Below are 1,153,433 nucleotides of genomic sequence, written 5' to 3' on the forward strand. Positions count from 1 at the left end.
ATTCTTACAGCAAGAGACTGGCTAAAACATGTGATTGCGAAAATTCATCAGTGGATTTGCATTCAAAGATGAAGAAGAAGACGTCTTGCTAGTGTAGTATATACAAATTTCTCATTACAAAGAATTCATATTTATTACTTTTTAAATCAAGCCCAAAGTCTGTTTAGATTAACTGATGCTATGTCTAAAATAAAAAATGACAAATTATATATTACTAGTTTTAGTAAAATGTTTTTTAGATATTGCATCTTACAGATCACTACATTAAATATTCAACCATTTAAGTAAATAAAATAAAATGAGTGGTTGTTTACTCTTAACTTGTTTTTATTTTTTAATATGTATAAACTGTGACACTACAGTAATTGGTGAAATTTACTATTTATTGTTATTCACCTTCAATTTAACTGGACTGTATTACATGTTAGAAAATACAAAAATCATAAGATCCCTACTAGGATCTCATCAGATCCCCTTTACTAGACATGACTGTGTCATGTCTAGTAAATAGTTTTAATTATTAGGTACCTGGATAGTTCATAATTACATATATGAAAATAATTCTTAATGTAAAATATAAATTTATTTTAAGAAGCAACATGGTAATATAAAATTCCATTAATAGTTCATTAAATTTTGAAGAGATCAAGGAAAATAGTTGTTCCACTCTTGTAACCAAGGCAGCAGTTTACAGAAAAAGACTGGATATATGGTTTACACTTTCTAAAGAAGAAAGATTTTGATTTCCTAGTGAATGAAAAATAAAATATTTCAAATGTACTTTTCTTTATACTCAAGGAGTTTGAATACTTAATTATTTTTTTCAATCAGGTCATTCAAAAAGATATGTGCATTTATTAAAAACTAGTGGCTTGTAATTTATTAAGGTTGCATATATGAAAATAAAAGGATATTATCTGCATATAAGGACATTTCAGTGAAGTGTACAGTAATTAATACTGATTCATATTTTCTATAACCAGATTGGTATCAGTGATTCTCTAAGTCACTGGAATTATGCTCTGGAAATACTAAAAAATTTAAGGGAAGCACTAATAATGAACAAGTAGTGGCTGAATTTGCTACAGGGATTGCAAAACATTTGATTAAAAGATAAAATGGATTGCTATATAAGACCTCTCTTTTTCAGAATGTGCTATTGCTTTAGAAACAAGTAAAAAGCTTAATGGAGTTGAAGGTGTTAAGGCTGCATGCTTCCCCAGGTTCTCTAACCCTTCAATTCACAAAAAATTAAATATGCAATATTCGAATCATTCTTTTTTAAAACAGTACTACACATACATCTATGGCAGATAAAAAACAAAATGGTACCACAGATTTAGACCCATTGACTCCCACTCCTCAAATGAAGAAACATTGAACTATTGCAATATTTGAACCATTAATTTTATTGGACATTGTAATTTCAAGTTGAAATAAAAGGCCATCTTTAACACTAAAGAGTTTAAAGAACCCATTATCATTATGTGTTCTAGCTCCTCCTAATTGATTTGTTTGAATTCACCCAAGTACTGTCCTTATACAAAGTAAAGTGGAAAACGTGTATATCAAATTTACATAATAATGGAAAAAAGTTTTCAAAATTTCATATTGGCTTCTGCTTCTCTTTAGCAAAAAGATTTGTGATTACTTGCTCAGGATTTACTTTACCTAAAGTTTAAATTGAAAAAAAAATGTTTGTAATTAGCGTAATAAACAGTAACTTATTTAATGAGGCAATGCACATTATTGTACAAAATAAAATATGAAATGAGAATAATATTAAAAAAAAACAAAAAACGTTAGCTGTAGAAGAGAAGATTGATCATCTAAGAAACAATGTTTTACAGCTAGCAGATTAAATTGTATGAAAAGTAATCTGTTACAATTGCACAAGAAAGATGCCAAATTCAGAATTTCACTGACAGATCAGGATTTTAATGTTAACTTAGCGTTATTTTTAAAAATAGTTAATAAAGAAGTTTACCTGCAAAAAAGTGTAAAGATTTTTTTTTTCTTAAAAACAAAACCACATTTTTGAAAGCACACTATCTCAAAATTTCCAGTCCAAAATTCTGAAAAAAATTCACAAGGGGCTTTTTGGATCTCTGAATTCAAGTATAAAAATGTAGAATTAAAATTTTTTTAATTCAAAATAATAGATTGAATACAGTTGAGTAAGAATCCAAAGACATTGAGTAAATGTGTAGTGTACGTCCCATTATAACATAAAGGTTTTTAATATTATTTGGTCAGTCATCAGTTTTATTTATGCTTTATAAAATATTATTATTAAAAACTTTTATAAGTCCTGTCATAATTATCCACATCTGTATAAATGATAGGCAACATGCAATTGCCTTTCAGATGGTCACATAAAAGATTAGAGATAGCTGCCTTTTGTATTTCGGTTACTGTCATCATATTTTGTATATTTTGACTTCTTAAAATCGTATTTTTAAGTTTTTACAAAAAATGTCAAAAATTAGATGATAGCAAGCAGTTTGTGCTTGTAAAAATCGATGATTTTTACACATATAATTAAATTTTATGGATAAAAACATGACTTGAAAAATATAAAATTTTAAAAACAGTCTTGTTTTCCAGTTTATTTGGGGCAGTGACCAGCATGTTAATACCTTAATGTTAATTCTTTCATCATTACTGGATTTGATTTCAAATAAGTGCAGAATTTTTTCACCTATCATTTCATTTTCCACATTAAAATACATGTAGAAGCTTGTCTGAGATTGTAAAGAAAGGAAAATAAATGCAAAATCACAATTTTTAAAACATTACAATAATTATGATTAGATTAAATTAATATATTAAAAAGCACATTTAGTGAAATTAAAATTAAGCTACTTTATATATAAATATATATACATATTTGTGTATTGTCGCCAAATGGCTTTGACAGCTTGTAATTTATAATCTTATGGTAGCCCTGAAAAGGGCCGTTTTTTGCATTAGCTCTGAGAAGAGCTGTTGGGTCCAGAAGCTGGTCTTCGGTGAAGTCGGGGAGTTGCAACTCGTCCATTGATCAGTTTGGGCTTCCCGTCAGCGGCAGTTGGGTCCCCACTACAGCGTGGCAATGGTGGTCCCCAGAGCCTCATGTGGCATTCTTAACACCATTAGGAAATGGGGAATCAATGGCAATATGCTTGCTTTTATCCGGGGATTCTTAAATCACCGAACGTTTCGTGTTCGTGTAGACGATTCACTTTCAGACAGTGTCGTCTCGGAAAATGGAGTACCTCAAGGTAGTGTATTAAGTGCCACCTTGTTTTCTGTGGCCATAAACAGCATTACCAATTGTGTATAGGCTCCTGTCTCTTGTTCTCTATTTGTTGATGATTTTGTTATTTACGTTGCGAGCCGCTCTGCACCCACTGCAGAGCGACTGATACAGAACACTATATTTCGCCTTGAGGCTTGGTCAAGAACTACTGGTTTCACATTTTCACCCAACAAAAGGAAATGTGTAGTCTTTTCTCAGCTACGGAACCCTTCTAATCCACGGGTTTTTCTGAACAGAGAGCTTATTGCTGTCTCTCCTTACGTCAAGTTTCTAGGTTTGCTTTTTGATAGCCGTCTTACTTGGATCAAACATATAACAGAATTGAGGACAAAATGTTCCAAACTTTTAGATATGATGCGGGTCCTTAGTAACACCAATTGGGGAGCCGATCGGTCCTGTATGTTACGTTTTTACTATTCCCTTGTTCGTTCCCGTTTAGATTATGGTTGTATCGCCTATTCTTCAGCTCGTTAAACCGTGCTTAAAATGCTGGACGGTATACATCATGCTTTTCTTCGGTTTGCCACAGGTGCGTTTAGATCAAGCCCTATCGCAAGCTTACTTGTTGACAGTGGCGAGCCATCACTTTGGGATAGACAAGACCAGCTTTTGTTATCTTATTTTGCCCGTCTCAAAGGACAGCCAAATCACCCAGCTTTTGACCCAGTTCATAAGAATCCTAATTTAAGGAAGTATGAGGACCATCCACGTTGTACTGCACCTGTGGGTGTCCGTACACGACGTCTGCTGCAGCGTATAAATGTTGAAACTCCCTCGTTCTTTCCATCATGTCCGTGCTCATATCCTCCGTGGAGAATAAACCTTGTAAATTTTACATTTGACCTTAAAACATACGATAAACAATCAACACCACCTACTGTTTTCCGACAGATGTTTCAGTTTATTCTCACCAAGTCGAACCCAGACGCGGTGATATACACTCATGGGTCAAAACAAGAAGGTACCGTTGGTTGTGCTTTTGTTATCATTGAAAAGACTTGTATGTTTGGCCTCCCCAGTATTACGAGTGTGTTCACCGCAGAACTACTCGCTATAAATAGGGCTCTAAGTATCGTTAGCCCTAAATATAGGAGCATTCTTATTTGCAGTGCTCTCCAGGCGTTAGAAAACTTTTATTCCAAACATCCTGTCGTCATTGACGTTTATGATACAATCGTTGAATTAGATAAACGCCACACAGAGATAAGTTTATGCTGGATCCCTAGCCACGTAGGGATTCTAGGTAACGAAAGAGCAGATTCTGCTGCCAAAGAAACGTGTATTCAACCTCCTTTCACCACCCGAGTTACTACCTTTGATTTTATCAATCGTATAAAACAATCACTGTGAGCAAGGTGGCAAAGTGACTGGGCGACTACCGTCGATAATAAACTACGACGGATTAAAGATTCTGTGTTGCCATGGGGCTCCTCTTGCAGAAACTCTCGTCGTGAGGAAGTGGTCCTCTGCCGGTTACGGTTAGGAAATACGAGAATTATACACAAATACCTAATGTCAGGAGAATCCCCACCCCTATGCACACGATGCAACTGCCACATGACTGTGCACCACATTCTCGTGGACTGCATATGTTATGCGGCGTTGGGTCGTCAGTTTAATCTACCTAGAAACATCCGTGATATCTTGTACAATAATAACGGAATTTTGGACCGGATGTTTCTCTTTTTGCATAGTACCAGGTTACTGCAAAAAGTTGAATATTATCATATATATTTATGGCGTTTTTCGCCCACAAATAACAAAAAAAAAGAGCCTTGCAGTGTCGGGTCATCGTCGGTCGTCTTTCACTGGTGCAGCCAAGGCGGTTTTCCTTGAGCGATCCCATGCTGGGTCGGTTCTTGCTGCTGAATCTGCCGGCCAGGGCAATTGAAGCCCAGTGAGCTGCTCTGGTGGGGATGTTGGCATCTGCCAGTAGGTCCCACATTGAGGTGGCCAAGGAACTTCTTCTGACTTCTCCCATCTTCTTGGTCTTCTCCAGGTGGTGATCAACAATGAATTAAAAATTCACTCTCATGCACGCTCTTTTATTGAAGCCTGAGTGTGGTGGGGCCACAGCATCACTATGGTGGGAGAACTGTGTGGTCATCTGCACGACGGGAGTGACACTTGTACCAGCATGTACGTATACTGTGCTCCCACTGACGTCTGAGCTGCTACCGTTTTTGTCCGCTGATATTAAATTAGGCAAATATGTGATAACAGTATTGACCATTGTGCTAATAAATTTAATATTAAATGGAATTTAAAGCACCAAAACACAGTAAATAGATAAGTTAAATTTACTGTAAAATTCCAAGCATCAATTTTCATGGGATCCTGCATCTTCAGTTGGTATTTAATTCTATAATTACGTTAAAACGAATTGTTTTCATAATTTGTGAATTTTGAACCTGTCGAAAATGTTACTGTTTCATAAATTTTGAAGTTATTATGGACAAATACTCAAATTCTGCTGTCCAATACTGGATTGATCTAATATTTGCAAAAAAATTATAAAATTAACATTTTCAACAAATTATAAAATCAATTTGTTTTAATATAATTATAGAATTAAATACAAACTGAAGATGCAGGATACTGCTAAAATTGATTCTTGGAATTACTATGGTAAGTTTAACTTATCTATTTACTACGTTTGGTGGTTTAAATTTCATTATATATATATATTACTTTACTTTCTTTCTTTTTCCTGTTTAGCCTCCAGTAATTACCTTTCAGATAATACTTCTGAGGATGATATGTATGAGTGTAAATGAAGTATAGTCTTGTACAGTCTCAGTTCGACCATTCCTGAGATGTGTGTTAATTGAAACCCAACCACCATAGAACACCGGTATCCACGATCTAATATTCAAGCCCGTGTAAAAATGACTGACTTTACTAGGACTTGTACGCTGGAACTCTTAACTTCCCAATCAGCTGATTTGGGAAGATACATTCACCACTAGACCAACCCGGTGGGTTATATATTATTTTATTGAAATTAGAAATTAGAAATTTCAATCCTTCAAAATCCATCTGGTGTAACAACTTAATGAAGATGACTACAATTGAAGACTTCAGTTCTGCAAAATTACGATGAAAAATATTTGTGCAGATCCTAATTTATTAAATAACAGTTTTTAGGGATGAGGCCACATTTTTTTAAAATGACAATGTAAATAACCATATAATAATGTATGTAACCGTACAATGTAATAACCGTATTGTCAATACCAGACTGCTGATATTAATCAACACTGGTACTGTAAGGCACAAAGACAGCATCTAGTCAAGGTAAATAATGTATGGGCAGGTAGAGTGGATGATTGATAGGTCCTATATTTATTGCTAGAAATATCATGATGTCCCAGCAGGTCAGGCAATCTCTGGCCATGAAAAGATACACTGAGGTAAGCAAACCCAAGCAGAAGAGAAAGCCGGCGTCAGTGCCTTTGACTTCTTTAAAATGGCCCCTGAAATTGATTGTATCACAATGGAACTCCTTGTTCACATATTGCCAGTAATTCTTGGTCTCCTGACTAGGGTTTTTAGTAGGATGCTTTTTACTGGGCATTTCCCAGCTTGTTGGAAATGTGGTGAGTTGAAACTACTATTCAAAGGTGGCGACAAGGACCCCACTGTAAGTTATTACCAGCCTCTGACGCCCTTGCCCGTAGTAGGTAAGGTTTTGTACCTCCGCATCAACAGCAGGCTAACTTTAAATCGTATGCTGCCACGGCAAGGGCACAGAGGACGCTATTTTTGTAATGGATTTGGCTTCGATCAGCGAGTGCAAGTATGTACTCAGCGTCTTTCTGGACATATCCGGGGCCCTCTGCCTTTTTCAATTGCAATAGCGTGGTTGCACGCAAAATGAGATTAAGACTCGAACTATTTCAGCGACAGAACCGTCGTCCTTCGTAACGACGGCTCGGTAATAGGAAAGACCCTGTCAAAAGGTTGTCCACACGGCAGCGTTGTAGGTCCACTCGTCTGTGTCATTGAGTTCGACTCTCTAATGCGGTTGCGGATGCCCAGTGGCTGTCGCATCGTGGCGTATGCCGACGATAGGTTGCTGCTGGTCGAGGGTAACTCGCGTGTTGGAGTAGAACACAGCGACATAAGCATGTAAGGTACTAAGGTTGTGGAGTCTTCAACATAAGATGGTTTTCAGTGCGGAGAAAACCACTATGATGCTTCTTAAAGGCCGTCCATCTGCGACCCGTCACCCGCAGGTCGTGATGGACGGCCTTCCGATTAGGTATGTCACCTTCAGAAATATCTGGATGTCATCCTTGATAAGAGGCTTCAATTCAAACAACACTTTCAGTTAGTCGCAAGGAAAGCTATTGATGCCTTCTTTGGTGTTCGTAGAATCATCCATCCCGATTGGGGGTTGAATTACCGTACCATGCGTATTCTTTACAAAGGTGTCTGTGAGGCCATAATGTTGTACGCTGTGCCCGTCTGGGCTCATCGTTTACAATTCCAATGTTATAGGGACATTTTATTGTGAGCCCAGCGTCTTCTATTGTTAGCTGTTGTCGGGGGCTTCAGAACTGTCAGAGAGGTAGTCTCTGTAATCACTGGCATAAAATCCATTGACATTCTAGCTACGGAATGTAGCAAGCGGTATGTTTCTAAGAAGGAAGGCTTTCTTACTTCTGGGCGTATGCGAGAAATTGAAAACCAAGGTTTTGGCTCTAGGCAAGTTATTTGGCTCTGTAAAATGTATAACTGGGCTCGGGATTTGTGCTTCCGCGAACTCGGTCAGTTAGTTCAGAGGGAAACAATGTAGGACATTCAAGATTGGTGGTTTGCTTGGCATTTCTCCCGCCACCACACCATTCGGTCAGCCTAAAGCATAAGACCGAATGTCTTTGCCACAAACGACTACTGAGCCTCGAAACAGTTTAGCGACCAGTATCCTAACTAGATCCTAGAGCTAACCTAGAAGCGTGAACGGAATAAGCGTGGTACCATACACCACTCACTTGCGTGTCCCACCACCTACTTGTTATATCTCTCTAAAATGGGTAGGCGCACCCCGTCAACTACTAAAACATATATCACTATCAATAATTAAATCTATTTCGTCAAGGACATCAATTCGCTGCCACGTCTAGGCCGCTGAATGCCAACAAGTACCTGCCCACCATTAAAGGGCTTGGAGCCTTAATTTGGCTGGTAGCCAGCCATATCTCTCGGCTTGCTTCCTGAAGCAGCGCGGCAGGAGTCTTTCCCTTAGGTAAACTACTGATGTCGGTTGAACAAAGCAACCGCATCAAGGAACTCCCACACGGTCCAACAATGTGGCTGTCGCCACATTGACTTGCCGCTTGTGAGTGCCAATTTTCCTCTTGACCTCTAAGTTCCAGGGTGGCCTGAGTTTTGGCCCCCCAAGATCTGGGCAGTCGAACATCATATGTTCGTTCGACTGAACCTCCCCGCAGACGTACAGCTCATCAGCTACCAAGCGGAACTGAAACAAATATTGGTTTATGTTAATATTCTATTGCCTCGATTATTATAAGACATTACGAAATTGGCTCTGTAAAATGTAGAACTAGGCGCAGGGTTCGTGCTTCCGCGAACTCGGTTAGCTAGTTCAGAGGAAAACGATGTAGAACATTTAAATGTAAATGTAGACATTTACATCGGTGGCATCCCAACGAGGCCTGGCTTATTACTATGAGATGTAAAATGTTAGAGGGCGAAAGACGACTCTCCGTTAAAGCCCATCTATGAACGGGGTGGTGGGGTGTGGAGACCGGAAGCTTCGCGACACAAGGCGGGCGTCTTCCCCTCTGGGGTTGGGGACATTTCGAATATTTATTAAAATTAAGTAAATAAGCAAAGGTATGCTTAAATATTTTTTTAAAGTAAATTTATTTTATAATATCCATTTAATCTAATTTTGCGATAACAATTCTTTAAATTATCAATGTAATTTTTTTCCAAAATCCAAACTTTACCTGCTGTCATTTTGGGTACAGACATTGTACCAACTTTTTATTTATACCACTTTTTTTTTGTCTTAAGAAACCTTTAAAATTATGTAGCACACAAAGTGTGTTACCATTTAAAATATTTGAGTAACACCCTTGGGCCATCCCTCAAGAAGAGGTTGAAATTCTACTTCTCGTCAAAAGGTAGAGTAGTTAACCGATACCTTATGCTGAGAGTTATAGTATTCTATCTGTGGAATGGTTTTAATGTTGTTGAGGGGTTTCCATACTTTGGCTCTCTCTGTATATATATATATATATATATATATATATATAATATGAGTGTGTAGGAAATATAAAAGTACACAATTTGTGGTTGATTTTTACCGAGAATACATAATTACATCTTCGTGATATAGCCACACCGCTATAATTATATTAATAATAACAATATTTAAAATTAATTTGATCAAAGTTATATTAAGCTGTAGGATGAAATCTATTTTATCTTAAATTCAATATCTTAAATCCAAGGTTGAACATATTACTTTCATAAACATCAGATGTGAGTATTGGTTAAAAGTTCTGCAAGTTCCAACGGAGAAAAAGCAAGGATAGTCAAGATTTGGTAAAAGAGACGGAACATTTAGATTTTTAAAAAAAATTAGTTGTTTTAATTTTTAGCCATTAATACCTAGGCAGTTCTTTTCCAAAATACTTACTCTATAACACTATAGCTCCAGATCCATTTTTGCATTTAAACAATTATTTAAATTTTGAACCATTCCTTCCATTTCATCGATATTTTGAAACGCTTACGCGAAGTAATTATTTAAATCATATAAATTTAATATAGGCCCATTTTCTTTTACAATCTGGTGTCTTTAAACCTCATTAACTAATGAATGTTTATATTATGTTTCGAAAGAAGTTCAGTAACCTTCAAATATTTTTAAAACGTTCCAATTATTTAAGGCCCTGTGACGCAAATAGTCCTTCCATAACGATGAGGAGGGGAAAGTCTAAAGCGCAAGCGCTACCTTCTGACGTCATTCCAGTTAGCTGAGCGCGTACTACGGGCGCATCGATTATTTGTCTTGCTCGGGTCTGCCAAATGTAAGGAATACCAACCGTGTAATTGAATATACACTAGATGATATTACAACCCCATCGTGTCTTTCCACCCGCGTTGTAGCCATGCATTGTTTCTTTTCTTGCAAACGTTTTCACAGGACACTTAAGGATAAAGCTCGCGTCCTGCTTATCTTGCAGATATTATTCCTCAGAAATTGTTATTAAGAATTACCGTTGTTTTTAGCGAACAAGTAGCCCCTAACACAGTACGTTTTTACGTTCTAAGCGCTTCAATTAATTTTGGTAATAATAAATTAAAACGTCTGGAAAACTACTGTCGTTCAGATTTTACAAGTAATTAAATTATCTCAGGTATTTATTTTAAAAAAATTATATGCGTAAAAATATCCCATTTACGGTAGATATATTCTTTCGTTTAACCCTAGATCGGCTAACGAATCATTTACAAACAAAATACTCACTCGAGCAAACTTAGGGAGTAGCGTGTAACTTATACTCAAAATAACTTAACGGAATAATATTACGGTTATATTTCTATACTATGTCTTTCGTCTTTCCGAACGGTAACATTATGAGACGGTCTCACTGGGGTCTGTTTTGACTTCGACATTGCTAAGAGATTTATTAAAAGTAAACTTGCTTCGATTAGAAATTTTATTATTTTCGTATATCTACCGTAAACTTCGTACAAATCCAGCCCGATATCGACATTTCATATTTAGTCAGTTCGGAGTCATACATAGACCTCAAAAATGTCATTCTGCAGTCCGAAATTAACGGCTGTCGGCGCGGGTCATCCATGCTTCAGTTAGTACGGTAACATAGGCACCGCAACGACCATCATTCTTAATACCGTTTCACTTCTTACTTTACATCGCAATTTCTAAATACTGATGCGCAGATCTGTCTGAAATTTAGGATTATTTTTTGTAGTAAAGGTAAAGCAGTTTAATGTTAGTTTTCCATAAATATCTTTTTTATCCTCATTTTGCTCAATATTTAATAACCTACGGAACATCAACCGACTTATAAATTTTCTTTTTTGATCTTTAATTCTCAAGAGTGACCTTACACTAAAAGCTCTAAACCTTTATATTACCCTGATTAACACTGTAGCGGGTCTGAAATTACATACGACAAAAAAATTTACACATAAAACAATTCGGTTGAGCAGCTGAAAAGTAATGAGAGCAGATCGTCATCAAAACTTCACACATTTGATTTAAACTGCCACCAAATTTTTATTTAAATTTGACTAGAATTTCACATTTTGGTTACCACTTATTGGATTCTTGTTTGTTATATAAGTGCTTGCGGTAGAGATGCTGCGTCCTCAAATTAACTTTTTAACTTCATCTTGTTCAGTAGCAAGAATATCGATCTATTAGTTTTCGTCTAAAAAAATAAATTAATGAAGAGTACATTAAAGAAAAAAAGAGTAATGGGTCTGGTGTTTCTTACGTAAGTTAGATGTTTATAGTAGACTCAAATTAATTTATGTACTTGTTGCTGCAGTCTAGCTTAGAAGTTTATTTAATGAATGATTATTTTGTGTCCAGAAAGACACGGGGATCGTGTTCCGCGATACGGTTAAATAGTTAAGAAGGCGAACAAAAATTTGTGAAAGAAATCTACAGCAAAGGAGATAGCAAAGTTTGAATTAAAACAACGATGGAAATGTCTACCGCGGCATTTGCATCGGTGTCATCCTGACGGAAGCCAACTGATAACTGCGATATCTATCAGATTTACAGGGTCAACAGACGATTTTCGGTAAACCCCATCATGGCTAGGAAAGGTAGGGGTGGGTGGAGACATGAATCATCACAAGGTGGATGTCTTCATTAGGAGGATTTGCAGGAGGTCAGGATTTATTACGTACGTATGTTGATGTTATCCATTCAAAGAGCAGTTTGATCATACCAATATTACCTCGAGCTATTATACAAAGCTTAGACAACTCTGGTGAAGAGTGTAATCAAGAATAAAAAATCGTACGGTTAGTTCCGTTGCTTCTCAGAAAAAACATCACGTGCGGATGATTATAATTTATAATACCGATAAATAATACCAACACTAATAATTACGTTGATAATGTTATACCATCACTTATTCTGATTCTTTGGACATCCAGAAGTATATATTTTAATCTTACTTCATTTACATGTCATACATATCCTCATCTCATTGGGTATTGGGGGGGAGTTGCTTATTGTTCACTATTTGAAGTAATTGCAATGTACACATTAGGAAAATAAAATATAATAAATGAATGAGTAATCGTATATTATGGTAATTAATTGTTACAATCAAAACATTACCGTAAAATTTCTAAGAAAATTTTTATTAAAGTAAAACAAAAAAATTGATCATTTTATTTTTTCAGGTAGTTCATCGGTTGAAGTATTTCATTTCCACTGATATTCTAATTTATATCCGTACATAAGATTTAATTTATTCCCTACTTTAAAATTCATGGAATGAAACGTTGAAAATATTTCACAGATTTAAATTTTTGTCGTAAAAAAATGTTCAAACCGCAAAATTAAAGTTTCAGGAAAAATTATTTATACTTTTTTCTAAGAAAAAAGCTTATATGCATATCTGCGTGAAAATTTTACGAAAACCTTCCCCAAAAAATGAATTTGTTATACAGATCTGGCACAATTCAATAAAACATTTTAAATTATATTTACGGATTTATTCGTTGATAATGAATGAATTAAACGAAACCGTTTATTATCATTAAATACCAACTGATTAAACATTTTCCCGAGAAAATATTGCTGAATATTTTCGCAGTAGTTGGTACATAAAAAATAGATACATTGCGCGCGTTAGAAAATAATTTTATCGACATTTTAAACAGACAAATTATTCTGTTTATTTATAATAGATCTGCAAATCAAGCGTTTTTATTTAATTTGACGTTAATACAGAATGTAACGGCGTTACAGTTGCAGTGATTCAAATATTCCCGTAACTGATTCGTAAATATTCTATTTTAACGGAAATGAAACGTCAATACCATACTTAAAATACTATCGGTTGTTAAAAAATTCAAAACAATTGATTTTTAAGCTATAATGTTTCCATCCTTAGTCGCTGACGCGGTCGCACGACCGCACTCGGTCCTAATCTCGCTCATAATCAGCCGCTTTCCTTCGGTCCAATGTCTGCTTCTATCTCTTTTACTTAGTGTTTCTAGATTTTATTTCGGTTCTCGCTCTTTCTAAATCTAAGAAGTGCTACGGTCTCGGAGTGTCGATCTCGCCTTTAGTCACCGATTAAATAATTACATAATGTTTCTTCCTTGCGACTCCCCCCTCGGTATCGCTATCTGCTTAACTTTTGAGTGCAGCTGTAGTATATGGTTCTTTATACAACGACCTAATAAAACTAATCACCTACTTTCCTTATCTAGCTTTTTCTTTACTCTTTCTTATTCTTCATTTTCCTTTCCGATCCTAAAATTAAACGAGCAGAAGACAGAACTGATGACGTCAGTTTAGTCTCATAGGTATGACTCGCAATTTTTAATTTATCAGGATTCCTGTTTAAGGACATTCTTTAAAAGGAGGAGTATATAGACTAATTAATGAATTTTGTAATTGCTGTTGTGATAGTAGTCACCGTTAGTTCGTCCTCGCCTGGGGCAGAGTTTTCCCTTAGTCATCTTACAATATTTTTTATTAGTTTTCTGTGATCTTATTTAAATAAAGTGAGGCTAGCGTTCCATTTTTTCCTTATCCTATACCTTATTATACATATTAATTTCATTTTCCTTGTTCTTCCTTACTTAGGTTCGTTCTAATTATGCTTCGTTATCTCCGTAGGTTTGTCCTCTACACGTAAAATTTTGTTCTTACCGTTATTTTGTTTTCGTGTATGTATTGCGTTATCTTCACAATTGTTTGATGTCTTCTCGAGTTGAAAGGCTGTTTAAAAAAAAGGAAATTAATTTTCACCAATCATTAATTAGGCATTTAAAATAGTTATTTACATTACACTAGAAGTAAACTATGGATGAATAATCTGAAATATTCACACAAATGGAGCATCAGTATTCTTTATTTTAATTTTCCTTCTTAAAGGACGAAGTATATACTAAGGATACATAAATAAAAAAAAAGCATGAATATCAGGAACAACAATTATAATAATACAATAGCAACAGCATTTATAGGATATGTTTCATCATGAGAGTAAATGTCATTTATAGAAACAACAATAATTACAAGCTTAATTTCAGTTATCCCTTGTGCAGGATAAATAATTGTTCGATGAATATGAGGAGGATTTTCAGTCGAAAACCCAACATTAAATCGACATATAAAGAAAAGTAGTTAAAAATAACATTTATTTTGCAAATAAAAAGTATTGAAATGAAATTAATCTTTCTTAACTGCTCTTTTCTTGTGGAATGCGACACTTGTCCTAATTTTTCTTTTGTTTTTAATGACTTAATCCCATGGTCCCATGTCTCTATTATCTATGGTTTTAATGATTTAAATTTTTGTTTAACTATTTTTCGGTAAGCTCGATGAAATTTGTACGCGATATCGTTTTGACAGTAGTTAAATATGGTTTATGTTATACGTATCAAATTTCGTGTTCCGTATATCGCCCATTTTAAATTGCCGTGTTAACTTTTGATAATAAATATTTGGAGTTTTTATACAGTAGTTTCGTTAGTATTTCTTCTTTGTTACCGAACGTACTGTTAATCTTAAGAATAAATTATAAACACCAAAATATATCTATACTGCAGTTATTAAATAAGGGGTTTTCTAATGAAAGTAGTTTCAATCGATTTCCGTGTAAGAATTCGTTCCATAAATCATATTGTTAACGTCCATTAAAATGTTAGTTAGGTTTTGCCTGTTCATGTCCGTTTACAGAATTCAGTTAAATATATATGCTAACAGAAATCTGTAAATGCGAATAAAATAATAAAAATTTTAAATAACAACTGAAATTGTTTGATTTCAAACAACTACTTGAGTATTTTTGTTGATGGATTAGCATTATACCTCTTATCTGTACCCAAACAGTGGAAACTTCTGGTATTACGAATATTAGAAGTAAAGATTTGTCGGTCTTAAGGAAATTTCTACTATCTTAAAAGAAATCGTAGAACCTATTATTATCCTTAAAAATTTAATTATTTTTACGAAGGAGTTCTTACCAGTCGCTATAAAAGTCCCTTCGTAATTCCTCTCCATACGGAAGCTCTTAGCTTGGTTTAAAAATTTAAAGTACTTTATTTTGTATAGTATATTAATTTTTAAAAAAATTATCCGAAATAGACTTAAGAGTTCTTTGAGAGCACGACAAATTGACAAATTTTCAGTTTGGTTTTAGGAAAAATATCTTTGTTGAAAAAGTGTTTTCCATTTTTTACAGAATTTGTTTTATATTACAATATAGGTTATTACTATACATATATATCCTACACAAATATATTTTGGAAAATATGGAATAAAAAAATCTTTTTCCGTTTTTATTTTTTTGATTTTAGTAAAAAAGCGTTCGACTTAGTTCCGCACTAATTAAAAATGTAGTACAGTAGCAGAATAGCTTCCTTCAGTTGACTAAAGTCATACCTTACTGATCGTAAACGAAAGTTAGTTGAATTCACACTTTTAGATAAAACATCCATACAAAATGTAGAATACACTCCATGTTGGACAACAGGGGTTTCCCCCGTTCACCAAAGAGTGTCCTTTGTCCCTTAATTTTCTAATTATTATTTATTAATTATGGTAAAACAAAAAGAAATTATTTAAAAGGACTAAAAAACTTTACCGTATCACTTCAAAAAATCATTTACTGGATTTATTAACTACGAGTATTCAACTTTATATATGAATAAAAAATCTGACTTGTAATACGCATCTTAGATAGATTTAACATTGGCGATTGCACGGTTAGCATTTATATTAATAACGAAAGTAGTGATTTTTCCCTTGCTACGAAATTTCTGAATATCTTGTTTAGTAAATTCTCGTGGAACGAAAAAATGTATTTTGTCAGCCACCAAGCCATACCGTTTCGCTTTGAAATGTCTTAAGATGTTAAAATTATTAAATATTTATTATGCTTATATATAATCTCGTCTGAAAATAATATTATTCCCTTCAAAAAGCGAGAACGAGTTTCAAGAGTCAAAAATGGTTATCAGATCGTTGACGCTCTTAAACGTGAATTCTGTAGATCAACATTTAATAAATTAAAAATTGTAACTTATACATTTACGAATGACCTATCTTCGCCAAAAAATTACTTATTCCTAAAAAATAACGCTATCCACCTTTATAAAACCTGACAGCAGAACTATTTTTTCGTAACTCTTACAATACTTCGACGTATGAAAAAGGGGCTTATTATGGTTTGTCATTTTTTCTTGATTCCGGCCTACTTAAAAAATCGTGTCATTAACTTACTTAAAATAGAAGCATCTACTTACAAAATCAATATTATTCTATCGAAGCATTTTCAAATAATTCTAAAAAAATCAATTTTCTGCATTTTCGTTTAACGTGTAGAAATAATATAAGCTCAAATAATTTCCATTAACTCCTTTTTCGTACAAGTTTTATCTATTTACTGCCTTTACATAGTTGCTTTAACGTTTTACGATGTGTAAGTAAATTACACACCACTATAAATGTAATGCTTTTTTTCTCTTTTTTTTTGTAACCAGTGATTATTACCGTATTCCAGCTGAAAGTTTACTTATAGATTTTAAATCTTTATAAACAGCTGTTGACCATTTTTATTGAGTTATACTCTTATCAAAGAAAGGTAGTAAACTATGTTTAAATAACGGTATATTATTCATTGACCGTTCGTTATGTAGATTAACGAACGGTTGCAATAATAACTAATGTTTTCAGTTCATTGTCATTTTAGAAAAATAAGGGAATATTAAAAATTTAATGAGTAAATAAATTTGAATGTTTGCAAGAGAAGTTTACAGCGATGAAAATATTTTTTTCAATATCTAAATAAGTAAATGATTCATTCACTCATTGTCATATCTCTAAAATCACCTGTCCTAACAGGCTGTAATTTGGTAAACATGTTACATATAGGCCCTAGGTCCTTTCTAAAACTACCGAAAAGGTTAAATCCTTTCAATTAAATTTCTGCCTCTAAAAGTATTAATTCAGAAATATCAATTTTTATTGGAACAATGTTAAAAATATAACTACTAAATGTTAAATTATTTCATACAAAAGTGAAACTACAGTTTCACTTTACAATGAAAAGTAAATAAATACAGATGGAACCATGATTTTTCTTTAAGGTTGCTGACTAAGATCAGCCTAATACCAGATTTTCATGAAAATCTGAGATAACCTTTTAGCAGATCTGTACTGACAAAAAATATGAAATTTGTTTTCGGGATGAATAAGAAAAGATTTGTCTGGATTTGTCAGGATGAATAAGATTTGTCTTTCAAATTTTTCAACTGTTTATTCCTTTCAAAAATATTATGGTATTTCAAGAAATTTTAAATTTTCTGAAATTTGATAAACTTGTGGCTTATGATTACTTATGCAATTAAAACTTATTTTCCATGGTTCATTGCTATACGTCTATAAAAAGAGTTCAAAAGACGGTTTTTGCTACTGATTATATTCACTTGAAAAACAAAACATCTTTTTTTTGTCTTCAGTCATTTGACTGGTTTGATGCAGCTCTCCAAGATTCCCTATCTAGTGCTAGTCGTTTCATTTCAGTATACCCTCTACATCCTACATCCCTAACAATTTGTTTTACATATTCCAAACGTAGCCTGCCTACACAATTTTTTCCTTCTACCTGTCACAAAACATCTAATAGCATAAAAAATATTTGTTAGCTAAATGCAGTTATTAAAAAACAGTTTAATTACAGTTTTTTTTAAAAAAAATTGCCGTCAAAAAGAAAATTTAGCTTAAATAATGTTTATTGTACCTTTATTATTAAGTGATCTTTGACATAAAGTAATAGAAATCATGCAGTTTCAATACAAGCTTCACGTCTCTCAGTTTTTTTTACAGTGACTGGAATTCCGCTGTCTTTTACAATAAATTTTTTTTGTTGCAGTTTTCATACTTTCAACCCATTTTTCTGTAACTAAGAGTTAAGTCAAAAAATTTGTTTTCTTCTTTTTAAGGGCTCTTAGAGTTTCTTCTCGTTATGATTTGAGGGTAAACTACTTTACTAGTCTTTCCCTCTTTTTGTAATTGATTGGGGTTTATATTCTCCTCATACGGAAATCTTTCTCTTGAATATAAAACTTTGGGGTGAATTAGGGAAGTTCTGTTAAAGAATTTTATAGTAAAATTCCACTACTATGATGGTTTAACTGCAGCTCTCTAAATTTATCCAGGTACCGGCCAGCTAGAGTATTAACCGTATTCTGGCTTCTAGATTATCTGGTATCGGGTTCAATTTCCGTTAAGAGTAGCATTTTTTCACGTATCATTTTATTCTCTCATCTTCCTCGTAATAAATATGCTTAAAGCATGTCCGAGGCCGTGGTAATAAAAGTAAAATCTTTAAATCCAGATTTATACTGACTACAACCAGCCTTTACATAAACCCATTGTTTAATAACAATGAAGGTCCTACTTCTGTGGTTGTGAACAGTTTCTTTCGTTCTTAATCTACCTTTCAGTTATCGTAATAATTCTATCGGCAGGTAAAAACTGTACTAGGTGATAGATATTTTGATTTTTTCTACGAAACCTGGGTTGAATTTTTATAAGCCTTTAAGCTATTTTTTGTGAGTCAAAATTGCCTAAGATCTTGATATTACGTACATTAAATCAGAGCCAAATAGCAAACCGGTGGTTCGATGAACCTAAATCTGTTTCTATGAATCTGACGACACTAGTACAGTAACTTCTAACGATAAGTAGACCGCTACAGAATTATTTTAAGCGATTTCTTTCAGTACTTTCTAATTTAACTATTTATTGCCCAATATTATATATATATATATATATATATATATATATATATATATATATATATTTTATTTATGGTTAATTTCAGATATACTATGTATTGACTATATACATTACGTATAATTTGATTTATTATTTTTTTAAAGCAGCCAATTTATTATCGTATTGTTTTAAATTGTTCTATAAGATATAACTTGTACTGTTATTATAAATAATGCTGTTATTTTATTTATTTATTTTAAGATAACAAAGGATTTTTTTTACGTGCTACTGTTTTTGTGAAATATTAACAGCAAGTTAAAATTTGTTAATTAAACAGTTAACTAAATAAAAAACTTGTTAATATGCATACTTCGATACACATGTCAAATAAAAATTAATCTATTGAAATAATTGTGGTAGTCAATGAGATAAACTAATTATTAAATATAGTAATCGAATCGGATATAGATCCAATAAAAGCGTTTATATACCTTGTACAAGCCAAACTGGCATGACCGGATATGACATATATAATATTATAATAATGCAGGGTACACAAAAGAAAATAACGGGGTTTTAAAGCTATTAATATCTCTTAACTTTTACTGATATTAGTGAAACTCAAATAAAATGAAAGAATAACTCTTTCTTTAACCAGCATGTCTAGAGTAATGGAAGCGACATCTCCTTCAATCCAATTCCTAAAATCGACTAGGTAGTGAAGGCGCATACCCAAAATTCTTTATAAAACCCCCAAAGAAAAAAATCACGTGGGATCAGATCGGGTAACCTTGGAGGTCACCGCAAGCAAACTCCGTCATCGGGTACATGCCGACCGACCAGCGGTTGAGGCTTGCAGTCGAAGAAAGAGCCACGTACGCAGCTTATCGAAATAAACAACTCCTGTTACGCTTGCTTCAGCGAAAAAGAACGGCCCGTAAACTTGCCGTCCGGATATTGTACAGAAAACATTTAATTTTGGGGAGTCCCTTCGCGTTGAAAAAGTTCGTAGGGATTTTATGAGATTTTCAGGTAGAGGTATTACGCATGTTAATTTTTCCACAAAGATAAAAGTCGATTCATTACTAAACATAATACATCAAGAAAGTCGTTAGCTTTATGCTGCACCATTCAAAGCCTGTAACAGCTGTAAATGGTGCAGCCGCATACGTAAGCTTTGCTTAAAATATTCCACACTGTCATTACCGCATTGCTAGTTCACGGCTGGTCTTCCAAGCAGTTTGTTTAGGATTACAGAGGATGATCTTCCTGACACATTCAACATTTTCTTCAGACATCCTTGGTCGTACCCTTCTCTTTCCTTTACACAAACATCAGATCGTTTCAAACCGATATGACATCTACGAATGTTATTGGCACTTGAAGAATTGCAATTAAATTTTATACGGAGCTCATGTTGAACTGTAACTAGAGATTCGTATTTAATGAAGTGCAAGACAAAGAAGGCCTTCTGTTCAGGAGAGCCCAACTTTGCTAGTGGCACTGTCAAGCTGGAGGTAGGGAATTAATTTATGACCATGTGCGCAAATAAAACTGTCTTTTGTGTTCTCTGATACTAGCCTTAAATCAAAACTTTACCTTATCCAAAAGATGTAACATATTAATACCTTGATATTCATTTTTGCACACGCTTTATAATAATTCAAGAAATAAAATGTCTTTTTATAATAACTACAATGTCTTATTTTTATAATTTCTTTTTATAAGGACATTATAAATGTCCTAGTAAAACTGTCTTTATTAGGATTTGAACCTTAGAACTCTCGACTTCGAAATCAGCTGATTTACGATGACGAGTTTAACCACTAGACCAACCCGGTGGGTTCTTTTATACCTACAATAATAGTAATTTATATGTGGCAGTAGGATAATTTACAATAATACACGGTCACTAATACAGACAGTATAAAAAAAAATATCACAGCACAGTAACTCTTAATTTGTCATAAATAAATGTTTGCCGAACACGGCTTGTATCTTTTGTACTACATGATTTTAGGATATCAGTTGAATCTTCAAAGAGTAGTAAGCAGACAATTTCGTTAGTTTTTTTTTTTTAGTTTTTTTTTCTTATGGAAATTGCCAGGCTCCAAAGTATAGAGATGTATCAAACAGAAGATTTGTTAATCGTAAGATATTTTTAGATGTCTTTCATCATTTTCGATCTAACGGATCATTTTACCTGTTTTTTTAAACCTCCTGTAGGTAAACTTATTGCTGAACAGGAAAATATTATTAAAATAATACTTAAAACTCTGTAATAGAAAGATTACATTTCAAATAATTATAGCAGGAAATAAATTATGGACATGGGTGTATAAGAAATTGTCGTCATAAATAAGTATGTACTCGTAGTTTTAGAAAAATATTTCAAATTCTATTTTGGTTTTGTTTCATTACATTCGGACAATACGATGAAGTGATATTGTAGATTGAAGCTATCCGGCGGCAAGTCTTTGCATTTGCTTCTGAGCCCCTTTTTCTAACTCCCTCCTCTGCCACCCGGGAAATTTTCGAAAATTTTGAGCTTTCAAGGATTATTAAGCGTATGAACTTTCCTAACATCGTGTTTGAAGTTTCTAGATGCCTTGAAGTCCTTCGAGAAATTTTTAAAAATAGCGTGGCGCTTTTTCTTGACGCTTTTTAATAGAATATCCTCTGCAATAACGTATTCTATGTTAAAAATTAGAATAGAAGTGTAGTAGAAAAAGTTAATGTAAGATCAGTAGCTAGTCAAACACAAATATACATTTCCAGCTCCACTGTAAAGGATATTGTTTATAAGCAAATTTCGGAACTCAGGAGGCTGGATGAGCCGAAAACTGGACCCTCTTTGTACTGAAAGAAAACAATGTATGTTTCAAGATATGAAAATGAATGTTAAAGCCAGTAATAACCCACTAATTTAAATACAGTGTTTTAAATTATGAACTTTATAAATTAGATTTTAATTGTTTTAAAATATTATGCACAATGAAATACTACAGATTCGCGCAAAAATTGCACGTCCTTTCCCAGCAGAACAGGAAAGATCAGTGGACCAACGTTAGAACAATACGAAGTAATATTCGAAGGTGTTAAAATTTTTTACTATCAAATAAATCTATCTGAAGCTTTACATAAAGTATCTTGAGAATTCTTTTTTAGATAACAAAGCCATACGCACATAAAACATCATTACGAAAAAGGCACCATAATCTTATTTTACATTCATTTTAAGTTGAGTAAATTTCTCCTTCCGATCTTCGTTCAAAAGCTGCAACGCAATCGTAATTAATATAATAATTTTTTTAAAAATACGAAGAAATAATTGTGGCTTTTTGTATACTGAAATTTTGCCAGGAAGTGAAGAAAATTCAATTATTTAGGAGAAGAAAGGTAATATTATTTTTAAAATATCTTATGTAAAAAATGTATGTTTAAAAGTTATCGATAAAACAGGCCAGCAGGAATAGAAAAACTGTACAAAACATATAACGGATACTATTGAATCAAATTATTGGGAATCGGATAATATAATACAAAAAAAATTGAGCCTCCCGTTGTATCTTTTAATACTGACAGCACTACGGATTTCTCGCAATCGGATGACGAAAACTGAATTGAATTTATTATTTGTTTATTATCATAGAAATTGAATCTAAGGTATTAGTGAAATTTTACTGTTTGTGGACAATTGACAGTTTCATAACCCTAAAAAACTCAAATAATATGTCTTAATTTATTTAAATTTAAAATATAATAGCGCTTGGTTATTTAATATTAACATCACGTAGTTTCTTTCATATGAATCAGGATTTACAGGAGATGCTTGTGAATCGGCCGCCTGAACACATAGTACGTGCAGTTTGTTTACAATTCAACTAATAAACTAACTGAATGAGATATAAACACAGTAGAATATTAACAGTGATCACTCTGTATAACCGCATACCTTCTGGTAACGGCAAAGACATTATCAATGATTTGCTGATTCATTTTTGTATTTTTTTAAAAATAATCAGAATTGGAGAATTGATATATTCTGAGTAAATTTTGAGATATTTATTAACAAAATAAAAGATTCAATAACTAAGAATTTCATGAAATCGTTTTATACGCGTATATTAGATATCTTGATGAGGAAATGAGCAGTTGGCTATATTTTTTCTTCTTTGGATCTTTATTTAAAAGAGTTTATTTTTTAATAATATTTATTACTCTTCTGAAATATTTTAACAGGTCGCTTTCTTCAAAGATTCGATATCCCGCACGTAGACTTTTAGAGTTCTTTTGGTTTTTCGTTCGACTTAAGTGATCGTTGCGTTATCATTTATTATTAAACTTGCATTTCCAGTTTCATTTTGTGAAAGATCGATTAATGAAAAATATCTATGTACTAATCATCTAACCTCATCTGTAATCTCTAATGTTTATTTTTTTTTTTGTAATTAGCTTAAATTAGCACACTAAACGAACTTTTACGGGTTTTGATTGTTTATTTTGGCTGTCGATAATGGATTGTTAAAAGTTTAAAAAATATGGCTTCAAGAAAGAAAAGTAATCTTGCTTATTATTCAAAGTCTGCTAAAGAGAGTATCTCGGTCCTCTGAAACAGCTGAAGAGCGTGATTCTCGGTTAGCTGCTGACCGAGAGCGCTACGCCCAGGCTTGAGTTGTAGCTTCCGTCTACAGCAGAAACGTATAAGAACGAGGAAAAGGTTTGAGGAAAGAGAGCTTTCAGGCTTTAATTGTTATTTATCAGTATCATTCTCACAACCATGAGGATAACGAGCTCATCGGGAGTGCAGGGGCGGAGCCCATGGTTGGCGGGAAGAGCAAGTGAAACGGTCCTTACCGGCTACTTAATAATAATTTAAAATTCTTGTAATTATGTAAAGTAAGAGAATCTTTTTTTTTTTTTGTTTAATACTGAATAATTTAAGTTTTCTTCTGATTTTACTAATCTTGTCTGATGTTTTTTCTTGTAATTTGTAGGCTAATTTTAAATTACATTGATTTGCTTACATCCGCTAACTGTTTGTAATAAATTTTATTAATTGTAAAATGTTAAAAATTTGAATAATACTTTTGTGTGATGTATAAACAAGCATTAAAAAAATAATGATAAATGAAACAAAATAATGTAAATAAAGAGAAGGTATAAATAAAATTACTTACAAGATTGGAAGAAATATTTAAACACACTCTAAACTCACGCGCGCGCTTGAACACACACGTCCAAGGTCTAACATATATTTTTCAGATTTACCTTGTTCCTGTTTCTTGGAGAACGAACCGTCTTGGTGTTTGAAGAGTGTTAGTCTGATCGTTCAAAACATATTTTCTTCTTCTTTAATTAGTTACCCACCTTAAAGACATATTTCGGAAAACTAGTGATAAAGAGTGTCCTTTATATTATAACATATTATTGGTAAATGACCCCTAAAATTTTTAAAATGTGACTTATCCTTAGGGAAACTGTTATTTATCAGTAATGGAAAATCTACAATCGTGAAATTTGATGGAATAAATTTCACAGTGGGAGAAGTGATTAGCGACTAGAAATAATTCCATTGAAAATTTGTTTATAAAAATTTAATTAATATAAATTAGCCCCTCTCTTTAATGCATTTTTCTAACCTTTTACTTGTTCAACCCATCGAAATTTTAAAATAAGTTTTTATTAAATGAATTTTTATTATGGAAGAAGTAGTTTACACCTTACACCGTATTACTCAGTGATAAAGAGTAATAAACTCCGCAACTGAGTTTTTTTAACCCTGGTTTTTTGAATCTTTACTTGTGTAACAAATTAATTAGAAATATTTTATTTATTTAAGGTCTTCAAAATTATTTGAAAAATAATTTTCAAATTTTTCACTGTGGGAAATAGTTAAATTTTTAGCACTATGCAAGTGATAGGAACGATCAGCAATATCGTTTCCAGTTCTTATTTTTTAAGTTTCTAATTGTTTCTATTTATTTTAACCAGCCTATTTTGTTTAATTGATCTTTCTTTTTACGATAAAGTACCTGTCATATACAGAATTAAGGGACCTAAAGAGTTTTAGGACAATATCAATCTATCATTTTGCAACTATAACTTTCACTAACCTGGGAAAATTTATCCAACTTTCATTCATAAAGTTTCTATAAATTTATCCCCTGCAAAAAAAAAACTGTTATACGTCTAAGTTATAGCAATATGTTAAGGATATAAATTGCACTCGATCAACAATGAACTTTTTCTCTTAAGATTCATCTCTTTGCCCTAGTAAAGATGTTGTATACATTTACTGATTCTTCTAGCGTTTCTAAAAATGCCAGTAAAATTTGTTTTGATACTTTCTATTGTTTGATACTTTAGGAAGAAATTTTCGTTTTTCATACGGCAAAAAAGCGAAATATACACGAGCATGGAAACAAGCAATGATGAAAGTAAATACGAATAGACGTCAGAATGAGAGTAGAATATAATAAAATATTTTAGTCATTTTTGTAATGTGTGGAATGCATTTTAATTATTATTGATTGTTTTTTTTTCCATTTTCATAGTTATATTTCGTTAAGTTAATTAACGCCTAAACTGACTTTCTCACTACTTTGCAAAGAAAAAAATTATATTAAAATAAATCATATTCATTGCAGAATAAAGAATTCCGTCCGCAATTACCTTTTTAAATACGGGTGTTTTAATTTTCATGATTACATTTGATTCATAGAAACGAAAAACCAACCGACCCGTTGCTTATGTAATACAATTTATTTTGTTTTTAATTATAATGTTCATTATTTGAGTTATATTACGCAACTTCAGTAGAAGAAACGAAAATAATAACTTTAAAAGCGACTTATTGTTAGTTCATAAATTCTACTCACGTACCATTACTGTAGGTAACGTTTTAAGAATGATGGAGATTTGATCGATTGAAGTTGATACTCGATAAATTAATATCGACCGATACACGTTAAAACGAACTAAAACAACACTATTATTTTTAGATGTACCGTTTCTTGTTATTATGATCAGGCTACAATGGAATTATTTTCTTTCGACGAAAATTCTTTCCATAAAATTTAATAGTCTGTTATTAGTTAGAAGTAGAAAAAAATAAAAATTGTAATAACAATAAGTGGAATAAGCTTACACTTACTAATTCGTAACGTTACCAGTATTCTGTTATTTTATACGTATAAGCGTATATACTCTCTCATTTATACCATGAATAGGTGTAATCTTTTACAAGATATTGTCAGAACCTGATAAACTTATCCCAATAATATACGAAAATATTACTAGCAGAATTTATCGATGATGTAAAACCATTTAAAATACGCGTACTTATGAAATGTATTAAAATATATTCTGTTTCATTAAAAAATAATTTTTCTTAGCTGCATCAGTATTTTCGAATCGGTTCGCAGCAATTATAATTTCTTGTGATTCCAGAATATCTCAGTTTAGAAAAAGGTAACATCTTGCGCTGTAGTTTTTATTGGGAACTAGGTGCGAAACAGATATAATTCTCTTGTGATCATAACTTACTTTCTACATGCCTAGAATATTTCTTGCTGAATACCCAAGAAGAGAACTAAAAACAGTTCTTGCCCCTTTACCAGCAACCTTGATTAAAGACAAACGCCTGATTTTTCAACTAACAGTGTATGTAACTGTAAAAATAAATAATTCTGAAAAGCATTAGTTAAAAAGCATTAGTGAAAAGCTACTTAATCATTAAAAAAGCATTAGTTACTTAATTTTTTTTTTCAAATTTAAGTTAATAATCCTTTATTCTAGAACGTACGTATTGCGGCCATCTTTTCGAATTGGAAATAAATGGGGGTTTCTCTATGTGTTATGTATCGGATCGAGCAACGGCCTTCATAAAATAATGACCCACGAATTATTCAAAAATAAATTAAAATGAGCACGCATTTCATGAATTTAATGCGGAAAGATGACGTAGACAAGATTTTGCACCTATTTGTTGGAATTAATGTCAAGTTCGGCTACATTTAAAGAACTGTACATTTTTCTATTTTGTTAAAGATTCTTCCATTATTCTATAAAACAATGAATTTCATGGATTTTAAAGTAACACGTACTATACATACATAATCTAAAAAAAATAATAGGCGTTAAGTAGATCAGGCATTAAGGTAAGCAGAAGTTAACTATGATCATGACAAAAATTGCTTCTTTTCCTGTCAGACTTCTTTTTTTTACGGAAGTTCACATTCATCAACAAGTTAAAATATCCTAATAAAATTTGGTGACTTGTACTTATTTAACGCGACTTTCGTACGACATAAATAAATCTCATGTTTTTACGTGCTCGTAGTTCAAAATTTCAACCGTTTCAATTATTTTAATCGTTAATTCTCTGTAACAATCAGTTCAGTCAATTTATATTTTTTTAAGAAAAACAAGAAATGAATCACTTAAATAATTGCTTTAAATTTTAATGTTTCTGTAGCTGTATGAAAGTAAAAGAAATTTCAAGGAGTTCGTAAAATCACGCAATTTATTACATCAGCTTTTCTTCTTCGTTTTAGTCTCTCTAGTGATGTTCTCATCCGATTTTATTTCCTGATTAAGAAATTATTATTATTCCTGTATGATTTGTTAAAGTGAGGGCTTTTGTTAACTTTTCTTTTTGTAAAAATTATTTTAATATAATTTTCTACCTTCATCTTGTTAATTTTTAATGTATAAACTCACAAAAATAAATATATCAAATTAAAAAGTATAATAATCAAAAGTTACACAGAAAAACAAAAGTATTTACAAATTAAACAAAAAATAAATTTATGAGTTTGCTATTTCTGAATTCCATCATCAAATTAAAAATATAAAAATAAATGAAATTCATACATGGGTTACAAGCAGGTGATTCTCTACTATTTCAAGAGAGGTGAATGTTATTTCAGGGATTTGGCGACCAATCATTCAGGGATCTTGTGACCAATGTAAATGCTAGACTTCATCATTACAGACCAGGGAATCATTTTTTACCCCTTCCTTTCATTCTACGTGAATTGGTTTCCTATTATTATAGTAGAAGCTGACTAATAGTTGCAAAGTGATAAAGGATGAAGTTCCTGATGGTAGAGAGGGTGTAAAACCTAGAGAATTAATCCCCAGAGAATCCTGCTGGCATGAAGGCAGTAAAGTAGTGAGTGACCTTACCATCAAACTATACTTACACAACTCCAATAATGCAGCTATAGGAGAACTTAATCACTTGTAAGCATAAAAAAAAAAAACAGACCAGATCCCATAAAAATTGGAAACTCTACAAAGAAAACAAGTTGGAATATCAGAATATTTATAAAAAGCTATATGGAGGAAAGTTAGAAGATTAGCTGCAAAGAAGGAAGAACTAATAAAAGACCAGAAACCACATAAGATTGATTTTGCCTTGGTATCAATATTGGAAACAAAAATGAAGTTCATAAGAAGAGGAAGTTTAGATCCATACAATCTTGTATATAGTGGAGAGAGGAGTACTCCAGCAAGAGATGCATTGCTGATAAATGATCATCCGAGAAAAATATTAAAGTCTAATTTTGGTCTAGGTAAAGGATATTAATTTATAGGTTATTGATAATTGAATCCCAAATGAGTCATAATGATCTTATAAACTGTTACAACAGGTGATATATAAGTTAGACATAAGTAACTATGAACTAATTGGGAACCAGATATTCCACAATGTTAGAGATTTTATAGAAGCAACCGTAGGACTGACCCACTAAAAGTATGATCTGGTATGTAAAGTGGTTGCTTTGAAAAAGTAATAGTTTAAAATAAAACCATGTAAACAAAACCAAAAATACAGAAATGGAAGAAAATCTTCTAATTGATTTATCAATAAGAAATCATACCAAACTGAGTGTATGAATATAGTGGTAAAAGAATAATTTGTGATAACACCAAATAAGAATAGATCATCTAAAAATAGATCTAAAAAGGATCAATAAGACCGTATCACATAAAACTGTATTTAAAGCTTTGGTATTGAGAAATAAATCGCAATGTAGAAATTCTGAATTCAATTCGGAGAATGAAAATAACAAGAAAAGACAATTTTTAATATCAGTTCTTGAGTAGCTCAAGACTGAGTTGGCATAGAAGAAAAGCAGTATCACGCCAAAAATACAAAAACCTTACTTTGAAATATTAAAAGGGATCCTTGAAGTAGTTATGTTTTAAATACAGAGTGTGATATTTGTGGAAGACAAAATCTGACAGGTGATGAAGCACCATAATGCAAAAGTAAAAGGTATAGTGAAGCCTCATTCTGTAGACTGTAAATAATGGTAAGAATATCATCCACAATATTAGTAGAATAAAATGTCAACACCAGTTGACAGCAGTGTACCAGTTAGTTGTTTTCTCCAACCAGTTTTCCAGCTACTGCTAGGTCTGGGTGAATGTATCGCCAAATGCAATTACCGCTACCAGTTTGCCAGGCCTAACGTAGCTGCAGCCATAGTACAAAGTAAGTGTAAATGTACCAGTCAAAATGTATCTGGAACAGACTCAGGTTGACCATTTCTGAGTCATGTGTTTACTTGAAACCCAACCAACAAAGAACACCGGTATCCATGGTCTAGCAATGAAATCCATATAAAAGCAACTGCCTTTGCAAGGACTCTAACCTTAGAATTCTCCTTTGAAAATCTGCTGATTTTGCAATGATGATTTTAAACGCTAGACTAATCTGGCAGGTTAAGTGTACTAGTTATAAGCAGAAAATATATTTTCAAAATTATAGAAACTCTCAATGACAATCAGAAGAAGAAGAAGAAAGCTTCAGCAACAAATAATTTGAATATAAAACTGAAATAAACTTGAACTGAATATAAAACTTGCTGTTAGGTCTAGCATAAACTGACTAAGTTCTACTATTTATGTTGGAAACAGAGAACAACATCTCTAGAATATATTGACAAAAAGAGCATAATAAATAGTTGGTGTTAATAATATTTATATTAATGCCTATGTTAAAAAGAAGTAATAGAAAAATTTTAGTACACATAATTATAGCCTAATTATTATTAACCTATTTAATTAATTAGTTATTATTCTATTTAATTATTAACCTATAAATATTTTGAATGAAGAGTAGGATATTAGTAATTTTTTAAGATTTTAATTATTTGACACTAAGCAGATCTATTAGAGCAAGCAGATTTAGAAGGGTAAGGAACAATCAAGTACTGATGAGAATTTTGTTAAAATAAATTATTGAAAAAAAAAGGATTTGCAAGTAAGTGTTGTAAATATAGAGTTGAGTTAATTATTAAAAAAAATAATAATAAATATAATTTTTCTAATAACAAAACAAACTAAATCTTATAATAAAACACCTTTGGTACACTTTCATTTATTTTTGTGATCATCTTCAGCTATTGATGCTGCTGTTTTTACCCTTGAGTCACCTAATGTTAATGTCACCTTGAGCTTTTTCTTAATTTGGTTATCAAATATTTTGAATAGAGTCAAAAAGTGTGTTGGATTTAAATCAAGTCTGTTTATTTAGTATATTTGTGAATTTTTATATGTGTTTCGTGATGTTCAATTGTGCTAAGATGTAATTCGTTTTTATGCAAGTGTAGAATATCAAAAATACCATTGATGCTGGGGAGTTGTAATTTGTTTTTATGGGGTGATTGGCAAGTATTGACTTCGTGTTGCTATGCAGGGGCGGCTTTCAAGTGTTCTTTGAGTCTCTCCTACAAAAGCCTATTGATGGTTACAATGAATAATTATAATTTTTTATGAAACTGTGCCCCGTTTGACTAACTGGTAAATAGACTAGTAAATATTAGAGACCAGTTAACTCAGGAAGTAAATCAAAAGAGTAGAATATCACTAATATTGCTTGTTACATACTTGGATGAAACTATAATAAAAAAATAAATTGAAAATTTTAGGAATTAACTGTAATAAATAAATATTTATCTGAATAATTTTTTGGGAAACAGAATCATGTCATTGAGCTGATATCAGGTAATATTTAATGTTAAAGCCAATTTACAATGTATGTTTAAGCTAAGCAAAAAAATAACAGTTGATGAATATAATTTATTCTTTAAATTTTCAATTCAGAAGAAAAACTGAAAAGTTTAATAAAATGGGAAGGTTATTAGTATAATTTATTATTATTAGTATAATTTTATAAAATAAGATGAGAAAGGAAATTATAAGATTACATTAAACTATACTGAGCAAGTTTGTGTGTAAGTAAAAGTTGGATTTTTATGACTGCTGCTGTTAGTTTAATACAGGTAGCAGATAAAAGTTGTTTTCATTCTGTCATCAAGAAAAGACAGAATACCACAATGAAGAAGTACATCTGGAGTTAAACACATGTAATTTAAATGTAAAACTTTAAACTAATTTTTGCTACAGTAAAAGTTGGAAATGTCATAAAATAATAATAATAATAATAATAATAATAATAATAATAATAATAATTAACTGACTTTCTTGAAAAATATTGCTGAGAATTGAGAGGATGTAGAAAGACCTTAGAGAGGATGTAACAAATTGCTGATTCAATCATCACAAAATTTAAGCTTACATAAGGTCATTAGATTTAAAGCTTAGATGCAGTAGAAAAAGAACATGTTTTAGTGGAACTGCATGAAGTCACTTAGTTTAAAAGAAACATAAATCAGTTAAAATAAAAATAATCTGACATGCACAAATAAACAAAGCAATATATAGTCAAATACTTTAGGAGTGTATTAAAAATTATGATTATTAACAGAAATTTACGCTTATACAAGATAATTAATAAAAATCATTAGTGAATTTTTAATTTCATTCACTGAACCTATAATTTTTTGTATGTAATATTTTTCCCAAGAATTCAAAGTATTACCACTAATTATTCATTTTATTCTTCTTACAGATGACTACTCTTTAATAAATAAAGATTTTGGATACTTCTAATGAATTTATAAAAATGTTTAAATAATAATAATACTGTGAATTTTTGGAAAAATACAAGTATTATCTGCTATTAAAATAATTTAAAATTTATTAATATTTCAATGTGTCTTCAATTTTTTTTTATAGATTTTAACTTTTTAATTTAAATCAATTGTTTTTTTTCTTGAAAATTCCAAGGATCCTTAAAAAAGGAGAACCAGCAGTAAAATTGTACAAGTTAAATTGTTTTTTCAGTTTAAAGAATTCTTTTCAAATTAAAGAATTTTTGAGTTTTCTGAATTGGAAAGGAAGTTTAAATTTTCTTTCCAATTCAGAAAATTAATGTGTTCGTTCATTTTTCTTGTATAATATCTACTTAGATATAAAATAATCTAATTAATTAGTAATTATAATATATACTTTAACTGATATTAAAAAATATTTAATAATAATATTACTGCTAAAGATTTAATTTTAAACTTTTTGGATATTTTCAAAATTAAGAATAATTTTCATTAAGTTATGTATACTACTCTAATACGAGGGTTATTTTTTTCAAGGTCCGATCGATCACGAAATTAAAACCAGTCAAAATAAAAAATTGTTTATTTGTAACAAGTACTTAACATAGTTACGCTATTTCTTTACATAGTCGCCACTCCGATTTAGTCATTTGTCGTAGCGTGGTACCAACTTTCCAATACCCTCGTCATAAAACGGAGCCGTCTGTGTTTTCAGCCATGTTTCTACGCTGGTCTGCAGGTTGATGTCTGTGCCAAAATGTTGTCCTCCTAGCCAGCGTTTCACGTGAACAAAGAGGTGAAAATCAGGGTGAGCCAAGTCCGGACTGTATGGTGGGTGATCAAACACTTCCCATCGAAAACGCTGCAGGAGCTTCTTTGTTACAGCTGCAGTGTGCGGCCGAGCATTGTCATGGAGAAAGACAATGCCTGATGATAACATTCCTCTCCGCTTATTCTGAATTGCCCTTCGTAGACATTGAAGAGTCACGCAGTTTTAGGCTGCAGTGATGGTCGTGCCACGTTCCATGAATTCCACCAAGAGAACTCCATTCCGGTCCTAGAACACAGTAGCCATACACTTTCTGTTGGAGAAGGTTCGCTTGAACTTCTTTGGTTTACTGGGAGAATGAGAATGCATCCACTGTTTGGGTTGTTCTTTTGTTTCTTCAGTTTCGAAATGGACCGATGTCTCATCCCCTTTGACAATTTTGTTCAAAATTCTTCTCCTTCATTGTGGTAGTGCTGGAGAAACGTTAGGGAGGCGTCCATTCTCATTGCTTTGTGATCGTCGGACAGCATCTTGGGAACCCACCTCGCACACAGTTTGCGGTACTGAAGTCTCTCACTCTCAATGGTGTAGAGAGCTGACCTTGAAATTTCAGGAAACGAATCACTCAATACAGAAATTGTGAACCGACGATTTTTTCGAATTACCTCATCCACTCGCTCAACGAGATCATCGGTTGATACTCGCTTCATTTCCTGGCCGCCTGCATCTGAACATCTGCACGTCCTGCTTTAAAGTTCCTACATCATTATCGCTCTTTGCTGCCCTCATTGAAGTTTCACCGTACACATTACTTATTCGTCGATGAATTTCAGCTGCATTACACCCCTCAGCCTGAAGAAATCGAATTACCGCATGCACTTCACACTTGCCGGGAGATGCTATTGTTGTAGATATGTTTACGTGCTAACTGCGTGTTCAGAACTAAACGAAGTGACGCGGCGTGATGAAGGCCATACTAGAGACGCTACGCATTACATATGCGCAAAGGTTCATCCGATTTTTGCGCGGGTTATTATTTCGCGACCGATCGGACCTTGAAAAAAAATAACCCTCGTAATATTAAATCAAAGCTAACATTACTAATGGATCTAGCAATCACGCAATCACTTCTGCCAAACGATTTTCTGCTGTATCAACAATATTTATTTTAATAACTTTCTTTAAAGTTTCCGAATTGCAGTTTATAAATAGAGCTGATTGCATAATTATAAGTGTCTAGCAATAAGCAATAGATAATATAAAGAAGTAAGTAAGAAGTTCATAGATCAGCATGGTGGAATGAATTTTATTATATAATAAAATAACAGAAATCAAAATTCATTTTCTAATTATATAGCTATATCGCTTCCAGAACTATCTCCACTTATTTAAAAAGCGAATCATGATTTTATATTATTTTTTAATAGTAGAAATGATAATTATTCCTTGATATAAAGAATTTCAGTTAAATTATACTTTTATCATATGTCAATTTTCAGTAGTTCATAAGTTAAGAAATCACAATATGCAGAATCAAATGCTTTACATCTGTAGCTGTTTATGGATGTGTATCATATATTTAAACTGCAGTATTTTAATGTATCACTTTTGTTTTGCAAAAGATGTATGTAAGATTTGTGCAATTTTGGTTATTTCTACATTAGTTTTGCTAATTTGTATTTGAGTGGAGTACGTGCTGTATGTCAATCTCTGAAAATATTCCTTGATTCCATGCATTTTAAGTTTTTTAGATAACAGAATTCTTTTGCCATTCATCCCTTATTGTTATCGTTAAGTCCATTAATATTTTTTCAATAGACATAAAATTATTATCTTTGACATATTTATATTCTAAAAAGAATTACATTCTGTGAACTATAACTCAGTAATTATTGAGATACCACTTGTTGATCTCTGTGATGGAGTGATCTCGGTCTTTTATCCAGAAGTCCTGGGTTCAAATCCTGGTCAGGCATGGCATTTTTTATTTCCTGCAAAATTCCATATTTTGTATATACACAAACAAACTTCTTTTTTCAAGCGTCTGTATAATTCATCAACGAAAAATAAATTAGGGTAAACAATGACCTTTAATTTGCAAATTGTACTTCTATCTTAATTTCCATTGTTTGAGATTCAGAATGATCCTACATAGTAGAGTCTTCTTTGCAGGTCTATACACAAGTTATTGAACTATATTTCAGAGAGAAATAGTTGTAATTGTATATTCAGTCATTTTAGTGATTATATTTTAATCTATAATTTTTTTTCTTTTTTCCCCCAGTCACCCAGGACTAAACCTGCAATCAAGCATCATTTGGTTCTGGGAGGTGCTTCACCTCTAACCACTCAGGACCCTCGGCGCGCCTGGCTATGCCGTCCATGCCAGAGCAACCCAAGTGGCCGGGACTTGGTCTTCTACACCTCGCCTCAAGTGAGGGAATCCCAAAAGGGGCCCATCCAATGGTACTATGGTCTGCCATTGCCGTGTCTCTAACACGAGATCCCTATCAGGACTATGGTCTTTATGCCTTGCCTCAAGTGGTGAATCCCCAAAGGGATCCACGACCGGGACAATTAATCTATAATATGACTTTCTCTTAATCACTCCCAACTTTGAGAGTTGCATTTATTTCTTCATAATTACTTTTGTATATTTATTTTTTAATAATCTCCTAATTTCAGTAATTTATATTAAATTCTAACAAGAATTTAACACAGTTAAATAACTAGTATTTAGTAAATTCTAAATTATCCATTTTCCAGTATGAGGCCACCCTATCCCCAAGACGTAAGAGAGCCTCCTTAAGGAGTACCTTAAAAATTATAAATAAAAATGGTAGAGTTGTGACAATTATTTTAAAGTGCAATGGAAATAAATATTAACCCAAAAAATCATGCTGTGACAATCCTAAGAAAAATGGCAGCCATCTAATGCTTTTCACAGCTAGTTTCAAGTGTCTGTAGCACTTCTTAAATAACTGATCAACAGTGAAATATTAAAGACGTAATCCATGGCAAACGGTTCTACCTCAAAACAATTTATTTTTTGGTATGAGACCACCACTTGGAGTGTAAAGTGGGTAAAGTAGACCAGTTTTGAAACTAGCAGTGAAAAATTAAACCCTTAAAACCCATTAAATGGCTGCCATTTTGGTTAGAGTTGAAGCTTGAAGTATTTTACGCTTCAAAATTTATTTTTTTCAGTGTACTTTTAAAATCAGTGTACGAATTTTAAAATCATTTTCATACTCTTAACCTTTCCAGTGTTACACGTTTGAGTTGCCAACTATGGTGGCTGGGATGTTGTGTCCTTATAGTGAAAAGTAGATAGTGGAGGCAGAAGCAATTTGCTAAATTTCATTTTTCAATGTTTATCTAATAAAAAGTTATTTAAGGATTCACATACGTTTTTAAGATTATGTGTGTGATTATGTGCGCGCGCGCGTGTGTGTATGTGTGTATGTGTGTGTGTGTGTGTTCAGCTTGGGAGAAAGGGCCTTTGCTGTACTCCCATTGCCATTTTTAATAAATTACCGACTTGCTTTAAAGATCTTCCCATCAATTTTTTAAAGTTGAATAAAAGATTTTTTCTCAAAGGTAATAAATATTATGCCTAGTGATGACTTATTAATAACATTAAAAATCTTCTAAATTTCTGCATTCCATTAATTGAGTAAAAATAAATATATTTAAATAATTTCACTTTACACATTGGAAATTTTTTTTATACTTATTGAATTTATTTACTATTTTTACAAATTTGATGAACTATTATTAGTTTCATATTACTGAATTATTATTTCATATGTATTAAATATATATATGTATATATATGATTTTTAATTCTGTCTATTTATTAATAATTTTGTGATGCTGGTTTGATCAAGGTTTTACGAGTTTATTATAATTAATTCAGGGAAATGTTGCGTATGTTCTTTCATTACCGTGAAGTAGATTGTCATACTCGTTTTTTATTATCTACTCGTTTCTAATAATCTATCTATACATTATATATTCTAAGATATTTTGCCGACCCGATATTTTTTTTCTCCGTGATTTTAGGAAGGTAGTACTACAGAGTTTTTGGTGAAAGAATTACTACGCTTGAAAAATGTCAAAACTAGCTTTCTTAAAAAAAGTTCACACATTACGTTCTATTGCTGTGCAGAATTTTGCTGTGTTTTTCACACATTTTCATACAAGCCAATCTTTTTTTAAACTGAAAATAAATCAATTTATTCAGTTAAAAGGCCTTACCATTATCTATTTTAAGGGTTTTTCTTTTTTTTATACAATTCAGGTCGAGGAATTTCACATTTATCTGATTTAATCTTATTAAAAAGTTACTCTTTTCTTCAAATCTGATAATTCTTCAAAGAATGATTTTGGTTTCGATCATCCAAAATTACCATTTCTTTAATAGTAAACAATTTTCAAAAAGTTTCTAATTTTGGTGATTGTAAGATTGTGAGCTACTAATAAATAGTCTGTTGTAATCGATGTTAAATATCCGGAATGACCCCAGAGACAGACAGTGTACGGTCTACTGATTTAGTAACACAAGGGTTTAAAATATTTGTAACGTGCTAATATAACGTAAGTTTTTAACAATACAGATTGATTTACATAATTACAATTCTATGAATGTCATTATTTAAAATGAAAATTACATTAAAAAACTTTGTCTCAAAAACTTAACTCCATAAATCAATGGAGTAATTTGCCTTAATGTCAGTTCCTTTAACACGAACATTAACATGTTTTATTTAATATTAGTCATAAGTAGATGAAGCGCGACTGAGTTTATTTAAGTCATGTATTCATTTCTAAAAATCCTGCTGAATGTTTCCTGTCTAAGCCCGTAAAAGTAGTCATTAAAGAAAAAACTTTACTTGGCTTCAGTGCGTTTAAAATTTAATTGTTGGCTCACAGATAGCCACGTAGTTGTGAATTTATTTTCTCCTTCTCTATTGTATTAGAGAACACAAAGATGCGTAATACAAATAATCATTATTGTGCGGGGGAGATATCAAAGTCAATATGGATATGATGTGCAAGTAAAAAATACCCAGACTTGACCCATGCATGGAACAAGATCTTAAAAGATGGCTTACATTACATGGGGAAAATGGAAAAAAATCAGATATGCAGATGAATTAAAAAATAATCGTAATTAAATAAGCGATAATTTTGTACAATTAAACAGGAAAGTAGCGAATCATTTTTTTATAAAAATCGCATCTGTTCATTAAGACTCTTGCCTTATTTTTTAAAATATGACTTTATAAAATTAAATCACATAATTGGAAAAAATATAACGCTTTAACAGTAAATGTTAACAATAATTTAATTATTATAGGTGAAATTTCGATTCCATTCTTATAATTTCCTATTTTAATGTTAATTACCTAATTCATTTATCAGATCAGAATAACTTGATGTGTAGGAATAAATCAGCCATAACTAAATTTTAATCTGAAAAATTTATCACTGTTATAATTTATATATACTTATAATTTATCACTGTTATATTAACAGTGATAAATTAAAAAACGATGACTATTTTCCCTGACCATTTCAGTTAAGAAGTTTGGTTATAAAATTAATTTTGGAATATTCTTCTGCATTATAATTTTTAACGTAATAAAAATCAGTTTGTTATAGGCTTTGAAACTATGACATATATATATATATATATATATATATATATATATATATATATATATGTCATAGTATATATATAGTTATATAGTTTTTATATATATATATATATATATATATAATAAAAACCATATATTTACAATATTAAAGTAGCCTTTTTATGATTCGGGTCACGTACTTTAAACACGTATTCTATTTCAACTGATCGATATGAATATTTAGAAAGTTAATTTGGATATACAATAACAAACTAGTTTCTCGATTATTTTTGCGTAGAGTTCGAGTAAAGGAACATTATCGTAGTTCAATGAAGCATATAGGGATGCAGTTACTAGTGTATATTTTATGCAGTTGGTAAAACTGCACAGGTGGATGTGCGGGTGTCATGCCGCTGCTAGAGTTGGCGGGAGCGAGCGGCTAGCGCGACGGCTGCTGGGCTGGCTCGCAGCAGGGCTGTCTGTTTCAGGGTAAAAATATCCCACCGTAGGCGGTGTGGGATATTCCACGGACCAAAGACTGGGACCTAGCCGCGCAAACGAGACCGGATCTATCGTGCTGAAGTTTTAATTATAATTGTGTCGTTTATTAATTATAATAAAATTAAGTCGTATTATTTTAGAAGCTTTAGATTAGGAGTGATGAGAAAATTTTGTTGACCTGGTAGCATGTTAATTTGTATGTGAACTCGGTGATATTGTTTCTTTGCTATCGAAGCATACTAATTAATCTTTATCTCTGGCTCATCGATAACGTGTAATTATCAACATCCGTCACATCGACATAATCATATAATCAGCAATAGTTATTAATTATGAAACGACTGTTTTATTTTTACGGTAAGTCATATTCTGAATACTTTGGATACCCTAATTTTTACCGATATGCTTTGAAAAAAAGATATAGAATTTATTATTCGTAATTACTACTTAATGACTTAAAATATAAATATATGTGTTTTAAAGTGTTTCAAATAAATAATATATAAACAAATAAGTAATTTTTTTTAATGAAAAATTATGTTTAACTATATCTTACACATTTTGTGTTACACGGAACGACATTCAATGTTGAATTATGCATTTATCGAATTTACTGCATGCTTATTATAATAATTTTTTCCCGAAATTAATGTTAGGTATTTGAGTATCACAAATTTAAGTAATAAATGACACAATTTACAAAAACATATAAGCTAATACGTCTAGTGATTGCAGAGCAATTACTTATATCTGTTAAGAATCCTTTTATAAAAAGAATTTTCTTTTATTTTAGATGTTTGAATTTAAATCTGCTTTAAGACAATTTATACCATAATTGTAATTGAGTATGTTTACATTATACATATATATTTTTTTTTCCCCGCTGTTATAAGACGTATCAGGAAAAGTATAAAGTAAAAGAAAAAACATAACGCCTTCAGACTTTTAGACCGTTATACATGTTCTTGGGTTAATCACGCGTTGAAAAAAATAAAAATACAAAATTCACGGTTATAGAATTTGCATCTATAAATATGTAATGTTGTTTATTTAGCTATATATTAGGAACGGTTTAATCTATAATTATAAAATATGTCATGGTAGCTTGTATGTTAGGAAAGATTGATCTTTGAAAATATAAGGTTTAAAGGTGGAGTGAGAAGTACTGATGTTGGAAGTGATGGGACTTAATGAAACATTTACTGGTAAGGTTATATTTTTTTAAGGTAACAAAAAAGTACTACCAAAATATTACTGAAAACAAAATCACTGAAATTCAAAAATAACCCGTCAGCAGAAAATTGGATTTTATAAATTTTTGTAATTTTTTTACTGCACCGTCTCATCGGAATATCCTTTCTTTTTTATTGTTTTCCTGTAAATGTTTATTTATATAATTTATATAGCGGTTAAAATATCCTCTATCATAAAGATAAGAATAATGACACCCTTACTCCTAAAAATTGTACTCATAGTCATTTTTTTGAAACATTTCACCCTTTCAATCTGTTTAAAGATTCTTTTAGTTTACCAAAATATTGTAGTGTAAGGTTAGTTAAACTATATTTTATGAATATTAATAGAATAGAATAACCTAAGCAAAATGAATTGTTGAATTTGGTGGTTTAACAAGTCAGTCTAAAATATATTTTTCTTTGGATTTAAAAATATATAGGGTGGTAAAGGTAGAGTATATATATATATTGCTACTACTTAAAAAAAAAACAAAAAAAACAGTAAAATGTTTTATTGTTGAACCGACTTAATTTTTATATAAATTATCATTACATGGATTCTTCTAAAACGGTTTCAAAAATCCAAATTATCTCAATTCTTTTTTGCATTTATCGTTCATATCAAAATAATAACTTCTGTTATGATTCTTCTATTTAGATATCTTCCTCTTTCAATAAATAATCATCTTTCTCCAGAAGACATCGTGAGTCAGAGGATATTTTGGTTTTATTAGGTACGATTTTCACGATCGAAACTAATTTACTGCGATTACGCAACTTCGATCGGTGCTGTTGTTAATAAATTAATCTATGTATTTTTATGTTTTTTTTCTAAAACACTGATCTTAACGCTTTATTAAAACTTTGATATTTTTATTTTAATAATTTTTATCACTTAATCTGAATTTTGTGCAGTCTTACTTTCATTGAAGAATGAGAAAATTTTCTCGCGGTGGAAATAAATTGAGATATGCTACAGAAAAGAAAAGCTTGTTTTTTCAAGTTTATTTCTTGAAACCTGTTATGAAACGACTAGCAATTATATTCAAATACTTGAAATTTTTAAGAATTAATAATATTTCCTCATAATACTTATAATGTTATTCATACATAATATAAATAATATTTAATAGTAACATATTATATTTTTATATCGATAAGAATCCGGCCGACATGATATTTTCGTATCGTTGAAAAAAATATAAACGGGCTACTTTAACTAGTTTCTGTAAATATTAGTTACAAAATTTTGACTTTGTAGAATTTAAAATTTTTTTACTATTCGAATTCTATTCTGTTCTAGTCATGATATCTCTACCTTGATTTAATTCATTCACGATTTGGGGGACACAGGAGTACGTCCATTCCCGTTCATTCTCATGAATTTCAAATAAAATTTGCCGTTTAGAATTATTCAGCCTTCGAATCCGTAAGACATACATTAATAGAAACTAATTAATTAATCGAAACTTGGTTAATAGATGTAAAATGTCAGTTAAGAGATTGCTCTCTCCTTACTGACAATATTTAACTGTCTAATTGAAGTTTGAACGATTCATTCTAGCAGTCAAGACACGATTATAAGCGGTAAGAAGGGTAATTATGAATAAAGTATTTCAACATGAAGGACTCTAGTTAGAGTATAAAAATAAAGAGCAGCGTTTAATACTTTAGTTTGTGAACAAAGAGGAGACAAAACCTTACGAAGACCGATAAGACTATCGCGTCATGATTATGATTTTTTTTTTAATACAGAAATAAATTGAAGTGTTTAACACTACTATAAGGCAAAAAGTAAATTATTCATTTAGTAATTTCTCAGAAATATGTGTAAAGAAAAATGGACTAATTATTTTACGTCAGGTAACATAACTATTACACATTTATAATGCGTTCTCAAAATTAGTTTAATGTAAGCGTGACTCCATGTTTAAGCGAACTATATTATTTATGTCCCCTGTACTTATAATTAGAAAATTTGTCACAAGTTTTTTTTTTTTTGTTTAGATAGTTTAAATTTAAAAGCATGTTTAACTATACAAGTTATCGTGTTAATAAGTACACAATTTAAATAATTGAATGGCGATTCCATTTAAAAATTTGACATGAATGTTATTCATACTACAGTGTTCTAATAAATCTTATTACATTTTAACAGCCCGTATAATTTTAGTAATTGTTTAACGATTATAGTACATATAGCAGCTTTATAGTGTCAAGTTTTTCTCTAAAAAACATAATAATAATTTTATTTATGATAATATTGGCTTTTATTTAACTAAACTACATGTTAATCTGTTGATTAGAACGGTTGAATTTATCGTTGCAGCCTGTAATAATAATAATTAATAATGTACGAGTAAGTAGTCACCTGTTGTTTCTTAAGCCGAAATATCTACATGCAGATATCTGTAAAAAAATTAAATATATTTTCGGATTAAAATTTTCTGCTTTACCTAGCAGAACTTTCACTCCTTTACGAGCTTCAACGTTTGAGACCGTCTCAATTTGTTCAATTCTCAAGATACGACAAAAGAGACACCAGAACATAACTAAGATCAATAAAAAGCAAATCGGTCATCTGACTGAAAAGAAAAAATTACACATTGAGCATTCGCCAAATATAATTAGTAACTCGATGATTTGTGCTTAAATAACTCGGCTATTTTTTCATTCAATGAAGTAGAAATTAGTTCGTCAAACGTCTTGCTATAACCAGATTCCACCGTAATCAGCTACGACCACCGTAGGCAGCTGGATTCAATATCAAGAAATAATCCACTGTCACTGAAGCCGAACACAAACATTAACAAGTTTAACAAGAAACATTTATTGTACGGATTCTAGACGACTACTATCAATGTAATAAAAAAAATCAAATAATAAAAAGAGAATTCCTTGCCAAATTTAGATTAACTAAGGACAACTTAGCCGGGAAAACAACTTCTCAGAAAAAATAAACGTTCATTTACAGCGAGGAATCTTTTATACAAAACAAATTCCAGAAACGATATCAAATCTTTTGTAAACCCGCTCAATCATTATGTTGAAAAATACCATTATTCGTAATTCACACTATAAAACAAAAAGCAAAGGATTAGGTTTACTAGCAAGTAGATATAGGTTAGCTAGATATGCTGATATACAATTTTAGACGTGTTTTAATTATTATTCAAGAAGGCAATGACGGTGAAAATGAAACTATTTCAGTCCTCATTTTCAACATTATACCTGGCCAGGGATCTTGTTTTTTTTTTTTTTTTTGTTATCATCCGTTCAGTCGTGTCCGACTTCGGCGATTCTATGGACAAGTTTTCTTCATCCGTTTCTGTCAGTGACTGCTCCCTTCAGTCCTTTCAGTTATGCCTGTGTCAGCTGTTCATGGTGATTATTGATGTTTTCATCTTTCTTGGATCCATGATCACTCGAAATGGTGAGTGCAGCCCAGAGGTCAGACGGCTAATAACACTGGCCCGGAAGGCAATGTTAAGCACGAACCGAATCTGGAAAAGTAAATATACTAGCCTTGGCAATAAGTATCGGCTACTATGTCATTTTCGAGTATAATTTAATAATACAGCAACAGGAATATAAATGTTCCATTCCCGGTTTGGATTTGATATTTTTCATGAAATTTCATCTGTACTTAATAAGTTTTAGTTTCACTACCGCTCAAGTTCTTTGGAAATAAGAAAATTCGTCTCATAAATAAAATAAAATATTAGTTACTTGTTCCGAAATAGTCCAAATTTAGGTATGTTTTTTTTTGGGTCATACCTTAAATTTAAATTCGGAAAAAGAAAAGTAAATAAAATTATTAACTCGATGATTTTTGTTTAAATACCTCAGATATTTTCTCATTCAATGAAATAGAGATTAGTTCATTTGGTATTTCTTATTAAAAGAAAAAAAAGAATCTCTTGTAAGATAAGAAGAAATATCCTTGTTGCGAAAGATATATTTTAGAAAGTATGGAAGAGTTTAATAACATTTTTAAAAATCGTTGTACAATATAAGGAGATGCACATTAAATCAGCTGATTTCGAAGTCGAGAGTTTTCAGGTTCGAATTCTAATAAAGGTAGTTGTTTTTTTTTCAGATGTGAATGCTAGATCCTGGATACCAATGTTCTTTGGTGGTTGGGTTTCAATTAACCGTACTTCTCAGGTTTGGTCGACCTGAGTCTGTACAAGACTAAACGTCATGAACAAGGAACGCGACTGCCTATCGACCTCAAATCCAGAAAACTGCAAGGGATTTCTGGAGACTTCCGGAATATTCATATTAAAAAAGAAACAATATTTAATTAATTTTTACTAGATGGAAAAAATAATTTTACGTAAGAAAGTATTCAAATACTTTGTATTCGAGTCCCACTCGTGTATATAGTAGTAACGATAGCATTTCTTTCATAGAGAAAAACTAACGTAGTCTTAACAAATCCTAGAGTTGCTAATTGAGGGGAAAAAATTCTGTAAAGGATACATGATTTTATTATTTTTATTATTGTTTAAAAAAAATATGTTTATTAGAATGAACTGTGCCGAGAAAAAAATCAGATTATATAGTAATTGTAAAAATAATTTCAATGTTTTTTGTGTATATACTACCACCAGCCAGTTATTTCTTATCCGCTAGGCAAATTACTCGTCTGAAAGCCCTCATACGGCTGAAGGCTACTTACGAAAATTTATTTCAGCTTTATTTTTTAAGGCCGATATCAAAGTTTGTCTAAACCTTAAACCTTTCATCATAAGAAAGGTCTCTTAAAAAAACGTTTTTATTGTTTTTCTTTAATTTTTTATCATATTTTACATAGTGAACTAAACGTTTCTATTTGTATCTCAAATTTATTATCTGTATTATTGTATTATTATTATTTGTATCTCAAATTTATTATCTGTATTATTGTATTATTATTATTTGTATCTCAAATTTTTTGAGATAAAAAATTTGTAAACGTTTCGCGCTAAGATTAAACAAATAACAATCACTAAAAAATTCCCTGTGTTTCAAAGAGGTGAATTTGATTATGATGAAAATTAAAATTTCTTTCTTCTGAATTTCGTTCGAGAACATCGTACAACCCTGTAGAGGTCAATAATTTTATGAGGCATTTAATTCGCCGCAAAATGTGCTGCGAAGTTTAGATTTCAGCTAACAAAATCTAAAATTGCTGACTAAACGTCCAATTAACTGTTAGCAAATGAATGACACTGCATGAAGTTTGAAGAAATAAAATTAATTCATTCGTGAAGCGATGACTTTACTTTAGATATAAGTTCAGAATTTAATACTTACCGTCAAGTCACCTTAAATCGAAATAGAATTTCTTTTACTTTGATGAAATTAAAGGCGGTTTTGTAAAATGAGAACGGTAAGTTACAATCAACAGAGATTTTAGTTAACACAAATAGAATTAAAAAGACAGTGTACGAAAGCTGGCCGAATAAAAACTTCTTTGACGGCTAAATCGGCTGATTATTTACCCGTCATTTCTGTACGGTCAGGAAATATTTTCACGCCCGAATATATTCTATAAATATGTTCACTATGTTCACGGGCAGAAAACAGCGATTTATTTATATCTTCCAAATGATACAAATAAATTAATAATTTCTTCTTACTTTCTAGTATTAAGGTAGACTATTTTTTCTCAGAGTATTGTATTGATCGTCTCTCCAGTTCATAGAAATTCGGTCGACAAATCTGTTTGATGGTTCGAATACGAGAAAAAAAATTAATTATACGAGAAAAAAATTTAGTCGTAGGCTGTAAATATCTCAGCGCCACGCATAAGGCGTGCAACTAGACCATATAACTAATCATATAGTGACCGTATTAATTCTTTAACTTTGTTACCAAAATGATCATTTACTTTTCAGTTTGTTTCATTCAACTATAAGAAGTACATCAAGTACGCTAAAAATTCTTCCAGATTTTTTTATGTTGCTCTCCTGTGTAAGTTTTTCAGCGATTTTTCTCTACGTGTCTCGGAAATGCAAATATCTATTTTTTAAGCTGCTGCAACTCGTGGACCTTTTGTATTAGAAGGCTGAAACTTTGATAGTACTAAAAAATATTTTAAAATATCTCCGGAGAAGAGAAATTTGTTACATTGAAATCGAACCGGATAAAAGGTCTCAGATACCTATTTGGAAAATGTAGTAAAATTAAGAATTTTTTCTTTTAGTAACAGTTTTTAAATTCCAAATAAACCTTTTAAAAGTTTACTGTACACGAATAAGTTCAGAAAAGAACAACTTTAAATCGAACCGTGTATCAATTTTTTTTTAGTTCTCTCTGGACGAACGACATCGTTCTAAAGCCGAGGATGTTATTTCTTTTTACGAACTGATATTTACTTTTGTAGTCGGTAAAATATATGTTAAAAAATAATAATAATTAGTATATTACTTTATCGACTACATCGATCGGAAAACTTAATTATTTAAGTGATAATATGCATTACATTCAGAAGAAACGTGTAATGTTTTTAATTGCACACGAATATATGTGATAAGCGATAAGATAATATAAATATATATTTATCAATTTTTTTGTAATAATTTTCAGCAATGAAAATAGAGAAAAATTTTCACGAGTTACAGTACAACGATAGATCGCGGCTTGATAATAACTTAGTAATGTACAATTTACATCATTTTAAAAATAAGTATATTATTGGTTTTCTATTTTTTTTGTTTCCGTTAAATATAGGCATATTCTGTACTTTGTATTATAATTGAATAATATTAAATTTATCGTTAAGTAGATAATTTACTATTTTTAAGTGCATTTATGTTCATTCACAAATCCAAGGACTACTGTATTTAAATTAAACGCAAAAGATATGGATTATTAAAAATAAACCGACTGGGATCGTCAGATTAATTTGTTTTACGATCATTTATATAGGTTGCGATCTAAAATATTTCGAGGACTCGTAGAAATGGTGGGGTTATATTTTCGTCATTTACATTTTTTTACGAAAACGATGCGTAGAATCTTTCTATGTTTTATACATATATATTTTTTTTATTAGTGTCATCTTGGCGAGCTAGGCGTTTTATAACGTCTAGAATGCTGTAAACGCTAGTCTACTATTAAAAATTTGCGAATGATTTCTACTGGTAATGTTCTGAATACGAACCAGGCGGGCGGACGTGGGAACATGTGTTCTCACTTTAAAAATCATATTACATTTACTTTTCTTTTTCTTTAATAACTTTCTTTTGGGGAACGAATTTCGGTAAAAAGTTTTAGTATTATTTCTGGATATTAGAATGAAGACGATTGGAGAGATAGTCTCGTTGAAAATGTGCCACCGTACCTCTTATTCGATTTATTATTTTTCCCAAATAATTTTTCTTGTTAATTATTTTCTGACGTTTCGATCTTTTGCCATATTCTCGTAATTTTCCATTTTTCTGTGAAGAAAAAATGGGATTCATATCCGATTAAAAGAAATGCTGCTTAGCTTTGCTTAGAATATGTGATTATAAAAATACATATTTATTTTTATAACCCGAATATATGTATTTTAATAAACTGCACGCTTTGCTCATAGGATCTGTAGTTCAAAGCAGATTATTAAGTAAATCTTGAGTAACAATTAACAACATTCCCTATCCACCCTCTAACCTCTTTTTTTTTATAAAAAAATATCTCTTGACTTCCTCGAACAGGTTTTACGTGGTTATAATCATATTATCATTGTATTAGATAGACTTAAAACCAATCGGTATATGATTTTCTCTTTTACGCCCGTTTACCCCGGGTTATATAAGTTAAATGATCTTTATTTTTACCGTTAACAGGATTAAGTTCTACGCGAAACCGGGGAATTGTTATAAGATCGTTGTTTTTAAATAAATTCTATCCGCCTGTCTTCTAAAATTAAGATTAGAAAAATGGTAAAGCCGGCCTCAACAAGATAGAGGTGAACTCCGATCAGTTTTGAATAAATAAAACGATTAAAATTAATTTAATAAAAAAAAATCTCATCGTAAACAGTAAGAGATTGACAAAGCAGTAGACTCATAAAATATTAGTGAAATTATACGCAAGGAATCTCGAAGCAAACGAATACGGAGGAAAATTAGGAAAAGGAAATGAAGATAGAGTAGATGTCGGAGTAGATTTTTACCTACTTAGACTATTCATTTCTTTTATTATTATTGCTTTGACAACCTTGCCCACACTCGATAAGAGAGCGTCTGTTAAAAGTGAATTTCCTCCGAGTGAGAAGTGGAGCGATCATCATAATTTCAAAGTATGATTTAGACAAAAGTAAACTTTCTGGGAGTTTAATTTTCTTCTTGGCAGTTTTTTCAAGCTGCATTATGTGTAAAAATAATATTCTAACAAAATACTTCTAGAAAAGATTGGGAAAAAGGAGAATCCGGAAAAAATTTTAAGCTGAGGTAGTGTTTAAGAGGTTACGATCGGTTGAAATCGTTCATCAATTTTTAAATTTGATTCGGAACACAGCATCAAATATTTTTAAATAATGAAAATCAAGTCTTCGTCTCGAAAACGTCTAAAAATAAAAAATAAAAACCATAAAAAGTCGTTGCATATTAAATTCTCTTAAAAGTAATTTAATTTAATTTTTCGAGAAAAAGTAACGTTTTAAAATATGTCTTCTTTATGGTGTATGTATGTTTTGCTTACAAATAATCTATTTTTGTTTAAATTATGTTTCCTGTTTGATTATTTAAAATCTTTTAACAACTTGTTATAACATTTAAAAAATATCTCTTTTAATTTTATTAATATTAATATTACACGTTACTTTTATTTACGTGTTATTATTTAAATAATTGCGCATGTTCTTGTCCCTTGCAAATGCAGGGGATGAACGGCGATAATCAAAAAATAGATTTAATAACGTATATGAATTTTTGATTAAAAAATCTGTCCCAGTCTTTAGCACACTGGCACTTATTATTAATTGTCATTTTAAAAAGACATTATTATTTTTCTTCAGTGCTTTAACGCATGTTATGTGTGTATTTTGCAATCTGCTCAACTAGTGAAAAATAAGAAACCCCCTCCCCATGGCTGAATGAGATAAGGATGATACGTGTAACGTGTAAATGCGGTGTAGTTTTGTACAGATCAGGCCGACCATTCCTGAGAAGTGAGTTTAATTGAACCCCAACCACAAAAGTACATCGATATCCACTGCCTAGTATTCAAATCCGTAAAAAAGCAACTAACATTTACTAGGATTTGTACCTCAGAACCTTCGGCTTCGAAAATCAGCAGTTAAACAACTGATTTGCGACGACGAGTTTAACTACCAGCCAGTCCGGTAGGCGTATCATTCTTAAACATAAGAGTTTAAAGAAAGAACAATAACAGTTGCCACGTCGATGAAAGCAAGAAGAGATAAATTTCAGAACTAGTTTACTCTAACATCTTTTTCTTTTCTGTTTAGCCTCCGGAACCACCGTAAGCTATTACTTCAGCGGATGAATGAGGACGATATGTCTGAATGTAAATGAGGTGTAGTCTTGTACAGTCTCAGGTCGACCATTCCTGAGATGTGTGATTAATTGAAGATACCCAACCACCAAAGAACACCGGTATCCACGATCTAGTATTCAAATCCGCGTAAAAGTAACTGCCTTTACTAGAATTTGAACCTTAGAACTCTTGACTTGTAAAACTGCTGATTTGCGATGACGAGTTCTCCACTAGACCAACCCGGTGGGTTAAACATCGATGAAAGCAAGTACAGATAAATTTTAGAACTACCTTACTTTAACTCAAACATCCCCTGCATAAAATTAAGATTACTGCCAAAAGTACGTTAAATGGATTGTATATAACCATCCATCGTTGTATGGGTTGTAGATCGTTCATTTTCAAAGACCGTGGATCAAGAAAAGCCGTTATGCCTATCCCATTATTTTCTGAAAGCAGACCGAAGAAGAAAAAAAAAAAATAGGAGTAGTAAATTTCAAAAAATATAATGTAAAATGGAGTAAAATGATAAAACGTTTTAGAAAATTCAAATTAAGATAAATAAAATAGAAAGTAAAAAAAAACAAAAAAAAAACCATTATTTACAGAAATTGGGTATCAGTGAGTTAAAGTCGAATAATGGCAATCCAGTGTGGATCGAAAGAAGAGTCCCTTCTATTTGCTTTCCAACTCATACGTAAAGGTGCAAGGGCAACTGCACGCGTTGACGAATGTTTTAGCATCTTTTATTGTCGTTTCCTTTAAATTACGGTGATTTGAGAAGTCTTTTATTATTGTTAACTAAGGTTGCTATACCTTTAAGGAATTTTAATAAACAACATAAAAACTAGCAAAAGTAGAATATAAAATCTATTAGATAACGAAAATTTGGATTGTTAACGAAAAAAAAATCGGAAACTAAAACTTACATCCTAATGTAAATGAGGAGAATTGATTTACTGTTTTTTAGGGAACCAAGAATGAATATTTAATAAAATATAAAATACTAATATAATTAACTAAAAGTAGTTACGTAGGTACTACATTTAACAAATACATTTTAAGATTGGCAAATATCGAATCCAGGACGGTGTAGGAAAAATCGGTAGCATGGAAATGTGTATAAAATATTTTACATTTACGGTATGAAGGAAAATTATATTCCATAATAGTAAGCATTTTTGATTTTTATTCTATAATGTAATAATTAACCATTATTAAAATAATACTTTACTATTTAAAAAGTTTACTTTAATTTTTTGAAGCTCCTTGAATTAGGTAGATTTTATAAGAAAGCTACCTATTTTAATAAGTACCATGATTCGACTTCCGGAAAATTTCGATATATCTTCGCGTTTCACATCCCCCAGACTCCAAAACTACCGTTAGTTCAAAAGTTTATGTATATGTATATTTCACTTACTTGTGGAAACGATAACTGTCGTAATTTTGCGCCAATCACTTTCAAATTGATACATAAAATATAACGACCCAAAATCTCGGTTGTGTTCGTTAACGGGAAAAATCGGATGGAAATGAGGGGGGCTTTTACGAAAAAAAAACAAAAATCGCTATAAATTTTTTATTAGGTAAAATATCGAAATCGTTTATCATACTGTTCTTTGGATAAGAGCATAAAATTTATCTACGTGAAGTTTTTTGATATCACCAACCGTTGACCCAGGAAAAAAAATTGGGTTTCTTAGACAAAAAAAATCATACCTCCCTTAATAGGCACAGTATTGAATCTGTTTAAAGTGGTCGTTAGTCCTCTAAACATTACCTAAAACTTTTTGTTTGAAACAATTTTTTATATGACCAACCCTTACGGCAAGGGATGATGCTGGAATTGTGAGAAGATCGGGCTTGTCGTATGCTAAACATGTGAAATTTTTTTCACATGCAACCGTTGTATTAAGTAAATTTGAAGTTTTTCTTAACTTTAAGGTAGAAATCTTTTTATCTCATACTTAGCACCGGTGAAATGTATTTCCACCTTCTGGCGTGCCGAAAGGGATTTTTTTTGTTGAAAAGATTGTATTTGGTGAATTAAAGTATAAAAAACAATTATAATTAAAATATAAAAGGATGATCGAGCAGGCAAAACGGAAGTTTTAAAGTTGAAGAAGCTAAATCTGAATATCATTTTCTCTGATATGCAGAGAAAGAGTGCCTCTACTGTCTACTTTTTTATAAACGTCTGTGGAACATTTATCCATATATTCGCAGGAGCTTCTCGCATAGGTATTTAAATTAAATAAATAGTGTTCGCTACCGCAAAATTTGATAAATGTGTAGATAGCATATTTATAAGAATGTGGGATTTCAAAAGTGCGCATACAAAACTTGTTATGATTTAATTTTTTTTAGGAATCTTTTGCAATGTAGTAAGAGTTTTAGCAATCTTTATTATTTTTTTTATTTAATCCATTTTGTTAAATTTTAGTACGAGATGTCTCAAAAACTACTGAATCGAATTCCAAGATATTGGCGTATACCTATATCAGTCTAAACAAGTATATTTTCGACTAAAATTAAAAATGTAGCTTAAATTTTCACTCGGAATTGTCTTGGATAAAAATGAGTATTTTACCAGTAAAATGCAACTGATTGAGGTCAAAATGGACACGCGCGGGAAAAGAATTTAAGGCTAGTAAACACCTTCACAAATTTTAACCTATCCGAAGTTTACCGACCTTACTCTTAATTCTCATATGTGTATGTGTGCCTTGGACTACTTGCGTGCCGTTCACTAGACCTTTTCTTATCTGTTATCATTGATTTTGATAATTATTTACGTAATCTTTTTACTTCCTTGTTCGAAGTAAAGGAAGTATTGTGATCACGAAAAATTTCGGTTTCGGATTTCAACGGAAATATTCGTATTGACTAGTTTCGGTATGACGTCTGTACGTACGTATGTATGAATGTGCGTACGTGTCTTGCATAACTCAAAAACGATAAGCCGTAGAATGTTGAAATTTTGGATTTAGCACTGTTGTAACATCTAGTTGTGCACCTCCCTTTTTGATTGCAATCGAAATTAAAATTAAAATTTTAATTAATTAACTGTTTGGATCTTAAAGGGAAGGCATATCGGTTCGAGTCAGAACTTCATCTCCTTTTGTATTTTTTTACTTTTTTTAATTTATTTTTTTAACTTTTTTTTATTTACATATATTGGATTTATTAATAATTATTAACCCATGATTGTAAAAAGATTTTTACGATAAATAATTCCGTAAAAATAAAAAAAAGTAAAAAAAAATGAGAAGCTATTTGTGAAATAAAATTTTATGTACTTTTAAAAATGTGTATAAGTAATTTAATAGGCGTTATTAAATATGTGTGTATTTAATAGATTTGGTGAAACATCTGATTATTTAGTATTAATTGAAAATCATGATTTAGAATCGCATTATTTTTGGATTTTCTCGTTTAATTTCTGTTTAATTTTATTTAATTATTCAGGAATTTCTGTTTAATTTTATCTACATTAAATTTAACTACAGAATAACTGAAAAACAAGAACATATACGCTGAGGCATACATGCCCGATCTTTAATAAATTGCAAAAAATTCTTATCTTTTGGTTCATTACTCCTCTGATATTGTGGGACAATATTCTCCCTAAGTCGGAGTTGATCATCATTTCGTTTATTTGTTTTTTTGTTGCCAATCATTTAATCGTTCTTTGGTTTGTTATAATTCTTCTGTTCTTAATTTGAGTACACGTTCTCTAGTTTTCAAATTTTCTCTCTCTTTATATTGATCATCCTCTTCATCTTTTTATTCTTTCCTTGGTTTTAACGTCTTCTTCCTCTTTACATCTATCACTTTCTCTTAATTTTTTTATTCTTCCCTTGTTCTTAAGATTTTCCTCCCCTTCATAATCATCTTCTTGTCGTTTTTTGAGATATATTTCTTCATGTTATATTTATTTTTCCTGTATTTCTTTTTTATTTTTGATTGAATATTATAAAACCGTATTATATTTTACACAGTTAGGTCGAAATTAACATTTGTAACCAGTATACAGGAATCCACTAAACGGAATAGTTTAATTATTATTAACTTTTGTTTATACGACACACCAGAAATCTAAAACTTTTGTTAATCAGCAACACACAAAGATAAGAATAATACTGATTTAGTAATACGAGTTATAACGGGACTTTTACTCTACCCTAATATTTCATGTAAGATTGTAGAATTAATAATTATATAAATATTTGATGTTAATAAAAACTAATATTTCAGCAATTGTGTAACTGTCCACTTTATTAAATAACTGGAGGATCGTATCTCACTTTCAAATGAAATAAATTTAAATGATGAGCAGCAAACAAATGTGTATATGTAACTTAATAGGCGTGGACGCATGTGGTGTCCACGTCAGATTTTTTTATTAAAAATCAGATATATTTGAAGTTCTCGATCGTTCAAATTCCCACTGCGATCGTAATGTTAGTTCACTGAATTCTAAAATTAGCTTACGGGAACATTCAATACAGAAGGAAGTAATAAAATTATTTTTCAGAGTAAATTTACTTCTTGTACCAAATGGTTCAGACACTGAATATTAGTAACCGTTTTCCACTGTATTAACGTAGGAAATAAAAAGTTACTGAAGTCTTTTATAGTAGTATACTTTTATGTTTAAAATATTCCAGATTATAAATACTGTTAAATTTCTACTTTTCATATTCAGAGAAAATATAAGAAAAGATACAATTATTGAAAAAAATAATATTGAAGATTAATGGCTGTATTGGAGAGGTTTAAAAGTCATATTTTGCACCTAAATCAGTCCTTGACATCGACTAGTTTAAAAAAAATTCAATCTCGGAAGAATTTAATAGTATGTGAAGTGGCTGACTAATGCTAATTACTTCGTTACCTAAATAACTAGGATCTAGAAATTGTGTTGGGGGGGGGGGGGGTTAAAATACTTATACTTTCTAAAAATAAAATTGTTAATTTTTTCGTTGTTAAAAGATAAAATTTGATATAGATACAAAAGGTTATAAGGGAAATTATAACCTTAGAAATTTTGTAAGAGTTTAGAAGGGATTCAACCGCCGAAAATCAATTTATATGTTTTTTCGTTAGCAAATTGAAGTTAATCTTTTTCATCAATAAAGTTACAGACAGTAGACGCACTTATATCAAAATCATCATGTGTATGTACAATCACCTGTGGATTAATTTTAATTTTGAAAAGTTCCGAACGATCATATTTGAAAACCACCCTCTCCCTTTTATCACTTTGTAAAAAATTGCGTACTAATTTGCAACATCTATTAAAAATTGTGTTAAAAAGAAAATATAAAATCTATCTATTAAAAATGAGTTAAAAGAAAAAAAGAAGTTCTTAAGAAAAGAGAAAGAATTTTCTTGAGTACCATTTATGTAGGATTTTGTGGCGTAAATTTTGTGTACTTCCAGTGAGAAACAAATAGTATTTATGTTATCTGCATATATAGGCTGCAACCCGGGAAATGTATGTTTCCTATAAAGTGCCAATTTATCTTACCGAACTTTATATATTTGATTTGACAGCTTACTTAATTTTGTAACAATTATTTTTAATGTTATTCCCTGCAAAATTGTTAAAGAATAACCTAGTTCAAACGATTTAGAAGATAATTCGAAAATAAACAGCTCTGTGTCATCTTTTATAGATATTTTCGGATTTAGAAAAGCTGCCTTCAACAAAGGGTAAACCATTTATTTAACTTTTATGATTTACAAATTTCAGCTCTTTATAGTTTCTGATTAATTTGACAGTTATAATACTCATGTAAGCCATATAATATATAAATGATGACTGATATATAAAATGTATATTTTCTATAAAACTGCTCAATAAAAAATAAGGTAGTTATAAAATATTTATTAAAAATAAACTAAATTACTCCAAAGCATAATAAATATATTTAAAGAAACTTTGTAAAAACAAACATTTTTTTATTAAAGTATGTTGCTTTAAAGTTGCAAACCGAATAGATAATGTATCAGCTGACACACCTCCTCCATGCAAAAGTTTGAAATACTGAAACCCCTTCCAAAGAGCGCTTGCTATTCTATGTTTTTATAAATAAATACCTTATTCAGATCGGTAATAATTAATTATGCATACATATAAACCATTTCAGGAACGGGTAGATGTGCTTCCCTGCATGCAAATACAAAAATCCCTTTCAGCACACCGGAAAGCGGAGGTAGATTTCACCGGTGCTAAGTAGCGGATAAAAAAGATTCCACTTTAAAGTTAAGAAAAACATCAAATTTACTTAATTCCGCAATGGTTGCACGTGAAAAAAGTTTCACATGTTTAACATACAACAAGCCCAATCTTGCAATTCCAACAACATTTTGGACATTCCTTACCGTAAGTCATATCTAAAATTGTTTCAAACAAAGGTTTTCGGTAATGTTTAGAAGACTAACTACCACTTTAAACCGATTCGATACTGTGCCTATTAAGGGAGGTATGATTCTTTTTTGTCTTCAAAACCTCATTTTTTCCATCCCCTGGGCCAATGGTTGGCGAAATCAAAAAACTTTACCTAGATAAGTTTTAGGCCCTTATCGAAAGAATAGTAGGAACTTTAAACGAATTCGATATTTTATTTAATAAGAAAGTTATAGCGATATTTTTTTTTTCGAAAAGGCCCCCATTTCCACCCCCATGGTCCGATTTTGACCGTTAACAAACTCGACCGAGATTTTGAGACGAGTTATTTTTAAGTAACAATTTGAAAGTGATTGGTGCAAAATTACGGCAGTTATCGTGTCCAGAAGAAAGTGAAATATATATATATATATATATATAAACCTTTGAGGTGACGGTGGTTTTGGGATCTGGGGAATGTGAAACGCGACCATAAGTCGAAATTTTCCGGAAGTCGAACCAGACCATGGTACCCATTACAATAGGTAGCTTTCTTATGAGATCTATCTAAAAAATAACAATCGCCTCAGTATTTTCCTGGTAAATTGCAGCCAAAATCCTAACCGTAGCAGCGATAGAAAACACATAATTTAATTATTTACTAAAAAGAAAAATAAATAAATAAATAAAAGTGATAGTTAAATCCGTACAAAACACAAAAATAATAAATATATGAATTAAACCAGTAAAGCGAGTACGAAGACATTAAATAAATAAGGCTGGTACAAAAAGAAATCTAAAGGCGTAAATAGAAGTTATTTGAGTACATTCATTGAGAGTTTTTGGAATCCTATTTCGAATCTGTTGTTTTTAGTTTAGGGCTTTGTTATGGAAATTCAAAGAAGTTGAATGTTTTGTGCATTTCGTTTATGTATGGTGAAAGTTAGATTACGGTTGAGTGATTAACATAATTTAGGGAATTGTGTTCGTCGTTTGTTTCTATTGTATTACGCTGTTGTACTGTAAACTACGTACTTGTAAGAGTGTATAGACTCATTTTGCACATATGATGGCTGCTGCGTATGAATAAGTAATTGTATTCTCAATTGTTCAATGTTCTAACGTAATACCTGAAGTATTAGCTATTAGAAACCAATAGGTAAGCTAACAGTAATATAAAACTTGTTTATGCTAATAAACAATAATTTGTACGAAGTACTTTTATGAGCGATCACTGATCAAAAATTCCTTATGAAAATGTGTGTTGGAGGTATAATACTAACTGACAACAACCATATGAACATAAAAAAAGAGAAAAAAAAATAGTTCCACTGCTCAGGAAATACCCGCATCAGTCAATCACATTGGTAGCACAAAATATGTTATTGGTGATCTGTTTCGAACAAATGTAATATAAAGCCGATTACGGCTTCGAATAACTTTCATACTCGCATCTCATTTTATTTAAGAATCTATAGGGTCCTTCGCCATAAAGAAAAAACACAAAAAGAATAGTTACCCTTGGTAAACTAGAGTGCGGAAAGATTGTGTTTTACTGTTACATGTTTATAGAGTAATTCTTTAGAGGTATAGTTATATTAATCATCAAGCCATTTTTTTCGAGAGTTGGCTGAAAAGTTAGACGTGAAAGAGGAAGAATCTCCAAAAATCAATAATAAATAATTACAACGGTCGACAAAAATCTATTTTTTCTGGTTACCATAACAAAATAGTTGCTTACGTTTCTTAAATTTCTTACTTTACGTTTGTTTAATATTGCTTACTAACACAATAAATTTCCCTCGCTTATTGTCATTATGATAACGACAATAAGCATACGACGGAAATTTGTATTTAAAAATTGTTTACGGCGAGAAAAGAATCTTCGTTACTTGACAATAATGAAGTTACGCTTAAACTAATTTATTTAATGCGATACTGTAGATCGGCACACAAATATATTTTTTAAACTGACGACCTCAATCCCACCATTTATATCGTTCTTACGGTATAGGCCAGCGATCGGTTTGAAAGCACATCTCTCCTGCAGAAAGCTTCTGCTCAATCCTTTGAGACGTCATCATGACGTCATAGCTAAGGGTGTCTAGTGTAGAGAGTTGAGAAAATGACAGCCTATCCGATCCCTTCAGACGTCACAATCGTGGGACTAATGCAGATCGTGTTTTGAGTACAGGTTTCTTCTATCCTATCTTTACTTTTTACTTTTTCTTTGTATATATTGTCGATATGCTAACACACTTAACAAAAATGAATCGATCGATCGCATACCGTTTCTATATTTATAGAATATAACGTTTTTCTAAAGCCCTCAACTATCGATAGGGTAGTACAGAAGAATTATGACGAATATTTTAGTAAAAGTTAGTAAAATTAACCAGTATGTTTGTGTTTTCCCATTTTTAGAAATTTTAAAATTCTTGGTAACATTATTTACAAGGTTAAACAAGTCTACAGTATGAATCACAATTGACACATCTAATATTATTAGCTTTTATTTAATACCATTTTAGTATTTTACCTATTTTCATTATATATTTTATACCAATTAAGGCTTTTTCATTAAAGGCTCACTTATAGAATTTCCCATAAGAATTTCGAAAAATTCGTTTGTGAAAAATATTATCTGAAGTTATTTTTCCTTCGATTTTAAAAATTTATATTATGTACCACGAAGTCAAAATATTTTTTTCAGACGTCATAAAGTCCTTGTTAAAAATGTGCGTTCAATTAAGTTATTGATTTTATAGAGATAAATGTTATTGAAATCATTCGTTTTCAATTTGGTGTAACCAATTGAAATTCTTTTTAAATCCTTAAATCCCTAACTGTCATTCAGTTCGTTTTGTATTATCGGCCGAGTACATCAGTAATAACCCCCCACCCTTGGTAATCTATATTGTTGTATTGTGATGCCTGTTAATATACACAAATTTCTATGCGATTTTGTAAATGCCGAATAAATAACGCGTAAATTATATTGTAAAATAATGAGCGGCTTGTTTATATTTAGGAACTGCAGTTTAGTTTTACTTAGGATAATTTTGAAAAATGAAAGTTCTGGAAGTTAACGTTGTTTTTGGGTTTACGAACATTAGATCTTAAGAATTTTCTTTCGTGGGTTAGTTGTAAAGCTAAAGTAAATAAGGCTGCACTTTAAACATTCGATTCTAAACAAACATATTTGGTGGCCAGTTTACTCTTAACATGACTCCACTAGATTACTACGAGTTTTATTAACATTAAACTGATATAAGTATTAGTATAATCAATAAAAGTAATATTATATTAGTGTATTTTTTTACTAAAAACATTCTATACTATTAATCTGTACTACAACAAATCATGATTCATTTCCATTACCTTAGTATTAATTAAGTATGACAAATGATTAAAATAAGTATGACAAAAAGAGTAGTCGGCTAGAATCCTGTACATTCCCTACAATGTCTATGTAACTTCTTTCTGACGTCACAAGGTTGTCCCAGGGGAATCGACTGAAAACTTTCTACAAACGACCGTTAGCTCATAGCTTTCAATCCAACCCCTCATTTGTTCTCGGCTGAGATCAGTCGGAAGGCTTTGTACCTTTACTATCCGGTGAAAGTACATTGTATCGTGCTTTCCAGTTACTTTATTGAATTAGTAATATTTCTCCTACTGCATGAAAAACAAAGAGGATTATATCCAGTGTGTATAATTAGACTTTTTTCTTTTGTTTCTCAGAAATAGAACATCAGTTACCTACCTGATGGTCAGAACAATGTTTTTTTACTTTAAAATATACGATATAAATATACATGCTGGATAAATGAAGACAGCAAAGATGATATCTACCCCTTTTGGTTTTTCGTAGGTAAACGCATGTGACATACTGTTGAAATAGTGTTCAAATAAAGTGAAAATGTACAAATTTGGCTTTATTTTTTAAATAGATTTGAAGTAGGTGGTTTTCTTGTAGGTACATAATTGAAACTGATTTTTGTTGCGTTATTTTTCAGGTATAATTAAAGGAGGTATTCATTAAAATAATCTTATTTCATTTCATTCATGAAAAACGTTTTATTTCATTTAAACAGATATAATGAACTTTCATTTATTATGATAAAATTCAACCGGTTTTTGAGAAGAAAATACACTATCTTTTCAATACTAATAAAAACTATTTTAAAAAATTACTGAAGAATTATAAACGTAAGTTTTATTATTATCAAACTATACACACAACAAGATCTCTGGAGGTTATTTTTTGAGTACTTGTTATGAATACTTGTTTATTCGTTAAGTGAAACCGCATCAAGTATTTGTAATAACTTTAAACTGTTTTTGTTACAAAATTACCAGGAAATTATGTTAAACTGTGACATATAAATGTTATCTCCTAACTTATATGACAGCTTGTTTTGAATTTTATCATTTACTTTGAGAAATAGAATATCGTTAGATAAAAGTTTTTTTTCACGGCTTATTTTTTTAAAAGCTGTAACCTGAAGAACCGTACATGTACTTCTATTCTGCTTTCCCAGTAATATCGAAAAATTAGATTGTAAATAGTTCAATGTAAATACAGGAAAACGACTTCAGTTTATTTTTTATATTTTTTTCAATTCCATTCATTTTCAAATTTGCTTGTCCTCTCCAAATTGATCTCTCCCTCTCTCTCTCTTTCTCTATTCCTGACACCTAGAATAATTTAAAGCATAATAATTTTAATAAACATACTCATTTCTGCATACTTATCCAAATCTTAAAAGAAAAAATCGGCCACCGCATTACTAAACTTCCCCGGTAAATAATGTTTCTTTTCCGTAGAAACTTTCAACCTCTTAATCCGTACATTTTGACTCGCGTTTTTTATTTTGATGGAGATTTTAGGTTCAGCAAATTCAATCAGTCAAATTACTCTGATGTCTATCGTAAAATATAAATTAATATTTTTTTTAATTCAAATAATTCTTAAGTTTGGCTCTAAATATTTACCGAGTTCATGACACCTGTTCTTATAGGAGCTTCGGTAAGTAAATTGAGTACGGATACCAGACGCTTAAGTCTTTTTTACTTTCTTGAAGTAAAGGAAATATTGTGATCGCGAAAAATTTCAGTTTTCAGATTTCAACGGAAATATCCATTTTGACCATCCCTGAATCCATTTTGACCCAGTTACGGAGTGACGTCTATACGTACGTACGTATGTGCGTATGTATCTCGTATAACTCAAAGACGATTAGCCGTAAGATGTTGAAATTTTTTATTTAGGACTGTTGTCACATCTAGTTGTGCACCTTCACTTTTGATTGCAATCAATTTGAACAAAAATTGTCCAAAAAGCCCGAAATCCAAAACATTTGAATTTTGGATTTTTTCTTAACTTTAGTAATAAGCCCTCATTGAGAGCTTTTCAACGATATATCATAAGTAGTACTTATTTTCATGGTTCCAGAGTTGTAGCCAAATGAAATTTTAATTAATGAAATATTTGGATCTTACAAGGGGAAGGCACATCGGTTCGCATCAGACTTCATCTCCTTTTTTTGTAACTTTTTTTTATTTAAATATATTGATTTATTAATAATTATTAACCTTTGATTGTAAAAAGAAAATTACGGTAAATAATAATTCATTCAATAATTACAATAAAAAAATACAAAAATGAAAAATATCAATAGTTATTAATGAAATAAAATTTTATGTATTTTTCAATTAAAAAAAAAAAAAAATGGTATGTGTAATTTAATAGGCGTACAAGGAAGAAACGTGGTCTCTACATCAGAATTTTTTTATATTACTTTATTGGTTAATGTTAATAATATGAAACGTCTTATCTGATTTCAAACTACTCAAAAGTATATCTAATCCCTACAGATATTATAACCAGCAGTTCGCAATTAAATAATTATAAAATTTAGTATAACCAACAGTTTTATTGGGGTTATAATATCACAGTCGCAATCTTGCATCGGAACATTTGGTACCCGATGAAGCAAGCCCATATGAGGCCATGTGCGAGCAGAGTGGAACAAAAGTTTAATATAATGGATAAAAATACAATACAAGAACATGACCAAAATTCAATCCCTCTTCTGCTTTTTTTTTATTTATTTTTTTTATTTCATGCCCCCACTGTAAGAAAATATCTTTAACAATTAAGATATGAATTTCTTGATGTAACCAACGTATAGTTCTGAGAATGGTGAATTATTTAGAGATAAGCAGGCTACTTTGTAAAAAAAAAAATCCCTTTCGGCACGGCGGAAGGCGGAGGTAGATTTCACCGGTGATAATTAGGGGATGAAAAAGATTTCCACCTTAAAGTTAAGAAAAACTTCAAATTTAATCAATACGATAATGGTTGCATGTGATAAAAGTTTCATACGTTTAGCATACGACAAGCTCCATCTTCTTATAATTCCAGCAATATTTTGGTCATCCCTTACCGTAAGGGTTGGTCATATCAAAAATTGTTACAGACAAAAGTTTTAGGTAATGTTTAGGCGACTAACGAAGATTTTAAACCGATTCGATTCCGTACCTATTAAGGGAGGTATGATTCTTTTTCTCTTCGAAACCCATTTTTTTCCACTCCCTGGGTCAATGGTTGGTGATATCAAAAAACTTTATTTGATAAGTTTTAGGGGCTCTTATCGAAAGAATAGTAGGAATTTTAAACGAATTCGATATTTTGCTTAATAAGAAAGTTACAGCGATATTTTGTTTTTTCGAAAAAACGCCCATTTCCACTCTCATGGTCCGATTTTTCCAATTAACGAACTCAACCGAGATTTTGGGTCGTTATATTTTATGTATCAATTTGAAAGTAATTGGCGCAAAATACGGCAGTTATCGTGTCTACAAGAAAGTGAAATATATATATATAAATAAACTGACGGTTGTTTTGGGGTCTGGGAGACGTGAAAAGCGAAGATTTTTCGAAATTTTCCGGAAGTCGAATCATGGTACCCATTAAAATAGGTTCTTATGAAATCTGTCTAAAATCTTAACAAGAAAAACAAAATATAAGCTCTGTATGTAATCTTTAAGTTTGCCAAGGAACGCTGGCTAAACCTGTAAACGGATTGTTTACAGTGCAACGGATTGCTCCGTCTGTGCAAAATGGTTCATTGTGCATACTTAACGATATAATCAGTAAGAGAGCCGGGTAAACCGCGCGATCGATGTTTAACATTTTTTATATTTTTCTCACTCGATTGACCGTGATGATTTCGTCAGTATCCTCTCTTACAGTAACAACAATAAAATTCCTTTATCTTTCTCCTACATTGAAATATAAATTTATTCTGCATAAATTTAATCAAACTTCGCGTAAAACTTCAAGGGATCAAATTAAAATAATTCGTCCTATATACTCGTTTACTGCAAGTATTGTGACACATATTTCGTCGTTGTGAAGCAGACCATTCTTAATCGGGTGCTTCACCTGCTTCGGGGTACTAGAAGACTCGAGGAGCACCGGATGGCACGGGAAGAGATGCGAGCCTTGTCTGAGATTTCGTAGATCTACTCGAGATTCAAATGCATGAAGTATTTTAATGGGCTTTACAGTCGTGTTCGCTTCTACGTCCCCGATCTTTAACTCATCCTTAATTGATGTTAAAATTCTTCTTGAATTTCTCCCCGTCATGGCTTCCATTACACCATTTATCAACATTCTTCTAGGACGTTCTCTTCTCCTTCTCTTTGGCGGTATCCATTACGATTTCCTGTCTAGCCACCTACCCTCTTCCACCCCTTTCTTACGACCAAACTGAGTTTTTAGAAGTCTCCTCTAATTCTTCGTTTAATGTTCTTTCGATATTCATTAATTTACAAATTTCTTTGTTCATCAGTCTCTCAATCTTTGGCTTTCTGTAGCCGCTTTGTTAATTCAATTTTATTTTACTCGGTTTGTACGTATTAGCGTTATTTACCTTCCGCATTTCCGATCCGTAAAGCATGACGCTCTTTACGAGGCTCTAATAATTCGTTATTTTAATACATTTTTTTTCACAAAATACAATCTAATTTCAGTGATTTTTCTTCCTTAACATATTCTCTCCAGAATCTCATTATTTATTTTTAATTTTTAGAAATTATTTCTACGTCTTACCTACAGCAAATTTCATTTTCGAAAGATAGGTGCTGATTATCGTTTTCTACTGTGTGGAATACTATGGCAAGATATATAAACATGTAAGAGTAGTCTGGTATGCTCATTTATAGCTTTCTGGTATCCTTTTTTATTCTGTCTTAAAAAAAAGCAGCTGAAGCATGTTTATTGCAGGATATTTGGATATTGCAGAATACTTAACCTTAACGGAATGTATGAACTGGGCTTTATCTTGTGTTAAAAGTCTCTTTGAGGAGAAACTCTGTATCTCTTTCTCTGTTAAAAGTGATTTAACACTCTTTTCTTCGAACAACTACTTTTATTTAGAAAATACCTATGTTAATATTTTCACAAGTTTTTTCTACTCGTACTTCATTATCTACTCTAAAATTTCAATCTACGTTAAACAAATATTAAAAGTTAAGCTTAAGAAAATACGTAATATTAGCGATTAGGTTAATTTATCTAATTAATAATTTGAACTTTAGAATATTGGTTAGTCAAAGAAAAACGTATCTTGGTTTTGGGCTCATCACACTGATTTAACTCGGCTATTCTGGTTCACCTTAATAAAGGCACGGTACTTAACGTGCATGTTGTCAGATCTAAATAAAGAGTGTTTGGTATTAAACTAAAAAATTTTCGGCAATATTTTCTAATTTTGGTAAACCCCTTAGTCAATGGATTACTACTGAATCGCTCTTCAAAATTCTATTGTTATAACTACTTTATTTGCACATATATTTATACATTTATTACCTATAGCAGCTTAAAATATTAATTTTTACTGATTTCCATCTTTCTGTGCATTGGTACGGTAAGATATAATATTTCCATACATAATAATTGTGCATCTCGGACTGGAATTCTCGCAAGTAAAAAACTTTATCATAATCTACAAGGATCAATTTTTAAATTAGGATATTTTTATTGTAAACTTATAAAAAGGTTTATTGTAACTTAGAATATTTCATTTATTTTTTTTTTTTTGTGATTAATTCATCTTGAAGCTTGTGCATGGGAATATGAAATAGACTTTTTGTGGCGTATGAAAAATGCCAAGCGTAACCTGGATTCGAACCCGGGAACTCCGGATGAAAGGCCGAGACACTACCACTCCGCCGGTGATCAGGGGGTGAATATATGTCTAGTTATTTCTCTTACATAATTTTTGTCGATATTCAAGTATTTTTGTGATCGAGAGATGGCTTGACGATCCCCTTGTTGAAGACTATGCCACCTGTTCTTTGAACCAGTCGGTGTCGATTTAGCTGGTGACTTCTGTTCTGCTGGGTAGCGTTTGCCGCTCAAAATTTCCTTTAATTTCAGAAGACTAAAGTCACACAGATCCAGATTCCGATTATGTGAAGGACGCTCCAATACCTTCCATCGAAACCTTTGCTACTGTTCTAAGCGAAGTGAGGATGAGCGTTATCGTGCAGCAGGTACAATCCCTTAGCGAGTAGGCCATACCGACAGGAGAATGCCTTTCGGTTCCAGAAAACCATCGCCAAAACTTTCATAATTAAAAATGCCTGTTTGATCTTTTGGGTTCGGTCGGAAAGCATGCAGGTATCATTTAAGAGTTCAGTCTCAAATTTGCAAACAGACATCCATCCGTATCTTTTTTCTCGTCACTATGCGAGCCTTGAAGTCATTCTTTTCTGTACAGTAAAAAACAAATTACACCTCGATGGAACTGAAGATCGATACAGTCGATGAAATACTTCTGAAAAATAACGTTTGATGCACTCTTGAAGGTAATTGACATCAACACAAGTTAACATACGTTCCCTATTGAATTGTATTCCAAATCGTCAACTTGTGTTGTTCGATATATACGCTAACGATTCTTACTTTAAAAATGACACTCATATTAAGCCGTAAAATAAGAAGTGGTCGCCTCAAAAAATGTAAATAACTGCAAAGAGTAAAAAATATTTTCATTCGTAATCTACATATCATATCTATAGAAATCTGCAGGGGTTGTGCTGGACTAAACTCTTTCTGTGAAGAAGGTCGACTAACTGTTCAGTTAAATTTGAAAGATACCGGTTGTTCAGTTCTATTTCCGAGTCGCAATTTATTTGTTAGGTCTAATTTCATCCTGGCCTGGCGAACAAATCTCCCGATTGCCATACGAATCTCTCATTCGTGATTAGAGTACAGTAAAAAAGGATGTATAATCATTCTTGAGGATTGATACAATTCTAAAAGATCGTTTACCCTCTAATAAGGGTTTCAATTCTTTTCAGTGATAAAGAATCGAATGTTGATCGTTCTTGACGTATTTTGTTTAATATTTACAAATTTTTAAAAATTAATATTATTTAGAAGATTTTTAACATAACTTTTAATTTTCTTCAATATTTTTTCTAGTCGGAAAATATTTTAACATTATTTTCGTTTTTATAAAAGTTTTAATAATTAATCTAACGAATATTTTTATTAATTAATCTAATCTTTTATATTGGATTTTTTTGCTTATTATCATAATTGATGACTTTTAAGGTGAATATACGGTAGTTTAGTCATACGTTTTCAGATGTAAATATATTTAAAATGTTTATTAAATTGTAAGATTTCCATTCTTTGAAAATATTGTACTTTCTGCCGACTAAAATATTCATTATTAACAGTTAGTAAAGATTAATAAATATTATTTATTAACGATTAATTAATATTATTAGTGAACAATGAACCTTCTTCGATAATCTGTTTCTTCTGTTATCATAATTGAACATATTAACGAGAAGAGAAATTGTGAGCGATATACAGATTAATAAATACTTTAGATTTGCTGTAACTAATTTGTAAACGTTATTCTTGTCGTCGTAACGAATAGTTTTAGTTCCTTCATTGTCTTACAGTGGGATGGCGTACACCTGTTCACCTGTTGAACGTCATGCGATATTAAGTTTTGTTCTCTCTCATTCTCTGCGTGTATTTCTGTTATGTACATTTCTACCTTCAATTTTAACGATAATTATTATTGTGTTTTACTCGTGAAACTATTTATTTAATTTAAAGCCCTATTTATCACTGTAGTGTAACCTTGAAATTTTTACCCAGGTTTTTTTTCAGTTAATCATTGCTATTAAGAATTACTTGTAAGCATTTATCTTTCTCTTAATACTTTTAAAATTAGCTATAAATTTTTAATGACCAAAGAGATTCTTAAGCTGTCAGTTACAATGATAATACTTAAACATTAGTGTCTGAATTGAAAATATTACCGTGTTGATGGTATGTACTGAAGAAAGTCCAGGCTTTTAATTCTTGCGTTTCGATACTACAGATCGGTGGGAATATCAACAGCAATATTGATCGAGTACATTCCGTATTAATATTGTATCATTATAGATTCTATAGTCGTGAATGTAATACTATGCAGTCGTTCTAAATGAATTTATAAAAATAACCGAATTTATTGATAATTTCGAAGTATAGCGACATTTTAGAGCAACCTATGAGTTATAAGATAATATTTGTCTAACCTAAGGAAAAAGCAAAATCAGATATGTATTATCATTTTAACTAATAGCTTAATTTTTTTTATTTATATAGAAATGCCTTAATATGTGCTATTCATATTTATAACGCGCCTTTCCTTAATTAATAAAATTTTAACATAAATCTAATATAACTATTGAACATTTACTTTGGAAATGTAAAAAAAAAGAAAAAACTATTTGTTAAAAGTATTTATTAAAAGCATTTAATAAAAGTAGGTATTTCGTTTTCTTGCGATTGCTGCGACCATCGAAAAACTGTGAAATTTATTAAATACGTTCTTGATATTACAAAAAAAAAACCTTAATAAATTTGGACTTTTTACCCATTTGAAGTAACAGAGGTGATTCTTTTTTTCGCAATATTCTGATTAATATTCGGACTATTGCAGAAGTAACGCGATATCGGACGATCATGTTTAGCACTACACTGCTGCAGCATTTTGTGTAATCATGATTTCATTTTATACTTTTAAGTTTGCCTTTTTTCATTTCAAAGGCGATGTAGAATCGGGAAATAATATTCATGAAATATATATGATGATACTTATCATCATGTATGTGATAAATACATTTGCGATGGCGGAAATATAGTTTGAAATAAGGACGTTCATAAAATTACAACAAATCTGTCATCGTTTATTCTGATGATTTACAATAAATAGTCTTTCAAATTGCCGACTTTCTCATTTGAAGTAAATTCGAGTAAAAGAACTGTTCTGAATTTTTGAGATGGATTGTTTAGTCTTACGGATTTCCTTGACGAGTGACAGTGAGGTTAAGTTTCAAAAGTGAACATCGATAAACGCTTAAAAATATTTTGTATAACAGTGAACCCTATTGTTATTTAAGGAGTTGATTAATTTGAGTTGAGTAACAGAATTTTTTGTGTGAAGCGGGAAAGTGACGAAAACATGAAAATTGTTAAAACGCACTGTTAAAACGTTGTATTCGCGAGAAATACGGTACGTATTTTCATATTATTCTTATTCATATGTTTTCATATAATATTTACATATAACTTGTTTCGAGATTATAATCGGTCCTATTGGACAAGTAGTTTTGTCGGTGGACAAATATACTAAAACGCTACTTTTTTCAAGCGGATACTAATTACTAAAAAAAAAAAAACTGAAGCATAAGAACATTTTAAAAATAAATGCTTATTTAATTTTAAGTCTTAAAATTTTATTATTTGAAAATTTACTCATTTTTCAAAAATAGGAAAAATTTTCGAAAAAACTGGAAATTTTCAAAAACAGTTTTCGTGTGTTTATTATTGTCTAATGTATACCGATTTTAATTAAATTAATTATATTTTAATATAATGCATTGCAAATAATTGTATATTTATTTTAATATAAGTTAGCTTCGACCAGAATAAATAAAATTCTAAAATTCGAACACCCTGTTCGAAAAGTTCTTCCACTATTTCCTCTTCAGTGCAGTTTAATAAGTCTCTGCACACGACTACTCCCTTAGAGGTATTCAAAGTGCCATGAGATGAAACCTCAACATCCATTACGCCGATCTTCTTAGCTTTAAGAACCGCGAAGACTGTAAATCATTGACAGTTTCGACGAACAGTCCAACGGATGTGTTTCTAACCTCCATGAATGGTCCTCCGGCGGCATCCGTGATTCCACGCGAAATCACGAAAGGACTGACTTTTGTGAAATTCCTTCACTTCTTCGTACAACCAAATACTTCGGTATGACTGACTGATTCTTCGGCGGAAATTTAGTTCTATCCGACTTTTCCTTATCACTAACATCGAAACTCTTCCTTCGCTTCGGGTCTGAAGCCAAAGTTTCTCTAAGACGAGGGTTTTTGTGTGGACTCTCTGCCACAGATAATGTGGAAGTAGATTGTTCCATAAAAAGAGGTTTTTTGCCAGTCAATATGTCGTAAGGTGCGGGCGGAGAGCTGTTGGACGTGCTCCAGATCATTTATCCTGCCTGGGTTCCCCAGTCAATCGCTTCTCACAAATTTAACCCGGGCCGGGGAGTCAGGTACTGCCTGACCCACAATACCGACATCCCAGAGCTCGCACATAGCATTAAGGGTTCCGATACCCTTACCCAATGGATAATCCCTGCCAAGGGCCGAAGTAACTGACACTCGCTATACGGCGCAAGACTTCGGCAGAGCAAGCTCACAGCAGCCCACCCTCAACCCGGCTCCACAACCGAGAAGAGGGATGAGTACTCCCCGTTCGCACTCCGCCCAATGTCGGCAAAACAGATCATGGTCGTGTCCACCACCGATCACGGTCACCGCTGCAAACAGCGAAACCGAGAAGCACAACCGCAACCAGTTCGAATAGTTCGGAACCGCCAATCACGTACTCCACAGGGAGCTCCTGAGCAAAACTATTTCCCTGTTGGCCGACCTAAGTGAAAGTACCGAAGTACAAAGTCGTTGCCCGCCTCGGACGTGTGCGTAGATGTTATGCACGGTCGTGGGGTTGGAATTATCCGGGGCATTATTATTATTATTTATACCGGGACGTGGAGCCTCAGCCGAGCTATGCACAGAGTCAGTGCCTGGCTGGACGACCATGGGTTGTCTCTAGCCCTCAGCAAAACGGAGATCGTGGTTCTAACGAAGAAGTGTATCGACACCTTCTCTCCTTGCGGGTCGGGGTGGAGGTTGTCAACACCAAGCCGGCCGCAAAGTACCTCGGTATGATGATTGACCGGAACTCAGCTTTGCTGAGCAGCTTCGGAGAGCCGCCGACAAAGCTGCGAGAGCCATAACTGCTCTCAGCCGGCTCATGACAAATTTCGGCGGACCGAAGGCCAGCAGACGACGATTGATGATGTCCACGATGCATTCCGTCCTTTTAGAGGGTGAAAGTGTGGGCCCAGACATTAAGAGTTGAAAGAAACCGGAAGCGGCTTGCACAGGTGCAACGCACCGCGGCCTTGCTTCAAAACGATTTCCGACCCTGCAGTACTGGTGGTCACCGGCATCATACCCATTGCTATTTTGGCAAGGAAGCGCCAGGCGACCTACAGAAGGCGACGGGCAGACCACTGCCAACGAGGAACGCACTCGCACGTTTCTCGCATGACAAGAGACCTGGGACCACGAGACCAGAGGACGATGGACAGTAAGGTTTATCCCTCTGGTCAGACCGTGGACGGAGCGGCGGCACGGAGAGGTGGAGTAGTACATGACCCAGTTTTTAACGGGTCACGGGTACTTCCGCGCTTACTTCCATGTCATAGGGAAAGCGTCGTCTCCCGACTGCCACTATTGCCCCGGCGTATAGGACGACGCCGAGCTACCTTTTTCAAATGTGCTCGGTGGATGGCAGATCGAGGGACACTAAAGACGGATCTCGGAGCACTGAGCCTCCAAAACGTGGTTGCGATGATGCTCTGTAATCTGAGCAGCTGGGAGAGTGTAACTCGATTCGTCGGCATTATTCTCAGGACCAAGAAGGTTGACCTGGATAGTCCCGAAAATTAGGTAGCGGCCTTCTCAGGCTAGTATAGGAGGACTCGGCCAGAAGTAATATGTTAAAGGGTTCCGGGTTGAGTGCTGGTAGAAAGGAGGGTGGTTTTAGTGGGTAGTCTGCTGATGGTAATTGGATAATGCCATCAGTGGGAGCCCGACACTTCATGTGTAAATGCACTTCCACCTTCCACTGCAAAAAAAGTTATTGTTATTAATTGTATATTTTTTAAAATCAATTTATTTTATTTCATGTTTTAATTATGTATATTGTCTATTAATTTTTTGAAATGAAAATTTTAAATATGTGTTGTATTTTTTGATATTATTATTTTTTTAAATGGTTTTACTTTTTAAAAATACCTCCAAAAATTATGTTACAAAATAATCATATGTAAAGGGTGGTGAAAAAGCTGGATCGGGGCCTGACAATAAACGATAAAAAAATATGTAGGACTAAAACAAAGGATTGAATACTAAACTTATATTTTTGCTTTTTAGAACAAAAATTAATCAAATTTTAATTTTTATTAAAATATTCAATTTCTATTATTTGTTCCTCCAACTGCGAGGCTGTAATTGAAAGTTTTGAACATGTCAATAGTCTTCGCTTAGGGGTGGAAATAATCCCAACAGTAAACAGTTTACATTTTTAGAGCACTAAGAAGAGGCTAACATGCACTGATGAGTGGTTTTGAAAAAATGGAGTAGTCTTAGGAGAGCTAATAAAATAGGAAATAAGAATTTCTGAAGAGCTAAAAGTTTAAGAGTTATTTTCTTATTCTGAAGAACTTTTGGTTTCATTTTCTCTGTTTTTCCATATTTACTAAGACTTATTTTTTTATATTTACTCAAAAAAAATAAAAGGTTTTCGAACTGTAATTTAGCATTGTAATACTTTGAGAATTTTTTATATTGCGGTTTAATTATCAGAACTTTTAATGTGATTATAAAGAAAATCCTTCCACTATTTTAATTATTTTCATTTAAGTTCCTGTGATAACTATTTTGTTTTCTTATTTACTCATTTATTTATTTTATTTTTTTAGTACAAAAGACGGTGTGAAAGTATTAAAAAAGGTTAAGAACTCAAAATAAACTATTTTAGAATAAATATCTTGTGCACGCCTTAAGGGAGGGTCAGACATTGGAATTTTTTATTGCCTGGAATGGGAATGTCAACATAGTCGGAGAAATCTCACAAACTTGTTGGAACTTTTATTTGAGAGTTAGAAAAATTTTGCAAAAAGAAGAAAAGTTTTAAGAATTCAACAAATTCAACAAACTCGTATTAGTTATTCTTGGGAGGCTAACTATTTACAATTACATTAGGCAAACTGATAATGAAATCAACTTGCTTACTTCAAGAGAGGTGATATTATACATATTAATATTGAAATTTTCTGAACTAATTATTAATTACTTCAGAAAATTAATAAATTAGTTTATTAATTAATTAGTTACTCTCACTTTTGTATTACACCTCAAGAAGAGATGCAAACTTATTTAGGAAATAAATATTCTTGTCCTTTTTAGATTCTAGTTGCACAATTCTGTTTAGTTAACATATAAATAGCATCAAGTAAATTTTAAATAATAATTAAATTTATAAATAATTTTTCAATAATTCCCAGTTGAATTTTTGTAGATTTTTATGTACACTAATACTTCTATATTCTTTAGTTACAAATGAAATTCTTAGAGGAATTATCATTTTACTCCATCATACTGCCATTTCATATCATCATAAACCAGTTGGTTCAAATAGAGTAACTCTAAGCTTTATTGTTTTTAACACAGTAATATAGTTTAATATACATAATATAGTTTTTGGACAGTCGGTAAGGGTATTTTGGATTTTTTGGTATTTTTGCAACACCAGAGTGGGATGAAACATACATATGCATTCGTTTGAGTATATGAGTGTGTGTATTTTTCTTCAGGCAGCAGAAGCCTGTGTAATTGACCTCCCACATCCATCATACTCCACTACACCCATCTTTGATTTAGAGAATAGCTTAATTATGAATTTTGTTTAATATAATATTGTTTAGTTAATACCTACTTTGGTTGACTATTTTATTTTACTGTTTTGCGGATAAAATTAATCATACTCACATATATATATATATATGTGTGTGTGTGTGTGTGTGTGTGTGTGTGTGTGTGTGTGTGTGTGTGTGTGTGTATACAGAGTGATTTCAAATTGCATAACAATCTCTCAGGAGATGACTTGATAGGCAAAATAAAAAAAAGTTACATAAACCTAGGCCAGAAAACGGTTCGTTACCGAGTTTCGGCTTACGAAACATTTAGCCCTGCTTTCTGCTGCCTCTGAGAAATTAAGCTGTACTAAAATTCTTCAAGTACAAATCAATGGGTAAATTTGGTGCTTCCAAATATGGTTTTTGATCTAAGAAAATGAACAAAAGTGGTCCCAGATTTCTATCTCACCTAGGTTTTAAGAAAAACGGGATAAAACACGAAAACGTTTTGTAGGAAAATACACTTTTTTATGTTTGGAATAGAATAATTTTGTTAATTTACCAATAAAAAGATAAAAATGTGTAGTTCCTTTGTAGAGAATTAAATTCTAAAAAAATTGATCTAAATAACGTCTATTAAAATTAAACTCAAATTTGAGAAGTTCAACTTTAATTAGAAACAAAACACAAAAACTAGATCGGAAAAGTGATACGATTTTAAACAGAAAAATTTTCATCAACGTTTGAACAATATAATGCAAATGAAAACAAATGGAAAACTTATAAAAAACAGAAAAAAATGAATAAATAATAGATTTATAAAAATAGAAATCGCATACTTTTTGGTTTTTTCTAAACATTATTAAATATCAAATTGGTTACTTGATAAAGCTGCAAACATTTCTTCAAAGCAGTTGGTCAGTGTGGCCGCCATTCTGTTTAATAAATAGTTCAGCTCGGGGAATCCACGCTAACCGGGCACGTCTAATAGTATCATTATTATTACCAATAAGCTTATTCCCACTTCTATTATACGATGTCTCAATTTTTCTTGCGTGCCAATACGAGCGGAGTATACTAACGACTTCATCCAACCCCAAACGAAAACGTCCGCTGCCGTGAGATCGGGAGATTGCCATTTTACTGGTCCATTTCGATCAATCCATTACTTAATAAAATGTGTTACTTAAATATTTCATCACATCATGACAGTAGTGAGCAGGTGCGTCATCATTGAAAAACCACATCTCCCCTCTTTATCGGCAAGTGAAATATCTTTCGAGAGTTCAATCACATTTGTTGCAAAAAAATGCAAGTATCGCTCTCCATTGGGCCTTGGCGGTAAGAAAAAAGGGGTTATGAGATTATCACCAAGAAGACCACACCACACGTTAAACGAAAAGGTGCTTGGAAATGACCTGTATCAGTCTCATGGGGATTTTCTTCTGCCCAAATGTCAGTGTTTCGATAATTTACAATACCATTTCTTGTAAAACAGAATTCATCAGTAATTAGAATATTACTTAGGAAATCGGAATAATGTTCACATTTTTTAATTAACAGTCGACAAATTTTCATCCATTTATCAAAATCAAGTGGTTAATAGCTTTTGTACACGTGTTGTATGGAATGGGTATAATTTTGCTCCTGTAACGTTCTCATACACTTCATTGCGAGACATGAAAGCGATGTTATAATCTTTAGCATGTGTATGTAAACTGTTCCGTTTAAAATCGTATCACTTTTTTGATCTAGTTTGTGTGTTTTGTTTTAATAGATGTTATTTGGATCAATTTTCTCGGAATTAAATTTTATACAAAGTTAACTAGAAATTGTAGTTATTTGTTTATTAACAAAGTTATTTTATTCCTAAAAAAGTACCTAAAAAAGTATATTCTCCTCCAAAACATTTTCGTGTTTTACTCCGGTTTCTTAAAACCTAATTGAGATAGAAGTTACAAACTTCTTTTCTTATTTTTGTCTATAAAATCATCTCTCGATTGACTGTTGTGCAATTTGGAATCACTCTGTATATACCATAATTTAATGGCAAAATTTACATTAAAAATTAAATTATAATATATTTCTTGTAAGCTTATTTGTAATCTAGGGTATTTATTATCAATTGTGTTTTGTTACTTTAAATTACTGATTTTCTATGTATTAATTTATTCTTTGTAATTTCAGGATTAGAATAGTACATTGTGTTGGGAGGAATAATCTATAACCGAGCAGTGTAAAGCATTAACAACATTCTTCAAAACTGATTCTATTAGAATATTTTTGTCAATTTAAAAAAGAAAAAAATTGTGGATAATTGATATTAAGGTAAAATTAATTTTTTAAAATCATGTGGTAATTATTTTATTGTTTTAGTAATACTGAATTAGTACATCAGTACATTTATATTTATCTTTATATGAACTTTCATAATTAACTATTGTGATTTTATTCTTATGGTACATAAGGAGTGATAATTTTTTAAATATTAACACTCTGATATAATCATATTATTTAATATAAATGTATTGCAACAATTATAAATACAGTAAACAAAGTTGACACTAAATAATAACAATATGAATGGATAGGCTATATTAGCAATAACCAAGTCTTAATTAAATTAGTTAAAAAAATTAATAAATTTTTAGTTCATCTATATTCTCTGCAGCAGTTTCCTAAATGTTTATAAAATTACAATAATTCACAGTTCCATTATAATACCTACATCCAAGTAAATATGAAAAGAATGCAGTAGAAGGTGTTCAGATTAAAGCCCTTAACAATTTTTTTTTTTATTACTTTTGATATATTTATAATCCTATTAATAATATATTTATAAGCCATAATAGTTATAATATATTTATAAGCCATTAATACTTGATAATGAAAATTTTCTTGATTCTGTCTTTAATTTTTCCCTACAATAAAGCTTTTACTTTAAAATAAGCATCTGAAATATCTTATAGTTTACCATTATATTTCTAATACATATTTCTTTGTTGAAAAATAATGTTACAGCTGAATCCTAGTTAAGTTTATGAAACATCTTCAGTAAGTCATATTAAAAATACTTACAAAGGGAAGTATGAAAATATTCAGTTTTCACTAATAAAACCTAGCTGTTTCTTGAATCATAAAATTTTTAAAGAGGGCCTTGGAAAGCAACTGAAATGACACTAAAAATATGCTTATTCCTGAGGAAAAAATGAAATACTACTTTATACAATAGGAAAGCTGTATTGACAGTAGTGGATGTTGTGAGAATTTAGGTTACCTAGATGAAACCCACCGGGTTGGTCTAGTGGTGAACGCGTCTTCCCAAATCAGCTGATTTGGGAAGCCGAGAGTTCCAGCATTCAAGTCCTAGTAAAGCCAGTTATTTTTACGCGGACTTGAATACTAGATCATGGATATCAGTGTTCTTTGGTGGTTGGGTTTCAATTAACCACACATCTCAGAAATGGTCGAACTGAGAATGTACAAGACTGCACTTCATTTACACTCATACATATCATCCTCATTCATCCTCTGAAGTATTATCTGAACGGTAGTTACCGGAGGCTAAACAGGAAAAAGAAAAAAGGTAACCTAGATGAACACAAAATTTTTGATCGTACAAGAGGACGTTAGAAAACAAGGTTTTCCTATTTAATTTGGAATGGGGGTAGCAGTGAGATGTTTGTAGATTGACTTGATAGTGATGGTTTTAACGATGTGATATGATTATATGTTATGAGAGAGCTCTTTACCAACAAATAATTCAGCCTTTGATGGAAGTGCAGTTCACTACTTTTCTAAACTAAGCATTTCAGGTATTGCTATTTCACTCCCTGAATGAACACAAGAAGTGGTATGACCAATTATGTGGTTTTTTTTTTGTAAAAAAAAGCTGTTAATTAAAAAATCACTATTAATTGTGAAGTTGTTTATGCCTTAAATGTTGTAACTACACAGCATGTGAGGAAATGATATCATGAATTTAGCAGCCAATGGCGGCAACAAATGAGCCAATATCCTTCAATGCTTTAAATTTTGCTCCTGTATCTACCGGCAGATTGATTTCCTTTTAAAAACATTTAAAAGTAAACAATTTAAAAACTTTTAAAGGGTCAAAATTTTTAAAAGTGTTTCAATGTGAAGCAATCCCATTTTATTAGTTTGGTTGATTTATGGTGTGAAAAATAATGATGGCAAAGTTTTTTTTTTTGTTTTTAAAAATACTCTAGAAATAAAATTAATATTTAAAAAAAGCTATTATAAGGAAAATGTTTTATGCAAAAGATATCTTCCATGTTCTCATAAATGGAGTTAGAAATATAAATTTCTATCAAATTGTTTATAAAAAAAATTATTAATTAATTGTTTATTAACAAAAATTATTTTGAATAATAATGTAGGATGTATAAATTTCTATCAAATTGTTTATAAAAAAAATTATTAATTAATTGTTTATTAACAAAAATTATTTTGAATAATAATGTAGGATGTTTATTTTTTGTTTTGTTATAAATAAGTAATTGATTGTTTTCAGTCTAAAAAAAGTGAAGTTCTTAATTTGGCTCATATATCATTTTTTTAATGTCAAATACCATGATACCATCTGAACAAATTTCAATGATTCATTTTTTTTATTTCCTGTGGTTGACCCATTGTAAGTTGTTTTAAGATAATTTAAACTAAAGATTTCTTAATGAAAAACTACATTGTGTATGTAAATAATTTGAAGCTGCTTTTCATACATTTTTATCTACTTAGTATTGAATTGTTACAGCATAATGAGAAGTAGCCTGTTTCATTCTAATTCTCAAAGTATTTTCACAGAAAAAATCAAGAAAAACTGAAAACTTAGAGTTAATTTTTTTTTATGTATATTATTACTTAAAGACTCAGGATTTGTTTGACTTTAATAATTTTAAGACTAATGAGTTGATATCAGAGATTTCTACTCTGTTTTCAAACTTATTTCTTCTCAATTAAAATTAGATGTTAAAATTTTTCTTTTTCAAAATGCACATCAACTTTAAAAAAGTTCTTTGCAAGAAAAGAGGTTTACACTGGAGGGGATAGTAGGCCTCTACTGCTTAAACTTCTTAATTAAAAAACATTAAGTATTTGAACACTAGAGTATTTGAAATTTAGATATAATGATAATCAAACATTTTTTTTTCATGTGTTGTACTATAAGGAAAGCTTAAATGCATAATGTCGAAGAGGTTGGGCTCTCTTGCTGCCACTCTGTAGGTCGTTACTCTTCAGCCCTCTAAATTAATAAAAATGAAGTGTTGTGATATTCAAGATATTATTTTCAAGTTGTATACTACCTTTTAAAAATGTTTTAAATCACATAAAAAAGAAGAGCTTCATGCCTTTTTCTTTCAAATAAGCTCATCATGTCTCTATCATTTTTAATTAATAAAAATTTAAATATTACAATATTGGAACCGTTTTTAAGAATGAGTTCTTTCTACCTTCTGAAAAATTAAAAAAACATAAGTTAAAACATAAAATATTGGCCAATATTCAGTTCCATCTTTTTCAGCGTAATGTTTTATGGTGGCCAGTAAAAACTTATAACATCAGAATTTTCAGATGTGCTGCACAATCTGGTATTCTTAATTTCCTTAAATCCTTTCATTAGCAAAAGGAAATATTGTGATATTCAAACTTTATTTTCAACGTATATAATTTTTCTAGTAGTTATAAAAAATCAATAATGTCAAATAGGTCAGGGACTCTTTGCTGACCCAAACCTTCAGTTAAATAAAATTGAAATCATTTATTTCCTGCCCTCAAATTATCCTTAAAATCAAAGTAGTTTGGTATTCTAACTATTCTTTTTCATATCTTCTACTCTTGGAGCAAGTTAAAACTTAATAATATAGAACAGGTCCAATCCTCCTTGGTGCACAGTCTCTGCATTTGCAAAACTCTGATGGAACTAATACCTAGAATAAAATTTGAGAAAATGAGTAATTGTTGAAATCTACAAATTAAAATTTAACTTAATTCAGATTCATATCCATGTAGTCTTTGCATACTTAGTTTTAAAAAAAACTTAATCAAACAATTTATTAATATCCCATTTTGTAGAATTTATATCAGTTACCAGTAATTTTTTTCATCATCCACACAACTGAAACGAGATACCTAATAGAAACACATTTTTCTCTAACTTCAGAGAGCAATAGTATCTTTATATAATTTTTCTGTAATCCTTTTCTTATTATTATCATCAAGTTTTCAAGGCTCAGGTTTTCTTGCCATTGTGTTTATTGTGGACAATTTTTTTACACAGAGAATACTTTTTGTAGACCTATCCATATTTTAAATACAACTAAAAAATGTAAAATTAAATAAATCTAAAACAAAAAAATCGTGCTAAAAAGTAAAGTAAATACTTTTCAAATTCTTCAAATTTCCCCAAATTAATAGTTATTAAGTTGTAAATACTAGTAGTTATTTATGATCTGATGTAGACTTAGCAATTCAGCTGATTTATTTCAAAGTTGATAGTTCTATGGTTCAAATCCTAGTAAAAGCAGTTACTTTTATACGGATTTGGATACTAGATCGTGGTGGATACCAGTGTTCTTTGGTGGTTGGGTTTCACTTAACTACACACCTAAGAAATAGTCAACCTGTTACTGCACAAGACTACACTTCATTTACATTCATACATATCATCCTCATCCATCTTCTGACGTAATACCTTACAGTGGTTTTGGAGGCTAAACAGAAAAAGAGAAAGACTTCAAAAAGCAAGATTTAAAGAATTGAAAAATACATTAATTTAAAAGTATATTACATTATAATGATTTTTTTTAAGTCAGATTAATTAATCTTTGAAATTTTTATTGTTTTTTGTTTGTTTGTTTGTTTTATGCAGCAGCACAGAGAGGAATTTCAGCACTAAAGAAAAATTTTGTTCCTATTTAAAGCAAATATAATACTAATAATTTTATGCTATTTAACATAATCAAAGTACTTATTAAATTTATGTAATTTGTATTGAATATAAACTAATAGCAACATAACAGTTTTAAAAAAAAATTATTAAAAAGTCATTGAAAATGTTGATTCATTGACAATGAATAGCCATCGTGATATAAATATCATAACGAAGAAATATATTGATAGTCTATATTTTCATACTATTATTGTTATTAAAACAATTTCAGTGATTGATTAGATACAAGTATAACACATACTTCATCTTGGCTATAATATGACTGTTAATCTGATTTATATGCATTATTTGCTGTAGCAGTTGTTGAAGTGATTAACGATCCGACAAATGGTGGATATTCTATATAGGAAACCGATTGATTTGTAGTTTAGTGTTAGTGCTGAAAAGAATGTGCGTACAGTGTTGTTTGTACAGTGGAGTAGTAATGGCTGTAATAAAAAATTATTGTCAATCACTCGGGACTTGAATAAACAATCCAAGCAAAAGCTAAATAAAGAGAGATTAAAGGACAGTATGGGCAGTTCTTGTTCTTCAAGACAAGCACATAAAGATAAAGATTCAGCGTCACAGAGATCTGAAGAGTACGTATTAATTTTTCTTCACTAAAGTAATTAGCTATAAAACTAAAACTTAATTTATGATATCTATCTATTATATATTATGTTAATAATTTGTATGATGCAATTTATTTAGTATTATGTGTGTTATTAATGAAGTTATATAATGTAGAGCACCTTCTTACTGAGGTTTATGTTCATAAAATTAGATTAAAAAAAATAATTTTTGTTAATTAAAATGATTGAAACCTGCAAAAAGCTCTGAAGTTTTAAAATTACTAAAGTTTTCAAATTTAAATGAATTTGGAAAAAATATACTTTACTGGCAGGAAAATATTTTTTTGCAAGACAAAGGAAACAAGGAGAATGACATTTTTCTTGACATCATGGGTTGCAATGATACTATACCTAATAATCTTATTATTTTTTTATCTTAAACTAAATCTTATCTTAATGCACTTAATATATTGCTATTTTTTATCTTAGCTAATCTTATCTTACCTAATATCTTACCTTAATTTCATAGAAGAAAAAAGATTGCTACACTATGGTATGCCATAGTATGCAATGCATTGCTGTATTGTTATTTAGCTTACATACTTTGGGTGTAAAACATGCTGTGTACAGTAATATGTTGCTTTACTTCAAACCAGAAAGCTTTAACTCAGATAAAGTTAACAATTTATTTATGTAATATTACCATTAACTGGGCTTGAAATGGTAAAATATGATATTGTATAAATACAAACTTTGAAATATACACTGTTCGTTTTTTACTTTAAAAGTTTTACTTCAGCGTACATGTGGGTTATTATGTGGCATTTCAAATATTAACAATAATTTATTTTATACATTTTACTATCAATACAGTCTAGATCCGTTATTAATTACTTTTCAATGTTGTTCCTGTTGATTGTAGTTTCCTTGTTTCTTGTGAATATTTTTTTAAAATCCAGCTTTTCCCTCCCTAAAAATCTGTATAGTGATCCGAATAAGTGATAATTGGATAGAGTTATACAAAGAAGCGAATATGCAGCAGGGCTGTATGTTAAATGAGAAGTTGACTTTATTAAAGGCAGAAATGTGAGAGCACAATCTTGAAAGACATTCATTGTTGTGATAAAACTTTGCACTACATATTTATATTTACTCTCCTTGACACAGGAGTAAAACATTGAAGCTAATTCATCACAGATCACTTAAGAGCTCAAAAACTTAATTTCTTTTATTTTGAATTGTTGAAGTGTCATGGATGCTAAATATTTTCACTTGCACTCTGGTAGATACACAAGCATTACATATATAGTTATAATTTTATGTGAAATATTAATTTAATATGAATATTCCCAAACAAATTCCTTTTTTTTGACAATTATGGTTGTTCACTAATTGACGAGAACTGTCTTATCAATTTTCAGTACATGTAATTGAATTGCAGAGGTTCATTTTCCACACTTTTTTCAGGAAATTATTTTGTCCAGGCATCTGCTTTAGCCTGTGATAAACATTAATTCAACTGAAAGGTTTACCTCATATTGCAGACATGATATTTTTCATGCATTGTTATTGTCCTACATGAAATTCCCTTTTAAAAGCTTAAAATTTCCCTTTTACTTTAATGTTGTGAATTATGTATTAAAAAACTAAACAGATTACTTTTTCAAAACGTTTTGTTATTTTACCAAGCACAAAAAATCTGTAAGATATTTAACTAAACCATTTCTCTTATACAGATGAAAGTGTATTGGTAAAACAGATCAAATTACCATTTTTATTATTTATATGTTTCTTGTAATTTAAATGTCAACCAATAAAAAAGCACGTTGCATTTTAATGTTACTGTATCATTAATTGAATGTTACTCTATCATAATTTAATATTTTCATTATGTCCTAGTCACCAAATCTGCAGTTAGTGGTGAGGGTAATGGAATGTTCCCTTTGTCTGTGATTACTTCCAGTAAAGACAGCCTGTGTTCATTGTGGTTGTGTATGTTTTTATGTCCATTTACTTTCAAAATGCTACGTTTTCACCATAGACCTTGTCAAGATTACCACATAAATTTTCTACTTTTTTGTACTATTTTATATTAAAACCACAAGATACAAAATCATAACAAATATTTATAACAAAAGGAATGAAAAAAATGTAATTTTTTTATTTTGATTATAAAATTTGGATCAACTTAAAAAGTGGGCTCCTCATGTTTTTGCTAAGCTGTAATGTGATTCTAGTTCAGTGAATGAAAGGCAACAAAATCTCTATGCTATTTGCTATCTCTGTAGTATGGGGTATGTTTACCATCAGTTTAATGATACTATATTGATGTATTAATGATTGAGCTGGTAGTAGACCATATACCTACAGAATGGCACCTTTTTATTGATTCAACTAAATATAGCTTAAAATCAGTTTTAATTCACAATGAAAATAAGAAGTAATTTCTATACCAGTAATTTATTCAGTTTCAGTGAAAGAAATACATACAAGATTAATGTAGTTGTAATTCTGAATGAAATAAAGTATTACCAGTTTAGGAAGTACAATCAGAATGTTTGTGGGGATTGAAGGTCAACATTAACAAGCCTTCAAGATGAGTTCATAAAATATTGCTGTTTTTTATATTTATGGGATAGCAGAGCAACAGAAAAGCATTTTTTTTTTAAAGTCTGGGCAAAGAGAAATTCTTTTGAACTAGGTAATAAAAATGTCTCATATGACCTTCTCTTTTCTCTACTTCATATCAAATTAATTTTTTACACAATTAAGTAAAGCCAAACTTAAAAAAAATATATTTGCTGGACTTCATATTTGAATAGTGATTTACAGTACCACTTTTAAAGGAAGTCTTAACCAAAACAAATTAGCAGAGTGAAAATCTTCATAAAGGTGGTAAAATTTTTTTAGGCCTCAAAAAAGAAGAAAACATAGTACAAGAAATTCGTAAGTCCTATTGAGCTGTGGAATGTTGAATGTTGCTTAAAATACATTTTCTACATTTGCATATTAATTTCTTCCCAAGAAATCTTGGCACAATTAGCAATGAACAAGGAGAGAGACTCCACCAGGACACTAGGATTATGGATCTGGGGTAGTAAGTAGTACCTATGTTCAGAAAATCAACAATCTGGTGCATACAAATCCCCAGTTGACTGTCAGGGAACTTGCAGAAGAGGTTAGCAGCTCGATTGGATTATGCCATGACATTTTGATTGAAAAATTGAACATGCATCTTGTTGCAGCAAAATTAGTTCCTTGTTTGATGACCGAATAGTATAAATAACATTGAGTGGAAGTATGTCGACAATTTCTTGAACAAGCCGATGACAAAGAAACATTCATGCAAAGGATTATAACAGAAGAAGTCGTAGCAGGGTCTATGGCTATGACATTGAAACAAAAGTTCAATCATCATAATGATTGGCAAAGGATGAAGAAGCCCTAAGAAAGCACATCAGTCTCGATCTGATGTCAAAGTGATGCTCTCTCTTCATTCGACTTTAATGGAATTGTACATACTGAATTCTTGTCTCAAGGTCAAACCTTGAGGAAAGGATTTTGATAGTAAAACATCTATGCTATAAAGGTGCATACTATAAAGGAGTTTTACAACAATTATGTGAAAAAATCCGTAAAAAGGGGTAAGAGTTCCCTTGAATCCCATGAGGTGGTGATATACTCCTGGTTTCTTCACCAAGACAATGCGCCCACACATTCAATTTTGTCAATTCATCAGTTTTGTGCAAAAATTCAAATGACAGTCCTCCCTGAGCCTCCCTACACGCCAGACCTGGTTCCTTGCGATTTTTTTTTATTTCCGATATTAAAATCAGTGATGAAAGGATACTGTTTTGAGACTATTGATGATATTAAAGCAAATTCGTCATGGACCTTAAAGGCCATTTGAAATGAAGCTATCCAAGAATGCTTCGTGAAGTGGAAATCTGTGTGAATGGAGGAGGGGAATACTTTGAAAGGGACAAGGACCAGTAACACTGATAAACATAATTTTTGCTTGCTAACATGTGATACATGATTTTAATCTGTTTTTTGATGCTAAAACTGAATATAAACTCAGAATCTTTCTATCATCCACCATTTTTGAAAAAATTTTAAATTTTAACTAAAGGACATGTAACATATTAAGCTCCTATATGCATGTAAGCATTTTAAGCTCCTATATTGTATTTTGTTAGGTCATTTTTTATTGTTTAACTTTGTTAACATAATTTGTAAGCTATAAATAAACAATACTAGACAAAAAATTAAATCATACCATAGTCACATATTATGATATCATATCTAATACTGAACAGTGAGCCTTCATGGACAAGATTAATCATGTCTGTGCAGATCAAAACAACTGAAAACACAACTACGTTTGTTTCTATTAAGCACTGGATTTAGGAATGAATTAATTTTGTTCAGTCTTATTGCTGTCTTAAGTTTGTTAACAGTGCAGTGTCATAATGCCTTGAAATTGTCTAAATGATGTGGATGCCTTTTATTATGTATGTGGCAAGTTTACCATAAAATCAAGTAGAAAAGACATTACATCTTTAATTAAAAAATCATATCATTTGTACTTTCAGTGTAAAATTGGTGATCAAGATAAAACATGGGCTGCTCATATAGTATACACTAATTTTTCTGTATATTTAAGAGGATGGCTGAAAGGTGCACGGAAGGCTTTGCCATTTGATGTACCTATGTCTTGGCATGAACCAAAGGATCATGTAACCAATTGTTACTTTTGTTTAACAAGCATGTCTGGAAATTATAAAAAATCTAAACATACTGTAAAATATCCTTCATTGTAATCTGGAATCAGGCCTGTACCTTACAGTGAAATTATTGCAGCACCTGACCCACCTCTGAATGTATGTTTGGAAAGCAGCGATGAAGAATCGGGCAGTATTGAAGAAGACAACAATGATTTTGATTTTGAATTATCTTCCAATAAGCCACATCTTATATCATAAGATGAATTAAATGACTTGGTTAGGAATTTAAATTTATCAAAAAAATCATGCTGAACTGTTAGACTGCAAGGTTGGAATTTACTTCAAAAAATACAAAAATTTCAGTCTTTCAAAGCCGACAAAAAGAACTTTCTCAGTACTTTATTGATGAATATAATTTGGTTTATTGCACAAACATTGATGAGCTTTTGTTGCACTTAGGACAAGTTCATAAACTTGAGGACTGACGCCTTTTCATAGATTCATCCAAGTATAGTTTAAAAGTGGTTCTACTACACAATGGTAACAAATGTCCTTCAATACCAATTGCTTATGGTATTAATTTGAAAGAGACATACAATGTGATGAAAGACGTTCTTGAAAAAATGAATTATAAAAAACATATGTGGTGATTTGAAAGTTATAGCTATTTTGTTAGGCATGCAGCTGGCTATACTAAGTACATGTGTTTTCTTTGCGAATGGGAAAGCCGAGCTAGGGATAAACATTATGTTACCAAAGAGTGAAAGAAACAAGACAACTTAACTCCAAATGGGAAAAATATTATTCATGAGCCCTTAATTGAAGCCAAAAAAATATTTTTATCTCCTTTTCATATCAAGCTAGGACTAATGAAACATTTTGTAAAAGCAATGAAGAAGGACAGTCCTGGATTTTTGTACATCAGGCAGAAATTTTCGAATATAAGTGAAGGAAAAATTAAAGAAGGAATTTGTTGGTTCTCAAACAAGGGAGTTGGTCAAAGATGATTTATTTAACTCAATGTTAAACAATGTAGAAAGTTCAGCTTGGGCTTCATTTAAAGATGTTTGTAAAAATTTTCTCGGTAAACAAAAATCCAACAAGTATCACGATATTGTTAATCAACTTCTTACTTCACACAGAGCTATGGGCTGTAATATGTCTTTGAAAATATATCTCCTCCACTCGCATCTGGATTTTTTCAACCTCAGAGATGTAAGTGACGAATACGGTGAACATTTCCACTAAGACATTTTGGTGATGGAAAGCTGCTATAAAGGAAAATGGAATACTAACATGCTAGCCGATTATGTTGGACATTCATTCAGGATGTGCCTGAAGCTATTTATAAAAGAAAAGCAACAGCAAAATCATTCTAACACAGGAATGGCCATGAAAAATTATAAATTTTACAGATTTTAACTATATTTTCCCTTAATTTTTTTTGAAGCATAATTTGTTTAAAACTAAGGGTGATAAAAAAGTTGTATTTACAGATTTGTAATGTACGTGAAAAAGCAATTCAAGAAATGGTATCACATTTAGAGAAACATTAAAAAAAATTATTTTTGTCTATTACATGTAAAATTAATAATAAAGATTAAAAAAAATAAAGTTCAATTATTTTCTGAACAGACCTTGTATTATAACATTTTCTAGTTTTTCCCTTTTATGTAGAACCATACCTTCTTTTTTTACAAAGTCTGTAGACACCCAGCCGTTTTGGTATCAGGCCACGGTCCTAATGTTCTGGTTACCTTGTTACCAACTGCTACCTCAACCTTACTACCTGGTACCCCGTCCTTACTACCAACTGAATGTTATTTAAAAAGGATGGAAGGAACTTTTGAAATCTGCAAGTTACATCTCACCATTTTTAACATTAGCTACCCTTTAATTTAGTTTTACTATTCTTCCCCTTATTATCCATAGTATTTAGCAAATATTTCCAATAAAGTTAATGTCAAAGTTTAATAATTATAAGTATGAAAAGTAAGAAAACCTTAATGATTTAAAAATTATGAATTATCTATTATGATGGAATAAATAACTAAAATAACAAAAACAATGTAATTGGTAAGATTTGTGTTATGTTAATGATATAATTTTTGATCAAACTACAATCAATTTTTATTCTCAGCATACATTTTTAATTAAAAATTGTTTACTATAATCTTTGGTTAATACTTATATAATAAAAATGTGATATTTTAAACAGATCACCCAGTTATCAGGTAACCAAAGGGACCAAAATAGATGGTGCTGAACCAAGCACAGCAAGTACAGGAGTTGCATCAGGTATTGTACTCAAAGTTGAACAGAGTGGAAGCCAACCCATAGTACCAGTAAATACTATCGGTAGTTCAAGCACAACTGGAACAAGTAGTTCAAGCACAACAGCTACAACAGTTACCACTAGCAGACATGTTCCGAATCCACCACATAGAGGTGTTGCTGTTTCCAGCTTCTCAAGTATGCTTACTGCAAAATCAACATTTTTCATTATATCAGTAACAAATATAATTCATAAAGTTGCTCAATTTTGTCAGATTAATTTTTTCTTAAATAATATAAGAGCATTTTTTCTCATTTTTTGTTGTTGAGATTTCGAAAGTAGGAAGAACTTTCATTTTAAAACTGATTGTATTATCTATCTAATCAAAATTCGGCAAAAGTATGATACGATTAGTTACTTTTATTTGTTTTAAAATATAGCAGTTTTATAAAGTGGTGAGGCAGTGTTCTGAGTATTAAAAAAATGATAGAGATTAAGAATACTTTTTCACAGCTGCAAATAAATCTCTATAATAGATATATTTAAATAATAATGTGGTAAGGTTACATCTAAAATGTGTTTTATTTATTATGAGTTACATATTTCAATAAATTTCCTGAGGAAAGTTGGTCAATTTATTACTGCTTTATTATTTTTTTTTTTATTGTTTAAGCCATTCATGTTTTAAAGTCTTTTACAGAGTTTTTGCATTAAAGAAGGTAATTAAATTTCAAATATATAGATTGCTTTTAGATAATCTTAAAAATGATTAATATCAATTTTTTTCCAAAGGAAATGAGTAATTGTTTCATTCTGATTTCATGTTATATTTCACTTAATATTTTTTACTTTGATAAAATTTAAATTAATAAAATAACATCTGAAAGATCAAATCATTTTATAATTATCACTTTCAGATAATCAATGTGTGGCTGTTATCAGCATCACTACAATGGAAAAACTGTATTACTACAATGGAATTGTAAAGTCAAGAAAGTTTGAAATTGTTAATATGTTTATAATGTATATGTATTAAGTACATTAGCTCAATTAATTCATTAGAAGTACCAAATTGGATTGACCACATCCTGTCTTTGATGACACTTCATAACTACTGCTGACAATGTATAGAGATATTTTATTCCAATGATTACATTTTCAGAAAGAAATATTTCAAAATATAATACATTATAAGATTCTTATGATTTCATACAGGCAAACTATGATTCTTTATAAACCATTTAGTTAAAGAATTTCCATTCTAGCAATTGTGAAGCTGTCATGGAGTTATGGACTAAGAAAATATTTGTATGAACTTAAAGCTAAGGCTTTAGAAAGCAAAGAATTAGTATAACTCTTTTTGAAAATTTTATTTGTATCAGAAGTCTGACAAGAATTATCAAATGGAGCCAAAGCTCAACTAATACCAAGTAAAAGTTTAAAGATATATGTTTATGACTGTGAATTATTTTGATATAAAACAGTAAGAAGTCAATCTCTTGATTTTAGGACTAACAAGAATGTTGATCATAATCAAATATTAACGACATGTTATTCTTTTGTAGCAGACAGTGTATCACCTGGATCCCCTCCTCCTGGTAGTATACTTAGCCCAAAGGAAATTGATAAATCATTGCTACCACCCACTGTGAAAAAACTGAACAGTAACATTCAACATCTTCTAGTTGGAGCAATTGCTGCTGCAAAAACAAATGTTAAAACTAGGAAGATAGTACTTTATGTATCTGCAGCAGATTCGCAAGGTATTTCAGTTAAATTTGTTTTTATTTCTGTATTTTTTTAAGACTGGTTTTATTTGAAACACTGTATATCATTTGTCCTTAGATTAAATAAAAATTTGATAGAAAAAAATTTTAAAGCTTATATGCTTTACTGAATTTGACAGAATATGAATATTTCACAGTCACCATAAAAATTATTTGTGTAATTTTCTGTTATAAATAAAAATTAAAAGTAAAAGTTTTTTATAAATTTGAAACTACAAAATGCTCAAAAAACACCTACAAAAAAAATTATTTAAAATCTAAACATAAAGTCATTTCAGTTGTTAAGCACTCATCATACTGAGGAAATAACATTTGAAAAACTAAATTTTTTTGTAAAAATAAAAAAAAGAGAATGATATTACTACATTACAAAATATAAACATTAGAGCATAAGTGATAAATTAAAGCATTACAACACATAAGTGATAATTTAGACAATCATTTGCTAAATCTATTATCCTGTGTGCAATCTATTTGGTATTTCAACATAACAATTTTTGCATTGTGCAAAAGAGTTTATACCAGTTGATAATATACTTAAACCAATATTAAGTTTTTTAATGGATTTTGTAACTTTTTTGTTTATCAATATATGTTTTTGAAAGATTTTTTTCTCTAAATAAACTTGCTATCACAGGAAGTATCATGTAAATTCTCTTCTTGGAATCAAATTTAACCTGAATACAAACTGAACTATATATTACAATACAATTTTCTAAATTATTATCTACTGTTATATTAATTTTCTTATTCTTAACTTGACCTGTTTTATTTCTACCTGGTGAATAATACATTTTTTGTGTTGTTAATCAGGTAGAAACAGTGATCAGTGTGTCAAAACAAATGTTTGTTCAGTAATTTTTATTATTAATATTTTATAACTGTGTGTGTGTGTGTGTGTGTGTGTGTGTGTGTGTGTTTGTGTGTCTTGTGTGTATATTACTGGTATTATTTTTATTACATTTTTGTATTATATATTACATATACATAGTATTTACTCAGTACCTATTGATGATGACAGTTTAATTTGATACAAATAACGTTAAAAAAATACATATTTATAAAGCAATTGGATATTCTTGGAATATTAATATGAATATTGTACCTTAATGTTCTCAAAAAGGAATATTATTTTCTCTATTATACAATTCTGTATACAAATATTTATCGCTAGTATTTACATTCATTGTATATATTTGAGGAGGCTATAGTGTGCTCAGTAAATCTGTATCTCCTATATAGCCTATTTTTTGTTAGTTCAATTCTTTGTTGTGTATAAATGATACAATCACCTTTTTACATTCATTGTATTTATTTCAATAGACTATTGTGTGTGATTAGTGAAATTGTATGCATGCATGTGAGAAATTTTCAATTTCTTTTTCTGCTTAATTTTGTTATTTATTTACATAATGTTTTTAAATCTGTTAATTAATGTAAAAAAAAAATACTTTACATAAAGAGAAAAAAAAAGTAATAATGATAATTTAAGTGATAAATTAGTTATACTAATCATTATAGCCAAAATAGTTGTAATGGGTTATAATCCAGTTATCATTTAATTGTATATAACTCGCATTACATGGAATAATAGCCTCGCAAAACTTTGCTGTAGATTTTTAATGAATCCAATGTTAGAACATATTACTAGCATGCAGTTTGTTAACTTACCAACTAAAATTCTGGTTGATCTCCATCGTGATGCATTATGTATGAAGTTATACAACTTTACATGAACAGTTGCCATCAACATTGTGTCTATAATGATATACTTCATGGATATATATATATATATATCCTCAAACCATATACTTGTTCATTATAATGATCTGAAATTTAGTGAAATTAATGGTTCTTTTTTAAATCTATCAGTATTTAGATATTCACAGGCAGAGTTTATATACAAATACATAAACTATGTAGTTAGATTTTCTAACTACATGTCCTAGTCTGAATACCAAGACTTTTTCTAAATGTTTGGAATTTGATTGTAACAATAGTCTTCAGAAATATTTAAAGGTAATCATTAATTGTAAATTGCTTTGAATGGTAACTGCCTTTTTTATACCTACTTGATAGATAAAACCTTAATAATTTACTTTTCCTTTCCGTGGTAGGAGGAAAAATCTGCTGTAGGAGACCCAGCACTCCGTTCTACTGGGTGTGTGAGGTTTCCCGCCAAAAAATCAAGTGGGGACTCACTAAAAAACCTTCCCCCAAAAACAAGATGCCCGGGTACCCTCCATGAAGGTATTACCCGGAACATGCTGCTATCATCACGGAACACAGTAATGGGCCCGCAGAAGGGCCGGGTAAGCGCAGGCCTCATCACCGAATGAACGATAACCCGCAAGTGTGGAATGCCGCCGGCTCTGCGTACGGGCGGTCCACCAACCTACGTCCCCGACGCCTTGCGACGGATAATTTTACCCACAAGGCGGGAGATGACGTTCCATGTTCTCTCATTCATTCCCTAGCATCCTCGAAATGAGGATGCTTGCTAGTTCGCAAGCGTCAAAAGGCAGAACTGAGCGTAGTCCCTCCGCATTTCCTACCATCTGTGGCAGTGGAACACCACATGCTCTACGTAATCCAGCTCCCCGCAGTATGGGCACAAGCCGTCGTCCGCTCTTCTGCGGCGAACCAAGTACTACAATTTCGTAGTTGAGCTCGCCAAACCTCCTGGTGATGCAAGGGCCCACTTCCGGAATCAATCGTCGAGTCCAAGTACTCGTCGTAGCGGTATTCCATCGTGCCTGTCACCTCTCCAATAGAACATAATATGCAACCTGCCTGTCTGTTCCTGCATATATTTCACATCTCATCTGCGCTAGCAACCCTAGCAGGTATTTCACATCTCATCTGCGGCCTTCCTTGTATCTTCCCAGCGACAAGGAAGGCCGCTTCAGTGGAGACGGTCCTGTACGCAGCGCAGATTCTCAACGCCATCCACCTCTGCACACCCTCTAACAAGCAACGATTTCTCGCTCCACATCGATTTTGCACCACACCGGCACTCCGTACAATAGGATAGAGAACACGACCTGGAAGTATATCCTACGCTTAGAGGATCTGGGGCCTGCGACATTGCCAAGTAGTTCTCTCAGACTCCGAACAGTCCTTTCAGCCCGCTTGCCAAGCTGACGGACATGCGCGTAGAAAGAGCGCAGCCGGTCCAGACAGATGCCCAGGTATTTCGTTTCAGCGTCCGGAACGATGCCATAACCGTGAAGCGGATCGGTGCAAAATGCCTTCTCCCAGCCAATATTAACGCCTTGGCCTTTTGATGGGCCAAACATAGACCCTGCTTAGAGAGCCAGGCGTCAACCAGGGCGATCGACCGGTTGACCCACAGCACGAGTCCGCCTCTATCTTGGCAACGACAAGAAGCTCTATCATATCAACGAAGGTGACGGACGAAATCCCTATAGGTTACTGTAATCTTAGTACCCCATCGTACGCAAGGTTCCACAGGAAAGGGCCAACAACGGAACCCTATGGAACCCCACACCAAGCGTCGAAGAGCCGTCTGAAACCATCCAGCTCGTAGACGATCTTCCTGTCCTGTAAATACCTGTGTATCATCCTCTTGAGGTATGGCGAGATACCCCCTTTCATCGAGTGCTCTTAAAATAGATGACCAACTCACAGTGTTAAATGCATTTTTAACATCAAGCAGTACCACAGCAGAGATACTCCTGGAACGCCAAGTTCTGTTAGCTGCTCTTTTCGCCAAACGCATCACGTAGTCGACGCGTTAATCGTAGAGTGATCCGGTCGAAACCCAAACTGTCGGTCACTCAAGCCGCCTCCAGCATCCAACTCACGTTGTAGTTGCTGCATCAGCAACTACAACGTGTAGCCTTTCGAAGTTATTCGAAAGGCTATTGATGCAGTAGCCTTTCGAATAACTTCCAAAAGTTGTTTGTCAGACACAGCGGGCAGTACGCAAGAGCATCTCCAGGGGCTCCAGGCTTCTGCATATAAATAAGCCTTCCAGCCTGCAGGGATGTAATCGTGCGAGAGCATAAAGTTTATCGCACGGAGAACAGCCAGCTTGACGGAACGAGCTTGACAACAATCTTGACAACCTCAACCGGATCCCATCCGGTCCGGGCTTTTGTGCAGCTTCATCCTACGTACTAGTAGTTCACCTACCTCAAAGAAAGAAAGGTTATCCTTAACAATTTCCGTACGTGGGGAGTCAGCCGCCCTTGGGAACAGAGTAGTGACGAGATCCTCAACTTGAGCGGCGGTGAGAGCGGGGGACGACGCCTTGACAGCTTGTTCATCTGTCATTGCATGAATGTCACTGACATGAACCACGGTCCACCGATCAGCTTTGGACCATAGACCCACCGTGAAATCGTCAGCCCTGATCTGCAGAACAGTTTTGAAGGCTTCAGCCGCTCGTATATCCTTGACCCTGATCCTTAATTCTCCGTCACTGCCCTTACGAAGTGACAATACATCATTTGCTTCAGAGGCCGACACCCGGTCTTTCATGTCCTTTAACAGATCTGCGTATGTCTTTCCGGGAGCCCGTATAACCAAGTCTTGGTGTCAGGAGGTCCAGGTCTAGAAGTTGAAGAAATCTTGTCACGCGTGGTCCGGCCATTTAACTTCAGGAGGGCTACCCGGATGGGTTGTTCTCTACCCCGCCCAAATAGGCCAAAAGCCTTCTTGAAGAATGTCCAGTCTTATTATTTGGGAGATAAAACACTGGACTGCTAGACTCACCAACAATGAGCCGGAACGCCAGAAGAAAATCGAATAGAACTTTGCAATCTCCGCAGCCGGAGTCATAAAAAGCAGTATAGGAGGTACCACCAACCACAGGTGAGTCCTCGCCGAGAAGGACGGCTCCCTCCATCCTATCTCGGACGACTTCACTCCCCCTGGCTCTGCCCTTACGCAACAGGGAAGAGGCCAGGCAAGACCCAGAGGCGCACCGATCCGTCAGCCCCCCAGAGTCAAGTGGAGGCTCACAAACAACTTCCGTAGTCGACAAGTAGTCCACGGGCCAGCACTGGGCCGCCGCAGCTAAGGTTCGTCATCTGTAACTTTGCCATCCCATTTCTCTCTAATTCCATAATTGAGAATGGTCGTGGTCTGCGTGATCACCGAGGTCCTGGTAGCCGGCGGAGAGGTCTTCTCAAAATCTGTAAACTCGCCTGTTAGGGTAGAAAGCTCCGCCGTGATTCGTTTAATTCCCCGCTTCGATTGCGGTTGATATTTCGGTCCAGGTTTCTGAACAGTTCTTCCAGCCTGAATGCAAGCGCACTTACCGTGTCAACTGGTCGAGGCTCAACCCGTTCCTGGGTAGACGTGTGAAGGCCACCTTTATCCATCGAGGCCGAGAAACCCGAGGCACTCACCCGGGACTTCATTCCGCTGGATTCCCGGTTGTATGCTTTAGACTTCTTCTCACTTCCTCCATCCGGAGGGGGATAGCCGCCGTTTGATCTTCTATCTGGTTGAAGATTGTATTTCACCTCCATCCATATCCTCCTCCACCGGGGACGCTAAAACAGCTGGAATTGAGCAAAGGTCCTCAACCATTGCATCCTCAACCTCACCTTCCTCTGGCAAAGAGTCATTGGATAGTAGCTGCCTACAATGTAAAAGCACTGCATATTTTTCTTTCGCCCTTCTAGCCTGCAGATGATACATCTCCATCAGTTTGAATGCAGGGTCTAATGTCGGAAGTTCACCCGACTGGTCACTCCCATCGCCACCAGAATCAACATCCCTGGTTGACCAGGCAGGTGCATCGTGCCAATCAGAGCTTAATTTCTCCTTCAGCGTGAGAAACTGGCTACCCTCAGACAGGGGTACACTATTGATGGACATCTCTTTACACTTAGGTGAAAAAAGTGAAAAGAAAATTCTTAGTCCAACATAAACAAACAAACAGCTGTGAAGATGTAAAGAAACCACCACAGCCAAATGTCAATTAATTTATTATATAGGTACAATAATCATTCCGCAACGAGAAACTTGATAACTTCCTGTGAAATAAATCACCGTATAAGTCTACAAGAATAGAAAAAACAAAAAGTTACAAGAAATATTGCAAATAAAATACTTAACATACCATTGCTAACCCTAACCTAAATAATCCTTAGCAACGAGAACATCAATGTTAAAAAAGTAAAATAAACTAAAAAAATGTAATAAAACCAGAAAAACTATAACACGGAATGAAAATAACAACTAATAAATGGTAATAGCAACAAAAATAACAAAACAACAATGACAGAAACACGCAAGTTGATCCTGAATACAGAGCACCACAAAAGACACCCACCATCAATCATAGCTCTAAATCAACTTGAGACCTTAATACTTGTCTAGAAATAAGTTAACATAAAATTTCTGTTCTTTTCTTTTTAGATTGCTGTGTGGAAAAAGGGATTTTGCATAATAATGTGTATCCTGTTCTAAGGCAAGAATCACTAGAGCGAGGTTATGAATTACATATTATAGATCTTCATTGGAGGACTTCATTGGAGAAGCAACAAGATCATGAATTTCCTGAACTATGCATTGAACAACTAAATCGTTAGTAAATATAATTTAAGTGGTAAAAAGATACACAGGGTTGTGCATTTGATATGTTTTTAAGAATAAAGATATATAGTAGCCTAAAATAAATAATGACTGATATTTTATGGTAATGGAGTTATGTATGAGATATGTGTACCGAGTCCTTGAGGAAGTTTAGGCATATTCCTCCCATCAAAGTAATAAAAAAGAGTTATATAAACATAGGTCTGAAAATGGTTTGTTCTTGCCGAAAGATAAAAAGAAATGAGATGCCAGAACTGTACCTCTAGTGGGTTTTGAGGAAATTGGTAGGTTCTCAGTAAATTCTTTTAAAAGAAAATGGCTGAAACCTTAATGCCTCAAGACCAATGAGACCTGGATCCTAACTACTGAAGTCTATTTGATCTCAAAACAAACTTATTGCTTACATCCATCAATCTGGTTTGATGTTAATGTAAAACACACTTTTCAGCTTCATACTTTACCAGAGTATAGACAATACCAGCAGCAGACAATACCACTTAACAATGGTTTATTAGACCTAACAGTTTGTAGTCTCCCCACTCTTATTACTTGCCAGCAACAAGAGAATTTGTAATTCAGGAAACTACTAGTCACTGGTCAGCAGCTTCTCAAGGCAGTGGCAGATCATCTAGATTTTATCTACTGCTTCTTCAGCAAGCATCTTGATTGTTTCCTGGTAATGAGAGAAAATGTGGACTTTTTAAAGCCCCATAATTAATATCAATAACTTTTCAATTACTGCAAGGCTCTTGGTTTAGAAGTCAAATGTGTATCTGTCCAAAGGGATGGAAGTCTCCGTCCTCAGATCAACCCTAATCAGCATGCACTAACAGCCTCTGCTTATTCTAGATTCATCCATGACTACAAACATTATGAAATGAAACTATAAAAAATACTACATACAAGTACCAATGAATACTTCAAAAAAGAGTCAACATTACAATTTTTTTAGTTTTACAGAAAAATACTTGTTAAATACTTCCTTATTGAAGATTATTTGTTAGTTAAGAAAAGGTTTTATATTATATGTTTTTCTAGTTTTAGTATTAAATTCAGTGTAAAATTATTATCTTATCTTAGAGAAATATATTATCTAATGCCACTCAAAATAAATAAATGTATTTAAAAACTATATAAACTGTAGATCAGTAATTTTATTGATTTAAATGTCTGATACATTGATGATTTTTCAGTCTTCTTAATCATCAATTCATCATGAATTTCTTTTTAGGACAGTCAGAAGTTGCTTACACTGTACCAGTTTTGTTCTTGAGCAATTCTCTTGGAACGCCACTTCTTCCTAAGACAGTTGAGACCCAAGACTTTGAAATGGTTCTTAGCCAGGCTGGCAATCGAAGCTTGTTGGAGCAGTGGTACCATCATGACAGTCATGCACAACCTCCTTGCTATAGACTTCAACCCATAACAAGGAACATACCTGGTTTCAAGGTAGAATATAAAACTGTTTAATTTAAAATTAATCATTGCTTGTATCATTAAAGCTTACAATTTTATTTCTTCAACATTTTATTTTGAAAATATTGCTGTTTAATTCATTAAAATATTTTAAAACAGTAATAGCTTGATTTAAAAAAATCTTATTTATTTATTATATTTATCTTATACATATATTTCTTCCTTTTTTACATGTTAAAGTCTTTTGATAATGAACTAAATACCACAGCAAAAGAAATATTATAGATAGAATTCCCTGTAAAATTTAATGTAGAATTTAAAAATTAAATCTGTTATGACTGAAAATGAGGCTACTTTAGTGTATTCATAAGTTTATATTGCATTTATTTTTAAAAATGGGTCATACCACAAATTTCTTATTTAATTTGTTTGCTTGCTTTTATTAGTTTGTTTAAACTAATAAAATTTTTAGTAAAAAAAAATGTTATGAATTTTATGTCCAAAAATATTGTTTTTAGGTATCATTATTATGAGTATTATTTTTTTCTTTGGAGTTATTGGCATTGACTACTTTGTTCATTAGCCATTTTTTTACCATCTTCCTAATGGCTCCTCTGATGACATGGTGTCTGGGGCCACAGAGATGGTATCTTCATCCAGTTCTGTTATTGGAGAGGATCAGCAGCCAGCATCAAGTGATACCGACCTAGATTAACTTTTGGTGAAGAAGGGGCAGCAGCTGCTTCTGCATAAGTCGTTGTTGGTCAAGGTGTTCACTGCTGACAATTTTCTTTGCTTCAAGATAACTTACTTTTGGCAGGGGTTTTACCTCCTGGATTGCTATTTCCATCTTGTAAACTGGACAGTTTGTTGAACACAGTTGTGGTGTCCCTTGTTACAAACTGGAGGATCTTTGCATGGGTTGCCTCCATGACTATCTTTCTCATGCATGCAGAATCTCACCATCTCTCCTAATGGTCAATCTGCGGCATTGATTTACTCTTTAACTTGACAATTCCTCCACTATTTCATCTTTCATGCAATCCTTCTATTTCTTCTTCTGTGCAATAAAGAAAATTGCGGCATACAACAATCCCTTTGAATGAGTTAAGATCGGAACTGAGATGGACAAATCTCAGTAGACATCCACTCTCTGCCTCTCTGCACTGATTCCAGGCCCCTACTCACTGAAGCTTTTAGGGCTCCCATGCACTGACATACATGGACACCTCACTACATGCTTGCCATGGCAGGAGAGCCAATGTGAGCAATGGAAAGGTTTGTGTTACACTTGCAATCACATCATCCCTTTCCTCCACAAAATTGGTGTAAGTTCACATCCAAAATCATTTAGTAATAAACATGATCTGTAGCTGACCATAGAGTCCAGATCTAGTTACCTGAAGTTGCAAACAGGTCGAGATTATTGATATTAACAATGATCACTAATCTGAAAAATACTTAGAGCTGTGTTAGCCAGCTATATGTACTGTATTTATGTACAGTCTAAGGTAGTTGTTTTTTTTTGTTGGTTGAATTGGATCTTGTCTTTACTTTATCCAGTGATCTATGTAGCCTAAATTATTTGTTTTTTTTTTTTTTAAGAAATAAAAATCATACAGTTTTTTGTTCATAGAAAAAATTCAGTGAAACAATAAAAAGAAAAAAAATAGCGCTTATTTAAATCTAATGTGATTTACTGTAAATTAGAATATATTGCCTGTTTTTTTTTTACAAAGTAAAAAAAATACTCGATGAAAAAGCAAAAATGTCTTTTTTATATAATTACAATTGGTCTGACCTACTTTTGTTAGTATATTCAAACATTTCTTTCAAATTACAGTGTACGAAATAATCAGCTTTGAAACTTATTGTCATATACATTATGAATATTTGACAAGAAATTATGTATCATCATAAAGGCACTTATTCATTATAGTTGCATATATATTTTTTTGAAGACTACTTTTTGAAAAATAATTAAATATTCTCATTTCATTCTACCTAACTGTTAACTAATGTTAGTTACAGTATGGGCCAATTAATCTGAATATCAATAATCCTAAGGTTGGTGGTTTATTCACACTGATGTGGAATAGTTATATGAAATTTTCAGTAACAGTTTACCAGAAAAAATAAAAATATAAGCATATGATTAACTTTCTACTTTGTGTAGTACACTTATTTGGTGTTTATTTAGTTTTGGCATGTCATAATAAGTTATTGAAGACTTAACTTCTGGTTAATGTGATAAAGCGCAGTCCCATTAGGTCTGTATTGTCTGGTCTGTTGCACTTGACTAGCAGTTTCATTATGCACATATATGCACAAATAAATCAGACACAAATGAGTTTATCATACGTTTTTACCCCATTTGCTTTATTAATTTGATGCCTGTGTGTAATATTTTTCTAAGAATGTAGAATTCATGATTAGGACCTCCCTGCTGTAGTTATTAATATTATTTGCTTGAATCAAATTGATAACATGTTGTGATGTTTAACTCCATTCTACACTGATAGAGAAGTGCAGGAGGTGACTGACTTAAAATAATGGCTGACTTATCGATATAGAAGATGTTGCTCTTATTATTAATAGCATTTTAAAGTTTGATAAAATGATTTTTTGAATCTTTTAAGTATGTATGTTTTGAACTTTTTTAAAAAATAATTACATTTTTTTAATGATTTACAATATAAAATATTCATAGTGAAAGAACACTTTGAATTTAGCGTGATTGATTAGGTTTTTATACTTCTGCTTACTATTGTTTTCTCTTCTAATAATGCTGGTTTTTAAATATATTACATAGATTAAAACTAACTTTCACTGTTAGTAATATCTGAAATTAGCTGGCTTTTCAGAAACTAAATACTATTTCAGATTGAAACAGCTTTTTAAATAGCCTTTAAAATATTTCAGATTTAAATACCTTTTTTAGAAAGTAATATTCTTATGTCTGTCCTTAAGATCAGAACACCTTCCCTCAACATTTGAGGAATAAAATTAATGTTAAATATTTCATAACGTCCCTAGAATTAATATTAATTAAGGGTTATCCATGATCAATTGATGAGCTCTTCAACTTTTTGTTAACTGTTTTATGAAACTGAACATTTTTTTAAATAATTTTTTTATATTTGCTTTTTGTTAATGACTAAATATTGTTGGCTACTATGTTTTATATTAATAATTTAAAATTGTAAATTTTACCCTATGTTAATTGTAATATTTGACATACCATACAATAATATAGCTATTATCCTAATTTGTGTGATTTTTATTACAAATACAAGTAATATTATTGTTACTTTTACATTTTCTCTGTCAAACAAATGTAATTTCTCTTAATCATTAACTGTTCATGGTAATTCAGATCTGTTAAATTTCTAAATACTGCTTAATATTGTTTTGCTTGATAATTAACATCTTTTACTATTTTCAGGAGGGACAGCCTGAAGAAAGAGAAAAAGCACTGGGAATATGGCGTTCTGAAATTGACAGGCTTCTTTCTGTATTACTAGCTGCTTTTTCTGAAGAGTTACGTGATTCATATCTTACCACTGTTGTAGAGCAGGTGAGAGCTTGTCTTCTGTTTCTTTATAAGTAGCCTATTTTTTGACAACTTATGTTCATATTAGTATTTCTAAGATATCATTCTATTTGCTTACTATAAATTTTTTGGTTCATTTATAGTTGTAAAATCTAACTGTGATTTATGTTGCAATTAAAAAATTATTTTATAAATTTCCAATATAGACAGATCTAATGCATCTAAATACTTCATATAAACATATATTTGTTTGATTTTTAGTGATGAATTTCAGAAATTCTATTCTGATTAATGGAATTAAAAATTATTATTATTATTAATTAAATTTTTTAAAATTAACTACAAAGGGACGGTAACATGTTTTAGAATTTGGATGTATGTTTATATCTTTTTAAAACTGTAACTCCAAAGCCATTGAACTGATTTTTATGAACAACATATTTAACTTTCGATTTCAATCCAATGAATGAAAAATGAATAAATTCTTATTTGAAAAGACTTAAAAATATATTTAGTATTTATGAAGCATATATATATATATATATATATATATATAGGAAACTATAGGAAAACTATGTAATTCCTTTTAGGAATTACATAGTTTTCATTCTTTCTTAATCAATATTTAATTTTTCTTTCTGTTGCTTATTTTACATAATTTAGTAAACATGATTTTCTCTTGACCACTTTTTTGTTTATTTTAATATTCTCTTTATATGATTGTTTTACTTCCACTAGTTAGTTATTTTATTGAAGTATGAAAATAAATTTATCAGTAATGAATGTCTATAAGCTACATAATCATTCTCACTATTATATGAAGCTTTTTCAGAATTTTCTTTTTAACAATTATGGCAGCAAAAACACAACTTGGTGATTGTGAGGTGATGCACTTGACAATTATGAGGTGGAAGGGATTACAATTGTAATGCTGGAGGAAAGAGAACAGATCTATACTGTTGCAGAACACACATTGCATTCATTTATAATTGAGATATTGATGTATAAAATTAAGTTCTTATTCCATATCTTACACAACTACATGAACATTGTTTCACTGTCATTATATATAGTTTTTTGTAAATGATTTATAAGAGAATTTCTTTACTCTATACCAAAAAAGAAGTTTCAATAGTTTAGACTGTTTTTGCCTAATTTTATGCTTTAAAGTGTAACTGCCATAAATCTTACTTTATAATTTTTGTCAACATTAATTCTTGTTTTATAAACACAGGCAAAAGTATTTGTTTTGCAATTTTTCATAAGTTTTGTTTATTTAGTTTTTAACATTTTTTCTTTTACCTATTTTTTTAAAGTATTTAATTTTTTTATGTACTAATTCTTCAGCATAGTAATGATAAATGTTTAAAAATTATAGGAATTTCAATTTGCTATAATTTGTTTTGTGCAGATAATGCTATTTGAGTTGCTGCACAACATGATGATCTTGTATGGTTGTTTATGCTTGATTTCATTTTCAGTCAATTTAATAGTGCTGAATATTATTTTGCTGTGCTGGCTTTCTCTTCTTTGAGATAATCAATAAATTAATATTATATCTTGTGCATCCTAAAAATATGATTGCCACAGACTTTCTAGCAAATGCAAATGACTTTTGCCTACTCTGGAGCATTTTCACTAGCTTCTACCCGTTGTATCTGTTTTTTCCTGTTATGTAGTGATGAATTTATATTTCACTGATGGTTTTAAATCGATGCTGAAATTCATTTAAATTTAAACAGTTTTAAATGATATTTAAAACTAAATAAATGCATTTTTAATTGACTGTGAACAGTCATCATCTTGCCGACAGCTTTTTATTTCCAAATAGTCATGTAAGATGTTGTACAGACCTTAGGTGAAATGATTACTATGTCAGCAATCTGACAATCTTAGAATACAATTTCACTTGATGATCTTTCGAAACAGGATCATGAATTTTTTTCAATAATTTCTGATTTTTTTTTTGGGCATCCAACAAATGATTTATCATTTGTGCAAGGATGACTGTTTGATTTTGATGGTATAGAGTTGCTAGCAACTTTATTGAGTTCTGGTGATATCTTGAAACATCAGGCCTTTTAAAAAAAAGATTAATCTTTGATCAGTTCTCACATTTTTCATTGTTTAATAAAAATCCAAGTTGATTATACAAAATAATAACTGCAACAAATGAATAGACTGAATATGAATAAGTTTTGACAGGTATCATATAAATGTTGATACTTTTCAACTATAATATTAGTTAATCATTTGTGCTGCCACGTGTTACTATTCCAGGTAATTATTAAATATCATTTGCAGAAAAAATGCAATGTATATATATATATATATATAAACAAAAAAAATAAATATACATATATATAATAATAATTATCCTTAAATTGCTACATTTTTCCTTTCAGGTGTACTTTCATAACAGTTTATTAAGATTTTTTCCACATTGTATCTTGGACATCTTCGATTTTCATAAGCTTTTCTTGTTAAAAATTCTTATTCTTTCTTTTCATATCAAAATTTAAGAAGTGTTTGAATTTTTGTAATTTTTCTGCACCTTATTTTTTTAAAAATGGATGGTTTTACGTGTTATTAATTTGTAAATCTATTACCAAATGCCAGTTGTAGAGTCAAAGAAATTTTACAATTATTTTTTTGTCAGCTCTAGTTTCAAAGTAAACTTGCAAAAAAGAAATGTTTTTTTGTATATCAGACTTTGCTATTATGAGCCATCCTAAATGGTTTGTAAGTAATTTTTTTCTTTTTCATATAGTTTATAGGTTCACCAGTTTTTAGCATTTTTCAAATTATCTGTATAACCATCAATTGTTTTCAAAGTTACTTTTTATCATTTTTTTATATGTATAGGAAGTTCATAATACTGTAATGATGAGCCAGGAACTAGCTAGAAGGTGTTTGTGGTTAAACCGAGTGTATACACATCAGACAGAAGATAATCGAACTCCACTATCACCTGGAGATGCTGAATTAAAACGCAGGCTGGAATTGTTACAGAAAGATCTGAGGGTAATTATATTTCATCAATATGATTTACTTTGAACTGAAGATTCTATTATTTAAAGTGAAACATAGTAACTGGTGAGTTACTATTAAATTAGTTGTCATATACTATTCAGGTCTTACCTTATCCTTCAAAAGGGATGGTATTTTTCTGATGAAACTCAGTTGAAGTTTAAATTAAGTCCAAAGAACTCACTAGCATCAATTAAAATTCAATAAACTATTTATAAATGTTGTGAATGTGAAGAGACAAACTGACTGATAGATAACTTAGCAGGAAGATTAAACATTCAGTTTTTAAACATTTATTTAAAGTTTTACACATTTTCTTCCGCAGATTTTGCTGATTGAAAAAATAACTTTTCTCTCACTATCAATTTTGCTAGTATATTACAAAGAGGACACTCTCAATTAAGTGAAATCAAATTTCTCTCCCAGTAATGATATCTATCAGCTCAGGCTAGGTTTGAAGGTGATCTTCCTTTACAAATTTCGCTTTCTGATTTCTTTGTTAATTCCATTCTCTTTGTCATATTGATTTTATACAGAGATATACATTTTTTTAAATTACTAAGTAGTTTGTTGCCAGTACTTGTTGGCAAAGTGATATTGCTGGTAATGATTGTAATTATACTAACGGCAGAAAGAATAGTGTTAAAACAAAAAGTAATACTGATTAGTTAAAAAAACAAAAATGTTATGATATGGTAACTTTGTACTTGTAATTAAAACAATGAATGTTCAGAGTTCTCTATAAACTTTGTTCAAGGATATATCAATAAAAGAAAAGATAATATGTGAATGTTAAATTTTAATTACTACCATGTTACATTGGTAACGTATAACATAGTTTTTGTTTTTTTTGTAGATTAGTTAGTAATGCTTTATAATTACATTAGTAAGATACATATTTTCCACTGGCTTCCTGATTATCATCCACTCTTTTAGGACAGAAAAGTAGTTAGTGTTCAATAAGGTCTATTTTCCATTTCATGCAATAAAAAGTAGCTGGAATATTCCCCTTAAAGGTGAACTGAGAATAGCATCGTCACATTCGATAATCATCAGTCACTCAATAAATCCCTGAGAACAACCACAAAGTTTTTATCTCAGATCATATTAGGAGATGTATGGCAATTTAAAAATTTCAAAGAGCTTTGCTTTCTTCCTCTGAATTCCTCTATTTCCTGTATCCTTACAGAAATCCTTTTTGTTGCATAGAACTCATATGCATAATCACACACAATTATGCCTACAGAATAATATACTGGCATAACTAATTTGATAACATTTTGCTAAACCAACACTAGACAATGTGAACAATTCTTAAAAACAAACAAAATACAGGGGAAAACTATAAACTATAATAAATTTTTTAAAAAAACAAATTTTCTTGATCTCAACATAAAAATAATTACAACAAATGAAAAATTTCAAATTATACAGAAAGACAATAACGATGATAATTGCAGTGCCGTACAACACCTGACTTCATGTGTATATATTCTCAGTTATTAAAATTATAATCTACAGACTACTTAACAGCCATGCCAGTGTTATTTCATATAAAAGACTTCTATACACAAAATATCTAGCTTTCAAAAACATCCCCCTAATGAGGAGTCTTAACCTTTAAGACTTTGAGGGTTGGCATCCCTACAGCCCTAGCCTATGCAGCCTTTCTTCCTACTACACACTGAGCTGATAAACAATTTATATAATACATATACACCTTACTACAAACACTACACAAATTATGATATACACAACACAACAACACAGAAACATTTTACACTTACACTTGGTGGTGTTGTGACACCTTATGAAAGGCAACCGTTACACAAGGTGGAAACCACTGTGTCGATGGGTGAATGGCTCTACATAGTGAGTCTCAAACAATGTCCTCAGGGCACCAGGATGAACCCAGTTGTGTTAAGCCCTGGCTCCAGTATGCACCCACTCTGCTGGAGTGGTCTGTTATACTGCTGGTACTCATGGAAACCGTATGTCAGTTCCAATCTATAATCCTTCAGTGGTTGTTGGACCACTTGAAAAATGGACAAACCTGGGAGTTTAAAAAGGCTTTGACCAACCTTGTCAGCCAAAGATGTGATGAATGATAAAGAAATAAGAGATGTTACAGAAAGAGGTAAAATATCTAATGTGCATTTTCTTTTAGTTAGGAATAAAGAGAAAGGTAATTAAATGCTTTACTAAAGTTTCTTCATTTCTTATAAATAAGTGCATCATAGCAGCTTGTAGCTTACCAAAATCCATTAAAAAGCTTAAGAGTGGCACCTTCTGATTGAGGTTAGTAATAATGAACAGAGGTGAAAACTCCTATCCCTTAGATATATAGGAAAGGATACCGTGGAGTTCCATAATACACTGTGGATACCGTAGATAAATTACCGTGGAGTCCCATAATACCCTGAATTCCCAGCAAGGGAGTTATCTTCTGCCATGACTTGGCTGTTAGTGAACTATCAGAAATATCTGAAGAGCTATCACTGTAGTCTGTTTCATCTGTGCAGAGGATCATGAGAAAGGAGAATGATGTTGATGTGCCAACAGTCTCACTTATTCTAATCTTTTCAACTCCAACTGTTCCTGAGTGAGTAAGAATTGGTTACCTATCTGTCCATGTGTGATCATATATACCAAATCCAAGATGTTGCTTTCTGTGCCAGGGATTTGGTCACAGCAGAGATGGTTCCATGAAGGAACAAGTTGTGTTGCAGCTGGACGGGGCATGATGATAGCAGATGCACTGAAATAGAAAAATGTGTTAATTGTCCACACTCTGCAACGTCTCGAGACTGTCCCCCCTACAAGGAACGAAAGGCTATATTAAAAATCCACACCGAGCAGAAAGTGTCCTTTCCTGTGGCTTGTTGGGAATACAGAAAATTCCTCAGCATGAGGAATCCAGTACAACCCAGAGTTAGTTTTGTCCAAAATCTCCCTAACAAAGTACAAAAAGAGAATGAATGCACATAGAATTAACCAAAATAGTAGAGACCTTGTCAGACCAAATAAAATCACTTGCATCTGTTACTACAGCACTGAATACAAACAATAAGGTAACTTCTGCTAGAAAGTTTGAAATTGGTTTACTGAAAACCACTTCAATCAATCCACTACCAAATAAAATTCTCGCTGCACCAACAACGAAGCAAACTACCAAGATCCCTATGAAGGGATCTACTAAAAACTCATCGCCAGGTACAATATCTCCGGCATCCCAGGCTTCCAAGTTCCGACCACCATCTCAAGGATATGGATGTTGATGAAGTGCCTGAAGAAGCAGAGCACTTCCTAAAAGTTATCAATAGCTAAAAGAAAAACTGGATTGTATTTGACAAATAATCTGCACGGAGAGTTTGTATAAAAGATTTATATCTTTTGAATAAAAGAAGCTTTAAGAGAACCTTTTTTTTAGATTGAACCTTTTGTATAAAAGAATATTTTTATGGGTACCAATATTATTCATTATAATGTTTGTGGTCTCCGTTCTCGCCATGAGAATATTGAAATCCTACTAAAGGAAGAAATCCTTTAATACTATGTCTGCAGGAGATTCATCTTCAGCCCTAGGTTGACGTGTTCTTTCATAGGTATGTCTATGAAAGATGCGACCATCAAAGTGAGGCAGAGGACGTGAAGGTGTGACTGTTTTCCTGAAGGAAATCACAATACCTGCTTGTATTCCACTAGCGACTACCAGTCTCACTGAAGATATTGGTGCCATTCACAATGAATATCTGCAACTTATACCTTCTTCCAAATTCCGATATCAGTAAAGATGATCTGTGCAGTCTGTTTTCCCAGATTCCTTTACCTTGCCTAATAATTGGCGATTTCAAGTCCCATCACTATTCATGGGACTCATCATGATGTTCTTCCCAAGGCACTAGTTGATCGACTGAAACAGAACTTAGATCTCTAATTATTGAACTATAGATAGTACACGTTTGTATCATCTTTATCAGGTACATTTTCATGCATCAATCTGTCCTTATGTTCAGCAACCCTACTCCCACGTCTTACCTGGCATGTCTCCAAAAATGTCTTTGGAAGCGATCATAGACTGGTTGTTATCTCAGTCGGTAATAGTTATTTATCTCGAATCAGCCACACAGATGGGTGGTTCAGAAAGCGGATTGGATTGGAAACAAAGATTCCTTTGGCCAATATGACAAAAGTGGTAGCACGATCCAACAACTAGATAAATTTACACACCAAATTCTCAATAGCGTGAATGAAGTGTTATCCCTTTCACATCTGGCGAACCAAGGCGGTCTGCTGTTCCTTGGAGGGAAGAAGACTGCAGGCATGTACTAAGGGATGGGCACAGGGCTTTATGTAATTACAATCGATGACCTACAACTGAATTGTTCTGTGCCTTCTTCAATGTGAAGGCTGTTTGCCGTTGATTGTTTCAGTGTGCTAAACAAAAATTGTGGCTGAATTATGTTGATTCCATTCCTCAGACAACACCGTCATCTGTTGTATGGACAAAAGTTTGGACTATATGTAGACACGACAATCTCCGCATATTTATGGCAGTTTTACTTACATCATCATATTGTTATGAGTGTATCAGATATAAGTTGCAGGTAAAATATATTTCATTTGTTATCGGAGCTTTGCAAAATGAATTAAACATTCCTTTTCTTTTAGATGAGCTTAGGTATGCGTTGAATAATTTCCATGACACTTCCCCTGTAAATGATAATATCTGGCTGAGTATGTTATCTCACTTCCCGGATACTGCATTACGACATCTTTTGTGTATCTATAATAGAATATTTTCTGATCAGATTTTTCCAAATTCTTGGTGAGAAGCATTGGTGATTCCCATCCTGAAATCTTGTAAAGATAAATCATGCCCCTAAGTTCCTATCTCCTTGGACCAATACCCTGTGTAAGCTGATGGAACGTATGGTAAACCATCGTCTAGTGTGGGACCTTCAGAGAAACGCCCTAATTGCTCCCGAACAATGTGGTTTTTGCCAAAGTAGATCGTCTGTTGATCATGTAGTTTCCCTTGAATCTATCATTCAAAACATCTGTCTACTCTGCCAATGCTTTGTTGCTGTATTTTTCAATATGCAAAAGGCATATGATACAGCTTGAAGGAGAGGAATCCTAAATAAACTGCATGAATAGGGTATAGAAGAGAATCTCCTTGCATTTATCAGGGGTTTCCTCAGTAGTTGGAATGACAGTATCTGAAAATTTTAGACTAGAAAACAGAATACTATAGTGAAATGTCCTAAACCTTAGCTTATTGGCCATATCCATACATAGTATAGAAAACTGCATGTAAAACCCGATTTTATGTTCTTTATTTGTGGATGATTTTTCAATTTATATTGCCTCTAGAACTTCAGATATTGGCGAGAGGCTGCTCCAAAACAGAATCATCAATCTGAAAACATGATATAAAACAACTGGTTTCACGTTTTCCCTTCAGAAGACAAAATGCATTTGCTTTTCACACTGAGGGAGCATGTTGACCCTCAACCTTTTTTTACATGGTGAACTAGTTGAACCATGCACACGGGTTAGATTTCTTGGATTGTGGTTAGACCAACAACTAACATGGGTAACACATTTAAAAGATCTGAAGGTAAAATGTCTAAAAATGCTAGACATGCTGACTGTTCTATCAAATACTCGGGAGTGATCATGTATGCATGTTGCGCTTCTACCGAGCTCTGGTCAGGTCCATTCCCGCTTAAACTAAGGCTGTATGGCAAATTCATCGGCATGTGCCACCGCTTTAAAGATGCTCGATACAGTCCATCATTCATTCATCCGTCTTGCCATGAGTGCTTTGTAATGGACAAAAGCAAATAATATGTTCCTATGAGGCTCGCATTAAAACGCAACCAAATCATCCTACCTTTGATGTGATGTTCTCCATCCACCATCTTAATCAATGTGAGGAATGGTCAAGATCTTCTGCTCTGCTAGCCATCAGAGCACATCGCATTTTCTTATCTCTAAATATTCAGTTACCTCCAGTACCACAGGTTACTCAACGTTATTACACTCTTGGCACCCTTCACTCATGAATTATTGCTTTAGTCTCTTGGTCACTATCAAACAAAGAACAAAATTTTATGAAAATAGTTTTTGAATATTGTGAATAGTGTGAATCCAGATGTTACAGTTTATCACAGACAGCTTTAGACATGATAATTTCTGTTTGTTGTGCTTTTGTGGTTGGGGATAGGACATCATGTTGGGCCTTCCCAGTATCGTTGTTTTCATCATGGAGCTGTTTGTGATTACCAAGGCCTTATTTAGCCCAACATTTTGACATGTACTTGTATGCTCAAATTCCATGAGTGCCTTGCAAGCTATTAGTGATATGCACTCCAAACACCCTGTTGTCTGTGATGTATCGTGTCTATCATCTCTGAAATGACTCAACATAATAAAACTGTAAGCTTCTGCTGGATCCTCAGCCATATTGGAATTTCAGGCAATGAGAGCACTGATCATGCGGCAAAAGAGGCCTGTTTGCCACTTCCTTTCACTAATTGCATTGTTTTGAATGATCTTGATTGTTTTCTGAAGAGTGTGGTTTGTAATGAGTGGCAGAGTAAATGGAATGCTACAACTAATAATAAACTTTGACCAGTTAAGGGGACTGACTATTTCACCCTCAGCTTTTCATTCCCCCAGCTTTATTTTATTTTTCCCTCAGCTTTTCATGTAGGAATAACTGTTGTGAGAAGGTTATTATTTGCTATTTGCGAATAGGCTCACTGATGAATATCTGATGACTCAGAGTGCACCCGTTTGTGTTTACTGTGACTACCAACTGATGGTACACCACATACTTGTGGACTCTGTCTGTTATCCAGCATTTCATCGGAAGTTTAAACTAGGGGCTAATATAGAATACCTTAGGCAACAATGCATCAATGTTTTCTAACGTCTTAAGATTTCTTAAGGCTCTACATCCAAATTCAAAAATTTGATTAAAATTATATTGTCTTTGCCTTTGGCAATTTTATTGTTTTATGTTAGATTTTTATTTTGTTTTTATTTCCTACTTAACATATCGCATAGGTATTTTACAACATTTTAATTTTTAAATTAAAAATTAAAATGAAAATTAAATTAAATTAGATTAAAATTAAAATTAAAATTAAATTAATTTACCTGTTAAGGTAAATTTTAATTGTTAATTTTTAATCATTTACTATACTAATTTTGTGCTGATAACAAAACCTCATTTTGCACGAAAAAAAAATTAAAACCATACATAGCAATAAACACATTAACTCACTTCTACAGAAATAAATAAAAGTAAAAGCGTAGATAAAGTCATACGTCATCCTGACATAAATAAGCAAAGGCTTAAACAATAGTTCATAATTTATAAAACTTGAATCAATTAAAGCTCCAGAACAAAAAAAATACATCCCATTTATCAGACAAACATTATTTCCCTGGAATATATGTAATTCAATAAGTTGTCATAATTTTTATGACAATTAAATCAATATTTTAAAAATTTGTTTTGTTAGTAGTTTATAACTGTTGGTTTTCTTTTTTTGTGGATATCTAAACATCATTATGATCAAATGCAAAGATGGAAAATATATTTATTTTTTTTACATTGAATATAATTATTGCTGCATTAATACTAATAACTAAAAATCAGACTACTTTTTAAATGTTTTAGCATAAATTATAATTAAAAATCAAGGCTGCAGATTGTCTAAGGATCAAAAGATGTCTTTCAATGGCAAATATTTAATTACTCTTTTTATCTTGATGATGGATAATGAGATTCGTTTATATGATGACTAATGGAAACTGATTTGAACACTAAATAAATTAGAAGATTAATGTGAAGATGTGATTCACACTTAATTTACAATGAATATCTAGGAACGATTCTTTTAGCTAAATTCTTTAAATTCTAAATTCTTTTACCAGTTCAGAATTGACCTGAAACACTGTTTTTGTGTCAACAAAAAATATCAATAATCATTTGATTGTTGACAAAAAACTGATGATGGTCTTTTATATCTCCTTCCATTTACACCAGTCTCTTAGCTTTAGCATAAATCTGACATTTTCAATTATCTGTTTCATATATCTATTTTTGTATTCTTTTATTCTTTTTACCTTCTATATTTCCATCTAGAACCAATGATATTAATTCTGATGATACTAATTCTGGATGACTTTATTAGGTGTGCTTTCAATATTCTCTTATTCAGTCTATCCTTAGTAATATTACTGCCTAAATAACAGAATTCTGCAACTTTTAACATATTGTATCAGATGATGAAGAGTTGAGGAGTTAAACCACCCAATTTCTGTCACATTTCATTACAGATTATTAACTGCTATCAGTATTTATTTTTATTCTTTTACTTTAGATTTTCTCTGCTAACAATGAGTTCACATTAGTCCAATAACTCACTCATAGGTTCAATCCAAATAATAATATTATCAACAAATTGTAACATTTTAATTTTTTTTATATGAACCGAGATTTTTGTTTTAGTTCTTTTACTGCTTCTCAAATAAATTAGAAAGTAAAGGAAACTGGCTACTTACTTGTCTCACACCTTTCTATATTGCAGATTGAATTTTCTACTCTTTGCTACAACTGTGAGTGTCTAGCTCTTTTTTAAATTATAAAGAACTCTCTTTTTATATAGTTTTCTACTACTTTTCTTAAGATCTTAAATATTTTATATTATCAAACACTTTTTTTAAGATTTACAAATGCTAGTATGAATATAGCTTTGTTTTAGTATTTTAATTTGCCTTCTGATATTAATCTGAGGGCTAAGATTTTCATATTTCTGTACTTTTCTGAATCTGGACTGATTATTATTAATGTAACTTCTTCCTCTATACAATCATGCTATTCTTTTGAAAAACATTACTAAAATTTAAAATAAATAAATATGTTGAAAGAAAATACTGTTTTTATGAAATATTAATATTAGATTTTCTTAAATCAGAAACTGACCTTTTGGTTCAGTCATTTGAATGACTTTTAAGAAAGAGGAAAAATAATGTTTTGATTATGAGGAGAAAATGCTGCAAACATACTTCTGAAACTATATGTAGCTTAATTATAATTAGGCTCTCAACCAAGTTAACGTAAAAACCTTTACTTTTAACAGTGGTTTTTTTGTATAAACATTAGTCTGGGTTAGATTAAGGAATTTTCTTTAATTGTAGTCACTCTTTGTACATTTTATAAAATTATAACTTCTCCAGAATTAAATGTATTTCAAATGAAAATGAAGCATTTAAAGTACATGATAAAAATACTGTTTGTTGGATATTTGTGTATAACACAAAATGTCAAAGTATCCAGCTGAATCTATCCTACAAAGCGTATCATCATTATGTCTGAATTTCCCATTTAGTTTTTTAGAGTTGTCCAATGTAATATGACATTCATTACAAAGTTAATAAGACAATAAGACTGGTTAAATATAATAAAGGAATTTAATATTTTAGGAAATGTTTTCCATTACATTTAGTATGTCACCTAAACATTGCAAAATGTTAAGGTAATCCTAGCATTCTAATTTTTCCTGAACCATGAATCTGTAGCTTTACCTTGCCTTTGCCAAGCATTCAGAAAAATTATCGTGAGATACTAAAATATTCTGTTTTTGTATAAAATATAAAGTTTTCAGTGTTTTCTGGTAGCATCTGCAACATTTTGAACCTCTGATGAACCGTTGGTCAACTTGGTTAAAATCTGTTAGATTTTATATTCTGTTACTGTTTAATTATGTTCATCACTTGCTCTGTACAGAGAATTGTGGAATATGTTAATTACACTCAAAACTAATTTACAGACTATTTAGTTTAACAGACTAATTTACATTTAATGCTACATTATTACATATTTTTTTAAACATATAATTTTTTATTTCTTGAGTTTAATTATTTATTAGCCTAATTAATGTGATAACTAAATCATTAACTAATAGTTGCTTTAGCAGGAGAATATTCTTGTAGACATCATAATGGTTTATATGCGTAATATTACACTTTACTTGTTGCTTCATAGACTATAAAATTCCAAACCATTTACTACACATCCATCATAATTCTTTTTTTTATTTTTAATATCCATTTTCCATTTCTAAAATATATTATCATAAGTGTAGAATACAAATATTTTTATATCTGTATACATAAAATTATTTTAAGGTATACTTTTTGTTAAAATAAATAATGTATGTTTCATACAAATTTTCATTTGCCTATAATGTTAAAATTCATTCTTGTATTTTTAGGCTCAGTTAAATGAACAACATATTCTTCGAATGCCAGTGCAGTGGGTTGAGGGTGGATTGGATTCCAATATTCCAGAACATGCTCAATATATGGCTGAGGTTCAGTCTCAACTGACAGAATCATTGTCTGCAATTATAAATACGATTATTGAGGAGGACCAGGCTAAAGTTAGTATTGTATTAGCCAAGTATTATTATTTATGTACATCACACTTAATGAATCAATTGAATCCTAACTATCTCATCATTAACTGTTATAAATCATACATTCTGTGTTAAGTAATACTTTTAGAAAAAAAATTTGATTATGTTCACAAGGACAGTTCAGTATGCCATGCCTGCCAATCCAGTGAATGGGGAAATCCTTTCAAATAATCTCATACAGAGTTATGCTATTGAGGAGGTTTGTCACATTATTGCCAAACAAAATTGTTTGTTCCATCTTGCTCCACCAGTTAAAACCCATGTAAACAGCATATCCAATTAAACTACTACTGTTATGCTTGCTTTAGTGAAAAAGAATGATCCATGAACTTGCTGTTGGGATATTGCAAAGAAAAATTTTAATTTTGGGGAGTGTTTACGCCAATGCGTAAAGCAGTTTTAAGTTAATTCAACTGGTTTGGTATTTGACGTATTTTCATCTAAAATTTAACAGTATTTCGATGTAATGAATATTTTAATTATAAATAAGAAATTTTTTCATACACTGAAATTTATGCTTTCCATTCAACATACATAATATATGCTCAGCTGATTTTTGTATTGATTATTTATTAAGATTTATCTCTGTATTATTTCATGTTTATAATGTTTAAAACAAAAATAATAATAATAAAAAAAGAAGAACAAAACGTAAACATGTTGCATTCACTCGGCTCCTTTCTGATGCACTCAGCTCCTGACAATTTAGCAGCTCTTCACAGTTCACACAGCTCCTTTCAGATGCACTCGGCTTCTATCGACATCACTCGGCTCTTTACAGTTCACTCGGCTCCATCTACACTATATAAGCCGGCTCCCCACTAGAACCAGACCAGAGTGTGTGTGTCTTCTCTCTCGCAGTCTCTTGTAGTGTCATCTGGCAGTCTCTCGTCAGTGTCTCTCTCAGTCTGTCTCTGACCATCAGTCTCTCTCAGCCTCTCTCTGATCACAGTCACTCTCATCTCGTCTAGTCTATTCTCAATCTATCATTGGAAGACTTATATTGTTCAGTTAAGATTTACACATCATACAGTATACAAGTACATACATTAAATTATATATATTTTTCAACAATTTGTTAAGCTGTCTTTGTGAACATTTCGTTTGTAAGGTACATTTAATTTTTTTGTTTCGAACGTTTTAAAGATTTTATAAGTTTTCTTGTTAAAAGGTGTATGTTTCAATTAACTCTGAAAGTATCTTTTTTTATGTTATAATGCCTATGAATCTTTGTTGTGTGAACTCGGTGAACATTCTTTATGTTTAATAGTTATGAATCTATGTTGTATGTCAAAAATCCTTTAAACATTATGTTTGTGATTTTTCTTCTCTATAATTGTATGATAAAATATTAAACTCAAAGGAATTTATGTAGATATATATAAAATCCACGATTGTAAGATTATATTTTGTGCAAGTGAATATCAAGATATTAATGTTTTTCGTCCGTTAAACTCTGTTATTGTAATCCAGATTATGTTCTGTGCCAGTGAGTATCAAGATATTGTTTTTCATTAACAAAAAACGGTAATCGTCTACTAAATATTAAGGTAATCCTCTGTTAAACAATAAGATACTATTACTATACTCTGTATTATTATTATACACTATGTTTATGTAAAAGAAATATTTAAGGTAATAAATTTACCTATACTTTACTTAAGGATTGTTGTATATAAATATCGCACAAGGAGATTTTGTGCAAAGCATTTGTATTAACAAAACAATAATATGTAACAATGTATTTATGCATTTTTTTTTTTTGTTTTTATGAACATGGTTATATAATTCTGATTTTCATTCTGTTAAAATAAAGTCCAATTTTCTTTTGGCAAAAACGAGCTATTTGTAATTTTATTTTTGTAACTTTCCCCAACAGGGAGTCCCTTTCACATTGTAAGAGTTCATGGAATTTTCTAACCTGACTCATCACTAAACAGAACAAAAAAAAGTATATTTTTTTAAGATAACTTAACTTAAATATCTGAAAATAATGACTAAGCCCATTATCTCGACTTGTGTGTCTATTTGTCATTCAATTACACATGAAAGACAAAAGCTATTCCAATGAGATTTTTTAAAATAAAAATATTGATATATCAATATCCATAAATATAAAAGTGAAAGTTTGTCTGTCTGTTGGTTAGTTTGTTTGTAAGAGCATCATGCAAGAGCCGACAGCTGGATTGCTTTCAAATTTTCAGGATAAATTCGTGTTATCCCAGGGAAGGTTTTAAGCCAGAGATCGAGGCCCTTAGATTCTCACAACCATGAAGATAACAAATTCATTGAGGGTCATAAATCTCTGGGCTAGATGGTTGGGCAAGCGAAGCAAGGCCAATAAAAAAAATATATATATATATAATGAATACATTAATTATAATGAACAAGAAGATAGGGAAGAGAGTAGAGTATTTCAAAACGCATAGCGATAGAATCATTGTAATAAGGATAAAATCAAAACCTAAACCGACAACGATTGTTAACGTCTATATGCCTACAAGCGCCCATGATGATGATGAGGTAAGTGTGTATACGAAGAGATTGATGAAGCAATTAAGCACGTAAAAGGAGATGAAAATTTAATAATAGTTGGAGATTGGAATGCAAGCATTGGAAAAGGCAAGGAAGGAAATATAGTGGGTGAATACGGGCTGGGCAAAAGGAATGAAAGAGGGGACCGACTTATAGAGTTTTGCACAAAGTATAATTTAGTAATTGCCAACACCCAATTTAAAAATCCTAATAGAAGAATATACACTTAGAAAAAGCCAGGCGATACTGCAAGGTATCAGATAGATTATATCATGGTTAAGGAAAGATTTAGAAATCAACTCGTTGACTGCAAAACTTAACCTGGAGCAGACATTGATAGCGACCATAATTTGGTGATAATGAAATGTAGATTGGGGTTTAAAAACCAGAAGAAAAGGTGTCAGATGAATCGGTGGAATTTAGAGAAGCTTGAGGAAGAGGAGGTAAAGAAGATTTTTGAGGAGGACATCGCAAGAGGTCTGAGTAAAAAAGATAAGGTAGAAAATGTAGAAGAAGAATGGGAGAATGTTAAAAAGGAAATTCTTAAATCAGCAGAAGCAAACTTAGGCGGAATAAAGAGAACTGGTAGAAAACCTTGGGTTTCAGACGATATATTGCAGCTGATGGATGAACGTAGAAAATATAAGAATGCTAGTGATGAAGAAAGTAAAAGGAACTATCAGCAATTAAGAAATGCTATAAACAGGAAGTGCAAACTGGCGAAAGAAGAGTGGATTAAAGAAAAGTGTTCAGAAGTGGAAAGAGAAATGAACATTGGTAAAATAGACTGAGCATACAGGAAAGTTAAGGAAAATTTTGGGGTACATAAATTAAAATCTAATAATGTGTTAAACAAAGATGGTACACCAATATATAATACTAAAGGTAAAGTCGATAGATGGGTGGAATATATTGAAGAGTTATACGGAGGAAATGAATTAGAAAATGGTGTTATAGATGAAGAAGAGGAAGTTGAGGAGGATGAAATGGGAGAAACAATACTGAGATCTGAATTTAAGAGAGCATTAAAAGATTTAAATGGCAGAAAGGCTCCTGGAATAGATGGAATACCTGTAGAATTACTGCGCAGTACTGGTGAGGAAGCGATTGATAGATTATACAAACTGGTGTGTAATATTTATGAAAAAGGGGAATTTCCGTCAGACTTCAAAAAAAGTGTTATAGTCATGATACCAAAGAAAGCAGGGGCAGATAAATGTGAAGAATACAGAACAATTAGTTTAACTAGTCATGCATCAAAAATCTTAACTAGAATTCTATACAGAAGAATTGAGAGGAGAGTGGAAGAAGTGTTAGAAGAAGACCAATTTGGTTTCAGGAAAAGTATAGGGACAAGGGAAGCAATATTAGGCCTCAGATTAATAGTAGAAGGAAGATTAAAGAAAAACAAACCAACATACTTGGCGTTTATAGACCTAGAAAAGGCATTTGATAACGTAGACTGGAATAAAATGTTCAGCATTTAAAAAAAATTAGGGTTCAAATACAGAGACAGAAGAACAATTGCTAACATGTACAGGAACCAAACAGCAACAGTAACAATTGAAGAACATAAGAAAGAAGCCGTAATAAGAAAGGGAGTCCGACAAGGATGTTCCCTATCTCCGTTACTTTTTAATCTTTACATGGAACTAGCAGTTAATGATGTTAAAGAACAATTTAGATTCGGAGTAACAGTACAAGGTGAAAAGGTAAAGATGGTACGATTTGCTGATGATATAGTAATTCTAGCCGAGAGTAAAAAGGATTTAGAAGAAACAATGAACGGCATAGATGAAGTCCTACGCAAGAACTATCGCATGAAAATAAACAAGAACAAAACAAACGTTATGAAATGTAGTAGAAATAACAAAGATAGACCACTGAATGTGAAAATAGGAGGAGAAAAGATTATGGAGGTAGAAGAATTTTGTTATTTGGGGAGTAGAATTACTGAAGATGGACGAAGCAGGAGCGATATAAAATGCCGAATAGCACAAACTAAACGAGCCTTCAGTAAGAAATATAATTTGTTTACATCAAAAATTAATTTAAATGTCAGGTAAAGATTTTTGAAAGTGTATGTTTGGAGTTTCGCTTTATATGGAAGTGAAACTTGGACAATCGGAGTATCTGAGAAGAAAAGATTAGAAGCTTTTGAAATGGGGTGCTATAGGAGAATGTTAAAAATCAGATGGGTGGATAAAGTGACAAATGAAGAGGTATTGCGGCAAATAGATGAAGAAAGAAGCATTTGGAAAAATATAGTTAAAAGAAGAGACAGACTTACAGGCCACATACTAAGGCATCCTGGAATAGTCGCTTTAATATTGGAAGGACAGGTAGAAGGAAAAAATTGTGTAGGCAGGCCTCGTTTGGAATATGTAAAACAAATTGTTAGGGATGTAGGATGTAGAGGGTATACTGAAATGAAACGACTAGCACTAGATAGGGAATCTTGGAGAGCTGCATCAAATCAGTCAAATGACTGAAGACAAAAAAAAAAGAATACATTAAATATTGTTTTGAAATCTAAATTACTGAAAGATGTTAACTCTCCTGAAAACTAATATATTCTGGAGCTTCAATAATTCTATTGTATTGATTTGTATTTTAATGTTTATGGGTTTATATCTTGAAGAATCATATCAGTTATATGAAAAAAGATTATAAAGAATACAATCATAGATTTTAAATGATACAATCAGATTGCGCAATGTAGTTTGTAAAAATTCCTTCGATCATTTACTTCAATACAGACCAGAATGCAAAACTTGTAAACAGAGTTATCAACATAGTATTGAGCAACTTTGCTCGCATGAAGATTGCAGTGTATGTAGGCAAACTGTTCAACTAAGTGCCATGATGCAAGTCTGTACATAATTTCAAAATCTTCAAACAAAGTTATGCAAGATGTTACAGAACTGTGTTGCATGTTACATGTTGGTTGCAATATATGTTTGTACACAGTTTAAATAAAGCAGATTATAATAGCCAGGTTAGCCAAGACAGTTATTATAATACTAAATACTTTTAGTATTTAAAACATTTTTGATGAAATAAGTTTTTCAAACTTGGAAAGCTTAAAACGAATTAATTATGAAGGAGAAAAAAAAGTCTTTAGAATTAACTTACTATCATACCAAAGCTATTTCATTTTGAAGGTACGAAAACAAGAAAAGTAAATTTCTTTTGGAATCAGATTGCATGAAAAGTAATATAACACAAGAATCCAAATGCAAATTCATTCCACCATTGTACATTAGAGTGAGACAACTTATCTTATTTTTAAAAGACATGCTATTACACAGAATGATCATGAAATCTCCAAAAAGTTTTCCATAGTAAATTAGGTTTGAAAACTAATCCTAATGATAAAAATGTATATTTATTTAGGTACTGTAATAATTGAGTGTAAATTGATTTGTTTACTCTGCAGCCCAGTCTTTCTTATGGTTGTGAGATATTTGAAGCACAATTCAAGAGGCACAAATCAGAATTGCTTTCTTTGAGGAAATGATGTTTCCTATGCAGCCAATCTTAGAGATGCGGCAAAGTCATTTTTAGAGTGGATTGTTATCTGAATCTCCATGGCTTTAAAGATCTAATATTCAAATTATATCTGGCTCAGAAATGTAACTGCAAACTGCTTTCTTTACTTTTTACCTTTCCTAGTATGTCTAATACAAAATCATAGTTTTTGGATCACTACACTGTTTTCAAAAACAACCTCATTTTGGTTAATCCAATATGGATGTAACAATTAGCAAGCAGTTAAGGTCACATGCATGCTATTGCAGTAATAAAAATTATGAACAAAAATATCTTTAATTAAACATAGTAAATTATTAGACTAGATGCTTTTGCTAAAATTGTCTTTTTATGAAATTTTTTTTCAAATATTAGGTGAAAAAAGATACTAAAATTTTGTTACTAATGTGTATGACTTGGTGAAATATTTATTCTGAATTATTTTTTTAATTATAGGTTGTAATGAAATCAAGCTATGGAGTCGAAAGTTCACTGCTTCTTGAGTTAGTTCAGCAAACACATTTCACGCAGCGTGCAGCACAATGCAGTGTCAATAGAGATGGGGTACTTAACAAAATAAAAAGGTATGTTTATAAGCTAAATTTGTAGATAAATGTGTAAAAAATATTTATTGCGAAGAAAAATAGTCACTTTTCTGAATGAAAATTTTTTTTATTGAATGTTACAAGAAATTGTTACAATTCATGAAATAAAATGGTTTTGTGAGAGTGGTCATACAATTTAAATTTTTATCCTTGTTATCCAGATATTTAGAACACTCATTCTTACTAATAAGGTAAGGCTAACATGTATTAACATTTCTGTAATACTAATGTATTCAGATAATTAAGAATAATAACATAAACATATTCTATGATATCATTCATTGTGATATTTTAGTCCATGATATATTTCATTGCACCATTCATGATGTGATTAAAATTCTGGATTTTCACTCCACTGTTGGGAGTGATCCAATGTCATAGGTGTTCCAATGGTCAACTATCATTGGTAAAGTGGTTGCACAATTTTGGAATAATAAGTAAGAATTAAAGTAAAATTTTAATATAACAACATAACACATATTATTTATTAATTTAAACAGACTTTTATTATTGTATTTTCATATACTGGGCTATTTTCTTTTATGCTGAGTAATTCAGGAGGAAAGAGAAATCATTTGGGAACTGATTCTAGAGCTTGAAATAAGGAAAAACATACAAAAATAAGGAAAAATAAATAAATAAAATAAGGAATTATGTCCATAAATGATTTGTCATTGAGTTACTGCTAACGAAAAATTTCACCTGGATTTTAGTTACCCCAGTGAAATGAAGTCATACTGAAATTTTTAAGGCATTATATAAGAAGTAAACTTGATGGTTTATTATATTCTTTGACCTGAAAAATCGAAAAAAATAGGTTCCAGAACTGTAATTTCCTGTAGTTTTCAAGATATAAACTGTAAAACAGAAAAATTTGTGATGATAAACATATTTTTTACTTTTGAAGTACAATAAATTTCTTAAATGACAAATATATCCATAAATCTTATTATCAAAACTTGTGGAGAATTAATTCAGAAAAAATTGCTGTTATAATTAAAATAACTTTCGTTATTAAAAACAAAACTTAACAAAAAAATGGTATGAGTTTGTAAAAATTAAAAACAGCTGTTTTTAGTACGATAATTTTTTTAAAAATGTATATGTTGCAATCTGTTCAACTAGTGAACAATAAGTCACACCCCCAAGGCCCAGTGAGATGAGCATTATACGTATGATTTGTAAATGGAATGTAGTCTTGTACAGACTCAGGCCAAATATTCCCAAATCCCAACCACCAAAGTATTATACTGGTATCCACTGTCTAGCATTCAAATCCAAGTAAAAGCAACTGAATATTACTAGGATTTGAACCTCAAAACCTTAACCTTTGAAAATTAGTTGTTAAACAACTGATTTGCGATGACAAGTTAACCACTAGACCAGTCCGGTGGGCTACAATAAATTTAGACCTTCGAAAAATCAGGTTGGGAACTCTTAACTGTATGCTTTGAAATTAATTTGTGTACTACTCACTGTTGTCATAAAACTGTGGTTATGTGTTAATAATAAATATTAGGCAGTTTAGTTGTTTTTTACATAATAGTTGTTTGAATTCTGTACTCTTGTGGATTAATAATATAAATATTCTAGTTAGTGTAGAGGTTAACTATGATTTCTGATAGAATCAAAATAATAATGTTAAGCTTATTATTTTATCACAAAAAAAACACATCATACTATTTTACAATTCCTTAAGATATGCTCATGATTGCTTTTGCAATGATTGCTGCTTAATCAGATCTGTTTGTTAAGAATACAAATTAAAAACTTTAAAACTAAGGAAGGAAACATCTTTACCTGTTCCATTGCCTTACTTTATCTTAAGGCTTTTAATTTTAATATATTAATTTGTTTAAGTTGCAATTACTATAAGAACACTATGCATGAAATTGAAAAACAGTAAGGTGAGCTTTTTTTAATTAAAACAATTGTAAAGAACTGTATGTATAACATGTGAGGTAAAAGTTTTTTTCTGCAGTTACTAATAAGAAAACAGTAAGAATGAAAGTTTTTTAATTTTATATATGCAATACAAATTGACAGAATGTCTTTCAAATCTTATTCTGCACTTATGCCTTGTGACAGTGTTTAACTATTGAATTACAGATTTTTCCCAATAAAGATTTCTCCCACTTTATAAAATTAACTGAATTCTCATTCAATTCTGTGAGGCAGTTCAAGTCATTTGGGTTTCAAGAAAATACCACATCTTTGATAATTCCCCAGAACAAAACATTGCATCAGAACATATAAACATGAACTGTTCATCTATTCCTGGCCATCCTACCCACTCAGTGTAGTTTGATTGAGGTAAACTCTAACTTCAAGAGTATAATGAGGAGGTATCTGATTATGCTGCCAAACACAGCAAAATGACATTGTTATTTTACATTGGATTGCCAATGCCAAATTCAGGATTTTTTGTGTCCCTATTGTTGTTATTATTCTAGTTATTTTTCCACCATGTTGCTTAAAAATTTGTTCTAGTTTTTAGTTCTTAAATCTGAAGTAATTAGATATTTATTTCATAATCAGCTGATATAATTACAGCTTTTAAAGATATTACTGATTTTAATTTTTAAATTACTATTTTAAGTAGTTTTTTTGAGTATAAACATTAAATTTCTAAAAATTATATAGGCATGAAAACAAGAATTCTTTAAGTATGATTAATTCTTTTCCAACTGCAAAACCAAAACTTTCCACTGTTAGAAAATTTAAATCTGTGAATACAGGGAGAAACTGATTTTTAACCTGCATATATATATATAAAATTATATATCAGGTTGTCTAAAAAGTATCGAGCGTTTAGAGGCCAAAATTGAGATTACATTTATTGTTATTGGAAAATAATATTATGAGAACACATATGTACCATTTTTTTCGATGACCTTCTGCCATTTTTTCTGGCAACACCATAATCCCATTGCTATAGAACTTCTGTGGTTTCTGATCAAGATATTGTGACAAGTGGTTTTCACAGGCCTCTTTTGAAACTAATGTAACACCTTTCAGGGAGTTCAGAGACCAAAACAAATGATAGTCTGACACTGGCAGGTCCAGGCTAAACGATGAATGCATTAAAGTCTTTCAGTCAAGTTCTCTCAATTTCTGACATGTCGTTATAGGTGTATATGGTCTGGCATTGTCAGCATGGTATGTGACACCCTTTCTGTTGACCAGTTCAATCTGTTTCTTTTGAATTGCTAGGTGCAGTCCTGCTAATTGTCAATGGTACAGGTCTGAGTTTATTATTCTGCCTGGCAACAGCAGCTTGTGATGCACAGTGCCCTTCCAATCCCACCAAACGCACAGCATAACCTTCTTGGGCATCGGTGTGTGCTTTGCCACAGATTATGGAGCTTCTCCTCACTTCGACCACAATCTTTTTCACACATTGTTGTCATAGGTTATCCACTTTTCATAATTTGTGGTCAACCAGTTCAGAAATGGCTCAGTTTCATTATATTTCACTAGAGATTCATAGATAGAAATTCGATTGAGTAAATCTTTTTGAGTCAGGTCATGTGGCACCCAAACATTGAACTTCTCTTTGTAGTCAGCTTTCTCCAAATAATTTAACACTGTTTGGTGATGGATGATTAGGTCATTGGTGATGTCATGACTGCTTATGTGCTGGTCTTCCTCAATTTTTGCCAGAATATCATTCACTTTTTCTGTGACTAGTTGCCCACTGCAAGGAGATCTTGGACATCAAAATTTTCAAAATGGAAGTGATTGAACCATTGTTTGGCTGTTTTTGATAATGAACCTTGCCCATAAACAGCACAAATTTTTTTGTGGGCTTAGCAGCATTTGCACCTTTATCAAAATAAAGTTGTAAATTGTAGCGCAGTTTTGCAGAAAGTTCGTTCATGGCGCAATACCTTACAAAGTATAAGAATTCCAACACTTTTTGCACATCTACTAGCTTCAACTGCCAGCTGTCAAATGATATTCTGCCCGACCCACTACGACTCATATACCCTGAGATTTGAGACAGTAATGCTACCTTGTCTGCAGAACGCTCACTAATTTTTAGACTACCTATTTTATATTTTCATAATTTGTGATCAAATGATGAAAATATATGTCAAACGATACAGTAAGTATCGTTTATAGTGACATCGGATATAATGACATCGGATATAGTGACCAAAAACTTGTCTCTTGGTTGGTTTGGTATGCTGTTAATACCAGTAACTATCGTTTATAGTGACATTGGGTATAGTAACCAAAAACTTGTCTCATGGTTTGTTTGATATGCTGTTAATACATAAATACAGTATGTGTGTTTTTTATAATTACATTGATTGTAGTGACATATCGGTTATTATGATTTATTTTTCCTACTGCAATGCAACATTTTATCGCTTATGATGATGGACAGAAGTGACTCACAGTAATGTAGTCGAATACATTGACATATATGTCAATCATGGCTTTGTCGAATACCATCTCCTAGCCGATGAAGAACAGTTATGTAGTACTCTTTATTGACAGTTTATCCTTGGGGAGCTTACTAGTGATGAATCATGCCTTGATAATCAAAACTACTCTGAGAATGACCTCCACATTGCTTTGTGATTGCCTGGCTTTCTTTTGTCATGGAGAACTTCCAGTTTCCAATGGGATGCATTTGCCTCAGGGTCATACCCAATGACCCATGTTTCATTTTCAGTTATTATTTTTTTTTTATATAAAAACAGGATCAATATTAGCACATTAGGAATGAGATAATGAATAACTTGCAGTTGGTTTTCCTTTTGTTCATGAGAGAAATTTTGGGACAGATTTTGCTGCTATGAACCACATCTTGAGATCTTCCATTAAGATTGATTGCACTGATCCAAATGAAATTCCTGCTTCATCTTTAAGCTCTGTAATTGTTATTTAAAGATCATTCATCACCATTTATCAACTTGCTTAAGATTTTGGGGATTTTTGCTAGTGAAAGGTCTGCCACAGCATTCATTACTTTCAATAGGCCATCCAATAGGTGATACCAATCTTTAAATCTGTTTAACCCCCATATCTTGATCACCAAAGACAGTCTGAATCCTTCTTATTGTCTCTACTTGCATGTCACCAAATTTCTGACAAAATTTAATGCAGATCCTCTGCTCAACCCTGTTCAGTAATTTTGAACAGAAACAAAAACACGACAAACACTATTTATGTGTTTTACTTTTACCAATTAAAAAAATAAGGCTGAATATTTTATGATCAGGCCTTGTACTGTACTGATTCCTAATAAGATGATTTTTTCAAATTGAATATCTCTGTTATAAATAATAAAAACAACAACAAATCTCCAGTCAGAAGATCTCCTTGTCTAACAATATATCAGATATATTTTACATCATTACTCATTTTGATGCTGTTTTTCATGATCTTGAATTGTAGTTTTCTTATCCAATTAAGTTATCTGACACATGGAAGCATAATATAATCATTTACAGATATTTAATTCTTACTGCATCCCTACCATGTTTATGAAATATCATTGGTTATGTGAGCTCAATGAGAGAGTTGTATTTATTTTTTATTTGTAATTTCTATATAATTTTGAAAGATACAATCTGTTATCTAATGGTCTCAGTTGGTTATGTCAGAGGTAAAAAGGTAAATAGTAGATCAATGTTGACATTTTATTTAGAGATCAAGAATATTTTGGAAAAAATAATATCTCTTTTACTTTAACTTCATCATTTAAATAACAGTGAAACAGGAAGAAAAACATTTTGAAAAACTTTGGCATTTGAAAGTGAAAAGGTGGAGATTAAGATGGAGTAGGACTAACAACAAACAAGTGCTAAAAATGTTTTAAAAGAAGTTTGGTGTTTGACAGTTGTTGAAAAAAAGAAAGTTAACAGAATAGATTACACTTTCCTCTCACACATAGATTACACACCTCTCCTGCACATGAGTTTGTAATTACAGTCACTGTGATGTAGCCTTGAAGTAAGGGATTGCCTGCAGAAGATGGATAAAAAGGAAAAGAATAAGAGAACAAAAATATTAACAAATATAAAGTCAAAATGTGTTCACAAGAAAATGAAAAAAATTAAAACATGGATAATCATGGAGACAAAATTTCTTATACTTTTCTTAATTAAAATACATTCTGATGATTACAATGAGAATAATTTAGGAAAAACAATATATAATATTTATATAGAAATAACTCTTAATTTACTTGGAAATATTTTTTATGCTAATGTTTTCAGCAGTATGAGCATACAATTTTTTTTCATAAATTACACTTAAGCATAAGGTTCTCACAGATATTTTCAGTTAGCAGAAAAAATACTCAGGTTGACAAGAGTCAGTTTTGGTTTGTAGAAAAGTTGCAACAACTTATAAAAACTTAAAAATATATTTATATAATGAATTTATCATCACACATAACATTGGCTTTGTGTGTTGTGGAACAATTACTTTATATCTTACCACACATTCTTTATGGTAGCATTATATAGTAAAATTTATAAAAAAATTAAAATCAGTTTCTTTAGTAAACACAAAATTTGTCAAAATTGTACAGAAATGAGAATTAAACTTTTAAAATTAAAAGTTCTACCGTATATCATGTTGAAAGTCATCTATCATGTTTTATCTGAGTTTCAGAGTCTTAGAATTTTGAATAATAAAGATCATTAGAGGATTTAATATCACATATATGAAAATTTTTCTTAATATAACTTTTAAATAAGTAATTCATTTATGTTATTATTTTCTTGTCTTAGTTATATTATGGGTGAAGCAGCATCTGGTCAAGTATTGGTACTACATGGAAGTCATGGATGTGGTAAGACTACTCTTTTATCGAGAGCTGCACAGTGTTGTCACAATTGGTTGCCTGACAGTGTTGTAGCAGTTCGATTCACCGGTATCTCACAACAGAGCATGACAATTGAGCAAATATTGCGCACAATAATTACACAATGTTCAATTGTAAGCGATGGCCACACTCCATTTCTCAGACATGTAAGTTCAATTGATGTTACATAAACACATACACCATACATTAAGGCTGTCTGTTCTCTAGCGCAGCTGGTTCCATAAGGTTGCTCAGGTATGATTGTTTCATGAAAATTATCATCCTGTTCTCTGTACACTGATACTAAGCTGCATATATGGTAATATATATGGTATGCATATATTTGATTTTAACCAAATATTCTGAACCAAGGGTCATGACTCCTGAAGCAGTTAGTATGATACATTCCTAGGTGGTAACACTAGCATGTGCTGTGTGTCACTGTATTGAATGGTATAGATAGAGTTAGACTGATTCTGAAATACTGGCAAAAATGTTTTCCCATTATGCATGCATCATCAAGTGAATTTTAGAGACATAAAAAAGAAAGAACTGGTATGCATAAGATTTTGTAAAAATGCAACAATAAACTTTCAAACATTCAGTAAGTATTTGGTAAGCAATTATCTATCAGTAATATGTACTGCTAAATGTAAAAAAAAGTTATGTTACCCTCAAAATTCTCTCTATCTTATATTCTTATTGTATGAAATTGTGGTCAGGTAACATAAATACAAATACATACAATAATACTGATGTAGTACATAACAGTTATTAGCATGTATGTTATTTGCCACCATTAATACAAAATTTGTGTATATGGACTTATTTATTAAAATAGGTATCAATCTTTATTTTAGCAGAATTTTGTAAAATTCTGCAAATTTTGTAAAATTATGACAAAAAAAAATTATTTATCAGATAATTTGCTAACTATTTAATTCCATAACAATATAGAGATTTGAGTTTTGAAAATAAGCAGCCAAGTTTTAGACAGTTGGTAATGTCAAATCCACTACAGTTTGACATATTAAAGAAGTAATATAAATATATATATTGGTGCATAGAAATTAAATTCATAAAAGTCACATGACATGATTTCAAACAAATTTCTGATAAACATTTCAGTAGTTCCCAAATACAAGCAAGATTTTTTATTAAAAGGGTACTTAATTTTAAAAATTTGAAACAAAGCTATAACTCAGTTATCTGAGATATTTTTATAAAGCTCCATAAATCACTGTCAGAAAATAATTTTTTTATATTTTGAGTAAATAAACTTTGATAAATTTCCATTAAAAAAAAAAAAACATTAGCTACTGTGGAGATTTTAATTTTGAACAAATTAATATAAATAAAGTGAATAAAAAAACAACTTTCATTGAAGAAGAAATATCACACGAGGTAATAGAAATTGTAATTATAAAGGATCTATCTGGTTATCTATCAAGAAATGAATTATTTTACTTTGTATTTTTACATATTAAAACTTGTTATTTTTAAAATTTATTTCACAATGTGATCAAAATTAAACAAATCTTTTTCACCTTATCTGTTAAAACACTCCTTGTTCTCTTTACAAATGCTCAAACATTATAATCATGACAACAACAATAAAGATAAGAAATGGAATAAAAATATATTGTAAAAAAATTAATTTCATGTCAAATCTGGATAGATCCAAAAAGAAACTATAATTATTAGTGTAATACACAGTTTCAAAGGAGGTCCTTAAGAATCTCTGATGCATTCAAAATTCTGTTGACAATTCTTAGCTGGAATTAACCTTTATTTTGTAATTTACTTCTTCATGTTCCCCACAGAAAGTAAACAAGGAGATTTAAATTGTAGAACTTTGGAGGCCAGTTAATTGAGTCTCCTTGTCCATTTCTTCTATTTGAATAGTATGGGGAGATATCTTTTGAAGCTACATCATCTTCAATCTTGATTTTTAATTATAACTTATAAAAATGTTGTATTAATGCAGTAATAGTAACAATATTTATTATAAAAAATAATTTCTCATTCTATCTACAGATCCAACTTTTTTCTTGCTATAATTAAAATTTGGATTGAAAGAGACCTAAAAATTGTGTGACTAAAAAGTGTCTCATCTGGTGAGTTTTGTTCAATTGCTGTATTTGGCACTTCATATATGTATACAATGTATATTTCTTTTTTTTTTACAAACAATTGAACATAGGTAATCTATATGTTTATTCACGAGTGATCAATTCATTTCATCAGTCACAGTCTCAATAATCAGGGAACGTCTTAGATAAGTGTTTGCAATTACTGATTTGGTTGCATGAAACTGATAAAAAAAAAATATTGCACCATACAACAGTTGACATCCTCATTTAACACCATAGTCTTTAGCATAGTTTATCACATTTTATTAAAAATCATTCTCCAGTTACTGTTTGTTAGTTCTATTATAAATTTATTCATAAAGATTGGTTTTGTTCCAACTAAACAAAAATTCATAACTACCTTACAACATGTAACAATATGCAATGAGTAATGTTTAAAAAAAAAAATTCTCTTTCATTCACCCAAAAGTTTGTGTTAACAAGTATAGTTAGTTATGTGGAAATTTTTTCTGTATTTTATACATTATTTAGTATAGTTTTTTCTTTAAGTTTATGATTAGTTGTATCATTAATTATTTTTACTTTATTTGAAGTATGAAGGCGAGTCAATAATACAAAATACAGTTATAAACTTTATTTCAACAAAAATAAAATTTTATGATAAAATTATTCTTCAACATAACCCTCATTCTTATCAACACCCTTCTATCATTCTTGCACAAATTTTCCCCCTCAAAAGAAATTTTTTCCATTGAGTAACAAGTTGCACATGCATCAATTCATTCAGTTCTTGCTTGAAGATGAATCAATGACCTCTTTGAGTTAACCAAATAGGTGATAATTTGAGAGTGAGATCAGGTCTATATTGAAGGTGAGCCAATACCACAGACTTGATTTTCTGGAGGATTTCAACTGTGCAGGCAATATTATTGCTGCAGCCAACAAATCAATGCCACTTGATACTTTTTCTCAGCACTTGGTTCCCATTGTAGGCTTTATCTTCTTAACAAGAATATCAAAGAATATTTCTGATAATGTTCCAGACTGAGTCTTGAGATTCACAAAAGATTTTATAATTAATTTTCATGCTGATGGTTGACTTTTGAAATTTTCTTCTTGTTAGCTTTCAGTTGTGGATATTTTCATTCTATTTTTGCAGTTTTCCTTCAAGCTCAAGAAGGTAGACTCATATTTCATTACTGAAGGTAATTAATTCTGTTCAAGAAACTGTCACCATCATTAATGCAGGGGCCAAATTTTGCTGGCAGATATCCAAGTGCATCATTTGTTTTTGCAATATTGTGAGTTGTTTTGATGCCCACTGTGCAAAACTTTATGAAAGTTAAGTATATGGGGGTGATTTTATAGGCAGAACCATGACTAATTTGATGACAATTCATCAGGGCTCACTTCTTCTTTATTTTTCAGAATTATGATGCTTATGTATCAATGTTGTCGTTAGTTGTAACTGTATACGGGTGGGTGTCTAGCTCTATCTTCATGTGTAATACTTGTGCAATCATTTTTAAATCTTTCAATCAGTCATAGATATTCTGTTGTGGTAATTAAAAATTTTAAATATTAAATTTGGTTTGGTTTGTCATTTCAAAAATGTTTAGTTTTACCAAAACATTTAAATGTAAGTAGACTTATGAAATGCTGGATAGTGTTCATTTACATTTTTTTTGTGATGTGATGTTTATTATTTGCAGAATTTGGAAACATACTCGGAAGTATTAAGCTCAACACTTGCAACTGCTGCATTACAAAGGACAGTCATTGTTATTATTGATGGACTGGACCAGGTATCAATTTTTTTCAACATAACTGTCCTAAAACAAGTGCTTGCTATTTTCAGTATTATTCAGTCCTCCTAATTCATATGTTTATAACTTCATAATTCCATAATGTCCCTGAATTGACAATTTTTCTCATTCACCTTCCTCTTTTCCCATTTATTTTCCTTCATTTAACTTTTTTGTTACATTGTTCCAAGTTCATACTATTCATGCTGTTTTCTTTTTTGATTATATAAAGTACTATTGATCTCTTCAATATTAATGGGAATTAATACACTTCTACATATTATATTCTTTCTAAGTCAGCCATTATAATTAAATAATTATTTCACAAAAGAGTACTATATTTTCTATCATTACTGTTTAATTATAAAACATAGAAAAAAAAATATTGTAATGATTTTTATAGCTTCCTTTATTTAGTCGTAATAAACTAGTAGAACCCTTGATTTCAAATTGGGTCTGATCCAGCTTGATTTTTTCTGTACCTTCTTCCTCTGTCATCAGCAAAAGGTCAACATATCAGTAAAAAATTATGTTACAACATACTAATGTCTGCAATGGCATGTGCTTCGGTAGAGGCCTGGTTTTTTGACACTGAATATCAAATGAGCAAAGTATTTGCCTTCCCTCATTAGTTTTGTCCACTATTTATCACTAAAAGCTTAGATGCTTATGAAAATATAGTAATTAATTATCCTAATTACACCAATGATTTTGTTTGCCAAAATTTAATAATTATAATAAATATGAATTAACATAAAATATATAAAATAATAAGTGTACTCTACATCACAAAACATAATGCAAAGTTCCAGTAACTGATATCTTTGTTTAGGTCAGTGAGATAAATATTAGAAAAAGTTTCACTAAGTAGGTCTAGTAAGATAAGAAAACAGATCTTTTAATTTTTTTTTTAAAGAGATAAGAGATTTTTTAAATCTCTTTTGTGCATCTGAATTAGTATTAAGAAAATATTTTACAGGAATATAAAATACAGTGAAAATAAAATCATTAAACGTGCGTCAAAATGCATTCAGCTGGAAGAAAGAAGCAAATTTTGGGTCAAAATTTTTCTTTGTCAACCTGTCAATCCCTTATTCTATTAAATAATATGGTATGAGAAGGTTGCTGTAACAAGAGGTCATGAACTAAGGGTGCTGTATTTAATTAAATTTGATTGTGATACTCCATTACATTCTCTTGTCTTGTATTTATTTGCTCGTATCACTAAATTATCACTCTATACTTTCCTAAATCAATTTTTGCAGCATTAAATTAAAAATTAAAATTATTAGGTTAGTTATTACCTTTTCTTACTCCAAACCACATCTAAAAAATCTTGTTACATGTACTCTTGTTCCTAGTTTTGTACTAAACATTTCAAACAACCTCTTGGATATTCTTAAATGTTTACATCTGAACAGAAACAACATGTGTAACTTATTGTTTTCTGCAAGAAGGAATTCATTAATTTGTCATTTTACACAATCTTATATATTAGGTGCAGGTAATACACCAGAGATTCAAGCTGCCTCAGTCATAATCCCTTTCTTAGAGAGTAATGATATTCATTGTACAGCACTTCCCTGTGATGACTAAATTGAGTTTACTTGATTAACAACTAGTTATTGATTCAGTCGACTTGATTGTCAGTTGTAGATATAAAATATAACTTGCATTTTGGCCCACGTGGAATATGTAACACTATTTAGATCAGGAAAGAACAAAATTTCTAAGAATTGAAATATACTGATAGTCTATGCAAGAAATTAACTGAATATAATCTTTCCAGTTTACAATTCCTTGATAAAAAATTATTATCAATAAATTTTTATTTTATGGTAAAATTTATTTTTATAATAGTTTATTTTTATTCTGTAAATAACTAGAACTTTCCAAAATTATAAATAATGAAACCAAAAATGAATTTCATAAATAAATAGATCAGGTAGGTGAGTGTTATAACTGTAATGGTTGTAGGTGACCTGACATGAGTCAGCACTCATTTCTGAAAATGGCATAATCATCCTTCAGAAAAAAAAAGATCCTGTGCCAGAATTAAGAAGGGGAAATGAGGAATGAAATAGTTTCCCATTTGCCTTCTTCACTGAGTCAAGTATACAGTTGTATATCACCATGCCAATGTCACCAAATGCAAGTGATATTCACCTCTACAAGTGACATATTCACCCTGTTCACCATAAGGATTGACAGTGTAGTAAACACTATTCTCAGAGAAAGCAACTCGGATAGGTGTCTGTTATACATCATATGCTCTACATGCATCACAGCCATAGAAAATAAAGTGAAAAATAGATTAAACCACAGATTTAATGTACTACCCTTTTCTGTAGAAAAACAGTGTTATTATACTGGTTTAACTTAGTAGAGGAAGAAAGACCATATGTAACACATATTGCATACTTGTTCGTTTCTGTATGAATAAAAAACATTGTTACACAATTAAAAAATACTGACTTAAAAATTGATTTAAAAAAATGAGTATATTTGAACTTACAAATTCTTTTCTTCAAAATTCTTATAGAAAAAGGGGATGTAAAAAGTTAAAAAATGCAGAGTGCTAGAACAGTTTACTTACCTGTATGTACTGGCGCAATAATTTTCTGCTTAATTCAAAGGGATTCACTTTTTCTAGAGGAATTTAATTTGTTACATAAGCAGTATAAGTTTTATTGAAATACACACATTTTTTGCAAAGATCATCATAATTTTTATACTGAGTAAATTTACCTACCTTTCTTAGCTTCATCATAACTAAATCAACTGTTGCCGTGTTTCAGATATATTCCATTTTCAAAACTCACTGTTCTGGCACTTCTCCTTGTAAGGCTTTATATATTGTTAGGTCAGGACCCCTTATCCCACTCAAACCACAATATTATCTGGCTAGTATTTCTTACTGTTTTTTTTTGTTATCTATCGGTTATACTCCATCTGTTTATTTTATAATTATCTATTTCCATGTTCTGAACAAATTAAGATTCTTAAATAATTTGCTTAGAACAGGGGATAGGAATTATAAAATAAATAGATGGAGTGTAACCAATAGATAACAAAGAAGAGGAAGAAAGATTAGCTAGATAATGTGTGTAATTTGAGTGGGGTAAAGAGTATGACTTATTCCTATATAAAGCCTTACAAAGGAGAAGTGCCAGTACATCAAGTTTTGAAAATGGATTATATCCAAAATGCTTCAAAAGGTGATTTAGTCATGAAGAAGCTAAGAAAGGTAGATGATAAATGTATTCAATACAAAAAAATATAGTTTCTTTTAATCTCCATATTGATTGGAAATCATTTGTATAAGTATTAGTATTTTTTTATGTTATGAGTATTTTATGTATTATGTAACATATCTAAAGCAGCCTCACTTAAAATTAAGTGTTTAAAAAGTGCTTGAAAATATTGATTTATAAAATTTATTTGGTTTATTAAGTATGATTCACAAAGAGTGGTTATCCCTGAATTAATTCAGTAAAGAAAACGCTTTTAATTAAGACGGCCACTAAAAGTAGTGTTTAAGATATGATCATTACAAAATACCTGATTTAATCAAATCTGTTTTCATTGTTGTACATTTCAGATACGAGAATTTGGCTCAACAAGTTTTGATTGGCTGCCAGTCCCTGTTCCTAATAATGTACGATTAATAATTTCTGTAAATGATGATGATAGTAGTGCAACTTCTACTTTCTCTAAGATCAAGGTCGGGTTGGGTGCTGCTGGCAGCTACCTTGTACAGGTACAGGTCCATTTTTAATTCATCTTTGTTAATATTTTAAAAATTAAATTTATTAGACAATTTACAACACATAGCATTGTAGTTTTGATATTTAAATCTCATTTGAAATAACATTAACCATGTGATAAGTGGTTCATACAACAATGCTTTAATTATTAGATGTGAAATACATACATCATTGGTTCTAGTGTATTATATTCTATTTATTTCCTGCTAGCAAATACCAACAGCATACAGTCAAGCAGCACCTAACATTATGTAACTTCAGTGATTTACAAGAATTATTGGCATTTTCTAACATTTCTTCCTTCATACACTTCAGGTTCCAGGATGCTACTCCCTAATATTTACCAATACTTATTAATCCTCAATATCTTAACATAATTAACCATTCTGCTGATCTTAATGGTGGAGTGCTAGTGTCTCTGCCTTTCATAAAGAGGTTTCTGGATCAAGTCCCAGTCAGGGAAATGGCATTTTTCACATACTACAAAAGTTCATTATCAACTACCACATCGCTTCTCGGCCTTTGGCTCCGTACTGTAAACTTGCAATTTGCATTACCGGGAGCGATTTTCTGCAAGGACAGTGTTCTATGTACACGCCGTCGGGGCTGTACAACGATCGGTGGCAGTTAGTCAACCTGCGTTGCTGCAAAGTGTTTCACGGAACAGCGGCGTAGTGTGTTGTAGGAGAGACAGCGTCGGCTAAATAAGGGCGTTTTCTTTGTGTGTCGGTGTCCCCAATTCGTAGTTAACCAATAGACTTTCTAGATCCTCTGGCAGGTTCGGGAAGCGATTTCGCTCCGACCTCGCCGGTGGTCTGACTTAGGAGCTTTTAGCTTTTGGCGTTTCGAGCGGGGTTACGTGAGAACAAGTGCCCTTGCTTGTTAAACGCTCACCTTGCCTTGAGTTAGGTGTTAGTTTCTTTCAGGCTGTGGACGTAGTGCCTGGCGTCCCAGTCGGTATTATTTGCTTAAGCTGCGATGAAGCAATCCGGGAGAGATTGCTTGGAGGACTTGGTTGGTTTTGCCCCTTCCAGCTGAGAAGGTCAATCGGCAGGTCTCCACAGAAGCCCCGGTCCTTCGCAAAAGAGATCTTTGAGGTTACCACCGGGAAGGTGCTGTGCCCTCGTGAAGCGGTTTGCACAAAAAAAAGCCGAAACCTTTGTCACGAATTGTGCGGGGAAGGTTGCGACCGGACCGCACAAGGAGTGCGCGGCTAGGAGGGGCGAGCCAAGCCCGAAGGGCGGCTCCCCTCGAAGTCAAGGGAAGTGGAGGATGGCGGTGCAGTGATCGGCCCTAGGCGGTAGGTCTTGGGAGGTAAGCCTGCTGAGAAGCAGATGAACTCCGGATCCAAAGGTTTAGGGCGGATCGAGAAGATACGGTTCAGAGTGGACCAAAATTTCCTCAAAAAAGGAATCGAGAGTGTCCTTGGAGATTCGGCAGCTTGTCTATTCTTATTTGAGTCAATGTGCATTGTTGGTCTCGGGTATGGCATTAAAATGTGAGGGAATCCAAGGTGCCAACCTTGCGTTGGACTCGGTTGTTTCACGACTGTCCGGCAAGGTGGACCTGATTGTGGAGGGAGTCAGAAGCTTCAAGCCGGTAACGGATGAAGTTCTGAGTGAACTCCACAAGTCTATGAAACGGGTGAAGGTTAAAAAGCCTGTCTACTTCGCCGCAGTGGCTGCCGCCCTGTGCCTAAGCGGATTAGTCCACCGCTGCCAGTTCAGGCGCCGGCAGCTAAAATTAAGCGGGCTACCGTTAAGGTGGTTCCGCTAAAACCTGGTCCGGGGGCTTCGTCGTTAGCGACGAAAATAACCCTGAAGAAGGTCCTGGACCCGCGGAGGGAAAAGATCCAAGTCTCCCAGGTCACTAAAACAAGAGACCATGGTGTCATCTTGGAAGTCATAAGTGAGTGAAGCAGCTGCTGGAGGCCGAGTTCTGACAAGGAACGGGCTGAAGGCTCAGTTGCTGGCCGAGATGAGGCCGCAGATATTGGTATACGATTTGCCAAGGGCGACAAGGTTGGAAGAGCTCGAAATCCTCAGGGCCGTGCAGGGGCAAAATCCTACATTGGATATATTCGTCGAGGATTTCCTTCGAGAAACCAAGGTGGTCAGGCATCTGGGGAGAAAAGAAGCGAGGGTGTTAGAGACCTCGCCAAATGGCGAGGTCTCTAACACCCTTTTCTCGGCCAATGGACGGACCCTTAGGTAGTGACCAGTCCGCTGGTCGGGAACTGCCTGGAGCCGTCATGACCGCTGCTTCCGGGGAGCCGTCTGTTAAACGCAGGTGGAAACCCGGGGAAAAGTGTGGTCCTCTGACCTTAGCATGCTGTGCGCAAGAGTTAGGTCCGCTAGGAGAAGATACCAGCGTCGCCCCCTAACGGAGATTATCGTTAATGATGTGCGCGTTGAGCTTCTGCGGATCTACCGGCGCGCACGTAATGAGTATGTTTATGCCATTAAGGAAGCCAGACTCAAGTTATGGCAAGACTCCATGCGCGAGTTGCAGCACAGCCCCTGGCAACTAGCAAAATCATGTTACCGGCCAAATCCACTGCACGTGCTGTCCAGTGGTCGTGACCACACTTTAACATCTGCGGCAACTTACCAGGCGTTCCTGGATACTCTGTTTCCAGATGCTCCGGAGAGTGAAGCAGAGGTCGGCGTTAGAGCGGGGGCTACGGTCTTTCCTGGCGTACGAGCTGTGGATCCCGTAGATATAGACCGAGCGGTTTCTCGAATGGCACTGAGAAAGGCACCGGGATTGACCAACTTGACCCGGATATATTCTACCATCGGCTGCCTGTCATAACAGAGCCTCTTGGCAGGCTGTTCACGGGGTGCCGAAGCTGTGACTGTTTCCCGACTTGTTGGAAAGTGGCTTTGGTGAGGGTGCTCTTAAAATCAGGAAAGTATCCTATTGAGGTCGGCAGTTATCGGCCCATCAGCCTCTTGTCGGTAATCGGCAAGTTGCTTGAAAGACTGGTTGTGGAGCGGCTCTGGAAAAGCATTGAGGTGAACTGTTTTCTAAATCCAAGCCAGTATGGCTTCACGAAAGGGGACGGCACTGAGGATTGCATCTTAAATGCTCTTGCCGAGGTGGAAAGCACCGACTGTAAATATGTTTTGGCAATTTTTATAGACATAGAGGCAGCATTTTCTTCCTTGTGTTGGAGTTCTGTCCTCTATGAGTTGGAACGCCGCAATGTTCCCGTAGCCTGCAGGCTGTAGTACGTGACTATTTGTCTAATCGTACGGCTCTGTTTAAAGATGCGCACCTAGCTGTTGAAAAATCCGTCACCAGGGGAAGCCCGTAGGGTTCCGTTCTCGGTCCCCTGCTGTGAAACCTGGTATTTGACGGGTTTCTGGGATTGACATTCCCAGAAGGGATCATCGCACATGCTTTCGTAGATGACTGTCTCCTTTTAGTTCGTGGTAATTCACGACCGCAGCTGGAAGATCGAGCGCAAGCTGTCTTGTCGACCACGGAGGGCTGGATGGACATTCAAAATTTAAAGATTTCTGTGCCCAAAATGAAGTTTTTGCTTCTCAAGGGTGCAGACAAATTATCGTACAGTCGAATTCCCTACATTAAGTACGAGGTGCGACAATAAAGTAATGAAACTGATGTGAAAAAAAAAGTTGCTTACCGTTTTAGTCATGTTTAGTGTTGTCTCCTTCAAAGTAGTTCCTCTCTGATTGCACACACTTATTCCAGCGCTTCTGCCATTTATGGTAACATTTCTGGAACTCATCTTCTGTAATATCCTCCAAGACCCTCGTCACAGCTTTTTGGACATCTTGTATTGTTTGAAAATGGAGTCCGTTGACCACGATTTTGACTCTTGGAAATAGAAAAAAGTAGCACGGAGTGATATCTGGTGAATAAGGTGGCTGTGGTAGTACTGAAATTTGTTTGAGATTAAAAATTGCTGTACTGACAGAGCAGTATGGGATGGCGCATTATCGTGATGCAGAATCCAATTATCAACAATGTTGGCACGGACACGAAGAACTCGTTTACGAAGTCTTTCTAAAATTTCTTTGTAGAAATATTGGTTAACTATTTGTCCAGGAGGCACCCACTTTTTATGAACAATTCCCTTGGAATCGAAGAAGCACACAAGCATGCATTTCACTTTTGACTTTGACATGCGAGCTTTTTTTGGTCTGGATGTTACCGTTGAGTACCATTGCGAACTTTGGCGTTTGTCTCTGGATCGTAATAAAAAAAAACAACCTTCATCACCAGTGATAACACGGCTCAACTCTGAATCTGGATTGATTTCCGTTTGCTCTAACAGATCGGCTGTCACATTTTTCCGTGTTTCTCGCTGTTGTTGTGTGAGATTTTTGGGGACCATTTTTGCACAAATCTTTCTCATACGAAGATCTTCAGTTAATATTAGACGAACCGTTTCTCGATTGATGTTGAGTTCTTCTGCAATCACTTTCACGGATAATATTCGATCAGATCGTACGATTTCACGCACCCTGGTCAAGTTGACATCTGTCCGTCAGGTTGATGGTCATCCACTGCGGTCTTCATCTTCAACATTCGTTCTGCCTTCACTAAAAATTTTATGCCACCGAAAAACTTGAGCTCTTGACATAACCTCCTCTCCAAAAGCCTTCTGAAGCTTACCATAAGTTGTCGTCGCGTTTTCACCCAATTTAACGCAAAAAGAAATGGCATACCGTTGCGCAATATTTTGCGGTTTCATTTTTGTGACGAGAGACACAAACACGTGTTCACTTATTACAGCACAACTCACGACTGAGCAGTTGCATCAATGTGCCGCTTGGACTAGAAGTAGCTTATAGACCAAGGTCAAAGATGGTGTGCCTACGCAAGCTACAGGGTTGCCACATCTTGCAAAGAAAAATCAGTCTCATTTCTTTATTGTCACACCTCGTATAAAGGCTGTGTTATCAGCCGAGTGAGAGTTCATAAGTACCTAGGTATTTCGTTTGTTGAGAAGTTGCTGTTTAGCAACCACATTAGGCAAGTAGCGGCGGACGCCGTCTCAGTGATACACAAACTTAGGAGGATTGCTCGGAAGGACTATGGGTTGTCTGCCCGTCAAATGCGCATGATGTACGAGGTGTCTTCGAAAGCATGATCTCTTACGCGGCGCCTGTTTGGGTGCATAGGTTGGATATGAATAGAGCACTTGTTCAAAATTTAAGGAGTGTCTAGTACAGAGCCTTAATTGTATGCACTGGTGTTTTTAAAACAACGTTTTAACAACGTGTTTTACAACAACTACGAGGCTACCACCGTATTGGGAAAAGCTCTCCCAATCGATTTAGTGGTGAAAGTTCGGGCAGCCATGTGGAGATTGCAAAGAGGCAGGGAGGCCGAGATATTTGGGATGCGGTTTCGGGCCGGGCCAGTAACGGAATGGAACGGTGATCACAATGCACTAGATCTAAATTTCGTTCAGTTGCCTATCTCCCGTCTGCGGAAGAGCCTCGCGATGGAAGCATGACAGCTGTAATGAGACAACACAACTAAGGGAAGATCCCTGTACAAGTTTATACGGGATCTGGGGGAATGTTATGCCTTGAGTTCGTTTTTAAGGGCAACGGGTGCTCAAATGCTCACCAGCCATATTAATTTGAACCAATATCTGTCTTGGTTCCACCTGGCAGCAGCTGATGAGCTGTGCATCTGCAGGGAGATCCAGTCAAATGAACACCTGATGTTTGATTGCCCTGCTCTTTGGGAGGAGGGGGCAGAGACCAGACCACACTGAAATTTAGAGGTCAAGGGGAAAATTGGCCACTCACAAGCAGCGAGTCAGTGAGAGTCATGTGGTGAGAGCCGCATTGTCGGACCGTGTGGGAGTTCCTTGATGCAGTTGCTATGTTCAACCGACATCAGTAGTTTACTTAATGAAAAGACTCCTAATGCACTGCTGTGGGAAGCTAATCTTGAGATATATGGCTAACCACCAGCCAATTAGGGCTCCAAGCGCTTTATTATGGTGAACAGGTACTTGCTGGCATTCAGTAATGAAATGCTTCAGAAGATAAATGATAACGAAGAGTTTGTTCACGAACTGTGGATGTCAGACGAAGCACATTTCCAACTCGTGGATTTGTTAACAAGCAAAATTTCAGATACTAGGCACAAGAAAATCCTATGCAGCTACACCAGCGTCCGTTGCACAGCCAGAAAGTGACCGTGTGGTGTGCTATGTCATCTTACGGTGTTATAGGCCCTTATTTGTTTGAGGATGACAACGGTCTTGCGATTACAGTGACGTCGGCTCGTTACGTAGCCATGCTTGAAACCTTTGTTGTGGAACAACAAAAGAGATTTCCACCGATTCTTAACACAGCCTGGTTTCAACAAGACGGAGCAACGTCACATACTGCACGAATATCGATGGCAGCTGTACGCCGATTGTTTGGACAACGTGTCATTTCACAAAATGGTGACATTAGATGGCCTCCCAGATCGCCTGATCTCTCAGCTTGCGATTACTTTTTGTGGGTCACCTTAAAAGCAAAGCATTCCACAGTAGACCTGCTACAACGGAAGAACTGAAGGCAAAGATCCGAGAAGCAATTGCGGAAATTCCAGTTGAGATGTTATGTCAAACCATGATCAATTTAACGAAGAGACTTCGTGAGTGTTTACCTAGAAGAAGAGGTCACCTGGAAGATGTCATCTTTAAAAAATAAACTAAAATGTATGTATCCTAAAATGGCAACATTTGTACAATTACATGAAATAAAATTCATTTTCTAAAAAAAATTTTCATTAACGTTATTTAATTTTTTTAATTTCCCGTTTCTTTGAATCACCTGTATTACTGTAAATAGAATATAAAGAATTACATTTTCACTGACTGAATGTTTGACTCTCTGCAGCTGGCATCCTCACTTCACTGCCTTAAATGAAAGTAAGAATTAATATTGTCTAATAAAATTACATTTGAGTCACTCTTTCTCTCTTTTTTGTTAAAGTTCTGTGAATAGAATATAAGATCTAGTAACTAGATGTTTCACAGTTTTAATACTTAATACAAAATTTCACCTCTTCTAACACTGATCATGAACATAAGATCAATTTAACAATGGATGTCATCACACCTTTTTTTTTTAATGAAATATCCATCCCAAAATCCTTTGCTAACTTGATCTAATTTATAAATTATATAAGTTTATTGTAATTTATATCTACTACCTTGAAATGTAACAGACAGCAACTCCTGTAAAAAAAACTGAGTTAACTATATTATAAAAATTTTAAATATCTGAATCCATTTTTCCATTTCAAATTATCATTAGTTTATTACTATAATGGTCAAAATATTCACTTTTCCAAATAATGGCTTGAATTTGATATATCCCAAGTAACTTCTTGACTTGTTAACAAATGCCTTTTCCCAGTCTGTGTAACGTAAGTTTCATATCTAAATTTTCAACGTTCTTCCACAATTTGTTTCAAAGTAAGCTATGTGTCAGTAGAATGACCTTGCTTGAAATCCATTTGTGAATTGATTAAATTTTCTGCTACTGCTAGCAGCAGTCTAATGTATAAATTGGATATATAAATATTACGTAGAAGCTATATCACGATAATTATTGAGATATGTCAACATTCCTTTCTTATGTCAAAGAAATTATTTTGAAAATTACCCATGGATGAAGAACTAATGAATTTCCAGCATAAAAATATATAAGCATAGTCTAAAATGCTCATTCCAATACTTGAATGAGGATACATTTACTTGAATATACATTATAATCGATTCATATACATTTCCAATATTAACCCATTTTTCCAAAATTGAATTCCATTCTAACCGTTTAGTTTCTTATCTTAGATTTAGTATCTATACATATTTGTATGCTTATTTCACTGTGATTTCATTGATTTGACAGCCTCTGGTATCAACAGTGGTGACATGTTGCATCTTGTCATATAACCAAACAGTTCTGTAATATTTTACACAATTTTTTTTTATCTGTAATTTAACATTACCTTTTCCTTATTTTATGAATTGAAGACTTGTCATCTTTGATACTAATCAGTTCCTCTCGTAGCTTGATTAGTCTGCCTAACAGTTTTTATAACAATATTTCTATTTCTTGTAAGCTGCTGTATTCAGCCAAAATTTAAAAGATCTTTGCTGCTCATTAACAACCTATTTAACAGTTCCTTCGTTTTAATAAGCCATCTTTATCTAAATATTCTTCAGAAGAGTCATATTTTGTTTATAGTGTTTAGTTTTTTTACTGAGTATAATGTACATGTCTCCAAATAATGAACATTTTTAAATCTGTTTTCTGAACTATTAGCTTCATATAATGTTTAATGAATGATGTACCATTGTAATATGTGTCACTGACCAAATGTTTAATACAAACATTAACATTACCATTTATTATTTTTTACTATTGTATATCACAGTTAATTATTTACATGATTAATTATCACTAAGTATAGCTAGATACATTCATATTTATAATTAATACAACCTGCCTGACTTACAGCTTTCTTTTTTCAATAGATGCCAACCTTGGAAAAGAGTGAAGCAGAGAGTTTACTGCTTTCATCTGTTATGGAGTACAATCACAGTGTCAACAGCCAAGTGCAGGACTGTGTTCTAGCATCTGTAAAAGAATGTACACTTCCATTATATGTGAAGGTCAACACTGCTTTTGTTTAATTCATTTTAAATTTTTTGCAAACATTTAAATATCAGTTCTTTTTTATTTTAATTATAAAGACAGTTCAGTATAATTAACTTAAATAATCTATATAACAATCTAATTGCCAAAATAAATTTGCCAATTTATGAGGTGAAGTGGTAGTATCTCGGCCTTTCATCTGGAAACCCCAAGTTTGAATCCCGATCAGGCATGGCATTTTTCATGCCTTACAAAATTTCCATTTCATATTTCCAAGCACAAGTTTTTAGCTTATACATCCGACTTAAATCAACCCACGACGACTTAATCATCCCCAAAAAAAAACATTAATATTTAGCTAAAATATAAATTTACCTAAAAGTAACTACAACAAACAGAATGCTTAGTCGGTGTTCATTTAAAAATGGCTATTAATAACATACAAAAAGATGAAAAAATCTTAATTATGAGGGAAATTATAATTTTTCATTAATAACCAAGACCCAAAGGAACAAAAGCTCAGCATAATACACTGAGTTTTTAGAAGTAAAGATATATTGAACATTATTATCACATAACAGTGGTGTTCATTAAGACACTCAGCTCATTTGTAAAACAAATTATATTTATTTATAAGAAAACTAATTTAGTTATATGATACAAAAATTAAGTTTTAAACATTTTTTCCACTTGCATATCGCAATAAATTTTCAAAATCTCTACCTTGAGTGATGATGCAAGGTATCAACTCGTTTCTTCCTTTTCAGTGCAACTTTCCTTTAAGTTAGAAATGTTAGAGATGCTGTCTTTGATATTTTCTTTCAATTCATTTAAAGTGGGTGGGTTGTCCTTGAAAGCCGTACCCTTCACATAACTCCATAAATAAAAATTTGATAGTGAAAGATCTAAGAATCATGGAGGCCATAATCTAAATGAAATTAAGTCATTAAAAAAGTCACATAACAACTCCATAATCACACTGGTAGTGTGGCATGTAGCCTCATTTTGCTCTAATCAGCAGTTTCATTCATCATTTTTGAGCAGGGCTACAAAATTTATTATAATTTCTGAATAATGTTCTGCAGTTAATGTTTCTGTGAAATGGACAGGTCTGTTTATCGCAAAATGACACAAAACAATTTTTCAAGAATGTAATACCCTTTATGCTAAATTTGATGATTCTCAGAATTCCATACATTATTGTTTTGACCATTAATGTATACAAAAAGATGAAAAATCTCACTTCATGTGAATAAAAAACATTATTTAAATTTCTCACACCATCTTAAATGAAACATTTGAAGTACAGTACTGAAGTTTGTCTGTTATAGTCAGGTTCTCTAAGTTCTTGCACACTCAAATATGGTATGAGCATAACTAGAGTTTATTGTAGCCTTGTAAACAATCCTTACCAAAACTCCAGGCTATGGAGAAAAGTTCCTGAGTGACTTTCAGAAGAATATAAAAATGATTAATGAATATCATCATGTAACATTGAGGATGACCGCTTCATTCACAACCAACTATGTTTCCTATTTAACAAACTCTAGACACCAAACAAAAAATAGTTAATCTATTTGGTACTGCACTATCAGGAAAATTAGTTGTAAAAATATTTTGGTATCATAGTAAATGTTCCACAATAAATATATGCTGGGCTTGTGAAAATGTCATGCTTGTTGTACAGCGGTGAAACTACTGACATAGACAGAAGGACAATGAGTCATGTAATCTATGCATTATGCATTTTGACCTCTGTAAAATACATATCTCACCAGGAATCCTGTAACAACAAGTGTAGGATAAACATCTGTTTTGAGTTGCATGATTTTATGAACACACTGCATAACACAATATTACTACATTATAATAACTATTATTTATCAATTATTATCATTATTATTTTTCTTTTTAACTACTTATTAAACATTTTTAAGAATATGAAGTATGAGTGCATCTTTTTATCTGGTATGATAAGATATGTAACAGGTTTTTAATGTTTGAATATTGTTTTAAGTATATGTACGTTTGTGTTTTGATAATATTATTTTTCTGTGTACACACAACATTAAACAACTGACTAAACAAAAACCAATCATATCCATAACATCTCTTTCTCATGAAAAAATGATAACCAAAATGAACCTTCTTTTCCCCAAAAAAATGATAAATTTTTGATTGATTTTTTTTTTTTTTTTTTTTTTTTTTTTTTTTTTTTTTTTTGTTAAATGACATGCAACGAAAAATTACCTAAAAAAATTTATGAATTTTTGTTGATTTTTTTTAATTATGTGGCAACAAAAATAACATAAAGGGATAACTTCTGCTAGAGATTATCTCTTTTTTTTATTCTTTTTTCCTTCAACCCTTCAGACTGTGGGAATGATAGCTTCCAACTTGGCTCCATACGTAGCACCTCTTTCTCCCAAAATCATTTTTTTTTTATCTAAGCTCAAAAAGTGAGTTTATTGCTATCAGCTGTAACCAATAGACTAAAAACTGATGAAGATTTTTTTAATCATCTAAATGATGAGAAGTTTATCAAAACAATTCTTTAATCTTTCCTTAGCTCTGTTGGTTTTAATTTGTTAAATGATGCTATTTCAGGTTCTAGCATGGCATACATCATGGTGCTGTGATACAGAAAATGAGGTTCTTCCAAGAGGTGATGTAGAAAAACAACTAACCCTAATGTTTGATGAGCTAGAAACACTACTGGGAAAAGAACAAGTTGGTTTAATTTATCTATTTACATTATATATAAAGTCACAAAAAATTAAAATATAAGTACAGATATAATATAAATACAAATCAAAATCATAAAACTCTCATTCAGTTAATGAAATGTAGTCCACTCTAAAGACTTATCTATAAAACCTTTCTATACGTCAAAAATATCCAGGACAACTGCATATTTATTACACAATCTTCTCTGGAGATTGGGGAAACATTATGTTCAAAAAAAATAATAAATGCATAGGAACTGAAAATAAAAACTTGTTTAGTTTTGTTGAAGAAAACATTAGAGTATTCAAATTTTAACTGAACAGTAAAATGTTATAATTAATTATAACTTTTAACTGAACAGTAAAAAGTTATAATTATAACTAATTAACCTAGAAATAAAAATTATGAGGGTATAAAATTCACGTGGAATCATATGAATTTATTTCAAATGGATTCTATAATTACTTGTAAGGGAAATTCCATGAGGATATCATATCAAAAAACTTAAAAAATTACATCCTTAGAAATTCATTCAGAATATTTTCTCTCTTAAAGTATCCCCTATGTTATGAAAACCAGGACTCAAGAGTTGATCTAACACTTGTGAAATAACGTACAGTAAGAGCTTTATGGTCTGAAAAATCTGAACTGGTCTGGTAAATGGAACCATGAGCTGATGTGATCTGCTTGTGATGAATTCAGTGTGCTGATTAAAAGTAAAAGAACAATTGGAAAGCATCCCATGATTCTTAAACTTACTCACTCTTTCTAAAATTAAGTTATTAATTTTTAGAAGTTGCAAGTTCAATTTCTTAGCCTAATGTATGTCACATGACTGTACATAATTAAACTCATCAAAAAAAGCTCATCATATGAAAAACCTCATCAGCATTGGTAAAGTTTGTATAAATAATGTTGGCTCTACTGTGCATTTCCATAACAAATGGAACATCATTGGTAAACTCAGTTAGATCGGTCAGAGTTGATTTCACAGGGAATAAGATCAGACTCAGAATTAGAAATTATGTTAGATTAGTTCTTATATTAGTTGTAGAAGAAATATAAAGAATGTTGTTTTCAAATATTTTTGCAAAAACATTCAAACTGTCTTGTTAGTATTCTAAGATTTGTTTACTTCTATCTGAATTAATTCAGTTGAAATCCAGTTGAAACTGGATTTCTACATCCAGTTGAAATCCGGTTTTCTAAAAACTGGATTCCAACATCAAGTTTTTATTAAATACAAAATAAATGAATTCCAATATAAATATATTCCAAATATCTCAGGTGCAACAAAATTATTTCATCTGTAACCTTTTTCTAAACTTAGTTTCTTTCTTTTCATTTAAAATCATTTTAGAAAAAAAGATTGAATTTTGCATGTAGTTTTAATATATAATAACAATTGCATTCTTTAAATTAGTTGTAACACATCTAAACTCATATTGATATAATGTGTGGAGAACCCCCTCTCTTAAACATTTATTTCTCTTTTCAAGACCACTATGGACTGCCCTTTAAATGTCTTTCTAAGTTAAGTCTACTTGTTGAAATAAACTTATCCCAAGCAAGAGTTTTGGCAAAAATGAAAATAATTAAGAGCAATCATAAAAAGTAACATGCAAACTGCTTATTCCTTGTTTAGTTGTACTTTTTTTATTTTTGTTTATGTCAATGAATGTGCCAAACACTAGTTTTTTCTTTTTTTTTAAGTTATTGAGGTAAGTGTAGATGTCCAAAAAGTTAGATTACATATGAAGCACATTGAAGCAGCTTTACTCATTATGTCTAGCTAACAATGTTTGATGGTTAGAAAGTTGATCTCTGAAGTACAAAAAAGTTCTATCATGTTAAAAAATAATGTTAATCCCTTAATTATCCTTGAACTTGGCGAGAAACAGTTGAGATATATTATTCAAATTGTATATACAGATGATTCCAAATTGCACTGCAATCTCTCAGAAGATGATTCTATAGCCAAAAATAAGAAAAAAAGTTCATATAAACATAGGTCAGAAAACGGTACATTACCGGTTTCAGCTCATGAAACATTTAGCTCTGCTTTATGCTCCCTCCATGAAATTAAACCGTACTAAAATTCTTAGAATACAAATTGACTGGTAAATTTGTAGCTTCCTTAAGGTTTTTGATCTAAGAGATTGAATAGAAGTGGTCCCAGACCCCTACCTCACTTAGGTTTTAAGAAAAACGGGATAAAGCACGAAAAGGTTTAGTCAGAAAATACACTATTTTAATTTGAAATAAAATAATTTTGTTAATTTATCAATAACAATTTTTAGTTTATGTTGTGGAGAATTTTATGCTGAGAAAATGGATGTAAATAATGTATATTAAAATTAAACACAAATTTGAGAAGTTCAACTTTAATTAGAACCAAAATACATAAACTTTGGATTGGAAAATTAATATGAATTTAAACGGAACAGTTTACAAAATGCTAAAGTTTATAAAAATAAATTAGAAAAACATCCTTTTAAAACGTATTAAAATTTTCTATTTTTTCATAGATTGTCAATAACAGCTGATCAACAATTAAGTTTAAATTTGAATTTTCATTTGAGTGGTGTTTATGTTGTTGTTCACAATGTGTATTACCTGAAAATTTGGTTTTATTTGGAGAGTTGAAGAACATGTTTTTAATTTATAGTAAAGTAAATAAAAATGGATTGGCTGCTGTGCATAAATGCCAGGAAAAATGATCCAGATTGAAATTATCCAGTAAAACATTTGAGGCTTTGGAGAGGCGAGTTCAAGAAACAGGTATGCTTAGACCACAATGATTCGATGCTGATCGTGAACATTTTCTGAGAAATAACAATGCTGAAGAAGCAATACTGAATGTGGTACAAGTATCTTCCACCTGAAAGCATCAGAAGGTTGTCACACATCTTTCAAGTTATTTTTCTAACTTTTCTTTGTATTATTGAACTTATCTTACATCATTTTGTTCAAAATTAAATTCTCTTCAAGTTTTCTTTAAAAGTTTTATATGTTTCTTACCAGTTTAGGTTATTGTACATCAAACATAAAAAACGGGGTATTTTACCACAATTTATTGGTTTCCACCCCAGATTTCTCAAAAACTACTGCAGATTTGGTTCTGGAACCTATATTATTCAATTTTTCAGGTAAAAAACAGAAATGACTAATACTGTCCCTTAATTAACGTCCTAAAAATTTCAGTATGACCTCATTCCACTGGGTTAGCTGAAATCCAAGCAAAATCTTTTACTAGCCATAACTCGCATATGAAGAATTTTAGGATATATGTTTATATAAACTTTCCCTATTATTTCCACAAGTAGAATAGGGTGTGGAAGTCCCAGGAGAACTTTGTGATACACTCTGTGTGTGTATATATATATAAATATCTAATTCAGTAAAATCAATTCTTCCTTTATTGTTGTCCCTATCTTCCTCTGTACTAATTATATTAAAGACAAAAAGTAAAACTCAGCAATCCACCAAAGTACAGAATCTATATAATAATATTTCTTACCTTATTTATTACTTCTTCATTTGTACACCAAAAGCATTTTCAAAGATTTTTCCTCATTGTCAGTTGATCAAAAAATTAAAAACTTTAAAATTACACATTAAAAAATTAAAATTATCACATATATAATGTAAAATATGCAGTCAAAAATTAAAATTATAATGTTAATTTCTGAGTAGTCTGGGAAGCAAGGTTTAGTTTAGGAAGTTTACTTTGTCTTGTTGTTTGAGACACTTCCCCACAAATTCTTTGACCTCCTCGTTGTTGCTGAACTTTTTTCTATGTAATGCCCCCTTGAGTGGACCAAACAAATGAAAATCCAAGGTAGCCAAACCTGGAATGTAGGGAAGATGTGATAGTATCTCCCAACCCATTTTTCCAGTGGTTTTTTGGGTCAGCTGGGCGTTGTGAGAACGAGCACTGTTGTGTGGCAATATCACGCTTTTTTTTTGAGATCTGTGATGTTTTTCTCTCATTGCTGGCTTTACGTTTTTCATCAGCATGTCTGAGTAATAGACACTGTTTATTGTACACTGATTTTCCAAATAATTACAAAAGACGACACCTTAGACATCCCAAAAAACAGTCAACATGACTTTTCCCACTTATGCTTGGGTTTTGAATTTCTTTTGGACAGGTGAGCTGGTGTGTTTCCATTCCATGCTTCACCCTTCCGTGCTTTGTCTTTGGGACTCTGGTTTAAAATGGTAAACCCAAGTTTCATCACATGTTAAAATCTTGTTTAGAAAAACCTTCCCTTTCATAGCGTTCTTTCAAGTCTGTACATACTTTGAGTCTTGTTTCCTTGCGTTGTCACTCTTTCAGAACTCACCTTGCATTTGTTTTGATGTACCAACTGTAATACGTTGGTCTTCACATATAATGTTGTCAATGCAGATTTCAAGTGAAGGAATTGACACTTTAACTGGCCGGCCAGGACATTGCTCATCAGTCACTGAAGTTTGACCGTTTTTGAAATGTTCTTTCTATACACTTATAAAAATTTCTGTGGTTCGTACAACTTTCACCATACTGTAAAATCATTTGAGAAAAAATTTTAACCAGTTTTTTACCTTCAGAAAGCAAAAATGTATCCCTGAACGTTGTTCAACTAATGTGGAAACTTCAAGCGGACACGCCATCATTAAATGCAATATTGGGGTTATAAACAAAACAATTTTTATCCATCAGCTGTTCTCAGTTCATCCCAGTAATGCCAACCTAAAGTCATGAAAGTACAAAACTCCTACAAACTATTTCATTTCTACATCAATTTGTCTCTTTAATTGTTGAATGTCTCCTGCATATATATATATATATATATATATATATATATATATATATATATAATATATATGTGTGTGTGTATATATTATTCCTGTTATTCTTCTGTAATGTTAAATTACATTTAAATTCTACTAATAAACCAACTAATACAGAATGTTGAGATTAGACATACCTTAATTTTTCATAAAAGTACTTTTGTGGGATTCCATATCCTCAGTCACAATTAAAACAATTCCATTACTGCATAAAAAAGTCTAAAAATAATGAAAATTGCATATTAGTTTAAACAATTTCTGCTGTCTATTGCAGTTTTTATAAGACCATCTCCATCTAACACTGATGGTTTATGAAACTGAGATTTAATTGTATTTATATATGTAATATTTGTCTAATAACATTTAATTTTATATCATCTTTATTAATTTCTAATGTATCTAAAAAAAGAGTTAATATCAGAAATGCAATGTTTCTTGTTTATTAGATTGTCTGCCGTATTAGATAAACCTAATTTATTATTTTTGTATTTTCTAAAATGTCCAAGAAATTAGTTTTAAAGGATTTATTTCTGTTTCCTATATAAATACCATCACAGTCATTACATTGAATTTTATAAATTCCACACAGGTTGTTTACTTTTTTATTATTCATTTATTAAATAACAGGATTAGTTTTGTTTTTTTAATATTTAATTATGTGGTTATTAGGTTTGTATGCTGGTTTAAATATTTCTTTATTGTAAGTTCTAGTAATGTTTTCAATGATATTATTAATGTATAAATACTTTATGTACGTTTTTCCATTTCTTTGTTCTTATTATGGATTGGTTGTAAGGTAGTTAATTTGTTACTTTGTCTTGATAGTTGTTTTTTATAAATATTATTAATTGAAGTATTATCATATCCATATTCAACTGCATGTTTTATGATGTTTATTTCATTATTCAATTGTTCTTTGTTATTATCTAATATAATGTAAAGCAGTGTTTGAGAGAGACGATCTTATAAAAAGTGCAACAGATAGCAGCAGTCATTTAAATTAATACACAGTTTTCATTATTTAGGTATTTTTATTTATAGATTTTTACTATACAATAATGGAATTATTTCAATTATGAATGAGGATGTGGGATCCCACGAAAGTAGTTTAATGAAAGGTTAAGGTAAGATAACTTACCTCAATATTCTTTAATAGGTAGTTTATGTAATAGAATTTAAATATATATATATATTTTTATTTTTTTTCAGCGTTTATATATATATATCTACTAAAGTACTTTGTTCTCAAGATCTTATTCAGAATATATTTTAAATATTTATGTTGAATATGTAAAACTGAATGCAGGATGCTTCTCCAAAAATAAAAATTTCTTATTAGAATTTCAACTTTTTAAAAACTTATGTAATAGACATATTGAATTCTTAGACACATAACATACAGTGATAACTTCTCATAAATTTAATCTTGTCTAATGTTGATTTTCAGGAAAAATTAACTTGCTTTAAATGAAAGAAATTATATGTGTCAAATTTATGGTGTGAAATTGCATAAAATTTCTGTCGTTGAATTAATCAAGGCAAAGATCATTCGTCTAAATAAAATGAGCAAGTTAAATTTAAATAAGATTTATATGATATTTTTATATTTTAAGGTTCATTTTAGTTTAATGAAATATCTCTGGTTGTTGAATGAGAATAGAATGAAAGATATAAATAAAAAATAAACGAGTGAAGTAATTGTAAGAGACAACCTTCACAACCTTGGAGAGTCAACCGTAGTTTTGATTTTATATTAATAATTCTTGGTGCTCTTATTTTTTGAGCACTGGAGATTTGGATACATATAACTTAGACATGTGTCACATTCAACAAATAACTGTTCTTAAACAACACCAACTACCTGCTAATAAGAATTTTAAATGCTGTCTTACTGAAACAAATTGTTAGTATCCAAATTTGTAAGATGGGTAAAGTATTAATCTTATATTTCAATAGAAAATTATTTTTACCATTCCGAAGAAAATAGGAGCCAATTAATGTAATATTTTTTATTATTATTATTACACATTTAGGATCTTATGCTTTCAAATTACTAGGTAAAAAAATTTGTGAAACAAAATAAAAGGAGGCATATGCATTAGATAAAAACCTTTCTCAAAAAGCATGAAAACACTAAAAGCAATTTTAGCCATCAGATAAAATTTAGAAGACAGATTCAAGAAAAATACTTAAATACCAATTGTAGATTCTGTAAAAAACATTTGATAAAGTAGAATTGAATAGAATTTTTAAGATGAGCAGGACTGAAATATGGAGAAAGAAGAATTATTTATGACCTGTACAAGAGTCTGATGGCTATAGTAAGAATAGAAAATGAGAAAAGACTAGCTACATGACATAAAATAAAGTTTTAACCTTAGTCTTTTCTCATGTCATGTAGCTAGTCTACTTCCTTTTACAATTGCTTTTAATTTGAATTTGAAAGAAAAACAGAAACCGAAAGAAATATTATTGGGCTGATTATGTCTAGGTACAAAAATGAAAAAACTGCCATATTTCTTTTGCACTAAACTGATTATGCTATTGTTATTTTGGATAAAATTAGTAGTCAATGATATGAATACATTGCTTGAAGAGAAATTCAATTTAAAAATAAACTGCAGTAAAAGAGAGAATGAAATTCACGAGAAAGCAAGGTAATGAGGAATTATTAGAAAACATTAAAATAAGAGAACACAATGAACCAAACATTTTAGCATTCTTTAATTAGGTAGGAAAATTATGGAGCATGGATATGGAGAAAAAATCAGTATAGCAAATTTACACAAGCCAGGAGATTTTTATTTTTTTTTAAGTTTGTGTTTGTCATTCCTATGCAAAATGTTTTACCATTTTACTCTTCAATATATTTTATGGATTGATTTATTTTTAATATTAGAATTACATTTATTGTTGTTAATAATTTAATATTTGTTATTTTATTTTTAAATGCAATAAGTTTTCAATATTTATTTTTTTGTACTTTAAAAACTATTTTAAAGTTAGATGTTCTTTTTAAAAAATTGTTGCCATTCTATTTTAAAGAAATTAAAATATAGTTTTTTCTCTTTTAATGTTATTAATTTATTTATATGGCTAGCAAAAAAACATTTTCAGATATATTTATTAGAATACAGCTACTATAAACAAAAATCAAATTTCGTTGATCACATTAGGAAATATAAATACATATTTTCAGGTATAGAAAACATAACCCACTGGGTTGGTCTAGTGGTAAACGCGTCTTCCCAAATCAGCTGATTTGGAAGTCGAGAGTTCCAGCGTTCAAGTCCTAGTAAAGCCAGCTATTTTTACATGGACTTGAATACTAGATCGTGGATACCGGGTTCTTTGGTGGTTGGGTTTCAATTAACCACACATCTCAGGTATGGTCGAACTGAGAATGTACAGACTACACTTCATTCACACTCACTCATACATATCATCCTCATTCATCCTCTGAAGTATTATCTAAACGGTAGTTACCGGAGGCTAAACAGGAAAAGAAAGAAAGGTATAGAAAACATGACAATTTTAGAAATCAATAGTAATAAATCTAAATCATTCACACCTAATAAATATATTTAATAAGACAACCATGAAAATATAATTAATAAATAAGTAAAAACTTGAACTTGAACTTGAGTAGCTCGAGGAAATAATAAATTTAAATTATTTAAAAATGCAAAATTTAAGTTTGAAAATATTTAAATATGGCACCAAAATTAATCATTAATTTTAATGTATTTTAAATAACTCCTTAACACATATTTTAACACTACCCCTTTTAAGATATATTTCTTCAGCAACTAACATCAATTTTATGCCCATCCAAACAGATAACATTAACCTCTTCTATTTTAGACCATTCTGTTATTCCATGGTTTAGACCATTCTGTTACTACAAAAATTATTCAAGGGATATAATTTTGACGAACTTCTACACCCACTTTGTGACGTTACCGGTCGCCACACCACCCCCTTCGTTCCAAGCCCTGGGGGGCTTTACCGGAGGTCGTCTTTAGACCCTCTAACTGATTACAACTCACAGTTAACCAGGCCTCGGTCGGGATCATACCAATCAAAATTATGTTTTACGCAACACACAAATTCAGATCTACACCCAATTAAGGCGACCAATTTAGGTCAGGTAATAAGGAAAACGCAACATCATTGCGGTCCACGCAGGAGCCGGGGACAAACCCCGCATCCCCACCCGGTCCCATCATGGTGTCTCGCGTGGCATTACCAAGTCACGATCACGACCGCCACCGGCGGAGGGAAGCCACGCCCCGGTCACACGGGTAAACATACTCGGCGACGCGGCCACCCCTACCAGCAAAAGCCCCAAAGCGAATCACAAACAATACCAATATATCCGTGGCACAATGCCAATGCGCCTGCCTTCAACCAATCCAATGCCTAAGCCGGAACCCTTACCACCCGAGATCCTACCACGATCGAGGTTACCTCTATTAAACCCCCTCTGCAGACCTACACACCGCAAGGGCGCGAAGAAAACCAGCCACTATAGACCACTCCTGGCGGATCATCCAGTTAATACGGAGATCCACAAAGGAATATATTCTCTCAAGTTCTGTAACAGCTTGTGATCGTTCGACCTCGTATCGAGGACAGACGTAGATGACGTGGTCCACTGTATCATCATATCATCATTCACACAATCCGGGCATTGACTCGAACCCACCAAACGAAACCTAGCCAAACTCGCCCGAAAGGCACCATGCCCGGAGAGAAACTGTGTGATTTACCGATTGAGGGAGACCCATCCAATCACACCTAAATCAGATACTATAGGAAATATACCATGCATGTAGAAACCTGTGGGGGATTCGTCCCACCTGACCTGCCAAGACGCAAGCTACCGGTCTTCAATCTCCTGCTTTCATTCTGGCGTCAATAGGTTATTTACCTTGGAAATGTAGCGTTCCTTACGCTCATTAGCCAAGATATCTATTGGTTTGACTCCGGCTATAACACTAACTGCCTCCCGCGAGACTGCTCTATAACCGCCTATAACAGCCAGCAAGAGGAGTCGCTGGGCCCGCAGAAAAATGTCCGCGCAATACCTAAAAGCCATGCGGTGAGCCCAGACAGGCGCAGCATACAGCATATTAGCTTCGCTGACACCTTTGTAAAGGATACGCATGGTACGGTAATTCAACCCCCAATTGGGATGAATGACCCTACGGATTCCACAAAAAGCATCAGCGGTCTTTTTTGCTGCATACTGTTGATGTTCCTTGAACCGAAAAGATAAACAAGTGTAACACCCAGGTATCTTTGAGTCGTAACGTTCCGAATGGGGAGAGCAGCCATTCGGACCCGGATTCGTCGGGTAGCAGTCAACCGGCCCTTAAGCAACATCATTGTGGTTTTCTCTGGGCTGAAAATCATCTTATGTTGGAGACTCCACTGTCGGAGTGTCTTACAAGCACGATCAGCTCAGACCTCTACCTCGTTACGTGAATCCCCTTCAATCAGTAGCAGCGCGTCGTTAGCATAAGCGACGACGTGACAACCAACCACATGGCAACCTTAAACGCAACATCAAATCGAATTCTATGATCCAAAGAAGGGGTTTCAGAACACTGCCCTGAAGGCATATTGTAGTTAAGGTCTTGCAAACCTTCGAGCCGCCGTGACGCAGGGAAACTGTCCGATAGCTGAAATAACTTGAGAGCACTTTTAGTTCATTTTGTGTACACTTACGCTTCTGCATCTGAAACAGGGCAGAGGGCCACCTTAAGTTGTTAAATGCCCCGGATATGTCCAGAAAAATCCCTAATACATATTTACATGATCTAGAAGATGCTATATCCATCACCTTTAGTATGGCATCCTCAGTGCTCTTGCCCAGACAGAAACAATACTGGTTGTTCATTAGCAAATGATCAGTGGCCAATCTAACATTAATACGCATATATAGCACCTTCTTAAAAACCTTGCCAATCACGGGCAAGAGCGTTAGTGGAAGGTAAGAACTAACAGTAGAATCTTTGTCGCCACCTTTGAACAACAACGCCAAGTCTCCACGCTTCCAACACGCCGGAAATTGGCCAGCGAAGAGCAATCTATTGTATATTATAGTTAGGGGACCAAGAACTACTGGAAACGCTCGGACGAGGAGCTCCACTGTGATACAATCATATCCGGGAGCCTTGTGCCGTGCCGTACTATAGATACTACAGATCACTTGGCGCACTTCCGCCTCAGTGATCTCAGAAGATTGTAAGTCGCTCTCGAAAGCCGCGACTTCTCGCCTGACACACCGGTAGTATGAAACCTCACCCGCCATAGTGTCATCCGGGAGCAAATCATGAAGCAAAATGTTAAGGACACGGTCCTTATCAATTACCACACTCTCGCGGGTTGACAAGGCTAACAAGAAGACATCTTTCCTGCGCTTATGTCCAAGGGCTCTATACACAACGCCCAAAGGATCTCTGTTCCCTTGCTTCTGAACGAAGGAGCGCTAGGAATTACGCTTGGAGGACCTATGAAAGTACCTAGACCTCGCTCGGCGGTAATCTGCAGTTAGGGTCGCACGCCGATCGGGATCATCCTCTCGTAGCACAGTCCTTCTGAGTCGGTTCACAGACAGCTTCATTGCTGTCAGATTCCGAGACCACCAACTAGATATTCGTTCCCGGCCAGTGTCACTAGGAATGGCGGCTTCAGCCGCCGCCACTACCGCAGAAGTGAAATTTTCTGCCAGGACATCTAATGGCAGGCCGTCAAGGTCTCGAGAAAAAATCTGTCTGGATTTTTTCTCGAGAAACCACCAATAAGAATTGGACCATTACCCACAACAAGAAGGATCCTATCCCATAGGTATTCCTCAGTGGGATCCCTGTATTGGAAATATGAACTAACAACTGTAAGGCTCTGTCCGCAAATGGCAAGTCTAACTACAACATGATGCGCGTCAGAATCTTACCGTATAAAGACATTATCAAGCGACTTCCTGCATAGAATAGTAGACATATAGGTTTGCCCTACACAATACTTTTTCCAGCTCTGAAAGCCTGGCAGATCACCCATAATTACAGATGGGTGCTGCAGAAGGACAACATCGAGGCTCCGTCTCTCTACAATCTCACCTAACTCAACCTGAACTACATAAGCACCCTGGGCATTTAGTTGATCGAACCTAACTGGCTAAGGAATTAACGGCCCTTACGTAACAGCCACACCCCCTACTAACAACTGGGTGCTCATGATTCTTGTGCAACCTCTTACAGTACAACCTCGGACCTATACGAACAATCGTCACGCTTGTGGCCCTCTTCGCCACAATGGGCACACACTAGGGCAAACTTACAAAATTTAGCCCTGTGACCATATCTACAGCCCATGTCCAAAGATGTAGACAAGACCCTAAATAGTCTGCCTGCGACTTTAAGTCTGCCGTAAATTTTTAAAGAGATCAGAACTTACCTCAAAGACTCCGTGATATTTCTGGGTATCACACCTACCCGTTTTAAAGACCAAACTGCAGTCCCACTGGAAGGCGGCTTCATCCAAATCAATGTTGTGTTCCCTAATGAGGGACAAGACATCTTCGTTGGTCAGATTACGGTCAATATCATAGACTGTAATCCGGAGCCTACACATTCTCTTTGGGTCTATTTTCACATTCAGTCGCTTAACAGCCGTGGAATCTCTAATTGCCTGACTGGTCTCCGTATCAACCGCTACCACAACTAATCCCTTGCTGGTCTCTTTAATGTTCCTGATTTTAAGACCTTTTCAGTCACCCTGAAGGGCACCTGGAGGTCTTTGCTTGTAACAGTAATAAGATTGTCTTTATAAACCATTTCTAATGCAGATGATAATGTATAAGTTGAAAATCAATTTTGTTTTCAGGTAAAAACAATTTTAGCTGTAAACAAAAGCCATTATTATTAGAACTTACTGCATACAAATAAATGTACAGATAAAGAAAGTTTCATATTATCGTTAATGATGACTGAATAAAATAAACAAGCTGACATACAGATTACAACGACTAAGTAATGTTTATTTTGACTCAGTTTTATTTGTTTGTTACTTTCAGTTACTTATTGGTTTCATTATGGAATAATTTAGTTATTTTTTTCTTATTTCTTTAAGGTTGCTTCAGCTATGGCTTTGATGGTGTCTGCAAAATTTGGTCTCATGGATTCAGAAATGTTGGATTTGTTAGCTCATGAGCCGCAGTTCCACAGTCAAACAACATATGGTAATTTATTCATACTGCTAATCACTTGTGTTCCTTTATCAATACATTTAGATTAGAAATATACAATATACTGACAAAATACTATTAACATATTGACTGCCATGTGACACATTTGGCGGGTTAGTCACATAACTGTAACCATGGTGTGACAGGGTGAGGCGCTGGCCCTCTCTGGCTCATTTAGTCAAACAAAAAATTATAGGTCAATGTCAATAGATTATAAAAACATTGCACGGCAAGAAAGCAAACTTGAATCGTGGTGGGAACACTCTCTGGTGAACAAGTGGGTAACTGGTGGTTCAAGGTTTGCATGGTCTGTAGTAAAACTTGAAGATTATAGAAAGTTTGAGGTTGGATTTAGTGGGAAAATTCTAGTACCTTCTGTTCCCTGTTTAAGCACTGCAATCAGTGCGAGTGAGTCAGTTGAGTTAGTTGACGCATTTCAGCTAGTTCAGACCGCAATCCCATAACAACAGCAATCTAAAATGCATATTAGAAACTTTTTTAGAACAAAAAGTTATGTATCTATATTATTTTCCTTTGAGTCGATGGGTTTGCAAAACCATCTAATTAAAGCAACCTAAAATATTCAGGAAATTCAAAGACTGTTTTTTTGTTTGTAATAATAGTGATTTTGTTTAATGTTTCCTTTATTACTGAAATGTCAAGAAAAATCATACAATACTAAATAAGCAGATAATAGCAATATACCACACTCCAATAATTTTAAATAATGATTGAAAATTTTAATTAGCTACTTTTGCATAATTAGATGGTTTTCAATCTTGAAATGGTTGATTTTGCAACTAGCTACTTCTTCTAGTTGCAAATAATAAAACAAATCTGCACAAAATATTAAAGGTTTATTGTAAAATACAATTATTCAATATTAAAAAAAAAAGTTCTATAGCTAATAAATAGTGAATGGTTAAAAATTCATTATAGTTTAGTTTTTGTTGTGATCAAGTTCAATCGTTACAAAAGTTATGTTAAAACAACACACTCTTCACACAAAAATTTCTAACCTTAAATCAAAACCATGTTGGTTCAGATTGCTGCAGGAAAAACCATTGCATAACTTTGGAATCGGCAAAAAGTTGTGCTGAAAAGAACTGTAGTGTGACCCATTATTGGATCAAACAACTTGTGGGGTAGTGAGCTGGTCTTGTGGCCTATTCAGGAATGTTTGTGTGATCCATTGCTGAGTCATATGACTGGCATCAAGGAATGCCAATCCTGTGTCATTATCTCTATGGTTATCAGCATGTTAACCTAAATACAAATTGCTGAGGACTCTAGGTTTAATGCTATTAGAATCTTCATTATGTAAATCAGCTATCGGATCCCATGTGCTATTTGCAGGATAGTAGTATTTTAAGTTATAAATATAAAAACTAATTATAAGTAAACAACAGATATATTTAAAGTCCACCTTAATTATTTAATTACAGACATATAAAATAATGTTAAGATAAATACATTAAATATAAAACATTCCTACAAAATAATTCACTATTGAGAAACCGTTATTGAAAATTATTTGCAACAGTTATTTATGTACACATTAAATGGGATGGGATAAATCATGTATTTTTTTGTTTTTAATTAGTATTATTTAAAACTTCATCAATAGCGTAATATTGTTTCCGTGAAAGAAAATCTTTTAATTGTATTTTAAATAGATTGGAGGGAAGATTTTTTAAATGGTTCAACAATTTATTAAAAGTGGCAACTTATGAGGCCCGTTCTCAAAAGTTGAATTATTGTGTTGTGTTATATGAAAGTTATAACACATTAACTATAACATTATAACCATTGTGGATAACAATTTTTCAATTTCTGTAAGGTTTAAATACCTTTTCTTCATGACTTTTTAACGTCATACTGATTGTATGTAATTATAATATTAATTCATTACATAGTTGACAATTTTGATCTGTAGAAGGTAATAAAATCTTGAAAATAATGACTGATTTATTCCTTTCTGCAGATATAGTTATAATTTCACATATATTGTTACATATATGTTGTTACATTATGTTGTTTTTACAGTGGTTTGGGCACCAGCTTGTCTGTTTTGGGCACAGTTTGTGAAACAGCTTGTACCATTCTTGATTTGGTTTAATGTTGGTAACAGCTGTGCATTACAGTGGCGTGATGTTATGGTTCGTTCCTTGGTGAGGGAGCGCTACAAAAGTCACATAAATTGGGCACATCAGACACTGTTCAAATATTTTAAGGCAAGTAAAATATTTCTAAATTTCATTGGCCATAATTCTGAAGCAAAGTTAAATGCTTATTACTGTCATAAAAATCATTATTTCAAAAAACTTAATTTGTTTTAGTTTTTAAATTGTAAACTAATTATTAGGTAATAGTTTACAATCAAGCAATGAAATAAATTAGCATTTTTCTGTCAAATAGATTATACTTTTCTTCTTTGCTACTTTATAACATCTTCATTATTGAGTCATGTTGTATTATAAAATGAGTTTTACAAAGTTTATTGTAGTGTTTTTATACTGCATAGCAATTTTGCCCGTGTTAAATGAAATATATAATACTCAGTTCACAAATAAATTCAATGAATTAGTTTATCTGTATGCCTACCACATGCATGCATGCATGCATGTATGTGTGTGTGTGTGTGTGTGTGTGTGTGTGTGTGTGTGTGTGTGTGTGTGTGTGTGTGTGTGTGTGTGTGTGTGTGTGTGTGTGTGTGTGTGTGTGTGTGTGTGTGTGTGTGTGTGTGTGTGTGTGTGTGTGTGTGTGTGTGTGTGTGTGTGTGTGTGTGTGTGTGTGTGTGTGTGTATGTATGTATGCACACACAGACACACACACACACATGCTCGCGCACGCGCAAAGGAATGTAATATCATAATTAATTAATGCTGTGAGACTTATATTAACCCTCCAATATTTAACCATACCCACTGTAAAAGTTTCTGAAAATAAATTAGTTTTATTAAAATAATTTGTGTACTCAATGTGTGAAAAATTGAAATTATTTCTGTTTTATTGAATTTGTTTTTTAGCATTTTCTTGCATTAATACAGCAAATTTTTGAGATAAGTTATTGGTCATTTTTATTGTTGAGAATAAAATTTAAATAACTTTTGGCTGATAACTTCTGTTTTAATCATGAATAAGAAACTGGTGGCTAAAGAAAGAAAAGAAAATGAGAAAAGGCAAGTTACATTATAGAAAGTAATCATACAAAGATTTGTACTGTGCCCATTGCTTTTTAATTTGAATTTGAAAGAACCAAAAAAGTAACTAAAAGAAAGACTCCATAAATTTTTTCCCTACAATCTTCACTTTTTTTGTTATTATTGTTTTCTATTATTATTTTCAATTATTGTTAGTAACAATAATTCACTACAGCAAATTCACTACCAACCTAAATCTGTTATATTAAACTAATTAATGCAGATAATTATATAGTGAGTAGTTGCTGTGATGTAGGAAATTTTTTTGTTCATAGTTCATAACAATCATCAGTAAAACAGTGTCTCATACAATAACTTTCAAATGACCCATATTACATTTTATTCATTTTTATTAAATATTTTGTCCTAGAACATATACATACTATTTATAAAATGATCAGTGAAAATTCTTAGACCTTGTTGGGAATCAAACTTGAGACCAGCCAAGCTAGAAGTCATCACAATAAGTACTACAATAATTAGCTACCCATTTGGATATGATATGCATATAAAAAAATTACAGTTGTCTTATTGTAGTTTCTTTTCTCTTAGCAATAGATTTTAGTGAACTGATACTGATTTTATACTTAGTTGTATTTAGTAAATAAAATAAAATTGGTTCATCACTTAAATTTTTCAGTCACAAGTTAAATTATATAACACTTTTTTAAGTTAAATACATAATGTCTATATTGCTTATAAGAAATTTTTAGTTAACTTTCGATCATTAGTGATTGCATATTATTCAATTCTATGATTGATGAAATTTACATCAATTATTTTGTTCAAGAATTGACATAAACCTTCAATAAACAAAGAAATAAAATGTGCTCATGTAATTAACAGAGAAATAACAATACAACAAAATTTCAAAAACTGGCAAATAATAATTGTATAGTAATTTTTAAATTATTTTCTCCTATAATTTGCAAATTGTCTATACATCTGAAGGTAGATTTCTTCTACCTTCTAACTATTCAAAAATTTTGGTAGAGAAAAAATATTTTATAAATTTTGAAAAATAACTTATCTTATTTAATCTTCGTTTAAACTATTAAGAAAAAATACCATTGCTCCATTCCATGTACACACACACACACACACACACACACACACACACACACACACACACACACACACACACACACACACACACACACACACACACACACACACACACACACACACACACACACACACACACACACACACACACACACACACACATATATATATATATAAAAGTTTTTTGAAAGGTGGCTTTCGACGTTTGGGTGCCACATGATTGACTCAGATAAATGTACTGTATTGAATTTTTATCTATGAATCTCAACTGAAACGTAATCAAATCAAGCCATTTCTGAAGTGGTTGATCATGAGTGATGAAAAGCGGATAACTTTCAACAATAATGAGTGAAAAAGATCGTGGTCAAAACAAGGAGAACCTCCACAGGCTATGGCAAAACCCACAATGATGTTCATCAATTAGTGTGATTGCACCTAACAATACAAAAGAAATGGCCTGAACTAGTCAACAGAAAGGGTGTCATAAACCAGACTGACAACGCCAGACTGTATACAACTTTGACAACCTGTCAGAAATTGAGAGAACTTAATATTTTCTGTAGAAAATAATACAAATATAGAACTAAAATAAGTGTGTTTGTGAGAATACATTAGTGTATTTGATTTTTAATGTATATGGTTGCCTGTATAACATATTAACTATCACTAGTGATAAAATTGAGCACTAGTATTAAAATTAAATTTAATTTAATTTATTAGGTTATATTTCTCCATTACTGGTCCACTATTGATATTATATACAGATTAAATTAGCCTCACCCTCATAATACTTGTTAAATTACATTGGCATCACTTCTGATACCTGTTTGTTAACAGTTGGTCATAATGTATAATATCATTCATCCTAAAGAAATCTAATTAAATACAACCACTAATGACCACATGACCTTTCATTTAGTGCTAAATTTACAAGTTGAAATGAATCTACAAGTAGATGAATGGTTGTTTGTCACTGGTTAACCCTTATTATTCTTTACCAGAAATTCAATAATGACAACAGCAATATTCCTTTTATTGCTTTATTTTTTAGTATTTTTATAACCCCAGCTAATCTAAAGCAATAATAACTTAACAATTTTTGAAAAATTTATTGCTATTTATTCATTATTAATTATTAATTTTTTTTTTTATATAAATAAGTGAGTTTATTTGTGTTTGAAATAAATTTATTGTAATCAAAGTTGCAGTTGCATTCAGGTTTTATTTTACTAGATGTTTTCATCAATAAGCAAAAATTTAAACATACAGATTTCTTGTATTTGAATGTTGATATAAGTGAGTACCTGAAGAATCACTAATTTAATCAATATTAAAATAATTAAATGAGGGCGATAAACTATTATTTTACTGAGTAAGAAGCAAGGGCCAGTGTACACCATGCATATGCACAAATACAATTGTTTTCTAGACATCCAAAGAAATTGCAAATCTAAATATTAAAATACTACATTTGTCTAATGTATTTTATTAATTTTTTGTTTTTTTATTTACTATATAAATCAGAATAGAATAAACAAATTATTGACAAATAATAGAGAGCAAACAACAACTTCTTTATCGATCATTTAAATAACAAAAAACTAAAATTAAGCAAAAAACCCACATACACAAGGATATTGTCAATTCTTGTGATATTACAAAAAATTAAATAATTTGCCCATGCAAGTCAAGTCAAATTAAGTAAAACTAATGTTACATCTGTAGGCCCAAAAACAGAACACAAAGTGTGTGTGAAAATACTATAAAAAGTAGTATCAAAGATGTTCTGCAATTGATTTGATTTTTTAATGAATGATCTATTCTACAGTTATAGTTAATTTTAGAATCTTATTATACTTTCAGATTTTAGATACAGTCCACCCAATCCTAAAATTGCAATCTATTAGAAATTCCTGTGCAGAGCTAAATTACACAAAGAGCCTCTATTTTAATGTTTTTTTTTGGTTTTTTGTTTTTTTTTTTAAATGTACAATTTATTCTTTTACGAGCGTAAAGCAATATGGATATTCATTTGTTCCCTACCTTTTTAGTCACTTTATTTTTGTAATTGACTGAAGTAATAACACTAATTATAAAATAAATTAGTTTAAAATATTAAAAATTTGTTATTTTTTTGCCATTTTAGGGTGGACTAAAATTACCCAATATGGATAGTGTCTCTGCCCGTCATTTAGTTCAGTCAAATAAGACTGGGAGAAGGTTAGTATTTTTTGTTTATAATTAGTTAATTCTATATAAACATTTAACATTGTTAATGCCTTTTTGAAAATCTAAAAATTCAAGTTAACTATGTTCAAGTTCATCTGACATGCATAATGAAAAATAATAACTTACTCTAAAACAAAACAAAATTAAACATATTTTACATAGTGCTATTTATTGATTTATAAATAAATGTTTATTTATTAGATGAATAATAAACATATCCTCTTCTGAGGGTCTAACTGTGCTCACATCAAAGATTTTGCTGATGCATGATGGGACCAAGCTAAATACTTTAGTTATAATTTGGCTTGTTTAGAATCAGTATTAAGTCAACTAGTCACAAATAAATTGTGTCCTATATAGCACATAGGCCTTATAATGCATAGCAGTACCTTTACTTGAAACTGCCAACGAATGAATACAATCATTTTTTTATGCATGAGAATTTTTTTTTTATATCACTAACAATTAACTTTGTTATATATATATATATATATATATATATCAAAGTTTTTTTTTTTTTTTGTCTTCAGTCATTTGACTGGTTTGATGCAGCTCTCCAAGATTCCCTATCTAGTGCTAGTCGTTTCATTTCAGTATACCCTCTACATCCTACATCCCCAACAATTTGTTTTACATACTCCAAACGTGGCCTGCCTACACAATTTTTCCCTTCTACCTGTCCTTCCAATATTAAAGCGACTATTCCAGGATGCCTTAGTATGTGGCCTATAAGTCTGTCTCTTCTTTTAGCTATATTTTTCCAAATGCTACTTTCTTCACCTATTTGCCGCAATACCTCTTCATTTGTCACTTTATCCACCCATCTGATTTTTAACATTCTCCTATAGCACCACATTTCAAAAGCTTCTAATCTTTTCTTCTCAGATACTCCGATTGTCCAAGTTTCACTTCCATATAAAGCGACACTCCAAACATACACTTTCAAAAATCTTTTCCTGACATTTAAATTCATTTTTGATGTAAACAAATTATATTTCTTACTGAAGGCTCGTTTAGCTTGTGCTATTCGGCATTTTATATCGCTCCTGCTTCGTCCATCTTTAGTAATTTTACTTCCCAAATAACAAAATTCTTCTACCTCCGTAATCTTTTCTCCTCCTATTTTCACATTCAGTGGTCCATCTTTGTTATTTCTACTACATTTCATTACTTTTGTTTTGTTCTTGTTTATTTTCATGCGATAGTTTTTGCGTAGGACTTCATCTATACCGTTCATTGTTTCTTCTAAATCCTTTTTACTCTCGGCTAGAATTACTATATCATCAGCAAATCGTAGCATCTTTATCTTTTCACCTTGTACTGTTACTCCGAATCTAAATTGTTCTTTAACATCATTAACTGCTAGTTCCATGTAAAGATTAAAAAGTAACGGCGATAGGGAACATCCTTGTCGGACTCCCTTTCTTATTAGGGCTTCTTTCTTATGTTCTTCAATTGTTATTGTTGCTGTTTGGTTCCTGTACATGTTAGCAATTGTTCTTCTATCTCTGTATTTGAACCCTAATTTTTTTAAAATGCTGAACATTTTATTCCAGTCTACGTTATCGAAAGCCTTTTCTAGGTCTATAAACGCCAAGTATGTTGGTTTGTTTTTCTTTAATCTTCCTTCTACTATTAATCTGAGGCCTAAAATTGCTTCCCTTGTCCCTATACTTTTCCTGAAACCAAATTGGTCTTCTCCTAACACTTCTTCCACTCTCCTCTCAATTCTTCTGTATAAAATTCTAGTTAAGATTTTTGATGCATGACTAGTTAAACTAATTGTTCTGTATTCTTCACATTTATCTGCCCCTGCTTTCTTTGGTATCATAACTATAACACTTTTTTTGAAGTCTGATGGAAATTCCCCATTTTCATAAATATTACACACCAGTTTGTATAATCTATCAATCGCTTCCTCACCTGCACTGCGCAGTAATTCTACAGGTATTCCGTCTATTCCAGGAGCTTTTCTGCCATTTAAATCTTTTAATGCTCTCTTAAATTCAGATCTCAGTATTGTTTCTCCCATTTCATCCTCCTCAACTTCCTCTTCTTCCTCTATAACACCATTTTCTAATTCATTTCCTCCGTATAACTCTTCAATATATTCCACCCATCTATCGACTTTACCTTTCGTATTATATATTGGTGTACCATCTTTGTTTAACACATTATTAGATTTTAATTTATGTACCCCAAAATTTTCCTTAACTTTCCTGTATGCTCCGTCTACTTTACCAATGTTCATTTCTCTTTCCACTTCTGAACACTTTTCTTTAATCCACTCTTCTTTCGCCAGTTTGCACTTCCTGTTTATAGCATTTCTTAATTGCCGATAGTTCCTTTTACTTTCTTCATCACTAGCATTCTTATATTTTCTACGTTCATCCATCAGCTGCAATATATCGTCTGAAACCCAAGGTTTTCTACCAGTTCTCTTTATTCTGCCTAAGTTTGCTTCTGCTGATTTAAGAATTTCCTTTTTAACATTCTCCCATTCTTCTTCTACATTTTCTACCTTATCTTTTTTACTCAGACCTCTTGCGATGTCCTCCTCAAAAATCTTCTTTACCTCCTCTTCCTCAAGCTTCTCTAAATTCCACCGATTCATCTGACACCTTTTCTTCAGGTTTTTAAACCCCAATCTACATTTCATTATCACCAAATTATGGTCGCTATCAATGTCTGCTCCAGGGTAAGTTTTGCAGTCAACGAGTTGATTTCTAAATCTTTGCTTAACCATGATATAATCTATCTGATACCTTGCAGTATCGCCTGGCTTTTTCCAAGTGTATATTCTTCTATTATGATTTTTAAATTGGGTGTTGGCAATTACTAAATTATACTTCGTGCAAAACTCTATAAGTCGGTCCCCTCTTTCATTCCTTTTGCCCAGCCCGTATTCACCCACTATATTTCCTTCCTTGCATTCTCCAATGCTTGCATTCCAATCACCAACTATTATTAAATTTTCATCTCCTTTTACGTGTTTAATTGCTTCATCAATCTCTTCGTATACACACTCTACCTCATCATCATCATGGGCGCTTGTAGGCATATAGACGTTAACAATCGTTGTCGGTTTAGGTTTTGATTTTATCCTTATTACAATGATTCTATCGCTATGCGTTTTGAAATACTCCACTCTCCTCCCTATCTTCTTGTTCATCACGAAACCTACTCCTGCCTGCCCATTATTTGACGCTGAGTTAATTACTCTAAAATCACCTGACCAAAAGTCGCCTTCCTCTTCCCACCGAACCTCACTAATTCCTACTATATCCACATTTGTCCTACCCATTTCCTTTTTTAAATTTTCTAGCCTACCAACCTTTTTTAAGCTTCTTACATTCCACGCTCCGACTCGTAGAATGTTATTTTTTAATTTTCTGGTGACCCCTTCCTTAGTAGTCCCCACCCGGAGATCCGAACGGGGGACTATTTTACCTCCGGAATATTTTACCAAGGAAGGCGCCTCCATTATTGGTATGTGAAAATGCAGAGAGCCACATTTTCTTGGAAAAAAAGCAGCTGTAGTTTTCCATTGCTTTCAGCTGCGCAGTACACAGAGGACTGAGTGATGTTGATACGGCCGTTTAAGTCGTCCTGACTCACGCCCCTAACAACTACTGAAAGAGCTGCTGCCCTCTTTCAGGAATCATTCCTTAGTCTGGCTCTCAACAGATACCTCTCCGATATGGTTGCACCTTCGGTCCAGCTACTCTGTATCCCTGAGCACTCAAGCCCCCTCACCAACGGCAAGGTCTCATGATTCATAGAGGAGGATATCAAAGTTAACCATTAAAATATATGAAATAAATCTTAAAACTTAATAATAAAAATTCAACATAAAACAATAAATAATCTAGTTTTCAGTTCATCTTTAAATTTTGACTTTTGAAATTCAAAAGTATGACTTCAAAAAGTTACACTTTAAATTAAAAAATTAAAACATATTAATTTTAGTGCATTTTTTAAAAGTATACTTTGTTGTATAATTTTTAATTTAATTTTTATTTAAAATGATGAGTAACTTAAAAAACATTTTCGAAAGGACTAAGAAAAAATATTATACATTTTTTTTGTTCATTCACTCTCTTCTGTATTTCACTCCAACTTCCTTCTGCAAATCATCAATCCTAATTAGTATCTCTGTAATTTGATAGTAATTGATTCAAAAAAATATTGTTAGTAATTAAAAAATAAATAGTTCTTGAACATAAAGTAACTTATGCCCATTTAATTACATGAACAGGAAAACAGTGTTATGCATCGAAAGTGATGTCTAATCTGTATGTCATAATATTCTACTATTGACCTTGGAAGATGACCTGCTGTAAATTTGTAAGATTATTAAATTTATTTTTAAATGTTAAATGTAATAACTACACGATGTTCAACTTAAAGTGAGGCCCATTACTTAATTTAGTCTCTAAGTAACAGTTTATTGGCAACACTTATGTAATAATTTACAGAAAGTGTTGAAAATGATGTCCATCCACTTCTGTACACTAGTCAACATTTTTGTCCATGTTCGTGGCTATTCTTGTTAGCTGTATCCTGTCTATTTCCTGGATGGCATTGGTAATGTTTGTTTCCAATTCCTGCAGGATATGTGGATTCCTCCTATAAACAATTTCTTTTAAGTAAGCCCATGAAAGAAGTCTGGATTACTCAGATCAGGGGATCTTGGTGGCCACAACTCTTTAAAAATAATTCTTCCATTGAAAAAATCCTGTAGCATCTCAATAATAAAGCAAGTTGTAAGATGAGCATAACTGCTGTTTGCAACAAAACAGCGGCAAGTGCCGCTGTTTTGTTGCAAACAGCAGTTATGCTCATCTTGTAGTAAGGCTCTGAACTGTTAAAAAATTTCTTGATAGATGGCAGCATCTGAAATTTAAAAAAAAAAACAAGGGTGCTATTATTCATCACCTTGAAACGTGCACAACATATGCTATATTTTTTGTGGGTGCAGAGGAGATTAAAAAAAATGTGTGGATTTTCAGTACCCCAGGTTCGGTGGTTCTGTTAATATATCCATCAACCAAGGTGAAACCACGCTTCATCTGTGAAAAACACTTGATCTAAGATGCCAATGTTGCCTCTGGTGTAGTTCTTGAACTGTTGACAGTAAGTGAACTCTTTAGCATAATCAGCATTAGTTAGCTCATGGAAAACCTGCACTTGATATGGATAACATTTCAGCATTCGCCTCATTGCAGTGTGGGCTGAACCTAGTGAAATATTCTTTTCCCAGCTTAGTCTCCGTAAAAATTTATGAGGAGATCTTGTAACTGCCACTTTAATGTCCTGAAGTATTAGCTGTTATAACTGACTTGTGTCAAACACTTTTCTGGTCTAACATCAAACCTGTTTCACAAATGTTTTGAACTATCTTCTGAATATTACTTTTCACTGGAGCTTCCTTTTCAAATTCCTCTCTGAACCTTTGCTGATACATACATAACATGAAATTTCTTCTTTAAATAAGTTCCCATCACGAATGAACATTATTGAATAGTTAACTGCATTTTTTTTTGTCTTCAGTCATTTGACTGGTTTGATGCAGCTCTTCCAAGATTCCCTATTTAGTGCCAGTCGTTTCATTTCAGTATAACCCCTACATCCTATATCCCTAAAAATTTGTTTTACGTATTCCAAATGTTGCCTGCCTGCACAGTTTATTTCCCATCTACCTGTCCCTGCAATATCAAAGCGACTATTTCAGGATGCCTTATTAAGTGGCCATGTTTGCATCTTTCTTTATCAATTTGCCACAACACCTCTTCATTTGTCACTTTATTCACTCATCTGATGTTTAACATTCTCCTATAGCACCACATTTCAAAAGCTTCTAATCTTTTCTTCTCAGGTACTTCAATGGTCCAAGTTTCACTTCCATATAAAGCTACGTTCCAAACATATTCTTTCAAAAATGTTTTATTGACATTTAAATAATTTTTTGATGTAAGCAAATTAAATTTCTGACTGAAAGCTCATTTTGCCTATGCTATTCGGCATTTTATATCGTCCCTGCTTTGTCCATCTTTAGTAATTCTATTTCCCAAATAACAAAATTCTTCTACCTCCATAGTCTTTTCTCTTCCTATTTTTGTATTCAATGGTCCATCTACACTATTACTACATTACTACATTTCATTACTTTCATTTTTTTGTTCTTATTTATTTTCATGCCGTATTTCTTGCATAGGACTCCACATTGTTTTATCCACCTCACACTAATATATGAATTTAAAAAAAAATGCATTTAATATAAACTACTGAGAGATGGGGTCTCTTTTAAGTTGAACATTCTGTTTAATATTGTAGTTATTATTGTAATATTTTTGTTTGAACATTTATTACAGTTGTTACAACTGCAGGCGGTTGGAAGAACTACCATACCAGGCTTATCAACAAAAACAAAATTTTATTAGTGATTATCTCTTTGATCAAAATTGGATATATGATAAACTCTGTGGTTCTACTGTTTATCAGGTAACTAATAAAATGAAGTAAATAATGTCATTCTGTAATATTTCTATTGATTTATCATGAGTTTTCTTAATTTTATTTAATACTATGACCTTGAACATTCTACTCTTATATTTAAATAAGAAATATAATAATGATGAAATAAAAAATCAAACAACGTCAGACCCTTGCCAGAGTCAAACCGAGCAATGTCTTAATTGTATTTTTCTTACAGTAAGGGATTCTATGCTACCAGATTCTTAATCTCTTAGTGATGAATTAATTTAGTTAGCGTTTTGATAATATTCCAGTGAATAACAATGATATGTAATGATCTACTGATTATTGTAATGATTCAATTCCATTTTGTTTGTAAGTTTACCATGTTGGCTAAGTTTATTGTGTTTTAACATCCTCTATGAATTAAAAAAACTAATTCGTTATTCTTTTCATTGTAATTGATTATTCAGAATATAACTTTCCCAGTTTTATTATTATCTTTGTATTACCTTACTTTGACCTCGCACATATATCTACATCAAAAAAATTAAATTTTTTATCTCTCTTAGCAAGACAAATACTTCTGCACAATTATTTTTGGATTATCTGAAAATATATTTACTAATCATTTTCACTGACTTCATGCTTGCTTATCCATTACAATGTAGGTCAGTAGATGATGAATTCTTAGGTGGTCAATTATGCATTTTACAAAGGAAACAGAATGTTTTTAGATTAAATCATGAAAAAATTGTATAAGAAAACTAGACAATTATTATTTTGCTGAATGCAAAATATTTGCCGTGTAATAATATGTTTATTTGCATGTATTAATATGTTTTGAGCAGTATGTATACAAGTAGGTATACGTTAGAGATAGCACATTAGGCATGTGCTCAAATAATACTTTTGAATGAAATTGCTCACTAACTTGTGAAAAGAAGTAATCATTAGAATTCATTTGGTAGTTTGTGTTTTGATCATATTAAAAATATGATGAACATAAGTTTAAAAAAATTACTAAGCAAACAATATAAAAAATAAATAAATATACACATTCACAAATAATATATACAAATAAATATGTCTGCTGTAAAGATATCTGTACTAAATTACCCTCCCCTGGTGAAATTAGGTCATACTGAAATTTTTAAGGCGTTGTATAAGGAGTAAACTTGATGTTTTCTTATGATTTTGACTTGAATAATCGAATAAAATCGATCCAAGAATTGTATCTCCTATAATCTTCATGATATCAAACATAAAACAAAAACATTCAGTGAGAAAAAACTCATTTTTTTTAGGTTTGAAGTACAATAACTGTGTTAAATAACTAATAAATACATAAATTTTATTATCAAATAAAGTAGAGAATTTAAGTCTGAGAAAATTGATGTAATAAAGTCTACAAAAAAACAAAAAAGTGTCAACTTTTATTATTAAAAACAAAACTTAAATGAAGAATATTATGAATTTGTAAAAATTAAAAATGACAGTTTTAGTACAATAAATTGACCTTTGAAAAATTTCAATACTTGTAATTTACTTTTTAAAAAAATAATGACTGTGGTCTATACTTTATTAATTTACCATTAATGTTCAAAATTCCACCTCTGACATCATTGCACTTTTCAAACTGTTTTCTTACATTGTCTGTTACCACCTTAATGATATCTTTGCGTTCCTTGATGAGGGCAGCAGCACGGAGAATGCGAGCAATCAGTTCATCATGTATATCTACTTTTTGCTTGTATACTTCTCATTTCATCCATCCCAATAAACAGTAATCTAAGGTAATAAGGTCTGGTGATCTAAATAGCCAATTTACCTGCCCTCTACATCCAAACCATTTATTTACCAGTAAATTTTTCATCCAAGAATTGCCTTTCTTCATTTGTAAAATATGTTGATGCCCCATAAAGTTAATAGTACATTTCAATTCATTTCATCAATGAGAAATCTTCAAATACTAAAAGAAATTCATTGTTTAAAAATGTCAGATAATTTCTCCCTGTGACTCATTAGTATGAAAGCTATTAATTGGTTGTTGATCTTGCCATACCATACATTCACCTAAAATTGTTGCTGGAAATTTGATTTTACTACAGCATGTGGGTTTTTTTAGACACATTTAGATGAGAATTCCACGTGCTGTTTATGTCATTACAGGTAAAAGTAGCTTTGTCCGAAAACAGAGTGAATAGAATTAAGTGATAATTATTATTAACCCACTGACAAAACTCCAGCCCTAGAATGGTCATCAAGCTGGAGGTTTTGAACATGATAATGATGCAGTCTGCAAGCACGTAATGTCCTCCATACTGTACTTTGTGGAATATTGTCTTGTAGAAATTCTTTATGTGCTTGTTATAGGACTAAACATACCACTTGAAGAATGTTTTCCCTTTCATCACCATGTACTGGTTGACATTCAGATGAAACATGAGCGCTGGGAAGTGTACCATTCTCATGAAAATTATTAAAAATACTACAAAATACTTTACGGTTTGGAACTACTCGTCAGGGATACCTACGTCGGTATTCTTCCACCTCAGCTGGAACACTTCCATTGTAAAAGCCACACATAAAAATCATATCAGCATATTCTGTACGAGTGAACAGATGTGATATGTTTCAAAACAAAGAATACAAAATGGAATTTCACTTCTTTAGATCTCAAAAATAATTAAACACAATCTAAACTATGTCAAAAACAACTAGACAGCCTAACGTTTATTATTAACATGTAACAACAATTTTATGACAACCATGAGTAGCTTTCAATTTTGAAGCAAACAGTTATGCTGCCAACTTAATTTTTCAAACAAATTCGTAACATTTTTCTGTTAAGTTTTGTTTTTAATAATAAAAGTTGTTTTTTCACACTTTTTATTACCTCAGTTTTTTCAGAATTTAATTCTCTACAAGTTTTAATAATAAGATTTATGCATTTATTAGTCATTTAACAAAATTATTGTACTTAAAACTTTAAACATGTATTTTGTAATCAAATTTTTCTATTTTATATTGGATATCATGAAAGCTATAGAAGATACAGTTCTGGGACCTTTATTATTTGGTAAAAATCAAAAGAAACCATCAAGTTTACTCCTTATATAACTGCTTAAAAATTTCAGCATGATCTTATTTTGCTATTTTATAGCAAAGATTTTTCACTAGTCATAATTCGATAACAAAGCGTTTTTGGACATATGTCTATATGCACTTTTTCCTTATTTCAAGCTCTACAGTCAGTTCCGAAGTTATTTCCCTTTCTTCCTGAATCATTCTTTATTTATATATATATATATGTATGTATATTTTATGTATATACATATACTAATTAATTTAACTTAATTTGTTGCTTTCAGAATTACATCTAGATATATTGCATATCACTACTGTTTATTTATTGAAATTTTTGATAGTTCTGCTGTGAGTGTTATGATTATACTTGTTTAAGTTGCAGTCTCTAGCTGTCCCAGGTTTACCCATTTTGTTTAGGTATTAGAAGATGTACATTTAGCATCATCGAGTCAGACAGTTGCTGCTGATATCTCTTGGCTGCAAGAGTTTCTAGAAAATTATAGTCCAGCTCTGGCATATGATGGACGTCAGCTCTACACATTGCTCAGTGCTCCATCTATTCATAAGTCTACTAGTAGTCAACTCTGCATGCGCTGGACACAGACTGCCAATAATCCACCTGTTGCATGTCTAACAGTAGTACCTTCACCTATTACTGCTGACTCTGACAAAGTTGAAAGTAATTAATTTTCAATATTTTATATTTATTTTAATGTAAAACATAACCTATAGGTATCTCACATATCTGTTACTGTTTAATGTATACCAATACAATCTGTACATGACATATAGCGATGTAACTAATATGATGTGGAACCAGCACTTACCAATATTTTACAAAAGTAAATTATTTAGACATTCATTGCAATGTGGAATATATTCTACCTAAGCTGTGGTCTACCAAAGATTTAATTCATATTACTGCAGTGAATGCAAATTTTTGTGCAATTCATCCACTTTTCATTTTTAAATGGAATTTAACAAATTTTTACTATAATTTCAGTTAATTTGCAATTATTATATTTAACAGAATAGTTTTATTGCTAAAACCCTGACCAGTTTAAATGAAAAGCTGTTTAAAATATAATTTCATGGATTAAATTATACAACTGGTTTTGGTTACATTTAATCTAAATTTTCACTTTCAACTTGGGATGTCTAAAATAATAAAAATTCTGTTACCAACTTCTACCTTTATTTATTTTAATAAATACTGGTAGAAACACTATATTCCAGTATTTTTTTCTTTTTATCCAATTTTTGTTTTTTAATTTTTGCTTACTCCTCTGTAGCTACTGATTATGTTTGTTTAACAATACAAATGAAAATTACTTTTATATTTTTATTTTTTGTAAACAAGTTTTTTCTGTAAATTTTTTTATCAGTTTACTTGTTTTTCCATTATTTGTCATATTTAAAAAAAAAAACTTGGGCAATGATAAAATCTACAAGTACTACAAAAGACTTAGCAAGTATATTCTTTATTACCCAAAATTATTATTTTTAATGACAATGAAAAAAGAGTGAGTTCAGGAGCGATTGATGTAATCTGTGTAATTTTTTGGATGTATAATATATAAAAAAAGGGACCCTGTTTGATACCAGTTTTTATTTCAGTATCTGTAGCCTAACTTTCTCTTACTGAAGTACACCAATATATATATGTCATTAGAAGATTATATATGAAATATATAATTTATGATAATATTTACAAGTACTACAAAATGTTTTGCTAATGACATAATATATTTCTGTCATTAGCTGATACATTTTAGACAACTGTAGTCAAACTACAATAGTATTTGAACTACATCTTTTGATGGTACTTTTTCAAAATTATCCTGGAAATGTTTATAGGGCAAAAAATTTCTGCCAAGTGCGCACTGACCTCTGTTAACACTTTGTACATCTTTCATTTGGAAGATTCACAGTACAAATTAGCAGCTGGTATTTACATTTTCCATATCCTAGAAAAATTAAACATCGTATTATTATGACCAGGCTTTGAGCTTACGCAGTAATTAAATCACTAAAAGATACTTTCTTCTATGCATTTTTCTTGAGTGCTTCATGGTTTTTGCAACTACTAAAAAAAAATTGATAATCTGGATGCAATGTGGCAACTAATAGAATTGCCATTGTAATACAAAGTATATTTTAAGTATTTCTTAACTTGAAGGTTTATAAATGCATTAAAGCTAAATAATAATTTATATTTGAATAATTCAGGGCACTTTCTTCCAACTTTCCAATTTTGAGGGTCAATATTTTCCAGTTCATTGAATGATAGGATAAAATAATGAATTTATAATTTAATAAATTTAATTACAGGATATATAGAATAAATTCATTAAATTGCGGTTATAATAATTTAATTTTGTTATAAACAGAAAATATATTTTAATATTAAAAAAAAATTAACCTCTGTCAAATAACAAAAAATCAGTCTTTAGCCCAGAACCGCAAAAGAATTTTGTTTGTATTATTTGCCTGCAACATAGCTTACATCTGTCTAATACCATTTGAACTGTTTTTTGGGTTATTTCCTTTGTACAATCACAGCAAATGTTTTAAATCCTGGGGATGTTTTCACGTTGCACTGACTTGTAGGTATATCATGCCTGTGCACTTCATAGAAATAAGATTTTGGAAATCTTGAAGAAACTTTGTACAAGGGACGATCAAAAAAGTAAGTTACACCCCCTCTATGAAACAAACACATGTTTATAAGACAATTTTTTTTTTATTGAAGAAATACTACATATTTTTATCTATTTTTCTACATAATTGCCAAGCTTTTCTAAACACTTTTCATACCTTGTGACAAGTTTTTCAATTCCACTCTCGTAGAAATTTCGTCCAATTTCCTTCAACCATTTAAGGATCACGTCTTTCAGTTCATTATTAGCGAAACACTCCCCTCCCAGGTCTCACTTGAGAGGACCAAACAGGTAGTAGATGCAGGGTGCTAGATCAGTGCTGTAAGGCGAATGAGTCCACACTTCCTACTTGAATTTTTGCAGTAACTTCTTTATCACACGAGCTGAATGAGGAGTAGCACTGTCGTGAAGAAAAACGATCCCATCGCTCAATCTTCCGGGTCTTCGATCTTTAATGGCTTTACACAAATTTTTGAAGTCTCACAGTAAGATGCAGCATTGATTGTTGCTCCTTGGGGCATAAATTCACTGTAAACAACTCCCTCAGGATTGAAAAAGACTGTCAGCATAATCTTTTGAACATTTGTAGATGTTTTCATTTTTTTGACTGCGGTGAGTTTTTTTGCCTAAGGCTAAACGAGCATCACATGTGATGCTCGTTTAGCCTTAGAAGTCTAATGAAGCACTCAGCTCTCATTCACTGTGATGATTTGTTTCAAAAACTGTGGACCAATCCTTGAATAACGTTGAAGAAAAGAAAGAGCAGACACAAAACATTGATGTTTGTGGTTGTTGGTCAACAGATGTCGCAACCATTGTGCATACATCTTACGGTAACCAAGCTGTTCGTGAATAATCGCAAACACATGCCAAAACTGATGTTAAATTCACTTGAAATCTCTGTAATTTTAATGCATCAGTTTCTCAAAATTATTTCATTTACGCATTCCACATTACCCATCGTGTTTGCAGTTGAAGGATGTCCAGCACGCAGCTCAACACTCACATTTGTTCTTTTGTTTCTGAACATTTGGCACAATTTTGTGATCATAGAGATTCTCATTCTATACCTCAACAATTTGGCAATGAATTTCACAACAACTGTAATTTTTTGCCCACAAAAATTGGACTACTGAACGCACTTCTATGCTGGACGAAACCTCTAGAGGACACACCACATTGACAACACTACACTCTTACTGAATGTCGTACAAAATTGCTGCTGGGGGAGTGTGAAGACAACAACACAACCAGTGTCGCCACCACAAGACATTAATATATCCCTTTCAGTTCAAGAACACAGCAAAGATGTAACTTATTTTTTGATCCACCTCTTGTATATCATGTAATCAGTGTGTTATAAACTTCTGATGCTTATTTTTAAATAACATGAAAATTCTATTTTTAAATTTGAATACATCTGGTGTTTCTTTTTTTTTAACAAGTGAGGTTAGAATGCATTTATCAACAAATGTTAATATTTCTAAGTTAATGTGTAGCATTTGCATTAAAATTGGATATGTGTATTTGATTTTTATCACCGGTAGAAAAAATGATTTAATACTAGTAGTTTATTCACTTAACTGTTGGCTGACAGCAATTTTATTGATTTCTGGTAGTATGGATCTGTGGAGGACTTGCCTTAAAAACTGAATAGTTTGAATTACAAAAATGAAACAAATATATTTTTAGCTTTCTGATTTTAATATTTAACCTTCAGCCTGAATACTAAAATATCAACCCATTTGCATACTAAACCTCTCCTCTCTATCTACTAATTAGTGTATTATAAAATTTTGGGTGATTGTATTGAAACTTATTCTCTTCTTTCCCTCATTATCGGATCGATTCATCATGTTTTAAAGTGTGGGAATTGTCGTTGCACACAACAGTCATGATGTAATAGATCTAATTAGCTTATGGTAATATATAACTTTAAAATAAGAATATTATATTTATTTTTATTATATATAAAAAAATATTCCTATACTACATCATATATGAAGACATATCATATAATTTATTCCTTATAAGCTAATTAAGCTCTGCTGTATTATATGACAGTTGTACAGACCCAGATCATAGTAGTCTAATTGGTGTAGTCACCATTTCCTTAGGCCTGTAGAGTATTTAGAAGGTTTATATTTTAGTTTCTATTTTCAGAATTTTTTTGCATATTTAATTTTACTTAGTTTTTATTAGAATGGTAGAGAAAGGTGGAAGGCTCTCTCTTATATCTCTGTCACTTAAACTACATGAATGAGAAATCGTTACAAGTATCAACATGTGCAGAATTGTTAATATGCACAATTATTGCATAACCAAGCTCTGCTTACAAAATATAATTAATAAAATCCACACAACAGGAAGAAACAAAATAATTTTTAGTAATTGTAACCTTCCCCTTTTTCTTTTGTTTTTTTGACTATTATAAACACATTCAGTTATGCTCAGAAAAATTTATTTATTTAATTTACTGTGTACACAATAGTTGCTACTGTAAATGATCTCATAATAAAAAAGAATGATTGGTGTGTCAACGGGAATTATTCATCCATTTAATTTAAAGGTTTATACATTTTAAAAATAATTTTTTATTAGTAACAATTTGTTATTTCTCTGTTTTATGTCATCATATATAATTTGAATTATCATGAATTAATTAAATTTAAAATTGAGAAGTCTATTTTTACAGGACCATTAAAATTTAAAATATGATTATTATTTATTCAGATAGTTACATAAAACAAGTAAATTACACACTTATTTTTTCAAAATAGTCTCCCTCCTTTTCAAAACACAGGCACCAGCTTTAGAGAGTAGCTTCTATATTCCTTCAGAAAAAATTCCTGTGGCTGCTGATAGATGTAATCTCTAACACCTTCAATGACTACTTCAGTAGAACAACACTTTTTACCTCCTAGAGCTTCTAAGGGTCCAAACATATGTAAATCAGAAGATGTGAGATCCAGACTATACGGGATGTTGCAAAATAGTCCATTTTAATTCATGGATTGTAGCCATCATATGAGCAGCCACATGAGGGCGCCACTCTGTTTGAAAAAACAGACTGAATGTTGACTTTTTTCTGATTGTTTTAGATGGCTTTTTTGTGGACCTTCAGTAAATTAGTGAATAATTTAGTAGAGTAATTTAGTATTAGTAAGAGTAATATTCAGTGTTTATAATGTGTTACTCTGTTAGGCAATCGATGTGTAGAATAACTGCATATCCTAAAAGAATGGAGCCATAATTTTTCTGCTGATATAGTGGATTTTGTTTTGTTTTTTTTGTTTCGAAGATGAAGGATGTCACCATTGCGTCAGTGTTCATTCTGGGATAGAATACCCAAGTTTCATCAGTAGTGACAATAGACTGTAAAATTCATCACCCTTTTCTTCATATTGAGTTAAAAATACCTGAGCCACTTCATGTCTGTCTGCTTGTTCTGTCCATTAGCATTCGTGAAAGCCAACGTGCTCAAACCTTCCAGTAATTCCTCATAAATTGATTCTTGTTGCAGCTACCCACACTGCTGACACTGATATTGGGTGTAAAAGCGATATTCTGCACTTTAATTCAATGATCGTTTTGAGTAAGTAATCCTCTCAACCATTTCTTCTGTCGTCAATGTTTGCAGACAGCAAAAGTATAGTAGTTCACTCTCTACATGTTCTTGACTGTCTTAAAAATTTTTCTTCTTTTATAGATGATTACGTTTGTCAAAGTTTCCTCACCAAACCCTCTTTCACAAATTTCTAATGGTTTCACATTTTCTTTTATAATAATATATTGTTCCATGCTTTGATGCACTTCTTTTTCACTCATACTAACAACATTTAACATATAAACATAAAAATAATAGCATATAAAGCTGTGTGCTGAATGAATGGAATAAGTTAGGACTTTATTCCACCCATCAGACAGTGGTACCAATTTTGGCTTTTGTTTGTTTTATTCGGCACCAAACAGTTCAAATTATAATTTAAATTTAAGCACTCCTTGTATGTCATAGCAGTATAAAAAATTAAATAAAAGTTTTAAATAAAAATGTTTTATACAAAACATTATAAACTTAATAGATTTTAAATAAAACCTTTACTAGGGTAAATTTTTCAGCGGGAGAAAAGTCAATCATTCTTATATTTTTTATTCAACATTATCTACTCTTTTCAAACATACTGTATTTATAATAAATGTTTGGATGAAATCAGGAGAGATAAGGATGTTAATGAGTTAATTTCAGTTAAATGAAGTTTTACAGATTTCATCCTATATGCAGTGCTCTGATAACAGACATTTCATACTTGATTTTTTAAACAGTTGTTAAGGATTCAGATAAAACAATTAAAAGAGCAAAACTGAAGCACATAAAACTTTCAGCAACTGCAAAAGAAAACATTTGTACTCAAATATTGCTCATCCTCCTCTACTACTTTTAAGAATATCATTTTTTTTTTTTTGTTATTTATTTGTCTAGTGTTCATTTTAGTAAAATTTCTCAAAAATTTAAAAGAAAGTCAAGGTAGCTAGAATTTAAACATTGTGCAGAAATTAAAATTGCAATTTTATTTTTTATTTTAAAAATTAGTAAATTTATTTTAACATTTAATTTCAATTTTATCTACCTTACGTTCATTGTTTAATTAATAAATTAAGAAATTAATCTTGTTTCAGTTGAATATATCAACTGTGATTTGTTAATAATATAAGAATATTTCCAAGTTATTGTAACTAACAATTTATTTTATTATAGTCTTATAAGGTATTTTATGAAAATTATTTCATTTATGTGGCTCTCTGTTGTTAGTATTGATTTGTTTTATTAATTTCAGAGGAAACAAACAATGAAAGTGCCAGAGTTTTTAATAGTATATCAAGATTACCAGAGAGTCCTCATTATGTTGTAACTATCTCCACTGAAAAGGAAGAAATATCTGTATGGGACATTCACAAGTAAGCATATTAGAATTAAATTATTATTTCTGCACCATACTGAGTAAATATATTTACTTATTCCATGTAAAGAAATTCAGTCATCAACATTCTTCATCATCAGAAGGTATATTATCGAAAGGCAGCTCCCTAACAAGAATGTTTCCATACAGTTGTTTCCTTGCCATTTATATAAGAACAAATGAATATAAAAATAAATTTGTAATAAATCATGTGGTAGTTCGAACAAATAATGAAATCACAAATTAATAAAAGAAGATTTAACTCATAATGACAAAAATGAATGGTACTTGACATCATTCTGATAAATACATACATTAATCTTTTTATTTCATTGTTATAAACTGAAGAGTAAACAGTGTAAATAGATTACATTTATTCTACATGGGTTTTACACTTCAGTTATTTAAAAATGTTTATCATAAGAATAACATAAAATTTTCTCAAATTAATTCATAAAACATAAAAATTAAAATAATAATGAATGATTAATAATAAAAATGATAACGAATAATAATTCATAAAACATAAAAATGAATTAACATAAAATTTTCTCAAATGAATTCTGTTAACAGTTAAATAGTTATTTGTAGTAACGGTGTAGTAATAATAGATCCAGGTCACCAGTGTATCCTCTCTTCATGACAACTTCCAAGGCATTATAATAGATATATTTATTGCCAAATTCTGGATTGTTTTGAATTTCTGAAAATTTTGGTTTTACTGACTTTAATTTAATAAAGTTAAGTTACTGTAACCTTTTTTTTTTTCTTTCGTTTAACCTCCGAGTCCACAGTTAAGCATTACTTCAGAGGATGAGATGAATGATTTTTAGCGTGTGTTTAAATGCCATGCCTGACCGGGATTCGAACCTGGAAGTGTGAATCAGGATTGGAAGTGTGTGTCAGGTGATGGCACAACTGAACATTGATCGCTCAATTAAGTTACTGTAACCTAGAAAGCATATTCTTTACTCCAATTTTTTTGAGTTTCGCAACAATTTTTTCAGAAACTGTTGAAGGTACAGTTCTGGGACCTTTTTAAATTCAGATGACAAAGCAGATTTGGGTGAAATCCTATTGTTGGAAATTCTGTGGGGTTTTTTATAAATGAGGAGGGATAATTTTTCTCTGATTTAAATTTTTGTCTTTCTCTGATCCTCCTCCTCAAAAAAACGTTTAACTATGGTAGCATTAAGATTACTGAATGTACACCCTTTCAATTTAATCTAAAAATTATCTTGATAATTTATAAATCTTCTGGTTTTTTTTTTAAACCTTTCAACACAACTATCAGAAACTCTTTTTTTGACATTAATTCCCTAATAAATTCAATGTCTCACAGCTGATTTTATTGTTATCTTTCAAAACGATTGTCATGACAACTGAACTATTAACTTATCTGAGTTAGCTGAATCAATTGTTTCAATCTCTCAACCAACTAGAATTACAAGGACCTCAGCCTTGTAAATTGTATGCACAATTTATTTTTACAAATTTACCTAAAGATAACATTGATAAACATAATGTTTGTTTCCTAACATGTGATACATGATTTTAATTTTTGATGCTGAAAACGAATATGTCAAAATCTTTCTATCACCCATCATTTTTGATAAACTTTTAAATTTTAATTAAAGGATTTTTTTCATTTTTCAACATACAGTTAGCATTTTAAGCATTTAGCACTTTATATTGTATTTTGTTAGCTCATTTTTTATTGTTTAACCCGTTAACATAATTTTTAAGGTATAAATAAACAATACTAGACCAAGAATTAAATCATATCATAGTCACATATTATGACATCATATCTAAAACTGAAGAGTGAGCCTTGATGGACAAGATTAATCATGTCTGTGCAAGTCAAAACATGTAGCTGAAAACACGGCTATGTTGTTTATATTAAGCATTGGATTTAGGAATGAATAAATTTTGTTCAGTCTTATTGCTGTCTTAAGTTTGTTAACAGTGCAGTGTCATAATGCCTCAAAATTGTGTAAATGTGCCTTTTGTTATGTATGTGGTGAGTTTACCATAAAATCAAATAGAAAAAACATTACACCTTTAATTAAAAAGGCATATCATTTGTACTTTCAGTGTAAAATTGATGATCAGGATAAGACGTGGAGTTCTCATATAGTATGCATTAATTGTTCTGTATATTTAAGAGGATGGCTGAAAGGTACGTGGAAGACTTTGCCATTGGTGTACCTATGGTTTGGCATGAACCAAAGGATCATATAACCGATTGTTACTTTTGTTTAACAAGTGTGTCTGGAATTTCTAAAAAATTTAAACATAATGTAGAACAGCCTTCATTACAATCTGCAATCAGGCCTGTACCTCACAGTGAAATTATTCCAGTTCCTGAGCCATCTGTGAATGTATGTTTTGAAAGCAGCGATGAAAAATCAGGCAGTACTGAAGAAGACAACAATAATTTGATTTTGAATTATCTTCCAATAAGCCACATCTTATATCACAAGGTAAATTAAATGACTTGTTTAGGGATTTATATTTATCAAAAATCAAGCTGAACTGTTAGGATCAAGTCTGCATAGTTGGTATTTACTTTAAAAAAATACAAAATTTGGACTTTCGAAGCCAAAAAAAAAACTGTCTCAGTACTTTATTGATGAAAATAATTTGGTTTATTGCACAAATAATGATGAGTTTATGTTGCACTTAGGCCAAGTTCATAAACCTGAAGACTAGTGCCTTTTCATAGATTAATTATAGATTTTATTTCATAGAAATTATAGATTTTACAGATTTTAACTGTATTTTCCCTTAATTTTTTTTGTAAGCGTAGTTTATTTATAACTAAGGATGATAGAAAAATTGTATTTGCAGATCTGTAATATACACAAAAAAGCAACTCAAGAAATGGTATCACACTTAGAGAAACATTAAAAATTTTTTTTTTTTCTATCAGTGTAATTCTTGATAATTTTGTACAGATTATGGTGTCAGAGCACAATTGTCACATCATTTATTAATGAAAGTATGTGACAAGACATTGTTATTATTCTTTTAAAAGGTTGTTCATTAAAGAAACATTACTAACAAATTTGTGCTTAAATTATTTGTAATGCTAAAAAAAGATTATATTACAATAATTTAACTCAAACAATTAATCTTTTTGGACAGTTATCAAAAGTCAAAGCAGATTTTGGAATAAAACAGGTCAATTAACTTCATCAAAAATACATATGGACTCAACTTCATTTATCTCATCCCCTATCCAGGTAGCAGAGGAATAATATTGATCTATTTCAGAGCTTGAATAGACTTTTAGATGAATCACTGTTTTTATTTCCCAGGAACAGCAATAGTATTGAAGAATTTTAATTGGTTCTCTTTTTATGGGTAATTCTTCGGTGTTCTATGAATAGTCATATATAAAATTTAATTTTGCGTTTTTTTAAGTAAATCAAAATCATCTTAATTGGACACATTAAAACCAACATACTTATAATGACCAACCACTCTGAAATATCCCCCTAAGGCTGTAAGATGGTCTTTTATCTTACAGTTTTCTTGTAAAATCTATCACTTTTGTCTTACTCAAAGACAGTGAAACTCTATCCTTCATTTTCTTTGAGAGAAAAAAAGAACTCTTTAAAAGTCACCTTCACCATCCTGGATAATGACCAAGTCATCAGAATATAAAATCACATTAAGATAGTTACCAAGTCTTATTTGTAGATCAAATTCCTCTTTCCACCTGCTAAAAATGTATATAAATTGAAAGAGTAGGTTATATAGGGGAGTACAGTAGGTGACATATAAGCCTTGATTGATAAGTAACCAGTCTGTCAAAATTTCTATAATGCTTACAGTATTTTTGTTTTGGTAAAAAGTTCTAATAACAATTATCAAATGTAAAGAAATTCCTCTTTTCTGTAAGACTTCCCACAATAAATCAAAATCCACATTATGGGGAACTTTTTCAATATCTATGAATACAGTGTATCACAAACACCGTTAAATTAAAACATAACTATAATTGCTATTGCAAGTTAACCATAATTAATTAAATGCCAGTTAATCAGTTTAATTGCCAGTTAACCATAATTGCTATTTCTTCACCTTCTTAAATTAATTCCTACATCAAAATAAAACAGCATTACTACCAACATAATTTGTTCCTATACTTTTCATTTTTGTTCTGTTAACAACTGCTATGTCAGTTCCCTTTCGTTTATGTTTTTCCTTCAGTTCTAACTCTTTATTAAATATTACTCTTACATTCTTCATGGAGTAGTATGTTACCTTGTTGTATTTTTGCATAATTTATTTCTTCCTAACTTTATTCATTCTATAATTTAAACTTTTATTTCAATCGTTCCTAGAGTACTACTTGGGCAGGAAGTCCCCTTTACACTGCAATAAATTCAATTTAATTGGGCTATGCTGCTGCCAGTTCTTACCCCTGATATTAATCCCTGCTTCTGGAAGGATAAGCTGTGGTGGGGATTACCCAGGATGTGTCCATTTGTGTTGGGATGACCTTAGTTGTAGTTGAGTGTGAAACAACGCTGGATACAAGTGCGTTCACTGTCAAAGAGCATTTATTAACTTGTTTGCTGGTTCATGAACATCCACACACTGGTAAAACATTGGAGAATATTATGAATGGCTTCGTTGTGTGTTTTGGAAAATTGTCACCAACACGACAAATGTTATAACGTGGAAGAAAATGGCTTTTACAACAGAAAGTATTCTTGATGCCATGCAGTGGGAGGCTGAACACTCAAGCTGAGATGTGTGCTGCTGGAGGCATCGATTCTACATCACCGATGAAATCAACAAACAAACATTTTGCAGAATAAGGCTTCCAAGATCAACAATGCAAAAAACTTGAAAGTTAAATATTTTCATCCAGCCTCAGTTGATGAGTTGAATGACAATGACCTTGATCATTGACCTTGTCAAGGTGTGTTTATGCATGTCAATTACTGCTTGAACACCTTTCAAAATCAAATGATAAAAAGAACATTATGTGCGATTTATCAAAGCTCTCGTAACCAAAATTTTTTTTCTGGGTGAAACATAATCCTTACTTTTTTGAGAAACCAAACACCATCCACCTCATGTTTGATTTGGGCTGGAATGACAGCTGAACATCTACTTAGTCCTTATTTTTTCAATGGCGCAGTTAATCAACACAGTTATTTGAGAATGAGTAGTTGCTTCCAAAATTAATAGCAAAAGAGATCATTGACATCATTACGTTTCAGCAAGACAGTGCTCCAGCAAATCTTGCTATGAATGTCCACAGACTCTTCAATGAAATTTTTCTGAATCGTTGGATCGAACTTGGGTCAGAAGAGTTACCAGCGCCATTGCCTTGGCCAGCATGAAGCCCTGACTTCACCACACCTGACAATGCACTCCGGGGTTTTGTAAAATAAGAGATCCAAAAACATAGATACATCAACAACCAGCAGCTCCAACAAGTTGTTCGGTTAGCATTTGAAATGATCATCCCTGATTCCCTTGATTGTAAAGGGACTTCCTGTCCACCCCGTACTTTAGGTGTTGTGAGTAACTTACAACTCCCCAAAAGATACTAAAAGTATCTTATTGAGTAGTCTAGTGGTGGGACTACCAACTTAAAGTCTCTGCACTTTCCCAAAATTCCTTTTGAAGTTCCACTTTGTAGGCTCCTCTGCTATTGAAACTGTTTACCATTGTTTATTGGCAGCGCTTACTGAATGGTGACACTTATTCACCATGACACCATTGTCAGAGGACATTGTGGTATTTAAACAGAGCAACCCTACCAGAGTTATCCTACCATATCCTGATAATACTGTCACCTTAGGCTGGGACTGCTTACTTGGTAAATTCTTATTTTGTCTTTAATCCATTGAGATTATTTGTCATTAATATCTGAGGTTGCTCACTATTCACTACCTGTACCCATCCAATATCTGGAACTCACCCTTGACAAGCCCATTTCGCATCATACTTCTAAATGTAGATTCTTTATGTGATGTTGGCTACTTTGAGGTGTTGTGAATAAGTATCTATAGTTTTTTGACTTCTAAACATTCTGATAGTGTGTTTTTTTTGGTTGCTGTTTTGTGATTGTGGGATCAAAAGATCAAACTAACCATTTCATATAAAACATTTCCAGCTGAATATAAACAGAATAAACAAATTTTCTTTATCTTTTGAATACTGGTAGCTTTTAACTGGTTTCATGACTCATGACTCGGTGTTAACAATAGCACAGTCATACATTCCAATTTGAAATTCACCAATTTCAGTGCAATAGTATTAGTACTGGAAATTGTCAAGGAGTTGGGTTTGTTAGTAGTGAAATGTTGTAAAAATAGAAACTGTGAAATCTTGAACAGTATTTTATAATAATATTTTGGATAAAATTAATTATGATGCTACAGAAATTTAAAAAAGATTTTTTTGTAAGCTCATTAGCATTTTTCTGTTTGCGGGCTTTTACGGTATGAAGCAAATTTAATGGCTACAAGAGAGAGGAAGATGAACCTCTCGAGAGACCTTATGTTACAGAAATGGATGAAAATACCACAATAATGAAGAGATCTCATGAAAGATCTGATTGCTGTTCTACAATGGAATGATTGGTAGTGGGTTAAACTTTAATCATACAATATCCACATTGTATGATTGGATATTCATAAACTTTGTTTAAAGCCAGTTTTAAAAAGCCTTATCAGTGAACAAAAGAACCATCTAAAGAAATGTCTTCAGATCTAAAAGAAAAACATAGTGGTATTGTGTTACACACAATTACACCCTCCTAAAGAAACCAAGAATAAAGAAATCAAAGATCATTTCAATTTGCATATGCTTTTTCATTGTTTATTTGCAATTCCTGCCTCAAGGACAGTCAAACAACACTATAATGAAATCTGTCTACAAAATTTCATACCATCAGATATACACCATTCCTCTGCTTGTGTTAAGTTAATAATTTCTATATAGAAATTATGCAATGAATAATTCTTTCACAATGGGATGAGATAATTCAACCAGATCAAGTCTGATGTTATATAAATCAACTTTTGGAAATGACTGCATGCAAACCTGATATACACATTAACTACAGTTTGCAAATTTTATACATAGTACATTTTAAAAAAACATTGAAGTTTTTTAAAACTTTAAGATAAGTGCCATTAACAACAGCACTATCTACAACACGACCGTGAAAAAACTTTGTGGACAAGAAGTGAATGAAGAAGCTTATTCTTGAAAAAAATCTTCTGGATGGATATTCCAGATATTTAGAAAATTAATCAGAATTTACAATATTCTTTAGTAACATCTTTCATTATGTCGATTGTGAAGTACATATTTTCCACTGACATTTCTAAGACCCCCAAGGGTCTGTTCAGACCTGGTGGTCTCTGAGGCTCAAAAGGAATTCTCCAAGAATTCTTCATTAATCCTCAGTGTTTTGATTAATCTTTTCTTATGTTCTTGATATCAATATCTTATGTTCTTAATCTTTATTTATGTTCTTGCTCATAGGAAAAAGTTCTTACATAAAGTAATTAATTCTCTAGATTATTTTAGAATTGCAGACAGACTCATTAATATTAATTATTACACAAAGTAAATGCATTTAATGGGAGACCGGTAATAACTAGTTGTTTGATGAGGCAGAATGCTGCTATGTTTCAAGATGCCATTGGCCTGTTCATTATTGTGAAACGTTAAGAGATAATAAGTTTATTGCAAGGAAAGATTTGTCCAGTTTAGATTCCAAAGAGAAAAGATTAACTTTTTTATGGTTTGAACAGTTATTTGCTGTTTAATCTCAGGGGGTTACTGGAACTCTTCTGGAAATTTGCAGCCATGGTTAAATTGGCCACATGATCATGTATAATTTTAATACCACAAAACATTTTGAAGGTAGATTGTCATTTCTCTATTCATATAATTTTTAATATACTATTACATAATTTATTTTTTTAAGGTGTATGCGGGTTCGTACTCTTCGTGGTATTATGCAGCCGATTTCATTACAGATGATTGATGATCATCGTTGTGTTGTTCTTTGTAAACGTGAACTGAGAACATATGATCTTGATACAGGGACTCTATTAACAAGACTGAAAGGTAAATCATTATCACATTTATGTAAAAACGTAAGCCTTTTCTTTGATCTTTTTCTTCTTAAATTGTTTTCTGCATTATTTAATATGCTGTAAGGATGGAGAACATTCAAAATTGATTGGATATTTTTTTCTAATTTACTCTTACTAATAAAAATAATTTACAAGTGTAATTTTATGACTTAACTCTTACAAAATTATTTTAAATATTCACTGATTTAAATAAATATAGATTTAGCATTTTAATATTTCCAAAAAAAGTGAATTAGCCTCAATAACACTCTTCATTATTAGTTTACTCTCAGAGTTTAAGTGAATAAAAACCACCACACTAAAATATAAGTGTATTTTTATGTGTAAAATATATTTTTATTAAAAAATATATGTATACCATACGATAAAAAATGCTGCTCAAAAAGTTAATGTCTATATATTATTTTATATATATATAAAATAATCAAATATTTAAAAAGAAAATTTTAAAATTTCTTTACTTGAGAAGATTCTTTTCAAGATTTAGTTAGGCTCCTTTATTTGACAGTTTTTATTAGGGAATGTAAATAATTCAGCTAGAATATTTTACCTTTGTCTAGTAATATTAAAATAGTAATACACACAAAACACTGATTGATTATCTATTAATACTTGTACATATTAAATACCTTGCATTATGAATTACTTTAATGTATTATTTTACTGAAGGAATAAACAATTTGATAGAAAATAGTTTTAAATTATGATAGTAAATATTAATATAAATAATATTAATTATTATAATATTAATATTATAATATTAATTATTATAATATTAATTATAAAATTAAGAGTTCAGTGCAGTTCATTTCTTGTAACATTAAAATATGAATTTTTACTGGAGTATGTCTAAAGTTTGATAGCACTTTGTGGACATACCATATGAAGTGACTCACAAAACTATGATCAGCTATATATTTAAAGGTTATTGATAGTCCAGTATTATTTGTCTGAAAGATGTAATATTATAACCTGGATTGTAATTAGGTTTTCTCCATCCCCATAACAGTAATACTTGTGATTTAGAAATATTTAACCAAAAGAATCAGAATGTTCAAGCTGGATGAAGCATTTAAATTGGTTAGTGAGAAGTGAAATAATTAAGAAAAGAGCTTGTGAATGTATAATTCAAGAAAAGGATGAATAGGTAAAAAATAGGCATGAGATAACAGTAAGTGAAAATTTGATAACTGACCTGGCTGACTTAAGAAATGGAGAATGAAAATAGAGCTGAACAAGATGATAAAATGGTAGTCAATAGACTTCAGTTTCAGGTGCATACGTAAATATTGGAATATTTCAATATCCTATGGAGGATAGGTTTCAGGCATTGTTACTCTGAGAAAAGCTAGCCTCTGAGCTTGTGTTACAATCTAGAGTTTTCCACCATTATGATATTTTGCCATCCCTATGGCCTATAAGCAATTTCCTTTTATGATCACTGTCAAAAATTTCCAATAACTTAATATGGTTCCAGAATAAATTCTGTCATCAGCTAATATATTAGCTCTAGTCATCAGAGCTAATACCATTCTTATTTCTGCTGATTTGAGGACAGTGAATGCAAAAGGCCATCTGATTCTTTACAGAAGGAACCAGGTTTCTGGTTGGGAAAATCTACCAGTATCTCTTGGCCATTGATAAGATATGGTTCTATCAAGAAAGTAGGTAATTTCATATGGTTTCTGTTTACTAAAGGGATTCAAATCTTCCTCATTAGGCAAAACAGGTAGGTACATTCTGCTTTCTTTTACTGCTCAACTCCTAGGTGACCTAGACCCAGTGCAGTTCAGCAACACAAGAATTGCATTCATAGAAACAAGAGTGAATGTTAACACTCATAAAAAAAAAAAAACATTCTTCAACCATCTGAGCTCAGATTTCTTTAACCCTGTTATCTCTACAAGGGATTTTAACTATAAATAGATGTATTAACAAAGTTTCAGTCACAGTCATCACATACTCTAACATTTATAAACTCCTTTAGCGTTATGTATTGTTTGATTTGTATTCCTCTCTAGCAACCCATCTCAATCATTCTGAGCATTATTAATCTGCTAGTGGTTCTCTCATTACATAGACATCTAGAGGTAGCAAAGTAAAATGTTCAGACAGTGCTGTAGTATGGGGTGTTTCTCAAAGCAACAAAACATAGGCTTAGCTAGCCTTTGCAAACTCAACCTACCCTACCCTAACTGAAATTTACAGTCTTCGTTCACCAAACATGGAATACCTCATCTTAATTTCAGAAACAGTAAAAGGAATTATACTATTTTAGGATCTGATTCTGAGAACATTTTTCCTGCACCACTCATTTTCATTATACATTAAATAATAATACTATTCAATTACTTCTAATGTAGTTCTGAAAATTTTCCCAGAATATTTTAAATTCATATTAGAAGAGAATATAGTTAAAAGAAGAGACAGACTTATAGGCCACATACTAAGGCATCCTGGAATAGTCGCTTTAATATTGGAAGGACAGGTAGAAGGGAAAAATTGTGTAGGCAGACCACGTTTGGAGTATGTAAAACAAATTGTTGGGGATGTAGGATGTAGAGGGTATACTGAAATGAAACAACTAGCACTAGATAGGGAATCTTGGAGAGCTGCATCAAACCAGTCAAATGACTGAGACAAAAAAAAAAAAAAAAAAAAAAAATTAGAAGAGAGCAATGAACAAAATAATCTTAAGCATAACAAATTTCAAATTTGATACAAGGTTGATACAAATTAGCTTCATGCCACTTTCACTTCTATAAATTCTCAGATATCGGCTCTAATCCTTTAGCTTGTAAGCATACATTTGATCCATCTACATGATTTTGTATCAAATCCTTTTCTTGAATAGTTTCAGTAATTGATAACAAAGAAAAGTCATCGACGTATTTATTTTAAAGTTATTATCTTTTCAGCTACCAGAACCTTCATTCAGATGACTAGAGGGTGAAATGATACCTCAGTATTTTTTGGGTCCTAATTACTGTGAATAGGATCTCCAAGAAAACCTTGGATGGTTTTCCATATGTGAATGGTTCTCCATTAATATCTATGTTTTTACAAAGAAACAAGTAGGAATGACAGATTTGAGAATTGTATCATTAAGTAATTTAAATAATTTATCTGTAGTCTAACTTAAGAGATAATCACCAAGTTAGCTCCCACAGTTCCTTAGCTGCTCTAGTCCACTGACTTCTAACAGTTACACTACATCATGAGTTACACTAGTGACTAGTACAAGTATTTTGAGTTGCCAATTAAGATGCTAACTTTTTCTTATATGGTTATTTTCCAATTTGATATTTTGCAGACTAAATTTTGTAATTTTTAAATTTTATCACATCATCATAATACCATAAGCCATTTTTTTTTTTTGCAGTAATTATAAATAAGTCACTAGTAACATCTTACACTGGAAATATGATTTTTCTAAGTACCACAATATAGTTTTGCTACAGAAGTCATTAGTTGTGGTTTTCAAGTCAAAATTTGTTGTGGTTTTCTCACGGACTTGTTTTCACCACCATTGTGCTAATGGATAGATGATAATTAGCACATTAAGCAGAAATGTAGAATTAATAATGAAAATTTTACTTGCAATTTCCAATTTATTGATAACTTATTATCAAGAACATCATTATGAATTAAAGAATTTTTTTAAAATGATTTTTACTCCATGTAGCATTATTAATTCTTGTAGTATTGTATGTGGATAAATTTTGGCTATATTATCAGAATTTAAACATTTCAATTAAAATTTCATTGATTATACTGTTAGCCTAAAATTTTTTTAATTTTCAAACAAATAAACTATTGGTTTTCTTTTAGAGATTTAATTTATTGAATTAAAAAAAGGCATTTCAATTAAAATTCTTATAATCTGTTTGCTTGTAAGATTGGACTATCCTCTAATGCTATTTATGTGATTGCAGGTGTTATGAACCAGAAGATGCCATATTATGGCCTACATGATTCAGATCACCTTGTTGCATTATCAAGAAATAGAATGTATGTTAACTTGATGAATCTAACTACAGGTGACCTAGTAACAACATTTAAGGCCGGAGAAGACAGATTTCTTAACTCATTACTTGTTTCTGGCAATGGCAGGTTAGTTACTTAAACAAAGTCAGGTGACTGTGTATGTGTGAAAAAATTTTTTATTTTCTTTTACTAAAATTTTTATAATCTCTGACACTCAGGGAAGTATTGAAAAATTTACTATTAGTTAAACGTTGCAGTTTTAAAGTGATTTTGACAGTTGAGAAGTTTATGCTTCAAATCAGAACCAGTGTTCTGATTTGAACGGCGAAGGCCAGGTATTTTAATACTGTTAGAAAACCTGTTACTTTTGGGTTAAGAGTTAAAGTATGATTAAGACTTTCATATTAACAGTAAAATCCTTTTTCCTGTATTGACAGCACTGCATAATCTCTATCATTGTTATCCGTTAACCAGATTAATTTTCTACAAAAGACTTTACACATACGACAATAATTGTATGTGTAAATAACAATTGGTTTTTATACACATCATTTCACCATCTACTCTCTCAAAGCTTCACTCAAATAAGTGTTTGTAATAACAATAAAATCCAACATTCTTTGTGCAGTTCTTTATCAACAGAACTAACGAAAGTTTTAATTGATCTCATAAAGTGGATCATATATAACTATTTCTGGGTTTTACTTTAAAATTAGTTATATGTAGTACAGTATGTCAGTGAAATATTTATTATTAGTGAAATGTAAGAAGATGTGGATTGAAGGTTGAGGGTGGTGTAAATGAAATTTTGGTGATGATGTAGTAAGGACACTTGAGTGATGAAGAATGTTGAGGTGAGGAAGAAAATAAATGTTCAAAGTAGTGTTGTAAAAGACATTGAATAGAAGTAAATGAATGTTTGGTATGAAGAGTAAGTTTGGAGGAAGAGAGAGGACTGCCCAGATATATGCACTTCACTTATATGATAGCAGATATATGCTACAATCACTTACCTCAAATTAAATTACATACCTATATTCATCCAACAAATCTCTTTCAGCTAATTGTGTTATTCTTTATAAAAATGTTTATCCACGAAGGGTTTACTCACAACCTTCTTAATACCATTCACAGCTTATACAGTGATGCATTATCGTAAACTCTCACTCCAGTGTTTATAAATAACCTACAAACAAAGGATTGCTACATTCTTCCCCTTTCCAAGAGTAAAATAAAAAAAAGTATACCTATCATAAATATCTACCTGTTTGAAAACCACTTTACTGTTTAACTGATTTTTAATACATAATATCTGTCAGTCTTCTCTTTCTCTCTCTTTCTGTTTGTATATATATGTATCATTGCAAGTCTGTTCCATTCTACCCAGACTTCCTTATCCATAAACATTTGTAAAATTTTGTAATAGCATACTTAAAAATATAGCAGTAATTGGTACTTACAAAAATTTGATTTGTGTTCTTCCTGAACCCAGACTTTATTCTTTTTTGTCATATCTATCACTTTCCTAGCTTCTCTCATAGTGATTTTTTCAAACTTATTTCTACTACCCTTCTGTTCCAGAACATAATTCACAGAATATAGCACATCACCAAGCTCAACAAAGTAAACAGTCACTAATTCTTAATAATCTTCTCTACTTTTAATACCATCTTCATCTGAAACCAGAATGTTTTCTTATAATGTATATTGTTAATGGTTTTTCATTCTTATTTTGATCATGTTATGAGTATTTTCATCATACTTATTTCATTCCATGTATGCTTTCAGCTTTTTTCTCACTTTTTAAAATTTTTGTTTTTTCCTACTTTTATTCATAGTCTCATAATCCTTTTGTATCATCTGCTGTTGTTGTTGGTATTATCATAACAATTAACAATACTATTTTTTAATAATTATATTACCATTGTTATGTTTTCCTACACTCTACATTACAGCAGCCAACCACTTACCAAACAGTACAAATTTTTCTTTTACGATTCTAAATAATCACTCACTAGTATAACTTTCTGACCAAGCTTTACCGATTTCCTTCTGTTTCTCTTAAACCTTCAACAGTATTCAGTATTCCAGGGACATATCCCCAGTTCAAAACAGAAGGGGGAGCAGCTTTCTGAATTTTTATTTCTTTCATGGGAGAAGGTAGTTCATTGGGGAGGGTGCTATAAAATAATACACAATAACAAAAGGAAGAATAAAATATTTATTAAAAAAAACTAATTCTGTAATAATAGTTTGCGAGGGTTAGATGCAAATTGTCTAATTACAGCTTCAATTATACTCCTTGTTAGTGAAAACCCATTGTCAGTGAATGCTTACCCATTTAGCCTGTTTTCACCAATGGTGCTTCTTAGTGCATGTTTTAATTCGACGAAGAGAGCTAAATGAAAGCTTGATAATACTTGTGCATGGCTGCAAAAACAATATCAGCAGAACGTTTCTAATAGTCAGGAAAAACGATTCACTCTTTTTTCAAACCTCACTTATGTCTGGTGCTTCCTGTACCTCATTCCACATATTGAACTACAATTCCCTTTCTCCTTCAATGCTTTCTAAATTGAGAAAGTTGCACACGATGAAGTACTTTCATTCTATTTCCCCAGTACATTCACTCTTTTCCTCCAGTAAAACATCTCTCATGTTACTCAGATGGAAATTTACCAATAAAAATGCAGACAATTTGTCTATAAAAAAATCTGACTTCTAAAGATGATATGATGGAATCCAAGTTAAGAAATTATTCTCCAAAATTCGGATGGATTTTTGGCTGAATGGTTGCTTCTATGCTTCTTTCAGCCAGCAATGCAAGTGGTGGTTATATCAACATTCAAATGCATTGCAATGTCACCTGCTTCTTTTAAAATTGCAGTTGTGATGTTCTTCGCATCTTCCTGATGAACTCATAGCATGTCAAGAATAGTTTAAATGTGCTGGTTGGCTTTGACATGTCAAGTGTCTTCAATTGAAAGGCCTAACAATTTGCCTAACAAAAACAAGCTTCTGCCTATTCGAGAGATGGCTTATCACTGTCCACCAGCAGAATTACCAAGGGGCTTGAGAGAAAAGCACCCATGGCAAGACGGATGAATAAACAATGGATTGCATCAAGCATTCATACAGCGGTAGTCCGTACCAACGAATAAGCTACAAGCCATAGTCTAAGCAGGAACAGACCAAAGTTGGGGATGCATCGGATCTCCAACAGGTATTAGATAAAACCCTCAGCATATCTTAACATTGTTAGACATTTTACCTTCAGCTCCTTCAAATGAGTTACCCATGTTATTTGGTCTAATTACATTCCTAGAAATCTAACCATGCATACTTCAACTGGTCTTGCATGTAAATACAGTTGAGGGTCAACATGTTCCCTCAACCAAGGAAGGCACATGTACTTCATGTTTTCCAGGGAAAAGTGAATCCAGTAGATTTACACCACGATTCTAAATGGGTTATTGTGTTTTGAAGCAGCCTTTCACCATAAGCTAAATTTCTACATGCTACGTAAATCAAACAATCATCTACAAATGAAGAACACAGTTTGTTATAATATTTATGGCTACGGCAAACAAAGTAACACTAAGGACACTTCCCTGTGGTACTGCGTTTTCCAGCGTGAAACTTTCAGATACCATCGTACGCGGAAGGACTGACTACTGAGGAAAGCCTTGATAAATGCGAATAGATTTCCTTGTACATCCCATTCATTAAGTGTATTAGGATTACTCTCCTCCATGCCGTATCATATGCCTTTTGCAAATCGAAAAATACAGCAACCAAACATTGGCAAAATAAAAAGGCATTTTGAATAGCAGCTTCCAGGGCAACTGCATGATGAATAGACGATCTACCCTGGCAGAAACCTGTTATTCTGGGGCAATTAAGGTGTTTCTCTCAATGTACCACACTAGATGTGGTTTACCATTCGTTCCATCACCTTGCACAGGGTACTGGCAACAAGGAGATAGGGTGATAACTTCTAGGACATGACTTATCCTTTCTAGGTTTTTAGTATGGGGATTACCAGTGCTTCTGACCAAGAATCTGGAAACACCTGGTCAGAGAATATCCTATAATACATACATAAAAGATGTCGTAGTGCACCATCTGGAAGGTGTGATAACATGCTGAACCTGATATCATTCCTGGGGGAAGTGTCACAAGAATTATTCAAGGCTTAGCTCATTATAAACGGTATTTTAAATTCATTTTGCAAGTCTCCAGTCACAAACGGGATATTTTCTACCTACAACTTATATCTCACAAACTCAGGACAGTACGATGATGTAAATGATACTGCCTTGAACAACCTTCTGAATGTGTTCATCACATCAACTATCGCCATAACAAGGTCTGTCACTTTGCAGTCCAATCGGCTACGATGAATTTATCGATCCACACATGGTTCGAACCTTTCTCCATACAATAGATGATGGTATTGCCTGAGAAATGGATTAGACGTAATTCAGCCAAAATTTTCATTTAGCACACCAAAACACTCTACGGAAAACAATCCTCACATTGTGGAAGGCATAAAACAATTCATTCATCAGTCTTTGAAATTACGTAAAGCCCTACGCTGTTCTCTTAGTGCATGCCTGCAGACTTCATCCCACCAAGGAACGCCTTGGATTTCCCGATGTTAAAGGGATGAATTCATTCGCTCTATCAAGACTCTGGTGTGTAAACTTGGCAAGTTGGTAGTTCACGCTACCCCCCTTGTCATACTGGCCAAAGAATCCTTGTACCTGATCCAGTCCACTTTCTGAACCACCCATCTGCGCGACTGACTCTGAGGCAAATCAGTATTACCGACTGAGATTACAAACAGTCTACGATCGCATCCAAAGAAGTTTTTAGAAACATACCAAGTAAGACATGGGAGTAAGATTGTTGAGCACAAGGATAGATTGATGCATGAAAATGTACGTGATGAAGATGACAAATGTGCACGATCCATTGTTCAATAAGTAGAAATCTAAGTATTGTTTCAGTTGATCAACTAAATCTTCACAAATGCTGTGCTATTAAATTTATTCATTGTTTTTATTACTTTAATATTTTATTCTTCTTTGTTATAATAAGCCTATTGGTGTGTCAGCATTTCATAGTGGTACTAATGCATTTATAAATTGCTGTTTTATTAAAGACAAATAAATATTGTCTTTTTTTATTTTTTAGAGTTCTTGTTTGTGGTGATGAAACACAGAAACCATTTCCACTCCTAGTTTGGAATTTAGCTTCAAGGAAACTGTTGTATGATCTCCGTATACCTCATCATGACTTTTTGACTCACCTAGCTGCCATTACATACGAGGGCCATTATGTATGTTGTGTCACAAAGGTCAGAAATAGGTCAATTTATTTTCAATATCAGTTAATTTTTATTTTTACTTATTTTCATCATCAGATTTAGTTAATATATAAATATGAATAGTGTACTTAGTTTATTTTACTCAAATGTAAAGAATATGTTTAAATAAATTTGATGTTGAAAAAATGGTGCAGTACATTAACAGAGAATTGTTTTCATTTCGCTAAAAATCTTGTAGAGATATTTTCATCAAATTAGCTTTTAGAAAACTGAAGAACATGAAGTCATTATACTTTCTTCCTTTTAACATTATACTTCAAAAGATCTTAAAGATTTTCTAAAATTGTTTCAAAATCTGTAGTAAGAAACATTTCCTGTTTAACTTTAATTTTATTTGCCATTCTTCTGGTTATCATGTTTTTTAAGAAACCATCTTAGTTTAGTAGCATTCCACAACCTGAAGGTCGTGGTGATAGGAAAGGGAGTCACGAAATTAGCCCACAACTTTACACGTAAACAATAATGAAATCATTTTATGAGAAAAAAAAATCATTTATTATTAACATTTTACTCACATTTTTGAGTGCACATGTAAAGAAAATAACAATGAGATGGTTGTGTTTGTTTTTCACTTAAAAGTTTCCCCATAATTGGATCTATGTTAGAAACACACAAAAGCAAATTGTTTTCAAGTGATAAAAGATGATTCCTTTATTTAGTCTTTAGTGCAACCATAGATGAAAAACCCTTTTCACAGAGATAAGATATTGAAAGGGATTATTATTTTCAGTGCTGACATTTCTATGGGCTGGTTATGAATCTCAACTGATAACTTAGCAGCTGCAACAATGTTTTCATTAAATGGATTCAGTACCCATTTCTTCAGGTTATTATCAAATAAATATGAAATCAAAACAAATATACAAATCAAGTAAAAAACAAGTACTCTAAAAAATGTGAATAGTAATTTCCAAGGATTACTGCTGAAAATATTTATCATGAAAGAAATATGTTCACAAGTTCTTGAGTTACATAATAAAGTAATAAATATCTGGTATATATGCTTTATAAAAAATCTGTAGGTTAAAGAATAAAAATTAAATGCAGTAGTTTATTTTAAATTCATTATATCACATATTTTATATGAAATTGTTTTGTTGGATTCCATATCAAGTTCTAATCTACAAAGGATTTTTAGAATTCAGAAGAGTGCCATGAAAACCATTGTTTAATTTAAAACAAACGTTCATATCAGCAAGCTTTTGTATCACTAGATTATCTGACTTCCAGATTTTAATGACACTGTTATGAATGTAAAAGTTTTGACTTTAAAAAAGCCATATATTGTGACAAAAGATAGAGGGATGTAAAATTTAAGTATTACAGTATTATCTACTGTAAGTATTACAGCAGTAGATTGATATAAGATATCTTGTAAAATGATATTGAAGATCATAATGTAAAGTAATGAAAACTAAATCAATATTAAAAAACCTCCCAAATCGATTGAGTAAAAGATTGTGGAGAGGAAAAATTATATTTAAAAGATCATTGAATGCAGTTCTACTTTATGTTTCTACTTGAATAAGTTATTTTTTCACAAGATTACATTAGCTGTATCAATTTATATTATATATTTATTGTGTATCACTAGTATAATATTTGTAGTAGCATTATCCATTTAAGTTTGTTAGTAATACTGCATATTAAGTGCAAGACTTTAATTCTTCCTATGCTTCTTTGAAATCCTTAAAATGTGCTTCTAAATGAAAATTATAAATAAAAAATGTGAATAAATAGAAATTATGGTACTTACGTATTAACACCACCGCAGCTATAGCTTTATTTAAAAACAAAGTATTCAATCGGATTTCGGGGGAAAATTAACAGTCTCTATTAATTTTAATAAATGGTTATTTATATTTATTTAATAAATATAATTTAACCAAACTTAACCTACGCTCGTTAACTTTGAGTAATTAACACAGCAATTTTTTGAGTATTTATTTAATAAATTCAGTAATTATTGCAATTATTTATTATTTAAATAATCAAAACACTCCTGTTAATAAGTCAAGGTTAGCGAGCGAAGTGAGCGTAAGTTGTTTGGTTAAATTATATTTATAAAATAAATAAATATAAGTAACCATTTATTCAAATTAATAAAGAGACTGTTTTGAATCTATGTTAAACACTATATCGGCCCATTTTCCACCGAAATCCGATTGACTACTTTGTTTTTAAATAAAGCTGTAGCTGCGGTGGCGTTAATACTTAAGTACCGAAATTATTTGGTGCAATTACGTTAAGTTTTAATGTAGATTAGAGTCAATTTTATTACATCTCGCTCAAATTAATGGAATTTTAACTCCCAAAAGTGGGTTCTCAAAAGTAGAAACCAATCTGGGTTTCCTAATCTTTTTAAGATAACCACCACTATAAACAGTACTAGTGGTTATTCTGGTGAAGAAGACAATAATTAGTTTCATAAGGAAATAAAGATATATAAAAATATATTAATTTCATAAAGAAATGTTCCATTAATTTGAAAGGATCTCATTTAATATTAATAATTATTTACACTTTATTACGCTGTTTATTGAGTTTATTTTTTGTTAGTTTCTTTGTGAATCTGAATGAAAAAGTATTCAAATCATTATAGAAAATGTCAATGATAGTGTAAAGTTAAAGCAAGTTTCCATACTTACACGTTTAGGTAAAAACCTTTTTTGTAGCTCTAACGTTAATAATAAATGTTTTAAAAAACTCTTAAACAAAATAGACTAAATCTAGAACATTTATATATTTTAGAAAATATATCAGAGTACAATAGGAAATTCTGATAAAAAGTATTTCAAGAAGAATGATAAATTTTAAATGGCAGGTTTAAATTAGGGTAAAAGAAACAACCGTGATCAATAACCAAAATAAAAAAAAAGATGTAGACATCATATGACTTCCTTGTTTGCCTACTAAATTACATGTATACATTTTTTTTAAAATGAGAAGTACATAAAATTTTATTTGGTAACTGTGAGCCTAACATCCTCAACCTTTTTCAAATTGAAGTATGTTGAAAAATATGTTATATAATTAATAAAAATAGAAGTATCAGAAGTCAGAAGAGTGAAGTTACCTTTATATACTTCCTCAGGTCTGTAATGCCAGTAGCTTGTTATCAGGTGTTTTGGGCCATCATATAGTCAGGATACAATGAAGCTTTTCTTTTTCCTGTTTAGCCTCTGGTAATTACCATTCAGATAATACTTCACAGGATGATAAGTATGACTGTAAATGAAGTGGTCTTGTACGGTCTCAGTATGACCATTTCTGAAATGTATGGTTAATTGAAACCCAACCACCAAAGAACACCGGTATCCACGATCTAGTATTCAAATCCGTGTAAAAATAACTGACTATACTAGGGCTTGAACGTTGGAACTCTCGACTTCCAAATTAGCTGATTTAGGAAGACGCGTTCACCACTAGACCAACCCAATGGGTTAAGATACAATGAAGCTGTCGACTGGCCACCTAAATAGGTAATGTATTAAGGTTAATTAGACAAAGTTAGCGAGCGTAGGTTATGTTTGGTTAGTTTATATTGATAAAGTGTGCAATACATCATTACACCAGTGCATTACACGTAATCAACATATTCTCTCTTTTCCTGTTTAGCCTCTGGCAACTATCGTTCAGATAATTCTTCAGAGGATGATATGTAATGAGTGTAAATGAAGTGTAGTCTTGTACATTCTCAGTTCGACCATTCCTGAGATGTGTGGTTAATTGAAACCCAACCACCAAAGAACACCGGTATCCACGATCTAGTATTCAAATACGTGTAAAAATATCTGGCTTTACTAGGATTTGAACGCAACATATACTAATCAAACATAACCTGCGGTCGCTAACCTCATCCGATTAATGTTAAAAATAAAAATTATATACAAGAAGTTAAACGTATAGGTGATTTTATTTTTATATACGCAAACAAGTGCATTTCAGTAGGGGTCCGGTATAACCGATAAGTAAAGAAAAAGTAGGTATTCTTTTTTTATACACATGTAAAACCAAATTACTGTTTCAGATCTTTTTTCCCAAATCAGTTTTAATGATTTTTACGTTTTAACAATACAACCTTGTAGCGTTAGCTACACCAGCTATCACACACGCCACCTTATTACCATCATACAAGTATATTCTTCCCGGTACAATTATTGTTAGCGATTGCTGGAAGACGTATAATTGTTTGCAGCACGAGGACTACCAACATTTAGCAATGAACCACAAATATTTCAAACATCCGGACACAGGAGGTCATTTTTTTTTTGCCTTCAGTCATTTGATTGGTTTGATGCAGATCTCCAAGATTCCCTATCTAGTGCTAGCCGTTTCATTTCAGTATACCCCGTACATCCTACATCCCTAACAATTTGTTTTACATAGTCCAAACGTTGCCTGTCTACACAATTTTTTCCTTCTACCCGTCCTTCCAATGTTAAAGCGACTATTCCAGGATGCCTTAATATGTGGCCTATAAGTCTGTCTCTTCTTTTAGTTATATTTTTCCAAATGCTTGTTTCTTCATCTATTTGCTGCAATACCTCTTCATTTGTCATTTTATCCACCCATCTGATTTTTAACATTCTCCTATACCACAACATTTCAAAAGCTTCTAATCTTTTCTTCTGAGATACTCTGATCGTCCAAGTTTCACAATATACTCCAAACATATACTTTCAAAAATCTTTTCCTGACATTTAAATTAATTTTTGATGTAAACAAATTATATTTCTGAATGAAGGCTCGTTTCGCCTGTGCTATTCAGCATTTTATATCGCTCCTGCTTCGTCCATCTTTAGTAATTCTACTTCCCAAATAACAAAATTCTTCTACCTCCATAATCTTTTCTCCTCCTATTTTCACATTCATTGGTACATCTTTGTTATTTCTAATACATTTCATTACTTTTGTTTTGTATTTGTTTATTTTCATGCGATAGTTCTTGCATAGGACTTCACATATGCCATTCATTGTTTCTTCTAAATCCTTTTTACTCTCGGCTAGAATTACTATATCATCAGCAAATCGTAGCATCTTTATCTTTTTACCTTGTTCTGTTACTCCGAATCTAAATTGTTCTTTAACATCACTAACTGCTAGTTCCATGTAAAGATTAAAAAGTAACGGAGATAGGGAACATCCTTGTCGGACTCCCTTTCTTATTAGGGCTTCTTTCTTATGTTCTTCAATTGTTATTGTTGCTGTTTGGTTCCTGTACATGTTAGCAATTGTTCTTCTATCTCTGTATTTGAACCCTAATTTTTTTTAAATGCTGAACATTTTATTGCAGTCTACATTATCGAATGCCTTTTCTGGGTCTATAAACGCCAAGTATGTTGGTTTGTTTTCCTTTAATCTTCCTTCTACTATTAATCTGAGGCCTAAAATTGCTTCCCTTGCCCCTACACTTTTACTGAAACCAAACTGGTCTTTTCCTAACACTTCTTCCAATCTCCTCTCAATTTTTCTGTTTAGAATTATAGTTAAGATTTTTGATGTATGACTAGTTAAGCTAATTGTTCTGTATTCTTCACATTTATCCGCTCCTGCTTCCTTTGGTATCATGATTATAACACTTTTTTTGAAGTTTGATGGAACTTTTCCTTTTCCATAAATATTACACACCAGTGTGTATAATCTATCAATTGCTTCCTCACCTGCACTGCGCAGTAATTCTACAGGTATTCTGTTTATTCCAGGAGCCTTCTTGCCATTCAAATCATTTAATGCTCTCTTAAATTCAGATCTCCCATGTCTATTGTTTCTCCCATTTCATCCTCTTCTTCCTCTATAACACCATTTTCTAATTCATTTCCTCCGTATTACTCTTCAATATATTCCACCCACCTATCGACTTTTTCCTTTCGTATTATAAATCTGTGTACCATCTTTGTTTAACACATTATTGGATTTTAATTTATGTACCCAAAAATTTTCCTTACTTTCCTGTATGCTCCGTCTATTTCACCAATGTTCATTTCTTTCCACTTCTGAACACTTTTCTTTAATCCACTCTTCTTTCGCTAGTTTGCACTTCCTGTTTATAGTATTTCTTAATTGTCTATAATTTTCTACGTTCATCCATCAGCTGCAATATATCATCTGAAATCCAAGGTTTTCTACCAGTTCTCTTTGTTCCACCTAGGTTCGCTTCTGCTGATTTAAGAATTTCCTTTTTAACATTCTCCCATTCTTCTTCTACATTTTCTACCTTATCTTTTTTACTCAGACCTCTTGCGATGTCCTCCTCAAAAATCTTCTTTAACTCCTCTTCCTCAAGCTTCTCTAAATTCCACCGATTCATATGACACCTTTTCTTCAGTTTTTTAAACCCAATCTACATTTCATTATCACTAAATTATGGTCGCTATCAATGTCTGCCCAAGGGAAAGTTTTGTAGTCAACGGGTTGATTTCTAAATCTTTGCTTAACCATGATATAATATGTCTGATATCTTGCAGTATTGCCTGGCTTTTTCCAAGTGTATATTCTTCTATTATGATTTTTAAACTGGGTGTTGGCAATTACTAAATTATACTTCGTGCAAAACTATAAGTCAGTCCCCTCTTTCATTCCTTTTGCCCAGCCTGTATTCACCCACTATATTTCCTTCCTTGTCTTTTCCAATGCTTGCATTCCAATCTCCAACTGTTATTAAATTTTCATCTCCTTTTATGTGTTTAATTGCTTCATCAATTTCTTCACACACCACCTCATCATTATCATCGGCGCTTGTTGGCATATAGACATTAACAATCGTTGTCGGTTTAGGTTTTGATTTTATCCTTATTACAATGATTCTATCGGTATGCATTTTGAAATAATCTACTCTCTTCCCTATTTTCTTGTTCATTACAAAACCTACTCCTGCCTGCCCATTATTTGAAGCTGAGTTAATTATTCTAAAATCACATGACCAAAAGTCATTTTCCTCTTCCCACTGAACCTCACTAATTCCTACTACATCTGCATTTATCCTATCCATTTCCCTCTTTAAATTTTCTAACCTACCAATCTTTTTTAAACTTCTAACATTCCACGCTCTGACTCGTAGAATGTTATTTTTTAGTTTTCTGGTGACCCCCTTCCTTAGTAGTCCCCACCCAGAGATCCAAATGGAGACTAGTTTACCTCCGGAATATTTTACCAAGGAAGGTGCCTCCATCATTGCTATATGAAAATTCAGAGAGCTACATTTTCTTGGAAAAAAAAGCAGCTGTAGTTTTCCATTGCTTTCAGCTCCGCAGTACTCAAGAGGACTGAGTGATATTGATATGGCTGTTTAAGTCGTCAACTTACGCCCTTAACAACTACTGAAAGAGCTGCTGCCCTCTTTCAGGAATCATTCCTTAGTCTGGCTCTCAACAGATACCTGTCCAATATGGTTGCACCTTCGGTCCAGCTACTCTGTATCACTGAGCACTCAAGCCCCCTCACCAACAGCAAGGTCTCATAATTCATAGAGGGAGACGGGAGCTCATACACATGCAATACTAGATCGTGGATACCAGTGTTTTTTGATGATTGGGTTTCAGTTAACCACACATCTCAGGAATGGTCGAACTGAGACTGTACAAGACTACACTTCATTTACACTCATACGTATCATACTCTGAAGTATTATCTGAATGGTAATTAACAGAGACTAAACAGGAAAAAGAAAAGCAAGGAGACAATCGAGCGTGCGTGGCAAGAAGTGCATTCAAACATTCCTCGGTAGGAAATTGTAAGCACCACTTGCACGGGCATCTCACAGAGTTCTTTTTCAAAAGAAAATACAGGAACTACACAACCCGAGTACATCATATATGGTGCAGTCTTGCTTCGCTGTATCCTCACTATATAATGGAGTTGTCCAAAACAGCTGATAACAACGCTACTGCCATTACAGATTCTGAGGAAAAATAATGAAGTGATTTCATTCTTCCAACATTTGAAACTTGTATTTGTATTAATTATAGAACATATTTTTCAATATTCTTCAATTTGAAAAAGATTAAGGTTGAGGACGATCAAGCTCACTATTACTTTTTATTTTATCAGTAACTAATGATATTTACTCATTATTTTTTTTATTGTTATTGAATTATTATTTATCATATTTTTTTTTTACGATCAGGGGTTAATAATTATTTTTAATAAATCAATATATTTAAATTTTAAAAAAAGTAGATGAAGTCTGATTTGAACCGATGTGCCTTACCCTTGTAAGATCCAAATATTTCATTAATTAAAATTTTATTTGGCTATAATTCTGGAACCAATGAAAATAAGTACCACTAATGATATATTGTAGAAAATCTCTCAATGAGGGCTTATTACTACAATTAAGCAAAAGTCAAAAATGCAAACTTTTTTTTATTTTTGGCTTTTTGGACACTTATGGTTAAATCGATTGCAATCAAAAGGATAGGTACACAAATAGATGTTACAGCAGTCCTAAATCCAAAATTTCAACATCCTATGGCTAATCATTTTTGAGTTATGTACAGATGTCCTGCCGAAACTAGTCAGAATGGATTCAGGGATGATCAAAATGCATATTTCCGTTGAAATCTGAAAACTGAAATGTTTCATGATCACAATATTGCTTTACTTCAAACAAGCAAGTAAAAACGAACCTCCAGTTGAAAATTTTCCCTCTAAAACTGCAATAAGTCCTAAATTAACAGCCAGAGACTGAAGCAGGTAATTTATAAAAGTATTACTTGCTGTTCAATGGGTTCATATTTTTTTTGTTTTGGTTATAATCTTATTTTATTCATGTAATTAATGGTATATCCTCATATTTTTTAATTAATTAATAAATTAACTTTTATAAATAATTATTTTCTGCAGATAGGATGTAATTTGTTAGATTTTTTATTAATTAGAATTTATATTTACAGTTTGCAATGTTTTTTTCTTGTTGTTAGGAAGTGGATGAACCAGCACCAAATTTTATTGTAGTGTATGACCTACAGTCAGGCACTCTGTTCAAAAAATGGAAACCTGGTACAAACTGTGTGGCTCTCGATATATCTTCTAAAGATGGCTGTATACTAAGTGGTCATGAAGATGGCCGTATTTTGCTTTGGGATCTTGTAACAGGTAAGCATTCCTAAAAGAATCATTTAATCCTGCATAAAAAAGTATAGTATTAACTTCAAAGTAACTAAATTTCACATTCTTTTAAGTTTCTTAAAAATTATTCTGTTCGAAATTTTTTTAATTTTTGCAAAGGTTTAATCTGGGCAAACTCTCAGGAATAAGCAGTTTGACAAATTCCTCACTGTTTTAACCCTTAATTATAAATCTAATTATTTTTACAGATATAATTTTTTCCTACTATTTCTCCATTAGATCATAATAACACATGCCTCTTCTAGCTACATTTTCCTCAAATAATTTTTGTTTAAAGAAACAATGAAGATCAGATGTTATGTCTTTGTTGTGTTTTTGTCAGCTAAATAACAAGGCAGTTCTGCTACGTAACTTTTGCAAGTGGTTAGCATTAATTGTGATGCAATTGCTTATGTGTAATATTTACGCATGATTAATATTATGTTTTATATCTTTACTCCACATTTAATTTGATTAGACATTTAAACACTTACATATGGTTAAATAAATGTTCAAGTTTAATCAAATTATCTTTGTCCATTGTTTCAGTCTTTTTTGTTTTGAATATATAAGTTAAACTACAAGTATTTTTTTTTTTTGTTATTTTGCTTTAATTATTTGTTTTTGTATTTATTTGTTCAGAATTAAGATGAAGAGAATAAGATTAGAGATGACATCTGGAAGAAGTTGTGTGTGATAAAGATGTAAATAATGAAGATAATCTAGAAGAAGAAAAAATGGATGGTACTGATGGAAATAACAATGTACTTAAGGAGCTGAAAGAAAATCCAGAAGAAAAGATTGTAGAAGAAATAAGAAGAGCAGAAATTGTCACACAGCAGAGTAGAAGAAAAATATGTACAACAAAAACGGAGAGAAACACATGATAAACCTAACAGAACAACATTTCATTTATTTTTATTCAAAATTTAGCTGAGATTAAAAGAAAAATATTCATTTGGAAAACTGTAATGCCTCATTCAACAGAAAAAATACCATCTAAGAATATTGTTCACATTTAACTGAATAGAGTGAGGAAGCTTGTAATAGCAAAGACCCAATGCAATGGTTTAAAACTTTTTCACAGATGATTTCATCCTCCATAAAAAAAAAGAAAATACAAAATTCAGAATAAATCTACTCTTATCAGACATTTCAATGAATAAACAGAGATATATTTTCTATTTGGTTTGTTACTTCTAGCAGCCGCAACCAAAAATAATCACCTGACTGCAAAATTTCTCTTTGTTGAGAAATATTCAGGGTCAAGATATTCACCCAGTTATTGTGAAACAAAAATTTAATTTTCTGCTGGAAGTGTTGATAGGAAAACTAGAAAAGAAAGACTGATGATGAATAAACTTGCTCTTCCTTCAGAAACCTGGGGAAAGTTACTTGAAAATTGTAAAACATATAACAAACCTTTGGCATATTTAACAGTAGTTGTACAATTAGTAGCATTTGAAGCACCTGTTTATTTAAAACCTTCTAAAGCAGATCAGTATGGAATCAAAATTGTAATGCAATGAAATGTATAATTGAAACAAACCATATTTGGGTAAAGGTAATGTACTTAACAAACCCCGTCGATGATTATTTTGTCAAAGCTGATCGCGTATATGAAGGAAACTAAGAGGAACCTAATAATGATAACTGGCTCATGAGCATTCCCTTAAAACAAAAATTTTTATGTAAAGACAAATTCACTGTTATCAGAAAGATTAAAAAAATCTTAATCTCCTTCAGAGTATTCGTCCAAAATTTAATCAAAGAAAAAAATCAACTAATTTTTTGTTCCAAAAAAATTTTATCACTATCTTACTTATGCTGCGGCAAAACAAAGTAAAAGAGGGATTGATGCTCTCAGCCAAGTGTGCTGCAGCACTAACTGTGAAGGAAAAAGCTGAAGTTGGACATCATCTACTTTTTCAGTATTTCAATATCATATAAATAAAGAAATGTCTTTGTGTTTATATTCACAATTATTTTCACAGAAATAACACAAAACTTGATTCTGGATTAGAATTTTTGCATTCTTTATATGGATAGTTGTTTTTCATAGCAAAGAGAACAGATAATTTTTTCAACTCTTTCACGTTGTTTATGATTTATGATCTGGGAAATTATAGAAGAGCAAAGAATTAAGTCAGACAGTATCCAGGAACAGGTTGTGGCTACTTCAGAAGAAATAACTTAAAAAGTGACAGGAAGTATTGTACACATTGCAGGTGCTAATGGAAAAAAATCAAGCTTTTAAAAATCTATGTTTACTTTTTAAGATAATTAAAAAAAAAAAAAAACAGTAACATTTTCAATTTTAATAATAAATGTAAATAATAAATATCAAACATTAAAAAAAAAAAAAAATAGCTATTTTAATGGAAGTAAATTTCATCTCAAGAGTGTGTGAGTAAATTGTGTGCATGATTATAGTAAAAAATAATTTGAGAAAGTTAATAATTAAGGGTTAAAGCTTTCTTCTTCCCAATCAACACAAGCTGAGTTTTTCCATCAACTCGCTTATCATTCCTAATTTCCCTTACCTATTTTAGCCATTCATAATAATTTTATCAATAATTATTTATCTGGGGAGACCCTTTCTACCTATTTCAAATAATGAAAATATATTCAAAACTTTTAAGATAAGTAGAAAAACTCAGTAGGATGATCACCAGGCCTCTTCAATTTCAGAAATTTTATGGAACCCTACAAATAAAGTAAAATTAATCTATAAAAATTAAAAAATTTTAAATTGTGTATATTTCTCACATATGATCTTTTCCTGTTAAAAAATGTATACAATTCCCCATTTATATCCCTTGTACCATTTGTGTTTTTTTCCTCGTCACAGCAAAAGCAGAACTCATTTTAATGAAAATTGTAGAAGATAATTTCAACTACGATCAAATTATCTTTCACTTACAAAAAGGGCATTCCCCCATTTAATAGTCTTCGTTTAATTTAATTATTCATTCATTAAAATAATTATTAATTATTCATACATTTAAATAAAACACAAACTGCAAAAACAAATCATGTGCAGTTTGCAATAACTTATCACTGCTTGGTATGGATTATTTTAGCTTAATGGTACAGCCTAATCTCTTTCTTACATTCAAAGTATTTTCACACAAAAATGAATAACATTATTTGATAAACTAAAGATAAAAAAAAAAATACTTATCACTATATTTCAGAGAGCCTTTCCATACACTCAGTAGCAGTCATTTCTCTGTATTACCTTTATAGAGAAGCTATAAAACTAATAAACATCCAAGCATTCCAGACAGCCTTAGTTCATCCTAAGTAACAGTCAGTTTAAGTCTTCCTTGTGTTTCTTTATTATTTTCAATATAAAGTTTATCATACTGTGGTAGCGTTTTTGTAGACCAAATAAAAATAAAATCTTTTTAAAAGATTTTAATAAAAAAACTACACTAAACAATAATAAGTAATGCTTTTCAATTCTTTAATTTTGACTTTTTGAAGTCAGCCTTGAATTAAGTGCTAGTATGGTCATTGTTAGTGGTTGTTTATAATGTGGCATTGTCTTCTAGAAGCCAAAATTTGAGAAAGTTTTTATATTTTATTTATTTATTTATTTTTTTTGTTTAACCTTCAGGACCACATTAAGTATTACTTCAGAGGATGAGATGAATGTTTTATGGCATGTGAAAATGGCATCCCTGTCTAGGATTCAAACCCAGGACCTCCGGATGAAAGGCCGAGATGCTACTACTCGTGCCACAGAGGCCAGCTTTTAAATTTTACATATTAGGCAGCTTTTACATCACTTTTTATACTTTTAAACATTTATTAGTTATTAATTTTGAATAAATGATTCCTATAGTACAAAAATAAAACTTAATAAAAATCGTATTTTTAATTTATTTAACATTATTTTTTTTATGTGAATAATAATTTTCTTCTACATCACTACCACCGATAGTTGTGTATTTAAATTACACCTTATTTTACTTACTTTAAGTGGGGTTCCTACAGATTGTTCTGCATCAAACATATTAACACTTAGTTTGACACTGATTTCAAAAAGTCAAAATTAAAGAATTGAAAATCGTTAATTTTTATTGTTTAGTGTAACTTTTAAATTAAATATTTTTAAAAAAGATTTTAAACATTAAGTAAACTTTACTAACAAACATTAGGGTTTAACGTTATACTTCAAACTTTATTGGTACTCTTAAACTGTTAAACAGTAAGGGTTTTCACCCTTTTTGGCTACCTCTCCTCACTTATCTGTTGAACATGTCCATACCAAATTAATTGTCTTTCTTCAATTATTATAATTATGGAAGTTGTCCTTTTTGCCCTGTTTCTAATTATCTTATTCCTTATTCAGTCAGTTTTGAAAGACAGCATGCTCTACATAAAAAATCCATTTCCAAAGTCTCCAAATGCTCCCTATTCCTTCTGCTTACCTGTCAGCACTCTGAGCCATAAATGACAATAGATTCAACTACCACATTATACAACATCTGTTTAGTTTTGACTGTTATGTAAATTAATGTCTCCTAAAAATCCGTAATATTAATTAAAAGGATGAAATGTGTAAAGTTTCATCATATTTTTTCCTTTTTTACAGGAAATTGTCGTTGTAAACTTACTGGCCACTCTGGGCCAGTTTCATGTCTTCGTCTTGATCCTGCTGGTGGATCATTTCTATCCTATGATGCTGAATGTTGTGATCGCTCCATCAGACTCTGGAATCTTTCTACATGTTAGTTCATAATATATTTTTTAAAGAGTTTTGTTTTCACAAAATTTAATATTGATAGTAATTGAATATAATCTAGTTGAATTTATTTTCTTAAAATGATGGAAAAAGGATTATCAAGGTGTAAATATACACTTTGGTCTACTTGTTCCTCTTTTTTTCTGCACTATATTATTCTTCATTGTTACACACAGTGTCTAACAAAAAAATAAAAAGCATTTCAGGACATATTCTACAAGTGAAAATAAAGGAAAAAGTTAATCCCTATTAGGCTCAGTTGTTGGCAATACAACAATCAGAATATCAATATAATGCTGAGTGTGAACAGTATCCAAAATTTGTGAGGATGACTACTAGCTTACTGATAAATTTTATGAAGTATAATATAGATAGATGTATTTTTAACATTGTTTTTATTTTTTTTGTGTTTGTGTGTGTGTATGCACCCAATTAAACTTAGTAGCCAATCTATTTTATTAATATATTAATTCACAAACCAGCTACTAGAGTAATAATACAAAGCTCACCAACAAAATCAACTGTTCTTCATTTCTAATTTAATAAAAAGATAAGATATTAAAATAAATAAAATATTTGTAATCATATTGTAAATGAGCCAACCAGGGCTGGTCTAGTGGTTAACTCATCATTATAAATCAGTTGTTTAACAGCTGATTTACAAAGTTGAAGATTCTGGGGTTCAAATCCTTGTTAAAGTTAGATGCTTTTATACAGATTTAAATACTAGAAGTTGGATGCAGGTGTACTTTGGTGGTTGGGATTCAATTAATCACACATCTTGGGAATGATCACCCAGAGTCTGTACAAGACTACACCTCATTTATATGTCATATATACCATTCTCATCTCATTGGGCCATGGGACGGTTGCTTATTGTTCAGTAGTTGATTAGATTGCAACATAGGAGTACATAGTAGGAAAATAAAAAATATTGTAAATGAACAATTAAAATAAACTGTGATATGTATATAAACAAAAGAAATTTAAATAAAAAAAAAAACTATACACTGAAATAATCACAGAAATTCCAATATTTATGATAAGAACAAATTCAATGCATTACATAAACAAATAATTCAATAGAAATCAAATGGATTTGATGATTGGTTTATATGGAATCTTTAAAATTAAATGTAATGATATTAATAATAATTATGTTGGAAAAATCCCCAGTTCCTTCAGGAAAAGTTTTCAGAACATTATATTTAAAAATTTGGAAGAAACAAATTCATATCAAATCAACATTATATGAATATTGTACACATGTATTCATACTACCATTTATTATTTAGACCTTCAAGTAGAATAATTGAGTAGAATTCACCAGCAGAGGTTCTCTTCATTCCAAAAATAAAAAATATATTCTTTGGTTTAAAAATTTGGCATAGTTAATAATTTAGAAAAAATAAAAGAACTTACTTTAGAAGGATGTGGGGTACTTCATCCACTGGACTTCTGTAGGAATGAGATGACTACATAATTTAAAATAAGAAGAAATAAATTGTTTTTAAATTTAAAAAAAACTGATTTGCTTCATTTTTGCTTTCTTTATTGTTACACTACTACTAACTTATGAACAATTATTACTTTGTTCAGTCCAAAACATTTAAAGCATGAGAGAAAATTTTGATCTATTTTTGCTTGAAATGAGTAAATTTAAAAATAAAAACCAACCTATATGTATTGTGTTAACTAAGACTTGGATTTATAGTGACAAGAAGAAGCTACTGAGAACTATAACTGCTATTCTGACTGCATGATGATGTGCATCATATCTTATATGTATGTCCCAGATTTGGTGCTGAACATACCTAAATAGTTAAAGAGCTTATAAGGGTTTATTCTGGTTTTGATTTGCTAGTTAATTGGAAAACCGAAAGAGAATAGAACATTGTTGCTGGCTTCCTGCGATTCTTAGTCTAGCAGAGGATGGCTGAAGAATCTGATGCTATTATGGATGTATAGATAGAAGAGTAACCGGGGTGGCTAGGGGGCTGGCTGAGTATTTACTTCACCAAGACAGGTGTTTTGGCATCAAGCCCTGGTTAACTGAGGTATTTGCTGTTAGGATGAGAATGGATGTATTGAGAACTCTGATGGAACGCAATGAGGGAGGGTGCAGGCATTGACCTCACTCTCAAAAGCAGACTACAGCAGAGAGAAATAGGGTATGTTTTCATTTGAAGTTTATTAAATTTCTTTCTTGATTTTTGAGTAAATTGAATTATAGAGCCAAATTGTCATTGCAGTCAACACTTGTGTTTTTGGTATGAGAATAGTATTTTTGGTGTATAAAAGACTCAAATCAAGTAATGATCTTAGTTAATAGTCTAATTGAAGTTAGGTATGAGAATAGATTTTGTGTGAAACCTACAGTATTAAAAGAAGGTGCGAGGATCACAGAAGCGTGATCCCCGCACCATTAATTTGATAGTTTAGGTTTGTAAGTTAGTAGGTAGTCGTGGTTGGAAGAAGCCATACAAAATCGATAGTAAGTTGTGTAGATACACTGATGGAAATGTCTACTGAGACTTTGCATCCTAACAGAGGTCAAACTATTCACTGTGATGTGTTATCAGGTTTAGAGGGCCTAAATGATAACCACCTCTGGTAAAGCTAATCAGGGCTAGGAACAGAAGGGGTGGTGTGGTAACAGAACCGTCAAGGCAGGTGTCTTCCCCTATGGGGGTCAGGCTGCAGGGATAGGGTGGACTACCATATTTCTAATACTAAATAAAATTGGGATCAGCTTATACCTATCTGAGACTACAACCACTTGAGTCTTCTTGGGCAAAAGCTGAACCTCAATCTCCTGCAAGCACCAGATGATAATATTTATCGTGATATTCCCAGTCACAATGAAGTTCTCTTCAGGTAGCTCATGAAGTCACTATTTCTATAAAATGCTTTTACTGAAAAAGCATGGTGCACTTCTAACCATTATTCCATTTCAACAAAATGGCATTTACTAGGAAACAAAATGAAATCATAATAGTCCTGTTAATCTGTATTATAGCTGGGTAATGAATGATTTAAAATTACCTGCTCTTGCACACCACCATATTTTATCTGAAATGTTTTTTCTCATAGTAATTTGATTTGCTATAAATTTAGTTGTATTTTTTAACCTTTAATCATTTTGTTTAATTGGTTGTGTTTTTATCATATGTTTATGATAAACACCAGTTTAAGTGTAATTTTTGTTACGCATAATTTTGACATCCAAAAAGTCATATATGAATTATAATTTTACAGTTACATAAATTCAATATATAAATTATAATTACATAAATTCGATGTCCTTAAGGTAATTTATATTCATAATTGATTTTAATGTTATATATTACAAGTATACTAACTGCATTGTCTCACACTAACCATGCTTTAAGTAATCATTACTGAAAGTGTCATGTTTTATGCGCATGTGTTATTGCTTTATAATGCATGTATGTGTACACATTATCAATTCACTCAAAACTCACGCTAAGAGAAAGAAGTTATAGTAAACCAAATCCTACTAAAATGAGTGGGAAGAAACCTCATTTTAGTAATGCCAAAAATCTCTACTTTGAACACAGATATCACCATGATAGAACACCAAATTGTTCTCATAACACTGCTTAAATCATTTCCACTGAATGCTGTTTAAATATGTCAAAATGTTGCAATGTAATCATTGTTGATATTCCAACTGTTAAGAATGAATTTATGGTGTACAACCTCATTTATCTGGCAAATAAACAAAGGATCATTCTGATCTATCATTGTGCTTTATTGAAGTTCTACTATTCTTGAACAATGACTCCCAAACATCTTGTCCAGTGTTAGTTCATTGTCACCAGCCTACTAACCGCTTTGAATGTCTCTGTAACTCTTTTCCAAAATTTTATGTTTTATTCTCTGTTTGAATTTAAAATTACCTACAAGTCATAGAAATGTATACAATTCAGGTATTTAGGCAGTGCAATGATATTCCATTGACTAAAGAGGTAACAGCTCATCCTTAATGCAAACACACTACTGTTATGATTTCCACCATTTATAACTGTAAATCTTAGAATTTTTTATATCACTTTATATAAACATAGACTATGCATTCAAGTTTGTAAATTGTCTAGAAAATTAATCAGCAGTAAATTTAATTTCTGTGATTTTATTTGCATTTTATATCTTTAGGTGAACAAAGTGCTGTATTCACTCCTAATAAAGCAGTTACTGCATGTGAAATCACTGCCGGCGGTGAATTTGTCATTCTTGCAACTGAACATGCTACTCAACTCATCACACTGCAACTTGTTGGCCCTAACATAACAAGTAAAACTGAGAAGGGCTCAGTAAGTACCTCCTGTTTAATTAAATGCATTATATGATTATTTTAAGAAATCTAATTTAATGACTTAGAGTGAGTGACCTGCAAATCAAATTTTTATGAAATACTCTAATGCAGCATTAAAGTCATTAATTCTTACAGCTGATACGGGCAGTTTTAGAGATTAAGTTTTATCTCTATTAGTGCTGTTAGGTTAAAAGCATTCTTCATGTGATCTGTGTGCTGTTCACATTATTCTAGTTTGCAGTATTACATATAAATAAAGAACATTAATCAATTCAAACTAGTTTTATTAAAATAACAATTAAAAAAAAAGTTATTATTTATTTAAGTAAAGACTATCATATTTTTAATGTTACATGAGTATTTTTCTGGGAATATTTTATTTTGACTATACTGGTTCTTAAGGCAATAGGCCTGATAAAAGTTTGATAATTAGCCTTGTCTGGCCTCAGAATATTCATTTGATAACCCACTAAGTAAACTCCATTGACTGAAATACATTTGTAACAGGCATTCAAGTTACGTTAAATGGAATTACTCATTTAACTAGACTTATCAGAGTCCTGCAACATCATGGAACTTCTGTAATAGTTGTTCAGTAAAGATTCTAACCTCCAAATTGACATTGTCATGCTCTCTTTGATCAACATTTTGGATAAATCTACCTCATTTATTTCCAAAAATTGTATAGTTTAGCAGTGAAGAGATAGAAAAAAGTATCAATATGTATATGTAGTGTATTATATGTTTATGATAAACACCAGTTTAAGTGTAATTCTTGTTAAGCATAGTTTTGACATCCAAAAAGTCACATATGAATAGTAATTTTAGATTACATAAACTTAATGTTCTTAATGTAATTTAATATTCATAATTGATACTATTGTTATATATTACAAATATACTGATTGCATTGTCTCACACTAACCATGCTTTAAGTAATCAATGCTATAATGTTTTACGTGTATGTGCATGTATGTGTACACATTATTAATGCACTCAAAACTCACACCACGAGAAATAAATTATAGTAATTATAAAACAAGTGTATGCTCCACAGACAGACAGGTTATAAACAAAATGATAACATAGCACAAAAATGTATAGAACTATTTTTTACTAATTGTATGACAGTAAGTTTGTAAGTATGTATTCTCCATTAAAACAAAATTTAATTACTGTGTTTTAAAAAATTAATTTTTTGAACTAATTTTTTAAGTGTAAGCAGTGGTTCCATATGAAAGACATTACATAGATAGAGCACATAAAGGAACATTATTTAGACTGTCAATTGAAACTCCCAAACCTAGCTAGACGAAACAATCACTTCACATCACTTCCCATTCACTGGATTGATATTCCATATTCATTCCTCAACAGATAATTGATAATATTTTATGTTAATTAAATCTGATTACTCATAAACTAACAGAGAAATATGCTGGCAGTCTGCAGAAACATGTTTTGCACCTCTATAACCTGTCAAAAAAATAAATTAGTGTAGTGATGAATGTTCATATTATGTAGATTGAGAAGCCAAATTTCTAAATTTCTGTTTTTCTTTTGCTCTTTGCTAGGTTGCTAGCTACGGCCTACCTGAGAAGACTGGAAAGGTATTTGATCTTCAGGAAAGGTGACGGGTTTGACGATGTAACCGTGCCATAATGATAATGAGTTTTCTTCTCTCCCTCACTACCTTCAGTGTCTTTTATTGGACTATAATATGCAGTGCTACCAGTAGAATTTTATATAACAAATATAATGTATATTTGCCTCCATTTATGAGCGATGAGGAAAAATGGGAACAAAACTGTTTATTACTTGCTGCTAGCTTTGTGTAGGTTTTTTATTAAAAAATTAATTTAACATTATCAGTTACATTTATTAAGTTCTTCCCTCAGTAACTATTTTTATTATTTTATTTATTGTTTGAAAAGATTTCTGGCTCAATGTGAAAAATTACTAGTTGTGATAGATTATGAATCCATGCAAAAAATTACTGTGAAGAAACTCCAATGCAGTAGGATGGGGACATCTAAAACAATACAATATTAAAAACATAATTTCTTTATTTAAAAGTTTATTGGTGCAATAACTTAAATCAAAAATGTTGTCCATAGGCAGAAACACAATATTTGCTAAAACTTTTATTTTTTATACTGTTTATTTTGCTTCCTTTTTTGTTTTATAGAAACCTTATTATCAGAGGAGGAGATATTTGCTTGATGAAAAATAGCATGTTTATTGATTTGAATCCCAAGACAAGGGACCATATAGATCATAATACTTTGTACTGATTATAGGACCAACAGTTCTGACATTGCAAATGTCAGTCTGGGGGAAAGTCAGAAAAATATTAATTGGAAAATAATTTAAAATACTCTATAGTTAAATATAATTACTCAAAAAGTCATAAGTTACAAAACAATAAAAGGTAGGTTAAATAAATTGTTCAGTAAAATGAATTAATTAAAGTGAAAAATCACAATACAGAAATGACTCTTGGAGGTTTTACATTACATACATGTAGAAAATATGTTTTTTTTTTATATGAAAAACAAATGTTTTCCACGTTTTTTTTTATTCCCAGAGGAGAAAGAGACTGCTATTTTTTATGTAAACATTTTCAAAGTCAACTGTTTTTTTTTTTTTATTTGTGAATTCATATTCAACAAAAAATAAAAATCTTTCATCATTCACTTTTCGCAAAACGTTTTTTTACATTTACAAACATCACATTTCAGAAAAAAATATAAACATTTGATTTTCATACATTAAGACGCTAGTAAAATGATTATTTTGTTAAAATATACATTATTAAATTAATAAGTTAAATTATTTATAAATAAATTAATTTATTTAATTTATTCATTAAATAAAAGGTATTTTTTGAACAATTGTATTTCTAGAAATTAATGTAATTTCTTTGACTTTCTTTGACAAATTTTAGAACCAAAGTTGTTTTTTTTCTTGTTTAGAATAAAAAACTACTATTCTTTTCACATAATATTTAATTTTAGAGTGAAGTTAAATATCACTCAAATTTCACCCTGAGTAATTGATCATATTTCATTATTATACCACATTATTTTGGTTGTTCGCTTGTTATGTTTGTTTCTTGATACTAATATACATTAGTAATTTTTGTCTCTGTAACCAGATATTCTTGGAATGTTGATATCTCATTTAGTTTTTGTGTTGTTGTTTGAGTATAACATATTTTAGTGTTAGAAGCGATTTTTGTAATGTGTGATTTTTTTATGATTTAACTTTTGTCTTAATGTTGTAGCCATAAGCCCAATTTTCGTTTCCCGTTACGATTCTTTGCATAAATGTTTCATCGTCATCGGCTTGTTCAAGAAGTTGCCGACAAGTTTCCACTAGATATGTTTAGTTGAAGTCGAAGGCCTTCTTGGTCGAGGGTCATCTTCAATTTACTGACGACTACTTTTAAATCCTGAAAACCATTCGCAGAATTGCACACGACCCAGAGCGTTATCCCCGTAAGCTTGTTTCAAAACTTGAAAAGTTTCTGTGAAATTTTTCCCTAGTTTCGCGGAAAATTTTACGTTGTATCGTTGCTCCCGAAAAACGCATTATACAAAAATCGCTACTAACACTTAAGCACGATGCACTCAAATAACAGTAACATGAAAACTAAACGAGATGTCAACATTCCAAGAACATCTGGTTACAGTGCGGGACAATGCTGCCAACCGCACGTCACTAATATCTCTGTTGGCGCGAATTAAAAAAGTTCGGTTATTTTTTGAACAGACCTCGTATATGTTCTGTAGTTATATTTTACATTCATATATTTTATAATCGGTTGTGTACTATATTCTGGGACACAGTAGGTAAAAATCTATTTCATAACAAACTTAAGAATTTTATATGTATCATCCTGTGGAAAATTTTACCCTTTGCAGGTTATCAGAAGTTATTCTAAAACTTTTATTGAGCAGGGGTAAATATTCTTTAAAGATAAAAAACATTTGTGCTTTTTTCTGATATCCCATGTTCTAATGTAAATGAAGTAATTTATTCATGAATTTTAATTAAAGTTATTCTATGGATTTTCACAAACCTATTTCTTCCTGTTCTTGGATTTAATTATAATTTCCTAAATTTACTTTCTAGATTAATCATTGCTTAATAAAATAAAAACCTGTCATTTGTTACTTTCAAATTTTTTTGAAATTGCATATTTTTTAGTTTTTAGTGCACTTTATATAATTTTACATCCTACTGCAGTTTTGAAAGGAAAATTGTTTTATAAATTTGTGAAGAAAGTTTGTTTACATATATAAACAGCTTTCATATTTATTGCCTCTGTCGACTTTTTTTGCTCAATCATTAATAAAAAAGAAATTACTATTAAAATGTTTAATATGAAAACGTACAGCCATCAAGCACAATTGTACTAAACAGTATCTGGTTTCTCTTCAGTATTTTCTGCTATTTAATCTATTTTTAAAGAGGTCAACTACCCTTAGCTCTGATAATAACTGCAAAAACAATTCTGGAAGCACATTTTCATCTACAGCAGTGTTTCTCAACCTGTGGGGCATGCTTCTCTAAGGGGGCATAATATCATTAAATGAGTGGCGTGAGCATATCAAAAAGAAAATATTATTAAACAATTTATCAATTTAAGGAAAGGAAAGGAAAGCAAAACAAAATACGTTCTAACACAACAGATAATAAAATACACATTTATATTGATGTATAATACACTTATAAATAGAACTGTATCAGTACTGCACAATGTATTTGATAATTTACTTATCAATACTAAATTAACAAGTTTAATAATTATTAATGACTCCCTTGGACTTATCTTGCAGAGCAAAGTTTTTGAAGGAAGGTTTAATATTAGAAATATTTTATATTTAGCTGAGATCTATATTTTCTCTTCAAAGCAGCCACCGCAAAAAATCTGGTTTCACAAAGATAGGATGTTGAAAATGGTAGTAGAATACGAAATGCTCTTGTTTTCAGTGCAGAAAACTCATCATCCACCCCTGCTTAAAATTCGAAGACTGATTATTCCTAAATTGTCTTAATTTTGCCACTTACCATGAAGTCAGAAGATTTCTTCTTCAGCAATTGAGAGCCCTTCTGGAGTATTTTGAAATGGATTCCTAACCCATAACTACCATAGTTGTTGTCAGCAAGAAAATGCTTTTTAAAATTCTTTTCCTGCATTGCTAAATGGTTTTCAATGGTTATAAAAACAATTTTCACATGTTCTTCAGCCTTGTAAATTTTAACACATTCACAATTCCAATTTTATACAAAAAGCTTTAACTTTATCAGTCGTATCCAAAATATGTGTATTTGTTCCGTGGAGGTGAAGATTCAAGGTATTAAATTCTCAGATATGTTGACTAAGTAGCTCAGTTCCATCACAAATAAACCATCTCAAAACGTCTTGGCTTCCAGTCGGTTTTCCTCTTCTAGAAAAATGGCGATTTCATCTCTTAAATCATAAACACATTGCAAAAATTTTCCTCATGATAACCATCTTGCCTCGCAATAAAATAGTAGCACTGAATGTATTGCACCCATGTCTTTACAAAGTGCAGAAAAGATTCTTGATTTTAGGGGTCTCATTTTTATATAATTTACTATGGTTACAATCATTGTTAGCACAATATTCGAACCAGAACTCACTTCTTTGGAAGCCAGAGCTTTTCTGTGGATCATGCAATGTGTCCAGACACACTGTGGAGATTTTTGTTTCACAAGTGCTTGTATACTTTGGAATCTTCCAGACAATGAACAAGCACTATCAGTGTATATTACAACACAATTTTTCCACTCTATGTTTGCCTTGTTTATAAAATCATTTAAAATAGCAAATGATGCGAGTGGTGTTGCTTTCAAAAAGTCACCAAGCAGCTATATCACCAATTCAATGGGCAACAGCATATCATTTGATAGAAGTATGGACTGCAATTGTTTAGCAAAATTATCTCTAATCATAGTTTCTACAATCTCAATTACAGCTGGCAAAATAAACTCTTCACCATTGGTGTGAGTCTTTTTACATCTGGCAATTTTATATGAAACTTTGTAAAAGGTAAGTGAAGCTTTTTCATTCACAAAGTTTTTTTTAAAAATGATGTTTGCTTTTGATATGATTTTAATTTTAATTTTAATTCAAAGAATTCTCGGGGTTACTCACTATGAAGCATTTACAAATGTCATTTAATTTTATTAGGTTTCATGCTACCTGCTACCAAACGTTTTGAGCAAATGACACACAGGGGCCTTTCTTCTTTATTTTCTTCACTGCTGGTAAACCCAAAATTTAAGTATTCTTGAGAATATTTTCTTGATTTTATTTTTGATACTATGCTCGTCTGTGTACTTGTTGATGCTTCACTATCATCTAATGCTTGCTTACACCCACTAAAAAATTTATCCATGATTTTGTATAAATCTACTGCCGGGAATATTTAATACCATGAATTGCAATTAACACCCAAATTACAACTTACACATTCACGACATTCGATAGTAACAGAAGGATCGACTCAACTGAGACTAGCTGGAATTTATACATGTTTGTGTAACATACCAGAACAATCAAGACAAACTGGAACTTCTCACAAAGCCTCGAAAATATCCAATATGGTGGACACAATAAAGTCATCGATTCTGGTTTTGTCAGTGTAGTAGATTGGTGTTGCCAAATATCAATAAATTTTCTTATTCTTGGTAATTTGTAAGGGTTTGTAATTAAGGTTGTAGTGTAGCTTTAGCATAAAAATACTCAAAATACATTATTATTTTTGTATGCATTGTTATTTTATGAGAGGAGATGCGATGAAAATTATGATTGACAATTGGGTTGCAAATAGAGAAAGGTTGAGAAACACTGATGTATAGTATTTAAAATGTGAGCTTTTTAAAAAATTAAACCACATTTTATCTGGCATTTTAATCTTTATTATTATAATTAATATTGTCAGGTAATGTTCAACTTTCCTCTGCAACTATTTAGAAAATACTACAGAGCATTATATAATCACCTTAACTTTTAATAAAAGTTGTAAAATTTTACCTGAATCATGTTTTTAGTTTGAATAACGTTGAATAATTTCTTGTTCTGATAATACTATATAATACATTTTACAACTAAAAACTTTAGTTTTAAACTTCCTACTTATTTACCTCTGTTTTATACTGACTCTTCAGCTAAGTATTACACTCTTAAAAATAAAGAAAGATTTTAAAAAATACACATGAATATCTGTTTACAAAGAGTAAAAGCAGATAAATTACCTGTCACTCTAGAGTACTGATCAGCCATTTTTTACCATTTAATTGAACTGTTAATCAATGAAAACACAGGATATTTGGTATTCACCTGAAAGTTATAAATAAAACACATCTACAATATTTACTAAATGTAGTGAGTGAAATACAGCTCTTAAATTTTTTTTTACTGAGTTCTAAAAACTTTTTATTATCTAATGTTATATGAAATTTATACTCCTAATGGAAAACAGTTCTGATAGTGTATACACATAATAAATAAATGTATATCATTCTCAACTTATGTAATTACCATTTATTTTTTATTTATTTTTAAATTAATACATCTTTAATCCTTTTTTTTTAAAAACAGTCTAGTGTGAAAAAATAAGTTTAAAGATATTTCATTTATGTGGCCTCTTTTATAATATGAGAAGTATAAAGAATACGTTTCGGTTTCATTCAATGACTTTTTATTTTTTTCAAACATTTTCAAGAATTAAAGTGAGAAGATCTTATTAAATTATTCAGTTTAAATTGTTTAATATAAATAATTTTTCAGGTAGAATAATAATGATTCTTAGCCATGATAATCTAATGGCATACTTGAAATGCTATTGAACTCTCCAAATGCATATTATGACCATTATTTGTTTGATTTTTTACTTGTTTTGCCAACATACACTAGATTTGGTGATATAATAGTTATAAGCTTCAACTAATACTGAAATGTTGAGTACACTTTATGTTGATTATCTCTAGACTGCTCTTACTCTGCTGATAATTTGCATTAACAATTATTAATTAAAGATTGGTTGTAAGCCAAGAAAAAATGTGGCTGTCATTGATTTCCACTATTTATTTATGTTAAATATATAAAATTTGAGTTAAATATATACTGTGTTTTTTTTTTGTGATGATAATAATCGCTTAACTCAATAAATAAAATAATTAATGTCTTATTATTGTGATTACATATCATACTAGTAAAAAATTAACAAATAAATGATTAGTCAGTAGAAACAACTTTATGATAAAACTGTGTAGCACTGCATTGTTATATTTGTTATTGTGAATTAAATGATAATGTCACAAATATAATACCGTTATATGACAAAAATCATTTAATTGAGACTTTACTTAATACTGTAACTTACTGTTCAATTGTTTCTTTACGAAAAAATGTTTAAAACTTGCTGGATTTTTGTTTTTAAAACACTGCAGGTACTATTTTCCAAATTATAATTTTATGGAAAATTGTATTATAATGAGTACAGAATATTTTTCTGGAGTATTGGTATGTAAAGCATATTTACTTTTTTCTGCCACAACTGAATTAACTGCTTAATTTTCATCAAAATGTGTTCAGTTATTTCCAGTTGCCTAACACCACACTACTTCATTCATTAACTTGTAAATTCAAAAAGGAATGACTGTGGTACAACAAAAATTATGCTGTGACAGACCATAATAAAATATACAAACTTTCTTATTGTACACAAAATTAAATATTCCTTCACTTAAACATCCAGTTGTTTTAAACAAAATTAAATTTATAAATAATTTTTTTTCAAAAATCAAGAAGTTACTGTTTCTAGTATATTAAAAGATATATTTATTTAAAACAATAAGAAATCTGACTGCTACTGCAACAGTAATTAATATACACATATGCACAGTCATTTGTTTTTCTAATAAGCAAGAATGAAAATGATTCAAATATTTTCTTTTAAGTAAATTGTTCAAAAAAAATTATTACTTTAAAAACAAAAATATAGTTAGTTTACATTGTTTCAAGCTTTGAATGTGACAAATATAAATCTAATAAATAAAAATTGAGGTGTAACTAAGATTTATTCAGGTTAACTTTGTTGTTGATTTATTTTTAATTTTCCAACTGATTTATTTTTTTTATGATCTATATATGTTCATTTAATTTAAGTTATAAAAAATAAACTGAGTAACTAAATGTAATAACTTTCTTAGTTATTACTCAAAGCATGGTTTGTTCAAATAATCCTCACTATGTTAAATGACTTACAAGTTTTAATTTTTACAGTCATGTAATTATTAGTGTGAAAACCAATTTAAAAAGCTCTGGGTCATTCAGAATACTCTAGCAAATATTTAGCTTAATATTGTGGTAAATGTATATCTTTTTTTGTATCACCAGAGAAAAATAAAAAAATATATATTTATCAAAAAAATACTATTAATCAAGAAGAATTGATTAATAAAAGGTAATCATTATGATAGGTAATATAAATTCCACTTCAATTTTTTTTCATATGTTTAGCAAAAAATATAATAACGAAAAATAAAAGTAATTTTTTTCGTACAATATTGTTAGAACACATATTTCAATATTTTATCAGCTTGTTATTCTTTTTTACTATGAATGAAGATTTGAAAATAAATATAATGCCATGAAGTGATAGTAGAAATGTACCTGCAGTATATTACATAATCCATTTTCAGGTAATCATAAATAACTTTTCAAATGAATTGCTGTGAAAACTTGGACATATTTAAAAAAAAAAATCTTTCAAATCCTGTTTATCTTTCAATCACCTGTTTTCATATGATATATTTGAACGATCTAAATTATAAATCATGAAACCAAAATATATTACTACTGGTATCATTTACTTCATTTCAACTATGTAAGGAAACAGGAAACTATTCTTAACCACTATGATTTTCTGCTCCCATTTTAAACAAAATGTTGTTGAAATACTTAATTATTTGGCTTCTTTATTGTTAATATTCATTGTATTTACTTTTTAAGTGATTAAATAACAATGTACAGTACTTGATGAATTCATGTTTTTCTTTAGGACTCTAGAATATTAAATTTAACCCAGCTGAGTTGAATATTGTGACTAACCTGTTCCTGATTAATAGAAATAAGTTTATTAAATATTTATTATTTAACAGTTATCATAATATTTCTTTACGTATCAGACCAAGTTAAGAAGTTTGCAGTGCTGGTGCTGTTGTTAAAATTGGAGCACCCACATTACACCAATAGTGAATTCTTTTTTTGATAATATGATAATTTGTAACATCACACATCCTTGAAATAAGTAATAATTGTGCACTAATTGGAACTACCAAATATTACAGTTCTGATGATGAAAAGAAATGTACTTTATAAGTGCACCGATAATAAACATGATCCAAGAGATCCAATACTCACCTAGGCAGATAATCTAAATCAGTCACCTGCATTATGCAAGATGCTGTAATACTGTCACTCTGAAATACCGAATTCCTGCATTATATAAATGAGAAAACTATTAGAAAAATACCTACTGCATTAAATATAACAAGCAACATATAAAGCATAAAAAAAAAGTTGAGCAAGGCAAGTTATTGATTTGTTTTTATTGTTACAAGAAATTTGATAGATTATACAAGTTATTCCTTGTATAATAACATAAATGTTTGTTATTTTTATTGAAGAAGTCAAAAAAATAAAAAAAGAATAGTAGATTCTACTAAAAAATTTAGCTTTATATCAGCTGACTGTATACTTTGATTCTACTACTCCCTAACTAAGTAAAAAAATAAGGCTGATAATCTCATAAGGAATAAAAACTTCCATCTCACTTATTTTTATTTTTTAATAAAAAAACTGATTTGAAATCCTGCATATTGACAATGCTGAACTAAGGAACAATAAAAAAATTTTAGTAAAAGAATAAATGTAAAACCTCCTTGTTTTCTAATTCTATAGAAATATGCTTACAAAAGACCCAGTAAGCAGTATCTTTGATGATCCAACCTACCTTCCTGAGTGGTATTGCAGATGAGTGGTTATGAAACCCATTTAATTTACGGCGCGATAGTGTTATTGATCTGTTTTCTGTTTGTGTTAATACATTCTTTTTGTAAAATTTATTATGTTTGTAAATTTATAGCATGCACCAATTTTATCACATTAATGTAATCTTACACAGGAGAGAAAAAAATTTTAATCTCTACTGTATAAACAGATTATAAACTACATCCATGAGAGGTACCTACACTCGTAACACTTCATCTTCACACTTCTTCCCAAAAACCTTTGTCTTCATACCTTAGTACTGATAAATTAAAAGATTAAATTTCTTTTAATTTTGATTAAAATTTAATCAAATTAAAAAATTAAATTTTAATTTGTACAAAATTTTACACTTATTAATGAATTACTTGAAAATGTTTGATTTCACAAGATTTTCAACTTGAAGTCAGCAGTAAGTCACTTCCTTGTTTTTCCATTGTGTACCATATTTACATGTACCTTAGATTTTATTTTTCAGAAAAATAATTATCAAAATTAAAAAAGGTACATTACATAATAAATGTTATATATTTTTATGTACAGAAAATCAAGAAAAATACATATAAAATCTTAGTTTTTTTGTTGATATATTTTTATATACACAAAAAATACATACACCTACACAAAAAAGGACTTGACCATTATGAAACATGTAAATATTTAAAAAAATAATACACTAAATAAACAGGTACAATTCAGTTCGCGCACCCTTTTGACCACATTCTTAAAATAATTGGCTAATTTACAAAACTACCATCATAACATTGGCTGAAATCCATGTTAAAACAGCAAAATCAGTCACTAAAGATGGTCGCAGGATATTAGTCTACTGCAGCCTTATTCAACCCATGACCATAAGCGGCTCAGCAAGGTATTGATAATACCTTGACAATGCATCCCAATTGCATTGTTATGAACTTTTTAAAAATTTGAAATTGGCAGTAGTCATCAGTTGATGGGTAAACAGACAGGGGAGTCACTTGGCTGCTTGTATAGAACTGGAGGGTAGACACTTTCTTCACCAGTTCTCTCTAGTAACAGTAACAAGGGCAGTATTTCTACTTTTGCATGTAGCTATACTCACCTAAATAGGTGAGTAACAATTTATTATTTTATGTTGTTAAATTTTGTTGACTATTAATAATATATTAAGAAAAATTTTGTTTGGTATGAATTATTTTTAAAACAAAACTATAATTTAACAACAAACAATGAATTCCAAAAACAAATGAAACATTTCTGAGGAAAGTAAAGGATTTCAAAGGGATGAGGAATATTTTGTCATTTTTAACAAAAAAGGTTCAGCAACAACATGTTTGATTTGTGGGAAGATTATCATTTTAAAAAAGTATAATTTGATTGTCATTATAATACAAAACACAAATTGTTAAATGACACTTTTCCTCATGGGTCTGCAATGAGGTGTGAAAAATTAGCTCCCTTCAAAAAATTATTACAAGGACAACAAAGCTTAATATCAATGATGATCTCACAAGAAGTAGCAGTGACAAGAGCATCATATGAAATTTTTTACATTCTTGGCAAAAATATGAAACCATTTACAGATACAGTGGTTGTGAAGGAATGTTTTATAAATGTTTCCAGCATATTATTTGATAAATTTAACAACAAAATTCATAAGCTATTAGAAATTAACTACAACTCTCAGATCTGACCTGCATGAGACGAACTGAACAAATTGTGAAACATATATCTGATCATGTCATAAAAATTTTTAAATATTTTAGCTTGGCTGTTGATTCTAGCATTTCAACATCACAATGTTCCATATTTGTCGGATGTTATACTCAACAAAATTTAATTCAGGAAAATTTTTAAAAATTTCTTCCGATCAAACCAGAGGTAGCGATTTTCTATAAAATATTAGTATATTTCTGGAGAAGAATAATAATGAAATAAAAGATTGGTTTCTGTATGTACTAATGGATGCCCTTCAATGGTGAGACCTAAAAAAGGATTTTTTCCCCAATTAGAAAAGAAATAAATTTAACAAATTTTTTTATCATTTCACTGTTTAATTCATAAAGAAAACTTGGCAGTTGTAATAATATCTACTAAAAAAGTAGATGACATGATGAAAACTGTCATTAACATAGTAAATTATATTCAAGCCAGAGAATTAAACCATAGAACATTTTTTAGAAGAAATTAACAGTAGTAATTATGGCGACATACTTCGGTATGATGGTAAAGTAGAGGAAAAGTTCTGAATCAATTTCATGAAATTATCTTATTCTTACAAGTAAATAAAGTTTACAGTGAACTTGACAACAAAGGGTGGTGACTTCTTGTAGCCTTTCTGTAATGACATACAGAAAATCTTTGTGATCTAAATCTTGGTTTGCATGGTGAAAATACAATTGTTTCGCTAATGGTGGATAAAGAATTCACCTTTGAAGAGATACTTAAAAATCTGTTATGAAGAAATACAAAGCCAAATAGTAATCATTTTCCATCCTTAACAAATCTAAGATGCTATTACCATTTCTTCAGATACCTACAGGATCAAGTTCTGCCTTATTGAAGTAATTTAAAAGCAGATTTCATCAGCAAGAACTGTCTCTTGCTGACAGAAAATCCCAGATCTTAGAAACAGCAACTATTACAAAACTAGCTACATTTGGATTTGATTATGTAAAGCTGTTTAACAAATTCATTTAGTTCAGAAATGATATGAATCTGCAGTTCATTTTTTTTTTTTTTTTAATGTAGGGAAAGGAATATGTAGAATTTTGGAAGTTAGTGCCTGAGAAATGCAAGACTACAAAAATTTGCACAAATGCTGCTCATATTAATATATCTCTGGGAAACATCCCATCCTAAAATGAAATATACGAAGAACGTTTATAAAAACCTACTTATCGATTCACATTTTGATGATGTATTAAGAGTAGCATGTAGCAATAATAAACCTGATTCATTTAAAATTGTTAAAAGTTTGTCTCAGTGTCAAAAAATTGCATTAATATTTAAATAAATAAATGTTTGGAATACTTAAGTTTATTCTATTAGTTAATTAAGTTGAAGTTTATTCTTAAGTTAATTCTATTACATTATAAATTTGATTAAAGTTGCTGGCAGTCTTAACTTAACTGATCATTTTGTACATAAACCAGTTGTGTCTTGCACACATAGCAGACAAATGTAACTGGCCCAAAAGAAAAAAAGAGTTGAGTAATGGCTGGTCTACCAAAAACTGTTGTGAAGTAAGTGTTTTAGAAGATTTTGTTTTATTTAATTCAGTGTATAATTATAAAAGCTTAAATTTCAAATTCCTATGTTATGAACTTTATATCTTGAAATGTGTCTCACTACTAATAATGCATCTAAACACTCGGGACATTTTTAAAATGACAGTGTTCGATTAATCCTAAGACTTGACTTCTTATACCTGTTCTAAAACTCCTTCTTTCTACCCAATGTTAGATATTTACAGTTTGTAATAATAATAATAACTTGTATCTAAAAGAGAACTTTGATTTACATTTTCTTTATATCAGAAGTGGGAAAATTTGCCTAAACCAAATCCCCCCAGTAGCGTGTACATACTGACACCCAGTATGTACCTGCGGTGTGCAGGTAGGACCTGCACACCGCAGGTACACCATCTACTGCAGTGGGACCCACTAACAAACCACTCTTTCAAGCAACGTGGTGCTGGAACTGACGTAAAGACACAACCTCAGCACCATGTGCGTCATAGGCACACCTCACATTCATACAAATATTTACACATCACATTCACACCATATTTTTAACTCAATATATACACTATACACATGGATTCTTATTAACCCCGCACAGCTATGCTGGCCGGAATGCGTCCTGCGGCAGCCATTAGTGACGACAATGCCAAGGCAACCCTGCCACCTGCCCTTGAAGGCTGGAGCCCAGCGCTCCCCTCAACTGACATTCTTACTGTCCTCCTCACATTCTTCCTCCAGCAGCTTCTGGTGGGGCTCTCTTCTAAACCACTGAGCACACATGGTCCAACCCTCACTGGACAAGAGCATCAACTGCATGACTCTCCCTCCTAGCAAGTCCAAACCATCTTTGGCAGTTCTAATACACAAAAAAGGTGCTTCATCGTGTTCATTTCTTCACAATACTGACATTGATCCATAAGACTCCTTCCAAACCTGTGGAGGTAGACCCCAAACGACCTGTGACCAGTTAGCCACTGAGCTGTCCAGAAGTCCACCTCCCCATGTGTTCTTTGAGCTACCTCTAGAATGAAAATATAGCTCCAATGCCTTTCTCTTTCATTCCTCCAACTCTCTTGCCATTCAGTAAACATGCAGCTCCTTGCCTCCTCTTTGCCTTCTTTGGTCCTGTCCCTTCTTTCCTTGGCCACAAAATCCAACGATGGCATTCCCCCTACCACTAGTGAAGTACCCAGGGCGACTGTCCTGTATAGTTGGGCCACTCTGACTACCAACTTCCTGTTTAGCCAACAGGCATTTCTCCCTATCCTGAAGGCCTCCCACCAAACCGGCGCCGCATACAATATGGCCGACACCACCGTAGACACTAACATCCTGCATTTAGATACCCGGGACCCCCGACATTGGAATCAGCGTCACAGTGTTGAGGACATTCCCTCCGCCTTCAGGGCCACCTGCAGGGCCGAAGTCTCACCAACGACGGTTGGTGAGACTTCAACTGCACCTTATGCAGTTCCTTTGCCGTCACCACCACGCCAAATCGTCGGCGTATGCCACCAACTTCTCTTCAGGAGGCCACTCCTTCTGAAGGAGGTCGTCATACATCACGTTCCACAAAATAGGACCCAGGATTGATCCCTGGTTCATCCCACGCTGCATGGGTACGACGACCTCCTGCCCTTCTTCGGACAAGTTGGATTCACTTTGGTTTAACTGGTAATTCACACTTAACGATAAATTCATATCTTAACATATGATAAAAATGTCCTCAGAATTGTTTCCGTTAAAAAATCTGCAATAAAATACCGTAAGTGAAATTTCATAACTAATGAGTACCTTTCCTTTAAAATATATTATCTATTATATGTAAAATGGGCAATATGTAAGTTAGTGAACGGGATTATTTGTTCATTGAATTTGTTCTAAAGGTGATATCTTTTGACCGCACTCGTTGTATGTGAATAACTATTTGTAAATCTTCATTGTTTTGCTTGGTTTAATTTTTTGTCACCTTGGCCGTTGCCAGCTGTTCGGACTCCCAAATATGATGAATGGGTAAGACAAGCGATTCTTTTAACCTCAAAGATCAGCAAGATGGCATAGAACTAATCAGATTTAATATATGACATATTCTCCATCCCGACCTTTATTTTCGCATGTAAAAAGTTCAAACTGAAATCTCTAGTAAGTGATTTTCCGAGTTGTTTTGACTTTTGTTTATTAAAGTGTTAGGTCTGACAAAGCACTCGAGGTTTACACTTTTTAATTAAATCACAAAAACTCATCTTTGTTTGGCAGGTAAGATAAATTAGTTAACAAACATCAAATACTGAATTTCTGAACAACTATAAACAACCGTTTGCATTTAAGAAAAGTTTTGAAAATCGTTAGGTTTAGTGTTAATTTTTAGTTTCACTGGTTCTTAAAGTAAATAAATTAAGTAGTTTTTTAAGTAAATAACGAACACGGATGGTTACACCTCAGCAATATTTTAACTGTTGAATAAAGACTTCAATGTGAGTGGCAAAATAAGATTCCAGCACTATGGTGCTAGATCACATATCGACAGAAATTAAATAAGTATACTTTTCGAACAATTCTTCCTGGCCTTTTGATTTCTCGAAGTGGAAACATTAATTGGCCACAAATCTCTAAGTCTGATTTATTTTTGTAGGATTATTTAAAGCAAACTTTTATGAAAAGAAATCATCACCGATTGAAGAATTGATAAACATCTCTGAAAATATCAAAACCTTGAATAAACGACAAAGAATATTTTTTAAAGTAAGTTAAATAAAATTATTGGGATTAACTATTATAGATTTTTTGATCGTATAATTTATGCAGGTGAATCGAAAAGATTTCTCTTTTTCTAGTACCAGCGCCATGCGTTGTGACACTCACTTGTTGACTATGATGATCTCTGTGGGACAATGAATATTTTGTTTTCGCATTACTTAATAAAAAAAATATGACAGAAATCACCTTGTTAAATCAAAAGATATTTTTAAAAGTTTAAAAATCATAACAAAAATCTTAATCCTGTGCGAAATACTACCTTAAAAAACGAAAATGGTCGATATAACGGAGGCGTATAGCAAATGATTCAAAAATGGTAAAATTGTGGGAAACAATGAGAGTATGAAAATTCTGATGACAGTTACAAATAAATGAACAAGGAACTCGAAAAAAAATTAAAAATACAAACTATTTTCAAATAAAAACTTATTTTTAGTGAAAGATTAGTCTTTAATCGAAAGATTACTCTACAAATATTCGTCTTTCTATTTTCTTCAAAGTTTAAACAACCCCAATAATACAAGCTACATAAAAACATAATTTTACTATAAACAAGTTTTTTATATGTAGAGACGTTGAAGTGTACATAAGTTATTTTGTTAATGTGGATTATAAAGTAAAATTGTCGTACTAAATTTAAAAGCTGGTAGGTAGCCTACATTTTTATTTGATTCTGTCTTTCTTTTTCTGTTTAGTCTCCGGAACCACCAATGGTATTACTTCAGAGGATGATATAATGAATGTAAGTGAGTGTAGTCTTGGGCAGTCTCCTGAGAATAGTCAACCTACCAAAGGTAGGTTGACTGGTTAATTGAAACCCAACCACCAAAGAATACCGGTATCCACTCTCTAGTATTCAATCCGTATAAAAGTAACTGACTTTACTAGGATTTGAATCGTAGAACTCTGACTAATTTTATTCTATCTGCATTAATTTAATATATGATAATTTATTCACTTATTTACTGGTTTATTAATGTTTTTTTTTTTTAGTTATTTTCTGTAATTATAATAAATTATTTCGCATTAAATTAACATAATCACAGAAAATTCTAATTATTTTAAAGGATCACAGAGCAGCAGTTTAGGATAAAATGTCGATTAAAAAAGCTATTTTCCAGGTTTTGGAAAATATACAAGGTGCACATATAAAGTAATTCCTCCTCTATTTTTTCTATAATTTTTAATTTGGAGAATCCTGACGAATACCATATTTGTTTTGTACATAAATACAATTACTTAATTTTAAAATTTTAGCCACCGTAATGGATTCAATTTCAGTTTTTTAATGTCGTAATGATGCTGTTCAAAGTCGTCATACGACTTTGAACGTCATATGACGTTTCAACGAACATTTAATGAAAAAATCGATGGCGAAAACCGCGGATCAAAATATCTATCCTTTTTCAAGATATTATCCATTAAAAAACTTACTAGGAAAGCTTCTTTGATCATTGTGATCTTTATTTTTCCTGTTTAGCCTCCGGGAATAACTATTCAGGTATTACTTCAGAGGATGAATGAGGATGTTATGTATGAGTGTAAGTGAAGTCTTGTACAGTCTCAGTTCGACCATTCCTGAGATGTGTGGTTAATTGAAACTACCAAAGAACACCGGTATCCACGATCTAATATTCAAATCCGTATAAAAGTAGTAACTGCCTTTACTAGGACTTGAACGCTGGAACTCTCGACTTCCAAATCAGCTGATTTTGGAAGATGCTTCACCACTAGGCCAACCCGGTGGATATCATTGTGATCTAAAAAAAACCGAAAAACAATCCATCCATTCGATGCATATCTTTGTCACAGGTTGATGACATAAGACGTTGCAGCATCATCTACTAATTTCTTCCATTGGGTTCTGTTTTGGCAGAGGTTTGCAGTAAGTGTTAGTCGTCGTATTGCTTGTGTTTCATCTCTTCTTGGTTGTTGTCTGACTATCTTACATAAGGGTATTTGATTCAAAAACCTGGTCAATATTATTTTTTGATACAAAGCATCATAAGAGAGACTAATTAACTATTTCTTAGTTAAAAGTGTTGCGAAACACACTAGGTTTGAAAATAGTATCAAATAGGTACTTTAATTATTTTACAAGGATGTCAATACTAGATTGTGGTTACCGGTGTTCTTTGGTGGTTGGGTTTCAATTAACCACACATCTCAGGAATGGTCGAACTGAGACTGTGCAAGACCTTCATTTACTCATACATATCATTCTCATTCATCGTATTATCCGAAAGGTAATTACCGGAGGCTAAACAGGAAATAAGAAAAGGTACTTTAATTATAAATGAAATTTATTACATATTAAATAAACCAAAAATGGCATTAATCCTATGATGACATCCATGGTTCATCTGAAGATTCTTATGCCCCTTCTGTAAGGTCGTCATCATCAGATGAATCTGATTGTTTCAGCGGAAAGAAGCATTTCGACAGTTTCTTTGAGGAACGGTTTTCTCTTTTTTTTCGGAGTAGGTCGAATGCCTACGGGATCCGAGCTAAGCAACAATCTATTTATAATGTCTAGATTGCAGAGAACTCTCTGCTCAACTTTCGAGCAAAATTTTGACGGTACGAGAGAGTGTTTGTTTCGAGCTTCATCTGACATCATTCCTATGGGTCATAAAGCCTTTTCAATAGATAGATCCATGGATTAATATTTGATGAAGAGTAGGTGTAACTAAATGACTTGAATATAATTCCACATACAGTCTCACCTTGTCTAAACAAAAGACTGAATTTATCAGTGTCTATTTTATGGCCACTAGATATAGCCTCTAAAATTACTTTTTGACGATATATTAGTCTACAATCTATGCCAGTTATTGCCGGTGATAGCTCACAATACATAAAAAGTCTTCTACTCGTGTTTCCGTCATTGGCATTTCCAGATCCTGCTTTAGGAACATCTACTACTGTGTTTTAAATTCCTCTTGTCTTTCAATTTTTCTTTGTTGAACGATTTGCTTATCACTTTTTACTGGCATTTTTTTTTTTTTTTACTGGCAATGTATATGAAAGATGAAGCCACCCTTCAAACAATCTTATTCTGTCATGCAGTATCGATAAGCAATTTAAAAGAATCTTCATTTATCTGCTTCGTCATAGTTAAATCGTTAAAATCCTTGGACGAAGCTCCACAGATGTAGCATTTCATCGTTGATTTAGTGTTCGTCTCGGCATTGCATATTTTAGCGTCAACCATTGTCAGCATCATGACATGTTTTACCATAAACATTTAGTCTATTATTGTAATTCCAGTTGCTTTCAATGAACTTATTTTATTTTCTACATAACTAATTTCTTCTTTCGTGATATCTGCTGTTTCTTTTACAAATCTTATTCGAATTGGTTTGCAAAATCGTGGAGATTATGACAATAGATTGCGCCACATTATCTTATTTTCTTCGCCGCAAGAAAATTGCAATGAGACAAATGAACTTTGAAAAATGTTGGCATCTGAATTGTTTTAAATTTTTGCTTAAATGTTGCTTTCTGGGACCCGTCACATCCTCACTTGTGCACTAAAGTTAAGGAGGTCCTTTATTCAATATTCAAATTTTGAACAACTTTAAAATAGAACAAAAGCCGCGCAGCATTGTGATTTAAAAAGATCTTGGAGATTGACTTCAGTACAAGTATCTGTAATTCTAAATGATTCTTGCACAGGATAACAGTCTTTTCCGCCTTTTGAAGAATTGCATAGCATGGACAGAATTTTTTATTGGAGTTCCTTATAATTTCATACAGTTTCCTTGATAGCCCAGCTTCAACGAACATGAACAATGCTTCTAACGATGTTGATCGCTGCTTTTGTTCCTTCTTTTTTGAAGATTCAATGAACGATTTTCAATATTTTTTTGCGCGCGTTGGAGATTGTGTTAAATCTTTTATCACGTTTGAAGCATCCGTCTTGCCCTCATAGCGTAACTTCATATAAGTGGTCATAGTTAACTCTGCAGAGCTCACCATTTCGAACAGCTTCTGTTTTTTCTTCTTTTGCTTCGTTCACTGGTATCACTAAAAGACTTCTGCGGACTCCCTGTTCGAGTTCTAGTTTGTGGTATTTCAAATGTCCCTTGAAGCCAACTATCATTTCTTAAGAAAAATACCTTCTCTGTAATGTGAAGCGATCTATCTACATTTTATTTCTAATTTTGTGTGTGATAATTTGAGCTTCATTTCTTTTAGTTGGTCCTTTGCGTAATCCTGGGAATCCAACAAAGAAGATTCATCATGATCCAAATTTTTGTTTATATCTTCACTCGGGTGTTCTCTCATTTTGTCGTAAAAACGTTTCCGAGTCATAATTTTGACTCCGGAGGGACCTACTAAGAAGAAGGTTATATGCTGTAAAATTATTTTCTTTTAATTTTGCTGAGTATGTACTAGTTAGGGCGATTACTTTGAAAGTTGCATAAAGTTCGAAACATTTTTAAGTAGGATGATTAGAGAATGGACACCTCTTTCTACATAATGAGATATAAATTATGACCAGGACATATCCAGAAGAATAATAAAACCTTTTAAGTTTAAAAAGTAAAAGTCAGACAAAAATATTAGAAACTATTTTTTTTAAAATTACATCTTTCACAATACATTATGATGATGTATTACTACCAAAATTAGTAAAATATGTTGTACATACCTCCTGCCTATGATACATCCATAGTCAATAACTGGTTAACACTTCATTAAAATTTCAAAATTCACTTTGCGACATATATTTGCTATTGCGACAAACGCCGAGAACAGATACGTATACAATGACTAATGATCGAATTCCGACTGAGAGCGCTACGAAATAGTGAGGCGAGGGTACGAAAAAGGGTCGGTCTTTGTTTACCATCTATTCAAGTATCTCGGGTATAAGGTTATTTTATGATACGGGCAATTCTGTGAAATCGACTTTTGGCCAGGTTTTTGAATCAAATATCCCTATGTGCATTGTTTCCGTTATCGCCCTCTTTCCAGAGGAATAGTATCTGCTGATACTATTGCCTAACAGTTCCGTTATTCGTTCTTGAACCAACGAAGACGGCTACAAGAACTAGTGCAGTAGATTGCACCTCATTGACTTTTATCCACACATCTTTGTTTCTATAATACTGCAACCGTTCTGTTTCATTATTTTTCGTAAGCACAGTGTGGCAAAACTGTCGCGCTTTCTTTGTTTTAGTTTTTTTGAGGATCCAGGTTTCAGATCCGTACAGTAGTGTTGGTAGAGTGACTGATTTGAATACTTTCATTTTATTTTTCAGTGAAGATGCTTGTTTGCCATATTGTTTTCTTTAAGTTTGCAAATGATGTTGCTGGCCCCATTCTTCAATTTATTTCTTTGTCACAAGAAACATCATTTACTATCAAGCTTCCAAGAAAAGCAAAATGTTTTATTCTTTTGATTGGGGTACCTTCGATTTTGACACTGCAATTTATCTCAACCAATGTTTGATTTTGTCTTTTCACTACATAGCCACAGTTTTCTCCACGGTAATTCTCAAACCAAGAGGCTGGAGGCAAATTCAAAACTTATTTATTCATTCATTGTGTTAATCCAATTAGATCATCCCGCGTTTTCCATCTGAAACCCGCACTCTTTTATGAAACCCTTCTTATTGAAAGTCGTTTAAGTACATTCTGCCTGTAAATCAGTAAATATTGTTTCCTTTCTTTTCGTTATTAAAAATACCAATAATCTTTTCTTATTTTGTTGTAAAATACTCATAAGATTATTGTGTAATCAATCCTCTTGTTTAATTCACACTTTCATACATCTCTTTTCATTCTTAAACTAATTATTTTATCTTGTCACGCGTGAAGGAATTTTGTACTAAAATTTTGGGTAGTATGATTTCGTATACCAACAAATTGGTATCGGCTAACAGCAATTCCAAATTTCCCCTTTCATGCATTGATAAAAACAGCTAGTAATGATGTTGGCACAACTAATTTGCTGATTTTTAATATCCTGAAACATAAAATTACGAATATTCACTTCAAAAATTTTTTTTTAATACACACTTTCATTATTATACGAAAAGTATCTAGTGATGAATTTATGGTTCTTTACTCTGTATGCAAACCCTATAAGCTTCTACATCTTTTTTAATTCACATTCAGCCATTTCTATTTTAAAATATTTAAAAATATAATCCATAAGTCATCTGGATTGTTGAACTCAAATGTATTTTTTAAAAATTAGAGTGTTTCATGTGCAATTTTAAATTTAAATAATGAATTATGTAACCTGTTTAATTGTCAAATGCTGGAACACTTTCTCAATAGATGCATGTTTTTCACTTCTAAAATGATTATTTCATTCATAATCAATTTTTTCCTGCGCTTGAGGAAATCATATACATTTTCAGGGTATTCTGCAATAACTTTCATTAATATCCCGTTTTGGCATCGTCTTCTAAAAACTTAATTATTTTTCTATAAACATGTTATTTCACCATCAGTCAACCGTTTCAAATATTTATGCAGACTGTTCCTTTTCTATATAAATCTACACCAGTGCAGTATTCATCCAGGTTTATAGGTTCTCCTTCAGCGAAGTGTTCGTTAGGAATAACTTTTAGAGTATTTATGGCATCATAGCCATATCTCTTTTAATACTTTTTATAAACAAATGCATATCTATATTTGTTAATAATTCCTATTGGACTCGGGTTCTTTTCAAACAAACGTACCAAGTCAATTGATGTAGAGAAAAAAATGGTAGGCATTCAAGAGTATGACAAATCATTCATCACAAAAGTTGTAGAATGATATTGTTACATGATCTGCATTTATAAAATATCAAATATAAAGGTGACAGAAATCCAGTTTTTAAATTATAAAGGTGTTTATTGATATTTTCAACTTTTACATCTAGCTACGGACATATAATTTGAATTAATATTTTCTAACAATTTCACCAACAATTAATTCATTCTGCACATTTTTGTTTCGTCCTCATTAAGAAACTACACGAGTACAATATTTTAAAATATTTGTCGTTTATACAAAATGGAAAATGGATACTTTACCGGGTGAAGTGAATATGAGATTTTCATTTCCCGAACAATCATTTACATCCTTACTACGAAATAAATCCTAGCTTGCTGGAATGCAATGTGAAAATGTTCACTACTTAAAATTTATTACAATACACTGTAAGAGTCATTGAAGCCCACTGTTATTTAAATCCTACTTAGTCAGTTGAAAATTTAATTTTTATTTTCGAAAATGAATTATGTATATTTTACTTGTAAAAATGAATTTTCTAATTTATAAAGCATGCTTTTAGCACAGATTCAAGGGAGAAGAATGAATTTGTATAACAAAAGGAAAAAACAACATCGTGCTTGTATCTGTGAGTAAGTGAGTAAGTAATATGATAACTCCAGTCCACTGTTAGAAAATGTGCTAGTTATCTGTTCATATTTAAGATTCAACTTATTTTAGCTTATTTTTAGCATAGGCAGATATTGAGATATTATGCTGCTCTTACTTATGTGATTATCCATTCAGTCAAATGCAAAGTATTGATTATATTTGAATTCAGAGAAATTTGTAAGTTTCACACTGAAAACTTAAAAGTAAAACAAGACCTGAAACATTGCATATAGTTCGATCAAGAGTATTTTTGAATTTCCCATTATAAAAATCTTTTACCTAAGGGCGGCCAATCAGGTCAATCATAAGGTTGGGTAGGCCCAGATGTGGTTACAGAGGAAACTGTTGAAAAGTTCCATGACATAATTCTACTGATTGTCAAACAAAAGCCTGCAAAGTAGCAGAGGCTGTAAGTGTGTTGTACGTAACGGCAATAAATATTTTAGATGGTAATTTAAGAATGAGAAAGCTGTCAGCCTGATGAGTGTCACGATTGTTCACTTCAGAGAACAAGCGAATATGGCTGACAACTTTGAAGCAGTGTTTGGACCTCTTTAAGCAAAATCTGCAAGACCGTTTTTCAGCATCTTGTTTTACACAAATTCAGCAGATTGTTTATTTCCAAATTCTGGTTAGTTTCATTATTTTAGGCAAATGAATCCTATACAAAACATGTGACATTTTTCTGGTTTTATTGACAATTCATTAAGTTATTGATCGTTTCCTGTACACACTAGTTCTTACTACTTAGTTAATTGACTGTATTTAATGAAGTAACTAATAACAACAAAAACTTCTACAAAGAAAAGCTTCAAAATCTTGAGTTGTGATTTTTTAACACAGCTCTGATCTCAATGTTTTCCTTTTTTATCCCCATACAGTTTTAGATAAATTGTTCCTATCAAGAAGTATAAATCGTTCGTGTGCTGTGTGCAGCGGTCTGGTATGACACCATTGGTGCACTCTGCACCAATAGCAGCTAGAATATAAATGTGAGCAAACAAACAAGCCCACGCACCACCCTTTTTTATATTAATATTTATTTAATCTGTTTTTTATAACATGATTGTTAAATACCAAAATATCATCTACATAGCAATGATTAAAGTAACCCGTAATAAAATGTTATGTGTGTTCTAACAATACTGTCATTGTTTTTAATATTTTGCACACATAAATAGACAATAAAGGTGAAATTGAAGAAGTGAAGGATAAACCATCAGATTGTATATATTATTTATTTTAATACTGTTTAATGTATTTTCATGCAAGTTAATTCAGTTACATGTAAACTTTCTGATAAATTAACAGGGTCATTAAAAATATTTCTTACATGACTCAAGCAGTTTTAAATATTTAATATTTTTTCCTGAACACCTAAAGATGGATACCTTTGAAAATGTGACAAATTTTAATTTATACTACTAGTAAGTGGATTCATTAATATTATTAATTTAAAGGCAGTGCATTCATAAAAAAAAGTTTAAAATTCATTTTAATTTAATCTAAGCAGTGGATAAATTCAGATACTATTATCACTTGAAACATGAATAATTCTACTATTGGGATACAATGTTGATTTTCATTTACAAAACTATTTTAATTGTACGGTTGAAAGTTTAATGCTATTAAATTATTACAGAAAAATTTATTTAATTTCTAATTCAGTTCTTATAAAATAAATCATATATTCACACAAAAACTGCTACATTCAAACAAAAAATACTATGTATTCTCAATTAATAATATTAATAAAATAATAATCAAGGCTGTTTAAATATTAGTTAGAAAAGGTTTAATGACACACACACACACATAATTATTTGTGAAAAGATTTATTTGTCTATACTTAACATAAGTAGTAAACAGGATCAGTCAGTACGGGTGACTTACATATTAATAAAAAAAAAAAGTTATTTTAATTAACTGTTAATATTTCTTGGACATTATATTACATTAATTGATTAGTTAATTATGCAGCATTATATAGATAAATTTAAATAACATAAATAACTACTACTGTAAGTAAAACATTGATGCGTGGCAAATATAAGAGAGAAGCCGACATACTTTTACTTACGAAAGCAGCAAAAACACTGTTACTGTTTCAATAGTTAGAAAGAAAAAAATATTGTCTAATTTTATCTGATTCAAAAATCAATAACAAATAAAAATTGCATAAATTAAATCGTATTAGCTATAGAAAAATATGAGCTTTTTAATAACAATGAATCTGATTGCACCATTTAAAGAAAAAAAATGTTGCATTTAATTTAATATTGCATAAATATCTTACTAAACACAAACATACATAAAATATATATATAAAAGTTAATTAATAAATGAATAGAAGATACTGAATTCACAGTCCAAGGTCAGTTGTTCATGGTATTCACATAAGTTGCATATTAACCGATATAAATATATATATTAATGACTCAGAATAAAAAGTAACTCAATAAACACATTTATATATATATTTAATAATTACTTAAGATATTGAAGTATAAATTTGTACAACAAATACTTTAAGAAACGATTATCATATTATATTAATTTTAAAGTCTGTTTTAATATGCATAATAATATTACTTATCAAATACAACACTTTACATTACAAATTTTGATTAAATTATTTAAATATTGATACACCTATTACTAGTCATTACAACTGTACAAATAGTTCATTCTGCATATAAATTCATACAAAATTACACTACATAGTATACATATATATTTTTACAATTAAACAAAACCAGGAGGGATTATCAAACATTATTTTAGCAAATAATTATCACTTTAATAATTTTCCCAATACATCCTAATCATCAATCATGACAAATTGTATCAATGTTGAACACATCACAAATGAGGCTTGAATAAATAAAAAAATAACAATTGTGATATGATAATGAAGTCATCAGTTAAATAGCCATTAAACTTTTAACATAATTTAAAAGTATATATAATAAAAGTAAACTGGAGTAATGACATCGTATGGTAACTTAAACCATGACTTAATAGACTAATCTTCTCACTTGATTAGAGAAATACAACCACAAAGGACACCTTTGTTGTTTAAACAACAAATAACATAAAAGTGACAACTAACTGAGCCACAACACTACATTTTAATTATAAAGAAAAAAGTAATAATAGTAATAAAACATTATTCTAATTTCAATCGATTAGAACAAGTGAATTGACATGCACCAATCTTTTAAACTTAACTCTTTTTTTGTTTTAAAAAGTATGGTTGTTGTACCCCAAAAAAATGGCACACTAAAAAAGTAATTTTCAATACATTCACATAATTATTAAATAAACGTTTAATTAATAAATATTGCATCACTCCACTGTGCACATGCTTCATTAACATGAAAACATGTGTAATTAACATGTTAAAATAAATATAGAAAAAATGTGTACATGTATTTTAAAATAAAAATGATTAGAACATAAAAATTACATTAAAAAAAAACTAATGTAAAAAATCTAATAAACCGATATTATTATATAATTACCTATTCCTAAATGTTTATCAGCACAGTTGTAAATTAATACTAACACTGCAGTTAAGTTAAGTTGTATTAATTATTAGTGGAATTAATAAATATATATTTTTATAAGAAATTAAAAGTGTGGCACGATTTGTACCGATATTAATTACCTGGAATTGCCAAAGGCTGTCTTTTATTGTTCACAAGCGTTTCTCTGTTACATTTTACTTCCTTACTATTAATATTTATTTTATCAATTAATTTATTAAATTCAAACTATCACTTTCAGTGAAAAATTAAGCAATGAAAAAAGTAAAAATAATTATAATCGGAATGGAGCAGGTGTTGTTTTAGAATCTGTAGGTGACTGTTTTCGTGAGGCACTTTCAGATGCAGTTGAAGGTTTACGAACAAGTTTTGATGAAGTGGTTGACATTCCTGCAGGAACTGGTGTTGATGATCCTGAAGGTGTTCTTGTCCTAAAAAATTTAGTGATTCATTAGCTAAGAGTAAAATAAAAAACATATTAAGTACTATGGAAAAGTTTTTAACAATCAACTATGAGATACTTTATTTTAAAGTATATTGAGTTATAAAAATGTAAGTAGAAATTTCTAATTCTACTCAGAACTGTTAGTATTTGTATAGGACTACTCTGAACTATCTGAGAATTATAGGCTCACAACAACAGGTTTATCATAAACATAGTCAAATTTGGTTATATATATGAACTATTAACAGCACAATTTGTAATAACCAAACAAGTTACCTCCCTAATCTACCTTGTATTCTCGTGTATATACATATACCATCTCATGATGCTTTCAACTGTTAATGTGACAAACACATTAATTTTCTCCAAAACAAATTACTTCATTGGTTTTTTTTTTAATAAATTAGGATTAGGATTTTTAATATTTAAACAGCCAAATAAATTTCCTGATACTAGAGCTACTATTAAGTCATTGACAATCCACATAACTGTGCATACCATAAACCTGTTTTCATAAACTTCATTTGAATCATTTGCTCCTATATTTTGTGACTTAATTATAATATTATACTGAATTCATAGCCTAAGGAAATTTTTGACAAAAATGCACAAAAAGGTACAATTTTACTTATTGAACTGTAATTAAGCCATACTTATGCAGAATTTATTTTAGAATATTCATGTATGAAGTTAAATATCTTATAGAGAATTTAAAACGTTATTAACTTCATAGATAAAAGATTTGTTTTCTTTTAATTAAAAAAATTAAAATACCTAGGTTTCATAAGACATCGCAGAAAATTACACAAAAATAAGTTGAATACTTACATTATTCTGTATTATAAAGCAGAAAAAGTCAAAGAATTATATTTTACAATAAATTTAATGAAGTTTTTTTAAAGACAATGAATTTATAATATGGTAATACTAAAGAAGCTTTAAGATGTGACTAACAATAAAACATTTTCTGTGTTGTAGAGAACAAAATGGGGTGAACGATACAAAAATATGGAAGTAGAAAAATACATGGATACAAACAATTTTTTTATTTAAGAAAATTTCATAACAATATTAAAAAAAACCACTTGTTTCTATGTAATCTATTCACATATATACACAACTGCAAATGTAAGATATATACACAATAAGTTACCAAAATTGTAAATGCATTCTGCTGATTATTATAAAGCTAATGATAAATAAAGTCAAAAATACCAATAAATACAATTCAATAAAAATTCACACAATTTTATAACATGGAATAATTTTTGGGATAGTCATACATGTGGCATGCAGTTTAAAGGACTTCAATAAGTTCCAGTTTCTTCTAAAATAAACTATATCATTATTTTCAAATGATTAGATTAAAGGTAAAAAGGAAAGCAGTTTTATTGAAATGAAATTTTAGTAAAAATTAAGCATTTTAATTAAGCATTTTGGACATTCTTCAAATACAATATATTTTTTTCATTTAAGATAGCTCATAGCTCAATCACACACACACACAAAATATAACAAAATGCATGTATAAGTTTCTTATTCTACAAGCTACAAGATAACACAATGAAAGTAGAAACACAATGTGTTTCTACTAACATACTACTTTAAATGATGAAGTTCAGCAAAATTTCTCATGTTACAAACATATCTTTTGTTAAGTTGGATAAAGTTTCTTAAACAGAAACTTTCCTTACTTTATTTCCTATTCAACCGTATTTTATTAAAAATAACTAGAAAAGCTGAATAAAGTAAAAATAGTACAAAGTATGAAAAAGAAACATTTTTTTTTTAAAACAATGAAATATAACAAACTTATTTTAAAGACAATGTATTTAATACGATAATACTAAAGAAGTTTCAAGATAAGACTAACAATAAAAAATTTTCTGTGCTGTAGAGAACAAAATGACGTGAAAGATATAAAAATATGGGAGTAGAAAAATATATGGATATAAGATTATTTCAATTTTTCTGAGAACTGGAACATAAATAACTTGTAGTGAGAATTAAGTCATTTTCTGAAGTAATAATTATTACATATACTTTTTTTAACTGTAATATATCCTTTTTCAGTACAGATTAAACTATATAACAGCTCCTGAGACATTACATCTGCCTGGTGAACTAAGCTTTGCTAAATAGCTAAAGATGTGGCATTATTCAGCTTTGAATCAGCCTTCCAAATCACAGCAGCACTGTAAATACTTTGTGTATAAAAGAATGTAAAACATAGAATCTGTGATGGTTTAAGACAACAAAATTCGTATGTTTTCTTTTCATTCTATAAAACTGAACCTTGTGATTCAAGTGAAATAAGAAACGCTATGGGAGACATAAACAAAGGCCACATTATACTACCAAAAATACTACTAAATCAACTGCTAATAAAAACAAATAATACTGTGCAACTGAAATGATCAATTAACTAAGCGAATACAAATTTACATAAATAACAGATGATCAGTTGATTGAAAGATAATACAATTTCCTAACACCTATAATTTACATCATAACTAATAGAGCCATAATTCTGATCAAACCACACGCAAGAATTTTTTTTTTTTAGTGACAAATTAAGTATGTAACAAACTAATTGATACAGAATAATCAATATATACCTGATCAGTCTTGGTATATTTGATGATGGTGTAGTAGGTATCCCAGACGTCCAGCTGCATGTAAACAATACAATAATATAATATTTATTGAAAAACTTAGGTATCGAGTGCTTAACAAATACCAGCAACCATACAAAAACTAGGTATAGCTACCTCCAGATAAAACAAATTGAAAAACACCAAAAAAAGAAGCAATTAAAGACAAAACAGCATCCACAAACAAAGAAAAGCAGCAAACATAAAATAACCAGCAACAACAAAACATGCATTCAATAATTAACCTACACGTAAGACCATAATTGTCTTCAATGCTCCAAAACAAAAATATGAACGATACGAAAAATATTATGTGGAATCTTAAGAAAATCAAAAAGTAAAGCTTCAGTAACAATTTCAAGTGCAATTCAAGACAAATAAATTTTTAAGGTGTACAAGTGCTAGGCTTACCATACATACAGGATTAGCCCGGACAGTCCTGGTTTTTTAGTGCTGTCCGGGGTTTGAGAATTTTTTTTAATTTTAGACCTACATTTTTACATCACGTTTTTAAACATTCTCTTATGGCCATGCATCTTTCAGCTGACCTTGGAGCAAGTGCTGATGTTGATTTTGACAGAGGTGTGGCTACTGGTCTCAGCACAACTTTTTATTTAATCATTTGGCAACACAACAGGGGCAATGTGTTTATGTTGTTTTCATGTGTGAAGTAACTTGTCTCCATGTTTTTGATCATTTTATCTCTATTCGTTTTCTGTCTCATCGTTTAGCAAGGGGAAAAAGAAAATGTTTGTTTAATTTTAGTCTGAAACAGGAAAACAAATTTTTGAAATTGTATAATGACTATAACAATGAATGTGTTTATTGCACATATGTACTGGAGAATTCTGTGTTGCACATAAAGGAAAGGGTGATATTGAAGACCATGTGAAAATAGCTAAACATAGGAGTGCTATTAATGCTACTGCAACAGCAAACATAGATTTTTTTAAAGCCAAAGATGGGAATAACTATAACAGTCTGGAGTGTGCTGCTAAAGAAGCTACATTTTCATATCACACTGCTAGACATGAACTTGGTTTTAAAAGACCAGACTGCACATCTGAACTGGTTAAAAAGTTATATAACCCAAAATTTTCATTTGTTAGAACCAAAGCCGAGGCAATTATTTGTAACGTTATTTCGCCATTTATATTTGATAATGTGTTGCGTTTTTTAGAAAACATTAATTATGTAACAATATTAATGGATAGCTCAAACAGAAGTGAAATAAAACTTGTTCCGATTGTTGTAAGGTATTTCAGTCTGGAGGTGGGAATTCAAGTTAAACTTTTAAATTTCGATGAAGTGTCAGATGAAACTGTTCAAATTTTGAGCAGTTCTGTTTCTGTTTCTTTTGTAGTGTGTGAAAAGATACAAACTTGAAGAAAAGTTGGTTTATTATACTGCTGATAACATTAACAGTAACTTTAATGGTGTGAAGAAAAAGGAGAATGAAAATGTGTTCAGAAAAGTTCAAAATGATTTAGATAGACCTATTTTAGGAATTTTTTTCAGCCCACATTGTACACAATTCAGTACCAACAGCAAGTGATTCTCTACCCCTGGACATAGAAGTTATTGTTACAAAAATGTATAAGTATTTTGACATATATACAATAAGAGTAAGAAAACTTAAAGAGTTCTGTGAATTTGTACAAACAAATTACAAAAAAGTATTACCCCATAGCAACACAAGGCTCCTTAGCTTGTTACCTACAACAGAAAGAATCTTTCCATTTTTGATGGCCTTAACATCATACTTCTTATCTTGTGACAAATGCCCAAAATTATTATTTGATTTTTTTTGAAAATCTAGAAAGTGAACTGTTATTTACTCTACAGTTATTTAATAATGTAATTATGAAATTGGAAGCTAATTCTATCACAGCAACAGAAGCATTTCAAACAAATTCTGAATTAATTTGTCAACTTCAGGAAAGAAAAACCCAAAAATTTATACCATCTTCTGCCAAAGAATTGCTATGTAATCTAAAAGAAAATAATGATGTTCAGGAACAAAAATTCTTCTCAAGCGTAGACAATTTTTATAATTCTAGTATCCAATACTTAGAGTTTTGGAGAAGCAGTTTTGATAAAATAAGTTTCAGTGGATAAATTTACAAACTGAAATTGCCTGGTATGATTTAGAAGAGAGTGCACAAGCTGTTAATGAAATTATAAGAAATTCCATAAATATAGATGAACTATTTGATGAATGTAAATTGTTGAACCAGGTAATTCAAAACCAAAGGGTAGTTGTGGTTCAAGTTCTGATACTAAGTTCTGTGGTTCAAGTAACAAATACTATTGAACAGAAGTGAAAAGCAATTTTAAGGTGTTTCAAAAGACTGATATTTTATGTTGCAATATTTCTAAAATGTTTGTGATGCCTTTGCCTGGGACATCTGCTCCAGTTGAGTTTTTTTCAATTATGGGGAACATTTGGTCTGCAGAAAGAAGTAGACTTTCAGTATCTATTGTTTAACATCTGCTAAATGTTAAAATTAATTCAGAACTTTCTTGTTGTGAATTTTATGAAGTAATTAAAACAAACAAACCATTTCTGAAAAATTTCATGTATACTGAAAAATACAACTGAATAAATAAAGTTTAATGTTTCAGTAAACTGTTAAGACTTTTAAGCAATTTCAAAAATATGTGCTGGGTTGGACCCAAAAAAAATACGGTAAGTCTAACAATTGCATATTTATAAAAGTTTACACAAGTAAATTAAAAATGTATGCCAATAGTTCAAAACTGTTTACTAGTAATGTAAAAAAAGATTAACTAATAATCTTAAGTCAAAGTATTCAGAGTATTTTTCGCTAAAAAATTAAAAACAATTCAACCATAACAGAGAGGAATTTCTCTACCGACAATTTTAAATATCATACTAAATTAGAGCAAGAAAAATAAATGTCCTTATAACAAATTTTAATATGCAGTTTAAAATTAAGAAAATTTAACAAAATACTTAAAAATATAATAAATAATAGTTCGATGAAAGATCAACACATCAAATTAATTATCCATTTTTTTTCTAATGTGTAAACAACTTTAATGTTACAACTGGTCATTTTCATATTTCTTATGTTTTTCTCACAAATTTCTGATCTTAAAATGAAAGAAAATAAGAATATATGAATGCATTTAAAAATGGAAAACTATTTGTCAATATTTCATGATGAAGAGATGAATGCAAATTAACAAAAGGGCTTCAAAACATATTTGATAAAAAGTATTTGAAAAATTTTGAAATCCTTACATACTATTTTTATTAATTAATGACTGCCAAAAAGAGCAACTTTCTAGAGGGGGAAAAGCCTTCAAAATTGCTGGAACAAAAATACTTTTAAACAATATTCAGTTTTGGCAAATAAGAACAATGAAATACAGCCTTTATTAAAATGGATCATGCATACGGTGTAGACACACATGTCTGTAAGCTAAACTTAACCAACTACTTTTGAGTTTAATGAAAGGGATAACTGATAATGGTGGATGAAATTTTCTTTGAAAGATATTTCAAAATTGTTTCAATTGTTAGCTTCTAAAATCTCATTAACAATAATAAATTCCATAACATTTAAAAAAAATATGTAATTTACAATAGGATGCTAATATCAATAACAAAAGAATAACGGAAAAACCTACATTGTAGTCATTCTTTACACATTTACATCAAGCTAACAGACTTAAGAATAAATAATATATAACATAATTAAAGATATCATTTAGAATAACAGACAAGAGGCAAAAAATAAAAAAAAAATATTGCAATTCACTAATGATGTTATTTTGGCTGAAACTAGGCCCTAATTATAAGGAAGAAGAGATTAATGGTATCTATTCATTCTTGGGGAAAAATTTCATTTTGAAAATAAACAATTATAAAGGAAAAATAATGAAATGCAACATAAAAGAAGATTTTGAATAAGCCAAAAATTTAAATCCAGATAACAGAGACATTAATTTTACAATCTACTTTTATGTGATATGATTAGAGAAGATTCTATTAAACAATCAATTCTTAATTTGACACAGCAGATAAACAAGAATTAAATTAAAAGATTTAAAGCATAAAAAATCTAAAGAGAATAATGTAATAAGACACCAGTGAGTTTTAGAACCAAGAGTTTATAATAAGACCAGTCAATTTTGCCTAGGCAAAATAGTAAGATGGATGGAACTACCTCCATCACAGGCAGCCCTTTTTTGAGTTGATAATCTGCTTTCTTTACCTTTCTCTTTATCTTATCTTTCACCTCTTTTTATATTGGATCGCCTTAGCTTCATCTGTGGGAACACACTGGCTCCCTCTTAGTAAGAGTAAGGACAACTGGTTATTTATTAAGGTTAGTGAAGTGGCAAGTTTGCCTTGGGAACTGTCTAAGGGTTTAGTTACCTACCCCAGGACTGCAGAAAAAATCAAACTGATAGTTGAATTAACTAATAGGTAAAAATTCAGACTTCCTAATCATCTTAAAATCTAAGACAACATTTCAAACTTAAGAAAAGTGTAATGTAACAGTCACCAACAAACAAATAGGGAATTCTTTGTAGTATATTTATTTTTACTCTCAATTTCCAATTTTTCTGTTATTAATCATATTTTTTATTTCTCATGGCAATTAATAATTAATTACTTATACTACATCTAACTTTACTTTTATTCTTTTGTAAATTAATGTAACGGTAAATTTGATTTCATTTTAATTATTGTGATAATCAAATTTATTGGTAAATTAACCCAGATTTGACTAAACTACCCACTTCTGCAATATTAGCAACATTAAAACTGCGCACATAAAAGAAAGATTAAAGTCAAATCATCCTTGTTTTGTAAAACCTACATTCATATGCAAATGTTATGATTTTTTTGTCATGCAAATAATAAAATGAGATATGAAATCTTAGCATAAAAAAAATTTCACATATGCTAGTAAATAAAAACTATAAGTTCCCATCCCAGCTGGAAATGCTAAAGCAAAACCAAATCATAGCTGAACAAAAATTTGCACTTTTATCAATTTTGTAATCATAATTGCTTGCAAAAGTACTTTTCATGATACAAGTTATATAACTGAATCCATGCTTTTTAACCTTCATTCGTTAACTAAGTGTGTTTAATCAGTTATCAAAGTAAAACAACAAAACAATTTTCACACATGACAAATCATTACTAACTAGACAAGTATTCCATACAAAATTATATATATTTTTTTAATCTAAACAGAAATTTAACTAATTTTAATCATAAAATGTTAAAAAACATCACAATGTTACAAATTGTCTGATGTAACAAAATCAACAAATTTTTTTACGCAACATCACAATATATTTATTCCTCTTTTTACTATTCGTTCTATCCTGATGAAAACTGAGTAACATCATGAAACATTTTCAAATTTGCTCATCAAATAGTAAGAGCATGCACAAACCAATGTGTCAAATTAATTGAATCTACAGCTCATTTGTGTGTTAAACTTGGTGCTAATTTATGTATTATTTTTTTTAATTAGCAAAATTGATGGAAATAGCCACTGCTAAAAAGTAAGTAAGAAAAGTAATAGTTCTTAATATTTTTTTAATCCTTGTTCAAGAATGCATCAATTTTTACAAAACAAATTGACAAAATGACCAGAGTTCATTAGTATTTCATAATTTACTATATACACAGATCAGAAATATAATGAAAGAGTTGGAGAAATTAACCATACCCTATAAGGAAAGAGAATGTGATGGATTTTGTAAAGATCTAATTTAATTAAAGGTATATTAATGATGAACCACCAATATTGAACAAAGTGTTAGTGGTATAAATAAAATCCAGATTAAACAGATCCAGAATAAGTGTAACAAAATTATAATATCACTGGGTTTTGATTTTTTCTCCAGATCTCAGAAAAATATCATCACTGACAAAAAAGATTTCTTGTTAGGGCAAATCCTAGGCTAACAAGAGCCACATAATTAAAAATGCTTGGTATGATACAACAATAAAATCAGCCATGAACATAATGGACTCGCACTAAATTAAAATCTGATTCTGGTAAAGGCAGGTGACTATAATGGAAGTGATATATCTTGAAAATATATTTTTTTTTTAATTTTTGAGGCAAAGATGGCAAAATTGATTTTAAAAAGTAAACAACTATTACTAAAAAAAAAGTGTATTTCATCATATCCCAGTGTCCAAATGAAATGTATTCCAAATATTTCATTGTCCAAAAGTGATGTTACAAGGGTTATTCAATAATTAAACAGACAAATAGCTGTACAGTAAAAATGGTTTATTAAATAAATTCAATTTTTTTTGTCTACTTTTTCACATATCCCAACCAACTTCTCTGCACTTGTCCAATCTTTCTACGAGTCTTCTTATCCCCTCAGCAAAGAATTCCTTACCTTGATCTCAAAGCCAGTTTTGTATTTTTTTCTTTCTCTTCATTGTCACTAAACTTGATGACACACAAAGTTCTTCCATCAGACCAAACAGATAAAAATCTGAAGGGGCAAAGTCAGGGCTGTAAGGAGGATGAGGTAGGAGCTCTCAACCCACTTTGTCAGCCAATAGTTTCCAGCATCAGTTGTGCTGTATGAGGTCGAGCCTTGTCTTGAAGAAAAAGCATGCCTTTCCTCTACCATACCGGACATTTCCTCTTCAACGCAGGCTTGACTTTGTTTTCAATTATGGCTGAGTAGTATAGGCTGTTGATAATGTGTTGCTTCTCCAAATAATCACAAAGTCAGACCACAGGCACTCCAAAAGATGCTTAACAAGACTTTACCAATCGATGGTTGCATTTTGAATTTCTTAGACAGGCGATTCAGGGTGTTTCTACTGCATGCTTTGACACTTGGACTCTGGCTTAAAATGATGCGTCCAAGTTTCACCACAGGTTAAAATCCTGTCCAAATATCACCTTTGTCACTGAAACAATTTTTGAGTTCAGTGCAAATGCAAAATATCTTGGCTTTGTGATGAACAGTAAGCTCTCTGGGAACCCATCTTGCACAACTCTTACAATAGTTCAGTTTGTTTTGAATGATGGAATGTGTTGTGCTGACACTTACTTGACATTTTTCAGCAATTTATTCAGCTGTAAGTCGTCAGTCTTCTTGGATAAGTGAATCAAAATACAAGAATCTAACACTCAGGTAGACACGGTTACCAGACACCTGGAGTGGTGCTCATCGGTAACGCTTTTGCAGCCACTTTTAAACTTTTCCACCCATGCATAAAAACTTGCATGGTTCATGCAACTACTGTCATATTGTTTGTTCATCCGAGAGAACATTTTCGACAGTTGTACACTTTTCAAAAGTAGAATCTGGATCACAGAACGCTGTTCTTCAAAAGTACTCTCTTCTCAAGTGGACATGCCATCAAGGCTTTAGAGGTTATGTTTGTGTAAATATTAATTGAACAGCTGACTAACACTCTTTGCAAAGATGCCAACTAACACTTACAAAAGTTTCAATTGCCAGCATTACGCATTTCCTTCACTAAAAATGTTTATCTAATTATTGAATGATCCTTGTATTTCCTGGGTTAATATTAAATGTATTACTTAATGCAATATGTATAGTCAGAATTGATACAAATTGTAAGATAACATTAGTACAAATATAAAAAAATTATGATTAATAGCAAATAAATATGGGTGTTATATTCTATGGCTTCCACTATACCGTTGTACTTCTAACTTTAGTAGGTTATCTGGAGTCAGGTCTTTGGTGGTTGGGTTTCAATTAACCACACATTTCAGGAATAGTTGACCTAAGACTGTGCAAGACTATACTTCATTTACATTCATACATATCGTCCTCATTCATCCTCTGAAGTAATACCCTTATGGTGGTTCTGGAAGCTACATGGATAAAGGGAGGGAGATTTCAGTGTAAATGGCCACAAACAATAAAAATTTTTATTAAAAATTTCAGCATCTACTTTAAGAAGGGATCACCAAATAGTGTCCATAAATAGGAAAAATTGTGCCCACCATATCTGCAAGAAAAAGATATATGTGGGAAATGGACAGCATTGCTGATATAGACCAAACAATAGTAAATACTTTGAAAACAATGATGAATAGCAATTTGCACATGTACAGCAGAAAATCAAACAGTCAAAAGACAATAATTAAATTTTAAACTTATAATTCCATAATAAAATTTATACATATAATAATGTACTTTAAAAATAATATATTTCAGAAATGCAGCTTATACGTACGTAATTTTAGCAAGTAAGCAAAATAAAGAATTTGTGACAATAAATAAAATGAGGTTAACATAACATTCAAAATATTTACATTAAAATCTTAAAACTACGAGTATATAAATAAAAATACTAATATAATAAACAATTTACAATGCATGATTAAATTGGTTGTAGCATAATGTGCATATTGTATATAAGTAGGAATGAATCATTTTCAATATTATTATTCTATACCTCGATGAATTCAGTTTATTTACAAGACAACAGAATTAAGAAAAAAAACATACATAATAATCATAACTGAAGATTGGTGTTTCATGAAGTCAAATATTATAAACATACCTATATTATTTAATAACTGAATGTACATCCATTTAATTCACATCAGTACAAAAATTATAAAAAAATATTCTGTGTAGATTCAGTATGCATTATTAAAAATAAAATATCTTCAGTTGGTGCTAATAATTGATGTTTTGAAAATTCCATGTAATCTAATTCATAGATTTAACATTTTGTGTAAGACAATACTGGTTTAATGTGCATTTACATAATTACATTCTACACATTAATGATATATATATATATATATGTAATAGTATTGTTAATTATAAAGGTATGTATAAAATATAATGTATGTATAATGCATTATATGAAAATGGAGAATACAGAACTAATGTACTGTTTTTAAATACCTACAGAGATATATTTAAAAAATTAATTTTTTATATACTTTCTACGTAGTGAATAAATCCAGTGTAACAATTTACAAAGATTCAAAACATTAAAAAAAATAGAATAAATTATGCATAAATTCTAATTTGCAGTCTAAATCCTGATAATTCAAATAATGTTAAGCTTATAAAATTATGTTTAAGGAATATTTAATGGTAGGAGAACTAACTAACTGCAACTAATAAGCAGAATAAAAAAGGAAGATGATTTTTAGATTTGGCAAACAATGGACACTAGAAGGATAATGCAAGTTTTATCTCATTAAAGTTCCAATGTTATCGACAACCAAGCAGATGTTGCTGTTAAAAAATACTATGTCATAGTAGTAAAAGTTGTGATAAATTTTTGTTTAAAAGAAAGTTTTTTTTTAATAAGTTTACAGTCAAAAGAAGAAAAATATTATTTTTTATGATGTCTATTTGATTTGTCTCCAAACCCTTAAAAAATATATATTTAATTTTGTTATAAGCTGTCTATGACAAACATGGCTCTCACAACTATGAGCTGCTGCAGTATTATTTTTTCCAATCTATTTTGTATCTTTCTTGACATTCATTCAACATTTATTATTATATCGGTCTTCGTTGTCTAAATTAAATTATAATTAATATTGTTTGTAGTAATGCTATTAAAGTTATAATTACAGACTTTAACAAGCATTATTTTTACTAGAAAACAAGCATTCTTTTTACTAGAAAGACTTTTATTTTATTTTATTGTAACAGCTACAAATTAAAAAGAATGCATAATACTGCAATCAATGGTTATACAGTAGTGGTAAACCAAAGATTATGCTGTATAATCATTAAATAACGAATTTCTAGATTTCCATTAATGAAGTAGCTGTTGTACAATAACAATATCATGGAGTTTATTTAATTCAAATTTGAAACTTTTAAATTTGTTTATATAATGTAAACAAAATTGTAATGGACAAAAGTGACTGGAATGGACAAAAGTAGATTACACTGAAATTATGAATAAAAATGATTAGAAATTTCTAAGTTTAAAAGGCAGATCTTTTCTGATAAGACAATATTTATGCTAAATGGGATAACAACCAGTCTAATGAAAGTTCTTGATAGATGATAAGTCATCTGTAAAAAATAAATTTTTGGGCTGGTCTGATATATTGTAAATTAAATTCCATTGCATGTAAAAAAAAATGCAATGCAATGTCTGTGAATTACCTTGCGATTCTATAACATAAAATTTTGTCTAACATTAGAAATGTTGGACAGGTATTTGAAAACAAATGGTTCCAACATGACAATATACATCCTTGTTATGGCTCTGGCAGTATGAATAATTCTGCATGAGGTGTTACTCTAAAATTGAATTTGAAGAAGGGGTCCAACAGAACGGTTCACTAGAGTTCCAGATTTATCACTCTTGATTATTCTTTTCTAGTGGATTCATAAAAAGTAAGATTTATGCAATAGAACTGCAGACATAAATGAATTAATTGCACAAGTTTATGACTAAGGTTAAACAGAATCACAAATGATGGTTCAGTACAAGATAAATGTGATGAATAATGTAATGACAAATGCCTTCGAATGTAGACTTGGTAATTGAATAACGGAAACATTTTGAGTACTTACGTTAGGTATTGTATGATTTCTGTTCCAAGGGTTTTATAAAGTTACGTATTCTTAAAATTTTTATTAATTCAATTATTTTATATTTGTAATCACTTATTTAATTTTTATCATGATTTATATTATCTTTTATCTATATATCTTTCTTCATTTAAATGAGATTAGCCAACTCTGCCAGCTATTTTCAATCTCTGATCGCTGAATTTATTGTTAAATTCAGCTGAAAATAAGGCATCATAACAATCTCTTTGCATTTTAAAAATGAAACCTAATATAACAGAATGATTTTTTATTATTTTTTACAAATTCAACAAACTATAAAAAGCATTTGCAATCAGATTTCACCACTGAATTTACAGTTTAAATTCACTTTATCTTTTTTTTTGTGGTCAAACAATCTAAGAGGTTATCACCAAAAAACTAAAAAGAAAACACAATACATCACAGTTAAATAGAAAACAATTGTAATTCTGAAGAAAAGCTGAGATACAATAGTCATAAACTAAATAAAGAAAAATTTTCAAGAAGTAGCAGAAAAACAACAATAAAAAATAAGAGATCTTAGAGAAGAAAAAAATCAAATTCAGATGGGTTAAAATTCTTTTATTTAATAAAACAATATAATGTAGATGTAAAAAAGAGCATAACACTTTTTAATTTTGTGCATATACATCCACAAAAATAGACAATGATGAGGTTATCACATAAGCCCCTTTCCACTTGAAAGGTTAAATCACATTCAAGATGACAAGGAGAAATTTGATACATGTCTTTTAATAAGTTCTATTACAATAATGAATTTCAGTTTAGATTGAAATAATATTGTATCTAAAAAAAAATATTTTATGAGATAGTAAGTACATATATACTATAAAAAGCACTTCTGAATCTTTTGCAATTTCTTTTAAGGCACAAAAAAGAGATCTGAAAGAAAACTAAATCAGATCTGAAAATCAAGTCAGATACTTCACAATAGATTGTAGACTGGAATTCTCAACAATGACCAAAATGTTCATAGCAAAAACTGTCAAGGTAATATATATATATTTTATTCCCACACATTTGATATACAATAAAAAAATATGTTTCCTTTATTAAATAAAAACATGTAGTGTGCATGTAGAGATTGTCAAAATATAACAATACAGATAATTTTAGTAAAATTATTATAACATTAATCATATTTGATGTAACTTTTAAAACAGTTCATAATATATAACTATTAATAATTGATATCAGCTTTGGATTAACAAATATTTCTCAAATGGTTTTTATAATTTTTCCATGCATATAAAAACAAACAAAAAAGTAAAACGTATGCATGCATGTATATTCTTTAAGCCCAACATATAAAAAAAAAACTGACATGCAAAAAACAGAAAAAATTTAAATGAAAACACCGAACACCAATCATTATTATTACCCGGATGAAGAAGATGCAGAATGTGAAGGGGGATAGTAATAATGTGAAGAAGATTCTGAATTAGTCAACCCAATATATACAGGTATCCTTGATCGGCTATTACCAACATAACACAAGCATATTCATTATCTATGATGAATTTATTGATAAATATAATAATAATTCAGCATACATTTCATACTATTGAACTGCACAATTATGCAATATGTTCATTAGAAGAAACAAGTAAAGATCATTGAAAAATTTAAAACAAATACAGTATCAACTCATTTATTTACATTTTCTGTAACATATTTTTTGACACATCACGAAGTGAAATTTAAACTGATTACAACTGCAGTAAATATTAGTTTAAAGTTTATAAGTGATAATTCAACTTCAAAACTATAAACTAACTTACCTATAGTCATATAATCTTTTCCTATAGAATTATTACATCTATTTTAACAAATTTCTTCTACTGAATAAAAGCGTATACTAAAAGCATATACTATACTTTTCTGTGATTGAAACAGGTAGATAACTTAAATGTTTCAATTTTTTTATGCAGTGACACACATTTACAGCAGCTAACGTATAAGAGGCACAGATGATTGGTTTTTTCTCAAAGATTAATGGTATTTTTTATAAATCCATTTGATACTCCAGATTACTTATACCTCTTTCTTATATAGGGGTCCATAAGCAGTTATAATTTTCAATTGAATAATATGTATATATGTAACTTGTCACATCACTGGATCAAAGGACAAGATGAGTTGTTAATCAGAAGCTGATAACAGAATATTGTATATTCCAGTATATTCCAGTCAATGATGTAGGCTATACGAAAAAATTTCACTTCTCCTTTCCCCAAGTATACCTGGTATTGGATATTGTTCTAGAGTAATCTATTTTGTCACATTAGGCCACATTCCATTGTCACACTAAAAAGTATCTCCATTAACTTTCAACAATGAAAAATGTAAATAATTTAAGAGAAAAAAATAATACATAAATCAACTTATTTATTCTTGAATTAAAATGCACCTTGAATTTTAAAACAGGAAGAATGAATAGCGTAATGACACAGTATGATCAGAAAAATTGTCTTCTAGATCTATACCATTTCTCTTCCACTCTCACTAGGTTCCATCCATATTACAGTAAAATAACATATACTTTTTAATGAAATTCATAGAACTAGGATGTATTTTGTTGTTTGAGATTGCTAAATCCCGATTTCTTTGTCAAAATATTTTTGTAAATGAGTCACTAGTTATACAGGGCGTTTCATAATTTTCTTAGGAGTTACAAAAATTCAGTACAAAAAAAGTATTTCACTTACCTAAATGAATGTTGTATGAGGTGATGCAGGGACTCAAATAGTTTTTGTTAAAATCTATAAATGTTCAATATGTGCTCCTCTGGTGACACGGCACACATCAACACGAAAATCTGGCTCTTGCCAAACTCGTTCTAACATGTCATTTTCGATGGAGTTGATTGCATTGATTATGTGATCCTTTAGCTCAGCGATATCATGTGCATTGGTGGGATAAACACCTTATCTTTCACGTAACCCCAGAGAAAGAAATCACATGGCATGAAGTCTGGTGGTCACAGCATAATGTGTTGGTCTTCTTCAGACGCACGTCCTATCCAGCGCCGAGGTAATGTTGTGTTAAGGTACTGTCGAACCTTGTTATGAAAGTGGGCAGGACAACTATCTTGCTGGAAAATGAAGTCGTTGAGTAGCTGCGGCATAAGCCATAATTGTAACACATCCAGGTACATCATGCCGGTTACTGTCATTTCCATAAAAAAGAACGGCCCATACACTGCCTCATGAGAGATCGCACAAAAAATGTTTACTTTCTAAGAATCCCGAATGTGTTCCACAAAAGCATGTGGGTATTCAGTTCCCCAAATTTGCATGTTATGACAGTTTACTTTGCTGTTAATATGGAAAGAAGCTTCATCGCTGAAAATTATCTTGTTTACAAAACCTTCATCTAAAAACATCTTTTCCTGTAACTGTAAACAAAAATCGAGCCTACGTGTTTTATCTCCATCACAAAGACGCTGGATTAATTGAAGATGGTACAGTTTGCATAATAAACGTTTACAGAGAACTCTCCATACTGCTGTTTTCGGAATTCCTAATTCTCTGCCTGCAGCCGCAGTCGATTTTGACGGGCTGCAAATGAAACTTGCACGCACACTTTCGACATTGACTTCTGAGGTTGATGGACGACCAGTTGATTTTCGCTTGCACAAGCAACCAGTTTCACTGAATTTTTTATACCATGGACAAATTGAATTGTCACTTGGTGGCTCCTTATGAAATTTCAACTGAAACGCACATTGCACAGAAATTACTGACTTTGACAAGTGAAATTCTAACACGCAAGATGACTTCTCGCTTCCTGTGGCAGCCATTTTCTCTACTGTCGACGCCTAGCGAGCAAATGGTTTACTAACTGCTTAGTATATGTAGAAAAAAACTATTTGAAGTACTCTTTCGGACAGTACTTGGCTTATTCGTATGAGTGAAATAGTTTATTGTTAATGAATTTTCAAAACTCCGAAGAACATTATGAAACGCCCTGTACTTTAAGACAGGGTGATTGTAATTATTTGTTCTTCAAAAAGAAAAACCATATTATGACTTTCTTCTATGATCTAATGTAGATAATTTTTCCCCAATACTACCTTACAAGTTTCTAAAACAATAGTATTATATAACTAGAACAATAGCAGCAGTTTTTTTCATGGCCTACAGATGCTGATTTTTCTTACGCATTGCAGAAGCCAATGTGTTAATTTCTGCTTATTTTATGTAATTAATATATTTTTTAAATGAATGTATTTTATAAAATAATTTATATGGACAAGCACACTTTACATAAATTATAAAAAAACAGTTTTATATATTCACAAGAAGAAGTTTAAAACCTATATGCAGATACTCAAGTAATGGTACACCAAACAACTTTTTAAACTTTACGATTTAGTAAACATTATCCAGAGATCAGTAAACATTAACAAGTTCATTAGGAAACTATAAGCAACAGCTAAATTTGTTTAACTTATTTTAGATATTACATCAACAACTATGTGCATGTGTCGACACATACACACATTGTTATATTACATTTTCTTTTACAAAACATAATATGTAGAATATTTACATGATAAATCATGTGTCATTTTATTTCAGGTAGATTAATTTTTTATCTACTTTGCTATCTAATTTTTTTTTGGGTATGCCAGAGCATTCAAGAAATCCTTTCCTTGCAATTGGATGTTTGTAAGTCTATGGATTAAACATGTTACTTTAATATTAATAAATAACCCAAGTGCCAAGTCATTGAAACAGCCTTTTCTATGGTTATACTTCAGCCAAAGTTATATACAGCGAGTTACAAACTATAAATGATCATTATTTCCTTTTCATATGACATATTCAGCTAAATTTCACTCCACTTATAAATGCTTTGAGAGTGTGTTATATCAGTGTATCATAATAATAAAGAAAATACTACTAATGTTAATAAATTCATGCGATTACCTAGAGCCAACACCAGAAAGTGTTGGAATGCTGGAAGCACGGTGAATATTTGTTGATGATGATGACGATGATGTCCTAAAAATGAATCAAAATTAGTAATAACAGTAATGATGGTAATGAGATTAATCATGAAATTATATTAATAGATAGATGATTAAACTGTTACTTTTATTATTTTTTTCCATCAAGATGGTTTGTACATCCAAAAATTAAGAAGGTATTCGTGCTATCTACTTAAAAATTAGTAATAATATTACTATTATTATTATTATTATTATTATTATTATTAATTATATCTGATGATTAATGAAGAATATGAAGCATTAAAAAATCAGAAGAAAGTATTAGTTTGTTCTAAAAAGTACATAAAAAAGAAAATTTACAAGACAAACCAAAAAAGCTTAAGAGATAAAAAACATCAGTATAATAAAAGACAAGCCCTAAATTTTAATAAGAACATTCTCTGTGAATGTAAATTCAATATTCTAATATCAAGTCAATATATCATGTGATGAACAACACTGAACCTAATATTAAATTTGGATTTACTTTCTGCTCCCTATCCACATAATTACAATTATGAGAAATCTGCTAGTTCTTATTCAAGAAATTATTACAATATAATAATTATACATGATCAAAAGATTTTCGGACCTTAAGACAGATTTTTCAAAATTTGTTAGTCAGATTTATCATTTCCTTTTCTGTCAGTGCAATTCACTTGCACTAATCAACAATAAACAATTTTACAAAAGTTAGAAAAAATTTCATGTTCTCTTATTATAACATACAATGATCTTAATCAAATTTACATAATAAAAATATGGTAATCATATTCTCAGGATATTTTGTTAATAAACAAATAATTAGGGTTATCTTTCGTCTCTTCGTTTTAAAATTTATTTGAATACAGTGCTAAAAGATTTAGATTAGGAAACTAATTCATTTCAAGTTAATTTGGATAAAAGCCGGTGTAAGATAGATGGCAGAGCTGGGGAGGATATTATTTTTTAACGAAGATTATCAAAAAAGTTAAATATTTAGGTATCACTCTTACTTCAGAAGCATTACGTGACATATATCTTGAATAAAATTGGGAATGGAAGGTAAGCAACACAATGAATGTTTCTTGAGCAAGTCCTCTCTCTTTAAATCTTTCACTGATAATAGTTTGCTATATACAATTATCTAGGTCATGGATTTCAGGTAGGAGACAGAAAAGAGGAACACCCTAAAGAGGAAGGTGGACAGATGGGGTTTGAATGTCATCACACAATGAGGGAAGAGGCTGTATTCAATCAAAATAGTGTTTTGGAGTGTAATAGATGGTGAAAGCAATAAATGTATAAATAATAATATAGAACAAGCAATTCAAGTCCAAAAGACTTCTTTTTTTTTTGTCTTCAGTCATTTGACTGGTTTGATGCAGCTCTCCAAGATTCCCTATCTAGTGCTAGTCGTTTCATTTCAGTATACCCCCTACATCCTACATCCCTAACAATTTGTTTTACATATTCCAAACGTGGCCTGCCTACACAATTTTTTCCTTCTACCTGTCCTTCCAATATTAAAGCGACTATTCCAGGATGCCTTAGTATGTGGCCTATAAGTCTGTCTCTTCTTTTAACTATATTTTTCCAAATGCTTCTTTCTTCATCTATTTGCCACAATACCTCTTCATTTGTCACTTTATCCACCCATCTGATTTTTAACATTCTCCTATAGCACCACATTTCAAAAGCTTCTAATCTTTTCTTCTCAGATACTCCGATTGTCCAAGCTTCAGTTCCATATAAAGCGACACTCCAAACATATACTTTCAAAAAATTTTTCCTGACATTTAAATTAATTTTTGATGTTAACAAATTATATTTCTGACTGAAGGCTCGTTTCGCTTGTGCTATTTGGCATTTTATATCGCTTCTGCTTCGTCCATCTTTAGTAATTCTACTTCCCAAATAACAAAATTCTTCTACTTCCATAATCTTTTCTCCTTCTATTTTCACATTCATTGGTACATCTTTGTTATTTCTAATACATTTCATTACTTTTGTTTTGTATTTGTTTATTTTCATGCGATAGTTCTTGCATAGGACTTCACATATGCCATTCATTGTTTCTTCTAAATCCTTTTTACTCTCGGCTAGAATTACTATATCATTAGCAAATCGTAGCATCTTTATCTTTTCACCTTGTACTGTTACTCCGAATCTAAATTGTTCTTTAACATCATTAACTGCTAGTTCCATGTAAAGATTAAAAAGTAATGGGCATAGGGAACATCCTTGTCGGACTCCCTTTCTTATTACGGCTTCTTTCTTATGTTCTTCGATTATTACTGTTGCTGTTTGGTTCCTGTACATGTTAGCAATTGTTCTTCTATCTCTGTATTTGAACCCTAATTTTTTTTAAATTAGCGAAAGACTTCAGAGCAGAATAATTATCCAAGGAGAAAAATATTAATGTTGAATAGAAAAAAAATGTTAGGATTCACTAACGGCATTGTTCTTTTCGTAGAAACCAAAAATGAGTCAGACAATATTCTGACTAGCATGGATTTAGTTAAGAGAAAATTTCAGTTTGAAAATAAATAGTAATGAAACAGAGGTAACCAAGTGTGACAGAAAGGATGATAATGAGTAATTAAATATTGATACATAATTATAATCTAATAACCCAGAAGTTGCAGAGTTTTGCTATTTATTTAGTAAGTAAAATACAATGTATTGAAGGAATAAGATAGAAATCAAAAGTATACAGGCACAAGCAGAACAAGCTTTTGTGCTTTAATTAATAATCAATTATAGATAAAGAATTAAAAAGATTTTTAAAAATATTTATATGCAGTGAAGTGCTTTATGGAAGTGAAACATGGAAAATATGCAAAGTAGAAAGGAAAAGAATAGAGATATTATACAGAAAGATATTGATATTAAAAGTTAGGTTGTTTGACATAATACAAAATGGAAAGGTCTTACGAGAAACATGAGAGGAGAGATATTTGCAGTGGAATTTTATAAGAAATGAACTAAGTTGATTGGTCATATTTTAAAACACCCAGGTTCAAATAATTTAGTAATAAAGGGATGTGGAGGAATGAAAATTGAAGAGGAAGTCAAAAATAACTGAAGACATAGGATGTGGTAACTATGTTTAGGTTAAAATATTAGAACAGAATATTCTGCATTATAAAATGTACTTTGAAAGTTATCTTTCTGTCTCTGATACTAATTTGCCAAAAGTTAAAATGTTTGAGATTATTATCTTGTGAATTTTTCACTAACAGAATTACTAGTAAAAATTTAATGCTATCATATTTAAATGATAATTTTTGAACTCAGCACTTGATAAAATAATCAATACTTTGACGTAAGTATAATAACAGTGGATATAAATGTCTAATTACATAAATTTATGGATATGGATTCATATCAAATTAAAATCAAATTTAGACATATAGTTGATTAGAGGTCTGTAAGCAAACTATTTTCGCTGATCGTTGGGCGGAATAGTAATGTCTCAGCCTTTCATCTGGAGGTTTAAATCCTGGGCAAGCATGGCAATTTTCAAATGATATAAAATTTCAATTTCATATTCCCATGCATAAGCTTCAAAGCTCACTTAATCATAAAAAATACACCACACTCAAATTTTTGTGTATGTTTAAACAAATTTGGAAAAATGTAAAACCATTATTAGTTGTACCAGGAGTCGGATAGTCAGCATCTGTCTAAATGGTATTCATTAAAATTAGACAAATTTATTGGTAATTTCCCAACAACTAACAGAAATATCCACATACATGGGCGGTTCAAAAAGTAACCTTCACTTGGCTATAATAAAACACCTGGATATATAAAAACATTTTATTATATACAACTTAAAACTACAGCTTTTAACGATTTTTCAACATAGTTGCCATTTAAATTCAAGCATTAGTCATTGAGTTTTGCTAATTTAAAAATACCTTCATAAAATACAGCCAGCTGGGTACCTAGCCAACCTTTTACAGCATTTTGAAGTTTGTCGTCATTTAAGTGCTGCGGAGTCATTCCACATCAAATCAACGAAAATAAATGTACTTCTCAGATGCATGGCCAGTAATTCAAATAAAATTTACAGGTTTGACTTTACCCATGAAGTGATGCAAAAAAAATACTTTTTTCAGACTTTTCAGTCACTCAGTTTTTTGTGTAGGATCCCGTAAAAAAGTAAAAATTTGCAAAAAACAAGGTTTGGGTTATTACAAAAGAATAATTTCTCAGCTTCTGTAAGAGACAGAGAGCTCAGTTTGGTGTCATTTTAAAGTTCTTGGAATGGGCTTTTATATGATAAGTCACTTGGCAAGGTTTAGTGATATTAATAGTTAAAGGTTAACAAAAAACATTTTTTTGGTTATTTTTTAAATTTGAAAAAAAACTTTTTGCTACCTAATGTGTTGTACATGTTGTAAACATTTCATAATGGGATGTTAAAAAATAATTTTGTAATAATTAGGTATAGCAGAATATATCAATTGTTCCCCCTATGTGGCAATTGCTAATTGAGATTCAATCAATGAAAACCCTCCCCCTTCCAGTCTTGGTCACTTGATGGGGCAGAAGAGTACCATGTCATATGACATGCACTCTTACTGCCAGAAAAAGAATGTATATGTTTCATCCTGTTGAGACTAGTACAGTAATATTCAGTCTGGATCATCTCTTGGAACAGAAGGTTCAGTGGTATACTCCTCAAGAGGATTGAGCATATCTATAAGTGATGAAAAAAAACATTTTTTCAGATTTTTGTCGCTCTTTATTAACAGAGCTTGCCTTTCTCTATAGGTTTGGAGTTTTATGATTAATTCATCACAGTCTAGGACCAGAACACAGTGACCAACATGGAACCATCAACTTCTACAGCTTCAAGTAAAATGTACTGTTGCAATCCATTTGAAAAGTCAAACTTGACTTTTCTTGTACAAAAAACCTGAGAAGTGTATGCAAATTGGTGCAAACATTTAATTTTCTTAAACAAGATTACAAAATTTGTGATACTTGCCAACCGTTAGAAGCATCTGCTAAAAATGATGTTGAAGAATCTACTTCTGATGAAGAATTTCAATAATTAGAACCTTTGTGTTTCTCAAAAAAGTTGAAGCTATAAATACTCTGAACAAAAATTTGATTGTTTTAAATGAATCACCTACTTAGAAAAAACAACTATGTAAGAGAAAATACCCTCATGAAAAACTTAAGAAAGCAGCAGTAATGTTCAAAAGAAAAATATTGAACATGAATTCAGATTCTGAACAAGATGCTATATTCCTTTCTCCTCTGCTCATGAGATTATCAACCAATTGAAGGAAAAATTTAATACTACACATGATAAGAGCATCAGGATGCAAATATTGACAATGCTCCCTAAAAGTTGAACTTTAAAAGACATTCAAGATAAATTTTAAGTATCAGACCCCTTTACATTTTGACAAATTATGTTCACCGCTTTATTAATTAATTGACAAGATATTATGCAACTATTACTAGTAATTTTTTTTTTTTAATACAAGGTTTTTTACAGCTTTTTTGTTTAGAAATAATTACATTAGTGAAGCATTCAATTTCATACTGTTATGCTAATAGTTTTAGCAGCCAATGTCTATAAAAAAAAAAACAAAAAAAAACATGAAGTATAATAATACAACATAGTTGAAAATTCATTGGAATTGTATTAAATATATGTAACTGGCATGTGCATTATGAATGTTACTTCATTACATCAATATTAGTATACCCACTTCTTTTAAGCAATCACTTGGTGAACACCCACCTTTTTCAAGGAATCAATGGTGGACACCTAAAATAGGGTTTTAAATACAAACATGCTGTGTAATCAATAATTATGTAGTCTGCTAGTAGTTATGCTAGTCTTGCTTAATAATAATCACCAAAGAAAGTAAATTTTTAATTTTGATCACGTCATATCACTCACCTTCCACCAATACTAGTATTTCTAACCCCAGAAGGTGATCTTGTTCGATTAGTACTACCATTCATTGCCGGAACAGTTAACTTTCTTGCCCCACTAGTTGGTGTTGTAGTACCGCTTGACCTTGATGCTGGAACTGAACGTCTAGGTATCCTGCTTGGGGTGCCATCATCTGAAATGATGAGTCAATAAACTTAAAAAATAAACTAACAGTATGAAGATACACATTAATTCATTGCTTACGAAACTATCTAAAAGCATAGATATGAACTACCTTTAAAGTAATCAGTACTGCAAGAGTAAACAAGAGTATATGAGTATACTTGAAAAGTGGTAATTAAAAATTATGTAAATTATTTTTAAAATTACAGATTATCAGTTGCATCATCACCTAATATAAGTTTTACTGAAAACAAGTACTTTAGTTCAACTCTGGTAACATTAACAAATTTCTTATTTAAAAAAGCCTGTAAATTTATGCAGAAAGTAATCAAAATTCAAAACTATCTGAATCAACTAATAATATTTAAAATATTATATTTGAAAAAGTATGAGTAAAAGTCTAAATATTGCAAGATTTAACCATTTCAATACTTTTTACAGAATAGAGCGATTAAAACATCATATTAAAACTTTGTAGGAAGAATAAATTACATTAAGAAATATGTAAATTTCTTTAAATTTTACAATACACTATGATGAAAAAAATAAATTGTCAAATAGTAGATTAAACAAATCTCCATGTCATCAATAGGACATTCGTCTACCTTATGTACAGCAAGACAAGTTAAAAAAATGATTTATACAGCTATATTTGCATGCTAAAAATATCATCCGAGAAAATAACAATACCTTTAAGTGCTTCTGACTGTTTTGCTACTATGAAAGTATTCTCTAAGTATTTTCTTCTAATTATAACCAAAGTGATTATTATTCATGTCCATTTTAAGTTTTGATATAGAACAATGTTCAATAAAATAGACTTAAGAAAAAAGAGAAGTCAGAAGAAAGATTTAAAAAGAAATTCCATTAATGAAAGAAGCATAAGCTTGTTGCATTATACTGATAAATTTATACATCTATTTCATTTAATTATATATAGAGTATTAAAAAAACACTAACCTGAGCTGGCTAATGATAAGTTTGAGCCATGTCTACTCGGTGGTTTACTTCCTTGCCTTGAACTAGGGCGAGAACCAGGTAAACTACCTCCTAAGAAAAAACAAATTATTATTGTTATTATGATGAATATCAATAACGAATATAACAATTACTAGCATCATTATTTTATCTATGATTGCTATTACTATCCAATCAATACAAATTTCTGGGAAAAATAAACTGACTGCTATCCTAAACCTAATTTCTCAGCCAAGTATAATAATATTTTACATTTACATCTGTAATATGCTCCTGAAAACCCCCACACAATATCACAGTTAAATAAAAAGTTTTTGTGTTTGATCCTGAAATCTTAATCTTGAATGTATGAAAATGAAGTAGGTATTCTTTTATATTCACATTAAACAGTAAATATTCAAAAAGGAAAGGGTGTTTTGATTCAAACATCAAAGATGAAATTTTTAAGAACTACGAAGGGTTGCACCAGATTGGATAGATTCAAGAGTAATGACATATGTAAGGAGTTGGGGGATTTCAACATTGACAGAATAAGGGAGAATAACAAGAGGTGGAGTATAAATCTTAAAGAATGACAGAAGATAGGTTTGCCAGTGGCAGTGTTTAGGTACTGATCACTGGGAAGGAGTGGAGGCAGACAGATTGAGATAGGTGTTGGAACAACTTAAGACCTAATCCTTGTAAGAAGAAGGAACCTGTAGGAATTTGAGTAAAATTAAATTACCTTCAGACATCAGCATAAACTTTTAACACACACCATACAACAATTCACTCTATTAGTCATAAACTACATACCTGGAGTTAGAGACGATCTCCTTGCAGAAAGAGAAGCAGATGAAGAACCTTTTCTGGTTGGAGTACGAGTATAAAGGGGTGAACCCTCATTATCAGACAAAGAATCTGGTGTTCCAGATGTTCTACCTGTAACAGCCTTACCCATTGGCACACTTCTGGCACTCCTTTCACGTACCTGAAAACATAAACAAAAAATATTAAATTGAGAACTTATCTTAATAATTATTATCATATTTAACAAAGAATAACACATACATAGTAAAACATATGAAAAGGCAACCCATAATAAATAGAAACAATACTTCAAATAATTATTTTGGCAAAAGTAATACTGTCATTACCATACACTAATTAAAATAAAATATAATTCACTGTCATTTAATTTATTTATATATATATATAAACAGTATATTCTGAAGTATGTTTCAATGTTGGAGAAACACCCAAAGTAAAAAAGCTCATCAAAGAAATAACTGGAATAATAAACAACTATGTAATAAGTAATGACCATAACACATTGAAAGAGCTGATTAGAATATAATTAAAATAACTAATCAATTTAAAGAATTAGGTAATTTTTTAAACACTGAGCAAACAATTTGTATATGCCAATACATATAACCTGAATTTACAACAAATATTAAAAGTGAAAATATTGTAAACAAAAATGCGCATTTGTAATAATTATAAGTATAAACTTGTGAATATAGTACACAGTAAAATATTCAGAGAATGATAAGGGGCTTCCTACCAGAATAGACATTCTCAATATAAAAAGTAGACTCAACACTGGCAAAAGTTATAATCTTTTTAAGAGCTTATGTCCTTTCAGCAATAAAAAGACATAGTATCTTTGGATTAGAAAAATACAAATGATGTGAAAGGTCAAGGGCTATTCCAAAATGACTTCTGATTAGCTGTTGAAAATAAACTAATTGATGCAGCAGAACAGTTATGCACAATAGTCACCAACAATCTGTATTACTTACCCATTTCCTTCCATCCTGTTCAGTACTGATAAAACAGTGGTAAATTAAACATGGAACCTGTCTACAACATACTATATGTTTACAACTAAGTATGCAGTGTGAGCAATGATTAGTTGTTTGCCAATGTAAGGATATCGGTCTTGTGTTTATCATATCATTATAATGGTTAATTGAAAAAATGGAGTACTTGTCACCTAACAAACAAACAAAAATTCAAGAAGCTACAGAAAAAACTAAAAAGGGATGGCTGCAGTGTTTTAGAACCACAAGAGAATTCATAGAGTATATGAATTATATATGAGGGATATCTCTAAAGTAGAGATCGCTGAAAAAATTTCTCTCTTTAAGGATGGTAAAACTGTGTTGTTCATGGCCACACTAGAAATGTACACACTGCATTGTTGTCTGTAAGTTGTTTGTTGTAGTATCTTTGATTAAATGTGAGTAATTACATTATAAAATGAGCAGGAAAATCAATGTTGCCGCCGATTGTGAAATACATGGAGTCATACTTTTTAAGCCATCAAAACGTTAAGCCGGCTGAAATTCATAGGCAGTTGATTGCTGCTGTGTATGGTGATAATGTAATGAATGAAAGAAATGTCCAAAAATGGTGTGAAAGGTTTAGAAATAACAGAATTGATGTCATGATGAAGAACGTTCAGGGAGGCCTCGATAATCACTGAGGACTTGAAACGCGTGAATGTTGAAATCAGAAAAGATCATCGCTCAATGATTTCTGACCTGGCTCATCTTTTTCCTGATGTTTCAAGAGATGACCATTTAAGCTTCAGAAAATTTTGTGCAGGTTGGGTGCATGTCTTAACGGAATGTCACAAAAAATTCAAAAGGGATCTGCTTTGTAATTTCTGATGCGCTATACAGAAAAAGGTGATGAGTTGCTTAATTCAATTGTTATCGGCAACGAAACACGGATTTTGTATTACATGCCACAGAGAAAACGCCAGTCAAGTGAATGGCATGATCGTCAATCACCAATAAAGGTCAAGCCACAGCCATTTGGACACAAACTAATGGCCACAGTCTTTTGGGATCGGTTTAGCATACTGCTGATTGATTTCACGCCACATAGAACGACTATAAATACAGAAGCCTACTGCAAAACTCTTTGTAAGTTACAGTGCGCCATTCAACATCAGTAATGTGGGCGGATGACTGACAGCGTTATCCTGCTGCACAATAATGCATATCCACATGCTGCGGGTCCGGCACATGATTTACTGAGAACATTTGGATGAGAAATTTACGATTACCCATCATATAGTCCGAACTTAGCTCCTTCTGATTACCATTTGCTTCGGAAATTCAAAGAATTTTTTGTAAGCAATTTACAGGTGATGATGACCTTAAAAATGCTGTTAATCAGTGGCTAAAGAACGGACTGGCAGCAGAAGAATATGACAAAAGAATATTGAAGCTGGTGTATCACTACGATAAATGTCTTATTTCATGTGTCAATTATATAGAGAAGTAGTATAAGATATGTAGTTTAAAAGAAATAAAAAATATTTATAAGGTTTTCAGAATAAATTTTTTGCAATGAAATGGTCTTTACTTTAGAGATAACCTCTTGTAGATTAGGATTTGCAATAAGGGAACTTGCTTTACAAAGTAGACATTTCAGCCACTAATTTGACTTTCAGTGTAACCCCAGACAAGAAAGAGTCCTTCGACAGTTCCATAGACACATATTCAGGTTGATCAGCACCTCAACAAAAATGTCAAGTAGAAAGGTAAACAAAAAATAAAGGAAAGGAGTGAGAATGATCAAACCACAGAAGGATTGCCTCTAATCTGAGTTGGTATAGTTTACCTCCTTGTCTAAGATCAGAATTCATGGAATTTGGGACCATAATGTCAGAAGACTACTTTTCCAACACTGAAGAACTATCTAAGCCAGTCAAAAGCAAATGATGCAATATGCTTACATAAAGTGTTGCTCTGCATGACAATGAACAGTTCTATTACTAATGCTCACAAAAAGTCTTTACTTCCTGTTGAAACAGAGATTTTTTACCATTCACAAATAACATGAACTTATATCAAATGACTATTTGTTCACTAAGATAAAGACCTGGCTGGCTCTACAGTGCTTTGAGATCATTGTGAAGAGCTCAAGGAAGAGGTTAATTAACTGGATACCCTCATACAGTAGTTCTTTAATTAGATTTGGGAAGGCTTGTATCACAATATGGTAACTGTATGGATACAATGAAGAGATGTAATGTAATATAAATATATAGGAAACCTAAACATAAATTATATGCCACAACAATAATAATTCTATGTGTACTGTCATGAATAACTCTGAAAATAATAAACCCACCCTCATGAATAACAGCATATCATACCAGGCGTACTAAGGAGAGTGAGGTAGGGAAGTTGTATGTAATAATATTGTTTTTTAACAGCCATTCAAAGTTAATTATGGAATAACCCTCACATTTATTTGAAGAAAAAGTCAAATATTACATTATAAAACTGAATTAAAAAAAAAAAATAACTGAACACCTAATCTGTCCACAATTATTCTGTAACTTCCTACAGATTTTAATTTTATTCACATCAATTAATAATTTCATTAAAACTATCTTCTAATAATCGAAATAACACATGAGAGAGCAGCAATATTATAAAAAAATATTAATTAATCTGCTCTATCTTATCCCTTCTTTTTTCTACTGGTAAAGGTCATAAATAAACACTACATGTAAACCCTATAAATACATCATTACATATTATTGTAAACTTACAGTAACACTGTAAAAGTGTTAAAAGCACAGAACACTATTTGTTGCCTCAGGGGATATTATGTTGTATGCATACAGAATAATTCACAAGGTTTTATTGCAACTCCTGGAATGCACTCCTAAATAATTTTAAGTAACTTTTATGTAAACATGATTGCAGAAATGCATTTTTTTTTATTTAAGGTAGAAAATGATTTCTGCTTCAATATAAATTAAAAATTCTTGAAAAACAAAATCATAAAATAAAAATAATGAGAGTTTTTGTGAATAAAGAAAAATGATTTACATCACTTCTGAATTTACCACTATTAAGGGCTTATCAAATCATTAATAACTGAACTTTTTTTCATTCTGCTCCTTTTACTTCTCCTGAATGATTACTGTATCCTTTTATTTCTATTCAGTATTATATGTGTGTGCGCTTGCTGGCTTTGCCTCATTTGGCCCTATAGAATCAGGTACTAAATCATCATAGCCAGCATTTAAATCCAGCCACACTGAGCAACTAACTTTCAGTCTTTTTATCTTTTACCTTATTTTTTTTAGTTGTATAGTACTTATAAATTTAAGTAACACATTCTGTAACGCATATTTTTTCATAATTAAATTTTTAAATAATCTTGTTCATTACTAGATATACTATAAAAATTGATTTAAAATTTTCATAAATAACTTTAGCCTACCAGGCTGGTCTAATGGTTAACTTGTCACAAATCAGTTGCTTTCAAAGTTGGAGGTTCTGAGGTTCAAATCGTAGTAAATGTTAGTTGCTTTTATAGACAGTGGATACAGGTGTTCTTTGGTAGTTGGGTTCAATTAACCAAAGTCTCAGGAATGGTCAGCCTGAGTCTGTACAAAACTACATCTCATTTACATGTCATCCTCATTTCATTGTGCTGCAGGGAGGTTGGTAAATGATCACTAGTTAAACAGATTGCAACATATACATAGGAAGATAAAATAAAAATAAAAAAATAATAATTTTGACTGATAGAAAAAAGCTTAAGCTATAACTAAATCTTTTATCTTGTAGGTGTTTTATAAGGAATACATGTCAATGAAAAGTAGACAAATCAACTGAATTAATTAAAGTTTCAGGGCCTCTTAAATTTTTAATTTATTCTATTTATTATTATTTCTTCTAGCTCCCATGCTAACAGGGAGCTGAAGAAAAAATAAAGTGTGCTATCATATTACTTTTAATTTCATTTTATTTAAAATTTTAAAAGAATTTATTTAGATATTTTCCAATCAGAAAATAGTCTATATACATACACCTTCCTTCATACAATGAAAGGGACCAAGAATCCTTCACTGGGCATGTGAATAGTATACAAGAGAAGAAATTTTATCAAAGAAAAATGTTACTGATAAAATCAATACTGTAGCTAGTAGGCAAGTTTCAGTCTTCTTGCAAAGAATATTGAATAAAAGAAATAAGAGAAATTTGTGAAATATAAGAAATTATTTTTTTTTTTTGAATACAAAACTTTAAAAATTTTTTATGAAATCCCAAAAAACTATATGATTCATTTACCTTTTTAAGCAGCTATTAATTTAACTCCAAGCAAGATAAAATATATTTTATTATTTTAAAACACTAACGAGTTACAATACATTTATTTATTGTATCTAATTAAGTAAAAGACTCATTGCTTTCGGATCAAATAATAAATTAACCACCATAAAATGATTTTGAATTAATTAAATAAGAATATACATTTTTGTGAAATGACTGCTGTAAAGTGAATAAATGCATACTACACGTAAATAAATCAATAAGTCAACCTCATTAGTTGTATAAATTTTTCTAAAGTATTTTTAAAAAAATGCAGCACAATGAACTTTATTTAAAATGAAAGTAACATTACAGTTATTTCTATATATTTAACAGTTTATGTGATAGAATAAAACTTAATATATATTATTACATCTTATAAGATGACACACAGAACTAATTTTGTAAATGTTACCGGATGACAAGTAAGAGGTCCAGGTTTGCCATGCTAAATAAATCAATAAGTCAAAGTCAACCTAATTAGTTGTATAAATTTTTCTAAAGTATTTATATAAAAAATGCAGCACAATGAACTTTATTTAAAATGAAAGTAACATTACAGTTATTTCTATGTATTTAACAGTTTCTGCGATAGAATAAAACTTAATATATATTATTACATCTTATAAGATGACACACAGAACTAATTTTGTAAATGTTACCGGATGACAAGTAAGAGGTCCAGGTTGCCGAGCTCCCATTGCCAGTGGATATGAGCACGGTAGAGACTCCCTCTGACGTAAGTTCTCAAATATTGGCATCAAAACACTCAAGAATTCTTCCGCTACCAAAACAACAATTTTATTCAACGACAAACCCTCCCGATACATCAGCAATTACACAACACCAGACCATCCTGGGTTCACCAGGTATGGCAGAAAGTAGCCAAAATATGCAGCACAATAAATCACAACAGTGATACTGAGCAAAAGGTTAATTAACATTTTTTTTCATTGCTGAAAAAATCTTTACGAAAAAGGAAATCATTTATATAAAATTCACATCTTGATAAATTACATATTATAATGCACAGGTATATTTATCTCTTTATTCTGCAGTAATCAGCAGGCTTCAACAACAGTTAATTCATTTTTGGAGGAATAATAATGATAATTAAAAGTGAAGGCAAATCTCTGTCAGGAATCAAGCTCTGGACCAGTACATTCAGAGGCCAACAAAAAGGCCAGTTGAAATGCAGTAACAAATTTGGTACAAATTGGGTAACAAATATAGATTCTACTAAATTTTAATTTTGGGAAATTCTGTAAGGTTAGCCCCTTTTAATAACCTTTTCTTGCCCATTTGATCACTCTTAAAATTGACACGTAAATTTTTACGGCCAGATATATTTAATAGTTAAAAGTGGAGTAAATTTTAAATCAAAGATTAAGAGAGAATTTAATATTTTAATTAGAATGCTTTGTAAACATCAAGAGTACAGTGACACTGTTATCTACAAAGTACTGTAAACGTAAAACTTAATGTTAGTGGCTCAGATATTATCACTAAAATACTTTATTTAGGAAAATCCAAACACATTAGTTAATCTGAATTTAGTATCATTTGTTATTTAAAAACTGTAATATCTAACAATTTGTCATTTCTTACATTATAAACTAATATCTTACATTTCGTCTTTTAACAGCTTCTGAACAGACAATTTTGTTACTTAATTGATTAAAAGTCACTGGTATCCAAATCTTTTAACTAAAGAATTAAGTGATAACAAACATGATAAAATTTTGGTTAGCCATTTTGTCAGCATTCTGATAAAATACTTTCAAAATATATTCCTTATTTTCATGTAAATAAATTTATAATTATATATTTTTTAGGTCCACCATACTGCCTTAAATCATAATTTAACAAGGATATAATCAGGCTATACAGTTGAAGAATTGTTTTCCACACTACTAATCCTGACTTCAAAAACACTTCATAGAGTTATAAAAACAATTCATACACTTATATGAACAGTGAATATAAACTACAAGTATTTAAAGATATCAGAATGATTGTACCTCATATTAAAACAAATCAGTATTATATTACAGTTCATTACATATTAAATTAACTGTATTAACAGAAAATGTATTCATTCACTCCCTTTTCTTTTTGCTACTTCATTAATTCATACTGTCAATATATACATTTAGACAAGGATCAATTAAATATAAACTAGACTTTTTTAATGGCTCATGAATAGGCTGATGTGAAAAATTATCAATGCGGAGCTGCAGGGAGGGGATTGACAGTTCAGCTGCCTTGGCATTCACGTCTCTCTGATTGGTAATGCTATCAGAATAAGAGGTTCCATCACTGGCAAGAAATTTCTCATGAATGGGGATGTCAAACTCTCCTCTGAAATTTTGACGAGACTGTGCCCAAATTGGGCATATGATGCTGTATACTTACATCTAAAGCTGGACTAGTAAATTTAAAGGAGGGCATAAAGCTGTAGAAAATAGGAGTCACAATAGGTGTTCAGGGACAAGTGTGATGGATGATAGTATTCAGTTGATCTGTGACCTCATTGAAGACAATCAGCACCTTATGATTAATGAAACTGCTTCAGAAGCAGGTATCAGTCATGGAAATGCCTATTCCATTATCAAAGAGCACGTTGGGTTCCAAAACATCTGTTCAGATGGATTCCTAGACTTTTGATTCAATATCAGAAAGAGGCCAGACAAACAGGAAATTTGACAAAGGCTCCTGAATCGATTTTGATGAGGGAAATAATTTTTTGCATTGAAAAACCACATGCAATGAGATATGGGTCCATCACTACACTCCTAAGTTGAAATCAATGAGTATAGAAGGAAGTAGAAGTGGAGAGCCTCTTTCCCTGTAAAGGTGAAAATGCATCTGTCAGCTAGAAAACTCCTTGCAACAGTCTTTTGGGACTAGAAAGGTATAATGCTCATCAATCTTCTCCACAAAAATCGCACTGTGAATGTTGCACATTACTACCAACCTTTGGAGAGATTAAAACCCAACTACAGGAACAAAATGCACCACAAGCTAATCAGAGATGTGATTCTCCTTTACAACATCAGGCCTCGCACAGCCATTGGCACTTCGGATAAACTCAACAAAATTTACTGAGAAATCTAAGAACATCTATTGTATAGGCCAGATTTAACTCCCTGTCAATTCTTTTTGTTCAAGCCATTGAAAGAGGCACTGAGAGGGCATTAATTCTAGTGCAACAATGAAGTATTGGAATTCATGAATAATTGGGTGACAATCCTTAAACTTTTTATGAAGAAAGGATCCAGAAGCTGGCCATACATTGGGAAAAATATGTAGAACTTTAGGGAGACTATCCAGAAAAGTAATAAATGTTTTGCATTTTTATGCTGTGCTAATAAATGTTAACAACAAAAATCTCATTTATGACTGACCCTTGAATATATTAGTTTTAGTGAACATTTAAAGAATGATGAAAACTGGAATTGTTTTTTGGCTTAAAATTCAGGAAGAGCAACTCCTATACACCTTATTCTTTTAAGTACAATTCTGAGATATCATTAATCAGTGATGTAGCTTCTCCTTTTTTTATCTTTAAAAGGGAATTTAAATCTGAATTGTATGAATTCAATTCAATAAACTCCTGAAAAAAAAGAAATTTATTTAAGGCGTACCACTGAGCACAGCCAATTAAGAAAAATCTAAACAGAATGAAATGCAAAAATGTGTTAATAGGAAGAGAATTGAAGAATTTATTACGTTTCACAAGGTTTAACTGAAATAACTGTGAATAAAAAAAAATTAACACGTTTAAAACTTTTCTTTTGGAATTAAAACACTTTTAAATTAATTCTTAATATAATCATGGCATTGCAAGCACACCAGTTTTGAAAACAACAAAGGCAGCTAAATTGGCAAGATACTTATTTATTGGCTACTACCAGGTCCAAATCGCCACTTTTCATGACAATGGTGATTGATGAAGCGTTGAAAATGCCAGACTCTTGCTGGAATTAAACCCACCTTTATATATTATAACCTACTTTATATATAGATTAGAATGTTATTAAAATAAAACAAGAAAGACATTTTTTAACAATTGAAAATGGATTAACAGTTTATAAACAGAAACTAAAAATAACACAGAAATTTAAAAAGCCATGCTTTTCAAAAAATATTTAACTAAATAAATGGGTAATTAATTTAATGTTAACATTTTCTGTTATACATTTTGATACTTTAGAAATATTATGTATGTTACCTTACAAATATTATTGTACGATGGTAAATATAAACACATACAGATCTGAATAGGTTTTAAATTAAAGCATTGTGATTGTTACATCAATTATAATTAGCAAATCAAAAGAAAGGAAAAATTAATTCCTGACAAACACAAAAAAATCTAAGAATTTCAATACAACGTAACTAATCACTAACAACAATATGGATAGATTACTACTACATGTCTTAACAAAATGCTCTAGTTTAACTGTTGGTCTCCAAGTACAATTACTCACTTTTGCACTTCAATATAATGACTTTTTGTAAAGTAATATTTAAAATTTTCTTAAATTACTTTTAAAGTTATTTATTGCTCTTTTTTCACAAATGGGATGTATTGTGCTGCTGGCTAAAACCTACCCCAAAACAGTTCTTTTAATTTTAACAAAGAAAAGCCTGTGCCTTGAGATAGAATACAAACTCCGATCACTGGGGTAAGGTATATCTAATTTGAGCAGAAAAACAAAACAGATTTTTTTTCAAAATAAACATGAAATAACTATGATAAAGTTACCCGCATTAATAATTTTAAACATATAAATAACTTTAACCTTAAAAATAAAAGTAAAAGTCATCATAAAATTTTTATCATATTTTAAAGTTATTAATCCGTATTAAAATGAACTCAAACCAAGGCATAAGAAAAAACCATAAATAACAAAAGAAGTGCCAGTTTGCAGCATTTTTCATGAATTTTTATTTTAAATTTAATATTTTGTGAAGGCTTCATATGCAAAAAGTATTACAATAATCAACTAATTATTATAATTATTTTTGTATGTATTGTATAAGCAAACACTGGGTGCAGTATAACCGAAGACAATTTAAAAAAGTAAACCAATAAAAACAAATCCTTTTCCGTCAGCTCAGTTAGCAAAAGGGAAGAAATCACAAACACAACACCAAAATAATAAATGATAATAAAAGCAGAAACTGATAAATTGACCAATCAAGAGTCAAGTGAAGATAGGTCAACACGCAATGAAAAATATCAAAATGAAAGTCCATAATACTGCTTGAAACACAAACCAAACAAAACCACTTACCTTAAACACCTGGAGATTAGATGGAAAGAGGCTTTTTACTACATACATATAAAAAATATAAACAAGTGCAAAACAAACCACCAATCACTATAAAACCATGCTATGCTACTATAAAATATGTTACAAGCTAATAAATAACTGTATTTGTGTACCTGTATATCTGATATTTTACACTAAAGAAGTACATACAATATGTACACATAAAAAAATTTGAAAATATATAACTGATTTATAACATAGTAATGAACAATGAATACCAAAATTTGTAAAAATAATTTTTTTCTTTACTTAAATAATACAGTCCACTGTAACACAAAATTATCATTCCATCGATAATAAAATTATATTATATATGCATTATTTTAATAGTATTAAACACTAATACATTACTTCAATTAATAATAATTAATCTATGCTATCTATTAAACTGTTAAAAATAGCTAAAATCTATTTAGAATGGCAAGCACTTAACAGTAGCTTACTTGACCTATCAGAATCAATAAATATTGAAATATCTAGTGAAAAAAACAGTTCATCGTGAAAATGTTGTAATAAGTATTTAAACAATGAAATTTTTATAACATATTTATATTCTAAAAAAAAAAAAATTTGTTACAGGCAGTGAAAGACTGGAGAGATTAGAGACTAATGCTTCTGGAAAATCTAATCAATACTCTAATACAAATAAACATTAATTGTAAATTAATAAAAATTTTAACTATTTGTTTACAAAAAGAACACTTTGTAAACAAAACCAAAGACAGTTTCAAAGATTGAGATAGTTACAAGATAAAGTAAATATCACCCGCTACATTTTACTGCATATTCTGGGATTCACTGTTCTTAACTGAAGAGTTGTATTCTTCAACAATACTTATATCGTTACCTTTGTGATCGGCCCTGCATTGGACGACAGAGAGAGTGATCGCTGTGCTGATGAAGGACTGGGCTTAGGCTTGAATGCTGACATGCTCTGAGATACACCTTCTGCCAGGATGAATTGCTCACGCAGCTCAATGTTGGTGCGGCCCTTGGCTGAATGGGAAGAGGTTAGGACAAACAAATGCATCAATTATGACATAGGAGGGGAATAATGACTGGTCAGCTACCACTATAGAGTAACAACCAATGCCACATTAATTATTTCATAAATTAAATGCAATTAATTGTAGTATATTAATCGTTAAGTTATTTTACGATATAGAGTATCTAAAAGACAAAAAAATAAAATTACAATTTTATTCCGACAGTACTGGCTGTACACACACTTGAAAATAGATTTATTATTTATTCATTTAGAAAATAAAGGGAAATTTATTATTATATTTATTATTTATATTTATTTTTTTTAGACATTTAATTTAGACACCTTAAAAAATCTGGACAGCTTTTTTAAGGTGAAAAATAATTTTTTAGTTTATACAAATGTTATGCTTCACTGAGATTAAAAATCATAATCTTCAATGTAAAAAGGAGAAATATCATCGGTCTACAATGATGGAATGATATTAATGAAAGATTAGTTTGGTTTTTAAATTTTTTTATATTATGTTCTTTTATATTATTTGTATCTTCTTCTGGTCATGGTTCCTTCCATCACAGTTTTGTAAAGTAGGGCCCTCCTATTGTTTAACTGATGTGAGCTTATTTAAAACTAGAATTACCAGAAATGCCATTAACAAAAAAAATATTTTAAAAAACACATTAAAAATTAATTATTAAATTAATTTGGTATTACTGTCAGACAGTAAAAACTAATAAATTATATTTTAAATAACAATTAAAGAATACAATTGTTCTTGTCTCAATCGGTTTCATTAAGTTTATATTGTGTAATTTATTAATATATCTGAAGTTATTAAATGATTTAATTCAAGAGATTTTCTCAAAAACAGTAATTTAAAAAATGTAATGTATGAAATTACCAAAATTTCTGATTCCTTCTGATTGTTTTTAATCATACTAATACTTTAAAACAATAAAGCTTATTTTCTATCCATTTTATTTATTTATTCTTTTTTTGAATAACATTAAAAGTGTAATGAAATTATACTTGGATCAACTGAAATTAAATAACTGACGAACTGAAACTTACTTCCGATTACACTAATTCAAATATCTATATTATTAATAAATAATGAGACCAGAAAAATACAAAAGTAAATAAATAATAAACAAGATGTGCAGAGACTAATAAAATTTATCTTTTTACTTGATCTGAAACATTAGGCTTAACAAAAAGAATGTGTTTGTACAAAAAAAAAAAATTAATTTCCAGCAATCAGAAATTCTTATTACATTAAAACCAATTTAAAAACTTTGATTGCTCAGTCAAATATACCAATATTTTTTCTGAAATGTAGCATGTAAAATATTATATCAATACTTTTGCACTTTCTCTTACATTCTCTCTGACATAACAACAATTGTATGATGTGTGTAGATATCATCTGAGTAAAAATTACAGAGTAATTATTAAAAATCCCTTAATTTTGATTATCTAATTACATTCTTAATTATGAGTACGTCGATATTATGTATGCTAAATAATAATAATCACAATCTTCACTTGATGATGATCAAATATATTTGAAATAAAATATATCACAATAATAAAATTCAAGAGTGCATGGAATAACTATGAAATAAAAACTACTTCCGATGTATTTTTTCATTTACTGTAATTATGATTTCAGTGGATTAACATTTTAACACGATACAATCAATTCACTGTACAACAGTAAAATACAGTTTTTATTAATTGTTATCCAGATACTTGCACACCAATAAATATTATGAATTGCATATGCAATATTTTACCGTTTTTTTATTTAATTCAGATGCTCCAGATACAAAAGATGAACAGTTTTTTTTTAAACTGAATTTTACCACCAAAATATTTTCAATAATTTTCTTTCTGAAATAAGGGACAATAGTCTGACATACATAAAAAATACAAGTAGATTTTGTAATAGGCACACTGTCTTACGTTAACAGTATGCTTTAAATAATTTAAAAAAAAAATAAATACAAAAAAGTTATATCTAAAAATTGAACGTGTTTTTACATATCATCAACAAAAGTTTAAAATGACTATCAGCAGCAAAAAATATTCAACATTAATAATTTTAAATAATACAATGATGAGCACAGGAATTAATCTTATGTTTATAAAACAATGGCTAATTTAAAACTTAACAGTACTATATTTCACAGTGGGCAGGCATATAGGTGATCTTAAAAGCACTAAGAATTATAAACTCATTATCACAACTAATTTATTATAATATTAAACCTAAGTGTATATAAGTGTGTGTACAGGTTGGCATACGAGTATACAAGCCTGAAACTATGTACAGGCATAACTACTAATGATCCATTATCATCAGTATTACTTTAACAACGGAAACATCAATAAAAGCTGCTAATTGTGTAAAACTTATTTTATGAAAGCTAGATTGTACGTAACACAAATTTCTTTTTAAGTGCAAAGTGAATTGAAACTATCAGGATTTCATTTGAATTTCTTGTAAATTCACAATCAAATAAAAAAATTTTTATCGACTATTTATAATTGTAGCATTGGTTGCAAAAGGTGGTGGTGAAATGTGGTGGCATTGGACAATGGCCCAGCCAAATAAATATAAAATAAACAATAAAATGCAATAAATAAATCATTAAGCAGCTGAACAAATTGTTTCATGCAGAGAAACAAAATATTCAAACTGTGCAAAAAAAAAAGGATCAAACAAAAACTTAAAAATGCACTGTATTAGTATATAAAGGCGACAAACAATAAAATAAAATGTAAGGACTTATATAAATAAAAAAACTCAATTATAACTTAAAAAAATATATATGTTTTAAAAATTAAAATTTTACAAATATTTTTGCTCTCACATAAATGTAAGCAGCAATTAACATTCTGATTTATAAATATCCTTTAAATTCTATTTCTGTGGTAGGAAGGTGTTATTACACTGTTAAATATTTATTACTAATAGGAAAAATCATTAGACTAAAGATAAAAAATCAAGAATTAATTTCACAGATAAAAAAAGATTATCTAAAGGCTAAAAGATAATTTATCTTGCAAATTACTGAAGTGATGAACATATCACATTTACATTTTTATTGACTTTACTCAACTTAATAAGACTAGAGCTAATACTATAAATACCAGTGATTATGAAAACACTAAGAAATTACTGAAACCAACAATAATTATATACTTTCATTCAGTAATTTTAATGTGATGAAGCGAATTAGACATTTAAAAAACAAGACAATTAAATTAATCTTTAAATTACAAATATAATCCTAGAAGAGTACAGTGCTTGCACATATTTTTAAATGAAAAAAGTTTAGGACAATAAGATATGTCACTAAAGGTACCTGCAGGTTCTAGAAAATTTATAGTTAAACAAAATTAAAATACTATTTTGAAAAATTTAACATGTAACAAATACAGTTATAAATATCAAAATGACCTAGTTATAAATCAGACTATAACAGAAATGAGATTTTTAAATTGCCAAAAATCTGCTTGATGGAGGTATTTTTAACCAAAAACTTTTTTTTAAATTTATTATCTTTAAATTAAAACAAAGTAATGTATTCAACCCAATATACAATTGACAAGTTTATAGAATGATATTAAAAATGATAAAGAATATACACAAGACCGTGCATTAAATCATCAGAGAACTTTTGTTGACCAATTATAAGTCCTTACATCACTACTTATTACTTAACAGCACATGTGAACTACATAAAACTAAAAACTGAAAATAAAATTAACAACCTAAAAAGAAAAAAATAAAATAATAAAAAATTAAGCCAATCCAGTTGAAAATAAACATAATAAATAGTTTTTCGAAGAAATAATCCCATGCATGTAGTACTCAATACACCAATGATTATTAGTAATGATGTACCGATTAGTAATACATTTAAAGCAATATTATCGGTGAGCCACGGATGCATACAACACATTACTGATTTCATTACAATAAGAAAAAATTAATAAAATACAGCTGCTGTTCGATATACAGTACCTGCGTAAATAGCATTAAATGTACCACTTCCGTTACTACATAATTTTATTTTTAGCACACAAATATGTATCTACTATTTGCAATCAAATAGTGTAATTTTTGCAACAAAAAAAAGTAAAACAATGCACGATTATGAAAAAAGATTACAACTATTGCATAACTGGCAAAAGAGTGTAATAGTGTGATTACAGAAATTACTTAATCATTGAAATTAGATAAATAAAATAATAAAATGACCATAAGTGCAAGTAATGATGTGAAATGTATACTTTTTAGTATTTTTTTCTTTTTTTTCACTGATTAATTATTTAAATGAAACAGGTACTTGATCTCCACATATGAATATGAAATCAAAGTTAACAAAAAAAATGACTTCTTAATTTCAACAAAAAAAAATCACAATCTTAATAATCAATGTATTTTCAATTTTTAACACTATAGTTCAGAGTATTGTTCCTTTTTTATTACAGAAGAAAAAACAATTATATACTGAATCTCCTATTAAAAAATAGATGTCTTCTCTTTTTAAGATTTATAGATTTTAACTAAGATAAAATTCAAATTACGCTAGAGTGAGTAATATTAAAAATATTACATCAAACACTGAGAAATATTAATTCTAATTCGGAATCCTCAGTTGTCCATCAACTATAACATAAATTCAGATGCAGGTGCTGTCATTTACCTTACTAAATATGTTTTCTTAGCTAAAACAATTGTATTACTTCAAATATTAAGAAAAGATTATTTATTTTACTGAAAAAAAAATAATGAAAAAACTGCTTCTACAATTAACTTTATTCTGTAAAAAATAATTTCATAAAAAATGTTGCGTGTTCACCTTACATATCTTACTAATAAAACTTTAAAGTTCAAATAAAATCTATTAAACACAAAACAATTAGAATAAAAATGTTATATTTTAACAAACAACTGCAACATATAAGAATTTTAACTGAGAGATCTTACTAACCAAATTACTTTTAATATAGGATTCAATTAACATGAGAAGGAAATCTATTTATAAAAAAAATTTAATTAAATTGTCATTTTAACAACAGCTTCAATTTAATTAACGCTGTTTGCAATACAGAAAAATTCTAACTTCATGTTAGTGACTCTTAAGACTGGCTCAGTAGTATTACAATTTATTTATTTATGAAATAAAAGTTTCTAGAATTATTTTTAAACATAAGTGGGATTTAAAGAAAAGTAATGCAGACCCTTATGAAAAAATGGTCATTAAAATAAGGATATATAAAAATTTTTGTGTGCTGTTAAGTATAAAACAAAAAAGGGCAGTACATAAATGTTTTATTACCTTACCATGTACAAATCAACTAAATGATGGTTAGCAACCCATGATGCAGTTAGATTAATCCATTACAACAAATTAATTAGTAGACAACTAACACCATGCTATTAAGTTAGATGTTAATCTGAAGTTAGTTAAAAAGAAATCTTACAAATCATTCCTTCAAAAACAACTAAAATAAAAACTACATAAAGTATTCTAACTTGTAAAAAGTAAAAGTATGCTTTAAATTGCTAAATCTAAAGATTACTAACAATAATAAACAATTAAAAATAAATGAATACCAATTATTTTTAAAATATTACTGTAGTTGATAAATGTAACATTTTAAAGACCTAAAAAGAAAAAAATATGGAAAAGACAAAGAAAGCTAACTAGAGAAAAATAAAATTCAGCAAAATGTAATCAACATTTTATGTTCACTTCACAAACATAAAAAGTAGGAAAATATTTGACACAGCAAATATGGTACTTCTTTCAATAAATAATCTGAATCACCAAGATTAAATTATCACCCACATTTAAAACAGGCTTCATTATTTAACCTCATTGAATGCATTTTATGTTTGTACAAATTTCACTATGGGACTCTGTGCCACACTGTGAAATTAACAATAGTGGACTGTGGATTTATGATCTTATTCATTTAAAGACATTCAATTTTATTACACAAGTACACATTTGAAACTCAAATCTGTTCACAGCAAAAAATTCTTCTGATTTTCCCTGATGCTCCTTTTATGTAACTAGAATATATTAATGAAAGCAAAAACATATAAGATTTAAAACTGCATAATGAAAACAAAAGAAATATTAATTTGAATAAAAAATTTCATAGAAAATAAATATTAATTTTTTTTTTTGTAGTTAAAAGTAATACATTGTACAGAAATTTGATTAAAAACTAAGAAAAAGGAGATAAGAATTTTCACATGCTCAGGAAGAACACAAACATTAATTTTTTTAAGAAAATATGACAAATAAAATGAATCTGATATTAATGCAAGATCACCTACTAAGTATTTTTCAGCCAAAAACTGCTTTTTCAGTCACACTAGAAAACGAAAGAAGTAGTCTGTATGAAAAATTACTTTAAAGTGTATTGAGAAGATATACTTCCAATTGAGATTGAACAAATCATTGTTTCAGCTATTTATATTATTTGATATTAGATAGTATTTTATACATAATAGAAAATAATCCTTAATATACTTCTTGTCTTTCCTGCCCACTTATATCAACTTTTTATTCTCTAAACAAATTAAACATTAATCAAATATACAGACATATATAGAAAAATGAATAGATATATGAAAATGATTATCTGAAAAGTATAATAAATAATTGAACCTTTTAAATATAAGTGGGATGGATACACAACATGTAGCTGTGAACAAGATCAAACAGATAACAAAGAGCTTCAGATGGTGTACTTAACAATTACTGTGAGGCAAGATGTCCAGTGTGCAAACTACTAAGAGATAATAGAATGAAAAAAGGAATATTATAAGAAAAAAAAACATAATTCAATTTAAGGTGAATATACACAGTTACACAAGCAGTAAAAATTTGAGAAGAATGCCGGTGTAAAAGAAAAAGAGATGAAATATTTTAATACAAAACTAAGGTGTATAAAATAATAAATAGGCACTTAAGTTAAATTGGGGAACAAGGGAGAAGCAATTTTTGGAGGAACTAACAACCCAAACCATAAACAACTGATATGTATGAAGTGCAAAAAATAATTAAACAACCACAAAGGATTTTATCAAAATAATGATATATCACAATAAGTAATTTGTATTTGACAGTAAACATTTATAAAAACAAATAATGAAGTATTGTCTTCACAAGCAACTGGATGTGCAGAAGAAATAAATACACCAATAATAAACTGAAGAAATTAAATTTAAAACACAACTGAGAAATTAAAAAAACTGAAAAATTACAAAAAATTGACAATCTCGAACAAGACAGACTAACATAATGATGTAAGAAAGCTTTTTAGCTTCTAGTCTATTATGACAAAAATTCTAAATTTACAAACAGTAAATACCTAATAAAATTATCTGCAATATAAAATATTTTACTACATAGTGAAAGCATTTTATAATAAAGTTAAATTTAAACTTTGACATTATTGTACAAACATTAATTATTATGGTGTGTAGGATTAAACTACACTGTATATCAAACAGTGTTCATTGATTCTTTACATGGTACATCCAACATTTAACAGAAATAACAAGAACTGCTGATAAAATAAGGAAAAATCAGAAAATACTCTAGGATATAATAATGAATTTCATACAACGGTAAACAAAAAGATATAATACAGTAATTAAACAATTTAAAAAAATATATATAATAGTATTTTATATTATTACAAGGGATATCTCTAAAGTAAAGACTGCTGGGAAATTTCTCTCATTAAGTTTGACGAACCTGTGTCATTCATTACCACGCTAGTAATGTACACACTGCATTGTTGTCTGTAAGTTGTCTTGTTGTAGTATCTTTGACTTACGTGTGAGTTATTACATTATAAAATGAATAGGAAAATCGATGTTGTCGCCGACTATGAAATACGTGGAGTCACACATTTTTAAGCCATAAAAACAGTAAGCTGGCCGAAATTCATAGGAAGTTGGTTGCTGTGTACAGTGATAATGTAATGAATGAAAGAAATGTCTGAAAATGGTGTAAAATATTTAGAAATAACAGAACAGATGTGCATGATGAAGAACGTTCAGGGAGGCCCTAGATAATCACCGAGGACTTGTTGAAACGCGTCGATGATTAAATCAGAAATGATCCGTCACTCAACGATTTCCAACCTGGCCCTTCTTTTTCCTGATGTTTCAAGAGCTGTTATTGGTCACATTTTTCATGATCATTTAGGCTTCAGAAAGGTTTGTGCACGCTTGTAGCAGCACCTCTTAACAGAATGTCATAAAAAAATCCAAATGGGATCTGCTTTGTAGTTTTTGATGTGCTATACAGAAAAAAGGTGATGAGTTCCTTAATTCAACTGTTATTGGCAATGAAATACGGATTTCGGATTACATGCCAGAGAGAAAACGCCAGTCAAGTGAATGGCATGATCCTCAATCACCAACCAGTCCAATAAAGGTCAAGCCACAGCCATGTGGATGCAAACTGATGGCCACAGTCTTTTGGGATCGGTTTGGCATACTGCTGATTGATTTCATGCCACGTAGAACGACTATAAACGTAGAAGCTTACTGCAAAACTCCATTAAGTTACAGTGTGCCATTCAACATCAGCGATGTAGGCGGCTTACTGACAGTGTCATCTTGCTGCACAATAATGCACATCCACATGTTGCAGGTTCGGCACATGATTTACTGAGAACATTTGGATGGGAAATTTACAATCTCCCACCATATAGTCTGGACTTGGCTCCTTCTGATTACCATTGGTTTGGGAAATTCAAAGAATTTTTGAGTGGTAAGCAATTCGCAGGTGACGATGAATTAATGCTGTTAATCAGTGGCTAAATGGACTGGTGGCAGAATATGACAAGGGTATATTGAAGCTGGTGTATTGCTTCAATAAATGTTTTAATACATGTGGTAATTATGTAGAGAAGTAATATAAGGTATGCAATTTAAGAGAAATAAAAAAAATGTATAAAGTTTTCAGAATAAATATTTTTACAATGAAATGGTCTTTACTTTAGAGATAACTTCTCATAGTAATTACATATTATACATGACATAGTGATTATAAATTATTAGTGAAGAAATAAACAAATGAAAGAAATTATAACTAGCTCATACAGAAGAAAAACGATTAATTAAATGTATCAGAAGTAAGAAAAATTCAGACAGAATTTTGTGCCATCATTAAAAGAAATGTTCATTAAGTGGGCAATCACCTTGAATATATATTTATCCAGAGCATGCACCTGATATTCTTGTTCAAAAAGGTATACCACTTACTTATAATGGTATTTGGACTTTAATCATGCAGGACAATAATTAAGCATTTCTAATAATCATGATTAATAAACTTATACAAAGAAAAAACTAATTACGAAAAACAGAACAAACAATTTCTCTGGAAAGTCAAAAATATAAAAGTTTTTTTTTAATAGAAACATGTGCAGAATTTAGCTGAATGTTTACAGATGATCTTTAAAACAAAATATCAATTTTTTGTAAAAAATAAACTTTAAATTAAACTCACACATTAACTCTATTATGCCAAGAGGGCACCAGGGTTCATGCTCCTCTGGTATAAAGGGATTTGGTATTGGCAGCATTTCAACTTACATTCCAAACCGAATGAAATGCATTATCAAATTTAATAAATTATTAATAATAATAACAAAAATAAAAACAATATTGAAGAAAAAATTAAAAATTATTTGTAAATGAAAAACCATGCAGGGTGTATCAATGTGAATAAAATTGAAGCAAATAAAAAAATTTCAGGAATTTGGTATTCATATATGAGTAGAATTTGATAAGGATAAGGATAGTATAAAGGAAAGAAAATGATCGACAGGAAAAGGAAGAAAAATAAAGCTGTAATTAGTAAATTAGTTGGAAAAAAATTAAAAAGACCGACAATAAAAACTACTAATAAAAAATTATTAATGACAAAAACAATGGACCACACTAACTTTCTGTTCCAGATTTAATTTTTAAGTAATAAATAAACAAATTAACATTTTACTAATAAACATATTATTTGACAGAGAAATAACCTAGAATCCATATGACCAATAGGAATCAAATATAAGTAATCAGTGATAATTTTTTTCTTTTACAATAAAAAGAAATATTTCTTACAGCAAGTAGTCACAAAACTTGTTAATTTTTTTACAGATTTTTTGTAGCACTAAAAAATTCAACTTTATATAATTCTGGGATATAATAATTTTATGTCATAACTGTAAAACAGAATACTACAATAGAGAATGTTTCACAATTACTGAATATTTATGTTTGAAAGTTTAATAAAAAAAAATTGATTACAATTAAATTAACATAAAGCACTAGAATATATATAATTCACAATACATAATCCAGAATTATATTTTGTCTTTAGCAATCGCCTAATTTTAACAGTATTAAAAAAATTCCTGATCCATTTAAATTTGTATCATAAATTAGTATTAAAATGCAAGGTTGTTAAACAGAAAGTAACGCATGGCATCAGTGACACAGTTCCATACACATGCTCATAAAAACAGATAATATACCATGCACGCACAGATGCACACACACAAACACCCACACACTAACTTGATTAAAATCCACACATCAAAAAAGATATAACTACCTGAACTTTGATTAATTGACATGTGTTTCATAAAGATGAAATGAAGACTGCAACCAAACTAACTACTATACTTAGTCAAAATACTTAAGGCACAAAAAAATATTAAATACCAGGTATAAAAGTAAAATATTTTACAACTAACATTATTGAAAAACTAATTTTAATTGCAAAATGTTGTTAAAAGAAACAAATTTTCTACTTGCAAATAATAGCATTAAATTCATTATGTTAACAAAAAGCTCTCAAAAAGTGGAGGTTTCTCATATGAGCATTGGGCCTGCATTCACACACACAGGTGCACAACACACAAAATATAGATATGTTCGCATACATCTTTATCACACTTCCACACCTTCACTTCAAATCTGATTAAAGAAAATGATTGGTTCACAGAAAGAATATCTTTTTTATGAGCAGCAACTTACCAATGTATAATAACGTCAATTATCGTCAAACTATTTCAGTACTAAAAAAAATATTGTACTAATGGTACAAAAATTAATATTGTACTTAGTATTAATATTCCTACAATTCAGCTTTGTTAAATAATACATTTTTACTTGTAATACAGTAACTATAATACAACAAATTTACTGACAAAGCTAAAAATAAACACAAAATTTATTTTGGTGAATTTTATTATTAATTTTATAATCCTTTACACTTTGTAACACATAATATGCTATTAAATTACATGTAATTTCTTAATTAAAAAAAGTATGTATAATTAGTACTGAAATAATGATATCAATAATAAAATAACATTCACGCATTCACATATATTTAGAAGGTTAATTTATGTTAAGTATTTTTTACGTAAAAATGATTAAATACAAATATTAATAAAAAAAAAAAATTATTAAATGGTTGTTAATGATTAAACCCGATCCACATTCTCATTACTTGCAAATTATATAATTTTTACATCGATAATTAATCAATAAATAATGTTTCACCACCCAGTGATCAGTGAGTAGTAGTAGTAGTATAAGTAGTATCAGTGATAGGAATAGTAATAATAGTAGTAGTAGTACTAGTAGTTACAGTTAATAGTTAACATTAGTAATAATTTATTATTTAAAAAAGGCACAAGCAAATTTTTTATATATTCAATGACATACTTTAAAAATAAAAGAACTATAAATATTATCATAAAACTAAACAATTTACAATAAAATTATTAATTAGATTAACTTGATAACAGTCACTAATTTAAAAATAAAAATATAATCAATAACTAAAAAAAAATCCTTAAATTAATAAATTAGAAAGTAGCACCCTTCAATCAAATGCAAATATTTTCACTTCATAAAAAAAAATTAGACAGAAATAAATAATTATCAACATCAGAAAAACAGAAGCATTTGATTAGCATACTCTTGTTATAGATGACTATTCATATTATTAATAAATTTTCAAAAGGGTCAATTTAACTAATGTTTAACTGTAAAACAAAAATTATAAAAAAAATGTCCAAATCCTGGAGGATATTACCATACTTTGCTTCAGTCACTCATATTTTATCCTTTTTTGCAATATGAATTCTCTGGAATCCATTACCTAAGGCACTTCAGTTGTTATGGAACCAATACTTTATAATAGAATTAGTTGGCTGTTTTTCAAAGGGCCGTGTAAAAGTTTTGTTTGTATGACTGTATTATGGACACTGATATTTATAATTGTAAACCTAAAAACTTATAATTACTTAATAAAAAAGTATATTGTGATTAAATTTGCTTTACATGGGGAAATTAATTTTTAACTTTGCATAAATAAATTCATTTTTTTTTTTTTTTTTTGGTACTTCGGCAACAGAAATCTTTCTGGATATTTTCCCCTTAAAACTGAAAAATCCCTTCACATATTTCCTATTTTTAACAATAACTTAATGGTAATTATGCTGTATTGAAATGGTTTAATAAAATCTGACTTACATAAATGGACAAAAGAAAAACAATAATGGCAAGTACAATCTGACATACAATGTACTCAAGATACACATAAATGCTCTGAACTAGAATCTACAAAATCAGTTTCGAGAGAACAATTAAGATTTTTACAGACAAAAGTAAAAAAGTACAAAAATTTTGGTCACCCGTATGTAAGTTTGATAAAGAAAGTGACCAAATAAGTCAAAGAACACATAGTTATGGATGCCATATGCACTAGAAAAGTGTTATTGTTGTACACTACAAAACACATATGACTAAAAAAATACCCTGTTTTCTTATTCTCTGTAGTGTTCCTAGTATTTTACAAGAAAGAAGGTTCTAAATAAAAATTCTGTTAATAATAACAATAAATAATTACAGCATTTGTCTGAATATAGTTTCTTTTTTAAGAAATAAAGACTAACTACCTAATATACAGCTCACAATATCAACAGAATATGAGTGTTCCAACTTCTGCACTAACAGTGCCATTGATAGCTCCTCCATTAGAAGCTACATGGTTACCTTTAAAATATTCCATACAATTTTTAAGTGAATTATTTATAACTTTTAGTAATTTTAATATTTATGTTTTATTATTCAACTATTCCTAAAGAATATCTTAATTTATTTTATTAATTAGCCAAAAACAACATTTTATTCACTTTCTAATTTTAGTCTTACAAATTTATGTTAACAACACTTATTGAACCCCATGTCATTTGAACCTTTTCTCAGTATTTTAGTAACCATTTGATGACAAAAGTAGTATTAAACAAGTTATATTAATATAACATCATTAGTAAAACAACTTAAAAAAGGTAATTTTGCATTTGATAGAAGAATGGTATTTCTTTCTAGTTTGAGCTGAAATAAAAAAGTATTATTAGCCATCATTTATATACAAATATTAATGGATAAATAATCAACAAAGAGTAAATAAAATTTTATAATAGCATAAATATTCAATTATTATGAAAGACTGATACATGAAATTGCACATCAAAGTTTCAGCTATGATATGTAAATTTAAATATACTTTCTTCCTGCCAATCAAAATTAAAAGATAGTTATTTTAGAATGAAACAGAATGAGCTGTACAATATCAATATACATGTATCACTACTGCTTGTAACAAAGGTTAATATATAATTAGATTCTGTTAAGCAAGAAGTTAACAGAATTTTAATTTTCTCAAAATTTTGCTTTAATTTATCATAGCTTTCTTTAAACTGGATGATGAGTGTAGATTTCAAGCAGTCAATTACGAATAACAGATCAAAATTAAACTGTTCCAGCTGACAAAAAAATTTCATTAGTCACACTACAGATGAATAAATGTCAATAAAGGTAATGAATAACATAATTAATAAAACAGCTGACAAATAACTAAAATTCCTTGTACACTCTTATAATCCAGTTCTTTTATAACTAAAATGATGTTCATTTAACTTACTTCTTTTAACATTTTCTTCAAGCAAAGTATACATTACAAAGTTTGCAAAATACATTAAAGCTAGCTCTCAGTTTCTTCATGGATCAATCTTTCTCAAAAAAGATAAATAAAATTAAAAAACAACAATCAATATATGAAAGTTGTTTTTAGATTATTTATCATATAAGATAAGAGCTTACACATGGTAATACTGTCCGGAATTACTAAAAATTTACATAACCAACAGCAAATATATTTTTTATTTATTATAAAAATATATTATCTATTAAAATATAAATTAACATGAAAACAAAATAACATTTTATAAATTAATTTGAGAACAAAATGCTGTGTTCTCATTATTATTATTTTTAAAAACTACCTATTAATATTTTTTTAATTAATTTTAAACCACTCACTCACTGGACAAGAAGCAGTTAGTTGATCACTGCTGATCAATTATTCTGTGGTATTATACAAGAGTTAAAATTCAACTGAAGACATGTTACTTTTGAATGGATAACGATACGCTTTAATCATTAAATATCAACTTGAGAACGAGTATAACACAATGCCAAATTTTAAACCACGGGTCTTACAACCTGATATTAACTATAATCTCAAAACAGAATTATCAAGCAAATTAGTGTTCTGCTATTATTATCAAATTGCTTGATCAATCAATTTTAAAAAACAAATTTACTGAAAATAAAGAAACACTCGACCCTTTCACTTTAAATTCAATGTGGAAATTAATAACCGATAGGTGATATTGGTCATGATATATGACCATAACAGCTGATAACCAGATGTTAGACAGCACATATCACTAGCTCTAAACCAATGTTTAAATAAATGTTTGTTTTTAATAAATCATCTAAGATAACATTAGTTGACTTTCCTGTACAGTTATTGCTTTACTCTTTATGGACTAGTGATACAGTAATTCTTATTAAGTTACTGCGACTGCAGGCTAACATTTTTATTGACCAATCTCCATGGCAAAGTGGTAGCATCTTAGGGTTATCCAGAGGTCCCAGGTTCAAATTCTGATCAGGCATGACATTTTTCTCATGCTAAAAAATTCATTATCATCCATCGTTAACTGTAAGTGGGCATAAGCCTGTTGTTACTGTATAAATAAATAAATATATTTTATAGGTTATGTCTGTTTATTCGTGTAGTGATTCTAATCCTTAATGTTTGTAGAAATAACACAAAACTTTATAATTCTTTTTTTTTTTTGATGAAAAAAAATCAAATAATTGGCATGCTTAAATATTATTTTCAGATTTGTTATCATGAGAGAATATAATAAAAGTTTTTAATAATAAATTCAAATGAATTTATTCACTTGAAGTCATCCCTAATAAATTATTTAAAAAAATATTATTTACCATACATAATCAATGACAGATGGCTGTAAAGATGGCTTTAAAACATTTTAAGTAGTTACTAAAAATGTTTTATTTAAAATTCAATTCAATTTGTAATTGCAGACTATGATGGACAAAAACAAAAAAAATAGTGTTTTTAGTGAAATGCATATTATATTTAATATAGAAATGTTGAAGCAGAGATAGATTGTGTACATAAAGGATTTTTTCCCAAAGTAATGGTTCTATAAGCTATAGAAAAGAGCAATGTATAAAATCAGTCACAAAATTGTACAAACCAACTTATCTGACTAATTCAGAATATAATTTTGAACCACAAAATCAAGTCATTAGAGGCTATTGACAGTGTTCATCATTGCTGTTCTTCACTTGCTGTGAAGTGACTTGAAATATTTTCTTCTGAATTTTATAAAATTTAAGGGATATCATGTAATATATATATATATATATATATACATAAATTCAATAAGCTAGAATACAGAACACTAAAATCAAAGTTTCACAGCTTTAGATCTTTAGTACCTTTCAATAATTGAAATATTCGGGCAGTGGCTCACAGAACTCTTTTTAATGAGCACAGAATTGCTTCAGAACAAAGAGATCAGCAGATAGTACTGTTTCATGGTTTTACTTTTTTTATAGAAGGTATTAAGTGTAAGTTATCTCATAACCTTTATATTCTTTAAATACTTATTGTTGTTTAATTTACAAATCAATAAATTACAACATTAAAGATGACTTCAATATAATATATTTATTTTCTTTAAATATGCACCAAAACCTATACAACTAACTGAAGGCGAGTCGCTTTTAAATCAATTAAAAGACAAAGTGAAATGTTTAATCATTACTATCTTGGTCTATACAAGAACAGTCAACTAAATCAAGAGAGCTAAAAATTAAATGAATATTACAGAAAAAGGGGTAAATAACGGTTTTTTTGCGCTTTATAAACTACTAATTTATATGTTTTTTGATAAACATTGTTGTCAATTAAGGGATTTTTTTTAGGATTACAACTAATATATCCATCAGGTTGTTTTTTTATGCTTTAATCAGAGATTAACAGAAATTTTAACATGTTTTCTCTGGTGAAATTAAATACATTTCTTTAAATAAAAATATATTTACTTTTTTAATTCATTATCTCTTTAAAAACAATGATGATGCACCACTTTTCAAAGAACAGAATAGCAACTCACCCCTATGAAAGAGCTTGATCTTGAGAGATCGATATCAAACAGTTAACTAGATTCCAGTTTTAAAACTAAAATACTTTTTTGACAGTTAGATTTTTAATTTTTTTTTCTGGGTGAAAAACGCTTCAGCGTTATCATCTGGACAAAACACGTTTGTTGTAATAAACAAACATACATCACATTTAATATCTCAATTAAAATACTAAAATTTCAAACTGCTATATGGCAATTTGTATAAATAGCTGATACACACGGCAGTAATTTAAATTACCGAGTATAAACAGATCGCCCTAAGAAACTGTAAAACATAAGACAAAAACATTTCATCATCCCCTAGAATAATTTAAATGTTAGCCCCCATCTTAAGCTTGCAACATAATGCCAGATAACAGATATAATCCACAAGGATGTGGTGCACTGTCAGTCAGCAGTTGCAGCGAGCACAAACTGGTGCAACTGTTTGAGTCATAGATATACACGAGTGAGCCTAGTGCAATACCTATTCGCAAACGGTAGATAATAACATCCTCTGGATGGTTATTTCTGCATGAGGAGCACTACAGTGAAACATTATTCTTAAATGGGTAAAGTTTATTGTTCACGGTAGCATTCCAATAGAATTAAAAATAAATTATAATACATTCCATTATTTCAAAGCTAAATATACTACTTTCTAGGCATCTGAAGTGAAGTTCTTAACACATAATTTTAAAAACTGATTTGTCCTGCTTTAAAAAGAAATCTCATTTCAAAAGTAACAGACAGCAGTGAAAGAACCAAAAACAAAACTCAATATAAGTATCAAAATTATACATCTAAGTTGAATTAAAATGTTTTTTTACAAACTGATGATAAAAGTGATCAAGTTATTACTAAATTTCTTCCACTTCCTTTGAGTGAAGCAAAACAATCAGCTGTTTAAAAACACCTTACTGATAAGAGAAAAAAATTTAATAAAAACTAATAAGGTATTAAAATATTAAGATTTCAAAAACAGATTGAAATTTTTCATTCATTGATCATAAATTTAATAGATTTATCATTTGCAATAAACATAAAATATGTAACTCATGAAAACAATCTGTTTAGTGGACTTACCTCGACAAGGATCATTCTTTACTAGGAATTCATCAAGTGCAACCCAACCACCTCCAACTCTGACCATTACAGTCGAGCGAAGGATACGAACTAAACGCAGCTTCTGACTGTCACCAAACTAAAGGCAAAAGATAAACCTTTTATTTCATCAGTCATTATCAAAACTCAATTTTATCTTACTTTATATTAAAACTACGTGATTTATTATTGATAATCCTTTAGCTGTCAGCAGGATACAGTTTGTTCTGTTCCTCTATTACCTTACACATCATGTGAACAAGATGACAGTTCTCTTGGTTAAAGTAGTTTCTAATAATGAAATCATTACCAGTTTTTATTTTTTATAAATAAATAATTTATTAATAGAAAATTATTTAGAATTCAATGTCACTAAATATCAATCAGCAAATATGTATTATACTACTCATCATAAAAGAGAAAGCTTGTCATAGAAGAGTTATATCTTAGAAATCATTTGATATAAAGAGCTAAAGTTACACCATAATAAAACTTGTACTTTTTGTAAATAGCTACTTACAATTTTTAGAAAAAAAAACCTGTAGGAATTTTGGTAAATTATTAACTTTTATACATTAATGCCTAAAAAGTGTACATTTTTCATCTGTTTTCCTAAAAGTACAGTTCAATATTTCATAACTTTATGAAGATAAATAAGCATTTAAGTATACAACTTTAAGAGTATATTAAAGAAGAATTTTATCTGTTATTTCAGATTTTCTTCAATGAAGACTTTCAACGTAAAGGGCATTTATTTTAATCTTATTTCAGTTCACTGACACTGTAAAAAAAACCACCATACTGAAAGTGACCATCACAAAATTAGAAAAAAAATAAACAACAGATAAGTTCTCTTGATCTTTTCTTAAATGTACTTAGAAAATAATATTTTATATAACTTTTTAAACAAAGTAAAGGAGTGTTGAAAATATACTACCAACAAAACAGAAGAAATATAAGAAGTACTTTTTATATGTAATTTCAATAATTCCTATAAGGTTTCTTTACATAAATTTTAACTCACGACAAGAATGAAGAAAAAAATTTTAAATAGTATAAAACTTGATTTTTTTTTTCAATCAAGTGGTTCATAATTCAGAAAAAATATTTTGACATGTTCTACAGTAATGTCCTTTGTTAAATTATGAGCTGTCGTTTTCCCACTTAATGTAGAGATTCTAGAAACTAGGGATTCAGTAGAAATAACTGTTTATTTAAAATTTGTTAACTGAACTGTCTACGAAAAACATCCCAAACATAATTACTTTCACTCAATTTCTTCAGTTTGCATCTCTTGCTTGTGTGCGTGCACACATACACACCCAACATTCAACAAAAAAAATTTCACATAACAATAGTAAAAATATAAAAATTGAATTAATATTCAAGTACCCTGTATTTGCCCTCGCCAACTTGGAAAACTCTGAACTTCTGTCGACAAGTACACAACATAACAAGTCTCTTTACTTCATCATGAATCTTCTCAGCTTCGGTAGTAGGTCGCTTTTCTTCCCAATCTGGTCTTAATGCTGCAATGAACTCTTTCCAATCAATCAAGCCTTCACCATTGTGATCAAACATATCAGCAACAGCAGACATTTCTAGTTTACTAGTATCGAATTCTGTAAATGACAGTTAAAAACAAAGTCATTACAGCATACATTGAAATAAGGAAAAAGCTTATCTTTATTAAAACATGCATTCTACTAGCAGAATAATATAAGTAAATTTAAAATGTGTAATTTATCTCAAAAAACAACCATATATTTCAACAATTTCTGTTCCAACAAGTTCATAACACTTCCATAATTTTTAATAAGCTCTGTTGCTTACAAATCTTCACGCATATAAATACACAATATTCACTTAGTTAGTGAAATCCTACTCCAACAATAATTATTTTTTTTATGCAAATTAACAATTATTTTGAAATTATCTTAACTAGGCTAAAAACCTGATCTGAGGCGGTGTAACACCAGTTAAAAAATTAACACCTAAGCAACCACCAATCACACAATACTATAGCCTTATGTGTGAATAATCCATATTTAAAGAAATCTGTTTACAGAAGATACTTCACTGCTTTTTAATTATTTAATTTCATAATGAAAAAAAGCATTTATGCAACGCAATATGCATCGGAAAAGTATTTAATGTTAGTAGACAACCTACAATAACATGATTTAACTTAAGTTATTCTTCAAATTATAAAACTAGTTTTTTTTTATTTTTGTAAAAATACTAATACTACACATAATTACATCATATAAATGCAATTTTTTATTTAAATTTCTGACTTACTAGTTTTAATAATTCCATCTACAAAATCATCTCTTGGTATTAGCCCATCATTATTTTTATCCATTTTACGAAACAGATCAGTCAACCTTGATTTCTTGTGATTCATAAATTTCAGGAACTATAAAAAATACACAAAGAATAAAAAACATTATAATACACAGTACTGGTAGAAACTTAACACTTAAAAAACCTGTACTTCAACGCTAAACAAAAAAACCTGAACATAAAGTTCAGAAATACTTGTTTAAAAAACATTATTATTCACAATTATAAGTACTGTTGCTGATATTTAAATGCTTTCTTGGCTACAAAATCTTTAGACAATTACAGATCTCAATTTTAATTAATTTAAGAATAAATGAAATCTGATATTCACAGCCTATCATATGAACAATGAATTTAAAAATTTTTATAATACTGTTCTTTCTAACAACACCTACACAACACACAAGGCAATAACATATTCTCAAAGTATATGATAGAAATTACAACAAAAGTTATTGTATACTGACAATTCCTCCATTGTCCTTTTGGTTCCAAAAACCAGAAACTTTTAAGTGAACTTACTCCACTCATTACATATGAGGAACATATTTTTGAATCCTCTACTTTGATAAGTAATGCTTCATTTGTTTAAATCCTCTATAAATATAAACAAATAGCAAAATAGAAAAAATACTACATGGCAAAAACAGATAGCAAATGGCAATTAGAATGGTAAGTATAATAGAGGAAGTGACTGTAGCTACAACTACGGTTAGCCAATATTGCTAAAAAGGATTAATAAGCGATCAAACAACTAACTGGTTGGCCTAAGATTAGACACGATCAACTGCTTAACATGATCACCGAGTTTAAAACTTATGTGAATTCATTATCTCAAAACATAAACAATCACATCACGGTAATATCATAACTGTTTTTATTAACAATAAAATATACAAACAATGTAAAAATCAGAAAAGCAAAGTTTTACTACTAAGAGTGAAAAACAACAAATTTTCTTGCAGTAACAATAATTGTGTTGAAAAAAAACAAATTACATAAAGGATATTGTGGCTTTTGAGCTGAATACCAAAAGACCTTGGTGCAAAAAAATTATGGTTTGATAAGATTTTTACTGTAATTACCAGTAATTTAAAAAAAATAAAAATCTTATTTCAGCAGATACTTTTTAAAAGTGTAGTATGAGTTATATCTGTCTACAAATTTAACCTGTTAGCAATTAATTATTGAATATCTTTTAATACACACTTACCTGACCACAATAAATAATTATTCAATTTTTTATACTCATGGGTAAAGCTACATAAAAAGTATAAAATAGTTTTTTTAATTTAAAGGATTAACATCAAATATTATTCAGTTTAATTTTGGGTAAATATGATAAAGCAATATTAATACATTATAAAATCATAATAATGATGAATAATAATCATTAATAATGATTTTAAAAATCATTAATTAATTAATTGTTCAATTGCAATTAATTTAATTGCAATAAAAATTAAAACATTCAATACAGAGTATTTCTTACCCGTTTTCTCCATTGATCCCATGAGAAGTTCTTAACTTTTTCAAGTTCCTGAAGATAAGTCAAACGTTCTTGTAATCTGCGCTGACGTTCCCAGGCCAACAACCAAACATGACGCCAACGGTCCCACAATAGTCTGCATCGTGGATTACGGAATACTGGCTCAGATCCTTTGCTGCATTAAAATGTAAAAAATTTGTTTTTAAATAATTAAAAAACTAGTAACATAATATTTTTAATACACATAATAGATAATTTTTCTAACTGTAATATTTCTATAACCTCACACAACTCTACATAAATTTAGAAAAGAAAAAAATTCATATACAAATCAAAGAAACTGTATGAGTATAATTGTAAACTTTATGGGATGAAATAATTGCAAAAATTCAACTTTAAAACAAAGACAGAATAAATCCTTAGATTTTTAGTACAAGTTAGACTAAAATAAAAATTCTCACTTCATCTAGTGTAATAAAAGTAAAATGGCAAAGTAAGCTTAAATATTTTATGCAATTGCGTCAAATATTTAATTCCAAAATTGGTACTCTGCTTAAGTGGCGTACATGATATCAAAAAGCAATAAACAGTATACTTTAAGCATAAATCAATTTTTGTACATTATTTTTTCAATTCTTCAATAAACTTTGGCCTTTTTACAACAATCCTTATAATTCGCTGTCCATATCATCAGATCTGTGCTTTCATTATTTAATTTTCATGGTCTAGAAAACCATTTGTAACTAATACAGGAAATGCAGTTTGTCAGAGGAATCATCTAATAGGTTTGGTCAATGCATTCATTTAATTCAAATAATTCTTTTTTCCATCATAAAAGTGATCAATACAGAAAGTTCAGTACAATTGCCAGGATTAAACTGTCTATTTAAAGAATGCACTTACATTAAACAGCTCATAAACAAGATCATTTTTGATACACACTGTCTCAGAACCTGCAAAATTGCCCTAATGTACAAATTATTTGACAGTAAAGTAGAATTAAAAATTTCCTGCGTACATCCCTTGTTCTTTCCAAATTTGACAGCTTTCAGTGTATACTAAGTGAAGTGACTAAATATTGAAATCCAGCAAGTTATGAATTGCAGAGTTCAGTTTACATGCAATGCAAAAATAATTATTACCTACACCTGGCATTTAAACCAAATAAAATAGTAACCATTTAAACAGAAATTAATCTTGGTAAAATTATTAAAAAATAAAATTAATTTGGAATAATTATTAACTTGTAAAATGACTTTAGGATAAAATATCTGTAAGTTAATCTTTGAATAAGACTTATTATGAGTGCTACTTTTATAAGTTAATCAATCACATCTCTTCTGTAATGCACAAAGATACCTAGGCTAATGGAATAACTAAATTAAAACTGAAATCTACATCCAATTATAACTTAAATCAAACATCAACATTTTGTACGTTAATTGTATATTGGTTTCACCCCCATGCAATAAATGCTATCTCTCTCTAATGATATACATTCTTTATTTTTTGCTGTATATTATTATTTTGTTTTACCTGTGTAAATTACTGAATATACATCGCTAAAATAATGTTTTATAAATTTTGTATGCCTTTTAAAATTATTTTCAGTAATAAGTTTATTTTGTGTTTTATGTCAGATATCTTAAAAACTACTGGAGTTATCGTTCTGGACTTGTTTTATCCTATTTCTAAGCTCAAATTACATAAGAAATCACCAACTTTACTTCTTAATTTGGGTAACAAAAATTACAGAAGGGCTTCTTCTTTTTTTTTTTAGAAGAGCTAAAATCTGAGTGAAATCTTATGCTATCCATAAGTCGAAAACAAGCATTTCCAGACCTATGTTTATATGAAATTTTTTGTTATTTTCACCAGTAGAACATGTCCCAACAGTTTCTCCATTTCTTTGTGGGGCATCCTGTATAACTATATACTACACTATGTAGCTATAATATATAACTACATAATGTTTTGCTTAAAATAGACAATCAATAATTAAAAAGACAATCAATAATGTAGGTAGCGTCAATATAATTATAAACAGATGGTATGAGACAACTGATTAATGTAAGATAAGAACTAAAAATTAAAAAAAGAAAATAGTTGAATCATGATTAAAATGAAAAATAAAACATTAAAGACCATTAATTTTTATTAAATATCTTACAATTCCATTCTGCTTTTATCTATTTGCTAAATGAAATATAAGATAAAAAAAAGTAAAGAACTGCCAAAAACATTCTAAAATAAAAAAAAATTAACATTTCCATAGAAATAGAACATATCCACAGAATAAGATTAATCATTAAAATTTAAAACTAGCAGAATATTAAAGAAAAATACAAATTTAAAAGTTATCTTTTACTAATGGAGTTGGATTTAATATATCTAGCACAGTCACTGATGTATTATTTATTATATGCTGCATTATTGAAATATGTGTACTGTAAGGTAAGGGCAATACGTCAACCATTACTTGACGATATATATTTAGAAGAGAATATTAATGACGATGATGAATGTAAACCGTGCAATCAAAAGCCTCAAAGAAAAAACTCATCAGAGGTACAACCATGTTGTAGCAAATGCAGAAAAAAAAAATACAGGTGTTAATGATACAGAAACAGACACCACTTTTAATATTATCCTGGTACATATAAACATATTCAAAATACAACCAGTCAAAAAAGACAGACAAAAGACTGCATTAAAAACAAAACACACATAAAACTTACTAAATAGTATTCAGCTACACTGAAAATTTGAAACTGTTATTAACAGTTTCAAATTTATGTAATTTATACAAATAAAATGTATGTTTATGCTTAATCACACACTAGAATATCTAAAATATTTATGTACTTCAAAATATAATAAATGGTTTCTGAATAAAAATTTATTATAATTTTTAATATTTAAATTAAAAAAAGACAAATTGATGCTCAACATTTTTTAATGATTACAATATAAAAATAATATAATATATAATTAATATAATTTTTAATTATATTTCAATATAATTAATATGATATAATATAATTAAATAATAATTATAATAATATAATTTGTTTACATCAAAAATTAATTTAAATGTCAGGAGAAGATTTTTGAAAGTATATATTTGGAGTATAGCTTTATATGGAAGTGAAACTTGGATGATCACAGTACCTGAGAAGAAAAGATAGAAGCTTTTGAAATGTGGTGCTATAGGAGAATGTTAAAAATCAGATGGGTGGATAAAGTGACAGAGGTGTTGCAGCAAATAGATGAAGAAAGAAACATTTGGAAAAATACAGTTAAAAGAACAGACAAACTTATAGAACACATATTAAAGCATCCTGGAATAGTCGCTTTAATATTGGAGGGACATGTAGAAGGAAAAAAATTGTGCAGGCAGGCAAAGTTTAGAGTATGTAAAACAAATTGTTAGGGATGTAGGATGTAGGGGGTATACCAAAATGAAACCACTAGCAGTAGATAGGTAATCTTGGAGAGCTGCATCAAACCAGTCAAATGACTGAAGACAAAAACACAATATATATATGTTAATATATATTAGCATAAATATGTTATAATTCCATTTAAAAATAAATCTGGACAAGTTAGGTACACTTGAGATTAAAATGACATAATGGATTATCTAAGCTACTGTTTTATACACAAAGCAATTCAGAAAGAAAGGTAAATAATTTGGAAACTGATTCTAGAGCTTGAAATAAGGAAAAAGTGCATAAAATATATGTCTGAAAACACTTCATCATGTTAGATTAGCAAAAAATTTCACCCGGATTTCAGTTCTCCCAGGGAAATGAGGGAACTGAAATTTTTAAGGCATTGTTTTTAGCCAATTCATCCATCCATAAACAGTAATCTAAGGGAGTAAGATCTGCTGATCTAGGTGGCCAATTTATCAACTCTCTATATCCAATCCATTTACCAGTAAATTTTTCATCTAAGAAACTGTCTAAGAAAAGTAAATTAATGCAATTTCATGAATATATCTCACAAACACATTTGTGAAATTTGCTTGTGCTCTAACAAGCTGATAGTACATTTCATCTTCCCAATGAGAAATTTTCCAGCACTGTAAAAAATGTATTGTTTAAAGATGCCAGAAAATTTTTCCATCTGACATGTTCTAGTATGAAAAAACCTATTAACTAACCACTGGTTGTAACCAAATGTTCATCAAAAATCTTTGCTGGAAATTTGATTCAACTACAGCATGTGGGTTTGCTTAAGACCACTGCAGTGAATTCCGTGTGTTGTTATCCATTACGGGTAAAACTAGCTTTAACTGAAAATAGTACAAAGAAAATTAAATTAACTTTCATCACCATCTACTGGTTGATGTCAGATGAAAAGATTGGCTGGGAAACATATCATTCTCGTGAAGTTATTAAAAATTCTATAAAATACTTTATGGTTTGGAACTACTTGTCCAGATACCTTATGTTAATATTCTTAGAACACAGTTCAAGCACTTCCATTGCAAAAGCCATACACAAAAATCATATCAGATTATTCTGCATGAGTGAACGATGTAGCATTTTTCAAAACAAAGAATTCAAAACAGACTTACACTTTTTTAAATTAAGAATAATAGAAAAATTTGGGTACAGTTTAAAATACAACAAACACAAAAACACTACATAATTCTCAAAAATAATTAAAGACAATTAAAATTATGTCAAAAACACCTTAATCGCCTAACATTTATTGTTAACATGAACCACAATTTTATGACAACAATGAATATTATTCAAATTAATATTGAAGCATATGGCTTCTCAGAATCAGATTTCAAATTCTGATAATAAAATTTACGCATTTGTTATTTAACAAAATTATTGTACTTAAAACCTAAAAAACATGTTTACTGTCATTGAATTTTTCTGTTTTACCTTAGTTTTATGAAAACTAAAGCGTTACAATTCTCGGACCTCTTTTATTCAATTTTTCATGTCAAAAAACATAGAAAGATCAAGATTTAGTATGACCTCATTTCACTAGGGGGAACTGAAATCTGGGCAAAACTTTTGCTAAAAAAAACTTTAACTTTATACCAAAGTGTTTTTGGACATATATTTATATGAAATTTTTTCCTTATTTCAAGCTCTAGAATCAGGTCCCAAATTACTTCACTTTTCTCATAAATTACCCTGTGCGCGCGCGCATGTGTGTGTGTTAACGTCTATATGCCTACAAGCGCCCATGATGATGATGAGGTAGAGTGTGTATACGAAGAGATTGATGAAGCAATTAAACACGTAAAAGGAGATGAAAATTTAATAATAGTTGGAGATTGGAATGCAAGCATTGGAAAAGGCAAGGAAGGAAATATAGTGGGTGAATACGGGCTGGGCAAAAGGAATGAAAGAGGGGACCGACTTATAGAATTTTGCACGAAGTATAATTTAGTAATTGCCAACACCCAATTTAAAAATCATAATAGAAGAATATACACTTGGAAAAAGCCAGGCGATACTGGAAGGTATCAGATAGATTATATCATGGTTAAGCAAAGATTTAGAAATCAACTCGTTGACTGCAAAACTTACCCTGGAGCAGACATTGATAGCGACCATAATTTGGTGATAATGAAATGTAGATTGGGGTTTAAAAACCTGAAGAAAAGGTGTCAGATGAATCGGTGGAATTTAGAGAAGCTTGAGGAAGAGGAGGTAAAGAAGATTTTTGAGGAGGACATCGCAAGAGGTCTGAGTAAAAAAGATAAGGTAGAAAATGTAGAAGAAGAATGGGAGAATGTTAAAAAGGAAATTCTTAAATCAGCAGAAGCAAACTTAGGCGGAATAAAGAGAACCGGTAGAAAACCTTGGGTTTCAGACGATATATTGCAGCTGATGGATGAACGTAGAAAATATAAGAATGCTAGTGATGAAGAAAGTAAAAGGAACTATCGGAAATTAAGAAATGCTATAAACAGGAAGTGCAAACTGGTGAAAGAAGAGTGGATTAAAGAAAAGTGTTCAGAAGTGGAAAGAGAAATGAACATTGGTAAAATAGACGGAGCATACAGGAAAGTTAAGGAAAATTTTGGGGTACATAAATTAAAATCTAATAATGTGTTAAACAAAGATGGTACACCAATATATAATACGAAAGGTAAAGTCGATAGATGGGTGGAATATATTGAAGAGTTATACGGAGGAAATGAATTAGAAAATGGTGTTATAGAGGAAGAAGAGGAAGTTGAGGAGGATGAAATGGGAGAAACAATACTGAGATCTGAATTTAAGAGAGCATTAAAAGATTTAAATGGCAGAAAGGCTCCTGGAATAGACGGAATACCTGTAGAATTACTGCGCAGTGCAGGTGAGGAAGCGATTGATCGATTATACAAACTGGTGTGTAATATTTATGAAAATGGGGAATTTCCATCAGACTTCAAAAAAAGTGTTATAGTTATGATACCAAAGAAAGCAGGGGCAGATAAATGTGAAGAATACAGAACAATTAGTTTAACTAGTCATGCATCAAAAATCTTAACTAGAATTTTATACAGAAGAATTGAGAGGAGAGTGGAAGAAGTGTTAGAAGACCAATTTGGTTTCAGGAAAAGTATAGGGACAAGGGAAGCAATTTTAGGCCTCAGATTAATAGTAGAAGGAAGATTAAAGAAAAACAAACCAACATACTTGGCGTTTATAGACCTAGAAAAGGCTTTTGATAACGTAGACTGGAATAAAATGTTCAGCATTTTAAAAAAATTAGGGTTCAAATACAGAGATAGAAGAACAATTGCTAACATGTACAGGAACCAAACAGCAACAATAACAATTAACTAGCAGTTAATGATGTTAAAGAACAATTTAGATTCGGAGTAACAGTACAAGGTGAAAAGATAAAGATGCTACGATTTGCTGATGATATAGTAATTCTAGCCGAGAGTAAAAAGGATTTAGAAGAAACAATGAACGGCATAGATGAAGTCCTACGCAAGAACTATCGCATGAAAATAAACAAGAACAAAACAAAAGTAATGAAATGTAGTAGAAATAACAAAGATGGACTGCTGAATGTGAAAATAGGAGGAGAAAAGATTATGGAGGTAGAAGAATTTTGTTATTTGGGAAGTAAAATTACTAAATATGGACGAAGCAGGAGCGATATAAAATGCCAAATAGCACAAGCTAAACGAGCCTTCAGTAAGAAATATAATTTGTTTACATCAAAAATTAATTTAAATGTCAGGAAAAGATTTTTGAAAGTGTATGTTTGGAGTGTCGCTTTATATGGAAGTGAAACTTGGACAATCGGAGTATCTGAGAAGAAAAGATTAGAAGCTTTTGAAATGTGGTGCTGTAGGAGAATGTTAAAAATAAGATGGGTGGATAAAGTGACAAATGAAGAGGTATTGCGGCAAATAGATGAAGAAAGAAGCATTTGGAAAAATATAGTTAAAAGAAGAGACAGACTTATAGGCCACATACTAAGGCATCCTGGAATAGTCGCTTTAATATTGGAAGGACAGGTAGAAGGGAAAAATTGTGTAGGCAGGCCACGTTTGGAGTATGTAAAACAAATTGTTGGGGATGTAGGATGTAGAGGGTATACTGAAATGAAACGACTAGCACTAGATAGGGAATCTTGGAGAGCTGCATCAAACCAGTCAAATGACTGAAGACAAAAAAAAAAAAAATGGAAATGGAATTTTATAGTGTATGAAAAATGCCATGACTGATATATATTCACTAAAATTTACAAAGTTAGATAAAAACAAACTTGACTGACATGAAGAAAATTAAGGATTATTAATTATTTTGCAAATTATATTTATGTAAAATATCTACAAAGCTATACTGATTATACCAATGAAGCAAAGCACCTACACCGATATTAAGAAACTGAAGTGAACAAAGAAAACAATTTGAAAAGATCACAGACACTTTAGAGAAATTTTGTAATTGTGAATACAGAGCACATGTGTGGATCCTACATTTCTTCAAGAAGTATGATTGAAAAAAGTTTATAAAAACATATAAGAAGATTTAATAAGCTGAAGTCACTAATTACTTGTAAAAAACTGAGTAACTTTGTTCATGAATTTATTTGCTGGAAATGCGAACCAGACAGACAGTATGCTGGAAAAGTAGAGAATGTGTCATACCTTTAAATTGTATTGAGCATGTACCATACAAGGAAGTATGAAGTACTTCCTTGTATGAAGTAAAGAAAATATTGTGATCGCAAAAAATGTCGGTTTTCAGATTTCAAAGGAAATATCCATTTTGACTAGTTTCAGTGTGATGTCTGTATGTATGCACATAACTCAAAAACAATTAGCCGTAGGATGTTGAAATTTTGGATTTAAGGTGCATAAATAGATGTTACAACATTTAGTTGTGTACCTTCCCTTTTGATTGCAACTGACTGAATTAAAAGTGTCCAAAAAAAAGCCCAAAACAATTTGGATTTTGGACTCTTTCTTAACTGAAGTAATAAGCCCTCATTGAGAGCTTTTCAATAATATATCATAATTCACACTTATTTTCATTGGTTCCAGAGTTACAGCCAAATAAAATTTTAATTACTGAAATATTTGGATCTTACAAGGGAAGGCACATCAGTTCGAATGAGAAATCTACTTTTTTTAATTTTAATTTATTAATAATTATTAACAAATGATTGTAAAAAAATGTTTACAATAAATTTTCAATAATAACAATAAAAAAATATGAAAAAAAAAATCAGAAATCATCAGTGAAATAAAATGTTATGCACTTTTAAAAATGTGTATATGTAATTTAATGTGCATTATTACATATGTGTATATGTAATAGATTTGGTGAAACAACTGATTATTTAATATTAACTGAAAATTATAATTTAGAATTGTATTATTTTTGGATTTTCTAATTTAATTTCTATTTAATTATTCTGGAATTTCAGTTTAATTTTATCTACATTAAGGTTAACTCAGAGTGGCTGAAAAATAGACCCTCACAAGAAAAACATATCCACATGTATAAACACATACACTGAGGCTTACATCCCTGATCATTAATATATTGCAAAAAATTCTCATCTTTTAGTTCATCACTCCTCTGATATTGTCAGTCAATATTCTCCCTAAGTTGGAGTTGACCATTATTTCGTTTATTTGTTTTTTGTTGCTAATCACTTAATCGCTCTTTGGTTTGATATTTTTCTGATCTTAATTTGAGTACATGTTCTCTAGTTTTCAAATTTTCTCTCTTTATATTCATCATCCTCTCTTTATCTTTTTATTTTTTTCCTTGTTCTTAACATTTTCTCCCTCTTTACATTTAACATCTCTTAATACTTTTACTCTTTCTCTGTTTGTAACATTTTCTTCCTGTTTATTTTTTTTGGTTTGCAACATTTTCGTCCTTTTTATTTCTTCTTTGGTTTTAACATTTTCTTCTTCTTTATATTTATTCTCTTAATGTTTTTATACTTTCTTTGGTTTTAACATTTTTTTCCTCTATATTTATCATCTTCTCTTAATCTTTTTATTCTTTCTTTGGTTTTAACATTTTTTTCCTCTATATTTATCATCTTCTCTTAATCTTTTTATTCTTTCTTTGGTTTTAACATTTCTTCCTCTTTATATTTATCATCTTCTCTTAATTTTTTTTATTGTTCTTAAACATTTTATTCCTCTTCATATTCATCTTCTTGTCGTTTTTTTTATATATTTCTTCATGTTACTTTATCTTTCCTATATGATTGTTTCTCTTTCATTTTTGATTAGTCACGAAAAAATCCAATATTAAAAACTAAATATTTTACACTGCAAGGTCAAAATTAACATTTGTAACCAGTACACAGGAGTTCACTAAATGAGACTTTTATTTAAACGACACCAAAAATCTGAAAATTTTGTTAATCAACAAATCACAAAGATACGAATAGTACTGATTTAGTAATATGAGGAATACAGGGACTTTTACTCTATCCTAATATTTCATATAAGATTGTTAAATTAATAATTGTATAAATATTTTATGTTAATAAAAATTAAGGTTTCAGCAATTGTGTAACTGTCCACTTTACTAAAGAATTGGAGGATCGTATCTCACTTTCAAATGAAATAAGTTTAAATGAACTGCAGCAAAAAATGTGTATATGTAATTTAATAAGCATACAAGGAAGTCGTGTGATATCTACATCAGATTTTTTTTATTAAGCAACAGAAAAAGTTTTTAAACTTTAATCAATCTGCTTATTTTTTAAAATTCCAGCAAGCTCTGATACCATCAATAGTAGATGTATTAACCTTTCTATTAATCTTAGAATCCCTAAGGACCTAGTGAGAAATTCTACAATAAAGGTATCATTAATATAGACATCAAGTATATTTTCTATTGATAGATATATCAGTTTAAAATTCTAATTCAATTTTTAAATTCAGTTAATAATTAAAATTTAAATTGTAATCACTTGTAATGATAAAAAAATTAGCTGTTATCCCCAAACAAGCTTATGAAATGTTTACAACAGTCTCCAAGGCAAGCACCGTTTTCCAAACAAATCCACCCATGTTAATACTTATCTAGACAATGTTCAATTTATATGTGAAGGAAATGCTCAAAGTATTGTGAAGAGAAAAGACAGTTAACTTAAAAATTATTAAAAGTATAAAAAATGTTAACAGATGGAAGATGGCTGATAATGGATGTGATATAATATCGTCAAGACAGTAAATGATTTTAAATAACTGAGATTGTTTGTGACAATGAAAAAAAAAGTAGCAAACTTATGGATGACAGGAGACTTACTTTAAAAACTTTAGTTAATCAAATCCAAGAGCTAAATTTTTTTAATACTACACTCTTCTTGTAATACCAATATTCTGGCTCCTGAATACAAAAACAGTTTCAATAAAAAGAGAACTCATGGAAATAAAAAAATCAATTTAAGTATTGAATATGAAGAAAAACAAAAATCAACAGAATACTTTAATTAAGTAAACTTTCAAGTAGAATAATGGCCAACCAAAATATGTTAACAATAAAATATTGTTAAATAATATAATTATTATTATTATATAGTAATAAGAAAACATGTACTCATGTATGTTATCACTAAATATACATAATAACAGTTCAAACTTTGATAATTGAGACACAAAAGAAATTTTCAACAATAAAATTTAATTTATAAAATCAAACTGCTTGTTTAAATTAATACTGATAATAATGAAGTGAGTGATTTGTAAGTACAGATGTAGGAAAAAGAAGTAATATTCCACAAAATATAAACCTTGAAAAAATAATATGTCTATAATTAGTTTGATGTATATCTATCTCAGCAAATGAAATGATCAATTCAGTCATTACTCATGACCAATATCAGCATTTTTATTAAAAATTTACAACTTAAAACATAATTATAAACTAAAGAGTAAAAAAGAGATGATAAAATCCTAGGATAGCTTTTAACAAATGAGAAATAAAAATATTAATTTAATGGCTTTCATCTTGTTAAAATCTATAAAAATGATTTAATTGATTAGGTTAATTAATAGTAAAATTATTTCATAAATAGTAATTTATTCTATTGTTCAATAAAAATGTGAGAGTAAAATAAAAATCTAACAATCACAAATAACTTATAAATAAATGATAAATGTAAAACACTACAAATATTTGAAAAAGATATACTTATTTAACTACATACTATGCTATGCTATAGCAATAATTATAATACTACTTTATAAATATAATGTGCATTAAATAAAATAAAAAGAGGGTGGGATTTTTATATAAAACGAACCTTCCTTTCGGTGGGAACCTCGGTCCATAATGTGGTAAGCCATCAGCTGGCTTCATCTCCCGCACAGGACTAGCCCGACTGCCAACACAAATAACATGCATACCACTACTAGTTTACTGACACACCAAAACCAACACGCTACATTAATAATACTAACAGTATATCATAAATAAATACAGTTTAAAACTTAAATATAAAATCAGCACTGCTATTACTAAAAACATTAAAAAATGAAATCAAGCAAAATTCAAACTATTTTTTATTCATACCTTATTATGAATCAAGTAATATATTATTTGATTGTATTTATTTTCACACCACGTGCAGTTCTAATTACAATGTTCTTTTTCCTGAGTTTTATATCCATTCTCTCACTGAGATAGCAAGTAAAATTAAATTCATTCTTTGTAAATATTATGCAGCATAAACAAAACAAAAAAAGGTTGTTTCACTGAAACAACAGTTGTCCACAATAAGAAATTCAAAGCATCTTGAAAATACAGTAAAATTCGTCCAATAATGAAAATAATCTATTTTACTCATTTCTTTAGTTACATAACAGACTGAAGCACAAGTACAGTACAGCAAGTAGTCTTGTTTTATACTCAGTGGCTTATCAGAATTAAAAACAATTATTAATCAAAAAAATGTTCAATATGCAAATTTTATAAATTATTGTTTTAAGTAAAGTAACTGTTAAGTACTGGTGTGTAACCTGTCCTATATAACGTAATATAGAAAAATAACACTAAATATATGTAAAAAGAATTGTGGTTTGATTCATATTTAATTCGCTCTAAATTACTGTAAAACATGCATTGTTCTTAACCTAATTAACCTACAACATTAACAGGGAAAATACACAGACAATATATTGTTTTTTCTAATTAAAATACACATTAATATTCTGTAATGTGGTGCATAACTATAACAAAATAATCAAAAGAAAAGAGTATTTTCAAATTAAAGAATCAAATTTGCTTATAAACACAGCATTTACACAATAAACATTGCATGCTGACACTGGATAGGGGCTAACTTTCAATCATTTTTATTTAATTAAAAGGTTATTTGTTTCCCCCAATAGAATCTAATCGCTAAAAAAAAATTTAATGCAACAGGAAAAATCCCTCTAGCAGACTGTTTCCTACACAATAACAAGCTCTATGTTTTACTGTAATTAGTCTCAACTTATTTAATGTACATTTTTAAAAGGTAGTAATAAATGAAATCAAACAAAAAAACGTTCAATAAACATATTTAAATCTAAATTGGTAAATCGTATCGACTTCTTGGTATGTAAATTTTTTTAAATGAATCTGTACGATTCAGACAAAAAACTTTTTAGCAATTTAATGCATTATGGTTTGAAACATTTAAAAAATGCATTAAATTTTAAGAATTTAGGTAAATAAATTTTAAAAAATCAACTAACATTCAATTCATAAATTTTGTTTTATCAGTACTGATATTGATTGAAAAACAAGTATATTACCTTTAACACCCAAGACAACTTGGGTGTTTTAGTTGAAAATATAAATAGAATAGATGCCACTGCTAAGAAATCATCAAAAAATATCAATAAAATTGATAAAAAAGTAACATACAGGTAAGCTACTTAAGTATTAAATCATGCAATAATAACAAACTGTCTTAAATATTGATGAAAAAAATAATGCTTTTTACCAATTTTCCAAAGAAAGTATGGTACTGCTTTCAGTCACATGGTAGGGGTGGGGAATGAAAATTAATTTTCTTTAAGTTTTGGGGTATGAGGAGTACAAAAGTGCCATTCACTTAAAATGCAGTTTTCTCATTATATATATTTGTATGTGTATGTGTATGTGTATGTGTATGTGTGTGTGTGTGTGTGTGTGTGTGTGTGTGTGTGTGTGTGTGTGTGCGCGCATGTGTATAAAGGCAAATGCAGTCACTGCTACTAGCTTGCCAGGTCTAATGTAGCTGCAGTGTAAGTGTGAATGTACCGGTAAACATATAATCTGGAACAAACTCAGGTCACCAGTCATTAACCAGGAGTGGTTAACTGAAACCTGAAAAAACACCAGTATCTGCAGTCTAACATTCAAATCCATATAAAAGCAACTGCCTTTACAAGGACTTGAACCTTAGAACTCTCGACTTCAAAAATCAGCTGATTTTGCAATAATGAGTTAAACAATAAACTAACCCGCTGGGTTAGTCTATTTTTAAACTAACAGTAGACTAACTATTGTTAACTAACTGTAAAACAGTTATATATATATATATGCCTACATATATAAAATTCTGTGGCTCAAAAATCTCCATAACTACATGATCAATTTCATTGAAAACTAGATATGCTGTAGTAGTGTATCTGACGTTGTACATGAAAATTCCATGAAGATTGGTTGAGTTATGCTAAATTTAGGGTCGAAAAAAAATCTGAGGTAATGTTGACTGTAGCAGTAGTATATTTTCCATATGTGCATATGCAGTGAGTCACAGTGGTGTGTGAGTTAAAACTTGATGCTCGTGTGTAGAGTCTACTGGTTAATCGAACATATGTAGTGCGTTGTATTCTGAAAATCAGTACGTTTCTGACTGCAAAATAGTGAGGGTGTTGAAAATGAAAAGTTGATCTTCTTGCAGAGAAGAGTTTTTTATATTTCTATTTTAAAACTCACTGTCTATTTAAAAATGGATTGCAGATTTTAATAAGTGTTAACAACATTAGATAAAAAACTTACATTTAATATTAGACATTTTTAAAAAAATGGCACAAAAATTATTCAGAAAATAAATAGAAAAATAGGATAAAAATATGCTCTAAAATAAATAAATTCAACAGATACCACAGATCAGTGTTAATAACGGCACTAGTAGTTAAAGCAGTGGTTCCCAACTGGTGTGTCACAACACATTGGTGTCAGTCAGTCTTGTGGGGTGCATTGTGAAATTTTAGAATTTAAAAATAAATTTATGCCACTCAGAAAGTCTCTATACAACATAATTTATACTTATCATGAAAGCTTTATTATAATAAAATTTATTTTGAGACAAACTGTACTAGTCAATACTGGTAAAAATGCTGAGTTTAATTTTTGTTGTTCCTGTTGATAATTTTTGGTGATGTCAACACTCCAACAATGCTTAGTTTACTCTTTCCACTTGGTAATAAACAGAGTACTCACTGTTGCCACGATAAGGGATTTATCCCTCAGCAGAGGGATTTTTCAAGACTAACGGAAAGTTTTGAAAATCAGCTTACACCAAAAAAAGAAAGAATGCCTGGAAGTTAATAGAAGAATAACTAGATGTGTTACAAACCCCAGTAGCAAAACACTTCCTTATCTTATCTGTCTCAAAGTTAGAATAGATAATTTCTCCTTTTGGTACATCTGTTGAGATCAACATAGAAAATGCCACCTAACTGTCAATGAAAAAAATAGACAGTTAAACATGCCATGCTCTACCATGAAAACAAAATTTCCAGATACTTCAGTACAGTTCTTTTTGATTTCTGCATGATGTCAGTATCGCAAAAGGGGCCATAAAAGTTTTGCTGCTGTTTTCAACGGCATACTTGTGCAAATCAATATTTTCTACAATGAAAACTAAACTGAGGGATAGACTGGTACATCTTGAAGATTATTTGCGTGTTGGCCTGTAAACCATAAGGTCACATGTTGACAAACTCTGTGGAACACATCGAGCGCAGACATCACATTAATTTTGGTAGTGAATTTTTAAAAGAACAATCACACCTCTAGCATAGCTAGGTCAGAATTCCAGGCACATACCTTTGTCTTTATGTGTCACAATATTGTGGGCATTCAGTGAAGTGTGTTGTCATTCAAAAAAGGATGGGAACCACCCAGTTAAAGAGAAAATTTACATAGAGGAACTTGTAAAATATTAGATAAGGATAAACTACAAATATTAAGCAATAACTTATATAAGCAATAATATGAGAAAATCGTCCCAGACAAATATATAATTATGAATCGTAGAATAAATTAAGCATACTGTTTGATCTAAAATATTTAGTCACTCAAACAGAAGAGAATAATGTTAATAATGAACAGTACACTTACTGTTTATACAACATTACATTGCATAGCAGAAAAACACTCTGTTGTGAGTTAATTTGTGAATATTGTGATCAAAGTAAATAATTTGAACTATATATATCTGTGGTAAAGGTAACATATGGATGATAGTCCAAGATTCAATGACTGAACCTAATACAGTGGAAAAGAACACGTAAGATTTTTATAATTAAAAAACTAAAAACCCACTCTAGTTACAAATGGTAAAGCCAGCTATTTTTACACGGACTTGAATACTAGATCGTGGATACCGGTGTTCTTTGGTGGTTGGGTTTCACTTAACCACACATCTCAGGTATGGTCGAACTCAGAATGTACAAGACTACACTTCATTCACACTCAAACATATCATCCTCATTCATCCTCTGAAGTATTATCTAAATGGTAGTTAATGGAGGCTAAACAGGAAAAAGAAAGAAGTTACAAATGGTCGCTATAATAATTAAGATAATAAATAGCCATGTAATTTAATCTACTATGATAAGCTGCACTTAATACAAAATTAATTCATAAAATAAGAATCAGAATTAAATAATATGCACGTTAATAAATGCATTAGATTTAGATTAACAAGCTAAATCTGTAAAACTAACGAATTTTATTATGTATGGGTAATTAAATGTTGCATGTTAAGATTATATGGCTGCTAAAGAAACATACGTTTTTATGATTTAAAACAGAAATTCCACAATTTTTTTCAGCATCATATATAGGCAATAATCAATGGAAACCATAAATGAGCACTAATGTTAGACAGGAGGGTTTTTTAATGATAAACAATTTGTAAAAACAAATTTTAGTACATCATTAATTAGTATAATAATAATAATAATACATTATCATAAAATACTTCTTAAGCAATGATATAACAGAGCTAAACACTAAAAATAAAAAAAAGAATTTCATATGAAAAATATGTCAAGTAACAAAAAAAAAATGAATTTTATGTTTTCTCAACATAACAAACTGAAACCACAAAAAGTAAGTACTAATATAAACAGGCTATCTGGCATGTAACTCTGAATATCTTAAGAATTCACAAAATAAAAAATTATTTCATAGGAAAGGGATGATTTAAATTCAATTTAGTGTAAAACAAACTTTCAATTTCAGCTCTTGTTTACGAAATTTGAAAAATAAAAGCGAAAAGTTTATGATTTGATTTAAATAAAATAAATCATTAATAAAGATAAATAACAAGATTATTGGTTAGCAAGCATCAAAATCAACATTTATCACTGCTAAACCTAAAAACCAAACTTTAAAAAGGCCTCAACTTTTTCTTATATTTAAAAAAATTAGATTATCATTTCATGCTAAACAGGGAAAAATTAAATTTGAAAATTATATATGTAACAGAAAAATAAATCACAATCATTATTATGATTTAAAATTTATTGAAAATTAAAATCATATTAATGCAACTCAAAATCTAAAATCTCATTCAAAAGTTTCTTTATAATATCCTCATGTTGGGTTTCAAACTTCTATCAGCAATTGAAAGAAAAAGTATTTAATGGCTGGAATCTATAATCTTTCTTTTTCATAATTAGTACATTAAAAACTAAATGGTTCCAGCATACCTTACACTTATCAAGAGATAAAAGCAAAGAAATTCACTCCTGGATCTACAGGCGTTAATCATAACACCACCACTGATCCAATAAAAAGCATATCCATTGGTTGAATAATGATTGTGTTAATGATAATTAATTAAAATAAACCATGTCACAGTGCAAATTGTTTTACAATCAAATAACATAATTAACAGGACCTATAAAACATAAGGTGGTTTATATATTTATCACCCAACTGACAAAAGTTTCACATTTAGAAAGGTCAATTAGACCAAAATATAATTCACTATAAATATGAAACTATTTTGTAAACATTACATTTTGTATAACACTCTACTTTGTTATAAATTTTGTTTACGTCTGATAATTAATCCATTATGTACAATAATTTTTTTTAAATAACTCAGATATGAGCTAATACTCATTTTCTTCTTTTTTTTTTTGTTGTAAACATCAATTATTTTTTTCAGTTTAACATCCACGTGTATATATATATATATATATATATATAATCTTTTTTCCATTTCCACATTGCAGTTTCCATTCTATACATACTATTTATTTTATACATTTTCACTTCCTTGCATAACTTTCCCTAAGAAAGGTTTCTGGATATGTATTTAGTTCAGAAAAGTTTGGTTTCTAATAATTTCTGGATAGGTATTTAGTTCTTAAAAGTTTGATTTATAATAAGTTTAATAAATTTTGATAAAAATGTTAAAATGTAATGTCAGAGTAATGTAAAATAATTGAATAACATAACACAATATAAGAATGATCACTAAGCCTGTTGTACATAACTTATCAGTTTCATAATTTACTTTTAAAAGATCATTTTTAAGCTTGTTAAATGATTTATATAACATTTCTTCTTTATTTTACATTAGTGCTAGCAATGAATCTACATATTTTAAAATTATAATGTAAATAAAAGATCTATTACTTTATTATTATTACTAATATAATTATTCAATTTGCTTACAATAATTTTAAAAAATTATGTAGAAAAAATTAATGTTAAGTTTAAAGTGAAATAATAATTAGTACAAACTGTTTATTTGTTCTTCTAATGATATAATACCAATGAATGCTGTTCAATTAAAGTTGAAGACAAGATAAAGAAAATTGCAGCCATAAATCAAACATTTCTCTACTAACTTATGAAAGATATAACATCACTAACATACAAAAAATATCTGATAAATTTTATCACCTAATATATGTTATTAATATAAAACTGCTATAAAGCAATATAAATTATAATTAAAAAACAGCATCAAGTTAAATATAATCTATAAAAAATTAATTGAATTTTAAGCAAATAACAAGGCTGAAGCAAAATCTAAGCGTTATAAAGACAGAACATAACAAACCTTCCTCGCCTATCTTGTGGGCCAAGATTATCACGCGAGGCTTTCAAACTGAAATTAATGACAGAAAAAACACAAAATCATAAACACATTGAATGCACACACAAACAAGTAACATAAAATTAATGTATAAAAAAATAAAACCTTAAAAAAAGGGTAATGAATAAACTTTATTCAACAGATAAACTGTTTGGACAATAAAAAAAAACAAAGCAATAAAAAATTAAGATTACAAAACTGAAATCTGAAAATTATTAATAAAATCACTTTTATAAGAGTTTTGTGGACCTCATTACAAAAATGTTGATATCATATTTGAACAAATTGTCTGACTGAATCAAAAGAATTTTCTTCCGACCTACCTAGATGTTAATAAGAAGAAAGGAGAAAAGTTATAAATAGGATGGGAGGAAATGGAAAAGAGAAAAGTGCAATTACAATTTATTTTAGCATGGTTAGAAAGAAACTGAACCTTTCAATAATTTTTCAAGAGGAAAACTCCTTTAGGGAAGATGAACATAAATTAAGAACAGGAACATGAGATCAAAATGAGGAGGAAGATGATTTCAGCTAAATTAAGGATGATGCAAAGAATATAAAACAATTATGAAACTGCAATTTAAAACAACAAAAGTTTCAAGTTCTTAATAGAATTCCAGGAACGCATGAGGGAAGACAAAATATTGTTAAAGATAAAACTGAAGATAGATTTATCTCTGAATGCATACAAATACTAAAAAAAAATAAAACTATAAATTTTTAATAAGTAAATAATTGATTGATTGATTGATATATTTAGCTTACAAAAAATAATGCAATATATATTTTTTTTTTAGTTTACTGGTCTACAGATTAGCATTGCATAAACAAAGTACAACTAACTGTTATTAATGTACTAAATACAACATTAAAAATTATAATAAATAAATAAAATCTTACTTTTAATGAGAAATACAAACATTCTGCAAAATTACAATATCAACCATAAATAAATATTTTTTATCCTTGTGTCAGTGTTCAGTGTAGGCTGACTTATAGAAAATAATCTTAATACTTCCTATTCAAAAGTGCTACATATCTACATCTATCTATCATTGTGTATATATATATATATCCAACCACATTCAATTAAAACAATTAAAATATTTATTTATTTACCAACTAAGAAATGTTTTATTCTAATGAATAAAATTTGAGATGATATATGTGAATTAAGCTGATTAAAACAAAATGTCAGAATTAATTTGAGAATGTATGTACAGGGCAATAATAACAATGGAACTTTACTTTTATGAAAGATAAAAAAGATAGCAATAACTATGGAATATTAATTTTTTATAAAAATCCTAATTCATTTCGAATGAAACAACTTCATTTACATATGTCTATTTACTTCTCAGCATACTTATATAAGTACCACTTACACAAATATGTTTAACTATTTAGTGAAAATATAAACAATTAAAACCCTGAGGTCCACAAGAATAGGAATTATAATCAATAATACATCAAACATACATAAACATGCAAAGGAAAATAATAAAAAAAAGGAAAAGCAGATAAACCAATGTTATGGATAAGGATAAACATGCAGTGCACAGACCTGGCTTTGCGTGCTGAATCATGAAGGTCTGTTGTGCTCTCAGACAGCTCATCCTTCCTGTATTGTAAGAAAGAAAAGAAAAGAAAGAACAAGAAACATTAAGTAGTGCCAGGAATTACAGAGGATATTACAGTGCATATTAAAAATGTTACACTACATTAAAAAAAAACCATTACAAAACAAACACGTAAAACAAATTGTTAATTATAACCCAGAAACTGTTCACAAGTAGTTCATCACTTCTAAAAACTATCTACATTTAAATTAGCAACCATAATTTTACAATAAACTGTAATACAGGAATTGTTTTTCTGACACTAATGAAAAACGTTACAAAAAAATTCAGAACAAGCATAGATATTTATATGCATAAACACTGCAGTCATTTATTCATATGGAAGTTGTATAACTTAACATAAATTCTGATTAAAAGAACTACAACATGATCACTTTTGTAACACAATCCACCTCAAGAGAAAGCATTCAATCGTATTTAAAGAAAAAAGAAGAGAAAAAACATATTTGTCGTTATATATATAAAGCTGTCAGTAGTATATTTAAAGGTTATTTAAAATGGTTAGATACAATTTTTTAAATTATCTTTTTTTTTTGTAATAAAATTATTTAAAATTGCTCTTCACAACCTATTCAGGCTTTAGAACAAGCATATTTTTAAAATTATATAGCAAAGCGAATAAAGAGAAACTAAAATGAATTTTTTAAACTGAAATGGAGTTCCTTAAATTATTAAATTTTATGTTAATTGAACTTTTATGTGAACTGAATACATGAACTTAAAAAACTGTTTTACAGAAAGTAAATATAAATACAAAATGCAAAGTAATGCTATACAATATAATATACAACTTTATTTTATTCTAAAAAGCATCATAGTTAATTGTGAGTGATTATGATAACAAAATGTCATCATAATATGTTTAATTTCTTGACCAAATAAACTTAAATCAGTAAACTTTAAATCAGTAATTCAATTGTAGTAGGAGATTAGGAAATACAATCTAAAAAAATAGTTTTACGGAAAAAATTAAAATACAAGAAAGTTATGTAGCAATTTAATGACAATTACTTGTCAAAATAGTTTTCATGTTCATCTAACAACTTAACATATTACTTGCTACTCTGTGGAACTCCAAAAATAAAATTTTTGTTCAAGTTTTTCTATATTCATTTTATTAGGCAATTTTTAAAAACCATACTCAGAAAATGTTTAAATTTAAAAAAGTGTTAAATTTATAGGTGGAAAAAGTTAATGCAAGTAATTTTAAATCCAGTGTAGATGTTAACTAATCCATCACAGCATGTAGCTACTCAATCAGTTTAATATTCCTAACTAATGCTACTGGGTGAAGTTAATGTAGCAAGTTTCTCTATCTCAGCGAAGTTTTGATTTCTAGATTAAATAAACAACAGTATTTAATAAAAAAAATAGAATACAATAAGTACTAAGGACAATTAAAAAAAAAAAATGTATAGCATCACTACAGATGGAATGTTTTATATAATGATCATGTTGCAGAATTTATATTTGAAGTCACAATAAGTAACCAATATTTAAAATTAAAACAGAACACAAATGTATTATATAACAGAACAATAAATTATGTAATATACTCATAGAAATAAATAGAATTTCTATAAAATTCATATTAGTCTATAAAATGTAAATGATGTGTAAAACCGTAAAGAAAAAACTATTGTATATTCAAAATTGCTTTAAAAGAATGCAGCACTTCTTTAATCCTATAAATTTACCGTAATTAAATCTGTAGGCATAATATTGTGTTCACCCATTTCTAAAACTTTTTTATTTATTATTAAACCACTTTTAAGTAAAATATGAATCAATTTATTCAAAAAATGTAAATTAAATAACTTAATTTATTTATAATACAGGCATTATAAATAAACGACGTATGATTTCATAGCAAAATATTGTTCAAGAATGAAAACTCGTTCTATGCTAAAAGACATTCTGTTCGTTAACACGACTGGAAACAGCACAAAAGTTTACACAGCTCAAGGAGAATCAACTCACACTGCCGTATCTATATCGGTTGAGTAGCGCTATCAACTTCATGTCACAAAACAAAATTTCCCTTTCTTAAAAAAAAATTACCAGACATTAACAATTAATGTAACAGGACTAAAAAATCATCCTGTATTTACAGTCGCAAAAATGTCTCTGGCAGTGAACTGAACCCAAATACTTTTACATTAATAGCATCTATATAATTCCTTTTATTTAGTTAGTTGCACAGAAAAATCAATGGAGAAAAAAACTATTATTACTACTGATACTCAGCAATATTTAAATCAGTTCAGCTGACTCAAGTGACACATGCCTTAGGATAAAGGTGATGCAACCAATAATTGCAAGTCTAAAGTTAAATTTACATGGAATAAATTTGTACTAATCACAAAGTAATAAAAGATATATTACTGATAAACATATTAACTTGTGAACAGTTAATAATCTAAAAAAAACCACATAAAATAACAAATCAATAAAACATGATATTAAATAATACAAAATAGCAATTAAGTGCAAAAAGGCAGTGAAAAAAGAACCACATAAACAGGTATCATTTTAAACTTGTACTAGCAGAATGGAATTAAAAAAATTTACATTATATACCTATAATATTAACAAGATTTAAAAATTAATTTCTCGAACATGGTACTACTGTTATATTAATTAATTAAATAATATTAACAATTACTAAAGTACACCTTACCAGCACATTTAAAACTAAAAAAAATGTGAAGACAAAAATTAAAAATCATAATTTAAAATCTATAAACAGTAATGACTGTATGGTCTTATACTGTTAGGACCAGAGTCATTTTTTTTTCAACTAGCAATAATCGTACCTCAGATGAACTTCACTAGTTACAATATCACCACTGTGTAAAGTTTAATTTTTGACGATTTAATTTTAAATTAATGATTTTTATTTTTGACTTTGATTTAATATTTTAACTCCTGATGATGGCTTTCAAGTAAGCCGAAAGATCTACAGGATATTTCAATGTGCTGGTAAGGTGTATTATTTTAATAACTGTTAATATTATTTAAATATTTACAGGACTATACAAACACTACAGGACAATTACGTTTCATTAAATAACAATTATGGCAGTGATTTATATTATATGTTAAATAACAAACTAAAATCATATTTTAAAAAGTCATAAATACAAAGATAAATGGAAAGGAACCTAAAGCAAATATTAAAATATTACAATCCTTTGAAATATGATCATACAACACTTTTTTATCTCTATCTCAAAAAAGAAAAATCAATTCCACAGAATTTTTAAACTGGTTCAGTGTTATCAAAATTACAGTTAGAATATCTGTAATTGAATAAGGGCTATTATGTAGATTATGACACTAACATTGATCTCAACTGAAGAATATATCAAAACTAAAAACAAAATCACGTTTGTTTGAAAAGTTAATCACGTTTGTTAAGTTTGAAAACTTAAGTATCATCAATCATTAATTGCAACATTAATAATTCATTCATATCTTTGTATTCCCTAAAGAAAGACTTAGAAAATACAAAAACACAGCTAACTCTATCCAAACAAACAATAATTTCACCAAAAAACATTATTTACTTAATCTGGTTTAAATAATAATTTAAAGCAGAATTATTAATTATGAGATTTGTAACGACCCATATTAAAAAAAAGAATAGTAATACAGTAGAGTTCAATACTTTCATGAGATTTATTAGTAATCCCTTTATAAAGAAAAAAAAAATTTAAATCTAGTTTATGATCAATTCCAAGCGCAGAAAGGCTTGAAATCATTGTTTGACAGCTTTATTGCTGCTAAAGAAAGCATTTTATTAAGAAATTGTAAATATTCATCAAACTCATATCCCATAAGTGGTACAGTTTCTATGGCTAGTTGATAGTACACATTACACAACTTATTTAGACACCATTAATCTTCCAAAACATAGAGCCAGTGGACTTTTGATTTTAATAATTACAACAAAAAAAATCTAACTACTCTGCTTCATGTGTAATAAATAAAGCACAAATCCTTATTCATTCACAATTAATGCTATTAATTTTATTACTAAAATAAAATAATCTTGTGCTAGAAAAATCCTCATAAACCATCTACTTACGAAGCAGCAGATAATTTCTTGCCACTACCACGTCTCTGTGGTTCTGATTTTGCTGGCTGGACGGGCTGCTGTCTTGCTTTCAATACACTGTCGACTTCAGGCTGCCTTCTAGCAGTGTTTTCCATAAACTCTTGGTGATCAGCAATTAATGCTTCTAAAGTCAGAATGTCATCCGGTAAAGGTTCAGCTTCTAAAGTAGTCAGTGTTGATTCCAATCCTGCTAACCATGCTAGCAGTTCTTCTAGTAATGTATCAAGATCCTGTAAAGATCTAAGATGTTCTTGAAGCCTTTGCTCTCGCTAGAATAAAATAAAGCATTATATTTTAAGAATCATAAAGTTTCAAACACATTACTTTATAAAAACAAATATTGTGTTCAAAATACCTACAAAATTTTATAAATTGTAACTAATACCATAATAATAAATTAAGTAGATTAATATAAATAAACATTTTCTGTAACTTATTTTTATACTCTCTGTAATACAATAAAAATGTTCAAATTATATTTTAAAAAAGTCAAAAATAAATAAATATACTGTATATAAACATACATACATACAGGAGGGTGATTTATGAGGAAAGGGGAATAATTTGGTAGTTGATTCTAGAGCTTGAAATAAGGAATAAACATCCTTACAAACATAAGTCTGAAAAAGCTTTGTTATTTAGTTACAGCTAGTGAAAGAGTTTGCCCAGATTTCAGCGACCTGGGTGAAATAAGGTGATACTGAAATTTTTAAGGCATTATACAAAGAAGTAAACTTGGATGTTTTCATATGTTTTTGAACTGAAAAATTGAAAAAACAGGTTTCACAACTGAATGCATAGCCACACCTAGCTCTGGAACCTTTGAGTCTCAGCAGTAATAACATCAATTTTAGGTACTTTAATTTTCTTAACTTTGTTAACAGATTTTCTTACTTCTCCTTTAAGATACTTTTTATTCTTTCATTTCTGGAATTTCTGCACAAATAGGTTACTTGTCATTATCAAGATGCAGAGACTGTTGTAGTATCTCTTCTAGAGACTGACAGCTGTTCTAAATCAATCAATGGTTCCCCTACCCTTATTTTCTATGTCCAAGAAAGAAAAAAATATATATATATATGTAAATAATATAAAATATAATTACCATATTAATTTCCAAGAATCAATTTTTGTGGCAAATTAATTTTTCTAGGAAATTAATAAGGTAAATTTAATTACCTGATTACTATGTTTTGATGGTTTATATTTCATATAATATTAAATTTTATTAACTCAGTGATAAATATGTTAATGATTTGAATTTTAAAAAAAAGTTGAGACCACCAAATTGACATGATGTTTACGTTGACATAATTTTGAAATATACGACAACTAACTGTTATAATTCCGCAAATATCACAACTTTCATACAATTAACATGTGAAGTTTTAATTATTGTTACAAATATGAAGAATAATGTGAGTTCCTGAGGATAGAGATTAATTCTGAAAGTGCTTGAACGGGTCAAATTCATTTGTTGGTGAGCAGTTTTTTTGTATATTAACTATAATTAAAAAAAGTATATATATTATATATATAAAAGTAACTATTTTTTTAATAATAACATAAGTGTTCAATTAAATGATATTATCAATCTGACATAAAACTTAACACTAAACATACTCAATGTTTAATTAAGAACACATTTCAATCATATAAGCATGATCAATCAAGAATGGTACAAGGAAAAATCAATGTTTCTTATTTATTGTGAATTTTAAATGACATAAATGAAACCCGAGTTTATACACATGGTTCAATATCTTTTCTGTCAAAATTTTAATGTTGAACGTTGAGGTACAGTTCCAGATCAAAACACCATACTCTGATGGATTGAGACGTTGAAACTCTGATGATTGAGACGTGGTGAAAAAAAACCACCTGGCCTTCCCTGTTCAGTCTGAACTCCAAAAAATGTAGACAGAGTGAGAAGGGCAGTTCTTGCTAGTCTAAAACGATCAGCTATGTGACCGGCTGTAGTGCTGGATATGTCACATCGTTCGCTTCATTACATCTTACATCGTGATCTCAAATTTCACCCATACAAAATAATGATTGTCCAGTAGCTAACTGAAAGGGATTTATGTAGCACAAAGAATTTTGTGGCATAATGCCATTCTTATGGAAGATGAAAACACCCTAATAATGATGAATGACAAAGCCCATTTCCATCTAGATGGCTACGTTAATGTACAGAACTGTCGGTACAAGGCATTAAAGAACCCGCATGAACTACACCAAAAACCTCTCTACAGCTCAAAAGTAACAGTGTGGTGCAGTGTTTCCAAGGTAGGGATTGTTCATCCTTACTTTTTTGAAGAGGAAGGAATTACAGTTACAATGATATCAGCGCACTACATCAACATGTTAAATAACTTCCTGCATCCAAAACTGAAAAGGCATTGGGTAAACATGAGACAAATGTGGTTCCAACAGGATGGTGCCACAGCTCACATGGCAAGAGCATTAGATTGAAGTGATTTGACAAATGTTTCCTGGACATGTCATTTCACAATTTGGCAATGTTTCTTGGCTTCCATGCACTCCTGATCTATCAATCTACGACTTCTTTTTGTGGAGCTACCTGAAATCAAGAGTGTACATGAACAAGCCACACACAATCAAAGCCCTGAAAATTTCCATTCATCAAGAAATTGAATCTGCGTTGAATGAAATGGAGAAAGTTGTGCAGAGCTTTGAAGAAGGTTCCAATTTTGCGTTTGACAAGAAGGATATCTATCATCTTACTGACATTATTTTCCAAACCTAATTATGGTATGTTGATTTCAAAAATGCAATAAAAACATTATTATTTAATGTAAAACTTTTTTACCTATAATTAAAACAATCAAAGTTATTCAGCAGTGAAAAACATGCGTTTCCTCTGCTCCACCCTTATATACTTACTGAAAGATGGTTACTTATGTCTCTAAGTAACCATCCTACTAATTCAAGATTAATTACTTTTATAACACATACTGATTATGCAAAGTATTTTTTTTTAAATGTCATTTTAAATAATTTCATGTTTAAAACTGTAAAACAATTTTATTTTAAAAATTGAGAACATGTGAAATAAAGGATAAAATTGAGATTTAAAATGTCAAGGAACACTAAAAAGTTATAAAGAGTAATACTGTAGAACCTTTAGTTTAAAAACCACCCTCTTACAAATTGTTGGTTCTGTTAAAGAGCTGAGGAAGTAGCATTCTGAAAAACTGAACAATATCAAATAAGAATAAAATGCCAACAGCTGAATCCATAATTAATAAAGTACAATGCTGAAAATAACACAACTGGGCACTTTTATTTGCTTGTTGTTGACATTTATCAATGCAAACAGAAATAATTCAACTACAAATAAAATTAAAATATTTAAGCAGAACAAGCTAAATAACCTATACATACTTATTCGCTTTTTTCAAGCAAGTTGACCAAAATTTTAATGAGAAAGGTTTAAGAGAAGACTAAAAAGAGAATATACAAAGTAAAAACATCATCAATTATTAAGAGTCTCAGGATGAAAATGGAAGATGTTTAATTAGATTTCATGGGGAACTGGGAAAAACTTGTTGGCAGCAAGATACCTAAAGGTTCCTAAATGAAGAAAAAAGAATGAATAAGATATATGAAAAATGATGCAGATGAAATCATTTAAATTGTATGGATGTATGGAGAATGATCACAGTCCAACAGTCTTCTTTCCATAGAAAAAGAGGAAGACAAAGAAAAGAATGGTAGTTGTAAGTTATGAGTGACGTACTGGCTACAAGAGCATGACTATTAAATAGAAATTTTATCTATGACGATACATAATATGACCAAAACAACTTTAACTTATAAAAACCAACCTGTTTTGCCCAAGTAGAAACTTCATCCCAACGTGCTTGTATAATGGTTATCCAATGCTTAATGACTGTAGTCGCATCTGGATGTGCTTTGGCAAGAATTTGTTGGGCTAATGTTATTGTAGCATCTTTTTCAACTTCTTTTTCAACCATCTCTCGCATAAATCTAGATCAAAGAAAAAATATGCACGTAATCACAAACATGAATTATTATACAAGCAATATAGATTAAGACCTTCTATAGAATAACTTTAATTGGCTTTAAAAAATATTTTTAATGATTACAAGATAATAACATAGTACTATGAAAGGATAATTTTAAAAAAAAGGCAAACTTGACAGTTGAGTCCATACTGTTCACCTAAGAAATACATGCAGCAACTTGCTGAACTTCTTTACCTAGTGAAAAAACTAATAGAATTTTGAGGAAAGGCCATTTTTCAAATATAGGTTTTTTTATAAGGAAAATAAAATTTAACTAACTAATGAATCACTTATTGAGTTTAGCAATATATGGTATACCAATAAAAATTACGTTATGAAATATAAAAGTAAAATTTTTCAAGAAAATTGGCAAAAGTACTATAAAACTTTGAAAGAAAAAAGATTGAATAATCCTAATGATAATAAGAGAAAATAGTTAGATTAAATTCAATTACCAATGAACGTAGATGCTGTTTAAATTACTGCAAATATCAAGTAACTAACAAAGTAGCCTGCAACCAAATATAAAACTTCTAGCAAGTCTCTAATCTTTCACATCTTCTTTCCCCAATCTTTCATGCTTTTGTAATAAATCTCTATTTAAATCCATATAGCAGATAGCAAGGAAGCATTAACATACCATTAAACAGCACAACTATAATCATGAATTATAGTTGTGCTATATCATAATCATCATAAGGATTTCATGAATTGGAATTTCACTTAAGACCAGCAATTTAATATTTTAACTAAGGGAGAGAGAATAAATGTAGTGGATATAAAAATAAATTACTTTTAAAAATTTTCTAACATATATATTTTAACAAGAAGCCATAGATATTAAAAAATGTTCAATTTTCAGAAATATAACTAAAGATTAAAAAGTAACCAAATAGTTCTACAATAATTGAAGTAAAATGAAGTCTTACTTAATAGTAAGTCGTGGACAAAATTATTTATTAATTTAAGGTGGTAGTTTTACTAAGCATTTAAATCAGATCTGTAATACTTCTAACTAATCGCAAAAAATATAATCAGTCTTTCTTTAAAATTTTCTAAGGTAGACATATAAGCAATTCCAATTAAAAAGCAACAATATCCATTTCATTCAGTAGCAATGCTAATTATATATCTAAAGGATTCCAGCATACATTAATTAATTAATGATTCCAGCATTATGAATAAAAATGTATTCCTGAAGCCAAATAAATGTTCCATCTGGTGCTGAGGTACTCATTTTACTACACCAATAGTACCTTATTTACATTATTACCTTTATAATTTTGCTAAGCAAACAACATCATGAGTTATTGTCCAAATATTTTTTTTTTAATAATTATGATTTAATTAATAACTAATATTACAACTACTGACTTAGCATGTTCTGCAAGCTGATTTCTAGTTTCTTGTTCATCATCTGGGAGTGAATTGACAAATCTTAACTTCATTTCAGCATCGGACAACCATTCAAGTAACATGTGAACTCTCTTGTGCAGAGTCTCGGCCTGAAATTTAAAGTAAAAAATTGAAACATTACTGTTACTGAACTAAGCATTTAATTAATTTTAATACTGATGATAACATTTAAACTGGTTGAGATATGAGGTCTGTAAATAAAGTAATGAGACTAGATTGTTTGGCAGCCAAAGTGGCAACACTGTAAAGTTAGTAGTAAACATATGGTTATATGAACAGCTGATTTATATTAGGTATTAATATTTTTAGTCTATTTTTGTCACATGAGACGTAAATAAACTTTTTGTAAAACGAGTTTTTGTTGTGCATTACAAAAATGGGTGATACTAATTATGAGCAACATTGTGCAATCACGTTTTGTGTGACAATGCTACCGAAACATATTCAAAATTGAAAAGGGCATATGGAGATGACGCTCTGTCAAGAGCCCAAATTGTTAGGTTGTTTAAAGCATTTTCAGATGGCCAGGAATCAGTTGCAGACAATCCACGGTCTGGAAGACTGTTAACATCAAATAGTGACGATAATGTTGACTGAATCAGACTTGATACGGTACAACCAGCAATTAACTGTCAGAATGATTGTAGAACAATTGAATTTGAACCATATCACAGTCCATCAAATTTTAACAAACAAATTGAAAAAGGTTTGTGCAAAATTGGTCCCAAGAAACCTCACTGTTGAACAGAAAAACAACAGGATGGAAGTGTGCCACGATCTTCTAGGGCAAATTGAAACTGATCCTGATTTTCTAAAAAAATGTTATTACTGGTGATGAATCTTGGATATTTGAGTACAACCCAGAAACAAAACGCCAGAACAAGGAGTGGCACAATTCAAACTCACTATGTCTCAAAATAGCAAAAATGACCAAATCAAAACTATGCACCTTGTCACACTGCACTCTCAATTAATGAGTTTTTGGCAAAGAAAAACGTTCCTGTAGTTCCTCAACCACCTTATTCATCTGACTTGAGTCCCTGCGACTTTATCCTGTTCCCGACTTAAAAAAAACACCTCAAAGAACACATTTTAGAATAGCAGAAAAAATAAAAAAAATTAACCACCATCTGAAGGATATTCCAGTTTCTGAGTTCCAACACTGCTATGAAGAGTGAGATAACCATATGAAGCATTGCGTGGCTTCCCAAGGGAACTATTTTGAAGGTGATAGAGTCCATTTATAATTGGATTGTAAATAATAAGTTTTTCTGAGTCAATCTCATTAATTTATTTACAGACCTCGTAAACTTAAAGATTTAGCAAAGGGAATTATAGGTTAGACTACTTGAATTAACCTCACACAAGAACAAGTCAAAAATTATGTAAACGTTTTGTTTTACAATTTAGTTATACAAAGGTTAGGGTTGGGGTTCAACAAGTATATCATTTTTTTAGTCACTTTCCTTGTCAATGCATTTGGTCCAGCAATCTACAAGCTTGCGTATTTCTTCCAAGAAGAAGGTTGGTCACAAAGCCACTTTTGCACTGCTTCCTACACATTTAAGTCTATGGAATATCATGAAAAGCATCCTTGAGCACCCCAACAAATGAAGATCAGAAGGAGTAAGATCTGGGTAATAGGGAAAGTGTCCCAATATCTCAAAAAGGTTTGAACAGTGTGATGAGCCAAGTGTGGGCAGGCATTGTGATGCAACAACAATACTTTCTTCAACAATAGACATCGGTGTTTGTTGAGAATTGCTGGCTTCAGCCTGTTTTTCAACACTTCATTGTTAACTCGTGTTGGTGATCGTAGTTCTCTTTTTCATGATAGGCTTGTGTCACAAAAAAGTCAAAATAACCTTTCCCGCCAATGGCTGTCTTCAATTTTTTCTTCGTCAGAGATCCCAGGTGTTTCCACTCCACACTATCATTTCAATTCTAGTTCTTAGTGATGAACCTATATTTCATCACCAGTAACTATTCTGCTCAAAAATATGTATCATCTTCCTTGTTGAAGTGATCGAGTAAGCACTGGCAGATGCCGAAACATTTGAACTTGTGTTCTGCAGTAAGCTAACTTGGTATCGATCATGCACAGACTGTATAGAAGCTGAGCTCACTGCAGATGATTTGATGGGCAGAACCATGACTGATGTTCAAAAAAGTTGCTACTTCATTGATGGTAATTCGCCTATTCACCAGAACATTTCTCAAGCTCACTGAATCTTGTTCTGTGATGAAGGTTGATGGGTGTCCTGCTCTCTCTTTGAACGTTACCAATCAATTACCACTACTTTACCACCAATTTTAAACTTCTTGATCCAAGAAAAAGATGCTTTTACCAATTTTAAACTCCTTCATCAAAGAAAAAGATACTTTTATGTGATAAAGCATTGTCCCCATATTGTAATAAAAGTCTATAATGAATTTCAGCCCCTTTCACACCCTCCAACCAGAGAAATCAGATCATTGCTCATTGTTCATCTGTGACACAAACTGGTAGTGGAGCAGACATATTTACACTTTAATAGCCAGAAAGCAAATGATGCGATTTTGATCAAATTTTGCAAACATGACTGTAGTCATACCAACTCTAAGCACGCATGCGCAGAAGACAGTATGATAACCTTGAAGGTGTGTTATGGTGAAATTGTAGATAATTTTTTACTCACCCTCGCAGATGAAATTCTATCTTTAAGTAATAAAAACACTTTAAGTCTTATTGAGTAGTTATAGTATTGCTTGCTTCTTACAATCATTATTTACTGCTTGAACATACATAGAAATTAGGTGGATCATCTTTCCATCCCCACTGTTCTCCAGCCAACGGACTTGGAAATAAAGTCTCTTTAAATAATAATACAGGATCAGTCTAGACAAAATTATTCAATTGATTTTGATTACTTAAAAGAAAGAATCAACAAATTTTAGTGTAAAACATTATCTATCAAAAGGCAGTAAATCATAATATAAATCTTTTTAATGTTATGTTGACTTAATGAGTACGAATAATTAATTTAAAACTTTGAATTTTTTTTTAATTTGGATAAGTCAATCAATAGTAAAAACTCTTAATTTTTCTAAAAGAACAAGACTGAAATTTTGTAATTTGTCTGAAAGGATAACTGAATTCAGTTCTTCATGAATGAAGGTCATTAATAGAAGTAAAAGGCCTGAAGGTAACAACTCTAAAAAGCAGAGGCAAATGTGAGGTTATGCACAGATCAACAAGGGCTGTAGGGCCAAAAAGTAATTATGTAAAGGACCTAAAGGAATTCATAAAGTCAATTTGTGGTTTTATGTGTTGTCTTCAGTTTCTAACAGTATTACTGCATTGTTTCTAACAATCCTGTTAACAGGATCATTTGCAACAGCCAATTTTACACAAAACAACACAATGTTACAGCAACAGTCAATTTGCTGTTCAATCCTATTTGTTACCGTCTTCTTTTTATTTCAAATAAGGTTAACACAGTCTTATTTCTGTGTCTTGAAACTATTGCTCAAATTTAATATACTCTTATTAATTTTAAAAAGAAAACTGTCAGCAATATAAAAATTTGTACATCAACAGCAACAACCACAACAGACATATGTTTGACCAGATTGGTCACATTTAAAAATGGGATAATTGTACTCAATAGAAGGAAGTTTCATGCTAGATATATTAAAGAGAGCAAGGAATGAGTTTGTTTCCTAGAGGCCCACAAAAGTTTCTTTATTTTAATAGAAATACAAAATATAATAATGACTTCTTTAGTTATTATACTTCTAATTGTTACAAACAAGATCAGTAAGCTAAACTAATCAAATATATTACTTACTAAAAGAACTATGATACTTACAACTTTGAGAGCTTCTTCTAGTCTTTGCGTTTTCCTTTCAGCCAATTTATTAGTACGAGTCCACAATGAGTTTAGTTCACCCAGCTGGTTACGTATTGTCTGAGCATCAGACTTGCTTGCTTTCTCAATTAATTCTTTGCCAGTTGTTTGGACGGATTCCATTTGAGCAGATCGATTCTGCAAATCTTCTTCCAAAGTCTTAAAAAAGAAAATTTCAATTATTTAATGATTTTATATTTGCTTTAAAAATGACTTAATTACTGCCAGTGGAAATTCAAAAAGTATACAATACTGTCCTTACTTAACTTAGGAACGATATAAGGAAACACCTAAGAGTTCTGAAATTTCATACAATACAGAATTATTAGGAAAATTTATCAAAATGATAATAAACTGTAATAGCCAATTACCTATATAAACCTATGAGTTGAAAATGTATTAACAGATTTGAAAGAATAAAATATTGTTTTACAAAATTAAACCTTTACGCAAATGCTATTTTACATATACCTGTCCTATATGCTTAAGTTTTTCTCAGAAATGAATTCTTATAAAAATAAATAAAATAGTAAAAATCAATTATCATATACACTATTAATACAATGCACACCTTTTAACTTTATAATTTAATTCAAAAATTATATTCTCAGTTTCATCTTTGAACGTATTTTTACATTTGAAATACAATCTCTTTTCTTTCAATAATTCACAGGAAAAAAAGTAAATTAAAAATTACACTAATACCATTTTATATAAGGTATACCAAAACAGAGTTTAATAACACATCCCATTAATTTATTACACTTTGTAATAAAATTACTGCAGACATAATGTTGATAATATGAGATAATTGCTCTATTAATCGTATTTGTATAAGTGTTAATTTTATGAAACCAAGGATGATTTGATTTTTTATAAATTGTATATTATTATATGTAGGTTTTCTCTACATAATGATGTTTCAATTTGGTTGACCTGGTTTATTCAGATACTGACATCTAAATAATTTAACAATCTATTTCAAATGTGAATTTTAAATTTTCATTATAAATTTTTTTTTAATATTATTAGATGCTTATCGTTTATTACTGGGTTACATATAATGAGGTTACCAATATTTTAATTAAATATTTTAATCATGACCTAGGATGCAGGATCCCACAAAAGTACTTTCATGAAAAATTAAGGTACGGTGTCTTAACTCAATATTGTGCAATAGATGATTTATTTTACAGAATATAGATATAATTTAACAATACAGGTGGAATAATATGAAAAAGATTAATTTCAGTAAAATAAATAAGTAAATATAAATAAATAAATATATATATAATGCAATGAGTTCATTCAATGGGGTCCTATAATTTGTTTTGTAGGCACAACTTACTATTCAATAAAAAATGAGTTAGAAATAAACTCTAATTTATGGTGAAAATAATGAATATGGATTTAGTTCACTAAAATACAAATAATCAAACATAGTGTTCATTTCTCTTAAAGTACATACATGTAAAATCAATAACGTGGATCAATATAAACAAAAATGTTATGATAGATACCTTATGCTGTTCAACAAGAGCCATTACTGTGTCCAGATCACCATGGACTGGAGTATCTTCTGAGAGTTCTTTCTCAGTTTTCTTTAACCAATCCAAAAGGGCTTCCAGAGCATCCTTAAATTGACCACAATATAGCAGTGCTTCTTCCAGTTTCCGTTGTCTGTAAATATATTTAAAAAATATATCATTTATACAAACAAAAAATATTTTTCTATTTTACATTAAATTAATTATGAAGAATATATCCTAATTATTGACAAATACTCTAATCTTTTATTAATAACTACAACCTATAACAATTTCCTTGTAGAATCTGACATTTTTAATCCTTTTATAACAAGGAAGCTGAACCACTGTTTAGCGTCCTTGTTATAAAAGGATTATTCCTTGTTATAAGGATTAAGGTGTCAATGAATAAAACTACAAACACAAAACTTCAAAATTACCTTATAACTCAAAATTTCAAATTTTCACAGTCATAAAAGGCTGCATATAACATTGTAAAAAAAACAAATTAATGCATTCCTTTCTATGAAAAATGCACTGTATAAACAGCTTCTATTTAGCATTGAAAACTGTTTGCTTTGCTAAATGAAAAAGCTTCACTATTTTTAATGATGTGAATCGACTCATAGAAACTAAAAATATTAGGTATTTCTGTCATTTCTATATTTTCTGAGAGTTGGGGGCAGCACAAGTGATTACACCATAGAACTTGTAATAGAATTTAAATACAATTAAGACTGTTTAAAAAGTAATTACATGAAAAATGTTATTTTCCTTAAATTATTAAATCAGGTCTACCTAAATATTTACATGATAATACCTAAACCACTTTACTTATTATGAAAATAAGTTTACAATAGTTCATCAATATACTCAAACAGTCAAAACTCAAACTAGAACTAACTTTACACAGAATTTTAATGTATAATAGATTACAAACAAATGTGAATATATTTCTCTATTTATATTTAAATATTTTTATTCTTATTTGTGATACCCCTGGCAGTCTAAATCGTATGCTTGTATATAGCACTCCTGAATGTGGTTTAAAACTTGATTGATGTTTTTAATAGTATCTTTTTTCTAACGAACTTAAAATTATATTTTATTAATAACAATAATCAACTACTTTAACTTTTATCTCAGTGATCACTTTATAATAAAATAAAAGCAACAATTTTTTTTTTTTAATCGCACAATTACTTTCATTTAGAAGAATTAGTTTTTACTTCAAATATACTTTATATTAGCTCTGGAAATACAACTAAAAGATCTCTCATCAAGATAAGACCTCCTCAAATGCAAAAATAAACCATTAAATAAAATAGTCATATAATTAATAAACAGCTATTTACTATTTATTTTTTTTTAAACATAATAGCTTACATAGAAAAAAAAGATGACAATTTCCCAGATGGCAGTTTTACATATCTAAAATGCTCCGAAAGCATATTATTATTTTTTTTTAATTTTCTTCAAGATAAAGAAATGTAATTATTCACATGACTATCTCAAAAAATATATAGACAAGATTATAATGCTACAAAAATAAAAAATTAAAGTGAGCAATACATAAATAAAATAATATTTTTCAATTTTTAATATTTTATTTTCAAGATTTTCTTATCTACACACATCATGAAATTTTAACTTCATGTTATTAGCTTAAGTGATTTTCTTAAACTTTCACAAGTTGGCGTGAAGTAAGTGACTGTTTTTAACAATTAACATTCTCTTATATAATGGTTTATAATCTGAAAAGAAAAAACTAAATTTAAATTGTTAATTCTAACAAAAAAAAAAAATAATTTTTTAGATCACATAGTAAATATTAAGTAACTTACCTGTCAACTGATTTGGCACAGACACTATTCCATTTTTCTTTGAGATCTGTCATCATCTGCCGTAACTGTGGTTCATCAGTTTTAGGTGCCTTTTCTTTTAAAGTCTTGCCTGCTCTCATTGTTGCATCATAAGTAGCCTGCTTCCCACTGAGCGCACGTTGGAATTCACGATGTTTTGCCAATCGTGCCTTAATTCGTTCTGGGTCATTACCGATGCTTGAAGCCTCTGCAGCCAATTCATCTAATGATTTCTCTGTTTCATTTAACCAGTTCATCAGATTTGACCTGCAACAATAAATTTCAAAATTAAGAAAGAAATTCAAATTATGCCATTTTTCTTTTAAAGCAAAACTGAAATGAATTAATTGCTATTAGTTCTTATTTAATTAATATTCTTAACATAACAGTCACATGTATAACTACAAAATAATCATCTCCAAGCATTATTATTATTTTTTTAATAAGCTTTTATATATATATAGTTTTTTTATTTTTTTTATTAACTTCGGTTCACTGTTAGGTACTGCTTCAGAGGATGAGATGAATGATTTGTAGTGTGTCTGAAAATGCCATGCCTGATCGGAATTCAAATCCAGGATTTCCGGATGAAAGGCCGAGACCCTACTACTCGCGTGATGGAGGCTGGCTATGTTATAGTATTGGGTGGGCCAAAAATCACTACAATGAAAAAAATTTATAGTTTTTTTAATTATTAAAGTTTTATTATTTTTTTCTTTCAGATAAAACTTACATCAAAGAGGGCTGGTTCCAGCAAGATGGAGCCCAGGCACACAGCAGCAGTGCCACAATAGAGTTACTTATAGACCAATCAAATTAGATTGTTACATGCCAAAATTAACTTCCATTAGGCAAGACATGTAAAAAATAGGAAAAATCCCCTAGAATTGAATAAACTACATTTCCACTCTCTCATATTTCCACATAATTTTCAAAATGGTGTCCAAAGTTGGCAAAAAACAGTGTTTTTTTTTTGTTTTAAAGAAAAACTAGACGTTTTAAATAAACATTTGTAGAATATTTTGCAACAAAAATTTTAAGCCCTGCCTGAAGTCAATTGATCAACAAATAATTAGTTACTTAAAAAGCTGCTAAAATAACGTTTTCTTCAATTATTAATAACTTTAAAATGAAACACGATTTTTTGATGAAACTTCCAGAATATGTAGTCCTTGACAAGTAGAATAAATACTTTTGTGACTTTGCAAAATATTCAATAGTTTTTGCAAAAATCAAGTTTTTAGAAAAAGACATTTTCTTAAAATTCAAATAACTCGTACTGTAATGCACCTACATGGCCCATCCCATCTGGGGCTTAAAATTTTCTTAAAGAGTTTTTCTAAACTGTGCAAATAGTGCGTATATTGCAAAACAATTGCGAATATGTGAAAAATTCACCAAAACATCTACTTTTTTTTGGCTCAAAATACTTCAATTATTTTTTGAAGTTGGAATTCCATCAAAATGGCATTATTGCCCATCGATAACTGCCATTTTTCAACAAATTTAAAAAAACAGTTTTGCTCTATGACCTACTGGAGCCAAGATATTTTTTTTTTCAAAAAATTCTATGATTTGTCAATAATAAGGTCAGAAATTTGTATACATTGTACTCAAATACTTGTACTTTAATATAAAAATTATTCCGCAGTGATCGATTTTGTTTTCTTCACTGTAAGCTACATTATGTTGGACCCCGTAAACTTATTCCATTTGGCATGTTATGTGCATGATGGGGGGAGATAGACTTTATCTTGGCATTCTCAACTAGTCTGTCAACCAAGTCGAAGTCTCTCTGTGCCCACCACGCACATCAACGTGCCGAATGGAATAAGAAGTATTTTATGAAGCTCAACATAATTTAGCTTACAGTGAAGAAAACAAAATTGATCGCTGCAGAATAATTTTTCTATTACAGTACAAGTATTAGAGTACAACTTGTACAAATTGCAGACCTTAATGTTGACAAATGAGGTCCTAGCAATTTTTTGAAAAAAAGAAATTATCTTGGCTCCAATAGGTTGTATGGCAAAAACTTTTTTCACAGAAAAATGGCAGCTAATTGATTGGCAATAAAGCCATTTCAATGAAATTCCAACTTTAAAAATAACTGAAGTTTTTTGAGCTGGAAAAAAAGTCGATGTTTTGGTTGATCTTTTGCAATTTACAATTGTTTTGCAATGTGCGCACTATTTGCACAGGTACAACTCTTGAAGAAAATTTTAAGCCCCGGATGGGTCACAAAGGTGTATTACAGTATGAATTATTTGGATTTTAAGAAAGCGTCTTTTTCAAAAAACTCGATTCTTGCAAAATCTATTGAATATTTTGCAAAAGTCAGAAAAGGTAGTTATTCTACTTGCCAAGGACAACATATTCTGGAAGTTTTGTGAAAATTTTTTTTTTTCATTTAAAAGATATTAATAATTGAAGAAAATGTTAGGTTATTTGCAATAATTAATTTATTTGTAGATCAATTGACATCAGGCACAGCTTAAAAGTTTTTTTTTCAAAATGTTCTACAACTTTTATTTATAACATTTTTTTGTAAAATTTCTAGTTTTTGTTTAAAACAAAAAATACTGTTTTTCGCCAACTTTGGATGCCATTTTGAAAATGATGGGGAAAAATAGGAGGGTGGAAAAGTAGTTCATTCAAATTCCGGGGAATTTTTTCTATTTTTTACATGTCTTACCTAACAGAAGTTAATTCTGACAAAAAATCTATGCATTTTTGACAATTTGATAAGCATATTAGGTCAAAATTTGGAAGTTGAATAATTTTGAGAAATTTGGATTTTTGTTGTCCTCCAGGGTCACCGGATTTGATGGCAACTGAATTTTTCTTTGAGGCTATTTGAAAGAAAACATTTATTTCAATAAGCCACAAAATTTAGAAGGGCTAAAATCAACATTCAAACCAGAATAGCAGCAATACCAGAAGAAACATTGGTTATAACTATGCAAGATGTGTTAAAAAGAGATTTGTGAGCGCTTTAGAGGTGAGTTTTTAAAAGATTTTTTTTAAAACCTAATTCAATAAATCATGTTTTAATTGAAATTTAATTTAAAGATAAAAAATCTAATATGTGCACCACATGACTTCCTTGTATGCCTGTTAGATAACATATACACATTTTTTTTTTTATTGTTATTGAATTATTTATCATATTTTTTTTTTTTACAATCCGAGGTTAATAATTACACTGATAAACATACTTTTTGTTTCTTAACATGCAATACATGATTTTAATCTGTTTTTTGATGCTGAAAACGAATATGAACTCAGAATCTTTCTATCGCCCACTATTTTTGAAAAAGTTTTAAATTTTAATTAAATGATTTTAACGTATAATTAGCATTTTAAGCTCCTATATTGTATTTTTTTAGCTCATTTTTTATTGTTTAACTATGTTAACATAATTTGTAAAATATAAATAAACAATACTAGACAGAATTAAATCATATCAGTCACATATTATGACATCATATCTAAGACTGAAGAGTGACCCTTCATGACAAGATTAATCATATCTGTGCAGGTCAAAACATGTACCTGAAAACACAGCTGTGTTGTTTATATTAAGTACTGGATTTAGGAATAAATTAATTTTGTTCAGTCTTATTGTGGTCTTAAGTTTGTTAACAATGCAGCGTCATAATGGCTCAAAATTGTATAAACAATGTGGATGCCTTTTGTTATGTATGTGGTGGCGAGTTTACCATATAATCAAATAGAAAAAACAATACACCTTTAATTAAAAAAGCATATCATTTGTACTTTCAGTGTAAAATTGGTGATCAGGATAAGACGTGAGCTCCTCATATAGTACACACTAATTGTTCTGTATATTTAAGAGGATGGCTGAAAGGTACGCGGAAGGCTTTGCCATCTGGTGAACCTGTGGTTTGGCATGAACCAAAGGAACATGTAACTGACTGTTACTTTTTTTTTAACAAGTATGTCGGGATTTTCTAAAAAATCCAAACATACTGTAAAATATCCTTCATTGCAATCTGCAATCAGGCCTATACCTCATAGTGAAATTATTCCAGTTCCTGAGCCACCTATGAATGTATGTTTTAAAAGCAGTGATGAAGAATCAGGCAGTACTGAAGAAGACATCACTGATTTTGATTTTGAATTATCTTCCAATAAGTTACATCTTATATCAGAAAGTGATTTAAATTTATTAAAAAATCAAGCTGAACTGTTAGGACCAAGACTGCAAGGTTGAAATTTACTTTAAAAAAATACAAATACTTTGGGCTTTCGAAGCCAACAAACAGAACTTTCTCAGTACTTTATTGATGAAAATAATTTGGTTTATTGCACAAATATTGATTACCTTATGTTGCACTTAAGACAAGTTTATAAACCTGAGGACTGGCACCTTTTCGTAGATTCATCCAAGTATAGTTTAAAAGTGGTTCTACTACACAACAGTAACCTTCAATACCAATCGCTTATGGTATTAATTTGAAAGAGACATACAATGTGATGAAAGACGTTCTTGAAAAAATAAATTATAAAAAACATACATAGAAAAAACATCTGGTAATTTGAAAGTTATAGTTATTTTGTTAGGCGTGCAGTTAGGCTACACTATAGCCTACCTAAAGTATAGCCTATACTACGTACAGCATACGAAAGGGATAGCCGAGCTAGGTATAAACATTATATTACCAAAGAGTGGAACAAACATGACAACTTAACTCCAAATGGGAAAAATATTATTCATGAGCCCTTAGTTGAACCCAAAAAAATATGTTTACGCCCTCCCCATATCAAGCTAGGACTAATGAAATATTTTATAAAAGCAATGAAGGACAGTCCTGGATTTTTGTAAATCAGGTAGAACTTTCCAAATATAAGTAAAGGAAATATTAAAGAAGAAATATTTGTTGGTCTTCAAATAAGAGAGTTGACCAAAGATGATGAATGTTAAATAATGTAGAAAGTGCAGCTTGAGCATCATTTAAACACATTTGCAAAAATTTTCTCGGCAAACAAAAATCAGACAATTACCACGATATTGTTAATCAACTTCTTACTTCATACAGAGCTATGGGATGTAATGTCTTTGAAAATACATTTCCTCCACTAGCATCTGGATTTTTTCTACAATTTGCAAACCAAGATGCTATAGTTGCAGTGTGTGGAGAAAGGATTGCCCTGACAAAAAAAAAAAAGGTCACATGAGTCAATTAACATAGAAATGTGGGTTTGTTTTTATTGTAAAGGCTTTGTACATTATAATTCAATCCACATGATGAGATAGAAAACAAAGAAATTTTATGGCATTTGAAGGATAATGTATGCAGAAAGAGGCCTCTGGCTGAAAGAAAACCATAGTTGAATGTTGTGATGTACGATGTATCAGTTTGTGCATCACTTCTTATTTGCCAATATTTGGCGAAATATTAGACAATTGTTGTGCTCACCCTAACTATTCCCTAGATTTAGCCCCAGCAGGCTTTATATTGTTTCCCAAATTGAAAGTAACCTTAAAAGGGTGCTATTTCCAAACCACTAAGAGATAGTGAAAAATATGATACAACAGCTGCACACCATCCCAAGACAAACTCCAGTTTGTCTTGGAATGTTGAAACAATGGGAGAAATGTTGGGAGTAGTGTATTGCCAACAGCAGGGTCTACTTTGAAGGAGATAAGCCTATCAAAGTTGTAAATACATCAATAAATTTTATTACACTAGTTTGGTCTTTTTTTTTAATACAGTTTGTATGATGATTTCATGCATTCATTTTGAGACAGAAAAAAACAAGTTATTAATAAAAGAAGCCAGTCTTTAATTTGCATACTTTAACCATTTTTATGAATACTTTGACCAAATCCAACCAAAAATAATTTTTAGAATACAACAGACCTGATCTAGAATAGATATTGAACTGTTTGATTGAATAAGATCTTACACCAAAATTCATAACATTGGTTTTCATAATATCTTTAATCACTAAAATTACTGTTAAAATACAAACTGAAAAGTGTACACTAGTGTAAACTTTGCTAATTCAGAAACTTAAAACCAGCATTTTTATACTTAAAAACAACTAACACTTAATTTTTAGTAAATATAAATGTGTGAAGTGTGTGGGTGTTAGTGTGTGAACAAAATACTATTTTTTATGTTATATTATTTATAAGAAGGAAGGTTTAAAATTAAAAAAGGCAAAAATTCCAACGTTACATACCAAGCATCATGGAATTCTCTTGCTTCCTTATAACCATGATCCAGTGCTCTTGTTCGCTCTGCACTCTTAGACACTACTCTTTCCCACCTATGCTGTACACTAAAAAGAAAAAGAAAATATTAAAATATAAAAAAATATTTGATGATAATTATCCATTTCTTTAAAAATATTTAAAAAATATAATTACTGATACTTTGTAAAGACACAAACCATTGCAAAAGGCAAACATGAAAAACTCTTAGCAAACCACAACTATCATATATAATGGTATTTCAAAATAAAATAAGATGTGAACTGTTATTGAAATAATTATACTTCCATTTATTAAGTTGTTTACCAACTTACCCCACGTACTTAAGTTGTTCATAACTTCATTAAAACCATATTTAATTCCAGCAATTTCTATGCCAATTTACAAGAAGTAAAAAAAAGCTTAAAAACAAAGAATTGAACATTTCCAGATTTATGAATAAAAAAAATATAATAATCTGTAAATATGTGGATGTGAGATTAAATAATGCTAACTTCTTATGTTGAAATTTTTTTTAGTTCTTTTTTGTTATACTGACACCAACTTCAAGCTACATGATTTTTTTTTCAATATAAGAAATAACTCTGGTAAACAAATTTCCTTATGGTTGATGCATATTCAAAAACAAGATAATCCTAAATGTGTAAGTTGATTATGTGTAATACTTTTTGCATAAGAAACATACACTCAACAAATAGTTTTTGATAAATTTTTCATATTACTGTTGTGTGATATTAAAATTACAAATGTGATCAACCACAATGAAATGAAAAGAAGAAATAATTTTAACAATTCTCTGTGTGACATAATAATAATAGAACAGCTCTATTCTTAGTATAAAGGTTTTGTTTGATTCATTAAATTGCAATTGAAAAACTTACTTCATAAAAATTGCGTGCTTGCTGTACTCCAAATATTAACAAGCACAAGAAAAAGTAGGATTCAGAGCCGTCTCTTGTTTCACACAATATGTAAAGAAGATAAATTTCTGGATTGTTATAAAAGTCTATAAATATGGACAAAATGATCATGGATTGTAATTATATTATTACTCCTAAATTGCAGAAATTAAAAATGCCCAAGTACCTGCATTTCTGAAGACCAAAACATTCAACTTATTTAAAAATTATTTTAAAATTCACATATAATTTTAAAACGTAAATACTTTGAAACAGAAAGATCTATATCTACATCTAGGTATACTTTGTGCCCAAAGAGTTAACATTAAAACTGATCTCTATTGTAAATCTAAAACAAATTTTACAGCTATAAAAAACCATCCATCTTCTTTACAGACAAATATTTGGCCCCCACGTTAAATTAAAAAACTGTACAAATAAGTGGTATTTTGAATCATTCACTATGCAGCCTGAACTTGTACCTATTAACTATTACTAGTTCCTTCACTTTGCTGACTTATTTCTCAGTTTCATGACTCACCTTCCTGAAAAAAATACTTTTAACACAATGATGCTGAGAAGAAATGAATGTCAAGTCACGGTTCAAAACAGAATACCATGAAACATGATTACTGTAATCCTCAGATAACTAGTTGTCAATGATTACTAATCCTTGAATAATTACAGCAACTACATTGAAAATTAATGATAATTATACTTATTCATTTATTTAATACTCAGACAATCAATACAGTCATTAATCTTGAAGTATGGAATACAACTATTTATCAGACATACTGTTACAACTGGTTAACTTTGTATAGTCTCTTAGGTAGTTCCAGTTTATTGTACTTTCTTAATGTACATATTTTGAAGATACACACTTCACAGAGGAGTAAGTACCAACCAATTTTATGCAGGTGTTCCACAAGGCAGTCAGTCACCTTGTATATAATTTTGCATAAAATACAAAATTACATATATAAATAATTATTTTAATTATTTATAACTTTTTATCCTTAACTTCTGTCATACTAAGTTTTATAAACATAAATTAGAAGCAACAATGCATACAGACCTTATTAGGAGATTCTTTATAAGTATCACATCCTGTTTTTGACTAAAGTACTTCAGATGTGTTCCCTTTTTGTCAAGATGAAGCATTGTTTCTCTATGAACACCAACATCTTTCTGGAATGCCTTATGTTCCTCAATTTGTTCTAAAATTGTAGCCAATACTCTTGAAACTGGTTTCAGATTGGCAAGTGTCTTTTCAGCACCAGTCAACCAGTCAACAAATGCCTGTAGGAGGAAAAAATATGTCTTTACTCTTTTTCACACAGTTATAATTAAAGTTTTTTCTGGTGGCAAAATCTTTTTCAATTAAACGTATATCATGAAATCTAATGATTGATTCATGCATTATAAATGATTGGCTTGAAAACTCAATCAACCATTTTCAAACAAAATTCTTAGTCTGAGGTAAATTAATTTCAAAGATCAGAAAAACTTAATGAGACAATCTATCTAATTTCTAATAAAATGCAGTTTAAGTAATTAATAAGCTGTTTAAGAAAAGATTTATTTTATTTGAAGTGTTAATATGATAAATTTTAAAAAAACCAGCCAACATCATTTTTATTTATATTTGTCTCATTTTTAATTTAATTAAAATGAATTTTGGAATATTACAATATGGTTTTTAACTTCAAAATTTTGTTTAACTTCACAGCATAACAAAAAAAATAATTTAAAATTTGGCTTGACTCAGATTGGAACAATTTCACAGTTCTGAAGAATTTCACAAAAATAACAAAACCAACTCTAAGAGATTAAAATTTGTCCTTCTCTTTAGATAACAAGAAAAAAAATTTACTACAAAAATTCACAGTATTAAGAGTTAGGTATATCCATTACACATTATAAAGACATTAAATCGAAGTTGAAGATCCTGATTTTAAAGTATAAGTATTCACCATTAATTAAAAATTATAATAGGAATTTAAAAAAAGGTTCGCTCAAATAAATATAGCCAAACTATTCTTGTACAGAATTTAAAAAGAAAAGTCAGATTAATCAAAGTTGGGTTCACAAATCCCCAACAGTTCTAAAAAGGATATGCTTGTAAACCTAACGTTGAAAACTATAGAGAAAATTAGTGATGTTACCAAATATGACAAAGAACCACAAAATAACAACACAATTTTAAAATAATAAAAAAAAAAAAAATATTTTTTCTATTACCTGAAGTGCATCATGGAATTCAGTAGCTTCTTTTAATGCAATTTCAAGTTTGATTTTTTTGTCATTGGCACGTGCAGTAACACTATCCCATCTTTGTTTAAGAGTGCGAAGATTTGTTTGTAGATTTGTAGCAGTGCCAGGAGCTGACTTGTTGAGATATTCCTGACCTTGCTGTAATACAGTCTCAACTTTAGGACGATTTTCTTCTAATTCATTATAAACCTCCTATAAAAAAAATAAAAGGGAGAAATATATTCCTCAAGAAAATTAGAACATAATATTTAAAGAATTTACCATCAATTAACACATTTCCTATAGCTGGCTTCTGCAGTAGCTAGTCATATGCCAAGTTGAAATTGGATATAACAGCATGGAGTTGAAGTATTTAAATATTCTGGGAGATACCAATTAGGGTCAGCACCTGTGCTGCATAGCATCACAATTTAAGATAAAAAGCAATTTCTTTAAAATTGATAATTTAATTATTTTTTCCATTTTATTAATTGTTTTATCTATTTTTACTGTTCAATATAAAAATGTATACAAAATTTTCTAATAATATAAATGAAAATTTGATCAAAAATATCAATCAACTAGTTATAAATCACTAAGTCAGTCCTAAGAACATATGGCTGTATTCTCTGTAAAAACAAAAGCCGTGGTTTAGATTTCTATTTATCATTTACCAGCAAACATTTACGTATCATTAAAAACAAACAAAAGATGCTTTTAATATAAACCATCCCAACATACCTTACACAGAGTGATTCAAAGTTGCACAGAAATAGTTTGGGATGTTGATAAAGGTAAAACAGATCCAATAAAAATATGTCCAGAAGAAATTTTTTTGAGTTGCAGCTAGCAAAATATTTTGCTCCAATTTCTCACCACGGGTAGAATGGAGCAACAGTGAAATTCTTGGGACCCAAATTAAGGGATAAGTTTGATGCTTTTATACATTTTTTGACCAGAAAAATTGAATAAAACAGATCTGTAGTAGTATCTAAGAAATCTGTTAAAAAGCCTAAAGTTGAACAAAAACAAATTTAATCCATTTATAAGATTAACTTTCAGACTGCAAAATTAATTGCTAATAAAAAATATTTCTAGCATAATTTAAAGAAAATTTAATTTAAAAAAATTCATCTAAATAAAATCAACAGAAAAAATACAATGTCAGAAATTTAATTTTAAATTTCAAACAAAGCAGAGCAAATGTAATACAACATTAAAATTTTAAATAAAACAAAAACAAAGTGCAAAAACAACCGTCAACAAAATTTTATTATTGATCTCAAAATATATATAAATCAGAAAAAAATATTAAATTAGAAAACATGAAAAATTTAATTAAATTTTAGCTTAAAATGACTTACTAACGAAATTATTTTTACTAAAGGTACTTGCATACATTTAAAATAAATAATCAATGTAGCCACCATTTTGTTGAATTCAGCATTCATCACTACAAATTCAGCCTCTCGAGCTTATCTTACAGTCATTAATAGTCAGGACTATTCTTAACAGTTGCTCTAGCTTCTGTGATGCTATTTCTTAGTTCTTCTAATGGCCAACATATGCACAATAAACTAACAACTTCATTTCATCCCAAATACTCTGATGGTGTGAGATTAGAAAATTATGATCAACATTTTACTGAACCATTTTGAGCTATATATACTATTTAAATTATATCTAAAATTACTAGAGAAATAAGCCGGTGCACCATCATAAATAAATGTTTTTCCAAGTACCTGATTCAATTTCATTTATAAAAAATATTAAGAACTGTACTCCTGAAAGTATTGGTGGTAAGAATAAAGGAAAATGAGATTGTGACCAAGATCACACCACATTAAATGAAAAAGTATGTTGGAAATGGATTATGGCAATTTCATTGGGTTTTCCTTTGCCCAAGACTGGGTGTTTTGAAAATTTATAATTCCATTTCTTGAGAGGCACAATTATCAGCAACCAGAATATGACTAAAGAAATTAGGAACACAAAACTCCTCATAAAAATATTCACAAAATACACAAATCTTAATTGCTGATCAGTTATTATTGTCAATTATGAAGTAAAAATTTCTAAGGTCCTTAATTTGTTATCTATTTAAACATTATGAAGAAGATTTGTGTTAAATTTAAAATTAATGCTTTTCTGTTAGATTTGTCTGTTTCAAGGAATTGAAATCAAATTTCTGAAACTTGGATTCTTATCCTAATAATTTCTTACATAAATTTTCAATGAAATGCAATTTTTAATAAATTTTGTTACGAATTTTTACTTGATCAATAACAATTTAATAGTCATTCACAGAAAACTAAAATACTGATATAATACCTCTACGAATTATAATACAACAGTTTTAATTTTACATAAAAATATTCTAATTCCTAATCATATTTTAATGTTCAAATACAGATTTTATTATAAATTCTTCCTTACTATTAAAGTCTGGTATATTAATAATAAAACATTAGAAAATATTGATAAAGGATATTTATTTGATATAAGTGAATATGATAAATTAAGAACAATACAAATTACAATAAAAATCAGTACACCTATATATAAGGTACGTCACCAATAATTAAAATTAAACTACGCTGTATTATTAAAAAAAAAAAAAAAAAAACAGAACAAGTTTTTAACTCAATTGGAAATTCACTCTTTAAAATCTACAAATAAATAATTATTAAACATCAAATTTTTCAATCCCATGATTTCATATGGTCTACTGATTTTAATCTGTACATTTCTATTTCTATTTCTATTTATTTAGCTTGGCATAAAAATGCTCAAAGTTCTGAAGAAATGGGCAAGAATCTTCAGTAATCTAATGATATAAAAAAAAAAGGGTAGATAAAAATTTGACCAACTAGACTTGGGAGTCAAATCCAAAACTGTATTTAAACTAGCATTTCTACCAAATAAATTGCAAATTCCACTTTTTGGATATTTTATACAGAAATCTAATAATTATAACTAAAAAAAAATTTGAAAATAATTCTCAAACCATAAATCGCTCAAGTTGTTCACTGGCAGTTTCAGGCAATCCTCCAACAGGTTTTGAAGCAGCTATTACACCATCTACTTCACCTAACCATGACAACAGATCTTGGATTTCAGCAGCAAACCTATGAGCATCTCTAAGAGCTTCTTCCAATTCACTCTGGCGATCTGCAGCCTTTTGTAGTAATTCTCGCCATCTGGAGAAAAATAGAAAATGTTTAAATTATTAAATAATACAAAAAAAAAATATTTACATGATAATTATCACACAATTTTTATTCAATATTCATATAAATAAGCCAAGGAAGAATCAAAATAAAATATTTAATCTTCTACAAATTTACACACCACAGTTAATTAAAAAATTTAAAAGAACTTTTCAAGACAGAGGACAAGATGGGATGGCCCAGGCAATAACAAACTGGATCTTAGGTATGGGATGTTAAGAGAAAAAGCATTGTACAACATTGTAGTTTTATACGCCAATTGTATGATGAAACAAAATTTTACAACTTAACTATTCATGTAACAAAAGATGTTTCTCTAAATAATTGGGTACAAACATTTCTTTAAAATATGAATGATATAAATAATAAATACCTTCTATTGAGGGTAGTCAATTTGTCTTGGGTTGATGATGCTTCATCACTTCCCTTTCCTGACTCAATTATTTGTCGCCCAGCATCATTTAGTGTATCAACACTTGACTGATGAGCTTGTATATCATTAACCAGTACCTAGATTATACAAAAACCAGAATATTATCAAGAACTCAAACATATAAAACAAACATCATTTATGGAATATCATCAATTCAGAAATCAAAACGACATACATCTACATAAAAATTTTTGTTTAATTAATATATGAGGTGCTATCCAAAAGTTCGGGGAATTTTACCATAAAAATAAAATAGCTTACCATAACTTACAATTTCCATTGTCTCCTTCAAAGTAATCCCCTTGGGCATTGATACAGTGATACCAGCGTTTTTCCCATGATTCCATGCATCCCTGGAAGTCTGCAGGTCTAAGTGTTTAAAGCACGTTCTGTGTTTCTTCCTGAATCTCCTAACGACAGCCTTTCAATTGAAATTTTATTTTCGGAAAGAGAAAAAAGTCGCATGGGGCAAGGTCAGGCGAATAGGGTGGGTGGGTAATCACTACCGTCTTTTTGGAAGCCAAGAAATTCCAAATGGCTAGCGATGTGCACGCGGGTGCGTTGTCATGGTGCAGAACCCAGCTTTTGTTACCTCACAGATCTGAACATTTGCACCTAATGCTTTCACGTAACTGCTTCAAAACTTCACAATAGAACATCTCATTGACAGTTTGACCAAAAGGAACAAATTTCTTATGAATAATGCCTTTGATGTCGAAAAAAACAATCATCATGGACTTCACGTTGCTGCGAACTTGGCATGCTTTTTTTGGCCGCGGTGAACTTGGTGACTTCCACTGCGACGACTGCTGTTTAGTTTCAGGGTCATACCCGTACACCCATGTCTCATCACCGGTTATGATGTTGGAGATGAAGTTAGGGTCATCTCTTGCTGAATTTTTCAATTCACTACAGACAGCTACGCGATTTTGTTTCTGGTCGCTGTTCAACAATCTCGGTACAAAATTTGTAGCAATGCGTCTCATGTTCAAATTGTCTGACAAGATGCGTTGCATGGACCCATATGACATTTGTATGATTGCACAAACATCATGGATTGTTTGTCTACAATCTGCAACAATACCCTCTCGTACTTTCGCGATGTTTTCTGGTGTTGCGCTTGTTGATGGTCTTCCTCAACGCTCATCATCATCGACTGTCGTTTGTCCATCTTTGAATCGTTTGTACTACAAAAAAGTTTTACTTTTACTCATAGCATTGTCACCAAATGCTTCCACAAGCATGTGATGGGTTTCTGCACCAGTTTTTTGAAGCATTAAGCAAAATTTGATGCAGGTTCTTTGCTCTTTAAAATCTGCCATTTAGAACTTCGCCGAAGCAGTAAAATACAACGTTACACAACCACACAAAAGTCAACAATGCAGCCTCTCACCGTGACAGCTGTTGGAACACTGATTCACAAAGAGTACTGTTAGCCACAACTAGCGGCAGCAGGTCGTACCAGCAATGGTTCGTGCGCGAAATTCAAATTCCCCGAACTTTTGGGTAGCACCTCGTACTTTATAGTAATTTTCTGATTTTATTTTAAGTTGCAACAATTTACAGAGCATGGGAGCTCAGAAAAAATTCTAATAATCAGTAAATATCTAACCATCTATTACAAACAAAATGCCATCTATTAAAAAGAATATCTAACTTCCAGGTTTGGTAATTTAAATAGAACAGGGCACCATATACTATATATACTTTTCAATTTTATAAATATTACATAAAAATGATTAAATATAATTTTATATTGGGTACCTTTAACTTTGCGAGTTCAACTTCTAGTAACTGAGGATCTCCTGCTACTGGCCTCAAATCACGATCAAGAGTACGCTCAGTTGCATCAATCCAAGCCATCAATTCAGATAAAGCATGCTGGAATTGCCCAAGCCGCAGTAGAGCATTTTCTAATTGTCTCTGACGTTCTACAACACCTCTCAGTAATTCATCCCAGCGTTGGTTGACAGAAGTAAGAGGTTCCTTTAATGCAGCTGCTTGTTCAGCAGATGTTCTTTCAGTCAGCTCTTGAGCTTGCCTACAGATAAGAAATTATAATTAAGTGCGAAAAAATGTGTTGATGATAATAATTATAATACAAGCAGATTATAACTCTATTTACACTACATTATTAACTTCAATAATCAGAAAAATATAAAAACTCATAAATTAAGATTAAACTTGAGGAAAAATTCAGCAGGAAAACCTACCAGATAAATTTATAAGTGCTCAGTTTACCATAATTAATCACCACAATTAAATTAGATTTCTAAATTATAATTCTAAAACAGAATGAAGACACAGGAACCAGACTAAAAATGTATGCAGTGTTTCCAAAAATTGTTTGAAAATTAAAACTCAGAAAAATTAATGGTTAACAAAGAAAAATCAGGATTGTATTGTAAGCAAGTTATTCACCAACACATGAATAAGGGGAAACTCTTTGTTAAAACAAAAGAATTTTCAAACTCGGTTGTATTGAAAACAAATTATTTATTTACTTTATAATTCATTTGCAACTCTCTTGAGTACAGTGCTGCCAATACTCAAGAGAATGGAAGCACTATAAGGAATAGCATCATCATGGAAAAAACAATAAAATGCAGAATAATGTCATACTTTTGAACCAAGATGCTACTTTATACCTTATCAACAGCCTGCAGTATCATATATTAATTGTCATCCATGAAAAAAAAGAACCAACCCTGTCTGCAGAAATTCTGGTTTCTTTCTGCATTCACTGAAATAATTTACTTTTTTCAACACAATATCCTGAACTTCAATAAAACAAGACTTTTTCTATAAAATTTTGTCTGTAATAAATATAGTAATAAACAATTAATTAAAGAAAAACAATTACTGTTTTTTTTCTTTTTAAACTTCACAAACGTTTCCGCAGTGTGCAATGCAGAATAATAATTCTACTACTGTGAAGCTTGTTAATAACTTGTTTTTATACTTAAGATTTTATAAAAAAAATCTGGTTTCAGGTTTGATTTTCAAGTTCTCTCATTACTTTCCAAGTTATACCGAAACTATTATTCATTATAAATTAATATAATTTATATTATAATAAATTTATACTTTAAAGTGCTTTAAAGTATAAAGCACTTTAATTATTTATCTTTAAGTCAATATAAAGTCATACAATCTCTTTAATGTGAGATATAAGCAAATATCTAGTAAAATTATAACTTACAAATGAAAAATTTGTAATTTATAAAATTAAATTACAATTTTTACTTCAAAAACAATTCTTCTTCATTCCTACCTCAAAATTCACTATTAAATACTTCCTTTTTTAATTTTGCAATTCATTAGTGTCAAAATGTAACCTGATTAAAATTTAGTACTCAATCATGATCTTTGCTATTCCTGACCCTTAAGTTTTACACAAACAGTTTAACAAAAATTACCTTACTAGTACAATTTGATTCAAACAGTATATAATGGATTTTTTTCTAAATTCCATGTATTAATTAATTTTCAAATGCTTTATCTACATAAAGGATGGATAAATAGGCGAGTTTAAATTGAATTCATAAAAAACTGGCAAACTGTGATGATTTATTTAGTTCCAGATGTTGTTTGGTCACAGTGAAAAAATGGTTAGAACTGCATCAAGAATTTGTAAAGCATTTTATAAAAATAGAATTGTTTAAAGCTGGATAATAAGAATTTTGTAATCTTCAAATTTGGCATCATGATCTATCAGCTATATTTATATATTTATCAAGTTTTATCAGCTCATGCTGTAGATATGGATTCAAAATTTTGAAGCTACAAATTCAGTTTCAGTGAGAAGCATCCAGAGTAAAATCAATCAAAGTAATCAGATCGTCATTTTTGCAGAATCCATAGCATTCTACACAGCAAAATGATATCATTAGTCTTGTCTCATTTCACTTTGGATATTTATAATTTCACTAGAATATTCACCCTAGTTTTAAAAAATCATTTAAACAAAGTTCAAGTGGTCCAAGAATTAAAAATCACACGATTTTAAAGGAAGAATTACTTCCTCTGAACAGTTTTTAGCAAAATGTCATGAAAAGGAACATTTTGTGAAAAATCTGGATGTTTGATGAAGCTCTTACACAATGATTACATTAATATGCAGAGAATATAACTCACAGTATGAGAATGTTAACAGTAACTTTGAGGTTTTTGTTTTGGAACCGCATCCAGCAACAGTGATAATTTCACCTTCAAAATCATCAGATGAGGATTTTTAAAAAGCCCAGTGTTTTTTTATCACCACACAGGATTAATATAGGATTTGTGAAAAAATTTATGAACCCTGTTGTGATGTTGCAGAAAATCTACATTAACAAATTCAAGAATATGTACTCATGAGTAATTGCCATCTGCAAGATATTATCTTTACAAATTAATTTTCAGCAAAATGAATGCGTGATGAATGGCAAAGATTTAGCCTTTTAATAAGTGTGTAAATGTGAGAATAAAATAAGTTTAAATTCCATTACATGTCTGTTTAAATCATCCCTTCCTCCTTTCAATATGATACCTAGTTTTTCCATTTACACCTACTCTACGGTCTGAAAAGTTGGCAAGTTTGTACTGCAGCAGGGAGTATCACAAAAAAAAAAAAAATAGCAGATTCAATTTACAATATTAAATATCACACAAGCATCATTCAAGAAGGAACTAGCCACACTCATTCTTGTCAACTCTCCAATATGATCAGTACATTGTTTTACCAGCAGATTGGAAGTTTTATAATTTCAGATTCACCAACAGAAATGGGGCATGTCTGAAATCAGATTCAATGGTTGAGGTACATGTTCTTTCCCCACAAATACTTCTTTCTGCAGTCGAAAACAAATGATAATCATTTAAGAGACAATTTAAGGTTATAAGGAACATCAACTTCTCTTGAGTAATGATAGCACTATAAGGAATATAATTGTCATAAAGAAGCAATACAATGCAGTATTATGTCATAGCTTTTGGGCTAAAGGATATACCTTATTAGGTAGCAGTATCATACAGAATCGCTTTTCATGAAAGAAAATGAATTGTCTGCAGAAATCCTGGTTTCTTCTATATTTACAAAAACAATTTAATTTTCTCAACAGAACATACCGACCCTCAATAAACAAAACTTTCTATAAAATTTTATCACTATAATAAATATAATAACTTGCTTTTATACTTACGATTTTATAAAAAAAAAAACTTAGTTTTAGATCTTTTAGGTCTTCCGAGTTATTTAGAAACTATTACATATTATAGATTAATATATAGTACAAAGCACTTTAATTATTTTTCATGCTCCTGAAGCACAGAAGCAAGTATCTGGTACAATTATTCATCGATTTGTGTAAACCATTTCTAGCAGATGAATAACCATAAACTAGTTAGTTTTATATTATAAACAAATTAGTTTTAGAGATAAGCAGTATTAGTTTTGCAAAAAAAACATTTTACACATCAATTCATGAAAAAAAACAAAACATTATCACCAATACAAAAATGCATTAGATAAAATCTCAGCACTAGTAGAAGAAACATTGACTTACTTAATGTCTGTATACTTAATTTAAAAAATAAAAAAGGTAATGCAACTATTGAGCATAAGGTATAATCCTACATTAACATCTTGTAAATCAGTGACCACTTTTTTTTTATGAATTTTATACTAAAATTACAAAATTCAGCTTTATTTTATTTTTATAATCATCAATCAGTTCTTTATAAAGAATTACTGTAGCATTACACAATCTATTCTACCAGTATTAGATCTCCATGTTTTTACAGAACTCAAATTCTGGAAATTGAAGCCTTGCTAAAAAAAAAGTACAAAACCTTCAAATAGACTGAATAAAAATAGAATTTAAATCAAGAATAATTGAACTATGACAGGACAGAGTTGCATTATTAATAATAGAGCAGACCAATCTACACATTTAATGATATATGTCATTTGGCAATAAAAGCTATAATAAGCAAAATTATGAAAGAACAAAAAATCAGAATGTGCAAACTAATAATTATGACAAAGATTACTAAGTATAATGACTGAAAATAATATAAAAAGATAATAAGTCAAGAAATTAGTGTTTCATTTAAACCTGCAAACTCAATTTCATTTTTTTATCTAGAAAAAGTTGATTTTTCATATAACAAAAAAAAATGGAAAAGTATTTTAATGAATCAAATCAGTAATATAAAGAAATATTACATGTTATTTTTAAAGAGAAAAAGATTCTGGTAATTAATGAAAGCTATCAAAAATTTATTAGTAAGCAGTTTATATTTCATAATTATGAGCAATTTTTTTAAACCTCAGTGAATACAATATTACAAAAATAGAAAGCACTGCATAAATTCATGCTTGTAACAGCACCTAACTTGTACAAATGTACCAGTGAAATTCTTGTTAAATAAAAAAAGACCAACGATTAAGGATTATGAGTAGAAAGCATTATATTACAAAGCGATAAGTAAAAAAGAAAAATCAACAGCCCCTTACCTTCTCAAACTCCTTTTTTCCAAATTGAGTTAGCAAAAAGAGAAAAGAAAGAAAAATATCATTAATCAAAATTATTAAATAATGAAATTATCATGCTTTCAAGTTATTAAATATCAGTAACTATTTACAAAATATAATACAAAATCTGGGATTTTTATTTATCAAAAGATAGCGGAAAATGTTGTTCAGATTACAATTTAAAATTATATAAAATATAATCTACCCATAAACTTATTACAAAAATAAGTTAGATATTTTACAAGGAAAAACTAACTTAACAAAAATGTAGTAAGTAAAAACTATATAACAAAAGTAGTACTAAGTCAAACATTTGATTCCCTACAATATAAGGAATTAAACATGGCAAATGACTTCCTTTTTTAATAAGTAAATGTGGATTTATAAAATTTTATTTCCATAACAAAGCTGATCTGCTTAAGTTATGTTCATTATTTTTTGTAATAGTAACAAGCAATGTGTTCCCTCCCCATGATGTTTAAGAAGTGGGTACTCATTACACAGTTCCAAAACTCTGTAACGTTTGTTACCAGTTAATTTTGCATTTTTGGCATTGATTCAGTCAGCTAATTGTTAATTATACAAATAAATTTTGAATATAACATAATTTTTTTTAAAAATAAAATATTTCAACAATTCAGAATTTGCTGAAATGATACAGAATGATTCAGTCAATAAAATTTAACACTGACAAGCATTATATTAACTGTTTAAAAACTCTAACACTTTTTAAAGCACTAATATACAATAATCAATACAATGAAACCTTGTTCATCCAGGTAAAAAGCAGCAAACGTAATAACACCTATCTTGTAGTACTTGAACAAAAAAAAATGATGAAATTGTTAAACATTACAACATAAATTAATAATAATCCAGTTAATATGCTTACATACCGAACTAATGAGAATCATAACTGAATTAATAAAAATGTATTCATTAATTCATATTATGTACAAAACAAATTAAAATTAAGAAAAAATAAGACAAATTCGCTTATTAAATACATAATAGCATATATATTAACGGTTGGTGACAATCTAAAAAAAATATTAATAATGTGTATATATCAATTATTTAGGAAAAAACAGTTATTTTCTCTTATTTTTTGCACAGATCCTAGCCTAGAAAAATTAGGGATAGTCGCAAATTTTCCGGATTTTATTTGACTACAGATCCCACTAAATATAATAATACTGTTACATCAGAAAGAGAGACATGAAATATTTCATTAATTAAATTTATTCTGATAAAATTACTAAACTAATTTACTATAATTTTAAAAAAAATGAAGACAAGAAACATTAATCTGGATAAACAGGGTTTCTCTAAAAATTAGTATAATCTAATACTGTAAATTAAATACTCTATGTCTTATCATTGTTGTTCACTGCAAAGTAACACTACCATTTATAAATTTACTGATATTGACAGTGCAAGTGGTTTTAACAATATACAGCAATTCTATTACAACTAGATTTTGTTCATTAGTGTCATAATAAATAATTTCAATAATTTTATGTAATTAATGATTAGGGCACCTTTTACATTCTTCTCACATAATAAATCTCTATAACTTCCATTAAAAGTAAGATAATCATGAAAAATAGTATTTTTTTATAGATAGTGCTGTGATGCAACTTAGTAACAAGCCAGCATTTTCAAAGTAATAAATAAAATTTACAAAAATGAAGAAAAATATCAAGTCTTTGTTTCGATTTTCTCCAAGTATTAGTGAAACCTTTTGCACTAAAAAATACAGTTAAATATTTTTTCAAATCATTGATTTTAGGTTTTTTATCAATCAGTCAACTGAAATCATTAAATGATAAAAATAAACTAGAAAAATATTCATTGATTATTAAATAGCATTAAAAATTATCTGAAACTTTAAAATGCAAATGATTATAGAACAAGCAAATATCTATAAAATATATCAATTTAATATAACCCTTTATCCACTTCTGCGGTAGGATAACTGTCAATAACTTACATTAAAAATGCAAGTAAGAGGAAAGTAAAAATACTACTTAAAATAAAAACAAAGAATGTAAAAAAATGAGTTTTATAACATAACTCATCATCTTAGCAGTATTATAATAATAATTAATATATTCAACTTACCTATTTAAGGCTTCAACTTTAACCATGTGTGGATCAACCTCTGCCTTGAATGCTTTAAGCTGGTTAATTTGTCGCTTAACAGCATCAATGTCAGAACCAAGTGGACCCAAATTGGCAAACTTCTCTTCAGCTTGATCAAGGAAGTCAAGTAAATCCTATAAAAAAAAAAAATTATTATAATAATTGATGTCACAAAATTAAAGATAATCCAAAATGGTAAAACCTTGCTCATACTATTCTTTCACCAATGCATCCAAAACTACAAAAGATTAATGTACTACAAAAGATGTATGTATACAACTTTTCAATTATTAAAGACAATCATCATAAAACTAACAAGATACACAAATTTATTATGAAACAGCCAATTTACTAAGCACGTATTACTGAATCCTAATATTTTGAATAAAATCTCAGAAATATCTTCTTAATTTATCCCAGGTAGAAAATCCAACAATTTGATTAAAAATATAACAGTGTAACAGATAATTTCACTAAATTTTAAATTATTTTTATATTTGATATTTATATTCATCAGACTACCCTGATCGCAGGGTAGTTTATTTTCAAATTTGCTTAAGCAAGATTTTTCATGAAAATAAATAATCATAAAAATTAATCACAAATTATCCTAATCTAAAAATATTGAAATGACAACATTTCAAGCATGTAAGTTGAAATAAGTGGCATAAAAACATTATGAAAAATTTTAAGCATTTACTTAAACCTAATTTTCTAAACTTCTTTTCTTATAGCACTTAGCTCCATAAATAAATTTCATTATTTTACACTAAACTTACTTTATACCGACCTTAATGTATGATAATAAAAACTTTTATTATGTATTCCCTTATTATATAAAGGGAACAAATAGAGTTTATGCCCTTTAAGGCGTAAACATAAACCCTTTATTAACAGCAGTGTGTTTAAAGAAAAACATAACTGAGAGCAAAAAAAATTGAACAAAAAATATATAAATAAACAATAATTATGCTGACATAAAAAAAAATATCTGATGTGGACAACACATGAATTACTTGTGTGCCTATTAAATTACATTTACACATTTTTAGGTAGATTTCATAAGATTATGTACCCATCTATTATAATGGGTACCATGATTCAACTTCTGGAAAATTTTGACATATCTTTGTGTTTCACATCCCCCAGACCCAAAATTACTGTCAGTTCAAACGTTTATATATATATATATACAAGGTATGTAGAGGAGGGGTGTATATTGAAGGACATAATAACTAAATATGTATAAATATAAATTAAAATATTTTACAGCATTAGTCTCGTTATTTAATAGCCACACCTTGTATATTTCCCTTTCTTGTGGACACAATAACTGCCGTAATTTTGTGCCAATCACTTTCAAAATGATAATGACCCAAAATCTCGGTTGAGTTCGTTAATGGGCAAAATCGAACCACGGGGGGAGCTTTTTTGAAAAAACAATATATCGCTATAACTTTCTTATTAAGTAAAATATTGAATTTGTTTTAAGTTCCTACTATTCTTTGGATAAGGACCTAAAACCTATCTAAGTAAAGTTTTTTGATATCGCCAACCATTGGCCCAGGGGTAGAAAAAAGGGGTTTCGAAGACAAAAAAATCATACCTCCCTTAATAGGCACAATATCAAATCGGTTTAAAGTGGTTACTACCTAAAACTTTTGTCTAAAACAATTTTTGATATGACCATCCCTTAGGGAAAGGGATGGCAAAAATGTTGCTAGAATTGTAAGATGGGGCTTGTTATATGCTAAACATGTGAAACTTTTTTCACATGCAAACATTGTCATATTAAGAAAATTTTAAGTTTTTCTTAAATTTAAGGTGGAAATTTTTTTTATCCCCTACTTAGCACCAGCGAAATCTACCTCTACCTTCCAGCATGCTGAAAGGGAATTTTTTAAAATTAAAAGTACATAAAATTTTATTTTCATTAAAAACTTCTGATATTTTTTCATAATTTTTTTTTTGTTATTGAATTATTATTATTCATCGTAAAAATTTTCTTACAATGAAATTATTAATAAATCAATATATTTAAATTAAAAAAAAAAAAGAGATGAAGTCTGATCTGAACTGATGTGCCTTTCCCTTGATCCAAATATTTCATTAATTAAAATTTTATTTGGCTAAAACTCTGAAACCAATGACAATAAGTTCCACTTATGATATAATGTTGAAAAGCTCTCAATGAGGGCTTTTACTACAGTTAAGAAAAAGTCCAAAATCCAAATTCTTTTGAATTTTGGGCTTTTTTGGAGACTTTTGGTTCAGTTGATTTCAATCAAAAGGGGAGGTGAACAACTAGATGTTACAACAGTCCTAAATCCAAAATTCCAACATCCTGCAACTAATCATTTTTGAGTTATGCGAGATAGATACATACATACATACAACCGTCACGCTGAAACTAGTCAAAATGGATTTAGGGATGGTCAAAACGGATATTTTTGTTGAAATCTGGAAACCAAAATTTTTCGCAATTACAATACTTCCTTTACTTTACAAGGACGTAATTATGTTTAAATATGAAGCTAAACAAAATTTTAATCAAAGTCTTGCAAGACATGATTTAACTCGGATGGTAAGCAGAGCAATATGTTTTGTTTAAAATTGGTACTCACTTGTAATGTTTCGTGAAACTCCATTGCTTTTTCCATGGCATGAATAAGATTCTCTTCTCTCTTAGCAAATAATGCTGTTATGTTATCCCAAGCTGTATCAAGATCTTCCATGTGCTTCTTTACTTCTGGTTTGTCTGGTTCACCGCATATTTTCATCAAGCTCTGACCAGTCTGTCTACACTGTTCTACCTCCGGCTTAGTCTAAATAATTTGTAACAACAATTAATATAAGTAAATTTATTCTTCTTAGCAAGGTAAATTACCAGCATGTGAGATCATCAGTGAGAAATGAATTTGAAGAACAATGAAACTAGAAGCATGATACAGATAAAATCAAATAGAAATAGCAAATCAGGACACGTTCAGAGAATGGCGTAGACTAATGGTAAACACCCAAGTCAAAAAGGATATTGATGCAGAGATGCAAATATAATATGGGAAGAAAAACAGTTCAAAGGATTCATGTTCTGATAAAATCACACAAGAGCAATGGATACTGACTGAAAAATAAGGGAATAAATTAATTCCTTCTGGATCATTGAAAGAAGAGTTTCCGCAAACCAGGAAGGTTTTAGTGTCCATGTACTGTAGGCTTGTAGCACTATGGTAGTTATAGTTTATAGTTAATAAAAAAAAAACTGATATGACAGAAATAAAACTAATCTAAGATACAAAAGTTTAAGTTAATAAACAAATTTAAAACACTCATTAATGATAATGGGCTTAAGAAGCATAATCAAACAGTACTTTCTTTTTCTGTTTAGCCTCCGGAACCACTGTAAGGTATTACTTCAGAGGTTGAATGAAGATGATGTGTATGAATGTAAATGAAGTGTAGCCTTGTACAGTCTCAGGTCAACCATACCTGAGATGTGTAGTTAATTGAAACCCAACCACCAAAGAACATTGGTATCCACAATTTAGTATTCAAATCCATATAAAAGTAACAGCCTTTACTAGGATTTGAACTTAGAACTGTAACTCTGCAATCAGCTGATTTGCAATAAAGAAACAGAATAAACCACAAAATCTTGGTGGTTTAGCTGTTTTTATAATTAAAAATGTGTTGGCAGTTCTTCAGACAACATTAATAAGTTAGTCATAAAAGTCTGAATTATTGTCTCTCCAGAAACCTAACTATGGAAAATTTGGGAAATCAAAGAATAAAATTTTACATTTTAAGTAGGATAGAAACATTTAAACATACCTGACACAAAAAATAATGATATTTAAACTCACTAAGACATTATTTTTTTTTTTAACCAACCATAAAAATTAGTCGGAAAAATAACAATTGGAATAGACTTTGCTAGAACAATAAGAAAATAGAGTAAAATATTTACTTTGAAATCTAACAGAAAGAACAAAATTATAAAATAAATTTTATGTTTACAGTATGTACACACAGTTTGTTGAAGAATTTGGTAATTTTGACAGCAACATTACTAAGGATAAACACTGAAAACAGGTTGATTTTGCCAGCAAGAGTTTTTATACAGAAAAGAAATTACTGGTATAAAACACTAATTTAGGAGTAACAACAATTTAAAGAAATTACTGGTATTAAACACTCATTAGTAATAACAACTATTTCAATATATCCAGAGTTAAGTAATTTCAAAATAGAAAAGATAAAAATTGTACTGAGGAAAGAAGACTGGAGCCTTAAAGGAAATAATTAAAAACAGAATCAATAAAGGCATTAACTAAAGTTTATTACAAAACACAGAATAGAGAAACATTACAAACTAGACAAATGAATGCCAGAAATAATTAGGATAGGAAAATTCTTTAGATTTAGACACATCTTAGGTAACGGAACTGAACTTTCACCAATCTATACACAAGAACTCACTATGAAGAATTTGTAACACAAAACATAAACATCAGTAAAATTATAACAAGATGCTGATAAAAATTACTGTAATTACTAACACTTTTACTAATGTTTATTTAATAGATCTTTATATATACAAATAAATAAGTTTTGCTGTTATATATTAATTAAGTGAAATAGTACACACTTCACCAAACCTAACATTTAGAATCAGAATGTAAGACATGAACATTTGTTGTATTCACAGTCAAACACATTGCTCACAGAGAAAAAACCATCAATGGTTTTTCAACAATAAAAATGGAATTTTATCAGAACTTTTAGTCAAGCAAATAGGAATTGTTAGTCCTAACATGGTATACATAGTACATAATTAATAAAAAAAAACAGTTATTTATTAGAACTTAAGGTTTTACATTTTAGAAATTCAACAAGTTTAAAATAAAGAAAAAAAATGAAAACAAAAAAGAATCATAGAAGCACCAACATAAAACTAAAACTTGATTGCTAACTGTTAGTAAACTCAGAAAACAAATAATTTCCCAACTGCAAATAACAATAAATGTCTCATTATACACTTCTCCATTAAAGAGTAAAAGCAATGGTAGGAATATACAAGGTTTGATCAAAAAATGTGTGGAATTCTTAAATTTCCCAAGCTGCATACGTCCAATTGTCACAATTTTCTTTTTGTTTTGTTAGTACATTTGTCCCTAATATATATTTACATTGGCAGCCATATTGCATGCTTAGTTTATTGTTGGCTGTTGGAAAGGTTACACATATTTTGGTATTGTCAATGATTTTTAGCTTGTGAAAAAATGAAACAAAGAATTTGCATTAAATTTTGCTGTAAGAATAAGAATGAAATAAAGAGCAGCACTGCAGTATTGGAAATGTTAAATGTTGCTTTTGCTGATTCTTCTATAAATAAAATAAGTGTTTCCAAGAGGGCTATGAAGACATTGAAGATGACAGAGTGCCCTGAACATCCCAGCACATCAACAACTGATGACAACATTAAAAAGTGAAAAAAATGATTATGGACAATCACCGAATCACTATCAGAGAGGGTGCTAATGATGTTGGCATATCATTTGGCTCACACCAAACATTCTGTTTTGGACATGAAACATAGGGTAAAAAAAAATTTGTTCCAAAACTGTTGAATTTTGACCAAAAGCAGTGCCGAATAAACATTGCTCAGGAGTTGCTGAATGAAGTGAATGACGATCCAGAACTGCTCAAACAGGTCATAACTTGTGATGAAACAAGGTTGTATCGCTATGATGTCTAAACTAAGTCCAATCAACCAAATGGAAGCTTCCTGAAGAACCAAGACTGAAAAAAGCTCGTCAAGTTCAATCGAATGTAAAGGTTCTGATCACTTGTTCTTCGATTTCAATGGTTTAGTGTAACATAAATTTAAAAAAATATATATAAAATAAAATACTTAAAATAATAATAATAATAAAAAAATAAAAGAGTTCTTGCTACCATGTCAATAAGTAATACTACCTGGAAGTTTTATTCCATTTGCTTAAAGCAAGCCAAAGAAAATGAACCTGGACTTGTGGCAAAACAATTCATGGCAATTGTATCCCAATAATGCACCTGCTAATACATCATTAGTTGTTTGTGAATTTTTGGCCAAAAACAACACCATTATGATGCCTCAGCTGACATATTCACCGGACATGGCTCTCCTGTGACTTCTTCCTATTCTCCAAGCTGAAAAAAAACTATAAAAGGACGATGTTTTACCAACATTGAAGAGTAAAAGAATTACTAAAGAAGCTAAGTCCATACTGAAAATTGTGTTCCAGAGATGCTTCAAGGATTAGAAAAAGTGCTGGCACAAATGTATTATATCTGAAGAAGAGTACTTTGAAGGTGACAGAATCAAGATTGATGAATAAATAGATTTTCTGAAAAAAAATAAAATTCTGCATATTTTTTGATCAAACCTTATAATGCAATATAAACAGCACACAGTTTACTATAAGCGTATATTATAAAGTAAGTTTTTCAATGTTGTAGCAATTGATACACAGGTTAACCAAAATGTAAATTGTATTTTCTTTATCACTGTTAATAAACTAAAAAACAATTATTTAATACAAACCTGATCCATTTCCGCTTTAATTTCCTGAAGAGCATGTTGCTGCTGTTGAATAGCATGTGGTCTAACTGCTGGTGGTTCTTGAGCTTGTAGGCTATCCTGAAGATCTCGTAGTGTAGCCATAACAGCTTGTAACTCCTCCCAGAATTTTTCAGCAATGGCAAGGGCTTCCTCAAGGGAGCGGCTGCGATCACTTGTAGCTTGCTGTACTTCATTCCACAATGAATTAAGTCTTTCCAGTTTTCTCTTTATATCTAATTAAAAAATTTTTTTAGACATATAATCAAGAGAAGGCATTTATATTACAGTTTACACAAATTACAATTAAATTTCAGAACAAACAGTTGAAAAGCATATTAAAGTAGATTTTTAACAAATTAAAACCAGTGAATAGATTTTAGTACATGTCACCAATTCATCAGTAACAATAGGGGGTGTAAATATTAACCTGACTGAGGGAAAAAACAAGTTCATGATCTTTTTTAATTACCAAAATATCTGTACAAAGAGTAAATAAGTAGATTATTACTAAAAAAAGAGGAAAAGGAAACCATGTGATTCTTCAGACTGCAAACAGCCATTATGGAATTTCACAAATAATAAATAATACTTTTAAAGGTATTCAGATTTTTTTCATTTAACGTCATACCCAGACTCCTTAAAAATTGAAAAATGACGAGATAAGATTGATGATAAATAAATGTGTTATTCATGAAAATTGGAGTACTCATTTTGAAATTACAATGCATACAATTTATAAACATACATACAAGATTATTCAATCCATTATTTTTCTTTTACTGAAGTAAATAAAAGGCATGAAAATAAATTTTAAAATTAAATTAAGAATCTGGCAAACAAGTAAAATTAATCATTTAAAAAGGAATAAGTGTGTTCTAACAATAATGCATGCTGAATAGTATTTTGTTTAAATATAAAAAAAATAAATACACAATTAGAAACCTAAGGTAAGATTACCTTAGATAAAATTTTAAGGTAAATTACCTAAGGTAAGATTTTAAAAAGGCAGATTTAACTATTTCCAGTAAATATCAATAATAAATAAAACAAGCAATATTATAAATCTTCTTCTGAGAATAAACGTTGACTTAAAACTAGAACTGAGATCAAGAGTAATCACAGAACAGTATGAAAAGTGTAATATCAATATATTTATCAACACTTGATTACACTTTAAAAATAAGCACATAAAAATTAATCAATATTGTACGGAATCATTGAATGTTTTAAACACTTCCCTAGTTAATGAATCAAATAAGCAACTTATTACTAGTATTAATAATGATAATAAATTACCTTTGACTGCAGGATCAGCAGCATTTGGAGCTTTGTTAATAACATCATTAGCTGCTTTCTTCACAGCTTGGAATGCTTCTTCTCTCTTATCAAGGTCTTCTACTAAAACAGCATTCTCTTCCATTTGATCTCTAATACGTGATGGATGTGCTGATACCGGTTCTACTGAAGATACTTGATCTGCAGTATGTGTGAGTGCACGAAGCATACCTTCAAGTTTGTCAGAAAATTGACTGGATTCCTGAAAAAATATTCAAATATAAATAATAATAAAATAAATATAAATAAAATGATAAAAAATGGCAGACAATCTTCATCACAATATATTACAAAATTAAAAAAAAATCCTCCTTCTGTTGAGATAAGACATCAGAATTGTATAGTCTTGTTTTAAAATACCTCAACAACCTTCTTAAACCGAAATGAATCTCTATCTTTGTTTTCTTCATCACATCACATGAATTTCTTAACATTAGTTCTAAAATCTCCATGGCAGAGCAGTAGCATCTTAATATTTCATCCGGACGTCCCAGACTTGAATCTGAGTCAGGCAAGGCATACACCACAAAATTTCCATTTCATATTCCCATGTACAAGCTTCAAAGGTTATATGGTGAGTTAATCATCAAAAAAAAAAATATATATTACCCTTAATTTTCTGCTTAATCCAAAAATTAATTATAGAAACTTTAACAATGATCTTTTACTAAGTAAAATAAATTTCAAAATATGTATTTTATCAGGTAATTTTATTGATTAGACAACTAAGTCAAATTAGACAAATCACAGAACATAACACATGTTCACAAAAAAATTTCAGAGAATATACACTTTTATTAATAATAATATAAATTAATAAATCAAATTCAAGAAAGTTAAAATCTGTTTAGATAAATAAAACTTTAAGTGTATGCAAAAATAAGAAAATATTCCTCAGTAAGGCAATATAAATATCAGCAAAATTTTTATGCGCTGCTTCTAGCAATTAGAAAAAAAAAAAAAACAGAATGATCAACACTACTTCACTTCACTAAACACTATTTCATTTCTAAAACATTGATTTATTACACAAAATAGCAAATACGCAGAACAATAAATTTCAGCAAGAGTATATTTACAATCTAGCAATAGTTAAAACCACATCAGTAACAGCAATAAAATCTGAGAAGTACAATATTCAATTAATCAAGATCATTAATGAAAGGAGAACTTACCTGTAGAGCCTTCTCAAGTGCTTGCTGCCTTTGCCGCAACTCAGCACGAAGAGCAGAATACCTAGCGTTATCTGAATCAAGAATATCTTGAACTTTGGCTCCTTCTTCATCATTGCAAAGTTTAATAAGAGCTTCACCAGTCTTGTTTAATTTCTCAACCAGTGGCTTTTGTTCACCAAGTGATTGGATCAACATCTATAAAAAATAGATTCATTTTCAGTAATTGTAAATTCATGCCTCCACATCATCACAAAAGCAGTTGAAATACAAATAAAAGTCTGATCTTAAAAATGGAAAAATTTAGGTAAAGGAAAAAACAGAAAACCTTGATCCAGATTCAATAACTATATTAAAATTAAATAATGAATGCAGACATTAACAAAAACAACAAGATGAAGGAGGCAGAAAATTATATTGACAAACATAAAACAAGATTACTTGAAATGGAAAAGTAACAAAAGAAATATTGGTTGAAAGATGAAGTTATGAACAGGATGGGCAGCAAGTCCCTTTACGTTAGTTATGAAATTATTAAAACATCTGTGTGGGTTCCACCATGTTTAAAGCACAGCAGTATGGGTCTCCATATCCTGTTCTTCATCCGCAACAGCATATCAGGGGTGATCATTTCAAATTCTGACTGAATAGCATCTTTGAGCTGCTAGTTATTGACAGAGCAGTTATCTGTGTTTACAGATCTCTTCTTTTACAAAACTCCAGAGTGCATTGTCAAGTGTGGTGAGGTCATGGCTTCTTGCTGGCCAAGGCAATGGAGCTGGTAACTCTTCTGACCCGTGTCTGATCCAACAACTCAGAAAAATTTCACTGAGGCATTCAAAGCAAAATGCGCTGGAGTACCGTATTGCTGAAACGTAATGATATCAGCAATCCGTTCTGCCATTAATTCTGAAAGCAACCACTCAACAATCATTCTCATTCTCAATAACTGTGTTGATTAACTGCATCATTGAAAAAATTAAGACCAAGGAGATGCTCAGCAGATATTCCAGCCCAAATCATAACATGAAACGGATGGTCCCGATATGGTCTTACGTTATCGATCTTGGAATACCTAACTCAGAACTTCTGCACGTTGATTTCATCAGTGATCATTGGATCGATTACTCCACAGCATCACACATATCAAATGCTCGACCTCCCATTGCATGATGTATCAAGAACACTTCCTGCTTCAAAAGCCTTCTTCTCTCATGTCAGTATGTTTGCCGCAATGGTGACGATTTCCCAAAATGCACAAAGAAGTTATTCATAATGTTTCTCCAATGTTTAACCAATGTGAGGAAGTTCATGGACCCATACACAAGCTAACAAACACTCCTCAACAGTGAATTCACTCGTATCTGCCATTGTTCCACACTCGACTACGACTAAGGTCATCCTACCACAATTAAACACACCGGATGATCCCCACCACAACTTATCCTCCCCAACTTTTCCAGCAGCAGTGAGCAATATCAGCAGTGCTAATTAGCAGCAGCATAGCCCGATTAAACTGGATTTATTATAGTGTAAAGGGACTTCCTGCCCACCCTGTAGAAAAGAAAACAATTACAAGTACCAGATCTAACGTTTAGGAAAATAAGAAAATATTTTGAGGTAATGAAGCCAGAATGAAATAATAGAAGATGTACATATGGAAGATATTAGGGAGAAAGATAAAACTAACAGAGAGCTTGTTAGGTAGAATTAGAGAGTTAAGATTATCCAGTTAAGTGCACGAGAGAAAATCAATCTGAATTTTACTGAGATCTATATCTTTTATATTTTTTTATTTTATTTTTATTTTTTTACTTAATTCTATCTTTATTAATATCCCAAGATCTACTGATGATGACCATTTCAACAAATTAATTTTCCACACCTAGTTTTCCAAATTTTTACTTTTGTGAAGTTTTTAAGTGTTTTTCTTTTCAATAACTATTCAGTACAGCTAATTACAAGACTGCCCAAAAAGGAATGTAATGTATTTAGGATATATGTTTGTATGTATGTATGTTTGTTCTGCTGTAGTCACTGAATGGCTGTACCAATTTATATGTATGACCCCACATTAGAATCCTTATGTTACCAGGAGTGTCATAGACTACAGAAATATATATATATATATATATATATATATATATATATACACATATGTAAATATATACACAGTAGTGGAGATTTGCTGGCTGAAGGACCAACTTAATTGAATTGAATTAATGAAGTGTGAATTGTGAGCCTCTATCACTGTGTGAGCTGGGTTTGAACTGAATGATTCAAATCAATCAAGTGAATACTATTACAAAAATAATAGAATTGAATTTACATTAAAATAATATTAAATAAATTAAAAAAATCTCTGTTTAATAATAATGGGCTTGCCATGGGGGGCTGTGTGTAATGCTAGAGTGGTGAGGTGATGCGAGCACCTCGTGCGAGGTTAGACCAATCATCACCTGGGATGAAAATCATTTTGATTTTTTGGTTCTATGTCTTTAATTTTACTATCCGAGTAGGGAGCTTTTTGCACTCCATATCGGAATTAGTTAAGTTTTATATAGTTTCCTTTTTCTATTATTTTAGCTTTTATATTTTAGACTCCGTCTATGATATTAATTTTGAGTTTCATTTCACTTTTTTAAGTTTTGTTTTAATAAATTTTTATTATAAATTTATATTAGTTTTAAACCTAATTCAGTTTTATTATTTTACCTTTTTATTAAAGAAAATTCTGAGCGATGATAACGCACAGACGTTTTTCGCCACCAAACAAAAAAAAAAAAAATCACGTGGGATACTGTTTTGGAAGGTGCAACAAGGTACTCTTATAATACCTCTGCAAACAATCATCCAATTTTCAAAATTCAAACGAGGTATTTGTTAGCAGTTTGCGAGCTAAATTTTACATGCATCAGGTACACTCTCGATCTTACAGATCACAGTTATTCAGAAATATTGTTATATCTTCACAACCAATCTTCTGATTTTCAAAATTCAAATGTGGTATTTGCTAAAATAAAACAAAATCACGATGGAACCAAACCAAAACAAAAAGAGCAATGTTTGTCAGTAATGTTTTTTTTCAGTAGTCATGTTTTCTAATTTTTAATATTTATCTCTTGTTTTTATATTTAAACAACTGAACAATGACACTTAAACATTTTAAATTAAGCAGTAGAAACTGTACAAGATGGATGAGGTAAAGAAAATGCCAAAAAATGGTTTGGACATGCCAAGAAAGCTGCAAGACAAAGATGCACTAGTATAAAACATAAGATTTAGACATTAAAAATAATTCTTATATTTGTGTAGAATATAGCATAATAAGAAAAAAACAGAAATAGAAGAATATGAGGGATCATATTCTTCTATTTCTGGTTTACACTTAAAGGGATTTAAGTGTAATGTTAGGAGAATACTGATAATTAGGTGTCATAAGTGAATGAAATGAAGTTTTAGACACGTTAGAAGAAAAAAATTATGATAGACTCTTTTAAAAGAATAAAGCTGATGGGCTATACTGGACATCTGAATATTAAGGTATCCAAGAGGATACCTTAAAGGTTCTATAAAGAAGTATAGAGTGAGTAAAAACAAAATAGGAAGACAAAGATTAGGATACACAAAATGATAATTGAGGAAGATGCAGTCAGAGATATACTGACACTAAGAAATTAGCATAAAATAGAAAGCAATGGAGAAGTACATCAAATCAGACAAATGATGGAAGATAAAAATAAAACCTGCCAACAAACATTTGCTTCACCAATGGAATAAGTTTCATTAGCTGCAAAGCTCTTAACTTGTTCAGTAGATTAACATTGCTCATAAATATTTACATTATAAAGATTAAAAAAATAAGAGCATAAACTCTTAAGAAAAAAGCACAATTAGGCAAAAATACAGTATCACATCTAATGCTTTAATATGTAAACATGGTAAAAAGAAGAGAAGAGATGAGATGAGAATATGTAGGACTATAGCAACTCAATGGGAATATCTGCGTAACACTGTTTCTTATTCTAATCTCTAATTAACTCTGTTTCTTATTCTTATTCTAATCCTAAAAAAAAATCAGGATCTTTAGAAGGTAACACAAAATGAGCACCTGAATTTTTAAACCAAAATTTATAATAAAAATACATTTCAAAAATTATTTAAGGATTGAAAGGTGAGTTCTATTTAATAATATTGTGTTGGTTTTTCATTTATTTTTATTATATGAATTAAAGTTTCTGATATATATATATATAGAAACCCTACAACCTAGACTTCACAGGACAGCACTTAGTCCACATTAGCAAAAGTTGTTTTAATCAGAGGTTACCTTTAATGTACCAGCTCTCTTTTTCCTATTTAAACAAAATTTAATATATAATTTATACCACTGATGTTCATTCAACCTCAAAGCAACAAAAAACTTATGAAGAAAAGAGAAATTTCAGATAATGAATAATCCACTCTCTGATAACATGTGAAGTGTCAAAACATTGGCTCCCAACAATTAAATTATATATAACATACGCATAGGAGTTATGTATACATTTTACTAACATTTTCATAAATCACATCAAACTAACTGAATTAACTAAAAATCTGGAGGGGGATTTAAAGTCTAGATTAATAGTATTGTACTAATTATACAGGTCAAAAAAAAATGTATTGGAGATCAAAGTAGGTGAATTTGAAATGTTATTTATGCTGAATCTTAAAACGAAGTCAGTTTTTCTTCATCACGGCCCCATTTTTAGTTATAACCCTTTAAAATATTGAGAAACTATACAAAAATAATAATTACAATTAAAATTCCTTCCTTTATTTTGCAGACATCTACATTTATCTTAGTTTATTTTTCCTTTGAGTTCAGTGAAATCTTCTCTTTTTATCATCCAGCAGTAGTCACTTATCATAGATTCAGCCCATCTTCCTTGATAAAGTTGTTCCATCTGCAATATATCTTGGTGGAACCTTTCTCCTTGTTCGTCGCTGATGTCAGCCAAGTTTAAAAGGAAGAAGTTCAAATGAGAATGTAAAAAATGAATTTTCAATAACAGTCTGCAGCCTAAATTTCTGTAGTTCACAAAGAGTTCATTTAAAGCTGATCGTGGTTTTCAGCTTTTTTGTTTCCAAGAAAGCCAGTAACGACATCTTTGAATGACTTCTATGCTGCTAGTTCTTTAGGATTCAGATTGCTGTCAAATATAATTTCACAAATTAATTTTCTTATTTGCAGCCCGATGAATATTTCCTCTTTTAATTTGGTTTCACTTAATTGTAAAAAAACCTAAGCAAAATATTTAAAGCCGTCTCAATTTCTATCTAATAGATTTACAAAATTCTTCATCATGCCTAGTTTTCAATGTAGACGTGGTAAAATAATATGATCTGCGTTGACAAGGGGAATATTGACAATATTTTCCTTTCCTGGCAGTAAACTGATTTCTTTTTTGTCAGTTTTTAAAGGCATGTTTATCTGCAGCCTGACTATCCCACAAACACAAGAAACACAATATTTTGTAAAGCCACTCTGGAAACCGAGAAGAAGCCCTATCACTTTCAGGTCAGCAATGATTGATTCACCATGTTTATCATACTTAATAGCTTTTAAAATTTTTAACATACTTTCATATGTTTCTTTCATTCCTACAGCATGTGCTACCAGTATAGAATAAAACTTATTTGGGGTTATACAGCAGCACTGCTTTTAAGTTTTTTTTTAATGCGTCTATAAATAAATGTCAATCATGAATAACATATCCAATGTCCAGTTCAGACAATAGCCCCCTAACATCATGGCAGGAACAAATTAAACCATCTCTTCTAAAGTATTTTAGTAAATTTTCATTTCGATTTCTATATACTGAAATTTTAGTATACTGGTTTTATAAATTCCATTCTTTAAGACGTCAACCTATGAGTTCTGCATGTCATTTCGACAAATACAAGTCACAAATTAGGTCACTCAGTTCTGCTTATCTGATGAGGTGAGGTTCAGTAATTGATTCTTCTGGAATGTAATTAACATCTACTAAAATTGAGGATTCATCAATAGAGCCTTCTGGGGAATCAGAAATTTCTTTTCAAGTTGTAGCAATCAGAATCGGTAAATCAACAGCATACTGCTTTTATTGTTTGAATTGTAACAAGTAACAATTGTTAAGCAAAAATAGCAGTCATCATAATGGTTAGTAGGCTCTCGCCAAATCATAGGTACACTAAAAGGCAAATGCTCTTTTTTTCCGTTTAACCGCTGGGTTAGTTTAATGTAGCATTTGATGCACGCTACATGTGGAGCCCAGCATTTATCTTGATTCACAAGGGAAAATCAAAATAATGTTTGTAAACAGTTTTCAGCAAATTTTATACTGGTTTTCTTTGATTTTTTATGGTGAATTCTCCTCCGCAAACGTAACAAAAAATATTTGGAGAATTTTAACAAGGTGACTTTTATTCATTGTAAAATTCAAAATATTTTAATGAATCAAGGTAAACTGAAATATTACAGAAATATTTACTTAATTATAAAAATAATTAAGTTTTAATTTATAAATACTTAAAACACTTCATAAAATTGTTTTACCATAGAGCGCAATAAAACACAGCGTACACATACACACATAAAACTTAACAAATCTTATTGTCAATAAAATAAAACCAAAAGTTGTTCTGTCATAAAAATCTTTCACTAAATTATGGCATCACTTATGGAACAATCGTTATAATGTGTGTACGATAAAACCACTACCATAATTAAAAAACATAACAAGTCATACCAAGAGTTGAAGTCATATTTCATCACGTTGAATTACTTGACTCATTGACATATCCGTACATGTCTGGCTGGAGAGGAAATGACAACATTCGACTGATATGTATCAAATATAAGTCTACAGCATGCATCACAATATAAATCAGATGTGAATAAGCAAACATACGAACAATGGAACAAATAAATTTAAGGGGTTATAACTAAAGAACATTACATGATGGGTTGTTTCGGAATACTTATTCAGATTCAGCATATAAAATACTATACAGAACACCTACTCCCTTTTCAGTTCCAAAATGTTTGTTGATCAGTGTAATCAATTAACTAACCTCATTCTTGTCTTGTTGTTGAGCAATAAGATCTGGTCTCAGAGCAGGCAGAGCTAATAATCTTACATGTTGTTCCATATCATCCAACCACGATGATAATCCAGTATGAGTCTCTTGAAAATGTTCTGCTAAAGGTAAGGCTTGCTCAAGAACTCCTAATCTATCAATACTTAAACCAGACACAGTCTCCATAGTATCTCGCAAATCTTCCATTTTCTCTCTAATCATAGCAGAATCATCATTTGGATGTTGAGTAGATTCTCTAAGAACTTTCTTGGCAGTTGAAAGAACATCTCGAACCCTGCCTTTCTGACTTGAAATATCATCATTTAGAGCTTTATGCTCTTTTAATTGCACTCTAATAACATCTGGTTCTGAACTTGGTGGTTCGGCCTCTCTCAGCTGGGATTCAACTTCTCTAAACCATTCTAATAGATCATCTATATCACCAATAACCTCTAATGACCTCTGAAAATAAAAACATAATCAAGATTAAAACCGAACACATTTGTCACATACACTGAAATTTTTAAATTAGCCCAAATTTAACAAATATTACTGTAATGGCTCACATTATATTTTACTTGGGGATTTTTAAAATTAGCACAAAAACTAAATGAAATCAAATTAACTTGTGGTCATTCAAATAGTTTAATGAAAATAAGATCAATTCATTTCTTAAATAAAAATAATTTTTTTTTAAATATTTAGTACTGTTCAATAAAAGAACAGTCAATAAAATTTTTATTAATTTAAGTCAGTAATCAATGGACACAATAAATCCATTAATTCAAATTATATGAGGGTAGGTCAATTATTATCTACAATTTAGTTATATTTTTGTTTATGTTGGTAGTACTGTCATGTTATGTAGATAACGCATGCGTGGTTTAATTGTTGTTATGTCTGTGCAGGTTTGATGCTACTAGGTTAGTTCCATTATCGCTACCCTGCTGTTAACCATGGCTGCTCTGCTTTCTGTTTGCAGCAAAGAAGAAAACGTTCAGTCATCCGTTTTTTGTGGTTGGAAGGTGTATCAGGGACTGAAATTCATCGAAGACTTTTGGTACAGTACAGAAACAGTATGTTGCCGCAAGGAGTGTTTACGAATGGACTGAAAAATTCAAAAATGGTCGCACAAGTGTTATGCACAACAAAGGAGCCGGATGACCATTTACTGCCACAAATGAGTAAAACATTGAGTGTACATGTGACATGGTTTTCTTAGACAGACGAGTAACTATTGATGAAGTGGCACATCGTCTGCAAATTAGTCACGGTTCTGCCTACAAAATCATCCACAACAGACTTGGGCTTCATAAAGTCTGTGCAAGATGGGTTCCAAAACAACTCACACAGTTGCATTAAGAAACACACTTGGACATCTGCCAAAAAAATTTGGATCGCTATGGTAACAAACGGGACATCTTCTTAGGCAGAATTATCACAGGTGACGAAACATGGATCCATCATTACGAGCCGGAGAGTAAACTGCAGAGTATAGAATGGAAACATCCAAATTCGCCCTGCAAAACAAATTCAAGACCCAACCATCCGCAGAAAAACTGATGCTTATGGGTTTTTGGGACTCACAAGGCCCAATATGGAACATTATGAGGAAAGGGGCACGACAATAAACAGTACGCGTTACAGTGAGATACTTACTGCCAAACTGAAGTCTGCAATTTGAAGCAAACACCGAGGACTGCTGTCGAAAGGTGTTGTGTTGTGCAACAACACATACTGCCGCCCGCACTGCTGAAACGCTCCAGAAACTCAACTTTGAAGTACTGGCTCATCCTCTGTATAGTCTTGATCACTCCCCTTCTGACTACCACTTGTTTGGTCCACTCAAAGTGGCATTAAGGGGCCGTCGATTTACCTCGGACGAAACAGTGAAAGAAGCGCTGCATTCCTGACTCGCAGCTTTACCGAAAACCTTCTTTTATGAGGGCATCAGGAAGCTTGTGCAATGATGGACCAAGTGCGTTGAAATGCAAGGAGACTATGTTGAAAAATGATGTACATGTAAGTTTCCTATTTGTATTGCAATAAAATTTATAACTACATTGCGGATAATAATTGACTTACTCTCATAATAAAACATAATGTTCCAAAACTATTGTTGAATCGGTTTAATCAGTTTTACTTCCACCAAATGATGTAAATTTCCTGATTTCAGCAAATAACCATGAATACTGTATCTTGCTCATATTATTGGAAAACAGTTCATAGCTAATGCAAAACATTTCATGGTCTATTTTATCATACTAAAAGTAACTTAGAATATGCTAGTTTCTTTATCACTTTATCAGAAAATGCAGTTAACGGTGAGGCCAGGATATATCTACATTTATGACCGTTAAGATTATAAATGGGATTCTTAAAAGACTGGTTATCATTTTATAAGGTTTTTCAAAAGGTTATTTAGAATAATTTAAAAGTAAACATTAAAACACTTTTTTTTATTCTAAGACTGGCTCCTAAGATGAAATCTCCTAACATATTAATGATTGTTTATCATTTTTGCAAGGAGTCATCCATTAGTTACAGAAATAAACTACAGGTTCTTCAAGCAATATTTTAGTATTGTTTACTGTTACTTGTTATTGTGTACTGTTAAAATCGTTAACAAAAAAATTGCCAAGGATTTGGGAACTTGAATAGCTCCTAGACAATCTGAATTTATCTATTAAAAACATTTATAAATATAATTTACAGTAAAAAATAAAAGAAATTTTAGTATAGGTTAAAGCAATACAAAACATAGTGTAAGTCTGAATAATTCATGCTGAACTTCTGATATAACACAATCTTTTGTTTCTACTATGATTATTTTCATATTCCTATTATCATTAGTTTTTAACATGTACAATAATGAGATTACCTGCTTAGATAAATGTAGTCGCTCAGCTTTACGCTGTATTTGTTCTGCAATTGCATCAAACCTGCGATTATCACGCATAACAAGCCCCTCTATAGTAGAAGCTCCTTCTCCAGGTGATATCTGACACAACTGTGGACCAATAAGGTTAACAGTCTCCAAAACAGGTCTGAATTCTACAACAGATAGAAAAAATCCAATGAGTAAATAAGACACATTCATTTCATCCAATTACCAAAAACAAACAACCAAAAATAAAAATGTTAAAATATTTATAACATGGACAAATGAGATTTTAAATACTTTATATATCTATGTATACATACATGTTCATTAAATACTAACATTCTTTACTACATACGAATGGTAATGAACATTATATAACCTAAAATTGTATTTAAAGTTAATAATGAAAAAACTGTAACTTTTTTTCAGGTCTTGAGCAAGACAATATGCTGCTCCAACTTAAACCTGATAGTTCTATAACAAACAACTAGAACATCTTAAGACAGCAGAAAACTCAGAAAATAAAAGAATCTGAATAAAAGTCATAATTAGAAAGGTGAAGTCACATAACAATTTTGTATAGATAAGAAATAAAAATTACAAAATGTTAAGTTTATTAACATGAATGTTAAGTTATAAACATGTTTATAACATGTTTAAGTAACATAAATCCTTAAGTATAGTAGTTACTCATTTTTCTTTTCAATTTGTTTCTTTGCTATTTTTTCTTTTTAAGATTTTATACCATTCACAAAACCATTTCTTTTCATCTACAATCCCACACAGATCAGATTTCTTTCTAGAGGTTTGGTAAAAGATTTTTTAGTTTTTAGAGGACTATTTTTTAATGAATTACTATTAGTTTGTGTGATATTGTTAACTACAGGAAGTGTGTCAGAGTGGTGCAAATTCCTTTTTAATTTAGTTAAACATAATTTTAATTTTACAAGCAAGTGCAAAAAAATGTTAAGCTCTGAACCATAGATTAGTTAACTATTTATACAGAAAAAATTGTATACACTAATTTTTTTTAATGTAATATTATAATTTAAGGTGCAACAAACTAATTACCCTCTCAAAACAAACATTTTATACATAAAATCACCATATAATAGTATCAAAAGTGTTAAGTTTTATGGAAAAATTAAAACCTTTAAAAGGTTTTGGCACTTTAAAAAAGATTTTTACAAACCTTTAGAAAAGATTTTGCCCCACAACAGGCAAGGAAAAATCACATATTTTAACAATAACAAATAAATAAGGCAATTTTTGGTCCGTAATAGACATTTGTATTAATATAATCATCTGCTTTAATACTCATGAACTATACCAGGATCAAATGCGATGCATTCATACTGAATGTACTACTTTTCCATAAATGATTAAAGTTAAACAAAAAAGTCCACTTTCTGGATGGGTAACTGCATTCCCTATCATTTATTAATAATAGCTTACAAATAATAAAAAAAAACTAATAGCCTCTAGTAATAATAGAGATTATGCACATCATATTAAATAATAAAAGGAAAAATTTTTTTTAACACATTAAAAAGATTTAATACCTTGTATGTCATGTTCCAGACGCTGAATGTCATCCTCAGAAGGTTCAGCAACTTGTAATTGTGTCTCAGCTGCAAGCATCCAATCAACAAGCCTGTTATGCGCATTGTGAAACTGTTGTACTAATGGAAGAGCCTCTTGTGCGTGTTTTAACAAGTCAGAGCATCTAGTGGTCAAATCATTGTATCTTCGCTGCAAACTATCAAGTTTATCCTTCAACTGTAATGCTTCATCACTGGAGATATGTTTCATTAACTCCAAACCAGAATCAACTGTTCCATCAACATCTCCCTGATGATTTGATACTTCCTCTGTTAAATCCTATCAAAGAATTTTTTTAAAAGTATTAAAACATTAATATAATTTTAAATTAAGGCTTTTGATATGCTAAACACTAACTTAAAATTTCTAATGTTATGTTCAATAACTCCAGAATGTAATAAAAATAAACATTATTTTAATCATCAGAGAAAAAAATTATAGAACAGGAGGAAAATACTATCATGCTTTATAATTCTTGAGTGTCCATAAATATGTCACAAGATGATTTTATTAATTTGTTAGGGTAAATTTCATCAAGTTTATGCCAAGTAATATGGTGGTAGTTAATAATAAAAAAGAAAATACTTTTTAATATAAAATCAAAATATCATATACATGAAACAGAATTGTTTCAAGCATTGTTATATATAATTTTATAGAATTTCTTTTAAATTCAGTAGCCCATAACAGATCAGCAGCGCACGTTTAAATATAGATATTTAAACATTTATAACCACTGTTTACACACTTCTCTAATGTATTACATTTAAAATATAATTAATAAGATATATTATAAATATATATAATTAATAACCTATAAAAAAATGTTCATTTTCTTAATTACAATATAAGACTATAATTTAACAATTTTACTCAATATTTTAATTTCACAATTATAATAAAAACTAAAATAAAGTTCAGACTTAAACTAGATAATGTTAAGACAAATAATCCATCATATGGTATTTACCATATGAGAGTGCTTAGGCTAAACATGACTAAATAAATAATACAATGTAGTACAGTAATAATTACAAAATGTTAGATCCACAGAAACAAATTCGGCAGAAATTATAAAAAATTATGATAAATTAAATCTGTAACTATTATTTTAAATAAATTAAACACTATTATTTAACTCATAGAAAAAATAAAAGTTGAGAACCAAACATTATTACAAAAGTTGTATGAAAAACAATATTACTTACTGCAAGATCTTCCATCTGCTCTAACAGCTTATCAGTGTGTACAGCTAGGACTTTGTACTTACTTAGTCTGTTCTCCATACTTTCCATCCAAGCCTAAAATCAGACAGAAGAAAAATACTTGCTCACATAATGGTAACTTCATCTGAACTTCAAAAATTGCAATAAAAAGTATTTCGGTAACAAGCAATGCAATATAAGGTAGTCTAACAAGTACTCCAAATCTTAAATGATCACACTTCACGTCATACAATCATAACATTTTATAACCACTTTGGTGCTAGCGAAAAGAAGAGATATAACAATAATCTTTTTGGACGAAAGGTTGTTATCATGATCTGGCTGAACTAGAAACACAATTTTATGTTATTACTATCTCAAAGATTATTTCTCCAACAACTTAGGATTTGCGTAGGGGGCCTGAAGTTTCTAATCAAATTAACCCTCTCAGGATGAGTGCAAGAGTTTATCTGATAATTAACATGCTATGCAACTAACATTCATAATAACTGCAGTGAACCATCATTTGTTAATAAATTTCTAATATGTCTTTTCTTGTTTTTTGTGTCGCATACAACCATTTTTTGTACTACAAAAAAAAAGTTCTTGATACTGAGTTTTTGTCTCCCGTCCCCCAAAAAGGTGTTTTTATACACATAAGTTTAATTATCCAGAACTCCACTGTATCGAGGACTTAAAAGTGTACTCAGAACTATCAATTTAATTCTAATTCAAATTATTATATAAAAAGGTTTTTTTTCATATTTTATAAGGTTTAATTTACAAACCATGAAATTTTTTATTAAAATATATTCTCAGTAAATAAATAACATTAAAAAAATAATCAAGAGGTCTTAAAAACCTCATTCTCCAGTTAAAAACATCCTTAGACATCTCAGGCAAGCTTTGTTCAAAATTTAAAGAAACGTTTCTTTAAAATTTTAACAAATTTCATGAGCTTTAATTTTCATTCAATTAATTGTTTTAGCATTCACATTGAACAACGAAATACCAAAAGCTACTATCAGTAGGAGAGTAGGTATACAGCACCATTAATACTTCAAGTTAAATCATAGTTATGATTTGAATCCTAGTTAAGATAAATTTATACTGCAAGCTTCATTAAAATTAAATTGGCCACACATGATGCCAGATGACATATGTTATCACTAATCAATGCACCAATCAATGTAACAGGATAATTTACGTCAATCTTGAATAAAACCTTAAGATATTAAGAAAAAGAATTCATTCATAGTATTATACAGAGAAGAAATATAATGTAATAATAAACAGTCCTTGCTCTAACGAATGATATTAGTGACTTATCTCCAGAAAAGGTGAAATAATATATACCTTTTTTTTTTTAATCCCCTATTATCATAAAAACAGATAATCCAATTCAAAGAAAATTCAGCTGTTTTCTAAATTTCACTTGCATGAATGCATTCTGACTTCTGTCACATTTTTAAATTACTGTTGCATAAAAGAACGATGCTAAGAAAAAAAATCACATTTTTAATTTAGAATGCATGAGTTAACCAATTACAAAGTTTTATTGATAAAATACGTCTAAATATTTTTCAAAATGAGCTAAAAAAATTCTTATTTAACAAAAAAACTTGAAGAAAAGTGCTGCTTCCTCTCAGTAAAAACACACAGGCATGAAAAATTTGATTTCATACTATATTGAATTTAAGAAAAATAATATGAACCTAATTTGTATTTGAAATTAAATACTACAAAAAAATTTGTAGTATTTCATTTAAAATAGCTAGTTAAATAAATTTCATTCATACGGAAATCAAGAAAGCAGAAAGAACATGATGTAGTCAGTGACTCAAAATAATACTGCAAGAAAAATGAGACCATAAAATGTGACACTGTCGTTTCACAGATTTAACTTCTCAATCAATTATAGTACAACAGTTATTGTACTTAGACAAATACAGTTGTATCTCACAGCCTTTCACAGATAAAAATTGGTAAAAGGTCATTGCATTACAACAGAAAAGTAACACATTTTTTAAATAAAATAATTTACTAACATCAAACAATAGTGTTAATAATATTTTTTCCTAGTATATAAAAAATTTATACCACTACATGAAAAATAAAAAACATAAAAACTTAGTATTGTATATTTTTTTTAAAATTATAGATTTTTTTTTTTTTTTTGGAACTGAACTGAATAGATGAAATTCAATTACCTGTAAGTCCTGGTAAGTAAGTACCAAATGTCTTAAACCAGCTCTCGAAGCTTCAAGTAACTGTCCTACAGCATCAGACATATCAACCAGGGCAGCATATCTATCAGCTGTATCTTGAACTTTATCAGCAGTAACTGCAGCTTCTTCTTCTCCAACAAGAGCCATTAAGTTGCTACCAACTTCTGTTAGATCTGAGAGATCAGATTTCTTACGTAATATTTCATTATGTAAAGCCTGAAAATTAGTAACAGTAAAAATAAAAATGCAGTTGTAAAAAAATCTGAGTTATAAAATCATTCATTAAACCCCATTCAATTACACAAAGATATTTTTTGAATTATAATGAACTATAAACTTACAATTATTGTAAGTTATAATGTGTAAGAAACAAATAATTTTTTTCATATATCTTTGTAATGTTTCTTGCCACTTGTTTCTATTGTTTAATAATAATAAACAAATGTTCTTAACATGAAAATGTTGAATTATTTGGTATTTTATTTTTACTTCATCCATTCAATTTCTCAGATCCTTGAAGCAGGTGGAACCCAATCAGAAGTAGCAGGTATTGCATAGTCCAAGAGGATACTTTAAGAATTTCTTTTAACTATCTCACTCAGGATCCTTAATTTATTATTTACTAATTAATTATGTCTAATAGTCCTCTAAAACTATTTAATACTTTTGAGCATTGTGAAGTGAAAAAGATGAATTCATTAAAAAGTGCTAAAATGACAAATACTAAATTCTTAATAATTCACGGTAAAAGAATTCATTACTTTCATTAGTTGGTCAATCAATAAACATAAAAAATATCTAAAATACGTTGAAATATTTCACAGTTAATATTTATATATTAGAATTTTAAAAGTCTCGTTATTAGAATTTTAAAAATCTCATTACAAACAATGAATTTCAATTTTGACAGTTAACGACTTAAATCGAAAACACTTACATCATGTTCACGTATTCTTTGCTGAATTTTTTCTTCATCAGTCGGCACTAATTCCATGTCTTTAATCTTTTTCTCTGTCTTATCAAGCCATTCAACAACTGGGATCAACTTATCCTGAAAAACAATACTTATTAGACATAAAAGCTGGCTCAAGAAAATTATTATAAAATTAATCATATTAATTGGATCAGGAAATAATTTTATCGCTCATTTTTTTTTAATGTTGATTCAATTCTGATTTTAATTAAAATACTTTAATTCAAAATTAACATGTTTAATTTATAACTAATAATGACTAATTTATATACATAATCTGTATAATTTGTAAATCTAATTACGTATGTATGAGCATACATGCACACACACTTTTGTTATTGAACGTCATGGAAAATTGACTGCACTAATTCTGATACATGTAGTACATTTTTACATTTTTCTCTTATTGTGCTTAATAATAAATTGAAATAATTTAATAATAATATTCAATTAATAAGGTTATTATAATTTTACATAATTACAATGTAATGACCTATACCAACCACAACATGTAACATACATAAAAGTAGCAATACACAGTGGCTCATTCAAAATGACTGCTGTCATAGAAAATCCAGCCGACTATGAAGTATGTGCCATCATCCGCTCATGTTCTTCACACCAAAAACCTGTCAGCTGGTGAAATTTATCATGAACTTTATGGAGGGAATATTACGAGTGACAGTGCAGTAAGACAATGGTGCCATATTTTTGGGAAGGTCAAACAGACATTCACGGCAATGAAAATGTGGTTGACCTTAAATTGTCACAGATGAACTTGTTGCAAGTATCGATGTGAAAATTTGAGAAAATCATCAATTCACGATAACAGAATTATCCTATTTTTCCTTAGATATCACAAACAGTGCTGTATGAAATCATAATTTAGAGGTTAGTATTCCACAAATTTTGAGTTCAGGCATCATTTTTCTTTATGACAACACTCGTCCACATACTGCTGTAAGCACTCAACTTCAAATGGAAGTTTTTTAACCATCCTCCATACAGTCCTGATTTTGCTTCCAGTGATTATCACCTTTTCCCAAAAATGAAGAAATGGTTAGAAATGCAGCATTTTGAAAATGACAAGGAGTTAAAAAATGGTGTTACTACTTGGCTTAATTCACAGGTGGCAGAGTTTTATGACTACGGTATTCAAAAACTTGTTTACACATATGAGAAGTGCCTTAATCTGGATGGCAATTATGCAGAAAAGCAGCTAGAAGATAAATATAATAAATGGATTTTTTATCAATTGGTGTTTGTTTAATAATGAATCTGATGTTACTTTCCAAATGGCCCTCGTACTTCCCTAATAATAAGATTTTAAATCTTATTTAATTTATGATGATCTTTTATTTTAGATGTATAGGAGACAGGAAGTTTAATTACCATTTAAAAATATGCAAACCTTTTCAAGAAAACTATTTTGAGTATTTTATAAATTCAGTTGATGGTTACAAATTACTTTCTGTTACCAACAAAAAGTACATGTATACCAGTTTCTGTCATGTAATTTGCTTGAATAAATCATGTCCCATTAAACTTTCACTGTTATAATGACTGGTGGAACTGTAGTTTTTACATAAAAAAATTAACCCAACAGTTTTCCTTTGAGTCCACATTTTAATTATACGTTTTCAATAAAATTACAATATAGTTATCGGTATATTTAATTTAGTGTTTCAAGTTCTATAAAAACAAACCATTGTCAGTGTTTAAAAATAGATTAGGAAATTCTAAACTGCAGAACGGTCAGAGAGATTGCGGGCGATTTAAGTACTTTATAAAAAAATAAATGGAGATTGTAAAACCATATAATATGAAACAAGTTTAAAGAACTGCTAAAGAAATAGATCTTTGAAGGGTTTGTGAGAAAAATATTAAAGGAATTATCCGATACTGAAACAAAATTAAAATAATGTTTAACTGTGATCAAATGATTGTAGTCGATGTCAATTATCCCTAATCCATTTTTTATTTTCAAATCCAACCAAACATCTGGTAATTATTGCAAACAGCTGAACTACGAAATTAGAAACATTTAAACCCAAATTTTGTTATTTAATTAAATCACACAATTTCTTCATAACATTTTAACATTTAATACTAGCTCCTACTTTTGGATGTGTAGTTCATTTGCTTATAGACAGTTTTTTTTTTCAGTGCTACTGAGGAAATGTTTTCTCAGAACAGAACAGATAATTTTACACACATATAATTTTAAAAAAATGACATTAAAAATTGTATGTAAATACTGTCCTCGGTAACTGAATTAAAATAACTGGAGAGTAATCCATTTTACCTCAATGACCGAAATATAATATTTAAAAATATTTCTTCAGTCTTTAATGTGTTTTAATTATTTTTATACAAAAATATTCATCCCGATAATTCTGAGTAACAGCTACTACTGGCATTCTTTTTTTTTCTTTTTTTAATCAAGTGTTAAAAGAAAATAAGATGCACAAATACACTTGTATATTAATTGACAATCAGTATACCTAGCCTTAAACATCAGAGATTTATAATTAAAACACATGTAAAACTAATATTTCATCCTGAAGAAAGCATTACATAGAAGTATATTAATTGACAATCAGTATACCTAGCCTTAAACATCAGAGATTTATAATTAAAACACATGTAAAACTAATATTTCATCCTGAAGAAAGCATTACATAGAAGTAACTTACAGAAGTGAAGTTTGTACTGTGTAATTAAATGTTGGTATTTTAATTCACAATATAAAGATAACACAGCGTTAAGATCAATTGTCTTCAGATTCCATGAATGTTTCCAAAATATAAATTTCAGTTATATAACTACTACTCACAAAGATCAATTTAAAAAAGTGAGAAAACTTGAAATTAAAAATTTTTCAGACATTTAAAAATATTTCCTTTCACAGTTTTTTTCATTCTCAGGAGAGATAAATCAGTTACATACTCATAAATACAATTATGACGAGTATTACATACTCATAAATTGTCCTTTATAAGAGTAAAAGTAAATGTAGAAGTTGCACCAAAAAAGAAAGAGACCTATTTGAACTATATAAACAAATATGTGATGAATGCAGAAGTTACACTACCGCTATAATATTTTTGTCTAAAGCTTATCAAACAAAGAAAGACATATGAAGCTCATACATTTACATAGTGCAATTTGTAATTTCTATAACTTGCCAAACCATATAACTGCTCTTTTCTTACAGATAATTTCATCAAAATGATGTACATGGCCAAATAGTAATATTCTTTATTGACCATAGTACGTCATGAAAAAAATTTATGGAACACAATGGCACGGTAACTGAAGATAACAGTAAGAAAAACTTTCAAAATTTGATCAAAATTATTTGCTTTTTCAGTCTATTCAATTAGAGTCTTTGATTATGACATTCACGTATTTGTTTTAATGTCATATCTGAACACCCAAGATTCATCAGCAGTTATTACCGGTTGGAGAAACTTTTTTTATCAGTGACTTCATTTACTATTTCCTAAGCAACTTTTTTACAATGAAATTTTTGGTCAAAATTTAACAATTTCAGTATAAATTTTAGCTGTCACTTATATCATGTAATAAAAAAAAATCAGTTATAACTGTTTTTCCATGGACCATGAAACAAAAACTTCTACAGCAACTTCCCAAATAGTGATACTCCACTTTTTTTATCAGTTACCAACTACTTAGTCTTTCGCTCCTCCATTAACTTCAATTGATTTGTGCTAAGCTTTTAAGTGGCAGTAACATTAATAAAATTTTCATTCCTCCATAATTAACTGGCAAAAATTTATACAAAGAATCTAGTACTTCATAACTTTACTTCAAATCGTTAAATAATTTATACTTTAGCATACAATAATTATATATTCTGTAGCACAAATAACAATGAAATAGTCCTAAATAAGGAATCATAAAAAGATAAAGAATAAAGCGTTTCTTCATTTTACCTGAAAGTCTTTAGCAACAGCCATAGCTTGCTGTAAAGCATCCATTCTTTGAGCAGCTCCCTCACATAAATTATCAAAACGAGCTGTAAGCTCTTTCAGCTGCCTTTCAACAGCTTTTCTTTCTGTAGGATCAGCACCTGCTGCTACTTCTTTACCCATAGCAAAAAGAGAAGACATAGACTGCTGTCTATCCATTAACATCTTCTTCAAGAACTATAAACAAAAATAAAATTTTCAGATTTTAATAATAATTAATTGCAGAACAAGTATACAAATATTACGAGATAGATATTAAAATATTAGAGTAATTTATCAGGGTTTAGGTTAACAATTCGGAATCTTAAATCCCACCAAAACTAACTAGATTCTGTCAAATAACCCCTATCCTGCTCATATACAATATAAATTGTCCTTTATAAGAGTAAAAATAAATGAAGAATTTGCACCCAAAAAGAAAGAGACCTTTTTAAACTAAATAACAAGTCAAAGAACATTTAGCTTTTTCATTCTTTTTTTTTAATAAAATTTTTTATTAAATTTTAAGTAAAATTTTAATTTTAATTTTTTTACTAAATGGATTTAATTATTCATAATTAAATTCATTTAATACAAAATTAACATAATTGTACTTCCGCCATACATATAAGACAAGAATGATTTGGAATCCATGCTGCTGCTGCTATAAATGCTACAGCATATGTAGTAATATTTTTCTATGTCAATGATGAGGATGATCCTATCGGTGTAAGAAATATTCATAGTTTGAACCGAACTGCCAAACCGTTATCAGGTTACCAGTTCTTATCTATTACTTGTTGGGGAATCTGTTTTTTAGTATTAATTACTACTTTAGAGAGAATCTATTACTTGTTATGTTTCGACTGGGAATTCCCAATTAAAATTACAAAAAATGGAATTCAGCGGTTTGAAAATTCTTTGAATTTTATTTGCTTTAATTCCTGCCCACTGAAATCTAGACTACAATACTTCCTTTAAATCATTAAAAAAAAACCCTGCAAGTTGGAGAAATTAATCCCTATTTAAGTACACAGAATTTAAGCACACAGAATCAAATTGAAGGGGTGTAAGGTATGAGATCCGTCTCAAACAATCTCTTTCTTACAAATGTCAACCTCACCTTCTCACATGGTAATATGGTTGGCATATGGCGCACTCTGTTTTCAGGTTATGGTAACCAAGGGATCATCGGTATAAGTGATCACCCTTCTACCAAGTGCCAACAGCCTTTGAGGAGAGTGGTTGAGCGAATAAAAACCAGGACACTGTAATGTCCTGGGAGTGAGAAAATCGCTGCTAAAGGAAAAGGTATCATACGGTCAATGGCATTAGGATGCAAGTTTAAAGTAGGTGAAGGAGTTTTAGTACTTAGGGAGCTTAATAACTGACATCCTGACTTGCACAATATAAATTAAAACAAGAATATCAAGAAGTAAACAGGCATTTAATAAGAAGGGAAGACTGCCGTATGAAAAGTTAAACTTAGCATTAAGGAAGAGATAAATGAGATTTGGAGTGTGATGCTCTATGGAGTTGAAATGTGGACGATGAGAAAGGCAGACAGAAAACAAATTGAGGCTTTTGGATGTGGGTGTGGCGCAAAAACATAACGTCAGTTGGCAAGACCGTGTAACAAATGAAGAAGTAATAAAGGAGAATCAGAGAGAACAGGAAAATGCTAAATATGACTGAATATACAAAAAAGAATCGGCCAGGACATTGTATGAGAAGGTGTTTATTACTGGATGCGGTAGAGGGCTTGGGAAATGGAACGAAAGGAAGAGATTTCAAATGATGTATGGGATTATGGAAAAGGAAAATCTGCTAAAACAGAGGTTAGCAAAGGACAGAACAAGGTGGAGAGTACCAGCCATGACAGGACACCTGCCCTAATGGCAGAACACTGTGAATGAATGTTTATAACAATATATTTCTTATTTTACTTACCGATCATATTCAGAGGATAACTGTTTTTTTGTCAATTTATGTATCATTTTAGTTAGATAAGATGTTTTAGATAACATCCTACCCTAAAAGCCAAACCACTGGTGAAGTAGTATTTAATGACTTCAAAAGAAAGATTAAAAAAAAAAAGTTTAAAAAGTAACAAATTTTTGGGAAATTCTGAATCTTTACATGTTATGTTTATGTATTTTCCTCTTCAGCTTCAAATCAATAAACAATTTAGTATTCCAGCCTTATATATTCTCAAAATGAATGGGTTACAAGTATTAATGCATGCATAAAGTCTGTTCAAAAACATAGGACAAGAAAAAAGTAGGTTATCTAATGACTTCAAAGGCAATACAAACCTACTCCACTACAAAGTAATCTTCCTGCGATTTCACACACTTAAATCAGTAATCCTTCTGTTACTGGAAATTGAAATTTTCCATCACTGGAAAAGGAATTTTTTGGAATGTATATTAACTGTGTTGTTGCGTTGTTATAATCTCTTCATGACTATCAAAGTGGAGCCCTTACAGTAGCATCTTTGGTTTGGGAAAAAACCAGAAATCATAAAGAGCCATGTCTCCTGAGTTAGGAGCCTGGTAATCCTCAAAAATTCTAACCTAAAGATTTTGATATGGACATGATGAATGGGCTGGTGCATTATAGTGATGCAACTGCCACTTTAGTGATTCCCACAGATCTGGTTTCTTGTACCATACCAAAAAATTATTTCTTGTATCCTCTGTGTCAGCATAAAGATGACACAGACCCTCCACAAATTTTTCAGCCACTACTCACAAGCTTAATCATCCATTAAAATCATAAATAGGAAACCACAGCTAATCGCAATGTAATTTGCAATTTCTGTCATGGTCACAGATGATTTCCACTAGCAAACTGCGCACAATGTAAATGATATTTGGATTTCAGAGTTTAACATCCTATCAGTACTATGTTGTCACTCTCAACTGAAGTTCAGCCATTTGAAAACAAGTCATACTATCCTATACTAATGATTTTAATTTGTGCACTCTAACAGATTTTTTAATAAAAGTTCCCATTGTTACAAGATTTGAAACATTAAAACCAAATGAGATTAAAATATTTTATTTTACCTTCTGTTCTTGAAGCTGTGCTTTGACAACCTTGTAATCTGCTGATGGTGGTTTCTGGTTAGCAACCATTTCTTCTGTATCGCTGAGCCATTTTGCAAAACCTTCCAGAGCTTCTTGGAATTTTCCAGATTGCAACAATCCAATATCAAGTCTCCTATCTCTTTCATTCAACTACAAAATACAAAAACATGAAAAATAATTTTTATTGGATGTATGTGCAGTTACAGATTAACTATCATGACATTATAATTATTGTAAAAAAATAAGTTTAACATTTTATTACTGTGAAAATAAATAATAAATAAGTTAAAGATTTATAAATAATATTCTGAGGTTACAAAAAACAAAAAAATAAAAAAATAAATACGTTTATGTGAAACAAAGCAACCACAAAAATAGAAATCAAGATCCACATGCAAATTTAAGTAATCACAGAAACTAATTATTGAATCAAGTTATGATCCAATACTTGAGATCTTGAGAAATTACATTATAATTTTATTTATAGCCCACAAGAAATGAATACTATGAAATATTTTGTACAACAAATTAAGGTTAGACAATCAAGTTTCTTAATAAATCAAAACAAAATCTGATAATCAGCCCTCACCTTATCTTTAAGTGTATTCCAACGATCATTCATTTTTTCAAGATCTTTTTCCAATACAGTAGTATTAACACCACCAGCCGCAGACTGAATTAAACCTTGACCTACACGATTTAAATCATCAACAGAGTGTGATAATGGTTCAACTACTGCCTGCCTGAACTGAGCAAATTCATCTTGTTGAGCTTTAATAACTTCAACCTCTGAACCAACTGGTTTCAATCTGCGTAGATCTTCACTAGCCTACAAAGAACAATAACTTTTTTAATTCTAAAAATAAATATATTATAGGTAGAGGAAAAAATGATGAATAAATTGACTACATCCATATACAAAAAGACTTGGTTTATACCATATAGTAGTATCTGTGTACAATTAAGCTTAGTAGTGACTGCCCAGTCATTATGGAAAATTATTCTCATTAATGAAAAAAGATTCAGAGTGCCTTCTTTTAGATTGATGTAACAACTTAATTTAAACGTCTCACGTACTGCTCTTGCTAGAATAAGCAAACCTTAAAAGCAAAGATTAAAAAGTTAATTTTGGAAATTAAACTGAATAATCAACGTCTATTAACACAAAAATGTTCATTTGCTTGAAAACATTGATCATGAGTGATTAATCAGTATACAGCAACCGCATCCCATAATCTAGTTTACAACTTGAGTGAATGTAACCAAGAAAATTAAAAAAAAAATACATTATCTTCTTCAAGGACTCATGTATTACGGTCCACAGTTATTCAATGTGTACCCAGTAATCTTTCTCTAACAACTAATATTTTAGGTCTCTTTCAGGAATTCTGCACTGCATTATTTATCAATGTTCTAAACAATTTAGAATTGAGTTTTAAGTTAAGAAAAATAAGACTACCAAACTTGTAGTCCTTAGTCCTGTGCTATATAGTCCAAGTCACCTCCTGCATCAGGTGTAATAATCATGAAAATTTGCTATAATACTCCAATTACCAGTTTATTTAATGTTTTTAGTTCTAACACTCGTACTGTAAAAATGATCAGGACCTCACATACTTTAATTAAGGCCTAAAATTCTTTGGTACCTTATCCATAATTAAATATACAAGCATTTTCTAAAATCTTACAAAATGACTCCAGGATCTCCAGTGGCAGATACCTTTTACAATAATCAACTGGATATGGGCAAAGTATGTTTCTACTCAAGATATTATTATGGTTTATAAAACAACATTACTACTCAAAGATGATTTCTGTCATTAAACTTAATCCTAGTCTCCTGAAACCGTGCAGGAGATATAAATATGATTCAGCATGAACGAGTAATATCTCGGCAGTTTAGGTTGTCATTCTGTCACTCCCACATGAAGTGCAATTATTGCTTTATGGGAATAATAACGTGCAGTAAGCTATCACTTAACTGGCACTGTGACATGCCAATGATAAGCAATTAAAAATTTTGTCGAGTCTGTTACTGTTTAATAATAATAACATCATTTGTAATGCTTCACACCATCATTCAGTTAAGCAAAAGAAAGTATTTCAGTCTGTGTTATTGTATATAAGGTACAATACAATTTTGTAGTTCATTTTTATATGTTTTATACAGTGATATTTTCATTAATTTTAATTTACCCGTGTTTTTGTGGCAATTGGGTTTAAACAATGAGCACGATTCTGTTGTGAAACATAAACTGGGAAAACCCTTAGTAGCTCCGAAAAAAAATAGCCAGTACGATACATATAACCTTAAAACAAGAGAACTCTAAACTGCAGTTAGAGGCAATGGTTGGAAACCAAGTAGTGTGACAGGTTTTGAATATAAAACCTGCAAGAAGAACAATTTTGAATATAATAAAGAAACACAAAATTGATAGTAAACATTTTGGCTCTAAAATGACTCAAAAGCATGTGAACAACTGAAAAGATTTTTACTAAAACTGCAAAAAAAGTTCATTCATTTTATTTCAACAAGATTGAAATAAAAGCTTAACTTGAACAAAGTATTAAATGCTGTGAATAAAGATTCTGAACTCCCAAATTTTTCTAGAATTATGGTACATCGTTCTTAAAATTACAAATTTTTGTTTCATATCCAGAAAAAAGAAATTCTTTATTGATTGAACATGAAATGTGAGAAGAGAAATAAAAAGCACAAAAGATGCTTTTATGAAAGGTTTGTCAACTGGTGTGAAAAACCCATCTGGAAAAAGTAAATGATTAATAGTAATGCATATAGGAAATGTTAAGGGGTTTTTTTTTTTTAATGGTGGTTTTACGAATATTTGAATCCAGCTCTTCCCGAGAGTATAAAGATGAAATGAATGGTGATAATTTTATACATCGGTTTAAAAAAACTGTCAAAATTTCTGCTGAAGGATCCATCACAGTAATGGAAGATCTGCCATACCACTGCCTGAAAAATGACAAAATTCCAAAAGTTTCAACCTGAAAATTGGAAATTGCCAAATAGTTAAAATCTAAGAAAATCGTATACACTGAAGACATATTAAAAGTAGAACTTTTAGAAATAGAAAAATCAGGCAAATATAAATGTATTCATTATAAAGTAGATGAAAACACAAAATCAAAAAATTAAGTCATGTTGCATCTTCCTCCATCCTACTGCAATTTTAACCCGACAGAATTAACATGAGCACAACTGAAAGGCTACATAAGGAATTAATAACCCAACATTTAGTGATGTAAAAGGTTTACTGATAGAAGAGTAGGTGAATATGCTTGGAAAAATTGTATTCAACATATAATTAAAGAAAAAAATTATGAGAAACAGACAGTTGGGGTGAAAGTATTATTGAAGGTATGTGATAAATTTGGGAAACACTGACAATAGTTCAGCGTACAGCAGCTTATCGGGTATTGAAGAAATATGAGGTAACAATTATTTCTTTCTGTTTTACTTGAAATTTTAATACAACTGCGACGTACTTCTTAAAATTTTTATTTTTAAGGTAAAAATATAATTTTATCAAAATTTTTTAATCTTTGTATTACAAGTCAGTTTTACTTCATTTTTACATTACAAGTAAAGAGAATTGTTTTTTCTCGGATGGATTGCATAAAATTAAATTAGAATCATCTTACTGTTATGTTTTGGTTTGCTGCAAAATGAGTGTGGTAATAACAAATCCCACCAGGTGTGAAGTTCAATCAGTGATTAGATTTCTAAACACAAGAAGACATAATATGCTGCTGAAATTCACAATTAATTGTGTGAAACACTTGGGCGCACAGTTTCATAAAACAAATTATAGTTTTGATCATAAGTGTCATAGAAATTGATAGAATCATGTTACTTAACCTATGTAATTACAACAGTTAAACATCATCATAATCTGTCGTTAATACAGTATTTATTCCTTAAAATAAATTGTTTTTATAATTTTTTTTATAAATCTCTAACTGAATTGTTTCTTTAGTAAAACAAATAACAATATTGTTCCTTTTAAAATTAAACAACTACTTATTAACAAAACAGTTGATTACAAACAAAGTTTCAAGTAATTGCTTATATTCAGTTTTAAAGAAAAATACAGTTTAATTCAAAATAATGGATATACCTGAGTAATGTCATCAAGTACATGCTGATGTCCTTCACAGAAATCATGCAATCGATTAAGAATACTTTCTAATTCATCTTCTCTGGTATGAGCTCGTTCCTCTAGTCGTCCAAGCTGTCGAGCAAGAGAATCAACCTGATCACGTGTAGCTGCAGTATCAGGTGCAAAGCCACTGTCAACCAGTCGTTCACCAGCTACTACAGCTTTATTCACATCATCAGCAGCACGAACAATCTGGGAGGGGGGAAAATTGATTAATCAGAATACCTAAACAAAACCTATCATGCAAAAAATATAATATTTTTTAAGAGACTTCAAAAAAAGAGGAGGTCATCAATTCGACTGTATTTTTTTTTTAATATATGTTATATAATATCTCCAACGTTAGTAAACAGATTTTGACAATTTTTTTTAATCAAAGGCGTATACTTTTGGAATGGTCCCACATACATTTTAACCAAATCTGATGATAATCTTAGGAAAAATACCAAAGCAACCAAATGACTTGACACCCCTTGGCTGCTGACTGCTCGCACCAGTACCATGTTGCTCTTTTCCCTGTATGACTAGGATATTAATAACAGTCTATATTGTCATTGTTTAGTCTCCGTGGAAATATTCATGGCATTTCTTTCTTTAATTTTCTTCCTTAAATAACATTCCTTTTTATTCTTGGCTACTTTCCTCTTAACTGCATATAAATATTAAACCTACATTAAATATTTATATAAAACGGTAAAGTGTATTATCGCTAATTAGAAAATTATAATATAAATATTTATATTTGTATTATGCAATAATAAATTGTAACTTTGCAATATTATTAAATTAATAGTCATACAACAAGCTCCCAACTAACAATACCCTGTATGAAACGAGTTAAATATTATAATTTTCCAATAAATAATATTCTATAGTTATTATAAAAACTTTTTTTAACCGGGTACTCACAAACCTTGTCCAAATGTCTGCTCACAATAATGAAACCTATAAGTTGGACAGATTATGCAACCTCATCATTTCTGTCAGAGCTTTATCATCACGTGGTCTTTTAATAACTTATTTGGTCAGAGAGACATAAATCAGCCCCTTGGCAAGATTTTTCTTGCTGTGGTTTATCACTGCCTTTTCAAAAGTTGTACCCTGCAGTTTGTGAACTGTTGCAACCCAGCTTGATATGAGAAGTTGCATTCTGCGCTCGTCACCTCCACATACCTTTGTCCCTTTGAATGTTGTTCAAACTGATGAAATGGCTATGCAACCATCAACATCTTTCACTCTGATAGCCTGTCATCAAATTTCATGAGTGCAGCTTCTGGTAACTCTCCTTCCTTGTATATTAAGTCAAGGCAGTGAGAACATTGCTCTTGCGTTTTGTTTGATAAAAATTTGTATTAAACTGACTCAATGAGTACTTTCATTCTGCAAAAATCGACTGTTGTGTCTTCTCATTTGTGAGAGTCTACATTATCTTTGCTGAGAAGTCTCTGCAGAAATATCCATGGCATTACTTTCTATATTTTGCCTTTCATGATCATTCCTTTCTTGGCAACTTTCCTTTACTCTCGTTTCAACAGTGCAGGTTTGGACTACCCATATTTTAATTATATAATAATACTACGGCTGTTTTTTTTTCAACCTCCAATCATGCATTCAAGTAAAGAAGAGATAAGGGGAGCCAAGTCTGTGTGTCGTGTCACGTGATTGTGCCACCACCACTCCACCACAACCTCTGCCATTGCTGACTCCATTCCATCAGTCTGAGCCAAGCTACGGGCAATTAAACATGGCCGTTACAAACAATGATCCTGCCAACTATGAGCTGCAAAGTGTGATATGTTTTCTGCAATCAGAAGGATGTAGCACTGCTGAAATCTATTGCAGAATAAGCCTTGTGCATAGTGAAATCTTTTGGAGTAATGGTAGTGTACGGGAATGGTGTAGGAAATTTAAAGAAGGGCGAATGGACGTCCATGACAAAGGTGGGCAAGGACGCAAGTCTGTTGCTAATGTACACCTGGTTGAGCATGTTGTTGATTTTGTCTGTGACGAACAGAGGTTTACAATAAGTGAACTTTCTACAGAAATCTCAGAAATTTGAAATTTCTTCTCTGTACACAATTGCGATTAAAGACCTAGGATACCAAAAACTGTATACACATTGGGTCCCAAAAATGTTGAATAACGATCACAAAAAGCAACAAATGATATCAGCATTAATGTTTCTTGTGCATTATGATAATGAGGGGGAGGAGTTTTTAAAGTCTATTGTTACTGGCAATGAGATTTGGATTCAGTATGACAACCCAGAAACCAAAGAACAGTCTAAGCAGAGAATGCACACTTCTTCTCCTAACAAGCCGAAAAATTTCAAACAGACACTATGCAACAGGAAAACAATGGCTACAGTTCTTTGGGACCATAAAGGTGTCTTGTTGGTGGACTTTATGGAGCAGAGGACAACAATAACAAAGGACGTGAATCTTTACGTCGCTTCCACAGAGCGATCCAGAACAAACAGAGGCATGCTCATCTGGTGTGGTTTTAATCCATGACCGCATTGTGCCAAGATGACGCAAGACCTTCTCAAGCAATTCAAGTTGGAAGTTTTCGATCATCCACCATACAGTCCAGACCTAGCACCTACATAATACAAATTCTACTTCAAACCATACAAAATTGGCAATAAAGTTTTACTACAATAAAATGAGATCTACATAAATATAATACAACAATAAAATGCAATATACAAAAATATTATATAAGAATACTTTATGGATACTTATAGGTACATATACTATCACCATGTACATATGCCCTACCGAACTCAAGATGAGGTATGATTGTGAGATGCTCTCTCTTATATGCTCTTGAGATCCCATTTTACTAGTGAGAATCCTGTTTAGATGCCTAGCGGTCGACTGAGGTACTAACTTTACATAACTTTATGTTTAATTTTTGTTGGCTGGTACCAACTTCAAAAATAGTTATTTATTATAAATACTTTTAAGTATACTTTTAGTTAATAAATAAAAACATAATTATTTGTAACTTTTTAGTACTATTATTTGTTGGTCGGTTTTTATTTTTATTTTTTATATATTATTTTATTAACAGTTTATATTATATTTATAATTAAAAGTAAAACAATACCATGCATAATCCCAAGTTATTTATACATTATACAAATAAATCTTTAAATGAAATCTGGTTTAAGTTAATGAAAGTAAAGGTACTTTAAGAACTTTTTCTATAATATTTATAAAAAAACATTGTACATGGGCTTGTCTGTATTTTGAAATCAGGAGTCTGTCTTATCTCTCAGGAATATTCCTAAGTTTATTTATTTTGTAAGGATTAGTGAAATTAAAAAAAACGTTTAATTATAATTTTTTTTTCATATTAGGTTGTTCCACTTTCTTGCTTATCTGTTCAGCAAACATTATATCCTACTCTTAGTTTTAAAAGCACAATCAATGTAGAGTGGTAACAGTATACTCATCCTTCTGCCGATCAACATAGCCTAATTTTTCATTTTTATTATTATTTTTGTGAAAGAGAAATTATTTAATACAGTTCTTTCTAATAAAAAATTCAAAGAACAAAAAGTGGAAAAATAGTCTGAAAAGATATTTACAAAATATTAGTAGTGTTACATTATATTTTCCATAATAAAAAAAAAGATAGTCGATAATATAATCAAGTTTATTTAGGTAATAATAATTACTCAATTATATTTTTATTACAACACAGAAAAATGTTAACTTTCAGACATTTCTTTCAAGAATACAATGTAAGAAAATTTAATTTTGAAAACTTAAATTATAAGTGATTTTTATTCTTGAAGAGGAAAAATACTGTATAATATCTTTTCTTTAAAACATAAAAAAATTAATTCCACTCTGTTAATCATTAGGAAAAGAAAAGATGAATATAATTAATTAAATGCAGAAATATGCAAATCTTTACCTTGCCTTGAAGTTTAGCCAAATCATCTTGCTGAGAGCGAACAGTCTTCAAGTCTCTTCCTGGTGCTTTCATGGCATCTAACTCTTTTTCAAGATCAGTAAGATCAACAACTAGTGACTTAACTTGTTCCTATAAAATTTAAATGAAATAAATTAAATAATAGATTTTTATCATATTCTCTAATAGTTTTGTTTAAAAAGAGAGCTTTATCAAAAAATATTTTCATAAAATTTAGGTTATACCAACCTAAATTAAATATCAATGAGGAGCAGTCTGTAATCCAGAATGGACTCATTAGGCAAACCCCAAAATTAGAAATAAACCTTAAAATTTAATTAAAAAAAGTGCTTTAAAAAAATTAAATCGTTTTCAAGCACCAAAAATTGAATAAAGAATATTATTCTTAAACATTTCTGTAGCACTTTATATCAGATGAAATATATGAAATGAAAAAATAAATTAATAATCACTAAAAGAAAATTTTCTTTACTTACATTAAATTGTGATACAGCAGTGGTTGCAGACTGTAACTGACTAAGCCTATCATCAAGTCGACTTTGCAAATCATCCAATCGTTCAGAAAGATTATCAACATCATCTCTGAGATGACTAGCATCATTTACACCAACTTCAGCAGCTTCAGCAACCAGGTCATTTGCAGTCTGCCGTAAAGTAGCAAGAGGCTTCTTTAATCCAATGGTCTCCTCTTTCAGAGCCTAAGAACAGAATAGCAATATTAAGAATAATAATAATCACACACATATATGGAATGGGTTTTGTAGGATACATCAAGTTCTAATTCAGAAAGAATTTAAAAGATTTTTTAAATATGCCATTCGATCTTTGTTAAATATGAAACAGAGAAAGATGATCACAAGTTTTTTTTTCTATTACTACACATACTGACAGTACCAAATTCATAAACATATGAAATTATAAAGAGAATAAAACATTTACCTTAAAAAGAATGAATCTGAATTACAATAGCATAAATTTAATTCAAGATAATCATCATAGAATAGGGCTAATTGCAAAAAAAGAAAATCCAAAATTATTAATAAATATTACCAAATATCAGTGCTAAAAAAGAAGAAATTTTCCCAATATGATCATCCTTAGCCATTAAATAATTATTATTAACAATTACTAATAAGTGAAATAAATAATGTCAGGCTACATAATACATTAGTAAATTATTTTATCCTGCTGACTGCAATTTAGTTACATATGTTGTGTATGACTGTTCAGAATGGGTATCCTATTCTTCATTTAACTCCCTTCTACATGGCAAGGATTCTACATAGTTCATAAAAAAAAAGGTAAAATTTATTATCACTTTGTGTTATACTGGATCTACAGGATTGTTGTCTAAACAAGATAAGACATTTGTACAGCTCAGAATATTTATATTACTAAGTAACAAAAATAGTACTATCAATGACAGATAGCATTAGAAGAGGCAAAAGCTTACAAGATTTGGGTGTCCTGTAAAGCACCAGCGGAAATGCGAATACTGGACAATAGGGATTTGCATTGCACAAAAATTACTGCTGCCAACATGTTAAAAGGCCACTGCATAAAAAATGAATGTCTTAACTGATAAGTAGCTTTTGAGTTTTTAAAGATTAAACATCATAATATTATTAATAAAAATTACATATTAATAATAAATAATAAGAATAATTGATTAATAATAATTAAGAATGAGTGATTCTTAATTATTAAACTTTTTTTTAATATACCTAAATTAAAGCACTTACAATATGAAAATTGATAAAAGATAATGATTATTTATTATGGATTTATAAATAATAATAATCTTTGTTTAAATGCCTTCAACTACTATGCTCATTAGCAAAAAATAAAATTCCAACAGCATGCAGTGGGCTGGACCCAGCATTATTAACCTCAGCAACCAATAAGAACCAGAGTTCATTGAATGTGACTTACATTAAACCATTTCATAAATATATATATAATTTAATTATAAAATCAAAACCACCATATACAGTACATTAAAAGTAAGGGACACTTGACACTTACAAACTGTAGTGCTTTCGAAGATTTACTTCACCATCAGCAGAGAATTATAAATTACATATAAAATACATCAGTACATGCTGCCTTGTCAAATAACATTAATACCTATTTCTCATACCATGGCAAGACAATGAGTGATATTAAGAATGAGCGATTCTTAATTAGGAATAATCACTACTTATTTTTAATGTGCTGTATCTGGTAGTTTTGATTCTGTAATTAATTAAATTATATTATTCAATACAGTGGAAAAAAGTTTGAAAAAAAAAAATATATATATATATATATATATGTATATTATTTTTCAATCATTATACAGCATGTGTATCTAATAAATTATTATTTTTTAAATATTTAAATCCATCAGACACAGTTCAAATAATATGTAAGAACACTCACTTATATGTAATACTTTTCATAGTTTTACTCTATCATTGGCAGTCAAATTTTATAAATTACACACAATTAATAAATTAAAATAAATAGTTAAAAATATACTTAAAATCTAAAAGAATCAAATAACAAACGAAGATTCATTATCTTACCAACTTACTGAACGACTGTTAGCAACAAAAAGAAAAAAACAAAATATAAAACTATACCCAACCTAAATAAAAAACAAATGCATATGAACCAAGATAATAATGTTGCACAACATCTCTCAGCATAATGTGGGCAAACGTCACAATCAACAAACGAACATATTAACAAAAAATTCAGAAAATCAAAAGATTTTTGAAACAAATAATCATTTAACAGATTGTTTAAAAAAATGTTTAATTGATAACATATTCTATTCAACTGATGAAATTTAAAAATTAAAGTAGTTAATTTATATTTCATTATTAAGGTATTGGTGAAAGTTAATACTACAAAAGAATTTAATAAAATTATATTAAACAATTATTAAAAGCAATTTTATACATATTTAAGTAACTTTAGGAATACTGGATGTTAGTTCATTTTAATTACACTTCTTATGCTTACTAGTAACTTAAATGAAAAAAAGATTAATGTGTTCTCAGGTCCAACATAACTTAAATTATAAATTAAAGAAGCCACATGAATACTGAAATATTTGGAGGTATTAAAATGCCGAAAATTAATTCATCCAAAATCAAATATAAAAAATACCTCTGATGTTACAAAAAGAGTCCTTTCATACACATACCTTTATTCTCTCTAACATCTTTGGATCTCTAGCGGCATTACTAATTGTGTCATGAGAAGCCAACTTATCTTCACATCGCTGAACAGAATGACTCAAATCTCTAAGTTGATCGGTAAAATCAGCTAACCTACGTGACATTTCCTCCAACCACTGTGTTCTCTCCAAGAGTTCTGCAAGAAAATTATACAAACGCATTAACATTCAGTCAATTCAACTTAAAAATGAAATATTCTGATCATTATCTACTAAGTTTCATCTGGTCTTATTAACTATGTGTAAACTTTACACCACAAACCAAACTGAAAAGAAAGAACACATCCTATTAACGCAGAACTCAACTATTTAAATGATTTTATTGCGTCACAATTAACTACATTTAGTATTTCATAGAATAATAAATATGTCATGAATTATAACAGCAAGATGAAAATAAAAATGTTACAAAATTACCATTATTAAGTTTATCCCATCTGGTCTTGATTGCGGCTAATTCTTGTTTGACAATCTCCTTATCAACATCACAGGCTGCCAAGAAAGTTTCTCCTAAACTACGTAGATTTTCAAATTCACCAGAACGTTTCCATACATCATTACGGAATGCCGACAGTTCTCTTAACTGACGTTCAACATCACGTCGTTTAAAGCTATCTGGTTTAAGAGCATCAAGCCTATTTTCTGCTTGTGATAACCATGGAATGAATCCTTCAAGTACTCTGTAGTATTTGCGACAGTGTTCCTGTAAACCAAATATAAGAAGTAACTGAACAAAATAAATCCCTTTATACAAGAACAAAAATGCATCCAATATTAGATTACAGATAAAAATTGTTCAATAAATCTTAAGAATGATTAAATTACCAGATAATATAAAAAAATACATACAGATATTTAGTTATAATTTCCCTAGTAAACATCAACAATACACAAAAGTTTTAAATGCATAATTATAAACATGGAGATGGTATAATATAAATATGAAAAAAGGATACAGTGTAGAATGCCATACGGTTTAGAATGTCTTTCTTATTTTTTAATGGGAGATGGACTGCAATCATGTTTTACCACATGAGACAATTTTGCAGAACTGAAAGTAGTTGAAAGATAACTCATAATATTAATAAAAATTCATCAGTTTTTCTACATTAATATAAAGCTTAACATAACGCTCATGTTTCAGTTGACTGAAATAATTAAGGTAGGTACAGTCCATTTGAAATAGGAGATATCTGACAAAGTGTCAGTAATAATAATATAATATTGTATAAATATTATTGTATATTAATGTATCAATAATAATATAGTAGCAATCATAGAATTAATAATGAAGTACAATAATATTAATTATGAAACCAAATAACTATTTACCTGTGGATGTACATTATATAATGGACTATCTAATAAACATGTAAGCTAGCAAACTATGTAGATTTTCTAAGCTGATAAACCAGATGACAAATGATTGAAATGATTGCAATAGAAATACCCATATAAGCTAGAAATATCAAAGAGATAATTGTCCTGTCAGGAGGAAACATATATTTGAAGTCCTATATTTTGGAAATGATAATGTCTGTAATAATCATATTTATTCACAGGTAATCTTGTAGTTTTTCTTACATTCATTGATGGCAAAGAGTAATAATAGACAAAATATTGTAAGTTTATTAGAAGGGACATCCACATATACAGTAGATAACAGGTAAGTGTTCACGTATACAGAGATGTTTGATTGGATCTCAAGAGGCATATATAGAGTTTTTGGAACATTTTATAATTCTACCATACATAACAGCTTATTAAAATAATCTCCTGTTTTTACAAAAAATTTTCGTGTGTAAAGAAGCCAATAATGGGAGACCAATATGCATCACATATAAGGTACACTTCAAAAGTTAAGTAATGCGTTGAAATTCACTGTTAATTGTGTAAAACATTTGGAGCTACCGTAATGAGTGAAAGAAAGTGAGGCAATAGTGTTATGAGTTTAAGGAAGGCTGTTCAAATGTTCACGATGAACAGAGAAGTGGCAGGTGTAGTGTTCAGACTAATGATTTTGTTGAACATTGAACGCAAAAGTGAGAGAAAATCACCACTTTACAATTAGCAATCTTACTCTAGAATTTCCAAGTTTCAAAAACAACATTGTTGAAAATTATGACGGACACTCTAGGCTATTGTAAACTGTGTGCAGATGAGTGCCAAAAATGTTGACAAGTGCTCACAAAGATCACAGAATGACATCTGCATACTCTTTTCTCGAGCTTTCTTTAACTACAAAGAGACAGATTTTTTCCCATGCCATCACTGGTAACAATATGTTGATTTCATACTTCAATAATGAAACTACAGTCCATGCATTGGCACAATTCCAGTTCACCTAAACCAAAAAATTCAAACAAGCCCAGTCTCAAAACAAAATCATGGCAACTGTATTCTGGGACTAAATGGGTGTTTTTAATTTATTTTGGGAACCTGGAACATCAATCACTTTTCAAGTCTATTGTGAAACACTTTTTAAACAGTTTCATTCCATTCAAAATCAACGACAGGAAATACTGAGATCAGGAATTGTTCTTCCTGACAATAACATATGTCAACACACAGCTGCACGCACAACAGAAACAATTGAGAAATCTGGATGGGATATTTTTTATCATCCCCTTTAGAGTCCTGATCTTGCACCCTGTACCTACAATCTCTTCCTAACCTCAAAATCTGGCTTGCAATGCATCTCAATGATTTAAGGAAAGTGAAGAGTTGAAAATCTTGGTGCAAAACTGGCTACAATTCCAGGTGGTAGAATTTTATGCTGTGGGTTTAAACAATCTTGTTTCACGATATCAAAAGTGTCTGGAACGAAATGGTGATCATGTAGGAACATATAAGTATTTGAAAACATTGATAAATTTTTCATTATTTCAACTGTTCCCATTTTGTTACAGACTAGCCCTTACTTTTGAGCCACACCTCGTATAAGAAAAATTTAGCATTTCGGATATATTAGGAAGAAGTTGGTAAGTTATAAATTCTTTTTGAACAAAATACACAGCCTGTTACTGTCTGGATATTCACCCAGTCATTATTATTTGCTCTTCCAAGCTGAATGAAGTTTCTAACAATGTTCCTCCACACAGTTCTGTCCTAGCTGTGTCTGATTCACAATCATAATCTTGAATCTAACTCCTGCACATTTGATATAACCAATTTCCTACACAAAATGTCTTCACTCATTCAACTCTGTCGCAAAACTGTTTTGATGTTTAACACAGTTCAAACTACGGGTTCAAATTTTGTCGGTGTGAAAGCTTTAGTTTCTCTTCCATTGTTACGTTAACTTTCATTTGCTTTTCTTAACCAGTGAATTCTCATTTTCTGCAAAGCTTGAACTTCACCTCACCTTAAGCATCATCTCACAAACACATAATTTTCAATAATTTTAAAATTTTGATATTGTTCATTTTCCAAGAAATTTTATTAACCTTTTTCTTAAAGTTTCTCCCCATCTTAACTACATTTATTTTTTAAATTTTAATTAAATGCAACTGAAAAAAGTGTTAAGGGATTTTTAGATATATGTCACTACATTCCAACATAAAGTAGATAAATTTAAAAAACTTTTTAAGTTAAGGATAGTTTAATTTTTAGAAGAGAACACTATGTTCAATTTTTTAAACTGAACTTTCATTACCAACTAAAATAAGTTACAAAAAAAATATTTTTTCAATATTGATTGTCAATAATCTTTAGAAAAGTCTAATTCTATTAAAAAATAATAAATCAACACAATCCATTTATTTATTTCTCTTTCCTCAACTTCATAATTTTTAATTTATTGTTGGATGTGATAGATAACTGTAATGAGAATACCTATTGGAAAATGTTTTATTCACCGTGATTTAAGAAGGATTAATAGGATTATTCTTTTAAAAAATAAAACCTAGTGCTAGTAGGGAAATTTCTAATTTTGAAATATTTGTGGAGATAAATGTTGCTTATTTAGTACCACAAAAATAATTTTTATTTTTTATAGAAATGAGTATGAGAAATTTTTTTATATTTTCTAGGTCTAACCTTTCCACTGGCAGGAATTCAATTCTTAGCTCTATTTCTATTACACAAGATTCCAATAATAGTTACAGTAAATCATAAAGATCTACAAGAAAATCATAGTACATTATACTACAAGAACATTATAATCTGCAATAAATTATATTCATTAACATAAACATTATTCTTTTTAAATTTTATAAGATATATACCATGCAAGTCTGGAGGCGAGTATGCCTATCTGCAACATCTTTTCTGAGGCGTTCCCATTGTTGTTGAATTTTATCAATGTCACGCTGTAAGCTGCGTGTATCAGCACGTTGTGGGTCACGATTAGCAGTACGACCAAGTAACTCACGACCCTTGTTTAAGAGCATAATGACTTCATGCTCCTTCTGAAGTACCTCTTTGTACACAGGCTGGAAGTTCAAATAAACAACATTGTAGTAAAAAAAAAAGTGTAAATAAACACACTTTTCTTAAATAGAGTAAACAAACAAATAACCTGATAACATTATAACATGACATTGGTCCTTTCTAATTAGTAATACAGTCAAGTAAGTAGTGACATTCAGTAAGTAATGCCATACAGTTACAATAAATAACTAACTCACACACTTATCTACTGTTTACAAGTGGGATTAATAATAATTGTTCAGTTGTTGTCAGTGCTGAGATAGTATTACTAATAGAATCTTAATGACCTAAGAACACTATTTACATGAGAATAAAAATTTATTAAGTAATTATACTTTTATTAGCTATAAACAAAAAACCAATCTTTACATTTATTATACAAGATATGTATGAATGATGAATATTTTTTCACTATCGTTTCAGTAAATATTGGGAATACAACAATAAATGTTCATAATTTACTATTAAAATATTTTCAATAAATAACATTCTAAGAAGATAATACATACAATAGAACTGAAAATATGGTACAATTAAAAAATTTTGAAAATATGTTGAATGAAAATGTTTTTTTTTTCTTTTATTATTAAAAGCTGAGTATTAAAAATAAACTGATAAGGTTACAAATCTTACATTAAATTTTATTATAAGGCTATATTTATGAAAGGTACAAATTGTTTTACAAGAAATTAATTTTCAGAAGAGAAAAAATAATCACTGTAAAATTCATCATGATGAGAAATATAACAATCATTAACTTAAAAAACTCTAAAGGATTATTAATAATATAAATAGGAACAGAAAACATACAAAAGGTGTTTAAAGGCACTATTTTTTAAGAAAGAAAAAAAAGAAGTATAATTAAGAAAAAAAAGAAGTATAATTAAGAAAATTTTTAACAGCTTCAATCAACTGTGTTTAACAGAAAAAGCATACTCTCCATTGACAGACACTCACATTTCATATTAAACCACCACATAAATTGCATAGGAATAATAGATTACAAAAATGAAATTAAGAAAATAATGCAATCCAGTATTCTTTTAATTATAAACTACAACCACATCTCAACCAGTTATAAGCAGAATTTTTGTCAGCCAATTTCACTTAGCATAAACAAATAAGAAATAGTTTCAATTTAAACAAAATTTTCATTTTTATTTGTACCTGGGATATATAAATATCATTATAACTTAATGCCACTTTTATACATTTGTTCAAATTCCTATAAATAAGCATGTCCTAGTAAGAACATAAAACCTGACAAAAAACTAAAGTTATCTTAAAACAGTAAGATTTTATTTATGCTTGGCTAATTAGACTATTTTAGTTGCTACTGATTGACTATTGCAATTTGCTACTGACACTTTCTTGAGCTTTCTTATACCAAATACAACTTTATTTCCACTTTTATACAATTCTTATGTCTTTATGTAGGATTAAAATTATTTAATATATATTATATTGCTAATTATCTTTTGTTTTTCATACTTTTGTCAATTTGCTTTATATATAAAAATTTTTCTCACATGTGTTTGAAAGGTAACTATAATATTGTTTTAACATGTTAAATGTGGAATCAGAAATACTTCCCATATATTAAAGAAAACCAATATGTCAAAATACTTAAAATGAAAAGGCCACCAAATGAATTTAAGCATTTTAACAGTCTTCACATACAATCAAACAATTAACAGAGCAATCTGATTTAAAATACAATTTTAAAATATGTATTTAGATTTTTACTTCATGCATATCCAACTGCTGTTGAAGAACTTCTCTATCAGCAGATACCAGTAGCCGCTCTGACAGTGCTCCAAGTTGTTCTGAAAGCCACCCCAACGTCTTTGCACATGTAGCTTCAAACTGTCTTCCATCCCTATAACAGAAAATCAAATCTTAGGTTAAGTTTTAATAAATTGAGAGTAATAATAAACACAAAATCTCAAATTAATAAAACCACTACAAAACTTGGCACATGAGAACACAAAGAAAAAAAGAAGCAAATTGCTGCAATAAGAAAATAACTTACTCATAAGAAAGAGAATAATCTCTGTGAAAAGAACAAATTGTAATATTAAATCAAACGCTTTCAATAAATTAAATTCTGAACAACAAAAAATTAATCAAACCGTTTTTATTTGTAATCAAATTTTTGAATATTAATTAAATTTTTTAATATTTTATACAAAAAATGGTTAAAAATTAACACATGGAGTCAGTGTCAAATGCTTATCTAGCATTTGGCACAGACAGAAATTCAGTAAAAAAAACCAAAACAAGTGATTACTAAAATTTGCTTTCACTTTCACTTTAGTAACAATTCAATTTTATCTGACACATCATTCATCCATAAAACATTATTCCTTCTAGCATGTACAAAATTAAAAACAGTGTTCTAAAAAAAAACATTTCACTAAAAACAATGAAGCAAAGTGTCCTGCCATATTACAACATAAATTCACAATACAATACTTTATAACTAATTATACTGTAAAATTCAATAAATTACTAATGAAACAAGAATATCTTACCTCAGTGATCCTTCAATTTCAGCCTTCTTTAGATCAAGTTTCTTCTGCAAGGTGTTATACTGTCGATTAACAGCAGCCAACTTGGCTTGTATTTCAGCACGACTAGCAGGATCAGACAAAACTTCACATAAATCATGTCCTGCACTCTCCAAATCAGCTAGTAACGGCCGAGCACCTTCCAGCTGTCTCTCCAGCATCTACATTACACAAAATTCAAATTCATTACAAAAATCAAAATCAGAGTTTAAATTGATAAACTATATCATAATTTATAAACCATTTTTTTTTTTTTTGTGTTTCAGAACAAAATTTTATATCACATGGCAGACTAAGTGAAAAAATTCTTACAGTTACATCAATAGAAGTATGCTGGCTATCTTAAAATACATAGTACAAGTGATGGAGGAGCAGGCTACCAATTATGTATAAAACTGAAGCAATTAACATTTGACAAGCACAGATGAAGTTTTCTTTTTCCGTTTAGCATCCGGAACCACCATAAGGTATTACTTCAGAGGATGACATGTACGAATGTAAATGAAGTGTATCTAGTATAGTCTCAAGTCGATCATTCCTGAGATGTGCTCTATGGATGTAGAGATCCTGTAAATTAATCTCTGTTAACAACTACAAAAAAAGAAGACAAACTAGCCACAAACAATATCTTTCGATATAATCAACAAATAACTTCTATAAAAATCATTAACACAGTTTTATACGAAGACATTATTTAAATCTGAGCTTCTTTTAGAAACCAGGTTAATGCACCACTAGAACAGCTATATATTCCCTATATATATGTATTACATACACACATATATATATTCCCCGTAGTGTATCATGCAGTCTTGTCAAAGCAGCATCAAATTCACACGTCTTTTTACAATTCTATTTATAACCTCTAACTATTTTCTATTTCTCTATATGCCACTTTTATAATTTTTGTTTCATATGACTTTATGGCTATTGTTTATTCATCTTTACTTTAAGATTAAGTAATTGCTTTCTAATATTACAATGAGTAATTTGTGTTTTCCAGAATAGTTCGTCTACAAAAGATGATTTTATTTTTAATGAGGTTACACTATTCTTGTATAGTGTGACTGAACAGAACATATTATGAAATATCATTGATGTTACATTTCACAAGCTATAAATCCAAACACAATTTGGCAATTGTCTTATCCAGCCCTGCATTGATCATTTTTTAGTAATGTCATTAATTAAACAAAAACAACCTAAGTACAGAAGTATGTGTATTTAAAAGAAATAATTATACCTTTACTTGAATTTGAATCAGAAAAATAATAAACTTGTAAGAAATCTCTAAAAGAAAAGCGATGCAATTTTAAGAAATAGATCCAATACGTAAAACATAGCACTACTACTATTATTGTTGCAAAATACAACTTATGCCACACTAGCAGAGATAATATAAATGATGCAAACCATACATTACAAATCGTAGTTTATAAAAGCTTCTGATTAGTCAGAAGAAATAATGTTATCTTCAGTGAACTGTGCTTCTAAACTGAGATCATACTTTTAAAAATGTTCAAATAAATATTCTATTCTGATGTTAACTTCACTCAACTACTTTTCACAAAAAAAATTCCATTTTAAAATAAAAATAAAATATGTTAAAAGTTCATTTCATACTGTTACATATCTACATCATGCAAAATATTATATACCTGAACTTTGCGCAACTGTTCTTCAGGTTCTCTGTCAAGTGGAACATCATCTAACTGGTCAGATATTCCCTGTAGTGTATCACGCAGTCTTGTCAAAGCAGAATCAAATTCACGTGTAGTATCAGCAGCTGCACCAAGGCTAGCTAAACGTTCATCAAGTCTTGCAAGAAGATCTGCCCACCGATCCTGAATTGACTGCAACTTACTAGATATCTTATTGGTGTCTGTACAGTCAGATGGAACACGAGAAAGAACAGATGAAGTAATATCAGAAAGATGTTGCAATTGGGGTTGTTGTGTTCGAAATTCTTCTCTCATTACCTGCAAAAAATATTTATTTATCGCAATTCAAAAGATGCATCATCAAATCTTTATTTTTTTTCCTCCGAGACCACCATTAGGTATTGCTTCAGAGGATGAGGTGAATGACAATTTTTGTAGTGGGTGAAAATGCCATGCCTAATTGGGATTCGAACTTGTAACCTCCGGATAAAAGGCCAAGATGCTACTGCTCACACCACAGAAGCCGGCATCATTGAAAACTTTTTTTCTGTTTAGCCTTTTTGAATCACCATCAGGTATTACTTCAGAGGATAAATGAGGATGATATGTATGAGTGTAAAGTGAAGTGTAGTCTTGTACAGTCTCAGGTCGACCATTTCTGAGATGTGTGGTTAACTGAAACCCAACCACCAAAGAAGACCGGTATCTGCGATATAGTATTCAAATCCATATAAAAGTAGTATGAGCCTTTACTAGGATTTGAGTGTTGGAACTCTCGACTTTGAAATCAGCTGATTTGCAAAGACACCACTAGACCACCCGGTGGGTTATCATCGAAGACCTAACTCAACATAACCTAACAATTGTCTTTATCAGACACAATACTGAAAAAAAAATTTTTTTAATCATGGATTCTATTAAATTTACATGAATCGAAATTTAATAGCAGAGTCCATGTATTTGGGGTTTGGTCACTAATTATAAAAAATGTATAAACTTAAAATAAAAAATATATAACAGAAATTGATTAAAATCTTGCATTTATAATGTTAATATAATCTTTTTTTCTATACACTAAAAGCTGACAAAAACAAGTTGAATACTAAAGAAAGCTTTAGTTTGAACATTACTTTAACATGTGACAGTGACATTAATTTTAACAGTTTTATAAATCTGTAGAAAGAAAAAGAATTCTGTCTGAACCAATTCTGTTAACATCCAGCTAGTTTGTTCTCTTATTCCAACTTACCTACACAACTATACATACATTTCTACTCTCACCAGAAATAGAAGTTATTATGTGGGTGTAAAAGAGTATAGACAGTATGTATGAGATGTGTTCAAAAAGTAATAAGAATTTTGAAATTTCGTGAGTTGTATTAGTCCAATTCTTTTTTTGTTGTAGTATTGGTAAACATGTCTGAAAAGTATCTGTACATTTTTAGTCATATTGGATGTTCAGTCTGTTGTCAGCTGTCAAAAGGATAACATGTATTTTGGTACAATCGGCGATTTTTTATTTGTATATATAATGGATCAGAGAATTTGTATTAGATTTTGCTATAAGAATGTAATAAAGTGTAGCAATGTTTTAAAAATGTTAAATATTGCTTTTGGTGAGTCTGCTATGAGTAAAACAAGGGTTTACGAGTGGTATAAGCATTCCCATGAAGGTCTTGAAACGTTGAAGATGACGAGCACTCCAGATGCCCCAGCACATCAACAACTGATGAAAACATGGAAAAAGTGAAAGTCGCTGATGATGTTGGGATATCAATTGCCTCACGCCATGAAATTTTTTTGGATGTTTTGGGTATGAAATGTGTGACAGCAAAATTTGTTCCAAAATTGTTAAATTTCGAACAAAAACAGCAGCGAATAGAAGTTGCTAAATAAAGTCAACAATGACGCAGAACTATTAAAACGTGTCATAACAGGTGATGAAACATGGGTTTAAGGATATGATGTCGAAACTAAAGTTCAATCATCCCAGTGGAGGTATCTGGGCAAGCTCAACAAGTATGACCAAATGTGAAGGATATGCTCACCATTTTCTTTGATTTTAATGGCATAGTGTACCATGAGTTCTCGCCACAAGGTCAAACGATCAATATTACCTACAAGTTAGACGCCATTTGCGTAAAGCAATCCAAAAAAACCACCTGAATTTGTGGCGAAACAATTCATGGCTTTTGCACTATGATAATGCACTCCTCACACTTCCACTGCTTGTTCGTCAATTTTTAGCCAAAAACAACATTATAATGATACCCCAGCCACCATATTCGCCAGATATGGTCCTGTGTGTATTTTTTTATTCCCAAAAATAAAGAGAACCTTAAAGGGCTGTTGTTTTGCAAACGTAGATGAGATTAAGAGCGATTAGCTGAAAGAGCTAAACACTATTCAAAGGATCGAGTTCCAAAAGTGTTTTAGGGATTGGTAAAAGCGCTGGCATAGGTGTACAATATCTAATGGGAACTATTTTGAAGGGGATAAAAAATTGTAGATGAATAAATAAAATTCTTTCCAAAAAACAAAAATTCTCGTTATTTTTTGGGAATACTTGTAAATTTTTTATGGAAATTTTTTTGAAGTTTGCTCAAATAAGTTTATTCTATTTTCTTCTTACCAGTGAGAACAACAAAAATGCAAACACTAAAAAAATGTTAATGAAAAATTAGTGAATTTCAAACAAAACGAATTTATAAAAATTACAAAATTGAACAATAGAACTCACCAAAACAATTTAAAAGATCAATGTTATGTAACATTTCAAATTCTACACATTTTTCCTATAAGCAAGTTCTCTAAAAGTCTTGTGAACAGTGCAATGGTATAATTTTTAGAGCTGGATATCACTATACTTCAAGTTTTTGGTATGTGATTCAACACAGCTTTTAAACATTACTAACACTAAATAAAATAAACTAATAAAACAATAAAATAAATATTAATCTCTATCATAAAAAGTAAATGAAGAATGATACTTTATTAAGAATGAAATTTTTTCCCACTTCTTCAAAACATTCTTTTTTATATACCGTTAATACTTTTAACCTTTACCTTTAAGTAAACAAATTTTTTCCTTGAGTGATTAAAATGATTTTGTTAACTACATCACTATAAAGAAAACATAAATATTTAACAAAAAAAAAGTTTTAAATATTTTGATCAGTAAGAGAAAAACGTTTTAATGCAATATACATTAGGTCCATCCAACATGTTAAACCCACAATCTTATGAGTTTCCTACTTTAAAACATCTAGATATTTATTACACTATTTTTATAGATCAAAGGACAGCAACAGTGAAACAATAATTCCTGTTCTAATTAGACTGAAATTATGCACAAATTTTTTCACAATTTACTAGACTTAACATAGAGCGTATGCAACTTTTAAATTGAATATTTTTACTTATTTTTTAAGACAATGTCTATGTAAGCTAAGTATAATTAATGAATGAAAAAGTAGCTAAATCACAATTAAAATAGATAAAATTAATTTGCATTGTAAGATACCAAAAATCATATCTTACTTGAACTTGTTGCACTTGACTCTGAACCATTCTTGAGTCACTGCTTATAGGACCAAGAACAGTCATCATTCTATCTTTAGCAGAGAGCCAGTTACTTAAACTGTCATGAGTATCATGGAAATCTTTCAAATCTTCCATTAGAGCAATCCTGGAACAAGATCAAAACATAACAGCTATCAAAGGATGTACAAAATTAACTGGTAGACTTATATAACATTCAACATATATAAAATAGCAACTAAAATAATATATATACTCTGATAATTTAAAAAGTACTACTGTACATTTTAAAATAAAACAAAAAGCATACATAAATTGGCTAATTAGGAGAAAAAAATAACATATCATCTCAAAGCTAGAATTGAAAAAAGTACAAGTTAAACAATATAAATTTTTAGCAGCAACAACATATCAATAAAATTCAACATTCAAATACAACAAAAGGGTTGGTTATCTTAGCAATTTGATCGCTACAAAATATTTGATAATCAATTATAAAATGTACTTATTTTTGTTCAATAACTTCAGCAAAAATCAAAACTTTATTACAGAATATCAGTAGTCTGATTTACAAGCCTATGTCAGTAAAATTTTATAAAACACAAGTGCTTTATAGCTGATGAAGTTTGAGAAATGAAGAGATGAAGGTTGAAGAAAATGAAGAGAAATTGTGTAACCATTATAAATTTTGACCTAAATTAAGCTCATAAGGCTTAATTTGATTGGTTAATTTATTTGTATTTTGTACATTTTATTTAAATAAATTTCTTAATATGTCGACGAAAGATTTTTAAAACCCAAAAGTAAAAGTGATTTATTCAAAGACAGATTGTGGATAATCGCGACATGATTCATAACTTATCACAAATTCTTTCTTAAAATAAAATTTTATCATCGTATGACATCATGCTTGCAAATAAAAGAAACTTTGCCCACAGAAAGCGTTACATTTGTGTGCGTATACATAATCACACAGACTGTATAATTCTGAGAAATGGTGGTGGGGTTAGAGACCGGTGAGACCATCGGAAAGACACATTTATGTGTTGGAATTTGTCGTGGTGAGTTGAGTGCAGTGACTATGTTAAAGAAAAACTGTTTTTGAGATTTAAAATCTATGTTTTATATGGTAAACAGGTATTAAACTAATATTAAAGGCCTCTCCATTAAAACATTTCATGAATTCATTAGAAAATTTCTTATCTGTCAACTATTTAAAAAAAATTAAATTAATTTAAAAAAAAAAAATTATTAAAAATGTAACATGTTATAATGACAAATTATGTTTAAAAATTATAATTACAATTAATTCTGGATTGGCCAATTCCTTAGTATTAATTCCTAAAAGTATTAATAAGATATTTTGTAAAATTCTGATATGTACAAGTAGATTAGTAATAGTGGTTCTACGAATTCAAATAGATTAATTATGAATGTTCAAAGTCAAATGTGTTTATTGCTGTCATTTTTTTTTTATAAATAATGTACATTTATTCATTGCTGTTAGTAACATTTTTTGATGTGTTGAGTTATTGTAACTGTCTTTTTTGTAAAACGAGAGCAACCTAAGCAGCATAGTCTTAGTACATTGTTTTGCAAATCCCAACAATAGTAATTTCATTTTTTTTATTCATTAAAAATTAAAAATTTTATTTTTGTGTATAATTTAAATTAGATGTTTTATAAGAAGTTTACAAAATGGTGTCTGAATTAGGACAAGAAGGACTGAAAAAGAAGAAAAGCTTCAATATGAATAGAGACCAATCGGTAGGTGGGACAGGATTTGGATGTATTCACACGTTTGCTGGGGAATGCTTTTCTCCTGTTTGAGCAAATGAAACATTAACTTTCCATTAAAAGTCTAGAAAAAAGCTATTTTTACTAACCTGTTCTTACAGGTATCCTGTAAACTTCGCCAGCGGCTCACAACATCCTGCATTTCATCATGTAAATGGTCCGCTCCAGCAACACCTGGTTTCCTCCTCAGAAGATCAGAAATACCACTCCTTGTACTTTCCAATAGTGACTGTTTCTCATACATTTCTTCTTGTATACCCTGTTATACAAGATTAGTAAAGTACATTAAACAATATATATTTAATATCCATCCTTATTTTTCAATAAAAAATAAATGTAAACATGCATATACATAGATAATGAATTTCTTATTAAACATAACAAACATAAAAGATAAAGACTTTTTAAAAATTGATACTTATAAAAATACACATTTACATTAACTACAAATTACTGGAATCAAACATGATTAATACCTTAATTAGTTTACCCAATTTGTCTGCCTCATCTTTTGACTGTGGAATTGTCTCTCTTGGTAATGCTCGCTGAACTTTATCAAGGAACTGAGACAACTGCCGAAGGTGTTCAGCATGACGTCTAACCTCTTCTCTGACTGCATCAATTTCAGATTGTCTATCACCTAATCGTACACCAACTAATGAATAACGATTATTGATCTCACTCAGTTCTTGCTGTACTGGACTCAAATCTTAAACAATAAATGAAACAATATGATAAAAATTCATGCACTGGTCATCATTTAGAACTAAAAAGTAACTAGGAGTTAAATGCAGTATTTCATTCTAAATCTTAATATGTATTCCAAAATATTTTATCACGAAACACTTTCAAGTATTCATTACTTAATGTTAGTGTTTCATCATTATAATTTTTAACACATAAAAAGACACCCAAAATTATTAATATTAAATTATTAAGCAAACATATTAACATTTCAATATATAGAGAAAGAAACCAACATTTAATAAAATACTTTACTACAGATGGCCTTATTTGTTTCTGCTATGATGTTAATGGTCTGATGGTTAATCTGAGTATTGATATCGATAACTAATATGTATTTATACTCATCAAACAAAAAAAAAAGCTTAAAGGCTTTTTTTGCATAAGTGAAGCAAGCTTTCCAGTATACCTGTAGCTCACAATGGAGGAATGAAGGAAATGCACAAAAGTACACAGACAAATGTCATGTTACCAATCAGAACTACTTAATTAAAGATTGGCCAAAAGAGAACTCCAAGACAACAAAATGTTAGTAATGCACCTCTAGTTGAATTTCAGAAAGTTATTTTACCACTATAACACATAAAAAAGATTTTAATAGAGAAACTTAATAAGTGATAATGATGGTTATATATTTTAACTTCTACAAACATAAACTACCTAGTACAGAATATTGAGATAAGAGATTTCTTACCTTAATTTGAGTTATGAATTAATTTATTTAATAAAATGAATTACCAACATAAACCATAGGTGGTTTATGTTGGTAGAATTAAAAATATCATTTTACAGTATAGGGAAATAATATAAATCTTAAAATATATAAATAATATAATCTTCAATAAAATAATAATGAAGGTTATATTTTCATAATTTACATAAAATTGAGATCATAATATTTCCTGTTATATTTTAAGGATTGTAACTAAAACTTTAACAATGATATAGAAAAACTTATTTGATTTTAAGTTTCAACATAGGGAATAAATTTAAGTTCACCAATTTGTGTTTCAGTTCCAGAGTTTTTCTTTTAACTTATAGACCAGAGAAATTAATTAAAAAAGTGAATTATAATTTAATAATAAAAAAATTAATAAGTTTATCCTAATAAACTAGAAAAAAAATTTAATACATATTTTTGTAAGAAAAAAGTTATTTTATAAAAATAAATGATAAAAATAATACCTTCAAGATGGAAATTTTCTTGAGATGATCTGCGACTACCAAAACCGCTGGAGCCCCCTGGGGACACTGGAGACTGAAGTGAAAACCCAACTGAACTCATCTTAGTTGGTGAGGGAGACCCATCATGGGATGTTCTACGAACTATAAAACAAAAGGCACTTACCAATCACTTCAATTCTCAACAAATACAGTCAGTATGCACTATATGCGATAAGAATCAAGCAACATGTATCTTATACCATACACCTATCATTTACATGTAGCAGAGTGATCAAAATACCTAACAGGAACCACTTTTCAGAAATGAAAATGAAAATAATATGAATAAAGATTAAATTGTTCGCTATGAATAATCATAAGACAGTTTTCAATTTTCCCATAAAGCAAATTAATATACAATCATAAAATAACTGAAAGGTTTCACCCTGATGAGATAAGGCATGTAATTCAACAATTTATAGCATTTACATGTAAATGATCTGATAAAGTTATCACAGAAAAGTATTTTCATATGCCATGATACACCGGCCACAAAAATACAAGGTAAATTAAACCAAAAGAAACTAAGCTAAGATCACTACGTTTTTTCCCAATTTAATACAGTAGAGATTTGAACGACAACTACCATGTTCTTTATGAGTGCTCAAAGTAAGAGTTAATGCATATGGAAACCATCTATCGGCTTGATCTTATCGGGTCGGCGTTGGAATTCCATGGAAGAATGGGCAATAGTTTTATAGTGTACTTAGCAAAGGAAAGGATTGCTGAGGGGATCTAGAGCTCTGCTTGGATTCTCTTTTATTCTATTTCTGTTTTGTTATAGAATTCTTCATTTCTAGAAAATATTTATTTTAACAAGAAATCTACCTTAAAGCTACTTCTTAAATTTGAACAATGTTTAACAATTATTAACTGATAATGCACAATTTATTAAAACTTTATATTTTTCTAGTATTATGATTTGACAATAGTGGAAGTCTGATGTAATGCGTAAAATTGTAATGATAACAACCTTATAATACCAGTTTCTCAGGCTCTGAAAATGTTTGCCTATTTTAAAAAGGACTAACTTCACATTACTGAATGTAAAATAATTGTAGTAACTACATTAGTTATAACAAGAGGTTAAGATTACTTTGATGCACATTAAATTTTACATGCAATTAGATCCTGAGAATTGGTTAATATTCAGTATCAGCAGAAGAGAAACAAGAGATGAATACTTCAGTATTAGCATACAGAAAAATATTGCATGTTTTTATAATCATATGACAAAACATTAACTATTTCCTGATCTACCTTTCCTTAAAAAGAAAGAGCCTTCTTTAAAAGGGCCCCTCTTTCATTCCACCATTTTTTAAAAGGTCATTTATAATAAATAGATTTTGTAAATGTGATGATTAAATACAAATTAAGCAATAACTAATTAAACACACTAAACAACAACTCATTTTTTTCTAACTAAAAAAGAAGATTTTAGTAATATAATTAGCTGAGTTCTGAACAATTTGATTGTAATGTAAATGTTAAAACTCAAACAATTAAATCTTAAGAAATTAAATAACATTAATCTCTTCCACTTTATATTTTCTATATATTATTTATTAAAGATAAACACCCTTACAATGTCTCAATTACAGAATGCTGATGATATTTTGTGATATTTATATTATATACAACCCACTAGTAGTAATGTATAAATACAGTAGTATTTATACATTTTTACCTAAATTCCTATGTATGTATTGTATGTATATATAATTTCATAATTTCAAAAGAAAGAAAACAATTACAACAAATTTACAAATTATAATTAAATATGTTTTAATATAATTATAGAATTAAATAACTATTAAGGTGTGGGATCCCGTAAAAATCAATTCTTAGAATTAATATGGTAAGTTTAACTTATCTATTTATTATATTTTGGTGGTTTATGTTTCGTTTAATCACAAAGTTTATTAGAACTTTACCAGTAAGAAACCACAGAACTGGATGGCATGGCAAAGTCAATGAACTATGTTTACAGTTCTAAACATGACCTAACCGAAAAGTGGAATAAAAATAGAGAAATAAATTAAAAATGAGCATAAAAACATTATATTTCAGTTCAATTAGATTTGTAATAAAATACTTTCAAAATATACTTCAAATTTTGTTAGTCAACATTTTTCCATTTGATGAATCGCAGGACTCAAATATGTCAAATTTTATTTTTTTAAAGGTGACTACAAATTGTGCTGCTAGATAGCAGTACTTGATAATACTAGGTAGCATACAAAAACTTGATAACCTACTTGAAATAATAAAGTTTAAAAGAAAATATACTACTACAGCTTGCTTTAATAGTAAATGCTCTAATGTACATGAAAGTACTGAAGAGAAAAATTTTTTTTAATTTCCATCACTTGTTTAAAAAAATATAAAAGTATTAGTTTACAAGAGATTATATTAGTTTATATTATAATATATTTTATATATGTATACATATATATATAAATTATTTATTTATGTATAAATTTTTTTATATTATAATAATAATATATTATTATTATACGAGGGTTATTTTTTTTTCAAGATTCGATCGGTTATGAAATTAAAACCCGCGCAAAAATCGGATGAACCCTTGCGCATATGTGTTGTGCAGCGTTTCTAGTATAGCCTTCAATCACGCCGCATCACTTCGTTTAGTTCTGAACACGCAGGTAGCACGTAAACGTGTCTACAACAATAGCATCTCCCGCCAAGTGTGAAGTGCCTGCAGTAATTCGATTTCTTAGGCTTAGGGGTGTAATGCAGCTGAAATTCATCGACGAATAAGTAATGTGTACGGTGAAACTTCATTGAGTAACAGCAAAGTGCGACAATGGTGCAGGAACTTTAAAGCAGGACGTGCAGATGTACATGATGCAGGCGATCAGGGAAGGATGCGAGTGTCAACCGATGATCTCGTTGAGCGAGTGGATGAGGCAATTCGAGAAAATCATCGGTTCACAATTTCTGTATTGAGTAATTCATTTCCTGAAATTTCAAGGTCAGCTCTCTACAACATTGTGAGTGAGAGACTTCAGTACCGCAAACTGTGTGCGAGATGGGTTCCCAAGATGCTGTCCGACCATCACAAAACAATGAGAATGAACGCCTCCCTAACGTTTCTCCAGCGCTACCACAATGAAGGAGAAGATTTTTTGAACAAAATTGTCACAGAGGATGAGACATGGGTCCATTTCGAAATTGAAGAAACAAAAGAACAATCCAAACAGTGGATGCATTCTCATTCTCCCAGTAAACCAAATAAGTTCAAGCGAACCTTCTCCAACAGAATGTGTATGGATACTGTGTTCTGGGACTGGAATGCAGTTCTCTTGGTGGAATTCATGGAACATAGCACGACCATCACTGCAGCCTCATACTGCATGACTCTTCAACGTCTACAAAGGGCAATTCAGAATAAGTGGAGAGGAATGTTTGTCATCAGGCATTGTCTTTCTCCATTACAATGCTCGGCCGCACACTGCAGCTGTAACAAAGAAGCTCCTGCAGCGTTTTTTTGGGGGAAATGTTTGATCACCCACCATACAGCCCGGACTTGGCTCCATTCTTTAACGAGGGTATTGGGAAGTCGGTACTACGCTACGACAAATGTCTAAATCGGAGTGGCGACTCTGTAGAGAAATAGCTAACTATGTAAGTACTTGTTACAAATAAAAAATTTTTTATTTTCACTGTGGTTTTAATTTCGTGACCAATTGGACCTTGAAAAAATAACCCTCATATTATATTATATTATTAGATTACATTAGTTTTATTAAAAAGGAATATATAAAACAGAAATAAATTTGATTGCTAAAATTTTTATTCTACAATTAGAACTAACTGATGGAAAAATAAAAAAAATTTCATTTAATAATAATATAAAAAGTGTGTCCATGGATTTAATAAAAATCAAGGGTTGCATTACAAAATAAAAAGTGCAATATTACATCACAGATCTTTGATTTGTGAAAGTCGTTATACTAGTTTTATTAAAAAAGAAAAAAATATGGTATGAAGTGAATGATATGACTATCAACAAAAAAAAAAAAAAAAATAGCCATGAAATTCAAAAAATGTATATTTTTGTTTTAGAAAGACAATTTTAATAATAAATCCATAAGAAAACAATCAATAATTCATAAAAAATAAAAAAAGAATAACCTAACAAAACAGTGATATCCAACAAAAAAAATTACAATGAAATTGTAAACCATACATTAAGAGTCTCACAGATTCTTCTGCTGAAAAAACAAAGATTTCTGTAATATAAATAAAACTGTTATTAACAAAATTATACTGATATCAAAGTAAGACACTACATTTCTATTATCAAAATCTGTTATTAATTTAGAACTTTATTTTTTTAAACATACATGTTAAATATATGTAATAGACAATAGATATATAACAAAAGATAATAAAACAATGTTTAAGCATTCTATATAATAAGCAGTAAATACAAAAATTTGTAACAAAACTCTTACCAGCCCGGCCCAGTTTCATTTATATGTAATCCATATTACATTCACAGAAATAATACATTTCTTATAATTATTTGTTGTTTAATAAATGAAGTTGGGCTGGTAAGAGTTTTTTAACAAATTTTTCTATTTTTTGCTTATTATATGGAATGTTTAAACATTGTTTATTATCTATTATTGTATATCTATTGTCTATTATACATATATTTAACATATATATTTTTTTTAAACAAAATTCTAAATTAATAACAGATTTTGATAACAGAAATGTGTAGCGTCTTACCTTTTTTAATATCATTATCATTTGTTAAAAAGTTTTATTTATATTACAGAAATTTTTTTTTGAGTGAAAGAAATGATTGTGAGACTCTTACCGTGCTGTACAATTTCATAGTAATTTTTTGGATATTATATATATATACACACACACACACACACACACATATATATATATACACACATACACACATACATACTTTCATACAGACAGATATACGTAGCATATTTAGGAGTTCTGTCCATACTATTAACAGAGTATACATCATCATGTCAGGAAATGTTCAAAATGAACTTATTAAACTTATATATGCTAAATGAGATAAAAATAAAGTTAAGTGGTAATAAAAATTTGCTACACTAAGAAATTTTCAAACCCAAATTAAACAATTTTTCAGACTTTCACTGCCTGTTGGAGAGAATAACATCCACTAGCAAATTCTTAACTTAAATTCACAGATTATCAAAGAATATTAAACTACTATTCACTAATTATTGTCAATTTACTGTTAAGATAAGTATACTGAAAATATTTCTCTGTAATGGTAAAATTGAAAATCATTCCCAAAATAAAACAGCTAACCCAAAGAAGTAAAATAACATTTTAGAATTTTTATGTGTACATACTTAAATAAATATACCTTGAATAAAGCATTCAAAGTTTTAAATAATAATTAAATAAAACAGTATTAAAATTCAGGTGAGTATTAGACATAAGAGCCGACCATCAGTTTTCAAAAATACACATGAAGGGAAGTTAACTGTTACTAATAATAAAATTATTGATAACATAAACAATGAATATGAAGAACCCCAAAAGTAGCTTAAAGACCTCTCATAAATATCACATGATTTCAGCAACCTCAGCCCACATTCTAACCACATGATAAAAGAATAAGAATAAACATTTTGAACAAAATTCTGAATTTTTTTCTACCATTATATGAAAAGCCAAAATAAAAGATTGACAAGTAAATATAACAAAACAATATTCTGTTCTGATACTATTAATTAGATAATTTTTATTCATTCACTAAATAATAACATTAGTACATACGTGGGCTAGTGGTAACAGATGATCGTTTCACAGGGCTAACAGATGACCGTCTACGTGTTGGTGAATCTGGGCGTGCCAGGGAATCAAGAGCATGGCCAAGATCATTTAGTTTATCAATAGTTACTGCATAATCACGATGTTCTTTCAGCAATGGCTAAAAAAATCAAAATCAATACACTTCAAATATACTCTTCTGTCATTATTTTTATTAGTAAAAAATAAAAGTATAAAATATATTTTATTTCTCATAAAAGACAAACATTAAGATAAAACAACACTAAGGGACATTTTTAAACAAAATATATATATTTCATTTTGTATGAAATACAATCATCAAAACACAGTAATTCTTTCTTTTTTTTTTGTTTAGCCTCCAGAACCTCTGTAGTGTATTATTTCAGAGAATGAATGAGGATATGTATGAATGTAAATGAAGCGTAGTCTTGTACAGTCTCAGGTCAACTAAAATGCGTGGTTAATTGAAACCCAATCACCAAAGAACACCAATAAACACAGTAATTAGATAAGTTAAACCTACCATATTAATTTCTAATAACAGATTTTTGCAGTATCCTGCATCTTCAGTTGGTATTTTATTTAATGTATGTACCCTACACCTACATTAATATATATTCTTTTAATGATTTGTCATTTTTTTCAAAATTGTTTTCTATTTTGAAATTTTAAATTGTATTATGAACATACATGTAAATTTCGCTATACAGTACTGGAATGATTTTGAGTGTTTTATAATTTATCTATATTTGTTTTAGTGGTTACTATACTTCATGTAATATTAAATTTTATTAACTCAGACATCAATATGTTAATGAATATTACTGTTAAATTATATTTTAAATTCTATAATATAAATCACTTTGTACAGAGAAATGAGATATGACATATTTTACTTTAATATTTTATGAATGTACTTTTGTGAGATCCCACATCCACTGCCATGACTGAAATAATTCCGTAATTGCATAATAAAATTTAAAAAAAAAAATGATTTTTTTAAATTAAAAAAAATAAATTTTTTTGGTGAAAGTACTTTTATGAAGAATTAAGATAAGATATGTCACCTCAATATTAGGTACTAGATGGTTTATTTAATAGAATATATACAATATTATTTTTAAATTCTACTAACATAAACACCTAATACAGAATATTGAGATAAAAAAGATATTTCTTAACTTAATTTTATCATGATAGTTCTTTTGCAGAATCTCACACTCTCAGTCGTGAATGAATTTTTTTTTTATAAAATTGCACATTAAAAATATTATTTATTAACATAAATAAATAATATTTACACAACTTTGTACTGTAAATAAAATAAAATAAAATAAAACCATGCACATGGTGTAACGTAGGCTACAGTACTGTAATATTACAATGAAATTTAAGCATTAATTTATTATATGAGTGCTACTATCTGTTATTTTTATAAGAATATTAGTTGGTCCATCTAGCCAGAACCTGGATCCTTGTGGCTCAGGTCATCCCAGGCAAATCCTGGAGCTCCTTGGGGCCTCCCGGGGTCAAGGGGTCTACCCCATGGCTGCAGAACTCATTTCGCTCTAATTTGCTAGGGGGACCAGTGCCCTGGACACCCACAGAGCTTGCTTCAGTCGCCATTCCCATCTAGCCACACGGCTACACCCCATGGACCCCTGCACTGTACGTTATCCTCATGGTTGTGAGAATAATACTGATAAATAATAATGACAGTATTCAGGCTTTATAGAAACCTAAAAAAGAAATTAAATTACAAAAGATAGAATAACAGTAACTATGGTAACTAAAGTGCAAACACCTTTGACGAAGAAAAATTATAACTTATTTCTTTGCCATGGTGGCAGAAATGTTAATATATTAAAAGGATTAATATATTCTTTTCCTTAATGAATATTTTTAATTCACAACTTCACTCTCCTTGGGGGCAAAGAAATAATGAATATTTTTAATATCATAACCTTCAAGGGAGTTAGATGGTTCAAGGGAATCGATGGCTTAAAATCTTCCCTGAGATAACATGAACGTATCCTGAAAATTTGAAAGTAATTGGTCGGCTGTTTCTCACATGATATGATAACAAACAATCAGACAGACTTTATATACATTTAACTGATGCGTGCAAATGTTACCTTTCAACTACTAACAAATACCCCATTTGAATTTTGAAATACTAGATGATTGTTTATGGAGATTATTATAAGAGCACCCCATTGCACCTTCCAAAACAGCGCCCAGACACCCTGATTGTTACCAGTTGATGGTGATTAGTCTAGCCTCCCATAAGATGCTCACATACCTCACCACTCTAGCTTCACATGCAGTCCCATCAGGAAGCCCACTATTGTTAAAACAGAATTTTTTTTAATTTATTTAATATTAATGTTAATTTAATTCTATTATTTTTGTAATATTATTCATTTGATTCGAATCATTCAGTTAAAACTGAGCTCACAAGACTAACAGTTCAAGTTCATTAATTCAATTCATTAATGTTTGTGCTTCAACTGGCAAATCTCCACTAGTATGTATAATTTTTTTTTTGAGATGAGATATATCTAAAAATCTTTTCAGTTATACCAAAAAAAAAAGGTTAAAAATTTGGTTGTGACTGATCTGAGTACTTTTTTGTTTATTCCGAACAAACAAAAACCCTCTTCCTCTTTATATAATAGTTTAGATAATTTACTTCACACATCTCAAGAATGATTGACCTGAGACTGTACAAGAAAGACTACACTTCATTTACATTCATACACATCATCCTCTGAAATAATACCTTACCATGGTTTCAAAGGCTAAACAGAAAAGAAAGGGAAGATAATTTATGTTAGTAGAATTTAAAACATAAAATTTACATTACAGAGGAATAATATGAATTTTAAAAAGATTAATTTCAATAATATAATATATATATATATACACACACACACACACACACCACTCTCTCTCTCTCTCTTATCACACAGTGAGAGGGGGGAGATTTTTTCAGAATTTTATGACATTAAATACATTTATGAAATTAAAAAGGTTTTAATCACACTGATAACACAATTTTTGTTTCTTAACATGCGATTTTTTTTAATGTTCAAAATGAATCTGAAATCAGAATTTTTCCAACACCCTGTTTTTGAAAATTTTTCAAAAGTTTTCAAAATTTAATTTGATATACAAAGCATGATTACAGATATTCATATGTTATTTTATACGATTCATATTTTATACGATGGTGTAAACTTCAGTTGCACCATTCAAAACAACAAAGTTTGTTGACTTTGTTAGCTTACTGTTTTTAATAGTACAGTCTCTTCAATCAGTATGATAACTGTATTAAGTGAGTAAACAATTTAGTCTCATAATGCCTCGTAAGTGTGTAAATGATTCGGACAGTTTTTGTTACGTGTGTGATGAGTTCACAATAAAATCGTGAAGAAAATACCTTTAATTAAAAAATCGTATAAATTGTACTATGACTGTAAAATCAGTGATCAGGATAAGACATGGGATCCTCGTAAAATATGTAGTAACTGTGCATTCAACAAGAGGATAGCTAAAAACACCTTGCCATTTGGTGTCCCTAAGGTTTGGCATGAACCAAAATATGCACTCTAATCTGTACCTCACAGTGAATCCATGCCAGTTCCCAAGGTTCCTCAGAACTTGTTTTGTGAAAACAGTGATGAACCTTTTGTGAAAACATACCAAACAATTATTTGGTAAGAGATTTAAACTTACCAAAAAAATCAAGCTGAACTTTTAGGCTGAAGATTACACGGTTGGAATTTACTTTAAAAAAAGATATAGACATCTAGAGCTATCTAAACTGACGAAAAGATTTTTCCACTATGATGAAGAGAATTACTTATATACTGCAAAAAATATTGATGAGCTTATGTAATGATTAGGGCGAGTTCATGAACCTGAGGAGTCGCCTTTTCATTGACTGCTCCAATAATATCTTAAAAGTAGTTCTGCTTCACTATAGTAATAAAATATTCTTTTCAACTAATCTGTTATGTAATTAATATGAAAGTAACATACAGTTTTGGAAACTTTACTTGAAAAGTAAATAATAAAAAGCACAGATGGAACATACGTGGAGATTTAAAAGAAATAGATTTTTGTTATGCATCTACTTAAGATTACAAAATACTGTTTCTATTACTTCTGTTAAACTAAAGGTGATAGGAAGATTCTATTTACAAATCTATAATCTACACAAAAAAGTAATGCAGGCAAAGGATCATACTTAGAAAAACATTAAAACAATTTTATTCTATATACCTACGTTATTTACATTCCCAAATCACACAAAATAAAATCTAACATACACAGAAAACCCCTTAATTACCTAATATTAAGAAAAATAAATTTTTATTACATAACTAAAAATAAACATCTTAGCATGACGTCCATGTTTCAGATTAAAAATCTTAAATTAAAAAAAAAAAGTTCAAAAACAATAAATGTTTTTTTTTTTATATATAAATGAAATTAATACAGTCAGTTAAATGACTGAAAATTAACTTTTTATCAATATTAAAAATACTAATTTTAAAATAATACAAAAATAAAACAAACGTTATTTTATTTTTTTATTTAATCATTATTAAAGAAAGATACATTAAGAAAACAAGTACCTTTTGAAAAACATGAATCAATGTTGCATTTAAAACATTAATGATAAAAAAACATCTGAACAAACAATTAGAAAAAATATTCTTGTATAATAATTCTTGATTGTAAAATACAAAATGAAAAGATGATTTTATACGAAAATATATAGAAAAGACAAACAATTTAAATTTGTAAAAAGATATCAACAATAAACAATTTCTCCATTTACTGACTTAACACTTAAAAAAAAAACCTGTACAATGATTTTTTTATATTATGATTAAAAAATTTTTAATTTCATGAAAATGTAAAAATACACAGTTATTAGATAAGATTTATTATTATTATATATTTTTTCAAATCATTTTTTAAACTTGTTAAGACAAAGGTTTCCTCTAAAAGCATCGCAAAAGAAGTTACAAAACCACTGTTAACTTTTTTGGTAGTTTAATTACAAAATGTTAAAATCTACAGCAACAATAATAATAATAATTATTATTTTATATAATCAAATTTATCAATCTACAAAGGTTATGCTAATTTTTTAGAGAGAAACCAGTTTTTAGTATTTTAATTTTAACCTTACTGTTTATCTTAAAACAGAATTACTATAAAAACATTATTTTCAATTTTTAAATCTTTATTCGAAAAAAGAGAACTAAAATATTAATAAGAGTGATTACCTTTAGTTCATCAGCTTGCCTCTTGATTACATCAATATCAATAGCCACTGGTTCTAATCGCCCAACTCGTCCCTCTATATTAGCCAACCAGACCTGAACTTGATCTCTCAACCTCTCATAAGCTAACTGCTGTTCAGTTCTAGCTTTACCTAATCTCAATTTTTCATCAAGTAAAGTGTTCAATTCTTTCCACTGCGTCTCAAGGCCCTAATTAAAATAAAATCACAATAAACCGTTATAGTACAGGTTAAAAGAAACAATTTCACTACAAAATAGGTGTACAAAACAATTTTTCAAACATAGGATTGTCAAAATTTACATCATTTACAATTAATCCTAGAATTGGCACAAATTGATGTTTAAACTCCTACAGTAAATTGAATATTGGCAAATAGTTCTAGTCATAAGGTTTAAACTAAAACTGATAATTACTTTAATCAGGAAATTTTATAAACTACTTATATGATCAATTTTGTTGACATCTGACACAACTAACTTTGACAACCAAATGTGTCGTTACATATTCTGGCAATCATTACATATTGTTATATAATTTTGGGTGGTGTGCTTTTAAATGTATTACAGTGTTCTCAGTTTTTTTTTATCTTAATTTCACTGAAATAAAAGAGATGATTCAGAAGAAATACACTTCTTCCATTTCTAAAAGCACATTTACATTGTTTTTGTATGAAATGACTATCTACTAGTATTTTGTTAGCATAAAATTAGGGTAACTTTTGATTATATGTCTTCAGTTACAATGAAAACTGTGACTAAGCATTTCAGACTTCATTTTTACATTTTATTTGAGTATTTAACAACAATATTTATGTTATTTTTGTTTTTTCTCTCTCTCTCTCAACCTCCCTCCCTTCCTCCTAAAAAAAAAATAATACCCTAAATATTTTTTTATTTATAAAAAAATAAATTACCATTCAAATAAAGCTTAACTTTGACAGGAAACATATTTTTATGTTTTTTTTTTTGTTTTTTTTACTGGTTGTTTGTTTTTTTTTTAAATTATTTTTTTACAATCTCTGTATAGCACAAAGCATATATAAATTTAGGCTGATCATAAAACTAATTATGTTATTTTATAAATACATAAAATTACAGAGTAATTATATAATTTTATTTTATAATTAATTATAAACCTTAAACTTATCATAAAATCAACTTCTGAAAAGATTGATGGAAACACATTTATTGGTCAAGCTTGAACAGTGATGTAATGATGTTTGTTTTTACTCTGCTATAAATTTATTTTCTGTCTACTTTACATTGAGGCCTCAAGTAAATAATTTGCATGTGTGTGGTGGGTATAAATATACAACACAAATACAAATGACAACCTTAAACCAGTTAATGCAATCCACCGACTGGACAAAAATGACACACCACTTTTAAAAATAGCTACCACATGATAAGAACATTTAATCATTATTTATGCCTGTTATTAATCTCAGATTATCATATTATTAGTTATTTTCATGTAACTATAAATATGTTAGATCTACAGCAATGTAAACAATGCACTATTATTTAAAAATTTATAGTAATTTCAGTTTCCTAATTTAATTTGCTTGGTTTATTTAATAATTTATTTTCAAGTCCTTGTTGCTTATAGTTAAACACAGAAAATGTAAAATATTGGGAAGTGGAGAAAAGGCAATAGTTCTTAATGTTTTCAATAAATTTCGTGAAAAATACCCTACTTTAGAAATTATTCTAGTAAAAGCAATTACATTTGAATTCATGGGTGTATCATTTTCAAGCACTGAGAGATTGCAACCTGAACAAATAAAATATTGGGTAGTATACAATCCAAAAAAATAAGAAAACGTTCAAAACCCATATTAGGCCAACTGGACAATTTCAATAAAAATTCTGTCAGATCCAAATTTCACAGTTTCTTCTTTAAAAATGAAGTGCCTACATTCAATAAGGTACTTTCAGCTGTAAAAAGTGATCCAGATTTACCGAAAATTAGTCTCAGCACTAATTTATATAAACTTCTTTTATCAATGGGTTTCACATTTGCAGGAAATAGTAGAAATAGTTTTATTATCACTGATAGAGATGGCATATAGATTTGGTGATGGAAATATTTGAAACAAATAAAAGAGTTAACTGAAATGGGAAAAAAGATTTTTTTATCTGGATGAAATTTGGGTGAACAAAGATCATTCAGTCAATAAAATTTGGTGTGATACTTCTGTTAGGATATCTAAACAGGTTTTTCTGTCTGGTTTAAGTACCTGTATACCTGTATAAAATTGGTAAATAAAGGAAAATGATTGATTGTAGGTAATGTAAGGGATTGATTTGTTAACGATGCTTTATTAGTTTTTGAATCCAATATAAAGGGTGATTACCACAAATATATGAATGGTAACTGTTTTAAAAACTGGCTTAATACAATTATGAAATTAATTCCACCGAGTAATGTTATTGTTATGGATAACTCATCAGACCATAGTGTACAATTAGAAAAAATGCTGAAAACATCATGGCTAAAAGTGGATACAGTATCATGGTTGAGAGAAAAACAAATCTTATTTGATTCTACATTTTTAAAAGTTGAACTCCTAGAAGTTAAAAATATAAGGGAAAATTTAACAAATATGTAATTGATGATATAGCTGAAGCAAACGGACATAGAGTATTAATATTATGGTTTCCACCAAACCACTGCAATCTGAATCCAATAGAACTAATATGGAATCAAGTAAAAGGATTTATAGCTCAGAATAACAAAACTTAAAAATTAGTGGATGTAAAGATTTTACATGAAAACAGTATTGCTGAGGTAAAAACAGATAAGTGGCAGAACTGTGTTAAACATGTGCTGCAAAAAGAAGAAAAACTGTGTAAGATGTATTATTTTGTTGATATTGAGATGGATAGACTTATTATTAATTTAAAAAATGACTCCTTGGAATCTAATGTTAGTGAAGATGAACATGAGGTGTTGGGTGGATGTGATTATTTATCGAGTGATTCACCGTAAGAAATTAGAAAAAACCAACAAAAATGGTAATAAATAAAAAAAAAACTTTTTTTTTAAATTTGTTTTATGTACGTAAATAGTGTTCCGGGTTTGTATAAATCACCTAACAAATTATTTATAAACCTATTTATGTTTATCATTTCATATAGCTACTATGTTTATTTTATATAGCTACTAACTGTATATGACAATTACTGCTGAAACAGTAAAACAAAATTACCATCAAAGATAACTTTAATGTAGTCAACTTATAACCTTTTCTTAATTTAATAAACATTAGATTGTTTAGACTACATCGAACAACAGACAGCTACTTCTGTATTATTATTACTAATTCAATAGAAACAAAATCAGGCGTGCAGTAGCTATCATGCAATTTTGTGTACACCTGGTTCATACTGCCTCGCTCAGCATCTGTTTTGTTTACTTCAGGCCTCAATGTAAACTAGACAGATATTACAGCAGACGAAAACAAATGACATCGATACTGTATTCAATGCCTAATCTAAGTTCACAACTTTATGCAGAGTAAGATATGTAATTTTCATATGCCCTGATGAAATCACAGTTTTACTCACTGGGATATTTTAAGCCTACACTGTTAAACCTTTATAAATCATTTATTAATCTAAGAGCCCTACATGCATAATTACTTTACTCTTAGTGTACTTCACTTGCTTTAGAAAATATTTATTTTTTCGTTAACTTTTTCAACTTTACAGTGTATTTAATTTATTTTATACACTGTAAAGTTGAAAAAATAAGTTATGTATACAAACATACTGTAATATTATCACTTTACATAAATTTTTTACAAGAAAGAACTTAAAAACATATAAGTAGGTATACTAGAGTAAGAAAATTCATCAATGTGGTCAAATTCATCAACATGGTGGGTGTTATTTATTGTTCATCAGGTAAAGAAAGCTCATTAATATGCTGAACTGTTATAAACATGTTAATAAATAATGAAAATAGTAAAACTCCTAAAACAAGGGATAAAACGAGGAAAAAATTAAAACATGATTAATTAAGATATATAAATTACAAATTAATATAATCCACGTTACCAGCATGTTGATATGTTCTCTAGATCTTTCATCTTACTTGGAAGCCATCATTAGGAATTAAAATTAATGCATTAAAGTCAAAGTTTAAAAAATATTGTTTAAATTTAGAAATTCATGACTCTTTAGTCATGAATGGTCCTACTAGTATATTGAAGGATACACATATATTCTGATGGATTAAAATTAAATCAAACAGAATAAACTGATTTTAATCCACCAAAGTATATGTATATCCTTCAGTACATTAGTAGGAACAGAACAGTCATGAATGTCTTTAAATTTTAATAATGATTTTTTAAACTGTGGCTCTAATGCATTAATTTTAACTCCTGATGATGGCTTCTAAGTAAGTCGAAAGATCTAGAGAATATATCAACATGCTTGGTAACGTGGATTACATTAATTGTTAATTTATTTATTTAACATATCAGCGATACCATGTTTGAGAAATTAATTAAGATATGTAAGATAACAATAACAAACTTACTAAGTATAAAGAGTTCATCAGAAGAGGCCTCAAAGTAAATTATACCAAGACAAAATACACAACGCAGAACAACAGAACACTTAATAAATAATTGAATACAATTTAATTTACAATTTGATGCCTATTTACACAGCCAGTGATGAGGTATTTTTTTTTATAGCATAAATTTTATAAATATCATTGACCACAATTTTATTGCCCTTTTCCAAGAAAAAGTGATATGTTCATACAATTTTTTTTATTAATCAATCATTCAAAAATGTAATGAACAATTAAAATAACTGATCAACATTAAAATAAATCTGAGGCAACTTACTATCAAATCATTATCTGCTAAGACATTGTGTGCATAAATATTTAAAAAATACACCAATATAATTTTCATAAAACTAAAAAGAATTTAGCTTGTTTTATTTTGTTGACTGCCTTAATATGTATGTGTCATACATTTTACTTGAGGAGTATGTTTGGTGGTTTCAAAACCAGTTCTCAGAGATCTGGTTCTGAAGGACCAAAATTTGACCAATTTTAAATGACGAAATCCAAAACTGCTTCAAAAAACTCACCTCAAAATTTCAAGTGTTATATGCTGTAGTGTATTAAATGGATCTGTCAAATATCAATAATTTTTATAATTTCCATTTTTCATATTTTTTTATAAACACGAACATCACTACAATTATGATTTGTAAATACTTGGAATATGAATATATTGGCTTAGTTATGAATTAAGAGTAATATTACTAAAAAAATTACTTTTTCACAGACTGAATCCAATTTATTAAATACAGATTTTTAGCAACTAACTTTAAAAATATCTTCAACTGCTTTTGTAGCCATCTTTAAAGACTGGTCTGCTTTTGTAGCCATCTTTAAAGACTGGTGTCAAACGTCAAAAATATTCACCATGTCAAATGTTGTTATTAATAGCAGGATGTTTTTTATTACACAGATATGTACTTAGAATGTCGTCAAAAAGTGTATTGGGTTTAAATTGCACATGTTTATTTTGTATATCACTTTAGTGTTTGTAATTTATAAGTTGGTTAATTTTTTAGTGTTAAGATATGATATGGTTCTTCCCCCGCTCTTTGGTGTATATGTATAGAGTCATATATGCATCTGTATATATGTGCACACATGCGCAAGCATGCGCACACACACATGCACTTATGTATAATATATAGTATATTGATTATTGCTTTGAAAGTTTTCATAAGTGTTTATGGTAAAACATTAATATAACATAATATGTTCACTAATGTACATTAAAATTTATGAACCATCACAAATATATGCATAGATCACAAATTCACCAACATTAACAATAACCTAGATATTCTACACATTTTAACACTCCAAAACTATTTTAAACAACATTTGGTAACAATACACTAAATGAATACACAATTCTTACCAGGTACAATTTAAAACTATGTTCTTAACACACATCTCTAACTAAATAAAATTAAGATTAAAAAAAGGTCTGTTATGTCACTAGCTGACATTAAAGTGAGAACAGCAGCACCAATCACTGAGAGTGGGCACAAGATGATTGAAAACATTAAGAAGTATATAGTTAAAAACTCTACATTTAATAAATCTGATTCAGTTTATCACTTAAAAAGTTGACATTTTTTAAACAACCCATTCACCACACATTGACAAACACACAGCAAAAATATTATTAGTACAAAATTACACCTACAGCTATATTAAGTTCAACTCTAAGAGCTTCACATAAAACGTTTTTTTTAAAAATATTTCAAATATTACCACAATTAAATATTTTATTACAATTAGGTAACAGTAATTTTAAACAGTATTCCTATGATATAGGAATACATAAGTAAATATGCATTTATTACCTTGATTCGATCTCTAACATGACCAGTATCAGTGACATCTTTCTTATTAACCAGTGCTTTGCCGTCACGAACAACAGCTTCTAATCTGTCTCGTCTAGCATCACGCTGAACAACAAGTTCTTCAAGAAGTGAAGGAGTGGCATCAGCAACTGCTTCAGTTACTTCTCCTAACCAACGTTCTAACTGATCAGCATCAGATGAGAATTGTGTTAATGCCAAATGAACTTCTGATAATTGATCGCCAAGCCTCATGCAGCGTTCTTGTACTTTATCCATTCTATAATAAAAGAAAATTAAACATGAATCATAAAAAAAAGATATTTTTTATTTTTATCAACTATTCCAATATAGTAAAATAAAACATTTCTCTACTTAACAAACATTACTTAAATATAACATTTCACACTACCTCAGAAATAAAAGTGTTTAAAAATTTAAAAAAGTCTATAAAAATTACCTTACATCAGCAAATGCACAAATCATATCCTACATAAAAATAAATATAATTTACAAATATAACAGTAAGGGAAAAAAAACAGAATTACAACTTTTTAAAAATCATACCAAAGACTATGGTAAAATATAACAAATTTATGCTTACTTATGGTATTTTACAAACTCAAGGAAATAAACTACCATTACATATTAACCAGAGTTAAATTAACCAACCAATAATAACCAAAACAAGCTAATGGATAATACCATCTAATTCTTCAAAATATAAATTTTTAAATGTATTTTAGAAAAAATGCAACAGTACTAAAAAGATGTTCTAGAATCAACATAGTAGATTTTCTATCAACCCACTCTTCTAATTAAAAAGAACTAATACAACATTTAACATCTTTCTTAATATTCTAACTAAACAGTCGAAAACTCTTCATCTGCAATAAAGTCTCTTCCAGGATTTCCTTTGTCTGTAATTTTCTTTATATGCAATCAGTTAGACTGATGTTTTATGTTTAAATTAATGAAGCTTTTGTGTGCATTGGACTTTAAATAGCAAAAATGCATAAATATAATTTTATAATATTTTGGAAATATATGAAGTGTAAACCTTTTAATCTGAAGCTAGTCGAAATGTTAACTTGTCCAAAAAAAAAACAATATTATAGATGCTGTAAATAATATGCCTTGGAATAAGCAATGATGTACTAAGATTTCCTCATTCTCAAGAAACTTCATATAAAATTCTCTCTTGCTTCCATGCTGCCTTTATCTTTTCTAAATAACACTTGCTATATAGAAAATTACTGGCGGACAGGGTGAACAGTTCCAGTAAGAAGGAACTCTTCTGTTCAGTAGTAACAATGAAACAAAAGTGATTTTTTTTTTTTTAAAACGCAGTCGATCTACCAGCGAATAAGTAGGTTGAGGGGTAACAATTGCAATAACCAAATACTACTGAGTGGACGTGAATGCAAAATACTTTTATGATCAAAACTGGCCAAATCTGACATGTCTACTACGTCTAATCTACACTTTATTCATCACAGATCAGTATCTAGTTCAAACAATTCATAATTTCCAGTTTGCATAGTCACTAATGAAGAAGATAACATAAAGATAATGTGTAAACATGTTCAAAAAGGGAACTACGCTAAGTTTTCATAAGTAAATATGTACGTATATATTGAATGGATAATTAAATTTAGAATCTCTTAAGAATTTTTAATTCTTTATTTAACTGTTACAAATGATGTACTTATTTTGGCACCTAACATATAGTTTGGTGTAATGGTTAATGACCAACATGGCCCTTGGCTTAATGGATAATTATTTATATACTTACAATAAATTCCATTGAATAAATGTGTATAATTTTTGTTTTACAGAATGTAATTGGTGTAACAAATTCATTTTGGTTTGTTTTATCAGTAGAGAGTATTCTAAAATTGTTTGGAACTGTTCTTTAGAAACAGTTTCATGTAACTGTTAAAATTAATTCTAAATCAGAATTGTTAATATCTTCCAAATCAGAATACAGCAGCAATAAGTGACCACGAAGCTTTGATTCTATGTTGCTCAGCCTAGTACCAACAACTATACTAAATAGATAAAAATTTAATGAAGCTAATCTGAAGTTATAGGAACATCATTTTTTTTCAATTCCGCAACATCTTCATCGAAACAATCAACAATTCTGTTGCTAGTTTGATTCTTCAATATAAAACAATGCAGGAGAAAGTCACACTCTCATACCAAGTTAACTAGCAAGTCACATTTATTTTGGTAATTAATTGACAAATTTTGTTAGAAGAGTAATATAAAATTTTTTCAGACATACATAATGAAAATCTAATGAATTCAATAAATAAGAAAATGTTTCCATTCATCAAAGTACATACAAAAAATCTGTTACAAAGTAAATATTACCTGTTAATAACATCTTTTAATTTTGTTTCAATCTTCTTTGCCAGCCTTGGATTGCTGGCAGTAGCAATTAATTCTTGAGCCATGCTAGAAACAGAATCAACACTTGGCCTGTGTGAATCAATATCAGACTGTAAAACTCTATACTCTCTCAATCTATCCTCTAACCTGTCCTTTTGGAGACTTATTGGTCTTGTCATATCCCTATAAAAAAATAATATATAAATAAATAAAGTACAAATATATTTTTTTTTAAATCAAGAATTTTTAATAAATAAATTAATGAAAAAATTAACATTACATGATAAAATGTTTAGTTTGAATCTAATCCAAAATATTTATACTATAAATAAAGAATCTGATAGCATGAAAAAACATTATCTCATTAAAATACTTAGTTTAATTAATCTACTTTGATTCTCTCAGACTTTGTCTACAAAAAAGTGTACAATAATATAAAAAAATAAAGAATATAATCTAGCTTCTTGTTTTGATAAAAATGATCATGGATATGAGATTGTGATTTTCTTGGAAAAATACGCAGAAGTGGCATAGACATCATTAAATAGTGTAGCAAACTACTTGAGAAATATAGTGCAAAAATTTAATAATATTTGGGAATGTAATATTGATACATTTAGTACCAATTATCATTATAGTTTCAAAAGATCATATTTCATCATTTCTCTAATAAGAATGACTAATTCTCATAAGCAATTTAATTTTAAAACTGTCCTTTTATATTTTTCCAACACTGAAGCTAATTTTAAACGTTTTAGATAATATTGTAAGTTCTTAGTAGTAAACTCAAACATCTGCAAATCACAGTCTAAGTAAACTCACTTATATTTAAACCAGCAAGTAAAGCACTTAGTAACCAGAATAAAGGCTCTTACCAACACATAAGTGGAAATTAAAAGAAGAAAAATAGAAATTATGTATAAGACAAAAGGAGTTATTTTGCCAGAGAAATCTGGTAGGCTTTACAGATCCAGTAGTTATGAGTAACAATATGATATTTTTAAATTACCTTAATTCTAGGTGTAGTATATAGCATGTTTTTTAAGTAAGGATCACTTAACCTTTGTCACCAATTTATATTTTAGAAACAGATATTTTCACAATAAATTTATTTCTATCAATGGTCATTGGTTGGCAATAACAGTCCAGTGATATTTGTTATTGGTTGTACATGTCCTAATTGAATTAAGTGCTAAATAAACAGTCACACAAGGTTTAAACTGTAAATAACTTATTTACAGTAAGAAACAATCATCTTTTGAAATTTACACAGAAATTTGCAATATTCAAGAACAAAATGTTAAATGTGAAGGTAAAGTTTGAAAATGATGTTATTTGTTCTGAGATATTAAGACAAATGTTTACAAAGAAGAGCACAGTGACCTGTCTGTGATCACAAATGATTTTGTTATAAACAACGAATGAAAATTTCACTAAAACAGATTATTTTTTTCACAATTTCAAATGAATTTCCAAACATTTCATGTTTTACAAAATTTTAATGGAAAAACTGAGTTACAAAAAAGTGTGCATCAGATGGGTGGCAAAAATGTTGACAGGACACAAGGAAAAATCTTACTGCAGTTCCAGTATTTTTTCAGCACTGCCAAAATGAATGCATGAATTACTTAACCACACTTTGATATTGTATATTAATATTGAAACAAAGCAGCAATTGATTCAGTGACAGCATTCTGAGGTACTAGAAATTTAAACAAGAACATTCAGATAGAAAGCATATAGCCAGTTTTTAGAACAATCAAGGGGATATTACTTGTCAATGTGATGTGTTTATATTACTTGTATAAATTACTGTAAATTCTAATACATACTGTGAAATTCTTAATAAAAACTAGATAAGCTATTTAGAAAAGCAGATGTTGGAAGCCATACAATGGGATTTTGACTATGCATGACAAGGCTTGACCACACACAGTAATGAAAAGTGTTACAATTATAACTAGACTTCACTGAGATATCTTCAAACATCAGCAGTTCCAACCTTACACATAGCAATAATTAACATTTTCTCTAATTTAAATAATAATAATAAAGTAATGATCTACATCAAGGTGTCTAAATTTAGATTTTACAAATAAGAGCTTATTTATTAATGATTTTAATATATATAAATAGCAACACATATATTCACCTACTGTTTTCTAAGTTCCATGTACTGTAGTTAATACTAATATTTAATTATCATGCTCTACTTGTAACAATTTATTTTTAATTTATTTATTTTAACTTATTCAATTTATTACTTATTTCAATTTATTTTTTAACTTCATATTTGATAACATATAAATGTACTCTGACAATGTTAAATAAAGATTAGTAAGTTTTATTGACAAGAAGTGAATAATAAAAACCTATCTCTAATTCAATTTTACTTACAGAGTTCATTACCTACAGTGGCAAACAAATTAATCCGAACACAGTATTTTTAACAGAAAATTTTATTTTCAAAAGAAAAAATGTTTAATAATAAAACTTACTCAAATTTAATAGCTATGTGTCCTCCTTTGTTTTTGATTACCTCATTAATCCTCTTTGGTTCCACTAAAGTAGAACAATGATTTTTGATTTCTTCATCTCGAAACCAAATGTGTATTACTGTATTGAAACTGAACCTGTATCACTGAACTAATGAAGTCAGTTTCTGTGTTACAATTCATTTTCCCAAACCTTCTTTTTAATATAGCCTGTAAATTTTCAATGGGATTCAGGTCAGGGGAGAACCCTAGCCTCGAGAGCACTCAAACGTTTTGGTTTTTGAAGAACTCTTTTGCTTTCTTTGATGTGTGACATGGTACAAGGTACAAGGTCTATTTGAAAAATGAGTTCTGGGTTTTTCTGCATTAGTGAGACTATTTTTCTTTGGCATATGTTAATGTATTAACGTGTGGATGGGATGATGAAATCATCCCATCCACACGCATAAGTGCTCCTGGCTCTTCATGTGTAAAACATCCCCAAAACATCTTTTTGGCTGGTGTTTGAGAGCTTGTTGCAGGTGTTTTAGCATAGTAATTTACTCATCTGCTGACTTACAAATGTAGGCTATTCTCTTCCCTTGGACAAAGAAATGAGTCTTGTCTGAAAAAGTAACTATTTTCCACTTCTCAATAGTCCATTCTTTATGTTCCTCTGCCCACTGAAGTCTTTGTTTCTTCATAACCTGGTCAGTAACTGCTTCTTTTTAGGTTTCTGAGCAATCCTTCCCACTGCCAACAATCTTCTACAAACTGCCATATAAGAAACATTAGTCCCACTGGCTCTAAAGTCCCTATTAAGGTCTACAGCTGACAATCATGAATTTTACTTTTTCTTATTAACAATGGATCCTGTGCAGGCGTGGTTTTCTTTTTCTATCCACAATTTCCTTTTCTCTTTGGAGAGATGGAACCTGTTTCCCCAAACCTTTTCATGATTTCATTTACAGTACCTAACCCCCACACTACATTCACTGGTAATCTGTCTTCAAGTCATTTGTGTATGTTGGGAGAAAGCAACAATTTTTGACCACTTTCATGGGGTTACATCCATTGTATTAACTAGAAACAAATACAAACTTATAACACAAAACTTACAAGGTGACCAAAAACTAATTGACAATGATTAAAAACGCACAAAAACCACTAATTCTGTTTGTAAATGAACTAAATGCATAACCTGAAACACTAAACAGTCTGCCACAGAACAAAAATTCCCTACAACAGAACAACAATTCCCTTTGTTCAGATTAATTTGCTTGCTACTGTATATTGCCAAATAAACCAACGATAAAAAGGTAATAATGGTTTTAATACAAATAGTAAATATTATGTGTTTTCTAAGCATATAAAAGGGCGTAGACAAACACATACATAACACCATACACAATGAAATAAGTACAGAAACAAGTGGATAATTTACTTTTAACAGCTTACTTTAATCTATTTTCAGCCGATGATAACCATGTAAGAAGAGAATCTAATGCATCTTGTACACCTTGACTTTGAACTAATGCTGTGTCTAATTGTTTACAACGTTCTGCAATTGCTTCACTTAATTGGATGTATTTATTTTCAAGATCTTGTACAGGTTCTTGCAAAGCAGCCAATTCAGCAGCTGATACTTGACCTTCTACTGCATGCACCAGTGACTCCATAGCCTAAAATAATTAATACCATGTTTAATTTTATGACTTAATGAAATAACAGTTTTTTATATAATTTTAATTAAAAAGCTTAAACAGAATTCAGTACAATCCACCAAAGTGCAGAATCAATAAGAGCTCTTACCTTATCTTATTATTTTTCTTTTTCCTTTTTATAAATCAAAAACTTTTGAGGAATTTCCTCAACATCAGTTGATTAAAATTGAAATTTGATTACACATTAAAAACATAAATAAAATCTTTAACATAATATTATTCCATACACGACATAATATATGCAGTCAAATTAATTAAAATAATTAAATCTTTAATTTTAAAAACATTAAAATCTTTTTATCTTTATACATGTTTGTGGCCAACCACTAAATACAGCACTGTACAAATACGATATAACCTTTACTTAATATTAACAAAAGTGCTGCTATCTATAGCAACTTAGAAATATGGACAAAAAAAGTAATTTATTTTACTAGATTAATTTTTATTCAATATCATCTCGATAGTTTTTCAATTTTTTTTTCATAGTTACAGTGGTATATTTTAACCATTCCCAATAATTTTTACAACATAATGTACAATCTTTTTTTGTGCATAGCTGCACTATTTCAAAGGGTCTTTTAAAAATTTAAGAAAGATTATATGTCTACTTTTTTTAATTAAATATGTTTGATTTGTAATGCATCTATCAATGTTAAATTTTATATTAGTTTCCTCTGATTTAAAAAAAAGGTAATAACACAGAAGCATAACCAGAAAATTAAAAAAAAAGGTAAAACAGATATAATGAGAAAGTAAGAAGAATGGATATAAAAACACTCATACATTCTATTATAAAGTTTTTAATAGAACTGCTTTACTCGCAGTTAATTAGTAGCATTAGTTAATGTGTTGTTAATGTTCAGATACGTTTTTAAATAATCTAGAAGGTTTATCATAAACATTCTTCATATTCCAACTACTTAAATTTTAAATCTGTTATCAAATTTCATACCAGAGGTTAATGTCTGATTTACATCTATATTTATAACCCAGTTATTATTTTACTTATTTATAATAGAAGGTACATTCAGAAAATAGTTCCAATAAGCTATTAAAAAAATAATGACCATTAAAACTATTTATTAGGAAAAAAATATTATACAAAAGACTATACCTTCAACTACTTTTCAAGATAGTTTCTACTGATATTAAGTCATCATTCATAACAAATTTCTAAATACCCTCTTCACAAAATGACTGTCTTTTAAGCCAGCCTATTTCACAGCAAAAGTAAGGTAATAAAATTTCAAGGATCCAGCCTCATTTAAGAATCAGTTTATCAAAACACTGCAGTTTATTAAAACTGAATTTTCAATTTAGTCAGCTAGCCGTATAATGTTGGCACTTTTGTTTGCGAGGGAGTTAGCACTTTTGTTTGTTTCAAGCAGTAATGACTTTAATAACAAAGAACACGTAAAATAAAAACAGCAATCATGATGAGACATAAAAATTCAACCAACTCTAAGTCTATCATCTGAAGTTAATTCATTTAAAAAACAATCTTAACAATAAGCAAGCACATAACTCACCATCTTGGCATTATCAATAAGTCGGCCCTGAGCAACAAATTCATTGTTAAGAGCTTTTACTCTTTGCAGCTGTTCTTCCAGAGTGTTAGGATCAGCTGCAACTGGTTCTGACAGTGCCTGTAAACCAGAATAAAAACTAATAATAAAAAAAATACATACATTAATTAATCCAAATAAGATCTTCACAACTAATCTTTTTTTTAAAAAAATCATATAATTTTCTTAAACACCCAATTTTTTTAATTATCAAGAAATTCATTTATACAATCCTTACTACAGCAGGAAATCTATAGTTTCTATGATGAGTACTGTTTACCTTTCTTAGCTTCATTCTTTCATTTTGGAACCACTCAATTGTCAAAACTTATCGTACTGCAGTAAAATAAATTTTGACAATCAGCAGTTCCAAAACGCGTCAACATATAACAAAATAATGAAGCTAAGGAAAGTAAACAGTACTCAACATAGAAATTATAGTGATCTTAGCAGAAAAACTATTATGTAAATAATAACAAATTTAACCAGGAAATATATATTTAGTAGTTTAGAAGAGAAAATAATAAAGAGATTTGATGATAAAGATTTAATATCCTAAACATCTTACAAAACAAAACACAGTTTTAGTTTTTGCAAACTCCTATTTTTTTTTATATAAGCTTTTAAATGATCCTTACAAAAGTTGCATAAAAAAATTAAAACAAAAAAGTAAAGGTTTTGAAAATAATTCTATGAACATAACAGAATAATGTTAAAAAGCATATATTTTTTTTGTACTAATCCAAACATATTCCTTTTTTTCCTGTTTAGCCTCCAGGAATCACCATCAGGTATTACTTCAGAGGAGCTATGTAAGAATGTAAGTGAAGTGTAGTTTTGTAGTCTCAGGTAGACCATTTCTGAGATGTGTGGTTAACCGAAACCCAACCACCAAACAACACTGGTATCCACGATCTAGTAATCAAATCTGTATAAAAGTAACTGCCTTTACTAAGATTTGAATGTTGGAAACGCGTTTACCACTAGACCAACCTGGTGGGTTAATCAATGTAGTCCTGTCAGATATGGACTTGTTAAATAAATTTTCTAATTTACTGAAAATGATTTATATCTTGATCAATTATCACTGCCCAACAAAAAAATTTTTTTGAATGTTCCCTTCACTTCATGAGTCAACTATTACTAATTTTGGGTTGAGAAAAACGAACATGACAAAGAAAATTTTTATTAGCTCTAGTTTCTTTGATATACAATAGATGGAACTATTTTTTTTAATGGATTAAGAAAAAACAATACATTTTAATTACAAATACCAACAACAAAGAAAGTTCACTTGACATTTTTTCAATGATAGTTACATTCTAAGAGTTCTTAATTGATGGAAGAATACCTGGCAGTTGATTGGGTCTAAAGAGAATCATGTGGTGGCTTCATGAGATCGTTAGTCTTTTGGCTTTCCTCTTGTAAGTGAGTTCTGGAGCATCCCTATATGCAGGCAGACCAGCAGTAATCTGCAAGTATTGCTTCATTCCAACGGCCCTGATATCTTTATTTGATTACAGAAATATCCTGATCGAATCTTTCTCCGTGTTCATCACTGACAACTCCACAACTAGGAGGAAAAAAGTCCGGGTGGAGAAAATGGATTTTAAGGGACATGTTGCATCCAAGTTGATAGTATTTTTGCAAAGGTACTGTCACCAACTGACTGTAGTCTCCACCTCTTTTGTTACCTAAAAATCCATGAATGACTCCCTTTAAAGCTTCCCAAGCTTCCTTTTCTTTCCTCTCAAAAATTCAGTCAAACACAGGATCCTTTATAAGTTGTTGAATTTGTGGACCAACAAAAATACCTTCCTTAACTTTGGCATCCCTTAATGTTGGAAATTTGTCTCTTAAGTACTTAAAAGACCTGTCCTTCTCAGTTCATACTTTTGACAAAAATTTTCATCACACCCAGCTTTATTTGAAGGGGTGGAAGAACATCTTTTGGGTCCACACGAGGCTCGGCAACAACATTTTTCTCACTAGAGTTAAGATTTCTTACAGGCCAGACTGCTTGAATATTTCCTATCCCTACTGTCTCTATGTATAAAAAGCAGCAGTATTTAGTGTAGCCCAGTTGCATTCCTAAGAGTACACAGATGACTTTTAGATCACCACAGATTTTTCACTTGTGTTCAGCATATTTGATTCAATCTAGTAGGATTGCCATGTTTGCCTAAGTTTCCTTCATGTGAACTGCATGACCAACAGGAACAGAAGGAAGGCGGTTGCAGTTGTGAAGTAATACAACTTTGAAACTAAGCTTGGATGAGTCTATGAATAGCCTCCAATCAGTTGGAGCACGATTCAAATTCAAACATTTCATCAAGCAAACAAGATTTTTTTCTTCTCAAGAAAAGAAAGCAGATCCCTATGATGATGTCTATAATGTGAGACCCTGACATCACATTGGAGAAGATTCCATTGCTGTAGTCTTGACCCTAGAAGTTCTGCCTTCTCCTTCGACAAATCAAGGTCTCGAATTAGATCACTCAATTCCTCTTAACTGTATGTGTGGTTTATCATCTTTTTTGTCAAAATCAGAGTCATAGAATGTGGAAGGGTTGCTGAGTTCTTCTTCTTCTACACAGTCTCATTTTCTACTTTAAGCTCATAATTTTGGGGTAGAGTAGAAACTGGTAAACTATCTGAATGTGGAATAGGTCGAATAGCATGGAAGATTAGGGTATTGAACTGTTTTCTCTTTTCTTCATTGACAATCCTACCTTTATAGGTGGAATCAAGTAGAAATATGGTTTGCAGGCTCCGCCAAACCATAGGCACAGCAAAAGCCATAATCTTTTTTATTTTTCAGCTATTCTCGTAGTATAACTGAACAAGAGTTGCAACACATATGTGGAGCCTATGACTTATCCTGGTCCCCTACCTTCATACCAAAATAATGCTGATAGGCAGACTTCACAAGAGGCGTCAAATTGTGTTTCTGATATGAAAATGTTATCTCACCACACATTTAACAAAAATGATTCACTGAATTTATACATTTTCATAGTATTTTGATTTAACAAATGTTTCACTTCAAAAGCACTCAAAAACCAGAAATTCTGCACTAATTACAACACAAACAATATGAAACTCACAGTAACAGCAACAGTAATAAAATTTATAACCAACAAACGGCTGGAAAACATTGTGTTTTGTCATTTAACAGATGTAACAACTCCAAAAACAAAATTACTCTGAAAATAAAAATAATGATTGGGTAAAAAATGACATGTCATTGTATCTCCAAAGCAAGAGCTAATCAGTCATTTTTATGGTGATTTTTGAATTAAGCAGATGGAAATACACAAAAATAAGCTATTTTTGAGGCTGAAACATTTTCATTGTTGGCCAGTATTATCTGTCTAGGCTGATCCATGTTGTTTACTGGTCGAGTTAATGATTTTTAATGTTTAATGAATAAAGTAACAAAACATTTATAAAATTGTTCAAATGTTATTAAAAAAAGCATTAAAAATCATTTAAAGTGGAATAATATGAGTTTTAAAGTTGAGAAAATGAGCATTTGGATGTGAAATAAAACCATATTTTTTCATTATTTAGTGTGATAAAATTTGGAAAAATATCTGTTAACCTATATACAACACATATGGGTGGCTTTCCATATGTATCAACATATTAAGTTATTACTTACTTATATTATTACCTTTTACAAAGAGTTGTTAGAACTTCAGTCTTAGTTGTTAACTCCACATTTGTAATGTAACCAAGTGTTTTAATCATTTTTATTAGTTTTGTTACATTCTCCAACACTTAATGTAGATTCCACATAGCAAATGAAATTCAGAGTGAGTTATGTTTATAGGGTTCTGTTAATTCAAAATTTACATTGTGCAATAAACCCAAATTAGGCAAGAATAAACATCTTTCTAAAAATTACCTAAGACCCTTAGCGCTAGTAAATTACACCTTATAAAGTTAAAATAATACTCTGTAAGTGCTAAACAGCAATATTTTCCAAAACTTTTTCCTTCATTAAAATTAATATTAATTCTTCATGTATATTTTAATATATTCAGATACTCTAATCTTCTATTAAGAGTTTGTATTAATACATGGACATTAATAAAAGTAAATGTCTCTTTGTAAATTATAAATCAAGCCACTTAACCTTTCAAAACTTATAATGCACTACTAATGAAATAACCTTTCATTAGTTCATACATATTAAAAAATGAAAGGATGAATGATAAAAAAAAAAATGCTCCAACCCCAAATCAGGTTATCAAACCTAGGATGTTGATCATCGCTCTATCAACTGACTAATTGGTAAAACTAAAAGCCTAAAACTCAACCTACCAATAAAAATGCTGTGAAGAACAAAAATGTTTATTGCTTCACTTTAGCAACAAACGTTTCATTGAAACAGTTTTCATTTTCTAAGTAGGCGAAGTGTTTTCACCCATTTTAAAGAAAAAAAATAATCTTTTAACAGTTAACATTTTAAAAATATTTTAATAAGTATTTCAAAATTAATAAGATTTTTTTTTAATTTGCTCTACAGCAATTACATTATTATTGATAAGCTTTACAAAAAATATACAAACCTTATTTGCACGAGGTTCAGCATCTCTCATCCATGCTCTAGCTTTATCAAGCGCATCGCGGTAATCTCTCTGCCTGCCACCAACACCAGATAACTTATCAGCTAAATTATTAGCTCTATTAAGTAGATCACGATATTGTGCTGAAACATTAGCTACATTATTCCTAATTTCTGATTCCTGTGATGAAATTGGCTCAATATGAGGTAATCGGGCAGGTAGGCTAGTACGGAAATCATTCAAACATGTAAGATATTCCTGGAAAAAAAAATCACTCGCTTTATTTCATTTATAACTTTTTATATATAAATATGCTGAATTAAAGATATAAAACAATGTTTGTAAAAAAAAATGAAAAATTTCAAGCCAAAATCTGTTTGTACTGCACATTTTTAATATACCAGAATATATATTAATTTCAATAAATGTTGAAGAACAGTTATATACTTTAGGCTACTTTTGCTTTTCTTTTTTTTTCAGAATGTTTTAATATTTAATATAATATTAAGTTATTATTCATCAGTGTTCACTTCAATGATTTAAGATTAGATAATTGCAATAAAATTAGGTCATTTTCACAATCCTACTGACTGTAAGTTATAAATATATTGTTCTTTTGTTCATGAAACAAACTACTATTACGAAAAAACTTTCACCTCACTCAAAACCCACCTGAGTTCTTTACATATATTGTCCGTAAAAGTTGTTTTCTGCAAATGTTATCTGTTTACTGCGTTAATAAATTTGTGTTCTGATTTTGTTAAAATACGATATAAATATAAAATATTTAATAACAGTTACTAAAATAAATATTTATAATACCTTTGATTCATCAAAGAATTTTTGAGCAGCCATCGTAATGAATCTTAAATCAGCTTGATGAGCTATTACATCAGAGACAAATTCTCGAGTGCTATCACCAGAAGCATCTAACTTGTTGAGACTTGCAAGATTACGCTCTCGTTCTTCTAATGCTCTACGAGCCTTATCTAACCATGAGACAAACATATTCATCTCTGACCTGTAAAAACCAGAATGATTATTACTTATTTTTTTCAATCTCATTGCACAACAAAAGCAATCTTTCTTTTTTTAATTTTTCCATTACATAATAAAGTTTTGTCAACAACACAAGTCAAAATAAATCATTAAAATTGCTGTCTAGTATAACCATCTTACTTAATAGGAGAAAAAGAAACTGCTAATTCTTTCAAATATTAGTTACCTAAGTTGTGAGTCTTAATTATTCATGAATTCTTATGTAATTAAAATAAATAAGAGATATGATGTTAGTACTACAAGTGACAATAATTTTTCACCATTCATTTCTTCATCCATCTCATCTTTTCCATAAAAATATGTACAGAAACATGTCTGAAGCCATTATAATATCAATAATAATAATAAAAAATACATTCTCAAATTTACTTAAAAGTTGTTTAAAATGTGCATTCAGGCACATACATAAACACACAAATATATTGAACTAGAGAAAATATTAAAAAATATGACTACAAAAAACAACATTGCTGACAAACATTGCTCTTTAATACAGGATAATTACTAATATAGGACTATTAAAGAGCATGTGGGAGGCAATTTTATATATAGTATTTCTATATAACTTTTTATTTAAATTTATTTAAAAAAAATATGTGCGAGATTCAAAATATGGCAAGCTCTCAGGAGCTGATTTTATAGCAAAAATAGGGGAAAATGTTCATATAAACATAGCCCAGAAAACACTTCATTAGCCAGTTACAGCTAGCAAAAGAATTTAACCCGGATTTTGGTTTTCCAGGGAAATGAACTCTTATCTGAAATTCTGGGAAGGTAAATTTGGGGGTGATTTTGGTTTTTTTATGGTTTTTGACTTGAAAATATAAAAAAATGGATTTCAGAACTGTACCTCCATTAGTTTTAAAGATATCTGATGTAAAACACAAAAATTAGAAGTTAAAAATAACAATTTTAGGTTTAACACAAGAAAACTTTGTTAAGTGGTTAACTGAGTTGTATTTGTTTCTATTAGAAATGTAGAAAATTTAATTCTGAAAAGATTCGTGTAAATTACTTAAGAAAAAATTGAATACAGGATATTGGAATTTAACTTTATTTAAAACAAAATGGACTGAAATGAGAACAAATTTAACAGCATGAAATAAATAATTTTGTCCATAGGTCGGAAATAACAGCTGATTATTTATTTATTACTTTTTTCTCAGAATGAATTAATTTGTTTTCATAGGTTGGCAATATCAGCTGATCAACAATTTACTTTTTGAAACAGTTTTGGATAATATTGATGGTGGTTTTTGTATTGTATTAAGGTATCTGTGAGATTCTGTGTACAATTCAGGAAACAGTTTTTACAAAATTTAGTGAAATTTTCTTTATTACATAATGGTAGACAATGCAAATATGTATTCATTTCAGGAGTATATGGAAATGATATTAATTTATGGTAAAGTAAACAAGAATGATTTGGCTGCAGTTCAAGAATATCATGATACTTATCCCCATCGAAGAGCACCTGATCGCAAAACTCTTGAAGTTGTGGAGAGACGACTTAGAGAACTGGCAGTTTTAAAACAAACTGAGTAGATTCTGGTCATCAACAATGTGTGAGAAACAAATAATAATGAACAAGCAATAATAAATGCTGTACAATTATTGCCAACTACAAGCACCAGATGGGTATCATGTGACATTTAAATATTTCACAATCAACTGTATGGCAGGCACTTCATGAGGCACAGTTGTACCCATTCCATGTAACATGGGTACAAGATTTCTTACCGCAAGATCATAATAAACAGAAGATATTTTTCTATGGTTAACTAAAAAATGGGTACGAAATCGCAATTTCCTTCAAAATATTCTGGTAACTGGTGAATCATGCTCACAATGGAATAGTAAATTTTCATAACACCCACATTTGGGCCAATGTAAACCTACATGAGACTGTGACAAGACATATCCAACATACATTTTCAACTAATGTTTGGTTTGGTGTTCTAGGTAATAATTTGACTGGTCCATTTTTCTTACTAAGGAGGCTTTCAAAAAAAGCGTACTTAAACTTTTTGAAAACAAGCCTGCCCACCCTTTTGGAAGACATTTCTTATGAAAACAGGTTACAAATGTGGTTTATGCACGATGGAGCACCTCCTCATTTTTTTAATAATACAAAGGATCATTTAAATAATACACATGGTAGCAAATGGAGTGGACCAATGAAATGGCCACCACAATCTACCGATCAAATGAAATAAAATTAAATAATCCTTTACATTTAATAATTTATAATTAAATTATTATAATTGTTAATTTAAATAATTTACATATGCAGTGTATCATGTACTTATTTTATTTTGAATTAATATTTTAACACTGGATTTCACATTTATTAAATATTTAAATGAATAATTTCTTTTAATGAGAATTAACTACACAAACATTTAAGTATTTTTTATTCATAAATACACCGTAATTTACCAAATATGGTTGAAGCTTGTTGTAGAATGGAAATTTTGTAGCGTATGAAAAATGCCATGTCCTGATTGAGATTATATTAATATCACTACTACCTGTACTATACATACATATAGTTTTATAGGTAATTATTATTAGAAAGATGATACGCCTTCAAAAATCAATAATCTTGGCATATGTTATTATGGTCATCGTGTTAATCATCAATAAACAATCTTTTTGTTGTAATAATAATAATAATGATGGATTTTTTAACATACAAGGTAATAAAAATCAATTGACACAAACATTAATATTCAAATAATTATTTTTTTATATATATATATATATATAAATATATAAAGAGTGTTTCTAAAATGGTGGTCTGGCTATACTTTTTCAGATTCTACTTATAAAACTAAACAAAAAATATCCTTAGGAAAAATGGCAATTTCTCCTTCATTCTTCCACTGTCTGCCATTTTGTTATTTTTATATAATTTATATCACAAGTTCGGATAGAGGAATCACATTAATATTCTGTAGGCGTCTTTGTAATAGTTGTAAAATTAGCAAAATATCAGGACTTAAATATCTTTGCAAATTAGAAAATGGCAGCCATGTTTATGTTTCAATTAGTTATATCTCCATAAATATTAGTTTTATCAAAATTTATATTATTTGCTATATTAAGTCTTCTATTTTGAGCAAAATGACATTTTATTATTTAAAATCGGTTAACAAATAGGTGAGTTATGGCAGAAAATTGATATTGAAATTTTGTGTCTTTTCATGTCCTCCACTTTACGTTCAATTCTATGAAATATTAATTGTTTTTATTTATTGTTAATTCTAATATTGTAAATTAGTATCAAATTAAGTAATAATTTTCTCGCAATAAAATTTAACATAATAAAATAACTGATATTAATTTTTCACTTTTGAATAATTTTACATAGCGACTATTACTGCTGATCATGTTAACAATGTAAAAATGAAACTTCTTTCAACAGGAATGGTGTTCAAAACTATCACAACCAGCGTATCTGGAGTGACAAGAATCTTCATGGTACCTTCCAAAGAAGCCATCAACAAAGATTTTTCCTGAATATACAGACAGGTATTTTTAACGACTATCTTTTGTGTTTTGACATTCTACCAAATCGTTTAAATGGAGAAGATTATCTTGCTCATTTGCCAAAAATGTTCCACATTTTTTGGAACCTCTGCAATTAATAGGAAATATGTAGTTTCACCATGATGGAGCTTCAGCACATTTCAGTCAGTTGGTATCAAATTCCCAGCATGAAACTTTTCATGAAAAAATGGATAGGTTGCGGAGGGCCAGTGCCCTGGCCTACTCGATCATCTGACTTAAACCCTGTTGACTTCTACCTGTGAGGCATTTGAAACATATTGTTTATTCAACTCCAATACTCAACACTGAGGATCTTCAACAAAGGATTCAAAATAAGTTTCAAGAAATTAGGTATACTACTGGAATTTTTGAACAGTTAAGACAATCTCTCAGAAAAAGACTGGAGACTTTTGTAATCTCTAATGGTGCTCACTTTGAACATCTCTTATAACTTTTATTTTAACTGTTTATTTAAAAAAAAGTATACCTAATGTTCTACAACAATTAACATAAGATTATCACAGGAAGCTGTTTTATTTTTTTAATTATTAGGTCTATTATTTTGAAAAAATTATCACTTAATTTGAAACTAATTTACAATATTAGAATTAAGAATAAATAAAAACAATTAATATTTCATCGAATTAAACATAAAGTGGAGGACATGAAAACAGACACAAAATTACATCAATTTTCTGCCATAACTCAACTATTTGTAAAATGATTTTAAAATATAAAATATCCGTTTTTTCACAATAAAAGGCTTCATATTTTAGCAAATAACATAAATTTTGATAAAACTTATATTTATAGAGATATAACGGATTGAAAAATAAATATGGCTGCCATTATGTAATTTGCAGATATTTAAGTCCTGATTTTTTGCTAATTTTAAGACTTTAATACAAAGACACTTACAAAATATTAATGATTCCTTTATCTGAACTTGAGACAGAAATTATTATATAAAAATAACAAAATGGCGGACAAGGGGAGAACAATGGAGAAATAGCCATTTTTCCTATATTTTTTGTGTACTTTTACAAGCAGAATCCGAAAAAGTATAGCCAGCCCACCATTTTAGAAACATTCTGTTTATATATTTATTACATGACATTACATTTTTGTATTTTAATAGTTTTTTTAATTTTACAAATATAATTTATTATAATGGAAGTGATACATATAGCATCAATATGATGCCATATTCAACGAAGTTACATCCCTTGTAAGTTACAGAAAACCCTCACAAAAATTCTTGTAATTCAGTACTGTACAAGTGTAATAATAGATTACTTTCACATTAAATAATTTATTATTGTATACGATTATTGACTCAGCCTAACAATCGGCAAATTTAATATTTAGAGTTAATTAGTCGAGGTTGGTGAGCGAAGCAAGCATTAGGTTATGTTTGCTGATATCATTGAACTTTGATATCTGCAACTTCATGAAAATGTGTCACCACTTAAGGTATCATATGCATAATAGCACTTCAAGAGTTAGGTAGATGTATTTTTTTTTAAGTTTTTATTTTAATATTTAATCTTTTAAGGTTTTCATTATTTTTTACAGCACTGTTGGTTAAATAATCACCCACAGATGTTGATTTAAATAATAACCAAACTAACAAAATTATCACATTACACTCAACTGCTTTTAGAAATTAAACATTTGTATGCCAAAATCAGAATATTTCAAAATTGCACATATAAGACGTCAAAGAAATTTATTTAAGATCTTATCTTATGCACAAGCACAATAAATGTTTAATTTCATTTGTGTAATTTAATCACGTTAACATTTCATTACAATCTATCATTAACTGAAATCACTTTACAAAAAATTTCAGTGAAATATATTTAATCACAAATAAACATTAGATACAGATTACACAAACAAACAAAAATGTAACACAATAGTACTGAAACAAATTCAAAACTTTATCTTTGTTGCTATGGGGATGTGTAATTTTTTTATCTTTCATTTTAAAATTTTTCTAAGTCAAAAACTACAATAAAGCAACACTTTTTTTGTATATTTACAATCAGTGCAGTAAAAACAACATATGCCAATATTATTGACTTTTGAATACAAGTTATCTTTCTAAATAATTATAGTTTTATAATTAATAAATAAAAAGAGGCTGTCAACAGCATGTATCAGTCCTGAAATATTTTTGACTCAATATTTATCTGTACTTTTTTTTTGGCTTTTCGGCCATGACATTAATGGATTAAGTTGTTTTCTGTAATAACTTAATTGATATTAAAACTCACATGAACATGATAACTTACTTAAACTTATTCAGCTCTTCTTTAGCAGCTGTAAGACGACGTAGCAACTTATCAGTTCTATCAACAGCACGATCATATCGTGTTCGCAACGATTTTCCATTCTTCTCAAGAGTTAAAACTTCATCTCTGCTTAAATACTCACTGCCAGTTGTAACAACAACTCTGACCTGTTCTAAGCAGCTTGATACTTGCCGTGATTGTGAATCCACCTCTTCTTTTAATAACTGAAATTAAAAATTAATGTATAAATATATACCAAAAAAGTGTATAAAAATTATTACAAAAATAATATACATCAATTATTTTCTAAATAAACCAGTTTAAAACCTCCACAAGTTATAAAGAGTTTTTTTTTACATTAATCTGTCACTGTAGTGGAAATACATTTTATGTATAAATCTGAACTCATAAAAATCCTTGATATTAAAATCATAAGTATAACAGCCACTTCAAGAGTTTAAATGTTTTTCAAGTTTTATTCTAATACTTAATCTATTAATGTTTTCATAATTTTTTATAATACTGTAGGTAAAATAATTTTCAGACTAACAAAACTATCACATTACACTCAACTGATCTTAGAAATTAAACATTTGAATGATTATGAATGGGTTAACAAAATCAGATGTTTCAAAATTCCATAACATAAATGATAGACATCAAAGAAATTTATTTAAAATCTTATCATGTCATGCATAATTAATTAAAAATAATGCATTCATGTAGATATCAATTTAATGTTATGTTTAATAAAAATACATCCTACAAATCAATTCGCTGAAAATAATAGGAATTTATAGATGCAGTATATTTCAACTACATTTAAACTTAAAGTTTAGCAATCATCTTTAAAAATTTTGAAAAGCAATTTCTTACACCCGTCACACTAATCTCATGCAATTACATACAATTAGGAATTTCAGACAGTAATTCTATAATAAACTTCTGAGTGGTGGGGAATAAGAGGTGTAAAAAAAGTTGGAGCTACACAATTGAAAGTTTCCTCCACCATCATGCTACCACTCTCATCTGATTGAAACACACCATAAGTAACAAGCACTAATGATTTGACTGCGAAACCCCTGAAGAATAAAAACAACCTCAAATTAATTTAACTATGTACAAATTCTGTGTATCATCTCTATAATTCCACATTCGTTAAAGATTTCAGCCCAAATTTTACACATAAATGCAAATTTATACAGTCTTCTAAAACAATAAATAAATAAATCAAAAACCAATAGAATGTTTTTGTATACAAGGGGGGGGGGGTGTACGCACGTCTATGAAAATATATATGTGTATACACTAGCATCCCCTGTCGTTCGTGGATTCAACAACTACATGGTTACTTGCATTTCCCATTGTGGTCAGGGGGTGTTTACCAAATCAGGAGACCCCTCCCGTGTGTTCATTAAACTAATATAATGCTTGTGAGAATAATAATGGCAAATAATGATTAAACTATTCAATTTATAAAATTTTTCAGTATATTGTATTAATACAGTGCAAAAGTTTGGTCAGTACAGGACCGACTAATTGGTTATTAAATTTCCCATTGCAGCTTTGCTCGTGAAATTCATTATTAGAATTACAAATGTATATTATCGTAACAATGTTTCTTATAAAAACAGATTCAATAGCAGGAGAATAAAATGGCAAAAATGTAAATAAATAAAAGAAATACTTATCTTTTTTTACCCCTTAAAATATTAAAATTCAAAAAACCCAAAAATGGTTTTTAGTTTTTTATCTGAAGAGTATTTGCAACCCTAAATCGAATGAATATCTTTGTTTAGCATAATCGAAAATGGAAAAAATTTGCAATCATTGTTCTAAATTTTTTTACCTTTCTTCAACCCTTTAGATCAATTTTAAAAAATTTAGAAACTGATATTTAGATATTCACATGAAAATTACACAACCCAAAATCAAGTTGATATCTGTTACCGAGAAATTAAAAAAATAGTAAATTTCAATATTACTCCATTATAACCATTTAAACTTGGAATTTCAAAAGAAATCCTTTCTTAATGTATACGGTGTACATACATGTATACATTTGTGTACCATATACATTAAGAGCATGTATACAAATTTCATCAATTTATCTTCAGTATTTTTTTGGTGGGCATTGATTCTATATCAACTAAGACATGTTCTTAATATATATAAAGATTTATTTTTTTATAATTTCTTTTTTCAATTTTACGTGATAATTTGAATTTATTTTGTACAAAATTTTAACAGTATATACTTTCTAACAACTATCAAAATAATTTATGAAATACAACCCCAAAAGGCATTATTTATTACATTTTTGAAGTTACATGGAAAAATCCCCATTTGTGCAAAATTTTATTTTTACCATATAGAAGTGAATGACCTGAAATGATTTATAACTTTACAAAAAATAAACCACTGAATTGTCAATAAAATAACCCATTTAACTTATCATAATATATTTATACATGAATACAGTACACAAATAAAAAACATTTACATTACTAAAAGTAAACATCAGAAAATCTACCATTTTAAGATCAACCACAGTTACCACCATTTCAACTGCTGATCACCATTTTTAACAGAAAAAACTCACTATTAATGATCTTGCACCAGTCATCCAACATTATCATGGTGTTCCTCCATTACAGGAATAGGGCTGAAAACGTAAGTGAACATTTCATCATGTGTATTCTGTTTTCTTAGGTTAATCTTCCTTTTATTCATCCCCCCTCCCTATAAACAAAGATCTTGTCAGCAAAAGTCTCCAAGTATAAGACAGGGTCTTGGATGTAAAGGGATATATGTGTATGTGTGTGTGTGTGTGTATATATATATATATATATATATATATATATATAAAGTTCAGGCTTCTGGATATTCCAACTAGTCTACATTACGAAAAGGTAAAACTGTGATAAAAGATGTTATTCTGTAATCATATCTTGTATTACAACAGTACAATACAAAATACAGTTTACAGTTCCAAGTAAAAACTAATGAAGAGTAATTATGAAAGTGTACACTGTTCTTTATGAAAGGCATCAAGCTTTTTATATTCTATTTTAACAAAATGTACTGAATTTCAAAATAAGTTACTTTAACTGTTTTTTTGGAAGTATTTAAATAACCTCTAATCATTACTTAAATGCAGCAACATACCTTCAGAATACTGATCTGGTTTTTCAACTGATCAGGATCTTCTTGAGCAACATCTTGGTTGGCAATTCTATCTTCAACTTCTCCTATCCATGCCAACAACTGTGATAATATATCATCACATAGTCGATATTTTTCTTCCATAGCTTGCTGTAAAACAAAAATTTAATACACCTTTATAATAACAATACTGTAACTTTTTTTCAATTGTATTTAATTTATACTTCTCCTTCATAAAAAATGTGAAATTTTATTTGTAAGAGAAGAAAAACTAATTATGCAAGTTTGTATAATTCAAATGATAAATACAATTAAAAAATTTCATTTTCATGTTACTATTAAAAAAAATTTTCTCAGCTAAATTTAACTTGCTCAGTGATATTTAAAAAATATTTAACCCAGAATGCTGTATTAGAAGTAAACACAATATTCATAAAACTGCTGTTATTTGCTCGTAAAAGTTTCTGGAATAGATTTTTTTATATAATTTCTAAGAAAATGTAATAAATGATTTCAATTCAATTAAAAAGTTTTTTTTTACTTATTTTTAACTTTCAGCCATGATCTAGACATATGTATGCGTATGTATGTGTATGTATGCGTATGTATGTGTATGTATGTATGTGTGTGTGTGTGTGTGTGTGTGTGTGTGCGCACATGTGCACACATACATGCACATACCAATAAAATAAAAATGGTTTAAAAAATGCATGTGCTTTATGTAATTAAAAAAATATACAGAGGGGTCCAAAAAATGTACTCACTGCATGTAATTAAATATCTAAACAAAAAGAATTACACTCACTAATCTAATGTATAGTGCAGTGTAAGGTATTAAATGTATCATGGTAGGCAGAGCTGGCAATTTATGCTACGCATGCCAGGTAGTTGGTGATGGAACAAGCCAGACATATTAGCCAGTACAGAAGACAGTCAACTAGCAACAATGGCTGAGGTTTGCTTATCATTTGTTGAACCCAAGGCTGTACTGAAGTGGTACTGGAAGTACGAGAACATTCATGAGGTACAATGGCAGTGGTAGAGTGTTTCAAACAAAGAAAGAGCTGGCCGACCATGAAGAGCTACAAGTCCAGCATCCAATGCTGCAGTGTTCCAACATTTCACTCCATCACTGCAAAAATCAGTGAACCAGTGAGCACATGAAAGTGGTGTGAGCCAGTCTAGTATAAGACGCATTCTGAAGAGTGCAAAGTGAAACGTGTACATTTCAAGACTGCTACACGTGATGAATGAGGATGACCCAGATTGAAGGACGGAGTACTGTGAATGGTTTCAGTTCATGGTTGGTGAAGATGAGGAATTTGCAGGGAAATTTGTGTGAACTGATAAGGCACAATTCAAACTTAGCGGTAATGTGAACCACTACAATTACTACTGGGCTCCTGAAATCCTCAAACTCATGTGGACAGGGCAGTGAATCCACTGGGATTGCTGTGTGGTGTGGTCTATCAGTGCATGGTTTGATTGATCCCTTCTTCTTCGAGGGTACCGTAACTGGTGAGGCATCTCTTGATATGCTTCGGAAAAGGATACATCCAAAACCTGTATGGTGATGAACTTCTTTGCATGCAACAAGACGGAGCCCCACCTCACTACCATCAAGATGTCAGGTTGTATCTCGATAAAACTCTACCCAGACAGTGGGCAAGTCAAAGAGGTGCTGTTGAGTACCCACCTCAGTCTACTGATTTGACACCTCTGGACTTCTACATCTGGAGAACTGTCAAGAATGACATGTATCGGCAAAAACCAACAACAATCGACAAGCTACGTGAAAAAATCGTAGAGTCATGTGCTGCCATTACACCAGATACAATAACAGCTGTAGTTCAGTGTGCAGTTCGGTGCCACGGGCGTTATATAGAAGTTGCTGGTGGTCATTTCCAACACATACCATAACCCTCTCTCACTGCCAAAAATTGTCACATCAAGTCAAATTTTTCACAAGATATGGACTAGCAAACAGTGAGTACATTTTTTCTGGGGCCTCTTTCTGTGTGTGTGTATGTGTGTGTGTGTGTGTGTGTGTGTGTGTGTGTGTGTGTGTGTGTGTGTGTGTGTGTATGTGTGTGTGTGTGTGTGTGTGTGTGTGTGTGTGTGTGTGTGTGTGTGTGTGTGTGTGTGTGTGTGTGTGTGTGTGTGTATGTGTATGTGCGCGTATATGTATATATATAAATATATAGAGAGAGAGAGAAAGTTTTTCTAAGATGGTGGGACTTTTTCCGATTCTACTTGTAAAACTAAATAAAAAATATTCTTAGTAAAAATGGCAATTTCTCCTTCATTTTCCCCTGTCGGCCATTTTGTTATTTTTATATAATAATTTATATATCAATTTCGAATAGATGAATCACATAAATATTTGGTAAGCGTTTTGATAATAAAGTTTTAACATTTAAGTCAATTAATATTTCATCGAATTGAATGTGAAGTCAAGGACATGAAAACACACAAAATTACATCAATTTTCTGGGATAACTTGGCTATTTTTAACCAAATTTCAGAAATAAAATGTCATTTTTTTCAAAATAAAAGGCTTAATATTTTAGTAAATTACATACATTTTGATAAAAGTAACATTTATGGATATAACGGATTGAAAAATAAACATGGCCGCCATAATTTGCAAAGGTATTTAAGTCCTGAGTTTTTGCTAACTTTAAAACTTTATTATCAAGATGCTTACCAAATATTTATGTGATTCATCTAACCAAACTTGAGATATACATTTTAAATAAAAATAACAAAATGGCGAACAGAGCGAAAACGAAGGAGAAATTGCCATTTTCCTAAGATATGTTTGTTTAGTTTTAAAAGTAGAATTCAAAAAAGTATAGCCAGCCCACCATTTTAGAAATACCTGCACATCCACATAAATATCTGAAAATTCAACAGATTTCAATTCCTAAAAACTACAGCAGATAAAATCTCCCAAGTCCTTTGACTTCAGTTAATAAATAAAATGGTAAAATAAAATCCATGAATGAATTACTGTTACAACAAATTTAAAAAACTGTGTTAATTAAAAATTCCACTTCCAAAAATGTTCAATACACAGCAAGTTAAATCTACTGTCTTATAAACTAATACTAATCAATAACCTACCAATAATATATCAATCACCATTAAAGTTTTTATCACCACCACTGATCATCACCATTATTATAAGAATTATATTAATTTTTTAACAAAAACAATTTCAAGTATAACTGTTTTCTATGCAAGTAGTTAGATTTTCATGTGTACAAACAACATCACTTAATAATCATTTTTAAATGAACTATTTAAAAAAATTATTTACATAAAACACAGGAAGGGCATTAAAAGACAAAAATCAATTAACCAGGATAGTATGTAAGTTTTATGGTATATCAAAGTATATATTTCTAAGCATCTAAACAAGTTAATAAGGTATGTATATCCACAAATATCACCACTGTAACTTCATTTTTTTAACACCTATATGAAGCAGGACATGAGATGACAGAAGCCATCAAGATATAGGATGAATTCTATGTAAAATGATACTATATTGGTAGAATGGAAGGCAAAATTGTAGCAATAATTATAGACTTCCATTGCAGTAAATATCTTTTGAACATCTAGTAAAATTTGTAGGAATATTAAGATGCTATTTGCAATTTACTACTAACTTTACTGACATTATTCAACTAAACAATTATAATATTGTCCAGCTAGTAATGCAAATATGCGAAGTACCACTATATCATACATATATATGAATATAAATATATATATATATTCATCAACTTATCTTTTATCATAAATACATTTGACATTGATAAAAAATGTTATGGTTATATATTGTAGTTTTTTAAACAGTTTATTTTCTGAACACAAGAAAGTCTAGCCCAAGAACCAACCCTTAAATCTTAGCTGAGACTATTTCCTAGTGTTCCTTCAGCTTTTTACACAAGCTATTACTAGCCCACTGCTACCAGCCAATAATTCAAATCAGCCATCAGGTTGAGAATTATACATTTCCAACATTTAAAAAGTACTTGCAAATGAAAAAATTGTTAAATAACTTCTTTTTGTGATTTGTATAAATAGAAATAAAACATCAAACAGTACAAAATGAATCTAAACACAAACTGTGATAAAAATAATACATTTTTGTCTACAATGATATCTTGCAATCTTGGGTGTGATGTACAAACTAAATAAATTATTTATAAATCCAATATTTTTTACACAACTGATAGTTGTGAGCTACTAGAATAACATTAACTTTCAAAATACTGAAAATAAATCAAGGAATCAATTTAGTAATAAAATAAATTATAAAAATTCTGTTACATGTCACACGGTGCTATGCTAGTATACACACTACAAAAATAAACCATTAACTGCATGCAACAAACATATGTGAACATAAAACTACTTAAGTGCTCAGCACATATCAGTGAAAAAAACAAACTCTAAGTGAAAATGGATAAAATAAGGCAAGATAATTTTAACAAAAAATTTAAGAGCAAAATAAAGATTTGTCTACCTCTACAAATTTATAAAATATAATATACATTACTACAAAATTTAAATTTCTTTATTTTTCCAATATAATTTTTATAAACTGAAAACTTTCTACCTATTTACTAAGCCTACAGACTTTCCGGTTGACCTGAAATACATTATGAAATGGAAGTTTCATCTCATGAAAGCTAAAACTTCTTAGGTTCGATGAACAACAAAAATGTTTGTTAGAAATTTACGTTATATTTAAATAAAGCTAAAAGAAAACATTTTTATTTTCTTTAATTTTGGGTATCTTTTTTTAACATTTATCAAATACATTACCCACACATAAAATAAAAACCACATAGCTCATTTATAGCGAAGCATGCGCTTCAAAATGTATTTCAGAAATTAAAATTAAATGGAATATGGCTACAGGCTCATACATAATTTGAATGTTTTATAATATATGGATTACTGAAAGCAATCTTGATTCAGTTATATTGATTCTAAATATATTTAAACTTCTACAAGAAAAACAATTTACACGTTAGCTTCTCAAGGAATAAATTTATCAAAATTTCCTTTTTTATTTTACTATAAATACAATATTCAACTTCCAAGTAACATACTAAAACAGTTTTAACATATCAGTGCAGAATTAATTACTTCTTTAGTTTACGTAAAGTGCACATAATAATAAAAAAAATATATATATACATATAACTGACCTATTTTCAAAATATAAAAAAAGAACAATCAGAGTATCTATTTTATTCAAAGCAGTTTTAAAAAAACTGTTAACTTTTTTTTTTAAGTGAGATTAATGATAATCTACTTGTCTAGTACATGAACTGAATAATGTTGGTTTTACTCACAGTTAATTAAAGTGATGTTTTACATTTTAAATAAAAACCAGAATTGTGCAATAGAATAACATAAAAAGATCAAATTAATTATGAAAAAACCAATATAAATTACTCTTACTTAGCTATGACTGGATCACGCTTTGAATTTTAGTATAAAACACATGCAGATATTTTCACATGTAGTATTTAATCATTAACAAAAAAAAAATCTGAACTGGAATTACTTGTTCAAGTTACTCAAAACAAGTAGGTAAAATAATACACACCAATCAAATTTGGATTTTGCGATTACTTGATAAAAAAAAGTTTAAAATTAATGGAAAATGGAAAAAACTATCTTCAATGAAAAAATAATTATATTAATATGTCCTGATATTCAATTTCTCAATTTTTTTTACACATAATCAGTTTAAAGTCACAACTATGCACATATCATCATTATGAAATACCAAAATAATAATAGTACTTAATCCCAATCAAAAAGGTCAATTCAAATTAACACCTAATAAAAATAATAAAGTGTTTAATAAAACTATTTTACTAATATAACAATTTAATCCAGTGAAATGGTTTTAAACACCTGTAAATAAAAATAAACAAACAAATAATAATATGAATAATAGATTACTAACATTCCCTAACATAAAAATGAAATTATGATGAAGCATGAGCATGTAAACATATAATGTTAACGATAGTGGTGATGATAATTATGATTAAAAAAACAGCAACAGTTGTTGTAATGATAAATACTAACACAAATAATAATTATTGATTAATTAAAATACATTCATGTAAGTAAATATCAAAATGCAATATTAGATGAAATTCAACGTTAGTGGATAGTTAAAATAGCAATGGCAATATCAAACTGTTACACCATATCAACAAAGCGGTAGGCGGTACAAGACAGGCTGTTTTTATTTTATAATTATCCTGGTTAACCGGTTTATACGGCTATTAACCAGGAGAGGAGTTCAGAGCAGGCTGGTTAGAGTGCGAGCGAGCGAGCAGAGAGGGCGCGAGGAACGAGCGGGCGAGCGAGCAGTTAGCAGAGGTTGTGTTGGGTTGTGGTTTGGATTGAACAACATTTTCATTCATGTGGCAGGCAACACAATAGTATACTAAACACACAATCCAATATAACACCCCCTGTAACATAAGAACACAGGACACAACACTAGAAAAAACAAAATGCATACATTAAGAGTAATTAATAAAAAATAATTTGAAGTTGTTTTTTTTTAATACAACTAATAATAAGTACACTATTTATATAACAAAACTTAATATTATCCAGCATAAACATTTTTTTAAAAGTATACCCTATAAATAACAACACAAAAAATAAACAGCACTTATAAAGATCAAATAACACAACCAGCAAAGTAATAAAGAACTAATATATTAAGTTCTAAGCCTGGTTAAATAATTATGATTTGCTATATGACAAAACAATCATGGTGCTAGAGATCAGATGACATACAGTATATAATATAAATATGTTATTAGTATCATTTTGTCAATTTTTTTTTTAGAAGCATATTATTCAGCAAAAAATTCTAAATTCAGTACTATGCAAGTTGTTTACAGCACTGAAATTTGAAGTCAATAAACTTAGTGGTGAAGTTGTAATTAGTTTCAAAGACAGATTAATAAAAATTCATAAAATTTGGAAAAAATATTCATCTACATAAAATTTAGCTTCTGTTAAATTAATTACAGCCCTAATCAGACAAGGGCGTATGGCCAACATAATTTTTATTTTTATTTTGCTTAACATTTATAAAAAAAAGTTTAATTATTAAGCCTCAATTAAGCTAAAGCATTTTTATGCTTAGATCTTGATTATATTAATAAGATTTAATCTTCTACTGACAAGTGGATAAGACGGTTCCCAATTTCTCATTTTATTAGTTTTCTTCTTAGAAGAAAAATATTAAAATTAAATTTTGATTGATATTTTTGAATATATGATGTTATGATATTTCACAATATGATATTTGACACAAATTTTATTATAACTGAATTAAAATGTTTTCTTAAAAGGGCTTCATACAAGAAATTAATTTTAAAGATTCTGAAATGCAGAAAGACAAAAAGAAGTAATACAAGAAACAGATTTTTTAAATTTCATCTCTTTAAATTGTGTATTATCTAAAATCATTTGCCATTTTTTCTATTATAAATAATTCGATTGATTTAATGATAATAAAATCTTTAATATTTAAAAATCTATGGTATATTTGAAATAAAAATCTGATAAGCGTAAAGCCAAGAAAGTTTTACAACTCTTTGGTGATTTTTTTTTAAATACTCAAAGGAGACACCTAAGAGATTTTAATTTTAAAACCTTAAAAAGCTATTATCAGAACAATTTTCCAAAAAAATTATAAGTATGACTTGTATGTTTTAGAATACTGTTAATTGACTAATAAACTGATTTTAGTTTTATTCTAGTTTTGCATATTTTCTAGCAAACTCTTAATTTTAGTTTAAATTATCGTATGTTAAGTATTTAATACTGCTATATTGTGTAATTAACTTCCGATTATGTATTCATAATAAATTATCTTGAATACTGGAACATAAGATATGTTGTTCTTTGACATACGTTAAGTGTTACCTCTCTATCAGTTCAGTTTCAGACTGCTGTTTTTTTTTTTTTTATGTTTATCTTGAGATGTTTAGAAAACTCATTTAGTGTGTGCAGTCAAATAACACTCATTTAATTTGTGGTATGATAGTTTAATACATAAATTTTATATAACATACACCGTCAGATGAACAGAATACACAATCTGCCACATGTTCAAAGAATACCTAGAAGAGCTAAACAGGATAACAACATGAACCTTTATAAATCATTTGGTAGAAATTGTAGTATATAAATTACATGCATGCATGCATATCTTATCACAGACTGAGACTAAGATCCTTACAAATTTCTTCATCAGACAGATCCAAAGAGGTCATGCCAAAAATGAAACCTCAACTGAAGTCAATGATTGTAAGGCTTGACAAACCTAGGTATAACCCCATTCTGTTAAAAATTTGTTATAAATCTTACAACACTTTATACAAGAAACAATGTTTTACACAAAGTAAAAATATTTAATCTTATAATTAATGAAATAAATTAGTTAAAACCTACATAGTGGTAATTTAGTTAAAATTTTATCAAATTCAAAATGTTAAAATATTCGGAATCAATGGCTATTACAAGCTACATAAAAAAATCATATTTTTATTAATAATATATGTACTGAATTTTTTACAAAATAATTTATAAAGGTTCATGCTGCTATTCTCAATAGTTCTTCTAGGCATTCTTTGAACATGTGGCAGATTGTATATTCTGGTCATACGATGTTGTATATTACAATACATTTATATATTAAAAACACACTCCCTTAAGGTCTGAATCATCAGATCTTGCCAATGGTGCGGTGGCTTGAGTGCTCAAGTGACACAGAGTAGCTGGACCGAAGGTGCAACCATATCAGAGGTATCTATTGAGAGCCAAACTAAGGAATGATTCCTGAAAGAGGGCAGCAGCTTTTTCAGTAGTTGTTAAGGAGGAGTCAGTTCAGTTCAGTGGAGAAGGAGTTGTTAAGGTCAGGAGGACTTAAACAGCCATATCAAAATCACTCAAACTTCTGAGTACTATGCAGCTGAAAGCAATGGAAAAACTACAGCTGTTTTTTTTTCAATGAAAATGTAGCTCTCTACATTTCCATTCAACAAAGATGGAGGTGCCTTCCTTGGTAAAATATTTTGGAGGTAAGCTAGTCCCCCATTCGGATCTCTGGGTGGGGATTGCTAAGGAAAAGGTCATCAGAAAATTAAAAAATAACATTCTACGAGTCGAAATGTGGAATGTTAGAAGTCTAAAAAAAGTTGGTAGGTTAGAAAACTTAAAGAAGGAAATGGATAGGTTAAATGTAAATGTAGTAGGAATTAGCAAGGTTTGGTAGATGACTTTTGGTCAGATGATTTTAGAACCCCAGCTTCAAATAAAGGGTAAGCAGGAGTAGGTTTTGTAATGAACAAGAAGATAGGGAAGAGAGTAGAGTATTTCAAAATGCATAGTGATAGAATCATTATAAGGATAAAATCAAAACCTAAGTCAACGATTGTTAACATCTACATGCCTACAAGTGCCCATGATGATGATGATGATGAGGTAGTGTGTATATGAAGAAGTTTACAAAGTATAATTTAGTAATTGCCAACAACCAGTTTAAAATTCATAATAGAAAAATATACATATAGAAAAAGCTGGGTAATACTGCAAGGACAGATTATATCACAGATAAACAAAGATTTAGAAATCAACTCGTCAACTGCAAAGCTTATCCTCAGTAGACATTGATAGCAATCATAATTTAGTGGTGATGAAAACCTGAAGAAAAGGTGTCAGATGAATTGGTGGAATTTAAAGAAGCTTGAGGAAGAGGAGGTAAAACATATGTTTGAAGAGGACATCGCAAGAGGTCTGAATAAAAAAGGTAAGGTAGAAAATACAAAAGAAGAGTGGGAGAATGTTAAAAAGGAAATTCTTAAATTAGCAGAAGCAAAGCTTAAGTGGAACAAAGGGAACTGGTAGGAAACCTTGGATATCAGAGGATATATTGCAGCTGATGGATAAGCAAAGAAAGTATAAGAATGCTAGTGATCAAGAATGTAAAAAGAACTATCGACAATTAAGAAATACTATAAACAGGAATTACAAATTAGCAAAAGAAGACTGAATTAAAGAAAAGTGTTCAGAAATAAAAAGAAATGATCATTTGTAAAATAGAAGAAGCATACAGGAAAGTTAAGGAGAATCTTGTAGTATGTATGTTAAAATCTAAAAATGTGTTACATACAGATGGTACACAGATTTATAATATGAAAGGAAAGGTTGATAAGTGGGTGGAATATATTGAAGAATTCTATGGAGGAAATGAATTAGAAACTGATGTTATAGAGGAAGAAGAGGATGTTGAAGAGGATGAAATGGGCAATACAACATTGAGATCTGAATTTAATAGAGCATTAAAAGATTTGAATAGCAGAAAGGCTCCCGGAACAGACAGAATACCTGCAGAATTACTGTGCAGTGCAGGTGAGGAGGCGATAGACAGATTACACAAACTGGTGTGTAATATTTATGAAAAGGGGGACGTTCCATTAGACTTTAAAAGGAATGTTATTGTCATGATACCAAAGAAAGCAGGAACAGATAAATGTGAAGAAAACAAAACAATTAGCTTAACTACTCATGCATCAAAAATCTTACCTAGAATTCTGTACAGAAGAATTGAGAGGAAAGTGGAAGAATGTTAGAAGAAGACCAATTTGGTTTCAGGAAAAGTATAGTGACAAGAGAAGCAATTTTAGCGCTCAGATTAATGCCAGAAGGAAGATTAAAGAAAAACAAAACAAAATACTTGGCATTTACAGGCATTTGATAACATAGACTGGAATAAAATGTTCAGCATTTTAAAAAAATTATGGTTCAAGTATAGAGATAGAAGAAAAATTGCTAACATTTACAGAAACCAAACTGCAACAATAATAATTGAAGAACATAAGAAAGAAGCCGTAATAAAAAAGAAAGTTCGATAGGAATGTTCCCTATTCCTGTTACTTAATCTTTACATAGAACTAGCAGTTAATGATGTTAAAGAACAATTTAGATCCGGAGTAGCAGTGCAAGGTGTAAAGATAAAGATGCTACAATTTCCAGATGATATAGTAAATCTTGTCAAAAGTAAAAAAGATTTAAATGAAACAATGAATGGGATGGATGAAGTCCTATGCAAGAACTACCACATGAAAATAAACAAGAACAACATGAAAGTAATGAAATGTAGTAGAAATAATGTATATGGACCACTGAATATAAAAGTAGGAAGGAAAAGATTACAAAGGTAAAAGAACTTTGTTATTTGGAAAGTAGAATTACTAAAGATGGATGAAGCAGGAGCGATATAAAATGGTGAATAGCACAGACGAAACGAGCTTTCAGTCAGAAATATAATTTGCTTATTTCAAAAATTAATTTAAACGTCAGGAAAACATTTTTGAAAGTATATGTTTAGAGTGTAGCTTTATATGGAAGTGAAACTTGGACGATCAGAGTACCTGAAAAGAAAATATTAGAAGCTTTTGAAATGTGGTGCTACAGAAAAATGTTAAAAATCAGATAGATGGATAAAATGACAAAGAGGCTTTAACTCTGGAACCAATGAAAATAAGTAACTCTTATCATATATTGTAGAAAAGGTCTCAATGAGGGCTTATTACTGCAGTTAAGAAAAAGTCCAAAATCCAAAAAATTTGGATTTTGGGCTTTTTTTGGACACTTTTGGTTCAGTTGATTGCAATCAAAAGGGAAGGTACTCATCTAGATGTTACAAAAGTCCTAAATCCATAATTTGAATATCCTACGGTTAATAATTTTTGAGTTGAGAGATAAGTACACACATACATACAGACATCACACTGAAACTAGTCAAAATGGATTCAGATATGGTTAAAATGGATATTTCCCGTGAAATCTGAAAACCAAAATTTTTCGCGATTACAATACTTCCTTTACTTCGTACAAAGAAGTAAAAAAACATCAGTTTGAAACTGAATCGACAGAGGAGTAACACTCAACAGATGTCAGAGAACAACATATATTATGTTCAGTACTGATAGTAGTTTATTATGAATACATAACTTGAAGTTAATTATACAGCATAACTATAACTATACACTTAACATTAGATAATGTAAAGTAAAATTAAGAGCTTGATAGAAAGAAATGCATAAATATAAACTAGAATAAAATGAATCAGTATACTAGTCAATTAACAATATTCATAAAACTTTAATAATAGTCAACTAACTAATATTAATTTTTGTTCCCAAATGTTCCCACTTTTTGTTCCCAAAATTCAAATAAATTGTAAAGAGAAGACATGTTTTAATGTTATATGTTTGTTTTTTTTATTATCTCCCTTCAAAAACATTAAGGTAAATGTAACAGTACAAACCTTAATGTAAATAACAAGACAATATAACAAAAAATAAGTCATGACAATGATATTCCATAAAATTAAAAGTTGTTTAACTTTTAAGTCTATAAAAGTAGCTTACTCATGATTTCACTTTGTTTATAATAAAATATATATATATGTTTGTATATACTTTAATATCATAATAGTGATACCATTTTCCAAATACAACTCCAAAATAACCACCAAAAATACAAGGGGACAGTTAATTAAATTTCATAAACCTGAAATGATGACTAAAATATAGTTACAAACAATTATGGTACAACTATCTATTCTAATCAGTAATCTTCAATGGCACCATCTTCTGTAATGTGTACATTGTAGTTATGTTTGATTAATTTATAATGACCAAACTAAAAATTAATTTAATATTGCATTTACCATGAATTTAGGTAAGTGGTTTCTGAGTCTCAGAACGCAAACATTAACCCCTGATCAAGCTTGTTTAAATTTGATGCATTTATGTATCAATTATTTTTTTAATTTATAATTTATTGTATGCTTATCTAAGCAGCTACGACACAGTGTATGATACAAAAATAAAGGGATGTTAAGAAACAGAACTTTATGGACATGCTATCTATTTAGCAGAGATAATCGGTCTACAAAAATTTCTGTATGCTACTGTATGTCATACCTCCAGCACTTCAAAAAAACACATCAACTATGAAATGAAATATTTCAAAATTACATATACTTAAAAAAAATCTGGTCACTTATAAAATGATTTTGCTTTTTCTGAAATATGCCAATTTTTCTAATAACACAATATTCCACAGATATTCTGAGAAAACAAATAGACAATAAACTGCTGGAGAATATAAGTTTATCTTCTTACATAGTATAATTAAAAATAGTACTTTCACTGATGAGATATATTTTATATATTAAAAAAATTCTATCATATGTACATGAATTATTTTTACAGTAAATTAAAATTAAATGAATGGCATATAACTTCATAACAGCACTGAGGCAGAAAACTCTCTATGTACAACTAAACTTGAATGCACTGCTAGCAGAAAGAACACCATGGTATACACAATGAGAAAATGATAGACAAAACTAAATCAATTAAACATATATGATTTTAATATATATGAATACTCATTTATATAAAAGTATAATCTTTTTATAAATACTTCTGAATTTATTAGAGGTTACATAACTTAGATATTGTAAATGCCTCATTACTGATATAACATTATAAATGCCTTATCGCTTACAAAGTAATATATAATAAAATTTCATGCAACCTTAACTTCTGACAGAAAAATAATTAGATACTCAGGCTAAAATATAACATAATACATTTAACATGCAATCATACAGTGATACTATTCCAAAATTAAATATCAATTACAGAATACACAGTGCTGTAAAAGCATTGAAATAAATACACATGAACATAAACCATAAACATGGCTTACGCACAGAAATTAAGAAACTAACCAGTTCTTTATGGCTTCTCCAACAAGCAATGCAAAAAAATACATAAATAAAATGGAAACTTAACAGCGTCACACAGCTGTTTTTCAATTTTAACAATTTTATTTCCATGTTAAAAGATGGAACATTTTAAAATAAAAAAACAAATCTACAGTGCTATATAAACTATGTAACAGATGTATTTCTTTTAATATAGTTAAAACATCTACATCTACTCATCTTTATTTTAACTATATTATTTTAATATAGTTTTCAAACATTAAAGTTATAAAAATAATAATAAAATAATTAATTTTATTTTTTTTTAAAGTGATGTAATGAAAAACATAGGCTTTAATAAACAGAAAAAAAAATTACTAAGAGAAACTAACTTAACTAGTAGTTAATTTTATAATTGGATAGACAATGACAATAGACAATAGGTAATGGATTTTTCAGTGGATCTACAGAGTCTGTTAGATATTATGATATTATGTATTATATTATATTACATTACATGTACCAAACATGTCAAGACATCCTTCATATTTGTATCACGTGTCAATTTGGTAGATGAGGCTGTACAAACAGGCTCAGAGACTTTATTCCCTGGATGATGCTGTGAAGGTTAAACAAGGCTAAGGTGTTCATCAAACAATGTATAATCCCTCCTAATCCGTAAATATCATGTATATATAAATACAAAAGGGGAATATCTGTATTACACCACAAAGAAAAAATTTTTTGAACTGTGTAGAGATACTGAAATTATGTTATATAAAAAATTAAAATATTTTTACAAATAAAGACTTTTTATTTTATAATCTTTTTTAAACTAATTCATTTTGTTAAATTTTTCACACAATTCAATATATTCATAGTGTCATTAAACCTTTTCTCAATGAGTCTTTAGCATTTGAGCCAATTAATATCCCAATATGTCAGTACTGTTCAGAATCCAAAGCCTAATTTATTTAAGATTTTCTTAATTTCCTATACTCAGAGATTTATTTTAACATGATATTCCAAAAAAATACTACTAAAAATTTAAGTAGCTAATACTTTTTTTTCTGTACAAAGTAAATATTAACAAATTGCTTAACTACATGGTATGTGCACAATTTCCCATAACTTATAAAAGATGTTTCCATGTTATCTCCCCCCAGAATAAAACAATCCTACATTAGTTTTTATAATTGAATTCCATGAAAAATATTTTATTACTGTAATTAATAATGATTTAAGAATACTGTTAAAAAGTTACTATAACTGAATTTTATATTACAACTGACAGAGCCAACCACTACAGAAATTTAATTTTTTTCTATAGTTAAACAAATGCTTTTATAAATAGCATTTTCATAAAGCGTGTAATTATTACAATTCACATACAGATAACCAAATTTCAATAGGTGAGAATTTTTTATTAAAAAAAAATCATCAGTTTAAAATGGCATGTCAGAAATCTATCACATTTAATGTTAATGTGTTCCATCAAATGGCCACACACAGAACAAAAACAAAATAAAATCGTCAAATTTTTCCAAGAAGGTCAATTAATCAGAGATGGCCAAATTAACAGCAGAATAACTTCCACACCCTTAGTAATATTTATGTTATCTTGATTTCAAATTTGACATTCTATGATTATTGTACACTCCTTTTAAGTTTTATCACACACAACTTCAAAGCAAAAAAAGCCATCGATTGTACAATGCAAATGAAGAAATAAAGGTGCAATGAATTTGTATAATATTGAGTAGCGCATTGTTCGATTGTTCAATAAAATATAAAACAAAAATTGTATTACAACAAGAAGTATATAAACAAATGCTACATTGCTAAAGGCTTAAGTCAATGTGTTACTTCATTAGAAAAATGGATCTTTTTAATTAAAAGATGATGAATATTCAGTTATAATGAAAAATAAAGTATGAACTTTCACTAAATTTTATTATGTCCTTTTTCCTTTTACCTTATAATTCATAGGTGGATCAATCCGAAAGCAAACCATATATGCTTTATGGAGAAAGTTTCTAGGTAAAAAAAATTTTAAGTTAGTTATAATTTAACTGTAGAAGTTACTTTTCTTCAAAAGCACAGAATACTCAGCTAACATAAGATGATTCTTCTACATCAAGTTCAACCATGTTGATCATAATCTCCCAAAAATAAACATTTTCAATGCATTCAACTTTTGGTTTTTTTTTAATATTATTATTCAGAGATCTTATGATTATTTGAATGCATGAAGAGAACGGCAAAAAAAAGTAAAGAAAAATTTTTATTTTTCTCCCAATAACATATTTGGGAACAGGCTGTAATTGACAGTTCTGATAAAAATCATAACCTCACACCGTCTGTTCAATGGAAGTATTGTTTCATTGTTAGCTGTTGTGGTTGTATTTAAAAGTTAATTCAAAATGAGTGCTCCATATCTGATTACATCAAGAACCAAAATGTAAGTAGTGATATTTTCTCAGTTCAGGAGGAGGTGAACCCAGCAGAGATTATTCACAGAGTACAGTAGTAATATGGAGGTAGTCGGTTGAGTGGAAGTAAATTCTTCCACTCAATATTATATCGATCATATTGATCAATGTAATATTATATTTTAATAATATTATATTATGTTATATTATAATATTATATTGATCGTTTTAAAAAAAGTGAATTTTTCTTTGTGATGACTCCACTGGTCTGCAGAAAAGTTGATGTTTACAATATTTAGAAATACGAAAGACCAGATTTATTCACTTCAAACTTAAAGGTGGAATAGTGAATAGTGAAAACTAATGTGAGCTACTACAATCACTGAAAGCAAAAACCAAGTTGAAAAGGTGTGATAAACTTTCAAAATGTGTAATTTTGCTTAGAATAATGCTCTACCTCTACACAGCCAACAAAGAAATTCTTTGCCTTAAAGATAGTGGTTTTATACTCTTGTTCTGGCTACAAGTGATTTCATTTTATGGCCGATAAGAGTGATTAACTGAAAGAAGAGCCGCAAGGGAATTGCCTTTACATTGATGAAAAGATCATGGGGCAGTGCAAAATTTACTATACACCAATCTAGGAAGTTTCCTCTAGAAGAAATTTGAAACCTTGTTAAAAGATGGACTAAGTGTTTAGAAATAGGAAAAATTATATTGAAAAATAAATCCATTTAATTTATTCAAGTCCAAATAATTTTTTTTTAAATTTCACTTTACTTTTAGATTTTCCCTCACGTAATGTAAAAAATGTAGTATTGAATATGACTGTTACTTAATAAGCATATAAAGCTTTATTCTTTCTGTTTTTCTTGTTTTTTATGAATATCACAGCAACAAGCAGCAGTGCAATGCTGCTAGATGAAATCACATGGCATAATCCAGTTTATACCGAAATTGAAATTTGTAAATTAAAATTTTACAATAAGATATTGGATAAACACAAACTGTTATGTCAATTTACATAAAAGAATCAAGTTGACAGCTCAGTTGATGAAACATTCCAAATTAAATTTATAAGGATCTAGAATGAATTCCTTGACAGGCTTGGTATATAAATTAATTTATTAATTTCTTAACAGATATAAATATTTAGTTAATAATAAAGTTCTTCAAAATTTAAATTTCTTTTTTCTCAAAATCAGTACACAGTAAGAGAGTTTTAACAAAATTAGCATCAAACAATTTTAAAATCACTGTATACAAAGAAATAATTACACAACTAAAAAACCTAATAGAGCAAATAGAATAATCATTTACATTATTCACCAAATGAAACAGCAATGTTCTTTTTCAAATGTCAACCTTAGGTAAATTATGGCAATTCTTCTACATTAGTTAGGTTTCAAGAATTTAAATTCTTCATGAAAATCTCAACCCTTTTTTTAATCATAAAGTTTAAACAGGCTTTAAACTTGATAAAAAGACAAAAATGATTAATTTTTTACACATTTAGGTAAACCAGAATTTCAAATAATGTAGTTATTAAAAATGTTAACTACAATAAAATAAACTCTACCACCAATAACAGTAATAAAATACTGCAGTGAATAAAATAATAATAATAATATAAAATATTCAACATAAACAAAATATTAACTTTTGTTATAAAATGTTCCATCTTAAAGGACGAAAAAGCAAATAAAAAAAAGCAGTACTATATAAAAACTGAAAGGTGAACTACAAGGCACAATAACCCACAAAAATGATAAAAATGTAAGTTCACAACATCACTAACAGTAACATTAAGTATCACCACAATAATTTTTTAATAACAGTTTCATAACCATAAAACAAAACAAAAGTAAAAACTTACCCTTGCTTCTGCTGGAAGTATATACCCATGCTCCTTTGCTCGTATTAAATCAACTGAACGTCCAGTTGTAGTCTCAAGCAATTTACCAGCAGTAGAATCAACTGCATTTGAAGCTATGGCATCATGAAGACTAGAAATACTACCAGTGGCTGGATCTTTTATAACTGTGGACGACGGATCGACCAAACCAACTAAGATTGAATCGGCTAAACTAAATCGACGGCGATTAACAACTCCACCAGCCGAGCAAAATGGGTCAGTAAATGTTCCACTGGTTGGATTATATAATCCATAATCTAATGATTCTATCAGTGAAAAACCATGAGTAGTAACAAGCCCAGTTTCAACAGCAGCCTTCAGTGGATATAATCGAGATGTTACAGTATCCAAAACATTTCCTTTATCTGAATCCATAATTCCTTTACGAAATGCTTCAGGCAATTTTAATAGTTTTCTACGTGTTGTGTCTTTAACTAGAACTGATTCAGGATCAATTAGACCGCAAGTAATAGCCTCTTTCAGTGTTACAATTTCATTTGTTTCAGGAACAGTAAATTTCCCAGTAACAAGATCTAAATGATGTTTCTCAACAGCAGCATCAAAAGATAATGGTTCTTTTAAAAATACTATCGTTCCATCTTCAAAGGATATAAAAAGTGGTTTTAACGTACCAGTCTGAGGCTCCAAAGTAGCTCGTTTATTTACATCGATAAGCCCATTATTTATAGCATCAGATAATTTACAAAATCTACCAGTCTGAGGATCTTTTGTAACAGCTTTATTAGGATCCACTAATCCGCTTCCAACAGCTTGCTCTAACGTGAATTCTCTTATGCTTGGATCACCTAACATACCAAGACTACTTTTTCTTTCTGATTTATCATCTTGCAAAGTTAGTGGTTTTTCAACATTAACAATTACACCATATTTAAGTGCTTTATCAAATGGCAAAGATCTACCAGTTTTCTGATCATAAATACAACCAGTATGTAAATTAATAGATCCATCTTCGATTCCTGAATTCAAACTTCTTAATTTTCCAGTTGCTGGATCCTTTATTGCAGCAGATTCTTCATCAATCAAACCTCTTTGAATTGCATCTTTTAAATCTAAAAGAACAACATCATCTACTTCTGATAGATCAAGAAATTTGCCAACATCTGCTTTGAAGAGGCCACATTTTATTGCCTCTTCTAAAGATAAAGGTCTCTTTGCTGTTACTATCAATCCTTTTCTTTTAGCTTCCTTTAAATTTATAAAAGAATCTTCATCTACAAAATTATAACAGCAGTTTTTGTCATCAATTAGATTCATGTTAACAGCTTTAGGTAATTTCATGTATTCACCTGTTTTGTAATGTTTTACAATAGAAAGATCAGGGTTGATCAATTCTTCATTAATAGATTCATAAAGTGATAACTTACGTCCAGTTGATGGATGTATAAAAAATCCAGTCTCTGCAGCTAGTTCATAAAATCCCATTGATATTGCTTCATATAATCCAAACCCAGCACTTTCAATATCAACAATAAGACCAAGCTCCATAGCATAGGATAAAGGGATGCTCTGATGAGATCCTGGTTCTTTGAACATACCTGCCCGTCGATCTATTAAACCAGCTCTACAAGTCTCACCAAGTGACAAAAGATGTTCCAAATTTTTGTTCCAATAGCATGGTATAGATGGATTGATGATAAACTGCCTAATGGCTTCATGTAATGTAATCTTTCGTCCAGTACTTGGATCAATTATCTTCCCAGTAGTATCATCGTATATTCCCTGATGTAGTGCACGCTGTAAAGACACAGCACACTTACTATCAACAACTAAACCTGTTTGAAATGCTTCTTTCAAAGGAATTTCCACAGCATCCCCATCAGAATTAAAGTCTCTAACTTTTGCTGATCTACCATCTACAAATCCTTGTTTAATAGCATCTACTAATGATAACTTTTTCCACAAACCACTTTTTGTATCTTTAACATTTATTAAATCTGGACTTATAAGATTTGTTTCTAATGCTTGAGATAGGGTTAAATATTCTCCACTAGCAGGATCAATGAATAATCCAGTATCATCATCAAAAATTCCTTTCACAATTGCTTCTCCCAAAGATATTGGTTGGCGTACTTCAATTAAAAGTCCCTTCTCAAATGCCTCTTGAAAATCAAGCTTGCCTGATTTAACTTTAATTACTCCAATTTTTGTATCAATTATACCTTCTTCAACAGCATGCTCAAATGTTAAAACTTTTCCACTGCCATCCTCCAGTTTTACCATTGTTGAAGCTGGATCAATAATCCCTCTCCTGATCGCTCTATCTGTTTGTAACTTTTCTCTTGTTTCTGGAGATGAAAATCTTCCAGAAGCTGGATCATAAAATCCTTTAAAAACAGCTTCTGGCAGCGAAAACTTTCTCTTGGCAGGAATTATCAACCCTCGATCCATCGCGTCATAGAAATTCATTTCAGATCCATTCATTGGATCAATTGCTACACCTAATTTAGGATTTATTAACCCACAACTTATTCCATCAGATAATGAAATAATATCACTAGATCTGGGATCTTTAACTGTCAATGCTGATTTGTTTACATCACCCTGACGTATTGCTTCTTCAAGAGATATCCTTTCACCTTCATTCAGACTCAATAATCCTGATTTAGCATCATAAAAACCTTGTGCCAACACTTCTTGTAATGACAGTGGTTTACGTGTGGTTAACAAAAATCCTTTTTGATATGCAACATCCAAAGTCATTTTTTTTGGATACGTCAACAACCCCTTTTCAGCATCTACTAAACCAGACTCTACAGCTTGACTTAAAGTCACAATATCATTATTGTGAGTATCTTTCACTCGTACACTGGCGCATTCAATAAAGCCATTATTTTTAGCATCACTTAAAGTTTGTTCTTCACCATCGCATGGATTAAGAAAGGTTCCCGTTTTAGGAGAATAATAATCTTGCGCAAGAGCATCTAAGAGTGGTATACATATATCTTCTGAAACAATAAGTCCACCTTCAATTGCTTTATCTAGAGTTATCAGTTTACTAGTTAATGTGTCTCTCATTTTTCCTGTAAGAGGATTTACTAATTTTGTGCTCAGAGCATCATCTAATGAAATAAAACGATCGGCTCTACAATCTTTGCATAAAGTAATAAATGGATCAACAATGCCTCTTTTTACAGCTTCTTCAATGTTTACTTGTTGAGTTGTAGCTTGGTCTTTAACTAAGCTTCCAGTAAGCCAGCCTTTTCTATCAACAGCTATTAAAGAGATAGGCTTCCTAGGATCTCCAGAAAGTACATATCCATTAACAAAAGCTTCTTTCAAATCCAGTTCAAGTTGATTTTCTGTATTGAAAAGAACACCTTTATTTAGATTTAAGATACTATTTTCAACAGCTTCTGTCAGGCTCATTAAATCATCATTTGCAGGGTTCCGAATTATCACACTGTCTGCATCTAACAACCCCTGAAGTAAAGCTTCAGCAAGACTCATACTACGTCCACTCCTTGGATCTATAACACAACCAGTTTCTACATCCAATAAACCCTTTGCAATTGCTTCTGAAATTGTCATACTGGGTACACTAGGTGAGGGGATTTCAGTAACTTGAGAAATCCAGCCTAACTTAACAGCTTCAAAAAAAGGAACTATCTTGCCTGTTCTTGGATCTACCATATGACCTGATTTTGCTTGAACAATACCCAAGTCAACTGCATTTTTCAAAGTAAAAACTCTATCCATTTTGTTTAGGTCTTTTACTTTCACATTCTCCGGATCAAATACAATTCCAACAATGTCTTTAAAATCTGCATGTTGACCAGACTGTGGATTAACAAATAAAGAGTTCTTCAGATCATAAGACCCTCTTAAAGCCATATCTTTTTTATTTAAATGTTTAGTAACAGTAATCATATAATTAAGTTTTTTATTAATAACTATTAAGTCAGTACTTTTGCTTACATCTATAGTGTCATTAACATTTACAATGCTGCAATTCAAAGCTTCACTGACTGGCATTTTCTTCATCACTCCATCAGCAGCAGTTAGTGTAACATAACATTTATCTGGATTAATAATACCAGTTTCAATGGCTTCTTTAATAGGTAACAATGCTTCTTTAACTGGGGAATGGATTTTTACAGATAGCTGAGATTTTTCTGTTGGAATAACTGGTGATTCAGGAGATTTACTCTTTTTTAGACCTTTAACAGCTTCAACAACTGCTTTTCCAGCTAACACAGGGGCCCCTACTACAGCAAGAAGCCCCAGCTTAGCAGCATCCTTCACATTTATATGTGAACCACTTTTAGAATCTTTCAGTTTTCCTGTTTTTGCATCTAACAAGCCTCTTTCTAATGCTTCCCTTGTAGTTATATTACTTCCAGAAGACACATCATACACCAAAGAGTTAGGATCAATAACACCAGCATCTAGAGCTTCTTTAAATGTAAGCAATTTCTTTGGAGATTCAGGGTCATGAAATCTTTTAGCTTTATTATCATACAAAGAGTCAAATGCCTCAATTATATCCATCATCTTCATTGTATTAGTAGGCTGATCTAAAGCAGAGGCATCAATAATATCAGCCTGTATGGTGTCTTGAATAGAAATAATATTACCAGTTTCAGGATCTTTAAATGTTCCTCCCTTAAAATCTAAAGACCCATCTTTTACATTATGAAATGCTGTTTTAACATCAGCATTAGTTTCTTTTACCACACCCATCTTCTTAGCATCTTTCAATGTTAAAACATCTCCAGTTTTAAGATTCTTAACATCATCTGGACTTATCAATACAAAGCCCGATTGAAGTTCTATCATGTTGGTTGTTACAGTCTGATAATGTGTAACTGTTTCAGTAATAACGGGTGTTACAGATTCTTTTTGTGGTTTCAAAACTAGAAGACCCATTTCTACAGCTTCTGAAACAGGAATCTGCTCTCCAGTTCTAGGGTTAGTGAAAGTGCCTTTATCACTATCTATTAAATTCGATTTCAGTGCATCAGACAAAGCTACACACTCCAGTGATACTGGCCCAGGTAAAGACATTATAAAATTATTTTCTATAGCATCTTCAACCGGTCTGCGGTCCCCTGTTATTGGATGTAATATTTCTTTTGTCTGTGGGTCAATAAGACCACGTTTCAATGCTACAGGGAAAGTCATTCCAGCAGGAGGCAAAGAAACATTACTAGTAACTTCCTCAAATACATCTCCCTGCTTAACTGCTGATATCAAATCTAAACTTCCTGTTTTAGTTTTTATACTTAAAGTATTTCCATCAATCACACCTGAATTAACAGCATCTTGTAAAGACAATTTTTTCCCCGAAGGATCTAGTAATTTAGAAAAAGGATCTACAATATCACAGGCAATGGCTTCTTTCAATGATAAATATCCCCCAGTCTCAGGATGAACAATTTTCCCATTTTCATACAGCCCCTGTTCTAAAACTGCAGGAAGAGAAAGACTTTTTGCAATAGGAATAAGCAGTTGTTGAGAGGATCCAGTGGCATCTAGAATTCCACGATCTAAAGCCTCTTTAATTGTCAAAATGTCTCCACGTTGTGGATCCCGAATTGTACCACTATCCCCAACTAACTTATTTGTCTCTATTGCTTCTGTTATTGTTTCACCTTGTGGACTCTGAAAGTTTTCAAGCATATTTGCAGTTGCTTCGTCAATTATTCCTTCTTGAACGGCATCTCGAAGTTTTACAACTTTCTTCCTCATTTTTTGCAAGATGACAGGTTTTGCTTCTCTTTCAGGACTCTGAGATAATGACCTTGCTCGACCAATGGAGACTTTAAATTTAGGTTCAGTAGTAACTCTTTCCCTAGTAAGCTCTCCAGGTGAAGGTCTAGTATCATCATCCAATGAAATATAGGAATCGCTTAATGTTTTAAATTGTTTTTCTTCCAGTTTTGCAGCAACTGGAGAATCACTTTCCTCATCTTCAAACTGTTGTACAGCATTTTCATACTGCTTTAATGTATTTTCATCTACTAAACCACGTTCAAATGCTACTTCCATGGGGACTTCATTACCAGTAGCAGGATCTCTCACAAATGCTTTCTGTATTACACTAACAGCTTTTCCTGCTGCTACCAAGGGACCTCCTGTAACAGCAACAACTCCATATTTTACAGCATCACTGAAACGTATTTTTCTACCAGATTTATCTTTAAACTCTCCAGTATTTTGATCTATAATGTTTTTCCTAACGGCTTCATTAAAATCTAGCTCTTTCCCACTATAAGGATCTTTCACTTTTAATTTTCTAGAATCAACTTTTCCTTCCTTGACAGCATCAAACAGGCTTTCTGCTTGGCTTGATTCAGTAAATATAACAAGTGCAGTGGCTGGGTCAAAAATTACACCAGGAGAAATTTGTAATGGTTCCAGATTTGAATCACTATCAGACTGCTTAATTTCTTTGAAAACTGTTGGACCAGCACCAGCTTCACTCATTTCTACTAAATCTGGCTTACCACTCATTTTTGTAACTTGTATCAAACGTGGACTATTATTAGCAGATTCAGTTTTAACTTGTAAAATAACTAACCCTCTTGTAATAGCCTCTTTCATAGTGATACCCTTATTGTCCTCTGCAGCTCCAAAATAATGACCAGTGCTGTCTAATATATGTTTATCCAGACTACGGTCTAGTGAAATATGACGTAATTTTGTAGGTTCTAATACAACAGCAGATTTTGAGTTGAGAATCTCAAGTTTGACACATTCTTCAAATGAAACAAGTCTATCTGTACCTGGAATGATGAATAAACCGGTAACAGGATCAAAAAGTCGTTGATCTATTGCTTCAGAAAGATACCATCCATCAGGAGGTACCTCAAATACTTGACGCTCTGCCCCTCTTACTCGTTCACAAGTAATAAATTCATCAGATGCTTTTGAATCTGCCTTGTGTGGTGATCCAAGTGAATCTAAAACACGTTTTAAGCCATCCTTAATAGGAGATGATTTCTTTTTTGTCTGCGACTTTAAATCAGAATCTGCATCATGTCGAAGAGGCTCCGGTATAGCAACCCTTGTTGAATAACGATTAACTGTCTTTGTTAAAGTTTGAGTAGTAAGAGTGATGTTAAGAAGACTATTCAAAAGAGCTGCACCCTCAGAAGTAATTATATGTTTTTTCACAGCCTCATCTAATGGTATGGCTCTCTTAGACTTTCTATCTACTATGTTTCCCGTCTTAGGATCAATATATCCTTTACTAACAGCTTCTATGACAGTCAATGCCCGACCAGATCCAGACAATATTCCAATTTTACGTTGTAACATTTCCATAACTTCTGTACGAATAAGATCTTGATTCATAGCACTTTCAAAAGACACGGTTTTTCCTGATTTCATATCCACAACATATTGACCATTTCTAATCAACCCACGATTTAATGCAACATTTAGACTTACAAATTCACCAGAACTTTCATCTTTGAAACCATCAATGTCAAATATGGAACGTATAGATACTGACGTAATCAACCCTTTTTCTACTGCTTGAGGTATTGTCATTCTTTCTCTAGTAAGCTGATCTACATAACTGCCCTCTGGTTTGATAATTTCCTCTGCTAAAGCTTCAGTCAATGTAAGAAATTCTTGTGTTTTTGGATTAACAATACATTTAGCTGAATCAGCATCCAACACACCTCTTGAAATGCTGTCTAAGATGGAAACTTTGGCACGATGTGTTGGTGTTCTTATTCGACCGTCTTCATATAACTGCAGATCAACACAATCTTTCAGGGTCATAGGCCTAATCAACAGCTGTCTCCTTTGAGCCTCCTTCAATGACAACTCTTCATTTGAGAGCATATGCATATATTTTCCTTCCTGCAACATACCTGATGATAAAGCTTGTTTCACAGTTATCTTGTTATCTGCTAAAACATCTACAACTTCACGCAATGTTGGATCTAAGATTCCTTTTTCAACTGCATCTTCTACTTTAAATTTTTGTCCTGAATTACGATCTGTAATCAATCCACTATATTCATCAATAACACCTTGAGACACAGCATCACTCAATGCCATTCCTTTGCGCCTTTCAATGCATTGTTTTGATAATCTACCTGTATGGAAAGCTTCAGTTAGTTCTAAACTTCCATCTTGACTTAAAAACTGTCCAGTTTCAACATTTAACAGTCCAGCCTGCACCGCCTCCGTAATTGAATGACCTGACTGTGAATAACCTTTATTACTTACCTTTGCTCTTTCAATAGGTCCATGTTCTGCATCATAAAGTTCCCTTTGTATTGCTTCCAGAAGTGATATCTGTTGCTTTCTTCCATCTCCTTCATCTTGTATGATACCAGATGGACCAAGTAATCGTTCTGCTAAATTTGGATCTACAAGTCCTTTAGATACAGCCTCCCGAATTGTCAATGACACTGTTTTTGCTTCTACAATTGTATTAATTCTACCAGTGCGAACATCTAGCACTCTTAATCGTATTGCATCACCCACAGTCAAGACCTCTCCAGTCTGTGGGTGAACAATACCAGCAGTATCAACAATCATTTCTGTCCCAATACCTTCTTCCACCCTTTGCACCCTACGAAGTGATCTAATTTCAGAAAATTGCATTGTTGTACCACCTGCAGATGTAATTGCCTCACCATTAACACGACTACTACTCACTGAACCCATTTTATCAGATTCTACACAAGGATCACTATTTGATACTATCACAACTTTCTCCTTACTGCTACCACGTGTAACACGGACTGTTGCAACTGATTTTGTAAGCTGACTGTCATCCACAGTATCTCCACAAACAGCCAAGTCATTTGAGGATAACCTTAAAAAAAAGAAAAATAATTAATGTAACTGGATAGAATATTAAAAACTCACTTGAAATATGTGCCCAAAATTTAATTTAGTCTTAAATAAAGTTACTATTTCCAAATATTTATAATAATTATCTTTGTAAATAATACCCTTTGTCTATACATGCACTGACATTTGGAAAGTGGGGTTATATCCTACTCATAATTTAATACCATTTGCAGATGGCAGAAGTACAAAAAAGCAATCGATAAAATCCACTTAAGCATATTCCCATTTTACACTGACTGGCTATCAAGTAATTTTATAGTAAACAATTATATACTGATGATTTGAGAAATCTATACCATAGTACTTATAACTCCTCCTAGACATGATGATACAAAATGTCACAGTTCCCTCCAACCAGGGTCCAGGTTCATCACATGCAAGCCTTCCTCAGTTCGGTTGACCACCAGTAGACCCACTTTCTGCAAATTGGTCTCCTGATGAAAACTCCTACAATCTCACAGATCTCTATGACCGCCTCTACAAGGATATCTGGCTTCATCTCATCATCATCTAACCTGGCTGTGATTACTTCCTGGAATCTAATGCAACCATCTAAAGATACTATTACCTGTTTGCCGCAACTGCCCACCAAGACCCCAGCATGACCTCCAAAAAGATGATGCGGTGGTCACTCGGTGAGATTTCAACAGACACCTCCCAAAAGCCAATCCTCCCAGTATGGCCAACACTGACCAAATTCAGATCAATCCACAAGTGGCTATTATTCCTCCATACGTGTTCAAACAAACCAACCCCACCTCGTTCAACAAGTCGTTCAATACGAAGCCCCTGGGGCTGTCAACCAGACTGCCCCAAGACCTGAACTTCGCATTAAAATTATCAGTGACTACGACTATACAGCCTCGAAGTCTCCTGATCTCAGCAAACACACCAAAGACAATGGTACAGACATTTAGTGCAGTAGCTGCTGACAAATTTTTGGGACTAAATGAATTATCAATTGTATTCTCTCCATTACCAGGCAGTAAAATTTTACCTTGATTTGAAATTAATTTTACTTGATATCTATGAAGTAATTTTTGGTTAAAATCAACCACCATTATTTAAAGTCTTAAATTCAATTTTGTGACTTGGTGATCAACTTCAACGTCACAAGGAACAGTAATTACTATGCAACTTTATTATAAAATATTCTGGAAGTTACACCATTCTACAATCACCAAAAGAACAGCTGTATAGCAGCATTTTGTTATCTTGCAATACTGCATGTCCACATTCTGCTGTTGTGAACCATAGTTTGCAAAATTTTAACTGTTCCCTTACCAGCTACAGTTCCAACTTTGCTCACAGGAACTTTAATCCATTTAAAAATTCAAAGCAATTTTTTGACAGCAAATTAATCAAAAACGATAATAAATGAAAGAAGCTTCATGTAGTAATAAAATAGGCTAGTGACAATGGTACACTGATGTAAATTACTAAAATATATGCTTTAGTCTTGGTGGCAACTCTGTAAGGTTAAGGTGAATAGTAAAAAATGAAAAAGAAGAAAAACATTTAATTGTATTATGTTCGTATTACTTTTCTTACTCAGTATTTCCTTTCAAGATAGCCCCTGTTGTATTTCCACTTCCTTCCACATTAATTTTCTTCTTTCCTATATTCCAAAATTCATCAGCTTAACCAACAGTATTCTATAACTAACCTCACTATATCCTTCACTGTTAATTAAAATTAAGAACTTAATTCTTTGAAATATTTTATTTAGATAAAAGATTTCCTGTTTCTGAGATCACTCAATCATAATAGACTTTAAATGCATGTACATTAGTCAACCCTAAGAAAAATCAACTAGTTAATGAAATGGTAATTTGACAATGTTATTTAAAGAGAATGTCTTTCCAAGTAGTAAACAGAGGAAGCTCTAGGTTAAAAATATTGTAACTCAAATAACAAAAAAAACACTCGGTACAATTTTGCTACCATCTTGCACGGTCTATCAGATTTTCAAGAGAGAACTCAGAAAATCACTAATTAGTACAGCAGTATCCCAAGAGTATACCTCTACTACTGAAACACCAGAAGTAGTAAAAAAGAGTCTATGCCAAGTTTCAACTACAACAATATAAAACCATTCTTGAAATACAGTACTGACAAATCCATACAAGGAAACCATAGCAAGAAATAAAATCATTTCAGAATAGTAATCAGTTTTTATTTATATTTTACAACTGTTGGAATATACAACAATATTTTCATCATATTCCAGCATTTCTTACATTAACTTTTTATTTTTCTACTTTTGTAAAATAATAAAAAGTTAATTATCAGGTTATTCAAAATAGCATTAATAGGCAAGTTTATATTTTAAAAGGGATAAATAATTATTTTTTCTTAGGCATTAATGCTCTAAGAAATAAAAATGTTTACTTGAAAATACACCTTGTGTAGTGTTTTTATAGATAACAGATCCATGCAAAAAATTTTTCTACCATCCTTTATTAAGAGAAATGACATTAAAAATCTATAACGTAACATAATTTATGTTAAGGAATGTCATATACAAGTTTTGATACTTGCACTGAAACTTTCCAGTTGATACTCTCCTTTGGTAAGTAATCTCAGGCACATCCTGCATTTAAGTTCAGCAGTAACCACTAGTACTAATGACAGTTACCAGTACAGTTTTCCACCAATGACTTAAGAGTAAGCATTCACCGTATTTTATCATTAACTGCAAAGTTTAGTAGGAAAAAGTTTGCATTCACGTTTGGCCTTTCTGACAACCAAAAAATGTTGCCTGTATCTTTGAACACTGTCCAAGCAATTAGATTTATATAGCATTTAGCAAAAATTGGACGTTTCCTTTTGGAACAGTACCATCATTTGTAGACTGAAAATGTTTGTTTTATATATAAAAATCCCGGACTAATCTTCATAGCTTCCACAAACACTAAAAACCTCTTATCATTCCAAGTTTAATTATAAGAGATAGTAACAAGTGGTAAAATTTTTTTTTTCTAATTGGGTGCATAAATTAAAAATTTTTTTGTCATCAGAATTAAGCAATTTTTTCCCTCTTTTTATACCAAAATATTGATCCATCAACAAAATATTTAACTGATTTTATGTTAGCTTATTTTAGGCAGTAAAAAGGTTGTAGTATTTTACCTTGGGTTTCAATTCTCAACAAAACAACTGTACCTTTAATATCCTGATCACCAGATTAACAAGGGACCTCCAAAGTGCCACACTGATTCAACTGTACTTCATATAATTTATTTTTTGAAAAACAAATTTCATAATTATTTTCATATCAATAAACAAGAATCTGATACAAAAGGATACTTATTACAATGTGAAGTAGAATTACTATCAAATTACATTAAGGAATCTAATCCTTATTATACATTTTCTGTATAATAAAGATGTATAAAGTGTATAATGATTTTCTGAGTTCTCTCTTGAAAATCTGATAGACCATGCAAGATGGTAGCAAAATTGTACTGAGTGTTTTTTTTTTGTTATTTGAGTTAGAATATTTTTAACCTACAGCTTCCTATGTTTACTACTTGGAAAGACATTCTCTTTAATGTTATTATACTAGTTGGTTAACTGTGTGTATTAACACATTAACTTAACAACTATCTGATAAATTAAATATTTTTCTTCTGAAGAATAATGAAAAATGGTTTGTGTCAACGATGAAAAAACCTTAATTTGAAATTCCTTCTAGTAAATTTTAGCCTTCCAATCTTCATCCTACAAGTTCAAGTTCCATCATACATTTTGCTAAATTTCAATCCCACATTGAATCATTTATCTAATCTTATGATAAAGATAGGCTGACTAAACTACAATTCAAAATTAAATCATTGTTGTCTTCTGCCATAATGCTGCTGTTTGCTTCATGATTGATTAGATCACATGAATTTTCAGCACTCAGAAAGTGACTGAGTTTCAATGTGATACAGATTTGTCTGCAAATGGCAATGAATGACATTGTACAGTATGTTTAAATTTCTTAGAATATATAAACATATTAACTAAACAAAAAACAACATTTGAACTGTTTTTGTTTATGTCTAACCTCACAGACATCAAATAGCCTAATGAATGCCTTTTAGTTGTCCTCTTATTACTACTACATCCATCCTCCATTTAGTTAAGACATATTTTTTGTGAAGCCTACCTCTTGTTTTATAGTGAAATAGACAGGGTACAATTTTCTAATAAAGATATGTCATTTAATTGTGAGCTTATCAGATGCAAAAAAACTGTCTTCACCAATTCCACACATATCCATTTATATCATATGCTCTTGTTACTTTTAAGATTGGATCAACTGTTTGATATCTACTTCATGCCTTACACTTAAGAAGAATTTTGAGATTTTGCTATTCATTCACTTATTAGTTATCTCACAGCCAGATCTATTTTACTTTTTTGTAATCACAAAATAATAACAAAACAAGTTTTGCTTCATTGTTCAATTATACTTCAGTAAAACTGGTAAGATTATACAAGGCAGGATAATTATTTATAATTTTCTGTTTTACAATGTTGGTAAGAAAAAATCTTTCTATAAATGTATGTCCAGAAATTTTTCATTTTCAAGTTTCTCCTAGCAAAATGCTTTGTAATCTGTCCTGTTTCAAAGGCCTTTTATTATGATCTTCCCTTTCACATGTGATCATGCCTTTTAGTGCATGATCTTACTAGTCATTTATTGAGATGTTAATAATACATAAACATACCAAAATGACCACCATGATCTTCTGATCGCTTGCCATCAATTCTTTCTTTACGGCCAGATGAAATTGTTTTTTCTACATGTTGTACTAACACATAGAAAAAAATTATGAATTGCATTACAGAAGCTTCAGTAATTATTAGCTGGTATCAAAAGTAGTCTACTAAAATAGACAGTAGATAAAATGTTCAAGAAGTATGAACTTAATATGCTGAAGCTGCACTCAATAAAATGAAAGATAAATAAAACAACTGCTTTGAATATATGTTAATATTCTAATCATGTATATCTTTAAATAAATATTTGTATTTTGGTAATATATAATTTTAAGATAAGATTTATTTATGTAATTTTTCAAATCAGTTATTATTCAGTTTTATTGTTTTAAGATCCAATAGTTGAAATTGTTTAGAAAACATTTTAGGTTTATGGTAAACATTTTTATTCAATTTAAAATTGTAATATTAATATCACATTTTCAATTGTTTTGTTTAATTAGGTCAAATTTCTACACTTATAATTGTTTTCTATTTACTTTATTCACATCAGTTTTGTGATGATTAAATTGCCTATAAATTTCATTTGAAATTTTTAGTTATTTATTGGCAATTTAATAAAATTAATTTATAGCAAATCTAAAAGTATTTTTTTTACTCATATTAGCTTTGCAATAAGTTTTCCAGAAGCTACTAGTTTGAGATCTACAGTTTACAGTTTTGAGACCTGTTTTATTCAATTATTCAGATGAATATGCAAATGAAATCATCAAAATTACCATTCAATTGAACATATACTATCATACTGATAGCAACAAGGTGACACTTGATTGTGTTGACTATAATGTTTTGTTCTAACGTATTTTTTCAAAACATTAATTATTTTTTTTGGCAAAACGCGCTTTCACGTTATCATTACCAGGGTCAAAATAATACAAGAGGCTCTTCCTCGGATATTAAAATATTAGTGAAATAAGAGTTAAAATTGTGATGAAAACTAAGATGATAATAATGATAGAATTGAAATAGTAAAAGAAACGCAACAATTAGGAAAATACATGTAATGCGCATAAATAAATAATATCAAAGTTTATGACAGGTTAAATCTTATTAAGTACATTAATTCTTCTTAGAAGTAACAATGCTCAGTCCAGTACATTCTTGTCATTTCCTAGGATGTGCTGTATAACCCTCGGCAATTTAAATTTGCGATGTAAGGTCGCATAACATACGCAGTCCACAAGGATGTAATGCACAGTCAAGTGGCAGTCGCATTGGACTTAGTGGTTCGTTCTCCAGTGACATCAGGTACCCATGAGTAGCTCTGGTATGTCCTAATCGCAATCAGCACAAGATCACTTCCTCTTGGTGAATCTTTCTACATGAAGAATCCCGTGGTAATATCGCATCTTTGATGAGTTGGAGTTTATTTTCCCTTGTAGCAGTCCAGTCACCTTGCTACCGTCTTCAAAGTACATGTTTAATAATGGAATTAATAAAATCAGTAATTGTAACTCAAGTGATGAAAGACGACTGGCTACATGCATTTTTAGTAGCTGAATCCGCACATTCATTACCAACCATTCTCACATGACTAGGGATCCAGCAGAAATTCACCAGTGTTGTGACAATTTAATTCAGCAATCATATAATGTATTTCTGTGACAATAGGATGTCTGGAATACAAATCCTCTAAAGCTTGGAGAGCACTATTCAAATTGCTAGAGGGCAAAATCAAAACATTACAAGGGCAGGCACAAAAATAGATCCAGTCTTAATGTGAAAATAGCTATATTAAAGCTATAGTATCTAATGCATTAAAGCTAGTAACAAAATAATAGAATTTCAAATAAAACACTACTTCCATAATGATCACCTTATACGGTAAACATAGAATACACTTCTGCTTGGTCATAGAATTCATATTCTGCTTGGACAATTAGATTATAATCATACAAAGTTCTATAATCACAGTATTTCATTAAAGTAGTTGTAACGTAGTGGCAGCTCATATAAACTACGTTGTAATCATATTACTACTGGATCATAAATTTAAAAATATAATCTTAATTTAAAATACATACTGTAATGAAGTTTATTGTTACTTCTTTTACGATTTAAAAATAAACAATATTAAAAAACAATGCTGCTATCATTTACAGAAAAAATTAACCTTTAAGAATTACTTTAAGCTTACTTACAAAAGTTCTCATTCATGTTTGTAAGTGATGTAAAAGTATCTAAAGTAAATAAGGGTGAGAAATTATTTTCACCCCTCCTCATTCCAAACTGGATTGTTGAAAACGAGCAAATAGCTGGATTACAAGAAAACTATATTATAGAACACCTTCTTAACAAAATTATGCCAACACATATGCATATGAAAAATACAACAATATTAAGTCTATTGTTGACCTTAAATTGAGTGTAATTCAGCAACAACTCAACCAACCTTCATAAAATTCTCACATGCAAATCTTCAGATACAATATTACAGCATATCTAAATTTCAATAAAATTGATCTAGTAGTTGTGGAGATTTTTGAACCCCAAAATTTTATTTATGAATGGTATTTTCATAATCCACATACCTTAAAATGTAAAGAAAATTCATTTTCACCTCAATCCCAACATTAGCTAAAACAAATACCTCAAACTGAAGTTATGTTTTCTGTTGTTGATCTTTTATTGGGCATAACTCAGAAACAACTTAGCCAATCTTCATCAAATTTTCACATAAACTTCAGATACACTAGTACAGCATATCTAAATTTCAATGAAATTAATCTACTAGTTTTGGAGATTTTCATGCCAACAATTTTATACATAGGTCAAATGTATAAGAAAATTACATTTTAAGTGAATGAATTTTCATGCGCCTCATATCTCAAAACATAAATAAAATTTAATTTCACCCCCCCCACCCCCAAATCCACTGTGCGACCAAAACTGTACTTTCTTAAAAAAGTCTGTAAAAAAAGTAATCACTGTCAATTGTAAGATACTTTTTTGTAATTAAGTTTAATACCTTATATATAAAAATTCAAAAAATGTTTAAATTTTAAAATCAATATTCAGACCATTTGTTTTATTGTTAATTTAAAACATGAAGTCCATTTTCTTTCGCTTTTTGTAGTACTATCATCAGTCATTACTCTAAAAGTTTTCAAGTTGTTAACAATTTTGTTTATTAAATAAATCATAAATTATTTTTATTAATATTCTGTGATTATTTTAACGGATATTTTATTTTAAACTGCATAATTATTTTCCAAGCAACATTTATTACAGAATCCTAAAATACATAATATATATGTATTTGTATGAATACATATCTGTGTGTGCACTCGCATTAGTGTTTCTGTATCAATAAAACAAACACAAATAGAGTAATAAAGCAGAACTCTTTTTTTAGAGAAACATCTCTCAATTTTTCATTCTAATTATTAGTTACACCTACATTAAAAAACAAACAAAAATCAGTATAACTGCTACTACAGTAATAATATTTTACATAAAAAAGAGGGGAAAAGTTTACCTCATAATATTTAAATCCCTATTTTCCCCCCTTCAAGTTTTAAGATAAAATCAAGAATAAAGATTGAATGTGACCTAACAACCAAAAGACTTCTCTCCAATAGTATTTCTGTTTTAACTCCATTTAAATCGTTCATTCATTAATATTGACATTAATAATAATCAATGGAGAAATTACTGTCCGTCATTTATTCATTTTGTATCATACACCTTTGTCAGGACTGAAATGGAAATGTTCAATACCTGTTTCATGGATTTAGTACAGCCATTTTACAATAACAGGAACATGAACAAATGTACTACCTGAACAGATTGCCTGAAATAGTTCGGTAACAAAAAAGCAAGTAACAAAATTGTTCGGTAACAAGATGAATGGCAAATATTTTAAATTAAGGTAATATTTACCAATATACATATCACACATACACTGCAGGAAATTAAAAATGAATTTAAACAATAATGATCCAGAAAAAGTAAAACAATTGAAAACTTTATCAGTCACTAAAAAATTAGTAGAAATGACATCTCTTTAAGAAATAATATCTTTAAATAATGTCTCTTTAAGAAAAACAAATTAAAATATCTTAATAAATGAACAGAAACATCAACTTCTGATAACACTATTTATGGTGTCTTAATCAGCTTTAATTAGCAGATCAATTTAGGGACCCTGTTTTATGAACATTAAGAAATATATAACTTTCATATTTCAAACACGCCACACTTAACATAAAATTTATATCATAATATAACATAAAAATAATAATAATACTAATGCTTTGATTACCTTGATTGTGAAGAATGTCTAATTGGAAGATCATCATCAGCAGTTCCTTGGTCATAGATATTGAACTCAGTTCGAAAGGTTCTAAGAGGTTTAATGTCCATTCGGCTAACAAACTCCTACACAACCATAATTATAACAATTAGAACTGGAATTAAACTCATATAAACATAATTTAAAGAACCCACAACAACAAACATAGGATATATAACACTCACAAGCATCATTTAAGTACACATTCATACAGAAGATTATACAAACAGGAAGGAGAATACTGGAGAATGAAACAATCACAAAAGAATTCTTCAAACTTATACTCACAATGCAGAAGCTATGCTGACAAGCAATAAAGTAGTGTGTGTAGGTGAAAGTACACGTACTCTTACATAGTACAACAGACATACTTTAATTAAAAATATTTCATTAAGAAAACGTGCAGTACTGCTTACACAAAACATTATCTATTTAACAAGCCCCCACATCTACTTAGACAATCTTACAGACATCACAATTTCCACATTTCTGTAGCAAATGTCCATTTAAAAATTGCCAATTTAAAACTTCATTCTTTAAATGAACAACAAAATAAAACAGAACCACATTCCTAGTAAATTTAAAGAAATTCCTTTTAAGAATAAGAAAACTGTAAGTAAAACTTTCATTTCAGTGCTTACATAATAAATATCTAAAAATTATATAAGGAATGTAGAAACCAACAAGTTGTTATAACATTATCAGTAGACTGTTTAGAATAAATTTAAAACCACAAAAGCTTCAACACATGAATATTTACTGGAGTATCAGTCAGTCATAACAGAAAGCAAGACAAGTTGGAGCAATACCTCCTTACATGAACTATTTTCTATACTAAAATACTATTCCACTATTTAATGCAATGCCAAAAAATAAGATAAATTCTCAACAATTTGAAGGCATTTCTAGAAAATTTAATTTTAAAAAAACTTAGAAAACTAGCCAAAAAGCAAAACATTACTTAAATAATAAGTTAGGTGCAATTCAGATTAGTTTACCAGAGGATGAACATTTTTGTTATGCAGTACTAGGATATCTATTTTTAACATGCTGCTTTCTAGCAGTGAAATATGCACAACTGAAAAGAGGGAATGGTAAAGACTAAAAGGTCTGCCAGAAACTGACATGAAGATTAATTTGAAATGATAAAAAAAACTTGTGAAAAAATCTTACAAGTCTGATGAATTGCAGATTATGTTACTAGGAATAGATAAATAAAATATTAATCCAAAATAATTATTTTTTATCACTTGGTAAAGAAAATAGAAAAAATTTAAAGCCATAAGAAAGGATAAACATCTATGTAAATAAAGCAAAAAACCTCACAAATAATAAAAAGGAACAGAAAAATACAGTAAAACAACCCATCAAGATGTAATAACAAAAAAAAATCCGATAATAAAATGAATAATACATACCCCTAAACAGGTCTTTATTTAAAACTTTATTATAAAACGTAAACATGCATCTTTTTTTTTTAAGAAAAACTGAAGATTGTATGTTAAAAGTAGTTGTAATAAACATTTTCAAATAAAGGAATAATGAAACCTACTATGATTATCACTTAAATATGATATAATGATAATATAGACAAATAACATCTAATATGATATGTCAAGCTCAATCACTCGATCAAAATTTATTCCATTAATACAAAATTAATAAGTTTAACTACAAGTGGAAATTAAAAATTTGTAAGTAGTTTATTTAACTAATATTTTCAAACAGAAAACATATAAATGATCACATTATAAAAATGCAATTATTTATAAAATTAAAAAGATTTTCAAAAACATATTTTTAATTTTCTAAATAGTTAAAAAGATTTTCCATTTAATTTTCCTAACTTTCTAAAAAAAAACAAAAAAAAACAATTTTTGTAAGCGTATATACAATTAAATACAGTATTAAAAAACAGTGCAAATAACATCATATCAACTATCATTGAACGATAAAATTTATTTCTTAGACATTTCAATAAGTTAAAAAGATATTCAATTTATATGTGTTAAAAACAAACAAATAACTTTTAGATTTAAAAATAACTTAAATGAGAAATCACACACTGCTGTTCTAAAATAACATATGCAGTAAAGGTTAAAATATACACACTTGAATGTGCCAGAGAGAGAATTTAAACATACCTCATGACAAAATTGAGAATAATTTATTGTTTTATATGTCTGTCTTTGCTGACTAAAATTAAAGCTTGATGTAAACATACTCAGTGAATATAACAAAAACAAAAACTGAAGTGCATAAAAATAGGTAGCAAAATAATAAGAATGTTTATAAAGCAAAAGCCCTCAATAAACTGAAAGAAACAGAAAAGAAAATTATATGTAGATGATGTAAGGTAAAACTAGGAGTGTAAAAGTACAGTCATGTCAAAGCTAAGTGGGATTTCAACTGGTAAAGATGAGGAATTAGCGCACCTCACAGAAAACAAAGGACAATTTTAAATGACCAATTAACATTAAAAAACTGTGAAAGAAAATAAACAATAATAAAAATTAAGTTAAATTATTATAATTATAACATGATATTAAAATAAAACAAATTAATATAAGTAAACAAAATAATACAACAAAAACATTTATTATTTTTACAAATGTTAAATTTATTTTTAAGAATCAAAAAAAAAATTTCTCCACAGCAAATATCTGTTGTAAAACTAATATAATTAGAATTCTGCTTCTATGAACAATCTGTTGGTAATAATAAGTGTGAGGCAATGAACAGAAGAAATGAAAGGACTTTGTGGGAGTCGTGTGGGATGGACAACATAATGTAGCTTGTCACAAGATCACCTTGGCTAGTATGTATCATCGGCTCAAATAAAAAAAAAAATAATACATTGCTGTAACTGAATAAGACATATATTACAATAACAATAACATTAATAATATAACTATTGTAGAAATGAACATTAATGACTATTATCAGGAAATCTACACGTAACAGCTCATTCAATAAATTATTAAGAAATAAAAGTTACATAATTAATTATAAGATGATAAAAAATGTTAAGCTAAGAACATCAAAAAATGTCATGACAAATTCTAAAATCTGTTGCATAACTTAAAAAAACATACTTGGAGTATCCATTAATGTACTATCCATTGTAGTATTACAATATGAATCAAATAAACAGTAATTGTCAGTCTAATATTCTACAGAATTAGCTATTTAAATAAATTTTATAACAATACATTATATTCAAAATATTCACAGATGTAATTCTGCTGACTCTGTACACAGATGTTTTAATTCAATATGTAAAGCATTTAGAAATGAATTAAGGAACAACTTTAGTCACAAATACTGAAAATATGTGAATAAACCAAAGCTGCTGAACCATTTAATTTAAAATTACAATAACAACAGAATAATAACTTAGATTGCAAATGTTAAAGAAAAACCATTTAATAAATACTTCCATGATAAATTATCCTTCATAACCAGTAAGTATTAAGAGAAAAAATTAGAATAACCACTCATAGAAAAGCATAATTTAATGAATAATTAAAACAACTGCATTCATTTAATTTATTAAGAACTTTACCAAAAAAATAACTTATTAACAAACATCAAAAAAATTCAAAAACTACAAAAATCAATTTTTTCACTGCATCAGATTACGTTCATTATAAAAACAAAACATATTTTTATACACCAATATATATATATATATTTAATATTACATGAAATTTAAACTACCAAATCACATTAAATAAATAAACTAAACTTACAATATTAATTCCAAGAATTGATTTTTACAGTATCTTGTGTCTTCAGTTGATACTTAATTCTATAATTACATTAAAATAAATTCACAATGTGAATTCTACTGTCCAGTAATGAACTGTAGAATTAACATATTAATCCATAATAAATTACAAAATTTACAAAACAGTACAATTTTGACATATTTAAAACTCACCCATCACAAAAACATTTATTTTAATGTAATTATAATATTAATTACCAGCTGAAGATGTGGGATCCTGCGAAAATCAATTCTTGGAATTAATATAAGTTTAACTACTACATATTTTGGAGGATTAAATTTCATGTAATATTAGATTTTATTAGCACAGATGTCAATATTAATGAATTCACTGAATTTTCAAAAAAATGATATATATATATATATAGACCCAATTTGTATTAAAACCAACTTTTTTTTTTAAATTCACTTTAATTTCACAAATCATGAAAAAATATAATGATGGTTTTAACATAATAAAAATGTAATAAAATATAATTAAACAATGTATACCCCAGCTGAAGCATGGGAAAAGCAGTAGACATACAAAAAAGGAAATATTTACAGCCATTCAAAACAGAGAATAAATAACTCATTAAGTATGTCATTCCAAATGAATTACTGCATTTAAAATTTTAAGAGCTTACTTAAAGATTAAAAAACATCAAGTTTTTAATTCAAAATATCGTTTTTATGTTTCTGTTTAACCACATAATAACCTAGGAAATAGAGAATCAAAATAAAATCATTAAAAAGGCACTGCTTATGCATTTAGCACTGCAGCATTTGCTAAATAAAATTTTTTAAATGAGTATGGAATGTTAAATATTCAAACATTAAATTTTGAAATATAACACTAAAATTATTTAAATTCAATCTTTTTTATAAAGATGCACTATTTCATTTTGAAAAGAAAATTTGGTAAACAGCCAGCTCAAATCTGTGCATTCATAACAAAATGTATACCTCAAGATGCTGAAGGAGCAGCCTAATAAGTAAACAGGGAGTCTACATTTGTATGTTTATAAAAATCACTGCGTAATATTTTTGTTTCAATATTTCTACATATTTAAACATATATGCTCGTGTATATATATATTTTGCAAACTGAATAAGGCGCTTTATCACCCTGGATACTGTTATTGAACAATTTACAACTCCTAACTGGATTTGTTTTAAAAACTAATCCACTCACACAGCCAGCCTAGGTTTTAATATTCTATTTTTATATTTAGTCACTATTTTTCATCGTGAAGTACAACTTTTTTTTGGATCTTTTCTGTTAAGTTTAAGAAATTATTTTTCATTATATTTTTTCACCTTGTTTATCTTTTTTTTTTTAATATTAACTACACTAATTAATGTTTTCATTTTAGTATTTAAAAAAATTATGAAATACAGACAAGACATGAGACAGGTCATATATCATTCATATGTTATAAACATTCTTTGTTTTGATGACATGTTTTGGATGTTCAATATATGGATCCTATGTTGGCTATTAAAAATATTATTATAAGTACACATGTCACTTATTTATTTTCATTTAGTTGCCATGAATTTTATCCCTTTCATGAACCAAATTGCAAATGAAAACAATGCTGTCACTGTCTTACAGGACCAAGGTATTGTACAATGTGATCACAAAATGATTCTGCAAACGGGTATGTGGGATACACGTAACATCATGTGTCACACATATCCATATTTATGAATTTCACCGTAAGCCCACCAAAAAATTTCACCATATAACCTCCTCCCGGGATGGTTGCGTGGAATACAAACAGTTACGTCAGAACTTTCTGTTATGGGTCTAGATTACTGTTCCGCAAAATTGTTTTTCACTTACTGCTGGGTGAAGAGGTGAACAACCGAACCAGGAGGAGCTGGAGATTAACAGAAAAGCCAGATATACCTATGCAATGGATTTTCAATAGTTTCTGACATGAAACCAAAATATGTTTTCTGGTTGCTGTGCACGACAGGGATTGGTAATTATTTCAGTCAAGTGGTATGATTACTACAGCATTTGAAACCAACCAGGTAATCATAAACACTAAATGTTCAATCACTTAGAAAATTTCATTGACCTGCAAATAACAGCACACACACAAACAGAAAGTATGTGGAGGCAGCCAAACAACGGAATAAAATTGACTGTAGCACCAGCAGAGCACTGCTTGAGCATATATCTCATTGATTCTATTTGTCCCCAACAAATCGACCAAGATCACGATTTGTTTTTACAAATCCTAAGAGATATTACTGCTTATGTCTCCACAATGAAAAGTATAAACATTTTTTCTTTTAATTTTTTTTTTTTGTTAAGTGCATGGTAATTTAACTGTGTGGTAGTTTAAGAACATAATTATGTAATTTCTGAAAAAACATTTCTTGACATTTTCTTACGGAAAAGATCCCTTTTTTAATCCTTTATCTTGTATAAATTTTGTGATTTTTTAGCATTAATGATTCTGCAAGCTCACTTTGTTTGAACTAATTTTCAAATCTTTATTCTAAGAACTCTTTTCTTTACTAAAAAAAAAAATAATTTTTAAGTAAGTTAATGTAGCTTCCAATTCATCTTCTAGTGGAAAAGTCTGGTGAACAGTTTATACTTCATTTAAACATTTCATAAAAGTCTGTAGCATATACTCCATGTGCTGTAAAATTCTTAAATTTTTTAAGAAAGATAATCTATAATTTCCTTAAGGGACCTGCTCTCAGATGGAAATTATTTAATACCCATAGAAGCAATTTTCTGCAGCATATATTTTAGTAGATCTGTGCAAATGGGTCAAGTAGGTCATTCAATAGAAATCTGCTGCTCCCAACACAGGTAGATATCCCAATCATCTGGAAGATTAAGGTCAGGATAGATGCCTTTCTGGAGGGGGAATTCCTTGGCTTGTTATTGGCTTTATTCTGCTGTCACTCTGTTCCTATACAGATAACGATCATTATCTCTTCCCCACTATCTCATCTTTTCTCTTATCCTTGGTTCTTTCCTCTACAGTGGTATTCTGAGGGTTTTGGCTACACATTTACTGGATCAATACTATGGATATGAGAATCTTTAAGTTCCTGCAGCCTCACCATTTGTTCTTTTGTGGGATCAGTTCACAACCTGAGACTGTACAAGACTGCACTTTATTTACATTCATAGATATCAACCTCTGAAGTAATACCTAATGGTGGTTCTGGAGTAAACAGAAAAAAATACCTACAGGCTAACATAGGGACTGTGATCATCTTCTATCGAGTGTTAAAAAAGCCAACAGGATGAGGTGCCTAAAGGTATCCAGACGCTGAAGTGTTTATTGGATAGTCAGGTTTCCAAATGACATAAAAAATTAAAAATATATTTAAAAATAAGATGCATAACAAGCAAATGATTTATTACTGGATTAACTGAATTAAGTAATCATAAAAATAATTCTTGTCATTTACAATTAATAAAAATTAGTTGAAAAGGACTCATAACAGTAAAAAGAAATTAAAGAGAATCCTGGGCAAGACGACAAACTACACCAATCTACCAGGATAGGTGGATCATCCTTTATCATCACCCTCCTCTTTACCTTTTCATTGATCCCTTTTATCTAATTTTCAGTTATGTGAATACAGGTCTGACCTTATTATGATATTAATGCTGAGAATGGCAGCAACTGACATCCTTTTTATATAGTAAAGGAGCTGCATTGTTGTCCAATTTGGAATTCTTGTTTTCTGAATGATAGCTGCATAACAAGCCAAATGATTGAGTGCAAAGCCAGGTATCCTAATCCCCCTCCAATAACCCTACCAGATAATAATATAATCAACTAAAAAAAGTTTGTCATATTCTATAAATATAATCTTCTGTAGGCTAAATACATGTTATTTTACCTTCATAAAAACTAAAAAATTAGACCATTCACAAAATCATTTGGAAGAAAAATCACTGAAGTCTAAAAATGATAATAATCAGTTCTCCTCTCCATATAATATACAGTTAAAACTAACAAAGTAAATTAAATAGAATTATAATTACCTGTAAATCAGAATGCTGTGGATATAAGTTGATAAGCTGTTTCAGTCGATCAAGTAAAATATCAATAAGTGCTTGGAAGCGATGGTTGAGGATGTCCAGATCTCTTGCTACAATAGCCTCACCAGCAACCAGTCTTGGCCTTTTCATTGATGTAGCATCTAAACTGGGATGGACTTCATCTATCAGCCATTCTCTGTATCGTTCCAGCTGGAGAGCGTAGATCTGAACCCCAGGCCCCCCATTCCAATGTTGTGTTAGGTTAGCATGTTAGGTTAGGTTATTTATTAAATGTAAATTAAATACTTATTTAAGTTAGATTAGAATATGTTATTGCATTATCCATACCATACCAGGCCATTATTTCTCTAACTGAATTAGGTACTGTAATTATAATCCAATACTTAGATACGATTATAATTTATAATCTAATTTATGATATAAAAATCCTTCATACAAAATCATGAAAAATTATTTTACCAACACCTAGACAATAATGTCACTGATATAACTTAACTGACATAAACCAATTTATATAATAATATAAAAAAATAATATTAATCCACAACACAACTGTTTTGTACTTGTGTTATACATTCACACAGTTTCAGTACAATAAAGTATTACTCAAAAAAGCAATACCACATCATGTATAATTAACATGTATGCTTATTAAAAATATAATAAGCATAATTAGTATGTTTGTCAGTGACAATAAGGTAGAAATAGTTTTCATTCATTTTTTAACTTTAAATATAGATCACTTTTCATAATGAAATAACTCACAAAAAAGAAATCATTATAACAAAATATAAATTATACAGATTTTTCTTCTGCAGCAAATTAGAAAATACTTAAGATTCTCATAACAATTCTTGGGACATTATAACTTTAGTCTGTAGATTAAAAAAATATTTATATATATATAATAAGTCACATTACTCAAAAAATAAGTTAAACACACACTCATTAAACATGATTGACATATAATACGGCTCTGCTCTTTATTTTAGTCAAAATGTAAACAATAACTGACAACAGATTACTAATTCCAAAAATCTTTAATAGAAGGATAAAAAGAAATCTTAGATTATATAAAAATTATTCCAAAAGAATCATAAAGTAACAATATAAGAACACGATTTTCAATAAATGTTGCAGTCTAATATACTTTATTATTAAAGTATGTTTATTGGTTAATTTATATTATTGTAATTTATACATTTTCTAAAAAAATAACTATACAACAAATATGTACAAAATATTATGACATAGTGCAACTGCAGTTAATAGTACGTCAGTGAATATTGAACAGAATGATAATGACAGCGAAATTATTGATGATACTCTATTGATAAACTGGCTTACCTTAGCTTCTCTAATAAAGCGACCTCCATCAAGGTTGACTGTTTCAATGACACTGGATCGCTCAATAACACTATTGAACAAAGCCTATGGAAGAAAAATGAAATGTACTAATACATTAAATCAATAAATAAATATGATATGAAGATATAATGTAATTCTTGTTTTTTGAGTAGATAGTCCCAGCCTTTTATCAATAAGATTAAACTAATTAATTAAATTATGCAACTCAACAATAATGACACATAAACACAACACGTTAACGTCGTACAAGAAAATTTATTTAGATTTTTTACAAGCTAACTTTAGGGAAGCTTATGTATACTGGTGTAGTTAAATGAGTATGGTGTAGTTAAATGAGTAGAACATTTTATAATTCCAACTTTATAACTCTGCTATACAAACACAGGCAGCATCAAACAAAAATCTGTCAAAGAATATACCAATTAGTAAATGTTTTTAAAAACAGTTAGTTAGTTTCACACCTAACCCATTACTCGCATGTTTATAAAATCTTTCCAACTGCATTTTACGATAACAACTTAAGATAATACAACGGATTTTATGCACAATGAAATAATAGTAGGACCCCAAAACATTTTTTTAAGAATTAACCCACATTCAGGAACTGGTAAAAAATAATTATTTTTATTGATGGTAAAAAAAAGTCTACATGTAAAATAAATAACACTCCTTTTAAAAGAAGAAAAATTGCACTGATCACTTAAAGCACACACAGCAATCCAAACAAAACCAAAAAAACTTTTACATTTGTATGTAACCTTTTGATTCCTAGAATAGTACTTGTTTTTGTCTGATAAGCACTCTTTTGAATCGAAGGCAGCATGAAAAACAAACTCTGGTAGCTTACTTGTGATTATTAATGGAAAGTTAATTGCAGGTGTACTGTGAAATCAAGAAAGAGAGAACATCCATATTCAATCCCACTGGAAGGTCCAATCCATTTTAATATACTACCGTGTAAATAATTTTATTTCAGTTATATTCAGATAGAACACTACTACCCACAAAAAAGAATCTATATTTTTCAAATTATTTTCTGTTAATATTTTACTTTAAGTTTTGCAATTGTGATAATAGTAAACTTTTCCAGAACCTTTGATGAGTAAACCTGTGTGATCATTCAAATGTTAACCTTCACTTTCTCATAAGATAATATTTTATAAAACCATTAGTAGTTATCTTAAAGATATTTTTTTAAATGCTTTGGTTTCCATTTTTGCTATAACAATTAAAATTTGATCAATTTACCCACTTATTTATATTTTCTTACATTAATTTGAAATTTTAAAATTATTTTATGTTAAATTTTATTTATTTTTTTACTGCTATTTTTAATTATTTATTTATTCAGACATAACACACATACAAAGTTTATATTAGTGAATACCTTTGTTCATACTTTCCGTTAATAATTTTGCTGGCACCGATACAGAAATTATTTTTTGCTACCTTTTGCAATTATGGTGATTAATCACAAATAACTTTCATGATTAGTATGCAGCAGAAAAACTGCATTCAGCAATGCTTTAACTTCAAACAATCTCTAGGTTTATTAAATGCGGATTTGGCCATTAGAAACTTTACTTATCCTTTGATTTTTCAAATTAAACTCCCCGAGATATTTCAAATCGTTCATCTTTATCAAGTGATAAATAAATCCATTAGCAAATTTACATCACATAAAATAAAAAGGTGCTCAAGTAAATGTCATACACTAAAAGAAATGAATCCTAGCCCCAGATGTAAATTTATTTAATCAACTGTTTTGACAGTTAATAGTTTAATCACCTGTGTATATATCATGTATAAAATTATAAAAGAAATTAGACAAGAGTAGAATTTTTAATAAACTGTTTTTAATCTAAAAAATTTCAGGATGTTTTTACATTCTCATGCTTGAAAACAAGTAAAAGTTTTAACTAATTCAAAATGTTTAATTTTGTAAAAACTAATTAGTTTTACAAACCTCTTTTACAAGTTCTGTTTTAGTTCTTGCTACATTAAACAACACATTTTTTTTAAATGTATTTTTTTAAAATTTTGATTAGTTCTAAAATAAAATATCATTATATTAAATTTTATTTTTAAAAAATCCCTCTGTTATACAAGAATTCAAGATCAAACTGATGTGCCAACATACTATCAAGAAAGCAAAATAGATCAATGAACTTACAAACAAAATATTGTTTTAGAAATGTTACACAGAACACAGTAAAGTTGAAATAGTTTGTCCCACACAGACAAAAAACTATAAACAACTGTATAAAATGTCATATTTTTATGATGTTCAACACATTTCATTTGATATCCTAAACAGCATTTAAAAAAAAAATAATCAACAAAATATTACCAGTTTAGACTTCATAAAAGTACAAAAATTTTGCAACTGCAATATTTTTCCTCCAGTTTAACTAAGATTTTTGTTAGACATACAAGAACTGCCATAAGGATTGGACCAAATCTAAAAAAATAAACTGGGAAATTATACTGCTCTTATTTCATATCATAAAAAATCTGTTTTAAAACCATTTAAAAATAATGCAGAAATAAAACCTTAAAATCCTAACTTCTAACTCAAATACATTATTATAAATAATAGATTAATAAATTAACTTTAAAAGATAAATTTATATTCAAAAGACTTTAGCTAAACACATGAAAATTACCATACCTTTGTAGGTTCAATTTGCTCTTTTGCATGACTCTTGACTGGTGTAAGATTATTTAATTTACCATAACTACTATCAACAAATGATACTTCAGTCTGATATGAGTTGGTAAACTTCTGTAGGTTATTGTAAGCAGATTCACAGCTCCTTAACCTGTCAAAACAATAAACTGAAGCTTAAAATTTAAACATGATCACACAAAATTATATTTTAATTATGAGGTGTTAAAAAAAATAATAAGAGTTTTTTTAATTCTATGCACTATGCCTTTTTGACAGAATTTATTTTTCCCCCATGATGGCAGCACTGTCTATAGTGTAAAACAATATTTTCAGCCATATCAGTTGCTTAGTTCAAATTTGGCAGCTAAGTAATTAGGACATATTTTATTATAAATGCTGATTTACTTTGTTTTAAAATGATGGAACAATAGATTGACATTAAATTTATTAAATTTTGTGGTAAAAATGGAATAAAGTGCAGTAAAGTGGTCAAGATGTAAAGAAGGCTTTTGGTGAGGATGTTATGTCAACATTAAAAGTTTGAGTAATAAAATTTGTCTGAAGGGCGTGAAGATGATGAAATGTTCGGACAGCCTAACACATCAACAACAATAAAATTATCAACAAAATAAGGACATTATCATTGATAATCGTTGAATCACTATTCAGAGAAAGAAAAGTTGCTAAAATTTGTTTCTGAACTGTTGAATATTCAACAAAAGCACAAAATCACAGAACAACTGTTAGCCAATACTGTGATAACTCAAAATTATTCAACATATAAAGCATACTCCGAATTACTTAAGGATACAAAATGTGGGTGTACAGTTATTATATTGAAATGAAAGTCCAATCATCATCCCAGTGGAAGCTTCCTGAAAAATCAAGACTGAAAAAACCAAAGTTTGATCAAATGTTAATATTCCCCTTACTATTTTTTTCAATTACAATTGTATCATCCATTATGAATTCTTACCACAAGGTTGTACAATCTACAAACAGTATTTTAGTTAGCAGTTTTATGCCATCTAGTAAGGCAATCTGAAGAAAACAACCACAAATAAGGGCAAACAATTCTTGAATTTTGTACCACTATAATACTCCAGCACGTACTTTGCTATTAATTCAAGATTATTTTGTCTAAAATAACAGCATACTGATGCCACAGCTTCCATAATCTCGAGACATGGGACCTTGCAATTCTTTTCTTGTTTCCATTGATTAAGAGAACATTAAAAGAACAACAATTTGCAACGATACAAGAAATAAAGTAAAAAACCAAGTGAAATTAAAGCAGTACAAGAACATACTTCTCGCATCTCTGGGGATCTACTTTGAAGGGGACAATATCAATCAATATATTAGAACAAGATAAATTCTTTTTCGTCAAAATTAAATTTTTTTATCACACCTCATAAATTTCCTTACTAACTACTTCTAACTTCTGGCTTATGGTAGTAAAACTGATCTGTTTCCTCCCTCTTTATTTCATTTATATTTATATAATACAATTTATATTTATATTTTTCCAATATTTTTTGTATATACATATATACAAAATCATTTTAAATTATATTCCTATGAATACATCAATAGATTTTTTAATTCTAGTTTATTTACTTACATTATTATTTACTTCCCATTTAAACTTATTACCAAACAATTTTATTAATCACTAATCCACAAACATGGGCTTTCAGTCTCTTGCAATATACACTTTGTAGCATTATTCAGTCATTAAAATTTCTCTACATTAAGAGTTGTTTTTTTACAAGAACTGACATCATTCTTGGTAAAAGTTTACCCTTATTAATCGATCTGCCTGTGGAATCATGTAGGGACTAATGTTTCCTACCCAGAGATGACACAAAAGACCAAATTACTAGCTGACATTCAGATGAAGGCAGAAGAAAAAGCCAGTGACGTTACGCATAACAAGAGTTTAAAAAAAAATATAAATAACCTGTCAGAAAGTTGTTTGCATATATTATTCCATCTCTGTGTAAATCTGTGAATGTCTGTATCAAGACGTTCTAAATCAGCATACGGTCCTAAATGAGGCAGATGTTGTCTTGAGCGTTCAACTAATTTACGAGTATTTGAAGCATCATCTAGTAACTGATCAATTGCAGGTTGTTGATGACTGACCGCTTTTTGTAATGCGAGTAGTTCCTCATGCATCTGCAAGTAAGTATAAAAAATAATGTTCAACACATTTGTACTTATTTTAGCAGATAATATAATGTTACAATTAAATGATCTAAACTTAAAATACAACAGAAAAAAAGAATAGTTAAATGTACACTCTCAAGGTCAAGCATGAATCCTAAAAAAAAAATGTGTAAATAGCTGGCTGTCTCTACTCAACACTACATGATTGCTCCAACTTAATAATGTTACGTATAAAGAACTAAGTTTTTTTCAATGGCAGGCATTCTGTAGATATTATCTGTAGCATAGCAGTAAGTAATTTTTCTATCTTAAATTTTGATCTCACTTTCTCAAATGCAGAGAGGAGAATATTTATATTGAACTGATCAGCTGTTAATACATTAATAAATTATATGTTATGAATCAAAGTATTAAAACTCTAACTGAATGATTTAATAAATTAAAAATCAACAATTCCCATGGAGAAGCAGAATAGTTAACCAATTTTCATTTATGAATTACAAGCGAGTAAGCGATATTTTTACTTACTGTTTTTAATTCAATATTTTTTTTTTTTAAATAAAGTTCAAAATACACCTCATACTACATTAGATGCACCTCTTTTTTATTTTTGTATGTTGTGTAATTTTCTGTAATCTTTTTTTTAAATTATCTGTTAGTTTTACCAATATAAATGTTGTTACATCATTGCATTTAATTTTATATACTCCTCCTCTCTATTATATTTATTATTTTATTTTTTAAATATTTTATGATGTATTTATTTCATTTATATGCTTTTTATATTTATTTTTATCATATAAAATAACAATTTTTTCTATTATTTTATTTGTTTAAGTATATTTTAGGTGTAATTATTAATTTTTGTGTTTTTTAGTTGTATTTTGATATAATTATTTTTGTGTTTTTTATTCTGCTTTTTATAAAGTTTTCTACAATTTCACCCTCAAAACCAATTAATTGCTATTTGTTTTATTTTGTATATTTCTTTTTAAGTTTATTTTTTGTAAAATGAATTGCTCTAAATATCATGTTTTTATAAGTATTAATTTTCTGTGACAATGAGTGGTTGGTTAGAATTTAAATGTATTGTAATATTATTTGTTATGGGTTTTCTATAAACTGTTGTTTCTATTTCACTATTTACATTTATTTTGATTTCAATACAAAAAAAATATTTTTTTCTGTTATTTTCTATTTTGTATGTAAATTTTACATTTTTATTATAATTTTTAAGTTTATTCAAAATTATCAAATGTTCGTTATTTATATGACTAAATATATCTATTTATATTTATATGACTAAAATAATAACATCCGCAATAATATTTGTTGTGTAATTAATTCACACCATGAACTCTTTTATTTTTAAAATCTTGTATAAATATCTATATTGTATAGATATGTATGATCTTATTGGAAAGCCTTTTGTTAGTAAATAACAATTATTCTCATACTCAAAGTAATTTTGAAGACAAATATTTCTTATAATAGTAATTAATGCACTGGGGTTTATTCTGTGGTTTCATTTAATCTATTTTTATTATTTCTATTATCTTGTCAATTGGTATATTATAGTACACATCGGAGAGATCATAACTTACCATTTTTGTGTTATAATTAACTTTAATAAAATTTATTTTTGACTTCATAACCATTTTTTATATTACATTTTGAGAAAAATGATTTAAATTAGATTCATTTTTATTTTAAGCATTTTATCTATTATTTTAACTATGTAATATGCAGGTCGTTTTAAATTTATTAAAGGTCTTATAAGAATTATATATATATATATATATATATATATATATATATATATGTGTGTGTGTGTGTGTGTTCCCTGGCTGGCTCAATGTAGGACCTCCCAGTGGATGCCATCATCTCTTTCAGAGCAGCAAGCCTGACCGGCTCGCCAAGGGAGCTGCTAGACATACATGCTACCTTCCTGCCCAGCTTCCCGGGCTTCAAGCACCCAGACCAACTGGCCCAGCATGGGATCGCTCAGGGAGAACTGGCTTGGCCAATTCCAATGGACAAGCCACAAATCCCCAACTACAGCCAAGCCAACATTGCCGGAGACCAACAGTCTTTCTCAGGGCTACCTCACGAAATGTACAAATGGCCCTTTTCAGAGCTATCACAAGATTTTCAAGTGCCACATGCCGTCAAAGCCATTTGGCGGGTATACACACACACACACACACACACGCGTGCGCGCACACACACTTTTTCCTTCCAATAGAATTTTCTTCATATAACTCTGATGAACCAGATATTAATCACTTTCAAAATATGTCCCCCCTCAATAAAACTTCTGCACCCAGCATTTCTTTCCATTACTGGAACACAAAGTACCCCAATAAATATTTTCTGGAATAGGGCATACTCTCTTTTACTCTCTTTTACCATCTGAAAATTACAATTATACAGAATTGATCTCAAATAGAAATAAAACAGAAAGAAAAGAAGTAAAAAAAAGAAGTTCAAAGGAGCTGAATTGGGTGAATTAAGAGCACTGGTGAATGATAAAGTTCCTTGATAATGTTCATTATAAAGTTACATAAAAAAAATGAAATGTTATAGTTGATTTTCATTAAATAAAAATCTTATTAATCATGACATATAGAATTAAACTTTTATGCATTTTCTGCTAAAAAAATATACTATCTCAATATTTGAGTAATTTGGATGTACTTTTTAGGGTTTTCTGATGATTCACATCACTCAAAGCACTGTATACACTCATGGAGACTATAGCTTTCCTTAACATTTCAAGAATTTCTATAAAACTTTTGCCCAATTTTAAAAATAATGTTCATAAACATACCGCTCTTAAAAAATTTTATTTTATTTTACCAAAAAAAGTCATCACTAACACAAACAATACTCACTCAAACACTATAAACTTATGTCACAATGCTAATGTTGCATTAAGCAGAACCAGGCTATTTTAAATGTTTGATTTCTTTTAGGCCACATAAAATTATAATATAATCATTTATTAATGTAAGAATTATCACACCACAGATAGTTAAGAGCCTTCTCAGTAATACCAGATGATATGTAAAACTTAAATAGTAAAGAAAACCTAAAGTACATATAGCTAAAATTACCAAGTTAATTTTACAAATTATAGCTTAAATTACCAACCCACCGGGTTGGTCTAGTGGTGAACGCGTCTTCCCAAATCAGCTGATTTGGAAGTCGACAGTTCCAGCGTTCAAGTCCTAGTAAAGCCAGCTATTTTTACACGGACTTGAATACTAGATCGTGGATACCGGTGTTCTTTGGTGGTTGGGTTTCAATTAACCACACATCTCAGGTATGGTCGAACTGAGAATGTACAAGATTACACTTCATTCACACTCATACATATCATCCTCATTCATCCTCTGAAGTATTATCTAAACGGTAGTTACCGGAGGCTAAACAGGAAAAAGAAAGAAGCTTAAATTACCAGGTAATCTTTGTAGTCAGCTTCTTTGACCATGGTAAAAGTAAAAATTCACACAACAAAAACTACTTACATCTCCTTAACACACTGATGAAAAATTATCATATATTAATACAAAAAATTATTTTTGTTAAGTCCATTAACAAAAGGAATTAATTTTAATACAAAGTGTATTATCAGTAGTTAAAAGCATACAAATAATAACATTTAATGTTTCAACTAAAATGAAAAGACCTATACAAATCAACATAAATTTAATTTATTAGTGTATGCAGAGAAATTAACCACTAACCTGCTGAAGCTGATCTAATTGTGAAGGCATCTCACCATATGAAACCAACTTTAGTTCAAAATCTGATAAAACACTATTAGCTTCTTCCAAGCTGGACAACAACATTTCCACGCACTTCAACCTAAAATTTAAAAAATTTAATATTTAAAAAGAGTGCAGATTAAGCATACTAAAAAATTGTACATATTGCTAGGGTTTTCTTGTTTTCTTTGTACATGAAATAAAGCAGATAAACTTTCAAAAATTTTCATTCATTTCATGACCCTACTAAAAGTGAGAGAAATACAGTTTTTTTAATATTATTGTTTTAGAAGTTATCCAAACAATTTTACCTACACTATTTATATTTGCTTCTATTTTGTTTTGAAAATAAAATATAATTCAAAGATAGAAACCTACTATTATAATTCACAAAACTGCAGAAACTAATACCCACTGCTTCAAAAGTGAGACAAAATGGTATCAATATACAGGTTCAGAAAAAAAACAAATTACTAGCAATAATTATAAAAGTCAGAATATACTTATCGCATTGCCCAGTAGGAGGAATATTAAATAATTCAATGACCAACAACCTAAACAACTTAACATCACAATTAACAAGTAATTATACTGAATATATGGATATGTACTCCAAACTGTAGTGATGAATCAGTAAACCTTAGAAAGTTTAAGACAGAAACCATGAAGAAAATTAATAACCACTTGCATTCACATATATAAAACATCTATTAACACAATAAATGTTTAAATGTGTAGAATAAGGGTTATAGAATTTAACCATACACATAACAGAAAATCAATATTTACAGTAATGAAGAGCCTCAAGAAATTATTATATGAGAAGTAGTAAATATGAAAATATAAGAAATAATCTTACCACAAGATGTAAATTCTAATCTCATCACAGTGAACGATAATAATTACTCACTAAAGAACTCTAATTATGAAGATCTTAAAAGTAAATAAAATTAAACACAATAAAAAAGGCTCTGTTATAAAATTAAATAAATTCCTCACTGTTACAAGACCTGAAAGAGATAAAAAAAAAATTTTCTCCCTTCTATATTACACTAAGTAACAATAAAAAATATGTACTCATCATAATTTCATGCTAATATTTAGTTTGTAATGCTGAAACACAAAAATTGTAACAGTGTACATTAAATCTCTAATAAGTATAATTCCTGAGAGATCATGCCTTCACAAAAAGCAAAAAATTAAAAAAATGAAACATAAAATTTAGTAATCTGAGATTCAGTAAACTTATAAAAAAATTTATTCGAAATTTCAAACTATCAGTTTGATAAATTAATATTTGAAATTATCTAGTTCTAGATAGTGGAAAATAAAATGTCTGAAAATTGTTGAAGGCACTCAGCAAACATAAATCTTAACTGGCTACGTTTTTATATGCCTGTAAAAATTTAACATGCCATTTCTGTTATATTTGTTCTTAAAGTTTACCTTATCTAATCAGATAGTACTATGAACATGAAATTGAAATGTTAAGTTCACAATGTGAAGTGCAATCACAAGGAATCTGTGATAAGTATATTCATCAAAGAAATGAAAAAATGAATCTTGGCATTTTATTCCATTAAGATTTATAAGAAAATAATTCACAGAAGTTAATCATTTTACTAAACCAAAAAAATGAACAAAAATTACGAGCAGTAATCAACATTCTCCACATTACTTTTCTCCATAAATTATAAAAAAGAAAGCAATCGTTAAGAACTAAATTTACAATTGCTGACTTTATTTAACAAACATATATTTCATGCTTCAATAAACATATCACTATGTACGATTGTTTCTATAAATAAAATATTTTTTACAGAACCATAATATTCTATATACAAAAGTTCAACTGTAATTCATACATCCACTCCAGATAAATTAAAGTGAAACAACTTCTTACCTTTCAACATATAAGTGTGAATTATTCCATATCTGGTTCCACTGTGACAGTACTTTATCTAATTTTGATTCCTGTTGTGGTGTCTTTCGAGCAATACTTCTAAATGTTGATTGAACTGCATCCACATCGGGTGTAAGACCCTATAAAGTAATTAAACAAGAACTTAGATTCATGTATAGAGCTTCACATACTTATATGCAAAAGGATACGGGAGAACTTAAATAAAGAAATTATTGCACAAGCCAAACTGAACTTGTTCAATGGTTAAGGCTCTCTTTGTATGAATAAATAATAGAAAGAGAAGATAAGAGGTAAAAAGAAAAATTTTCAATGCAATCTCTTTAAATTAAATATTCTGGCTATTTACTTAAGAGCACTTCACATACGCAGAGCACTTTACGGAACATGTATGCATGTGCTTTAAATGTGTTCCAAAACATCTTTCATCTCTTAACATGTTCAAAACCTATTTTAATTTAATTTTAACTTAATAACTGCTTTTACATTAAGAATTTCTGAAGAAATTCTTTTAAAAATCACAAATACTTTTAAAAATACTTTCAAATACTTTTAAAAATCACCATCGGTTAAGCCTCTGAATTATATGAATAAATAATATAAAGAGAAGATTAAAATATATAAAATAAAATTAGCAATGCAATCTTTAATTTAATAATTTTCTATGAATTTCAAAAAGTATAATATTACCTTTAGTGTTGTCTCGTAATCTTTATGCTGTATAACAAGGTGTTCTAGTGAATCCATATCACGTGGTAATGGGCTTGCTAAGCGTGTGTTTAATGTTCTCTCGGCCTCATCCAACATAGTTTGCAGCGATGAAACTTGTTCAGTAAATATACGACCCGCATTTTTACTTTCCTCTAAAAATTACAGTCATGTCTTAATAAATTAATAAAAGCAAGCTGAATAAAGTTAGATGTTACAACAATATAGAATGTCCTCGCACTTTCTGTTACTTTTTCAAAACCAATCACACAATAATTTCTACATAATAAGAGAAATCAAAATCAAACATGAATAATTGATTTATTAAATCATGAGAAATTAACCAGAATATACCCATTATAAGCTTAGCAAACACACTAATTAGTTAACCTACACAGACTTCTTGAAAAGAATACCATTCTGATGAACCAGCCAATAGTCATAATCATACTTTAGAAACATAGCTGTGCATTACCTTGTAAGAATTATTTTTTAATGCTTGGTCTAATTTTGAAACAGGTTCTATAATATTTAAATGTATATTTTACCTGCAAGTAAGTAAATTCCTTCCTAAAATCATATCAAGTTATTTTATACATGAATATATTAAGCTTGATTTACTACTTAATGAGTTATAAGCTACTTGCTTATCCTTTTAGAATGTATGTTAAAGAGCCTAACATAAATAAATAGTTATTAATAATAGTAGTAATTAAATTATTATAAAAATTTAATATACAAAAAATAATCTTGAACAAAAATGATAAAATGAAAAGTTTTTCTGGCACAAACAATAATTATGTTTAATACAAATTCATATACAAAAAGCAATTACAAGTTTTTTCACATCCCTATGTACGTCTTTTACTAAGTGTTTGAAAAAAATAAAGCGTAATAAACTAACCATATGCTACAATGTTGCCTTCATATTTGTTTACTTCATCAATTCCAACTGCTTTTTACTCAGGCATTATAAAACTTTTAAAAACAATTCATAAGAAATATTCACAAACACAATATTCATAAACTACATTGATCTCACAAAGGCTATCACAAATCCCCCGAGTTTGTTCATCCACTCTATCCTTCCAAACATCTAAATTTATTGTAACAGTCTTTAATACTAATTTGTAGAAGAAAATAATAGAATTATAAAGCGTAAGAAAAATCCCTAGAAAAGAAAAATTTTACAGAAAAAATATTTAAAAATTACTGATTTACCTACCTTCAGCTCTAGCTCGTCTCTCAAAGTCATCAAAAAGACGATTAACTTCATCCATTTCACGTTTAAGACGACGTAACTGAGGATCAGCTGGATCACCTTCATTCAGCAGTTTAGTAGCATCCTCATTAAGAGCTTTCCTAATAGCATTCCTCTGATCTGCTCCCATAGCCAAGAACTGAGCTAAATCCCAACTACGTACAACTCTGATTGTAGCAAAAATCATATTTTGTCGCATTCGGAGTTGTTTACGTTGCCATAGTGCCAATGATCGTTCAAACTGACGTTTCAATCTCTCTATAGCATCAAGAGCTTCCTTATCAGGCGGTGGTATTAAGAATACAACACCAGGTACATTACTATCTGAACCATTGGCTCCATTAGAGACCCTCCACTTAACACGCCCAGAGTTATCATGCAACACCCACTGCTCACCTTTTTCAATGCGAACCTAAAAAAAAAAGGAAAAACACTTCCATTTTAAGTTAAAAATACGCCTAAGAAAATGAAAATGAAAAATCACATAGTAATGCAAAGCATTTAACAAATATTTTTATAATATCTGGCTCTGTACCAAACTTGCTAATAGTATACCTTATGAAAAATCCTACTTGATTTCAATGCATCAACCTGAAGTCTTACATACAATCTAACTTCATTTATCTTAATCTAAATCTATCAATATTTACTCTTAAACATCAGTAAGATAACATCATTTAAGTTGTTACTGTAGTAATTACTTTAATAATAATATTTTAATATCATAAAATAAAAGTTCTGGCTTAAATTCACAAAGCAAATCACTGAGAAATCAGACAGAATTTTTGCAACATACTTTATGAAACTAGAAACAAAATATGTAAGTAATTTAACAAAAAAGAAATCATTCTAACTTTCATGTATAAATAACATTATTTAAAGTTATTTTTCCTTCATTAATATGATTTTTATTTTAAAACAAATATAACTTCTATAAATCCTAAACAAGTGGCACAAAAAGTGCAAATAAATAGAACATATAATCAGAAATCGTTAACAATACATTAAACAAAAAAACAAATTTTATGTACAATTTAATTTTACAAACTTGATCTACTACCAATCTTGATGTATGAAATATAATTACAATGCACTAATTTTCCTGTGAAATATACTATAGAGCACACGTCTACTTTATTAGCTTGAATTATAAATATACTTATTCTACAATACTTTATTTACTTTTAAAAATTCACTTACTGATCCTTGGTTGTAACTGCATACAGCTAAAACTGGTATTGGTCTTGTAACAGGTTGCCGACGCTGTTTCAAAGGAACTACACTTTGAGCACGTTCCGCAAGCGATGTAAGAACATCACTCTGAGCATTCAATTCTTCTCTAAGTTCTTGCATACCCTTTAATAAATGTTCACCCTCATCTAAGCTAAATTCAGATTGGCTGTAAACACTATTCAATAATTCATCCTTCCTGTAAGAAAGAAGAATTATAAAGATAAGGTTCAATTCCATTTAAAAAAATACAGCAAAAAATAAAAAATAAAGGATCTTCTTACTTAAAATTTGATTTATATTCACTTCCTAATTTTCAAAAACAATAATTACTAAAATGAAAAACCCATATTCATACTTATACCTATCATGAGGACTGTTCAAAAAGTAGTGATATTTTTTTTTTGTGGGTGAAAAACACCTGGGCGTTATCATCGTCCGGAATTTTATTAATAAAAGGGTAAAATAACTCCAAAATAATAAAGCTTATAAGGTGTAAAAGTAATATTAATCATATAATAAAAATTTATTAAAACAAGTCAAGAAAGCAAAATAAAACTCAAAACTAATACCACAGACGAAGTCGTTAAAATAATCGAATAAAGAAACTATATAAAACTTACCTAATTCTGATGGGTTGTGCAAAAGGTTCCCGGATAGTAAAATTAAATACATAGAACCAAAAAAACCAAAATTGAAAGTAAAGGTTAAAAATTACCGGGCAGGCCAAACATATAAGTCCTTTCATTGACAACAAAACCATCTTGTTTCGACCCATCAGTGTATATCACCGCATCTGGATTCATCTTGGTGAGAATATACTGAAGCATTTGCCAGAAAACAGTAGGTGGTGTTGATCGTTTATCGTATGTTGTAAGGTCAAATGGAAAATTTACAAGGTTTATTCTCCACGGAGGATATGAGCACGGACATAATGGAAAGAACGAGGAAGTGTCTCGAGTACGAAGTTCATCAGTAATTTCCCTTAAATCCATTTCCAGAAGGTCACGACAAAAAATTACCCCTCGGCTGGTATTTAGGGTCTTGTGGCATGTCGTACTTACGAGTATGCCACCCATATTGGCCAGACGTAACAAAGAGCGACTCTGCTCATCGTTATATGTCTCCACCAGAATTGTCCCATCACGTAATTTTTTAATGTTCCTCGGACAACCAATACATCCTGTGATGCATTTATTAATCAGGAAAGGTGAGACCTTTTGAAGGGAGCCACCCTCCTGATTATTCCTAATAACAACAAAGCGAACATTTTTGCACCTGACACCATCTTCGTCGGCTGTAGCAAAATTATCCTCGTCAGACGAAGCTGACCAAGGCCTTTTCACTAGACTTAAATTGGTGGTTTTTTCAGATGGACCACCAACCATCATAGAATTTGCTGTAGGAATTGAAATTTTGGTCCCACGAGAACCGGCGATTTAATAGACCACTCCAGCAGAGCACATGCGTACTGGAGCTAGTGCTAAATACAACTGGGTGTGCTCTGGTGCCCAGAGGACATCGTTTGAGACTCACTACGTAGAGCCATTGACCCATCGGCACAATAGTTCCCACCTTGGGTTACGGTTGCGTTTCGTACGATGTCGCAACAGCACCGAGTGTAAATGAAAGAGAAAATTGTGTTGGATGTTGTTGTGTAGTCGAGTAAATGTATATGTTGTAATTCGTGTAGTGTACTTGATGTAGTATATGTGTACAGTGAAAAGTATTCTGCAGCTAAGTGTGTAGTGGGAAGAAAAGCTGCAGAGGCTAGGCCCATGGGGACGCCAACCCCCCAAAGTCTTAAAGAATAAGACTCCCCGTCGAGGAGTGATAATAGTGACCCTGAGGGAAAATATGTTGCGAAGAGTGGTAATACTGCATAACATTATTTGAACAGGGTAGAGAGAACATCGCCGATGAGCCGCGCAAAGGGCGCCCTTCAGCATCTCCCACTGAGGTTGTAAAGAATCACAGCTGCTGCTATCATTCACAAAGAATAATGAATTACCATTAGGAAGCTCGCCATACGTCTAGATATTTTAGTTGGCAGCCCATTTTCGATTCTGCACAATGATTTGGCCATGCAACATTTGTCATGCAGATGGGTGACATGCCTGTTCCCACTGGACCAAATGCAATATCTTGTCTCCGTGTGTCAAGACCTGTTATCATGGTTTGGTGGGGAAGCAAAGAAATGAATTGAATCATAACCGTAGATGAATTTTAGATGTATCACTACAATCCGGAACTCCAGCAACAAAATTCTCAATGGTAAAGGGCACAGTCACAGCTCCGAAAAAAAGCAAACATGAGTCGCAGCGTTGGTAAGATTATGATAATCTTCTTCGACTCCCAAAGGTTTTCTGTACTAACATGCTGTACCTCACGGCCAATCGGTCACGGCAGGTTATTACAAATTGGTTTTGATCACAATGTTGTGTCATTTTAAGAAAAAAACAACCGCACAAAAACATTAATGAAAATTTACTGCATCATGACAATGCGCAGCCCCACGTCACTTACAGTGTATTTGATTTCTTGAACGCTCGTGGCATTGCAACTGTAGCCACCCACTGTAAAGTCCAGATTTGGCCCCTTGCGACTTCTGGCTGTTCCCCGAAGTCAAGTTTCTACTCAGGGGATGGAAATTCAAGACCAATCACAAGATCATCAAAGCTGTGGAGACACGCTGCAAGGGAGCTCAAGAAAGATGGTCTGGTGTTTGTATTTAAAAAGTGGCAGGAACTGTGGGAAAAATGTATTAGAACTAACGGGATCACTTTAAAAAAGAGTATCTAGATTTGCAAGACTGAATAAATATTTTTTTTCAGTAGTGTTTTTATCATTACTTTTTGAATAGCCCTCATATATTGTAACAACCAGTAACAAACAAATTTTCAAAAAATACAGTATTACTACAACTGAAATGTTAAATTTCAATACAACTTAATATTAATTTAATTCAATTTTGAAATGAAATGATTGATCATCAGGAAATATTGGAGAGTTGGAACACGTCTAATACCTAAACTTTAAAAAAAAAAGGATGATGATGATGTTTCAATTCAACATTTAAACATTGATTGCTTATCAAATACCTATTTTTAAATTATGCATTAAACAATTACACTATAATTATTATTCACATAATAGTTCATACTTGTTAAGCCAGTTTTCCACCTCTCGTACATCTCTGTAGAAGTGTTGATGGTGAGCAGAATGTTTAAGATGAGTCTCAAGACACAGTGTTAACTGAAGAAGCCATGCCCATTGTGTCTGCATAGCAGCTATGTAAGCTTCTATGCACTTAGCTGCAGGATGATGTTGCAATAACAAAGCTTCACCTCTATCCTGAACTGCTGATAGCTGTATCTCTCTCTTTTCTAATTCACTCATTAAATTCTTAAACAAAAAAGAAATGATGGTAAACTTTTATAACATTAGCACAGAGTTTAAAATTTGACCTAATAAATTTAAAATTAATTTAGTCAATTATTTAAAGAAAATAAATTTAAGATCTAGATAAAAAAGAATAAATATTTATATAATTTAATATTATGGCACTATAAGATATTGTAAGTTATCATAAAATGTGTTTAAAATAATTCAAATGACAATATGGTTATTTGAAAAAAACTTCCCATTAGAGAAGAAACAGTTAAATAAATCTACTACCCCCACTATAACAATTAAGACTGAACATTTTTCCCATTCTAACAATAAATCATTTAGAGAAAAATAGAATTGTTTCATATTTACATGTGAAAAAACACATAAATGGACTCAGTGGAAAGAGATAAAATGTATTTAGCATGATACAGTATTGACCAGGAGGCAGCTTCCATCCTAGGCATAAGTGTGGCAGAACAGCAGCATATTTAGTTATTGGATACCAATACCTAAAGAATTTTCTAAGTCAAAAATTGTTTTTTTTAGGATCTAAACACTAAAGAACAGTAAAATTCAGTGGGGTTATATTTTTACAATTGTTTGTACATATTGGAGGTTAAAATAAAGTACACATTTTTACAAAATTACAATTAATTTACTCTTAACAGTTTTTATTTATTTGATCCTTGTGAGTACTTTGATTCTAAGTACTGAAAGTACTTTGTCAAATACTTTGTGAATACTTTCAGTGAATCAAATCAGTATAAGTACCTGATGAAAGAACTCATAAATTACTTTCAGTGATCAATATTTCTCCAGAAAAGTTTTAAAACAAAACAAAATTCACGCTATGTCCAGTCCTTTTCCTTTGAAATTTTATTGTAATTGTAAATTTCTATAAATATGGAAAAAACACATACGAAGATGCAATGATAATTGCAAAAAGATCAAATAATGAAAATAAATTTAATGTAGATAACTGGTGACATTAGAATGTAATTTAATAGCTATCAGTAAAAGAGTAGCCAAACCTAATGCCTCTGACAACTTTAAAATTGCATACAAAGATATATAAAATAAAATATATTACACAACTCAATGCTGAAATAAATTCCTACATTTCATTGACGAATATATATAAGTAAAGATAACATAAATTGATATAGCCTCTATGCATCTAGCCTTCAATGGTACAATTATATTCTAAAAGAGAAATACACTATAAAACAAACATTTTCTATCTATAAAAACCACCAAAACCTAACAAAGGCAACATAATCTTTAGTATTACAGCAATCGGTAAAATATTAAAGATATATATACAATGTAACATTATAAATATTATTACACAGATGCTGCTAAAAAAGCAGAAAATAAAAATAATGTTAATTCAATCTAACAGATTAAAATATTTAATTTTTGTAAGAAAAAGAAGCATCAGAAGAACAGAAAATTCTATTCCCTTTAAAAGTAAATTAACAACAAAAATTAATAAATCAAAAGAAATTTTATTAATTAAACCAATAATCAAACATAAGCTTATAAAAACCAACCTCATATCCCGATCCAAATGTATGCTTGAAAACAATAAAAACAAAAATATTAAACAAAATTTAGGAAAGCACTGTTTAAGAATAGAAAACTAACAAATTTTTTCTGGGTAAATTTCATAACACTCCCAGAAACTAGTGAACTCAATTCAGTCATTAACATATAAGTACTTGAAGGTTAGTATTTATGGGTTAGGTTAGTACTTAGGTTAGTATTTAGTAATTATTATTTTGTTTCAATTCATAAAAAGGAAATATTTAAATTAACACTATTATTTCTTGCCTTGATACACCTATCTTAAGTTACCCTAGAATACTTATAGTAACAGAATAAATGGTTGCAATGATGAAAAACACAAAATTCAATATTGAGGTCACAAACACAGAGATAATGTCTTTCAAGAAGTGAAAAGAAGCAACTTTCAAGTAAAAAATTCTCACAACATAGAAGGAAAGAATACTTCTCAATAAAGAAGGCAACTCTAAGATGCAATTATTTAACTGATTCCTATATTTTAGTGAGAAGTCAGATTAGTAAAAACAAAAACTATATTATACCGCTTATAAAATGCAACCCTAATGAATCTGGAGGAGTTGTTTAGAACCTGTATTAACACCAAAACAAATAAAGAATAAAGGTAAAATATTGTATTGCATCAGTATACAATTTACAAATTAGCTGCACATTATATTCTGACATTAAAAAAATTAGCTGATTCTGACATTAAAAAAAATGATATTTTTTTTAAGTTCTAGAAAAAGAACATTATTTTACAGTATCCTGCTATATGTCAGTCTGTTACTATAATTCCTTTACAGATTGTTGCTTTCATCATAAAAATCATATTTTACTATTAAAACATTTTGTAGTCAACATCATGACAGTTTTCACCCTGACTCAATATCAACTTAACTGTTTGAAATGGTGAAGGAGACTTGTATACAGCAACCAAGGAGATCTAATATATTTCAAGAGTCAATGATTATTTCTAGATTACTTAAATTATGTCATTGAAAATTCAGCTACAAGTGGCACAAATTAATGATTTAAGTCCAGATTCAATTTATTCATAATTGAATTTTCCATGAATGCGACAATATATACTCTTCATCATTTAGAGGAGGATTAGAATGCCCTAATAAGTAGAGAAGTAGCATAATAAAATGAGTATGAGGAGAGTTTAAGGAGACTTGAGAGCTTGTTTAAAACAAGCTTTTGAAAAAAAAACATTAGCTCTGTTAAAGGATGGAGTGGTCTCTCCTTAAAATGGACAATGAACTTTTTAATTTCATTACTCACAGTGTAATACAAGAGTATTTTAAAGTCACAGAAGCCCTATATTGTAATCATTTACCAGAGACAGATAAAATCTCATTTAATATTATGATCGAATACTTATGAATCCAATATTTATGAAAAAAAACCTCATAAAACATTTAGAATATAAGTGGTTCAGTTACTTAGCTTGTAGTAGTATACAACTAACTCAAGCAATACAAACTAACTTTATTGTTCAACAAATAATCTTGTTAACCTTCATTAATTGTTCCAACAAATAATAAACAGTTAACGTAAAAAAAAATAATCAATACCTCATAATATTGTTCTAGTGATGGAATGTTCACGTCTCTGTTACTCCAATCTCTGGTGACTTCAACTTCTTCTTTCTCATTCAACCAAACAAGCTGATTAGTGGCAGACTGCAAGAAGTCTTGAAGTGTTTCCAGATCTGTTAGTCTCTTACTAGAGCAAGACAAGAGTTCAGCATAAGTTTTCTGAAGTACAGTAAGATGTTGAGAATACAATGTCAGTTCATCTCCTTGGAAATTGTTCTAAAAAATAAAACAATAATATTATTTTACATAACCAAAAGAAAAACTTTCTATAGTTTAAAATAAGAATCCTTATATTAAAACTTTGTGCATTTTGATAAAAATATTCAATAAAAAATGTAATATTAAAAAAATAATCATGCTAAAGCAGTCAGTTTTTTGTAACAAAAACTACAATTAAATTAATAATAACTGTAACTAAACAGTTACACATCATATGACAACAGATACACACGTAATAAACATTAAAAATCACATAATAATGAATTATTAATGTAATGACATATTTAATTTACCTTGGCATTAATACAATGTTCAACTCTTGTATGAAATTGTTCAATACTTTTATGCTCTCGCTGATGAAGTTCAAGCTCAGCTTGGACCCCAGGAAGATCAGACCCATATTCTGACTCTTGAAGTTGTTTCTGAAAGAAAAATACAAAAATTATCAAATTTTATATTTTATGAACTGTGAATTAGAAAATGAAAACTCTGATGACTAACCAACACTATACACACAAAAGATTCCTTTGTAAACACTGAACAGCAACAGGTTATGTGAGACATAACCTCACATATTACTAAACTATAAACTAAAAATATGTTTTAAATGTCAAGAATATGTCATGTAATTATTTACAATAATACTAGAAATTAACTGTTATTAAGAAGATATCACATAAATACTAATAATTGTCAGTATATTAATAAATGTATGATTGATAATTTACAACAGTCCCCTCTAACATTTTATATGAAAGTCAAAATTTTCTTATGTCTTCACACATGAGAAATTTACTACATTAGCTCAATCATTTTGACTTATATGATCTTGTCCCAACTCAGTCCAATCCCTTCTAAGATAGATTAAAAAGAGAATCTCTTTTCTTACTCTTCAAAGTATTAATTTAAGTTTAACTCACAAGAATAATTTTTGTCAAAATCAAAAAAAACAAACATGTCAAACAATTCCAAACATGTCCAAATCCAAAAAAAAAACAAATCACTAAACTGTAACATCAGCTTGATGTGTTTAATCTATTATTAAATAGATCTATGATTAATATTATTAATATTAATCAGGAATACTTTCTTACAACTTTCATCGAATAGCTACTCTTTATACAGCCTATTTCAACATTTTCTACATACTGATATAAGAAGTAATGTTGCACTCATTGAGAGTTAAAAGAATACACATTACAAATATTTATTAAAATTTAACAAATTATTAATGTTGTTAAGAAATTTTTTTAAATTCGGTAAATCAGATTCAGAAATCAATATTTTTAAAATCACAGATGTAATTGTAACATCCTTCCATATACGTTTTATCTGGGCTTGTTGGGTCCTGAAAAAGAAACTCTATCCCACTCACAGTAACCTGATAGTAGCACAATATCAGACATTTTTCAAAGAATAACATTTTAAAAATAAGAAAAGGGAAATAACAGTGAATGCCAGCCAACAGGAAATCCTGCATTTAAGAAATTAATTTTGGAAGATTTTTATCTAGATAATATTATATAGGTTCTGCTTAACCAGATAATTACACATCACTTGTATTTGTTGTGTAATAACCTTGGAATGACACCATATTATACCAGGTATTTCAAAAAGGACTTCACAACTTTAAAAGCAGATAAAACTTTACTTTGATAACTTACAAATTCGGTTGAGGTCTCATTTCATAGAAAAACATATCAAGTTTTACTCACGTAGTTTATTAGTACCAAATTTGGCCACCAGTACTGTCCCCAGTGTTGTTAAGAATGGATACATTTACTGATATGGAATGTGCTCACTATGTATTCTGGTTTCAAGATTTGCAGTTCATCGTAATTTTTGTAAAGAATATGGTAGGGAGGCTCCTAGTAGGCATTCAATTTACTCTTGGCATCAAACCTTTGTTGAACAGGTTGTACTGTTAAACATGCAAAATCACCAGGATGCCCATGAGATCCTGAAGCTGCTGTGGAACAACTCAGAGAAAGCTTTGTACTTGCCCAAAATCAACGCTATGTGCGTCACATGAGATTGGTACTCCACAAACAGTTTGGTGCACATTACATAAACGACTGCACATGAAGTCAAACAAAACAACCATGGTTCAACACATTGCAGATGATGACAAAGTTGCTCAGCTGCCGTTTTATGTGGAAATGATGAATAGAATTGCAGGCAACAATAAATTTTTAGTAAAAGTCAATGTTTCACATCAGTGGCAAGTTGAACATCCATAACTGCTAAATATGGAGTAGCGAAAACCCTCATGAAACTTTGCGGCATGTTCATGATAGCTTTAAGGTCAATATTTTTTGTCCCCTTAGCAAAGACTGTACAGTTCGTTCTTCTTCCAAGAGGCAACCATAAATGGCATCATTTTCATCTGGACACTCTAATTCCTCAGTTAGACAATGATGACCAAGATGGATGCCTTACTATCAGCAAATCATAGCACCACCTCACTACTGCTTAGAAGTCAGATTTTCTTGTTACACAATTCCCAGATCATTGGATTGGTCATGAAGGTCCAATCACACAGCCACCTCGCTCCCCAGATTTGACGCTGCTAGATTTTTTCTTGTGGGGTTTCATTAAAGATTAGGTTTATATATCACCTGTGCCTGCTGATCTTGTTGAGCTAAGGCTTTGAATTAATGCTACAGCTGCAGACATAACAACCGACTAGCTGGCTACAATCTGGAATGAAATCGACTTCAAGGCGGATGTATGTCGCATTATAAACTGAAGCCATATCGAACCAAAGTGAATGCTGGGCGACAAACCTAATGTGTTTTTATATGAAATGACACCTCAACTAAATCTGTAAAATAATAAATTTTAAAATTTATAAATAAATTTTATTAAATAATAAATAAATGTTTAAATTCTTTAAAGTCTTTTTTGAATCACTTAATATTAAACAAGATAAAATGATTGCAATTAAATATACGCAATACAATTTATCAACATTAATCGAACACTAAATGTTTCCCTAATATTAGAAAGAATTTTAAAATATTGAGCAGTGGAAAGAATGTCAAATGCCTAATAAAACCCTTTGCAAAATGACAGGTATCGATAGGGTCCTGGATATGGTAAACTCCATCCCTTGTTATAACCTAATGGCATCAAATTATAACATCCTTTCATAAAAATTTCCATTCATAATGTACCACAACTGGTACACATTATGGAGGGAAGCACTCTGGATAATAAATAGTGTGACTTAATGAAAAATGTTAACAGCCACAGCCATATTTAATATATCAGTTGCCATGGACCATCAATGTTAAGCAATGTTGAATGCAGTTTCACAAATGTTGTAACATTTATTGGCAACAAATGACAACAGCCTATGCAACTAAAAAATTTTTTTTTAAATTAAGAACTACCTATTATTATTTTGTTAAAACCAAACCAAGAAAAATAATTAACGTTAAATAATATGGATTATTACAATACAATTATAATAAAAACAAACGTGACTGAATAAGCAATTTACTCAATTCAGACTTCTAACAACATTAATTTTTCAAAATAGAAAACTAATATAAAACAGGCACTTTAGATTATTTAAAAATCACAATATCTAGCTCTAAATGAATTGTTTTTTTTAATTTCAGCTTATGCAGCTTTATAACAAACTGACTGTAAGCCTGATTATAATTCATTGTATGATGTTATTTGGTATCAGGGTAATCAATCCCAGAAAAAATGCTGCTAATTAAATCCCAAAGGCAAAATAATATCAAAATTTAAAACCATTTTAAAACAACTATACTTTTTACGAAATAAAGGCTCTACAATACTACACAACCATTTTTTTAACAGCTGCTGAGCATTTCCATTAGGAGATGATACCAACCAATCAACAAAATAATGGTTAGGGGAATCAGTACTATTAATCCCATCCATCATTATTTTGAGTTATTTAATAATGAAAAATCATAAAATAATATCACACTCTAATAATCTACACTTTTAAATCTATATTTGAACAGTAGATGTTATACACTATACTATACCACACTATCCTTACTGTAATACTATCATAGTACATCAAATACTATTCATTCTTCCTTTTACGGTTCTTCAATAATATTAAATTCTATAAGTTTAAATGAAATTAATTCTGTATGTTCTATTGACTTACTACACAAAAAAAGTTTACAAAAATTACCTAGATGACTTAAAAAAAAAAACAAGTTAACAAAAAAATAATTTCATAATAAAGTTTAATCCCAACAGTAGTTGAGTACAATTTCTTTAATACTTATTTAATTTCAAAAACTTTTGACGGTACGGTCCTTAGGAAACTGGTGCCAAAATGCCATTCTAGTACTGCTTTTTGGGCGAAATAAAAAATTGTCCTTTCACGTAAAATTTGTTTTAACTTAAAACCAATATAGAAAATAACCTAAATTGTAAAAATCAGACAGCATGAAAATGGTCCATAATTTTAGATATCCATAGGCAAACAGCAACAGAATAAGTCAATAAAAATCTAATTCATAAACATTTGACATGAAAAAGAAAAGTTTTGCTTCTTATCAATGTAAACATCAAAATGAATCTGTGTTTTTCATAACTTGTCATATAGTAAGTCACCTGCAGCTATGTACCATATTCTTGCGGTTTGCTATAATGCAAAAATCAAATGTTCCATTATTGGAAAATTTACAAGTGCATCCCGACCTCAAAAAAGTCATGAGGCTTGAACATGAGAGAAAAGCAGTGTGTTACAAAATATTGAATTATTACAAAAAGGAATCAAAACCAGAATCTATTGTTCTAGAGTTTAAAACACAACTAACGTTGATCCAATCTCCAATCAGCTAGCCAATTTCAATCAGCTTTAATAAATTATTCAAACATTTTTTCATACAATTAACAAGAATTGTTAAAACATTACACAAAAATGCACGGTAATGCACAACTTTTACTTCAATTATTTTTTTTTTAAATTTGAATCATTCTTAAAAGGAATCATTCTTAAATAATAACTCATGGAACGAGAATGATAAATAACATTTACTATTCAATCAAATTAGAATTAAGATATTATTTGAAATTTTATCACTTGTGCACTACAGTATTATTTTTTACTGTTATATACCTATCTATATATTTATAATATTATAAATATTGTTATTTAATAATAATTAATATTTATATTAATGTATTATTTTTATTTTAATATACTATTTTAATGATTAATATATTATATTTATGTATTAATATTATTTATTATATTATAAATAAATACACCTTCTATAATTTATTTATAATTATAAAACAAACATCTTAAAAACAATAAAAATTATTTTTTTACACGTTATTCTTACACAAATCCAGGACTCATTTCAGGATTATGTTTGGGATTCATTTTACCTCAAAATTCATCTAATTAATTTTGTACAGTACATTATCTTTCATTAACAAAAGGAAACAAATGATTATACATTTTTTTTAGTTTTATTTTGAAGATATATTTGCTCGCAAGAAGTTACACAATCAACTACATTTTCACAGTTTATCTTGACAGAATTCAACCAGTCCTGAGAAATTAATTGAAATGCAGTAACCAAATTGCACCAGAACAGATATATTTCCAAAGAAAACCTCACAATTATGATAAAACAATTTTATCTGTACTCATCAAATTTCATATCATTTGGCCATTAATCACAAATGTTAAACATTCAAAATAAATAATTTACTTTACAATCCCTGTTACCATATTAACTTTTTTCATAGTAATAAGCAATTTTACCAGAGAAAATCCAAAATATAATACTAATAAAGTAGGACTAGTTGAAAAGAAAAATTGGATTAATGACAAATAAAATTCAATATAATCCAATTTTATCTTGAGGGCAATGTAAGTTCATTTCATAAAAAAAGGAGCAGCTGAATAATCACAATGTTTTACTAGCAGAAGCAGGGAAACAGTGCTATTAGAATACTGTAATGCTTACCCCTGAGAATTAATTTTATTACTAAATTATACTAGAATAATTTAAATTCAAGACTTCGAATTTACTTATATTCAGTAAATATAAATAGTCAAATAAATACCATATTTAGAAAAAGTCAATATAATAAACTACTATAAATAAGTTGTATCATCATTTTAGAAGGTTTTATTGTTTTTATAGTTGCTTTTGCTTTACAATTTTTTTTTTTAAGAGAAAGAACAAATTTTGTGAACTAGTTTTATTTTTTCAGCTCTAATGGAATACTTATGTCCGTATGAAGAAACTTTCATTTTGTTGCAAATAAATTCCATCAATTTGGTAAATGTGAGATCAATAAAATGTTAGCCAACACAGAACTGTTGAGAGTTAAGGCTGGGAAAGAAATGCACCAAACAATATCAGCCTACAATATATTAATGAATGGAAGGCGGCATTTTCACTCAAAAGAACTAAAACTAGGGTGAAAACAAAACTCTACACAGTAATGGATGTGATCTTAAACAAATGTAAAACTAGAAAAAATAATTAATTGTCTACTGAATACAATAATTATTGCCAATCAGATTATAAAGATTAGAGCTGCTGATGGAAAAGCTTCCCATAAAGCTATGAACAAACTGTCTTTTTTTTTTTTTAATTTCTATTCTTCCATTTAGAGAGAGAATCGAACAAGTAGATTTTAAAAAGTTGGAAAGAGCACTTGAGGAGACAAGTAATTAAGATATAAAACAACAATGTTATAACAGTGTCTAGAAATACTCTACCTATAAATGCTTAAATAATAACTAATTCCTAACAGTTGCAATTAAAGAACCTGAAACGTCTATCATTAATATTATCTAGTAAAAACACTAACCAATAATTCCAATATTAAAATTTTAACTGACAATGTATATTTTTATCAAAAGCAAACCATTTAGTCATAAGTAAATTTTTAAAAATGATAAAATTTATAAACAAAAAACAGAAGAACTAAACTAACTAAAATCAAAAAAGTGATTTTAATTAATTAAAAATATTGATTATATCAGAAACATGGGTTCAATAACTTAATTATAGTAAATTTGAAACTTTGCTGATATAAATTTTAACGTCAAAAAAATGTTATTATTAATTATAATTTATAGTTTTAAAATCATTATTTTTATACTTATCACTGAAAATGTAATTTATACTTATGAAGGGCAAATGGTTATTTTAATAATAAAAAGGATCCTCCTTCTTCTTAGGATAGACAAAACACAAAAAACTCTTTGTTACAACTATAACTCATGATTAAACACACTTAAGTTAGCTTTTACACATTAATGATGATGCTGAGATGTTCTGCCTCTAATACCTTCCATTATTCTCATAATTAAATTGTGCATATTCTTTGTATAAAAAACAGACCAGGTATAATTATTTTGCAAGTTGAAATTGACACATTTTTATAGATGTATATAAGAGCTGGCAAAAAATAATAAAACAAGTTTATGATTTAAAAATAAAAATTTGAAATTTTCTTTCACTGGAGATAATAGAAATGTTTTGAGATTATTAATACAGAATTTTAAAGCTGCTTCATGTATCAGTATTCTGACAAACACATCATCGATCAAACACAAACATCAGTTATCTTTTGCTTATTGAGGATACAAAGATTTTTTGGTGATAACAGATTTTGGAAATAACATTTGAATAATAATTTGAATATAATTTTATAATTTTTCTAAACAGAATTTCAGATGCAAACTTTTTAGAAGCAGATCAAAAATTTTGTGAGGACATCTCTTATTTGTCTAAGCATGGTTCAACATGTATATGTGATATTATTCAAGTGTTTTTTGTGTGTGTGTGTATATATATATATATATGTGTGTGTGTGTGTGTGTGTGTGTGTGTGCGTGCACGCGCATACACATACACACAAAAATCATTTTAATTAATATAAAAGAGATATAATCTTATCACATACATCAACCATGATATTTCTTCATATTGCACCAGTTATCAATAATATACTATTATTAAACTCGTAACAACTATGATACCACTCTAGGCAACATTACTTCAAAGTGAGCATCTAATGATCATAGCTTAAATATCAACTACTGAAATCTGTGAAGAACATTTGAAGTGGTATAAGTGGTTCAATGTTTCCAAAATACAGATTATATAACATAAATTACTTATTATTACAGATAAGCTGCATCTTTATCAGTTCATTTGTAAGTATATTATATTAATTTCATAATAAATCAAATACTCTAAACACACAACCATAAAAAATAAGAAATTCTGCAACCTTCTTAAAATACATCAAGAAGTTGTACACAGAACATCATATTAAAATATTCCTGTAATCAATTAAATTTTACTTGTTCACACGTGTGTGTGAAATCATCTTGTTAAAACTAGATTTCTAGAACATTATAAAAATTACAAAAATAATAAATCAGGTTTATCTAATATGGCAGACCATCTAATAAACAATAAACGTTATATTTCTGACATTAACACAAGTTTAGAAATTAATAAAGATGATATAAAATTAAATATATCAGAAAAAAGTTAAAGATATTAAAAAATATTATAAAATTTCAATTTGATAAACCATCAGGCAGTCTTAATAATTGTAACAGATAGCAGCTCTGTGTAAATAAATATGCAATTTTCATTATTTTAGTATTTTTATTTTTAAATTTTTATTATTCAGTAACAGAATTATTTCAATCATGACTAAGATTACAGGGTCCCATGAAAGTACTTTCATGAAAAATTAAGGTAAGATATGTCTTATCTCAATATTCAGTACAGGGTTGTTTATTCAATCGAAGTATAATTATATATATATATATATATTAAACAAATAACAACTTAACCAGAAAACAGAAAAACCTATAAAAAAAAACTAATACCAATAGTCAACTTTCAGGGGGAAGGGATTCGATTCAGTATCATCAGTCGGTACACAATTTACAATTACATCAAGAAATATAACTATTACAAGTATTTGTGTTAATTTCTTGTTGTAATTTTGTTAAACTATCATGATTTCATAAACTATCAGATTTTATAAAAATCTGAATTTGGAGCTACACATTACACAAAAAAACAATGAAAATAAACTCAAAAAAGAAATAGATGAAAGAAAACAAATAACAATATTAAATGGTTTTGATGATAAAATTATAGAAATAGTATATAAAAACACACAGTATAAAGTACCATGATAGTTTACAAAATTACAAGAAAATAATAAAAAGACTAGTAATGGTTTTTTTCTTAGAATGCAATTATACAAACAAAATAATACAAAAATTATTAGTAATGTATATGATAAAAATAAATCTAAAAAAGCATATAAACCAAATAACCATATTTTAAAATATGTAAGTAATAACAACAACAAGTGATGGAGAGAAATTTTTTAAGGGGAATAAATAAAATTAAATTTATTGACTGTAATACAATTTATATTGGTAAAACTAACAATCTTTTAAAAAAAGGTTTATGGAATATAACAAGGCTCACAGAAACAAAAAGAGAGGTGTATCTAATGTGGCCGACCATTTGTTGCAATGGTTATTTTTACTAGTTGTGAAAATAATTTAGAAATTTGGAAATTTGTAATAACAATAAAAAAAATGGGTATACTTGAAAAATATTATATTTATAAATTTAAACAAAAGTATGAAATTATGAACCAACAAATTGTATTTAAAGATGATGTTTTAATTAAAGACATAATGGGTTGTAGCAGTTGACAATAATGTTTATGAACATACAGGTGTGATATTTTAAATTTACACATTCCAGTAATGGCAGTGGAGTTGTGTAGTTACTATAAATTTTGTGGTCAGAGTAAATCAAAAATTAAGGTAAGATATGTTTTTTCCTCAATATTCAGTTTCTAAATTTTTTAAGTTCTAAATCTCAGTTTTTATTCTAAATTTTTAAGTTTTTATTTCTTTTTTGTTGTTTGTTAATGTAATTATAGAATTGTGTACCAAATGGTGATGAAAGATCCGCGAAAGTTAACTATTGTCACATTAGTTTGGTTATTTGTGGTTTATTTACTATATAACTGGTCTGGGGTTTATTGGGTGAGTATCCTTTATGGTTGCTCATGGATTTGTTTCTTCAGGTCTTTTTTATTTAATTGGTATTATTTATGATCGTTTGGGAAGTCGAAGATTTTTTTTTTATTAGTTTTTAGGTTTTCTGTTATTCTGATATTCTTCTTTTTTTTTTGAAAATTCAAATAATTAAACCAGTGTGCTAATAAAGTTTAATATTCAATGAAGTATAAACCACAAAAACACAGTAAATAGATAAGTTAAACTTACCATATTAATTCCAAGAATTGATTTAGGCGGTTCCCACATCTTCAGTTAATATTTAATTCTAAAATTACATTAAAATGTAATTATTTTATTTACATTAAAATAGTAACATTTTTGACAAATTAAAAAATCACAGACTCTAAAAGCAATTTATTTTAATGTAATTAAAGAATTAAATACCAATTGAAGATACAAGATCCCATGAAAATTGATTCTTGGAATTAATGTGGTAAGTTTAACTTATCCATTTACTGTGTTTTGGTGGTTTAAATTTCATTTAATATAAATCTAACAATTGCCGTCACAAGCTGGTGTGAGATTAATTAATAGACTTCCACAAGGATTTCAAACAAATTCCCATTCTGAATCGGTTTAAATCTTGACTAAAACACCTTTTGGTGTGTTGTATTTGGTTGACGAGATCGTGGATGGCCAATTTTGATAATTAATCAAAATTTTATTGGCCGCACCGATGTCATAAAGATGTGAATTATGCATATATGGCATTTTCTATGTTTGAATGTGGCAACTGAATGGATAGAAAGGACTTTAAAATTTTTTAAATGTTAATCATTTTTGAAGACTTTTAACCACAGTTTCCTAGTTATTGATTGTTGACAATTGTGATGCAATAAAAGGATTATTTATTTATTAAAAAAACAATTAATATATGTTTGTATATGAGTGTGAACACGCACGTGTGTCAGCTACAGATTCGTTTCATAACTGTTTATATTATTGTGATTGTAGATAGTCTACTTCATGCCATTTAACCCACTAACTACCAACTTTCAGTTTGCCATTATGGATGTCAACCTAAAACACTAGAACTGTGAATGAATGAGATAGTAGAGTCTGCCTTTCTCTAACAAACTATGTCCCTTTTAATCATAGCAAAAATCACCTGCATATTTATTATTTTATTCAAATGTTAACTATATTACTTAATTTTTTCAGAAGTCCCGACAATGTCAGCACATATCAGACTCTCTGTATCCCACTAACAACAGTCAATATAACTGGCGATATTTACTTTAACTCAATTAATTACTTGAATGTATAATTACAATAATTTTTTTATGGGAGGTTATAAACTTCCCCTAATAAGTAAAAGCTTTTTTCCATGATTACTAGCTAAGAATTAATATAAAATAGTCAAGTAAAAAAATTTGATTACATAAAATTTCAAACTTTTACAGAAAAGAGGTTTTTCAACTAAATATCACTCCAGCACACAAAAATTAATAAATACTGTGTTTTATACCTACTTCATTTTGTTTTTTGTTTTTTTCTGCATGATAATAATTACCATATAACTAAGTAGGTGGTGGTATTACATGACTACAATTGAGTAAAACCACCAGGCAAGTATGCTAGCTAGATAAATGTAAAAATATTTCTTTAACTGATGAGGAGGGAAAAATGTACAATGTTTTTTAATTACTAGAGAATTAAAAGACTAAATTTTCATTTCATGTTATTTATCACAACCTCAAAGTATTCAAAATCCTTTGTATTTGTAAAACTAACATAAACACTAGTAATAAATAGATTTGTACCAAGAAAAAACAGCCAACAACAATAAACCTAAACCCCAAATTATCGCTTAAAATGTTTTTAAAATAACACTTTATTTCAAGAAAATACCTAATAAGAAAAAACTGACTGACAAAGTAAAAGAAAAGATATTAAGCATTTTTTAAAAGATTACAAAAACAACAAACTTATAATAAAACAGATAACTTGTCCTTAAGAATTGTAATACCCTACGTTGAGTAATTTTAACTGCCATTTGTCAATAAAAATTAAAGCATGATATAACCTTAATTCAATGGAAATCAAGTCAATAGATGAATTAATTCATCTGCATCTTAATAATTTAGAAATTAAAGACAAGTTTAATGATAGAAGTGCCAATACAAAACCCAACAGAAAAACATGTTTTCACTTGTACTAAATTCATTAACTTTTTTTCATAAGAATATGTGTCATTCCTTAATTCATCTTTAATAAAACAGCATATTATTCCCATTTCATGTGTTATTCACTACCAAACGATGGTCCTGCAGAGGAAATCAGTAAGTAATTAACACACTCATTACTTAGTTGATTTTAATTTCAAGTTCTCAACTCTCACTGATTTTGTAGCTGTATTTTAACAACTAACAACCACAAAAATAAAAACCTTATGCATATGTAAATAAATATTTGTGTATGTAATATATTTGTGAATGTTATTTGCATTGGTACATTGGAATTTCAAAAATCTTTATAATTTTTACAGACTTAAAATATCAAACTTAGATATTTCAAATCAAACGTAGATTTGAAATCAAAACACGAGTATGCAAGCACATTTGTGTGTTTGTGTGTGTGTGTGTGTGTGTGTGTGTGTGTGTGTGTGTGTGTGTGTGTGTGTGTGTGTGTGTGTGTGTGTGTGTGTGTGCGCGCGCGCGTGCGCGATACTTAACCCAAAAGAGGTCGGGTCCAGTTTTTCAATCGTTCCAGAGTTATTGCCAAATGAAATTCTAATTAATTAATGAAATATTTGGATCTTAGAAGGGAAAGGCACATCGATTCAAATCAGACTTAATCTTTTTTTTTAACTTTTTTTTTTAATTTAGATATATTGATTTATTAATTAATTATTAACCTCCGATTGTAAAAAAAAAATGTTTACAATAAATAATAATTCAATAAAACCATAAAAAAAGTATGAAAAAATATCAGAAGTTATTAATGAAATAAAATTTGATGTACTTTTCATTTTAAAACAGATGTGTATATTTAATTTAATAAGCGTACAAGGAAGTCATGTCACGCCCACATCAGATATTTAATAGTCAGAACTTTTAATTTTCAATTTAATTAGCAAAATAGAGTGTCACTATTTTTAAAATGTATGTATTGATTTTGCTTATAATATTTTGTAATATTGTACGAGTAATAATAAATATTGTTCTCTGTAAATATAAAGTGGATTTTTAATTCCCAGTCGAAAAGACTGAGCATGACCTCTCCCTTTGTGTCCAGCACGTGACCCCATTCTGACTAAACATGAAGCAATGAAATAGAAAACGCAATTTAATACTTTTAGTACTCTCTAAAAACAAAATGAATAAATTAATTGCTAAATGGTAATATTCAATAAATGTAATATAGTCTGAATTAATTTACAGTGTAGTGCAGCTCTAACAAACACAACAATTGGAATTGGAAGTTATAAAACTACGAATACTACAGGATGAAGATGAATTGGATAAAACTCAAAAAATAGTAATAGAAGGGGGTAAATTTGAATTTGAAGCTCATAGCAGATTAGGAGTAGAAAATCTTGTTTTATTCACACTGTTGCCAATAACAGATATTCATCCATCACCAAGCAAAGAGTGTCTAGTAATAATCAATGAGACAGCTCATAGCATTATTAAATTTGCAAGAGATTCTGTTCACGAATGTTTCAGTGAGGCAAAACTTATGCTAATACGATTAAAAAATGATACAGAAACAATAACTAAACCAAGTATGCTGGAGCAAACTGAACATCAAGTAGTCAAATATGACTTAATAAAACAATTATATTTTATTAACTGTTATAATCATGTGTATGGAACAGCATACCGTCAAGTTAATGAAGAGTTAATGCCAATAGCAAAATGTGCATACAAAGAAACCACTAGAGAGAAAATAAAAAAACAACTGTGGCAGAAACAAAGTAATGGGAAAAACATATATACCTCATGGTATTATTACAATTATGTTAATAAACAATACATGAAAACATTTGATGAAAATAGCTTTATACAAAAATTAAACTGACAATACTAACTTACAAAAATTATTTTTTGTAAAAGGTAAATTTATAAATTGGGTTCATAAAAATTGTATCTATTAAATTTATACAAACTAAGCAAATTTCATTAGTCTTTCTCTTCTGTGTTTTTTTTTTTTGGTTATTTCCTTAATATAATTATTTGTAGTTACATCAATCCATTGTGGATGCAGCATCTTTCAGTTATTTCTGTTAACCATTCTCCCTGTCAAACTTCGCATCCAGTCTCCTCCACTCCTCTCTGTCGCAAGGCCTCTGCTTCCAGTTGATTATGGCAGTCCACTAGATTTCTTTATCCCATCGATCTGTGGGTCTTCCTCTTGGTCGAGTCATATCTCAGACACCAGTCTAGCACCAAGGCTGACCAGCGACCATCCACTCTCCTAGCAGCACGACCTGCTCACTGCCACTTCAGATCTTTTATACACTCAGCACATATGTTACTTTTTTAATAAATCTAATACTGACTGCTGTCTTTCTATCTACTCCTTTTTTCTTCTGTTTAGCCTCCAGAACCACCGTAAGATATTATTTCAGAGGATGGATGAGGATATATGTATGAATGTAAATGAAGTATAGTCTTGTACAGACTCAAGTAGACCTTTCCTGAAATGTGAGGTTAATTGAAACCCAACCACCAAAGAACACCAATATCCACAACCTAGTATTCAAATTTGTATAAAAGTAACTGCCTTTACTAGGATTTGAACCTTAGAACTCTTGACTTCGAAATCAGCTGATTTGCAATATCAAGTTCACCACTAGATCAACCTGGTGGTGCTTTTATCTAGTCTAGTTAGTCACAACATACTTCTTTACATCCCTCTTTGTGCTGATCTTAATTTTCTCTTTATTACATTACTTAATGTCATGTTTGGCAGGCGTAACTAAGTACCAGCAGAATACATTGATCAGCAGTACATTGATGTACTAAGTACATTGAATACATTGACTTGTTTCTTTAGATTCTTACACATTCTGAGTTGTGTCCAAATGCTCTCTGTTGAGTTGAGTTGTGTTGTGTTGAGTTGTGTCCAAATGCTCTCCATTCCAGCTTTATACATTTTCAGACTTCTGGAAGTAGCAAGTAGTTATTCATATTGATGAACTGTCCCAAGAAAGTATATTCTTCAACACTCCAATTCGTTGTCTTCCACTGTAATTCTTTTGAGTGATACCTATTGATTACACATTATCTTTATTTTTAAAGAATTAATCTGGACCAACCTCTTTACAGACTACAAGATCCATTCATGAGGAGCATTTTCAACTCCATCAAATCCTCAGCAAATAGCACACTGTCACTGGCGAATCTTAGGTTTGTTAGTTGTTCTCCATTAATTTTGATCCCTACACGCTTCTCATCCCAGTTGAGTATTATAAATGTCATTTCTAGGATTGCTGTAAATATATTTTGAAACTGAATCACCTTGTTTCAGCCCTCTATAAATTTTAAACTCATTGGTATTTTCTCCAACACTAAACAAATACTGATAACTCTTTATAGATATTATTCAGTATTTCAACATAGTCCTCATTTACTCCCGAGTGAATGGTTGAAAGAGCCAAAAGCCTTTTCAAAATTGACAAATGTTCCTGTCTGTGTGCCTCTGCACACAGACAGGAACTCTTCATTCTGCTTATTACTTGTTCATTCTGCTTATTACTTATTACTTTTACCTGGATGTGATCCATAGTACATTATCCACTATGAAAGCTCGCTTGATTTCTTGGATGGGTTTCATTCAATGATTTATTTATTCAATTATTAATGACTTTCATGAAGACTGTACATAACTGGAAGAAGATATATTGGGGGATAATTTTTTATATCGTTAATGTTATCTTTTTTTATGTAGGAGAATTATTAATGATTTGTTCCATTAGCTTGGAACAAATCTATCTTTAAGCCATTAGGTAAAGATTCCGGCCAGATATCTATCTCATTCCCTGTCAATTTCAATACATCCATAGTCCATCGTCCCACACTGCCTAGCACCTCTTCATATTTCCTACTGCCATTCTAATCTTACAGGGAAGGATTTCTGACACATGTTGCTCACTTTTTCAATATTTTCAAATTTTTATCTTTCCCGTTGAATAGGCATTCACAGAATATTCCTATGAGATGGAGAATGTCCCTTTTGGTTGTTAGCCTTTTGCCATTCTCAGTTAAAGCAAACAGTTGCCTTTTCATCAACAAACGTTTCTGTTTAACCTTTCTGTAGCTCTCCTTATTCTTGATAGCTGCCTTCACAAGTCTTTCATTAAAGTTCTTGACATCCTCTTTAAATTTTCTTTCTAACAGTCCTACAAACTTCAGTATATTCAATGATAATCATTAAGGTCAGCCTCTTCATTTCTCTTCTTTTCTTTAAAATTTCTTTATTGCCTTCAGACAATTTTCCTTTCTGACTCGGATTGATGGTCCCAACAATTTCTTTTGCTGTTACCATAAATAATTTGGCTAAATGCAAATTATCATTCAACACTAATCTTTTAGAAAGCAATTCTTGAAATTGTTCTTGTTTTTTCTTTAAGTGCCCCAAATGTATCACTTCCATTTCTTATCAGTTAAGTTTCTTTCACTCAAGTTGAACATTTGGAAAAATTCTAATTCCAACTAAACTGTAGTCACTACCCGTGTCAAATTTATTTCAAATAAGCACATCCTGGACAATGTGCTGTAGGTTACACAGTATAAAATATATCTTGTTTTTTATAACAGGTTTTTAACAAAATTTTGTAACCCGGGTTTCTTCATTTCCATCGTCTATTGGGATGTTTTTTTAAAGAAAGTGTTTATGATGTACATATTTGAAGATTTAGCAAATTTGACAAGTCTTATCATTTTATTTCTCAAGCCAAATATGCCCACTGCTCTATCATCATGCTACCTGGCTGCCACTTTTGCACTAAAATCCTCCATAACCATTTTAAAGTGACAGTTCCTTTCCTTCTCCAGAACCCTAGCAATCTCTTCATACACTACCTTGACTTCTTTCATCATGACTCACTGTTTTTAAATATGCTCAGTATTATCAGCAATTTGTAACATTCTGTTAATTGGAGCTCAAGCCCAGCGACATGACTCAATTTCCATTTTAATGACTATTTTTAATATGTTTATTGATCAGAAACACCATTCATGTTCATATTAGAATTTTCCATGTATACTTCCAGACTGTAACTTTAGATAACGTTCATCTCAAGGTCAAACTTCACTCAAGCCAACAATCCACTTTAACATTTATCAACTCCTCCAGTTCCTTTAATCGCACTTTGTTGCTCAATGAAAACTAGTTGTAAGTGTAGATTCACAAATTATTGTTTTTTTTTTTTTTTTTTCTGGTATGCAGTAAGACCCATCAGGAGATCCAAGTGTGGGTCTAATATGAGACATTTTACTTCAGTAACACTCATCACAATCAACAATAATAACTGAAGTTTTAAGTATAATCACCACACTTACTCAAAACAGATTGACGGTAAGGGTAGGAGGTCTAGGATTTTTATAGGGAAGATAAGGGAAACAGGGTAATAACCAGGATTAGGAATGAATGGATTAATGGTTGGATGGTCAATGGACAACTGCCTTTTACAACAAGCATTTTATACTCTGGGAGAATTTTTAGAGTCTCACAACCTAGAAGGGGCCCTTAATACAGTTAAGGATCCTTAAAATACAGCAAAAAATAAATAAGAAAATATATCTCCATGAAAAAATACTACATAAAGAGATTACACATACATAAACTTGGTTCAGTAAATAATATAAAAAACAGTACTGCCTTCACACCATAGAGAAATTCAATTATTTCAGTTATTTTAATGCCATGTCCATGCTATGTTCAGCACACAAAACGCAAACTAGTTCATGGCATCCAAGCATAGCCTGGACATTCATATTTAATTCATTTTTAGAATTTAATGAATTTTGTCCTCTTTAGTATTTCCTGTACTCTGATGGAATTTGTAGGAACTATAATGGAATAAGGAGCACATCTATTTGAGATTCAATTCCAATATGCTCTGAAAAGGATTTTATCACATTATCTTTTTCAAAATGAATGCCAAAACTGATTTAACTCCATTAGAAGCCTAACAATCTGATTAACTTTAAACAAATCAAATAAAAAAAAAGTTACTTTCTTAATAAAAAAAAATTTTTATATGTAATATTTTTCAACTCGATTAGAAAACTATAAATGCAAGAATGAAATCTACTGCAGAAACTATTCACAGGTTATACTATTATTTTAATTATACAACGTACATACTACATCATACTATATACATATATCACAACGTACATACTATATTTTAAAATGAAAACTTTATTTTGAGAGAATTTATGCCGCACTAAATAGTTGTTTGTAAGTACACATTTATTTTATTATAAATACATAAGAAACATAAATCCTTTTATCACACATAAAAAATATAAAATGTTTTTATCAACAATCGTTCTATCAGTAGATCTATAAATCTTTTTTATTTTACTAATTTCATTTAACATTTAACAAAAACTAACTAATTATACAAATAAAAGCATTGTATATGCATTTTCTGACAAAATAAGGAATCATACTTTTGTTTAACTCATCAACGCATCAATAATCAATAGGTTTTAAAAACAAAAAATATAATAATGCACATAAATGAACCAACTTAAGCTGGCTTATCAACTAATCTAACTATTAAAAAATAATAATTTATAGAAAGAAACTGTAAACATAGAAATAGAAATGCATGAGAGTAAACCTGATGGTAGTAAAATTAAATATCATACAGTATGTCATCGACATGCAATCTTGCACTACCAGTAATGATTTCCTTGTCATGTAGGAAAAAGAAGGAAAATAAAAGTATTCACTATAATTTTTTTGCATGACATCATATTAAAAAAAAAAAGAAATAGACCATTACATGTTAATGTAGTTAGAATAATTAAATAACAATTTAAATTTGATTTTAACTGAATTTCTAAAAAAACTGATATAATTTCAATATACCCTCATTCTTTATATTTGTTTTGTACAATATCTCAAGTTTATTAAAACCGTTTAAATGAAATTGTATACTGGTAATAGGTTTCAAGAAAAAAATATTCAAAATTAATTACTGTTAAGTAGCGGATTTTAAGAAGTACAAGTTCCTGACTGCTACTTTTTGTTGCAAAAACCTATACTGACATATTTTCTAAGTGTTGCAATACTACAAAATATCTGTAAAATCAAGAAAGTATTCTTAGTAGACCTTGTACCATATCTTTTCTAAATATATAATATTAGTCCACTAACATGAAAACCCAGTCTCACAAAAACTGGCTTCACAAAAAAAAACAATATTTGTTGAGACATTAAAGAATACTTATTATTTCACCTAAATATCTATTAGTGGACATTATTAAACTATAAATATAGAGAATTTTTTAACATATTTGATCTGAAAAACAATTTTAAAATTAATAATTTCATAACATATTCTAAAATGTTAGATTTTTTTCTTTTCTCGTGTTGGAGTTTTACACAATCACATAATCATATTTAACACTAATTGCTCAAATTTAAAATCTAATGTTGAATACTTTCATTACATATCACTGTAACGCAAAATCAATTGTTTCTTTACCGCATTATATACAATTCCAAGTCTACAATTTTGCCACAAACAGTTACTAATGAACAACCACAATTTAAGCAGTAGATTTCAAAAATGTTACATCAACAAACCTAACTACACATTATTACTGAATCGCAAACAATAAAATAAATAAATAAATAAAAATGTGTAATAAAAATACGGAAATGTAATTTAGTGATTTTTCTTTGGTCAATACAGTTAATGTTTTAAGTAAACAATCTTGATTAAGTTTGCACTTTTAACTGAATAAACACAAAATAATTTTACAATTTTGACTGAATAGTTTTAATATAATATACTTACAGAATGTAAAATTAAGGACATTATTGAATAATATTCTAATAATATTATTCTCATTTCAGCCTTTAATTAACTGGTAATAAAACTTTCAACATAAAAAGATTTAATCATTAATTATTAATTTATCTATTTTTGTACAAGAAAATTAAACTTTAGTCATGAATTAAATGTTACGAATTAAACTTTAGATAAAATTAAACGTAAGTTAACTTTACAAACTATAAAAAAATTTTTTTAAATTAATAATTTGTAAACAGATGTCAAATTTCTTACTGTAACTTACCAGTTTACTACGGCACCACTCGATACAGTCATTCAGTTGTCTGAAATGAGTGTTAGTATCAACAAGCCTTGTTTCAAGTACAGTTCTTGTCTGGCGAGTAACAGTTCGTTCTTCAACAATTGGGAATGATAAAGATGATAAGGGTGTAATCAACTTAGAATGTAATAACGATCGCAAGGACACCCAACGCTGATGTAATTTCTGTACCCTGTAATTTCAAAATGATGTAATAATAATAATACTGATGACATTAATCTTGCAACTTAATATCAACAAGTTACAATTAATCAAAAATTATAAGAATTAAAACTTTTATATAATTCCTAATTTGATACCATGTAACTACATATAATAGATTCAGACAAAAAAGAAGGTTTAATTTTTAAATCTTTTTTCAATGAATTACCTCCATATTCATTACAATAAATACAGCAAAAATAAAATAACCGAATTTCATACATAAACTTTCTAGTATGGACTGAAAAATTTAAGTGACAACTAAGTTCATAAATTCAATTCTAAATTTATAATGAATTTTTCTCACTGTATTATTTTTTTAAATGAAGATTTTAACAATTTGTTTAGTATTGTTATCTCAAGAATGCCTTGAAAATATATTTTAAATAAACTGATCATACATAAAAAAAAATTATGTAATATATTCACTTGGAATATAATGTATAATAATAATATGTAATGTAAAGAATATAGTTCTGATATAGGCTTAATCAGACCTAGACTGATTTCAAAATATTACAAATTTCATTACGCATTAGTTATTTGTTACTTTAATTGTCTAAATAATTCTAATTTGTAGAAAATATATTCTGCCATAAACATTAACTTGTGCACAAATTTAAATTATATAACACTACAGTCTAGTAGATGAAAGAACGCTTCTGAACAGAGACTGCAACAATTTCTCAATAAACTATTAGAGAAGAATATATATATATATATACATTTGTACTTATGTACACTGTACTAATGTATACAGTATATACATAGTACATATTTATGTACGTTGTACTTAAGTACAATATACATTTTCGAAAATTATATTAATAGTATAATTATATACATATATATATATATATATATATATTTATATATATATATACACACAGTAAAATTTAAAAAATAGAAAACAGAAAAAATGTAAAAAATTTCCAAACCAATGCCTGTTCCTTTCAAAATAAGTTAAGAAATTATACAAATAACAATGAATACGATATTCACATTCTTCTTGAGGAAAATGCTGGAAACATGATTTTTGTGGCCTTTTTCTATATATGCTATTTCCAGTCTCTAGAACTTTAACAAAAAGATTGTGCATTTTACACATGTTAAAATATTGTACCCCTATCTTGATTTCTCAAGTTTAAGCTCATTTCATCCAGTTCTCCTATAAAGGCGGGCCTTTAAAATAAACTGCTCCTCTTCCTGTAGCACTATCAAAATGATTGTTTTCATTAATAAACAAGTTTTATAACAGTAATTAGAAATACAGCATTCACAAATTTTGACTGGACGTTAAAAAGAAAAAGGGAATTTAAATTTAATTAAATGCCAAATTCACTTCAAAACTTTCTTTCAATGACCTGCTCTGCTATTCAAGTACAGCTTTCCCGGTTTCTAAAAGTAAATCTTTATTATTAATAACTATAAGATTATGCATCATGATGCTTTGATGGGTTTTCGGTAATAGACTGCAGTTTATTCTGACACAATATATACTTGATTCTCCACCACAAATGATCAAGCATCATAATCTATACAAACATTTTAATTTTACCTTTTCCATTTATCACAAAAATATAATTCTTTCATCAAGAATAGCCTTATTATACAATTTCTGTTGTAAAAATTCTTATTAATGTGAAAAAAATCATTTCCACATTGAAACAGGATATGGATATAGCAATTTTTTAAGGTCTACTAATGCCAAAATATTTAAAGAAACAACATAAAAGTTTTTGTCACAGTTCTAGAAGCTTAAAATAGTATACACAAAAAAAAAGCTGCAAAGATTGTGTTTAATGCATTTTTCTTGAGAATAAAAAGATTACATTAATTGTTGTTGAATAAATTCTTTATAAACTAATGTAAAAAGGAACAACCTTTAGTTCAGTACATACAGCATTTTATGATAATTTATAAGAAATTATTGCAGTCTAAGTTCAAGCGCATTCTTTCACCTATCAGACTACAATTTAACCAGAATAACTTAATCCTTAAATATACCGTTACTTCTCATTATACTCATAATATAAATAATAAAACAAGGGATTAAATTTGTAACTGATAGATACTGTCTGCATTAAACAGAACAATTGATTAAACATAATTAGCATTTTAAAAATCAGTAAGTTATTTAATTTAGTATAATGAAAAGTACCTCTTGTGAAGATCATTAGCTTGTGGGTAATGTCCTTCACGCAATGCTGTGACATCACTGAATAAAGTTTGTATATTCTCTTCAGTACTTCGTAACTCTTGTTCCAATATGTCAACATTGTGTTTAGCATCTAGTGGATGAAGACGGTCTAATCTTCGAGCTTCCTCACTGATGCGGCTTTCAATATCTTCCAGACGTGAATCAACTCTTTTCATTTCACGATGAACCTTCTCAGCTAGACGCTGCAATCTTTCCAATCTAAACAAAAATTTTAAAATGTGAAGTACAGTTAATGGAAATAAACTGATACCAGGCAAAGTAAAAAACTAAATGAACTAATACAAGTAACAGTTAACACACTTTCTTTTCATTAAATACTCAACTATGTTCCTTTTATACGATATAAGTAATAAATATTGAACCAAAAATTTGAAAAAATTAGACCATAACAACAAACAGTAAAAAAATTAAATATTAAGGAGATAAGAAATAACCATTAATCTCTCACTTACAGGGTTGTCACTGTCTACATAATTAATTGCAATTTTACATATGAATGTTATTGTAGCATGTGATAGTTGAAGATATGCGCATACTCTCTTCTTTTTTCTGTTTAGCCTCCAGAACCATTGTAAGATATTACTTCAGAGGATGAGTGAGGATGATATCTATGAATGTAAATGAAGTGTAATCTTGAAGTCTCAGGTCGGCCATTCCTGAGATGTGTGGTTAATTGAAACCCAACCACCAAAGAACAACGGTATCCATGATCTAGTATTAAAATCCGTACAAAAGTAACTGCCTTTACTAGGATTTGAACCTTAGAACTCTTGACTTCAAAATCAGCTGATTTGCGATGACGAGTTAGCTACTAGACCACTGGTGGGCTAGGATATAGCAAAGGAAATAAAGAAACTGAAAATAGCCAAATATGACAAAGAATATAAGCAATTCCATCAAATTTTTAAAATTACAATTACCAAGAGTTTAAAAATCACAACTCTTTCAAAAAAAATTCAATTACATAAGTTTTAAACATTAAAATACGATTATTAATGTAAAGACATTAAAAGATCATTAAAGCTCAAGAAAACAATTCATAGTATCACTGTAGAGTAATTCAGCAGTCTGAAAATTCAACTGTACATTAAGAAATAATAAAAGTATAATAGCAGCAAAACACCAATATCTAACTGTGTAAATAAACGTAGGTAATAATATATTCTTACGTAACAGTAAGTGCCAGTTCTTTACATAAGCCAAACAAATTATTTTCTTTTAATTATTTTTTAATTCATAACAAGGAAGTATATGCCCCCAAAATGTATAACAACAGATACGAGATCTAATAGTTCAAGTCAATATACTGCATCTGTTTTTAAAATATATAAAACAATGATAATTAAAAAAGTTATCCACAGTGATACTATCATTCAAATAGTAAGAAAAAAATAGTAGTCCAAAAACATAATATATTACTAAGTGGTATTTAACTGAATCAGATATCTCAAAAGTATGTAAACTTTTAATTTTGAGGAGGTGTAATATTAGCTTTCCAAACTCAACATAAATTTGATTATAAGCGTAAAAGCTATTAAAAATATTTTTTAAAATTTCACCTGGCTGAATGTAACTTAAATTTTTTTCAAGGAGTAATTTTTGACAGTTCATTTTTAAATAGAAAACAAGTAAAATCTGCATATTGTAAAATTAATAAAATTCAATGATGAAAACGAATTTCAAATATCTTCTTTTTTCCAGGAGCTATATCAGTTTATTTTAAACAAATGCTTTTTCACAAATTTGAAAAGCCAGGTATATTCACCCAATTTACTATATAAATTAATTTCATTAAACAAATTTGTATCAATAACCTTCTACCATAAATTATGAATAAAATCGTATGGTTTGCTAAATTTACTTACAGCCGTATGATCACAAATGAATATTATGATATGCATATAATCTTAATCATATGATCATATATAATATTAATCTAAAATCTCGTACTCATATTTTCACTACCTCAGTTGTTTAAATAAAATTATTTAATTATAATTAACAGTCTCAATTTACAATATTTACAATCATATATTTGTTAGTGTACCTTTATCAGAAAAGTTTCTTTTGTAGGTTTTAAATGAGAAGGAAACAGTAATGATATTCATGATTAGTAAATTACCTATGGTTACAGCAATACAGTAAAATTGTATTACCAGGGCAAACAATAATTCAGTAATGCATGCATTTCCAAACTACTCCCCAACTATAGTCATAATTTCTAAAAGCAGTAAATAACCAGCAGCTATTAAAAGATACACTCAATTAAAAACCAAAGGCAATGACTTAGTCCTTTTTAGGATACAATATATTTTCCTATGAGACAAATATTATTTAAATGGCAAGATTTTAAAAAAAGATAAAGTTTTCAACATGATGAAAATTTTCTGAAGTGCACCTCTGCACTTCAGAAAGTTAGGCCAAACAATTTTTGCACTTCATTTCTCAAGTAGCCCATCAGGTTGATCTAGTGGTAAACTCATCACTGCAAATTACTTGTTTAACAGCTGATTTTTGAAGTCGAATGTTCTGAGGTTCAAATCCTGGTAGAGGTTAGTTTCTTTTATGTAGATCTGAATGCTAGACAGTGGACCAGTGTACTTGGTGGTTGGGATTCAATTAACTTCACACGTCATAAATGGTTGGCCAAAGTCTATATAAGACTATACTTCATTGACATGTCGTACATATCATCCTCATCTCATTGGGCCAAGGAGTGGTTGCTTATTGCTCATTAGTTGAACAGATAGCTACATAACATTAGGAGTAATAATTTCTGAAGAAGTGATTTGAAGAGTATTGTGCTGTAACAGTCAGCTAGATCAAAAGATTTGTAGTACATTTGGTTTATTGCTTCTGTTATTGCACAAAAACCAAAATTTATGACAAAATCATCCAATTGTAACGAATTAAAGAAAATTAAAGTTTCTTCATTAATCATGGACAACATATTGGAAACCAGCTGCAAATGAATTTATCACTTTGCTCACTGTCAAATGTAGAAAGGAAACAAACTGAGCATTTGCACTAAGTATTGTACAATTTCTATTAAATCTTTTATAACAATGGTTTCCTACATATGCTTATCATAATTTCAGATTTTTAAATTGAATACTTACACACAGATTGTTTCTCATTTACAATTCTTTAGTTGGCCTATCCTTGCAATTGCTTTTTGACTAAAATAAAGAAATGGTCGCAGGAATAAAAAAATCTCAAATAAGTAATGCTATTTAAATTGTACTTTAAAACCAATTGTTACCTCACTCTCACACCATTTAAAATACTAAAATGTAAACAGAAAAGTATATTTCAAATTTTTCGTTAAATGTAAAGACTATAATTTATCAATGGAAGATATTAAAAATTGGATTCTTTTTTTAAAATGAGGAGGTATCACAAGAGCACTTTCTAATCTGAAAAATTTCACTTATATTGAAGATGCCAAGCAAAAATTTCAAACATATTTTTAGATAGTTATTTAATTCATTACAATCAATATATGTTTAAAGTATAAAAATTACTTCCAAATTCATTTCCAAATGATTGAAACACTCAGTAACCACAGTTTTTGTTGATAATGGCTGATAAAGTAAACAGTTCACAAGAAGTTAATTTAACCGAGTTTACAATACATTTTAATAACGCATAATAACAAAGAAAAACTTTTTTTTAAATATATTAATAAATAACCTACCTCTTCAATTCATCCTGAATTGCTCGATCTCTCTCTGTATGCGCCATCATCATTCGATTCCAGTTACGTTCAATATTATCTACCTGGAGCTCTGGTTCAATATCTACTTCACCCACTGCTTCAAAATATCTCTAAAAAAAATAAAGATAAAGTACATAATTAACAGACACTTAAATGCCATATTATCAAGTTTTTAATTGATAGAAACTTTTTTATATTGTTTTATTATTTATGTTTTAATTATTCCTTTGTTTTCATTAATTACAAACTAACTTCAATTAAGGTTAATAAATAACAAGTACCTTTGTTGTCAATTTTTGTCAATAAATAATTTGAGAATGGTTAAACAGAACAAATAATTTTAGAAAGAAATACTAATTTAACATCTTAGGTTTTAGACATAGACATTATAGATGGATAGATCTAAGTGTTATGGTAATAACAGTAACAGTAAGTTATGTATGTAAAATAAAACATAGGTATCTTGTTTTTTCCAGAAAGTATATTGTAAGATTACTTTTTTTATACATAACTGAGCAACTTTCTGACATTTACTTACTTGGTAAGAAAATTGATAGCAGTCAGAAGTAAACTGAAACAATTACATCAGAAGAAATGCAAGTTATTAGTGGAATTTCATGAAAGCATGTTAACAAAGTGGTTCATAACACTACATACATACTTCCACAGCAGTGAATAAATATTAAATGGAATTTACAGAAAGATGAGACCCCTTCCTACAAATTAATTGCAGAATCTGTCAATTATTCAGACTTATGCCCAGCATACAGTACCACTGCAGTTGAAACAAGGGGGTTCCAACATTTCAAAATTAAACACAAACATAACTTTATGGGCCCAGAAAATGGTGGGCATGTGCAATCATGGTTGTGTGAAAGGGAAAATTTATGGAACAACCAATACTGAGATATATCGTACAACTATTTGCATCCAAATGGTATAAAGTAACATTTGAGTGATGGTACCACAAAGATCCTCCAAACTATTAATTACTTCTGTCCACTGCCAATCACAGAACAATAAATATGGAAATATCATTGTAGTTACATAACACAGAGAAAAACAAATGGAAGCAAACATAAAACATACTTTGAGAAAAAATAAGCCCCATCCTCATTAATTTTTAAGTACCCAACAATAATAAGAAGCATGTTAAGTTTAACAACCAATAATTGGTATTTTAGCTTTATCATATGCCCAGATAAGCCATCTGGTAATCTGATATAATATTCACATCAGAAAAAGTCTACACACAAGTTATATTGAATATAATATAAAATTGAATATATGTAAAAATGTAATTTCTATCAGCATTAATGGAGTGATATAATATTTGCTTAAAAATTCAGTAAAAAATATATAGAAAAAAATTCATAATAAACAAAATATAATGATAATCATTAAAAAAAATTATAATAAAAAAATCATAAAAAAACAAAATTATAACTCTCAGCATATTTTTTATTTACAAAAAAAAAATTGAAAACATAATTTCAAGGAATTTTACATTACTACTACAATTTATGAACAAAGAGCTGCTTGTTATACTCTACAAAAAATGTGCTACTGAATACAAACTTCTTATTCAAACAATGCTATCAAACTTCATGGCAGAGTGGTAGATTCTACATTTTCACCCTAAAAGTTCTGTTTAAATACATATTAAAGCTTGAATTTTTTATTTGAAACAAAATTCATCTCCAAATATAAAAAGGAAATAACTGTAAACAGTTGTAAGCTTGGCATTACAAAATACAGATTAATATTAAAAAAAACTCATAAAATCATCAAAATTACTTTTGTTCTTACATAACTAATAAAAAAACTTTTGTGCAACACACTCTCCAGCAATAAATTTTTGTAAAGCAACAATCCAACAACAAAATTTATATACATAAAAATTGCAATAAAAGTAAAAGATTTTGTTATAACAAAATTTAACATTTAAAAAACATAAATTCAAGAACACGAAAATACAAATAAAAAATTAATTCAGTTACTATAATTACATCAACTAGTAAGATAAACCAAATGAAACAAACTTACTCTATGAGCATGAACAATAATACAGATTTCTACCACAAACAGATTTTAGGCGACACTTGATAAGACTTTCAGCAAAAGGATAATTTTATTATCCTACTTTCTAATCAATTCTATAACTTTAGACTAATGTGGAGCTGATTAATTATGTTTACTCAATGAAACACTTTACAATCTCTATAAAACTATAGAAAGTACATATAAACTACACATGAAAGAAATAGTAAAGGGTAGACTATGTTAACCGTAAAAAGATACATACCAATAATGAAATAATGATATTAAATGACGGAAATCACAATATATTTTGTCAGATTGAACAAGAAAAATATGTACTCAAAAAATGAACTGTCTTCAAAATACAAATAACTGATCAAATAGGAAAAATTCAGTAAATATTTCTAAAAAATTATAACTTCTTCAAATGAAAATTATTTTCTATAAGAGTAACAACTTACTTGGAGCTCTCTGTACAACTGATGAATTCTATTCTTATCTCTTTGTCTGGCTGGTATCTCATCAGTACGGAATCTGTTTGATTCGGAAGCTAATTTCTTCATTTCAATTAATGTATTTGGGAAATTCCTATCAGACATCATAGACTGTTTTTCTCTCATCCACAAGTGAAGACTTGAGCTAAGTTCTCTGTATTCAGAAACTCTTGTCTGCGATTCCTGTTAAAATATTGACAAAATTTAAATACGTTTTAATTACATATTAACATAACAATCTATTATGAAATCCTGCAATATGTTGATAAATTAGCTCACTAGCTGATGAAAACTATGAAAAAATTTCATGAAGTACAACAAACCAGAAATTTCAGAGAAAAGCCACCTCTCTGTTCAACACTATGTACATTCCATAAAATTTGTGTCATTTTTTTTTAGACCCAATAAAAAATGAATATGAACAATGAAATAGCAAATGCAATGTACATTTACAGCATAATGAATGAAAAAAAGCAAACAAAAAGTGGGATCAAAAATTTACATGAAACATCATACAAAAAAAAACCTTATATACCATACAGTTATGAAAGAGGTGTAAGATCATTTAGTAAAATAAAAAAAAAAAATGCAAAACAAATTTTCCACAGTAAAGATAAAAAGCAATATAGCAGTAAGTCATTTTGATTCACCAGAACAGTCAAGTGGTTAAACTCATCATTGCAAAATCAGCTGATTTTCAAAGTCCAGTATTTTAAGGTTCAAGTCCTTGTAAAGGCAGTTGCTTTTATATGGATATGAAAGCTAGACTGTGGATACCAGTGTTCATTTGTGGTTTGGTTTCAATTATCCTTATGTCTCTGGAGTGGCTGAAATGACTACTGCAGATTACATGTTTACTGGTACATTTACTCTTACACTGCAGCTACACCAAGCCTGGCAAGCCAGTAGCAGCAAATGCATTTGTCTATACAAACACACCCAGATCCGGCAGTAGTTGGATAACATGTTAAAGAAAACAATGTAACAGTAGTAAATCATTAGTCAATAATGCCTAACCTCTTCAGTCCAATCACTACTGCAAATGTATAGATATATATCACGCTGTAATATAAACTGTAATGGAAAAGGAAACTTATTACAGTACATGAAAAGTTACTATCTAACACCTAACATGCTATTATAGTGTCATACATAAAACAAATATACATTTATATAATAAATTTAATACTAAAAATCACCTGATTATTTTTTTACTATTACTTTTGAAGTGCAACAAAATGAATATTAATTTTCTTTTTTTTTCTTTTTAACAAAATTTTTTTGATACCCCTCATTAGATATTACAACGAATATCTTCATTTTAATACAGGCTAAAAATATAAAACTAATCAATGTTTATGGAGATATTCTTTTATTAAATCTCTTTTGCAAGTAATAACAGAATATAAGATATATGATTACTAGAAAAAATAATAGCTAATAAAATAGGCGAATTTAAAAGTTTAATTTTTTTTTTAATAATAAACTTAAAAAGTAAATTTTACTAGAGATTAACAGTTTAATAGCATTTAACTGAACTTAAAATGTTCTAAATTCTTAACATTACACTTTAAAGGTGGCATCTTTATAAAGGTTACTTTAATAAAAGAAAATCACCATAATTTACAGCTCTGGTAAATTTGTTGAAAATTATTATCCTACATATGTATACCTTATTTGAAATATAAGCAAAAATTCTAATCCATATAATTCAAATTATATTCCTTACTGACAGTTACTTACAGAATCATAAAGAGGATGAATGGGAGGTGGTTCTGGAAAAACATCATACAATGAAGATATATATGTAATAATAGATTTTTCATCAATTTCATGTGTATCAACATCTGTAAATAAAAACAAGTAAAAATGTCAACATCTTCAAAGACAGCCAGAGTATTTTTCACTAAAAATATACATTAATATTACTAATATTATTAATATTCACACAGATAATAATGCAAGTTTTTGTTATAAATTTATTTATAAATTGCTAATATATTTATATTCAAAAGGGTAATTCACTAACAAGGGTTTACTCTTGACAGAGTAAAGAACAAGTTTACAAAAGCCAATTACAAACTTAAGAAAAAATCAGATGTACAAAATATAATGTACATGTGAATAAAGTTAACTTACATATCATAAAAATTAGCTGTTTAGAAAATAAATTAGTAAAATAAAAATAAAATATATATACAATAAAAATATATATTAGTACAAATTCAAAACACAATATTAAATCACAAGGAAATCATGAATGAGTAAATATGAAAAGTAAACAAAAACTGGGCATGTAATAAAATAAAAGAGTACAGACTAATGTTTCAAGCACTTAATACCAGACTTGAAAATGAATGGTCTCAGTCTCTGACATTCTCAGTATTTTGTCAAAAAGAGCCACTGATAATCTTTTTCAATTTTTACTCACATCTACTGAAATATTATGTGGTTTTACGTAAAATCAATTTTATTTTATCAAGAGTTTAGGGAGAGAGCACTGCTTTACCTTCAAACGCTCACGTAGGCAGCAGATTGGCCACCTTTTTAACATTTTTTTATTTTTTTTTAGTAAGGAGTTTAATAACCCACTTGGGCCTTTAGATATTTTCAAATGAACAACTCAGAGACAAGGTCCTGTTATTATAATGCGGACTGTTGACCATGTGAAGGAGTGGCAAATAAAAGTAAATTCCAAAGTATCTGCAGGTGGCCAACCTACCTACATGAGCCCTTATGTTATAAAAAGAGCGTTCACTCTGAGCAGTGTGGCTCCTCGTCTTCTACAGAGTGCTTGTTTATTAAACTAAAATGTAAGTAAATATTTCTACTTTTTCTTTTTTTTTTTACAATGTGTTTATAGTTATATTTATTAAAATTTATATAAACATTTTATTTAAATTTTTTTAATCTATTAGAACCAGAGAAATTTTACATGAAAAATAATTTTTTCTAGTATTTTTAGGAAACAATTCCATACACAGATCCTTCATGTTTTCGATGAACAGAAAGACCTTGAAACCAAGACCCAACCATGTGATTTAGACAATCAGAGTGATATAGATTTTGAGCTGAAAAATATTGATGTAGATGAACATTATAGTGATTCTGAAGTTAATTTGGGCACTGACAATAATGAAGATGTCAACGAAATTGCTGACTTTCACTTCTTCATAGGTAAAAACGGTGACACATTATGGGCCTCTGATCCAGTTGCAACAGTGTCAAAAACAAAATCAAAGAATATAGTGAAGGTTTTTCCTGGATTTAAAGGACCTTCTCGCCAAAGTAAAACAGAGCTGGATTGTTTTTTTTTCAAACAGTAAATACTGATATGATCAATAATATTGTAAAATATACAAATATTTTTATTGACAAGAAAAAATTTGTCTTCATAGCCACGAAAGAGACTATCGAAAAACTACAAGAACAGAAATAATAGCTGCATTTGGTGCAATGTTTTTGTTGGCTGTAAACTTAGGCAATCGAACTGACTTGTCAGAATTTTTACTGATAATGGCACTGGGCTAATAATTCTCCAGGTAAACTTCAGTGAAGATCATTTTCACTGAATTGAGGCTTCTCAATAAAAATTGAGAAGCCTCAGATTAGATGATATAAATAATAGAGTTCAACGTTCTAACATCGACAAACTAGCCCCAATTAGGGAGTTTTTTGATAATTTTGTATCAAACTGCCAAATTTCATATAACCCAAGGGAATTTGTTACAACTGACAAAATCCTAATTGGATTTCAAAACCAATGAATAATTTTATACACTATACGGCAAAGAAACCTGCCAAATATGGACTAAATATTTGTGTTGTGCAATTCCCGCACATTTTACACACACAACATAATTATTTATTGTGGACAACAGAAACCAGGACCTTTTGTATATTCAAACAAGCCATTTCACTTAGTCAAAACATTGATTGACCCAATCATAAATACAAATAGAAATGTAACAGTTGATAGTAATTTTCGTAGCTGTCCACTTGCACAGTACTTACTGGACAAAGGCCTTACATTTTTAGGAACTCTAAAAAAAAAATAAAAGTGAAGTTCCTTCAGAATTTGTTACAGAAAATAGGCATTTGATTCCTGGAAAATACCAGTTTGGGTGTCAACCAGACAAAACTTTGGTTTCTACGGTTACAAAGAAAAAAATCTGATGTGAGCACCCTGATGTGATTTTGGGCATGACGTCTGTACATACATACATATATACATACATACATACATACATACATACATACATACATACATAAGTACATACAAACATCATGCCGAAACCAATCAAAATAGATTCAGAGATGGTCAAAATGGATATTTCCATTGAAATCTGAAAAACAAAATTTTTCAAGATCACAATACTTCCTTTACTTCGTACAAGGAAGTAAAAAGGTTGTGTTGGTTTTGTTAACAATGCACGATCCTGATAAAGTCGTAGATGAGGAAACTAGAAAGCCATTGCAGCATGTAATGGATTATAATTTCACAAAAGTGGGTGTGAACACTGTCAATCTAATGTGTTTGAGACTTTCAATCTCTAGAAGAACTCAGTGGTGGCCAATGGTTATTTTTTTGCTTACTAGATATCACCAGAATAAATTCAATGAAACATTTTCATGCAAACCCTGATCAAACACCTCTTATAAGAAAATACACATTCAAGTTGGGAATGAAACTTGCAAGAATGGGCAAAACTGATGACCCTTCCAAAAGATCTTCAGGTTCTCTTACAAAAGTACATGGTGCACCCAGCACACATGTCAGTATCAAACACCTGACAAATTTGTTATATATGTGGATCAAAAAAAAAAATCACAGTAAATTATCTTTTATGCATAAAACATTCTGTGCAACAAATTAATTGCTCAAATTGTCAAATAGAGAACCAAGATAGTGATGTAGCTAGTTCGGTGCAAGAAACTTTACGAATTTTGTTTTTTTTTTTTTAGTAGTCTTAATTGCTATTGCTTTATTTTTTATTATGTTTTACTGTATTTACATTTTTTATCTCATTTATGTGACATCTTTTGTCTTTCACATGTTGCCACCATTTATGTAGAATTATTCATTTATCACAGATGAAAACAAATGTCATCTATTTATTTATATTAAAGATTTTTATTTAAAATATGTGTATATATAGATTTTTATTTAAAATTTCATTATTCATGGTGAAAAAAATGTGTACAATGTGAAATATAAGCAGCAGGAATAGCAAGCGCTTGTGTAACTCTCCAAGGCACGAGTGCTTGAAAGTTAAAAGTTAAATAAGTTAGATAATTAAACCTTCCTTGAGTCTTAAGTACATCTGCCTCTCCAAGAATTTAGTAACTGATAAAACTATTGTATAGTTTTTTGCCAAATTGTAATTAATTTGTTATAATTATCAACATTTTCTAAAAATATTAATAAAATGTAACATATTACTGACAAACACCACTAGAAGATGACCATATGTCATTTCTCATTTTTAATAATTTTTTTTTATTTTATGGTTTTTTGTCAAGTAATCAGAGGCAAGCACACCCAGTTGTGTTGCGCATAAAGTAACAGTGGTAGTGACTTTGTTAATTTTTGTCAGTTATATAATGGTGTTTATATATATAAAACAACATGTCGTAAGTGATTCATAACCAACACCTGGCAAAAACTACTGAAGATAAATTGATGAAAATCTGTTTACACATTCTTCTTTCATTGTAAGTTCACATAATAAGAAGTTTTTGAAATTCCAAATTTAAAAGATTAAAACAGAGTAACAATGAAATTTACTAGTTTTTGAATTTCTTGATAACAAATGAAGATATCAACTTGATTTTGGGTGTGTAATCTTTATATGAATATCTAAAAATCAATTTGTAGATTTTTTGAAATTTGACTTTGAAAGGGGTGAGGAAAGGTAAAAAAAAATTTTGAACAATGACTGCAAATTTTCCCCATTTCAAACTATACTAAACAAGATATTCACTAGATTTGGGCTTTCAAATACTCTTCAAATAAATATCTAAAAATCATTTTCAGTTTTTTTTAATTTTGATTTTTAAGGGATGCGATTATGTTAGGCACGGTGACTCAACTGATACAGCCAATGCCACTGTACGTGTGACATGACTGGCTGCACCTGCCTCCGGTTACTTGACTAAAAAAGCATAAAACAAGAAATTAAAATTTAAAAAAAATGAGAAACAACATACAACTACCTCCTAATGGTGTTTGTCAGGAAACAAAGAATTGGGCAAGGTTCATTTTTACCCATATGACAGATGGGTAATTAGCTGTAACTAATATTTTTAAGATGGAAGCAGGCTATTTTGAAACCTGCATTCTTCAGGTCAAAGTTCAGTCAAAAAAAAAAAAGAGAAAGAGTGAGAGAGAGAGATAATAATATTTATGTTGTTTATCAATTTAAAAAAATAATAATAACTTGTATCATAATTAAAAATTATTGTTTTCTATTAGTAAATAATAACCTCTATTCCAATGTGTAACATCACCAATTTATAATTTATACAGAAAGAATTGCTTTATTAATTTTCTGTTCTTATGATTTCATTTATAGTCTTTTTTTTATAATAACTTTAAACATTTAGATTCATCCTAGTGGTTTTGTTATTGAGAGGTATTTTAGGTTAATTCAAAACTTTTCATAAATAAAAAAATATCAAGGTGAAAGATTTTCAATATTTCCTCATTATCCTTAAAATAATAATGCACAAATTGTTGTTTAAGAAAAATATTATGGTAACTATATCTTGAACATTTCAGAAATACAAGTGAAATATAATGCTACCTTTCATAAACAAGTCTGTCAAAAGTAAACAAACTGAATATTTAATGAACATTAATAATACCTACTTGTAGATTAAAATGTAATATTTTTCATATGTAATAATTATTTTACAATTATATTTGAAAATTAGACATGCAATATCAAATTTATTGCAGAGATTTACCTGCTATAATTTACACTACCTATTAATCATACATCATAATATAGTATATTATCACATTATTTTGGCTAAACTTTAAATTAAAAACATTATTCAAAGGAATATATACCTGAGAAAATTTGTTGTGTTTGAGTAGATATTTATTTTATAATAAATATAAAAGAGATAAATTTTTTTATAATATATATGAGATATATAAATTGTTTTTATCAATAATCAATAGCCATTTTATTATTCGAATTATCAGACATCTACATCTTTTTTATTATACTAACTTTACTTAATCACAGAATTAAATTATTTATTAAATAAAAACACTGTATACATATTTGCTGTCAAATAAGTAATCGTAATCTACTTAACTCATCAACACCTCATTAAACAACAGTTTTATATGAAAAAATTTAAGCCGACTTTATCGATCATTATTCCAACCATTAAAAAAACATAATTTATAAAAAAAATTTCAAACATGTTACATGAATAAAAATCAAAATCCTTTTGATTTTTATTCCTTTTCACAAGATCAAAATACTGAATCACAAACAACACAAAAAAATAATATAAAAGCAGTTATATATCTCCAAGTCATATTAGTTGCTGATAGGTGGCAAGCAACTAAATTATTAATTTTTCTATAAACACAAATTCAGCAAGAAATTAGTTTAAACTATCATATGTTCATATCCTTCAAATATAAAACTTAATGGCAAAACAAAGTTAAAAAATGTCAAATATTTAATTTTAAGGCTCAGATGTGTATTCTTCAATAAAAGCCTTATCTTATAATGCAACTCATATTTTTTTTAAGTATTTACTACATCACTACCACTAAATAAGTAAGAAATTAAAATTTCAAATTGCCTACCTTCAGGATCCAAAAGCCTTGTAACGCCATATTCTCTTTCTGCGACATGGAATGCTGTTTCTAAACGCTCTCTAACAGCTCTTGATCTTATATTTCTCCAATCAATCAAATCCGGCCTGATTTAAAAATACATATATGATTTAAAATATATAATATTTATAAAAGTATTATAACATTATTAATTTTAAAGTAATAATAAAATTAAGCTGTCATGTATATATAAATATGAGTTAAAATAACTTAATTTTAATACCACTGGATATTGAGAAAAATTATTAACTCCTACACCTGGAATTTCTTGAAGAGCAGCATTCTGGAAGTTAAAGTGTGTAGAATAAGAATAAATTCCAACAACCAGAGCCCCATTTGACAAACTCATTGACATGAATGTTGGAAATTAAATAATACTGACTGAAGTTTCAATGTTCGTATATTTTTCAGTGACTGTTGATCACAGCGAACTGCTACCACTTAGTTTTAAAAAATAATATTAATTTAAGAGCAAGTCAGTAATTTATACCATGAAAAATGAAAGAAATCAGACAATATCCATTAAGACTAAAAAGATTAAGGCAGACTACTCTGTAAACTAAACTATCTCAGGACAGATGTGAAGACAAAAATTCTGTGACAACTTCCAAAACCCTACTACCAAACTAAAAATAGCAGGAATGTATAGAAACAAAATAACCAAATGATACACCATATACACTGAATGCACACCAGTCAGAATATTCAGATCTAATTTATTTAAGTAGAATATAGAATCCAACAGCAAAGGCCTGAAATGTTTTTCATTTCATGTACTTACAATCATAAAAAATGTATGTACCATATTTACTAAAGTAATTAATTAATGCCATAACACAATTCAGCAACCTGAATTTTTAAACAATATTTTTTTTAAATATTCAAAAATAAAATATTCAGTCAAATAAATATCATCCTTTCACTGATTATCACATCTGATTATCACTTTCAAACCTATATAAAATTGTTTCTTCGCATAAATCATGCACCTACTACTAGAAAAAAATTTGCCTCAAAAAAGTGTGTGAATTACGAGTAAACACGGAATATTTACAAGGTATCTGGGCTAAAGGTATCCAAAAGTAATGACCTATATTTAGAAAACCAGTCGTCATAATTTCTTAAACGCGGGGTCAATCGACAGGAAATATCTCAAAGATTTGTTCTATATACTCTCAAGGTCAGCAGAATACACATGTGCAGGCAAGCCGACCAATGCAATTGTAGTCAATAGTTGTCTGTCAAGATGTGGACCCCACATCAGAAGGTTCAGTGCTAACTTAGGTTAGCACAGTTTCAACAAGAGTGTTCAATGGCGTACATGAACTGAATGGAATATCGATCCTCCTACATCCAAGTCTATTCATCAGTGGGATATAACATTAAGAGAGACTATAAGCTTGGTTTCATGAACTGGAGATCATCCAAAAGTTCCAGTTAGTGATGAGACTGTGGATCATGTATGCAATGCATTCACTGCCAGTCCTGGAAAGTCAATAAGACGAACTAGTTACAAACTGCATTTTCCTTGTTTCACTGTTCATAAGCAATTCTATTTACAAGCATACAAGTTATAACTCCTTCATCACATTAAATCAAATGATCCCTGCCTACGAACTGCAAGTACCATAGAAAAGTTCAAGATTCAGATCGCAAGTCTTTCAACTTACAAGTTTTCCAAGTTTGTTTAGAAATTTCCCAAGGAAATGTAACTTTCAGACTTTTTAGACATTCTAATTAAGAAGAGCTTTAAAATGACACCACACACCTTTAAAATCAGTCCAGTAAAACTGCAGAAATAGAAGTTACCTTAGACAATTATTATAACTGATTGATGATGATTATGATATATTCTCTATAATTAGGATGCATGGCGATGAAGATAAATAGACCAACAATATGTGTCTACATCAGGAAAACACATGAAATCAGCTAACTAATAAATTTTATCATTTTAAAATAATTAATTTTATGTATATGTTTTTAACAGAATCCATAAATGAAGGCACAAAAAGTCACAAAAACTAGCAAAAACAACTCTTTTAAAACAAAAAATAAATAAATTACACTGCTAGAAAAAATGTACGAAACTGATTTATTTGCCATTTAAAAGTTATATCTGAAAACTACATCATAGAACCTTCACTCATGTATTCATTCTTTGCTATCTTAGATTACGCATTGTTAATAGCAAAGAATGGAGTATTGAAGAAAACAGAGTTTTTTTTCTTTTCAGTCATCATTTATGCTATAACTGGGCATTTTTAGCAGTGATTATTTATAATGTTATAAATGATTAATTTAATTGTCTAAAAGGTAAACATCTGTTAAAAAAGAGTAAAAAAAATTTCAAGAAGGATTTTTTTATTTTTGTTTCAATTTACAAATTTATTAGTAACACTTCCATAACTAACCAAGATTTTAACTTGAAAATCGTTTACAAGTATGAAAAGAAAATCAACCAAATCTTTTACATGCTCATAACAATTTTCCAACCTTTCAACCAGTTTTAAAATATGAACCTTCTAATATTTTCAACATAAAGATGATGATAAATGAAAACTGAGAAAATAAGTTTCCAACAGAAAATACACAAGTTACAAACTGTTTTTTTTTTTTTTCATTGCTAATAATAGTTTCACTTATGTAAATGAAATCATTTAAAACTTTTTTTTAATTTTAGACCAGAAAACACAAGCAAATAAAAATTATAGAATCTCAGAAAATAACCTAATGGGCTAATAAAACATTTCATTTCAAACAGATATTTTCTTTAATCTTTACTTTCTTGACAGTTATAGTACAGTATACATGTAGTGCATATGAACAGTTTTAGAATCTATTTAATACTAGAGGAAATACCATAGTTGTGCCAAAAATCATCTTCCATTTTTTTATTTTTTGGAATTAGAGCTCATGAAACAATGAGAAATACAAAAAAAAGGAAAAGAAGTGAAAATCTATGTATATTTGTAGGTATATAATTTTTTTCTTAAATTAATACATTCATTGACCCATTAAGTTGTTCAATAACGCTATGAAAATTCAGGCCTTCCTGAGAATAAAATGTTCAGTTTAGCAGTCAGCAGTTCTACTCAAGCTAGCAAGGCAGACCTTTAATTAATGTTGTTAAACTTAATGTTGTTTAACTAATGTTGTTTTTAAACCTGTTACATTTTAAACATAAGTACACAATAACTTCTCATGATTTTTACCACTTTTGGTAAAAAATGAAACTAAATTTCTTAAATGAACAAAATCACATCACTCAATTAAATGATATTTAGATTGTGAAAAAATAAATTGTCAATATGCATCAAACTAAATAATGATAATTTAATAGTTTTGAAATAATCTTTTAACACAATTTAACCTATTTCACTAGAAGGAAATGTTTGCTACTACTTACCTCAAATTAATGAGACTGTTTAAATAACTTTAAATCCTGCTGATTATTATGTAAATATTAACATAATTATTGTATTATAAGAATGACAGATATATTTCTTTTTAATAAAGTGATTTTTCATACAAAAGTTTCTTACACGGTACTTAATAAAAAGGAGAACTGTCTTACAACACAAACTATTTGTAAATCTGTTATAATGCAACTATATAATTATATTAGTGTTCAATATAACAGATATTCTATACACTTATTTGCGGTAGTGAGAAAGACTTAAGGATGTATTATTTGTGGTAATGCAAAATACAAGATGATTAAACACAATTATAATATTTTGAACAGCTGTTATACACAAGAATGTATTTAATAAAATAATGCATGAAAATGTAAGATTTAAATTGTTTTACGATGACATTTTAATAATTACTCATTAGTAGAGACTGGAATATATGCAACATAAAAAGCTTGAAACATGCATGCAAATATGCATGAAAAGTGTCAAAATATGAAACTTTAAATAATTAAAAAGTAGTCATTTTTAGTTTTTTTACTTCAAAATCAGCAAGTAGTTGAATAATATAGCGATAAATGTGATAATTAACAGTTATTTAACATTTTGTTACTTTCCTAAACATAAACAATCAGATATTGTTTCAAATGTTCGATAGCAAGATTGTGTTTCGATCATTCAAAATATTTTTATAAGTGGAAAAGGATCGCTCCATATCCACTGAGGTAGGTGGGCAGCATTTGAATTTGACTGTTATGTTAGCACTTATTGTTTCTGGCAAAAGTTCACCCATCCCATTAATAAAACTAGCAATTTGACTCAAAGGTTCAAAGCCTGGGTTATTGTTCAAAATGTTTTCAAATTTTTCTTTAAGATTACACGGGAATAACTCTGGCAAAGCAGAGTTCATTTGGCTGATTTTATTCATTAACTGAATAGATTCAGTCAACGCTAAAGCTTGAGTTTCAAGCTTTTTAATACTCACAGATATGTGGGAAAAATTATTGCTAATCACAGCTACATTGTTTTTTATTCTAGAATCGTTAAATGCTTTCTTAGACTGACAAACTGCCATAGCCTGTGCACTATTGAAGTTCGGGAGGTAAAGGCACATTTGGAAGTTTTTCTTTATAGGCCTTATAGTGAGCAGGTGCCTTAAGAAACACTTTCTTTGTTGATGAAATCAGTTTATTTACATCCCCAAACGTGGATCGTACTTCTTCAGTGAGTCGATGTACTCCGTGAGCAAAGCAAGTCACAAGAATCAAACTTGGATAAAATACGTGGAGAGCTTTGACTGCCTTGATCATATAGGGAACAGCATCTGAGAGAAATATAAACACTCTTTCTTCTGCAGAAGATTCAGGGAATATTTTTTTGATACCCACATTCACAAATCTGGCGATCGTAGAATGATTTGTCTTTTCAAGATGTTTGCAAGCCACCAAATAGGAAGAAAAGGGCCCTAGTTTTAATGCACTGACAATTAGATTCGCAATGTAATGGCCACAACTGTCGGTAGTTTCATTAGCTAAAATCCCAATAATGCTACCCTTGAGTTCACTGCATATTTCTTCCAGAACATTCAGGTAAATTATTGGTATGTAATTTTTACACAATGTTGATTCATCTGGTATATTTTGATTCAAGCAATGTTTTCGCAGAAAACCTTTGAAGGTAGAATTTGTAAGTTTGTAAAGAGGAATATTACTTGTAAACAATGCTTCACATAAATCCATGCTAAAGTGGTTTTTTTGTTTACCTTTGGAAGTGAAATCGCTGCTACTTGCCGCTATTACAAGTTGTGGTCGTGGGCCTTTCTTTTGCAATCCTGCGATATGAAGACTTGTCTTGACATGCTGGTCTATTCAAAACTATTTTGTGCACAAAATATTTTTTTCGCAATCTCTAGAATATAAAACATTTCCGTCATATGTAAATGCTCAAGGATAGTAAGCTATCCACAGAGAAACCTTTTTTTCAGGAGGTATGGTACACATTAAACTTTGCAAAAACAAATAAAAAACTTAACTGATGCAATGAACACACTAACAATAAAATGCGTAATTTAATTCCCTAGTGGGAGGAGTGTTGCAGTAGGAATGCGGGATGCAGGACGGAATTGTCCATCCTTGTCTCACATGAATCCGTGTTTTACTTGGCCTCATAATAATATTATCCTACCAAAACAATAGACACACTGCTGCTAAATGTGTTCAAAAACAGCCGTGCAGCTAATAGGTTTGGCATGCTACAACGTAAGATTTCATTTATTAACTAGGTACCCTACCGAAAAATATTGTAAATATAGCAAAAATATGCATCATTAATAGATTTTAAGGAAAATACACAATAACCAGTGAGAATGGGCTTAATATGCAAATGCATATGGAAATATGCAAATACATATAATCCGGTCTCTACTCATTAGCATCAACACAGCATATTTATTAATACTGAATCACAGCTGTTTGTTCACAAGACACCTCTTACATTAAATATGATATGAATGATCATACTTCTTGTTTTATTCACATTGCAAATCAAGTAGTACACTTTCTGAATATAAAAATCATAAACACATGAGAAAGCACCACACAAAATAATTATTTCCACACAATAATGAATCAAACAGAGGGTTATGATCAATATCTTCCAACTCCTAATGTCTTAAGATTATTTTGTAATTTTAGTCTATTTCACACAAAACAATCTAATTAGAACAATAGCTAGAATCTATTTTCATATTCTTAAAATAAGCTAAATAGTAATGTACAAGCATAATGAACAAAACCACAATTTGGAAAAAAGATATAAAGCCAACAGGATAATTAGCAATAAAAGATTTATCAGGTAATATTCAAAATTTATATATTTTGTGAAACTCCCACCAAGAATCATGAAAACAGTTTTAAATGATGACCTGTTAGCCATTAACATATTGCCACTACAACAAGCAGGTATATGAAGAGGACATACAGGATGATTCTAAATGAGAGCAGCAACACGTTCGGTAATTCTCAAAGGAAAAACTGATTCATAGATAATACAGCTGGAACAACAAAAACTGAAAGGTTAAGAATACCTTGAGATTTCGTAGTCCAGAATTGAAAGCATTAGAAATTTCTGATAAAATCATTAATGTATTCCTCTTCTGTTATAGGACAGCATAGTGAATAAAATATTCCAGAGGTAAAATAGTTCTATAACTGAAGCTTTGGATGAAGAATACTCAAGAGGAGATCAGAAAAAATAGAAAAATGAGTTTTCTAAAACAATTCCATGTCTACAATCTTTTATATTGAGCATGGTATATTATAATTACAGTAATCGAGATTTTTTGTAAGACCATATTACAATTTAAAAAAATCAAATAAGAAATCTGAGGGGAAATATTAATAATGGATAAAATGATACGGTAATGTTATTAGATTCTACACATAATGAGAGAATCATTTCACTTACCACAGGCTCAAAGTGAAAGGCAATGAAAATACTGTAGATTTATACATTGACCTTTTCTAAAGAAGATGATAACATATGAGTAGAAACGATGTGTAAAGAAATAATCGATTTAAAGAACTGAATGGTTATTAAAACTTAAGAATAATGGAAGTTCAAATGCCATAGTAGGAAAAACAATGAAAAGGAAATACAGCTAGTGAATATGGGTTAGATAAAAAATGAAATAAGTAAGTATTTCAAAATACAATTAAACAATTTTAAACTGCAAACAATAATAATTTTACGCAAGAAATGATGGATAAATAACAAAACTTCCAAATTTAAAAAAAGAATATTTGTATTACAATGAAGTTACACTTCAACTAATATTTTATCACAACTAAACTACAGTAAAATCCACACTCTGTTTCTGAGTATTTTACAGATCATAATTTGAGTTTAAAACCTTCAAGAAATTTGTCAAACAACTTATTAGATAATTTTTTTTTTTTAACTTCCGAGTCCACCATTAAGCATGCTTCAAAGGATGATATGAATGATTTGTAGCAAGTGTGAAAATGCCATGCCTGTCTGGGATTTGAACCCAGGACTTCCGGGTTAAGAATTATTACATAATTTGTCAACATGTTATGTCACTAAATTACATCACTGTATCATTTTTTCTTACTGTAGCCTCACTCATAAATACACTGTTTTTTTTTTTTATTATTTTCAAAAAATGTTTATCCAATTAGTGTGTAAACATTTTACAATATTCTAAAACCTAATCCTTTTTCATTAGTATATATCTTTACTTTTTCTCTACCCTTTTTTCCATATTAAAGTAATTCAGTCCCCTACTATACTAAGACAAGAAACTGATGAAGCTTTTTTTGCTGACACTGATTTTCATACAGCCAAACACAAAGGCAGTAATAATGCACCATCAAAATTAATTTGCTATAAACATCAAGACAGGGCTGAAGATTCTGTACAAATAACAGTGTAGGATTTGTGTAAGGCCAATAAAATGGAAACACATTTAAAAAAATAAAAAATACAATGGGAAAGGCGAACAGTAAAATCTGAAAATTACTGCTTTCTAAGTATGGCATCTAATAACTGACTAGGATAATTTATACAAAATATAAAGAAAAAACAAGAAGTCTTTTCTTAAATGAGGAGGTAGTGGACAGTCAAATTTTAGAAAATACATAAGAAGCTAGAATAAGACACGAAATAATATTAATTGTAGCCAAATACAAAAAAAACGTTGGCTAGAATATAAATTCAGTATGAAAATAAGTAAGATAAAATAAAACTAACAAAATGCAGAACGAAAGAGAAAAATGGTGAGCTGAATATACAAAGGGTATAGAAAAGAAGTTTAATACCTTGTCAATTAAACAGTAAAATTACAAACAATTTATGAAGTAGATATTGAAACCATACTAAAAAAGAGGATGCAGAATTCTCAACTAGAAAAATTGATTTGGTGCTGTTAAACAAACTCAGGAATAAGAAAACAATTCTTAAAAATATCTGCATTGATTACAAGATCTCTTGGCAGCAAAAAGGGAATAAAGGGTAAGAATCAGAGCAAGAATATATTATAAGCTTTAAATCTGGAATACAGATGACTGTAGAAAATCAAACCAGTTCTTAAGATTTAATATAAGCGGTTTTAATACAAAACTGGAGAAGAGAGGTTTGGACGAAAGAAAAGAAAAAATAGGAAATTATATTGAAATTTAAAAGTGACTTTTGTCTGAGGAAACCAAAGCTTAAAAATAACATGAGATAGAAAAAACTAAACGTGAACCAAAACTAAGTCCAACTTTTTCTAAAGAGAATTTAAATAAGATGATCCCACTCAAAGTTTTACTCACATCCTGAAAAATGCAACCTAACCTCAAGGACATCTATTTATTTCACACACCGATAACTATAGGCATAAACCCGATTACAGCTACCTACCTATTCTTTTTTAAAACGAGAAAAATTTTAAGCATATGAAAAATGTGTAGCCAGACCAAGATTCAAACCCAGTAACATCCAAATGAAAGGCAAAGAGGCTACCATTCCGGAGTAGAGGTCAGCAGAAAGAAATAGTAAAAAGATTGAAGTACTGCTTCATGCAAATATTTGTACATGGATGTAGCGATTTAAAGGTTACAGTTGTTTTTAAACTAAATCCACTGATAAATGAAATTATATCATAGAATCTGTTGAGGATAAAAAAAAGTTCATTAATGACAATCTCTTAATAGTGTAAGGTAGAAACAATGACATAACTGAATTACTTTTAAAGATTCTCTTTAAATAGTAATACACAGATGTAATTTTGTTCCTACCAGCCAAAAAAGTAACCTAATTCAAGCCACCACAATAACCACATTTAAGTAATCACACTGAAAACCAGACATAAGCAAATTTATTTTTATAAACAAAATAAATAACAAACCACATAATTTCATACAAAACAGCTAAATAATATAAAAAATAACAACTGTAAGTACCTGGGTATCTGTTTCATTAATTTAAGGTTAAAAAGAAAAACTAAAAAAATAAATAGTATGATATTTTAATTATTGACACTCTTAATAAAATGGTTGCTGAACAAATAAAACGCCAAAATCAAACCTTTACTTAAACATAATACGAGACCAGAAAACTGTAGATCAACAAGTTTGCTACCATTGTTTTTGAAGAGTAGTTGTGAATAAGTTTAGATCTCATTTTAACCAAATAATATAAGGACAGAACAAAATGGGTTCAGAAAAAAGAATTTACAAAATAAGGATTAGTTTTCTCAATTCAACATTAGATGAATCCAGAAAATTTTTAGTGAAATGCAACAGTAACATGGAAAGAGTTGTTTGGTGGAAGCAAGATCTACAAATGGATTGATTGCTTTAAAAAAGGTAGGTTTTCTCTCTGTGATGAACGAAAAGATAGATATTGCAAAGACTAAAACAATATCAAAGCCATTTAACAAATAATTCATAATAATCAATGAATTAAAGTTTGTGAAGATGCAAGCGAGTCGAATATAAGCCATGACTTCACATTTTCAATCATCCACAATTCATTAATCTTTCTAAAAGTTGCATTTGCTAAATTCCACATCAGCTAACAAACATTTTTAAAGAAAACTGCTTGAAACTCTCCCAAAAGCTTTTCAAATGTTTGAAGATGAAGGAGACGACTCATTTCTGATACAGATGATAACCGTTTATGAGACATGGTCACTATTACTTTGAACCTGAGAATTTGGTTTAGTTGAAGGCAACAAAATTTAGTCTGGAAAAATCCTCACCAATAATAAAAAATTCAAACTCATAATCCACAGGAAAGTTGGCGATCACGATACTCTGGGATAAGAAAGGTTAAGTCTTTATTCACTCACTTCTAAAGGTGAAACAGTGAATAGTGAAAATTACTGTGAGCTGTTGTAATCACTGAAGAGAAAAACTAAGTCAAAAAATTCATAAGATGACATTTGCTTCAGGATAATACTCATATCATACAGTCAAAACCTTGGCCTTCAGTATCTTAGGTTTTGAGCTGCTGGGCCTGCCATCAGCCAGTTCTGATCTGACTCCAAGCAATTTTCATTGCTTTTGCCCATTGAAAGAACAGCTTCAGAGGAAGAGTTTCTGTTCTGATGAAGAGACCATGGAAGTGATGCAAAATTGGATACACAACAGACCGAAAAAATTTTCTTCCAGGAAAAAATTCAAAAGCTTGTTAGAAGTTGGACTAACTGCATAGAAGGAGAAAGGAATCATACTGAAAAATAAGCATGTTTAACTTATTCAAGTCTAACAAGGATGGGTTTTACTTTTTAAATTTCACTTTACTTTCGTCTTCTGTCATACAGTAAGACGGTTATCACTCGTGAAGTTCTTAGATGTAATGATTAAAAACAATTATTGACTCTTGGAATCACCATGTAAATAATTTGTATTCAACAACAAATATCTCAAACATTATTCTTTCAAGATTAATATGTAGACGTTATAAATTAATGAAATAAATTTTTCACCGACTAATAATCTCTCACATTCAATACTCGAGAACTCTTTTCAGGACCATAATCTAACAAAATTTATAAGTAAATTCAATCTACAAAAGAAACTCATAAGAAATACGATAGGAATAAGGAAATACAAAACATTCAGGCAATCTGTTAAAGATCTGAAACTGATGATGCTTCTTTCACAATTTATAAAATAAATAGTTACAATATTATATAATAATAGTCAACTATAGGCAAACTGAATTTAAAAGAAACTTAAACACTTACAATGTCAACACAAAAATGGAAAAGGCAGGTTTATGGATATTTATAGAACCACATTATTTTAACATAAGTCTTCTTATCTATTCACAAAGTTAATGAAAAAATTACCATATGACATTTGGTAACAGTGAAGTTTTAAGAAAAAACCTAATGGTATTTAAGTGAACGATTGTTGTTTATTTTATTGAAGAATTCCTTCCTCTTTCCAACCTAGATAATTGATTATAGATTTAGGATTAAGTTTTAGATTTAAGTTTTAACTTCCGATTCACCCTACATTCAATACTTACATCACCTAGGGTAATAATGTAACAAATGAAGATAACTGATCTTGAAGGATGTAATATATATTTTGATATTAAAAGGTTGCTACGGATAAGAAAGGAGTAAAAGCATCAAAGTAGTACAATAACTGAAAAACAAAAAATTATTGACATATATATTGTACAATGTTAATATAACTGTTTCATTGACCAGTAAAACAGAATATATTATATAACAAGAATAAAGAACTTCATAATAATAGTCTTAACCAAAAAGAAAATTTATATAATAATTTACACAAACCTATTTCTATGTATAAGAGCATTGAATGCAAGTCCATCTCGCCATGAGGCGGTGAAATCATTGACACGTACACCAGGGTATTTGGCAGTGGAGCGGCGAGCCCATCGAAGTAGAGCATCCTTTGCTGAAACATTTGGTTCTTGACCAACCACAATGTCAGATATCTGCAACAAAAAAAAAAAAAATGAATTGACAATCAAAACTGGATAACTAGCTATTCAACTTAAAAATTTAATTTAAAAATGATTCAAGATTGATACGAGGTAAACCAACTTTATTATTATAATGCTATCCAAGTAAAATAATGTTTTTACATATTCATGTATGTATGTATATGTCTAATTATTTATGTTTTAATATAATAAATCTTACCCTAAATCAAAATTTATTCATAATTATACAATTAAATCTGAAAATTAAGCATGGTGCAATATTTTATATGAATATCAGCAAAAGCTCACACAAGTTAACTCAGTTAATCATTATCAGTTTCATATTTAAAATATTAAGTAGATAATCATAAAAACATTTTACAGTGCTATGATGACTGTCAATAAATAATCTGTATCAAAGAATAAGATTAAAAATAGTGAAAGATAAAACTAGCATACATATAGTACAGTAGTAATGTCACAAGAATTAAATATTAATAAAATAATTTTTGCAATAAATTCAAAATCTAACAACAAAATTAGTGCAACTGATAAAAAATAACATCAACATAACTGTGATTTTGAATAAATTTGTTATACTAAAATTGAGTTTTAATAAAAATACTTTTTCTTCTAAAAAATTATGTATTCAGTTTATGCTTAAATAAAAACCACAAATTATGACAATTCATTGTTAAAATAACATGAGCATATCACTTAATTTTTTACTACAAATCACAAGTTTATAACTTGTGCTTATTTTTTGTATCACAAAAAAGATATTTTTCAAAACTTCACACATGAAACACACTCAGTTATTTATTCAGCAGTGTTCTATTAAACGTGGAAAATTAAACTGATAAGAAACAATAAGTCTGTGGACTTTACGCGTGCACACACACACACACACACACACACACACACACCCACACAAACACACACACAGAGAGAGAGAGAGAGAGAGAGAGACTAAAATTATCACAATATCAAAATCACTAGTAATCTGAATTACTAGTACTACTGTACTATATGTATGCTAGTTTTATCTTTCACTATTTTTAATAATCTGAATAGAGAAATAATAAGAAATAATAATAATAATAATAATAAGAAATAATAGAAATAATCTGAATAGAGACCAACAAAAATTTCAATCACAAAAACTAAAAAATATGTGCATATGCCTGTATGTATAATAAATTAGCAATAAATAAATGCAGATTTCCATACAGGTTCTACGTAGAACACATTTAATGCCTATGGTTGTTAAAATTCATATATAAATGAAAAAATGTTAACACGAAACAAAATTAAATTAATTCATCAATGTTTAGAAAGGGTAAACACATAAATGAGCAGTAGTTTTACCTGGGGTATCTGAAATAATGTTGGCACTGCTAATAATGCAGTGGAAGGAGTAGTGCAAGAGATAATTATACAAATCAGTGCGATTAAATAACCCCCGTTATGAAGAGTAGCACTTTACAAAATGTTCTCCTTTTTGTAAAAATAATGAAAGAATTAAAAATTAAAAATAATAAATAAATTCTAGCCTCTGTGATGCAAGTGGTAGCATCTCAGCCTTTCATCTGGAGGTCCCAGTTCGAATGCCGGTCAGGCGTAACATTTTTCATACACTGCAAAATTCCATTTCCATATCCCATGCATAAGCTTTAAGCTTATGTGGCGATATCATCAAGCAAAAAAAAAAAAAATGCAGTATCATTAATGGGGATAAAAGGGAAATGGGCACATGCACTGTATAGCAAACTCTGTGCTTGCACAAGTATAGGCCATGGTTGAGTTAATAATTCTCTCATGGCCCAACACAATGCATCTCCACTATGTAAGTCAACTGAGCTTCCTAAACTTTGATGAGTAGTACACACATTATAAAATCCCATATTTAATACACTATAAAACTTTAAAAAAGCAATATACAATGAAACTCTCATCATTTAAAACAACAAAAATGAATAACCTGTAAATCGCACAGCAGCAGCAACACAAAAATGTACAGTTATGAGAGGAATAAAATTAGAAAGGAATAATATTATAATAAAACCATAACATCATACAAAAAACTAATGAAAATGCTAAAAATGAGTAATTATTCATTTATTAACAAAAAAATTTATAAATCAAATCTCTAGAAGTATAAACAGGTGGTATTCGACGACTGTTACTTCTCTACAACATTTAAAGGAGAAGAAATACATTTACATTTTTGCAAATATTTGTTTTAAAAAATAATAAGAAGAATAGCACAAATCCATACATACTATGAATATGAAAGCAAACTGATACTGGAATACTAGAAACTGTTAATATAAACAGATATGAAAGCTGTATAACATGCAAAGATCACATTACACATTATATCATCATATTTTCACAGTGGGAACATAATTACAACCCAGTAAGAATTAGAGAACATACTTCAGAAACAAGTCTAAGAGTTAAGGGAATTTTTTATATGTTTAACATACTCAATGAAATAAAATAATTTAGTAGGTATTTCAAACATTCAAACATAATTAAAGTTAATGTAATCTGAAAATAACAATCAATAAGTAAAAGGAAAAATCAGTAGTGAAGTGTTAAAAAGTAACCAGTAAATACAACTGGTGCAGCTCGTGTTCAAAAAAAAAAAACTGTGATAAGTTTAAACTTACTCTTAGTGAAATGTACATTCAAGAACTTCACATAGTTAAAACACTTTGTTATTACCAACCACAATTCTAAATACATTACTTTAAACAATTAATAAACACAATAGGACACTTGAGTGTCTTTTAATAAATATAGAAAAATAAAATGAAAGAGAAAAACTTTATTTTCTTTTAGCAGTATTCATCATAGTTTCGGTAATAATGTGTGTAACACTTAATACTCAATTAAAACAATAAAAATAAACATGAAATAACAAAAATATAACTAGAAATAATCACTTTAATTATAATGTCTATATAATTTCTTTAAAAATACATTTGTAATGCAACATTACCAATTAATGATTCACAATACCAGATTAAAGTATACACCAATTTCCAAACTGTGAACTATAATTTGAACAGCAAAACAGTACCAAAATACTGAATAGATATACACACTGCTTCACATTTTTATGAGAGAAAACATAACTCAGTAAATAAGAAACAAACATTTAAAAAATAAATAAATCAAAAACATATAAAAATCGATGCAAAAATATTAATATATAAACAAGCTTCCATAAGTTTGGGCAAAAAACATATTTCCTTTGCATTAAACCCTGATTCTGACAAATAGATACGTTAATGCAAAGTATACTGTAACTGACAAAGTCTTATCAGCACTGTCTCAAAGATGATTGGCTGAAATCAGAAAACATCAGCTGCTCACCAATAAAAACTGATACGAAGCCATGAATCCTTAGAAAAAAGTTATCGATGTACAGTAAAAAGTCAAGAAATAATTATTGGATGAGCACAACTAAATACATTATAAAGCAGGAATTATTTTATGCTTATAAAAATTTTATTAGAAACAGAATTTAATTAATATAGTATCTATGAAACTGAGAATAAAGGCTTGTTTTAAGGTTACTACATCAGAGTTTATCACCATATAAGTACTCACTAGTAGAACCACAATAAAAAAGAAAATAATTATTAAAATAATAATGGCTTAAGTCCCCAGGAAGTAGTCAAGGATGCATTGTTTTGCAACACAAAAAACTTGCTATCATAGCAAGCAATTATTTCCAAGGAATATGAAATATAAATAACATTACATTCTGTAACAAAGGTTACAGAATGTTTAGACGCCACACAAATAATTTTCTAAGTTTTCCTAGAAGATGATGTGTACAACAATATATTATGAGAGCATAATTTTTTAATAAAAAATGTTTACAAAACAAACCAAAAATACAAACATAATGTCAAATAAAAATAAAAACAATTGATTTATCTGCAAAGATGTAAATAAAATTAAATGAATAACTTTTCAGAGAATTACGATGCAAGCCAGATATATCAAATCTGGATTAAACACTATTTCAAATAAAGGAAAAAGTATGATTAAGATTAACAAAAAAATAAAAATAAATAAATAACTAAATTCAAACTCCTCACAAAGATGTAAACCCTTTTTTAATTATCATTTCATCCATCACATCTACCTCATTATACATGTATAAGATGTATTAAAAATAAATACACTTGTGAGTAATAAGAGGTTGTAATCATTCCATTCATTTCTTTAAAAAAGAGGCAGATCAGTCCATCATAAAATAATATAATATTTATAGCAGCGCAGTAAGTTCTTAACACAAAGTCAGTTTAATAGTTTAGTAAGCATCAAAAGAGGTTTAATATATAATATAATGAAAAGAATAAAAAATTAGATAAAAAGCATCCATTAAACAAAATATCAAGAGAATTGGTGACAAAATTATAACCAGAAAAATTAACATATAAATATGAATATATGTATATGTGATGTGAATATATGCAGATATAATAATTAATATCTGTTGCATTTTTTTAGTATAGACGACAAGAAAAATAATTCTTAAAGTAGAATATCTTAAAAAATTAAGATTTTATTGCAAGTAATTACTGATGATTGTAGAAAAAATAATACAAAACCAAGAATTTAGCTGCATTCCTCAAACCAATAAACAAGTGACTAGAAACCATTATTAATCATAGCTTTCAAGTTGGCTTCAAGAAGATGAAGCTTCACACCGTATCACATTTAACTTTCAAGCCAATCAATCCAAGCACCAGTGACAAGTGAATGAACTGGAAACCATCCATAAACTATTCTAGCCAGTCTGAGTTAGATTTGATGCGCATGCAAGTATGTTTGTGGGTATGTATGAGCATTTTTCAGAGAGGGAAAGGTGAAGTAAATAGATATGTTATTTTTTTATTTTTTTTTGAAGTTAAATAAAAAATAACAACAAAAAAGAAACAGACAACAAGAAATCACAAACATACATAGAACTGTATATGGGAATACAACTCTTTCAAGCAGGAAACGGTAACTTTCACTACAAAAAAAAAATTGAATAAGTAGAACTTTATTTAAAAAGTAACATCAGCTTTCATATCCATATTAATACATGAATTACCCTACTTAAAAGACACAAATAACATATTAAAATGGTTTTTAAAATATCAAATATCAAAAATACGTATATAGTTGATAAAAGCTGTTCTAACTTAATTCAATATAATATAAAACACACCATGTATAAATAATATTAAAGATAAAAGATAAAATTTCACCCTGTCAGAAAATTAACACACTGCCGTCAGTATCAATCAATTTAAATTTTGTTTTTTTAACTCAGTTTTTTATGAGTAAACTTTCATCACAACTGAAAAAAATACACATTATAAGTCTAACAAGTAAACGTAATAATTTATCATAACAGCAAGGTCAAATACTATCAAAAAAAAATAACTTAATACCTTAAAAACAGTTATTTACCTTAACATCAGGTACTTATGCATGGTTGAATGACAAGCATGTAGTTTGTAAACAATCATCTGCATCAAACATATATACTTTGAAGAAACATATATTCGTAATTTTGTTGTACAAGAGTGCAATTTGTACTGTCATTTGAATTAAGTAAGAAATCCATGACTAAGATTTTTTTACAAAATTTAAATTAACATAAGTAATATAAAAAACACAACTGAAATTGTACCTAAGATATAAAACAATCTCCTCTTCCTGACTGACCGAGGCTAATTATCACAAATGGCATAACAAAATAAATAAACAGTCCACAAAATAAATTAAAAAATACATACATGTTCATGCAGTGTGTGCCCAAAGAAAGATATAAATAATATCTAACAAAAAAAATTTTAAAACACTTAAATTTTTACACAATCTGCCATGCAAAGTAAAAGAAGGTACTACATAGAAAAAAATGATAATGTCATATTAAGCAACAAGATAAACCAAATAACCAGATGTGAAAAAAAATCACAAAAAAACTATTACTAAAATTGTTGGACAGTTTCTAGGAACAAAAAAAAAACAAATTTTAAAATTTTGAATAGAAATTAAAAATGTTTAATTAAAATTTTGAATAGAAATTTCAGGTAGATGGTGAAGTTCTTGGCCACAGCCGCTTCCCAAAATCAAACATAACTTTTTTTTACAAAAGCACGAAACAATCCAACATACTTTTAGAGTATGTTTTGGGGATAAGATCCTAAAAAAGTGTTTTTTTACAATAAAATATCAATTTGCTGGACAGTTAAGACTAATTTTTAGTATTTTCTCAATCTTTTATTCATCATGATCTTTGAAATTATGCCAAAAAATGTCAAATTTTTAATCTTAAAATAAAAGCCACACAAAGATTTTATGCAGCATATAAAAACAATATTAAAAAAATCAATTAATCTATACACATATATTGTACGAACACTAACTAATAAGTATCCATCACAAACAACAAAAACTAAATTTTCATGTTATAAATAATATTTTTTTGGAAGTTTATTTCATTTTTTATTACAAAATCATGTTTTATTATAATATTATATTTTATTTTATTGTATTGTATTATATTTCATTTATTACATTATATTTTTTGATATTATATTTTAGTTTATTGTACACTAACCAATAAGTACCCATATTTATCACTTAGTAATTATATAGTATCATATTTTATTATATTAAATTTCATTTATTATATTATATTATATTTTAGTTTATTGTAAAACACTAAGTATCCATCACAAACAACAAAAACTAGTGCACCCCTTTGGTATAAAAAATTTAAGACACGCAAGCAAAAATACCTAAAAGGCCATCAACAAAATGTGCACTTTCAGATTCTTTACATTTATATGAAATAACTTAATCCACAGCATTCAAATTAATCTAAACACAGAGAATTCTTTGTTTATTTCTATGTTGTGTTAAAAACTGATTGACCCACACACGTATTCTTTAAGGTGTCTATATAATGTGAGGAAATTGTTTGGTTGTTTTGCAATTTTCATGTTATAATGATTTTTGAAAGTTTATTTCATTTTTTATTACAAAATCATATTTTCATGTTTTTTTGTTCTGTAGGTCTTTAATATATGTAATGGGCATAACTCCACGAAAGCATTTGAAAATTGTTTCTCTTTCTGAGGATACCAGTATGACACAATGACAAATAGTTTTTGAGTGTGGTGTAGGACTAGGAACAGTGAACACTATTTTAAAAAACTGGTTCCCCTCAGTTTTTTGTTTCTTTTTGTTTTAAGAATGAAATATTAAAGGGTTCCTATGGCCAGGCAACTCAACAAACATAAACCAACTGAAAATCTTTGGACAACAGTCAAAAAAATGAGTTGTATCACAAAACTGACTTCATTCAAGCAATAATATCAGTATGATAAGGAAATGATGAGGCCTTATGAAGAAATCAAAAAAATATTTAGACGCTTGTTGAATCGATGCCAATCACGTACACGAAGTGATTAAGCATAAAGGAGGACATATTAATTACTAGATATTCACAAATTGTACAGGTCTGATTTTTTTATAAATAGTGTTACTTCTTATTAAATAGTATCAGTGTTTGGATTAATTTGCACACTATGATTAATTTGCACACATGTTAGATGGATTGGACAATCGTAACTGAAACAAACTACTGAAAAATAGAAATATTTAAGGAACACAGTAGATCTATAATTCACCAACAAATATATCAATGCATACTCTCTCATATCAACCGGTTATAACATAACTTATTTCATAGCATCCATAAGTGAAAAGCAAAAAAAAAAAATACCTTCAACTAAAAATAAACATGTGTATATATATATATATATATATATGTTTATTTTATATATATATGTATACATGTTTATTTTATATATATATATGTATATGTAACTAGCAGTTCAAAGACCTTCATAAGCTACAACATAACTTTTTTTTTAGGCTGCATTAGAAAGCCAAAATTTGTTGTTTAGGATGACCAGATCCTTTTCAGAAGTACACAACAAATTATTAATACAATATCCACAGCAGACAGTATTTCATAAAATTAACTCTACCATTTTCTGATCAATAACCCATTATGCAGCCATGTTAATAGGCAATGATTATGAATAGATGATCATTTAATTAGAAAAACAAATGGAACTTTGAGAAAGAATATTTACATTCTACCATTCTAGCGATAATGACTGTACATCCAAACATCTATCGATATCTTATTCGAGAAACATAAGGATCTTATTCATCAATACATGAAATTAATATTTGTTTAGTCCTTACCATACATTACACTGGCCATATCATCTCCTGTAACAGGAAGATTGTACAAGTACAAGCAAAGACCCACCTTTAGTCGTAAAACTGAAGCATGCATGCAATTTTTTTCAGCCAACTGCTGACAGTAGTCAGGTACAAAGTCAAGGAACTTTCAAACAGTGTCAATTACAAAAACAAGGTTGGTGACCGCACAATAATTTTAATCGGTTGCTCTCTGAACCCGTACCCAAAAATCATCCTCCAGTTAAACGAATAAAAAAAAAACATTGCATGCTATACCTACGGCCTCTACAAAATGTAAAACACCATTACATATTACCTTTATCAGTGAACAGAAAAATAACAGATGAAAATTTCTCCGCTCACAATGCCATAACATTTTAATTTAAGTGTAACAAAGCAGGTATATTTTATTGGAGCGACGAAGACTGTTGGCCGGCCTGCAGTGCATTACCGTGACAATTGTAACGGTACGAGAATGAAGCCGTGACCCGAAACAATAAAGGAGACCGAACGTTCAGTTCGAAACGATTCATCACCTGCCATACGTATAAACAAATAAAAACAAAGTTACCTGAGGGTTATTCCTCACGAGTTAAAATATTTAAATCGGTAAAACATATGACAAATAAGCCTATCGGCCACGGATACGGTAACCGACGGAAGTACCGTTGCATCCTAAACGCAATAAAAATGAAATTTTTCACTATTCATCATAGAAAATAGACAATTAGTCTGAATAATTATAAATCAATTTTACTAAGAGATGTCGTAGAATAAAAAACATTAACGAAGTTTGATGACTAAAAAATTCACCTTTTACTAATAATAATGAACAAATGATTTTTAAGTCGTAACAGAAGCAATTTATATGGAAAAACTAAATATAATTTTAAGGCTTTTAGTTGGAATTAACAGTAAAAAATCCAACATTACCCGATACCATAAATCTACAAATCGGAAAATGAATCCTGTAAGAGGAAAAAATATTTCTCGCGTTATATATTTATAAAAATGTAAAAACTACCGGTTTCCGATTGAAAATTCTCGTAAACAAGATTGCACAGAATGGAGTTTTCTTGTAGAGAACTGGAAAACATCTTTCTGGGGGGAGAGAGAAGATTTCATTTTTTGTAACCAAAATTGGTTGCCCTCATTTGTTTAATATCTGCCGGTGAACAAAAATGTTTAATATCCAAAATATTTTATCTATTAAAAGTATTTTAAGTATGATAACAAATAAGGGATTAAGATAAAAGCTAGATAATATTATAAATAATTCAGCAATTAAAATGAAGTACTAATAAATGGAAAAAAAAGATCGTAAATACGTCTGAAGATGTCAAATAAGAAAATATGATAATAATTAAATGCTAGAATAAAAAGATTGCACGGTAGTTGATATTTTCAGACACGGAACATAATTGTTATATAAAAGGCTACTGAATAATTTATTTTATAAAGTCATCCGTAAATGACTCATACATAACACCACTGCCTACAAAAAATAAACCTATCCTCACCTTCCAGCTGCAGAAAAAACGACACAAAACCAAATAAGGCGGTGACAGTAACTATGAAATGTTATCGACATAATAAAAGTGCATATGAAAGATTAATAAACTAAGTAGTTTTTAAAAAGTAAAAACAGAATCCTTCAAGAACTGGTCAGTAACACTTCACTTTTACAATTATTTTTAAAACCAATCCCTAAGATATCAGAAATTGCAGATATACAAAAATCTAATTGCAAACCCTTTAAAATACTGATTTTTAGGATAAGATAATGCTACCGCTAAACGCCAACCCTATGTAATAAAAAAAGATCCCTTTCGACATGCCGGAAGGCGGAGGTAAATTTCACCGGTGCTAAGTGGGGCATAAAAAAGATTTGCACCTTAAAGTTAAGAAAAACTTCGAATTTATTCAATACGAAAATGGTTGCATGTGAAAAAAGTTTCACACGTTCAGCATACGACAAGCCAAACCTTCTTACAATTCCAGCAAAATTTTGGCCATCCCTTGCCGTAAGGGTTGGTCATTCCAAAACTAGTTTCTGACAAAAGTTTTAGGTAATATTCAGAGGACTAACGACCACCGATTCGATACTGTGCCTATTAAGAGAGGTATGATTTTTTTTGTCTTCGAAGCCACTTTTTCCACCCCACCTGGGCCAATGGTCAGTGATATCAGAGAACTTTACTTAGATAAGTTTTAGACACTTATCCAATGAATAGTAGGAACTTTAAACGAATTCGATATTTTATTTAATATGAAAGTTATAGCGATATTTTGTTTTTTCGCAAAAGCTCCCCCATTTCCACCCCCATACTCCGATTTTGCCCATTAAAGAAATCGACCGAGATTTTGGGTCTTGTATTTCAAGTTTCAAAGTTTCAAAGTGATTGGCGCAAAATTACTGCAGTTATAGTGTCCACAAGAGAGTGAAATATATATAATATACATATGTATAAATGGATATATAAACTTTTAAAGTGACGGTGGTTTTGGGGTCTGAGGATGTAAAACGCGAAAATATGTCGAAAGACGAATAACGGTACCCATTACAATAGGTAGTTTTCTTATGAAATCTACTAAAACGCCATATAAATCCCATCTGTTGAAAACTGATGTTTTCGAAACTATAACCTATTTGAATTGAAATCACTAGTACGCTCATCGTCTAGTGGACGTTATCAACTGGTGTGCGTGTTATTTTCAGTTAATCGAGCTGAAAAACAGGCGTCAGCATTGAAGCCACATACAGAATGCTAAGTACAATTAATATCTATTATGCAAAAGCTTAAATTTATTCATTAAAATGCGATTGAAACCAGGCTAAAACTAAAATACGCTATAAAATATTATCAGTTTAATTAAAATTAATTCAAAAAAATATTCTGGGGAAAACACGTATCTCACGAAAGTAAATGAAAAATTTTCCAAACTAATTGAAAAACTTGTTCAATTCTGTAAATACATTCGGTTCGGGTTGGGAAAATTACTTCAAAACAACTGAAAACATTATAAAATCCAACTTCTTGATAAGCTCAGTAATAAAAGGTAACTTTTTCTTTCATTAAGCATTCGACTCTACTGATCACTCCACCTGACTGAAAAAGTTGGAGTATCAAGGAATAAAGTGAAACCGTCTATAAATGAAAACAATAGCATTCGGTCGCTGATAAAACATGCTACGGGACGAAGGCATGTCAGCAATTTTCATTATTTTTTTTATATCACCAGTTTCTCTGGTTTTAAAAAATCTATTTTACGTCCACTAATCTTATGCAATATTAATAAACGACCTGATCACATTTCAGACGCTTAATATTTCGTATTCGCAGACTATATCCCAGCCTAATACCGATCAGAAAACGAGAACTTTAACCACCGGTTAAAAGAGACGTTAAACATGAACGTAAGCAGCCACTATTTTCTAAACGTCAAGCCGAGAAACGTTTTAAAGTATGGAATTCGCCAATTTTTTTTCAGAAAAAATTACCCGAGCGGTCGATTTTTACACATTTCAGAAAAATGTCTGTAACGTATAAACCTTTTTCTTTCTAGAAATAAAAAATATTTAAAATTATTTCACTTAAAGTAAATTTACAAGGATTAATTAAAAATATCCCAAAGTTTTAAGCAGAGATACTAATTATTCAAGATTTATAAACAACCGTTATTTCTCGCTCAATTTTTAATCTCTATTTCAATGAATTCCATTTAGTTTGATGGTTTTAATATTATTCATTTTATTGACTTACTGGCGGCTATTTATAACAGCTCGCAAATTCCTAGAAGGATTCATACTTTAAATATTTTTGTTCTCGGATGTTAATTTCATCTCAAAGAACGCCAACAAGCTCATATTGACAAATATTATTTTGAAAACAGAATACGGAACAATGACATATGTAGACAATCGGGCAAATATCGTATCTGTAATGGTAAACGAATATTGAAATCGTATAATTCCTAACAAAATAACTCATAATTCTATAAGCAACGCGACCGAATACTAAATATTCGTTGACATTTGCGAGTTCCCTTAAGCGAAGTAAGTCTACGGCCTATTGTACATTTACAGAACGTGAAAATTTAAATTCTGATGGCAATGGAGGGGAAATTAATTTATTTTACAGATATATTCGCTAGTCATTTTGCACTTCCGATGGTACTAGGAACCGATAATTACGTAGATCAAAGACTGACGAATGTTTGAAATTTGAGAAACTCTACATACGGTGCTCGATGACACCTTTCTCAACTTTAATTTAACTCCAATTATTCTGTACGCCATCTCGAGGCTTAATAATATTATTTTTTATATACAATATAAAAAAATAATTTCTTTATTAAGTTTGTTAATAACGAACGAGAACGACGTACAGTGACAAATATCGAATCCGAAAACCGAAAGCGTTCGTAACAAAGATGTTGAAGGCCACTATTACAAGCTAACGTCAAATAACCGAGGATATTTCAATCTGCACAGTCATCTACAACTTACTTCACTAACAATGTACGCACAATTTCGACGGTTTGATTCCTTCGCTATTCACTCTGCGATGCTTCACTGCAAACGTACATAATCTAAAATTAGTTAGCACCAACATACATAATACAACGAAACAAAAAAGGACGAAAAATTTGCGTAATTTATAAAACGAACCGATGAAATAATACTAAACTACGTAGATTTAAAAAAGTCAAATCAATGCCTACTACCAATTTTATACTAACAGTACAATAGGTTAACCTCAATAGACCGTTTTATGAACTCGATACTTTTTCACGGCAAAAAAGAACCGGTAATTATAAAAGAGGAAAAATAAATATCACTTTTCGTGTTGCAGATTAGAAAATCATGCAAAAGAAAAGTTCACCGCATCCATTTTACGAAGCGGAAGTGTATAAACAGAAAGAAATGTAATTGTTCACTTGAATTTACAGCTTTATCTATATAAAAACAGTACCAAGGTACAGTTATAATAATTTATAATTCGCGGCGATGCACGTAGCAGGCAGGTAAGGTAGCTAGCTAGTAGATGAATGAATAAGCATTACTAGCAACGCCTGTATTTGCTTTACGTTTATTTATCCTAGCTTATAAATAAAGTATCTGAAAAACTACCTTACAGTTTGTACAACAGAAGAACAAACCGTACTAACTGAAGAAATAAAATATTGGCCTTTCGTACGTGTTTAAATATATATATATATATATATACACTTTTGTTCGTAAACGTGATTTGGAAAAATTAATTTAATAATGACAACACATAATCAGTATTTTAATTTAAAAATACAACCTTTTTAAAGATAAAACGCATTCAATATGGTTTTGTTTCTCGTAAGTTTATGTTTTTGAATTATTATTTATCGTCATGCACCACACAAAACGTTATGTCATAAACAGCGAAATTGGCAGTAATCAAATAAGAAAAAAGGTGAAAAATAAGTCAACAATACTTGTTTTCTTTTCCTTTTGACAATCCATTATCATTATTATTATTATTATTATTTTTTTTTTTTTACAATTTTAACGTGCTCTTTGATCGTTCCTACCGTCTTTCACAAAACCCAATAACGAATCTGATAAAAAATAAAAGCAGAATAGTAAGAATTTATTAATATCACATCTTTGTACCGTCTATCTCAGAAACATTCTTCATTGAACAAAAACAGGCGAATGATCTGAGCATTTTTCCTCTTTTTTCCCACAAGGTATTTTTTAACCTCTTATTTATTCAACTTATTTTAATTCCGAGGTTAGAACAGACCACAAATTTTATTTTTAATTCGATATTGCATTACGTATTTTATCAAATAAAAAAGCAGAATAGTTTTGCTTAATAAATATTGAAGCAAAACTTCGACATGAAAAGTTGGAACTTATTAAAAAAACGTGTATACAGAGTAGTTTAACTAACGTTCATGTCGGACCCGACAAAACCAGAATAGATCAACGAAATACGTTAATATACATAGATATTCCGAACAAAATATGCATCGGAAACGAACATCCTTTTGATAATAAATAATAGCTTAATTTTTAAAATCTTATTACCTGACCTATGAGTTTTGTTTTTGAAAAACTAGCCATATTTATTCCAAAAAATAAAACGTAATGTTTACGAACTCATCCCTTCCTACCAGATTTAAATCCAACAAATATTCAAAGATTTCCAATCGGTTAAACAAAAGATTTCGATTCGTTCAGAAAAGAACAATCGTATCTCTCTCACCGGATCGACATAAAATGTAAATACGTTCTTTACTAAAAAATAAAGATTCTTTTTAACATAAGACAAATTCCATCGACCGAATGACTGCTGCCTTATCCACGAAAAGACAATAAGAAGTAACGTAAGCTCACGCGTAATTTCAACATTCTGTATAATCTACAAGTTTTTTGAATGTGTACTAGGGAATCTATAGTTATTACGTATACGCTCGATAAAAAAAAAATACCTACCGATGAAAAACAGGATATCCGGTTACGAATCTGATCTGTGTGATCTGTTTGTGATTTTTTTACGTGTCAGCCCTTTTGTGTTTGTTTTTTAAAAATAGTAATAGTAATTACTCCCGAACAGAACAGTTGCTTTTGTTACACACTTAAATGAATACCTTAAATTATCAGAAGCAAAAACCTAAAATCGATTGTTTCGCAGTGTAAGTCATTACACAAAGTCATTTTCCCAATGTTTGGAGTTCTTCAAACTCCAAACATTACGAAATAAAATTCACGAAAATGCAAATTTTTGTATGATTCCTTGAAGGAGCATATGAAGGATTCAATCGATTTACCGGAATATTTCTGCTATTAGAAGGGCTCTCAACGCTCTCACATTCTCTTATCAAAATCGCAAGAAAAGGTTAAAGAAATTCAACCGAATATATATCAGGATAAGGTAGAGATGAAGAAATCCTTATTACCACCTCCACAACCAGTCATTAGCAATAAAAAAACTATAAACACCGTATCCTATGGAATATGAATAATCTGATAATCTAGCTAGCATGAAAATTTGTCGTACAATAATAGAACAAAAGAGTCGATCACATTATCGGGATCAAGTATGAAGTAACTAATAGTAACGATCTACCTGCTGTAAAAAAAGAAAAAACTTAGTTATCAGATAATGCATTGTAGACACGTTATTTTTAATTGAATAAATAAAAAGTGCTTACATAACCAAAAAACACCTGATAACAAAAATTAAAAACAGATAATACAATATATAAAAACTTTTTTAATTTCAATTTACTATTTACAGGAAATATAGAGATTATTATTGCAAAAATGTTCGATGCCCGCTCAAGTCTCTGAATTCGACTAATTTCGACAAAACTATACGTATAGAGGTAAACATAAATAGGAACATAAGTAGGAATGTGTCAATAAATTTGTGTAAGAACATGATGGCTCGAGAACCGAAACGACGATCCGAACAAAATTTGAAAATAGCCAACTAAATTGTTCGATTTCTGGTTAAATTTTGATAAGACATTATCAGTTGGTTAGTATCTAGCGGAAAAAATTTTAATTTCAAAAATCGATGACTTTTTTCTCATTAAAATTTGAAGAATTATAAATTATAAATTCAACATTTACTTACGAATAGTTAAGTTGTACGGTTTTAGAAAAGGGTAATTACAAATTTGAAAAGCAATAAAGACAATAATTGTAATTATTACACGTGAAATACTGAGAGACAGAATTACACAATTGTTGTTAATGTTACATAATTTTTTAAACCTAAGGTCTCCGAGTTGATCATTTTCGATTTTTTTTCTAATAATTTATTATAACAATGGAATTTTAGTTAATTCCTAAACCCAACAATCGAAAATCAATTAATTTTCATTAATTAAGAATATTATTCTATAATTTTATACAAGGAAACATCACATACAAAGAGAATTATACATACATTATCATCAATAATAATAATAGAATGACTTATTTCGTATTGTACAAAGATGAAGTCATTCATTTAAAAAACGTGCCTTAAATGCATATAAGACATTATAAAACTTGTTTTTTCTCTTTTTTTTTTAATTTAAATAACATAGGTATAAACTGAATATTTTATATGTTGTATTTTTTAAACATTACCTTAAGCAGAACGTTTATAAATAAAAAAAAAATATTTTATTACGACGCAATTTACTAAAACGTACATATAAAATCAAACAAGCAAAGCGATGTATAAAAGTATTTTTTAATTTTAAAATAATGCATTAAAAACTAATCTTTTAAGATTCAAGTCCCTGATTACTTCGCATACGTCTCAAAATACGTAAGACATAAGTTTATTTGAAAAAAAATTCCTTTCGGCTCGCCGGAAGACGGAGGTAGATTTAACCGATGCTAAGTAAGGGATAAAAAAGATTTCCACGTTAAAGTTAAGAAAAACTTAGAATTTACTAAATACGACAATGGTTGCATGTGAAAAAAAGTTTCACACGTTTAGCATACGACAAGCCCCACCTTCTTACCATTCCAGAAACATTTTGGTCATCCCTTGCTGTAAGGGATGGTTATACAAAATGTTGTTTCAGACAAACGTTTTAGGTAATATTTAGAGGACTAACGACCACTTTAAACCGATTCAATACTGTGTCTATTAAGCAAGGTATGATTTTTTTTTTGTCTTCGAAACCCCATTTTTTTCACCCCATGGGCCAATGGTTGGTGATAACGAAAAACTTTACTTAAATAAGTTTTAGACACTAATCCAACGAATAGTAGGAACTTTAAAGGAATTCGATATTTTTCTTAACATGAAAGTTATAGCGATATTTTTTTCGAAAAAGCTCCAGCATTTCCACTCCCATGCTCCGATTTTCACCATTAACGAACTCCACCGAGATTTTTAACGAACTCCGTTATATTTTATGTATCAATTTAAAAGTGATTTGCGCAAAATTACGGCAGTTATCGCGTTCACAAGAAGGTGAAATATATATATATAAACGAATATATAAGCTTTTGAAGTGACGGTGGTTTTGGGATCTGGGAGACGTGAAACGCGAAAATATGTCGAAATATTCCGGAAGTCTAATCACGGTACCCATTACAATAAGTAGGTTTCTTATGAAATCTACCTAATACTACACATTTTTAAGGCGAGATGATCACACCTATTAATAGTTGTTATTAAAAAATACAAGTAGATTTTTTGCGATTCTTACTTGGTCACTACTACCGAACATCATTCACTACAGTTTTCCTCTTCAGTGGTAAACACACCGCAGACGTTTTTCCTCACTAAAACGATTAATGCAATATTTAACAGAATGTTTCTTAAATTTCGGATCGACATGAATCATCGGGGATTTTTAGCAGTTTCCAATGTCTTTAGAAATCGCTACTGCGCCCGGTCATGTTTATTATATACGCATGTGTGTATGTATAAAATTTTATCGGACGCAAATTTTAACCCATTTTGACGAAACTTACGGGAGTGATATAAACCTACCAGCAATAGAGCCCTATTGATTTTCAAGCGAATCTGTCACAGAAACCTTAGTTAAGAGCAAAAAAAGACCGACTTTTCGTTATTATAATTGGATTTCCACCGTTATATCACCACTGAATTATATCATGCACTTAAACCAACGCTTTCATGAAAAGTACAGCTCCGTTTAAGTATACATCAAATATATTAAGCTGATTATTTTAAAATGTGTTGTTTAAAAAAAATTATTTTTAAAAATATACCGACAAAAAACGCAAGCTTAATATTTAAAATTAAGAAAAAAGCAGTTACAAATATTTTAGAAAAAGCTTTGGTAAAATGTATTGCTGCGATCTGGGGTAATTGATTTACACTTAAATGAAGCTGTAGTTTTCATGAAAGCATTTTAGTTTAAGTGCATGATTTAATTCAGTGGTGACATAACGGAGAAGATCCTTATTTCGACCTTAAATTGAACAAAACTCAATAACGCTCAAAACCAATCTTCCTCGAATTTACACATGCACAACTTCAAACACACGATTACAGCATATCTAAATTTCAAAAAAATCGATTTAGCAGTTTTCGAGATTTTCGAGGCACAAAATTTCATGCATAGGCTAATATTTATACACGCGCGCGCGAGTATAAAAGAAAACCCTTATTTAAAATAATGGTATTTTGGTATTGCTAATACCTCGAAACATAAAGACCAAAAGTAATACTGCGTTTTTCTTCAAAAAGTTGTTAAAAAAAAAAGAATTGTTACATAAAAAAGAAAAAACTGGTTTCACTATAGTACTTCTTTAATTTCGCAAAATTCAAAATGTGACTTTTTGGTTTTAATAATAAAAGTTTTTTTTCATAGACTTTATTACATCAGAATTAAATTTTCTACACGTTTTGGTAACGAAATTTACGCACTAAAGCACGTGTTTTTAGATTTAAAAAATTCATCACAAAACTTTTCTGTTTTAAAATGGATATCATGAAAATTGCGGGAGATACAGTTCTAGGACCTATGTTACTTGATTTTTCAAGTAGAAAAACATAGAAACCATCAAGTTTACCCCTCACATAACGCCATAAAAATTTCAGTATGACCTCATTTCATCGGAAGGAATTGAAATCCAAACGAAATTTTTCGCTAACCGTAACTTGATAAGAAAGCGTTTTCGGAGATATATTTGTATAAACGTTTTCCTTATTTCAAGACCTAGATTCAGTCCCAAAATTATTACCTTTTTCCCCTGAATCACCTATACATATATAAATTTATATATGTATACTTAAAAGAAAACTATTTTAATAAAATAACTTATTTACAGTACAATAACTTACGTAAAAACTAATTTTAAAATATTTTATTAACACTTTTCTTTTTGAAAATGATTACAGCCAATGTTTTACACAGCTGACAATCTCCATCCCAGCCATCCCCCTGCCACCCCGACCACGTTAGTGAAATAGATTTCAGAAGGCTAGAGAGGTTACACGATTACAGCCAGTCGCTAAGAAAATTATATAAAACTTCGACAAGCAGATGGATGATAAATAAGATGTAAGAATTTATGTATCGGGAAAGTTTGAAGCAGGTTGACGTACAAAAATAACGCACTGCAGTGGTAAATTTACATGCATCTATAAAATTATGCAGCATAGTAAAATAAATCGCTGAATACCTTAACTTATCCTAAACCCCTAAGAATTTTCAAAAAAACATTTTTAGATAATAGATTACATCGATGCTATAGCTAAAATTGATCGATTCTTTATACAAGGTGGTAAAACATCAAAGAAAAAAAATCTGCCAGTAATTAATACGTTAAACACACACACACACACACACATATATATAATCTCGCATATGAAACGCGAAGTATACAAGAAAAAGTAGACACACGTTATGAACTGATCGCTAGCATTCTCATTATTATATACCTTATGGAGCACCAACACAGTTAACGAAGGAAGTAAGACAATTCTTAGATGAAAACATTATTGGTAAATGGACTGGACCTAGAGGGCCGTTAAATTGGCCACCTAGATAGATCACCTTAATCCCTTAGATTAATGTTTACGAGGATGGATGAAAAGCGAGGTATACAAGTAAAAAGAACACACGGGACAGCATTTTTCTTGCTATGTTGTTGGTGAGGCCTCATTAGGTGTGACTTGATTCTCAGAATGTTTTAAGTCATTGCCCATCCCAGCAGGTCAATTAGGTCTCGAGTTATTGCAATTTTCGTGTCTTCAGCATTTTTCTTACAATTTTATTATATAGGGAGGATATAAAAGTAATTAAACCGCACCCGCGAGCGCGCCGTGATGACAATACAACTAACGTCAACTTACAATTAAAATATAAACGTTATTTGTAACTGAAGAAGTGCTCTTGATCGAAACCCACTGAGTAATAAATATTATTTATCGAACAACTTCTGTAGGCAAAATGTTTCCTACTCAAATACCATTTCGGGAAATATAATAATCCACTAAAAAAAAATTCCTGTTAAGCAGGATCTTTTTCCAGCAGATATCAATATAACAAAAAAATATATATATATATATATCCTTCGTTAATAAACAAAAAAGCGTGTACGCGTGCGCGTAGGTAAGAAAAGCGAGTTAACAGTAAAAACAATATTATACGTGAATCGTAGATGCTCAAACGGTAATTAACAAAAGAAATAAGAGAAGGAAAAGGAAAGGGATTATTTTCACAGTTTAACTAAAGCGACACACTCCAGACAAAAATTCGAAATTTTAAATCGATGATATATTATAGACAAACTTAAGATACATAGAAAAAACTGCTAAAAATGTGAGCAACGTTTTAAAGACAAAATTCATACTACTGAAGCTCACATATCTATACATTTTCTGGAAAATATGTGCACAAACACACCAAAAATATTTAAAATTATTATACATTATGTTACAAATAAACGTTCATATTAATAAAAAAAGATCTTAAAAAGGAAAACATACGAGAAAAGTAGAGATGCAACGAAAAAATAACGCGCCTTAATACCAAATAAATAATCGAATGATTGGACTCTTCCAAATACAGATGTATAAATTAAATTCTGAACTATAATGTATCATTCAAACGGTATAAAACAACATAGTAATTCCAACAAATTAAATGTGTTCATCATTTATTTTTTTTAACGGCATTACAATACGATTATGCACGAACATGAACTCGTAAATATATTGACATAGAAAAGAGCTCGGCAGTATAGCTAGTAAATGTACATTCGCGCGTGTGCGTACACACAATTATACAAACAGCTTAATTGAATTCAACAATTTTTTATAGAATACAAAACCGATAAGCATAAATAGGCCAGACACCTTGTTTTTAAACAGATGATTCATTTTGAAAAATTACCTCCGATATCAAAATAGCAAGAGCACATCTAACGAATTTTCTGTATATTAAAAATTTGTTAATTTTAAAAATGTTTAATTCACACCTACATAATTCTCAGGGAGTAACGACCTAGGTAATTTTATATAACGCTACATAAACGTAATGAAGCGTAAAACACACATTACTTTTATGTCTACTCAAAACGATATAATTTATAATCTAGCTTCGTAATAAATGGTATAAAAACTTTTTTCACGATAAAAAAGCTATAGAACAACAAAAGAGATACCGCACAACTTTTTAGATAAGATTAATTACAAAAGTATATAAATTACTTATGTAATATCTTAGTGTACTTTTAAAAATAAAGAAATATTTTAAACATACCTTAGAATACAAGAACACGAGATTGATTGCGGTAAACGCTTTGGTCGATTCATACGATAGAATACTTATATGAGAGTATTATAGTTTATATGTCGTTGATCAAAATTTGCCGGAGGAAAGACTAGATATTTTTCATAACAGAATCCTTGAATGAAATTTAGAAAATACCTTAACATTTATTCTGATTTTTGATTCATCAAAATTAGAGAAAGTTACCGTACCGAATAGAAAATTTAATTTTTATGTAAGACGTTAACAGGTAAATTAGAAGAGCAGAGGAAGTTTTATTATGTAAGGAATACTTTCTATGCTATATATTGCAGGTATTAAAATACAAAATCATACGACCACTGCAGGAAATGAAAAAAAGTTACTCACGACCCTTCAAAGGGGAAGGGACACGGAACGTCTATTGCCCAGTACATCATATATTACGTAAAATTTATGATGTTTTAAGGAAACAGAGTAGTGAAAAAATCGTATTATACCATTACATTCGATCCAAAATAAAAGTCGATCGGTTCCTCGGCTAAACACTTATTTAGTTATTTTTTAATCTGGGTTCAAACTCTTATCTGTATAAGTAAATTATGTAAAATTTTAAAGTTGTAAACGACGGTACGGATTGGTGATACGATACTTATCATCCGTCCACAAATACGATTATGAAAAAATGGTACACAGATCGATGATGCGGTACCGTTCTTTTTTTCAACGTAATGTTCTACCAAATGTGAACATAAATCAACTTTAAACAAAGCACCAATGTTCACAAAAGTAAATAAATACACACATATCACTGTTTTCTTATTGTCGCCGATATAAAATTTCAATAAAAAGAAAAAACTCTAAAGCGACAAATTATTAACTAAACAAACTCTATAAGTTAAAAAAGAAGACATTTCCGATGGCAAATAAATATCACCGACATACAGTTCGCAAATCTACGTATGTATTTTAAAAACACATTCACACAAGTTAAATTTTTATAAATTTAAGCGTGAAAACGATCTAAGTTCACGTCGGCAACGGATAAAAATAAGATGAAAACAAATTTTTCAGAACCACGTGTACTACATCAAATGGACACGAAGATTATCCAAATATACTCGTAAAAATAACAAAGCAGAAGAAATCATAAATCATAGGTAAAAAAAAAAAAAATTTAATTACGGTACAAAAAAAAATTGATGAAACACACTAAAATATGAATAAATTTTATTCATTAAGGACCTTTTTTTCTTTTCTTTTTTTTGCTTGATGAATTAATTCATAACAGAAGCTTACAGAGGAGCTTGTACGTGGGAATATGGAAATGGAATTTTGTAGCGTATGAAAAATACTTTGTCTGATCGGGATTCGAACCGGATGAAGAGTCAAGACAATACCACTCCGCCACGGAGATTGGCGTATTTTATGAGACTTTCATTAAATTCAAACAGTGTCGATTATAAAAGGGTGTAAATGATCAATAAATTTAAATAATTACACCCGTAATGTTCTTAAGAAATAATAAGTTATACGAGATAAACTATCAGAACTACCGATCCAACATACTTTTATCGTTATTAGAAAGTTGTAAAATTAACATAGAATAAAACATTGTATGTTAATAATATTCGTAGAAAAGAATATAAAAATGCAGGATTCTTAAACAAACAAATACACTTTGTAGAATTTCTACAGTATTAAAACAGCATATCTTCAAAAATTCAAAAAAAATAAAAATATATTAAGATCATAGTTTTTATAATTATAAATATTTCATGTTTTATTCTTAATCGACTGTTTCATTTGCCGCGAAATATGCGTTTACACTCCATTAGTAATAAATTATTTTACATTATTTTTACCTATTATAAAAAAAAAACAATCTAGGCAACGACTATCCCAGCAGAAAAAACTTAATAAAGGATTTATAATTAGTTTATTAGAACAAAGTAAAAAAAAAATCATGTTGACATTATCATGCACACAGTTAATAATAATTTACAATACTGAAGAGCTATTGATCGGGATATTGTTCTCGAGAGAGGATGATGCTGACGATGACTACCGTAATGGATTATGTCGGTTAAGAAAGTAAAATAGTCGTCGCATAGATTCATGTCCATAGTTGGAGATGTAGCACGGCCCAGGACTACTACGTCACAACTCTTTACGGCCCACACTGGACTTCCAAGACGCAAGGACACAACATAAAACATATTCAGGCGATACAATATAATGGTGGGGCAACAGCCTACACCTTTCGTTGTTTATTTCTAATGCTACGACCAACTCCCACAATCATTAAACACACACACACCAGGGTGCATTAGTTCTTAAGGAAACACGGTCCGGTTAATAGAATATGGGAGTACATTTTATCTCCCGCCTAACTTAGTAACAATTTTAATTTTACAATGTTTTTGTTGCAAAAGAGATGGACAGTATAAAAAGAAAGTTACTTGGGAAGAAACTCAACAAGAAATTGATTTTTTTAAATTAAATATCAGGGTAAAGAAGCCTCCTACAATTACTTCTCATCAAAATCGCCGAAAAAATTTAACAGTAAAACGTAATTAACTACGCATTTTTTTTTTAACATTACAAAACGTTAAGACAAATTATAATGTAGGTGGAACGGATTCTCTGAATCTAAGAACAAAAGTCACGAAAATACCGATTACTCCTCGTGTTTAACCTTTCCTCGATCTTGAAAGGCTAAGCATCCAACAACTGGAACTTACATTCTGCGCCCAAAATCCATGGATATTTTTATAATTCGCTTATTATAGCGATTTAAGTCAAGTACGCTTACAACATGATAAACAATGGAAATTAAAATAAATATCATTATTTAGTTTTTTCCAAAGAAAATGTGAAAATCTATCGGTTTTTAACTGTAAACAGATTTTAAGCGGCAAAATAAAACGCCTTAAATAAATGAAAGTTTCACAGTAAGCTGTATTAATCGGAAAACTATGTATCTTAATACACTAAAGATTCGCTTAAGTTTATACGTAACGATTAAGAAATTGAATTAAAAGGTAACTACAGACTACTAACGATTTTCTTCCATCCTTACAAATCGGCCAACAGCAATAGCAACGACATAGAGTTACAAACTAGAAACAACAATAATAATAATAATAATAATAATAATAATAATATACCTTATGTTTGTCGGCCTGTAAAGCCAGCAGATCACCAGTTTTTCCCGGTCGATGATACACAGATCCGATGCTAGCATGTCTCGTCATTCTTTCGGATACGCTTTTTTCCTCTCCACGACTTATTGTCGTCGTTCTACTTAAAAGTCGAGTAGTTACAGTCTTCGTACCACCGCTTCTCTGCGCTCTTCGATCTTCCTGTCTGGATGATACCAGGGATGTGGCCAAATGCCGTTTTGTATGAACTCTTTCGAGATCACAATCCGCGCCGTCACCGCCTTCCACAAACAACCTACCGCCCTCCCCGCGCACAAATTTATACATCGACGACATGATGCGTAGTTTAAATTCATCCGGAAAAGACAATACAAGTTATCGTATCATTTAAGTTCACAACAAAACATTTTCATCGGCATTTCACAATTACGTTAGACATTGTTCGCTAAAGGTCATCACCGATTACGCATTTACCTATAGCAAATATTTAGTCTAAAAAATTCATCAGGCAATTTTTTTAAGCTATCATTAATAAACGTCACTGTATTTATTTAGAGATAAATCATTTTTTTTAATATAGCAAAGAACAGGCGACGGCTAAAAAAATTATGAAAATTTAGTAAGTTCGCTTTAAACGATTCACAAAACAAGAATTAAATTTAGCGTAAATCGAATTTACCATCGTCAGAAGTATGGACTACTTAAAGTCAAATCTAAGACTAAAGGAACGATAACTTCGAGTCAGAAAAATCTGAATTCAGGATTCAGATTTCCTCTTTATTATTATTCTGTATTCAGATTTTTCCTCTTTATTATTAAGTGAACGTTAACTATAATAATAAAAAGTCTGTGCTTTTTTTCTTTTCTTTTTCTGTTTAGCCTCCGAAACCACCGTAAGGTACTTTACTTCAGAGATGAATGAGGATGTATGAATGTAAATGAACTGTAATCTTGTACAATCTCGGGTCGACCGTTCCTGAGACGCGTGGTTAATTGAAATCGAACCACCAAAGAACGCCGGTATCCACCATCTACTATTCAAATACGTATAAAAGTAACTAACTATCTTTACTAGGATTATTCTCGTCTTCGCAATCGGCTGATTTGCTACGACGAGTTAACTACTAGACCAGCCCGGTGGTCTAGTAGTTAACTCCATTTTTCTGAAAACTGCCACGGATGTCTAATTTTTTTATAAAACAATTTTAATTTGACATGAAACGTTATGAAATACGACTCGTTTTAAAGAAAAAAAGATATAATGTTTTGAAGAAATACCTTTTAAAGAAAATATTTTTATTCAATATTAACTACAATTTTACTAATATATCCTATTCTACACTTCACTTTTTTTTTAATTCAAAAAATTACTTTCATATATCCCTAAACTACAGCTAAACTAGAATCGTTTATCTATCGTAACACTAATTCACGTAAATAAAAAACTGAAGCACAAGTATACAAATATGAATCACTAACGCGAATTCGTAGTTCATAAACGACACAAAAAAAACGAGAAACTTCCACGTTAAGATGGTAGACTTAAAAAATTATTACTGAAAAAGTAAAAAAAAATCAGAAGGTAAAACACCATAAACAATTAACAATAAAAATACTCTTAACTCATCTTGCGAGTAAAAATAACAAATAATACGAGAATAAAACCGTGAGATCTTAAGTAAATATTTTCAACAAAAATGAGCTATTAAAATTATATTTTAAAAATACTAAACTAATTTAAAACCACACCGCCCAAGTAATGATTAAGAATCTATATAAATTAAATATATTCTGACTGAAATTTGGCATAAATAGCGTTTTCGGTAGCGTTACATAGCAATCATTAACGACATTCCTTTCATTATCGTACGTACGATTCCGTGCGCTGACGAATCTTACGTATATCAACATAAGTAAACATAATATACGCTCGCTATCCTCGTCTAATTATTGGTAAATATACAAATTATAATTTTTTTAAAGTAATAAGCTGAAGTAGAACGATTCGTGAAAACATTTAGCTGTGAAATTCCGAAAAAGTCCCTAAGGCCGGTCTAAAATTACAGAAAGGTGTAACCCCAGAGAACAAAATAACATAGTACTTAAAAGTTATACGTACTACATACGTTAAATAAAAGAAAAGATACAATAGATCTCGCATACGTTTACAAATTAACATTTTCCAAGATCTGTTCGTACGCTCGTAGATGAACTTTTCAACTTTTATAAGATAGGTGGATGAAACTCGGCAAATGAATATCCGGATTGCAGTCTCACAAAAAAAAATCTTTTTTAGAGGAATTTTAAAGAAATTTATTGTTTGAAAATATTAATTTATTTTCTAGAAAAACGTCTATATTTACTTGAAAACCCGCTTACTAGTTTTCTGAAGCGTAATTAAAAGAGATAAAACAGGAACAATCTTTTCACACTTACAACTCTTCATTTCCTGTATAAAATAAATTCATTACGATTCTCAAAATTTCTTCGGAGAGAAGCTGCCAAATTGGCGTTTATTTATTTATACTTTTTCTCAACACGGTACATTAAATATACTAATGAAAAAAACTCATAAATGAAAAGGAAAATCATCAATTCAGATAGAATATAACTGTCGAACTTAATATAATTCAATGCGACAAATAATATTAACAAAAATCCGGATTTGTAATGGATAATTAAGAAACAGTCTGTAACACATATGTATGAACAAATCATAATCTGGTCGCCCTTCTCTCGATGAAACATGTAAAACGTGAATCTAGTAAAACAATTAATCGAGTAAACTCGCAACAATTCTTTAAATAATTACCTTTTTCTTTCTTATTTAAATCTTCTATAAAATATTAAAATGCACTCTGTTATCATAAAAACGACACGCTTCAGGCGTAAGCACAATAAAATCTAATACAATCAAAAAGGATCGATACAGAGATTACGTAAGTATCATTACGCATCGACTCGGAGTGAAATCTGTACAATACTCATTGTGTGTTATCTGATTTAATTGTAAAACAAAAGAATAAACTCGTTTACGATGTCATTATATAGGAAGTTCTTCGTAATTAGTATAAGTAAAAACAATGACAGATTATAATTCTGTTTATTACGTAACGTACTACAAATAATCATAATAAATAAAAATAACTACCATGTTGCATTTACTTAGTTTACCCTATACGTTAAAAAAAATAAAAACAAATAAGAAATTTTTTTTATATTTCCTTCGTACGACTAAGTAATTATGAGGGCGTTTCTTGCAGACATTAACAGAATTATTAATAATGTAAAATATAAAAAATCACAGCTTATAAACGGTTGTAAAAGAAAAATTTTAAATACAGTATAGTATTAATTTTAAATACAGCAATGTCATTTACGAACGCAACGATTACCTACCCGCATATTTAACAAACATATTTTAAGCAAATAATCGTTTATTGCAGCTCGACAATTAGTTTTTTGGGAAGAAAACTGTCAGATAGAATGGGTTTTACGAGAAATCTATTCGCCCTAAAGTAAGATAGTAATTATTCTTAAAATCAAAACTCAAATCTGAACGCTACAATTATAGGAAGAAAAACCACGGTCGAAATAAATATTTAAATACGATAAGCTAGGCCCGTTTCAGTATATAGTATCGCAGATTAAAAAATAATTTCTCGAACGACAAACATTTATGTACTCGTATGAAGATAAGCATTAAGCGCACTACATACGTTCAGTACAAACCTTTACCAAAAAATTAAAGCAAAAATCCAAAGAATAATCAGATTTGTCCGATTTAGACATTCTAATATTCACTAATATTTAATATTAACTACTGTTTAAAATTCTACTTAAATGTGTTTGGAACACCGAAAATTTCTCTGGACTTTGACTACTATCGTATTAGTAAAGTACATATATATCCCAGTATCGACTATAATGGATAAAATTATAATTCATTTCTAAGCCTCATATAACCAGATTGCAGAAAAATTTGGCCTTGCAGTCAACGGAAGACCACAATCGGAGCGTCTTATCAGAATCCCAGTAATATAAGATATGACATTCAAATCCCACTAAAAGTAATTACAGTCTGATATTGTGTACGGTCTTGTTTGAGGATAAATATTTTAAAAATTAAGTTAGATTTTCACCCGGTAATAAACCTAAGGATTTAATTTCAACTTTTCGGTATGTTGACGTTTAAGATTTGTTTAAAGATGATAGTTTTTACAGGTTGTTTTTAAGTGAATCTGAAAAAGATTTCTTTTCAGAACTCTTATTCCGAAAGTCTTAATTTTACTTTATCTAATCGTAATTCAAGAAACCATATTTTTATAAAGTAACCAGATTTTTTTACAATTTTGAGGTTTATTTCACAATGACCGAATCTTATCATAATTTTCTATTTTTAATCCTTTTTATCAAAACGTAATATCTCCGCAACTACTCCTAAATGGAACCATTGGATTTGCTTCGTTAAAAGCAATCTCCGATGAAAAGATTTTTTATAAGAATTTTGGAAATGCAATAAAATGCTTGTAGTAGCAGGGATTCATAACGTCGCTTGATTCTTTTCGGGCAGTCAACTATTATAATTACGATGAATTTATTTACTTTCTGTTTAAAAGGAATACGCTAACGGTTAGGAATAGCTAAACATTTATAACAAGAGATTAGAATTTCAGGTGTTACCCAAAAAAAACTAGCAAATTCAACTGAACCTGTCGTAGTAAGGGGTCGTTTTTTTGTGATTTAATTATAATTATTATTCGAGTTTTTTCCATTGCTTATTGGGTTTTTGTATTTTTTGGTTTTGAGGTACTATTTCCTTTTTGCTGTTTAGGGATAACAGTGTAGTAATCTACTAACTGTAATACCGAAGTTAAAAATATATATTTATATAAATGAACCGTGTTCTAATATTAAATAAAAACTTTCAAAAAATGAAGATATTACATAAACTTAGGCGGAAACTTCAATATTTACGTAACTTCAGCTGTTCTAAGCCAAAAAAGATTCGTAATAATCATGTTCCATCGTCCAAAAACACAACTGTTAAGATCATAGGATAGTCAGTTGAAGTTCCCGTTCTTCTGCTAATTCCCAACGGAAGATCGATTAAAAAAGAAGTAAATGATTAAGGAAAAAACAATATGGATTTAAACAAGAAAGTGGTACAAAGGATGTGATCGAGATAAATATTGCTAATAATTACTGGTTATTAGCTAACGATTATAGTATTAGCTAACGAGCTAACAACTATTGGTGAAAACTAGAACGCGGCAAAAAAATAAGTTCACATTTTTATAAATACGGAAAAACCATTATATCATGTAAAATTAGATAAATTAATGGAAATATTAAACTGATGCCGACGGTACATCAAAAAATGGAATCTGAATAAAAAAAACAATGGATACAAAAAAAACAATGGAAACAGGATAGAAAAAGCAAGTGCGTTTGATCTAAGAAGAACGGTAAGGCGAGTACCTTGTTTAATATGTATGTTGAAGATACGATAAAAAAATTGTTTACGAAAAAGACAATAGAAGACGAATGAAGAGATCGGCGTAGAAAGAAGGAATGTTGATGTAAGATTCGAAGATAACATGATATTTTTAAAAAACGATGCGCAAATGGCAAAATTATAAGACGTTATGAAACAACGAAAGTAAACGATAAGAAAACAAAATAAAGAAGATAGGAGATATTAAGCTAATAAATGTGTACATAAAAAAATTTATAACTAAATAAACAATATTCGGGTATGAAAATAGAAAAGTCTAAACGAAATAAAAACTAAAATAGCAACGGGTAGAGATCGTTTAATTAAAAAAAAGTTATTAAGTTATTACTGGCCAATAATAAGGCGCTAGACTTAAACAAGCACCTCGTGAAATGTCAAGTTTTGACTGTACTTCTCTACGGATGTGTAACATGGACTTCCCTTTTATTTCTTAGGAAAGAGAAAAAGGAAAGGCTGGAGGAATTTCAGGCAAACGCTGAGATGTAAAGATTTTGAAGACTGGAGAAAATTAAATAGACAGTAACAAGAAGAGCATAAAATCTTGATCATCACAATTCACAACCGGAGAGCTAATCGATTGACATATAACAGAAAGGTAGATTATGATAGAACTAGATGGATCAGTAGAACCCAACAGGCTGGTCAACTGGTTAACCCGTCATCGTAAATCAGCTGACTTCGGAGTCGAGAATTCTAAAGTTCATATCCTAGTAAAGGCAGTTACTTTTATACACTTTTGAATGCTAAAATGTGGATACCGGTGTTTTTGGTGGTTGGGTTTCAATTAACTACACATCTCAGGAATAGTCGACCTGAGACTACAAGACTACACTTCATTCACATTCATATCATCCTCATTTATCCTCTCAAGTAATATCTTACGGTGGTTCCGGAGGCTAAACAGAAAAAGAAAAAAGATGGATCAATAGAAGGTGAAAAAATGAGGGGCTAGAAAACTTAAAAAAGATCATTATTACCGAATCACATATACGAATTCATTGGACCCGTAATCCTGAGTTAGTAGTGAAACATGAATTAAAAACGAGTCAGTTTTTTATATTAAAAATCGTTAGACTAACAGCGTAATAAATATAGCAAAATAACAGGAATTTTACTAGTCATGTATTACGTTCCGACGAGTTTGATAACACTGATAATCATAATTTTTGTTTCCTAACATGCGATACATGATTTTAATCTGCATTCTGACGCTGAAAACGAATATGAACTCAGAATCTTTTTATCACCCACCATTTTTGAAAAATATTTTTTTTAATTACAGGATTTTTTTTCATTTTTCAACATATATTACGTATTTTAAGCTCCTAAATTGTATTTTGTTATCCCATTATTTTATTAACTTTGTTGTTAACATAATTTGTAAGCTATAAATAAACAATACTAGACAAAGAATTAAATCATATCGTAGTTACATATTATGACATCATATCGAATACTGAACAGTGAGCCTTCATGGACAAGATTAACCATGTCTGTGCAGGTCAAAACATGTAGCTGAAAAAAAATAGCTGTTGTTTGTATTAAGCACTGGATTTAGGAATGAATTAATTTGGTTCAGTGTTATTGCTGTCTTAAGTTTGTTAGCAGTACAGTGTTATAATGCCTCGAAATTGTGTAAATGATGTGTATGCCTTCTGTTATGTATGAGGTGAGTTTACCGTAAAATCAAATAGAAAAAACATTACACCTTTAATTAAAAAAGCATATAATTTGTACTTTCAGTGTAAAATTGTTGATCAGGATAGGAAGTGATCTCCTCATATAGTATGCAGTAATTGCTCTGCATATTTAAGAGGATGGCTGAAAGGTACACGGAAGGCTTTGCCATTTGGTGTATCTATGGTTTGGCGCGAACCAAAGGATCATGTAACTGATTGTTACTCTTGTTTAACAACTGTGTCCGAAATTTCTAAAAAATCTAAACATACTGTAAAATATCCTTCATTGCAATCTCCAATCAGGTCTGTACCAGTGAAATTATTCCAGTTCCTCAGCCACCTGTGAATGTATGTTTCGAAAGCAGCGATGAAGAATCAGGCAGTACTGAAGAAGACAATGATTTTGATTTTTAATTATCTTCCAATAAGTCACATCTTATATCACAAGGTGAATTAATGACTTGGTTGGGTATTTAAATTTATTAAAAACTCAAGCTGAACTGTTAGGATCAAGACTGCAGGGTTGGATTTACTTTTAAAAAACACAAAAATTTAGGTCTTTCGAGGCCGACAAAAAGAACTTTCTCAGTACTTTATTGATGAAAATAATTTGGTTTATTGCACAAATATTGATGAGCTTTTGTTGCACTTAGAACAAGTTCATAAACCTGAGGACTGGCGCCTTTTCACAGATTCGTCCAAGTAAAGTATAAAAGTGGTTCTACTACACAACGGTAACAAATATCCTTCGATACCAATCGCTTATGGTATTAATTTGAAAGAGACATACGATGTGATGAAAGACGTCCTTGAAAAAATAAATTTAAAAAAACATAGCTGGAACATACGTAAGTGGTGATTTGAATTATAGCTATTTTGTTAAGCATGTAGTTAGGCTATAATAAGTACATGTGTTTTCTTTGCGAATGGGACCAGCCGAGCTAGGGATAAACATTATGTTATCAGAGTGGAAGAAACAAGACAACTTAACTTCAGATGGGAAAAATATTCATGAGCCCTTAGCTGAACCCAACAAAAATATTTTTATCCCCTCTCCATGTCAAGCTAGGACTAATAAAAATTTTGTAATAGCAATCCCGGATTTTTGTAAATCAGGCAGAAATTTCCGAACGTAAGTTAAGGAAAAATTAAAGAAGGAATATTTGTTGGTGCTCAAATAAGAAAGTGGGTCAAATGATGATGTATTTAACTCAATGTTAAATAATGTAGAAAATGCAGCTTGGGCTTCATTTAAAGACGTTTGCAAAAATTCCTCGGCAAAACAGTTATCCGACAATTACCACGATATTTTTAATCAACTTCTTACTTCATACAGAGCTATGGGATATAATATGTCTTTGAAAATACATTTACTCCACTCACATCGGTTTTTCCCCCGGACAACTTCGGAAACTTAAGTGACGAACACGATGAACGTTTTCATTAAGACATTTCGGTGATGGAAAGCCGTTTTAAAGGAAAATGTAATAATAGCATGCTAGCCGATTACTGTTGGGACATTAATTCGGGTTATGCCTGAGGCTATTTATAAAAGAAAAGCATCAGCAAGATCACTCTAACACAGGTACGGCCATGTAAAATTATAAATTTTACACATTTTAGCTATATTTTCCCTCAATTTTTTTTTTTTGAAGCGTAATTTATTTAAAATTAAAGGTGATGGAAAAATTGTATTTACAGATCTGTAATGTACGCAAAAAAGCAATTCAAGAAATGGTATCACACTTAAGAGAAATAGTAAAACACATCTTTTTTTTGTGTATGGTTGTAATCGCTTCAAAATATCGGTAAAAATTCTAGTTTAGTCTTATTTTATTCCCCGAATACTATTCTTTTAAACTAGCCATTTGATTTCTAAAATTAGCTTCAAAGCAAAACAAAGAATCTCATTTTTAAACAAACTCGATTTTACGTCAGCGAGAAACGAGCAAAAAATTTGAAAATATTCTCTACCAGCAGTTTATCGGTTTAGTTAAAGTAATAGTCGTTTCAATTAGGAACGGCTAATTTTTAATAAATAAAAAACCTTTCATCTTCGTCTTGATTAGAAAACGAGAAGAGTAATGAAAAATAATCGTTTATATGTAGTGGATGGAGCAAAATTTTTATTTAAACGTGATGAAATAGTTCGCGCCGGTACTCTTTTGACTATCCTTGTCTTCTAAGCAGCAGTTAAAATCGGTAAATAAAGCTGCTTTATAACGCAGTCATTAAGTTTTCCTACTTAATGTAGATTTTTAACAGAACTCAGTCTTTCAAATATTACAACATCCTCGGCGAAATAAGGGCTAATGTTAACTGAAACGACAGTCATAGACGTTTACATCGAAACGACCGTACCGATCTTTTAAATTTTTAATACAACAATTTCCGATTGAAATATAGCTACTGAAAGCAAAATGATAATTAATACGTCATATTTTATTTCTTTTACGAGTTTCACATGTGCATAAATTGGAGTCTGTTTATAAATTAAGGTACTCGTAAAGAATACTTATTTTTTATAGTTTTTCTTCAGTTTTTTGGCCAAAAAAATTAAGATATGACAAAATTGCACGGGTTAATATAAAATAATTGCGAAATAAAAAACCCATATCTTACAACTGAAGACAAAAGCAGGAAATAAGTCGTGTCATTGATAGGAATAATTTTAAAAAATTCAGCTATCAAAACCTTTGTTCGAATAGAATTATTAATGAAAAGAAAAAATTGAGGTAAGTAACTACAATGTAAACAGTAAAATTCGAAGGCACGAACCACTACAGAAGACAATTTTCATTGGAGGCAACCGACACGAATATCATCTTTCTATTAAGTCTAAAAGTTTTGAAACATTATAACTGTAATTAGGTAAAGGTATGCGGTTTTAAATTGCAGAAGGTAATATTATATAAATTAAAGTAAAATGAAAAATCTTAAAACGAAGAGAGGGAACAAAAGAAACATTGGGGAAATCGAGCGAAGTTTATATCACCTTTAAATAAATTATTTAGAAAGATAAGTATAAACACGGGTTTTCTACTCGGTCAGCATTGGTTTGCGACTGAAACACATCCATCATAGATAAAAATAAAGTACAGTGACGTATATAAAAATAAATAACGAAAGGTACAGTAACCGAACGCTTTTATCACTAATAACTGCAAAGTTTCTTCACACCGGCTGAAGCTGCACAAGTCACACAAACTACTTTCATTTAATACAGGAAATTAAATAATATGAAAAATAATTAATTACATTTTTAAAAAATACATATATATATATATATATTTATATATACAGACACACACACAAAAAAAAACGAATAAAATAACAGCACCGACACTTCGCTATCACAAGCGACTCGAACTGACTGACAGTAGGTAGGCTGGCAAGCAGGCGAGCCAACACCAGCGGTCTCACCTGCTGCAGCGGATACATAGTGGTGGGGGATCCTATACAAGCCACACCTTTACACTCGCTACTTCAACAAACTGTTACTGGATAGGATATTTTTTCAAGCCGACGATGTGCTGTTGACCAAATAATTCATTCTTTATAATAAAATCTAGAACGATCATTTAGATAAATTTTTAAGCAAAATGTGAGCTAATAACTGGTGTTAAGAGAAACATCTAACGTTCAAGTAATTAGGAATCTCATTAAAACGTTTAACGTAAAATTCATTTCAAACACGTACGACTTGACTTAAACATTCTACTGCTGGCGAAAGAAATAAAGACAACGTTTCCAACGTATAAATAGTACAATTCTATCGTTACCTAAACCTATAAATTCTCATAAGCGATAGCGTGAAATTTTTAAATCTTTTACGGTTCCGTATTCCAACACATGTAGAAACAAACTTACACCCTCTTCTCATCATCGGATAGAAAAATATAACAAAAACTAAGTAAATATTTACTATCTAAATATACATATATGTAAATATATAAAAAAATAAGTAAGTAATATACTAACTAAATCTACTGACAAAAATGAAACTAAAAGGCATAACAAAAATTCCAAATCAATTCATGGAATCAACAAAATAGTCTACGTACTCCCAGAACACAGAGACAAAGATCTACGGTAGCATCCCTCAGAAACTGATGGTAACGTCTGTAACATCTCAAGAAGATCCTGGAAATTGAAAGGTACGAAGAAAGGACTACTTCAAACGACCGAAGCTACATTTCTCAAATGCCACCGTCCAAACCGGTTCCCATAGATCACCAAAACTAGATACCTTTTTTCCCGGCCTGCATTCGTAATTTATTTTTTACTAATCTTCGATCGCGCCTAACTTAAAAAATAATAGCAATACAAACAAAACAAACTAAATAAAATCGGAGCAGAGAAGCAAATTATCTTCGTTATTTGGGACTGCGTACTCGTTTCAAGACTTCCAATGGAGTGGCCTTGAATTAATTTTGCAGCGGTTACCCGTTCAGATTATCAAAACCAGACACCACCATTTTATATATTTTACCAAAGTTATAATAAGATTAACAAGTCTGGCTTTCGAGCACCGCCAGAAAATCGGGTTTACAATTCATTATTTACCGTTGAAGAAGTCGTTAGAAATAGAAACATCAGTAAACTCTTCCTTCAAAAAAGGAATACTGATAACGAATACAGAAACTGAATATTCTTGGAACCGAATTCAATGAAGACAAAACAATAGATCAACAAAATTCATCATTTCACAGTAAATAAGTTCGAAGTCCATTCAACAGTAATCTGTAAATATTTAACTCTAAAACGATCTAAATTCACCGAATCGATTCTTCACGATACTTTTGTTTTTTTTTTTTTAATCGCACTGTTAAATATTTTTCATAAAAACTATATATATATATTATTAAAACAACATAGCTAATAAACGATCGACTAATATTCAACAGCGACAACCTTTATTTCTAGGCCGACAAAACAATATTGTGGCTTTCAGTACTAATTATCTTACGAAATACAACATGCTTTTACAATATTTACATATTCATATTTCCTTATCGAACATAATAATCTGGGGTTTTATCATCGTAGGACGTACGAGGCGATGAAAGTAGGTGAAGAATTGACAGATTCTACGTAGGATATTTATTACCCGATAGGCGTGAAGAAATAGACTCCCGTCCTCCTATAACAAACATATATGTAGGTTCAAGAATATAAATAAATAACTAAGGCGACAATCGCTTTAATATTAACGATAAACAAACTATGTCGGTCAAGGTAGAGTAATTCTTCAATTTACACAATAAAATTATAGAAACACTAAAAATGGTCTCCACTAATGCCAAAAGAAATAAACAGCCGACTTTGTACGACTTTTTTTTTCTCAATAAACCACATAATATTTATTGCGTAATAAAAGTTATATTAGGCTAATATGTGGAAATTTGTGCGGAATATTCGAGTAGACTTAGATGAACCCAATCTTATACGTAATCTATGCCAAATTCAGTTAGCTTACAGAAACCCACCGGGTTGGTCTAATGGTGAACGCGTCTTCGCAAATCAGCTGATTTGGAAGTCGAGAGTTCCAGCGTTCAAGTCCTAGAAAAGGCAATTACTTTCATAAGAATTTGAATACTACATTGTGGATACCGGTGTTCTTTGGTGATTGGGTTTCAATTAACCACACATCTCAGAAATGGTCGACCTGAGACCGTACAAAACTACACTTCACTTACACTCATACATAGCATCCTCATTCATCCTCTGAAGTAATACCTGACGGTGATTCCCGGAGGCTAAACAGGAAAAAAGTTAGCTTATAGAGTTGACGTAAACAAACCGCGCGTATTCACGAACATCTCAAAATTGAACACGAGAACAAGAGTGATCATATGTAAAGATCAAGGATTTTAATAGAACTGGAAGACATAATATCATAAATTTATATGCGTTTGATTACACGAGTACTATATGACTTAATTAATTATACGGAGACTAGTACGAGTAATGATTATTATGTTGTATATAGATACGGCCGCGTTGTGAATCGGCACTGATACAAGAGACGTGACTCGCAGAAACATGACGAATCACTAATACAAACGTACGTTTGTTTATTCTTCATTCTAGAAGCTAACTGACTACAGTATAATTTATTGCCGCACAGTAATTACGCGGGTTAAAATCAAACCGATCTACATATATTAAGTAAAAGATATAATAATAACATTTATAAATGCCTTTTCCTAATAATCTAAAACAAAATTAAAAAGAAATTACCAGAATAATGAAACAAAGAATTTGAATCTTTATCGGGAAATTCTTTTCCACCGTCAAATAAATTATATATACATCATTTGTAAACATTCCAACAAGAAAATTCTGGGATCTAGTATAAGACCTAAGGGTATTGTATTATTAATACAAGCGACTGACATTTATTTGATTGTAATGACATTTTTTTTGCTTTTAAAATTCTTTACGACATTAAAAAAATTTATAATTTTGCACATACCGAAAAATGCACACTACTTTTCGTTACCCCTGTACCGCATATAGCCGCTGCCCGATTATAAAAATTTCATCGCATATTCATCATAAATGTAAATCTAACTTGCAGATGACCATTACGTTGTTCAAACTCTGTTGTATTAAAACTTTTAAATTAATTGAATCCGAAATAAAAATGAAGAACGTTTTAATAATTATTTTAGAGACTATTTTTCGTTTGCAAAATTTACAGATGCAAACAAGAAATCAGATTCACAAAACACAAAATCAGATTCCCCCGTTCATCACTTACCTCCTGAAACCCTGATCCTAGAAAAAATTTACAAAATCAGAAATATTAGTAATGATCCCTTAGGGATTAAATAGATTTTTTATAAACGCAAAATTTCACTCGCTCATTACAATATCTCCAAAACCCCTGTTCCGGGGAAACTGAAATTTCGCTATTCCCGATTATATTCAAGGCATCTGCTAAGAATTTTTTTTTTAATTCGATCTCAAACGAGTTGAATGCAGGAAAACCGAGCAAGTTCGACAATGTTTATCATCGATGATAGCGAGGGACTATTTACCCGGTAGACTATTTTCCTTCTGAACTTTTGAACTTCTGAAGAGATGATAGTTTTGATTACTGACGGCTGTTCCAGAACACGGTCTCCTGACAGTCTCCGACTCGGAAAACGCAAATGCAAATATAATCCACATGTAAATATGGGATATAAGTTAAGGCGGTCAAATAAGTTGTTACTCTTATGTTTGAAACATACATTTTTTTATTCAAGAGAACGTTATTGGAACTATCTCCTTTAAAGAGTATACTTATTTCATCGATTTTTAAATATAAATGCAAAAGATGTCGTAGCGTAGAAGTTTTGAAAGAAATCTGTTTATTACAAAAAGCGAGTTACAATAAGGTAAGTGGGTATGTCATCACATTCATAAATTCTTACCTAAAAGTAGATATAGATGAGATAATCAGTCGGCGAGTAAAAATACAGTAAAGTCAGTATTAATGATTTGAATAATTTGTTACCATTTTATTTCATTTCTATCTGAACTACATTCATTTAATAAAGCACAATACCGATTAAAAAATAATGCGGAATTTATATAATTCTGTCAACTGAATCTTTTATCGCTTAAAATTGAAGTTTTTATTTTAAATGGAAACAACCTCAAAATCGGAAATCTAGTAAAAATCGTACTCGATAAATTAACTTTCTAATCTGTTACAAGAATATCATTGTAACCGCTTAGGAAAACTGAAAATCAAATTAATTTGCGATTTAAAATGTAAAATAATAAATATAGTTAATTAAAATATAGTTACTTTTAGTTAAAAAATAACCTTATTCCATTATTGCAGGCAGTATACAATTACAACCAACGGTCACCCAAGAGAAAAGGAAATTTTAAAATACTTCAGAATTTTTTCGATTTTTATTACGGCTGAGACACTTTCAAAGCACATAACTAGAGGAGGAGGTAGCAGTCACGAATTACCTTTTTCAGTCTAGGAGTAATGATGTGAGGCTGTCATAAAATAAAATATCCCCTGTAATTTGGTGGACTGGTAAATCGATACGGAAACACAAGTGAAGGCGTTTTGTTTCCAATTTTCTACAGTTAGTGTAATATAGGAATTCGTTTATTCTTCTAAACGGTACGCTATTTTCTTATTTCTTAGATCAGGTCTCCTAAAACGGTTGGTTTACCGCAGAATATTAAATGCAAACGTTTCCTAAAAAGAAATACATAATTCTCAACTCCAAATTTAATCGACCAGTTACATAAAAATCTAACTTAGTAGGATCATGCCACTGAATAATTAAATGCCACCGTTATCCTAACGCTTTTTATTCTAAACGTTAAAAAAATCAGCATTCGCCTGATAATTCGATCTTAATATTCCTAACACGACCCCTATTCGATGTAGACATCCTGAGCAAGTTCCACCACAGTCAACTAGATTTTTTAAAGTTCGGTTTTGGTAAATCAATAAATAATTCAAGACCTAGTTTTAAAAGGTACATTATAAGAATGATTTTCAGCAATTCTAAATTTAATAATTACAAAAAATGTGCCGGTGAAAGATTCTTTAAATTCTCAACACCTTTTTAGCTCGGTTTATCTTTTTGCGTGAAATAAGGAAGATAATGTAAAGTTAAAAAATAATAATAACCGTTCACAAATAATAATAAATAATGAATTGGTTATTTCTGTACCGCAGTAATTTATCTATACAATCAAACATTACATCGTCAGTGGCTTAAGCTTCCCGTTATGATTTTAAAAATGTAGTGCGTTATATGGCTACAGCATATAAAGACCACAGCATAATATCGATGGCTGATAGATAATCTATTACCTTTAACTGGATTTGAATGTCCTCATTGTCAGTATAACTTTGGTCATTGGGATTTAAATTACCGTTCCTGATAAAATAATTGACCGTAAAACCTTTAGAAAAGAGGAAAATCTCCAAATAGAAGAAACATAAACTCTTCTTTATCTAAATATTTCAACAGCATTACGTCGTGGATAAACAAAACTATCTCGTTCTCATTAAACAACTTTAGTAGTCGCATTACATCTTTGCCGATGAATGTGAAGGTTGTAACAAAATTCATTATAAAATTACACTTCTTAACAAAAGTAAGAAATATAAGATGATCTTATTTTATTCATAAATCGCTTTTCTGTTGATCTATGAAATTACTATCTTCTTAATTTATTACAAAAACGGATTGAAAAACTATAGTAACTGTTACCTATTTCTTAACCTAACTCCACCCCAATATGATAAGCGAATAGTATTGTTAAATATGTAACTTTACTGCTTGTTTACTATCAAATCATTTCTCGGTTCCACCAATAATTCGGACACTCTTGAACTAAGGTATTTTGGTTATCGGCTTTTTCACAGGTAATGATTATTTCCATCATTATTATTATTAAAAATAAAAAACTTAAGATCTTAGCTGTAAATTGGAGGGGAAAATGCGGTTTTTTTTCTTTTTGTAAACAACTCATTGAAATGTATGTTAATTTTTAAATAGCAAATCAATCGATTTTACACTCATTAAATTTGTACAACAAAATTAGGAAATAAATAAAACTGTATAATTACAGTATAACCGCGACTAAAAACTTCAATAGCCTTTAAAAACAATCGGTTAAAAGCAATGAAATGTGGTATTCACTTCATAAAAGAGAAACATAAACACAACCGCCATCTATGAAACCAACTGAGAACTGACGACGAACAACGGGTTGTCCGTGTAACGAATCGTCAAGTAGATTTGCACAGAATGCAGTATTTCGCTAAATGTAGTACGTTGTTCGACGGCCAGTGGCACAATAATTCTAAAAACCATTATTCTACATCATTTCATCCCAACACATAAAAAACACACATTGCATAAGGTTTTTAAATTTTTAATTAACATGTTTTTAATAGTTAATCGTATTTACAACAGACACAGGCCAAGCAAAAAAAGCACCATTTCAGAGCAGTGCTTAGTGAAATGAGAAAGCTAGCAACACTGAAAGCTGTGACTTGTTTGCCTTCCTTACCTCCTTCCAAAGCAAAAAATGAATGCAGAAACAGAAAACAATGAGAAAATTGTGATAACAGAATGAAATAATGTAGTACTATATATGTACAGGTGTTCACGTGCTAATAGTTCCTTCCATAACAATATGACAATAGTTCAGAAAACTAACAAATAAGCTATCATTTATAAAAATTACTAATGTGTGTGACAATGTTAGATATTACAGTTAATTCTTTTAAAACATATTTTTTATACACTGTAAATGAAAAACATATTTGAATGTTTCAATACTTTTTTATTTAAGTAATCCACTCCAATAGTTTTTACAGGAACAATAATATCATTCAACTTTTTTTTAATATCTGATCAGTTTTACAAACACTAATTATAAATAATACATTAACAATAACAATTAAAAAATATATATGTCACCAAATAAAAGGCCAACCCATTACTAATCATAGCAATACTGTAATTATTATTAGGTGATTAGCTGAATAGGTTTTCATATAAGTCTTCATATAGAAACAATCTGACAAATTAATAAATGTAGTAATTTTCATAAGTTCACAAAAGAAGACCCTGAAAATCATAATAAATTTATTCTCAATATTTACATACATTACTTCAAACATTCATGTGATGTAAAGTGATAATTTAACATGTTCTTCAGAGAGGAATCAGACCAAGCCAAATACTAAACCTGCTACTTTCATGTTAGGAATGATTATTTTAATGACAAAATTTCAGAACTGAAATTTTCAAAAACAGTAGTACAATTTATAAATCTTAAAATCTTTATTGTCTAATAAAATATTGCCTTTTCACATGTAATACAATCTATTTAATGCCCAGACCAAAATTTATGTAATACATAATATGACGGATGTAACAACATAAGACAAATTCATAACACAAAAATAAAGAATACATAATGAAGTGTATATACGTTTAAATATTAATTGCAACTTGATTTTAAGGCATCAACCAGTATAAGACTAAAACTTGTTCGCTGATTGAGGCAGGAGCCGTGTATAATTTAAAAAGAGAAATACCGCACAAAGAAAAAATCCTTTAACTCTTAAATCCTTCAATACAAAAACGAAGAAAAAGAAATTCATACATAACACATACCATTATGGTATGTGTAATGTTATTCAGGTTTTTACATCTGCGGATATATTAATGCTATATTGATTGTTGATTAAATTATAGAGAATGTTATTAATTAATTTCAGGCCAATATAAATTAGCTGCTTTCAAATTGCAGTCAAATCAGATATATAACAGCAGTATTTATTTTAATTATTTCTAGTATTATAAACTATGTTATTGATTATCTTTAAGTTATTCTAATACTAAGAAAAATATTTGATGATATTGTTTAGTTACAGAACTGATTTATTCTAGTAACTGAATTCTTTAAATATTAGGTTCATTGTATAGATTCTGGGTTTATTAAAAATCAATTTTATAATCATTTTTCGCAATGAAAATAGGGCAGTCATATGAGTATTATTATTTGTACCTCCCAATACAAATAAGCTATACTGAAAAACAATTGTTCAATCGCATAATAAATCACCTTCCATACACAGATGTTCACAGTTTGTTTTTTATTTTATAAAACTTACACGATATAAATTTCAATCGTTCACATATAGAAGTAATGTGAGACTTCCATTTACAGTTTTTGTCAATGTTTAGACCCAAATATTTTATTGTCTTAATTTTTTCATTTCTGGACAGTTATATGTATTAGATAGTCTTAAATTAAGAATATTACAATTTTTAAGTGAATATTCAATATTTAATTGATCTGAGATTGGTTACTAACATTGACTGAAAGTAATATATTTAGTTTTTTTTATATTTAAACTTATAGTCCAACCAATCCTTCAATAGTGAAATGTCATTTGATGCCATACCATAAACTTGATGTCATGAATTATTATTAAAAATTAGAACTTATCAACTTCAAAGGAGATATTTCTCCATTGTTCAAGTTTAAGTAAGTCAATCGCATACAAAATGTACAGAATAGGTGATAACACAGTTCCTTGTGGTAGTTCACATGTTGATAACGACTCTGTATGAAACACTACATGAATCATTTAAAATTAAAATTTGGGATCTGTGTTGGAAGTAATCACAAAATAAATCGAATGGTACTCCTCTTATTCCATAATGTTCGAGCTAATCTATTAAAATTTTATGACATATAGCATCAAAAGCCTTGGTGAAGGGAAGGAAAATTGCTAATGTTTTTTGTTATTGTTTAAGTAATGTGAAACTGTTAGTGAAGAGAATCAAAGCATCATCAGGATTTTTACGTTTTTGAAAGCTAAATTGATTAAATTCTATGATTTTGTGTAGATCTAAAAATTTACTCGTGTTTTATTAATTTTTCCATAATTTTCTATAAGTTGTTTAAAAGTGATGGGCCTTAGTGCTTAGGATTTTTTTGGGTTACCTGACTTAAATAATGAATTAACTAGTTTAAGTATAGTTGGAAATATTCGATTTTGAAAACATGTATTAATAGTGATAGAAAATAGTTTTGTAATGAACAGGACTATTTCTTTTAAAGTGAAATTGTTAATACCACTAGTACCTCAACTAACATTATTCTTTAAACTGTGGATCACCACATTTATATCAGATGTAACAGAACAAAAGAAGAAAGAATTTACAATACTATTTTTATGTTTTTTATATTTAAACGTAGGAAGATCATGATATTTTGGTGTTTTATCAGCATATGTTTTCCCCAGTTTGATGAAGCAGTTATTTGAATTATTAGAATTTACATCAATATCTTTATTTTCAATGGCATTACTATTTATAAGTTCATTAATAATATAAGACTTTTTTTTTATGCATTATAAACACATTTATCCAGTTTGTTTTTATAGAATCAGTTTTAATATGATTAATTAATCTGTTTAATAAGTTTCGATATTTTATATAATGTTTTAGGTGAATGTTAAAAGATTCTTATTTTGATTTTTTTGAGATTTTATCCTTTTTAATGATGAAGTAGTTTATGACATCTTGTTGGTTTATCCATGATTTTAGGGGTTTTTTCTTACAGGTTGGTTTGATCACTTTAGTAAATAGACTTTAGAACTTTTTAAAATGGAAACAAAGTTTTCAATCTTAAGTGTTAACGAAAATACAAGTATATTCTGCAGAATTATTTATACTCTCACTTTTCTCGTTCTAGATATTTTTTGAGTTCATCTAGATAATTTTTTTTTATTATGGGTATAGTAGGTTTGCATTTTAGGTTAGTTTTGTTTACAGAGTGCAAAGTAGTTGCAAAATAATTTGTAATACTTATCTTAAAGATATTCCCAGATTTTGATTCACCTGAACTATCTGATCTTTGAAAAATATGTGATCAAAACATGATGCTACAACTCCATTAATTCTAGTGGGTTTGTTAATGTAAGATATAAATCCATTTCTACTTCAAACATTCAAATATTCCTTAACAACAGGATTATTATGATATTTAATAGTATTCATATCACCTACATGCTAAATAAATTTTTATTTCTTGGCAATTTACTTACATAATTATCTAAATTAATAACAATTTTCTGCTTTACTGTTTGGTAATCATTAAATTGCTATTAGTTGTATCAAATTAGTTTTATCAAATTCTATTACAACATTTACTACATTTTCTTTAATCAAATCATAAATAACATTATACTGTTAATTCTCCTAATATACATACAGATACCACCGCTTTTATTTAGTTCGGAGGTCATATTAATTAATTACTCTTTAGTCAAACAGCTTATAATTAAAATTCATGTCTCTGTAAGTTAAAAATCATGTCAAATAAAAATTAAGTTAATATTATTTAGATTATCATATATAATATTAAGAAAATATCAAAATTTTTACTAATACTTCTCATATTCATATTACAATAATCAAGTCATTTGATTCTTTAATAATTGTGAAATATAGTTAAAAGTCTTCTATTTTACCTCGTACAGGTTGATCAACACCTACCACATCACATAGATCATTATAATGATTCATATTAGACATAAACATTAAAAAAACGCTGTTGTAATAAGTGCATAAAAAGGGCAGATTTCTAGTTTTAGTTAACCTTGAAAACGTACCGAAAAATCCTGTTTTTTGCCTTAAACTGTGATTCTTGTAAACCGATTTGCTTGAAAACCAATAGAGCTTTACTCCCAATAGGTTTACATCACCACACTAAGAACGTCAAAACTGGTTAAGATTTGGGTCAGGTACAGTGGGCAAAATAATCTTATACATATTATATAAACACTGCAGAGTCATGTTCAGGAGACTTCAAAATGTAAAGAAAACTGGTTATTCATACTCCCAACATCCTTAGAAAATCTGATCAGGTACAGTAGCAATTTCTAAATGTTCTTTAGAAATCCATTAAAAAAAAATTATTGTATTATTTTTTAAGTATTTAAGTTTCTCAGTTAAGATACCAAAACTGAATCAAAAACACTTCTAGTGGCACATAATTAAACATTTAATTTATTATATGTTATCATTTATTTAAATATTAGCTGACAGTATTAATAAAGGTATTTTGTATGCTTCACCAGTGCTGTATAGGTTTTGTATAAAACAGTTGATGATCATCAAACTGTCTTATATCTTAAAATAATTTATTCTTAAGAAAATAAAAGGAAATGAATAAAAAAAAATACACTCAGTAGAACGAAGAAAAAAAGCTGATAATGTACCCAAAAACCCCATTTTTTGCCTCTAACTCTGGTTCCTGTAAACAGATTCACTTGAAAATCAATATGGCTCTACACATGTATATGTAAATAAACATGACGTGGCGAAGTAGTGATTTATAAATTCTTTGGAAATCTGCTAATAAAAGACAGATTAAAGATTAGTACAAATATAAATATCTAAAGTACAGTTATTCATTATCATTTATATCATTATTTATAACATAAGTAATTTTATTTTGCTCGAGATCATTCATATTTACTCGTAGAATTCTTTCTGCTCTACTTTTAATCTTTCCTTATAAAAACTTTTCTCTTTTTAACCTGTATGAATTTAAAATTTTCCTTACAATGACATGTTTTGTTTCATGAAGTAGTTTATGGTGATAGGTTTCCCCTTTATGTAAACTGGGTAATCAGGTAGGTTTTGGTTAATGTGCATAGATCAGAGTGTATCTGTCGAGTTGCATCCATTTTTCTTCAGTTCCTCACAATATTTCTCATATCCCATTATTAAAGCATATTTAGTTGCTGTATTGCAGAAGGATAGTATGATAGCTGGCACTTAGATTTTACTAGATGATAAACAGTACCCACCAGGTTAGTCTAGTGGTAAACTCCTCATTGCAAATTAGCTGATTTCGAAGCCGAGAGTTCTACGTACAGGAGAGTCCTAGTACAGGACAGATTTGAATACTAGATTGTGGATACTGGTGTTCTTTGGTAGTTGGATTTCAATTAATCACACATCTCAGGAATGGTCAACCTGAGACTGTACAAGACTATACTTCAATTATGTTCAAGCATATCATCCTCATTCATCATCTAAAATAATACCTTACGGTGGTTCCAGAGGCTAAACAGAAAAAGAAAAAAGATGATAAACAGTGTACAATATTAATATTAGACTGTGTATTTTTGATATTTAGTAATTGTGCAATTACTGTTATTTTTTCATTTACAGTTTCATTTTTCATCCCCGGAATTCCATGTATTTCAATATTGTTTGTTTGAGTATATTGTTTGATTTCAAATATCCATGTTTCCATACCATGTTTCCTTACCAGTTTTCAGTTCATGATGTTCTTTTTATAGAATTTCATAATTTTGGTGAATTCATTATATTTGCAGATCTATGTAAATCAGATATATGTTGGTTTATTTTATGTAATTTCATCTTTAGAATATTTAATTTGTCTTTTTACAATTCAAATTTCCTCATTTGTTGCAGTTTTTTAATTTCCTTCAATAATTCCCCCTTAAAATCATTTGAGTTGCACCATTTTGTCTAAACCCAGCTTATTGTTCTGTTTACATGTAGAACACTTCCACCTCAATCATGTTTCCTTAGACAGTTTTTTGAAGTTTTTTTTACTAAAATTTACGTAGCCATAATAAAAATGGATTCACAAACAGAACAATTTAATAAATTTTTTTGTCCACTACTTTATTACATTTTAACCATGCACATTTTTGCATAATTAATGTAATAAAAACATTTGTAACAACCAATACAAATTTTACTGAATTAAATTAAATCGGAGAGCAAAAACTTACTGCCAGCCAAATGATTAAGAGCAATAATAAATACGCCTGCTTGACTCGATAACTCGGCCTCTACTGAATCTCTATGTTTAGCAACTGCGAGGACTTTCTTCAAAATGATTAAAAATTACTTAATTCTATATCTGAATAACATAAAATTTCAATCTTGAATTTCAAATAAAATAGTTCATACAATTTTGACAAAAAGTTTTAAAATTACACCAATGCAAGATAATAAATTACTACTACAGTTGTTTCACCTGTAACTAATGTTAACAAAAGTCAAAAATTAACTTTTTTATAATTGTAAAATTCCCATGGCAGTTCAATTTTTGGTAATATAAATATTACAATGCACCTTAAATGGAAACATTTTTAAAACCATGATATTAATTCATCATACAATCTTAAAGTTTGCACATGTGAATGGAATATGTAATGGAATATTTATTAAAATTTAAAACGTTTAAACCACTAACTGACCCAAATTAAATAAATATAAATAAAATGCAGCGAGTAAAACTACACATTATGACATTACATTTGTTCCTAAGACAATGTAATCAATTCTGTTTCAATAGTATAGCTCATTCTCTTTATGTTGAATAGGTCATAAGAAAAAATTTATTCTACTGTACTTGAAACCTGTTTCACATTATAACTAACACTAATTATGTATAAAATGAGCTAAATCTTCTATAAATATGAACTAAATTAAAGAATGTAAAATCCTGAGTTATCAGTCTCAAAGATGTTATATAATGATGTGCTGATGATCTGCAAAGATATCATGGAACAGGCATCTACATATCAAATATCAAACACAGTTAAGAATCAATACAAGCAAATCTTCACAACATAAATAAGAAAAGGGAATAATATTGTTTGTTTACAGCCAAAAATTATAAAGTAAAAAAAAAGTGAAAATACAGGAGGTAAACAAAATTTCAGAACACCTCTGAGAATTAAAAGTTTTTTTTGTAACGCAAATGGCACATTATAATTATTAGTAAATTATTTAATAATGGCATGTTATTAATTATCCCACAATATAAAATCTAAATAAAGAAGTGAGCAGAACATGGTTTGCCTGCATCAGAATCTTATATGAAGTTGTAAGTGGAGTCAAATCAAAAAGAAAATTTATTTATTTTTTTTTAAATTTATAATAAACACATTATTGCAATATTTAATCACACTGCAAAAGAGATTACTTTATTTAAGCAAAGAGACTGGCTGATTTTATAAAAAAATAAATATTATGATACATAATATTGCAGATATTTGTGACTTTTAATTCTTTTAATAATTCATACATGATTGTGATAACAAGTACTGAATTAGAAGTTTTTTTTTATACTATGCTTAAATTATATAATACAGTTCACAACAATTACATAGTACCAAATTTTTAAATTATACACAGACACATGCACGCACACATAAATGAAAGTAATTTTTATTTAAAGTACAAGGATTAAAAATAAAGAAATTTCTAATCACCCATAATTACATATTTATATAACTTAAACTAAAAATACATATTTATAAAAATAATAAATATGAAATGATATTGTGAAGTTATTCGATACTATTGATAAATAAGTAACCACATTACCACAACATAAGACTAAATTGAATTTAAAGGTTACAAGACTAGTTTCCTGCCAATAAAGTTTTGCTATTGTTTCTTTAGCATTTTATTTTCAAGTTGTACACATGGTATATCAAAAACAAATTAGGGTACACATGTTCCATTGAAACATACCATGTAGCTCAGAAACAGATGTACAAAATTGGAATTCAAATTTTACACTCTTGAAGACAAAATTATAAACTAACTTAACATTATAGAACATTAATGTTTCAGTTATAAGCAGTAATAGTAAATTATATAGGCTCAAATCTCTTGTTTAAGTTCTCATATAGTAATGAAATGATCATAAAACTTAATCCTCTGATGCGTATAGCAGAGAGGAGTCTGGTATGATCAATGATCAACACAGTCCATGATACAGCCAACAAATTACATGGCAGTAACTGGGTTTATAAATTCAAATCGATGCAAATGAACACCAGCATATGCTTCTTGTATAACTTATTCATAACCTGATTATTACTATCTTTATTGATAACAACCATCACTTAAAGCAATAATAAATGGAAAGAAACGCTAAAAACAAGCAACATCTAAAATAAGGGCAAAAATATCACATGGTTATAATATACAATATCGCATAACAAATTCACTTATTTATTCAATTTTTTAATATTAATTATAAAAAATATGATGAAAAGGCAATTATTATACTCAATTTACTTGTCTGCAAGCATATCAGATAGTTATATTACAGCAGTTATCTTATCATTTAGTACCAAACAACATTATTTGTAAAATATTCAAGTTTAATTTCCGTACATATTTATTTTTCTAAATAAAATTTATATTTTACTTATATATTACTTTTCTTTTACTTATGTATTTGTATTTTCCTATTGAATGGAAAGACTTTAAATGAAGACTTCCCAAACCAAAAAATGACAACAGCTTAACTCATAATTACATCTAAAATTTATAAATGCTGATATTTTAGAAACGTCGGGGGGATGTAACTATTATCACCAAGTAATCATAAAAAAAAGCCAACAATAAAAATTTAGCATTAATTTAACACAAAAGTAGGAAAAACAAACTACTACTAAAAAGTATCTGATAAACCTCATACAGAATTCACGAACAAAAAATACACGGACAAATGCCTTGTTATATAAAACTATTAGCAAAAAAGGAAAGGTTTTCATTGAATTGTTAAAATAAAGTAGTAAATCATTTCAATAAATAAACTTGATTGAATTATTTATGAGTTACAAGAATATGAAACTAAAGAAGAGCTGATATAAAACATTACTAAACATACATAGCTTTGTGGCGGTAAAGGTTAAGATGTCATCACCATATTTCTATATTATGAACAAATCTATTTCATAAGTACATTGTTCTGTATGACTAATGATCAAACACAGAATATTACTGTGCTTTATATATTGTTCATATTGCTTTTATATTTTTATTATTAAAACATGAGAAAAATAAACAATTTCTGAAAATTTAAAAATTAATGACTTCGATTTGTCATACAAATAAATATCTACATACAAAGAAATATCTACACCAGCCCACTTCTCAAAATTCCATTATTTTTATGATATATTAAAAGAATCAAATTATAGTAATAAATGTCATACACAGAAAAGTCTTCTTTAAAACCAGACTTAGAATAATAACTGAATTTAAAAGAGGTTAAATATGACAGATTAAGGAGAGCTTTCTTTTTCCTGTTTAGCCTCCGGTAACTACAGTTTAGATAATTCTTAAGAGGATGAATGAGGATGATATGTATGAGTGTAAATGAATTGTAGTCTTGTACATTCTCAGTTCGACCATTCCTGAGATGTGTGGTTAATTGAAACCCAACCACCAAAGAACACCGGTATCCACAATCTAGTATTCAAATCCGTGTAAAAATAACTGGCTTTACTAGGACTTGAACGCTGGAACTCCCGTCTTCCAAATCAGCTGATTTGGGAAGACGCGTTCACCACTAGACCAACCCGGTGGATTAAGGAGAGCTGAGTTAAATTAAAATCACTTTTAAAATAAAAAAATAAAAAATGATTACAGTAGAAACAAATTTATATTCTACTGAAGCAAATGTTAAACCCAATACAATTTCTAAATAAAGGAAAAAATGATTCTAGAATATATTTTTTAGAACTGTTACTGTCATCTTCAAGTTATATACTTAAAAGTGTTTTAGAACGATTGCTGTCATTTACACAGTTATATACTGAAAAGTGTGAACTAGAATTTTTAATTTATTTTTAAAACAAGATTTAATTGCACTATATGAAATTTTTCTTTGTACAAGTTGTAGAAAATTTCTATGATTTTAGTTCTGCTTCCAGTTTTTGAAATTCAATTTCAGGTAACAATTTGGAATCATGATCTCAATCACCTTACAACTCCTAAACAATTCTTCGAGGTGTTTTATTGCTCACAGAGTACTGTAATCAACCACCTCTTCCTTGGTCTGCCTTTTGATGTTTTAAGTTTTATTTTGATCTGAAACAATGCTTTTGGTATTTCTTCTTCATCCATATAGAAATGGAAAAACCAAAATCTAGAAATAGCTGTAATCTCACCAACACTTTCAATTCCTATACATAACAGTACAAAACTCTTCTGTTTTTTATACCATATCTCTCAAAAATCCCACATTTGATTTTTCTCTCGCTACTTGCTTCTTACTTAGCAGGTAAAATGGTAACAGTGATTGTTACATTCAAAAAATATCACTGAATAATTTTACGCATAATATTTCCTTACACTGGTTAGAGTTATTTTTATGCCATTTATTTAAATAATGCTATTGTTAAAGTAAATTAAAATAAATCTCATAAATTTAAAAATGTAAATCATAATATTTAAAAAATGGCATTTCTCCTTAAAATAACACTTTTTTTTGTTTTTTCAAAACAACACAATTCTAACAAACCAACAAATATTTTTCTGTATTCATAAATGACTGGACAACAAAAATATGTTGAGACCTCAAACAAACACTACCTAAGTGTTTCAAATTTTAATTTCCCAAACAACAAACAATTAAACTTTTGATAATATTAACAATGGTATACGTCAAAATGGAAATAAAAAGATAAAATACATTTAGCTTTGTAGCTTGGGATCTAGTGAATATTATTATAAATATTGAAGTACTTCTGATATGTTATAATACTGTGTATCACAAAAGAAGGTATCTTTTTAGACTTATATAAAAGAAAGTCAGCCAGTCAGTCTCAGCTCCCCCCTCTCACTATCTGTCTGTCTCTCTCTCTCTCTCTCTCTCTCTGGTTTGAAAGCAGTTACTTGGAAAAAAAAATTAATGGTGAATGAAAAATAAGTATCTCAGCTGAAATTAAGTGATCAATCTAAGATTGTAAATAAATGAAAAATGGTTGCTAATGTCAAAGAAGTACTCTATTATTAGTTATACAAACCAAATGAAACACATACCCTGTTAAATACATTAGATAAAAGAAGTAATAGATAACGGCTAATTTAACATCTGTCATATATTCAGACATTATGAATGGAATGGTTTGTTTCTTAATCTGGCTCCTCTCATAATTATAAAAACCAATTAGAGAATTCCCTCCCAGGAAGGAATTTTATGCATTCTTTGAACAAATAAAATTATGTGTGTACATAAAAAAATCGTATGCACCCACTTTCAAGTGTTTTTATATTTTTAGTATTATAAAATGTTTTGTAATTTATTTATCACATCATGCATTACGATAAGCAACAGATATTGGTCTGCCAGTAAATTTTACTCATAGCACTTTTACGAAAACTATTTAACTGATTTAATAACCAATTTTCATAAAAATCAGCTTGTAATCGTGAAATACAAACTAAAATATTTATAGCACTAATCATCATTACTGTACATCTCCTGTATTCTCTTTAAAGAAAATGCATATAGATTCAACTTAAATCATAAAAAAATTTCAAAATGAGAATTCATGAAGTCTGTAATTACGAGAGTAGTAAACTAAAAAAATAAAATGTTGGGTTGATTTTGGTTTTAGTTTTTCAATCATCTCATTGACTGTTACAAATATTTGAGTTTTGTTAATAAAAAATAATAACAATGTAAAGAAAAGCTGAAAACTGCACAAATCTCTCCATAGAGAAAAATACCTAGCTGACTTTATTACCTTACCTAGCTGACTTCTGCATGAAGAGACATTTTTGTCATTCATTGAAAAGGATCTGCATTTGAATGTTGGTTAGGGATGATAATTTTCACAACTGAAAATTTACAAATTCTTTCATATTAGTAAGTTGGTGTCAGGAGAAACATCTATCCATATGAGTGTGCGCGCGCGTGTGTGTGTGTGTGCGTGTGTGTGAGAGAGAGAGAGAGAAAGAGAGAGATATGTATATATTAGGTTTTGGGGAAATCAAACTAATCCCAACTTGAACAAAAGAAAATTACATATAGATTTTCTTTGTTTTGTTTTATTCTGATATCTACAAAACTCTGAGTAACTCTCAAACATAAATATGATACATATTAAAAAATAAAATTAATAAATTTTGCTCAAATCATTTTTTTTTAATCTGTTTTCCCACATTTTTTTGAACTTCTTTTTTATAGTCATCAGTTCATAAGCTCTTCTTGATACTACCCTTCTACAGAGAGTAAACTGCATATGTTCCAAGTGTATAGTCATCAACTTTGGGTTTACTAATTATCCCCAAAACTATTTATTTACCTTCACTGTTCTGCGGAAACTGAGTTAATTAAGAACCTATAATATAATGAGAACGTGTTGTGGATTGTATTTAAAAAATACAATTTTTTATTTTTATTTAATTTACATCCATTTCTTAATGGAAAATTAATAAATAAAAATGATCAGTGAAAAATGGCAAACCTTGGTAGAGGTTGACATATTTCTCTTTCTTAGGCTTGTTCTAGTACAAGGAATTTCTTTCTTTTTTTTTGCCCTTCTGAATATTAACCTATAAGAGGACGACATATACAACATAACAGTTTGAAATATATGCTTCACTTGATATAAGTAACTGGTTATACACACATACATAACCATTTCATGCAAGGATGGCAACTGGCACTCTATTTGTCATCCCAATGTTAACATAAACATTCATGGCAGTGCTAGTGAATTAGCAGTATAGACTTTTGGATTTAGAATATTTAACATAAAACATTTACTCACCTCATGTCGCACAGAAAATGGATTTTTGGTTTACACTTTTATAATTGAAAAATGTTTTGAGAATCAAAAATAATTCATAACTTTGACACAGTATTGTAAAGCTACTCAATTACCAATTAAACATCATACAAAGAAAAAGGATATTAAGTTATAACAATGTTAGTTATAATACTCCATAGATAATTATACTACTAATATTTTAACATTAATATACAATTGGTTTTTCCAATTCATAACTGCTTTAATTTTACAGTCATCATAAACTTTTCATTTAATTTATTTTCTGTATATATTTTTAATTAATAAATTCACCAAATAAGCTCTAAACTTATTTTGAGAATGATTTGAACATTTTAATCATTGGATGAAAGGCTGTCATACTATAATCCATGAGAAGTCAGCAAGTTTTAATAGAACATACTAAATTTGACAGATAATGTAATTCTACTATCTTATTCCTCAAAATATCTAAAGATGGAGGAAACTATCACCTAAAAATCTAATGTTAATTTAACAAAATATCGCAAAATACTTATTTAAATAAAAAGTATTAGACTCCATCACTGCAACAAGTCATGAAAAATATATCTTAGCTAAGCAGTTCAAGATATGGCAGAACAACGGATAAAAATCAGATATATTTAAAACAAGAAAAAAAATCATTTGATTTGATAAAAATCATATCTCAATTAAAATTTTTGTTAATAGAAATAGATAAAATGATATTCTATTAAAAATTAATTTAAATACTTTTGAACCAATTTCATTACAAAAATAAGCATTGATCATGATGAAAGTTACATGTACCACCAAAAATTAAATTAATTTTTTATCTTCCTTATAAAACAAGATGTAATCAAGACCATACGCAGTAAAACATGTCAAAAAATCAATAAAGAAAAATGAAAATTTTTTTTATGAAAGAATTAACAATTAGCCATTAACCTGGTGGAAATTGGTAATATATGAAAAGATGCCATGCCTGACCATTATTCAAACCCAGACCTCAGTATGAAATGCAAAAACACAACCTACTCAGCCACAGAGGTTGGCAAAAAAATGTAAAAGATGAACAAAAACTGGCACACTACAGAAAGTTAAACTATTGCATAAATAAGCTGTTGAAATTCTGAATAAGTATTGTGGAATAGAAGGTAACGTAAATATTAAAATAAAAAACAATATAAAAGACAAGACAAATTTATAAAAGATAAAGCTTCTTGGTATAAATTTAGAAGTCTTCATGCTGACTTTTAAATTGCATGGTCCACGTTTTAATTCCTGCTAGGTGTTTAATATCATTTTTCATTTCATTTACAGATTGTGATAGGAAATATGAATAAGATCACCATAGTGAAGAATTTTTTCTGGATGCTAATATATTTTCTTTTTAACAAACAATCGCTAAAACAAAAAAAATTACTCTTTCTTTAAAATACCTTCTACCCCACAATTAATGAATATTTCTTATTTACCTTGCTTCTTCCTAAAATTTAAAAAAAAAATTGAATTTTACATAGAGCAACATAATAAAAACCTGATAACCTGGATTTGACCGAACCACCAAACAACATGGTCTGGATCAGTGAAAACTTTGATTATCCCAGAAATTATTTTTATTATCTCATTTTTTATTTATAGTTACAGTATTTAAATTTTTAACTTGATTGATTTCTTTGTTGGTTTACTTTTTTAAATTTAATTTAAAATAAATATATCATTTATTTATTTTGACCTAAAATTAAACTGGTTCAAAATATACTAATAAATTAAAAGAGAAATTAGTACTTAGAAGAAATGCAGTCTATTCAATAATGGAAATTGTCCAAACATTGGTTTTTAATTATTAAACTGGCCAATATTAGAATTAGAATTTTTATAACACAATTTACAATTTTTTTCTCAAAATTACAGTTAGAAACTTCATACTATCAGGCTGAACCAATCATGAATCTAAATTAATGAATTTGTATTATGGTCAAATTGTCAAATAATAACAAACAGAAATGACTCTTTAACAACAAAAATTTTATTTATGCATACATAAGCATTTGTTTCAACGCTTGTTTCATGCGTACATACAACACTTACATAAAATTTCTAACACACAATGATCCAGTTATTCAGGACTACAATTTTTTAACTGTATGCTATAAAACAATTAAGGGCTGCTAAGGATCACTGCTTATCGCAGACACACGTGATCTTGAGGAATATGCTGTAGTGATGTCATTACTAACGCATCTGATCCTCCATGCACTGATATTAGTCTGCTAAAACTCTTACTCAAAATCCTGTTCTTTGTTGTTAAAAGCTAATTTCACAGTAAATCATACAATTTGTTTGCATTTGAATTGTTTCAAAAGAGATTCCTAATGCTCTTGTTTTTAGGAAATCAACTATGAAATGTATTTAACGATGTTTTCAAAACTCCGGCTAAGGTAGACCTGCAGGCTATCAGGCAAATATAATCGCAGCTGAGTTTAATTAGCATCTTAAGAGAACATTACAGAGTTTAAGAGACACATCTTATTTAACCTGTCAGAGGATCACTAAATGTCTAAAAAGCTGAGACCCACACAAGTTTGATTAGTTCAAGAACTACACTCATATTCAGTAATGTGTACCACCTATTGTGCAAGAGGTTTACAAAATTCACTCCCAAGATAATTGTTAAATTAATCAACTTTTTTAATTTTTTTAATATAACTTTTTTTAACACTCACATTGAACGGTAATACTCATAAACTGCATGAAATATTACCTAATCTATCAAAAGTTAAATGAGTTTTCATATGTAGACACTGAATTATTTGATTCAACTCAAATGTTACTTTAGTTGTTCACAGACATCTTTTACCCATTAGTAGCCAGGCTTGGACTTAATGAAAAATACTGCTACTTTTGAAAAGACAGTGCAATTCCATCTTGCCTACTAAATTATACTGTAGGATTTATAGAAAAACATCTGAAATTGCAAAGTACACCCTGTTCAAAGTACTGAAACAGTGTCTGGAAACATATATTGTCGATTAAATTTATATATTTCAAATTGTGAAAGATTTAAGGGCCTTTTGTAATGGAAATTAGAAAATTATTTACACTTTAAAAATCTTTTTAAAAAATGTACTAAATAAAATAATTTTTTAATTGAAGTTTACAATCTCTTTGAGTCAGAAATATGCGAATCACTCTATACAATAAAAAATTATTAATTAGAGCAAAGTATATTACGTTAAAAAATAGAATAGGTACTTTCTGATTAAATGGAGGCCACATGTTTTCAGAAGGAAGAATGGACGTTTTTAAAAAAAATTCAAACATTTGGTTAGATTATATTAATCTAACCAAACTTCCTATGCTCACTTCTTTAAAAATAGAAATCCCTACTAGACATTAGTAATTCTTTTTAAACTCTGAAATTCTATAAAATAGACATATTAAGCGATGATCACATTCTATACAGTGATTACAATTCTGGTAAATTGGCAAAAGAAAATACACAAGGAAATGTCCTTCAACATTTTCTCAGTAATTAATAAAAATTATTATAATTACTACAGCAATTCCTCAAAACAATGAAATAAAAATTAATTACGTATTTTAAATTACAAATAACTCACAGAAGAAGTTTTAGCAAAATGATTTGAAGAAATAAACTTTAAAATACTTCAACACTAATATCAAATTGATGTTATTAAATAAAGCAGTTTAAACAGAATTAATTTAAATCTTGACACTCGGATGACGTCTACACGGAAATAACCTTAACAAAAAGTATTTCAATATGTACAGAAAATAATATGAAAACATTTTTAAATAACAACTTGTTTTTATTTATACAGAAACTGTTCTTTCTATAATAAGCGCAATTCTAACAACATAGCAACAAGATGAACTAAGATGATGTAAAAAAAATGTTAAAATAGAAAATACCAAAAGACAAAATTCAGGAGAAAAACCCTACAGATATTCCTTAGATAAATTGTATAAATAATTATTTTATAAGTGAAAACATAACTGCAAATAAATGTTCTCACCATTAAATAACTATAAATGAGCACAAATAAAGATGGAGTGCATAACTATAACAACCCCAGCAAGTGCATTTTCCTAAACACAGTGCTGACTTATTACTCTACTCTAATACATTATTATTAAATAACTCATTACTTTAAAATAATCCTAGATATGGAAATTTATAGCTTTTATTTAATTTAAATTTGAATGGGTAATAGTCGAGTAAACAGCAACCAGTATTTTTAACTTTTGTAATCTGACTGATAATTCATTTTCTTTAACTTTTTAAAGATTTTACAGTCTTAATATTATTTATTGATTACATAATTAAACCAAATGGAAACTAAATGTTTTCAATAAATTGAAAATAATAAAAAAACATTTGACGCTAATTAATATGTAATAGATTATTCGATCATAAAAATAGTTTTAAAAATCATGAAAAATATTAAAATGTACAGTATCGTAGGGGAACATTAACATTCAAGTATAGGGAGAATTTAAAATCAAAATGTTTACATTTCTGAAGGGAAGGGATGTTTAAATGAAAAATCATTGAATAGTATGATTATACGGTTCAATGCATAAAGTTAATTACTAAGAGAATAAAAATAATTATAAATAGAGATAAAAATGAAGTACAGTACAAGTATGTATACAGATAAGATAAAGGTCACTCCAAATAATGAGCATTTTTTTATTGTTTATTCATCCAACAGAGTATTTATAACTATTTACTGCATTTGGAACAGGACAATATTCTTTATATTATAACCGATTCACTGAGTCAAGCAACAAATAAACACATACGCACAAGATGAGCCCAATAATAAATCTAAGCAGTTCATTACTAGCGATAATAGAAGAATGCCAATATATAAAAAAATATCATAAATATATCAAATAGCATAAAATATAATAAATAATAACTTTTGAATTTATTAACAATACCAGGACCAGTTCTCCAGTTCTAATTTTGTTGATAATATGAAACAGTTAATAAATAATTGCATTGTTTATTACTATATTCAGAAACCTATTTTTAAAATGGGGGGAATTATTACACTTTCAACGGGATACTAATAAGATTTTTTAGTTTATTATCAGAAGTAAACAAAAAAAGCCTGTGCTTCAAATTACTCTGGATCAATTAATAAACTATGATATAAACTTTTGTCATAAGTAAATAAAATTATAAAAGTACTTTATTTATAATTCAAATAATTTATTCAAACAATAAAAGCTACCAAATTAGAAAAATATATAAAAATCAAATGAGTAAATGTGAGAAATTAAAGGTGGCACCATAATATATAATTAAGTAGTACCCTACTTCTATAATCATAATTTAACAGTAATATTAACAGCATTATTAATACTACAAAATTACCTCCTGAAAAAACCTTGCAGCCTGAAAAGAATCATGGCTAAAAAATCTATAGTAAACATCAATAAAACCTCTTTAGGCAGTAATTTAGCAATTGAAGGAGGTCTTTTCAGTTCACTGACGAGCTCAAAGATTACTACACACAAAATAAAATTTAAGTCGTCGTGTAATACGATGAGTAAGCAGTTGTGCTACAGTGCAACAGTGAAATTAATAATTATGATATGATTAATTTAATATACAACAGGTCTTACCTGGAAGTGAAGAATGATAGTCCATATCAGTCCAAGAGTCAACTTCGGATTTCCATCAACAATATCTTCCGCCCGAATATTAACCAATTTAATCTGAAACATGAAGTAAACATAAATAAAAAGCGGTAAAAGATATTAAATAGTTAAGATCATTCATTAATTAAAATATTAAAATAATTAAAAATATTAAATCATTCATTATTAGATTTTAGTTTACAGAACCAAAATTTAATAAAAATAAACAAAATAAAACATAATAACGTTATAAGTTGTTTCAATTTACAGGCTAAATGAACGACAAGAAAAGACTAAAGATGAAACAATCCAAACTCCTTTTCTATACTTTTCACAAGCTTACAGAGATGACTTAGATAGAAAAAAATCGAATGAATACAAATCAGAACTCCTGATGGTTGAAAACCGGTTTTTTAACCATCTAATATCTTATAAAATAATAAAAACAAGTATAAAAACAATAACTGCTTGATGAAATGTAAAAAGTAAAACTAAGTTGAGATAATAACAATATTTTTAAATGGAATAAATTTATTTTAATTTATCTTATGATAGACTAATACAGTAATAAATACTTTATTTCCAAGAAAACAAGAAATATAAAAAAAAATTGGTTTATAAGATCCAAGAACATATTAAGTTTTTGTACATTTTATTTTTTATATTTTAATTCACTATTTTAAACATATAAATATGCATAATGAGGGCATATAAATAAATTTAAAAAAAAGAGAAAACTTTTAAAAAAGTTATGCAAACAAAAGATAGAAAAAGGAAAGAGAAAAATTGGACAATACTGGAAATAGAAAATGAAATGTATCAGAAGATTAAATAGGATCTAACCATTAAATAGATGCTATTAAGTAGGATCAAAGAATCTAAATGAGTCTGTAAATGAAAGAATGTTCGATAATCCCTTAATATGACCACTTCTGATGATGGGAACTTGTTCTCAAAGTATGTTGTTAGACAAAAATAAAGGACGCTTAAAGTCAAGGTCTTATACATTATTTAACCTTGAAATGACAGTTCAAAAACATATGGAACACCTACGGTAAGGCGTTTATGAAAATAGTTTAGTATAAATTGTAGTTAGATGCTGATTGGCCACGCTATACTTATTATTTTTATGAAAACTGTACAGATTTTTATAAATCAAGTTTACTTAAAGAAAACAACTCTGTACAATTTATCTTTGGAGAGAAATTTTATACTATCAGGCATTAATGGATAATGACAACAATAGTCAATGCTACTTCTTAGACAAAAATTCTTTTAGGTAATAAAAAAGAGGGAGGGAATCATTTGTCAGAACAAAAACAACAGGAACAAACTGCTTAAGTTTATAATATTTTAAGAGGCATACATATATACATTAACGAAAAAAGCCAGAAGAGTTGTATAACTTTCTGTCCACAGAGGGCTTAGGCCTTGACAGACTTAAGGAAAAAATTAAGCGGAACATTAAACTAGGTAAACATATAAGTAAAGAATTAAAATTATTCTACTCTTTATATGAGAACCATAGTAACAATATCTCTCCACCATCTTGACCAATTATAGCCAAAATTAAATCTAATCAATAACACCAATTCAGAAGTCATCGTAAAAAAATGTCATAAAAATTTGTTAATCCATTCTGAAAACAACAAGCAAACAATAACTGATAGAAAAGAAAAAACAGATTAGACTTATTATCCCCAACTCCAATGTTGGGAAAATTTTGAATACATTACTGTATAGCTATACAACATAGTATAGTGTAGCTGTACATACTGTCAGAAAAGTAAAAATAAAACAAAATATAAACATCTACTCTTCAATTTTCTACATATCTGCTGTATTAATGCAGGCAGTTACACAAAAAGGTATTTCTTATGAAAAAATATCTCTGAATTAATCTAGTTACTTATAACTGTAGTATTTTGAAAATAATGAAAATCTGAAGAAAATAACGTCCTGAATTAAGGCTGTTGAAAATATTTGTAATTAATTAATTATACCTAACAAATTAATAAATAGTAATGTAAAAACTGAATGACCAAGAACAGCACAGTGGTCAAATAAAAATCATAGATCAACTAAATAATATAATAATAACAGAGTACTACTTATTATTAGTTATCATGATTAACATTATTATTTCAACAGAAATTACTTGTATGTTATTAAAAAAACACAGCGATAGCATTATACTTATAATATTTGTAAAGCCGGTATAATATAAAATAAATCATTTACAATACATAACTGAGGGAGTGGCTGACATTTGCTCCAAGGCAATTTTATATGCAAAGAAAGAAGTAAAAATATATTAATAAACACATGCGTGCATACAGACACACACAAATACATTACTTCAATGGAATTACTGTCTTACTACCATTAATCAACAATTATAAAATAATTATCTTCAGAACATCAAAATTATAGCAAGTTTAATGTATTCCATAAAACATATTCATCAAACACGGAAAAGCTTTTGAAATAAGAGGACAAGTGCACTTATGCTGGAAAACCCTTCTAATTTTGTAATTTAAAATGTTTTCCTGTTGTTGAAAATACATAATAAATAAATAATTTTATTTTTAAATGTTTCCCTTAATTTTATTTACTGTAATCGCTGAACCTTGATCTCGGGACATTCATAAGATACTACAACAAAGTCAAAGTGAAACAATGAGAAATGTCAACAAGGAAGCCACTAAATCAGCTTAACAGAATTAAAAAAGTTTCTAATTGCAAGAAATGTGAAGGTAAGCTACAAAAAAAAGTAGATTGACAAGAAAGAAAGATGGCAATGACTAAGCTGATGATAGCATAAACTTTAATTGGAGCGTTAGACGACTCCTCTTGAAATATTTGATTCACTATATTCATAATGAACTAAATACAAGAATATCCATTCAAGTCTCAGAAAGACATATTATTGAACGGGTAGTCGGACAATGGAATAGTTTATTTATGTTCTCAAACATAAGACCATATATTGGCATTGTCTGCGTCATTGGTAAACTTATATTCAAACAGGCTAAAAGATGACAATGAGAGAATTTAATAGAACTGTCAGATAATTATTGAAAGAGTTCATAAAGAATACAATTAAGGAAGTTCTAAATGCCCAAAGAAGTAGAAGCATATGTCCTCTTGAAAGAAGAATCAATCATAGGAAAAGCACAACCAAAGAATGAATTTAACCTTACAGATAAAATGTGAACTAAAATCTTGAAAAGTAGACAGAAAACATTAGCTATAGGCAGAACAGAAAGAAGGCTAATCTAAATATGCAGAATAACTGTTTAGCTTGGCAATCTCCCCAAAAAATAAATATACGATCAAGAAAATTAAAGGAATGTAAGAATAATGAAAGTCTGTCTTGAAAATGAAACAACAGCTAGAACCAGTTAAAAATCTCAAGATTTGCCAACAAAAAAAAAAAATTAAATTTCTTAATTTAAAAACTTTAATAATAATAGCTTGTTTATAATGTATGGAAATAAGAAATTAATAAATTCAATAAGATATTTAATGTAATAAGGAAAATTACAACACTTACATGAGCTAAAGATTGCCATTACACGTGCCTTAAGCTATTAAATTTATAATATGATTCAGAGTGAAAAATAAAACGAGCTCACTAACGACAAAAATTATTTCAAATCAACGAAAAAATTTTAAATTATGCCATAACTTTTTACATAATGAAATATTAACAAGATACATAATACAGAAGAAAATGTGTAAACCGCTTACAGATGAAAACTTAAATAAAATGTAATTTGGGTGTTATGCAAAACGATTAATTTTGCATTATTTTATAATATTATGTGTTAGAAAATATTAAAGTACACTGTAAGGAGTGGCCTCTGAGAAATACAAGTTCTGGCTGGTAGCCGCACCTAAAACAGCTTGGTGGTTCATGCGAGTACTGTGTTTATTATAGCTGTAAAATAACGAAAACCAATGTTTTACATATTAATCAGTATCCAGGGAAGAGTGCTAGCTAGCTAATATAGTATGAAAAAAATCTTTATTCAGTATACATATTTTTCAGTATTACAATACATAATTTTGCTTTTAAAAAAATAAATAAAAAAATTTATTTTACCTTTTTGAATCGTAGAAAATCAAGTGCCATCTGAACATTTTGAAGCATATGAAATCGCATCTTTCCACGTTCTCTTGGCTGCAACAAAACAAATAACTGACATTAAAAATTTAAAGATGATAATATAAAATTTACTAAACCAAAAAAGATTTATTTTCATTCGGAAAAAAAGTTAATTTCAAGTATTATAATACTTCATTTTTCCAACCAAAATGAACACCACCTTAAAAAAAATATACCTCTGATATTTAGCTCGTGCAAAGGAACCTCCTTGGAAAGGATAATGATCGTAGTGCAGCCAAACTAGAATACCAATTTTAAATCAGGGGCCAAAAAATACATCACCCTAAAAATTACATCTTTAAAAAACAGAGGTGTAAAAGTTAACTGAGGAACAAGAACAAAAATACAACCTAAAAAATGGAACAGAATCAAATTACAACAATCACCAACAAACAACAAAGCAGCTTCGATATTAAAAAGTGTTTAAATTAATAAGTACCTTTTTCAAAAAAAAAACTTAACTCTTACTCATAATGTAAAAAAATTTCAAGAGTAAATGTTTTTTGTTATTTTATTTTAACAAAGTAAAAATTACGAATACACAATGATCAAATTAATCACAGATAAATGAAGATTTTACAATGGAATGTTTCACATTAATTTTAAGGATTTTAGAACTTCTTCATTGAAGGAAAAAAGAAAGAGAAATAAACCCATACATGTACATACTTTTCTCTTTTCTTTTGTTCTCAAAGACATTCAATTGAAGACAAAGACATTAAACAAAGACATTCAATTGAAGAACTTTTGCCATAATTAACCCTACTGAATGGAAGTGAATAATTATTACACAATCTTCAACTCAAGGCTTAAGCATTAATTAATTAAGTGCAGATATATCCTCAAAAGTGATATAATTTACACATAATTATTTCTTAAGGAGTTTTAACAAAAAAATAATGTATAAATATAATAATAAATAAAGTAAAACTTTACAAAAGTTTTGTTAACATTAAAAAAAAAACATACATATAAGTGGTGGTGGTGGTAGTAGTAGTAGTAGCAGCAGCAGATAATAAAATTGATTTTTTCTTCCACACTATTTCAACAACTGATACAACTAAAATTAAATAGTTGACAACGTTTTTAGAAGTCATAGTATACAAATCCTAGTGTCACGAAACGGTGCAGCAGATATAAATATCACTCATCAGGTTAGGATAGTGGTGAACTCGTCATTGCAACAAAGCTTATTTCAAAGTCTAGAGTTCTAAGATTCAAATCCTAGCAAAGGCTAGGACTTTTATATGGATATGAATACTAGATCATGGATATGATGTTCTTTGATGGTTGGGTTTCAATTAACCACACATCCCAGAAACAGTCAACCTGAGACTATACAAGACTACACTTCATTTACATTCACACATATCATTCTCACACATCCGCTGAAGTAATACCTTACGGTGGTTCCAGAGGCTAAATGAAAAAGAAAAAGACATGAATATGAATTCAGCAGGTAGGAGTTATATCTCAGTAGTTAAGACCGAATCATTCTATCACTCCCACGTGCAAGTACAATTATTCTTTTATGCATATAATAATGTACTGAAAGCAATCACCTGTCCAGCGCTGTGACATGCTGATAATCAGTAATTAAAAATTTTGTTGAGTCTCTGTTATTAATGTTTAATAACAAGAATATCATTTCTAATGCTTCACACCATTATTCACTTCAGTGAAGGAAGGTATTTTACTCTGTGTTATGTTGTTACTACATTACTGTTTTATGGTTTATTTTTACATGTTTTATTCAGTGTTATTTTCATTTATCCTGTGTTTTTGGGTCAATCAGGTTTTAACAATGTGTGATTCTGTCGTGAAACAAAAACCGGGAAAACCCTAATAGCTCTGAAAAAAAATTAATCGGTAAGTATGTATAACATTAAAACAAGATAATCCTGAAAATGCAGTCAGACATTGCTCAAAGGCAAGTAGTGCAACAGGCGTTTGCGAAAGAACAGTTTTTAATATAATAAACACAAAATCGATGGTAAACACGTTAGCTCTAACAAGACCCGAAAGCCATTTAAAAGTTGTACGATTTTTCTAAAACCACTATTAAAAAAAAGTTCATTCGTTTTATTTCAATAACGAGTTTCCTAACCTGAACTAAGTATTAAGCGCCGTGAATTTCTGAGCTCCCGTATTTTTCTAGCAGTACATTACATCGTATTTTAAAATCAATGAATTTTCGTTTCAAGTCCAAAAAAATAATTCTTTATCGACTGAACACAAGGATATTACTTCTGGCGTAGGGGATATTTAAGAAAAATTAAGCGATTTCGTGAAAGAGAGTAAGCCGATTTATTATTTAGATGAAAAATGAGTTAATGCGGGACATATACGGGAAAAGGTATGGAAGGATAAAAAAATAAATAGCGAAAAGGAGGCTTTATGAAAAATTTGTCAAATGGGGTGAAAGCCCCGGTTGAAAAGGTAAACGAATAATATTAACGGACGTAGAAAATGAAAATAGGTTTTTGAACAGTGGTTTACCAGTATTTGAATCCAGATCTTCCCAAGATTATCACGATGAAATGAATGGTGACAATTTTATGCAGTGGTTAAAAACACTCGAATTTTTTGCCGAATGATTCGTCACAGTAATGGATAATACGTCGTACCATAGTGAAAATTGAAAAAATTCCAGACGCTTCGATCCGAAAATCGTAAATTTCCGAGTGGTTAAAATCGAATAAAATCGCGTACACCGAAGACATGTTAAAAGTAGAACTTATAAGTTTAATAATATCACTTAAACAAAAATATATTCATTATAAAGTAGAAGAAATAGCAAAATTAAAAAATTGTGTCGTTTTGCGTCTTTCTCCATACCAATGCAATTTTAACCCGCTAGAATTCATACAGGCACAAGTGAAAGACTACATTGGGAGTAACAACACAACTTTTAAATTAAGTGATGTAAAAATCTGTTGATGGAAGATGTTAACAGAATAGACGCAAATTCTGGGAAAAATTGTATTCGACATGTAATTAAAAAAGAAAAAAAGCATGGGAAGCGGACAGTTTGTATGAAAATATTGTTATGAAACTGGGAAACGGTGACAATAGTTCAATCAGCCTACAGTTTATCGGGCATTGAAAAAATACTTTGAGATAAGAAGTATTTTTTTTTTTGTTTTAGTTGATGAAATTTTAACATAGTCATAACGTACTTTCTTAAAAATTTTATTTTTAAGATAAATACATCATTTTTCCGCAATCATTTCCTAATTTTTACTTTTTACTTCATTTTTATGTTACAAGTAAAGAGATTTCTCTCCGATGGATTGCGCTAAATTAAATTAGAATCACCATAATGTTATATTTTATGCTGCAGACTTTCGAGAAACAAATTATAGTTTTGATATTAAAAAATTGAATCATGTAACTAATTTTTTCTCCAACAACCGAATGTTTGGGATGATCAAGTAAAATTATATTTTGGAGCTGTAAAAAAACAAAAAAAAAAAAAACAGAATTTCTAGCTTGCAGTATCCACATTCATATTTATCTGCAGATGAAATATGGATGAATAATGATTGTATTTAATGTTTAAATAACCAATCAGAAAATGTATAAGACATAAATCAGTAAGATTAACTAACAGAAAAGGAAAAGTAAGACTACAAAGACATAACAAAATACTTTACTAAAATGTGTTAAAAATGCTGGAAAATAAAATCATTAAACCAAAATTTATAACTGAGCAAAGGGAATTAATAATCATTATTATCTGATAAGTTAATGTTATCTTCATCAAATTTAATGCACTCGTTGATTTCCTAATGTTTTAGGTCTAGTGTTTTTAGTTTTTGCTATTAACGTAAACAGTTACATTTTACATAGAATCCAAAAATAATGAACTCAACTTGCGCAAAGAAAATGAAACGTACAAATAAACTAAATTTGACAGAATCAACAGACAAAAAAAGGCGTTAGATTTGAATCGATCATAGTATTTTACAAAAAAATATTTACAATTATTGGAAAGCGGATAGGAATTTTTATTATCTTTAATAATACAGCGACTAACATTCTGTAACATACTATAAATTAAACTGCACCAAGCTTAAAATAATATCTACCGAAAACTAAAAGTGTTTGTAGGATTTTTATTTATTCACTGACAATTTTGTCACATTTAAAACATTTATATCACTCATTTGATAAATGTAATAATTTAATTGTACACTTTTAAAAGTAACTTTTACATAATCGATAAAAATCCATTATAATTAAAATAAAAATTTAACGGCATACAATAACAAAATAAAATAAATTAACAGATTTGTTTCCGCTAATAATGGTAATAATCCATCCATTTGAGGATATGCAACATGATAGATCCTTACGATAATCAAAATTCTTACTCCCAATGATTTGGAAAAAATTTATATTATCCGTACAAAATTTTCTTCCTTTAAGCACGAGCACAATTCTTTTTAAGCAAGTATAATTTTTCAATTTTAATGGAATAAAAAAATACCTTAAATGATCTTTCAGTAATGAATTATGAAGATTGGTTTCTAATTTTATACAGTGTCTATCTCTTATAGTAGAAGAAAACCCCTTAATCCGCTTCCCACACAAAGGTTAAATCCATTTATGCATTTCACAAAAACTATTGGAATTTAAAAAATCAATCTACCGTTCCTTTTGTACTCGAAATATACGAAAACTGAATTAAAAAATACCCACAAAGAAAGCGAATAACCGTTAATGTGAATACAAAAAAAAAACAAAGTAAAATTTTATCATTTTGAAATTAATTACAACGCTGCGTTTGACTTCTATTTAATCAGTAAAAGTGAATAATAAAAACAATCCATGTCAAAACAAAGAAGTCACATATGTACATGGATGATACATAAATAACTTTTTTTTAGATTTTATACATAGATATAATATGCTGATAAGATGTAATTTGATGAACTATTTTTTTTCTACATATATTAAAAATTTACCATTCAGTGGGGAAATGAATGAATAACGAATGTATAGATCATAATGAAAGTAGGCTTTCCAAAGGCTAAGAGAAGAAAATCTAGTCCATCAATCATCTGATACCTTGAAATAAAAAGCGTCACCAATAGTTATTATAAAGAGCTAATTATGAATGCCGATTAAATACGAGTTAACAGAATGTATCCAATTCTATTAATAAACAAACCTCAGAATGATAACTGAAGGCTGACAACAAATATGACAAGTTGCGATTGAGCTTATACGCAGAATTATGGTGTTGAAGAGTAAATAACAATATGCACAAGGTCTTTTTTTTAAATTATTTTTCTTTTTTGTAACTCAAACCCGAAACTAATAAAACTTTTGGCTTATTACCACGGAGAAAATACTTTTTTCACCTAACAACGGTTTTAAGTGAAAAATTGATATGACAACCATTCAAATAAACAGAATACTAAGAAACAGATAAACAAAAAGATAAAAAGTTATACACACGAAATTAAAAAAAAGAAACCTAATATTGCAGTAACCTACCCAAAAACTAACAATATAAAACGTACTAACAGTTTCTAGTTGATTTAAGATGCTGAGGAATATTTAACATGATATTTAAGTTACCAAAAACAAAAATAATGAATATATAGCATTTTACCCCTAGTTAATGGAAAAGAACTTTAATCACCAGAAAAAAAATTAAATTCTTTCAAAAAAATTTACAGTTCGAAAACCTGAATTCAAATTCTATGATGGCATTTCAAGGAGACACATTTTTTTTACTAAAAATACTCCCGAGTTTCTGAAAATACGTGCAATTTCATACTAATTGTTTCATAGTAATCTTAACTAATAATTTTACTTTGAATTCTGAAGTTTAAAGCGATAGCCACTTCTAAACTTCTTAGAACCGTATTCAATAAGGATTTCTGTTTTAAAAACAGCTAACTATGGGATGAATTCTCTAAAATGTTCAATCTTCTGTCGATAACTATTATCCTTTCCAATAGCCTTTCCAATCTACACCGAATAAGGATATATTATAACCGTTTTACTGAAAAAGTAGCCTCCCTTAAATCATTATCATAAAAAGCCTCTCGATAAATAAATAAATCTAAACAGTAAAGTATTTTATATCGCTGTCACAATAATAAAAATTATGAATCTATGATAATTTGTTAAGAAGATAATCAACTAAGAGGATATTCATAATGAAAATGAGGATATTCATAATGAAAATAATATAATCTCATTAATCCAGATCCTGTTCACCCAGTCACCCATATTATACTGGACAATTAATTTTAAATAGTTTCAGAATTCAATTTATTTTTTAATTTTGATCTGATATTTTTGTTTCAAATCGGTTTAATATTACGGAATACTCTACAGAACAAATTTATCAATTTTTTTTAAATCAAATAATTTACATTTTGCACTTTTTTTAAACAAAAATTTACATTTTTTTTTTGTTACAAAACATATACGCTCCTCACAAGGGACGGTCGGGAAACCCCGACCTGCCTAGTGGCCCTTAAGAGGACCCCTTTGGCCCGGGCCATTTATGACCTTGGCAGTATTTTTTACTGCAAGGTCGCAGTGACTGCATTTGTGTCACGAGGGGGGCCACCCCAGTGCCACAGATGCCAGAAATTTGGACACTCGTCCAATTACTGCCAGAGTGCCCAGCAATGCGTAAAGTGTGGTGGAAACCACGACACTTCTGCCTGCGTCAAGCCGCGTGAGGAACCAGCCTCATGCGTCAACTGTAAGGGGCCACATCCGGCCAATTACAGGGGCTGCCCCTATTATAAGGAGCAGACAAACAAAGTCAAGGGACTTAAAAAGCCCGCGACTTTGGACGGCCGCAGCTGGGCCCGTGTTGCCGGTGGGGGAAAAACAGTCCCCAAACCGGAGGTGCCGGCACCTGTGGCCAAAGCGGTCGTGAAAAAAGGGGAGGTACCCTCCCCAAAACCGGCGGCAACCACCAAGAAGGTGGTGAAACAAAAGGCGGCGACAAAGCCGGCCCCGGCGAAGAAGGCCAAGCCTTCCTCGACGGGAAAGGCAAAGCCGGTCCCGGCGAAGAAGGCCAAGCCTTCCTCGACGGGAAAGGCAAAGCCTGCTCCGGCTGGGAAGGCCAAGCAGGCTGTTAAAAACACTGTGGCCCCGCGCCCCACCAAAAGGGCGGCCGCGCCAAAAGGCACCCCCAGCGGCAATCCGAAACCGGCTACCCCGTTGGAGACCACTGGCATGGACTTCCTGTCGCAGATGACAGTGAAGGATATCCTGCCAGATATCATGATGGTTTTGCCACGCCTGCTCCAGGCAAAATCTCTCAAGGACTGTATTCAGTCCTTAATAGAGTGCCTCATGGCTGTACTGTCCAGGTATGGTTAGGCCCACCCTCAGACTCTTGCAGTGGAACGCCAACTCAGTAGTAGGCCGGACGGAGGAACTATGCCGTCTGGCCGAGGATCTACTGATAGACGTGATACTGTTGTCTGAGACGTGCTTGAACCCAAACAAGCAACTGACCCTTCGGAACTATTTTACATATAGGACGGATAGGCCAGTTCGACCCGGATCTCGCACCTCTGGTGGAACTGCGGTTTTAGTCCACAGACGCCACATGCATACGCGCGTTGTTCTTCATACAAACGTGATGGAGCAAACGTGTGTGCATGTGGAGCATCTGGGCACGGTGTATCGGCTGGTTTCGGCTTATAGCAAGCCGAACGACGCGGTAACCGGCGCAGATCTGGATGCCGTGCTGGAAAATTGGGATGGGCCCGTGATACTCATGGGCGACCTCAATGCCAAACACGTGTCATGGAACAGCATTCTGACAAATCCGAATGGCAGATTGCTGTACGAAAGGGCGAGAGCCCGCCGCTTGGTCGTCGTAGGCCCTGAGGTGCCCACGTTCGTGCATCGCTCAGGCAGATCTAGGCCTGACGTGCTGGATATCGCAGTCATGAAGGGGGGTACCCTCCCATTCATGATTGAAACGATAGAAGACCTCAGCTCGGACCATTCCCCTGTCCTGTTGGAACTAGGTCAGGCAGGGGGTGGCCGAGATCCCCCGCCTATACCCCGAAGGTCAGTCAACTGGAAAAGGTTCTACGAGACCCTCCAGCGGGAGTACAGGCCGGTAAATCCTGAGCTCCTGAACACCCCGGAGGAAATCGACGACACTGTCGGGCGCGTCACGTCGTCAATGACCGAGGCCCTGGCAGGCAGCTCATCGGCCAAAACTCGAGCAGTTGTTCGAAACGACCTCCCTCCTCATATCTCCGAAGCCATAACGGAGAAACGACGACTGAGGAGGAGATATCGAATCACCCTGTCCCCCGCTGATAAGCGGGCCTTTTATAATCAAACGGACAGGGTAAAACAACTGCTGACAAGCCATAGAGAGGATTCGTGGAACGAATACCTCGCCTCGGTCTCTGACGACATCTCCTCGGTGTTCAGGTTGAACAGGAGACTGCGAGAAGGGAAGAAGCCTCGCCATCCGGTTGTGGGGCAGCGAGGTTTTCTTGCATACTCGGAGGCGGAGAGGGCCGAGGTATTCGCCGATACCTTGGAGGAGCAGTTCACTCCAAACCCCCCTCCCTCCCCGAATGACGAGCACACAACCGAGGTGGAATCCTTTCTTGTAGATTATTTCTCACAGGTGGAGGACGCCCCTCTAGAGATTGACCAAGTCACTGAAGCGGAAGTTTCCGCAGCCATTAAGGCCACAAGCCCCGACAAGGCCCCGGGTGTCGACGGGATCAGCGCCCGTGCATTCCGGAACATACCGGCCTCCGTGATTACAGCAATTTCGGTGATATTCACGTCCATTTTGTACGTTGGATATTTCCCGAATTGTTGGAAAACGGCCAAAGTCGTATGTTTACCCAAACCGGGGAAAAGTTTACTTTTCCCACGGAATTATAGGCCAATCTCCCTGTTACCGGTATTGTCTAAGTTGTTCGAGAGGATTTTTCTCGAAAAACTGAGGGGATACATGGAGGGAGAAGTGCGGCCCGAGCAATTTGGGTTCAGGGAGGGTCACTCAACCACCCTCCAACTGGTAAAAATAATAGACGACCTTGTCGGAGGCCTGAACAGGAAACGGGTGACTGCAGCCGTTTTTCTGGATGTGGCCAAGGCCTTTGACAAAGTTTGGCATAGCGGGCTGCTTTATAAGCTAGCGCGATCGGCGATCCCGTACCGCTATGTCAGACTGATGCGGTCATATCTGCTAGACCGACATTTTGTCGTGCGCGTAGGGGAAACGATTTCCTCTACCAGAGAAATAGCCGCTGGGGTTCCCCAAGGAGCAGTACTTTCCCCGTTCTTGTACACTTTGTACGTGAACGATATGCCGCTGTCGGAAGGGGTCAAAACGGCCCTTTACGCAGACGACACGGCATATTTCTACGAATCCGCAAATGTGGATTACGCGGTCCGGAGGCTCCAAAGGCAGCTGGACTTAGTGGAACCGTGGCTCGACATGTGGAGAATCAGGGTCAACGGTGAAAAATCGGTGGCCGTGATGTTCACATGCAAGACACGAAAACCGACCAGAGAGCTGGAAATCTCAGGGGAGAAAATCCCTTTTGAGAAAACAGTTAAGTACCTGGGGGTGGTGTTGGACAGGCGGCTTACCTTCGGCGAACATGTAAATTATGCGACCCGGAGGGCTAAGGCCGCCAGAGCCTCGCTATACCCAGTGCTGAACAGTGCCAGCCCGTACCCACTGGCAACTAAGCTCCTCATTTTTCGGCTGTACGTACTGCCGATTCTAACATATGCTTACCCGGCATGGGGGGCAGTGTTGAGCTCCTCGCTTCAAAAGAAGATCGAGGCCGTCCAAAACATCGCGTTGCGGACGATCTTTGGAGCTCCGTGGTTCGTCAGGAACGCCACTCTCCGATCTGATGCGAGATTTCAATCCGTGTCCGAGGTGGGGGTGGCGCAGGCGCGCAGACTGTTCGGGAGAGCGGCTGTGTCCGAACACAGTCATCTTCGGGACATCTGCCGAGAGGACCCAACTCCGACAGTTGTAAGGAAGCGGCCTCACGCCGTACTGGACGAACCACCGTGATGGTGCGGTGCGGTAGCCGAAAATCGACAAACCAGGCTTAGGGGCCTCCATATCGCATGAGCCATAAACGGAATAGTGCGTCAGACGCGTTTCCGGGGTCGCGAGTGAAAAGTTTTCGCGAGTTATATAGTTTGAAGACGTCAAACACGGTAAGTCGCGCATAAAACAAAAACGCGGTCTAAATTAAAAAAAAAAAAACTTACAGTAAGACAAAATATCCCAGCAATTGCGACTCCTCCGGAAAAGGGGACGCATTGCTCCCTCCTTATAGCTAGTGCCCCGTTGTGGCGTATTCCTGCTAGCCTATTAAAGAGTTAGCACCGAAAGGACTTCAGTGGACGGTCTGAAGGGGAATTACGTCGGGAGGACAGGCTTTATAAACCTAGCCTTCCGCGGTCGGCCCATGAAATGGGTTCGATAACGCTGGTTTAACAACGGATTGGAATGCAATTAAATCCGTCTTAAATTCACTAAAATAATAATAGACAAAACTTGAAAAATTAGATCCGAGATTAAAAAAATAACCCTTTTAAAAACAAGCCCGATTAGAATGATCCAGCAGCAAGGGACTCTGTCCAGGTTCTGCGATAAAGTAGGGAGTAATAGACTCCTGCCAACTTTGCATTCCAAAACATATACATAATTGGACTGGAGACTAACTATTTTAATTATCAATGTGAAAAATTAATTTTGATTAATTGTAATATCTCTAACTAACAAAAATGAAATTAAATAAAAAGAAATAATGTTTATAACGGTCAATGGATACAGTTAATGAATAAATTAATGTAGGAGTTATGTGGGCATATAACTTGACCAGCCGAGACATTAAAATACTATAGTAAATTACAGACATTTAATTATTAGGTAGAAGTGATCAATTAATTAAAAGTAATAAAAGTGTGTTTTATGTGTGTGTGTTAATATTTCCGTACACACCCATAAACCACCAGAAAGACGTATTACGCCTAATGTCAACGCGAATGTTGATTTATACCTACACTTGTTTTTTTAATCTAACTCATACAAAATACGTACAACAGTCGCTATATATAAACTAGCATGATATTAACGATTTAGTGCTTAAGAAAAGTAGACAAACAGTAGCGGCTCTTGTGTAAAACGCAAAGCCGGGATTCGGTTACAGAAAATTACCGTACGTATAAATAAAATAAACGTATAAACTTTGAAGTAAAAAATATATTTGCGATAATAATTATTTTGGATATAAATAAAATCTTTATCCAAATATTACAACAAAAAAAATGTTTGCCAACTAAAAATAAGAACTTACACCTTGATAATACTATAACGTTTTTATGAACTGTTTTGTTTTACTTATTACACCACAGCGTTCATAAATAAATACAAACAGAGTGAACTTAAACATAGACATCATATAAATACAGTTATTTTTACAATAAAATGTAATAACGAAACTGACGGTTTAAAGTACTTTAAAATAATAAACTTCAATTTCATCCGTAAAGAAGACTTTTCAAATCCCAACCGAGAATAGCAGAAGGAATAGAAAAACAAGAAAATCCAAATATGTGCACTACAAGGAAACTAAATCCTCTCGAACAACCCACCGGGTTGGTCTAGTGGTGAACGCGTCTTCCCAAATCAGCTGATTTGGAAGTCGAGAGTTCCAGCGTTCAAGTCCTAGTAAAGCCAGTTTTTAGCCAGTATTTTTACGCGGACTTGAATACTAGATCGTGGATACCGGTGTTCTTTGGTGGTTGGGTTTCAATTAACCACACATCTCAGAAATGGTCGAACTGAGAATGTACAAGACTACACTTCATTTACACTCATACATATCATCCTCATTCATCCTCTGAAGTATTATCTGAACGGTAGTTACCGGAGGCTAAACAGGAAAAGAAAAAAAAAATCCTCTCGAACAGTTCCTATTAAATACCTAACAGAAATCTCAAACTGAATCCTTCCAATCATAATTACACATTTATTCTTTAAGGCCGCTAATAAATATTTTAACTCAAAAGCGGGTTCTCAATTTTGTCAGAATTTAACATTATAGGAAAAACAAAATTAGATACGTAAATACTTTATCCATATCGGTACACAATGATACATTACATATATATTTATATAGAGAACACTTCAGGGACGGGTGGGTGTCCTATTTATTCTATGGATAAGAAAAAAAAATTATCTCAGCATATGTCCGGACGGAGGGACAGCATGGTAAAATCTTCATCAGCGCACCGTCACAAAAAAAAAAAACGCAATTAAAAGAAAGGTTTAACCTCATATTATAAATATATTGAAGCTACTATTAGAAAAATGCAATAAATATATAAATAAATAAAATACATACGAGAAAAATTAGAAAGCGTTGTGAGATTGATTATTAGAATAATATTATAAGTATTGTAACAAGACCGGTATAACGGACCTGAGTAACGGATTCCTGCCAATTAGGAAGGAAGTAGTAGAAAATATAATAATGGAAGAAATCCAAAAAGGGGCTAAAAGAAACCATTTTAGTAAAGCTAACAGGTCCGTTTAACAATCGTTCTTTGTAATACTGCCCATTGACACAACTGAATACATTTGTTCCATGAGAAAAGTTACCGGACCAGAGTAGGAATTTCACGAGAATATGTGAGGGCGGACGATCATTCTCACGCTTCGAGTTCGGTCCGGTCCGGCAGGTAAAGAAGACAGAAGTACAAATAATACTCTGGGGAAGACCAGTTGACAGTCAATCTGCGGTGAGAGTCTGCGAGAGAGTCCTAAGATAGAGTTCTGCGAGATGTCAGTTTGCGAGGGAATTCTAAGCGAGGAGTTATTATGCGAGTTTGAAGTGAGAGTATTCTGTGAGGAGGTCAGTGAAGGAGCGAATTTATAGGGCATACATGTTTGACGCGATTAAGGTGACGTCACAAATAATTCCAGTACATGAAAACAAGAAGTGATTCGGTGAGTTACTCTTAGACTATAAGTGAAAGAGATAATATACTAAATTTCATTCATAAATTGTTCGGGTAGTTTTATTCGTGAACAGCAAAGGTATTTGCAGGGAAAGAACTTTACACTTGTCTTATCTGAACAACTATTGTTAATACAAGACTAGTGGTTAAAGTGTTAAGACTAGCAATCATGCTAATGTCTTTTGTCAATGACATGAATTCTGGTTTTCAATATTTAACTACCTATAAATAAATCCTGAAGATTACTTTAGATTCGGTTTTGTATGTAATTACTGTTTATTACTATTACTAACATTTATTATTATTGTGGTTGTGATTACTATGATTATTATTTGTTTATTATTATTGTTTGCTTTTGTAATTATTACTATTCTGAATATTATTGTGAGTTGTTAATTATTGTCTTTTATATTCTTATTGTCACTGTTATTATTGATTTGTCTTATTTTATTTATGTTCTTAAACTAATACATTGTAATTACATAAACAATTTCAACTGTCAATACCTCTCAATATCCTGATCTAGCCGCGAACACAAGACACTATTATGTGTATAACCCTTAGGAACAGCCGAACACCGCCGCAAGGCGGTCCCATCACTCCAAGTGGATAGGGAAGTGTGAAGGGAGAGGAGTATCACCTCCTAAAAAAATGACGGCTCATCTGGCTCCGGATGGTAGCACCTAGTTAATAGGACCCCTACCTAGAATTACTAGGCGAGAGCCTGTTAACGGTCTTGGTGGCCGAAGATGAAGATGAATGATTTCCCAATGGCAGAAAGGGCGGAAGAACCTAACGGCGGAACCCTAAAAAAATCCTCCAAATTTGGAAGCATGTAGCTGTAGCAGCCCTACCACCAAACTTACCTTGGGCAGCGTTCGTACCGCGGCTAGGAGAACTTTTATTTACTGGTAAGCACCACAGAACAGGATCAACGAGATAACTAATCTGGAAAAGGACAAAAAGAAAAAGGATTTGGAATAGCGGAATGTATAAAAGTGGTTACATCGAACGTCCAATCTATGACAAATAAAGAAAGTGAGATTTTAGAAGTTATAAAAGAGAAAAAAATTTTGCTGCAAACTCCAAAACAATAAAAAAATTAACAGGGAGCAAGTTCAATAAGAGATTACACTCTGTAGTGGATCCTCTTTGCTCGACTCGAATCGTACATAATGAATTTATGTACGAGCGAATATTAATCTGCACCTTTAAATACAGTCGAGTGCGTATTACAGTGGTAGTAAAATACATTCCTGAAGAAGAAAGAGAACAGGTGTCTAAGCGATTTTACAAACAATTACAGACAGATGGATAAATATAATTGAAGGGAAGTTTATTTATCGTAGGCGATTTATTAAATGCTAGAGTTGGTGATACACCGATAAGTGAAATTGTTTGATCATTCGGTCAACATCACCTGAATTCAAATGGGCACGCATTAAGAGCTTTTGCTGTCTATAACGATTGCAATGTTCATTGCAAGTTAATCGTTAAATATGAACTTATACCGTCAGCGATCAGTTAAAGTTCTACTTGACTTCGTATCCAATATACAAGATCTTCTCTGACGTTCACGTACTATCTGTTTATTACGTTTTTTATTGTATTAATGTTCAATATTCCTGTACTGAAAAAACGTAACATCTTTTCTATTCATTTATATTTCTAACAAGTTAAATAAATCGAATAATTGTTAAAATTCCGTAAATAGTTAACAAAAAAACATGTCTATATAAATAAACATTATAAAATAACAAAACACGGTTTTTTTTTGTTGAAAAAATCAATCACTTCCTTATCAGTGGAACTACTTATCGGCATTATTCAATTAATACATAGTATTGGGTGGGCTAAATGGAAAGACGATACGTAAAGTTTTTCACACAACAAAATCTTCAATGCAGATCAAAAATTATAGTAAATTTATTAAACAAATAATCTTTATAACTCGACATTTATATACATAATGATCTACTTTACGGCTATATATCATCATCAAACCGCTAAAACAGCGATGAACTGCAACTGGAAGCAAGAAGTACGGTAATACCAAAAAAGGTTATCATTCCCCTTTTAAATTCTGTAATTGTACTGCAGTTAATGACCTTCTTAACCCTAATAAAATAGAACTCAACAACAACTGGAACGAATTAATGCGAACGAGTCTATATAAATTTAAAGAAAAATTTGCACAAATCGTGTCGAAGAGCCATTAAATTAAGTTAGTACAAAACTTCTGTACCGCTTTCAAATAAACGATAACAAATTTTACACTCGGCAATAAGATAACCCGATGTGTTAAAAAAAAACTTCTAACTCCCAAGGCTGTGGTAAGGTGAAATAATAAGAAACATTAGGTTTCTTCAGTAACAAATCGATAACAACAGTTAAGAAATATACCACTATAAAACATTTTAACGTATTAAAAATGAGCCCGTGTATAGTGGAAGGAAATTTTTAATTTTACGAAAAAAGTTGCAATAAATATACAACGATAAATATTTCTTTACTCAAGTAAAGTGAAATAAGATTAATTTGAGACAAGTCTCTAGCAGCGCTTTTTTATATAACTTTTAATAACGCGTTATCGCCTACTCGAAGTAGAAGTAAATACAAGCCGAATTCAAAAAGTATTTTCCAGAGGAAATGAAACAATATAAATGGCACTTTTGAAGAGTGATTCACCCACTTAACGCGACCATATAACCGATAACTTTTTTTATTAGACTGCAACCCGATACTGCACAAGTATAAGTAAATTTCTTAATCGAGTGTTCGACTTCTGAATAATTTTTAATAATTTTTTTTTTTTTTAATTTCGTTAAAAAAACATTCCCTTTTCCAATTAGCAGGTCTGTACAGAATACTATTCTTAACAGCAAACGGGCTAAGTATACTATAAAAGGCAACAAATCACAAGAATGTCCGTTCTATGAAATTTTATAGATTAAACCTTTTCGAGGATACACTAGCAAATGTTACGACTGTAAAATGACTAGGTTTTCCAGTATTAAAGAACAACTACGATAATTCGGCGCTAATGAACTTCATAGAATAATTATTAGGATTTAAGACGAGATTAAAAAAATGTAAGATGCGTTTAGTATTTTATCTTATCGACATCAAATGTCGTGTTTTTATTCCATTATTTTGGCATCGGTATGCCTTTTAAAAATCGGTACTGCCGATTACAGGCATTCTATCGAAATATGTTTTTTCTCATTAATGCAAGGTTTTACAACGCTAATTAAAAACTACAGCAAATACAGATGAAAAAAAGGAAAAATTAAAAAAAAATTCTCTAAATTATTTCAATAAGCCCCCTCTTCAAAATAATAGAATATCTTACTCGCGTACCAGATATAGCCGACTATAAAATGCTTAAGATAAAAATACGTACTAGCACTAATAAATATTCAGTAGCTTTTAAGATAATTTCAAAGCCGTGTTTACGTTCGCAAGTATAATCCCTCTACTATACATCACGAAATCTTAAAATCTACAAAAAATATTAATCTCTTATTTTTTATTTGCTTGATAAACAGGATCGTAATCTTAAGGATGGATTTTTTATTATTCTGAAAAATTCGTTTCCCTACGACATTTGGAGACGGAAATACTTTCTTTAATCGTAGAGGTAATAAATAACATGTCGTCGAGTGGATTTAATGGGAATAAATATAAAGGTCCATATTTCACATGCTTAACAACACATTTTTGAAACCGTTTAATAATAGTGCAAACTCCTTAATAAAGTTCTTAACAAAGGAATAATTATAATTTTATATACATGATTTTACTGTTATCTCTATACGTAACTGTTATTTATTTACTTATTATTTTTTATACAAAATTATGACATGTCGAAGTTACTTTTTTCGTAAGCAAAAAGTATAATTAAAACAATCTTGATTAATTATAACTAAGTCATATAATTAAGAATAAAAGTATAAATATATATATATATATATATAACAGCATCCTTTAATAAAATTTAATTTCTATTAAGTTTATGAACTCCTTTTGTCTAGAGAATGATGTTCAACTTTTTTCCGGTTACTGTTACAGTACATGCTCCACTATGATTACGCAACATCTACAGAAAGAGTAAATAAAATATTTATTATATAACAGTAATAAAAAAGAGGAAATAATTCGATTACCGACTGCGATATTCAAAGGCCCGAAATGGCTGCAGTTTCACGATTACTAGCCGGTCGCATTATGTTCATGCCGATGAGTTAGAAGATTAACAACTCTGTTCATAATAATTGCTCGTCGGTTTCATTTTATTCCCCCGATCACTTTTCTTCTAAACTTCGTTATCTCATTCACTCGAAATTCGTATTAAACTGATGAATAACTAAAGAAACGTACGCTGTTTTATACTTTTCTTAATCTAACTCCGATTTTAATCTTCTACAAAACGCACAAAACAAAGCTAGAAAACGCTCTTTTAACTGCTTACTGTAGTGACTTACTGCTATTATTATAGTGAATCTTTAACAATACTGATTACAGTTTCCTCTTCTGCCGTTTTAAATCGCATCATTCTGTTCAATAAGAAAGATTTGATCTCCCGGAGCATCCCTTCCAAAATTACCTTTTCCAGAAAGTGGAAGGAGTCACATTTGAAAGGAAAAGATCTTAAAACAAATGTACCATCAGTTGCGGTGGAGAGAAATAATCCAATTATAAATAAAAAACACGTTTAACAATACACGTGAAAAGGAGCTTTATAGTTGCAATAATTAGCGAAAGCAATTTTTATTTATCGTTTATGAAAACATGTTATCAAGATTTTATAAGTACTTAATTACCTTTGTCGGAATTAGTTCAATTTCATCGTGTATAATACTAATATAAATGGACTGCTGTTCAGATGTTAAGGCGACGGCGCAAATTGTACGAAAGTACAATTATACGAAAGTAATTAATGGCTTATACTAAAACTAAATAATTCCGTTTTCATTTTCAAATTCACAATATCCGTGGCCTAATAAACGTAAAGTTTAAAATTTAACTTAAAAAAATCTAGATAATTATCTCATAACCAGAAAACCGTCGAGCAAGAAGCCGACGGTATATAAGCAAAATCGTTAACTAACAACAGAGAATTTAAGCTAAGTAATAAGCTGAAATGTATTAGATATATATGTGTGCGTGTAAAAATAAAAATGTTTTAGTTACCAGATGTTCGCCAGAGAGTACTTCAAGTAACGATATAAGGTTAAGTCCATCCTGAAGATCGATAAATAAATCATTAACATGACGATTCGCCTGAAAACAGAAAAAAAATCATAAATATCGTATTAAATATAAGTTAAAATAATAATTAAAAGACGATGATACAATAAAATGGCATAATAAACAAAATAACTTTTAAATTTAAATCTCTAAGTTTATATTACTCCTTAAAAAAAATCCTAATATAACTGCGTAACTATTATTTCAGTGACATATCTCATCCCCGAAACAAAAAAAATTCCATCACGACGAAGCGATAAGCACAACCCACGTATCGATTCAAAACACAAAGATAAATGACAAAATTTAGCTAAACTGTTAATAATATAATTTTTCTACCTGTATTATGTAAAACCTTCTAAGAACTGTATAACAAAAAAGCTATACGTAAAAAAGTACATTATGACCCCCGCAGAGGAAAACACCTACCTTGTGACGATCCCAGTCGCCACAACAACCCCTCCATTCCTAGCCCTGATCGGCTTTACGTCGTCTTTTAGATCCTATAAACCTGATAACACGTCATATTCATCAGTTTGACCTCTGTCAAGATGCCATCGATGCAAATACCTCAACAGACATTTCCATAAGTGTATTTACACAACTTACTACCGCCTTCGAATTGTGTCTTCCAACCACGAACGCCTACCATAACTTACAACCTTCAACTATTGATTAATCTCGCAAACCCTCTAACTACTTTGGTACGTTCAGCTTTGTACCTGGGGTAGACATATAAGACATGGGCGCACATCATCAATGGCCATACACTCCGGACATAATCAATAATAAACTAAACTAACCGCAAAGTGCGGATATAACTTATTTTATGAGATCCAGTGAAATCTATTTCCCACCGATTATAATCGCCGAACACAGGAAAATGTGAAATGAGGAACGAATCGCTCCCGAAAATTGCAGAGCCCATCCTCAAGAATAAGTATTGCACATCAGGAATAATAGGGAACTGGGATACCCATAATACCCCGTAAATCAACTTACCAAACGTTTAAGTGAAATTCCGCCCTAAAGAAAACGTCACATTAAATGCCCGTATACAAATAACTATTCTCAGAAAAAGTAACGCTGTTTTTTTCTTTTCACCTAAGTGATTTACACGCATCATAGCCGTAACAAATACCGGGATAGATAACTCAAAGCAAAAAAGTAAATATCGTGAACCGATACATTAATACTCGACGTAAATCTTATAAAAGTAACAAGTAGAATTGTTAAAAAAGAGAAAGAAAAAATCGATAAAAAATTAAGAAGAAAGAATTTGTGAATACGAATAAAAAAAATTAACAAAAGATGAGAAGAGAGAAATGAACATTCGTAAATACAGTAATGCAAAATACCCGATGAATATAATTTTCGTACAGAAAATAGTATCGGAAGAGAAGAAAATCAAAAATACCATAGAAGATATTAAAAGAACAAAAAAACAGATGCACCAAGCGCCTAAAAAAAATAAGAATTAAATTTTATCGGTGGTAACAAATGATTTATCAGACTATTACAATATATATTCTAGACTTGGGACAATTACGCGCATTATCACGTTAATGTTCACTTTTGCTGCAGAACAATCTGCGCCATTTCATTAACTGTACCGAAAAGTTAATGTAAAATTTTAACATACGTTATATGTTTCCCTTTATTCAAATGTAGTAACCACCGTGATTAATAATGAACCGGTATCTTGGTAATAGATAATTTAGTTACAAAGTAGAGTATTAATCTATCTGATCGCTTCTCACATGTACGTAATCGAACAGTCAAACAAGAAGTAACACTGTAATTTGTAAAACAAGCAGATATAAATCATAACACTTGTATATAATTAGTTATGTGCTGGACTAATTAAGCAATTATGCACATTTATGGAAGAAAAATAATATTCAGATTATATATTTAATTACTTTTCACACAAAACAGGAAATTAATACAGAAGTAACGATAAATTAAAATTATTTTATATCTGTGAAACGATGATCTAAATTACACGAACTTCTAAGCAGGTAGTACGGATTAAGTTCGGTTAATAAAACAAATAAATATTTACGTTAGACGCAAAATGAATTAAAACAAATAACGAACCAATTTTCATTAGACAAGACTTAGTACGTACTTTATTCCGTCCAATTGCCTTAAAATACTAAAGAGACAATGAAATTACTTTTAAAAACTTTCTACGTAATCTTTGAAACGAATGTTATCTGGTGCAAACTGAAGGTAAACGGCGGTCGCGTCTCTCGTCCGTAAAGTGACAACGGACCTCTAAATTTGCTATATTCTAGGTTCGCTATACCAGGATGTGCTTTACCAGAACGCCACAATAATAGAATACCGGGAAGCAGGATCGACGAGCCGGTAGTTAAAATTTACCAACAGTACAGTAGTAGTACGGCTAGGACTTGATTTCGAGTTTCCACAAGAGAAGGTGAGAACGTAATACCGCTCCACTACCCTGACGCAATATACAAAAACAACACAGCTATAAAAGGGCTCTCCGAGCACATTTCTACATTAATAAAAAATGCGTACTTTAAAGTAAGCAAAATTCAAAAACCGTTTTCTTCTGATAAAGATAAATTTATCTAATGGGCACCAATAGCGCTTCCTCCGAATCCAGTATTTAATGAAAACAAACATTTACAAATGGAAAACAAACCATTTTTTAGTTACCGAGGGCATGATTTTCAGAAGAAGCCCAAAAACAATAAACCCCATTACAATTCACGTTTCAAGCGACTGTACAAAACCGAAGGGTCTGGAACAATTTAAAAATTCTCACAAATTTAAACTGAAACTACAAAATTGGAAGAAAAAAATACAAATTATCTGAAGGATAAATTTAAGTTTTAGCTTACTCGTACAAGCAAACCGATTAAATATTTTTCAAAACGGACATATTTATTCGCAAACAGTAATAATTAACGAGTCTTAATTACTTTCTGTTATATAACGAAGTTCAAGTACTCGCAGGTTTTGAAAATCTTTACAACGGAGCAGGGAGTAGAATTATTTTTAAAATAATTCTAAAGCGCGTTGAGATTTACGTGTAACTATATAAAACGGCATAACAAAAGAGAACAACACAGCAAAAAATAAAAGATTCACTAATTGAATGTTTGAAAAGAAATCGTAAACGATTCCAGAGAAAAATATTTTTAGTAGGGAGTTGCACGCGACGAAGCTATCGAATAGACACCCGATTGCTTTCCGACTTGCAACAACCGGTACGCACAATACGAATCGACAACTATCGCAAATTTTTAAATGTGCTCTACGACTAAACAGTAATTTAATTACATTAATTATTAACTCGCGTGGCGAAATCTACGATAAAAGTTATTAAATGATTTACAAAACTTCATAATAAACTATATATAATTTAATAAATATTCGAATCCAAAATATTTAAAAACGAAAATAAAGTAAAAGTAAAAAATTAAAAAACAGAAACGAAAGAATCGCTTTAAATAATTATAATTAGAGAATTCATTACAAAGTTTACTCGATTACAAGCGATGATAACGACGAAGCGTAAAAATTTATAACATGCACAATTCTGTATGAAATGTGTATAAGTATAAAACGTATAATTAATAAATATCTAGCGACTGAGTTTTGCCACGTAATAATAAACGGCGTTTTTTAAAGTACTACAAACAATAACACAATAAAAACCGATCGGAAAAGGATTAAACAGATCCTACGTATAAGAAAATAAGGTAAAGTTATTTATCTTTTGATTCATAATTTACGAAGCAAGTGTTGTAGAAACAACACTTATCTCGTTCATTACCATATAGGCGCTATCTCAGATCGGCTTGGTATGAACAATGCGTAAATAAATCAGACGTCGCCTATTACGTAACTAAAACCTAAGATTAACAAACAAGGTGCTGAAATTTGTTTTTCTGGCAGCATTCCTATTTGTTCATTTGCGGGAGCGCCTGAAAAAATTTACATGTGTGTGTACACACACACACACACACACAATACGGAGGTCGCAAGCGATTGGTAAAATTAATTTTCTCTCCAGGGTTTCAATCCAACGTTTAGAACAGTTTAAAATATATAAAGCTAATTCATATTCCTCCAAAATAAAATTAAAAAATCATCATTCATAATCAAAACCAGTTTAATTTAAATGCCAAATACAACAGTTCAAGGGGAAAATGTGTTTTTTTGTGTCCTTGAACACAAGGAGAAATCCGATTCACATTGCTTCTTAAGTGTCTAAAATGAAACATAATCATCATCCAAAACGCACTAAATCAGGTAATTTTATAACGGTTAATTTTTATCACCGCATATCGGATGATAGGTATTCGGCACTAAAAATTAAGGATAAGGAAAAATTAATATACAATTAGTTCACAGGTTGAACATTAGTTCACGGATAGAATCACAGGTTGTAGAGTTGGATAGTAGCTGAGCTAAGCCCTACAATCATTTACTATTGATCATAAAAATGAAGCCTGCAACAAATACTACTACTGTACTATCTACTACTGTAATGGTATCTAAAAAACATAGTTTAATCAAAATTATTCGAAAGTCGTTCATTTAAACAAAGTCTTAAGAAAAGTAAAACGACAATAATTCTCCACAGCAAATATATAAATATGTATTATTAACCCTTACACTTTAGATTTCCAACATTCTGAATATCAACTCCAAAAAGACAGTACTTATGAAAACGGTGTATACTACACATATAATACCGAGCGTACACAGGAACCTTCCGACATAGGTCTACAACCGTAACATAAATATTAAACCCATAAATTGAAAATATTTTGTAAATAATATGATTTATAGTCCGTATTTCAATGTCTTCGGGAATTCAGCTCAATCGCACGCCATATACAGGTAAACCGTTAATATACTATTAAGTCGCAAAGTGAAACGTCCACATTGTTCACCGGAAAGCATGCAGTTCCGTAAAACAAAAATGATCTTGTCGCAGTTGTAAGCACAACGCGTTGCAGAAGTGGATGGTTCACGTGAGTTTTCCAATTTAAAAATGAAACCGTACAAAATGTCCATAGTTAAACAATTCCATTGATTTCTTAAAATTATCATTTATAAACGGGGTTGCAGAATAAGCAATAATTTCCATGACAATCATCAGATAAAAAAACCTTCTGAAAATATGCCAACGATTGAAAAAAAATACTATCATTTTCAGTCGGATAAAAATATTTCATCCGAATGCAATTTATCGTGCAAGTTCAACAGAATCCAATTATAAGAAAAACTGCACCTAAATCATGAGATTATGCACCTAACGTTTCTTTAATGTTTAAGCCATCGTGTTTTGTAATTTCAACTCAACAGAAAATATAACTACAGATATAACGATCCTACAGCCTTTTTCTGTTCTACTTGGAAGTAGAATCCTGACATCAAACATTTACGTGTTTAAAAAAATAATAGTTTACGGTTTTAAAAAATAGTTGCAAAAAAAACTGTTGTTATTCCAAGTTGGAGCTAGAATCTTGGAAGGTGGGACTGTCATTACAATATATGTTTGTTTATTTAAGAAAAATAGCGGGTCAAGTTTAATATTAATACTAGAAAATGAATAACTAATCGAATAATTAAGCTATGTGACTGTATTAGGAATTTAATTTGTAAACGAGAAATTAAAAATTTATAATCCCACAAATTAAAACACACGGAACTACTAACAAAATTCCAATTATTTAATCGACCGAAATAATTTATTCCAAGGTCTAATAATCGTGCCACATAAAAAATAACCTCAAAAACCAGATTTAACTAATTATTTAACTCGATCATTTTTAATAACATACTTGTATCGTCACGGGCATTATGGTAAACTGTGTTTTTCTAAACGAAAAATTAATAATTCCAATCGGCTAGCGAAAAACATCATTGTAGTTTCAAGTAATACATGAATACCACGAAAAAATGACAATCAATAGCCATTTAGAATTTACAACAGAAGAATAGGAAATGCTCGTCAAAACCATGTCGGCGCATTTAATCCACTAAGTTTATAAAAATTTGTTATATTCTCAAAGCGACCGTTATGTGGAACATCACCACTTTCTTTCCATCGGTCGACATACCCGGGCGACTTAAAACGACGTGAAATTGGAAACCGAAATTTTGGGGTACTGATGTCATTTAGTAATTCTTTTTATTTTAACATATTCATTTTATTCAGAGCAATTACATCATAAAACAAACGATTGTGAATTACAATAAAAAATAAAAAAGCCGTTTAAACAGACCCAATCTATAGTTTATAAAGTTAATGTATGTCATTTTCATCGAGATATAGTAATCTCAGGAAATATAGTGAACAAATTCTTGCATTCTTTCAAAGCCTAATTCTCCTAATTAATAACCTAGACTGCATGAAAATAAGTTACCACCCACTCCAATACCTTTATGACAATAATACAGAAATAAACAATAAAGTGAGGTTGTAAGAAAACAAACTCAATATTGAATAATTACACCGGTCAACATGATTTTTGTCTCACGAGTACCAATAGGTGTACAATGGAGTTTTTTATTTTGTTTTCAAATATGTATTCGGAATTTCTCCATCGCCCACAGTTTTTTTATTATTTTCATTTTTTTAAATATTTTAAAACCGTTTCGTCCATTTACCCATCGACAAGTAAAAGCTCCTAGAGCATTGTACATATGATGGAATCAAATGAGCTAACTAAAAGGGGTAGCGTTGCTACTGTTGTGCAGGTTCAGACGTGTATAGACATGTACAAACGTGATCTAATGTAGCACACATTCATCAGAACGATGTCAGTTGTGAACCAGTAAACACATCATCGTGAGTGCTTTGTTATCTGAATTATTGTGTATTTACAACTTAACTCCTTTTAATTAGTCGTTAGTTACAAAATGCCTAGGCATTTGTAAGCTTGTTTAAATCATCCTAACAATTTTTGTTATGTATGTGGGAAGTGACGCGCAAGTCCCAAAGGCGAAACCTTACTCCATTAGTAAAAAAGTGTTATAAATTTTATTTTGGGCCTAAGGTCAGCGACGAAACAAGGGCCTGGGCTCCTCATATATATTGTTTATCGTGTTCTACCCTTCTCACTGAATGGAAAACTGGCACACGCAACATGTCATTTGCTATCCCTATGATTTGGAGGGAACCCAAAGATCACTCTTCTGACTGTTATTTCTGTTTAACAAACATTAAACGGATTACGTCAAAATCAAAACATACAGTGGTGTACCCTAACTTTCAATCTGCAATGAGACCAGTTCGATAATGCGAAGAATTTCCCATACCAAAGCCTCCACAACATGTGACATTAGATGAAGAGAGCTCAGAGTCTGATGGAAGTAAGAAAGAAAAAGAAACAGAGTCTGTGATAAAAATTTTGAACAAAGCAGTTCATCTGAGCCTCGTTTACTTATTCAAAAAAATCTTAACGACCTCATAGGAGATTTAAAGTAATCCAAAAAACAGTCTGAAATGCTTGCTTCCCGGCTAAAAGGATGAATCTTCTTCAAAAGAATACAAAAATATGTACTTATTGTAATTGTCATTCTGAATTTAAAGACTACTGTTCTGAGGAAAATGACTTAATGTTTTGTAATGACACTTCATTTCTTGTGGAGACACTCTGTAATGAACAAACCCCAACAGAATGCGCTTGTTCATCGATTCCTCTAAAATTAGTTTAAAAGCTGTGCTTCTGCATAATGCAAATAAATTCCCATCAGTACCTGTGGCTCACTCTGCTAGTATGAAAGAAACGTATGAAAACTTTAATTTTATATTGGAAAAGCTTCAATATGAAGTAAATTAGTGGAATATTTGCGGTGATTTGGAGGTAACTGCACTTATTCTTGGTCTACAGCTTGGTTACACAAGATACTGTTGTTTTTTGTATGAATGGGATAAAAGGGACAGAAAAAACCATTTCATTACAAAAGTATGGCCTAAACTCAAATCACTCATTCCTGAACAAAATAATGTGAAACATACCCGATATGTAATCCTAAAAATGTGTATCTACCTCTGTTACATATCAAACTAGGTATAATGAAGAATTTCGTCAAGGCCATGGACAATACTCCTGGTTTCATGTACTTAAAACAGAAGTTTCCTAAAGTTAGTGATAAAATATTAAAGGAATATTTGTGGGTTCAAAAATACGATCACTAATGCATGATAAAAAATTTGAGGAACTATTAAATCCACTGAAGAAAGCAGCCTCGCAAGCATTCAAAAATGTTACTCAGAATTTTTTGGTAAATCGAAAGGCGGAAAATTACCATGATATTGTCAACGATCTTATAAAATCTCATAAAAATTTGGGTTGTAATATGTCCTTAAAAGTGTACACTTCCTGCACTCGCACCTAGATTTCTTCCCGGGAAATCTTTGCGCAGCTGAGCAATGAGCACGGGGAACACTTTCATCAGGAGATTTTAGCTATGGAAAACAGATGTCAAGGCAAATGGAATCCTAATATGCTGGCCGATTAGAACCATCTAGAGGGACAATCCACAGGCGAAATACAGCAGAAAATCGTAATTTCTTACTCTAGACGAGTCAAATTTTTGAATATTGTGTAGTTAAGAATGCAGAAAGTATTAAAATGCTGTCTTTCGGAAACTTTGCATGATGGGGAACCCGATATCATTTTTGAACACAGGAGAAAAAAATACTATCAGAATCACATATTTTTCTTAGCGAGACAAAAAAAATTTTTTGTTACCCAGTGTTACTTGTAAATAAGTTCTACTCGTATTTGTAAATAGAAGTATGGGTACTTACGTATTAACGCCACCGCAGCTACAGCTTCATTTAAAAACAAAGTAGTCAATCGGATTTCGGTGGAAAATGGGTCGATATAGAGTTTAACAAAGATTCAAAACAGTCTATTTATTAATTTTAATAAATGGTTATTTATATTTATTTATTTTATTTAACCAAATTAACCTACGCTCGCTAACCTTGACTAATTAACACCGTAATGTTTTTAATATTTATTGAATAATTTTTTGAGTATTTATTTAACAAAGTAGTCAATCGAAATCCGATCGACTACTTTGTTTTTAAATAAAGCTGTAGCTGCGGTGGCGTTAATACGTAAGTACCGATGTATGTCGAAAAGATTCGGACCTCCAACCGCTTCCAGAACCCGATGTTTTCAATATTAATAAAAAATTGAAATTTACTATATGCGAATCGTTCCTTTTTCAAAACATGTTTTTTTACCTACAGCCAGTAAAAAAACCTCAATGATTTAGAAAAGAGATTCGGGTATCTTACTCTCCGAGCTTGCTTGTTTGCTTTAAATAACAAAAAATTAAATATTACGTTATTCGAGCTAATACTGAAATTCTTTTTTAAATAAAAGTCCTGTTTCTGGAGAATAGTAAAAAACGGGCAATGTTGAACAGCTTCAGAACCCCTCTTATCCACAACTGCAATTTAAAAAAGTATATACTACATACTTGAACTTTTTACTTCATTTTTCAAAACAGTATCGCTTCCAGAAAACAATAAAAGCGCGTCTAGTGTGTAACTTATTTGGACCTTTGGCTCCCATCAAGTAACAAAAATCGAAATATTATGAGGTTAAAACCGGTCTTTAATAACAAAAATTCAAACAACCACTGTAATATCACAATTCGCTTCGGATCTTCCTACCTTTTTATCAACTGGGAACAATTCTTTTAAAAAATAAAAATTCATAAAAATTGATCAATAAAAATAATGCAGTTTGATTTTGATGGATACAATTCAACCTCGTGCCTCAATAATAAGATAAATTAAAAAAAAGTAACAAATAATTACAATAATCAAAATATCTTGATTAGGAGTTTAGTTTTCTTATAATAAGTTGTTTTAAAACTTTTATTAACACAAGTAACAAGCTAAAATTAAAAAAACCTATTTTTAACCATAGTAAAACAAGTTTTCAACTTAAAACCGATTAAAATTAAAAACTAACTTAAGTTAGAACTACTTTAGTTACGGTTACATAACTTTTAAAATGTTTGAAACAGATGACGCTATTCACTAACTCGTTTTTATTTATTTATTTAATGTTTCAATATCAAAAGTAGCTCTGAAGGATAATAACCCTGCAAAATACATTTCAAAAAGATTAATTTATAAATATATTCGAAGACTGTCACAGTAAAAACTGATAATAAATCGATGAAATATTGCAATTACGTCTACAGTTACAATGACTTTCATTATAATTAATCATATACTGTTTCGTGCAAATTAAAGTTTACCAAAAACGATTTTGGGGGACATTTAAAATATTACAGAGATTTTTGTGAACCTTAAAAATTAGTGTAGAGATCGTTATCGTTGTTCTCAGTCGATCCGTTTGATAACTCTGAAACGTATAATCTAATATGTCATCATTCGAGTTCAATCCATTCGTTTTCGCTTTGAGAGGTATCTCTTCCTTGATTCGACACGTACTACTGTAATATGCTAGTACTGCTATTAAATTTGATCCGTCTAGTGTCACATGCATTAACCAATGAAATACGAGTAATAAGAAATTCAACGAGAATGGGAACGAGGGAGACGGAGAGCTACCAGCCAGTCTGAACAATATTTTATCTTTAATTTCGTATAAAATACAATGGATTTAAAACGGCATTTTTTTCGTTTTAAATAACCCTAGCCTCATTACCGTCACGGTAAATACCTATGAAGTAGAAAAAGCACCGGCCTGCTGTTGCGCAATCTGAAATCAAAAGCCCCTTTTCTACGAAAACAAATCATATGGACATATCTGCACGTTCAAAATTTCAGATTATTTTATGGAGAAAAGAATTATACAAGTAATGCCTAATTTCATATAATCTAATACTTAAACTACTCTTACTACACAGAATAAACCCTATCGCCTTCCAACCTAGCCGTAAAAAAAAACTTTTCTTGGCCCTCTATCACCGACTGACACTTCTTTCGAGTATCCGTGCACTACCGTTTTTTCGTTATTGATAATCTATTATTACATGTATGAATCCGATCAAACAAATAAGAAAATCTAATAACGGTTTTATGCACACATTTTTCTTAAAATATACTCAAGAGCCCAGCTAAATAAACAAAACACTCGCAAACAATTCATATAATTTCTCCGATGATTCTACAAAAAAAAATTATTTACCCTTACTAAGCAGAGCGTTGTTCGATGTTTTATCTTACATTTAAAAAAAAAACGGGTTTTTCAGATGTAGTTCATAAAATTTACCGCACATCGGAAAAGTCAACAAAAACCTTTAAAAATTAACCTATTAGTTTGTTTGTTATTAATTTATATTATTTATTTATTTTATTTAATAATTTTATTTTATTAATTTTTTTTATATTAATTTATTAAAATTCAAAACCGATTTACGATAAGTTAGCGATACACACCTAGGCTAAAACTGTAATTTTTTTATCTCCCCGCCCTCGCCCCCACAGCCAGATTCGAAATTACGCATAAACTGAGCTCAGAGAGGTGCCTTCGCCTCAAATTACCTCGGTAAGCCGTACCCAGGTAGCCGAGACCCGGTCTTGTGTTACATGCTATACCTGTAGCAGGAGAACCCCAAGGGATTCCCCCGCCGGGACACCGGTCTTGACGCCCTGCCTCTAATGGAGAACCCCCGAAGGGTCCCCCACCGGGACTAAGGTCTTGCATTCTCCCCCCACCCAATGGCGTCTGCAAGGGTGTCACCACCCGATCATTGGTAGTGGGACGCCGGAGCATCCCCAACCCTCCCGGATGGGGCTTTTCCCTACAAACATCGCAGCTTCGTTGTGAAAACTCCAGCGGATTCATGACGAGGCCGAATTTGCTTTACATCGACGCCCTCCAGGCGCATGTCAGATACCGAGGCTCCCGCAAGTGGCCAGGCTCGCCACAGGTAAAGCAGTGGCCGCTGCGATCTGTTCCAAACACAATTTGGCCCTGACGCCTGGTTTTTTCAGCACTGAAAACATAAGCCATTAAGGGTGCGCCTCATCATCCGGCAAGCCACCAGTCCAATTCGAATTCGCCCATCGGGCAGAAGCTTGTCCACCAAGATGGGCGGCACTGCTAAGGTGACCACTTGCGTCGCAAAACCGTAATTTTGGCGAATTAAATACCCTCTCTTTGAAATTCTTCCAATTATTGCGGTTCTGTTAATATCAAAGATCAGGTTTTTTTATTTTATTTTAACTTAATTTTAAATCTAATTAAATTATTATTACTAATAACTAAATAGATGAAATTGAAAGATACCTACTAAATAATAAAAAATATCTAATATGATTTTACAATTAATTTTTAAAAGAGATTACGTAAGCGTAAATCTAAACTATTATAATATTTCTAAACTACGATTAAAATTCTAAAACTTCGCCACAATTTTTTTTGCACATCAGATTAACAGCACGAATAACCACATCAATCAGTTTATTGAAATTCACAACACAATGTACTAAAACAACAATGTTGGAAATTTTACAACAATTGAATGATATAAAAAAACACACACACATACAAGAGCACAGAATTTTGGTAAGCGCAATGCCAAACTTTAATTGCGCATAAGTAACTACGTTATCACGCATTTGTTTAACTATGATATCAGACAAACATGTGCAAATATAGAAAAAAAATAGTAAACAGAACACCAAACAATCCAAATATTTTAATACAAGAAGATAATAATAACAACGGGTAAAGAAAAGTGAGCGTAAAAATGTATTGTTAGTAAAATATTATACACTGAAAAGCAGAAGAAAGCCTACTTATTTCTGTGCTACCTACTAGTGCACGTAAAAATCACGTGCGTTTATTGAACATGCAGTAAGGTAGAAAAAAAATACTTAGTACACCCTGTGGTAGACTGTTGTTGTGAACACTAAAAGCAAAATACAACAAAAATAACAAAAAATAAACAAATAGAACATCAAAAAAGAAAACTGCGACAAAACAGAGCACAACTTGAATTATATTGTGTCAACTTACAAGATGTGGACAACAAGGCCCATTTCCAGAATCCACACACACGTGTAGACACGTGTAGGTCTGAAACAACACATATAAAAAGTCTTTCAAAATCGAAAAATAATACTATTTAACACAACACTCAATAAAGAGCGAAAAAGTAAAAAACACATGCAGTAGTTTTATAAATAAATGATTCATGTTTATTACACAATTATTTCGTGCCCCTTTCATATATGTTAATTAAGATTAACTTATTAAAAAAAGCAAAGGCTTAAATCAATAGTATAATCTTATGCCATCGATTAATCGGAAAGAAATATACCGTAGATGTATATAACTTCTGATACCCTTAAAAAGTTTATCAGAACATTTTCAGAACGAATCGTTCGTCAAGAATGTATACATTCACATTTACCCTATACGGTATTGAAAAAAACTACTCCCAATCAGTAATGGAAGGGCGAAATTCTACGTGCAATTTGTTTATAGAAGGCTCTTCTCTATTCATTACCTTCAAGGATTTTTTCCGGTAGCAATAATTTATTAATTCAGTACTAACAAACCTGAAAGTTTACCCGAGTAAGTTTAATGAAACTGTCACAAAAAAAATATATACTTTTTCAATACTTTGCTTAAAATTACAACTGAGAATGATCAATACGAGTGAAAATAAAAATCAACAAATATTCACCGATTTACCTTACAGTAAAATCATAAGAAAAATTATAATTTTAAACCCAAGGATGATGGTTACGAATGTGTAATATTACATGGTACCTAATTACAGTTATTTAAAGGATTAATAACTACGTCTTACAAACTCTGCAACAAATTTGAGATGAGCGAAAAAAGAAACAGAAAAAATTAAAAACAGAAATTGCAAATAATACAAAAAAAGTTAATCGACAACCGATACTTTACATTTTTAACATATTATAAGAATAATGAAAAAACTTGTGTGATCATAGAAAAAACTTTTTAAATCGTAAAAGAAATGAAAACTATACAAAAGCATTTAATATGCACCTTCAATGTATTACGTAGTGCATAAAGAAATTTACATATACATTAAAAAATTATAATACAATAGCGAATCGGTCAAAACTATACTTCAAATATCATAACGACTCGTTTATAATAACTTCTTTCCAAGCGAAAGCTGATCTCAATAGTTTTTATAATACGTTTATCGATCTAGTCCTAATATCCTACACACAAGTAACAAATAAAATCAAAAAAAATTACAACCGTACGGTATGAGTCGCAGATATCATTTCTTCCGTTCAAAATACAAAAATTTATGTAATACAAATAAACTTTTTTTAACAAAACGATACTGATATCAAAAAGACACTACATTTCTATTATCAAAATCTGTTATTAATTTAGAATTTCCTTTTTAAAAAAATACATGTTAAATATATGTAATAGACAATAGATATAAAATAATACATAACAAAACAACGTTAAAACGGTGTTAATGTAGGCAAAAAAAAAAAATTGTTACAAAACTCTTACCGGCCCGATTTTATTAAACAACGAATAATCATAAGAATTGTATTATTTCTGTATATGAGATATGCGTTACATATAAATGAAATCGGGCCGGTAAGAGTTTTGCAACAATTTTTTTTTCTTATTATATGGAACGCTTAAACATTGTTCATTATCTATTATTGTATATCTATTGTTGCTACATACACTTAAAATGTATTTTTTTAAAGAAAATTCTAAATTAATAACATATTTTTATAATAGATGTGTAATGTCTTATCTTTTTTCATATCGGTATCGTTTTTTTTAAAAAAAAGTTTTATTTATATTACAGAAATTTTTGTTTTTTGAGCGGAAGAAATGATATCTGCGAGACTCTTACCGTAGGGTTTACAATTTCATTGTAATTCTTTTAGATATTAACTTACTGCGTTTTATTAGATTATTTAATATGAATTATTGATTGTTATCTTATGGATTTATTATTAAAATTTATTGCCTTAGAACAAACAAATTGAATTTTACGGCCATTTTTTTTCTTTTTTTATAGTCATATCATTCACTTCATACCATATTTTTCCTTTTTTAATAAAACTAGAGTGACCTTTACGAATCTAAAATCGGTGATGTAATATTGCACTTATTATTTTGTAAGTGAAACCTTCGATTTTTATCGTCAGAAATAAATTCGATTGATAAAATCGAATTTATTTCTGTTTTATTTATTACTTTTTTAATTAAACTTGTATAATCTCTTGCAAACTGCAATTTTTTTTTAAAGAAGTGATGGGAATTAAACAAATTGTTTCACCTCCAGTACTTTCATTTACATAATAGTATTTACTATTAAAACAAGCTGTAGTATAATTTCTTTTAAATTTTATTATTTCAAGTACATTATCAAATTTTTGTATGCTACCTTGTACTATCAAGTACTGCTACTTAGCGGTGCGATTCGTAAAGGTACATTAAAAAAATGAATAAAATGAGATATTCGACACCCGCGGTTCATCAAACGGAAAAAACGTTGTCTAACAAATTCGAGGTATTTTTGAAAGTATTCTTTATTACTAATCTAACTGAACTGAAATATAATGTTTTCACGTTTATTTTTTCCCCATTTTCACTTCACTGTTATGTTAGATCATGTTTAGAACTGTAAACGTAGTTCGTTGACTTCGTCGCCTCTTACCGACGAAGTTCTAACGAACTCTGTGATCGAATCGTTTTGCAGGTACGAGTTTTCATGACATGTACTGGCGTGGAGAAGTTTATATATAATTTACCTACATACAAACGCCGGACACGATAGTCGGATTAAATTTTAACTCGTTATGTCAGAATCACGCGTATTTATTTTTTAAAGATTGTATGAAATCATAAACATGTACATAGAACAAAAACATTCTAAGGTTTTAAAAATGAGAATCTAAACATCGCTTTATGTTAATGAAACTTCATCGGTATACTATTAATCATCACACGGTAGATTTATAGAAAATAAAATATTAGGTTTAGAGCGAAAATCAGAGTTGTACACTCATTACCCGTTACTCGTAGCTGCTTCTACACTCCGATTTCGTAAACTCAAAATTACTCGCTTTGCTTCCTGTCATCGTTTTGAATATAAGTTTACATTGTTCGAATTCATTAAAGGATCCGGTTCGACGGTCCTCAAATTATTAAGTAATTTTACAGAAAAAAGTAACAAGTGAAATGTCAGGAAAATAGATGACAGATTGACACATCTGAATCGTAAAACACATCCTTCAAGCAAGTACGTACAGCAGCCGTGTAGACACGCGCCGTACGTCCTGCAGGCCCGTTTTTCAAAAACCATAAGTTTCCTAGAAAAGATATAACGAAAATTTTTGGAGCGATTGAGCCGGTCAAAATACCCGTAGGGTGATCGGACTTGTTTAGTTGTTATCTCGTAACGATCTTGAAAGAAATTTAGCATGATTACGCGATAACAGTGCAATCTACAAACAGTTAACTCGAACTATTCGAAAATCCCTGTTAACGCTCACAGGGATTTTCAACCGCTAAGTAACAATAGCTTTGCTTAAAGCACCGTTGAGATCAACATACCTATCATACTTAAAATTAAACAGCGATCCAACGTTTATATCGTTTGTCAATAAATTTAACAGGACTGTAAACGTTTCAATTCTTTGCTCCTACTAGAACGTTTGTATAGCGATTAATATCTCTTGACGAGCAAAATAAAGAGCCAACAAATCGAAAGAAAACGGCCGGTAATAGAACGACGAAATCTTTCTTTGATCCGAACAATGAAGATATCGAAGAAGAATAGGATAAAAATTTGTGTTTGTGTGTGTAGTGTTTGTTTATAAAGGCGGAATTCGCATCCCCGAAGAAGAGGAGAGACTTTTCGACTGTAAAAAACAGAACACAGAAAGACGTTCGCTAGATATTGTTTTCTAGCGAACGGAAACCACGGAATCCAAGGAAAACGTACTTTACGAAGGCTCATTTTGACCGTGAGGTAAAACTCTACGTGTTATACAGCTTAATGTATGTACAGCGATTATATATTTACAAAGTTCGGAGACTTTTGAATAAATTAAATAAAAATGATCGGGTAAGTTTTCGAGAAAAAGAGACGAAGGATAAAGTTGTATCTTAACAGAAGTGAGTTATAGACGACCATAAAACGATAAAAAAACCGGCAGAAGTGAGATTCCAACAGTGCGTAACTTGGGTGTAACTGATAAAAATGTGAGCAAAATCAACACTGAACACTATTAATCAAAATGGAGTAACTATTACTTCAAAGAGGAAGAAAAAGCTTGGAAGCCCGTATATGATGATTTTAATGAAAAACAAATTATATATTTCTGTTAGAAATTGTAAAATCTTTTTAGTCACTTTTTGTTTTCTGAACAAATAAGACCCTAGTTCTTATATATAGGAGGAGAAGAGAAGAAAAAATGAATTTTTTATTTTTTTTGTAGAGGGTTTTATGCGTGGGAATCACCCGGATATCGAACGATAATGTACTACTAACTTGTAACGTCGGTGTAGGTAGATTAACTAACAGTAAACCGTACAATGAAAACCAAAATTGGTCGTGTCCGAAAATAAAATAACGGTAACGTAAAATATACAGGTCTACGTAAAAAAACAATATGAAACAGTTTCGTAAAAAGCATTTTCTAGATAAAAGTATTTTTAACTCAAAACTACGGGATGTAATTTCTCCAAAATGTTTCCCGAGAGAAATTGTTTTTCTATCTTGACGAAATGTTAAAAAAAATATCTTTCAAGGATTATTCATTGCGATTAAAGATTTTAGATGCAGAAAATAAATAAATAAATAATTTTATTAGCCATTTTTTCATTATTAATCCACTATTTTTCAATTCGATTTTTTAAACCGACATTACTGGAGAGGCTTCTTCTGGAACGATGCCCTAACTACTATTTAAAATAAAGAATGGAGAAAGGAGTAAAATTCTGAGAATAAGTTTTGGAGAAATTCTCGGCAAGCATTGCCGATTATTCTTCTGAATTTCAAATAACAAAATCATTTTAATACTAATATAATAGTTCAGCAATAAAAGTATAAATGTAGTCGGAAGCAAATAATGTGCTTTGAGTTACCAGTTTCTTTTTTTCCAAAACATGAATTAATATGTCGAAGATAAAATTCAACGGGTGCTGTCTTGTTTTGTTTAATATAAGTAATTACAAAAAAAAGATTTATGCTGAATATTTGAAGAAATAATATCAAAAATACTCAAAACTTGTCTATAAAAGGTGTAGCTTTATAATTAGATACGCGTTTCGATTTTTAGACGATGGTTGATCAGGGAACGTGAAGGGAACGGTAAATATAAATAGGAAAAAAAATACTCTGGGACACCGTTATGTATAAGCGGTAAAGTATTATTTAACATAATTAAACTTGTATTTAAAAATTAAACGCAAATAAACAAAATAAAAGCTACTGAAATGGAAACATCATTTTACTTCTCGTAGATGTTCAACAAACTAATAAAATTTTTCGCTCGCATAAGCCACGGCCAAACCAGTAATCAGGATCACATTACATGATAAAAATGGAAAATACATTTACGACGATATACGTGTCGTACCTTTAGATCGGAAATAGAACTCTGTAACTACTGATCGAAGATACTCGCAATACCAGTAGATCGGCCAATATTCGACTTTAACTTTTATCAAACGAATGACGATCGACCTCATCAATATAATCACGCGCAGTATTTCACACGAATAACGAAATTTCATATACGTGAAGAAACGTGCACAGTTTTATCACGGCCAAATTACATTGAATCTATGTAATGCAAAACGTTTAAACACTAACTTCGGTAAAAATTTTCATTAAATCTTATTAAGTGAAAATAATAATTAAACATAAACAGGAAATTCGTTAATTAATAATGAAATATTAACTAAGAAATAATTATATTATTTAATTAATACAATTTAAAAATAAGGTCAGCCTTGTAGGAAACTATCTCCGATTAGTTTTATTGCGCATGAATCGTAATTAAAAAAAAAAAAAAAATAAATGAATCCAAAGTGTTATACAGTAATATCTGCAATAACAACAACAATAATATTAAAATAATAGTTATAAAAATAAAAAAAATTATAAGAAATTAAAGGATCGTATCGCGAATTTCAAATATATACTCTTTGTCTTTACTCCTTTGTAAGATTATGTAAATCAATTACCGAAAGATTTTCACAAAACAACAGAACAAGATATTTACCTATCACCTATGCAAAGCAATAAATTTCTGTTAGCTAAAGTAATTTTTAATCATTGTGAATAATTGATAAACCAACAAACAAGGTAAAAAACCAACGAAAATAATGGTCAATATTAGTAATAAAGAGCTTCTTTAAGTTAAACAATATATATATATATATATATATATATATATTTAAATTAAACATGTTAATTTGTTTCAAAGCAAATATTTAACCAGTGACAACGCGTTTTAACATATTTCCCGTATTTAATAAGCCACGTTTTTTATTTGTTACCAGTTTATAACGAAAAGAAAAATGTGATTGCATAACATTTTTACTACTGTAAAATGAAACGCAATTAATTTATCATTAATCAAATGTATTGTACACTGCTTGTTTACTTCCTTATCTTTATCAAAAAAAAGATATGGCAAAAAACAGATCACTAAAACAAGTAACAAAGAATTTAAGATCGGTTTTGTAAAATGAAAAAAAAATTAACAACAGTACTACAATGAAAAGCAGAAATTAAAAAGAAACGCGTCATAAACTGTATTTGAACTGAAGACTGAAACCAGGCTACCTCATTAGAGGAGTTGCAAGAACTACAGGGTGAACAAAAATTATTCAGCGCATTTTAGGTGTTAATTTCACGCCACACATTTCGAAACACATCTAGATCCATTAACTACACTTTCGATTTCTCTTTTTAGTTCATCGATGTTGACAACCTTCGTTGCGTAAACCCTGACTTTGAGAAATCTCCAAAGAAAGAAATCGAGCGGCGTAACGCCAAGAGATCGAGATGGCCAGTGAATTGGTCCATCACAATCGATCCAACATTGAGGAAATTGTTCATGCAGATAGTCTGTAACACGTAAACCCGAGTGTGGTGGTGTACTAGCTTATCGGAAGTAAACGTTGGTTTGCCGATGTTCAATTCGTGGTACTGCATACTCCTGTAACATGTCTAAATAACTAGCGCTAGTAGCCGCTGGTTCGGCGAAGAAAAACGGTTCGATCACTTCATAAGTAGTCATCAAACTTTAATTTTCGGGCTATCAAGTTGTGTTTGTCGAACGGCTTGAAGTTCTTGTTACCTCAAATTCTACAATTACGACGGTTAACGTGACCAGAATTATGGAAGACATCGTCAGAAAATAGCACTTTTTCTAAAAACGCATTATCTTCGTTAATTTTATCAAGAATATCCACGACAAAATCGTAATGGCGCTGTTTATCGTCATCTTCAATCGCAAGAACCGACTGAATTTTGTACGCATGAAGTTTTAGGCGCTTGTGTAGAACCTTCATGATTGTCAATTGCGGTATTGCCAGTCTGAACTCGTACGACGAGCCGATTTATTCGGGCTTCCCTGAAAAATTTCTCTTACTGGATCAGCAAGTTTCTCACAGTTAGGAGATCTGCCAGCACCGTTTTTTGTGAACTACACTCCCTGTATCCATAACTGCTGATACCAAAATTTAACAGAACCTCTATTAAGAGGATCACGGCCGTACTCTATAGGAAAACGTCCACGAACAGTAACAACGAATCCGTTTCCATAAAACCATAGTACAATGCTTTCTCCTGGATGACAGCCATTGCTCAACTGAGGATCCCTACTGTAAAAATCAACGCGCACCACGCTGATTTTTTAATTTTTTATTAGCCACTAAAATGCGCTGTAATATATGATCACTCTATAGATTCATTGCCAGTTTTAAGCATCTTTTCTAAATTAATTTGCAATACCGCAAAAGAAATACCCAACCATTTACCAGCTATTAATAAAGAAAAAAGGATCCAATTTTTAAGACATTTTTACAATTAACTGAGCGGCCACATAGTTTGCTGTTTACGATAAGCAAATTTTCTTTCGAATCAGATATTCATTGGCAGAAGTTTTTAATATGTTAGCAAACTTGCAAGTCGGTTGAGCAAAGGATTGTTGAGAACTTCAAGAAAATCGTTTAAAAAACTACTATTTCCGTTCAAGAGGCGCTTAACTAAAAAGGTTTAAACACTGCTACCCTTGTGTTATTAAGGAATTAATGAAAATCTGGATGATGCGTCAGTGCATTCAGAGGTTTTCCAGTCGAAATAAATCACACACAACCCTCAAATTCGTTATTGTCCTCGAGCACATTAAAAAATGAACGGAGGCAGGTTTTGAGAATATGATACAGGCCGAGTCGACATCAAGTTTCAGAATATGCAGTCCAAGTGGTCGGTTCGCAGATAGAACACAAATCAGAAAATTTCCTCTCGTCGCACGTAGCGTTCTTTTGTAAGTTTCTCCTTTTTTTCGAAACTTTTTAGATCCCGGCTGGACTCTACTTTAAACATCACGGCATAGGTGAACAAACTCTTCAGATATTACTATTATACATAGCGCATCAAATTCGGTTAATAAGTAAGCAAGGCGTATACCGTAGATAATTAAATTTTATAACATAGAAAAAAAAATTTGTGCGCGCGTTGTTATATCAGGCGAATAAAAGAGTAAGCACAAGGACGCGCATTAGAATTAAAAATTTTATCTAGGTCAAAAATCTAAGTACTGGGTGGTTTTTTTTTTTTTAATAATATGATATAAAATAAAAAAGTATGTTTAGAGGTACCAAAATTAAATTATTAATAAACCACTAAAGAATTATAATGAAAAAGCAATATATAAAAACACAAAAACAACATTACTTAAAAATTGGACCTACCTTAACATATTTCCAATGCTTCAATTTGGTAAGCAGAAAAGAAAAAATAAATATATTAATACAAGTTACACTGAAAAACTATTATATTACTAATAAAAATTCGTGATCTCTAACAAAACGCATCAATTCCGAAATAACTCTTTCCCTCTAAAAAGTTAATTAAAACAATAAAATACCGAATATTGCTACCAAAAAAACCCATATCTTGGCAAATAACCTAAATTATAAAGCGACTAAAAAAAAAGACACAATCATATAATTTTACGGTATTCACATCTAATAACTTTCTCAGGTTAAATCAATTAAAAGTTAATGTTCAGAAAATAATGAACTTTTAAAACACACTTATATATCACACCAATAAATTCTATTCATACTAAATAATAATAATAATAATAATTATTATTATTATTATTATTATAATAATTATTATTATCTACTGTTATAAGATGTGGCAATGAGCACGATGTTAACGAGTGACAGTTACACATTTTTTTTTTTTTTTTTAAGAAATTTAAGGAAAAGTAGTATAAAATGATACTATTACTAAAAGTATGCTGCGTAACTGTAACGGCATACAGCTATTTCACAACATTATGTCAAAAAAAAATGAAAAACGATGATTTTTATCAATCATAATGTCAACTTCAGTTACGAAATAACAACCTTGGCAATATTTTTATTAATAAAATGAAAAGATTATAAAAACATAGTATCAATAGTCGATGTATCTTCAACTGAAATTTTTTTAAGTAAGTGTATTTTTTTCACATACTTGTGCGGTGTTTTTGATGTACCAGTAAATATATAATGCTTTCAAATTTGCATTTCGTACAGGTTTTAAGTGTACAGAAATTTAAACTATTGTATTTTTACAATTAGGTTCATTTATTCTAGCTGGAAAAGCAAATTCACAAGCATACGACTATATAATAGCGAGATAACACACGTTCTGCTTAGTTTCAACTCTCCATTTACCTAACTACAGTTAAAGGTAATTCGATTTCAATAACTAAAAATATCGAAATCTTTATCATAATAAATTCATTGTTCATCAAAGCCTTATCTTTTTTATTAACTTTTCGAACTAGAATCCTTAATCAGGTAGATCTCTTTCAAAATTAAATCAAATCTACGCAATACTATCCGTGAATAAAATCTGATTTCAGACCACCAAATATACAAGTTTAATATTTTGTTTATTAACGAATGAAATAATTTAATACAATTTAGAATGGATATTTAAATAGAAATATATGAATATAAATTTGTGTTATCTATTGAAATGTATAACATAAATTAAAACTGTAAAGTATTAATGATATTATTATTAATATAGATGGTGTGACGATTAAATTACTTCAATGAAAGGTAATCTAGTACATTTATTGATGGTCGCTCAGTCAAAAACGATTTACACAAGCGTGTGAATGTGTTGATTTACCGATAGACTGGTGAGATGCGAGATAGTGGCAGGCAGGGTATAACGTACGCCGCATGGTGCCAAAGGCGCTAACAAACTTGGGTATTTCTTTCACATCGCGCAGGAGAATAACGTCTCAATATTTAAATATTGTAATTAATACTAGAAGAAGTTTATTTAAATGACATTTATTTCTGAACTGTATAAAACGATCAATAAAAACAAAATAAATAAATTATATTTATATTTATTCTCTGCCAATCTCCGTGGCGGAGTGGTATTTCATTCGGAGGTCCTGGATTTGAATCCTAATCAGGTATGGCATTTTTCATATGCTATAAATTTCCATTCTCATATTCCCACGCACAAGCTTCTGTGGTAAATTAATTCATCATCAGTCAAAAAAATATATAAATAATAACTTATATTTAATAATCCTCCATGGCGAATCCTCGTAAAAACATAAGCACCCCCAATCTAAGTTTACATCCAGTTGGTAGTACAATACAAGTATATTTATACAGAGTAAAAAAAAACACGACCCAAAGCTTCAATCCAAAACAAAATCTACCCTAGTTTCACTCGAAATCGGTAATAATAAATGTTGCAAAATAATCAGCAGCAATTCTAGTTCAAAACGTTTACGTTACATTAAATTAATTAATTTAGGCATATTAGCGTAGACCATGATCGGTCTCCAGTAGTTTTTTCGGCAAAAAAGTTAATAATTTCTATTATCAGTCTACAGACAATTTTTTTTTTAACTGAATGCAATTTTTCCGTCTAGTCCAAAGGCACTTTATGGGACGGAATATAAGTTTAGAGAAATGAAATAATAACAATAATCGTTATTCGAAATGAAAAAATTCAGCCCAAAGATCCTATAAAACCGTGACATCGGTAAAAAATCACATCCATAACACAGTCATTCATAAAGAAAAAACATCGGTCAACTAAAACGCTAATTACATGTTTTTAATAAATTTCATATAAAAATGTTTAATTAAATAATAAAAATCAACAATTGAACTATTTCTACACTTTTTATTGTGAATTTACAGATGGCTAGGTCTTACATCAGAAATAATTACGCAAGTTAGGCAAAGCGTACTAAATTTGCAAGCGTGGAAAAATTAATTGTTATTTGTTTCAACGAATTCATAAAAAGAATGTCAGAATGTTATCATTTCGTTCAATGATCATGTATTTTATGGCGCTAAGTTATCACTGTTAAACATCCGCTGAACTGCAACTTCTGATTATCAACGGAGAAGAAATGAGGTAACTTCTAATAATAGTAATTCGATAACAATACTTTTTAAAAGTAACGCAAAAAAACTGAAAATATTATATTCAAACCGTATTAACTTTAACGACCGACAAAATTTACAATATTAATCAGAGTCATTAGTTCTGAGTTCGATCAAATTTCGTATTTCATGCCATTAAAAAGTATTGACTATAAGCGGTTGACTTCCGTGTGTTAATATTACAACATAAATTAAATGGGTTATTAATTGTTGAGTTGACAATATAATTTCACTGCAATAAATACAACTCTTCAGAAAAAACGTTTCAAATCGATTCTACATAAATAATTATCCTGGCAACAAAAATATTCAAAAGCAAATTGTTTATCCATTCGCATAAATTTATAGCCAATAATTAAAATTTCAATAAAAATTCTAACGACGTTAAATATTTTGTAGGTTTTAAATATGTTTTTCTTGCTTTTTTAATTAAAATTGTTTATTGAAATCCATTAAATATGAAAATATTAAAAAATTCTCTTTTAAGTAGAGGGGTGTAGGACCCCTCCCCCCAAGACAAAATGTTACAATTAAATGTTGTTCTATAAAACGTACATTCTTTTTATGTTTTTTTTTTAATGTTTTCCATTATTTTTTAACCCATAAAAATTAGATTAAGATTTATTAAACGATTTATTTATCTATCCGATCGATCACCGAAAGGTTTCATTGAATAATATTTTTATTTAATAATTAATTAATTTTTTTTAACAATTGTCAGTTTTAACAATTGCCAGTGTCAGTAGTAGAAATCAAACCTAAAACCGGTTGATTGAAGTATCCAGGTTGCTGGCAGTAAGTATTATGACCAACAGGTTTTGGCCAGTGCTGCCATCGGTCGGGATAGTTACATTCCACTTCAGAAGATGGTAAGAATGTGATGTATGCAGTAGATTTTTTACCCGCTTCAAAAGCTTTTTGCAAAATCATAAGTGGGAAGATATGAGTTTCAAGGCTGACTGATTTTTTTGTAAATCTAAGACGAAAATGACCAGTGGAACGGAGCTGGAAAATTGGCTGGGAACTCAATACAGTCCCCAGCCCATTTTTACTTTCTTTTTTTTCTGTTTAGCCTCTGGAACCACCGTAAGGTATTACTTCAGATTACGAATGAGGATGATATATATCAATGTAAATGAAGTGTAGTCTTGTACAGTCTCAGGTCGACCGTTCCTGAAATGTGTGGTTAATTGAAACCCGACCACCAAACAACACCCGTATCCACAATCTAGAATACAAATCCGTATAGAAGTAACTGCCTTTACTGAAATTTGAACCTTAGAACTCTCGACATCGAAATCAGCAGATTTGCGATGACGAGTTAACCACTGGACAAGCCCGGTGAGCTATCCCGTTTTTGCTGTTCATTCAGATGCTAAAAGCCCACTGTTATTTTCTTGTCGATGGGAACAAACGTACACAAGAAGATAAAAAAGGAATTCTATCGGCCATTTTCTTTTATAACCTGTGGACCGAAATTATTCAAAAACCGATTAATAATATTATAGTTTAATTCGTCAGTCAATATAGTTATTTGTTCTATAAAACAGCGGTTTTTTTTAATCTCAAAAATATATTTTAAATAATTTATTTTTGTATTTTCAAAGCATAATTACCAAACCGAAATATTTCGGTTAAAAATAGTACGCAGACCGATATTAGTACACACGATCCATTAGCCGGTTTTAACTCCACTGCGTTTCAGTGATGGTTATTAAACTTTTACATCGCCACAACAAATTAACAGTAATTTAAAATAATAAATTTTTTTTCGCCGCTAAACAGTAAATAATATAAATGGACTTCCAACATTCTTTCATTTTCTGATATTTAATAAACATATTGTATGTATATTACGCGGCGTGACCGTTACCGGTGTAGGCGACCAGATTACGTGATAAAATTGCAGAAGTATTCTATCGAACGACAAGCATCCTGTGTCAGGCTACGTAAGAAAGTGAACAGCAAGTAGCTTCTAGCTTCCCATCGAGCCAAATTTACTGTCGCATATCAGCCTGCCAACCGCACCGAAATGCAGGTAATAATCAGTCGTACAAGTAATACCTTCAGGCTGTTCATCGGAGGGAACGGATATAGAATAAAAATCTATAATATTAGAGAAATACCGAATGGTGTCGTTTCCACCTAGGATGCTTTAAGTTGTGTCACAGCCATAGAAACCTAAAGGTAGTGTAAAGCAAAAAATCGATGATCCCGTTTCTGCGGGGAGCGACACAATATATATTATCTTCGGCCAGAAGTAAACCAAGATCGTGGTTCATCGGCTCTAATAAAAAGATAAAATTAATAGGCCTACTAAATAAAAAAAAAGGTCTCACATAATTTCAAATGGCCGCCGCATAGCACATTTTAAAATATTAAAACGGTGTAAAAAAAAGTTACCGATATCTTAAACAGTGAACCCTAAAATATGGCAAAATACGATAAAATAAATAAATAAATATGTCACAATAATACAGGTCGGTGTGTTAACTGACGTAAATAAGAACACGCGCCTCACTTTAAAAGAAGTAGTATACCGCTAAAATCGTACTGCCTTTTCAATCATCATAAAAAATCACGGAAGAAAACAACATACTATGTAACAGCTGCCAGTGCGTCATGTTAATTATCGGTACCGAAACCCATTAATCAACATGCCAAATTTGGATCTCAATTCGGCTTCGTATCTGCGCTAAGTTAGGAGAGAAACTAAAATTCCGATGTTAAATACCACAATCAACAGTCAATTAAAATCTCTCTCTCTCTCTTACTCTCACTCCCTCAGTGTGTGACAGTGTACTGCGTGCGTAAGGAGGCGAGAATTCTTTAGAATTACTTATTGTAGTATGATGATTAATTTTGAAATAAATCTGGTCTTTACTAAACTGATATTTCCATAGAACATAGTAAATAACCTTGTAAAAATCACGAAGCGATGATGAAAATACAGTTAACGGAAGTAAAATAACACTTTTCGCGTTGTACGAAACATAAACATCTTTTAAAGCCGATTGTAGTGATTAAACATTTTTTTTGTATCTCGGATCACGATATCGAACAACTATTTATACCCGATAGAAGCGAATGTATTAGCATTTATTTCCAATAGTTTGGCATAATTCTAACAAATTAGAAAAAATGAGATAAAAAGAAAATTAAGTAAATCGCATTAAACATATAATTTTTGTGAAGGACTGTTACGCGATTCTCAAAGTAGAAAGGTAACCTAATTAAAAGAAAAATTCGACTCGGAAACAGAATCGTAAGCTGCTAAATATTTAAGCGATTGGGCTTATAAAAATTAAGCTCACAAAATCAATTTAAACTATTGTCGTAAGACAATAGCAAAATACACGGCCAGTAAACCGATAAATGTAATTTTTATGTCGAATAAAAATTAAACAACTCCAAGCGTAATCGATTACTTTCAATGTCAAAAAATAAAGGACTTCTGTTTTCACTGAGCTTTCCTCAGAAAGGCTTTTCACCTACGAATACGTAATGCAATTATGAATACGGTATTGTGCGCGATTTCCTCCCGAAATCACATACTCTTCAATTACCACGGAATTCGTGTTAAAAAAACCAAACGACTTCTGTATCGCGCTAAAATTGAACGCATTTTTTTTTATTCGGAAGGAATACAACTGTCCTAATTCTACCAACATTTTCGACATACGGTTTAGGTTATCCGCCAGAAGAAACTGGTTTGCCGACCTATGACGTCATAAATTAACATAATGACAGTGAGACGTGAACATCTACGAATCAAGACTATGAACCACGCACTAATCCGGTCTTTTTGCCCTAGGATAGATGCTAAGATTTGAAGCGAGTGTTTTTTTTTCTCTAAAAGAATGACATCATAACATCATAGATCTTAATAACATTTAGTAAAATGAAATCTACATTCGGTTTCCGACGAAATATTCGCCACGCCAACAAAATCTAACGTTAATTATAAGCATTTAATACTTATCTAGTTACCGCTTACGGCTCTTTAAATACACCATGATGTCATATAACGTTGCAAAAACAACAGTGCCGAGTTCACCACGGCCGAACTCAACTATTGTATTATTCATCGCTTTATTAAATAAAAATATTCCGTTTAACAAAACCTAATGTAAATTACAAGAGAAAATATAATTTAATACAAAATAAACTACATTGTACTTCACGATACTATTTTTCACCCCTCAGAATGACGTAGCCATTTCATATACAGATTTACATCGGGTAGAGGTTATTTTTTGCTCATCGCATAACGGCGTTATGTTAATCGTTATTTAAACGATTTTTTTCACTATTTACTTGCTCATATTTAATTTCACGAAATTCAATAATACCAATAGAAACACCTTCTTCTTAAAAAATAAAAATGTTTCTTAACTTTAACCTAACAGCCTTGCTTGCACATAATAATACTTAATAAAAAAAATTCATATCGTATCTGTTTTTTGTAATAACATTTTTTTTTGCGAGAATAATTTTTAATGCTGCAGTAGATGAAGACAGTAGTGACCACCAACTTATCCGTGACATCGCGTAATCTTGCTCGTATAATTATGAATATAATATGACATTAAAAATCATACATGTCTAAAACAGGAAGAATAACATTTAGATACGCCGTAAATTATATAAAAATAATTCTAACGATCCCGATATGTCTATCATCAAATGCACAGCCTAACCTGCACAAAAACTTCTGATTACACAAATATCTAAACACAAAAATATCTTTAAATATAAATCTTGCGAACGACTAGAAATCTTACTCTTCCAAAATAAAAAAATGCCGCAATACAGATTGTTTCATGAAACAAACAAAAATAGATTTACGTGAAGTACCAAAATTAAATTATAATACTGTTCCCAAAATATACCTAAATCAGTTTTTTAAATACAGTCAAATCTACTCTAAATAACATCGGTGAACCACAAACAGAATATAAAAGTTTACTCAAGGAAAATTTGTAACTAAATGCATCGCATTATTTTACTTTTTAATTTTTTGAAGAGGAAGACATTTTTTACAGTAGCTTATAAAACAATGGATATTATTTTTACTGAATCGACAGAGAGAAACAGCCTGAAATCTCCACCTTCATGTCACGTGGTCTCGTAAAAACTAATAAAAATCAAAAGAATTTTTTTTAAATGTACGCATAAAGTGTTTTATTTTTTCTGTTTTCAATATTTTAATATATAAGTATGCGTGTATGCTCACATGCGCGCGCGCGCAGTTTTGTAGATTTCCGCGCGGTACACAACTTACGGTACAAGCTTACAAACACAATTCATAATAATATAAAACGGTTTAAAAGAGTAACTTAATACGAAATGAAATCCCAACGATTAGCTGATGTTTCACGTACAGCACACGTACCGTCAAATCTAGTCGAAGTTCCGTGGGCGTCAATGCAAGGATAACGAAAGCGTCAGAAAAGGTCAACAGAGTCGTCGGCATTGACAAAACCAATTCTTTCTATTATCCGTCACGTCGTGGGTACGGCAACAACTCGCTGATCATTGTATAATTATAATAATTTCATGACATCTATGCAACTGTATACTTCAACGGACACGATACCCGACGTAAGAGATTTTAATATAATTCTCCTCAAGAACAATAACCACATTTTGAACATACAATTCGCTTCGTAAAAACCATTGTTTCTTTCGCGTTTCTTAACCGGTTAACTACGAAAATTAATAATAATAAGCAAATTATAAATATTTCGCAAAAAGTAACTAATTAGCAAAATCCAATTCGATTTTTTTGAACGGATTCTACACAAACAAAATCGATCGAAAACGTTCAATCTAAGGAAGAATGTTTCCTTTAAAACTAAACATTGTTAACAAATATAAACGGAGAAAGTCCTCATCCAGATAACTCAGAACCTACATCTGGAGATTTTTTATGTCGGTTATTTTTTACGAATGTAATTTTTTCAGGACAAGATTTGTTAACCCTTAATTTTTCAACAGATACTACTCGTAGACACCAGAATAAGATATCGCGAAATATAACAGACTTTGGATGTAGGTAGTAAATTTATTTATTACCTAGATAATTATTGAATAGGGATTAAAACATTAATGGGAATACGAAAAACTATGAGTTTCTTACACATTTCATATTAATTGCCACATTATTAATTCACTATTAATTCGTTTACAACGCGATTCTAAGTGATAAAACATTTTTTTATATCGTAATTTTATCTCGTATAACACAAATATTTTCTACAAAATTAAAATTCCCCTCTGTGTTCCAACAAAAGAGACCCTTCATGCATACCCTAACGCAAACTGCAATAACAAAATTTGATCGTATAAAAGCTGATCAATTATTCATGTGGGAGTGAGGATGCTGTGTGTATGCAATTCAGAAATTCTAAATCAGAGAAGGAACGAAGGTTAACGAAACAAGAATTAAAATAATTGGTAAAATCGGAATACTGTTGTCAATAACTGATCAATTATATAATGAAAAGGATCACAGAGAAAGCCCCCCAATAAAACTGGTATATTAATATTGAATTTGTAAACTTTAAGGGAGGAAGTATAAATTATCTCACGTTGATATTAATTTTCTCAGCCAATCAGATGTATTATCAGAAAGGGGAAATATACTGCGCGTATGTATTTCGGACAACGTTGACAAATACGTCCGGTGAATCTAATAATTGCTAATTTACCTACAATGTGTACGCTACATTACTGTTTAAAAAAAAATATTAATTTTAAATAATTACTTTTAACAAATTACTTTATCGAACAAACAAAATTACTAATAAAGAGATCCAACATGACTATTTAAATAGCAACAGTCATATATAAAATTAGAAAAAATCTAAATAAAACTTAATATCTAGCAATCTATATTATATCGTGAATGAAAATAAATAACGTCGATTTAAATTAACCTTTACAACAGTTACCATCTTTTATCCTGCGATACTACACCCTTCAGGAAGAAAAACAACTTTAAAAAAGCTGTTTAATGTATGATCGTAAAATAGAAAGATTAGATTATTTAATCGACATGAAGTTGTTTGTAATCTGCAAAAATACAGGATACTTGATATTCATATTTGCAATACATAATATTCATTATAATTAATCGGTTAGGTATATAAATTTAAGGTCATGTTCATGCGAAGTAGAATATAAATCATACCATTAACCCGCCTAATTATGTAAATGAGTTCGACTTAATTTTTGTTATATACATCATTCCTAATTTTACGCCATTAAGATTAACCCGGAAAATGAATGTCTTACAAAATCAAAAGTTTTTAGTCTTTTACGAATAAATAACCTCAACTAGAACGTTTCATTACGTAAACCATCATAATTACAACATGCGTATCTGCTGAATTAATACAAAAATTAGTAGGTTCATTTTCATCCGTGTGAAATTGATCAGATTTTATATGATCAAATTTGTTCTAACAGTTTTTGTTAGGGTGTATAAATGAAGTCTTTTTTGAAATATATAAGGGACAATTTTAATCTTCCAGAAAATATTTGTTATACGAGATAAATTATGAATTCTGCTGAATTTTTGTCCTTCTACTTAATTTATAAATCAACATCTGCTGAATTAAGAAATCTAGATCTCAATTCTGAAAAGATAAGCTTAAAAGGCAATCCGATCAATTGTTCCTGGTATTTTTCAAAACCGTAAATAGCCCTACTGTATTATTTATGTTTACCAGGCTTTAATTTAACACAAAGAAAAAGCTAATAATATTTTGTTATTTCACAAATGAATGAAAGATTTAAGAGCATCCGCGCGCACTCATGCTTGCATTAGCAGTAAAAAGAGAGCTCTTCAACAAATTTCCCCATTTAATCCTGTAAGACATATATATATATATATATATATATCTTTTAGATATACACATTCAATGCCATAGGGTTTTTTTTAAGGGATCTAACTAAAAAATTTTTGTATTTACTTTGATTGGGTATTTGCGCACGCAAATAAACAATGAATTGCCAGTTCGTAATGCAGATCTCAAGATTTTAAACACATACTCCACAACTATTTCCATCTAATAAGAAACAATGGGGCTTAAAGCCAACTTCCCAAGGACCCATTTCGGTTTCATTAATTAAAAATAATTGAAAAGAGTATACATTTTATGTAGGAGTACAGTTCGTGGTTATTACTTACGCCATAAAATATTTCCTATTATGAAAATTCCTGATAATCATACTGTTGAGTAATCAAGATTTTTGGCGATCTGGCTTTTGACTCCTACATTAAAAAGGGTTAAAGGTTTTGATTTTAAATATATATATTTTATTTGATCAGATAAAATAATATCAAATTTGCATTAATAATGGTTATTACTATATATGAGTTACTATGAGTCTATTACTCTTTCACGCAAGAAGTACTCAACCGATTGGGCTGAAATTTTTCACGAAAATAGTTGTAACACCTGGAAAGAATAGGATTATTGCCGTTACGAAATATTTGGGCGTTTTAATGGCTTGCTGTAACAACCGAATTACGTTTCTTGCCGATATTCAACTTTACTATGACCAAACCGTTAGATAAATCGAATTCGGAGACCACTTGCAGTAATTGAAATTAAATTCTCTAAAAAAAAAAGTCTACGTCTTTTTTTATATATCTTACGGTTATCGATAAAATTAGGTTCGACAATGGATGGCGTACATTCCTTTAGACTTGTTCTTCACTTTCAAGCGTTTTCAGTTTCCACTTAAAGCTGCTTTTTCGATAACAATAAATAAGTCACAAAAATAGACGTTTAAAGTGATCTGCACTTGGAAAATCAATGCTTCTCGCACGGACAATTGTATATGGCTAGCTTCAGTGTACTGCGCTAACAATCTGTGTACATAAATAAATATTCATTCCAGAGGTAATAGTTGTACACAAATACATTATTTAGATTATGTTGTTCACAAACTGTTCCAAAAAAAGAAGTTAGAAATACAAAATAAAAACGCACAAAAAAAGAAACGAAGTACCGTCCCGTCACCTGGTGGTGTTGGTCGGATAATGCTAAGAACCGTGAAAAATACTTTTTTACCTGTTCCAAGGACGAGTAACCAGCTATAAAACTACTATTTTTAAGATGGGATACGACTATTCTGAAACCCGAATACTTCAGATCAAGTTTTGTGTCCTTTGCTTGACCAAACAGTAGCTCTGAAAAGCTTATAATCCACTGATAATTTTTATAAACAACAGATTTTAATTATTTATCAGTATTATTCTCACAAGAATGAGGATAATTAACACAGCAAGGGTCCAGGGTGCTCCGCCCCTTGGCTAGACGGGAAGGGAGTCCGTAATAAAAAGTAACTACTTCAGGTACTTATCATAACAATTTACTTCTAATTAAAAATGATTGTTATTATAGCAACTTAACTGAAACAGGTTTCTACGTTTTAAATTCACGTACTTCTTGAAATTAATCCAGAAAGTTCGTATAATATGTCAATTATATCAGTCAACATTAATAACACCGTTCAGTTGGATAACTTAATAAAAGTATATCAAGTATATATTACTTTTAGTAATAAAAGTATAAACCTAATAAAAGTATATCGAATAAACTTCAAAAATTAACTTACTCTGTCAAACATTAACCCAAAGTTACTTCAGGTAAGATCAATCGACATATGCTGAATTATAAAACTACCTTTTCTTATCGTTTCAAGAAAGGTGTATTTTCAAACACCTTCAAATATGTTTACAACCTAAAATCTTAGCTTAAATTCTATTCAACCAAAACAAAATTATTTACCACACTTTAACGCAAAAAACATGTCCAATCAAATAGAATTCTACTTTAATCATTCTATATCGAACACTTATCTACCAGTTATCCTCAACATTCTTCCTCCACCTACATTATCTCCAATTAAATCTTAGAGATCTTAATGTACCAGAGAACCCAAGAAATAGGTGAAATTTCACGATCAAAATGAACGCCCACGGAGATGTCGTTTACATGTACGTCTTACTTCTCGACAATATACAAGCTAGTACGATTACATAAAAAATGCTGATATAGTAAATAAATAACGCTATTAAACGTAATAAAATAAATCTCACCGACAAACACCTAAATAATTATTTAAAAAACATCAGTCAATGAAAATAAAAAAGAGAAAAATTTTTGATAGGTGGTATGTTTCATTTTAACAACTCGTACTTCAAGAGCGGTAGACAATGATTTCGAAATAATTTTATGAACCGAAACAATCGAATTTCTACAAAAGATATACGAAATTGAAATATGGAAACACGCTTCTCTGAGCTGACTACTTTTGCCGACATCAAAAACACACTTTTAAAACTGTTCTCAAAAACCTCGTTAAACGCGCATAAAATGTTTTATCTCCGTCCATTATTGAAACGTATATGCTGAACGGTAATATTACAAATTTTATCATCGGATGCAAAATTATTTGTACATTTGGCATAAATTTCTTCGTGTACCTTAAGACTACTCATACAAAGAAAAGAGATGAAAACGAATAGAGCATAATTAATAATTGATAAATCTTACAAAATCAGATCTCCTACGTAATAAAAGAAAGCAATAAGTAATACAACGTAGGTAGCAACGCGACCCAGATGTGCCATGTGTAGGCAGAAAAAGTAAACCCACTGAGCTGCTATCGAAACGGTCAATGTTATCCGTAGCCCACACCCGGCCTCCACAACAAACATAACTCTGTATAAGGTACCACTTATACAAACACACACGCGCAAGCTGAAACCGATACGACGAAAGGGAAAGGACGACAAAACGAGACAAAATGTGTTCGTCGAACAGAAGTGATAACTGTGTGGGCGCAAATGCAGACGCACACACATACGTACGAAACCGATGTCAAACAGGTACGAAAACCCGTATGCACTCGAGCATGCGATAGTTTTCTTAAAACTGCCATGTAAATTAACTATGTAAAATAAAATCGTAATGTAATAAAACCGTGTAAATTAACTTCGATTATTCTTTGTGTATAAAATATCACAGAACAAAATAATTACGAATAAATAGAACAGCACCCCCTACACGGAACAAAAAGTTATTGGTGTATTCATAATTTAATAAAGAATATAAACTTAAAAATATTCTGAGCACCTACATAATATCCATACAACAAAAACTGCCTATTAAAGGAAACATCATTTCTCTTCATGAATTGTTTAATGTCAAAATGTTTTAGTAACAAATTACGAAACAATAATGATAATATACGAATTTTAATTAAGAAAAAAATAATGAAACAGAAATAATGTAATGATTATCGAATATTATTATTATATTCTTTAAATATCAACCAAACATAACAACACGTCGCAAAAAACTTTCTGCCAGATGTATCAAATATTAAGTATCACGTACGCGACTCGCAGTAATACGAATGTTCAGTTCAATGACGGCAACGACATCGATGAAGAATAAAATAACTCAAGCTCAATTAATGTATCGGCGATGCAAGATTTCTGGCACGTATACAACGTCCTATCGTAACTGTTCAAATTTGAAAACTCAATAAAAACAAAGTACGATAAAAGTAATAATAATTTAAAACAAATTTTAAATAAAAGTTAATAAATCAAAAAAAAACTTTAAAAAATATAATAAAGCCGAAATTAAAAATAATCTACACTATAAACTCAAAACATAAGTTTACTAACCATCAATTTGGCGCCGACTTAAAAAACATTCGGAATTTAAAGAAGGCTTCAAAAATTGATATTTTTACTGTAGATTTTTCAACTTTATATAAATATTTAATTTAATCAATGTATTTATTTAAATTGTTTTCCAATTTTTTACTTTATTTTATATAAGATATTGATAAGCCTGTAAAACGTCATCGCAAAAAATTTAAAGTCGAGGAGTACCAACGTTATGATGAAAATAAGAAAAGGTATGTAGAAAAAGGACTTAAAAAGGGCCTAAATTTTTCTGGAATACGTATTACATTATTACTCTAAATTTTCCAACTGATTTCCTATAATTACTGCGTGAAAATACTTTTAATTAAAGAATTACGTCAGGATTATACACGATTATATTATAAGGACTCGATACTAAGCAAAGATAGAGCGAATCGCCCGTATATGATTTATTTAAAAACCGTCCACTTAATTATAAGCATGAAAAAACTTACAACCAAAGCACGAGCGTTATTTTTTGCTGTACAAAATAAAAAAGGATTATCGAAATCGGACAGAAAAAATTATTATTTACGAAAAACCAGTTATTGCGATTAATTAAGAACTAAAATACATAAAATTATTGGCCACTTAAACTTTGCATCAGCAACCGACAAGTACTATACGATAATATTTATAATAGATAATATTAATAAAGATAAAATCCGTGTAGGACAAAACATATTAGCTGTAGATCAATCCTACACGAACATTAAGTAAGTAGGCGAATCGACAATTTATTTTGTTCAGTACTAAACCTTTCAAACTGTAAATGAAAATATTATAATAGTCAATACAATTATTTTAACGAATAAATGTAGGCAGAAATGTAAAAACGTGAAACCTATCACGTATAAACGACCAATCGCGTATACGGTGCGATTCCCATTTTTCAATTATTAATTGCAAATACCATCTGCTTTCACGTCTCGATTTTTCAAGGATCGTTTCGGTATCTTCTAATTATTATTTAAATAAATATTTATACTCCACGCGGTATCTCTTTTCAGTTGGACTTTTTCAATACGATCGCTAATTTTTGCTTTAATACCTCCGGAATGTCATCAGAAATGGTTATTTAGTTATGCTCCAGTTGAAAAAGGTGTGCTTAAATTTTAATTAAACAAAATGTAAAAAAAAGTCGCAAAAATATTCACTTCTTTTTCTCCTATATAACACGATAACTGTTCGTTTAAGAGAAAAGATCGAGAGAGAAGAAAGTTTTGTTATTAAATTTTACACACAATATCATAGGTTGCAAATCGGAAAAATACGTTATTATTGATGCAAAAATAGCAATAACTGTCGAGAAAAAAAAGCAGATTTTTGGGGGATTTTTTCGAGTAGTTATATTATACATAGGATTTTGCCTAAAATACATTTTTGATATGATACAGCAACAAGTCAAATTTCAAAAAAATCGGTCCGATAGTTTTTGCACAATAATCTTGCAAACCAGATTTTTCAAAATTGTGTACAGCCTGAAATAAAGTCTCCAAATACTTAAAAATTTATCACATACGAGAGCACTCACTTCCAACGCATTTAAAATAATTTAAATAGGTTAATTAGGAAAGCGTAGGGATTTTTTTATTGCAAATGTTACCTACTTATTTATTTGATGCTTAAATGTTTACAATGTAATCAGTTTCGTCTCGAAGCTGGTTTTTACATTAACTCTTTGAAAATATACAGAAAATTTTTTGTCGACTTTGTACAGACCTGTTAATTAAAATTACCGAAACATTTGAACTTCACAGAACTACTCTTAGATATTCACAATTACATTACAGTACAGTCTACAAATCGTAAATTTGGCGGACGAAAAGAAAATTGCTATTGGCAGTTGATATGACACGGTTGGAATTTTTAGCGTGTTCATCGCACTGAGTTAAAGCGAAAGAGGTTTAAAAATAACCAAACTGAAATTTGAAGACAAATTTTAGTTATGAAGTCGAATTCGACAGGTTAACAGAAACAAACATCAGGAGAAAACAAAACAACCTGGAATTTTTTACAATCACTACGAGCAACTTACTAAAGCTTCAGACTCATCGTCTAAAATGTAACGGTTAGTGCAATAGGAAGAGTATTATTTTTCTTAAGAGCACGTAAAAACATCACAATGAAGAAAACAGCAACAGCAGTTAATCAGTACTAATAATCAGTACTGAGTAATGGTTTTTTCTTCATTTTCTACATAATTCTGAGGCATATTTCAGAGATGAACAACTTCCTTATTATTCTTGATATTAAGAAAAATGAAAATGACGTAATCTATACGAGCAATGTCGAGCAGCCTTGGATAAACCTCACCTATCAAACTGTAATTGCATGTAATAATCTTAATATTCATTACAAAACAAAGATTAGAAAATTTTATTCGTGTCCGACCTTCCAAGAGTAAAATTACGTAATATTAAACGATTTATGAAAAATGAAAGAAAAAACAATGCTTAACGTTAACATATTTGCATTATACAACAGATAGACGCTAATACTACGTCTCTTAAACTTATTCAATGTAAATTTATTATGCCGACAATAAAAAAAAAAAAATTACTTAATATGAATACACCGTATTTTAAATAATTTAAAAAGAAATACGTAAAAAAAATTCGTGAAAGCAAAACAAAAAAACAACTTACGAAATTGTTACTATTTTAAGATGATAGCCTGTTTTAAAATAAAATAAATTAAATTATTTATTTATTTTTACCTTTTTCAAGTGTTTGTTGACCCATTTCGTAAATGTTTTCTTTTGTATTGCATCTCGTTCGTCTGAAACGAAAATAAAATAAATTGTTATTAAATATCATACAAATAAACCTACTTAAAAAAAAATTATGCTACTTTAAGAGTTTTACAGTGTTTGATAAGCACCTCATTCTTCGTCACGGTATTACTATTGCTTAAAAAACTAAACATAATAAATAAAAAAGCTAACGAGAAATAAAAATTACAATTTAAACAAAATAAAGTATTTTTTTTACGTACGATTTCATAAGGCTGAAAACAATTCTTTACATATTCGATAGGCATACCGATTAAATATTCATTAACAAATAAGTGGTATCCATCAATAAACTATTCGTGCTATATTAATTCTTTTAATATGTGAAATTACGTTAACTGCTGTTACTACATAAATGTATAATCATCGCTTCAAGCGAACTGTAATAAAAAAAAAACACCTGTTTACGATTTGTGCGATTTGGAGAACGATAAAATTATACGACGTATCAAATACTAGAAACGGTGAAAATTTTTATTTTTCTGTTTTATCAAATTTATGTACATAACTAGAGTATCAACATCACCGGACAGGATATTGTGTAAATAATATATACTAAGCCGTTAATCACGTAATACGAGACAAGTCGCGCACAGAAAAACCTGTGTCCTTGAAATTCGTAATGCAACCGATAAATATCGCGTTACACCCTAACATATACAGCAAATATATACGATGCAAAATTAACAAATGTATTTATCGCGGTAAATTTCAGCTATTAAAAAAATAAAAACCGTTCTTTTTTTCCGATCGGCTACAAGATATTGTCACTAGCCGAACTCACAACAAAACGCTTAATGTGTTTATTAATTGAAAAAATTAATCTTTCCGTTAGCTTTCTGTTTTAAATTTTTAACAATAAATACGATAAAGACTCTACTAAAGTGTTGAACTGTAGCAAACCACAAATAAAATGAATCTGTAAGCACATTTTTCAAACAGCGAGAACTCTTATTTAAAAAATCTTTTTATACTCTACCCTAAGGATAATATGGCATTATAAAGACACTTATATTAAAAAAAAACCTTTGGCGTAAAAATTTGGAATGTGAAATAACAAAATTTAATTTCTTTACCGATCTTAAGAAATAAAATATTTATATCAGAAAGTGCTGAAAAATACTAAGGATATTTTCAATACACATAATAATATTTTTAAAAATCGTAACGCGATGACGTAAAGTAATTACCATGAAGTTCCTTCATGGTAATTACTTTACGTCGCTTGGGTATTCAGTGTTAAATGTTTTTTTATAAAGCGATATGAGAATTTCTTTGGAGCGTGTATAAAAGATATTCCTTTTATTATAAGTAATCGACCAATATATCTAACTTACTGCAATACATAGATATAACATGATGTTATCACGGTACCCGAATTGTTGTATTAAATTCTTTATTTAAATAACATGTTGTCGATTAACGTTAATTTTTAAATGTACAGCCAACGCCCTATTCTAAACTCTGACAACCCTTTATTCATTTTCATTATCACGTAAAAAGAAAAGTTAATCTCATAAGTAAAGATGAAACGCCTCAATTTTGTTTTTTAATACCTTTATATCCCTTTTATTTATTTATTTTTTATATAGAACCAATCTAAGCGAAAAGCTGTAATATTATTCAAATTTAAGTTCAGTTATGAAAAATATTTTGATTTATCTTTTTTTAATATGATTCTTGGAATATGGTAACCCCTGTTACAGTGAACGGCTTATTTTTTCATTATGTCATGCTATACGCTCAATTTAAATAGTATTCACCTCCAAACCAATCAATTTTAACCGTTCCCACCCGTCTACAAACTTGCAAATCTTAAAAAGAATGTTGTACCAGTAAACTGTCTAAACACCCAAAAAGTATATTTATTACTATTCGAAAAAAAGGGACCGATCCAAACAATTGTTTTATTACGGAACAGAAGTTGAAATTTTCTTTCTTTTTACAGTAATTTACCCTATTACTGTAGCATTCCTCGTTAAAAATTGCGTTAATTAAAAATTTCATTGCCCAAAACGAATTAAACGGGCAGCATAATAGGCAAAGTTAAAACCGTTCTGTTTTTCATTTTCCACATTACACCAGCGAAACTATACATATAGCTTAGATAGTACGATACAGATAGCTTATATAGCTTAGATACAGATAGCTTATACAGATAGTACGTCCTTTCAATCCTTTCCTCTGCAGTTTTTATTTTTAATAAAATAAAAAAAGAGTAGGCACAGCTTTCTACGGTGAATACTTTCAAAGACATAGATCTTAAGTAAATCTGTCTAATTTTTAAGTTTTATCCAACAATCTTTTCAAACTTGAGATACAAAAATGGTTTTTTTACCTCCGGATTCACCGTTAGGCATTCTTCAGAGGATGAGATGAATGATTTGTAGCGTGTGTGAAAATGCCATGCCTGACCGGAATTCGAACCCGGGAAAGGCCGAGTCGCTACCACTCGCGCCACAGAGGCCGGCGTACAAAAATGATTGTATCAATATTCCAAGAAAAAATTGATAATAATTTAAAAACGTATGTTTAAATTTCCAAACTACAAATCAATTCATACATATATATATAACATAAAACAATGAAAACAACAAACTACACATGTTTTTAATAATTAATGATAATTAAATTTACAGATCACAAAAAAGTTCATTTTACGCAGTACGGTACGGCAAAACGTGTACAGTTAGTTGTATTATTTAATAAATTAACGGTTTTTGTACATAATGATTCAATATATCTTCTTTTTTTTAATTTCGGTTACTATTAAAAAAAAAAAAACACTCCAAAAGAAAGTCATATTTCAAGTACTCTCTTAAATCTGGAATTCATATTTTTTTATTCCAGAAATCTTGTTCCCTTACTTTAAAATGACCGTTCTAATTAAAACTTTTTCAGAAAAAAACGTTCTACGGTTGTTTTACTGCAATTCTTTAAATGTATATTTTACTAAGTATATATATCGATTTCGATATACATTATAAAGTAGACGATTTTCGTAAATACCATTACCAATAACAGTAGGATAGTACTGTGTTATAGATAAAGTCGAGTGATCTGTGACCGACAGAAATTTTAGTAATATCGAACGCATTCAAGATATTTGCGACTGAAGTCGTGAATTTTCTTGCTCACGATTTCAAATGAAGTTCTTATTTCCGCCCACAGAGAGCATCAAGGTCGAAAGAATAGTTGCAAGAGAAAGTTATGAATGAAAGAACGAACGAAAAAGAACATGATTTTATTGTATATGTGTTTGTCTGCGGAAGTATGTATGTATGTTGTGCGATGTGGAGCTTTTACTATATGTTCTTAACCGGCCTAATTCTCTGTTTAAGCATAATATATTAAGAGCATGATGTCCTATTGTGTCATACTTAAAAATATAAATTTTCGCTGAATTCAACAGTTAAATGTCAAAGAAGTATTTACAGTCGTGTACAAAATTTCTTTAATAATAAAAAGTAAACAAAACTAGTCTTTATTTAATAAATTTTACCGTATCAGAGTTAATATCGTAGATATTAATTTTTGAAACCGATTCTAAAAGAACCTTGATTTATTATTATAGTCGAACACCGCTTAGTGTATGTATCCCGGTCTAACATTAACTCTATGAACCGTGAAAACATGTCGAAACACCACCACCTTATAAATCGTGTGACACTATTTAGTACGTTCCGTTCAACCTTAAAGAAGTTTTTTTTTTATCGACGGCTGTTATGTATCTGTAATATGTATAAGTATTATAATAATATAAATATATGTAAAGGTACGATCGTGGATCAAATTTCGGTTTTAATTACTCGAAAAATAAATTACGTAGTGTGAATATAATACAGGTAGAAACGATAGGAAACTGCATATAATCAATGATGAATTTGAAGAGGCACGGAACGAGTTTAATTTTCACTCTCTAGATTTTAATATCGGAAGATCTTTACGGATATATATTCAAGCACACTCCAAAGGGCTTGTTTTCACTTCTTAATTAAAAAAATATTGCTTTAGTTTAAATTGCGCTTGAATGAAGCTCCAGTAAAATTTTCATGCTTTTTTTGAACGGTCACAACAGTAATTTCAAATCGAACAAGAAAATCACTGATTTTCGACCAAATGTTTGCCGGCCTTAAAATCGGATCGGAAATCAAACAATCGGGTCGATCTTTTCGGCCCGAAAAAGTCCTATAAGTAGCCGACTTATTTTCGCTTCTATAACTCGTCTAAAATTAATTACAAAATAATGATAGTCAATCGGAAAGCTTTTATGTAGTGCGGTTTTCGTTGGCATACGTTTACTTTACACAAGAATTACGATAATTTGTAGTTTTAAGAATTACGATAACTGACGGTACCGGGCGAGGATAAAACTTTAATATGCACTTCTAAAAGAGAAAGAAACTAGTCGATATAACCGATTATACTTCCTGAGCCGAAGACTGCTGCTTCGGTTCGTAAAGTGGCACTGGATAGAATGAATAAACAGATGGTTAATTTGGACGATAGATCATACCGGATACATGAAATCGTCCTTGAGCTGACACCAAAATAAGGTATATTTCTCAAGAGATAATAGTCAAGTTATAGAAGGGAAAGGGAGTAACTTTACCGTGCAAGCCGTTACAACGGCAGCTGTATTTCTTTCTTAATCATCTCCAGCGAATCGTACACGCGTATATATTTTGGAGGATGATATACAAACACAATTTACGAGTAAAGCAAATTGTCGGCCTGAATCGAAGTCTTTACCGATGTTTCGCGTAAAACTCGGGAACCGTCGGTCCAACGTAAATGATTATTTTATCGATGTAGTGAAATTAGAGAATATCTTTACGAATACATTATTTTAGGGACCTTCATAACCGGTAAGCAGAGCGACTTAAACTGGGATACACCCTAATAATTAAAGTTTTGAATATTTAATAAATGAAATAGAATCTTTACCAATTTTAAAGCAAAGTAAACAAGGATATAATTTAGCTGAAGTAGTAATAGAAGTAACAGATACATTTTTTATTAAAGTAGAAATGACTTCTATTTGATGCTGTTATAATACATTTCTTGACTTTTCCCCCATTTTGTTCCGATGAATCGAATTATACCGGTATCTAATATCCGATTAAATACTACATTGTATCACAAAGAAGAAAAAAAAGAGAGAGAGAGAGAGAGAGAGAAACATAGAATGGTTTTAAAATACTGTATGAAAAGAAAAACGCATACATAAATAAAGCAATAATGTATATTAAGACTCTTTTATATTTACACACCGACACTTTCTAGTAAGAAAGTTTTGGGTTCATAAACTACACAGATAAAAAAAAATAATACCGACAATCAACGGAATCGTTGACTGAATTACTGTAAAATGTTAATATTATGAATTGTAGTAGGAATAATTAGAGAATGATCGACAAGTCCCATTACTTCTATGTAATGAGATGTAGTCAGCCGTACAAATATCGCGACGAGTCAGGTGCCTTAATCTAGATCATTGATTCTCAAACGTTTTCGCCCACCGCCCACATTAACAGTCAAAATTTTTCTAGGGCCCCAAAATTTTTAAACTTACCATCTGTTAAAAATAATAATTGCATTTGCTGTTTGTAAGATGCGTTCTTAGAAACAGCAATTACCATTTAATTACCGTATTTAAACGTGGCGTATCCACGTTTCTGTAATTTCTGTTGAAATTACATTTTAAAAAATTAGAGCAATTAAAACGCATATTTCATCATATTTGGAAGTAGTTTTATTAAAATTGCTTTCAAAAAAATTACAATTTTATCCTATATAGATAAAATTGTATTTTTTTTTATATTCAGAAAAATCGTAGAGACATACAAAAAAGGAATTAAAGCTGAAGTCTTAAGCTTTTAAACGATTTTAATGTAGTTTACTGAAAAAAATTCGTTTCACCAATGCGCTCAATCAAACACGAAGAAAAACTTTCAAATTTTTAAAACTTTTCTTCTCACTGATTTTTTTTAATTTGATGATTTTTGAGATCTGAAGAATACTGTCAAAAAGTAGAGTAATCAAGCTTTAATTTTTTTTTTTATTCGTCTAAGCCTCTTTGTTGCAAAATTAAAATAGTTTGAATACAATCATTTTTTATCGTAAACTATAGGGTCCCTTTAATTTTTTGTACTAGTGTAGTAGGTATTAAATTTTAGTTTGAAATATCAGGAAAACATAATTTTTGCATTTTTTTTTCAGCCATCGCCTTCCTAGACCGCCTGAACGCCCCCAATCTTCTATGGGCCTTCTACCCCCCCCCCCCCCCGAAGATCTCCAGCACCCACAAGGGGACGTTACCGCAAACTTTGAGAACGAATAATCTAGATCATCAGCATCTTTCACTACTTTTCATTCTTCAATAGCAGACTACTGATAAGTCTTGACATTTCTTCCCCAATCTGGCTTAAAGCTCAAGTCTAATTTGCTTGTCGTAAGGTTTTCTTCTAGTATTACTGAATTCCGACTTTTATTTTAGTAAAGTCTCAAGTAAGTTACTAGCAAGTTATTAGAAATAATAGAGCTTAATTTTATTACCCGTTGTAGGGCACACATGTTGTATTTTAACGTAATATGTAACTGATAAATAAACAATACAATTACAAAGTCAGAAAATGTTATGACTTTTGAGGCATCCGTTACGTACATCTGGAAGATGGAAACGATTGTAATTTACTAGTTTTACATATTAGGCAGATTGTTACGAACTCGAGAATCAAAAAGTACGAAATACATAGCTAAATTTATGTACATTTTACTACTAAGCAATTAACATCGCAGGTATCCTGTATATTTTTAAAGGCATAAAGGTAAACTTAATTTTGAAGTGAACAGACCTAATGTAAACGTGAAGAAAATTCGGTATAAAAAAAGGCATATCAATATTGGTGGAGAAAAATTTTGTTTATATACAGCACAAGTAGAAAGAAACAAGAAATAATAAAAGTACACACATTGGACACTCAAAAGGTACTCTCCGAACATAGTTAAACAATATTCTATTGTACTGGTGGGCTATGACGAGCGACGCGGGCTCTGCGGTTCTGGGATACACTCCCTGGCACCTCTGAGTCGGCTCCGGACTCCGCCTGGCTCGACCTGGGCTAGACGGTGGGCGAGCGAAGCGAGTCCTGAAAAATAAGTTAGCTATATGATGAACTGAAATTCTAATAACTGTTCGGTTTTGGAAAATTTATTTTAAGGCTTTTATCATTCAAAACATCGTTTTATTACAAAAGATGATGATTTTATTACAGTATTGACTTCAAAGTAATAATACATTTTTCAAATATACAATATGCCCGAATTTTTTCATTTTCTATTTTTTTTCCGGTAAGTAATTAAATAAAACTAAAATGCAAGTTAATTTTTCGGAGAGTTACAAAGTGAAACGTAAGTAGCTGTAGAAGATCTCAATGGAATTTTCAGCTATTTAAAGCAGAGGTATTCCTATATAATTCTGATAAATTTAGTTTTACAACAGAACGAGTTATATCCAGTTTTTTTTATTAAAGAAAAGTGCTATTGTTATTATTCAAATTTATAATTTACGATAATTAACAGTAATAATTAGTATTTAATCTTTGTTTTAACACGTAGGTACTAGAGTGTCGATCTTACACACTGTCGTGATTTTTCTATAGTCTTTTAAGTTGGTTATTTGCCAGCTTGCAATTAACTTGCCAAGTCAATACCCGACCGCCGTTGCTATGGTATATATTTGTAAGGAATACTGCCAAAACGTCATGCTGCTTCGGTTTCTACTGACCGTATGGTGCGCCGGTTTTTAAGAAAGAACTTTTTAAATGTATTGACCCCGACAAGTTCTCATTTTTAGAACTTAAAATGTTAAGACTTTAATAAATATAACAGTACATTGACAAGTTTGATATTTATTAAATTTTTTTTTAATTATTAGTGATGCATGTGTTAAATTGCATCACTGACTTCATGACATAAAATTTCGGTAATACCAGTAGATTTAAAATATTATTGAGATAATATTACTGCACTAACATTAGTCTTGCACATTACGATATTCACTCCAGAAATGATGTGATCTACAAGTTAAATAAATGTTCTAAAAATAAAAAGTTACTTTTTTTTAAATATCGAATTTCCTAATTAAGAGATTTGAAAAGAAAATTAAAAGAAATTATTATTAACCACTGATATTTCTCTAAAAAGAAAGAAAAACTTATATATAAAGATTAAAAGTTAATTTTCGATTGCAGACTGGCAATTAGTTGTGCGACAACAAAAGAGTTTTGACAGAAACGATTAAAAAAATATTTTTGTTTCATTACATCTGCATATCGCAAGCCAACAGTATTCTAATAAAAAAGTTATACTGTATGTATAAATTTCTGGTAAAAATTAACGCATGTATAATTATTTTTTATAATTTATTTTCAAATTTTACTCTGAATTTTAGATCAAATTTATCCTTAAGTCTGAAAAATTATGTAGAAAACCAACAAAAATCAAATAAACTGGTTTTCAATAAAGATATCTTTAACGCAATAAACGTATAAGCTTTTATATTTCTAAACTTATTGACTGGCAACGGACAGTAAGGAACTTCGCCTCATAAGCATGAGTTTTTGAAAACATCGAACGGGAGCCAGATGTTTCAATTCAATGCAATGACGTTAAATTGCTGGTATTAAGATGAATAAACAAGTTACCAAATTCGATTTTCAATACAACATTATTAGCAAAGATAATAACAATGTGTTACTACATTCAAGTTAATATAATCTCGGAAAATACATTTTTCTCGTAGAACAAATATAAAAAAAAAACCCTATCATTAAGAACTACGCTGATCGTGGTCGTCATTTTTCCAGTGTGGCAGTCTGTAGGATAAATGTAGAATATTAGTTACGTTATACGAATCACAGACGTACAGAAAGAAGTATTATTTTTAATAAATAAGTCAAATGAGATTTCTAAAATTTCAATTACACTAAATCTGATAACAATCTTCCTTAAGAAATTGACTGCACTTTTACATATTTTCGGTTGGATTTAAATTAGAAATAAATCGTTAAAACTGATCAAGGATTCTTGAGTAAATAGGTGCGAAAACGGGATAGTCCGAAATGACGACACGATTTTCAATTTAACTTTCGTCCTGATTCGAGAAGAACCGGACGGAATGGATAACGTACAACGTATAGAGGAAGCGCCTGCGTACGTACAACCTGTGTATCTACAACCTGTAGAAGAAACGTCACACACACGCTGATTTTTCAGACAACTTATGGATTACATTCAACCCTTCAGAAAAGGAGAAAATTAAAACAAAAAAAATAACGAAACAAAATCAAATGACAAAAAATATGATGTGAACATCTTCCATGCTGACTGCTTCCATGCTTCCATGATGACTTCCTTCCATGCGTATTAAATTAAATATACACATTTTTTTAAAAATGAAGAGTAAATAAAATTTTATTTCATTAATAACTTCTGATATTTTTTAATTTATCTATTTTTTTTATTGTTATTATTGAATTATAATTTTTTTACAATCAGAGGTTAATAATTATTAATAAATCAATAATTTAAATTTAAAAAAAAGGAGATGAAGTCTGATTCGAACCGATGTGCTTTCCCCTTGTAAGATTTAAAATATTTCATTAATTAAATTTTATTTGGTTACAACTCTGGAATCAATGAAAATAAGTACCACTTATGATATATCGCTGAAAAGCTCTCAATGAGGGCTTATTTCTGCAATTAAGAAAAATAGCAAAACCCAAATTGTTTAGGAGTTTGGGCTTTTTTGGTTCAGTCGATTGCAATCAAACGGGGGGGGGGGGGTACTCAACTAGATGTTACAACAGTCCTAAATCCAAAATTTCAACATCCTACGGCTAACCGTTTTTGAGTTATGCAACAAGATACATACGCATGTACGTGCAGACGTCACGCCGAAACTAGACAAAATGGATTCAGGGATGATCAAAATGGATATTTCCGTTGAAATCTGAAAAACTAAATTTTTCGCGATCACAATACTTCCTTTAATTTGTATAAAAAGTAAAAAAGCGATCCAGTTCATTATTATTAAAATAATTCCAAAACGATATATTAAGTTTACTTTGTGGACAAGTATCAAATTCAATAAATTTAAATTTTCCTACGCTATATGTCGCTAATCAACTCTGTTTACTAATAATTAACGTAGTACAGCTTCGTTATCAATTACTAACAACTGTTCAAATAATAAATAAAGAAACAATTATCTTTCTTATTAAACCTGTTGTTCACAATTATTTCAAGATTACAAAATACATAATAATGAAGAAACGGTAATGCCCATAATACTATAACATATATACACTGGTCGAACAGAGAACCTCATCTTTTATTAGGAGTTACAAAAGCGTACAGGAACTTTAGAATCCAACTATACCAATACTACCACAGTCAATTTATTGTAACTATGCTCGAGTTATAAACATTTTAATCGCCTTGATTACAGAGATATTAGTGGAAAAAAATGATCGGGCAGATAATCTGACAAAATAGTCACCTCTAAACACCGCCGTTCATCATCAACGTGCTTCACATTTCTATAAACTGCAACATCATAAACACATTAAATTTAATTTGAATATTTTCAGAATATAAAGTGCCCGAATGCGAATTAAAAAAAATTACATTTCTTTACTAAGCCTCATTACAGGCTTAAAAAATGCACACCAAAATTTAACACAGCGTTGTATTACCCCAACGGCCCTAAGGAGGGCTAATGCCCTTCCATTCCAACAGTTTAAAATATGTTCCTTAAATAACGATCATTGTTTCTCTGCTCGAGAAATTTAAAAGATCCGCTAGCAAGAAAATTTATTTACAATTACAACTATCCTATTAGTCCATTATCGGTGTGTGCGACGTATACATATATATTATATATATATTTATACAACAGATTTTTATCATTAACATTATTTGTACGTAATTAAGTTTTACATGTACTCTTAAGAAAAAAAACTCTTGACACCTAAAAAAAATTACTGATAAATAAAGACGGATTACTACAATAACACACTACTCAAATGTTATCTTAATCTTTCAAAGCCACAGGCAGCCTCGTGGATCGTTTATAACTTTAATGTAGAATATTATATAGCACGTCTCGACATTATTATGTTACAAAAATCACATCAGCAGACGAATTAGCTTATTTCATACATATATTTAGTGCAGAGGGCGTGTGAAAATCTATACTGGCTGAACTGAGAAATTGTAACAAACAACTACCGGTGTCGATAAAAATTTATTTTACAAAAAATACAGCAAAATCAGTTTGTTTTAAGAAGCAATCATTAAAATGATAATTTTTGGCGATTTGTTTAGAATAGATTCAAAAAATAATAACATACAAAAGAATTATACACACTATTATTTTGCTACACTATTAGACACAAGTGTGCGTGCGTGTGTTGTGTATGCGCACGCGCGCGCGTGTGTGCACACACTTTGATTTACATAATTTATTTGTATGGTTCAATTAGTTACAACTTTCTTTTACGGCCTTTTTTTACGTTACATAGGTGTACAAAAGGTTAGATAGGTACGAAAGTAAAATAATTTAAATATTAGATCCAACTGGAGTCCCCTTAGAATCGCATTATAAAATACGGTTGAATTTTGACAAAAAGAAAATATTAAATCGATACTGCACACTTCAAGGTTTAAGAAAAACCAATTATAATCTATTCAAGTCAAACTAGGATGAGTTTGGCGACCGTTACGAATTAAACAAGCTTGAACTATCCTTGACATTACTGTATTTAAAAAAAATCGAATTTCAAACTAAATTTCTTTTATAGATACTGAACATTTTCTGTATTATCACCAGTTTATTACAGTATTTTAACTGTACGAAAATAATATTATTTATGTGCAAAAAGAAAATTTGTTTTCATTCACTACTGGAATAATATTTTCGTATGCGGATATCAAAAAAGTATTATGTAACGTAAACCGTTTTGGGATAAAATTAAAAGAAAAGAAACAAATACATAGAAACAAAGGACGGTATCGATATGTGAAGGAGAGTGGAAGAAAATGACTTGGAAATGTACAAGACAAAGCATGACTCGACACATATAGAATGCTCATGACTAAACAAGGATACATTAGACATTATTTATATGGCATACCAAAGCACAATATTGTATTATTCACACAATAATTTATACGTTATAGGACAACATAACTCGTAATACCTCGTTTAATCTTTATTATTTCATAAAATCTTGCATCGGTCACGTATAACAAATAAAATGACATTCATCATCTATATCGATTCTATATATAAAATATTACAGAATTCCCTTATAATTAGTCACTCACTCGCTTTATAAATAAAATATTCACAACCTGCATATTTTCCAAGGACTATACAGATCGGGTAAAATAATAATCCCGTAATTTTAACATGTTATCAAAAATGTTTACGTTAAAATATCGATATCGGATCGGTTACTTGAAACTACTTCGACTAGTCAAAATCTCAATCAAATCATTAAAAAAATGAATCTAAAGTAAAATATTGAATTATTTTAAAAAAAGCGGCATTATAAAAAAAAAGGAATTCAATATCTGAATTACCGTATGCATGTAAACAAAATACTTAATCAGAATTACGGAACGGACTTATAAGTTCAGAGCAGAGTCGCAGCAAGCACTATCAAAAATACTATTAGTCCGAGCCCATGTATCGTTTACGAGTCGGGCTCCCACTACACTTACACAAGGAGTGTACCTATACACTCCTTGTGTACATTTTTAAATTTGAAACATTTACCCAGCTGTGCGTGAAAATCTATCTCGAAATGACAGAAATAACGATTTACTTTCCACCAAGAAATAAATGCACGCTTGATTTTGGAACATGAACAGTAACTACTAGCTGTCTTCGCAACGACAAATCTCATTCCTTCGTGTAGACCTTACACTCCCAATCGCTTCTTAAATTATTTTTTTTCTAGCATTTTAAACGTGTGCACGCGATCGACAGCATCAAAAAACAGCAGTAAAGTTAAGCTGAACATTTTCGCAAGGAGAGAATAAAAGCACTCAGGCGACCAAAAATGATGGGCAGAATTTCCGAAATGAGCGAACTACCCCCGAACCGATCAAAAATCAAAATTCAGCGACTGGAATTTAGTAAATTGCAAAATTAAACTAAGGAACTACGACCGCTGCTATAATAAATATTAATGCACGACATTTTTGATAGGTTATGTAATTATTGGTATCTAAAGGAACACCGTTGCTGCAGAACCAGAAAAACATATCAAGTTTGAGACATGCGTCTAGAAACGCATATTTCGATATTTAAACCGTAACTGTCGTTATAATAAATAAATAGAGTAATTTTTTTTTAATCAATTCAAGGTATAAAATTTAAATCACCTTAAACCCTCGTAATGACTACCAGAAGAAACCCCAATCTTTACATTTGGTGATAAAAGCCAAAACTAAATGAAATTAAACAAGCAACGGCGAACAGTTCAAACCAGGACGTCCCAGCTGTGCGTATATACTATTTAATCTAACAACGGCTAGTGATCAGTATAGAATTTCCTGCTCGTGGCTGTACTTATCTATTAATTAAATAAAAGGTTATTAATAAAATATAATTATAACAATAGAGCGTGTAACCTTTAGTTAAGTCGTAAGTAGAAATCTGTTATTTCTGCAAAAAAATATCGTTCATATGGTAATACTTATTATCAGGAGGTCAAAAGTAATATCCAACTCGCTTCCTAGTTACCCATTTAGGATCGACAAGAAACTATATTAAGTTACATTTCCCTATTAAATGGATAAATCTCGACTAGAAATACTTCTTTGTAGTACTAAATATAACCGTTTTAGATCACATATTTATATCACCGTTTTAGTAAAACACATATTTGCCACAAATCAGGAATTCTTAATACCGTACATACTGTTATATACACGCATACGCGCGCGTTTGCCTGTAATGTTTGAAACGTAGTGTGCTAGGTCGCGCATCTAGAAATGACAAGGAGATCGTGCAAACCATATTAGGCTATTCTGGTTAACCTTATAATTTATCTTCATGTACAGACACAATAGTAGCGTTGTATAAAATGTCCAATAGTCTTAGATATCTTCCGACAGATTTTTTACACCGTATTAAAATCAAAATAATTCGCCGAATACGGAATCACGAATACTTATTTAAAAAGAAACTGCTGTGGCCTTATAAAAAATTGTGTTTTTTATTTGGCGACATAAATCAAGAACGTTAAAAATGTAAAAATAAAGTCTGCTTCTTTTTTTGCATTCATTGTTTTTACGAAGATTAAGGTACGACGACAACAAGGTTAAAACAAAAAACACGCAAAGGCATAGAACGTATAACAGTTTTTCCACCATGTTCCTGCTTCAGGTTAATACTAATGAAAAGTGAAAATATCGACTTCCAAAATTTAAATATTAATCAGTAGCACAAAGATGGGAATTAAAAGCACCAGGTGGAAAAACTGTTAGCATCTTCATTGATCAGCTCCCGCAACAGCTGTTCTTCGGTGCTGCAGAATCCAATGAAATTTAGATTATGTTTTGTCAAAACATAATTTCAGGCTTTCCATTTTCTTCACATAGTACAAGATTAATTTATTATAAAAAAATCCGATTTAGAGTAGCTGTAATTGGGCAGAGGCCTGTAGTTTCCAATAGTAAGAGTAACAATAAATAAAAAATTTCAATTTTTCTGATAAATTCGGCGTCATATCAAACTACTAATAAGCAATACGGCGACCCTTATATTCATGCTAAAATATTTATGTTCAAAAACTTGAATTTTAAAGAATTAGTTTTTTTTTATTTTCGCTACTACCGTTTTATTGAAATCCGTTTTACTTTCTGAAGTTTATTTTATTTTGCATTTTTTTATTTTTATTTTTATTTAAACGTTGACTAGGCCTACAAAAAAAAGGAGGTTTCATGGGTAAAAAACCAGTTCTTTTCCAAGAAATGCAAAAGCAAGAGAACGAGCGTCTTTATAAAAACAAAAAAACAAATGATCTAATTATACTGCTAAATTGTGTGAGCAAAGGATCACTGAAATACCGGGAATATTCATTATTTTCTACTCTGTTTTCAAACCGATTTTCTTGCAGTTTTTTTGTTCGAAAAAAGGAACATCTCCCATTCAAACGGGCTTATGTATGTTTTACTTTAAGTTTACCGAGTAATTTCCTTGAATGTTGCCCGAAAATACCTAAACATGAGAATAGCATCAGTAAATGTATTTATATATAAATTTTTTTTGTTTAAGAATTAAAATGGCGGTGGGCAGGCCATGTAGCAAAAGAACTGATAGCAGATGGACTAAATTAGCACTTGAATGGACACCATGTAAAAGACCAAAGGCTCGTTGGATTGATGCTATTATCAAGTAGACTGGACCGAATTGACAGAAGATTGGACAAGACCGTATTAGTTGGAATCGTGATGAAGAAATGGGCCTTCACCCTACAGTAGATAGAAAATGGCTGAAATTATGATATATATACAGTGTCCAAGCTAAAGGTATCCAAAAGTAATGGCCCACATTTAGAAAACCAGTCGTCATAATCTCCGAAACAAGTATGCTCAATCGACAGGAAATATCTCCGATATTTGTTCTGTCTGCCCCTCAAGGTCAGCGGAATACATGAGCGCAGGCAAGCCGATTCACATTGCAGTTGCAGTCCCTTTCATTTTCCGTTACTGTACACAGGCTTTCATACCCTAATTCGACAGACGTGTCTGTTAACTTTACCGCAAGTATGAAAGGTTGCCTCGTCACTAAACAACAACCAATCACGATAATTGGGATAGTTTTCGACACGGTGTATTACTTCTGCAGCAAACTAATATCGTAGGGGTTTAATTTGATGAAAAGTTGTAACTTGTACGATCGCAAACGAAGCCGCTTGTGAACAATGTCGTGAACACTGGAACGAGGAATTCGCAGTTCGTAATTAGCCCGCCTAAATGACTTTCTATGAACGTCTCGTCACTAATTGAAACTTTTGTATTTGTGAAACCAAGCTTCCAGTCTGTCTTGAAGTCGTAACTACTGACGAATAAACTTGGATGTAGGAGGATCGACATTCCAATCAACTTGTACACGCGTAACTGACTGAAACTCCACAAACCAAAGAAAACACTGAACCTTCTGTTGCGGGGCCCACATTTCGAGTAACTACAACTACATTGAGTCGGTTTGCTTGCGCATATGTATTCCGCTGACCTTGGGAGTAGAAAACAAATATCTGGATGTTTCCTGTCGACTGAGTATACGTTTAAAAGATTAAGACGACTGGTTTTCTAAATAAAGGCCACTACTTTTGTATACCTTCAGCCTGGACACGCTCTCTCTCTCTCTCTCTCTCTCTCTCTCTCTATATATATATATATATATATATATATATATATACGTGTGTGTGTGTGTGTGTGTGTGTGTGTGTGTGTGTGTATGTATACACACACGGGTCGGATTGTGGTTAATTCTAATGGAGAAGTCAGTATAGAAGGTTGTTTATTTAGTTTTATCAATTTTTATCTGCTACTGATTGATGTAAATAAAGCGTGATTTTTTAATGTCAGTTTAATGATTGATTTCCGCTATTATTTTACAATATCGTTCAATGAAAAAGATTTCTGTTCGTACTATTTCTGTTATACTATTTATGACAAAGAATAATTAACTACTTTATTGAATAGCTCATATTTTCCCCTTTTTTTGTACGATTAATTAACACAAAAATATAGTCCCTAATTTATCTGCAGCACATTAACCTTATCAACAAACAAAAAACGAGTCATCATGACATAAAAATCGTTTTTGCAGCGTGTGGTACTTAATTCCTCTTAAAAGAGAATAAGCCACGATTGTGTGACTGCAGCTCCATGTTGTGTACGAAAACTACATTCAGTAAAACCGATATAGCTAAATAAATGAGCATCTTCCTGGATTAAATTTATTGTAGCGAGCTTAAAACCCATTTGAGAGCAGTTTAACGGGAGCTAGGAAAACCTTTCAAACACGATAAAATCGACTAGGTAATAATCTCTGAAGAAAAATACTGAAAAACATTAAGTTGTGTAGCTAAAACAGTGGTTTTAATCGCGGCAGAGATAACGCATTAAAATTAAAAGTTATATCGTTACAAGCTAATACAAGAAGAGCAATTATGCTAAACTGATGGGTATGTAAGATCCGAAGCTGTTCGGCAGTTGAATTCAATAAGCCGATATCGATGCCTGTCATAGACCGAGAAGAAATAGATTTAATTCAGATAACTGCAATGGAATAGTTGTAAAATTTTATGGGCGGCAAGAAAAAAGATTTTTCGTCATATAGGCTTTTCTACCGAGGTAAACTGTTTACAGATTCCTGAATATGGAAATTAGTGTTTTGAAAAGTCGTCAAAATCTGGCGATGGCAAAAAAAATATCAAGGTTTCAAATTTCGGTAGATCCGCTCTAGTAAAAGCCTCTAGCGTAAAGAAAACAGTGAAAAAGTTACAGACACAGAAGAAAATAATTTGAAACTTATTCCAATAAGTTTATTAATTTTAAGAACCTTTGAACTCTTGGTTCTGCAAGCAGAAAATTTATCGTAATTTTACTTTTACAATTTTTTATAACGATTAATTTTCGTTCATTACTAAAGGAATGTTAATTTTAATCTGTACGTTGTCGAGCTCAAGCAGTCATGACGATCGATCTCGAGGGATAGCGGATTTAAAAAAAAAAAAGAAAAGTGTGATGTATGAGATTGCAATTATTTTTTTACAAATGCTACTGTAATTCAAACTGGGCTGTATTCGTTAGCTACTTATTGACTGCAAGAATATATTATTTTGTTTAAATTGAATAGGAATTAATTGTATTTCTACCTCAGTAGAGGATGACATAAATACTGACATGTAAACTATTAATAAATTCAATCCTATTGTAAGTAAATAAAAACAATTATTGGTGTAAACTTGTATCTTAGTTTAAGTGAATGTGCTAGACGTCTGTCGCTTAAGTCATTCGAAAAAAAATTTTGTACATTAAAATTTGTATTATAAAGTGGATTATAGTTTTCAGATTATTGTTCAGCTTATATTTAAGAAGCTTTCAATATATTTTTTAACAACCGCGAGATAACTTTTAAACAAGTACTACTTAAGCTTTGGATCAGAAGGGAACGACGAGTAAAAATAATTGAAGAAAAACCAAACTAAAAAATATATACCATAGCTTACATGATTTATATATATATTTTTTTAAATTCGAGCCGACGCAATGGAATGATCGTCTGAATTGTTATCACCGATCTAAAGGAAAATGATGAATTTAATAAATATTTTATCGATATCGGTAAGTTTCTAGAATTTAATTTATCAAAAAGTAATGATTAATAAAAAAATTCTGTGATAATTGTTAATAGCGACTCCCTTTATACGTATCCAAACATTTCTTTTTTTAGCCCCCTTACTGCAGATGAATTGATTAAATTAAAAATTTTAAAGATATAAAAAATACTGGTCGAAATGGTATTATCTCTTTCGTTATTAAAAATATATCCCCGATGTTTTTCTTACTTAGCAGTGCCTCTATATCTGGATCACATCCTCTGGAAAAATACCATCTCACTTTAAACAAGCGAGATTGTTACCGTCATAAAAAGGAAAAACCGGAAATTATAGATTACAGAAGTTCATTTTCAGTAAAATTTCATAGAGCTTAAGCACTGAACTCTTGTACTTCTTACTAGGAAGGTTAAGGATAAATTCCTAAGTACATAACCAAAGATAATTTCTTGGGTAAGTCGCTTTAAATTTGTATTATTTATCGAAGCATTTGTTACAGTGGACTGTGCACCTTCCGGTTATAATCCGCACAATATATTTAACGCAAAAGCCATTTTTTTAAACATACATAAACGAAACCCTAAGATTACTTTCACGCTTTCCTTCACTGCTAATTCGCATCGTTAACATTTTTTAACTACAATTTTAGCGTTTTAATGCTCCGAATAAAATTTTTTCCACTTTTTTATAATGAATAAAAATTTTAATTTACTACTAATACGATCGCTTAAATAAATATGGAACAATAACTACAGGCACACAGCCAATTAAAATTAATCTATATCAACCTACTTTCGGAGATCTTTAAGAGAGACCGCATTCAATCAGTATAAATATTACCATACTAGACTACCGCTAACTTTCCAACTTAATACAACAAAGTTAAATTTGTATTATGCACTTCGACAGTTAATTAAGCAGTAGGCAACATAAAGATTAAACAACTTCAATAATCAATAATATAACTATTTACAAAAGAAATAAGAACCGTTGCAGTACATTACGAATAGAACATTTTTGTAGTATAATAATTTATTTTGCACATAAATGTTGTTTAAAATACGCCGAGTAGATTACTTTCAAATAAAAAACATTCAAGATCCTAGTATCAAGTAGTAATCAATACCCAAATGCAAACAATATCTCACTGAAAGAAAAAATTTAATTTCAATTAGATCAGATTTAAGTAAATACAACTCAACATTTTTATTCCGTAGAGTAGATTTTTCTTTTTAATGCGATCAATAGAATTATTTAATCTGTTATTGAAAGTAATCATGTAAAACTGTGACAAAGTGTACTTTCAACATAATACTGCAACCAACTATGACAACCCGCCATTCTAGGGAACTACATGTAAAAAAATTTTGCCATTAACTAATAAATTAGCTAACGACTAAAAAATTACAACTATCGTTAAATATTATTACAAGCAAAACTTAGATCGATTGAGAACAAATAAAATATTTTGGTAATATTCCAAATCATTTTTTAATTCAACCGATTACAAAAATATGTAAAAGTGTGAAATGTTAAATTCAATAAGGGCAAGTAACAGGAATACGAGTACAATCACTTTTGCTGGAAAACTACAACTATAAGCGAAGGCGAGTACAAGAATAGATGACTCTCATAAATAATGCGAGTAAATCGGCAACATTTGATAATAGTTAGTTATTTTGTAGATATTTAGGTCCAAATTTGAGCCTGTAACACGTATACGCACAATCTTCCAGTCGCACGCGATGATACCTCCTGTATAATTTACGATTCAACAAATTGGAATTCGCGCTGACAGAAGCTACGTAGAGACGTACGAGACGAACTGTTCATGAACAAATTCGCGTAAGTAGAAGGTGTTCAAAGCTCCGAACGAACCGTTCATGAACCGTACGTACCAAATCGTTGGGAGTCAGTTTTTACGACGTACACGAACAGATTCCGAATTCCACTTTGAACAGTGTTTGGCAGGCTCGTAGCGTGTACTTGTAAACGACCACTTCTGGGTAGTATTGGTTAACGCGTCTTCCTAAATCAGCTGATTTGGAAATCAGCTGGCGTTCAAGTCCTAGTAAAGCCAGTTATTTTTACACGGATTTGAATACTAGATCTTGGATACCGGTGTTCTTTGGTGGTTGGGTTTCAATTAACCACACATCTCAGGAATGGTCGAACTGAGAATGTACAAGACTACACTTCATTTACACTCATACATATCATCCTCATTCATCCTCTGAAGAATTATCTAAGCGGTAGTTACCGGAGGCTAAACAGGAAAAGAGAGAGAGAGTTCTGGGTAGTTTAACCCACCGGGTTGGTCTAGTGGTGAACGCGTCTTCCCAAATCAGCTTATTTGGAAGTCGAGAGTTCCAGGGTTCAAGTCCTAGTAAAGTCAGTTATTTTTATACGGATTTGAATACTAGATCGTGGATACCGGTATTCTTTCGTGGTTGGGGTTCAATTAACCACACATCTCAGGAACGGTCGAACTGAAACTGTACAAAACTATACTTGACTTACACTCATACATATGATCCTCATTCTCCGAAGAAATATTGAACGGTAATTCCCGGAGGCTAAACAGGAAAAAGAAAGAAGTTCTGGTTAGTTTAATCGCAATTATTTGTTAATATATGTTTACATACATTTTTTCAGTTAATTAATATTAATTAGACGCAGTCGACTAAACAGAATCGCTGCAACTCGTAGAAACTTATAAAAGAAATCGCCTATCAAGGGATCCAAAACATGAAAATCACTAAAAACAATATTTGAAAAAAGAGTGTGAAAGGAAAGATGCAAGTCCTACTTTCCTCAATAGATCCTCGAAATCACAAACCGACATTCTGTACAAATTTAACAATGATCATGCTTTGCGACTTCATAAACAACATCAGTTCCCTGCCAGCCCGTTCTTAGAACAGCTCAGTCCACCACCACTATCGTGGTTGACTTAACTGTTTTCATTTAAACTACCCATCCGTTATTAAGACCGCATCACAACCACAGCAAGCTTTCCCCGCGCGACGATATCACGGCTGGACTGCTAAATAACATCTTCCGTTTGTTCATCGGTGGCTCGGCTCTCTGACGGTTTGTAGAAGGTTCATTGTGAAAACGAAACCGAAAAGAAACGGTTCACTATAGGTACGGTTTAGAAGTTTACACCCGCTTAAAAAATCTCTCTTCACAACGCTACCGTAAAAATACGATACTGATATGCGATATATGGATGGTTCGTCAACTCTCCCATCACAATCTTCCCGTTCCCTTGTCAACAGAAGACATTTCACTTCTTCCCCAAAATTACTCTGCTGTACCATCAACACGTACCGTCACTTACATCCCAACCCCGTAGGGGAAGATACCCGCCTACTGACGTTCTGGTCGCTACACCCCCCTCCCATTCCTTAACATGTTGGGCTATAACGGGAGATGCCGTCACTTACAACTGGAAGATTATAAACAACCTGATACGGATACCATATAAATATAAATGTATCCGTACTTTCATATTACTGCCTGTCACTCGCCATTCAACAAAACCGAGTCGAGAAAACAGGTTAGTATTCCAAAATCCTGAACTTAATTCAAATACACTGATTAATATAATAACAGCCTTCGTATCAGTAGAATGTACCATTATTATTATTATTACTAATACTACTACTATTAGTCCTTAATACTACTATAAGTCCTTAAAAGTAAGTGTACAGTACTGTACTTCTCTAAAAGTACTAGAGAATCTAAGAAATGTCAATTAGGTCTTAGATTTCACGAAGGGAAAATCCTGAAATTCGCCTCCCTGCGGCAGAATACTGCCGTCGGTGGCATCTACGGTATATATAAAGCTGGTTGGTATATACACAAGCGTCTAACGAATGAAGGGACCGAACAGCGCTCCTACAAGTGACAAAGGCCTTTTCGGAGGGGCGGATGAGCAGTAGGGTTTTGGGGCACTCTACTGCCGAAGGGGTGAGAAATCACCCCAAAGGGTAAGAAACTTCTATAGGAAGTCACAAGGTATTAGGATACTGAAGGCAACGGAAAAGCACTGCCGGTCAGACACTTTTCCCAGTCAGACACCACGGTGATGTCTTATTTTGTTAAATATTCCGGATGTAAAATGACTTCCCATTCGAAAGAAAAGTACGGGACAGAAACAGATGGAGACAACAGTGATGTCAGAGACTTTCCAGCAGGCAGAATACCACATCATGATGATGACAATACTGTTCAGTTTATTTAACGCACAGTATAATATATTTAATGTACAGTTTATTTATAAATTACAATCTAAATCGGTTCACATATTTTTCCTTTTGCTTATACATACAGTCTGTCTTTAATTTTCTTTATCGCACATATATTTTTTTAATAGAAAATAATAAAATGACCGATCAGTAGTAAATAGTGAGCTATATTTAAAAAAAAATGAATGGCTCTATGAAAAGATTCTATATTCAGTTATGAAGTATCTGTGTTGAGTTTTTCAGTTCGCACAAAAAAAAGCAAATTTCCACCGCGATCGTATTCAGCTTCATGAATAACAATGAACAATATTTTTATTCCAAATAATATTATAATCTTATTTATCAAATCTTCTACAAGTACTCACAGTGCGGTATCGCTGTAGCAAAGCTCTGATATTATATCGCGTACTTTACAGTAGTATTTAGGGTCAGTGCAAATCAAAAATCGATGGTAAGATATCATTTATTTGCCCCAGAACCGCCATGCGGGTTAGACTGACACGAGCTATAACTGGGACGATCGGTTTAAGAGGTGATGTTAAGTAGAAACCCGATCATTTAACAAATTTTTAAAAGGTTCTAGTTGAAAAACTTCGTGAAAAGCTTCTTTCTATACCTCTTCTAGGGTGCATAGAGAATATCTAGAGAGCTGATAAAATTCCATACCAGTTATGTTATTTACGAATAACAGATATTGTAGTACTAATGTATGTTCACTGTATGCGAAACCGGGAGGCATTTATTCCTGGAATAGAAGAAACACCTTTTCTCCCGGAGACTTGTTCTCATTCTGTATGTTCAGTTTTGCATCTTTTTAATGACAAAAAACAAAGCCAGAAAAGTAGAAGAGAATGATTATTACACAAACTGTTCAACTTCAAATCTAATCTAACCTAATTTAGATCACAGTAATTATTTCAAATATCTATTTTATGATACATACAATAGAATCATCTCTCACACAAATCCTAATCGTAGATGCAGATGTCTAACATATTTTTTATTACTTGTAGAGAGCTTCTTTCTTAAAAAGAAAGAACGAATGAATAATTTATCAAGATACCAACTAGATAACAATGCCTGGTACGAAATTATATAACTCAACTTTACAGAAGCGCTTATGTAAAAACTTCCGATATATTATTATTTAAAAGCACAAGTAGGATTTCAGGAAGGAAACGAAATAACGTTATCAGGAAATAATGCAATATATATTACAAATCAAATGATTGCAAATCAAACGCTATAAGGAAGCGCTGGTATAAAATAATAAATACTGATAACAAATAAGCTAAAATTGATAATAAGCTAAAACAGATATTTAGTAATTTTTAAGGAATACAAGCATAAGCTTCAGCAACTTTAGAATTATGACTTCATAAAAGTAAAAAAATATATATATTTACTGAAAAAAAAGTTAATCCACCTCTTTTTTTGTAGCCACTACGTTTCAACGAAAAATTGTTTTAAAATAAGCTTTTTTTTGTATCGGTACTTACATATTAACGCCACCACAGCTACAGCTGTATTTAAAAACAAAGTAGTCAATCGGATTTCGGTGGAAAATGAACAGTCTCTTTATTAATTTTAATAAATGGTTATTTATATTTATTTATTTTATAAATATAATTTAACCAAACTTAACCTACGCTCGCTAACCTTGACTAATTAACACCGTAATTTTTTGAGTATTTATTTAATAATTGCAATTATTTATTATTTAAATAATCAAAACACTCCTGTTTATTAGTCAAGGTTAGCGAGCGAAGCGAACGTAGGTTAAGTTTGGTTAAATTATATTTATAAAACAAATAAATATAAATCATTTATTAAAATTAATAAAGAGACTGTTTTGAATCTTTGTTAAACACTATATCGGCCCATTTTCCACCGAAATGCGATTGACTACTTTGTTTTTAAATAAAGCTGTAGCTGAGGTGGCGTTAATACGTAAGTACCAAAATAGCTAACAATACCGGTCAACTTCTAATGAACGTTCGGCAAATTATTTTTTTCTAAATGATCATAAATTACCGTCGTCATTTACGGCACAACACAAATATAAATGATAATAAAAGATGCGCGTTTCATCCATAACAAAACATATCGAATAGCTGGATCATAGTCAAATACTTTTGTACTAGCAGCATTATAATTTTTCCGTTTTAAATATTTTCATCAATCCGCTGCATATTAACAATAAAACAATCAGCGTGGTGGTCTTTAAAATAAGACCGCTACAGAATTTTATTACTCACAATTGTCATCACGAAATTAAATTACAAAAATATTAGTATAATATTTTGATTAATTTTTAAGCTAACACGAATTTAAATCCTTGCGAAATAAAAATTAAAAAAGAGATTATAAAAACAGGTCCAATTTACTCTTTAATAATTTTTTTTTTTTTCATATCATTAACGAATCGGATGATTTTTTATGAACGGTTTACTGTGTGTAGAAATGTTTTCAAGTAACAGCTTTCAGTCAGGAACAATTATTACAAATTAAATTGTTAGTTTTGTTAACCATAATAAGAGGATGTGTACAATAATTAATCATTACGACGAAAATAGTAATTAAACATAAAAAAATCCCTTTCGGCACACCGAAGGCGGAGGTAGATTTTGGCCGTTAACGAACTCGACCGAGATTTTGAGACGAGTTATTTCTAAGGAACAGTTTGAAAGTGATTGGCGCAAAATTACGGCAGTTGTCGAGTCCACAAGAAAGTGAAATATATATATATGTAAATATAAACTTTTGAGCAGACGGTGGTTTTGGGGTCTGGGAGATGTGAAACACGAAGATATGTCGAAATTTTCCGGAAGTTTAATCATGGTACCCACTACAATAAGTAGCTTTCTTATGAATTCTACGTAAAGCAGCAAACCTTGACGAAAAAATATTACAATTAAGTTAGCACAATATATTTTTTTGTACTTAAGAGTATATGGCGTCAACTCGAGTTAATAAAAAAAGATAATTTCTGCAAGTCGCACACATTTTCCTTCTGTTTTTTAAGCATAAATTATAGCAATATGATACGGCAAATGTTAGCAGAGAAGTGATCGGAGAAAAAGATAAAATCATAGTCATCTACGTAGGTGATGATTAGTGGGTAGATAATATTATGAAATCAAATATTTAAGCTTGAAACATATCGGCGAAGACATAACACTACTATTACAGACAACGTATAAGAATAATTTAATGTGTTTAAACAAACAATTATTTTGTATAAAAATATAAATAAATAAAATACTATCCCAAATTATTTTTAAACGCAAAAATTAAAAAAAATTTTTAATTTTTAGAAAAAGTTTACAAATAAAATGTAAACCATAATTAAAGGCTGTATGTAAACCATACAGCAATACTAAATCAAATATTTAGAAATATCAGGATGCTACAAATTTTGCACAAGGTTGCGAAATATACCACTTAGTTTAAAAAAAATAATACACAGCAATATTAAATCGCGGAAACTAAAACACCAGCTTTTTTTTTAATCATATACATCATCCGGTAAACATTAAATCCCAGTGACACGAAAATCAGCTGAAAAAATAAATAATAAATATTTACTTAAAATAATTAATTTCGCTGCTGTCAGAGAAAAAACTGCAAAGTGAAGCACTAAAACTAACGAAAAGTTTAGTGTGCTGATGTTTTGAATGTTATTTAAATGCTACCTGAAGGTTGAAGTATCTTTCTTTTTATTATTTGTTTGAAACAGGAAATTTTCTGTTTTAAATCAAACATTTTCATACTATTTTTTATTTGTTATTCCCAAGACTAAGCCCGTATCTTTTATAAATTGAGTACTTCCATACAGATCCATAATTAAAAATGTATGTTTATCCTTCTAAACATGACTTTTCGATACGCAAAAAAAAATGTTATGATTGAATAGTTGGGAGAATAGCGTTTTTCTCCCAAAGATTTTTGTAATGAACAGAAATCATCTAAGAGTTTCTGAATACCGGTTTAAATGGTTACATCACAACGGATCATTGTTGACAGACAAAGTCCACGCTCTGCAGTTCCTAACTTATAAAAAAACAAGTAAAAACGGTCTGGAAATCACCAAGGGAAACCTCTAAACCTTACATCAAATATTTTCTATAGTGTTTAGGGCAACTCGAACTCGAGGTTTAAAATTGAAATAAATTAAATACAGCCACTTAACCATAAAGGAAAAAACTAAACATTTAAAAACTCCCAACGCAAACGGTTGTTATATACGAGTTGGTTTACGCACATGCCCGAAAGTACACTTCCTACGGAAGATCGACGCTGACGATATCGCTGGCCGCCATGATTGTACCGAGAACTCTTGAAAATACAAACACGTGACAAACTGTTCCAAAAACAGAACTTAATTTTGGATAGTTCAACAGCGTTTCGTTTTTATGTTTCGTGTTGAACTCATTTTTACCTTCTACGGATATGTAGTTTCAGTTCCTTTGTTTAGTTAGGCCTTTTCAGTCTTACTTAAGACTCGGTGAGCAGTGTGAAATTGTTTTTGAGTTCATTAATTAGTAGTACACCGGTGGGAATGTAACTCGTGGCATTCGCATCGGTGGCATCCTGGTCGAGGCACTGGAATATGTCAAAAGCCGAGGTTTCAAAGATGACCTCCGGTAAAGCCCATAACAGCTAAACGGAGGGGTTGGCGGAGGGTGTCTTCCCCTACGGGGGTCAGGTTAAAGAATAACCTTGCTTAAGGAACAATAAATTATTTCGAGAAAACCGCACTGAAATCAATCACTTTGTTCTAGTTAAAAGGAAACAAACTGTTTCTGTTTTCTGGTCAAAAAATATAAAGCGCTCTGGCAATCGCCCAACAGTTGGGGAAGAAAGGTAAAATGCCATTATTCATTGTCAGCTAGGTAATCTTTAAATATTACCTGGAAAAAGATGGATTTTCTCTTATACATCTAAGGATTCCGCGAAAATTTTATATAGGGTAACCGCATCGTTTTAATATACTGATTAATCCTTTCTAATTTCTATAATTCATTTTTCTGCAGATATAAAAAAAAAACTATAAAAGCTGTAAACGAAGTACGTACCTAATAGTAGCAAAATTTGGCCTTCGGAAACCGGGTTGAAAAAATTGAAAAAGAAATTAACACTAGATTACACCGAGTTATGTATCAGCTGTTATTGTGAGTAAGTTTATGGATAAATGGTTGTCTGATAAATATTTTTTTTAATTTTGCGATTTATTATGAGGATTGTGATTTTAACTTAGAAATTGAATCATTAACGTGTAAGATTTATGTTGTTTGAATTTTATTTTATTTTTTAATTAATTAGGCAGTATAAGGCCCAGGCTAGACTAAATAACCTAGCAATCGAAGCGTTGCTATGGACCAGCTTCAGGCTGTTCCAAATAGCGACCGATCAGCAAACAGCTGCGAAAAAGTAAATATTAACAACAACATGCAGGTAAACAGAGAGCGTGGACCATTAAATTGTTCCAAAAGAGATCCACTGAAGTCATCGTGAAGGAAGTTGATGAGAGATGAGATCGTAGAAAATATGGGTGGTTCCTCGGGGAGTAGTAGTGATTGTGATATTATAGACTCCATTACGGTCAATCCGCCATGGAATAACGCTACCACTATTACGCACATTAACGGAAACTAAACGAAATTCCTGAAAACGACATACTTCTTTCACATCATCTGTCGATGGAGGAGACCAATAGCACTGTTCCACAAGAGGAAGAAGTTAAACCTACTCCAATAGTATTATATGGTATTTCGAATACTACGAAGCTATATGAGTTGTTGGAATCTGTGGTGGATAAGACAGAATACAATGTAAGAATAATAAAGAATAAACAACTTCGACAGCTGTCGAAGGATATCGAGAGCTACAAGAAAATAATTCGTGTGGTAAGAGAAAATAGCTTGCGCGCGCGAATAGGACGTACCTTCACAAGACGTGATGAGAAGGCGTTTCGGGTGGTCTAAAAGAATCTTCACCATTCGATCCCACTAAAAGATATAGAGGAGATTGAAAGTCAGGCGCACAAAGTTCGGAGTGTCGTAAACGGTCGCCACCGAGTAACAAAAGAGCCGTTGGCCACTTTTTTCGTGAACATGGAACCGAGGAATAATAACTGTGATGTGTTCGGAATGAAATAAGTAGCTAACTGTCGTGTTAGATTTGAACCCCAAACAGAACTCCAGAACTATACAATATATGAGGTGTCAGCAGTACGATCACACCAAAAATAATTGCATGAGACCATATCACTGAGTGAAGTGTGCAGAGGGCAGAGGACCACTGACTGCCAGAAGACATAAAGTACTCCAGTAATTTGTGCTTTATACCATAAGGATCACCCTGCAACTATAAAAATTGCAACGTTTATAAAGAGATCCTAGAACGAAAAGAGAATTGAGTTATGCTCCGAAGAACATTCCTATGAGATCCCAGGGTCCGAGAGACAAATTGTACAACTTAGACCATGGTGATTTCTCGTCTTTATGAAAGAAGACAGCTAGAAATATGAATTATAGTACCTATAACACTCCAAATAAGCATTTCAATCTTCATCGCTGATCCTTAGTTGAAGTAGTAATGAGAATAGATCATAAGAATTCAATTACACTTGATAAATTTGAAAAGCTATCAAGCAACATTGATTTCTTGATTCAACAGATTGGGAACCTGCTGGGTCAGCTAAAAAAAGGTAATTTCTAAAAAATTTTGATGAGAAATTACCTGAAAATAGCAATATGGAATACCAATGGAGTAATGAACCGAAGGAAGGAACTGGAGACGGTGATTTTCTGCGAACTGCTAGAAGTCATCCTTACATCAGAAACTCATTTTACTAACAGAAACTATTTGAAAATTACAGACTGGTCAGTGTACACAACCGACCATCCAGATGGCAGGGCACATGGAGGTACTGCAATTGTGGTAAGAAATGAACTACGGCACAGTCAGCTCCCTCCACCCCCAGCACTGTCCACATTCAGGCAACCTCGACTGAGATCTTGGACTGGTTAGGGCCTCTTAGACAATCAGCAATTAGTATCACCCTCGCCACACGGTAATCAGTAACATGTTTTGTAAATATTTTAGCTCACTTGGTTGCTGATTCATTGCGGAAGTGACTGGAACGCGAAGAAAGTATTCTGGGGGTCACGGCTTACAACATCACGCGGAAGGACTTTAAAGGTGTCTATCGGAAAGATACGACTACACGTTATCTCTGAGCTTCAACCGACATTAGTGGCCTACAAATCCAACGAAGATTCTGACTTGTTGGATTTGCAGTTCGGGAGTATCGTCTTTTATACAGATGTGAAAAATAACTGCGATTCCACGTCGGATCACTCGTCTGTACTGACAATTACGGCAATGAACAGGACGACTCGCAGATTGAAAGCACTAATAAATTAGCAAAGTAATGAATCATTTAAAAAATAATGAAAGTCTGCCTCCCCTTAAAAGAGACGATCACTTTTTGAAGAAGGTGACGAAAACATTCAAGCGACCACCAACCTCATTCCCACCGTTAAAGACGGCTAATTAGTGGCCGTCATCGACAGCCTTCAAAGGATGAATGAGGATGATATGTATGAATGTAAATGAAGTGTAGTCTTGTACAGTATCAGGTCGACCATTCCTGAAATGTGGGGTTAATTGAAACCCAACCACCAAAGAACACCGGTATCCACGATCTAGTACTCAAATCCTTATAAAAGTAACATACTATCTTTACTAAAATTTGAACCTTGGAGCTCTCGACTTCGAAATCAGCTGATTTGCGATGACGAGTTAACCACTAGACCAGCCCCGTTGGCCAATTTATAAACTTGTATGTGATAAACGCAACAGTAAACAGCTATTTTATAATTTTATAAAATATATTTTGCTAACTGCTTAATTAAAATAAACGATACTCTTGTATTATAGTAACATAATGTAGGAGTATCGTTTATATCATTATGGTCTATAAGAGTATCGTTTCATCTACATTACCGTCAACGCATAATTATTCATGTTTACGAAGTTTTAACTGCGTAGACGTACCAACTTGAAGGTAATAATTACCAAATCTATTTTAAAACTATCTCTTGCTCATCGGTGTGACAATCTATACCTTTGCAACCTTGTAAATTAATAGAAATAAAATAGTTAATATCTTCTTTTTTTTATACTTTATCACTGACCAACACCCTTAAAAGTTTAAAAATTTCTGCTGTTATTAATTTCACCAGACTCCCGACAGAAAGACAGATATATAGATTTCAATTTGGTTTAACGCTACGTTAAGATTAAAAGAGAATCGTTTAACAAGGCCAGAAAGGAAAAACCACAGGAATCAATTTATTTTATTTTAAACTCTTACAAGTTCGTAAAAATAGAAATTAAGGCAAACTACCCACAAACGGCAATAAAAAATACACATAAATATATTTTACAATCATATTTAATACAGTTAGGATAAGCTTAAAAGAATAAATATGATTACAATGCAACAACATTCTTATTATCATTACTACATTCGTGTGAATGTTGTTAAATTTGCATTCATTAACGTCATCCTACAGTATTAAAATATTTGATTTTTAATATGACACAAATAAAAAACAGGATTTTTCTCTTCTACACTAGAATTACTCGTCTAAAAAGCTATAAAAACTTTCACTAACTGAAAGTTCTAATCGATTTGATTAATAAAAATCTTATATCGACCCGGAATAAGTTCAAGTTAGCGAATATAAATGTACTCTAGTACATCTGAAGTTACAATTGCATTCATTTTGATAACAGTAGTCTAAAATACATAAAATAGTCTAATAGCAGTATTAAGACTTAATTAACAGTACAAATTCTAAACCTTAAGACCTTCCGAAAAGTCCTGGATAGACAATCAGGACATGTCAGGAGCTTATTAAAAAAAAAACCAGAAAATACCTTACAGAGCGCCTTACGCATTAAGAACCTAATTGTGGCACAGTACATAACATATATGCTTTTTATATTAGGTAATGGCACTTTAATAATCTCACGGGACTTTTAATGCTCGAAATTCCATTCAATTTTTTTTAATAAAGCAGATTTAAGTTTCGCTAATTTTTTTCCATTTTTTATTTTAATTGTATTTTTTAATAAGTAAATTATGTTAGTAATTTTAATAAAATTAAAAAACCTGAAAACCGAAATTTTTCGCGATTACAATACTTGTAAAAATGCAAACAATAGATCAATTCACTTCAAAATGATTATGAACAGAACACCTACCCACTACAGTTGAGGAATAATCAGGCGCGTCTGTGCCCACATATATATATAAAGACTACCTCCTACCTATATTTTAAACTATAAAAACAATAAAGGTTTTATTGTTTTTATAGTTTGTATAAAATACCAACGGTGCCATGTTAAGAAAATTTTTATATTTTGTTCAGTAACAGTAAACTGGCTGAATACTTAGATTTAGTTAAGCTTTTATTCATCCAGCGATAAAAAATCAACTAAAATCTCGCATTTCTTTCTCAATGAAGAACCACACTTAGAAGGCTTTAATAAAAGGTCACAAATTAAAGAGAAAGGTCAGACGATCACAATTATCTTACCTGTTCTTCACAGTTTTAAACATTTAAATGGGAGTAAATAGCAGTCTTAAATCAGGGTATTAACTTTTAAGTAGGGGTAAAATGTCTATGTGTGTGTCCTTATCTTTGTGAGCTGATACTTTCTCTCTTTTAGATCATAATTCGTGTGTATTTAGTTTGTGATACCGTTAGGCTTGCAGCAAAACATTTCGTTACATAATTAGAAGGTTTTAGAAATTTTTTCCAAACCAATTTACGATAAATCATCATTTGATTTTATACTCCCTCGCACCGCTAATGCAGCTTCAACCGCATAACTTCTAAAAATGATACGAAACGAGCTAATTCAGCACTCAACATAAAGGAAAATTCTGGGGCTGGAAGGAATTTAAAACAAAACAACCTCCAACACAATTTACTTTATTAAGATCGTGTTTGTAGAAAGTTGTTACTTCTACAACGAGCAGATGGTACCGGAACCGGTACATACTTAACTTACACATAAATAGAATAAAATTAATTAAAAAGGTAGATTTTTAAACAATAAAATAAGTATGATAATAATTAACGTTTTTACGAGCAAATATTTAATAAAAACCAAAAGAATTCTTCACTGATTATTAAAATATAATCATTAGTAAGAAATAGCTTTAAAAACTATAATTTCTCTCAGGGAAAGCCTAGTAAAATAAATTCCAATAATCTCTCTCTATGGTTAAAAAACAACACACACACACACACACACACACACACACACACACACACACACACACACACACACACACACACACGAGTATAATTTCAAACGCAGTTAATACTATGCAATACATCTTAAATAATTTAAATAAAACTAAAACAAAATTCTTGTAGCACCTCAAAACCTTTAAATATTAATCACGCTGACAATTAAAAGTATTTCTGAAATTGTTACTGATTTCAAGGTATTATGGAATATAAAAAACAACCGCAATAAAAACACCATTTTTCGATTCTTCATTAAATTTTAATTTATAAAAGTTGAAGCTGTACTATCCCTACTATGGCACCAACTTTAAAAAGTATAAACTAAAAGAAGAATTGAAAATGTATTTTAGTTTTCAAGGAAGTTATTTTTTTCAAGGTCGATTCAACATAAAATGTAAAATGCCAACAGAAAATGGAGCCCGAATGAAAACAATCTGTTCACAAATAACGCAAGGACAATATTCGAGTTTAAAAAAAAATTAGTAAATCAAATAATAAAAAGGAATACAAAGGAAAGACGTAATTATACTCATAAACATGTGCTAAGGTCGTCTGTAATGGAAAAATATACATTATGTTTCTACCTAACGTTTCCAAATAATTTTCTTGCTTAATTACTTTGAATTTCGAATGATACCAGACCACATAATATTACACAGTTAAAAACTTTCAACGAGACCGACCAGGATGCTTCCTCAACGTAATTAAAAGTAATCATCAAAACCACTCAACTAGTTGGTTAAGGGGAAATCTTGAACTTACGTAGAAACATTATATTAATAATAAAAGGCTGGGATTGAAAAATTTCAATATTTTCAACCGACCGCATTGTAAAAGATTTACACGATTCCCAAATGACACGGATTTACGGGTATTTTCAAAGAACAGACATTTATGAGTATTTCATTAAATATCTTTCAACGACATAAAAATGGTTCTGTTATTTCATTAGAAACATGAATATTCACTTTCTGCAAGCATCTGTTGCACTATTCAATTACATCTGACAGTTGGTAGATAATCAGTTGTCCAGTACATAAAAAATGTACAATAATAAGTACTCAAAAACGTGCTAGAAAGACAAATTTACCAGTCTCAACACACACGAGCACAAAAATTTGCATTTCACCATTATAATATATTTAAATGTCGTATTCGTAAAATTTAAGTATTTTACGTTTAAATGAATAAAAAAAGACAAAAAAATATATTAAAAGCTAACGTATAAATTACCTCAACCGAACAAAATACCGATTTTCGGCTGAAGACCATCAAACATTATGGTAAAAAGCTGATCAATATACTTTACTTGCTGACTTAAAAGACTTTCCACCGATTAGCAATTTCCAATAGCTCTATCTTTTCTTTAACCATGCATGTCGTACAAAATGCAGCAACTTAAAAGCGAATCACGTTCTGATCATTTCGTTAAATGTAAAATTTGCAAAAAGACCAAAAACAGAGTCGAGACTGTATTATAAATAACACTTCCAAATATAACATGATGTTACTTAATAAAATTAAGACTCAAAACTTCTTTTTTGGGGGAAAATTTAGGGGCATCAACCAGCATTTGGTTGATGAAGTAAAATTATTTTATTCTGAAAAATGTTTATTTTAATTTTAAATTCTTAATTAGAATCAGTGCTCGACACTAAAAAAAGCTGTTGTGAGGAACGATTTTCGGTGACACGATTCTCTGTAAACACGATTTTTCTGTGCACGATTGATTATCAACTAATGAAACTGAGACACACAACGGTCTGAGTTAAGGTCTAAGCTTAGTAACATCAATTCATATGTTTATTTATTTTTGATTTGAAAGTGCTTAATTAAAAGTGCTTTTGTTTCAAAGTTCTAGGGTGAACTTCAGCGTAAAGTTGGGTAAAATTCAATCGTCAAAATGGAAATCGAGACTGAAAAAAAGGAAAACAGAAAATTTTAGCAATGAAAAGCTAAGCCGAGTCTTACTTTAGACTGTAGGAGAGTGAGTTATGTGGAATAATAAAAAAATTCAAATAACTACTTTTTCGAGCGAAAACAAATTAGGCTCTAATGATTAAATATGCAGTCAACATAAATACCGAAGAGTTCAAGAACGATCAAATTTTAATTTTAATTTTCAGGTAAAAGGAGTCGATACTGCACAGAAAATCGAATAATCACGGAACGGCTTTCAACACACAAAGTACAATTCGTAAATGATCTAACAAATCGAGTTTTCATACCTCATACGCGAACAAAATTCGACATTAAATTTAGAGCTTGTTCCTTATACTGAATCACAGTGAATTAATTCTTCAGAAAGGCAGACGCACATACGGAGGGAATAATACGAATTTTAAAAATATTGACAAAAGAACAGTAAAAATAATAAATAAAAATAATCGCATAGTTACGAATTACAGGGCGACGAGAAACGCTTAACCATAAAAAATATTATTTAATGGATTCCAGACGACTCGTTTTAATTTACAAAAATAAATCAATAAACTAGATAAAAACAAAATTAAAGGTAAATTATTGTACGTCATCGATATCGCAAACCAAAACTAATTTTGTAATGCCACAGCTGCTTTCAAAGTAACGCGACTCCGGTTTTGTTAAACAAGATTATGTTAACATTTAATATGGTAGGCTAATGTCTGATAACGTGATGGGCGACTGGACGGTATCAAATTCTATGTACTGTGCATTTACTCGACACTACAAAAATATGGTAGAAATGATAAGACACGGTTCATCACTAGGTTGTAGAAGTAGTTCTGAGCTTGTCTTCTACTTTAGTAAAATAATCCATACATATTAAATAGTCACGCCCTATTCGCTAAAATACACAAAAAATAATTTACAAAAATATATAATTATCATCTTCATTTTTTATTTTAACACAAGAAAACAGTAAACACAACGTAGGAAGTATGACACAACCACACAACACAACTGTAAAAGTTTTAACACAAAAAGGATAAATTACACAACAATGTAAACTGATTAACAGGAAGAAAACTTATAGCTAATAAAAAAGGGTGTAGAGAGAAATTCAACACACAAAACTCTACTTAGCCTATATAAAGAAAACGTCTCCTTAAGTACAAGTAGAGATTTTTAAGCAAATCAAACCTTGAAAAAACAATATATAACTTAAAAAAGAACTTTATGCATGTTAATTTCACACTGCATTTACTGCACATCAAATAGGCAAATCATTATCGAAGCATTATTCACTGAATATCATGATATTCTGACATCGCTGTAATAAAATGTCAGTAAATAGCAGTCGACTACTGATAGCTGCAGGCGTCACACGAAGCCACACAGTGCGTGCTTATATTAATTAAATCTTACATACCTATAGATTCGATAAAGAAATCCCACAAACCTTTGAACTTGGATAAGTTCTCTTCGTATCCTTGTTTCGATTTATCGAATGTAGTCTGATCGTTCAACGCTTCGGCCGGATCGAATCCCAGTCGATCTTTGTAGTAAGCTTGCGTCGACATAACGTTGACTTTAATCGCTCTCGATCGACCGGCGTTCGTTCAGTCAATCGATTTTTTTCACCGGTTACTATTTTATCTTTATAAATATCACTTATAAAAACAATCACCACACAGTTCTGAATACCTTCATCATAAAAATAAAATTAAAAACGACGGTAGACAAAATCAACTGTCCGACAACGTTTTTACAACATCGTTGAGGGATTAGTACATAAAGACAAAATTAAATTAATCGCGAAGCGACATTAAGCCGGCAAGTTAGCTCGCCAAATAAAAAACAATTAAAATCGTTAACCATATTTATGTTATTAGTATTATTATTATTGTTAAACAGTATTAGTAATGATTTGTTAGTTCGTATAACTGTTGAGAACTCGGGCGACTTTCTAATCACGGTCAGTAGACGATCTAAGAGATGTGATTAATAAGCGTTAATCATACACGTAAATAATTATTTTTCATTAATAAAAGAGTGACTTTGATCGAGCAACATTATTTTTAAAAATAAATGCGATTTAATGAAATGAACACGAGCCGAAAAATATAACTTTATCATCCCTTAATAGGTACACGAAAAAGTAAAACGGAAAACAACACTTAAAGCATACCACATCAAGGAAATAAATAGTGAAATTTATCGTTTTTAGACGTTAAATAAAAAATAATTACATCCATTTATAATTTATATTAAAATTACAAATCCTAAAATGTAGGCCGACGCAGAAATTGTGAATAAACTAGTCCTGATTGAGAACCGAGTTAAACGAATGTTTGAAGAATAATAAAATGAAAATACCTCGGTTATTTAGTTCAATTAAATCTTAAAGTCTCGCTTTATAAAAGAAGCTGATGAACGAATGGAACAACAAACAATTAAAAATTAAATATTTAAAATGCTAATTAAATAAAACTCATCAATTCAGATAGATTTACTTTTAGATAAAATTAAAAAAAAAAATACAACTTATTTTAAGCGACAGAAATAAATTTTTAAACATCAAGCAATTGAAAAATAATTCAACCATCGTCCTAAAATAACAATAATTAATTATTTAATATAATTAAAATTACATTACAAATACATAAATAGCTGTTTGATAACAATTTTCTTTCAAAATATAAATAATTACAAAAAAAAATTGATAACGAAATAATGTGGACCCTTCGAAGATATGACATTTAACTAGGCCTTCTGTTACTCATACTGTAAGATATTATAAATAGCATATGGCAAAAAAAAATCCCATAAGCCGCGCGTAATACTTAATTATATTACAATACAGTAAATAAAAACTTTTTCGTGCGAGATAACATTAGTGAAAAAGTATCGTTAAAATGAACGAATGCAATAAGCAAACGATGTTAATAGTTTATAAAATGTATACGTATGAAAAACAAATATACGATATGAAAAGTTATACAAAATCAATTAAAAGACTGAAGAGAGAAAGAATAATATAATGAGGAACTAACAGATAAAAAGTCACGGATCGCACTACTTGTGGACGAGCCCCGTTGACACCGACGAGTGATACCAGAGTACGGATCGCACACTGACTGCGTCTAGTCGTGAGAGAGGTCTTTGAGCTTTGCACAACCGGACAAGACCTTGCCTTGCCTAGCTTCCATCCCCACCAAAAATATAGAATACTGATTGTACGAACAGTAAATAGATTATATGAAAACAGAATGAAATAGTTATACATATTGTGGGCGAAACTGTTCAAAACAACTGCCTACTCCGTTTAACACATGTAGGCAGGAGACAGAAGGTACCTCTCTGCAATATATGCTCCACCTAACTCAAAAAGAATCAAACCGGCCGGCTCAGAGAACCATATATGGTACATGCGTGTGCGCGTGAATAAATTTTATTTATGTTAACGTGTGAATGTAGGATGGATTCCAACCCCCATATCGAGGCCGGGACACCTCGGCTACCCACTCATTAATATTCGCACCTCACACCGATCACTCCCCACCAATGAGCAAAACAAAAATTAAGTCCTGAACATCGGAAACAAAATTTAAAAGCCTATTAAAGTTTTATATATATAAAATTTACTGAAACAACCAAATAGGAGCGATTCTATAATTCAAAATTTTACTGCTGGTACATTATGATCCCAATTACAACTGTTAGAAAAAATCTTATGTAATTTTCGTACAGATTCTAAATGCGGATCATAATCTCACATTAAATAAGAAATGTTGAACTGAAATCTTGAATTTAACACTGCAATAAATTTAAAGCGGAAACCAACAATTGAAACGAAAAAAACAGTATTAACCCCAAACCGCATTGTTTAATTATAGGGTTTTTAAACGACCACAAACAGGTGTCAGTGAAGCGAGAATTCCGGCTTTATCTTTTTTTCTTTTAAAGAAATAGCAAAGCAACCAAAGTTATTTGTAACAGACCTGAATATTTTAGCTACAATTTATGAAATTCACCGGAAAGATGCGATAAGTTGTACAAATAAAATTTATTTTTAATCAGCTTGATACATCACTATTCTGCGAATACGAATCATAAAAATTTTCCAATGTCATCATTTTTTTCGAGAAAGAAGCATTCTATTTTAGTATTTAACAAATATATTTTAATAGTGTTAAATATAATTTACTGCGATAAAAGACAAATTCGCAAAATTCATATACGTGAGTGAAAGACTTGTCAGTTTTACAGCAAGCAACCGGATGAAATTAAGTTTTAATTCACACAGAACATAATTTATATCATAAAAAAAATTAAGAAAATCACCAATCTTAAAAAATCTACCGGATTTTAGTGGTATACATTGATCAATTAAATGAAGGTAAATAATTAATCATGAAAATAAAAATAAGATTCGCGTTTCGGTCTGAAGATATTATCTCTATAACGTAAACAACGTCGATAAAAAGATAAGGTATTACATGATCAATTCATAAAATAAAAGTTTCTACTCGTTTCACTTCTATAAATTTATTCAGAAAAGATGCTGATATTTAGTTTTAACAACCTCCTCGTCGACTTCATATACAGAGTATGTAATCTATTAACACAGAAGCGTGCACTTATCGAATCGAACAAAAACCCTTAATAATGCGATTTAAAATCCAAGCTTATTTAGCGTGTTGGGTCTTCCAGAAATCTCATCTCGCAAGTGTAACTGGAAAAGAGTGAAAAAATGATTTTTATTTTTTGAAGACATTCATATTAATAATTCCATTTAAATAATTATAATTTTTCCATTTCGTTTATAATAGTGAAAATGATAATATTCCACGTGTTTAAATCGGTTTCAACATCTGTTTTTTTTACTATCGCAGGCGCTGTTAAACAACACTAGACCAAAAAAAGAAGCCGATAAGTTATTACTTAATTTTTAAATCAACTTAGGTAGCTAATAATAATAAAAACTATATAAAACTGCGAAGTCGTAAATTTCGGCGTTATAAGAAAAATCAATCTGTAAACATTTTCCAATTTCTGGCAAATCCCAAGAAAATACTTTTACACTATCATTTACCGCGGAGTATACATGACTTGATTATCTTTGAATTTGCGTTAATCCAACCGTATCCTTCAAAAAATTAAGTCGAAGTTTGTCAGATAAAATCCTGCCCGGGAAGGAATACATAAAATAGAAAACAAATCGTGAGCTTAAAAATTGGTAAGAACAATATTTTTACGATTCTTTAACAGTACGTATGTTATTATTGGTAATGTTATTTATGGGTAAATATTATTATTGAAAAATGTTTCCTAAACTTCTTATACATACAGCGCAGTAGCGATTTCCAATTTTTTTGGAAATCTGCTAAAAAATAAGAGCGAAAAAAGTACTGCCTGGAAATATGTCCTACTCTAATATAAAAGTAGAAAAAATTTAACTAGTACATAACGCACAATAACGGTTTCTTTTATAGAAATATGAAATTTTCATAATGGCGGGAAAATGCCAAACTTGATCTAGAATTCGGTCTCGGATTACAGAACAGCTAATAATTATCACAATTAGTAAAACCGGGAAACGGAATTACCATATCTCAATCTTGTACTATTACAACTGTACCAGATTTCAAAAAGAGTTCAATAAAAAATTTGACACCGTGTTGTCTAAACATTAAGACAATGGGAATTACTTTCAAATATTTTGGAAAGTCATAACGGAGCAGAAACTTTTATTTTTTCTATGAAGGTTTTCGATCGATCTGACGTTTGCAATAAGACAGACCTCCTATTAGCAGTTATTTTTTTCAAAACGCCAGTTGGTATTATAGTGTATCCGAAGAAATTTGATTATTGCATTATTAAATCGTCGACATAATTACAAAATAAAATTGTAAATGTGCACCCTATGTAAAAAAAAAAAAAAAATTATTTGGTAATGTTAAAAAAGCGATACCTACTCTGTTCCTAAAGTAGCTTCAGTAACAAAAGAACAACAGAAGACTTCACACAGCACACAAAATATCTGTTTCAATAGAAGTCTTATATCACAAATCAGTTTGAGATTTAAAACCTGTTTCCTTGGGAGAACGAGTTCAAAAATTTGAGCTTTTATAGAATATGTGTTTTGCTAGGATAACATATTACAAAATGCGTAAGCAATAGCATATTATATCACTAAATTGTACTCCATCATAAAACCCATATCGAGAAGGAATTAAATTTTTAAGTCCTCACACTTCAATCTGAAATCCTAAGCTCAACTTATAAACGTTAAGTGTTTAATCAACCGAAAAAGACAAAATGAGAGTCATTCCAGTAATACAGATAACAGGAAAGAAACATAAAAAGAAATCCTTAAATTCAATCAATCCAGTCCACCGACAAACAAGATAATCCTGATATCTAGAATCCAATAAGATAAGTATTGTATCAATGTGCATAAAGTAGGAAAGTGAACAGGTTGCTTAAACTTACTGTCTTTCAGGCAGATAGAACTCTATGAAAAAGGCATTATGTTTTTCTTAAAGATAACCTGAGGAATTACCCAGTAAATATGGAAGCAGTAGAATAGCAACCTCTATCGCTAAAGCTACACTAACAACACACTTGAGAGCTCACCACAGATGAAATTGACAAAAAATAAAGAAACCTTATAAACAAAATATGAAAAATAAACTCTCATATTAAATAACAAGTAATTAAAAGGTGAAGCTGAACGAAGATAGCTCTTATTTGGTTTTTACAAAATGAAAACACGTCAATATGCATTTAAACTCCTTTGAAATATCTATTAACAGAACTACTTAAAAAAACTTCATCGCACAATCATGATTATTTGTAGTAAGCAATACCAGCTTACATGCCTATCGCTAAATAAGATATTCAGGTATATATCCAGAGACCTTATGAGCTGTATAAGCGCATAAAAAAATGAAACCAGTTTTAAGTTGATAACGACTACACCATAAAAATCCATAATACCATATCACATCTTCTATATAACAATATCTATACTCAAAAACTGAAATATAATAATTCACACGTGTCTAATTTTAATTGAATTAAAAAGAGAAATTGTACAGAACAAAATGATTCATTTATTATTTCTAAGTTACAATATCATGATAGTTCATATATTTTTAACAATTATGTAAAGTATCTTTTTGTGAATACACCGCACAAATTCCTCACTTAAAAATCCGTAAAAATGCTAGATTTAGTATGCGTCAAATTCATCATGAATTAAAGGATACTACTGAAAAAATACAAAGAAGGTCAGAACAAAGAATTTAATTTATAGGAAAGTAGACCTTTAAAATATATTTTCAAAAATCGACTGGGGCTGTGTCGGGGCGCACGGCCGTTGGTTTAACGTTACTGACCTCGGACGAAGTTCGTCCGAGCTACAGACCGACCAACTTATCTGCAGAGTTAAATGGGAGAGCAAACATCGTTTGTTTTTTTTAACAAAACTGAAAGTTTCAAATGGAAAATTTTAGTTCCTTTATTTGTCCAACTACAGATAAATTGGTGGGTCTGTACGCCAAGGAGTCACTTTTAGTGGATTGGATTGAAATAAAAACGAGACATTGATCGCGTACTAAATTTAATTTCAACATAAAACAGACACTAAACGGTACATTTCGACTAATCGACGATAATTTTGTTCAACACTGGTCTGTAATTGTCACTCGTTCACTGAGCGCGCCGTGCCAGCTTTACGACGCTCCCGAAAGTCTCGTTCGCTCGGCACCGGACATTGGGGGTACCTGTGCGCGGTCCGTAACCTCCCCTTTTAAATTATGAATGATATTCATAATTTATATTTCCGGCTAGCTTTTTCGCGGGCTGAGGCTAACATTTTAAATTTTTATACTCTTTTATATGTTTACACAAAACATTGTGTACTTATACTTTTTTGTAATACATTGAGTAATTATACTTTTACACAAAAATATTGTCCAAAATACACTTTATTATTACTTAAATCGATCTATATCGACAAACTCTAAACACGAATCACCGCCCTATCACGACAAAGTTGTGAGCTACATTGAATGGAAATGATTGAGAACGCCAAGTTTTAGTCGATCTGCGCTGTGCCCCCTCCGCCGATGACGCAAACTCAGTCGTACCGGCGAGCTGACCATTTAAGTTATAAAATGACACCGCATTTACGTCTCTGAGACTAATAGTTAGGGATTTATTAAGGCAGTGCATGTAGACCTTTTCGTTAAGATACAAATTTCTGTTCTGGTAACAGTATGTTTCGGGTGTAGGGCTTACCTCAGAAATACCTACACTAACTGAACTTTCATTTTTCTTGTACAAGCGGAAATATTCAGTAAATATTAATAATCATAAAGTAAAAAATCTGTATAAGCCACCTGCTGTGGCTTGGATGGAATCAGATCTTTTCTCCCCAGCCACCCACATATTACATTGGGTGATTTTTTATTTTTGTAACTTGAATTACACTTTATGTAGTTATGAAGAAACTGACAGTAACGGTGAATCTATTGAAAGATGGGTGGACTCTAATAACTTACACTTAAAAGATGCAAAAAACCAATGGACCTTCTCTTCTGCAAGATGGGAAAAGGATTACAGTCCCATACCTAGTATTTGTTACCAAAAATAACAATGGGATATCACTACCAGCTACGCAATACGTCCTCTACAGCTTCCCTCACACTTAACATCAGCCAGTTAAAACCATCATAGGCCTAACATTTTCATTTGTCAAATTAAACCCAAAACTAAGGTGGAACTTTGGTAACGCAAATTAGGACAAATTACTTGGATAGCAATATATGATGGATACAGCCGTGTGTGAAAAAATATAATAGATTCGTTAGTTATTATTAGAGCTGTCAAGAGGAATATCCCAAGGGATCTTAAGAAATCATACATACAGGCTCATATTACGAATAGATCATGGAGGAAGGGAAAACTCAACTTCCAACACTGAAACAAAAAAAGCCTGGCCTTGTTGAGAAGCACATTAAAAGAAAAGCAACCTTCATTCTAAATAATATTGTTACTAGGCTTGTTGATGTGACTAAATTAAAAGAGAAATAAGTTTTTCAGAAGGAAAGTCAAAGAGGAACTGACTATGAATAAGTCATATGCTGCTCAGAGAATGCAATTCTCAATTCCCTTTGATATGGAGGAGATTGATCAGGTAATTTCATTAGTCAAAACATGTAATGTCCCCAGTACAGATGAGATCTACCCTGAATTCTTGAAGAACTGCAGCCAGAATACTAAAGAGCAGCTGAAGGTTTTCTATAATAGCATATTGATCTCTGTAAAATTATCATCCTTGATGAACGAGTACAATAATAAAAACACAAACCTGGCAAACTCACGACGACAAATGTTTTGTTAGCTACCATCCTACATCACTGCTGAGTCTATATTATAAATTGTTAGAGGCTATCTTACCAATAAATAAGAAAGAATAATAATTGACAACATCGTGGTAGCTGAGAAGGCTGGCTTTAGAGAAGGTAGAAATTGTCCAGATCAGGTATTTGCAATTACTTTAACAGTGAAAAAGGATTCCAGAAAAAATTAAAAACTGGAGCAAATTTCGTAGAATTATCTTCACCATATTATACTGTTTGAAGGCATGGACTTCTAAACTAACTAATAGGTGCAGTCAAATGCAAAACCTTTATTATCATCAGTTTTAATATTTTGGACACAGTACATCCACATACCATACGATAAATAAATCGACTTGATATTGACAATTTACAGATTACTGCTTAATTATTATTTTACATAATCTACCAAATTCAATAAAACTAAAACTGAATTCTGGTTTTTGACTTCTTCAAGAAAAGAAAAGAAGATCATTAAGAATACATTCAAAACCAACTTTATTTTGCAGTTAGTAAAATTATCATAACACTTGTATGAGTAAATCAATAGGTACTATGTTTATTTACTGTAATCAATGATATTAACAGTGCAATTTTTATTCCAAGGTTATGCCAACTTGAAATTTTTCTATTATTTTAAATTATACCACATATTGTAATCATACAAAATAATGCTAACCAATTAAAAAAACATCTAAAGATATTGTTATAAAAGAAAAAGTAACTTAACTTAAAATATCAAATAAAAACCTGCCAAAGCTATTCAACAGTCATTATTTTATCTACAATTTGAAAAAATATTCAATAAAAAAGCATTTAAAATAACAAAAGGAAAACCAAGAAAACTAATAAATGGTATCACAAAGAAGACATTTAAAAAGGTACTAATAGATTTTTCTGAAAAAATGTATTGTTTCATAAAAGCCAAGCCTATCCTATAAAATTCATTCGAACTGAATTAAAAAAAGAAATAATATACAAAGAATTTGAGATATTGAAACGCTTACAAAAGAAAGAAAAATAGGAAAACAATACCAAACAAATATTAAAACTTCGCTTATCGTAAGATAAGCGAGTCACATAAGAAAATAGCGATGACGACATCTACAAGTTAAGTATTTGGCAATGATTATACAAAAGCAGGTACTTAAAATGCGATAAAGTAGTAACACAACGAATGCCAAAAGTGAGTTGACTTCTTAAAAATATTACGTTACAAGACGCATATATAAATGTCACATCTAAATTCATATATTAACCTACTTTCCATAATTTATATGCGAACGAATCAAATGACAAAACCACAGATGTAAATAACCAAACGGAAAAAGTAAGTTAATGTGTAAAAATAAATTAAAAAGTAAAATAAAATATAATGCAATGATTGCGCGATAATGAAGCTATGTTTATAATTTGACTGCCGTCAGGGAGATCACTCCAGTTTAAACATATTTATATCTGAATTTATGTTTCATAAAATTATTAAAAATTTATAACACACCTTAAATTTTTATGTATTTATTACCAAACTGTATATATCTTAACGTAATAAAACTTAATTGAAACGAAAAAGAATTTAAGAGAAAAAAGATTAGAAATTATTCAAATCAAATATGAAAACATAAAATGAATACCAATTTATGGTTTCGGCTAGTAGTTCTACACTTAATTTTTTAAACAATCAACAAATAAAAATGAGAAACAATGTAATGCCAACGGCTCGCAAGAACACAAAAAAAATTCTAACCTAAAAACAGCTACGGTGGCAAAGTAGTGTCTATAAATAATTTAAATAAGTAAAGCATAAAACAGTATACTATTAAAAAAAAACAATTAAAAAACACTACAACTGGAGAAATTTGGAACGTAATCCTGTTTTTAGTAGGCTGGTAATTATGCAAATCCCACACACAATGTTGCAAATCAGACGTTGTGAACAGATTGAGACAGTAAAATTACCACTATCACACCGCTGTACTTGCCTCATTCGATTGAAATTCAAGTCCCATGGGCAAACCACGGAAAAGCATTTAAAAAACACATTTCAACGCACATATGTGTCCCGCATTATTACCATGTTTTTTACACCCACGAACCGCTAAACGTTAGTAAGATATCCATTCCACTATCATGATACACACGGACGGCTTGCCTACGTTGCTGTCCACTCCCTCCACCGACCCGGCAACATATTAGTACAGAATACCACCACAAAAGCGCTACTGATCCAATACCTGTTCAAAATAACCTACCTGTTGAATTTAACAAACGCCATAGCATATTACTTATCAAAAAGAGAAAGAAGCAAATAACATACATCATATAATGTTATCTGTATTTTAAAACTTCCGCAATGATTATCTGTAATAATTTATGTTTAATTTGTGTTTTCAATAATATTAACGATATATGAAAAATAACAGAAATAATTATTAAAATTAAAATAATTGCGTTTTTGCTATTTCAGAAAGAAATGAATATTTACTTAACTTATAGTTAATTTAAAAAAATAAATAAACTCATAAAATGAAATAAAAATGTTAAAAACCAAATTTTTATTAAATACAAGCAGACTGTTTTTAACAAGCTACTTTTTTGTAGTAAAATCGATGTTCACTAGGTAGCACCACTCTTCTATATCACTGCTCTCAACACGAAGTAGTTAACTTTGAAATGCTTATCGTATTCATTTCATTATGAAGTTTATTAACTACTGCTCTGAAGTAAAAAATAACTTTGATAAGACTTTTTGAAAAAAGCAAATTCGTCAACGCATAAAAGAAAAATTGGATTTTCGAATTTTAGATATTGCTAGTTTGGCTAATCCTCAGCTTGTACGATATTCAAACGTTCGTTATATTTTTTTTTGTATTAGCAAAACAAAAAACTTAATCGATTTATTACTACTTAAAATATAAAATTAAACCTTATTTTTCCATTAATTTTCAGAGAAATTCCATAACTACACTGTCAATATTTCAGTACTATCAAATCAACTTATATTCTCCAAAGATCCCACAAACACAAAATAATCTACATAACGAATTCTATTAGTTGGCTCACCTTTGCGTTCTGCAATCAGCGAGTGAAATATTAACAGCAATGTTGGATGTATTCTTTATTCTAAAATTTACTTTATTATTGTGATAATGATTTCACTAAAATAACAAAAACTGAATGACAACATATATTCCGCTACAATAAAATATTTATCCAGTGTCAGACAAAACAAAGTCGTCTGAGAAATGCAGGATTGCTGCTGCTCTTTTTTGTACAGTGGGGTTGCAACTAAAGGACTACAGCATAAAAAAATTAAAAAAAAAAAAAAAAAAACAGCTGACATCATTTTTTCCTCTCTTGAAAACAATAAATACGGCCTTTTACTTTGTGTAATTAAAATAAATTTCCACAGACACACAAACTCTACCATTCAAAAATCACGAACATATTTTTATTTGCGTATTGCAGAAATCTGGCTAGCCATACAAAGTAATTTTGACGTAAGATGATATTCAAGATAAGATATGAAATGTAATGTTACAAAAATACGTGCTATAGTCCAATACATTAATCTTTTTATTTTTTCTATTTTTTCCATTAAACTCCGCTAAAAATTTGCCTGTTTACATTTAATACTACTCATTTTCGTTCCTGAAACATCTTTGAATACGAATAAATGTTGATTTTAAAATTACAGCTGCAAAGGTGAATAAAGATCTTTACTCAAGGTAAATATTCTAAATTACCTAGGTATTGTGAATTACCTAGTACAACGAAAGAACACTACATTAACAAATATTTTTCATTCAAAAAATAATAAGAATTTTTGAAAATTATTCTTTCCTTACTTCATAAAGTTCTTTATTCCATAAATTTCCAGATATTAGTACAGCTTACTTGATTCGAAGCCTATAAACAGCTGCCTCTCTCTTGATCGCGTATTGGGTGTACCTGTACTTGGTTACATCCTCCGATCGCCAGGCCTAAGGTTTCATTAACAATTACAACCGAAAACAAATCGGTGACCGGGAAATAGTATCAAGGAGCGTAGCGTTAGCATTTTACAACCGGTTCAGTTCAAGTTCCTTAAATAATTTATTATGATATAATATATTGATATACGAGAATATACATGTATTACATACGTAATTTGTCTTTCAAAAAGGTAACGTTAGTCGGTAACAATCAATTTTAAAAACCGTTTTATTTTATTAACATTGTCATGTTAATGTCAACGTAAGTACTTTACTTACGTAAAGTAAGTAAAGTATATTTACGTAAGTAAAGTATAAGGTTTATACTTTTTATTGTTATACAGACAGGTACTTTTTATTGTTTTTCATCGATAAATTTAAAAACAAATAATTTAGAACGATACTTATTGAAAATAGTTCGGGTTATTAACAGAAATTTAATAAACCAGTCATAGAACAAATGGATTTTATAGAACCGTACTAATCGCAATTATACAGTAAATTCTAAATTATTTTATTCCCATTTGTTTAACTGCAATACAAAAGTAATTCCTGTACAGAGTCAGAAGTCTAAAACTTACTTGCCATCCCGACACTAATCGATACATAAACTAAACTATATACTAAATATATTTGTAACAAACATGTACTGATGATCAAGAAAAGTAATTAAATTACAATATTTAAATATTCAATTACAAGAAGCATCAATTATATCCATTAAGATACTCGTCCACGGCAAAGAAACAACCTTTAGACGAGTGTTTTCAATTAAAATTAATTGTTCAGTTTTCTTCTGTAATATTTCTAGTCGTAAAACTTTTATCTATCACAGATACTTAACACCTTTTAGAGTAATTATAGAAGCGGATAAATGACCATTAATAGTTTCATTACTCGTTAGGAAATGGTTATGTTTCAAGTTAATTTACACAAATAAGTCTAAACGTTAAATTAATTTATTCATTCAAAGAAATAACCAAGACACACGACCAGCTTATTCAACAGTGGAACCTTACAAAAAAAGATTAACTGCTACTACAACGATGATATAAAATAACTCCGAAACCGGTGCGTTGTAATATAGCGGTTTTGATTCTCCCGCTCAATCTTTTCCTCCTAATAATAAATCCACATTTTAATAACTCCCACAGTTTTTAGTTCCCCCAAATAACATAAACTACAATTTTGATATTCGCCTTTTTGACGATTAAAAATTAAATAAGACCAGTGAAAACCGATGTACATCGTAAGTTATAATGCCACAAGAATAGATATCCACAAGAAATGCCATAATGCCACGAGAAACAAATACTCAAAAAAATATTTCACGATTCATTTAATTCAGCTACGAAAATAAATGTACTCAAAAACTAATAAGACATTATACAATTAAGTCCCTTTACATTTTTCTGCCTTTAAATCATAATTAAAACGATTCTACTTTACAAAAGTTTTAGTTCCGTTAAATAAATTTTTTCATCTACCCGAACATACACAATGCTAACAAGAGCAAAATTTGTTTTACAAATTACAGACAATACTAGAAGCTCTTGAATTTCTTCCACAATTAATCTTTAGACAAAAATCGTCACAGAAAATTATCAATGTATTACACTTATACGAGTAAAAGGGATACTGGTTATTCAAAACATTGCTGAAGGACTTCGTACGAGACTAAACATTATATCACTTGAAATGGAACTGCGCGTATAATAGAATGGAAAAAACAACCTTAAAACAACAGCAATAAAAAGAATCGATTACAATTTCTGAACTAAGAAATAAATATAATAAAAAGTACAATTAGTCCTGAAATCAGTCCACAAGGTTTATCAAGAAATGTAAAAAAAAAATATAAAAAAATAAAAACATTTCATATTATTTATTCGCAATATTGATAATAATAATAAAATTACATTTATTATGCTATAAATGCTTCTTGCAAGAAATAATGCAAATAATGTTTATCTTAAACACAAAACTACAAAATAAAAGTTATAAGTAATAAAAATTCACGTTTTATTACTTATACAGTAAAATATTTTTAAAAAGGTTAAAAGGTCTTCGTGTTTATTCTAAACTTAGTTCTAAGCCTTCAAATCGCATTCGCATTAAAGTTTCTTGATGTTTTATTGGTGTCTCTATCCGTAATCATATAACATAAAACGCAATATCAGCTATTAGATCCCGGTTTATAGGCGCATTATAAATCAAAAGGGCTCCTTAATGTAGTTAATGTACAGAAATATTTTAATTATTTCTCTTATAAAGAATAATCAATACGATCGTTAGCATTCTCAACGTGAATAAACAACGAAACTAAAATAACACGAATAAATTACAATTCATAATACATTTATACTCGTATTTACCTACACAAAAATGCACGGGAATAAAATTGTTTTACCCAACACGTAGTTATTTCTGCCGACGAAAATAATTTAATCGGAAAAAGTAAAAAATACATTTTATTATATATATGGTTAGTGCTTACTCCTTTAATAGAACCAAAAATTAAATTATATATATATATATATATATATATATAAATGAATGTTTGTTTGTCCCGTATGCGTTCCTGTACCATTAAACCGATTGCGACGAAACTTTGAGTTATGCGCACGCCCGCCAAGATTCTGAATTAGTTTGGACCGGCTAGGTGGCGCTGGGGTTGAGATACTTCCGAAAATTGCATTTAAGGTCCGATTTGGTTCATATTCAGAATATATATTAGTTACGTGAAAAGAAAAATTTTTGCCAAAACTATACGCGCTAGGTGGTTAAAAACCATGGTGTCGAGATATTTACAAAACAAACAAATATACAAAATGACTTTCTTCTTATATATATATATATATATAAAAGGCAATGTTCGTATGTGTGTCCGCTATAGACTAAAGAACTACGGACCGATTTATGAGCGGGGGAAAAGGGTATAGGGAAAAAGGGGGATAGGGTAAAAGGGAACGGTTAAATTTTGTGAAATTCCGTAATGTTCAGTTTTTTTAATGTTTTATCAAACTTTCAATTATGTTCATTTAATATATATATACTCAAATCTAGTAACAGCGAAGCGTTGCCGGGTCTGCAAGTTACTTAATAAAATAAAGTAATTTACGTATAACAGAATGAATCGGCTGATAAAAGTCGATCCATTCTGTTACCATCGCACATCTATCTCTATGAGAAAGAGTCGAAAGCTAATGAACAGTGGCCGCTCGTGTATAGGCGCAGTGGAACTGCAGCATCTCCCATTTCCACTATATATTATCGATAACATCTAATATAATGAGTCCTTTTTTTCTTTACACTTGTACAACATATAATCCTTAAGCATAATGTCGGTAGCCGTCCCCCAGTTTATGAAATAGATACAAAAATCTTTGTATGAAACTTTGTATGCGCTTCACAGTTCTAGAAGCGTGGTGTTTGGCTGTTGCGCGCATGCGCACATAGGAAGCTGCACGCGAGGCTGCGAGGGAGAGCGAGCACTGTCGCTTTCGCAGTGCCGACCCTGGCGTGCTGGTGGAAGGCAGTCTTTTTTACTCCATATGTATGAAACGTTCCTTGTTCGTTCCCTTGTCTAATTTAGTCGGTGGAAGGAACATTAAAACCGCTTAGTTGTCTTTTCAGTAGTGATCAGAAGATGATGAAAAGCAAGGACTCTTTTCTGCCAAATCTATCCAAAAACACGCCGGAAGGGCGAAATAGAAGGTACTTGGTAAAAACAAATTATGTATGTTTCTGTGTAGATAGAAATTTAAATTAAGCACTATTGGATTGTAGCTTTTTTAAGCAGACATTTTATTAAGTTATTTTCTAATAATACTAAAAAGTATTATATGCATTGACATTTTATTATTTATTCAATTAAACCTAATGTGGTTTTAATGTGCTTAAAAACCATGTACTATATTCTTAAATATGATAAAGTGTAGAATTAGATTATCCTGCTTCCAGCTATTCTATTTGATTATTTTTTCGGTACTTTTATTTTACAAAATATTTTAACCTTGGCCTTAAAAATGTCCGGAAAAATTTTCTGGAGCAGCACCCCCACTAAGTTTAGCTACGAGTCGCCACTGCTAATGAAAATTATGTTTACGAAATGTTACTAACTGAAATGTAGGAGAATGGACGCTTACGGATAGTGTTCTTAAACTAAACCCGTTAATTGTAAACATTCATTCTTATGAATTCCTACTAGCAACAATTCATTAGAATTCCTTAATTCAAAATTCATAAACTACAGACAATTTTAACGACCGTTAGTCGATTTTAATAACACAACATAATAGAACTATTTAAAATTTGCACCTGTATGTCTTCATTTTATATAATACAAAATGAAATAATGGAAATTCAATTATTAAAAGAATAACAAAATAAGAATTAAGGATGAGCGCTTTGCCCGTTATTAACGAACAGAAAAAAGTAAACCAGAGTTCGATAAATACTCATCGTTGTAATAAACTTGTATTTTTCTTAAATGTTAAGGAGAATCTGCAATAGCCCATGAAGAAACTGATATTAACGTAATAAACTGATAACGTTCGTTTTCGGTTAATGAAAAATCTCACCCTCAGTTCTTCAAAAGTAAAATGATGCCGTATTGAAATTCTTAGAACACAAATTATGAAGCAAAATTAGCGGTGGTGTATGATACATTATGTGAAAAAAGTGACTCAAAATTGTATCCTAAGTAACTTACTAGGCGATTGTAAAACAAAACAATTTGAAAAAAGTATAATCTTGAGGTTTGGTATAAATTAGTTTTGTTTTTAAATAAACATTAGTTTTGTTTGTAAATGAAATTTTTGCGAGAAAATTCTCTTACGATTTTTTTTATGGAATATCTAGTTTGTCGATAATGTTGGAATACTTATAAGTCAAATAATAAGTTATACCATCATTAAAAGAAAGGTAGATATCCAATACACAAAGGAATACATCGTAACACAAAGTTGAAAAGTGAAATGCGTAGAATTCCTATCTATACACAAACATCAATATTACTAAACGAAATGAGATTATGGAAATTTAACATTGTCTTCGACCACATCATAGATACGAGTCTTCCTAACCAATATAACCATCTGTAACCACATAAAATGAAACCACTAATAATAAAAAACCAACTACTGCCACGGAAGATGGTCGAACAGCAAACGAAAGCTTTATGAGGATAAGTTAAAACGTTCGGAAAATTGTTTACGTGTGGTAAGGCGTCGTTAAAATTATAGATTTGTATAATTAAATACATGTAATGTATAACATTTCAGTAAATTTTACGCTGGAATGTTTTTTTTTTAGCATCCGGTAACTACAGTTTAGATAATTCTTCAGAGGATGAATGAGGATGATATGTATGAGTGTGTGTAGTCTTGTACATTCTCAGTTCGACCATTCTTGAGATGTGTGGTTAATTGAAACCCAACCACCAAAGAACACCGGTATCCACGATCCAGTATTTAAATCCGTGTAAAAATAACTGGCTTTACTAGGACTTGAACGCTGTAACTCTCGACTTCCAAATCAGCTGATTTGGGAAGACGCGTTAACCACTAGACCAAACCGGTGGGTATACGCTGGAATGTTAATGTTTATGTAACATAACGGTTTAAATTTTAATTACGTCGCTCAAAAAAAATTCAAAATCAATCGACGCGTGTGGTCAATTAAGTACTGTTCGATTAACAATGAAAAATAATTGAATTACTACTACAATTTTATCAATTAAATCTGCAGTCGATCTTTACTTTGGTTATGGTTTCATCACTACTATTTGTGACATCATTGCCTAAAAGTTACATTTTTCTGTTGTAACTCAGTTTTTCCTGCCTCTTGTGAGATCAAATTCATTTAATTTGTTCTTTAAATTTAATTATACAACACAATGCTTAATATTTATATAACAAACGAAAATTTAGTTCAGAATTCTGATTTTTTAAACAGAGCGTAGGCCCTCAGGGATATGAAAAGGTTTAAATCGTCGTCTGGGATTTGAACTCCACATTACGCTTCGGTTGTGCAATTAGGTAAATTTTTAATCCTAAATAGAATATTTGCAATGACCTTATTTTATGATCATCAGCCCAAAGTCGGTTTAAATTATCCAACGTTGTTATCAGTCGATACAAAAAGCTTAGGCAGTAATAATGAAGTACCCTCGACTAAGTAGTAGTCAGAGGAATGGCCGGTTCCTCTTTCTAGAGATTTATACATGACCTAATAATAATGAAATTATTGTATACAGATTACATAACAAACTGGATTAGTAGTTTAAGAAAAAAAAAACAAAGTCATATAAATCAGTAGATAACAATAGAATACGAAGTTTGGGATCACACAACCTTAATTTCCTCCCCGAGTTTAAAAAGCAAAATTAATGAATTACTATTTAAATTACAGATTGTATAAGTAATAATTAATTATTATTATTAATAGCTTATTACCTATTAAGTATGTAAAATGTCATTTAAAATAGAATAAATCTAAAACAATAGAAGAAAATTCAAAGAACAGATTTAAATAGAAGAAATTTAAAGAAAAAACGAAATGAAATTTGATCTCATAAGAGAGAGGAAAAACTGATTACAACACAAAATTACGAGTCTAACTTTAAGGCAATGACATCACAAATAGTCGAGAAGTGATCGCTTCGAAACCGTAAGCAAAGTAAAGAATGATTGCAGACTTAATAAATAATTACAGCTGCAATTCAATTATCTTTCATTATTACTCGAATAGTGCTTACCTGATCACACGCATCGACTGTTTTTGAATTTTTCGAGCTGTTACAAGTAACCTTCAAAAACAAACATTTTGTCTACGTCGAACTAATGGTAACTATTCTGTTACTCGATATAAGTATAATCGAATTCAGTGTAAGGTAAGATAAAAGAAAATCAAATAAATAGAACAGACATCGGTAACTTATTTTAATATTTAAAAATATAAAACAAAAATAACTGTGACCTTCATGCCGCTTAACATTTTTAATTTAGGAATGTAGAAAAGCCTTTATAAATTCTAATCATTTGTAAATTGTACAAATTCTAATTATAATATAACCAGTTAACAAATGGAATTGTTTCCAAGGTCAAAAATACATTAGAGAAACTTTTTTTTGATCTGTTTTCGAAACGTTCGATAATAACCATGTATGGTAATAATTGGAGTTTAACATATATAATCATCTACAAATAAAGGAAAACATTTGTCATTTGAAATTCTTAATTTTCAATCCAGTCCGATTGCAGCACCACTAAAAATAGATCGGCACGTCACCTCATAAACCGGTTTTTATTAATACAAAAAGGAGTGGTCGCCGCTTCCCGCCGGTCAAGAGTTGCATAGCATAAATTGCACAGTCTATAAACAATAAGCTTACAATGTGTTCTATATTTCCTTGCTACGCCACCACAGTGTTAGATAATTACGTCATAATGATTCCAATAAACACATTAATTACTGTTTTAGTCTATACAAGTCTAAAATAGAACAGAAATTCACTGTAATTAATATTCAATTTATTTACATTAAAATAAATTGAATAAAATAAATTAAGATATCCGAAGAAAAAACTCAAGTATTTGTACGATTAAATATCAATAAGAGATTTATGATTATAAAAATAATCTAAGTTTAGAGTGAATTGATGCAGGATGTTTTATTCCACGTCGAAGTGCGAATATAATTCGCATAATGTTGACTAATAAAAACAAAAGTTAATGTAAAAATTCATGTATTGTATAATTACTTTACAACTTTAGATCAGAATTATATTGAAATTTGTACTATGCAGTTAGATCATTGTTATTATGACGACTGATTTTTTTTTCTCTTTTATATTCATTAATGACTATTAATTTGACATTTGGTGCATAAATAAATCTATTTATTGGCATTTTCTTTCCATTTATTATTAATTTATTTTTCTTCATGTTTGGTATGATTATTTCTACTGCCAATTTACTCATTATTCTCTATATTTATTAACGGTTTATTCCTCTTAACTTTTAATACGTTTGCCACGTCGAAGCAATTAATAGTACACACTTTGATAGAATTATTTCGAGTACCGATGATACTCGGCTGTTAGTAAAGAGCCTCATGGGCTACTCGTAGCACAACAGATTACGATTTTTCAGAAGTGACTGTGACCAAAAAAACCGAGTTTTACTGTGATAACGTAAGGACTATCCTAGCTGTTGTTTGTAGTACTGAGATTTTACTGCAGGGGATGGGTGCGATTGTATTAGTGCAGTAATGTACCGGGGACCCACCGGGTTGGTCTAGTGGTAAACGCGTCTTCTCAAATCAGCTGATTTCGAAGTCGAGAGTTCCAACGTTCAAATCTCTACTTACGGTGGGAAACAGTTAAACAAAGCAAGTTATCCTATAGTATTACGAGCTGAAGGTTTGATCGGTTTAATTTCATAAACACTGAAAAAGCTACGCTACGGTTCCCATTCTCATCCAAAATTCTGCATTTTCTGTTCTGCTCCACTGAAGTTTAATTACGGTATTATTAGTTTATTTACTTTTATTATTATGTGTGGTTTCGAAAGTTTTCAAAAAATTATTCATGTTTATTTGTATAACTCTGTGTCGTCAAATTGTACCTGAACAGTACGGTTTTGCCCCCCAAAGGTCAACGTTTAGTAACCTTATGAACATGATGAATTTAATTACGCCTGTTGTTTTTAATAGAGTTCAAACTGACACAATATACTTTGACTTCCAAGAGGCGTTTAATGTCGTTCCCCGTGGTATTTTGCTGAGTAAACATTGTAAACTTACTTTTGCTTTTCATCCACTTAATTAATATGTGCAATGACTTGTGTAGAGTTTTATTATATGCTGATGAGCTTAAGATCTGTAGGAAGATTGATCGATTCTGATGAAAGGACCGTCCTCCAAGATAATATAAACAAGGTTGTCCAACGGTCCGAAGGAACCTAATGAGTTTGAATGTAACCAAGACTGCAGTTATCTCCTGTACTAGGAAAACTCTTTCGCTAAAATTTGATTACCTGATTGGACATGATAAAATTAAACGTATCGATTCTATATTGGACTTGGGGGTTCATATTGACGAACGGCTTCTATTTACTGAACACATCAGTAGGGTAGTTTCCAGAGCTAGAAGGAATCTTGGATCAATCTAGTGGATTAGTAAAATCTTCCAGTATGCCAGAGTCAATTATTCGGCTGTTTCAAACGAATGTCAGATCGATGCTGGAATACTTTCAACCATTTGGAATAGCGATCGGCAGTATACTTCAGCTCAAATTGAAGGAGTTCAAAAGAAGTTTCTGCGGTTTTTTTGACTGGTAGAGGTTTTCCATCGGATGAGATTAAAGAGAAACACTGCGATCTCATGTAATTAATACAGCTTCATGTGAGACCTAGAAATACTGATGCAATATATATATATATATATATATATATATATATATATATATATATATAATTACATAATTACGTTGATGGTGATACATTTTGACTTTAGGACTGAGAATACTTTATGGGGCTGTTAGAAAGTATAAAAATTTTAAACCTATCATTACTGTATAGACGTGTTAAGACGGTTAATGACATATCTTTAAAAATTGACTTTTTTAATGAGGAAAATGCCAAAATTTAATCGACAGCTGCATAAATTATAGTGCTATGAAAATGTAATTTATATATGTAATTTCTGTAAGTTATTTGAATTCACGTTTATCTATATGCAATCAATGTTTTTCTGTAAACTGTTCTACGTTTGATATTTATTTTAATTACTTATTTTTTTTTTTTTACTTCTTGATAAGAAGTAAAAATGAATATTTATATATAAATGTTAATTATTTTGAATCAGTGCTTTATAGTAAGGCTTTAAGGCCGTTCTATTGTGCTTGTCTCTTTCCTGGTTGCTGAGTCACACTTGTTTGGAGGAGACGGCAGGGTGTAAGGGTGTAGGAGTGTGTGGGAGCCTTGCAAAAAAAAAATTATTATTATTAATTTATCGATAAGAAGCGTTGTGTTTCCGAGTTCGGTCTCTGTAAATTCGCTGATTTTAAATTGATAAACGTAAATAAAATTTTCTCTATTAACAGTTCAATTTTAATATTAAAACACTTATTAAAATACAAAACCGATTTGTTGGGTTGATATTTAACTGAATAACGTTAAGTAAATAAAAAAAATTGTTCTTAATACTTGCATGATTATAATTTTCTAGCTCTGCGTCTAATAAACACGAGCTCTAAACTGCGTTATGCTTATGCGCTTTGAAAGTTGCTGAAGACGAGAGGAAGAAAAAAAACCCGGTCAACAATAAAAAAATGGTGTGGTATAGCATGGCACCTAGCTTAACTTCTCAATTTTCTGAACGACACCATTAAATAAACGATTCTCTACTCTCTTTAACAGTTACTAGAGCGAATCTTTGCTTAGTTTAGCTTTCAGTATGAAACTGTCTTAACTATTTAAGAATAGAGCTTCACTGCATTTTTCGTTTCTTATATTTGTTGGGAATATATCTCCTAAAAAAATTGTTTTATCGATCCTGCTAATTTTTAACATTTTAAAATAAGAAAAAAATTATAAATTCTTTATCAAAATATAAAATGAATAACCAACGCGCCGATAAATTAAAGAAACCAAATTATATGAATATTACGTTACTGATAAATCGATAACTTAACTTATTATAAAATATTAGAATTTAATATTACAATAACTATGAGTTCAAAAGAAAGTAGAAAGTCAAAGAACTAACAGCTACATACAATATATATTTCTACTACAATTATATGGCTAATTCTCCTGCTGTTATTACAGCAAATACAAACATTAACATCGTATTAAATACAGTACAGTCAAATACAACATACCTAATTTTAAATGATCGGAAATCGTTAATTAAATAGAACGCATTATAAATTATAAATTATTTTACTTATCTTCTGATCGATGTTTCATCTTTAGTACCTTTCACTATGTTTAGGATTTTTTTTTTATGAAAATAAACTCTTATGACCTTACAAATCACACTAATATTACACATCACTAACATTACAAATCACACTAAGCTTTCTATTACACCTCTGAAAGTCGTAAAACACACCAAATAGATATTATTTTCAATTTTACATAATCGAAAAATGTATCAATTATAATTATCGATTATTTTAACCCTATTATTTATCAGTAAAAATTAACAAAATAAATTAAATTTTTAAGTCGTATTACCTCATTTTCTGAACGTGAAAGATATTAAATATCGTTATGAAATTAAAGTAATTTATAAAACATAAAAGACAGAAGGGAAGTCGCTAGAAAACATTAATAAACGAAAGAACTAAACAAAGTAGAAAATTAACGTTAAGTCGACACTACTGCACTACATTTTTAAGTTGTACTTTATTTCATAGTTTTCATCGTTGTAATAAATGCATGTACTTTGAAGCTAGACAAAAACACGGAAATTCATAATTATTTAAAGAATATACCAAATCATATCAATAATACGTTTTTATTTACAATTTTTTTAAAGAACTTTTTTAATATTTACAATAATCGATCATTTTAAAAAAAATCTGATGTGTACCCCACATGACTTCCTTGTACGCTTATTAAATTACATATACACATTTTTAAAAAATGAAAAGTACATAAAATGTTATTTCATTAATAACTTCTAATATTTTTTCCTTTTCTTTTTTTGTTACTGAATCATTATTCATCGTAAAACTTTTTTTACAATGAGAGGTTAATAATTATTAATAATCAATATATTTAAATTAAAAAAAAAGTTTAAAAAAAGAAGATAAAGTCTGATTCAAACCGATGTGGCTTCTCCTAAGAAACAAATATTTCATTAATTATAATTTCATTTGGTTATAACTCTGGAACCAATGAGCATAAGTAACACTTATGATATATCGTTGAAAAGCTCCAAAGAGGGCTTTAACTGGGATAGTCAAAATCGATATTTCCGTTGAAATCTGGAAACCGGCGTTTTTCGCGATCACAGTACTTCCTTTACTTCGTATAAGGAAGTTAAAATGAGTTTAAAAAAAATCTATTTCGTTCGTTATTCTTTCCCTTTCAAAACAAAAACATCATCGAAATCATTGCTAACCTTATTTTAATTTCTATATCTGTAATTAATAATATTTAAAACTACTGACTTTTGAAATAAACATCACCCGATGTCATTTTTATTAACTAATACTATTTTTTGTACGTTTTTTTTTATTTCGCAGCTTATCTACTGATATATCTGTATATTCATTTTTATCGCCAAAGTTGAGTTTATCTCAGCCTATTACTCGATGCATTACATCATTATCGATGATGTATTGCGAATAATAAATTATAATTTTATAATTTATTAATGATCGTTAATAATAGTTGATTTAATGATATCAACGCATAAATATGGGGATATGAGACTACTTATTATTTCGATGATTTATTTGGTCGAGAGGGAGGAAGGAATAACGAACAGGACACATAATCAAATTGTTAATAATTTAACTCAAAATTAATACGCAAGACGAATGATTCACTTTAACTAATCATTCTTTTTTTACACCCGTAAGCTTTATCAAGTCTACTTATGATAATAAAAGTACTACGTTAAATATATATGTCAATAATTATATATGTCGTTAAATTATATATGTCACTAAGATCGTCAATAATTTTACGCTTTATAATTGGAAAAAAATGCCTTCAGAAAAAAGTTTATAAATTATTAAATTGTTCACCATAGATAGCAATATTAAACTGACAGTATTTCATGGCGTACAAGCAAACGCATTTTTATTGAAAAAATGTTTTTAAAAATACTATTTATTTCACTAATACAGGTCATTCTGTATGTTAATTCTCAACTTAGAATCTTAGCCAAGTTAAACTATAAATTAACCATTAAAACCTTGATTGTATTCAATGTAATATAACTATTCCGACAAAACTACAAAGATTTTTATGAATGAAATCTCAAGGACGTTTTATTATAATTCGTGCTACAATTAATTTTTTTAATTTATCTTAATTGATTTCTTTCTTACACGGTCATCTTCATTAGAAATAAATACACATTTAAAAAAAATAAAAATTTGTTTAAAATTTATAAGATACCTTAATAAACAACTAGTCAGTAAGGTTATTTCTCTTTAAATAGAGGTCACAATGTCTAAACGGTAGAGTCCGACTTTGTGTACGAAAGGTCAAAGGTTCAAATCTGAATAATAATAATAATAATAATTAAAAATGGTATAAGCTACCGGATGACTTACCAGTCTATTCGGCTATAACGGGACTAGTCTTCGATTACGAATAAGTAGGAGATGTGCTGTTGGAAATATCGATGTAAAATAACATGACGACAAAAAAAAACACTTATGTTTAGTTCGACAATATTAGGTAATCTTTGTTTCACTCCGTTAATAATAACGCAGATTATTTTTTTCTGAATAAAATTTCTTGACGAATAAAGAGTTCTTTTACGTTTTTATTAGGCGACTCATTTATGTATACGTACTCGTAACCTCGAGGTTGAGGTCTAGCTGAAGTGAACGTTTTAGTTCCATTCTCAGGACGATTCCGAAGAAGGGTACCCGTATTTCTTTATCGGGTTTTCGGTGAAGCTTCAACCCGTTCGATCTAACTATTTAAAAAAACGTAAATTCTGTTACAACAAATATTTAAAACGGTCGACATAAAATGTGCTCCTCTCATACTGACGAAAAATGTCTTCTTCCGAAAGGTTGTAATGCCCAATATCCGGGGGGAGGGGATAAGAGGACCTTGTGGCTACCTTAATGATCGTTTGTTTTTTGCTGACGTTTCTACACGGGTCGATCGAGCCCACTCGTTTTCCTAACACTCTTCTTTCCTATAATGTTTTCTGTAAATGTAGATCGGATCCTGGTAGGTCGAAGTCGAGTAAGGACCGAACTGAGGAGCCAGCGCAACCTCAGTGTGATGTGGAAAGCGTCACCCTGTTGATCCGTGAGACAACGATTCCTTTCCCTCGGTTTAAAAACCTATCCGGTAAGATATAATTATTGCCGTGTCAAAACAGAGGCAGATACGTTCGAGAAGTGCCGCATTATCAGTGTTGAATATGTTAGGACAGTTTACAAATTAATAGAAAATTAGGCGGAGGTGTAGGAAATGAAACCGGATCTACTTTAAGCACGGACATAAGGGCCAAAACTTTAGCCTTCACCTCGATGTTAAAAGGCAGCAATAAACTTAACCGAAAGTCCACGTCAATGAATAGAGTAAACGATCGTGAAGATCATCAGTAAAATTCTGTCGATAAAAGTAAAATCTTAGAATGGAATAAAAAAGATGAAAAAATATTATTAATCAACAATTAAAAAATGCCACACCCTGTAGCCTGCATAAAAGCGGAATCAAACAGCGAGCGGATTCCTTATTTTTATGCCATCATAAGTCATAACTATTTTTAAATCGTTAGTCACACAGACCAATTTTAAAAATTATATCAATATTTTATCCGCTAATTCACCGCTAAAATTAAATATATTAGTTATTTTTAAACTAAAGATCCTTATACGTATCGTCTATTATAAATAATTAAAATGCACGAATAATCTTCTCTGACTAAGCTTTATAATTTGTAGTTTCAATTTAAATTTTATAGCAAGACGATAAAATAAAATTACAGAAAATCATTTTTTTTTAAATTAATACACTAAAAATAATAATATTTTAATTAAATATTAATAAATACTTACCCCACAAAATTATTTTCAATGCAGCTGAAGTTCCAAATCTACACATCACTTATTTTAACTAATGGAATATGTAATTATATACAATAACATACAATTACAGTAACTAAATTGTGCCTTTTTTTTAACAAAGTATAATTTGTTGTAATTTCAAAACATTGAATATAGCACTAGCATTCCACAACTTCAAACTCGTTCGACGCATTTCACCTTACCTGATAATTAAATGTGAAATTATTATTGTACGGTAAAAAAATTACCGGAGAAGTTCTAAATATAATTCGCATAAATCGATTAAATGTATAATTTACATAAAAATCACCTGCCATCACCGTAATACAAATATCTCTGACCAACAGAACACATTTTTATTTACGTTCTATATAATAAATCCGGAAAAAATTTGTAATCGCGTACGTAATCGAGGTTCCGATTCTGGATTAGGCATGACAATTTTCACAGGCTACAGAATTTATTATCATCTCTAATAGAGACTGCTGTCGGGCGTCGGCCTTACGTTGACAATTGTGTGAATAAATAAATCCTTAACGTTATAAGTGGGGTTTCTTTACGGTTCGAGATCCGATTGCCATTGTTTGGTCTCTTAGGTTAATCGGTTAAATGACTTTCGTTTAATTTTAAGTGATTGGAGTAAATTTAAAAAGTAGAAAAATAATACTAAACAATAATATCAATATTTTAATTACGCGAAATATATACAAAAAACACAGATTGTAACATATATATTTTGAATGAAATAGTTTTTTTTTACATCCTTATAAAACGTTTACGTCTATGTCTTACCAAATCAAATGTAAGAAACCCACATTAATTATAACCCTATCAGAAGGGATTTTTTTCTTTAAAAAAAGATCACTACATTAAAAACTAGTATGATTAATAGATTTCACGAGTTTAACCAAAAATGAATCGATACTACGAAATAATGATATAATACAATCATTACTGAACGACACCGCTGATGCGGTAAAAATTGAATCGTGTTCAACATTCAGGGGCTTTACAAATAATATAATGCGCAAGTTTACATAACAAATAAATTTTTTTTAGAAAAATATTAAATTTTTAAATCATTCATTCATTCATTAATCGACTAATATACTGAAGGTTCCGGTCTCCATTCCCGGAATCGGGTCGTCATTTTTAATCAATCAGCCAAGGGCATTTATTCATCTGATAACGAATGTGCAAGTGAAAACTTAAAAATAGTAATTACGCGTAATTAAAATCCTAGCGTAACACAAAATACCAGCGGATTTTTAAACCGTTTTCGAATATCTGAGACCCGAGAAGAATAAATAACTTTCGTAATAAATTACGTAAAGAAGCAATTTGCCGAATTCCTCTTACTAACCACCCCAAGCAAATAAAAACCAGACAAAGGATCAGCCGAAAACAGATCGTGTTGATATTGAATTACATCACTAAAATGAACATACATCCATTTCATAACAATTTCTTTCAGTAATTATGGAGAATTTTTCATTAAGGCACCTCGCATTCGAACAGTTAAAAGATAATAATAAATAAAAACGATAATTAATAAAATAATTAAAAACCAGAATAGATGTTTGTTGCCGAACTAATATTCCACAATTTTTAACAAATATTTAGGTGAATCATATATAGGTACGAATATGTGATTTTTTCTTTTAAACGCTAAGCTGTAACATAAGAATAAATATTCGAAGATAAAATGCCAAACCCCGATACGATTTTTGCCAGTCAGGAAAAATATAAGCACAAAAAATTCTAATTACGATTTGTATTACCGTGTTATTCGTGTGTTTATATGCGCGTCATTCTCAGAATTAAATTTTCTCATTATTTCTGAAATTCCGAACGGAAGATCTACTCAAAGATATACTTCTGGCAACGTTACAGCGAGTCCAAAAACCAAAATCAGTACATCTGAGATTTAAAAAGGAATGATGTACTAGGTAGATTTTTATCGATATATCAGGAGGGTGTGTAGAGAGAACTATTTAAGATATATCATCATGTAGTATTCTGCCTGTTGGCACGTCCGTGACACAATTGTTGTCTCCATATGTATCTGTTCCACGCTTTTTCACTACACTTTGTCATTTATTAACCTCAGCCTTTTCCTTCCTCTCTTCTTTTTTCATCTTCAACGGAGCCTACAAGAACTGTATTTAATATTCCTTTTCCCCTAATTATAAGCAAGATCCAGTTTCCTTTCCTCCTTAAAGATAGTTTTATCTTCATTTATTCTTCTTAAAACTTCTACATTACTTACTCCGTCCACCTATTTCATCTTCTTCACCTCCACCAGACATAAATCTCAAAAGTTTCGATCTTATCTTTTCCCCTTTTCTCCAGTGTTCAAGGTACAAAAGTATACATACATGGCAGTTTACCAATCTCTTCCTCAGGTTCAGATCCGCGTTGCTGCAGAGTAGGTTTTTCTTCCTAAAAACGGCTTCCTTTGCCACTGCAATTCTCATCTTAATCTCTACTTTACTCCTCCAGTATTCAGTTAGTACTGACCGAGATATCTGTATCCTTTTATTTGTTTAATTTTTTCCTTCTGCTGTTACAACATATGGATGTTGTAAATCTTTCTTCTAATTCACCTTCATAACTTTTGTTTTGTTCACATTTATTTTCATCCCGCAATCCTTCATCCTACTTTAAATGCTTTTATCATTCCTTGTAATGTCTGAGTGTCTTTAAGCTACAATCAGCTAATCTGAACAATTTGTATTTCTTCCACCTATGCTTACTCCTTTTTGGCCGTAAAATATTTCTTTCAGTATTTCCTCTACATAAAGGGTGAACAGTGTTGGTGATAAACAGCACACTGGCCTCACTCCTCTGCCTAATTCTAACCAATTTGTGAGATACTCATTTATTTTCACAACTGCTTTTTTCTTCATATAAAATACTCTGATCAGTCTCCTATCCTTCCAATCGATTTCTTTTCTTTCAGAATCTCGCATAACTTTTCCCACTGTAGTCTGTAGAATATCTATAAAACAAGCTCAATCTTCTTCCTTTTCCAAAACATTTTTCTCCAATCGTTCTGATAAGTTCTCCAGCTTCACTTGTTCCTTTGCCTTTTCTGAATCCAAACTATTCTTCCCTAGCATTCTCTACAATTTTGTAATCAACCTTCTATTCATAACTCTCAGCATGGCAGCTCTATGTTCTTCACATTTTTTGGTTCCAACCTTTTAAGGTACTGGTTTCATTTTTAACTAAATCTTCTAGCCATACTCCAGTGTTATAAATTGTATCGCACATTCAGAGTATTTCATTTTCTAAACATCTAACGAGTTCTATTGAAAAATCATCTTTTCCTGTTCTTCATGCCTTTATTAACCTGTAGAATTACAGATCTCAAAAGTGGTGGGTCTTTCTTCTCTACTATAACTTCTTCAACCTCAGCTTCCCGTGTTTCTTTATCTCATCTTCTTTGAAAACATTTTTTACCATTTTTCTTCTCAATTTCTCTCATTTTATAAATAGGATTTCTTCTATCCCAAACAGTTTTTACCTTCTTATACAACATGTCATACTTCTTTTTCTTTTCTAAATCTTCTATGTCTTTATATAATACACAGTTATAATATGTAGAGTTAAAATTACAAAAATGTTCGTGCAGCGTGAGAATTAGAAACAAGATACTCGGTTTAAGAAGACAAGAAAATTGTCAGGTAAAAAAAATAAGTTAATAAAATAAAAAGTAAATAAAAAAAATAAGTTCATGTAGTTTTCTTAAATGTAACAGTTTTTCAAAATGTAACATTAAAATAAATAAATAAAACCACAGAAGTTAAAAAAAAAAACTGTGAATTGTTATATAACACATTATTATTCGCACGATTCATAAAATAATATTATATATATCATTAAAGCTCAAATTTTTTTTAATTTGTAAAATCAATACGATCACTTCAGAAAATAATAATGTTTACACGCGCAAGCGCGCGCACAAACACACATACTCATATAAACATAAACAAAATTATTCTGTATGTATATATATATATATATAGTGTGTGTGTGTGTGTGTGTGTGTGTGTGTGTGTGTGTGTGTGTGTGTGTGTGTGTGTGTGTGTGTGTGTGTGTACATACGTGTGCGTAATGTACGTGTAAATATTATGATTATTTTCTGAATTATTATATATATATAAAACATCATTTATTACTTTTTCTCAGTGACGGTTTCGATTTTAAAAATATAGTAACGACTTTTAATAAGTGAAATTTTAAAGAATTAATTAGTTTTATGTTTCAATCATTAACGCGTTCATGAAGTTGATTCAATTTTTTTTTAATTTGATTTATTTAAAACAAGACCAGGCCGACAAGAAGTCGACGCCCGTATGAAAAAAGCCCATGAAAAGGCAAAAAATCAGCATTTGTTTAAGAAAAAAATTTCCGTTGATGTTACCTGGAAAAAACTTAATAAGAAGGGAGCTTCCTAATCGAAATAAAAATAATTACAGTTAGAATCTATAAATTTTATTCGGGTTAGCGCTGATACATAAAATAATAATAATGAGGGTTGAATTAAGAACGTTCTCATTTTTTTAAGCCGGATAAAACGGAAACTTAAGTCGATTAGGTATTCTATAATTATTTTCCGGATTTAAAATAATTAAAACTGTAGATGCACCAAAAAATAAAATTGTCAATAATGTATTTGTAGGAATTTCAATAAGGGCGGATAAAAGTAAGTAAACTTATAAACTGTCGGATTACGTTAATTTGGCATTCATAAAAATAAGCACAGCCCGACTGACCGACCGGATCGCAAGAAGAGGCCATTATTGGAGCTCTTGGATTTCGATACGCTTGTTCGTGTCTGCCTAACGATTTGTTAATCACTGTAAGTTTCCACATGATTTGTAATATGAACGCCGTATCAGATTATAACGAACTTGGTAAAAGAGCAATTATGAATTTTATTTAAATTAAAATTGAAACTAAGTTTCATTAATTAAGTTAGAAGAAAAAGCATCATATCTGAGGGAAGACTAGGAGTAAGCCGGTATACGGTTACTTTTTAAAATAAGCACGCAAATTTTAAATTCTAAATGCCAGGATTCTCTAAACTTTCCGATGATTAAAAAATCTCATCTTGATTTAAACAGGTGGCGCTATTTATATTTCACTTTATATCACAAACATTATCAAAACTTATAAGCAATAAAAAACTCTATTACCGACCGATCATTCATTAATTTGTATCATTAAATAAAAAAATTAAAATACGACTGTCAGTAATTCACTGATTTCAGTTAAGTGATCTAACAAGATGCATTTTCCTGATCAAAATAAGATTATAGGGCGCAAATACTCATTACTTTATAGGATTATGACTTCAAAATATATTTTATAAAAAAAATTACACATAAAGAAAGGACATATTCGTTTATAAATTGATTTTATACTTAGAATTATGCGTTTAACACTCGAGGAATATGTCTTAGAATATTGCACCTAACGCTAAATAAATCCTTTAAATCTGTGTAAAGATTTTTACAAAATATTTTTGAGTAGTTTTAAAACTATACCCGATCATGACATCTAAGAACTTAACAGACTAATAGAAAGATCAAAATGTTATATTTTCTATTAAATTACATAATGACAGGTTTTTATTTATTTATTTATTTAGTACGATATTACTAAAAGGTTACGGTGAACAATTACTCTGAGTAGTAAATTAAATTTCAATTCAGATTTGTCGACATAGTTTGAAACCAGTTACAAAGCGGGTCACGAGCCATCTTGAATAAATCAATAAGCTAGTTTTAAAATTTGACCGGTTTCAAGATGACAGCTTATTTGAATGTGCGGGAATCAGTATTTTTGCGTAGGTTATAATAAACTATTTAATTTTTTTTCAGTTCTTTTAATTTGAAATTGATGTATAATACGGATTCCACAGTTAACAATGTTATTTATATTGTTAAAGATAAAAATGCCTGAACTAATACCCGACATAGATTGTTACATATTCTAATTAAATTATTACAATGGGGAAAAAATTACTTATAGAATTTAAATAACAATTTCTAGCCGGCCGCACAAAACAGATTAAAAAACTAATTAACGAGAACAGTTCGTAAAGTATCAAGGAAATAGGCAAATAAAAAAGAAATAAGATTAGAATAAAATGACTGCAGCGCATTGCATCAGTGTCTTAACGGTTCGGAATTGAAAAGAGCATGCTGCAGATTCCTCTCCCGATACTGCAGAAAGCTCAATAAAGCAGTTAAATGATAAAACGTATTAAAGGGCAGAAATCTTGTAATAAAAATAAATAAAAATATCCTTTATTTTAATTTTTATTTTATCGGTTGACCTTAAAGCAGAAATAATTTAAAATGACAAAAGTGCAGCAAGATGAAAAGAGCCCCTACATTTTGTTCTGTATTCTATCCGCAGTATAGTTCTGCAGTATAAACAACGTAACTCAAACACCACAGGCGCTCACAATATAATATTGCAGAAACTCTTATAATTTTTTTAAAAACATTTTAGAAAAAAAATTGTGTAATATTCTTTTAAACAAACACCGAACGTAAAAGTCTATTACACAATATAAATCGCTATTCAGGTAAAACAAAGAGTAGCAAAGATATTACTAGCATGCATATTACCGCAAAATTGTTACGTATATACTTTAATTCTGATTTTATAATTTTTCCAAGCCTAGAAAAAACTTAAAACCCTAAAATTTAGAACGTAAACTACTCTCATTTAAATAATGAAAATAAAAATTTAAGGTAAAGAGTAAAATATAAAACTTCAATTGCTAAATAGTATATACTACTTACCAAAACTAATTACGTAAAACTACTTGCTAAATAGTATATACAGGAAAATACATCGCTGATAAATTAGGTAGTAAAATATTGTAATTTTCTTAAATGTTCATACTTTTATTTTATTTTAATAGACTTCCATCGTTTTTCTAGGCTAACGAAAATCCCGATGACCGATTTCTTTTAAATCAATGATTCATCGGTAAAGTTATTTTTTTAAGATATTACCTTATTTTCTAAAAGGAGCTAGAAACGGTGTAGTATACAATTCATTGCTTCTTGACCGAAGTAACTACATTAATTTGTCGTTTCACTATCTGTTTCAGTCTTTCTTACGGATTTTACGTATTTAAAGTATATAAGGTACAAAAGATAGGCTCAGAATAGCTTTCTCTGAGAGAAATGTTTACAATACATAGTTCTGCAGAGCGAAGGTGTCAAATGTAAAGCACAGCATATGCATTATGGTGCTTAGCATGCTAATGTGCAACAGTGTTTTTGGGTATCCTATAATACATATATATATATATATATATATACACACACACCACACACATATATATAATATATATATATATATATATACAAGTGTATCACGAAGTTCTCCGGGAACTTTCATACCTACTCTACTCGTGAAAATAATGGAAAATTACATATTAACATATGTCCTAAAATGCTTGATCTGCGAATTACGGCTGGTGAAAGATATCGCTCGGATTTCAGCTACCACAATGAAACGAGATCGTACTGAAATTTTTAGGACGTTAATTAAGAAGCAGAATTAGTGATGTCTTATGGTTCACCGACAAATCGAATAAAATAGGCCCCAGAATCGTATCTGCAACAGTTTTTGGGAAATACGGGCGGTGAAAACCAATATATCGGGTTAAAAAATCTGATTTTATGTTTGATGTACAATAACTTTGTTAAATGAGTAATAACCACGTAAAACTTTTAAACAAAGCTTGTAGAAGATTAATGCTGAAGAAAATATTGAATAAAACAAGGAAAAGTTAAAGGATTCAAATTTTATTTAGAAACAGTACACTAGATCAAAGTACATTATACGTACCAGTTTATAATAAATTTTCAAAAATGAGCTCACCGTTTTCAACACATTTCTTGGCACGTTTCTGTACTGCTTTTTAGTTATTCAGGGATGCCCCTAAGTTAATCACCCGAATCCATAATGCGGACAATTAAATCCTCACGAGAATGTATTTTTGTTTTGTTAACAATATTTTTCAGCCATTCTAAAAAACTCAGGCGACCTTGATGGCCAGGAATGTGGACCTCTACGACCGATCCTTTTTCACGGAAATGATGTTTAAGTGAGTGGAAACAGCAGAAGAGAAGTGCAGAGGCGGGCCATCATGTTGGAAGCATACTTTGCGTCTCAGCGCTAGGGACCACCTTCAAGCACCTTTTTTTTTTCCTCCCTACTCCCCCGGGTCGGTTATCCAATAAAGTATTTTCAACCCGGGGAAGTGTCCTTATACTCAAAGGAGGCCTTCCCGCTCACCGGCTAAAATTTCGGCACGGCAGGTCAGCCTCCCCGGTCGGATCTTTTGTCTTTTCTATTATCGCCTGCCTCTAGTCCCCGGGGCGGGCCACCAGGGTCCGGCAACGCCGTCGCCCAGACCCACCCCAGAAACCGGGTCTTGGTCTTTTCAGTTGCCTGCCTCAAACCCCACGACAAGGGACCAGGCCCGACTATGCCGTTCCAGGCTCCCGCCGCGAGGCCGGGTCTCGGTCTTAATAATTCCCCACAAAAACGGAGTTCTACTGGATGCAGATGAACTGACTGTTTACGATAAGGGCAAATTTTGTTTTATTTAAGTGTTTTCATAACCATCGAATACGACACTGCGATCCGCTTAGAAGACGTCCTGTACTGATGCCTGGACTGCGCTGAACTACATCAATAATAATTTCATCAATAACAGTGCCGTGTTGGACAGATCGTTCGTAGCTGGTACGAATACTAGGTGGTGAACATATTTTCCGAAGATTATGAAAAGTCGCGCTAATTGTTTTGGGATCTGGAATCCTGCGATTGGGAAAACGTATTTCTTATTCAAATGCAGCAGCTGTAGCATTACCATTACACACACCTGAAAATGTTATGGTGTATACCATAACATACACCCAAATTGTATTCATTTTGGGCGTAATCCTCTGTTGTAAATAATTATGGCATTACTTCAACGGTAAACATATCGTGTTTAAACTAAAATTCACAGAAAACTTTCGCTAACAGCACAGTTCACAGTACCCCATATACTTAATGTACCTAGTAGAATGATTTAAACATTATTACAGTATTGCGGATTGTTGATCAGCTGTTGTTAGTCTATTGCCAACTTTGAAATAATTTTTTTAATAATTTATTGTATTTGTGTCATTAATAAAATGTATTATCTAAGTGATTTTTATTTTAAAATTGTTGGATAATTTCCTGTATTTTTTTTTAATTTTAGCAGTAAATTTAACCCGTCTAGTTAAACTCGTCATCGCAAAATCAGTTGATTTTCAAAGTCGTGAGTTCTAAGGTTCGAGTCCTTGTAAAGGCAGTTGTTTTTATATGGGTTTGAATACTAGACTGTGGATTACCGGTGTTCTTTGGTGGTTGGGTTTCAATTAACCACACGTCTCATGAGTGACTGTTTCTGTGACTGTTTAAGACTACATATTTACCGGTCCATTTACACACATTTGCAGCAGTAGGCTTAGGAGCCGGTAGCAGTAATTGCATTTGCGTGTACGTGCACACTCAGATCTGGCAGAAAGCTGGAAACCTGGTTGAAATATCAATAAATTCTGTTTTTTAAAAAATATTTCAAATCACCAAAAATGATTTTGGTTTTTTTTACATTAAATAAGTACTTTTCTGATAAATATAGTAACGTACTTTTTCCAATTAAATTCGAATTTTTCTAACTTCTCTTTGTTTTATTCAACATATCTTACACCATTTTGTTCATAATTTAATTCTCTAACAGTTTTTCTTAAAGTTTTTATGCGTTTTATTACTCATTAAAACGCAAGTTATTGTACGTCAAACATAAAAAAACAGGCTTTTTACCTCAATTTATTGGTTTTCAGCCCAGACTTAAAAAAAATACTGCAGATACGGTTCTGGGATTTGATTTTTCAGGTCAAAAACCATAGGAAATTATTATTTTTATCCCTTAATTAACGTCCTAAAATTTCAGTACGACCTCATTTCACCAGTGTAGCTTACATCCAAACGAAATCTTTCATTAGACTATTATATGTACTTTTTTTGTTCTTTTGTAATTTTCGTTCACCATTGTTAAATGTGATATTTTAAAATTTAATATTCAAAATTTCGGATAAATTTTCCGCGACTCATATTTTAAAGGGATTTTATATACGGCATTATTAAGTCGACGCAGTGGATCAGTTTTTTCAAAAGTAGAAAAATATTAAGGTATGACTTTTAAAAATGAATTTGTCAAAATTAATATAACACAACTAATATTAATTAATAACTAACGAGGAGAAAGGGTTAATTTAACAAAAACGAAGATCCCTTCCGTACAGCAATAAAAAACAGCAAAAGCATGTAAAATCTAAGCAAATACAGTGTGGTTACGACATGAAAAAATTAACGTCACGGGTAAAACCAAAGCAGACAGAAAAATCGTTAAAGTAACCGACTACACTATACTATAATGTTAAATACACTGTATTATCGATCACATCAAACGAAATGTAAACTCTTACTAACGGCACGGACAAAAATGAAAACAATTTTCTATTAAAAGTAATAAGTAAAAAAAAAAACTACGCGATTATTATTGTTTTGCATCAAACAAAAATCTATAACCAGAATATAAGTACAAGAATGTAAATGTTACTCATAATTCAATAAGGCACAGTGCCAAAAAAATTAAAATAATGTAAATTCAAAACTTCACTATGTATTTTTCAAGCGAAAAATCCTGTATTTACATCATTATTTAAAATTATTGTATAACAAAATTATTAAAAATAATTTTAAAAAACATTATGTCCAAATACTCGTGAGAAGATACATAAGGCCGTCTCGTACTTAAATATTTAAGAATTAACTATGAAATGTAAACAGGTAAATTCTTTCAAAGAGAATCACAACCTAAAATTACTCGTATTATATACATACAAAAATTTCAAGGATAAATATGATGAATCCTTACTTAAAACAGCTTAACTTAATAACTTACTGTACAATAATATGAACACGAGCGTTATTTTTACAGCCTATATGCAGTCTTATACGTGATAAGAGTAAAAATTATTAATATAAAATATACATAATATCAACTCGGGAAATAACACTAAACAAAGAGACAAAACCCTTTTCAACTTACGTACTTAGTAAAATAAACTTGGAAAAATTAAAAAATCATTATTTCATCACCATAAAACGTTTCGTGATAGACGAAAAAGGTGCGCGCAAAACTGAGACACGACACAAAATCGATAGAAGACACGAGCTCCACCTGCGTCACGCTCTTAGATCTTGTTAACGATGAACATTTGTCAATCCGTGGGATTTACTACCAATCAGTAAGGTATTAAATAATTATTTATTTCAAAGTGAAATTATTTTCTGGAAATATAAAATATAAAACAATGATTTTTTTTCTGATGATAATAATAAAATTATTTCAACTCTTCTTTACGTATATCTGCAATCCGTCTACAAGTATGTGAGAAAAATTTTCATCGAATAAATTTTATGAGGCACGGCTTTCGACTGTTACAAAACGGAGTATGTTTCAGAATTACGTACATCGGGCTTTTTAAATGATGTTTGTTTCATTATGCGGTAAAAACTTTACACGGGCATTAAAATACTTTTACACATTTTTTTCTCATTTAATGAAAAAAGAAAACAGTATTTAATACAGTTCAGAGAAAATGGAAATATTCGATTCAAATATTTAATCTCAACAAAATGAAATCCTTTTCCTCGTCGATCTCTCTCTCTTGCAGCTTTAAAGAAAAATACTTATTTTTACTGGCGGTACAGTTTAAAATTTAGTAATGAAACAATTGCATTAATACAAGTACTCGTAATTGAAATGAATCAAAAAATGTCTCTTATGAAAGAATTTTGGAGGGAGGAAACAAACACTATTTAAGCGGGTGATAAATTAATCAGTCGCTCATTACCGATTACAAATTTAAACGGTAAAAGTGAGAAGGGAACCGAAAAGAATTTGATCGGAAGCCACTCCTTGATCAGTAAAATAAAAAAATGTAATTCTTTGTTCTGAAGAAAATACAGCTTCGCGCTTACTTGCAACCACCACCTTTCAGTGGTTTATTTATAAATAATTATTTAATTTTGCTACTATTAGCACTAATTACCTTCGCGACAAGGTTACATGTCAGATTCTTAACCAACTTATTCTTAAATATGAACCGATCAAAATATATCTTTCTTTATGTTTTCTATTACTTTTTTACAAACCGAGTTCTAACTGTACGTTTTTAAACGGAGTAATTAATTTGATTAATTACATACTTTTCCTCTTCACCTCCTTGGCCGCTTTTATCAAGACGAAAAAGTACTGGCCTTTTTCGAATTCGGATACCAATTTTATTGGTATAGTAACTTAATGGCCAATACGTTTTATAATATTTATAAAAAAAAAAGAAAATGATTAAGGGGAAACCACAAAACATGCACGAACAAATGTTACAGCGACGGAATGAATCTACATAATCAATAAGTATATTCTACGAATAATACTTCTTTAAAAGTTTACATAATGGGAAAACACTCCTACTCATCTATCAATAAGTAATTATTATAAATACAATACGAATATAATTGCATGACGTTGCAGAGAGGAAATAATTTTACTCAATGATTCGCTGATATCAAAGAGATTGACATACGTATTAAAGATATTAAAAGATATTAAACATAATATTTTGTCGGTTAATCAATACGTTAAATAACAAATTTCTAATTATATTATTAAATTTATCAAGTCTGATTTGTGAAGTTTTAATTAAAAATAAAAATGTAATTTCCATTCGGTAGTAAACAGTAAATAAAGTTATTAGTTCTTACTTATAAAATGAAACGCCTTTTTTGTATCGTTAAGTTCTTAATTATGTATTTTTGTTTCCTTATGAACCGATTATTCCGTAATACTTGAAACGTCTCAAGGAAAACATCCACGAAATTGTAGATGTGAAGGATGAAATGCTAACGGCTGAAACCACGTGTAATAAACCAGTTCTTTCCGAAGATCAGTCGCTTATAACCTGTGTCGGCGGAGCCTAATAGTCTCCGCGTGCACTTTCCTATTTAGCTACGCGGAGAGTTCAGAAAATAAAATAAATAAAAATTGAGTGAAATTAAAGAATAAGTTTAACTTTAAATAAAAATTTGAGTCAAAATATGAAAACAAGAAATTACATTCTCAACGGAAATTTGTCAAGCTGAATTTCGTCCCTCCACTAACAGACCACGCACGGTCACTGTGTAGCTTTAATGTTAGAGTAGTGCGATACGAACAGAAAACGAGGTTCAACGGGGCGCCGGTCTATCGTGGACACAGCGCGTCAGTGTTTTAATGGTCCTTTCTGGAACTGAATGTCTTTCTTCTCGAATGTGCATTTCATGGAACTACACATTCGAGATGTTTCTCGCTAACTCTTGACCGTTCGATAATTCCTGGAATCTGCTCGAATTTAGGCACGTATAATTAGAGACTGCTAGTTGTTTTGGAGTTACTTAACAGTGAATTTTCATAGCTGTAACGTTGTGATTTCTTAGCGAAAGAATCGCTAAGAAATTTCTTTATGAGTGTTGAACTGTGCAGTTAGTAAGTGTTTATTTAATCCATCGGGTTGGTCTAGTGGTGAACGGGTCTTCCCAAATCGACTGATTTGAAAGTCGAGAGTTTCAGCGTTCAAGTCCTAGAAAAGGCAGTTACTTTTATACGAATTTGAATACTAGATCGTGGATACCGGTGTTCTTTGGTGGTTGGATTTCATTCACTTAACCACACATCTCAGGAATAGTCGAACTGTGACTGTACAAGACTACACTTCACTTGCACTCATACATATCATTCTCATTCATCCTCTGAAGTAATACTTGAACGGTAATTACCGGAGGCTACACAGGAAAAAAGAAAAGTAAATGTTTATTAATAAAGTAAATCTCTTTACATTCCCTTACTACCCATTCTCTCTTCCTCTCCACCTCGTAACACTATTTCCAAAACACATTAGCTTGTAAGACATAGAGTAGAATTAAGAGGTTCCGCCGTAGGCAACGGGCGGTCGCCTCCGCTATGGAGTTCAGCGATGACAGCGATGTTTCAGCGGATATGAAAGAGATTTCCCATTCTTGTCGGCAGCCTCTGCTGCCGATGTGGTCACGGCACGGTTGGCGGGGAAGCGGAGGTTGAGGCTCTCTCCTCTGGCTGTAGAAGAGAAAAAGAAGCCACGAGCCGAGGAAGTCGAGAAGTCCGACCGGATGCGAGGTAACTCGGCCCGGACGGAGGACGGGGAGCAGTCGGACCTTCTGATTGGTGGTGATCGGCGAGCAACTTCCCTATACCATATGGATGCTTTGCCTCGTCTTCAAGGCCTTGGAATTTCAGGTGGGCCGTAATACCAACACCGCTGTCGAAATTAAGCATTTTGCCAAGAGTCTGGGGCTCCTCGCGAAGAGGATCATTGCACTTCGCGATGTTCGGCAGGTGACCCCTACGACGAGTGTGATCGAGTGTACACCTCCAGAGACGACGTCCGTAACTACACAGACGCCAGTGGTGTTAACGTGTGCGGCCACCCAGACGGAAGATAGTGGCAAGACTGGACTTGAAGTCTGGAAGGCACTTTACGATGGTGTGGATGATGGAGATCTGCCACGTCTGGTCCTCCAGTGATGGTCAAAGGACGCGTTCATGTCAACTGAGGTGGTCGTTGTTTAGTGGCTTGGAGGAGCTAGCATGGGTGATCGATCTGTCTCAGGGTTCGGAGTATTGTAGTTACTCGCATTTGCTAGAAGATACCTTGGGTGGGGCCGATGCTTCGTTCGGGTACACTGCAGGTGAGTCAAGTGGTGGTGGGTAGCACCCGTGATATGGACCTAGCTGGTGGGTACATAAAAGTTCACGGATATGCTTATGTGGTGGCTGTGGATTCCTCCGAAGGCGAGGAGAGGCTGGTCTCTCGTCTGATGGAATCGGTCAAGTTAGTCCTGGCTGAGGATCTTAAAGTTTGTTTTTTTTTTGGTCATTTAGGAAGATAAGGCTTTACCTTCACCGGGTGGCCGAATATTTAGCACGGAGATGTTCGAATAAGCTCCAGATCTATATGGACAAGTAGTAGCTGGATGCTGATGGGAGTCAGGCTCCGGGGAGAAAGCCGGTAGGGCCCCCAACTGCGACGGTGGTTGTTAAGGGGGCGGATCGGTCGTAAGCGGCCTTCTCCGCACAGTTAAGAACACTGTGTCACCAGGTGAGGCGGATATCCTTTCCGCACGCGGTGGTAGGGAGAGGACCTTCATATAAGAGTCCACAATACGGGAAACGCTGGTGTCAATCTTCTGCAACAGATAATGGATAAAGTTGAAGGTACGACAGAGACGGCAAATAGGGGCGTACAGCGAGTCCATTTGTTGATAAAGGACGTCGACGCTCTTACCAAGGAGGAGGAATTGATGAATTACATGAGGAAGATCGCTGGGGACTTGGTAACGATCGATGTCCTCTCCCTGGAGTCGTCATACCGAAAGACAAAGGTGGCACCGGTGGCGATTCCATCTCTACTGGCTGATCAGTTGCCGAAGAGGTTGGGCGAATTCGCATCAATTGGGTGTCCTGTCGAGTGTCGAAGAGGTCCGCCGAAGAGCGATGTTATTGGCGTTGGTGGGTAGGGCACCCGGCTGGGTCTTGCAGCGGTCCCGACAAAAGAGGTCATTGATTTAATTGTGGGGCTGAGGGGCATCTTCGGAAAGACTGTCACACTGGGGTTAACTGCTCCTTATGTAAAGTTCGAGAGCATTCACTTGGGGGCCGTGGCTGCAGGACCAGTAGCAAGAAATAAGACCCGTCCGCCTTTGCTTTTCGGGACTACTTAGGGTTGGGACAGCTTCATCCAGGAGAAGTGGGACTCTCACGTGTCCTACTATCGATGATTGGACGGGGACTCCCTATGGAACTTCACGCCGGGGGGGGGGGGGGGATAAAGTAAGACCGTGGATCCCTCTGGGATTCCCCATTAGAAACATGGCGTCAAGACTGGAGTACCGGTGGAGGGACTCCCTTCGGTCCCCTCATTAGAGGCATGGAGAATGATTAAAGACCGAGTCCCGGCTGCCTAGGGGGAGCCTTAATTCCTGCCGAGGTAGTTTGAGGCGATGGCACCCCCTGGAGCTGTGTACAAGGTTAGCTGCGGATCCGGCTTCAGGGGAGAATAAACAAAGGGGAACGATAAAAAAAAGCGAATACGCATAATAATATAAGAAAAATGAACACGCTTTCTTTTGTGAGTATTTTTATAGAGTATTGCACTTACTGTATTTACAAATTTAAATTCATATATTTTTAAGGTGTAATTAATTTAACTTTAAAATGAGTTCCAAGAGAAAACATGTTTCGTTGCCATTAATTGTAAATTTAGACGTAATCAAATGCATAGATGTACGCAGAACAGTTAAAGCATCAAGATCTCGGAATAAGTAACGTAACTTTAGGAAACTGGAGTCGTAATCGAACAAAATTAGTATCGTGGAGTTCGAAGAAACAATTTTTTAGAAAGTGTGATTTAAAATTCATCCAGAATTTTGTGTCTAGTATAAATTGGTAATTTACAAACCCCTTTTTAAAAAATTATAAAAACAGTTGCACATAAAGTTAGATTAAAAGGTTTGATAGACTACATGAAAAAGGAATTATGGAGTACAACGTATTCAGGAGTAGATAAAAATTTGCAAATGGATGAAGTACAGATCGAAGGTTAAGAAAATAAAGAAATAGCAAAAAATAAATAGATTGTATAGAGAAAATCTAAACGTGACTGATGTGACGTTAAATTTGAATATAGCATATATATATACCGGGCTTAGAAGTTATTAAACTGATTCTTTAGAAATGAATAGAAAAATGTTGAAAACCCAAATACTTAAAATAACACAAGAGGCTTTACTTAAAATAATAGTAGAAAGGTAACTATTTGTTGTAAACCTTGGATAATATGAAATCTATTAATACCAATGTCTAAACGCAGGATGAATTAAATCGCAAAAGATTATGCAGGTGGAACATTATTTCCAGACATGAAATAAAATTAATAGAAAGAGGAAAATATCAAAGGAAGACTGGTTGATGGAACTCTATAATGATGTAGGAAAATATATATAATTAATATAAATATAATATATTTATTTAATATAATTATTATAAATATAATATATATAATTAATTGGAGAAAACATGGATTAACTTTACGCGGTTAGCGAAAGAGGAGAAAGCCAATAGGAGGCAGGAATATATGGAGTATAATATAGAGGGGAAAAATCATCTGATTAAGCGCTAGAGAAGCGAGAAGTAGGTTATAAGTTCTAAGGAGATTCTACACTACGATTTAAATTTAAAAGAACTCTCAACGATTTAACATATATATATATATATATATATATATATTAAATATAACAGCAGCAGTGGCGATATACCACATGAATTATTATGCTATACAGAAGTAACATTGAATAGGTTGGACACATTTAACATTAATATTCAAAATTTACAAAACTGGAAATGTGTACATCCTTACTTCAATAAAAGCATTATTTAGCCATACCAAAGTAAGCAGGAAGGGATAAACGTGGTAACTATTGTACTCTTAAGTTCAATATCTATTACTTCCAAATTACTAACTGGGACGTTTTATCAAATCACTTTAAAAGGACCTAATTGCTTTCAGAAAAATGGAAACACGAGAAGAATGTTTAGCCCTTTAATTAATCTACATTTATTAATGTAAAATTTCAAAAAATATTTAAAATAAAAAAAAATAGTATTTAAATGTTAATAGAGAAGGTAATTGTCCAAAAATCATAAAACTGAACAAATAAACAGTAGAAATTGAAGAAATATGAACTGCAGTATAGGAACAAGTGGAACGAAGATTTCACCCATTTCCTTTACGTTTAATTTTAATACGGTCGAAGCAAGCAATTAAAGAACTAAAAAAAAATCTGAGAGTGGATTGGTCTACGAACAAAAAATATAATAAAAATGTTCAGATTTAGTAATCAGATACAATTTATTTCATTTTTAGCGTTCAGATTTAGCGAGGTTATTTTGGTGAAACCTGAAACAAGTTGAAAGTAATGAATGGTATGTATTCATTGCAGAGGTAGAATTCTATTTGAAAGTAAAATAGAAGTAATAAAATGTTACAGAAATAAGGATTATGAAAGAAAAAAAATATTAAGATAGGATAATGCAGTAAACCCGAAAGGAGGCTATGTTATTTAAGTATAAAACTATAGTAAAAGTAGGTAAGGCAAGTAAAAGTAGATGTAGTAAAAAGAAGATTGGATGAACTTAAGAAACAGCTAAAAGAAGACTTTAAGTAGAAACGGAATCTGCTGCTAAAATACAGATTCAGGAATTACAAAGACAATTTGTACAGCGGTTCATGGCGACAAGATGTACAATGGAAAAACCATAAAAACAAAAAAATTGTGAAATTGATGTTCCGTAAAACAATGAAGATTTGATGGGCTGACAGCTAACAAACTAAGGAAGTTTTGGGACGATTTGACGGTTTTATTCAAGGAATTTTAGAGGGTACCAACAGTAAAGGAAAATAAAAATACAGTAAAAGAGTACAGTATATGAAACGAAGATAGGGAATGTAAAAATGATGTTGAGGCTAAAATTAGTATCAGTATAGAAAACAAAGGAACGAATGTCTGACGACTAATTTCACATTAATTAACATGTTTATTAATTTCTCTTGTTCCCTTCTCATAACTGAGCTGAGATTGTAACAAACAATAAAGTAAAAGGTACGTCTTTCATCCATTAATTATTCACAAAAAGAGCGTTATTGTAAAAATAAAAGTATAATTTGACATTAGTAGCAAGAAAATAAAAATTATTAATATTTCTTTGAAACAGATAAAATATGTTGCATTTTGAAATATAAAATAGTGATTATATAACATGTAAATTGAGGTCAATTAGGTACGTCATTAATAAAACTGAAGAAAAACAATTTCCTTTAAACGAAGGCCATTCAGCAAGTTTGTCAGACATTTTGTACTCTTCGCTCTCTGAACAGCAATTATGTAGGTATAATGTAGACTATAAAGATGTAAATTTCCCTTTAAAATTACTCGATTTAAAAAACCTCGCGTAATTAAATTTATGAACTACATTTTAACGTATATATTAACCAAAGGAAGGGGATTTCTTAATCAGATTTAATTAACAAAGTCTGTATTCAATGGCAGAGACGGAGACAGAGAGAGAGAGAGAGAGAGAGTTACCTTACAGAAAAATTAGTTTTCGCTTTCATTAGTAGCATTAATCAGAATAGTGAAAAAATTAATTACTTATTTTCTACCAACCGCTTCATAAAAAAAAATTCTTGTTCATTATAAATAATGGGAATATAGTGGATAAAATGAAGATCCTAGATTGTAGATAAAACCGAAGATACCTAGGCTATTTTGAAAATATCCTAGAAAGAGAGAGAGTAATCTAGTGGCTTAGTCTTCAGTGTAAACTGGGATGGAACAGTTGGGACCTTGATAAAAAAAAATATAATTTTCTTAGTAATTTTTCAGCGTAACATAACTAATAACAATAAGTATGTTTGTTTCAAAAACAAAAAGAATTATTTCACAATCTTGTAAATTTAATATTTTCTTATCATAGAACGTAAGTTTTAAACTAAATAAAAGAAAATACAAATAAAATTAGAAATTTAATCTATATATATATATATATATATATTAATATAATATGTATATTAAATTTTTATTAATATATATATACACACACACATATGGTATATATATATATATATATATATACATATAACGAACCAGGGCATGATCTTCACAGTCGTCAGTCCGGTTGGCAGAAAGCCAACATAACTTGAACTTGATTTCTCCCTTCACGTATAGATTATTACTTATTATTTTCATCTTTCTTTCTAAGAGTATAAACATAAACTAATAACTAAATTTATTGACAAGAATCCTGCTGAACTTAATCTCTTCTATAACGTAACTGACTGAATTACCCAACCTAACTTCCAATTTAATATACAGAGTGATTCAAAAAGGACTTCACAACTAAAAGAATACAAAAATTTATTTAGGTAGCTTACAGATTCGGTTGAGGTCTCAACAAAACATATCAAGTTTTGACTCACGCAGTTCATTAGTAGTAAATTTGGCCCCTAGCGCTGTTACCATTGTTGATAAAAATGGATACATTTACTGGTGGGGGACGTGCTCCTGACATGCAGGTTTTTTGTAGAAATTATGGTTAGAATTGCAGACAACGATTCAATTTTAGATAATGTAATTTTTAGTGACGAGTCAAAATTTCACATCATTGACAAGGTAAACACCCGTAACTACCCAATATATGGGGTGGCGAAAATCTTAATAAAACTTTGCAGCACACTGCGATAGCCCTAAGGTCAATCGCTTTTGTGACTTAAGTAAATAAAATACTGTATGGCCGGTTCTTTTCCAGCAGGCAACCGTAAGTAGTATAGTTTATTTGGACAGACTTCAAAATTTTCTAATTCCTCGTAAACCGGAGGAGCCAGGCCGAATGAGCAATAATGGAGAGTTTTATAGTATTCTTAGTAAAGGAAAGGATTGCTGAGGGGATCTAGAGCTCTGCTTGGATTTATTTCTCTTTTATTCTATTTTTGTTGATTTTTTTAAAAATTATAATTTTGTTGTTCTTGTCCTTCGTTTTGTTTCAATGTTACTGTGTTGTTATTGTTCTGTATAATTTTTACGTTTCGTGTTGTGTGTTGAACTCACTTTTACCTTTTACAGGTAGATAAAAGGTAAAATTCAATTCCTTTGTTTAGTTAGGTATTTTCAGTCTCGCTTAAGACTCGTGAGATGCGTTTTGTTCATTAAATAGTAATACACCGATGAGAATGTCGCTCGTGGCATTCGCATCGGTGGATAACCTCCGGTAAAGCCCATAAGGGCTCGGAACGGAGGGAATGGTGGAAAGGGTGTCTTCCCCTACGGTCACGATGACCAAGATGGACACCGTTACTCTCAGAAAGATGGATCACTACCTCGCTACAGCTAGAAGTCCGAAATTTTCTTGATACTCGATTTCCAAGTCGGTGAATTCGACGTGAAGGTCCAATTGCACGACTACCTTGGTCCCCAGATTTTACTCCGCTATAATTTTTTTTCTTATGGGTTTTCATTAAAGATCGGAGTTATGTACCACCTTTGCCTGCTGATCTTGTTGAGCTAAGACTTCGAGTTAACGCCGCAGCTGCAGAGGTAACGCCCGACTTGCTGGCTACAATAGATTGTAGCCGATTTCATTCTCTGGAATGAAATCGGCTTCTGGTGGAACGTATGTCGCATTACAAACTGAAGCCACATCGAACCAGAGTGGATGTTGGGTGACAAACTTATGAGTATCTATGAAATGAGAAATCAACCGAATCTATATCTCAATAAATTTTTATAAAGTTGTGAAGTCCTTTTTGAATCACCTGATATTAATCTAACCCGCTCCAACCTTTTCTTATAAAATCACTTCCTTTCAGTTTTTCTCTAAAAATGTATGATACCTTCTTCCTCTCTACTAATAAATATGAAGCCCACACGTCTTTCCACCATTCTATCTAGCCTCCAATTCAATTACAAGCACACACAAAGGCAAAGAAAATTATAAACCCCATATAATTCTGATTTACCACAGTTCTCTGCTCACTTCCTAATATTATCCTCTTTAATCTTTCCAATATTTCCGATAAAATTTCCCTCCGCCTACACCTTACAGCCTCACCAAAATTAATCTCCTTACCGTACTTCGTTAAACCCTTACACAGCCTGTATCACCACCCCTGTAAACCCATTAGAGTCTCAATGAGTCACAGCGTCAACCTAAACCTCTGCATACGTAAGTGTTTGATTACACATTTAAAATTATTTTCTAAGGCCTGGATGTACAGAATATTTGTTATAAATTCGAAATATATAATCTGGCGTCATATGAGGCAGTGCGATTCTGTTTTAATAAAATTTCTTTGAAATTTCTTCTACCAGCCTGACACTCTTTTTTTCGTGTTTATTTACCCACTGATCATGTCTACTTAAAGTAACTCGCTAAATAATCCTGCAAGATGATATGTATGAGTATAAGTGAATTGTAGTCTTGTACAATCTCTGTTCGACCGTTCCTGAAATGTGTGTTTAATTGAAACCCAACCACCAAAGAACACCGGTATCCACGATCTAGTATTCAAATCCGTGTAAAAGTAACTGCCTTTACCAGGATTTGAACGTTGGAACTCTCGACTTGAAAATTAGGTGATTTGCGAAGACGCGTTCACCGCTAGACCAACCCGGTGGGTCTCATCCACAGCGTATCATAATTAATATAATTAACCAAAATTTACAGAATTATACACTTCAGTAAAAATTATGTATTCGGCAATGATTTATTTCAGCAAAACGATTACAATTAAATCAATCGATCAAAAGGAACACCCAAAAAATTATTTAAGTAGAAAAATTTCAGTTTGTATACAGCATTCTCAATTAAAATGTTACATAATGTTTGAATTTACACAGCAAAACTGTTCGTAATTAAAATAAAGGAAAAAAGCACTTAACACCCCACATTATTTATCACAAAGAATGGTAAAAATACTTTGCTAAACTTTTATCTGAAAGCGAAATGTTTTTCTGATTTAAAGTATAAGAACCTAATTATAAAATCTAGCAAAATATTTTTACCATCGAATTGTATCCCGCCTGTAAAAATGTTTTATTACGCCGTTTATTAATACTGTGGATTTATAAAGGAAAAAAATTCAGAAATTTTGATATGAATTTTAATCAATTAAAACTTTACACATATTTTATATAACAAAACAGGTTTTCTCAGATCAAGGACGTTGTATTCAATTTATTAAATATAATGATAATCTCACACAGTTTTTTATTAAAATAACTTTAATTATTAAAAAAAATAATAATAATAAAGACTAATTTTCAAAATGTTATATCATGATAATCGTAATTTTACAAATATTACGATAACTTATACTTCTGTACTACAGATGGTTAGCTGCTTCAAATATATTGTTATATGACATCACAATAACGTTAATATTTAAAATGAAGTTATTTCTAACAAAAAAAAAACAAATAATAATAATATAAAAGAGAATTTTAAATTTTGGTAAACAAGTTTTTAACTTACTTATTAAATGAATTACCTAGGGTTATCATACCGAAACAAGAACCTCTAATCAAAATTCCGAAAAATGTTTCCTGCTAAAATCGGGTTTTAGACATTTAATTTATTTTTTACAAGGGAATAAGGTGTATATATATATATATATATATATATATATATATATATATATATATATACACCTTATATATATATATATATATATATATATATATATATATATATATATATATATATATATATCTTGTTCAGCTTAGCTTTTAAATCACACAAGACAGTTTCATCCAAGAGTATCGAAACTTCTCGAAACATTTTCCAAACAAAATGTTTAAAACTGTCTTCGAATATTTACAGAATTAAACATTTTTATGTAACTGATGACCCTTTCATGCACTTCATTCAATTTTGTGTTTCTGTAATACTAAAACAAACACGTATAAAACCGAACACTCAATCAGTAGCTCAACAAATTAACGGCACATTTTGTCTCAAGAAAAGGTATAAAACTAATTTAAGGAAAATTTAAAAAAACTTCCACTACAAGGTAGTGTGAATACTTTTGGAATTTTTTTTTAATTTAACGATGAAAAAACTATATAAATGATGATAATACAAGAATGTAACTGGCAGCTAATTTATTTTTAATTTTTCGAAAAAACTGGTATTTGTCAGCAAGTACAATGGGCATGTTCTTGTTGGATTCCAGAAATATTTAATGTCAAATAAACGACATTATACTTCCAGAAATTATCTCTACTTAAGAGTGTGACTGTTAAAGACGATTACACTGGTCAACATGATTTTTGTCTCTTGAGTATCAATAGGTGTACTTACTGCAGTTTTTATCCTGTTTTCAAATAGCTATTCGGAATTTCTCCGTCACCCAGAGTTTTTTTATTACTTTAATTTTCTAAATATTTTAAAACGTTTTTCCGCCCATTTGTCCATTGTCAAGTAAATGCTCTTAGAACATTATAAATATGATGGAACCAAATGAGCTAACTAAAAGGGTAGCGTTGCTACTGTTGTGCAGGTTCAGACGTCTATAGACATGTACAAATGTGATCAAGAGCAGCACACATACATCAGAACGATGCCAGTTGTGAGATAACAGTGAACCAGTAAACACGTCATTGTGATTGCTTTGTGTGTCTGAATTATTGTGCATTACATATTTACAACTTTATTTCTTTTATTTAGTCGATTACAAAACGCCTTGAGTTTGTTTAAATCATCCTAACAATTTTTGTTATGTATGTGGTGAAATGACGCTCAAATCCCAAAGGCGAAACCTTATTCCATTAGTAAAAAAGTATTATGAACTTTATTTTGGGTGTAAAGTCGGGGAACAAACAAGAGCCCGGGCCCCACATATCTGTTGTTTATCGTTTCTAGGCTTCTCACTGCATAGAAAAATGGCACACGCCACATGCCATTTGCTATCCCTATGACTTGGAGGAAACCCAAAGATCACTCTTCTGACTGTTATTTCTGCTTTAAACATTAAATGGATTACGTCAAAATCAATCCATACAGTAGTGTACCCTAACTTCCAATCTACAATGAGACCAATTTCACACTGCGAAGAATTGCCTTACTAAAGCATCCACAACACGTGATATTAGATGAAGAGAGCTTAGTCTGATGGATGGAAGAAAATGAAACAAGATTCTGGTGATACAACCTATGAACAAAGCAGTTCCTCTGATACTATTTTTTTTTTTAAATTTGCGGAAATTCACCTTTTCTAAAGGACGCCAGCAGCATTTTATAATGGTAAAAGAATAGTCACGTGTATTTGCCGATTGTGCCCATTATTCAACTGTGGAGTTCGAATGGGAATTGTGTTAACACGTTAGGGCTACTCAGGCTACTAACTGTAAATGTATAAAACAAATATTTAAAGAGACGAGATGATGCGCCTTAGGTTCGTATCTAAAATCTATCTCTACACGAACACTGCACGGACATTAAAATAATAATTACCAGCGACTTACGTTCTTGCAGCCTTAAAATTTCATGGAGTGATCAATAACTTACCTGAAAAAAAAATTAAGATAATTATAAATATATGTATTTTATTATTACGATTACTACAGACTAAAAAATTATTAACTTATTTTATATATTATCTTATATTTTATAAAACCTTTTTGTTATAATAATCCATTTCAATCAATTTTCTTATTATAATGCATTTCACCATCTTTCTGAGCTATTAAATATGTCAACGTACAACGCAGCACGCTAAAATCACAAAACAACGTTACGTAATCAGTGTGCTTACGAACAGATGCCACAAAGTTGGCAACGGAATATAGAATACATTACAGTTGGGCCAGAACTAGTAGTCAAAAACATTTTTTTAAATACCGGTTACGTAATCGATATTTTTCCATTAAAAAGTAAAATTTAAATATAAAATATGATTACTTTCTGCCGTGAGTATACTTAGCATTAAATAGCAGAGTATAACCAAAACAAAAAGTACTCGTATTAAGTGAGTAGATAAACTTTTTAAAATTAAAAATCATTCGTCAAACAATACGACAAAACATGATAATACTTTAATCACTACTCTTTTAACAAGTACTAGGCGAGTCGTTTAATATTTAATAATTTTAAAATAAACACTACGAATAAAATAATAACTAGTATAACACTAGATTTTTATATAAATAGAAAAAAAACAAAATAATTTCATAATAAATGATAAATCTTAAAAAAACATGATTTTTTTATCTAACTAAATAACAAAATTTATTTTTACGACTAGTATAACGCTGGGAATAAACTGCTCAACAACCGTATAAAAATTAAAACTACAATTAACTTAGAACACTAGAAAAATGTCTATTGGAATCGAAAGCGAAGATCAGATGACAACCGAGTTTTTCCAATAGTTTCATGAGGACTCAACAATTCATCCAGATAGTTGCAATAACAAAAGATTAAAGCTTTTAATATTTCAATAACGGTTATACGCAGTAGGAAAATGCTGCTATTTTTTTAATATCAATTTCATTAATTAAATACCCAATTAATAAATAAATAAGTTAGCTCTATCATTTTTAAAATCTTTTCTTTCACGAAAATGTACAAAAAAGATAATAAATAATCGTAAAATAAATAAATAATGTAGCATACAACATCCTGTATTCCAAAAATACAATTTTTTTAATTTTTAATTCATTATTAAACAAAACCTTGACCGAAAATTTATAATTTTATGCTAATATATATTTTTACGCTCATTTTATTGGTGAGCACAAATGATTACACCCAATAACACAATAATTCACATGCTGTAAAATCAGTTACAATAAGAACGAAGAATAAAATTTTAATATATTCAACTTAAAAAGTCATATTTTGCATAATTTTACTATGGCGTAACAATACAACTGTATAACTATTCCTATGTTTAAGGTCAACAAAAATAACTTATTTTATAACAGAAATAAATAATATTTGGTTCTTTAAAAAATAAAATAAAATAAAGGTTAACAGGTTATGCAAAAATAGAACTAATTCATTATGAAAATACAGTGTAAATATTATTATAATTAAAACGACGTGACATCATATCCTACAACATATTTCACTATAAAATACACCACCTACCGTGTAGGGTTCATATAAACAGAATATAATAGAATACCTACTGTTTTTTTTTTTTATTATTATTTTTTAATTAAAACAGAATTAATACAACTTCAGAGGAAATGGTTTCCACATTGGCCGAAGGTAAGCTAATTTCAAAATATTAACAGTATAATATTTCTTTTGCGTATTAGTAATGATAATAATAACAAATTTTACGTTGTAAGTTCTTATTATTAATAATAATAACAGGTCATACAGAGTGATGTCAGAGCAATACAAAATAAAATGACAGTAATAGAAGTTAATATAATAAATATTCCGTATGAGGGGAGTTGTGTGTGTGTGTGCGCCCGCGCGCGCGCGTTAAATAACGTGTTGAATAATTCATTGAATAATAAAGCATGAGTACTGTAGTTATTCATCATCAGAGTTGACTTCAAGAGATATCATTCCCAAGGACATAATAAATAGCACGCGAACACGCGCATACTCAAGCATAAACGTTTACATAAAAATAAAGCCTAAACAAATTTAAATAAATGGACCAATTATTTCATTACATATTTAAATCGAATAAGAGAAACGAATAATCGTTAATAAAGAAACGTACAGGAGAATACTTAAGTCGGCATGCCGACACGTTTCTTGTTTTTTTCATTACCCTCTTCGTATCGTATCGTATCATGCATGCCCTGACCGATTTAAATAAAAACCATTCTCAGCCGGCCAAGTAGTCCAATAATGCACTTATCCGGTCGAGTGCATCCGACTCGACGGTGTTCAAGGGCATCGCTAAATACACTTACCGTCCATATATAATTAACTAACTAAATTTCAATATATATGCCTTTTATATCGTTCTTTAACAACAGTTATTTGTTGTTGTTTTTTTTAAGTTCTTCAATAACACCTTTTATATGTACAGCGCTGTCTAACTGAAATACATCACCCTAATAGTCCTTATTCGTTTTTTTAGTCATCTCCCCCCTTGCATGTATACAAACAAAAGAATAATCGCGTATAAATCAAGACTCCCCGTTTGGGAGCCGAGTAAATCTCCACAAAAAACAAGAAAACGACAGACGGGTGTTATTCACAATAACGGTATAGCTTCTTATGAAAGGTCGCGACTTTTCGTTCGCTAAACAAACATACACTAACATGATAACCCGTAATACCCCTTTGTTATGCATTTTCTTTATATAAACGCTAATTTCACTAGTAAATATTCATTAATTGACAGTTTTACATATTTTTAATAATTCTCATAAAGCAAAATCCTCAATTTTTATTATTTTCAGACAGCAAACAAACTTAATGTTGTTTTTATAAAAAAAAAAATTTTTTATGTGTAAATTTGGTCAGGTAGCGCTGAGTACAATCACATGTTTACTCTTTACTCATCAGGAAAAATTGAAACCTCGATTTTTTCTTGAATATTCCGTCAGATGCCACAAGGTATCAGGGTTCAGAATACCGATAGACAGAGATATTTTTAGAACGTGATATCGAAATCGTTGTATTAAACCTCAAAAATAAGGGAACGAGACCGCTCTCACATTAGTATCAGAAAGTTATACAGGAGATATTACTTCCACGGTAGGCTCTTGTCTGCAAAACTTGTTATTATAATTTAATTCGTCTTCGATTCAGGTCGACAAAAGTTTTAGTAATTAATTGGCTAAAATATGAATTATGACATCCACGAAATTAAAATGGTGTCCGGCTAAAATTTCTTCGGCTAGGAGCAACTTAATATAAATTAACTAACATCTGTTAAATTCAATATTTTATTACAATTTTGTAATTTTACACCACATTATACGGCACGAGTGAATAATCAAAATCATAATCGAGGGGAAACAATGAGGTACACCAACACTTCAATAAATAAATCAAGTAAAGGAGGATGTCGGTTGTAATTTTTACGAAAAAATGAGGCGGAAGACTTAAAAGCGATTCATAAGAACATCTGCCGACCAATCTATGAACTCTGGACCAAGAAAACAAAAAAGAAACTTAAGTTCTCATGTCTTTAAGGTTATATCAATCTACAGAAATAAATAAATTACAATCAAATTAAAAATTAAATTATAATTATTGTCATATACATTAATCTACTTTAATAAAAGAAGATTCTCGATTCGACCCGTATTTTTGTTTATTCTAACGAATACTCTTTACTAAATGAACCTAGTTTGATTTTAATTTTTTTTATTTTGTGAAGGAAATTCCTGTGCTAATCCGGTTGAAAGTTTTTTCAGATAACGAATGCTGAAGATTTTTTTAAGGGGATAAATTTAATTATTGTAAACGAAGACAAAATTTGATATTTGTTAATTTTTTTACCGACATCAGTGTTTAATACTATAAACAATTGTATTTGAGCACACTGATATGCAATATGATGCCTTATTTATATTTAGAGCATTTTCACGGGAAAATTCAAGAAAAATTATTTTGTAAACTTAGGGCAAAATATAATTCATATTTTTTCATTCCAGATAATCTTAGGCCACGCTCATTATCTTTTTTATATTTTTCATCGCATTCATCTTCTTAGTTTTATCAAAACACATTAAGAATTAATACATATTCACTCATTCTAGAGAGTCTTAGAACTCACAACCATTAGACTGCCTCTTAACATCGACCTTTCTCTACATTCGTTCTCTGTTTATCAAACAGTAAGGTTTGTCGCCTTTGCGTTTTTGCAAGCAACATTTTTAATATGCTAAAACAAATGTTCATTAAAACTGGAACTAAACAACTTTTATGTAGAAAAATGAAACTGATTTCAAAATAAAGAGCTAAAAACTAACAATTTATTCAATATTCTAATTGGTTTCTAAGTTTTAACTCATAAATCTACACCGGATTAAGATTTTTGTCGGTAATTCTTTGCATTTTATCTAGAATCAGCTTCTAAAACTTGAAAATTAAAAAATATTACTTGTAAGATTTTAGTAATTTTTAGTCGGTTTCATTTTTTTTAAAACATTTATTTTATATTATAAATAATGCTAAAACGATTATACTTAATTATTGCGGGGGTCTTTTAGTTACAAAGGTTATAAAAAGTAATACAAGGTAAAAGTTACACAAAAAGTCGCTGCAGTAGTCAACAGCTTCTTTGCAAAATCTAACGGTTCATGTCTAGTAAGGTAAATGTTTCAACTGATTTTTTGAAAAACATTACGCAGATTCAAATACAAATATTCGTTTCAGATAAATAAATAATAATAAAAATACCATCGAAAGGTTATTAATATTTATTTCGAGTTATTTATTTTCCAGACCGACAGACAAGTTAACGTCATTTTTATTATAAATTTTATTTTAATACGAAGTAATCGTACAGATGATTTGTTTGTAAATTATATTGGCTATTTTATCTGTATATTTTTTACATCGAACAATAAAGAAACTAAAGAATAAATAATCAGCCTACAAAATTGTTACAGATGCCAGCAGCCACGGAGAGTTAGGACGAACTCGAAGCAGAATAAGCATTTTTATCATTACTAAATCGATTCAAATGTACAGATCTGAATTGATAACATGTAAGCTTATAAACGGGTACTATTTATATACTCTCTCTTTTTCTGTTTAGCCTCCGTAACCACCGTAAGGTATTACTTCACAGGGTGAATGAGGATGATATGTATGAATGTAAATGAAGAGTACAGTGTCAGGTCGACCGTTCCTGAGATGTGTGGTTAATCGAAACCCAACGACCAAAGAACACCGGTATCCACGATCTGGTATGATGACGAGTTAACCACTAGACCGGTCCGACGGGCTACTATTTACATAGTCTCATTTAAAATCGTTACAAAGGCAGTCAGCGTGCTCAGTAAATAATTAGTAAATAAATAATCGATCATTATAAGTCATGAATAAAATACTATCGTTTGAAAAAAAATTTTAACCTGTCACTGACAAGCAACATAATCAAAAATTATTTTTTTGAGCAAACAACAGTATTTTACAACGTAACTATTTTTTAAAAGCAACAGGAAAATTAGGAATTCAAATTACGTAGCAACTGCTGTAGGTAGATTGAAAAGTTTCCCCTTTGTTAAATCTTTACAGTTTTAAATTAAAAAAAAAAAAAAAACAATGTTAATCCACGATATTAATTCTTTTTTGATGTCTATAATAATAAAATTCACAAGAAATAGTGAAGTGGTAAACGGGTTTAATTGGGAATTCAGTTTATGCCAAAAATATCATATTTCAATTACTTTATTACAATAATCATATAAAACGAAGCGATTAAAGTCGATATTCTTTTTACAAATAAATAAACGCTGAAAACTGTAATAACAGAAAAAAAGAACCGGTAGCTACGGGCAATATTACAGAATTCGAATGACGAAACTTTACTTTCACGATGTTATGTAGAATACGATATGAAGAGTTGAATAAATTGTAAACAAATACCGATTCGCTATTTAAAAAATCTATTCTATAAATTTTTTTTTTTTAATTATAAGTTATACTTAAAAGTTTAAAGAAAATATGAACACTTATTTTTTATTTAAGTCGTATATGCCGAACAATAATTATAAGTAAATTAGAATATGTAATTATGATTTTACATTAACCAGCTTTGACGTGTTTGAATACAGAGAATAATAATAAAAATAATGAATTGTGTAATGACAGAAAACTAGGTTACAAATCCGGAATCATATGTTTCATCACAGAGAATAGCTTCTAAGTAATTCGAGTACTTAAGCAGAACGAAGACGTAACTACAAATAATAGACGTAGTCTACAACTACGGGCTAAAATACATCCTTAAAGAATATACGCTATACCGTATCGTTTCAACCAATTAACCCATACAATTCGACGATTTTAATCCTAAACTTTCTTTGAATTTTTCTTTTTAACGTCATTAAATAAAATGTTAAGACTAACGTTAAAAAAAATCCATTCATTATGTATAATTCATATTTAAATTTAACTTATATAACTGAAAACTTTAAAAATGTCATCATCTGTTTTCAGTAAAAATGAGCAACTTAAAATTGATGTACAGAAGCGACAGTGCGGATTTGTGCATATTTATGATATCAATTTCATTTTTAAGTCAAGCTTTTATTCATCTACTTTTTTTTCTAGTAAAGATAGTAAATTCTTAACAATAGCCTACGGTAGCAAGTCTGATTAGACTCGTGCCCAACGATTTTGGCACAACCTCAAATCTGTTCGTAAACATTTGATAAAAAATTTGAACTGCTGTTTGTTGTAATCCGAGTTTTGGGCTTCATTTTTCTGACCGATTATATAGATTTTTATAATACAGATCACTTTCAGAGTACTGGCAACATGACCCGTAGCATCTCTAAAAAGACAGCCGAAGCTAGCAGTTCCTTGAATACGTAACAACTTATTACAATCTCATCCTATTCTTGACACCAAGATAAAAGTAAATACACCTTTTTAATAAAGGTAATAAAATAAATATTAAGAGCCAATTTACATTTCAGTTGAAAAAATAAATGGAACGTTTGAAATCGTAAATTACTTAATATTTAACAATAAAAAAAATAGATAAGACAATACAGAAGATGTATAATAATTATACAGGGTTTAGTGGAAAAATATTTGAGTACATCTTAAATAGGAATTTAAAAAATAAAAAATAAAAAAATCACATTTATCTAACTGTATTAAGTTAAAAATAAATTATCCATTGAAAAATATTATTTAACATTATATTTGTAACTGGAAACCGTTATTTATTATTAAAATGCTTTTTTAATGATTTAAAAAAATGTGTTCGTAATATTTTTAAAAAGAAGCTAACAGAAATTTACTCGTAGCTCGAAGCGTTATAAAATGCAAAATATACAGGTTTCATGGAGGCATGAAGCAGATTGATTGAAAAGCATAATTTTTTTTTATTGATTATTTCTTTTTGTTATTATCAGGAATTTCTTTAACAGATTCGAAAATAAACGCGTAGAATTAGTGAATTTTTTAAGTTAGTATTACGATTCTTTAAGTTAAAATTACGATTCTTGTGCGCTGGAAGGAAATAAATAAATCTATTGGTGCCAAAGAAAGATCTTGCAACCAATTAGGTTATCCTGAAAATTAATTCTGACTTTTTTTAAAAGCCTAATACAGCATAAATATTGCCTTTAGATCCGGAATGTATATAGATATAATAAATATTTAAACATGACAAATTTTAACTTTAATGGAAAGGTTTCAAAGGGAAATAATAAGAGCAGTATTTCATACATCGCCTGAATGTATTAATAATACATTGAAAAGAAGGCTGAAGAGAAAACCTGAAAAGTTTTAAAATTACTGTTACAAATCTGTCTAATTTTCCAACAAGTTAAATTTGCCTTCACAATACGTATTTTCATCGGAAGGTTTTTTACGCCCTTTAAAATAAATGAAATCTATTTTTAGTATTGAATATTTTAATTAAATATTTGATTTAGTATGTACGCAACCGATTCTATAAAAAAAAAAAAAAAAAAAAAAAAAAAAAAAAAAAAAAAATAGTAAAAATAAATTAATTGACTTGCATTAAAACACACGTGTTCAAAAATAAATTGATTAATAATATTAAACTAATGACGAATAATTTATTGACTTTGTTAGGTCATTAATTTTAAAACTTACAGGATAATTAAAAATATAATTAATAAAAATAAATAATTAAATCGGTAAATACTAATAACAAAAACAACAATAAATAATTGTTTTAATTACTGACACTATTCCGTATTTACTTTAAGAAAATAGATAAATTATTAAAAAAATAATTTTTTACGTAATAAAAAATTATACGAGGTTTAGTAAGGCAGTAATAATTATGTACGTCAAAATCTTAGAAAATAATCAAATGAAAAGAAATTTTATTTGATAAAAATCGAATTAGCGTAAACAAAAGGATAAATGACGTAACAATTGCGTTTAGTATACCAGTGTTCAAACAAAATGTTTATTAATAATAATTATTCATCATTAATACTGAACAATAAAAATACCACTATTTTATCTGCACGTCGATGTCATTTTATTTTGAGTTTAAAAATAGTACATTTATATAATAAAAACTATTAGAAATTATACGAAATTAAATTTATACCTTTCTTGCGAAAAAAGAACCAAACAAGCAGACTTAGGAGACGATGCAGATAGTGGTGAATTCCGGCCTACCAAAACTACAGGAGTCGTAAATAAAAATAATCAAACAAAGACAATAATAAAATTAAAATAAATAATAAAATAAACTGAATGAAAAAAGGAAAACACCATTTTCATAAAATACGAACGTAATAAAATTACTTACGATCATATATTCTCATCGTAAAGGAACGGAAAACGAACTAAGAACGTAACATTTAGTTTTAAGTTTAATGACGGCTAACTTAGTGAATGATAGCAAAAAACAACGGCGCGCCTATCGGGAACCTCGTAATGCTTTTAAGAGGCGATGGAAGATAATGCAAAGTCATTAATTGAAGCGATTCAACTGCGAATTGAAACCCAAAAGAAGTATCTTTTGAAGTACGGTCACGGATAATAGGAAGAATAGATCATTATATCTGAGGACGGTAGAATACGACCCAGGAGGGCGCAACTGATTTTTTTATCAACTCAGTAATAGCTGGAGATCCCTTAATATGAACGCAGTAGAGGATTTTTTCTGTTCAATCGCGGTGGAAAGTTATGAACCGAAACAGGGACCAGATAAATATAAGTTAGCCGGATCATCTCAAAAGTAAATTAAACAATTTTGAATTTAACAGAAATCCGTTTCAAACATCAAGGCTTAATTACCCCAAAAGATTAAAGGTAGTGAGAGAGACTGATGGCGACCGTGATCACTGTGACCTAACGATGTGTAAGCTGGGGTTAAATAAAGTTTGGAATTTCAATTTACGTAAACTGCATTGTTCTGTAGGTCCCAGCGAATAGTATATTTCCATCTTGTTTATTTTTTTAACTAACTCTGAAATCAATCATTTAAGGTATGCTTTTAAAAGAAAAGAACGGTTTCTCATAACGCTTTACCTATATAAGTCTCACAAGAAAATTAATGAGAGTTTTGATTTCTGTATATGCTAATAAAGCAATTACAGAAATGCTATTGATATGCCGATAAACAGGTCAAACGTTTGAGCTGATGACTATAAACACAATTAAATCATTTTTTTCTTACAAAGATTTTAAAATTAATTTTTATTAATGAAAAAAGGAGAATTATGAACAAAAAAAAATTGGCTGCAGAAAAATTAACATAAGTAATATGATTTATTCGTTTATTCTTCTACTACTACTGCTGAACAGTCCTGTGTTGGAGTTCATATTAAATCAGTGGGTAGAAAAATTCAACGACCATCCGTCGACGTCACCTCCGCAATTTTAGCGATGAGTAGAAGTAATTAATTTAAAACGTTTGACCGGTCTACACTATATGAACAAATCTGAACGAAGATAACCTTGAAGTTGTCTTTGATAATGAGATACAGCGGAACATTAACAAAAACAAACAAACAAACAAACGATCGTTCGTTCAGAACAGAACAGAATCAGAAAATCAAAACGTACACTAACACTACTTCACGTAAAAAGAGAAAAAGGGCCGAAATACTACAATGCACATGCCGATTGATGTGAATGGTAGAATTAATAAAAAAAGTTCAATAAAAATATAAAAAACAATTACAGACGGATAATCACACACCACAAAAAAACACACATGAAATACTAACAGAAAAATCCTCGTATGTAATCTTATGTATGTGTAAAACAAGTGTAACTATCATAATGTACAGGAGTTATGACAATCGAGAAAGGTGGCCGAGGTGTCTCCGTTCCGGACTTGACCTTGTCAGTGTGAGAAGTGTACAGCAGCTGATGATTTGGGAGACACTGGACGAGGAAATGTTAAGCGACCGTCGTATAATCTCATTCAAGATTGGCGGCAAAATCCCGGAAGTACATATAAACTTTAGATCACGTTTCCAGAAAAAAGAACAAGGCAGTTCAGGTCAGCCATTCAGGCTGAGATTGAAAGCGTGGCAGACATGGATCTGAATTTTTTGACTGAAACAGTCTACAGCAGAGGTTTCCAAATTTATTTTTCTCATAGACCACTTTAAAAATTTTGCAGGTTCCGGTGGACCCCCTGCAGCTACATTTCCACCATATTTCCAGTCGACGGAAAATGTGAAGATTAGATCTAACTATGAAAATTTGCGTTACGGCTGAGTTCCACGAACTACCAGCTTCCGAAAAAAAAGTGAGAATTGATTGGTTAATTTTTGATTGACTGTGCTGTGAGTGGATGTCAAAAAAGTAAAGTTAGCCGATCAAAAATAATGCTTCCATCCAACTTTACATTTTTGACATCTACTCACAGCACAAGAAAGCAATCAATATTTAGAGCAATCACTTATTTTATTTAGAAAACTTCCCATTCAGAGTGGTAAAAAGCAAAAGAAATATAGTATATTTTTTGTGTTGCATTTATTCAAATATGTAATCATTACACTATTAATTATTATTGTTATCATATTGCAATGTAATATAATAAAACTGTCGTAATATAAATAAAACATTATCTGCCTAGATTGATACGCAAAGTCAAGCCAACATTTTAGTTCTTCACTATCGAAACCAGATGAATTTTCGTGGACCCCCGCTTACGAATTGTAAATCCCCATTTTTTTGTCACGTCAACGTAGACCCCGTCGAGTCTCCCGTGGACCCCTGGGGGTCCACCTGGACCACTTTGGGAATCAATGGTCTATATGGTCAATGGGCAAGGATATGGGTGACATTGGCCGCGAACCTATGAACTCACGAAGCTAAGGAAACTCTGTGGCCAGTAGACGATGCCTTCAAACAGCAGACGAGGAAAATCTTCATCGTTTGCGGATGCAAGAAGGGAGTATAGAAGAAAAATTGCGGTACCCAAAAAACGTATGTGGAAGCAGGCGCTCCACATACGTTTATGTGGCCTTGCAAGGTATGCGAGGTAGTAAACGACGATCCGTGGGTAACGTCTTTCGGATAGTTACGAATAAGTTCCGTAGGAGGCTACCACTCCTCACAAGAGAAGAATTAGGTCCTAACGTGTAGAACATAGCTTTTGACGGGGTGCTCAGGGAGAGAAATCCGGAGGGCGCCACACCAGTGGCATATGCTGACGATTTGGCCCTGGTGTTAGTAGGAAAAACTGAAAATGAGCTGAAAACTGCTGGAGAGAAAGCGACCAGGGTAGTACGGAGACGGCTGTCTCCGTCATAATGTAGAATCATGACTAACAAAGGAGCCCAAGGACCATGAAGAGGAGACTGCTGGCAAGTGTACTCTCGTCAGTGGTTTTACACGGAGTGCAGATTTGGCAGGGAGCTCTTTACAGAGCTCGAAATGCGAGTCGACTGTTGAGGCTGTAACAAAGACTTAACCTCTGAATTATCGCAGGATACAGAACCATAAGCATAGAGGCGGCATCAGTAATGGCGGGGTTCCTTTGGTGGATTTGTAAGCTAGGATGAGGATCCTCATTGTGGACAGTTGAGACAGGTCAGCGATAGAGTGGAACGGAAGGTGACAAACGACACCCAAGGGTAGATGGACATACGAGCTCATGGGAGATATCAGAAGTTGGACAGAGAGGAGCCACTGAGACACGAACTTCGAACTTTGCCCAATTCCTGTCTGGCCACGAGTGCTTCCGTGATTAACGGATGGGTAGGAGCATCACCAACAAATGTCATGATTGCAGAGAACAGGACACCGCGGAAAATGTAGTTTTCTCCTGCCGAAGATGGCGAAATTTGAGAGTCGGACTGGTGAGCAAGAAATAGTGGACGCGACCAATATAATAAGTTATGCTTAGCAGCAAAGACAAGAGGGATAAAGTATTGACAGTGGTCTCCACCAAGATACGTGAAAAGGCGCATGAGACGGTAATTCGACAGAATATGGATCAACGGATGAACCTAGGCACGGAGTCCGAAGACGAATGATCGTGGGGCCAGCCCCTGGGGATGGGCGGCGGAGGCTCCCGGAGTCGCCGTCCGTCAATCGCCCCCAGGGACGCCACGGAGTCTTTTCGACTCGGATAGAAGAGATCACGCAGGGTCCGAACAGATGCCATAGGGATTACGCCCGGCTCCTGCGTGACTGGAAGGGGAGGATTTTTTTAGCGGATGAGAGCCCCGCACTGCCGTCAGAGCGAGCCTAGCAAAGCTTTATCCTCCCCCTACAGAAAACAAAAAAAAAGGTTAAAATAAAATAATAAATAACGTACTTAAAAATTGGGAAAATGCTGCACTTATTATAATTGCCGAATTTTCCAAGTCTTACTTATTCACGTGAGTCAAAAGGATCGATACTAGATGATAGTTCTTCCAAGGTATTTCTTTCATCTACCGAGGAGCAGTTCAGATTTTTAATTCTAAAGCTACATAGAGGATTTTATTTAATCTTACTACTGAAGAATTACTGTTTTTATAGAGCCTCACCACTGCTGTTCAATATGAATAATCGAAGGTGAATCTTTTAACATAACGCTTATTAAAATTCTTTATCGACAAGAAAACCTAAAAAAAAAATGAAGAAGCTGTGTATGTTCGATGTACAATTATGCTTTTACTGAATCATAAAATCTAAAAGTGGAGTGCAGTCAGAATTTGAGCTACTAAATTTTTTTTTGCAATCCAATTTACTCAGAGTAAGACAGTAGTGCTTTTAGAATACAAAATTTCTTTATTCATGTTTATAATGTTATAAAAAATAACGATTTGAAAAAATTAGTTTTTTAATTTCTTTTTGTAACACCCGACCAAAAGAAAGTCCAGTGATTATTGATTACTAAAAAGTTGTACACTGTAATACTTAAAGGAATTTATGGAACACGATATCAAAATAACATGTTTAATACCAACCATCCGTTTATAAAGCCCATAACTTCGAGTGTTGAACTGATGTAAATGGTTTTGGTCACGGCTGTATAAAAGCCGACACTGAATTTCGACAACTAAAAACACCAATAATGACATTAAACACGCATTTACAACAAATTCGTTCTTTACAAATGACAACAGTTTGTAAACGACTTGAACAGAACTAACTATAAGTTAAACATAACCCTTCATTCTGTGTAATAACACTTATTTATGCTAGAATCTAAAAAATTATATTTTTATTTCATAAATAGACATGGCGTTCGCATAAAAACTTAATACTACTACATTTAATTAAATTTCAACATTTCCAACCTCGTCTTATTAGTGCAATTATTAATTCAAGCAAATGACTTTATTCATTCAAATTGTAATGAAGGAAGGCTTCACTACAATTAGAATGAATGAGTAGTTCACGACAAGGACACTTCCCGAATTAAAGGAATAAAACATGACACGAAATGAAAATTTCCATTTATTAAAGAAGCTTTCATAATGACTGTTAGGGTTTACGGATTAATATTACAATAATTTGTCACGGGATATATGGTTTCCTAAAATTTTTTTTTTCAAGAATAACTATATCATTTTATGTACAACTTAATAATTAGTGCAAATTTTCAATAAAAAATATATATACAAAACATTTGTTTACTTACTGGATAACAGACCGTGCAAATATTATCAATTTAAAAAAACTAACCCATCGGGTTGGTCTAGTGGTGAACGCGTCTTCCCAAATCAGCTAATTTGGAAGTCGAGAGTTCCAGCGTTCAAGTCCATAAAAGGCAATTACTTTCATCGGATTTGAATACTACATTGTGGATAGCGGTGTTCCTTGGTGGTTGGGTTTCAATTAACCATACATCTCAGGAATGGTCGAACTGAGACTGTACAAGATTATACTTCATTTACATTCATACATATCATTCTCATTCATCCTCTAAAGTAATACCTGAACGGTAATTCTCGGAGGCTAAACAGGAAAAGAAGAGAGATTATTTAAAAAAATTAAAATAAAACGTGACAAGAAGATAAGTTTCCAAAACATAATAAGAATCAAACCGGAACCTTTGGTCTTTGACCAGCTGATATACATTTATGAAGTAGCTTTAAGTACACAGAATTGAGAAGTGATTGACAAAATAACAGTAGGATAGGAACACAACCTGTTTTTATCCTTCCTAATGACGTAGCAGTGAAAGAATGAATGAGAAACTGCGTATGTGTGTGTCCATACGCGCGAGCGTGTGTGCATACAATACATGAACTGTATTCATCTTTTGTTTATTCCTGATAAGGCTAAAATCAGTACAATAAGTTGTACAGCAGGTATATTAATAAATGATTATAACGTACAATGTATTTATTGAATCTGACAGTGTTTAATGATTTTTACAATCAGGAAGGCAACAATGTATTGGTAAGAATCGACGCTTCTAACCTTCCCACTGTTATTGGTCGTTGCCACAAACAAACGTCAAACACCTTTAACGTTAATTTGCATTATACATTAATCACATTCAATATTATGAACTAGATAACAGCGGTGTATCTAACACTTTAATGATCTCATCCGCTAATCAAAACAACAAACAAAACCATTAACTTCTAAATTATGTTAAAAATGATCTATTCCCAGCCTACTCGATACACAATTTTAAAAGTTAACTCCGATAAAGAGCAATATTAGAACGCTAGATTGGGTTCAAAAATTAAATTTAATAATACAATTTTTAATTATTAAAGGGAGTGAATTCCCATTGAACAGCAATAATCATAATAAATAATACTGATCAATCAATAAATGTAACAATCAAATAAGTAATCGCGGTAAACGTACAGAAAACAACTTTTTGTTTTTCACAATTAACTTGTGAGAGGTCATAAGTACTCACAAGGGCGAGCTCTAAGATCTCCCATTTGTTAGCGAATCGCTGGAAATAAAATTATGACTACTAAATCACCTTCTTCTTCATCATACGAAAAAAATTCACATATTTAGAAAATGTCTATTATCGTAATATTCCATAAATGTAGATCTTAAAAATCATTAACATTAAAAATGTTGTATTTTAAAATTAAAATCTACGGTATAACTATCGGCACGTAAGTTAGCCAAATAACTACTAGCATTCAGCAAATATTTGTCACGGTACTACACCGACTAAAAACATTGTCGGTTTAATATAGACGATATTTACGACTAAAAATACATACGATGCTATTTAATTAAAATTACTTTAGTATCCCGATTAATATTATCATTTTAAAATACTTTTTCTAATCACTTTATTGCTGTAGCTCGCAGATTCAGAAGTCGCTGTCATCAGTAGGCTCTAAAGAGCTCGGGTCCGATTCTGAATTCACATTTATCACAAAATTATCGATGTGCACATCATATAAATGTTCATCTTCAACGTGTTGTTTTTTCAATGTTGACAACATGCTCGCAGACATTGCTCCACTCAGTTTCAGACACTATGAAATTCCTCTTCAGCTACATAAGAAGGTACGACATGTTTAAAAGTTGTATTTCTTTTAGCTACTTCCCCTTTCAATTCTCAATTCACTTCAAATCATTACAATGTCATTTAAGTTGGGGTGATAAGGTGGCAACCATAGAACCGTGTGACCATAATTATTGAAAATGTCATCTATTAGAAATTTCTTTTGATTTTCTTTGTGTAATTTTAAATCATATAATTCAGTCTTCGTCATAGCAGAAGTTAATTCGTTGTTCGGCTAACCGTTTTATCATATCGCTTTTTAGAGTTAGAATTTGGCTGCTTTTATAGCATAACGTTGTGATACGATATCTAGTACAACAACCGACCGAGGTGGCAAGTTGGGAATACACTTCTCCCGTAACAACTTCGTGCACTTTCGGAATCCATCGATTTGTGTGATATTCTCCTTTCTTATTGATTCATACATAAGTAGAGCATTGTTAATGAATCCGTTATTACAGCCGGCATGAACAAATAGTAATAGTGAGCCCTTGGATACTGGTGTTTTCAGTTCCTCATGAAGGTTTGTTGTGTCTATCCCCGATTTTGGTGTCGCATGTTTACTGTGAGTGTAGGTTTCATCTGTTATACAACTGGTCTTACTTCTTCGCGAAACAGGGAAATCTGTCGTAGAAATTTCATTCTTCGCATTTTAATGTTGTGCCATTCTATCAGTATTTTCCGGCTGTCTTATGTTTTTCCATCTAAATCCCATTTTACGTAATATTCTCCTAAAAGATCTTTCACTCCCTTTGAAATTAATTTCACTTTCGCGGACTTTTTACATAATTCTCTTCACAGTAGGAACGCATTTTTCGGTTACATAAAATATATTTATTAAACGCCTCAAAGCATCCGTATCAAACAAATCTAAATTGTACACAGTACTGAGGCGATTTATACGTTTTCTCGGCGAAACGAACACTAATGGCTTCTCAGTTTCATTTCCCTTCTGCTATAATTCTTTAGACCGTTCGTTTTGATACCTTTGTCGCTTGAACAACTGTTTTCAGCACTTCAGTTTTCCTCACTATTCCGGTTCCGGCATTGTTTTGGAAAAACAAATTGTAAACATTGAAGATAATTTTCCTCGCTTGACTATGAACTGGTGTACCTTTTCCTCCTTACTTGGGCATTTTAAAAGAAAATAACTATTCAAATATTAAAAATTTTAATGACTGAATTTATGAGAAAGCTTAAAATGAAAACAACACAACAAATAGTAAAAATAAATCAGTAACAGCTATTCACTTCATTAAGTAAAATAAAATATACATAGCAATAAATGTTTCTATAATTAGTATTTCTAGAACATATTTACAAACGATACCAAACGGTACACATGATTCTTCACGTAAGAAAATGAATTCTTAGAATTGCATGTTCTGTTTACAATACATAAATAGCTCATTAGTCATGTATGATTCATGAATGTTTCTACTATTATTAGTTGCTATACAACAGCCCTAGTTCAAAACATCAGTAAATAATTTAGAATAAAACTCAACAATTACATCAGCTACGGCAAGTTTATGAAACCTGTTTTTTATATATTGCCGTACCACAAAAGACATAAAAAGTGACAATGTTTTTAGTTTGCTTGTAACAGAAGCAAATGGATGCAAAAAGCTAGTACATATGCTTTCAGTCCCTGCGCCAACATATGTACCGGCGAGTCTAACGAAACTACTCTACGGAACTTCCGTAGTATTATTTGGATTAATCTGATGACATAAATTCATTCTTCAGTCTATGGATTTAAACTAGAATACTACTCATTCTAGCAGAACGATACAAAAATATTTTTATAGGAAAATATTGCCTATGTAACTGAAACTTTGTATTAAAACTTTGCAGTTTTAATATAAACGTAGAACTAATGTAAGGATGTTCAGCAACACTCATCATCAAATTATTTGGGTTCCAATACTTGTTCTTAACAAGCCAAACAAAATTACTTTTCTTATCTTTTTGAATCGCATAGGAAAGAGATGATTAACTTTATACTTAAGAGTAACGACAGAAATTCATTGTACATTTACCTGAACTAAATTACAATAAAATTATAAATAAATATTACAACTCGATTAAAAATTGAATTATTACATTTATCTTACAGTTATACATATCCCTTTCAAAAATAACATTCTATTCATATATATAACAAAATAATTACAATAACGTATTCGAATAAAAATTATTATACGGATGTATATTCCATAATAAATAATAATTGATTTCTGATCAGTATTCTTCAACTGATCAGAAATCATAACGTTGAGAAGACGCTCAATTATTACTTTACCCGCTCCAGTTTTTATGCACGATAGATAAAAACGCTACAACCGGATGGTAAAAAATTGTTCGAAAGATGACCACATCGAGCAAAGAAAATGAGAAGTTTGTTATTAATATATATTTTTAGAATTTATACACATAAATAAGTGTTCAGGAGGAATTGTATTAAAAGGTGTCAAAAAAGGTATTTTTTGTTTACAAAACTTTTAGTATTTTTGGAAATGATTTTTAAAATTTATAAAATAAAATCATTAAAAAAATTGATTTGGAAAAATTAAGTTTCACTCGGCAAAAACATAACGCGACTAGTTATCTCGTAAAATAATATTTTCTTCAAAAATAAAATCTTTCTTTAAATAATAAATTTTCAAAAAAAGAAGAATTTTACGTGATCAAGATCTCATTTGAATAGTCTGCTCAATGAAAATCTTTTTGGTTCTACCTTTAGTAGATTTCTTAATCGGCGTATGATATCAAGATAATATTAAGCACTCGACTAAAAAACCGATTTATCTTTTACAATTTCCTGTAAATGATAAGCAGCTTTTTGCTAGACTTAGATAAGATTATAAAATTTGTTTTTATAAAGATTATAAAAATATGATTAGATAAGATTACTAAAATATGGCATTCAAGACAAAATATATCTAATAAAATTTTATGAACTCTAATTTAAAAATTGTCTTCTAACGGAATAATTTTCCTCTCTTCTGAAAAGAGGTAATTTATACAACGCATTGTACACTGTGTAAGCATCACACTGCGATATTTTTTAACATATTTAATCCAAGTAGAGCATCGGAGGAGCAAGATACACTAGTCAGAGCATCTTTCTCTAAGAGAAATATGCTTGTTATACAGCCAGCCTCTGCGGCGAACAGAGAAAATACTCCTCTTTAGGACTAAATATCACTTGCCTTTCAGTAAGCTTTGCATATTGATACGCAAAAACGTATTCGAATCGTTTAGGAAAATAACAGGAAACCGATTCGTTCTTCATATTTTTAGTGCCTGCGATATTAGAACTGAGAAGGGCTATGAAATTTTCATGAGTGACTTTGCCTCGTGTCAGACCTCCTACGTGACCCACCAGGTTGGTCTAGTGGTGAACGCGTCTTCCCAAATCAGCTGATTGGGCACATCGGTTCGAATCCGACTTCATTTCCTTTTTTTTTATTTAAATATATTGATTTATTAGTAATTAACCTCAGATTGTAAAAAAGTTTTACAATAAATAATAATTCAATAATAACAATAAAAAAAAATATCAGAAGTTATTAAAGAAAAAAAATTTTACGTACCTTTAATTTTAAAGAAATGTGTATATGTTAATTTAATAAGCGTACAAGGAAGTCATGTGTGTCCATATCAGATTTGATTTTTTTATTTAAGAAAAATGTTGTTCAAGGTGACCGTATTCAAATCTGGCACACAGTATTAAAAATTAAAAACAGTAAGTAACTTTCTATAAAAACAAATTAACAATTATTCAAAATTCAGAACCGATACAAAATTTGTCATCGACTCTTTTACATCTTCAAACCTGCTACAGGCTGATTTATTGAATCGATAAACGTAGGGTTTTGAGGTTAATTAAAACAACTAAACATTTTTAGGTAATAACAATTTTAACCGACTTTAAGACCAGTGTAACAGATTCTATCTAAAACTCCATCAACGACAACAAAAATAATTAACATAAAATTCGTTACGGCATGCGAAGGCATAAGGAAAGGTTTGTAATGTCAGTTCTCAATTCAAACAACAAAATAAAACTGGGCAAAGTGCCAAACATCACACACCTCAAAGCTACATTTCAGGTAACAGTCATGCGATTAAGTTGGCAATTCAGACTGAAGTTATAATGCTTCTAAACTATTGTAGATATAGTTCAAAAAACTCTCTCGCTTTTATCAATAAACGAACTGAACAGTCTAAAATAAGTATCTAAAAAGTCGAAGGAATATTTAAATGTATGTATTTTATAACAGTAACTCCAAATTTCAACATAAGTGTATTATATAAAACCGTCTGAAGAAAGTGTATACAAATTTTCCGTATTTATACGAGTATGTTAACGGGAGGCACTCGATTTACGCTGTTTTTAAGTACTGCTATTTTTTATGTTAATTATTGTACTTAGTTTAAGAATGTCTTTTGTTATTGATAGGTAATAGAATTTGTAAATCTAACATTAATTAGACGAAGTTAGCGTCGGTTATGTTTAGGTTATACTGATACACGTATGATTCGTTAGTACACGAAATTAACATTATCTAACCAAACATAACCCACGCACGCTTCGCTCGCTGACCTCTTTTTTTTTGGTTGTTCTACCTCCGGGTCCGCAGTCAAGCAATTCATTCCGCAGAGGATGAGATAAATGTTTTGTAGCGTGTGCGAAAAATGCCATGCCTGAGCGGGATTTGAACCCAGGACTTCCAGGTGAAAGACCGAGACGCTACCACTCGCGCCACGGAGGCCGGCAAACCTGGTCTAATTAACGTTAAATAAACAGATTATATACAAGTTTTAATAGCAAAAGTAAACTAAGCACAACAATTAACGGTACTTAAAAACAGCGCAAATCGAGTGGACCTCCTTTAATACATAAGTACTAGATTTTCATAAATGTAATTTTAAAAAAACCAGTTAAGTAAATTATAAAAAAAAAAAAATTTAATAGAGAAACCATAATTAAAGTAATTATCTTATTAATTCTAAACAAAATGACGCGTTAAATAATTTCATACTATGTTGGACTTTGATACAATTTGCGTAATAATTCTTGTAAAGCTCAAATATTGTACTTTGAAATTAAAAATTTTTAATAATTTCTCTTTTCCTATATCTGATAACTTTTCACAGATCAAAAATTCCGCACAACACATTGTGAATTTCAGAATTCAATAAGTTTTTTTAGAATCAAAGGTTTCATCTAGAAAAGAAATAAATTATAAAATTACGTTTTAAAATACACGATTTTCATAGAAATTGAAAAGCCCAATAATTTTTTAATCTAAAAAGATTTTTTGTAACTTAAGAAAACAGAAAAATATAATGAAATTTAAAAAAATAATCGAAATAAAGAAACCGTGTATTCCATTCCATTTAATCGTAAACAAGTGAATTTTAATCTATAAAAAACTAATTTATCCCGTAATTAATCCAAATTATAATACTGCATATTAAAATAAGTTTACGTAAAAACAAAATCAATTAACTCTATTAAACTAAGTTTTTTTGATCTCTTAATGAGCGGCTTTTATCTCGTCTCTTTAGAAGATTCTGACATCATATTTACAAGCTACCAGGAGAAAGGAACAAATATAAGCGTGCTCAACTACCTTATTTTAATTTTCTCTATCCATCCAAAGAATACTGTGCAAAAACAATGAACCATAATGTAAGAAATGTATCCAGGTATACGTCACTTAAAAAAAAATTATTTTGGTACTTTTCATCCGCTAAAATATTAATAAAATATTCTTAATATATAACAGTGACGAAAAATCAAGATGAAATTCAACATAATCTAATAATATTAATCATCAAAGACCATACTTACACAGGAGGGTAATATACCTTTCACGATAGAGAAACAAACGGTAGTCTTTTCATATCAACCTCTTTTATAAATAATCTTTAGGAAACACAAATAAGATTGCTGTGAGACTAACCGGGGTAAATTTTTCCAGCACTGAATCATCATATGTTCATCTTTCTTTCTTTTTCCTGTTTAGCCTCCAGTAATTACCTTTCAGACAATACTTCAGAGGATGAATGAGGATGTATGAATGTAAATGAAATGTAGTCTTGTACAATCTCAGTTCGATCATTCCTGCGATGTGTGGTTAATTGAAAACCAACCAATAAAGAAAACCGGTATCCACGATCTAGTATTCAAAACCGTGTAAAAATAACTGACTTGAACGCTCGACTTCCAAATCAGCTGATTTGGGAAGACGCGTTTACCATTAGACCAACCCCGTGGGTTATCATATGTTCATCTGCCCAGAAGAAGTTCTTTACATCATGCCTATTCCATTCTCCTCTATTCCCAGCTAAACGTTTAAGTTCCTGATAGTTCGTATTCCTTTTTAGATCTTGTACAGTTTTTACTCTTTTCCTGTCTCTCTTTTCTGTACCTTCAATTGACTGTTTTCATAACACTATTTTAATCTATCTTTCTCTTTTCATGACACGTAAAAGCCAGATAGCTTTTCTATTTTGAATTGTTCTCATTAACGTTTTTTTTCTCTTTCACTCTCTACATTTTAACTCTTCACCTATCTCCTTGTCTATGTTTATAAATATTTCTAGCCTTCCTTTCTTCTTTTTCTTAGATCCGGTGTTTCACATTCGTATAGCCCTACATTCCTAGGACTTTACGAGATCCTTCTTCAAGTCTTATTTCCATCTTATTAAATTATAACTATTTCTTTCCGTTACACGCTTCGTCAGCAGTGACTATTATTGTTTTTATTTCACTTTCACTTTTTGAATCTTCCATAAGATGGTAATTAAGTATCTGTAGTGTTACACTCTTTAAATTTTTCTTATATAGTGCAGATATTCACCGACTTATTTCTCCTAATATCATTACTTTTATTTTTATAATATTCATGATTTAAGGCACATTCTGTCATGAAAAAGCAGTTAAAAATTTCAGATGTAATGAAAACAGTTTGATTTTTTTTTTTTTTTTAAATAAAATGCAAGTACATTATTACCAATAGAGTTTAGAATTTCAATTTTCAAATGTATCAATAATTTTTTTTTACAAAAAATTAAAATTCTTGTTTCGTCATTTTATCAAACACTCAAGGTATCATCGACGTTACGCGCACTTCGTTTAAAAAAAATGATCAAAAGACTAATCGTATAATTACAGAACTGCATGTCTTTCTAAATAGAATAAATTAAAAATGAATATGTACATTTAACTTTTTAAAAGACTTATCACCGAGCACTTTTTATAATTCTATTTCGAAAAAATATAAATAAAATCCATTTGAGAATACAAAGTTTAACTTGTACAAATTTTAACAAAATAAGTAAATACAAATAATAATGAATTTCTTTTATGATTAAAGATATTAAATGTCCAACTGAAATATCCTGATCTACTTCAATTTTTAAGGGGGAAAACTGTGGCACAAATTACACATGAATCACATCAGACAGACACACGCATACGCGTATGCATGTATGTATGTATGTATATATATATATATATATATATATATATACTACGTTTTTACATGATGTAAATAAAAACAAGTTTTTTTAAAAACAAAAAAAGGCAAAAAGGACAGTTGATATTACCAGAAAGAAAACAAGAATGATCATTTTTCTACTTAATATCTTGAAAAATTAAGAGAATTTATTTTCTAAAATAAAATTTTCTTTTAAATATATATGTTGTTTTTTCAGTGTGGTTTATTAATAATTTTCCATATTTCATAAATGATCACCGTTTAACTACTTGGCAACAAGTCTGGGCACTTACTTTCCAATGTTAATCAACATATTCACGCAGCTACATGAATATCTATTAAATTAATGTAAAAATCGAATGGTTTCTGTGAGTCTGTTACTCTTTCACGCAAAAACTATTTAACCGATTGAGCTGAAATTTTGCATGAACATAATTTTTATACCTTTAAAGAACACAGGACTATTGCTATTACGAAATGTGTTTCACCGTTTCAAGGTGGTGGCCGTTTTAATGACTTGCAGTAACAACCGGATTATGTTCCTTCCCAATGTTCAACTTTATTATGGCCAAATCCTGATCAAATCGAGTTCAGAGAATAACTGCGGTAATTGAAATTAAGTTTTCTACAAAAAAAGGTCTTTTTTGTTATCGATAAAATTAGCTTTAAAGGTGCGACGATGTACGCCACGGCGGCTCAATCAACACAGTCATCATTGTTAGTGGATGTGCGACGGGACTGGCTGCATGTGCCAGCCAGTCCCATCCCGTCTTTTTAACGAGGTTACCCTTGTTAAAAAGGCTGATTTTATGTTAAATAATAAAAAACAAAAAAATGAGAAACAAAATACGGTCATCTCCTTGTGTTGTTTGTCAGATAACGCTAAGAACCGCCAAAATACTATTACTATTATAATAATTACTAGTTTTAAGGTTGGGCGACTATTCTGAAACCCGCGTACTTCAGATAACTTAATGTTTCGAGTCCTGCGCTGACCAAACTGTTATTCTGAAAAAATTATAATACTGATGATTTTTACAAATGAACAGGCTATAATTGTTATTTATCAGTATTATTCTCACAAGCATGAGAATAATTAACAGAATGAAGGTCCAGGGGAAGAAGCCCCCTCGTGAACGGCGAGCGAAGCGAAGACCGGCTAGTGTTGTACAATTTGGAATAATCGTGTTACGGAATGTTCCGTTGCCTTTAAAATACCCATAATTAGTTTATTTATTCAAAAAACAATCTCTAAATATTAGTGCACCTTCATCGGCAGAAATTAGAGTACAGGTAATTAGATAACAGGTAATGTAAGATCAGGTACAGTTATAAAAATCTAGCCCTGAACAGGAAAAAAGGAAAGCCCACCAGGCTGGTCTAGTGGTTAACTCGTCATTGCAAATCAGCTGATTTCGAAGACAAGAGTCTAAGGTTCAAATCCTAGTAAAGATACTTTACTTTTATACGGATTTGACTACTAGATCGTGCATACCGGTGTTCTTCGGTGGTTGGGTTTCAATTAACCACACATCTTAGGATTGGTCGACCTTTTTTTCCTGTTTAGCCTCCGGGATTCACCGTCAGGTGTTACTGCAGAGGATGAATGAGGATGGTGTGTATGAGTGTAAGTGAAGTGTAGTCTTGTATAGTCTCAGGTCGACCATTTCCAGACCCACCGGGTTGGTCTAGTGGTGAACGCGTCTTCGCAAATCAGCTGATTTCGAGGTCGAGAGTTCCAACGTTCAAATCCTAGTAAAAGCAGTTACTTTTTTTTATGAATTTGAATACTAGATCGTGAATACCAGTGTTCTTTGGTGGTTGGGTTTCAATTAACCACACATCTCAGAAATGGTCGACCTGAGACTGTACAAGACTAACTTCACTTTCACTCATACATATCATCCTCTGAAATAATACCTGGCGGTGATTTCCGAAGGCTAAACAGGAAAAAAGATATATATATTGAAAGAATATTGAAGCTTGAACACACGACATTTTTTCTCTTGATCATCACAAACACTACTGATTGACAGTTTTTTTCTGTTTAGGTCAAGTCTTTCGTCCTGCTTACATGAGTAAGCAGGACGAAAGAGTTGACCTAACAACCCGATTTACATTCTTGATTCAGTTATGTAGGTTAGTCAGGTTCACTGGAGATGAGTAAGTAAGATTCAAGCCAAAATCTTACGATGATTGTCAAGACACAGTAGCAAAATGTAAATTAGTTAATCAGGTCATTCCGCTAATCAACTTTTTACTCCATTTTAACTTGAAGGAGGAGTGTAAAATACGACAAAATAATAAATAATTGTCAACATAAACCTAATTTAAATAATACAGTACTAAACTAATATACTTTTTTTTTTTCCTAAAAGTAGAAAATTTCGGATTCAAAGTTTTAATTTATTCACTGTTTATTTTACTGTTTTATTTGTGTTTTTGTTATGAATTACTTTTATGAATTTCACAAAATATACTCGTGTATTTTGACAGAGTAAAAAATCAAGCTTAACAGAGAAAGAAAACTAGTAAATGGGATTCGCAAAAAGCTTGTTCTAAAATGAATAACTCAGCACAAAATGTATTGACTAAAACCGTTCCTAATGTCAATGTAATAGACATAAGCTATATACAACTGTTCGAGTAAAAACATGCTATTTTTGTACACTACTCCCACAGCTGCGCGTTATAACCATGAAACAATTCTTTAAACACGTTATAAAATATACACTAATTGTACAATATTTTGAACATTACGTCTAACATTAGTATTCCAAAGTCGTGGCAACTGCCTTATTAATGTAAAAGTTCCTATTTCATTAAAACCTTAAAAAATCCGATGTCGACACCACATGACTTCCTTGTACGCCTATTAAATTATATACACATTTTTTTTAAATGAAAAGTACAAAGAATTTTATTTCATTAACAACTTCTGACAGTTTTTCATTTTTATTTTTTTTTGTTATTACTGAATTATTATTTATTGTAAATTTTGTTTACAAATTGAGATTAATAATTATTAATAAATAAATAATTTAAATAAAAAAAAAAAGTTAAAAAAAGGAAATGAAGTCGAATTCGAACCGATGTGTCTTACCCTTGTAAGATCAAGATATTTTATTAATTAAAATTCTATTTGGCTATAACTCTGAAACCACTGAAATTAAGTACCACTTGCGATATATCGTTGAAAAGCTCTCAATGAGGGCTTATTACTGCAGTTAAGAAAAAGCTCAAAATCCAAGTTTATTTGGATTTTGGGCTTTTATGGACACTTTTGATCAACCCGATTGCAATCAAAATGGGAAGTGCACAACTAGATGTCACGAAAGTCCTAAATCCAAAATAACTCAACATCCTATGGCTAATAGGATTTGAGTTATGATACGTATGCACTTATGTACATACGTACAAGTCACGCCGAAACTAGTCAAAATGGATTCAGAGATGGTCAAAATGGATATTCCGTTGAAATCTGAAAACCGAAATTTTTCGCAATCACAATACTTCCTTTAATTCGTACAAGGAAGTAAAAACTATTTATTTTTCAGATTTTGCGAATATTTGACCGGTTTACGCTTAGACAATGAGGTTATCAGATGTAAAAGAGCAATATTACAAGAGCCAAACTATAACCTTCAGAAAACAACAAAAAAGACATAAACCTATGAAGTTTAACCTGCATATGAAAGTTTCAGTAAATAAATTCTAAACGGTTTCGTGAAAAAAATATGTTTTTATGAACCAACGTGTATTAATTATAGTATAAAGAAACCTAAAAGTCCCTCACAACGTAACAGAAATGCTTTACAGATTATGAACGGACTTAAAGAAAAGTTTTTAAGTGATTAATTATGCTTCATAATAATCTTAGAAGAAATAACAGTTATCTATATAATTCTTTCAACACAAACCGTAATTAGTTTCATTTTCTGGCTTGAAAGCCAAACTCTAGCCTTAAAAATGAAAAGTCCAATCCACTAACCCAATAATTATGAATGATAAATCTGTAAATTAGAAATGAAATTTTTTTAACATCATCAATACAAAAAATACGTAAACAATATTAAATTAGACGTGTATGATTGTGAAAATAAAAAAAATATTTCGATGAAATGTTGAGATATACTCCTAGTTATACGTATAATACACAATACAAAGTATTACGAAAAAAAATTTAACTGAAATAATATATTTTATTAAATTTTTGCCCTACTTTTAATCCCACAGTGACTGTACTTTGTCGAATTGAGGTGACGCCACTCCTATTTATTTGTCTTAGGATAATGGTTTAATTAGCATTTGTCTTTTCAACTGACAGCTAGCTGCCTTTTCCGGTTATTCCTCGCATCCGCCGACAGTATAAGTGACGGGATAAAAGTTTAAGTGAAAATAACTATCGTTAAAATTATAAAATTATATCTCAATCTGGTTAACATACGAAAATTCATACAAAAGAATATTTCCGCGTATACAGTGTTGTAAAGCGGTGCGATTCTGAGGTAACGCTATTTATTCTCAGTAACAACGACGCATGTGTAGGCGTACAATGGATAACATCAGAGAGAACGTGTGAATGGTGACAATGTCCCCGTATAATATGCGGATACGCCCTCCATTGAAGATGTACAGTCCGTGTATCGGTACAGGTTGGGTTCCTGCAGGAAGATACCGCACGGTAGCCTCTATAAATCTAAACGGGCAACTAATTCAAAATTAATGGTAATCTTTTCTCATTTATTTATTTATTTATAATTTTTTTAAATTTTTTGTTAAGCTTGAATATACGAGTATATTCATACGGAAACTCAGCAAAGATTCTATTTTTATTTGTACTACGTGAAAAAAAAAGGAAGGAAAAGAAAGCAACCTTTCTCTTTAGATCCTAATTTTTTTTTCAACAGCCGAATAAATGATTTCATTGTTGCTAAGCGTAATCGCATTACAAAAATTCAATTTCATTTTTATTTATAGCTTGAAATGTGAAAAATTATTCTTCACGACAATTTTCAGTTTGATTATTATATGAATGAGCTTTATTTTAGCCTGGAAATTTTTTCGCTTTTGAAAACTACCGATAGGAAATTAAAAAAAAAAAAGAAACTGAAAAATTTAATTAGCCTTTAAACAGTCATTAAATTTACAAAGTCCGTCGTACTAGAAATATTTTGGTTATATCGTATTTTCTAAATATAATTCAATAAATAACCTTTCATAAGAAGTACTAATTTATACAGTATTACTACGATTTATACTATTACTTACGTTTAAATCAAGTAGTTACAAATATTTCATTACATAGGGTTATCGACAAAAAAAAATTTCACATTTGCTTAGAAATAAAGACCTATTCGTTTCTCTTATAAGCTGAAATCACGCGCCGAACCATTTTCATACTATTTTGAAAACTTTTAACAAGTAATAGGGAGCAGGTTTACAATTATAGTAATAATTTATATCAGAACCAAATCTAAATTTAACAGCGAACTCGACATGTGCGCAGAAATGAGTTAACAAAAAAAGAGAGACTTATCTTTTTAGAAGTAAATAATTTGTTTCTTTATTAGAATCATAACATATTTGAGCTAAAAACTCGTATTTTAATTAAAATAACTATACGCTAACTCAGCCTCCAACCCTTCTTATTGTTCAGTGCCCCCCTAGGGTCTTAGCGCCATTTCGAGAATAGTTGATTAACAGCATTTCCTTTGTGTGCATGCCGTTTCGAAATATCAGTTGGTTTTCATTTATACTGCACCACCAACCTTACGTGCTACTCGACTATTTTGATCACTTGACATGTGAAAATAATACAGTAATTTTTGCACTTTTTCTAACCTCTTTACTCTAGGAACGAAATTTTTATTGAAAACGAGGAAAGTTTCGATTCATAAGTTTTGTATGATAATTCTTATAAGTCGATCAAACCTACATACTTCAACTAATTACCTAAACGGCGCAGCAATTCTCACAGTACAACAATAATCCTCACGATCAACTGTTCACTGTTCAAGTGCTTTAGAGGTCAATAAAGTATATCTCAGTAAATTATAGCCTCCTTTCACATCATCTTCAACCTCTTTCATTTCCTCAAACACGTCATGAGATAGTACAGACCTTACACGCATTCTCAATACCTATTAACTCCTCTACATTTTAACATTTCGTTTCCGTCAACACTCGCAATAATAATACCAGGTAATCAAAACGTGAACGCATTCACAATGTTTTAAATTTAATACGTACTTTACAAGAAATATAAATCGTTAAATAATCTTTTATCGTTGGCAGAATCTGTCGATTCATCCTTGATAAAAATTATCAATCGATTTCCATTATACAAAAACTAAAAGACTAAGCATTACCTCAGGTTAACGGCCTTTTCTGGAACTTCTATTAAGAAATATGTACCAAGTGTAACAGATTTTATTGAATTTACGGATATATATACTTCCATATATCAAAGTTTTTACATTAGTCCTTATACAAATCTCTACTTCAAAAAGGTATATAATTAATTTATAACACAAATACAAAGAGATTTTTAATTTGACTTACATTAAAGAGAAAAAACTACAAAAAATAAATAGATATTTTCATAACCCCATTCAGAGAGTGAGTTCCCGATCCGTTTCGCTGGAATATATACTCCCACTATCAAATATGTTTGAATTATTAACTGACTTTAAAATAAAACGATTTTACTCCCTTGTACAAAGTAAATGAAGTATTGTGATTGCGAAAAATTTCGGTTATCAGATTTCAACGGATATATCCATTTTGACCATCCCTGAATCCATTTTGATTAGTTTCGGCGTGACGTCTGTACGTACGTATGTATCCCGCATAAATCAAAAACGATTATCCGTAGGATGCTGAAATTTTGGATTTAGGACTGTTGTAACAACTAGTTGTGCACCTCCCCTTTTGATTGTAATCGACCTGATCCAAAAAATTTGGATTTTGGACTTTTCATAACTGCACTAATAAGCCCTCATTGAGAGCTTTTCAACGATAAATCATAAGTGGTAGTTATTATCATTGGTTCTAGAGTTATAGCCAAATAGTAATTTAATTAATGACATACCTTGATCTTATAAGGGTAAGACACATCGGTTCGAATTCGACCTCATTTTCTTTTTTTTAATTTAAATATATTGATTTATTAATAATTATTAACCTGTGATTTGTAAAAAAGTTTTACAATAAATAATAATTCAATTATAATAATAACAAAAATAAAATAAATCAAAAGTTATTAGTAAAATAAAATTTTATGTCTTTTCATTTAAAAAAATGTTTATATGTAATTTAATAGGCGAACAAGGAAGTCAAGTGGTGTCCACATCAGATTTTTTAAATCCAAATATTAATTCATTTAGTATCGAATTATATTATTGTAAAAAATTATTTATTATCGTAAATAAAAGAAATACAAAACTCTTGAAACGTAATACCTAATACGAGTGTCTTGTACTAGAGATACGTAGAACATGAAATTTAAAGAATGTTAAGATATACCTAGATATATGAATCCGCTAATCAAGTGACGCAGAGGAATGATTGCAATTTTCAATTCATGCGTTCAGTCGCTAAAAGAAAGTGGCAAGTAGAAAATAATAGCATATTTTCAGAAATTTATTCGAGCACCTACAAATTCATAAATATTTTTTACTTCAGTGGATTATAGTAAACATATAAACATAAACCTCTGTAATTTTTATTATTATTTTAATAAAAATCTATTCCGAAGAAGGAGAGCTATGCGAAAGTGCTAAATGGCTTTAACGGAAAGTTCAGTAAACAGAAAACACTAGTTCTAACAAAGAAAATAAATAACTGAAGATTATATTTTCTTAGTTAAGTAAGATAAATAAATATGCGTTTTTATGCGCGCGCGCACACACACACTGATTCGAATTACAGAATCAAAGTCTGTAATTCTAATAATTTTAGTTCAGTAGTTTAATCTTGACGATGACGCCTTCACAACGCCGTAGTGTATGCCAGACTAGGCGGCGGTGGGTGGAAGCATTGCTGTGTGGTTTTTAAAAATCATTTTTTTTTTTAATCTGACTATATATAAAGCGCTTCCCTTCATAAATATAAGTACTATTATAGTGTTTAGTCTGTTTCTTTATCATAAGTACATAAATTATACTGTGCATTTGCAGTAATAATTTGAAGCCGATAAAAGAGATTTTTGTTAATAATTTTTCACATTAACAATAACACGGCTCTTCGATACTGCTTAAGATTATAATTTTATTGCTCGGTTCTAATTAATAAAACATCTGGCCAGGTGACCCGCAGATGTAACGAACTATAAATAGCCTAATCATATGTACGATGGGCGGAGGTGGTTTAGATATTAAATCGATCAGTGATTTTTTAAAATCATGTATCTGTAATTTTAATATAATTTTCAATTAGATATTTAGTCAATTAACGGAAATATAATAAAAGCATTATAATTAAATTTAACCTATTACGAAAGAGATAAAATTCTTTTACATAATTCACAGGAATTTATTAATTTAGTACTCTAACGACTTGTATGTTTATCCGTTGACTCACCACATTGTGATTCAAGGGAACTAATTGACTTAAAGATACCTTCACGTTATCTAACACTCTTTACACTTTTTTTTTTATTCTTCATATTTTGCCTATTTCAGACATAATCTAAATTTTTATCAGTTTAAAGAGGTCGTTTAGAAAACTGAGAAAACAGTATATTATACAGCTTGGGGTAGCTTTTTCTATTGTCTTTTTGTCGTTTATGTATCGGTATTATTATTCGGAAAGATTAATTAAAAATATTTCTTTGGTAGTTACAATATCTCCCGTTCTAACAATTTAAACACAACATTACGAGTCGTGCATATAAAAGTTATTTTGTTATGATTAATCACGTAGATACGTGAGTAAGATTTCAAACAAAAAAGTAGAACAGTCAAACTGAAGAAATTATTTAAAACTCCCTTATCTTTGTAAAAACGAAGAAAAATGAAATACAAATTCAAAATCAATAAACGGATGATTTCCTTCTTTCATTTTAAAATCTGAGGTTCGCTTCAGCACGGCTACCAATGTGTGTCTGTATTATGACCAAAACTAAAAGACGCCAACAAAAAATCGGTAATCGAGGTTTATCACGTTTTATCATTCCAGGCAATATCGGATTACAAAGAAAACTGTAAATTTTACCAGACTATTTCGGAATTCAGCTGCGCATATAACTTGATTTTTCTGTAAAAGTTAGTGACGGTCACTAACTTTTACATTGACTTAAGAGACTAAGTCACTTTTAAAAAGTGACTTTTACGGTCACTAACTTTAAGCATTTCTATTACAAAGAAAATAAAATGAAAAACTGATAATAATCTTGTTTGAACAAAATTTTAAATAACTTAGATCTACGTTTATGATAACGTCAAACAACAAAAAAGTGATGAATTTTATATTTAAAACGTAATTAAATTTTCATATTTAATTAGGATAAGGAAACAGAAAGTGAAGTAGCGACGTCACAGGTGAAATAAAATACCGTTTACGTACATTCATACATATCATCCTCAACTGAAGTAATACCTTACGGTGGTTCCAGAGGCTAAACAGAAAAAGAAATAAAGAAAGGTGAAATAGCAGGCGATGAAAAATGGATTAAAAACATGGAATAAATAAATAAATCTGATTCAGTTTTAAAGGCGTTTTAAATATTAACACATTATTTTAAGACGCAGACTAAAGTATATTACGAAATAAAACTTTCCTAAATCAAGTGAGCACATATCAGATTTGAGCATTTCAAATCACACATCGAAAGAAGTTTGACATTCTTTCTATCTCTCGGGCCGTAGGATAGAACCTTACCTTAAAAATGCATAATTTTGAAAGAATAAACTATGAAAAGTAATGTAATAAAATAAAACGTAGGCTCTGTAAACAGAAATTTAAAAATAAACCGCCGTAACTACAAGTAATCTTCCGAAGGACTACCGGGTAAGCCATTCTTTCTTTTTCTTGTTTAGTCTCCGGTAATTACCGTTCAGATAATACTTCAGAGGATGTTATGTATGAGTGTAAATGAAGTGTAGTCTTGCATAGTCTCAGTTCGACCATTCCTAAGATGTGTGATTGATTGAAACCCAACCACCAAAGAACACCGGTATCCACGATCTATTATTCAAATACGTGTAAAAATAACTGACTTTACTAGGACTTGAACGCCGGCACTGTCGACTTCCAAATCAGCAGATTTGGATGACGTTTCACCACTAGACCAATCCGGGGGGTTACCGGGTAAGCCTAATAACAGCATAAACGGAACGATATTATGCAAGTAAAGTCAAATATAAAACATTCAGGACGGGTAGTATGTAACTGCATGATCTTCAGACAGCAATAAAGATATAATTGCTGGCTATATTTATTATTCTTTATAATAATACGTCGAATTAATCTTTATTATGATAGAAATGTATTATGTACCATTTAATAAACATAAACACGGAAATGAATAATATCCGTTTAAATGCATTCAAATTAGTTTACTGTTATGACTCGATTGAACTAGTATACAGATAATGTGCGACTACGTAAGTTTTATATCTTGCCCTATTTAAAAGAATGATGTAATCTATTTTTCTTATTCATCGATTGATAAGAGGTTATGAAGAAACAAACTTACGGTTATCGAAGATCTCCGATGTAAGTATGTCAAATAAAATACAATTTAAATTTTCACTAAAAAAAAAGCAAAAGAAAAGATCACAACAATAATGATATCACTAATTGTTAAGCAATTATTAAAAAAAAATCTGATGTGGGAACCACATGACTTCCTTTACGTCTATTAAATTACATATACACATATTTTTAAATGAAAAGTACACAAAATGTTACTTCATTAATAACTTCTGATATTTTTTATCATTAAATTATTATTTATCGTAATTTTTTATAATCTGAGGTTATAAAAATTACTAATAAATCAATATATTTAAATAAAAAATAAAAAAGTTAAAAAAAGGAGATGGTCTGATTCGAACTGTTGTTCTTCCCCTTCAAATATTTCATTAATTAAAATTTCATTTGGCTATAACTGGAACCAATGAAAATAAGTACCAGTTTTGATATATCGTTGAAAAGCTCTCAACGAGAACTTATTACTGCAGTTAAGAAAGTCCAAAAATCAATTTTTTTTGGACTTTGACCATTTTTTGACACTTTTGGTTCAGTCGATTGCAATCAAAAAGGAAGGTGAGGTGCACAACTAGATGTTACAACAGTCCTAAATCCAAAATTCCAACGTCCTACGGCTAATCGTTTTTGAGTTAAGCGAGATACATACAGACGTCACGTAGAAACTAGTCAAAATGGATTCAGGGACGGTTAAAATGGATATTTCTGTTGAAATCTGAAAACCAAAATTTTTTTGTACTTCGTACAAGAAAGTAAAAACAGCAATGCTTAAGATTTATATATTTCAAATTACGGGCCTGAGTTTACTGCTTACCGAGTAACACACGTAATACAATGGCTATTAATAATAGTTAATGTGCATAAAATAACAGTAAAATATAAATAGAAGAATTAACGATAAACAGTATAAATAATTTATCCGGTAATTTCATGCTACATTTTTCTATTAGTTTACAGCTGACATACTTTACCGTCGTATATGTGTTATTATACACCGTTATATAAGTCGTGAATCCTTTGTTTGTTAGATAGGTTATACCGGCTAACTAATATTTTTTTAAAGATATTTATATTTATTTACAGCTGTAACATATAACAGATACAGCAGAACAATATAAAAAAACATACAAATCAATAAAGCCAAAAACTGAAGTGTAGGACTGACTTTGGTGCATCTGTAGTAATGAAGCGCGTGTAAGATCTCGAATCTACCTGCTCTGAAATTGTTTTACGTCAGGAAGTATGAGAAAGTAAAATAAGTTTGCGTACCAAACTATACGGTCTGCGATTATTAAGTCGTCTTTGGAATATATTGGAAATAACAGAAGCAAGCCGATAAAAAAATCGCAATAACTCCATGAAATTTTACACGAAATGACTATTAAATTTTATTCCACTCTAAACAATCTACACAAAGAAAAACTAAGAACGAATACAATAAAATAAACAAGAATTGACAATTACAGTAAACAAATTAAGATTTTTCTTGCAATTTAGTAAATAAATTTAATAACTGGTATTTCAAAAATAAAGTGTGGCTAAAAACGGACTAAATCGAAAAATTTACTGAATAAGGATCATTTGGGTATAGGGTCTTACAAAAAAATAAAAAAGTGCTTATTAAATTACTAGTCGCGAAACAACTTTTAAAGCAGGTTAATACGCATATAAGAATGCTCTGAAATCTTCAATGTAAAATAAAAAAAATGCTGGCTTTACCCAGAGTAGTCCTACCCTGCATCCCTAAATTAAACGAACAATGCTTATTACTGAATCAATTATGAAGTACAGTTTTTTATTTCGCAGTTCTGTATATGACAGATTAGATCAGTTTCGTTACCCCATAAATTTACGGCTGACCAATCAAAGACGCCGTTTTCAGTCTTTAATCCACTTACACATCGTCAAAATGACTAACACCGATACAAAGGTTAAATTACCGCTCTTTATTTGCCTGTTGTGTGGAATTTATGAATCTGAATTTAACTCCGGCTACGGTTTCATTTATTTAATAAAATAAGGGCAAAGAATAAAAAAATAAAGGCATTATAATTAGACGATGAAATATAGATATAAGTCGTTTATAATTTTACGAACAAATGATTTGACCGAGATAAAAATCGACCGAGTGAACTCTTCGAATATTTCTTTAAGATGAAGTTCCCATTATAATTTTCACGAAATTTTCTGCTTGAGCTAGAAGAAACTTATAAATAATATTAATAAACTTCTCTGCGTAATACGATGACTGAATTATAGTTAAAATAACGTCAACGACCGAAACACCGGATGTCTTATGAAAAAGGGCTATGGTGCAATTTTTACAAACAAGATGTAACAAAATCGTGATATAAACGGTATACATAATTAAGGATACATTTCGCGCAACAAAAACTCGTTTATCCGTATCTCACTGATCATGCAGTCCAATTAATTTGTCCCTTTCCTTTTAATCGGTATCTACTAAAAATATTAGAAATATTGTTAGTTAACAAGCTTGAAAGCAGCTATAAACAATTTATGAAAACAAACCACAAAAAAAAAGAATATATTGGGCTCAAAGATATTTCATAATTCCACTGTAAAGGATTAAATAATGAAAAAAAAATTAAATAATAAATATTCGTACTTTATAGAAAATTGTAAAAAAAATTATATTGCAACTTTCATAACAAATATAATTTTTAGAATCTTTTGTTTACAAACTGTACCTATTTTGTAGTTTATATAAAGCGACTGAAGAAAAGGTACTTCCGTAATTTTAGATATAATTCATGTGACAATTCCTAATTAATTTCAAAGTAGTCTACTGTAGATCTTTTCGAAAAGAGTAGAAAATAAAATAAATTTATCCATTAATCCGATAGTTGCCTAACGGTCCGGATCGTGGATGTTTAGTGCTCTGTTTTTAATTGACAGTTCAAAAAATACCCATATACGATAAAAAATAAACCGACATTAATTATTACTTTGTTTCTTACGTTTTTAAAATCTCCAATTTATTCAACACTATTAAATATGAAAGAACGTTGACAATATCCGAACTTATCGGACAGATGCGCATTTTAACCCGGATACAAATCAGACGAGGAATTTTATATTCACGTAAAAAAATCTTTGTAGCTAATATCTTCAGGTCGATAAGATGTTTGTGTGATAGCTATTAAACGTGCTCATTATGTAAATTAAACTGTAAATATTTTGCGATTAATTGTACATTATACGATTATTATTCCACGTTTTATAATCCCTATACACTTCGATAGTAGAAGCCGAGGTAATGTAACTAAATCAACATGCCGACGGTACACACCTAGTCGGTTGTAAGCACGGCTAAATTTTTCTCACGCGCTGTCAAAACGACTGGCGTTAAACAAAACCGAGAGAAACTGCAGTGTAATTTATAATAAAATAAAAATAAGCCTTAAAGTTTGTGAAATCCTAAGCTGATTTCATAAAGTTATATTAAATTTTGATAACGGTCCTGAACGCTCAAATTACGGAAATTTGTGGTAAATTTTTATGCCGAAACTATAGGAATAATAGTTCCCGCTTTAAAAATTGCAGCTTCTCAAGCTAATGGAGATTATTATGACCAGATTCAAAACGATCTCGGTCAGAAAAAAAAAAATTGTGATGAAAGATAAAATTTGTTTCTCAAAACGTACATTAAATCAATTTGTATTTTGTTGATGAAAATTAATCTGAGATCAGAAGTCTTCCACTACCGTTAATTTCTATAACATTTTAAAACAGTATACAAAGTAGGTGAGTATGAGTGTATTATTCTTTATTATTATTATTATTTTGTTAACACGCTCATTTAAACTGATAACCAACAATCTGAGAAAAACGTATGTCGCACATATCACACCCCTCATAATGAACTGTACATGGAGATATCAGTTCTGTAAGCACAGAATACAAAACAAATCAAAAACCACACAAAACTCGTTCGCTTTATTAGTCGCAGCAATATATTAGTATCTTTGTAGAGTTCAAGAAATTTCTATTCAAATTTCATTCGTAAGTTCACTATAAAAATCAAAAGGGAAAAATTTACACCTTTAATTAAAAAATCGTATCACAGGTTATATAAATTGGTAAAATAGATGTTCGATATAAGGTAGATGGGCTCTTCATCAAATATGCAATATATAAAATTAAGGTGCAATGTGAAATAGTGGTTTTTATAATTAAGCTGTAATATAATTTATATGAATATGTAACAGGCTCACGAAAGGGTTTGCTTGCCGTTTGGACTCCTTCGAACCAAAATAACGCTTAAACAAAAATTAATATGGGCGGCGTTATAAAAGTAATACCCTTTAATGAGTCGTACTGTTATGGTATACAAAGTACTGCTGTTCTATTTGTGAACGGGTTAGTCGAGGTAGAGATCGGCTTAAAAAAATAAAAACGTAAGAATATAACTCCGGGCGGAAAACCATTATTTATAAGGCGCTAGTTAAATAAAAAAAAATACATATTTGCAACACTTCTTCACATCAAACAAGAACTTATAAAAAAATTTGTTCATACCACAAGAAGCCTAAAATTCTTGCGGAAAAATTTAAGAAAGGATTCTAATAGATCTACCAATAATGTAACCGGTCAAACATAAAATATTCGTTTCTGTGCTCGATAATGTGGACCTCATTAAACAGCGTTCAAAAGAAATACTCGAAAGTTCTTTGGGCGTCAATAAATCCCAAAATGTTAGAATATCATGTAAAAGCCAATTAGTTCCTGCAAAGCTATAGAATAAACTATTTTCCTGACAATGCATTCCTGCAATTAGATTTGCATTCCTTCCCTCTAAACCTCTGTGAACTAATCGATCAATAAGCGAACGTTTCCGATAATATGTTTCACAGATGGAAGAAAACGTTTATAAAACTATATTAGCGTGAATATTGTAGCGTAAAACTGATGAAATTTTATTAAGGGTATATATTTAATTAATCAAAAAAAGATACATAGCATTTGCACAACAAACGCTAATAAATGTATTTATACGTTAAATTACACGTATTTATACGTTCAATTTTACACAAAATTAAATTACATTAATTTTATGAATGTTCAATGTGTTCACCTTTAAAAATCTAAAACTACGCAAAAATCCATTACAAAAACTAGAAAAATATATTACAAAAAGAGAAACTTTGAAAATGTTTTTTTCTTATAACATATATCCTTAAAGACAATAATCCTTACCTGTATTTATAGACAAAATAATAAAGAGAAAAAATATAAGTTGTCAAAATACCAAATTTCAATAAAGGAAAAAAAGAAATACAAAACTAATCTAATGAAATAATTTTTTTGTATTAGCTATTAAATAAATTTGTCAATCAGAAAAATATCTCAAATCAACCGTATAAATAAAAGGTTTTTTGATCTCTACATTGCAAAAATACTGGTCTTGTAATTATACTGCTATAAATAATATATATATATATATTATTTAACTATATACTATTTATTACTTTTTAGTTACAGTGTAGTTGTAAATAATACAATTATAATAATATAACTGACAAAAAATCATATTCTGCAGTAATTTATTTGATATTTTATTACGGATTATGTAAAGGTTATTTTAAAATGGTGAAATTTCAGTAATGTCTGATTACGAAAACAGAACGAATCTTAACGGTTTTTAGCGATCAAGGTTTACTTGCGTGACCCACAATAAATTTAAAATGATAAATAAAACCACGGCAAAGAGATGGAATTAACGTAAAATCCTTAATAAAAACTGTCATCGTTAATATTTTGATGACAGTATAATATTTAGAGGACATATACTGTTATAAAATATATTCATGTGCAATAAAATACAGTTAAGTATTTTTACGCTGTTATAATAATGTTTGGTTAAACATTGGAGAATGCAAGGTTTATCATTTTGAAATCAATAACATGTTAAAATTTAAATAAAAAATTTAACTATTAAAACGAAAAAGTACTTTTTATAAATATTATCTAGGTTTTTAAATTCCGTAAATGTAGAAGTTTGTTAATAAAATAAATATTATGAGTATAAAAATATATTTATATCCTCGAAAATAAATTCTAAAAATAAATCGATATACTCGTAAATAACAATCGTGAATTTATCGTGACGATATACTATTAACATTAACGGTAGTTATTAATTTTACTTCCAGCAAAATATGAAAGAAATTAAATGTATCCGGATATACAACTGAAAGCATATTGTTGGCAGCTCTGTTACAGCGAAACGCTTACCTGTTAGGCCTCATTTTCCCACTAGTTTCAATTGAATAACGACAAGGTCACCTTTTATATCCTTTTGTATTTGGAAATCGTACCAAGCCCGACCGATGATGACAATCTTAACGTAATATACAATTTATTAGTTCAATTATTCCTGGAATCGGTAACGTCGCTTAAACGAAAATAACTTAAAGGATAATAAACAAATTAAAATTCCCGGATTTTCATCTTATTTATTTTACGCCTACGAAATATCATGTAATCATTAATAAGGCGTGGAATTTTTTATTTTTATTGGATGTATCAGAACTTTTACAAATCTGAACTTACGTGCATACGACAAACAAGCAAGGCCTCTCTGGAATCAGTAATTTCACTGTCGATTAAATAAAGGTCACGGTAAAAGGTTAACTTAAACATTAATAGACGATCCAGTTTAGGCATGTCACGTTCAGGAGATACAAGCATCTCATGCTAAGTCGTCTATAACCATTATCGTTACGCCACGTACCATTAAATTAATGATTATCAAATCAGAACGTATAACTTAAAAAAATTAATGTACTATTTTAGACTAAATTTTTAGAAAATGTTTTCTAAAAATTTTCATTTCTTGCATTACTCAAATATTTAATTACTTGGAACAAATTATTTTTTAATTACGTATGGGAATAATTAAAAACAACTATCCGATTTAAAAACATGACATTTAAACAAGAAGTTTAAACACGTATTTTAACAAGAAAGATGAGATGAATAAGTGATAGGAGAAAAAAGTCCGACACTGATGGAAATTGAACCCTGAAATAAATACTTTGACCATTACACCAAATAACTTTCAGTTTGAACATACAAATATACCCAAAAGTGAAAAGAACTTTATAAATGAAGTTTATCACTATTTTTTTTTTTTTTTATTATTATTAAATAATGCGAATATGAAAAGTAAATGTTAATTATGACATACTGCAATTAAAAAAAAATAAAATAAAATAAAATCTACAGACCATTTATTTCGTTTAAAAATCTAGTAATTCTTCACGTTATTAAGATGAACAGAGGCATGAAGTTAATCCAAATTTACCTTTTTAGAATGGTATTATCCAAGACTGTTTCTTTTTTCTTATTTTTCTGCTGCTGCTCGTAAATACATTCGCTCATGATGAGTAGAATAAAACGATAAGAAAATTCAGTTATAGTTTTCGCTGATAACTGGAACTTATTCCAGCCGGTTAAGAATCCGGCATGCTGACCATTATACCAAATGACTTCTCAGTTCATGGTATTCGTTAAGCAAACGCTACTAAAATGATTTCAGTTTGTTACGTCTATCCAGTCGTTTATCAATATCTTTTTATAATTTAATTTAAATTAAATTATGAAAAGATTATGAATTTTTTCCCCTACATCCCCGACCCGGACATCCAATTAAGTATACATCGACTCAGGGACGTGTTCTTTCCGCACCTATTAATTACCTGCCTCTAATCTCCGACGGAAGAAACCAGGCCCGGCTATGCCGTTCCCAGCCCCCCCCCCTCCGGGGACCGGGTCTCGGTCTTTCCTTTTGCCAGCCTCAAACCGACGGCGCAGGAGCCTAAGCGTATCCGAGAAACCACACCGCCGGCCGGGTCTCGGTCTTTTCATTAATTTACACCTAACGAATCCCAGGAGTCCCTGCTCAATCACGGCAACCCACACACCAGGGCATGTGAGCCCTCAGGAACGGGACTGTCCGCCCAGCCCTGCTATAAACTAAAACCCTCAGTATCCCAGTCGTTTTGCATCATCTTCTTTTATTCTGAGGACTGCTCTTGCAAATATTGCAAAATTATGCCAGTTTCCGGACACAGCCAAGAGCCACTCCGAGAGCTGCTCCAGTCGGGTATGCATCAGTCAGTCCTGCATTTATACGATGACCCTTTATGACTGCAGCTGGCACACCATCGGGTCCTGGACTTTTTATTTTTTAGTCTTTTAACCGCAGTCGCCACATCATTCTGTGTGAACCTGCCGCGTTCACCAGGTATTAGCTCCGTGATGCCCGTATCAACCCGCGGGAAAAGCGCTTCCATGTGTTGTGTAGCTTCTATCTTATTAAGGACGGACAACCGCCTTCCCAGTCTCTTCATGACTACCTGGTACGCCCGTCCCCAGAGGTCAGCATCTAGTTCACTGCATAGCTCCCTCCACTTCTGCCTTTTGGAATGCTTAATCATGAAGTTTAACTGTTTTCTTGCTGCTCGGTATTGTGTAATCGCCGTGTTCAGGTCTCGATCAGCTCCGTATGTTCTCGTTCTAAGTCTCTGCACGCGTCTCTTCATGGATTGCAGAACCCTGCGTTGATCCGCAATATCGGAGGACCACCAATAGACAGGGTGATGTCTGGTAGCTCTTTCGGGGAGCCTGGCCAGCTCCGTAATCATGATCTGTTGTAATGTATATGGTGTGACCGGTCTGCCATCCGTCATTTTTGCAGCAACTTTGCGAACAATGGTCTCTACCTGACGTTAAGAAAGTCTAAAGCATAATGTTGATTTCTAATAAGAGTCTCAGTATCAAGGATTTCAACAGAAACAGCCAAATGAACACTTGTAGGCTCGACCTGCAAAACCTGCATGCTCACCATGTCTGGTGGAAATCTACCGTCGATCAATACCAGATCCAGGATAGAGGAATGCCCGCGGGCGTAAAAAGTGGGCGACCCATCATTGATGCACACAAGCCTAGTAGTTCTAGCGCTAGTCCTCTGCTGTTCGAGGACCCATCCCCAGCCGCTACGGTACGGCAATTGAAGCCACCCACAACAATTGTTCTCTTTGGGGCGTTCATAACCATCCTCTGCAGTCCGAGCAGTCTGGCCTCGTAGTCCGCGAGCGTCACATTCGGGCTTATACAGACCCCAAACAATATAAAGTTACCGAGTTCTATCGCAACGACTCCTTCAGTCCTCAAATATAAGTTATAGTCCCAGTTTCCAGTAATTTTCTTAATATCCACATCCCTAGCGGTATCTGGCACCCATCGAGACCCAGCCGCAGAGTATACGTTAGGCTCAGTGGCAACAACAAAGTTGTACTCTCCAATGTTAGCTGTCTCCTCCACCAAATCATGGGAGAGGAGGCTTCGATGGTTATTGATTAATAAGACTAGGCATCGCGCTTCATTCCGCATTCAGTGCCCCCGGTGCGGTGATTTAGGCTACGGCAATCCAGACATTTGGATGCCTCTCTGCATACCCGGATACGGTGTTAATTTTTTAAATTAAATAATGGTATCATTACCCCGTAATCATCGTGTACAATAGGAAGATGATTTAGGTATGCGATGCACATTATGACTGCGCATTAGACTATTAGACTGTTATGTGCATAACAAAAAGAATAAATTTTATTCATTGAACAACAAACGCATTTCGTATTTCTAAACAACTTATTTAAAATCATGACAAACAATTTTTAAAAATAGCTGGTTACGGATTCACATAGGATGTAAGCTTAAAATAAATTTATAAATTATTTCTTCTATCAATAATAAGATACTGTACAGTATTTACAGTACTACGAAAACAAAATTATAAAGCAATAAGTTTACATTGTATTAATGAATTTTGTTTCAATGTTAACAGGTTTTCAAATGTTAAGAAGTGTATAGATCAATTCAAATTAAGGAGTAACATATAACAATTATTTTATTTGCTGTCACTAATATAATAAGTTTTACGCTTCTCATTTTAGATTTTATTAGTTTTGTAATTTTTGATTTTATGTTAATAGTTTTTATAAGCGATCAATTATGCGCCCTAAGAGTTATAAGATAGGCCCAAAAGAGTAATCACGGCTATTATTTTATTTTAAAAGAACACTTATTATTTGGCACAAATAGATTGCTTAATTCCACATCATTTTAAATGCAGAATGAAATTCCATTGCTATTTTTGAAGCGCTACGTTTTGGGTAGACTAAAAGATGCGGGAGAGGGTTAACATATACAGGAATTTTATACAATGTGCCTCCTACCCCATTTTAAACATAATTTCTCTTTTATTTTGTTATATAATAATTTTTTTTTTAATTTCTCTTTTATTTTGTTATATAATAAACTTTTTTGGTAATTTTGTTAACCGAGTGCAACAAATATGGGAATGAATATATTTTTGAAAAGATTGTCAAATTGAAAAAAAACGTAATACTATTTTTTAAATAACTGAATTTTGAAAAAGTTAAATGCGTATAATCAAACATGTCATGAGTAGGATTTAAATTTCTCAATATGTTTTGTACCGTTAACCCATAATTATGACTCCAGAGTATATTTGAAAATCAAAACGATTTAAATGTTTCTTAGAAAATACGAACATTAGGCCCGATTCTATGATTTTGCAAAACCCAAGTTCAACTTGATTTAATTATAAAATCATATTATCCTTTTATCTGAATTAGAATGATCGTTGTATTTACTCCGTTGGATTTCAATAAACGGCACTCTCTCAAGGCCAGCCTGAGACTTAATATTAACAACTACAAAACTGAAATGAGTTTCGTCTATTGCGAGGTATTATCAAAATTTAGCCGTATAAAAATTAAAGAATGTAATACTAATTTCATTCTAACGCGGTTAAATTTCTACGAAATAAGAAAAACTAGAATTTCACAGTAGACTGCGGAGCGATCGTGGTCTATCGACAATGCTCTGATGCCCAGAATTAAAGGAAGCATGCAGTATGCAGGACCTGATTTTAGAAATAACAACGTCATGAAGGTGACCTACTACTGGAAATTTACGTAATATTTTGTGTTTATTAAGGACTGTAAGTATAATGAGTCTTTATTCCCTAAATACTCACAGATTACAATTTTTGATGATCGCTTTCGAAAAGATTGTGTGTAATAAATCTATAGCTGGAGTTTTGGAAGGTTGTAGGAACAAGTATCATGATGTTAATTAAGTATGCATTAATCAGATTTTGCGTTTCTAAAATATTAATTTTTATTTGAACTACCAACCAATAAATTCCGGAAATATAACTGCAAGATCATCAGAAAAAATTACGATTATGTTTGTTTATAAATCGTTGGAAAAATGTCTTCAAAGTCCGTTTTGAAGGCTTTAAGTGTGTGTGTGTGTGTGTGTGTGTGTGTGTGCGCGCGCGCGCGCGCAGTGCGACCACGTAACAATAATATTTAGGATCCTTTCTCATAATTTTAATTCGATATTTTCTTTCTTTTTTCTTTGAAGGTTTTAATCTGTCTTCTCTGAGCGACAGTACTCTTAAAATAATTAAGGATTCTTTCTTATAACGTCTATCTTTTTTTTAAATTACACTACGAAGAAAAAATCTTTTAGAGCACGATTGTTTTCGTATCCCCTACCAAAAAAATGATAAACCTTTTACTCGACTCAAGTAATAAGAATCATTAGGCAACTATAAAGACGTTTCAGAGCAGTTGAGAGAGAAATTGTCTATTGTATTTTAATTAGTACTCAATACGGTTCGCCTTTCCTGACAATTTACTTTAAATGTTATTACACTTGGTTTCGCTAATTGTTCCACATCGGAAGTATAAATATTTCTAAACTCTTATTCGTAGATAACATTCACAGGTACCGAGACGTCTTTCACTAACGCCTTACGATTTAAAAAAATATATTCTTCACTCCTTTCAGTCACAAGACTATTTTGGCACCGGTTAAAAACGATATCGGCTCGAATGAGATTCTTATGCTAGATGTGAAGTTTCTCTGTTTTTCTTTCATATATGCGAAAGAAATATGTGCGACTGTTCTTAACGAACTCTACACATATTTGCTCATAAGAATGGCAATTTATCCTTCTTTGAAGGTAAAGCCGAAGGCTTCAATATCTGTAAATAAAATTAATGAACGGATGAGGTGATACATGTTCTATGGTAAATACGAAACATAGTGAAATTTGTAAGACAGACTCCAGGCAAAGACCAACGGTGTAGATGAGACAATAACGACTGATATTATAAATTCAGTATTCTATTACATACAGCTTATTCAATTATAAATCCTATCCCGTAAAAATTCTTGGAACGGTCACCTTGGAAAGGTGGAATTTTACTTAACTTTAGTAAGCGGATATAAGACTTTAGTAAATAAGAAATACTCGAAAATGTAGAATAAATACTTTATTTTAAGTAAACGGAGACTATTTTGTTAATACCATCGTTCTCAGTACGATAACATTCACCGGTATTACGACAGATAACAACACCAGTCGTTCTAATCTTTCATAACAACACGTTCTGAAAGATCATACACTTTATTCGAGTAGTGGAATTAAGGGTACATCAACGACGCGTGTGAAAGAATTATTATACTATTTATATTTTAAACAAAGCCGAAAATTAAAATACAGTAACTTCTGAAATTAATTTTTTCTGTAGAAAAACAATTAATAAAATGTTAGTTAACAAATTTTTATTAATTTATTATCAACGTTCTTCGTTAGAATGTTTTTCAATCGTATAATGAAGGTAAATTTAGATTTTTAAAAAATTCAATTATGCAGGTTCAACCCGATCAATGTACAGGATATTAAACCGTGTGGAATTTAACGGGTCGATTGAGAGAGATTTAGTTCTACTTATCTCTCACCTCGTCGATCGATGTTTTCTAAAATAGAAATTATTGGTGAAACGGATCACATAAGATATTTTCTTCCGACGAATGAAGCAATAAGATAAACGAATAAAGCAATCTTATAAACCTTTCTTCCATCGGTTTGTGTTTAACGAAGAAAAATTTCTTCCATAAAAAATAAATTATTAAATAAGATGGGATGTACGGGCATCTGTGCTTTAACAACTAAAGCGAACACTAACTCACAATAATATTTAAAATATCAGAATTAGAATAACACAGAACTATTCAAAATACTTAAATATTCTACTGACGTAGATAATATTTGAATGTTTCAGCCCATTTTATACGATCTAGTTTTTTTCTAATAACAAACAAAAATCAAGAACACTAAACACATTAAAAAACTTGAATCCGTTGAAATTCTTATCTAAAAACATGAAAGTACGTAGTTTAATCAAGTAAAGAAATTTTTAATCGAGATAGAAAATAATTTTTTGTAAATTGTAAAAAAACAGGAAAATATTTTTTCTAAATATTGTGGATTTTTAAAAATATTTTTTAATAGTTACAAAATTGTGAAACTGAAATAGAGATAAGTGGACAATCAGAGAACCATTCATGAACAATTTTTGATAAAACGCCATCTATATCCTCGGTAATGAAGTATTAAATAATGGAAAAACAAGACGGACGGACGGAAGGCTGTTTTTATTTTGACGCTTCACTTCTCTTACTGTAAGAAGTAGATTTTTAATATTTTCTAAGTTAGAATGAATTTTATACAAAAATTCATAGAGGCGAAAATGATGCCGTTTTAATAAACTGCGATTAATTTTTTATTTTAATGACAGCTATTATTTGAATCCTAATTTAAAATTATTTTCCGAAATTTTTCCTATAACTATCAGAAAATATTGTTAAAATATAGTTTTTCTTTAAACTATATTAAAAAAAACTTTTTAAATAAAAAAACCTCCTTAAATAAATTTAAGAACAAAACTAAATAGGAACTAATTGAAAAATTAAATAATTACCAAAAGAAAGAAAATAAAATTCGCTTCTAAATAATTTTAATGCATCATTAAAATGGTGAAATAAACCAATAAACCCAAGCTTATTTGGATCCCTACAAAACTGAAGATATCATAACATCCTACGTTCATAAAAAAAACCCAAATATGGATGATTCTTTTGAATGCTTGATTGATGTTTGGTGAATAATGTATAGCTAAAAATAATCCTGAAATAATTTGAATTACCAAACATGTGCCAAGAAGTGAACTAAAATTTCATCATAGGGAAATATTTGATGGTGTTGGCAGGTCATTTAAGAATGAGTTAATTGGATTTAATTTTCGTATTGGTTTAAACACGTTTTTAATGGTCCTTCAAATATTCTTGAAATGTTTGTTACTGAAATTACTGTTAGAATTAGGATTTTTATTATTGTGACAGTAATATTTATTTTAAATATTCTAAAAAAGTCAGATGATTTTTTTTCTTCATATAATTCTGCTGCATTACTTTTTATTTTATTTATTTTTGACAATGGTTTGATCTGATTTTATCATTATGTATATTAGTAATGTGAAAGATACTCACATTATTACTTTTTTAAATTTGATTTAAAAATGTTTGTTTTTGGTAACTTAGTACCTTTTATGTTCCCTTAGATTTTATTATAATAATCAGTTTAGAAGCAAATCTTAAATATTCAATGAGAAATAAAACATTAATTATTATTGCAACGCAAAACGATTCAAATAATCAAACAAGCAAAAGAAATGACCTGCGTAACAGATAACTATTATCGGCGCAATTACTGTTTAATTGTGCACATGCCCATAATATATTACAATAGTAATATTGATAAACAGATTAGCATTTTATATTTTATTAAGATTTTTTAACAAAAACCGAATTTTATACTAAATCGTTTTAGCAAAAATAAATTTAATTCTCCCAGAAGTATAACATTAAATTATTTCGATATCCAGTCTCGCGAATTATTACAGACGTGGTTGTTCGTCGCTTAGTTGTTTTTTTTTAATTTTGAATTTCTTCAAATCAACAGAAAAAAATAGTAATAAAATAATCTTCAAGGCCAAGTAATGTTTAAATTAAACACGACATTTACTGCGGATAAACGTTATCATTTTAAAATGTAGTTAAGACGAAATAAATGTAATCGATTTTCAAATAAAAAACAGAAAAACCTTTTTAAGTTACAAGTTTGTAGAAAGAAAAAATACACCTTTATAAATTGAATAAGTAAAAAAAAGCTTCCTAACAAAATATTTTTTTAAGAACGGACTATAAATGAATTCATTCTACAATATCCTTACTATCTCCCCACGTCCACGTAATAATCGTTTAACATTTAAAAAAATGTTCTTCAAAATTTATCTAAAAATAAAACTGTTTTGTTCTATATAGAAAACAGTAAAATAAAAATTATACTGTTAGCTTTTTCGATAGCTGTGAACAAGTTTTTCTGCTAACCTGACTATGGGAGTTGCCGGTTTAACGACACTGCAACCAGAAAATGTAGTTTGCCATAACGGGATTCAATATACAAGAGCCAAAGTCATGACATTTCACAACTCAGCTTTTTCGATAGCTGTGAACAAGTTTTTCTGCTAACCTGACTATGGGAGTTGCCGGTTTAACGACACTGCAACCAGAAAATGTAGTTTGCCATAACGGGATTCAATATACAAGAGCCAAAGTCATGACATTTCACAACTCAGGAAGCGATACGATCTCTGCAGCAAACCAACACAGTATTAATTGTGTCCGTACACGCTTTTGTGTGTAACAACATACGACGAGTAGAAAAAAAATTTTTAATTATATTATGTTACAATATAACAAAAATTGCCGTTCTAGAAATTAAAACAGAAACAATATTCCACTAACCAACTTACTTTCTTTAACAGTCGGTTAAATTTTTATTGAAAAATAATTTACGATTTAATAATAAACTTTAATACTATTTTACTTAAATGTTTTAAACTACATACGATCTTTAAACGGGTTTAATTTAAACGTTATAAAGTACATAGCACTTTCTGGAGACATGAGGTCTCCAGAATGCGCAGATATGTTATTTTTCCTGCATGTTTTTCCCAATAATTTCTTTAATTTTCATAAGAAAATGCTTAGATTATCCGACGAATATTAGACGTTGCGCTAAAATAATCCGATAGTAAGAAATGATTACGGTAAAAAAAAGAAAATATTTTCAAATTGTTACATAGATGATGTAATTTTTTTGTTATAAATCTTCCATTTAAGTTAACGGTAAAAAAAAAAAACAATAGAATATCAGATAAATTTCCTCTACAAAACAAAAAAAAAAATAATCACAGAAATCGATATAAGATAGTTAATAATTAATAAATACGCACTTAAAGAGAAGGGCATGGATCGCAGCAACTGACGATATCACAAAGAATTTTCAAGTCGGAACCGACCAGAAAATTATGATTCGATAAACTGACCTATGGCCGGGTATAGAACCGTATACAAATTAATAACTTAGGAAAACATAACCAAAAAATTAAATTTTTCTCTGATAAGTAAGTACGAACACAAATACGCAATTTAAAAATATAATTTATATTTTTCTCTTGTCTGTAGTTGGGCATAGCCAATTAGAAGGATATAAATAAAGGAGAGTCGAGGAACAAGTACGGTTTTTACATGAAAAACGAAACAGTTGTTAATTACATAGAGTTTAAAAATTAATACAACCGAAATTGCATCATTTATCAAATAGAGAAATCTAACATTTTTCTCGATTGTAGATCCGAAGTCGACTTTGGAATTATAAGAGGTAGCTCCAAAGCTAAACAAAATTTCTTTACAAAAATAATCCTTAATGTCGTCAACTCACTATTTAAATTTTTAAATAAACTGAATCGGATCGTATTAAATGTATAATCTTTATTCACTATTCTTTTTACTCTTTACGCTCAGCGATTCAGACCACCCGTCTACGTATCTAAAGGTTACTGTGATTTGATTTGCATGTTTTTCCAGTAAATCTAACAAGCGGAATCTAATGAAATTAATTTCATCCCTATTCTAAGTACGAAGGATAATTTTTGAGGGGTGGAGTGTTCTTTCTCAGGATTTTTAAATACTGTCAAAAGTCGAGGAATGTTTCTTCTTAAAATTTTCAAAAAAAAAGAAATATTTCCAAAACAAGATTTATTTATCTTTTTCATCATTTGGAAATTAGGGGCAGAAACTCAACAAAATTTACTGCCTTTATTTTGATACTCAATTTTTAGGGAATAAATATAAAATTAAAATGTTACCTTCATAAAATTTATACGTAAAAATCTCAATGAACTTCATGAAATAAAGTTCATAATAATTGAAAAAAGTTGTTTTTATTTTTTTATAATAATAGCTACCGAGTTATGAGAAGGCTTAGGTGGCGAGTGGCTGCAGTTTTCGTCCGATACGTTTCTAAAGAAGCAAAGAAAAAATACAAGGTTTTCTTTTTAACTGAAAATTATCGAACAACATTATCTGCAAAAGTGCAGCTTCACATTTATGTCGTCAGGTTTAGGATAAATCCTGTTTTGTGTTAAATTTATCCCTTTTCCCTTTCTCAAGAGAAAGTATTTTTTAAGCATCTAAACTTTAGGTAACTGTTGTTTTCCGTTTTAGACGTTTTGAGGTGCTCCACTCCCGCTTTGAGATAGCATCCACGTATCCCGGTAAATAATTTTTTGCTTATCGGGATATAATTTTGAAGACTACTGATAGTAATTAAATAAATTTATAAACTTTTCTCATCCCTTCACGATCTCAAGTAACATTTTTATAACTACTACTTATTTAATAAGTGAATCTATTTTTCCAACGGCTAAAAAAAATTATTAAACAAAAAATAATATGCGAGGACAAAAGTTAGTAAGAATAATAATACTATTTTAACTTTTCAGGAGAAAATCTCAATGCAGTTAATAATAGGAACGTCCGACAACATTGACGCCAGCTTTTTTTATTGTATAATTGAAGTAGAAAGGATAGTCAGATGTGTGCACAACTTGACTTTACGCGAGTGCCCCTTGACCTTTTTTCTTCACAAAAACTTGTCATTTTTAAAAAAAGGTAAGTTTTTTATACAGCTCGATTTTAATCTCCGTCACTATGACGGAGATTAAAATCGAGCGTAAAACTGTAAATAATAGTCTTACTGTGACTAATAGGAAGGAAATAATTACAAGCCAGACTAATGAATGCAGTGTAATGTGTAAATGAGCACTAAACATCTAAATGCTCACTTTTCACAAAAGTTAAAAAAAAAGATCAGAATAAAAGGAGAATAATAAGCATAAACAAAAGTAATTCCAAAACTATTAAAAGAAGCATTACAATGCCGGAAATTAGGTACTTCATCCAATAACCGTAAATTCATTTGTTTTACGATAATTAGTTAAATAAATAGAAATAAAATTCAAATTTTTTATTATAATGTACTAATAAATCGTTAAAAGTATGCGTACATCCACAATTATGACTTTTTTAATGGACTTTTCATTTTTTTATGCTATTTTCTAAAGAACTTGTTTATATCTCGAACCTTTTTAAAGCATTGCAGCGAAAGAAGTAACTGAGATAACTTTTTGTATAGTTTATGTAGAAAATGCGTGGCGAACCCGATAAAATATGAACCCTTTTAATTTTTTGCAAGTAAAAATCTTATACTTATACGACTTAGTTTTACAGGTCTTGCGGGTTCTTAATTTTCATCATACTTCCCGTCTTTCTTCGTCATCCATTATGTACAGTCACCGTTGAGATCGATCTCTCTATCTCAGTTTATCATTCCATCTTTTGACATGGTCTTACCGTTCATTATTTCGACATGAAAAGTAGAAGAGCCGTTAACAGATCGATCCGTTTTTTAATCTGTCTTGGTTTTCAATCCTTGTCGGATTTAAAATTTTACAATATTTGTCAGCTATGATTGTCTTACGCACAATTTTATTAATTCTTTATTTTTACGTTACCCGCCTCACTCTTGCTTCGCTACCGTACAGTTGGTTCATACTTGTAACGAACATATTTTTAATGTTATTTTATTTTCAAAGGCAGCAGATTTTTTTTCTTAACGGACGATATCATTCGCCTCATTTCTCCAGCAACCGTCGCTTTCCTGCTTGTAGAAATCATTCCCTCTTTCATTATCCATGTAATTAACGTAGGTCAGTATTAGCCATCACCGCTTTCAAAAAGCGACTATTTATATATTATATCAAATAAAGATAAAATATAAACCCGTAAAATAAATTTACGCGGCCGTATTTAGAACTGACAACATCGCAAAGTAAAGTCGTTCCGAATCTAATCAATCCGGTAATACAACTTATACACTCAGCAGTATTTATAATTGTGTACAATTGATAGTATAACCAATTGTACATTGGTTACATTACTCGTTCTTACGCTCTCTGTTCAATGACCTATGGCAGATTTGATTAACCCTCTTTTTGTCAGATGATATATTTATTAAACGAATAAATTACTTTTATGGCATGTGAAAAGTGCTGAGCCTGACTGGTATTAAAAGTACAAATTTGATATAAGGCATAAACGCTATAATTCTTCCATGGAGGTCAGAAGAGTAGCATACATAGGCATATAAGAGAGTACATATTGTTTCCGAGAGAAGAAAAATTATTTGAAACACGTATCTTTTAACCGAGCGAGCCACTACGGCGTTCATCAGTGCTGTTTTAAATAAAATGATGAGATTGTAATTTCTACTTAAGCAGTCAGGTGTACAAAGTTGTACACCTTGTTACACAACGAAAGAAAAAAAATAAATGGGTTTCGGAAAAAATTACACTGGTACTTATCTACACACAAAGGTTGTAGAAAAAACTGCAGAAATTACATCGAGTTCATTATAAGGATTTAATCTCCAAAATAAACTTAATTACAAAATACATTAAGTAAAGCTCATGTGTACATTTATTACCTTGTCACATTTTTAAGAGAATTTAATTTTTTCTTTGAACATAATAATTTGGCGGTTGATTTATAAGGTAAAATGATTTACAGAGAACTTTTATGAGAATATGAGAACTTGGATTCATTGATAAAGATTATTAAATTCATTCCTGTGATTAAATCTACTGATTAACGAAGTCGCCGAGCTTCGTTAGAATCCACAAAATCCTAAATAATTACCGACTTGATATGCTAATTATCATCGAATTAATTAGAAGGTTTCATTATTAATTCTTCCTTTGTTTTCAACAACACAATACTCATGAATAAATACATTAAAGAAGAAACCATAAAATAAATTGAACTGTGCAGCAAAAAACTCGGAAGAGAGAGAGAGAAAATTTCTGTGCTTAACAAACTTAGTCAATTGTTCTCACCAGTCAGTTTCTAATTTTGATAAGGAAGTACACTGTAGTAAGAATATTATTGCGATGACATGCGAGCAGATGTATAAATAAATCTATATATGTTTAGAATAATGGCAGGTGCGTTGTAAACTTTCAAACAAATCCGCTCTAGCGGATCGCACGCACAGAAACAGCGTCGTTATGCAGTGGACGCTCTAACTTTCCCTTTTTTTGTCGCTTTTGTCTTACTCTATTAAGTTGATTCACATTAAATCAGACCTAAATTTGCATTATAAGTGAAATATTGAGATAGAATTAATATAAACGCCTAATATTTTTTTTAAATTTGAAAAAGCATTAATGAACACAGACTATTTTCAGAAAAATAATTGTTTAGTATTCTTGTGATTGTACGAATATATAATTGACCTTTACAAAATTAAAACATTTTCCAATCCTGTTTAAAATTACACATATATGAAGAGTTCCAAATTAAAATTAAATAATTAAATTTGAGTAAATCTATCCATACGTCAAACAACAAAACAATTTCCGTAAAATTTCTTTTCAGTCCGTATTTAGCCTTCAAATAAATTATGAAAATTTACGGATAATTCAAATTTTCATTATTATTTTTAATATATCTCAAATAATAGAAGATGAAGCATGGTATCTGAGCCCTAAAGTTTAATTTTTTAACCGATTTTTAAATATACAGCATATATATTATATGTATACCAATGCAATAACCGATCGATGAGAATTCATAAAAATCAGACTGACGACTTGATTTAAAATTGTTATTTTCTGAATTTATTTACATAAAATACACTTCAAAAGATATAAGTTTAGTCATAAAGTTACGTGTTTGGCGTATAACCGTTAATAAAGGAACCTAATATCCAATTTTTAGTTTACTTTTGAAGTAGTTTATCTAAGAGACTTAGTAACTCGTTCAATTTTCAGTATAAAAAATTGCTGTTCGTAGGAACTATTGTCAAGTTAGCAGTCGTTATATCTGTTTACCTAACAGATTGTTTATCATGATGAGATATGAATTTGCAGAGTAAAAAAAATTTCAAGCCTGACCGAAATTCGAACCCAAAATCTTGTCGATTAAAGACAGAGACGTCAGAAAAGTTATAAGTTTGTACTACAAGGAGCCGGAGAGGCACAGCAATTAGAAATGTCGGTATTTCCGTTCTCGAGAAATTTATAAATCGCGAAAGTTTTTCTTTTTTAACATTTGTTAAGTTTCCAAATAACCTTTATTACAGGATATATTGGACAAATAAATTAATAAAAGGACAAGCTTTAAAATAATATATTTATCAATTTCAAAATTTCGAACTGAAGACGTTGCTTATCATCCAAAGCATGGCTTCATTTTTAGTTTGTGAAGTATAATCAAAGCATTTTAATGCACAAATACTTTTAACAGGTAAAAAACTGTCGAATTAATAAATTAACTTTTGTTCATGAAGACATCCAGAGGAGAGAGTTGCCTGTTCTTTTCAAAATAAATTTACAATCTTTAAAAAATTAGTCGATGAAGATGATACAAAAAAAGAAAGAAAAAATGAAAAAAATAATAAATAAATAAGAATGAAGATAATATTTTGATTTTCCACCAATTGATAGCATTATTTTAAACAACAATAAATCACAATTCCTCCCGGAAAAAATGTACGCCTTGATATCAGCATCCTTTGTAACATCCGGACAACTAATTTTGATGATAGATTAATCTATACGTCAAAATACTGTTTTTCATGACATATAAATCAATAAGATTAAGAGAAAGCTTTACGAAACTTTTCAGAAAAAAATGAAAAATATTGAACTACACTTTATGAATTTTTATTTTTTATACCTTTTTAGTTCTTTTTCCTCTTTCTATTACCAGTATTACGTATGCTATATTGTACTTTTTCCGGCAACCAAATTACGAAACTTAGTTCAGAGAAATAGCGCCGTGGACATAGTTCACTAAAAATTTATGCCATAGATACCTGTTAAAATGACCAGTTCGGGAATAAGGAAAAATAAATAAATGAAAAAAAATATATATATACATCCGAACTCATAGTCTTATGAAAGTAAACATTTTTCGACAACTTCCACTTCAATTGTTGGACCTACTAAGAAAACATTTAAAAAATGTAACCTTCTAAATAAAAAGAATAATGGTTTTACTCTCATTTTTTTTTAAATAGCCAAAATGCAGAAATTTGGCATTTTAATTTACTTCTTACATTATTTATCTGGAAGAAAATTTTAATAACAAATTCTAGCAAGCTTAAAATTTCTCTCTCCTTTAACATATAATTTCTATATTTATAACTGTTCGTGTTCGTTGAACGCTACAGTTTTTGTTACACAGACGGTACGTAGGAAAGCTACAAAGTTAGACCTACCTAATCCTTTATCTTTCTTGATAAGAATTTACAAAATAGTTTGAAAAGTACACTCACTTTTTTAGAAGTTGGAAGAATTAAAAAAAGGTAAAAATATTCCAACCTTGGATCCCTTGAATGAAGAGTGGATCTATTGTTGTTGAAAATATCTGTAGTGCAGATAAAGTTCCTTCAGAGAAAAAACGTTCAAATATTGTCCATCCTATTTACAAATGGGATTTTCCGTTCTGAATAACAGCGGCGGAGACAGACCAAAGTGTGTTTTTTGTTGCGAAGTGTTACAGAATGAATCAATGAAACCGTCGAAGATGTTAGGCCATCTTGAAACAAAATATTATACATATTGAAATAAACAATTAATAAGTCAGTATATATTTTCAAAACAAAAACTGCAAATTCACGGTTCACAGAATTCAGTTAAGGACATTGTGTGTGGAACAAAAAATTAAAACGTTGCTGTTGCCTCTTACGAAGTCGCTCTTGTGATTGTTAGAAATGAATAACCCCAAACAATTGGTAAAGGATTAATTTTGCCAGCAGCAAAAGCGATGGGAAGAATTTGTTCAGTGAAAAATATGCCAACGAGATGACTGTTATATCGTTATATCACAATATTATAAAAAGAAGAATCGACGAGACGGTTCAAAATGGGAAAAATATTTTGCTAGCCCTTTTCACTGACCCCATAACTATAAATAAAGTTCCATAAGCGTGTAAGTATAAGCACCGATAGTGTTAAGGAAATGTCGGAAATACGTAAAGGTTTGATCGTCAGGTTTAAAAGCCACAGTTCTAGAGAAATGGACACATTGCTGTATACACCGCAAAGTTCACACTACATGCCCTCCAAAATGAAAACTGTTCTAGACCAAGCAGTAAAAATTGTCAACTTTATTAAGGTCCCCAGCCTCTTAACTGATCTTTTTAATGAAAAAAATAAGACTTAATCTCTGATATTTTCAATTCGTTCACGATCTTATTTAGTTACGGATCGGTTGTTAAAGTGTGGATCGTTGAAACGCAAGACAGTCCATAATTGGAGTGCATTTATTGTTGCTGAAAATATTAATAGTGCTTTTTTTGTAGATGTGCATAACCGACCCTTTTGTAAATTTTTTCGATAACATTCTCTTCTGGCTGGCCAATCCTGTCTCAAACTCCTGTGTCAGGGGTAGAGAGTTCTTAACCACCTCCCACGCCAAACCCATCACTCTGAATGAAGCTGGGACCACTGAACATCTCTCTTATCCACTTCAGTGGCAGACTGAGTAGATTGAATAACCTTTACGCTTTAAAAAAAAACTCCAGAACATAAATCGATTTAAGGGAGTGGCAAATTAGATGGAACAAATATTGATCTAATATTTTAAAAGGTGTGTGAACTTTTATAATAAACACACACACCACCACCACCACCACGTGTGTATATATAAATTCTATCACCTAGTACAAAATACTGAGATAATACATATCTCTCCTTAATTTTTCATGAAAGTACTTTAGTGGGAACCCGCATCCTCAGTCATGACTGAAATAATTCCGTTAGTGCATAATAATAATACCAAAATAATGATAACTGCATATTAATTTACACGAGTGCTGCTATCTGTTGCAGTTTTTATAAGAACGTCTCCCCAAACATTGTCTGATGGTTTATCAAAATGAAATTTTGTTTATATTTATGTAAGCAATATTTGGCTAATATATTTAATTTTGTCATCTTTATTAATTTCTAATATTTCTAAATCTGTGTTAATATCAAAAATAGAATGTTTGTTAAATGGTCTGCCAAGTTAGATGAACCTAATTTATTATTTCTGTAATTTCTACAATATTCAAGAAATCTAATTTAAAGGATCTATTTGTTTTTCCTGTATAAATAGCATCACAATCGTTTATTAAATATATTTATAAAATTTATTTAATTTTATAAATTACACACAAATTACTTTATTATTATTTTTTTAAATATTTTATTATGTGATTATTAGATTTGTATGTTGATTTAAATATATCTTTATTGCAAGTTTTACTTGCCGTTTTCAATGATATTATTAGTGTATAAATACTTTATGTATATGTTTTCACTCTTTTGTGTCATAATATATATATATATGTGTGTGTGTGTGTGTGTGTGTGTGTGTGTGTGTGTGTGTGTGTGTGTGTGTGTGTGTGTGTGTGTGTGTGTGTGTGTGTGTGTGTGTGTGTGTGTATAAAACTACAAAGACCAAATAAAGTTTATCAGAACACACGAAACTTCTACTTTTTTATTTTTTACTCAATAAAAGAAGTGATTTAAGTGTAGCAGCAATAAGTTAATGAAATTATTTCAAGTGTTACGTAAATTGTTATAAGTGATTACATTAATAGTTTTTAGACTACACATCGTCAAAATATCTGTTTAAAGTACAACAACGATAATAAGACTAAACTGCTATAACATGATGAACCATTCCCCTTAAAAAAAATTAAGGTTCCATCCGCTCTTCGTGACAAAAACATCGATCGGATGTACTGTTCTTTGCATACAGGTGAAAAGCAACAAGTAGCCAGTAAATGAACTTACAAATTGTAACGTTAGAACAGTTTACTATTAAAAAAAAAAAAAGTTAGTATTTCTTATGGTTTTATCAGAAGTTAATAATACGTCACTATAATTATTGCCAGTACATTAAAAAAATTTGTTACTATTTATAGAATATAAAAATACATCAAAATCATTAAATGTAAAAAGTGTAATAATTTATTAGATATTTATTTATAATGTGATAAACTCATAAATATGAATAATAACTGCAGTAAACATAGTAGATAAAAAGTCTAAATTTTTATTGCCTGGCGCAATTTTTTTACAAAAAAGTTATTTCAGTTCCCTCTTACTTATTTCTCTCGGATTAACGTTCTTCGATGCACTACAATGCAAATGACGAGTGGGGATCTGCGCTGTGAAAAATATAACTAAATTACTACAATTATTCTGAACAGAAACCATATTTTAGCTATATTCAGCAAAACACGCAAGTTTTACCTGCTAATTCAGTAGAACGTTTAGAATTAAAAAAATATGAGTGATAAAATTCATCGAGTCATAAATCACTGCAATACATCATATTTTCCAAGTCTAGAAAATTCTTCTTCATGACATATAATGATTTCAGTGAAGGTTAGAACTGATGGCGTATTAATCCCCGGAAATAGTTGAAATTCAATTTCAACCGTCAACATTACCTGTTTTAGATATTAAATAACCTTTTTTTTATAGAGTCTGCGATTATGTACGTTATATTTTATATGTTAATGCTGCAGATAGTATAATAATATTACGTAATACAACTCACAAGGATGGCCATGTTATATTATAAAACGAGTAAAAATTATTACATACTTTCATTAAAAAAAAATCAACGTACATTACGGGATGGATATAATATATTATATCCATCCCATAATGTACGATGATTTTATATATATATATATATATATATAAAATTTATTTATATATATTATATATATATATATATATATATATAATCTATTACGAAATTAAGATGGTACAGATCACGCAAACTCCCATTATGATAAGCAGTTTGAAAAGTTTATTAAGTAATACGTTTCTTTAAAGGAAAAAATGTACTGCTGGATCGATATTCAACTTAAAGCACTACTACTCTGGATATATAGGGTTAGTTGTATGCGACCTGCATACAATAAAAGATCGTTAGGCAAACACAATCTGAAAATTGTATTCGTATTTCAATTCAAACAAAAACAACGTAACTTTCCTTTGTTCTGCAACCGGCTAAAATAAAAGACCGTTTGAAAAACAAGTAATTATAAAAAAATAAAGTAAAACGCAACGCCTAAAGCGCGCTTGCGTAGTTTAACCGTCGTTGCTCCGTCGGCAAGGATGATGAGATTATTCAACGTTGACCGAACGAGTTAACGCTTATGAAATAGCATGGATGTACGTTTACAGCATTCATTTTAACGAACTATATGTTAGTGCGACACACTGATTCTCACATAGTACTGAAAACGAGGAGATTGATGAACCTCCAATTACTGTTACTAAATTAGTGTTTTTTACTAATTTATTTTAATGACGAAAGTAAATCCCCGTAGCATTATTTTAGAATAAGATAAAATCCGGGGCTTCACTGGAGGTAAACATTACGAAACACCAATCTTATTAAAGTATCTTTGCACTTATTGTGAAGGACTTTAACAGAACCGTAATTCATATAATTCAAAAAATGACAAGATTTTTAGGTAACATAAAATGTAAACAGTATTTCAAAATTATTCCGGAAACATGATGAACAAAACAAACCACAAAACGAGAAAAGCGTATTTTTTTCCTAACATACTTCGACCGAACAAGGTAATTTAAAATAACTTTGCATAGAAGTTTATCCAGAAAAATAATAATAATTAAGATAAAGAGAAACTGTTTTTATTTTAAATAACTATTCCTCTTTATGAATAACGTAGTGGTGACAAAGTAACGTAAAACGATTGCAGAACATACAACAGAAATATCGTCAAATATTTATATTTATATATTATTGTGAAATATCTACATTTATATTAACTATTTATGTTTAGATCATTATACATTTTACAAAAAAAATACAGCTTATACGGGAAAATTCAAAGTACAGAATTATATGAAAGCTACCCTTAAAACGACTTCCGGTAACCTCTTCACGCCTTTGTTTAAACCTTTAGTTTAATCTTATACCATTTAAGGTAATTATGAAAACCGATTAGGTACGTTTGCCAATCCTTTTAACTGATAAGTACCAAAGATTTTGAAATAAAGTAACAAAGAACAAGCTTTACTCGATTAACAAGAAATACAGACAGTATACTTAGTACGGCCGTAAATGAAAAATATCCTGTCAAATTCAGGCAAATCTGATGGGTTCAAATATTGCCTGAAGGTTTATTACAGCAATTACACAATATTATTAAATAAAATATCAGTAATCATCCCATGGAGTACGAGAAATATATACATTAAGGTATAAGGTGTATACCGCCGACCACAAATAAATTATTTTCATATAAATAATTCCATCATTTTTGGTGGAATTCCATCTAACTAATCCGGTCCTAATGAAGGAATTCACAAGAACTCCTGTCCTTTCACAACAATTTCTGATACGTATTCAGTCGCTCACTTTTTCTAATAAAAAAACTGTCTATAAATCAAATGCGATTTCCAAACTGTTACGCGCAAAAATTTTAACAGAATGTATATTTCATTACATCACATTTCAAAACAAAAGTTGCATTTTGAATTAAGCGCGTAATATCATTAAGTGAGCACGCGCATTATTTAACAATGACAGATTAAGTAACCTTTAAAAAATAAAACACGCCGCAGAAACTTAATTTCACTTTTCTAGTGAAGTTAGTAAACCTGTAGTAAACATCAAAAAAGTAACCTCAAATTCAAACGTCACTCTTACCTAAAGTGTCAACGTAAGCGTTTCAGCAGTACGCGATTGATTTTTTAAATTCTTTTTTTGGGGATATTATTTATCTATAAATAATAAGTAATTCTGAAGTTGCATTTTTTAATAATATAAATTTAAAAGTAATATTTTTAGACAAATGGACAAATTTTTGATAGGTTACAAAAGAAGATCTACTAATAATGGAGATAATGATGCTGATACAAGTAAAGGCAGTGAAAATACAAACAAGGAACAAAGGAGGTAGAACTCCCAAAACAAGAAAATACGATTCATACACGTTGGATAAACCAACGTGTTTGTTTTGTACGTAAGTTTTAGCTGCAGATCGTATGAGATCAGGTAAATTAAAACGGCACTTTAAAACTATGCGTCTGAAAACAAGTTGACAAGTCCATACAATTTTTTCAAAGAAAATTAGATGAGTTTAATAAACAAAAGCAAACGAAAAAAGTTTCTGTTCCATTAAATGCATTGCCAGCGACATACCAAGTCTCTTACAGGATCACGAAATGTAAAAAAAACCACACAATAGAAGAAATTCTAGTTTTGCCAGCAGCTATTGATATAGTTAAAATAGTGTTCGGCTAATCATATGCGAATCAGTTGTAACAAATACTACTTGCTCATAATATAGTTGGGAGAAGAATCGATGAAGTATCTGACGATCTCTGCGATCAGTTAGTTTCTCGACTGCGTACTTTAAAATTTGACATATAAGTAAATGAAGCTAATGATGTGGCTAAAGATGTTCACTAAATCGCATACGTTCGATATGTTACAGAAACTAATTTAACAGAAGATATATTATTTTGTAATTCAATTCCTGGAAAGGCAAAATTTCATATCCAATGAAGTTTTTAATTTAATTGACCCTTTTATTGATGAGGACGACATAAAGTGGAATAATTGCATTGACTCTACTGACGGAGCACAATCAATGTCAGGACCTAAGGTAGGTCTTCAAGGGTTACGTTAACGCACCCGAAGTTGTGCGGACGCACTGCATGCTTTACAGAACAGCTCTTACGTCAAAAAATATGAGCGAAGAATTAAAACATTTCTTAAAAAATTAAGAACGTTATTAACTACATAAAAAAAATCCCTTAAAAGTTGGAACGTTTGCAAAGCTGTGTGAAGGTATAGAAGCTAATTATACTTCACTTCTATACTACTGTGAAGTGCTTGGCTGTGTCGCGCAAAAGTAATTTGAAGGTTGTTTGAACTCAAATACGAGATTTCAATTTTTCTTGATGAAAATCATAATGAGAATGCAAATTTTTTTAGTTTAGTATTACCTATAAGTTTACCTATTATCTATAAGTTTAACAACTTATAAGTAATATTTTGTTAAATTTGCCTATTCGGTAGAAAGGTTTTGAATATTGAGTGAATTGAATAAATCAATCAATGCAAGGTCCAGAAATGCATTCGCTGTTTCAAAAAGAAAAAGTAAAGGCGCTCATAAAAAAAAAATTGGAACTACGGAAATCAAATTTACAAAAGAATAAGTCTGACATGTTTCCACTTCTAAACGATTTCTGCAACAGAGTTAATACCGAAGAAAACAGAAGTCTGTTTACTGTGCACTTGAAAGTTTGCTAATACACTTTTCACATCATTTCGATGATACTGATTTTACAAAATTCTCTGGGTACAGAATTCATCGATGAACAAGACGATGAATTTGGATTAAAACTATCGAAAAGGAAAAATTGATAGAATTATCATGCGAATGAAATTTTTGAAAAAATTTCAGACTGAAAGCCTAGAACAAATTTGGTTAAATCAAAGTGAAGAATGTACCACATTTATGAGAAACAGGATTTTCTGATTTTAGTTGCACTGAAATTCAAATATCGTGTCAGTTTAGCAGTAGATAAAGGACTTCTGGTAACACTCCTCGATACAAGTCGATTTCATAAATTTTGTGCTAATAAACAAGCACATCCACTTAATTAAAAACAAAATAATTTAAAAAATGTTTTTTATATCTGTATAATTATCATTTTGTATTAATACATTTTTCACCACTTAAAAATGAGTTTGTATTATTTATTTTATGAAATGAAGGGGGGAAGCGCCAAGATGAGATTTTTAAAGGTAGACGTAACATAAAATTTGGAAACCGCTGGTCTAAGTTATTATTAATCTTATTTTTAACTGTAACTATAAAACGCTCCATTGTAACGCAGAATGAAAAAAATGTTCAAAAAAGTAACTATAACGGGCAAAAAATATCTTAAATAAAGATCAAATTAAAAAATCAAATTACTACTTATCATGAAGTTATAATTTTTAATTATACCGAAATAATTTTTAATAATACCGAAATCAACTTCTTCCCATAACAATAAGAAATTTGCAAAATAATTACAGAAGTAGAAAACTACAACAAAATTACTTATTTGAACAAATTAATTGCATCAAATTATGTGAGAATTGTATGCAATATAAACAAAAATGTACAGGATGAATGTTACAGTAATACTCAATGGTTTTTTGTTGTTAAATATTATGGAACTCTTTAATGCAATTTAAAGTTGAATGGGTGTCAATCGCAATAAATGTTGCTTTCAAAGCGAAATGATCTAATACTGACCATTGTAACCGTTAACTACAGGCCTACATCAGCAGATGTCTAACCTCGGAATGGTACTCTACTAGTTCCGGTGTATAAACGCAGTAAATATAACTGAATTCGTTACACCAAATGGAAAAAATAAAAGTAAAGACATCAAGAACGATCACCGCTATATATATTCTCTCAGTACGAGTGCACATGAATATATCAACTAACAAAAAATGATTGATATTGTTCCAGTATTTCCATCTCTGTATAGAGTTTTAACAAAGTGTTTATTCGTTTTCCTCAGGCATATACGAGGTGTGATCAAAAAATACGATGAATGAATTTTTATAGCGGCAACTGCCGACGCTACATCCATATGCTGTAATTTGTCCAATAGCGTGATCAACTGAGACAGGCAAGGACAAGTTGTAACACGTTCGAGCTGCCAGTCAGCTGCCAGAGCCGCTAGAGTGAGGTTGTGTTTATCGTGTCTGTCGCGCAACATGGATTTTGAACATGCATTAACATTAAGTTTTGTTTTAAGTTACAAAAGAGTGCCAAAGAAGCTCACGAAATGTTAGAATCGGTGTACGGCGATAATGTGGTAACTTTGAAGACTGTACACAAGTGGTATGACCGATTTAAAAACGGAAATGAGACTGTTGAAGACGAGCAGCGTGCGGGACGTCCAGTAACCTCAAAAACAGTTGAAAATGTGTAAAAAGTGGAAACAATGGTTCGTTCAAACAGGCGAATGACTATTCGAGAGCTATCGGAAGACCTTAACATCTCGTACGGATCCGTTCAAAGCATTTTAACTTTTAACGACGTACGAAGAAAGCGACCAGAAAAATGGACCAATGGCTTCCTTCTTCACCACGACAACGCGCCGTGTCATACCTCGCTTCTCATTTGCGAGTTTTTGGCCAAAAAAAGCGTTCCTGTGTGTCCACATCCGCCATACTCACCGGATTTAGCACCATGCGACTTTTGGCTCTTCCCAAAAATTAAAACTTCGCTTAAAGGAAAACGTTTTGACACCATTGCTGACATTGAGAGGGCCACGACCGAGCAGCTGAAAGCCCTTCCGAAAGACGCCTTCCAGAAATGCCTCCAGTCATGCAGTCACCGTTGGGATAAGTGCATTGCTAGCCAACGACAGTACTTTGAAGGAGATTAAATCGAATTAGTAACATGTAATATGTAACCTTATTACTTTTTTTAATAAAAAATTATTCACCGTATTTTTTTATCACACCTCGTACAGCTATGTTTCGCATTTTGAACCGTGTTTCAGCACTTTATTTGAAACTCCTTGTTAATGTTTTATTTATTGATCCTTTGTGTTTTTCTGTAGTACAGAAGTAAGCTAGAATATGCGCGTAGGTAATGACTGTTGATCAAACCAACTTTTTCCAAACTTATAAAACTGATTTCTGCTCTCGCTGTTACGTCCTAGATAGCAAATCGTATTCTTCACAATTTTCAATTACTTTAAGTTCATTTATAACAACACGGCAACGAGGAGAGTAATTTACGCAATCTTATTTTTTTTAGAAAAAAAACACCTTTACACACGAAAAGCTTTCTGAAATTTACCTAAAGTTTTCCTAAATTTATCTGGAAAAACATAACTCACATACATATTAATACTATTAATTATTGTTGATCTTGGAGGTTAGTAGAAGCTCCGATATTAAAGTTAAGTTAATTCTTAACGACGAATGTTTATGATTTTACATCATTATTCAACGATGATTACTAGTTCAAGAAATCCTATTTCTAAGAATTCCTTTTTTTTAAGATTTTCGTACTTTGTTATAATTAAAACTTCATTGAAGTTTATTCTATTGTTACGATTCGAAGAGTTCAAAAACGTTAGTTCATTTATATTCACATCGCTTTTATAAATACACACAGTGAGTCACTATTCATTTAAACATTTTAAAAACCACAATTTGAAGCGATAGTTTAGTTACAATACAATATACATTTGCATCATCGTAAAATGCTAAGTTAGCATTCGTGTATAAGTAATAAAACAATCTTAACGATACACTATTTTAAACGTAAATTGTTTTTATTACAAAGAAATTACCAGGTAATGTCTTATAATAGTAATGAATATAGAGTCACGTTTATACCACGGATGAAATAAAGACAAACGTTTCGCTGTCAACATAAATTAACATAATGCATACGTATGTCGAGTAAGTATTTATATTTGTATAGCAACATTTTTAATGCTTGCAAGTAAGACTTGTACAGGTGTTACATTGTTTTCATATCGTTCAATTGTTATTTTCATATCGTACAGTACTGGATGCGATAGAATTAAATCGGTAACCGAATAATTAGCTATAAGAAAAATCATTGTTTATTTATAAATAAAATTAAACTGATTTTCATATAAATCAAAAAATTAAAATTAAAAATAAATAAACGAATCGAGCAAAATCACCTACGGTAAACCTAAAGTAATACAAAACTACGAACGTAGAGCATAATTTACGAAATTTAATTATTAATTAAACAGAAATCAGAGAATAAAAAACTTTGCTACAAGGAAAATATTATTACTAGCGTTCACGTACGCTAACACCTACCAGGTTTGAAATCATTAAAAAAATCGCGGAATTTTCATGTTACCGTGTACAACTTCCGGCTTTGGTGAATTAATAAAAATAACAAAGCATCTAAAATCGGTAGAAAAAATTACTCATACATTTTCGTTAAACCGCTTTTAAAAAGATATAAAATAAATTCCTATGCGAATCGTACATTATATTCTCGAATATTAAAGGAAACCATACAGGAACATCTAATTTTAAAAACTGAAAAATAGAAGCACTAAAGATAAGAAAAGACTGAACAGGAGAAAATGTCCGTCATTCCCGTGGAGCGAGAATAGCATAGAACTGATTCCTGCTTGTTTGAAGACAAATGGTAAAGAGGAAGTCAGCATTTCCGACAGCGTAGACAGCAACGTCAAAATTACATAGATATTACTAAATGAAGTGCATTCCTGTAGAACAACTAATGCGACTGAAGTACGATAACCAGTCAGCACTTTTTTTTGTTTAACCTGCGGGACCACCGTTAGGTACTGCTTCAGAGGATGAGATGAATGATTTGTAGCTTGTGTGAAAATGTTATGCCTGACCGGGATTCTAACCCGGGACCTCCGGATTCGACCAGTCAGCACTTACTTTTAGTCATTTTAACGGGAAAACTTATACGCTAATGATATGAATTTTTTATAAAGTAATTCGTTTAAAGAATTCAAAAATAATTTCAAAATTTATCCTGGTCTCCATTTCATAACGTTTCTTTCGGTCTTAAAAAAAGTAATGTTTGCAACTTTTACACAGTGATGAAGGAGATTAAAAAGAAATAGGCTAATCATTACTAAAACAATGACTGCGACACTTTTAACATATTAATTTCCAAGGTGACTCGATGTAAATCATTTGTAAGCCGTCTAAAACTTTACTTCCGGCAAGAATTAATATTTATTGTTTTTTTTTAATTATTATCATAACAGAGAACAAGTCGAAGGATTAAGGTAATTTTTATTTTTATTCAACCATATCATCACTTGTTACAAAACAAAAAAGTACACCCGTAGAAAGTATTTAACATCGAAACCCGAGAAGTATTAAGATCCAAAAGGGAAATTTTCAACTCGCGTTTTAATTTTTGGTACAAAATTATTATATAAATTTTATTTTTGTGCAACATAATTTCCCTGCATACTCATATGGTAGGACGGTTTTCATAATTTTGTGGCTTGAGTGTTACTCCTGAATATCTGAACACCATAGCCGATTTTAAAAGTATATCATATAAAAACCATTTTTTCTAAATTTATTTTGATTATGTGAAATTTTAACAAGTGAAGTATTAATTCAGGGAAAATAAAATATAGTTCCAAAACCGCAAGAAGAAAAGATATATTTTTTTGTTAATATGTACATAAAAAAGGTAATAAATAACATAATTCTCGACGCGAAGCTCAGATCCGGCCACCATCATGCAAACGTTGCAAAAAAAACTTCCGATTGAAAAACTTTCAGCTACGTATTATTAACTTTCTATATTAAAAGATTAAATTATGACCTGAAAAATTAACAGGTTTTAATGAATAAAAAATTGAGCAGGGGAGGGTAAAATTCTCATTACGTTAGGTGATGCAATATGGAATTTTTTCATACGCTCGACTGCTCCAACTGCAGTCTGAAGATCGATACGAGTATAGGATGCTGCTTCAAAATACTGCATCCAACAGAATAGAATCGATCAGAAAAAGTAGAGCACCTACATAACCCACGGCTGCAGTAAGCACTAAAGCGATTCCGACTGATTTTTTGTTTTGTTTCATTTTTTTATAAAACGAGAATATTTAGATATAATTATTTTTATAAACTGTCGGTATTAATTAAATAATCTCATAGCAATAACTCAAACCATAAACAGATAACTGCACTACCACTGGATTTTAGGATATTTACGATCGTTACAAAAAACTTTACCGATAACGAGCTTAGATTTCTGTCGCTATTAATATTAAAGCATATATTTTGCTATCTCAAAGACTACCTGGTCAAATTAAAATCATCTAATCAGTCATCACTCCTTAACGACTTCACAGCTTTTAATAATTCAGGGCCATTCGTTCTAGGCTATTCAAACTTAGGTTAAGTTTCGTTTCAAAAAGAATTTATCGCTCTTGGTTAGAAACGTTTTCTTCCATTTTAATTTAATCATTATAAACTTTTGAACTAGCTTTTTTAAAATATTGTTTGATAAATGTCAAACATTTGTGTTTTTTGTTTGTAGGGCTGTGCATCATGTTTCAAGAATCAATACAAATGAATATCAATTAATTTTATACTTAATATTTTAGTAAGTAAAAATACAGAACAAAGCTTTGGTGAAATAAATATTACTACTGAATTATGAGTGGATGACTGATCGAGCAGCTAATCATACTTAATTTACAATATTATTCTTTAAAGTGGATAATTAAAATGAAAACGAAGAAAACAATATTATTTTGTACTTTATTATAGTTTTTTAAAAAAATTCATAATTTACTATTTTTTTTCACATCTACTGCATTTCAATTCAGAATTACATATTCCAGTCATCAAAATAATACAATTCTTTCTTAACGAGTCCTACTTCACGCCAGATCGACAATAACATTTTTGAATGTTATGACATTCAAAAATTATAATAATCTATAATATTTTAAACTTTAAAATTACAATAAACACACATTTCAAATATATTTTCAAAAAATTGAAATTTACCGTAATATTTTGCGTTTTATGCGATTAGTTTTTTAAACTAATCGCTTACGAACCTTTCTAGGAATCGAGATAAATCATTTTATGCAAGTCAGAGTTAAAATGCCATAAACATACGTATATAAATGCCCACCAGATTATCAAATATGTTACCGTACTTCCGCTGTTTGGTAAAAAACCGTGTTTAATAGCCATTTCCAGCGGTTGTGAGGGGTCATCGGGCAGTCACAATTAAATATCTACAGGCTTCATTAACAATGAATGCCTCTCTGTGTATGAAAAGCATAAACGTATGAATATAATGATTTAATTATGAATTAATAATTCATGTGAAAAAACGAATAAAGCACATACATATGAAAGGCATATCCATTATTACAGGGTATCGGAGTTATCTCGACGTTAGTTTAAAATTCAGCTAAGTTTATTAAAAAAAAGCTTGGAAAACATATCCCCATTTTTGGTGGACCCCCCTAAAAGCCAAGATTAAGCCCGGTAACGAACTGTACTTACGTTATAAAATGGAAGGATTTAATAAATTACAAAAAAAGACAATCATCAACGTGTGCTATGCCCTATGTATAAATATAATAATAAAGGTGCCATTACCAGTAATGATTTTAGGGGACCCAACATGATTCATAAGTCACTCCCAAAATGACATAGTCATCTTTAAGAATAACAAGCATCCTGTGCCAGACTTACTAGAAAAAGAGAAGGCTGTAAGAATCTGTGCGCATAAAAACACTAGAGAACAAACCTCAAGTTATTTTTCTTAAAGAATATCAAGACTATTCAAATTTCAAAACTGAAAAGCTCAGATGATTCTAACAAACCTACACCACGAAAGCCGTCTTGAAAATATAATCAAGAACATGGTAAAATTAAAATGTATAATTACCGAAGCTGATTGCTATTATACTTTTACTTCGACATTATACCACCTCACTGCAGTCAGTTGCACTACACCCCCTCCTCATTGCACGGCAGTTTGGTACAATCCATACCAAAGTTCTAAAGAAAGAGAATTAACAAAAAAATTCCACGACCGAAGTATGACAATAATCAGGGAATTTAAATTAAATAAAAAGTGATAATTGGATCCTCATTAGATTTGAACCTGGCTCTATCAACATTGCGGAGTACATACAACAAATAACTATCGATAATATTATCCGATCGTCGATGAATACTTTATTATTATCTTCATAATTTTATAATTATTTTACCCACGAAAGTAAATTTTTTGCTTTGTAACCCAAATATAAATAAATATGTTAACTAAAATTATGTATTGCGATACCAAACAAAAATTATAAAGAATAACTCGACTTTTAATTCATCTACTTTGTCTTCTATAAAAATTTACAGATCGCTGGAGTAAATTGATTTATATTTTTCGTTGCAGATGAATGCAAGAATCAATGTAGCTGTTAGCGCTAAAGGGTGACGTAAGCATATATTAATACCGAGAAACGGAATAGTACTGGATCATAATACTAGAATAAAAAAAATTGCTTACGGCGTGTATGTGCAACAATAAAATGTTAATATGTTAAAATGTAAAATGTTAAAGCTGTACGAGCAAATATTAAATATTTTTAGCGAGTAAAAATACCGTGAAAATTAATAAATTATAATTATTTTACTTAAGAGAATGTAACGAACCCAGGTAGGAATTTAAAAACCGAATCGTGAGTGAATTTGTATACATCATCAGTATAACTATTGAAGAAGCCTCTAATATGAATCTCCTGATAACTTGAATGTAGTGTATGTTTATATGTGGATATAAATAGACAAATTAAAGTTATTAAAATAAATAGAATACTATTTATAAATTTTAAATAAGATTACAATCGAAATAATTGCGGTTATATCCAATAAAATTAAAATAATAAATAACAGTTACACATGAAGATGTAAGCTACTGTATTAAGGTAATGAAATCTAAGTTTCTGTTTTTAATGACCGATTTACCACCCACTCCACATCATGCGACCTTGTTTTTCAAGTTACTTAGATTCTCAATTTATATTTTATTATTTATTATACGCTTTAATTGTATTAATTTATTAATTAAATATGTATTACTTTATCAAATTTAATTTTCTTAAAAATAAATGGTGTAGTTCTGTTAAAAAGTAATTAATTAAGACAAACCGAAGAAAATTATACAAGAAATACGTAGGAAAAATCATTTCAATATAAAATATAATATGAAAAATTCATTATTTTAATCAATATTTTTGTTCGGCGAGCCCTTTGTCGGTGAGTTAGAAGTTTAATAACTCGTTTCACAATAAAGATTAAAAAAAATTACGATAGCATGGTCTCATTTTATTCTCTCATCTGCTTCATGTTAATCTACGTAATTTCATTTAAGAATTCATATTTTTCTAAACACTTGATATCAGCGAGTAACTCGTAAAAACTCTAACCTAAAAAGTAATACGCCCTATTCACTACATAATAACTGTTAATGTTTTCTCAGTCTTGTTGGCAAATTTTTATTTTTAGAACTAATTTTTTCTAATTTTTTTAGGAAACTGGTATTTCAGTAAGGAACGTCATATTATTGTTTAAAGATAATAATTTCAATAATAAAATGAAATTGCATAGATTAACAAAGAGTGATAATGGAGAAAATAAGGCCACCCTCGATATTTTCCCTTATTCTGAAGTGTTATTATTAAGCTTCAACATCATCGCAAAAGAAATAGTGCGCCAAGTAATAGATGTTTTCAACCACCTCGATCATCAATAGGAATATTTTCAATCAGCACTCTTTCTTTTTTACTTTGTTGACATAAATCCGGCATCGCGAATGGGGATTCGGCTTGTAAGTGTATATAAAAATATTCAACATTTGAATATTCATAGGTTTTTCTGACATACGACTCCAGTTTTCACTAAAGCTTCTCATTCTCACCAAATACATACTTTTTTAGGATAAAATTCATTTTTTTTGTCTTCAGTCACTTGACTGGTTTGATGCAGCTCTCCAAGATACCATATCTAGTGCTAGTCGTTTTATTTCGGTACACCCCCACATCCTACATCCCTAACAATTTGTTTTACATATTCCAAACGTTGCCTACCGGCACAATTTTTTCCATCTACATGTCTCTAATACTAAAGCGACTATTCCAGGATGCCTTAATATGTGGCCTGTAAGTCTGTCTCTTCTTTCAACTATATTTTTCCAAATGTTTCTCTCTTCTTCAACTTACCGCAATACCTCTTCATTTGTCACTTTATCAACCCGTCTGATTTTTAACATTCTCCTATAGCATCGCATTTCAAAAGCTTCTAATCTTTTCTTCTCAGGTACTCCGATCGTTCAAGTTTCACTTCCATATAAAGCTATGCTCCAAAAAGATACTTTAAAAAATGTTTTCCTGATGTTTAAATTAATTTTTTATGTAAGCAAATTATGTTTTTGACTGAAAGCTCGTTCTGCCTGTGATATGCGGCATTTTATATCGCTCCTGCTTCGTCTATCTTTAGTAATTCTACTTCCCAAATAACAAAATTCTTCCACCTTCGTAATCTTTTCTCTTCCTGTTTTTATATTCAGTGGTCCATCTACATTATTTCTACTGCATTACTTTCGTTTTGTTCTTGTTTATTTTCATGCGATAGTTCTTGCGTAGGACTTCATCCATGTCATTCATTGTTTCTTCTAAATTTTTTTTACTCTCAGCTAAATATAAACCTGATAAACTGAAAATAGTTTTGAATGTATCGCAATTGTGAAAAGGCCGCTTCTTGCCTAAGTAAAAATAGTCTCACATCCGACATCCAATTCGGAAATATAACAACATGAATTCACACCTGTAGCCATGAAACATAAAATACAGTTTTGAGCTGAATACGAGGTGAAAAATTTACTCATAATAAACACATATATAAAATTGCTGTCATTACTATAAAATAAGTATTTCATTATAAATTAAAATACATACATAGCATTTATATGTAATGTATATATTATCGATAAAGTTTGCAACAAACTAAAACTGAGAAATATAGATTGAAAAAGAGTTATAAATATATTAACAGCCCTTCTCAGTTTGAAAGTCCTAATTTTGGTGAGTTGAAAGACGTAATTTTGCTAATAATAATACAGATCTCCAGGTTATAACAGAAAAGATTGATATTTGATGGTTTCTGTGGATGAAACGCGGATGATCATCTTGGTACACTTACTCGATGTTGACACGATAACATTATTTTTACCGGAAAAAAGTTAGAATTATCTTGTACAGTATTTAAACTTAACAACCTAATCTTAATTATTATTGATTGACATAAACTGATTAAATTAGAAAATAACGTTCAAATAATTATCTATATTGTAGCAACTGCTTCCTATCGGTAAACAATTCAAACAGAGCAATATAACGTATCAATTTAATTACATTATTATAATATAAGGCAGTATCTGGCATTCAAAATATAACTATACATCTGGCATCATATTAAAGGTGCCCATTGGATAATTTAGAACTGTGTTGCAAGCGATAAAAAATTTTAGAGCTTCTCAAGCTGTGGACTGGAACACGAAAGATTGCTGTTACCACTCTCTGAACTTCAGCTTAAAGTAAAGTAAAAATTTATGAAAGGATATTACTAATTTTCTAAGACTTACGTAAAAATCTGACTTACAAACACAAGTATGTTAAGCTCAAAATCCTTTTTCTTCCTTTACGTTTTAAAAGAGGCTCATTGTAACTCTGAATATCTCGATCTTGAAATTTTAGACGTCACAATATTTCCATTTCATTCAAATTGTGGACATAAAAAGTAATATTCTCTAAAATAAAATATAACGTAGAGAATTTTTCTTTACTCACTCCATCTCTTCCGTTATATTAATAACTGATATTCGTCCCCTCCATTCTTCAGTAATTTTACGATAAGGTTTTTAATCGAAATTTATTATTATTGATAACAGATTAAATTAATAAGTAGCAATAAAAGGACTACGTTTTTTTAATATTTTGTTTTATCAGTATAATAATAGTAAAATACACTCGTAATCGTCGAAGTTTATGTAGACGTGAACATCACATCAGATTTAAGATCAAAATATTCGGGCATCCTACTGGATAAGCTTTTCCACACAATATTTCTATTATCAGACTATTCTATAATATTACTGCCGAGTTTAATGCAAAGACATTAAACTTCATAACGAATAAAACGGGAAGAACCAAAGAATCCTTATTGACCCCAGAAAGATTCATTAAACTCCGATTAACTAAATTATTACACACTAAGTATCTCTCTTCGTTACTGTTTATGATATAGTCCGTGGAAATGTGGAAAACATTCAACCTCAACCTCAGGTGTGATCTTTGCCAGTTTCTTTCTCTTGAACAAAAGGATACTTTTAAAACGGTTTCACTTGGATTAGTTACAACAAATACGGGTAACTAAAAGGCAAATTTGTTCAAACGCGGATTGCTACATTTGTAAATATTAAAAGAATAAAATTTGTAAAAAAAAAAAGAAAGAGTTCAAGAGTAACATGAAAACCCTATTGATCGTCTCGTCGGCATAGGCGGTAATATGTTTGCCTGCTACACCAAAATCCTAGCTTCAACTTCCAAAAAGTCTGAAAATTTTATGAGTAACCAACGACTTCGTTAATTAATGACCATAGACGATAAAATTTAGAAGAAATTGTTACGGTTTGATTTTTTTAATCGTAATTTAAACTTTTTAAGTCCGCATGTTAATGTTGAAGAATGTTTGTTTTTTGTACAACGTAACTATGTTAGTTAAGTGGGTGTGGTATGCAGCTTGAATATAGTAAAAAAAGAGGTTGCTCCCAGAGCCACGTGTCCTTGTACTCTTAATGTTAAGAGCTCCCGAAGGGGTCGACGAATGCAAAACAAAAAATTAAGACATATGAACAACACTCCTAAAAAAATATTAAGTCTCATTTGATGATAAAATAATTTATCCATAAATGGATAAAATAAAAAGAAAGTTAAAAATAGATTTTTTTTCATAATGACACTTCTCTTTTTACGATGAGATCATCACAGAATGCATCACATATTTCCAAGACTATATCACAATAAACCTTAACAAACAGAGATAAAACAGTACGTCATTTATAATAATTTAGTTTCCGTTAAGGATAGTTAATCGTTAAGTCTGATTTCTGATTTTCATAGTATAAACTTCAGTCACGTAACGACTTAAGGGAAAAACAGACCGGTTCAACGAACTAAATAAAAAAAAGTAATCTGTTATTTACAAACAGGAACTAGTCAGAACTGAAGTAAAGAATGTATTGATATTCAAAAGGTCACTAGTTTGACTATCAAGTCGGTTATTTAAAAGTAGGTTTTCTCATTTAATCAGTCTTATTACTATAAAAAACTGGAAATATATTTCAGTACATAATTTCAACGAGTTACGTATTTCTAAGGAAAACACCCTCACACTTCTACAATAAAAATAATTCCCCGATGAAACGTAAAATTTATTAAAGCAATAAAACTCGTAAACAAAATAACAAAAGTGGAAGGGAATGTAAAACGGTCAGAACAATCCCCACCTCTAACTGAAATTAATTATTTTGTTTTAGAGTATAATAAACAAATAATAAATTAAATATAAAAATATTAGAAATATTTTATAATACATTTATATTTTATTTTTATTTTGTCTGATTTTATTAGAAGTATTTTAAATAAAAAATAGTAAACGGTATTATCCCCTATTAAAATTGGTATCACTCTGTGTGATAAAAATAAAAAATAAGGACGCCAAATCAAAACAGACCCCGCATATGAGTAATAAGGGCTCCCATGCAGTACCAAAGTTAATAATAACACAAAATAAAATATAAATAATTAGTTCAAGACAATATTTAACTACAAGAAACATAAAAAAATAAAACATAAGAAAAAGAGAAAAATTATGCGATGTAAAAAATTAGGCCGGTAAAAGCCAATATCTTATGACGCGATCGTATTTACAACTTCCACAACACGTTCTCTATTCACCTGTAATTTTATGCTAGTGAGAGTATTTTCAGTTCATTAGAGTCAAACATGCTTTCCGTTAAATCTTAAAAATATAATAAATTCCCAGTAGAACTTTTAATGTCGGAGACCCAATCTACATATGTTTTATGTATAATTTAAACGCCCCTTCTATACTGTTGTTTCAAAACAACACATTAATTGTGATGGAAAATCATTTAACCCTAGTATCATATTTACGAGTATGTGTAAAGTTTATGAAAAAAGTCCTAGAAAATTACGATTTCAAAATGTTAATGATCTCTTCAGAGGGGACAAAACAAATCGAATCGTTAATCGATAATTTGTTTTGCTGAAATTTATAATGATCTCAAGGTCATTATAAATTCCTTTCTCCTACTCTACAGAAATTTTCCTTCTACGCTATACCTCGATATTCACCCGATCGTTAAGTCTTGTTTATCTCCTTTCCATCAAATGTACACCGGTACAGTTTTGCAACAGTTCCCTAAAATACAGCTGTAGAAAAAATAATATTGAAATTTGAAAGCTATTTAATATTTCTTAACTTTGATTTACAGTAATGAAAAGCAAATAAAACGAAAAATTAACTCTTTACAGTTTTCTCTGCAAGCGTTCAATATGAGCATCTTTCATCAAGCAAGAAACATCCAACCGGTACGGGAGTTCTTTCAACACTTTAACCAGCACGTCTAGAGTATGAAGAGACAGCTGCTTCAACCCTGTGTCTCAAATCGAGTAGATCAGTAGATCGAAACTACATACACAAGATCCCTTTATAAAATCCTAAAGAAAGTAATAACAAGGAGTCAGATCGGATGATCTTAAAGGCCACCTAAAAAAAGATCTGTTACTGGGTCTACGCCGACCAATCCAACAGTTGGGGAAAACGTCATTCAACCGATCCCATACAGAGTTATGCGAGTAAGGAGTACATCAGCTTGTTGCAAAATAAAATTATTTGGTCCAAGTTGCACTTGAGGAAAGAACTATGTACGCAGATGCTGTTATGCTTGCTTCAGCGAAAAAAAAACAACCCGTAAATTTTCCGTCGGGATATCGGAGCGAAAAAATTTAATTTTGGGGAGTTCTGTTTGTAAAGGTTCATTTGAATTTTATCAGATACGGACATTATGGGAGTTAACTATTCCACAAAGATGTAATGCTGACTATCATTAAACATAAATTCGAACAAGAAAGTCGTTATTTTCGTGCTGCAACATTTCGATTGCCAAGTCGGCACGCACAGCGTAATCGATAGGCTTCAAACCTATAACAGCTGGGAACGATATAGACGCATATGTAACGTTTCATTAATTATCAACGACATTGTTAGTTCGCAGCAAACCTTTGTAATACAATTTTTTAGGACTACGCAGGAAAGACTCTCTGCCACGTTTAACGTTTTCTTCATACACCTTCGCTAGTCCATACTCTTCCTTTTAAAAAGACATACGTCGCTTTAAAAGAACTATGCCATCCACGAATCTTATCACCACTTGGATGATCATAATAAATAGTCTACGTAAAGCACTTTGAACTGTAATTCAGATTCACGTTTCGCAAACTGGAGAACACAAAAGGTTTTACGTTCAGTAGTCGCCATCTTTGCTAGCGGCGCTGTCAAGCGGAAAGATAGGAAATCATCTACGGTCATTCGCACAATTAAAATTATATTTTTTCTCTTTGATTATAGCCTTAAATCAACCGTGTACATTCATTCAAAAGAAGTTATAATAAATTAAAACCCCGATATTCTTTTTTCTACACCCGGTATTATTTTAGTTTTCTATACGCTAGGTTACCTTTTCCAAAACCACTTTCTTTTCTACCTTACTACGGCCGATCCTCTTTTAATGTCTTGCACTTTCTTTTAATTTTACTTCTAAAGGGCTTGCATAGATCTCTACCTTTATCATGGAAACATTTTTATACTTTCTTCGCTTACAAATGAATTTAAATGTATCTATCCATAGTTTTCTACCAACACTCACCGTTATATTTTTCTTAAACCATTCATTTTACTTATTATTCTTTCTTTTTAAATTCAATTTCATTTTCTATTCAGTCTCGCATACATTTTTAGGCGCCTTGCTACGGTTTCTTTGAAATTTAATATTCTTTTACACTCAGCCTTATCCTCTAACTTTGCTTCAGGTTTTTATCCATCCTGTACTTAAACTTCACCTCAACCTAAATTAAGCACACTAATTATGGCACCTTGTGAATACGTTTTTCAGTCTAGAGCTTGGATGCGAAATCTGATCCTAAGCATAACACAGTTTACTAATTTCCGTATCTCTATTTTTTTCCGAAAAAAAAATATAAATAAATATATATATATATATATATATATATATATATTTTATGCGAACAAAGAATTTTCGCGATCTCTAGATTGCGGTTACTTAAAAATTCTGACTCGTCAATCCAACCTTAATTTATTTTTATTACCCCATACTTCCTAAATATCTGTTTTCATATTATGGCATACCAATCTCCCATTAATAACAAATTCCCATGTTTGATTAATTAATCAAATAAGTAAATTATCTATTTCTTCAAACATATTTTTTATTCCTTAATCGTCTACACTGAAGAAACTAAACGTTTTCATAAGATACTTAATTTAAGAAAGAACAGAGAAGTGTACCAAAAGATGATCAAAATAATTGTCATATGAAATGATAATAATATTATACACGGCTGGTCTTTATAAGTCTACAATACAAAATAACAAAATCGGTAAAATTTTACAGAAGATTAACTCATAAACTATAGCAGACGAAAACAAATTACTTTATTTCGCAGTATTCTTATTGCAGCTGAAAAATGTCATTTTTTTATCCACCTCAAGTTATCTGGAAAGATAGGAGTGCTGACCGACTATTCAAGGCAATAAAACCCGACTGTGACAGCACTGAATAATGAAATTTCTATCAGTATAAAATCACAAGATCCTTCAAGAAACTATTATTTTCAGTATTCAATAATTACATAGTAAACCAAATAAGTTTAATATTTTATATTAAAAATTAATTATACCGGTAAAATAAAGCGATTACGTAATAAAATAGGTTATTATTGGTCGATATATTTAACTAGATGATTCTACCGCTACTGAACTACTTTCCCGAAGATATACATTCGGTGTAAAAAATTGTAATTAAAATCTACGAAAATATTTTATTAAGTACATTCATACAATGGATCTTTTCACCAACCAGTTTTTTCGCTTAACGATAAAAAAATAATAAAGAGGTTCGGGTCTGTTTTCCCCCAAAATGTTTTTTTTTATATTTTTTTATTACGTATTCGTAACTGCTCATGTTTATATATGTTTAAACTAATTAGTCATGTTTAAACATGTCTGGTTACTTAGTAAAACATTACTAGACATGGTGTCACTGCCTGTAAGCAGTCTGTGTCTAGTTATTGCGCTGTGAAGATGTCGTTGTTTCGTTTATTTAGGTAAATTGAATGAATGAAGAAAGGCGTTGAATTTTTGCAACTGAAAGGGATTCTTCACGACCCTCGGCATTGCAATATCGGGTATGAGATGATATTACATCTTTCTGATAAGAATGATAGATGGAGGTATAGCAAAACCGACTGCCAAGACTTAAATCGGTCTCAGGAAGAACACTTGGTTACAGAGTAGTAAATTACCATTTGACATGATCATTTTATTTATTTATTCATGGACTAAACAATATACAACCGCCGCTTATTGTACAGAAGAATTAGGGATGAGTTCCGAAGTTGTGACTGACTGGAAGAACTACCTGCGGGAAGTGTGCGCAGACAGTTTGATATGGAATCCGGTCCAAACACAACAGTTGAAATAAATGAATCCTCTTTCTCCAGACGCAAGTACAATGTTGGATGGATTTATCCACAGCAATGGGTGTTCGGTGGGGTTTGTCGGAAAGCCGAAGAGTGTTTTTTGTACGCGGTCCCTGATCGTACGGCAGAAACGCTGCTAAAAGTCATACGTGAATGTATTAAACCGGGCACAACGATCATATCGAATATGTGGGCATCTTATCAAGGTATTCCGAAGATGAATTTTCAGCACCTTACAGTAAACCATGCAAAAAATTTTGTAAATCCGCATACGGGGGCTCACACCCAGCGAGTGGAATCGATGTGGAAAAAACGTCATTGGGGAAATAATTTTTTTGAGCAATTACTACAAGATATAAATGCTTTTTGGCCTCCCAAAGTATAATGTACTTTTTTACTTTTTTTAGTGTGTAACAATAATATTATTATAAATTGCTTACAAGTAAAACATCTAATTTTAAAATGACAATACGAAATAAATAAAATAGTGTAGAACAATTGCTTTGTTAAAAACTTATCACATTTAATTTTTAATGTCAATATGAAGGCAAGTTACTAAAAAATAACTATTATTATTTTCTTAATGGGTTTAAATAGTTATTCTTAAAAAAACCATTGTGGGAAAGAAACAGAAAATACCCAAAGTTCATACCGTTAAATGTTATTAGATTAAAAAATGTATTAATTTTTCCAGTTAATTGCAAATATCGAGGATGGAAAGAGATTAACTAAAGTGATAAGGTTACCCGCTAATCCTATATATTTATATATATATATATATATATATATATAGAATAAAGATAGATATACTGAAAAGTTCTAAATATATACTACAATTTTATTATTAAACAGGTATTTAATCCGACCAGTTTCTTTCTTTTTGTCGTGACTGACGTTCTCTTTTTGAAGACAATGAATTGCCGAATAACTAACGTAAATAATAAAATCAATAATTCATAGTATTTAATCTATTTTCTATAACTTTCTTTGTTATTTTAGTTTATTTATGATCACTAAATAAATTTAACAATTAAAATTACACTAAAAAAAAAATAATAATGTATTACCTAACCTAACTTTCAAATTATTTAAATGAAACTATAATAATTAATGTTATAAATGAAATGAGATAGTATTTACGCAAATTTTTGGATAACAAACTTCAAAAAAATCGTCTGTTGATAACCAAGTAATATTTAATATGCAACTAGAACAGCACTTCCTTTAAAGTAATTTTCTAAACTAAAAACAAAGTAACATTATTGGTCAAATGCTAAAAATCAAGGTAAACTCATGCTTTTACATTAAAAACTTACATTTTTTAAGTATAGAACAGCATTTTTTTTTTTTTTTGGATGATACACCACATAAGCTTGAAGCTTTACGTGGGATATGGAGAATGAAATTTTGTAGCGTATGAAAAATGGCACGCCTGACCGGGATTCGAATCCAGGTCCTCCGGATGTTTAAAACAACATACTACCTAACCTAAGGGAAACGAATTATACGAGAAATAAATGAGATAAAACTCACGTAATCCACATTGTTAATCACAGAACTAATTTTTACGAGTAAAATTAAGTGTTTTTCACTCTATATTTAAATGAAGATTTTTAATAGATTAACGATCTTAACTTAGAAGAGAAATATATCTATGAGACATGACATCGTTAATAAGTTTTATGTGCTGCTCCAATTCTGTTTATGTAGAGGTAATTCACTTTTCCGAAAGACTGAGAGTGGGAGAGTGCCCACCATCTAGAAGTCTATATCAAGCACTCTTTTGGGAAAAGTTTATCGTCTTGTTTTCAGAGTTTCCGCTGGAAAATTGTCGCTTTGTCAAGTAGACGATTTATTCTTCCTTTTTCCTTACTGGTTGATCCCTTTCTCCCCGATGGGGTCTGCAAATTTTGGTCAACGGTTCACTGGAACCTGCTAAAAATACAGAGTAATGTAATGCCAATTGCGTCTTTGACATCTGTGCGGCCGGCGGAGATGGCTCTGCCTGTAAACCTAAACTTCTGCTTTCTACCCGGTGCCCAACCAGGGATTGAGTTACATACCAAGTAAAGCAAAATTTCCTAAAACTTTTTATAATGCATGTAAGTAATATCTGAAGGCGGGACCATTGTACCCTATTACGGTATCCCCTCCACTGTTCTAAACATCACACCAGCAGCTAAAGTAGTATATTCCAAAAGCACATTAATTAATTAATTTACAATGGCTTGCACCGTATCTAATTGACGTCAATATGATAGCAACAAAATATGTTCTGATAATTTATTACAAATAAAATTATTTATGCTTAATATTTTGTTCAAGATGTATGATAAGTAATTTATTGGATTATTTCTTGAAAGTATGTTTTTTTTTCAAGAATGTTAAATACCGTTTTACTATAATTAAACAGTAACAATGACATATTACAAAAGTATATCAATTGAGTTGTTATGATATTGTTATGATATTCTTTGACGAGGCGTAGTGATAAACAAAAATTATTTCTAAATAGCATGTGCCCTAACTCGTACGCACCAATAACTAATATTCTTTTGAGCTTTGTAGGTCTGCAAAACTACAAAATAAAAATATTAAATTGTATAAAAGTGCATAAATAAACAAAATGTTAGAAAAACGTGAGTAAAATAATATAATTATAATCATTATAAAAAAAAATTATGATTACTGCAGAGATACGTATATTAAGTTCATAGTCTAATACACATACGATTAATTACGTTAATTCGTACTATATTTTATAAAAATAAAACATAAATAATTTCATACAAAATCATTTGTACAGCTATACAGAGCTCAAATAAATAAATGCAGTAGAATAAATAAATAAATAACAGATGACATAAATAATTAAACGACAAATTTAAACAAATAAATAATACAAAAAATAAATGAATATGGTAGAATAAACAATAATAAAGCAATAAAAATAAGAACTCCGTCTTACTTTTGTGGTAATCAGTAGCACGTGTTCCGCATGTAAGGGTTATAGTAACGTTGTAGAGGAGGCAAGTAGAAACAGCTTGAAGGGAGGACCCGCCTTTAAATTTGACATATACTATAATAAAACACACCGATTCTGTACGCTAACAAATGTCAACTTCGGTATCTTGTAATCCCCGTATAAAACCCGGTACCACGCGCACCATTTCTCCGGAATGACGGTTCCAAAAATCGCCTGCGATCGTACATGGATATTAAGGTTTCACACTGATGATTATGCAAACATTACATTTTAACAGATTAATCAACCCATACATTATGGGTTGCCGAATTGTAACAGAAATACTTTGTTTTGACTACGAACCTACATCCGGTGAAACAAAATGATTCAGATAAAACAAAATACTTTGCCATATGATTAACGGTATTAAGAAATTAAACTCTGATCTACAACGCGGCGCCATACTTATCGGAAGCTGTCCTTTATATTTTTGTCACACAGAGGCGATTCTTATTTTCTAAGAAAACATTTATATCGATCAATTTACGGCCAGTTTATACTGTGATATTTTTTTTACGTTCTTTATGTGAAGGTTTCGTATATAGTACACATGCATAATGAGTAAAAAAAGTCTGTTTATCGACTGTTGCAGAAAATTTGATATCGCAGTTTTGCATTCGCGAGTGGCCAAACAAAGAAACGAATTTCTCGTATTCAATAAAAATAAGTGATTTTGGAGGGAAAACGCGAAATATACGATAATGAAAGAAAATCTTGCAGCGCGTATATGGAATGTACGTCTACCTGGATTCGCGATTTCTACAAAAATGTGTAAGATAAAAGCCAAACAAATCGCCGATATACCAGTAGGAATCAATTTCAAGCTATTCTTAAATAAGCACACCGATTTCTTTGCCGACAAAGCTTTTCTATCCGAAGAAGGATGAAAATAGCATAGCAGCTATCAGAGCATACGAAGATAAACTGACAAAGTTTTAAAGATATGTCACAGATTTACGGAAAAGGAACTATTATTCCCTAGGTTAAATTGGAATTGCGGAGCGGACACCGGTGATTTTCGGAAGCCATCAACAGCAAATGAAAGTGTAGATGCAGAGTGTTCGCATTCGAACTGCCGGTTACGCAAAACAATGTCGCTCAGTAATGTTGACAATACTTTCGGACGAGAAAAAACTACCCGTATGTAGTTGAAAAAAAAAAAACATATACCCAAAGGTGAAAAATCTCTACTCGATATTGTCGTACGAGCACACGGATGAATAATGAATTAGTACTGGACTGCATTAATGCGTCTGGGAGCGTCAACCAAGCGCATTATTACGGAAACTTTGTATACTCGTAATGGACAATTTTAGGGATCGACGACCGGTAATGTAAAGCGAAGACTGATTATTAGAAAGTGGGATCTGGTTATTATTCCTGATGGAATAACAGCTACATTCTTTAATCTCAAGATATCTGCGCAAAGCGACCAATTAAAACCAAACTATGTAAACACTACACAAACTAGACGGCCAAATAGACGAGATTACATCATCCGGTAAAATTAAGAAATTATCTTTGATACAGATCTGTGAGTGGATTGCGGCTTAGTCAGAAATACCGGATGATTTGATTAAAAAAACTGTTCAAGAAACCCTGTACATCGAACGATTTCAGTAGTAGTGAGGGCGATTATTTGTGTTACGAAGATAACTCCAATTCTAGCATAATGGAAATTCGAGTACTGATAACTGTAATTAAGATAAATACCTATTATAACTTTTATATTTTTAATTAAATATTTACACTACAAAATGATTTACTAACATTATCCAAATAACAAATATTGTTTTTACGTTTAATTTTCTTTGGTGATTTTGATAATAAACTGCAAAAAGTAAAAACTTTTTTTTAAGTTCTTTTTCAATTTTCCTGACTTGTGAATGTGGTAATGGGTGTATACCAGTTATTCCCAAACTGTGCGCCCCGGGGAGCCGCGGCCTCTTCACAGGGGCACCCCGAAATATTGTAAAGGTTTCACGATTAATTGAACCAAGACATTTATATTTGGCCTAACTAAACAAAAAACAAAGTGAGAAGCTAAAACTATCTCGATTTTTCTGTTTGGTTTGTTTTTACTTGACCCTGTAAAAGTAAAGTCGCCGGCACAGAATATTCTAGCAAACGCGAGCCGACAACGCTGCGCCTTCTCAATCGCGCTAGACCCGTCGAGGTGCGTAGCTCTTCACAACAGATTTAGAATGTTCTAAAAGATCTTGCCGAAAACATATGAGCAAGCGTTTCCGGCTCGATTCAGTCAGTCAGTCAGTTGAAAATTTAAGTCTAGTAAATTAAACACAGCGGTTGATATAAATAAACAGCGACAAAATTAGTTTATGTAATATACTTAGTGTTATACTACTACTTGTTTGTTGTCTTTGATAAATAGTTTTGTGAAATTTTGCTCTTGTATCTTGTATCGATTGACCGATTTTTCAACAGTAATAAATGTAATAATGCAGATAAAGAGAGTATGTCTTCAATCAGTGACACGATTGTGAACAAACGAAAATATCGTACATATGATGACAGTTATTTAGAGTTTGGTTTTACGTCAACAGAAATTAACGGTGAAAAGAGATCACAATGTATACTGTGTATGAAAGTTTTGGCAGCGGAGTGTATACTTCCAAGTAAACTGAAGCCCCATTTAGAAGCTAATCACCGCAGCACGGTTGGCAAACCTCGTTATGTTTTTTGCCAGGAAGTTAAAAGAATTGAAACAAGAAAAAAATACATTTTTTAAGACTGCACTAATATCAAACAACGCTTGCTACCATCTTACAAGATGGCTTACAGAATCGCGAAATACAAGAAGCCTCACACCATCGCAGAACTTATACTACCGGCTGCTGTAGATAAGGTGATCATGGTTGGTGAGTCTGCTGAAAAGCTCCTTTTAAAAGTACCTTTGTCCAATAACACAATTAGTCGGAGAATACAACAAATGGCAGAGGATATCAACGATCAATTAATTGAAAAGATTAAAGGAGTGGAATTTGGATTGCAGCTAGATGAGGCTACGGATAATAATAAAGATGCTCATTTTATAGGCTATGTACGGTTTATAGATGGTAATAATATTAAAGAACACCTTCTGTTTTGTAAAAATATCATTGCAGGAGCGAAGACTCAGGACCTGTTCGAGATTCTTCATACATTCATATCTAAAAATAATTTGAATTGACCTACGTGCGTTGGTATTGATAGAGCTCGCTCCATGTCTGACTGCTGTGGAGGATTACAGACACTTATTCGAAGCAAATCACCAGTGAATGTGGTAAATTTTATAAAATCTCGTCCACTGAAGGTAAGGTTTTTTAAAATACTGTGTGGATATATGGAAAACCGAACATCCGTCATTGTTGTACTATAACAGTGCACGATGGCTCTCTCGTGGTAATGTTTTATCACTACCTTTGAATTGGGGCAAGAAATTTTTATTTTCCTTAAAGAGGAATGATACAAAGATGCAGAAGATTTTGCTGATGCCGATTTTTTAATAAAACTGGCATATTTATACGATATTTATGAAAAGCTGAATTCCCTTAATCTCTCTCTCTGCGGAGAAAAAACACGCACCTTTTGAAGTCAACGGAAGAAATATCAGTTTTTGTAAAAAAAAAAACTCAACTATGGAGAAGAAAATTGAATGAAGATGCAAAGATTGTTTTTTAATATTTCAGCAATTTTTGGCGTCAAATAAACTTGATCTTTCTCGAGATATAAAAACCATGTTGAAGAGCACTTATCGCAGGTATCTGGTTTGAAAAATACTTTCAAAATGAAAATTTCGATAGATTTGTACGGATTCAAGATCCATTTAGCATTAGTGCTCCGTCTGAATTTACTTCTGCGGAAAAAGAGAATCTTATCGAATTACCTTGCTAAGCAAAATTTGGCAGCATGGAATTAACAAAATTTTGGATTTTAATAAAAGATGAAACCCTTCTAAGTCATAAGGATCAGCGAATTTTAATTCCATTTTCGACGTCGTATTTGTGCGAAGCTCGATTTTCGGCGGTCGCTGTAATAAAAAGCAAGTATAGAGCAAAAATCAACGTGGAGAAAGAAATGAGGGTGGTCGTGTCCAGATTAATTTCACGATTTGAGAAAATGTGCAGTAATTTGCAGGCTCATCTATCACATTAATTACTAATTTAATGTTAATAAAGTAAAAAAAAAAGTTAAATGATGAGGATAGACTAGTTTTATTTATTTTTATCTCTTACGAGTAGTCATACTTTTACGGTAGGGCGCCATGGAAAAATTTTAATTGAAAAAGGGCGCTGCGACTCGAAAAAGTTTAAGAATCACTGGTGTATACAATATTACATTAAACTGAAACAACTTAAAATTATTAAATTAAAATTAACAAAACAAAACAAAATTAACATTATTTATTACAGTGATGATTCACTTATAAAGACCCGGTAAAAATTTCTACACGATATGAAACATTCATCGTTAGTCTGACAGATATTAATCAATCAGACTAATGAACTGTTTATAAAATATGTATATCAACTGAAGTGATTAACTTACGAACGCACACCTTATTACATGAGGTGAAGTAAGCGATTAATAAAGTTTAATAAAAATAATTATCTATTAAAGTAGTACGTGCTATTCAGTAATGAAAAACAAAATATGTATTCATTTTCCTCATATCTAATCTCATCAACTCGCCTGAGAACAAAGAACGATTTTCTATATTGCAATATTTATGAGTTTTGTATTACACATTCTAGATTAAATAGAAAATGTTTCTAATGATGACGTTATCTAATAGACAGAGTAAATTCAGACAATTTCTGAAACAGTATAAAAAAACCATCCTTTAATCCTTACTTTGCCATGTTCGATTTCCGATCGTCTTAATTTATTGTAAGGTATGCAAATAAAGGTTAAGAGAAAAAATATCCCCGAAACCTGTTTCATTTCTTTAATATACGGATCACAAATAAACGAGTAAATTATTTTGGAATATACTCGTATCTCCTCCACATAGAAAAAAAATTGTTGTTATCCCCCACTTTTTTCGCATTTTTTCACATGAAAATTACTTATTATAGCATGTTTTATAATAATTTATCAATAAAACATTACAGAAAACACACTAAGATCCTGTTTTATACCGGTAATTTTAAAAATATTACACATTTTATATATTAACGTATTAGTCATGGTAAGCGAGCAAGCGAGGGTAGGTTAATGTCAAGTGATGCAATAACGGATTCGAAAATGTACCTGAGAGAGACCATGCTCGTCATTTATTAAAAAGCCCAAAGAAAGGTAGGTGATTCAGGAATGACGGTAGAAATAGACGAGTCCTGATTTTCAAAAATAAATTACAGTAGAGGCAGAATTCTTCAAAATTAGTGGGTAGTTGGAGAGAAATTATAAATATAATCATTCTTTCTTTCTTTTTCTTGTTTAGCGTCCGGTAATTACCTTTCATATAATACTTCAGAGGATGAATGAGGAAGATATGTATGAGTGTAAATGAAGTGTAGTCGTGTACAGTCTCAGTTCGACCATTCCTGAGATATGTAGTTAATTGAAACCCAACCACCTAAGAACACCGGTATCCACGATCTAGTATTCAAATCCGTGTAAAAATAACTGACTTTACTAGGACTTGTATAAATATAATTTAACCAAACAACCTCCCCTCGCTAACCTTGACTAATTAACAGTAATGTTTTGATTTAAATAATAAATTCAGTAATTACTGCTTATACTTATAATCAAGTTGTTTTGTAATATGTAAAGTATGTTAATATGGAAGAATGTTTAAAATTACCGATATAAAACAGGATGTTAGTGTGTTTTCTCTAATGTAATTGGGTTATTTTTATCGAGTTATAGGATTACTACGGTATTTATCTAATGTTTTATTCATTAAACATGCTGTATTAAGTAATTATGTGAAAAAAATGCCAAAAAATGGAGGGCTCAAACGAAAAAGTACCAAAATTGTAATAAGTTTCCACTTATTACGTTACGTTATAATTTAGAAAAAAATATGAAATCCTGAATCATATTTTACATTATCTTGGCAAAACATCATTTAAAAAAATAATGAATAGGATAAAAAAAAACTGAGCGCGATATCACTCCATTTAAGAGTTTTCAAATATAATTTATAAACATATTTATGTTAATAAAAAATTACTTGGCCGAAACATTAAAAAAATGATCGTGCATATCAGTAAGTAATGTACGAGAAAAACTTGTTAAATTTCGCAATAGTTGGAATAAATCTGCGGGTCACTAAGGCTGTAACGACAAATTATAATACCAACTTCGTTGGTAAATTAAAAATATTATTATCCGTTTAACTAACCGGTTTTAAATAATTCAACCCGTCAGAGCATGAAAATAAAATAATTACAAACAGTTGGAATGATAAAAACCATCACACTGCAAGCGTCTTAAAATAAATCAGACATCTGTCCTTATAAAAAACCTCAAACAGATAGATGGATGTGATCAAACAGTAGAAAGAAATGGGAGATAAATGCACCACATACACAGATGTTTTTTTTGTTTACAGACTTACATGTTTCAATTTATTATTTTATTCTAAATGTTCAATACGAGTTTTTCACAAATAAAAAAAGGAACCGTAAATTGAGGAGCGTTCGGTTTTGTGACGGCTTATCTTTTACTACTTTTACACGAAAGGTCTAATCCTTTCATGAATGATCTAAGAAAGCCCGTTCACGAAATACGCCCGACCTTTATACTTTATGATCGATAAAATAACACACCGCTTCGATTAAAAATTACAAAATGAGTTAATATTTTTAACGGGTTCGATTTCTTAAAAAGTGACTAATGTATGTTTTAACTTAACTTGATAAAAAAATATTAATTTTTCCTTTAATAAATTTCCTTTAATAAATTCGCCTGCAAGTTTTATTTTAGGCTAATAATCCGTATATTCCATTCATTTACATTATCCGTTTACAACACCAGACATTACTTTTTAATGAAATTTCCTATAATGTTTTCTTTAAATTTTCATTTTCCTTTTGTTTTCATAATCTTTCTTAGCAGTAATGCATTTTTCCAGTCTAAATTGTGCAAGTATTTACGCAATACAATAAAACAGAAGTAATGAAATTTGTCAGGAAAAAGGGTAATGAAGATTTACGTAATAAGATAAGGGAATCCATATCAGACATTTCGTTGTACTAGGGAATAAAATTACAACAGATGGATAAGTAATGCAGGCATCAGAAACAGATCGGTAAATGAGAGCTTTCATGTAGAAAATAATTCTGCTAATATCAAATAAATATCTTATAAAGATTTTTGAAATTATTTTTATGCGTTGCATTAAAGTTTAGTTAATTTGGCGAGGGACGGATGTGAAAGACAAAAACTGGAATATATGAAACAGAAAATAGAAGACGTAGTACATATTTTGAAGTCAGAAGATTAGTATAGAAAAAAGGAATGGAGAACAAATGACCGATGGCTAAAAAAGATAAATAAATAAGCATATATATATATATATATATATATATATATATATATATAAATAAAATTGGTCGGTATACATAGACTGAATCTTAATCCCACACAGCGCACAGTAGACGGATCCCGTCTACGTGTAATCTTTTTTCCAAAAATATTATAATATAAAGAGATTAAACATATTTAGAACAGATTAAATATATTAAAACGTTAAATTTCAATTATTACTAAGAACTATTACGTCTATAGGACTTGTTCAACCACAGGCGATATATAACGTTAACGTCAATCTACATACCGATCGATACCAAATTTCATAGAGCTGCGTAACAGTACCCTCTGAACAATTAGTTCACTTTTGTTCGTTATATTTTAAATAGGGCCCAGCTACGGAACCAAAACTGTTGGCACCTTTTCACACGTTGGCGTCGCGCTTGGTGACGGGTGAGGCTAAAATCCAAGCTTTTCTGCAAATGTAGAGAGAAGGAAAGAAACTAGAATATTATATTACGATAGCAGAAAATCTCATCCCTGTTGCGAACCGAGCGAGACAACGGCACAGTGTAATACTAAGTGTTGACTCCGTCTCAATCGTTCTCGCGAAATCTGGTTTGGATTATATTTACAGCAGCATGAAATGTTTAAGTTTGAGAGGTCTGTGCAATTTATTTCTACTGTTTTGCATCGAAAAAATGAACCGTTTTTGAATCTTTATTTTTTTTTTATCCACGGGCGTTCTATTTACTTTTGTACATCTTAAACTTGAACGTGTAATGTTTATAGGAAGTGGCACAGAATGCGCGATCGTGTTTCAAATAAAACTTTAACAAAGTACCAGAAATTTGAAACAAATTTCTTTTTTAATTTTTAAATGTGAATCCCTACTTCCAAAAAATCAAAATTGTATTTTCATCAATCTACTTCACAAAATGATATTTTTTGGAAAAATATTTACAGTTTTATGAATTACTGGTAATAAACATGACCACCCAGACGAAGAAGGTTACTTTTGTTAGAAGTAATGTATTACGATAATTCCACTATTCATGCATCAATAAGATGACATCAGTCATCTTACCAGCCGTGTGCTAAGTCGTAAATTCTAACAGTCAGTATTATTGTTACACTCTGTCACAGTGCGACGTAAGACGTAATGAACATTTTTAACGGTACATAAGTCAGAAATGGAATTTACCTTAATTTAATTTATTCCAGATTTTGTAAACCAACACTCTTTTTTATGTCAAAAACTTCAACCTTAAAATAACAATCCTCAATAATTGAAAATGAAAGATTTTATTTCGTTAGGACAAATAATCCGATTAAATTTATAAGAAATATTGAAATAAAATTTACATAGTGAATTTAATAAATATTGATCCATTTCGCGTAAATACTGCAATAAAGTGAATAGAAAAAAAAAACAAAAGTTTAAAATAATCAAACCCTATCAATTATTATATACACTTATTTATTTGTGGAGGAGACCAGAATCCTCAGCGGATGTCACCTTGATTATGTAACCCTCTACTGATTAAACTTAGGGTAAAATTTGATGCTGATTGATTGGCAGTCTCTAGCCTGGAGTCATAGAGCAAAGTTTCTTACAGTCTACGAAAATAATATGAATTTTTTAAGGAAAAAATTTTCGTATTTTACCTAAACTGCTTGTAAAAAAAAAAAAAAACATTTTTTAAACATTTTATTCTCGTTCATGTTTTCTCTTGAAATCTTTCGTTACAATGCCCCCCTTAGCTAATAAATAAAAATTTGGCATTGGAGATGAATTTGCAGTGAGTTTTCGTTCAAATTTAAAAAAAGAAAGCCATAATATCTTTTTCAAAAGATTATTGCGAAATTATCGGCTTTAGTTTTGGCCCTATTATTTTTTTTAAACTACTTCCCAGTCGAGTACATACCAAAGAGAAAATGTTAACAAGACATACTCGGACACCCGTACAGATTATTTAATATTAAAATACACCCACAGCTTGTAAAAAATCTTTTTTGTAACTTTTTTAAATCTCAATGGAGAAACAAACAGATACAAGAAATCTCAGTAAGTACAACCAATAAGTTCTGTTAAAATAGACACGGTTGTCTTTTTCAGATTTTCGGACAGAGTCAAAAGAGATGATGGGCTTTCGCTTCGGGTTTGCGTATAATCTAGAGATATTATGAAAAAGTATTTTGAATAGTTTATGTAAACTTCACTTTTGTACCCAATTTCATTCTTTTATATAAATATGTTTATTTATATGCAAATAAAACAAAAACGTTGACTTCAATGAAAAAATCCTTTTTATATTTATAGATCTTTACAAACCTTCTGCATAAAATTGTACGATTATAAGAAAAAGCCACTAAGCATGAATGTACGTACGCAGTATATACATGGGGTTTCACCCAATACGTCCCTCGGCCACTAGAGACTTATTGCTATGCTTAAGTCCGTTGACTGGCTTTCAGCATAGCCAACGGATAGGAAAAAGGCCCATAGCAAAACCGCTCCATCAAACCAAACAAATATTAAGGATGCAGTAACTGTATAGGTCCCTACACCCTAAATGAATGCCGTGAATTTCTAACCAAAACCCACTATTAGCGAAAAGGGATGAAAAACGGACCGCGCAACTAGAAAAACAATTCAATCAAAACAGTCCATGCTGCCGTGGTCCCCCCACGGCAGGGTCCATCTACCCAGTTCATCATTCCTCGGCAGAAGGGAAATTATCATTGCCCGGTATGGAACATTACCAAACACAAGAAAAAAAAAATATATATATATATATATATGTAGCAACGACCAACTGGATTAAAGAAGCGCAAAAGAACCTGGAGGAAATGAAGATTTCAGAAGATATCATACACGACAGAGATGCATTCAGGAAAATAATCGACAGATTTAAGAACTTCAAAGACAAAGACCACAAACCAAAGTCATCCAAGAAGTGGACTGACGAACAGTAGAGGAATCATAGTGAAAAGATGAAAAAAGGTTTGGGAAACAAAGAAGAACAAGCTGAATATAAAGCAACGAGTTCCCTGCGGTTCGAAGAAGACCAGTATTAATATGTATGTATTTATACATATATAAATACATATAGATAGATAGATATTGGGTATACGGACCCAACAAACACACATACACAAATCTTGTGTTTTTCTTGGGGGTTGTGGTTTGATTTTAGGTCGATCAGCTTAGATATATGCTGCAAAATATTGTTTTTCCTTCACATGCTGCAGTTACCAGGAAACAGGCTCACACGTTACTAAGGGGGTAAACCCTCGCTCATCCATATAAATGTGCAAGCAGAAAGTGAAAGTAACTCAACTATAAACAGTTTATCAAAATATCTATCGGAGGATAATCAATTAGAGATAACTAAACAATTTAGTACTGATGTATCAAAATTGCAGCTTTATATGATTATGCAACTATTTAACAATTTTAAGATCAAAAAATGTTTAATTTAAAGAACTCGCTAAAATCCAAAAAATAATAAAATTAAATTTGCAACAACTTCTCTATACGATACGATAGGTTTGTTGAATTTAATTGTAATCATGGCTTTAAAAATGATTCACTTGTCTGTTACCAGAAATGTTCCAGACGGATTCTCGCTAAAATTAATACCTTCGACCTTCTTTCCGTTACGGTGCTGGTTCATACCATACAATTATTATATAGTAACTTTATTTTAACAATTTCTTTTTCTTTAAGCGCTTCACACAACACAGATATAGTTTAAATAATTTTTAAAATGTTTAACCGTATGTTTCGACTAGACTCAAAACAGCTGACCAGCCGTTTTCAGTTAAGAAACTAGCCGGCTAAATTTATTTTAACCCCTCTTAAACGTATTAAGGATCACCTTAAATTTTTTCTGCAGCGAAATGTTTTTTCCTTTATTTCTCACTTAGAAGGTAAATTTATCAAGCAAAAAATTTATACCGGAGAATAAAAATTAAAATCATCAAAATTTTCATGAATTATGTATTTCACGTTTTCAGCAACGGTAGAAATTGCTTCTTCATTGCAATAATGCAGTGGTGTGTATTATAAAAAAATATCTCTCTTGGTCCTGTAGACGAATAGTAGGAGGGGGAGCATGAAAACCAGAAGAAATGTGTTAAGTCAGCATTACACCTTTTTCCAAATCTCTTAAAGAAGTTAACAGAATACATAGGAATATCACAAAAAATATTTTACGAAATTATGAGTTTAATAAGAGTTTAATGCCCCACAATTTTGAATTAGTTAACGCAAATTAAAATAACCTACCGGTAAATCAAAATCTCATTCTGATAATCTTTTAAAGCGATATTACTTCAATAATTAAATTTTTATTGGCGTTAGGCCCAAACAAATAACTTCTTCAATCATTTTCCTTTGTAAAATTCAATACAATAATCAACGTAACCGAGAAGTTTACTATTGACAATAAAATATTGTCATTATCTTATAACGTCAAATAACCTGAATTTTTTTAGAACCCAAATCCTAATACATACAAAAAAACCACAATGAACATAGTTATAACCAAAACCCTTATCGATGAAGTAAATGTAGCGATATTTGATAATTTTTAACAACTATAACACATCCAAACGTTTTTCTTAGGTACGATATGTAAAAAAAAAAACAGAATCAAACCGAGTTAAAAAAGAAAACTTAATAGTTTCAAATGTTAATTAACTTAATTATTTTCAAATGTTTTATTTTTTTATTACCGTAAACACTACTTAAAAGGACGGTTTAATTTAAGGCATGATCGAGCAAACAATTAGGAAAAAATGACGTCAGTGTTACGTTAATTGTTTATTTCCATTTTTTAATTTTTTTTACAGCGAGATACTGAAATATTTACTGAGATGAAAATGCTAGATCAAAAACAAGATGACTCTATATTAATCGCATTAAAGAACTCTAAGGTCAATTATTAATTAAAATATACACAATGAGAACGATAACTGTACTCGTACGAACATAATAAAATTCACTTAAACTGAATATCTATTCATAGCTGCTTATGTCATTTTATTTGTCGTAAATAGAAAAAAGAAAACCACAACCGCATTACAAAAATTTTAATTTCGACTTAAAATCATTTTCCTGCTTACTTGAATAAAAAAATTATTTTCTAAAATACAGTCTATGTATTTTTGTAAATACAAATGTATAAACAAAAATCGAAAACTAGACGTTTTAAATATTTTTAGATGGAATTTTAGCCACTGGTTAATAATAAAGCGCAACTCTCCCTAAAAAAGAAAGGAAAATATGGCCAACTCCTATAATGCAAGCTATTTCCACATTTAAAAAAAAAAAAAAGAAAAAAAAGCCGTTTTCAAGTAATGCACTTAGACGATGTATTTAATGTACCATTGTACTGTTATAATACGTACACTAATGGTTATCTGTATTAAGACAGAAAAATACCAAATAAACCTAGTAACATAACTTTTGCAATTGTACTCATTAAATTTTACAAATAATGCTGGTGTACACTGCAAATAGTCAGATTTAAAAAAAAGTATCAACCGGTTTTTATTAAATGGAAGTTGAAGATGGTTCTTAAAATAACTGACAAGATTATTGTAAAACAAGTTATTGGCAATACATAAAGTAATATAAAACACGGTTAAATAAGTCATTAAATGTTTTAAATTATTTTTGATAATATTTCAAACGTAAAGTACCTTATATTGAATTTTATTCATGAGTTTATTTCTAAAGAAATTTTTAATTAATTTAATTATAAATTTTAAGTTCATGGCGATTTTCTGCCACTCTTATCATCAAAATATATTTATTACTGATAATAAATTTATTAAATAAAAATACCTTAAGAAAATAATCAACCCTGAAGATGGCTGTTCTACGATCGTGTTTTGTAACTTGGATTCTGCTCCAACCCCATTCGTAATAAGTAACATTCAACTGATTTTGCAAACCCTTGCTCCCGAAGAACTCAATCTGTTGGGGTTCACAATTAATCACTAAGGAAATTTACCATAGCTTGGGAAGGCCTGTTGAAAGACAGTAAAATCTTGAAAAAAAAACTTACGGGAAATGTATTAATTTCTTCGTGTTCAAAACCACGAGCAGGGTCTCTATTTCCGCTTAAGTGATTTAAATATGGCGTTTAATCAACCCTTCACACCTCTTTCGAGCTATTTAGCCCTACAGCTGGTGATGATATTCTGAGATTAATAACCTTCTGGCTGATGGCAGCCTGCAATCTTAAAATAAACAAAATGATAAATAAACGATAAAGGTTAACCTTTTTAAAAACGAAGACAAAATTACGCAATATATTATAATAATAAAAATCAGGGCTATAACAATACACACTCATTTAAAACAAATTATTGAATTAAATCAATAAAGGGAATACAAAAATTAAACGTCTTTGTTTCGATTTAGAAATCCTGCTCATATCATTATAAGCTAATTTCCGGTTTTCATTGACAATAAAAATATTTAAATAACCAAGATTCATTTAGGAATATTATCAACAAAATTTAATCGATTAACCTCTGTAAAATTTGCATATTAATAAAAATCTGTCGCCGATCACAAGTAAATAAAAAATAAAATCATTGAATAATATAAAACTTACCAGCTATTCTTAAAACAGCTCTGTCGGCTGGATCCAGTTGCAGGATGCTCAGCGGCTTGTCCTTTGCCCATTCCTTTAAGCTTTGATCGGAGTCGAAGTCCATTGTGAAATAATTATACTATCCGTAACTGCCACACATAGTAAATTAACAGAACTAAACGAACCTAACCTCACACCACTCAATCCGAAGTATTAAACATACTGTTAACATTTTATCATTAAAAAAGAAGAGGAACAGATTAAAATTAAAAAAGTTTTCAAAATCTAAGCAGCGTACAAAACCATAAGATTTGTGTAAAATTATTATTCGAAATAATTTACGGAATTAAACCTTGAATGAGAATAATTTTCAATAAGCACAGAAAAACATCGCTAGGGCGGATGTAGCGCCGTTCGTTTACTACCCCCTACCAAACACTCACGGATCGATCGATAGAGAATAGTGTCAATGCTATGGTGTAATGCGAATGTGACAGTTCGTTAAATTATTTTTTCAACTTAATTTTAAACTTCTATACACAAATCACATAGATTAAAAAACTAATAATCACTAACTTAATAATAGCATAAAAACACTTCAGTGTGTCCAGGCATAAAACAATATTTTAGAGATATAGCAGATTTTTTTTTTTCAACCAACAGTTTTGAAATATTCTAAATGCATGTTAATTTTAAGTAATTTCTAATAACATTAATTCGACGCACGTTAAATTTATATTGCGAGTTAAATATAAAGCATAATTTTCCGGCAAGAAGGCAACGTGAACAGCAGCCGACAATCCCTCCGTGTGAACTGATTCACCGAGTAGAGGGGAACGTATTGCCAACCTAACCATAACTATACTACATCACCTTGCTCAACTACACTGCAGTATATAATCGCACGAGTAAGGTGGTTTCAGCATGTGCACGGGTTCATCGAGTATTTCATGAGAATGGAATTCCTCAAAATTGGAAACATAAGTTGGGTTTTTCGAAATATCATTACGTGTATATCCAAAATAAATGTTACTCCCCAATAGTTTAGCATTATGATTTTTTGCGGTAGATATTGAGTTAAAATATTAAAATGAACGAGTCTTTGGAAATATATGTTTAAATTAACTTGAAACAAAAGTTTTATAGTTATTTTAAAATTAAATTATATTTCTTTGTTCTCTTCAATTCGGTCAAAAATATTTTTCCTCCATCTGTCGAGTGATATGTTAACAGATTGTAATCCTAAAAATTGTCACTGAATCCGTTAGCGTTAACGTTGATTATACTTCACATCTTTTTATTTTTCAATTTTATTTTCAAGTTTCCTTAATTTAAAAGCCCCGAAGATTAAGTTCTAATAACAACCAATAAGTTTGTCCCAATAAGTTTGAAAGTAAATACATGAAATAATAATACCCAAAAAATTTTTAGATATTGCCGTGTCAGTTTACAAACAAATTAAAATACATAAAAAAGTAAACGTAGTTTATTGACTGTATACATTTACATTAAATAATAAAATTATGTATTAAGATTACTTGATTTCTTTCTTTCTTTCTTTCTACGAAGAAGATCTACCGATTTCTTGATATGTAAGAAGATTTAAGGCCTAAGCTTTAAATTTCTGTAAAGTAGTTACTCCACAATAAAAAAGTAAAAAAACGGGATACAACACAATAATAACAATTTAAAAAAAAGAGGTCGACTGTATCGACACCTCTTCTTTAATTTTTACTTTTTCTCAATTTCATATTAAAATAAGAAAACAAAAAATAAACAGATGAAATTTAACAGATACTAGGAAATATAGTGGAACATTTAAAGTATAAGCGTACTGGTGGTAAATTAAATAAAATGCAATAACCTATTTCAACGGTACGATATTTTTCTACTTATCACCGCCAAGACTCATGGTAAGGCTTATTATAGTCAACATTATAGTACATAAAATATACGTACTAACCGCTAATAATTTTGACAAACAACATCCGAAACAAGCCGTTATCAATCCATCGAGATGGTTTTAAGCTAACCGTTCAAAGCAATTTTAAACTAATCTCAATCGAGTTCGGTAACAAAATACAATACTGTAATCATAATAGTGCAGCTGATTACAAACAAAATAAAATTTGAAACTTTTTTCAAATCAAAAACGAAGTTTTATCATTATTAGTAAAATAATACCTTAACTGCGATGAAGATATCTTACAACAGACCATATTCATCAGATTTAAAATGTAGGTTACATCCGATTATTATATCTATTTATTGTTTATTATTGTAATCATTATCGGGTTAGCCTTCTAAACATACACTTACACCTTCCGTTTACATTAGTCTTTAGAAAATTGTGATCAGAAAAAACTACGAATAATGGTGAAAAGTGTAATAATAATAAGACCTAATTTATTTATTGTAATGTTGCTAGAACTGCTTTAAGTAGGCCTAATATGAATATCAGAGACGGGAATAGTAATATTGTTAATTGGTTCATTGCAGTTTAACGCGGTAGGTAGTTAATGTTGTCGGTCGGTTATACAGGCGACGGACTACGGCTCAATGACTGACTACTGACTACGATTGTGAGTTCAATGTCCTCGCCGCTCACGACCACTAAGAGCAAGTTCACTAGCAGCTATAAGACGGTGGAAGGACAGAGCGATTCACAGATTCCTTCCACGCCGTTCTATCTCCGTCTACTTTTATAGGTTACGTTACGGTGCTCTTAAGCACACATATCATGATCATCTCGACTATTACTGGAATGACTGCTTTACCACAAAAAAATGACGATTAAAAAAAGGAATTTATTTCACCATGAAGTGGAATTTAAACGGTTTTCTGAAAAATAATTTTCTTTTAACGATGCTTTTTCCGGTAAAAGGGAATTATAAAAAAACATTGTGTCTATAAACAAATAAAATATAATAAAAAATGTAACCGCAATTTCGTCCTCTTTATTTAGAACAACGCAAATTTACAGTATTTTATTTGTAAGGTATCTATTAGTCACAAACCTCCAGATTAGATTTTCTGTCATGTATTCATTGTTCCTTTCTCGTTCTTCCCCCCTTGTCAACAATTACAACATAATCATGTAGTCCACATCGTACTTCATTCGGATATTTGCTAATGTACTATCAGTTTTTATAAAATAATTTTATTCGTATATAAAAACAGACGTAACTTTTCTTCAGACAGTAAATTGTTATTCGTTACCACTTACCTCACTTTTAATTTAAATATTAGTAATACATTTTTTTAACACAAGCGTTTAATGAGCTGAAGGATGAATTTTCTTCACAAGAAATCAGAGCTCTTTCTGATGGAAGGATTAGAATATTTTAATATTAAAATAATTTTTCTTCCTTTTCATAAGCGTTGGGTCACTTTGACTAGATAAAATATTTTTTTCACTTACGTTCCATTCGATTTCTCTTATTTCAGAGCTCTAAATTTTTTTCACTTGCCCTAAAACGCATTACAAGAAAACAAGGCGGATGATGACCGTTGTCTCAATTCTCCTTGGGAAACAACTTTTGAACGTGACTGAACTGCATTTCATGTTTTGTTGTAGGGATGTCACTCTCTGTTACGTTCTCATGTTACGAGACTATCATTACAGAAAAAGTCGCTGAGATGTCAAAGCAATTTTGTACTACGATTAGATTAAATGGCAAGCTGTTTAACGTCATACTCGGATCAAAAATTACAAATTTAACGAAGCTCTTAATAATAAAAGTTTTTTATTTATAATTTGTACTTATCGTGAACAATAATTTCACACCTTAAATAGAACATCACTAAATGACCAACTAAAATTTAAAAAAAATCTTTAGTAACAAATGAAGAGTCCAGGTGGATTAATTTTGAATGTCACACAAGAAAATTATTCTGTTAAACTGCTTTTTTAATTTAAAAAATTATGAAAATATAATTCTGTTAGTACATACAATCAAAATTATTCATTAATATTTATTATAATTAAATATTTAATTCCGTAATATTTATCATAGAACTTTACTGTACGGAAAAATATAAAAAGAAAAAAATATATTTTGTAGTTGAAAACGATAAATATTATTAACGTTACAGTTTTTGCGGTTCAAATTTTTAGAATAATGAAACTTTTACTTAATCATTTTGATACATCTGACAAAACTAAGTTTAACTTAACCTATAGAAAAATCTAATTTCTAATAAAAAATATAAAGTATGTAGTATATATTACCAATATTAGAAAAAAAATGTTTCCGGACAGATATTTATACATTTTTTTAACAGAATGAATAAAAAATAAATGTATTTATTTACGAAATATGAACACACTAACGTTTTTTTTTCAAATTTATAATTTAGAAAAATATATTTCCAATAACATACTTTGATTAAAATTTACCGTGATACAAAAACTGCATACACGATTTTTACACCAAAACATTTTACATATAGAAAAATTTTTGTTTTATTAAAAATATTTATTTAATGGTTGCATAAATTAAATTTAAATGTGAGAATCCAAAACACAATAAAGAAAAAGCATTATCGTAGTAAACAATTATGTAAATTTATTAAATCGGAAAAATATTTTCCTTTTTTAAATTTAATATTCGACAATTAATACTCGTATATTTTAAGAAAATAGAACAAAAAATGAAAAACATAATAAAAATACAAAAAATTTAAGTGCCATTAATAAAAAGGAAATTTCAACATAAGCACAAGCACAAACGTAACCTAAACAAAGAACATCATCCGATGTCACCGGTCAGCTTTTAGCCACCACTAACTCGTTAAATTATATTACAGCACAGTTCAATGGCCTGTAACATAGTGACAGGACTTTACTGAAATAATAAAAATTTGTAAGAGACACTCGTTTTGTTTCGATTTGAATGACATTCATCGTACCTTCTCCGAATATTATTACATACATTGAATAAATCTTGACTTTATCGTTTGTAATCTAATCGACTATACGTTTATATAAAAGTTCAAAAGTTCGTGAATGCATCTGCCCCTAGTTAGCGTCAAAAACATTTTTTTAAATTTTTGCCATGCATTTTTTCCCATGAACTCTTTATACACGAACTTATACATACTTAACAAGGTGTTAAACTGTTAATCCAGTACAAGAAAGTCAACAGAAAGTATTCTGTGGACCAGTGGCGGCTCGCGTATAGGCATTGCACCACCCCCTATTTTCACTTGATATTATCGATAAAATTTAATATAATGAGTCCTTTTTTCTTTAATTCTTTCTTTATATGGTATTTATATGTATTTATCCATGAAAAAATCGTTGTATGGAATTGTGCGCTTCACAGTTCCAACGGTGTGGTGTTTAGCTGTTGTGCGCATGTGCACATAGGAAGCTGCACGCGTGGCTGCGGGGAGATAGAGCACTGTAGTTCCCGCAGTGCCGACCTTGGCGTGCTGGTGGAAGGTAGTTTTTTTTACTCCGCGTGTGTATGAAATAATCCTTGTTCGTTCCCTTTTCTAGTTTAGTCGGTGGAAGGAAAACGAAAGCGGTTTAGTTGTTTTTTCAGATGTGGTCAAAAGATGGCGGAAAGAAAGGGCTCTTTGATTGCCAGGTCTGTCCAAAAGCACGCTGGAAGGGCGAAACAGAAGGTAATTAGTAAAAACTAATTCTGTGTAGATAGAAATTTAAATTAAGCACTACTGGACTATAGGGTTTTTAAGCGGACATTTTATTAAGTTATTATCTAATAATACTAAGGTTTTATTACGGTTTTTCAGCACAATAACAGCACCACACATTCTAGGAGTAATGCACACTACTGTCTTCGACATAACCGGGTCTCCTTGAAGAAGAACTACAGCCTTGACAATGTCAAATGTATCGGAATAAATATTCTTTAAGGTACAGTATTCTTTTTTCACGGTTTTTAAGCACAATGTGCTTAAAAACCGTGTACCATATTCTTGAATGTGATAAAGTGTAGAATTAAATTATTATCCTGCTTCCAGCTATTCTATTTGATTAATTTTTTAGGTTCTTTTATTTTACAGAAAACTTTAACGACGGCCTTGAAAAGGCCCAGAAAAAAATTTTCTGGAGCAGCACCCACACTAATTTTAGCTACGAGCCGCTACTGCTATTGATACAGGAGGTTTTTAAAATCGAATTATGAAATGCTTACCGCTCATCCGATTTCAAACCGGTCACAATTTTGACAAAATAGCATCTAGGATCCGCTATTTTGGGTTTTCAATATACTTGAAGTCTTCGTACAGCCGAAGAATTTGTTACCTTATTCCTGACGACCAATTCAAATGTTTATGTATTACAGAACCACAAAACTGGTATTCGATGAATAGATCTTACACTTTTAGATTTCAGATTTTATGAGATCTATTTAGCTCATCTTAAGAGGCATTTTATGCTGCTATCAACCGATTCTATTAGCCCAGTTCCACAATCCTTAATAAGATTCAGAACTTCGCTTATCAATTCAAAACATTTGCTTAGAAAAGAGGATATCCCTAAAACAATATTCCTTTCCAACCTGATGTTTTCGCAACACCACACATTCTAGGAGCAATGTTCATTACTGTCTTCAACATAATTGGGTCTCCTTGAAGAAGAACTATCCTTGAGAATGTCAAATGTATCGGAATAAATATCGTACCAGGCGTAGTATTCTTAACATATTACATCTACTTTAACTCATAACCTTTGTAAACACTAATGCCAGAATAGTCAAAATAAATCTTAGAATAAACATATCCTATATATATATATATATATGTACACCACATAAATACAAATAAATATTCAAGTAAAAACTCTGTCTCAACCCGGTCCCAAGGTCGCGCTTACTTTTAGTAAATAGCTTATCCTTTTAGAACGTGGAGAGGACTCCCCATCGATATTGAAATGTGAAGAGCATCAACTATGTTAAAAATCCTGGTACGTCAGCACTCAGTCCTACAGCCTGCCTATTTTACAGACGAAAAGTGGCCAAAGGTCAGGAAGGCATAGGCAAAGATTTTCCCAATATCTTCAATGGTCGGATAAGCCTATGAAGTACAGATCTCTGAAGAGAAGCTTGGGAGGATCCAGAGTCTTTAAAATGACAGCCCTCACTACTATCTTATCTAGTTACGATCTTATTTCCAACTAAGTCAGTGCTTTGTTCGGGGACCTTAAATTATTTTCAACAATTCAAAAACATTCGGATCAGAAATGTCGAGTGTATGTGGTATGAAATTCTTACAAAAAAAATAAAAAAAAGAACGTGTCGTTTATAATTTAAGAGATCTTTGTATATTTCAGAGTTAGCCGTTATTCTAAATAACAAATGGAAAAATAAAATAATCCATTCTTTCTGTTGGATTTCAGTTTATATTATATTGTTTAGATATAAAAGAGCTATTTTACATAAAGTAGAGAGTTTTTTATACAATAAAAGAGAGAAGAAGAAAGTAATCGTCAAATGATTGAATTTTACAAGTTGCTGCGAACTGTAAAAACGGTTATCTGTAAATAGATTCATTATATCAAATAGCACATTACAAAACAGAAAGGAATCTGTTAAAAAACTCTACTATCAGTGCATATTGACCTACTAAATTAAATCCTCTGATTAAATTTTATTAGTAAGTTACCCGTTTTAACAACCGAGTTAAAATGATGTCGTGCACCAATGATAATAATCATAGCAATAACAATAAAGTTTAGATGCGGTAATGTTAATTAACTTAATAGTAATGATTGTTTACATTTCAATTAATACGTTTATTGTTCTCGATTATTTAAATCAATAATTATTTTAAGAAATTTTAATTCAACCGTACCGTTTTTTTTTTTCTTAAAATGAATAATTAACAGCGTTTTTGTATTGGACTAAAGAGGAAATTGTTTGTTAGCGATGATACAACCACTTAGTCGAACAAAAAATTCTGAATATTTAATAAACAAAGGAAGGTTAATAATGATTATACATTTCATAAGTTACAATTGTAATTTTGTAACTCATTTACACCTTTACAAGTCAGTAAATTATCTGTTACTGTAATTGCGTTTTAATTAATATATTGTAGAAATAAAAATGTTAGTAGATAGAATTAACCGCGAATCTTTCAGATAAGTTAATATTACATTCTATGCTAAATTGAGATCAAAAATTTCCCGACGGAAGTTCTTTAGATTCAAGTTCACAGGGAAAGGAAGAGCTATAATGAGAACAGAACGACCGGATGTTACGTAAAATGGACTCCTCTTGTTCTCTGTCTCTCGACAGGAAATGAGAAGAAAAAAAAATGTTAGAGTATTCTTTGACGAAGCGAATGAACGCTAGAAAATTTAATAATCGGAAAAAATACTACGATTAATAACTCTAAAAATTGTTTTACCTTTTTATTTAACAGTCGCTCATTCTTTTTACCCCCTCCAGATACAAATGCAGATTTACAAATATTAGCGTGGGGTAGAGTAAATAGTTTCATTTATGATTATTGTGCGTCCACCCCCGACTCTGTATCGTAACTGAATCGTGTCGTTTGTGATCTTCCGGTTGTAAGCTGTGATACAATTATACAAACAAATCAACTTTGTTTGTATATAATACTGAATTAATGATAAGGCCCTTATTGTTGTTCGGCAATGTAGATCAGCGTTCTTAACGACTACGTTCTTAACAGTCTACCAATTTAAACGGCACCAGAGATCCTGAATGTTACGCCACTCTCCACGCGCAAGGTTGTAAACTACCGAACCACCTAATAATTCGATAAAGTAAAAATTAATCGACAAAGTAAAATTATATACAGTTACGGATTATTTATGATTGTAAAGAGATGAAAGAGAATTTCAATTAAGGAAACGACTTATTAGGATGGACAGAAAACTGTTTTCAATTATGTAAGTTATTAAAACCCAGTTTACTACTTTCCGTGTACACCGATACTTTTGTCCGTATCGTGCATTTGTATCTTTTCATTTACATTTTGTAAGTGGGCAGGTCAACTTACAAAGTTGACTTACAACGGACAACACGATAGAGATGCGGTTTATTTAGTAGATAAAAGAAACAAATTTAACCTAATCAAGTCTCTGTTCCTTTCTGTCTTACTAGCTCTAATATCCGTTAGTTTTTACTTACCGTTTAGTTAAAAAAATAAGTTACCATCGTCTGAAAAAATCCGTAACGAATTTTTATAAAATATTTGTACATAAGAATAAAAACGAATAACGAGTAGTTTTGTCTTTAATATTTAAAATAATAAAAGCTTGTAGTGCTCAGATTCATCGAAAACAAGTAGACATTTCATTATTTGATAATGCTTAAAGTTAACACTTTAATAAAGATTTAAGGTAGTTTTTCGTGTTTGAAAAGATTATTATAACAATTAACCGATTCTTAAAGAAATTCTTTAGAATCTATTTTCTTTCCTTCTTTTTTTTTTTTTACTGAACATCTACAAAAATATAAAAAGAAACTAGTAAGTAGGTCGGCTTAAAAAGCAGCGAAAGTATGCAAGGTTTATCATTTAGTTTTTAGGGTTATTATTTTTTCTTCATTATTACGTTAAATTCTCTAAATATTTACAACCGAAAAGTAAATCTTTCGACGATAAAAATGAATGTGTTACATAAACTAATCGAGTAATGAAAATATTGACTGTTATTTAGCGAATAATTACACGATATGGGAAAGAAAGTACGACAAATTTACAAATTAGGATGAGACATCAAACAGAATTTCTGTTGAATAAGTTACTACATAGAGCCCAAATCCAAATAATTTAACGATCATTATAAATACAATGTAATTTACACACAAAACTGAAAAATGTTTAAAAAATAATAAATTTTTGATAATCATAAAAAAAGATGAACAACTTATTCGAATGGAAATAATAGAAAATGTTTTGATACACCTCAGTACTTTAATAAAAACCTAACCGCGGTGATTTTGTACAATCAAAAAAAATTTTATAGGTTGATGATTTTGTACTTTGGCACTCTAACCACAGCCGATATAGGCCTACTTTATATTTCTGATCGATAACGTGAAGGATTATCGTACCGAAGTCAGAATGAGCACAGAAAAAGGGAACGATATTTGGTAAAAAGGAGAAAGTGTTACCCGCCTAGCCCCTAGATCTCACTGTACATCCGGGAAAATTTTATATTTCTTCGGTATTGATATATGAAATTCATATAAACCTTAAACAAATATATGTTCTCCAAACTAGAGATTTTTGAGCGAAATGTTTTTCAGAAAGATTTTGAAAATATCACGGGTAAACAAAGCAACTGACGTGGAGCTAATGGAAACAGCGCAGAAGGAAGATGAATTCATGTTATCGGTCAGGAAACTGCAGTGTTTGAGTGAAATCATACTACAATTCAAAACCAGTAATAGTGTTAGAAGTACATGTCACCTTGATAATTTTCATTTTTCATTACAGAGATGAAACATGAAAAATTCATAACAATGTTTATTTACTTACCTTCACCTCGTTAACTGACGGTCTGCTAATTTATTAATCAATCCTTTATAGTCGAGAGGCTTCTTAATTAAGATAAAAAATTCTTGATTACTGTAATTCTGTTTTATCTGTAAGCACTCTCTGCACTGGGTTTTTGACATCGAGGTGTTTCGTCGTTAGGCACTGAGGTGCCAAAAAAGGCGTTTTAAGAGGAGTCGCCTTCTTTAATTTTTTAACTAACCTCATTTTAAAAAATGTATTATTTGGTACCTGTGTAGATGTCGGAGAAGTCTTAGGTTTGTTATGTTTACACTCTGATGTCAAGAAATATGAAATGCGATGCGGTGTTCGTGCGTACAGTTGAAAGAAAGGCTGTGAAAAGCATAAAAAGCTTGCACTAAATCTAAATATGACGACGGTTCGATGTGTTAAAGCCAATCACTGAAGTCATTTATAACGTAGATCATCTTAAGCAAAATCATCTTTGATTGATCTATTGTAATCTTGTCCTAAACGAGTGGCCTTCTTTACCGAGCAGAATGTGTGATTGCATATCTATGGCAAGACCAACAAAACTGATCAAAATGCAAAAGACTACGGAAAGTAATGTAAATCAACAAATGAACCTTTCTGTTGTGAAATAATGTGTTACATATTTGCTTCGACTCGGTAGGAAATTTTAATTAGTTATTATTACATTTATTTTAACTAGGTAAAGCCAAAGAAACCTAATAATTTGGTAACATGAAAAAGTAAAAGTTTTGCCACGATTTGATATCCAAAAGTTATTTTAAAAAGTTTATTGTTACAAACTGCTTTCATTATTCCTTTGTCCTCATTTTCATTTGAAAAATGTATAGTTGCTATAATTAAAAATCTTATAATTTTTGTTTCGGTAATTAATATGAAAAAAGGTTGTTAAGATCGACGGAATAATTATCTTATACGATTAAATGTAAGGTTTTACTTTACTATACATTACTTATTGTTTCCTAAAAATACAGAATTTTGAAGTTCAATTTTTTAAAAAAAAATTGAAAGATTTTGATAATTTTTTAATGTGTTTCCTGATAATGTGAAACACTAAATATTTTCATTTATTTTAAGCACTATGGGAACATAAAAAAATTATTGAAAAAAAAACACTTTTTCGTTTAAAACAGTAGACAATATAAAAGTTTTACCGCGAAGCTTTAGGTGAAAGTTACCGACTGCTACCGAAGCTGTTGAAAGTTTCATGTGGTGTGAGTACTTTGTAAAAACTGTTTTCAGACGGTTCCTGAAGACAAAAACCGAAAAGTAAATAATAAGGAACGCAAATGCGAACAGAGTTCGAGATTTAGTACAGTCTGACGTGCGATTATTCCCGATTACGAGATACTTACCTGAAGGAAAAGACTGATTACGGTCTAATTAGTGGATCACACACAAGACAATATTCGTACAGTGAGATATTTACACAAAGCTTGTTAGAAAATGTTTAAGGTTTTCACTTCACAAAAAAATTAAGTTTTCGAAACCGGTCACACAGAACTTCTGAGCCAGACTCGTGTATTGAACTTCAAGCAGACTCTTGTCAATATTTATAAGTCAATGACACTAAGTCAGTTTTCTTGCCCAAAAATTACTTATGGTGGGCCATGAAATGTAAAATTAAGTGTGAGAATTTGAACACATAATGATAAAAAAAAAAATCCTGTGATACATGCCATGTCTACGTGAGCTGCCTTTGTCATCAATAGAAATGATATTAAAACTACTAAAACTAGATTAAAAAATGTGAGAATTCATTAACATAAAGGAGAAAATTTAAGACTGAATTCCACCGGAATATAGGTGTATTCCGTGTATACATACAGGTGTATAACATATACATACAGAATAAAACACATGTTTGGAACTGTACATTAGCGACAACTGTTGCCTACTAAATACTCATTTCGTGTTCTGATTTAAAATGTATTTGCATTCTATACCCTTTCCATTCTTATTTCTGGAAACAAGCCGTAACTTTTTTTTCGCAAAAATTTTGAATTCCTTAATGCTAAATACCAACGATTTCAGAGACTCTTTCTTCCTTTTATAGCGCAGTCCTCAATTTTAGGAACAACCAAAAATCCAGGGGGGCTAAATCCGGTGAACGATCAAGATGACCTACTTCGGTAATAGACATTTAGCCAGAAAATTTCTCACTGTAAGCGCATTGTCGTGTGGATGATCCACTAGTTAAACCACAAATAAGGTTTTTTCCTCCGAATAATATCTCGTAATCTTTATATCAGGAATCGCACGCATAGTCGTCTATCAGACTGTACGAAATCTCGCACTCTGTTCATTTGCGTTCCTCATTATTTTTTTGGTGTATTGTCGTCTGGAGTCTAAAAACGGTTTTTAGGAAGTATCCACACCGCATGACACTTTCAAGAGCTCCAATGCTTCACTAGCAGTCGGTAACTTTAGCACATATTTTAATGTTAAAACACTGCTTTAAATTTCGGTCGTTCAATTTTGTATTAAACTTTACGCTATAACCAGCTATAACATATGGGTCTATTAGTTTCAAATTTACGAATAGTTCATTTAAAACATGGATCACGCAAGCCCACACCATCACGCATGTTGGATACCGATGCTCTTTGTTGGTTGGGATTCAATTAACCACAAGTCTCAGATACGGTCGGCCTGAGTCTATACAAAACTACATCTCACTCACACGTCACGATCATTCGCGGCTGCCTACGGCCCCGAATCCAGAAAGCTGCATGGGATGTCTGGAGACTTCCCGGATATTCATCAGAAAGCAATCTACTCATAAGTATGGAACCATCTTAACTCTAGATGTTTTTCACTGTTGGCTTAAGTAGAACTACCGGCACGTAAGTTGGCACAAAAAAGCATTCCGCAAACATTTGGCATGGTACTAGGCCGACTGAAAACATTGTCAGTATAATATAGTTAATATTTATAACTAAAAATACATACGCTGCTATTTAATTAAAACTAGTTTAGTATCCCAATTAATATTATTATTTTAAAGAACTTTAAATAATAATTTTTTTCTACAGACTTTATTTCTGTAACTTGCACATTCCGAAATCTGTCGTCGGTAGATTCTAAAGAGCTCGTGTCCGATTCTGAATTCACATTTTTCACAAAATTGTTGATGTCCACATCATAAAAATGTTCATCTTCGATATATTTTTTTTCAACGTTGACAACATGCTCGCAGACATTGCTCCACTCAGCTTCAGACAATTATATATATATTATAGACATATATATATAATATACATATTCAGTTAACTTAAGAACGTCTGACATGTTAAAAGTTGTATTTCTTTTAGCTACTTGCCCTTTCACTTGACTCCAAATGATTTCAATGGCATTTAAGTCAGGGTGATAAGGTGGCAACCGTAGAACCGGGGACGACCATAATTTTCGAAAATATCATCTGTTAGAAATTTCTTTTGATTTTCTTTGTGTAATTTATAACAACATATAATTTAGTCTTCGTCATAGCAGAAGTTAATTCGTTGTTCGGCTAACCATTTTATCATATAGCTAAAGAGTTAGAATTTGACTGTTTTTGTAGCAGCACGTTTTGATACGACGCGTTTATAATACAATGACCGACCGAGGAGGTAAGTTGGAAATTCACGTCTCCCGTAATCATTTCGTGTCCTTTTCGGAAACCATTGGTTTCTGATAATCTCCTTTCTTATTTGACTCATGCATAAATAAAGCATTGGTAATGAATCCTTTATTACAGCCGGCATGAACAATTATTAATAGTGAGCCCTTGGATACTGGTGTTTTCAGTCCCTCGTGAAGGTTTGTTGTGTCTACTCACGATTTTGGTGTCGCATGATTACTGTGAACATAGGTTTCATCTGTGTATACAACTGGTCTTACTTCTTCGCAAAACAGGGAAATTTAATTTCACTTTTGCGGGCTTTTTGCATAATTATGTTTACAGTAGAAACACATTTTTCGGTTACATAAAATTTATTTATTAAACGTCTCAAAGCATCCGTTCAAACAAATCTAAATTGTACACCGTACTGGGGCGATTTACACGCTTTCTCGGCGAAATGAACACGGATGGATTCTCAGTTTCATTTGATTTCCCTTCTGCTGTAATTCTTTGGACAGTTCGTTTTGATACTTTTGTCGCTTGAACAACTGTTTTCAGCACTTCAGTTTTCCTCACTATTCCGGTTCCGGCATTGCTTTGGAAAAACAAATTGTAAACACTGAATACAATTTCCCTCGCTTGACTATGAACTAGTGTACCTTTTCCTCCTAACTTGGGCATTTTAAAAGAAAATAACTCTATTGAAATATTAAAAATTTAAATGACTGAATTTATGACAAAGCCTTAAATGAAAACAACACAACAAATAGTAAAAATAAATCACTAACAGCTATTCCCTTCATTAAGTAAAATATACACCGCAATAAATGTTTCTATAATAATCACTTCTAGAACACAATTACAAGCGATGTGTGACAAATTCACTATGCAATGATTGAATATATAAAAAATAAGCAAATGAAATTCTTAGAATTACGTGTTGTGTTTACAACAATTCATAAATAGCACATTAGTCATGCATGATACATGAATGATTCTACTATTATTAATTGCTATAGCAGGAAGTAGGCCTAGATCAAAACATGAATGTATAATTTACAATAAAACTCAACAATTCCATAAGCTACTGCAAGTTTATGGAATCTGTTTTTTATATACCATACCACAAAAGACATGTAGAAAATGACAATGTTTTTAGTTTGCTTGTAACAGAGGACATTGCATGCAAAATGCTAGTACATAGGCTTTCAGTCCCTGCGCCAACATATTTGCCGATACATCTACGATACGATCTAGTATTAATCCAATCCTTAAATCCTTATACTAGCCCTCACATACGACTCTGTAGATTTTAAAATATTAAAATCAGTTCTCAGTTTTCTATACCACTGATAAGGAACTATTAAGTAAATATTTATATTAAAAAAAAATTAGTGCAACTGTCATTGGAGATAACAACCACCAAAGGTAGGAAACCAAGTCGTTAATTATACGATTAATAAATTAAAAATGAATATGAAAAAAAGGTAAAACAGTAATAAATGTTTCTAGTAGAATAAATTTGATATAAGATCGTCGATATACAGTAATGCTACAGTGGGACTAAACTGTAAATAGCGTAAAGTTAACAATATTTTATGCTGATATTTACTCAAATGGCAAATATTAGTCACTTCATTGAACTTGAAAAACACTCATAGGCTGAGCGAGGGAGTGGCACAGATACTTTCTTCTTGGTATAAAAACTTGACAATTTTTTTTAATTGTAAAAAATATTATAAAAAAATTTCCCGAACAGCTCTTTTTCTTTTTCTACATTCTGATACTTTGAGCTATTTTTAAATTATAATAAAATACTGTGTTAATTTAAGAGACAATCTGTTAAAGAGACACTCTGTTATTTGTTAAAGTTAACCGTAAAGTAGTATAATTAAAATTAATTAATTTTATTAAGCAGCTACTGATAATCACTGAATTGATTTTTAAAAAATAGTCCTGTTTCATTGTGATATACGTATAAGCTCTAACCATGGTTTTATATACCGTATACGACATATTAATCTAATTAGAGTGTCTAATATTTTTTTCACATTTATAAAATACTAGCTCTACCCGCCACGCTTCGCTGTGGCACATTGTGGTTGCATGGAAGAGAAATGAGAAACAAAACAAAGCATACGTTTCATAGAAGTTTAATTTTGCAATACTTGTGGATATACAATATTTTTTGTTTTTCCACTGTCTGCGTAGATATAAAGGCTATCTGGTTTGCCGACTCGGGAACACGCAACATACAGTTGCCCATGTGAGAAGCAATCCGCATCTAAATCTAAACCACACAATTCTAAACATTGACCTTGAGCTTTATTGATTGTGATTGCAATCTTTTAAATTAAAATGGGGTATCGGTCGGGATTATGGGTATTCGAGGAATGAGGACATCTTCACCTTTGAAAGGCCCCGTTAAAATCGTTGCTTCCACTACGTTATTCATCAATTTCTTAACTGCAAGTCGCGTGCCGTTGCAGAGTTTTGGCTGATTAATATTCCGGAACAGGATAATTGTCAGTTTTTGATCGAACCGTTGCTAGAATCAATCTAATGAAGAATGTTTTCCCAGTTCCTCCTGGCGCATCCAAGAAGAAGGTCCCCCCAACTCCGTCATTTATCATTTGCATTATGTGATCATAAATGCCTTTCTGTTCACGCGTTAATTTGGGAATGTTTGATTGGACATATGACTGAAGATCACCAATGTTGTAACTCTGTTCACGGCGTAAATCCACATCAAATGAAGCAATCGCAGCTCGGGTGGGTGCTGGCATTCCAAAATGACTAAGAACTTTATTTGCAATAGTTAAGCATCTTCAATATTTATCAATGCTTCGTTGTAAATGCCTTCTGTAAATTCCATGGTCATATTGGTATTTTCTAGGCGTACTATATGCAAAATATCCTCAGCCATATGCGATCGATATCTTCCCCATAACTCTGTGGGATATGAAGGGAAGCAAGCGGTCAATATAATTGCGAATAATGCGCATATTTGGTTTGGATGTGCAGTGTTGCACGCGTCATTAATACATATATTCCCCTGTTGGTCATTTTCTAATAAATTCAGAACTTGGTGAAAGGCGCAGCTCAATCACGACACGATCACACAAAAGTACCTCGATTAAACTGAATATTTAATTCAGATTGTATAATAATCTGAATCAGATGCAAGTGGATACGTTTTTTTTTTTTTTTGTTAATAAACAATGTAATTGGGAACAGGTATTGTTTCACATGTGACTGCAGTTGTCGTTAGCTAGTATGGCGAGTGTTCCCCTCGCTTCCGGCAGATGGCGCGGTCACTGGTACACAGCTGACCGTTAAAAAAACTGTTTTCTCGCGGTCGCGGGTATGTGACTAATGCGAAAAATAGATAAAAGCAATCATTGATGCGGGTTATATATCGTGCTAAAATTTGAGCTCAATCGGTGCAGAACATTTTGAGTTTTTGAAGCGTACACAAACGAACTTAACATTTTTATGTATAAAGATTTGTGGGCTGCGAAAAAAAGCCCTTAATTCGTGCGAAAAAACATCATTTTAAATGCTTACAAAAGCAGAGTAATGCTTACAAATTACAGAATAATCAAACGGCGTTGATTTCAGATGTTAATAAACTGCTAACGTAAGTAGAAGTTTTGCTGCTTCAGTGTACAACGTGATTCTCGAGTATGAATCTACTAATGAATTACGGTCTCCAAAGAAAACAAATCCCGCAGGTCAATTGAGAAAAAGGTGAAATTTTGATAAAAACGCGATTCGTAAAAAAATTACACGAATTTGAATTATTTAGAAATAGTTTAGCGGTGTATTATGTCCTTTGGAAGAGAATTCGGTTATTGTCTTCGACAACGCTTCTTATCATTAAACGAAAAGAATTCCAGCCGTGTTATAGAAAAACAATGATATCAAAATGTGGCTTAGTTCAAAAGGAATAATTTTTGAAGAGGTTTAAGTTAATGTTCAATCATTGCAAAGGGTTTCGCGTATTAAAGGTAATTATAGTCCGTATAAAATTGGTTTGACACACAACGCCATATTGGTAAGTCGTGTTTTTATTCGGCTCCTAACGAATATGTTTGCCGGCCTCCGTGGCGCGAGTGGTAACGTCTCGGACTTTAATCCGGTAGTTCCGGGTTGGAATCCCGGTCAGGCATGGCATTTTCATACGCTATAAATCATTCATATCATCATCTAAAGCAATGCATAACGGTGGTTTTGGAGGTTAGAAAAAACTAAAAAAAAACGAATACTTAGTTGTGTGGTTTCAGTGTTACTATTTGTGAATTTTGTTCTTTGCTTTTAAATAGCAAAGAACGCTAAATGACCAAAAAACGATTGTTTGGTCATATATATGTAAAAAAATAACCTAACAAAGGATTTTTTGGCCATTATGTAGGGATATTATTTTCTGTGTATTTGGTTATTTCGACTTTTTTTGTTTGCATAGTCTTAAGTCTATCAGGGTATAAGAAAGTTGGGTGTTTTAATTTATTTACTGTAAGTCATTCTTCTTGGTAGCTTTTCTTTTTGTTTTGGTGTTTTTTTTTTTAATAAAATACAGGTGTTTTAGCTGTTAAATATAATTCAAAGAAATTTGTTACTTAATCAGTTGTGATTTTGTTTACATTGGCAACGGCCATACGGGCTCTTTGTGATTGGTCGTTGTGTTTGACAGCGGCCATCTTGCATTGATCTGATTGGTTTTCCTTTATTTACATTTCCATCTGATTTATTACCTTCTTATTTATTAAAAAATTTGTACAAATTAAAAATAAATAGATAGATTTATTAAAAACAATCTTTGATGCGGGTTATATTGCGTGCTAAATTTTTTTTTATCGTGTTTTTTTTTTAATAAAATACAGATGTTTCAGCTGTTAAATATAATTCAAAGAAATTAGGTCGTTGTGTTTGACAGCGGCCATCTTGCATTGATCTAATTGGTTTTCCTTTGTTTACATTTCCAAATTAAAAATGTACAAATTAAAAATAGATAGATAGATTTATTAAAAATAGATGAAAACAATCTTTGATGCGGGTTATATATCGTGCTAAAATTTGAGCTAAATCAGTGCAGAACATTTTGAGTTTTTGAAGCCGTACACAAACGAACTTAACATTTTTATATATATAGAAGTAAATAATAAAAGTTGGAAAATAAAAACTCTAATTCTGCATACATCAAAAAAAGAAATTAAATTAAAACAAGTTCTTTAATTTATTTTTAGTAGAAAAATTTTTATCTCGACTTCATGGTATTAACTAGCGAATCTAATCTTTTTTTTCTTTTACTGTTTAGCCTCCGGATCCATCGTCAGGATTACTTCAGAGGATGAATGAGGATGATATGTATGACTGTAAATGAAGTGTAATCTTGTACAGTCTCAGGTCGACCATTTCTGAGATGTGTGGTTAATTGAAACCCAACCACCAAAGAACACCGGTATCCACGATCTAGTATTCAAATCCGTATAAAAGTAACTGCCTTTACCAGGATATGAACGTTGAAACTCTCGACTTCGAAAGTAACTGATTTTCGATGACGAGTTTAACCACTAGACCAACCCGGTAGGTTAGCGACATCTGATGTTATAAGTTAACCAGGCACAGATATTTTGTTGGTATCTTCTAATTAGGAGGACCTGTGTACGACAAAAGAGAAACCTGAGGAAATAAACCGGAAAAGAAACGGAAGGATAAAAAATGAAAGAAAAGCATAAGAGGGTAAAAAACTATCAGCATTAAAATTTAATGTAACTAGAAAGCAATTAAAGAAATTAAGAATAGAAAATCGACTAGAGTAGAAGAATTTCCCGTAGAGTTTATACATCCTTAAAGAAGGAAGGAGGGAAAGAAATAATTGAAATGGTAATAGTTTATACACTACGGGAGAATGGTCATAAAACTTTGTGAAAATTGTAATTATACCAATTCCGAAGAAACCTGGTACCAGAAAATGTAGAGAACACAGAACAATAAGTTTAATAGCCTGTGCCGCTGAGATATTGTTACGATTCCTAAACCGGAGGTCGGTAAGAATAACGGAAGAAAATTCAGCAGTGGAACAGTTTGGCTTCAGGAAAGGGAAAGGAAATGCCACTGGCTACTAAGGATGGTTGGAGAGAGATATTTAGAGAGAGGAAGAGGAATGAGTCTGCATTTCATAAATTTAGAGAAGTTATTTTATAGAGTCAAATAGGAGAAAATGATGGAGATTCTTAAAGAGAAAAAAGTAGAACGGAAAGGCCAAAGGTTAATTAAAGAATTATGCAGGAGATAAACAGGAGCAATGAAAGTAAAGAAGAATATGACTGACTGGATGAGTCGAGATCAAGATGTTAGGCAAGAATGCTGGCTCACCAGCAGTACAACATTTAACCACTGAAAAGGAATGTATTAGAAGAAAAAGAAGGAATAGATGTAGGAGTAAAAAAATAAGATGCATAAGGTTTGCCGATGATATGGTAATTGTAGCTGATGGCACCCATGCTCTTGAAAGATATATAACACCACTGGAGGAAGGAATCAAATGGTATGAAATTAAAGTAAATATAGGAAAACTAAAGAAATGGAAGTAAACAAGAAAGAGAATTTAGCGGTAAGGAAAGTGAAGGATAGAAAAAAAAATTTCATATATTCGGGTACTACCATGAAAGAGGAGTGGAAGAACGTAATGGAAATAAAAGAAATGATAGCGATGGCAAAGGAATCCTTCAGTAAGAAGAGTAAATTTTATAGTAAAAGTACAGGCTTAAAGTTAAGGAAAAGGTTAGCCAAATGTTACGCTTGGAGAGTCCGTTTGTATAGAAGTTAAGCATAGACGATGAGGAAGAATAAAAGATAAAGTGAGGAATGAGAAGTAATGAACAGGATTAAAGAAGAAACAGCACTTATGGGGAAAGTACACGAAAGAAAAGGAAACCGGTTAGAACATGCGGTTAGAGGAAGCGACTGCAAAACATTTTGACGACTGCATTAGAAAGAGAAAGAAAGCGAGAAAGAAGAAGGATGAAGTAAATAGGTGAGCTGAAGCTTGTAAACTACAAGTAGACGTAGGAAAAGACTTGGGACAGAAATGGATGGCCGACGATGGCGGGAACCTGCCCGCAGGTAGAGGACCAGAGCGATGATGATTCTAATTTGGAAGAAGAGGCGGATCTCTAATCGATAATGTAGTCTACATTTTCCGGGACGGGAATAAAACGGTACTTTTCCTCTCTCAAAAGATATTTTTCTCAATTTATCAGCCCTCTCTGTGGAAAAGTGAAAACAATAATTTCTGAAAGTATATAATAAGGAACATCTTTCAGCGGCGCTAGCCATGAGAAGTTGAAGGTATGTTTTTTCAGCCTTTACTTGGGGTCTGTTTCATCCCCGAAACGCACGGAACATTGGCAGTAACAGTTGAAAATTACCACGTAGTAATCAAATCGTCCGCTCGACAAATCGCATCGGAAATATTTGGAAGAGGGTGAAAAGCTTTAACACCTCGTACTCTTCTAAACGTTTTATTTTTCGACAGAAAAATGAAACTATATATTTATTGATCCAAATAAAACATTCACTCAAGAAAAGTAAGAACACAAAAATAGGTGCACGAATACGGATAAAAGTGTTACATTACTTTAAATTGGAAAAATATAAAAAAATATACTAGTGTACGAGTACTCCCTTATTAAAACTAATATTTCTCTTTGTATCATGTTCAAATATTACCCATTTAGGAATGAGTTCAATCGTTAAAAATTAACATAAAATAACGACAATAATAATTTTTAAAAGATTTATAGCAAGTTAAAAATATTTTACCAAAAAAATTTAATCGCAACTAAATCAAATAAAAAGCTTTTGGAAAATGAATTTTAGCGTAGAAAATTTTATGTATGGTTTGTTTAAATATCTGCGAAATGTTTTTTTATTTCTATAGAGAAATAACCCGTTTATAATAGTCTAAACGGGTTATGTTTATTTGAAATTTCTATATTTGTGTTTATCAGGCCGTAGTCGTTCCACTAGCTAGATTCTATTCTCAATTTAATACAATCATCGTATTATTTACTTTTCAACGAAATTAAACAAACGAGAGAACACAACTACAGATATGTAAATTCTTTTCGTCGCTTCGATAGTTTTTTTATGTTCTAGGAACTAGGAACTTCCGAGAGTTTTATCTACATATCTTTGGGTCATGATTTTCTTAAACTTAAATCGTATAATTTACTAATCTGTTTGTTTGAATCTGCATTTCCGTTTCGCGTCAAAAGATTACTTTTTTTAAACATTTCGTAGTAAATTAAACCGAACGTACATTAAAGAACGAATTTAAGCATAAAGAGTGTCATTCGGATCAAAATCATATTTTTCAATAGCTCCCTCTCTCTACACGACATGATTTTTTAGATTGATTTCAAAAGACTTTTGTTACACCGGGCGATCTCTTAACAACTGATAAATTAATTTTCTAAAAAACACATAAAAATGATGGATTAATTTTAAAATAATAAATCAAAAGCCGTGATTCATTTAGAGAAAAGTTTTCGAGATGTTTGTATGTAGCCCGGCCAGCCGGCAAAGATCAGCGGTTTTAAGTTGCATTTCCGGTAAAAGTCTGGTATTTTTTTCCAACTATCGATTTATCCGTTAAACGCGTATACTGGATAGAATAAGGTACAGTTTTAAAAAGTAATTAAAAATTAGAACGTTTTGACCTTCGAAGGTTAATTTAGCCTTATTGTAGGTTCACGTCTGTCGTAAAATAGTTTATAAAACTTCTGTAGCCGATAATAATATCTAAGCATCCGTCTCATATTGATTTTAGATACACACGTATTGCGATTTAGTATTATCAGTGATATAAATAGCTGAAAGGTACAAACGACGCGATTTCGGACCTTTCGAATATGCTCGTGATTGTTCTGTCATTCATTTAGTTTATATTTTTTCATTAGTACAGTCGTAACGATATTTTTAGAATATATCGTATTAAAAAAAAATATAATAATAGTTTTCGATCTAAATTTCAATAAAGCTTTTAAAGTACGAAAGGATGAAAACGAAGGGAAGAATAATTTAATATTTCATCGACGTATATTATTTTTTTTACTAAAATAATAAAATATTTGACGATTAAAGTAGAAGTACAGTTTTAGAATGGATGATGTTTAATTCAACCTACGTTCTGATCGTATAATACGTAAGAGAAATGCAGTTAGATATTTTATAGTAAAATCAATGTTAAATTTATAAAAAGTAGACCTCACAACTGCTACAAGAAGTTTCTTGGCTTCTTTAAGTGAAACACTTCAATTTAAACGATAGTTATTTAATTGTAAATAGTACCAGTATTTGTAAGTATATGTATTTCAATATTTAAATTTACCGTCGATATTTAAATCACGTCCAATAACGCAAGATCTGTTTTCTTATTGCGATATTTCTCCGATGATATTTCAGCACACTATACGGTAGTATGAAATTAAATATTCTGTTGACGTTACTGAGAACAAACACTTGTAAAGGCTATTTGTTTAATATAACCTAATTTACCTAGCTATTGATGAAACGCTTATGCGCACGATGGCCGTGACCCAGATCACTAGTTTCTCACGGACTTTAACAGTTTAATACGTTTCAAAATACTATTAAAATAAAAATATAAAAAAAAATTAAGGATCAGACGGTAAATTGTTTTATTCTGCTTAAAGAACTTAGACCGAAAGAAAAATCAATCTTTAATAATTGAAAAAAATATTTATTCATCGGAACCGAATTAATTTTTAACGCTGATTTTAGCGGATTCCAAAAAATTTGGAAATTACTATTGCGCCCAATCATATTTATATATTATACACTAGCTGCAGGGCGTGCCTATTGGCGGCCTCAGCAGCTAGGCCCTCCGAGCGGGTTGCCCTGGCGAGCGGCGTCTCGGAATGGGATTATTAGATATCCAAAATTGTTTACCTCTTGCGTAAAAATTTTTTTTTGAATGATGAAAATCGATATAACGAAAGTTAAATTAGAAATTTAACTCTAAAAATTGATACTAACGAATCGGGATTTTCCGCTAGTGATCGGTACATTCCGGTGCCTATTTTTTAGTTATAATTCATTATTTTATGAAGAAAAATGATCGCATTAACAAATAAAAAATACGTAAAAAAATATTTTTAAACACCACTCTTAAATTAAACGCAATAAATGGTAAAAAATAATTTTAGGACGGTATCTCAGAATGAATTTAACAACAAGCTTTGATAGTGCTATGTAAGATTATGTGAATGTTACTGTTGACGCTTCAAATTACTGTTACTGCTTCAAATTCAAAATTAGATGTTTTTGCCAATTTTTTCTTATGCGTGTTTGCAACCCACTCTTCAGGCCATTCATCTTTTCGGACGATTTTCGTCCGAAAATTCGGATCCGGTAAAATAAATTCTATATTTTCCCAAAAAATTCGATATATGCACGGTACATCGATATATAATAATAACAAGTATACACCTGATCACCACGAGACATGTACTAACGAATTGTGAATCGGGATTTTCCACTAGTGATCGGTACATTCCGGTGCTAAGCTAAGAGGGACGCGCGCGCACGTACTTACAAATGCCGTTTAGTAGGGTAGGATAACTGATTTGTGTGTACGTATAAAAATTTTTCGTTAGCTCTACCGGACGCAAATCTTAACCGATTTGGACGAAACTTGGTAGGTGATGTAAATTTATCGGAAATACAACCCTATTGAGTTTAAAGCAAATCGGTTGGCAGGAACCGGAGTTTAGCCAAAAAACAGGAATTTTGAGTAAATTTTCAACTTTTTTCGTTCTACTGGGTGCAATCTTTAATCGATTTTGATGAAACTTTGTAGGGTGTAAACCTAGTAGATTTAAAACTATTTTCAAGCGAATCGGTTCAATTTTAGTCAAAATATTAATATGACCAAAACAATTTTTCCCAAAAAATTTAAACGTACATTTGATACGTTAAGGTTATCGGCATTATTCTTACGCAGAAGATATACATAGGGCAACGACATCGGCTGCTGCCTTAATTGTGTCGTTCATCTATAGCAGGGGTGGCCAACAAGTCGATCGCTCGCAATGTCTGGGGTGGTATTCCGTGTACCATGGACTTTGAAGCGATTGTAGAAGACAAAACTTTCTAGCAATAGTTTAATACATTCTGGGAATTTGCCAAGGTCATAAATTCCTAGAATTCTGACCGCCTGACACTGCGATCTCCGCCCACCCAGCACAATACATTTTGACTTATGTGTTACACTTGTCCCCGGACGCAACGCGTGAACGCAACAGTTACGACTCGACTCATCGAAGAACACAGTCGGTTAGCTTGAATATTTGGTATTGTCATACGGTAGCTTCTTTTCGTTTGTATTAACAGTATTATTATTAAACGATATTATTTATCCTCGGTGACAACGTTGAGTTTCAATTTTTCTTCTGTTTAAAATGTAAGTACCTTTTCTTTCTTTTAAATTAAATTGCTTTTCTTACCTATCTATTTACTTGATAAGTGAGCATTCTCGGTAACAGATCTCTAAATTGCGGTCATTACACTGAGAGAAAAATAAGGGACAGTATTACAAATATATTAGGAATAACAATAATTCTATTTAAATTAAGAAGTCTGTATTGTAAACCGTAATAAATAAATTGTAACTTTAATATACTTCTTGTAAATTTGAATATATCTATATTAGATTTTAATATACTTGCATTTCTGTCCCCGGTCGTAATATGCAGTATTGTTATTATTTCTCTCAATGTAACGTAGATAATTGCCGCAGTTCATGAGTTTTTGAATTTTCTAGGAAAATATTTAATTCGATATTTATTCTTTAAATTGTCATATTTCTTTGCGTTCTAGTAAACCCATGGACATGAGTAGTAAACCGAAAATATTGAAAACTTATCACTTCAATAAAGAATGGGAACTCGATTACTTTTTTACAATGGTGAATGATAAATGTTGTTGTTTAATATGCCTTACCTCGATAGCCATTGCTAAAAAGGGTAATCTGGCGAGACATTTTTTAGCTTTACATAACAAGTATAAAACAGATTATCCACCAAATTCTGAACTGAGAAAACATAAAGTTAGGGATCTTAAAACTCAATTAACAAATCAACAAAGCATTTTTAAAAAGCCAAGGTTGAAGTCACAAGCAGTAACTACTGCATCATTCAAAGTAAGCTATTTCTTAGCAAAAAAATGTAAGCCATTTTCTGACGGTGAATTTGAAATTTTTTTGGAAGTGTCAGATTTACTTTTTAACGATTTTAAGAACAAGAATGAAATTGTTGCTGCAGTTCAAGATCTACAATTGTCTCGAAACACAGTGATGCAACGAATTGAAAGGATGAGTGGGAATGTAAAAGAGCAGTTATATGATGATATTAATAGTTGTTCTTGTTTTTCCCTTCAGTGTGATGAATCGACAGATATAAGTGATACAGCACAATTAATTGTTTTCGTTCGTATGGTTTTTAAGGATTTTACATCTAAAGAAGAATTGTTGGGTATGATTTCTTTGAAGGAAAGGACGAGAGGTGTAGACATATTCAAAGCCTTTAAAAACTTGCTCAATGATTTGAAAGTATCACTTTTTAAATTAGTCTCAATAACAACGGATGGCGCAGCTGCAACGATAGGTTGCAGAAATGGATTTATAGCCCTATGTCAAAATGAAGATGAATTCCCAGCCTTTTTGAGCTATCACTGCATAATTCACCCGCAAGTATTAGCTAGCAAGAGACTACTTAACACAAAAGACGTAATGGACATAGCATTTAAAATTGTTAATTCAATCCGAGGATTGTTTGATTCTTGTTTCGGATCTACATACCTATGCGAATCGGCATTTTCATACTTGAAGCTAACGAAGACTAAACAACGTTCTATCCTGACTGATTCCCGTACTGAAGACTCATTATTATTATTATCTTTGTCAGGATATACACCTAATTATGATTCCTTGGTTAGAGACATGCAAACTCAGTCTTCCCATTAATGTTAAGGTAACAAAGTAAATTCTAAATCTTTCTTTATCTGTAGCTACTTTGAATTAATAAATATTGTTAATAATTATCCATGTTCTTTTAATTCCCCTGGACGTGAGTTTTTTGGCCCTTGAATAATTATTGTTGTTGTTTTTACATAGATAGATAAGCCGTATATCTATATTTCAGTACGAGATGTACTCAGAGAGCTATTGATAGATTAGCAAAAAGTAGGTTATATTATTCTTTCATTATAAATTTTCCTGGCCCAAAAAAACGCAAAAGTGAAATATTGAAATCAAATTATCAGCCATACTGTGCATTTTTATAACAACTTTTTCATATTTACGAACAAATAGTACAACAACTTATACATTGCAGTTGATAAAAAAACTAAATTGCATTTTAAGTTAGTAAAAATCTATATTGAAAAAGTGTCGGAAAATCTAATTTTTTAGGTACCGCATGTACGGAATGCTGCTATCAAATTTGGGTCTGGAAATTTATTTTCTTCATGAACCTATATCTCGAAAACTTAATAAGTGAATTAAAAAATAATATATTTTACTTATCTACTCGTACCTCGCTGGTATGCACCTTATACTGAAACACAGTGTATAAACACAGTATGCATTTTACACCCCTTCTTCCCCCTTAGACTCCTACGACAACAAGTCGATCGCGACACACTTTTAAGATAAAAAGTCGATCTTATATACAGAAAAGTTGGCTACCCCTGATCTATAAAATGAGAAATAAATTTTACAAGAAATGAAAAGTAGAATTTTTTTGCTTGATAATATCGCACATAAGGTTGAAGCTTATGAGTGGGATAAGGAGATTACTAATTTATTGTTTCTAACCGCTATCTTTTCTCCATCGGCAGACAACAGGGCTTTAGAATATTAGAAAATATTTATAAAGTTTTCTAATCAGTGCCGATTGTCAAATTTAAAAGGATTTGATATCATATTCATTTAAATTCAACGATTAACATTTTTTTATAATTAACATTTTCTCAAAACGTATTTACTTGTTTATTTTATTATTTTTTCGTTCAATATAGATTTTTTCTGTTTGCTTTTATTTTACAACACTGCACTATAACGACACGGAAAGTATGGTAATAGTGTAAATTCATATTTGCAATTCAACTCGAGGAGTCATGGAATACTCGAGAAAATAAATAAAAAATCCCTTTCGGCACGCCGGAAGGCAGATGCAGATTTCACCGGGGCTAAGTAGGGGATAAAAAAGATTTTCACCTTAAAGTTAAAAAAACTTCAGATTTAACCAATACGACAATGGTTGCACGTGAAAAAACGTTTCACGTGTTTAGCATACGACAAGCCCCATCTTACAATTCCAGCAACATTTTGGTCATCCCTTGCCGTAAGGGTTGGTCGTATCAAAAATTGTTTCAGACAAAAGTTTTAGGTAATGGACTAACAAAGTTTTAGGTAATAGCTAGGGGACTAACAACCACTTTAAACCGATTCGATACTGTGCCTATTAAGGGAGGTATAATTTTCTGTCTTCGAAACTACTTTTTCCACTCCTTAGACCAATGGTTAGTGCTATCAGAAAACTTTACTTAGATAAGTTTTAGGCCCTTATACAAAGAATAGTAGGAACTTTAAACGAATCCAATAATTTAATTAATATGAAAGTTATAGCGATATTTTGTTTTTTCGAAAAAGCTCCCGCATTTCCTCCCCCCCCCCCAAGATCCGATTTTGCCCATTAACAAACTCCACCGAGATTTTGGGTCGCTATATTTTATGTATCAATTTGAATGTGATTAGCCCAAAATTACGGCTTTATTGGACACGATTCGTATACATTTGCGCGGAAAGATTAGCAACGCTGTTGCCGATTTTTTCTCTGTACCAATTACGTACTTTTCTTAAAGGAATCTTTAATCTTTAAAAAATTGTCTTTCTATTCGTGGTTAGGTTTATTTATTTTGAATGGTCTATTATAGTTTTTATTTGTTAATAATTTCACGATCGTATCGACTGCTTGATGTATTGATATTGTATCTTTTATTTTGTAATTACTCTACACCAGTAATTTGTTTTTCAGAGCATTTAATAAGTATATATTAAATCTCTTTTTCAACACTTCGTTCGATACGCGACTTTATAAGTATAAACAAATTTTTTTTTTTTCACTCCCGAAAAAATGCCGTCTTCTCTTTGTAGTTTAATTCTTTTCAAATCGCCATACACTTAACATTAATCGAAACGGATGGTTAATTATTCGTTTCGTAAATATAGGTGTTAAAATAATTCGCCGAACAAACGTCGATCGATCAGGACCTGGCTGTGAGAAGCCATTCTAGTTTCACGGCATAAAAATAAATAAATAAAAATCGATCGTTAATCTAATAATTGAATACATCGATAAACTACGTAGTTCGATTAATTTACGATGAAAACATTTTGCCGAACTACAGGGGAGAGAGTTTAGGTGTTAAATTCAAACAACGATTGACCGATTAAAATTCACCAGAATAAGTAAGTATATCTAGATCGACCGAAAGGCAGTAATTGTTTCCGGTAATTTTTTAAATAATAGCTACCGTTTATACGAACTAAAATCCAATTAACGATGGTTTTTATTCCAGAACTGTCAGCCTGACTAATAACGCTATATAATGCCAAATTACTAATATTCGTAGACATATAACCCTTTTTTTATGTGTATATACATTTTATCCGCATAAAACTTTCGTGCGTGTGTAGGTTAAACAGTAAGCCTATTATTCTGTTAAGTAACATCAATAATCAGAAGCTTATTTTCCCATAAATACAACTATAATATCATAAATTAATAATAATTTATTTATTGAACGATTAAATCGATGAGTTTATTTCATTTATATTGATTAGCCATGTTAATTATCAGTCTAAATATAATAATAACACTCATATAAATAATAATTATCATTCTAAATTGCATTAACATACTCTAAGCACTGATTGAAATTTCTTCAGGAAGGTCAAATTTCCTTCTCGGAACTGATAGAGTCTACATTCAAATGATTGTAACAGTTATAACAAAACATGATCGTGGTTAAAATATCTAAAGCAACTCGAATAATAAGTAAATAAATATAACACGACCTTAACGTAAAATTTACAAAGCAGAAAATATATGTATATGTTAATGAGAAAACGTTTTACTATTATATGTTTGTGTTTGTGCGTGCGCGGATTATATTTAAAATCCAATGTTAAGAGAATTTCACATTCAAAGAAGGCTGATAGAAAAAACTGAAAACAATTTATATGTTTAACTTCATTAATTTTAACTGAAGAAAAATCCTACAGTAAAACTACTACGATAAACAAATATAGTAATACAAAGCTCATTTTTTAGCCTCTTTTAATTTAATTATTTCCATTAAATAAGTAACAAGACTGTTTGTTATCTTATCAAAATTTTAACGCGTCAAAGTAAATAAATATGAAAGCTTACACAGTGTCTCGGTTTATTACGTAAGAACAGATAATAATAAATTATTCGTTTAAATTATTCGTTGCCTTTTAATTGTATAATTACATTATTTATTAAAATAATAATAATAATAATAAACCAAGGATAAATTTAACAGTACAAAATCTACTATACTCATCAATAATCCTACTTCGCTAACTGTAATACACCTGTAGAAGTAGTACGCATTAAGTAAATCTTTATGCAGTATTCGATAAAACTATCCCGTAAAATTAAATCGACAAGTATTTAAACACCACCGTCTTATAATCATAAAAGGAATATATACTTCAAACAACCGGTTTGATCTTCCGATGCGTTTGGGATCGCGATTTCAATAAATCCACCGGCAATTCAGGCTATTTAATTAATCCTACACAATTCACGGTACTATAAAGAAAGTCACAGACCTACGTAATACTGCTTACATGTAATAAATACACACGCGAATCTAGTGAACACTCATAATTACTTTAAATCTAATCGACTGCATCTAGATGAGACTAAAGTTAGAAGTGTAGTTAATATAATGTCGTAACGAAGTACAGTTTTTATTTAAAATTGTTCATATCTAAGCCAATTTCTGCGGCAGATTGTCCCTTTTTTACTATCCACCTTTTTCCTTGTCCTTGATCGCTTCATCCACAGTAATATTTCTGTGAGTTTTAGCCAGCCGCTCAGTGGATATTAAGGATATGAGTAGCCTTTAAAGTATTATGTGTTAATAAGTTTGTCGTTTGGTGAATGGCGGTTCTGCCACGGATCTGATCAGAAATTCTGAATCTTAACGGTGGGTAAAGCGCTATTAATCACTCCTAATAACCCTTTTTAGAGGGTCGTATTATGTATATTTTTTCTTAGGGATTCAACTCGACGTTGACTTTTAAATTTCGAAATTATTTTGCATTAACCATTTACAGCAGGGAGAAAGATTTTTTTGGAATAATGTGAATTTAACAAAGCCTAAAAAAACAAAAAAAAAAAAAAACACGTTAGCAATAAATTGGTATCTCCCGACCATTTTATTTTTAGTAAAACGCTCTTTTACACTGAGCGAATGTAACTGTTACATATCGGTATGACAAGCGCTCCAAACTGGATAGTCAATCCTCGAGCATACCTCTGTTCACCACATAGACTTAACTGACTTTATAATGGACATTATTATTTTCAGAGTAAACTCTATGTAATTGCATCTCAAATCCTCTATATGGATAAGAACCAATATAAAAGACAGAGTCAGATAATGTAAAACAACAGATTAATAAACCCCTTTCTATGGGAAAAACACATTATATACTGTGTTTCACATACATTACATGTATTACACATTACGTATATACTATCCACTCAAAAAGGAAAATTCATTTTAAATAAAGGTGTGTTAATATTGAGTTTGGCGATTCTGTAAACTTTTTTTTTTAAGGTCTGATCATCGCAGAAAGTAATCACAATTCCGCATTTTCCAGAAAATAATACTTTCTCGAGTGAAATTGAGAGGTATTAGAAATATTTGGACGAGGGAAATGAGTCACCGGCTACGGGAATTGAACACCGTACACGGCTGTCACGATCGACAACGGCACATCAACCCTAGTGTAAATATATTTCACTATCGAACAGCAGTTACTACAGTACATTTCCATATTATAATGTTGGCAGTGCCGAGAGCCAGCTGTTACCCCCACTCTTAAGAAGCATCCTACGACGAACGGAAAGGCCGGTGACGGTCATGGACAAAGAAACCATACCGAGAACAACCATAATCCATATTTTGCGGGTACAGCTGCTCCGTTATTTTGTATGCTTGTGACTTCCTGTTTTATCATCGACATTCAGTCATCAGCATCAGCTGTAACCCGTATTTTACAATATAAATTTAGGGAAGGCTTGGCTTCGGTTTATTCTATATCGACTCATTCGGTGATGTTAGCGCTATTTTAACAGTGTAATTCAAAGCGGTACATAAGTACCAGAATATGGTTTCGTCTGTTGTATTAATAAAACGTGTTGAAAGAAACAAAATTTTAAGATAATACAATATTCAGAAATTAGTACGTTTATTTTATTACACAAAAAAATGGATAATGCGCTAATCATTTTTATTTTAACAAAGCGGTCAGTTGTTCGATGTTTATTCTCCGATATATCGAAAAAAATGTATTTAAAAAAAACTAATAATATTAAAGAAACTTTGATTAATAAACAAGTACGACTTGGAGAAGAGTCAACAATTTTTCCCTCTTCCTCTGATCTATCCACTTTTTGCCTAAGCCTAAATTCAATCGAGGTTATGTAATAATGAAAGCTCTGTACATTACATGGAAACGTAACAAAAGTTTTGTTTACAAAATTAAATAAATAACTGAACACTATAAAATACACAATATTAATACTACACAACAGACTTCTACCCTTTTTATTGATTAACTAATTGAGCTCTGCAATAAAATTTCATTAAGATGGGATTAAAATAAAGATACAAAATGGAATTATCAGTCATAATTAATTGTGCAAGATTAGACAGTGCCAGAAATAATTTCTATTATAACAATATCAAAAACATTGCTTCTAAGGTGATGGGTGACAGTGAAGAATGTACCTCCAATGACAGACACCTCCAAACACAGATGTTTTAATACCATTATTTTTGTTTTATAAGGTGTCCAAGGGGAAACAGATAAAAAAAAAATAAGCTTATTGAAAACTGACAAAATTTCAGTTAATAGTAAACTGAATAAGACCGATGCTGTAGAGATGAACTGTCTCAAGAGATATGTTAGACTTAAAGATTGATTTGAAGAGTGAACACTGAAAAAAAATCTAATATGTAGCCACTGAGGTAACAATGTGTGGTGACAGAAGTGAAGGGAAGACTCACGTATTTATCTATACAGTAGTGACTTGGAAATTTACTCTTCACTGTAATTCTCATAAACTCCCTATCTAAGAAAGACATTAACCATCATTCTTAAACAGAAAATTTTATGAAAGACTGTCGCTTGTAACTTGCCGCTTAACAGCAATCAACAAACTTTACTGCAAACTCTCACAAGAATTGAAAAACATGTTTGGAGATAGGATTTTCATCTGCTAAGTAAGTTAAAATGTAATTTAAATTTTGATGTGATTATTGTTCTTTGATTAAAAAAGCAGCACATAATTATTACTCTGCTCACTCAGCTATGATGAAATTCAAATTTTGATCTGATTTCCTGTTAATTTGATTAAACAAAACAGAGCACAATTTTTATTACAGGACTTGTCCTACTATACATATTGTTATAAAATGTTTTATCATATACTTAAAAAAAATAAGTAATTTTGCAAAAAAGTATATTTAAGAACTCTGAAGAAATAATTTTTGACAATATTTCCTAAAACATACTTTCACAGATTTATTAAGTACATTACATGTCATATAATTTACAACTTATTTTATTAAAACTTATTAATTCTGTAACTACCTTGTAACTTTGTTACACAAATTGCAACAGATGATTGAAAAGGTTTTTTCAATAAAATAGAGATGCAGCAATATTTTAATGTTAATAAAAAAAATGGTTACACACAAATTAAATTCATCCGCTGTTGCAACTTGATTTTTATTTGACGCTTGTGTGATAGATAAAATTGTTGAATGATAACAGCATAAGATAAATCTGAAGTACAAACATGATCAATTTTTACTCAGATGATGCCTGTAACGCAAAACATAATTAATTATGGTTATAACCTGTTAATTAGGTTCGACTCTGGTGAAGATGTGCATCACTTTTAGGTAGTTGTAGTAAATGCATTTTAAAGCTACTGATGTTCAGGATTTTTCTCACAATTACAACATTAAACTCTTTATACCAAACAGATCTTTATTTCTTATTTTACCTTCTGCTAACATTATTATAAACAAACATTCCACCAAACGCTTCTTTTTGTGTTACAAATTAATATAATATGCATGATATTATTATATTATACATATATACTGACTGTATTACCTTTGAACATATGTTTTAAAATACTGCAGTTCTATATATTCTATAAATTATAAACCCCATATATATATATATATATATATATATAGTGTCTGGGCACTAAAGGTATCTAAGCAATGACCTATATTTAGAATAACAATTGTCATAATCTTTTAAATGTAGGCTCAATTGGCAGCAAATATCTCCAAGATTTGTTCTGTATCCTCTCAAGGTCAGCGGAATACACATGCCCAGGCAAGCCAACTCACAATGCAATGGTAGTCAGTCCAGATATGGACCCTGCAATAGAAGGTTCAATGCTTGCTTTGGTTAGCAAAGTTTCAATCAGTACTGAAAGACTTGGATGTAGGAGGATCAATATTCTATTCAGTTCATACACACCAGTAAACTGGTGTGTTAACTGATTGAAACTTTGTTAACTAAAGCTCGCACTGAACTTTCTGTTGTGGATCCACATCTCGACCGATTACTATTGACTACAATTGCATTGTGAGTTAGCTTGCCTGTGCATACATATTTTGCTGAACTTGAGAGTATACAGAACATATCTTGGAGATATTTCCTGTCAATTGAACCTATGTTTAAGAGATTATAACAAATGGTTTTCTAAATGTAGGCCATTACTTTTGGATACCTTTAGCCTGGACACCGCATATATAAATATACATATAAAGGACCTATCAAGTCCTTCAATCAATTTTTATTCAAATGATTGTAACTATCAGATTTTACAAGTAATAATGGTAATAAATTACCTGCTTTTATAGTTTATTAGTTCTGCAGTATTTTACAACTTACAATGAATCCTATAATGATGAATTCTAAAAGCTTTTTGCTTGTTATTTTGGTTCATAGGTGATTTTTATTAAATATTATACATGGAATAAATAATCTAATATATAACAATAATATGGTTATATTTATGGAAAAATGACTGCTTTATCAGCTACAATAAGAATAGTTGTTTTTACATCAGATGTAGAAATGTTTGGCATTTTTATCTGTTCTGTTCTCACCTTACAGTCATAAGAGTGAATTATTTTTTACTAAACTGGTTTACCCATTATGAAAATAATTATTATTTATAATATATTTAAAAATTATAAAAAAATTTAAGAATAAAATTTATAACATTCTACTTACACTCATCTCATTTTGAGCTGTCGGCTAAATGATTTCCAAGAAATAAAATATTCATTATATGTTTTAACATCTCATACAACTATTAAACAACCAGTAAAATGCCTCCTCATAGACGCTAGAAAGTCATGGTTTCTTATTAAATCCAGATCACTGTTAGCACAGTCATTCTTTGAAAGAATTTCATCAGTTATCTCATCATTATTTATAATGCTTTTGTTCATGAAAGCAGGTAATGAAAATGATTAACTCTTTAAACATTTTAAACTACAAATTGAACCAAATTTAATAGATGCAGTTTTTTAATCTAACTTCATAACATTTTCGATTGATTGTTCTTGTAATCATCTTTGATGACTGTTATTGCTGTTTTCACTCCATTGTCAGCTGAGATCATTGGTGATTTTTTTGAGTTAGGCAGACATACATTTAAAATGCAATTGAAAACTACCTTCATTTAATCCACTGTTGATTGTTCCCATATTTCATAATGTTCAAATGCGTTAAGATATGCTCTTTTTTGTGTATACAGAGAATATTAATATTCAAGCAACTATATAGATACTAGACAAAATAATTGTTACCAATCAGTGGTTATGAGGGCAGAAGTTGTTAATTTGAGATTTTCATATAAGTTAGTTGATTGATTTTATGTTACTATGAAAAACTTTTAAATGTTCATTGTATTCCTGTTTGTAGCTGCATCTTGCTTGGCCAGTGTTAAAAATTTTGCAGTTGGAGCCATACAGTTTGTAGATTACAGGGTTATTGTGTTTGTTGATGATTGTTTTCTGTCTGGAATGTTTTGTTTTATTTTGTTTGTTATTCTGAAGGCTAAATTTATCCATACTTTTAATTTGTGAACTACCTTCTCCGCCTCTTTATTTATATATCTTAATAAGATATATTTTTTCTTTTGTTTGTTTTTATTTATTTTGTATAGGAGTCTGTCAATAAGTATGCTATTATATCCATTAGTGTAATCTAGGTATTTCAGTGTTGAATTTTTCTATGAGGTCTTCAGGTGATAGAGGTGGGTTGAAGTAAAATGTCCACAGATCACATTTATAAAAGCAAATGGTTTATGTGAGGTCGGGTGATAAGAGGTCTCGTGAAAGTCTAACATTGCTGGTTTTTTCTATATTTTGTATTTTTATATGTCAACTTTTCCGAAGGTAAGGTAAAAATTTATTTGCTTATTAAGTTAATTTGTTGTGTATTTTATTTATGAAAGTTAACAACTGTTCACACTGCCTTATGATATCTGGATACACCAATAAACAAACCAAACTATTGCATGCAGAACAGAGTGAATAAACAAACACAAAATACTAGAAACATACATAGTGAACTACTCTGACTGAATAATGTTTTACATCATTAAAACAGAACCCAGATTCAAATTGTCAAAGTATGAGTTAAATAAAAAAATACAATTAACACATAAAAGCTTTTCATTGCAACATGGAGTGAACATTTTCTGACCATTTCATAGTTGCAAATCACAAATCTTCTAACACTAAAAACAATCTTAATATTCTACACCAAAACAAAAGAGGACTATAAATAAATCAACCTAGAAGATTATGAAATATATCAATGTACAACAATGATATGCTCTTAATAGACAATTCAAATCCAATATACTTTTAGACCACATTCTATATCTGTATATGCTTAATTAAAAAAAACTGCCTTCAATAAAATCAGTTGATGCCAGAGTGAAAACAGTACCATGCACTGAAGATTGATTGAAAATATAATGAAGTGAGTTTCAAAATTCTGTATTTATTTTTGATTTGGTTTGTCATTTAAAAAATACATATTTAAATAATTAAGATTATTCATGACTTGGTATTCAGAATTAACCTTATAAATTATAAAAACCCCGCAGTACATCATTTTCAGTAATGTCAATATCCTCCCACTACTTTAAAAACTTCAAACTACTATTCTGTGTTAGCAATTCCCTAGCTTTTCCAACCTCCCTTTTGAAATGATTTCTTCCAAAAACTTGTCAGAAATGAAACAAGAACTATTTAAAAAAAGGAAATAGTATGATAGCATAAAATTATCAAATAGATTTAATTGGTTCAATAATCCTACACATAAGTATTGTATTTTTTTCTATAAATGTTGGTATGCAAAGCTCAATAAAAAGTATATTTCACTTGACAATGATAAATGTTATAGTCACTGTTGATAAACTAACTCTTTTTTTTCCTCCAACAATATCCCCCAGTCTATTCCCTGATTTTTTTAGTGGCGTAGGTGGTAAAAATGTATTAACAAGGTTAGGTATAATAACACTGGAAAACAAGATTCTGTTCATTATTAGAATGTTAATAGCTAAATATTTTAGTATTTTTGATTCTGATTCAAACATGTAAGTGTTTCTTTCTATCAGGCATAGTTTTTCGGTAATTACCATTGTTGTTTTTACCATATTTTTAAGAAAAAAAGAATTGTGAGAGTAGTATAACAATATTATATATGCCTAAAATCTGCTTCTTTTGTTTTTTTCTGATATAGTTTGCTGTAGGTTTATTTCCAGCAGTAGTGTCAGCATTCTTGGGTTTCATTTCCCTGGTGAAATCCAGATGAGAATTGTGGATCATTAGTGACATATTACATCTAAGTGCTGTATAGTTTTTAAGAAGCTCAGTTTTAAGTTCTTTGAGGTTGTCAATCTTATGATTTACAAGAAAGTTTTAATTTCCATGCAGTAACCTTACAGTCATTCAAACTGTCTTCAAATTCAATATCATTCATTAGTTTTCTTAGATGGCAGTCCAACAAATATCATTTTGTTTATTTTAGTATCACTTATATTAGGGTATTTGTTTGTAGAAAGTAAAATTCAGTCCCATCATAATCCATTTTTTAACCTTTTCAAGTTTAGCAGTGCTGGACTCACAACATTCTTTTCTCCTACAGTTAATGTTTCTTTTCTTGGCCAATCTTTTTAACATTATGATTCTTTTTATCTGTGTGTCATATTCACACAAGAAGCAACAATATTTATTATATCCAAGTTGTAAACCAAAGAATTGTTATTACTTTCAGGTCTCCACAAATATTTCCCTTATTGATTCACATCAAACACCACTTTAATATGACTCCTTTGTGTGAGCTGCATGAGGAAAATAGTTGATTGGATATTATTTCCAACATAAAGGACTGCTTTCAAACTATGTTTTGAGGAGTCTACAAAATATGCTATTCATCTGGATGATGCATATGTCTGAAAGCTTTTAGTAAAGATTCCATATTACTACTGTAAATTAAGTCTTCATACTGAAAGAAGAAACATTCAAAATCACAATGCCTGTCATATAAAAGACTTATCTTAAAATTGTAATCTAAAATGTTCCATATCCTTTCAGTCGTGAAGTGAGAATTTCTGCTTGATTATTGGATAAATCTAGTCACAAATGATATTATTTACTTCTGACTGATTAATTAAGTGTGGTTCAGTATTTGTATTTTCTAAAAATTCTGTGTCTCTCCTTTGTCCATCATCTGATAAATCTGAACAACCTTCTACATCAAAAGCTTCATATTTGACTAATTTCCATGTTTTTGGTGGCACTGGAATTAGAATGTGTGAATTATGAGATACTGGTCTTAAAGCAGAGGGAATATCAGGATATTTAACAGTATGTCTAGCCTTAGTTGGTGATTTCCTGATATTTTCATCATAAATTTATTTATATAATAGTTTCCACCTACTAACTATCTTTAGTAGAATGTTCTAGCGCTTTCGGATTACTAATCCATCCTCATGGACATTGATGTGTTATAAATTATAATGATTCACTCCACAAATCATTAATTATACTGCCTTGAATTTAAAAAAAAAATTATAAATATAACAATTGATTGTCAAAAGGTAACATAATGTCAATGTTATCTGTCATGTCAGTATGAAGATTTCAATTGTTATAAACAATTTCTATAAATAAAAGTACAAATAGCTAATTTATATAAAATTAGCAATCCATGAAGTGATCCTTTGGTTCTCTCAAAACCATTGGTATTGCAAATCTCATGATGAGATCCATTAATCAGTCAGTGAAGAGTATTACACATGAATTGCAGAGGAGCCCAGAATCTGATCACCTACTTTATATTCAAAATATAGTTCATATAATTTTTTTATTAGTAGAGTTATATTTCTCCTGCGAGACTTTAATGTTACTTCACCAAAAATGTAGCAGAAACTGTTTGGATGGTTAATACAACTATGTAACATTTTTATTAAAAAGTTTACTGCGATCAGAAACACATATTACAAAACTTTAAACACTTCATATACACATTAATATAGTACATACACTGACTTTACAAGGGAAAATAAAATCATGGATTGGTAGGAAAAGTAGCTGCACCACTAAATGTGCAGACCACAAGAGCTTGCACTTGATTGATGTAGTAGAGATTTTTCTTAACCAGCATGATACATTGTTTATTGTTTACAATACTACATCCAGCACTGAGTTACCAAAACAAAATTCATAATGCTGAGCAATGTGACTAATGGATGACATAATTAAATTTAGATAAAATATAATAATCCTAATACCAAGAATAATTAGATTTAGATACCAATAATAATCTTAATTGAAACTACAGGAAATCTTATCCGACCAATCTCCCTAGCAGTTCGACTTACAGCAAATATAATTGCAGGGCACCTACTAATAACCCTATTAGGAAACACATCATCAATCAAAATTATAATATTTATTATGCCAATTCAAATAACCCTAACAGCATTTGAAACAGCAATCTCAATAATTAAGGCATATGTATTTGCTACCCTTGTAACACTTTATTCTAGAGAAGTACCTTATGAAAAAAAATCACCCATACATGCATCATTTTTAATTACTGAGTAAATAATAATAATAATAATAATAATACTTATTTTTCTTGGCTACTTATCAACTCAAGTAAATTATAATTTCTTTAGCAACTTAACTGCTGCAATAAATAAAATAAATATATAAATAATAAATTGTACTTGTATTATTTATGCATATGTACTTGTTTGAAAATAGGAAGGGAAATTATAAAAAATCTGAGGCCAAGAAGTAAATTCTGACTTCATATTCAGAATCAGTGCCCAAAAGTACTTAAGATTCAGAAGAATACTGACAATGTACCATCACTGTTTACCAGTGTAATGTGCTTCTGCACATTTACTACCTGGAAAAGACCAAACATCTAAAATACACAACTATAAAATTATTTCCAGCACTTTACTCACTATCATGCATGCATAATTAACATTATAATGGTATATCTGGCAACACTGTTGTCTGTTTTACGACCAATGCTTTTTCTAAGGTTTGAAAACACTATAAGTCTACTTAAATACATGGCAATAGATTAATCTGACGTTCATTACATAACCAAAATCTGTGATGAATATAATGTAGATGAAACTTTAATTCTTAATTCAATTAGAATCTGAATTTTGGATGGCTTGGCAAACTGAACTCAAAAGAATATTCAGAGATTAATTTTGTTTTCTGAAATTTGTCTAATTATTTCTACTTTAAAATGAAGATAAAAATCTATTTTTTTTCTGCTTGTTATAGAGATTTTTCAGTAAAAGTAAAATGAAACCTTCTTCCCCAGTAAGCATCCTAGTACACACTTCTCATCTTCTATAATAAACTTGATGTGTGGGATTCTAGGACTGACTATGCTATTTTTGTTAAGTGATGTGTGTATCATGCTACATCATCTATAAATGCCTGGCACCAAACGGGTCAAAAAATGTGTTGTTCAATAAAACATGAATAAGTGGAGAGATTATTAAAATAATACATAAACTGAAAGTGGATTAAAGAAAAGTGTTCTGAAGTGGAATGAGAAATGATCATTGGTAAAATAGACGGAGCATATAGGAAAGTGAACTTTGTGGTAGATAAGTTAAAATCTAATCATGTATTAAATAAAGATGGTACACCGATTTATAATACAAAAGAAAAGATTGTTAGGTGGGTGGAATATAATGAACTGTTAAATGGAGGAAATGAATTAGAGACTGGTGTTACACAGGAGGAATAGTAAGTCGAAGAGGATGAAAAGGGAGATACAATACTGAGATCTGAATTTAATAGAGTATTAAAGGATTTGGATTTGAATGGGAGAAAGTCTCCTGGGATAGATGTGATACCTCCAAAATTACTACACAGTGCAGGTGAGGAAGCAATAATAGATTATACAAACTGGTTTGTAATATTTATGAAAAAGGCGAAGTTTCATCAGACTTCAAAAAGAGTGTTATTGTCATGATACCAAAGAAAGCAGGAGCAGAAAAATGTGAAGAATACAGAACAAGCTTAACTACTTACTTATGAATCAAAAATCTTAACTAGAATTCTATACAGAAGAATTGAAAGAAGAGTGGAAGAAGTGTTAGGAGAAGACCAATTTGGTTTCAGGAAACGTATAGGGACAAGGGAAGCAATTTTAGCGCTGAGTTTAACAGTAAAAGGAAGGTTAAAGAAAAACAAACAAATATACATGGAATTTATAAACTTAGAAAAGGCATTATATAATGCAGAATGGAATAAAATGTTCAGGATTTTAAAAAGCTTAGGGTTCAAGTATAGAGATAGAAGAACAATTGCTAACATTTACAGGAACCGAACTGCAACAGTAATAATCGTAAAGCATAAGAAAGAAGGAGTAATAAAAAAGGGAGTCAGATAAGGATGTTCCCTATCCCTGTTACTTTTTAATCTTTACATAGAACTAGCAGTTAATGATGTTAAAGAGGAATTTAGATCTGGAGTAACAGTGCAAGGTGAACAGATAAAGATGCTACGATTTGCTGATGATAGAGTAATTCTAGCCGAGAGTAAATATTACAAAAACTTTTCAAAATTATTAAAAATTTGCTTTACACTTTTTAGTCATACTTTAATCAAATTATTATCATACACTGCATGAAATTAATTAGTAGGTTAATTTGTCATCTGCGACCCCAAAGAGCGCACCCTTAATTTCCCCCTGCTCAAGGAGATGTTTGCAAAAGTAATGGTGGAATATTGTACTGTCACCCGACCTTAGGAACTGCACACAATTTCATCAATCAGCAATGTCAGGAAGTATGTTAGATTAAGGATTTGAGGACAAACATGAAAAAAAAAACATTGAGTTAAAGAAAAGCAAGTAAAAAAATTTACAAAAAACAAAGATTGGCTAGGATGAACTCCTCTGCAAGAACTACTGTGTGAAAAAAAACAAGAACAAAATGAAAGTAATGAAATGTAGTAGAAATGAAGTAGGACCACTGAATATAAAAATAGGACGAGAAAAGATTACGGAGGTGGAAGAATTTTATTATTTGGGAAGTAGAATTAGTAAAGATGGACAAAGCAGGAATGATATAAAATGCTGAATAGCACAGGAGAAACGAGCTTTCAGTCAGAAATATAATCTGCTTACATCAAAAATTAATTTAAACATCAGGAAAGCATTTTTGAAAGTATATATTTGGAACGTAGCTTTATATGGTAGAAACTTGCATGATCGGAGTACCTGAGAAGAAAAGATTAGAAACTTTTGAAATGTGGTACTGTGGGAGAATGTTTAAAATCAGGTGGGTGGATAAAGTGACAAATGAAGAGGTGTTGTGACAAATTGATGAAGAAAGAAGCATTTGGAAAAATATAGCTAAAAGATGAAACAGACTTACAGGACACATCTTAAGGCATCCTGGAATAGTTACTTTGATATTGGAGGGACAGATAGATGGGAAAAATTGTACAGGCAGGCAATGTTTGAAATATGTAAAACGAAATTGTCAGGATGTAGGGGATATACTGAAATGAGATAGCTGGCACTAGATAGGGAATCTTGGGGAGCTGCATCAAACCCAATCAAATGACTGAAGACAAAAAAAAAAACATAAATTGACTACTTTTAATTTTAATAACATAATAATTGTAAGGTACAGTACATCAGTAAATTTCAGTTAATCTTTAAAAATTACATAAAAATAGTCAAACTTTATAATAATTAATACTAGTATAATACTGAATGAGATCAATTAATTTTATGGGTTAATATTTCAATAAATATTACTACGGGGGAGATCTCTAAAGTAAAGACCGCTGGAAAATTTTTGTCCTTTTGGTTGGCGAACCTGTGTCGTTCACGGCCACGGTAGTAATGTACGCACTGCATTATTGTCTGTAAGTTGTTGCGTAATAGTATTTTTGATTACATTCGAGTTATTACATTATAAAATGAATAGGAAAATGGATGTTGCCGCCGACTATCAAATACGTGGAATCATACGGATTTTAAACCATCAAAACGTTAAGCCGGCTGAAATTCATAGGCAGCATGCCTATAATGAATGAAAGAAATGTCGGAAAATGGTGTGAAAGGTTTAGAAATTACAGAATTAATGTGCATGATGAAGAACGTTCGGGGAGGCCCTCAATAATCACAGAGGACTTGTTGAAACGCGTCGATGATGAAATCAGAAAAGATCGTTGTTCAACGATTTCCGACCTGGCCCTTCTTTTTTTGCCTGATATTTCAAGAGCTGTTACTGCTCGCACTGTTCATGATCATTTAGGCTCAGAAAGGTTTGTGTAAATTGGGTGCCGCACGTCTTAACGGAATGTCACAAAAAAGTGATGAGTTCCTAAATTGAATTGTTACCAGCCATGAAACGTGGATTTCGTATTTCACGTCAAAAAGAAAACGGCAGTCAAGTGAATGGAGTCATCCTCAATCACCAACCAGACCAATAAAGGTCAAGTCACAGCCATTTGGACGCAAACTGATGGCCGCAATATTTTGGGATCGGTTTGGCATACTGCTGATTGATTTTATGCTACGCGGAACAACTACAAATGTAGAAGCCTACTGCCAAACTCTACGTAAATTACGGCGCACCATTTAAAATCGGCGATGTGGGCGGCTGACCGACGGCGTCGTCCTGCTGCACGATAATGCACGTCCATATGTTGCGGGTCCGACACGTGATTTACTGAGAACATTTGGATGAGAAATTTACGATCACCCACCGTATAGTCCGGACTTAGATCCTTGTGATTACCATTTGTTGGAGAAATTGAAAGAATTTTTGAGTAGTAAGCAATTCGCGGGTGACGATGAACTTAAAAATGATGTTAATCAGTGGCTAAATGGACTTACGGCAGAAAAATACGACGAGGGTATATTGAAGCTGGTGTATCGCTACGATAAATCTCTTAATTCACGTGGCGATTATGTTGAGAAGTAGTATAAGGTAAGTAGTTTAAGAGAAATAAAAAATATTTATTAGTGTTTTCAGAATACATTTTTTTATAAAACGGTCTTTACTTTAGAGATAACCTCTCACATAAGAAAAAATTCTTAATTAAAGTAATCTATTAACAAAAGAGATAATATATTTACTTAATAATAGTAATCACTGAAAAAGGAGATATTTTATTTTACTTAAATTTCTACAACCTTTTTTCCTTAAATTAATAATTACAATAAAAAATGAATGATAAAATTTTTATACTTATCACATGTTTTTAACATATAATTTGTTATGTTTCATTCAGCTGAACTACATTTCAATTCAAGATAACATATTTCAGTCAGTTAGATATATTTATATAATTCTTTTTTCAGTATTTTATTATTTTCATTGCAATATTTTTGCAACTAATTTATACAATTTTTAGTAAATATAATTTACTAATTTCAACTGTATGATATAAAAAAAACTTTTTAAACGCTTTTTTAAGCCAAAATAAATATTCTTTTTGCATTACACAAAACTTTATTAAATTATCTCATTTAAAATAGTACAAACAGTAGTTTCTATTTTGAAAAATTCTTCTATTTGAAAAGTAGAGAATAAATTATTAGAATACAGTTTTGTGAAATTAAATAATTTCATTAGAATAAAATCTATGAACATTTTGTTTGATTCCTGAAATTATTTTTAAAATAAAAAGAATTCTAAGCTGACTGATAAACAAGGGAAGTAAGGTAATAAGAAACAAAGATTAAATTATAAAATTTCTTTTATATAATTATGTGAGGAAAAATATGAAAAAATGTTTTCCACTCGTCAGTGCCTTTGCTAATAAACAGTACAAAATGGAACTGTTGCTATTTTATTCATTTTTTTGCTTTAAAAATAAGCTCAATTCAAATCTTAACCAAAAGTAATTGACTTATATGGACAGATCTGTCACAACTTTCTGGAAGTAAGGAAAAATTACTACACCACTAATTAATTTAATAAATGGGAAAATAAATGAAGAAACAAAGAAAGAGAAAAGTGTTATAAATCTGAAAAAAATCGGTAAAAAAAAATCAACTACAGAGAACTGTAAGTGCAACCAACTGTACACTGGCTTACTCTGCTGGTAGAAAATGCTATACCCAATTGGTATACTAGGACATCACATAGTACAGGATATATCTTCTCGGAAGCTACAGACACAATTTCTTCTTAAAACCTATAAAGAATTCCAACTGTTTCCTAAAAAGTTATTTATGATCAAACAGCTCAGGTAAACTGTATGCCTTTTTCTAAAAAAAAAGAATTCTGTGCAAAAACTGGTGAACTGTAGAAAAAAATGACTGAACTGTTTTATACAAGAACCAGTCAGTTTCATTGAACCATTCCTTAGTTTTTTATATGTGCCCTTTGCCTGTAGCAAGAACCAGTCACTTTTGTAGCTGACCAGCTCTGGTTCCAAAGGGAGTTATTCAAGTGTTGGTAATCATTGTTAGAAATTCACCAGTTCACATCTTTGAGTAGTATGTAACAGGATTGTTTTTTATTGAGTAAACACTTTTCTTATAAGTTCATAAGTTTCAAATGTATTACAAGTATCTTTAAATGTGAATGATAATGTAAATTTATTTTCTTGGAGTGGTAAGTGTATATCAATCTTTTGGAAGTAAATATAGTGACTGAGAAATAATACGGCAGATGATGTGGTAGAATAACTTGTAAGAATGTAAAGGGATGAAAACAATATGTTGAACAAATAAAAGGAGCTAAAGAAGATTTTAAATTCAAAAGGAAAATGATTAACAAAAAGGAAATAATAAAAAACAGTAAACATTAAGTTACGGTAATAGTAAACTAAAATGTTTTATTAAGATTAGCGATGACAAAAAAAAACAGCTTTTATAAGTTCTACAGTAATATCAACAGTTTGTTGGTTGTTTGTGTTTTGTACAAACACAAAATAAAAGTTGGAGAACACTTTTCCAGTAAGTCTGCTTTTTGTTCTAAGTATGCAGTAACAAAACATAGTATAAGTAGATTTTGTTCAAATTTAGTGTTGAATATTATACCTAGCCCTGACATGGATGGTAAACATAAAGAATATCCATATCAAATATCTGATGTTGATGATCACATTAAAAGGTTCCCAAGAAGAAGATTTTGTTACAGCTGTCAGAAAAATTTTCAGAAATACCACTTGTCTCAGTAATTAATGAAAGGAAAATGCATTTACTCTACTTACAAAAATATTAACTAAATCATTTTCTACATTTGGCTAAGAAAAAAATAAATTCAAAAATTTCATACGACTTCTATTTTTGTTATTTCAGTATTAACTTTATTTACTGTTTTTGAACACAAAAATGGTAACCATGTTGTTAAAATAAAAAAATTTGAAAAAAGAAACCACATGTAAATTTAATTGAGAGAAGAGTAGATTAGATCAGTTGAAGTTTTGTGTTCCAATTTCCAACAAAATTTGCCCTACCACATCTCTTTAGCACAGGTATATTTTACATAATCGACTATAGGAACATAATCAATCTGTGGTACATCTACATTCCAAATGTACGACGAAGTTACACACAGTAAAGGAAGAAGTGAAATTATCAGTTTCTTAAAACAATTAATATTAAATTCAGCAGATATTAAATTTTGTGTCTATTGGGAACTATTCATCTCAAAATAAGAACTATTTTTTAGTCTCTGTATCCGCGTGTTCAAACCACACCAAGAATGGAAAAATAATTCATTTATTTTCTGAACCAGGGCACAGTTATCTACTGTGTTACAGATCACTTGGACTTGAAAAGAAAAAGATATTTGGTGCAATTTAGTAAGAAAAATCTCAGAATGTCAGTCATATTTAAGCTTCAAAAGGTATGATTTTTGACTTTAGAAATCATGATAAGAAACATTTTAAAACGTTTGTCATCAATAAATCACTTACATTCAAATATCAAAGCACAACATGATTTGTTATTCCAAGAAAAAAACACTATCCTGTCTAGTAAACTAATAGCAAACCCAACATTTTCTTCTTTTAATACAATAAAATCAAATATTGTAATGTCAATGCCAAAGAACAAAACTGTATAATCAAGCTTCAAAATTGAAATCATCAGAATGTCAGATGAAGTTAAGTGATAAGTAAGTGCCAAAAGCTGTTCAATGATATTACAATAACTTGAATCTAATGATGGACGAGGAACAGATTTTTTGTAACATTATATTCAATTTTCTAAAAAACTATTCAAATTTTATTACATTGCTTAGTCAAATGTTATTTCATTATTTAGTTATTACATAAATTAATTTCTTTAATCTTACACAATTGCATTATGGTTTTCAAAGAATTGCATTATGGTTCCAGATTATATCAAACATTTTGGTTAGGTTGCAGAAACAGAAGACTAAACTTGATAAAAAAAAAAAATTAACTTACAATAACACAGGAGATTAAACAATGTCCTACATTATTAGAAGCTCTACAGACAAATAAAATAAATCCTATAAAACAGTACAGTAAATATTATGGAATACTAACATTTTTTTTTTAGTATCTGAAAAATCTTATTTTTTGGAACCGACTGGTTTTTGTACAAAGGTCTTCAATTTTAGGTCAGTCAAAATAAATTGCAAATTAACTTTACATTGTTAACCTATTTACATCTAGTTTTACTAAGGACTAGACAAACTCATTAATAAGGAGTTTGAATTAATAAGGAGGACCTTAAAACATGATTATTTCTTTAACTAAATAACAGCAGGTTTTAATCAAAATAAAGGGGTTCTGTTGTACCTACAGAATTAAGATATTTTTCATGAGGATCTTTGTATAAAAGGTAAGTAAATAGTATGTCTGATTGAGCTCACAATAGAAAAGTATGTAAATTTTGTATGTTTCTTATTACCCATATATATATATCTTCTTTTTCTACTTCCCTTAACTAGAATCATAGAAGTCACATTATATCTGACTAATTATCACAAATAATACATTATTAATCAAGATAAAAGTCCATTGTCTATTACCCGGATCATTAAAAATCTATCATGTCTATTGATGCCTAAATTAATTGGTAAAACTAAAATATAAAACTTCCTTTTCTAATTATGTTGTAAAAGATTTTATGTAAAGCTCAATTATTAAATTACCATTTGATGAATATTAAAAATAAGTTTTTTAAAAAATCTTAAAGTGCAACTGGTTTATAAAAAATACTAACTACTAAAATTTTGATTGTAATATATATCAATCAAAAAATGAATTCATTTGATCTAAAATTTCAATAAGTTAAAACCTACTTCTATATATAAATTATGAAAAGTTTAATAAAAAAATTAAATATATTCTAAAAAATTACGTGATATAATGATATTTTTAACAAGAATCAAAAAAAAAAAAAATAAAAAAGCACTAAAAATTATTTGAAATCTGTAGTTAATAGTATGAATACAAGATGTATTGCAATCAGTTAATCCCTATAATTATACCTTTTAAGGCAACATTCAGTGGTATAATGTACATAACTTGTATAATAATTCTACAGAACATGAGAACAACAAATTTTCTTAATATATTAAATATTTCTAATTAAAATAAATATGTATACTTAAAATACATTAATTATATAATAATTTCCACTTACCAACTATTTTTATTATTATTATTTAATAATAATAGTTGGTAAGTGGAAATTATTATATAATTAATTTATATTAATACCAACAGGCCATGATTAATTATAAAGTTTAATTAAAATTGGTATAAAGAAATTATTAGATAAATCTAAGTTTTTGAATTGCCAATACAATTAAAAAAGGGAAAACCTCTACTGGAAACTATTACAGTTTCCAGAAGAGAATAGAAATAGTTTAGGCAATAATTCGCATAAGAAATGTGAAAATGTAAAATTTCAAACCATCAAATGGAATAATATACATTTTTCAAGTTTCTGAAATGTTAATCTGTGTTAAATTTAAAAATAAAACACGAGTTAATAAAATTATTATTTTTTTTTAAATGGAACACTATTATTCATTACTTTCAAAATATTTTAATCACAGATTAAACAATGTAGTTGATATTTGAATTAATGAAATAACAAAAAAATTGTACTAATATTGGAAAAAGGTCTATTTTTGTCATCGATTTAAATGTCTCAATGTATGAACAATCAACAAATAAAATTCACACTCACTTTATTAGGTGTCCTTTCAGAAGTCTACTTACAATAATATTTCTATCAGTAATACAAGTATTCAGACACAGTATTATTTTAAACAAAATAAAGCAAACCTATAAATTCAGAAATCATTATAGTTTTGTCAAGATAATAGTTTTTATAACAATTATCTAATAAAATATTATAACATAAAAATAATCATATTATAAGCGTAATAAATTCATAATTAAATTACCTACGATAATCTATCAACAATTACACTTATTATAATAGTTTACTTTTGGTAATGTTTAAGGGGTTTTTAATAAATTATGCTTATATAAATCAAATAATAACACATGGAATTTGAAATATGATCAGTAGATTAGCTACATGAATAACACAGAAAATGACAGTGGTATTAAAAGCGTTTAAGCAATGATTATTACGATCATAATTTTAGTTATTATATGTACTACTATGTACAATCAATGTATAGTAATAAAAGTTCTGTTGTTCAAAAAACTATCATAATAAAGCTTTATAAAGACCGCTAAAAACATCTAATATTAAGAATTTCTAAACATTCAAAGGCTATCAACATCTGCAACATACTTTTCAGGCTCTGATGGTCAGTTAGAATAATCAGACTATAGCATATATAATATTCGAAGGCGGGTCAATAGAATGCTATGGCATCTCCTCCACTGCTCTTCACATCATTCAATGACTTCTCACACCAGCAGCCAAAGTAGTGTATTCCAAAAATCACATTAATTAATTTACAATGACTTGCACCAGATATATTTATGATGTCACTATTATACTAATGAAATATGTTCTGGTAATTTATTACAAATAAAATTATTTATGCCTAATATTTTGTCCAAGATGTACATGATGTAATTTATTGATTTATTTCTTGAAAGTATATGGTTTTTTTTTCAATTATGTTAAACTACAGTTTTGCTTTAAATAATCAGTAACAATGATGTAATGCAAAAGTATATGAAATGAGTTGCTTATTTATTATACGCTTTAATGTTATTATTTTATTTGATGTGGCATAGTTATTTATGAAAATTATTTCTAAATAGCATGTACTCACCAATAACTAATATTATTTTGAGCTTTGTAGGTCTACAAAAATACAAAATAAAAATATTAAACTGTACAAAAAAAATACATAAATAAATAAAGTGTTGAAGAAATGTGAGTAATAATTATAATCATTATTAAATTCATTATTAAAACAATTATGAAGACTACAGAGAAAAAAACAGAATAAATTTATATGAAATAGGTTCACTGTTTTGTTTAAAATTATAACACACAAATTCCAAATACATATTTTTAAAATTAATGAGAACCGGCATTTTTATAGTAAATAATATTTTTATTTGTTACCAGAAGCAGTGAATACATCAGTGACTTCCATGGTGGCCAATTTGAATCTCACCAAAACCACCATTGCAGATAAACAATATTTAAAATTATTGTATACTTTACTGAATACTTCCTTTACCTCTCAGAAACATACACACAATACATTACTATATAATGATAGATGTAACAGTCACAAAAGTTTTCTGACAATTAATGTTCTGTAACAGGTAGAGAAGCTTCTATAAAACGAGAAAACGAGAGAAATTAAAAAAAGGAGAACCTAGACAAAACGATAAAGGAATTCTTTCTAGAATAGGACTAATAGAAAGCATAGAAGGTGTGGACAGTGAACTATTAAAAGGATGGGTCGGTACTGGTTCTATAGGCCAGGAGGTATAAATACTGCCAGAGACTAGCGAAGAGACAGTAGTTTTTCAGGTTTGAGTTCAGTGCTGCATGTGATAAAGGAATCTCGTTAAGTGTTTGGTAACAAATGAGTGAAGAGTGCGTCATGAGTATTCTGGATAGTGGTTGAAAACAAGAAGCTGTTGGGTGAGTTATTTGTGAATAGGAGTGAAAGTGACAGTATATTATTTATTCATAAAGTGTAGTGTTTGCCAGCTACGTGAGGAGTACTGACCAATGGGCTGACACAGGCTGCTGATGAAGGATGGAGGTAGATGGCCAGCCTCTGGAGGTGGGCGGCAGGGAGTCCTCAGAGTCATTGTTCGTCTATTGCCCCCTGAGGACATCATTGCTGGTTTTCTGAGCCGGCGCTAGGTGTGCACAAGCAATTGCACGGGGGCTGTGAACATACCACATGGATTAGGTCCAGTCCCTAGAGGGGGAGTTTTTTTGGTGGGTGTGAGTCCTGCACTGCCATCAGAGCGAGCCAGGCGGCAGCCAGTAGAGCTGTTTCTTCCCCCTGCAGAAAAGTTTTGAGAAGTAGAACTTAAAAAAATAAATAAATAAAAAAGTTTTATGCAAAACGATTTAACAGTATTTTATCTGAACTTTGGAAACTAGTAAGATAGGCTGGCACTGAAATTATGAAGACAACTTTTCATGAGTGATAATTTCTAATGTTAAATATATGGAGATGCAAATATTACATTTTTCCTGTAACTATTAAAACAACTTCCTTGGACAACTATTATTACCTACAATCATAAAAAATGTTATGAAGAAAACAAAACTTTATAACTATTTTAATCAAACTAATAAATGCAATAAATATTAAATTCTTATTAATGACTAGAAATAACAATCAGCCATCAATTCAAAATACCTCAAACATTACATTTTATGTAATATTCTCTAACAAAATGTTATTGTTAATAATAATTATTTAATGAAAATAGATTCTCTATAAAATCAAATCTTAATGACATTAAGATTCTATAATAACTAACACGCATCATTATAAGACTAATCTAAGAGATCAGATCTAGCATAGGTAACAAAAATACTTTGTTCTCTTTAAGAAAACATGACTAATTAAGCTAGATTTTTAAAATCCTACATTATATTATTTAAGTCAGGTATAACTTGTACGCTGGTGTAGTTCAATCCAATTTTATCCATCTCAAACTGTATCACATGAATTTTAAACTCTTTACACTTATATTCATTTTTTCCATGATCAATTAAATCCATGTCATTGCAGAACTTTTCTGCTATTATCTCACATGTGGAAAAACACCATTTACATGCTCATCATACTTATAAAATTGGTTCCAAGTACAAACTGATACAATCTTCTATGAGTGCTTGAAATTATCGATTACACTTTTACCTTTATCTTGAGAATGCTCCTTTTTAGGAAAGCAGTATACTATGTTGATGCAGTCATTGATAAACAGTAGAAGTAATTTGTACCTTGTAAGTAAGGTAAAGAATATAATGTAACTTGTTTATCATAATTATCTGAAATAAAAACATATTTCTTTTGTCCCTATGTACAATTTGCAATTTTTATTTGGGGCTTGTTGTCCTTTAAAGCATAGATCACTGCTGCACTGAACATCTGGTTTCAGCACTAGCTTATGTTTATTTAGATTAATTTAAAAAAAAAGATTTTAACTTAAATTTATAAGAAAAGCACTTTCTAATGATAGTAAAAAAATCAGCAATGAAGTTTTCAAATGACTACAGAAAAATTACATTTATGAACATAGATTTTCTGTTTGAAGAAATATCAGTGTTACTATTTAATCATGCAGTTACAAAAACAAAATCACGACTATAGTTGGTTGAAAGCAATTTCATATCCTGCAAGTAAAATAATTTAGAATTCTACAATGAGCTAGCCTATGCAAGTTGTAGGTTTATAATTTAAAAAAAAAAAAAAAACATATTACCCCTAAAAAATAAATTCCAGCAATAGTATTAAAAAAATGTACCAGAAAATGAAGATATAATAAATACGATTTTTAGAATAATTTAAAATTGTTTAATTTTATAGTGTAATATTTATAATTGAAAAATGTGTGTGTGTGTGTGTGTGTGTGTGTTTACATAAGGCATTCAGCCACATGAAAAAAAAATTAATGTATAAAAAATAAATTATTTTCTAATACCAGTTAATAAATAATCAGATGTGGTTACCAGTTTACTTCAGTTGCAGAACATGGCTAATAGTTTGCTAATCTTGTTAGCATACAGCACATACCAAAACAATATTTCAAACACTGCAGTTTCATTTTTATTTTATAAACTACTGTTTCATGAAAGAAACTTAATTAGATATAGAAATTGTACATGAAGATATCATAGAATTTAAGGTAGAATAAATTATGCTGTCCTTTTTATAATTCAATGTATTGTAAAATCCATCATCAGATACTATACATTAAAAAATACCACGTTCAGTCACTTGAATGAAGTTGGTGATGTCAAATCTGAAATGGCAAAGAAAAGCAAACAGGCTTACTTCAGGATATGTGATAAAATAGTTTTTAAATATTTGTAAAAATAATATTATTTAGAGATAACAAAAATAATTATACCACTATCTGAATAACTAGAAACCTAGTAAAATTAAAAAAAAAATCCCTTTTTTCTTCAAACAAACTTTGATATACTGAGAATATTACAGTAATTAGAAAAACTGTTGATATATCTTTTGTAATCTAACAAATGTACTTTTTAGTTAAAAAAAGAGAAACAAATTAAATAACTCTCAAATGACACTTTACTGTTAATATTTTAGTGTTTATGTACAAATTATTATCATTCATAAACAGCAATTACATTTCTTCTAACGTAAGGAATTGATAAAACAGTATGACTGAAACACTGAAAATCATTTTGGTTCAGATGAGGATTGACATTCATACAACTTCATGAAACACCCGATATCTAGCATGCTAAAGTAGGCGAAAAGAAGTTAATTTACTGGATGTATCAAAAATTAATGTAAATAATTTAGGGATTTATTCTACAGGAGAAATTAAAGAAAAAAACCTTCTGATAAACATACGTTTTAAAATACTTTGCCTTCAAATTGCGAGTATTGAAAGATTAGGCCAAATTTCAGCATAAAAGTGGAACTGGCAACTAAAATTCATACATGCTTATTTTATACATAATTAATGATTCTAGTAAAAACTTGGTGGGATATTTTTTTTATTTGAAATAGAAGTAAAAAAAATAGAAAGATTTAAATAGGTCTTCAAAACATAAAATGCTAAAATTGTTAATGGAGGATAAATAAATTGTGCAAAACAAAAACAATCGCATAAGATAAATAAAAAAAATAATGAAATACTTGTTTCTTCTTCTAAAATTTGACTATCAGAAATTACAACTTGTAATAAAAAAGCATTTTCAAACCTATTTGCAACAAAATTGTTTTCTTTAATTTTATCAGTAGAACATATTTCATAAGTATTCTTTTAGTTCATGACAATATCTTGTATACGTTTTCAACAATCTCTTCTTGACTAATGATTAAAAAACTTCTGCCAGTTAGAAGAAAATTCTCCAATTCAAATCCAGTTAAAATTAATCAATTTTATAACTATGATACAATTTTATGGTTCAGTTTAATTAATGTCACTGTTTAATCAGCAGTTGGTAGACCAGACCAGTTGGCTGGCTGACCAGACCAACTTCTAAATGGTAACTGATTTATGAGTTAGCTGAGAAGCAAAGCAATTTTAATAACATATTCTTGATCACCTACTTTAGAAATCATTATCATTTAAAGAATAATAAACAATAAATTAGCAGTGTTTTTAAATTATATTTTAACTTGATTTATTAGTCCTGTAAACCAACAAATGAATTGGTTTTTTGCAATGTACACAGACAAAAGCAACCATCTACATTAAAAGCAATATGAATTATGCAACTGGCAAGTGTTTACTATTACTTTATGGCAATATATCAAAAGCTAACATTTTAATTTAAAATATTTTACATCTACTGATGTAAATTATTTATGATTGATATAACAAATGTGAATGACCATATTTAAAACAATTTTTAATGTTATGTATTGATATTGAGAGAAATTTTTATGGATTACTATATTTATTCATTATTGCATATAATTTTTGATAAAAAAAAAAATAACCAGTTGACTATTACCTCTTAAACATTATTTGATTTCATATGAACGATACTGACAAACAAAATCAGTACTGACCAATAAGATGACAAAGCTACTCTCCACTTTCTTTGAACTCATGTATGTTTGGGATTTGTTCATAGAATGTCTCAGGACAAAGATGTTTATTCCAACACTGGGTTTTAGAGATAGCTTTCCAAACTGTACATAGGATTATATGACCCATGCCAACTTGTGTGGTGTGTACAAATTGCATTAACTATGTTGAATAATAAATATTTACATTTAAATTAATTTTTAATCTTGTTAATTTTATGTTATACATTTTTGAGCTTGCATCCAAGTATGTTGGTTACAATTATTTAATGTATGTATGTACGTTTATGAGTAGTATAGTGGTATATTGATTCCATGTTTTTTAATTTTTTAAAATCTATTTGAACAACTAATAAAACTGAAAATCTTTCCAAAATCAACCTTTAAATCTGTATTAAAATTTATTTAAAAATAAATTGTCAAATGTTTTATCATTACTAACAAATACCTCAGATATATATACATTTTTCCATTTTTTCTTCAAGTATCATTCTCTTATTATACTGGAACTGATATTTCTTTATTATTTGCTTGTTTACAAGATTTTTAGTCTTAACATTTCTGGTTATCTGATTGTAACTTACAGCCATACTTTATGATTTTTTTCAGATTCCCTTTCAACTATCTTCCACATGATATTCATATCTAATTCTTATACACAGTTTAATGCTTCTGAATCCTTCTTTTATTTGTAACACATTTATCTTTAGCTATTTTGTAATCATAACTCTTAGGATCTATTGGAATAAACTCAGTATAACTGAACTCAATATATCTGAGTTTATTTTATAAGATTTTGTGTAATATCTAAATCCAAAAGACAGAAATTTTCTTTTTAAATATTTTTTTAAATATTCATTAGTTCTGTTAATAAATCTCGTATTTTTATATCTGTAAATTATATTTTATAATTTACATAAATGGGTCTTTAAATTTGTTACTTCTTGGTATTTAACTTTTGGTTATTTTGATAATTTTTTTTCAATTTTTCCAAAAAAATTAATTTTTTGCTTTTAACTCCATGTCCTTATAATTCTTATTTAGAAAATTTACCCCTTAGAAAACTATTACAAGATCCACAAACTGTTTCTTAATTAATTTTTTATTTTTAATCTCACGTTCAGAATAATCCACTATTTTTAAAATTGTCATATTATTGCAAAATAGATCTGTTACTGGTTTCAATAAATCAGTTTGCGGATTAAATCACATATATTAAATTATATTGTTTGTTTCCAATATTTTTATGAAAGAATATTTTTAAAATTCCTTGTCATAAACTTTTTTCCAATCCATGCCAATTAAATCTTTTATATTAATTTTCTTTTTGGTAGCAGCTGTAATTATATTTTTGATATTCATTTTTTATACATAAAATTATATTTAAGTTACAGTAGTTATATTTTATGACTAACAATTTATATAAATATTTTACTTATGTTTTCTTCAATATTCCTGATTTTCTTTAGATTTATTTCCGTAAAATATTTTTATGGAATTTTTTTCTATTTAGTAATGGAAAATGATGAGCTGCAAAATTTATCTCTCTGAAGAGGAAGATGGAAAAAATACAAAATAACAGAATAGATATATTGCCTTGGGAGTATTAGATAATGCTTAATAAGCACTTCAATTTTATTTATAAGACATTAAAATTATGGAAATAATAGACTTTTAAAAACAATATATATATATAATATATATAAATAATAAACAAAGATTAAAAAAAAGGGTTGTTTAGTTAAAAAAATTAATTTAATACAAGTATAAAGGTTGCTTTTTAAAGATTTTCAGTTTTATTACTTGATAAGATTTAAAAAAAAAAAAACAAAAAAAAAAACAGAAATTAATGTACCGTTGTGATATTCATATGGAAACACACACATGCGCATATACACACAATAACTGGAATCATAATGAATTTGGATGCATGTTCAAACAAGTGTCATACAATTAACAAGATTAGAAATTAATTTAGATTGCAAATATTTATTATTTTAACACAGTTAGTGGATACTATATGTACTTCAAAAGGTGGCATGGGTCATATAAACCTATTTTGGAAGGAAATCCCTAGAGCCAAGTGCTGAGACATCTTTGTCCTGAGACATATTTTGAACGATTGCCAAATATGCATGAGCTTCAACAAGCTCATGACCTTAACAAGTTAGGGGTAGCTTTAAATCTTCTTATTAGTTAGTCTGTGATCATATACAATAACAATGGTGTTCAAAAGTTAATAGTTATTTTTACAGTAAAAACAATATTTTCTCCAGTTGTAAATAAATATAGTAATTCATAAAATGGAAAGATGATCTGAAAAGATGATTATATAACTGAATTTGTTTCAATAGGTCCTAAGAGTTATGATTACAAAACGGCTAAATATAAATATGTTGCAAAGATAGGATTTGCTTTAAACTATAAGTATTATAAATGAAAATCACATAAAAGATAACTTTATCTTTTCTGTGATTTTGAAAAGGGAATCTGAAAGTATAGCTGTAAGTTACAATCAGATAACCAGGAATGTTAAGACTAAATAAGACTGCTTGTAAACAAGCAGATAATTTTCAATTTTAACCTTTTTTTGTAAAAGTTATACAGAAAAAATGTTCTTTAGGAAAAAAGTTTTAATATGAATCTAAAGTTAGTTTTTGTAAAGATTTTCAGTTTTATTAGTATTTAAGGTAATTTAAAAAAAAAAATAAAAAAATTGTTATCAGTGTACTATTATACTACTTGTGTGTACAAAGCATTACCAATATAATTCAATGTCTTATTCAATAAATACATTGCCATATCATATACTTTAAAATCAACTGCAACCACATTAGAAAAGAAGAATAACTGATAACAAATTGCAAACTTAAATTGCATTTAACGTTTTTTGAAGCAAATTTTTTTTAGTGTTCCAAGGGCATAACCTGAAACATAAACAACCTCATGAAATTCACATAAAAACATTTCTATGTCACATGAAAACATAAACAACATAATGCAGTGCAATAAACATAAATAATCCATTTTGTATTATAACAAATAAATGTAAATATTAAAATATTGATTCAATAAACTGATCCTTCATTCTATTACATAAGAAATTTATTCTAATTTCCTGTATTTTGGTTTGGGTTTTAGAAAAATGATTCAATAATCTGTCTCATTCAATTACCCAGTGATTCTAATAAGAGGCATCTACTATATTTTATTTCAATGTAATGCTGTAACAAAGTATAATAACCACTTCTTAGCTTGAATGATTTTTCAAGGAAGATTAGGCTGCATAATTAACAAACGTAAATAAACTGAAGAAATACCATACTGAGATGAAGTGTAACTCCATCCAGAATGAAAAACAAATGAAAAGAGGTATTTATACAATTTGGAAATATACCAACTCAGCTGGATGCTTCACTTCAAATCATCTCCTGATATACTAATTGTTTTGAAATGGGAGATAATTATTGGCTTTAACCTCTAAAGTTCTTTGTTAAGTAGATTTTATTTGGTTCACAGGTTATTTTATTAACATTTTAATAAATTACTAATAATAATTTAACTGTATCCAGAAATTGAAATTCATGGAATTTAGCTATCATACCCATTTGTCTCTAAAATACATCATTCAGGTCAAATGGAAACTGGTGATATATTTTATTCAACTTCTGCATTTTCTTTGATATTAATCTTGTCATTCACCGCTGCTTGCCAGACCACTTCAAGCTGTTCTTCTGCTTTACTGAAAACAAGTACATAAGAAATAAGTTTATCAGATGTTAAGTTTAAAGTTTAATAAAATTTTAGCCCAAAATATAAAAATGAAATATAATCTAATACATATGCGATAAAAAAATCAATCTCATCTCTTTGTAATGCAAGAATAGAGTACTAAAAATGCACAGTTGACTTGTCATTAAAACAGTTGTTCAGATAATTTTTCTCTCTTGACTACATTGTTCTCTTTTTTGGCAGTGTAGTTAAGGAATGCTCAACTAGAGCCAAGCAGAGTCCACTGAGCAAGTGTGAGCAAAGTGACTGACAAGAGAAGTGCCTCTGTCACTACCACACTACAATAATTAAAATCATTTGTATTAGTTTATTTGTTAATTATATGAATTAAGTTAATTCATGTGTTTCAATTATTTCTACCTTATTAATAATAAGTACTAAATTTCATTCAACAATAAAAAAAAAAAATAGTATATATAAATCAAGAACATTAAAAAGTTAATCATCTCAATTGAAAAGTGTTAAATTACAGATATTCTATATACTAGGATATCAAAATTAAGTTTATGATTCAAATTATAATACAAACACATTTTTTCACGTAATTTTTATATCTGCATTGTCAAGAAATCATAATAATTACGGAAATCCTGAAATAGATTTCTTTAATTATTGTATAGAGCTACATATATAGCACGCATTGCTTAATTTAATCAGGTTTACGACTGAGATTTGTTGGATTTTAAATTACGATAGTCGTTATATATTTTTCTTGTCATATAAGTAAGAGAAACTTTGTTCGTGGAAATAAACATTACCTGTAGGTAACATGAATAGACCAACAGTTTTTTAAGATACTTTTATTCTAGAAAAAAATTGCTCTTTCCCTAACAAGTATAATGGTTTGTTAAATATATGAACGGAGAAGGATAACAACAATATTGAATATAATAAACAATGATCTGCATGAAACTTGAGATTTTAATATTATTTATTAATTGAGTTTCTTAAAACCTAGAAGGTTCATTTCAGTTTTTAATGAGTTTTTTGTAAGGATGAGATGAATATTACATTATATGTTATATGTTACATTATATGTAATATGTTATAATAAGCTTGAGTGGAATTTGAAACCAGATCCTTCCATATGAAAGAGTGAGATATTACTGTTCTACCGAGGGTTGGCATTATCTGAACTATCTTTTTTGAATTTTATGATTTTATTCTATCTATAAATCAACAAAGAAAAAGTTCGTATATAAAATCAAATGAAATATTCATAATAATAGAATGACAATTTAGCTTAAATACCTATAATTTTTATTAAATATTTCATATTAAAATTGATACTGCTAAGTTTCCTAGCTAAAAGTGCTAAGCATGTCTTCCAAGATTAAAGATTTAAGATTTTGGATCTAGAAAATCATCAGCCGCCAATTAATTGTATGAAGGATCTGAGCTACATTCTCATTTCTTTTATTAGTATCTTTGACAGTTCCCCAAATAAAGTAAAAAACCCAAAAGAATGTATAAAATTAGTTTTTGAATAACTTAATATTACATCATCTAAACTATGGGCTTAAAACCTTTACTTTATTGTTTGCAATCCTTTTCCTTATAATTATTACAGAGGTATGATTAGCACAATAAACCAAATCTGTGACCTATTTTAGGTCAAGTCAAGTTAATGTATATTAGGAATAAAAGGAGACCCAAAACTGATCTGTAACATGCTGGTCTTTACTGTTATCTAACTGGAATAAAATTTACTGGCTACATCTGAAATTATTATATTTATTTACTTTTTTAAAATCAGTTTCCTAAATATGTTTAAAACCATTTTAAGTAAATTACTTTTTCAGTATAGGTCTTATTATGTAGAAGAACTGAGTGATCTCTGAGGAAGTTGCTGCAAAACCCAAAGTAACCTAGATTGTATTAAGTGACCTTCACATATACATGGGTGATTCACAAAAAATGTAACAAACATCAGATAGAAAATATTCTACTGGTGAAAGTAAAGAAGAAAGTTCATATAAACATATTTGGAAATGCTACTTCAGCAGTGTAAGCTGGTGAAAAATTTTGCCCTGATTTTTGTGCCTTAGGTAAAATTAAACTAGACTGTAATCCTTGAGGGCCAAATTAAGGGGTAATTTAGGGTTTTATATGAAATATTTTACATGAGAATGCAAAGCATTGTTTCAATTTGTTACATCGTAGATTTCAGAAAAATGCTAAACTTAAAGAAGATTACTTCCATTTCATGAAAGAATATCAAGAATTACATCACATGCAACTGGTAGATTGATCTCAGTGTAAGGCTCCATCTGAAACCTTTTATTTGCCCCACCTCACAGTATTTAGTGAATCTTCCACCACTACCAAAACCAGAGTAGTATTTGATAGTAGTGCAAAAACTTCAAACAGCCAATCACTCCATTTACTTCTTGCTACAGGTCCAGTAGTGCAACAAGATTTATTTTCGATTTTAATTCATTTTAGAACTCATACCTACATGCTGTCAGGAGATATTCCAGAGATGTATCGACAAATTCGCATCAATACTGAAGAGATTTTCCATTGCAAAGAATCCTCTGGTATGATAATAATAACAAATTAATCATACCATACAATTTGCAAACAGTTACTTATGGTTTGGCACTTTCAACTTTTCTAGCTACGAGATGTTTGATCGAAATTTCTAATCAAAATGAAGCCTCCTTTCCTGAAGCTTGTAAATCAACCAAGCAAGATTTTTATGTCGATGATTTGCGTATTGGTTGTGACAACATTGATCAGTTAAAAGAAATGTACAATGATATTTCCTTATTGCTTAACAAATATGAACTTTCGCTGCATAAATGTCATTCAAATGTGCCTGGTATGTTCGATGATTTTGATTCCTTCGTCAAATTAGACAAAGATGAAAATATCAAAACACTTGGGTTATATTGGAATCATCGAGGTGATAATTTCATTTATCAAATCAAGCCAAAAGAGAATAATACTTCTTACACTAAATGTTCTGTTTTGTCAATTATTTCTTCATTGTTCGATCCTTTGGGTCTACTTGCTCCTACAATCGTTCCATTTAAGGTGTTCATCCAAGAGTTATGGTGCGTTAACCTTCAATGGGATGAAGTTCTTTCTGCTTTGCTAGCTGAATAATGGAATTCTCTGTATTCTCAACTCAAATCGTCAAGTAATTTTAAGATTCCTAAATTAGTTAAAATCAGTAGTTTAAGTAAGAGTTATCAATTGCACGAATTTAGTGATGCAAGAAGCAGCACATATGAAGCTTGTCTTTTCATCAGATCTGTTGATAATAATGAACACGTTGAAATCTACTTGCTGTGTTCAAAATCTAGAGTTGCTCATGTCAAGCAAATCTCTATTCCAAGGCTTGAGTTGAACGCCGCTCTTCTGTTGTCTCATTTATTCAATAAGGTTAAGTGAATTTTAGGTATAAGATTTGATTCAATCCATTTTTGGTCGGATTCTAAAGTAGTACTTTACTGGTTGTCTTTGCTTCCTAATAGATGGAAGATATCGTCGCAAATAGAGTTTGCAAAATTCAAGAGCTAACTAAGGAATGCTTATGGAAACATGTTCCTTCAAGGGATAACCCTGCAGATGTCTTGTCACGTGGTTGTATACCAGATGTATTAACCTTGTTACAACTTTGGTGGAGTTGGTAACTTTGGTTACAACTTTCGTCGTTCTGAAACAAGATGAGGACGCCAGGCCATCCAATCCACCTATCATTTCTATGATTCCATCAGATTCGCTCAAGGAAGAGAAGAAGTCTAGCAAAACTAATGTGTTTTAAGCTGCTCTTCAAACAACAGAAACTTTAGAACTTTCAAAACAATTTTCTTCGTTCGTACGAACATTAAATATATTTTCATATTGTCGTCGCTTCATTTACAATTTAAAAAGTAAAAATAATCGTTTATTGTTAGATCTGTCACCAGAAGAAATCTATTCCATGTTGTAAATACTTATCCATCATGGTGGGCGGCATACATCTGATCCTGCCCCATTTACTCCTGGACATTTTTTAACCTTTGCTCCGTTAACTTCCTTACCTGATCCTGATTTCTCAAGCATTAATACAAATAGACTTGCTAGGTGGCAGCTTATACAAAAATTAAAGAAATCTTCCTCCACTGATGAGGAAATTAGGAATAATTGTTGAAGTGTATCCAGTTGAAGTGTAATGATGGACTAGTTAGATCAGTTGATGTGAAAACTAATAACCCAATAATAAAAAGAACTATTAATAAATTGAGTGTTCTTCCAAATTTAAATGCTTGCAATGACATGTCATTCCAAATGTAATCAATGAGATTTATTTAACGTCCTCCTAATGTATTTGTTTATTTCAATTTACTTTGTTTGTAAGCTTTGCCTGTATCAACATTAGATTTGTTGAGTTAACTTTAATTTTTGTACTCTCAAAGTTTATGTAATTATTTTATGTATTACTCTTTATTTGCATATTAAGTTTTATTTCATGTGATGCATCATAGAATCATAATTAAGGTAATTATAATTGGTGGGCGGTGTGTTCCGTTCCTTGTTGAGCCGTCCAGTGCTGTGATATAATGGGTGCTAACGCTCACTGACGAGTTAAGCTCGTATGATCATTCTACATCAGAATCCTGCGCAGTGCAGTCATGTTTTCATTTCAGTCCAAGGGGACTCATAGTTTCTTGATAATGTTCAAGTTCAATTATGACTAAAGCATCATATATTCTTAGTTTAATGTAACTATTGTAATTCAATCAAAATGTCAAGGGTGACAATAAATTAAATATATCGATTCAAGAAGAACATAGCTTTGCTTCATTTCATCATCTACCATCTCATCAAAAATACAGTCCACATTAGCACTAAATTGTACCAGTCGGTTTGCCTAATATTTGCTGTGAAAATGTCATGTTCAAACATGCATATGATACATTTGAATACATTGTGCTGTTAGCAGTATAAAAGAGGCAGGCATAAGGTATTGAGGAATGTCAATTTTACTTTTGAATGCAAAGCATGCGTCTGGTGCCTTTATTTAAATTTTTAAAAGTGTAGAGCTTCATTAAAAATAATAATAATTGAGGTTTTGGATTTTTATTATGTGGTCGAATGGTGTAACTGTTTTTTTTCAATTAAATTCTTAAGCAAAATGGATAAATTTGTGAAAAGATTGTATAATGACAGGTATTTAAATTATGGTGTTACCTCACTGCATAGAAAGCCGCAGTGTGTTTGTTTGCTTTCAAGTCCTCTCTTATGAAAGCATGAAGCCATCAAAATTAATTTGATGCTTGGAAACAAAACATCTAGATCATAAAAACAAACCCTTGGAATTTTTTGAAAGAAATTACATACTTTGAGAAATCAGCAAGCTTTTATTTGTAAATCAAGCCTTACTGATAAAAGTGTACTTAAAGCATCTTAATTCATAGCATTAAAAGTAGCTAAGATGTCCAAACCCCAAACAATTGCAGGAAACCTCATATTGCCAGCTGCAATTGATATGGTTAGTGTTTTAATAAACATGGAAGAAGCAAAAAAATTTTGTTTAACTTCTAAAATTTTTCCACTTTCTAACACAGTATCAAGGCAAATCGATCATGACATGGCTGCTGATCTTTGCCATCAGGTAATTCAGCAACAAGTGAAGTTTTTAGGTTCAATTTGACAAATCAAAAAGTGTGGTAAACATTATGTTTTGTAAGATATGAATGCGATAGGGATAAATCAATCATAGAAAATATGTTTTTTGCAAATCAATACCTGGTTATGCAACAAGACAGACAATGTATTTTTGATGTTTTTTATGAAGCTAATAAAAACTATAACATAGTTTGGACAAAATGTATTGTCCAATATACATGGCAGTATGTAGTGATGGTGCAAAGGTGACAACAGGAAAGAACAGTGAATTTCTGAAAAAATTAAAAGATTGTCTTACACTGAGGGTGAAATGGATACACTGCTTGCTTCACAGACATGCTCTTGCCACAAAAAAAATGCTGGAAAATCTCAAACAAATTTTTTGTAAAGCTGTAAAAATGGTTAATTTTATTAAAAGTCAACCTTTACGGAATAAGCTGTTTGCTAAACTATGCAATGAAATGGGAGAAAAGAAAAAATCTCTTCTTTTTCATACAGAAGTCAGATGATTATTGTGGGGAAAGTGTTAAATCAGTTATTAGAATTACGAGATGAATTAATTTTTCCAGGATAAACAAATGCCATTCACAATATTTTTGTAGTGATTAGTACATGTTGCTGTTGGCTTCTTAGCTGATTATTTTTGCATTAAATGACTTAAATGTGAATTTACAAGGACGTGATAAAAACATTTTATTAATGACAGATGAAGTTCATGCTTTCATTAAGAAACTTGATATATGAATTATTCAAGTGAGTTTCTATTCACTTCTGATTATTTTGAGAAAAATTTGGATGAAGAAGACACTATTATTCACCACAGTTTGGATAGCATGAAGATGCATATGCTTGAGTTAAAAATTCAGTTGGCGGAATATTTCTCGGAAGATAAACATGATTTCTCAAAGGGATGGGTACTGAATCTACTTGGTGTAAACATTATTGCAGCTGCTAAGTTACCAGTTAAGATTCACGACCAGCTCATCAAAATGTTTGTTGGTAAAACATTACAACTACAATTCACATCTGAACATTTAGATATGTATTGGCTTGCTCATTGAAGAGAGTATGGAAATTTTGTCACAGAAGCACTGAAATTACTAATGCCTTTCACCACATCTTACCTCTGTGAAAAGGGTTTTTCATTTATGGCTGTATAAAAACTAAATATAGGAATTGAGTTTTATTACTTTCAAAACAATTTTTGCTTTTGTATGTTTCTAACATAGTTCCGCATATGGAGAAACTTTTAAATGAATAACAAACCCAACCATCTCATTAATTTATTTTCTTTACATGTTTACTTATAAATGACAGTAAAATGTTTATAATAAATGATCTTTTTCTCATAAAATGATTTCATTATTATTTATATATAAAGTTATAGGCTAATTTCGCGACCCCACTTTCACATCACGGTGACCCCTAGGTTGAGAAACGCTGATTTAGATTAGTCAGATATTTTAAATTTTAAACACAAATCCAATGCTGATGGAATCACAGAGGTATTTCAATGCCATGACATCAGTGAAATAGGAAGGAGTATTAAATAACAGTTTGTCTAGCTGCACTATTAAAGAATCTGTTAAAATATCTCAGGGGTTTACTATGAAATTTTAACATCCCAATTATGTGAATAAACTTCTTTGGACCTACTTGATCACCAGATGATTAGTTCAGTCTACTAACAAAATAAACAGAAGTAAACAAATAAATTAAAAAATATTCTCAAATAAATTCAAGGGATTTTTTTTAAGATCTGGGATAACTGATGATGTACAAGACAATTAACTGTCGTAATTAAAAATTTTTATTTTTTAATAATCAAATACCCAGAAATTGCATTAACATCTCCATGCCAAAAACAAAAGCATGATAAGGCAGAAAGATTAAATAAGACAGTTTCAATTTTAAAAAAGACAATGCATGAGACATAACCATAACACTTAACAAGTAGGACATAAGAGATCCCAAAGGTAAGAAAACGTTTGCCTATTGGTAAAGACCGAAGTAGGAATAAAATATTAAAAAGAAAATTAAAAGTACATTGAGTCCAAATTAATAAAATAAAACCAAACTTAATTAACAAATTTAACATTTCCAACACTAAACTATAATTTATACATTTATGTATGTATCACATTCACAATAAACTGGAACTCATGTTAATTATGCAGTAAATGATACATAATATATAATAAATAACTAACAGTAAACAAGTTGGACAATAATAAGAAGAAACAACAAAAATAGACAATGTTAATGACACATGAGTATTTACTGAATGATATAAATTATGTACTTACTCTTTACAAATTACTTGACTAATGTATTTCAGTGAGATATAATCCACTGCTCATAAAAGTATTAAGTATTAATATGTACATACTTGTAATTATACTTATTCAGGTTATCTTTTAGGCTGAAAGTTAATGACAAAAGTTTACAGGTATTAATACAATAATATAATTAATGTATCACTGATAATAAAACTATTTGTCCTGTACGCAAGTTGTTTTATGCTGATATCAATGTTTTAAACAGCTTACAATGCTCTACACTTTTTCTCTTATTCTACTTATTTAGTTTTTCTGCATTTGTTTTGAACTAAACGCAGTACTACGATTCAGTAAACACCATTATTTCATACCTTTTTTCAAGTTTCAGCTGTTGTATTAAGGTATCCTTTTCCTTAAGCAATGCTTTCATGCGATTTATTTCTTGTGAAAAGTGCGCTTTCATGCGATCAAGAGATGAGGCCTGTTGTTTGAACTTTTGTTCCATACCATCAATTTCCTTACATGCATCTCGTTCTACTCCCTGTACGAAGAATAAAAAATTATAAATACATTCAAACCTCTTAAATACTTCAGAAGCTGTAATAATTATTTTGAGGAGAAAAAAAATAAACCTGTTTTGAACATATGCTTAATTTTAAGAGTACTGATATTCAACTAATTTAATTTAGTATATATAACAATGGCTATTCCTACCTGTATATGAGGATAACTTCACAGGGGTATTCAACTTGAACAGGTTAATGAATAATAATGTAAATAGTATAGTCCGATAAAAATGTGGTCCTAATCTGTTCATAAAGTTACTTCATTACTTACATGAATAATTTCACATAGATTCAATTTATTTTCTGTCAGTGTAAACTGCTTCAAAACCTCCAAAGACTAGAATAAAGGCTAATTTTTAATTTAATTAATAAATATTTTTACAAAAATAAAAATCCAACTTTTGTATACCTTAAGTCTATTGCGTAACTGGCCTACACGTACAGCAATATCAGAACCCAGTTTGACGACAGACCGTCTTTCATCAAGCTGATTTACTAATGATTCTTGTTCAGTAATCAATTCACGAGCAAATGCCATTGTTTGAGTTAACTGTCGTTTACAGGATTCACGTCCCTTTTCACTCTGGTGTAGACGATCCTCTAGTTCAGATATTTTTTCTTCTAGTTTCCTGACAAATAAAATACACATAAATATTGAAAATAGGTACAGCCAATTTTTTTTTTAATGTGCAGTAAAACATACAGGAGGAATTAAACTCGCTGTTCATGAAGAAAATATATTTATTAGAAAAAAATATATACAATAAAACAAATATACATATATATTAAACCAAAATAATTATAGATACAGTATTTATTGTTGATTTACACCAATAAAAAAAATAAATACAAGGGCTTCCTTTTGGTGAAACTGTCAGGGAAAAAGATGTTTGTATATATATATATATATATATATATATATATATATATATATACAATGCTCTCCATCATTTAAAAATAATATACTACAATTAAAAAATTACTATAATCATGTAGAAGAAGCCAACATTGTAAAAATTGTGCGTATGTACAGAGTTTTAAGTATGTTAGATATGTATATGAGCTGCACATGAGTATGTTCATAATTAAATCTGAAATGAATTTATTTTACACATGTAGCTCAGTTAGATAGTAGAACGTGTGAAATAAATAAAAAATCAGCCTGAGCTAATTACAAATTAGCCCATTTACAATATCAGGAATTTTTTGAGCAGTCTGAATAAAAATATTTTGTTAATGCATTCTATTTTCTATAAAAAGCAAAATATTCAAAGTTTTCATCTTAATCAAATCTAAATGCAGCCAAAACATTTATATATATGTGTGTGTGTATATTATTTGGAATATTATAAACCACCAAAATACAGTAATTAGATAAGTTAAATTTTCCATATTAATTTCCAGTAATTGATTTTCGTGGTTCCCTCATCTTCAGTTGGTACTGAATTTTACATATATTAAAACATATACATTTTGTCATTTGTCAAAACTGTTTTCTGTTTTAAAAATTTTGAAATTTATTATGAATGTATTTGAAAATTCTGCTGTCCAGTATTGGAATGATGTAATATTTGTCCAGTACTGGATAGTAAAATTTGCTTATACATTCATAACACAATCCTGCAAAATTTGAATTGTGGAATGTATTTTAACTCTTGGTAATTAATTCCTGTGTAATTTTTAGTGCTGAATCTGAAAATAACCTTAAATTTTTCCATCTATCAGGTTTTTTTGCAAATTGTAAATTTCAAAATTTGTAAAAAGTTGAAAAATTGTGATACTATAAAATAGATACAAACTGTTTTTCAGAAAGAAAATAGGAGAACAGGACATAACTTGGGCACCCCACTATGTTTGCTACACACGTGTTAAAGAACTTAGATGATGGTCAAAGGGTGAACAAGAAGAATTCAGATTTGTAGATCCAAGGTGTGGTGACAGCCACAAAATTACACCAATGATTGTTATTTTTGTTTGACTGGAGTTCATGGTTCAGTTTGAAAAATAAATAAAGAATCATCTATTCCCCATCTGCTTTATGATTGTTGCACAAGGGGTTTAAATGAAGATAACATTGAAGAATATGAACCTGGAAATTGCTGTGTACCAGAGCTTTATTCACACTCTGCAACTAAACAATTTGGTTCGAGACATCTGAACAAAGAAAATTCAGAAATGCTTGGTTCGAGGCTTAAAGAGAAGAACCTGCTAGCATCTGACACCTCATTTTCCTGGTTCAGGTATAGAGAAAAGGATTTTCTCCATATTTTTCAGAAGAAGGAGAATTAGACTTCTGCAATGATGTAAGTGGACTTTTGACTCAATTTAACATTCCATATGAAAGTACTGAGTGGAGACTGTTCATAGACTCCTCCAAAAGAAGCCTCAAAGTTGTCCTTCACAATGGGAATACGTATTCGTCAATACCCGTGGGACATTCTGTCCATTTAAAAGAGGCTTACATTAATTTGAAATTCGTTCTTGAAAAAATTAAATACAACAATCATAAGTGGATTGCTTGCGGTGATCTCAAAATAATAATGATGCTCCTAGGACAGCAAGGAGGATACACAAAGTTTCCTCTTTGTGTGAATGGGATAGCAGAGACAGAGAAAATAATTAGTTAAAGAAAGATTGGCCAAAAAGAGCTTCATTAAAACCTGGAACCAAAAATGTGCTCTGAAAAGCTCTCATAGATCCGAATAAAGTTCCACCTCTGCATACGAAGTTAGGCTTGATGAAGCAATCTGTCAAAGCCTTACCAAAAGAAGGTAAATGTGTACATCTGTGACAAATTTACAGTCTTATCAACCACCAAACTAAAAGGGGGTTCGTTACTGGTCCTGACATTAGAAAACTTCTCAATGATGGTAATTTTGAGAAACAAATGGAAGTTGCAGAAAAAGAAGCCTGAGGAGCCTTTAAAGACATTGCAATCAAGTTTCTGGGAAATAAAGAAGGATCCCAACTTCAAATGAATTGTTGAGAACTTGCTGCAGAAGTACAAAACTTTAGACTGTTCCATGAGCTTGAAGGTTCAATTCCTAAATTCACATGTGGACTATTTTCCTGAAAATCTGGGTGCCATTAGTAAAGAGATGGGTGAGAGATTTCATCAGGACATGAAAGAAATGGAAAGGAGGTATTAAGGAAAATGGACTACTATGATGATGGCAGACTATTGCTGCAAGTTACACTGAGATGAACCCTACAGAGAACATAGAAGGTAAAGCGTGAAGCAGAGTATAAGCCGTCCAAATAAATATATGAAAGTATAACTATTATGAATTCATGAAAGTATTCTCATTTTCTCTTATAGCAGATATGAAATGGATTATAATAAACACTGGGCCACATTGATTTCTATATTGTAAAGAAAAAAATTCACCATTGAAGGACTGAAAAGTACCATGACCACAGAATTGTGGTTATAGCAAGTGGGAAGGAGAGGAGCCATAATGCCTGTGGATCTGTGGGTGTACCAATGGCTGTAACCAAGCAATCTTTAATTAAACAAAGGACATATGTTTTATGCTTTGTTTATCCTAATATATTAATTTTGAGAAAACTTGTAAGAATCACAACTTACTGGGGTGCAATTGTATATTTTTATTCTAATAGTAACTTGAAGTTCAAAATATTTTAAAACAAAGTAAAATTATAAAATACTAACAACAAAATTTAGATAAAAAAAAAAAAAAAAATAGAAATGCAATAATTAACTTAAAAGTAAAGTTGAACTTAACTAAATATAATTACTTGCTCATTTTATCAGCTGCTTTGGATTCAGCAACAAGCTGGTCTCTTTCTGCAGCAGTGTTAATCAGCTGAATATCAATATCTGGTCTACCAGCTTCCAGCGATGCTATCTTACGAATCAAATTATCATGTTCATTTTCATATCTATGTTTTAGTTCTTCAAACAACCTAATCACAATATAAGTGTGAGTTAAAACAAATATCACATGGAAAATTTGACAAGAAGTCATATATTTTAGATACTGGCAGTAATTAATTTTTTCCCTGATGTGTATGTTGCAATCTGTTCAACTAGTGAACAATAAGTAACCCCTCCCTCAACATATCCCAATGAGATCAGGACGATATGTATGACATGTAAATGAGGTGTAATCTTGTACAGACTCAGACCGATCACTCTTGAAATGTGTGGTTAATTACCCCAATCACCAAATTACAGTGGAATCCACTGTCTAGAATTCTAATCCATATAAAAGCAACTAACTTTTACTAGATTAATTAATCAATTAGCATTAGAAATCTAAATTTAAATTGTAACTACATGGTAATTTCATTCAAATTACTACTTTACTATGGAGATGCATTTATAATACACTGTTTTAAGCATCAAGATCTATTCTACCTAGTCTGTTGTAAACAAACTGCTCTATTACAATACTGGATACCTTGAACCACACATTGGTATTTGATATTAATAGTGTATACGAGTATTTTAAAACATGATATATAATACAGATATTATTACACTTTACAATTACTGAAATCCATTATCAGCAAAACAAAAAGTTATAAAATATTAAGTCATAATGTCCACAACTTCTACAAACACTATTACTGTTTAAACATTATTGTAATGACTACAAACCAAGGGGTATTATTTGTCTAAGGGAAGATGCAACTTATGGAAAGAAGTAAGACCGGATCTGGGTCACTATTTTAATTAATATGCTTCATTTTTAATTAACCTAAAAATGCACAAGAGATATTGTTCATTTTAATTGTCCAAAAACTTTTAAATAGATTTAACTAATGAGCCAGCCATCAGAAAATGGTAAAGCAATATTACTAATTTCTAATATTTCAAGAAAATAATAGAATCAATAAATATAGTTTTTGGTTATATGTTTGATGAAACAGAGGTGCTTCTTTCCTAAACACTGATTAATAAATGCTTATCATCTAAAATTCCAGTTGACCTTGGGTTTAAATAATTTCCATATACATGCTGTTTATAAAAAATAGTAAAACGTTTGAATTCATTTGCTAACAAGCTATATTTCAAATCGGACAATGATAACATATTTCTACCACTTAAGCAAAGCAATTTCAGATGGTGTATATTTCTTCACTTAGTGCTTTTTCTTTATGTTGAGTTCTTTTGCGGAGTCTCTGTTTCTCCAATGCTAATTTTCTTTATAAATTACATTAATAAATGTTCTTATAATTAATATTTTACATCTACAGAGGTAGATCCCTTATATCAAGAAGCATGGTATGTTGATTTGTTTCCAGTATGTACTCACAGTTTTATTTTGAATAAAGCACGTTCAGTTTTATTAAAGTACATTTTACCAAAGCTTTTTCTAAAATATGTTTTATTATTCTTTTTTTAATTTTTAATATTAAGCTAATTATTTTGTATTTTTTTGTCTGCATTATTATTGTTATAATTTTAAAAATGTTTATTATACAACAAATTTCAAAATAATTAGTTTAATATTTGATGCATACATGAACATGTAGTTTTTATGAAAGTATTAGTTTAAGTGCATTGGATTAAAAAGCTGAAAATATATCCAAAAAACCCTGTTTTTTGGCCCTAACGTTTGTATCAAGAAGCATGGTTTGTTGGTTTATTTGCTGTATGTGATTACAATTTTATTTTGAATTTATTTTAAGAGCTTCTCAGCAAAATGCAACAAAGCAGCTAACTGAATTTGCTACCTTGTCACCGCTACATTAGTACGCTAAACTGTATTGTATACTATAAACAGCATGTTTTTTACATTAACATTTATTATACTTATTATTTCTTTACATTTTGTTTAAAAAAAAATTATTGTTGACATAAGTTTTTTGAAATTTTATAAAAATAAATAAGTATGGAATAAAATATTAAAGAGAACATACTGTTTCTAGTACCAAATTTATTATAAAGTTCAATTTTTTGTTATTATTTTTCTTTTTTTTGGTATTGTAGTTTTTATTATTTAATAAAAACTTTATTTACGAATAACATGAAATGAAAGGAACTGCTCCAACATTTGCCAAGATGCATCAGTAAAAACCATAAGAACAGCACCATAAAATACTTAATCCTCCCTATGTTATAAAATGGAAAAAAATGCTGAAAACACAAAAACTGCAATAATTTGAGACCTAATTGATCTTCTGGGATGGGCAATGCCTTACACTTGGATAATCAAGTCACCTAATGAGCTCCACCCAAAATATTTCCTCAACTCCGAGTCACGATATGAGCGAACACTGGTTCTCCTATATTATGACATGGTAAGAAAAACTGAAGTGCTGGCCGCAAAGCGGTCAGGGGTGCAGCTCCCTAGTGGTTATTATCTTTGAATAAATAAAATATATATTACATCAAATTTAAGATGCTCTTGTATTTAAAAAAGATGTTTTGGGAAGAAAGTTTAAATGCAAAGTTGACTATTACAAATGTAAATAGAATACGTTCATGAAATATTTTTAAACTGAAAACATGATGAAAATACAATTAACCTAATTTCAACAAAGTTAAAATATAAAATACTGCATATTATTAAAACATTAAAAAAATAATATATACAGTTATACAGTTATGATTTTTAAACACTTATTTTCATAAAAAATTAAAACAAAAAATCATAATATTAGTCACTTCCGCTTTCATTCTCAATTGTTGAGACACCATCAGAGTCACATGTCAAATCAACTTCATTTGTGTCACTACCATTCTAAAGAACATAATATTTATCTTTAGAACCTTCTTTCACATTTGATAAACAATATTTCAAAAATTATTTTTTAATGATTTCTGGAGGCAAATCTGGTCATGCTCTTGAAATCCATTTTATGATCTTCAACGTTGATGCTTTTTTTATTTTGACGCTGAGTATAAACAAGTGCTAAATTGCTAAACCACACTTTTAGAAATTACACACAATTTCCATTTTCCAAGTCTCAAATTAACATTGTCAGATATATAACCACAAAACCATCAATCATATGTATACTGTTTCTTTCATTTAATCCACTATGTCTGTGCTCCCTCACACAATGCTTCTAATCTTGCATAATTGTGCTGTTTTCCAGATATGTTTTTAGCATGCACAATTGCACCACTACAGAAATTTTCTTTCAGAACTGTCTTTTCAGTTATTATAGCAAAAGATGGTAGTTTGTTACCATTAGTAGTTATTCTTCATATTATGCCAACTCTTATTTCTCATAACTGGTTGATTTATTGTAATTTTTTTATCTGCTTCTCATTTACAATCTAATTGCAAGAAATGTCAAAATAACAGCGGCTCTTTAGTATTACTGATTTCTGACTGCATACTTTAATTACATAACATTGATATTGAAATAATTTACCTTAGTAATCAGACAGTAATTTTTGACTTGACGTTGTCCTACACCACAATGAGAGGCTTTCACATTTCATAAATTTATTTCAATACTCAAAGCCAGCCTTGAATAAAACATCACTACTCCTTGTGATTTTCCTTGCCTTTAACATTAATTAATCTTGTTAGTAATAGTCATTTTTGTCAAAGTTCTTTAATGTAAATTAAAATAGCAGCATCAATTTCTGGATATCGTCCTTTCTTTAGGACAGAAAAAGATTTCCTTGCTATCTTAAAAGGAACAAATCATTTTTTACACAATTTCATTGCTGTGTAGTTGTCTCATTTACTGAAAAATATATCAGTAGTATAATTTACAATCTATTCTGTACGTAAAATAACTTTACAATATTTAAATTTGACATTGCATGATCAATGTATTCCATTATATAATATTCATGAAAAAGAATTTTACACAGCTAGAAAGATGGATTACAGTTATAAAATTATAGAATAGTCGTACCCAAATAGCAGCAATCATTCAACACTGCTGCAGCAGCAGCCATTTATCGTTGTGTAACTGCAAGTTTTAGACAAAATTTGAGAACTTTTGAATGGTGTTTTAAAATTGCCACTTAATGAATTTCAGAATTTAAGAGACAAACATTGGTTGTCTCTTAATAAAAATACATTTTAATTTAATGTATTAAAGTTTATTTTGAAATGTAGATTATGAATTCTGAATAATTTTAATTTATTATTTCCCTAAGTCAGCCACCTTGTTACAATTTTACTAGAACATTAATTATACTCTCTTATAGATTACCATGTACAATACAACTTTTTTTTATAATTTTGAGATTTAAGTAATTTTATTTATTGGTAATTAAGTATTAGAAAAGCATTCAGATTATTGGATCATGTTTAGGGACAGGAATTTTGTTAGGGAAGAGGAAGAGAGAAATATCTAGATCACTCCTGCCTTAACTAACTCTTAAAGGATTTCTTTTTGTAAAGTCATGTTATCAAGAGCTACAGAAACAGAAATTAAAAAAAAATAAAAAGATAATTACATTTATTTCGCAGTAAAATATAATGAGGCATTCAAATTTAACTGAATTTTATTTTATTTGGAGTCTGACGTAAACAACAGCAATGAAGATCCTATGAACGACCGAGATAAAACAGCAGAAAGACAAGAAATATCATAAAAACCATACAAGAAATAAAACGTTTATCAGACAGTAAAGGAAGAATACACAACCTAGCACATCTAACAAAAGAAAAAGAACAGAAGGAGAAACATTGTTCCTGAAGAAGGTGGAGAAAAAAATAAATTCCACAGTACTAAAGTTTCCTGGAGAAACAGTGAAAGTTGTATGGAACAAGGAGAAAACTGAGTGTGTTTGGAACTGTGAAAGCAAAGTGAAAACTGGGAAAAAAAGAACATTGCTCATATCAGAACAGTTTTCTTTTTTGGTTTTTTCAGGGTAAAAAACACTCATGTTATCATCGTCCAGATTAAATGTGAAATAACACAGAAATATTACACTATATATCTGAAAAAAAAATTGCAATCTGCATTACAGCAAATGGCATGAATATTTGGAACACACTACAATAATTTATATATTTCAATACAAATGGACAACTCTAAGAAATCATAAAACATAAGATAACATCAGCCCCTAGCTTAAACTTGTGATGCAATGCTGCATAACAAATACAATCCACAAGGATGTGGTGTACAGTTAGTTGGTAGTTGCAGTGAGCAAAGTGGGGGCATCTATTTGAGTCATTAGATATCCATGAGTGAGCCTAGTGTGCCCTATTTGCAAATGGCAGATAATAACTTTCTCTCGATGGTTATTTCTGTACGAGGAGCTCCATGGTGAAACAGTGTTTTTAATTGAGTGAAGCTTGTTGGTCATGGTAGCATCCCATTTACTAACAGGAAATAGACAAGATTGTTAGAAGCAATGCAACTGATAAAAAGAGGCTGAAAACAAGCCCCACCACTCTCAGGCTCCTATAAAAGAGCATGCACGAGAGTGAATTGGCAATTCATCATCGACCACCACCTGAAGAAGAAGTTCCCAGGCCGGCTCAACATGGACCTCCTGGCGGATGCCAACATCCCTGCCGGAACAGCAGGCCTGGCCACTGCTTGAGGGAGCCGCTGGATGGGGACGCTACCTTCCCGCTCCAGCTCCAGCTCACCGGGCTCAACAGCAGGAGCCGGCCCAGCGTGGAATCGCTCGAGGAGAACCGCCTCGGCCATGCCGGCGGAAGACCACTGATGCTGACCTGACACTGCGGGGCTCTGGGGGCCACGACTGCCACACTGTAGTGGGGACCCAACTGCCGCTGAGGAAAAACCCAGTCGGACTTCAAAGGACGAGCTGCAACTTCCTGACTTCACCAGAGACCAACTTCCAAACCCAACAGCTCTTTTCAGAGCTTAAGCTAAAAAACATCCTTTTTCAGGGCCATCGCAAGGTTATGAATTACGTACCTTCGAAGCCATTCGGCGACAAGCCGTAGTCCAAGCAAGAATGGACCAGAGCTTGGCAGAAGTGTTTTGGCAAGCTTGGCAATCAGCTCTGCAACAGGTTTTAAACAGAACTCTCAACATGTCTAACATTTTTAGGCATTTTACCTTCAGCTCCTTCAAATGTGTTACCAATGTTAGTTGCTGGTCGAATGACATACATGGAAATCTAACCCACGTGCATGCTCCAACTGGTTCATAATGTAAATACAGTTGAGGGTCAACATGTTCCCTTAACCGGGAAAAGCAAATGCACTTGGTGTTTTATAGGGAAAATGTGAATCCAATAGATTTACACCACGATTCTACGCGGGTTATTATATTATGAAGCACCTCTCACCTGTGGCTAACATTCTACATAAATTGAAAAATCATCTACAAAGAACAAATAATGGGTTTTCACATGCAGATTGTTATACTATTTATGGCTATGGCAAAGAAAGTAACACTAACAAGACATCCCTGGGGTACTCGATTTTCCAGTGTGAAACTTCCAGATACATCGTTCCAACTTTAACTCAGAAGGACCGACTTCTGAGGAAACCCCTGATAAATGTCAGGAGATTACCTTGTACACCCCAATCATGAAGTGTATTTAGGATTCCTCTCCTCCATGCCATGTCGTACGCCTTTTGCAAATAAAAAAATACAGCAATCAGGCATTGGCGAAGTGAAAAGGCATTTTGAATAGCAGCTTTCAGCAACTATATGATCAATAGAAGATCTGCCCTGGCGGAAACCGCATTGTTCTGGGGCATTGTTCAGGGAGTTTCTCTCAAGGTACCATACTAGACGATGGTTTACTACTCATTCCATCACCTTGCACAGGGTACTGGTCAAGGAGATAGATGATAACTTGTCGGGCATGATTTATCCTTATCAGGTTTCAGTATGGGGATTATTAGTGCCTCTGACTAAGAATCTGGAAACACCTGGTCAGAAAATACCCTACTATAGAAACACAGAAGATGTTGTGCACTATCTAGGAGGTGTGATAACATACTGAGCCTGATATTATCATTTCCGGGGGAAGTGATAATTATTCAAGGCACGCAAATTATTCAAGGCACATCTTAGCTCATTATAAGAAAATAGAATGATTAATTGATTTAGCAAATCTCTAATCACCAAAGGGATATTTTCTACCTGCAACTAATATCTCACAAACTCAAGGCAGTACTATGATGTAAGTGAAACTATCCTCAATGATGGTACACAGCCCTAAATGCGGTCGCTACATCAACTGTTGCGGTAACAAGGTCTCCGTCGATTTGCTGTCCAATCTGCTACAATGAATATACTAATCTACACATGGTTTGAACCTTTCTCCATACAGCAGATGATGATGTACAAGAAATGGATTCGACTTATTTCAACCAAGATTTTTGCTTAGCATATAGGAAAATTCAACGGCAAACTGCCCTTGCATTGTGGAGATATCATACCGGCGACAATTTTTTAATTGATCCCTTCATAGGGATCTTGGTAGTTTGCTGCATTGTTGGGGCAGCTGGAACTTTATTTGTTGTTGTACCAACTAAATGGTTTTTGGTAAACTACTGTCGGTCTTTCCACAAATAATACCTTTCTTGTTTGTATTTTTTGTTAGCTCTGAAATAATGGTTGTGACTGAGGTAACCTGAGCAGATAACACCTGAACAAGAGATTTCAATTCACTGCAGGATCTGCACTGTTAATTACCCACATTAGTAGGGGCTTGCTTGGATGTAGCTGCTGCAAAAGGGACATCAGTTTTTACCAGGTTACGGGAGTTTAGCATCTTTTTATACTCTTTTTGTGTGGCTGGAAATGATAGCGTTTTAGAAGAAATTTTGAGAACTGCCCTCCTCTTTAAAAGTAGGGCAATTTCGTGAGTGAGCTGAATGTGATTCCCTAAAGTTAACACATTTTTCTTCCTCTTGGCATTCAGAGTCATTGTGGTCTTAGTTTGTGCATCAAGCACAGATTGCAGTGTTCTGGCAAGAAGATGTAATGCAGCCATATCTGTGACACTGGAAACATCGCCTAGGGTTGGGAATGAATGGTTGCACTTGAATAGACATGTCTACTCTGATTTTCTCCAGTGATATGGGAAGGTTAAGTCAATATAAGAGAGGGAGTAGGTTCCTCTATTCTGCTCTGATGTCTCATAATTCATCTCATCTCAACAACACCTTAGGGACGAAGTTCATCAGTAATCTCATTGGCATCAAGCTCCAAAAGTTCCCAACAAAAATTTACTCCTCCGTTGATATTCAAGGATTTTTGGCATACTGCTTTTATGTTTATACCACCCATGTTAGTGGGATGCAACAGGGATTGACTCTGTTCATCACTAATTGTCTCAACAAGTATCATGCCATCTCTCAATTTCCAGATGTTTTTAGCTGAACCACTTGAGCCTGTAATAACTTTATTGATCAGGAAAGGAGAGACCTTTTGAAGGGAGCCTCCTTCCTGATTGTGTTTAAGAACAATAAATTGTATGTTATTATATTGTGGATGGGATATGTCAACAGTTTGCCTGTTCTCACCAACAGCATCTTGATCTTCATCAGACAATGCTGAGTGAGGTCTTTTTACTTAATTTCAGGTGGTAGTTTTTTCAGATGGACCACCAACCATCATAGAGGTTTCTTGGGGTTTATTAGGAATTTCCATATGGTTCCCACGAGTAACGAAATAACAGACCATTCCATCAGAGTGCACGTATACTGAAGCTAGAGTAAAATATAACTGGGTTCGTCCAGGTGCCCAGAGGATACTGTTTGAGACTCACTATATAGAGCTGTCCACCCACATTAACACAATAGTTTCTACCTTGGATGGTTGCGTTTTATAAGATGTTGCAGAGTATATGTGTAAGAAGAAATAGTGTAGAATGTTGTTGTGAAAGGGTATACATTGTAATTTGTGTAGTGTTCTTGGTATAGTGTAAAGTGTTCTGCAGCTAAGTGTGTAGTGGGAAGAAGAGCTGCACAGGCAAGGCTTGCGGGGACACCAATCCTGAAAGTCTTAAAGAATAAGACTCCTCATTGGGGATATTAGACCAGATCCTACTCCTCAAGCCCAAGATAAATTTGAACCCTTATCATGCTGTAATCTTATCTTTACTGATGACATAATTGCTACAATCTTGACACACACAAACAGTGAAATTGCACGACAAAGGCAAAACTACAAGGAAAATAGTAGCCCTACCCTTGCAAAGTTTACCAGGACTCAATGATTTTTTAGGACTACTTGTATTGTTTGGCTGAAAGATAACCATGTGTCCACAGAGATCCTCTTTGACCCCTCTTACTGTGGAAAACAGATACAAAGCAACTACAACAGAGAACTGCTTCAAGTTTTTGGTAACTGTCTATGCTTTGATGCAAAAGAAACTAGGAAGAACGATTATTTGAAAATCAGCTTGTTCCTGTATCAGAAATCTGGGATATACTGATAAAAAATAGTGAGAAAAACTGCTTACCAAGTCTATGTGTAACAACTGATGAACAACTGGTAGGGTTTAGAGGTAAATGCAAATTTTGCACGTTCATACCATCTAAACCTGATAAGTATGGGATTAAAATATTAATGATTTGCGACAACAGTTCCAAATATTTGGTGAGTGCAATGCTGTATCTAGGTAAAAGCACAACACCAACAAATGAACCAGCAGCTAACCACTTTGTAAAAAATTGAATTGTATCTATCAAGGGATCCAGTCGTAATATAACAAAAGATAATTGATTTTGTAGTGTTTCTTTGATTGAAAACATGCTTAAAGAGGACATGCTTAAATTGACTGTTGTTGGAATGATTAAGAACACCCCCATTTCCCACCCAAGTTCACTAACAAGAAGTCATCTATTTTCTTGTTTCATGATGATGTAACTGCAGTGTCCTTAAGCAAGCTTAAGCTTTGACCTTGCATTGTGAAAAATCTGTTAACAGCAAAACTAAGAAACCTGAACTGATTATGACATACAACTCATCTAAAGGTGCTGTAGACAGTTTCGACCAAATGTGTCATGCTATGAACCATGGCAGGAAGACAAAAAAGTGGAGTATGTTTCTTCTACAATATGATGAACATTGTGTCCAACAGCTTCGTAATCCACTCCCACAACTGTTTTAGAAGAAACAAGGATGATAAACTTATACTCAATAGGCAAAGCTTCATGCTCATGTTCCACACACTAAAATACTAAATAGACATTTTAAGAAACTAATATTTATGGATTTCTCAAAAATGGTAAAAGATACAAAAACTTGCAGAAGATATTAACAACCTTTTTCCTTCCCCAATAACTAAAATTCAATAATTTAATAATACATTATTCAAAAACAACATCAACTTTCTAACTAATGCACTTTAAAATATAATTCATGCACGCAAAAAACCATCATAATTAATGACATTAAACCATAAAAAATAAAGAATTATTATGTACTATAATGAATATAGCAATATAAATACTAACAACTCAATATTAAATAAAATGTAAACAGGTCAGTAAAAATTTAAGATTAAAGCTCAACAATGCATCTTTTTACAATGGAAATAAAACTAATACCGTTTACACTCATCCACAGCAGCTTTGTGCACAGACACTGGTATTTTTTGATTTATATCAGATTTCAAACGGTCACATTCCTCAGTTAAGACGCTGCATCTACCCCGTAATACAAACAGCTCAGCCTGTGTTTTGGATAACCTTTCTTGAACTTCATCTCTATCAACAGTTAGATCATTAACTACAACAAAACAAATAATAAGTATAACAATTAAAAAATAAATTATACACTATAACATTGTAATTCAATTTAAAAAAAATTGTCTAAGTAAATGTATATTCAGAAAGTATTAGTCAATGCAGAATGAAATTCTTTAACATAATAATAATATTAATTGAAATAATTATGCATATATTTATCATTTTCAAAAAAAGTAAAAATGTAAAATGCAAGATTCCTTTTGACTTTATTTCAACCAATTACCAATGTAAACTTAAACTATTACCAAGAATTTTGATTCCTGGTAATGGTTTTTTAGAATTTTTTATCTATCATTACATCCAGCTCATCTTCCTCATTAAGATATGTGCATTCCTTTCTCAATGATTTACCTAAGTAAATTAAGGAGAAAATAGTTCACAACATAAATTAACAGAAAAATGGATTCCCTCAAGGAAATGTGAATAATATAACTCTTTTCAAAATCTACAACAATAATTTTCCAAGCTCAATTTAGAGCTTAAAGGGAATAAACATTAGTCTGATTTCTGATTTTGTGATTACTTTAATTTTATTTATTCTATTGTGAATTTTATTATCTATTCTGAAAACTGAAGAAACTAGATCCAAATCAGTTTTCTTAAGGCTATTACATTCATGAAAAATAACTGAACATAAAAAATAACCATGTGAATTTAAATCAAAATAAAATATAAGTACATGCAAGTCAGACACAGTGAAAACAAGGGCTTTTGTCCAGATAATATGACAACTCAAAAACAGAAAATTTTCATAAAAATATAGAGAATAAGAAATAGGCAAAACAATAATATGCAAATAAATGAAAAAAAAAAAATAAAAAAATAAATAAATACTGTAACCATTCTAAATTTTGTTGGTTACGAATGATATATATATTATGTCATAAAGAAAAAAGTTTCAACAATATTTTAAAAAGTAGTTAATATTCATTTTTTTTTTTTTTTTTTAGGACGAAAAACGGTTGGACGTTATCTTCACCCGGAAAATAAATAAATAAAAGTAATTAAAGTTGTTAGATAAAATTAAAACTTAAAACTACTATCACAGGAAACAAAATCCGGAATGGGTGTAAAAGGCCCATTCTCGGATAACAAAAACACTAACATGTAACTTAAAACTACGTTAAAAACTATCATATTAAAAATAAATAAAACTTAAAACTATTATGTTTAAAGCCTTACAACTAATATCACAGACGAATTTAAAAAACATAAAAAAAAAAAAAATATGAATATATATATATATATATATATATATATATATATATATATAAAAAAAAATTCCGATTGGGAGTGTAAAAGGCTCGCTACTCGGATAACAAAAACAATACATATGACTAAAGTAATTAAATTTTTATTTATGTTAAATTTTTTGTATTAACCCTATACTACGCAAAAACAGAAACATCTGGTTTAAAACCTCTTTATCATTACACAAGATACCATGGATGTTTTTGGGTAGTTTAAATTTACGACGCAATGCCGTCCACGAGTAAAAATGCAGTCCACGAGTATGTGGCGCACAGTCACGCGGCAGTTGCATCGTGCGCATAGAGGTGCTTGTCCTCTTGTAAACAGGTACTCGTGTGTCCTATCCGCAATCGACAGAGAACTACTTCCTCACGCCGGGGTTTTCTGTATGAGGAGTCCCATGGTAACACAGAATCTTTAATCTGACGGAGTTTATTATCAACGGTAGCCATCCAGTCACCTTGCCACCTTGCTCTTAGTAATTGTTTTACAATGTTTGTTAATGAAATCAGTTCATTACCTGGAATCCCTACGTGGCTAGGGACCCAGCAAAAACTTAATTCTGTGTTGCGATTATTCAACTCAGCGACTGCGTTGTAAATTTCAATGACGACAGGATGTTTGGAATAAAAGTTTTTTAAGGCTTGGAGAGCACTACACGAGTCACTGCAAATAAGAATTTTTCTATATTTAGGGTTAATGATGTTTAGAGCTTTATTTATAGCGTATAGTTCAGCGGTAAACACACTCGTAATGGTTGTTTAATACCAGGTAGACCAAACATATAAGTTCTTTCATTGACAACAAATGCACACCCAACTGTATCGTTTTGTTTCGATCCATCAGTGTATACAACCGCGTCTGGTTTCATCTTGGAGAAAACACACTGAAACATTTGCTGAAAGACAATAGATGGTGTTGATTGTTTATTGTATGTCGTAAGGTCAAAATAAAAATTTATAAGGTTTATTCTCCATGGAGGATATGAGCAAGGATACATAGGAAAGAATGACGGTGTGTCAACATTTATATGCTGCAGCAGACGCCAGGTATGGACACCTACAGGTGGATGGTCCTCGTACTTTCCTAGATTAGGATTTCTAAAGACAAGAGCCGGGTGATTTGGCTGTCCTCTGAGACGAGCAAAATAAGATAATAAAAGCTGGTCTCGTCTATCCCAAAGTGATGGTTCACCACAGTCTACAAGTAAGCTTGAGACAGGACTTGATCTAAACGCGCCTGGCAAGCCGAAGGAAAGCATGATGTACACTCTCCAGCATTTTAAGCACGAATTGACGAGCTGAAGAGTAGGCGACACAACCATAATCTAAACGGGAGCGAACAAAGGAATAGTAAAAACGTATCATACATGACCTATCGGCTCCCCAGTTGGTGTTAGTAAGGTTTCGCATCATATCTAGAAGTTTGGAACATTTTGTTTTCAATTCTTTTAAATGTTTGACCCAAGTAAGACGGCTATCAAAAAATAAACCTAAAAACTTGACGTAAGTAGAGATAGTAATAGTCTCTCCGTTCAGAAAAATTTGCGGAATAGAAGGGTTTCGTAGCCGAGAAAAAACTACACATTTTGTTTTTTCGGATGAAAATGTGAAACCAGTAATCCTGGACCAAGCTTCAAGGTGAGATATAGTGTTCTGCAGTAGTCTCTCTGCTGTAGGTGTTGAACGGCTTGCAATGTAGATAGCAAAGTCGTCAGCAAATAGAGAACATGAGACAGGAGCCTGCACACATTTGATAATATCGTTTATGGCTACAGAAAATAAGGTGACACTTAATACACTACCTTGGGGCACTCCATTTTCCAAGATGACACTATCTGAGAGCAAATCATCCACACGAACACGAGCCGTTCGGTGATTTAAGAATCCCCGGATAAATGCAAGCATATTGCCCTCGATTCCCCATTCTTTGAGAGTGTTAAGAATACCACGTCGCCAGGCTGTGTCATACGCCTTTTTTATATCGAAGAAGATAGCGACGAGGTGCTGCCGATTTAGGAAAGCGTTTTGTATGGCTGTTTCTAGTGACACTAAATGGTCAATAGAAGATCGTCCTTGTCGAAAACCACACTGTTCTGGAGATAGAAAGCCATGTTTCTCCAAGTACCATGTAAGTCTGCGGTTTACCATTCACTCCATTATTATACACAAAACGCTTGTTAATGAAATAGGGCGGTAGCTTGAGGGGTTGGTTTGGTCTTTACCAGGTTTTAGTACTGGAGAGTTGAGTAGTGACTCGGTCCGATAAGCAGCTAGATTCGGTGTATCCCGTACGGGTGATAATATCAGTGGTTTTTCATAGTTTTCGGTAGTTATTAGTGTTTAGTGATAAAATATAGGTTTAGACGAGTGGATTAAGGCATAAAACGTTCAAATCGGTTAGAAATTACAGTAGATATAAGGTTTTTTAGTTTAAATATGGACCGCATGGCGGTCGTATTAAGTGGAATTTTAAACAATGCCAATTAGCGTAGAATAGTTTGTAGTTGTTAGTGTTTGACAAGACGATCATTTTAAGACATCAACCGTGGAAATCGGTTCGTGGGAAGGCGTGATATTAACGTTTTTCCCTCACCAAGTGTCCACGTGTCGACACTTCGGCGCCAGCCCTTTAAGTTAATTTATACATTAGTAGTGACTCTTTTTTAAGTGATAGATTATCAACCTTGTTTGTTTTGTTGATGATAATAGTAGTTTAAGACAGTTAGATATAGTTTTAATTAAATAATAAGTGTTTTTAGGAGGTAACCTAAACGGGATTCTCGCCACGTGCTTTGTGGAGGGAAAAATACTAGCATAGCAGGCGGGATACTGTATAGTGGTATCAGCCGCCATTGTCCGCCATTATTAGGACAAGTTAAAGACAAAGAGGTTGCAGCAGTGTTGCCAACCTACTTAGTGAATCAGTTAAGACTCGTTTAAGTGAACTAGACTAATAATTAGTTTTAGGACCGTAATCTTATTTAATTAGTGTGTTATTTTTGAGTGGTGCGAACTCTAGGGCGTAAGTCCTGCATCATTTAGGTTATTTTGTTAATTATTTTATTAACGAGCTACAGTAAGTGTAGTATAGGACTAGTAAGTGGAATCTGTGGGGTTTTCCCGTACCAACCGGTGCTGATGGAGCGAGCAGTCGATATGGAGCAAGAGCTGATGATTGCCGGCGATGCGGGGTGTAGTGCAGCAACGACAGAGGAAGAGAGGGCCTTCCGACGGTCAAGGAAGACGTTGCGCTCACCGCGCCCCCCGCTGACTTCCTCCACCGACCAGTCAGAGGAGGAGGCAACGGACGAGACGGTTTTGGGCAAGCTCAGGGCGCGGAAGCGCAGGAAGGAGGTGAGTGAAGACGCGGAAGAGGCCCACCACCCGACCATGAAGTCGCTTCTGGAAGAAATTCAGGTCCTGCTGCTTCTATGTGAGGCGAGCCCAGAAGTGAGCGACATTTTCAAGGAGACGGCCGGCAGAGTCATGGAAAAGGCGCAAAGGGTTGCGACGACGATGCAGGGCACTCAAGGGACTGCGAACCTGGACAATAAGCATACCCAGACGGCAGGGTCGGATCTCGCCGCGATCCAGGCAGCGCTGAAGAAGGGGGAGGTCCAAGACCTGAAGGAGCTTGCTGAAAAAAGGTGGCCCCAACAGGCCTTCGAGCTAGTCGAGGAGGTGCGGGGCTTACCCAAGGCGGATGACGAGCGTGCATGTGTCTATGTGCTGGACCTTGAGGGCGACAAGAAGTCAAAAATAGCTTGCCGGGTCTGCGACCTGGCACCCGGTATAAAGAGGAAGCTGAACAGTGGCGCTATGCTCCCAGGCACTGTGGTGCGACATGTCGCGGCCACAGACGTTATTGGGGAAAAAGAGGAGATCGACCCGTCGGGAAACCTGTACGTGATACCAGTTAAAGGGGAAGACATAACTGCTGTCGACTGGTTGCTATCTGGTCTGGAAACCGTTTCACCGTACGAGGTACACCCGGTGACTGTTGCGGCGCCAGGGGGTAAACTGGGTAGCATAGTTAAAAACACCCTGGAATTCTGGGCAAGAAAGCATAAAAGGAAGGTTACTATGTTTCACTCAGGGGACCCGACCGAGGAACGGCGTGAGAGGCAGACCGAGACCGTGGTCCTACGGCAGACGGGCAAGTCCTATGCAGAGCTACTACGCCAAGTGAAGGTAACAGTGGGAGAGGAACTGGCTCCTAACATACTCTCAGTTCGTAAAGGCAGGGGCGAGGATGTCGAGGTACGGGTGCGGGCGGGGACCAACTCTGCCCAATCCCTACGAGAGAAATTGGCACAGAAGGCGCCAGAGGTGAAGATTGGTGGGAAAGGGCAGTTGGACAGAAAAGAGGTTGTCCACATTAGAGACCTTGACGCTGAAGTGACTAAGGAGGAGGTGATGGCGGCGGTACAACGCGCGCTGGAGGGAAAGACGTCTGCTAGGATCACGTCGGTCCGCCAAGCATATGGACAAACGCAGAACGCCACTGTGGTGCTGCCGTTGGAAGAGGCGAAGAGGCTTACGTCCACCGGGAGGCTCCTTGTAGGGTGGCAATCGTGTCGAGCGGAGATACGAAGACCAGATGTTAACTGCTTTCGCTGTTGGGAGACGGGTCATGTTGCGGCACACTGCACGGGTCCCGATAGGAGAACCTGTTGTTACAATTGCGGGGCGACGGGGCACAAGAAGGCAGAGTACCGGGAACCCACCAAATGCGTGGGTTGTGGAGTGATTGGGCATAGACTGGGTAGCAGGGACTGTAAACACGTTCGGAAATGAAGTGTTTACAGCTCAACGTAAACAGAGCCGTGGCTGCCCATGACTTGGCATGGGCGGCAGCGCTGGTTGGAGGATACGACCTACTGCTGGTCGTGGAACCTAATCAGCGACTGGTTAACTCAGGCCACTGGTATGTTGACCAGGATGGCGATGCTGCTATACGGAATGTCACCGGCAGGTTTGCAGTCACGAAGGTAGTTAGAGGTAGAGGGTTCGTGGCTGTAGACATCCATCAACTCACGGTGATCAATGGGTACATCTCTCCCAACAGCGGAATGGATCGACATGAAGAATTCATCGGAAACCTGGAGGAATGCATACGAAGGGCTGGGTTCCCGGTACTTTTGACCGGGGACTTCAACTCCGAATGCACTGAACTCGGAGGGTGCCGGTCCACGCGGAGAGGCTACACCCTAGCTACAATGCTTGGGGCCGCGGGACTGGTGGTCATGAACACGCCTAGGGTGCCTACATACGACGCAAGGGGTGATGGATCGGTGTTGGATCTGACAGCGGCCTCAGATAGGGTGGCAAGAAGGATAGTGGGCTGGCAGGTAGTAGAAGATGATTTTGCCAGCGACCACAAGGCCATAATTTTTGAAATACAAGGAGGCGGAAGGGGTCTAGAGGAACAGGACCCTATCTGGAGGCCGTCGGAACAGCAGGCTGCGACGGTAGCGGATAGGACGGCGGCAGAGGTGGCCCGTAGGCGTGTTCACACCCCCGAGGAATTCATGGCCATCCTACAGGGGGAATGTGTGAAGCAGCGGCCACAGCCTGGAAGACGCGTAAAGAATGTTTACTGGTGGAACAGGGACATTGCGAGACTACGTGGTGAAACCAAAACAGCAAGGCGGAGGATGCAGCGCGCACGACGGAGGGACTCTGAGCGCCTACAGGAGGAAACGGAGGTGTTCCACGCGGCACGAAGAAGCCTTTGTAGAGCCATTAAGGCTGCCAAACAAGAGGCGTGGCAACACCTCGTGGAAGACCTGGAGCAAGATCCGTGGGGCAGGGCCTACCAGATCGTCACCAAGAAGTTTGGTAGGCGCCTGACCCCATTGACAAGGGAACAGTCTCTCACAGCGATAACGGAGCTCTTCCACGTCGAAGAGGAGGAATGGGAACCGATAGCTGGTGATCAACAAAGGCGCTTCACTGTAGAAGAACTACAGTGGGCGTCCAAGAAGATGAGCCTGCGGAAGAGCCCGGGCCCAGATAACATCCCTGGGTCCATCGTGAAGGTGTTGGTGGATAGGCACCCGTGGACGGTGTTAGACATGTTCAGTGGGGCATTGTCCACGGGGAGTTTTCCCGGCTGTTGGAAGGAGGCCAGGTTGGTCCTCCTCCCGAAACCGGGAGCCGAAGAAACCAGGAAATACCGGCCGATCTGCCTCATCAACACGATGGGAAAGCTGTATGAGAGACTGATCGCTGAAAGACTGCGGTCGGAGATTGAGGCGGGCGGAGGTCTTTCCCCAGACCAGTACGGCTTCGTTCGGGGAAGATCGACCGTCGACGCCGTCCGACGGGTGCTAGAGTGGGCCAGAGTTCAGTCGGCAGGCACGTGGCGACGAAGGAAAATCCCATTGATCATTTTCCTAGACATCAGGAATGCATTTAACAGCGTGCCATGGGGAGTGATCATGGGAATACTCCGGGAGAGAGGGATCAGCGGCTACTTGCTCGCCGTAATAAATGACTATCTGCATGAGAGATCTCTGCGGGTACGCACAGAGGAAGGAGAAGATGACTTCAACATGTTTGGAGGCGTTCCGCAGGGGTCGGTGCTTGGGCCTCTTCTCTGGAACATCGCGTACGACGGCCTTCTGCGGGAAGAACTCCCGGAAGGATGCCAGTCGGTCGCGTACGCAGATGACCTCGCGCTGATGGTGTCGGGACGGACGGAGGAGGAGGTAGAAGATAAGGCAAACTTGGCGGTGGCAGTCGTCAGCAGATGGCTGTGGGAGAGAGGACTACGACTGGCACCGCACAAGACGGCAGCTGTCCCGATCACCGGCAGAAGAAGACTGAGAGGAATGTCCTTCATGGTAGACGACGTACGGGTCCACACGTCCGGTTGCGCTAAGTACCTGGGCGTGTGGATTGACAAGAATGGGCTGTCTAACACCCACCTCAGAGAGGTCACTAAGAGGGCCGAGAAGATACAAGACGCTCTACAAAAACTAATGGGCAACAAGAGCGGACCACGGGCGAGCAAGCGACGGCTGATCCTTTCAGTGGTTTCCTCCATCTTGCTGTACGCGGTCCCGGCCTGGAAGGACGCACTTTCGAGAAAGAAGAACGTACGGATGCTAGCCTCCCTTACCAGAAGAGCGGCGATTCGCATAACATCGGCGTACCGCACCGTATCTGGATGCGCAGTGGCAGTCATCGCAGGGGTGCCTCCCATCGAGCTGCGGGCCACGCAGCTGGTCTCCACATACGAAGGAACGCCGAAGGCGGAAGCCGGGAGGCAGCTGATGGTCAACTGGCAGGAGATGTGGAGAACGGCCACGGCTGGGGCATGGACCAGGAGACTGATCCCGGACTTGGGACCGTGGGTCAGGCGGAGGCATGGGGAGGTAGATTACTTCCTCACGCAGTTCCTGTCTGGACACGGGGAGTTCGGGGTCTACCTACATCGGTTCAAGAGAAGACGGACACCGAGGTGCTTCTACTGCGGTCAGGATGACACGCCGGAGCACACCTTTTACGAGTGCGAAAGGTGGGCTGTGGTCCGGCAGAGGCATGGCACAGATGGCCTCACTCCAGAAACAACTGTAGCTCACATGCTGAAAGGGAAGAGAGAATGGGATGCGGTACAGAGCATGGTGGCTAGCATCCTGAAGACGAAGGAGGTACATGGAAGAGAGTGGGGAGAAGACTTCTAGGCGCGGGTAAGCAGCAATGTCCCTAGCAAGTATACTGTGTGTTTCTTCTACTATATATATTATTTTTGTGTTGTATGGTATTGTGAATTCATTGTCTCCATTGTCACTGTGGTTGGTACTCTACGGCCGGCTCGAGATGACAAGCACGATCGCTTCGACCGTGTGCAGGAGGGCCACGGCTAGAGGTGACATCGCCGAAGAGACAACATGAAGTGGGTTTCATTTATTATGTATTTTCCTTGTATTGTATGATTGTGGTATTATTTTATTTTATTGATTGTGTTCCTTCTAACGGTTACGAGGGCACTCACAGCGAACGTGCCCGCGGATTGCGGAAGGAGGAATAAGTTCAGACGCCAACGTGATGGGCTGCAACTGAAGGGAGGAAAAATAAATAAATAAATAAAATACAGGGGGCGAATCGTGGTCGCCGTGCAGGGCCAGGGAGGCAGCCTGGATGCAGAGGACGCTTTGGCTCCTTCATATGCAAGAATGAAGGTCAGTTGGGGTGCTCCGATGATGCATTTGGGACCCTCAGGTGTGAGAGGGGGACGCGGCGGTTTGCCGGCTTCGCGCAATGCGTAGCCGGCAACCTAGTGTAGGGACGGGAAGGGTAGCCTCTAAGTGGAGGGATGTAGTGGTTGTCCAGAAGGGAGGGCTGCTGCATCCTGATGAAACTGAGAGGACCCCGATGGGACGCCAAAGAAAAGGCAAGACAGGGGGGCAGTCGACTGCCACGACACTCCGACATTCCTGCGCATAGCCTAACGGCGGAGGCCGGGGATGTTGGGGGTGTTTAAGAAAAAAAAAAAAAAAAAAAAAAAAAAAAAAAAAAAAAAGGTTTTAGTACTGGGTATAATAAATGCTTCTGACCAGCCGGGTGGGAAGACTTGTTCGGAGAATAAACCGTTGAAAATATTCAAAAGTTGTTGTAGTGCCGAATTAGGAAGGTGTGAAAGCATGGAAAGGCGAATGTTGTCCGATCCAGGGGAAGTGTCCTGTGAGTTTTTAGGTGCATGTAACAATTCTTTAAATACGAATGGAGTGTTTAATTCACCAACCGAATCACCAATGTTTAACGATAATACTTCTATTATTTGTATCTTGTACCGTTGAAAATCGTTATTATATGATGAGGTGAGAGACACCGAGCGGAAAGATTTTGCTAGACTATTTGCCATTTCTGAGGGTGATGAAAGGAGTTCTCCTTCATCAATAAGGCCGAGAATAGATTGTTTCGGTGATCCGAAAATTGCATGAATTTTCTTCCATACAGTAGACGTGGGAGTAGTGGGTGAGATAGTGCTCACGTATTTCGTCCATGAATTCCTCTTAGCGTCCAAGAATACTCGATGGCACACCGCTCTAGCCCTGCGGTATAAATTTAGATGTTCTGTTGTAGGCCTACGATTAAATTTGCATAGTGCCTGCCGTCGATTTCTAATAGCATATTTGCAATCATCGTTCCACCATGGAACGAAAGGACGTCTAGGATTATCCGATGTTTGTGGGATATATCTGTTGGCATTCTCAAGTATCATGGACGTAAAAGAAGAATATTGGTCGAGGATGTTCGCTCCATCATCATACTGAGATTGGAATGCTTTATGGTATCCGTTCCAATCTGCCTTTTCAACAATCCATCTCCGTGGCCTTCTTTTAATCTCGCAGTCTACACCGAAACCAATAATAATTGGTCTATGATCACTGCCGTGAAAGTCATCATAAACAGACCAATTGAAATGAGGGAGCACATTCGGTGAGCATATGGAAAGATCAAGGTTAGATACAGTACCAGTTGATAAGGACATGAATATGTGTGATCCATTATTCAGTAGGCAAAGGTCAAAGTCTTGTCTCAATCTGTTTATCATATTTCCTCGAGTGGAGCAGAAGGTTGAGCCCCAGGAAATATGATGGGCATTGAAGTCTCCTACTATTAACGATGGAGATGGTATTTGCGTGAGGAGATTTGAGACATCTAAAGCACTGAACTCAGTGTTCGGTGAGAGATACAGATTGCAGATATGCAATTTGAAGGGAATAGAGACCTTTACTGCAATAGCAGGAATGACAGTGGTTAGTTGAATTCTTGTAGCTGACACGCCATTCTTCATGAAAATCACTACTCCACCACTCTCCCTACTGTCTACTAGGCAGTCGTATCTCTCGCAGAAGTATCCTCTGAGTGTAATTGGGTCATGTTGTAGAAGGTGAGTCTCTTGGAAACACATGATTAGTGGATCATGTGTGTGCGCTAATACTCTAATATCTTCAATGCGGGACCGAATACCTCTAACGTTCCACTGAATAATGCTCATAGGTGTAAAAAAAATAAATAAAAAAATTAAATTTCGGAAATTACATAAAAATTAGTTGTACGTGATTCGGTTTTTCTTTTTTGTATTGTTTATTTTAAAGAAGTCCATGCCCTAGCGTCGGGTGGTTCTTCAACCATATCCTCCAGTATATGAGGTGATGGTGGAGGAGATTTATTTGAATGGGATGCTGCAGTTAACATCCCAGAGGGGTGGTTATGTGGGTTCCCTTTACAAGAAGCTTATTAGGTGGCTTACTGCCAGCTGTGATAGTCGCTACACGTGCCGGTACGACTTTGGGAGCAGGAACTTTCGTGTGTATCACACTGTTGGATTCACTAACTGCGACTGCGTTTTATTCATCTTTGTCAGCTCTGAGATAGTGGCTGTAAGTGAAGCTACTTGATCAGAAAGCATCTGAACAAGTTTTTTAAGTTCATTGCAGGATCCGCACTGCTGATTATTAATGTTTGTAAGAGTTTGTTTCGATGTAGCGGTAGCAAAAGATACATCTGGTTTAACCAGGTTCCGTGAATTATTTAACTTTTTGTATTCTCTTCGTGCGGCCGGGAAAGACAGCTTTTGCTCCGTACAGATTTTGAGAATTGTCTTTTCTTCTTTAAAGATTGGGCAATCTCGGGAGCGGGCTGTATGTGGACCACTGCAGTTTGCGCATTTTTCACTTTCTTCGCAGTTAGTGTCATTGTGACCTTCTTTAGAACATCGAGCACAGATCTCAGTTTTTGTACAAGATGTTGTAGTGTGACCAAAACCTTGGCATCTGAAACATCGCCGTGGGTTGGGTATGAATGGAAGAGACGGTGTCGGTTCTTCTGTTCCGTTCTGCCGTTTCATAATACGTTTCACTTCAACAACATCTTGGTGGCAAAGCTCGTCAACTATTTCAGTGATATCTATATCTAAAAGGTCTCGACAAAAAACTACACCCTGGCTCGTATTTAAAGTTTTGTGGCTTTCTGCACTTATATTTATACCACCCATATTACGGAGATGTAAGATAGATCGACTCTGTTCGTCGTTGAATGTTTCGATCAGAATCGATCCGTCGCGTAATTTCCTGATGTTCTTCGGGGAGCCACTTGCACCTGTTACAGTTTTGTTTATTAGGAAAGGTGAAACCTTTTGGAGGGAGCCACCTTCCTGACTATTTCAGAGAACAACGAATCGAATATTTTTAGAGTTCAAGTCTAAATATTTGCAGTTCTCTTCTATAGGACTTTTATCCTCATCAGACAAAGCTGATCGAGGTCTCCTCACAAGACTTAATTTGGTGGTTTTTTCAGATGGACCACCAACCATCTTGGAATTTAATATAGGAACAGAAATTTTGGTCCCACGAGTACCGGCGAAAAATGAACCACTCCAGCAGAGCGCACGCGTACTGGAGCTAGAGCTAAGTACAACTGCTCACTACTTAGAGCCATTCACCCATCGGCACGATTTGTTCCCACCTTGAGTTACGGTTGCGTTTCGTAAGAGTGTTTTGAGTTGGCTCGCACAGAAGTGGTGATGTGTTCTTTGTTCGATGAGACAGGACAGTGAGACTGGGTAAATAGGTGTATTCGATGCGAGGTCATCATTATTTTTATATGTGCAGGAAAGTATCCTTATGTATATGAAGAGAAAAATTAATGATATGATTCAAAATATATGATTCCATATAATTTTGATATAAATAATATGTTTAACTAATGTTAAAAAAAAATTATTTTCTTGTATTGTTAATGTTAATTACTTTATTTTATATATTTTTTTAAATATGACAGATGAGTAGTGTGGAAATGTGTTTTCTATGATTCCATATATATGATTCAAAATAATTTTGATATGCTTAATATGTACAATTTATGTTAAAAAATTTTTTTTCGTATTGTTAATGTTAATTATTTTTTTAATTTTAATAATATACATGTGATCAGACTACATCGCCCTAGTACATTTTTTCGTTGTTCCCCCCTTAATTTGAATTGTTTTGTGATTGAGCTTTTATTTTATATTGATTCTACAATGAGCTTTTCAAATTAAAATTTTTTTTTTTTAATTTGGAAGTAAGCTCGCAATACATCAGTTCTTATTGAAACTCCAGAACTCTTCAATCAACTAAGTGAAAACACCAGACACCTTGTTGCTAAAATGAAGACAGAAGGAAGGAACATTCCAGTCTTGTAAAAATAAAGTAAACAGCTGAATGAGTACTTGAATGGCTTGTTGGATCACTTAAGGGAAAATTTAGGTTTCAATTTAATGTAAATATTACATCAAGCACCTTCCTCTTATGGAAGCAAATAAGTTGTTACTTCAAACCAATCAAGCCTTGACCAATTGAAAAGGTAATAGAACAATGCCTTCCAGACTGATCTAAGAGCAGTGGAAACTGGCAATTCCGTAAAATATTCTGTAAATGTGCAAATTCACAATCTACCAAAAGAAAAAAAAAATAAACAGCAAGCAGGAATCATGTTCACTGGCTTGCAAGAATTAACACAAACTTCTTTGTCCACCCATTGCAATAAACTAAAAACTCATTTCTCTTTCTTATAAATAATTATTAAAAGAAACCAACTGAAACTCAGTGATAAACAATATCTTGAACCTATTAATCCAATTGTTTCTAACAAACCAACACAAACCTATCACTGATACATAAGAAAAGATAAGCAAAGAAGTCTGTTCTCCAACATTTTTATATTGTAAGTAATTAAGTAAATAATTATAAATTAAACTAATTTTATTAAACATCTGTCCTTTATTGAAATATTCAATATTAAGAATAATGAATCCACAAAGATATTATTTACTTAAATATTTCCTTAACCAAATTTTGATTTATTACAATGAGTTAGCATCATCATCATCATAACCACAGAATAAAAATTAAAATTATACTTCAAAATTAAAAAAAAATCATCTAATACAACAATTGTCAATAGTAGAATTTATTCTATTAATAGCTAGTAGAACAGTCAGAAAAATGTAAATAGCTAGTAAAACCATCACTAACAAGTAAAATCTTTCCAAAGTAGAAACTGCATTGAAAATAAAAAAAATTCAACATTGACAGGTTTCTGTTTTAAAGAGGGACTGTTTCATATAAGTGGGATTGAAAAAAAAAATATCACTTTAGTTTAATTGGTAGTAACAGATATCAAATATCATTGGTTGTAGTAGTTTGCAATGACAAACTGAACATGTTCTTAAACTATTGTTAGCAGGTGGTTTTTTGAAATTAGTAGATGTATGTTTAGAATATGGTCCAGGTGTGTGGATTGTATCTGTTTATTTAGAATATCATAGTTGTTTTTGTATGTTTATATGTTTCATAATGCTTAAGTATGTTAAGATATCCTTTTTTTATGTATTTAGAATGTCAAGGTAGTTATCAATGGAAAAATTTTCATTTATGTGCTGATAGATATGATTTGTGTCTATGAGATAGTTGCAAATGATGATTCTACGTTGCTATGGAGGACGGACTTTTAATATTCAGTGTATCTTTCTTAAAGCTATGTTTCTATGTTAGTTTAGTGTTAATAATTTATTTTGTTTAATGTTCTAAAAACTATATTGTGTTCAATTTTTTTAAATTTGTGAGCTCTATTTTCTTAGTCTTTTTTTATGACTCAAAAGGTGTGATCTATTTTTAAGTGATGTATTTCTGTTTTTGTTTATCTTTGTTATTATTAATTTGGTCTAAGAATGCATCAATGAATGTGCTTTTTACTTTATAGTGTAGAGTTCTTCTTTATGGTCTTCAGGTGCAAAGGTTAGTATAAGTAGTACATGGATCATACCTCTAAAAGCAAATAGTTTATGAACGGTTGGGTGGTTTGAGAGGTGTGAATTACTTCTATCATTGTATATTCTGTATCACTGTATATTCTGGGAGTGTGTTTTTGTTGATTAGTTTTTAGGTTGATGAGTTAAGAAAATAAATCGATTAGTTTATTGTTTTAGTACTTGCCTATAAGTTTATGTTATGAACGATCTCGCCTGAAGACCATTAACACGTTGTGGTAGATTTTAGAGTGAGGTTGGACTGTATTTTCATAGGTCATGAATTGAAACAACACCTTGTTGCTTACTGAATTGTTATCGCCTGACCAATCGGAGAGCCCCCACTAGACAGCACCCTATGGCACAAGTGGAACGGAACAGTTTAGTTTGTGATGTGTTTTGTTTATCTAACTTATCAGTTATTTTAATAAAACAATAATATAAGGGGTCTTCACCAGACATGGTTTCTGTTGAATTCCTGTTGTTCCCATGTCAAAAATATTGCTAAAAGATTTCTATTTCAGAGCCGAGAAAACAAAGAAGAAAATTACACCACAGTTGATAGCTACATGGAGAAAAGACTTCCAGAAATAATTCCAACAGTGAAAGGCTCAGCATGTAGTCATATGGATAAACTTCTTTAAAAATTAGTAAAGTCACAGGTAAGTTATTTTTTTCCTTGGCCTATGGACAGATACTTTTTAAACAGACCTTGTATTATAGTATTTTAATTCATACCATTAATCATTAAACAAATAGATCACATTTTAAAAGTGTTTTCATTATATTTGAATACATTCTTAGTTTATAGTTATATACACCTATTCACATTAAAAATAAGAAGAAAATCGTAAAAAAATACAATGATTGTAATTAGGCATGAGCCTGTTATCAGCAGAACAATAAATAAGGTAATAGACAGGTAAACTATTATTTAATAATATGTTTACTTTTTATAAGATATTTTTCAATGTTACATAACTTTATATATTTATTTTTAAATACTCTTAAAGTTTAATTTAATTTAATTAAAATTTTTGTATCTCTTTTACCTGTGCGGGTCATTCAATAATTAAAGAGACAAATGATGACTATAGGGCTTATAATCCTAAAACATTGTTAGCATCACTTTATTGTGATTTTAAAAGCAACAGTTGAATTTTCCACCAGTTTTCTGCTATGATAAAAATCTGACATTTGTTCTATGCAATTTATAAACTTTTCAATTCACTTAAAAAATTTGCATAGTTAATACACTTTTTACCATACTATTTTAACATCTGCGATTGAATTTTGGCCAGTTTTACACCTTAAGAAAATAAAAACCTTATTACAGGATTTGTTCCTCCATAGTACACTTTCAAGAAGAGACAAAATTTTGAAATAAGATTATAATGATGGAAATCCTTGTAGAACAGTTGATATTTTATATCTTAGGATGCCAACTTGAACATTAGATAGTTTCAGTTTATTCTCTAAATAGTTTTCTGTTATTGCCATTTGTTTCTTTTAATTATTGAACAACCTCATACTCTAAATATAAATATTATAGTTAGGTGAACATGGTATTTGCTAAAACATATGTCAAAAACAATCTCAGATTTATGAATGAATGAGTTAATACAAGATTGATAATGAGTGAACTTTTTATCAATAAACAAAATAGTCTTACTTCTAGATTGATAAGCTGAATGAAGATCATTTAGTTTGTTCTGGTTTAATTTTGACTGCCTCATTAAAAGCTCGTTTTGATCACGTGTCATAGCTGCTTCCATCTGGACACTCTGCCATTCTGTATATGTCACTTCACCCTATTTCAAAAATAAAAGTGATTGAGATTACAAAAACTGTTTATATTAGAATATGCTAACATTTGAGCAGAATGTCTGTTAAATGCCATGGCTAAAAGCCATGGCATTTAACAGACATGAGACATAGCTAACTTGACATGAGACACAGTTCCTTCCCAAAAACAGAATTTTCTCAAGAATAATTACATTCATTCCAAGCATTTTATGGAAACAGAGGATTGACATAGTTTCTTTACAGAGTTAGATATAATGATGCATATCAATATGTGAAACCTATATGCAAGTATATTCAGCCTGACAAATGACAACATGCTCACATAAAACGTTTCATGACTAGTGACTTTACTCATGGCCCACCAGGCTGGTCTAGTGGTTAACTTGTCATCGCAAATCAGCTGATTTCAGTCGAGAGTTCTAAGGTTCAAATCCTAGTAACAGCAGTTACTTTTATATGGATTTGAATACTAGACCGTGGATGCCGGTGTTCTTTGGTGGTTGGGTTTCAATTAACTATATATCTCAGGAATGGTTGACCTGAGACTAGAAGACTACACTTCATATACATTTATACATATCATCCTCATTCGTCCTCTGAAGTAATACCTTAGGGTGATTCCGAAGGCTAAAAAGAGAGAGACTACTCAAAATTAGTGGCTTTTTATCTCCAGTGTTTTATAAATATTAAAATCAAGCAAAAATTGGAACAGACTGTAAGACAGTGAAACAATGCGTTATACACACTATTCCAACTAAAAATAAATTTTTTTCCCTGGGTGTACAACGGTCATTATCAGCAGTTGGATATGATATTTACATTTCAAATAAATAAATATTAAAAATTAACATTGTAAAAATAGCTGAAACATACTACAGAAAATTTAAACATTTAAATATAAACAGATGGCTCTAAGAAATCGTAAAACATAAGATAACATCACTTCATTATTCCCTAGCATATTTCTCATGTTAGCCCCTAGTTAAAACTTGTGATGCAATGCCGCATAACAAACACAATCCACAAGGATGTGGTGTATAGTTAGTTGGTAGTTGCAGCGAGCAAAATGGGTGCATCTGTTTGAGTCATCATATATCCATGAGTAAGCCTAGTATGCCCTATTCGCAAAATGGCAAATAATAACTTCCTCTTGATGGTTATTCCTGTATGAGGAGCTCCACAGTGACATAGTATTCTTAACTGGATGAGGTTTATTGTTGATGGTAGCATAACATTCACTTTGCCATTCATCATGAACCACCTCTTGAGAAAATAGACAAGATCATTTGAAAAAATGAGATTAGTGAAAAGAGACTGGAAACAAGCCTTGAAAGAAATAATCATACTTATTGTAAAAGAAATTTAATTTATGTAAATATTCAACATGTTCAGTGCTATATTATCACTTTCAGTCATATACCATTAAAAATAAAAACATCAGTTAAATATCATTTATAAAATAAATAAAGTACTGCTAACGAAAGGAGTGTAATATGCAATCAGATATAAAATTATATAAATGATACTTAAGAACATACAAGATATTTAAAAACATTAAATACAAAAATGCGTTATTGATCATTCAGTGATAAGATAATAATAAAATGAAAAAATCTAATATGGACAATACATGACTTCCTTGTAGGCCTATTAAATTACATATACACATTTTTTTTAAATGAAAAGTACATAAAATTTTACTTCATTAAAAACTTACATTTTTTCATTTTTTTTTATTATTGAATTATTATTATTCATTGTAAATTTTTTTTTTACAATTATCATTATTAATAAATCAATATATTTAAATTTAAATAAAAAATTACAAAAAAAGAGATGAAGTCTGATTCGAACTGATGTGCCTACCCCTAAGCCCAAATATTTCATTAATTAAAATTTTATTTGGCTATAACTCTGGAACCAATGAATATATCATAAGTACCACTTATGATATATTGTTAAAACGCACTCAATAACGGATTATTACTGCAGTTAAGAAAAAGTCCAAAATCCAAATTTTTTTGTATTTTGGACTATTTTTAACCTTTTGGTTCAAACGATGGCAATCAAAAGGGGAGGTGCGCAACTAAATGTTACAACAGTCCTAAACTCGAAATTTCAACATCCTACGCCTAATTGCTTTTGAGTTATGAGATACATACATATGTACATACAGACGTCATACTGAAACTAGTCAAAATGGATTCAGGGATGGTCAAAATGGATATTTCTGTGGAAATCTGAAAACTGAAATTTCTTGTGTTCACAATATTCTTTACTTCATACAAGGAAATAAAAAACAAGCATCTTTTGAAATATTTAAAAGTAATTTAGAGGTACTGACCTTTTTGTTTGCTTCTATAAGCTGATGATGTAAATTTTCATTTTCAGCAACTATTGTTTTGCATCTTGCTGTAAAATGCTCCATTTCTTTACGATAGTTTGATATCAGTTGATCTCTATCTTCTAGAGTCTCTTGATATGCTTGAAGTAAGGGAGCCACAACATTCATTTCACTACGACCCCATGATGATGCTCGAACTGGTTCTAAAAAAAAAGTTATTTAGAAAAAATAAGTGTTAATATAAGTTTGTTCATAAATTTGTCCCAGCATAAATGTGATGAAACAGTTGACTGAAAGGAATTTAGTGCTATTATTCACTCGTTAAAGAGGAATAAAGCGATGGGATTTGATGGAGTTCTCAATGAATTTAATAAGTGTTCCTGCTCCTATGGATTTTTTACAAAGAAGACCAAAAATATTACATAAGGATATTGTCCTGATTAAAGTAACAATAAAAATACTGTGATATTTTATCAAAAAATTTGGGAGCTTCTTTAAATCTGAGATTGTATAAAAACAATTTTTGTTTTGGGATATTATAATTTATAACTAGATGTTTTTCTCTCAAGTAAAATGAAAGAAAAAGATGTGAGAACTGCCTTTGTCATACAATGAGATTCAATTAGTTACTGGTTTTTTTTAATATATATTTGAGATCTGAAAATTTTTTTGAGGCACGAGTAGTCATGGAATACAAATTAATCAAAATGATTTTATAATACTGCAATGAAAATATGCAATTACTGTAAAATTGTGGTAGGCAGTGCTTCAGTCTTGAGGGATGAACTCAATTGTTTAACTGAGCACTGTTCAGATTAGTCGACAATACATAAAAATTTGATGTACACACCACATGACTTCCTCATACACCTATTAAATTACATATACACATTTTTTTAAAATGAAAAGTACATAAAATTTTATTTCATTAATAACTTCTGATATTTTTAAATTTTTTATTGTTATTGAATTTATATTTATCGTAAAAGGTTTTTAAAATCAGTGGTTAATAATTATTACTGAATCAATCTATTTATATTAAAAAAAAAAAAGTTAAAAAAAAGTAGATGAAGTCTGATTCGAACCAATGTGCCTTCCCCTTTTAAGATCGAAACACTGCATTTTATTAATTAAAATTTTATTTGGCTATAACTCTGGAACCAATGAAAATAAATACCACTTATGATATATCATTAAAAAGATCTCAATGAAGGCTTGTTATGCAATTAAGAAAAAGTCCAAAATCCAAATTTGTTTGCATTCTGGGCTTTTTTTGGACACTTTTGGTTCAGTCGATTGGAATCAAAAGGGGAGGTGCACAAATAGATGTTAAAACAGTCCTAAATACAAAATTTCAGCATCCTATGGCTGATTATTTTTGAGTTACGTAAAATACATATGTACGTTCATGCTGAAACTAATCAAAATGGATTCAGGGATGGTCAAAATGGAAATTTCCGTTGAAATCTGAAAACTGCCATTTTTCACAATCACAATACTTCCTTTACTATGTACAAGGAAATAAAAAAAAACAAAAATAAACCTTTACATATGAAGAGAAGTAAAAGTGAGCACTGTCTCTTAGTTCAGACAGTAACAATTGACAATTTTTAATTGTTACATGTATGTATCTGGGAACCGATTTTTGCTGGCTGGGAAGTTTTGGGTATTTTTGCAACAGGGTTACAAAGAAGGCATAACTATTAAAATAATATCAAAATTTTGGTGGTATGCTAAAATGACTTAAATTCTCATAACTGGCGAAATATTAAGTTAAAAATTTACACAAAAATTTCATTTAGATAAAAACCAAATATCATTACCATTACTACTAGTGCTGATTATAATAACAATAATAGAATCACTAAATAGACCATTAGTACAGCCTTAGTTCAGCTTCTACTAAGTTTCAGCAAAAGATTTTACAAAGATGCAACTCTGAGAACCTGGGTGAAACATCGGGTATATGATTAATGAAACATAAGCATATAAATTGAATGAAGGATTCACCTCTAACTGCCTTGAACGTACAACATTTTTCTGACATACACAGTACATCATTTCTTTAAATACGAATAGCTCAGTTGTAAAATTATGAATTTGCATTTAAAATATTAAGAGATTTTATACTTATTTACTTTTTTGTGTTTAAAAGGAAGAAAAAATAATTTTTATCCCCCAATTATAAAAAAAAGATAAAAAATGCAGAAATTGAAAACCCTAACTCAACTATAAAGCAGCAAAAGGGATAAATTGTTTTGTTCATCTTTTAAAAACAGTTTGTTAATAAAAAAGTGATCCTAAATATTGGATATTTTTTTGTTCTCCACAACCGACAACAATTTTTTTGTATGTTCCCACACCTACAGACAATGTTCTGATATTGTTCATTGGTTTATAACATAAATACAGAGTGATTTTTTAGTCCTGTTACCCAATTTTAAATATAATTTAAGAAAGGGAAATTTAGGTGGAATAAAAAAATGTATTTGTTACTTACAAAAGAGATTTAATAAAAAGCTATTACTTACATAATTGTTAAAGAATATGGTCAAAATGCCCACCCCTTGTGGTTATACACGCACGGACACTTTTCAGCATATTAGCAGAAACCTTTTTAAGAGCTGCATTGAAAATATTCATGATTAAGTCTGTGATATTTACTTTAAGTTCATCAATAGTGTGAGGATTGTTTTTGAAAGCCTCGGACTTCATATAGCTCCACAAAAAGTAGTCAGGAAATGTGAGGTCTGGGGACCTTGGAGGCCATAAGCCCTTGCTTATTATTCGATCATCAAAGAAGTCTTCCAGAAAATCCATGATTTCTCGAGACGTTTGGCATGTAGCGCCATCTTGCTGAAACCAGCATTACTGTTTTTGAGGTTCCCGGAGGGGCAGAAATTGGCGCATAATATTCCTGTATACTTCACCATTTACTATATGAGCGAAGAATATGGGTCCGACTATACTATGACAAAATCTCGCACACCACACACCAATTTTTTCAGGATGCAAAGATTTGTCTTGTAAAGTGTTAGGATTTTTAACCGCCCAAATTCGACAGTTTTGACTGTTCACATAACCATCAAGATGGATCCAAGCTTCATCACTAAAGAACACAGTGTCTAAAAATTCTTTTCCGTTATCATTTACAAGAGACCTAAAGGAACGGCAATATTGCAATCGCTTGTTTAAATCTGGAGGCTGAAGCTCTTGGACTAATCGTACGCGATACAGATACAATTTCAATTTTTTAGCAGCTTTTTGAACACTCGAATATGACAAACCAACTTGCGTGGTAACTTTTCCGTGGAGAATTGAGCAATCTTGCTTTCACATTCTCTAAAACGTCATCTGTCAAACGAGTTGGTCGATCACTACGTTTTCTGTCGCAAACACTACCTTTCTCTTGAAATCGGTTTGCTAGCCTAGAAACTGACATTTTTTCTGGCAGAGGAACACCAAAAAATTTAATTTGAAATGATTCTTTTACACTCACATACGATTTCGTAGCAAAATATAGTTCAAGAATGAAAACTCATTGTTCTATGGTAAAAGACATTCTGTTCGTAACATGACCGGAAACGGCACAAAAGTTTACACAGCTCAAGGAGAATCAACTTACACTGCCGTATCTATACTGGTTGAGTAGCGCTACCAACTTCTTGTCACAAAACAAAATTTCCCTTTCTTAGAAAAAAATTACCAGACATTAACAATTGGGTAACAAGACTAAAAAAATCACCCTATATATTTAATTTTTTCATCAAATTAATTCAAGAAGGGTTAGCTAATAATAAAATCAAAATGATCATCAATTTTATAAGAACTATATTTTTACTTATTTTATAAGTTTTATCACCAATGATGCTGAGTTATCACGCAAAATCTCAACACTGAATATTATAATACAAAATTGCTTTATAAAAAGTACAAAGGAAACTTCATCAATCAAGATCGAATCAACTTCTTTAGTATGTGGTTATAAAATAATTCTGTATGATAATTTAATCTAATTCAGCAAATTCAGCAAGGACACAACATATAAATAATATGTTACAGCAGAGTCTAAATATTTCATATATTTTTTTGAATATTTAAATAATTCATCAACATTTTGACCCTGTGTTAATAAAATTAAATATTTATGAAATATAAAACACCAAAACACAGTAATTAGATAAGTTAAATTTACCTATAATTTTCAATAACTGGTTTTCACGATAATCTGCATCTTCAGTTGGTATTAAATTTTGTCGGTACATGTAATTTTGCTGTCCAGTACCAGACAGCAAAATTCAAAATAGAAAATATTATAATTTTTAAAAAAATGACAATCATTAAAAGAATATGTAATAAATTTAGAATTTAATACCAACTGAAGATGTGGGATACCACAAAAACTGGTTTTTGGAAATTAATATGGTAAGTTTAACTTATCTAATTACTATATTTTGGTGGTTTATATCTCACATAATATTAAATAAATATACAATATAGACAAGGTGAAAAGATAAAGATGCTACAATTTGCTGATGATATAGTAATTCTAGCTGAGTAAAAAAGATTTAAAAGGAACAATGAACAGCATGGATGAAGTCCTATGCAAGAACTATCGTATGAAAATAAACAAGATCAAAACCAAAGTAATGAAATGTAGTAGAAATAACGAAGATGGACCACTGAATATAAAAACAGGAAGAGAAAAGATTATGGAGGTAGAAGAATTTTGTTATTTGGGAAGTAGAATTACTAAAGATGGACAAAACAAGAGGGATATAAAATGTCAAATAGCACAGGCGAAACAAGTCTTCAGTCAGAAATATAATTTGTTTACATCAAAAATTAATTTAAACGTCAGGAAAAGATTTTTGAAAGTGTATGTTTGGATTGTCGCTTTATATGGAAGTAAAATTTGGGACGATCGGGGTACCTGAGAAGAAAAGATTAGAGACTTTTGAAATGTGGTGCTACAGGAGAATGTTAAAAATCAGGTGGGTGGATAAAATGACAAATGAAGAGGTGTTGTGGCAAATCAATGAAGAAAGAAGCATTTGGAAAAATATAGTTAAAAGAACAGACAGACTTATAGGCCACATATTAAGGCATCCTGAAATAGTCGCTTTAATATTGGAGGGACAAGTAGAAGGGAAAAATTGTGCAGGCAGGCAATGTTTGGAATATGTAAAACAAATTGTTAGGGATGTAGGATGTAGGAGGTATACCGAAATGAAACGATTAGCACTAGATAGGGAGTCTTGGAGAGCTGCATCAAACCAGTCAAATGACTGAAGACAAAAAAAAATATAATATAATTTAAATATATATAATATTATTTAATAGTCCAGATGAATAATATGGATCTTAAAATGATTAATTTCAGTAAAAAAAAAAAGTTTTATATATAAATTTGCAAAAAGTAATGAGAATTTTTGTTTTTTGGAAAAAGTTTTATTTATTCTTCTACATTAATGTTATCCCCTTCAAAATAGTTCCCATTAGATATTATACACTTATGCCAGTGCTTTTTCCAATCCCCGAAACACTTCTTGAACTCGATCTTTGGAATAGTGATTAGCTCTTTCAGTTATTTGCTCTTAATCTCATGTATGCTTATAAAACGAAGGTCCTTTAAGGTTCTCTTTATTTTTGGGAATAGAAAAAAGTTACATGGGGCCATGTCTGGTGAATATGACGGTTGGGGTATTATTACAGTGTTGTTTTTGGCTAAAAATTGGCGAACAAGCCAAGGCTTGGCGAACAAGCAATGAAGTGTGAGCAGGCGGCGCATTATCATGGTGCAAAAGCCATGAATTGTTTTGCCACAAATCTGGGCATTTTTTTCGGATTGCTTCACGCAAATGGCATTGAACTTGTAGGTAATACTCCTTATTGATCGTTTGACCTTGTGGCAAGAACTCATGATGCACTATGCCGTTAAAATCAAAGAACACAGTGAGCACTGTGTTCACATTCGACCGTACTTGTCGAGCTTTTTTCAGTCTTGGTGATCCAGAATGCTTCCACTGGGATGATTGAACCTTAGTTTTGACTTCATATCCGTAAACCCATGTTTCATCACCTGTTATGGCACCTTTCAGTAGTTCTGCATAGTTGTTGACTTCATTTAGTGACTCCTGAGCAACTTCCATTTGCCGCTGTTTTAGTTAAAAATTTGGCAATTTTGGAACAAATTTTGCTGTCACATGTTTCATACCCAAAACATCCAAAACAATTTCATGGCATGAGCCAATTGATATCCCAACATCATCAGCAACTTCTCTGATTGTGATTCAGCAATCATTCATAATCATTTCTTTCGCTTTTTCCACTTTTCATCAGTTGTTGATGTGCTGGGGCATTCAGGGCACTCGTCATCTTCAACGTCTGCACGACCTTCTTGGAAACGGTTATCCCACTCATAAATCTTTGCTTTACTTATAGCAGACTCACCAAAAGCAATATTTAACATTTTTAAAACACTGCTATACTTTTTTCTATTCTTATAGCAAAACAAATTCTCTGATCCATTATTTATACAAATACAAAATCGCCGATCATACCAAAACGTGTGTTATCCTTTTGAAGCTGACATTCAATATGGCTAAACATTTACAGATACTTTTCATACATATTTACCAATATAACAACGAAAAAATCTCCAGAATCGGACTAATACAACCTGCAAAATTTCAAAATTCTTGTTACTTTTTGAACCCACCTGTATATATATTTATATATATATATATATATATATGAAATTTACTAATTAAATTAATAATATTTATAAAAAAATAACTATCAAAACACAATAAAATAATAATGACCAAAAAATAAAGATATCTGAAAAATAAAATACAATAATATGTGTGAAATTTATAAAATTAAATGTAACAATTGTGATCGTATTTATACAGGAAAAACAAATATATCATTTAAAACAAGATTCCTTGAACATTATAGAAATTACAAAAATAATAAATTTGGTTTATCTAATATGGTAGACCATTTAATAAACAATAACTGATATTAAACAAATTAATTCCATTAATTATTACTGATATTAATCTATTGCTGATTATCTATTACAATAATCTGCATTAATCTATTACTGATATTAAAACAAATTTGGAAATAATAGAAATTAATAAAGATGACAAAATTAAAAATATTGGAAAAATACATAAATAATAATTAATTAATTAATTAATAATAATTACATAAATAAATACAAACAAAATTTCAAATTGGTAAACCATCATACAATAATTGAGGGAGTCAGTCTTATAAAAACTGCAACAGATAGCAGCACGCATATGATAAATTAATATGTAATTTTCATTATTTTAGTATTTTTAATATTCAGTTTCATTAAATATTTCAATCATGACTGAGGATGTAGGATCCTGTGAAAGTACTTTCATTATAAAATTAAGATAAGATATGTTTTATCTCAACATTCTGTACTAGTTGGTTTATATTAATAAATTTAATATATATGGGCTCTGGGATCTATATGTATCTAATATGTATCCATGCAATCTAGCAGCATCACAATAAATTCCCTGTTAGCTTTTCCACTCCATGCAACCTACACATGGTAGGTTTAATCTTTACATCTCTATTAAGCTGAGCAATACAGAGAAAGGTTAAAGTAACGAATCCCATTGAAAAGATGGATAAGTGAGTAGATAGATACGTATTGAGTGATTTCATCGTCACCATCAGGTTTCTGCAACCTGATGGAGGTTCAACCCTTATTTCAGGAAATAAATTAAGTCCAGTTCTAACATGTGAAGCAATGATACTTATCTGTATGAGTATGATTGCTCAAAGAAGGTAGCTCCAATGCCATGATCAGGTGATATTTAATTCTTCTTATTAAAAACAAAATCCAACTATTAAGTGGAACAGATTTCAGGAACATATTTAAATTAAACCGAGATTTGTAATTTAAAAAACTATTTCCTGAATTTTAAGTTACAACGGTATTCCCTTAACATCTAACTGAGTACAGTGGCGGCTTGTAGTTAAAATTAGTGGGGGTGCGTTCCAGAAAATTTTTTTCTGGGCCTTTTCAAGGCCATGGTTAAAGTTTTCTGTAAAATAAAAGAACCAAACAAAAAAAAAAAGAATCAAATAGAATAGCTGGAAGCAGGATAATAATCTAATTCTACACTTTATCACATTCAAGAAATGGTACATGGTTTTTAAGCACATTATGATTAAAAATCGTATTTGGCTTAAATGAATAAATAATAAGATGTCTATACAGATAATATTTTTTAGTTTTATTAGATAATAACTAATTAAAATGTCTGCTTAAAAACACTATAATCCAATGGTGCTCAATCTAAATTTCTACGTACACAGAAGCAAATACGTAGTTAGTTTTTACTATTTACCTTCTCTTTCACCCTTTCAGCATGTTTTTGGATAGATTTGGCAATCAAAGAGCCCTTGCTTTCTACCATCTTCTGATCACTACTGAAAAAACAACTAAACCACTTTCATATTCCTTCCTAAACTAAAAACTAAACTAGAAAAGGGAACGAACTAGGAACGTTCCATGAACATGAAGAGTAAAAAAAAACTACCTTCCACCAGCACGCCAGGATTGGCACTGCAGGAGTGAGAGAGTGCTCTCTCCCTCGCAGCCTCACGTGCAGCTTCCTATGTGCGCATGCACACAACAGCCAAACACCATGCCACTGGAACTGTGAAGCCCACAGTTCCATACAAAGATTTTTATATCTTTTTCTTAAATTGGGGGATGGTTACTGACATTAAGCTTAAGGATTATATATTATACAAGTATAAAGAATGAATTAATGAAAAAAGGACTCATTATATTAAATATTATCAATGATATACTGGAAAGAGTGGGTGCTGCAGTTCCACAATACCTATATGCAAGCCACCATTGACTTAGTAAATTTATATGTAACATTTTTACAAAGTAAAATTTAAACTTTAACTTTTAACTTTATTATACTGGTTCATGTAATAAAAAAAATTACTATTTTTATGAAAGTGGATGATGTAGGGCTTCCAAAAAAAATGTTCTTCAATATAAGATAAGAAAGTTTCTATAATATAAGATAAAAATAATGTTTCTTAAAATAAGATTCATTCTATATACAATGTTTGCATTCTTAAATTATATAAGTATTCAACTTTAAGTTGATTACTTCAATACTACTTACTCTCTTTTGTAATAGGTTCATCAGCAGCTGAAGTAATATTAATACCCGTGTATTTAATGCTATACAACTTATCTTGCATATGCTCCAACTCCACATTCAGTCTATAAACATTCACAGAATACAAAAATCACTGCATTAAGTAATGAGAAATGAGAATATGATACATGAAATTAACATATAAAGAGGTCAGAAATTTTAATTAAACATATTTTTTCTGAGGTCATCAGTCATTTGGCTGGTTTCATTGTATTTTCCATTTCTTTCTATTCTGTGTTAGTCTTTTAACTTCTACATAATTATTACTTCCTACATCCTCAATTATCTGTTTAATAAATTTGAATTTTTGTCTTCCTCTACAGTTCCTATCTTCTACAAATCTCTCCATGACCAAACTAAATAAAATTGGATGACATATGATCCATTAATTTACTTCATTTCTTTTCAAGTTTTCTCCTCTATTAATTCTTTTAAAACATACTTAATTTTATAAACCCTTCTAATCCTCCTATAATATCATATTTCAAAGGCCTCCTATTCTGTTCTTTTTTTTATCTTCCTATTGGACACAATTCGCTGCCATAAAGCACTACACTCTACAAAAATATTTTTAAGAATGTCTTTCTAATTCTTAATCTATATTTCACCTTAACAAATTTTTTTTCTGCCCTCTTTTTACACAAAGTAAAGCACAACCTTTACTGCAAAGTAAATAACTGCAGCTATGAAATCAAAAATAATCAAAGTTAAGTACCTAAGGTAATCAAAAAGTAAAAAAAGAAAAGCACTACTGAATAAATAATAATGATTTTAAAAGTTATAACTTAAAAAAAAATAAATAGTAAAAGATATAAAAGTTCTTAATGATGGTGTTTAAACCACAATGTAATAATTCATATACTATACATACAAAAAAAAGAAACTGAGTTAGCTAAAAGTGAGTGGAAAATATACCTTCTTAACTTAAATAAACAAGTGGTTTACACAGAATAGATATAAAGTTGTAATGTATATCCACTTTTAAAAGTGTATCTTTAGAACTACTATACATAATAGTTTTAATGGTCCATCTACCTTCAAAAGGTACAGGTATGAATTCTTCTCGTATAAATATCTACTTTGTATATGTATGAAAGTGTTTGAATTGGATTCACAGCAGGATGTTCAAACATGAAAGTAATAAATGTAGAGAGAGAGAGAGAGAGAGAGAGAGAGAGAGAGAGAGAGAGAGAGAGAGAGAGAGAGAGAGAGAGAGAGAGAGAGAGAGAGAGAGAGAGAGAGAGAGAGAGAGAGAGAGAGAGAGAGAGAGAGAGAGAGAGAGAATTAATATTACCTGATGACTAAGTTTTTAAGCATGAATACATCCTGCTGTAATTGTTTGTTCTCTTCTCTTATAGTTGACAATCCTTCAACATCCCCCAATAATTGCTCTTTTTCATTTTCCACTTGTGATAATTTAGTTTGTAATTCTCCTTCTCCTAAAATTACAAAAAAAAAACAAACAAAATAATTTAAACCTGATTTCACTCACATGTTTTCATGACTGCCTTGTAAAATTCTAAGAGATTTTTACATTTTTTACAATCTACAATATATCCTAATCCCATAGGGGGTCTTCCCCCTAGGGGATCAAAACCATCACATGGAGGGTGTCTTACCCTCCATGCGATGGTTTTGGTCACCATTTCACCTCCTCCGTATCTAGCCCTTATGGGCTTTACTGGAGGTCATCTTCAGTACCTTGGCAATGACATCTTTCAGTCAAGCCTCAGCCAGGATGCCACCGATGTGAATACCACAAACGACATTCCCATTGGTACCCTACTAACATAAACTCAAAACAAAACACATATAGCCAAGTCTCAAGCAAGACTCAATGAGTTTCTAAGAATGAAGAAACTGAACCCTACCTATCTAAAAGGTAAAAATGAGTTCAACACACAACGAATCATAAAATGCAACAAAAAAAAATCACTAGAAAATCATAATAATAAAAATAAATAATGTAACATAACAGTAACATCAAATATAACTAACGAAAAACATACAAATCTATCATCAAACAGAAACAAAAACAGCAACAGTTCAACAAACTATAAAACAAAATAACAATAAAACCAAACATAAACACAAACACAAATAAGAAAAGTCCAAGGGGAACATCACATCTCTTCATCGATCCTTTCTTTTGCCAAATATGTAATAAAACTTTCTATGATCAACCATTCGGCCTGGCTTTTACAATTAACAAGGAGATCAAATCACCCGATAATATCAAGCCGACAATCAAATGGTCTCTGTGTGCATTTAAGTCATACCTACTTTTATCTGTTTAGCCTCCAGAATCACCGTAAGGTATTACTTCAGAGGATGAATGAGATGATATGTATGAATGTAAATGAAGTATAGTCTTGTACAGGCCTCAGATCGACAATTCCTGAGATGTGTGGTTAATTGAAACCCAACTACCAAAGAATACTGTTATCCACAATTTTGTATACCAGTGTTCTTAAGTCATACCTAGCACATTCATATATCACATAAGCACCGTCCAACAATCCGCATTGTGGACACATACCAGAGTCTGCCAGGCTGAATTTCTGAAATCTGCCCAGAAAAGCGTCGTGCCCAAAATGAAATTGTGTCACATACTTGTTTGGATGTACCTAAGAGGCGTTCTGCAAATCAACAACATTAGGGAAAAGATCATGCGTATAACGCCTACATTCTGTCTCATCCCATCTGGCCTGGGACAGGGAAACACAATGCTGTTCCATCTCCTTTATTTTCTCCGAAGTCAATTCACCTGACTACTTAGCAACATAATGTTGTTGACTCTCAGACGCAATCAAGTCTATTGGTTTCATGCCTGTGATCACCAAAGATTGCCTCCTGTGAAACTGTACAGTAACCACCCATTACTTAAGCAAAGTAAGGCGTTGAGCCCATATTAAAATTACCCGACAGCTTTTAAAGCCTATTCACCCAAACAGGCACCACATACAGCATAATTGCCTTGCAGACAACCTTATACAAGATACTCATAGTCTTAAAATTAAGACCCCAATCAGGATAATTACGAAGAAGGCATTACAGGCCTTCCCTGCGACATATTGAAGGTGCTTCTTAAACTACAATTTTTCATCAAAAAACACCCTGAGGTACTTTTGAACCTCAACATATCTAATATGTTGGCTGTGAGGTGGACTCGCCGCCTCACAGCCAAACGGCCTTTGAGGAGCATCATTGTGGTCTTCTCTAAGCTAAACGTCATCGTATGTTGACGACCCCATAGATTGAGTATTCTACATGATTGAGTGGCTCAGAATTCAAACCCCCTCTGCAAACCTTCTTCAACCAGCAAGAGCCCATTGTCAGCATAAGCCACAAAGCAACACCTGCTGGGCAATCTCAGCCGCAAAAGTGAATCAAACTCCACCACTCACAATAAGGGACCCAACAAATTGTCCTGCGGATAACCCTGTGACAGTGTCTTCCCCACTTTATGACTGCCCTCACAGAGCAGTAAATCCCAAAGACTGAAGTAACATTGCATAACCTACAACTCAATCATGCTAAAATCTCTTTTCTGTAACTGGCATAAGGCCACCATAGGTTATTAAATGCCCCAGAAATGTCCAGGAAAATTCCCAGGGCATATTCCTCCTTTCTTTTTCCTGTTTACGCTCTGTTAATTACCATTCAGATAACACTTTAGAGAATGAATGAAGATGATATGTATGAATGTAAATAAAGTGTAGTCTAGTACAGTCTCAGTTCGACCATTCCTGAGATGTGTGGTTAATTGAAACCCAACCACCAAAGAACACTGGTATCCACGATCTAGTATTCAAATCCGTGTAAAAATAACTGACTTTACCAGGACTTGAATGCTGGAACTCTCGACTTCCAAATCAGCTGATTTGGGAAGATGTGTTCACCTTTAGATCATCCTGGTGGGTTAGGTTCCTCCTCAGTGGAGGTTACTACACTCATCATACGAAGTATGGCATCCACTTGTGCCATTTTCTACAGCTATATTCTCAGAAATTACTTTAGGTAAGAGCTATGAAACACATTTTTTAAAAATCTTTTGATCAAATTTAATATAAAACCAGTAATTTTCCCTAATAATATTTGCCATAGGAATCTTTTAACAGCATCCAGTTTACTTTGGAAAAAAAAATCAGGGTGAAAAATTTCACAACTATAATCCAGAAGAGAAGAACCTGTATACTCAGTACAGTTTGTACAAACCATTAAACCAAAGTACAAACCAAGAAAGTTTCCAAAGGAAACTTTTTATTATGGTCAAACTGATTTTTTAAGAAAAATTAACTGGCAAATAATTCAGCTAAGTTTTTCACTGTTCTTAAATTGATTTTCTCACTTAAGAGATGATTTAATGAGCTTAGAATCTGATTGAATTGAAATAGGGGAGAAAGTTAGAAAATATTCATTCATGTGTCAACTCAGACGTACGTCAATTCAGTTATATGTGTTCAGAGGGCTTATTTTCTATACTCACTACACTAATTAAATTTTGTAGATATTTTAGGATATGGAGTTATTAGACAGAGGTGGGACTGGATCTGGATGGAATGATAAGACTTGCTATGATATGGGATGGATAGAAGAGATAGATCAAAACATTCTCAACACATTTTGGAATAGAATAAGGAAATATTAAGAGAGTTATAAAATGGCTAATTGTCTAGTAAATTTTTTAAAGAATTCATACTAGTTTTTGGCAGTAATTAAGAGGTTAAAGCCATCTGTAAATAATACTGGTTAGGATTCAGAAAAGCGATAGAAAGACCATTAAAAGAGTGAAAAAATATGTCTGGGCCAGGAATAAAACTATTTTGAATTGAATGTTAGGAGAATAGAAATTTTCCAAAGAATAACTTTCAGAAAGGGTTAGCATCTCGATTGGATAACTGGCTCATCACAGATCTCTATAACAATCTGTTTCTATTTAAATAAGATAAAACCAGTTTTAAGCTAAAACTGTGACACTATAACTGATCTAACACACTAACTTCTCTCAAATTAAGTCTTATTTAAACATCAAAAGGATTTTGAAAATCTACGAAAATATACACAATTATTAAAGAGATATATTTGTTAATTTATTTCTCTGAAGCCAGAAAGATGTTACTTGCTTTTTAGAAGTATGCCAAGTCTTTTAACTAGTGCCTATTTTTCAAATATTATTCTTAAAATTATTTTTAGAGGCTAATAGGTATGTAATTTTTCATGCATTTTAGCCCTTTTACTTTTTCACATATTATATATATATATATATGTATGTATATTATATTACAGTGGAAAAACTGTAGTATGAAGATAAAGCTAGCAAAGCAAGGTTAAATGATTAAAATCACAAGTTATTCTATGTTGACTAATGCAAGTCTAACTGGATTTGCATTAATAATTAGCATTTTGGGTGACTGTAATCAAATTATTTAGTACATTACTTTTCTGAGGAAGATGATTTAAATTACTTTAAATCATATGATTAGTTCTACCTTATATTATTATTAGAAAATATAACTAACTGTCTACTGAAGTTTTTTACTTGGTTATTAACAGATTCTTTTTAATGATTATAATGGGATAATTGGTTTATGATATGGCATGAGACTGAAAGCATTGAAATTTATGCAGTAAATGACACAGCAGCAAGTTATGGGAGCATATTACTGTGCAGAAATATTATGCCCTATTTGTCATAACAAATAGGGCATTAACTTTTAACAATTTCAGACAGTATAGTGCAGTTTTTAGAGATTTTCACAGTAGGTTTATGCAACAGTTGTTTCTTGTAACATGAAGCTGATCAACAGATTACCAGACTGATCTGAGAATCTCATGAACATATGTATGTATGATTGCTTACATTTTTGTGGAATTTTTCATTGACTGAAAGTGATGACAGACTTGCATTCATGCTTATGAGTTTTCTTATTATGTGCAATATAACATTCATGTTTCATTGTTGATCAGAAGCAAATCCAGTAATTTATCACCTTCTTTTTACAGTACAAAGTCTGCTCAGAAAATAACCAAACTTTTTTAATTAAGTGCCAATGGAGATATTTAGTCATGTGGAGTTGGCAGCATTGTGTTCTGCATAACCTCCTTTGTAACCACATGTTCTTGGATTCTTGATATCTCATTTAGTTTTCGTGTTATTATTATCTGAGTGCAATGTGTTTAAGTGTTATTAGCAATTTTTGTAATATGTGTTTTTTGGGAGCAATGATACAACGTAAAATTTTGCATGAAACTGGGGAAAATTTTCATAGAAACTTTTCAAGTTTTGAAACAAGCTTACAGAAAAGATTCTCTGGGTCATACACAATGCTGCGAATGGTTTTCATGATTTAAAAGTGGTTGTCAGTCAATTGAAGATGACTCTTGATCAAGAAGGCCTTTGACTTCAACTGATGACACACACATTCAGAAAATCAACGATCTGTGCGTGCAAATTACTGATTGACTAAGAGAACTTTCAGAAAGGGTTAGCATCTCGATTGGATCATGCCATGGCATTTTGACTGAGAAATTGAACATGCATTGAGCTGCAGCAAATTGTTCATTGGATAACTGAACAGCAGAAAGAAAATCAAGTGGACAATTGTCAGCAACTTCTTGAAAAAGCTGATAACAATGAAACATTCATGCAAAGGATCATAACGGGAGATAAAAGCTGCATTTATAGCAAACGACAATGAGACAAATGTTCAATCATCGTAAAATTGCAGATTACAAAAATCGCTACTAATACTTAAACATGTTGTACTCAAACAATAATAACACAAAAAATAAACGAGGAATCAACAGTTCAAGAACATGTGGTTACAGAGGAGGTTATGCGGAATACAATATTGTTAACCGCACGTCAATAAATATCTCCATTGGCATGTAATTAAAAATGTTTGGTTAATTTCTGAACAGACCTTGTACATAGAAAATTTGAATGAGCCCAGTTTTCTCATTTGTGTTCTATTAATATGTGTGGTATAAATTTTGTTGCAGCCTAAATCTTGGTAGAGATTTTATCAAGAACTGCTTTAAAAATATATGAAAAAATTAATTCCAAATTGAACTTGATTTTTTAAAACTTTTATCATGAATATGCTTCTGATAGTTGTTGGTGATCATTGAAGGTAACCTAAAATGCTCTTCATCATTCAGATTTTTTCCACTAGTCCAAAACATTTCACACCAATTTTATACAATTCTTTCATTACTTGCATTAATACTGAATTCAGAAACCATTTATCATTGAATTTCAATTGGTATTGCCAATTTTTATCTTAGAATTTTGATATTCTTGAGTATGTACCATGGTCTGAATTCCATAGTCAGTGGTAAAGTTGGTTGCTTAATCAGTTTAAACTTTACAGTTCACACATAAATTACCAAATAAAGGTTTGTTAATGGTTAACAACAACAAACAAATACAAAAAAACTAGTTGATCTTTAAATGACAAACACTACAATAGAAATTACTGAATAACTGCTACTTTCAAGATAGCCCTCGTGCCCCTTTCTGGAGTAAAAAAAAGGAAAATTTTACAAATTTAGAAAGAAGGTGAATTTATTATACCTGTCTTGAGAATCTCATTTTCTTGTTTTATTCTGTCTAATTCTGTCATAAGCCAACGTCTACTATGTTTAACAGAATGTCGACATTGTAATGATGCATCAGGCAATGGTATATTGCCACTAACTTGTCCAATCTGACTATGCACAACTGCTTTCGTTTGTTGGTGCTGTAATAGTTGCTGCTGAACCTTATGAGAACCCTGTAACAATATCAGTAAATTAACTGAAAAAAGTTCAAATTAACTTGCTTTAATTTCATATTTTATTTTTTTTTAAATTATAAAAGCTTTCACAGCAAGGAAAACTTTATTCAATCTTTCTTTTGACATCAGACATAAGATCACTTGTTTAGTAACTATTAGTGTGTTATGCTTATTATTGTAGATTGATTTTTTCCCTTAGGTATCACTGTATTATTTTTTAGCATTACTTTGTAATATCACGAGAAAAAATACTATCTGGTTAGAAGGTAAACATATAAAGAAACTTTTTTTTTTGAAGATAACAATCTCTGTGTTAGTTCTGATAGGATAAACTTTTGAATACCTTAAACATGCAAACAAAAATAAGCCTAATCTATTTTTTTTAAATTTCTAAAAGTACTAGAGAATCTAAGAAATGGCAATTAGGTTTCAGATTTTATGATAGGAATATTCTGAAATTCATGTCCCTGCAGTAGAGAAGTGGCAATGATTGTATATATTAAAGGTGGTTGGTAAATACAAGCAGCTAACGAATGAAGGGACCGAATAGCTTCTGGGATAAGGAGCTTCACCCCAATAAGTGTCAACAGTCTTTATGAAGCCTGGATGAGTGGTAGGGGTTTAGGGCAGACCATTGCCTCATGGGTGAAAAATCACCCCCAAAAATGGAAGAAACTTCAACAGGAAGATAACAACATTAAGATACAGAAGGCAATGGAATACCACCGTATTACTTTTTCCTAGTCAGGCACCATGTTTTCTTTTGTTAAATATTCTGAAGGTAAAATAGCTTCCCATTTGGATCTCAGGGGAAGAAACTGACAGAGTTATAAAAAGACAGCAGTGAGAATAGGTACATGGAATGTGAAAACATTATTGTTGTCAGGTAAGTTGGAAAACTTGAAGAGAGATATAAAAATAAGTAAAATTGATATGGTAGGTAGCAAGGTTAAATGTGAAGGAAGAAGAGAATTGAGAAGTGGTGAAGTTACCTTATTTCAAGAATTGAAAGAGGAAAAAATGGAGTAGGAACAGGTATAAAAAATAGTATAGAAAGAAATGTAAAAAAATAATTTATATGACTGATAGAATAGTGGCTTTAAAGATTGGAATACTGCCAAAAGATCTAGTATTAGTTCAGGTGTACATGCCAAACGTCAGAGTATCTGGATGAAGATACTGAAAAGATGTACAATAATAATGAGGAGTTATTAAAATGAACAGAGTTGCTGTAATATAGGGGTCTGGAATGCAGTATAGTAGTAGGATGGGAGAAGGCGAAGATGGAAAGACAGCGGGCAAGTTCGAATTGGGAATACGAAATGAAAGAGGCTGGTTGAATTTTGCCAAGAGAAGGAATTGTTAATTACAAATACATTTTTAAGAATCATATACATATACTTAGGCAAGACCAACAAATGCATCTCATTTTCAGATAATCACCTTTTGGATGAAAATAGATACAGGAATGCTGTTAAGAAAGCAAATGGGCTTCCAGGAGCCGACATAGGAAGTGAACATTTTTTTAATGATAGAAATGAAAACAAGATGAATTCAAACAGCAATAAAGGTGAAGAAATGGAATATAGAGGGGGGTTAGAGGGGATAAGGAGAGTAAAAGTGGGTGAAATGCTGACCAAGGGAATTAATCCAGGTAAAAGACAAAATGAACCAGCAGACGAAATGTGGTCAAGGATAAAATCATCTATAAGAGAAACTAAGAAAAAAGAATCTGTTTCTATGAAGGCACCCAAGCAACGAAACCTTGGGTAACACAAGAAATGATACAAAAGGTGGAAGAAAGAAGAAAATATAAAAATAAAGGAGAGTACAACAGAGCAATTAATAGAAGATTGAATAATGAATTAGAGACAAACACATACAACTAGGGAAAGTAAAAGTATTAAGAAGAATAAATGACGATAGAACAATACTGGCAACTTATCACAGGGAGGGAAGAAAATGATCGGGCAAATAATTAGGCGAAATAAATGCAGTTCTTTAAGATTCTGTTGAAGGTGAAAGAAGAAGACGAAGGAAAATCTGAAGTTAATAAGAGTAGTAAAGGTTATGAGACAAAATGAAAAGCATGGGATAGAAACAGATGGAGATAACAGTGGTACCAGGGACCTGCCAAACAAGCAGAATGCCACATGATGATTATGATTATTAGTTTAAAATACGATAACTTCTGAAATACTTTTAAAAAATTAACCAGTCTTTTAAATTGTATACGAACAGCAGTGAGAAACTTCACTGAATAATCTGCTTCCATATTTTATAACTGAAGAGAGCCAGCAGATATAAAAAAAATATAAAAGGTTCTACTTATCCAGTCATTCTATGTGCTCACTGCTTGCTGAATAAACACGTATATATAATAATTCTGTTATTTACTAAAGAATTATAATAAAAGAAGAAAATGATTTTTGCACATTATAATCGCATGTTTTTGGTGAAAATAGACACCAAAATAGTTTGGCAAAACTATCTCAAAGACACTAATTGTAAATGGATGGGCTGAGGTATTCATTATGAAATGTGTGGATGCATGGTTAAATATTCTAATGCTATGGAATGCAAAAACAATGTAGTGTTTCCTCTAGTAAGTTAATCATTCGTTTTTGTTTCTTTTGTTTTTTACCAAAAATCAAAATTAAACTAATCAACTAAATAAATTAAATCAAGATTGTAATATCCCTGTGTAGGAAAACTAGCTGAACTATTAACTAGAAATTTTCAACACTGCTTCTACAGAGATAATCACTTACTAAAAGTTCACACCAGAATAATTTATGCTTATTACTTTTACACACTAAGTCGTAAAGCCTGCCTGTTGACCTTCATAGACAAAACAGTAGTATGTCTGTGAAGATCAACTGAAGCCTGTAATAGAAGAAAATAACTGCGAACAACTACATTCTGAAAGTTATTCATAAACAGCCTATAATGTGTAAAGATCAATGTTTTCTTGAAAACACATATTTCATCAGGGAGTAATCATAAAACTGAATTTTAAAGCTGGTATTTTTCTTGATTATTTTAAGGCGGTAAATAATTAGCCTAATATTTACCAAAATTTTGTTTTATCCTAAAATACCAACATAACTGGTCAGCTAAGTAAATTTCAAATTCTGATAAATAATACATTTCTGTAACTTGAAAATCCAAAAAAAATCAAAGGATATACAATATCCTTTACTGTAGATATTTTCAGATTTTTGCCATAAGCAGTCTCAAAGACAAGAGTAAAAATTTATTATTTTATTACTTGCTTGTAACTGATTTTATGTTACCTTGTACAATCTAACTGAATCTAAGATAGGCTGATCAAAAAGACAGTAAGCTAACTAACCACTACAACAACTGACTGAAGAATTCAGCATATATATTATGATTACTATTTTCTGTATTTAAGTTTTAATAGTAATTGCCAATAACCTTTTCAATATGATAACATGTTTGAGAGTTGGAAAATGCAATGGTGGCTATATTAAAAAATGAGAATTGGTTTATGTATGGGATGGGGTTTTATGTTTTTTTTTTAAATTGCATGATGAAATATGTTTACGCTTTTATAAAATAATAAAAGTTTTGACTCGCGTAACACAAACAAATATAAACTTCCACAAATTCTTTATTAGACTATGATCTACTTTCTTCTCCAAGGGTTTCTTTTTTATTTTTCAGATGGTTGGATTTTTGTGTTAGTTACAATGATGGATTGCTAAGTAGTTAGGAACAAATTTTTTAACCATTTATTATTTGCATGAATAATTTATCAAATAGTATACTTCATCGATATTGTTTTTAATTTAGTAAGTTGTTTTAAGTCAAATTTAGAGTTAGTAAATTTTCTACTGTATGAATGTGTCATGTGTCAAGTTCGTGGCTTACATATATCATTTTCCCCCCCCCCCCCCCAAATAAATGTGTGCATAATTTAATAACTAATATATTTATTATATAAAAAGAATAACTCAAGGTTGTAAAAGTGCAAATTGTGTCATAACTATGAAGTAAATTTAAATTTTAATTCATGAAATAAAATGGTACTTGAATGAATAAAGTAAAAACATTGTTTGTCATGTTTTACCTCAATTCTAACCCCATAAAATGAATTAAAAACCAAAATTAATCTTGCATGATTGAACATTACCATTTTACATACTGGACATAAATTTAACTGTTGTTTTTCTTTATAGTTAAGGTGATTTTTTTTTGTATCGGAGAAACAGACATTTATCTAAAGAATGGTAAGAAAGAACTAAACAAAGTATAAATAAAAGGATGGGGATACAAACCTGTCTTCGTGCTCTTCTTTCCCGTTTTTCTTGCCTACGTAGAGAACAATATTTTGTAGCATTTACACCGGTAATCAACAAAGACTGATCATGATCACTATCAGGGACCTCAGCAGCCATTACAGTAAATAACGGAACATCAGGAACTGACATGATGCGTTAATAGGTTTATACAGATATATATATATATATATATATATATATATATATATATATATATATATATATATATATATAATCAAGTTTTAATCTTACAAATATGAATGTTGATGAACATTACATTGGCTGATGCACTTCATTATTATCATACATCAGGATGGCAATCTGATACGTAACAACCAAAAAAAAAAAATACAAAACCTATTATGAAAAAAATTAATAATATCCTTACTTAATCACAATCACTGAAATAAAACAGACAAATTACAAAAAAATGTCTCATAAAATTTTCAATTTAACAACGTAAGAAAAGTAAATACTAAATTAAGATTTTTTAACAACTTTATGAAGAGATAACCTCTCATAATTAAATTGCAAAAGTCATAACTGCAAATAAACCAATGAATTTACAAGGTTAATAAATGCCAGTCGGCATTAATAATAGATATATTTAATTTAATCTTTGAAACTGGTAGTATAGATTATTACAAAAAAAAACTTCGTACATATTCAAATATTGGACACCCCGATCATTTTAACATAAACAATATCAATATACCTTCACTAGGTCTTCTGTTTATATCGAGTCAAACGTTTACTATCGATGATCGAAAATTTTTAACTTCATACAACATGATCGCTTTCTTACATATACAAAAAGTAAATGCACTTTATTAATTATGCGTCCCAGGTTGGGTATTATTTATTCTATGACGGAAAAAGTTAAAAATTTTTTGCATTTTGTATACCTAATGTGTTACCAACAATTGATCAGATTCGTACAAATGTAAAGAAATTAATTAGAAATGTTTACTTCGATTTTAAGAAGTATCGTATTCCTTTCTAGTAATAAAAAAAAAGTGGAGGTGCTGGGATTTGAACCCAGGACTTTCAGCATGCGAAGCAGACACTCTACCACTGAGTTACACCCCCACGAGTAACACCGTCGAAAATAATAACAAATAAACAATTACAGTAGAATTCTGTTTTATTCAAACACCGTTTTCCTCGTTCGTAAATTGGAATAAACAGTTCAATGGTGAAAAACATTTTATAATTTTTTAACTTATTTTTCTTATTTAATATCTATTAATTTTCTCATGAATAATTATTTATTTTTCTTATAAATAACAGTTTTATTTATTTTTTCATAAATAATACACATTATATAACTACGATCAGATGAAAATTAATTTTCACTAATCCAGGTCTTTTGAAATTATGGGTTCGAACAGTAATAATTAATTACATGACAATGTGTATAATTGTTTTCATCTGCGGTATTTCACCGACCCGAAAATTGATATTAATTTATTATACGAGGGCTGCTATCTGTTACAGTTTTTATAAGATGTCTCCCTCAAACATTAGCTGATGGATTAACAAATTTAAGTTTTGTTTGTATTTATTTACGTAATATAGTTCTAATATATTTAATTTTATGTCATCTTCATTAATTTATAATATTTAAAAATTTTTGTTAATATAAATAAAATGTTTATTTTATTACAGCTGAGTTTATGTAGGTAATAAAAGAAAAATATTAAAAATTTAAAGAACACGACTGTCAAAGAAACATTACTGACAAATATTAGGCTCCTATTTAATAGTATAATAAACAGCGTGCAGGTGACAATTTCGTATGTGGTATTTGTATATAAATAATGTCCCACGAAGAAACTGAGAAACTATCAGGGCATGTTTTACTGAGGAAAATTATGAAAAAAGTCCAAATAAAGATAGGTATGGAAACGCTTTGTTTTCGAGATACGGCTGGCGAAAGATTTCGCCTAATTTCAGTTCTTCTAAAAAAAGAAGCCTTACTGAAATTTTTGGAAACCAAATTAAGTAGTAAAGTTGGTGGCCTCTTATGTAACATGAGTTACAAAATAGGATAAAACAGGTCCAAGAACTATAACTCCAATAATTTCTTAGATATCTGACGTAAAACACAAAATTCGGTGTCAAAAACAAGTTTTTTTTAGGTTTGTAGTACAATAACTTTGTTAAACGACTAATGTGGAATTAATGAATAAAATGCGGAAGATTTAATAACAAAACATGTAGACAATTTAATTCTGAGAAAATTAATGTAAATACAAGTAATAAAAGGTACTGATTATGTGTTTTCTCAACTACCATACTGGTACTGCTTATGATTGTAATAAGAACTACCATGCGACACGATCGAAGAACAAAATTTAAATCGGCATAAATACAATTATTATTGTAATTTGCTGAACTATGTCCTTTTTGTCATCACTAAATCTATGGATATAGTTTTATCTAAGAATAAATTCTTTCACATTAATTTCTAGTAACAGATGTAACTTTGTAAACAGTACATTCGCATGCTTTGCAACGTTAAATAAGGTCTATTTCTGAGTATGTCACTTAATTTTTCTTTGGTTTGGTTCCATCGTGATTTTGTATTACATTAGCAAATTCCCTTTGCCTTAATTTTTGAAAATCTGAAGATTGGTTGTGAAGATACAACATTTCCGAATAATCGTGATCTGTTAGATCGAAAGTGTACCTGATGCGTGCAAGTTAGCCTTCAATCTACAAACTAATATCCTGTTTGAATTTAAAAAATCGGACGATTGTTTACAGAGATATTATAAGGTCACTCCATTGCACCTCCCAAAACAGCGCCCCAGGGGTACCTCATTTGTTACTAGTTGATGGTGATAATTGGTCTAGCCTCGCCTGAGGTACTCGCATCACCTCGCTACTCTAGCCTCCCACGAAATTCCCACGGGAAGCTCATTATTATTAAACATAAATTGTTTAAATCTATTTACTATTTTATTTTATTCTTCGAAAATTGAGTTCTATTATTTTTGTTATCTAGTCATTCGATTGATTTGAATCATTCAGTTCAAATTCAGGTAAACAGTGTAGAGGCTCACAGTTCACATTTCATTAATTAAAATCATTAAAGTTTGTGCTTCAACCACCAAATATCCACTATTCAGAGTGTTTCTAAAATGGTGGGCTGGCTATAGTTTTTCGGATTCTACTTTTAAAACTAAACAAAAAATATCCGTAGGAAGAATGGCATTTCTCCTTTGTTCTTACCCTGTCCGTCATTTTGTTATTTTTATATAAAAATTTATATCTCACGCTTTGATAAGCGTCTGGTAATAAAGTTTTAAAATTAGCAAAAAATCAGGAATTAAATACCTTCGCAAATTACAAAATGGCGGCCATGTTTATTTTGCAATCCGTTATACTACCATAAATATTGTTTTATCAAAATTTATGTTGTTTGCTAAAATATTAAGCCTTTTATTTTGAACAAAATGGCATTTTATATTTTAAAATCGGTTAACAAACAGCCGAGTTATGGCAGAAAATTGATGTTGTAATTTTGTGTCAGTTTTCATGTCCTCCACTTTACATCCAGTTCGATTAAATAATAATTGTTTTAATTGATTGTTAATTCTAGTATTGTAAATTATAAATTAGTATCAAGTAATAATTTTTTCGCCATAATAGACGCAATAATATCGCAATAATAATTAAAAAAATAAAACTATGTGTGATAATCTTTGTTAATTTTGTAGAATGTTAGGTTTTTTTTTGCCACCATTAGAAATTACACAAGTCACCAATCTTTTTTGGAAAGATTGTCTTAACCATTCAAAAATTCCAGGAGTATTCCTAATTTCTTGAAACCCATTTTGGATCTTTTGTTGAAGATACCTAATGTTGTGTAAGCATTTTTTTTCAAATGGCCCCATAGATAGAAGTCAAGAGGGTTTATGTCAGGTGATCGGGCAGGTCAGGGCGCTGGCCCTTGGCGGTCTATCCATTTTTCATGGAAAGTTTCATGTAGGAAATCTGCTACCATCTGAATGAAATGTGCTGGAGCTCCATCGTGGTGAAACCACATATTTTCTCTTAATTTTAGAGATAGGTCTTCCAACAAATGTGGAAGATTTTCGGTCAAATGAGCAAAATAATTTTCTCCATTTTAACGATTTGGTAGAATCACTGTACCCAAAAGGTAGTCATTAAAAATATCTGCCAATATATTCAGGGAAAATCTTTGTTGATGGCTACTTTGGAAGGTACCACATGAGGATTCTTGTCACTCCAAACATACTGGTTATGATAGTGTAGAACACCATTCCAAAGAAGCTTCACCTGTGAACAGAATCCTTGCTGAAAATAAAGGGTCTTCAATTAATGTTCTTCAAAACCAGTTACAGAAAGCTAATTCTAAGAGAAAATTATTGGCAGTCAGCCGCTGTACGTGCTGCAAGTGATAAGGGTAAAGATAATTACCATTTAAAATCTGCCACAGTCATGTGGCCCACACATTCTTGTATTCTCAGAGAATGTGTACTTTTATCAGGGGATTCTTCCACACGATTTAGAACACTATCTTCTAATTCAATAGTCCTACTACTCCTTGGTCTACCACGGTCATGGTTCCCTGGTGTAAATGAACCTGTTTCTCTAAGCTGTATGTGAAGTCTTTCAAAGTTTTCTCATTTGGCACACCTCTATCAGGAAACTTGTTTTCGTACAGTCTTTTTGCTTCTGCCCTGTTGAAGTTTGCTAAATCATACATTAAATGCATGTCACACATTTCCGTAAAAGAATATTCAAACTCCATGATGATAAAACAACAAAACTTAAAAAAATAAACCAATAACAATGAATGGTTTAAACAAACACTCACAAGTAAACAATGAATTTAAATTACTTTAAAATCATATGGTTCTACTTTAAAAAAATGTACATTGCATTTTTACATTGTTAACATGATTAGCAGTGAACAGTCACTGTGTAAAATCATTCAAAAGTGAAAAGATAATATCAATTGTTTTATTATTAAATTTTATTGTGAGAAAGTTATAACTTAATTTGAGTGTAATTGAACGGTTAAGACAATCTTTCCAAAAAAGATTGGTGACTTGTGTAATTTCTAATGGTGGCAAAAAAAAAACCTAACATTCTACAAAATTAACAAAGATTATCACACGTAGTTTTATTTTTTTTAATTATTATTGCGTCTATTATGGCGAAAAAATTATTACTTGATACTAATTTATAATTTACAATACTAGAATTAACAATCAATTAAAACAATTAGTATTTAATCGAACTGGATGTAAAGTGGAGGACATGAAAACTGACACAAAATTACAACATCAATTTTCTGCCATAACTCGGCTGTTTGTTAACCGATTTAAAAATATAAAATGCCATTTTGTTCAAAATAAAAGGCTTAATATTTTAGCAAACAACATAAATTTTGATAAAACAATATTTATGGTAGTATAACGGATTGCAAAATAAACATGGCCGCCATTTTGTAATTTGCGAAGGTATTTAATTCCTGATTTTTTGCTAATTTTAAAACTTTATTACCAGACGCTTATCAAAGCGTGAGATATAAATTTTTATATAAAAATAACAAAATGACGGACAGGGTAAGAACAAAGGAGAAATGCCATTCTTCCTACGGATATTTTTTGTTTAGTTTTAAAAGTAGAATCCGAAAAACTATAGTCAGCCCACCATTTTAGAAACACTCTGATTATAACCTGTGACACTCTTGGTAACTTAAGGATTCCAACGCAGGGTCGTACATCTAAATCGGTTCGGCCGTTAAGCTGCTACGGTGGAACCTACATACCTACGAGGTGTGTGAGGAAACTAATGAGATAGGTAACACTGCGAGCGATCTGGCAACGCTGGGTCTACCGGTTTGTTCATCCCTTCCACATGCTCGGTACGAGTTTCAAATCCGTTCAGCCAACACATTATTTTTGACAGCGACATCAGTGAAGTTGTGTGTTACGAAAATGGAGCATCGGAATTTAGAGCAACGTTGTACAATCAAGTTTTGTGTTAAATTTGGGGAATCCGCGAGTGTGACCTTTGAAAAGTTGAAACAGGCCTATGGGGAACATTGCTTATCAAGAGAACAAGTTATCCGCTGGCACAAATCATTTTTGGAACACATTGAAGATCGACCTCGCTCAGGGAGACCTTCAAAATCTGATGAAAACGTTGAGCGTGTGAGGGTTCTTGTGAGGTTAGACCGTCATTTAACAATAAGGATGATGAGTGAACAGTTAAATTTAAACACTTTTACCGTACATCAAATTTTGTCAAACGATTTGGACATGCGAAATTGGTGCCGAAAAACCTCACAACGCAACAGAATGACAATCAAAGAAACGTGTGCGTTGATCTTCTTGAGAGGATTGACAATGGCCAAGAATTCTTCAATCGTGCGATCAAAGGTGATGAATCCTGGATATTTGAGTACGACCCTGAAACAAAGCGGCAAAGCGAAGAGTGGCACACTCTGTCATCTCCTCGACCGAGAAAATGTCGAATGAGCAAATCAAAGATCAAAACCATACGATTTGCTTTTTTGACAGTAGAGGTATCGTGCATAAAGAATTTGTTTTTCCAGGACAAACTGTCAACCAAGTGTTTTACAAAGGTGTCTTTGAAAGGCTCAGGAAAAAGAGTGATTTGCGTGAGACCAGACATTGCAGACAAGTAGATGCTTCATCATGACAATGCCTCGTGTCACACGGCCATTTCCATCACGGAATTTTTGACCTCAAAACGCATTCCTACGGTTTCTCAACTCCCCCCCCCCCCCCATGCATCTGATTTGAGTCCTTGTGTCCTTTTCCCCGAAATTGAAACGTTTCTTAAAATGACGTCATTTTGGAACTCTGAATAATATTCAAAAGACTGTGACCGACCAGTTAAATGCACTACCAGTTGAAGCCTTCCAACGCTGCTACCAGGAGTGGGAACGACTCCGCAGGTGTACAGCTACACAAGGGAACTACTTTGAAGAGGATAATATTGTTGTTTGAAAAAAAATAAAAACTTTGGTAGGTAAAAAGTCAGTCTCATTATTTTTCTCACACACCTCGTACATACATACATACATACACCCTAAATACATTACATTCCTATTTGGGCAGTCATGTATTAAAAAAGATATTCTTACCGTATTTACTACTTCTTTATGTTACAATGAATAATGCATCTTTGAAATATCACCTTGCAACATTAATTTTTATTTATGCATGCATTTTCTATAAAAATTTGTTGCTCATTGTATTATAATGAATCAATTAGTACGGTGAAAATGCCGTGTTTTTTACTGCTTAGGTAATCCATTGATCTGAATAATACAATATATATATAAATAAAGAAGAAAATGTTCCAGCCAAGAGTTATGGTTCTTTTTTCATAAAGAAAATGCTATTATACTAGTAACTGGAGAATCAGGCAGATGACATGAGAAATCTATTTGTATAATCTTATGTGTCACATATGCAAACATCAAAGTATATGTTCCTGTTGGAATTTATCTCATATTGTCGGCTCCAGATATATTTGCAGAACCATAGAGAAAGAAGGGCTCCTGCATGGCAACTCTGAAAAAACTTTCTGGTAACACGTTTTCATGTATTTAAAAATAACGATTTTATAAATTTTTCTGAAAAAAAAAATTAAAAAAAATTTAAAACACTGGTTTTCCTTTAAAACGAAATTTCTTTAAAAAGTAGAAAATAATTTTTTAATGATTATAAGATATCAAAATAATTTTCAACAAATGTAAAAAGAAAACCTTGTGCGCTCATAAAATATTGCTTTAATCATTTTAATTTTTTATGTTCACATTTTTACTTCTATTAATTTTCACAGAATACCTGCTCGAATTCTTCAGTATTCTATTACTTTGTCTGATCATTTTAATTTATGTTCACATTTTTACATTTATGGATTCTCACAGAACACAAATTCGTTTTCTTCAGTAATATTTTATGAGCGCACAATGGCTTTTTTTACAAATTTTGAACATTATTTTTATTATCTTATAATCACGGAAAAATTATTTTCTACTTTTTAGAGCGATTTCGTTTTAAAAGAAAACCATTGTTTTAAAAATTTATTTAAAATTTATTTATTTTTACTTTTTATTCTCCCGCCTACACTTGTTCATTCAAATGCCATCAATTCAATCACACCGGTACCATTTTTTCTCATTCTGTCTAACTCTACTAGCACTGTGTTGTTGTACGGTTTTTTCCAAAACTTCGTGTTGTTAAGTTCTTAAATGCTTAAACCATCAAGTGAGCGTAGCCGAATTAAGGTAACATATGCTTGCCCTATCTTGAAAAAAAATTACAAATCGGTAACGATAGATTATAATAACAATTCCATTTTGTAATAAAACGTAATAAAATCGTTTCGTTGCCACAACAAACTCTTAGTTACCGACACATATGATTTGATATCCACGTGTAACAGAAATGCTTTCACTATATTGGATTTAGAACTGTATTAAATATTCCATGATGAAAGTAACAAGGTGTTGCATTGCGCACAGTATTCGGCGCGCATGCGTATACGCTCGTCCCAAAATCTCATTTTCTACCGGGTTATTTGAAGATATAAGTAAGGGATTTTGGGACAAAAGTTTTTAGTTGTACAAAAATTTTACAAAATTTTAAATACGTGATAATGATTAAACGAGCTAACAATCGAATATTTATGAATGATTATTCACTTTCAATATGAATTAGTATTATTTGGTACTGATAAAGTTGTAATATTTATTAAAAATAATAAAAAAATTTGTTTAATAATCCTTAATAAAAATAAATATTTTATACAAGTCTATTGATTCCTAAGAGTATTGAAATTGATTGTTAATTAATATAAAATTCAAAATAATGAATGAAAACCTAAACAAACAAACAGGGGACACATCTTAATGAAGTGCAACTGACAAAAAGTCTTCGTGTAGCGTGTGTGGCTCTATGGTAACGACTCCTTTTGCTATTCGTGGGGTTCGGCATCGAATCACCGATAATTTTTTTTTTATGCTCATAAAATATGTTTTTTACTAATATTATTTTCAATTTATTATGTAAAACTATTTAATGCTGTTAACTGTTAATGCTGTTAACTATGTTAATGGAAAATCAACTAAATGGGAGATAACTTATTTCAAAATTTTATAACTAAAGATCTGATATTATTTATTTTGGTCAATCTTCGGAATTGATGATTTTTTAGTTTAATTAAAAATATTATCACAAAACAATTTTTGAAAGAAATTCCTTTTAATAATCTAATTTACACGGGAAAATGAGATATTACTTATTTTTTTACGGATACCAAAATGAATATTACTTTATAATACTGAAATAAAAATAAAATAAAAAGTTATTGTTTAGTGAAAAATAATTTTATATTCAATAAACATATTTTTCTAATGAGTCAAATGAAATGCAAGGGATTTTCTAGGTAAACCATTTTAAACCGTGTGCAATAAAAGAACAATTGGAAAAGAGTCGGTTTTGGTTTTTATGTTAATGAAAACTATTTTATTTTCTATTTCATATAAAATGTTTCCAGTATATTTTCATTTTGAATTAAAATAATTAAACTTAATTATTTTCTGAACCGTTCTGTATCTAATAGTACATTAATAATTAATTCAAGGTAAATTGTTTATTAATAATAATTATTATATTGTTAAGAAATAAACGAAATTAATCATTCAGATCATAATTCTCGACTCCACATATAGTCAATTAAATTTTATATAAAATAAACAAGAAAACCTACACTCCATATTTATTTGGAAGTGCGTGTACATGCACACGTGAATACGGCACTTCCTATTTATAAATATTAGAGTAAAAATCCACATTTCGACGCCAATTTTCATATACGTCAATAAATTTTATTCTTTTATGTTCCAAAAGTTTGTTTATTTTTAATAATTCTGCCTTTAATCACATTGATGTCTTGCTTCTGTTTGTGCGCCAACCGCATAAACGAATTTAAACATCATGGCGGGAAAAGGATTTTGGGACGAGCCACTGCGCAACGCTGGGTGTGCGACACCTTGTTACTTTCATCATGAAATATTCTATATTAAATTGTCATCAGAACCAAAGTTGTTTGCAAAATTTCAGCTTCATTGCATAACGGGAAGTGCATAAAATTTCATACTAAAGTTGACCTATTGAGGATTTCTAACATTAAGAAAACCATTGCAAAAGTATGTCAACCACCTAGTATACATTATTGAGATGAGACGACATATCTTATCTTAATTTTACCATGAAAGTACTTTCGCGGGATCCTGCATACTCGGTCATGATGAAATATTTAATTGAACCGCATATTAAAAATTAAAAATACTAAAATAATGAAAGTTGCATATTAATTTATTATCTCAGTGCTGCTGTATGTTACAGTTTTTATAAGACTGTCTCCCTCAAACATTAAGTACGATCAGATGAAAATTAATTTTCACTTGTCTAGATCTTTTGAAATTATAGTTCCGAACAGTAGTAATTAAATTACAAAATGACAATTTGTATATTTGTGTTTATCTGTGCTATTTCACCGACCATGAAAATACTATTTTCGTAACTTTTTCATATACTCTTTTCATTGTTCCTTGGTTCAAAATAATGAAAACGCACAAACTACGAGTTTAATAGTGATTTGCTTTTGAGTTTGTGGCCTGTCAGTGATTTTTGTTTTTTAGATCGAAGAAGGTAAAAAGGGAAGAAGGGAAAATGGAAAAAATAAAAGGGGAAAAGTAAAAACGAGTAAAGAAATGGAAAGGGGACAGAAGAAAAAAGGGGGAAAGAGTAAATGGAAAGGGAAATAGAAATTGCGTAAGGAAAGCGAAAGGGGACGGAAAAGGGGAAAGGGAAAATTGAAAAATGAAATGGGGAAAGGGGAAAGGGTAAAAGGGAAAGGTTAAATTTTGTGAAGTTCCGTAATGTTCATTTTGTTAATGTTTTATCAAACTTTTAATTGTGTTCATTTAATCTACATATATACTCAAATCTAGAAAATATGTATACTCAATTAAGTATTAACAGGTCTGCTAGTAAATATATATATATATATATATATACACTAACAAAAGAAACCACCCAACTTTAAGGAAAATAAAAAGACAACACCATAAAGGCACACTAAAGTCAATAGAAGAAGAATTCAATAAAACACAGTCGAGATTATTACAAAACTTTCAATTAAAAAATCAGCTCCAAAAATATGAACCGCCAACCCTACTAATAAAGAATGAAAACGGTAAACTGGTCCAAATCCTAGCGAAATATATTAATAAATTAGAAGACTAATACAATAAAAATAACAAAGAGTTCTACATTTTAAGTAGCTTATATCTAATTCCACCAACCAATTCTTAGATTTATGAAACTTGGGATGCTATCAACCAATGATAATTGCATGGTTTATTTGAAATAAAAACACCACAGATAAAATAAAATTAAACAAGAAAGTCAAGAACAAAAACAGCTCACAACACGTACATTTTCATCACTAGAAAGGGCACAAAAATCGGAACGTATGAAAAGGTACTGTGAGGACCACAAGGCCCAAACAGTCCCATCGAAGAAACTTGGATAATGGACTGATTAAAGTGATCCTATGTGGTCAAAAAAGATCTTGTACGCTTGTCTTGTTGATAATTTACCTTGCTCCAAAATGCATGTTAAGGAATCTCACCGAGATAATTTACATACAGAACCTGTATGGACTTATGAATGTTACCTGCAAATCTTGCTTTTTAACAAACTTATCCATTGTAGTATTAAATGAAAGGCATACAAACCTCAAATCCACCATTACAAATTTGAAGGGTTGTAGACAGGATTTCCTATACTCTCACACAACTTAACTCAGATGTGGTACCTTTATTGGTTAATAATAATCATAACCTACCAAACAATATTGGAAATCTTAGATAATTTGCCAATAACTTGACTACTTTTTAAAAGTTTTTTTTTAAGAGTTGGAGGAACCCCATTTACGGGCGCTGAAGCAGTGTTGGACTCGTTAACAGGTTCCGTAAGATAGCAAAAAAGTGTATTCTGCGCACTACCTACTAAACCTCCACCTCTGGCGATCCTCCCCTTCTGGGAATAGCTGGTAAAGCATTACTTCAGAAGGAGGGGTAAGCGCCCACACACAAATTCACACAACAAAGCAAATAGCAAAGGCACATACACACACAAAAACAGATCCACACATAACTAAAAAACCAGCACAAAACAACACCAAACACAGCAATACATATACACCACTTGCGCACTGACACACGCACACCAACAACTCTCGCAACACTCATACTTACCATACGCGCTTACATGCCATCAACTTTAGCTCGGAAGTGGGGGAAGCCCCCGGGACCACAGCCGCTGGAGTGATCGCGGCTTCATTGCATCCAGCTGACCCCACACGATCGGGGAGCCATCTAGACACTCACCCACCCTGTTCCCCGTACCGGGATCCCAGAGCCTCTATTTAACCTGTGGATTACTTCTGCAGAACGTAATTTCTCCATAACTGCTTTAGCATATCGGGCAACAGCCGTCCAGTGATTCTCACTAGTTAACATAATTTCCTGGACGTCCTCAGGTTCAAATATTTCCTCTCTGCCAATAGCATTCACTATATCCTCACGCACTACCACAAATCTAGAGCGGAAAAATACACGAAAAGGCGTCTCTTCAACTCCACAAGCAGGGCAGCTATCTGAGTGGTCCAACCCAAACCTATAGAGATACACTCTAAATCCCCCATGATCCGCCAGCAGCTGATTGATTTGCATGGCATTTCTCCCGCCACCACCCCATTCCGTTATCATAAAGACCGAAGATAGGAAATCATAAGACCGAATGTCCGTGCCACAAACGGCTATTGAGCCTCGAATCAATTTAACGACCAGTGTCCTAACAAACTTCTAGAGCTAACCTAATTGCGTGAGCGAACTAAGCGTGGTGCCATACACCACTTGCTTCGTGTCCCACCGCTCACTTGTCACATTCTAAAATGAGTAGGCGCACCCCGTCAACTACTACCTCGGTCTCCCTGCCTCTTCGCGACTTCCACATAACCACCCGAACTTTCACCACCAAATCGATTGGGAGAACTTTTCCCAATATGGTGGTAGCCTCGTAGAAGGTTGTTTTAAAACGCCAGTGCATACTATTAATGCTCTGCGCTGAGCACTCCTTAAATTCTGAATAAGTGCTTTATTTCTGTCCAACCTATGTACCCGAACGGACGCAGCATAAGAGGTCATACTTTCGAAGACACCTCGGTACACCATGTACAAATGACGGCCCGACAGCCCGTAATCATTCCGAGCAATTCTCCTAAGCTTGCGCATCACAGAGACGGCGTCCGCCGCTACTTGCCTAATGTGGTTGCTAAACAGGAACTTCTCATCAAACAAAACACCTAGGTACTTATGAACTCTAACTCGGTCGATCACACAACCATTATACTTAATGTGGGGGTTACGATTGTTCGATAGATAATTTGTCTGCACCTTTGAGAAGCATAAACTTCGTCTTGGGCACAGAAATCTTTAAATTTTGCATGTCTGTCCAGCCCTTCGAGGTTGTGGAAGCTGCCTGCGCCCGGTCTTCTAGCTGCGGTCGTGAATTACCACGAACTAACAGAAGTAATCGGCGAAAGCCTGGGCCGTAACCCCTTCTGGGAATATCAGTCTCAGAAATCCGTCAAATACCAGGTTCCACAGAAGAGAACCGAGAACGGAACCCTACGGGCATCCCCTTTTTCTTTTTCCTGTTTAGCCTCCGGTTACTACCTTTCAGATAATACTTCAGAGGATGATGTGCATGAGTGTAAATGAAGTGTAGCCTTGTACAGTCTCAGGTGGACCATTTCTGAGATGTGTGGTTAATTGAAATCCAACCACCAAAGAATACCGGTATCCACGATCTAGTATTCAAATCCGTGTAAAAATATCTGTCTTTACGAGGACTTGAACGCTAGAACTCTCGACTTCCAGCGGGCATCCCCTGGTGACGGATTATTCTACAGCCAGGTGCGCATCTCTAAACAGAGCCGTACGGTTAGACAAATAGTCATGCACTACGGCCTGCAGGGCTACGGGAACATTGCGGTGTTCCAACTCATAGCAGACAGAATTCCAACCCAAAAAAGGAAATGTTGCCTGTATGTCAATAAAAACTGCCAAATCATATTTACAGTCGGCGCCTCCACCTCGGTAAGAGCATTTAAGATGCAATCCTCGGTGCCAACCCCGACACCTGAGGGTGTCGTTAAGCCGGTGTATTTAAGGCTTCTTCACTTCTATCTGACACTCCAGTCCTGGTGATCTTATAGGCCTTCCTAGGCCAAATCATTTTAATGAAATCCGCCATTTGATCGAGTGAGACTTCACTGTCTAGCCGGTCCCGAATGGGACATCCAGTGAGAGCAACCGTCTGTGACGCAGCCTCTGATGTTTTTTTAAATCCATGCGAGAGGGCAGTGGCTTTAACCACCTTTCTCAGGTCTTTGACCTTGTTGCCCAATTCTACCTCAGTATCTTTAATCGTCTTCTTCACGTTTTTATCGATGTTTTTCTTGAGCTCTTTAGCAAGACGCTCTCAAGTTTCCTCAGTTTCATCTTGGTGGGGGAATCTCCTCCTTCTTGTGGGGACTGCCTAGCTTTTATTCTCTTGGCTCTCTTCCTGCCGCCTGTAGTAGGCTAGGCGGAAGCCCACCTACCTGAACAATCGACACCGATGTACCAGCAACATATCACTCAAGGGCAACCTCCAGAATAGGGGTAGCCTGCACAGGAGCGACCTCCATGTCTTACCGGCTCACCGTTGTAGGCTCCAGAGCGGACTCAAGCACTTTTCCGGCTTGCCGGAAAAGTCAGACTAACCGGCTTCTGTATCGGAAGTTTATCTTCAAACTAGAGTATAATAGTCCATGCTATTAAAACTGATAATTATTAATAATAAAGAACATTATTAATTATTAAGAACAAGGATGTTATCAACAAGAGATAAAAAATTTAGCTACGTAAAACAACTTACCAACTCACGGATGACTAACCCGCTTGACTTGTGTCACTATTAAACAGTCAATTATAGACCCTATTGGCATTGGCAATAAGGCCGATATCTAAAAATCTAATAAAAATTAGTCCAGTGTTCAAAACTCAAGAAAAATTAAAAAACACTTCCAAAAATAAAAAACCCAAACCGACAGTTACCAGTCCCACTATCAGTAAAAAATTCCGAAAACCATTGCCAAATAACAAAAAAATCAGAGAACGCAGAAAAACACCACCACTCACTTCAAAGACTCGTACTCATCTCTGAATAACTTGACTACTAATACTTCTTACTTCCTTGTACGAAGTAAAGGAAGTATTGTGATCACGATAAATCATGATAAATCAAGCCGTAGGATGTTGAAATTTTGGATTTAGGACTGCTGTAACATCTAGTTGAGGATCTCCCCTTTTGATTGCAATCGACTGAAACAAACGTGTTCAAAAAAACCCCAAATATTTGGATTTTGGACTTTATCTTTACTACAGTAATAAGCCCTCATTGGGAGCTTTTCAACGATGAATGATAAGTGGTACTTATTTTCATTAGTTCCAGAGTTATAGTCAAATAAAATACTTGGATCTTACAAGGGGAAGGCACATCGGTTCAAATTCGACTTCATCTCCTTTTTTTAACTTTTTATTTACAATTAATAATTCAATAACAATGAAAAAAATATATATCAGAAGGTACTATGAAACAACATTTTATGTACTTTTCATTAAAAAAAAATATGTATATGTAATTTAATAGGCATACAAGGAAGTCATGTGGTTTCAACAACATATTTTTTTTTAGAACTGTGGTAATTAGTGTTATTTTGAACATTGACTGGCCAGCATTTTTGAACAGTCTAGTTTATCAAGATCCAGTTCACATTTTATTTTACTTAAAATAAATGTATCACATGCCCTTTTTACATTAAAAATGTTTGAGCTTCCTTCCCTCAATATCTACCAACCACCTAGAAGGTTGGATATTGGGCACCAAATTAGTTATGTGCTTGTAAGGCTGCAAAAAATTATAATTTTCACGTATTTGTATTTAATGATGTAATTATTTTATCATACAATTATATTAGTGCTACATTTAAAACACCAATCATTGATTGTTATTTATTTATTTATTTACTCAATAACAGCAGGTGATGCCCAATAACAGTTGCTGTAATGGATGATAATGAATATTTGTAGTGTGAGAAATACCATTATGACTGGGGCTCCAACCTGGAATCTCTGGATGAAAATTACAATCTCTGGTGAAAGTTTTCACCAACACTTCACTACTGGAGAGCAGCAAACAAATTTACTACACAACCGAAAAAAACACTCTACTTCAATCTACTGAATCAAGAGGTTATATTTCAAGGAAATTGAATTTTTTCAAGGTATTTTTTTGAATAAAAATGTAATATCTTTTAAAAAACTTGTAGTAAAACTTGAGTACTTAATGTGATTTATTTTAAATGGCACCATGACCCAAGAAACAATAGCAAAATAATTGACCATACCTAGGTTTTACTTGCACATTCATTTAAAAGGATACTTTGATACTTGATGTTAGCTGTATTTTTTAATTTAATTTGTTTAAGTGTATGGTCTGGCAGGAGTACAATATAAATAACTACAATTCCAAATAGATTAGGGTTTGGCATGGGAGTGATTGCATTCAGTCATTAGCTGATGCCATGTTAATAGTCAAGGAACATTAGAGAAAATACCCAAGGTTTAGTCATTGAAATGTTCTAAGTTGTGGTCGATCATGAAAATGTTTTTGTTAAAGAAGAGATATCTAATGGTTAACTGAAGTATTATTTCATGGTACCATTACTGCACGTTTTGAAGGAAATATTTTAATTCCAGAAGCACATTCAGTCAACATGCCAAAACAAGTAACTTTTTTAAGTAATTTTTATTTTCACTATTTTTAGGTATTGGATTTCTTTTTATATGTTATCCTTTTTCATTCAGTTTACTTATTCACTTACAAATGTTCAATCTAATTTTTCAGTACTTGACATAATATATTTAACATTGTGCTTATGGAGTTTGACTTCCTTTAGGTCTTTTATCTATTCCTAGTAAAAAAAACTTAGTTTATACTTTTTGTGATTCACTTTATTCATATTGTTAATTTTCATTTTATCCAATAATCTAATTCTTAATTAATTTTATTATCTGTATGTTAGTGATAATTTTTTTGTAATATCTTTTTTCTGTATATTACTTTCGCCTTTATTTATTAAACTTTTATATTGATATATGTAATTAATTTTATTTTTCATTCAGTAGCTTTTATTTTATAATGTCTATAACTTAAAGCAACTTTATACTTTGCACTTGTTTTTCAGATATTGACTGAAATGAAGCTGATTGAGAACAATGATGTTCCAAGTGATATTGATGGATTCAATGATGAAGATTCATAACTGCCATCACTGTCAGGGAGAAAAATCAAGAGCTTTTTAGAGAAATATTAATGGAAGTACATGGCGGTAGAGCAGGTGAAGATGTTATCATAGGTGCAGCAAGGGAAGCTGCAGAAGGCTTTGAAGAGGTTAGATTAGAAGCAAAGTTTGTACTTAAAACAATATAATAGTATTCCAAACTCTTAATAAGAGATGAAGTGATAGATGAAGCAGTGAAACAAACTAATATATGTATAGCTGCTAAAAATGCATCTCTGCTATGAAGTGTGCAAGAATTTGAAAAAATGTTTCAGTTGTATTTATATATGACTACTATTGGAAAAATTCCTACATTAGAGCATACTGGAAGGATAACATTGCTCATGGTCCAGTGAGTGAAGTAATGGTTACAAATAAATTTCTTAAATTTTTGTCTGTTATATTTCATTAAGAGAACTGAAAAAGTTCCAAAGCTGAGGCCATGGTTTGAAGTTTTTAGAAAGAACTGTTTGTCAATCGTTCCAGAAGAGCATTAATGTATTACTGAAATCATAGTGTTTTTAAAAGCAGGAACTTTTTACAGCAATTTACGCTTAATAAACCTATCTGATAGGGGTTTACCATCTAGCATAAAGCTGGACTTATTTTCTTTATGAATTTGAAGTGTATCAGAATGTAAAATCAGGTTTTATAAAAACACCTCACGGTGAAGGATTAAGATATGATGTGACTAAAAACTCCCTGTTTTTTGACAGTTCTTTGGAAACAGACATTTTAGTCATTTTTGCAATGTAATTGTTTGTGACCATAAGATACTTAGAATAATAATACTTAATAAGTATATTTACTACCTTGATACAATACAAAGTAACAAATTCAATGATCTAAACTCCTAAATGAAAAAATAACTAATCTAAAAAAAAGGGGCTCAAATAACTTCTTGGTCAGAATTGAAGGGGTTTGTGACTGTAATGTGGTGTGATAAGAAAGTTGTAATCCTCTTATCATATGTTGGACTAGAACCCCAATATACTATAAAATTGGTAAGAGTTTTAGACAATTATAAGTACTGGTTTTTTGTTCTGCTTGTGTTTCTTCAAACAAGCAGAACAATGTGGGGATCATAGATTTCCTGGATAGTCTTGCCAGTTTATAGAAATACCATGTTAGGTCAAGATATTGGTACATGCATCTTTTGTGACATAATGTTACAAAAGACATAAGAAGTCATTGGCTTCTTATGACAAGGGAAGCAGCATTCACTGAATGATAAGAGTAAGTAAATTAACTTCACAATATTGCAGAAAGACATTGAATAACTGCTATTAGAGGGAAGAAAGAAGAGAAAAACAAGAAAAGAGTAAGAGAATCAGTTATCAATGAGGTTATCTGATTGATAAGTATGAGCTGTACTTTAAACAGATTGTGTTGGTCACTGGCCCTTCTGGGGTCAAGGGGTCATTATATATAAATATATATATATATATATATATATGTGTATAACAATTACATATTTGGTGTAATTTACGAAGAGTGAAAAGTTATATTTATTCAATTTTTAATAAGGACTGTAATTCTTTAAAACAATTCACAATCCTAAGATGTTTTGATTATATCTGTTCCTTACTTTAAAAATGTTTGTAATATTGAAACTTTAAGTTGTTTTTAATTTCATTTCTTAAATTCTTATTTCTTTAATAGATTTTAAAAAATTTTTGTAATTTATATTGTTTTTTGTTTTTTAATTTAAAGATTATTTGTACTGACTTACATTATTCTTATTACTCTTTAATTACTCTATTTTCATTTTGTAAAATAATTTCACAAAAATTGTTAAAAATATTATTTAGTAACGTATAAACTATTGTAGCTCAGAAAACAACAAATACATTAATATCTAATAAGGGTATCTGCTGACTTTTAAATATATAATCACAGGAGCTCAATGTGATACATATCTAACAGATATTACATTATCAAAATAATATTAGTTTTTTAAAGATTAATTTAATTAGAAAAATATTTTTTAATTACAAGAAAAATCTATTTAATTAAATTAATAAACTGGACCTAGTATGGGACACATTACTGAAGCTGGTACAGAACTTTCGAATGACTGATTCAACAACAGAAAAAAAATCTTGTGAAGGGGAAAGAATGACTTTCTTTTTTCACTGGCATAGGCTGGTTAAGCAGGAGGTAAAGAATAACTTATACTGTTTGGTACAAAAACATGCAAATTCTCTAAACCTGTTGTAAAAATCAGTTTTTTAATATAATTTAAGATTTAGATCTGACTTTTCCTTCAATAATATCATGTTTGTTAGTGTTCAGCCAAATGAGAATGAAAGAAAAAGAATTTTCATCGATGTCATGCTGGAAATTTCAGTGGATGGTGATGTTCTGATGATGTTATTTTTATCTTTTGAGATGTGTACAAAAATAAAACTTCTGCTATTGGTCTTAATAAATACATAAGTATTCTCTGGACTTTGAACAAGTAATAGTATGGTATGGATTGACAAATTTTGGCATAACTGGTCTATTCTTCTTTGAAGAAGGCAGACATTCAATTTGTTTTGGCCATTATTTTATAGCGGAGAAATTTATTTTACCAGATCTGAGGTAGCTACATTAACTATTGAGCAAGGTGTTTTAGGAAAATTGGGCAAATATTCACACATAAAGTGTCATAGCAAGCAGTCTAGCAAATGTTTTTTGATAGCTGATTTCTCAATGAGGGTGGACAAAAGTTGCCAGCTTGTTCACCTAATCTATCAGACTTTATTACTTCTTATAAGACTAGCTGAAAGTTCAAGATTTCATCGACATACCATGAAGTATTCAAATAGTCAGACACCATAGCATTGAAAATTATGGTTATACATAAGAATAGATATTACTTGGATGATGTGACTAAACCACAAAAATAAGTATTATAGTTCAGTTAAATGAAAACAATGAATTGTAAATTATTCACAAAATAACTTTGCTACATATGGTGAATGTGTGGAAATATCCATTAAACATAAAAGTCAAATATGAATACAGCCAGCTCCTGAACTTGGTGAAATTTAATTTATGGAATATTGTAGTTAATCTGAGTGAACAATATGGCAAATAATATAAATGTAAAAAATGAATTTTAAAATGTACATTTTAATGCGAATTTAAAGCAAGTTTTTGAATTTCTTAGCAAGTGCTTGGTACCACCAATCTGGTTATTAATTCAGCATACCATCACGCATCATAAATTTTATACATACTATGAATTATGTAATATAAACAAATTAAAATTAATAAAACTATACACACTGGAAATGAGATACACTAACAAAAACCAACAATTATTATTACTAATACTACAATATACTATTATTACTATTACACTATTAATTACTATTATTACTATACTACAATCACAAAAAAAATCAAATGGAAAAAAAATGTTTTGTAAAATAAAAATATATTGGATTCTGAGTAAGGCTGTACTTCATTTCTTTTTTATATGCTATTGGATTCTGAGTAAGGCTGTACTTCATTTCTTTTTTATATGCCTCATGGTTTCACAATACCTAAAACTTCTTTGAGAATAGCATCCTCAAAAGTACAAAATTTGGAAAGATCATGTTTCTTCTTTAATGTGGTTCTTAGTTTACTCTTGGTAGAGATATTTATATGAACATCTTTGTTTATTTTCATGCTCTGAAGCATTTCTTGAAGTTGTGATATTTATTTGTGTTACACCTGTAGTTTTTTAAAGTTTTAATTTGATATATTTAAAAAGTGTCCTTGCTTTTAAAACAAGTAACTTTAGTAAAAATAAAACATCTTATTTCTAATTTCACATTACCACTTTATTCAGAAAAAATCTATTCATACAATTAAAAAATGAAAATTCACACTAATTAACAATTAATCAAAAGTATATTAGTATAAAACTAATCCAAATTACATTTTTTTAATATATATTTAAATAATATTATATATCTGTATTTATATATACACATACTTAATGGTTTTTAACAAATTACAAAATTAAGAGTTGTTTTTAAAGAGATTAAACTATTGTTTTCTTGAGAAAAAATCAACAATTACTGATCGATCATTTCATGTATATATAAAATTATTATTTATAAGAGAAGTACTTACTACTATAGAAGAATTTTAATGAACAGGAGAAAAAAATACTACCATAGATTTGTCTACAATATTAATAGTAGACAACAAGGAATAACAATAAAAGTTCAATACAATTTATCTTACTTTAACTCAATCTATGAATAAACTGGGAATTTAAATAAAATCATCTACTCAATATTAAACTGTCGGTTAACATTTTAAAGTAATTTTTATACAATGTATACACTATTAACAACATAGAGACCCTTCAAAAGTGCACAAAAGAATCTTACACAATACTATTTATTATGGTGTTAATTTTTCTATTAGCTGCAGACAGAATTTTCTTTTAAACAAAATTGCTATTTATGTAAATTTAAATTACTTTTTCCAATTAAAGCTATCATGATAAACATCATTATATTCTACTTGAAATGCTGTAAATTTTAATATTAACAATCTTTCAGCTGTAAAAACTAACCTTTGCTTAACAATGCAAAGGCATCAAATTGCTCTTATAAAATGTTTTTCTCAATTTTCTGATTTTGAGAAAACTTTTTGTGGGTTGAAAAGTTGTCTGCATACAGTTAAATGTATAGCTGGGTCTAAATTTGGAAAATTACTCTTTTTTTTCTGTTTATCCTTAAATGTGGCTCAAACTGTAAAATGGTCATTTTTCAAGTTTCATATCTAAAACAGGACAGTTGAAAATTCTAATATTTTTAACTACATGATCATCTTATAAGTAACAATTTAAAACTGGAGACTAAAACAGTTTTCAAGCTATGAAAAATAAAATTAAAATAATTTTTATTTGCTGCCTTATGGCTACTGTTCAGGAGAAAACGATGTTCTATGGTTTCATTAAAACAAATCTGTAATAAAATTTTAAAGTAGTTTTCACTTAGTAGGGATTCTGTAAAACACTGGTATTGTAATTCAATGATATAGGATGTATTGGACACAGCAAAGGGAGACCATGAGTTTCTGAAGGCACTGATTGAGTGAAAGAAGTCCAGATAAGTTGACTTAGGAGTATACTGAAGATTATTCATAAGCACTTGAAAAACCTTTTAACACATTCAGTGCTGATGAGATCATAGATGGGGAGGATAGCTCTGTGCGTGTGACACCGCCTCTATGTGTCAAGGTTAAGACATTATTTTATCCTTTCCTACTCTTTGTCAGCATCTGGTAAGAATTTCATTATTGTGTATTAGCAATAGAGAATCATTCATTGATTCATTGGTTTGATTGTGTAACTTGTTTTTACTTTTTTGTTAATTTATACTTGTACAGCTTTGTTCAACATAGATTGTATTTTTATGACTCTGGAGATTGTTTTACACAAAATCTGGTTAGTACAATATTTTACAATTACATTTTTTTTATTAATTTGTTTTAAAAATGTTAAATATTAACTTACTAACAACAATAAATATTTAGAAAAATTCTTAAAAATAAACAAAACTAGAAAAATAATTTTTTAATTTTGGAATTGTAAAGTGTAAAAAAGCCTAATTTGTTTATAAAATTACACAATCATAGTTTTGTTATATAGTTTTATGAAATTTGTTTTTGATGTGATTTTTTTTAGGCCCAATTCATATTTCTCAACATTTCATTTTATCCTGAAGAAAATCTTGTTTAGTATAATACAATATACCTTCACTTTTTATGTTTATTTCATATTGAAATATTATATAATTGTACTCTAATAGATTTACATTTTCTTTACATTTGAGAGCTTTTAAAATTAAAGAATGGAATGCGAAGTTATTAGCATATTAAAAATGTTTATAACTTTGTAATATCAATATTGCAACTTTTTATTTTAGTGTTTTCATTTTTGTTTGTTTCAGAATGGAATTGCAGTCTTCCACTTCTGGAACCAGCAGCTTGCGCAACAGACAACTAAAAAAGAATAAATTCTGATGAAGAACTGGCGCATATATTAGATTAACAACTCCTTCTTTCAACTATATTTTTAACAACTACTTCTTTCAAGATATGTTATGTAGTTTAAATACTTTTAAAAGGGTGATCACTTCTTAGAATTAAGTATTTAAAACGAAGTCTTTTAAAATATTTTAGTAAAGGTTGTATTTTTATGACAACCTGAAAAATAATTGTTAGAATACAGTACATTAATTTATAATTTTTACAATAAAATACAGGATACTTGTGACAAACTTTATTAGCCAGTATAATTTTTATTGATTGTTCTAATTTTCATGACCTGTAATCTTTATAATCATAGTTACGCGTTTTAATAGAAGCTATCTTCCATAACTAATGGTAACCTATATATAATGTAAAAGATGAAAATTAATTAACATATATCTTCTAATAGTTTTGTAATTTTTAATGCAAATCAGAAAACTATTACTCAGAAAAAAAATTCAATATAAATATATATAACAATTTTTGGAGTAATTATAATTTCAGTAAATTATAACCTAAGAAGATTGCCTAACATTGCTTTGATAGAATATTAAACCATAAATTTTAAAAACCATTGAATAATATTCAAGAACAAATGGAAAAATATATGCCAAGAAGCAAAGTAGCAGGTGGATTGTATAACTATAGGAGTCATTTATATGCTACTGGCTGATGACGCACATGTGGTGTCCTTGCATATTTTCAAAGTTACAAAACTTCCAGACTTAAAAAAAACTAGCTATGTGTATTAATGCATTAAAAAAAATTCAGCGCAGCAGGTAAGTAGAGAAAAAAAATTTAGTAGTGAATACGCTAAGATATGAAGCTGAGGTTGGTATGGTCAATATGTTGGTAATATTATATACAACTTATAAAAAATTACTAAAACTGAAGCAACAGCCGTTTGTTGATTATGAGTGGACTGACTGAAAATAACATTTTAGGCTTGATGATAGAAATGGTAACTATTCAAAGAAGGATCTTTAAATACTTAACAATTATAACCAAACATACTGGCTTTTATTTTTAGCATAACTAAACAAAAATCCACAATTTACTGTAAAACAGATGCAAGCTACTACAAATTTTGTTTTCAAAAGCATTTAGATGCTGCACTTAAGTTTTTAGTATTCTGTACAGTCTAAAGGTAAATTTTCGATGCCATTTTCCAAAATGATAGGTCCGAGAGATCTTTATACATTTGTTTTTTAAAACGGTACATTTATCACACATACCATAACATGTTTATAAGTTTTTTAAAATTAAGTTTAAATAATTTTTTAGTTATACCATTATCTCCATTAAATTAGCCGAATTAGGGAAAATAAGGTGAGAAAACTAGTATTCTTTTTTTAAACCTTTACTTATTCCTTAATAATATGTGAAAACCCCTACTCTATTTATTTACCTATATATGAAGAAAGTATAATGGACAAACCGCAATCTCCTAGCCAGAGTACAATGTGATAAATCCAAGGTTGCAGACTGACCACTATCAAAACAAGTCTCTTTTTTTTAAGTATATCTCTTCAGATATAGAGTAAAAAAATTAGAATAATTTCTTCAGAACAGCTGCCATTGAGAGAGATCGTACAATAATTTAATGTAAATATTTTATTTTTTTCAGGAACTGTTATCATTAAAAATAAAGATTTCAAGAAAAAGGAAACAATTCTGGTTAATATATTGTTAGCAAGCAATTATTACTTGTAATAATTAATAGTAATAATTAATTGTAATTATTACTTGTAATAATCGCTTGTATATACTATTTTCGAGGACTATAGGATATGTAAATCCTAAATCCCTTTCACATCTAATTTATTTTTCTAATTTACCCTACAGTATGTGGATTGAAGTGTTTACCATCTAGAGTGAACCTATTTTTATTTTTTTATCTCTACCAAGATTTTGTAAAAAACTATTGAGTATTAATCTGACTTTTTTTTATCTTTTATCCATTTCAACCACAATGGTATTCAATCACCATCAAAATAATTAATGCATTTTTTCAAGTTTTATAACAGGAAGTACATGCATTACTTTTATTTCTCTGTAGTTTCACTGCAATTTTTTTAAATATAAAAATTAAACTCTGACCAGTGCCCGAGTAATATTTACCATCATGAAAAATTTGATATTGTGATTTGATGATTACACATTGTAATACTGTAAAAAAAATTCTCAACTTTCTAGCAAACACTACATTCTCTTAACTATAGTATTTACAAAATATGAGGGTTGTTCAATAATTAAACAGGCAAATGGCAAGAGCAGAAAACTATTTATAGAATAAACTTAAAACTGTTTGATGTTCCAAATCAGCACTCCTAACAAAAAATATTAGCTGTTCAAAAAAAAATTTGTTTATAACCTCTTTTTATTTCAAAATGTCAACTCTACTTGAAATTTGAATCATGGAAGAACAGCATGCTGTGATAAGGTTTTAATTTTCGGAAGGCTGGATAAATCCAGCCAAAATTCATTTAGAAATGTTAAAACAGTACCTTAAGAAATGTATTAATTGTGAAAATTTTTCTGAGTGGACTGAACAGTTTAAATTAAGCAGAACAAGTGTCACAAATTTTCACTGTAGTGAAAGACAGTGGAAATTTCAACTGATGATTCGTAAAATCATATTAATAATTTTATTAATATGAATATTTTTTTTGAAAGGACAAACACAAAAATTTCAGTAGTGGGAATATTGTCATTATCTATTCCATTATACATGTTAAGGCTGAATTACTCCCAAACGTGTTCAAGGTGGCTTCTGTAGACAGCTGACTCAAAATCACAGACACCCAAATTCACATTTGCATAGAACTTAAATGATAGGTTTTAGCAGAAGTTAATGCTTTTTCAGATCACATAGTAACATGTAACATTCATAATCTGAACATCGAGCATGGAATGGAAACATCTGAATTCACCTGCCAGGAAAAATTCAAAACCTATACATTTTGTGAATATAAAGGCCCATTTATTGCAATTTGGAAGAACAATGTTGTGACATGGTATAAAATACTGAAACCCGCACTCGAGAAAAACATCCTGGTTCTCTCTCAAAAGGCATAATTGTTCTGCATGATAACAGCCACCCCCATGTCGCTCAAAAGATAAGGGGGAGCTGTTGCCATATCAACCTTATAGTCCTGAACTTGCACAATACATTTTTTATTGTTTGGTCCTCCCAAACGGTTTTTATGTGGCACCAAATTTGTTAAGAAATACAAAATGGCTCAAACATCAATATGAACAATTCTTAACTAATGGAATAATAAAATTAAAAGAAAGGTGGGAAATATAGTCAGAGATTATCTTGAAAAGTAGTGTTAGTTTCATTGTTAATGAATAAATAATAATTTTTCTATAGGTCATCTGTCTCTTTAATTATTGAATGCCACACATAATAATAATCTATGCGATACATATGTACAATTTTTACAAAATTCCACAAGAGAAGTAAAGTTAATCTTTTTGTTTAAAAAAAACAGACAAAATAAATGACTAGATAAATATGAATTTAAAAATTAATACAGTAAAACCTAGTTATAACATACAAGAAATCATTCTTGTTCTAAAATCAGAATGTATAATTTTTTCTTTACACATGAATTCTATTTTCTTACACTTTAATACAGTTTGAGTAACAATCAGCTGCTCATTCACAAATCTTGCATCAATATGTAACAAGATCCTGACTTATCACTTTCATCATACATAAAAAAAATCTATAAAACTCTATAACCTGGAGATGCACCTTTTGAAAATTAATGAATATAAATTTTACTCACAATGAAATAATATATATTATTTTTAGTTTTCATGCATTCAATTTTTTCTCTCTTGTTCCTGTTAACAAATATTGAACGCTATAACGCAGAAAGAATTGCCTCTGCAACATTGAATATGATAATGGTGGGCACAATCAACAGAGGCAGCAACATAAGTTCATGTAACTGTGATAATCTGCATACATTTTACGTTTACAATCTTAACCATATAAATAGAAAATAAATTTAACACTAAAATTAATAAAAAAAGATTGTAATTTAATGAAATGAGGATTTCAGTCAAGTTATCAATAAAATTTGAAGAATTATTCCAATTATTGCTGCTCAAATTAATTACACTCTAGTATATCTTAAGGATTAATTCACTCACCATAATACAACTTGACATGTCAAGAGGCCTTTGAATTATGATTTATAATTACCTTTCACTGAATATAAAAAATTTGTCTGGTTTAAAAGAGCACTGTTCAAATAACTGGCACAAGGCACTTTATAATACTGAGAAGGCAGCTGGTTATCAACTAATTCAAAACAAAATAATATTTATCTAGTATATTTTAAATGTTGTAAATTTTATTTTTTGTTTTAATACAGTTGTAATGATGCTGATATGAATAAATGGATTTTGTTATGCAAAGGAACAAATAAAAAATCAAATCCTTTAAATTAGCTATAATTTTTAATTTACTGATTATGAAATTTACAGCAATAAATAGTCTTAATTTATAAGTGTCTTTTCCACTCAAATGTTTGTTTAAAAAAAAACTTTACTTATTGAGGTCAAAATAACATTGTGAACTTTCAATTAATAATTGATATTACAAGATTTTAATAGCTATATGCTACTGGGTCAATAAGTAACAAAACTGTAGAAAAATATGACTATAAAGTGATACACAAATGTTTATAATAAGATGTGAATGGAGAGAGGGTCTTTTTTCCTCATTTGTGAAGAATGAAAATCCCAAACTTTATGGTTAAACTTTTCTGTTTTAGCATTGGTTTTCTTCTTACTGTTAAAGCATGTTATAAAAGAGTTTTACTATAACTGTCATGAATATTTTCATTTTGTTTTTACAGATTAGTTTTACTTAATCTATAAATATACCTTAAATAAGTTAAAACTGTTTATGAAAATTTTGAAAATAAATATTTTAATTATTTTACAAAAATAATTTCAACACACTTCTAATATAAAAACACAATAAAAAAAAATAATGTAAATAATTTATTTTAATTACTGAACGAAACCCAAGCATATTTAAATAAATACAAAATAAATATTACAAGAGTCTTTCAACGACAATTGGCAGCAAAATTTATTTTTAACACACTTTTTTATAATAATTATAACTTTATTCAAGTCTTTTTAATATTTTTCCAGTTTTTGTGCACAATAACACAGGAATTCCATTTCTTTTACCATTGCAGTCAGCATACTGTGCTTCAAAAGGTGAATTAAATCCAATTGGCTTCTGCTCAGTCATATGAGCAAAATTGGGCATCTGCTCACTGATTGGTGATTTTGAATCAAAGTCTTGTTTTACAGCATCTGCCTTATCATTTGGCACATAATACTGTTTTGCCAATACACCATGATGAGTTGTTTGATGCTTTATTAAGTTACTATTCTGGGCAAATGCTTTCCAGCAAATTTTACATGTGAAAGGTTTTACACCAGTGTGGGTCCTCTCATGTCTATCAAGGTTTGACTGTTGAACAAATGTTTTTGAACAATAACGACAATGAAATGGTCGTTCTCCTGTATGCAATCTCACATGTTTGGTTAAATTTGCCTAAAACAAAGACAATCACAATTAAGATTTAAATGTGATAAATCACATTATTTTTAAAAATAACAATATTTTAAATGTTACTCTAACTATAAAATAATTAAACATTAAAGGAGTTCCCACTTTTTAAAAAGATATAAAAAAAAATTAAAAATAAATAAAACAGTACGAGTGTCCTACAGTGTGCAATGATTAACACAATTCTGAGGTTAGTCTCACTTTGATATTCATAGTTTCCTATGGTAGATAATTATCAATGGTAATATAAACATTCGTATTTTCATTTCTGTACTAGATTCATGCTTAAGTTTACCCTATAACGTCCCATGAAACTGCTTATCTATAGTAATCTTCACAGAAAAGTGTATATAATCATGCCTATTTTTATAGTTCGGATTTTAATATACCTGCTGAGCACAAAATATTTCTGCTTTGTTTCCAATCTAACAGTTCTTGTTTTCTGCAATTTGAATTTGATCCAAGAGTAATTTTACATTATTAAACCAAACATAATAAAAAGTTTAGTTAACTTTGTTTCTAGCCATTTTTCATAGTTTTCAGCTCCTTGCTTCTGCTTGATTTAAAAATCAAAAGTGTATTTGGAATCTCTTTCAAGCAATGCTGGCTTGCACAACTAAGCTGCTTTGATCCTTTGGATACAATTTTTTTTTTTTAGCCAGTAACAACCATAACTTTTAGGTTCTATGATTAAATGTAAGACAAGCCTAAAAATAATTTCTTTTCCTTATGTCTGTAAATTTTCATTTGTTTTTTAATTTATTTTTTTGAGATATATTATTTTTTTCCTAAAAAAAATATCTGGTAAAATTTAGCATGAGTAATTTATCATCAGTAAATTTGTTCTGTTTTTAAAACTACAAATAACTTCATTAAGGTCAGTAATGTTTATTCTGTGTAAGAAAATTGTAAATGTTTCTTAAACTTTTTTGTATGTTATCAGTCTTAACAACTTTATTCTTAATTGTATTATGAGATTCTATGAACTAAAATTGAAAATTTTTAGGAAAAATTTTCATTTTTCCAATGAAATAATGTTATACACCATACAGGGAGATATGCCACAAGGTCAGCTACAAGAACTTGAATTTCTGAAAAACATTTCTGGATTTTCTTCATTATTATTTTGTTGTAAATGTTCATTATTATACATTTGCTTGGGTTTTTTAGTCATTTCTAATTTTAATCTGCAATTAGATGTTGGCTGAGGCGTTGGAAAGGTACGCTCTTGAAGGCACTAACAAAAAAAATAATCTCATAGTTTGTAAGAGATGGAAAAACTAAGAACACAAAATTAACATGAATGCAATAAATGTTTGCAACATAACTGTCTTGTGCTATATACTGTCATCATACACTAATCCCTTCACTGTATTATATGTAATGTGACAACACCCCTGGTAGAACTACTGTGCATTTACACATTCTAAACTTTGACAAATAATACTACATATTCGACATGCACAGTTTAAAAGCATTTACATTTATAAGCAAAAAATTATTTTCTTTAATGATTATCATTTAAGGTTTAATAATTTTGTATTTAGTTTGACCAGATTTTTAAAATAAAGCAAACATTAATTGAGATTAATTCTAGTTATAACCAGCTAAGATACATATCTCTGTTTATTACTATAAATAATTTGTTTTTTGTATGGACAACATTTACTTTGCTATCCTGTTTTTGTTCTCTTGTATGTTGGACTTTTTAATTATACTTTAGTGCTTTCTATGTAAACATTTTTTTTCCTTTCACTATTTTCCCAAACCTTATTTTGGATTTTGCACCACCACTATTTCTGGTTCTTCTGTGGCTTTAGTTACAATTACACACATTGTACAATCTACTTTTTTCATTAATCAATTTTCAACCTTTCATTAATCAACTCTTCAATAACTGATCAACTGAATTCTAGATGTGAATTAATCATTTTTGGACTTTTTTCATTAATTTTCTTGTGACTTAATAGTTATCAAATACCCATTAACCAAGAGGCACCTCTACCAATAGATATATTCTGTCATTCCTGTAGTAACTTTTTTCCTGTTTTGCCTCCACTAATTACCTTTCAGATAATACTTCAGAGGATGATGTGTATTAGTGTAAATAAAGTGTAGTCTTGTACAGTTTCAGGTCGACCATTCCTGAGATGTGTGGTTAATTGAAACCCAACCACCAAAGAACACTGGTATCCATGATCTAGTTTTCAAATCCGTGTAAAAATAACTCACTTTACTAGGACCTGAACGCTGGAACTCTCGACTTCCAAATTGGCTAATTTGGGAAGACGCGTTCACCACTAGACCAAGCCGGTGGGTTATTCCTGTAATAACTAAAAGGAAATAAGTTGCTTTACATTTATCTTAAAAGTTTACTCAAAATGAAATACATAATTGTCTTAATCAATAGCTGAAATTATAAGATGTAAGCTATTTGATAAATTACATATGTAACTATCCATTATTGCAAGAGTAGAATTTCAAATATCTGGCTTCATGGTTTTGGAGGCTAAACAGAAAAAGAAATGCTTTCATGTGTATGAACATTTCAAGAATTCAGAAACAAAAGAAAATTGCAATGAACTGTTTTTTCATGATATTCAAATTTTATATTCTTCTAAAATCTAGCTACATTTACTATCCAGACTAATTACATTTAAAATCACCCCAAAAGAATATTTATATTTATGTTGTAAAATAATGACTAAATTATTTCCAATCGCCTGATAAGAGATTAAAGTTGAATCTACTGAACTTGAAATATCCATTAGTTTAATATCTTTTGCTGAGCTATACAATTTATCAATTTTTAATTACAGTTTTATTTATAATTCTAATATATATGTTTGCTGATTAGAGGAGTAAAAAATTCAATTGTACCTTAACTGTACTATTTCCTTCAATTTTGATATTTATTCGTCAGGATTTTATTTTAATCACACAAAAAATTAAAAAAAGTGCATCAGTGCATGGACATATGATGGAAGCAAGGCCTTTTATCCAATATTATTTGAATTGATAATGGTGCAAAATAATGTAAACACAATATACACAAATGATAAAATTTTTTATTAATAAGAAATATGAACTAACAATGAAATATACATATTGCAAAATTTGTTTTTATCAAATAGCCCATTGGTATGATTATACAATAATAATAATTTATAAAAATTACTTACCAACAACTTTTTTATATGTACTTTTGGATACCAAATCAATCTCCACGAACTCAAAAAGCTATATTATATTAAAAAAAAAACAAACTAAAACCATTAATCGTATGCAGGTCGTTACATATAACGCAAAAATGTACAACAGTGGTCATCATGTTTTAAAAAAATTATGTCGACTTAGGGTCCCAGTCACAATAAAAGTTTCAACCGTTATCTAATATTCAAAAGTACTTGAACACATACAAAAAAGTTGTTGGTAAGTAGTTTTTATAATTATTATTATTATTACATATTGTAAAACAGAGAGAACATGGCGTATACACATAAGCCATGTATGAGCGAGAGAGAGCTCTTACTGAACATGCATGTTAGTATCTGAATATAGAACATGGTAGGCACATAGTGGGGAATCAGCTAGCGTGTGATGCTTTTTGTTATGAATCTTATTTCTCAGTTGACTCTCCATCTTGTAGCCAGCATTAAGAAACTTCGCTTCAAAATTATTCACTGAAATGTTCTCTTTTATAGTACTCCAAAATAAATCAAATTGAAATGTTTACATTTAAAGATATGTAACAAGTACATAATTTATTGGATTAAAAAAATAAACTGTTTTGAAACTCATATAAAATAAACATATTTTGACCCAAAAAGTCAGCTGTTCAGTACAAATTTTTGTAAATTTTTCCAGAACTTTATAAATCCATTTTCAAATTTGATTAAAAACTGCAGGTAAGGTACACATTTTGCCAAACTTATCTAAAATTGTTAAATCCCTTCTTTTCAGTCCTCATTTTCTGTTCAATTAGCCCAGTGCTATTCAACTGTGTTCCACAGAACCCTGGGGTTTCACAAAATGTCAAAGGGTTCCATAAACATACATAAAATATTCATCAAAATGATGAAAATAAAAAAAAAAATTAAAGAATTCTGAATTGATCGAAATAGCCCACAGCATTCGTGACTATGCACTGGCTGCTACACTAATGCATCACTAGTAGTGTAAGTGGGGGTGCGGGGAAGCAGAACATTGCTTCAATGTCAACTATCATCAATGTGTGTGTTCTTTCGACAACCAGTCGTATATGAATGTGAGTTCTTGTGCCTGCCGCGAAGTGGACATTTCAACCTGATTACCATAACTAACCTTTTAACTGCTATGCGAACATATACGTGTTCAGCTACAGTAGTGCCTGACAGTGTTTGGCAGTAATTGTGCCTGTCTTGCTATGCACACATATGTGTTTACAGCTTTTTCATTATAAATACGCATGCTTTCAGTTTATATTTTTCCTGTACTGTATCATATATTTTATCAATCTGTGATAATTTTTCTATCCCATAGATAAAGTACTGAGCTTTGTGGGTACAGTGATCAGTATCTAGCATATACCTACTTACTATTTATTCAGTAACCAGCAGTTAAAAGGTTAAAGTGTGTGTATACTGTAATTTTATAATTTGGCTGTTGTTTGTTCTGAAAGTCTGTTAATTTTTTTTTGCAACATATACTGCAACTAAGTGTTCGAGGTAAACCTTTTGCAATTCTAAGTGTTTAATCACAAAATTTATATAATTTTAATAAACCCATTACAAATGGATTTCTGTTTAAAAACTGGACAATTAAAAAGAAATAATACAGCCATAGCCACAACAATAAATGACAACTGCTTCGAATTTATCTTCTGAAACCAAAGAACATTTATCTGATATGAAGAAATGTAAATTATCAGAAGGAAGGCAGTATGAAAAAGCGGAAATATGATGGAAACTATTTAGCAATTGGTTTACTTAGACAGGAAATAAAGATGTACTGAATAGATTATGTGTTGAATGCGAAAAAGTTGTTAGTAACAGTAGTTTAAATTCAACCAAACTAAAAGGACCTTTGGAATTGAATCATCATACTTTGGAATACTTTCAGTGTAAACGAAGATCTAATAAGCAAAAAGAATGCGTTTTCTAAATACATGTTTTCTATTAACGAAGCATTTCTTGAAGCTTCTTTTCGAATTAGTTATTGAATCGCTAGGGAGAGCGAAGCATTTATACGAATTTGGATACTAGATTGCGGATACACCAGTGTTCTTTGGTGGTTGGGTTTCAATTAACCACACATCTCAGGAATGGTCGAACTGAGACTACAAGACCACAATTCATTTACACTCATACATGTCATTCATATTCATCCTCTGAAGTAATACCTGAACGGTAAATTCCTGGAGGCTAAACAGGAAAAAGAAAGAAAAGAAACTGAGGGCAAAGCATATACTATTGCTGAAAAATTAATAAAATCTTGTCTTATAGATGTAATTTTTTTGCTAACTTTGAGGTAACTTTATTAAAGACATTAATAGCATACCACAACTTTCTGGTACTACAGTGGCAAGGCAAATAAAAGATATTACACAATACTGTGAACATGAACTTTTGTGTGATTTAAAATCTTCTTTGCGTCGTTTTACGTTGTAATTAGAGGTTACTGGCTTAACTATTTTGATTGTATTGGTTTGTTATATTTTTAATTCTTCAATCCAAGATATGCTTTTTTGTAAACCACTTAATTTTTTAAGTTATTAATTCATACATGAACTAAGCTGGGATCTATGTTCACATATTTGCATCGATGGCAATAAGATGGCCGAGAAAAAGGGGCTGTACACAAATTATTGCAATAGCTCCACATATTGAACAAACTCATTGTCATTGTTTTCATTGTCATCAGTTAGCAGCAAAAAGAATACCAAACACATTATTAGAATTTTTTTAAATGACCATAAACATAAATATGCTCAAAGTTAAATGATGAAATATGGTTACAGCTATTGGCATATTTGGCAGATATATATGTAACTTTAAATGAATTTAATAAATCTCTTAAAGGCCTTAAAGTTAATAATATTATTACACTGAACGATCAAATCAATGCTTTAATTTTAAAATTAGATTTGTGGGAATCTTATGTGAAAAATAATAATATTGCAAGTTTTGAAAAGCTAAGTGATTTTTTCTAATCAAAAATGAAATAAATTTGAATAAAGAAGTTAAAGACAATTCAGGAGCATATTTTACAATTAAAAACCACTATCAGAGATTACTCTCTCCAACAAGAAGAATCCCCATGACTGGATTAAAAATCATTTAAAAATTTCAACAATATCAGAATTTGTTACTGACAGAACTATCAACAGATTCTACATTAAAATGCAGATACAAACGAGAAGATCTTCTTGATTTTTGGTTAAAATTTTACACGGAATACCCTCAAATTTCTGCAAAAGTTAAAGCCTTAATGCCCTTTTGTTACAACATATTTGTGGGAAAAATCGTTTTCAACATATGTCAGAACAAAAACAAAATACAGAAATAAATTGGATGCTGAACATGAAATGAGTTTACAAATGACAATAGAAACTGACTTTAAAGTTTTGTGCAAAACAAAGTAAGTTCATCCCAGTCATTAAAACTGAAAATTCTATCTGTACACATTAACTTTATTTTGTAATTTTTTTTTTTTAAACTTTTATTATAATGTAATAAAATAATATTAAAATGCTTTTATATGTACTACCTAGATTGTGAATATTCTATTATTTATGATCCTGGGTTCTAAGAAATAATTTGATATTCATAAGGGTTCCTTAAATTGAAAAAGTTTGAAGCTTTAATTAAAATTAATTTGCACCTATCCTAATAATTTCAAGACTAGTGTAAAGGGACTTCCCCACCCACCCCACAGAGCATCCTTGATTACAAACAGAAGACAAGAATAACTTAAAAACCTAACTAAATAAATAATTTAAATGCCACAAATGGCCATTTTTTAACATTTAAAATTAAAATTTAACATAACATTAACATTTGAGAAGATTTGATAAATTTTTGTGTACTATTCACATCAGAAATATTTTCATGTCTTATTTATCAAAAAACTTAAATTCTAGCAAGCTCATTACTGTGTCATTTTATATGATTTCTGCAATTTAATTTTTTTATTACTTAATGGCAGTACTAGTTTTAATAAAATTTGTGTAGAAAATAGTCTAATATATATATATTCTATTTTTTAAATGGGCATAGTATTTAATAAACACAGTTTCACATAATGATCGACAAGTGGTTGTTTCTAGAATTAACTACAAAAAGGATTGCTAACAATCATTATGTTTTAGCAGAATGGTGGTCCAGCACATTTTGCTGTGATTATCTGCAGATTCCTCAATGAGATTTTTCCAATCACTGGATTGGATGTGGGTCAAAAGAGATACAAGCTACCTTAGCCAGCAAGAACCCCCCCATTGGTCTCACCACACCTGACAATGCACTCTTTGCAAAACAAAGTTCCAAAAATTTTGTAAAACAAGAGATCCAAAAATGCAGATATATCCAATAACAAACAGTTTCAAGACTCTGTTCGGTCAGTATTGTAAATGATCACCGCTGATATGCTGTTGCGGATGAACAAACGGACATGGAGGTGCATACAGCTGTGCTTTGAACATGGTGGAACCCACACAGACATTTTAAATCCACAGAAGGTAAACTGAATTATGTTAATAATTTCGACTAGTGTAAAGGGACTTCCACATCCACCCCGTAGCATCCTTGATTTCAAACAGAAGACAAGATTATTTTTGTCTTCTGTTTGAAATCAAGGATGTCTTTTTACATCACATAAGCTTTTTAAGTTATCTTAAAAAGCTTATGTGATGTAAATTTTCCTCTCACAAATGGCAATTTTTTTGTAGTAAATTACAAATCTTAAAAAAAAATCAAGGTAATAACAATTTTTAGAAAAAATAACTTAAGTATCATTAATTAATCTATTTTTCATGTTTAGCTAATTATCAACTATAAAAATTATAATTAAAGTAGAAATAAGCTACAAATCACCAAAAAATTGACGAGTACACTTGACAAAGATTTAGGAAAAATATGTCTAAATTGGAAGGCACTAACAGAAGAAGTTACTCAAAAGCAATCAAAATTTAGAATAATTTGGACTAAAAGATAATCCTATTTTCAATGTAAAATTCTGTATAAAAAAAAAAAATATTTCACCTGTTGAGAAAAGCACTTTCCACACACTTGGCACGGATAAGGCCTTTCCCCTGTATGCACACGAATATGTTTGGTAAGATTAGCTTGCTGAGTGAACCCCTTATGGCACGTCTCACACCTGTATGGTCGCTCACCAGTGTGGGTTCTTATATGTTTCCATAAATTAGGCTGCTGAGTGAATGTTTTTAAACAAATCTCGCATCTAAATGGTCGTTCCCCAGTATGAATACGTTCATGAGTGACAAGATTCACCATCTGGAAAAAAAGTAAAATAAAATAAAAATAGTTTATATATATTAATATTTGGATGTTTTATTACAATTAACTGATTGAAGTACATATTACATACAACATAATTACTGTTCTTCAATGATAAACGTAGAATTTCTATAATATTACTCCTCTTAAAATTTTAAACCGAGACTTTTATATTAATTAGTGGATTAAATTTTTTTAAATTAAGTATTAATCAATCTTTTTTTTTTAGATACAACCTTCGTATGAGGCAAGTTTTTTAAGTAGGCCTATTTTTTAACTAGTGCTTGCAAAAAAACATTTATTTATGTCAGAAGTCATCTGTTCAACCATAGTCCAGTCACATTCACATTAGTTAATTGAAATGAATACCAAAATAAACATGTAGTCTGTGTGGGATTTAAGCAATAGTTCTTTTCTTAATGACAGAAAAAACCTGCTACGGAAATTCAGAAAGAAAAGTGTGAATTTTAAGCACTGAATGTTATGAGTGAAGATAAAGTTTAAGATGGTGTCATCTCTTTCAAGAAGGCAGGATGAAAAAATCTGACAGTTTTAGATTTCTGGTGGGTTGTATGAATAAAAGTTAATAATAATTAATTAATTCTGCTTAGTGAACTCCTCTATACTAATTACAAATATTAATTTTGAACGTATGGTGTAAAATATTCAGTTTTTATTATTGGATTATTTGGTGAATAATCAAAAATGAAAAAGAAACAATCATACAAGAAAAAGAAAGATAACTTGAAGAAATATATATAAAAAAAAAGACAAGATGAATATGAAGGGGAAGAAAATGTTAAGAACATGGAAAGAATAAAAACATTCAGAGAAGATGATAAATATAAAGAGGAAAACAAAGTTAAAACCAAAAAAAGAATAAAAATATTAAGAGAAGTTTATAAATATAAAGAGAAAGAATACATTAAGACCAAGGAAAGAATAAAAAGATTGAGGATGATGAATATAAAGAGAGAAAATTTGAAAACTAGAGAACGTGTACACAAATTAAGATCAGAAGAATTATATCAAAGTAAAGAGCGATTAAACAAAATGACCAACTACAACTTAGGAAGAAAAGTGTCTGACAATATCAGAGAAGTAATAAACTAGATCACACTGTGGTTAACTTTAATGTAGATAAAATTAAACAGAAATCCCAGAATAATTAAATAGAAATTAAACTAGAAAATCCAAAAAAAAAGATTAAATTATAATTTTCAATTAATATTAATTAATCAGATATTTTATCAAATCTGTGTTACTTATTCACATATGTAATAATGCCTATTAAATTACGTATACATATTTTTAAAAGTACATCAAATTTTATTTCACTAATAACTTCTGATTTGTTTTTTCATTTTTTTATTATTATTGAATTATTATTTATTATAAATTTTATTTTTACAATCAAGGGTTAATAATTATTAAATCAATATATTTAAATTAAAAAAAAGAAAGTTAAAAAACAGATTAAAAAAGAAAAAAGTCTAATTTGAACCGATGTGATTTCCCTTGTTAAGATCCAAATATTTCATTAATTAAAATTTTACTTGGCTATAACTCTGAAACCAATGAAAATAAGTACCACTTATGATATGTCATTGAAAATCTCTCAATGAGGGCTTATTACTGCAGTTAAGGAAAAGTCCAAATTTGTTGGTATTTTATGTTTTTTTGGAGACTTCTGGTTCATCTAGGTGTACAGAACTAGATGTTACAACAGTCCTAAATCCAAAATTTCAACATCCTACAACTAATAATTTGAGTTATGCGAGCTACATACACATGTATGTACATACATACATCATGCCAAAACTAATCAAAATGGATTCAGGGATGGTCAAAATGAATATTTCCGTTGAAATCTGAAATTTTTTGTGATCACATAAAAAACAGTAGTTGCCTGTCTGCAATTGCAAATGATTTGCTAAAAATGAATGAAAGAATTTGTGAAACAAGATGATTAACATTTTCACAATTATCAAATAAATTTTCAAGCATTGCCACTCACTGCAGAGTGATTAAATTGAGAATAAAAAAACATTATATATATATATATATATATATATATATATACAGGGTATCCCATATAAAACGCAACCCATCAATCACTCATCCATGAAATTTCAAAAGTCAAGCTTACTCCCCTACTCGTTACTGAAATGGACTCGTCCAACATCTGAACACTAGTTCAGGTGGTAGAACACTACCATCGGTAGTAGAACACTACTGATAGTAACAACAATGAAACGTTCAGTGTATTGCTAGAGACAAGATGGTGTTTTCGCTAGATAAACGTGTTTTCATTGTTGAGTCGTACTTCAGTACGAAATCAGTGGTTGCAGTGCAAGATTTGTTTCGCCATAAGTACCCAGATAAACCAGCTCCTAACAAAACATCAGTATTAAGGTTAGTTGCAAAATTTAGAGAGACCGGTTCTGTTAATAACAAGGAACACAAAAGATCTGCGTCAATGTTGAATACAGATACAGTCACTGAAATCAAAGACCGATTACTCGCCTCGCCAAATAAATCGATCAGACGTTTGTCTGCTGAAATTAATTTTTCTAAATCAACTGTTTATCGGGTGACCAAACAATTATAATTACGACCTTATCGCATTCAAACGGTTCATCAGCTTCTTGAGCCCGACAAAGAAAAACGGCTACAATATTGTCAATGGTTCCGTCGATTTCTGCGTGAGGGAATCAATGTTATGGATTCGTTATTTTTCACAGATGAAGCACGGTTTCATTTGGATGGCTACGTAAACAGCCAAAACAGTAGAATTTGGAGTGCTGAAAATCCCCACGTTTATTACAAAAAACAATTACACCCGCAGAAGTTGGGCGTGTGGTATGCGATATTGCGGTAGAAAATAATCGGTCCTATTTTTTTTGAGTACACCATTGCAGAACGATATCAGGATATTTTATTTCAGTTCATTGCACTCTTGGAAGAGGAAGACAGACACTGCTGGCTACAACATGATGGTGCAACATCGCACTACGCAGGTTCAACTTCTGATTTCGTTGAATTCTTTGGTAATCGTGTTATTGGTTGAGTGGCTTGTGGCCACCAAGATCTCCAGATTTGACTGTGGCGGATTTTTTTTTATGGGGTTACCTCAAAGAAAAAGCCTACAGCAACAAACCAAAAATACTTGAAAGTCAATATTGAACAAGCTGTATTAAATATCCAGCCACAAACTTTGAAAAAAGTTGCAAGAAAGGTAATGGATGGTAATAATAAAAATTACATTTACATATGCCTTTTTATTATTTCAATACCTACCAATATAAGGTTGGGTTGCGTTTTATATGGGACATCTGTATATATATAATTTCATTTTAATACAATAATCAAAATCAGTTTTTTAAAATTGTTTCTCTTGACAAGAATAAATTTCTTTGTTCACAGAAAAAAACTTTAACTCATTAAGCTAAGTAATTTTCCTAACAAATATTTTCCACTTACTTCAAAAGTAATTTTCTACACCACCCACCTGTTTCCAAAGTGTGGATTGTCGAACGATGTTCGGTGGCTTGCATAAAAATTTAAAAAAGTATTTTGTCACAAGAAATGTGAAACTGAATTTTTTAAATTAACATGAAAATTTCTTCTTGATTACTTTACAATATCTAGGTAAGTAAATTTGTAAAGTGATGTTACAAATTAGGTAACTAATTTGTTGATTATTAATCTGAATAAAATGTAGTTTATTAAAAAAAATAATAAATAGATTTGAACAGTATTTACTAAAATAGAAGATAAAAAGAAAATCTCAGTTCATTAATTACAATAATTAAAACTTTCAATGCATTTTTTATCCTTAAAATTATAGAAGTTATGAAAATAAAAATTTTGATTATTTTCAATATGGTTTACATTATTTATCAAAATAGATTACTTCAGGAAATGATTTGCTGATATGTAGCACTTAGATTTAAAGACCAAGCCTCTTAACATTGTGAAAATAAGACTGAATATGTGTAAAAACTTTCTGAAAAAAAAATTTCACCAACACAATGAAAAAGTTAGGAAATATCTGCACATCATACTAATTTGCAGAGGGCAGAATTTGGCAAACCTCACACATTTGGTGAAATATTAATACATTATTATATTATTGTGCTGCTTGGATTTACTTGAAAGAAGTTGAAATAATGCAACAGGACGATTATGCAAAAGGAACTGATGAACATGTCTCAGTGAGTGAAAGAGGAGCATTTGAGTTAAGGCAAGTAACTTTTTTGTTTGATAAATCTACAGATATACAACAATTGTTGGTACAATTTATCATTTTCATGCATTATACTCTTACATGTATATGCAAGGATAGCCCAAGGGCTATATGTGGTAAAAATAGTGGGTTATATAACCTGAGATACTTAACTTTAATTTGAATGTGTCATGGAGTCACTGCATTCTCCATAGGGAAGGCATTAGTCTCAAAAGGCTGTGGCAGGAAAATGAAAAGCCTGACAGTGCCATGAAAATTATATACTTCATCAAAGAGTTTACAATCAGGCTTATTAAAAAAAATTGTGAGGAAATCTCAACAGTTTACTACCTCTTTCGGATACTGAATTACTTTGGCTGTTGTGGGGTAAGGGGTAAAGTATAAGACTTAAAAAATTTTTGAAAAACTAATTAATTTGTAAAATTATGCAAAGGTTTATTCTGAAGCTCAAATACTTAACATATGTACATATGTACAGCGTTGCTAGAAAGTTCAGGGACAGATGGTTCAGCAGTTAATGGGATTCCCCTTAGCCTTGCAGCACTCCTCCATCCTCTTAGGCAAGGAGGAGTGTGTCTATAAGCTTCAGACACACATCCTTGGTAATATTCCACCAAATCTGTACAAACATAAACTTCAGCTTGGTCTTGTTCTTAGGCTTTAACCTGGCTAGACAGTGAGCCATCATGTTCCATATATTTTTAATGGGATTTAGATCAGGGCTCCTTGCTGGCTATTGAAGAACCTCCATCTTGCTTTAAAAACCAGTCCTGGGTGTGTAGCGAGAGGTGTGACACAGGACATTGTCTTGCTGGTAGATATTTTTTGCTGGAAGTAATTTTTTAACTGACAGTAGCATGACTTCATTGTCAGCCAGTATTTTACATTATTCATATTCCCTTCAACAAAAGGAAGTTCTCCTGGAACCTCAGATTTGATGAATGCCATGTCATCACAGTCTCGCCACTGGCCCAACTGCCAAAGCGAAACAAGCAGGTGAAATATCTTTCAGTCTTTTATGTCACACCCTGATTCTGTGCCTAGGAAATAGTTCAAATCATCAGCTTTCATCTGAGAAAAGTCTTTCTAGAGGCTCTTTTAACCAGCTAGGTCAAGCCTTACACCAAATTTTATGCCACTTTTTAGTCTGATCATTTAGCAAGGGTTTGCAGAATCCATAGAATAATTTGTACCTACTTCCTGAAGCCTTGAAGACAGACACAAATACTGAAATCTTTGTCATCTTCCTTCATAAATGTCAATAAATCACTACTACTTACATTTCAGTTTTTACGACTCAAAATTAAAAGCTTTTGATCCTGGCAAGGCAAGGTTTTGCGCGGTCTGCCACTTCCTGGAGCTTTAATGATTTACTACTTATTCCTGATGATGAACTTCCTTAAAACATCTGTGTTCTCAACACACATTAAGTTTAAATGCTAAATTGATCGATATGAGTTGCCGACCCACACACTTGCGTGTCCCAATAATTTTCCACTTTGTATCTTCAGACACAGACAATTGCTCCATTTCTGCAGAATTTTCTTTCAAAAACAGTAAAAAGTGTAGCAAGGTTATAAATAACGGTCTGACACAACAAGGTCATGAGAGAATGTGCGAGCTGCCAATCAGTCACAAACAAGGCATGGAGAAAACAGCTACAAACAGAATAGGTCTAAGTATTGCCAATCAGGAGTTATCACAGAAAGACAATGCCAAATTTTGTCATAAATTTTCTGAAGAAAAAAATTTGAGAGACAACCAAATTAGTAATTTTTTGTGTCCAGATCATATTTTAAAATTGTTATGCCATAACAAAGCTGTAGTAAAAATTTCATAGCTGTAAGATCAGCGTTTGAGAAAAAAATTTAGCATAGTCTAGAAAAAAATTTAGGTGGAAAAACACAGTTTTTTGAGTACTTTTTAAAAAATAATTGAATCTCCAAAAGTACAAGGCATATTCATAAATTAAGGGCTGTTTGATATTAAAAAAAAATTAACTTGTGAGAAAAGGCTTTTACTTATAGTTTAGTATGTATCTACTTCACTTTTCCATATTCACTTTCGCCATTCAGTTGTAAGCACTTTTTGTAATGCTGCACCAGTTTCTATAACCCCTCTGCATAAAAGATTGCCACCTGGGAATTGAACCAGTTAGCAACAGCGATCCTGAGTTCGTCATTTTCAAACAGTTATCCACCAAGCCACTTTCTCAAATGCAAGAAGAGGAAGTAGTCACTAGATGCAAGGTTGGAACTACATGGAAGGTGGTCAGAAAGTTCCCAATAAAAATCTTGAGTCTTCTTTTTTGGTTAAAGCAGCAGTGTGAGGATGCATGTTGCTGTGAACAAGGATTACACTGAACAACAGTTTCCCACGTTGTTGATTTCGGATTGTACATCTCAGTTTGGTGAGCGTTTCGCAGTACACGTAAATAGCCAATAAGATGGCCATGCATGCTTGAAACTGTGTTCAGACCCATTAATATTTAAATATAAGCCGACAGCCCTTACTTTATGAATATGTTTCGTATCAGAGCTAGAGCAGTGGAATTTTTGGTGAATACCCATAATTAGATGCCTAATAACACCATGTAAAAACATTGACTGAAATGCAGTCAGTTTGGGCACAAAAGAAAAATTTTGGCAACATTTTACTTTCAAAAACTCAACTAATTGAATTTATATTTATGAGTTTAAAATTAAACTGATATTTTTGCAGTGCAGAATAAAATTTGGGGTTTTAGCAGAAAAAAAAAGTTAAGACTGAAAAACTATAATTGCTTACACCTGAACAATTACAGGTTTTAAAACCTTTTTATTGAAAATAAAATAAAATAAAACCATGACATAATACTAAACAAATGATATTTGCATACGAGATCAAGATAAAACATGGTTATGGACCTATTTCAGAGTGATGTGAAAAATGTTTATGTAGTCTGCACACTTGCATTTGGAATAAGTTATATTGCTTTTAGGAATAGTCATCCTGAGAATAAAAATATATACAGATGATACTGTAATATTAGTAAAGGAAGATTAATTGGTCTTTCAGATTTTCATTCATTGTATTCTGCCGCCATTAAGGCAGGTCTTGTCTTGTCATGACCATACTCCACTTTACCTTGCACCAATCTCTTTGTCTTTTCGTATTTTCATCTTTTTCCATAATCAGATTCAGTATTTGAAAACTTTCTCTTCCTTTTTTCGATTTACCAAACTCTCTACTCCATTCACCATTTTTTTTCATACAATGTCATAAACAGCTCCTTTTCCTGCTGTCAATTAGATTTAACATTCTCCTGCTTTATTTTATTTTTTGTCTAATGCCTTATCATTTGTTACATGATCTTGCCATCTGACAATCATTTTACGCCACACCCACATCTCAAATGCCTCAATTCACCTTCAGTCCACCTTCCTCAAAATCCACGACTCTCCAAATATAACATCCTGCCAATCTTTTTCTTAAATCCCAGCTCAATTTTCCACACAACAGTTATCTTCCTATTAAATGCTTCCTTACCTCTTAGCTATCCTGATTTTAACCTCTGTAGTACAAGGTAGGTCTTCAGTTCCAATGCTGCCCAATATTTCATATTTTGTTTTCTTTTTATTTATTCTTATTCCTTAATTTTTATAAATTTCATTTAAGCATTTTTTTGCTCTCTGCTACCACCACTATACAATCAGCAAATCATATAAATTTCATTTTCCTTCCTCCAATTGCCATTAAAATAACCTTTATCTCTTCTATAGTTATATATTGAACATAATTGGCAACACAACCAACATCACTGGAATATCTTCTCTTCCAATTCTAGATCTAAAGTATGTATATTATTTTTCAGTAGACATCTCTTTGAAAATTATTTTGACTGAATGAAACATTAAAGTTTTGATTATCTGTGTAAAACACACACCCAAATCTTTCAACAGTCTTTAAATTCTGTTCATGAAACCTTAGAAACTGATGGTCTACACCACCAATACTCAGTCAACATTGTTCATTCTACTGTGTTTATTGCATACTACTTTTATATAATTTTATTATTACAGTTACTGATACAAAAGATGAAAAATTGTAAACATTTGTTAACATTCCATGTACAGGTCAAAAACATCTGTGTATTTGCAGTTGGAATTAAGTTAATAATGTTTTTAGTAGTCCATCCTCACAATGAAAAAGATATATTGAAAATATAGCTATATATAATTGCAAGTGGTAGTATGATTCTCATAAGGGAACGTAATTTTAAAATAAATCAAAAATTTGTATGGAAATTTATGAAAAATAAATGAAAATGTTTGGTTTTTTACTTTCCTGGCTATAGCAATATAATACTGCTATAGGACTAACAGGAAAATATGTAGATTGGTAAAAAAAAATTTAAAAAAAGGTCTTTTTAAGTTTTGGGCCTCTAGGAAATATACATTAAACAATTTTTTTTTAACAACACACATTAAATAAATGTAAATCTGTGAAAAAAATATATATTCCAATGTTCCAGTCCAAAAAATCCATTTTTGTCTGACATTAGTGAGGAAGTATGTTGGCCAGTATTTGGTCTTATAAGTCTGGTCCCTGAAGACAGATTAGACAGGCACTAACTTCAGAGAGAAAGAGAATGTACTAAATTTTTGAAAAAAAAAAATTGGATAAAGGGGTGGGGGTTGTTTTCCTTGTGGAATATTTATAATATTTAATTGGTTTTTAGATCCACAGCAATCAGAAAGTGGGAAATACTAAATATGGTAAATGAAGTAGATCTTGAATCACAATATGGAACATTAACTGGTATTCATAAAACTTACTAATAATGAGCAGATTGTTTTTAAGTTAATTTTTTAAGTGATGGTTAACATCACTTTTCAGTTGGTTTTTGCAGTCAATTTTTTCAAAGTTTAAATATTAATTTAGCCTCAAATAATATAATACATTGTTTATTATCACTATTTATTACAGTAAAATTTATTTACAATCATACAATTATCTAAAACTGATTAAAAGTTAGTTCAACATAGTATTTGAGAGTGTGATGAGGGTTTATGAGTATAGTAAATATTAATGCCTGCTAATGTTGAAAATATAATATGCAGAAGTAAATGGTATTTAGAAGCAATAATTGCACAATTAAGAGTAACTAAAAAGACAGGCTTGGAACTATGTGTAGAAAAAAATTCATTTCAAGACAACAAAAATTAGAATTTATAAAATAGTGCTAAGAACAACTCTTCCACTGAGACTGAATCAGGGATGATGGCCAGGGAAAAAGTATTATGCAGAAATGGGAAAAGAACATTATAAAGGGAGATTTACAGGCTACAGAGTTGAGGATGGTGGATTTAATACAAGTTAATGAAATAGGCTTATGAAAAGCCTGGAATAAAAATTAAAAAGGGAAAATTACAATGGGCTTGCCATTGACAGAGAATGGAAGGTGATGAGGGTATGGACTGCTCGACCTGAGGCACACTGTTGAAAGGAGGGCAAAAAATGAGTGGTTTGAGAATTTGAGGATAACCATAAGAAAGTGGATATAAAGCAGAGACGTTAAGAGAAGCTTGGCTGAGGAGGTGAGGTCTTGGTAGGAATAGTGCCAAGAATGTATGAAATTATATAGTACAGATTTAATATTTTTACAGTACATAACCAAATAAAATATCTGAATTACTCCAGAAAAATTAAAATAATGAGCTGCAATCCTTCTTCCAAACAGAGTATGACAAATTTATAATAGAGGATAAAGATATCTTTACTAATGACATTATATATAACACCTTATTTAATGTTTGAAGCATATTTCATTCCTGACAGATTTTTTTATTTTAGTATATACAGCTAGCTCCCGATTATCTGAAAGTGGTTTAACTGTAATGCCTGTAGGAAAAAATAAAAGATTTTAATATTTTTAAAAACTTAATAGTTAAAAATTTAGTTTTTTCATCATCACTCCTTTATTCATTTGCTAGTTGAATGAGTATTTGTTCTGAATATGATAATGCTATAGTTCATTGTGTGATACTATTATTATGCTACGCAAAACACAAAGTTCAATTAAAAAAAGGTGTTTTCAGTCACTAAAACAACAATCAATTGCGTCTTAGTTTAAAAAAAAGAAATATGAAAGAGTAAAATGCACAATTTATTTTTTTAATATCTATGTATTTTTTTCTTGTTACCTACTGTAATTTACTAAGTGTTTGTTAATGCATTACATAGTACATAAACTGCTACACGTACAATCTATGTACAGTATTAGTGATAGTGAAAATTTGTTATATATTCATATGTATTTTGAATAAACTTCTGGATATTACTTTTGCTAGGTAAATAATAGTGTAATGTAGTGTACAGTATCTTATTTTATTTTTACCATTATACCTTAATACTGTACTGCATTACAGTATTAAGTAATTTTATTGCATATTACTATTAAATATTATTTTTGGATCAACTGCAATTTTGCCATGATTTTTGGATTATCCATGACTCTCTTCCTGGTTATTATCACAGATAATCAGGATGAACTGTAATGTTTTAATGTCATGTTAGGTAAAATATTCAATAAAACATACCTGGGAAAATGTCTTAAAACAGACTTTGCATCGATATTCTCCTTGTCTAGATGTAGATTTACGACGTGTCGCTTTAGTTTTAGGAACAGAGTTTGTTTGACCAGTTTGTGAGTAGACATCAGTGCACACGTCGACCTCGACTTCAACTTCTTCCTGACTGGCAACTCTGTACATAACAACTTCTTCATGTGAAACGGCTGGTACGGCCATACCACCTCCCATTTCCAAAAGAGGTGGGCCCAATATAAACCGATACACTGCATTTGAGTCAACACGCAGTGCATCCTCTAAATTCTTTTTAACTACTTTTTGAGAATTATCAAAGTAGTTTTCAAACAACCTTATCTCCTCTCCCATAATTTTCACACACCACCTATCGGTATCATATCCCTAAATTACTTTAAATAACATGCCTATAGTCACAGAACCCAAAATCCCACACTGAAAAGAATATATCCAAAAATGTTTTATCACAAACTTGTCCACTAAATAACTTTGAACTTTAAGTTGGTTTAGCGATAACAACAGGATACTGTTTGATTAGGGCATCTAATTTGGCTTTAAACAATTCACTCACAATTGGTTCCTGCAAATTTATCACTGGATTCTTCACTACATACTGAACATACACCTGAAGGAGAAAAAACAGAGCATAAGTTTAAAAATAAATTACTACAGGAAAAAGCAAATTATATACACAAGTAAGTAATCAAATCTAGTAAAGAAGTTTGTAAAAAAATCTGGTTGAAATTATATACTATGCAGATGTGCAGAATAAAAACATGCAAAACATTTAGATTGATTAAAATACAATAGTTTGCTGCTTTTACTTAATAAAATAAAATGCCATTACAAAATAATTTACACAATGGATTATAAAAATTAACACAGATTCAAAAAGATACTAATGCCCTGGAGCTCTTAACTACAAACCATCTATATGAAAAACTCAAATATTTTTTATATCATAATTTATCAAAAATAAACATTAAAATATGTAGTCTCTAAATGTTTACAATACAATTGTTCCAGTGCTTTGGATGTGCATGGATACATTTAGAATAAGTCTTGGATGACAGCTACCCATTCATGAACCCAACTGCTTCATTTCTTAAAACAGATTTTTTTCTATTGTGCTAATGGTTCCAGGTTTCATCTTCAGTAACAATTCTTAGGAGGACATCACTTATGCTTCAAAGCACCATAAAAATTCCTTGCAAGCAACACCTTTTTCTTTCAATTCTGCAATTTGCTGACATGCCACCGTGTACTGATCTTTTATTTATGAACAATTTTGTGTACTGATCTTTTATCTAAACGTTTTGGTGCAAGTCACAAATGGAGTTGCCACCTTTATACTATTGCTGTAATGTCATGTTTCATTTTGACATTACGCTGTGTCCAGTTGCCTTTCTTTCAAACCACGAATATCACTATTTCCAACTTAGAGGAAAATGGCATATTTTATTTTAATTTTAGTGCATTTCTAAGACGTTAATTTAACTCACCCTCATGGTTTTAGTTATTTGAACAAAAAATTAATTAAAAAAAAAGTTAAATCATGTTGGAGGGTTTATTATTCTGTAATAAGAGTTTAAAAACTTTTTCCTTATTTATGTATTTTTTTTTTTACTATTGACTGTTGGTGGCAATTTGATATCATTCACTTTTTCTAATGAGTACTCTAGTTGTCTTTGGATTTAATCTTTCACAAGCCAAGTGCACTATTTGTAGTTCAATAAATTCCTCTAAAATTACACTATTTTACTACTACAACACCCTGCAGTCAGTTTACATTTTTTGTAGAAACTACTGCCTTATTTAACTGCTTTGACATATATTAATATGGTGCATATGAACAGAAATCTGTGAGATATTGACTTTCACTCTAAATGCTTAGATATGGATAGCTGTCCACATAGACTTCCATTCAATTTAGGGGTATTGAATGAAAATCTCTATTCAATCTGATTGTCCACACATACGAAAGAGTACTGTTAAGTCTTATCCTCATGTTCCAGCATACTTGTACAGGTTCACCTATACAGGTACACTTACCATAATGTGTGTGTTTAAAACTGCCACATCCACAAAACTGCAATCTTAGGCATTTCTTGTTCCACTGACTTAGGACGGGTAAAATGAAAAATGTTTTGGTTTTTATAACCAGAACTCAGAAAAAATCCAATTTTTATTACAGTGCAGTTCATTTTAGTTTTTATACAGTTTTTTCAACTAATTTCCGGTATTGGTTAAGAAATTTTATATTTCTTGATCAGATGAGAATTTTTCTTCATTAATTTATTTAATTTTAATCAGTTAACACAAATTTGAATAAATTACATCTAAGAGATATTTATTAATTTATTTGTAATGAATTCATTTTTCAGCAAGTGTTGGCTGGTAGGTGTTTTAACAATCATGTAATAGTTGGGAATTGTTTACAGATTGATGTGTCATGTGGACATAGAGAACTAATTGGCTGTGATAATTCAGCAACCACTTTTAGAATGAAACTAGTTCACTCGATACAAAGAATGAATTTCATATATTGTGTGTGTTTTATTATACTAGTAATAAAAGGCACATAAAAAAATATTGGATTTATCACAATTATAATGATGAATAAAAGGTCACGTTTTATACTTAGATGGCAATTTATGGAAGTACACTCAAAATATTCTTTTAAAATATATTTTAAATTGTTATCACTTTTGTGACCAGCAATGTCATATAAGAATATAACTTGGAGGTTAGCAGTAACATTAAAAGAAAGATTGGTTATAAAATACTCCAGTTCTTTTAATGATAGTTAATATTACAAAAGTACACAATTTCAATTTTAGTTAATTAACTAAATTTACATTTTCAAGAAGATATATAACAAATTATGCACTTCTGAATAAATTTTGAAGTAAATATTTATTGAGATCTTGAATTTTTGATCAATATTATTCATTATAATAATTATAATATTATTATTCATTACCATAATTATATTCTTTTAATGACTTCAGATAAGAAGGTGGTCACTTCTCTACTTCAACAAAGTGATGTTTACAACAGTGAGCAAGCATGAGTGTGCTGAACATGTATCCACTTACAACATACACAATGTCCAAATATTGTTGAGAAGGGCTGCTGTTGAGGCTATAATAAACTTTTTATGATCAGCCTGTTGTGATTAATGATTATCACAGTTTTACACATAGATTTAAAATCCACAGTTCTTGATCTAGTGGCCGATTACGACCCAACAATTATATAATATATATTAAATAGTTGTATGTCTGTGTTAGGCCTAAAAACGATTAAAAAATGTAATTTCTTCAGCTTCTGAAGAAAAATTTCATTAATTAAAATGAATAAATAAAAGTGCATATGTTTAACAGACCCCTGAGAAGGAATAAAATAACACCAACTACAACTTTTTGACTGGATTAATTTTTATTTTTGAATGTTCTATTATTTCCATGATATCATTTTCCCTTACATAAGGTACCATATATAACACCATATAAGGTACCATGATCTTTTAATTGGTCAGCCGTAATTTTATTACTTTTCTTGATTTGTTGAGATGCTGCTTTGGCCGGGTTTCAGTGCTTCAAAGAGCAAGGCAAAAATATATCAGAAGTAGTTTGATGATAGATCATAAAATAATTTTTAAATTTTGCATTTATTTTGAATTTAATTAAATACATTTTTTCTTTTTTTTTAATTAGCAATATATATATATATATCCATGATGGAGTTATAAATATATACTACCAAAAGTGACATTTTTTATAATATCAGACAAACAAAAAAGGCAGAGCAAACTTGTCTCAACATGCATAGCAATTTAAATGATTAAATTACACAGTATGTCAAAAGACTTAAGAAGGTAAGTTTGGTGCTATAATCTTTACTGTGCTTTTTTCATTTATGCTTATTTTTAATCAAGCTGCAGAGATTACCAATACAATTTTTAATTACAATCATATCTATTTTTAAGCTTTTTAAAAGTACAATTAAAATTAATTTTTGTAGATGCCAGTACTGTTAAAAAAAATTATGTAACTGGTGTTACAACTTGTATTTTATCTCTTAATATGAAGCCAGATAAGTTGCGTGTTATGCTTTTTTATGTAATTTCATATAAAAAATAATAAAATTGCAATGAAAAATCTGAAATCAGAAAATCAATGGCAAACTGTCAATTAAACGTGGTATAATTGATAGTTTTTAAGATTTTATAATATTTTTTGTTAGTGAAATTAAAAATGCTCAGGTGTGTATTTTAGCAATCTTTTAAAAACAAATCTATGAAGAATTGTTTGTCAGTAAGGAAACTTAAGTTTTAATTTTGGTACAAAAGGAATTATCAACTTTTTTCTTTTTTTTTAAATATAAAAATTGACTACATTTCATATTATAACCAAAGCAAGTAAGTTTTGTTTGATAAAGATATTACATGACTCATAAATGAATCTAAACTATTATTTTGATAATTATTAAAAGAGAAAAAGATTATCCAACAGAATTACATAATACAATCTCTTATAAAATTGATAATATTTAATATTATATTTAATTTTAATTCAGAATACTCAGTTACTTCTACTTGTTGTATAGTTAAGAATATAAAATGTTAGTATTTCTAACTTAGGACACTGTCAAGGACAATGTCAAGAACAAAAATCTATGAAGTTATTTTTTTATCAATAGCAATACTTAACTCTAATATTACTAAATAATAAATTAAAACTGTAAAAATAACAGTACTATATGATACAAAAATAATGAAAATGAAGTATAATTTAATACATTATCAACTTTGTGTAACTTTTGAGTAGTAATATTCATAATGTGTTGTCACAATAAAAGTAGAATCAATTAGGCTGGTTTTCAATCTATCTTGAGCTGTTTGTTACAGTGCACACATAAATGAGAATAATAACTGGTAATAGATGGCAATAATGGTGGCTTCTAATTAATTAAAAGTATATGTAGAAATAGAACTAATAAATTAACAACCAGTTACAGTAAAGATTAGAGACATTTTGCATAAAAAGGAATTCTCCTATTGTCAGAACAAGTAAAGACCAACTACTGCCAGAGGTTCAATGCTTTTTAATATAAATAGCTTGCAAACTGCTTTCCTGACTCAAATGGAGAATTTTCAAAATGCAGGAACCCTGATATAAAGTCCAGCATAAGACAATTTTTACTCCATTCAAGGTGTTTAACAGACTTATGTATAGTGGATCATATAATACTGTAATCTGAAGGTAACAGGTGTTGATCCAAAGCAAAAGTATTCCATACAGCTGCTTTGAGGATATTAACACTGTGATATGTGAAAGATCTTCCTTATTACGATCCATATTACTCACATACTTCACATTTATTGTCACAATTCTGTGCATCATCTTAGACAATCAATAAAATTATACAGTTGGATGTGCATGAATAGTTCTCTGCAGCTTTAAAATAAATACAATAGTCTCACTTTATGATGTAGGAAAATTTCACTAATGGAATAACAAAATATTAATTTGGCATTATGCATTAATGACAGAGAATTTGAAAGTTGGATAAGTATTTTTTTTCTATTTTACATTTTGATCAACCCATATATGAACGAGAAAAACCCTATAAAATTCACTCAAAATTTATGTATTTCTCTTAGATACAGAATAACTAAGCATACTAACAACTTGATAGGTCTTCAAACGATCTTTATTTTGTTACAAGAAACAGCATAATCATATCTTTACCTGACTATACATCTGCTGCAGAAGCTCTCTTACATTCTGAGCATTTACATCAGTGTTCAGTACAAATTTCAAACCTGTTGGAGTTTCTAGGTAATGTAAAGCGTACTTATTTGTTTTATAACACAAGAAACCTTTCTTAGTATCCAAAGGTGAAATTTTGCTAACAAATGATTTAAGTGAAAACAACATCCCGTACATCAGTTTTGCTTCCTGAAAATAAATTCATATTTTTTACAAAATTATCAAGACATCCTATTCAATTTGAGAATAAAAAAGAGAAATATTACAATCCCTAATTTCTTTTCTTAGAAGTTAAAACTTTGACTTCTGTCAAAGTTTTGAAATCAAATCGTAGACCCAAATTTTGAATGATTTATGAAATCATTGTCTAAAAATAAACTATATTCATGATTTCATACAGAAATTAGAAAAAATCTTGCCCTAAATATATTTTATCAAAGGAAAACAGTATGATCAGATTCAAAACAGCAGATTCAGCATTAAGAATTTTACAGGCTCTGAAGTAATTTTAGACCAGTTTAAAATTTCATGCAAGTTTAGAAAAAAATTATGATTAAAAAATAATAATTCTATTACAAACTAAAATGAATATTATAACAAACAGGGAAGACTAACAACAATTTTAATGGAGGGACCAGCATTTTGACATTAATTAAAATTTCTTATAGATGTAACTTAACAAAAATTGTTTATAAAAAAGAGTACAATATATATCCCTGATTGGGTCTCATGGGTTATACAACTACCACTAACTAAACAACTAAATATATATATATATATATATATATATAATAAATAAATCTAAAAGTATAAATATAATCAAACCAAACTTAACCTATGCTCGCTAACCTTCGGCCACTAGTCAAGGATAGCAAGCGAAGTGAGTGTCGGTTAAGTTTGGTTAGATTATATTGGGTCTCATTAAAAATTTATTATATAAATTTTATATATTTATAGTGGTGGTCATATAAACCCATGAGAACACCCCCCCCCACCTGTTTTAATAAATTTATAATATTTCATGCAACTGAGACGAAAAATATACACTTTTACTAGAATTTATTCCAACATTACAAAAAAAAAAGTAATAGCTATGTACGACACAAAGCAAATATGTACAAGTTAAAACTTTTATTGTTATGCATTACTGCTAGAAAACCAACAATGACTGACACTGGTGCTATTTGTCTAAAATTCCAGCAAATTTTTCGTAGCATGAACTAAGTACATTTAAAATAAAAACATCACTCAAGATCTGATAAATATCAGAGGACTGTCAAAAGAAACTTGAGCAAATAATTACACTTGAAAAAAAAACAATTTTATGTATAAATCAAAATATTGTAATGGAAAAGACACAGTTGAAACACAAATTTTATATTGAACAGAGAGATGCTCTTTGCTTTAATAATGCTGAGAATTAAAAATTATTTTTGTTTAAAATAACTGTAATGGGAGATGGAACCACTCCTCATGTATATGTATTAAATATTGGTAGAGAAATTCGACAGAATCACAAGAAAAATCATTAGATTCTAAAAATCAGTTCATTCTAAAATTTGGGACATACATTACATATAATCTTACACCTCCAATGAGTTTGGGTTAATATTTTTTGGCTTCTACATAATTTTTTTCTGTTCATCTTTGTTTTGTTATTTGACCTGTTCATGAACAAATTGATAATTTTTAATACATGTATGTATGAGTGGACCAGAGAATGATTGTCTTTAGAATAAAATAAAAGAGAAAAAACCAACCCATTTTTTTATTTTTCACAGTCTTCTGTCCAGTAATACAAAGTATTATTATCTTGCTAATACTTAAGGAAACACTAGTAACTTAGTATCATTATGTGCAAACTTGATTTAATTAGAAATAAATACACAAAATAACACAACTCAAATATGCATCACAGTAACAGGCCAAAAATATTCACTTTTAAGAAAATAAAACAGAACAAATAAAACAACAATTAAGACATTAACAGGATAACTTTTTTTCTAATGATTTGAGTTAAAACTGAAACTAGTATGTTATTGGATTTTTAGAAAAATCAATTGTTAAGTCAGCTGACCATATATTTGTAGAATTATAAAACCAAAACAAAGCTTCATTTTTTCATCTTTGTAAAATTAACAACAGGCACTTACCACACAAAGTCAAACACTACAGTGAAATTTGAAATTTTCAATATTTTTTCATTACTTAATTTTTGAAGAAATTTTAACTTTATTTATGTATACACAATTACTGAGTTGGATATTAGAGCAAAGAACATATATTTTTTAACAAATTACTTAAACAATTTTAATTATCTATATGTAAACAAAAGGTTAACCTACTCTGAAACATAATTTAATGATGCACTTTGATATTTTTATTTACTTATTTTTCATAATAGGAATTTCTTCTTTATGATGTATCAAATTTCCAATTTCAAATACCAGTCATTCAAAAGAAAAAGAAACAATACTACTCCAAAGGTCAAAAAAAGAAGATAATCAGCTTGTAAACTGAATACTGTCTGATTTAGAGCATATAAAAAATTTGTTTTATTAACACAAAAAAAAAAGAATATTTTATTTGAACTTTTATCATAATGTTACTCTAAATATTGTAGAGAATTAAGGAAAACATTACACCAAAAATAGCAGGAAATGTCTGTTTGAAATGGCTCTCTTCTCCTTTAAGTTAATGAAAGTTTCATACAAATGCACATTAAGCAATGATGTCTGTAAAATATTTAACTAAATTTGGTTTACTTGAGTAGAAATAGTAACATTGTTTACAACTAAAATCTAAAAATGACTCTTCCTATCCAGCAGATTAGTCATTGCACATAATACTGAACTGATTATAAAGTCTTTAATTTCTGGTGCCACATCAATTTTAAGATTTGTGAACTTATTAAATAGTAATAAAGCTTACCTTGATTTTTTTTAAATTTAAAATTCTCTTAAATAGGTACTTTTTGTTGGGTATTTTTTCGCAATAATATTGGTTTATTTGAAATGACATTTTTTGCAAATTACTGGACAAAATATATTTATATTAAAATTGAATAAATGAATAAAAAAATTGATTATGACATCTAGCATTTATAATTTTTTTTGACGGCATTGACTGCTGTTGTGGCTGTTAGCATTAAAAAAATGCCCAACAGCACACAGTAAACAATGTTTTTAAGTTTGGTGATTAATTGAAAATGGATCAATGAACATGACTTTAATGACAGGTTTGTTACCTCAGTTCACATCCTTCAATTTTCAGGTACTGGAGAACCCCATAGAATGCTTTTAAAAATCTTCATTAACAATACTTTTTTTTTAATTGTAATAGTCATATGTTTTGTCTCATTTGGCTTAAAAAAAAAAAAAAAAAAAAAAAAAAAAAAAAAAAAAAAAAACGGTGTAAAGCATGTTTTAATTATTTTAGTATTTACAGATTAATGAATAGGCAGGATTGGTCATTCACAGAAATCTGATGGGCTTCAATATTGAAGCACACAAAAAATATAACTTGTCATTCTGAGAGAAAATAAGACTACCCTTTTGAGAATATTACTTAATTTAAATCAATTACTTTTAACCCTCAAAAGGGAATCACTGGATGTTATGATTTCTTTTAACATGAAATTCATTCTGATATCAGTCATTGTAAAATTAGTCATTTTAATTTTGTGAATGTTATAAAGGTGGTTTATTGACTATGATAATTTTGAGATATTCTACTTTTATCTATACTGTCTTATATAATGAGACAAAATTTGTATATTCAAGGTAATCTTTGGTCTTATGAAGAGTAAAAAAATTCCTTTATCACTTGAAAGATCACTTAATGAATTTGAGCCTACACCTTGATCCTTGAAATTGATCTTTGTTGTGATATGATTAACATTAAAATAATAAATAGTAATATCATACAGTTAGAAAACTTTTTAGCATTGATCCACCAAATTTGGATTTGATTCTCTGAATACAGAAAGAGGATATACCAGGTTTGGTGAGAATTCATATTCTTTCCCCTGATCAAATGGGAAACCTGAAGTATTTTATGGAAGTAAACGAATTTACAGGATTAAAAATTTTGTACATTTTTAATCCATATTTCTGGATTAAAAATTCTGTACATTTTTAATCCATATTTCTAATGTGGTGGGAGTTTTGGTGCCTTGCCTTTCTAAATTAACATTAATTTTTATCTTTCTTTTTCAAATTACATTCAGATTTATAAACAAGTAACACATAACAGAATCATAGAGGTTGAAGCATATTTACTTAGTTTTCTAGTCAGTTAAGAAAAAAATAAATATGGTGATACTTAAGTAATTTCTTTAAGAAGTGATCAGAATGTTGGGGTGAGTGTAAAAAGCTTTATGACATCGTAGATTTTGGGCTATTTTGCAGCTTGGGCCCTTAATCTTCATTGAAACACTACAAAGGCATTTTTAATTTCATGTTTTCCCTCAACTGTAAAAGCTTTAAACACTGCAAAATTAAAAAAAAAAAACAGTTTTGAAAATGAGATACGGTTTTTGGGGAGAGCAGTCTTAAGAAATTTTGTACTCCTTATCCATAGGTACTGCAATCCATATTAAATAAACAAACACTGATTTATGATAATTGAGGTTTATTTAGATTTCAGTTCCTAACATCTCAAATTAGCAAAAACAATACTGCAAGATTTTAACTATGCTTTTCATAAAGATGTTATGTTTTTGGTGGTACGCAGAACATTTTCTAAAGCATACTAGGCCTACTAGTCTATTTCAATTAAAAACCAACTGAAACAATGCAATTTGAAGGTTTCTGCCAAAATCTATTCTAACTTAAGGAAAAGTAAAAAAAAACTAAATACTGCTAAAGGGAGCTCTTGCTATCCCAAATCCTCTAGTACCCTTTCAATAAACAAAAATTAAAATATAATATCCTGTTTTTATGTCCACAACTTCTGCTTTTGGAGCTAAGTAAATATACAGTGTTGTTTGGACTTTCCCCGGCTACTTCACTAATCAAATCTGTGGGCTCATAATATAGTTTTACATGTGGTAATTATTTACATTCAATGATGAAATAGATATTTATTGAAATCTATAAACCTAATTTGATATATTAAAAAATATCTAATAGTGTTTAAAGTTCAAATAATTTGAACATGATGACACCTCTCCAGAATGTGAAAGGCCATGAAACCAGGAAATACTGGACAAAGAAATATATGCAATTTTTCTGACTGACCAAAACACACCCAGACAAAGTATCTGTGCTTAGAACCATCATGATGAAACATTGCACTTGCATTCATCCAGATTAAAAGATTAAAAAAAAATTGCTGCTAGGATATCAGCTGATTTATAACATTATTACTAACTTAAAGTGAAGGTGCAGTGTTGGGAGATAAGAAAAAGAAAAATTACTATGACCAACAACAAATACATTAGAAATCTGAGGCTCACACTGAAAATTATACATTGTTTTTGAATACCCATAGTAGCTGTGTAATTTGAATATTTGTTAAATCGGTCAACCAGCCCATTCCTACCAATATCATACAGGAAATATGCAAAGTGCACCTTTTTTGATACATGTAAGCCATTATAAACTGCCTTGCCACTAACAGAGGCAATGGTTGTTAATCGGTTAAAATCTTTCAACTGGGGAAGATCAAAAAGCTCAAGTAACAGACAAAGAAAATTGTAAAGAATGGAATCCAACATCCTAATGAATATCTGACTGACAGATGAACTAATGTTAAAAAAAAAAACTGATGTAAATAAAACCAGCTATTTCATCTGCTTCAGATAAAGTTTTGCTTATCGTGTAACAACAGTGGTACAAATTTTAATAAAACAGATTAATCTTAACATCACATTACACTTTTTACTTTTAAAACAAAACATTTATGATTGGTTGCATTATCTCAGTTTTTGTAAAAACAGTTTTTCTGTATAATTCTATCCCTTGCATCATTTTTCATCATTGTTGGAAAAATTTAATTTCATAAAGAATGGAAACTTTTATCAATTATCTTACTAAAAAACAGTAATTTAAAATTCAGATCAACTAATCTTAATTTATCCCTTGAAAAACCATCACTTTCGTCAGGTTCCCCAAGTTCAAAAACATTTTTTTCCAATAAAGATATAGGTACTCTAACAGTCACAGAATGAATAAGGCTATGGAAATATTATATATTTAAATTAAAACTGTAAAGAAAAAATAATAAAAACAATAAGTTATGTAGAAGATAGCTATGCGTGAACCTCTGTATACAATTTTCAAAAATCTGTCACGTGATGGAGAACAGTAAAATTTGTTTTTAGAAAATCTGAGGTTGAAACTAAATTATATAGTACTACGGAATGTTTTATAGTTCACGTGCAGGCTAAAGTCAAATAGTACATTCAATGGATGTAAAGATCATTTGAATAAGTTGTATTGTCCAGCAAAAAAGTTAATTATTCAGTTTCTTGCATGTAGTTAAAGTTATGGATTTCTTCCTTGCTGATATACAGAAGACAGTTTGGAATTTTTTTCACGCTTCATCTCATTCTTCTTCTATTTTATACCAAGTAAGATTGTCTTGCAGGTTCCTTCATATTTCCATCAATGTTTTCTCTAGTAAAACCATAAACATCAGTACTAGTGCAGTTGGTTTATTTATTAACTCAGTAACATTTTTAATAAAATATATTTCTCTATGATAAGCTTCTAAGAACAAGCAGTACTTTAAAAACAATAAAAGGGTATCACTTCAAGATACATGGAATGAAAAGTATCATAAATAACACTGGTCAATACAAATTTGGAACTGAAGGGGAGTAAGTGTTTTTATAGTATAGTCATAGTATTCTTATAGTAAGTGTTCTGTATAATATTTTATATGCTGAACCTGAATATGAATTCTGAAACAATCATCACATAAAGTTTTTAAGTTACAAGCTCAAAATTTATTTTTTTCCATCATTTGTGGAACAAACAATACAAATAAGTTAGTACATTTGTTTGCTTATTCACATCTGATTTATACTGTGATGCATGCTGTAGACCTATATCTGAAACATAACAGTCGAATGATGTCATGTCATGTCATGTCAAGCCAGACATATCAGTGAGTCAAGTACTAAGTATTTCAATGTGATGAAATTTTCTTCAGGATGAGCCCAGCTCTTGGTACGACTTGCTGGATTCTTTAGTTGTGGTAGTGGTTTTATCATACACATATTATAAAGATTGTTTCATAAGTGTTACCATAAATTTAATGAAAGATTTTTATGACAGAACAACTTCTGGTATTATTCTATTGAACATCAAGATTTGTTAAATTTTGTATGTGTGTGTGGGCACTGTGCTTTATTGCACTCAATGATGAAACAATTTTATGAAGTATCTTATGTAATTAAGTAAGTATTTCTGTAATATTTCAGTTTACTTGTTTCAGTTAATTCATTAAACATTTTGAATCTTACAATGAATAAAAATCGGGCTTGTAAAAATTCTTCAAATATTTTTTGTTACATTTACGGAGAATGCAACATGAAAAGTCAACGAAAACAAATATCGAATCTGCTGAAAACTGCTTACAAACATTACTTTGACTGTCCCTTGGGAGACCAATATAAATCCTGGGCTGCACATGTAGCATGCATCAAGTACTATGTCAACTTACCAAGTGGTTAAAAGGAAAAAAGAGCATTTGCCTTTAGACATACCTATGATTTGCCAAGAGCCTACTAATCATTACGATAACTACTATTTTTGCTTAATAAATGTTACTGGTTTCAATTCTAACAATAAAAGGAACATTGCATACCAAATGTTTATTCGGCTATGAGACGAGTAGTTCGTGGTGTTGATTACTGATTCCGATTGCTCCAATTTCTTGAAAAGAAATTTCTGATTCCCCAGAAGGATCAATTGATGAATCCTAGACTTCAATAGATATAAATTACATTCCAGAAGAATCAAATACTAAACCTCACCTCATCACATAAGCAGAAATGAGTGACCTAATTCGTGACTTGTATTTGTTAAAACATGCAGAACTCCTAGGCGCATGTCTTAAAGAATGGAATTTATTAAAAAAGGATACTAAAATTTCAATATATAGAAATCAAAATGAAAATTTACTGAAATACTTTAGAAGAAATGGTTTAATTTGTTCCTGCCATGATGTTACAGGGTTAATGTCTGAACTGGACAATGAATATGTTACTCGTGCTCAGTGTTTTATTTAAGAAGCTTAAATAAACATAAGCTTAAGTTGTTGCATAACTTGAATAAGTTTTCTTCTATACCAGTAGCAAATACTGTAGGAATGAAAGAAACATATGAAAGTATACAAACAAAATTAAAAAGCTATTAAGTATGATGAACACTCATAGCAAACCATTGCTGACCTAAAGGTGATAGGGCTTCTTCTCGGTCTCCAGAATAGCTTTACAAAATATATGTGTTTCTTGTGATTATGGCTACAGATAAAAACTATGCAGTTAAAGACTCGCCAATATGATATCGGTATTCAATAGTCCCCTTGTCGAAGCAGATTGTATTATTTTACCACCTCTACACATAAAAATAGTGTGATGAAGAATTTTGTAAAAGCATAAGAAAAAGTTGGAAACAATTTTAAATATTTAGCTGAGGTTTTTTCACAATTAAGTGAAGATAAATTAAAAGAGGAATATTCATCGGACCACAAATAAGAAAATTAATTCCTGAAAATATATCTGACAGAAAATTGAATCAAAGATGTTGTTACTGGTTTTCTTGGAAACAAAAATAATGAAACCATGATCAGCTTGTAAATGAACTCTTAATTAACTGGTTGTAAGTTAATTAAAAAACAAAAGTTTAAAAAAAGACCATAAAAAAGATACACTGTTGGGAAACTTACTTTATTAACCATGGTGAAGAAAATTTATTTTAAATGATGATGTGGGCGGACCAATATGCAACAAACTTTAAAATTTATAACAGACCTCTCTGCAGAAAATTTTTATTATCATAAGAACGATTGTCTTTTATAAATCTTTTTTACTGTAGGATATGTATTTAAATTGTTTGAATGATCCCTTAACCTGGTGGTTATTCACAAATTGGGTGAAGTTAGGTAAGATATTGAATAACTTCTTATTTAACAATTTAATTTACTTCAACTTTATAATCTTTGGTAGGAACACTTTTTATAATAATTCAAAATTATTTATTCATTTTTTTGTTTCAATTTTTCAGCTGTCTTATTAGCTTGTTTTTGAAATTTTACTTTTCACATTTGACTTCGTTAATTTCCGGCATCTATTATTAAATTTTACTTCCTTGAACGAAGTAAAGGAAGTATTGTTGTAATTGTGAAAAAATTTCGGTTTTCAGATTTCAATTGAAATATCCATTTTGACTAGTTTCAGCGTGGCATCTGTATGTACATATGTATCTTATATAACTCAAAAACAACTAGTTGTAGGATGTTGAAATTTTGGATTTAGGACTGCTATAACATCAAGTTGTGTACCTCCCCTTTTGATTTCAATCAACTGGACCAAAAGTGTCCAAAATCCAAATTTTTTGGATTTTTCTTAACTGCAATAATAAGCCCTCATTGAGAGCTTTTCAACGATATATCATAAGTGGTACTTATTTTCATTGGTTCCAGAGTTATAACCAAATAAAATTTTAATTAATGAAATATTTTGATCTTACAAGGGTAAGGCACATCGGTTCAAATCAGACTTCATCTCCTTTTTTTTAATTTGAATATATTGATTTACAGAAGTTATTAATGAAATAAAATTTTATGTACGTATCATTTTTAAATATTGTGTATATGCAATTTAATAGGCGTACAAGGAAGTCATGTAGTGTCCATATTAGATTTTGTATTTTGATTAGTTTGTAAATGGATTTAGAGTGGCTTTTTCTTTTACTTGTAAATATGCTTCCATACATATTTTTTTGTCAGTGGTATAGCAATGGTGCAAAATTTTGAAAATGTTGTTTCTGTGATAAGTGTTATGACTGACATGAATCACAACTAAACCATTTTATAAAGATAATAAGCATCCCAAAAACAGGAAACAGGATTACTTTGGGCAAACAGAATCAAAGTGGTTTCCATTGATTTCTTCACAGATCCTAACATACTGTCACTCATTAACATGTCAAGCTCTCTAAAAAGTAGGTAATATTCAGCCCCACAAGAGCTATTTCTATACTTTTCACCACAGACAGGCTGTATAACTAACATCATTGTTATCAGGGCAAGCAACTCTGGCTGGTGCCTTTTGTATGCTCATATGAAGAGTACAGGGGAAAAAAGATGAATGTTCATCTTTTAGGCAATCTGAGATAATGGCACCTTACTGTTCTATAAATGATGTAGTTTTTTGTTATATTCTTATTAGAGTCCAGAAAAATAGCATGTTTTAATATTACTATGCTGGGAAATAAGGATGAATGTCCATTGTATTCAAGTTGAGAAAGAAGAAGGTCCACAATCTGTGGATTTATACAGTGAGTTCACTTCTTCTTTTTCATTATTCAAAAACTACTGTTAAATAATAAAATATATATTATTTAAATATAAATAAATTAAATTCAACCTTACCAACAATTTGTCTGCGTTCTCTTTTGTAGCACTTTCAGTCATTTAACCATCCTCAGGAAAAGTTATTCTTCAATTTCAGATCATTAAAATTAAATTATGTAAAAATGAAAATTTATAAAATGTTAAAATCACAACTAGTTGTCATAGTATAAAGCTAGTCATGTCTGTTATCTAAGAAGGTCGCAGTTGTTATGAATATTAGTGGTGGAAGGAGACAGTTTAGGCATCTTGATTATTAATTATTTGTTTAAATAAAATATCACGCTCGAATCTGGTCTGTTCATTGATTAATTTATTGTAATAATAGTATATATTGAATTTTTTTAGGATACTGGTTTTATAAAAGTCGTTCAAAATAACTAATATTTTTATAACATTTAATTTAAATTAAACACATAATTTGTTTTATCCAAGTATCCTTTCTTTATATTTTTAATATGCTCTTTGGCGCTAATAGAAATAGAACGGTTAATCACACCTATATATTCTAAATGGCAGTCTTCACATTTCAGACTATAGACTCCTTGTTTTTCTAAGATATTTATATTTTTGGAGTTTGTTATTTTAGTATGAGTGTTATTGTTTATAAAATTTATTATTTTATTGTTGGTGGTGTATGTTGTCTTTAGATTATAGGTTTTATATATTTATAAAATGGGTTAAATTCTATTTTTATATAAGATAAAAATAATAAATTTTTTTAAAAATAACGATCATACTAAAATAGCAAACTCCAAACATATAAATATCTTAGATAATTAAGGTGTCTATAATCTGAAATGTAAAGTCTACCATTTAGAATATATAGGTATGATCAACTGTTCTATTTCTATTAGAGCCAAAGAGCATATTAACAATATAAAGAAAGGATGGTTGGATAAATAAATTATGCTAGACACAGATTACAAAATAAACACAACTACATCCTGATAATTTTATTAAAATATTAGATATAACGAACGACTTTTATAAAAGCAGTATCCTCGAAAAATGCAATATATATTATAAATTAATCAATGAACAAACCAGATTCAAGAATATTTTATTTAAACAAATAATTCCTAAACTGTCTTCCTCCAACCACTAACATTCATAACAACTGCGAACTTTTTACATAACAGACATGACTAACTTTATACTATGACAACCCCTGTTGTCGTGATTTTAACATTTTATAAATTTACATTTTACATAATTTAATTTTAATGATTTGAAATTGAAGAATAACTTTTCCTAAGGATGGTCGAATGACTGAAAGTGCTAGAAAGAACGCTAGGAAGAATTATTGGTAAGGTTGAATTTCATTTATTTACATAATAAATAATATTATATACCAGCAGTGCCATGTTTAAAAACTGAACTTAAAATATATATTATAAAAAATTATTTATAAATAATATTGGACTCTGAATAAACTACATTCTTGAAATATTAGGTTGGTATCCCTGATCTAAACCACCTGCTTTTAGGTAAATAGTCAGCTTTTTTACTCACACGCTGTTCGAGGTTACAATTTTTGTGACTGTTGAGAATTGTTATTAGATTGACTGTTTTTTACAGTAATAGTGAGGTTGTTAATTGTTGTTGACTGTTGGGATTTCGTTTTCTATTGAGTTTTTTCTCTGCTCTTGACTGTATTAGTAGTGAATTGCTATTTGTGTTTATTCTTTTACCAATTTCATTAAAATGGGTGACTGAATAAAGCCAGTCATTTAATTTAAAGAAAAGTAGAAAAAGGAAATCTTAAGGTACAGTATTTGAAGCAAGTTATTAAGACATTCAACCTATAAAACAGGTAAAGATTGTAAATACAGTAGATTTAAGTGTTTGTGTTGTCAGTGAAACAGAAATACAGTTATATCAGATTTTAATATCTTAGGAGATTATAATAAGCAAACAACTCATCTATCTGGTTTAATAACCTATAAACCAGTAATGCAAAGGAGACCGAGGAAGGAAAATAATGATTCTGATTTTCATATTTGCAGTTACTTGTACAAGGTAAGAATTCTTAGAGATGAAACTATTTTGTAAGTTCCAGTATGCTATAAATCATTTCTATCATTGCACAGAATTTCTGCAAAGCAGCTTCAAACTATACAGTCATCTAAAAGCAACTGGTGCAGTAAAAGATGGTAGAGGTTAACATCAGAACAGATTCAAGAAACTGCCTGCAGAAATAGTTCAAAAAATTCACAGCCACATTAAATCTTTAAAGCCAAGCACTAGTAATTACAGCCTTAAAGACATTTAAAGGCTGTATTTGCCACCTGAGTAGAATGTTTTCAAATTGCATGAAATGTACATGGGAATAAATCCAGACAACCCAGTATCTTATGAGTCTTATTATATTTGTTTGTGTTTACAATTGCATTTGGCTATCCAAGAAGTGATATCTGTAACACTTGTGATGAATTTGATGTTAAAATAGATTCCCTGAAGACAGAGAGTGCAGTTACATTTGAAGAAAAAATAATATTGAACAAATCTGTAAAATTAAAATACAGCAAGCATTACATAAAAGAACAGCAGATAAATTTTATGTAATAAAAAGGAAAGCTAAACTGGAAAGTCACAAATGTAAAGCTCGTACTGTTGATGCCATATGCATGGATTATCGGAGAAATTTGCATGTTAAATTTTGTGTAATTCTATGTTGATATCCTGTTAGGTGCTATAAAATAATGTTCTTGTAGCAATAATGGATAATAAATATTAAATAAGATATATGTATTTGAAATTTAAAATTGCATTTTCTCAAAGACGACTCGGCCGAACATTCTTCTTTTATCTCCCTGTGCCCTTCATATGCTTTTGGCACATGCTTTGTATGTATCACAGGCAAACAAAGGTAGACAGTACAAAGTAAAAAATTAATCTACCCATGTTTTGTTATGAAAGAGTTACTTACATTCTTCAACTGTACTGAGAAACTTGAAATGGTTAGACAATAAGTTTAGTAAGTGTGTAATCAAATAGTATATTTGATCTTTTGAATATATATATATTAAGTAAATTATTATTTTTTAAATGTGGTGCTTTAATGAAGTTGAGTTCATGATTAAGCTATGTGAAATTTAGATGTTACAGTCAAATCACTTTATTTGTGTATCCTACTTCCTGAGATGATTTGTAAAGATTAATTCTTGCATTGTCTAAATTGTTCATTTGTGTTCTCAACTTCTAGGGGTAAATGTCCAACTGATTTTCTTGATCAGAGTGTTTTGTGCAATCAATGTGATTTAATTTATTTATTGATTTGAAAGCAACATAAATTTTTGATTATGTTGGTAATGTATTGTTGCTGATTAATTGGCAATGTATTGCATATTTTTTTTTTGCCATCGGGTGGACTCTGATACTGTGTCCAACATTTTATATAATATGCCAAAATGTAGATACGTAGCCATTAACACATGCTAGATACTTTACTGAGTTAGGTTTCTGAATAATTTTCAGTTGACATGTATACACAAGTGATGATTGTAACATGGGAAAAACTGCAAGTTTGTGTTTTGTGGTATGATTAATTTTAAATTTTTCTGTACATACTGGAAGGAATGCTTGTTGTCTGTTTTGGATTTTAAAAGTCCACGATTTTGAATGTTTTGTTATGATTATGTTCTGCAGTGAAGTGAAAGAGGGGTGCAATTTGATTATGAGGGGAAGAAATTTATAACATTGGTTTGGGTAATCTATGTAAAGAATCACATTATCAACATTGTAATGCTAGTACAATATACTGTCTGCAGATCTTTCATTGTTATACATGTATTTTCAAAGAGTTATAGAAATATTTCAGCTGGAATAGAAAAAAATAACCCCACTGGTAGGGCTGGTTGAGAATTATTTTTAAAATTTTGGAGATAGGTCTCTTCCACATAAAATTAGTTATTCAGAACTTTCTATCCTCTTGAAACTTTTTTGGGAATAACATTCATTAATTGTATATGGGATAGATGATAGTTACTGCCGTTACAGTAAATTACAATATAATTTTCAACAAATAAAATAAATTTTTTAATGAAATTTCAAAATGAAAAGCTTATAAAATATTATCCTAATAACATTTAATATTCAAGAGGTGAAAACTTCACAAAGTAGGATTACTATTTTGAATACCTAACAGTTATTACATAACAATATAAGATGATACACTATCACATTTAACATAATATATTACCAATATATAACACTACATAAATATGGATCTTTTCTTGCAATGTGGAAAAGCGTTAAACATGTATTGCGGAAATACAGATATATTATTCAACCACTTCAAGATTTAAACAATAAATTTCAAACAATTGTAAAATTACCTCTTCTCTTGTTATCCCAGAAACTTTCAGACGGTTCCATTCCGCATAAAACAACAATATTCCACACCGATCAAAAATATATAAATTATGCACAGTCATTGTCTACAAAATTTTAATGAGAACTCACCTATCAAACAAAGGTCCTGAAACAGATTTAATTATAGAAGAAAAAAAAAACAATATAATAAAGAGAATTAGATGAATTTAATAATTATTTATTAACTCATGTAATTTTTATAGATTCTTCGTTATTAAAAAAATTCATTCATACATAAATGTTTTGATAGGTATCCTTCAACAGCATAAATTAAAAATCAATTTAAAATGCTTAACACATAAGATAAATAACTTTTTTCTACATCATCTGCTTCAGTGTATCGACCCCATTAGGCAGTCAACAATAGCATTGTTCAGCATTAATCACTTTTAAAGAGTATTTTGTCTGTTCATCTCAATTGCAAAATACACCACAGCAGCTGTTTCTGAATAAGTTTACTTACTATCTATGGAGTTCAAGAGTTCATTATTACTAACTCTTAAATTTTATATATAAATCGATCTGAGGAGGAAGGGTCTATGTCAAAATTTACATTTTTCTTTTATTGTGGAATTTGGTTATACCACCCAAGCTTAATCAAACTGTGGAGAAAGAAATCATGTCTGCTTTGTAGTTACTTTAGAAATGTATTGTAATATTTTTCAAACTGAAGAGAAAGGTACCAAATCACTGACTTGCTTCCATTCTCCCCAGTACAATAATTTGTATTTTTATGTTGGCAAGACACTCTACCATTGTGAGCAGTAGTTATTATTAGCTGTGAGCTAGTTATTATTAGTAGTTATTTTATTAGCTGTGGCTGTGTATGAGTATCTCAGAGGTTATAATGAATGTTTTTTCCCAATATTTATCAAGGTATTTTTATTCAGTTTATTAAATTTGTTTTCTACTTTTTAGTAGTGCACTATTTTCATTTCTTACTTTCCAATTACAAAAATGGGAAGAGTTAAAAAATCCACAACAGAAAACTTCAAAATGTGTGTAAAGGAAGTAATTTTACACGGTTTACAGTACAAGGGAAGTTACACTGGTAAAGAGGTTATGGCTAAAGTTACTGAAAACTGGTATAATTATAATATGTTTCTTAAAATTTAATGTTATTTCACAAAATTTTATTTTAACTGAATTTTTAAATCTAAGTAGCAAAGATTCATAAATTCACAAGATCTACATTTATAGTGACTGATAGAAGCTATGGAAGTTAAACAAAGGCAACCCAGAAAAGGAGAAGATGGTAAGAAAAAACCTCTTCTTTTAAACATTTTGTGATTCATATTAATGGAACAAAGATAAATATTTCCCAAAAAGCATTTATCAGTTTGCATGCTATATCAAAGAAATGTGTTTATAAACTTACTAAACTACTGTTAGCTGATAAAACTCCTAAGATATGAGAGGAAAGAATCAGTCTGAAAATAAAAATTTCAGAAGAAATTTTGAAAATTACTGATGATCACATCTGTCGTTTTCCTACAAAAAAAGTCACATTACACTGGCAAAGAAATAGCCATATATAGATATATAGATGCATATATACATGCATGTATAGATGCACGTTTAAATATATTATAAATGCATGAATTATTTGTGCAAAAATCTCCTAATCTAAACATCAAATGACTTTTGTAGAAAATACTTCACCAAAAACTTTAATTTTTGATTTAGCTGACCACAGGTTGATGTGTGTAGCAAATCTGAGGAATTAAAGTCTATAAAAAAGTTCAACTCTACGTGAAAGTGCTAATAGAACAGCTGAAGCTGAACTTATGATTCACAAGAAACAATCAAATAGTTTTACAGCTCAATAACTGAAGCACAACAGAAATTTGCCACAAATAATGCTGTTGGAATATTGTATTTTGACTATATGCAGAATTTGCTCCATTCTTCATTCCTGCCCTACAAATTTTCTACATGCGCCAGTTGTGGGTAAATATATTTCGTATTCATGATGTTCAGAGTGACCGTTGTTTGATATACCTTAAGGTCAAGCAAATAGGGTGCTAATGAGGTAGCCTCTTTCTTATAGGATTATGCTAATAATTTTTTGTCAACAGATGTTACTGAGTTGTACCTGTTTTCTGACTCTTGCCCTGATCAGAAGAGGAATTATATGTTATTTAGATTTTTTGCTGGTCTGGCAGCATCAGAGATTTCACAAAATAATTACAAATTTCCTGAGTGTGATCATTCATACCTACTATACGAAAGGGATTTTGGTGTTTTTAAAAAAGAAAATTCAAAGATCTGATTGAATTTATGTTCCAAAAGATTATGTTGAGATTAAATGCAATGCAAAGAAAAATGTTGAAGTTAAAGTTGTGGAAACTTTAGATATTCAAGATTTTGACAGTTGGTGGCCACATTATTTTAAATAACCGTCAATTCTTTAGAAACCAACTCGATATGCCACAGCAACAGAAGCAAAGTTTGATGCCTACTCTTTTCAAACATTCTGAATTCTCTTCTGAAAACAAAGGAGTCATTGTTGGGCACACTTACATTGAACGTTTTATGAAACATACATTCATTGTTGAAAGTCTACACTTTCAAACTTTTCTATGCCAATAAGTCCTGGTTATCCATACAATCTTGTTCCAATTAATGGGAAGAAGCTTCAAGATGTTAGAAAGTTAACATGTGCAACATAAAAAAAGGCTGTTAATTTTTTGAAGAAATATCAAACTGGAAATCTAAATAATTGTTAGTCAAACACTCTTCTTAATCATTATTGCATTCTTGTATTCTACTCTAACTTTTTAGTAATATTCATTTAATTTAAATGAGAAGTAAAGTTTATTTACAAGCATAATACCAAACTGTTTTATTTTATTGCCAAAATGAAAAAAAAAGGAACTACGTCAAAATTAAAAAAAATATTTATTGGATTCAAATTAAAAGTAAAAAAAAGGTACTGCCTTAAATAATGTTAATCGACATATAAAGAACACTAACAATTTTTGTGATTTTTTATCTTCCAATTTTATAGCAGTAGAATATTTTTTCATCCTCCTGAAAAATAGAGAAAACTAAGTCCCTTTCTCCTCAGACTGATTCATTTATATTAAAAGCACCACAATAAAATAGATATGGTTCAGGAAGCAACTTACCTCATTCATCAGTGCTTTCAAGGATAATCCCAGTGTGTATGTATTGTAATGAAATTAAACATTTAAAAATATATAAATAAAAATTATTGTATACGAATGACGTGAACTATTATTCTTGAACATAAATTGAATCTCCTTTTTTTGTTATTTATACAATAATTATTAATACTATACAATATCTTTTTAATGTATATTCTAATATTTTATGGGTAATTTTATAAATGTACAAATACAGCTGAAGGTAAAGTACCCTGTTCTTGTATTAAGTTATAACTTTATCCATACATGTTTTTTTAAGTAGATGAATTTTGCATTTATGTAAGCTGTTACCTGTTTCAGGAATATCCCATCATCAGATAATTTAATTATCAACTTTCATCAACTGGTTGAACAATTTTTAAATGCTAAAAAAAATGATGAAAAATAATTTTGAAAAATTTTATATATATATATGTATAAAATTTATCACAGCTGCAATAAACAGCTATCTTCATCGCAACTCTGAATGCCAACGTTCAACATAAGTTTTTAAAATTACAAATCGCAAGATTTTTAAAAGAATATGATGATGGCATAATTAAAATGCAATTTTCATATTTTTATGTTCTTAGATGTTTATCAAATTAATGATAGCCCTGAGTAAATAAATGTTTGATAAAGCTTTACATAGTAACATTTTTTATTCTGATTGGTACATAACACATTATACAGATCAAGTCTTTGTAAAATAAATTGTAAATATAGAAACAAATTATAAGATAAAAATTAGATGTGATTAAAGACCATATTAGTTATTTAAATATAAGCACATGAAATAATGTTAAGGTAAGTACTTAATCATAAAAAAAATAATTCAGAATTCAGATAGTGCTAATGAAAATTATTTTGAGCAAATATTTGTGTACACATTGAAAGGGATACAGAAAAATCTTGGATTTTTTAATCAAAAAATTTATCAACAAAGTAATATTATTTCTGTAAAAGGAAATCTCTCAATTGTATTGTAAATAAATTTGTGGGAAGAATTTTCAAATAGTTCGGTAATTTATTAAAAACGGCAATGCAAGTATAATAAGGAATTTAAAGACTTTTATTTTTTAACTGTATACTTTTGCATCATGTACTGCATTAAAGGAATGTTTATAAGTAGCTTATTATTAATGATATGAGCTCATATCAAACTGCAAATAAGTTACATATCATTAATTTTGGATGATAATTCAAATTTATGTTCGTGAAAACAATAACATGCTAATTTAACATATTTTTTGTTAATTAGAAGAGTAGAGAAAAAAGAATAGGTTGCTTCAATTTACGTAAAATTAATATTTTGTTACAAATAACATAGTCATATGTAATTTTATAAGAGTATAAATACTGCGATGATATAATACACTAACAAACAACTTTCATCATGAGAAAAAGATATGTTTACGTTAAAAATAAAGGAAGTACAAGCTTACTAATAGGGAAATAGATATACCACAGGAAGAAGTTCAACTGGTTAAAAAATTAAAAAAAATTCATGTATACATCATGCACAAATGATTTTTCCTAATTATGGTTCTCTAAGAGATTTTTATAAATTAATGCCCAACAATTTTGATACTAACTTATTAAACTTTAATGTTATTTGACTTCAAGAATTTAATAAGGCTAACCAGCTATATCTCAATAATCACAAATGCATTACTTTTCAGTAAATATTTTCACAAAACTAAAAAATTAGCAGAAAATCACTCTTTTTGAGGTCTGATGTAAACAAAATTGTTTATGCATCTTGTAGACAACTTTATTTTGGATTGGACTAAGCCAAAAGAAGTTTTTTTTGTTAAAAAAAAGATTTTAAAATTAAATAATAATTTCATTAAATGAAAATATCAGTAATGAAATTTAAAAAAAACAAACAAAACTGGATTTCTAAGTAAACTGTTCAAAAAGGCACTATAAAAAAACAAATGAAACGTACAAGATTAAATGTAGCTACAATACTAAAACAATTGCACTACAAACTAAAATATGTTCAAGATTTTTTTTACTGTCCTTTTTTCTTATAAATGAATTGTTTTTTCCCAGATATTGGGAAATTTAAAGTGTTGTCTGCAACACTTGTTTGTAAAAGTCAACAATGAGGTGGATTAATTCTTTTGCATTTTTTGAACAAGAAATGCTTTTTGCTCTACAATACACACTTTCATAAATAAGAATTTACCAGATGTTAAAAATCAAAATAGCATGAACATTGTATAAGGTCTGCCTCATGTACTGGCATGGCTGGGGAATTTATGTAATCTGCAATTCATCATATCCAATATTACAAACAATAAAAGTTCTGGTTGAACTATTTTATTTTATCCAAATGTTTTTAGCATAATAATTTGTTTATAATTGTGGGTATCATTGTTATAAGCTGAATATATTATATACTTCAAATAAGATAGTTCTGGTAAAAAAGGGATGCTAACAGATGAATAGGCAGTTTAATCCAATAAGTGGTATTAAAACACACTAGACCTAACTACATACATTACATGCATAGTATGCATCACACCATGATCACATATATAATATACTTTTCACAATCAACATGTTAAATCAAGAAACTCTGAAGGCCAATTAACTGGGCAGTCTCTGTCCAATAGAATACCTTTCTACAGGAAGTTGGGTAGAAGTACTGTATAACTTAAAAAAAAGTGTTATCAGATAAGATCAAGAATCAAGTTAAATGGCTAACGAACCATAAACTTCTTCCCTACAGGCTTAATAAGTGCATAACTAATTTTGTAAAAAATTCAGCTTACAATTTGATGTTATTTTTTTAAAAAAATCTCACCTTATTTCCTGTTATGGACAAAGTGGAGGTTAAATTGACAAATGTGGCCTCAGATCCTCATTTTATAAAAAAATAAAATGCTTATGGTTTAGATCAGGGCTTCTTAAACTGTGGGTCGCGACCCCCAGGGGGGTCGCAAAGATCTGATACTTTTCAATCATTATAAATAAAATTTTAAAATTAGTATAAACACTACGTACAAATATAAATACAAATAAAAATCATACAAAATACTATTGTAGTTTTATTATAACTATTTTTTGAAAAAAGTGGCAATGCAAAACTGTTATGTAGGGCCTATAAATGAAAATATGGAAGTAGCATTTAAAATAATAAATACAACGCGCTCCTCGATTTTCAACTGAACGTTCGACATTAATGTCTGGCCGCCGGCGTCAGTGTTTGCAAGATAACTTAGTGATTATAAGTACCCAGACGCCGCGTCGCCTTACAGCTTACACATACAATACGGAAGCATAATCAAGCTAGGCTAGGCGAATCGGCATATTATTTTTATAAAAGAATAATAAAAAAAATTAAATGAAAGCTTCTTTTTCGGCGTCTTTGTGATACGGTGCCTTTGTGCGCTGCACACTTTGAATACGCCATGCGTCGGGGTTGATCTGATCGTAATTTGTTGTCATTGCACTGGTAAAGATTCGAGTGTAGTTATTTTTCTGTTTGTACTTCAGTTTGGACTCAGCTTTGTCTTCGTAGTGACATGTGTGTATTTACTGTGTAATTTTCAGTTGGTGTTTTTAATTATTACGTTAAAGTTCAACTACATTTTGTTTAATTATTTATTATTATTTAACCATCATGGATAAATGGCTAATTAAAATTCCAACTAATAAGTCTGCCACGCCGTCACAACCAAGTTGCAGTGCTTCAAATCCGACTTCTAGCAAAACAAAAAAAAGAAAATATGACGAATCATATTTGCAGTATGGCTTCACATGCTCTTCTCACAACAATGAAGAACAACCAGTGTGCTTAATTTGCAAAGAAGTTTTGGCTGCAGAAAGCATGAAACCGTCAAAACTGCAACGACATTTGAATACTAAACATGCAACGTTATCAAAAAAGCCAATAGAATATTTTGAGCGTCTTTTGCAAACATCAAATAAAGAAAAGAACACTTTGGAGAAGTATGTTACTTTGAATGATAAATATCTATTGGCATCGTATGAAGTTTCGTATTTGATAGCAAAAACGAAAAAGCCTTTTACTATTGGAGAGCAACTTTTACTACCTGCAGCTATAAGAATGTCTGAAATTGTTCATGGAAAACAGTATGCTGCTGAAATTAGTAAAATTCCATTATCAAATGACACTGTGTCCAAAAGAATTTTAGACATTAGCAGTGATCAATTTCAACAGCTTCTTATGAGGCTTAAAGACAGCTCAAAGTTTGCAATACAACTGGACGAGTCGACAGACATTTCAAAAATGGCACAGTTGTTACTTTTTGTAAGATATATTTATGAGGGAAGCATTCATGAAGATATACTGTTTTGTCGTCCTCTGGAAGGTCATACTCGTGGAAAACATATATATAAAAAAGTAAATGAGTTTTTTGAAAAAGAAGGATTAAATTGGAAAAATTGTGTTGGTGTGTGCACGGACGGTGCTGCAGCAATGACCGGACAAGATCTTGGTTTTACAGCATTTGTTAAAGCTGGAAATGATCATATTACATTTACACATTGTATGATTCACCGAGAGGCACTTGTTGTTAAAAAAATTGCACCAGAATTAAACACTGTGTTTTTTGATGCAGTCAAAATCATTAACTTTATTAAAAGTCGAGCACTTAATAGTCGATTGTTTAAAAATTTGTGCATTGATATGGATTCGGATTATACAAGTTTATTGTTACATGCTGAAGTTAGGTGGCTATCAAAAGGTCGAAGTTTGAAACGATTATTAACTTTAAAAGATGAAGTTCTTATATTTCTAACAGAGCAAAATTCTAATTTGGCCGATTATTTTCAAGATAATTTATGGCTTCTCAAGCTATGCTATTTGGCAGATATTTTTGAAAAAATCAATGATATGAATTTATCAATGCAGGGAGTCTGCGTTAATATGTTTATGTTAAAAAATAAACTTGAGGCCTTTGTTAAAAAAATTCTTATATGGAAGAACAGAGTGGAAAGTGGATCGCTCGAAATGTTTCCATTTACTGACGAGTATATAATTAGTAACAATATTTCAAAAAAAGATACTCCTATAACAAAAATTATAGTTAATCATTTGAAGGATATGGAAGTTTACATGCATAGGTATTTTCCCAATGATATCGATACACAACAATGGATTTGCAATCCATTTTCAATTGAAATGGAAGAAATTAATTTTTTAAACTTAAAAGCACAAGAAGAATTTGCCGAATTAACAAGTAATACTACCTTGCGACTTAGATTTTCTCAAGTGCCTGTGCATGAATTTTGGATAGAAATCAAATCAGAATATCCCCTACTATCGGAAATGGCAATGAACAAATTACTGCCATTTTGTACAACATATTTATGTGAATCAGCCTTTTCCACATTAACTTACATAAAATCAAAATACCGTTCAACTTTAATAAACGTTGAAAATTTATTACGATCTGCACTAACTCAAATTGAGCCTAGATTTAATTATTTGTGTAAAAATAAACAATCACATCCGTCACATTAATATTGTTTGATGTTAATAATATGTTTTTATTAAAAAAATTGTTACAAAAGTTTATTTTTTCTATTGAATATATAGATATAGTTTTATGTTTTCTTATAAAAAAATTGTTACAAAAGTTTATTTTTTTTCTATTGAATAAATATATATATAGTTTTATGTCATTCTATTTATTGTGTTTTATTACGACCGATATCCCGTCAACGTTTCCAATTATATATATGTGAAATGAATGGGTACGTATTCTTTAATCCTTATTTTATTTACATTGTAAAATAGTGCGATATTACATCTACATCTACGGTTAATATATATTTCATTATATGGAGGAGGGGGTCGTTTAAAATTTCCTAAGCTTGAAGGGGGTCGCTATATAAAAAAGTTTAAGAAGCCCTGGTTTAGATAATACTATAATTTTACTAAAATAATTTTTAGATTTAACCTAATATGAAAATAAGTTTCACAGTCATTTAATATTTTGACAAAAATTAATTACATTAATTTAGTATAAGATTAAAAATTGTTTATGTGTTATCAAATTTTCATCTGTTGAAGATATAAAAATTTTATTTTAAGGACAGACAGGAAAATAGAGTACAAACTACTACAAGGGGATGGGTCAAAATTATATCATCAACCATAATCACAAAGGGACTTTAAGGCCCCTTGGGTAGCTGTCACCCACAAATTCTCAGCTTATTGTATTTCATCCAATGGAGACCCAGTATGAATCAGTGCACTGATATTTAATGATTTGGACTGACAAAGTCAAAGTGTGTTTTAATAAATTGCTTTTTCCTCCTAATTAAAGAGACAGCTGAAAACTGACTCATCCTTCCTTATGAATAACCTTACATCCACAGAATTATGTAGTGTATGTACCTAACCTTTTAGCTATTAATCTTTCTTTCTTTTTCCTGTTTAGCCTCCGGTAACTACCGTTTAGATAATACTTCAGAGGATGAATGAGGATGACATGTATGAGTGTGAATGAAGTGTAGTCTTGTACATTCTCAGTTCGACCATACCTGAGATGTGTGGTTAATTGAAACCCAACCATCAAAGAACACCGGTATCCACGATCTAGTATTCAAGTCCGTGTAAAAATAGCTGGCTTTACTAGGACTTGAACACTGGAACTCTCGACTTCCAAATCAGCTGATTTGGGAAGACGCATTCACCACTAGACCAACCCGGTGGGTTAGCTATTAACCTAATGAAGGATTTCCAGACTATGTTTATATGCTCTTTTTTCTTATACTGATTTGACATATAATTGAGGACACTGGACAAACTTTTTTCTATATCTTCTTTATTTAATAGAGGCAGTGTGTATAATACATTATTTGATGACAGAAAGGCTATATTAATTAGCTATTATGTTATCTATTCTAGTCTTTCTTGTGGCTGATATAACCTAAAGCAGCTGAGGCAGAAGTTAATCTTAAGTGAAGGGATCACACGATGTGCTGAATGTTACCTGTTGCTGAGGAGATAGCTTTGCTTCTCATTAGTAATTATGGCAAACCATTTTGTATATCTGTAAGTATAATTATGTCATTATGGGAACAATTTGTGCTTCAACCTTTATTAACTGGCTTAATATTAAACAGACAGTAATGTCATTATTGTATGTTATGCATCTATTACGTTATGTAACAGACTATAAATATGCAATTACTACACTATTTTAACATTTAGTTCATTATAAAAATTTATTCCCTTCTGTTAATTACAGGCCATGTCCAATGACAGCTCCTTTACTCTTTTTTTGACAACAAATTATTCTAATGTAAAAAAAAAAAAGAAAGTCTTATTGTGATTTGAATCAAGAACCTTCTGGATGAAAGCCAGGAGACACTACTCAACCATATACGTTTGCATGTTAGCAGTTGGGCACGTATATCCAGTGTGTGCCTGTGTATAAAGTAGAACATGTTTGGCAGTGATATTAACAAAACTGTTCAAAGCAAAATTTATCTTCACAACAATCTTCATGAAAGCTAATTTTTTAATGATAGTTCAAATCATGGATTACTACAAAAAATTATTTCACATTTTTTGATGAATTCACCAAATATGATTGTGGCATGAAAGAGTTAAATCAACTATACACTTTATAAGGGTTAATAATAATAAGTTCATAACCAATTTTGTAAAAAAAAAAAAAAAAATCAGCATAGAATCTGACCTGTTGTTTAAAAAAAAAAATTCACCTTATTTCTTGGTATGCACCAGAAAATTCAACTTTCCGAACAAAAAACATATTGCTAACATTCAATCATGAATGTCAAAACAATTATGTACTGCTTTATCAAATTATAAAAGAATAACTTTATTTCATAAAAGTGAAGATTCTGCTTGAGGGTTACATAATATATTGTGAAAATAAATATTCTACAACAAACATACTGCAAGTTTCTTACAATTGATTAAGCAAATGAGGCTTAACAACTTCAAAATATTTAAATTAATAAATATATAAACACCTATGCTGAACAAAGCAATAGGCTTATTTTAAAAGCGATCTAACCTCAATCTGCCTTCTTTCTGTAACAAACCAACACACGTTTGATGCATACAGTTGGATTAAATTTTTTAAACTCCGAAAAAACACAGCATATTATCAATGTATGTAGAATAAATAATACTCTAAAAATCAGGTTTGTTGGTTAAATTTTACATATCACTTTAATACTGATAAGCTGTCAATGTTTTTCTTAATTTTAAAGCCACCCAAAATTACAGTAGCAAAAGGTTTTACGGACAGGCTAACCCCACGTTTAGTACAGAATATCAAAGCCATTATATTGATTACAAACTGAGAACGTCTACGATTAAAAAGAAGAAAATTTATCAACTTGTTCGTTAGAATTAAAATTTACGGGAAAATTTCATTAAATTTAACCAAAAAATGTCACTGTTTTCATGTATCAACTACATCTCATAAGACATTGTTGAACTTATTTGAATTAAGCGAATACACTCATCATTAACATCGTTTCATGATTTACTTTATCGGTAAATTTAAAATTACAGACCTTACCAATCATTGCTCTAATTTAACGTTTTGTCCTTCTTCTCTACTCCAACTTCCAATGGGAGAAAAAAAAGCAACTTGGTAAGTGACAGCCAACGAAGAAAAAGTTAAATCCTTATTTTGTAATGAAGCGAGATGGCAGTGAATTCCCATTATCCTTAACACATGTTCAAAAACAACTTGGTTATAGAGTATTTACATAATACGTTCACAATGACGATGAAATTAGCACAAAAAAATTAAAGTGTATTTTAAGTTTAAGTGACTCAAGGAATACCAAGATATACGTCCATATATTTAGTTAAACAAATTGTTTAAGAAATGTAAAAAGATGTTACCGACATCAGATGTTATATTCTTAAGTTAATTAATCTTTCAAGATACGTTACATCAGAAGGAGTTTAATAAGAATGTAAATATATATATATTAATTTATAGAAATGATAATATAAACAATCTCGTTACTGATAGTAGTGGCTGTGAAACGAACTAAACTGCTAAATCTTTCAGCGGATGACTTAAAATGTTGATTTATCAGGCGCGTAAACTAAAACTTAGGCTTCATTACAGATATAAACTTTAACGACTCATTATTGACATAAGATTTTAATATTAAGATTATTATTACTGGTAAACAAGATATTAAAAATGTTTCTTTATTATTTAATAACTGAATAAAACTTTAACAGTTATCCAATTTCTTGTATAAATACTAACAGAAAAGTCATTTAATCACATTCTGATTAAATAACTTTTCTGTTAGTATTAATTTTAATAGCCAATTAATTGCCCTTAAAATAAAAATATATTAACTATTCCATTACCAATAATATATAAATTTTAGATTCATGCATTGATTTTCAGTTATCAGATTCAAAGTCATACCAGATGAGTTTTCAGACTATATTAGAATGCCTCTAGATAAATTACAACAATAAAACATTTCGAATTTGTAAAGGCTTCATCATTATTTATTAATAATAAAGATTTGAAACAATAAGCATCATAAATAAAAAAGCTTGAACCAGTAATACAAAATCCTTCCATACAAAATAAAACACATGAGATGTCTACTTTATCTTAAAGCCTGATTAAATACTTTATGATTAATGAAAATACATGGTAAAAAAATTAGAACATATTTTGTATTTAGTAATTAATTTGTGTCTGTTCATAGAATTACAAATGTATAATCTTTTTACATATAGTAACAATTGGCTAACATCCAATTATAGATAGGTTTACTTTTTTTTGTGATGTAATGAGAAATTAATTTTTTGTATAAAATAATATTTCCACTTACCATCAGGCACTTCTCCATCATCAGGGATTATTTGAAGTTGCTAATTTAATATTTGTGATATAATTTTTTATGTATAATTACAATTAAATTGAAGCTAAAATTGTTATGTTCATAATAGTCGATTGTCAATTAATAAAATCAGTTATATGTTGATAAAACTATAACGTCATGTGTGTAAGATGTTTATGACTATTATCTATCTTACGATTACCTATCTATTGTCTACAACTAGATAATAGTCATAAACATCTTATGGACATGACATTACATTTTTATTAACATATAACTTATTTTATTAATTAACGATCGACTATTATGAACATAACAATTTCAATTTAATTATAATTATACATAAAAAATTACATGAATATTAAATTAACAACTTCAAATAATTCCTGATGATGGAGAAGTGACTCCAAAAGCACTCGGATATTAAAAATTGTTGGTAAGTGGGAATATTATTTTAAACTAAAAATATATTAATACCAATTGTGCTAAATGCTTAGAAAATGAAATTAATTTTGTAGTGTGTGAAAAATGCCAACTCTGATTAGGATTAAAAAATATATATATATATGTATATTTAAATAAATATATTTTATTTTTTTAAATAATTATTAATATTTTATAAATAATAAATAAATATATATATATTTTTTTAATGTTTTGAATAACATAACCATTATGAAAACTGAAAATAGGGTCAATTCAGTTAAAAGTCTATGTATTAACCATTTAGATTTATATTTTAGAAGGGCTAAAAGCCCCATCTTTGCATAATAGTTATCTTGTGTTACTTTTTGTGAATCAAAGTCAGGAAAATAGGTCTTGTTTCATCTACTTCATTTTGTTTCCTGTCTTTCCATCTTTTGTTACTAAATGATGTGTCGTGATATTGTCCAGATATAAGCTAAATTATCTGGATAGTTCTATTACCCGAACTATTTCAAAAGGTTATTTAAAAGGTACACAAATCCAACTGCATCTTTATTTACAAATTGGCTTGCACCATAATGCAGGGTTTGGAGTGTAGCTTTATATGGAAATGAAATTTGGATGATTACCTGAGAAGAAAATATTAGAAGCTTTTGAAATGTGGTGGTATGGGAGAATGTTAAAAATCAGATGGGTGGATAAAGTGACAAATAAAGAGGTGTTGTGGCAAATTGATGAAGAGAGAAGCATTTGGAAAAATATAGTTAAAAGAAGAGGCAGACTTTATAGGCCACATATGAAGGCATCCTGGAATAGTTGCATAAATATTGGAGGGACTTGTAGATGGAAAAATTGTGTTTGTAGGCAACATTTGGAATATATAAAACAAATTGTTAGGGATGTAGGATGTAGGGGGTTTACTGAAATGAAATGACTGGCATTAGATAGGTAATCTTGGAGAGCTGCATCAAACCAGTCAAGTGACTGAAGACAAAATTGATCTATTTAATATCTCTTAACTTTGACAAATAAAATGAAACACTAACTGTTACAGTTCTTTCCTACAAGTGTTCAATGTGAGCACCTTTCATTATGTGGTTCACTCCAACTGATAGGAGAGTTCTCCCCATACTTTGGGAAGTATGTCTGGAGTAATGGAAATGACAGCTGCTTCAATTCTATGCCTCAAATCTAGTAGATAAGTGGCTAGCAGAGGAACATACATAAAATCCCACAGGAAAAAGTCACATGGTGTCAGATCAGGTGATCAGGGCCACTGAAAATAAGCTCTGTTATTGGGTCCATGCCAACCAATCCTGTGGTTGGGGAAAATGTCATTCAACCAATATCATTCAGAGTTATGTCACTGAGGAGGCACACTATCTTGGGCCAAATAAAATTCTCTGGTCCATTTTGCAGTTGAGAAAGAATGGTTATACACATCATATCCAAATATGCAACTCCTACTACACATGCTTCAATGAAAAAGAACAGCCTGTAAACTTGCTGTCAGATATCGCACAGAAAACATTTTACTTTGGGAAGTCCCTTTTGCATTGCAGTTCAAAGGGATTTTCTGAGCTCCCAGGTCCGCACATTATGTATGTTGACTATTATAGTAACATGAAATGTTGAATTATGACTAAGCATGATATGATCAAGAAAGCCATCATTTCAATCTGTAACATTTTGATTGTAAAGTCAGCATGAACATTGTAGTTGGTAGGTTTTAAAGCCTGTAACAGCTGTAAACAGTATGTAAGCGTTTCCTTAAAACATTAAACACTGTTATCACTGACATTGCTAGTTTGTGGTTGGCCTTAATAAGAAATTTTTTTAGAACTATGCTGGAAAGACTCCCTGACATGTTCAACATTTTCTTCAGTAAACTTTGATTTTCCTACACTCTTCCCTTTACATAGACATGTGATCATTTCAAACAGACTATGTGATCGACGAATGTTATTTTCACTTAGAAGATCACAGTTAAACTTTCTACAGAATGTATATTGAACTATAACTACAGATTCACATTTAGCAAAACACAGAAAGCTTTGTGTTTAAGAGTTGCCATTTTTACCAGTAGTGTTGTCAAGTAGAAAGGTAGGAAATCAATCTAGAGTCATGTTCACAACTAAAATTATCCTTCTTGCTCATTGATTCTAGCCTTAAATTAGCACTGTATATCTCATCCAAGAAATATTATAACCAACTAAAATTCTGATATTCTTTTTTGTACACCCAGTAGAATAGGTGTGATTAAGTGATAACATCGTAATATAACTTATTATAACTTAGGTGATAATATAACAACAGTGTTGTTGACTCCTAAATTCTAGCAATAAGTGAGTAATAAAATATTATTTTAGTACCACAATTTTACACTTTTCTAAGTATATACCAAGAATTTATAATGTAGTGAAGAAATCACTGAAATTAATTTGTATACACATTAAACAGATGTAAAGGTGTGAACTCTGCTAAATATAAATATAGATGAAACTCTCACTTTGTCATCAACTTATTGTCCACAATAAGAAAATGTCTGCAGTTTGTAAAGAGACTATACACTATAAAGACTTTGTCCTAAAAAGTATATAACTTACTTACTATAAAGATACTCTAAATATGTAGTGAAAGTTTTTACACAATATATATATATATATATATATATATAGTATAGAAACTAAATAAAATGTTTACTATCTATTTATAACATTGACAATTTGCCAGTTATTCTGAGCTAAATTGAATAAAATGTTGCTGCTATTTTGTGTTGTTAATAGTTTAGAAGGTGGAAAAGTTGATCTGTTTGCACTGGTGTCATTTTTTTACTATTTTCAATAAAAAAGTAATTGTGAAGTTCCATGAAGATCTGAAGGCCTTTACATATTTCAATAGATTTAGAAAGTTATAGGTTAACGTGACAAAATGTGGCCTAATTTTTTATAAAAAATATTTAATTTGAATCATCTTCTGAATACCTGGAAAGAACTGTGTTATAGTTAATTATGCTTCTGGAGGATCTTTTCAGAAATATAATACAATTCTTTGCTCAATGATATGTTAATGACTTCTCTTGAAGCAGTTAGGAATGTCAAGCATTTAACAAGTAATAATAGATTTTATCTGTGTTGTGTTTGTTCATTATCATTCTGTTTCTGCCAAATCAAATATGTATTAAATTTCATATGGTTTAAGTGGTTTACATGAAATTCATTACCCATCAAGTGGTTAAGTCATAAAAGTTTATGACTTTTATTTTTTATGTTTAAAATCTGTATCTTGAGATTAATATTTTTTGTGTTCATTTAGTTTTTTGATGTGAGGTTTCTTTCTTTCAAAAGAGATGTCAAAAGTTTGCAAAGACTTCTTCTCATTCCTTTTCCAGCCTTATTATGAGTGTTGGAGAAATGGGCAAATGAGCAAACAGTGAAATGAGTGAACCTTATTTTCACATCTTGCTTAGAATCAGCTCAATTAGAAATTGCTCTGTCAAATTGTTTTGCTGATAACAGCAAAAAAAAAAAATAAAAAATAAATAAATAAAATAAAATAGCTCTACACATTGTTTACTAAAGTTTGAAGCAATTAAAAGTGAGAATTCTAGTCAGCTTGACCAGAATTCTTTGAAGCCTGAAATAATAGATAGACAATTGACATGAGAGAAGTCAGAAAATATCTTAGGAGTTCTACATCCTCATCTTGGTCTGCTTTGTGGGTTAGAAGATTGGTTGTGTAAGAAAGGTAAGCTGTGCCTGTTTCTAAAAGAAATAAGTTAGTTACTCATCATATTTGATTTCATTGAAAGGGATTACTTGAAGCCTCAGCATAGTACTAATAGTGTTTGGTACGATTTTTCATGATGTTTTAGACTGTTCCAAGAAAGCAGCACATCATACCACCCTCTAAAAACTTGCAACTGTTAACTTTCACTGTTGCAATTTTCAACATCTCTAATGAATTCACTACAAGGGAAGGATGAATGGATTCATAACATTTCAATTGTATGAAGAAAAATTAACAGATTGTACTGATGACATCATCCTATTAGTAAGATTGAAGAACTAGTTGGAATTTAAAAATATGAAGATGATAAATTGAAATCTTGAATTAGAGATTAATTTCTACATTATCAAACTTATGTTAGTTTACTGATGAATATAGGTTTAGTTTAAACAGTTAGTCTTTAAGAGGAATATTTTGGGGGGGGGGGAGTTTAAGTCAAATCATGTGCTATCTATAACTAACAAAGATCTGGCAAAAGAGAACAATAACTGGAATGAAAAGATTCTTAGTGTATAGATGGATACTTGCTAGAGCACTTATATTCTCTGTATTAGATATGGATGCAAAATTTACATCTCAAGATAGCAATAAACTGTATATAGGTGATATTGGATAGATATAGATTATTACATATACTGGAGCAGAAGGAAAATGATACTTTAACATATTGAAGAACTAAGAGTTCAGAAAGGTTTTCTTCAGTATGAATAAAAAAATTTGCGTTTGTATGTGAAGTAAGGAGAGATGAAGACAAGAGATGATTGAAGAAGAAATTGTAGACATAAAATTCAAGGAGAAAGACCATGTGGAAGGATCGTGAGAAGGTGGAAAGATCAGGTAAAAATGTTGTAAACATACCTCTCCTATGATCTGAGTAGAGCAGGAAACCAGCAAGAACAGTACCATTTGAAATGTATGCATACATATTCTTACATACTTACATATTCATATGTAAGAAACTCATTTTGAGGAAGGTAAAAAACAGAAAAAAAGGAAAGAGTGAGAGAGAGGAAATGAGCAAGTGAGATTTGAATTTAACCCTTGTGTTTTTAACACTGATTTTGGTAGCAAATGTAATTAATTATATGTTTAGATTCTGACATCTTAAGACAATGAATAGAATCATACAAATTTTGTAAGCTTTAGGTTTTTGGGCTTTGAAATAAACAATATTTTAAGTTAATGATTAACAATACATCCAGTAATTTTGAGTCTGAAAACAGAGATTAAGAGAGAAGGAAGAGAGGAGAGAGAGAGATAGAGAGATAGAGAGAGAAATGCTAAAGAATATTTACTACAATCATTAAGACGAAGAAGAAATAATAAAACTTGAACTTAAAAAAGGATTTAAAAATGATTTATTTAAACAACACATATCTTATAGTTTATACACAATAAACATACATGGTTACATGTTTAAATTTATTAAAATATTCATTCACCCTGGCTATTACATGTTACCATAGTGAAATTCTAGTTAGAGATAAGTTATACTCAATTTCATATATATATATATATATATATATATAAGTACTATATTTAATTATATATAAATGATCTACAATTATATATATATATATATATGAATATATACTCAATTATATATGTTTATTAATCAATTGTAGACAAAATAAAATTATTTTAATGCATTAAAATATGATAAAATATTGTAGTAAATAAAGTAGGAAATTAAAATACAACATTAACTAATTATATAATATTTTTAACTCAAAATATACCATGTTTATTATTCCTATGCTTTATGCAATTAGAGATATGTTTAAATGATGTACATGTATATATATATATATATATATATATATATATATATATATTGAAATTATAAATATTATAACTATATATATATATAATATTTATAAGGATAATTTATAAAGTTTAGATGATGCAAAACAGTATTCTGTTTCACTAATTGAAAGTAAAATTCAGTAGTTTTAAATAATAATTAATTTTTAAGCAATATACTTGTATAGTTATTTAATTATTTATGAAATAAAATTTATATTATTTTTTATTTGAATGTAACTTGTTCATGGAGATCATTTACTAATAACATGAAATTATTCTGTTAATACTCGTACATTTTTAAAGTTTACTTTGTAGAAGACAGAAAATCTTAATGGGTATCTATGCAGAGGGCATTAGATTGGACTTTAATTAACATCATATTACTCTCATCAAATATTTCTGCCACTAAAAATGAGTGTGTTGCTACAGATAGGGATTATGTGAATGAGATAATTTCCACACAACAGGAAGGGTAAAGAAAAGAGAATGTAGAAAATATTTCTACATTTTCTGAAAAATGTAGAAATATTGCATTGTACATGTGTATGTTACTTTTTATAAAAATATAAATGTGGGAAACCTTTGTTATATTCATATCTTTAAATTTTTGATTTTGAAAATGACTCTAGAATTTCATCTAGAGTTTTACCATTTGTCTCAGGCAAGAAATAGTACACGAATAAGGTTCCTGAAAGTGCTACAATACCAAAAAAGTAAAAAACACCACCATTACCTAAACTCAACCAGAGGTATGGGAATGATTTCACAGCTATGAAACAAAATATATAACCTACTGTTATGGCAATATTTGCTGCAATACCTTTAACATTTAATGGAAAAATTTCACCAAGCATTGACCACGGTAGTATTAGGAAACCGATGGTACTAGATGTAACGTTCAACAAAACTGCTAAGAGAGGAATCCATCTAAGATAATAGTATTCAACTCTGGTGAGAAAATAAGGCCTCAATGTTAGATAAACTGCAATGAAAAGCATTGAAGCTGCCATTCCTGAGCCAGATATGACTGCTATTGCTCTTACTCCAGTTTTAGGGTATAAGAAGCTTGCAAAAACTGATACAAAAAGTATTATTGTTCCACTCATAACTGCTACAAAATAAGGATTTAAAGCAACTACACCAGCTGTACGTACCACATCTACCATGTACATTATCAGGACATGGACACCTGAAAATTGTTGAAAAAAGAAAAATGCAATCATTATTAAGAGTGGCTTATATGCTTCAGGTTTTTCTAGCTCATTTAAAGTTTCTTTCAATTTTGTAGTAAAGTCTGCATTTATTTCTTTTGCTGATGTTTCTCCTGAAGTGGGTTGACTAGAGGATGAAGGTTCAGTTTCAGTTGGTGGTTTCGGAGAAACACCTAGTTGTTTGGTCACCCACTCTGCATCTCCTTGTCTACCTTTTGACTGAAGCCATGTTGGACTTTCTGGTATAAATATTGCAACAACAACAAATGCAATAATGGATATAATTGCAGCAAATCCTGCTACTTGATAATAAGGTATTAAAGAACCTGATATATAGACTATAAGTATTCCTAAACTTAAAGCAACCGTAGACCATGTTGATATAACTTGTTTTAATTCGCTATCAACAGCTAGGCATTCACTAGCATAGATTGCAGCAGGTGTACTTGCAAAGCCTACAGATAGACCAGTTAAAAAACGACCTATGTACAACTTTGCCAGTGTAGGAGCTGTTGGCTGAAAAGACAGCATCAACCATCCAAGAAGTCCAACTATATTTATTGTGAGGAGAGCTGGACGACGACCATAGCGATTCATTATATGATAGCTCACAACTGCTCCAACTGGTATGGCGAGAGCAATGATGCTTGCTAAAACAGAAAAAATAAACATCATTTTTTTTGTCTGCTGTTACAATTACATTAATGCTTATCACACTATTGATGTATAAAAATTATAGAAACTGTTGAAGATTGTTGAATACTAATTTTTATGAAGCATTAACTGCAAAACAATTTATCAGCTAGTAGTAATTGTTAAAATGTGATTGATCATATGTGATCAACCTGTGAAACTAATTTATCATTTTTGATTTGTTTGTGCAATGATATTTTAGTCGGCAACATAGATTGTTTTCATTACTAAAATAAAATATCATGTTTTGTCTCTTAAAAAACGTTTTTTATTACTTTCCTTAATAAATATTTGTAAACTGTAAATCAGTATTTGCTATGGTTTTTTATAACAGAATATGTAACAAAATTATATGTGATATCTAATTAATCATTATGATTTGCTTGACAAAAAGTGATAAATTTTTTTTTAACTAGAAATTTTAATTTTTAGTTACTGAATGAATTATTTTTAAACATTTCACTTAAGATACATGGAATTGCAAAGATGTTTTGAGCTATTATGTGACTACGTAGAGCATATTGTTAATGGTAATCCCCTTGGAGTGAATAAGAAAGTATTTACTATGTAGAACAATAGTATATTTATATTGGTTTTGTTGGCTTATTTTATGTATGTGTTTGCCAACTTTATTGTATTTGTAAATTTCATATCATCATACATACTGGCTTGTGAGTCTTATGATGGAAATGTAAAGTTTATATATTGTGTGTATATCCTGTTTCTATGTTGTGATATCTCTGATGGGTTATTCTGATGTAAGTAGTACTGCACTTGTATGTGTTCTACGTACCTATTAGTTTATTTATATTCATCCAGTTGGCACAATATAGTATTTTGTGCAGTCAGTACAATTTAATTTTTATATTTTTAGGATGGAACAACTATTATAAAACTGAAGAAAACAGGTGAAGATCATATTTTGTTGGATTATAAAAATTTTCTTTAGCATGTATTATCTATGTTTAACTGCTGACTGCAGACCACTAGTTACAGAAAAATAGCTAATACTAATGGACAATATAATAATTAAATAAACCGACTACTGGCCTGTGTGTTAGAATCTGAAAATTGAAGTCTTACTCTAGTGCTTAAATGTCATTACATGAATGAATGCTACTGTAAAATTTAATAACATTGCAAATAATCTACAGCAATAGATCTTGTTTATTATGTAGTAGTTTTGGAATGTTAAAAAAAAACTATCTCTTTATTGGTTGATCAGCCATTAAAGAGTAGAAACATTTTTTTATATGATTGTTAAAAGATGTTGAACATCTACAAGTGGATAGAGGGGTGAAAAATTCTACATAGAATGAAATGGTCAAGAACTAAATCTGAAATATTATTTTATTATTAGCATACTTTCCTGCATTGTGAGATGTTAAAGTTTAGCTAGGAAAAAACCCCCTAAATAAAAGCATTAAAGATCACACCTTGCTTCAAAATGTGAATGCAGTTTTGATGAAATAAAGAATTTGTAATTTTCACTCAGTTGCGAACATAAAAAGTTTAACAGTAGAGGACTAGACTATTCAATAAAAGAAAACTGATTGATATTGAGTCTTCTACTTTTCTGTTGAATGGAAATAGATGGGTGCTATCACAATATGTGTTTGGTATTTTTGATGAATTGTTTCACTTCTATGTATAATAAGACTTGTTGCATATTTTTCATTGGGTGGTTTCATGGAGTTAGGTAGTGTAATAGTTAACCCATCGGGTTGGTCTAGTGGTAAATGTGTCTTCCTAAATCAGCTGATTTGGAAGTTGAGAGTTCCAGCATTCAAGTCCTAGTAAAGGCAGTTATTTTATACACATTTGAATACTAGATTGTGGATACCAATGTTCTTTGGTGGTTAGGTTTCAATTAACCACACATCTCAGGAGTGGTCGGACTGAGACTGTACAATACTACACTTTATTTACACTCATACATATCATTCTCATTCATCCTCTCAAGTATACTTGAGTGGTAATTCCATGGTAAAAGTTGGCATGAAGTTGTCTAACAACATTTTAACATAAGTTTAATAACATTCATTAACACCATTGCTTGGCTGTATGATGGAGTTGCAATTAACAGCACATTCTGAAATAGATGTAACAAATCCTCTGATGTAACAAGGTGTAAACAGTGATATTTACATTGCACAGTAGGAATTCAACTATCAAACAGTTCTGACTAAATAAAATTCTAATGCATTATAGAGACTTTTTACAAAACACAATAGCACTGTTGTTGTTTTTTGTATGCTGCAATCACATCAAAACTTCATGCATTAAAGAAGTTTGATGCTTTTGGTTGAAACAAACCAGATGCATTGTGATGTGATGCATGCGGTCTGCATTCTCCTGTTGTTGCATCAAAGAAGCAGTGCATACTCAGTAGCATTCTTATATCCTTTTTACATACAAAAATTTGTTTAATGCACTCTCAGCTTGAACTTTTCTTCGGAAAACACTCTGTAGCAGAGATAATTACTTTAGATATTCACATTTTAGACTACTGAATTTTATCAATTTATTAATTAAGCTAAATAATTCTTACCAAACCAAGTTGAATCATCAATATTAAAGTTCAGCTGAGGGAGTGTAACTGCAGAGAATCCCAAACACATGCCTGGTGCAAGACTTGGCAAGGTAGCAATTATTCCCAAAAACACCTAAAATAATTAAAATTCCATTATTTATTTTATTTTGGTAATTATATTACAAACAGAACTTATAATTTCTATTTTTCTAGTTTTTAATTTGTTTTATTGTTTAAGGAAATACATGCATTATTGTAAATTGAATCAATTATAATATCGTTATAGTTGTATAACCATTTTTTTTAGTCCATGGGAATTTCTTAAAAATATTTCTTTCTTGCTGTAAAAATCTTATCCTAGTTACAAGCTGAGTGTAGAAACTTTTTTTGGCTGGCAGGAATAGTATTGAATGAGTTTCCATATCCATTATGGTCTATTTTTTGCAGGAAATCAATTTATTGTAGTTCTAGAATTAATAGATTTTTTTTAGTATAATAAAAATTTTCACTGATTTATTTCCTTGATATATCCATATAATAAAAAATTATCTGATCTATATCATAAATTAAAACATTTCAGCAAACTGTATAAGTTGTTTAATATATGCAGAACTTCTGGCTACCACAAGTATATTCTTTCAACTATTTTGTGGTGGTAGTCTTATAGGAGTGATTAAGATTTATCAGTTATTATGGGATGTATTTGCTTGTGTCTGAAGTTGAGTAGTTCATAGTTTTAAATTTTTTAGTGATTCACAGAATGTTGGATTTTTGTGTATCTAATTTTTAGCAATACATAGTCAGCTTCTATTCAACTGGCATGACTTGCGCTAAAATTCTAACTATTAGATGGGTAAGCAGTTAGCAGTATTTCTTATTTAGGTAATAAATAGCTGTTTTATGATACTGTAATTATTACCAAGATTCTAATTCAAAAACACTGAGGAACAATTGCGAAAAAGAGGCAAAATACCTGGATATGAATTACTTAGTGCCACATACCATGATGTGTACAGCATCACTACTTTTGTTAGATGTGATATAGAAAATGCCACTCTCATCTCCACCTCCACGGGGAATGAAATTCATAATGTTGTAGTTAAAATCGGAAGTATAACAGTGTCCAATATCTATAAACCAAATGCCAGTGTCCAAATGCTAGTAAAACAGAGGTGTCATGCTTCCATCTGAGTAACAAGTTCGCTAATAGGGAGCTTAAAATTCTATTCGAGAATACATGGCTCTTTCACAATAAGACACCAAAATACCTAGGCATGACACTGATAGAACGCTTTCATTTAAGGAGCACCTAATGAAAACTGCAGAGTAATTGAAAGCGAGAAACAGCATTATACATAAGCTCTGTGGAACAATGTGAGGAGCATCGGCTTCCACTTTGTGCACATCGGCTGTGAACCTCGTCTTCTCGGCTGCTGAATATTGTGCGCCAGTGTGGCTTAACAGCCCTTATGTTCATAGAATTGATGCTCAACTTAATAACAGTATGAGAATGATTGATGGGGTTATCAGGTCTACTCCTGTGGAATGGCTCCCAGTATTGAGCCCCATACCACCCCCAAACCTATGCCGTATGAACACTCTTGTAAGAGAGTACAAGAAGATTATGGACAATCAAAACCTACCAATACATGAGGACATTGAGGATGCCAATTGTGGTCGCCTTCAGTCTAGAAAGCCAGCTATCAAAACAGCAATTGCTGCCATAGAGGACGAATTTAACCTAACTGACGCCTGGAGTCAAGAATGGATAATAAAGCAGAATAACCAAATCCCATATATTACTCAAAGGCTGCCGGGTTTTGACTTGCCATGTAGGATATGGTTGACGCTAAACAGAATACGAATTTAGCATGGTAGGTGCGCCTATTTCCTGTATAAATGGGGTAAAACACTGACGCCCCTTTATAAGTGTGGTGAAAATCAAACTGTTAAATACATCACAGAAGTTTGCCCTAGGACAACTTATGAAGGGAATTCTAAAGATTTCCTGATGGCGACTCCACAATGAGTTGCTTATATTAATCTGTTAAATCTTTGTTTGTAATTTTTGACCGTAACTGGTGTTGTGTTTCGGTGCCATACGCTAAATAAATAAATCAGATTACTGCACATTCATCCTTTCTGTTTATTATTATTTTGTAAAACTTACATCTAAATTACCTTTAATAATATTAAAAAATAAACATTATTATTTGATATTGTAGAAATTCTTATATTATTTACAGAACATTTTCCATTACTGATACTTACATGTTTTACAGTCTGAGAACGTGGCTTTTCAAAGTTACCTTCTTCAGCTGATTTTAGAAGAGGAGTACTGGATGATTCTTCTGTAGAAGTCATCCTGATTTTTAAAAAAAACTATCTTCTTAGTTGTTTTATTGTTGCTTTAAAATAATTATGTAATTCCTATGATTCAATTTAACAATTCTAAATTTTCTTTTATAGAAATCTGGAAAAAAGACAAAGTTAGTTTAATTTATGATTTAAAGTTTTTATAAAATTTTTATTTAACTTGCACTGTTCTTCTTCTGGATCAAATTTTAAACCTATGTTCCATTATCTGATTGACTTGAAGTTCTGCATGCAGGCTTATTCCCAGTGATAATATGATAATAATGAGTCACTGCTGACATCAATTAATAAAATTATAATATAAATATTTTAATATAGATACACAGTAAAAAAAACAGGATACACATTTATTATACTGAAAGTGTGATGTTGCAGATAAGTGTGATTATGTTTATGCTCCATTGAATATATATGTGTATCAAATATACAAACATTGTAAAACTGAAAAACTTAAACAAGATCTTAAACTTAAGTTAATTAAACAAGATCTTTTTAAAGTTTTTGTCTGAAAATGCGCTTGTCTATAAATATCAAATCGTACGTTATTTAAACAATAAACTTAAAATAAATATATACTTAAAAAAATATATTACTAATAAATATATTACTTAAAAGTAATATTTCAATGTACTTTCTGATCATAAAAAGGAGGAAAATTTAGAACCGGAGTTTGTTGAGCAGATTTTACATTGCCTAAAATTATTAACACCCTTTAAAACAATAGTACAAACTAATAAAAAAAATTACATAATTAATATCAAATGTTAATGAAACATAATCCATTTAATAACAGTCATATTTCACATATATGTAGGTTGTAAATATTTGTTTTTTATTGACATATTGTAACTTAAGCGTGATATGAACTGCAATGAAGCTTCGCAAGAGCCCCGGCCTGGATGGGATGCCAGTGAAGGTTGTCCGTCTTTTGGTAGAAGAGCGCCGGCGGAGGTACTCCGAGTTTTTAATAAAATGTTAAATCAAGGGTAGATGACCGAATCTTAGAAGCGGTCAAGGCTAATCCTTGTGCAAAAAGCTGGGGCGAGAAAGGGGCCAACCTCACTCAGACCTACATGTTTGGTTAATAATTTAATGAAACTGTACGAGAGGATGATAGAGGCCAGGCTTCGGGAAGAAATAATCAGAAACGGAGACTTCCACGAGAAACAAGTCGGTTTCCGACAATGGCGGTCGACGGTTGATGCGGTCGATGAAGTGATGAATATAGTGGACCAAGCAGCTACAGGTACCTGGAGAACGAGACGCATTCCTGTAATTGTGCTCCTGGATGTCCTCAACGCCTTTAACTCCCTCAATTGGGGATCCTCTTCCGGGCATTGAGGGAGTGGGGCGTTAGCGGATACTTGAGAAGAGGACTACCTCAGGGAGCGAAGGTTAATATACAGGCTTGGATTCACGGACTTGTGGTTTCAAGCAACGTCCGGGGTACCTCAGGGCTCTATTTTGGGACCCTATTATGCATCATCGTTTATGACGAGGTTCTTCATCTTCGTTATCCGGCAGGAGTGGTTCCAGTGGCTTATGTAGATGACTTGGCCTTGGTGGTGGTAGCGAAAACTGAGGAAAAGGTGACTCGGACGGCGAACGCTGCCACTGCCATGGTCAGTGAATGGATGGAGGGGGCCGGGCTCCGGTTGTCGCATGAGAAGTCATTGTTCGTCCCTATAGCAGGAAGAAGACGGCTGGGGCCCTCCCCAATAACAATTGATAGAGTAGCAATCCAATCCCGAGAGACTGCCAAGTATCTCGGGATATGGTTAGATGGTAAACGGTCGTGTACGAATCATGTACAGGAGACATGTGAGAAGACCGGACGGACCGTCAAGAACCTCATTAAACTGATGTCAAATGTTGGAGGACCTCGAACGAGCAAGAGGAGGCTCTATGCCCAGGTGGTCAACTGGGTTTTGCTTTATGGTGCACCGGTTTGGGCAAGAGCAGTTTTGGTAGAAGGTAATAAGAGGCGCTTGGAAAGTGTTCAGCGTCGGATGGCCCTAAGGGTAGCATCAGCATACGCCTCGGTGTCTACAGAGGCGGTACTGGTGATTACAGGCATGCCACCAGGCAGCAGTTAATAAAGGCTTGTATGATGAGTTATCAGAAGAAGCCTAAGGAGGAGATGAAGAGCGGTTGTCGCCGGAGTCTGGCAGGCCAGATGGGATGCGTCCATTAAGGGGAGGTGGACGCATCGCCCCATGTATAGAGGTTTGGGCTGGGAGGGATTTTGGTGAGCTGGGGTTCTGGTTCACCCAAATCCTGACGGACACGGGGCTTCCCGGTCCTATCTACATGGAAGGAGAAGGGCACAGATCCTCTGTGTCCATACTGCCAAGAACTTGACACTCCTGAACATGCCATTTTTCAGTGCTCGAGGTGTGAGGAGGAACGTCGCCGCTGCGTTGCAGTCGCGGGGCAGATTATGGTAAATGACATAATAGATACCATGTTGAAAAGCCAGTACCACTTTGAAACAGTCGCAGGATTCGTGGCAGGGGTCCTGCAAACTAAAGTCCGTGAAAAGATGAACTGGATGCTTCCAGGTGGATCTTCTAGAGAGTACCACAATACAAAGTTCTCAGACTTAGGTGAAAGAACTTGAGCGGAGGGTGAAAGACAGCGCTCATTTGTCCGGAGCCGTCGTTCGTCCGCGCTTGCGTGGATGGGGATCTTTGATAAAGCACGAAGACTCTAGATCCGTCTGGCACAAAGGCACCTCCCGGGGATGTGCAATGCTTAATTGTGAAACCGACCCCTGGAAGGGAGGATCGGTGAGATATGAGGTTTGGTCGGTAGGGCGCAGGCACACATACGCTCTCTTAATAACATACTGCGGAACTTGTTAGCGAGTCCGACACTCCACTCCATTCGTAAATGGGGTTCCTCAGACTCATCGGAAACAAAACAAAAAAAAGGTCAATAACAAACAATCATAAATGTCAATAATAATAATAATAATAATAAAACACAGTGATTACAAAACAAAATTTAAAGTAATCATCAGAATTTATTCACAGGTAGATAAATAATGAAAATCAGAATTCAGTCCCATTAATAAAAGACATTACATGATCGCTAGTCTTAACAATCTTAACCACTAGTCTTGTATTAACAACAGTACAATAGATAAGACAAATATAAAGTTCCTTTTATTGCAAATACCTTTGCTATTCACAAATAAAACTACTCTACCAGTTTATGAATGAAATTTAGTACATTATCTCCTTCATTTATAGCCTTAAAGTATCTCACCGAACCAATACTTATGATTACCTTAGTTGCGCCGACTTAGTTCACTTTTAAATTCGCTCCTTCACTGACCTCCTCGCAAAATATTCTCGATGACCGATATCGCAGACGCTCCTCGTGTAACTGATTTTTAACTGGTATTCCCCGGATTATTTATACTCCTAGCCTCTTTACCTGCCGGACCGGACCCAACTAGAAGGGTGAAAACGATCGACCGAGCCCTTTCGTTCCCATGCATTCCTAATCTTGGTCCGGTAACTCTTCTTACTAAACGAACATTTGTTTAGTGTGTCAGTGGACAATATTACAAAAGACAATTGTTAAAGGACCTTTACTAAAAGGGCTTCTTTTATCCCGTTTTTAGATTCGTCCCATTATTATATTTTCTATTACTTTCTTTTTAATTGGTAGGAATCCGTTACTTAGGTCCGTTATACCGGTCCTGTTACAATATATTCCATTTACTGTTACTGTTTAACTACCCTAAAATTTAATGGTAATTTAAGCGTTTGTGTGTGTGCGTCCGCGCGCGTGTTATTTATTTCACGGTACTTTCACGTCTTGGCGTTTATGTGACTGTAAAGAATTGTTAAAAAAATTATAATTTATTCAAATCAATTTATTTATCTGTTCTAAACGGAAAAACACGGACATCTAACTTTACGATGAAGAAAAAACAAAACACTATGATGATCATTTTTAACAAAGAAAGAGAAAATTTCGCTTCTCTCCTACACCAACTTCAATCGGAATCTATCCTTTTATTTTTTTATGAAAAATAGCATCTCAAGCTAAGCGATAGATTTGACATATATTTTTATTTACATTTGAAATGATTTCTGTATTTTCATAACGTTTTTTTCTGAATAACAGTGAAAATTGAGAGCCAAATATTTTTCTGTAAAGATATTCCGTTCCCTAAAAATGCAGATGTGTTTAAATAACAATTAAAATTACAAATACATTATAATTATTTTAACGCCATTAAAATATTCTGATGGTTTTGTCGTCTTAATATAGCAAAAAAATAGCTAATTAAATTTGGTAAAATTAATTATCTGCATTTACTGGTTTATTTTTACTATTATTTCTACCACTACTACTACTAATAATAATAACTGCCGGGCAATGTTTATGTTACTATTGATAATGATATCGCATTCATGTAGTACTTAGTTTTTTAATCCTGACTAAATTACTGGATGAAATAAACTTTTGAAATTCTTAGTTAAAAATAACATTTTATGATCATTTATTTGTGCTAATGTAGTTATTTAAAATGGCTGCAACCGTGATTATATTTTTTAGAAGTTAAATAACACTAATTAACTTCTTGGCTAAGCAAAGAGCTGTTTGAGTTTATCATTTCAAAGTTTATAAAAGACTGAAAATAAATATTAAATAGTTAAATTAATATTTTATATAAATCTTATGTCGTTAGGTTAATCAAAGTTCCGAGAATTTCTGCAGGGATATAATTTCACCAAATAAACATAGACGTTTTCAATTATCGTATAGTTTCATAAATTTATTGATAAATTCTGAATTGTTTGATTGTCTCTTTTTCACTGCAAAAAGGAATATTAAAATTCTAGATAAGTTATTAACACACTAAAATTTGAAATAAACTTGTATTAATTTGTTAGAACGATCGAATACAATAATTGTTTTACGTCTATATAAAAATATATTATACGTCAAATCTGTCATTTATAAATTTAGCTTGTGTTGCTATTTTTCATAAAACAAATGAAAGGAAAAAATTCCGATTGAATTTGATGCAGGAGAGAAACGAAATTTTCTTTTTCTTTGTTAAAAATGATCATCACAGTGTTTTGGTTTTCTTCATCGCAAAGTTAGATGTCTTAGTTTTTTGGTTAACAACTGAAATAAATTGAATGGAATGTATTATAATTTTTTGTACAATTCTTTAGTCACGTAAACGCCAAGGCATGAAAGCACCGTGAAAGGAATAACACGCCCACGGGAGCACACATACAAACGCTTAAATTATCATTAAATTTTAGAGTGTAGGTTATTTAACAGTAAATTGAATATATATTTTCAATTATTTATCTAGTACTTTAGTTCACACCATGTTTAAGTAAATATTTTTGAAATATTTTTTTTTTTTATTGAAATAATTCAATAAAAAAAAAATTATTTCAACCTACATATTAAAAACCACGACTGCTATTAGATGGATTGTTTCATTAATATTTGATATTAATAATGTATTTTTTTTTTTTTTAGTTTATCCCGTTATTTTAAAGGGGTTAATAATTTTAGACGAGGAAAAAATCTGCTCAACGAACTCGGGTTATAAATTTTTCTCTTTTTTATGATCAGAACAAACATTTGAAATATTACTTTGCTGTAAGCTTATAGTTTAAATAACGTATGTGTTTACTAGAATGATTACTTTTTTGTTTATTGAATAGGTTATGTATGAAATTAGTTACGTAATAGGCTACACGGTGATATTCACAGATAAAACGTTACTTAAATCTATTAAAAGAAAAAAATGATAATAATATAACCGGCAGACCTAAAATTATTCTTTTTTTATTTGTTTAATAAAATACTGTTAAATTCATTAATACAATTAAGTATCACGTTTTAGTAAATTCTTATCTTAATATGAATTTGTAAAAGTCAAAGAAACGAATTTGTTTTCAGTGAGTGTTGTAACAATTTAATTTAATATAATAGTTACAAATTTTTACTACAGTAAAACTAGTGTATAAAGGTTGTTTTTATTGTATCTTGCTTTACTATTTGATGAAGTGTCACTCCAATCATCAATTCAGGTTTAATTAAAGAAAAATATAACAATTAATGAAAGTAACGTTTATCAAACTGCAACTAAGATTCATAAAAGTACGTTATGATATTTTATAATTAATATTTAGCGTAAACTTCGTCTTCACTTACCTTCTAAAGAAGTATGATTCTTGTTATTCCCGTGCTTCTGTGGAACGATGTGGTTATGTAACCAGAAGATTTCCAGTCCCCTACTCTCTTGATGATATGTTACATAACGCAACTTAACGTATCGACCGCTCGGTTAATTCAAAATTTTTGTAAAAGTCAATCTCATTCAGACGTATGATGGAATATTAATTTTATATATGTGTACTTACAGATTTATGTCTATTTTAAAAATACTTTCAATAAACTGTGAAAGTAATTTTATTTTCATAACGTCGCAATCGTGTACTGTTTCTTATAACTAACCAGGAATCTAAACTGAAGTTTATTTTTCGTAATGTTTATACATTATGTACCGATGACAGTGGACGACAGAAAAAGTTGCTAAAGGTTATTTAATCAGTGTTATTCATTATTAACTTATCTAACGAATTATATTCAACATATGTGAATATAAGTTACCTAAAATTCTAACGCTTCACTAATTTACCGCTCTTGTATCTTACACAGTCGTAAGTTCAGACCTCTATGTTGCTAATCACGTGGAAAACCGGTTACAATTTTTTATACTTTAAATGCAAGAAATAAAATTAGGTTACAAACATGTTCAATTCACTTTGTTAAACTAAAATCTAGCTTACAAAATAATTTTGGGGAAGAAAACAGAATTAAATAATAAACATTTATTATTTTTAGTTATGGTTGTAAGAATGCTTTTAAAATTTGGGGAATCACAAAATGAGGTCAATTTTATTAAAAAAAAAACAAATTAATAATAAACATGAAACATTTTAATTAATTTTATCATCATCTTAAAATATTTAATTAAAAAATAATTTTGTTGCTGTATCTTATAATGCAAGTTTAAACAGAATAATATAATTTAATCATAAAACTTTCTAGGTAATTAAATTTTTTTCTTGAAATTTAAAATAAAAACTGTAGTTTTTCATTGAATAAATTGTTAGTAATTTTCTCTCTTGAAGTCACCAAAGCCACAATTTTAATTTTGATTCTACTCAACATTTTTAGATTGTTAGAGGAAAAAATAACTTCAAAAAAATCTCAATATTTAGAAGCTACTGCTGGAAAAAAAATTATTTGAATTTCACTTCAGGATACAGAAAAGCAAACAGATTTTTAAGAAAACAATGTGAGATTTTAATAGTGTAACAAAACTTGTTTTGAAGCCAATAAGAAATTAAATGAACGTCATAACTTGCTTAGAATGAAAATTATTTATTCTTTTGATCGGAATAAAATGCTTCTGAAGCTTATGCTAAAGGATTAAAATTATTATAAAAACCATTTAAATTTTAAGTTTTTCTGGAAAGCAATTGTAATGAACAGTTTTGATTCTGTATCAAAACTATTAGAAGGTAAAAGGGACTGAAATCTTAGAATAATAATGAATATCTTGGAAAATAACTAGGACAATTCAAAACCTAGAAGAAAAATTATAAAATAATTTTAATGTAGTTTCTGAGCACAAAATAACATTGAGTTTTGAAAAATTTTTTTTAGATTTTGAAGTTAAACCCATAAATAAGCTTTAGAGACACTAAAAATTTTAATAAATTTCATATGCCTGAGTTCAGTATGAAAAAAAAAATTGTTCTTTCAATAGGAACAGAATGCCAACTAAGCTTACATGGATAGACAGCACTCAAATTCTCAATACAAGTCATTTAAAATAATTTCTTTCTTATCTCGTTCATGAATACAAGATGTATGATTGTTATGAATAGCATCAAAGATGTATTTATTTTAAATTAAAAAGTTTGTCTTCTTATCTGTAAATATTGGTATATTATTTTTATTTGAAGACCAGTTGTGTAGGATATCTTATGAAATATTAGTTTTATTAAAATATTGAAGTAGGAAAATTATTGAGTAAATGATTGAAGTAGAAAGTGGATTTTTATGGTTCAGTAAATCTATTTTCCCTAAAAATGAGTTACATTATTTAACACTAGACAGAAGTGGCCTTGCTGTTTAAATTTAGTTCATGTTTCCAAACTGGTTCATAAGACATTGATTAACTAAATTTTAACAATTAAATTATTTATTGAGACTCAGTGCTTCCATAATCAAGTTACTTATTGAGCCTATTATTTAACTCTGTGTTCGTAACAATGATTATTGTGGTAAAATTTTCCTACTCAAAATTGGTTGTTAGAAAGAGGGAGCCATTTATATTTGTTGTTAACACAGAAATTGGTGCTAATGCATAATTATATAGATTAACAACTTTTTAGATTAATTAAAATAATTTTCTTATATCCAAAAATTCAGTGTTTAAAAATAAAAAAAGTCAAAAAGAGTAATCTGTAACAACAGTTTTGTGTTTTTTTAAATTTTATAAATAAAAAAGTAATTTTCTTATATAACTATTCTATTATAATATAATTCTGTGAATCACAATAGTGTAGGTTGCAATGTTCATAAAATGAAATTACTGATGACAATATTATATATAACATTGTCTGTTTTTTATTAAAATCAGAACAAAAAGCTTAAAAATTTTATTTTTTCAAGGTTAAACAGAACTACTTGTGTTTTAGGGTAAAATATATCATTTTTTATTGTCAGTATAATATACATAGTTTTATGTTAATCAGATTTAATGTACTGACACAGATATGTTAAAAAGTCATATTTGTACCAATACAAAAAAATGTAAACAGTCTTTAATCTATAAAAAAAAAAACATAAATGAAATTTCATCAGCTCTATACAAAAAAAAAGAAAAAAAAAGTATGAGTACTATTATTATGATTCTCAGAATTAGAATAATACAAGCGGTTAAATATAACAAGAAAGTGAATGAATGATATTAGAAATATAAAATTAAAAAAAAATTTACATATATGTAGATTAATAAACAGTTCTTTATTCATAGTATTTCATTCATTTTTTAAACTGGCTTTTTTTGTAAAAAAATATTATAATTTATTCTTAAAAGTAGGTGAGTTTATAACTTTTTTTGCTATCAACAATTTATTTTCCTACCCATCAGTTCTGAATAGGAAAACTTTTTCACTAACATTCATCATTACTAAATGACACTAAATCTTAACAATAGGTTGTCATTAAAAGTTGTTCTATAAGTTACGAGTATTATGAACCAGTTTGTTAATATGCAATAAATTCACTTCAGAGTGTGAAGAAAAATTATTAATATAGAGATTCCGTTTATTGTGGGACATAATTCTAGTAAGATATCTTTTTTTCCTGCAGATGCTGTTAATAAAGCTTTTCATTGAATTTCCTATTTTCTGTTATGTCAGTTTTCTGTTTTACCTGACTTCATGTTTGAACGATCTTAGAGAGCTTTCAAACTTCAGTGCTTTCATAACTAAAATAATTTTATACTAAAATTTGTTATTATCTTTTTAATGAAAAACCAGACTATATTTAATGAAGTATTGTTTTTTCAATCTTTCATTTATGAGATAAATACATGAACTTTCATAATTATTTCTCTGGTTTCTTATGCATGCTTATTTTATCATTTATACTGTTTAGGTATGGCATATTATATCTGTCTAGGAGTGTGTTTTTACTCAGTTTTTTTGGTTAATTAGAACGGAATAATTTAGTTTATAAGATGATTAGTATGTTATTATTTTGTTGCTTCCTTTACTACTACTGGTAGTTTGTAGTGTATATCATTCTGAAGAAATTCTGCACCACATTTAATTAATACAAACTATTTAATTTTTTCTAATGATTAACTCAAATGATTTTATTTAAAAAAAAAAAAAAAAAAATATATATATATTTATAAATATGATATTTACATATTTTTTTAATATGTGATAATGTGTTTTCAGCTGGTCATTTGACATTTTTTTGAAAATTTAAATTATCTTTCGGTGACTCAGTATTGAGTACTGATGAGTCTGAAGTTTAATCTGTATTCTTAAACTTAATCCTTACCTACTTATATCAAAACTACTTATTACTAGATATAGAAAGAAATTCTTCAAGGTGGTAAAAACATCTTTAAATTAAAAATTGATCTTTTTTATAAACATATTTGTATTATTGTGAATGATACTATTACTTTATAAGGTACTCATTGCCATAAGGCATTAACACTTTAAGATATTAATTCTATAAGGTACTAATGCCATATATAAATTTTCTATATGGACAAAAACATTGCAAACTGAATTATTTAATTTCCTTCTTGTATATCTATAAATCTGTTTCATAAAGAGAGCTTTACTCTTTGTTTAATAAACATTTCTACAATTTAATTTAGCTGCAATTTCCAAAAAGCAAATTAGTAAGATAAAAATTAGTTTTAAACATTAGTAAGGTAAGATTTTTTACAGTTAGTGAATAGTAAGATTTTGGTTTAGTAATGATAATTTTTGGTTTGTGATTATAGTTTATTTTGGTTTTGTAATAATAAATTAATTAATTTTGTAATAATAAAAATAAATTAAATTAATAAAAAAATAGTGGTATTCTTGTTTACTACAAAGAATAAATTAAAATCTAAAAAAAAATAAAGGACAAATTAAAATAAAATCCCAAAATCTAGAATACCAAAGCTAAAATAAAATCTTTAGAACAAAACCTAGAGAAAAAAGGAAAACCACATAAAAAAATTAATGAAACAGAAAATATTACACTTACATGAGGTTACTGCACAATCATTCCACCTATAAAATGAATATCCTGATTACAAAAAACAATGAATAAAAAACTCAGAATACAAAAAGAGAAGAGACTTAAAAATAGTATAAAAACATCAGAAAATAAACAAGCAAAAACAACACATAAAAAACCACAAAAACAATTTGAAATGTTTTTGTATGATTTTAACAGCTATTTATTGAGTTTTTGTTTGCTTTTTTAAGATGATCCTGTTTTTGGTGTTATATTTATTTTTTTGCTGCTTTATTTCTTATATCAGCTGCTACAAAACATGTATTTTATAATTATTTATGGTTAATGATAAGTAATTGTAAATTACTGCTTTATATTTTTCAATTTCTAAAATATGTGTTAAATTTATTCATGTTTTCTTGTGATATCCACAATTTTTCTGCCTCTATGTATGAAATCTGCTCATTGCAGCTCATTATGGTAAATAAATAAGAAAATGCTTGTTTTATATAGTTTTACAGAAGATCCTTTTTTTCTTATTGTTTGTGCAGATAATTTTGATTTTACCAGTGATTTCTTTTTTCTTTAATTCCTAGCTGGTGTTTGGATTGGATCGACTCCTAAGCCTGTACACTGCTGTGGGTGCCAATGGTTGTCTAATTTCATTATGAAGACACCTCCATCCATGGCAATTCATGGGTGTTGTCCAGTCTTATTAAGTGAGCCCAAATATTTGAATTCTTGCACTTATTCAATTTGCCACCATCCAATTAAACGATATGTGAGCTGTCTGTTGTTAGCACATGCATTTTATCTGTATTTATTTTCAGGCCATAAGATTGGGCAATGTGGGAGATGTGATAGAGAATATTAGTGGCCTCAGCATCACTGTCGATGAACACACCACTGTCATCGGCAAACATTAAATCAGTCAGAAAGCCATTTTCTCTGTTATTGTTTCCATTCCTTTTCTGCCCTGGAAAACTTGTCTCATTATGGAGTTGATTACAATGTTAAAGTGTAGCGGGGAGGCAATGTCTCCCTGGCAGATTTCTGTCTGATTGGAAAACTCCTCAGGTAGCTCATTTCAAATGTGTTTCTGACTTGATGATCCAATGTAGCTTTTCTGGAGAAGCTTGATAACTTTTGGAGGGATGAGCTCAATGCCTTCCATAGTGCCAGCCAGTGGATGCAGTCAAAGGCAGATTGGAAGTCGATGAAGATGATAACTACTCATTTTCCACATAGAATCCTTTCTTCCATTAGTGATGAATGGAGAATATCTGATCACAGCATCCTTGGTTTGATTGAGAGCTGGCTTGGTCCTCGTGGCCTGTTTACTCACAAAATTTCTGCACATGTGAATGGATGACCTTCATGAAAACTTTGCCAACATTGATACTGCGGTAATTCTTACAGTCTTGACTGTCAACCTTCTTGTGGATTGGAATGATGACATTGGAATGATTGGCTTTGAATTAATTGATTATGTAATAGGAAAATAAACTGCATGAAGCCTTAAAATGAGTTTTTAAAAAATGTATTAAATTTAGAACAATAGTAATGATTATTATAATAATAAGTAATATTGATTCATTTTGTTCAGAAAAGAGTTGCAATATGAGTGATTTATATCTATATGAATTAGATTGTATGGTAATATATCTTTTCAATTTATCAAATTTTGTAATAACAGGTTACTACTGCTACTCACTTGTTTGAGCATTATTAGTAACAAGATTAAAATAGAAACAGATGCTAATTTTCAATAAATTAACCACTAAAAACATAGATTTTTCTAAAATTTATGTTTTGATTTATATTGCACTAATTGCCAACCTGTATGTGAATAATCATGTCTATATATTATGATTACAGTCCTTTTACCTAGACATCACACTATTATAGCAAATGAACTCTCTCTACCAGTTCATTTTTTATTACTTTTGAATGTTGGTAGTAGCAGTGAGGGGAGTGATTTTGTTTCAACATTGCTTGGTCATAAGGTTAATAGTTCTTCCAAAACTGGATATGACTACTTTCTTAGCTGAATTAAAATTTACTGTGAATAACATTTACTAATCTAAATTCCAATGTAGCATTTAAACTGTTTTTTGTTTGATTTTTTGGTATTTTCTCTAAAGCCTTTTCATATAAAAAATATAGCTAAAAAACATTAAAACCGATTGGTAAACATTAGAATTTAGAGAAAATAAAGAAAAAATGTTTACTTAGGAATATGCATAAATCTTCTAATGTTGATTTTAACAAGCATTGTATCTACTAATAAAAAATAAATGTGTTAAGTTTTCAAATAAGCTAAAAAAGGGCCTTTGAGTCCTACATTAACAATTCAGAAAAGAAATGTCAATTAGTGTGTAATCACTCTTCATAGTGTGAACTATAAAGAGTGATTACATACAATTAACCAAGATTCACTCAATAAGTTTTTTTATTATTACAAATTAAGTTACTAGTAATTTCAGTTGTACAGTAGGCAGGGCAGCAGAAATGTGTGTTATTGCCTCTCTTAAAAAATTCTTATGTTTAATGGAAATCTGTTTATACCAATGAAATGTTGAGTACTTTATTTATACATTTTCTACTCAGAGTCATGACACATTTGGTACCTGCAATTACTTCATTAACAAAGTGGAACCAGTAGTTGAATTCCTGGACATATTAATCAATAAAATCTTTAATAATTTCAAGGAAAATATTTTATATCATTGAAGATTATGAGGAAGAATTTTTTATGTATGACAAGTGGTATAATTTTTCTGTTTTTAAAATAACTTCCTTCTTAAAGTCTTCACTTATATTTCATGACAGTATTCTAATTTCCTCTCTATGTTAATACTAATTATTAATATTAACAATGCTGCTAATACAATTAACCTCTAAAAATACAACAAATTCTAATAATACTGATACATATAACATCAGTCAAGTTGATGTTAATCTTCTTAAAATATCAAACTATGAAACTCCTCCCTGAAACTCATTCCTTAAAATAAAAATTTTGCATATAACTAACTATTTAATGCATAAGACATAAAACTGGAGAAGTTGAAATATTCCTTTCTAATAAGTAACCAGATTTTGGTTGATCAATACAACAACCATTTCTTGGATAGGAAATTTCAAGCTTGTTAAAGCTTTTTATAGAACTGTATTTAAATAATGGTGGTCTCATTTTTTGCAAGAGACTAATTTTTACACAACTGCCCAAAAAGGAGTGTAAAGTATTTTGGTTGTACATATGTATATTTATTCCACCACAGCAACTCAACGGGTGAACCGATTTAGATGTATGACCCCGCTTGGAATCCTTACATTACTCTCTCTATCTCTCCCTATATATATATAATCTTCTGTCCGTGTGTATGTGACTGAAGTCCTCCTAAATGACTGGACTGATTTTGATGATTTAGATTCACAATTTCATCTGATAGAAAATGTTTTTTAATTAGTTAATTTATTTATGTGTTGTTTTTGATCTTGGGATGGTTAAGGTTCACAACTGGATTTGGTAGGCAGTGCTGCGATCGCGTTTTAGAAATTTTTTTTTTAATTTTTGGCATGTCAGTCAGACCTGGTAGTTGGTGCTGCGATTGGATTCTAGGACATTTTTTTATTTTGTTGCTTTTTCACATATCAGTAACTTGCATCGTAGCTAGTGTTATTACATTAAAATTCTTATGTATATTATATTATTAGTTATTGAAATAACATTTTAAAGTGTAATTAAAAAAATATACATTGTGCAAATTTGTAAGGTGCAGTATTGAAGTGAGTATTTTACATGAATTTTAATGATGTATACACATGCATTCAATAACAATCAACTTAATCTACAAATTTAAATAGTCAGTTCACATTTGATTCTATGCAACTTATAAAGTACTGAACGGCTCTTTGAAAATAAAAATGTAAGTTTGTAAAATAAATTATAACATTTATAAAATAAAAATATAAGTTAATAATTATAGTTTAAAGTATATTTAAAAAATGAAGTTATAATTTTTGTAGCTGATTAATTTTATAAAAAATTTTCTAAAATTGTTTTTAATTTTCAATTATCTAAAATTTGGTAAAATAGAAATTAAAATAAAGAATGAGAAATATGATAAAAATTTCTACTATTATTTTAACTACATTGCTTTTTATAAGGTGCTTTAATTTTTTTATTAATTGATTAATAAGCTATCACATGGTTTTGAAACTTCAAAATTATTAAATGAAAATAAAAAAATGTAAGAGGTACTTTTTTAGAATGATCTAAGTGAAAATTAGCAGTAATGTGGATGAACATTTATTAATTATACTAATTATTAATTTTACGACGTTTCCATTTTTTAATTAAATTTTCATCAGACATCTCAATATTTAGTGAAAATAAATATTAACCATATTATACATAATTTAATCAATAAACCCATTACAATAATACAACAATCACAAACTGATAATAGTGGTACTAATATTAGTCATATTAATGAAATTTAGTCCACATTAAATAAGTTACTTATATTTATGTGTTGTGTATTTATTACAGAACAATGCCACGTCTTCGTGGACAAGTAGGAAATATTGGTCGACGTACTCGGCATGCATAAATAGTCCATAATCGTCGGTTAAATAAAACGGCAGTAGATCAATAGACGGACAATGTAAATTTAAGAGACCAGGTTGCAAACACAAGTGCAAATGAAAGTCGAGAGCATCACAATGTACGTCTTCGAGGTAATGCACTGAGACAAAGAGAGGCACGTCAACGAGTCACCGGCGCACACAGAGCACATGATCGACAGCGCGTGCAAGAACGTCGCGCATTGACACGTACATCACTTCACCGCCTTGCGTTCGAATATGAGCCGGAAGACTATTCGTCACATGCACTAATTGTCATCGGCAATATGGACAAAGAATGCCAACACTGTTGTGCATTTAAATACAAAGGTGAATCGGACTGTCTTTGCTGCGCATCAGGAAAAGTTTCACTTCCACCATTGAATTCGCCGCCAGAACCATTGAAAACACTATTGGCTGGAGCCACATCTCAATCGAAATTGTGTTTGCGTAAAATTCGTAAATCTATTTCTTGCTTCCAAATGACATCATTTGGAGCAACAAAAATCGTTCAGAATGAGGATGGTCGTAATTTTGAATCAACATCTAAGATTCAGGGCCAAGTGTATCATTAAATTGGTTCTTTGTTCTCAATGCCTGATGCCGATCCAAAATTTTTGCAAATCTACTTCATGGGCAATGAGGAGCAACAAATTAACACACTCTGCCAATACAACCACATCGAGCAGATGGAGGAACGAGAAATAGTGGCAACTTTAGAAACGTTTTTGCAAAATCATAACCAGTTGGTCCAGTTGTTGAACACGGTTTCCAGCAGACTGCAAAACGACAACTACGTGATTGACATTAAAGCAGACAAAGCACCATATGGAGAGCACGCAGGCAGATACAAAGTACCAACTGTTAATGAAGTTGCAGTTATTATGGTTGGCGACCCATCTGAACGTAGAGATATGCGGATACAACGCAGAGATAACACGGTGCAGATTATTCAAGACAATTTATAGTTTATTTGAAAACTTTTTTATTTTTGTATTTATAACGTTTGAACAGGACAACGTCTGTCGGGTCCGCTATACTAGCATAGTATATATATATGTTTAAACAGATTTAAAAAATTTGAAAAAATATTGTGATCGTGAAAAATTTCGGTTTTCAGATTTAACGGAAATATCCATTTTGACTAGTTTTTGCAGGACATCTCTCACATAACTCAAAAATGATAAGCCGTAGGATGTTGAAATTTTGGATTTAGGACTGTTGTAACATCTAGTTGAGCACTTCCCCTTTTGATTGCAATTGACTTAACCAAAGTGTCCAAAAAAGCCCAAAATCCGAAAAAATGTGGGTTTTGGACTTTTTATTAACTGCAGTAATAAGTCCTCATTAAGAGCTTTTCAATGATGAATGATAAATGGTACTTTTTTCATTGGTTCCCGAGTTATAGCCAAATGAATTTTTAATTAATGAAATATATGGATCTTATAAGGGCAAGGCACATCGGTTCGAATCTGACTTCATTTCCTTTTTTTAACGTTTCTTTTAATCTAAATATATTGATTTATTAATAATTATTAACCTCTGATTGTAAAAAAATGTGTATATGTAATTTAATAAGTGTACAAGGAAGTCATGTGGTATCTACATAAGATTTTTTAATTTTTAGTATTTATGTCTTGTTTAATAAAATTGAAAGTACCATGTGTTCATGACAGAAATTAATTTTGAATGGTAGCAATTCAATGCTCTATTCTAAATTTGATAATGATGATAATTTGTAGATATCCTTCTGGTTCTTTTGAAATCATTTTACGTAAACTGTCAGAAACTTTTTAAAATTCCTCATAAATCCCAATGTCGGTATGGCAATTTTAACACCAATTTTCTAAAAAATTCTACTGTTGTAACAAATATTAACTGTTAACTCAGTTTGGGTTAGCAAGAGTAAATATTTTTATCCCTTGGCCAACTAGAATTAAAGTATCTCAGCTACCTGTAAAGACAATATTTTTATAAATTTACCTAAAGATAATTTTCGACCCTTTAGTGTGGATTAGAGCCTTTCAGATCACAGCTTACAAGTTGCAATAGCATTTTTTATTAATTTAAAAAATTCATCAAGACAACCATTTCTTTTATTCTTTTAAAAAGGTGATCAATAAAGATACAATTAGATATTCATTCTATTAATTATTTATTTAATTACAAATGAATTTAGGATAAAGTTATTCATATTGCTAAAGATTATATTAAGATAATTTAATATTTAATTCAAACAATAAATCTGCATGGGCAATTATCAAAAGTGAAACCAATTTGAAAATGAAACAGATCAGATAACCAAATTACAAAAGAACTCAACCTACCTTATATCATTCTCTTGTAAAAGGAATTTAATAAGTTCTTTACCAGTATTTCAAATAACAGTAATGTAAAACCACAGAAAAAAAAACAGTAATGTGATTAATTTCAAACAAAGCAATTCAACTTGAATGGTTTTGTGGGTGAATCATTATCTTTATTTCCTTTAATACCTTGGTATTTAAAACATGTATTTTACATATAAAAGATATAACAGAACACTGAGTGAGTGTAAATGAGATTCCTGCCAGTATTTTGAAAGGAGTTGTAGGTGATATTATTGTCCTACAAATGTAATAAACAAATATTTAAACAATGAAGTATTTCCCACCATTGATAATACTTCTGTTTTATTCCTCTTCTTAAGAAAGGTTCAGGAATTAATTTTTAAATTTGTAGGGAATTTTGTTATTTTCTAATACATTAGAAAAAATGGGAAAAACAGACTTTTAGAAACACAAAATTCCAGTTTCAATTTTTTTGTAATTTCAGTAAAGCATTTGATTTAGCACATATTTCTTATGGAATGAAAGAACTTGGTAGGTACGGTATAGATGAGCTGCTTAAAATCGATTAGTCATACCTTATGGATTATAAAGAGGCAGTTGAAATTTCATCTCTTGATAAGATTATATAAATATAGAATGTATATAAAGTACCCTCACTTGAAGATTTATTTTTTAAGGCCTGTATATATGATGCCTGTATTTGCCACAGTAATAAAACATGTAATTTATGGCCAGGTTTTTGATTTTTTTTGACTCTGGATCTCTTTCTCCAAACCAGTTTGATTATATTTTCAGTGTTACTGTTAAGCTTAAGAACATATAATCAAATTTATATTAGATGCATTTGAAGATAAGAGTTCTTTGATATCATGTTATTTAGCAGTGTATATGTTGATTTATTATTGACTAAATTGTTTTTTATTATGAAACAGGACTATTTAAATCCAACTAAGTGGAAGAAAAAGACAATATTCTTTAACCATAGCTACTCCTCCCTCCTGAATGTAGAGTACAAAGTATTACAGTAGTCAAGGGCCTGAGTTGTTTGTTATTACTCTCCTAATAAATGATTTTATTTTATTTTTTCCATGTAATTCTGTACTGTTTGCAAGTGATGTAAGTCTGACTATCTGCAATCATGGATTACATAAATCAGCTGAATTTGTAAAAATGTTTTTATTAAGGCTTAAACAATGCTTCAAAGCAAATTGTTTACTGTTAGGCAAAAAACACAGGGATTATTTTAACCTTAAAGAGAACTGAATGCAATAGAAATGGTGTGGTCAGTGAGTAAAAGTAGGGCTTCTAGTATTTGGAAAGGGTGCTTTTTTTACTACCAAAATGAGACAGCTTTTTCACATTATATTATCTAAAGACTGAAAAATGCTGCCTCTGTGAAAGAGATGTACTATTAATATGAAGGAGGAACAAATTATTTTTGACTTATTTAGTAGTTTATTATCTCTCTCTCTCTCTCTCTTTCTCTAACATTTATCGGATGAGTTGTTGGAAATTACTGGAGCAGAATGAATGAGGATAACCATAATGTTAGACTAAGACTTTGGACATTCCTTTGAAATGGTAAAAAGTAGCAAGACTTCTTTTAACATGAGGCAACCCTATTAAAAATTGCAATGTAGGACTGCAGCCACTCAAATAGTTTATACAAAAATATATGACTGGTAGGCAGTGAATCTGTTTCATAACAGGGGTATCTTGTAGACAACGTTTTAAAATATATTTCTGATATGTAATGGCTATTAAAATATTTTAATTTAATTTTTCAGATGAAACAAAAAATCATATTAATTTAATTTATTAGAAAACTTTTATTGTAAAAATACATGATTAATTAACATTTTATGTTTCAGTTAATGTAAGTTGTGTAGAGTTAAAAAATTGCAATAGGTTTATATTAATTTGCAAATGTCTGATCTGTTGATGTATGTAAGTTGCATTCAATCCTGGATTTTCAGTTAAGGAGTAAGTATATAGTGTATATATTACTTATATAAAACTCAATTTATTAAGCAACAAATGGAAAAGTTATATGAAAGAAAGTGAATGAAAAATCTGTGGGAATCTACCATAAAAAGAAAAATTAGGTTGCGTGATTGTGTATAAAGGTACAATGATTTAGATAATTTTATACTAGAAGGATGTGCAGAGGATAAAACTTGTTTAGGGAAAGATTAAAAAAAAACATATAGATGCTAGATAAGGATGCGAAGTTTAGGAAAGATAGATTAACATAAAAAAATTAACATACATTTAAAGATCTATTGATCTTCGAAAATGTACCTATATAAATATTTTACATTTATCAATTTATTTTTATTATGTTTATTTATTCATTTATTCTTTCATATTCATGAAAGAATTTTATTAATTTATTTTTCATATGTAAATATTTTTGTCTTTTCTATTTTTTTTTCTGTTTATTTGAAGTAAACAAGTTAAGTAACTGAGAATTTCATCCACTGGGTAAAACCTATTATGTGCTCTTTTTGCACTTTTCTAAATCAGTATTCTCAATTAAGTAAAACAATAGTAAGAGAATTAACAATTTTTGCCTGATCTAGTACATTTATTATGTATTTAATTATTTAAACATATATATATATATATATGTGTGTGTGTGTGTATGTATCCCTCGCATAAGCTTCAAGTGTTATCGTAAAGAAAAAAAAAATAATTTGTAAAGTAATAGACACATTTTAAAGTATTGAAAAACTCATACTTGGTAAAGTATTTAAGTGAACTTATGTTTTGTTTGCTTGTGAACAGCAGGCAAAAATCTGTAAGCACTATTCTTTTATACAATAATTAAATAGGAAAGGATATAGTTATCTCCCTTAAAACTTGTAAGAATATTATAATAAAAAAGTTAAAATGATCTCTTTGTGTAAAATTTGTAATCTTCCAGAAATAATTTGAAAGTAAAACCTTGTACGGGTCCGGCATATAAACCTGACGATTTTTGAGGGATAATAATTAAACTGTGTTTCGTACTATTAAAATATTTAATATATCAAATTAAAGATCAATTTTTGCAATTTATAGTGAATTACTTACATAGATTTTTTTAATTTGAATATTACGTTGTCCAAATGTTTTCCATTACTCCTTATACACTCACTTAACCTCATTCTAAAATTTGACATTACTCACTCAATCATCACTTGTGAAACTGCTTCAATTTCTCGTTGAATGGCCTCCTTGTGTTCTGCACAAGGGGTTGTGGTCGACTACTGAAGACTTTGTGTTTGAGATACCCCTATAGAAAAAAATCACAAACAGCCAGATCAGGTGAACGCGCTGGCCAAGGAATGTTGCCAAATCGGGAAATCAAACGCTCAGGAAAGGTTTCTCGCAGAACATCCATTGCGATTCTCGCCGTATGGGCGGTGGCACCATCCTGTTGAAACCAAATTTCATGACCTTGAAAGTCATTCAGTTTCGGTCGCAGAAATTCATTCAACATGTTTACGTATCGACGAGATGTTACTGTTACTCTGCGATTTAACTCCTCAAAAAAATATGGGTCAATTATGCCGAACTTTGAAACCACACTGTAACATATTGACTGTGAAGTGGTTTTTCAAGAATTTACCGTGGATTATGCGAAGCCCAATAACGGTAATTTTTTTTTATTCACAAATCCTGACAGATGAAAATGTGCCTCGTCACTTAAAAGAATGATATGGCATCCTGGTGGACATTTTCGAGGATGACCTAGCAAGCTGCTTTGGGAGACGCCCAATCATTTGCATTAAGTTGCTGCACTAACTTCATCTTATACAGATGGAATTTCAATTTGGCATGAAGAATTCGTCGTACGCTTCAATCAGAAATGGCTAGCGCAGCAACATGTCTCGCTGCTGAACGTTGTGTAACAGCTAACCTTACAGCTTTAATGTTTTCAGCCGTTCTCACAGTCCGTTTTCGTCCTGTTGGTTTCATTTTTAAAGCAGACGATGTGTTCCTAAAATTCTTCACCCACAACAATATCGTATTCCTACTAGGAACAGACGCGTGTCGATTTAAATTAAAATGTCTGCGAAATAGTGTTATAATAACAGTCATTTTTTTAAAAATAGGCTTCAATCACAAAAGCTCGTTGTTCACCCGATTACGACATACTGGCTACTGAAATAGCATGAATAGACCTGTCGATGTACAACACTCCCGCCTTCGCATTGACAGTGGTGCCAACATAACAATTACTACAAAATCGTCAGATTTATATGCCGGACTCTGTATAATGAAAAATTCTATTTTCACACTTGTGGACTTTTATCCTCTTACCTCAGATTTTTGTTCCGTAATTATTCTAAATATTTTTAAAAGTATCAGGTAAGTTTTATGACTCTGTTTATTGATGGTATGATCGATCACATACTGACATTGTGAAAACATGTATGAATAATAACAGACTCAAATGGTGGGGATAGGAGAAAAAGATGGCAGTCATAATTTATACAGATTTATCTAAAGGGCTTAATTCTAACTACCACCTAAGTCTGTTGTACAAAATCTGATATGGACACCTCATGGCTTCCTTGTACGACTATTAAATTATATACACACATTTTTTGCTGCAGTTCATTTAAACTTATTTCATTTGAAAGTGAGATATTGTCCTCCAATTCTATAATAAAGTGTACAGTTATACAATTACTGAAATATTAGTTCTTATTAACATCAAATATTTATACAATTATTAATTCAACAATCTTACGTGAAATATTAGGAAAAGTAAAAGTCCCTTTATTACTTGTATTGCTAGATCAGTATTATTTATATATTTGTGATTAACAAAAGTTTCAGATTTCTGGTGTGTCGTATAAATAAAAGTTAATGATAAATAACTATTCTGTTTAGTGAATTCCTGTATACTGATTACAAATGTTAATTTCGACCTTACAGTGTAAAATATTCAGTTTTCATTATTGGATTATTTGGTGAATAATCAAAAATGAAAAAGAAACAATCATACAGGAAAAATAAAGATAACGTGAAGAAATATATCTCAAAAAGAAAACAAGAAGATGAGTATGAAGGGGAAGAATATGTTAAGAACAAGGGAAAAATAAAAAAAATTAAGAGAAGATGATAAATATAAAGAGGAAGAAAACATAAGGCTAAGGAAAGAATAATAAGATTAAGAGAGGATGATGAATGTAAAGAGAGAGAAAATTTGAAAACTAGAGAACGTGTACATAAATTAAGATCAGAAGAATTATATCAAACCAAAGAGCGATTAAATGATTGGCAACAAATAAACGAAATGATGATCAATTCCGAGTTAGGGAGAATATTGTCCAACAATATCAGAAGAGTAATGAACTAAATGATAAGAATTTTTTGCAATTTATTAAAGATTGGGCATGCATGTTTAAGTGTATATGTTGTTAATGTGAGGGTCTATTTTTCAGCCACTCTGTAGTTAATGCAGATAAAATTAAACAAAAATTCCAGAATAATTAAATAAAATTAAACTAGAAAATCCAAAAATAATACAATTCTAAATTATAATTTTCAATTAAAATTAAATAATCAGATATTTCACCGAATCTACATACACATATACACATATGTAATGATGCCTATTAAATTACATAAACACATTTTTAAAAGTACATAAAGTTTTATTTCACTAATGACTTCTGTTTTTTTTTTTATATTTTTTTTTTATTGTTATTATTGAGTTATAATTTATTGTAATTTTTTTTCAATCACATGTTAATAATTATTAAATCAATATATTTAAATTAAAATAAAAGTTAAAAAAAAGAAATCAGTTTTGAACCGATGTGCCTTCCCCTTATAAGATCCAAATATTTCATTAATTAAAAATTCATTTGGCTGTAACTCTGGAACCAATGAAAATAAGTACCACTTATGATTCATTGTTGAAAAGCTCCCAATGAGGGCTTATTACTGCAGCTAGGAGAAAGTCCAAAATCCAGATTTTTTGGATTTTGGGTTTTTTGGACACTTTTGGTTAAGTTGATTGCAATAAAAAGGGGAGATGGTCTACTAGATGTTACAACAGTCCTAAATCAAACATTTCAACATCCTGCGGCTTATTGTTTTTGAGTTATGCGAGGTACATACATACGTGCGTATGTACAGATGTCATGCCGAAACTGGTCAAAATGGATATTTCCATTGAAATTTGAAAACTGACATTTTTTGCGATCACAATACTTCCTTTACTTCGTACAAGGAAGTAAAAATGAATGAAATTATTTTCAGTCATAGTTTGATTGCTTTCTTTACTAATTATCTGAGTATGAGTAACAGAAAGTAATGTGTTCTTGTTTCAAGTTATTTCATCTCTTTAACTCCATTTTATCTCTTCTGTGGTTCTCCAGAAATTAAATTTGGGGTCTATGTCTATGATATTCATTAATGACGTATTCATTCATAAACCATGAATGAATGGTGTTCTGATAAACCATGAATTGGTGTTCTGATAACATAAGATTTTATAAAGATATTACTGAGGATTTAGATTACAATTTATTACAAGCCATTTTGCATCTTATTCTATAATGTGATGATAATAATCTATTTAAATTAAATGTAGATAAATATGGTTCTAGGTGTTATTCACGCTTAGTTAATTTAATTGTAACTAAATTAATATAATGAGTAATAAAATGCTAAGGACTTAGATGAGGTCTCAACTTCACCAACAGGGGGTTTAAATTTAACTTACTTTAGGATTTGAGTAACTATGAATGAAAGCAATGAAAAATATTTTACCACATATCTTTTCTCCTCCTAATGGCATCTTCTTGGGTGGAATATTCTGGATGAATGTAGTCTCCTGACTGGATCTGGATTGGGACTACCAGAGGTGTTGTAACCTCTTACATCAGTTCAACATTATGTCGCTGATTCACCGACTTTAATTAATAACAAAATTTAATCATATTAATTTTTCCTTTATTACACTGTAATGTTATATATATAGTTTATCTGTTAATGATAGTTAATGTGTCCTGTTAATGTCTGTGTGTTGTTGAATGAATAAAGAATAACTACAAAAATAACAACTACAAAAATACAGTTAGACATAATCATAAATCTCAGCTGGTAACTAAGCAGCAATTTAATATAAACAAACTTGTTTACATTGACATACAGAGAAACAAGAAATGAATGTATTTATTTATGTTAAATAAGGGGGAGAAAAATAGACATGGGACTGACCATACTGCCTGCCAAAAAATCAAACAATGATTTTTTCCTTCTTTAATATTACCATAGAATATTTAAGCATTAACATAGTAATAACATTTACAATCTTTGAATTGTAATTTCGATTGAAATAATATAGTTGTACATATATATTATACAGTGTAGATAATGAAAGGTAATATAAAATAATAATCTACACAGTATGGTATGTTAACAACAAATAAGTTACAATGTATATAAATTAACAATAAAGATCATGTAATTGTACATAACTTATATAATTATAATGTTGTATCTAACAAGATAACAAACATTACAATGTGCACACTGCCACAATATCATAATAGAAATAAATGCCTAAATCCATGTTTAGACCAAATTGCGATTGCTCTTGATTCACAAATGGTATATAACAATTGTCTAATTATATATTGAATCATAAAGCTCATAATATATGAATTGTAATAACATCCAATTATAAAGTGAATCATAAAGCTACATTCAATTATACAGTGAGTCATAAAGCTCATAATATATAAATTGGTTTATAACCCATATTTACTTGTAATGGTTATAAGTAATTATATAACTTCCTGAATGATCTGATTGTTTTAATCAGTATGTACCTAGGATTGCAAGATCTAGGATTTCTTTGATAATGTTGTTCGTGAAGCCTTATGCGTTAAGATGTATCTATTAGCCAGAGCAATTGTGATGCCAATGGGAGATTATAACTAGCATTGTATAAATCTAGGATTTCTTTGATAATTAGTTTGTAAAGTCATGCATCAAGGTGTTTCTATTGGCCAGAGCAATTGTAATGCCAATGGGACATCTTTATATCACATTACCTAACATAAATAAAGCTTGGGAATCTAGTCCTCAAGCAAACGATGGACAAACCATCTTGGTGCCTCAATGCAACCAAAAGTAGCTTAAATAGTCTAAAGTTTATGTAGCCAATAATGTATGTGTATATGTTGTATGTATATGTATGTTTATGTTGTGTGTTGTGTTATATGTATTTCTATCTGTATGTTGTATAATAGTCTATATATTATATAAAAGTATGGGAGTAATATGAAAGTGAAAATGCAATTACATTAATATAAGTATGCATCTTAGAATATATGTTAATACAATATTTAAGAAAATATCAGCAAACATATAATGAGAGTACAAAACAAATGAAATTACATGATAATTCAGAACCATAAATAATAAATAAAATAAGATATTGTTACAGATATTATTATGATCTTGAAAAATATGTTATTAAGATATATTATTTTAATTCGATCCTTTGTGATTGTTAGTAGACATAGTTTATGTACGGGTCTTCTTAGTAGACCTTTAGCAGTATTTACATCAGTTACCCTAACTAGATTGTCAGAACCAGGGTGAACTTGGGTGACAATGCTGTGATTCCATTGCATGGGAGTGGAATCTTTTTTGGTGATCAAAACTAAATCCCCAACTGCAAGATTATGTGAGGGAAAATGCCGTTTATTTCATTGCTGTAAATAATGCAGATAGTTTTTAGACCAATGCTTCCAAATAGGCTGAATAAGTTTTTGAAGTAGTTGCCAGTGTCCTGAATGACTGACTTCAATTTTCTGATAACTGGGCTCAGGCAAAGATGTAAATGGAGACCCAATGAGAAAATGTACTGGATATTTCTGGATCTCTATGGTCTGTAGAAACAGAGAATATGGGTGGGAGTTAAGGCAAGCCTCAATCTATGTTAAAATGGTATATGATTCCTCAAAGTTAAGAATCGTTTGACTGATAACATGACGCATGTGATATTTAATATTTTTAATTGCGTTTTCCCACAAGCCACCAAAACGGGGAGATGCGGGAGAAATGTTAATACCTTGTTTTTCTGAAAATAATTGAATGTCTGTTTTAAAATTGTCTGATTTAAAGAGTTGATATAAGTTATAAAGCATGTTTTTAGCAGCGTGAAAGTTAGTACCATTGTCAGAAAAGATCTGATTAGGAATATCTCTACGAGATATAAATACTTTTAAGGCTGCAATGTGACTGTGAAGTCAAGTCAGAGACTATTTCTAAATGTATTGCCTTAGTTGCAAGACATATAAACAGTGTAATATAAGCTTTAGTCAAAGACTTCGAACTCTGTCTGCCGTGGCTTAATGGCATATCGTAATTGGACCGCCATAATCCATTCCACAAGCAGAGAATGGTGGTGAAGGAACTGCTCCAAAACGTGGTAGTTGATTAAGTCATTGAGTTTTTCTTGCATTAAAATTAAAGCAAGTCAAACATTTATCTATGATTGACAAAATAGTTCATTTGTCCAATACTTCTGATGCAACGAGTGACATGTTAACGGAGTACCAGCATTTAGAAGCCATAAATGTTCAGCCTTAATGAATAGTCTTGTGATGTTAGCATCTGGATGTAGTATAATAGAATGTTTTACATGGTAGTATAATAAAGAGTTCCCTCCTACATGTAGTAAACCTGAGTTATCCAAGAATGGATCCACAAAAATAAGTTTACTATATGTTTAACAATAGTTTATTTTTAATACTACTGTACTGGTATGTATCTCATTACCAAAATGAATAGATTGTGATTGTTGCAAGAAGAATGTAAGAGTGTGGTTTAGTTCTTGTGTAGTTAAAGGATTCAAATTTTGTTCTAACTGATTAGACTTAGCATTATAAATGAGTGTAAAACAGAAACTAAATATGCAGAATAGCGTGTGTAAAGATGAATATTTTTGTATGTAATCAGGTATGACAGTAGACACACATAATAATAACATAGTTTTGCATTTTTCTGCTAAACATTCTGGATCCAAATCGCAATTATTAAAGGTAAAATTATTATTGTTTGGCCAACAGGATGAAGATCGTGAAAGCCAATCTGGACCATGCCACCAAAATGGCATGTCAATTAATTTGCTTGGAGGGAAACTCCTAGACAGTACATCAGCAGAATTATCTGAAGACTTGACGAAGTCCCAAATAGCATTAGAAGTATTATATTGGATTTCTGAAACTCTATTACTAATGAATAGCTTTCAAATGTCCTTGAATCCAGTAAAGTGCAACCGAAGAATCAGTATACAAGTGTATCTCGTCAAAATGTATCTTTAACGCATTAGTTACCTTTAATAAGCGAGTAACAAACAGCCACATAGTTCAAGTCTTGGTAATGTTATTTGTTTTAGAGGGGTCAGTTCTGATTTTGAACACAGTAAATTAGATGAAGTTGTATTGTCGACAATTAATGTTTGTATATAAATACAACCACCGTAGCCCTTTTTGGAGGCATCGGAAAAACCATGTAACTGAATTGACTTAACTTTAATATTATTATTAGGAATTATGGATCTATTTATTTTTATTGATTCAATTAAATATAACTGAATGTATAGAGTACTATCCATTGGGATAGTATTGTTTTGGGTAATGGTTCATGCTAATTGATTTTAATTTGCCATAATAACTGCATGAAATGTTTGTGGGAAAATACATTGGGACTAATGAGTCCTAGTGGATCGAATATACCAGCTATGATGGAGAGGATATTTCTTTTTGAATAAATGTAAGAATTATTGGGATGAGTTACTTGGTAATGTGTCTGAAGTATTATTCCAAACATTCCTAAAATTCGTATGTATTGTTCTTGATTAGATGGAATAGGGGAATTATGATCAAGGGAAGCACTGATGGAGTTGTTTGAAAACCAAGTATGCAACAAAAAACCATACTGTTGTAACAATGTAGTAATGTCAGTTTTCAGTTGATTTACTTCATATAACTTATTTGAAGCTGTAATAATGTTATCAACATAAAAGTCGTTTTGAATAGCATTACAAGTTCGTGGATAATTAATTTCATGTTCCTTTGCTATTTATATTAGACATCGTGTGGCTAGGTATGGTGCACAAGCAGTTCCATAAGTTACCATACGTAGTGCATAGTGTTTTATTTCCTGATCTGATGAATCATGCAATAGTATATATTGTAAGTTTGAATCGCTAGGTTTGACTAAAACTTGATACATTTTTGATATGTCTGATGAAATTATATAATTATTTGTTCTAAATCTAATCACTATAGAAAATATATCTTGTTGGATTACTGGACCAACTAATAAAGTATCATTAAGTGATAGGGCATTAGAAGTTTTAGCAGAACCATCAAAAATCACTCGAAGTTTAGTTGTTAGGCTAGACGATTTAAATAGTGGATGGTGGGATAACACACAGATCTTTTGATTAATAAGTCATTGGGGTTAGGTGATGACATGTGACCCAGATCTAAGTATTCTTGAGTGAAGGTGGAATAATCTGTTTTAGATTATCAGAATCTCTTGTAGCTTTGAATAATTGCTTATCCTTTCTTCTAAGTAAAAATTCTGTTTCAAGCATTAACAAAGGAATCGCCTAATTGAATGTTATAATATTTACGTGGTAATGAAACCACAAATCTACCTTGATCATTTCGTGTCAAATTAAGTTGGAATTGTTTCTCGCATAAGGAATTGTCATTAAGTAAAATATCAGTATTAATTTCTTTGATCCTCCAAAATTTCTTGATTATATTAGAGAGATCTGTAGAATCTTTCCGAGAAAGAAATCATGTAGTGGAATTATTGTGCTTAACATTAGTTGGAATATAACCGCTAACTATAAATCCTAATTTAGTTCCTTGGACAGTAGCATCTTTAAAAGTTTGAATAAATTTACCAGGGAGGATGAGACTCAAGTAAAATTGAGTTCCATTTAATATATCAATGCCATTTGCAATATTAAAATTGGAGTCATCATAAAATAAATTATAAGGTAAATTAAGATGTGAAATGTCAAAAGTGTATGACAGAAGGCAATTTGTTATATTTGAAAGAACAGCACACTGTTATTCAAATGAAAAATTCATATGTAGGGAATGCATTGTGAGTACAGCACTATATTGAGATTGCGAAACTAAGTTATTTATTCAAAAAATGGGAAGAATACATTTCATAAGTGGAAGCCCTAGAATTCAGGCAAAATCATATGTACAAAAATTCACTTGACAGCTTGAATCTAATAAGATTTGACATGTATGAGAATTATCATGAACATCATTGCCATTACATATTGCAATAGACAAAATTACATTTTTGTTTAATTGCAGTTTAAATGAAGAATAATATTGGTTTCAAACTCTTTGTCCTTTGATTTGGAATCAATACTCTTATCCATATGTACAAGAGTATTATGTTTTCTAAAGCAAATGTTACATGCAATGGAAGAATGACATTCATTAAAAAAATGGCCATTACACAAACAATTAAAAACAACAATTATTATTTATATAAAAATAAAGTATCCACTTACCAACAATTGTGAATATTTTATTTATATTTGATATAAATTGTATAATACCAACGGTGCCAGGTGTTAAGAAAATAATTATTATGTTTTAAAAAGTTTCTTCTATCATCGATAGATTTAAAAAATCTTTATATTGTTGTAAATTATGGTTTGAATTACACAATAGACATTGTTGTAAATTTAATTTTGAATAACCATTAAAATTATTTTCTTTAAATGGCTTAGTGTTTGAAATAGGTCGTTTAGTGAATGTTTTGGATGTATTGTAACGCTGTCTCCTAGCGTTATTTTCAATATTTAGAAGGTTTGACTTATTTGAGTTGGTGTTCTCAAGAATCTGTTGTCTTGATTCAAGGAACACTAGTAAGTCTTGAAATGTAGGAAATTCTTTATTTAATAGTTTCTCCTTCCAGATTTTAAAGGTGTTGTAATCAAATTTTGAAACTAAAAATTGAATCACAATATATTCAAAAATATTAATTTGCATTTGCAATACCTCAAGAGCATTTACATAAGATGATACTTCATTAATCAAAAAATCATTAATTAATGATTACTTCATTAATTAAAATTGGACAAAGTGTCCAAAGATTCTCCCTTTAAAGCATTTAACTTTAAAATGTGGTCAACATTATGAAAAGCAATTATATATTTACCAGATCTCTTTTTCAGTAGTTTTAATGCAATTACATAATTTTATTTTGTAATTGGTAAATTCTTAATAATGGCTAGCGCTTCATCCCTCAAGAAAGAGTGAGGATAATGCAATTTTTATAAATTTGTCAAGTCATTTCTACTATGTATTCGATATTAATATATGGTAGTAATGTTGCCAATCTAAGACATTACCTTTAAATACTGGTAAGTTAATTGGCTATAGTTGGATCTGGTTAATCCTTGAATTTAAATTGACTTCTTGATTCACTGTTTTTTGACTATTATTTATCAGATACTGCAACTTACTTTCAATGGAAACTAAATCATCTTCAACTTGAGAACGATCTGATGAGAGAATATCATCATCAAAGTCAGTTTCAAGGTGTGATTGTATAACATCATATTTTCCATGTAAATCAAGATGATTTATCAACTTGATCTGTAAAGCATAACTATCATCCTTTGAAACATCAAATTTGTCAGTAAATGTACCGATTCTTGTAATGGCAGACTAATAATTCTTCTTTGCTTTAACAATTTTTCCTTATCCATAATAAATTAAGAACTAGTAAGTAATGTACATCCTTAATATTACAAATTAAATAAAGATAGATAAATAATATTATGACATTGCTGAATGAACATTGTGCAGCCCAAATCATCGTAAAGTCAGCAACTCTATCAATTCCTCTCACTGTATTAATGCTGTAAATTATTGAAGTTTTGAATAATATAAAATAAATTGTGTATTATATTAATATAATATAATAAATTGAATAATTTAAAGTTGTATAATTTGAAATTGAAGATTATCACAATAAACTTTCACATATCCGTTGGCCAGAGGACCAATAAAAAATGTTGATTCACATAATCTCTTGTTACATCAGTTCAACATTATGTCGTGGATTCACGAACTTTAATAACACACTTTAATCATAGTAATTTATTACACTGTAATATTGTATACATAGTCTATCTGTTAGTGATGGTAATGTGTCTTGTTCATGCCTGTGTGTGTTGAATGAATAAAGAATAATTAAACAACTACAATAATACAGTTTGACAAAATACATAAATCTCAGTTGGTAACTAATCAGCAGTATAATATAAACAAACATGTTTACATTGACATACAGAGAAACAAGAAATGAATATATTTATTTATGTTAAATAAGGAGGAGGAAATAGACATGGGACCGACCAAGAGACCATTAGAAACTATAAAAACTACCAAATTTTCTGTCATAGTATAGGATGTTACAAGTTGAAATGATTGCGGTAGGCTAGATAATTTGAAACAAGAAATGCATAGGTTAGGAAGAGATACACAAAGTGTTCAAAAAGTGATGCAACCTTATGGGAAAATTAGTTATACATTTATTTACACAGATAGAAAAGGCTCATATATTTGCCGCATATCTTAGCAACTGGATCTCTCTTCTATAATGTATTTATAGAAAGCGAGTCTGTAAAGCGAGGCTTTACAGACTCGAGCAAGCGCCCGGGCTCGCTTGCATGCAAGAGTGGGGGAGTCGGGGTGTATTTGATGATGGCATGGGGGACCCTCGTGAGTGGATGGAGGTTCTAATTGCTTCGGGGTGCTTAAAAAATGGAAAGAAAAAAAATTCTACCGATTGGTATTGTGAAGACATTCTCATTTTCATTTTTTGTTTTATTTTTTTATTCATTTTAATATCAGGGCTCTTTACACTCTGTAAGTGTTCTCAGTGTTTGTGGTTAAATGTTCTGTGTTAATAATTTTTGTGTTTTTAAATAAAATGTGAGGGTCCTTTACACTTACATATGACAAATCTGATGGTGATTTAAATATTTTTTTAAAGAATGTGACGAGGGCTGATGACCGTAGAAGTCGATGCTTATGTATCCTAATAAAAAAATAAATAAGCGACAACAATAAAACAGTTAATGAAAAATATTAAATAAACAAACATTAATCACAACCACAATAATGTGTTCGTTTTTACGTTCTTTCGGTTTACTGTTCTTTTTTTGTTGGTGGTTTGTGTTCTGTTTTACGTTCTTATTCCCTGATTTTATTGTTTAATTAAACTTTATTTAGTCTTTCCTTTGTGTCTGAGTGTTTTATCATAGCAACTTAGGTTAGAAGTGACTATTTTATTTATTTATACTCTATTATATTAAGGGTCATTTCGACTTATGAACTCAGTTTTCGGTTATTTATATCGTTTGCTGGCGTTTTATGTCTACTTTAATTGGTAAAACTTTGTATTTAAATAGTTTATTTTTTTTGTTTTCTGTAGAGCGAGGAAAAAGCTTTGCCAGCCGCCGCCAGGCTCGCTCTGACAGCAGTGCGGGGCTCTCACCTGCAAAAAACCTTCCCCTCTAGTTACGCAGGTGCCGGAACCAATCCTTATGGCATGTAATCAACCTCCGCATGATCAACCGGGCTCGCTTCTATCCAATTCGAAATGACACCTTGGCGTCCTCTGGAAGCGATTGACGGACGTCTACTCCGAGATCCCCCGCCGCTCATACCCAGAGGCTGGCCTTACGATCATTCATCTTTGGACTCCGTGCCTCGGTTCATCCGTTGATCCATATTCTGTCGAATTCTCTCATAATGCGCCTTTCGACGTATCATGGAGGAAACCTACATCATTACTTTAGCCCACTTGTCCTTTCTGCTAAGCATTACTCTTATTATATTGCTCCTGTCCACTATTCCTTGCTCCACCAGTCCGATTTTCAAATCTCGCCATCTTGGGCAGGAGAACACCATATGTTCCGCGGTGTCTTGTTCCTCGCAATCATTACATTGATTGGTGATGCTCCTTCCCATCCATTGTAAGTAATCACGAAACACACGTAGGCAGACAGAAATTGGATAAACTCGAAGTTTGTGACTCCATGGTTCCTCTCTGTTCAACTTCTGACATCTCCGATGAGCTCGTATGTCCATCTATACCCTTGGGTGTCGTTTGCCACCTTCCGTTCCACTCCGAGTACAGCTCATCTACTGCTGACCTCCTGTCTTTACCGTTCGCAATGAGGATCCTCATCCTAGCTTGCAAATCCATCGGAGGAACGCCCGCCGTCACCGATGCCGTGTCTGTGCTTATGTTCCTGTATCCAGCGATTATCCGGTAGCCTCCTACCGAACTCTTCGTAACTATCTGAAAGGCATCACCTTACGGATCGTCGTCACTGCCTCACATAACTGCTTCCACTTACGATTTTTGGCTACCGAAATTTCTCTTCTGTACTCCCTCCTTGCCATCCGCAAACGATGAAGCTTTTCTTCAACGTCATCACTTCGTCGATGCGCTCTTTGAAGGCATCGTCTACTGGCCACACAGATCTTCCTTAGTTCCGTGAGTTCATTGGTCCACCAGTGAACTCCTTTACGTTCCGCGGCCACTTCTTTAATGGGACCAGTGTCCTTGCCTACCCTAGAGACTGTTTCAGTCAAAAAATTCAGATCCATGTCCACCACGCTTTCAATCTTAGCCTGAACTATCCTGCTCCGTTTTTCTGGAAACGTGATCTCCTAAAGTTTATCAGCACTTCCGGGGTGTTACTGCCAATCTCGAATGAGATTATACGACGGTCGCATAACGTTTCCTCGTTCAATGTCTCCCAACTCATCAGCTCCTGTACACTTCTTATACTGACAAAGGTCAAGTTCTGAACGGAGACAGCTCGGTCACCTCTCTCAAATGTCATAATTTCTCTGCGGTTTAAGCAGAAGAGGTCGTAAAGGCCATTTCATCTTCTATCACACCACCCCTCTGATCATCCAGATGGACCCCCCAGTTCCTGGATTAAGCGTTGAAATTCTTGCCGACAACTACGTCCTGTAATCGAGTTGTGGACTGCACGGTGTGTAGACGTGTCTTTCTAGAGCTCCGCGTTTTTTGTTGTTTTCGATTGGTTTTTTGGTTTTTACATTGATTTGGTGGACTGGAACTATAAGTGGATTGGACAAGGAATACGGACTATCATTTTTGAGTTATTTGGTTACGGATTTATCAAGTTATTTATAGTTTTTTGTTCTCATTAATGAGATCAATATTTTTGTGTTTTTTACTCGCTAAATCTTAGATATTATAGTGTGTTAAAGTGTTGGTGACTTTTATCAATAACGAAAAGACTACCAGTGTGTATAAAAAGTGAGTAAACTTATTGTACAATAACCTTTTAACAGTTTTTTGAGGTTATAATAGAGCTTATAATAGCAAATTATTCTAAGTTATTTGACAGGCTAATACCAGTCTGAAATTAACTGTAAACAAGGACTTCGGAAATTTTTTTGTGTATTAGTAGTTATACGAGTGAAATTTTTCTAACTCCTTAGACTAGTTTTTATTAGGGAATTCTTTGTTCCTTTATAATTTCTGAACCACTCGTCCTACATCCCTCATCCCAAGTTATAAATCCATCCCAAAAAGTTTCCTACCCCCTGACTCCCCTCCCGCCAAAAAAATTTTGGACCCTATTTTTGGGTTGATACATTTTACCACATCCCTCCCGACCCCCCCACAATTTATTTTGGGGCTCCCATCCCCGAGTGGGTACTCGTTGGACTCGGGATCGTCCCCATAGTCCAACAGCGCTAATATGAGACGAAGAGGATCACTCCCCTTAGAGGGATCATCGCAGGAAGCTTCTAGCTCACAAAAGGTTACCATTACTAAGAAAACGAAGGGTAAATGTAAAAAGAGACCCCGACAGGGGTCCTCAGAAGAAGAAGAAGGACCGCCGGAGAGCCTTAGCAATCTGGTTTACCAATTGGGATTAACTATGGTGGCGTCAAGACAGCATATGGGACCGGGTCTCTCAAAATACATAAGTACACATGAGCAGGAGCTCAAAGGCATATATGATGGGCTTAATGCCTTGACGCAAGTCTTGTCCCCTTTATCAGTTGTTACGCAGGCTACTCAGACGGACCCTATAGTTGTGGAAGATGAGATGGAACAAATTCTTACTAAGGAGCTGACAGATGAGCAAATAATAGATCTACTGCCCAAAAGGTGGCCAAATAGTTTGCGGAACAAAATTAGTTTGATTAATGAGTTGCCTTCTGAGGTGGTGGACTCTTGTACTGTTAGTGATTTAAGTAAATCAAGTCAAGGAGATGAAAAAGAAGGTATTAGTACCAAATACAAAGTAGGCGACATTCGTAAAGATGTACAATCAATTCTTGGAGACTGTGACGACATTAAGAAAAGTAAATACAAAATCTATTATGATGGTAATGCTACTGAGAAGAGCACAATGGGAGCTATATTGAGGGCTTTAAGGAAGATTATTCCTCAGGCTGGTAATTTAGTTTTTGTCATCCCCAATAATAATATTGGAAACTATATGAAGAAATTAATATCTTATTTGCGGAGAGACGAAGAAGTATCGGTTAAAGTGCTTACGATCCCAGTTGCTGCAGAGTTAAACTGGAAATAACGCATTAAAGAGCGGCTTGTGCACCACGACTGCCTTCACCGTCTTTTCCGACACGTGCACTTTCTCTATTCGCTCCTTTATCTGTCCTCTGAGTACACTTACTACTTTTATGTCTCTCCTCTCCACATCTAAAATATAACTTAGAGCGATCAAGTACACTACATTTCGCCGCGACGCGGCCATTATCTCCACATCTGAAGCATCTAATCACATCCTCCCTCCTAGTAATTCTGCAGTTGATCCATCCCACTCAAGAGATGACAGTACCGTTCTCACGGATCGTTGTGTGAAATAGAAGAGTGTTTTATAGTGGGAAGCAAATCTAGCCTTAAGCGACAGAAGTCGCTGTCTCCGCCGACATTGTCCTCGCCTGCCATTCAGATGGCAGGTGAGGAATACATTCCTCGATGTATTCAAATGACGGTGGTTCTATGATTTTGACTTCGGAGTTCGGTGGTAATTCTTGTCCTGATCTCCAGGACTGTGGGGCTCAGGAAGCGTGCCCGGAGCTGCTGACCACGGGATTTGGAACTGTCCTGGACAACCTATGTTCCTGGGCTGAGCTGTTGGATTCTCTTGTCAAACCGTGTTCTGAGGTCAAGCAGGATGTTAAGTCCACGTCTTCGGCCCTAGTTAGCTTGATACAGCGGGTTAGGAAGTTTATTTCAACTGGTTGGCTGGATGAACTACTTCGGAAGACAGAAGCGACCGCACAGAGAATGGGGGTCTGAGAATCAGAGGTTATGTAGCGTTTGTAGAGCGGGAATAAGGCCAGGGTCTGATAAGGTCACCCAGACACTCAGAAGGATCGAGGCTGACGATATAATCAGGAAATTGGAGGAGGTCATTGATGACGACGAGGTACCTATAATTGTTGCCAAGCACTGGGATGAAGAACTTTTCAAGATGGTGAAAATAGTTGGTGCTTCATTCACAGATAAGGAATGACGAGACGTTATGTTGATGCATGATGTGAGACCTACTGCAGCTAGACAGACGAGTAGGGTTTACCGGATGCCGCCGAGTGTCAGAAGACTGGAGGACAAGGTTGATATTAAGAGTAGACTGTTACTGGTTGACAGTCGTGGGACCAATAATGTTTTCGGCGGTAAGGAGACAGATGTGAGCGGAACTGTCTATACGATATTAGTGAACTCAGAAGATGTAGACGGGGTGATAGCTGACTGCTTTAGGAACATCAGGAAAGTAGGAGATATGGAAATTCCTTATGTGTCCCCGGCTGGTAGAACTGGAACCATCTTGAAAAGATTACTAGAGTGCGATGGTAGACAGACAGGTAAAGAGCGGATGTTATACATTGATGAATCTGCTGGAGAGCGAAGGCAACCCATCAGGGTGAGCCTCACGTACAATATAGATCAGGGTTGAGGGGCGGAGCTTCTTTGAACTGTTGAAATGCGTAAAAGAAGGAGTGGATAATAGTGTGGGTGAAAAGCTATCAGTTAGGAAAGGGAACTCCGATGAAGTACAAAGCAGAGCAAGCGAGAGTGTCAAGGCTGAGCTAGCGAGCTTATTAGAGCAATCCTTCAGGCAAAATGTTGAGGGGGTTGTAGTCAGAGAAGTCGACCGGCGAGCTCGCCCAATATACTATCATATAAAGGATTTAGATCATGGCGCAACAGCTGCTGAGGTGGTCAAATCGGTGGCGACATATGCTGCACGGAGGCGGATTTTATAGTTACATCCATGCGGCTGGCTCACGGAGGGTTGCAGAATACCACGATAATGGTGCCTGGGCTTGTGGTGCATAAGTTATCTGAGGTTAAGAGGATACAGATAGCCTGGGTTAATTGCAGAGTATTCCGGAGGGAGGAAACATTAAGTTGTTTCAGGTGCGGGGAGAATGTATAATATAACTGTGAAGTGCGGAGGGCCAGACTGGTCTAGACTATGTTTTAGATGTAATGGAGAGGGCTATAAGAGCAGTGGATGTCGACAACGTCAGTTACTACAGAGAACAAAGAGAAACCTCGTGTTTGGCTGGTGAAGGATGCAGTGATGGAAAATCCGCCTATTAATGCGAGTTTTTCAATATAATGCAAACAGAAGCAGCAGAACTATGAATGCCTGCTGGAAAATAGCTGTCCAACGGAGTACTGAATTTATATTTATGAGTGGGTCGGATCGGAGAACATTCACCGATCGACGACAGGCTGAGGGGATGCGGATCGATAGGGACATGGAGTTCGATGACGGGTGATCAAGGGGGGGCCAGCTTCTGGGGGTAGGCGGCGGTACTCCTTGGAGTCGTCGCTCATCGATCGGCCTCTGAGGACGCCTTCCGGTCATCTAGATTCGGATAGTAGAGTGCCCGGGTGATCATGCAGGGGCTGTGTACATACCATATGGTTTAGATACGACTCCTGCGTGATAGGAGGGAGAGGTTTTATAGCGGGTGAGAGCCCCGCACTGCCGTCAGTGCGGGCTTAACGGCGGCTGGCAGAGCTTTTTCCTCCACCTACGAAAAACAAAAAAAAACACAATAATAATCAGGATAATACTAATAATAATAGACAAAGCAAATCTCACAATAATATTTAGAATGACAACAATGGAAACAGTTACCAATGATAGTATTACATGTCAATAACAAACAAATAATCATAAATGTCAATCATAATAATAAACAGTGATTACATAGAAACACAATTTAAAATAATCGTCAGGATTTATTTACAGGTAGATAAATAAATAATGAAGACCAAAATTCGGTCCCATTTACAAAAGATATAGCATGAACGCTAGTCTTAACACTTGTAACCACTAGTCTTGTATTAATAAAAATAGTACAATAGATAAGAAAAGTATCAGCTCGAGTTCAAGTTCTTTCACTGTGAATACCTTTACTATCCAACAAATAAAATAAAACTATCCCGACAGTTTATGAATGAAATTTAGTACATTGTCTCTTTCACTTATAGTCTTACTGTAACTCACCGATAGTATTTCTTGTTTATTGGAATTACTCGTGGCGTCACCTTAATCGTATCTAACTTAATTCACACTGGAAATTTGCTCATTCATTGTACTCCTAGCAGAATACTCTCACTGATTGACGTCTCGCCGATTCTCGTCTCGCAGACTCACATCCCAGCCTCTCCTCGTTGAACTAACGCCGTTACGTCTCGCTGGACTAGTTCGCAGAACTCACATCTCGCAGACTGATATCATAATGTCTCGCTTAGACTCATTTCGCAGAACTGATTTTTGAATTATTTACTCCGTAGTATCTATACTTCTATCTTCATTACCTGTCAGACCGGGCCGAACTCGAGCGTGAGAATAATCGACCGAGTCTGTTCGTTCTCATGCAATTCCTTAACCTGGTCCGTCTCTCCTCTCGGTACAAGCATTTGTTCATTGTGTGTCAGAAGGCAGTATTATAAAAGACGATTGTTAAGCGGACCTTTTACCTTAACTAAAAGGGTTCCTTTTTCCCTTTCTCGATTCCTGCTATTATTATATTTTCTACTACTTTCGTAATAATTGGTAGGAATCCGTTACTCTGGTCCGCTATACCGGTCTTACTTACAATATGTTACGAAGTGTGTTGAAAACCCTCGATCGCAACTAAGCTTTACGGAAAATCAGAAGGACAAAGATGAGAGGCTTTTGAGATATATTATAAGAAATGATAAAATTTAGGCAGATGAGATCTAATTTTAGGTATAGGTTTTTTAAAAATACATGAAGAGATTTTAAAAATTAGAATTTCTACTCCTTACATAAAAATGTAAGGAGTAGAGTAAAATATAAAAAAAAAACAAACCCAGTCGGTGGGATATTATTGTTGTCTCGAGATATGTAGTTTTTGTACGTGTAAAAGAATACAAAGATTACAACATATAGAACATATAACATTTCCAATTGCTTGTGGAAAGTAAAATTTAAGATCAATTGTAGCATTTTGAAAAGTAAGCCTGCAAAGTATATGGAGACTTTTCTTTAGTTCAAGAATATATCAATCCGGTTGAAAGATTTTACTTTAAACAAAGTTGGCAAACTGACAATTGTGTCCTTTTGTGATCGACCCCTGATTAACATTCATCGTGAATATACACTCTAAAAATGAGAAGGCTGTTCGACAAAAAGTTTAATTTTATGCACGTGTATTTAAATTTTTACGTATGACTAACGAATAAATTCAAATTAATAATATACATAACAAGCTGTGTTCAATATAAATAAACAAGTTATAAATAATTGCTTGTTTTTATGTCAGAAATTGTTCATATCTATTTTTTATTCCATTCTTCCTTTTCCACATATTTCTTACGAAGTAAGCAGCAGTTATCTCATTTTTTCTTTTTAATATCTTTAATTTTTAGCAGATTTCCAAAAAAATTGAAATCAGTTCACGGGAAAAACGCGGTTTTTGGGTACATTTTTAGTTTTTCGTTCTACTATTATGTACTGTTTAATTAGAACTTTTTGAAGTAATATTTTCATGAAAACTATAGGTCCATTCAAGCATACATCAAATATTAAGCTAATTATCTAAAATGTATAATAAACATTATTTTTAAAATTATAAAATCAATAATACAGACAAAAAACTGGTGCACTGTCGTAATATTTTACAATTTTATGGAAAAAAATCATATTATATACTTTAGAAGTCTGTTTTTTCTTCATTAATTCATGAAAAACTCATTTACACATCAAGAAACGTGTCATTATATATATATATATTAAAAAAAAAAAACAGAATAATACAACATTTAGACAATTTTATGTGTGATTTCCAAGCTCCGTAATATCGTTAAAAACATTTTAGTTAACGTGTAAATTTATTCTCATCAAACTTCAGTTTTCGGGGGTTATATTAGTGATGGTAGATAAAACAAAACTGGATATATATTGAAATAAATAATTTTTTTCTAATTTATGATGAGTTTTAGAACAGGATTTTTAAAGTGCACCAGCAGTAGAATTGAATCATTTTTATTAAGAAAGTAAAAAATATTTTTTTAAGACTTTAATATAGGTTCTGAGTTTTGTTTGTAAGAGAGTAAGAGAGATGAGATATTTGTAGACGTGAAGCCGTAAACATGACAATAAAAATCTTCTTAAAATAGCTCGAAAATCAGTGTCTTTTCATTAGTTGCGACTACACTTAGCATGGGTAAAAGCGATGCTATTAGTGTAATGTCAACATCATAAAATAAATTTTTTTTTAATCAGAAAACTTCTTTCTTTCTAACCACAATTTTAAAACTAAATTGTAAAATATTTTTATTACTTTGTAGAACTATTAGTATGAAGAAGTCATTTTGAAACGATATCTGGTGAGGAAGACATAAGTTTTTTAAGTGGGCTACCAACTGGAAAGTACTAAGCTAGTTGAAGAAAAATGTATACTTTAACAAGTTTTGTTTAGAATAGTTCTATCAAAATTATGAAGTTTGAAACTAGCAAATATAAAAAAAAGAAAAAAGTAAATATCCTGCCTAAGCAATAAACTCCAATTTCTTTTTTTCCAGTTTTTTTTAATAATTATTTATTTTTTAAATTTATTTCTTAATAAAATAATACGGAAAAAACAAACCTTAAAATTTGGCATAAAATATGGTTATTCCAATGATTCTTTTTTTACAAATTGTCAGTAGCTCAAATTCAAGCGTTTTCTTTCGTTATCCAAACGGTAACATGAAATCTATTTTAGTTGCAGAAAAGATTTCTGCCTTAAATCAGGTTGAAATTTTCATTAAATTAGAATCGATAGAACTTTATTCAATTTTTTTTCAACCTATATCTCAGAAAATGGCTTTGTAAAAAAGATTTCTCCACAATTAACTTACAAATCCCTCAATACATAAAAAAAAAAAAAATAGTTTAATATTTTCTTTTACAAGTAAAAAATAAATGAGGTTAAATTTTCTGTAGGGGTATTGGTTTTTTAAAGTTATCGGTTTACAATCGCTAAGTTAGAAGTTCCTGCTATTTGAATTACTCTTTTGTCTTGCAAGTCAAAAAAAAAAATTATTGTATTTTGATATCCAATCTTTTTTGCAAGCATAAATGTTGCTGAAGTCGAAAGTTTGTGTCTGGTAGGCGCTCCTTTTACCGTTATAAAACAAAAGATAAAGATTGTTATATGACAAATAAAGCGATTGTCATATAACAATTAAAGCGTTTCCAGCTAAAAAAAGAGAAACGACCGCATCAGCTGAAGAACAGTAATGTGGGCGTGAGACAAATTTGCACCCGAAGTTAACAGTTTAAATTTACGGCCAAGAAGTACAGAATGGCAAGACGCATTTTGTTATTAATTATCAATTTCCAGTTAAAAAGTAAACGATTAACGATTTAAACAACTTATCAATTAGAGTTTTACAGGAGTAATTCTGGCCAGGTCGTATACGAGTGAAAAGTTACCGAGTGAAATCTTACCAAGGGGTCCACCGAGTGTTGAGAAAGGAACAAATATTGCTGTAAAACATAAATTTTTGGGATTGAACAATATTTTCATAATAAAGGTGATTATAAATGAAATATACGTACACTTTCGATAGCTTATAAAAATATAAACTGGCGTATGCGAATACAGTAAATGGTTTTACAGGGAATTTTTTAAAGCTTATGTTTATACCTGCTCTGCTGCAAATGTCACTGATTGATGTGTCATGTTACTAGTCTGGAAAGATGGCCGCTACTTTAGTAGAGAAAGCTCTCTGTGTTGTCGAACTAGCCAGTACAAACTCGGTTACTGTCGTGCAAAGACGTTTCAGAACAAAATATGGTTAATCACCACAAACAGAAAATCAATCTACTACTGGAATAAGTTTCAAAACACACAGTGTCTGTGTAAAAAGAAAAGTGCTGGAAGACCTCTTATTTCAGAACAAATTGATCGTGTTCGTGATGTGTATCAACGTAGTCCGGCAAATCGACTAGATCAGCAAGTTGAGAATTGTGAATTCCTCAACTTACTGTTTTGAAAATTCTGCGGAAACTTTTGAAAAAGACGCCTTATAAATTACAGTTAATAAAGGTGTTCAAAGTAAATAAAGCGTAAACACAAGTCCATGCGCAGGGTGGGATGGATCGGTATACACAGGTAGGCGGAACGGATGATCGGCCACACTCGCACACACGCAAGAATGCATTGTGTGTGTGCGGGTGTATGCTTAGTAGCATGCTGAATGCTCATGGATGAATAACTTCTGACCGTTTCCTTTTAGTTATTTTTATTTATGTTTATTGTTTAATTTGCTACATTTTTTCGTTTGTTTAAATTACTAAAATATTTACTTTTTTAGTTTTACAACAATTTTTATTACTTTTGAAATTTAATTTATTCTTTACAAGTTTTTTTAATTTATTTAGTTAACAGAAAGAGATAGGAAATTAGAATTGATAAGGGTTTTTTAATCAAGCGGCTCAAAGGTTAGGTAAAGTCAAGCGATTAGACGTGTTTTTCCCACCTCATACTAAGTTTTTCGTTTTCTTCGTATTTAAGTTCGTTTTCGTCTTCTTGTTCGTTTGTTTTGTTTCGTTTGAGTTATTTCCGCTATTTAAGTAAGTTTTCGTTGTGCATTTAGTTAATTTTTATGTTTGTTGTGCTACTGCATAACTTTTGATTTTATGTTGTTTGATTACCTGTACTGTTTTATTTTGTGTTGTTTAGTTATTTTCGTTGTTAATTACAGTTATTGCGAGTTATACCATTACTTGCGAGTTTAAAATTATAATTCTTACTTACAGCCTACGGTTGCTAGAACTTGTTTATTGGCGACAACAGCTGTTGCATTTGTTTACCTTCGTGGTAGACAGAATAAACAGTTATTTAATTTATTAGTTTAAGTTACAATTAATTGATTATGTCCCGATTGGATGAATAGCAGGATATCTCCCGCACCCTTCGTGATGGGTCATCAGTACAGGCGGGGGAGATTATCAGGAAGGCCCATAGGGATACTATGCGCAGAACCCGAAGGGGTATGGTCA

The 1,153,433-nt window shown here is 30.7% G+C and overlaps 8 protein-coding genes, 1 long non-coding RNA gene and 2 other non-coding genes across 50 annotated transcripts in view; 3 read left to right on the top strand and 8 right to left on the bottom strand.

The window, feature by feature from the left end:
• Nucleotides 1–39,101: 39,101 nt before the first annotated feature.
• LOC142323571 (NACHT and WD repeat domain-containing protein 2) lies at nucleotides 39,102–221,649 on the top strand. 7 transcript variants are annotated; one of them, XM_075363384.1, is made up of 29 exons: nucleotides 39,102–39,532; nucleotides 75,550–75,690; nucleotides 80,252–80,913; nucleotides 87,832–88,085; nucleotides 89,454–89,651; nucleotides 96,072–96,239; nucleotides 97,480–97,697; nucleotides 101,110–101,241; nucleotides 104,083–104,241; nucleotides 114,543–114,710; nucleotides 121,269–121,396; nucleotides 128,170–128,410; nucleotides 132,049–132,141; nucleotides 135,743–135,901; nucleotides 144,439–144,576; nucleotides 147,167–147,289; nucleotides 160,262–160,370; nucleotides 162,423–162,610; nucleotides 166,791–166,864; nucleotides 173,248–173,377; nucleotides 176,858–177,119; nucleotides 183,936–184,056; nucleotides 192,031–192,173; nucleotides 196,138–196,315; nucleotides 201,389–201,551; nucleotides 210,503–210,677; nucleotides 215,293–215,427; nucleotides 219,622–219,779; nucleotides 221,356–221,649. In XM_075363384.1, the coding sequence occupies exons 3-29, from the start codon at nucleotides 80,846–80,848 to the stop codon at nucleotides 221,413–221,415; spliced, it is 4,143 nt and encodes a 1,380-aa protein (XP_075219499.1). In that variant the 5' UTR covers nucleotides 39,102–39,532; nucleotides 75,550–75,690; nucleotides 80,252–80,845; the 3' UTR covers nucleotides 221,416–221,649. The 7 variants fall into 7 exon arrangements, with proteins under 7 accessions (XP_075219499.1, XP_075219517.1, XP_075219509.1 ...); XM_075363402.1 differs by having other exon boundaries at nucleotides 89,457–89,651; XM_075363394.1 differs by having other exon boundaries at nucleotides 80,255–80,913.
• Nucleotides 221,650–246,062: 24,413 nt separating this feature from the next.
• Nucleotides 246,063–891,022, bottom strand: shot (dystonin-like protein short stop). 31 transcript variants are annotated; one of them, XM_075363456.1, is made up of 93 exons: nucleotides 749,834–749,986; nucleotides 739,871–740,145; nucleotides 703,426–703,487; nucleotides 677,288–677,347; nucleotides 664,215–664,304; nucleotides 645,939–646,016; nucleotides 641,816–641,908; nucleotides 580,977–581,140; nucleotides 569,214–569,329; nucleotides 563,123–563,226; nucleotides 561,347–561,562; nucleotides 558,825–558,955; nucleotides 555,068–555,325; nucleotides 552,670–552,877; nucleotides 532,593–532,721; nucleotides 532,057–532,296; nucleotides 528,684–528,925; nucleotides 525,491–525,719; nucleotides 524,255–524,702; nucleotides 523,012–523,184; nucleotides 522,304–522,443; nucleotides 520,380–520,500; nucleotides 516,422–516,639; nucleotides 514,459–514,609; nucleotides 511,767–511,850; nucleotides 510,402–510,623; nucleotides 502,570–502,685; nucleotides 484,659–493,497; nucleotides 466,502–466,648; nucleotides 463,334–463,557; nucleotides 457,248–457,446; nucleotides 456,429–456,683; nucleotides 451,816–451,932; nucleotides 450,018–450,241; nucleotides 446,068–446,268; nucleotides 443,692–443,968; nucleotides 437,257–437,463; nucleotides 431,939–432,092; nucleotides 426,089–426,229; nucleotides 424,636–424,868; nucleotides 424,249–424,418; nucleotides 422,363–422,510; nucleotides 418,820–419,140; nucleotides 417,126–417,322; nucleotides 416,338–416,470; nucleotides 414,387–414,593; nucleotides 410,578–410,863; nucleotides 410,128–410,297; nucleotides 407,411–407,632; nucleotides 406,917–407,045; nucleotides 402,948–403,181; nucleotides 399,395–399,634; nucleotides 398,785–398,955; nucleotides 395,699–395,911; nucleotides 391,704–391,817; nucleotides 390,749–390,982; nucleotides 388,542–388,634; nucleotides 387,294–387,612; nucleotides 385,729–385,901; nucleotides 382,842–383,309; nucleotides 375,744–375,938; nucleotides 374,530–374,770; nucleotides 373,216–373,466; nucleotides 369,254–369,454; nucleotides 366,609–366,763; nucleotides 364,467–364,478; nucleotides 359,732–360,008; nucleotides 357,908–358,044; nucleotides 357,312–357,504; nucleotides 354,293–354,517; nucleotides 353,127–353,350; nucleotides 351,119–351,217; nucleotides 344,888–345,172; nucleotides 343,038–343,197; nucleotides 341,479–341,676; nucleotides 337,586–337,716; nucleotides 336,011–336,173; nucleotides 332,130–332,428; nucleotides 327,964–328,020; nucleotides 326,364–326,411; nucleotides 319,323–319,400; nucleotides 307,560–307,731; nucleotides 306,023–306,140; nucleotides 305,114–305,343; nucleotides 303,704–303,821; nucleotides 285,845–285,993; nucleotides 274,338–274,512; nucleotides 273,525–273,614; nucleotides 272,406–272,574; nucleotides 266,433–266,507; nucleotides 262,880–262,975; nucleotides 250,855–250,908; nucleotides 246,063–248,222 (listed from the first exon to the last, which is right to left on the bottom strand). In XM_075363456.1, exons 2-93 carry the CDS (start codon nucleotides 740,019–740,021, stop codon nucleotides 248,066–248,068), a joined length of 24,936 nt encoding a protein of 8,311 aa, XP_075219571.1. In that variant the 5' UTR covers nucleotides 740,022–740,145; nucleotides 749,834–749,986; the 3' UTR covers nucleotides 246,063–248,065. The 31 variants fall into 31 exon arrangements, with proteins under 31 accessions (XP_075219571.1, XP_075219600.1, XP_075219590.1 ...); XM_075363485.1 differs by lacking the exon at nucleotides 749,834–749,986 and adding an exon at nucleotides 741,495–741,617 and having other exon boundaries at nucleotides 739,901–740,145; XM_075363475.1 differs by lacking the exons at nucleotides 285,845–285,993; nucleotides 749,834–749,986 and adding exons at nucleotides 280,318–280,439; nucleotides 741,495–741,617.
• LOC142318586 (U4 spliceosomal RNA) lies at nucleotides 330,762–330,900 on the bottom strand. Its single transcript, XR_012754967.1, has one exon. It is a non-coding gene; the product is annotated as a U4 spliceosomal RNA (small nuclear RNA).
• A 25,285-nt stretch (nucleotides 891,023–916,307) lies between the features above and the next one.
• Nucleotides 916,308–917,366, top strand: LOC142317677 (general transcription factor II-I repeat domain-containing protein 2-like). Its single transcript, XM_075354230.1, has one exon. It carries the CDS (start codon nucleotides 916,308–916,310, stop codon nucleotides 917,364–917,366), a length of 1,059 nt encoding a protein of 352 aa, XP_075210345.1.
• Nucleotides 917,367–949,262: 31,896 nt separating this feature from the next.
• On the bottom strand, nucleotides 949,263–1,014,071 carry LOC142318199 (centrosomal protein of 89 kDa-like). The gene is made up of 12 exons (XM_075354759.1): nucleotides 1,013,927–1,014,071; nucleotides 1,009,421–1,009,619; nucleotides 1,003,136–1,003,280; nucleotides 1,001,806–1,001,906; nucleotides 992,600–992,802; nucleotides 990,122–990,260; nucleotides 973,192–973,372; nucleotides 962,510–962,677; nucleotides 959,160–959,379; nucleotides 958,556–958,725; nucleotides 950,099–950,236; nucleotides 949,263–949,421 (listed from the first exon to the last, which is right to left on the bottom strand). Exons 1-11 carry the CDS (start codon nucleotides 1,014,044–1,014,046, stop codon nucleotides 950,152–950,154), a joined length of 1,731 nt encoding a protein of 576 aa, XP_075210874.1. The 5' UTR covers nucleotides 1,014,047–1,014,071; the 3' UTR covers nucleotides 949,263–949,421; nucleotides 950,099–950,151.
• An 875-nt stretch (nucleotides 1,014,072–1,014,946) lies between these two features.
• On the bottom strand, nucleotides 1,014,947–1,015,018 carry TRNAA-CGC (transfer RNA alanine (anticodon CGC)). The gene has a single exon. It is a non-coding gene; the product is annotated as a tRNA-Ala (tRNA).
• Nucleotides 1,015,019–1,042,421: 27,403 nt separating this feature from the next.
• LOC142323673 (uncharacterized) lies at nucleotides 1,042,422–1,062,787 on the bottom strand. Its single transcript, XM_075363752.1, has 3 exons — nucleotides 1,062,431–1,062,787; nucleotides 1,051,343–1,051,597; nucleotides 1,042,422–1,043,090 (listed from the first exon to the last, which is right to left on the bottom strand). Exons 1-3 carry the CDS (start codon nucleotides 1,062,785–1,062,787, stop codon nucleotides 1,042,650–1,042,652), a joined length of 1,053 nt encoding a protein of 350 aa, XP_075219867.1. The 3' UTR covers nucleotides 1,042,422–1,042,649.
• On the top strand, nucleotides 1,062,053–1,086,970 carry LOC142323690 (uncharacterized). 2 transcript variants are annotated; one of them, XR_012756152.1, is made up of 4 exons: nucleotides 1,062,053–1,062,181; nucleotides 1,064,878–1,064,983; nucleotides 1,066,156–1,066,316; nucleotides 1,086,645–1,086,970. It is a non-coding gene; the product is annotated as an uncharacterized LOC142323690 (long non-coding RNA). The 2 variants fall into 2 exon arrangements; XR_012756154.1 differs by lacking the exon at nucleotides 1,064,878–1,064,983 and having other exon boundaries at nucleotides 1,062,062–1,062,181.
• Bet5 (blocked early in transport 5) lies at nucleotides 1,062,923–1,095,114 on the bottom strand. Of its 3 annotated transcripts, none has more exons than XM_075363775.1 (4): nucleotides 1,094,862–1,095,107; nucleotides 1,083,138–1,083,280; nucleotides 1,068,193–1,068,402; nucleotides 1,062,923–1,063,061 (listed from the first exon to the last, which is right to left on the bottom strand). In XM_075363775.1, the coding sequence occupies exons 2-4, from the start codon at nucleotides 1,083,234–1,083,236 to the stop codon at nucleotides 1,062,933–1,062,935; spliced, it is 438 nt and encodes a 145-aa protein (XP_075219890.1). In that variant the 5' UTR covers nucleotides 1,083,237–1,083,280; nucleotides 1,094,862–1,095,107; the 3' UTR covers nucleotides 1,062,923–1,062,932. The 3 variants fall into 3 exon arrangements, with proteins under 3 accessions (XP_075219890.1, XP_075219880.1, XP_075219899.1); XM_075363765.1 differs by having other exon boundaries at nucleotides 1,094,867–1,095,104; XM_075363784.1 differs by lacking the exon at nucleotides 1,062,923–1,063,061 and adding an exon at nucleotides 1,066,311–1,066,600 and having other exon boundaries at nucleotides 1,094,867–1,095,114.
• A 6,608-nt stretch (nucleotides 1,095,115–1,101,722) lies between these two features.
• On the bottom strand, nucleotides 1,101,723–1,115,447 carry LOC142323699 (trehalose transporter 1-like protein). Its single transcript, XM_075363809.1, has 4 exons — nucleotides 1,115,208–1,115,447; nucleotides 1,108,902–1,109,103; nucleotides 1,106,649–1,106,763; nucleotides 1,101,723–1,104,054 (listed from the first exon to the last, which is right to left on the bottom strand). The coding sequence occupies exons 2-4, from the start codon at nucleotides 1,108,992–1,108,994 to the stop codon at nucleotides 1,102,793–1,102,795; spliced, it is 1,470 nt and encodes a 489-aa protein (XP_075219924.1). The 5' UTR covers nucleotides 1,108,995–1,109,103; nucleotides 1,115,208–1,115,447; the 3' UTR covers nucleotides 1,101,723–1,102,792.
• A 32,414-nt stretch (nucleotides 1,115,448–1,147,861) lies between these two features.
• The window catches only part of LOC142323718 (uncharacterized), a 70,159-nt gene continuing 64,587 nt past the window's right edge, over nucleotides 1,147,862–1,153,433 (bottom strand). Inside the window, exon 4 of the mRNA XM_075363875.1 lies at nucleotides 1,147,862–1,147,941. Coding sequence (XP_075219990.1) covers nucleotides 1,147,910–1,147,941 — 32 coding nt within the window. The 3' untranslated portion in view covers nucleotides 1,147,862–1,147,909. The remainder of the gene's footprint in view (nucleotides 1,147,942–1,153,433) is intronic.

The sequence above is a fragment of the Lycorma delicatula genome, chromosome 1 (genome assembly GCF_047948215.1).
Source record: "Lycorma delicatula isolate Av1 chromosome 1, ASM4794821v1, whole genome shotgun sequence".
In the NCBI taxonomy this organism is placed as follows: Eukaryota; Metazoa; Arthropoda; class Insecta; order Hemiptera; family Fulgoridae; genus Lycorma; species Lycorma delicatula.

Excerpts from the sequence above, each read along its gene's own strand:
- LOC142323571 (XM_075363384.1), top strand. The coding sequence starts at position 80,846 with ATGGGCAGTTCTTGTTCTTCAAGACAAGCACATAAAGATAAAGATTCA. Across the intron at positions 184,057-192,030 it reads TCTGTATGGGACATTCACAA|GTGTATGCGGGTTCGTACTC; the intron begins GTAAGCATATTA and ends TATTTTTTTAAG. Across the intron at positions 215,428-219,621 it reads ACTCTGGAATCTTTCTACAT|GTGAACAAAGTGCTGTATTC; the intron begins GTTAGTTCATAA and ends TTATATCTTTAG.
- shot (XM_075363456.1), bottom strand. The coding sequence starts at position 740,021 with ATGTCGACGCAAGCTTACTACAAAGATCGACTGGGATTCGATCCGGCC. Across the intron at positions 563,227-569,213 it reads AAGGCTTTTGGATCCTGAAG|ATGTTGATACACATGAAATT; the intron begins GTAGGCAATTTG and ends TTTTATTTACAG. Across the intron at positions 451,933-456,428 it reads CTGAACCTCGTGCAAATAAG|GCACTGTCAGAACCAGTTGC; the intron begins GTTTGTATATTT and ends TCTGGTTTACAG.
- LOC142317677 (XM_075354230.1), top strand. The coding sequence starts at position 916,308 with ATGGTGAATGATAAATGTTGTTGTTTAATATGCCTTACCTCGATAGCC.
- LOC142318199 (XM_075354759.1), bottom strand. The coding sequence starts at position 1,014,046 with ATGGCTGCTGAGGTCCCTGATAGTGATCATGATCAGTCTTTGTTGATT. Across the intron at positions 1,001,907-1,003,135 it reads CTTAAAAACTTAGTCATCAG|ACTGAATGTGGAGTTGGAGC; the intron begins GTAATATTAATT and ends GAATGTTTATAG. Across the intron at positions 962,678-973,191 it reads GCTGTGGATGAGTGTAAACG|GTTGTTTGAAGAACTAAAAC; the intron begins GTATTAGTTTTA and ends TATTGTGATTAG.
- LOC142323673 (XM_075363752.1), bottom strand. The coding sequence starts at position 1,062,787 with ATGGGAGAGGAGATAAGGTTGTTTGAAAACTACTTTGATAATTCTCAA. Across the intron at positions 1,051,598-1,062,430 it reads GTTTTAAGACATTTTCCCAG|ATGGTGAATCTTGTCACTCA; the intron begins GTATGTTTTATT and ends CTTTTTTTCCAG. Across the intron at positions 1,043,091-1,051,342 it reads GAAAGTGCTTTTCTCAACAG|GCAAATTTAACCAAACATGT; the intron begins GTGAAATATTTT and ends TCTTTGTTTTAG.
- Bet5 (XM_075363775.1), bottom strand. The coding sequence starts at position 1,083,236 with ATGACTGTGCATAATTTATATATTTTTGATCGGTGTGGAATATTGTTG. Across the intron at positions 1,068,403-1,083,137 it reads CTGGGATAACAAGAGAAGAG|GAAGCAAAACTGATGTACGG; the intron begins GTAATTTTACAA and ends ATTTATTTTCAG. Across the intron at positions 1,063,062-1,068,192 it reads TGCAGCAGATGTATAGTCAG|GTGTATGTTCAGTATGTAGT; the intron begins GTAAAGATATGA and ends TTTCTCCTTCAG.
- LOC142323699 (XM_075363809.1), bottom strand. The coding sequence starts at position 1,108,994 with ATGACTTCTACAGAAGAATCATCCAGTACTCCTCTTCTAAAATCAGCT. Across the intron at positions 1,106,764-1,108,901 it reads GTTCTCAGACTGTAAAACAT|GTGTTTTTGGGAATAATTGC; the intron begins GTAAGTATCAGT and ends TAATTATTTTAG. Across the intron at positions 1,104,055-1,106,648 it reads TGATGATTCAACTTGGTTTG|CAAGCATCATTGCTCTCGCC; the intron begins GTAAGAATTATT and ends TTTCTGTTTTAG.